Source organism: Homo sapiens, chromosome 4 (genome assembly GCF_000001405.40).
Source record: "Homo sapiens chromosome 4, GRCh38.p14 Primary Assembly".
Taxonomy (NCBI): domain Eukaryota; kingdom Metazoa; phylum Chordata; class Mammalia; order Primates; family Hominidae; genus Homo; species Homo sapiens.
Genome location: NC_000004.12, coordinates 159,089,889 through 160,243,321, shown reverse-complemented (window position 1 = coordinate 160,243,321; position 1,153,433 = coordinate 159,089,889). Strand labels below are relative to the sequence as shown.

General features: G+C 37.7%; 1 protein-coding gene, 3 long non-coding RNA genes, 2 other non-coding genes and 2 pseudogenes across 14 annotated transcripts, besides 31 other annotated features; 5 read left to right on the top strand and 3 right to left on the bottom strand.

The window, feature by feature from the left end:
• Nucleotides 215,635-216,834: an enhancer, noted in NCBI's record as "MED14-independent group 3 enhancer chr4:160947640-160948839 (GRCh37/hg19 assembly coordinates)". NCBI's record gives its function as "activates an origin of replication core promoter dependent on BRD2, BRD4, P300/CBP and CDK7 cofactors, and independent of MED14, by STARR-seq in HCT116 cells {active_cell/tissue: HCT116}" and the evidence as "EXISTENCE:reporter gene assay evidence [ECO:0000049][PMID:35650434]".
• On the bottom strand, nucleotides 215,856-702,999 carry LOC107986324 (uncharacterized). Of its 2 annotated transcripts, none has more exons than XR_001741911.2 (3): nucleotides 702,924-702,999; nucleotides 513,881-513,979; nucleotides 215,856-216,073 (listed from the first exon to the last, which is right to left on the bottom strand). It is a non-coding gene; the product is annotated as an uncharacterized LOC107986324 (long non-coding RNA). The 2 variants fall into 2 exon arrangements; XR_001741912.2 differs by lacking the exon at nucleotides 215,856-216,073 and adding an exon at nucleotides 694,819-694,888 and having other exon boundaries at nucleotides 513,452-513,979.
• Nucleotides 265,772-266,554: an enhancer, noted in NCBI's record as "OCT4-NANOG-H3K27ac-H3K4me1 hESC enhancer chr4:160897920-160898702 (GRCh37/hg19 assembly coordinates)". NCBI's record gives its function as "activates a minimal SCP1, AML or CMV promoter by ChIP-STARR-seq in naive and primed H9 embryonic stem cells {active_cell/tissue: H9 hESC(naive and primed)}" and the evidence as "EXISTENCE:reporter gene assay evidence [ECO:0000049][PMID:30033119]".
• Nucleotides 292,030-292,696: an enhancer, noted in NCBI's record as "OCT4-NANOG hESC enhancer chr4:160871778-160872444 (GRCh37/hg19 assembly coordinates)". NCBI's record gives its function as "activates a minimal SCP1, AML or CMV promoter by ChIP-STARR-seq in primed H9 embryonic stem cells {active_cell/tissue: H9 hESC(primed)}" and the evidence as "EXISTENCE:reporter gene assay evidence [ECO:0000049][PMID:30033119]".
• Nucleotides 465,538-576,819, top strand: LINC02233 (long intergenic non-protein coding RNA 2233). The gene is made up of 3 exons (NR_146278.1): nucleotides 465,538-465,652; nucleotides 497,514-497,600; nucleotides 576,664-576,819. It is a non-coding gene; the product is annotated as a long intergenic non-protein coding RNA 2233 (long non-coding RNA).
• Nucleotides 493,658-494,611: an enhancer, noted in NCBI's record as "H3K27ac-H3K4me1 hESC enhancer chr4:160669863-160670816 (GRCh37/hg19 assembly coordinates)". NCBI's record gives its function as "activates a minimal SCP1, AML or CMV promoter by ChIP-STARR-seq in naive H9 embryonic stem cells {active_cell/tissue: H9 hESC(naive)}" and the evidence as "EXISTENCE:reporter gene assay evidence [ECO:0000049][PMID:30033119]".
• Nucleotides 527,476-528,168: an enhancer, noted in NCBI's record as "H3K4me1 hESC enhancer chr4:160636306-160636998 (GRCh37/hg19 assembly coordinates)". NCBI's record gives its function as "activates a minimal SCP1, AML or CMV promoter by ChIP-STARR-seq in primed H9 embryonic stem cells {active_cell/tissue: H9 hESC(primed)}" and the evidence as "EXISTENCE:reporter gene assay evidence [ECO:0000049][PMID:30033119]".
• Nucleotides 528,169-528,862: an enhancer, noted in NCBI's record as "H3K4me1 hESC enhancer chr4:160635612-160636305 (GRCh37/hg19 assembly coordinates)". NCBI's record gives its function as "activates a minimal SCP1, AML or CMV promoter by ChIP-STARR-seq in naive H9 embryonic stem cells {active_cell/tissue: H9 hESC(naive)}" and the evidence as "EXISTENCE:reporter gene assay evidence [ECO:0000049][PMID:30033119]".
• Nucleotides 544,950-545,449: an enhancer, noted in NCBI's record as "H3K27ac hESC enhancer chr4:160619025-160619524 (GRCh37/hg19 assembly coordinates)". NCBI's record gives its function as "activates a minimal SCP1, AML or CMV promoter by ChIP-STARR-seq in primed H9 embryonic stem cells {active_cell/tissue: H9 hESC(primed)}" and the evidence as "EXISTENCE:reporter gene assay evidence [ECO:0000049][PMID:30033119]".
• Nucleotides 635,058-635,700: an enhancer, noted in NCBI's record as "OCT4-NANOG hESC enhancer chr4:160528774-160529416 (GRCh37/hg19 assembly coordinates)". NCBI's record gives its function as "activates a minimal SCP1, AML or CMV promoter by ChIP-STARR-seq in naive H9 embryonic stem cells {active_cell/tissue: H9 hESC(naive)}" and the evidence as "EXISTENCE:reporter gene assay evidence [ECO:0000049][PMID:30033119]".
• On the top strand, nucleotides 643,166-657,060 carry LOC105379457 (uncharacterized). 2 transcript variants are annotated; one of them, XR_001741913.1, is made up of 3 exons: nucleotides 643,166-643,302; nucleotides 651,083-651,190; nucleotides 656,896-657,060. It is a non-coding gene; the product is annotated as an uncharacterized LOC105379457 (long non-coding RNA). The 2 variants fall into 2 exon arrangements; XR_007058485.1 differs by having other exon boundaries at nucleotides 651,039-651,190.
• Nucleotides 647,872-648,779: an enhancer, noted in NCBI's record as "OCT4-NANOG-H3K27ac hESC enhancer chr4:160515695-160516602 (GRCh37/hg19 assembly coordinates)". NCBI's record gives its function as "activates a minimal SCP1, AML or CMV promoter by ChIP-STARR-seq in naive H9 embryonic stem cells {active_cell/tissue: H9 hESC(naive)}" and the evidence as "EXISTENCE:reporter gene assay evidence [ECO:0000049][PMID:30033119]".
• Nucleotides 702,378-702,903: an enhancer, noted in NCBI's record as "OCT4-NANOG hESC enhancer chr4:160461571-160462096 (GRCh37/hg19 assembly coordinates)". NCBI's record gives its function as "activates a minimal SCP1, AML or CMV promoter by ChIP-STARR-seq in naive H9 embryonic stem cells {active_cell/tissue: H9 hESC(naive)}" and the evidence as "EXISTENCE:reporter gene assay evidence [ECO:0000049][PMID:30033119]".
• Nucleotides 735,864-735,950, top strand: LOC124900926 (uncharacterized; annotated as a pseudogene).
• Nucleotides 735,951-736,292: 342 nt separating this feature from the next.
• LOC124900924 (uncharacterized) lies at nucleotides 736,293-736,428 on the top strand (annotated as a pseudogene).
• Nucleotides 755,790-755,869: a silencer, noted in NCBI's record as "silent region_15778". NCBI's record gives its function as "represses an Ori minimal core promoter by ATAC-STARR-seq in GM12878 lymphoblastoid cells {active_cell/tissue: GM12878}" and the evidence as "EXISTENCE:reporter gene assay evidence [ECO:0000049][PMID:35858748]".
• Nucleotides 796,376-796,425: an enhancer, noted in NCBI's record as "active region_22093". NCBI's record gives its function as "activates an Ori minimal core promoter by ATAC-STARR-seq in GM12878 lymphoblastoid cells {active_cell/tissue: GM12878}" and the evidence as "EXISTENCE:reporter gene assay evidence [ECO:0000049][PMID:35858748]".
• Nucleotides 840,800-841,999: an enhancer, noted in NCBI's record as "CDK7 strongly-dependent group 2 enhancer chr4:160322475-160323674 (GRCh37/hg19 assembly coordinates)". NCBI's record gives its function as "activates an origin of replication core promoter dependent on BRD2, BRD4, P300/CBP, MED14 and CDK7 cofactors, with strong dependence on CDK7, by STARR-seq in HCT116 cells {active_cell/tissue: HCT116}" and the evidence as "EXISTENCE:reporter gene assay evidence [ECO:0000049][PMID:35650434]".
• Nucleotides 852,399-852,599: a silencer, noted in NCBI's record as "peak5139 fragment used in MPRA reporter construct". NCBI's record gives its function as "represses an SCP1 promoter by STARR-seq MPRAs in K562 erythroleukemia cells {active_cell/tissue: K562}" and the evidence as "EXISTENCE:reporter gene assay evidence [ECO:0000049][PMID:32103011]".
• Nucleotides 859,072-859,645: an enhancer, noted in NCBI's record as "OCT4-NANOG hESC enhancer chr4:160304829-160305402 (GRCh37/hg19 assembly coordinates)". NCBI's record gives its function as "activates a minimal SCP1, AML or CMV promoter by ChIP-STARR-seq in primed H9 embryonic stem cells {active_cell/tissue: H9 hESC(primed)}" and the evidence as "EXISTENCE:reporter gene assay evidence [ECO:0000049][PMID:30033119]".
• Nucleotides 859,646-860,220: an enhancer, noted in NCBI's record as "OCT4-NANOG-H3K27ac hESC enhancer chr4:160304254-160304828 (GRCh37/hg19 assembly coordinates)". NCBI's record gives its function as "activates a minimal SCP1, AML or CMV promoter by ChIP-STARR-seq in naive and primed H9 embryonic stem cells {active_cell/tissue: H9 hESC(naive and primed)}" and the evidence as "EXISTENCE:reporter gene assay evidence [ECO:0000049][PMID:30033119]".
• Nucleotides 883,149-1,140,243, bottom strand: RAPGEF2 (Rap guanine nucleotide exchange factor 2). Of its 7 annotated transcripts, NM_001351724.5 has the most exons (31): nucleotides 1,139,091-1,140,243; nucleotides 1,056,610-1,056,680; nucleotides 1,050,066-1,050,122; nucleotides 1,032,739-1,032,822; nucleotides 1,004,438-1,004,513; nucleotides 1,001,954-1,002,121; nucleotides 999,531-999,548; nucleotides 938,849-938,980; nucleotides 928,554-928,731; nucleotides 920,839-920,975; nucleotides 919,705-919,863; nucleotides 913,312-913,464; nucleotides 912,824-912,988; nucleotides 911,784-911,891; nucleotides 911,489-911,692; nucleotides 911,288-911,396; nucleotides 910,625-910,871; nucleotides 904,854-905,011; nucleotides 903,968-904,208; nucleotides 901,375-901,758; nucleotides 900,132-900,343; nucleotides 899,918-900,041; nucleotides 899,263-899,286; nucleotides 897,993-898,216; nucleotides 896,324-896,533; nucleotides 893,033-893,185; nucleotides 892,189-892,263; nucleotides 890,412-890,637; nucleotides 889,276-889,835; nucleotides 887,164-887,469; nucleotides 883,149-885,208 (listed from the first exon to the last, which is right to left on the bottom strand). In NM_001351724.5, exons 1-31 carry the CDS (start codon nucleotides 1,139,157-1,139,159, stop codon nucleotides 885,183-885,185), a joined length of 5,058 nt encoding a protein of 1,685 aa, NP_001338653.1. In that variant the 5' UTR covers nucleotides 1,139,160-1,140,243; the 3' UTR covers nucleotides 883,149-885,182. The 7 variants fall into 7 exon arrangements, with proteins under 7 accessions (NP_001338653.1, NP_001380996.1, NP_001338655.1 ...); NM_001394067.2 differs by lacking the exon at nucleotides 892,189-892,263; NM_001351726.3 differs by lacking the exons at nucleotides 892,189-892,263; nucleotides 1,032,739-1,032,822; nucleotides 1,050,066-1,050,122; nucleotides 1,056,610-1,056,680; nucleotides 1,139,091-1,140,243 and adding an exon at nucleotides 1,015,576-1,015,644.
• Nucleotides 901,551-901,845: a silencer, noted in NCBI's record as "tiled region #10828; HepG2 Repressive DNase matched - State 8:EnhW". NCBI's record gives its function as "represses a minimal TATA promoter and a strong SV40 promoter by Sharpr-MPRA in HepG2 cells {active_cell/tissue: HepG2}" and the evidence as "EXISTENCE:reporter gene assay evidence [ECO:0000049][PMID:27701403]".
• Nucleotides 927,111-927,405: an enhancer, noted in NCBI's record as "tiled region #9369; HepG2 Activating non-DNase unmatched - State 12:CtcfO". NCBI's record gives its function as "activates a minimal TATA promoter and a strong SV40 promoter by Sharpr-MPRA in HepG2 cells {active_cell/tissue: HepG2}" and the evidence as "EXISTENCE:reporter gene assay evidence [ECO:0000049][PMID:27701403]".
• Nucleotides 975,634-975,683: an enhancer, noted in NCBI's record as "active region_22092". NCBI's record gives its function as "activates an Ori minimal core promoter by ATAC-STARR-seq in GM12878 lymphoblastoid cells {active_cell/tissue: GM12878}" and the evidence as "EXISTENCE:reporter gene assay evidence [ECO:0000049][PMID:35858748]".
• Nucleotides 1,067,204-1,067,936: an enhancer, noted in NCBI's record as "OCT4-NANOG-H3K27ac-H3K4me1 hESC enhancer chr4:160096538-160097270 (GRCh37/hg19 assembly coordinates)". NCBI's record gives its function as "activates a minimal SCP1, AML or CMV promoter by ChIP-STARR-seq in primed H9 embryonic stem cells {active_cell/tissue: H9 hESC(primed)}" and the evidence as "EXISTENCE:reporter gene assay evidence [ECO:0000049][PMID:30033119]".
• Nucleotides 1,073,238-1,073,347: an enhancer, noted in NCBI's record as "active region_22091". NCBI's record gives its function as "activates an Ori minimal core promoter by ATAC-STARR-seq in GM12878 lymphoblastoid cells {active_cell/tissue: GM12878}" and the evidence as "EXISTENCE:reporter gene assay evidence [ECO:0000049][PMID:35858748]".
• Nucleotides 1,073,588-1,073,697: an enhancer, noted in NCBI's record as "active region_22090". NCBI's record gives its function as "activates an Ori minimal core promoter by ATAC-STARR-seq in GM12878 lymphoblastoid cells {active_cell/tissue: GM12878}" and the evidence as "EXISTENCE:reporter gene assay evidence [ECO:0000049][PMID:35858748]".
• Nucleotides 1,092,271-1,092,565: a silencer, noted in NCBI's record as "tiled region #8742; K562 Repressive non-DNase unmatched - State 1:Tss". NCBI's record gives its function as "represses a minimal TATA promoter and a strong SV40 promoter by Sharpr-MPRA in K562 cells {active_cell/tissue: K562}" and the evidence as "EXISTENCE:reporter gene assay evidence [ECO:0000049][PMID:27701403]".
• Nucleotides 1,114,428-1,114,520, top strand: MIR3688-1 (microRNA 3688-1). Its single transcript, NR_037459.1, has one exon. It is a non-coding gene; the product is annotated as a microRNA 3688-1 (primary transcript).
• Nucleotides 1,114,431-1,114,517, bottom strand: MIR3688-2 (microRNA 3688-2). Its single transcript, NR_039963.1, has one exon. It is a non-coding gene; the product is annotated as a microRNA 3688-2 (primary transcript).
• Nucleotides 1,139,104-1,139,523: a silencer, noted in NCBI's record as "silent region_15777". NCBI's record gives its function as "represses an Ori minimal core promoter by ATAC-STARR-seq in GM12878 lymphoblastoid cells {active_cell/tissue: GM12878}" and the evidence as "EXISTENCE:reporter gene assay evidence [ECO:0000049][PMID:35858748]".
• Nucleotides 1,139,491-1,139,785: a silencer, noted in NCBI's record as "tiled region #13777; HepG2 Repressive non-DNase unmatched - State 1:Tss". NCBI's record gives its function as "represses a minimal TATA promoter and a strong SV40 promoter by Sharpr-MPRA in HepG2 cells {active_cell/tissue: HepG2}" and the evidence as "EXISTENCE:reporter gene assay evidence [ECO:0000049][PMID:27701403]".
• Nucleotides 1,139,491-1,139,823: a biological region, named in NCBI's record as "Sharpr-MPRA regulatory region 13777".
• Nucleotides 1,139,534-1,139,823: a silencer, noted in NCBI's record as "silent region_15776". NCBI's record gives its function as "represses an Ori minimal core promoter by ATAC-STARR-seq in GM12878 lymphoblastoid cells {active_cell/tissue: GM12878}" and the evidence as "EXISTENCE:reporter gene assay evidence [ECO:0000049][PMID:35858748]".
• Nucleotides 1,139,864-1,140,083: a silencer, noted in NCBI's record as "silent region_15775". NCBI's record gives its function as "represses an Ori minimal core promoter by ATAC-STARR-seq in GM12878 lymphoblastoid cells {active_cell/tissue: GM12878}" and the evidence as "EXISTENCE:reporter gene assay evidence [ECO:0000049][PMID:35858748]".
• Nucleotides 1,140,214-1,140,753: a silencer, noted in NCBI's record as "silent region_15774". NCBI's record gives its function as "represses an Ori minimal core promoter by ATAC-STARR-seq in GM12878 lymphoblastoid cells {active_cell/tissue: GM12878}" and the evidence as "EXISTENCE:reporter gene assay evidence [ECO:0000049][PMID:35858748]".
• Nucleotides 1,140,214-1,141,093: a biological region, named in NCBI's record as "H3K27ac hESC enhancer GRCh37_chr4:160023381-160024072".
• Nucleotides 1,140,402-1,141,093: an enhancer, noted in NCBI's record as "H3K27ac hESC enhancer chr4:160023381-160024072 (GRCh37/hg19 assembly coordinates)". NCBI's record gives its function as "activates a minimal SCP1, AML or CMV promoter by ChIP-STARR-seq in naive H9 embryonic stem cells {active_cell/tissue: H9 hESC(naive)}" and the evidence as "EXISTENCE:reporter gene assay evidence [ECO:0000049][PMID:30033119]".

Below are 1,153,433 nucleotides of genomic sequence, written 5' to 3'. Positions count from 1 at the left end.
AGGATGCACGGATGGTTAAACATATGCAAGTCAATAAATATGATACATCACATAAATAGAATGACAAACAAAACTATGTGATCATCTCAATAGATGCAGAAAAAGCATTTGACAAAATCCAGCACCTTTTTATGATAAAATCTCTCAACAAACGAGGCACAGAAGGGACCTACCACAAAATAAGAAAAGTCACATAAGACAAACTGACACCCAACACCATAATTATAGGGGAAAAGTTGAAGGCATTGCCTCTGAGAACAGGAACAAACAATGATGTCCACTATCAACTCCTATTCAACAAAGTTCTGGAAGTCTTAGCCATAGCAATTAGGCAATAGAAAAAAATAAAGGGCATCCAAGTTGGAAAAGAGAAATTCAAACAATTGCTCTTTGCAAATGATATGATTGTATGCCTAGAAAATCCTAAAGACTCCTCCAAAAAATGTAGATTTTATAAACAAATTCAGGTTACAAAATCAATGTATACAAATCAGTATAACTGCTATATGCCAACAACTACCAAGCTAAGAATCAGACAAAAAAACTCAATCCCTTTTACAAAAGCTGCAAAAAATAAAACAAAATAAAATAAAAAAATACCTAGGAATATACCTAACTAAGGTGGTAAAAACCTCTACAAGGAGAACTATGAAACACTGCTGAAAGAAATCACAGATGACACAAACAAATGAAAATGTATCCCATGCTCATGGATTGGAAGAATCAAAATTGTGAAAATGCCCATACTACCCAAAGCAACCTACAGACTCAATGCAATTCCCATCGAAATACAACCATCATTTTTCACAGAATTAGAAAAAAACAATCCTGAAATTCATATGGAATAAAAAAAGCCCAGACAACCAAAGCCGTCCTAAGCAAAAAGAACAAATCTGGATGCATCATATTACCAGACTTATTACACAAGGCCAGACAAATTATACAAGGTCATAGTTATCAAAACAGCATGATACTGGTATAAAAGTAGGCATGTAGACTAATGAAACAGATAAATAACTCACAAATGAAGCCACATACGTACAGCCAACTGATATTCAACAATGCACACAAAAACATAAATTGGAGAATGGACACCCTATTTAATAAATGTTGCTGGGAAAACTGGCAAGCCACATGTAGAAGAATGAAACTGGATGCCTATTTCTCACCATACACAAAAATCAATTCAAGATGGAATAAAGACTTAACTATAAGGCCTGAAACCATAAAAGTTCTAGAAGATAACATTGGAAAAATTCCTCTAGACATCAGCCTAGGCAAAGAATGTATGACTAAGATCCCCAAATGCAACAAAACAAAAATAAATAAATGAGACCTAATTATTTTTATTTTATACTATATTTTTACTGTACTCTATGTTTTTATATGTTTATATACAAAAATACTTACCACTGTGTTACAATTGCCTACAGCGTTCAGAAGAGTAACATGCTATACATGTTTGTAGCCTAGGAGCAATAGGTTATATACCCAGGTAGCCTAGGTATGTGTGTACTTTGTACTATGGAGGTTTGTGTAAGTACACCCTATGATGTTCACACAATAATGAAATCAACTAACGACACATTTCTCAGAGTGTATCTTTGTCATTAAATGACACTTGATTGTATTTTAAAACAGAGGTAAACTGAGTCTAACCAAAGGTGCAACTAAAGTGCTACCCAATTAAACTTCTGCCATACAATTATATGCCCCTTGGCAGTAACAGAAAGTTGAGACTTGATTAAAAGCAAAGAGAGATCTATCTTCTTAGACTCTTTTTGCCTAAATCCATAGAGGAAGTAAAATCATAAGACCACGCCAATATATCTCAACATCTAGTTATCTGGTTAGATCAATTGACCATACCTTTATCTTGGCTCTTAAGTTGCTTAACGAAGGAAAGAAAATCAGAAGAATGTGACTCCACATAAATGTAAAATTAGACACTATAATAGAAAAACCCCAAAGATACAATCATCAATAAAGAATTTTGATATATCTATATCTATTAAAAGTATCTTAAAATGAGCAGAAAAAATAGACATAATAGGAGGTGAATTCCAAAAAAAAACTGGAAACTGTATAAAGAGAACCAAATTGAAATTCTAAAATTGAAAAATATAATATCTGGAATTTAAAAATGAACAGCAACAGGTAACAATAGAATAAACATTATATAATGTCAGTTAATAAAAATATTTAAACTGAAGAACAGAAAAAAAGTCTGAAATAAAATAAACAGAGCCTTTGTGACTTGTTAAACAGAACACAACAGTCAAACATGTAAGTAATGGATAACTTAGATAGAATAAGGAAGGAAAAATGATTGATAAAATTATAAATATGTGTTTCAAATTTGATGAGATAAGAGCAAACCATTAATTCGGCAAGCTTAACAAACTATTAGCACAATAAATATAAAGAATATCATACCTCAGCAATTCATAGTCAAACTGCTGAAACCAAAGGTAAAGAAAAATTTTGAAATGCAGAAATAAAAAATGAAAACAGTACATTAAATTGAACAATAAGCAAGACTGCATATTTCAAGTCAGAAGCAAGAGATTCAGAAGAAAATGGAACATCTTTAAAGTAGTAAAAGGAAAAATATAATAAAACAAAAACCTGACAAACCGGAATTTTATATCCAGCAAAAATAGCTTTCAAGAGAAAGGGAGGAGTCTTCCTGTCTGAGGATGATGAAGTATCAGGAATTAGATTTTTTCTCCTAACCGAAACATTTAAAATACTGCATATAATATATGTTTCATAAATGAAATATATGACATAATGAGTATCAAGACATTGGATATCAGGAAGGGGAGGACTATGATTCCCAAAAGACATGAAACAATTGAAATGAGCATGATTGCCCCATCTCACCGACTGGAGAAAGTTTCCAGGAAATAGCACAGGGAAGATTCAGGCAGAGCTCACCTTGAGTAAAGAAGATGGAACCTATTTGATATTTGAAGAAAAAATAGTAACAATATGTTGGGTATTTGTTCGATTTGAAGTGAAATATATGACAATTATAGCACAAAAATGTAAAATGGATCTAAATATAATTGTATTCTGATATATAAAACAAATGAGAGTAAACTATATTAATAATTACATTAAGTGTGAACAGGAAAAATGCTCAAGTTAAAATGGAAAATAAAAATTGGCAGACTATATATAAAGCAAGACTTAACTACGTGGTGTTTATAAGAAATATCTATTAAATATATCTCAAATAGATTGAAAGTGAGACGATGGATAAAAGAAGCATTAAGCATAACAATTATGGGGTAGCACTGTGAACATTTTACAAAATAGAATTCAAGACAAAAAGTTTTGTCAGAAGAAGGTGTGTCTTTTTTATAATGATAATGGTTAATTCATCAGGAAGACTCAACAATTCCAATTATGTGATAAGTGACAGAGCTTAAATATGCAAAAATAAAAATTGGCAGAAATGGAAATAAAAGGTAAGTCTGTAGCCTTGGTTGGAGAATTTTAACATTCTCATTTCTGTAAGTGAGAATAAGAAGATAAAAGAAAGTAAAGATGTAGATGACTTTAACAGTGCTACCAACTAACCTGGTATAATTGACACTTCTTATACTATACAAAACAAACACAGAATACGCCTTCTTCTCAAGAACAAATGGAACATTTGCCATATTTTGGACCAGAAAACAAGTCCAAATATATTTGAAAGATTGAAATAATATGCAGCAGTTTCTCTGAACACAATGAATTTTAATTAAATAATAAGTTATCTGAAAAATTTACTGTAGTTGGAAATGAAGCAACACATTTATAAATCATCTGTGTATCAAAAAAGAAATTACATGGGACATTTTGAAAACAATCAATCTAAATGTGAAAATACAACATATCAAGGTGTGTGAGAGTCAGCTAAAGTGGTGATTAATGGTAAATTTATATCTTGAAGTGCATCTGTTAGAAAAAAGAAATTATTAAAATTAAAATCAATGACATATGTTTCAACCTACAAAAAGAAGAAGAAATTATTTTTAAAAAGTGAAGAAAAAATATTTTAAAAGATAAAAGATTTCAATACAACAAAATACAAATAAAAATTGTATAAAAAACAATTTGGCTTTTAAAAAATTAAATAACATTGTGATTCTGCAATTTCACTCATAGGTATTTGCTTAAGAGAAGTAAAACATGTCCACAGGGAAAGAAAAAATACCTGAATAAGGTTACACACAACAAGTATATCCAGAAAAGCCAATAACTGCATCAGGCAAAAATATTCATTAAATAAAAAAAAAGTGATGAAATCAGTTGTAGTTTCTTGGCATAATGTAACATGACTCAGCAATAAAATGTACAAGCTACTTATATATGCAACAACATGGATGAATCTCAAAACGGTGTAGAGTGATTGAAGTGTGGGAAGAAACTAGAAACAAAAAAAGCATATGCTGTAAGATTCCATTTATACACAGTTCCAAAACAGGCAAAACTAAGGTATAGCAACAGAAACTGGATCAGTGGTTCTCTCCTGTGGCAGTAAAATTAACTTCGAACTTGAATGAGAGCTAGAAATATATCTTTTCTTCGGTGATAGTTATGTTGGAATATACATGAGATAAAACTCATTGAACTGTACACTTAAAATCTTTGAATCTTCTTGTATATAAATTATAAATTTGATAAGGAATAACTAATGCACAATATCAGGCTGGAGGACAGTGAAAATGGCAGAATAATTTACTGAAATAGGGCAGATATAATGGAGAATTGACTTTAGAGAGATTTCTTATAACCACATGGCCCAAGGGCATAGTGGCTAAATATGCAGTCCAATGAAATACAGTTTCCATCTCTTCCTCAAAATCCAGTCTACAACATAATGTCATTTATATTACTATTCACATGATATATGCCACCTTTAATGTGGTTTTATAAAATATTTTTTCCCAGTAAATGTGAATATTTTATATTCTCCTTTTGGATATTGAAAATAATTTGTTATTTATTTTTACTTTATTTCCTAAAAACTCATACACTATGTTAACCACATCTTTTAAAATATATTACTTGGGGGCTTCAAACACCTTCCCCTTAGCTCCCCTCAGTAGAATATAGCATTTTAATGTAATATGTGCTTAATTTTTTTTTAGAAAAAGCAAAATACACATCTTAATACCATTAGAGTAGCCCCCACATATCCATGAAGGATATGTTCCAGAACCCCTAGTAGATGGCTGAAACCATGGATTGTACCAAACCCTACATATACTATGTTTTTTTCTATGCATATATACTTGTGATAAAGTTTAATTTATAAATTAGGCACAGTAAGAGATTAACAAAAATAAGTAATAATAAAATAGAACCATTATAACAATATATTGTGATAAAAGTAACTGGAATGTGGCCCTTTTCTCTTCCTCTCAAAATATCTTATTGTATTGTATTGTGGGTAACTGACATCACAGAAAGCCAAATTGCGATAGGGTGGACTAATGTAACAGCATCAAAACTATGCTCATTTCAACATGTTGTTCAATTTCAGTGAAAAAGACTCCACTTGAATAATGTACTGTAAGATGCCTAAGCCATTCCTCTCAGGTGTATTTAAGTGGTAAGATTGTAAATAAGGAGTCAGAATCATCCTTTACAGAAGTTTACACTTAAGCTCAATTATAGTTCTATGATTATTAATTCCAATGTCCACACTAGCTTGATAAAGAGAACTCCGTGGAGACAAAATTGTTGGTTTGTTTGTTTTTCTTTTCCATTTAGATTTTAGACAGAATAGAAATAAAATGCCACATCTGAAGGCACACCAGGTACTGCTCATCAGAGCTGCAGTGACAAGTCAAAGGCCAGCATTTCTAGGTAGGAACAATGCAGAAGCGTTACTGGGCATCAGTTCGAATCCTCAATACACATCGTGCTGATAGATAACGAGCATGTTGAGCGGCATTCGCTTTATAAAAAAGTACAAAATATATGAAACATGGCATTGAGAAATCTTTTTTTATCCTCTTTATCCAGACAACTAGATTAAAGATACTGAAAGGGAGAAATTTGCAATTGATAATTAGGACATCCTGCTTGGATATTTGCACTAATGTGAAAGTGTTGAAAAGCTAATTGTGCTCTCTCTCTCCCTCTGTCTGTCTCTCCCCATATGTGTGTGTGTGTGTTCTGTGTGTATACATATAAAGATAGATTTATGCATACATATAAACATGTATACACACATACACATGTATATATGCATATACATAAGATATTAATATTATTGTTCAAATATGTTATTGGTCAGATTGATTGTTTGCAAGTGCAGACAAGTGAGTAAAAGATTTCATTTTTGCCCTATTAGTATTTGATTTCTCATAAAAGGACATATTAGAGTTCACAACAAGGGTTGGGCCTGTAAATTTTGTAAAATTGGCTTCATATACCTGAGAAGAAGAGCTATTATTATAAAGTAGCTTTAACTCCTTCTTACTCCTAATTCTGTTGAATAGTTCACTAATAAGCCATAATTTTTGTGGAGCATACCATAGAGAGCCTTGTCTCCACTAAACGATTTTAATTCCTTCCACAGAGAAAAGTGTATATTCAATATTGATTTTTACATTATAAGCTCCCTATGTAACCTAAATATAGCCAGTTCCCAAAATGGTTCCTTTCTCTGAGAAGCAGTTTGATCAATAACATGTCATATATTGTTTAGTCTTCTTCTAGATTGAAACTTGATACAAGTATCACATCTTACGGATAAGCAATCTTCCTCAAATAATGATTTTTTTTTCCTATTCTATGGGAAACAAGTGCAAAAAGAAAACATTTTCCCCCAAATTACTCTGCAAACCTAATATGAAATACACGCTAATCTTCATTACACGGCAGAAGTTATTTAAGCTACTTAGCTCTTAGGATAACAATGATTTGAATTTGACTTTAATGTTGAAAACAACTACAGTACATTTTCCATTTAGAATGAATGTAGTTTAAATGAGGTTTAATTTTAGAACATAGTTATAAGGCACCTTCTGTTTAGAAATCCTGCTGTTTGGATGTGATTGTATTTCAGAAAATCTGCAGTTACAAATTCCATTTTCTTCAGAATGCTGCCATGTGAATGAGGATTTTGAGCAGAACATTTGCTGTTACCAGTTACCTTCCATTCACAGGGCTGCCTTCTGAATGTGCTTTCAATTATGAAATCTCAATAAGTTCATTTTAAAATCAAAAAAACCTGATTCAACTCTACAGCTTTGAATTACCAGGCCATTTTGAAACCCAGTTCCCACTGTTCTTGATGTTGAGAGTCATCCAAATAGGGAACAAAATAAAAATCATGTGCAAGGAGAGAAATTTTTAAATCACCCAGTTTTTAACATTTTTTGGCCAAAAGGACAGATGGTGCAGTCAACACACACACAGGGTCACACATTTTTGGAAATCTAACCACAATATCCACCTCCTAAGGTAAATAATTCTATCTGTAAGCACTTGTAACAGTACTGAAAGAAGAAATGAAGCAAGTAAGCATAAATCTGTATTGCAGTCACTCAGAATGCAGAGAAGCTTTCCTGAAAAGTTAGCAAATAAAAGAAAGAATAAAGAGCAATAAAGAAGTGTCACAAGAATATCATCCTTCCATTCTAACAATTGAAAAGCACAAGAATTTACAACATAAAAATCTATGCCACTTTCAATTTGTTGTAATTCCTTCTTCATCTAGTTCAAATAAGCCCTGTTTCAGAAAATTCTCTAGTAATCATCATATTGACACTTCATCTAGACTGAGTGCTAATGAGCCAAGATTTTTCTGCCATAATTTTTACCCAGAGCTCACACTGTCACAGCCCATCAAAAAAACAGTGCCGGGTGCACTTTCAATCTAAAAGCAGTTTCCTCTTTCAGAAGCTTCGGTTTTCAAGTGTAGGGGGTTATTTGTTCCTAAATATCTTTTTCCCTACTCTATTTCAATTGTCTACATGACTTGCAATGAAATGAAGGAAGACTAAAACTGTTCCCTTCACTGTCAATTTGTGTCTTTCTTTATCCTTTCAAAATCTGATTATTTTCATTTAGACCAAACCCTTTATAAATAATCCTCCAGTGGCAGCCATGTATATTCCTGATCTTAAAATAAACTACAGAAACTTTCTTAGGTAGGAAAGAAAATTATATTGTGATAAAGGGAGACAAAGATTTCTAGTAAGAAAAAAAAAAGCTTCAACTGTCTAGAAGCTTCTGAGAAACTGAGCAAATCTATTTCATATTAATGGTACTTCCCTGGCTGTATCTTCCTTTTGTCTTTTTTCTTTTCTCTGATTTTGTTAGAATCATCACTGTCTTGAAATTCTTTATTTTTTTTTATAACGTCTTCAGAGCTCTGAAGTTGGATATTATTCTAGTGTAGATAGCCAAGCCTTACTTTTAAGATGAAGAATGCTGTTGCTCTCTATTTAAGGCATTTTCATGGTTGATAGGTTAGAAATTCAAAGAGAGAATCATTAAGTTGTGTCATCATCACTCTCTGCCCTTCCAAGAAAATACAAACATACTCGTATAGACTGCTTACACACACAAACATGCATGCATACTCTTGGAAGTTTTTTTTTCTTTTTCGTATTGTTTTGTTTTTGCCAGTGGTTAGACTACCACTTCTAAATAAACAGATCAGGGCTGGGTGTGGTGGCTCATGCCTATAATCCCAGCATTTTGGGAGGTTGACGCAGGCAGACAACTTGAGCCCAGGAGTTCAAGACTAGCCTGGGCAACAGAGTGAGACTCTGTCTCTATGAAAAAGAAAGAAAAGAAAAGAAAAAATTTGTAATTAGCCAGGTGTGGTGGCATGCATCTGTAGTCTCAGCTGTTCTGCAGGCTGTGGTGGGAGGATTGCTGGAGCCCAGGAGTTCAAGGCTGCAGTGAACCAAGATCTCACCACTGCTCTTGAGTCTGAGCAACACAGCAAGACCCTGTCTCTAAAAAATAAATACACAAACCAGCATTTTTCCTCAGTCTACCAATGTTTCTCTTGAGTCTCTTTCTTAATCTGTGGGTCATCCAGTTCCCATTACAGCAATTCTGGGCATTTTGAGTGAACAGTCAATTGACTTTCCCCTGAGCTCAGACTACATCAGATTGAGAAGAGAGGAGTAATACTTTCCCACTAAACTCTATGCCTGACAGATCAGTATTGGACTGCCATTTTAGCTGTAAAATCTTAACTCCAGAAATAGAGCTGTTTCTATATATTTTTGTATTTTTCTATTGTTCTCTTTGTATTGTAGTAAAAATTCCTGTCAAAATATTTCAAAGTTGTACTGTGTAGCAATGAGACCGCTCTTTACACAAGTCTAGGTGATTTAAAAAGTAAAGACATCAGAGAAGCCATGTTCAAAAAACTTGCTTAAACACACACACACACACACACACACACACACACACATACACATACACACAAACTCAAAAAGGTAATGAATGATACTAAAGTCAGAAATAGGATGTGGGGTAGTAAAAATAAATAATAATGTTGATTCCTCCATATGTTTATCTATTTTTTCCCTCTGAAAGTCCAGTATCATGATGTTGGTAAAATAATGCACCACCCATATCTTAATGAGTTAGCTCATTAAAGAAAAGTTAGGTATTTCAATGTGTATTTTTTCTAAGCACCGCATACATTGACTGTAGTGCTTGCCTTATAGAAGATTGCTATGACTTTATATACAACTCCTCAAAGGAATGGCTACATTTTCTGCTTCCATTTCATATCGGCCCATTCTCTCTTAAATTTACTCTAAACAAATATCTTACTTACTGCTCTGCAAAACTATCCCTATTAAGGTCATGTTGCAGATGTGTGACAAGATCGGGCATGTTTGGGGTGCTATGTATGGCCATAGACATGTTGCAGATTTAATCATTAGTTCTCTGAATTTACCTTACTCTGCTTAGCAGTAATGTCTGATACAGTTGATTACTTCCTCAGCCTCAAAATATGTGATTCACTGAGCTTCACAGAACCATGCTCTCTTTGTTCTCCTCCCTGCTCACTGACAACTTCTTTCAGCATTCTTTGCTGTTTGACTTCATCCACTCAGCCTGTAAATACTGAAATGACCCAGGGCTTAGGATTTGGATACGTTCTCTTTTTAACCTATACACGACCCCTAGGAAACCTGACGCCATCTCATGGCTTTAAATGCCATATATTCACGGAAGACTCTCCAAGTTATTTCTTCATCACAGACGTCTCCCCTGAATCCCAGATGACATAGCCCATTGGTTTTTTACATCTTCACTCGAATATTTAATAGAAATCTCAGACTTAACATGGATGCAGCAGATATGACTTGGTGGTAGGCAAAGATTTGTGCTTTCTCCCTAAAATATAAAGCTGATGAGGATGAGGTGCTTGTACAGGGACTACCTTTCCCTCTAACCCTCCCCCAAACTTCCTTCTAGGTGGACTCATGTCACTGCATCTGAGTGATAGAATGAATATGAAGGCACTGCAGTTTCCTTATGGGCTGGGAGTAGGTATAAAGTGTGGTGTCCTGCTCTTGCCCACTGGTGGAGGGCAACAGCATCATCTTGAAGCCACAGGATGGCAGAACCAGGAGACAAGCAATTCAACTCTCAATCAACTCTTAAGGGAGAAGTACCTAGAATAATTGCCCAATTTGGACATCTATATTAGATTATATGTGAGTAAGAAATAAATGTTTATTGTGACAAGTCATGAGATTGTGGAGAAATTTGTTACTGCATTAAAAGTGATAATCATCGGGTTCTGATGCAGTCCAAAAAGCAAACACATTATTAACTGACTTGCTCATTCTATCCCCCCAAAAAAACAGACATATTTGGATCATCTGTTAGTTGCTTAGGCTGAAAACCTTGTAGTGATCTCGGACTCTCTTTCTCACACACCCACCTCCAATTCACCTACAGATCCTGTTGCAGCACATTCTGAGTATTCTGAGTATCTCATCCCATACTTTGATCTACCTATCATCATATTTTGTCTGAAACTACTGTAATATTTTTATTCATCTTTGCTCCTTGCATACTTGCCCACCTATAATGTCCTTTGCATTTAGTAGTAATTTTCATAAGCAACTAGATGTTGCTAGTCAGCTTCCCAGGGAAGATGAGTATGAGAGAGATAAATACAGTGCCCTGGGGATTATCACCTATGCAAGAGTGAAGCAAGATTGGGCAGAGGGAGAAGGTGAGCTGTAATGCAGTCTCAGTGAAGACCCCACCAACCTCACAGAGAGCTCTGAAATTGGTGTGGCCTTACATAGTTGTTCCAAATTTGAGCAGTAAGATTAAGGCTTCATACCTGCATATCAACCAGACATTGTTGCAGACTGGCCCAGGAATGAGGCACGGCCTTGGGCAAGGTCACTCTCTTGTTAAGGCAATTCTAGGAGAGGACTGATGGCTGAGGGTTTTCTGCTGCTAGCATTCCCATTCCCTGAGGGAATAACACAGTCACTCCTAAAGAGGGTCTGGAAGGCACATCCCAGTGTCCAGCACATCAAATCATGTCACTTCTGTGCTGACAATCTTTCAGTGGCTTCCTAACTTACTCAGGATCAAGGTCAATGTCTTTTTCAGGGCTGTCAAGGTCCCTTGGTGATCTAGCTCCTGACTGCTTTGATACCATTACAACAATACCTCATTCATTTGGCTCCAGCCACTCTGGTCTATTGCTTCTCCTTGGGTATGTTCATCACAGTCCCATTTCAGGACTTTTCCACTTGTCCTCTCCACCCCTGTTATTTTTAAATCTATTTGTCTTCTGGCTTGACCATTTACTTTAATCCAGAAGTTGGTAAAAAGTGTTTTTTTGTTTCCTGTGAAAGGCCAGATAGTACATATTTAAAGCTGTGAGCCAGAGGGTCTTTGCCACAACTACTCAGCTCTGCTACTGCAGCCTCAAAGCAACAACCGACAATATGTGAATAAGTAAGTATGGCTGTGTTCCTGTATAACTTTATTGATAAAAACTTTTGCCTATGGGCAATAGTTGGCTGACTCCTGCTTTGGTCAAATCTTGGCTTATATGTGGCCTTCTCTGAAAGCAGCATAGCAAGTTAATTTAAAAGCTTGATTTGGAACCTGTTTGCTCCAGTGTCTCTTCTGGCTCTAAAGACTATGATGTAAATAACCTTAGGTTTCCTGCACCTTACATTATTATAACATGTTATAACAAGCCCTTCAACATAAAGTTGATGGTTAAATGAGATAGTATATATAAAACAATTTTAACAATGCATGGCACAAAATAAGTGCTTAATAAAAATACACCTGCTCATCACTCTCAGTTTCCTCATGTTGGTTAGCACTTATCATTATCTAGCAGTTTGTTAGTCATTATCTCTTCCCTTCCTACATAGAGAACATCAGCATCTCCTCCCTTTCTCCACTTGAATGATGATCTATGACAGCAAGGACTGTGTTCTTGAATTATAGGTGACTTGCCTGATCCTGCCAAAGTGTCTTACATATGGCAGGCTCTCAATAAATATTTTTGAGTACATAAAAAATTAAGAGGCTGTTGTACTTTACGAGCCTTGAAATGGGATGAAATAAATGTGAGTTCTGATTCCAAATTCATTAGCAGTTTTGGTTTTGGCAAAGTTACTTATCTGAGCCATACTGTTCTTATTTGTCAAAAGAGGAGACCCAATGATGAACAACTTAAAAGAAACATCAGGCCCAGAGACCTCAAAATTATCTGCATATTCTCTCATTTTAAGATTATATGTAATTGCAAGCACATGCATTGAACAACAAGACTCAGTGGGTAGTTATGTTGTCATAAATGTACTGCTTCACCCTTGAGTCTTGGTTACTCAGCATCCATATTCCTAAACTAGCATGACTGTGATAATTTCCTGGAAATGCAGGAGCCTCCCTAACTTTCTTAGGATCAGACTGATCTGGGCAGAGTCTAAGTCATGTGTTCAACTTAATACATTTCTACTTTATCTTGTTTGTAAGTCATGAGCCCTATTATAAGCAACTGAACTTTTAAAAATTTATTTGACAATCACTGCTTTATCAAAGTTTCAATAGGAAAATTCAAATACTTCTTATTTACAACACTCTCTACTGTTCATATCCTAGAAAGGAGCCCTCTCTCCTGCTGGGCACGGTGGCTCATGCCTGTAATCCCAACACTTTGAGAGGCTGAGGCGGGTGGATCACCTGAGGTCAGGAGTTCGAGACCAGCTGGCCAACATGGTGAAACTCTGTCTCTATTAAAAATACAAAAATTAGTTGGGCATGGTGGCACATGCGTGTAATCCCAGCTACTTGGGAGGCTGAGGCAGGAGAATCACTTGAATCCAGGAGATGGAGGTTGCAGTGAGCCGAGATTGTGCCACTGTACTCCAGCCTGGGTGACAGAGTGAGACTCCATCAAAAAAAAAAAAAAAAAAAAAAAGCCCTCTCTCCTTTATCTACACATCAAATCCCTATCCAGCTTTGGCTCTACCTCCTCCTCTAAGCTACTGCTCAAGTCCATGGTGAACTTCATCCTCCAAATGCACTTCACTCTACCCTGATCACTATATTTAAAGTGCAGTCTTTCTCCCAACACTCCCAATATTTTATTATGTTCCACTTCTTTGCTTATGTGTTTTCATGAAAGGCTTATCTTTTAATATGCTATAGTAATATTATATAGTAATATAGTAATGTGCTCTGCCTGCCTCCCTAGAATATAAATTCCACAGGGCAGGGATTTGTCTGAGTAACTGATCTATCTTGAGTACCTAAAACACTGTCTGACATGTAGCAGGCTCTTAATAAGTATTTGTTGAATATATTGTCCTTTTCATCTTTCACTTTTTTTTTTTTACAATAACCAAAAGTGTGTGTCCTTATTTTCATTCCCAAATTACAACACAAAATTGAGGATTGCTGGGTTTCTTCTCAACACCTTCCCCTGACAATGACAAGAGCAATATTATATGATTGTAAGAAATTTAATAAACATTTTTTAATGATTAGGTAAACAGATAAATGAATTGTGGCTTTGGGGGTTATGGTGTCTTTCACAACAGGAACAGAACTGAAACCATGGGTGTTTGTTGTTGTTGTTACTATTTGCTTCTGTGTCTGTTATAGGATGGATGTAAGATTTTATTAATTTGTGTCTCAATATTTTGTTTGAAGAAACAATAACCTCTAGTTGGAGATAATTATTTAGCTCCAAAGAACCTGGGTGGATCATTTGCACAAGTGAATATTTTTAGAAGCCCTGAGGCATCGACACTGCTGTGCCAAACTAAAGATTTTGGGGAAAGAAGTTATTACTCCAGAATACTGTTTCCAACCACTTCTGCAAATCATTGAGCAACATAGAATTATATTAATTATATTCTTCTTTCTGAGAGGTTATTTTCCTCCTTCTCTTTAGGAGAAAAAGAAAGGGTAAATTGCGTCATTGTTACTGTGAAATTGCATGGTTAAGGCAAGTTTGAATAACATATTTTTCTATATAATAATGGAGGGACTAAAAATTCCATTAAAATACATCTGATGCCAATTAAATTATAGAAATGAGAAAAGTTTAGGGTTTCAAAATCTAACTTCCATGGATTTAAACTTATCAAGGTAAATTTGACAGGATTTACAACAGCTACAATAGGATAAACAACTCTAACCAAAAAGAGAGTTGTTAATCTTATTGTAACTGTTGTAAATCCTATCAAATGAATGTAACTCCCTAAAGGAATTAAGGTAGAGACTTGTTTATCCTATTCATAAAGATTCCTAAAAGCAAAGATTTCAAAAATTTTTTAGTTTACCTTCAAATTGTAAGGTATTTGGAATATTGCTTTTATGCTCACATAAATTCAATTGCTTCATTAATGAATTATTGAACTCTGAGGAAGAGAAAAATGCAGTATTCTACATGTAAAACAATGCTATAACTTTTAGCTTACTATAGTTTCAAAATAATGTTGCCAAATATAAAGACAGTGACAGAGACAACTTGCTAATATATTAAATTTCAAGCAGTGGAGTAATTCTGATAATTCTATGAAAATCAGCAGATCAATAGAAATTTATTTATAGAATGTTAGACTTTCTTCACACACCTGCTGAGAGTGGTTTAGATTATCTATTTTGAACTTTAAAATCATTAAAAATGTAGCTTGCATATTTATACTACATATTAACATTGTTTCTAAATTAGAAGATATGCTTTTTTTCTTAAAAAAAAAAATGTTTCCATGATGATAAAAAAAATTCATTCAAAAGCACAAGTACATTCTAAATATTTATTTAAGTGAAAATCTGAAACTCGACACTTAAGCCTGCCACTTCCAATGTTATATTCTCCAATTCTAATCACAGTATAAACTCAAGTTGTTTCTCTAAGGCTTTCTGCTTCCTGAAAAAAAAAATCCCTTTTTAGTAGTCTCTTCATATCTTCACTTTTACTCATGTTTAATATAAACTTCCAGTAATCTTGATTATGCAAACTTAACAAGGTTCCCTAGTGTTTCATGCACAGGGATAAGCATAAAATATGTCATTCTGACATAATGTGCAGAATCTAAGCAAATCTTAAATGTTACAAAATATATTCATTAGCCGAGCATTGTGGCTCATGACTGTTATCCCAGCAACTCAAGAGGTTAAGGTGGAAGAACCCTTTAGCCCAGGAGTTCCAGACTTCCATGAACTATGATCATGACACTGCACTCTAGCCTGGGTGACAGAGAAAAACCACTACTTTGAAAAAAAAAAAAAATATATATATATATATATTCTTCCTCTTTTCCCCTCTTTTCTTCTCCTTCTTCAATCTATCCCTTTGTTTCATCCTCCCTTCCTTTCTTCTTTCCTTTTTCTTTCTTTTTCGACTTATCAATTTTATTGTAACCACAGTTGGCCAACTTATCCTTTTCAGGTGCAACTTACAGTGAGACCAATGTTTAAGCTCTGGAAGGAGCATTCAGCTTTTTGTTATTTGTTATTTTTTGTATGTGTTTATTTTCAGTGTCTATAAATATATTATCTTGTCTATCACTGTGATACATTTGGAAATGAATGCTATTTTTACTACATTTGTACATTATATAAAGATTAAAACAAATAGTATGCTTAAAAATATATATTATAGAAATACTGGGATCAATTTCTTATAAATAAAGCAAATAACTTCTAAACATGCATATGTTTCTTGTAGAACTGTCTATCATTTTGTCAGTATTAATATTTATAAGTTAACAGGCACATGCATTAATTGATGTGATGACTATGAAGTGAAAAATTCTGTCCTGAAGATACTTGTGATAACATACATTAAGTGTTTAGTAAGGTAGATAATGGAAAGTAGCAAGCTGAAACCTATCAGGCCAATATCCCTCCCCTGAAACACACACACCCCACCCCCCCACACACACCCCACCCCCCCACACACACACACGCACACACAAACACACACACACACACAGTAATTTGGTGTATACAAGAAACTCCCATGGTAATCAGTAAATAATTAGTACCTCCTGTGGAATGGCCACTGTATATAGGACATAATTTGTTCTGGGTGGTATATCTGAGCTGGTTGGTATGTTTGAATTGTCAGTGTAACTAGACTTGAGGTTGACACTCTGCCCAGGCTATTGGTGTTTCAAGCGTGATACTTGAACACGGGCTAATTGATAGGTCTTCTGTGGCCAGTTAATCTCCAGTGGTGAATTTGTCTAAAATAGTCCTTCTGTTCTAACCCTTGGATCCCAACACAAAAGGAATGTTCTTTCACTATGAAAATTCAGCCTCATCCCAAAGTATATGATTGAGGGGTCCTATACCTTTGCTCCATCTATATCCTACCCTTCCCCTGTGTATTCCCAACAACGAAGAGATAACTCACAAGTAGATAGTAGAAATGTCATTGGGACTAATCCAACATGAACATATCACTCTTTTCTGTTTACCTATAACTCATCTCTATTCTCTCACACTCACAGATCCTTACTTGCAATGTAGTCCTCACTTACACCTTCTGAACTTTGTCCATGAGGCATGGGATGAGATATTATATCTAGAAGTTTAAAAACAAGCTTCAATTCCAGTCAGATATCTGGGGTTTGGCCCCCTGTTCACTCCCTACTTACTGACAGTCCTTGGCCAAGTCACTTTCACTGTCTGAGTCTTATTAGTACTTTCCACTCAACAGTGGTGACCATCACAACACCTATCTCAGGTTTCTTGTGATGTCTGACTAGTATCTCTTAGCACAGAGCCTGAAACAGTCTAAGCACATAATAAAAGGTAGTTGGTATCATTTTTAATATGCCAAATTTATATTACTAATGTTAGATTCTTAAATATTAATGAGCTGGATTAATCAGTTACAAATCAAGCCCAGCAGAATTTTTAAAATTCAGTGAAAATTAGGTATAGCTAAACATGATGAGCATGATGTAAAAACAGACCCAGTGGACCTTCACAGAGCTATATCTCAGCATTTGATAATTAAACTGGTATAGTCAGCTGTGTCTGTATCCTCATTTTATTCTATCTATTGAAACCATATAACCTATATCTATATTTTCCCTGAGGTCATGATGTAGTTCTGTAAATATTCTACCCTCTGTCATCAGCTTTTATTCCCGCTTTCTAGCCTACGGCTGCTTTTTCTGCAAGATCTAGGGATCTAGGTCTCACTATTGTCTTTTCTGGTTCTCTTCAAATTGTCATTACTAGAGAGCCAATTAATCTTTTTTCATAGATATAATCCATTGAAAATTTTTGAGAAAGTTTGTTTTTCTTCACACCCTTTTATTTTTTTTTTACCATACCACAATGAGAATTAAAGAATAAATACATCAGGAATTTTATCAACCACAAATGAAATAACTTACCGCTATTAAGCTTTATGTGATTATGTTTAATATTTCAACTGTATGATCCCAATTTAGTCAAGGATACTTAAGTTAGAATATGGTTTATAAATATTTGAGACCAAACAGAATAAATATTTTAACACTGAATATTACAGTTGAAAAATATGTTAAGACTTCACTTCATATAATAAGTAATGTACAAAGAATTTTGGAAAATTATAGTTTACTTCTCGCCATTTTGATTTTGCAGAATCAATGGCTAGTTTCAAAATAGGTTAAGAAATTATGATTTTTTTTTCTAAGGTGGCAGATTAGAGGCTTTTAGTGTGCCTCAGCCACTTGGAAATAGCAAGATAGTGCATAAAGATAAACTCTATGAGCTTTAATTCAGGAAGAAAAATGGAAACCCACTGGAATCATGAAGGACACCCAAGATCACAGGGAGGAGACCATGGGCAAACAGCCCCCATGACAGCATCCAGCTGATAAAAGTGAGGGAAGCCCCAGTATGTGAGAAAGGCAGAGAGCCTCCTCTGTGACTCACCTTTCCACTGGGGATCTGAGCAACTCAGGCCAAGGGAGAACATTTTGCTTCTCCCAAACCCTGGAGATAATTTGGGGAGAGAGATGAAGATGCTGTGAGAGAAAGACCTCAGGAAAATCTGCAGGCATTTATCCAGACCCAAGACCAAGAGTAGAACGCCATTTTTAATCCAGGTACATACAAAGTCAGCCATTCTTTTGAGGCCCAGCAGTGTCGCCATGCAGGGATTTTAGTTTTGGGTCCGAGATTGGAACACCTGCTCTGGAGTGAGGTAGGGGCTTCCAAAGCCAGAACTATGGAAAGCATCTCAGAGGTAGACACTGGAACTGTGTCCTTCCCCGTTGCAGGCTTGGGACATGAAGAGAGCTGCTTCAGCTGCAGTTTCTCCTGGATGACAAGACTTGCAGCCAGGGCCAGTTAGGATACCTGGAACCAGCCTGCATGTGTCATTCTGGGTCCTGCTCCCCAGAGACTGCGGTGCAGTGGGACCCTCTCTGTTCCACCCCCAGGCAGAAATGCAGGCATACAGGAGCATCTGCTTGCCTACACCAGCAGCCTGAGCCACCACCCTTCGTAGACATAGATCATGGTGCAACAGGGCCCTCCCTGTTGCATGCCCAGGCATATCTTCAGGTATTCAGAGTAACCCCTCACCTGGATCAGCACCCTGATCTGCCCCACCCTTCTTGTGCATAGATCATGTTGTAATGGGGCCCTCTCTGCTCCACGTATAAGCAGATCTCTAAGCATTTGGAGCAGCCACTCTCATGGACTTGCAAACTGAGTTGCCCCACATTTCCTACACAGGAGCTCCCTCTTTGCTTTACACCTAGGCTTATTTCCAGGCATTCAGAGCACCTGCTTGCCTGGTTTAGCAGCCTGACTCACTCCACCCTTCCTGTGTAAAGATTCTGGTACAGGGAGACCCTCTCCACTCCACACCCAGGCAGATCTCCAGGTATCTGGAGCACCCACTCTCCTGGATTAGAAGTTTAGGCCACCTCTCATCCCCATAAAGAGAAGTTGACATATAGGGGGTTTCCCAGCTCCATGCCTAGGCACACCTCTGGGCACTTGGTGGCCATCCACTAGATTCCTCCTCAGTGCTGATGCTTGTGCCTGCCATTGAGGGACCTGTAGGTGCACCTGCCCAGTCCAGCCCTGCCCATCTTGTCCCTGGCCCCCTGGGCTGTAGAGAGAGCTCAGACTGCTCTGTGCTCCACAAATCACCCTATTGCCTGGGGCAAAAGAGAGCTTCTCTCAGTAAATAGATCTCAGATCTTGATCTCAAGATCAAATATATGCTCCACCACATTGGCTGCAACCAGCTCTTACCCATGAGGATCATCTACTGGCTTGTAAGTCAAACTGCACAGCCCAACATAAAACCTTCTGACAAAAGTGCTTAGGGCTATAGTAGCAAAGAATTTTACCCAGGATTCTCTAAATTTACAACCACTGGGGAGAGGGGAAGGGAAAAGAAAAAAAACAATAGCATAGAAAAAGAAAAAAAAGGAAAACACCCTAACAACATAAAATTAATTATAAAATTAGAAATGCCAGGATTTCCAGATGAGAAGAAGTTGGAGCAAGAATTCTAGCACAATGAAAAATCTGGTTGTAGTGATACCATCAAAGGATCACACTAGGTCCCCATCAATTGTCCTTAACCAAAATGGAAATGACAAAGAAAGAATTCAAACCATGGATTGCAAGAGACGCTGAGATCCAAGACAATGATGAAAATCAACACAAAGAGACTTCTAAAGCAGTACAGGAAATGAAGGAAGAGATAAACACATTTAAAAATCAATCAGAGCTTCTAGAATTTAGAAACTCACTTAAAGAATTTCAAAATGGAATCAAAGCTTTATGAATAGACTGGACCAAGCAGAAGAAATAATTCCAGAGCTTGAAGATTGGTTTTTCAAACTAACTGAGTTAGACAAAATTAACAAAAGAGTCTTAAGAGGAATAAACCAAGTCCATAATATGAGATTATATAAAATGATCAAACCTACAAATTATTGGCATTCCTGAGAAAGAAAAATAAAACAACCTGGAAAATGAATTTGAAAAAATAATTCAAGAAAATTTTCCTTATCTCACTACAAACGTAGACATTCAGAAACAAGAAATCCAGAGAACACCTGCAAGATACTGTATAAAGCAAGCATCACCTAGGCATACAGTCACTAGACTACCCAAGGTAAAAGCTAAAGAAAATATCTTGCCCAGGCACAGTGGCTCATGCCTGTAATCCCAGCATTTTGGGAAGCTGAGGCAGGTGGATCACCTGAGGTCAGGAGTTCAAGACCAACCTGGCCAACATGGTGAAACCCCATCTCTACTAAAAATACAAAAAAAAAAGCTGGGAATGCTGGCAGGCTCCTGTAATCCTAGCTACTTGGGAGGCTGAGGCAGGAGAATCGCTTGAACCCAGGAGGCGGAGGTTGCCATGAGCTAAGATTGTGCCATTGCAATCCAGCCTGGGCAACAAGAGCAAAACTCTGTCTCAAAAAAAAAAAAAAAAAAAGAGAGAGAGAAAGAAAATATCTTAAAGGTGGCTACAGAAAAAGGTCAGATCACATACAAAAGGAATCACATCAGGCTAACAGCAGACTCCACAACAGGAACCTTATGAGACAGGAGATGTTGCGGACCTATTTTCAGCAATCTTACAGAAAATAAATTCCAACCAAGAATTTCACATCCCAACAAACTAAGCTCCATAAGCAAAGGAAAAATAAAATCTTTCCCAAACAAATAAGTGCTAAGGACATTCACTGCCACTAGATCAATCTTACAAGAGATCCTTAAGGGAGTTCTAAACATGGAAATGAAAGAATGATACCTGCTGAGATGAATCACACTTAAGTACATAGCCCACAGATCTTATAAAGCAACCACACAAGGGAAACTACAAAGCAACCAGTGAACAACTTCATGATAGGATCAAAACCTCACATATCAATATTAACCTTGAATATAAATGGTCTAAACACCCCAATTAAAAGCCACAGAGTGGCAATTTGGATAAATAAATAAGACCAATCCATCGGCTGTCTTCAAGAGCTCCATCTCACACATTAGACAACCTCAAAGAAAAAGGTTAGAGAATTCAATTATGCAAATTGGAAATGGAAAAAAAATAGCAAGCGTTGTTCTTCTTGTATCAGATAAAACAGACTTTAAACCAACAACAGTAAAAAAAGGATAAAGTAGGGCATTACATAATAATACAGGGTTCAGTTAAACAGGAAACCTTAAGTATCCTAAATATATATGTACCCAACAATGGTGCACCCAGATTTATTTTTGGAAAGTACTTCTAGACCTACAAAAATACTTAGACAGCCACACAATAATAGTGGGGGTCTTCAACACACCACTGAGAGTATTAGATCATTGAGGTAGAAAACTAACAAAGAAATTCTGGACTTAAATTCAACACTTGATCATTTGGACCTAATAGACATCTACAGAATACTTCACCCATCAACCATAAATATGCATTCTTCTCATCATCACATGGGACACACTTCAAGAACAGTCACACGCCTGGCCATAAAGCCAGTCTCAATAAATTTTTTTTAAAAATTGAAATTTTACTCATATACTTTGGATGTGTGTTCCCGCCCAAATCTCAAATGTTACTCCCAATGTTGGTGGTGGGGCCTAATGAGAGGTGACTGGATTATGGAGTGGATTTTTCATCAATGGGTTAACACCTTGGTACCATCCTCATGAGAGTGAGTGAGTTCTTGTGACATCTTTTCTTTTAAAGTGTGTAGCACTTGCCCTCTCTCTCTCTTGTTCCTGCTTTCACCATGTGATGTGCCTGCTTCTGCCACAATTAGAATCTTCCTGAGGCCTCCCCAGCAGCAAATGCGGCTATGCTTTCTGTACAGCCTGCAGAATTGTGAGCCAATTAAACCTCCTTTCTTATGAAGTATCCAGTTTCAAGTATTTTCATAGCAATGTGAGAATAGAATAATACAGAAAATTGGTACTGAGAGTGGGATATTTTTATAAACATACTTGAAAATGTGGAAGCAACTTTGGAATTAGGCAGCAGGCAGAGGTTGAAAGAGTTTGCAAGGCTCAGAAGAAGATAGAAAGGTGAGGGAGAGTTTGGAACTTCCTAAAGATTAAATGGTTAAATGTTTGTGACGAAAATGCTGATAATGATATGGACAATGAAGTCCAGGCTGAAGATGTCTTGAATGGAAATAGAAAACTTATTGGGAACTGGAGAAAATGTCACTTTTGAAATGCCTTAGCAAAGAACAGGCTGCGTTGTGCCCCTGCCTTAGGGATCTGTGGATCCTTGAACTTGAGAGTGATCATGTAGGGTATATGGTGGAAGAAATTTCTAAGCAACAAAACATTCAACATGTGGCCTGGCTGCTTCTAAAATCCTATGCTCACATGTGGGAGCAAAGAAATGATTTAGAGCTGAAACATATTTAAAAGGGAAACACAGCATAAAAATTTGGAAAAATTGCAGCCTGGCTATGTGGTAGAAAAAGAAAAGCCCATTTTCAGGCAGGTGCTGAGTAACCACTTGCCTGAAAAATTTACATAAGTAAAAAAACGACAGGTAGTAATAGCCTAGACAATGGAGAAAAAGGCCTCAAAGGCATTTCAGGGATCTAAGAGGCAGCCCCTCCCATCACAGGCCCTGAAGTTTAAGATGACAGAATGGTTTTGTGACCAGGCCTAGGGCTATGCAGCCCTGCACAGCCTCAGGACATAGCTCCCTACATCCTGGCCACTCCAGCCACAGCTGTAGTTCAAAGGGGCCCAGGTACAGTTCACACCACAGCTTCAGAGGTAGCAAGGTGTAAGCCTGGTGACTTCCATGTGGATTCAAGCTAGCAGGTTTCCAGAATACAAGAGTGAAAGAGGCTTGGGAATGTTCACCTAGATTTCAGAGGATGTATGGAAAAACCTAGGTGCCCAGAGAGAAGCTTGCTGCAGGGGAGTAGCCCTCACAGAGATAATCTACTAGTGAAGTTCAGAAGGGAAATGTGGTATTTGAGCCCCTACACGGAGTCCCTGATGAAGCACTGCCTAGTGGAGCTGTGATAAGATGGCCACTGTCCTCCAAACCCCGGAGTGGTAGATCCACTGACAGTTTGCACCCTGCATCTGAAAAAGCCACAGGCACTTAATGCCAACCCATGAGAGCAGCTGTGGGAACTTAACCCTGCAAAACCACCAGGGTGGAGCTGCCCAAGGCCTTGGAAGCCCACCCCTCACACCAATGTGTCCTGGATTTGGAACATAGAGTCAAAGGAGATTATTTTGGAGGTTTAAGATTCAATGACTGCCCTGCTGGGTTTCAAACTTGTGTGCAGCCTGTAGCCCCTTTCCTTTGGCTGATTTCTCCCATTTGGAATGGAATTATTTACCCAATGTCTATAATCCCATTGTTTCTTGGGAGTAGCTAACTTGTTTTTGATTTTACAGGCTCATAAGTAGAACAAACTCGCCTTGTCTCAGATGAGACTTTGGACTTTGGACCTTTGAATTAATACTGGAATGAGTTAAGACTTTGGGGATTATTGGGAAGGCATGATTGTATTTTGCAATGTGAGAAGGATATGAGATTTGGTAGGATCCAGGGATGGAATCATATAGTTAGGATGTGTGTTTCCACCCAAACTTCATATTAAAATGTAATCTGCAGTGTTGGTGTTGGGGCCTGGTGGGAGGTAATTGAGTCATGCAGGTAAATTTCTCATTAATAGTTTAGCACTTTGGTAAACTATTGACAGTGAGTGAGTTCTCATGCGATCTGGTCATTTAAAAGTGTGTAGCACCTACCCACCCTCTCTTGTTCCTGCTTCACCATGTGATGTTCCTGCTCCCCCTTTGCTTTCTGACATGATTGGAAACTTCCCGAGACTTCCTCAGAAGTAGATGCTACCATGCTTTCTGTATAACCTTCAGAATCATGAGCCAATTAAACCTTTTTCAAACAAAATAAATTTTTCAGTCTCCAAACCAGAGACTGGGTAATTTGTAAGAAAAAGGCTGAGTCATTATCACATTACCCAGTAATGCGAGAATGGACTAATACATGTGGCAAAAACACTCTTGGATCGCAGGGGGATAAAAATATAAATTCACACCAGGAACACCTCTCAAAGTCACACAATTACTTGGAGATTAAAAAACCTGCTACTGAATGACTTTTGGGGAAACAATGAAATTAAGGCAAACATCAAAAAACTTTTTGAAATAAATGAAAATAGACACAAAATATCAAAATCTCTGGAATGCAGAAAAAGTTGTGTTTACGAGGAAAGCTTATAGTGCTAAATACCTACCTCAAAAGTTAAAAAGATTTCAAATTGGCAATCTAACATCACACTTATTGGAACAAGAAAAACAGGAACAAACAAACTCAAGAACTAGCAGAAGAAAATAAATAACTAAAATCAGAGTGAAACTGAATGAAATTAAACCCCCAAATCCAAACAAATAATAAAAAAAACTTTGTCTTTTGAAAGGATAAACAAGATTGATAGACCACTAGTTAGATTAACAAAAGAAAAAGAGAGAAGATCCAAATAAGCACATTCAGAAATGACAAAGTTGACATTACAACCTATACCAGAGAAATAGAAAAGATCTTAAGAGACTATTAGGAACACCTCTATGTACACAAACTATGAAACCTAGAGAAAACAAATAAATTCCTGGAAAAACACAATCTCCCGAGATTAAGTCAGGAAGAAAATGAAATTTTTAATGGGTCAATATCAAGTTCCAAAATTGAATCAGTAATCAAAAACCTATCAAACAAAAAAAGCCCTGGACAAGATGAAGTCACAGCTGAATCCTACCAGATGTACAAAAAGAGTTGGTACAAATCCTGCTGAAACAATTCTAAAAAATCAAGCAGGAAGACTCCTCCCTAACACATTCTATGAAGTCAGCATCGCCCTGATACTGAAACCTGGCAAAGATACAATGAATAAATAAAACACAGGTCAATATGCATGATGAATATAGATGCAAAAATCCTCAGCAAAATACTAGCAAACTGAATCCAACAGCACATCAAAAAGTTAATTCACCATAATCAAGTGAGCTTCATCACTGGGATGCAAGGTTGGTTCAACATACAGAAATCAATAAAGGTGATTTACCACATAAACAGAATTAAAAGCAAAAACCATATAATCATCTCAACAGACACAAAAAAAGCTTTTAATGAAATCCAACATCCTTTCATGACAAAACCCTCAAGAAACTAGGAATTGAAGGAACAAACATCCAAATAATAAGAGCCATCTATGACACACCCACAGTCAATATTATGCTGAACAAGCAAAAAGCTGGAAACATTCCCCTTGAGAAATGGAACAAGAAAGGGATGCCCACTCTCATCACTCTTATTCAACATAGCACTGGAGCCTTTGCCAGAGCAATCAGGCAACAGAAAGAAATAAAAGACATCCAAATAGAAAATGAAGTGAAACTACCATTCTTTGCTGATGATACGATTCTATACCTAGTAAACTCTAAAAACACTGTCAAAAAGCTCCTAGAACTGATAAATGTCTTTAGTAAAGTTTCAGGAAACAAAGTCAATGTACAAAAATCATTTCTTTTTATTTATTTATTTATTCATTTTATTTTATTTTTTAAGTTCCAGGGTACACGTGCAGGATGCATGTTTATTACATAGTTAAACGTGTGCCATGGTGGTTTGCTGCACCTATCAACCCATCACCTAGGTATTAAGCCTAGCATACATTAGCTCTAATTCCTAACGCTCTCCCTCCCACCCTGCCCCAACAGGTCACAGTGTTGTTCCCCTCCCTGTGTCCATGTGTTCTCATTGGTCAACTCCCACTTATGAGTGAGAACACGTAGTGTTTGGTTTTCTGTTCCTGCATTAGTTTGCTGAGGATAATGGCTTCCAGCATCATTCTTGTCCCTGCAAAGGACAGGATCTCATTGTTTTTATGGCAGCATACTATTCCATGGTGTATATGTACCACATTTTCTTTATCCAGTCTATCACTGATGGGCATTTCAGTTGATTCCATGTCTTTTTTATTGTGACTAGTGCTGCATTGAGCATATGTGTGCATGTATCTTTATAATAGAATGAAAATATCAGTAGCATTTCTATACATCAATTACATTCAAGCTAAGAGCCTAATCAAGAATGCAATTCCATTTAGAATAGCCACACACAAAAAATAAAATACCTAGGGGTACATCTAACCATGGAAGTAAAGGATCTCTATAAGAACTACAAAATACTTCTGAAATAAATCATAGATGACACAAACAAATGGAAAATCAGGCCATGTTCACGGATTAGAAGAATCAATATTGTGAAAATGGTCATACTTTCCAAAGTAAACTACAGGTTCAACACTATTCCTATCAAGCTACCAATGTCATTTTTATAGAAATAGAAAAAAAAATTCTGAAATTTGTATGGAATAAAAAAAGAGCCCAAATAGCCAAAGCAATTCTAAGTAAAAAAGACAAAGCTGGAATCATCACACTACCAAACTTCAAACTACACTATAAGGCTACAGTAATTAAAACAACATGGTACTGGTACAAAAACAAATATATACACCAAGTGAACAGAACAGAGAACTCAGAAATAAAGCCAGAAAGTCCACAAAAATAACCAATTGAGAAAGGACTCCCTATTCAATAAATGGTGTTGGGAAAGCTGAATAGTCACATGCAGAAGAATGAAACTGGACTCCTACCTTTCACCATATACAAAAATTAAGATGAATTAAAGATTTAAATGAGTATATTGAAGAGGTACCTGCACTCCTATGTTTGTTGCAGCATTGTTTACAATAGCTAAGATTTGGAAGCAATCTAAAGGTCCATCAACACAGATGATTGGATAAAGAAAATGTGGTACACAATTGAGAACTATTCAGCCATAAAAAAGAATGAGATACGGTACCTCTTCAACAGTCAATATTATGCTGAACAGGCGAAAAGTTGAAAACATTCCCCTTGAGAACTGGAACAAGACAGAATGGTAACACAATTCTGGATATCAACCTTGGAAAAGAATTTATAACTAAGTCCTAAAAAACAATTACAACAAAAACAAAAATTGACAAGGGAAATCTAACTGAACTAAAGAGCTTCTTCCCAGCAAAAGAAACTATTAACAGAACAAATAGACAACCCACAGAATGGGAGAAACTATTAGCAAACTATGCATCAGACAAAGGTCTAATATCGAGAATCTATAGGGAACTTAAATAATTGAGCAAGCAAAAAACAAATAACCCCATTAAAAAATGGGCAAAATACATGAACAAACACTTCTCAAAAAAAGACACACAAGTAGCAGACTAACATATTTAAAAACACTCATGATCACTAACCATCAGGAAATGCAAATCAAAACCACACTGAAATGCTATCTCATACCGGTCACAATGGCGATTATTAAAAGGTCAAAAAACAACAGATGTCATATTGCATGTGCTGAGAGGGGAATGCTTATACAATGATGGTGGGAATGTAAAGAAGTTCAGCCATTCTGGAAAGTAGTTTGAAGATTTCTTTAAAAATGTTCAATGAAGCTACCATTTAACTCAGTAATCCCATTACTGATTATATATCCAACAGAAAAAAAAATTATTCTACCAAAAAGGCACATGCACTCACAGGTTCAGTGCAGCATTATTCCCAAGAGCAAAGACGTGGAATCAACCTAGGTGTCCATCAACAGTGGAATGGATGAAGAAAATGTGGCACAGAGACACTATGGAATACTATGCAGCCGTAAAAAGAATGAAACCTTGCCCTTTGTATCAACATGAATGGAGCTGGAAGCCATTATCCTAAAGCAAATTAATGTAGAAACAGAACATCAAATGCTGCATGTTCTCATTTATACGTGGGAACTAAACACTGGGTACTCACGGACATAAAGATGGCAACTACAGAAACTGGGGACCACTAGAGGAGAGGATGGAGGGCTGAAAGTATTGAAATACTAACTATTAGATACTATTCTCAGTACATGGGTGATACGATCAATCATACAACAAACCTCAGCATCATGCAATATACCTAGGTAACAAACCTGCACATGTACCCCGAATCTAAAATAAAGATTGAAATTATTTTTGAAAAGGAATTATGCATTATAACTCATAAAAATTAAAATATGAAATGCTGACTATCCCAAACTGTTATGTAAAAATTATACTTACGATATTTATAAAAATAAAAATCTAATATTATAATTATAAATTGAATTATTCTATTTTAAATTATTATTTAGATTTCATTTTGGGTATCTAATAAGCATACATAATAAGGAAACTATGGCTTTTTGTTCTAAAATCTAACTTCACTAAATGCATAATTGGTGTTTATTTTATGTAAAATTTAAGTAAATTTAGTATTTAGTAAACAATACAATTGTTCATGCTTTTATAACTATCAGTGAATCAAGGAACCCAAATTGTCTGTGTTGTAAACATGAATAAAAGAGAATAATAATTTAACAAATACATTAAAACAAATGCAAAATGTACCTTTTCAGATTTTGATTTAGCTAATTAGAAACATTGTATCAGAAGAGTTACTCAGCAATCAAAAAAAGGCTTGATTTCAGAAGCGAAATGATCTTGATATTCAGAAAAGCAGCAGAGCAGTAATTTCACTGCTGTCTTTATGAGCGCCTTGCTTAAATTGGGTATTGATGGGTTCAGTCCCCATTGCTAAATGGATAAAGAAATCTTTGCCCAGAGCAATTAAAAAGACTAAAGGGATGATAAATAATGAGATGTCTATGAAAAAGGAAAGTGGTGTCTAACAGGCTTGTCAACTAACTCTACGCCACAATATCAGCCCTAGCTGGAAAATTTGATTATGTTGTTTTGCAACAGTGATCATCTCTGAGGAACGAATTGCATACCTGCTTTGTATAACCATTTAGTCATTTAATCACCATTCATGTTTTGTGTTATACCGTTTTCTGGAAACCTCCGTAGACCACAGGAGTCAAGACATTCCTAAACCGTTTGCTTTTTATATTATTTTTTTCTCTCCTCTGTTTACAATTGAATTGGTGAAACAAGTTTAAAAGTATTTAGACAATTCAAATTGTATGTAGTTTTTCCAGTGTCTGTGTCAGTGCAGTGGTAGGTCTATTTACCAGTTTCAGAAAATAGATGTATTCTGGTTTCCCTGCAGAGCTGCATGGATGAATAATGTGATGATCTGAAGCAAGAGCCTCTCCTGCCCGAAGATTATGCTCTCTATGCTGCAATCCACCCAGCAAAGCAATCTATGATACACATCCCTCTCTACAGTGTTTGTCCAGAAGGACTGGCTTTACATCACCCTCCTATGTCTCCTCTAGGAGAATACTACATTGCTATCCAATCTGTCTTTTCAATTCCCTGAGAACAAATTACAGACCTGCAAATTGAGTCAACCCATATACAGTAGTAGCTCAATTCTGAGCTCTGCTAGTCACAGAAAAACTATTTTCAAGTCTAGTGATGTTGGTGCTGGTGGTGCTTTCTAAAAGCAAAGTAACAGGGGTGTATATTTTTGTATGCCCTTGGAAAGCTTCATCTAGGTGCCCTGCACAAGCCCATCTCTCTTAAGTTCACCTAAAGTAGTTTGGTTACCAGGCTGTTATCTATTCTCTTGAAAATTGCAGCATAGCAAAGTTGCCTTTTTCTGATAAAACTTTTCCCTGGGAAGAACTTAGTATATTCCAGGTTATTATTTTTGAAGACATTGCTTTTATAACCCTCAGTGTTAAATACGATGTCTAAGTTGCTTGCTTGTCATTTGTTGAGTAAATAAACATAATGGCAGCCTTGTAACATAAACTAGATTGTCTACAAGCCCACCGGAAGTATAGGCAGTGGCTAATATATTCTGTTTCTAACCCAGCATTATACCTAGTGTGGAAGGAGAAAATTATTTTCTAACATTCTCCAATGTTCACTGGTTAGCATGAGGGAAATACTAAGTCAGGAGGTAAACTAAGTTAAGAAAATATAAAGTGTCTTAAACAGCAAAAAGGAGACGAGGAGCATATTTGCTGGAATTATTACAGAGAGAATTTAGATGTATGATGTAGTCTCAATAGAGGCTGGTTAGTGAAAGAAACTCCTACTTAGCCTCTTCATATTAGGCCCCAAATTCACCTGTTAGTATCATGATTAACAGGTAACATTGGTGTTTCTTAGGTGAGTAAATCTTAGGATATTCTCTTAGATAAACATATATTCTTAATTATTTTTATATGTTTAAAATAGTGTCAAAAATATGATAAAAATATTTGGGTTGAATATAATCAATAATAATAAATAGCATTCACTGCACACAGGCCAGTTTATAGGACCTGAGGATGTAATTATTTATAAAACATTTTGTCAAGATGTTTAAAATCTCATAGAAGAGAGAACGTGGGCAAATGCAAACTCCAATAATATTGCAAAACCAAGATTATTTTTAAAAGCAGTTAAGCATTTATTAAGAGATTACTACATGTCAAGAACCTTTCTAAATGTTTTACTCATTTAAACTTCTCACCAGCTGCAGAGATAAGCGATATCATTATCTCTCTCTTGCAGAAGAGGAAAGCGAGCCAGAAAGAAGTGAAATAAGTGAGCTTGCCTATGTTCCCACAGCTAGGGTGTGGTAGAGACAGATTTGAGCCAGGTAGTTTGACAGTTTTACACTAGAGTCCTAATAATAAGACAGAATTATCTTTTTTAAAGATTGGTTTATGGCATGCAGGGCTCAACAAAAGAGAGGTGACCAATCTGTAGATGCTTCGGAAGAGGAGACATTTCAGGAGGAGTCAAAGGATAGTCAGCTACATATTCTACCTTCTCTCATTATAGTTCATTGTTGTAACATATCTAAGTTAGCATATCTTCTTTTACCTGCTCCTTCTCCAAATTCAACTAATCCTTATTCCTTCTCACCTATGAACCCTGCTCATTCTGACTTACACTATGATTTCTTTCCTTTCCTGAATTCAAAGACAGAATTGGACATGAAGATTATTACTTTGGAAATTTGATAGCCTAAAATATCCTCATCTCCTGCAAAAGATTTGCTTCAAATTAAGCTTGCACATGTCTCTATACATCAAAGTAGGAAATTTATCTTTTTAATACAAATGGCCCATATGGTTCAGATTAAAATTCAAGACAACCTGATAGCCTCCTACTACATGGCATCAGCATGATAATTTCAAATCTAGGGAGGAAGAATAAATAAGAATTTCCCTCCTCTTGATGTCTGTGAAATAGACTTCCTTCTAAATCTGATGCCTAAATAATTGAACTTCAAACTACTTCTAGCTTTATAAACCCACCATATTTTCTAATAACTATCTGATCAGCATTCAGAGTATTTAACTAAATGCTGCATTTAATAAACTCTACCAGCCCCCAGCAACATTCCAAAGTTCCTTTCCATTGAAATTTGCTTGAGGATTCAAAGTACTATTTCTGCTAGATTCAAAAAATGTTATTTTGTGTGGTATAACCAAATACAAAGGGCTATAGAATCAAAACTACAGAATATGCATCTACCACATAGCTATAATTCAGGCAGCAATATCAGTGCTTGAATTTTCTTATCTTTAAAATGCAAGTACTTATGTTTATACCAATTGTTATTCAGGGGGAAAAATAACAAAAAAATAAGAGTTTTTGGGATAATTATAGGAAAATGAGAGAACAGTCATATTAGAGTGCTTGAAAAGTCAGAACGAAGGTTCTGATCTTTCTCATCCATAAAAGAATAAATGATTCATCTATGAAATAAATGTTTATTGATTGGTATCATTACACAATTATAAACATAGTGACACAATGCTGTACTAAGACTTGCTTTTCAACAGACAGAAATATGTTACATTTAAAGACAATAATTAACTAAATTTAACCCTAATGGTTATGAGATTATACCTGAAGATACAGAATAAAGAATTTTATTTTTCTGTACCCGTTAGTTTTGTCTTTTAAGAATGTATCTTCTGACAGAAGTATCTTTCCAAAGTATCATAACAAATTATTCTACTGCCTCACAGAACCAAAATGAATGCTTTCCCCACCAAGAGTTGAACCCTGTGTTGAGACTGATGACACCACACACTTCCTCACAAGTGTATGAAAAAGTTTCCTATTCACATAATAAGGCTGTATGGGTCGAGTAAGTGGCTTCTAAAAGGGTCCAAACACCGAAACGAGAGAAAATGAAAAAGATACTGGCCTAGGGCATTTATGGTGGTTAGATCTGGTGCTAAAGGAAACAGGATCCTGATACGATAATCAGTTGCTCACATGTAGGACAAAGAGGGAAGAGGAAGAGGTGAGAATTACAATCTATCAGCATTCAAACATTAAAAATTGGAGTCACACTGTTTATTATACAAATATGAGCCAGTTTGGAAGGGAGGCAGGATCTGTAGAATAAGATGTCAGCAAGGGCCAGATCACGAAGACCCTTAGAGGGAATAGAAGAAAGTTTGGAATTACCTGTGACTAAAAAAGGAGATAGAAAATTGTTTTAAGCACAGAAATGATACAATGTGATTTAGATGTTTAAAATGATGCCTTTGGCTGCTTGGTAGAGAATGGGCTTTATAGGGGCAACGGTAAAATTAGAGAGGCCAGTTAGGACTGTAAGAGGAAGCATGTAAGGGGAGACGGTGGCTTGCACCAGACTGGTGATGCCAAAGGAAGAAATAAGTGACACATGTCTGTAGTTAGAACCTAAAGGACTGTGGAGAGAAGAAAGGGAGAGAGTGGGACATGAAAGAACATTAAGTTTCTGACTGTAGCAACCAGATTTATGGGTGTACAATTTATAGAGATGAAAGTTTCAGAGGAATAGCTATTCTGCCAAAAATAAATAAATACCTTTGTTCAAATAAATACCTGTTGAATTAAAAGGTAAATTAAATATTTGTACAAAGTCTCTAAATGTCATTACTGACATCTATGCATATATTAAAGAACAAAATTTGTATACTCAATAATTAAAGAGATTTTAGTTGTATATTTCTTCATAAATTATAACATAATTTATTGTCTCACAGTAGTTATTGCATTATCTCATCTCTAAAAATGAAAAGATTCTGATGAATTGCTTCTAGAGTCACTTTCTATTCAAATTGTAGTCACTCTGATTCTAGATGTGCAGAGAATGATTAAGCTATAATATATAAAACACATGTGTTGTGAAGTTAGAAGGGGAGCTTTGTGTTCAAGAATGATGGATGAATCTAAAATTCTTTCCTGAGCCTTGATTATTTAGGTTTTTGATGCTTCTGCACTGTCAGCTAAGAAGAAAATTCTGTTTTTTGCAAACAGTTCTCTAATGATAACAAATGGTCAAATTCAGCTTGGCAAAATCCCCTTTTTTAGAGTATTCTTTCTGGAGATGGATGACTTTTAATAGTCTCCATATGCACACCCTGCCTACATAAGATATAACAACACTTAAGGTAAGTTAAAATGGACAAGAATGCCATATCTTAAGTATTTTTTTCATTAGGTTATCCTTTTTTCAAAGGCCATGACATTTTACCTGACGTTTTAGCAGATTGGACTGCCCTGCTTAAGAGACTATCAGAAAGAATATTAGGAAAGAGACTTCAGAAGCCAAATAGCTTGACCTTAAAGGGTGCTGATGACCTCTGAACCAGCTTGAATCCCTTTTGTCCTCTAATGTTGCATGAATAATAAATAAAACAATATCACCAGAGGTCTACACAGGTGCTGTGTAAGCCAAAGAATGTAACAGCACAGCAGAGCTTGATTCTGAAAGCTAATAAATCAAGAAATAGTCTACGTAGTAAAACTGCAACAGTAGCATGGCTGGTTGATAGCCATGACAGCCACACTGAATTAAATGGGAAAAAAAGAAACAATTGTGCTCCTTTGCTTTATTCCTTTTAAAGCTAATAGAAGCAGAAATACAAGTGTTTACCATTCTTTTAGCAAAATAGACTTTTCAAAAGATGGATGTATCCACCTGTGTTATACATAAAACATATATCATGTCAGCAAGCACTAGATTTCTCTCATGGTTAGAAGTTATGTGATTTAGAACTTATTCCTTAAATTCAGCAGTTAAGGTAGGTGAATATTACTCTGCCAAAGCAGGGGAATGGAAGTTGTTTTATTGATGCATTCATTTAGAAACCCCATGATACCTCATTAACTAAAAGAGCCATATAAAACTGCAACAATTTTCAGACTATTATGTCAGTCTCGTTAGGTTAAAGTATTGCAAACCAATTCATGAGGATTCCTAGATGGTAATCAGGTAAAGGCCTGTGGTATAATGCTAACAAACAATGCATTTATTTATAATTGATATTTGCTTTGGTGCTTCTCTCCATTCCATAATTCATTGAAAATCTGAAAGTTGCAACCGATACAGATTTCTGAGAGTAAAAATATTCATGACAAGTTAAAAGGTGTAAATTAAAATAGATAGCTGTACAAATTTAATTAGTCCTCAATGGAAACTTAAATAAATTCCTTTGTAGACTATAAGTAAGCAAAATGTTATTTTAATACATGTATTTAAAGAAGTTTTATTAAAATATGAATAACATAAATATCTATGGTAATTTTTCTGATGTCTTTTAAAACACATTATAACTGTTTATTGTATTTTAAAAGCTTCTAATATATCTAGATACAATATAGTATTAAGACAATCTCTGTAGCAGAATTCCAGCTATGGCTGTGTGACCCTTAGCCAGTTACTTAATCTCCCTGTGACCCCAGTTACCTCACCTGAAAAATGAAGTCTAGTGATGGCAGCTACCTGCTAGAATTGGTGGAAGAATGACATAAATGAATACAATTAAAATCTTAGGATAATGATTGGTACGTTGTAAACAACGATAAAATAACAGCTATATTTATTGTGTCCAATCAGGAGTTTTCAACTTCTGTGTGCCATGGACTCCTTTGGAGGTCTAATGAAATGTTTCTCATAATAATGTTTAGAAAAATAAATATGATTACAAAGGAAGTCAATTATATCAAAATACACTTTAATCCACACACTCCCACACCCATTAATAAAGGGTAAGACCCCCCTGAGCTATATACATTGTCAAAAAAGTCCTGTTATTCATCCCTTTAGTTGTTGTTGCTTTTTCTTGTAATCCACCCTGAATTCATACAGTATCATTAGCCAACTGATTGTGTTTAGCGTGTAATATTGTTCACTTAGAAGGACATAGGAATTTTTATTTTTAATACTAATTCTATTCTGAAAATGTAGATTATGTTACACATATATGTATGTGTATTCCCAAATATTTTCCAACATATGTGCATATACAAGATAAATCCACATTACATTCAATGCTCCAAAATAGACCTTTTCTAAATCAAATTATGTAGAGCTCTTTATAATATTTAAATTTTATTACTATTTTAAAATAATCAGATCAGATGTTGAGTCATAATGCCCCAAACCTCTGGAACCAAAAAATTTAAATAAACAGTAACATTAAATGATATTTAATGTTATATTTTTCAAAGCTATCACATAAATGAAGAAATAATTGCTTATATAAGTACGGTGCGAATTGCATAAAGGTGACTTAAATTTCTACAACTGGATATAGCAAACGACACAAACAAGTCAATAACAGGTCAGATTTAGAGTGGAAGAAAATAGAATACGCAAACAGATGAGGTTTATGAAGCTTTTAAAAAGAATATGAAATAAATCTTACTAAACTTGCGCTGCTAAGCACTGAAAAATTCAAGTAAGTGATATTTTTAGTACATTCCACTATAACACAGGTGCGAATTTAGTCAATATAGCCCTTGTGTAATAATTCATTTAAAAAATTCTAGCAGTGGAATTGGTTTACCACTACTAATTACAAAACCTATAAATAGGGCAAACATTTTTTATTTTACAAAAAATGGATTGAGCAACAAATGAGAAGCATGATCTGAACTGAGACTTTGTAATCTTTAACACGTTAGACAACATGCTTTCAAAATAAGTTGCCAAATGATTATAGACAGAAATTAATATACCTGAAAAAAGTAATTGTTAATAGTTTTAGCATTATTTTATTCACATCCCCAAAGGTATTGAAATTATTTTCAAAACAATAGAAAAACCTCTGATGATAGCATTTCATTGTTATGGTTGATACTAAGTGCACTTTCCAAAGGAAATATTGAACAACAACAACAAAATTACTGGTGTTTAGAATATATATGTAGTTGACACTAACGCTTGTTTGAGAGCCCTAAATATTAAATGAAAATTCCATGTACTTGTCTTTTATAATTTAATTTGAAGCCAAATAATTTCTTATTCAAAACATAAAATGAGGGCCAAGCATCATGGCTCATGCCTATAATTCCAACACTTTGAGAGGCTGAGGCAGGAGGATCATTTGAGCTCAGGAGTTCCACACCAACTCGGCAACATAGTGAAACCCTGTCTTTACAAAAATTTTTTAAAAGTTAGCCAGGCATGGTGGTTTACACCTATAGTCCCAGCTAATCAGAAGGCTTGGCAGGAGGATTGCTGGAGCCCAGAATGTAGAGGCTGCAATGAGCCGTGATTGCAGCACTGCACTCCAGCCTGGGTGACAGAGCAAGGTCCTGTCTCAAAAATAAAATTAAATGTTTATCTTTTCCTTTACAGAGTTTTTCCCTAAAAAGACTTCAACTTCTTCAAATCACTTTTAATTTTAGAGCCTCTTCTCCCTATTTAATTTAATTATGAATAAAAAAAGTTTTTTTATGAATAAAAAAAAAGTTTATAGTTAAGATCCAAATGAGAAGTTTTTGAGTAATAGTTTCTAACTGTAACCAATTTCTCCTGCATTTCTATTTGATCCAATTCAACAAAAACGCCATGGCCTGTAATTTACATAGCAAAGTTAATTTCAAACTGTCTCAAATTACACAGTGCAGAATGAATTGGAGACAGCAGAACGTTTCAGAAGACAAGAAGACACTCAATCAAAATGTCTACTCTCATCTATAATGTTGTATATCAAAAACTTAAGCGGCCCTGATGTATCAGAGCTACATATTACACACACACACAGAGAGAGAGAGAGAGAGAGAGAGAGAGACAAATGCATAACTTTGGAAAAAATTTTACTGTCTTAGGAAGACTCAGGAGTAAAGGATCTGTTATCTAATGAATAATATAGTATCTCCCTTAGAATAATGCCTGTATATACAAAAAGTTTAGTAAATTTTTTAATAGACAAACACATTTGCATTTAGCTTACATTGTTTGTGGAAGCGTCTATGGACTTTTAAGTTAAGGGTTAGGCTTACTGTCAGCCTGTTTAAAACAAAACATCTATGCTTATCTGCCTAAGACCAATTTTAATTAAAGACATCAGCTCACAAAAGGTTAAACGATATGGCTGCTTTTTCAAACAAAGCAAACATAAAAATATACAGTAAGCCAACTAGGCATTAAAAATACAACAAAATAACAAACACACATGCACACACACACAAATACAGGCACACACACTTGCACGCATACAGATGCACAAACAGGTTCTATTTTTAGTGTTAAATATGGAGAGTGCAACTGCTCACATCACATAAAAGCCTACACACTCCTCTGCATTATCTCTACTATTTCTGGGCTATTTCCCCATACATGAGATAGAAACACTATAGAAATATTTTTTAATCAGGTCTTTGGATGTTTAGCCCTGCATAATCCCTGCATGTTAGGCAGGGATTACTATGTGGTCTTGTCCATACTTTTTCAGCCCAACAAAAGTTGCTGTGAAAGTAGTCCTGTAATGGTTGTTTGACAATATCTTCAGAAATATATAGCAGGTATATTCTTTGTCTGTAACTAATCTTATGGTTTTCTGGTCATCATTTTCTATCCTCACTCCACAATAGTTGGACCCCTAGATCTTCGTTTAATCTTATTGGGTTGAGTACAGACCATGAAGCTAAACTACCAGGATCAGAATCCTGTCTGGTTCTACCACCTCCCAGCTATGTAACCTTGGGTAAGTTACCTAATTTATCTGTGCCTCAGTTTGTTCATCTCTAAAATAGTAATCATTAATAATACCCACATTAGGAGGCGGAGCTTGCAGTGAGCCGAGATCGCGCCACTGCACTCCAGCCTGGGTGACGGAGCGAGACTCTGTCTCAAAAAAAAATAAACATAATAATAATAATAATAATACCCACATTATAGGATTGGATTGTGATGAAGGTTAAATAGGCTAATATATACCAAAGTACATAAAAGAGTGTCTACACCCTCTCCCCAGAAAAGTGCTTTGTAAGTTTTGGATATTGTAAGTTTTCATTTATTTACAAGCCAAAACACAGAGTAAATGAAGTCTACATAGCTTAAGTTCGGAATATATCAAAACTCACCTTGAGGAACACTGATTCTTCAAGATGATACATGACAAAAGCACTGGAGAAACAAAGTTTAATACACGTCTCTTACACAAAGCCATCAGCTTATTAAAGACTCTGAGAAGTTTATATCTTTTTTAGCCCACATTTCCCCAAACTTATTTGATTATATAACCCAATTTTGTCTATTTTATATAAGGTTTGAATTTTAAAACTATCCATATTTTGAAAATGATATTTCTCCAGTAGATGCAAAGAAACGGAGCAAAAGTAGGATTAAAGCAAGACTGGAATAACAATAAGAATTTTTATCCTGTTTGTGTGGCAACATCAGGGAGCAGCCTGAAAACAGAGAGCGAAGTAAAGCTAAATTATTAACATTAGAAAAGCTCTCGTCTATGAGAAAGAGCTATTTTCTATGAGAAAAACAACAACAACAATAGAGTAAAAGGATATACTTTGAAAGCAGCAAAGCACTATATTTTCGCAGGATAAAATGATTTGCTGATAAGGAGGAAATTAAGAACTCCACCTTTGAATCTCATATGAATTTCATTTAGTCAACCCATTGTTGTCCCAGTTATCTACAAGTATCTAAATCAAACACTCTCATTTCTCAATAATTTCAGTTACTCGAGGAAATTCTTTCCTACACTAATGTTTGCATTGTTTTTTATGATATTAGTATCTTCCTAGATGATCTCTTCGCTCCCTTGTCAGTTAATACCTGGATCCCCTCTCTTTCAATGATCTTCTATTTTAATTTAATCTCATTCTTTCACTCCCACCGTAGCATACACCTGATGTGAGTAAACCTAGTAGATTATTCTCACCACTGCATCTCATATTCTCAGTGCCGAGCCTTTGCTCCAGTGCTAATCTCCATCTTAAATAGCTCCCTCTAGTTTCTTCATTCACTCCTTAATATGTAAATTTAACAACTTAAATATGAAGTTTAACTGTTTTTCTTTTGCTTGAGTATGTTATCATCTATGGATACCTGCTCTTGTATTATTAGGTAACTACTACAAACATTAAGAACTATAAGCATTCTTTTCCACAGCCATTAGAATGTAAAGAATAGCCACTTCAGACAGTTTTTCAAAAAACAAACAAGATGAAATGCAGATGCATAAAAGTGTTCAAGAACGTGTTTTAAGAATATTCTGAAGCCAAGTTTAAAGCAAACACTTAATGTAGAGGATTTGAAGTAAGCAATAACTTACTACATTCTATAAATTTTTAAAAATAATTAGGTATTGTCATTCCAAGATTCAATCTTTCTTCAACTGAGAATCAGAAGGGGAAAGTGACTCAAACTCTAGGTCAGCTAGTAAGGCTGCTTTCACAACTCAAAGAGAACACAAGTAAATCAACAGTGTAGGAGAGGTTTCTACTCGCACATTCATCATGTAACTTCCATTCTGACACAGCACACATAATTCAGTCAAACACTAAAGACAAGCCTACCGTAACCATGACACTGCATGATTCATGATGACATTGTAGATGATGAAAAAAATTTTAGAAAGACTCCAGGAACAATCTATTCCTTATAGTAATATGAGTAGCAATAATAACTGCCAATTATGGAGTGCCTACTGCTTTAGGGTAGGACCTTTAGTTACACAACTTTTAAAGCTCAAAACAAGTTTCCAAATAGTCATTCTTACTCCATATTAGAGAAGCCAAAACTGAAATTCAGAGAGATTTAGTATATGCCTCTAATCAATTAAGTAGTAGAACTCAAATTGGATCCTAGGTCTGTTTTATTTCAAACTCCTTATTCTTTAAACGATCTCAAACTTCTTCTCAACTGTTGTGCTTGAAAAACCCCTGAATAATAGTCATTAAATAAATTTGAAATATAAAGCAAAGAAGCTCTTAGTGACAATTATTAATCTAAGCTGACACATGTACAGCTCACAATAAAAATTACAAAGGAGAACAGATGTGAAATTGTCTATATCATAGACACTATGGGAATAATAAAATTACCTTTATTTGTATGAAGAGAATTGGGAAATTCTAATGAATTTACATCTTTAATTATTATTAACAAGGGGCCAAATAGAAACATTCAGAAAAAAAGTTAGATGAATGTTTGTACTTATTTCATTCTAATTGCCTATTATATTTTATCATTATAATCATAGTCCCAAATTGGCTAACCTTGAGCATAGCATAAAAAAAGAGACAAAGGAAAACAAATTTCATACATTTTTTGTGCAATATGTGGAAAACATTTTTGTTCCTTCCTTATATTGACTTTTTTGTATTCATATTCAAGTTAAAACAGAAAACTGATTATACTAAACCTTCTTAAATGTCAAGGGAGAATACAGCCATGCCTCAGAGCACAAAAATAAAATGAAATATATTGTAATAAGCTCTACAGTAAGGATTAATACAAAGACTTTTTTGGAGCCCTAAGGAAGGAGTAATGGATTCTGCCAAGATGGAGGAGTGGGAATTGGTAACATAAAGATCTCAGAGAGAAGATGTAATTTAAGTTATGCCTTGAAGGATAGGTGAATTCCACTGGGTTGAAAGAAGGAAATAAAATTTTAGGCAGTGAGAACAACAAGAACAAAGGCCCAGAGGAACAGGAAAGCATGGGATACTCATTACAGTGTTAAAATTCTTGGGGTCAAGAATATAGTGTTCCTGAAAGTGAAGTGAGGAAGAAAGTTACAAGAGAGAAGTCAGTAGGAGTGATTTAAGCTTTGTACATTTTTCTTAAATGTTTGGGCTTTATTAAATAAACAAGAGAAAATCAATGACATTTTTACATAAAAAATAAATTCAAACCTATAATTTCCAAAAATGCTTTTATACCATAATTAAGAGTGAATTTCAAGAAAAAAAAACTACAGTTATATCTTGTTTTACTGTGTTTCACTTGATTATGTTTTGCAGCTATTGCATTTTCTTACAAAATGAAGATTTGTGGCAACCTTATGTTGAGCAACTCAAGCCAAGGTGCCATTTTTTAACAGCATGTGTTTACTTTTTAGCTCTGTGTCACATCATTTTTGCAGTTCTCACAATATTTCAAACTTTAGAATTATTATAATATTTGTTGTGCTGATCTGTGGTCAGTGATCTTTGATATTACTATTGCAATTTTCGGGAGGTGCCATAAATCACACCCACATAAGACAGCAAACTTAATGGATAAATGTGTATTCTGACTGCTCTACAGACTGTCCATTCTCTCATCTCTCTTCTTCCTCGGGCCTCCCTATACCCTTAGACACCACAATACTAAAATTAGTCCAACTAATATCTCTGCAATGGCCTCTACATGTTCAAGTGAAAGAAAGAGGTGGACTTCTCTAACTTGAAAAGCTAGAAATGATTAAGCCTAGTGAGGAAGGTATGTTGGAAGCTGAGATAGCTGGAAAACTACACTGCTTGAAGCAAAAAGCCAAGTTCTGAATGAAAAGGAAAAGTTTTGAAGGAAATTAAGGAAATTAAAAGTGCTACTCCAGTGAACACATGAATGATAAGAGTATGAAAAAAGTTTTATTATTGACCCGGAGAAAGTTTTAATGGTGTGAGTAGAAGATCATACAAGCCATTCCCTTAAGTCAAAGCTGAACTAGAGTAAGTTCTAACTCTCTTCAATTTTATGAAGGCTGAGAGAGGTGAGGAAGCTACGGAAGAAGTTTTGAAGCTAGCAGATGTTGGTTCATGAGGTTGAGGAAAGAAGATGTATCCGTAACACAAAAGTATGAGGGAAAATGGCAAGTGCTGATGTAGAGGCTGCAGCAAGTTATCCAGAAGATTTAACTAAGTTTATTCATGAAGCTGGAGTTATTAAATGACTGATTTTTTTTAATGTGGATGAAACAGCTTTATATTGGAGAAGATGCCATCTAGGACTTTCATAGCTAGGAAAAGTCAATGCCTGGCTTCAAATCTTGAAAGGACAAACTGACTCTCTTGTCAGGGGCTAATGCAGCTTGCAGCTTTAAGTTGAAGCCAATGCTCATCTGCCATTTCAAAAACCTTACAGTCCTTAAGAATTCTACAAAATCTACTCTGCTTGTGTTTTATAAATGGAACAAAGCCTGCATGACAGAACATTTGTTTACAGCATAGTTTACTGAATATTTTAAGTCTACTGTCGAGACCTACTGCTCAGAAGAAAATACTTCTTTCAAAATATTATTATTTACTGATGGTACAACAGAGTACAAAAAATTATTATTTACTTTTGTACAACAGAGTACAAAAACTCTGATGGAAATGTACAGGGAGAGGAATGTCTTTTTCATTTCTGCTAATACAGCATCCATTCTGTAGCCCATGAACTAAGAAGTCATTTTGGCTTTCAAGTCTTAATATTTAAGAAACACATTTTGCATAAGGCTATAGCTGCCATATATAGTGATTTTTCTGCTGGATCTAGGCAAAGTAAGTTTAAAAAGTAAAAACGTTACCATTTTAGATGTTACTAAGAACATTCATGATTCATAGGAGGAGGTCAAATGTCAACATTAACAATAGTTGGAAAAAGTTAATTCCAGTCTTCATAGATGACTTTGAGGGGTTCAAGACTTCAATGGCAGAGGGAACTGCAGGTATGGTGAAAATAGCAGGAGAACTAGAATTAGAAGTAGAGCCTGAAGATGTGACTGAACTGCTGCAATCTCATGATATAATGAAAAATGAGGACTTGCTTCATATGGATGAGCAAATAAAGGGGTTTCTTGAGGTGGAATGTACTCATGGTAAAGATGCTTTGAACACTGCCAAAATGACAACAAAAATTTGGAACATGTTATAAACTTAGTTATTAAAGCAGCTACAGGGTTTAAGAGGATTGACTTCAATTTTGAAAGCAGTTTTGTGGGTAAAATCCTACCACACAGTGTCGCACACTACAGAGAAACCTTTAATGAAAGGAAGAGTCAACCAATAAAGAAAACTTCATTGTTGTCTTATTTTAAGAAATTTCCACGGCCACTCTAACCTTCCGCAACCACCACCATGATCAGTCAGCAGTCATCATCATCAAGGCAAGACCCTCCATTAGCAAAAAGATTACAACTCACTAAAGGCTCGTATGATTGTTAACATGTTTTAGTAATAAAGCATTTTCAATTAAAGTTAGTATTTTTAAGACATAATGCTATTACACTCTTAATAGACTAAAGTACAGTGTAAGCATAACTTTTATATACGCTGAGAAACACAAAAATTTGGGAGACTCACTTGATTTCCAGATTTGCTGTATTTTCATGTTCTGGGACTGAACCTGCAATACCTCTGAAGTATGCCTGAATTACAATAGTTAGTTAAGAGAGACAATGACAGTTTGGACTCAGAATAGGAAGAGAATTCATCTCAGTGATATTTCTGAAGTAGAACCTGAGAAGGCATAAAGACCATTTGCTTATGGAGGGTGAGAAAATTTCATAGTGGTTCCTCTGTGGTTTCTAGCCTGGATAACTGAATGGATGATGCAAACATTGAATGACCAGGAAACATAATGAAACTGTAAACATATCTATTTTCAAGAGTTGAGCTTGATTTGTGTGAGTGTACACTAGGGTACTGGCTAGAAGCTCAGCATCTATAATCTGGCAATCTGTATTTGTAACCTGACTTCAACACAATTACCTGTATGACTCTGAGTGAGTAACACAACCTCTTCTTTTTTTTTTTTTTAATTTGCGATATGGATAGAATAAGATAATCTATAAAATTAGGTCTGGAAAGAATGTGATGAAATAATGCAAATAAATTTCCTAGATCCATGAAAGCATTTTTAAAATGTTACTCATTATTATTCTTGTCAGGGGAAAATGATGGTTTAAGTAATAAAAGGAGGTAAGATTGGCCAGAAAAAAATGAAGAGAAAGAAAACAGAATAAGTTAGAAATTGGAAACACTGAGGATACCAAAACTTAAAGTACTTCCAGGAAAACATGAACAAAATAGTCTAGAAAGCAATATGGTCAAATCCAGGAGATCAAAGAATACCATGAACTATAGGATGTTTTAAAATTCTCCAACACTGCAGAGAAGTAAACAAAATGAGAATTGAAAAGCAGGTTTGAAATGTACAATTAGAAATATTATGAGAGATGTAAAAACAGAATTAAACCTGTCCCCTTCTTTACAAAGCTTATAATCTATTCAGGAGTCTGTACACTAGAGATAGTTCAATTGATTCAATAAATATCTATTAAAAGCCAATTATGTGTCAAAGACTGTAAAATGTAAGGCCAAAATTAATAATGCAGACAAAAATTGTTAATGATATTTCAGAGCAATTCACATGCATGACGCAGTAACCTAAAAGAACAAAGTATGGAGGAGGTGAGAATTAGAATTGGGAAGACAGTGGAGAAGACATTCCACAAAGAAGGAACATAAGAAAAAAATGCATAAAATGGGGACAATAATTGAGCTTTCACTTGGGTTTTAATAAAGCAATTTGCATTTCCTCCTTTTGATACACATATGTAGAGAAATAAAAAGAAAACTGGGTAAAAAGCAGTTATCGAAAGAAAGAAAATTGAAAAAGCTTTAGTCGCATATTCAGAAACAATCCTCTTAGTTTATTGCAGTTTAATAATATCAAGAAATCTTCCAAGGAACAGCATTGGCATTAATGTAGTTGGAAGCCTACTTTTACTATTTCAATTCTTTCAAAATATACTGTATTAGAAAAATGCTGTTTTGAGTCTCATTATCAAATTTATTACAAAAATATAAATAATTCTAATGGCACAAATAAGAGAACCAAAACACTCATTTTTTAAAAACAACTCGTTCAGCAACACTGTTCATGTGAAGGTCACCTTAGTGTTGAATTGTATGATTTTATTGCCTTGTTAAATGTAATCTGTATAATCATGTAATAAATCATGTTAAATATATCCTATAAATAATACAGGTAAACCTCAAAATGATAAAATGAAAATGACCCTGTAATTACATGACCCATTTTTTCCAAATTACCACTTAAGCCATATCATACTTATCTTTGGATACCAAATTCTAAATAAAAAGTTTATTTCTAATAAATGTTACATTAATTTTTAGAAAGTTGAATGTCAATTTCTATATTTTATCTTTCTCATACAAGACTTTAAACACACACAATCAGATAAATACTTGGTACAACATATTCATGTGCTATTCATCTCTAATGACTTTATGTTGACAGGGTATCTCACAAATATCCATAATAATTAATATTAAAACTATATAACTGGAATGTTAATAAGATTTAATGGTGTTCAAAATAATTCAGGGACTAAGTAGCAACTTTAATGTGATTTATATGACTGATGTTTAAATGCCCTGACAATTTACACTTAATGGTACTTCATGAGAATAAACATTTTAAAAGATCTATATTGATTAAAAGTCTTAATATATCATTGTATTAACTAAAGCTGTCAAAATATATTTGAAATAATTGTGATCAGCAGAAAAAATGATCTGAGTATTAAGTACAGATTTTCCTATATATTTAAAAAATTCTTACAAAAAAACCTTTTCAAGTCAGAAATTTAGAAAATGCTTTATAGAAATAACTGTATGGAAAATGAGGGAAAATTGTACAGATTAAATGTCCTTATAGTTTATGGTTATTCTAGTAATATATTTTTAAGGGAAAAGTTTGCTGTTTAAAAACTCAAGCTATGACAATTGCTTTATTAAAAATAACAGGCTAGGAGCAGTGGCTCATACCTGTAATCCCAGCACTTTGAGATGCCAAGGCAGGTGGATTGCTTGAGTTCAGGAGTTCGAGACCAGCCTGGCCAACATGGTGTAACCCTGTCTCTACTAAAAATACAAAAATTAGCTGGGTGTGGTGACAGGCACCTGTAATCCCAGCTGCTGGGGAGGCTAAGGCAGGAGAATCAGTTGACCATGGGAGGCGGAGGTTGTAGTGAGCCTAGGTTGTGCCACTGCACTCCAGCCTAGGCGACAAAGAGAGACTTTGTCTCAAAAAAAAAAAAAAAGGAAAGAAAGAAAGAAAGAAAACAAAAGAAAATACCAATGTGGTAATCATAAAATTCTGCACCCCTGTGTTCATTTCATGAAATATTATTTTAACATATTCATTGAAAAATATACGGCTATGACACAGCTCCTTCCCAACAATCTTTGCCACTGCCCAGGGTTTTATTTAATCTCTGTAAAAACAAAACACAAAATTCAATAAAAGATACTTTTATATTTAATGTGATTTTATCAAGACTCCTAAAATAAGTTCCCTCATTTTGTGAGCAACTTTCTAATTTGTTTCCAGATATTCCTGACAAGCTTTCCACGGAAATAAGCAATACATTGTAGCAGGGAAAATGTAACAAACGCCACAAGAGGTTTCCCACTTGTTTTGTCTTTAAACGCAGGGACCACTTACAAAACTATTACCAGAATTTTACAAGTACCATTTTTTTTAATGGACTCAATAAGTCTAGTAATGTAAAGGTTTTATTAGTTGCAACCTGCAGAGATTGGTAAATTCTGAAAAGATCACGTAGATTAAAAGCACAATATCAATCATTGAAGAAGGCCGATTCATAAAAATGAAATTCGTTATAATTCAGAAAAAGTAACTTATTGGATCATTTATGTTAAGGTGAATCAAATGACTAAAAATAAATATAAGTTGAATCCTAAACTATTTATACTTTAATCTGCTTCAGAAAATCACAAGTATTTTAGTTATATATATGGACAGGATTTTACCTATTAGTGAACTACAAAGAAAAAAAAAGTGCAGCGGCGTGCCACTGTAATCCCAGCCTCTTGGGAAGCTTAGGCAGCAGCCAGCCTGACAAACTTAGCAAGACCCCATCTATAAAAAATAGAATATATTTTTTAAAAGTTTAAACAAGCAGCAACAGCTCTGAAAAATGTGTACTTATAAAAACTGTCATTTTAATTGTCAAAAGTCAGCACAAAACTATTCATATTAGACTCTTCTTCTCTTTCTATGCACATAGAGGCAGAATAGGCTGGGCGCTGTGGCTCATGCCTGTAATCCCAGCACTTTGGGAGGCCGAGGCGGGCGGATCATGAGATCAGGAGATCAAGACCATCCTGACTAACACGGTAAAACCCCGTCTCTATTAAAATACAAAAAATTAGCTGGGCGCGGTGGCAGGCACCTGTAGTCCCAGCTACTCGGGAGGCTGAAGTAGGAGAATGGCGTGAACTCGGGAGGCGGAGGTTGCAGTGAGCCTAGATAGCGCCACTGCACTCTAGCCTAGGCGACAGAGTGAGACTCTGTCTCAAAAAATAAAGAGGCAGATAATATATATGTAATCTTATATATTCTTAGTATCCTCATTATTATTATTTTGAAACTGGCATTTAATGTTATTGTGCCAAAAACGTTACAGGTGACAGATCTTGTCAACACCTGCTGGCCATGGGTGCCCGCCCCATCTGCTGAGGCTGCCTCTGCTTCCCACACTGAAATCCTGGACAGCAGTCATGATCCCCAAAGATGCTTCCACTCCGAGACTTCAAAGAGACTAATGGTGGTGGTGGAAGCAAAAGGAAGTAAAAGGAATGCAGTGAGGTCAGAATCTCATTGTCCAAAACCAGTCTAACTGCCACCCCTGCCCACGCTCCCCTTTAGGACTTGCCGACCTCCACAGAGCTGGAGACCACAACACAGCAACCCACATGTTTGGGACCAACCCTCTATGTTTCTGTATATATACTGAGAAAAAGAGAAAGAGACAGAGAGATATTTGGAAGGAAAAAATGTGGCTATCCTGAAATCTGCTAACTCGACATTAACATATGTTATGTAAAATTCATACACAGCTTATGTCATAATATTCGAATAGAAAACCTATAATTTTTCTTTAAGCTTTGCAAATGTTAGTAAGTAGGTTAACTAATTTCACAAAATTCAGTGACTAGAATATGTAGTATTATCCAAAGTTTGACTTTATCACTATCTCCTCCCTGTCCTTCATCCAAACTTCACTTCTGAAGAATGTTCTGAAAAGTCATCTTCTATTGTTCTTATTCTCTTCCTCCAAAACAGGGAGGGTGACCTTGGACTATCTGCCTGTTTTTTGTTTTTTGTTTTTTCATTTATTTTGTTTTGTAAATAACATTTTATTGAAACACAACCACACTCATGTATTTACCATCTACAGCTGCTTTCCTGGTATAACAGCAGAATTGGCAGTTATGACAGGTTCTATTTGGCCCCCAAAGCAGAAAATATTTACTATCTGGCCCTTTACAGAAAGCTTGCCAATCCCTGCTCTAAAAGATGTAAAGATTCTAATGAATAATACGGATTACTAAAGGATGCCACCAGGAGATAAATAGCCTTTTATCGCAAAACAGTATAATTAGTCTTTAAGAAATCAGGACATTATACAATAAGAAAGGAGAATGGAAGTCATCTCGTTCTTTATCTTAGGGGTCAAATTATTGAGGCTCATAGAAAAGTTAAACTCTACCTGATCCCACCACCAAGTGGCAGAACCAGGATGGGAAATGAAATCTTCCCAATCCTAATTCGGATTCCTTCCCTGTCACCAGCAAAACTGGAGGCAAACTGGAATAGAAAAAGGCATTTTTCAGGACATGTAACAATTCAAATAAGTAATACAGGTGAATGCACTTTATAAATTTGTAAACACTATAAAATTATTATTATGATTATTATCTTTACTAATAGGTTTCTTATTGATATTGTTGCCATCAATTATTATCTCATACAGGAGTTTTGCTTAGCTACTCAATAGCTAACTATTTGTTGGATATTCTATGTTGAATATAATTATTCTTATTTTTTCTAACACTGTACTATCCTGAAAAGTGAACACTAGTGGATATTATTTGTTACATATTTCCAAGGATTTTGGCACAAAACGCATTTTAGAATATTCACTAAATACACAGCATTTAGGCGAGGCACAGTGGCTCACGCTTGTAATCCCAGCACTTTGGGAGGCTGAGGCGGGCGGATCACTTGGGGTCAGGAGTTCAAGACCAGCCCGGCCAACATGGTGAAACCCTGTCTCTATGCTAAAAATACAAAAACTAGCCGGGTGTGGTTGCACATACCTGTAGTCCTAGCTACTCGGGAGGCTGAGGCAGGAGAATTGCTTAAACCCAGGAGGCAGAAGGTGCAGTGAGCGAAGATCGTGCCACTGCACTCTACACTCCAGCCTGGGCAACCGAGCAAGACTCCATCTAAAACAAACAAACAAACAAACAAAAAAACAGCATTTGTGTGTACTTTTTATTCATAATTATTCTAAAACATCTATATGATTGCCATGGATGTAATAAATGAATTTCATGCTATTGAACATATCAACATTTAAAATTAATTGTTGTGTTTGTAGAAACTAGTTACTTTCTTAAAAGAACAAAGATGAAAAAAGATAAAGGACGACAAGGAACAGAAAACCAAGTTATTTTTGTGAAAAATCAGGAGTATTTTATTCCAGTTTATATCAAATTCCCAAGACTACCAAATCCGAATATTTCAGTATATGTAGTCTAAGGTCTCACTTGGCTCTTGTTTTGTGATTGTACTAATATCGATGAAAACCCCACTAACGTGACTTAAAGTAAAAACATGCAAGAAAATATAAAGATTAAAATTGGACATATCACGATTTAAAATTTCTTCCCCAAACCAAGTTACTTCAGTATGCTCAGTGGTATCTGATTAATACAGTTGTCTTAGTTTCACATATCTCCAATTTATATTCAAATATTCCATTGCATTTTTTTAAACATAGACAGATCATGTGCCCAGCAAAGTTCAAGTAAAGCAAAATGATACCTGAAACATAACAAGGCTGAAATAATATTTTGGACCTGTAGAAATGTGTTGGCTTATTCAAGGCCAATAATATATTATTAACATACCATCCATAAGTTTAAATCTCAAAAATGAATATTCTGTCAGTGTTAACAACATTTAAGTTGATATCATGAAGAGTGTAACAGAGAATAAGATAAAGAAAAGATCTGGAGGAAGCATCTTGAGTGTCTCCCCATCACTTCATGCATAAAGTGCCTAACCTTAGGGGCTAGATAGTCGATGTTCTTATCCACAAGCACTGACAGTGATTCAAGTATCTTAACTTCTTGTAAGATGTGCCACTCAAAACAAACTATTATGTCTATCCCTCTGGCAATGTGAGTTAGAGATTAAGGAGGAGGGTATTGAGCGGTTCTTTTCAGAAAAAGATAAAGTAGCTTTAGAAGCCACTCTCTGTTTTCTAGTGTTAGCATTTTATTACATTATATGGGAAACATTTTATCAGTGTTAAATCTATTTTGGAAATTATTTTTAGTATATATTGTTGATATAAAGTAACCATTTAATACAAGTCTATTTTCAAAAGTCAAAGTACATTCTCATGAGACAAGTCATTATTTAATGTTTTAATTAGGTTAGCTGAAAATTTAGGACTTGATTTTTCTTCGTTTAATGACTTTTTTAAAAAAGATATTTGTGTTATAAATTGTGTTATAAACTGAAGGTTAACTTCAGTTTGCTGCTGATCTTTGTTAGAAATTATTATTGTGTCTCTGCCCTTGGGCTTTATTGCCTATTATCAACTAAACTGACACCTATTTTAGGAATCCCTTAACCCCTTTACATATGATATTCTATTCTAATCTGTCCTTCATAGTGAGGAAGGTGAGTCCATGTCTTGACTTATTAATTCTGCATAAAATAGAATTTTAGGAATTAGCATTATTTAATTATAGTTACTAGCAAACTAACGTGGCTCTGCGTTACAATGTAAGATATGTGAGACTACATGTCAGAAAATATGTTAATGTTACTTCTAAAATTCAAACTTTAATACCCTGCGCATTGTATGTGATAACAGTAAATATGTACAATGTCAAGTAGAGTTACAGTGGACTAGAACATATATTACATGGTTATTGTGTCCTCTAAGTTATTTAACTAGATTTTCAATTATCTTGTTAAGATTGTGCAGCACTGATGACAATTTAAAAGTGTGATCATTGCCTAAGAACTGAAATGCAGATTTTTTGTAATAGTACTATTCAAACTCTCATATATTTAAGATCAATCATTACCGAATGAGAATATGTGTAAGAATAACGTTGGAACACAAAAGCAGACAGTGCATGAAGCCCATATGATAATCGCCAAGGGTGGAAATTAAAAAAAAAAATACTCTTTAAAAGCTCAACAGGTGATTACAATATATGACTACAATTGAGACCTACTGCTTTTCATACAAAGTCTGTTGCTAAAAATATATTTTATTTTTAAATTAAAGGATCTGCTGTATGTTCTTGGCTTGCATTCTTGCTACAAAAACAAGGGATAAAGAAAAAAATACTCTCGATGTCAATTAGGGCTTAGGAATACATGCAAGAAAGAACAGAAAATTTGAAAAATACCTCCAGAGCTTGTTAAATGAACAATTTAATGTATTATACTAAATCTCTAGAATTCCCATGTCATAAAATATTTAAAAATTGGGATGTTAAAGTTCAGGGTCAAAAATCTGAAATTTCTACTTGCACTATAAAATTAGATTTTTATCTTCAATATTAAAAAGAACATATAACCTTAGACCTAATCCATTTTCTGGGAATTCATCCTAGAATTACATGTGCACAAATGACTTGCACAAATGACTATTCATTGAAGTATTTTTATAATTAAAGAGTCTGATTTATGCAGCCAAAAAATGCATGAAAAAATGCTCATCATCACTGGCCATCAGAGAAATGCAAATCAAAACCACTATGAGATACCATCTCACACCAGTTAGAATGGCAATCATTAAAAAGTCAGGAAACAACAGGTGCTGGAGAGGATGTGGAGAAATAGGAACACTTTTACACTGTTGGTGGGACTGTAAACTAGTTCAACCATTGTGGAAGTCGGTGTGGTGATTCCTCAGGGATCTAGAACTAGAAATACCATTTGACCCAGCCATCCCATTACTGGGTATATACCCAAAGGACTATAAATCATGCTGCTATAAAGACACATGCACACATATGTTTATTGCGGCATTATTCACAATAGCAAAGACTTGGAACCAACCCAAATGTCCAAAAATGATAGACTGGATTAAGAAAATGTGGCACATATACACCATGGAATACTATGCAGCCATAAAAATGATGAGTTCATGTCCTTTGTAGGGACATGGATGAAATTGGAAACCATCATTCTCAGTAAACTATCGCAAGAACAAGAAACCAAACACCGCATATTCTCACTCATAGGTGGGAATTGAACAATGAGATCACATGGACACAGGAAGGGGAATATCACACTCTGGGGACTGTGGTGGGGTGGGGGGAGGGGGGAGGGATAGCATTGGGAGATATACCTAATGCTAGATGTCGAGTTAGTGGGTGCAGCGCACCAGCATGGCACATGTATACATATGTAACTAACCTGCACAATGTGCACATGTACCCTAAAACTTAAAGTATAATAAAAAAAAAGAGTCTGGAAATTATCCATATTTCACCAATAGGAAATTAGTTATATAAATTAAATTATAGAACATAAATAGAATACTATGTAGCTAACAAAAAATGAGGAAGCTCTCTATGTACTGTAGAAATATACTAAAATACATAAATTTAAAAAGTAAGGGGTTTGTCGGTGTATATAATATGGTGTGAATATATGAAATATATATTATATAAAATGTAAACTATGTGATATATAATATACATGATATATTCAGACATACTATGTTATATAAAATGTAAACTGAAATTATGATATGTAATATATATGATATATTCAGACCTACTATATTATATAAAATGTAAACTATAAGTGTGATATGTTATATATGATATATTCACACATACTATATTATATAAAATGTAAACTATAAGTGTGATATGTAATATATATGATATAGTCACACATACTATATTATATAAAATGTAAACTATAAGTGTGATATGTAACATATATGATATATTCACACATACTATATTATATAAAATGTAAACTATAAGTGTGATATGTAATATATATGATATATTCACACATACTATGTTATATAAAATGTAAACTATAAGTGTGATATGTAATATATATGATATATTCACACATACTCAGTACACCTGTCCTTCATAGTCAGGAAAGCAAGCCTCTGTCTTGATTTATTAACTCTGAATAGCAACATTAATGATTTGTGGTAATTATTTCAGATATATTAGTTCTTGCTTGCATTATATGAAAATTTCTTGATGGATACCCAATTAATAAGATGTATATATGTATACATTTTATGTGTGTCAAATGTTATGTATCATTGATATATATAGAGAGAAATATCTTATTCAAAAAACTGCCTTAGCAATGAAAGGGGAGGGAGGTATCTTGAGAGCAGTCTGCCTTTTGTATGTGAAATAAGGCAGTGTACTTTTTGTAAAGAATTTTAAGCAACAGCAAAACTGACTAGAATTCACCCTTCTTGTTATTATTACTATGTGAAGGAATTTTAAATAATGTCAGTGTTAAACGATTCCTCCCTTCCAGAATGGACATCTCCTACTGTCCTCCCAACCCCCATATGCCACCGACAAAAACAAACCAAATTCTAACCCAGTCAGAATTTTGGTTAAGTTAGTTGCAACAATCATGCTAACTAGATAAATGAGTAAACCTAGTTAACACACTATTTTCACAATTATCCATTTGAGTGCCAAAACATATCTTTCAAGACAATGATTTTGGCTTTGTTTGACCTACTCTTCTTAACAGAAAGTGCAAGCAATTTCACTTGGTTTTTAGGACACTCTTGGGAATGGGATGGCAAGACAACATCATCAGTCCAAAGAAAGATGCTTATCTTTCTGTTTAGTAAGATAGCACTTTTTTATATTATTTATCTAAAATCTGTTTGGAAATAAACTACAAAGAAAGAGAAATAGACTTTCACTTAGGCTATATTAACAGAAATTTGATAAAGATTAAAACACATATGTCAGAAGGCCATTTCTAACAACTTGGTTTCTTGAATTATGATAAAATATCTAAAGAATACATAAAATCCTTAGACTATATTTAAACCTTATAGTGATTTATTTTTAGGTTGTAAAATTACAGGCATACTCATGAGAAGCTATAGAGACTCAGTATTAGAAGGTGTCCTTGGTCCATTCATTCATCGATTCCTTTCTTTATCAACAAGTATGTATTAAGTTCTACTAACAGTGAGGTGGCACGAAGCATTCTGGGGATTCAGCAGTGAGCACAAGGATTAGATCTCTTCCCTTGGAAGGGGAGATGACAAGACAGAAAAAGCAAGTAGATTAATAGAGAATATGGAAGATAGTTACAAACTGCACTAAGTGCAGGAAAGGAAATAAACAACATGGGCACACAGTGGTGGGGTTGTTCTCTAGTTTAAAAAGACCTCCTCGGCTGGGCGCAGTGGCTCACGCCTATAATCCCGGCACTTTGGGAGGCTGAGGTGGGTGGATCACGAGGTCAGGAGTTCGAGACCAGCTGGAGCAACATGGTGAAACCTCATCTTTACTAAAAATACAAAAATTAGCCAGGCATGGTGGTGTGCGCCTGTAATCCCAGCTACTCAGGAGGCTGAGGCAGGAGAATCACTTGAACCCGGGAGGTAGAGGTTACAGTGAGCTGAGATGGCATCGCTGCACTCCAGCCTGGGTGACACAGTGACACTCCGTCTCAAAAAAAGAAAAAACAAACAAACAAACAAAAAAGAAGCAGCTAACAGAACAACCAAGGTCCTTGATCATAAAATGTCTTGAGGACCACGTTGAGGAGTTTGATTTTCTTTTAAGTACAACAGGAAGACATAGAAGGGCAGTAATTAGAAGAGTGATATGATTTTTACTTTTGAAGTATAGAATGCTTTGGAGAAACTGAGAAATAAAAATTAGAAGCCTATTTTAAAAGTCCAAGTGATAAAAAGATGGTAGTAGTTTAAATTAAAGTAGAAGGAGATGGTCACAATTAAACAAATTTGAAATATATTTTAGAGTTAAAATCATATGTTTTCTTGACTGTTGTGGAGCGTGGGGGCAGAGGAATGATTGAAGGTGGGACAAGGGATGATTGAACAAGACAGCATTAAGTGAGGTTCATAGTTTTACTGGGGGAAAGAGGAATTTTTTTTTTGGCATTGAGCAACTGGTTCTAACCCTTAATAATATATAGAATAAAAAAGAAAGATGTTTGGAGAGAGGTGAAACTAAGAATGGTATATATATATAAAGTTGAGATGTCCAATTGTCATGTAAATAGAGATGAAAAACAAAGAGTTGGCTATAGGGATCTGGAATTTAGAGGAGTCACATCTTCAAATACAATTCAATTAGAGACCAGCATGTAGTCACTATTTTCAGTCATTGAACCCAAGGAGATCACCGAAAAATAGGGAATAGAGAGAAGGGGAGCTAGGTCGGAGACTTTTGATGTAATATACATGAGGAAGAGCCAGCAAAGGGAGCTGAGAAAGTGTGACCAGAATAATTGGAGGAAAACAAGAAGAGTCTGTTGTCATGAAAGCAGAGAGAAGAGAGTTTCATCAATGAAGAAGTGGGCATCGGACTCATTACTCCTGAGAGGGCAAGTAAAATTAGAATGTAGAAAGTATCCTTTGGATATGGCGACTTGGAAGTTTCTATTATTTCTGGGAGTACAAGACCTAATAGAAATGTGATGAGGAATGAATGAGAGGCAAGGAAGATGAAAACAAAAAAGAAATTTGGTTTCAAAGATCAATCCGATAGGATAATAGCTGAAGGGTTGTAGAATGAAGGTAGTTTGTTTTTATTTTAATATGTGAGATATATACTTCATCCCCCTTATCCCCGGTGACAAAATAAATGAATACAAAGGGGAAATTTTTAACAGAGCAGAGAGACTATGCAGAAGTGAAAGCCTTGAGAAAAAATGAGGAGATGGAATCCAGATTACATGTTTATGTTTTGTATCCAGTGTTTTGGAATGGCAGTGGTAGGGTTATATGTATATATATTCTATATATATATATTCTATATATATATATTCTATATATATTCTATATATATATATTCTATATATATTCTATATATATATATTCTATATATATTCTATATATATATTCTATATATATTCTATATATATATTCTATATATATATATTCTATATATATATTCTATATATATATATTCTATATATATATTCTATATATATATATTCTATATATATATTCTATATATATATATTCTATATATATATTCTATATATATATTCTATATATATTCTATATATATATTCTATATATATTCTATATATATATTCTATATATATATTCTATATATATTCTATATATAGATTCTATATATATATTCTATATAGATTCTATATATATATTCTATATATATATGTATATATATGTGTATATATATATATTCTACACTTCAGGCAGTTGCATAAAAGAGAATTGACTATTTTGTTTATATGAAGTGGCAAAAAGATTTTATACTTTCATTGTATGAGAAAAAGACTACTTTAACTGATAAAGTGGTTGTAATTTTGTCTAGTTAAGAAAAACAGAGAAAGAGAGAGAAGCGGTTAAGTTTGTCATAGGCTCAACTCTCTGATGGCTGGTGGCTTCATGGATGTCTCCTTTGCTTGGTAATTCACCCAGATAGCACAGCTAAAGTAGAGGACAAGGATTTCAACTCAGCAACAAAACTGCAGTGATCCAGGTCAAACCTGTGGCCAGATTATCATAAAGGAGTAATTCTTTACCCTGGGTCAGATTCACAATCTTTTGGGAACTTATAAAAATAAGATTTCTTGCCCCAATCCAGAACTTTTGAACCTTGAATGCTGAAGACAGATGAGCAGGAGGCTGGATTTTGACAAGCACTTCAGATGAATGTATGCTGGTCTCTTGGCCCTGTTCTGCAGATCAATGTTCAAAAAATGGTGTTGAGAGAACCTTAGGTAAATATAAAAAGTGGGGATACTCTTGGGAGGCCAAGGCAGGTGGATTGCCTGAGCTCAGGAGTTAGAGACCAGCCTGGGCAACATGGTGAAACCCCATCTCTACTAAAATACAAAAGAAATTAGCCAGGCTTGGCAGTGTGCACCTGTAGTCCTAGCTACTCGGGAGGCTGACACAGGAGAATTGCTTGAATCCAGGAGGCAGAGGTTGCAGTGAGCCGAGATGTTGCCGCTGCACTCCAGCCTGGGTGACAGAGCAAAGACTCCATCTCTACAAAAAAAAAAAAAAAAAGCGGGGGGGTGGGGGTTGGAATATTCTAGATCAGCAGATTTCAGCAATAAACAACCATGTGGTTGAGAGCTGCTAAGCGCACAAAAAAATCCATCTGCATCTGGTCCATTGAAAGCATAGCTATTTATGGAGCTCATCAGTCCCTCCCCCAACAAAGAAAACTCATTTCATCAGACAAAAAATGAGAAATAGATGCTTACTGAAGATTACAGAGGGGAGCTGGAGGTAATGGGATTTATCAAGCAAAGCCTCACATTAAATCAGCATCATATGTTTCTTAATTTCTCTCCTCAGCTACTACCCAGGTTGCTTCATTCTTGTAGCTGGCCTCTAAACTCCCAGGTTCCTTTTGAAAACTCCCCCAGTATTTTATCTTGGCCTTTATTTGTATCTCTTTTGTATGCAGAAACATTAAACTGCATCTGAGCTACACAACTGGTGCATTCTCATTGGCATCCTTATTATTGTATCTAAGTTTGCAAAGGCTCAGCAAAGTGAAATTTATAAACATTCCATGTGCATTCATAGAGTTGTCAGCAGAGAATTATAAACATGTTTTCTGTCATATTTATTCATATGAGTGAGATGAAATCATTGATATCTTAGATACTCTGTGTAATAGAAAAAGTTGACTATAGTTTATAAAATGAAAAACTTAGTCAAGAACAAGATAAAGGGCAAATCGGCCTCATGGATGTTGGAGCAAAGTCAGAGCAGCTCAATCGTGTTCATGCTCAGCCAAGCAGCCTTTCAACTGAAGGACCAATTTTCAGGACCAATCATTCTTGTTTTTAAGTAATAGACAGATGCTGGTGAAAATCCTTAGCATGTTCCCTGAAATGTAATTGGACTCCAAGGTCATATAGAAAAGAGATGAGCAATACTATTTTCTAGCACTGGATTGCCAATTACAGAGTAAAAGGCAGGAATTTGGGGAGCCATAGTGAAACTCAGGGTTGGATGAGATGAAGATGTCTCCAGAAATTGGTTTAAAAGTACATTTATCAATTTAAATTAGGAGCTGGGCTGTGAGAAGACAATCACTGGCATTTTGACTAATTGAAGGTAGATCCTCAATTAGAAAAAGAGTGGCTTTAGAACTAATTTTTGAAGTAGGAAGAAGTTAAAGCTTTCTTTGTTTGCCATGTGATATTGTTAGTGCATAGGTACTTTGGCAATATTTCTGTAAAATTTGTTAACAGTAGAAACAAATATTATAAAAAACTAAGTATGTACTTGACCACCTAATACTCATTTTAAACATTCTTCTAAAATATCATCCCCCAAATCCTTGCTTATAAGTACTTGCGTATAAGAATAGGCCCTATACCTTGTGTACAGGCTCTTAGCAGAATTTCCAGGGACCTTTGGATAAAAAGAAAACTTTATAGTTTTTCAGCCTTAAGTTCAGAAATGTATTTTGACCAATCTATGTTAGCTTGTAATATGAGAAAGAAAAATGAGTACCTTGTTTATGACTAAGTCTACTCTACTCTTTCATATGGTTGTGTTACATGTCATGGAGCTCTGAGATTATTAATGTAGTAAATTGGCTCAAATAAGAATGTTCCTAGCATCTAGACTAGTGTCTATGCAGGACTACTCCAGCCTTGGAGTTTGGAGGAGGTAGCTCCTACTTCAGAAGTTTTAATAAGCAATATCAGCAGAGAAATTGGCTATGATCTCCAGATTGAGAACAGTTTTCTTAGCAAGAATATCTAAAACTTGCTACTTTTTTTTACAAGATTCTGAATTTGCTAATAATAACAATAAAAATAAAACAAGAACCCAATCACCAAAGAAAATAATGTGAAGTGTTAGCTTGGTGGAATTTTTAGATATAATATTTTTAACTGTTGAAATTTTGGTCAAATAATAAAGAGAATATATTCTACTATAATTATTCTGTAAAATATCTATTTATTTATTCTTTCCAGAACTAGAAAAGCGAGAGCACAATTTATAATATTTTTAGTATTAGATTTATATCCCCAACAATATTTTTATCTTGAGGGGTAAAAATATCTTTTAGTCTTACCGAGCCTATGGTAGATGACGATAGATTTTTGACAAATTTCATGAGATATAATCTGAAATAGGTCTTTTCAAAAAGCTTTTTTGTTTCAAAGCATATCTAAGAAAAAATCAACCTGCCAATCATTTCTATTTTTTAGAAGAGCAGTGAAATTAATGAGCATGTCTATAAAATATTTTCTACTAATTAGATTCACTTCAACTATCTAAAATGCAAGGTTTAACATCATATGTCATTAATCACTTAATTATAGTGTACTGAGCACTTGCATACTAACATTCCAATGAGATGAGAGAGATATTAAATAATCACACAAATAAAAATATTATTTCAAAGTATGTTAAAGCCTAGAAGGAAAAAGAATAATGCAATTTGTACTTCCATTAACAGGAAAACTGAGCGGACCTTGGCAGACAAGGAGAATGAATAGAAGTTAACAGACGGGAGGGTAAAGATGCTTCCATATAAAGGGAAGAGTATATAAAGCCTCTGAGGACAATCAGAAGTTCCTTGGAATGGTTAGAGGATATAAACACAAGGAGGAGAAGGGTGAAGTGAAGATGGAAAGCAAAGATTTCATCATCCAAGGACATGTAGGTCATGATAAGTATTTTGAAATTTATCCTAACAGCAATGTAAAATGCTTGAGGATTTTAAAGTTGTGGAAGGGATGCAAAAGTGGAAAGAGGCAGGGAAATTCAGCAGAAATTTAATAAGGGAATTTGTATTTATAACTGATCTTTCTGACTACAGTGGAATGGAAAAATGCCAGTATGGCTACAAGAAGAGAAATAGTAGTTCAAGGGTGAAAGAGTGTAATGTATTTTTCTACTCTTTGAGAATTACCTACCAAATATACAAGAAAAAATAAAAATGATAGGCTTTATACCCCAAACATCCTACTTTCTATAATACGTTCTAATCTTATTGTATCATACATTGGTCTTGAATTTTTATGTTGTTATTATGGATTAGAGCTGTCATCAAGCCTCTATCTTAAAATGATGATCTAATTTACATCATACATGTTTATACTGTATCAACATTTGCTTGATATTTCTATACTCAATATCTCTTGTTTTGTAAACTGAACTAAAATTCTGGATTTTAATTAAATATTAAAATTACCTAATTAGAATCAAACATAGCCATTAGATTGCATAGTTTTTTTCCTAAATATTAGCTACCCTTTGTAATATTGTCATTAAAACTTATCTTCTCAAAATGTCTTTACTAGTAATTTTAAAGTTATCTAAAATTAAGACTATTAAAATAGTTTTTCAACTAAAACATTTATTCCCCTCATGGAAGATTAAAAAAAAAACTACAACACCCTTCCCAGACAAATCATTTCAAACTTGGCCTTAAACTTTATCAATAGTTAGCAACACACATACAGTTGATTAGCTTAATTAGAGAATCACCATGCCTTGTATTATTAAATTATGTGATGATAGTATTCTCAGCTCTCTCTTCAGTGTGTGAATTCTTGAGTAACTAGAGTTTGAGATCTACCATATTTATCCAAATTACTTGTGATGGTGGTTGTTTTCTTTTCCAGAAGATGGAGATCATTGTGCAGTGGATATAAACACCTCACCTTATCTTTTACTCTTCTTCATTCTTAATCATGAAAGAGGTTCCCAAAAACTATCTCACATTCCATATATTAAAATATAAAGAATCAGTCAGAAAGAAAAGGTTAAAATGTATGCTTTGTTTTTCTTGCTCTCTCTTTTGTATTATTGTCTAAGTCTGCTATGGTGACAATCCTTTCAGACCTGAAAAAAAATATTAAGATTCCTCTGCCCACCTGACGGACAGATTGCCTCAAAGATGGAATCACAACTCAGTATTTATTATTGAGATTTGCATGATAAAGTTTGACATAGGCAGAAGAAAAAAAAACTATTCCTTCAGGTAAAAATCTACTTAAAATATAGCAGAATTCAATTTTGCAATTGTTTCAATATGACAAGAAATAATGCAATTTCAAACACAAGAAAGGACTAGCTATTCAAGAAAAGCCCAGATGAAAGAACATTAAAATCTCAACAAATATGGAGGCAAGATTATAATTAAAATTAATTAAAACTCTTGTTTTCCCAAACTGTAGCATTTCTTCAAATTTTAGCAAGTGATTAAAATATTTATATTTATTTTTTTTTGTTTTAAGTAGTTAGCTTCAGTTTATTTTAAAACAATTATTTCATTCAGAATTAGTCAAGTCTCCTGTGAAGTAGTTAGCCTCCCTCTTATGAGTATTCAGAGGAAATTTGTAATTAATTATCATTAAGTATCTGTACTAGGAAAGCCAGTCCTTTATAAATTGAACTAATTTTTTCTAATTTTTTTAAAATTTTAATGGACACATCACAATTGTACATATTTATGGGGTACATAGTGATGTTGCCAAACATATAATGACCAGATGAGGGCAGTTAGCATATCCATCATTTCAGACATTTACCATTTCCTTGTGTTGGGAACATTTGATATCCTCCTATCTATTTAAAACTATGTAATATATTATATTTTGAAAATTTTACTTTTAAGGTGGCCTGCTAAGTGATATATGTTTCTGACTTGGGTAGTCTTAGGATAAATTTTGTGTGGTTTTCCTCAACTGAAATTGATCCCAGCTTTTTCTATTACTATTTCATCCCCTGGGATTTCCTACTGCATTCCTGACCAGTGAGCTTTAAACTCATAAAATAACCATCTTCTGTAGTGGCAAAGTCTTCTAAGCACATTTTCAGTGCCATTAGTCATCAGGCTTCCCTCCTTTAACCTCAGACTACACGCTACATAACTGCTGCCTCCTTGGAGTCTAGCTTACCTACCTGCTCTCCTTAAGTCCAAACCTCAGCAGTTCTCAGTGTTCCTCAACAGTCACCAAGGCATTAGCACATGAACGGAGGTAGAGAAGGAAGTAATAGAACTACTACACTCAACTAGTCTCCCAACAACCCAGTCCAACAACTATTACCCTCTTTGATTTCAGACTGATTTTGCCCTGAATTCTCACATGTCCCACTACTTCATCTCCCTCTAAGTTCAGCTCGCTTTTGCTACCAGCAAGTCATGAAAGAAGTCATGAAAGTCAAGTAATGAAACAGTTATTTTTTTAATCGGGTACTATCCTTAACTTTTATCAAATTTTCATATGAAATGTACATTACAAGACAATGAAGAAAGTATAAAATTTCACTTTAAATATAGGATAGTCATTAATATAAGTAAATATAAACATGTTCTCTCACTTCGCCAGTAAAGATCACTTTTTATGGATCACTGTCCTATCTCTTAACCTGGTTTTTGCTGGCCCCATATCGGAAACTGCCTCTTCATTTCTACCTAAGAACTCACTTAACTTTCATTCTTTGACATTTTTCTTAGATTTACTTCTCTCTCACAAAGTTATAAAGTGTATATACAAAGAGTATAAGCTGAATTTTCTTGACTTCATTCCCTAAAATGACTATCATACTTAAAAATGTAAGGACATAAATTGGTTTTGGCAGTGTGGCCATTGATTCTTCCCATCCATGAGCACGGAATGTTTTTCCACTGATTTTGTGTCACCTCCAATTTTTTCAGCAGTGTCTCTAATTCTTTCACCTCCCTGGTGAACTGTATTCCTAGATATTTTATGTCTTTGGTGGGTATTGTGAAAGTGATTGCACTCTTGATTTGGCTCTCAGCTTGCACATTGCTGGTGTATAGAAATGTTACCAATTTTTGTATGTGGATTTTGCATCCTAAAACTTTGCTGAAGTTTATCAGATGTAGGAGCTTTTGCACATGGAGTATGGGGTTTTGTAGGTATAGAATGAAATCCTCTGCAAACAGAGATATTTTGACTTCCTCTCTTTCTACTTGGATAACTTTCATTTTTTTTTCCTCTTGCTTGCTTACTGTAGCTAGGACTTCCAGTATTATGTTGAGTAAGAGTGGTGAAAGTGAACATCCTTGTTTTGGTTGCTTCCAGCTTTTGTCCGTTCAGTACGATGTTGGCTTTGGATTTGCCATGGATGGCTCTTCTTATTCAGAGTTATCTTCCTTCGGTGCCTAGGTTATTGAGGTTTTTTATTAGGAAGGTATGTTAAATTTTATTGAAAGCCTTTTCTGCATATATTGATATAATCATGTGGTTCTAGTTTTTAGTTCTGTTCACGTGATGAATTGCATTTATTGATTTATGTATGTTAAATCAACCTTGCACCCCAGGGACAAAACCTACTTGACTGTGGTAGATAAGCTTTTTGATATGCTGCTGGATTTTGTATGATAGTATTTTGTTAATTTTGCATTTATATTTATCAAAAATATTGACCTGAAGTTTTCTTTTTTTATTGTGCCTCTTCCAAGTTTAATATCAGAATGATGCTATCCTCATAAAATGAGTCAGGTAAGACACTTGCTTCCTCAATTTTTGGAATAGTTTCAGTAGTAATGGTACCACCTCACCTTATTCATCTAGCAGAACTTGGCTGTGAATCTTTCTGGTCCTGGACTTTTTCTTGTTGGTAGACTTAATTACTGATTCAATTTCAGAACATGTTATTGGTCTGTTCAAGGTTTCAATTTCTTCCTGGTTCAATCTTGAGAGGTTGTATAATTCCAGGAATGTATAGATTTCTTCTTGGTTTTCTAGTTTGTGTGAAAAGAGGTATTTGTCATAGTCTCTGGGGATTTTTTTGTATTTCTATGGGATTCTTGGTAATGTTCCCATTGTTAGTACTGATGGTGTTTATTTGGATATTCTCTCTCTTCTTCTTTTTTGTTCTAGTTCGTGGTCCATCAACTTTATTTCTTCTTTCAAGGAACCAACTCCTGGATTCACTGATCTCTTTTATAGTTGTTTGCATCTTCAGTTCAGCTCTTATTTTGTTTGTTCTCTTCTGCTATATTTGGGGTTGGTTTACTTTTGTTTTCTAACTCATGTAGGTACATATTAGGTTATTAATTTCAGACCTTTCTAACTTTTTGATGTGGCCATTTAGTTCACATCAAAATTCTCAGAAACTAAAGAGAACAGATAGAACATACTAGAATGTCTAGGATACAGATGAAGCAGTGTTAAGAGGAGTTAAACTCTTAACTCTTAACACTGCTTCATCTGTATCCTAGAGATTCTAGTTAAGAGTTAAGACTCTAGTTAAGAGATTCTAGTTAAGAGTCTTAACTCTTAACACTCCTTCATCTGTATCCTAGAGATTCTAGTTAAGAGTTAAGACTCTAGTTAAGAGATTCTAGTTAAGAGTCTTAACTCTTAACACTGCTTCATCTGTATCCTAGAGATTCTAGTTAAGAGTTAAGACTCTAGTTAAGAGATTCTAGTTAAGAGTCTAAACTCTTAACACTGCTTCATCTGTATCCTAGAGATTCTAGTTAAGAGTTAAGACTCTAGTTAAGAGATTCTAGTTAAGAGTCTTAACTCTTAACACTGCTTCATCTGTATCCTAGAGATTCTAGTGTGTTATATCTGTTCTCTTTAGTTTCTAAGAATTTTTTTTTATTTTTACCTTAATTTCATTGTTTACCCGAGCATCATTGAGGAGCAGGTTGCCTAAATTCCATGTAATTGTATGGTTTTGAGTGATCTTCTTAGTACTGATTTATATTTTGATTGCACTGTGGTCTAAGAATGTGGTTGGTATGATTTTTGTTTTTTTTTAATTTGCTAAGAATTGTTTTATGGCAGATTGTGTGATTTATTTTACAATATGTGCCATGTGCAGATGAGAAGAACGTACATTCTGTTGTTTTGAGGTGGAGAGTACATTCTATTGTTTGGGGTGGAGAATGGACCTACATTCTGTTAGGTCCATTGGGTCAAGTGTCCCATTTCAGGTCCCAAATATACTTGTTAGTATTCTACCTCAAAGATCTATCTAATACTATCAGTGGGGTGTTGAAGTCTCCCACTGTTATTGTGTAGTTATCTAATTATCTGTGTCAGTCTCTAAGAACTTGCATTATGAATCCTAATGCTCCTGTGTTGGATACACACACACACACACATGCACAGATATGTGTATGTGTGTGTCTAGATATATATGTGTGCGTGTATATATATATAAAATTAGAATAGCAACCCCCGCTTTTTACATATATATACACATTACATATATATACATTATATACATATATATACATTACATATATACATTACATATATATGTAAAAAGTGGGGGTTGCTATTCTAATTTTAGATAAACAGACTTTAAACCAAAAAAATGATTAAAAAAAGACAAGGGCCTATATATATTTAGAATAGTTAGGTTTTCTTGTTGAATTGAACCCTTTACCATTATATAATGCCCTTCTTTGTCTTTTTTGATCATTTTTTGGTTTAATGTCTGTTTTGTCTAAAATTAGATTAGAAACCCCTGCTTTTTCCTATTCTCCATTTGCTTGATAGATTTTTCTCCAACCCTGTTATTTGAGCTTATGAGTGTCACTGCATGTGAGATGAGTCTCTTGAAAACAGAATATAGTTGCGTCTTGCTTTATTATCTAACTTGCCCCTCTCTGGCTTTTGATTGGGGTATTTAGCCTGTTTACACTCAAAGTTAATATTGATATGTGCAGATTTGACCCTGTCATCATGTTGTTTGCTGATTATTATGCAGACTTGATTGTGTAGTTGTTTCATAATGTCAATAGTCTATGTACATAAGTATGTTTTTGTGGAAGCTGGTAACAGTCTTTTCTTCTCATATTTAGCATGCTTTTAAGGATCTCTTGTAAGGCAGATCTGGTAGTAATAAATTCCCTCAGAATTTGCTTGTCTGAAGAAGATCTTATTTTTCCTTCACTTATGAAGCTTAGTTTGGCTGGATATGCAATGCTTGTTTAGAATTTATTTTCTTTAAGAATGTTGAATATAGGCTTCCAATATCTTCTGGCTTAAAGGGTTTCTACTGAAGTTCCACTGTTAGATTGATGGGTTCCCTTTGTAGGTATCTTTCACTTCTGCCTAGCTACCTTTAACATGTTTTCTTTCATGTTGAGCTTGGAGAATCTGATGACAATGTGTCTTGAGTGTTTGGGATGATCATCTTGTATAGTATCTCACAGGGTCTCTACATCTCCTGAATTTGATGTTGACCTCTCTAGTGAGGTTGGTAAAATTTTCATGGACAATGTCCCCAGATATATTTTCCAAGTTGTTTGTTTTCTCTCTCTCTCTCTCTTTCAGGAATGTTAATGAGTCATAGATATGGTCTCTTTACATAATCTCATATTTCTCAGGGGTATTTGTTTATTCTAATTTATTTTTTTTCTTTATTTTTGTCTCACTAAATTATTTTGGAGGAATGATCTTCAAGTTTAGAGATTCTCTTCTCAGCCTGGTCTATTCTGTTCTTAACTTGGGATTGTATTATCAAATTACTTAAGTGAATTTCTTAGCTGTATTGTATCCGTTTGCTTTTTTCTTAAAATGGTCATTCTGTCTTTCAGCTCCTGTGTCCTTTTATATTCCTTGAATTGGGTTTTGACTTTCTTCTGAATATCGATGATCTTCATTCCCATTTATGTTCTGCATTCTATTTCTGTCATTTGAAGCCATTTCAGCCTGGTTAAGAGCCAACATAGGAGAGCTAGTTTGGTCATTTGGATATAAGGCACTCTAGCTTTTTAAGTTGCCAGAACACTTTGTCCAGATGGTGGCAGTGGGATCCATGATCACTCACACATACCCGCAGCCAAAGGAATGCAGTGAAGTGCACACACATTGGCTGGGATGGAGAACTGGCAGGAGCAGAGTTGCTGGCATCCATGTGTGTGTTTGCACCGGCAGCAGTAGCACTGGTGCAGTGGGTGTGTGGTTGTCGACATCTGCGGATATATTTGTGTCAGTGATGGTGATGTGATGGAGTATACTTGTGCCAGCAATGGGGTGTACTCATGCTGGCAGTGGTGACATGGTGGAGCACATGCACACAGGCATGCCAGCAGGGAAAGCAAGGTCCACCTACACATGTGCACCAGCAAAGCGGTGGAGGAGGCCGTGGGTGAGTGCATGTCGGAAAAGCAGTGGGAGGAGGTTGGAGTCGGGGGTGGGTGTGGGTGGACTGGGGCAGGTCAGCAAGGGCCAAAGCTCTCCAAAGGTCATGCATGGTCTGCTGGAAAAGGATCTATAATGAGGGCTCCAGCTTCACTGCAAGCAGGTGCAGCCAGGCCAGGGACCCAGGAGAAGCCAGCAGACAGGAGAGTGCTCAGACCAGACTGGCACCATCCTATGGTCAGGACCATCCTGCTCTGTGCAGGTCCAACAGTCACCCTAAAACTAATGTCTCCTGGAGGATCAGGATCATGGAAAGCCTTGGGTGATATGTATCCCTAGCCATGCTCCACTGCAGCTGTTCCCACAGCAAATCTTTTGGACTGCACACAGGCTGGAGCCCTGCCTCTGCCATCTCTCTCAGCAGATCTCTGTGCCAGCTCAAGAATCCATGGGAGTCATGGGGTCTCCTGCTGCTAAGACAGCAGAGGTCCATGGCAGGAACAGGCTGCTGTTTACCTGTTAAACTCACCCCTTCCCCAGGAGTCCCTGTGGGCCAGGAATGAGTCCTAGCGCTTGGTAGCTCCATGCAGGAGGGTTCCTGTCTTCCTGCCTTCAGCCTAGCATCTGTGTCCTTCCTCTGTCCACTCTAAATGCCTTCCCTCCAAAGATCTGCTCACGGTGTGCCAGTCTTCCTGATGTACTGGTCTCTCAGTGTGAGATATTCCCCCAGGATGCACCTAGTTGGCCATCTTTGCTCCTACCTATTATTTCTTTTGATTATTTATTTTTAAGCATTTGTTATCTATTCAAGAATGGAATGAGAATGTTCTAAGTTTAATTCACTTTGAGAAAAATATATTATTTCTGCTCATTTCTACAGACCACATATATTTTAAACATGCCATACATGTAGTTCAGTCTAAGATAGAACCATTAACTCCACATTATTTCTAAATTTGGCTTTTTACTTAAGGCTGACTACTGATGTATTATTTGAATTGTTTATGAAAAGCATGTATAATTTATATAATCATAAAAACACATGCAGTACAGTTAGGGTAGAATAGATATTGAAAAGCATTTTAAAACAATTTTCAGTAATCTTTATAAAAATAGAATTGGGCAATAAATATTTAAGACCCTAAATAAGAGAGATAAAGTAACTGAAAAAACTCTAAAACAGCTCTTAACCCTGATATAACTTGACTTTAAAATTATACCTATGTCTATTAAAAGCAACTTCTACCAAAAAAAGTTTAGTTGATTAAAAAAAACTCTGCTGTCTATAGCCAAGAGATTTAACTACACTCCACAGTGATGCAAATAGGGAATTTACGAGCTTGCATTATATTGTTCTTGGAGGAATTAAAAACAAAATACTTCAGTAAGTATAGTGTGTTATGTGGACAATCTTAAACCTTAAATATGATTAATTAGCATTAAAACATTCTTATTTAAATCACTACCATATGATTGTACACAAAATTATTATAAGAAATCTTAGAATATATATATATGATATATATAAAATGTTTGAAGTATGTGATCTATAAAGTAAGGTGGTAGATAAAAGTCACATTATAAATATAGTGCCTATGGAATTTTACACAGACATACTCCTATTTAACTCTCACTCCAGAAGAATCATCCACACCACCCCCTTTCCAGTCAACCCCAACACACATACACAAACACACACACACACACACACACACACACACACACACACACACACAGAGCCTTAGCTCAGGCTACCGTAACAAAATACTATAAACCAAGTGGTTTAAACAAGGAAATGTATTTTCTCACAGTTGTGGAGGCTAGAAGTCCAAGGTGTCATCATGTTTCATTTCTTGCAATGTCTCTCTTTCTGGCTTGCAGAAGAGCTGGCTTCTCACTGTGTCCTCACATGGCAGGAAGACAGATAGAGAAAGCAAGCTGTCTGATTTCTCTTCTTGTGAAGACACTGATCTCTTCATGAGGGTCCTACCCTCATTACCTCATCTAAACCTAATTATCTCCAAAGATTTTTATCTCCAAACAACATCACATTGAGGGCATAGGCTTTTCTTAATTTTTAATTTGAGTTTTAGTTCTGGAGTACCTGTGCAGGTTTGTTACATAGGTAAACATGTGCCATGGTGGTTTGCTGCACCTATACACACCCATAACCTCGGTATTAAGCCCAGCATACATTAACTATTTTTCCTAATACTCTCCCTTCCCCTACCCCACCCACCAACAGGCCCCAATGTGTGTTGTTCCCCTCCCTGTGTTCATGTGTTCTCATCGTTCAGCTCCCACTTATAAGTGAGAACATGTGGTGTTTGGTTTTCTGTTCCTGTCTTAGCTTGTTGAGGGTAATAGCTTCCAGCTTCATCCATGTCCCTGCAAAGGACATAATCTCATTCCTCTTCATAGCTGTATAGTATTCCATGGTGTATATGTACCATATTTTCTTTATCAGATCTATCACTGATGGGGATTTGGGTTGATTCCATATCCTTGCTATTGTGAATAGTACTGCAATGAACATACATGTGCATGTATCTTTGTAATAGAATGATTTTTATTCCTTTGGGTATATACCAGAAATGGGATTGCTGGGTCAAATGGTATTTCTGGTTCTAGACCTTTGAATAATTGCTACAACATCTTCCACAATGGTTGAACTAATTTATATTCCCACCACAGTGTAAAAGCGAACCTATTTCTCCACAATCTCATCAGATCTGTTGTTTCTTGACTTTTTAATAATGGCCATTGTGACTGGCCTGAGATGGTATCTCATTGTGGTTTTCATTTGCATTTCTCTATAATCAGTGATGTTGAGAGCTTTTTTTCATATGTTTTTGGCTGCATGAATGTCTTCTTTTGGGAAGTGTCTGTTCATGGAGGACTGGGCTTAACGTGTAAATTTTGAAGGGGTACAATTCAGTTCATAGCACACACACAGAGAGGTAACCACTTATACTGTCATCAGTTGGGTTGCTTCTTAATCTCTTCAAAACAAAATAACACAATATGTAGTTATTCTCATCTGATTTTCTTAAGTTCTGTGAGAATTATGTGTATTGTTGTGATATCAGCAGTTTGTTCTTTTTCATTGCTGTGTACTATTCCACTGGATGAATATACTGCAGTAGGTGTATGTTTTCTATCACCGATGGCCATTTGGGCTAGTTCCAGTCCTAGGCTGCTGTAAAACTACTATGAATGTTCTTGCCTTATATTGGAATTCTGCATTCATTTATCTAGGAGTTGGACTGCCAAGTTATAAGGTAGTTATGCATTTAGCATTAGTAGATATTGCCAGTTGTCCAAAGTGGTTTAACCAAACTACACTCCCACAGGTATAGTATGAGGGTTCTAATTTCCGTATAGTCACATCAGGCCTCATTATTGTTGATTTTTATAACGTTCGCCATTCTGGTGGGTGTATATGACTAATTATTGATTTAATTTATATTTTCCTAAAAGCAGTGTTATTAAGCATATTTTTATATTTTAATTGGCTATCCTCTTTTGTGAAGAACTTCCTATTTTAGGACTTTTTGGGGTCATTTTTCTTGTGCTCATTGATTGGTGAGACCAGAAGTGCTACACATTAAAACCGTCAGATCTTGTGAGAACTCACTCACTATCACAAGAACACAATGGGGGAAACTGTCCCCATGATCCAATCACCTCCCAGTCCTTCACTGGTTATTATTTATATAATATAAATCATGATTTTATATACTGCATTTTGTTCATATTCTTAAATTGTTATCAGTTGAAGGATCACTGTTACTCCTTAAGTGGATGCAGTAATCTCGTAATTGGTTTTGAACCAGAAAGAGATTAAATTTTTCAGAGTGTTTGCCTTTGGTTCAGAGTCATATTAAGCTAAATTGACAGTGTGACTCTGTATATTTAAAATTCAATAAAGGCATTTATTATCTATTTTAATTTTTTTCATCTTCCATACCAATTTTTGTGCCTGGCACATAGATAGTTGAAAAATTCCTTACACTTTTAGGTTGCTTCATTAGGGAGATATTTATATGAAGAGGACAATTTGTAGTTCACTAGTCCTCACAGGATTTAAATATTTAAAACATGTAATTTAAAAATTATATATTTTTAACACAGTTTAGATGTACTTGACTTAGATTAATGAGTGCATAAGAATGGCAACTTTAAAAAAATTCCTACAGTTTTCTAACCAATTTTAAATGTTAAAATAAGAGTTAATCCTGTGTAAGAACTTGGGAAGTGTAGGCTCGACACTAATTAATAGTTATTTTTCTGTGAACCTCTCCAAAAAATAAAAAATTACACTGTTTATTCAAGGTTCACATTATTATACTTGGTCTTTACTAAAGAGAGTCACATAGCTTTTTATAATCTTCTGTTATTTGGAGATATTAAACAAGATGAAAATGAATTAGATTTTTTAGCATTCAGAACTTCATAAAAGCTATGATAATTATTACATTTCTCACTATGCTTTCCAGTCATGTAAAACATTTGCTTTGTACATTACTTTTAAAATATATTGTTGTATTTTCTTGTTTTCTATTTTTCTAGCCCTTGGTTTTAAGAAAACATTTTTCAAATAGGTCAGTCTGCTCAGAGGAATGAGGGAAAAAAAACTTAAGATTTATATTTTATTGATAACTGAAAGAATAATGGGTATCAGAATGATTGGTAACAATTGCAGTATACTGGTGGAATAGAATTCTAAGTTCTCATTAGCTCTTATTCCACATTGAGAATTTTCTTCTTAGTACTTCCTTATTCATTTCTGTGATTTTTTTTTTTTTTTTGGCATACAGATGCTTTTCTAACTATTCTTTTCTAAGAAAATCTAAGTCCTTAGTCTATGAAACCTTACCTTGTATCATATATAATTCTTAAACCACACAATTTGGAATTTAGCATTAATCTTTTTGCAATTATTTTATATGTATTAGGCTCCTCTCCAATTATATTATATGTTCACTGAGGACAGATACTATAGCTTACTTTTTTTCTAAATTTCTTATAGATTTTTTGTATGTTTGTCATTGGAGCAATTAAGCGTTAATTTTCCTTTGAAAATATTAAATATTTGCTGAATGTAATTGAATAAAGAAAAATGGTTACCTTATTGTTTGTGAATGTAATGTATATTATATTTAAATATTCCAGTGTTCCATTTCCTGGATTCTAAAATCCTATTTATAATAGTATAGTTGGTCTTCCTTGTCAATGGGTTCTGCATCCATCTATGAATTCAACCACTGTGGATTGAAACTATTCAAGAAAAAAACAATAAAATATAACAACACAACAGTAAAATAATACAAACTGAAAACATACAGCATGACAACTGTGTGTGTACCATTTGCATTGTATCAGGTATTAAAAGTAATCTAGAGATAATCTAAAGTATACAGGGGGAAGTGTATAGGTTACATGCAAATACTACACCATTTTATATAGGGGACTTGAGCATCCATAAATTTTGGTATCTGCAGGGGGTTCTGGAATCAATCCCCCATGGATACCAAGGCAAGAATGTACTTTCAAATATTTTCTTAATTGTGAACTATAACCCTCTATCTTTACTTTCTATCGCTTTAAGGATATTTTTAAAGACAGAGCAATTTGATTAATTGCTGGGGTGTAAGCTACTTTTTAAAGAAATGCCAAGCCACTTATCGGAATGGCTGCACTATTTCTTGCTTCCAGAGAAGCAAGAAACAACTAAAGAAGCCTATGATTGCCCTAGCATACTGTATGACAACAGAGTAATAATGGGATATTATGAAAACCATGTGTGAATAGATTAAACAAATTAGACAAAATTAACATATTACTTCAAAATCATAAACTACCAAATCTCAGTCTAGAAGAAAAATCTCTGTAGCCCTTTATTAAATAAATTAAATCAGTTTTTAAAGCTTTCCTACAATAACACTAGACCCAAATTGCTATACATATATTAATGAATTACTCTAAAGTTTTGAGGAAGAAAGTGATAAAAGTTATAAGTCTTCAAGAAATTAAAGAAGAGAGACTATTTCACAACTTATAATATGAGGCCACTTTTCATGACAACAAATCAGGTATCGATATTCCAGAATTACAAGATTGATATGATATTAAAAAGTCAATCAATGCATTTTATCATCAATATAGTTGGTCTCTTAATAGAGTTTAAAAAATAAAAAGTATATTCTTATTCCAATAGATGTAGAAAAAACATTTGACATTTGACATAATCCATTTTTCATTCTCAACAAAAACCATCAATTCTTAACAGAAATACAAAATAATGCTGGGCGCAGTGGCTCACGCCTGTAATCCCAGCACTTTGGGAGGCTGAGGCAGGCAGATCACTTGAAATCAGGAGTTGGAGACCAGCCTAGCCAACACGGTGAAACCCCGTCTGTACTAAAAATACAAAAATTAGCTGGACATGGTGCTGTGTTGCTGTAATCCCAGCTACCAGGGATGCTGAGGCAAGAGAATCACTTGAACCCAGGATCTGATCTTTGAACTATCTGATCTTTGGCAAACCTGACAAAAACAAGCAATGGGGAAATGATTCCCTATTTAATAAATGGTTTTGGGAAAACTGGCTAACCATATGCAGAAAACTGAAACTGGACCCCTTCCTTATACTTCATACAAAAATTAACTCAAGATGGATTAAAGACTTAAACATAAGACCTAAAACCAGGCAATACCTAGAAGAAAAACCTAGGCAATACCATTCAGGACATAGGCATGGGCAAAGACTTCATGACTACAACACCAAAAGCAGTGGCAACAAAAGCCAAAATTGACAAATGGGATCTGATTAAACTAAAGAGCTTTCTGCACAGCAAAATAAATGATCATCAGTGTGAACAGGCAACCTAAAGAATGGGAGAAAAATTTTGCAATCTATCCACCTGACAAAGGGCTAATATCCAGGATCTACAAAGAACTTAAACAAACTTACAGGGAAAAAACAAACAACCCATCAAAAAGTGGGCGAAGGATATGAACAGACACTTCTCAAAAGAAGACATTTATGCAGCCAGCAAACATAGGAAAAAAAGCTCAACATCACTCGTCATTAGAGAAATGCAAATCAAAACCATGAGACACCATCTCAGGCCAGTTAGAATGGCAATCATTAAAAAGTCAGGAAACAACAGATGCTGGAGAGGATGTGAAGAAATAGGAACATTTTTACATGCCGTTGGTGGGAGTGTAAATTAGTTCAACCATTGTGGAAGACAGTGTGGTGATTCCTCAAGGATCTAGAACCAGAAATACAATTTGACCCAGTAATCCCATTACTGGGTATATGCCCAAAAGATTATAAACCATTCTACTATAAAGACACATGCACATGCACATGCACATGCACATGCACATGTATGTTTATTGCAGCACTGTTCACAATAGCAACAACTCGGAACCAACCCAAATGCCCATCAGTGATAGACTGGATAAAGAAAATGTGGCACATATATCCCATGGAATACTATGCAGTCATGAAAAAGGATGAGTTCATGTCCTTTGCAGAGACATGGATGAAGCTGGAAACCGTCATTCTCAGCAAACCAACACAAGAACAGAAAACCAAACACCGCATGTTCTCACTCATAAGTGGGAGCTGAACAAGGAGAACATGTGGACACAGGGAGCGGAACATCACACACTGGAGCCTGTCAGGGGGTGGGAGGCTAGGGGAGGGATAGCATTAGGAGAAATACCTAATGTAGATGATGGGTTGATGGGTGCAGCAAACCACCATGGCACGTGTATACCTATGTAACAAACCTGCACGTTCTGCACATGTACCCCAGAACTTAAAGTGTAATTTAAAAAAAAATGAATTTAATAAATTGTCCAATCTCCAATCAGGTCCAGAGAGACAATGAGGACCATGAGAATTTGTCCCTTGATATATAAAGAATTTACTACCTCATGTAAGTAAAATTAGGGGACTCAATCCATTGTTGTTCTAAAAACGTAAATACCAATGAGCCATTTGCTTCCCTACCCTGTACAAAAAAAAAAAAAAAAAAAAAATTATCTTACATAATGGAGAAAAGGAATACTCTTCTGATGGTGTAACAACAAAATAGGAGTTTTGTGGTCCCTGACACCAGAGAGGTGCCACTTTTGCTTTGAAATGTTAAACTAGATTTACACAACAGGCTAATAAACTTTCAGTTTGTTTAAGCTGTTGTTGATTTGGCTATTTATTTTATTGACAAAAATACAGTTCTAATATAGGCTATGTGGCTAGATAATACATGTTTCTGAGCCAAATGAATGCCTGAAAAAAGTTTAAGAACTGTAACTGTGTGTGTGTGTGTCTGTGTATGTACATGTAGAAATATGCAGTATATATGAATAGAAAAAGATACAAAATGGGAGATGTTGAAGAAATGATTCTATGGCTTTGATAACATATTTAATAAATAATATAGACAACTAGGAAGAAAAAAATGTCAATTTCACAAGTGAAAGATGAGAAATAAAGCTAATGAATATGAAAATATCTGTAGGTTTGGATTAAGCCCATCTCTTGAATTGAAAAACCTAATTTATTATTATTATTTGTGATCTCTCAGTATTCTTTTTTTTTTTAGCAAAACTTCGTACTTCATTTGTATTTCACTAGTGTTTCTCTCATGTCCTTTTTTTATTCCAGAATCAAGCAGACCACCGTATTACATTTAATTGTCACATGGTCTTATCTTCCTTTGGTTTGTGACAGTTTTTCAGGATTTTCTGATTTTTGATAGCCTTGTCAGTTTTGAGGAGTATTGGTCAAGTATTAATATTTGGTAGAACATTTTTCCCATTTGGGTTTATCTTATATTCTTCTCATGGCTTAACTGACATTACGTATTTTGGGGATGAAGACCACAGAGGTGAAGTATCAAGGGCACAAGCTATCAACATGACTTATTATTGATAATGTCAACTTTGATCACCTGGATAAGGAAGTGTTTTCCAGATTTACTCACTGTAAAGTTACTCCTCTTCCCCTTTCCATACTGTACTATGTGGAAGCAAGTAAGGAAGGGCAACCCACATATTAGAGGGGCAAGGGTGTTTGAGGTCCACCTCCTTAAGAGAGACTATGTACCTAAATTACTTGAAATTCTTTTATATAGAAAATTTGTCTCTTCTCTCTCATTTGTTTAAGTCAATCGGATATTTATATTATTTTCTATTTGGAGTTATAATTCTATATGATTTATATTGTTGCTTTAATTGTTCCAACTTTGGCTATTGGGAACTCTTTCAGGTTGACTTCTGTGTCCCTTTAACACGTCCACATTTTTGGTATACTTTTTGTTTTTTGGCACTATGAAATATTCCAGTTTCATCTTGTATATTTCTTACCCCAGAGCTAGCATCACTATTCTCCAAAGAGTTCTGCTTTCTTATGTTGGAGAATAAATTAGAAACCAAGATCTAGATACATGGTATTCTTATTATCACTAAGTTATAGTTGCTTCTAGTTGCTGTCAGTGGAAAGAAGAAGGAAATATATGCATGAATACTAACCCATTTATACCTATAAATACAAGTATTTTTGTATCTATTCCTCTGTGTCTACGTTAATTAAGTCAAGAGTTAATACTGACATCTTCATTCTAATGCAGTACCACATAGTTGATTCTAGTCTTCCCCTTTTTCTTATCTGTTACCTTCTATTTCAAGAATGAGATACCTGGCTTCCGCTATCTGTCATCCATTCATTCATTGGTTTAATTCCAGCATACATTTACAACAGCTTCAGAATGTTAACTCATAATGGAATTAGTAATTATTTTGTCAACTAAAGCACAATGTTTATGTACAACCACTTTTATCTTTAGTCCTACCATTTCCAGTCAAAACAGTTTTCCAAAATTATTTGGATCAGCACCATCTTTTCTCACCACTGAAGTTAAGTCATTTGTACACAATTGAAATACTGTTACACTCTTTTGTCACAGTGTAACACATGGTTGATTAACACATGGTTGATTATTTTTACTAAGTTTCATCATACAAATTAATTCAATCACTCTAAGACATCTCTTATGCTTCTTCTCCTGAAACTCTTTTCCCTCTACAATCTCTGGCAACCACTGATCTGTTTTCTCCCTTTTCCATAATATCATATAAATAGAATCATACAATATGTGAAAGTCTGAATTCTTTCTAAGTGAAATTCTTGCTTGAAAAATTTATGTAAAACTCACCATATTGTTATATATAGATTAGTAGTTCATTACTTTTTTCTTGTTTAATAGTTTTCAACTGTATGGATGTATCGCGATTTATCCATTAATATACTGAAATTCATCTGGGTTACTTCCAGCTTGGAGTAATTATCAGTAAAGATGTTATAAATGTTTATATGCAGGTTTTAGTGGAGATATTAATTTCTAAATAACTTACATAATTGATGGATTATATGGTAAGGCTATGTTTAAATCTAGAAGAACCATGAAACTGATTTCCACTGTACCATTTTACATTTCCATGACCAATGAGTGAGAGTTTCTGTTCCTCCATGCCCTCACCAACTTCTGATATTGTCAGGTTCTTTTTGGATTTCAGCCGTTCTAGTAGTTGTGTAGTGGTGCCTTTCATTTTAGTTTGCACTTCTCTAATGACAAATGCTGTTTATACCTTTTTATATGGTTTATATTTGAGTTTTAAAAGTTATTTGTGTATTCTTGATATAAGTCTTTTAGCCAGTATGTTATGGATACTTTTAAATGATAATATAATGCATTTTTATTGAACCACAAGAAAATAAATCAAATAGAGAATAGAAAAACTACAGAAAAATTTATCAAAACTAAGAAGTTTTTTAAAAAGATACAACAAAATTGACGAACTCTTAAGGAGACTATCTAAGAAAAAAGAGAAAATAATTGAATAAAATCATAAATGAAAGACAAGAAATTACAATGTCTCAAGAAATAAAAAGTATCTCAGAAATAAAAAGGATTGTAAGAGGCTATTATGAACAATTATGTGCCAACAAATTAGATAGCCTAGAGTAAACAGATAAATTCCTAGAGACATGCAAATTACCAAGTCTGAATCAAGAAATAGAAAACTTGAATAAACTAATATACCCATAACAAATAAATAAATTTGAGTAGTAATAAAAAAACTACCAATCAAACCAGGACTAGATGGCTTCTTGGTTGAATTCTACCAAACATTCAAAGAAGAATTTATGCCAACCCCTTTAAAACTCTTTCATAAAGTAGGAGTAGAGAAAATACTGCCAAACTCATTTTATGAGGCCAACATTACCATGATACAAAAGCCAGACAAAGATACCACAGGAAAAGAGAACTACAAGCCAGTGTCTCTGATAAGCATAATCTTCAATAAAATAATCTTCAATAAAACAATGGCAAACCAAATTCTCCAGTACAAATAAATGATTACACACCCTAACCAAGTGGGGTTTACCCCTGGGGTGCAAGGTTGTTTTAACATACAGAAATCATTTATCATTTCCTTTAAAAATTTGTTCACAATGAAAAATTTGGAATTTTGATAAAATCCAGTTTGTCATTTTTAAATTTCATGCATTGGATTCTTTATATTTAAATATTTACTGACAAGCACAAAGTCATGAAGAATTTATTTTACTTCTATTTCTAGAAGTTTTATAGTTTTATAGTTCATCTGTAGGTCTACAGCATGTTTTGAGTTAATTTTGGTGGCAGCTGATAGATCCTGTCCAGATGCACTTTTTTTAATGTGGAAATCTAGTTTTTCCCACATCATTTGTTGAAAAGACTATTCTTTATCCATTGATTTGTATTTGCATCTTAGTCAAAGATTGTTTGATTATATTTGTATTGGTCTATTTCTATGCTTTCCATTCTTTTCCAGTAAACTATTTGTCTATTCTTTTAGTAGTATCACACTGTCTTGATAATTATTGCTCTATATTAGTAAATTTTTAAGTCAGGTCAAATTAAAACTGATTTTGACTTTTCACTCTTGTGATGGCTGTTGAGGGGTTTTTACATTTTTACATTATCTTCAGAATCAGTTTACTGATACACACAAAACAACTTGGAATTTTGATTGTCATTGTGTTGAATCTAAAGATTAAATGCGGAATAATTGACATTTTAATAATATTATGTTTCCTGATCTATGAACCCAAATATCTCTTTACTTACAGAATTTTGATCTCTCATCACTGTCTTATTAACTTGACATATAGATTCTGCACAGTTTTTTAGATTTATACCTAATTATTTATACTTAGTTTCATGCTGTTGTAAAGTGATGTTTTTCTAGTTTCAAATTTCAAAAAAATACATAAGTAGACAATTGACTTTGTCTATTCATTCATGACACTTCTTCAAAAATGTACATAGCAGTTTATAAATAATAGCTCCAAACTGGAAGTAGTTCATATTTCCACCAACAGAAGAATGAGAAATCACATGTAGTATGCTATTTAGTGATAAAAAGAAACAAACATAGATCAATATTTTGCTGAGTGAAAAATACCTTGAATAAGACTGTTTATACTGTGTGGTTTCACTTATATGGAGTATAGAAAAAGGATATATTAATTTTTTTTTTAAATCAGAAGAGTGGCTGCTTTTGCTCAAGGGCTAGAGAGAACTTTCTGGGTTGATAGCAGTGTTCTGAATCTTGATGGGGTTTGGGTAATGCAGGAGTATTTTATTTGTCAAAATGCATAAGATGGTAGAATTGTGATTTTTCTCTCTTGAAAACAAAAGGAAAACAAAAACAAAGTACATAATTTTGTGGCTAAGATGTTAGGGATAAAGTGTACTGATGTCTACAATATGCACTGAAATCCACCAAATAAATAAGATGAATTAATGGACTGATAAAAAAGATAAACAGATGTCTGAATATATAAGGAAGCAAATAGAGCAACAATTTTTATTCTAGAAGTTAGATCACAGGTATATGTGAGCTCTGTGTGCAAACATTTAAACTTTTCTGTATTTTTGACATTTTTTATAATGAAAGGTTTGGGAAAATAATAAAAATTTCTAGAAAATGTACATATTTTCCCATATCACAATTGGCCTAGAGATTTGGTAATGTTTTCCACTGACTTGTTAACACAGTCTTTCAATTTGTGCTTTGTGATGGTTAATACTGAGTGTCAATTTGATTGAAGGATGCAAAGTATTGTTCTTGGGTGTGTCTGTGAGGGTGTTGCCAAAGGAGATTAACATTTGAGAAGTGGACTGGGAGAGACAGACCCGCCCTCAATCTGGGTGGCCACCATCTGATCAGCTGCCTGCACAGCTAGGATAAAAGCAGACAGAGGAATGTGGAAGGACTAGACTGGCTAAGTCTTCTGGCCTCCATCTTTCTCCTGTGCAGGATGTTTCCTGCCCTCAAACATCAGACTCCAAGTTCTTCAGCTTTTGCACTCTTGGACCTACACCAGTGATTTGCCAGGGGCTCCCAGGCGTTCAGCCACAGACTGAAGGCTACACTGTCAGTTTCCCTACTTTTGAGGTTTTGGGACTGGGACTGGCTTCCTTGCTACTCAGCTTGCAGACTTCACCTTGTGATCGTGTGAGTCAACACTACTTAATAAATTCCCTTTTATACATACATCTATCCTATTAGTCCTGTCCCTCTAGAGAACCCAGACTATACATACTTTCACTCCTAAAGCATGAAATAAAAATATAATCTCAGTCTATAAATGTTCACAGAAAAAGGAAGCAGTAGGAAAGTGGGCTTGAGCATTTGAGATACTTCAGTATTCTACAAATTTCATATTGTCAAGATAAAAATCATGGTCTAGATGATATTCAAAGCAATGCATCTTCATATTTATAAGAGTTAATTATCTTGATACAAAGTCTCAGAACAGATGGATATCTAGGAATATATCCAAAAACAAACTCAGAATATGTCCATGCATGATATAGTAAAGTCATGGGACACAAGCAGTGGAATCTGTCATCCCTGCTAACAAGACTTCAAGCTGGGCATCTGTATCGCATCATTCTAAACCAATAGACTCTATTTTTAGAGCTGTTTTAGGTATAAAAAATAATTACAGGAAAAGTATACAGAGCTCCCACCTACCCATTCTCCCCTCACAGTTTCCCCTACTATTAACATCATGCATTAGTGTTATATATTTGCTGTAACTGATGATTCATTATTGATACATTATTAGAAACTAAAGTTCATAGTTCATATTAGATCTCATTCTTTATGTTGTAAATTCTCTAGATTTTGACAAATGTATAATGACATGCATTCACCATTATAGTATTATGTAGAATGATTTCACTGCCATAAAAATCTCCTGTGTTCTACTAGTTTATCCTTTACTCTCTACCCTTAAAACCCTGGCAAACACTGATCATTTAACTGTCTCCATAGCTGTGCCTTTTCCAGAATGTCATATAGTTGGGATGATATGGTATGAGGCCTTGTTAGATTGGCTTTGCTCATTTAGCAAAATGCAGTTGGGTTCGTCTATGTCTTTGGAGCTCATTTTTTTGATCACTGGATAATATTACATTGTATGGAAGTACTGCAGTTTGTTTATTTATGAATAAGGCTGCTATAACATTCATGTGCAGGGTTCTTGTAGGCATACATTTACAACTCATATGGGTAAATACTGAAAAGCATGATTGCTGGATCATATGGTAAGAGTATGTTTGGTTTTCTAAGAAAAGTCAAATTATCTGCCAAAGTGGCTATATGATTTTGACAGCGGCAGGAGACAGACAAATTCCTAGGCAGATAGGGGTTGGTCTCTGGTAAAACCCAACCTTCAAACCAAAGACAGCCTGAAGCCTGAAAACCAAGCTGCCAGTTCCAGAGAGAATCCCTGACCAGAGTTACAACCTCTATGATGCCTTTCAACCAATCAAATAGTGCTTTTTTCCAGGACTACCCATGGACGAATCAGCACACATTCTCCCATTCTGAGCCCATTAAAACCCTGAACTCAGCCACACTTTGGGCTACCCATTTCAGTCCCCCTCTCACACAGAGGGCTACACACTTTAGGTCCCCTCCCATTGTTGAGAGCTTTTCTGTTAATAAAATTCTTCTCTGCCTTACTTATTCTCCGGCGTCTGCATACCTCATTCTTCTTGAACATGGGAAAAGAACCTGGAACCCGCTGAATGGCAGGGGCAAAAAGGGCTGGACTACGGGAGTGAACAGTGGCGATCCTTCCGGGGGCCTAGACCTCGGGCCTCCCCAGGCCAGAGCTGTAACACATACCTGTTCTCAGGGCTGTGAATGATGGGAATGAGAGAGAGAGGGACTCAGACTTCGGGACTCCTCAAGCAGAAGCTGTGACACCCTGTTGGGGCTCGGCGATTGCTGGCATCTTGAATTTTCAGGTACCACCACATTCCCCTCATCTGGACGCCAGTGCCCAGCCAGGAAGCCACTCGTGGCACACTTGGTCCCTCCACGCACTGAGCATGCAGCTGCAGTTGTTGTGGGATCTAGGCTGAGGAACAAGCCGAGCCTGTGCAGGCGCTTGGAGCTGCCCGCTGCATCACAGCAGCCAAAGTGCCTGACTGTGTGCTGTGGCCAGAGCCCGTGCTCACTCGCTCACACACCCCTCGCCGCTCTGTTCCTGGCTCACCCACAGGGTCTAGTAGCACAAGCCAGGCACAGCCTGCCAGGCCGCGCATGTCCGAGCAAAGCAAGGGTATAGGTGCCACTGGCCTTCTACAGAAGTAGCATAGTTGCCACTTCTGGATGGTGAAGTAGTGCTGAAAAAATCCTGTGTCAATTTTTCATTTTCAACTGCAATTTTTAAAAGCTTTCTTTAACTATAGTCACCCTTTTGGCAAAGAAAAGATAAATGATTGAGGTGATGGATATCCCGATTACCCTGAATTGATCATTACACATTGTATGTCAGTGTGAAAACATCTCACACACCCCATAAATATATACAAATTTTATGTACCCATTATGGTAAAAAATAAAAACACAAAAAATACAAAAATAATCATTTAGACTCTAAAAAATTTGCTGTTGCTACACATTTTTGTTAGCATTTGCTGCTCTTAGTGTTTTGGATTTCAGCCATTCTCATAGTCATGTAGTAGTATCTAATTGTTGTCTTAACTTGCAATTCCCTAATGATGTATAATGTTGACCATTTTATCATATGATTTTTTTATCTGTATATCTTCTTTAGTGAGATATCTGTGCACATATTTTCCCAGTTTATAATTGAGTTGTTTTCCTATTGTTGAGTTTTAAGACCTCTCTATATTTTGGATATCAGTTACTTAACAGATGTGAGTTGCAATTTTTTTCCTAGTCTGTGGCTGTCTTTATATTCTCTTAACAGTGTCTCACTCTGAGGAAAAGACTTTTAAAATTTTAATGATGCAAAATTTATTCTTTTTTTTCTTTTATGGAGTAAGCTTTTGGTGCTGTATCTAAAAGCTCATTGCCATAACTAAGGTAAAGTGTATTTCTTACCATTATCTTACAGAAGGTTTTAAAGTTTTGCACTTTACATTTAGGTCTATGAGAAATTTTGAGTTGCTTTTTGTGAAAAAGGTAAGGTCTGCAAATAACATTTTTTTTAAATTATTCTTTCTTCATTGAATTGTCCTTGACCCATTTTCAAAGATGAGTTCCCTACATTTATGTGGGTCTATGTCTGGGCTCTCTCTTCTCTTTTAATTATCTATTTGCCTATTATTTTGTCAACAACACATTTTCTTGATTACAGTAGCTTTATGGTAGTCTTGGCATCAGCTTGTATCAGTCCTCCAACTATGTTATTATACTTTAATATTATGTTGGCTATTCTAAGTCTTTTGTCTTTCCATACAAAATTTAGAATCAATTTGTTGATATCCACAAAATAACGTACTGGGATTTTTATTGGGATTGCATTCAAGCCATAGATCAGGCTGGTAAAAACTGACAGCTTAACATTTGATTCTCCTGTCCATGAATAGGAATATATTACCATTTATTTAGATCTTTGATTTCTTTCATCAGAGTTGATATCTTTTCTTACATAGATTTTGCACATATTTTGTCATATTTATTTCTAAATATTTTTAGATGCTAATTAAAATAATCTTGTGTTTTTAACTTCAAATTCTAGTTGTTTATTATTGATATAGACAAAAATAATTGATTTTTTATATTGACCTATCTCGCCACCTTCTTATAATTTTTATTTGTTATAAGAGGATTTTTTGTAGATTTTTTGTATTTTTCGGCATGTACAGTTGTGCCATCTGTGAACAAAGACATGTTTATTTTTTCCTTTCTAAGACATATGCATGTTATTTTATTTTATTATGTTAATGTATCAACTAGGACTGCCAGTAAAATGTTGAATAGAAGTCATGAAATGAGACGTCCTGGACTGGTACCTGATTTAGCATAAAACACCTAGTTTTTCACTAATGAATATAATGTTAACTGCAATATTTTGTAGATCTTCTTTATCAATTTTAGAATGCTTTTTCTATTCTTAGTTTGCTGACTTTTTTACAAAATTAGGAATGGGTGATAAATTTTGACAAATGCTTTTCTGTATTTACTAATATGATCATATGACTTTTCTTCTTTATATTGTTTATATAATGAATTATAATAATTGATTTTAAGTTACTGAACCAGATTTCATGCCTGGAATAAATCTCACTTGATCCTGGTGTATAATCCTTTTTATACAATGCTGAATTCAATTTGCTAATATTTTGTTGAATATTTTTACATCTATGTTTATGACAAATATTGGTCTGAAGATGAGTCCTATATTTTCCCTACGTTAAAGACAAGTAACAAGATGGCTGAATAGGAACAGCTCCAGTCTACACCTCCCAGTGTGAGCGACGCAGAAGATGGGTGATTTCTGCATTTCCATCTGAGGTACCAGGTTCATCTCACTAGGGAGTGCCAGACAGTGGGTGCAGGACAGTGGGTGCAGTGCACTGGGCACGAGCCGAAGCAGGGCGAGGCATTGCCTCACTCAGGAAGTGCAAAGGATCAGGGAGTTCCCTTTCCTAGTCAGAGAAAGGGGTGACAGACGGCACCTGGAAAATCGGGTCACTACCACCCTAATACTGAGCTTTTCCAACGGGCTTAAAAAACGGCACACCAGGAGATTATATCCTGCACCTGACTCGGAGGGTCCTATGCCCACGGAGTCTAGCTGATTGCTAGCACAGCAGTCTGAGATCAAACTGCAACGCGGCAGCCAGGCTGGGGGAGGGGCGCCAGCCATTGCCCAGGCTTGATTAGGTAAACAAAGCCGGAAGCTCAAACTGGGTGGAGCCCACCACAGCTCAAGGAGGCCTGCCTGCCTCTGTAGGCTCCACCTCTGGGGGCAGGGCACAGACAAACAAAAAGACAGCAGTAACCTCTGCAGACTTCAATGTCCCTGTCTGACAGCTTTGAAGAGACTAGTGGTTCTCCCAGCACACAGCTGGAGATCTGAGAACGGGCAGACTGCCTCCTCAAGTGGGTCCCTGACCCCCGAGCAGCATAACTGGGAGGCACCCCCCAGTAGGGGCAGAACTGACACCTCACACGGCCCGGGTACTCCTCTGAGACAAAACTAACAGAGGAACGATCAGGCAGCAGCATTTGTGGATCACCAATATCCGCTGTTCTACAGCCTCTGCTGTTCTGCAGCCACCACTGCTGATACCCAGGCAAACAGGATCTGGAATGGACCTCTAGCAAACTCCAACAGACCTGCAGCTGAGGGTCCTGTCTGTTAGAAGGAAAACTAACAAACAGAAAGGACATCCACACCAAAAACTCATCCGTACATCACCATCATCAAAGACCAAAAGTAGATAAAACCACAAAGATGGGGAAAAAACACAGCAGAAAAACTGGAAACTCTAAAAAGCAGAGTGCTTCTCCTCCTCCAAACGAATGCAGCTCCTCACCAGCAATGGAACAAAGCTGGATGGAGAATGACTTTGACAAGTTGAGAGAAGAAGGCTTCAGATGATCAAACTACTCTGAGCTACAGGAGGAAATTCAAACCAATGGCAAAGAAGTTAAAAGCTTTGAAAAAAAATTAGGCGAATGGATACCTAGAATAACCAATGCAGAGAAGTCCTTAAAGGAGCTGATGGAGCTGAAAGCCAAGGCTCGGGAACTACGTGAAGAATGCAGAAGCCTCAGGAGCCGATGCGATCAACTGGAAGAGAGGGTATCCGTGATGCAAGACGAAATGGATGAAATGAAGCGAGAAGAGAACTCTAGAGAAAAAAGAATAAAAAGAAACAGACAAAGCCTCCAAGAAATATGGGACTATGTGAAAAGACCAAATCTATGTCTGATTGGTGTACCTGAAAGTGACGGGGAGAATGGAACCAAGTTGGAAAACACTCTGCAGGATATTATCCAGGAGAACTTCCCCAATCTAGCAAGGCAGGCCAACATTCAGATTCAGGAAATACAGAGAATGCCACAAAGATACTCCTCGACAAGAGCAACTCCAAGACACATAATTGTCAGATTCACCACAGTTGAAATGAAGGAAAAAATGTTAAGGGCAGCCAGAGAGAAAGCTCGGGTTACCCAAAAAGGGAAGCCCATCAGAGGAACAGCGGATCTCTCGGCAGAAACTCTACAAGCCAGAAGAGAGTGGGGGCCAATATTCAACATTCTTAAAGAAAAGATTTTTCAACCCAGAATTGCATATCCAGCCAAACTAAGCTTCATAAGTGAAGGAGAAATAAAATACTTTACAGACAAGCAAATGCTGAGAGATTTTGTCACCACCAGGCCTGCCCTAAAAGAGCTCCTGAAGGAAGCACTAAACATGGAAAGGAACAACCGGTACCAGCCACTGCAAAATCATGCCAAATTGTAAAGACCATCGAGGCTAGAAAGAAACTGCATCAACTAACGAGCAAAATAACCAGCTAACATCATAATGACAGGAACAAATTCACACATAAAAATATTAACTTTAAATGTAAATGGGCTAAATGTTCCAATTAAAAGACACAGACTGGCAAATTGGATAAAGAGTCAAGACCCATCAGTGTGCTGTATTCAGGAAACCCATCTCACATGCAGAGACACACATAGGCTCAAAATAAAGGGATGGAGGAAGATCTACCAAGCAAATGGAAAACAAAAAAAGGAAGGGGTTGCAATCCTAGTCTCTGATAAAACAGACTTTAAACCAACAAAGATCAAAAGAGACAAAGAAGGCCATTACATAATGGTAAAGGGATCAATTCAACAAGAAGAACTAACTGTCCTAAATATATATGCACCCAATACAGGAGCACCCAGATTCATAAAGCAAGTCCTGAGTGACCTACAAAGACACTTAGACTCCCACACAATAATAATGGGAGAATTTAACACCCCACTGTCAACATTAGACAGATCAACGAGACAGAAAGTCCACAAGGATACCCAGGAATTGAACTCAGCTCTGCACCAAGCGGACCTAATAGACATCTACAGGACTCTCCACCCCAAATCAACAGAATATACATTTTTTTCAGCACCACACCACACCCATTCCAAAATTGACCACATACTTGGAAGTAAAGCTCTCCTCAGCAAATGTGAAAGAACAGAAATTATAACAAACTGTCTCTCAGACCACAGTGCAATCAAACTAGAACTCAGGATTAAGAAACTCAGTCAAAACCGCTCAACTACATGGAAACTGAACAACCTGCTCCTGAATGACTACTGGGTACATTACAAAATGAAGGCGGAAATAAAGATGTTCTTTGAAACCAATGAGAACAAAGACACAACATACCAGAATCTCTGGGACACATTCAAAGCAGTGTGTAGAGGGAAATTTATAGCACTAAATGCCCACCAGAGAAAGCAGGAAAGATCCAAAATTGACACCCTAACATCACAATTCAAAGAACTAGAAAAGCAAGAGCAAACACATTCAAAAGCTAGCAGAAGGCAAGAAATAACTAAAATCAGAGCAGAACTGAAGGAAATAGAGACACAAAAAACCCTTCAAAAAATTAATGAATCCAGGAGCTGGTTTTTTGAAAGGATCAACAAAATAGATAGACTGCTAGCAAGACTAATAAAGAAAAAAAGAGAGAAGAATCAAATAGACGCAATAAAAAATGATAAAGGGGATATCACCACCGATCCCACAGAAATACAAACTACCATCAGAGAATACTACAAACACCTCTATGCAAATAAACTAGAAATTCTAGAAGAAATGGATAAATTCCTTGATACATACACCCACCCAAGACTAAATCAGGAAGAAGTTGAATCTCTGAATAGACCAATAACAGGATCTGAAATTGTGGCAATAATCAATAGCTTACCAACCAAAAAAAGTCCAGGACCAGATGGATTCACAGCCGAATTCTACCAGAGGTACAAGGAGGAGCTGGTACCATTCCCTCTGAAATTATTCCAATCAATAGAAAAAGAGGGAATCCTCCCTAACTCATTTTATGAGGCCAGCATCATTCTGATACCAAAGCCTGGCAGGGACACAACAAAAAAGAGAATTTTAGACCAATATCCCTGATGAACATCAGTGCAAAAATCCTCAATAAAATACTGGCAAACCGAATCCAGCAGCACATCAAAAAGCTTATCCACCATGATCAAGTGGGCTTCATCCCTGGGATGCAAGGCTGGTTCAACATACACAAATCAATAAACATAATCCAGCATATAAACAGAACCAAACACAAAAACCACATGATTATCTCAATAGATGCAGAAAAGGCCTTTGACAAAATTCAACAACTCTTCATGCTAAAAACTCTCAATAAATTAGGTATTGATGGGACATATGTCAAAATAGTAAGAGCTATCTATGACAAACCCACAGCCAATATCATACTGAATGGGCAAAAAATGGAAGCATTCCCTTTGAAAACTGGCACAAGACAGGGATGCCCTCTCTCACCACTCCTATTCAACACAGTGTTGGAAGTTCTGGCCAGGGCAATTAGGCAGGAGAAGGAAATAAAGGGTATTCAATTAGGAAAAGAGGAAGTCAAATTGTCCCTGTTTGCAGATGACATGATTGTATATCTAGAAAACCCCATCATCTCAGCCCAAAATCTCCTTAAGCTGATAAGCAACTTCAGCAAAGTCTCAGGATACAAAATCAATGTGCAAAAATCACAAGCATTCTTATATACCAATAACAGACAAACAGAGAGCCAAATCATGAGTGAACTCCCATTCACAATTGCTTCAAAGAGAATAAAATACCTAGGAATCCAACTTACAAGGGATGTGAAGGACCTCTTCAAGGAGAACTACAAACCACTGCTCAAGGAAATAAAAGAAGATACAAACAAATGGAAGAACATTCCATGCTCATGGGTAGGAAGAATCAATATCGTGAAAATGGCCATACTGCCCAAGGTAATTTATAGATTCAATGCCATCCCCATCAAGCTACCAATGACTTTCTTCACAGAACTGGAAAAAACTATTTTAAAGTTCATATGGAACCAAAAAAGAGCCTGCATCGCCAAGTCAATCCTAAACCAAAAGAACAAAGCTGGTGGCATCACACTACCTGACTTCAAACTATACTACAAGGCTACAGTAACCAAAACAGCATGGCACTGGTACCAAAACAGAGATATAGATCAATGGAACAGAACAGAGCCCTCAGAAATAATTCCGCATATCTACCACCATCTGATCTTTGACAAACCCGAGAAAAACAAGCAATGGGGAAAGGATTCCCTATTTAATAAATGGTGCTGGGAAAACTGGCTAGCCATATGTAGAAAGCTGAAACTGGATCCCTTCCTTACACCTTATACAAAAATTAATTCAAGATGGATTAAAGACTTAAATGTTAGACCTAAAACCATAAAAACCCTAGAAGAAAACCTAGGCAATACCATTCAGGACATAGGCATGGGCTAGGACTTCATGTCTGAAACACCAAAAGCAATGGCAACAAAAGCCAAAATTGACAAATGGGATCTAATTAAACTGAAGAGTTTCTGTACAGCAAAAGATACGGTATACCATCAGAGTGAACAGGCAACCTACCAAATGGGAGAAAATTTTCGCAACCTACTCATCTGACAAAGGGCTAATATCCAGAATCTACAAAGAACTCAAACAAATTTACAAGAAAAAAACAAACAACCCCATCAAAAAGTGGGTGAAGGATATGAACAGACACTTCTCAAAAGAAGACATTTATGCAGCCAAAAAACACATGAAAAAATGCTCATCATCACTGACCATCAGAGAAATGCAAATCAAAACCACAGTGAGATACCATCTCACACCAGTTAGAATGGCGATCATTAAAAAGTCAGGAAACAACAGGCGCTAGAGAGGATGTGGAGAAATAGGAACACTTTTACTCTGTTGGTGGGACTGTAAACTAGTTCAACCATTGTGGAAGTCAGTGTGGCGATTCCTCAGGGATCTAGAACTAGAAATACCATTTGACCCAGCCATCCCATTACTGGATATATACCCAAAGGATTATAAATCATGCTGCTATAAAGACACATGCACACGTATGTTTATTGTGGCACTATTCACAATAGCAAAGACTTGGAACCAACCCAAATGTCCAACAACGATAGACTGGATTAAAAAAATGTGGCACATATACACCATGGAATACTATACAGCCATAAAAAATGATGAGTTCATGTCCTTTGTAGGGACATGGATGAAACTGGAAACCATCATTCTCAGCAAACTATCGCAAGGACAAAAAACCAAACACCACATGTTCTCACTCATAGGTGGGAATTGAACAATGAGAACACATGGACACAGGAAGGGGAACATCACACTCTGGGGACTGTTGTGGGGTGGGGGGAGGGGGGAGGGATAGCATTAGGAGATATACCTAATGCTAAATGACAAGTTAATGGGTGCAGCACACCAACATGGCACATGTATACATATGTAACAAACCTGCACGTTGTGCACATGCACCCTAAAACTTAAAGTATAATAATAATAAAATTTTAAAAAAAGAAAAAAAAATAAAGACAAGTAAATTTGAAATATTTATATTTTCAAGTTTTCATTCACACAAAAGAGAACTTGCACATATTTTGAGAATTAACTCATCCACAGTAATTTTTGAGTTAGTAGGTGGAGAGGTTTTTAAATAATCACCAGAAGGAAATGGACTCATTAAAATGTTCTTAAATCAGAAAATGACATGATTATAATGTTTTCCTAGAAAAACAAATATGGAGGTAATGTTTCTTGTGGTAAATAGGGAAAATGAATGAATGACAGTTCATTAGAAAAAAAAGGGGGGAAATGAGGCGTGAAGTTACTGAAAAAGCAAGATAATGTAAAACAGGCTCAATCATAATGTCTGATTTAATATCAGAAGGAGGCAGAAGGCAATGCAATGGATTAACAAAGATATTTTAGCCTTGATAACTGGAAGAACAAGCATAACTGATGAAAGGAACACAGTAGAGGAAGTGGTGAAAGAATAACAGATTCAATTTTAAGATTTTTACACTTAAGTCAAGGTCAGGGAATCTGAATGCAGAGTTATGGTAGAAACTAGAGATATATAACCAGATCTCCAAAGAAGACGGGTTGATATTTGTCTTCCACTGCATTGCACCCCTTTCACACCCACTTCCAGTGTCCCCTTCAATATGTCTGAAATTCTGGGGAGGAGTATGAGCTGGAGACATAGATTTAAGAGTCATGTCTCCAGTTGATACATTTCCTCCAAATTTCAGACACCAAGTAAATGCTGATTATATTAACATGATATTTCAAAGTTAACTCGAGGTCCTGGTGTTCAAAACAGAAGTCATCTGTCCCCCAAATTTATTATGCCAAGAATTCTCAATCTCTATTTATGGGACCACCCCTTTTTCAGTCTGTCAAGTGAGACACTAAGAAAGCATGACTTCTCACTCCCTACCTCCCACACATAACTTGCTGAATTTACATCCTAACTCATTCTTCTTTCAACCTGCCACTTAAGGACTCCTACCACTCCCTTCTTTCAGATTTCTGTCATCTTTGCCCTTGTCTGCAAAAGAAAGCTAACTGACAGCAATATATGTATCCCACACTTGAACCCTGAGCTGAGTTCAAAGTAGCCCTTTTCATACGTACACATACCCCTCGGCCATTTGAAATCTTATTATGGCTCATTTTCTCAAGATAGAAATACTTTTAGATTGCCCAACCAAGAAATTTCTTTTAATATATAACCATCTCACCATAAATCTATAGGGCATTTATTTGTCTCTTTTATGCATCTTTCTGTTAGTGTTTACCTCAAAATGGGATATATGGCAAAGTTCTGTAACACAAATAAAAGCGACTTTAATTTAGCAATTTTCCCTATTCATTTTCCACTGTTTTAAAAATAATGTTTCCTTCTTTAGAGATAGTCATGAGAGAGCAAAGCAGAGGGCATCGGATTTAAGCACACACATGTGTATACATATTTTAACAGATTACCAATTATTTTAAATTATTCTTACTACTCATTATTAGGACAAATATGAGGAGCAATACACCTTCAAACAGCTAAAACCATACAGAATATTGATACTGTTTCTTCTAAATAGAAAAACGCATTACTGGAAAAAAATACTTTTTAAGGTAGATTGAATAAAACTCAAGGATAAAACATTTGTGTAACTTTTTTTTTCAAATTAATGTTATTCAAGAACATAGCTGACATTTATTTTAACAAATAATATCATAAAATAGTCTAATCAGTTCCTCCTAATCTTATTTTGTAATTTAAACTATTTAATATTTTATACTTTCTATAAACAAAAAGTAAAACTGCAGGCTAGTCAGTGGATTAATTTGTGCTTATGAATTTTAAATTTCCCCTTTATCAAATACATGAGAAATATTGATCAGGATTTGTCTCATTAAAATATTCAGTTCGAATATAATTTTACTTTTTGCCTTGGTTATTTATTAAACTTTACAAAACACTTAATGTATTTGATTAATTGTGTATTCATTATAATTATGTTATCTAAATCCCAAAATATATGTAATGCTTCATGACTTTCTTGCAAGGACAAAATGAAAATGCAAAATTCTGAATGTTAATAAAAAGCTGTCACATATTTTTTTTCAACCTGAATTGTGGTAGATATCAAATCAATGTGGAATTTAGATTCTATTGCCTGCATTTTTAAAAATGGTGTCACAGTTTTACTTTTCAATGTCAACATTTACAACATGCCAAAAATTACATGCATGAGAACTATGTAAAATCGCAATGAAAAACTTCAGTTGAAACTTACAAATACGTAAAAGGGAGCATGGATTTTCAAAAGTTTATTAAATGCAATATGAATAAACACAATTCAAAACCTTAAATGAGCTCTGAGTATAGACATTTCTTTGCATTTAGTATTTTACCTGTGTAATTTCATAAGAACTGCTAACTTCCGGGGAAAGCTGTTTTACAACTCCCCTCAGGAAATTATTCCCAAGGTATTTAAACCTGTCAGCAAATTATCTTCTCCAGTGACTCATGTTAAGATTTAAATCAAATTATTCTTCTATTTTCATTAGCAATAAATACTATTAATTTTTTTCTATAAAATATCCCAGAATACACATACAGAATTCATTCCTTGTGCTTACTTTTTCAACCCCTTAATTCATTGGTCTGGTTAAATCAAACTCTTCAAGCATCACTAAGAAATCTAGGTAGCAAAATTGAAATCCCATTACTTTCTACTTGAAAGCAGTCTATAAGATTTTGAGCTTTTGTAATGCCAGATAAAGCTTAAATGAGGTTTTAAGACCAGATTACTGTTGTAGGTGAAATCCTGACTGCCTTTGAAGTAGAGCTTACTATTCTCTCCACCTACATGAATGTGCATTTAGTTCACAGAGGAAAACACTGATTTATTAATTAAAATGGTTTATAAACTCCTTGTTAACAGTCAATTTACAAAAGAAAGAAAGCATTTTCTGGGAATACAGAATAATAAGCTATTTGAACACAAAGCACTGGTGACCTTCTAAAACACTAGCAAAGTGAAGTTGGTATCTTCATTTGCATAGATCAAACTATCACTGAAAAAAAAGAGCTTATATATTAGAAACATGAGACAAGTTAAACAACTTTTAAAAATAATCTCTTAGTGAACCCCAGGTTAAAATACTGATACTAAGCAACATTTTAAAACAATATGTTTCAGGATCCAAACAGATTCAAAGTACATAAGGAGATTTAAAGATTCTGGGATAGTTCCACAGCATTATAGCACCCTCCCACCACACATACCCTTTTCATAAAGACTTTATCTTCCAAAATACTTGCTTAGGAAGGAAGAATTCTCAAATATATGGGAAAATAAGTTCCATTTGACCTGGATTTCTAAATAAGATCAACAACTATGTCAAAAGCATTTTGATTAACTTTTGTAATTATCTGATAATCATAAAGTCCCTGATACAAAAGAGAATAATACTCCAGAAGATCAAATGTACTATCAGAAATATTGAATTGTTGGTAAACAGCAGTTAGCCTCATTTGCTGTTTTAAACTTATTTATACTTATTTAAATTGAGCTCAATTCTCATATATCATCTAGTGTCTAGCTACTATTGTTCTGCAACAGATAACCCCAAAACAGTGGCTTAAAACAATAGTAGTTATTTTCTTATTGTTTCTTATGGTTCCAATGCTTGACTCGGCTCAGCTAGGTGGTTCTTGACTCAGGAATTTTCATGCAGCTACAGTAGATGATGTCTGGTGCTCATGTAACTACAGAGGCTTCCTCCCTAGTGGTTGATGCTGTCAGCTGGCACGTCTTCCACAATCATCAAATAGGACCTCTACTTGCAGCTACTTCAAGTGGCTGCCTGGCTTCTTTATAGCAAGGTCAATGTGCTTCGAGAGAGCCAGAAAGAAATTATATAATATCTTTCCTTCCATAGTCACAAACCCACCAAGATTCAAGAGGAAAGAACAAAAATCCCCACCTCTTCAAGGGAGGAACATCAAATACATGTATTTGAGGGACATGTAATAAATCAACAAATTATTCACATTCCTCCTATATTAAAAAAATCAGGAATCCAGATGAGGTAACATTTACTTGTCATCTTACATAATGCAAAATCAATTCATATGCCTAATAATCTTTACTTCCAAACAAGGATTTTGACCTCCTGAGAAAGCTGCAGCTTTTAGCCAATTAAATAGTGACAGACGGAATTAAGACCTAGGACTCATCTAAAGTCTCATCCTATCATTGTCACCAGACACAGTTTGAGGTCCACGATCTTGTCATTTAAATCAAATCCAAGATGAAATGAGGCTGATGGTTTGGGTTTGCTGAGAACAACTCCCCTGACAATATTCCTCTCAACTTAACAGCCTATGAACTAAAAAAGACAAGTTATCTGCCCTATGCAAACTTCATATACAATAGTGTCATTATAGTAATAGACACTGCTATTCAAAAAGTGGGAACCAGAATGAGTGCAGCAGTTACTGGCGTGCAGCAATTCAGAGACCTAGCTGGGCACATATTGGTAGATTTTTTTTTTTTTTTGTATTTTTAGTAGAGATGGGGTTTCACTGTGTTAGCCAGAATGGTCTCGATCTCCTGACCTCGTGATCCACCCGCCTCGGCCTCCCAAAGTGCTGGGATTACAGGCGTGAGCCACCCCGCCCGGCCTCTGCTAGATTTTTTTTATAGGGCCCTAGTACTGTTCCCTGGGAATGATCCTTCATGGCTCTTGGCTTCATTTCTGAGCTGTTGATCCAACACTTTGAAACAACTATCTTTTCTTCATAAGGAAACCAAGCTTGCAGCTGGGTACTCTTCGCAGCTTACTCAGTGTCCAGAAATGTTGGAAGTGCAAAAATTTATTTTAAACCTGTACACTCTATTTTCTTTTAAGTCCATGTTGGCAGTGTTTCCAAAAGAAACAATATCTTAAAAACTTTGTGTGTTTTCTATCAATCTTACTGGAGTTCACTTCTTTATGCAAAATAAAAAACTATCAATTGATACCACACATGCCCTTCTTCACTGGGGCTCCAGTAAAACGTGCAGGACAACGTCCTCGAGATTCTTAGAGGTTCTGATGTTAATGAAGAGGATTTGCAAGACATGCCCTTAAGAGCCTTAGAAGGCCTTTTATCTTTCTAAAAGTTTCTATGAGGTGCCACCTTATATTTCTCTGAGGTCCTCACAAAGCACCTAACAGTCCTGCTCTGGATGTGGCATGGAACGCGTTTTATTATGATTTTTTTAACTTGAAACATATGTACCATCCAAAAAGCAACGAGAAACACTTTAATGTTTTTAATTGAGCAAACTGTATCTCTTATACAAATCTTTTCAATATTTTTTGAAAACTGCAGAGTTCCTTTTTTTAACTTTCCTCTCTCTTCTCACATTTGAGTATAGTCAGCTAGAAAGTCAAGTGGTACCTTTAATAGTCTGCCTGAAAATCAGCGTAGTTGTGCTCTCAAGTCCTTTAGTTACATTTCCTATTTTCATGTTACCACACATGTCAGCGTCACCAAATTCTTTGCCAAATGAGGGTCCTCTTCTAGTTTTACAGAATATTTTGTTATCTTCCTTCAAGCCCCCATATACTCCTGATGCCCTTTAGACTTCTGCTTACCCTCTCCTCACAACCCTAAACTTTCCCCGAAACACTCCTGGATACCTTTCATTCTTGTCTTGTTCCAAAGCCAATGACACGAGTTGTGCATTTTTGTTACAGCACTTTCAAATACAAAAATTGGTTTAGTTACTATTGCTTAGTAACAGATCACCCAAAAAAAGTAGTAACATACATTTTATTATAACCTTTCATATTCCTAAGGGTCGAGTGGGTTCAACTAGGTGATTCTCACCCAGGATCTCACAAGTTTTATAGTCAGGTGGACGCTGGGCTGGCTTCGCCACAAAGTTCTCTCCCTTCACTTATCTTGAAGTGATGCTGACTATCATCTGGAACCCCATCTAGTGCTATTGGCTGGAGCATCTCTATATGGCCTATTCATATGGCTGCTAGGCTATCAGAGGTTGAAGGCTGTGTTTTAGTGTGAACTTTCAAAAACCATCGGGTAGAAGCTCTATCTGATTTAGCCTCTGAAGGCATTCAGCATTTCTTCCTAAACAGTCAAAAGTCCATCCAGATTCAAGGGAAGGAAACATAGATTTCACCTTTTGATGGGAGGAGTGTCAAAGGATTTGAGGACATTTATGACTTAACACTACAGTCGGCATATGGTAAACTACTTTCAAACTCTAACATATGCTCTCAGTCCATTTTCATATGATAAAGAGATGCTTTGCTTACTAGAAAAAGAAACTCCAGAAAATTTGATTTTGAAATAATTTTTTAATATACAATTGTTAGTGGTTATTCTTGATGAAAGTGAAGGTACTGAGTTATTAAAAAGCCTGTCCAATATGGTGAAACGCCGTCTCTACTAAAAATACAAAAATTAGCCAGGCATGGTGGTGCACGCCTGTAATCCCAGCTACTCAGGAGGCTGAGGCAGGAGAATCACTTTAATCCAGAGGCAGAGGGGTTGCAGTGAGCCAAGATCACACCACTACACTCCAGCCTGGGCAACAGAGCAAGACTCTATCTCAAAAAAAAAAACAAAAAAAAAAACAAAAAAAAAAAACAAATGTGTGTAAGAGGAACTTCTAGACTGCTATATCTGGGTATAGGTTAAACAGGTGCATTCACGCTGCGAAAATGTATGAAGCTTTACCTTTGGAATTTGTGCATATGTATACATAGATAAAATATTTCAATCAAAGCTTGCACTTAAAGATTATATAAATATATCTTACTTTCCTATGAACATTCACTACAATATTAAACATTAATTCCTCGGTTAAAAAAATCCCAAAGAAGAAGAATCATAATTGTGTCTAGTTAGAGTTTAAACTAATGAATAGTTTAATAACTGGCCTGGTCCTAAAATTATTTATATTTCTGTGTATTCTGAAAGTTGTAGCACATAATCAGTTAACTATTTTAAATGTAATATTTAATAATTTTAGAAAATATCTCTGATGATAAAAAATGTGCAAGCACACAAAAGTTATATACTAGAATTATCCAAACATACTTATATCTGATTGAGGCAATTTAATATTGCATCACAAAATCAAAACCTATTGTTTCATATTATAGTTGTTAAAGAAAAGCTTTTTATAAAGTGAAAGAAATTTATACTGGTTTTGGATTTTTGCCACCAGGATATTACCCTGTCTGAAATAAAAAAATTGTAAAATGAGCCAGCTGTTACTAAAGGACTATAGCTCAAATGTGTTTGAATAGCCTTCTGCTTTTCCATTCGCTCATGTTATATATCTTATAGTGATTTTCACAATAACATCCCACATAAACCCACGAGTTAGTCATAAGGCGCACCCATAATAAATCTGGAAGGCAGATGGCAAACATTGCTCTTCTGACTTTGATCACTTTAGTTCTTCTTTTGTCTCTGCTTGGAGCTCTTTTATCTATACTTCTTCAAATGTTAAGAAAAAAAGTATTAGGTTTTTTTCTAGCACTTTTAATTTTAGCTTCTTACATCCAGCCTCAGGATTTATAAACACTTTAACAATAAAATGTCTCAGATTATAGACTAAGACTTGGATCATAGATGCCTTATAAGTAACAGATTATCAGCTATTGTTCATATAATGAGAGCTGGATAAAATCAAGATAAGTATATATCTTTAAAAATCATGTTGCTAGATGTCTACATACCAATTTGATATTTTTAAATTTTAAGGAAAGTAAGAAATTGTTGTGCCATATATAGTACTAAGGTCTATCTGGTGACATAGCAGGACAATAATAGGTAACTTTAGCTAGGATATAGTATACAAGACTAAAGAAATCAGATAGGTAAGTTTAAGTGTAGTCAGAATATAGTATATAAGGCTAAAGGAATCAGGTAGATATCTTAAATAAAAGGAAAGTTAATGAAACTGAGAAATTTCAGAATTATCTAGGTAATTTTAAAAGACATCCCATACAGGTAAAAAGTTACAGAGAATTTTAAGGTCTCAAGTGTCAAGATAGAAAAAATCCACATCTTAAAAAAAAGGGGAGTAGATATTGGCACCCATGAGCAAAAATAATAAAATGTACTGACCCATTTTAATATTTCCTGCTGGGCTCATAAATAGAAACAGAATACTAGATGATAGTAGTTCTTTCACATCTTAGAAATTTTCACCTTAGTCCAGAAAAATGATCCAGCTCTAATTTTTTAAAACTATGTAATTCTTTAGTTTATTCATCAGCTGTCATTGCAGTAACATGACATGAGAAAGCATCCCAGCACCCAGTGGTTTAAAACGGTGCAACACTATTCTCATGGGTATATTGGGGTGGTTACATGTCGACCTGTGGTGACCACACACCACACATTGCAGATCTAAGAGCTTTCATCTGATCTACATGTTTCTCTTCCTCCTTAGACCAGTAGTCTAGCTAAAGCATGTTCTTCTCCAAGTAATTGCAGAGGCATAAAGGAAGTCCCAATCATAATGAAACATTTAAAGTCTCAACTCATGTCCCCTCCACTAGCAGACAGATTATTAACCAAAGCATGTCATATGGCAGAATTCTAATTCAAAGTGTAGTGAAATAATCCACTGTTTGTGAGAAAAACTGAAAATTCATAGAGCAAAGGAAGTGGATATAGGGAAGAGTAGAGAATGGGGGCCTTAATTCAATGTACAACCATGGTTCCATCTTAGAAATGAGCACTTTTTCAGGGGAGAGTATTCTAAGTCTAGTTTTAAGTTCCTTTTAGGTTTCATCAACCCAAGATGGATCCAAGATTAAAATGGGAACTTCTAAGACATTAAAAGGAAGATGATTAATTCACATTAATACCCGTATCTAGATCCTGTTTTATGAAGGAAAGATATTCACAAAGTTTTGTAAAATATTATTTTTACAAATGCACCTCAATTTAGAGAACATCTATCAATGTTACAAGTACATACAAAGTGTTCAAATGTCTATTCATTCATCTATAAGCTCACAACGTGCACATAATATGGCGGTAATATACACAAATAAATATATTTGCTAATTAAAATTATATATTCTCGAGTCACCTACTCTTTTTTAAGTACAAATACCACTGCTTTTTAATTACAGTCTGTTTTTCTAGTGAAAAAATACCACAAATATGCTTAACAAGTATACCACAAATAGTTGCCAGTTATATTGAGCTATAAATCTTATTAAATTATTAAAAACATTTTTAAATGCAAATCTTTGTTATTTTGTTTTTCTAACTGTGTAGTAGATAGTCATCCTCTGCCAGTGCCATCATACCAAGGAAAGCAACACTTTAACAGTCTATGTTCCTGCCGCCAAGTCAAAATACAGCCAATATTTTTTTGGCCAAGTACACAACATGCCAATTGTTTCTACTGTTACCAAACTACTCCTTAATTATTAACTTTTTAAAAAAATGATGCTCAGTCTGCTAGGCATGTAAGAAATTTTAAATTAAGAATCTATACATCAGTAGGTTTAAATTATTTTAAACAGACAGATACAATTCTCCAAGAACCAATGATTGATTGTTTAATCACTCTGCTAGTCCACAGGCAGCATTTGATTATGCTGCAATACCTTCTTACAGTGCTGCTGATCTGTGACTATCATTACTCATAGCATTTCTCCAGAATAAAGCAGATCCACTTCCTTCATTGACAGTATTCCTCAGATAGAAAAATCTTGTCAAATGCACCTTGCTAAAATTAAAAAGAGAATAAAAAACTCTGCACAGAGCAGGTGGTGTCTACTCAAGGAAAGAATTCTATTTTTATGCTTCTAATATGCATTTCTCCTCTCCTAAATGTGCAATGTAGTTGCAGTGGAAGATGAAGTAAATTCTAAAAGGAAATAAAACCAGAGGTACCAGTCCCACATAGCATGCATTCAATTTATAATAATTGTTCCCCAGTTTTCAAGCTTGTCTATTTGCATCTGACTTTAAGTCAGTGGTTTTCTAGTTTACAAAACCGTGGGTTTGTTTTTTGTTTCTTTTTTAACTCTAGTATTCACAAAGATGTTAAGGCTCCCCCTTAGCATCTTTAAGTACTTGAATAAGTCAGAAAAGTATAGGCTTTTCCTTGGGTAGCAAACAACCCCATATCTCAGTGGCTTAATGTAAGCAAAGTTTATTTCTCACTCAAAAAAGCCCAAGAAGGCTGTCCTCAAGCAGGAGGAATAAAGTTCACTTCAATCTTGTGGCTCTGCCAGCTCAAAAAGACTTTATCAAGATATCTGCTTCAAAGAAGAAAAATTGAAAAATTACATAGGGAGTTTCTATTGCTTCAGGCCAGAAGTGACAAATGTCCTTTATGCTCAAAATCTTTCATCAAAAATAGTCAAATGATCTGCCTAACAAGCTAGGAAGTGTGGTTTTCCATGTGCCCAAGCAGAAGCAATAAAAAGCAAAATTCAATAAACTTTTTTTTTTTTTGGTCACAGTACTCAAAACACTCCTCTTGATATAAACTTTAGTGTAGCAAAATAAAAACAAGAACAGGATGCCCAGGTTTACTGAGTAATTTGACTCTATTTCAATTTCCTTGGATGCTAAATTAATATGCCCCATATTAAATTAAGTGATCTTTGGCTTTTCTGTAATTTTATAATATCCTACTCCTGGAAAAGAAGTGCTCTTATTTTATCTTGTATGATTATCATTAGCCTTTAGAGATTGACTAGTGCCATATATCTCAAAAGCAGGGTTAGCAGGATTTGAGGAAGGAGCACATTGTCTTAGTTTAGCAATACAATGGCAATGGTAAGATTATTCAATTCTGTATTTTCCCATATGAATTGCATAAGAGAACAAGCGTAGACTCATGACCAGAGCAGTAGAAAAAAATCATCTTTCAACATCTATACTTTTATAAGAGTGACAGAGTAGTAAGCTGATAAATTTTGACTTAAATTACCAACACCTGAGCATATTTAGAAGATCTTCTTATTTTAATCCCAACTTCCTTCTTGTCTGTATGGAAGCCTGATAGATGCATAGTAGAGTCATGATGAGACAGTAGAAAGAATATGGAGTTTGGTATAAGACAAGCCGTTTCTTGAAACATAATATTTCATTCGCCACTTTAGTAAGCTAGTGTTTTCCATACGATGTCAACATTGATGTGGTTAAAATTCTAAACTCACTGAATTTATAAACAAGCAGTATGTATATTTAACATTGCAATATAGGAATTATACTAGCAATTCTCTGCCCAATAAATTAAATCATAACGTAGCTCACATTCCAATCAGAAATTTTTTTAATTTAAAAAAATGCTAAAATGTCTTTCTTTGGCACTGGCCAACAGCATGCAGAAACAGGTACACAAAACTAATGTTATACAGTTATGCTGCAATAGCAAGAAATCAAAATTTGATTGGTTAAAATATAAATTAAGCAAGCAGTATCTAGTAGACCACATTGAAGGGAGAATTCTATAATCAATTAACAGAGACAATTCAAAAGAGACTGTAAATAAATGCATATGTTAAGTGAGAGGAAGAGGCTGGTAAAAGGGAGAAAAAAATCAAACTAATCAAAGAAGTATGTAGAATAGTCTTTACTAATTACTAAGAAAAGAAGCTGAATGTTGATGCAGAGCCCGTTGTATACTTTGCCAGTTATAGTTACTGAGGTCAACTAAGTAAAATGTATATAATTACATATGGCATAGATCCAGTCTTTCTCAACAAATATACAAATGTTTGTACTTATTCATATTTATAAGATCCAAATTTAAAGAACTCAATCAAGTATTGTTATAATCAGATATCTCACCTTAATATTAAGTAAATAATTTTAGGCAATAAACATAGGAAAATGATATGCATAGCAATCTTTACAAACTACCATCTTAATAAGGCTATTGTCTCTTAGGTTTATTATATGTTACCATTTCCTGAATTTTCTGCACTCCTTTAATATGTAAATACTTTCAGATATCCTTTTTGAGTTCTTTTCATATGACTTAGAGTGTAGAGTGGTACTCAGGTTTAGTCCTTAGATCTCTTCTCTTTTCCTATTTTTTCATTCCCAAACTATACGCTTTTTTGTTTCATAGCTTTAAAAGCAATCTATATGGTAGCTCACAAATTTGTATTTCCTTCTTATTTTCTTCTCTTAACTCTGTATTCAAGTATCTAATAGTTTATCAGATAATTTCTTCAATAACTAAAAGCATCTCAAATTCAACATCTTTAAAATTGCAATTCTTATTTCCACACTATCATCAAACATTTTTCCCCAGCCTTCTACTCTTCGACAAATGGAAACAATCTTTCTGGTTCGTAATGCAAAACAAACCTTGGAGCCATATTCCAATTGGTATGTTTGTTTCTCTTTTTTTTTTCTGACAGTCTACATCCAATTCAAATTTCAACTTTAAAAATAGATTCAGAATCTTACAACTGCTAATGCTACTACTGTAGTCTAAGCCAGTCATGTCTATACATACATACATACATACATGATTGCAGTTTCCCCACCTTATACATCCAAAACCATGCCTGGTAAATTGTAAGTACGCTGTTCCTACCCAATTATTCATTTTTTTTTTATATTTCCATTTTTTTTATTGATTTCATCTTTGGGCCCTCAGTTCTTTGCAAACACTCACATTCATATTTATAGACCACTGCCTCTTTTAATAAGAACCAAGAGAGTACAGTAGTTATACACATCACTGGTTTCACAATAACACACCAATACTAAAAGAAACATGTTGACAATGCTAAAATTACATGTTGAGCATCTGCCTCACTATGGATTATGCTGTATTTGCTTTCTGACAAAAGGTAATGTTAGAAAATATCTAACATTGTTTTTCACAGATTATGAACAAACCTGCTGCTAAATCATAGACAAATTGTGCTCATCAGGAATTAAAAGTGCCATCTGAAAAATTAAAAAATTTTCGAACTACATGAAAATCAATGAAACCAACCATAAAAATTATTACTTGTCGCTTTACCTGGAAACTTGATAAATCAACATTTCCAATGCGCTCAAATACATCTTGTAAATTTTCCCTGTCAGGAAAAAAAATTATCTCCTCAAAATTATCAAGAATTTTGGAGTTTACTTCATGGAAAAATTATTTTAAATCAGTAAGTTTTATATTTAATATAAAAATTTATGTTTCAGATTGAGTAATGTGAACATTACAAAACCCAAAAATATTAGTATTAGATTTAAGAAAGTAATCCTTAATTAGTTTAAGTGGGTGGATTATCCTATAGTAACAAAGATAAAGAAGTAAATTTTCATTTGTAAAGGGAACACAGGAAACAACAATTCTGTATATGAAAGCACAGAGCCCAAAACAATTGACAAGAAATATAACAATGATAATTCACCATTTATTGAACAGCTAGTCCGTACCAGGCCTTAATGGTTGCCAAATTATTACCATTATGTCATCTAGTTTTCACCACAGAATTGGAACACACATATATTTAACTTCACAGCCAGTATTCTTAAAAAATCTGCTATATTCACTATAAAAATAATAATACTAACTAAACTTGTGTACACTTATTTCATAATAAGCTTTCCTTTTTTTAATTGGCACATTGTAATTGTACATATTTATGGAATACAATTTGGTGTTTCAATACATATATGTATTGTATTGTATAATAATCAAATCAGGATATTGGACATGATCATCACCTCATGCATTTATCATTTCTTTGTGAAGAGAACATTCAAAAGCCTCTCTTCAAGCTGTTTTGCAATACAGTTGACCCTTGAACAACACGGGTTTGAGTTGTGCAGGGCCACTTATACACAGATTTTCTCCCACCTTGGCCACCCCTGAGACAGCAAGACCAAGTCCTTCTCTTCCTCCACCTTCTCAGCCTACTCAACATGGACAACAAGAATGAAGACCTTTATAATGATTCACTTCCACTTAATGATTAGTAAATGTATTTTCTCTTTCTTATGATTTTCTTAAATAACTTTTTTCTCTAGCTTACGTTATTGTAAGAATACAGTAAGAATACAGAAAACATGCAAACGTTATTGTAAGAATACATAAAACATGCAAAATATGGTTTAATTGACTTATGTTATCAGTAAGGCTCCCAGACAACAATAAGCTATTAGTAGTTATGTTTTTGGGGAGTCAAAAGTTATACATAGATTTCAAACTGCACAAGGACTCAGTGCCACTAACCCCCACATTGTTCAAGAATCAACTGTATACCATATCTTACTGTTAGCCATCATGGTGCTTTTGCACAATAGAACACCAGAACTTATTCCTCCTATCCAATTGTAATCTTGCACCCATTTACCAGCCTCTTCTCATCTTCCCCTCCCCAGTCTCTGGTAAATGCTGTCCTTCTCTGCTTCTATGATACCAAATTTGTATTTAAATTTTCAATTCCATATATGAGTGAGATTATGCAGTATTTGTTGTTCCATTTCTGGCTTATTTCACTTAACATGTTTTCTTCCAGTTCCATCCACATTGTTGCATATAACAGTATTTCATTCTTTTTTATAACTGAATAGTGTTCAATTGTGTATATATACCACATTTTCTTCAGACATTCATCCATTTTTGGACACTTAGATTGATTCTGTATCTCAGCTATTGTAAATAGTGCTGCAACAAACATAGGAGTGCAGATATCATTTTGACATCTTGATTTCATTTCTTTTGTATAAGTACTTAGTGATGGGACTGCTGGATCATATCACAGTTTTATTTTTAAGTTTTGTGACTAACCTTCATACTGTTTTTCATGGTGGTTGTATTAATTTACAATCCTACCAACAGTGTGTAAATATTTCCTTTTCTCCACATCTGTGCCGCCACTTGTTTTCCTTTGTATATTTGTTTATAGACATTCTAACTGGAGTGAGGTCATACCTCATTGTGGTTTTTACCTGCATTTCTCTGATGATTAGTGAAGTTGAGCATTTGTATGTACTTGTTGGTCATTTGAACGTCTTCTGAGAAATGTCTTTTGAGGTCTTTTACTCACTTTTTATTGGCTTGTTTTTTGTTACTGTTGAGTTGTTTAAATTTTCTATATATTCTTGTCATGAATTCATGTCAGATGTATAGTTTGCAACTATTGCATTCCATTCTGTAGGTTGTCTCTTTACTCTGTTAATTGCTTCTTTGATGTGCAGAAGGTTTTTAGTTTGATGTAATCTCATTTGTCTGTTTTTACATTTGTTGCTTTTGAGTTCTTGTTTAAAAACTTTTTGTCTAACCCAAAGATGTAAGGCATTTTGATCTATGTTTTCTTCTAGTAGTTTCATAGTTGGGTTTTACATTTAAGACTTTAATTCATTTTGAGGTTTTTTTTTTTTAATATAGTGAGAGGAAGGGGTCTAGTATCATTTTTCTCTTTATGGATATCCAAATTTCCCAGCACCATTTGTTCAAGAGACTATCTTTTTCCCAATGTGTGTTCTTGGCACCTTTGTCAAAAATAAGTTGGCTGTAGATGTGTGAATTTATTTCTGGGATTTCTATTCTATTCCATTGGTCTATGTGTCTATTTTTATGTCAGTACATAGTATAGCTTGAGGTATGTTTTGAAGTCAGGTAGTGTGATGCCTCTAGCTTTATTCCTTTTGCTCAGAATTGCTTTGGCTATTTGGGGTCTTTGTGGTTCCATACCAATTTTAGAATAGTTTTTTCTATTTTTGTGAATAATCACATTGGTATTTAGATCAGGATTGCATTAAATGTGTAGATCAATTTAGGTAGTATCCCATTTTGACAATATTAATTCTTCCAATCCATGAGCACAGAATATCCTTCTATTCATTTGTGTCTTCTTCAATTCTTTTATCAGTATATTATAATTTTCAAGGTTGGGATCTTTTACCTCATTGGTTAAGTTTACTTCTAGGTTTTATTTTTTTTTTTTTTGTTACTACTGTAAATGGAATCGATTCTTTTTTAGATAGTTTTCTATTAGCATATAGAAATGCTACTGATTTTTGTATGTTGATTTTGTATCTTGCAACTTCACTGAATTTATTTCATTAGTTCTAAGAGTTTTTCTGGTTGAGTCTTTAGAGTTTTCTATACATAAAATTGTATCATCTGCAAACAGGAACAGTGACTTTCTTCTTGCCAATTTGGATGCTTTTTATTTCTCTCTCTTAATTGCTCTGATTATGACTTCCAGTATTATGTTAAATACAAGTGGTTAAAGTAAGCATCCTTGTCTTGTTTCTGATCGTTGAGGAAAATCTTTCAACTTTTCCTTGTTCTTTATGATGTTGGCTGTGGGTTTGTTATAGATGGCACTTACTGTTTTGAAATACATATCTTCCATTACTAATTTGTTGAGTGTTTTTATCATAAGGGGATGTTGAATTTTGTCTAATGTTTTTTCTGTATCTATTGAAATGAATTTTGTCTAATGTTTTCTCTGATCTATTTTTAGTTTTGCAAATGTGATGCATCACTTAATTAATTTGCCTATGTTGAACCATCCATGCGCCCTGAGATAAATTCCACTTGATCATATTAAATTATCTTTTGGATGTACTGTTGAATTTGACTTACTAGTATCTTCAAAATTTTTGCATCTATATTCATTAAGGATGTTGGTTTGTAGTTTTCTTTTTTGAATGTATCTTTGCCTGATTTTGGAATCAGGGTGATGCTGTTCTTGTAAAATGAATTTAAAAGTATTTCTTCCTCCTCAATTTTCCGGAATAGTTTGAGGAGAATTGGAAGTAGTTCTTTTTTAAATGTTTGGGAAACTCAGCAGTGAAGCCATCAGGTCCTGGGATTCTTTTTCTGATTGAAAATGTTTCTATTATTTATTAAATGTCCTCACCCTTTATTGGTCTGTCCAAATTTCTATTTCTTCACAATTTAATTTTGTTATGTTGTATTTATCCAGGAATTTATCTTTTTCTTTTGTGTTCCCAAATTTGTTGGCATATTCTAGCTCACAATAGTCTCACATGATTCTTTGTATTTCTGTAATATCAGTAATACTGCCTTTTTTCATTCAGGATTTCATTTATTTGAGTCTTTTTTTTCCTCTGGATTAGCCTAACTAAATGTTTGTCAATTTTGTCTGTCTTTTAAAAAGCCATTTCTTTCTTTCATAAATCTTTAAAATTGTTTTTAAGTTATTATTTTACTTATTTATGCTTTGAGCTTTACTTTCTACCTTCTACCAACTTTTGGTAGTTTGTTCTTGTTTTCCTAGTTCCTTGAGATGCAACCTAGTTCCTTTGGTTGTTTATTAGGAATACATTTTTTTCATCCTTTGATGTTGGCATTTATTGCTATAAATTTCTCTCATAACTACTTTTGCTGTGTCTCCATTTGGTCTGTGGTATAATATAAGTCTGATGTTTCTTTGATGTTTTTCTGTCTAGATACTTGTACATTGTTGAAAGTGAGATATTGAGTCCCCAATTATTGCAGTCAATTTCTTCCTTTAGATCTAATAATATTTTCTTTATAAATTTTTGTGCTCTGGTGTCAGGTACATATATAATTGTTACATTCTCTTGCTAAATTGATCCCTTTCTTATTATGTAATGACTTTGTCTCTTTTTACAGTTTTTGATTAAAACCCTTTCTTATTTAAGTATAGCTACTCCTGATTGCTTTTGTTTTCTGTTTTCATAGAATATCCTTTTACAATCCTTCACTTAATCCAGATATCTCTTTAATTGTGAGGTAGCCTCTTGTAGGCAGCATACAGTTGGGTTTATTTTTTAAAAAAATCTGTTCACTCTATATTTTGTAATAGGAAAATTTAATCATTTTTCATAGAAGTTTATTATTGATAGAGGCTTACTTTTCCCATTTAATTGTTAATTATTTTTGGATTATTGGATACTTAATTCCTTTCTTCTTTTTTGTTACTCATGTAGTTTGGTAGTTTCTTATATTGCTAAATTTTGTTTACTTTCTCTTTCTTTTTAGTGTATCTGCTATAATTTCCTTCTTTGTGGTAACCATGGGGCTAATGTAATCAGTGTTGTAGATACAATCGTTTAAACTAATAGCAACTTAACATTGGCCATATAAAAACACTCTAGAGGCTCCCCCCAAAAAAATTTTTTTCTTGCCTTAATTTACCTTTTTAAAATCTATTATGTGTTTCTTACCTCTAATTGCAGCTGTTTGTATTTTTGATCACTTTTACTTTAAACTTTTATAGTAGAAGGTAGCGAGATTTATGTTGCACCATTTCTAAGTTTGATTTGTGAATTTACCTCTCTTTATGAGTTTTATATTGTCATGCATTTACATGTAGTAATTGTTCTTTTGTTTCTAGCTGTAACACTCCCTTAAACGTTTCTTGTAAGGCTGGCCTAGTGGTGATGAATTTTCTCAGTTTGTGCTTCTCTAGGAAGGTCTTTATTTCTCCTTCATTTCAAAAGGATAGCTTTGCTGGATATAGTATTCTTAGTTGACAGATTTGTGTGTGTGTGTGTGTATCTCATCCCATTCTCTCCCATCCTAGAAGGATTATCCTAAGAAATTTGCTTATAGTCTGGTAAATTTCACATATTTCTCTGGAAGCCTTCAGAATTCTCTTTTTGTCTTTGACTTTTGATAGTTTGATTATAATGTGCCTCAGAAAGAAACTTTTGAGGTTGAATCTGATTGGATATTATTAAACTTCCTGAATCTGGATTTCATGTATCTGCCAATGTTTGGGAAGTTTTTAGTGTTATTTATTATATAGGTTTTCTGTGCCTTTCTCCATCTTTTCTCCCTATGTGAAATCTATAATGTGAATATTTATTTGCCTATGTGACTCATAAGTTTGTATTCTTTCTGCATGCTTTTTTATAATTCTTTATTCTGCTTTATCTAGTCTATTGTGAAGGTCTCAATTATATATTTTCATTTCATTCATCAATTTCTTTAGCTTTAAAATTTCTGTTTGATTGTTTTATGATATCTCTTTGTTGAATTTCTAATTCAGATTATGAATTGCTTTTCTGATTTTATTGAATTGTTTGTTATCTTGTAGCTTGCTGAGTTTCCTTAAGATCATTATTTTCCATTCTTTTTCAGGGTCTTCATAAATATTATTTTCTTTGGTGTGTTACTGAAGACCCCCAAAAAAGATAATACAGAGAGTCCTCATTTTTTCTGTTGGGGGGGCAGTGTCATGTTTTCTTGCTTTTTAATGTTTCTTGTGTCCATACATTGATATCTGCACATCTAGTATACTAGTTGCCTTTTTTGATTTTATTAGTAGCTTATGTAAGGAGATAATTTTTCCTGTAGTGGGTCATTGGGGTTGGTTGTGTAGGGGACATTGGCTTTGGTTCTGTACTGACTCAGTAGTCCTGTCTCTGTGGAGTTTCTTCAGCTGTAATCCTTGTCAGTGATGTCTGTGATTGCCTCAGTGGCCTAGGCTGTCTGTGTTTGTGATGCCACTGGTGTGGTTTTGCTGGAGGCAGGGGTTCAGAGCTGGATGTCCAGTGCCAGACAAGTACAGTCATGAGAGCTGACACAAACTGTCAACAAACTCTCTGGGAAAGCTATGGCTGCTGTTGGGCTGGCTATTAGAGGACAGGCATGGGTTCTCATGGGTAGAGAGAGGCAAGGTGGCTCTATCAATTAATAGGTGTCCGAACTTGGACAGGCATGGTTTTGCCCAGTAGCCCTGCAGAGGCCTGAGGAGGTGGCGCTGCTGCAGGATTAGCTGTGAGGTGGTTCACTGCCCTCTGTGAGTGCAGAGGAACCGGGTTGGCACTATAAGGCTGCCCTGGGGTAGGGGTGCCACAGGACCAGCTGTCAAGCCAGTAAGCAGCACCTGTGTGTTAGTGGTGAGGAGCAGCTGGTTTTGTGACACAGGTATATGCAAACATGGTGGTTGTCAGGCTGTTCAGCTGCTTTCCCTCTGTGCAAGCCTGCCTATTACCTTAGGGGGTGGGATACCATGTGGGTTTGGATAGCAGAGTCTCAGTTATTTTATCTGTTCTATGCTTGGGCAAGCAGGGTTGTTGTACTATATGCACCCATGTGAATGTGGTGGAATGATGGCAGGGCCTCAGGGATAGACAGAGTCAGTTGCTACTGATCCCCATAGAAAGGCACACTCTAGTAGTATATCTAGTTTCAAACAATGCCCAGCCATAGCTGCCTAGGTTGCAAGAGTGAGAAAATGTTCAAGGTAGGCTCTTTCTATGAGGCAATACTGATGCATGGACTCCTAGATACTCCCCAAACTGGATTCAAGGCCAGTAAAGGCTGGGTTTCTCTCCTGTAGCATGGACTGCAGGTATTTGTGGCAGCAGTGGGGGCTGCTATGGATCTCCAGCTTACCTTTTCCCTGTAGGAAGAAGTTCCTCCTGAGTCTGAGCTGATCCCATTTGGGGAGAGAGCATGGCAGAGGGAGAGTGACACACTTCTTTCTCTATGGTGCTATCCTGAGCTTCCATGCTCCAAAAAGATACTGCCATTTCTCTGGTGTTTATAAGCATACTTCTTCAGTCACTCTAGTTGAAATATAGTTGTTTACTCATTGTTTTGGTACCTTTTGACTTAAACAGTAAAATGAGATGAGTGCCAGATAACTGTAGTCAGCTATCTTGCTGATGTTACTCTCCCATAACGAGCTTTTCTCATATATTATCTCATCTAGCCCTATCAATAACTCTTTAAGATATTTAAAAGTTTTGAAGATAAGGAAATGGGGTATAGAGAGAGTAAGTATTCTAATTTTGTAATTTAAGTGGTAAAGCTATTTAACTCCAAAAACCATGCTTGGATTTTATTTTACTGAAGTTTCAAAAAGAGAAGTTATCTGAAATAATAATTGTGAAATTCTGGAGTGAAGAACTAGGCTCTGTTATATCAACCTAGGATATAACATACTCCAGTCTCTTAAAAATAACAAAATATTAATATCATATTTATTTGAGACAGAATGGCCCTTGCCACAAAAATACTCTGGGGAAAGAACCATAGAATCATAAAAATTATCTCTTACGAATCACTCATTACACCTACGGAGTAAGTATGCCTTGAAGTAGTTAATTGGCACTGTATATCAGTAAACATTCAATCAGGAAAGCAGAAAACATTCTATATATTTTAAAAACAGAGGACATGTAATTCAGGGTTCTGTTATATAGCCGTTAGAAAGGCTAATGGAGCAAAAAAGGAAAGCTCTGGTGTGCTGAGTGACCCCAAGACCACACGTAGGCTCAATGGCTCACAGGACTCAGAAAAGCTGTTATTTCTCATGGTTATAGTTTATTATAGTGAAAGAATTAAAATTAGCAAAGGAAAAAGGCATAGTGGGTGAAATGTGGGAGAAATCAGGCGCAAGTTTCCAGGTGTCCTCTCCCAGTTTAGTCACAAGAAGACACTTAATTTTCCCAGCAACAATGTGTGACAACATATGCAAAGTTTAGTCAACCAGGAAAACTTACCCAAGCTTTACAGTCTAATGTTTTCTGATGAGTCAGTCATGAAGGTATGCAGTGAATTACCTCAGCTACTCACAGCAAAAACAGACATTCATCTTAAATAACATTGTTAGCATATACCATCTAATTAAACCAGCACCTCAGGCCCCAAAGCCTCAAGCATACAAAAACAGGTGTTCACCATAAATAACGTTGCTAGCATAAACTATCTCATCAAACAGATACCTCAGAACCCAAGGCCTTAAACATACAAAAAATACTTTTGTTAGACAAAATTCCAAGAGTTGATAATTTATTTCCCAGGAGCCGACCTTTTTTGTGTGTGTGAATTTGCAGGATGTGAGCAACCCAGGACTATTGAGTTAATTCTTTCTGCAAATGAAGTAACCTAGATATATTGCTAATACAGGGTGGTGATTCCCACCTCTAGCACTGGTAAAACAAAGAGTAAGATGTCAGAAACATATTCTCTACCTAGCTGGTGTTTGGACACCTCGGTAGTGGGAGGGGGATGATAATGTGAAGCTGGAGCTTGGAACCATTGAAGGAGGTTTAGTTGTCTTCTCTTAAGAGCTATAGTACTGCTAGTCCTTCAAAAGGAGGTAGCACATCGAACTGCAACTGTCTTTCCTTGCTGGATCAACACTGTTAAGAACTGAAATTAAGAGGTCTTCCTTCCTTCCAGCTTCCCATTTTCCCCCAAAGTCTCCCTTAGGCTTTTCTTTCTCATGCTTTCTGGCCAAAAAAAGTCTGAAATTTAGGATACAGAATCCTGTCCCAGCTGATACTCAATAGGCAAATAGCCATCATACTAACCTATAGTAAACTACTAGTTAACAACAGCTTAAATGTTTTCTTACTTCTTGACAAATGGTCCTTCTACTCTGTCTTGATAACTAAATTGCTGCAGGAAGTGATTAGGCAAACAGTGTGATTTGGACCACCAAAAGAGTAGAACCTACAGTTTTTATAGGAAAAGACATTTATAATTAGAATCATCTAATAAAATTAAATAACTAAGATTAAATATTAGAAATCTTATATCCTTATCAACTTTCTTTTTGACCTTAGTTAACTCACAATTGTCCCATGTTATCAGCATCCTTATCTGTAAAATCATAAGAGCTATGAGTTCATCTGCAAGTTAAGATTGAAATAAACCAATTAAGGCTGGGAAACAAGATGGTTACCCAAACCTAATTTTCTAAATTGGCAGTGTATTGAATTTACATTCTTGTTAGCTTCTTTATTAAGCAGTTTTTATTTTGCCTTCATAAGGTCATTTTAAGAAAAATTATACTGGTCTTTCCTCTGAAGGTAGAGAGTCAGGGGCAGAGAGATCAGGAAAGTACCACCTGCTTGTTTAACTGATGGATGGTTGTTTTTTCTTAAGATTAATGTCTTTAGGTGGAAAACCATCTGTTCTCATAACATATCCACAGTCTGTCTATTAGAGGGCAATATATAACAGCTAGCACCACATGTTAAATGCACACGTGTTTCCAAATTTCCTCCTGTAAAATAACTTTACAACATATTTGCATCCATGTCAGTCCTTTGCTTGTGGATGAATAACTATAATTCTTGAGTTTGTGTGATTTATAACAACTTTCAAAGAGAAATAAGACTGGTTAAGATTCTATTATTTTGATATATTTCTCATATCATAGTCAATTTCTAGGCATGGGCCTGGAATATGAAGCCTTCATAAACACAACTAAGTTGATTTTATTCACCCTTCAATTGATGTATTACCTGTCAAAGGGTTTACCTCCTGGTTTGCCCACTCAGGGGCATATTTATTCACTTTTATCATATTTATTTAATGGCATGATAATAATAACCTAAGTAAGTTCCAAATATGCTCTGTTTGCTTTCATACATAGGCCAGTATGCAATGAAAGAGTTTCAAACTCAAACTTCGTAAAAGTAAAATTTGCTCAAGTGATTGAATACACCAACCCACGTTATTACTAGAACTTTATACAGGCTATTTCCCAAGGTTATACAATAATATCTGACACAAATCCTCTGGTTTCTTTCCCCAAAGAGTGAATCAGTCTTTACCTATGTGATTAAAAGAAAGTACTGTTTCATTTCTAAATCCTTTGTTACAGGCCTTATCTTTTTGTGTATGTTTTGAAGGTTGGAGTGATTGGTTGTATCAATTCCTGGCAAAAATAATTGCCTCATGATTGGCTTGAAAGGTAAATGGATTGCACATTGTCCAGGAAAGTAATGCTCCTTCCTGTGCAATCTCAAGTTCTCACTCCCTTCCTTATCACTCCAGTAGTAACTTTGAGCCTCTCTGTTTACTTATTGTGTCCTATTGAACAGCTTGCATATGCACAACTGATTTCTGAATTACTGATGACAAAGGTAATCAAACTGAAAAATACCATTTACATCATTGGAAGAATTTTAAAATTAAGTCTGTGTTTTATCTTTTTAAGTGGTATAAAATACTATTCTTCCAATGAGCTTGTTTAGATTCTTATCAATACAACATTTTCAATATTTATTTCATAGCTTAAAATGATTTGCATAAATTATTTTGGATAAAGTTTATGATGGATCTTTTTTAAACTAAACTGATCATTTCCAGGACACTTTAGCACATCACTATCATAATTATTGTTGTTTACTTATCTGATTTTAAACTTTATATTGAAAAATGTTAAAACATTGTTACAGTATATTCAGAAGTCAATTGTTTCTTAACTTTAACAATTGCAAATCAGATTAACACCCCATAGTCTTATTCTTTATCTCCTACCTCATGGAGAAAATAAATGTGATCAATAAATATGTGCCCTGGGCAGTGTCTGGCTTCTCTCTTGGTTTGTAGATTAGAGTCTTACTTAATGAGATGAGATAGAACATAACTTTATAAGAGATTTTATGTTTTTGAAACATGGATGAATGTCTTGTAGATTTAAATCTAGTTAATTCGTCATTATCCATTAGAAATATCTTCTGGAGCTTTTTCCTCTGTGAATAATTCATCCCCCCATGTCAATGTTGAACTTCTGTGTAAGGTTTTTGGAAAATAGGCATGTTTATGCCTCCAAGCTGTCTTGACTGTCTCTGTGTCATCCAGGCCTTTGTCATTTGTTATAAAGCACTGTGAATTTTGCTTCTTTCTAAACAACCTCTGAAATGAAATTTGAGTGTGCTTAGATAAACATGACATTTAGATATAAATAAAATATGAAGTTTAAATGATGCTCTTTGGCATTTACTTCTTCAACTATTTTACCCACTTGAACTCTCCTATTTTCCTCTCTTTTTATTTAATTGTATCTTTCAAATATATTCATTCATTCTTATATGTATTCCTAATTCTTGCAAACTTTGTACTTAAAACATTATAAGTTAATTCTACATTACCAACAAAAAAAGTTTTATTTTTTAAAACTAATTTTGTCTTATTCTGCAAGATTTTCATCATTTTAAGAATTTATTTTTCAGGAATAGGAACAGCTCCGGTCTACAGATCCCAGCGTGAGCGACCCAGAATACCAGTGATTTCTGCATTTCCATCTGAGGTACCGGGTTCATCTCACTAGAGAGTGCCAGAGAGTGGGCGCGGGTCAGTGGGTGTGCGCACCGTGCGCGAGCCGAAGCAGGGCGAGGCATTGCCTCACTCAGGAAGAGCAAGGGGTCAGGGAGTTCCCTTTCCTAGTCAAAGAAAGGGGTGACAGACGGCACCTGGAAAATCGGGTCACTCCCGCCCGAATACTGCGCTTTTCTGACAGGCTTAAAAAATGGCGCACCAGGAGATTACATCCCGCACCTGGCTCGGAAGGTCCTATGCCCAGGGAGTCTCGCTGATTGCTAGCACAGCAGTCTGAGATCAAACTGCAAGGTGGCAGCGAGCCTGGGGGAGGGGCGCCCGCCATTGCCCAGGCTTGCTTAGGTAAACAAAGCAGCCAGGAAGCAGGAACTGGGTGGAGCCCACCACAGCTCAAGGAGGCCTGCCTGCCTCTGTAGGCTCCACCTCTAGGGGCAGGGCACAGACAAACAAAAAGACAGCAGTAACCTCTGTAGACTTAAATGTCCCTGTCTGACAGCTTTGAAGAAAGCAGTGGTTCTCCCAGCATGCAGCTGGAGATCTGAGAACGGGCAGACTGCCTCCTCAAGTGGGTCCCTGACCCCTGACCCCCGAGCAGCCTAACTGGGAGGCACCCCCCCAGCAGGGGCACACTGACACCTCAGAGGGCCCAGTATTCCAACAGACCTGCAGCTGAGGGTCCTGTCTGTTAGAAGGAAAACTAACAAACAGAAAGGACATCCACACCAAAAACCCATCTGTACATCACCATAATCAAAGACCAAAAGTAGATAAAACCAAAAAGATGGGGAAAAAACACAGCAGAAAAACTGGAAACTCTAAAAAGCAGAGCGCCTCTCCTCCTCCAAAGGAACGCAGTTCCTCACCAGCAATGGAACAAAGCTGGACGGAGAACGACTTTGACGAGCTGAGAGAAGAAGGCTTCAGACGATCAAATTACTCCGAGCTATGGGAGGACATTCAAACCAAAGGCAAAGAAGTTGAAAACTTTGAAAAGAATTTAGAAGAATATATAACTAGAAAAACCAATACAGAGAAGTGCTTAAAGGAGCTGATGGAGCTGAAAACCAAGGCTTGAGAACTACGTGAAGAATGCAGAAGCCTCAGGAGCCAGAGCCGGTGCGATCAACTGGAAGAAATGGTATCAGCGATGGAAGATGAAATGAATGAAATGAAGCAAGAAGAGAAGTTTAGAGAAAAAAGAACAAAAAGGAATGAGCAAAGCCTCCAAGAAATATGGGACTATGTGAAAAGACCAAGTCTACGTCTGATTGGTGCACCTAGAATGGAACCAAGTTGGAAAACACTCTGCAGGATATTATCCAGGAGAACTTCCCCAATCTAGCAAGGCACACCAACGTTCAGATTCAGGAAATACAGGGAACACCACAAAGATACTCCTCGAGAAGAGCAACTCCAAGACACATAATTGTCAGATTCACCACAGTTGAAATGAAGGAAAAAATGTTAAGGGCAGCCAGAGAGAAAGGTTGGGTTAACCTCAAAGGAAGCCCATCAGGCTAACAGCGGATCTTTCGGCAGAAACTCTACAAGCCAGAAGAGAGTGGGGGCCAATATTCAACATTCTTAAAGAAAAGAATTTTCAACCCAGAATTTCATGTCCAGCCAAACTAAGCTTCATAAGTGAAGGAGAAATAAAATACTTTACAGACAAGCAAATGCTGAGAGATTTTGTCACCACGAGGCTTGCCCTAAAAGAGCTCCTAAAGGAAGCACTAAACATGGAAAGGAACAACCGGTACCAGCCACTGCAAAATCATGCCAAAATGTAAAGACCATAGAGACTAGGAAGAAACTGCATCAACTAACGAGCAAAATAACCAGCTAACATCATAATGACAGGATCAAATTCACACATAACAATATTAACTTTAAATGTAAATGGGCTAAATGCTCCAATTAAAAGACACAGACTGGCAAATTGGATAAAGAGTCAAGACCCATCAGTGTGCTGTATTCAGGAAACCCATCTCACATGCAGAGACACACATAGGCTCAAAATAAAGGGATGGAGGAAGATCTACCAAGCAAATGGAAAACAAAAAAAGGAAGGGGTTGCAATCCTAGTCTCTGATAAAACAGACTTTAAACCAACAAAGATCAAAAGAGACAAAGAAGGCCATTACATAATAGTAAAGGGATCAATTCAACAAGAAGAACTAACTATCCTAAATATATATGCACCCAATACAGGAGCACCCAGATTCATAAAGCAAGTCCTGAGTGACCTACAAAGACACTTAGACTCCCACACATTAATAATGGGAGACTTTAACACCCCACTGTCAATATTAAACAGATCAACGAGACAGAAAGTCAACAAGGATACCCAGGAACTGAACTCAGCTCTGCACCAAGCGGACCTAATAGACATCTACAGAACTCTCCACCCCAAATCAACAGAATATACATTTTTTTCAGCACCATACCACACCTATTCCAAAATTGACCACATACTTGGAAGTAAAGCTCTCCTCAGCAAATGTAAAAGAACAGAAATTATAACAAACTATCTCTCAGACCACAGTGAAATCAAACTAGAACTCAGGATTAAGAGTCTCACTCAAAACCGCTCAACTACATGGAAACTGAACAACCTGCTCCTGAATGACTACTGGGTACATAACGAAATGAAGGCAGAAATAAAGATGTTCTTTGAAACCAACCAGAACAAAGACACAACATACCAGAATCTCTGGGACACATTCAAAGCAGTGTGTAGAGGGAAATCTATAGCACTAAATGCCCACAAGAGAAAGCAGGAAAGATCCAAAATTGACACCCTAACATCACAATTAAAAGAACTAGAAAAGCAAGAGCAAACACATTCAAAAGCTAGCAGAAGGCAAGAAATAACTAAAATCAGAGCAGAACTGAAGGAAATAGAGACGCAAAAAACCCTTCAAAAAATTAATGAATCCAGGAGCTGGTTTTTTTGAAAGGATCAACAAAATTGATAAACCGCTAGCAAGACTAATAAAGAAAAAAAGAGAGAAGAATCAAATAGACACAATAAAAAATGATAAAGGGGATATCACCACTGATCCCACAGAAATACAAACTACCATCAGAGAATACTACAAACACCTCTATGCAAATAAACTAGAAAATCTAGAAGAAATGGATAAATTCCTTGACACATACACCCTCCCAAGACTAAACCAGGAAGAAGTCGAATCTCTGAATAGACCAATAACAGGATCTGAAATTGTGGCAATAATCAATACCTTACCAACCAAAAAGAGTCCAGGACCAGATGGATTCACAGCTGAATTCTACCAGAGGTACAAGGAGGAACTGGTACTATTCCTTCTGAAACAATTCCAATCAATAGAAAAAGAGGGAATCCTCCCTAACTCATTTTATGAGGCCAGCGTCATCCTGATACCAAAGCTGGGCAGAGACACAACCAAAAAAGAGAATTTTAGACCAATATCCCTGATGAACATCGGTGCAAAAATCCTCAATAAAATACTGGCAAACCGAATCCAGCAGCACATCAAAAAGCTTAACCACCATGATCAAGTGGGCTTCATCCCTGGGATGCAAGGCTGGTTCAATATACGCAAATCAATAAATGTAATCCAGCATATAAACAGAACCAAAGACAAAAACCACGATTATCTCAATAGATGCAGAAAAGGCCTTTGACAAAATTCAACAACCCTTCATGCTAAAAACTCTCAATAAATTAGGTATTGATGGGATGTATTTCAAAATAATAAGAGCTATCTATGACAAACCCACAGCCAATATCATACTGAATGGGCCAAAACTGGGAGCATTCCCTTCGAAAACTGGCACAAGACAGGGATGCCCTCTCTCACCACTCCTATTCAACATAGTGTTGGAAGTTCTGGCCAGGGCAATTAGGCAGGAGAAGGAAATAAAGGGTATTCAATTAGGAAAAGAGGAAGTCAAATTGTCCCTGTTTGCAGACGACATGATTGTATATCTAGAAAACCCCATTGTCTCAGCCCAAAATCTCCTTAAGCTGATAAGCAACTTCAGCAAAGTCTCAGGATACAAAATCAATGTACAGAAATCACAAGCATTCTTATACAACAACAGACAAACAGAGAGCCAAATCATGAGTGAACTCCCATTCACAATTGCTTCAAAGAGAATAAAATACCTAGGAATCCAACTTACAAGGGATGTGAAGGACCTCTTCAAGGAGAACTACAAACCACTGCTCAAGGAAATAAAAGAGGATACAAACAAATGGAAGAACATTCCATGCTCATGGGTAGAACGAAACAATATCGTGAAAATGGCCATACTGCCCAAGGTAATTTATAGATTCAATGCCATCCCCATCAAGCTACCAGTGACTTTCTTCACAGAATTGGAAAAAACTACTTTAAAGTTCATATGGAACCAAAAAAGAGCCCACATTGCCAAGTCAATCCTAAGCCAAAAGAACAAAGCTGGAGGCATCACACTACCTGACTTCAAACTATACTACAAGGTTACAGTAACCAAAACAGCACGGTACTGGTACCAAAACAGAGATATAGATCAATGGAACAGAACAGAGCCCTCAGAAATAATGCCACATATCTACAACTATCTGATCTTTGACAAACCTGAGAAAAACAAGAAATGGGGAAAGGATTCCCTATTTAATAAATGGTGCTGGGAAAACTGGCTAGCCATATGTAGAAAGCTGAAACTGGATCCCTTCCTTACACCTCATACAAAAATCAATTCAAGATGGATTAAAGACTTAAACGTTATACCTAAGACCATAAAAACCCTAGAAGAAAACCTAGGCATTACCATTCAGGACATAGGCATGGGCAAGGACTTCATGTCTAAAACACCAAAAGCAATGGCAACAAAAGCCAAAATGGACAAATGGGATCCAATTAAACTAAAGAGCTTCTGCACAGCAAAAGAAACTACCATCAGAGTGAACAGGCAACCTACAAAATGGGAGAAAATTTTCGCAACCTACTCATCTGACAAAGGGCTAATATCCAGAATCTACAAAGAACTCAAACAAATTTACAAGAACAATATAAACAACCCCATCAAAAAGTGGGCGAAGGACATGAACAGACACTTCTCAAAAGAAGACATTTATGCAGCCAAAAAACACATGAAAAAATGCTCACCATCACTGGCCATCAGAGAAATGCAAATCAAAACCACAATGAGATACCATCTCACACCAGTTGGAATGGCAATCATTAAAAAGTCAGGAAACAACAGGGGCTGGAGAGGATGTGGAGAAATAGGAACACTTTTACACTGTTGGTGAGACTGTAGACTAGTTCAACCATTGTGGAAGTCAGTGTGGTGATTCCTCAGGGATCTAGAACTAGAAATACCATTTGACCCAGCAATACCGTTACTGGGTATATACCCAAAGGACTATAAATCATGCTGCTATAAAGACACATGCACACGTATGTTTATTGCGGCATTATTCACAATAACAAAGACTTGGAACCAACCCAAATGTCCAACAATGATAGACTGGATTAAGAAAATGTGGCACATATACACCATGGAATACTATGCAGCCATAAAAAATGATGAGTTCATGTCCTTTGCAGGGACATGGATGAAATTGGAAATCACCATTCTCAGTAAACTATCGCAAGAACAAGAAACCAAACACCGCATATTCTCACTCATAGGTGGGAACTGAACAATAAGAACACATGGACACAGGAAGGGGAACATCACACTCTGGGGACTGTTGTGGGGTGAGGGGAGGGGGGAGGGATAGCATTGGGAGATATACCTAATGCTAGATGATGAGTTAGTGGGTGCAGTGCACCAGCATGGCACATGTATACATATGTAACTAACCTGCACATTGTGCACATGTACCCTAAAACTTAAAGTATAATAATAAAAAAATAAAAATAAAAAATAAAAACCAATTAAAAGCTAAAAAAAAAAGGAATTTATTTTTCAGTGTAACCAAAACTTCTCATCTTTATCCTAATTACTTAAGGACAGTTATCTAATGCTTAAATTTTCATCTTCGTCCTAATTACTTTTTCCTTAGTACACATCAAAGTAATTCATGTATAGAAAACTCTAAAAACATAGCTTTCCTTTCCTTTTCATTGTTCTTGTGATTCCATTAATGCTTTGGGGATTACAGTTAATTTTAAAATGCTGCTTTAAAGAATTAAGATAAATAGGCCAAGCACAGTGGCTCACACTTGTAATCCCAGCACTTTGGGAGGCCGAAGCAGGCAGATCACAAGGTCAGGTGATTGAGACCATCCTGGCTAAAATGGTGAAACCCATCTCTACTAAAAATACAAAAAATTAGCTGGGCATGGTGGCACATGCCTGTAGTCTCAGCTACTTGGGAGGCTGAAGCTGGAGAATCCCTTGAACCTAGGAGTTGGAGGTTGCAGTAAGCTAGACCATGCCACTGCACTCCAGCCTGGGCAACAGAGTGAGACTCTATCTCCAAAAAAAAAAAAAAGAAAAAGAAAAAAGAATTTAGATAAATAAAATGACATGTAGGGTTCCTCAACATTTCAGATTCTATAGTTTCAGAAGAGAATCAATCTTGTTTCTCAAAATTTAATGATGTCATTTGGAGGACAATTATTTTATTTGTTTACCTCTAAGAAAATAATTCATAAATACACGATTTTATATAGAAATTTGGGTTATCCTGTATTTGTCAGAGTTCTCTAGAGAAACAGAACTAATGGAATAGGGTGGTTTATTGAGGAGTATTAACTCACATGATCACAAGGTCCCACAATAGGCCATCTACAAGCTGAGGAGCAAGGAAGCCAGTCCGAGTCCCAAAGCTGAAGTACTTGGAGTCTGATGTTTGAGGTCAGGAAGCATACAGCACAGTAGGCTGGGAGGCTAAGCCAGTCTAGCCTTTTCTTGTTTTTCTGCCTGCTTTATATCCTGGCCATGCTGACAGCTGATTAGATGGTGCCCACCCAGATTAAGGGTGGGTCTGGCTTTCTCAGCCCACTTACTCAAATGTTAATCTCCTTTGGCAACAACCTCAAAGAGACACCCAAGATCAATACTATGCATCCTTCAATCCAACCAAGTTGCCACTCAATATTAACCATCACAAGTCCACCCCTTGTCAACTTGAACCCATACGTATCTCCTGAGATCATACATAATCTTCAAATAAAGACAAAATAAGTTCATAATTATGCATAACACAATACAACTATCCTTTGTACAACCGGAAACTCACCAATCCCTAACCAAAATGCTATTACATAAAGTTAACAATACTTAAATGCTGATATCAATTCAATACATCTTCTTTTACATTATAAAGGCAAAAGGAAATAAAATGAAGATATTTTCTTGGTACAAGCGTATACATTTTCTGAATCAGAGTCCATTATACGGTACTGTTTCTCCATGCACAAACATGTTTTTAACAAAAGAAGAAGGAAATACGACAATTACAGTCCTCATTTCTGTAACTGGTCATGTGGTTGTAGCTGGTATTGATCACTACCTTCTTCTGCTACCCATTTTGTATTCCTTTTGGTTTCAGCAAGCACCTCAACAAGTCATAGTTTTTTACCTTGTGGGGTGACCCAACCCTTCAATCCTGAAGGGTCTGGGCCATTTGTAGTCCTGCCTGGATTGGGCTGTTGTAATTTCCTATTGACCTTAATTATAGCGCATGGTAATATCAAGAGATTCCCTAAGGAAGCTCCTGTATTCCATGCATACTCTTCCTTACTTCCATTGTGGAGTGGTAGACTGATTTCATCTTCATAGTCTAGGTCAATTGCCCCCAGACAACACTGTAACTCACTTCTTAGCCTGTTGACATAAAGGTAGGAGGAGCCCAAAGTGTCCAAGTGGCAATCTTAACTTCCAGGATAATGGAATGGTTGTTGTGTCTCCTGGTGGCAGTGTTTCTCCAACGTAATGTCATGGGAACAGGAAGCAAAAATTTTGCTAGTGGATCACTAGGGGTGATGGTGAGTGGTGCCACTTCTACTTTCACCCATTGATTCCTGGACCTATGAATCCTGGCTATGGGAGAAACAGTACCATATATTGGACTCTGATTCAGAGACAACACAGCATTCTGAAGAACTTTGCCCCAGTCCTGCAAAGTATTGTCACCTAGTTGGAATTGTAATTGTGACTTCAAAAGGCCATTCCACTCTTCTATCAGTCCAGCTGCTTCAGGATGATGAGGAACATGGTAGGGCCAGTGAATTCCATAAGCATGAGACCACTGCCACATTCTTTAGCCATAAAGTGAGTTCCTTGGTCTGAGGCAATGCTGTGTGGAATACCATGACTGTGGATAAGGCATTTCATGAGTCCATGGATGCTAGCCTTGGCATAAGCATTACATTTAGGATAGGCAAACATATATCTGGAGTAAGTGACTACTCCAGTCAGGACAAACCTCTGCCCTTTCCATGATGGAAGAGGTCCAATACAATCAACCTGCCACCAGGTAGCTGGCTGAACACTCCAAGAAATGGTGCCATATCAAGGGCTCAGTGTTGGTCTCTGCTGCTGGCAACTTGGGCGCACAACAGTGGCTATAGCCAGGTCAGCCTTGGTGAGTGGAGGTCCATGTTGCTAAGCCCATGCATAACCTCCATCCCTGCCACCACAGCCACTTGTTCATGGGCCCATTGGCCAACGATGACAGGGGTGGCTGGGGAAAGAGACTGAGTGGTGTCCACAGGATGGGTCATCCTCTCCACTTGATTATTAAACTCCCCCTCTGCTGAGGTCACCCATTGGTGAGCACTCACATGGGATACAAATATCTTCACAGTTTTTGACCACTCAGAGAGGTCCACCCACATAACCTCTTCCCCACATTTCTTTGTCATCAAGTTTCCAGTCATGCTTCTTCCAAGTCTTTGACCATCCAGCCAAACCATTGGCTACAGCCCATGAATCAGTATATAATCACACATCTGGCTATTTCTCTTTCCATGCAAAGTGCACAACCAGGTGTAACGCTCGAAGTTTGGCCCACTGGGAAGATTTCCCTTCACCACTGTCCTTCAGGGATGTCCTGGAAAGGGGCTGTAGTGCTGCAGCTGTCTACTTTTGGGTGGTGCTTGCATATCATGCAGAGCAATCTGTGAACCAGGACCTAGTCTTCTCTCCCTCTGTCAACTGATCATAGACAACTCCCCATGAGGCCATCAGTGCAGGCTGGAGGAGAGAAGGTAGAGAGGCAGGAGTGGAGACCATGGCCATTTGAGCCACTTCCTCATGTAACTTACTAGAACCTTCGGGACTTGCTTGACCCTGATCACGTATACACCACTTCCATTTGATGATGGAATGCTACTGTGCACGGCCCACTTTATGGTTAGATGGGTCAGAAAGCACCCAGTTCATGATAGGCAGTTCAGGTTGGAGGGTGACTTGATGACCCATAGTCAAACTTTCAGTTTCCACCAAAGCCCAGTAACAGGCCAAGAGCTCTCTCTCAAAAGGAGAGTGGTTATCTGCAGAGATGGCAGGGCCTTGCTACAAAATCTTAGAGGCCTCCACTGTGATTCACCTATGGGGGTCTGCCAAAGGCTCCAAACAGCATACCTATCTGTCACTGACACCTCAAGCACCGTTGGATCTGCTGAGTTATATGGCCCAAGTGGAAGAGCAGCTTGCACAGCGGCCTGGACCTGTTGCAGAGCCTTCTCCTGTTCTGGACCCCACTCAAAACTGGCAGCCTTTTTGGTCATTTGACAAATGGGCCAGAGTAACACACCCAAACAAGGAATGTGTTGCCTCCAAAATCCAAATAGGCCCACTAGGCATTGTGCCTCTTTCCTGGTTGTAGGAAGGGCCAAATACAGAACTTATCCTTCACCTTAGAAGGAATACCTTAACAGGCCCCACTACACTGGAAACCTAGAAATTTTATTAAGGTAGAAAATCCATTAATTTTAATCATATTTATTTCCCATCCTCTGGCACACGAATGTTTCACCAGTAAGTCCAGTGTGTTTGCTAATTCTTGCTCACTGGATTCAATCAGCATAATGTCATCAATGTAATGGGCCAGTGTGATATCTTGTGGAAGGGAAAAGCAATCAAGGTCTCTCCGAGTAAGATTATGACACAAAGCCAGAGAGTTGATATACCCCTGAAGTAGGATGGTAAAGGTATATCACTGGCCTTGCCAGCTGAAGCAAATTGCTTCTGGTGGGCTTTATGGACAGGGATGGAGAAAAAGGCATTTGCCAAGTCAATGGCTGCATACCAGGTACCAGCAGATCTGTTAATTTGCTCAAGCAATGATGCCACATCTGGTACAGCAGCTGCAATTGGAGTCACCACTTGGTTAAGCTTACGATAATCTACTATCATTCTCCAAGATCCATCTGTCTTCTGCACAGGCCAAATAGGAGAGTTGAACAGGGATGTGGTGGAAATCACCACCCCTACGTCTTTCAAGTCCTTGATGGTGGCACTAATTCTCTGCAATTCCTCCAGGGATCTGATATTGTTTTTTACTTAATATTTTTCTAGGTAGAGGCAGCTCTAATGGCTTCCATTTGGCCTCCCCCACCATGACAGCCCTCACCCTACCAGTGAGGGAGCCAATGTGGGGGTTCTGCCAGCTGCTAAGTATGTTTATGCCAATTGTGCATTCTGGCACTGGGGAAATGACCACAGGGTGAGTCCAGGGACCCACTGCACCCATTGTAAGTCAGACCTAAGCAAAAACTTTATTAACTACCTGACCTCCATAAGCCCCTACTTTAACTGGAGGACCACAGTAACATTTTGGGTCACCTGGAATCAACATCAGCTCAGAGCCAGTGTTCCCAAAATGTCTGATCATTTCCCTTTCCCCAGTGCACAGTTACCCTGGTAAAAGGCCAGAGGTCTCCTTGGGGAAGGATGGGAGAAAGATTAACAGCATAAATTGTCAGTAGTGTGGTGGGGTCCTTCCTCAAGGGAACCCCAGCCTCCCCTTCCTTCAAACGGTTCTGGGTCTGTAAATTGACTCAAGTCTGGAAATTGATTGAGTGGCCGTGATTCTGTTTTCATAATTCAATTTAGTCTTATGTCCATTCAACCTGGAAGTTTTCTGCTTATGCAAATTAAGTAGACTCAGAGACTACACAGCATTCTGAAGAACTTTGCCCCAGCCCTGCAAAGTATTGTCACATAGTTGGAATTGTAATTGTGACTTCAAAAGGCCATTCCACCATTCTATCAATCCAGCTGCTTCAGGATGATGGGGAACATGGTAGGACCAGTGAATTCCATAAGCATGAGACTACTGTCACATTCTTTAGATGTAAAGTGAGTGCCTTGGTCTGAGGCAAGTTGAGTGCCACCACTTGACCCCTGCCACCTGGGGATCCAATTATCCCCACCGTATTTAAATTTTGTAGTTGAGTGACTGTGGTTTCCACTGTTAGATCTAACATACAGAGAAAACAATTACAGGGCTCTTCAAAGATGCAGGGGCTGCCCTCACAAATCTATTTCACAAGGCATTGGGCAAGGGTATATCTTCTGGACTTTCCCAGATAGGATGAGTGGGTCTAAAGTAACTAATCCACTCCACCATCCCAATCTCCCTAAGCCTTTGGATCCCTTCTTCTACATTAAACCAGGGGAGATCAGGCATTTCCAGCTCACGTGCAGTGGGCCATCTTTTAATCCATATTTCAATTAACAAAGCAAATAAACTATTAGCACCTTTTTTAACTCCCCAAGCTGCAACATTAAATGAGGAATCTCTATTTAGTGGGCCAAAATCAATAAATTCAGCCAGATCCAACTCTATGTTCCTTCCACCATCATCCCACCCCCTTAATATCCATTCCCATGCCTGCTCTTCAGGTTCCTGCTTTTAAAAATTAGAAAACTCAAGCAGTTATTTTCCAGTGTAGCACATCTTCCTGTGGGTCACACTCTGAACCTCACCTCTAGGGGCTTGCCAGGACTTTAGTCCAGTTACAGGCCTAGAAACAAATAGGCGTGTTGGGGGTAGATCCCGAGGAGAATCAACATTATCTTGCCTGGCAACTGCCTCAGGGGAGGCCATCACTGTTGCCTCAGGCAACACAGGGTTTGTCCCCTCAAACGAAGGTGGAAATGCTGATGGCAGCATGGGTCAGGGAGGGGATGTTGCCATTACTGCGGATGGGGAAGCTGTTTCTGTTTCTTCTGGCAAAAAGTGTTCATCCAGAGTTTACAAGCTCAGTGTCCCCAGCTTCATCAGGGTCCTCCCACACATCTTTCCAATTTACAGCATTCCATTATTTTCCAATCAAGGCCTTTACTTTTACAATAGACACCTGGCGAGGCTGTGCAAGCATCTTCCGTTGCATGTCAGCCACTCACATGATACGAACTTGGTGTCTGGTTTTTCCATAATTTCAGCTCTTTCTCTACAGGAGATAAGACTCTCACTTAAGGCAATATTAGCAGATTTGAGGCTCATTATCTGCTTCTGAAGCCAGGAGTTCAAATCCCTGAGTTCATCATTTTCTTTCATCACTTTGTCCTCTGAACTTATGAGCAACCAATCAGCTTCATTATGTGACTTGTTTCTCCACATAGGGTCAAAGGCATTATATACAGAGTCACTAAACTCTTTGCCACTCGTGAGCAGTGAATCAGGAGTTTCAAATGCATTGATTTTGCATAACTCTCTAAACCGTTCATGCCAAGGACTATCAGTGTTCTCCGTACTATTAGAAGTAGAGCCCTTAGCAATATGTATATATATATGTATATATATATTTTTTTTTTTTTTTTTTTTTTTTTTTTGAGACGGAGTCTCGCTCTGTCGCCCAGGCTGGAGTGCAGTGGCGCGATCTCGGCTCACTGCAAGCTCCGCCTCCCGGGTTCACGCCATTCTCCTGCCTCAGCCTCCCGAGTAGCTGGGACTACAGGCGCCCGCTACCACGCCCGGCTAATTTTTTGTATTTTTAGTAGAGACGGGGTTTCACCGTGTTAGCCAGGATGGTCTCGATCTCCTGACCTTGTGATCCGCCCGCCTCGGCCTCCCAAATGTATATTTTTTTGTGTATATGTTTATATATATATATTTGTGTGTGTATATATATTTTTATATATATATATATATACACACACACATACACACACACATGTATGGGGTTTTATTAAGGAGTATTAACTCACACTTTCACAAGGTCCCACAATAGGCCATCTACAAGCTGAGGAGCAAGGAATCCAGTCCAAGTCCCAAAGCTGAAGTACTTGGAGTCTGATGTTTGAGGGCATGAAGCATCCAGCTTGGGAGAAGGATGTAGGCTGGGAGGCTAAGCCAGTCTAGCCTTTTCATTATTTTCTGCCTGCTTTATATCCTGGCCTTGCTGGTAGCTGATTAGATGGTGCCCACCCAGATTAAGGGTGGGTCTGGCTTTCCCAGCCCACTGACTCAAATGTTAATCTCCTTTGGCAACACCCTCACAGACACACCCAGGATCAATACTTTGCATCCTTTAATCCAATCAAGCTGACACTCACTATTAACCACCACAGATGTCATCTCTGCTTCCTTCTCTCAGTGAATTAATAACAGATTTTATACATAATATTTGCAATCATTTTTTTTTGAGATTGAGTCTCACTTTGTTGCCCAGGCTGTAGTGCAGTGGCATAATCTCAGCTCACTGCAACCTCTGCCTCCCGAGTTCAGAGTCTCCTGCCTCAGCCTCCTGAGTAATTGGGATTACAGGTGTGTGCCACCATGCCCGGCTAATTTTTGTATTTTTAGTATAGACGGGGTTTCACCATGTTGGTCAAGCTAGTCTCGAACTTCTGACCTAGTGATCCACCCACCTCGGCCTTCCAAAGTGCTGGGATTACAGGCGTGAGCCACCGCAACTGGCCTTTCCAATCATTTTACAAAGATGAACAGATACAATTCTTATTTACTGCGTGGCCCTCTTTATGTAATTGGAAATGAATTGCTTCTGACTGTTTTTGTTGCTATCACTACATTAAAGTTTTCCTTTTGTATTCTTTTTTGTACTGTCTTTTCAAAATGTGAATTTTTATCCTAAGATTTCTCATTTAAATATAAATTTCTCAGTCATGATACAGTGCATGAGCTTTTCAGAGAGATCCTTCTACTTCTGATTCACTTTATGCCTGATTACAGATCTCTTACTTACTGGCTTATACAAACAAGATCTCATTTGACAGATGGAAAAAAAAATAACAATAGTAAGCACTAGAGTGATTCTTTCCTAAGAGTAAGCCAGAGGATAGTAAAATCAAAGAACAGTAAAATCAACGTTTTTAAAGTAACCACAAAATAATGTAGTTTAATCCAGCCTCTTATCTGAGGCTTTAATCTCCATTTCCACATACCCATAAAGGGTTTGATAAACTACAAGCTCAAAGACATAAAGGGAAGAGAAACAGTTTTTCTTTCTATGCTTACTCAAAGATTTGCCATACTACAACTTCAGCTTAATGGTCCTATTCCAGCTTTTGAGCCTAACAAAATGCTACTAATTTCTCCTTCCTATCAATCTTATGAATATTTGAACAAAGGCATTATATCTTCTTTTTATACACAAATATTTTCAGATTTCTACAACAGAACATGTTTTTAATTCCACTTACCATCCTAGTCCATCTTCTGTAGTCTAACCTTTGTGATCAGCAGAGCTGAGCCGAACTATTTCTTCCATTAGGAACTTTTGCTTTTCTATCTCTGAAGTATAATATCACATTAATTTTACCCACATGTTGCATTGTCTTGCACTTATTTCTCCTAAAGCTTCTATTGCCGACAGAATAATGCCTCCTCCTCAAATATGTCATACCCTATTCCCCAGAATCTGCAATTGTTACCTTACATGGCAAACAGATTTTGCAGATGTGATTAAATTAAATAGCTTGAGATGGGAAAAAATTCCCTGGGTCATCTGGCGGGCCCAATGTAATCTTAAAGGTCTTCATTAGCAGGAAGCAGTGGGATCAGAGTCAGAGAAGGAATCACGGAAGCAGAAAGCAGAGCGATATACTGCTGATATCCAGTGATATATTGCTGGAGGGATGCCAGCAGCCAAGGAATGCAGGCAGCCTCTAGAAGCTGCAAAAGGGAAAGAGGGATTTCTCCCTCTCAGCCTCCAGAAGGAACACAGTGCTGCTGACACATTGATCTTTTTCTCATTAAGACTCATTTGGGGGTTTCTCACTTCCACAATTGTAACATAATAAATTTGTCTTCTTTTAAGCCATTAAATGTATAGTAATTTATTATAGCAGTGTTTGGAAACTGACACAACTCCTAAGTCATCTTCATTAATATTACTTCTAAGCCATGTGGTACTTAGGCAGTTCTTAAGAACTCCATACAGCCAGTTACATTAGCTATGTTTAAATTTTATATTATGTATTCATTCTATTTCTCTGTTACTTTAATACATTTTAAATGCTCACTTTTTACCTTATTTACTAGCCTCATCACTTTTGTTCCTTCTGAAAATTTGGTACACCAACCCAATTATATGGTTTGGATCTGTGTCCCTGTGCAAATCTCATCCTGAATTGAATCCCCAGTATTGGAGGGGGTAGTGGTGGGAGGTGATTGAATCATGGGGCCATATCTTCCTCTCAGTGCTGCTCTTGTGACAGTAGTGAGTGCTTGTGAGAAAGTACATGGCACCTTCTCCATCTCTTTCTTGCTCCTGCTCCAGCCACGTAAAATGTGCCTGCTTCTCCTTCGCCTTGTGCCATGATTATAAGTTTCCTGAGGCCTCCCCAGAAGCAGAAGCTGCTATATGCTTCCTGTACAGCCTGCAGAATCACAACCCAATTAAATCTCTTTTATTTGTAAATTACCCAGTCTCAGGTATTTCTTTATAGCAGTGCCAGAACAGACTAATACAGAAAATCAGTACTGATGAGTAGGGCATTGCTATAAGGATACCTGAAAATGTGGAGGCAACTTTGGAACTGGGTAATAGGCAGAGGTTGGAAGAGTGTAGAGAGCTCAGAAGAAGACAGGAAAATGAGGGAAACTTTGGAACTTCCTAAAGACTTAAGTTGTTAAGTTGTTGTGACCAAAATGCTGATAATGATATGGACAATAAAGTTCAGGCTGAGGAGGTCTCAGATGGAAATAAGGAACTTATTGGCAACTGGAGTAAATGCCACTTTCACTATACTTTAGCAAAGAGACTGGTGGCACTGTGTCCTAGGGATCTGTGGAAATTTGAATTTGAGAGCGATAATTCAATGTATCTGGTGGAAGACATTTATAAGCAGCAAAGGGTTTAAGATGTGACCTGGCTGCTTCTGATAGCCTATTCTCATATACATGAGCAAATAAATGATCTGAAACTAGAACTTATGTTTAAAAGGAAAGCAGAGTGTAAAAGTTTGAAAAATTTGCAGCCTATCCATGTGGTAGAAAAGAAAAGCCCATTTTCAGGGGAGGAATTAAAGTCAGCTGCAAAATTTGTATAACTAAAAAAGAGCCAAGTGCTAATATCCAAGACAATGGGGAAAAGGCCTTGAAGACATTTCAGAGACCCTCGTGGCAGCCTTTCCCATCACAGGCCCAGAGGCCTAGGAGGGACAAATGGTTTTATGGGCAAGGCATAGGGCCCCACTGCCTTGCACAGCCTTGGGACACCACTCCCTGTATCCTTGCTGCTCCAGCTCCAGCTGTGGCCAGATACAGCTCAGGCCACTGCTTCAGAGGGTACAAGCTATAAGCTTTGGTGGCTTCCATGTAGTGTTAAGCCTTCAGGTGCACAAAATGCAAGAGTCGAGGCCTGGGAGCCTCCACCCAGACTTTAGAGGGTGTATGGAAAAGCCTGGATGTCCAGGAAGAAGCCCGCTGCAGGGGTAGAGGCCTCCTGGACAACCTCTACTAGGACAGTGTGGAGGGGAAAATGTGGGGTTGGAGCCCCCATACAGCAGCCTCACTGGGGCACTGCTTAGTGGAGCTGTGAGAAGAGGGCCACCATCCTCCAGACCCCAGAATGGTAGATCCACTGACAGTTTGCACTACACATCTGAAAAAGTCACAGGCACTTAATACCAGACTGTAAAAGCAGTTATGGGGATGGAACCCTGCAAAGCCACAAGGATAGAGCTGCCCAAGGCCTGGGAAGCCCACCTTTCATATCAGTTTGTCCTGGATTTTGGACATGGAGTCAAAGGAGATTATTTTGGAGCTTTAATGTTTAATGACTGCTCTGCTGGGTTTCAGACTTGCATGGGACTTGTAGCCCCTTTCTTTTAGCCAATTTCACTCTTTTGGAATGGGAGTATTTACCCAATGCCTATACCCCCCATTGTATCTTAGGAGTAACTAACTTGTTTTTTATTTTACAGGCTTATAGGTGGAAAGGACTTGTCTTTTCTCAGATGAGACTTTGGACTTTGGGGAGAATGCTGAAAGGAGTTAAGACTTTGGGGTTTATTGGGAAGGCATGATTGAATTTTGCTATATGAGAAAGACATAAGATTTGGGAGAGGCTGGGGTGGAATGATAAGGTTTACATCTGTGTCTCTGACAAATCTCATGTAGAATTGTATTCCTTAATGCTGGAGGTGGGGCCTGGTATCAGAGGTGATTGAATTATGAGGGCAAACTTCCTCTTTGATGCTGCTTTCATGATACTGAGTGAGTGCTTGCAAGATCTTGTTGTTTAAAAGCGTGTGGCACCTCCCCATTCTCTCTCTTGCTTCTGCTCTGTTCATGTAAAATGTGCCTGCTTCTCTTTCACCGCCTTCCATAATTGTAATTTTCCTGAGGCCTCCCAGTGGCAGAAGTTGCTATGCTTCCTGTACAGCCTGCAAAACCATGAGCCAATTAAACCTCTCATGTTTTTATAAATACCCCAGTCTCAGGTATTACTTTACAGCAGTGCAAGAACAGATTAGTACACTTATATTATGTAACTACCATGACATAATCAATGTTTATTTTACATAATCTGCCACCTGCATTGATTGGTCTCTGCCTCTGAGGAAGGACATAGCTGTGAACTGCTGTTACACTCTCCTGCCTCCCACTATAGCATAAAGGAGAGAGTTCTAGCTCCCCTTAACCTATCAGCATTGGAAAAAGTAAGAAGAAATAAAGAAGTGCTGTTTTCCATTAGGATTCTAAGAATCCAGAATCACATCAAAAATACAAGGTCACCACTCTTTACCAAATCTCCAAATGGAAAATAATAGTAATAGCAAAATGTTCTGTAAGTAAAAATAACCTGATATATCTGAAATGAAATTTAGAATTTAGGTATAATATGACTTAATCATATGCCATATGTTAAGCACTGTAAGAAGCATGGATTATCATGCTTAAACTCCACAACTTCCACCCAGTTTGGTAGGTGCTATCTTCATATATAGAATTCATAACTTGTGCTAAAACACCAATTTGCCTAACAATAACATTGCTAGCTAGTAAATGTTGGAGGTGTGAATCAAACCCTCTTGATATTTTACCTTTATAAAACATTGTATCATAACCTTGTGAATAAAAATACTTCAAACATATTAATATTCGGATTTTTCTAGCAAGAAAATTGAGACGTTTTGTTACTAAACCCAAATAGAATTCCAAGGTTTTAAATTAGAAATATGCAATAGAATAACAAATGTTTCTCAAAGCATTAAAACACTAGCAACTTAAAATAGAAATGTCAACCATTACCTATTTTTATAGGAATTATTTTGCTAAGAAATTCTTGGTCAGTTGGTGAGCTATCAATCAAATCTTACTCCTAAAGTTGACCTATAAAACTCAGCTAAAAAAAATTGTTTTAGTGTCATTATGAATTAAAACACTTTTAAGGTGACATGCATGTCTAGGAAAAAATAAATGTTGTGAATAGAACTTTCATCAATATTAATTTACATGTATGAACCTTTATCTTTAAAATGTTCAGGTCACTGTAATTATTTACCTTAATTCTTTAGGAAATAGAATTTAAATTTTAAAAAATAGATGTACTGCAACACGAGTCAGATATTATTAGGTAGTGCTCCGTGAACAATTAGTTGCTATGCAACAACCTTTAAACAGTAACTGAAAATGACGTTTTATAAAATAAGATTCTTTTATATTCTAGCTGAACTGAAGCCAGGCATATATAAATAAGATGTGATTAATCTTACCTTGATTCGAATTTGATTTGTGTGCACCTTTAATATACCTTGGTTACATGAAGGAAAAACACTTCATTTGACTATAAATCAAATACCATTATAAGCTTTGAATGTGTGTCTGTCTATACAAAGACAGAAGAAGACAATGGGAATAGTGGTGTTTAGTGTTTATTTATCATCCATCCCTGAGAAACTCAATACACTACAAAATTATATTCTCTAAAAAGTAAGATATCTTTACTTTAACAAAAAAAAAAATTCTGGTAAATATTATTATCAACTCAAAATATCAATTCCTAAGAGGAAAATATAAAGACATCATTTATAATCGGCATTATTGAAGCTAGCACCAATTTATAAAAGAGGAATATGTGCAAATCTACTTATGTGTCAGGATTTGGAAAAAATTAGGTATTGATTTTTAGTAAGAGGATATCCATAAGATATCTCAGCTTCTGGTCTGAAATCAGATGCCCTATTACTATTATCTAAAGGCATGTTCTAGAGGTATCTCCACAACCATAGTGATCAGTTTCACACCTAACTATTGTGTCAGCATGACTGCAAATTCAGAAAGTATTACAATGGTAGTTCTCTTGCTTTCTGTTATCCACAGTAATTTTTCCTTCTGGAAAAATATGATTTTCTTTCTTCTGATTGTTATGGTCTGAATGTTTACTCCTTCCCTCAAGCCCCCACAATTTATAGACTGACATCTACTACTGAATGCAGTAGTATTAAGAGGTGGGATCTTTGTAAATTGATTAGGTTGTGAGGACTTCACATTCGTAAGTGGGATTTGTGCCCTTCTAAAGGAGACCCAAGGAAGCTCATTGGTCCTTTCCACCAGGTAAAGATGCAACAAGAGGGTGCTGCGTATATAGCAGAGACCAAGCCCTCAAGAGACAACGATTTGCTGGTGCCTTGATCTTGAATTTCCTATCCTCCACATCTATGTGCAATAAATTATTGTTGTTTATAAATTACCCAATCTGAGGTATTTTGTTTTAGCAGCTTGAATGAATAAAGACATTGATGTATACATGGATAAGTGGACGAAAGAAAAATATACAGATAATTTATGTTTAAATTTTATTTGATGAATCAAATAATGATGCAAATCAAACTGAATTAGAGATGAAGGGTATATAATTGTAGGAGTTCCAAAAGAGCAGAGAATTTACTTGCTTGTATGTTTGGTTGTTTGTTTTGTCAAGACTGCCTTGAAATGATTTCTCAAAAAACGAATAGGTAGAGTGGAATTCTAGTTTATACTACAGCATTTGGATGGTGAAGATATTCCTATTAAGGAGAATTACATGAGCAAAAATATAGTGTCACAAAAGAGAAAACCACGCTTGAGAGCAGTGAATAAATTGTCTTTCCTGGAATGAAATGTTCATGCTGATTAAAAGAGGGTGATATGGTTGGAAAGTCTGGAAAAAGACAGTGTAGGACTTTGATCATAGAGTAAGAATTGCATAATGATTTAGAAGAAAAAGAGAGAAAGAAAGAGAAGAAAGGGAGGAAGGAAGAATAATAAATAGGAAGGAAGGAGCACAGGAAGGGAGTAAGTGAAAGAAACAGAGAAAGGAGGCGGGGAGGGAAAGAATGAGGAAGAGACAGAACAAGACAACAAAAAGAAGAGATTATGAGTTAAAAAAGGAGATATCAGAAAGTAAATGGCCTTCATTAGAGTCCTGCTGTGTGCCAATCACTGTAATAGATTATTTTATGCAATCTAGTACTCGTGATCTCTATAGACACATTCACACTATAAATATTTTAAATTCAGAGAATTTACCTACTATGTTTAAGCCACAGTGTAAACAAAAATCAATATTTGAATTCAGTTTTAATTACAAATTGCAAACTTTTTTATTATGGCTTGCTACCTCTCACTGTAATGTGCGGGTAAGATTTTTGTGAGTGTGAGATAGAAATATCATATAATTATATTAATGACAGCTTTTCCAACTACAGTCATATCAGCATTTAACTTGTTCCCTTGTCCTAAACTACTAACAGGCATTGAGAAAAAATACTTTATATTAAAAACCAAACGTTATTCCAAGTCATGTCTGAGAGTGGCTTTAGCAAACCTTATGCAAAAGGGTATCCAGCATAAGGGTATCCAGCATAAGGGCCAGCATCCTTCAAGATTTCACAGGATTGACTAAGAATGACGATTTTTCTTAACTCAACCACCTGCTCATGGAGAAAATCATGGCCCAAACCGCACTCAGATTCCCTTGTTATATATTCATTTTATCAGTTCAAGACCTTTGGAATTTTCTCAAGGGTTTCTTCTAAATTAAGAGACCAGAAAACTGTCCTTTGACTTTATGATCTTCATATCACCACTTGCCTAAAAATTGTATTCAGAAATGGAGACCAGAAGTAAGAAATAAAATATAGAAGATACAGAGATGTATTCTGAAATGCCATTGATTTTCCCAAGCCATATCATATCTGTGTATAACTCAGATCAGGCCAGCAGGGATTATGACAGTCTATGGATATCCCTCACCTGAGAATTTGGAGTCGCATGCAGCCAAGGATCAGGAGAGTCTTCAAATTTTCAGGTGAAACCAAAACCTGGTTTAACCTCTATAAACCATGGAATCATTTACTGCCATTGCCTCTTTTCTATTTTCTATTACAAACAACTTCTCCCTGAGATGACTAAAGCTTATCATTTTCCTCTTCTTTTCTAAACATATTTAGGCTAAATATATTTAGCTAAAAGGATTCCAGTTTTCATTCAAGTAAGTTACTAATTGAGACTTGGGTCTATGCCATTTCAATTTGCAATGAATTGCCCTATTTTCTTAGCAAGTTATCTTTACTTCACTCTAGGTAGATATCAGTTACTACATCTGACTATAATTGAGTATTCCACAGATAATCATCATTCACTTATAGGAGACTTTTTCACCTTCCTTCTGAAGAAGAGAAATAAAATTTTATGAAGTTATTGTCATATTGCTTTTTAAAATACATCTACCTTTCTTAAGGGAAGTGATTGTCTTCATTGATCAAAAAGAAATCATTTGATTTGTAACTTGACCCAAAATATTTAGCATCATTGACCAGTCCCTTTCTGAAATTCTCCTGTTTTTTAAGACATCATTTGTCTGTCTCCCTGTCTTTCTGATTGCTCTTCCCCAGGGGATTTTGTAGATGTTCTTCATACACATTCCTTTAAATGCGATTTTGTACCCCCCTCCATAATCTGCCTTAGAACCTTTTCTCTTCTTTCTAGAAATATATTCCTTGGATGACAAGCAAGCCTCATAGTTTCAGCCACAACCAAGCTAATATTAAGCTAATATATTTAAAATCTACATCTGTATCTAAATCTCCCCCCAAACTCTCTGTATACATTACTCTCTAGTCTTGGACAGCTAACAGGCAGCTCAAACTCCTCATCATGTCACTCAGTTGAGGATGTCTCCATAGTTTTCACCCAGAGATAAAATGTATCACTTGATATATATCTGTCTCCTTATTCTCTCCCCCGCCAATTACAATATCAACTATTACATGATAGTTCTAGTTTTAGTTTCTTGAGAAATTTTCATATAGTTTTCACAGTGGCTGTACCAATTTACATTCCCACCAACAGTGTTGAAGGGTTCCATTTTCTTCACACCTTTGCCAACATTAGTTATCTATTGTTTTGTTTGTTTGTTTGTTTGTTTGTTTCATAAAAGCCATTATAACCGGTGTGAAGTGATATTGCATTGTGGTTTTGATTTGCATTTCCCTGATGGTTAATGATGTTGAGCAACTTTTCTTACCATCTATATATCTTCTTTGGATAAATATCTCTTCAAGTCACTTGTCCATTTTTTAGTCAGCATATTATGATTATGATTATGACAATCATTGCTTTTGAGCTGTAGGAGTTCCTTACATATTTTCAATATTAACCCTTTATCAGATATATGGCTTGCAAATATTTTCTCCCATTCTGTAGGTTGCATTCGGTTAATTATATTCTTTGATGTGCCAAGGCTTTTTAGTTTTATGTAATCCCACTTGTCTATTTTTGCTTTTTTATGCTTGTGATTTTGGTGCCATTTCCAAGAGATAATTACCAAGGCCATTGTCCAGAATATTTTTCCTTAAGTTTTCTTCTAGATGTCTTATAGTTTCAGGTCTGCCATATGATCCCTCAATCTCACATGTGGACATATATCCAAAGGGAATAAAATTATGATCCTGAAAAGATATCTTCTCCCCTATGTTCACTGTAGCATGGGATGCTACCTAAATGTCTATCAACCAATGAATAGATTTTTTTAAATGTGGTAAATACATAAATGGATTATTATTCAGACTTGAAAAATAAGGAAATCTTTCCATTTGTGACAACATAGATGAACATGGAGGATAATATACTTAAGTACGATAAGCCAGACACAGAACAAAAACTACTACGTGATACCATTTATATGATGGGTGTAAAATAGTCAAACTCAGAGAAGCTGAGAGTGGAATGGTGAATGGCAGGGGCTAGGGGGTGGGGGAAATGGAAAGGTATTAGTCAAAGAGTGCAATGCTTCAGTTATACAAGATAAATAAGTCCTAGAGATCTACAGTACAACATAGTGTCTATAGTAAACAATATATATTATACGCTTTAAAATTTGCTAAAAGGGTAGCCTTATGTTGTGTTCTTATCACAGAATTATAATAATAATGTTCATGGTAATAGTATTTATAAATGAGAGGGCAAAGAGCAACTTTTGGAGGTGATGGATCGATTTATGACACAGATTGTAGTGATGATTTCATTGAGTCTATACTTATCTCCAAAGCGCTTAAGTTGCATACCTTCATTATGTACAGATTTTTCTACGTCAAAATCCATTTTTAAAAAAAGAAAAGAAGAAGAAATGGTATGACAGTTCATAAGAAGAAATTACATCCAGTTAGGGGAACAAGTATTAGAGAAAGTTTTAGTAGAAGTAGATGATAAGCTATTTGCAGAAATTTGCAATAAAAGTTACTTGTAACAAGTTTATTCTGTATATTCTTTTTAAAAATTAGTATATTTTAAAATGTTTGAGCTTTTTTTCTAGCACTAAAGAAAATAAAAGGTTCCTGCCTCAAGTTTTGTTTACATTCCCTTAATGTATAAGGTCTTTTTGTAAAGGTTAATGTCATTTCAAAATATTAGCATCCCAAGGCAAAATTCTGACAAGACCGTAGTTTTCCCGAATGAAAATTTAAAAGCTACTTTTAAGTGGCAACTCAGTAAATGAGAGCTAGCTTGTATAATGTGTGGTAATTTTAGATAAAAACGATAATGTAAAAAAGTAAAGTAAAGCAAGCAGACATATATATGTTAATAAGAATACAGAGAAACGATCTCTCATATACTACTGGAGAAAATATGTAAGTTTATTTGAAAACTAAGCATACAACTATCATACAACCAGCAATTATACTCTTTCACATTTACCCTAGAGAAATATGAGTTCATGTTCACACAAAAATATATACATGAATGTCTATAATAGCATTATTACATGGAATTATTATAGAATTCATGTACATAATTTTGTGTGAACATGAATTCATATTTTATTATATATATGTGTGTGTATATATATATATATGTGTGTGTGTGTATATTTATATGTGTGTGTGTATATAGATATATATATATATAGCCACAAACTGGAAACAAGCCAGACGTCCTTCAATAGGTGAATGGTGAAACTGTGGTGCACCTGTACTGTGAGATACTATTCAGCACTAAAAAGGAATGGACTACTGCAGCAACCTGAATTAATCTCCAGAGAACAATTATTTAGCACTAAAAAGGAATGGACTCCTGCAGCAACCTGAATTAATCTCCAGAGAAAAATGCTCAGGGAAAAAAGACAATCACAAAAGGTTACATGCTCTGTGATTCCATTTATATAAAATGATTGAAATGGCAAAATTATAGGATGGAGAACAGGATTGCCAGTGGTTACATGGGGAGTGGGAGTTGGAAGGTAGTGGGTGTGAGTGTAAAAGAGCAAGATAAGGAATCCTCCTTGTGATGCAAATGTTCTGCATCTTGATTGTATCAGTCAATATCCTGGTTGCAGTATCATGCTAGTTTTGCAAGAGGTTACCATGAGAGGAAACTGGGTAAAGGGTGTACAAAATCTCTCTGTATTATTTCTTAAAATGGTATGTGAACCTACAATTGTCTCAAAACTAAAAAATGTGATTTTATAAAAAAAATTAAAGGCTATTAAGGAGCAATGGTATGATTCTCAATAGACATTTATAAGAAAAATAATTTTGATATAGCAAGGAAGAGAGAAAAGATATACAGCAAGAATGAAGTGGTAGAAGATACCCAATTGCATTTACAAATATCAGCTGATGTTATAACTCACATATCTACTCCCAGTACCAAGGAGTATCTGATGATTTATTCCACTGTCACATTCAACCACACCCAAAAGGGACAATTTCTTATCAAGATGACAAAGAGGAAAATAATCTCTTGCATTCCATTTCAACCCACAAGCTAATTAAATATGAGAGATAGAAAGAAGGAAAATAATGTAAAATGTAAGAAGACAGGGGAAATGCAATAAGGTACAAAGAAAAAAACTGTAAGACATTTCTTATTTATTCGGCATCATGTATCAACTGGCAGATTTTCTTATAGACTTGTATCAAGAGGCCACAGTCTAGCACTTGTTTAAGAGAGAAAATCACTGTATTTTATAAAGCTAAATATATAAGCAGAAAACTAGAAACTTTAGTTGTTTCTAACTAACAGAGAAGCTTTAAGGGAGCAGTAATGAAACAACAGGCCTAGTGTGTTACAGGTTAATGAATTGCTGATCTAGCTAGTTCAATCAAAGTAGGCCAATATTGATGTCCCTTTAGAAAGACAGGTGGGATATTGCATGTGCCATTCAATGTAATGAATTGTCAGGGAGAGAAAAAAATATCCAGTATGTGTATAATCATTTATGATCAGTGAAGGGAGAAACTAAATTATAAGAAGATGTATTTCAATTCAGCTAAGAAATAAGCAAGGACATTTTTGAGTATACAAAAGTGTTTTTTTAATAATCAATTATTTTATAGAAATTAGCTATTTTTCAAAGTGACTCATACATTGGGTCTGAATACAGGCATGCAGTATGATGAACTCATTAAAACATGAAAAAAATAGATTTTCAATTCACTAACGAAAAAAAGAGGAGATGAGAGCAATTCCAGATCTAAGCAGAATTAGAACTGAATCTGAAGTTTCTAGGAGTAGAGTAATGACATCCAAGGCTGTGTACGTGCATTTTTGCAGCTTACATGTCTGGCATAAAACAAGCAAATGCTCACTATGTGCTTAAATAAAGGAAAAGGAAACAACTAAAAATTCTAAAAAACTAAGACTTCTAGAGCAAGGGTATGTGCTAAGGACGTTTATATTTCCAGTTACACTTACATTTCTCATTTACATTAATCCTCATGCAAATCCTGCAAGGTAGATATTATTATGCCCATCTTTAAAAGAGAAACCTGAGGCTCAAAAAAATATGGTAGCTTCCCAAAGTCAATATGGCTTGTAGATGGCAGAAATGGGCATATCCTTTTTTATGTATGTATGGTTTCAAATTCTATTCTCTCTCCCTCTCCTTCTCTCTCATTAAATTGCTACAAAATTCATTGCATATTGACAAGAGATGTAAGAAAATGTTTTAGAGCAGACATTCCCTAGATCTCCAAGTAGGTCAGTTTCCTTGGTGACATCAACATATCAAATTAAATGGGAGATAGGTACTAAAAATGTTATTAAAAATTTAATTTTTTTTAATTGGAGGTCAGGGTAAAATGAAGGATGAGATTACTTGTCATTTTCATTAAAAATATTTCTTCTCACCTCCTCTAACCTTTCTCCATGGAAATAATATATTGAACTTCATTTCAGCATTTAGTAAAACAGCTATGAAATAGCATTCTATTTCACAGTAGGCTAATGAGGAAAGATGTGTGTTGTAGGAAAAAAAAATGGGCAAAGACAAAGAACAAGCCAACAATTAATACTGACAGAAAAGAAATGACTAGAGAATTGATCTGGGTTGGAAGTGTTCCAAGGATTGATATCAGTGGTAGATCCCAGTACCCTTAGATCCTTACCCTTATTGTCTCTCAAACTACACACAGAATTCACAAACCTGAACTAACAACACCCAACATATGGGTACTACTTTCTCAGGAGAGCTCTTAGAAGCCATAACCACACTTCCCTTGCCCAGCAGGTCATAGAGTTGGGATCCATCTCTATGATGTGCCAAGAGAATTGTCCCATTAAAAATACAATTAATCATGGCATTTTATTCATTCAACACAGTTTATTAAGTGTCATGTAGCAGGCTGTGTTCTGCATGCTGCATATATAAACTAAATAGAAAAAAACATTGCCTTCAAGGAGCTTACATTCTAATTGGAGAAGACAGAAAATAAGTCAAAGAAATAGCATAGGAAAGGAATGAAATGGGGCTAAAGACGAGTGAAACTTAGAATAGGTTCATGGGAAAGGCCTCAGTGATTAGCTGACCTTTGAATAAAAACCTGCGAGAAAGGAAGGATTGAGCCCTGTGGAAACCAACTGGAAATGCTTTTCAGGCAGAGGTAACAGTAAGTGCAAATGCTACAGTGAAATTGTGTTGGCTGTATTTGAGCCAGAGCAAGGAAACAAAGTGCATCTGGATATAACAATTGAGGATGGAGTAAGACAAGATCAGCTCAGAGGGGTAAGAATAGTCCAGACCCTGTAGGAATTTATTGGCCCTTATATAGATGTTGACTTGGAAATCAATAGATTGCTCTGCAGAAAGAAGTGATACAATCCAACTTCAGTTTTAAGAGATCATCCTGGCTGCTGTGTAGAAATTAGTCTTTTCAAAGGTAAATGTGAAATCAGATTAAGACCCTTGTGTGCTATCCCAGAGGTGAGAAAATGGTGATAGAATGGAATGGAAATAGAATAGAAATAGGATGGAAATGGAATAGAAAGCAATGGAAGCTGTGAGAACGTTTTGAAAGATTTTGATAGATTTTTTAATTTTGCTGGGAAAAAAATTGAGGAGTCAATATTGATGTCGAGTTTTTGTGGCTTTCTAGTACTGATCAACATTTCATCAGAATCCTGGAATTGATCCTTATTTTTGCTGCAAATTCAGAGAAGTTGGCCTTCTCTTTGTTGAGTGGGTCATACTTGCTGGTATTCCCAACTACAGTTTGTTTTTTTGTTTTTTTTTTTTAAGAAAATTAACAACAAAATGTAATTACCAACAATATAGCAGAAGATGGAGGAGCACAAAACAACAGTGAAAAGAAAAGTAAACTGAGTTATCAGTTAGCTTAAGACAGATTCATAGTACATGAAAAATTTTACATGGGATTCCAACCGTAATTTAAATCACCTTTAAACTGGTCTCTTTACAAACATTCTTGCCACCTCTTCAGTCTTTTTAACATGTTGCAGCATTCTTTAAAAATATTAATTGGACAGTCACTCTTCATATCCTTCACAATCTCTTAATCACTCTCCATTGCAATTAGAATAAAATCTTGACATAAAGTTCATGATTTTGTCTAACCTGATTCCCACCTACTATTTCAGGTTCATCTGGCCCCATTTTTGTGGACATTGGCCCTTCTTTCAGCTGTGAAATCATCATGCTCCTTTGCCACTCTGGATCATTTTGTGCGCTGCTTCCTAGGTCTACAAAGTTCTGCCCCGCTCTTCTCCTCTCTTCCCCTTCCTTAGTCAGATCCCCTCATCTGAGTAGGGCATATCATTTTTTGAAATATTAACTCAAAAGTCACATCTTCAGGACAAAGTATCAGAATATATTACACTCTCATATTACAGAATTTAATGATATCTTTTGTTTCTTTTTTATACTTACTGTTTTGTAATTATATATTTATTTGTGTGATTATTTGATTAAATTTTCTGGAGGTACACAAGGCAAGGATAGGTAAACCAGATAAACATGAAACAGAAGATAAAATTGACTTAATATGTCTTAGGAGTAGGCAGTTGCTTAGTGAATCAATCATACACAGTGCAAAAGGAGAAAAAAAGGCATAAAAGCATGAGAACTTATTAAATTTGGAGATCAAGAGACACTGTCCTTGGGTTTATTGTGCCCTGCACCCATTCTCTATTTCTCTCTTGCCACCAGCACAGGACAACTAAGATAAGAGCATTGTCTTTGGACATGAGATTTACTTGTCAGATACTGTTACCTCTGATTTATCTTTCTGGATACAGGGATTATTCAATGAATTGCTACCATGGTAATAAGACATAAAGTGAATGAAAATAACTAACAAAGGTATCCTAACTTTTGGTTTGTAAGAAAGTGTTTCAGAAGACTTTAAAGATTCCTGGCTTTCTTTATCCTTGTTTTTGCATACCATTCTTAAGTTGTTTTTATAATTCTTTAAAGAAGGTAACCAAAAAACAAAGTTAAAGAATTAAATAAAAAGTGTATATATTTATTCCTTTCAAAGAAAGGGAAAAAAATCACACATTAACCTATGATGAATAAAGGTCCTATTGTTGCAGCCTGTATTGTGTAGGGAATGGCAGGGTGCTCCACTGACTTAGCTAAGAAGGAGTTGTAACCAAGAAACCTGTCATAAAATAGCACAGCACCTGAGAGAGATCAATGTAGGAGTGTTCATTAAACTAAGACAAGAAATATTGATCTGCAGGGGAGGAGAAGAGCCGCAGGGGACATTACAGTGGTGCGAAGGCAGGAAGGAGAACAGAGATGAGTGAACTAAACTGTGTTTTCATTCTTTCTCCTTTATCCAAAGTAGAGTTTGCAATGTAACTATTATAACATATAAAAAAAAAAAGAAATCAAGTACCAGAAAAACAGTGGACTCATGCAGTCTGTAGAGAAGGATATAAAAGTGTTCAGCAAAACACACATTCAACTGAAGATGTTTTTATATGCTTTTGGTTCAAAATATAAGCATTATTTTCATAATGTTTTAGATTTATTTCATTTGGACAGTGTTGATACTTAAAAGATATTCTTAACTGCACAGCCAAGACATTTAAAAATTAGAACAACACTCCTTATGAATCTCAGAAATTGAGAAAAAGTAATAATACAGCACAAATAAATAGCAAAAAAAAAAAAAAAACACTTCATTTTTTAAGATGGGAATAGTCCATGGGCTAGGAAATCACCCCTACTAACATTTATTTGCACTTACCTACTAGAAAAGAAAGTTAATTCGTTACTCACTAAACATGACCTACCACTTAGTAATACTAATTATAAATACTACTAAACTATCCTGACTAGCAAAAAACTGAAATAATTGATTATTTGATAAAAAAGATTTCTTGAAGGAAATAGCCACTTATTCTTTCACTCAATAAAGATATGTTGCCTATGTTGTCATATTGATTATAAGCACTCTGCTGAGTTTGATCTTCAAGTTAAATTCAAATTTCAGAAGCAAATGTAGGCCAGTCTGCCTGGAATTTATACACACACACACACACACACACACACACACATATATATACACATATATATTTATGATTATTGGATTAAGTTTTTTCTGTAACCATTTTATAACATATACTTTATATATATACTATACATATACTTTTTCCTATAATAGCATATCGTATACATAGTATACTAAAAGGTATATATACTATATATAATATATAACCAAATAATCATAAAAGTAAATATATAATTACAAAAGATACATGTATAAAATAAAATCACAACATATTAAATAATATGACAGGAGAGTGTTATTTTTTTCTGAGGATGTGACTTTGAGTTAACATTTGAAAACTTGGTAGGTGTTATCCAGATGAGGGGATCTGGCTAGAGAATGGGAAGAAAGGAAGGGCTTTGTAGACTTAGGAAGCAGCACACAAAATGATGTGGAGTGGCAAAGGAGCATGATGATTTAACAACTGAAAGAAGAGTCAAAACCTACAAAACTGGGGTCAGATGAGGCTGGAGTAATGGCTGGGAGTCAGGTTAGACAGAATTGTGAACCCTGTTTTAAGATTTTATTCTAATTGGAATGGGGAGTGATTGAAAGATTTTGAGGGATGCAAAGTGTTGCTATCCAATTAATACTTCTAAAGAATGATGCAAGACATTGAGAAGACTGAAGAGGTGGCAAGAGTGTAAAGAGACCAGTTTAAAGTCTATTTCAGTAAAATAAGCATGAGACAATGGTGGCTTGAATGAGCACAGTGGCAGTGGAATTACTAAAAGTAGTTGGATCAGAAAGTCCGAGCTGGGAGAGATTTTAGAGATCATCATATTTGTATTACTTATTTGTATTAATAAGTGTTAAATCAATATCCGTTAAAAGAATAGCAAGGATGAAAGATAGGAGGCAGGGAAGCAAATAATGACATTAATTTTTAAATAAACATTTGTGGAGCAAAAAATGATGTGGGAAGGAAGAAGGAAAGAAGGAAAGGAGAGAGGGAGAGAAGAAGAGAGGGAGGAAGAAGGGAAGTAACGCTGTGGCAATTTGGCAGAAAATTACATTACATTTCAGATCAAATTTAAAACCTACAGCATCTCCCAAATATTTGTGAAATTTACACATACAGATATTACATTCACTTTTTCTAAGATATCTCTTAGTTTCACCAAAAAAATTAAATACCTAAGGTTGGTATGCTTCCAATTCTATCAACGTCAATACCCCAAACTATTTTGCCAGGAGAACACTGTATAAGTCATAACTGAAAATAAAATATCAAGATACTGGGTGACTTCTGATAGATAGCAGCAACCCACACATCACCTGAGAATAGCCCAATCAGAAATTAATCTTTTAAACAATTTATTTTAAATAAGAGATTTTAATTGTCATAAAAATAACTTGTTATCAACCAAAGAATGATCTTGATTCCTTTGCGAGCAACTCCCCCACATTCACTGGTAAAAGTTAAAGTCATTCCGGAAAAGAAAAAAACTATAAAAACAGTAAAAAAATCAATGGTTGCCAGGAGTGTAGAGGAGATAGAGAGGGATGATAGGTGGGGCACATGGGATTATTAGGGCAGTGAAATGATGCTATGTGATGCTGTAATGGAGGAAATATGTCATTAAACATTTATCAAAAGCCATAAAACATATAACACCAACAGTTAACCCTTCTGTAAACTATAGACTTAATTAATAATGATGTATCAATAGTGGCTTATCAATTATCACAACTGTACCACAGTAATGCAATATGTTAATGAAAAAAATTGTGTTGGGGGGTGAAGGAGTAGATGGGAACTCTAATTTCCACTCAATTTTCATAAGCATAAAACTTCTCTAAAAATTAGTGTCTATTAATTAAAGACAAATCAAAGTCATTACAATATTTCCATTTTGGTCAGCATCATAATAATTATATTTTGTCAGATAATAGTGAGCCCCAACTACTTGAAGTAAGAACATACAGAAATAAACACATTAAAAGTAAAGGAAGAAGAACAGTGACAAGCTAACCATGTTGGCATCTTGCACAGATCTAGAATTAAAGATGTGGTATTCTATTTTTATACCTAGAAAAATTCAATTTTGACAAAGCTGTCAGCTTTGGGAAGGCAGCTCATAACAACAGTGAATGGGTGAGATCTCATTACTTCGAAGTTCATACAACAAACAATACACCTGACAAGGGATTAATATCCAAACATACAAGGAACTCAAACAACTCAATAGCAAGAAAACAGTCAATTAAAAAATGAACAAAAGATCTGAATAGACATTTCTCAAAAGTAGGTATACAAATGGCCAAAAAGCATATGAAAAAGTGTTCGATATGACTAATACCTATCAATGCTTTTTCGGCCTTATCATTGTAAGAATAATACTTCATTAGTAAAGAATGTCATTGATTTTCAATTAAAATTCAATCAGAAGAGAGGTGAACTTAGGAAGGCCTAAAATATTTATCCAATAAAACCTTTTGTTCTGTCATCAAAGGGGACTTAACTTTCAACCACTTTGTTGACTTTGTTGCTATGTATGGCCAACCTGAGAGAGAAAAAGCAAACCATTTTAGACAGCCCTGATGTATAATCTTAAGTGTAGCATTAAAGAGATGGCGATATAGTTTGGATATTTGTCTTCGCCTAAATCTTATGTTGAAATGTAATCCCCAATATTAGATGTGCCTTGTGAGAGGTATTTGGGTCATGGGGCAGGACCCCTCATGGCTTGGTGTGATAGTGAGTGAGTTCTCATGAGATCTGGTTATTGAAAAGTGTGTGAAACTGCCCCCCGACTCTCTCTCACCCCTTTGCTTCTGCTTTTGCATGCGACATGCCTGCTCCCTCTTCACCTCCCTCCATGATTGTAAGCTTCCTGAAGCCTCTTCAGCCATCAGTTGCCAGCACCTCGTTTCCTATAAAGCTGCAGAACTGTGAGCCAATTAAACCTTTTCTTTGTAAATTACCCAGTCTCAGCTGGCTATTTCTTTATAGCAACAGAAGAACAACCTAACACAGATGGATAGTGTCTTTCACTTTTTTGTGCACTCCATCCAAAAAATGAAGTAAATCACCTTTTATTATTTTTGTTGTGCTGTGTTTTTACATGCTTGATTTTGCATTCACAAAAAACACACGCCATATAGAAAGGATGGTATAGGTGTTTTTAAAAATTGTTTTAATGTACTTTGGCCATCTTTATTCAATTCATTTATTTATAAAGGCTTTTAAATAAAATGTAGCTACTTTATTTCCATATAAATCCTCGATCATGCTCAAAGTTAAGTAAATACCTGTCAGACTGGAAAATATGAGTAGGGCCAACTCTGGGTCTAGGTTATCAAATAAGAAGTTATTTGGATATCCATGAACAAGATATTGTGATTCTCAAGGTTACACGAGTTATCTCACCACAACTGAAAGTCTGTAGAGTATTATATGAGAAATTATAATGGGGCATCTAAAGTTAGCAAAATATTTAGAAGCAAAGTAGAGAGAAGCATTAAATAGGCATTTTAAAGTATTTGTTATGTTCCAGATTCTGCCACATGGGTTAGGGAATTTTTTATTCACTGGACAAGCAGTTATTGCTCATCTACATTAAACCAAGAACAGGTCTAGACTTGAAAGATACAGCAGTAAACCACAAATCCTGCCCTTATAAGACTTGATGTTCTAGGAAGAAGAGGGACGCACAAATCAGGGAGTTGGTAACTATACACAAAAAATTTAACGGAGACTTCCCTCTGGCAGAGATGTTTGACCTAGGTCTATTGGATGGTCGTTCTGTAAGTGGAAAGGGCACACAGATTCATATATGCATGGATGGAAGGCTGGAAGAACATGGTGCATATGGAAAAGAGTGAATGGTTTGTGATGAGCATTGTATACAGGAAGAAAGTATGTGAGAAAAAGACCAGGAAGGTTAGCCAAGATTATGAAATTTATAATTTATCATAATGACAATACAGTCCATTGCATCTTTTTAATCCAGAAAGAAATATGATCAGTTTTGTTTAAATAGCATATGTATTGAATCTCAGAATGTGAAAATGAGAAGCTGTGAGCACTGTCAGGAAGAAAATACAATAGTCTAGGTGGAAGATAATGAGGGCCAGGCAAAGTAAGTCAGGTTCAGGCAATGAGGATACAGAAAAAAGAGTCACCTAAAAACAGAATATTAAATGTACAACCTGGAGCAGATGTCATGAGCCTGGGCTTAGAAAAAGGCAGCAGGATCTTGTCAAAAGAGTAACAAATAAAGCATGTGTATGTCACACAGCAACACAAACAACAGGAGGAAAACAATCCCCAGAAATGGGAATTGAATTTTTGTTAAGACTTAGAAGGCTGTCAGAGTGTATAGTCACTTGGAATATTACTTAAATAAATACTGTTATTTTATAACCTGAAACATCCCTTATATCTTTCAAGCTAGCCAGAAATGATCTAAAAAGATGTCAAAAAGACCCTGCAATGGCAGGAAAAGAAAAAAGGAAACAAAAAAATAGGGAAGGAAAAAGAAACTGAATGCAAAAGTGCATGGAGATTTAGAAGTGATTACCGACTCGCACAATCACACATGTACATCCTCTCATAACTGTGACAGGGTAGTTTCTGTTATACTCAACATCATTTTAAATGATACATGCATTTTTTTAGTATGTGTTCACTTTCTAACTCTCCACTCATCAAACTTCCAACATGTCTTCCCTTGTAGTTACTTTTTGATGATAGATTTCTTTCTTATTTCAGTGAGAAAAAATGAAAAATAGCAATTGCTCGAGCATCAGGAAATATTCTGTTAACTTTCTCATTATAATACAGCTTTCTCTTGACCTCAGATCTCTTTATAGCTATTCCCCCATTTCTCCACTCCTCTTAACTGAGGAAAAACAACTCAAAGGAGGTGCCTGTACTCATTGTCACCAATTCCTCTCCTGTCTTTCTTTCTTGAATCCACTTGTCAAGTTTTCTCCTCCACCACTATTCCAAAATTGCTACTGTCACAGACACTGATAGTGCTGCATTTCTAAACCCAAAGTCAGTTTTCAGTCTTCGTCCTACCTGGCCTGTCAGCAACTTCTGATACAACAAATAGTTACTTTCTCCCCAAAACATGTTCTTTTTTTTTTTTTTTTTTTTTCTAAGACAGTCTCACTCTGTTGCCTAGGCTGGAGTGCAGTGGTGCGATCTCGGCTCACTGCAACCTCAGCCTCCTGGGTTTAAGCCATTCTCCTGCCTAAGCCTCCTGAGTAGCTGGGATTACAGGCAGCCACACCATGCCCGGCTATTTTTTGTATTTTTAGTAGAGACGGGCTTTTGCCACGTTGGCCAGGTTGGTCTTGAACTCCTGGCCTCAAGTGATCTGCCCACCTTGGCCTCCCAGTTCTGGGATCACAGGCATAAGCCGCTGCACCCAGCCAACATGTTCTTCTTTTGGCTCCTGGGAACTCCTCTCTTCCATTTCACTTTTCCTCACGGGCTAATAGTTACTGTATTAGTCCGTTTTCACACTGCTGATAAAGACATACCTGAGGCTGGGTAATTTATAAACAAAAAGAGATTGAATGTACTCATAGTTCAACGTGGCTGGGGAGGCCTCACAATCATAGCAGAAGATGAAGGAAGAGCAAGGGATTTATTACATGGTGATGGGCAATAGACAGAATGAGAGTCAAGCAAAAAGGGAAACCCCTTAGCAAATCATCATATCTCCTGAGACTTACTCACTACCATAAGTACAGTATGGAGGAAACCGCCCCCATGATTCAATTATCTCCCACTGGGTCCCTCCTGCAACACATCAGAATTATGGGAGCTACAATTCAAGATGAGATTTGGGTGGGGACACAGCCAAACCATACCAGTTAGACACTTTTGTTGGCTCCTCCTTGTCAGCCTGATCTCCTTCTATAGGAGTGCTCCAGGACTTCAGCCTTGATCCTATTTTCTTTTCCATCCACATTTACTCCATTGGTGACCTGATCCAGTTTCTTGGCTTTAAAGAGCATCATCTGCTGATGATTCCTAAATCTATATCCCCAGACTGGACTGTTCTCTAACAAGAGGTTAGAACATACAACTGTCTACGCACAATTTTTATTCTGATGATTATATATATTGCAAACTCAACATATGTTATAAATAAATGTCTAGTTTATCTAAAAGTAAACCAGTTTCCCCTATACCCAATCCTTTTCATCTTAGTTAATGTCATCTCCATTATTCTGAGTGCTTAGGACAAAAACCTCAGAGACATCCTATCTTTCACACCAAAATTCAATTCTAAAAGCAAATCCTCTTGGCTCTATAGGCAAAATACATCCAGAATCTGACCATTTATCAGCACCTTTTCTGCCACCACCCTGTTGGAAGCCATCATGACCTTCCGCAACGTCCCATAAGTTTTAATATGTTCTTTCCATTTTTATTTGTTTCAAGGTATATTTTTATTTCTCTTTTGATTTTTTATTTGACTTAATGGTTATCCAGAATTGCATCGTTTAATTTTCACATATTTGGGAATTTTCTAATTTTCTTTCTGTCCCTGGTTTCCAGTTGTGTATACTTGTGGACAGAAAAGATACTTGATATATTTCAGTATTTTAAATTTGATAAGACTTTTTTTGTTGCCTAACATATGATTTATCCTGAAGAATGTTCTGTAAGTGCTTATAAAAAATGTGTATTCTGCTACTGTTGGGTGGAATGCTTTGTATATGTCTCATGGTCTCTTTTGCTTACCATTAGGTAGAATATTTTTTTTCTATCCCTTCACTTTAAGAGTATGTGTGCCCTTAACGCTAACGTGAGTCTCTCATAGACACTAAATATTGGATCTTGTTTTTTTTTTTTCTTTTAAATCCATTCAACCACTGTATGTCTTTTGATTGGCAAATTAAATCCTTCCACATTTAAAGTAATTATTGATAGACAAGGAATTATCTGAATAGCAAAAGCATCTTGAACAAAAAGAGCAAAGCGAGAGGTGTCACACTACTAGCTTTCAAAATGTACTAAAAAGCCATAGTAATCAAAACAGCATGGTATTCACATAAAAACAGATATATAGACAAATGAAACAGAATAGAGAGCACAGAAATAAATCCACACATTTTTGTTCAATTGATTTTTGATGAAGATGCCAAGAACACACAATAGGGAATGGACAGTTGCTTGAATAAATAGTACTGCAAAAACTGGATATTCACATATAGAATAAAATTGGACCCTTATCTCACACCATATGTAATAAACTCAACATGGATTGAAGACTTAAATCTAAAACTTGAAACTCTAAAACTACTGAATGAAAACATATGAAGAAGCTTCTTGACCTTGGTCTGGCCAATGATTTTTAAAATATTACCCCAAAAACAAAAGCTACAAAAGCAAAAAACAGACAAATAAAATTGCATGGAATTAAAAGGCTTCTTCACAGCAAAGAAAACAACAAAGACACAACTTAACAGAATAGGAAAAATATTTGCAAATCATACATCTGATAAAGAGTTAATATCTAAAACATATAAAGAATTCGAACAACTCAACAGCAAGAAAACAAACCAATTTAAAAATTGGTAAAGAACCTAAATAGACATTTCTCAAAAGAAGGCATATATATATGGCCAAGAAGTATAAGGAAAAATATATAACTATGTATTTCAACATCATTAATTATCAGAGAAATGCAAATTTCCCTGTTAGAATAGCTATTACCAAAAAGATAGATAACAAGTGTTGGCAAAATGTGGAGAAAAGGGAATCTTTGTATATTGTTAGTCGGAATAAAAATTGGTGCATTTGTCATGAATAACTGTATGGAGGTGATATGGTTTTGCTGTGTCCCCACCCAAATCTCACCTTGAATTATAACTCTCACAATTCTCACTGGGTCCTTGGAGGAACCCAGCGGGAAGTGATTGAATTATGAAGGCGGGTCTTTCTTGTGCTGCTCTAGTAATAGTGAATGAGTCACACAAGATCTGATGGTTTTAAAAACAGGAGTTTCCCTGCACAAGCTCTTTCTCTTTGCCTGCTGCCATTTATGTAATATGTGACTTGCTCCTCCTTGCCTTCTACCATGATTGTGAGGCCTCCACAGCCATGTGGAACAGTAAGTGCATTAAACCTCTTTGTTTTGTACCTTGCCTAGTCTTGGGTATGTCTTTATCTGTAGCATGAAAATGGACTAATACAGTAAATTGGTACCAGGAGAGTGGGGCACTGCTGAAAAGATACCCAAAAATGTGGAAGTGACTTGGAACTGGTTAACAGGCAGAGGTTGGAATAGTTTGGAGGGCTCAGAAGAATTCAGGAAAATGTGGAAAAGTTTGGAACTTCCTAGATATTTGTTGAATGGCTTTGCCCAAAATGCTGATAAGGATATGGACAATAAAGTCCAGGCTGTGGTGGTCTCCAATGGAAATGAGAAACTTTTTGGGAACTGGAGCAAAAATGACTTTTGTTATGTTTTAGCAAGGAGAGTGGTGGCATTTTGCCCCTGCCCTAGAGATTTATGGAAATTTGAACTTGAGAGAAATGATTGAGGGTATTTGGCAGAAGAAATTTCTAAGCAGCAAAGCATCCAAGACGTAAGTTGGGTGCTGTTAAAGGCACTCAATTTGAAAAGGGAAGGAAAGCATAAAAGTTCAGGAAATTTGCAGCCTAACAGTGAGATAGAAAAGAAGATCCCATTTTCCAAGGAGAAATTCAAGCCAGCTGCAGAAATTTGCATATATAACAAGGACCCAAATGTTGATCCCCAAGACAACGGGTTAAATGTCTCCAGGGCATGTCAGAGGTCTTCACAGCAGTCCCTCCCAGATGCCTAGGAGGGAGAAGTGGTTTTGTGAGCCAGGGCCAGGGTCCCTGTGTTATGTGCAGCCCGGGGACTTGGTGCTTTGTGTCCCAGTAGCTCCAGCTGTGGCTGAAAGGATCCAATGTAGAGCTCAGGACATGGCTTCAGAGGGTGCCAGCCTCAAGTCCTGGCAGCTTCCACATGGTGTTGAGTCTGCAAGTGCACAGAAGTCAAGAATTGAGGTTAAGGAACCTCCACCTAGATTTCAGGGGATGTATGGAAATGCCTGGGTATCAAGGCAGAAGTTTGCTGCAGGGGCAGGGCTGTCACGGAGAACCTCTGCTAGGGCAGTGCAGAAGGGAAATGTGGGGTCTGAGACCACACACAGAGTCCCTACTGGGGCACCACCTAGTGGAGCTGTGAAAAGAGGGCCATTGTCCTCCAGACCCCAGGACTGTAGATCCACCGACAGTTTGCAACATGCATATGAAAAAGCTGCAGACATTCAACATCAGCCCGTGAAAGCATGGGGAGGGAGGCTCTAGCCTACAAAGCCAAAGGGGTAGAGCTGCCCAAGACCACGGGAACCCATCCTTTGCATCAGTGTGACCTGGATGTGAGACATGGAGTCAAAGGAGATCATTTTGGAGCTTTAAGATTTGACTGCCTTGCTGGATTTCAAACTTGCATGGGGCCTGTAGGCCCTTCGTTTTAGCCAATTTCTCCCATTTGGAATGGCTGTATTTACCCAATGGCTGTACCCTCATTGTGTCTAGGAAGTAACTAACTTGCTTTTGGTTTAACAGGCTCCTAGGCAGGAAAGACTTGCGTTGTCTCATCTCCTCCTAGGCAGATGAGATGTTGGACTGTGGACATTTGAGTTAATGCTGAAATGAGGTAAAACTTTGGGAGGCTGTTGGGAAGGCAACAGCCTTGAACAACAGCCTTGAATTTGAAATGTGAGGACAGGAGATTTGGGAGTGGCCGGGGGTGGAATGATATGGTTTGGCTGTGTCTCCCCACCCAAATCTCATCTTGAATTGTAACTCCCAAAATCTCCACGTGTCCGGGGAGGAACCTAGTGGGAGGTGATTGAATTATGGGAGTGAGGCTTTCCTGTGCTGTTCCTGTGATAGTGAATGAGACTCACACGATTTGATGGTTTTAAAAACAGGAGCTTCCCTGAACAAGCTCTCTCTTTGCCTGCCACCCTTCACATGTGAGTTGCTCCTTCTTGCCTTCTGCCATGATTATGAGGCCTCCCCAGCCATGTGGAAATGTAAGGGCATTAAACATTAATCCTTTTTCTTCTGTAAATTGCCTAGTCTCAGGTATGCCTTTATCAGCAGAGTGAAAACGGACTAATACAGGAGGTTTCTCAAAAAATCAGAAATAAAACTACTATATACTCTAGCAATTCTGTAACTGCATATAAATCCAAAGGAAATAAAACTAGTATGTCAAAGAGCACCCCATGTTCACTGCAGCATTATTCATAATAACCAAGATATGGAATCAACCTAAGCAACCATTGATGAAAGAATGGATAAAGAATATGTGATGTATACATACACACACACACACACACACACACACACACACACAATGGAATATTATTCATCCTTAAAATGGAAGGAAATTCTGTCATTTGTGACAGCATGGATGAACCCAGAGACAAATAATGTAATGGTGATTGCCAAGGACAAGAGGGTGGAGAAAGTGGGGAGTTTTTGATCAATAGGTAGAACATTTCAATTATACAGGATGAATACATTTTGGAAATCTAGTTTGTGGCATGGCAACTACAATGGTTTGAATATGTGTTTCTCCAAAATTTATATATTAAAATCTAATCACCAAGGTCGTGATATTCAAAGTTGTAGCTTTTAGGTGATTAGGTGATGAGGGCTCTACCCACATGAATGATATGAATCCCTTTATTGAAAAAGCTGGAGATAACTAGCTAGGTTGTTTGCCTTTCCTCCTTCTGCCATGTGAGGAGGCAGCAACAAGGTGTCATCTTGGAAGCAGAGAACAGCCCTCACCAGACACCAAATCTGCTGGTGCCTTGATCTTCGACTTCCCAGTCCCTGGGAAGTGAGAAGTAAATTTCTGTTATTTATAAATTACCCAGTCTGTGCTGTTTTGTTATAGAAGCACAAATTAACTAATTCAGTGACTATACTGCCTATAGTTAATAAGTCCTCTATTATATACTTGAAAATTGCTAAGAAAGTAGATCTTAAGTGTTCTTACCTCATATGCAAAAAAGGTAACTCTGTGAGGTGACAGATATGGTAACTAGCTTGATTGTAGTAATCACTTGACAATGTACACCAAAACATCACATTGTATACTATCAATACATACAGTTTTTATTTGTGAATTATGCATCAATATGGTTGAGGAAGGGGAGCCACCATCATCTTTCCCGTGGATAATTGTAACTGCCTGCAAAGTGTTCTTCTTACTTTCATCTTTGTCTATTATCTGTTCTCAAATAGGCAGAGTGATCACCTTAAAATGTAATTCAGAATCTTTTATTCTGAGCTTGAAATCTTCCCCTTGCTCCTCACCTAACTCAGAGTAAATGCCAAAGCCTTCATCAGCCACTTCTGTGGCCACATCTCCTACTACCTGTCCCTCACTCATTTTGCAAAACCTTGCTGCCTTGAATTCCATTCCCTCAAATATCCCATATTTTTTCTTGACCTTATTAGAGAGTCTTTACAAAAACATCACTGTCTCTGCAAACCTTCCCTGACAACTCTACATAAAATTGTAACACATCCCATCAGTATACCATGCCCTGCCCTTCCTTGTTTTACGAATAATATTTTTCAAATATAATTTAGTGGTCTCATTTATTTTCTCTGACCACTTACTGTCCTTACTGAGAACAGAGATTCTTGTTATTGCTATTTGTTGTTGTTTACTATTGAATTTACAGCACAAAGATCCACTTAGCACTTAGAAGTCATTTAGTAAACAGCTGTTGAATAGATAAATTATAAATCTTTCAGTCTGTTAAAATACTATCAGGCTGAATACTAGATAAAAGGAGTGGTAGCAGGGAAAAGGAGGGATAAAAAAAGAAGTTTTGTGCCCCAGTGAAGAGGCCCCAAGCCACGTGGTAGTTGCAAGCATTGAAAAGGTCTTCAGTGGTCATGTTCAAACCTATAACTATATAATAGAAACATCTTTAGCAAAGTTGTTATTTTGAAAAAGTCTATTTGGCTAACCTGATTGTATTTTAAATTCGTTTCCCCATTAGGTTAATATAGGGCATGATAATTGCTTTGTATAAATTTTATAGTTTCATAAGCTGAAGCATAGAAAGGCTAAACACAGAATTTATCCAGAATCTCAAGGCAAGTCAATGATGGAGTCAGAATAATAAAATATGATTTCCTCATTCTGGACACTATCTTAAGTCTCTAAGAGCTACTTTGTAAGATAAATTGATTTTTAAAATATAGCATTTTGTAGTCACAGTATTTTCATAAAGAATAATGGCATAATGTTTTTGATATTATTATTTCTATAGTGACTCACAACCAGAAAGAAACCGGTAGCTAGGATGAGAGAAAAACCCATTTTTATGTCAAATTATAGCCATTTACAAGGACAGATGCACATACAACATATGGCTCAAGTCCTATTGATTCTGCTTATGCCCATGATGTTTCTAAAGTGTTCAAATGCCTTCTAGCTTCCATTTCTACCTGCTAAGTTATTCCCATTAACCTTAATAGTTTCTGAACACAAAGGATGTGTAGTATTTCATATAATTTTATTAGCAATTGTTATGACCAGTTATGATATTTCCAATCTTATTTACTGTGATGTTATATAAGCATATTTTCCCTGAGAAAAATTTCAAGTGGTCATCAAAGGTCCATGGCATATTTTAAATGGAATTACTATTGTGACATGATTAACTTTTCATTCTTGAGCGTTAAAAGCATCATCAGTCATTTCTTTTGCATTTAGACCAGGGTATCATTACAATATATCACCTAAATGAAGGCTAAGGAGCAGCACAATAAGATGTAAATACCTTTCCTTTTATGGCTCAGTGTCTTCAAAATGTATACCCAAGAGGGATGTCTGGTTTCTAGTCTTTAAATTAATTTATTCCAGTTTTTCATAGGCTCTCAAATAACCTAAAGATAATATTGCTCCAATGTTTACCAGTTCATTGTTAAGGTTTTCATCAAGTACATCTTCCTATTCTTAAAATTAGTCCCTTAGTAGCAGAGGCTCTCTTTGCACTCTTTGCAAACACAATGTATAAAATGTTGCAGTCCTAAGGTCACAGCAGTTAAGAAAACATTGCAAATACAAAATAACTAAGCTAGAAGAAATCTAATCAGTTGCTTTTTTGTCTGACTTTCCTTCCTGCAGAGTGTGAAAAGTGGGCTCTCAGGTACATGTAGGTTGTGAAAGTAATTTCCTCTCATTTCCTGAAGTGTCCAAATTATTTTCTATCCATCCTGCCTTTTCTAGTGTCAAAGGTATGAGAATAAAACCTTCACTTTCAATCTAATTATTTTGACTCTGACTCCTACTCTCCAGTTTCTATTGAAACTATAATTCTCCAGGCCAATAAGTATGTTACTTTTTGACTTTTATATCTCCTTTTTGACTTGTTTCTTAATATTTTCTTTGGTTTTCATTGAGGTCAAGAAGAGAGGATCAATAAAACCTGCAACAAATAAGTCATAAAGAAGCAATCTGCACTACTTATTCGGCTAGATTTATTCTAACACAGCATATCAACTGAATGTTAAAAATGTTAAATTGTCTGTAACAGAACAAAATGAGTTACTAATAGATTCATTTATCCTGCAGGGAAACTCAAAAGCCTCATATGTATGTTTGTGTGTGTGTGTGTGTGTGTGTGTGTGTGTGTGTGTATCTGTATTTGTTCCCATGCTTCTCTCTCTCTTTCTTTCTGTGTGTGTGTGTGTGTGTGTGTGTGTGTGTGTGTGTGTGTGTGTGTATGTGTGTGTAGCCAAGGGACTATCAGTTTTAAATATTTTAGGTATTTAAACATTGATTTTCTAACTAAGATGTATCAGTTCTGGCCCTTTTATTCAATTTTGAAACTGTATTCTGTCAAAAGTTTATGAAACTGAGTAATAAACTGAAAACAATATATTTTTTCATATTTTTCCATTATAGTGTATTAAAAGTCAGTTGAGAGTAAATAAAATCATTTATTTTAATGGAATGCTAGTGAAACCATTTTTCTTCAAGTTCTCTAAACACAGGTTTGTGTGTCCATGGTGTGCTAGTTTCTATTTGTGATTTCTTTCATTCTCTATGATGAAAGAAAAAAGTTAATTTGTGTTTATAGTCTATTAAAAGTTCTCATTTACCTTGATACCTAAAATGAAATATTTTCTTTCTCATTTCTTTATTTTTGCTTATTCATTCATTCTTTTGACATTTGTGGAGTCGTACTTAGGGCTTTAGCTTCAGTTTACAGTTTATTGAGAAGAAGTAAGACATAAATAAAATGCAGGCTGATAGATGCCATAAGAAAGATATGAGTAGGCACTATGTGAACACAAAAGAATTAAATAATTCTGCCTGAGGAATTAAGAAAAGCTACACATGTACTAATACAAATTGAATTTCGAGAGAGAGAGAGATTTCATAGGTTTCTTTCCCGGTTTCGGATGTGGTGCCTTTATACCTAGAGACTATATGGAGGCATTCAGGAACACAATAACTGCTGAGAAAATTGTAGATTGATCTATGTGAGTGGAATATAAGGTAGACAGAAGGGTAGGGCAGGAAATAAGCTTCCTAAAAGCTAAGGAAACAAATCACTAAGGAATATTTATGCCATATTAAAGCTTTTGACCTTGACTATGTTGATAATATTGAATTTATGAATGAGAGTGGCCTGATTAAATTGGCATTGTTCAAAGAGTAATCTTGTGGTGTCCTGTCATATGAACCAGTTAGCAGATCCTCCAGACACCATTTTTTATAAATGCATAACCAATTAGAATGATTTTAATGATGGCAAAAGTGGGTGTTATTTGAGGTGTTTGTTAGAAAGAGACTTTCATAGTGACCTAAAAATATGAATTAAATTGGAGAATTCATCAAGTATTAGAATGAAGGGAATATGTGTCTGTTATTTATTTACACTCTGTCATATCTTAAAGATTTTGTGATAGCTTAGAGAAGTATATCCACTTCAATATGATTATAAAAAATAAAGAAATCAAAACAAAGGGTAAAAGAAGGTCAAAATATATGGTAAAATAGGTGAGAATACATCATGTATATCCAGGCAATAAAACTAGGAATACTAACTCAATACCATTTATTTAAACATATAATTAATTCAAATTTTATTGTTCAAAGTTTTAGAAAAAGAAACTAATGATACGAAAATTATTGGCTGGGCACGGTGGCTCATGCCTGTAATCCCAGCACTTTGGGAGGCCGAGGCGGGCGGATAATCTGAGGTCAGGAGTTCAAGACCAGTCTGACCAACATGGCAAAACCCCGTCTCTGCTAAAAATACAAAATTAGACGGGTTTGGTGGCACATGCCTATAATCCCAGCTACTTGGGAAGCTGAGGCAGGAGAATCGCTTGAACCTGGGAGGTGGAGGTCGTGGTGAGCCAAGATCATGCCACTGCACTCCAGCCTGGGCGACAGAGCAAGACTCCGTCAAAAAAAAAAAAAAAGAAAAGAAAAGAAAAAGAAAATTATTTAAACTCAGTAAGTTTAAAAATACATGAAAGGCTGAGTAGCTAAATAAATAATCAGAGAATAAAAGGATATGTCATAATGAAATGGAAAGAAAAGAGGAAATAAAGTACTTATTAAGTACTATTTGATGCAGGAACTATTACAGGAATAAGCACATGATTTTTATCATCTGTATATGCATTTGATTGATACTCCCACATTTCTGTCCATGGCTATATGACAGTGAGGCAAGTGTAAATAATGTTTATCTTCTAAATTGTCTATAATATGTTTGTATTAGATTTCCTAAAATTATATTTAAATTCATATTATTTTCTCTTCTGTATTAAATATTAAATTTGAAAAAAGATCATAATCACAGGCTCAAATACTCCTTTTACTTCTGAGAAATTAGAATTCCAGTGATTAAGAAGTAGAGAGTAGAAGAGTGGTTACTAGAGGCTGAAAAGGGTAGGGAAGAGGGAGAGGTTGGTTAAAGCACACAACATTACAGTTAAACAGGGAGAACAAGGTGTAGATCTCTATAGCACTGTGAGATAACTACAGTAAACAATAATTTGCTGTATTTTTTTAATAGCCGAAAGAGAAAATTTTGAATGTTATCACAAAGAAATGGTAAAGGTTTGAGATGATAGATGTGCTAACTACCCTGATTTGATCATTACACATTATATATGTGTTTCAAAATATCATGCTTTTAAATATGTAAGATATTGTATGTCAATTTTAAAATGTATGTTTTTTAAACATTATAAAAATGTTTAAAAAAGAATCTCAGTGATTAGAATTGATAGGTGCAAAGCCTATGGCTTGTTAATGCCAAGCTTACCAAACATAAAATATCAGTTTCTGAATTATACTAAGTATAAAATCAATACATTTGAATTCCTTTGGCTTTTGCAAAAGAAAATATAGTTATTTCCATTTTTTTACTTGAAATTCAAACATATATGCATGGACTACTGAATGCCATGTTGAGCATAATTTGAAAAAAAAAAAAAACAGGAAGACTAGTCTAAGAATATAAAGAAAAAATAATAGAAAAGAAGATCTAGAGTAAAAAATTTTTAGAAAAAATTGGGACAGGTAAAGGAAATGAAAGAAAAATGAACTTATGCCCCTAGGCCTACTTTCCCATTTAAATTGGGAAAGAGACCATCAGAATGCATGCAAGTCGGCTTGATATAGGTACTTTTGCATAGCTTATTATGAGCAAGACGAAGGCTATCATCGTTTATCAAAGACAAATGCCAGTACAACTATGAAGAGTAAAATAGAGAGTTTACTCTCCATCATTTTTCCAACTAAAACTCTCATTTTACTTGTTGACACAGTTAACAAGAGAAATATTGAATATTTTAATACAGAAATAGTCAAAAATAGTCACCGTAACCCAAGCATCTAGTTATCTGCAACAAAGTAAAACAAATGTACAGGAAAATTATTAAAGTCTTGTAAAGTTTCTATCAAGGAGATGATAATTACCTATACACTATAGTACCATTATAAGATAATAAAAAATTGTTTGTTTAAATTTTAGGTAAACAACATGATGTTTTGGTGTATACGCACAGTGAAATAATTACTGGAGGTAAACAATGTAACATGTATATTATCTCAAATACTTACCTCTTGAAAAATTTTCAACATACAATACAATATAATACAATATTATTAACAACAGACATCATGCTGTACTTTAGTTCTCTACATTCGTTCATTCTACATTACTGCTACTTTGTACCCTTTGACCTATATCTTCCCATTCCCACTCCCACCCCACCCCCACCATTCTGTTCTCTGTTTCGATCTACTCAACGTTTTTTTGTTGTTGTTTTGCAGTATGGTTTTTTTCCCCCCATATTTGGCTTATTTCACTTAACATAATGTCCTCCAGATTCTTTTTTTTTTTTTTTTTTTTTTTAGAGGGAGTTTGGCTCTGTTGCTCAGGCTGGAGTGCAGTAGCATGATCTCATGATCTCGGCTCACTACAACCTCTGCCTCCCAGGTTCAAGCGATCCTCCTGCCTCAGCCTCCTGAGTAGCTGGGATTACAGGCACCCGCCACCACGTCCAGCTAATGTTTTTGTGTATTTTTAGTAGAAACAGGGTTTTGCCATGGTGGCCAGGCTGGTCTCGAACTCCTGACCTCAGGTGATCTGACTGCTGCAATTACAGGCATGAGCCCACCTTGCCTGGCCATCCTCCAGTTTCATCCATGTTGTTGCAAATGAAAGAATCACCTTTTTAGCAAACTGAATAATAATTCTAATTATATATATAATTGATATATTTTAGAGGCTGTGTTTATAATTTTATTTTTTGTAAAGCAAGTCGATTTTCTAAGGATATCATAGGCACTGTAAAAATCTGTTTTTTCCTTTTCTCTTCTCAGCCTTTATCCACAGAAACTTAAAAACCAAAAATGGTCTTGATTCCGCACAACATGCATCTTGAAATGAGAACTCATATATATTTCTTCCCTTTTGGATGGGAGATTAAGCATATAATGATTATTGCCTTTCTTTCAACCCTCATTCTTTTCAGGTTTTTTCCCTTCAATTAAAATAGACATCTCTTGAGTTCTCCTTATGCCTCTCAATAAACTAACATTTCATCAGAATACAAAAAACGAATATCTGAATACCTTTCTCTACTGTAAAATAATGATTGGTCATCAGAATTGGGTAAATTCAGGTCTCTCTTAAAACACAAATCAATATACAATGCTGCGTTTTGGTTTTTGGTGCAGATTTCTACATTTATGTTTGGAATATCTACTAGGAAACCACATAAGAAATCAGGAGAGATCATGAGAAATGAGTGCTGGGATACAACACACAGACTCTAAAACAGTTCATAATAGGTCTAAGAGGCAGTAGGGAAATGGTAATAAAAGAAATGAGAGAAATTATTTCTGTTGTAATCATATCCCTATCTTATTATAATAGTATTTTTTCTGCCTTCTTGAGATGTTGCTGATTCTCAAATCTTCAGCCACTAGAGAGCAAAAGCAATCAACAGTAAATCGACAAATAAGTCAGTAAGTTCAAACTCCTAAATCAATTAGTAAGATTAAACTCTTGAAACATATTTCAACTTTGCAAAGGAGATAGTGACATAGCCCATGTCACTGTGGCCCGTATAAAGTGAAAAACTGAATTTTTCTTTATTTGTTCTGAAAATATCCACGTTTATAATGACTGCAGAATCCTTAACAGAATATGTAACCATTACATTTAAGTGTCTCTGTAGACTTACTAAATTTTAAAAACTAGACGGGACTTGAAAAATCATTTCATGATTAATTCATCTTCATTTTATAGAGGACAGGGTTACACATTTGAATTTATATTTCCATTTTTCTGAGTATAAAATTAAAGAAAATAGACACTTTTACCGAGTGGTATCTTAATTCAAATGACGCTCTTTTGGCATCAAAGGCAGTGCTAGACATCCATTTATTCATCTTTAAAAGTTACAACTATTGAACCTTAAGAAACACTTTGAATAAGAAAGACACTAAAGCAAATAAGCAAGTAATGCTTGTTTCTCTTCTCTTATAATGGGAAACAGAGGCAAGGTAAGAAAAAGGCATTTACTGATGACAGAGTCTAAACCAGCAGTAAATAAATAAGCTTTCTATATTTTTTATATAACTATATAGGAGATTGGTCAGGGTGGTGGGAAGAGTTATAAGAAAAAGTTACAGGGAAAGATGCAAACCTTCCTGGAAGGCCGGGAGGTTTTGCAAAAGCTTCAAGAGAGAACTATGGCTGAAGACAGCTGATTCTCTTATCTGGAGTCTGAGGGCAAAGGTTAGATAACAAGAGAATGTAAAGTAACTTATCTAGATACCTTTGTTGACTCCTTTATCCAGAAACCAACCTTTGATCATTCGTGCTCAGGTGCTCAGGACTGCTCTCTACCCGGGGAGTCAACAATGTTAATTACCCACAAACTGTGTTTGCTCCAAGCCTCTGTGTGTGTGTGTGTGTGTGTGTGTGTGTGTGTGTGTGTACCACAATTTCTTTATCCACTTGTTGATTGATGGGCATTTGGGCTGTTTCCATATTTTTGCAATTGCAAATTGTGCTGCTATAAATATGCATGTGCAAGTATCTTTTTTTGTATAAATCTCATGACTTCTGGCCAAGCGTGGTGGCTCACACCTGTAATTTCAGCACTTTGGGAGGCTGAGGCAGGCTGATCACATAAGGTCAGGAGTTCAAGAACAGCCTGACCAACATGGAGAAACCCCATCTCTACTGAAAATACAAAATTAGCCGGGTGTGGTGGCACATGCCTGTAATCTCAGCTACTCAGGAGGCTGAGGCAGGAGAATCACTTGAACCCAGGAGGCAGAAGTTGTGGTGAGCCAAGATTGCGCCTTTGCACTCCAGCCCGGGCAACAAGAGTGAAACTCGTATCTCAAAAAAAAAAAAAGAAAAGACAATCTCATCTCGTGACTTATTTTCCTCTGGGTAGAAACCCAGTAGTGGGATTGCTTGATCAAATGGTGGTTCTACTTTTAGTTCTTTAAGGAGTCTGCACACTGTTTTCCACAGTGGTTACACTAGTTTGCATTCCCACCAGCAGTGTAGAAGTGTTCCCTTTTCACCACAGGCACATCAACACCTATTATTTTTTGATTTCTTGATTATGGCCATTCTTGCAGGAGCAAGGTGGTATCACATTGTGGTTTTGATTTGCATTTCTCTGATCATTAGTGATGTTGAGCGTGTCTGTTTTATATCTTCAATTTGTTTCTCCTTACCTTAGTGGTAGTGTATATAATCAAAAATACTGCCATGAAATCTCAGAAAAAAGTACATTCTCTAGTGTTAAGAGGGAAAATTTTAGTCATCATAGCACAAATCGCTGAAAGTAGTTTTTCAATCTTTGAGAAAATATTGATATGCATCACAAAAATGTGGATTCTCCTAAGGATTTAAACTGCAGCAATCAATATTGGCCTTGTATATTTATGTTGTGTTAATGATCCTTCAAAATGAACAATATTTTCATTTCATAGAAAAGATCTCTTGTTTTTATAATCTATCCAAAATTTGAGTATAATATACATTATGGTATAATTTTGGTGAGACTATGTATTATATACATAGATACAATTTTGGTGAAACTATTAGGAATAATTGACAGAGCTTTTCTCATGGATATTCTAGGACTAGCATTCAACGATAAATGTGATGTGAACCCAGTGCTCAAATCTTGATTTCTGATACTATTGTCCAGTAAAAGGACCGGTGCTCCTTAGAGACATGGCTAATTCAAGGACTGGGAGAGGAAATATACAATATGAGTCTTGAGCATCTCATAGCACCAGAAAGTAAAGCAGTCCTCAAAACTAAGAGCATGGAGGTATATCAAAGTGGCACAGGAGCCAACTGAAAGAGCTTCCAGTAGTCAAAGATAGAACAATGTGAGCAATAAAATAATGTATTGCTATATTGTAGCCTATAGTATATTTTTAATTATAAAGATACATAATAAACATCCATACTAATATAAATAAAAATTTGAATACATGGAAGAAAAGAGAAAAATCTCATGGTTACAAAAACTCCAGCTTATGTGTATATCCCCTTTCAAGGAGGTGGGGCATAACCCCGCGCTCCTTAAATGTGGGTCACACGGTGACTTGCTTCCAAACAGTAGAGTATGGAAAGGGGGTAATAACTTTACAATGAAGAAACACGGCAAACATTACCACCACCATGTGTCAAAGTTAATATCAACAGTAGTAATGCATATTGATAGAATGTAATCTCAAGATAACGTGATGCAAATCCTACTTTACTTCTGTGGTTTTCTTTCCAAAACCATATAACCTCAGTCTAACCAAGAGACTAACATCAGACAAAACCAATTTGAGGGACCTTCTACAAAATACCTGATAATTACTCCTCTAAACTATCAAGGTCATCAAAACCAGGAAGTCTGAGAAACTGTCTTTACCAAGAAAAGCCTTACAAGATATGATGGTTAAATATAACATGGTACCTCAGAACAGAAAAATCTCATTAAGGAAAAACTAATAAAATCTGAATAAAGTATGGGTTTGAGTAAATAATAATTTATTAATATTAGTTCATTACTCGTGATGAATATATCGGAACAATGTAAGGTGTTGGCAATAGGGAAATCTGGTTGTGGAATATGTGTAACAAAATTGTAGGTTTTGTAAATCTAAAACTGTTATAAAATAAAATGCTTAGTTTAAAAAACCTCTTGTGAAATGTTCTGTATTTGAACAATGGGTAAAAGCTCTTTTTTATGTAGATGCAATCACCATAGAATTATTTAGGATACTTTTCCCAGACCAGCCATATCCTCTGTTTCTTACGGATAAAACTAGAGGATATTTTAGAACAATTGTTAATGACTTATTCACCAAGGATTTATTAAGCTCCTAATATCTATCTTCAATGCTGAGGATAATAATTTTTTTTTTTTTTTTTTTGAGACGGAGTCTCGCTTTGTGGCCCAGGCTGGAGAGCAGTGGCGCAATCTCTGCTCACTGCGACCTCCACCTTCTGGGTTCACGCCATTCTCCTGCCTCAACCTCCCGAGTAGCTGGGACTACAGGTGCCCGCCACCACGCCCAGCTAATTTTTTTTGTATTTTTAGTAGAGACGGGGTTACACTGTGTTAGCCAGGATGGTCTCGATCCCTGACCTCGTGATCCGCCCGACTTGGCCTCCCAAAGTGCTGGGATTACAGGCGTGAGCCACCGCACCAGGCTGAGGATAATAATTTTAATGTGTGATAGTAAGTAGGAAAAATGAGGTACAGTTACACTTTTCATGCGTGATCTTAATCATAACAACAGATTTTTACATATGAGAACAAGGAGGTTGTAAAAAGTGTCGGTGATTCTCAATTTTATGAGAGGGATGACATATAATTAAAAGGTCTAATAGAATATCCAACTGAGGAGAAATAAAACTGGAACCATAATTCCAAGCATGTCATTTAAGCCCAGGTCTGGTTGTCTCTGTGATTATAGCCACAGATGTTTCCATTTTAACTGCAGGAAAGACAAACGTGTAACAGGTGTCAGGCCTAAGTCACAGAAATTCAAGCTTCTATCTCATAATGGAAACTACATGATTCACCTTTATATCATCAGGGTGAGTTGCCTATTAAAGTTCAATGAGATAGGAGTTTGTCCAGAATATTTATGAAATAACTAATTAAAGCTAATGATTATCCACATATATGGAAAATATAAAAGTTAAGATAATTTCTCCAAATATGTTCTGTTCATTCAATCTAGGGCCTAGAAAACTTTCTTAAATGCAAAACTACAAATAACAGAAAATTATTTTAGCCTCAAACCAGAACACCTTAAAATATGTTCGTAACTGTACAGGGAAAACTTGGAGAGCTCACATAAATTTGAGCAGCAACACCTTTGCCAATGTTATGTAAGTTTTATCAAATTATTTTTCACCAAAGAATTTTCTATAATATTAAGTTATACCGTGACTATAGCAGCTTTGCGAACAAACATTATTTTTAAGCAGGTGCCATAAACTTACTAGAATCAAAGTCCTTTTCTTCCCAAAAAATAGGAATAGTCTCTCCTTTGCCTGACAAACATAGGAATGAGGAGAAAATTAAATAATGTATTTGAAACCGCCCTGTAAATTTGAAAATACCATAAATATATATCATTATACTTTTTTTGCTCTAGATTTCTACAGGAGATCATGTTATTCCTATATAAATAGCATTTATAATTTCATTCTTGACAAAGGCAAAGTTACTTTTTAAATTTGTTGACTAGTAAATTATGCCATTTGCAGTAAGTGGCCGTAAAAACTTTATTGTAAATATAGAAATCTGATTTTCCAGCTAATTGGCAGTACTTTTAACGTTTTTACTAAATTAAAATATATATACAGAACAGCACACATACCATAAGTTCAAAAGCTTAATGACTTTCTTTAACAGAGTACACTCATTTAATGAACACCCATAACAGGCATTACTACGTTACCAGCATCAAAGGTCCCTCAAATGCTTCCTCCAGTCACTGCCCCAACTATATTCACTTCTCACAGCACAGGTTATTTTTCTCTGTTTTGAACTTTTATTTACATAGACCCATTTAATATGCAGGCTTTTGTATCTGGGTCCTTTCACTCATCATTTATGTGTGTGTGATCCCTCCAGATTATTACATATAGTATAGTTTGTTCATTTTCATTGCTGTATGGCATTGCATTTTGTGAGGACACTATAATATATTTACCCATTCCTCTCTTAGCAGGTATTTGGGATAGTGTTCAATTTGAGACTAATACAAATGTGGCTATTGTGAACATTCTACTACATAACTTTTGGTGATTATATGTACACATTTCTATTGGATTTCTAGGTCTTAGATTATGTATATGGTTTTCCTTAACAGATACTACTACCAGCTTTTGACAAATAGAAATTTACTTAATAGTTAGCGAATACTTTTCCTTAAAAATAAAGCACAAATAAACTCTCCTGTAAAATAAATAGGGAAGAAAACTTAATCTACCTCTGAACCCTTGGTTAAGTACCAAGAAGGAAATATATCTGTCATAAAAAATATTCAAATAAATAGAATAAAATCTTTTTCAGATATTTTACATCAAAAAAAATTCTCATTTGGGGCTACTCTTCAAATGGTTGACTTTTGAGAAAGGCATGTGATAGTACAGGTGATGTATTCTCAATTTTGACTTTGTGAATAATGAAAAGAATGCTTATTGGGGCATAGAGCAGCATCCAGAATGCCCTTCTACTATATAACATGTCAGAGTAACAGATGGCATACTCCGTAAAGAAAATGAACGTAAATAAGTCAAGTAAAAAAAACCTACCTTTTTTGATAGAAAATACATTTTGTATAAGAAGTTAATCTTATTTATTGCCCACCTGGACAGGTAATGTATTCAGGTTTTTCCAATCTATTCCTTTGTGATAAAACAGACTTGAAACTCTCATCATGAGTGCTAGCACTTCTCAAATCCGTCTGCATTTAATTTGTTCTCATCATATTTATCACTCATTTATAGAATTTTTTGTTTCTAATTAACAGAATTTGCCTCCTGTTCTTATACTGTACTAATAGCAGGAAACTTTCCATTGTAAGCAATGACCTAAGCCTTGAAAAAATATGACAATGTGATTATGATTCTCTAGTCAGTTATACGTCACCCATATACAGTGTTTCTCTAAGTATAGATTTATAAATAAAATGTGTTTTTTGAAACATTTTATTTTAAAAATTTTACATTTTCTGATAATCAGTTACAAATATTGAAACATGCAATGCTTCTCCTTACTATAATAAATTTACAAAAGACATTTATCTACATAATGTTAATATCCATTTTACATGCTAATGTCAGAATATACTGACCTTCGAAACACTGAATATAATTTTCTTATCAGAAATATAAGAACATCTTCATTGATGATTTAAATATATTGAAAATTATCAACACTAGAGCTTGTATCTGCATATGTATATGTATGGAGGTATGTGTATAAATCTGTGTACTTGCACATAAATTTTGTTGTAAATAGATTAGACATGTATACATAATGGCTCAATAAATATGAATGTTATTAGTCGTTAACTCAAGAATCATCTTCAGTTTTCAATTATGTTCAATGCACTGTGCTAAAAATTGGAAGTATGACAAGACTGAGCACAACAAGTAAAATATGGCCTAGAAAGGAATGTAATACATGCACACAAGTGAGCATAAGTTACAAAACGATATGAGCCATGAGAAAGGTACACAGCAATACTTGGTTTGCGAGGGTAGTGTTGTATTTTATGGAGAGTGAGGATCATGGAAGGATGATAAAAACAAGATGTGAGTTTTCAAAATGATTGGGGAGAGACTAGAATTATGGATATGGGAGAGAGGCACCATATGCAGGAAAAATAACACAGGTAAAGGCATGGAGCCAGGGCAAGGGATTGAAAGCAGTTTCATTTAATTGAGGTAGAAAGTATAACTAAGGGAAGGAATAGTAGGTAGAGATAGGCTGTGTCAATTCCCTCTGACCCAGATGACTTAGTCACCCTAATTCTCAGTCATAACTAGGTAGCAAGTTTCCACTGGGTCACTTAAATTCTTAAATCTTTCTTCTCTCATACGTAAAACACAGAAGTTGGACAGGATCAAATGTTTCCAAACACAAATTCATGAAACTCCAGTGGTAAATTCATGTTATGAATAATATGTGATATTTAATTATATGCACATATAAACATTTCCATTTGAAGATATGTCCTTCTACCCCAGTAGACAAATATACTTGAGAAAACTGTGTCATTTACAATTTTTTTAAACGTATACTTTTAGAGATAAAAATTACTATTATTTGGGATAATATAATTTTTTACTCAGAAAACTAAAAGGAACTAAAAAAAGATAATAAATAAAGAAATCAGAAGTATGTCTGAGAAAAGCATATACAAATGATAACATACTCGATGGTTTTATTAGAAAATAATGATAACTAGGATAAAAAGAGAATTACAGGAATAATTTAAACAAAACATGTATAATATCTATGTAAAACAAAATTTAAGAGGCTGATGAAGAAAATATCATGAATTTCACCTCTCCCTTTTAATAATAAACATCACAAATCAGAAAAATAATTGGAAAGTCATACTACCTTCTTGGATAGGTGCATTATATGTTAAAAAACATACACATTTTGGCCGGGCGCGGTGGCTCACACCTGCAATCCCAGCACTTTGGGAGGCTGAGGTGGGCAGATCACAAGGTCAGGAGATGGAGATCATCGTGGCTAACACAGTGAAACCCAGTATCTACTAAAAATACAAAAAAATTAGCCGGCTGTGGTGGCAGGTGCCTGTAGTCCCAGCTACTCGGGAGGCTGAGGCAGGAGAATGGCATGAACCCAGGAGGCAGAGCTTGCAGTGAGCCGAGATTGCGCCACTGCACTCCAGCCTGGGCAACAGAGTGAGACTCCATCTCAAAAAAATAAAAAATAAAAAAATACATATTTTCTCTAAAAAAGGAACATGTTAATTTTTAGAACTTTTTGGAACCAGAGACGCTAATTCTGATATTTTAATGGAAAAATAAATAAGCAAGAATTTCAAAGAACATTCTGACAAGGAATCATATTGAGAAATATATACCTTCTAGGTGATATAAAACCACAATTTTTAAAACCATTTTTCTTGTACGTGAATAGATAGATCAAAAGAACAGATGAAAATGTTCAAAATGGATTAGACTCATAAAGATGTTTGATTATAAGAGAACAAAACTAGTGGGGTGAATGAAGATATACTGCTTAATAAGTAATATTGAAAACACAGAGTAGTCCCAAGACTTTTTAAGTATATTTATAAAATAAACATAAAGAAAAATAAATTACATGTGGTTCAAAGGTTTAAACACAGAAAAAGAAGTCCGTAACAGCATTAGAAGAAAATGTAAGAATTTTTTAAAAGTAAGTCACGAATAAGAAAAGTATTTCTAAACACAAAACAAAGAACTATAAAGATATAAGTAGATGTGAACACAAATTATTATTTTTTTGTTTGCTGAGTACAAAAAAAACCATGACAGGAAACAAACTTGAAAAATCACTTGCAACTCACATAACAAGGAAGGAGCTATTTTCTGTTTTTCTTTATGTATGTAACAGATTGAAGATAGCTCTAAGTTTGTTAACATTCTTTCCTTTTAGAGACAGTATATTTCCCCGCCCCTCGGCTTTGGACTGACAAATGATTATTTCAAAACTATAGTTAAGCAAAAGTGATGCTATGTCTGTTTTAGGCCTTTCCTTTAAAAAGATCAGCACTTTCTGCCCTGATCAGTTGGAGCCCTGAGGCCCCCATGGCGGTGAGGAAGCCTAAACTGGCCATGCTGAGAAACTGCTTGAAGAGAGATACCTGAGTAGCCCCTAGCTGTTTATGTAAATAAATAAGTATTCAGATAACTATAGTCCCAGATGTCATCTGACTGCCATAACAAGATAAACATCCAACAAAAACCACCCAGCTGTGTTCATCAACCCTCAAAACCAAAAAAGATAATTATAAATTGTTGATCTGCCATTGAGCTTCCAAGGTGGTTTATGACACAATAGATAACCAGAACAATACAAAAAGAGCCTCCATAAAAAGTTAGAAAAATACAATAACCAAACACAAAAATGAGCAAAATATATGGTAAATTATGTTTTCCAAAGAGGGTAACAAGAGTAGCTCCCACTCCATATGCTCTTCTGCACTGACTTTTCCACAACCCCATCCAGAGGCCTTTTTCTCCTCACCTCGAATCTAAGCTGACCCAAATCCTTTGACTTACCAATAGAATGCAGATCAAATGACCTTCTGAGGCATCCAAGGTGGAGTTATAATGTCTTACAGTTTTTACTTGGGTCTCTTAAAACACTCATTCTCAAATTCAAACCACATAAAGCAGCCAAGTGTAGACACGCCAGGCAGTAGCTCACACTGAGCTCCTAGCAAAAACCCAACATCAACTGCAGCCATGTGAGTGTACCATCTTGGATATCTAGACTAGATGAGAATTCAGATTATTGAAGTCTCATCTAGTATCTAACTATGACTGCTTCCATAAAAATCATAAGACTGGTTTTAGAGTTACTAAATTTGGGAGTAGATTTTTACACAGCAATTGGAAATGAAAATTGTAGCTTATTACATATTTCCATCCCACAATTTGACTTCACAAATAAGAGAGTTGATGTGGATCTGTTGTCTTCATTTTCTCAAATCTGGGTAGGTCATGTGGCTGTTTCGGCCATATAGGATTATAGAAGGTACGTTATGCTGTGCTATTTCTTGGTATACTGCCAAAATGATCTGGCAGCTTCTACTGTCTGACTCTTCAGGGTTCTAGGGGAGTTCCTCCTTGGAAGCAAGCTACCAGGTAAAAAGTGTTATAACTTTGGTATAACCATTCCCTTAGAAAGGCAAGTGATGTAGGTGGATTAAAATTAGAAGTCAATACCAAGAGGAACTCTCACAACTATACAAACATGAAAACTAAACTATATGTTGATGAGCAATTTTTGGGTGAATGATAAAATTAAAGCAAGAAATCATAAAAGAAATTTTGAAATGAATGAAAATAGAGACACAACATATGACAACTTCTGACATGCAGCAAAAACAGTGCTAAGAGGAAAGTTTGTAGCATTACTTGGCAACATCAAAAAGAAACAATTATCTCAAATTAACAACCTAATGCCACACCTCAAAGAGCTAATAAAACAATAACAAACCAAACCTCAAAATAACAGAAGAAAAGAAATGGCAAAGACAACAGCAGAACTAAGTAAAATTGAGACCAAAATAAGGATACAAAGGATCAATGAAATGAAAAGTTGGTTCTTTGAAAAGAGAAACCAAATTAATAGACTGCTAACTAGGTTAACCAAGAAAAACACAGAAGATTCAAACAAGCACAATCAGAAATAAAGATGACTTTACATTAGATATCACAGAAATACAAAATATCATCAGACACTACTGTGAGTGTCTGTACATGCACAAACTAGAAAACCTAAAGGAAAAGGACAAATTCATGAAAATATACAACCCCCAAGATTGAAACAGGAGGAAATATAAACGTTGAACAGACCAATAACAAGTAATAAAATTGAGGCAGTAATAAAAATTATCCTAACAACAACAAGCTTAGGACCAGATGAATTCACAGCCAAATTTTACCTGACATACAAAGGGCTCCTACCAATCTTACGGAAACTATTTCAAACCATCGAGGAGAAGGGATTCCTCCCCAACTCATTCTGCAGAACCAGCATAACCCTGATACCAGAATCAGGCAAGGACACAACAACAACAACAACAACAAAAATACCATAAGCCGATATCCCTGATAAACATAGATGCAAAAATCCTCAGCAAAATACTAACAAACCAAATCCAGAAGCATATAACAAAAGATAACACATCCTGATTAAGTGGGTTTTATTTCAGGATGCAAGGATGGTTCAAAATATGCATATCGATAAGTATGATCCACCACATAAACTGAATGAAAAACAAAAACCATATGATCATCTCAATAGATACAGAAAAAAGCATTCAATTAAATGTAGCATTCATTTATTATTTAAAAAAGCCCTTAATAATCTAGGCATCAAAGGAGGATATCTCAAAATACTAAAAGACATATATGACAAACCCACAGCCAATATTATACTGAATGGGAAAAAGTCAAAAGCATCTTCCTTAAAAAATGGAACAAGATAAGAATGCCCATTCTCACCACTTCTATTTAACGTTGTACTGGAAGTCCTAGCCAAAGCAATCAGGCAAGAAGAATAAAGAAAAAGAATTAAAATTCCAAGAAGAAGTCAAATTATCTCTGTTCTCTGATGACATGATCTTATACCTAGAAAACCTTAAAGACTCCTCCAAAAGACTCCTAGACTTGTAAAATTACCCCAGTAAAATTTCAGGATACAAAATTAATGTACAAAAATCAGTACCATTCTATACACCATGTTCAAGCTGAGAACCAAATCAAGCACTCAATTCCATTTACAATATACACAACATGCACAAAATACCTGGGAATAAATACATTTAACCCAAGGAAGTGGAAGATCTATACAAGGAGAACTACAAAACACTGATTAAAGATATCGTAAGTGACAGAAACAAATGAAGAAACTTCCCATGCCCATGGATTGGAAGAATCAATATTGCTGAAAAGACCATACTGTACAAAACAGTCTACAGGTAACAATTCCTGTCAAATTATCAATCTCATATTTCAAAGAATCAGAAAAAAATCTTAAAATTTATATGCAACTAAAAAATACTACAAATAGTCAAAGCAGTCTTGCACAAAAAGAATGAAGCTGGAGGCATTTCCCTACCTGATTTCAAATTATACTATAAGCTATAGTAACCAAAACAGCATGGTATTGGTACAAAAATAGATACAAAGATCAATGGAACAGAATAGAGAACCCAGGAACAAAGCCACCTACCTACGACCACCTGATCTTCAACAAAGTTAACAAGAACATTCAATGGGGAAGGGATCCCCTTTTCAATAAATGATGCTGGGAAAATTGGATTGCCATATGCAGAAGACTGAGACTGAAACCCTATCTGTCACCATACACAAAAATTAACTCACAATGGATTTAAGACTTAAAAGTAAGATCTGAAACTATCAAAATCCTAGAAGAAAACCTAGGAAAAACTCTTGTGGACATTGGTCTAGGCAAAGAATTTATGACTAATAACTCGAAATTAAATGCAGCAAAAACAGACAAATGAGACTTAAACTAAAAAGCTCCGCACAGCAAAAAATATAGGCAACAGAGTAAAGAGACAATGCACAGAATAGGAAAAAGTATTTGCAAACCATGCATCTGACAAAGGACTAATATCAGTAATCTACAAGGAACTCAACTCAGCAAGAAAAAACAAACAACTCTATTAAAAAGTGGGCAAAGGACATGAACAGAGATTTTTCAAAAGAAAACATACAATTGCCCAATAAATACATGAAGAAATGTTCAAAATTGCCCATTATCAGAGAAATTCAAATTAAAATCACAACGAGATACCATCTCACACCAGTCAAAATGGCTATCATAAAAAAGTCAAAAAACAACAGATGTTGGCAGGGATGCAGAGGAAAGGGAACAGTTATCCACTATTGGTGGGAATGTAAACCAGTGCAACCTCTATGGAAAACAGTAAGAGATTTCTCAAATAACTAAAAATAGTACCTACCAGTTGATCCAGCAGTCCCATGACTGGCTATCTCTGCAAAAAAAAAAAAAAAAAAGAAATCATTATATCAAAAAGGCTCCGCACTTGTATGTTTATTGCAACTCTATTTACAATAACAAAGTCATGGAATCAACCTAAGTGTCCATCAACTTAGGACATTTAGATGATAGCATAAAGAAAATGTGGCATATACACATTATGAGTTACTATGCAGTCATAAAAGAGAATAAAATCATGTCCTTTGCAGAAACCTGGATAAAGCTGGAGGCCACTGCCCTAAGTGAAATGGCTGAAAAACAGAAAACCAAATACACATATCCTCACTTATAAGTGGGAACTAAACAATGGGCACACATGGACATACAGAGAGAAATACTAGACACTGGAGACCTCAAAGAAGGGGGATCAAGAGGTAGATAGCGGTTGAAAATTACTTATTTAGTACAATGTTCACTGTTTGGATGATTGGTACAAGTCAAAACTTTAAAATCACACAATATATCCATGTAAGAAACCTGCACATGTGTCAACTGAATATATAAAATTTTCCAAAATTTTAAAATAAAAAAAGAAAAGAGAGGCAAGCCTTGTGGCATGGTCTTGGAATACAAGATGCCATGTGGACAAAGAGTGGCAATGAATACATCATGGGCAGATAATGGTCCCCAAAAATGTTTGTGCTCTAATCCCCAGAACATGTGATTATGTTACCCTACATGGTAAAAGCAACTTTGCATATGAGACTAAGAATATAAACCTTAAAATAGATATATTATTCTGGATTATTAGGCTTTTACAAATGGAAGAGGAAGGTCAAACATTGAGTCAGAGAGATGCAATAAAAGTAAAAAGAGGATAGACTTAAAGGAAGATACAGAGATAAGACTCAGGCTGACATTGCTGTCTTTGAAAATGGAAGAAGAGGGCCATGAGACAAAGAACATGGGCAGCTTCTAGAGTGAGCTACAAAGGGTCCTCACTTAAACTGACAGCCAAGAAGAAAACAGAAACCTCAACCTATAGCTGAGGTAAAAATCTGAGTCACTGAGAGCTGAATTCTGCCAATAGCCCAAGTAAGCAGGAAATAGACAAAACCCCAGCCTAGCACCTCCAGAAAGGAGGCACTAATAATTTAAAGGAGTCTCTAGACAATTATTGATTGCCTCTATCAACAATTTGGTTTTAGCCCAGTGAATGGTATGTCAGATTTTTGACCTACAAAACTGTAAGATAACAAATGTGTGTTGTTTAAGCCACTATGTTAATGGTAATTTGGTATGGCAACAATACAAAACTTATGCAAGTACCAAACAACCAGATGTAAATAAACTATTTTGGACATCCATGCCAGATAAATTTTCAGATTACTCTAGCCCTAGCTCCCGAGCTGCCATGTGGCTACAATTGCATAAAATACCAACCTGCTGCTGGATTGGGCCCAGTCAACCCCAGAAAAATAAAATAGATAACAAACTATAGTTTTAAACACCAACTTGGGGAGTTATTTTTATGGAGCAATAGAGAACTTGAAGAGAAACAGCATTTAAACAGGGAATTGACAAAACTTTAAAAAAAAATGTTTTTAAACATAGGGAAAGGCACTCAATCCCATTTGTACCAAGGAAAATGCAAATTTGCAAGTATAATAAGAAACTTCTCATTTAAGCTTTAACATATAAAGAGTTAGTAAGTCTCCATTTTCATCCTTATGATATGGAAAATCAGAACAAACTGAAAATCAATTATTTTACTAAAATTGGACCACTTTTTACACCTTATATGAAAATTAACTCAAGATGGATTAAAGACTTAAACATAAGACCTAAAACCATAAAAACTCCAGAAGAAAACCTGGGTCATACCATTCAGGCAAAGACTTCATGACTAAAACACCAAGAGCAACGGCAACAAAAGCCAAAATTGACAAATGGGATCTAATTAAACTAAACAGCTTCTGCACAGCAAAAGAAACTATCATCAGAGGGAAGAGGCAACCTACAAAATGGGAGAAAATTTTTTCATCTATCATCTGACAAAGGGCTAATATCCAGAATCTATAAGGAACTTAAACAAATTTACAAACAAACAAACAATCCCATCAAAAAGTGGGTGAGGGATATAAACAGACACTTCACAAAAGAAGACATTTATGTGGCAAACAAACATGTGAAAAAAAGCTCATCATCACTGGTCATTAGAGAAAAGCAAATCAAAGCCACAATGAGATACCATCTCATACCAGTTAGAATGGGGATGGTTAAAAAGTCAGCAAACAACAGATGCTGGAGAGGATGTGGACAAATAGATGCTTTTACACCATTGGTGGGAGTGTAAATTAGTTCAACCATTGTGAAAGACAGTGTGGAGATTCCTCAAGGATTTAGAACCAGAAATACCATTTGACCCAGCAATCCCATTACTGGGTATATACCCAAAGGATTATAAATCATTCTACTATCAAGACACATGCAAATGCATGTTCATTGCAGCACTATTCACAATAGCAAAGACTTGGAATCAACCCAAATGCCCATCAATAATAGACTGGATAAAGAAAATGTGGCACATATACACCATGGAATACTATGCAGCCATAAAAAATGAGTTCATTTCCTTTGCAGGAACATGGATGAAGCTGGAAACCATCATTCTCAGCAAATTAATGCAGGAATAGAAAACCAAACACTGCATGTTCTCACTCATAAGTGGGAGTTGAATAATGAGAACACATGGACACAGGGGGGAACATCACACACCAGGGCCTGTCAGGGGGTGGTGGGTGGCTAGGGGAGGGATGGCATTAGGAGAAATACCTAATGTAGATGATGGGTTGATGGGTGCAGCAAACCACCATGGCACATATATACCTATGTAACAAACCTGCACGTTCTGTACATGTATCCCAGAACTTAAAGTACAATTTAAAAAAATAAAACAGTAAAAAAGATTGAAGTGAAATATTTAAAAATTTGAAAGAATAAAAACTCCAACAACCTTGAGCTGTTACAGAACTATCCTTCAAAAATAAAACAAAATAAAAAATAAAGACTTTCTCAGACAAATAATGACTGAGTGAATTTAATGCCAGGACTTTTGCATTGAAGAAAATGTTTAAATGATTAATTCAGACAGAAGAAAAATAGTATAGGTTAGAAATTTGGATTTACAAAAAGAAAAAAAGAAGACCAAAAGAGAAGGAATAAATGAAAGCCAAAAGAATTTTTTAATTTTTTATTCTTAATTGATTTTAAAATAACTTTTAAAGTTTTCATAGTAACAATGCATTGGGTGATATATTAAATAAAATTAATGACAGCAATATCACAAGGAAAGGGAATTTAGAATATTTTGCTGTAAAACATCTGTACTCCTCTTGAACTTGCGTATTATGGTTTGAAGGTAGATTTAGGTTAAAGTGTATATTGTACATTTAGATCAACCACTAATTATTTAAAGAAGTACAATTTATATGCTAAGAAAGGAAATAAATTGAGTCTTGTTCAATTGTTCAATTAAAACCAGAGAATGCAGAAAATGAGAAGAAAACAAAAAAGAAAAATGAAAAAAACAAAATCAGTTATAAAAATAGTAGATATTAATTGATCTATATCAATAATTAGTTTAAATTTGAATATCTAAATATGCCAGTTGAAAGACATCACTGTAAGGGTGGATTAAGAAATCCAAGAATATCTTGTCTATAAGAAAAATGCTTTAAATATAAGGACTTTTGTAGGTCAGAGAAAGATATACCATGCTGATATTAATTAAAAGAAAGCTATTATATTAATATCAGGCAATGAAGACTTCTGAGCAAGAATTATTAGGAAAAATGGGGGCATTACATAAGGTTAAAGTGGCCAATTCTCCAAAATGTTACAATACTAAAGCTTTATGTACCTAAAAGAAGAGAATCAAAATACATGGGGCTAAAACAATGTAAATGAAAGGAAAAAAAGAGAGAAATACACAATTACAGTTCAGACTTTAACATCTCTTAATTAGTAATCAATAACCTGGCAGATAATTGGTAAGGATATATCTGACCTATACAGCACTATCAGTAAACTTGATCTAATTGACATTTATCAAATATTTCATCCAGTACTAGCCAAATACACATTCTTTTCAAGCTCATAAAACATTCACCAATATAGACCATATTCTGGGCCACAGCACACATCTTAACAAAATTAACAGAATAGAAATCATATACATTATGTTCTCAGATCACCATAAAACACTAAAAAAGATTGAAAACTGGAAGGTCCACAAATATTTGGAAATTAAGCAACGTATAATACTTCTTAGCCATACTGAAAATATAAAACATTCTACATGTTGAATAATGTTTTGCTATTTTTTTTTTTTTTTTTGAGACAAAGTCTCGCTCCGTCGCCCAGGCTGGAGTGCAGTGGCACAATCTCCATCTCCTGGTTTCACGCCATTCTCCTGCCTCAGCCTTCCAAGTAGCTGGGACCACAGGCACCCACCACCACCCCCGGCTAATTTTTTGTAATTTTAGTAGAGACGGGGTTTCACCATGTTAGCCAGGATGGTCTAGATCTCCTGACCTCGTGATCTGCCCGCCTTGGCCTCCCAAAGTGCTGGGATTACAGGTGTGAGCCACCACACCCAGCCTGTTTTGCTATTTCTTATTTCTTCTCAGAAAGAAAATTATCTCATATTGAAGTTTGGTTATAAACAAGACCTTCTGGATGGTAATGTTTAAAATCATAAAATATATAATCTCCATTAAGAGAGTTATTAGATCTCATTTCTTCTTAGCTCAAAGGTATGTTTCTTAGGATTAGAAATTCAAAAGGTATATTATATATTATATTATTTGCTATTGCCTCTATAGAAATTGTCTTTTATAGTAAAATCAATCAAGTACATACTTTTCAAATTAGACTCATTTTTACCAATCAAAACAGTCATTGAAATATACTATATTTTAAAGAACCAGAACATCTTCTAATCATGAGAACATGAGTGGCGACAGTAGCATAGCCTCTCATTCCCATTTTATATGCAAAGATTAATTCTATAGAAGAGAATTTCTGCAAAAGAAAGTCACAATGATCTCCTTCACTCAACAGTAAGATGCAAAGAGAAGATTTTGACCTCTACTCTTATTCTCAAATTCCTTGAAATTAAGAAGTTTTATAGGTGATAAAAAGAAAATATTGTGATAAAAATACTTCAAAAAAATATCCCTCAAAAGGTAAGCAAACAAAAACTTTCTTCATAGTTTCAGCAACGGGTGCATATATAATATAATAATAATATAATATAATATATAATATAGAATGTTTATAGAATATAGCATAATCTGTACTCAAATAAATTATAAACAAAAAAATTAAAAATTGTCTCATACACTAAAGCTTTGTTTAGGCTACAGATACCTATCGACCTCCCTCTCAATTTAAAATATGGTATTTAAACCCACTAACTTCCAAAATTAAAAGGATTTTATATTACTTTGATTGTAGTTATTATGTTTATACTTGCACTTGTATCCAAGAACACAAGACTACCAGCAATAAGTAGTTAAAAATCTGTCAATGAGGATTGGCTTTCTTTTTTTTTTTTAAGAATCCATGATGATGTCATATAACCAAAAAAATTTACAAACTGTATTTTTTCAGAAGCTTCACTGTGGTAGACAACAAGATAGTTATGTTTGATGCAAAGCATTCTGATACATAAGGCCAGAAAAACCTATGGGAATCAATACATCCCTCAATATGATGGACAACACAGTCTGAAAAAGTTAAATCCCTCAATTGCAGAAGAAAACTTACCTTCTTAGAGTATTAGTTAAATCAGATTATTATAACATAGAAAATAATTTATTCCATTTGATGTTATTAACATTTCCTATCAGATTCTTCATTCTGTGATTTCCAAGGAACATATTCTAATGATGGAAATTATTGAACAAACCTAAAATTAATATCATCTCTTACAGATATTAAACATCTTTGCATATTGTCATTTTCTATTTTTAAAAAAATAGAACCATTCTTTATTCTCTACTGAGTCCTGTTATAGACAATTGAAAATGAAAGTAATATGAAGTCATCATAAAAACCATTTTAGGTAGATGTGGAGCAATTTGAGAATGATTCAAAGGACAGTAATCAATACCTTCCCAGCAGAAGATGAATGAAAAGAATAAGTAGTCAATAACCTATTAGTAAGTTCATTATAACCTTCATATAGAACATGTTTGTTGTTGTTGTTGTCATTGTTTTAGGAAACTAAAACAATTAAAATATATCTTAACAACTGAATAAATTAATAGGCTAATCTATAGTAGCAGAAGCTAAATAAATTAGTCACCATTTCTGCTCTACCAAAAAGAAATTTTGCAAGTCATTAGTAAGCATATTACCAATCATTTATTATAACTCCACATAGTGACATTTGAAAATGTTGTACCATACAGTACAGAAAATGTTGTGTTAGGTTTTCTAATATAAACTCTATTTCAAGGGAAACATCTAGGTACTAGCTGTAAAACATGCTTTTATATCAAATTAGTTAAAACTATATAACTATTTTCTTCTAATAATTTCAAATAAAAATAAGAACAATCCAAGATTAATGACTTCTGAATCATATATTTTTAAACCAGCGACAAATTAATTCCAGTTTTATTAATTCCAGTACTAACTGGAACTAATTAGTTAGTTCCAATTAATTAGTTCCAATTAGTTCCAAGCACAATTAAATGTTTCAGCTACACTTTATGGAATAAGCACAGACCTCCATACCGTAGGGCTTAGATTTAAGACAGTTTCAGTGCACAATGACTGTGTATCCTTAGGCAAATCATTTAACCTATGAGATTGTATAAAGTTTTTATCATTTAAAAAAATTATGTTGGCACATGAATACCTATATAAGAAAACTGCACATTGTGCACATGTACCCTAGAACTTAAAGTATAATAAAATAAATAAAGTAAAAATTGACAGAAAAAAATTAAACCTTGAAAATGCAACATGAAACCCAAAATAAGCCCTTTTTGATTGGAAAGGTTAAAAGTTCTCTTGATGAGTAGTGTTCTGTTTATAGTACTAGTCAGTTCAATACACTTAAAGTCAGTAGAGAAGTAACAATTCTAGTAGTATTATGATTTCTAACTGTATTTTACAGAGTAGTCCCCCCTTATCTGTGAGGAATATATTCCGATACCCCCAGGGGATGCTTGAAATTGCAAATAGCACCAAACCACATATATACCTATGAAATGTTTAATTTAAAAATTAGGTACAGTAAAAGATGGGAAACAATAACTAATAATGAAATAGAGCAATTATAACAATACACTTTAATAAAATTATGTGAATATATTCTCTCTCCGTGTGTGTATGTGTGTGTGTGTGTGTGTGTGTGTGTGTGTGTGTGTGTGTGTCTGCCTTTCTCTGTCTCTCAAAATATCTTAATATTTTTGGACCATGGTTGACCATGGATAAATGAAGATATAGAAAGCCAAACTGTGGATAAGGGAAGATTACTGTAATCATAATCTTGTTTTATTGATCCCAGATCCCTGTGACAACTAGTCCTTTTTGTTGCGGGAAGTCAGGGACCCCAAACGGAGGGACTGGCTGAAGCCATGGCAGAAGAACATGGATTGTGAAGATTTCATGGACATTTATTAGTTCCCCAAATTAATACTTTTATAATTTCTTATGCCTGTCTTTACTGCAATCTCTAAACATAAATTGTAAAGATTTCATGGACACTTATCACTTCCCCAATACCCTTGTGATTTCCTATGCCATTCTTTAATCTCTTAATCCTGTCAGCTGAGGAGGATGTATGTCTCCTCAGGACCATGTGATAATTGCGTTAACTGCACAAATTGTACAGCATGTGTGTTTGAGCAATATGAAATCTGGGCACCTTGAAAAAAGAACAGGATAACAGCAATTGTTCAGGGAATAAGAGAGATAACCTTAAACTCTGACCACCGGTGAGCCAGACGGAACAGAGCCATATTTCTCTTCTTTCAAAAGCAAATGGGAGAAATATCGCTGAATTCTTTTTCTCAGCAAGGAACATCCCTGAGAAAGAGAATGCGCGCCTGGGGGTAGGCCTATGAATGGCCCCCCTGGGCGTAGCCGTCTCTTATGGTCAAGACTGCAGGGGTGAAATAGACCCCAGTCTCCCATAGCGCTCCCAGGCTTATTAGGAAGAGGAAACTCCCACCTAATAAATTTTGGTCAGACCGGTTGATCTCAAAAACCCTGTCTCCTGATAAGATGTTATCAATGACAATGGTGCCCAAAACTTCATTAGCAATTTTAATTTTGCCTTGGTCCTGTGGTCCTGTGATCTCGCCCTGCCTCCACTTGCCTTGTAATAGTCTATTACCTTGTAAAGTACTTGATGTCTGTGACCCACGCCTATTCACACACTCCCTCCCCTTTTGAAACTCCCTAATAAAAACTTGCTGGTTTTTGCAGCTTGTGGGGCATCACGGAACCTACTGACATGTGATGTCTCCCCCGGACGCCCAGCTTTAAAATTTCTCTCTTTTGTACCCTGTCCCTTTATTTCTCAAGCTGGCTGATGCTTAAGGAAAATAGAAAAGAACCTACGTGAATATCGGGGCAGGATCCCCGATACATTTTCCCTTTCAAAAAATGTATGCAAAGCTTTTTTTTTTTTTTTTTTTCTTTTTTTAGTGACAGGGTAAAAGATAAGAAAATAATAGTCCAATAAACTCAGGAAAAGTAATTAAAAATTCAATTTTTTACTAAGATTCAAGCCTCTGAGGAATGAAAATTCTTCAAGCTCCATCTCTGGAGCAAACTAATTCAGAAATGAATTATATGTGGTGTTTCCAAAATTCAGATAACTGAGGATTACTGAATTTTGTCAACTATATTATTCTACTACTAATGGTAAAAGAAAACACACTGGATATTCTCAGAAGAATACCATGGTTGCACGTTAATAATGTAATGTGGAGTTCAAATATATTCAGGTGGCAGAACAACTGGATTAATGTATATTTTTTTGGAATACATCAGTCTGAAGTATCACTGTATTTAACAGAAAATAACTAAATACATAGTTTTTTATTTCTAATTCCACACATGTCAAAATAGGTGAAAAAGAGCCAAAACAAAGGAGAGTTTATGGGTAAACAAATTTAAATTCGTTAGTATCCATTAGTTTACTTTTTTGTGGATTTTTGCTGAAAAAGACTGGCATCAAATAATTTAACAACTATTCATAGAATATGCTGTCTGACAGCAAAGCTAGAAAATCACATCTTTTTGGAGTTGATGCTTGCCTTCCAGATAGGTTCTCTAGCCAGGTTTTCTGATGCTATTTTCTTGAAAGAAAAATTCACTACATTTGCTCAACAGGAAATATGATATATGCATGCCATAAAATCACTCTAATACATTCTGAATCTAAATGTGAGGATCTCTGATGCCTTCAGGATTCTATACATATGAGTTGATTGATTTTAGGGAACAAGAGTCCAGCAGAAGGAATTTTTTTTTTTTTTTTTTTTTTTTTTTTGAGACGGAGTCTCGGTCTGTCGCCCAGGCGGGACTGCGGACTGCAGTGGCGCAATCTCGGCTCACTACAAGCTCCGCTTCCTGGGTTCACGCCATTCTCCTGCCTCAGCCTCCCGAGTAGCTGGGACTACAGGCGCCCGCCACCGCGCCCAGCTAATTTTTTTTGTATTTTTAGTAGAGACGGGGTTTCACCTTGTTAGCCAGGATGGTCTCGATCTCCTGACCTCATGATCCACCCGCCTCGGCCTCCCAAAGTGCTGGGATTACAGGCGTGAGCCACCTCGCCCGGCCTTTTTTTTTTTTTTTTTTTTTTAAGATGGAGTCTCGCTCTGTCGTCACCCAGTCTGGAGTGCGGTGGAGCGATCTCGGCTCACTGCAACCTCTGCCTCCCCGGTTGAAGCAATTCTCCTGCCTCACCCTCCCAAGTAGCTGGGATTACAGGCACCCGCCACCATGCCCAGCTAATTTTTGTATTTTTAGCACAGACAGCGTTTCACCATGTTGGCCAGGCTGGTCTCGAACTCCTGACCTCTGGTGATCCTCCCACCTTGTCCTCCCAAAGTGCTGGGATTACAGGCATGAGCCACTGCATCTGGCTGGAATCTTTTTTTTAAGATGAGGACTGAGAACACATGGAGGGAAGGTAAACATAGAGTAAGAGAGGCAGAAAAATACAGCCATCAGCATATTTGGTTTTCAGCACCTTTACTGGGATACCCAGAAAGTCACTGTTGGTTTCTATGTCATAAATGATCCTCATGTATGAGGTTACTAAGCATTTTCTCCATTTTGGAGCAGAAAACAGCACCATGCTGACACCGTGAGAACTCCTATAGTGTGTGATTCACAATGCCGAAAGATGGCTCTGAAGAACCTCAATGCAGGCTCAGTGGCTCTGCGGAAGAGATGGGAGGCCCAGAGGACAAAATAATATTTGGCAGGGACCTGGCTGACAATTTTGTGAGACTCCAGAGATTCTCAGAAGTACTAGGAATGAGTAGATGGGACTTCCTGGGAGTCTGAGATCCTGAATAAGCTTCTGGAAGCACTAAAGTGACTGGAATTTAAATAGTGAAGTAAACAGGACTGCCAAGACACCTCCACCTCAAAAAATAACCATGTAATTATGATTCAAAGTACCACGTAACTAGAAACTTGAGTGGAGATCCTTTTCCACTGACATGGTTCATGGTATCAGATTGGATGCTTAGTTGGAGGAAAGAATGTAGAATGGAAATTCTAAAGATAAATATGATTATTTATATAACCCTTTTCTGGTTTGAATCAAAGCTGTTTGAGCAACAGCCATACGAAAATTTACCTAAGAATCTCTATTGAAGAAGACATTATTCTACATTGTAAATTACATCAATGGTAATCATTGCAAAAAGGCTCCCTGCTATAATTTGATGTTTGTCTCCCCAAACCTCATGTTGAAATTAGATCCCCAATGTTAGAGGCACGGCCTAATAGAAGGTGTTTGGCTCATAAAGGTAGATCCTTCATAAATGACTTGTTGCTGTCCTCATCTTAATAGGGACTTATTGCTTTATTAGTTCTTTTCAGAGCTGGTTGTGAAAAACAGCTTGATGCTTTCCCTCTCTCTTGCTTCCTCTCTCACCATATGATCTCTGCACACACTGACTTCACCAAATATTGTGAGAATGGAAATATACTTCTTAACTAAATAGTGTGCCATGTGGATCACTCTGAATTATTCAATAAGGTTTAGATGGTTATTGCATATTTTTGAAAAATCTTAAAATATTTTTACTTAAAATTAGGAATATCTCTAAGCAAAATGAAGTAGAAGTCAATTCATATTTCAAATTGGAAAATATTTAACTAATATGTTTTCTTCTTTCATTTTTCCCTTAACAACAAATACTTACAGTCAAATAACACAACTAAGAAGCACTTATTGTGTCTGTACACATTTTTTATTTGATCTACATTTTTCATGACCCTTTATAGGAATTCTGGTTCAGGAACTTGGATTCATGAGTTTGGGCTTTTAGGTGCATCCAGTTACTGAGCAGATTTAACAAGCTGCTATTAGCAATCAGGGCTATGAGCCATGAATATACCCACTGAGGCTTTCTTCCAGATTTAATAAAAATAATTCAAAGAAAATTAAAAAAAGAAAGGTTTTGGAGAGTTGAGTGGGCAATTATCTGAAGCACTGTGTATCAAGAATCAAGGCTTTATTAATTGGTCAATTTTTTATTATCTCTAAGATTTATTTTCTGCAAGAAAACGGAAAGTGGTGAAATAAAATGTTGTACCTTTACTACAAATTACTAGTTCTGGCAATAACATTTCATAACTGAATCACTGTCATACATTAATATCAAAAGATTACCCACATCTAATACTGACCATAATTTTAAAGCTCAAAGCAAAAAGTTACAAATGCTTACTCTTGCCTTTATGCTGCTGTGATAATAACAGAAAGTGGAACATTATCTATCTGGCATCATAACCAATTTTAATCAAGGAAGGTAGCTAATTTAAATTATGATTCGTAGAATTAGACTAATCACTTTTTATGACTCAGTTCATTCAGTTTTATTTTAATAACGGCTTGTTTATGAGCATTTTAATGACTTAAATAGTAAAGAGGTATATGAAGGAAAAGCAAATGATCTCCCTGTCATTTCACTTCTAGCTAAACATATGCATTTTTTATTCTAATAAATGTTACCAGATTACTTTGTTTTGAAAGAAGAGGAAATTGCCTAGGGATCTGAGATTCTGCATGAACACAGGTACTAAAATCATTGGATTTTAAGTAATGAAGTAAATGAGACTTCTGTAGACTCCAAAAAGCAAGCATCAATTTTCCTGAAAAGTATCATGTAAGTAAAACGTTGATGGGGGGCACATTACCACTCGCATACTGCTATTACCAGATAGGATACTTGAAAGAAGAGAAATGTAGATGAGAATTCTAAAGACAAACATGATTATTTACCCCTTTCTTAGTTTGAAGCAAGTGCAAGTTTAGTAGCGCATTATCTGTATGAGAATTCACCCTCCTGCCATTAGAATATGAGTGATGGTTTTACCACACACCTCTAACATTGGGTGTTATTGGACATGTAATGAACAACAATAAAAATAGTGGTCTCATGTATTCAACTTCACTCTCCTGGTGATAAGTAGTTTAAGACTCTGTATTTCATGTTTATATTAACCATTTAAAGTTTCTCTCTCTGACATGCATATTCACACTCTTTGTCAATCTTTTATTTGCCCTTTTCTTGTAAATATTTCAAAGGATATTGAGGAATGTTATGCCTTAAACAGAAATTTATGATTTCAATATTTTCTGTTTTAAATGTTAATACTTACTAATATAGTCAAAAAGAAACACAAAGCTTACATAAAATATGGATGTCCGTGACAGACAGGACATGTCATCACAGCTTTCTTTTTTCCACAAACCATGACATTGTTTTTTATACCCCAGCATATGCTTTTCTCATTCCTTATGCTTTATTTTGGAGTAATGTTTAAATTCGTGTTTAGAAATTCTATTGCACCAAGTAGGCTCCTTTGGAAGGCATGAGCACATTTTGCTTAACTGTACACATGGAGGCCAGAAATAGTTATGTTTAAATCATTAATTTTAATCTATCTGAAACCTAGCAAATAAATGAGTAACTTGGGAAGCCCTTGAGGCCATTTACTTCTTTGGTATCTCTCTGCCTGTTTATTTTTTTTATTTCAATAGGTTTTGGGGAATAGGTGGTGTTTGATCACATGAATAAGATCTTTAGTGATGATTTCTGAGATTTTTGTGCACCCATCATCCAAGCAGTGTTCACTGTACCCAATGTGCAGTCTTTTATCCCTCACCCCCTCCCACTCTTTCCCCAGAGTCCCTAAAGTCCATTGTATTATCTTATGCCTTTGCATCCATTTAGCTTAGCTCCCACTTATGAGTGAGAACATATAATGTTTGGCTTTCCATTTCTGAGTTACTTCACTTAGAATAATAGTCTCTAGTTCCATCCAGGTTGCTGCAAATGCCATTAATTCATTCCTTTTTATGGCTGCATCAAGTTTCCTGCAAATATCAATTTTCCTGAAAAGTATTCCATTATGTGTGTGTGTGTGTGTGTGTGTGTGTGTGTGTGTGTGTATATATATATATATATCCATTATATATATCCGTTATATATATATCCATTATATATATCCATTATATATATATCCATTATATATATATCCATTATATATATCCATTATATATATATCCATTATATATATCCATTATATATATATCCATTATATATATATCCATTATATATATCCATTTTATATATATATCCATTATATATATGTGATATATATATATATCCATTATATATATATGTGAGATATATATATATATATCAATCACATTTTCTTTATCTACTTCTTGATTGATGGCCATTTGGGCTGGTTACATATTTTTGCAATTGCAATTTGTGCCTCTATAAACATGCATGTGCAAGTATCTTTTTTCATATAATGACTTATTTTTCGCTGGGTAGATACCCAGGAATGGGATTGCTGGATCAAATAATAGCTCTACTTTTAGTTATTTAAGGAATCACCACACTGTTTTTCATAGTGGTTGTATTAGTTTACATTCCCACCAACAGTGTAAAAGTGTTCCCCTTTTCAACACATCCAGGCCAACATTTGTTATTTTTTAATTTTTTGATTATGGACATTCTCACAGGGGTGAGGTGGTTTCACATTGTGGTTTTGATTTGTATTTCCCTGGTAATTAGTGACGTTGGGCATTTTTCCATATGCTTGTTGGCCATTTGTATATCTTGAGAACTGTCTATTCATGTCCTTAACCCACTTTTTGATGGGATTGATTGATTTTTCTTGCTGATTTGAATTTTTTGTAGATTCTGAATATTAGTCCTTTGTCAGATGTATAGATTGTGAAGATTTTCTCCCACTCTGTGGGCTATTTACTCTGTTGATTATTTCTTTTGCTTTACAGAAGCTCTTTAGTTTAATTAAGTCCCATCTATTTATCACTGTTTTTGTTGCATTTGCTTTTGGATTCTTGGTCATGAAGTCTTTGCCTAAGCCAATGTCTAGAAGGGTTTTTCTGATGTTATCTTCTAGAATTTTTATAGTTTCAGGTCTTATATTTAAGTCTTTGATCCATCTTGAGTTAATTTTAGTATAAGGTGAGAGATGAGGATCCAGTTTTATTCTTCCACATGTGACTTGCCAGCGATCCCAGTACCATTTGTTGAATAGGGTGTCCTTCCTCCACTTTATGTTTTTGTTTGACTTGTCGCAGATCAATTGGCTGAAAGTATTTGCCTTTATTTCTGGGTTCTCTCTTCTGTTCCATTGGTCTATGTGCCTATTTTTATACCAGTACCATGCTGTTTTGGTGACTATGGCCTTATACTATAGCTTGAAGTTGGGTAATGTGATGCCTTCAGTTTTGTTCTTTTTGCTTAGCCTTGCTTTGGCAATGCAGGCTCTTTTTTGGTTCCATATGAATTTTAGGATTGTTTTTCCTAGTTCTGTGAAGAGTGATGGTTGTGTTTTGATGGCAATTGCATTGAATTTGTAGATTGCTTTTGGCCATATCGTCATTTTTCCATATTGATTCTACCCATTTATGAGCATGGGATGTGCTTCCATTTGTTTGTGTCATCTATGACTTCTTTCAGCAGTGTTTTGTAGTTTTCCTTGTAAAGGAAAACTTTCACCTCATTGATTAGGTATATTTCTTTCTTTTTTTTTTTGCACCTATTGTGAAATGGGTTGAGTTCTTGATTTATCAGCTTGGTCACTGTTCATGTATAGCAGAGCTACTGATTTGTGTACATTAATTTTGTATCCTGAAACTTTGCTGAATTCATTTACAAGTTCTAATAGCTTTTTTGGATGAGTCTTCAGGGTTTTCTAGGTATACAATCATATCATCAGCAAACAGCAACAGTTTGACTTTCTCTTTACTGATTTTGATGCCCTTGATTTCTATCTCTTGTCTGATTGCTCTGACTTCCAGTACTACGTGGAATAGAAGTGGTGACAGTGGGCATCCTTGTCTTGTTCCAGTTCTCAGGGCAAATGCTTTCAACTTTTCCTCATTCAGTATAGTGTTGGCTGTGGGTTTGTCATAGATGGCTTTTATTACCTTAAGGTATGTCCCTTGTATGCCAATTTTGCTGAGGGTTTTAATCATTAAGTGATACTGGATTTTGTCAAATGCTTTTTCTGCATCGAGATGATCACATGATTTTTGTTTTCAATTCTGTTTATGTTGTGTATCACCTTTACTGATTTGCATATGTTAAACCATTGCTGCATCACTGGTGTGAAATCCATTTGATCATGGTGAATTATCTTTTGGATATGCTATTGGATTCAGTCAGCTAGTATTTCACTGAGAATTTTTGCATCTATGTTTATTAGGGATATTGGTCTGTAGTTTTTTGTTGTTGTTGTTGTTGTTGTTGTTATGTTCTTCCCTGGTTTTGGTATTAGGATGATACTGGCTTTGTAGAATGATTTAGGGAGGGTTCTCTCTTTCTCTATCCCATGGAATAGTGTAAATAGGATTGGTACTAATTCTTTGAAGTCTGATAGAATTCATTTCTGAATCTGTCTGGTCCTGGACTTTTGCTGACAATTTTTTATTACCATTTTAATCTTGCTGCTTGTTATTTGTCTGTTCAGAGTTTCTATGTCTTCCTGGTTTAATCTAGGAGGGTTGTATATTTCCAGGAATTTATCCATCTCCTCTAGGTTTTCTAATTTACACACATAAAGCTGTTCATAGTAGCCTTGAATAATCTTCTGCATTTCTCTGGTGTCAGTAGTAATATCTCCCTTTTTATTTCTAATTGAGCTTATTTGGATCTTCTCTCTTCCTTCCTTGGTTAATCCTGCTAATGTTCTATCAGTTTTATTTATCTTTTCAAATATTTTTGTTTCATTTATCTTTTATATTGGTTTTTGTTGTTGTTGTTTCAATTTCACTTAGTTTTGCTCTGATCTTCATTATTTCTTTCCTTCTGGTGGGTTTGAGATTGGATTGTTCTTATTTCTCCACTTTCATGAGGTGTGTCCTTCAGACCATTTTTTTTTTTTTTTTTTTTTTTTTAGACGAAGTCTCATTCTGTCTCCCAGGCTGGAGTGCAATGGCACAATCTCAACTCAACCTCCACCTTCCGGGTTCAAGCTACTCTCATGTCTCAGCCTCTGAAATAACTGGGATTATAGGCACCCGCCACCAGGCCCAGCTAATTTTTGTATTTTTAGTAGAGATGGTGTTTCGCCATGTTGGTCAGGTTGACAGACTTTTTGATGTAGGCATTTAATGCTATGAACTTTTCTCTTAGCACCACTTTTGCTGTATCCCAGAGGTTATGATAGGTAGTGTCACCGTTATTCTTCTGTTCAAAATTTTTTTAATTCCTTTTTGATTTCATTGTTGACTCAACAATCAGTCAAGAGCAGGTTATTTAATTTCCATGTATTTGCATGGTTTTGAAGGTTCCTTTTGGAGATAATTTCCAATTTTATTCCACTGTGGTCTAAGAGAGTACTTAATATAATTTCTATTTTCTTAAATTTACTGAGACTTGTTTTGTGGCCTATCATATGGTCTATCTCAGAGACCGTTCCCTATGCTGATGAATAGAATGTATATTCTGCAGTTGTTGTGTAAAATGTTCTGAAAATATATTGTCTATTTGTTATAAGGTATAGTTTAATCCATTGTTCTTTGCTGACTCTGTCTTGGTGACCTATCTAGTGCTGTCAGTGGAGGATCAAAGTCCCCCACTGTTACTGTGTTGCCATCTGTCTCATTTCTTAGGTCTGGTAGTAATTGTTTCATAAATTTGGGGGCTCCAGTTTAGGTGCATATATATTTGAGATTGTGATATTTTCCTGTTGGACTAGTCCATTTATCATCATATAATGTCCCTTTTTGTCTTTTTTAACTGCTATTGTTTTAAAGTTTGTTTTGTCTGATATAAGAATAGCTACTCCTACTTGCTTTTGGTGTCCATTTTCATGGAATATTTTTTTCCATCCCTTTACCTTAAGTTTATGAGAGTCCTTATGTGTTAGGTGAGTCTCCTGAAGACAGCAGATACTTGGTTGGTGAATTCTTATTCATTCTGCCATTCTGCTTCATCATTTAAGTGGTGCATTTAGGCCATTTACTTTCAACATTATTATGAAGATGTGAGGCACTGTTCTATTCATCATTCCATCTGTTGCCTGAATACTTTTTTTATTGTGTTATTATTATATAGGTCCTGTGAGATTTATGCTTCAAGGAGGTTCTATTTTGGTGTATTTCCAGGATTTATTTCAAGATTTAGAGCTCCTTTTAGCAGTTGTAGTGCTGGATTGGCAGTGGCAAATTCTCTCAACATTTGTTTGTAAAAAGACTATCTTTTCTTCATTTATGAAGTTTACTTTCTTTGGATACAAAATTCTTGGCTGATACTTGTTTTGTTTAAGGAGGCTAAAAATAGGATCCAAATCCCTCCTAGCTTGTTGCATTTCTGCTGAGAAATCTGCTGTTACTCTGATAGGTTTTCCTTTACAGGTTACCTAATGGTTTTGCCTCAGAGCTCTTAAGATTTTTTCCCTTGTCTTGACTTTAAATAACGTGATGACTATGTGCCTAGATGATGATCTTTTTGCAATTAATTTCCCAGGTGTTCTTTGTGCTTCTTATATTTGAACGTCTAGATCTCTAGCAAGGCTATGGAAATTTTCCTCAATTATTCCCTCAAATATGTTTTCCCAACTTTTAGACTTCTCTTTTCCCTTGAGAACACTGAATATTTTTATTTTTGGATGCTTAACATAGTCCCCAACTTCTTGGAGGCTTTGTTCTCTTTTTTATTTTAATTTTTTTCTGTCTTTGATGGACTGGATTAATTCAAAAGTCTTGTCTTTGAGCTCTGAAATTCTTTCTTCAGCTTGTTTGATTGTATTGCTGGGACTTTCTGGACTGGTTTTCATTTCTCTAAGTGTGCCTTGATTTCCAGAAGTTGTGATTGTCTTTTACTTAAGCTATCTATTTCACTGAAGATTTTTCCTTTTATATCCAGTATCATGTTTTTGATTTTGTTTAAGTTGGACTTCAACTTTCTCTGGTGCCACCTTGATTAGCTTAATAATCGAGCTTCTGAATTCTTTTTCTGGTAATTCAGAGATATTGTCTTGGTTTGAATCCATTGGTGGTGAGTTGGTGTGATCTTTTAGGGGTGTTAAAGAATCTTGTTTTGTCCTATTACCAGAATTGGTTGTTTGGTTTCATCTCATTTGGGTATACTACGTCAGAAGGAAAATGTGGGACTCAAGCGCTGCTGTTCATATTCTTTTGTCCCATGGGGTGCTCCCTTGATGTGCTGTTCTCCCCCTACCCCTAGGGTTGGGGCTTCCTGAGAGTTGAATTGCAGTGATTGTTTTTGTTCTTCTGGGTCTAGCCACCCAGGAGAGCTACTGGGCTCCAAGCTGGTACTGGGGAGTGTCTGCAAAGAGTCTTGTTATGTGATTCATTTTCAGGTCTTTCAGCCGTGGATACCAGCACCTGCTCTGGTAGAGGTAGCAGGGGAGTAAAATGGACTCTGTGGGAGTCCTTGGTTTTACTTTTGTTTAGTGCAGTAGTTTTGTTTCGGTTGGCCTCCAGCCAGGAGGTGTTGCTTTCAAGAGCACATCAGCAGTGGTACTAGAGGGAGGATGCAAACTTGTCCTAGGGCCACCTGGTTAAGTATTCAGGTTTCTTGGGTGGTGTGCAGGGCATAGAGCTCCCAAGAAGTTATGTCCTTTGTCTTTGGCAACCAGGGCAGGTAGAGAAAGACCACCAGGGCCTCCACCTCTGACTTCCAACTGCCATAGAAGGCCCAACCCCAGTCTCAGCCCTACTCCACTCCAGTACAACAGGTGGGGGCAGGCATAGGTGTGTCTGAGCTCGAATTCTCCTTGGGCAGGGCTTGTTGTGGCTGCTGTAGGGGATGGGGGGTGTGGTTCCCAGGCCAATGGAGTTATGTTCCCAGGGGGATTATGGCTGCCTCTGCTCAGTCATACAGGTCACCAGGTGATATGGTTTGGCTGTGTCCCCACTGAAACCTCAACTTGAATTGTATCTCCCAGAATTCCCATGTGTTGTGGAGGGAACCAGGGGGAGGTAATTGAATAATGGGTGATGGTCTTTTCCATGCTATTCTTGTGATAGTGAATAAGTCTCATGAGATCTGATGGGTTTATCAGGGTTTCCGCTTCTGCTTCTTCCTCACTCTTCTCTTGCCGCCATCAAGTAAGAAGTGTCTTTCACCTTCAGCCATGATTCTGAGGCCTCCCCAGCCATGTGCAACTGTAAGTCCAATTAAATCTCTTTTTCTTCCCAGTTTCAGGTTTGTTTCAGCAGCATGAAAATGAATTAATACAGTAAGTTGGTACCAGTATAGTAGGGTGTTGCTGAAAAGATTCCTGAAAATGTTGAAGTGACTTTGGAATTGGGTAACAGGCAGAGGTTGGAACAGTTTGGAGGGCTCAGAAAAAGACAAGAAAATGTGGGGAAGTTTGGAGCCTCCTAAATTGCTGTTGAATGGCTTTGACAAAAATGCTCATAGTGATATGAAAAATAAACTCCAGGCTGAATTGGTCTCAGATGGAGATAAGGAACTGTTGAGAACTGGAGCAAAGGTGACTCTTGTTATGTTTTACTAAAGAGCCTGGTGGCATTGTGCCCCTGGCCTAGAGATCTGTGGAACTTTGGAATTGAGAGGGATTTAGGGTATCTGGCAAAAGAAATTTCTAAGCAGCAAAGCATTCAAAAAGTGACTTGGGTGCTGTTAAAAGCGTTCCATTTTAAAAGGGAAACAGAGCATAAAAGCTCAGAAAATTTGCAGCCTGACGATGCAGTAGAAAAGAAAAACCCATTTTTTGAGGAGAAATTCAAGCCGCCTGCAGAAATTTGCATAAGTAGCAAGGAGCCTAATGTTAATCCCCAAGAACATGGTGAAAATGTCTCCATGTCAGAGACCTTCAAGGCAGCCCCTCCCATCACAGGCCTGGAGGCCCAGGAGTAACAAGTGGTTTTGTGGGCTGGGCCCAGGGTCCCCATGCTGTGTGCAGCCTAGGGACTTGGTGCCCTGTGTTCCAGCCACTCCAGCCATGGCTGAAAGGGGCCCACGTACAGCTCATGTGGTTTCAGAGGGTGGAAGCCTCAAGCCTTGGCAGCTTCAATGTGGTGTTGAGTTAGCAGGTACACAGAAGTCAAGAACTGAGGTTTGGAACCTCTGCCTAGATTTCAGAAGATGTATGGAAATGCCTGGATGCCCAGGCAAAAGTTTGCTCCAGGGGTAAGGCCCTCATGGAGAACCTCTTCTAGGGCAGTGTGAAAGGGAAATGTGGGATTGGAGCCCCCACACAGAGTCCCTACTAGGGCACTACCTAGTGGAGCTGTGAGAAAAGGGCCACCATCCTCCACACCCCAGAATGGTAGATCCACCGGCCGCTTGTACCATTTGCCTGGAAAAGCTGCAGACACTCAATGCCAGCCTGTGAAAGCAGCTGGGAAGGAGGCTGTACCCTGCAAAGCCACAGGGGTAGAGCTGCCCAAAACCATGGGAACCCATCTCTTGCATCAGCGTGACCTGAATGTGAGACGTGGAGTCAAAGTAGATAATTTTGGAGCTTTAAAATTTGACTGCCCCACTGGATTTTGGACTTGCGTGGGCCCTGCAATCCCTTTGTTTTGGCCAATTTCTCCCATTTGGAATGGCTGTATTTACCCAATACCTGTACTCCTATTGTATCTAGCTTGTAGGAAGATAACTAGCTTGCTTTTCATTTTACAGGCTCATCGGCAGAAGGGACTTGGCTTGTTTCAGATGAAACTCTGTACTGTGAACTTTTGGGTTAATGCTGAAATGAGTTAAGACTTTGGGGGATTGTTGGGAAGGCATGAATGGTTTTGAAATGTGAGGCCATGAGATTTGGAGGGGCCAGGAGGGGAATGATATGGTTTGGCTGTGTCCCCACCAAAATCTCAACTCAAATTGTATCTCCCAGAGTTCCCACATGTTATGGGAGGAACCCAGGGGGAGGTCATTGAATCATGGAGGCCAGTCTTTCCCATGCTATTCTCATGATAGTGAATAAGTCTCATGTTTATCAAGGGTTTCCGCTTTTGCTTCTTCCTTATTTTCTCATCTTTGCCATGTAAGAAGTGCCTTTCACCTTCTGCCATGATTCTGAGGCCTCCCCAGCCATGTGGAACTGTAAGTCCAATAAAACCTCTTTTTCTTCCCAGTCTCAGGTATGTCATTATCAGCAGTGTGAAAATGAACTAATACACCAGGGAAGTAAGGCAAAGCCAGCAGTCACAGGCCTCACCTCATTCCCATGCAGCCCACAGTCCTAAAGGGTGGTCTCACTCCCTCTTTGCCCTCCCAACATCAATGAATCTATTTCCAGGCAGTTGGTGATCAGGGCTGAAAACTTATCCCAGACCACCAGCCTCCCAGCTGGGAAAGCAAGGTGACTCACAGTTTTTTGGCATCTCAGGGAGCCTGCAGCAACAATCCACTTCCTACAAAGGGTCTGTGGATTCTCTCAACTTTCCTGGTATGTGCCTATGGTAGGTCTTTGAGCAAATGTTCACGATGTGAGTCTCCACACACTGTTCTGTCTGTCCGAGCAGGAGCTTCAAGCTAGTCCTTCCTCCTTCTGCCATCTTTTCATCCTGTTTCTTCTAATGTGTGTGTGTACATGTGTGTATGCATGTATATTGTCTTTCCTTGTACTGTTCAATCAATCATTCCAGCAGCTATTTAACCCTTTAATTTTAAAAGCAATAATTCCAGTTGTCTGATACAGAAAATGTTCAAGGTATAATGTGATAATTTTTGTTTGTTTATGTATTAGATACTCATATTGATACAGGAACTAGAAAAAAACAATTTAGGCAGATAGTGAGGGTAAAGGAGTCCTCAGCAAGTCTTCCCTTTAACAAAAAGCAGCTCCAAAATCATTTCTTTTCTAACAAAGAGCAGCCTAAAAATTTGAGCTGCAGACATAGATAAACAAGCTGGAAGCTTGCACGAGTGAATACCAGCAGCTTGCCAATAGAAAAGGGCTACCTGGAGGCCAGGCATGTTCAACAAGGAGGCTCCATTTTTCCTTTTCTTTGTCTTCACGTGTACAGTACCGAACCAGGCAACATGACACCACCCAGGTAGAGAACCCATCTCCATAATAAAAGATTAGGGTGGGGCGGCCAGCTTTTCACATGCTGTGTAAATGGCACACCTGATTGGACTGATCTTTGGAACCCTATGCATATCAGTCATTGTCTCTTCAAGTTACTATAAAACCTTCTCATTTCACTGCAGAAGTGGAAACCCATTCAGGACCCCTCTGTCTGCAAGAGAGCTTTTCTCTTTCTTTCACCCATTAAACTTCCACTCTGAAACTCACTTTTTGTGTGTCCGCATCCTAGTTTTCCATGTCTGTGAGACAGTGAATCTCAGGTATTTACCCCAGACAAGGATGGCACTTTAATATATTCAAAATTATAATGACACATCTTAGTATAAATATGCAAAGGCTATGCAACTTGTAAATTAGACATGTTTTTCTAGGTGATTACTTAGAAGGATTTCATGTTACTCATCTATTACACTATTGAATGTTTTGAATCATTTTCGGAGACAAAGCACTAATACTGTAGTCACATCTTATATTTCAATACCAAAGTTTATGTTAAGTTTTGCCATTTTCCCATTCAATGGACAACTTTGGGTTACTTTATTTACTATTACCTAAATTTATTGCTTTCATTGCAGTTTTGGTAGTACGTGTCTATTTGTCCTATTGTGCAAGCTCCTTAAGGATTAAAAACTGTTTCTTTCTCATGTTTGAACATCCTATGCACTATATAAGTATAATGTACCAGTCAGCAAATGCTAAATAAATAGAGAGGGCCCTTGACTTACCATGATTATGATTTTTTTGACTTTATGATGGAGTAAAATAGACACACATTCCATAGAAAACATACTTTGAGTACCCATATAATCATTTTGTTTTGCATTCTCAGTACAATATTCAATAAGTTACACAAGGTATTCAATATTTTATTATAAAGTAGGCTTTTCATTAGATTATTTTTCCCAACTGTAGGCTAATGTAAATAACTGAGCATGTTCAAGGTAGGTTTGACCAAGCTATGATGTTTGGTAGTCTAGGTGTATTAAATTCATTTTTGATTTACAATATTTTCAAATTTTGAAGAGTTTAGAAGGATGTAACCACATCATATTTTAAGGAGCATTGAGTACTTTCTAAAATATAAGTTATTTATGTTGTGAAGGCAATTCTTACAGTCTAATTCTAAAACCTTTAAAATAATGGTAGCATCACTGAAATAAATGCGTAGCTTCCAAGCTAACTTTTTTTGGCATGGACAGCATTGATTTGGAGGTCTAAATTCTGGCATGTTTGCTGGAACCAGGCTGAAGTTTTATTACCCTGACAAGGTTTTGACAAAAATCCGTGCAAAAGGAGTCCACTCGAGAGGATAAGCCATGACAGTGAAAGGTCAGGAGGCAATCATATTTCAATTCAAGAAGATATTGTGAATCAGAATCTTTGGCACTAGCCAAAACTATGGCATAGTTTAGCCTTCAAAAAAAAAGGCATTGAAAGAGCTTAAATTAATGTCTGACCAAGCACTCTGGAGAGAATTCATTGCCATTAAGACTTTCATATTTACTTCATAAGAATTTAGAACTTTCTTTTCTAAGAAACTAAGGTAAACACTCAGGCATATAGTAGGGAGTGTAAAAGGATAATTATTCCAAGGCAATTGATGTATTTAGAATTTATTCCTGGTTCCTTAAATACAGAGTCAATGACAGCAACTTTAATATAAGTCCAAACAATATGGTCAACCAAGGCTGTAGGTAATATCTTCTGGTGAACTCATGGTTATTGCAGGAATTCAGTGCATAGCATAGAGCTTGCTAAAGAATTTCAACTAAGTTGATCTAGACCACAGAGATGCCCAATAGAAAGTTCTGTGATGATGGAAACATTCTAAGGCACTACCCAATAGAGAGTGGCTAGCCACACGTGACTATTAAGCACTTGAAATATGGTAAGGATGACTGAGAACTAGAATGTTTAATGTTATTTTAATTATATTTAATTTAAATACAAATAGTCATGTGTCTAAAGGCTGACTTACTGAACAGCACAGGTCTAGAGTGTGGGTTGCCAAACTACTGCCCATGGGCCAAATCAGGCCCACCACCTATTTTTGTAAATAAGGTATTATTTTATTTTGTTTACAGCCATGGTCATTTGTTCACATATTGCCTATGCTGCTTTCGCACAACACTGGTGCTGAGCAGTTGGGACTGACACTATAGGATCCACAAAGTCAAAAATATGTACTATTTGGTCCTTTAAATAAAAAGTTTGCTGATTCTTGTTCTAGAGAAGGAGGAATTAAGAGCCTTGTTTTGATTCACCCTATTTATGAGCTATAAATGGCGAAATCAAAGCAAGAACAGAAAGTAAGTAGGCACTTGGAAAATGTCCAAACACTCTATCCTTACAATTCTGTCAGGCTCTGACTTTAATTGTAGCTGCATGTTTAGACTAGAAGAACAGATTGAAGGTTACTTTTATTGTACGTAGTGGAATTAATCTCTAAAATTTGGGGGGAAATTCTTGTTTTACACTGAAGCATAGAAATGACTCACATGGTTATACATTTTTCAAGAGCAATGCCCATGAATGAGTAAACAAGGAAGCATCTTCCTTGACAGCAACATCAGGGAAAGTCAGTCTTACTGATTAGTCTAGTGCAAGAGGTCACTGTCAAATTATATGCACACTCATTGTATGCACTGGTCTTTCAATAGACACAGAAATATTTAAGTGATGTTGAAGTAAAAAAAAGCTGAATAAGTAGCTAGAAAGAAAAAAACAGTTCTTCCTTTTGTTTAGCAGAAAACAGATATTAACAGGGTAAGAGATGTCAAGGCTAAGAGGGAAAACTTGGCCCCTAGTTTTTAATTTTGTTTTGCTTTGTATTCTCACTGTGGTAAGAACAAATAACAGGAGATATATCCTCTTAAAATTAGTGTACAATACAATATTGTTAACTATAAGCACAATGATGTACTACAGCTGACTTCTAGAACTTATTGATCTTGCATAACTGAATCTTCACACTGATTGAACAGCAAATCCTCATGTCCCCCTAGCCTCAGCACCTGGCAACCACCATTCCACTTTCTGCTTCTATGAGTTTCCATATTTTAGAACCCTCATATAAGTGGAATCATGCAATATTTGTCCTTCTGTGATTGCCTTATCTCATTTTGCATTATCATCTCAGAGTTAATACATGTTTTGTATGGCAGGATTTTCTTTTTTTAATCACTGAAATATTTCATTGTATGTATATACCATATTTTCTTTATCTACTCACAAATCAATGGACATTTAGGTTGTTTCTTTATCTTGGCTATTGTAAATAATGTTACAGTAAACATGAAGGTACATATACCTCTTTGACATCCTGATTTTAATTCTTTTGGATAAATTCCCAGAAGTGGAAATGCATGCTGTAATTTTAATTTTTGAGGAAATTCCATATCATTTTCCATAGGGCTTACACCATTTCACATTCTCACCAGTAGTGTATTAGCATTGAATATTCTCCACATTTTCATCAACACTTATCTATTTTTTATACTGAACATCAAAACAGATGTGAGATGATAACTTGCTGTGGTTTTGATTGACATTTTTCTCATGATTAGTGATGTTGAATATCTTTTCATATACTTATTGGCAATTTGTATGTCTTTTTTGGAGGAATGTCTATTCAAGTCTTTTGCCCATTTTTAAACTGGGTTATTTGGTAGTTTTTGCTATTGAGTTGTGGGAGTTTCTTCTACATTTTGGATATTAGTCCCAGAGCAGATATGTGGATTGTGAATATTTTTCTCCCATTCCATAGGCTGTCTTTCACTGTGTTAATAGTTTCCTTTGTTGTACAGAAGCTTCTTAGTTTGATGAAGTCCCAGTTGTACATTTTTTGCTATTGTTGCCTGTGCTTTTGGTGTTATAGCCTAGAAATCACTGCCAAGATCAACGTCATGAAGCATTTCTTAGGTTTTCTTCTAAAAGTTTTATAGTTTCAGGTCCTTGTTTAAGTCTTTAATCCATTTTTGAGTTAATATCATTCTTTTGCATGTGAATATCAAATTCCCCCAAAACACCATTTGTTGAAGAGATTATCCTTTCTCCATTGTGTATTCTTGGTGACCTTGCTGAAGATCACTTGATGATATATGCATGAGTTTATTTCTGGGCTTTCTATTCTGCTCTATTGGCAATATATCTATCTTAATACAAGTACCATGCTGTTTTAAATTCTGTAGCTTTGTAATATATTTTGAAATCAGGAAGTGTAATGCCTCCCACTTTGTCCTTTTTGCTTCAGATGGCTTTGGCTATTTGAAGTCCTTTGTGGTTCCATATAAATTTTAGAATTGTTTCTTCTATTTCTGTAAAAACTGTCATTGAGATTTTGATAACAGCTTGCATCGAATCTGTATAGCACTTTTAATAGTATAGACAACTTAACAATATTAAATCTTCTAATCCATGATCATAGATATTATTCCATTTATTCTACCTTACTGATTAAGTGTCTCAGAGTAAAAGTCCAATTATGGGGTGCTGAGGAACCTTTCAATTAAGAAAAAAAGACTAAATTTACAAAAAGCCCAAGATTTTTATAATTGAGGTATTAGAGAAAGATGAGTAAGGAAAGAAAAGAAAGAGAGAGAGAGGAATACATAGAACTATATAAAATCTAAGAAATAATTCCAGAAAATTAACTGTGTAAGTGGCTGTTGTCATATGGAAGTGACTGCAATCAAATCAATCAGGAGTTGTATGGCAAAAAAAATCACCAGCCTTGTTCGAAACATTCTACGATGATTTAAGAAAACAATCCTTGTTTCCTGACTCATCCATGGGTAGGTAGTGGATGGAGAAAGATGCTCAGCACCCCCAAGAAAAGCATAGAGGTCAACTAGGATAATCTCTTATAGGGAGGAACTGAGTCCACAGAGAACAATGAAACAAAGATCTACAGCCTGGTAATAAAACCAAGTCCTAATAAGGAACATTAGTGAGCACCCATGGTATTGCTCTCAAAATATCTACCCACAAGGATTTCCGAGTTGATGGGTGCAGCAAACCAACATGGCACATGTATATCTATGTAACAAACCTGCACGTTGTGCACATGTACCCCAGAACTTAAGGCATAATAAAAAAAATTTTTTTTTAATTATTTTGTGATTATAAAAGTTGACAATATTATTTCAATAATCAAGTTGTATACTAGTGAATATGTCTACCATGCATTATATATTATTTTCTGTATGATATTTTTTGTATGACCATCCTATGCCTGTTATCCCATCATATATTGGAGGAATGAGAACAGATATCTTGCCTTTTTAATTAGTAAATCTGTCAAGAGATGAGCTGATGTAGCGTCTACTATGTATTAGTATTTGCTAAAGAATGTTCCTCACAAGTGCAAAAAAATTAGAATTTGTGCCTCATGTTATGATTGAATGGGGTTGTTTCCAATGGAAAGGAGTGCATATATTTTTCATTGAGAACTACTTGTCACTTAGAGGATAGGCTAAAAGAGTCATTAGTGTTGTTCAACAAATAAATTGTTTCTTCCTCCCAGATTCATGTACCTGCCCACTTGAAGTTGAAAGTGATCACATGACTTTTATTGACCAACACATTGTGAGTAGAAGTGACACATGTCACTTTGAAGTGGAAGACTTACAAATCAGTAAAAAATTTCTCACATTTTATTTTTGCTGCCTTGGCAGTCATGAAAGCACCAAAATGGACTCTCCCTCATCCTGGACTTCTTAGATGAGAATGTGATAAGTAGATGTTTCTATCTAACCCATGTTGGACACGTAGCATAAGCAAAAATTAAGCTTTTATTATTTTTAGGGACTGAGGTTTGGTGGTTATGGGGTATCCCAGCAATACCAATACTCCAAATGACCCAATGTCTCTTTATAAAATAAACATTCTTTAGTGACTATATTTAATTTGCCATGAAAGAAGTAATTACTTAATTCAAATTAGCAAATTCAAGAAGTATTTTTCAAGATGTCATGTTATCATGAAGAGAACTCTTACAAATATTACTATATATTTGTATCTGTTTCTATTTGTATTCTCTCTTTATATTTAGCTCCTATGCTCACTTTAACCTACATCAGTAGTTTTATATGAAATATTTCCTTGCTTAATTTTGTTCTTTATGTATATATATGATTTTTGATGATGTTTCAAGTTGAAAAATAACATAACCCATACTGTTACAAACAACCAGAATATATTGTGTATTTGAAAAGGCAGGTTAATATAATATACAGTGTCGTTGCTTGATAACCCTACATTTAAATTATAGGAGGAAATAGCTGTTTGTCTTCATTGACAATGACCTTGAAATTGTTTTTCTTAGTTTACTAAAACAAAGAAAAACAAACCAAACCAAAATATGCAATACAGTAGAATATAGTGTACTCACACATATTCTTTATTAAGAAAATTATCTGCATTGTCTTTCTTTATATGTGAATAGGCTATGTAACATTTGTAACATCTCTCTACTACACATTTTTTCAAGCTTTCATATTCAATATGGTTATATTACTCAACTTGTATCTTGAAGTGTTTATAATCACATAAGAGAGGAAACTGTCATCAAAATGAGTCAGGGCATCTGTGGTGACTTATTGGATAAGGACCCACAGTTATTCCAAAGCTATATATCCTCATTTATTTCTTTCTCATATTTTTCAGAATAAACAGGCAACATTGTACAAAAACAATAATAAAAATTGCACTTAAGAAACTCTTAAGTTTGCCTGTTGAAGAAATCTGTTTACTATGGAAGTCAAACCAAACAACAACAGAAAAGAGATTAGAAAGAAAAGGTTCAATGTTGTAATGTTTCATTAATCATGCTGCTCAATATTAATTTTGTCATTAAAATTATTTTGAGTCAATGTATGTATGAACTGTGGCTCATTAGAGTGACAATAATTACCTAAATTTTGATTTGAAATTTGGAAAAAAATATTATATATGTATGCATATGTATATATGTAATAAACACATATAGTCTTTAATTTATCATTATCTTCATTGTCTATATAAATAAAAGACAGATAATTTTGCAGCTGAATCTCTACTATGACTATGCTTATTAACTTTTCTATTGTTCCGTTTATAATCTGTAAAATAAGAATAACACTGACCTGTGTCAACCGATTATTACAGGTTTTCTAAGTAATTTTAAACTGTAGCTAATTAGAATATAGAATAAATATTAGAATATTTCTAAGTAATTCCCATTTAATTACCACCAAACATCCAAAATATTGCCATTCAAAGAATCAAACCATCAAAAATTGCACTGCTTGATTTTAACTTGTAGTTCTGTATAATGAGAACTATGGATAAAAATCTAGTTTTGAATGTAAAAGATTTTATGCTACAGAGAAACATTGGCCTCATATATTCCTACAAACTGCTCTGTTCAATATCCCATGGCAAATTTTTTCCTTGCAGCAAAAAGAATGATAGATTATTTGTGTCTCATTAATTTTTATGTAAAATTATTCTTTGTTCTCTTGGTTGCTCCCTGTCTAAATTGGAAGGGAAATAACTAAATATTTTTATGAATTAATTGTCTAGATTTACAAATCTACTACTTGTGATTAAAAATGAATACTATGGACATCCACGATAAATATTTAGTAAGTATTTTTTGTCATTTATTGTATTCATTCTAGAGCAATGACACTATCATTAGATGAATGAAGTAAAAGAAACAAAACCAGGAAAAAATAACGGGCAGGGGGAACAAGGTCATTTCTGTTCACATAGCTCCTACACTAAAATAGAAATAACAAACTTCCAAAATAAACAGACTTTTTAAAATATACAAGATTATACTGTAGTAACTGAATACTACTGAAAACACTAAACCTATTCAAAGACTGCTAGAACTAAAACCAAGGTAACTTTTATTTCACTTTTTTCATATATTTCACACCATACTATCTCTTTCAAGAACAGAGCAGCATTTCATTTATAAATCATGAAGCTTATTAATGCCTGGAAAATTAATAAACTAAAAAAGAGATGATTTGTATAAAAGTAATTATAAGTGTTGCTCTATAAAGATTTTAGTATCTTAGACTTAGTTGGAAAAGTACTATGTACATCTATTATGTATCCATAAAAATTGAAAACAAATTTAAGAAAAATAAGAATAATGCTTCCCAGGGGTTTTCTCTGAGTCCTTTTATGGGCTGCTTTCATAGATGAACTATAGCAGAATCAAACACATCTCTCTTAATATCTTTCTGTTGTGGCAGTTTAGAGAATTATCTGAAGGACAGAAGTAGAACAATGAGGGAGATGTATAATCATCCAGCAGAATTACCAAAGAAAATGTGTGTATAAAGAACAACCAAAAAATGTAGGTTTCAACAAGGATATAGATTAAAGACTGAGATAAAGTTAAAAACAGAAATAGATATAAAGAAAGAGAAATGAACATGTAGGTACATTATTATTATTCATTACATTTTACATGACCTGTTTATAAAAATAAATTTATTGAATTAATTTATTACATACATAGGACTTTTCTTTTTTTCAAAAGGATACATTCTCTATATTTTTCTTAATCCACTGAAATTCACTGGTTGTTACAGACAAAAGTATTCCTGCCTTAAAATTTGTGACTCCCTCAGGAGATTGAGACCACGGTGAAACCCCGTCTCTACTAAAAATACAAAAAATTAGCCAGGCCCGGTGGCGGGCGCCTGTAGTCCCAGCTACTAGGGAGGCTGAGGCAGGAGAATGGCGTGAACCCGGGAGGCGGAGCTTGCAGTGACCCGAGATTGCACCACTGCACTCCAGCCTGGGCAACAGAGCGAGACTCCGTCTCAAAAAAAAAAAAAAAAAAAAAAAAAAATTTGTGACTCCTAAAATAGTCGCTATTAACTTCATTAATTTTAAATTTTAAATAATATAATTGCAAGCAGCATGGTTATCATATTTAGAAAGTTGTTCATTATTTCAATCTTGTAGGGAAAAAAAGATTCAGAAAAATGAAATTCTCTGCTTTACTAGTGTTGTGAAGTCTTTGCCCTCATTTTCTTATCTATATAACAAAAAAAAATTTAATACCTTGCTAAGTTGTTGTGGGACAATAATCAAGGAGAAAGTTCTATGCATATGGTTATTTTAAAAAATTATTTTTGAGTTCATGTCCTTTGCAGGGACATGGATGAAACTGGAAAACATCATTCTCAGCAAAGTAACACAAGAAAAGAAAACCAAACACCGCATGTTCTCACTCATAAGTGGGAGCTGAACAATGAGAACACATGGACACAGGGAGGGGACTTTCACACACCGAGACCCGTAGGGCAGTGGGGGGCTGGGGGAGGGATAGCTTTAGGAGAAATACCTAATGTAAATGATGAGTTGATGGGTGCAGCAAACCAACATGGCACATGTATATCTGTGTAACAAACCTGCAGCATGTTGTGCACATGTATCCCAGAACTTAAAGTATAATAATAAAAAAAATTAAAAAAATTATTTCTATGATTGTAAAAGTTGACAATATTATTTCAATAATCAAGTAAAGTACTGCAAAATTTTTTCAATAGTTTATTAATATCAACTCTTTAGTTTCTAATACTTTTTTTTTTTTTTTTTTTTTTTGAGACGGAGTCTCGCTCTGTCGCCCAGGCTGGAGTGCAGTGGCGGGATCTCGGCTCACTGCAAGCTCCGCCTCCCGGGTTCACGCCATTCTCCTGCCTCAGCCTCCCAAGTAGCTGGGACTACAGGCGCCCGCCACTACGCCCGGCTAATTTTTTGTATTTTTAGTAGAGACAGGGTTTCACCGTGTTAGCCGGGATGGTCTCGATCTCCTGACCTCGTGATCCACCCGCCTCGGCCTCCCAAAGTGCTGGGATTACAGGCGTGAGCCACCGCGCCCGGCCTAGTTTCTAATACTTAAAAACAAAAATCCTGGGGGAATTGCTATATCCCACACAAGGAGATAAAAGTTGAAAGATGATTGGGACAGATACTAATTTTCCTTCTCTCAATGATGATTTCATTTTTTTTTTAAGACAGAGTCTTTCTCTCTCTAAAGTCTCCACTGCCCAGACTTTAGTGCAGTGGGAGATGAGTATAGCTCACTGCAGCCTAGAACTACCAGATTCAAGTGATCCTCCCACCCTAGCCTCCGGAGTAGCTGGGACTACAGGTGTGCACCACCCTGTCTGGCAGATTTTTAAAAAAAATTGTAGAGATGGGGTATTGCTATGTTTCCAGGGCTGGTCTTGAACTCCTGGGCTCAAGCAATCCTCCCACCTTGGTTTCCAAAAGTGATGGGGTTATAGATGCAAGCCACTGCAACTGGTGTGTTTTAACTTTCAAAAATATCCTACAGGAAATACAGCAGATAAAAGATGTAAAACAATAACCTAAAACCAAGTTTATAGTTGTTAAACTTTTTAAACACACACACACACACACACACACACACACCCCACTAAATTAACTAAAGTAATACTTGTAAAGTTAGATATTTAAGATATGTAACTATATTCCAGGAGTTCAGACTACCTTAGGATTTCAGCAAGGAATATGCTTTGTAAATCACAGGAATACACATCAAAGGAAAGAAGATAAAAGATGAATTTCAATAGAGGTAAAAGTATAGTTATGAAAGTCAGGTAATTTTAAGTCCAACATAGGCATGACTGATGTTATCAAGAAAAAAAAAAAAAAAAAAACAGAAAAAAACATAAAGGAAAAAAATACTAATCTAAATATTTACTAGAAGAAAAAAAATCAAAGAAAGATATAAATCTGTGAAACAAAAAAGCACATAGGTAAGGGAAAAAATCAGGAAAATTCCACCATGTCTGAGACATATACTGTCTAAACTAGTAGAATTTAAGAATGAAGAAAGATTTCACCACACCGATTAAAAGGATGTACATCATAGTCAATGCAGAAAAATTAGAAAGCAGCTTGACCTCAGGTTCCTCATCAGTCACACGTGATTTCATTATGTAATAGAGCTTTGGTTTAACCAGGGACACTTCACTCAGGAGCGCTGGCAACATCTAAGGACATTTTGGTTGTCACAACTGGGGTTAGGTGCCATTGACATCTAATGGGTAGAAGCCTGGGATGCTACTAAACATTTTGTAATGCACAGGATAGCCCCTCATAGTAAAGAATTATCTAGACCAAAATACCAATAGTTCTGAGACTGATAAATCCTGCAATAGAATAATGAAGAATGAAGTGGTGAAGAAAACAGGATGAGGCCCAAATATTCTTTACTCAGTCAGGCTAACATTTAAGTATAAAGGCAACAATAAAATATTCCAAATGCAGAAAGTATGGTGTTAGTGAGATCTTTTAAAAATATATCTTGAAAGATAAACAGCAAAATAAAATGTGAATCAAAATGAGAAACTCATAATTTAAGATTTAACATATAAAAACTGATGTCGACATTGATTCCAACTAAGCATACAGTTAACTATAAATGTCTAAATAACATTTATTTGTGATATGCAGCCTTGAAAAAGAAGACAAAATTTCAAAATATCATAAATATCATGTAGAGATAAGTGGTATGTTAGTATACGATATCAAGGCATAAAAGGACAAAGGTGAATAGCTTCTAAATAAACACAGATACAATAAACAGAGACAAATCATATGAATGTTTCTATGCCAAGTAGAATAACAAACACTTAAAAGAAACTATAGGACATAAAAAACCCACAGAAATAAGTAGTAATAGTAGACTTTAACATAATATTTGAAATTTATGACACACCATATTGTGGAAAATAAGTATGATGTGGTTTGGCTGTGTCCCCACCCAAATTTCATCTTGAATTGTAGCTCCCATAATCACCACATATCATGGGAGATACCTGGTGGGAGGTAATTGAATGATGGGGGTGGGTTTTTCCCATGCTGTTCTCATGATAGTTAATAAGAGATCCGATGGTTTTATAAAGCGAAGTTCCCACTCACATGCACACTTGCCTGCTGCCATGTAAGACGTGCAGCCATGTAAGGCCTCCCAAGTCCTGTGGAACTGTGAGTCCATTAAACCTCTTTCCTTTGTAAATTATACAGTCTCGGGTATGTCTTTATTAGCAGTGTGAAAACAAACTAATAGGGAGGAATCAGATAATCTAAAGAAGAACATTAAGTAAGTCTGTTTCTAAGTACAGAAAAGTATAAAATGTAAGAAACAATATTATCTATTGTTCAAGTTTCTATGGTACATACATGTTTTTTAAATTTTCCATGTATTGTAGGCCAGAAAATTAAATAAGTTCTAAAATATACAAATAGTTTAAAACTCTAAGCCATTCTCTGACCCCAATATAATAAAACTCATTATTTTTATTCTATTTTCTTCTTAGTAAATTTGTACTGACCATAGACTGATACATACTGAGTTATTATTATTTTCTTGACATCCTTCCATTTGTTTTTTAATCTTCTCTTTGATTACAGAATTGTTTGGATAGAATTTTAAGTGGTTCCAATTTTTAGAAACAATTTTCAATGAACAGAGCACAAGTGAGCTCTGGGAAAATGTCAAGCAACCTAATATACTTCAACTTGTAGCCCATGAAGGGTGAAGACAGGATAGCAAAATTATTTGATGTAATAATAACTACATTTTTTTCAAATTTAATACAACTATAACCCAAAAATGCAAGAATCTCAACTGGGGGCAGGAAGTGGGTAGAGCAAGATTGTGGAATAGAAGTCTACACTCTTCATCCTGACAATAACACCAAATTTTAACAACTATCTGCACATAGAAAAGAACCATCATAAGAATCAAAAATCAGGTGAGCAATTAGACCAGCTGGTTTGAACTTCATGTCACTAAAGGAGACTACCTGGTTTTAACTTCATGTCACTGAAGAAAGTAAGACAGACAGTCTTGAATCTCCTACACCATTCTTAATATTTCCCCTGGCAGCAGCCATGCTGTTGGGAGAGAGTCTGTGCACTTGGGGAGGGAGAGCACAGAACTGGAGGACTTTACATTGAATTCAGTGCTGCCCTGTCACAGCAGAGAGCAAAGCCGTGCTGGGCTCAGCCAGCCCCCATGCAAGAGGGAGCATTTGGACCTCACCTAGCCAGAAAAGAATCACCCAGCCCAGTAGCTTGAACTTCAGTTTCTCAGCACGCCTCACCACAGCAGGCTGAAGTGCTTTGGGGTTCCAAGTAAACTTGAAAGGCAGTCTAGGACACAAGGACTGAAATTCTTGGTAACTCTTAGTGCTGAACTGGACTCAGAGTCAGTGTATTAGGATTGCACATGACCTAGGGAGACACCAGATGGAATAGATAAAGCAGTGCTTGTGCCATCACTCCCCAGAGTCCAAGGCAGCTCAGCTTGCTTCTTAAGGTGAGGAGAATGAAGAGCAAAGAGGGCTTACATCTTGGATACCATCTCAGCCACAGTAGGATAGGGTATTGTGCGGCGTCATGAGATACCTGTTCCAGGCCTTAGCTCCTGGATGACATTTCCAGACACACCCTGAGCCAAAGGGGAACCTTCTGCCTTGAAGAGAAGGACCCAGTCCTGGCAGGGTTCACTACCTGCTGTCTAAAGAACCCTTGGGCCCTGAATAAGCAGAAGTAATACCCAGGTAGTATACTGTGGGCCTTGGGCTCTTAGACATGCTGCATTGAGGTGTGACCCAGCACATTCCCAGCTGTGGTGGCTACAGGCAGAGACGCCTTCTGTTTGAGAAAAGCAGAGAAAAAAGTAAAGGGAACTTTGTCTTGCATCTTAGGTACCAGCTTGGCCATGGTGGGACAGAGAAACAAGCAGGCTCTTGGGGTCTTTGAGTCCAGGCCTAAGCTCTTGGACAGAATTTCTAGACCTGTCCTGGACCAGAGAGGAGCCCCACTGCCCTAAAGTGGGGGTCCCAGGCCTGGCACACTCACCACAAGCTGAATGAAGAGCTGTTGAGCTTTAAGTGATCATCGGAGGTAGCCTGGAAAAACTCCCTTATGGGCTGAAGGCAGTGGTGGCCACAGGGAAAGGCTCCTCTGCCTATGGAAAAGAGAGAAAAAAGTGGGAAGAGCTTTATATTGTTGTTTCAGTGCCAGCTTAGTTGCAGTAGAATAAAATATTCGGTAAATTTCCAAGATTTTTTACTCCAATCCCTGGCTCCCAGACAGCATCCCTGGACCCACCCAGGGCTTGGGGGAACTCGCCACCCTAAATGGGAGACAAAAACCTGGCTGGTTTCCCCACCTGCTGATTGTAGAGCCTAGGGCCTTGAGTGAAAATAGATGGTAGCTGGAGTGGTTACAACAGGCAATGGGTGAGACCCAGTGCTGTGCTGGCTTCAGGTCTGACTCAGCACATTCCCAGTGCTGGTGGCTACAGGGGTGCTTGCATCACCACACCCTCAGTTCCAGGTGACTCAGCATAGAGAGAGAGACTCCATTCGTTTAGGAGAAAGTAAGAGAAAAAAAAAAGTTTCTGCCTGGCAATCCAGATAATTCTTCCAGATCTTATCCAAGATCACCAAGGTGCTACCTCTAAGAATCTGAAAAAACCAGTGTTATTGGCTTTGGTGCCCAAGCCTCTTTGAATACCTGGAAAATGTTCCCAAGAAGGATGGGCATAAACAAGCCCAGATTGTGAAGACTAAAATAAATACCTAACTCTTTAATACCCAGGCACCAGTGAATATCCACAACATCAAGACCATCCAGAAAATGTGACCCCATCAAATGAACTAAATAAAACATCAGAGACCAATATTGGAAAAATAGAGATATGTGATCTTTCAGACAGAGAATTCAAAATAGCTATTTTGAGGAAACTTAAAGAAATTCAAGACAACACAAAAAAGGAATTCAGAATTCTTTCAGATAAATTTAACAAAGAGATTGAGATAATAAAAAGAATTGAGCAGAAATTCTAGAGTGGAAAAATGCAATTGGCATACTACAGAATGCATCAGAGTCTATTAATAACAGAATTGAGCAAGCAGAAGAAATAACTAGTGGACTTGATGAAAGCCTATTGGAAAATACATATTCAGAGGAGACAAAAGAGAAAAACAAATAATGAAGGATATCTACAAAATCTAGAATTAAATCTTGAATACAGATCTTTGCCTGTAATCCTAGCATGTTAGGAGGCCAAGGAGGACAGATTTATTGAGCCCAGGAGTTCAAGACCAGCCTGGGCAACTGGGCAAAATGACAAAACCCCATCTCTACCAAAAAAATAGAATATACATATATATTCTACAGACATGCATTACCACACCTGGCTAATTTTTGTATGTGTGTCTGTGTGTGTGTGTGTGTGTGTATGTATATATATACACACACATATATATATAAATATAAATTTGTGTGTATGTGTGTATATATATATATACACAAAAAAATTACACAAATTTACACAAAAATTAGCCAGGTGTGGTGATGCATGTCTGTAACCCAAGCTACTCAGGAGACTAAGATGGGAGAATGTCTTGAGCCTGGGAGGCGGAGGTTGCAGTGAGTCAGTGAGTCATGATCCTGCCACTACACTCCAGCCTGATAAATAGAGCTAGACCCTATCTCGAAAGAAAAGAAAAGAGCCTCAAAAAATCAAATCTGAGAGTATTTGCCTTAAAGTGGAGGTAGAGAGAGAGATAGGGGTTGAAAATTTACTCAAAGGAATAGTATCAGAGAACGTCCCAAACCTGGAGAAAAACATCAGTATTCAAGTACAAGAAGGTTATAGTACACCAAGAAAATTTAACCCAAGGAAGACTGATTTATTATTAAATGCCTTGAAGCGTTTCACAATGAAACTTGAAATAATCAATGATAAAGAAATGATCCTAAAAGCAGCAAGAGAAAAGAAACAACTAACATAAAATGGTACTCAAATATATCTAGCAGCAGACTTTTTGGTGGAAACCTTACAGGCCAGGAGACAGTTGCATGACATATTTAAAGTACTGAAGGAAAAGAACTTTTACCCTAGAATAGTATATCCAGTGAAAATATCCTTCAAACATGAAGGAGAAATAAAGACTTTCCCAGGCAAACAAAAGCTTAGGGATTTCATCAACACCAGACCTGTCCTACAAGAAATGCTAAAGAGAGTTCTTCAATCTGACAGAAAACGATGTTAATGAGTAGAAGAAATCATCTGAAGATGTAAAATTCACTGGTAATAGTAAGTACACAGAGAAACACAGAAGATTATAATGTGGAATTGTGGTGTGTAAATGACTCAAATAGAAAGATGATGAGATGACCACAAAAAAAAAAAAAACAGAAAACAAATAACAAAATGGCAGAAATAAGTCCCTACTTATCAATAATAACATTGATTGTAAATTGACTATATTCTCAAATAAAAAGACATAGCAAAGATGAATGGATGAAAAAACACAATGCAATTGTTTGTTGCCTACAAGAAGCTCACTTCACCTATAAAGACTGAAAATAAAGGGATGAAAGAAGATATTCCATAACCTTAGAAACCATCAAAGACAAAGAGTAGCTATACTTACATCAGACAAAATAGATTTCAAGACAAACACTGTTAAGAAGAGACAAAGAAGGTCATTAAATAATGATAAAGGGGTGAATTCAGAAAGAGAATATAATGATTATAAATATGCATGTACCCAACCCTGGATCACCCAGAAACATAAAGCAAATATTATTAGAGCTAAAGGGAGAGATAGACCTCAATACAATAATAGCTGGAGACTTCGACACCCCACCCTCAGCATTGGACAGGTCTCCCAGGCAGAAAATTAACAGAGAAACATTGGACTTAATCTACTATAGAACAAATGGACCTAATAGATCTTTACAGAACATTTCATTCAATTGCTGCAGAATACACATTCTTCTCCTCAGCACATAGATTATTCTCAAGGATGGACTATATGTTAGGTCACAAAACAAGTCTTAGAACATTCAAAAAAATTTAATATCAAACATCTTCTCTGACCACAATGGAGTAAAACTGGAAAGCAATAATGAGGAATTCTGGAAACTGTATAAGCACACAGAAATGAAACAGTATGTTTCTGAATGACCAGTGGCTCAATGAAAAAAAAAAAAAAAGGAAATTTAAAAATTCTTGAAACAAATAAAAATGGAAACGTAATGTACCAAAACCTTTGGGATATAGCAAAAGCAGTACTAAGTGAGAAATTTACAGCTTTTTTTTTTTCTTTGAGACTGAGTTTTGCTTGCCACCCAGGCTGGAGTGCAGTGGAACAATCTTGGTTCACTGCAACCTCCGCCTCCCTCGCAGGTTCAAGCAATTCTCCTGCCTCAGCCTCCAGAGTAGCTGGGATTACAAGCGTGCACCGCCATGCCTGGCTAACTTTTGTATTTTTAGTAGAGATGGAGTTTCACCATGTTGGCCAGGCTGGTCTCAAACTCCTGACCTAGGTGATCTGCCCGCCTCAGCCTCCCAAAGTGCTGGGATTACAGGCGTGAGTGCCTACATCAAAAAAAGAAGAAAAAATTCAAATAAACAACCTAATGATGCATCTTAAAGAACGAGAAAAGCAAGAGCAAACCATACCCCACTTAGGTCCCACTTTCTTGAGGCTAATCAGAGCAACGTAGAATGTTTTGGTGGCAGATGTGTTCACAGAGCTTGTCTATGGAGATACCCTTTTGGCGAATGTGGTCATTGTTCCTTCTTTCTGTGAGCCATGCTTGATGATAATGTGCAGGATCTTGGCTTCAGTGCAGTTTTTTAAAATCAGTTTGATGGTCTGCCTTGTGATCTTTGTGTACCTTGTGGATCTCTTCCAGGGACTCTCAGTTTATGCATCAAAGGTGGTCCCTGTACCTATGCAACAGGACAGTTGTTTGGGTTCATCTGGACCGGTACTTAGGCCATTAGAGCAAAAGCAGTCAAATGTACCAAATGTATTCTTATTCTCATTCACATGTATGTGTCTGAGTCAAAGCTATTGAAGGGTCAAATGGAGCAGCTGACGGCAAAAAAAAAAAAAAAATTAAAGGAATTGAAGCCACCAAAGAAAGAAAGATGACATGAACAGGATGAACAGGTGCCACTGGACCCACTTGATGTACCACTACCAATCTTCAAGCCTAGATGGGAGAAGATAGGGTAGTGTGGCTCAACCTGGCTGTACACTTATCTCTTCACTTTGCCCTACCTGTTAGAAAAATGTCATGGGGAAGCAACCCTTAGCTTCTGCAAAGAGCCCAGGCTTATACAAGAAACAGAGCCCAAAGAATAATATTAATTTCTGTTCTAAGTAATGTACTTAATAATATACTGCATTCATGATTTTAGCTAATCTTCACAACTGGGAATTTAGTGTGACTTAGTTATGCAAAAGACAGAAAGACTAAGACAAAAGTGTTAGTCAGGGGAGGTTTTCCATGTATGCACGGCCCAAAGACTTCTCACAGAGGAAGAGATAGTAACTTAAAAGAGCTGAGTAACTGTCCTGGGTTTACATAGCAAGTCAAAGACACATAGCACAAGAGGTAAGTAAACAGGATTGCAGACACAACAGGGGCTAGTAAGTGACCTGCCCAAAACGAGGTGGCGGCACAATTTAGAAAGGAATCCCTGCTCTAGCTCTGCAAAGATCATTAGCTGGATAATGGTAATGCAGATGAGGAATTATTTCTCTTTAAAATGTGCTCAAATGCTTTTGCCCACACCTAGGACTCAGGCATTGCACAACTTCAGAGGACATAATTTACATTTTAAGAAGTATGTTCCTGGAGGTGCTATTGACATTGAATACAAGGGAAACTGTGTTACTTGGAGCTATAAAACATCAAATGCTCTACCATATGCCTAATATCAGAGCAGCCAAAAGGCATAAATGGGCTGGCCCTCAGGGATGGAGAAGGCATAAGCATCCCAGAGGCCAGAAACAGGATAAAAAAAATTCTCCCTGGAGCTTGGTTAGGTCTAAGAGGCTCAGATTCCTGGAGGCAGCCCCCATGGCAGGACCTAGAATTGAGAAATTAGCCAGAATCTGAATATTTTGGTCAGAGTCCAAGGTTAAGGACTCCTTGATCTCTCATCTAGATTTTTCAATACCCTTGAAAACTAGAACCCAAATTATGCTGTAAATTTCCCAGGGTAACAAGAACATGTTTGAGTTTCACTAGAAAGGACAAGTGGCAGTGTAGGGTCTTAAAGTAGCTGCCTCCACATTCCTTTCTCTGGACTCAGGATCTGAGGCCCTAGGAAGAGGTTGATTATCACACAAATTTAGGAGGCATAGCAATGCTTTGCTGCGGGAAAGAGGTTGGGCTGACTATAAGTGGATGAGGTATTCCTGCTCTACCTATACACTCTGTGCCAGGTAATTTACATTTATGGCAGGAAAATTTATCAAGCTATTAATTGCTATCTCCTACTCCTTGCCAAAGTCTACTCCCAAAAGAATGAAGGTAATTTTGCCCTCCTCTCTTCAACAAAACTCTGTGCTTCTGTTCTCAGAAGTTATTAATTGCTTATGTCCTAGCCTAAACTGAACTTGTTAGGCCTCGGTTCTACAACTCTATCCAGATTTTTCTGGGAGATGACTATTTACCTAAGTATGTATAAAATGGGGATGATGTGGGGGGATATGGTAGGTTGAAAGAAGGGGACTTGCCGAAGGGTATTAGTGGTATCAGGGATTTGAAAAACAGAATATTGTGACAGGTTTCTTACTGGCACGTTTATATGTGAAGAGAGTTGGAGTTGATTTGATGAGTGAATGTATTTGCTGAGAGCTAAATCAAGCACGAAGTCTTGATTCATTAAAAGATGACACTGCCCATATATGGCATGGAGGCTGTGGAGCCACCTGTCTTTGGGTGGACCATGTAGTCATGGCATCCTATAGACAGCCATAAGGAACTGAATACCCAAGACTCCTTTATAAGCAATTTGTTAAGTTTTACAATTTTTTACACTAAATAGAAGAATGAGCTGCCATGATAACTGAATGGTTTTATTCCCACCCTGGTAAATGGTGACTTCTTTGTGAACTTCATTGCTGTAGAGCAAATTTATGATTTTACATTTATTATCTTATTTAATTTTTACCACTCTTCAAAAAAGGTACCATTTATACCTACTGAGGTACAGGAAAGCTAATAAATGTTTAGTGGATAAACACAGACAATGGAGCCAGTGATAGAGAAGATTCTTGTATCGTAGGCAATTATAAGGGAAAGTATTGACTCATATAACGGAAATATCTAGGAGCAGAGTTTGCTTCCAGCAGCAGTGTTGATGCAGGGCTTCAATAGATGTCATCAAAATTTAGTTTCATTTTCACATTTTGGCTCTTTCTTCTGTGCTGACTTCATTCTTAGTCCTTAGGTAGTGGCTGGATGACTGATAGCAAATTGAAAGACATATCCTGCCAGGATTCAGTGTTCAGAAAATGTAGTGCTTCCGCACAACAGTCCCTGCAGGTGCCACCAATTGGATGATGAAATAGTCATTGTGACAAGTTGAGTGAAATCTTCTTTTAGCTAGACCCAGACACAGGAGACTTCTAGAGGGAGATTCCAGATGGAGGGATGACAACTCCATGAGCATGTATGGATCAAGACTGAAAAATGGGATTGGTTTCCCCACAAGGCAAGAGAGGTACAGTTAACATAAAATGAATGAATGACAGGTGATAAAATAAATAAAACCAAAAATGTCCACTACAACTCTGTCTCATAGCTCAATACCTGGCATTGAGCCATACCATGGCCCCTTCAGGTGCTTAAGTTTGCTGTCACATCTGAATTCAGGTACTTTTAGTGAGTCTGGATGGTAGGGTAGTGGTGGGATAGGGCCCAGGGGAAGGATCTCAAAGAGGAAAAAATATCTGGTATACCCCTAGATCTATGGATGGACTATCCAAGAAGCTGACTTCTCAATTCTTAGGCTTTCTCATTTCAAATTCATTTACCTCCATTCCAATAGACAACCTAGACCTATGACAAGGGATAATTCTTCCTTCTGAATAACAGTCTGACATCGCATCATGGACTTCAACTTCCAACCCTTCTAGCTTATGCCTTCACATGCCAGTTCACTAACATTCCCAGGACTGCCAGTCCATTGACCTTTCCATTCACAACTTTTTGCTTTCACTTCCTCCTTCTTCACAGTAAACGTCATAATCTATTACTTAAGTATCATCCTAAATATCCCCACCTACTTTTCTTTCATCATCCCTGCCTGGCAAAATCCCAACTCTCTGCCTTTTTTAGACACTCCCTCTAATTAAGTGGTTCACTCCTATCAGATAAAATCATACAAATGAGTCTACAACTAATAATCACAGCAATACCATTTGAAATGTATTTATTCATTCATTCTATGTATATTTGTGTATATGTACATTTATTGAGTGACTACTAAGTGCTAGTCACTGTGGAGTTGATATCATTGTCTCCTTAGCCAACATTAACACTCACATCCTTCTCAACGCTATTCCAAACCTCCTTTACTTTCCTTAAACTTCTGGCCTACACCTACTCAGCAGATGTGCTTGACTGCCACTTCACAGGAGAACTGAAGCCTCAAATGGCAATCTCAGTCTCTCTCTCTCTCTCTCTCTCTCTCTCTGTCTCTTTCTCATTCTGTCTCTCTCTCTCTCCCTGGATGCTCCCAAGCTAGGATACGTCTCTCACTTCCCCATCACAGTAATTTTCTCACAGTGTTGTAATTTTGGCTTATCTGTCTCTTCCTTTCAGACAGGGACCAGGTCTATCCATCTTACTGCTCTTTTTCCAACATCTATGGCTTCCAAAATCCTTTGTGAGAATGAATGAGCCGTGGCAGAGATCCCTAGTAGAGAGGACCCACCCAGTGCTCTGTAGGGGCAGGGCCGTGTCTAGGGGTGAGGCTGAGGAGCTGCCCCACTAGTTACCCAGGCTTCTCCTCAGGATGGCAAATGTAATCTCTATTGCCACTGCGAAACAAAAGTTATTGATTTATTCTCACAGAGGAGGTTCTGGTAGAAATTGTTGATGCTTTGAGTGACTTTCTGTCAGACATTCAGGGGTCATGCTGAGGTCTCTGAGAGTTACTAGCTGGAGAAATGCCTTGAATTCTCCAGGCCTGGTGTCTGGCTGCAGATACTGAAGATCCTCAGAAGCAACACACAAAGCTGAGCCTGCTGGAAATGGGAGCCACCTTGTCTGTCTAGAGTCAATGGAGATCACCACTGTCACCACCATCATAATTTCTGTTTATTGAAGCTGCACAGGGCACTGGCTGTCAGGCCTTGGATGAGACACTGAATCTGAGTCCCAGATCTCAGCTATAAAAAGATGTGTTGGGCCAGGCACGGTGGCTCACACCTGTAATCCCAGCACTTTTGGAGGCCGAGGCAGGCGGATCATGAGGTCAGCAGATAGAGACCATCCTGGCTAACACGGTGAAAACCCGTCTCCACTAAAAATACAAAAAATTAGCCAGGCATGGTGGCTGGCGCCTGTAGTCCCAGCTACTCAGGAGGCTGAGGCAGGAGAATGGCATGAACCCCGGAGGCAGAGCTTGCAGTGAGCCGAGATCGCGCCACTGCACTCCAGCCTGGGTGACAGAGTGAGACTCTGTCTCAAGAAAAAAAAAATGTGTTAATATCTACCCAATAGTGCTGTTGTAAGGAGTGGCATGAACAAGAGCTATGTACAGGAGAAGGGGTAAAGACACTGCATGGTGCCCTGATGCCATTGCTACTTGGAATTGGTGAGTGACCTTGCTTTGTGAGCACCCCTGAGAGGCCCAATCACCTGAGGTTTGGGCTGCAAGCTTTTCTGCAAATAGAGCAGAAAGTCTCAGACAACTGCCTTCACAAACTCAAGTATGGACATATTCATGATTTATTGAGAGCCTACTGTATGTCAGATACTGTACTATATAGAAACTCCAGTCACCAGAATTCTGCCCTTCAGCCACTACACTGTTCCTTCTACAGTCTTCTTAAGTGACTTTAGATGAGTTAATTACTTTAATGCCTGCTTTTTTTTTTAAGCCCAAACTCATCAATCCAATTGCTTTCTGAACATTTCCAACTTCAATTTCCAACAGGGACTCCAACCATAACAACTTCCAAATATAACACCCTGCCACTAGCTGGCTTTGCTCTTAATTAGTAGCACTCAGTCAAGCAACAAACAGAAAAGCCACCCTTCCTATCTCTTCAACTTTCCCAAAATGAGTCCGTTGCCAAGATTTCTTTTTAAAATTTTACCTCCTAAATACTTCCCAAATATGTCTCTTCTTTCAATTTGTACTGCCACCATAGTATTTCAAGCCTGCATTGTCTCTCTTCGAAAACCATGCAGTAACCTGCTAACTGATGTGTTACTTCAATTTTGCCCCTCTTCAATTGTATTTATTACTATTGGAGAAATCTACCTAAAACAAAAATGACCGTGGCACTTACCTCTTTTAAACCCTCAGTGACTGTCTATTGCCAACCAAATCAAGCCTATATTTTCTAACAGTATAAAAGTCCTGTCACTAGGTCATCTCTCATCTCTCTCTCTACTTCAACATTCTCCTGAAATTACTCTCTGCTGTGTATTTTCTGTTCCAAAATAGAGAAATGCTTGTTATTACTCCTGAATCTCTCATGCTACTCAGTGCTTTCATGTCTTTGCTCATAATGCTTTTTCTCTCTCTGAAATTCCCTTTATACTTTTTTTTTTCCTCTGGGATATTGCTTAACTGTCTTTCCAGACCCAGTTCAGGCATTAGTAGTTCCTTCAAGAAAACTACCCTGACATTCCAGGTTGCTTAGACCATTTTCCCCTAAAGATTAAGAGCATTAACTCACTGGTAGAATGACAGCAAAACCCTTCACTCTTACAGCACAGATGGACACACATTATTGTTGGGAAAGGGGAGCCATACCCTACTCCTGGCAGAGGGGTAAGAAACTGTCCCTGGCCTAGGCACTCGATATGCCCTACTGCTAGAGGAGAGGAAGAAACACTGAGAAATACCTAGCATTGGGCTGAATAAAAAATAAATTACAGAAGGCCTTTATATGATGTAATGAAAAAAATGCAACTGGAAAATAGGGAGGCCCATAGAAAGGTGGAAGGATCTAGAAGGCTCAGAAGTAGTAGAAGGATCAGCTAAACTGGCTGGTGGCATAAGGGATTATGCCTCTTTTTATACCCACCCTGAACTTCAAGAACCCTTTGTAAATGTCCTGTAACTCTGTGATGAGGCCTGGAACTCCAGTCCAGAGCTTGCATTTTCAGTTGTTAAAAGGAGCAGTGCACTTCAGATAATAGAGAACTATCTCTTTTTTCCTGAAGAAACTTAATCTACTATGGTTGACGTCTAGCTTCACTTCATGAGAAAATGATTCTAACTTTTGCTTCCTGTTTAGAGGGGGGATCTTCTTTCTCTTACTCTACTATCTACAGAAAAGTTTAGCTTTACCAATATTGGGGGAAAATAGAGACAGAAATCAGGTAAGAAAACCCTAGTGTGATGATTAAAGTTGTGTCAACGTGGCTAGGCCATAATATCCAGTTTGTGGTCAAATACCAGTCTAGATGTTTCTGTGAAGCTATTTTTCAGATGTAACTAAATCAGTAGATTTTGAGTAAAGTAGATCACCCCCCATGATGTGAGTGGTCCTCATCTAATCAATTAAAAGCCTGCGGATGGAAGACTGAGGTCCCAAGGGAAAAAACATCTGTCACCAGGCTGCCTTTAGACTCAAGACTGCAATAGTAACTCTTCCCTGGGTCTCCAGTATCTGAAATGCCAGCGTGCCTTGAAAATATCAGGCTGGCCAGTGCCCACAATTCCATGAGCCAATTCCTTAAAATAAAACTCTATCTACCTATCTATCCATCTACACATCGTATTTGTTCTATCTCAAGAGCCCTGATTAATACACTCAGAAAGATTGACTTTGTTTTATTAATGTTGCTCTTCCCATTTTTGTAACTCAATCATATTGGCAGAAGTCAGTACTGAAGATGGGAACTCTCAGAAGAGAATAGAACATCATCTTGGGGAAACAACTTGGGCAGGGTAGATGGTAGAGTGGGAACTATGGTTTATCTCAGAAGCTCACAGACTATGTATCTGAGTGTTACAGAGCTCATGGTAGCAAAATCTCAGAGTGTGTCAGTAGTTGGACACAACTTAAGTCACACAAGTTAAGGCAGATATGCCAGCATTGGATACCTAAAAGTGTGTCTCATACATGGCTTGCTCCCCACAGCACACTGCTTTCGAACCATATGTTTTGGAGACAGCAGAAACATAGCACACTTCTTGGTTTGGGAACACCACCTGCATATTCTTCCTCAATCCAGCTCATCAACTTGTGCTAAACACTAACATTATTCAGTTTGGAGTATGGTAAAGGTCTAATCCTCAAGTTTTTGGATCCACAAACATATGTTGGCCAGCATTTCAGTGGCCTGGCCACGGATTGGATTATTAAGAGATCAGACACCTGCAACAGGTGCATCTGTGATGTGACTTTCCTTTGTATTAAGTCTAATCTGGAGAGCAATGCTGAATCTTTGAAAGCCCCTGACCAAATGCTAGAGCCCAAACTCCTGTCTCATGGAGCAAATCCTATCTATTGGAGCATGTATGCACCTGCAGTGGTAAAAGTCTGCAGAAGAGGACAAATGACTGAAGAAAATGAGGATCAAATGCAGAAAACACTTATTTAAATTTTTTAAGGAAGGCAAAATATAGATATTTTTATCCTCTTTAAAAATTATTAAAATGAAGGAGCACAGAACTCCCTTATTTTCCAAATAAAAATTCATACTTGTGAATAATGAATGTCTGAAGTTTACTTCAGGGAGGGAGTGGTGTAAAGTATGGGGGATGAGGGAATCTGACGCCTTCTCATCCTTCCAGGCCCTTCTGTCCCTGCTCTGCTCCTGATGGCATTTTGCTCCTCCTGTCTCCTACAGCCATGTAGGCATGCTTCCTGATTAGGGCAACTTTCTGCAACTCCTGCAGCAAGATCTCTGATGTGAGGTAAATGGTAACGTCTGCTGAAACTGACCTCCTGCTGCTTATGGATCCTGTGGAAGATGCTCCTCCTTCTATGCTCCCTTTGGCTTACATGGAAGCTCTAATTCATCTCTAACTCTGGCCAGTTCCTCTCAACAAATACCCTAGAAAGCCAGTTAACGGCCCCTCCCTCTCTTGGAGCCCTCACTGTTTCTTGTCTTCAACCCCTCACTGGATTTTACAGAGTCCGGTGACTTACCTCTGTCTGAGCCCTTTGAATACACAAATGAGACTCTTAGCATTTCTTAGTATTTTTCTTTCACGCCTGCCACTAGCTTTCACATCTTTGCCACCAGGGATCTTTCTGATGCTGTGGCATGCCTTCTCCACAGTCTTCACTTTGTCACAGGTCCCCACCTGCTCCTGTGACTCCACCCAGTCTCAGGTTATCATCCTCTCAGTAACTTTGACACATGCCACATGTCTCACCCACTCACTTTCCAGTAATCTCCCATCAGGAAAAATCTCTACTCTACCAACACCAGATTCCACCTTTAACTCTGACTACATCTGACCTGATTCCAATTTTACCAAACACTGTCCCAAAGAGTTCATGTCTAGATAACTCCTGTTAATTTGCCTCTTCCGCTTCAACAGTCTCAGATGTTGACTGCTCATGCTTGTGCATGTCAGCCTTCTCCTGGAGGGCAGGTGTCTGCCAAGGTCTTTTTTCTCCCACCATCTCTTACTGTGACTTTCAACATGAGCTTTGTACCCTCCATCCAACAGAGGGCTGTCTGATTTCCAAGTGCATTAGGGATATAATCACAAAGACAGTGAATTTCCAGGTTTGAGTGGAGAAAGAAAAACAAGGAGGAATCAGTTCCAAAACAGCTGAGGTCAGGCTACTAAATAAAATTTTTCCTTAAATCCCAAACATTACTTGCTGACAAGCAGAACATCACTAAGAGAATGACTTGGAAATGACATTTTTGGGAGCTCAAGGGAAAAACTAGACCAGAAGCAATTAAAACAATACAATAAAGTTATAACTGGATGAGAAGTTAAAACAGATATGCCAGGATTAGATACCTACAAGTATGCCATATACATGGCTTGCTCCCAACATTGCCTCCTGAATAATATTATGTGTTTTGAGACACCAGAAACTAGCACCCTTATTGGTTTGGGAACACCACCTGAATATCCTTCCTTGATCCAAATCATCAATCTGTGCCAAACACTAACAGTATTTAGTTTTGGGTGTGGAAAAGGTAAGGACCACCCCTCAAATTTATTGAATCCACGAAGGTACTTAAGGCATGAGAAGCACAGTTGTGACTTCCACCTTAGTCTGCCTTTTTCTGCTCAACTTCCCTCGTTTTGGGAGCTGATGCCAGAGCTGAGGTTGCCAAGCTTTTGGTGGAAATGCTTAGGCAAGCAGGGAAACAACACACACACACACACACACACACACACACACACACACACACACATCAGGCTCCACACTCAATAACCCTCTGCCTATCCCATCTGTTGTAAGGAAGGCCAGAGGATCTTGAGAAGGTGTCCCTCTGATATTGATTCACAAAGGGTCCCAAGCTGGGAGGTGAGCAGACAGAATTTTCAGCTTGTCACCTTCAGCATCATAGAAAAATAAATCTAGAGGAGTGGAACTTTATGTGGAGCTAATGGTGACAGCTTAGAGGTGACTACAAGTTGAGCAATGCAGAAATGAGCAGAGGTTTGAGAATGGAACCGCCCAAAGACTCTTGTATCCAATAAAGGAGCAACACTCAGAATCAGAGAACAGAGGGGAGACATGTCCCAGAGAGAAGGAGCACACTGGAAAAAGGGATATTGTCTAAGTTTAGTTTCTACTTTAGGAAAAGAAACGTGAAGATGAATTCAGAAATTCTACAAAGCCAGAGACCCCAAAGAGATGGTCAATACCAAAGGGTCTGATCATCAAACCACAATTGGGGACTTTATGAGAGTCATTATGGTGAGAAAAATCCCAAAAGCAAAAGTGGGATTTCAACCATGATGAGGTATACCTCTCACAACCAAGAGAGTTGGTTGCCCAAAATTAAGGCCAATCATGGTCAAGAGAGTGGCTTGATAGTAAGCGAAAACTCAAATTTGAAAGAAGGATACAGACCCCTTGCAGTGCCCCTTGCCTGCCTCAATTAGCTTGGCTTCTAAAGTCTCATAATTTCATCCCCAAGTGATTTCATTGGAGCTATGGCAATTGATTTGTGGCTATTCTGATTGAAGTGTTATAAAGTACACACTGGATAGTGAAAACTTAGTATGAAAATGTAATGTTAAATATATCATTAATATTCTCATGTTGAATACATTTTGAAATCGTATTTTCAATATATTAAATGCAGTTGAAAGCAATATTAAAAATGAATTTTACCTATTTGTTTCTTATATTTTCAAGTGTTACTACTTGAAAATTAAAAATTATATATGTAGCCAATTATGTGGTTTATGTTATATTAATCTGTTTATTTCTAATTTTTATGAGTACATAGTCTGTGTATATATTTATGTATATATTTATACAGATATTTTGATATAGACATACAATGTGTAACAATCACATCAGGGTAAATGGAGTATTAATCATTTCAAACACTTATTTCTTCATGTTACAAACATCCCAGTTATACTGTTAGTTATTCTTAAATGTCTAATAAATTATTGCTGACTGTAGTCACTCTACTGTGCTAGCAAATACCGGGTCTTATATAAATAAGATTTTTGTGCCCTAAATCCATCCCCACTCCCCCACCCCACTACTCTTCCCAGTCTCTGGTAACTCCCATTCTATTCTCTATCTCCGTGAGTTCAATTATTTTAATCTTTAGGTCTCACAAATAAGTGAGAACATGCAGTTTGTCTTTCTGTGCCTGGCTTATTTCACTTAACATAATGACCTCCAGTTCCATCCATGTTGTTGAAAATGACAGGATATTATTCTTTTTTCTTAGTATACTCCATTGTGTATATATGTACATTTTCTTTATCCATTGTCTGTTGATGGACACTTAGGTTGCTTCCAAAGTTTGGCTATTGTGAATAGCACTGCAATTCACATGGGGGTACAGGTATCTCTTTGATATACTGATTTCCCTTCTTTGGGGTAGGTATATCTCTAACAGTAGAATTGCTGGATCATATAGTAGTTCTATTTTTAGTTTTTTGAGGACTCTCCAAACTATTCTCTACAGTGGTTGTGCTAATTTATATTCCCACCAGCAGTATAGAGGGTTCCCTTTTCTCCACATCCTCATCAGCATTTGTGATTGCCCAACTTTTGAATAAAAACCATTTTATTTAGGGTGAGATGATATCTCATTGTAGTTTACATTTGCATTTTTTTATGATCAATGAATGATGTTGAGCACCTTTTTGTATACCTGTTTGGCATTTGTATGTCTTTTTTGAGAAATGTCTATTCAAATCTTTTGTTATTTTAATTGGATTACTTCTTTTCTTTTTCTAGACAAAGTCTCGGTCTTGTCCCCCAGGCTGGAGTGCAATGGTGTGATCTCGGCTCACTGCAACCTCCACCTCCCAGGTTCAAGAGATTCTCCTGCCTCAGCCTCCCGAGTAGCTGGGATTACAGGCAACTGCCACCACGCCTGGCTCATTTTTGTATTTTTAGTAGAGACAAGGTTTCACCATGTTGGCCAGGCTGGTCTCGAACTCCTGACCTTGGGTGATCCACCTGCCTTGGCCTCCCAAAGTGCTGGGATTACAGGCATGAGCCACCATGCCCAGCCGGATTATTTTTTTTATTATAGAGTTGTTTGAGCTCCTTATGTATACTGGTTATTAACGTATTTTCAGATAGATCGTTTGCAAATATTTTATGCTTTTTATATTTCTGTTGGATAGCATTTTGCCAGGTCTCCTTATCTCAGAGTTCTTTATCTCCATTCCTGGCTATAGCCACAACCTAGACCTTATCACAGGGCAGCTCTGTCTTCTGAATAAGTCAGTTTGATATCCCATCTCCTGACCTCAACCTCCAGTCCTCCTAACTTCTGTCCTCAACATGCCAGTTTTCAATCTTGTCAGGAACTCTATTCCATTGATCATTCTGTATGTACTCCTAAAGCCATCAGATGAAAGCAACTTTTCATCAACAAATACTGCATCCCACCAATCCTTGGGTCTATTTCGACCCTACCAAAAGAGGATAGATACCCTTACTTCCCCTGTCACAGCACATTTCATTTTTAACTTTTAGTTTAGTCAATCATCTTCCCTGAGGAAAAAGATCACAACTATCCAACCACCTGCTCCATCCCCAGCTTCTGGGCTTAGCATATAGTTGGTGCTCAATAAACTTTGGTGGCAATGAAAGCATTGGAGGAACCTCTGGGAGGCAGGTTCACCCCAGCACTCTGGGGGCAGGGCTGCTTCCAGGGGTGGGGCATCAGGGAGGTCGCACTTCAGGCTTCATAGTGGCAATTCTCCCAGGCTTCGCTCAGGACTCTTCAATTCTGACTCTGCTGCTTCCAATATGGAGATGTAACTTCACAGAGGCATTCATCTGAATGCCTGAGGCAGCTTGATGCAGTTCCAACATCTCTAACTCCAACAGACAGGGCCAGCATCGCTAGCATGGTGGAGCCTCTATGGGTCCATCTCCCTGAGGGGCCCTCAGAGCCTCTCAGTTCCCTGGTATAATCATGGCCTCAAAAGGTCCTCATGGGCTTTTCATGTGACCCTCTTCCTCTCCTAGAACTTGACAAGGTAATATGAATTATAATAGTATTGACCACTGTTTTTGAGGTTATACCATGTACTGCCTGCCTGGCCTTGGGCAAGTCATTTGACCCAAGTCCCAGATATCTATTAAGGGAGTTATATTAATACCTGCCAGTGGATAGGTCCCCAGATGACCTTGGCTGACTCAGCTCTTTCACCTCCTGCTTGTAGTTCTCAGGGTAACTGTAGATGCAGTGCCCTGTGCAACTGTTGGGAACAGTAGAGGATTTGTCCTCATCCCTCCTTAGAACAGGATGTCTTACAATGCTTGAGCTCAGTGGTGAATTTTCCCCTAGGGTAAAAAACAAAAAAACAACAAAAACCCAGAGTTGAATGCTTTGGGGTCCTTTAGCTTAGGTGCAAAGTAGAGCATGTGTGGAGGAGATACCATCTGCCCTGGGCAGTTTCCCGATCCTTTGAGACTGGCCTGCCATAGATCCTAGGCTTCTGTTGGTTCTTGCTGCCTATCTATGAGTAATGAAGTTGTTTTGCATGACATGTCTGAGTATTCTGTCCCACTGGGCTCACACTTTTGCAGCTGGGTTTGTGCAGAACCCCCTGCCAAATCTAGGAACCTAAGCAGAAATTGGCAAGGTGTTTACAGTCCTCCCCTGGGAGTGATAATTGGTGCACAGTGTTCTGCTTAACATGCTTACCTAATAAGACAATCATGAGGAACACAATGTTCCTCCTCTTTATTCCCATTATCAGTTATTCAAATTCAGTTATCTAAGTAAGAGACATTGAGCCATTCTATGCCTCTCCCTCATCCTTCCCATAGTTAGTCACCAAGCTTTGCTTATTTTTTTTTTCCTGATAATATTTCTCAAATCTGTCTCTGCACAGGGACTCATCATCTTTCACTTAAACTGCAGTACCTCCTATCAAATCACAAACCATCCAGCTTCGTTCATTTATATTCCTTGTTTTCATTACTATCAGAGCAATCTACCTAAAATAACAGGCCATGACATTTACATACTTGAAACCTTTCAGTGACTCTCCTGTCTACCAAATAAAGTCTGCTCTTCTTATGATGATGTATTAGTTATCTATTGCCTTATACGAAATTACCCCAGGGACTAGCAGCTTGAAACAATAAACATTTATTTTCACACAGTTTTTGCCAGGTCAGAAATCCAGGTGAGGTTTATCTGGTCCTCTGGATCAGGGTCCCCACAAAGCTGCAGTCAGGATGACAGCAGTGGCTACAGTCCCCTCAAGGCTGCTCTAGGGGAATATATGCTTCTGCTCCCTCAAGTGGTTATTGGCAAGATTCAGTTCCTTGAAGGTTATTGTATTCCTCAGTGCCTGTTAGCCAGAGACCTCCTGCGACGGCAACTCCATAAGGCAGCTCAGAACATGGCAGCCATCCTCCATCAGAACTAACCAATGAGGCAGCTCAGAACATGGCAGCCATCCTCCATCGGAACTAACCAATGATAGAGCAAGAGACGGTGAGCAGTAGGGAGCCCAGAATGCATTATAATTTAATCCCAAAACTGACCTCCCATTACTTTCGCTATAAGTCTTTCATTAAAAACAAGGCACTAAATCTAGTTCTCACTCCAGGGAAGGAAATACACATACATGGATGCAATGATGGGGGATCATTAGGAGACATCTTAGATGTTTCTACCACAACTAGCTTTGGTTTCTTTCATTTTCTCAATTGGCTTCCTGTTTTCTATTTAAATGAATTCTATTCTGTTCTTTATCACTTCCTTTCTTTTTTTTTTTTTTTTTACTTTGGCTTCCATTTGTTCTTCTTTTTCTAGTTTTGAAAATAGAAGCTTAGATCATAGATTTAATCTAATAAAGTTTAATGATAAAATTTCTAAGCACTACTTAAGCAGCATCCTACAACTTTTAATATCATCATTTTCATTCATTGAAAAATATTTTCTAATATCCCTTTTAATTTTCTGGACCCATTTTTTTAAATTTTAATTAATTAATTATTTAGTTAGTTTTGAGACAGTTTTGAGTCTCACTCTGTCACCCAGGCTGTAGTGCAGTGGTGCAATTTCAGCTCACTGCAACCTCCAACTCCCAGGCCCAAGCGAATCTCATGCCTCAGCCTTCTTAGTAGTTGGGAGTAGAGGTGTGGGCCACTGTGCCTGGCTAATTTTTGTACTTTTTTCTGTGTGTGTGGAGATGTGGTTTCACCATATTGCCCAGACTGGTCTTGAACTCCAGAGCGCAAGTGGTCTGCCTGCCTCAGCCTCCCAAAGAGTTGAGATTGCAGGCATGAGTCACTGCACCCCGTCTGGACCCACATTTTATGTATATGTGTACTGCCTTATTTCCAAGTATCTGTGGATTTTTAATTTTCTATTAATTCCTACCTTAATGCCATTTTGGTAATGAAACATACTTCATATAATTTTTTCATTATACTTTAAGTTCTGGGATACATGTGCAGAAGGTGCGGGTTTGTTACATAGGTATACATGTGCCATGGCAGTTTCCTGCAGCCATCAACCTGTCATCTACATTAGGTATTTCTCTTAATACTCTACCTTCCCTAGCACTGCCAACCCCTAACAGGCCCCAGTGTATGATGTTCCCCTCCCTATGTCCATGTGTTCTTATTCTTCAACTCCCACTTATGAATGAGAACATGGAGTGTTTGGTTTTCTGTTCCTGTGTTAGTTTGCTGAGAATGATGGTTTCCAGCTTCATCCTTGTCCCTCCAAAGGACATGAACTCATCCTTTTTTATGGCTGCTTAGTATTCCATGGTGTATATGTACCACATTTTCTTTATCCAGTCTATCATTGATGAGCATTTGGGTTGGTTCCACGTCTTTGCTATTGTGAACAGTGCTGCAATAAACATACGTGTGCATGTGTCTTTACAGTATAATGGTTTATAATCCTTTGGGTATATACCCAGTAATGGGATTGCTGGGCCAAATGATATTTCTGGTTCTCGATCCTTGAGGAATTGCCACACTGTCCTCCACAATGGTTGAACTAATTTATACTCCCACCAACAGTGTAAAAGCGTTCCTGTTTCTCCACATGCTCTCCAGCATCTGCTGTTTCCTGACTTTTTAATGATCGCCATTCTAACTGGCGTGAGATGGTATCTCATTGTTGTTTTGATTTGCATTTCTCTAATGATCAGTGATGATGAGCTTTTTTTCATATGCCTGTTGGCCGCAAAAATGTTTTCTTTTGAGAAGTGTCTGTTCATATCTTTCACTCACTTTTTGATGGGGATTTTTTTTTATTGTAAATTTGTTTAAGTTCCTTGTAGATTCTGGATATTAGCCATTTATCAGATGGATGGATAGCAAAAATTTTCTCCCATGCTGTAGGTTGCCTGTTCACTCTGATGACAGTTTCTTTTGCTGTCCAGAAGCTCTTTAATTAGATCCCATTTATCAATTTTTGCTTTTGTTGCCATAGCTTTTGGTGTTTTAGTCATAAAGTCTTTGCCCATGCCTATGTCCTGAATGGTATTGCCTAGGTTTTCTTCTAGGGTTTTAATCATTTTAGGTTTTACATTTAAGTCTTTAATCCATCTTGAGTTAATTTTTGTATAAAGTGTAAGGAAGGGGTCCAGTTTCAGTTTTCTACATATGGCTAGCCAGTTTTACCAACACCTATTTATTAAATAGGGAATCCTTTCCTCAATGCTTGTTTTTGTCAGGTTTGTCAAAGATCAGATGGTTGTAGATGTGTGGCGTTACTTCTGAGTCCTCTGTTCTGTTCCATTGGTCTATATATCTGTTTTGCTACCAGTACTATGCTGTTTTGGTTAATGTAGCCTTGTGGTATAGTTTGAGGTCAGGTAGCATGTTGCTTCCAGCTTTGTTCTTTTTGCTTAGGATTGTCTTGGCTATGCGGGCTCTTTTTTGGTTCCACATGAAACTTAAAGTAGTTTTTTCTAATTCTGTGAAGAAAGTCAATGGTAGCTTGATGGGGGAAGTATTGCAACGATAAATTACTTTGGGCAGTATGGCCATTTTCATGATATTGATTGTTCCTATCCATGAACATGGAATGTTTTTCCATTTGTTTGTGTCCTCTCTTACTTCCTTGAGCAGTGGTTTCTAGTTCTCCTTGAAGAGGTCCTTCATATACCGTGTAAATTGTATTCCTAGGTATTTTATTCTCTTTGCAGCAATTGTGAATGAAAGTTCAGTCATGATTTGGCTCTCTGTTTGTCTATGATTGGTGTATAGGAATGCTTGTAATTTTTGCACATTGATTTTGTATCCTGAGCCTTTGCTGAAGTTGCTTATCAGCTTAAGAAAATTTTGGGCTGCGACGATGGGGTTTTCTAAACATACAATCATGTCATCTGCAAACAGAGACAATTTGAATTTCTCTCTTCCTATTTGAGTACTCTTTACTTCTTTCTCTTACCTGATTGCCCTGGCCAGAACTTCCAATACTATGTTGAATAGGAGTGCTGAGAGAAGGCATCTTGTCTTGTGCCCGTTTTCGTAGGGAATGTTTCCAGCTTTTGCCCCATTCAGTATGATATTAGCTGTGGTTTTTCGTAAATAGCTCTTATTACTTTAAAATACTTTCCATCAATACCTAGTTTATTGAGAGTTTTTAGTTTGAAGGGTGTTGAATTTTATCAAAGGCCTTTTCTGCATCTATTTCAATAATCATATGGTTTTTGTCATTGGTTCTGTTCATGTGATGATTTACGTTTATTGATTTGCATATGTTGAACCAGCCTTACATCTCAGGGATAAAGCCAACTTGATCATGGTGGAGAAGCTTTTTAATTTTTTTTTTTTTTTTTTTTAAGACAGAGTCTTACTCTGTCACCTGGGCTGGAGTGTAGTGGTGCAATCTCGGCTCACTGCAACCTTCCCCTCCCAGATTCAAGCGATTCTCCTGCCTCAGCCTCCTGAGTAGTTGGGATTACAGGCGACCGCCACCACACCCAGCTAATTTTTTTTTTTTATTTTTAGTAGAGACGGGGTTTCACCATGTTGTCCAGGCTGGTCTCAAACTCTTGACCTTGTGATTCACCCACCTCAGCCTCTCAAAGTGCTGGGATTACAGGTGTGAGCCATCATGCCTGGTCTTTTTAATGTGCTGCTAAATTCGGTTTGCCAGTATTTTATTGAGGATTTTCACATCGATGTTCATCAGGGATATTGGCCTAAAATTTTTTTTTCTTGTGTCTCTGCCAGGTTTTGGTATCAGTATGATGCTGGCCTCATAAACTGAATTAGGAAGGAGTCCCTCTTTTTCAGTTGTTTTGAATAGTTTCAGAAGGAATGGTACCAGCTCCTCTTTGTACCTCTGGTAGAATTCAGCTGTGAATTCATCTGGTCCTGGACTTTATTTTGGTTGGTAGGCTATTAATTAGTGCCTCAATTTCAGAACTTGTTATTTGTCTATTCAGGGATTCAACTTCTTCCTGGTTCAGTCTTGGGAGGGTGTATGTGTCCAGGAATTTATCTATTTCTTCCAGATTTTCTAGTTTATTTGCATAGAGGTGTTTATAGTATTCTCTGATGGCAGTTTGTATTTCTGTGGGATCACTGGTGATCTCCCCTTTATTGTTTTTTATTGTGTCTATTTGATTCTTCTCTCTTTTCTCCTTTATTAGTCTGGCTAGCGGTCTATCTATTTTGCTAATCTTTTCAAAAAACCAGCTCCTGGATGCATTGATTTTTTGAAGGGTTTTTCATGTTTCTGTCTCCTTCAGTTTTGCTCTGATCTTAGTTATTTCTTGTCTTTTGCTAGCTTTTGAATTTGTTTGCTCTTGCTTCTATAGTTCTTTTAATTGTGATGTTAGGGTGTCAATTTTCGATCTCTCCTGCTTTTTTCTGTGGGCAGGTAGTGCTATAAATTTCCCTCTAAACTGCTTTTGCTGTGTCCCAGAGATTCCGCTACATTGTGTCTTTATTCTCATTGATTTCAAAGAATTTATTTATTTATGCCTTAATTTCATTATTTACCCAGTAGTCATTCAGGAGCAGGTTGTTCAGTTTCCACATAGTTTTGCAGTTTTGAGTGAGTTTCTTAATCATGAATTCTAATTTGATTGCACTGTGTCTAAGAGACTGTTTGATATGATTTCCATTCCTTTACATTTGCTGAGGTGTGTTTTACTTCTAATTATATGGTCAATTTTAAAATAAGTGCTATGTAGTGCTGAGAAGAATGCATATTCTGTTGATTTGGGGTGGGAAGTTCTGTAGATGTCCATTATGTTCGCTTGGTCCAGAGCTGAGTTCAATTCCTGAATATCCTTGTTAATTTTCTGTCTCGTTGATCTGTCCAATATTGACAGTGGTGTGTTAAAGTCTCCCACTATTATTGTTTGGGAGTCTCAGTCTCTTTGTAGGTCTCTAAGAACTTGCTTTGTGAATCTGGGTGCTCCTGTATTGGGTTCATATATATTTAGGATAGTTAGCTCTTGTTGTTGCATTTATCCCTTTACCATTATGTAATGCCCTTCTTTGTCTCTTTTGATCTTTGCTGGTTTAAAGTCTATTTTATCAGAGTCTAGGATTGCAACCCCTGCTTTTTCTTTTTCTTTTTTTTTTTTTTTTGCTTTCCATTTACTTGGTAAATCTTCCTCCATCCCTTTATTTTGAGCCTATGTGTGTTTTTTCCCATGAGATGGGTCTCCTGAATACAGCAGCCCAATGGGTCTTGACTCTTTATCCAATTTGCCAGTTTGTGTCTTTTAATTGTGGCATTTAGCCCATTTACCTTTAAGGTTAATTATGTTATGTGTGAATTTGATCCTGCCATTATGATGTTAGCTGGTTATTTTGGCCACTAGTTGATGCAGTTTCTTCACAGTGTTGATCTTTACATTTTGGTTTGTTTTTGCAGTGGCTGGTACTGGATTTTCCTTTCCATGTTTAGTGCTTCCTTCAGGAGCTCTTGTAAGGCAGGCCTGGTGGTGACAAAAACCCTCAGCATTTGCTTGTCTGTAAAGGATTTCATTTCTCCTTCACTTGTGAAGCTTAGTTTGGCTGGATATGAAATACTGGGTTGAAAATTATTTTCTTTAAGAATATTGAATATTGGTCCCCACTCTCTTCCCGCTTGTAGGGTTTCTGCAGAAATCTGCTGATAGTTTGATGGGCATCCCTTTGTGGGTAATTTGTCCTTTCTCTCTGGCTGCACTTAATATTTTTTCCTTCATTTCCACCTTGGTGAATCTAACGATTATGAATCTTGGGATTGCTCTTCTCAAGGAGTATTTTTGTAGTATTCTCTGTATTTCCTGAATTTGAATATTAGCCTGTCTTGCTAGGTTGGGGATGTTTTCCTGGATAATATCCTGAAGTGTGTTTTCCAACTTGGTTTCATTCTCCTCGGCACTTTCAGGTACACCAATCAAATGTAGGTTTGGTCTTTTCACATAGTTCCATGTTTCTTGGATGCTTTGTTCATTCTTTTTCATTCTTTTTTCTCTAATCTTGTCTTCAAACTTTATTTCATTAAGTTGATCTTTAATCTCTGATATCCTTTCTTCTGCTTGATCAATTCAGCTATTGATAATTGTGTATGCTTCACGAAGTTCTCATGCTGTGTTTTTCAGCTCCATCAGGTCACTTATGTTCTTCTCTAAACTGGTTATTCCAGTTAGCACTTCCTCTAACCTTTTTTCAAGTTTCTTAGCTTCCTTGCAGTGGATTAGAACATGATCCTTTAGCTAGGAGGAGTTTGTTATTACCCACCTTCTGAAGCCTACTTCTGTCAATTTGTCAAACTCACTTTCTCTCCAGTTTTGTTCCCTTGCTGGTGAGGAGTTGTGATCCTTTGGAGAAGAGATATTCTGGTTTTTGGAGTTTTCAGCCTTTTTTGCTAGTATTTCCTCATCTTCGTGGATTTATCTACCTTTGATCTTTGATGCTGGTGACCTTCAGATGGGGCTTCTGTGTGAACGTTCTTTTTTTTCTTTGATGTTGATGCTATTCCTGTTTGTTAGTTTTCCTTCTAACAGTCAGGCCCCTCTGCTGCAGGTCTGCTGGAGTTTGCTGGAGGTCCACTACAGACCCTGTTTGCCTGCGTATCACCAGTGGAGGCTGCAGAACAGCAAAGATTGCTGCCTGTTCCTTCCTATGGAAGCTTCATCCCAGAGGGGCACTTGCCAGATGCCAGCCGGAGGTGGAGCTCTCCTGTATGAGATGTCCATCGACCCCTGCTAGGAGGTGTCTCCCAGTCAGGAGGCATGGGGCTCAGGGACCCACCTGAGGAGGCAGTCTGTCCCTTAGCAGAGCTCAAGCGCTGTGCTGGGAGATTGGCTGCTCTCTTCAGAGCCGGCAGGCAGGAACGTTTAACTCTGCTGAAACTGTGCCTACAGCCGCCCCTTCCCCCAGGTGCTCTGTACCAGGGAGACGGGAGTTTTACCTTTAAGCCCCTGACTGGGGCTGTCGCCTTTCTTTCAGAGATGCCTTGCTCAGAGAGGAGGAAGCTAGAGAGGCAGTCTGGCTACAGAGGTTTGCCAAGCTATGGTGGGTTCTGCCCAGTTTGAACTTCCCTGCAGCTTTGTTTACACTGTGAAGGGAAAACTGCCTACTCAAGCCTCAGTAATGGCAGATGCCCCTCCCTGACCAAGCTCGAGTGTCCCAGGTCAACTTCAGACTGCTGTGCTGGCAGCAAGAATTTCAAGCCAGTAGATCACAGCTTGCTGGGCTCTGTGGGGGTGGGATCTGCTGAGATAGACCACCTTGCTCCCTGGCTTCATTCCTCCTTTCCAGGGGAGTGAATGGTTCTGTCTCACTGGCATTCCAGGTACCACTGGGGTATGAAAAAAAACTCCAGCAGCTAGCTTGGTGTCTGCTCAAATAGCTGCCCAGTTTTGCGCTTGAAACCCAGGGCCCTGGTGCTGTGGGCATCAGAGGGAATATCCTAGTCTGTGGGTTGTGAAGACCATGGGAAAAGCATAGTATCTGGGCTGGAATGCACTGTTCCTCACGGCACAGTCCCTCACGGCTTCCCTTGGCTAGGAGAAGGAGTTCCCTGATCCCTTGCACTTCCCGGGTGAGGCGACTCCCCACCCTACTTCTGCTCACCCTCCACGGGCTGCACTCACTGTCTAACCAGTCCCAATGAGATGAGCTGGGTACCTCAGCTGGAAATGCAGAAATCACCCGCCTTCTGCATTGATCTCACTGGGCACTGCAGACCAGAGCTGTTCCTATTCAGCCGTCTTGCCAGACACCTCTACATATAATTTTAAGCCTTTGAAATTTATTGAGACTTGTTTTGTGGCCCATATTATGGCTTATTTTGGTGCATGTTCCATGTTCACTCAAAAAAAATGTGCATTCTTCTGTTGTTGGGTGAAGTGATCTATAACTGAGAATTAGGTCAAGTTGGTTGACAGTGTTGTTCAAATCTCTGTATGCTTACTGATTTTCTATTTATTACCTCAATTACAGAGAGTGGAGTGTTTAGCTCTCTTATAATTGTGAGGCTGTCTACTTCTCTTTACAATCCTATCTATATTTGCTTCATCTATCTTATAATTCTGCTATATGAGCATATATATTCAGGAGTGCTATGGACTGAATGTTGTGTTGAATCCCCCAACCCTCAAAATGTATATGCTGAAACACTAATCCCCATTGTGATGGTATTTGGAGGTGGGCTTTTTGGAAGTAATTCTGTCTTGAGGGCATAGTCCTCATGATGGGAGTAGTGCCTTTAAAAGAAAAGACAGAGTTATTTCTCTTTTTCTCTCCCCACCCACTTCCTACCCCCAACCACCATGTGAGGATATAATGAGAAGACAGCAATTTGAAAACTAGGAAGTGTACCCTCACCAGACACTCAATCTGCCAGAACCTTGATCTTGGACTCCCCAGGCTTTAAAAACTGTGAAAAATAAATATTTGTTGTTTAAGCCACCCAGTCTACGGTATCTTGTTATAGCACCTTGAACCAAGACAAGAACTGTTATGCTTTCTCGATAAATTGAATCCTTTATTATTATGAGATATCCCTCTTTATCCTAGATAACATTCCCATTCTGAATATACTTCATCTGATATTAATATAATTACTACAACTTCCTTTTGATCAGCATTTATATGGCATAAATTTTTCTGTCATTTTATTTTTAAGCTATCTCTGTATTCATTTAATGTTATATTCATTGAGAAAGTATATAGTTGGGTCCTGGTTTTTAAAACAATCTAACAATTAATGCCTTTTAATTAGACTGCATAGTTTACATTTGCTGCAATTGCTGATATGTTTGGGTCTATTTTGCTGTTCATCTCATTTCAGTTCTATCTGTTCTTTGCTTTGTTTTCCATGTTTCCTGCCTTTTTTTGGATTAATTCTATTTTTATGGTATTGTAATTTCACTATTAGCTTATTAACTAATGACTAACAATGTTAAATTATAATTAATTATACCTTGTTTTCATTTTATGAATATGTGGGTTTACAATATACACCTTTGACTCACTACAACCCGCCATCAACTATATGTATTTCTTCACATATAATGTAAGAATTTTACAATATTACTTCCATTTCTCACCTTGCTTTATTTCTGTTGTTACTTATTGTATTCTTAATAATACTATGAAGCACAAAATATATATTACTATTATTTATTTTGCTTTAATCAGTTATCTTTTGAAGAAATTTAAAAATGAAAAAGGCAACTATATTTATGCATACATTTACCATTTCCCAGCTTTGATTGCATGGCATAGATCCAAATTTTCTTTCTAGTGTCTCCTACATTCTGACTGAAGACTTCCTTTAACATTTATGGAAATTCAATTCTATTGACAATAGATTCACCTACCTTTTTTGCTTCTCTGAATTTTCCTTACTTCATCATCATTTTTGAAAAATATTTTCACTTGATATAGTATTCTAAGTTGTCAGTTTTCTGTTTGTTTGTTTGTTTGGTACTTCAAAGTATCCATTGTCTTCTGGCTACATAGATTCTGACAAGGAACTTGCCATCATTCACAGCTTCTGTACATCAGTTGAGCCCTCCCTCTTTCAGTGCAGCTTCCTTCACTCCAGTACACTGTCCTACAAATTCTAGCTGCTTTGGCCTGAATATTGATTTCCATCCCCTCAACTCAGTGATACCACAGACCTCTGTCTGATGTCCCTTCCTAAAGCTATAAATTGGTCACCACCTCTGGGCAATAAGCTAGCAAAATTGTATGTCTCACCCTATTTGTTTTCCTTACCCTGGGGATTACAATACCATTTTATTTGTTGTAGAATATCTACAAAATATTGTTTTACATATGTTGCCTGGTCTTCTGTTTGTTAAATGTAAGAACATGAAAATCAGGCCCTGTAATTCCATTATGAATGCAAATAAACCCTAGAATATTTTCTAATCCCCATTCTTCTGTTATTTTACTCAGTAAAATTATCAAAATGTGGAACTTTAAATATAACTCAAGCCTGATCATTCAGAGTATATCATTCTATGATAACATTGATTAATCTGGGAATAGGGCCAAGGTCTTAGCTATTCCATTCAGGTCAATCCTTTGACTCTCCTTTTATACAAAACGGGAAGACACTTCCTTTTGACTGCATTTCCCCACTGTCAGTATGTCAGTCTGGTTACACCATGTCAGTGGCCATTTTGATGTGAAACAATGAAGCCCATTGAATAACACGGCCAAGAAATTAAGAGAGAAATTAAATACTAAAAACACTGTTTGAATTTAGGAATTTAAAAAATAATGTTTCTGTACACTGAACTTAATATTTATTCTAATTTTATATGCTAATACATATTATAGATATTTCTCTACTCTCCCCATTCTAATGCCAGCTAATTTTTTAAACCAAAATGAGTATGAGGTTAGTGCTCTCACTGCTAAATAAAAGATATGACTAATATAATAACCTGATACATGTAGAAAGTGCAAATATTTTAAATAAGTTTGAAAAAAATATATAATAAACAATACCCAAGAGAACAAATAAAGATTAAAAACTAAAAAACTAATTTTTATGTGATATATATATATATATATACCATGGAATGCTACACAGCCACGGAAAATAAAATTATGTTATTTGCAGAAACATGGATGAAGCTTGAGGCCATTATCCTAAGTGAGTTAACACAAGAAGACAAAAACCAAATATCACATATCTCACTTATAAGTGGGAGTTAAGGCCAGCACGGTGGCTCACGCCTGTAGTCCCAGCACTTTGGGAGGCCAAGGCAGGCAGATCACTTGAGGTCAGGAGTTCGAGACAAGCCAGGCCAACATGGTGAAACCCTGTCTCTACTAAAAATACAGAATTAGCAGGACGTGATGGCACATGCCTGTAATCCCAGCTACTCGGGAGGCTGAGGCAGGAGAATTGCTTGAACCTGGGAGGTGAAGGTGGCAGTGAGCCGAGATCGCGCCACTGCGCTCCAGCCTGGGCAACAAAGTGAGACTCCATCTCAAAAAAATATGAATAAATAAAATAAGTGAGAATTAAATACTGGGTACTCATTGACATAAAGATGGCAACAATAGGCACTAGGGACTGCTAGAGTGGAGAGTGAGGCAGGCAAGAGTTGAAAAACAACTGTTGGGTACTATGCTTAGTAACTGGCTGATGGGACCATTCATACCTCAAACCTTAGCAACACACAATATACCTAGATATCGAACCTGCACAGTATCCACTGAATCTAAAATAAAAGTTGAAAAAAAAAACTTTATAAATAAGTGAATAATAGATACATAGATCGATAAAATAAAAGTAAAAATGTTTATGACGCATGAGAAGATACATAAAATATATAGCCGTGATTTTCTCTATGGACAGAATTACAGATGACTTTTAATTTTCCTTTTTGTGTTTATCTGTATTTTTAAATGTTTCCACAAGAAATATGTATTCCTTGTGTAACTTCTCTTCAAGTTAGTATTTAAGCACATAAGAATTTGCCTTATTGGAGTATATATGAGATGCTAAAAAATGGTAATGTTTAGGACAGGATCAGAAAATAAGTTTATTGTTATGGCAGAGGAATGGGAAGTAAACTGATTCTTTGGAATAAAACTGTAAAACAGATATATTATTAGCTACAGCTATGAAGAAAAACATATGAAAAATTTAGAAATGGAAAAAATTCAGAAATATAAACATATTAGAATACTTTTTTCACTATATGCTAATAAATCATAAAGCTGAATGAAGTGTATTATTATTTATCTGCTTAAAATTTTGCCAATTTTACTGAAGAAGAGGTGGGGCAATATTTTTAGTGATGATAGCTAAAATTTCAGAGAAGTGATCATTTGATTCAAGAATTCCTAAATAGTCAACACAAGCTAAATTAAAAAATAATTCACAACTAGACATAAACAGTAAAATTTCAGAAAATAAAATACAAGGAAATAAATCTTAAAATCAGCCAGAAAGATAAAAATATCCTTAACAGAGTAGCAATTATATAAACAGGTGAAATCTCAGTAGCAACATTCTGAGTCAGAGTCATAAAAAATATGCAATTAAATTGCTAAAAAAGGAAACAATTGCCAATCCAAAAATTTTAACAGCAGTAAGATAATCATCATGAATAAAGCATTGTTTGAGTTAGGGAGGAGGCCAACCTTTTCAATTATTTGGAATAGTTTCAGAAGGAATGGCACCAGCTTCTCTTTGTATCTCTGGTAGAATTCTGCTGTGAATCCATCTGGTCCTGGGCTTTTTTTGGTTGGAAGGCTATTAATTACTGCTTCAATTTCAGAACTTGTTAACGGTCTATTCAGGGATTCTATTGTTTCCTGGTTTATTCTTGGGAAGGTGTACGCATCCAGGAATTTATCCATATCTTCTAGTTTTTCTAGTTTATTTGCCTAGAGTTGTTTATAGTATTCTCTAATGGTAGTTTGTATTTCTGTGGGATCAGTGGTGATATCCCCTTTATCTTTTTTTTTTTTTTTTTTTTTTTTTTGACGGAGTCTCACTCTGTCGCCCAGGCTGGAGTGCAGTGGTGTGATCTCGGCTCACTGCAAGTTCCTCCTCCCAGGTTCACGCCATTCTCCTGCCTCAGCCTCCCGAGTAGCTGGGACCACAGGCGCCTACCGACATGCCCAGTTAATTTTTTGTATTTTTAGTAGAGACCGGGTTTCACCACGTTAGCCAGGATAGTCTCGATCTCCTGACCTCGTAATCCGCCCGCCTCGGCCTCCCAAAGTGCTGGGATTACAGGCGTGAGCCACCGCGCCCGGCCTCCTTTATCATTTTTATTGTGTCTATTTAATTCTTCTTTCTTTTCTTCTTTATTCATCTAGCTAGCACTAAGTTTCCCTCTTAACACTACTTTAGCTGTGTCCCGAGATTCTAGTATGTTGTCTCTTTGTTCTCATTGGTTTCAAAGAACTTCTTGATTTCTGCCTTAATTTCATAGTTTACCCAGGAGTCATTCAGGAGCAGGTTGTTCAGTTTCCATGTAGTTTTGCAGTTTTTAGTGAGTTTCTTAATCCTGAGTTCTAATTTGATTACACTGTGGTGAGAGAGACTGTTTGTTATGATTTCCATTCTTCTGCATTTGCTGAGGAGTGTTGTACTTCCAATTATGTGGTCGATTTTAGAATAAGTGCCATGTGGCACTGAGAAGAATGTATATTCTGTTGATTTGGGGTGGAGAGTTCTATAGATGTCTATTAGGTCCAGAGCTGAGTTCAAGTCCTGAATATCCTTGTTAATTTTCTGTCTCGTTGATCTGTCTAACATTCACAGTGGGGTGTTAAAGTCTCCCACTATTATTGTGTGGGAGTCTAAGTCTCCTTGTAGGTCTCTAAGAACTTGTTTTATGAATCTGGGTGCTCCTGAATTCAGTGCATATACATTTAGCATAGTTAACTCTTCTTGTTTAATTGACCCATTTAGCATTATGTAATGCCCTTCTTTGTCTTTTTTGATCTTTGTTGGTTTAAAGTCTATTTGCCAGTATCATCCTGATACCAAAACCTGACAGAGAGACACAACAAAAAAGGAAAACTTCAGGCCAATATCCCTGATGAACATCGATGCGAAAATCCTCAATAAAATACTGGCAAACTGAATCCAGAAGCACATCAAGAAGCTTATCCACCACAATCAAGTCAGCTTCATTCGTGGGATGCAAGGCTGGTTCAACATACGCAAATCAATAAACACGATCCATAACATAAATAGAACCAATGACAAAAACCACATGATTATCTCAATAGATGCAAAAAGGCCTTTGATAAAATTCAATATCTCTTCATGTAAAAAACTTTCAGTAAACTACCTAGTTTTAGGTTTAACACCCCATTGATGGAACATATCTCAAAATAAAAATAACTATTTATGACAAAATCCACAGCTGATTATCATACTGAATGGGCAAAAGCTGGAAGCATTTCCTTTGAAAACTGGCACAAGACAAGGATGCCCTCTCTCACCACTCCTATTCAACATAGTATTGGAAGGTCTCACCAGGGCCATCAGGCAAGAGAAAGAAATAAAGCCTATTCAGATAGGAAGAGAGGAAGCCAAATAGTCTCTATTTGCAAAAGACACAAGTCTGTATTTAGAAAACCCCATCATCTCAGCCCAAAAACTCCTTAAGCTGATAAGCAACTTCAACAAAGTCTCAGGATACAAAATCAATGTGCAAAATTCACAAGCATTCCTATACACCTACAATAGACAAGCAGAGAGCCAAATCATAAATGAACTCCCATTCACAACTGCTATAAAGAGAATAAAACACCTAGGAATACAGCTAACAAGGGATATGAAGGACCTCTTCAAGGAGAACTACAAACCACTCTGCAAGGAAATAGAGAGGACAAAAACAAATGGAAAAACATTCAATCCTCATGGATAAGAAGAACCAGTATCATGAAAATGGCCATATAGCCCAAAGTAATTTATAGATTCAATGCTATTCCCATAAAACTGCCACTGACATTCTTCACAGAATTAGAAAAAAATCTACTTTAAATTTCATATGGAACCAAAGAGGAGCATGTATAGCCAAGACAGTCATAACCAAAAAGAACAAAGCTGCAAGCATCATGCTACCTGACTTCAAACTATGCTACAAGGCTACAGCAACCAAACCAACATGGTACTGGTACCAAAATATACGTATAGAACAATGGAACAGAACAGAGACCTCAGAAATAACATCACACATTTACAAACATCTGATCTTTGACAAACCAGACAAAAACGAGCAATGGAGAAAAGATTTCCTATTTAATAAATGGTGCTGGGAAGACTGGCTAGCCATATGCAGAAAACTGAAATTAGACCCCTTCCTTACACCTTATACAAAAATTAACTAAAGATGGATTAAAGACTTAAATGTAAAACCCAAAACTATAAAAACCCTAGAAGAAAACCTAGGCAATACCATTCAGGACATAGGCATGGGCAAAGGCTTTATTATGAAAACACCAAAAGCAATTGCTAGAAAAGCCAAAATTGACAAATAGTATCTAATTAAACTAAAGAACTTCTGTGCAGCAAAGGAAACTCTCATCAGAGTGATCAGGCAGCCTACAGAATGGGAGATTTTTGCAATCTACCCCTCTGACAAAGGTCTAATATTCAGAATCTATAAGGAACTTAAACAAATTTAAAAGAAAAAAACAAGCAAGCCCATCAAACAGTGGGCAAAGGATATAAACAGACGGTTTTCAAAAGAAAACATTTATATGGCCAACAAACAATGAAAAAAGCTCAACATCAGTGATATCAGAGAAATGCAAATCAAAACAACAATGACATAACATCTCACACCAGTCACAGTGGCCATTAATAAAAAGTCAAGAAACAATAGATGCTGGCAAGGCTGTGGAGACATAGGAATGCTTTTACACTGTTGGTGGTAATGTAAATTAGTTCAATCAATGTGGAAGACAGTGTGGTGATTCCTCAAGGATCTAGAACCAGAAATACCATTTGACCCAGCGATTCTATTACTGGGTATATACCAAAAGGAACATAAATCATTCTACTAAAAAGACACATGCACACATATATTTATTGCAGCACTATTTACAATAACAAAGACATAGAAGCAACCCAAATGCCCAACAATGATAGACTGGATAAAGAAAATGTGATACATATACACCATGAAATACTATGCAGCCAAAGAAAGGAATGTGATTATGTCCTTTGCAGGGACACAGAGGAAGTTGAAAGTCATTATCCTCATCAAACTAACACAGGAACAGAAAACCAAACACTGCATGTTACACCGCATGTTCTCACTCATTAGTGGGAGCTGAACAATGAGAACACATGGACACAGTGAGGAGAACAACACATACCAGGGCCAGTTGGGAGTAGCAGGGAGAGGGGAGGGAGATCATTAGGACAAATACCTAATGGATATGGGATTTAAAACCTAGTTGACTGGTTGATAGGTGCAGCAAACCACCATGGCACACGTATACCGATGTAACAAACCTACACGTTCTGCATTTGTATCCCAGAACTTAAAATAAAACAAAAAAGAAAGGAGAAAGGAACTCTCCACTCAGGCAGGAGGGAGGGTTGGGATATGCACTGTCTTAACTGAGATATTTTATTTTGACCTAGGCATTATAAGGCTACCATTGGAGTGTGTTCCACTATATCTTTTCAGCCTTTTCTGTTTTTTTTTTCTATTCAAAGAGATGTTTCACTTCACAATCTGAGCATTAAGTGTGTAAAATAAAGTTATTTGAGCATACTTCAAAAAAAAGCATTATTTGAAACCCTAAAATAGAGTATTTGGTACTGGATTACCTAATACAAAATATAAATTTTTAAAGAAAATGGTAAATATATGCTTTAACCTAATCAAACATTGACTGTATAAAACAAAAATAGTACTGTGTTATGGTCTTAGAATTATATTTTATAATAGTAAAATATTTAGAGAATTACAGAATAAAATGTATATCAGGAGTTAAGTGGAGATCCTGACATAAATTTCATTCATTGTCCAAGAAGAGAGAAAATGCTTTCATAAATCAAGAATATGTATAAACAATTTCTATGGATATCTAAATAGGAATAGAAAAACAAGGGATATAAATGGAATACATTTAAAAATCAACTCAAAAGAAAAGACAGAAATATATGGAACATACAGGAAAAGAGAAAGCTCATAAAAAGATGTTAATTTCAACCTAAACCTATCAGTTAAATCATTAGAATAAACTGGACTAAATGTAGTGATTTTCAGACTGATTTAAGAAGAATAATATATGCTGTTTATAAGAGACACATAAAAAATAAGAATACACAAGTAAATTGAGAGTAAAAGGGTTGAAAATACTATACCATGCAATCACTAATCCTTCAATCATATAGTTATATTATATTAACAAAAGACATAGTGGGCCTTAATTCAAAAAAGTACTCTCTTTATAAGGTAGTACCTCAATGAATATTTATTGATGTAGGTGCATATATTATAATAAATTATTCAAAAGTAATCATTAAATATTAAATTTTTATCGAAATAGCAACAAAAACACAAAAGTAGAAAGAATGAAATATAGAGATATATAAAAAGATCAGTAAAATTAAAAGTAAGTTTTTAGAAATAACTAACAAATTTGATATACCTCTAGCAAGACTGATGAAGCAAGAGAAGGAAAACTTAGCTCACCTAATACTGGAATGAAAAGAGATCTTTCTAAAGTTCTTACCACCTTAAAAAGATCATAAGATGATAGAATAAACAACTCTGTGAATAAATTTGAATGGATTCAGCAGATTCTTGGAAAAATACAACTTATAAAAACTGACACAATAAAAAAGAGAAAGGATGAATAGACCTAAAACTACTAGAGAGATAGATTTAGTCATTTAAAAGTTTTCCACATATACTAAAAAATTTAATTTAGAGAATTTAACAACAAAACCTCTTATATAGAAGACAGAACTGAAACTGAGATATAACTAATATAAGATCACAAAACTATTAAGTGTTAGAACCCAGAATTAACTCAGAGAATACTTTTAATCAATATGTTCCACTCAGACCACATTATTTGATTTTGGCACAAAATTGATCTAACAATATTGTTTCCAATAATCTTTTGAGTTACTATAAAAGACAGTGGAAGAAATCTTAAAGATTAGTTAGCCTAAGTTCTCCATTTTCAGATGATATAACTGATTCCCACAGATGTTAATTTCATTGTACATAAAGTTGTTTAGAGTTACAGAGGTATCGGTAGAGACTGACTGAAACCTAGTGTTTCTGATTTCATAGGATTTCACTATTCTATGTTTGTTTCAGTTAATAAAACAAAAAGGGGTTAGTTCATGGATGGCTGAAGACAATTCAGACTGTAGTAATCAACCTCTCAAATTCCTCTCTCCAAATGATTTAAAATAGATTCGTGACAACATAAACTGTACACAAAATCACATCCATGAAATTAGATGAAGAAAGAACATATCTAACCTACAAAATAACTGTGTAAAAAGAAAATCATCACTAAATTTCAACACAGTTGTAGAATAAAAACTACTAATAAGAAATGTGAAAGGCTAAAATGAACCCTGTGGTACTGTTCTGGAATCAGAGGTATGAGTATAAACTTATGTTATTAAATATTTGTAATCATATAGATAAATAAAGAAATATAGTTGTATATATATGCATGAGCCAGTATGCATACATATACATGGTTTGTTCTGCTGAGGAGACTTAGAAACACTGACAGCCCTCTAGCAATGAGCACAACTAGTACCCAGTTCTTGGTCTCTAACTACCTTTCTCTAATCAAAGGAATCAGAGTTTCTTGGAGAAGTGTGTGATTTTAACCATGGATTTAAGTGTACTTGGGAACATCTTCTTACACCAGAAAGAAAGAAAGTGCTCAAATAAATGCATAAGTAGGATAGGAACTTGTCAAAAGAACAGAGGGACCAACCTGAAGGAATTACTTCAAAGATGAAATAATTTGAACAAAAAAGTAATTAATAATATTATATTTTAACCCATGGAATAAAATAAATATCCATCTGTCCACACTGATAGAGCTCTTCCCTATAGTAGACTTCCAATTAGTAAATGTAGAAGAAAAGGGAAATAGAAAACTACTGTTAGGCAAACACCACAGTAATAATTGAAGATCCAGTTATGTGTACTAAAATGTGTGAAAGACGGAGGAGAAACAGGATTTGTGTAGTATGAAAGTATATCTTCCAAAATGTATACTGACTATAAAGGTAAGTAGGTTTTACAGCAGAAAACCTTGCCAGACATCACCTTACCCACATGATCAAGATTAACATTGCCAGTAATGAGACATATCAACATATGGACCCCTTGATACAATGCACTAGAAAGGAAATCCAGTCATAAGTAAACATCAAACCCAAATTGAAGGATCATCTAAAAATTAATGAATCAGTATTCTTCAAGGGTGATAAGATCATAAAAGAGAAGGAAAGACTGAGAAACTTTCGTAGAATAGAATAAATTAAGAATAAATCACAACTAAATACAGTGTGGGATGCTGGATAGGCTATTGGAACATATAAAAGGACATTAATGGAAAACTTGGTGAAATTTGAATGTCTACAGTTTGGTTAATAAAACTGTGCCAATGTTAATTTTCTGTTCTTGATGGTTGTACTATGGTTATGTAAGATGTTAGCCTAAGGGGAAGCTGGATGAGGGGAATCTGAAAACACTGTTTACCATCTTTGTCATTTTTGTAATTTTTCTGAAGTTTAAATTAGCTCAAAGTAAAATTTTTTAAAGAAATGCAATTAAAGATAGTTTATCAATCTCAAAATGCAGAAGAAAGATAATAAAACAGTATGTAAATGAATGTTGAGTGTCACATTAGAGCAGCTGAGTAACACATTAGAGCAGAAAATACTGATAAATTACTTCCTCTGATAAATAACAAAATTCTCAGTCACACTGGACTTTTGTTATACTTGAAAATATTGCTATGTTTTTGAAGTGCCTGTTTGTAGATAGTAGAGGCAGAACCATTAAGACACAATATTCATAATCTCACTTTCCCTATGAGAAGCATATTCAGGCAGTTATTTCATAGGTGCGTATTTAGGTCTCTATATTGGGGTCCTGTAATAACTTAATTTTCTTTTTAATTTCTGTATTTCTTTAGTGTTGGTCATGTATTACATATTTGCCAGATTCTGACGGCTATAACAGTAAATAAAAAAATATTGTGTTACTGAAAATTCTAAAAGGGCACATATAGTATAATGACAAAATAAAAAAAAACTGTCAGTGCAAATTATTTGCAAAAACAAGAGAAGAATAACTAGAATTATTGATGAGTATATATATTTCATCCACATTCCATAGCTTTATAAGCATATATATTCAATAATATATTTTCCTATATATATTTTCAATAATATACTCTAAAAAAAAAAGAGTCTCCCTCTATTACTCAGGCTGGAGTGCAGTAGCATGATCTCTATTCACTGCAGCCTCCACCTCCCAGGTTCAAGCGATTCTCCTGCCTCAGCCTCCCGATTAGCTGGGATTACAGGTATGCACCTTCACACCTGGCTAATTTTTTTATTTTTAGCAGAGACGGGGTTCTGCCATGCTGGCCACGCTGGTCTCAAACTCCTGACCTCAAGTGATCCACCTGCCTGTGCTTCCCAAAGTGCTGGGATTACAGGCGTGAGCCATCGCACCCAGCCTATACTTTCAACAATACAATATTTTATGGCTAGTATTGCACAACAATGTATCTGTAATACACAAATAACCCAAACTTAAATTTTTTCATTGGCAACACATTTTAGTAAAAAACGCAAACTAAAGATGAATATCATTTGGCCATACTACCAGCAAAAGGTAATGCAAAGTTAACAGACCCTTTGTAGCTTGATTTCTCTTATCTGTATTTGGGAATATCATTCCTAACTCCCTTGTATTTATAAGAAAAATTCAGACTAATAGTAGAAAGAAAACTCAACTGCTATACTTTTGAGAGTCACAAAATTATTAACTTGTAGCATGAGTATTCTCTCTCCAATAAAAGATTGGAGTTCTAATTTTATTACTGAAATAGAACTTTCTTTTTCTAACTGGCAGTGAAGATACGTTACAGGAAAACAATGGAGCTAGTTTCTATTCTTGCTGGTGCTGTTTGATGGTAATGAGGGTGAATATAAAATTATAAATATGATATAAATATTAGATGAGAAATAGTGATGTTACCATTATTCAAATTATCTTTCATTATTTTCAGCTAATTTTTTATAGTCCATGCTTGAAATAGCATTATTCAATCTACAATATACACTAATTGAAACTGTGTCAGCAGTTAGCATTCTATGAAGCAGTCTAACTTTCAGGGGCTTTAATTTTAGCTGTCTCAATCCTTTTGCATCAATACTTTCCCTATGAGTTTTTAACTGTATACGCAGTGTGGTAGATGAATGCTATTATTCCTATTCTCAGAACTGAGAGGGCAGACTAAGGAAGAAGATTGTGTTTGCTTGATATTTGTTTTCTGTTACCAATATTTAACATCATTATATTAGTCTGTAGTTGTGTTGAAGTGAAAGATAAGAAGCTTTTTTACATAATTTTAAAATTATTTTCTTTTTACTTTCTGATAACAGACTATTTCATTCTCAGTGGCCTTGAATGCACTAGAAACCTCAACATATGGTTAGACTAAACTTGCCTTCCATAAATCTTTTTTTTTCTTGTGTTCTTATAATTGCTGTAAGAATTAAAGTTCAACTAAATAGTAAATACTACATCAACTAAATACTCTCCGTTGTGATATCTAGCCACCTACCTTATAAATTGCATAAATTAAATACAGAAGTACTTCTAAAAATCATGCAAAGCATATGTGTTTCCTTAGATAGACATCCTTGGCCAGTCTCTTTATATTTGTACCCAGAAATTGTTCATACATATAAAATGTAAATCACAGTATTATAAAAGTTTTCCCTAGCACATAGAACCCTTTTGTGTCACACTACAAAGTAAAAAGAAGTAGTGGTCTACCTAAAATATAGTACATGCTATCTTTAAATCATCACAGAATATGAGAGAACTCAACCCATGACATTATCAAAACGTCAGCCCTTTCCCTTTCCCAAGTGATCAACAAATCTTGTCTGTGTTAGAACATACTTAAGAATTCCTAGACTAATCCTCATGATTTCTCATCTAATCAGTCTTACCTGTGATTATACCAAGACCCAATTTCTAGTTATTAGATCCCCTTATTCTTTGAAATATTATTCCCCTACTTCTACCCTTGTAGATAACAGCTTTTCAGATATTATCTAGAGTGTTGGTTTCTTTCAACTAGATTTGAGTTTATTTATTAAACTTATTCTTTCTTCTGCTTCATAATTCAAGTATCCTTTTTAGTCCTTGTATTTTACATGCTCATGATTTCTTTGAAAATATTATTCTTTTAAAACAAAACTCTCAAGGTATATCTTTGGTTATCTTCATTTTTCTTCTTTTTAAAAGTAATAATAATAATAAACTCAAGGAATGAACTTAACTCCAAATAAGTATCCCTCCTGTCAAAAACTGAGAAGATCTGAGATTTACCGTTCTTGCAGGCTAACGTGGTTGCCTGCCACAATTTCATGTTTGCTGGCAAACAGGCCTGAGCCAAGAGACAATGGATTTTCTTAATCATGGCCAGTAAGCAACATGAGCATCAGCATATTTGCATCCTAGCCCACAAGCCTCACAGGGCAACACAGATGAGCCCGCATGAATGCCTGCCTACACACACAGTAGACTCATTAAAGGAGAGAAACACTGAGGTTTTGGCCTCAAGATGTCTTCCTTCATGAGGAAGCTCCAGAGGTGATTCTGAAAGACAGAGGTAAGTACAGTCCTTTCTTTACCTATGCTTTCAAGGGTCTCCTAGCACTAAGATTGTTATCCTTCTGCCATGACAAAATTCAGCTGTCCTAGTCCCTAGCTTTCGATACAACTTTTTCCCAATCATTTTTCATTCAAATCCAGCCATTTAATTAGATCTCAGTTTAATGCAAGATCATCTTTAGGTTCAAGGAAGATCATCTTCTAGCCTAAAAGTGATCTTTCTTTAACCTAATGAAGAAAGTATGCAGAAACCAATTATGTCTCTCACTTTGGCCCATATGTTCCACTACAGGGGGAATCAACGAGCAATACATTCAACCAAATAGTCAATACCCATATGGTCTGTGACTAAGCCAATCTAACAAGAGAATCTTAGTGTCTGAACCAGAATCAAATGTGAGTTATTTAGACCCTCGTGGACAGGCTTTCACCCAGAGGAACTAGGTTGCCTGGGGTTGCTGTTAGGAAAATGAAATAAGTACCATGGCCAGGAATAATCAGGGGGGGATTCCCAAAGTTTCAACATAGATCTACATAACCCCTTCCCTTTCATTCTGATCATTATCCAGAAGTGGCTAGGAGGAGATAACTTCTTTCTGAGAATAGTCACATTGAGTCAGCAAACTGCCTTGTTAAGTAGAAGGTAGAGTTAGAAAACTTTTTAAGTCAGTTTTTAAGGAGGCTATTTCAACTATTAACAATATCATATGATAAGGAGCATTGAAAGTCCACTAATTACTTGAGTTATCCATTGTCGGATTGCAAATGATCCAGAAATCTGAAAATATAACATAGGTTAGTTTCGAAGGCCATGATGGTATGACTAGAGTCATTTGGGTCAGACTACAAGGACAAAGCAATAAGCAAAAAAAGTAAAAATGGCAGCAAGACATCACTGATAACCAGCATGGGGTCAAAGATCCATGAAGTCAAACTGTCACAAGTTGGCACAGACAATGCCCTGTGCCATACAGCCTCTCTCCGTGAGAGACAATTAGGTCAAACTTTATCAGGGGTCACAAGTATGAGTTCAGTGGCAGCCTCTGCATCATAACTATGCAGACTGTAATGTGCCCATTCTACTTTAATTGTGGAAGTGTTGCCATGTTCAGCACAATGATGAATCTTTGTAGCAACATTGGGAATCTGGGTGACGCAGGATCAATCAACAGATTGATTGCAGTTAGTCTCATTAGAAAACAAGCCTTAACCATGGGCATTTATATGAGTAATCCAGAAAATTAATCAGCAACCTTTGTTTTCACAGTTCATGGCCTCAAAATGGGTGTTTTTTATTCATCGCTTATAGTTTTCCAAGTGGCAGACTAAAGAGCTGGATTCAGTAAAAATATACTGAAGTTTATCAAAGGGAGCATTGGCCAAATCTATGAGAATGACTTTCTATACTGCCTACAAAGTAAAATGCCCGTGACTGGTTTTAATCCTGCATAGTTAGTGTTAACATTGAATATCTGCACAACCCAGAGGATACTGTCAGCTTCCAACTTTGCTCAATCATCAGTGAATTAGGCCTAGCATTTAGGGGAACTTCTGTGATTCAACGGCCCCACTGAGATAGCAGCTTGCTTTGCTTCAGACAGCAAGGTTGGGGATAAGGTTCCCATGAAGAGATAGCTGCTACTTTTTCATATAAAAGAGAGACATTGCTAGGGCCAGGCCAGCTGCATTTTTTAATATGTTACTGCATTAGAAGACAGACTTATTAGACCCTTCCCACCTTGTTAGTCATGGCAACTGAATTAACCACCCAAAAACGTATTATCAGACCAGAGAGTTATAAGGTAGGTCTGGATTAGACATTCAGTTTTGACAAAAGCCTAATAGCAAGGTAATAGCTAAGCTTTGTCATGCAGGCAAGAAGTTCCAAACCCCAAAGGGAGCCTCCAGAAAGGTATTTATTCCCTTTGCCAGTGGCTCTAACTAGCAAAATCATTAGTCACAGAAACTTGTGCCTCAAAAGCATCATTAGAGCTGTAGATCCCTGAGGGTATTAGCTCTTTTCTATATACAGTTTTCCAAATTGGTATAATCTATTATGACACTTACAGGACAGGGAACTATAAGTATATAACACTTCATTTCCTACTATACATTCTGAGGTGTAAACAACAACAGTACACTGATTTAGCCCAAAGAGCTGCACCCATAGGGTCGCACTAGCTTCTCTTTCCCACTCTAAACCTTCCCCACAGCCTATTGGTTGAATCTAGGCACTCTTTCACCTATTAAACTAGATAGAATATAACTTGGTTATTAATGTGCTAGATAACAGAGTAATAAAAGTTTAAGTATCCTCATTTCCCGGTAACATCTCAGTACACTTGAATAGGTGCATAGTGACTTTGCCCCAGTATACTCATAGAGTTGTATATGGACTTTATTCCCCTTGGGTATAGGGGAATCAGAGCCACCTTTAATCATCTTTCTCCTAGTAGCTAAGGTCAAGGCACAGGAATGAATTGGAGGTGGCAAATGGAAACCTTTTTTTAGAACCATTTCAAACTGTTTCACTGTAAAAGTAATATAGGGTAAACATCTTATGGGATATACTTGCAAAAGAATGTTTATTTGGTTTAAGATAAAAAAGATTTTAGGAGTTTAGAAGATGATACAAAGAGCTTTAACAATACAAGCTTTGTAGTAATACACTAGAGATTCTGGCATAGAGTAGGTTATAGATTCAAAGACTAGACAAATAAATAACAAATAATAAAATTACATGTATTATCTATTATTATGTTACATCAAAAACAGGTAGTCTCACATAGATCAGTGGAATAAAATAAAGAACCCAGAAATAAAGTGACATATTACAACCAACTGATCTTTGACAAAGTCACAAAAATAGACACTGAGGAAAGGAAACCTTATTTCAATACCTGGTACTGGGGAAATTGAATCTTCACATGCAAAACAATAAAACTGGACCCATACCTCTCACCAGATATGAAAATTAACTCAAGATGGATTAATGACCTAAATGTAAGACACGCAAGTATAAAAATCTTAGAAGAAAATCTAGGAAAAGCTCTTCTGTACATTGGCCTAGGCAGAGAATATATGAATACCTCAAAAACAAATGCAGCAAAAACAAAAACAGACAAATGCAACTTAATTAAACTAAGAAGCTTCTGCACAGTAAAAGAAATAGTCACCAGAATAAACAGACAACCTACAGAATGGGAAAAAAAATTTGCATACCCTGTATCTAATAAATGGCTAATATCCAGAATCTGTGAGGAACTCAAACAGCTCAACAAGAAAAACAAAACAAAACAAAAACATGAAAAAGGGGGCAAAGGACACAAACAGGCAGTTTTCAAAAGAAGACATACAAGTGACCAAAAAACATATGAAAAAAATGTTCAACCTGAGTAATTGTGAGAGAAATGCAAATTAAAACCACAATGAAATACCATTGTATACCAGTCAGAATGGCTATTATTAAAAAGTCAAAAAACAACAGATGTTGTTGAAGATGAAGAGAATATGAAACACTTATACAGTGCTAGTGGGAATGTAAATTAGTACAACTTCTATGGAAAATGGCATGGAGATTACTCAGAGAATTAAATTATAACTACCAGTTGATTCAGCAATCTCACTACTGGGTATCAAATCAAAGGTAAAGAAATCATTATTTAAAAAGATACTTGCACTCATGTGTTTATCACAACACTATTCACAAGTGCTAGTTATGGAATCAACCTAAATGTCCATCAAAAAAGAATTGAATAAAGAAAATGTATATATAGGCTGGGTACTGTGGCCCATGCATGTAATCCCAACACTTTGTGGGGGCCGAGGAGGGCAGATCACTTGAGGTCAAGAGTTCGAGACCAGCCTGGACAACATGGTGAAACCCCATCTCTACTAAAAACACAAAAATTAGCTGGGCATGGTGGCGTGCACCTGTAATCCCAGCTTCTCTGGAGGAGGCTGAGGCAGGAGAATTGCTTGAACCTGGAAGGCGGAAGTTGCAGTGAGCCAAGAACGTGATACTGAACTCCAGCCTGGGTGCCAGAGCAAGACGCCATCTGAAAAAAAAAATTAATTTAAAAGAAAATGTATATTTACACACACGTAATGGTGTGTGTGTGTATATATATATATATGTATATATACACACACATACATATACATGTAATGGTATATATATACATATATACACACATTTAATGGTGTATATATACATACACATGTAATAGTATATGTGTATGTAATACTACTCAGCCATAAAAATGAATAAATTTATGTCTTTTGCAGCAACATGGATGAAACTGGAGGCCATTATCCTAAGTGCCATCACTCAGAAAAAGAAAGTCAAATACCACATATTCTTGCTTATAAGTGAGAGCTAAACAATTGGTACACATGTGCCTACAGAGGGGAATAATAGACATTAGAGGCTACAAAAGGTGGGAGGGTGGGAGGAGGGTGAAGGTTGAAAAATTACTTGTTTGGTAGAATGTTCACTGTTCTGCTGAGGGGTACACTAAAAGGCCAGACTTCACCACTATACAATACGAGCATGTAAGAAATATGCACTTGTACCCCTTAAATATATAAAAATTTAAAAAAATGTAGTCTCTGTGTAGCATTAGATTTGAATTTTTACTTCTTTTAAAGCAGGAAACCACACATAACTTTGATAAACTGGAGAGTTGCTTTATAGCACCTACGTTTAAGGATGAAGTTACATCTAGCTATTCCTTCACTAGAACAACTGCTTAAAAACTACTTAGCCAGCATTAAAACCCACTCAAGTGATCTACAGATAGTTCACAAATCTCCCTAAACCAATATGTCCCCCGACACCTCAACCCCCGAGACTGCAAAAAAACAGAAGAAGGAAAGAAGGGAGGGAGGGTTTAGGTTTACAAAAATCCTTTTAATGTAAAACATTCTCATCTACAATAATTTCATTTATGCATATCAACCCCTAAAGATAAGCAAACTGAGTGAAGGTTAAAATACAAAGAGAAAGAGCAAAACATTGATTGATTGATTGATTGATTGATCTGTTTATACTGCTTGTGTTAAGGTAAAAATAGTATGAGTGTAAAAGGTAGCATAATCTTCTCATTACTTCTACCACTTTGGCAAAATTGGTGTGACAGAAAAGAACAAAGAAAGGATTGTGTACATAGCATGAATTTTGGCTTTATGAATAAAAGTCTATTAGCTTTATAGAAATAGCTGTGTAGGTGTATTCAAGAGAATTGAACTATGTTCACATAAAAAGAAATGGTGAATGGTGTTTTTCTAAATGCGAAACTATGCAGAATCCTGCTTTGCAATACCAGGAAATCTGCAAGGGGAGTGCTGAGATCAATGTCATTATCCAGAAGGCATTACTGAAATAGAGTTTAAATCCTTTGATGTAATTGCTTGCTGAGTTTGCCATTACTGCAGCTCTATCCCTTTGACTGATTGAAGGCCTTTAACAGCCCCAGTTTTACTGAGACTGCCAACATACTCATGTTGGAATCTTAAAGTTAGACAGATGTTTGATGTTTAATTTAACTAATATGGCACACCATGAGTCAACAAAACACATTTTGTGTTAATGCCAAAAAAAAAAAAAAAATTAAAAGGTGAGGGACAGGAATACGTGCAGAGTTAATCTTTCTGTTTCAGCAGAGAAGCCTTTGCTTTAGAATTATTAACACGAATTCTGATTTGAAAACCCTATGGCATTTTCCCTGCCCCTTGAGAAAAGCAGTCTTGATTCCACTGGAGCATTTAGAACCAGAACTCAATGAATAAATTAACAGTGCATAAAATCCTCAAATGAAGTGTAAAGAGCAATGAGGTGATTTTTTTTTTCATTTAGACAGTCCCTATTTTCCATGATTCCTTGAATAATTCCAGTTGTTTGTAATGCCTCTCTTTTTTTTTTTTTTTTTGACAATCTACAACAAAATAGCTTGTCTTTAGGTTTTCTCTCTTGCTCAAGAAAGAAGAATTTGGCCCTAAGGAGAGAATTTTATTCATATTTTCATTATGTATTGTGGTTAATATAAAACAAACAAACAAACTATATTCAGCACCTTCTAGTAGAAGATATTTCTCCCTCTCAAAAAAGAAAAAATGGTGGCTATATATTTTGTTTAAGAATATGGCTAATGCTAATAGCTTCTTTAATTAATATTATTTTCCTAACATCATTTTGAGGAAAAAAGCCTGAAGATTACTTTTTAATGTGATTTTAGCTAAAGCAAGACTGTCTCAATCCCTTGGCCTTTTCGACCTCAGTTTTACAGTTTTACAGTAATAATACAGTTGTACAGAAATAATATATACTGGTTGTAAGGCAGGTAGTGGTAGCAGTGGTTATAGAATTTGAAACCACATAACTTGCAGTGTATTTTTACCAATATTATATTTTGGCTTTTGTGACAACTTTATGACCTAGGTAGAGGATCTATCATTATCCCATTGTATAAATAATGAAACCGAGGCCAGAAAATTTTGGTGACTTTTTAACCACTATAAAGTAACAACTTTAGGTCACCAGGAGGTCATCAAATTTAGGTCATCTGTGACTGGCCTTATTCAGTCTCCAGCTCCTCTAGAAGTCAAACTGATACCATATGGCCAAAAACTCCCTACCAAAAAGCACATTGTTAGCATAAACTATCTGGCATGGCCCAAGACTCCAGGTAACACACTGATATGGTTTGAGTCTGTATCCACACCCAAATCTTATGTTGAATTTTAATCCCTAGTGTTGGAGATGGGGCCTGGTAGGAGGTGATTTAGTCATGGAAATGAGTTTCCCCCTTTTGGTACTATAGTTGTGATAGAGTTCTCAAGAGATCTGATCACTTAAAAGTGTGTAGCACATCCCCCTCTCTCTGTTCCTCCTGCTCCATGTGAAGATGCCTGCTCTGGCTTTGCCTTCTGACATGAGTAAAAGCTCCTTGAGGACCCTCCAGCCATGCTTTCTATATAGCCTGCAGAACCGTGAGCTAATTAAATCTCTGTTTTGTAAATTACCCAGTCTCAGGTATTTTTTTATAGCAGTGCAAGGATGGACCAAGGCACAAAGACATCCTCATCAAGCCAGATATTCCAAGGGCTTAGAAGTTATTTCCCAGGAGCTGGTCAAGGGCCAAAACTTTCTTTGGAATGTGTAGGGTTGGTACAATCCAGACATGCTCACTAATCCTTACCCCTAATTAGTTTGTACATTACATTTCTAATAATGTTTTCAAAATATACCTTCCATTCTAATTAAAAATGACACAGGGCAGAGATGATTTTTTTAAAAAGCCAGTTTTGCTTGACAAAAGTGCTTAGAAGTTTAAAGTACTAGAAATCATGGATTGAAAAGATGAATCATGAAAATAATATAGGATAAGAGAAATAAAGAATAGAGTCATTTCTCAGTTTGTGTCTTTTTAATTATATTCTTTTGATATTTGGGGGATAATAGGTTTTTTTGAACCTAGGAAGTAGCAACTTTATTATATTTCTCTAAATTCTGCTTGATTGATGAGTAGTTCCTTTTTTATTATTTCTCTATATCCATAACTTATCATAGGTGGCTTTAAAAAAAATTGACATTTTCAACCTTCTGCTTAGCAATTTTCTTAACCAACTATGGCATTTTGTTAGGCATAATTTTATTTTTGCAACATTACTGCAGTCAATAGTTTTGCCAGACTTTCAGGCCACTACATAATGGGCATCCTCTCTTTTCTCCAGACTTCAGTTACAAAATCTCGCCGTCATCAGCCTTCACTGAGTCTCCTAAGACACTCTCAACTACTGCTCTCCTACTGGTCCCAAAACAATGCCACGTTATAGTTTTTGTTATGGTAACACTTCAACTTCTGGTGCTAATTTCTATTCAGATTAGCTTTTGTTGCATAATAAACCAGCTCAAGACTTGGTGTCATAAAGCAATTTATTATTACTCCTGGTTCTGTATATTGACTCCAGTTGGTTGAGTGGTTCTAGCTTGGAATTTATTATGCAGTTGTGGTTAAATGCTTGCTGGGGCTACAGTCATCTGAAATCTGACTGGGCTGAATGTTAAAGATTGCTTATTCCCATAATGGAAATTAATGCTATCTATGAGATGGAAACTCATTGAGGCCTGTGTTATGGATTGAATGTTTGTGTCCCCCAAAGTATATGTATGGAAGCCCTAACCACCAACATGATGGTATTTGGAGATGGATGCTTTGGGAGATCATTATACTTAGATGATTTCATGAGGGTAGGGCCCTGGGTAGTATGGGATCATTACCCCCAGAAGTGACACCTGAGTGCTTTCTTTCTTTCTCTTTCTGTTATAAATAAAGTTTCAGTGCTGCAAGTCTCAGCAAGGCAAGGTACTTCTATAGAAGTGTGTGCCCTTACAGATGAAGCAATGGTGAGCGCACACTTGGACAAGGGAGGGAAAGAGGTTCTTACCCTGACGCATGTGGGCCCTGCTGCTGTGTCGTTCCCCTATTGGCTAGCGTTAGACCACACAGGCTAAACTAATTCCGACTGGCTAATTTAAAGAGAGTGACGGGGTGAGTGGTTTGGCGGGAAAAATGCTTATGCAGGGTGGAGAATGAGTCAGGGTGGAGCACATAGCAGATAATCGGAATGAGTTAGGGTGCAGAAGGTAACAGGAATGAGTCAGGGTGGAGTAGATGATTGAAATGAGTCAGGGTGGAGCAGGTAATCAAAAAAGGTTGCTTTATGAGGAAGTTTAAAAGTAGAAGGCGAAGAATTGAACATACTGACATATTGATTCTTTGAAAAGAAATTTAGAACTCATATCTAACACTCTCCCTCTCTTTTTCCTCTCTCTCTCTTTCCTCTCCCTCTCTCTTCTCTCTCTCTCTCTCTCCTTTCTCTCTTTCCTCTCTCTCTCTTTCCTCTCTTTCTCTCTCTTTCCTCTCTCTCTCTTTCCTCTCTTTCTCTCTCTTTCCTCTCTCTCTCTTTCCTCTCTTTCTCTCTCTTTCCTCTCTCTCTCTCTCCCTGCAAGGTGAAGACACAGTGAGAGGTGGCCTTTGCAAGCCAGGAAGAGAGCTTTCAACAGAACCCAACCATACAGGCACCTTGATCTCAGATTTCCAGCCTCCAGAACTATGAGAAAATAAATTTATTTTATTTAAGCCAACTAGTCTATGGTATTTTGTTATGCAATCCTGAGCAGACTAATAACAGGCTGTCACCTAGAGCACCTGTACATGGACTATCCGTGTAATTTGGACTTCTCACACCATGATATCTTGTGGGGAAAAGAAAGAGAGATCAGACTGTTACTGTGTCTATGTAGAAAGAAGTAGACATAAGAGACTCCATTTTGTTCTGTACTAAGAAAAATTCTGCCTTGAGATGCTGTTAATCTGTAACCCTACCCCCAACCCTGTGCTCGCAGAGACTTGTGCTGTGTTGACTCAAGGTTTAATGGATTTAGGGCCATGCAGGATGTGCTTTGTTAAACAAATGCTTGAAGGCAGTATGCTTGTTAAAAGTCATCACCACTCTCTAATCTCAAGTACCCAGGGACACAATACACTGCGGAAGGCCACAGGGACTTCTGCCTAGGAAAGCCAGGTATTGTCCAAGGCTTCCCCCCTGTGATAGTCTGAGATATGGCCTCGTGGGAAGGGAAAGACCTGACGGTCCCCCAGCCTGACACCCTTAAAGGGTCTGTGCAGAGGAGGATTAGTAAAAGAGGAAGGCCTCTTTGCAGTTGAGATAAGAGGAAGGCATCTGTCTCTTGCTCATCCCTGGGCAATGGAATGTCTCGGTGTAAAACCCAATTGTATGTTCCATCTACTAAGATAGGAGAAAACCGCCTTAAGGCTGGAGGTGAGACAGGCTGGCGGCAATACTGCTCTTTAATGCACCAGAGATGTTTATGTGTGTACACATCAAAGCACAGCACCTTTTCTAACCTTGTTTTTGACACAGAGACATTTGTTCACATGTTTTCCTGCTGACCCTCTCCCCACTATTACCCTATTGTCCTGCCACATCCCCCTCTCTGAGATGGTAGAGATAATGATCAATAAATATTGAGGGAACTCATAGACCGGTGCCTGCATGGGTCTTCCATATGCTGAGCGTGGGTCCCCTGGGCCCACTTTTCTTTCTCTATACTTTGTCTCTGTGTCTCTTTCTTTTCTCAGTCTCTCGTCTGACCTGACGAGAAACACCCACAGGTGTGGAGGGGCAGGCCACCCCTTCAATATCTGGGCTTCCAGAGGGAGCAACTCAAAAGCAAAAATTCCAAGAGGATCAGGGAGAAACTATAATAAGGTTTCTTATGACTTAGTGTCAGAAGTCCCATCCCAGATTCATGAGAGGAAGTGAAAATTAGGCCTCCTACAGATTTAAGAAGCAGAATGTACTTAGAGAGAAGAAATTGTTGGCAGCCATCTTGAAAATGAGCTACCACACTTGGCATCTGTGATGTGGGAATCCATTTTTATTCATTCTCTGGTCTTGGGTGACCTAATTCAGATAAATCTGAGTAACTCCATGATCAGGTATAGGACATAATGCAATGTGTTCTTATGAGATCGGGCAATGGCGAGTTTTGATTAAGGATAAAGAATCAGGTTTAACTGATTTTTCTTCTAAATAGTATATCGAAGAACATTTTTAAAACATGCGTCATATTCACTATTTAGCTTAAGTTTTAGGGTGTTTAGTGCTGTAATATTATCAACAGACTCTATTTCCCATTTTGGTTTAAATACTGTCAGGGGAATCAGAAGTTGTCTCAGTGTCCCATTATTCCATAATGTTTGCTTTTATTTTAGGAAAGTTATCTCTAAATACTAATTTTAATAACAAGGGCTAAAAAAAAACTCTACTTTTAAAAGAAAATGTTTCATTTTACCATTTTATTATTATTCTAAAATGTTATTAATATTCAATAATAATTTTCAAGAAAAGGATTGAGCAGCAGGTCTACAATCCTTTTTGTTTTTCCTGGTGATTGGTGACATTGTAGTAGGAGGACACACCCACAAAGTAATTTTTACTTGCTCGAGGAAAGGTTCTTACCTGTGAATGCTCAGTTCTCTAGAATTCTTTATAGTAAACAAATCTAGCATGTATGGATAATGGTTTCCTGGAAAATATTTTATGTGCAAAGTAACTATCTGTATATAAAATGGAAATGTTTCATGACAGAAGAGGCTCTCTTCTGTGTAAATATTGTATCCCATGTGTATTACTTAGAGACATCACATGCTAAGCTAAGGAGAGAAAGGGACTAGAAATCTGCATTGACAGGATATCTCCCTTCTTTATCTGTACCTCGGGATTACTTGTATCCTTGCAATTGTCAGTAAATTTACTATTGGGTAATATCTTTGATTTCTGTCGAGTACAGCTTGACAATCTGATCCTTTGCATTACCTCAATTATAACATGAACTACCACTTATTGACTGACAGTAGTTCAGTTCAATCTGTTAAAGAATGGTGAAAATATTACTTAATATTTAACAAAAGACAAAGCTCAATTAGTTACTTAGCATATTGAGACAGAGCTAGACCCCTCAGGCACAATGTTCTTTGAGCAGAGAAGACTGCTGATCTTATTCAGGGTTTTGGGAAACACAAAGTGCACTAATGTTTAAAATTCCTAAGGCTTAAGTGGGCTTTTACCCTATATGGAAGCATGGTTGTCGGATTGAGATACTTGTTAATTGGCTGCCATGTTTATTGAAGGAAGTATGTTTCTGATTGCCTGGCTTTCCAAAGCATGGACTATCAATGATTTGTTGACTTTCAGAAGCATATTCACTGAGAAGAATTGGTAGTGATTAACTAAATGCATTTAAACTGTTTCTGGCAGTTATTTGTTACCATGGCTCCAGAAGAGCCTGTCTTTCCCTTGGAGTGTGGGGTCAGTTTTAATTCTCCACTCAAAAAAGAGGGAAGGAAGGAAGTAATCCTACATTTGGGGTTCTGTACCTTGGACGTACGCATTTGCAGGTATCTTTCTGAAACCTATACATTCACCCACGAATGCTATAGCAGGGGTTCAGTGATGTACCTCAAGCCATTCCTAGATGTACCTCCAAATATTAAATATACACATATATTTATTGTATATTTTTATACAAGTAAGATAGCCAACTACCATAGCAATGCCCCCTTAAAAAATGAGTTGCTGAATATAAGGAACGTTGAAGCATTTAAAGTGTTAGAACTGACTCAAGAGATGAATGCATAATTGAAATTCAACCTGCCACAAAAGAAGCATTGAATTTTACAAGAAACGTGAGAGAACTTAACATCTGTAAGTAAACAATTTGCTAAGTAAACAATTCTACTGAAAATGTTTAGTGCTCATTAGGGTGGGTGCTAATCCAATATGACTAGTGTCTTTAAAAAAAGGGGTAATTTGGACACAGAGACAGACATGCTATAGGGAGAATGCCATGTGAAGATGAGTACAGAGATTAGGGTACTTTTACAAGCCAAATAATTCCAGAGATTGCCAGCAAACCACCATAAATTGGGGTAGTGGTGAGAAAGAGATTCTTGGAACAGATTACTGCACACAGCTCTCAGAAGGAACCAACCCTACTGACACCTTTATTTCAGACTTCCAGCCTGCAGAACTGTGATACAATAAATTTTACAGTTTAAGTCACCCAATTTGTGGTACTTTATTACAGCAGACCTTGCAAATTGTATATCAAAATATAAACAAATTAACAAAGTCTTCCACCTAAAAATCTTCCTTTAACTATTTAATGATAATGAAATCTCACCCCAGGAGTTTCATTCATTTAAATCCAGAATGATGTTACTATTTCTAAACCAATGGCTAAGGAATGGAAATAATTCAAACTATGATAATTTACATATGCTATAAAGCAAACAATTTTCATCTTCTTTCTTGTGAAAAAAATGTGTTTTTTAAAAAAAAATTATTAAGCCCAGAAATGAGAAGTTTATTAGTGTATGGTCCATTGCAAATGCAGATTCAAATTAATTTCACAAAACTTGCTTAATTAAGTCTCACGTTCAAGCCAAGAGACAGAAGCTGTAGGTATGGTTGTATAGTATGGATGTTGTCCCCTCTAAATTGCATTTTGAATTGTACTCCCCAATGTTGCAGGTGGGGTCTGGGGGGAGGTGATTAGATCACGGGGGCAGATTTCTCATGAATAGTCTAGCACCATTCCCTTGGTCCTGTCTTTGCAGTAGCGAGTTCTCATGAGGCCTAGTTGTTGAAAATTGTGTGGCACCTCCTCCAACATCAAATTATTCCTGCTCTTACTATGTGATAGGCTGGCTCCCCCTTTGCCTTCTGCCATAATTATAAGCTTCCTGAGGTCTCACAAGAAGCCAAACAGATGCTCAGTGCCATGTTTTCTGTACTGCCTGCAGAATCATGAGCCAGCTAAAACATTTTTCTTTATAAATTACCCAGTCTCAGGTATTTCTATTGCATTTAGCAATGCAAGAATGGCATAACACAGAAAATTGATATCAAGGAGTGGGGTGTTGCTATAAAGGCACTTAAAAATGTGAAAGCAACTTTGGAACTGGGTAGCAGACAGAGGTTGGAAGAGTTTTGAGGGCTCAGAAGAAGACAGGAAGATGAGGGAAAGTTTGGAATTTCTTACATACTGGCTAAATGATTGTGACCAAAATGCTGATAGTGATATGGACAGTGAAGTCCAGACTGACAAGGTATCAAATGCAAATAAGAAATTTTTTGGAAACTAGAGCAAAGGTCATCCTTGTTATGCCTTAGCAAAAAACTTGGCTGTACTGGGTCCAGACCCTAGGGAATCTGTGGAAGTTTGAACTTCTGACTCACAACCTAATGTGTCTGGCAGAGGAAATTCTAAGTGGCAAAATGTTCAAGAAGTGATATAGCTGCTTCCAACAGTTTTTACTCAGACGCACGAGCAAAGAAATGACTTAAAGTTGGAATTTATATTTAAAGGAAAAGCAAAGTGTGAAAGTTTTGATACTTTGTAACATGGCCACGTGGTAGAAAAGAAGAGCCCATTTTTCAGGGGAAGAATCCAAGTGGGCTGAGGAGCAACCACTTGATAGAGAGATTTACATAACTAAAAAGCCAAGTGCTAATAGCCAAGACAATGGGGAAAAAGGCCTTGAAGACATTTCAGAGATCTTCAGGGAAGCCCCTCCCATCACAGGCCAAAGGCCTAGGAGGAAAGAATGGTTTCATGGGCCAGGCCCAGGTCCCTGTTGCCCAGCACAGTCTCAGGTATTTCTTTATAGCAATATGGGAACAGCCAAACACATGTGGTATACCACTAAGTTTTGTATGTTAATACAAAACATTTTAGAAGTACACAATTAAAATACCTTCAAATAAATACAAACAGATATATAAATACAAGATGAAAGAATAGAGTTCACTATTTCATGTCTTTTAGAATATTTGTCAGTGATCTTTGGGGATTGGTAAGTGAGTGTGAGTCTGTGTGTGTGTGTGTTTGTGTGTGTATCAGGGAAAGAAATAATATGTCTCTGACATAGAGTTTTTCCAAAGCCCTTTTATCAAACCTATTATCATAGAGTGTTAAGGCTCTTCAAACCTATTGACATAGAATTGATTGTTGGCATCCTCATTGCAGTCACAGTCAAGCTTTTGACTACTCGTAATTTATTTCATTTAAATGGAGATTTAAGATAAAAAATTATGTGCCAGAATTATGAGTAAACTAATTTTCTAGTGTAGTTCTATGACTAAATTATTTGATTTATAGTAAGAAATGTCTTGACTACATGTTAGAGCCTCATTTTAAATTTAACTGTCCAGAGAATTTATTTTGTGTCAGGATTAGAAAACACTATACTGTCATTTAAACATAATTGAATGAACTTTTTTTCCTATATTCAAAGGTATATATTTAAAAGCTTCTATGCCAGGAGATTTTTATATTATTTAAAGTGTTTCTTTTATTCTCATTTACATTAACTGAAATTGTAAAACCTTGGCTTATTAAGGGTAGATATACACTGTTTGCTTCCATGTACATGATTTAAGCCAACTCACATAATTTTCAGGATCTTTCTCTCTCTGCTTTAATTTATTTATAATGACACTTTATATTTGCTTTTATTTCTCCATGCTGTGAACTTAAGAGAAGAAACAACACTCTAGACAATAAGGCAGTTACACTTACAGAGATTGGACAATAATAAATACTGGGAAGGCCATTTTTACAATAAACTCCTAACTGGTCCCTCTGCTTCCATTCTTGGCTTTTCAATCAATTCTCAACACAATGGTCAGAGTGACCCTGTAAAAACAAAAGTGAGGTCTTGCCACTAATATGACCCATCCAATTAGCTTTCCATCTCACTCAAAGTAGGAGTCAAAGTAATTACAGTGACCTAAGGGCCCTATATTGGTTGTCACCCGTGCCCTACTCCATTACCTTTCTACTTTCATCTTCTACTGTTGTTTCCCATCTCACTCCATTCCAGCTACACTGACTTTTTGATTGCTCATTTTATTCACCAGATACACTCTCACAGCATGGCCTTTGCATGTGCTGTTTCCTCTCCCTTAAATGTTCTTTTTCATCCACTCATTCAATCTCTCATTTAATTATGTTTATTTATCACTTCTTTATGACATAAGAACTTTTTAGGATCTGGGGATAAAACACTGAACAAAACATTCAAAAATCTCTTTCTTCATGGAGGTTATGTTCTAATGGGATTAGAAAACAAGATTATACACACACATGCACACACACACGCAATGCACATGCACACAAACACCCATATATATGAGAGAGATTATTCTAGACAGTGGTATGTATGAAGAAGAAATAGATTTAAAAAGGAATGGAAGACAGAAAAAAGAAATGAAGAAGGCCTGGAGAAATGTCAGAGTGATCAACTTCTACGAGTCTCTTAAATGTAACAATTTCATTTAAAGCCTTCTCTACACTATTTAATATTGACATCACCATCCCCAAAACATGCACGCATGCATGCACATGCACACACACACACACACACCCCAGTACTATTCATACCTCTTCCCTGAATTATTTTATTCTCTATCGTTTATTACTAACACAGTTAAATTTTTTTCATTTCCTGAGTCTTGTTACCACAATATAATCCCTGTGAAGTGAGAGAGTTCTGAGTATTTTGTCCACTGTTCTATATACCACAACCTAGAGCAAGCCCTGGTTCATGGTAGACGGTCAATAAATATTTGTTGAATAGATGGATGTCCAAATCAAGGAAATATTAAGATAAGATTGAGGAGCAGAAATTACAACATCAAACTGCAGGGTTCAGAGTAATAAATAGAAAACAGTTGATAGAGAAATTACATGATGAACAGTGTGGTCATAGAGCCCAGACCATTATAGGCAGATTTATCACTCCCTATGCATGAGTTACCCTCTCTTTCTTTCCAATGCACTTTAAAGTTCTTTTTCTCCATGGTATTCCAGGAGTACCCACAGCAAACAAATACCAAGGGACTTAAAATATTAAAGGGGCATTTTCACATAAGATTACCTTTGATATGCTTGGAATGAGCATAATTGATATACATCTCCACGGCAATTAAATATACGAAGGATAGGATGACCTTACATGAAGTCCTCCAGGTTCAAATGGCAGAGGTGATAATCCTGGTCAAGCGACAGAGATACACACTTACACTTTAATGATAATTGAATCTTTAGTGTCTTCAGAGGAAGATATATGGCAAATCAGAGACCAATATTTAAATCTTTCTCTGCCTTTTATGTACTCACTTTTTATTCAGTTGATGCCTTAAAATTAATTGAGAGTGCTACACAAACAGGGCATCTTCACACATGTAAGTAAAGCTAGAAACATTTTAGATTAGTATTCAGAGCTATGGATTTATGGAGAGTTTAATTTTAAATTTTAAGTGCCTTACCTTAAGACTATCATAATTATTCTAATAATTAATTGAAAATATTATTTCTTTTTCTACGTTCAGAGTGATTCAGACATTTTTAAACCTATTCAAATGATATTTGTGCACCAGTGTTCACTTAGGGAAGGTTTATTAGGAATATACCTCAATAAAACTAAAATATAAAATAAAATATTTAAATAACTGAAATACATTCAAAATTTTCTGCTCACAAAGTAATTTCCAATTTTTTTCACATTTTAGAAAAGTTCATGTATTTGAGATGTTGAGGCAAAGCATACATTGCTGCATTGTCGAAATCAAATCAGCATTACAACTACCTTCTTCTAGGATTTTCTCTGTGCACCCTAAGGGGGAAGCTAAGAACTACATTCTCTAGAATTTCTGTCTCCATATAGTTCCAGGTTAGAGCCTATCAAGAGACATAAGATTTGCAAAAACTAAAATCAGAAAAGGTCATTATTTTTCAGGGACAGTTGCTGGCAGATGAATGGGAAGACATGATATTTGAAGCAACTCTCAGTTGAGCTCCTTGAGAATCACTGACATCAGTGTGGCAGACTAAGATAGACTTGTCCAACCTTAACACCCCCAGCCCTTTCAATTATAATGTAATCATATAATTTTATATTCTCCTTCATACTTAAATACACAGAGTGACTTTGGTCTCCTTGGCTGAACATTAACTTTGAAAAAAGTATAAATTTACAGATAATTCCAAGAAAAAAAATCTTCCAGTGCTAAATTTTGTGTTTATCTGTTATAATGCCACATACTATTAACAAACTACACAGCAAGAGAATATTTAATAAAATGCTGCATTAACAAAAATGTCAGTAATTCTTGAGCTCCAATTAGATATAATGAACTTCAATATATTAAAATGCTACAAAATTGAAGTTTAAAATGAAATGAAATTAAACTTGCCCTCTTGCCCTAGCAAATATAAAACTGGACAAAATACATGAGACAAGCATTTCCAGGCACAAGAAAACAAGCAAGGTGGGGAGGTGATTCTTGAGACAAAGAAAATTAGAAAATTTAATAGATCAGATTCCTGTTTTCCTTGGAAACTTTTTTTTTCTTTGGCCAGATGACTTTCTGCATCAAAGCACAAAGAAGTGAAACTCAAACAAAGCACAGTAGACAGGCTGAGCTGAGGAGGCAAACAGTGGTGCACAGCCTTCTTAGGAGGCTTAAAATTGTGGTGAAGATTGTCAACAAGAGGTAGAAGCAAAAAGAGGGTGACTAGAAGTCTGTATCTCGCAAGTTGTTTTTGTTGTTCTTGTTTTCTTTTTTTTTTTTTTTTTTTGAGACAGAGTCTTGCTGTCTCCCAGGCTGGAGTGCAATGGCATAATCTCGGCTCACTGCAAACTCCGCCTCCCAGGTTGAAGCCATTCTCCCACCTCAGCCTCCTGAATAGCTGGGATTACAGGCATGCACCACCACGCCCAGGTAATTTTTTGTATCTTTAGTAGAGACGGGGTTTCACCATGTTGGCCAGGCTGGTCTCGAACTCCTGACCTCATGATTCCCCCCGCCTCAGCCTCCCAAAGTGCTAGGATTACAGGCGTGAGCCACTGCACCCGGCCCACAAGTTTTTTACAAAGGACTGGGCTGTGCAAGTTCTTTGTCAAGATTATATGAATAACAAGGCTTAATCATAGAACTGTACAGCTGATAGCTAACAATATATACAATGAAAATGATTATGCAGTTCAGAGTGCTTGGAAACTTTGCAGTGAAGCCCGAGTACTCAATTGAGATCCTCAAAAAGGCCATGCCTTAAGAGTAACAACTATGACCTAAACTTAGAGCCATACCCTGTGACTAAGGTCAAAACTTAAAGAGACCACAAATAATAAGAAAAGAAGCCAAGCCTGACAAGATTAGAAAGACCCACAAGTAATTTATCTGGTTTCCAGGAAAACAAACAAATAAATATCATTTAGAGGGCAATTAATCAAGACCCCCTACAATAAACCATTTAAAATGTTTATCATATAATTAAAATGACTAGCTATATGAAGAAGTAGGACAATGTGACACATAATCAAGAAAACAGGCAATTAGTAGAAAGACGACGCAGATATGGCAATCAGCAGACAAGGACTATAAAATAACTTTTAGAAACATGTTAAAGAATTTAAACTAAAAGACAGGATGATAACATCAGCAAGTTGGCTGACTAGAGGTGCCTAGCACGTGTTCTCCCAACAAAATAGTACCAAAATAGCTAATAAACAGCTATATCTTGATTAAAATATCTGAGGGAGAATGCTGGAGTGCAGCAGGAGAATGGCAGAGACATTGTGGAACATGAAGATTCAGGATGGCTGCTTAGAGAAAGGAGCAAAGCACCACCCTGCTCCCACCTCATCTCTCCCGTCAGCTTGGAGCCAGGAAGGACTTCACTGTGTGGGGAGAAGATAATCAGGAGCCCCCAGGATCCCCCATTAATGCTGTGAATCCTTGCAATCTCTGCTGCTGGAGAATCCTGCATCTCTTATAGCCCTAAGCCTGTTTTAGGTTGCTGCAAGAAGCTCTCCTTGCTGCATTGTTTTAGAGAAGGAGCCCACATTGTGCTTGCTGCCCTGCAATGACCCAAAGAGCTGCCATAAGGCACCATTTCAAAACTGCAACCACAGCTAGAATGTGTCCTGCTCTGAAGACCAGTAGCAATTGTATCTTTCTGAACTTGAGGCTCTACTCCCATTACATCATGCTCACAGCTGATAGCTCAGCATTCCCAAGCTCAGCTGCTACAGCTCTCTAACCCTTGAGAGAAACCTAGGAGGTGCTCTATATTTCCTATTCCAAGGGATACAGCACGATGATCCTGGCCACTCAGAGACTAGATTCATGGAACAGCTGTTGCCTCGGTGCCCTACCCCCAGGGGAGCAGTGTCCAAGCAAAGCCACCAGCTGATCAGATCCTCAGTTCCTTGGAATGCAGACCGGACTGGCACCATTTCCCAGGGAAGCACTTGCCTAAGCCAAACCACAGGCTGATCAGCTCTGTGCTTAACGGAACACAGACCCCCCAGTGCCCTTCACCCAGGGAAGCAGTGCTCAAATCCAGCTACAGGTTGACAAGCTGCTCACTTTCTCTAAAAGTGGACCAGGCCTGTGCACCAACCTCAGGGGAGCAGTAACCAAGCTGAGCTACCAGTTGATCTTCCCTGCACTTCCCCCGCTCTGCACTGCCCCCAGGGAAGTAGTGCTTGATCTGAGCCACTCGCTGATGAATTCTGCACTTCCACAGAGCAAGGACCAGCTCACCAACCTGTGCCCAGGGTAGCAGAGCCCAAAAGACAAACCAGCAACAAAAATCTCTGCAGACTAAGCCACTGAAGCACTTATAGCCATTACATGATGTTATCAATAGCTAAAGAAACTGCACAGACAATACTGCTGCAACCAACAAGAACAAAGCCAACACACCCTACCCAACTGACACCCTCAGCCAAATCTACCCATGAAAGTCCTTTCCCACAAAAGCCAGTCTACAAAACTGGGGTACTGTTCCATCAGATGCACAAATATCAACACACGAGTACAAGAAACATGAAAAAGCAAAGAAATATGACATCACTAAGAAGAATAATTTTCCAGTAACTGACCTAAAAAAACTGAAATTTACAAACTGCTTGAAAATGAATTTAAAATAGTCATCCTAAGGAAACTTAGATAACAAGAGAATGCAGATAAATAATTCAACAAAATCAGGAAAAGAATTTATGATATTAATAGAAATTCAATAAAGAGATAGATATCACTAAAAAGAACCAAAGAGAAATATTGGAGCTGAAGAAGTCAATGCATAAAATAAAAAAATATATAATTGAGAGCTTCATCAACAAACTATATGATACAGGAGAAAGAATTTCTGAACTTGAAAAGAGGTCTTGTGAAATAACCCAGTGAAACAAAAGAAAAGAAAAATGAATGAATAACTCCTACAGGACTTATGGGACAAAATTAAGTGATCAAACTTTTGCATTATGGAATTTGTGTTACGGACATTGCATTATGCAGGAGAAGAAATGGGAAGGGCACAGAAATAACCTATTTAATAAAATAATAACTGAAAACTTCCCAAGTCTTGGGAGGCATATGAACATCCAGATTAAAGAAGCTCAAAACTCCCTAAATAGTTTCAACTCAAAAAGGTACTCTATAGGGGAAGTTATACTCAAACTGTAAAAGTAAAAGACAAAGAAAGTATTCTAAAAACAGCAAGAGAAAAGCATCAAGTCACATATAAGAAAATCCTCATCAGACTAACAACAGATTTCTCAGCAGAAACATTACAGGCCAGAAGAGAATGAGATGATATATTCAAATTGCTGAAAGAAAAACAAAGCTGTCAGCTAAAAATACTACACTCAGAAAGTCATCCTTCAGAAATGAAGAAGAAAGACATTATTTCCCAGACAAACAAAAACTTAAAAATTCGTCTACACTAGACTGGCTTTACAGGGAATACTAAAAAGAGTCCTATATCCAGAAGTAATAGGGCAATAACTACTGTCACAAAAACGTACAAAAGCATAAAACTCACTAATAGAGCAGATATACAAATGAAAAAGAGAAAAGAATAAAATTCTATCATTACAGAAAACCAAAACATCAAAAAGATAAACAATAAGAAACTATAAAAAACAACTAGGAAACAAATAACAAAATTACAGGAGTAGATCCTCGTTTATCAATAATAATCTTGAATATGTACAGAATAAATTTCCTATTTAAAGATCAAAATTGGCTGAATTAAAAAAAACTCAGCTATATGCCACCTACAAGAAAATTATTCACTTGTGAAGACACACACAAATTGAAAGTGAAGGGATGAAAAAGATACTCCACACAAATGCAAAGCAAAAATGAGCAGGAGGCTATACTTATACCAGATAAAGTAGACTTTGTCAAAAACTGTAATGAAACAAAGAAGGCCTATATAATGATGAATGAATCAATTCAGCAATAAGGTATAATAATTATAAATATATATGCACCTGATGTTGGAGCACCCAGATGTATAAAACAAATGTTATTAGGTCTAAAGGGGGAGATAGATCCTGCTTTAATATGTGGGGACTTCAATATCCCACTTATCATACTGGAAAAAAATTATCTGAAGGGAAAATTAATAAGAAAATATTGGACTTAAACTGCATTATAGACCAAATAAACTCAACAGGTATTTACAGAACTTTTCACCCAACAAAGACAGAATGGACATTCTTCTCATCAGCACATGGAACATTCTCCAGAACAAACAATATTCTAACCACAAAACAAGTCTCCACAAATTAAAAATAATCAAAATCATATGAAGTATCTTTTTGTGATTACAATGGAATAAAGGTAGAAATCAATAACAAGAGGAACTTTGGAAACTGTACATATACCTGGATTTTAAGCAATTTGTGCCTGGATGACCAATGGGTTGAAATGTAAATTAAGAAGAAAATTTAAACATTTATTGAAGCAAATGAAAATAGAAAAGAAAAAGCATAACAAAACCTATGAGATACAGCAAAAGCAGTACTAACTGCAAACTTAATAACAATAAACGCCAACATCAAAAAGTGGAAAGATTTCAAATAAATAATCTAATGATTCATTTCAGGGAACTAGAAAAGCAAGAACAAAGAAAATCCAAAATTAGTAAAAGGAAATAAATAATAAAGATTGAAGCAGAAATAAAGTACTAACTAAAAAATAAAAGACAATTAAACAAAAAGTTGTTTTTTAAAGGAGATAAGCAAAATCAACAAACAATTAGCTAAGAAAAAAAGAGAGAAAACCCAAATAAATAAAATCATAAGTAAAAAGGGGACATTACAACTGATACCAAAGAAATACACAGGATCATTTGAGACTACTATGGACAACTGTACACCAACAAATTAGAAAACCTAGAGGAAGTAGATAAATTCCTAGAAACATACAACCTACCAAGATTCAAACAGGAAGACTAGAAAACCTGAACAGAACAATAATAAGAGTTGAAATTGAAGCAGTAATAAAAAGTCTCCCAACAAAGAAGAACAGGATTTGATGACATCACTGATGAATTCTACGAAACATTTAAAAAAGAGCTAACACAAATTCTCAAACTATTCCAAAAAATTAAAGGTATGAAAATTATTCCAAACTCACTCTATTAGGCCGGCATTACTCCAATATCAAAACCAGACAAGGAAACAACACAGAAAGAAAACTACAGGCCAATAACCCTGATAAACATAGATTCAAAAATCATCAACAAATAATAGCAAACTGAATCCAACAGCACATCAAAAATAGTATATCCCATGATCAAATGGGATTTGTCTTAGGAATGTAAGGTTCATTCAACAATGCAAATCAATAAACATGATACATCTCATCAACAGAATGAAGGAGAAACATTATATAATCATCGCAATTGATGCAAACAAAGCATTTGATAAAAACAAACATATTCATAATAAAAACCCTCAACAAGTTAGGTATAGAAGTAATGTACCTCAAAACAATAAAGACCATATATGACAAACCCACAGCCAAATACATGCTAAAAGAAATTGAAAGTTTTCCCACTGAGAACTGAAGCAAGAAAACAATGGCCACCTTTACCTCTCTTAGTCAACATAGTACGGAGAGTCTTAGCTAATACAGTTAGGCAAGAGAAGGAAAGAAAAGGCAACTAAATCGGAAACGAGTACGTGCAATTGTCCCTGTTTACAGATGACATAATCTTATATATCATAAAACATAAAGATTTTCCCAAAAAACTTTTAGAACTGATAAATTTAGTAAAGTTGCAGAATACAAAGTCAACACACAAAAGTCAGTAGTGTTTCTATAAACCAGTAACAAACTAGCTAAAAAATAAATTAAGAAAGCAAACCTATTTACAGTCTAGAAAAAAAGTGTAGAAATTAATTTAACCAAAGAGGTAAAAGATCTCTATGAGGAAAACTATAAACCATTGATGAATAAAATTGAAGAAGACATACCAACAGAAAAAGGAAAGACATACCACATTCATAGATTTGAAGAATAAATATTGTTAAAATGACCATACTACCCAAAGTGATCTAAAAATTCAGTGCAAGCCCTAAAAAACTTCCAATGGCATTCTTCACAGAAATAGAATAAATAATTCTAAAACTTGGATGGAGTCACAAAAGATCCCAAATATCAAAATGTTCTTTAGCCAAAAAATAAAGCTGGAGGCATCACACTACTTGACTTCAAAATATACTACAAAGCTATAGTAACCAATGCATCATAATACTGGCATTAAAAAAATACATTGATCAATGAAACAGAATAAAGAATCCAGAAATAAACCAATTTATTTATAACCAGCTGATTTTCTTCAAGGGTGCCAAGAACATACATGAGGGACAGGACAGTTTCTTCAATGAATGGTGCTGGGAAAATTCGATATTCATATGCAGAAGGATGAAACTAGACCCCTCTCTCTCACTATACACACACAAAAACACCTCAAAATGGACAAAAGACCTAAATGTAAGATCCAAAACTGTGAAAGTACTACATGAAAATATAGGGGACATGCTTCAGGATGTTGATTTGGATCAAGATTTTATGGTTAATACCTGAACAGCACAGGCAACAAAAGGAAAAATAGACAAATGAGATTATATCAAACTAAAAAGCTTCTGTACAGAAAAGACACCATCAACAGAGTGAGGAGACAACCAGAAGAATGGGAGAAAATGTTTTCAAACTATTCATCCAATAAGAAATCAACATCCAGAATAGACAGGTAATTCAAATAACTCAAAAGCAAAAAGACAAATGATTTAACTTAAACATAGGCAAAAGATCTAAATAGACATTTCTCCGAAGATGACATTCAAATTGTAACATAAGTAAATGCTCAACACCACTAATCACTAGGGAAATGCAAATGAAAATCAAAATAAGATATCATCTCATCGCAGTTATAATGGCTATTATCAAAAAGACAAAAAATAACAAATACTGGCAAGGATGCAGACATTTAAAAAAAGTCATATGCATTCTTGGAAATGTAAATTAGTCAGCCATTATGGGTAGCAGTACAGAGGCTCCTCAAAAAGCTAAAAATAGAACTACCAAGTGATCCAGCAATCCCACTATTAAATATGTATCCAAAGGAAAGGATAACTGCACATATCGTCTATTCCAGTAATATTCACAGTAGCCAAATAAGAAATCAGCCTAAGTGTCTATCAGCAGATGAAATGATAAAGAAAATGTGGTATATATACACAATGGAATACTATTCGACCATAAAAAATAATGAAATCTTGTCATTCATGGCAATGTGCGTGAGACTGGAGGACACTATGTTAAATGAAACAAGTCAGGCACACAAAAATAAATACCACATGGTCTCATGCATATGTGAGATCTAAAAGTGTTGATATAGAAGTAAAGAGAAGAATAGTGGATACTAGAGGTTAATAGTAGGTGTGAGGAGAGTATAGGAAGAAGTTGATTAACACATAAAAAATTACAGCTAGATAAGAGGAATATGTTCTACTGTTCTATAGCCCTGTAGGGTAACTATATTCAACAATAATTTATTGTAATTTTTCAAGAGAGGATTTTGAATATTACCCACACAAAGAAATAATAAATGTTTGAGGTGATGGATATGCTAATTATCCTGATTTTGTATGCATGTATTAAAATATCACACTGTACTCCAAAACTATGAACAAATTTTGTGTGAATTAAATATATATATTATATAGAGAAATGAATACAATGATTGAATAGAGAGAAATCTCTGAAGAGAAATGTAATTTATAAAAACAAAACAAATAGAAATTATAAAACTGAAAAGTATCTTAGTTAAAGTAAAACACTCACTATAAAATTGAAAATGCAGAAGAAAAGGCTGGTAAACTTGAAAAGAAATTACTAGAAATTAGCCAATCTAAAAATCAGAGAGAATATAATAACTGAAAGGTAACAGAGACTTAGTAACATGTGAGAAATATCAGGTATATAATACATGTATAACTGAATTTCCAGAAGAACAGGAGAAAACTACTTTGTTAGGAAAAAATATTTTTGAAGAAATAATGGCTGAGGATTTTTTCAGGTTTGATTAAAACTATCATCTTATACATACAAGAAGCTTAGCAAACTTCAAGCAGAATAATTAAAAATATGTTCTTTTCAAAAGTGAATACTTTGACAAATTTAGAAGAACTAACATCTTAAAATATTGATACTAAGTTTGCTAATCTATGAATATGGTATTTCTTCCCATTTATTTAGGTCTTTATTTCATTTCAGATATGTTTTAAAGTTTTCAGTGTAGAAGATTTGCCCAACATTTGTTAAATGTATTGCTAACTATTTTATGTTTGATGATGGTACTGTAAATTTTCATTTGAAATGATTAGCTGCTAATATACAAGTATTTAAGTGTAAGCCCAGGCTGGGCATGATGGCTCATACCTGCAGTCCCAGTACTTACGGGGGCCAATGCAGGAGGATTGCTTGAGGCTAGAAGTTTGAGAACCCAGCCTGGGTGACATGGCAAGATCCCATCTCTATAAAAAAAATTTAAAAACTAGCTGGTCATGTGGTACACCTGCAGTCCTAGCTACTCAGGAGGCTGAGGTGGAAGGATTGCAGCAGTTTGAAGTTACAGTGAGCTATGATTACACCACTGCATTACAGTGTGGGTGACAGACACTCTGCTTCTAAAAAAACATTAAAAATTAAAAATAAGTAAATGTAAGCCAAATTGTACTTTCAAAAATATAATTGACCTAAAGCAATGGTCTTTTCTTAAACTTTATGAATTTTATTTAGGTGTAGGCACAAAAAAAATCTTTTTAGTATCTATGAACTATTTTATTTTATGAACATTCATTTTTCTTTAATTTTTTACCATCTTTTAATTCTCTTCCATTTATATTTCTTTCTTGATTACATAGTCATATATTAATACTGACATGTTTAATTCCATATTTTATATCATTGTTATTTAGAAATAGAGCTGATCTTTTTCATTGATGATGCTTTCAAAAGTGTTTAACGATGCTCTAGTTTATTAGTTCATTATTTGGCTATCTCAATTCTACTATTTAATTTATCAAAAGCACAACAAAAATCTTGTTGCAATTTTAGATTCAAGAAAATTCTTAGTAAAAAACTTAATAAAAGATAAATATAGGCATTATATCCTGATAAAAGTAACACTTGAGCCAGAAGATATTATGCTTATAAACATGCTCACAGCTAACAGTAGAGATTTAACATGCACAAAGCTTCATTTTTTTAGAATCTTGGAGAAAATAACAAATTTAGTGACAGAAGATAACATTATACTCGGAAAATGACACATGATGCCTACATAGACCAAGTAAGGATATACAGTGTTTAAAAGCATAACTGATGTTCACTAACTTGACAGCTATGTTCTTACAGCAAAAACATGCTGGGGTTTTTTTGTATAAATAAGGAAAATTTATAAAAAATCAACTATAAGTGGTTGACAAAGGATAGCTTGGTAAGGTCAAGAAAACCAACATCCCATGTTTGTCTTAGTCTGGTTTGTGTTGCTACACCAGAAGACTTCAGGCTAGGTAATTTATAAAGAAGAGGCTTCTTTAGCTCACAGATCTGCAGGCTGGGAAGTACAAGAAGCATGATGTTGGTGCCAGCATCTGCTCAGCCTCTGCTAAGGGCTTTCCTGCTGCATCACAACACGGTGAAAGGCCAAAGGAGAAGTGGACAGTGCAAAAGGGAGAAACCCAAGAAGCCTCCTGACTTTATAACAACCCACTCTTGTGGAAACTATTCCATTTCCTGTAGAACTAATCCAGTTTCATAGGATAACTCACTCACTTTTTGGAGAATGGTACCAAGTTGTTCGTGAGGGATCTGCTTCTATGACTCAATCACCTCCAACTGGCCCCCACCTTTCAACACAGCCACATTAGGGATCAATCAAGTTTTAACATGAGTTTTGGTGGGGAAAGACAAACCATTTCCAAACCATGGCAATGTTCTTTAACCATAATGCAATGATAATATACATTAACAAATGGGAAGTAAAAGGAAAAATCAAAATCTAGGTAGTAACCTTAAAATATCTAGTAAATAACCCATAGTTTAAAATGAAACCATTAAGTAAAATTATAAAATACTTAGAACTAATGAAAATGAGAAATTTGCATCCTATGTTAGGCAGCTAAAAGTAAACTGAAGGAAAATGTATAGCTTATTGTGTCCACCTACATGTATTTGTTGTCCTTTTCATCAAAATTCAAAAGAAAGTGCAGAGTTATGCAAACATTCAACTTTATACATTAGAATAGAACTCCACAAATAGTCAAGTTATTTTGAAAAATTAATCTTGAGGTGAACTAACCCTACCAGATATTAAAAATATGCTGAAGATCACTACATTAAATTGAGTGTTATACTGAGATTAAGCCAAAAAATGTAAAAATAATAATACAATTACTCTTATGATTATTGAACTTTTTAAGAACACCACAAATAAAACTTGTAATTAATAATAATGATAATATTTTGAATTTCTATTAAACACTAACAGGAAACACAGCGTTTATAAATTAAAATATATAAATCAGCTGGAGCATTTAAAATTGTTCACATTGGCAGTATAGCATCCATAGCGTTAACTGCTTGACTTTGAGCTGTCTTTTGCAGAAATTTATATCACAAATTAAAGGCAATAGTCCATACAAGAAGAGCCTCTTGTTATTTAATAAAGCCCTTCAATTACAAAGAGCAAAGAGCTCAACAATGTCAAATAGCCTCATAAGCAATTGGGATATATATCTTGTAGAAGCTGAGTACTGCTTAATGGTTTCCTATTTGTCTCTGATGAATAACTTTTATAAATGAACTCCTTGATCATGCTAAGTGGTAGTTGTTTTCCTCTAAAAATATTAGATTTTTTATTATAGCCTTTTTATTTTTGACCAAGTGTGTTCTTTTTAGTCTTTGCCTTGAAAACTGTATTATATGACATTTTAAATGTTTCAGGCTATTTAGAAGACCAGACTTATACAGAGCTACAAAAGATTTAGTACCAATGGAGCTTTGTTGAATGCTAAATGGACTATTTTGAGTTTTTCTAAATAATTTTTTAACTTATTGGTGAAGAGCTAGCCCCAATGACCATGCCCCCCATCACCACAGCTATCTTTAAATCTCTTTTCACTTTTATTCTCTCAGTCGGGCACTTCATGGAATACGATTATTAATGATTAAGCACTGTCTTAAATTTTCAACATTCTTTCTTATCTGCACTGTGAATTCTCCTTTCTTTTCTTTCTCATGTTCACTTTCTTCTTTGTAACTTAGGCTTTATAGTACTAGCGTATTATAATATTCACCTTTCTAATTTTTTTCATTTTCCAAGCTTATGCTTTACAAAAATCATATGTTATAGAATAAAGCATTTATCAATTTAACCTTTCTGTAATTAAGTGCATAATTTAGGGTCCTAAAGGCTTGATTTATAAAGATTTCTTTACTGATAGAAAAAGCTCTGATTAGTTATTAATAATAGTACTTCGAGAAGTATACACATTTATTCAATTATAAAACATTGAACCCAGTCTTTTACTAATCAATATTTCACAGAAGTAAGAATATTTCTAGGCTGTGTAATGAACTACATAGTATGTCTCCAAGAATGAAAATAAAATATTGAAAGCTGTATTGTTTGAATTCAGCTGTTGAAAAATCCAGACAGCCAACGTCTACATGACAAGAGCAAGCTGTTGAAGATGTATGTGTGTGTGGAGAGTGTGGGGAACAGAACAGAAGTGGTAGAAAGGTGAATTTTTGATAAAAGACTGACCTTTCACTAATAGATCATCAACTTTTAAAGGAATAAATTTAAAAAGAAAACTGACCCACAAAAAGTTAATATGTCAGAGTTTGTGTATAGATCAGAAGCGAAATACAACTACCTTTTTAATTTCTTGCGTCTTTCCACAGGAATACTCTTAGAATTTAATACTATTATTATATAATAACTTTGTTCATCATAACAATAAGGAATACTAGATAATAAGATTTGTTTTGCTGATACATATTTCATGATTGAATATTCACTTAAAATTATTTTTATGAATTTCTGTACCTACCTTATCATCAAAAAATCTTTTGTGAATTCATTTCTGAAACATCCAATGTCAATGCAAACTGCAAATATTAACCATTTTTAAAACACCAATAACATGGACTTTGTATAACATACTATCTGTATTCCAGCACAGTTTGTGTTCATCTGAAGAGATTGATTTGGCTATTTATTAGAACAATGAGACATTCAAATGATTCTTGCATTTTAACTTCCCCAATCATGTGGAATCACGTGCCTCCCCCAGTCACATGAATAATTAATTCTAAATAAATGTTTATTATTTTTAGTTTATTAAAGTAAATTAACATCTTTCATGATTTAAAAAATTAAATTATACTAATTTATTTGAAGTTGAACCTTTTAAAATGTGCAAAAAATATAAACAGGAAAAGAAGATATAAAGCTTCCAGAAAACATAATAGATTGCATGGTATGTTTATTTCTGCTCCATCTCAAAACTTTACTGAGAACAGAGTAAAGGAATTAAAAAGTCCTAAATTTACAAGAACAAAGAAGAGAGTGCAAGATAAGACACTAGAAAAGTGATATCGGCTGGGCACGGTGGCTCACGCCTGTAATCTCAGCACTTTGGGAGGCCAAGGCGGGTGGATCACGAGGTCAGGAGTTTGAGACTAGCCTGGCCAGTATGGTGAAACCCCATCTCTACTAAAAATACAAAAATTAGCTGGCCGTGGTGGTGGCGCTGTAGCCCAGCTGCAGCCGGGTAGGGGGAGGAGAATCGCTTGAACCCGAGAGGTGGATGTTGCAGTGAGCCGAGATCCCGCCACTAGACTCCGTCTCAAAAAAAATAAAAGAAAAACAAAAGTGATATCAAGAAACTGAAAGTTAAAATGTGGATACAGAAGTGATGAAGGCCCTAATCACCTCTGAAGGCAGTCTTTTAAGTGCTACTAAATCCTAGAAAATGGTTTGAAAGTTTTTATAGGTAGTGGTTAGATGTCCAAGAAACCCTCATCTGTTCAATGCAGCCAGGCAGTTCTCCCTGTGCGTCACAACAGAAGACTAGAGGTTTACTCTCAAGAGAGCTTGAAGTAGACGGACTTGACTCTTGAGACAAAAAGCACAGCTGAAGGGGCTGGGGTTAGGTGGAATGCTGTGCTTTAAAAAAGTGGGATCAAGTGGAAATTGACCTACTACACAGTGAAACAATAGCCTGTCTTAACAAACTGACTCCGAGAATGGTGGGAGCCACATTGACAACATCGCTGGCAGAAAATCTAAAGAATCCTTTCTAGGGAAATGGACTAGCCTCAAACAAAAGATCAATGGATACCACATTTAGAAATCCCCCCCATCAAACTGGCAGGTTCCCTACTATAAAGTGCCTGAGACCACCAATCACCTGCATAAACAGAATTTTCAAACAGCATTTTAGTGCCTTGGGCTTAAGTAAAAACAGAAAAAAGGATTGACACAGATTTGAAAAGAGCCTTTGCCATTGTAAAAAAAAAAGAGACCAAAATAATATAAAAAATTTAAAATCCAGAGTAAACAGAAACTATTCAGGGAATGATAGAAAAGTAAGATCTTCAGATGTTATATATATTTATATGTAATATATATATATTTATATGATAGCATCGATTGCTATGTTTTTGTTTTAAATGAGAATATTTCCCCCCAAAATTCTTAGAAAACATTTGTCTCATAGCATTAATAAAAACTCAATAAAAGTTACAACACTTAAAATTTGAGGAAATTTCTCAGATATCGAAACAAGACAAAGATGTGGGGAAGGAATTGGAGAGAACATTTTTTTTTTTTTTAATTAGAAGACCTGTCAAGGAGGTTTCAATAAGAAGTTAGATGTTACAGTAAAGGAGAAGAGGAATTGCGGGAATGGGGAATTATCCAAGTAATTCTAAGGTTATTTCCTAGAACTGAAGATATGAACTGCCAGATTAAAATGACCAACACAATCAATGCGAGAAGAGGGAAGAACAAAAAAATCAAGAATTAGGATGTTATCAAACTACTTCATAGTATACTGCAACCAGAAGGCAGTGAGCAAAGTCTTTCAATTATGCTAGCAATCAAATGTGAAGATCGAATAAAGACTGTGAACCCAAAATATCTGCGATAGGTGTCAACCAATTTGGAAAGATTATTTTGTAAGGTTAAGGATGCACCCATGATACAACCTCAGGAGGTTCTGACAACATGAGCCCAAGGTGGTCAGGGTACAGCTTGCTTTCATACATATTAGGGAGACATTAGACATCAATCAATATGTATAAGATATACATCAGTTCAGTTCAGTCCTGTAAGGTGGGGCAACTCAAAGTGGAGCTGGGAGTGAACTCAAAGTGGGGTTGGGGGCGAGGACCGTGTTCCAGGTCATAGGTAGATAAGAGACAAAAGGACTCAAATATAGAAGTTCAGAGTCTTTCTCAGGTCATATTTAGATTGCTTTAAAAGTATCAAGGTTTTCTCTGCAACTAAAATTATTATCCTTTCCTGATTTTTAACATATTAAAGCAATATTTGTACCTTAGATGAAATGGTTTAGAATTAATTAGTGATAGGTACATAAACAATTTTAAAAAGAAAAAAAAGCCAATCAAAGAAAAATTGCATGGGATAAAAAAGCTGTAAAAGTTGTGACTCAGCTGTAAATATTTATAATCACTATAATGTGCACACCAAATATTGATTCAACCCAAAACATGATAAAATTCTTTTAGGAAGATGGAAGCAAGGGAAAAATGTAACAAAAAACAGATCAAAGACGGGAGCTATATTTTCATCTTTCATAGAAGGAAATCAGTAGAAATATTGGAATCAAATGTTACAAATGAAACTTTTAATCTTCATTTGGGCTGAGGTCCCCAAATAATATGCCCAATACTCCAAAATGTGGTTGAAAATAGGTTGCCAACACTTAGTTGAATATCTAACTGCAGTCCATAAATACAGTTGGAGAGTCAAGGAAATGAGTTGGGGGAAAAAGAGAGGCAAGGATTTGGGGAGAGGTTTAATGATAACTGTGAGTCCCATGACCTTCCCTATGTGAGGGGAGAAGTAGTGTTGCCCCTTTCCACTAGCATAGAGGAGAAAAAGCCAACCTTTGTGCAAGACAAGTCGTTCAGTCAGAAGACTGCCTACGCTCTCAGCGTTTGTCAGGATACACGATGCGTGGCTGGTTACTGCAGGACAGATGTGGCCCATAATTAGGGGTAGATATGTTAGATCCAGTCAGTTGCATCAGTTGAAAAACAATAGTCCCCAATAGAAAGGTAACTCTGAATTTCCAGGAACCGGTGGTGAGGGAATTTCGATCAGGACAGATGTCAAAAGCATCCACAAAATGATCTTACAAGAGAACAGGTCAATTTATGCCTTTCCCAGAGTGGAAGTATGCCATCTCATATTATTAATAGCCTAGAAAACTCCTCTCTCCTCTCATTTCCACCCCAAGATTTGACTTTCAAGGGTTAGCAAATGAAGGAGAAGCAGGATAGAATCCCATAGAAGTAGAAGTGGAGATCCAAGAATCCAATTCTCCTCCTTTGTGCAAAACTGTGCAAGCTGACAGCCTACCACAAATGTAGGCAGGAGGAGAAAAGCATGCATGCCTCGACATTAAATATTTTACCACTGTTTAGAATAGGCATATTAATTATTGAATGTACGGTTTATTTTTTTAACTAAAATTGACCAAACGATTATCCTAAACTTTATCTAAGATCAAGGAAAACACTAGCTCCACCAAGTAAATTTAAGAAAACTATAGGAGATGTTTTCATTCTTGCTGTCATCATATGACAGGAATTGGGCCTGTTGAAGGAAACTATTAGGTACAAAAACTGGAAAACCAAGAAATAGAAATATGAGCATATTATTTAGCTATATGGAGGTACATTCTAGAAGAAACCCTAGGGAAAAAAAAAAAAATGATTGCCTCTAGAAATAGGAATCAGGCATTGGAAGAGATGGGGACAGAGACTACTATTTTTGTTATTTTATTCAGTTGAAAATATTATTAGAATATATAATACTATATAATGATAAAGAATTTGTCATTTACCACTATTTATAAGTAGTAATTTAATAAAGATAAAAAAATTGAGAGCTAAATTTAAAAATATGGACTGTGTCTGGATCACAAGGAGCTACATGAAACTGAGTGGCTCCATCTACATTTCTAGTAAATTTCCAGGATATCGCATAGTGACTGTGACTAATGGTCTACTAGACACTAGAACTCAAATCCCAGCAAGAACATCAGAAGCCATGGGACCTTCGGCAAGTGGCCAGTTCTGTGGAATTCAGGTTTAATATTTGCAAAAAGATGGAGTGGGACTAAACAATGTCTCAAGTTTTTTCCGTTCTAACAAGTAAAGTTTTGTAATTACTCTGCCGTGGTTAGTGTTTCTAAATAGACTAGCACCTACCTTGATTCTGTCCCATTACTCTCTTTTATTTTCCATAGTGAAACTTAACATTATCTGAAATATTTTATGTGTGTATATTTATACTTAATATGTTCATTGCCTGCTTCCCCCCTTATGTAAGAGCTATGAGGGCAAGGATTAAATATCACTCATCTCATTTACCTTATTTGTCACTGGTATCTTATTTATCACTGTACTGTAAGGAAGTAGAATAATGCCTAAAACATACTAGGCATTCAATAAATATTTGTTGAATAAATACACAAATCTTCCATTTCACAACTGTATGACAATGCCACTGCATAACATCTAATCTTCTTTGCTTGAAACATTGATAATACAAGAAGACAGATTGTTTGTGACTGAAACTTTGTAAGTAATCAGACTGGAAAATGTAATGTATGCAGGTCTACATCCCATTCATTGTAGCCTTCTAACATAATGTCAATAACTTGATTGCAAAACATTTTTTCTTGACATAACTCAGTCCTGTGTACAATATTCTTACAAAAGAAAATTCAATTTTCACTATGGTTTTTGTGTTTAAGTTTCTCTTCCTTTGCATTCAGTTCCTCTGTGCCGCTGAAGAATTCTGTGAGCAACTCTGCTAAATGCTCAGAAGTTAGGCACTTCAGTTATTAGCGCTCAATTTCAATTCATAGCATTTATTAAGGAATAGGGAAGATGACTTTAATTTCATTATATTCTTTCAGCTGGGAATCAAATGAAAATGCTGTGGTTATCTTTGATGTTCTATGAAAGAACCTCATATTCCTGAGTGAATACAACTCAAAAAATCAAAAGTCTGTATCCTGGATATTTAACATTAATACTTGAATACCATTTAAACAAAATTGACCACATCAAAATGAATTAAGAATAAACCTATGTATGCCAGCCATCTACCCCTAGAGTTTTATGCAGCCATGATCAAATCATAAAGGGAAAAATCATGATTTGGAGATAAACTGCATGAATTCTCAGATCATTTCACATGACATTGGCCTTCATTATTTATCAAAGACCTGAATCATGCTCTTTGAGATGACTTTTTTCAAATGTTATATATATTTCTTGTTTGATTGAATTAAAACTACTCAAAGAAAGCTAAGAGTAAAGGACTTTTTTCTGATCAAATTATTTATACATTAAAATATTTAGACTCTTTTCCTTTCTTCCTTCCTTCCTTCTTTGAATAATATAGTCAAAAAGCCATCAGGGATCTTTCACTTCTATTCTTCATCTCTTTGTCCTGTGCCTCCCCCAGTACTATTGTTGGAGGCAGCTGAGAGCAAATTGAGGACCTTTGCAAAACAACAGCCATGCTGGGTTTTTGGCAGCAGCTCTGGGTGATCATTGAGATTGATTAACAATGTGGGTGTTGAGAAAATAAGCAAATGGAAGCCAAGTTCCTCATTGTCAGAAAAGGGAACTACAAGTATGGAAAAGATGCCAGAGTGAATTTTACGAATTTGGATTAGAACTGGAGGTATTGAAGTAAACTTGTGGCATTGGTATGAATTTAAGGTGTGAGTGAAAGAGAAGCATAGATGTAAATGTGTGTATATATATGTGTATGTACATATATGTTCACAGACACACACCACATATATATTATTTTTTTCAATTAACCCAACCAGTGGGACTAGAAGCAGTAAACTCAAGTGACAATAAGCACATCTAGCTTATAATATTTTGGTTTCTAAGACCACTCTCCACTAACAAGAACCAGGACTCCTTAAAGAAATGGCTGACGCAGAGACTGGTGCAAGAAAAATACAAATAAACATAGAACATATTGATGGGCTGGAAAATGATATTTTATCCTCACAGAATGAAGGGAAATGTCAAAAAATGACACAGAAACCAGTCTGAAGTGGCTTTACTAGCCAGATTTGCAGCAATTTTAGCAGCAAAATAAAAAATGATATTGTCAGTGTTTTATGTAAGTATAGAGTAATGGAGTTCAAAAACCACCACTTGGCAAAAATCATAGTAACAGCAATTTCAGTCAAGGATCCTCAGTGGATGCCACAACTAGTGGGTAAAAGTTTGATTAGGAAAGTGAAACTTACATACTTTCAAAGTGTCTTCTGATAAAATGATTCATTTTATCAAAGTAATGATTCATTACAAAAGAAAAATAGTAACTTTACCTTGAGGTATCACTTTAATCAAGAAATCAGAGTTAAAAATCACCAGTAATAAAATGAGAATATTGATATTATAACAACCTATAAGATAATATAGGATAAAGTATAATAAGAACGTAGCATCTCTTAGTTATATTCCTGCCAGATGCATAGAGATAGGTAAGTAGGAAGGAAGGGAGGGAGGGAAGGAGAAAATACAATAAAACATGTATGGTTAAATGTCATCAGTCGTGGAATCTGGGTTATAGGTATTCATCCTTCATACTATCCTTGCAAGTTTTCTGTAAGTTTAAAATTGTTTCAAAATAAAAAGTGAAAATGAAAATGTATAGATGAAAATTCTCCTTTAGAAAGTGACAAAATTGTTTCTATGTGATGGAAAACCAGCGAGTGACAGCTGCTTGGTAGCACCATGTTGGTGAGCACAATAGCACCTTGGTCATCATTTTCATGCATTTCTAGAGTAAGTTGTTAAGTTTACTTGAGCTTTACTACAAATGGGACCTTGAGTGAAATTATGGCCAAATAGAGAAAATTAGTAAAATGCTTACTGTCAGCAGGCCTGCTGGGAGTGGCATCTGTGCCTGTACATTAATTCTTTTACTCACTGCTGTAATATACCCTGCCTTGATGTTGATTACAAATGTGATTGCTTTGGAGAACATTATTTTGCATTTAGGTTCTCCTCAGAAATCAGGAGTTCAAGTACCTGGGAAAGTATAGATAGATATAATCTTTATATATTCCTGCCACTATTTCAAAAATACAACTAAACAAACTCTTCACCCACCCTATCATTTCCCTCATGCTTTGTCAATAGAAAGGCTGAGTTGCTGTACAAGCCTTCCCTTTCTACATGCTAAAAATCAGTAATAAAAATATATGAATGGGTTTATAATATGTATAAATATTTACCATGTAAGCATTATATGATAACAAATATATAGAAAATTATTCTGAGACAGACTTTCACCATACATCAACTCATATTAAAAATTACTACAACATTGATTACAATAATCAAGATTAAGACATCCTCTAAAGGTCCAAAATACATTCCTGGTAAAATTATTATTGTACATCTATATATTAGAATAATAGGTAGTTACTAAAATCATGTTTTAGAAGATAAATCAGAGATATTTAAAAAGATTTTCTGTATATTACAGGAAAGAAAACCAAAAGCAAATTAGGTAAACATGGTCAGTACAGGCCCATACATATATGAACTCACATATACAACCCTGCAAGTTGTTTTCTTTGAGTGATGGAATTATGGGTCACTCCTATTTTCTCATTTATAATTTTTGCATTTTCTGAATTTTCTGTTGTGAATTTGTCTTGCTGTTAAAATCAAAGGAATATCATTTTGCAAATGAAACATATAAATTTGAATGTGTTTCCTTTCTGTTAACCCAGGTATCATTATATTTCTTAGAAGCTTTTTACAGGCTGAAGGGAAATTGAGGTTGTATTTACTCCCAGAGGTAAAATCAACTCATTTTAGTTTCTATATTTGTATCAGGTTGACTTGAATGCCAAAAGAGATTAATGGATGGTTCTTTATCTATGGTTTTCCAGAACTGCCTCATTTTAGAAGCAAAGAGCAGTGTGAAGCATCCTTCCATTTTCTGCCCCTGCTCCATCAAAAACAGGTGGCTTTCTTAAAAATGTTCTGATTATGCCTTTCTTCACAAATATTCTCTATCAAAAACATTTGACTGACAATTAACTGCTTCTGATCATTTACCAATTTCTGTATGACCTTAGATTCAAAATAAATATCTTTGATTAAAATGACTCCAGTCCAGAAATCTCTTATTTAAATACCTGAATCAATGGGGAACACAGTGGTGTGTAGGATTTCAGATTATTATTTCACCATCCAAAAATCTGTCTTATATATGGAACAACACATCTAAATATTTAAAACATATTTGTTACTTGAAGTTTTATGATAATTAAATAAATTGAAATTTGGACAAGAATAAGAGAAGAAAATGAAATTGCACTGACCCCATTATATAAATTATAATCATGGTGTCATGAACCTTTCATTTATCTAACAAGAACTTATTAAATAGCTATTTTGTGCATAGTATTATAGTTCTCCACAAGGGAGAACAATGAAATATTTGAGGAGAACGATTTTTTTTATTTTTGCTGGTTAAATTTAGGGTGAAAGCCAAAATAGTGAAATAATTGCTTATAAATCAAAACAAAATAAGTCTTTCTTTACAAGGAAAGATAAACATTAAGTAGCACAAGATTATATTTAATTTAGCATACGCAATGCTAATCATTGTTTAGGGGTAAGCCTCATTCCTCCAGAGCCAAAAAGACCTGTAGATTATTTACTAAGTTAATCACGATGGTAACTGATAAAATGAGAAGAAAAACTATTATTTGTACTTGTTACATTGTTAGTGGTTTATGCACTCGCTCCAAATGTAATCACAGTTCCATAGCCTCCTAAATCCTAGAAGCAAGCTGTGGTCTACAATTCAAATAGATGAAGTTAATGAGTTGTGTCTTGAACCAATGAATAGAAAAAGAAAGAATTATTAGCATGTCACCATGATTGACCTGTTACTATTAGTGGAGAGGCTGAATTAACTCTAGGGTGACCTTGGCGATGTATCTACTTCCTTCCTAGAACATAATATAATGATTACCATGTCATTACCGTAATGCTGCTTTGTCATTATACAGAGACTATGGGGCATTTTTCAGTCATCAATAGAAGATGGGGTTAAAATGGGAGGGAAAAGATTCTCCTCAGAAATTTTCAAGGATAATTTTTTCCCATCAAGGAAAGCAAGTAGTTTGTAAGAAATCTGTTAATAATGCAAGAGGTTGCATAGCTCCATCTAGTGGTCAGGAACTAATTTACTGCATGAATCACCTAGTTAAGCACCTCTGTTTTTAAGACACACAGGATTTCAGCAATCATAGTTATCATCGTGTTCCTAGCTAGTACAATACAAGATAAACTTGTCATGTTAAGTAACGGTTAAATATTAGGCAAGTATGTGTCCATTTGGTAAATATTAAAATAATAGAAACATTCATTTCCAGAACTAAATTCATTTAGGAGTTATTTTGTTGACTTTATTTTAGACCTGACTTTTTGTTGCATAATTATTTCTATTAATACCATAAATTCAAATGGCATTTGGTAAAAATTTTGATAACAGAATCACATACACAGTTCTTCTTGATATTTCAGATATTAGTATTACCTCAGTCTTAAAAGTGGAATAAAATTTCAAAGGATGCTTATAACAAATTCTGGGTCTTGATCAAATTGGAATATTCATGATTATAATCCTTCTGTCAATTTTTTTCCTAAAAATAAGAATTTTGGGACCAAAATAAAATAGACCGAACATATTGGCAAGCATGATCCACTCATCCCCATCCTCATCACATATTCAAAAATTCAAGGATTCCAATTTTTAAGTTACTCATGTATCAATATTCTATAATGAAGATATTCTTTGAAAACTTGTTAATAGTCAGAAAATATTTTTAAGACATGCTATTGTTTTACTAAAAGAAAAAATATGAGTGAGTACAGAAAGTTACCGTAAGTTTTTATTTAGGCAGTAATGTGAGCTAAAGCATCTAGAGACCAGAAAGTAATCAGCCAAGAAGCACTGCATGTCCTTCAAGGGGTTATCAGGTATGGTGTCACTGATACAGTATCATGCAGTGTAGAAAGCAGAAGTAGTGTGCAACATACTAACCAGCTGCGAGGCTTCAACTGCTCAGAGATGCTACATCTGGCCTCTTAAGCAGTTTCACAGGCATCATCAATAAACCATAATCAGCATGTAATGGTTTGACAAGATCACCAACAAGAAGGACCTGGAAGCCAGCCAGTCCATCAGCACTGACAGGAGTTCACTGCGATTTAGTCCTCCTGAGCTGGACATGTTTAGAAAATGGATGACAATGAGAAGTACAAAGAGCAACTGTCAGGCAGACAGAAGTAAAGACCAACAGGAAAGGAAGTAAATGTGCCCTAATGCTTAATTGAACCCCTTAAACAAGGCTGAAGCACCCAGCCAGATTGTAGGTATGCAAAAATTCAATCAATAATTGTTTCTAGCCCATGCAAAGCAGATATACATTTCAATACGCAAAAGAGTCTTATGATGCACACTTCAAATCATAATCATTTGCCAAATCTAAGAATACAACAAAAAAATGACAGCTAAAATATTCATGGGTTAGTCTATTTAGAATTCAAGGAAAGAAAGTAACCCCTAACATTCACTAGTGGTAATCGTTATTAATTTTGATTCTATGCATCTTCCAAGAATATTCCCATGAGTTTTAATCAACTATGGTTTGAGACTTTTGAATCTCTTGTTAGCAAGAAACAAATGTGAATTTATGACTATCAAAAGAGACTATACCCATTATACTAAGAAGTGGAATTCCAAAGGTCAAAAGTAGAAAACATCTGGATTCTTTCAACTGCACTGTTGCTATGGGTAGTTCCATCCCTGGGTGAAACCAGGGCTCATCTCATGATTTCTAGTCTCTCTTCCACAGTAAAAATTCCTTTGATCATTTTCAGTCACAAGAAGGTCATAATGCTCTAATCAAAATATCCATATCTGTCAATCATAATCATAACAGAACTTTCCTCTTTCTTTAGCTTAGACCTGGGAATCACAGGGGAAGGGGAAGAGTTGTACTAAGAGAGGCACATGGCTGGCTTGACTCTCAAGGCTTAAGTGGGAACTCACTGGGGAATAAAGTTTGGAAAAGTGCTCCCTCCTCTCCCCTGCCCCAAGTGACACTGATGTAATCTCACAATACCTTTCTTCTACCTTATCTTCAGAATTATCCTTCAACCTCCTTGCCATTAGCTGAAACCTGGGCCTCTCCAGTGACAAGCCATCCTTTAATACCCTTGTCTACATTCTACTCTCAACTGCTTCCTCCAGATCACTGCTACCTCCTCCTTTTATTTAAAACTGTTTCATAATTCTCTACCACTCATTGTGGCTTTCAAATTGGTTATCTTCCAAAATTTAATTAGAATGTTGGCACATGGTTCAGATGTCCATGTAAATTACATATATAATGTCTGTTTCCCACAGTTCTTGATTTCCTTCTAATTGGCATTCACTTAATTTCTCCTCTGTACATCTATAGTTGCCATGCCAAGTTTGTCATCATTTAGAATTACTCCGCCTCTGAAATCTTACCCTATATTATCTTTCTCTCTTACTACAATGCCTATTATCCCAGTTCTTCTAGTCTCCATCTCCTACAATGTCTTGCTATTCAAGGGCCCTTAAACTTGCCTTTTTTTTCTCATTACCTACAAATTCCTGCTGTCCTCACTTTCTTTCCGCTTAGGCTAATCTTTTGCCAACACCCTTAATCCACTTGCATTTATGTCACACTCGACAAGTAAATCCCTCACCCAGAACAAATCTGCCTTTTCTGCTCCTGTAACGGAACTGTTTAAAATTGCCAAAGAAGCAGGAGGAAACTGAGAAGAAGAATGAGGAGAAAGAGATGAAGGAGATGAAGAGGGAAGTGAGGAGAAGTAGGAGGAAGAGGAGGAGGAGATGGAAGAGAGAAGGGAGAGGAGGCAGAAGGGAGGGGAAGGGAAAGAAAAAAGATGAGGAGAAGAGGAAAGAAAAAGAAAAGAAAAATCTTTCAAATTCAAAATTCGTACACATACATTTTCTCCATCATTCATCATCCTTCCTTAGTGTTCCCTCTTCCATTTTCTACAAAACTCTCTCAAATCTCTGCTATTATCCTCAAGCACCCCAATCGCCCACTCACTCAGTCACTCCCAACCAATGACCACGTCTACCATGACACAGAGAGGTTAAAAAATTCTGGTGAAATTGTGCAAAACTTAGTAATATCCATCCATAAAAAATTAGTTTTAGCCATACCCGTCCTTATATGCTTATATCCTTATATGCTTACCTCCTGTTTTATTTAATATTATAAATATACCAAAACTGTATTACTTAATTTCTATATCAGAGAACATTACAAGGAATACTTTATTTAAGTATGATAACTTACTTGAGAGAGGTGTCATTCATTTAACAAATTACTTAAGGTTGCACAGCTAAAAATCAAAGACAAATTGTAACAATTCTGGAAACTATTCCTTCAATTGCTGCAATATGATACCAGGAACATATCTCCACCCCAGTTCTCAATTCAATCTGCATCTGCCTCTTGAGGATGGAAACACCACCCTTGGTCCCCTCTTTCTTCTGTGTATGTGACTGCTTTGATCTTTTCCTCTTGGCAAAGAAACATGATCAGATTTTTCTCATTTTAAAGAAAGTCCTTAATCCCACCCGCTGTTCAATTTACTTCTTTATATCTTTCCTTTCTTTCAACCCTACTTCAGAGTCTCATTCTCTCCACTTCCATACTTACCATTAACTCATTACCACTGGTATTTATTGATGAATTCACCACAATTGTCCATACCTCATTCAATCTTTGTCTCATATGACTTCCTTTATTATCTGAGTTCCCCCTTCTCAAAACTCTCCTCCTTTTGTTTCTAAGACAATCTCCAGTTCATACCCTCATTGTTGTTGTTGTTATGGTCTGTGCTTCTCATTTTTCCTCTTGGACTCTCCTTCCTCTGTCCAAATCTTAAATATTAAAGTTGGAATCCCCACAATGCGAATCATAGCCCCCCATCTCCCTACTTTCTTTTTTATTCATGCTACTCAGTCTTCACAGGCTATATCATTAAATCCACTAAGGTGAACTAGTACCTGTATCCAGGTGACTCATAAACTTATATTCCAGCTCAGATTTTTCATCTGGTTCTAACCCATATATCTAATTCCCCATTAGACTTTTATACTTAGATATGTAAGTTACTCAAATGTGGCACATGCTAAAACATCATCTTGCCTCCCAGTATCTACCTTTTCACTTGTGTTCTATCACCTGGAGATCTTCTTGGAGGAAATAGAGAAATGGAACCAGAGATATGTTGGCAGGCAAATGAAAGCCAAAACTGTAAATGAGTATCATCATCACAAAGGCAAAAGTTTAAACTATGAAAAAGAAAAAGTGGATAGAGAGAAGGGAAACTTGAATACCTCATTAAAAAAATATCATCATGTTCTTATTGAGGCCAATATCTTTCTGGGTGAGATGGGGCAAGAAGCTTTGCAGTCAGTATAAACACTTAGAAGAGGCTCTATTCTTCAATAAAGTTACTGAATCATAAAATCAGTATTCCTTAAGAACCCTGTTTGATCTGATGAGTTCAGTGAATGTCTTTTGTGTTTATAGAAATATTCAAGAGTTTATCGTCGTTGTTTTTCTTCCTTGCTATGGTAAATTTTATATTTCTGCCCTTGCCCTTTCATAGCCTTCTGGATGCTCCATTCTGCTTATTTTCTAAATCATTCTGTGCCCACCTAACAGATTCTGTTCTTCTTTCCTTGTCCTTAATGGGTTAAAATCTAACATGCACAAACTACCTAATCTTCTAGGTTACAATATTCTGACAAAAATGGGAGAACTTGTTAATGCACAGGCAGAGGAAGCAAAGCGTAGCTAACACCATGAGGGTCACCAGAGAGCATATCAGACATAGAAAAAGCAACCAACATTTCCATTACTTTTCACATACTCGACTAGATCCTCATTTCTATGTTAGCTGCTATTTACTTGACAGCCCTTAAGAGCTCTTTGGGAGCCAGTGTGACTTCTCAAATAAATATGTATTTCAGTTTGTGTGCTTATCTATCTTGAGAACTCATTTTAATTACCCAGTAGACATTCACAATGTCTTCCCAGCTGTTACTGTCTATTATGTCCTGTAAATAAGCCTTTTGGCTCTTTTTAAAAATGCATCTTTGACCTAAAGATGATAAGGGTGCTCAAGCAGTTGTGACAATAGACAGTATAAGTCCTCCTCAGTTGGGAAATGAAATGGGTGGCTTCCCCAAAAATTATCCTGGTCTGCGACTTCCACACATGGCCACACACTGCTTAAGATTTTCATGAATTATATCCCTAAAGTACTTGAGATAAAATGCATGTAGCGTTGATGAGAATACCTCTATCAACATTGAATCCATATAGGAAAATGCTTGTTATTTAACTGATGCTTTAGGTCACTGAAAGGGAAAAAAGTATTAGAAGGAAAGAAAAATTAATCATTAAGTACTTTTGTGCTTATGTGTCATATCATGATATCATGCCCCCTTTGGCTATGGAAAGCACATTCTTACTGCATAAAACAAATGTTATTCCCCTATGATTTCAAAAATCTAACAATTCATTTGGCCCATCAAATGTGAAAAGCGTTCTATCAATATATTAATAAATGCAAGTATATAACAAATTACATTGTAATAGAGTCATTTGTATAACTAAAAAGATGACTTTCTTCTAATTTAGTTTCTTTTACCAATCTTTTTTAGACCCTCGAAAAGAAATTTGGATGTGGTTAGTTCCTTTTTTTTAAGCTTTTTTTTTCTCGACAAATCTCAAAAAGAGTTCTTTAAGAACTCTGATTATTCTCTGTTAGACTTCTTGTCCCTTCCAAGATTATATTTTTAAAACACAGAAGTCCATCTGAGAACATTTTTTTTCCACTTTGTAGCAAATAGAAATTTATCCTGCAACTCCCTACAGAAACCTGAGAGAAAATCAATGACCACTTTGACAAGAACAATGCCACTTTCTTTTGAGCGGGTCACCTAGTTCCTAGTAACCTATTCTCCCAGGACACTTTATTTGGAAAATCAGACCAATCACCCCTGAGCTTGCTTGATACTCTGTTTACACACAGTATACGAGAAGCCGTAAACTTCACAACTACTGGGAGGCTATTTCTCAGTGTACCTATTTCATAAGAGAATTATTATATTTGTCTGGTACAAAGAGCAGCAGCTGCTGTGACCATTCTCCATTTAGATTTATCTGTTAAATTGGAATCAATGAATGGAGTGAGGCATATTATTCTTTTTTGAGACAGGAGTCACTATAGGCTATTGTTTGGGAACATAGATTTTTAAAGTGAGACTAATGAAGTTTTGAATCCTGATTCCACCATTTACTGACTTTATAGCTTTGTATTCTTGGACATGGTACTTAAACCTCTGAACTTCAATCTCATCATTTGAGAAATACAAATAATACCAAAAAGGATGCTCTGTTCATTTATGTATTGATCCACCACTAAGAGTTGTATGTTCATTTACGTAGATGATGCTTTTAAAACTTTTAGCATATAGACCAGTAACTCGATAGTCCTCAGAAATAGTGAATTATTTTTGTTACTATTATTATAGTTATCTACTTTACTTAGAGAAAGAACCTATATATGTATATTTTTTAAAATCTTTAGTCCCTCTCCCTCTCCCTCTCCCTCTCCCCACGGTCTCCCTCTCTTTCCATGGTCTCCCTCTCATGCGGAACCGAAGCTGGACTGTACTGCTGCCATCTCGGCTCACTGCAACCTCCCTGCCTGATTCTCCTGCCTCAGCCTGCCGAGTGCCTGCGATTGCAGGCACGCGCCGCCACGCCTGACTGGTTTTGGTGGAGACGGGGTTTCACTGTGTTGGCCGGGCCGGTCTCCAGCCCCTAACCGCGAGTGATCCACCAGCCTCGGCTTCCCGAGGTGCCGGGATTGCAGACGGAGTCTCGTTCACTCAGTGCTCAATGGTGCCCAGGCTGGAGTGCAGTGGCGTGATCTCGGCTCGCTACAACCTACACCTCCCAGCCGCCTGCCTTGGCCTCCCAAAGTGCCGAGATTGCAGCCTCTGCCCGGCCGCCACCCCATCTGGGAAGTGAGGAGTGTCTCTGCCTGGCCGCCCATCGTCTGGGATGTGAGGAGCCCCTCTGCCTGGCTGCCCAGTCTGGAAAGTGAGGAGCATCTCCGCCCGGCCGCCATCCCATCTAGGAAGTGAGGAGCGCCTCTTCCCAGCCGCCATCACATCTAGGAAGTGAGGAGCGTCTCTGCCCTGCCACCCATCATCTGAGATGTGGGGAGCGCCTCTGCCCTGCCACCCCATCTGGGATGTGAGGAGCGCCTCTGCCCGGCTGCGACCCCGTCTGGGAGGTGAGGAGCTTCTCTGCCCGGCCGCCCTGTCTGAGAAGTGAGGAGACCCTCTGCCTGGCAACCACCCCCTCTGAGAAGTGAGGAGCCCCTCCGCCCGGCAGCTGCCCCGTTTGAGAAGTGAGGAGCCTCTCCGCCCTGCAGCCACCCCGTCCGGGAGGGAGGTGGGGGGGGTCAGCCCCCCGCCCAGCCAGCCGCCCCGTCCGGGAGGGAGGTGGGGGGGTCAGCCCCCGGCACGGCCAGCCGCCCCGTCTGGGAGGTGAGGGGCGCCTCTGCCCGGCCGCCCCTACTGGGAAGTGAGGAGCCCCTCTGCCCGGCCAGCCGCCCCGTCCGGGAGGGAGGTGGGGGGGTCAGCCCCCCGCCCGGCCAGCCGCCCCGTCCGGGAGGGAGGTGGGGGGGTCAGCCCCCCGCCCGGCCAGCCGCCCCGTCCGGGAGGGAGGTGGGGGGATCAGCCCCCCGCCCGGCCAGCCGCCCCGTCTGGGAGGTGAGGGGCACCTCTGCCCGGCCGCCCCTACTGGGAAGGGAGGAGCCCCTCTGCCCGGCCAGCCGCCCCGTCCGGGAGGGAGGTGGGGGTTCAGCCCCCCGCCCGGCCAGCCGCCCCGTCCGGGAGGGAGGTGGGGGGGTCAGCCCCCCGCCCGGCCAGCCACCCCGTCTGGGAGGTGAGGGGCGCCTCTGCCCGGCCGCCCCTACTGGGAAGTGAGGAGCCCCTCTGCCCGGCCAGCCGCCCCGTCCAGGAGGGAGGTGGGGGGGTCAGCCCCCCGCCCGGCCAGCCGCCCCGTCCGGGAGGGAGGTGGGGGGGGTCAGCCCCCCGCCCGGCCAGCTGCCCCGTCCGGGAGGGAGGTGGGGGGGTCAGCCCCCCGCCCGGCCAGCCGCCCCATCCCGGAGGTGAGGGGCGCCTCTGCCCGGCGGCCCCTACTGGGAAGTGAAGAGCCCTTCTGCCCGGCCAGCCGCCCCGTCCGGGAGGGAGGTGGGAGGGTCAGCCCCCTGCCCGGCCAGCCGCCCCGTCCGGGAGGTGAGGGGCGCCTCTGCCCAGCCGCCCCTACTGGGAAGTGAGGAGCCCCTCTGCCCGGCTACCACCCCGTCTGGGAGGTGTGCCCAACAGCTCATTGAGAACGGGCCATGATGACAATGGTGGTTTTGTGGAATAGAAAGCGGGGAAAGGTGGGGAAAAGATTGAGAAATCGGATGGTTGCCGTGTCTGTGTAGAAAGAAGTAGACATGGGAGACTTTTCATTTTGTTCTGCACTAAGAAAAATTATTCTGCCTTGGGATCCTGTTGATCTGTGACCTTACCCCCAACCCTGTGCTCTCTGAATCATGTGCTGTGTCCACTCAGGGTTAAATGGATTAAGGGCGGTGCAAGATGTGCTTTGTTAAACAGATGCTTGAAGGCAGCATGCTCGTTAAGAGTCATCACCACTCCCTAATCTCAAGTAATCAGGGACACAAACACTGCGGAAGGCCGCAGGGTCCTCTGCCTAGGAAAACCAGAGACCTTTGTTCACTTGTTTATCTGCTGACCTTCCCTCCACTATTGTCCCATGACCCTGCCAAATCCCCCTCTGTGAGAAACACCCAAGAATTATCAATAAAAAAATAAATTAAACTTTAAAAAAAAAAATCTTTAAGGATAGTGTTAAAATCTAATATATAATGACTATACTGCTATAAGTAATCTTTTAAAATTTTGAAACATAGAAATTAAAATGAATGATTTACAGCCTAAATCTATAGCTCTAAAAGATCTTTGAAGTTTTTATTGACCTTAAAAGAGAAAAAAAAAGAGAAGGCAATATTTGAGATTTGGGATAAAAGCTTAGAGTATCAAGAGAGGGTAAAGCGGAGGTCAGGATTACCTTCTTCAGGTGTATTGATGTCTGTGATTGTTCATTACAGCATCAAAGCTGCCTTCTTAAGAACCCACATCGCGTACTTAATCCTCAGCAGAAACTCCATTTCTGACAGTGGGAAAAAATTGTATACGTATTGAGTCCTCTCCCCCTGAGATTCTCTTTTTTTTCTCTCTCTCCCTCTCTCAAAGTTATTTCCAGCTGTAATACAAAACTTGTGAATTGGCTGCTTCTTAGTAAATCTATGTCATTATAGCAATAGGTAATAGGCAGGTCGTTACAAAAGAGGAAGAGGTATTACCACATGCTAGTACTGTTCTAAGTGCTTTTCATGTAATGACTCACATAATCCTCATGACAACCCTATGAGATAGATACTATTGTTACCCCTATTTTTTAAAGGAGAGAACACAGGCACAAGGAATTTAAGTAACTTGCTTGAGGTAATGGCTCATAAATGACAAACCCAGGCAGCGTGGCTCCAAGGCAGTTAAACAGGATACTACACTATCTTAGGGAGAAAGATAAAGATGACAACTAATTTAGGGTAACATTGATTTTTTAAATTTTACCTTGTAATGATAGTAAGTCCATTTAATAGATGAGATCACTGAAAACAGACAAATTAAGTGAACTATCCAAGATCTCAGAGCTTTTTAAAGATGAAGGCTGGATGAGAACCCAGGCTTTCTTTGCACCATTGCCTTTCTTGTTCTTCTGTGCCAGAGCCCAATAGACCCCAGATTGAATGGTAATAAGTCTGCCTCTCAAACTGCTTTGGTAACTACATTTTACCTGGAATGAGTAAATTTCCTTACTTTTATAAACGAATAGGATTTTGAAAGGCTAGCATTAAAACTCTACTCAAGTGTACACCTTGAAATAATAAATATAGGTATTATTGTTGCATAAGTAATAATTAAGCAAATTTATTGAATTTAGATAAAGAATATCAAGATAAAAACCAATTAGAAATGCACATTTTTAAATCACTACTTACAAAAGCCACTCACAAAAAAAATCTAATTTGCCCTAGTTTTATAGAAATACAACTGTTATAACTTTAAAATACGCTACAAGATAGAGAAATATTTCCAGGTATGTATTAAGTGTAGAACAAGCTGGTAAAATAAGCTAAACTACAGATCATTATTGGTTAATTAAATTCTGCTTCATAGATTCTGAACTGATAAAACAGTGTTACCACAACATTTTATTAGATAAAAGAAAAAGCAAAGAAAATAACTATTATTGTGTAGGATATTATGCAGGGTTTATTAAGAAACATAAATCTAGTTTCTCTGATGGGGCTCAGATGAGAGGTAGAATAAAAAAGTCAGTTCTTTGCTATACACAGCAAAACATCAACTCTAGCACAATTTAAATGTGTGTGATGATTAACAGGCATTACAAATACTGTCACCAATCACAAAGTCACGGAAGTCGGTTTCTTTGTGATTCAGATTAAAAAGCTGTACAAGGTTATATCTGTTCTTTGCATCTCTAATAGTCTATTTTCTACAGAAAACTGGTTTGTACAGTTGCAGCAATACCTATTATAGAGAACACTAAGCAAGTCCAAATATTTAAACTATATCATTTATGCCATGTTCTGTATGAGATACATTGAGAACTAATATCAGTCGCTCAGGACTTTGTTATAACATTCTTTATATATTTAGTCAACAAATGTTATTGAAAACCTAAAAGAAGCACAATGATGACTAAAACATCATGCCTCTTCTAAAGAAACACACAGCCTTATTAGGAGGCAACTTATTGTAGGTAAAAATCCCTCTTTCTCTATTTAAAATGTTATTTGGTATTCTTGCTCTAGAAACAAAAGATTCATCAGAGTTGAAGTCCTAAGTGAGGAGTACAAGGAAGCATTAGCAATAAGAATAATATTTTAACTGTTTTTGGTAGGCAAAGTAGTTCACTAAGGAAGAAAGAGCATTAAAGATAGAAGAAAGAGCTTGTACAATGACACTAAATAAAAAATGGCCTGAGAAACATCACTTGAGTCCAGGAGGCCAAGGCTGCAGTGAGCTGTGATTCTACCATTGCACTCCAGCCTGGGTAACAAAAAAAACCTGTTGAGCCTACAGTTCAGGGTCAAAGGAGAAAAAGGAGGAACTTTAAAGGGAAGAGAAAGGAATAATATTCTTTTAGAAAGTAGATCGTATAGTAAATCATATAATTGGGAACAGATAGCCTACACAATGGAAGAAAATGTTCACAAAGTATGCATCTGACAAAGTTCTAATATCCAAAATCTATAAGGAACTTAAACAAATCAACAAGCAGAAAAACAAACAACCCCATTGAAAAGTTAGGAAAGGACATGAAAAGGTACTTCTCAAAAGAAGACATACAAGTAGTCAAAAAACATGAAAAAATGCCAAGCATCATAATCATCAGAGAAATGCAAATGAAAACTGCAATGAGACACCATCTCACACCAGTCAGAATGGCTATTACTACAAAGTCAAAAAACAACAGACACTTGCTAGACTGTGGAGAGAAAGGTAATTCTTACACACTGTTGGTGGGAATGTAAATTAATTCAGCCACTGTGGAAAGCAGTTTGAAATTTCTCAAGGAACTTAAAACAGCTCCCATTTCACCCAGCAATCCCATTACTGTGTGCACACCCAAAGGAAAATAAATAGTTCTACCAAAAGGATACTTGCACTTATAAGTTCATCACAGCACTCTTCATAATAGCAAAGACCTAGGAATCAACCTAGGTACCCATCAATGATGGATTGGATAAATAAAATGTGGTACATATACACCAGGGAATACTATGCAGCCATAAAAAAGAAAGAAGTCATTTCCTTTCCAACAACATGGATGCAGCTGGAGGCCATTATCCTAAGCAGAAACAAAACAACAAATACAGGCGGTTCTAAGATGGCTGAATAAGAACAGCTCCAGTCTACAGCTCCCAGCATGAGTGACGCAGAAGACGGGTGATTTCTGCATTTCCAACTGAGGTACCGGGTTCATCTCACTGAGGCTTATCGGGCAGTGGGTACAGGACACTGGGCACAGCACACCAAGCATGAGCCAAAGCAGAGCAAGGCATCACCTCGCCCAGGAAGCACAAAGGGTCAGGGAATTCCCTTTCCTAGCCAAGCAAAGCTGTGACAGACAGCACCTGGAAAATCGGATCACTCCCACCCTAATACTGCACTTTTCCAAGGCTCTTAGCAAACACCACACCAGGAGATTATATCCCGCACCTGGATCGGAGGGTCCCATGCCCACAGAGCCTCGCTCATTGCTAGCAAGGAGTCTGAGATTGAACTGCAAGGAGGCAACAAGGCTGGGGGAGGGGTGCCCGCCATTGCTGAGGCTTCAGTAGGTAAACAAAGCGGCCCGGAAGCTCAAACTGGGTGGAGCCCACTGCCGCTCAAGGAGGCCTGCCTGCCTCTATAGACTCCACCTCTGGGGGCAGGGCATAGCCAAACAAAAGGCAGCAGAAACCTCTGCAAACTTAAATGTCCCTGTTGGACAGCTGTGAAGAGAGTAGCGGTTCTCCCAGCACAGAGCTTGAGATCTGAGAATGGACAGACTGCCTCCTCAAGTGGGTCCCCAACCCCCGAGTAGCCTAACAGGGAGGCACCCCCCAGTAGGGGCAGACTGACACCTCACACGGCCAGGTACCCCTCTGAGATGAAACTTCCAGAGGAACGATCAGGTAGCAACATTTGCTGTTCAGCAATATTTACTGTTCTGTAGCCTCCGCTGCTAATACCCAGGCAAACAGGCTCCAGAGTGGACCTCCAGCAAACTCCAACAGACTACAGCTGAGGGTCCTGACTGTTAGAAGGAAAACTAACCAACAGAAAGGATATCCACACCAAAACCCCATCTGTATGTCACCATCATCAGAGACCAAAGGTAGATAAAGCCACAAAGATGGGGAAAAAACAGAGCAGAAAAACTGAAAATTCTAAAAATCAGAGCACCTCTCCACCTCCAAAGGAATGCAGCTCCTCACCAGCAATGGAACAAAGCTGGACGGAGAATGGCTTTGATGAATTGAGAGAAGAAGGCTTCAGACAATCAAACTTCTCCAAGCTAAAGGAGGAAGTTCGAACCCATCGCAAAAAAGTTAGAAACCTTTAAAAAAGATTAGATGAATGGCTAACTAGAATAACAAATGTAGAGAAGTCCTTAAATGACCTGATGGAGCTGAAAACCATGGCATGAGAACTATGTGACGAATGCACAAGCTTCAGTAGCCAATTCGATCAAGTGGAAGAAAGGGTATCAATGATTGAAGATCAAATGAATGAAATGAAGCGAGAAGAGAACTTTAGAGAAAAAAGAATAAAAAGAAACGGACAAAGCCTCCAAGAAATATGGGACTATGTGAAAAGACCAAAACTATGTGTGATTGCTGCACCTGAAAGTGACGGGGAGAATGGAACCAAGTTGGAAAACACTCTGCAGGTTATTAACAAGGAGAACTTCCCCAACCAAGTAAGGCAGGCCAACATTCAAATTCAGGAAATACAGAGAATGCCACAAAGATACTCCTGAAGAAGAGCAACTCCAAGACACATAATTGTCAGATTCCCCAAAGTTGAAATGAGAAAAAAAATTTTAAGGGCAGCCAGAGAGAAAGGTTGGGTTACCCACGAAGGGAAGCCCATCAGACTAACAGCTGATCTCTCTGTAGAAATTCTACAAGCCAGAAGAGAGTGGGGACCAATATTCAACATTCTTAAAGAAAAGAATTTTCAACCCAGAATTTCATATCCAGCCAAACTAAGCTTCATAAGTGAAGGAGAAATAAAATACTTTATAGACAAGCAAATGCTGAGAGATTTTGTCACCACCAGGCCTGCACTACAAGAGCTCCTAAAGGAAGCACTAAACATAGAAACGAACGTCCGGTACAAGCCACTGCAAAAACATGACAAATTGTAAAGACCATCGATGCTAGGAAGAAACTGCATCAACTAATGAGCAAAATAACCAGCTAACATCATCATGACAGGATCAGATTCACACATAACAATATTAACCTTAAATGTAAATGGGCTAAATGCTCCAATTAAAAGACACAGACTGGCAAATTGGATAAAGAGTCAAGACCCATCAGTGTGCTGTATTCAGGAAACCCATCTCACATGCAGAGACACACATAGGCTCAAAATAAAGGGATGGAGGAAGATCTACCAAGCAAATGGAAAACAAAAAAAGGCAGGGGTGGTAATCCTAGTCTCTGATAAAACAGACTTTAAACCAACAAAGATCAAAAGAGACAAAGAAGGCCATTACATAATGGTAAAGGGATCAATTCAACAAGAAGAGCTAACTATCCTAAATATATATGCACCCAATACAGGAGAAACCAGATTCATAAAACAAGTCCTTAGAGACCTACAAAGAGACTTAAGATTCCCACACAATAATAATGGGAGACTTTAACATCCCACTGTCAACATTAGACAGATCAACGAGACAGAAAGTTAACAAGGATATCCAGGAATTGAACTCAGCTCTGCACCAAGCCAACCTAATAGACATCTACAGAACTCTCCACCCCAAATCAACAGAATATACATTCTTCTCAGCAACACATTGAACTTATTCCAAAATTGACCACATAGCTGGAAGTAAAGCACTTCTCAGCAAATGTAAATGAACAGAAATTATAACAAACTGTTTCTCAGACCACGGTGCAATCAAACTAGAACTCAGGATTAAGAAACTCACTGAAAACTGCTCAACTACATGGAAACTGAACAACCTGCTCCTGAATGACTACTGGGTACATAACGAAATGAAGGCAGAAATAAAGATGTTCTTTGAAACCAACAAGAACAAAGACACAATATACCAGAATCTCTGGGACACATTTAAAGCAGTCTGTAGAGGGAAATTTATAGCACTAAATCCCCACAAGAGAAAACAGGAAAGATCTAGAATTGACACCCTAACATCACAATTAAAAGAACTAGAGAAGCAAGAACAAACACATTCAAAAGCTAGCAGAAGGCAAGAAATAACTAAAACCAGAGCAGAACTGAAGGAAATAGAGACACAAAAAACCCTTCAAAAAATCAATGAATCCAGGAGCCGGTTTTTTGAAAAGATCAACAAAATTGATAGACTGCTAGCAAGACTAATAAAGAAGAAAGGAGAGAAGAATCAAATAGATGCAATAAAAAATGATAAAGGCGATATCACCACCGATCCCACAGAAATACAAACTACCACCAGAGAATGCTATAAACACCTCTACTCAAATAAACTAGAAAATCTAGAAGAAATGGATAAATTCCTCGACACATACACCCTCCCAAGACTAAACCAGGAAGAAGTTGAATCTCTGAATAGACCAATAACAGGCTCTGAAATTGAGGCAATAACTAATAGCTTACCGAGGAAAAAAAGTCCAGGACCAGACAGATTCACAGCCGAATTCTACCAGAGGTACAAAGAAGAGCTGGTACCATTCCTTCTGAAACTATTCCAATCAATAGAAAAAGAGGGAATCCTCCCTAACTCATTTTATGAGGCCAGCATCATCCTGATACCAAAGCTGGGCAGCGACACAACAAAAAAAGAGAATTTTAGACCAACATCCCTGATGAACATCGATGCAAAAATCCTCAATAAAATACTGGCAAAACGAATCCAGCAGCATGCCCAAAACTTGTCCACCACGATCAAGTGGGCTTCATCCCCAGGATGCAAGGCTGGTTCAACACATGCAAAACAATAAACGTAATCCAGCATATAAACAGAACCAGGGACAAAAACCACATGATTATCTCAACAGATGCAGAAAAGGCCTTTGACAAAATTCAACAACCCTTCATGCTAAAAACTCTCAGTAAATTAGGTAGTGATGGGATGTATCTCAAAATAATAAGAGCTATTTATGACAAACCCACAGCCAATATCATACTGAATGGGCAAAAACTGGAAGCATTCCCTTTGAAAACTGGCACAAGACAGGGATGCCCTCTCTCACCACTCCTATTCAACATAGTGTTGGAAGTTCTGGCCAGGGCAATCAGGCAGGAGAAAGAAATAAAGGGTATTCAATTAGGAAAAGAGGAAGTCAAATTGTCCCTGTTTGCAGATGACATGATTGTATATTTAGAAAACCCCATCGTCTCAGCCCATAATCTCCTTAAGCTGATAAGCAACTTCAGCAAAGTCTCAGGATACAAAATCAACATGCAAAAATCACAAGCATTCTTATACAACAATAACAGACAAACAGAGAGCCAAATCGTGAGTGAACTCCCATTCACAATTGCTTCAAAGAGAATAAAATACCTAGGAATCCAACTTACAAGGGATGTGAAGGACCTCTTCAAGGAGAACTACACACCACTGCTCAACAAAGTAAAAGAGGATACAAAAAAAAGGAAGAACATTCCTTGGTCATGGATAGGAAGAATCAATATCGTGAAAATGGCCATACTGCCCAAGTTAATTTACAGATTCAACGCCATCCCCATCAAGCTACCAGTGACTTTCTTCACAGAATTGGAAAAAACTACTTTAAAGTTCATATGGAACCAAAAAAGAGCCCGCATTTCTAAGTCAATCCTAAGCCAAAAGAACAAAGCTGGATGCATCATGCTACCTGACTTCAAACTATACTACAAGCCTACAGTAACCAAAACAGCATGGTACTGGTACCAAAACAGAGATATAGACCAACGGAACAGAACAGAGGCCTCAGAAATAATACCACACATCTACAACTATCTGATCTTTGACAAACCTGACAAAAACAAGAAATGGGGAAACAATTCCCTATTTAACAAATGGTGCTGGGAAAACTGGCTAGCCATATGTAGAAAGCTGTAACTGGATCCCTTCCTTACACCTTATACAAAAATTAATTCAAGATGGATTAAAGACTTAAATGTTAGACCTCAAACCATAAAAACCCTAGAAGAAAACCTAGGCAATACCATTCAGGACATAGGCATGGGCAAGGACTTCATGTCTAAAACACAAAAAGCAATGGCAACAAAAGCCAAAATTGACGAATGGGATCGAATTAAACTAAAGAGCTTCTGCACAGCAAAAGAAACTGCCATCAGAGTCAACAGGCAACCTAGAGAATGGGAGAAAATTTTTGCAATCTACTCATCTGACAAAGGGCTAATATCCAGAATCTACAAAGAACTTGAACAAATTTACAAGAAAAAAACAAACAACCCCATCAAAAAGTGGGTGAAGGATATGAACAGATACTTCTCAAAAGAAGACATTTATGCAGCCAAAAGACACATTAAAAAATGCTCATCATCACTGGCCACCAGAGAAATGCAAATCAAAACCACAGTGAGATACCATCTCACACCAGTTAGAATGATGATCATTAAAAAGTCAGGAAACAACAGATGCTGGAGAGGATGTGGAGAAATAGGAACACTTTTACACTGTTGGTGGGACTGCAAACTAGTTCAACCATTGTGGAAGTCAGTGTGGCGATTCCTCAGGGATCTAGAACTAGAAATACCATTTGACCCAGCCATCCCATTACTGGGTGTATACCCAAAGGATTATAAGTCATGCTGCTATAAATACACATGCACACGTATGTTTATTGCAGCACTATTCACAATAGCAAAGACTTGGAACCAACCTAAATGTCCAACAATGATAGACTGGATTAAGAAAATGTGGCAAATATACACCATGGAATACTATGCAGCCATAAAAAATGATGAGTTCATGTCCTTTGTAGGGACATGGATGAAGCTGGAAACCATCATTCTCAGCAAACTATCGCAAGGACAAAAAACCAGACACCACATGTTCTCACTCATAGGTGGGAATTGAACAATGAGAACACTTGGACACAGGATGGGGAACATCACACACCGGGACCTGTTGTGGGGTGGGGGGATGAGGGAGGGATAGCATTAGGAGATATACCTAATGTTAAATGATGAGTTAATGGGTGCAGCACACCAACATGGCACATGTATACATATGTAACAAACCTGCACGTTGTGCACATGTACTCTAGAACTTAAAGTATAATTTTAAAAAATATTTTAAAAAAACAAAAAACAAACAAACAAAAAACACCAAATACTATATGTTCTTACTTATATGTGGGAGCTAAACACTGGGCACACATGATCATAACAGAGGAACAACAGACACTGTGGACTACTAGAGGGGAGAGGGAGATAGGGGGCATGGGTTCAAAGACTACCTATTGGGTACTATGCTCATCACCTGGGTGACAGAATCCATACCCCAAACCTCAATGTCATGCAATATCCCCACGTAACGAACCTACACATGTATGCCCTGTATCTAAAATAAAAGTTAAAATCAAAGAGAATTTATTATATTCTGTTGGTTAGCATAGGGGCCTCTGCTGAACATCCACAAGGGAGATATATATATAAAATCGCCTGTGGGAAATGAGACATTTGGATAAAAATCAGTTCTGCTCATACATATAGATAGAGATACAGATGAGCATAACTGATTTTTATCCAAATGTCACATCTCCCACAGGCTTGTTTTATATGTCAATATGAGGCTTGCCAATGGCCCAGTCAAATGGCTAGGCCATTAACTATAGCCCCTGAGTCTAGGAGGTTAGTCTTCCATATGCCCCATCCAATGGCCATAACTGCAGCAATTCCTGTCAGAGATTGGAGGCAAAGGCTAACAGGGGTGTACATAGATAATACATCAATACCAATAATACATTCAGTAGTAGGGGCCATAACAATGGAGGTTCATAAGGTCCCAAGGGACACATCGATACTTGGTCAAGGGTCCCAGTGGTTATTGTCTCAGATTCTAAACCAGAGAACATTCTCTATTTTCCCCTCATCTTAGTGCCAGAGATTGCAGGGACAACAGTCACTTATGCACCGGAATTTAGAAGGTCTAAGAGGTGCCATTTTCCTCCTCCCCACTGAAGTCTAGTCTTGGCATGGGGCCTCTGATCGCTCCTGAGGATTGAGACTTTTCAGGTTAATTTCTAATCTTGTTTATTTTCAAAAGTCAAGAGGTCTGGAGAAAAGCAAGCAGGGCTCTCAGGTCTCTTCACACAAGCCCGCAGGGAAAGGCAGAGAGACCACCCATGTCAGTTACAGGACGCACCTGTCAGGATTTGGCCACACATTTTGCAGGGGAGGGAGCTGGGTCAGGCAACAGGCCAGGAGGCAGACAGCTCCTTCTGTCTGATGATGTTACAAGGAAAGTTGGTCTAAGAGGAGCCCGGGCTCTCCTAGAAAGGGGTAGTGCCCAGAGGCTGTGGCTGCTGCTGCTGTGGCTAATGCTTGTACTGTGTTATCCTGGCAGCGACCGCTGTCAGGGCACTTTAAAGAGAGACAGTTTGTGGTAATTCATCCCATGTCATGTCACTCTCCTTTACAAACATTAGCAAGCTTACATGCAGAGGAGATCTAATTAAGTCTCTATGTTCTCTTCAGAACCACTGGGAAATCATTCATGAAGGGCTCTTTACCCTTATTTTTTCCTCTGAAATTTCAACAACTTGCTGCACTGTAGGGTGTTCATCAGTGCCAGGGACCTGCATAGAGTTACTTAGCTCATGGGAGCCCACTGACCTTCTCTCATCCCATTGGTAGAAAACCTTAAACAGTGGGGAACTAAGCCTAGTTCTGGGCTTAGTTTTTTCCAAACCCCATTTGTTATATCTCTAATCTGGCCTACTGCGTGAGCATATCCACAGAGTTAGGGGCTAAAGAGAAGGACCAAAGCTCCCTTTTTGAACCAATAAACTTATATAAACAGTCTGATAGCATCCTCTAAGAATGTGCCACAGTGTCCACTAGCACTTTTCAAGACCCACTGGCAAAACACCCCACAGAATCATCAAACTCTTGCAATCAATCCACTAACATCCCTCTCGAGTGCCTTTGGACTCCACTAGCACCTCCCAAAGTACCCCATGGGATTTTCATGTTTTATACTCCTCCAGAATGGCATTATGCTTAGTCAGCTATCCTCATGGTGCCAGTTTGTCAGAATATCTGGTGAGCTGGAGAGAGCTGAGTCATCAGGTGGCAGACTAGCAGATTCAAAACAATGAGCCCAAACAGAAGTAACAATAAAGCTTTTTATCACTTACTATGATCATGTAAGTAAGAGGCTAAAACCAGAGAAAGCACCAACTCCCCTCCTGTTTCATTTTCCCACATGAAAGAGCACCTTAGTCAAGGCTCAAGTGGATCAACACAGATGTGGGGGTTATCTCACTATTGCATGAGTCCAGAACAAAAGGCTCCTGCAGCTTTATAAACCCAGAGGCAGGAGGAGGTGAGGAGGAATGGCTAGGAGTAGAAAAGTACTGAATATTGAGTCAGAGTGGGGAAAATGTGTTCAAGGTTCCCCAGTAAGGAGACCTCCAAATGCAAGCATCTGAAAGAGGAAAGCAGATGTGCATAAGAACATGGCCAGTCAGGGGGCTCTGAGTCCTTGATTGCAACTCCCTTCTGAGGCAGGAAAGTAAAGAAAAATAAAATTAAAAAGAGAAAAACAAACTTTCTATATTAGGCTGACTCATCCCAAAGGCAGTAACAGGCAAAGCCCGGACCCAGGCGGAGTCTCAATAACATTCTCAAAGAAGCTAAGGCTCAAAAGAATGTGTTCTGGAGACTCTCCCAGCACTCCCTCAACATAAGGATAAGAAAAAGTAAAGTTCCCCCTTGAAACCCACCCCTATCTGTGTGATTGTACCTGGCTCTGCAAGTTTTATGAGTTTATAGATTCCTGTTTTCTGTAACTAGTAACTTCAAGTATTCTGTTTTTATCTGAGAAGCACAGTGAAGGTTATAAGACATGCCTGAGCAGGCCTAGGCTGCGGCCGTCTGGGCGCCATAGCAAAGGTTACGAGATAAGCCCGTGCAAGGCACTAGAGCAAAGCCTAGATAACAGCCATCTGAGCTGCACAGCAAAGGTCATATGTAATTCTGGGTTATGCACCTGTCACAATTTAATTAAGTGCCTTTGTTCCGCCTCTGTATCCTTGCTTTCATGCCACTGCACTTCGCGCCACTGTAACCTTGTTTCAAGCTAGCCCACACCTTTTTAGAAGCATGTATAAAAGTCAAGCACTGTCTTTGTTCTAGGCCCAGTTTTTGGATGTTAATCCACTGGGTCTGAGTACACTCAGTAAAATTCTTCTGTCTCACCTCATGGTCTCTCCAGTCCTCCTTCATTCCTGCAACACTTCAGAGACTGCAGTACACTGACTGTGCACCAAGTCTGGTGTGAAGAGGGGAGCTTTCCACTGTGAGACCTGTCATGTAAAAAAGCCTTTGCAATTGCCTATGGTCAGGCCTGAAAACATAAATATATACAGATTGGTTTTGGCTTGGAGTCAGACTCTTCAGTATGGTTTCCTAAGAAGTCAAACTTTTTATCTTATAGGTAATAGGAAACTAAAGATGGTTTTTAGGATGGAAAACGTCATGGGTTGCTTTGTGTCTGTTTTCTCAGATGAATGGAGCATTGGATGAAGCGGAGAAAAACAATTAGCTGAAGAGAGAACTTTGCAATAATCCAAACAAATGTAATTCTGAACCATGATTGTAGCAGAAGAATGAAGAGAAGTATTTAGGGAAACAACCCAGGGACAGATTTAATTAAAATTGTTAAACAATTGAATATGTAAGATAAAGGAGTTAAGGAATAATTAGCAATAGCAATTATTTTAGCTTAAGAGATAGGGCACTTGGTATCTTTGGTGAAGGTGGGAAATATAAGAAAAAGAAGTTGAGGGAGAAATGTATGCTGGGGTGGAGGTAAGTCTAATGATTTCTAATTATTTTGACACCCAAAATATCCTGACATAAGACCTAGAGTTCACATGAGAGTTGGAAACTATAAATTGGTCTGCAAATCAGCAGATAGATGTTCACTAGTTATGCCAATTATCCACATAACTGAGTAAAGAATAAATGTATATCATTCATTCTTAATACTTAGACAAATATGATTTATAGCATGAGTTTTATGAATAATTTTATAATTCCTCATTTTTGCTATCTTCATAACTTTAAATTGAATGACCACCTGAATATAAAAATGACTCTTGAAAAAACTATGAATCATTTTGATAGCATGTCTATAAAGTAATGAAACAGAAATAAGGAGCAGAAAGAACTGTTTAAATAATTTGCTGACATTCTAGATTATTTTTCCTGAATATATAACTTTACTTCCTAGAATTAGCCAACACTGAGCAACTAGAGATGACTTACTTGGGTGACCACATTCTGGGCTTAGGTAGCCTTCCTTAATTCCAAGGTTTTCTTTCCTTCTTTGCTCAAAATCATCAGTGTTTTCTTTTTTAACTGTTATAACATTTTAAGTCTTAAAAGTACCTATTCTAATTTGTTTAGTTTTCCTCTTTCTTTATTTTATTTTTTATTTTATTTTATTTGTTTGAGATGGAGTCTTGCTCTGTCACCCAGGCTGGAGTGCAGTGGTGTGATCTTGGCTCACTGCAAGCTCCATCTCCTGGGTTCAAGCGATTCTCCTGCCTCAGCCTCCTGAAGAGCCGGGATTACAGGCACCCACCACCACACCCAGGTAATTTTTTGTATTTTTAGTAGAGATGAGGTTTCACCATGTTAGCCAGGATGCTCTCAATCTCCTGACCTCGTGATCTGCCCACCTCGGCCTCCCAAAGTGCTGGGATTACAGGCGTGAGTCAACACGCCCAGACTATTTTTCCTCTAAGTCATCAGTTATTCAATAAACTGTGCTTGCCTCTAGTGCCAGTGTTAATCTTGTCCACCTTTGAACTTACATATACTAGCACTTACCTTGTACTTAGTGCTATGAGCTACCTGAGGGTAGGGATCCTGCCTTATTTACTTTGTATTTCCATAAGCTAGGTCAATAAACATTTGTGAATAAATGAATAGAGGAACAACATACTGAAAATGCACCACAAGTTTTAGATCTTAACTTAAAAGTTGAATTATTTTGTTAAAATAAATTTCATTATTCTCCTCTTGCATTTGGCAATTTGTTCATGCTTCTGGAGGATAAAATCCAAAAATTAGTCCTTCATTCTAAAATTAAAATGGAGAAACAAGATACAGATTATATCTGAAAAGTGGTACCAAATAAAATAATAGATGCTTTGAAATATTGCTCTACTTTTTTAAAAATGGGTACAATGAAAAATATGGCATATATATATATATATATATATATATATATATATATATATATTTTGGGGGCGGGGGGTGCTGCCCAGGCTAGAGTGCAGTGGCTGGATCTTGGCTCACTGTAACCTCCACCTCCTAGGTTCAAGTGATTCTCCTGCCTTAGCCTCATGAATAGCTGGGATTACAGAAGTGCATCACCACGCCCAGCTGATTTTTGTATTTTTAGTAGAGACGGGGTTTCACCACATTGGTCAGGCTGGTCTCAAACTCTTGACCTCGTGATCTGCCCACCTCAGCCTCCCAAAGTGCTGGGATTACAGGCATGAGCCACTGCACCCGGCCAGCCATTATATTTTTAAGAGTGAATAAAGTTGAGATAAACTAAGAAAGTAAGGCAATATGTGTTAGACTGTTGCTTCCCATTTCTAAAATGAATTTCATTCTTATATTTCAGGCATTAAAACTGTAACAAACTTAAATTGATTCTGCTTGAACAAAGCAAAATGATATAAGTAGTTTCCCTACCAAGAGATGTTTAAATTTTTCTTTTACCTTCACATTCATTAATGCTCCTAGAAAATAGATTCTCAACTTTTGAGCATATCAATGTTTAATTTACCTTAGAAACTTATGTATACATATTTAAACAGCGAGGAAAAGAGAGAGTTCATGAGATTTGGATATGTGGCATTATAGGCTTAGCTTAACCATGGAAGAGAAAATGAAACTTTTCTTCCTATAGCATTTCATGGTAGTTAACCATAAAATAAAATTGACAGGTTGCCAACACTGTGAAAATCCTATACAAACACAGGTCATGGTATTCAGCCCCCTGTTATATCTCTTGATACCAATCTTTCTGAGCATTCAATTGGTTTAAACTCTGTTTTGGAATATCAGCTTGGGTTGGCAGACACTTAGAACAGCCTGACATGGAAAGACAAAGCATCATAAGACTACTCAGAAAGCCATGAGTCACAAAGGGCTTATTATCGTGCAAAATACGTAACTATCAACTTCTCACCGGAGGCCATTACCTGATATGATTTTTGAACAATTTTCCTGGGTGGATGAAGTAAATAAAAGACTTTGGGTAATACGTTCCAGATCAAAGTTTCTCATATAATAGTACAATCACCCTATTTATCATTTGGTATGCTAGTCATCCACTTTGGATATACTATGGCCAACATTCTTAGCCTACTATGAGAAACCGATTCTAAGCTCTGCCATGATGAATGACTCAGCCTCAACTTCCCAAGCTTTCCTTTCTTGGATGAGTGTCTCAAGCACCCTTGCTGCCAAGTGGATTTCAAACAATCTATTAGGGGTTGCAGGTGAGGAAACCATTCATTTGAAAAAAGAATGAACAGTTAACCAATAATTTTACATCCTAATCTCTGTGAAAAGCAATTCTAAGAGAGAAAAAAAAAAGTTTAAAATATCATCTCTGCCTTCTAGGAGCTTATAACCTAACAGAGAAGAAGCAAGAGATTAAAAAAACAAGTACTAAACTGTATGATACACAAGCAAGAGTTAAGCAAATGTGAGACTGATAATCAGTCTATTAGACACATAATTCCCAGAGCAACAGGACTCCCTATAATTCCATTTCCTTTCCATTTTCCTATATTATGCAATATAATACGATGTTTGCTTTAGAGAACATCTGGTGGTTTCACATCCACTTATAGCTATTATTTCTTAAATCCAGAAATTTAAGTACTTTGGAGCCAAAAAGACTTATGTTTGTTTAATTCCATTCTGACAGACTATGGTTTTATAATTTAATTTTTTTCTTTATAAGTTTTAATTTATAAATTTTGCATAAGAGGTAGTTTTTATTCAACAAATCCGAAAGCAATTTTTGACTAAGTCATAGGAAAAATGTAAATGGCAAAGGTCTGCCTCAGCTACTATCTGTGGACAAGGTCTATTAGCTAATACTGAAAATTAATGACAAATATCATGTAATCTGACAAAAGACAGAATGGATTCAAATTGGTTGAAGACACATTACATTCATTCTAAAATATTGAAAAGAAAATTCAGTTTATAAAGAGAAAATGCCTATCTGAACTTATAAATCCTGTTTCTAATACTTAAAAGGAAGTGTGAATCATATTTGATTTATAAGTATGTACATATAACCATTCACAGTTATATGTTTGTAAAATAAGATAATAACACTGCTTCTAAGAACACTTCTTCAGCATGACACAAATATAATTACCTGATTACAAAAACTCGGGCCCATTACTTCAATTAAGAATTGATATTTGGCTGGGCGTGATGGTTCACGCCTGTAATCCCAGCACTTTGGGAGGCCAAAGTGGGGAGATCACCTGAGGTCAGGAGTTCAAGATCAGCCTGGCCAACATGGTGAAACCTCATCTCTATTAAAAATACAAAAAATTAGCTGGGCATGGTGGTGCACACCCTGTAATCCCAGCTACGCAGGAGGCTGAGGCAGGAATATCACTTGAACTCAGGAGGTGGAGGTTGCAGTGAGCCGAGATCATGCCACTGCACTCCAGCCTGGGCAACAGAGTGAGAGTCTGTCTCAAAAAGAAAAAAATAAAAATAAAAGAAATGATATTTAATGGAGAAATTCTGAAATGCCAAGAGATGTCCCTGGAACCGAATTGAGTATAGCTAAAAGAACAGCTCTTCATGAATAAATTCAGCTAATAATTATTTGTATTAGTGCATGAATGTGTGTTTATGTAGGTGTGCGTATGCATACATAGATATGTGTGTTTGGAAACTTTTAATTATTCTAAAATTCCAGTTATAATAATGCAACATTGGGATTTAGTTTTAAACAATGACAGATATTCAAAGCTAATGGTTCTTTTTTAAAATAGTAGGAAATTGCTCAGCATTATTACATTTACACGATAGATTCTATAATATCACAATTTCACTGACCTCATATAACAAAGATAAAAAAGGCATTTTTTAAAAGTTTAAATGTAGATACTGTTATAATTATCATTGTTGTATCGTTTGGATCCTATTATGTTGAGAGTTGTCTAGAACTCCTACAAAAAAACTTTTACTGTTTTCCAAGGGGAAGGAAGAAAGACTTCTGCAAAAATTTTAAGCATAGGAATATTTTGAGAAGATCACTAAGGTAAGGTCCTATATAATGTGGTTAGACAATCCGGTTTCAGCGGAGCCAGTGATCTGAAAGCAAAATACAACAAAATATTTCTAGAAAGTTAAAATTTCTCAAGAGTCATAGAAAAGAACGGAAATTGGTATGGACTAGAACTTTTGAGGTCAAATTCTTGTTAACCAAGAACTCATGGAGAGAGATATATATATTATATATTCCAAAACTAATATATATATATATTAGTGTTGGAAGCTCAATAACAATTGGAAGCTGTTCTGAGTACAGGAGAAGACATAGTTCTGCTTCTTGCTACTTTCAGGTCGTCTTTAAATTCTCTTAAAGAGAACTATGTATCTCAGCCAGGACAGGCATGTTAAGAGATTTCTGCAGAAACAAAAGGACCTCTAACTGATGTGCCTCGAGTAAAGATAGCCTGAGGAAATGAATTCACCCCTGGAGGGCAAGCAACTCATTCCATGACCGAGCCTTAGGACAGAGCTAAGAAATTATATATAGTTCACGCTTGCAGGAAACCAACATGGCACATGTATACATATGTAACAAAACTGCACGTTGTGCACATAAATAACCTAGAACTTAAAGTATAATGTAAAAAAAAGAAATTATACTCTAAAATCTCAAGGAATCTCTCCTCAGCCTTCAAAGGAGGAGGGGATTTGGCAACTAAGTCAAAGGAGACCTAGAATATGTTAGTTTGTCTGGGACTCTCCAGTTTTAGCCCTGATATCCATGTGTCTCAGGAAACCCTTCTGTCCCAGGATGGCTGGTTATCCTATGGGAGTAGGAGCAAGTAAGTTACATAATTTAATTTTGTTCCCCTTAAGGCCCCTCAAATACGACTGAAGAGGTTTACTTGTGGAATAACTTTGAAAGAGGATGTAAATATCCGTGTGTGTGTGTGTGTGTGTGCATACATATATATGTACACACATCACACACATATACACAAGTTTTATATATGTACATATATACATACACATATACATAGAGAGAGAGAGAGAAAGAGAGAGAGCATGGACTATGAAATGATGTGAAAAAAACAGTAATAGCTGAATAACTATTACTAGAATTATCTGTACAGAAAGAGCTGTCTTATTATGAGAAAAAAAATGCTGCAATAATTTTGTTTTAGGGATCGATAGAAGGTAAGCCTTTCCGCATTCTGTAACATAACATTTTAGGGTCTAGCAGTCAGCTTCTAGCTTTAGATGAGGGAAAAATACTACACTTTATAGAGGAAAAAGAATTGGAAGTAGAATAGAAATGGCGAGGGGAACAGCCAGCCAGCTGAAAGTTGTAAAACTATATGATTTGACCCCATTAGATACGCACTCACCTACTTTCAGTAAAGTCAACAGAATTGTATCAATGTTTGGGGCGAATTTTTTTTTTTTTTTTTTTGAGATGGAGTCTCACTCTGTCACCCAGGCTAGAGTGCAGTGGTGCGATCTGGGCTCACTGCAAGCTCTGCCTCCCGGGTTCACACCATTCTCCTGCCTCAGCCTCCTGAGTAGCTGCGACTACAGGCACCTGCCACCACGCCCGGCTAATTTTTTGTATTTTTAGTAGAGACGGGGTCTCACCGTGTTAGCCAGGATGGTCTCGATCTCCTGACCTCGTGATCTGCCCACCTCGGCCTCTCAAAGTGCTGGGATTACAGGCGTGAGCCACTGTGCCTGGCCTGGGGTGAATTTTATAACTGCAAAACTAAAGAAGGATCTGAGTGTGAAAATGAGCCAGACTTGTAGAAGTCAAGACCCAAAAGACAGAGAAGGCTAGGAAGACAACATCTAGAGATTGGAGTGTGAACTTCCTCAGGTCAGTGAATTTGGGTTGCCTCAAGCAGGTTTCTGCTCAAAATGTGATCTCCTTAAAGAGATATCTCCCAATAACTCTATAAAATACCCACCACTTATTCTACTCAATCTCTATTCTCTTAGACCATTGTTATTCTTCAATGCACTTTCCCGCATGTGATATATTATGTGATGAAATTTAAGAGTTTAAAATATAATACCCTTTTCTTATTCTCCTTCATTTAGACCAATTGAGAACTAAAACACAGGGAAGAGCCATATAATTTTATTTATTTATTTGTTTATTTATTTATTTGAGACAGAGTTTTGCTCTTGTAGCCCACACTGGAGTGCAACGGCACGATCTTGGCTCACTGCAACCTCTGTCTCCCAGGTTCAAGTGATTCTCCTGCCTCAGCCTCCCGAGTAGCTGGGATTACAGGCGCCTGCCCCCAAGCCTGGCTAATTTTTTGTATTTTTTAGTAGAGACAAAGTTTCACCATGTTGACCAGGCTGGTCTTCAACTCCTGACCTCAGGTGATCCACCTGCCTCGGCCTCCCAAACTGCTGGGATTACAGGCATGAGCAACCGCGCCTGGCCAAGACATACAATTTTTTTTAATGTCGACTTTCTTTTTGCTGATTAAGCCAGTTATGGAATGTGGCTTTAGGGCTCCTACTCAAAAATCTTACTAACAGTCGCTACTCCTATAATCTTCTCCAAATCTACATATTGGGGGGAGCAAATCTCCATTGTGGAGAGAGAGGCCCGGAGAGTTGTACCAGCTCAAGTTTATTCATGGAAATACAAGGCCAGGGGCAAGAAAGTTAGTACTTTCTGAAACATTACATATTTAATTATTTGTATGTTAACTGATGAATCCCTAGTGTCTAGAACAGGGTCTAGAATTTGTTAGGTATTCAGTAAATTCTACTTCAATTATTAACTACAAATATTTCAGTTAATTTCAACCAAGAGAAAGTGAGAACCTCAAATGACAGCAGGAATGTGTGAATTTGAGTTAAGGAAACACTCAGACACTGTGGCTGACATGAAGATGTGCCACCAGATCTTCCTTTGGGGAAAGGACTTGCCCAGCTGCAGGGAATGTTGTCAACAAATAGCCTCCAACCATTGGTTCCTTCAACTCCTGCCTAAGCTGTAGAAATATATATCATACTCTTCCTGGGCTGCCTTACATTCAATGAATGAGCAAAGTGGGAATCTAAAAACCTAGGAATTTTGAGCCAGTGCAGAACTCTATGGGCAATAATTGCTCTGGAGTATGCCATAGGATTTGCTGAGTCTTTGTCAGGCCTGCCCCATGATCTGACATTTCTCTCCGGTCAAGCCTTTTTCTTCCTTCCTTTCATGGTGTTGATGCTTGATAATCATTTTGCACACCTAACTCTGTTTCTGCATCTGTATCTGAAGATCCCAACCTGTGACATGAATGTCCAGCAGAGAATCAGGCATATGAGTATGGAGACTGAGGAGAGACATTTTAGTGCGAAGATACCAATTGGGGAACGATCACTCACAGACATGGACTGTGAAACCCTAAGAATTCATGATATCCTTCGGGGGAATAGAACTGAGGAAGAAAAGAAAAGCAGTAAGAAATAGTAATAATCGAGAAAATACCAATATTTAAAAGATGGAAGGAGAATCATAATGTAGCAGAGTGACCTGGGAAGATAGGATGGAAAAAATCCACTGTATTTGGCAACTTAAATGACATTGAGTACCCAGAGGAGAGCAGTGAGGGGAGGGAGGTAGAATTCAGTGGTTGAATTATGAACTGAGTGAATAAGAAGCAGAGATTTTAAGGTTAACCCATAAACCAAAGAACTTTGGATGAAATAAGAGATGTTTGTTATGATGGGAAGAAATAGGTAACAACAGGTGTGTAGAGAGCAGAAGAAAAATAACAACAAAAGGCAGACATGTCAGGAAGCAGAGATAGCAGCAGAGATTAAAAACAGCAACAGCAAAGCAAGTGACAGTCACTGCCAAAACAATATGTAAGAGCAGAGCAGAATACCAGCTGTGAGAATTCAGAAGAAAAAAATCACTTCTGCAGAGCAGGCACAATCAGTTACAACTTAAGAACCTCTTTAAGGAACATGCACTATTCCGTCCGAGGGAACATACCTGAGAAAGACTTAGAAATAGAAAAAAGAAATACCCAGAAACTATTGAAACCCATAATCATCAAGCTATGAAAACCTTCAATAGCCTACTTCCCCACTGGTGCAGACACTAACTCTAACAGAAAGGTGATATTTTGTGGGAAGCTCAAAGTGGAAAAGGTTGAATAGGCATTTGTTCCTTTTCTTTTTTTCCCATTTTTCATTGTATCTTCTGCCTACATAATTTGTTTTATTTGTGTTTAGTTATATTATACCCAGTTTAAAGTTTTGATGTTTGGAGACCATTTTGACTTACGATTTTAGGCTGATCAAGTCATGAGATTTAAATGTGTAAAACTTCAAAACGACCAGTTTCTTTAACTAGGTGGGAAATATTAGCCAGAGAAAGTTTTGTATACCACCAGATGTTATGGTTAATTTTAGTAGAGAATGAATAGTGGGAAGTGGGGAGGGACATACTTTAAATTCTTGAGGTGATTTGGTTTCATTAAAATTACCTCTTAAATCTATCCTTGCCTTTCTCTCACCTTTGCTACTGCCTTAGTTTCAACTTTATTATTTATTATTTGTGGGGCTTTTTTCATTTTCAACCTCAACATCATTCAGAGTGAGCTCACTACCTCAATGATCAGACTCTAAGATCCAAATTTCACGTAAAATTTGAGAGTATAACTTTGTTACTTAACGTTCTTCAGCAAATGCCCATCGCCTTTAGCATAAAATCCAAATTGCACAGTATACAAGAACTTCATGCCACATCTCTAACCCTTCAACCTCCTCTCCCATTATTTCTAATAAATATCCTCCATACTGAACCATTGCTTATCTTAAATATCATTGTAACTAAAGCTTTGCATGGCAACATGTATAGTTTCTCACTAGAGCATTAGTCCTTTCTGGCAAGAAGTCTCTCTCACCCTCTCTCTCGCTCTCTCCTCTGTTTCTGTTTCTCTCTCAACTTAGTATACATAGTGTCTTGAAACATTCATAGAACATAAATAGTTTGTATAGTAATGAGTTAGTACATGGATACGTAAATAGATGACTGTTAGCAAGGTGGTGTGCAGGGTTCCATGATATATAGAATAATAAAAAGACAAGTTCTCTTGCTCTTTAAAAGCTTACTATTTTATACTATTTTAGGGATTTGTAAGAAATAGACACAAATAATTATAAACAATGGAAAGTAATATATTGCAAAGGCCTAGGTGTAGCTAAATTGTCACAAGCATGAAGAGAAAAGAAATACTACCTACTCTTTTCTTTGAGGATAAGAGGGTAAGAAGACAAAAAATATTTGAGATAATATTTGAGTTAATCCTTGAGTGATAAATAGACTTTGGTGGTGCAGTGGTGGTTTTTTCTAGCACGCTCCTGTCCCTCCCTCCCTTCCCTTACCGGAGGGGTCTATTTGACAACAGTGAGCATTCTGATGGGTAACTGAATCAGTGAATTTGTAAACAAGAGAAGTAGCAGATAAGACAGGTTGGGTTCAGATTGTGGATTCCATGAAATGTTATGCTAAGGAATTTGCACACTTTTAGATAGGTGGTTAAAATAGCTTTATGCCTCATTCTGACAAACATGTCAGTTTCTTTGAAGGAATAAAGGAAATGACATGCTAAAAAAAATGTACAATTTCACACTAATCGATAGCCTAACATTTTATAATAAACATTTTGTCATTTGAAATTCATCTTTCTGCATGCATCTGACAGATAGGGGCTATTTCAGGTATCTCTTTCCCCACAGACTTTGCAGGAGCCTTTCTTCAGTGAAATTTGAAGGCTGCCAGAGGGTTCTACTGCAGTAAGGTTTCTTTAACATACATTTTTATTCCAAATGCATTAACATCAAAAACACCATCCAGCTTTGTTTGGGACTTTTTAAAAATGTCTAAATGGTTGCGTTAGAAAGCACAAACATATTTGCTTTCTTTCTGCCCTAATCCCCCCATTACCTTTCCCCTGACTAGGGGAATTCAACTAGCTTCTGAAACAACACTGCCATCTCCCTGACTTAAATATAATCCTTTTCAGCATGCCAGCTACATGTCTTAGCTGAACTTGTAGTGATTAAAATTTAATGTGTATTCTGTCATTTTACTCATGTCTTCTTTCTCTTTAATCAGTCTGTTACATTTTGACGTTGAGTAGGTGAATAAGAAGCAGCTATATTAATATTTCCTAGCTCATCAAGCATTCTAAGTGGGAAGTGAATTCCAGCTTCCAAGTCTAGAAAGAAATACAAGAGGGGCTAACTTCTAGAAAGAATGGGAAAAAAGGTTTAAAAACTCATGTTCTGCTAACTCAAAAAAAGCTGGAATTTATATTTTCAGAAAACTCAAAATATATTAATAAAAAATATATTAATTAATTTATATATGCAAGAAACTGGCTAAGTACTTTAAATTAATCATCTAATTATTTAACAATCCTACTAATTCTACATGATGGATACTATTTTACAGACAAGCAATCAGGACTTAATGATTAAGTGATTTTTTTCCCCCAAGCATGACTATCCTCCATATTTGTATCTCCCTATTAATGGCGAGTCAAGTCTCCCAAAACGTATGGAAACCAATTTAGAATTTGCACGATACCTACTTTTTATCTCTCTTACCTTCCCATCCTTGACATTGAACCGAGCTGTAGAAGGCAACAAAATATATTATCTGAAAGGGGATGATTTTTCAACAGACACCATGCTGTCCACAAGGCAAAGCTACCAAAAACAATGTGTGTTGCAAACAGTGGTTTTAGTCATTACGTGGAATAAACCCTAAATAACATCAGTTTTGAAATAAGATTGGTGCTACTATATCCATCTGTTGAATTACATATGAAATCTTAAATCGCAAAATCATATATGATGTCACTTTCAAAATACAAGTAGACACAGTAAGAGGATCATTAGCAGACAAAAAGAGTTCCCATCAGCCTTTAATATAACCACAGGAGGCTGAAAGGACCTGAAAGTCTGCAGCATCTAACACACTCTGAAGCTGGAAACTGACATCTCCTCTTGCCAGCGCTCACTTTCTTCAGCTCTCTTTCCCCTACAGAGCACATTAGACAGATATGTGAGTCTCTGTACAGGAAAGAGCTAAACCAATTTCTGAAGTTTACACCATGTAATGGGTTTCTGGATTATGAACACCACTCAGTCATCAAGATTTGAGTGATAAGATGCACTAAAGTTGATCTCAAAAAGGTAGAAAGCAGAATGATAGATAACCAGAGGCTGGGAAGAATGAGTGGGTGGGAGGGGAATGAAGAGGTACAAATTTGTCCCTTAACAGGTACAAATATACAGTTAGAAAAAAGGTATAAATGCTATTGTTTGACAGCAGAGTGACTATAATTAACAGCAATGAATTGTATATTTCAAAATAGATGAGATAGTGAACTTGAATTGTTCCCAACACTTTAAATACCCTGACTTGATAATTATATATACTGTGCACATAATAAAATATCACATTATCCCATATATACATAAAATATTATGTACCAAAAAATTTAATTTTAAAAGGCCAAAAAAATAAAGACATGGTAGATAATAATGCTAAAATGAATTATTAAAATAAGGTAAATCTAATGTTGATTTCTGTTCAATGATCCAAAGAATGTTCTTTATTAAACTCAACTAGGCATGTGGATGTTAGTTATAGGATGTAGATCTAGGTTGACAGAAAGCAAAGATATCTTTGTATTTGTCAGTTACTTGTCTGGAAACAGATACCACATATCCAAGTATGAAGCTGAAAGTCCTGTAAACTAGTCCGTAATTCAATAATGCCAAGAGATTTTCCATTATAAAAGGGGATTTTAGTCTCCAATAGTATTCTGGATTTTTTTTAACTTGTACTTTTAAATGCAGAGATGTTAACAATTACAATTACACTGTTAAAAAGAAATAGGTGTAAATCAGACACAGTTTAAGAGAAAAAAAACAATTCAAGCTCTAAGCAAGCTTTCAGATCACTTTTATTTCTAATTTAAGCTCATTGTTCTTTCTTAGACATACCATCATTCACATAGATTAGCTAGCTCTCTGATGAACCTGCAGCATCACCAAGTTCAATATCACCAAGTGTTAGAAGAATTCCTTGTGTGAAGTTTATCACTCAATGAAATATTTACATATTCAATTACCCATGCGATGGGTTTAATTAAACCCTGCAGAACAACTGTCTTATTTTTTACCTTTTCAGTAACACTGATGGAAGTTATTAAAATGTATTCCTTAGAAATGTCCTATAAAGACTCTGCATATATTCAAGTTAAAGTGGTTTTAATAATGTGACTTATTGGCTGTATACACACATTTTAAAACTGTTTTCAAAACCACCAATATTAAAGTTAAGCAATTATATAGGCCTTCTTAATATAGTTCTATTCTGGATAAATTACATTTTCCCTGGTCTTAAAGAAAAATGTTTAACTAAATTAAATTCATTTATTAAAAATGAACAAAGTAAGACTATAATTTAATAACATTTCTCAATTTCTAATGCATCCATTGGGCTTATTTTCTTCTAACAGATGTTATCACTATAATAGAAAAGTGTATCACCAAATATTCTATTTTATCTTGTTTTTTTAAAAAAATCACTAAATGTACAAGGCAGTTAAAATCATAAATCTCTGATGGATATCTAAAAGCAGCTTTACAAAGGTTCTGATAAGTAACTTTATAACATCTTGTACATGGTTTGAAACATTCCTCTTTCTACTGAGAAGAAACTAAGAAAAGCAGGAGCCATAATGGATGGCTGAAGATCTGGAGATTACAAAGCTTGAATTGTTTTTGCTGACACAATTTTGAAACTCTGTACCTCAATTTCTTTTTTAGAAAGTAGAACTATGGTCATTCTAAAACTAATATTCTGTTAAAACCGAGGCAAAAACATCTATAAGTGAGTCTTTCTAAACATACTTTCATTTACTAGAGCCAAAGACCTTTTGGCAGATTTTTTTTATTGATGCCTCTATCTACGGCTTTATGATTAAATTCTTGAGGTCCCTGCCTCTGGATTATGTCATAGAGGAATTATGGGGACTCCTTGTGGTACTTTCAGTAACTTAACACATGGAAATCATTCAAGAGATATCTGGGCTACAAAGCTGTACACTCCGAGACTCTTGAGTGCGGTGTCTTTCATCACTGAATTCCAGTGCCTGCTTTCTTAATAAACGGTTCTTCTGTTGTTGTTATCATTGTTATTGTTATATAAAGTAATAACCATTAAGTACCTTTTGCGTGTCAAACACTAAAGAAGTTGTTTGTACCTTTGTTTTAATCACAGGACCTTGCCAATCCTACACTGCAAAGTAGGCATTATTATCTCCACTTCACGAATGTTGAAACCAAACTTCAAAGAGGATAAATAAGTTGCCCAAATCACACAGTGTCTAGGCAGCATAACACAAGTCACCCTTGCTCCATAGCCTGCCCTTCCAATGCATTTCATGGGATTGGCATAAATTCTACATAGTAGTGCTCTGATGTAGATCGAACAAAAAGATTTTCTTTGTCATTATTAAATACATAAAAAAGAAATAAGTCAAGTGATCACCAATAAACCCTAAAGCACACCCCTGGTGAATCAACGCCTCAACTGGTACTAGCCATAGTTAATGTCAAAATAGCATAGTACTTGAAATCATGCCCTGGTGTTCTAGCAGAACGAAAAAAATCATGGGACGAAATAATAATACACTTAAGTAAGGACAAGATCTATAGCTATGGGTTGGAGGGAAGAGTCGATAGCCTTAGTAAATTAATTACTCTTTGAAATCCAGCACTACTGCTTTTGAGCCAAAGTTGAGTACAAAATGGATTTCCGCTCATCTCCCAATCTGGTAAGAGTCACTGTCACCCTACAAAAAGCCACACACCACTCACTTCCCACATTTGTTTTCACACAGGCACCATTCAATTGATGATCTGTCAGCAACATTGAACTTATTCTGACAAGATCTGTGAGTTTTATAAGAGCAGTCAGGGATTTGTTTATTTTTCTAAGGAGACCAGCTTCAACTCTGCTGATAATGTGTTTTCTTTTGAAAATGAGCAGACACGCTTCTGGAATCATCCCAGAATCCACACCAACTGACAGCTCCAGCTTATAAGGTCCACAGCTCCCACCTTTAGCAGGTTTAACTTTATGTACATCTTAGGCAAGTAGCAAACAACTACAGAAAGGGAGGAGAGAATGGAAGACACAACGATGACTGAAAAAGGACTTCATAAAAACATGGAAAATCCTACTCATTAAATGAGGATTGGAGGCAATATTTTTTCCAGCTTTATTGAGGTTTAATTAAAACGTTAACAATTCTATATATTTAAAGTGTACACCCTAATGTTTTAATTAGACCTTGTGTAATGATTCTCACCATCAAGCTAATTAAAATATCCATCACGTCACAGAGTTACCGTGTGTGTGTTTATAAAGAGAACACTTAAGATCTACTTTCTTAGCAAATTTCAAGTATACAATACAAACTGTCCTTGGCTTACAATGGTTCAGCTTATGATTTTTAGACCCTACAATGGTGCAAAACTAATACACATTCAGTAGAAATAGTCTTTCAGCATTCAATAAATTACATGAGATATTCAACACTTATTATAAAATAGGCTTCGTGGCAGATACTTTTGCCAAATATAGACTAATATCAGTGTTCCAAGCATGTTTAAGCAGGCTGGACTAAGCTATGATGTTTGGTAGGTTAGGTGTATTAAATGCATTTTCAATTTACGATTTTTCAACTTGCAATGGGTATATTGGTCAAGGAGGGCCTGTTGTAAGTTGAGGAGCATTTGTACATTGTTATAACCATAATTATCATGCTGTACATTAGATCTCTAGAACTTATTAATCTTATAACTAAAAGTTTGTACACTTTCACCAATGTATCCAATTTTCTCAACCCTGTCCCTAGCTCCTGAGAATCACAATTCTGCTCTAAATACAACTTATTTTAGATTCCACAAATAAGTGATATGCAATATTGATCTTTCTGTTTCTGGCTTATTTCACTTAGCATAATGTCTTCTGAATTCATTCACATTTTTGCAAATGGCAGGATTTCCTTCTTTTTAAAGCTTGAATAATATTCCATTGTATACATACACCACATTTTCTTTATCCACTCATCTGCTGATGGACACATAGCTTTGCTAATGTAAGTAATGCTGCAATAAACATGGGTGTACAGATATGTCTTATATATATGCCCAAAAATGGGACGCTGAAGCATGTGGTAGTTCTATTTTCAATGTTTTGAGGAACCTCCATACCGCTTTCCGTAATGACTATACCAATTTACATTCCCACCCACAGTATACAAGGGTTCCCTTTTCTCCACATCCTCAGCAACATTTGTTATCTCGCCACTTTTTGATAATAGCCATTCTAACACGTGTGAAGTGGTATCTCATTGAGGTTTTCATTTGCCTTTATCTGATGATTAGAGATGTTGAGCACCTCTTCATATATCTATTGGCCATTTGTATATCTTCTTGGGGAAAATGTCGAATTGAGGTCTTTTGCCCATTTTTTAATTGAGTCATCTGTTTTCCTCTTTAACATATTTATTTTGAATTCTTTTTCAGGTAATTATTTTGTCCATTTCTTTGAGATCAGTTACTGATATATTTTTGTGTTCTTTTTGTAGTATCATGTTTCCTTGCTATTTCTTGTTTCTAGTGGTCTCATGTTGATGTCTGTACATTTGAAGGCGCAGTTAACTCTTTCAGCCTTTTGAGATGGACTTCAGTGGGGAGAGAATTTCAGCTGCAGGTGGATTTAAGGGTGCCAGTTGGGTGGGGTAAAATGTCTCCCATTCAGGGTAGAAGCAGCAGTATAGTCTCTGTGCAGCTCTGTTAGCTGAGGTCGATGTTGGAAAATACTGCAGAGGTCTTTGGTGGCCAAGGTTATGGGTATCTGCAGTGGCAGTGACAGCTACACTATTGAGGTCTTTGGTTGCTAAGGCTGCTGGGTGCCTCTATTCTCCTCCTCCTCTATCCAGGGAAGTTCTACCTGAGAAGATCCCTCTTGACACCTGGTCATGCACTGACATGGATGAAGTCATGGTAGCACTAAAACTGAGGCTCACAGCAGTGGTATAGGCACTCAGAGCAGCACTGGAGCCAGTTTCCTGGGCTCAGGGTCATGCAGGAACTATCACATTTCATGGAACCTGGGGCATGGGCACATTTGCTGTGGTTGTAGTACCAGTAACTGAGACATGGGCATTATGCAGATAGCCATGGGGCCAGGATCTGGATCCCTATGGCATGCTATGGTTACTCTGGCTCTGGTGAAGTGGGATGCAGCAGAAGCATGAGTCCAAAAATGATAGCAGTGACAGGCATCCTAGAGTCAGACATAGCAGCAGCGCACCCGCAGAGATGGTGTCACAGCTGCAGATGAGGCTCTGATGAGGGAGGCACAGAACAATGGCACCATGACTAATGTTCCAGGGGGTCGGTGCAGTGCAGCAAAAATACAGTCCCATTGATGGTAGGTCATAGCTGCGACTCAGGCCCCAGGGGTGAGTGCACACCACAGCAGCAGCTCTGGTCCCATACACAGTGAGGCACAGTGGTGTCTTGATATCAGAGGCTTGGGCACAGCAGCAACTCAGGCCCCTGAGAGCAAGGCTCAGCATAGCCACAGCTCCAGCCTTGGAAGGAGATGCAGCAGCAGCTCCTTTGGGGTAAGCACTGTAGTGTGGACTCCAGACAGCTCTGGCATCTGGGCTCAGCATCAACAAAGACTACAAATGTCCTCAGTAAGGAGGACTGCAAGTGTTCCCAGGGATGACAAGAATTGCTGAGGTCCTCTTGATGTCCTTTGCCTCTCAAGGGAAATGCCTTTGAGGGGTCCCTCTTGGCACCAAACTGCTACAGACTGAGGGATGGAGTGACACTGGCTTAAAAAATGCTTTCTAAGTTTTTCATGCAAGCATCTTCAGTTTTTGTGTTCCACAGAGTTTCTTCCACTTCTTCTTTGCAGTCTGAGCTATTTTTTTTTTTTTGTCAGTATGTAGTTTTTATTCTTTTTTTTGTTGTGGAGGAGATGAGTGTTGGGCCTCCTAGTTCACCATCTTGCTGACATCACTCTCCTACAGACAATATTCTATTGAAAGAAATAAGTAGAAAGGGAACTCTTTTAAGATATGACTGTGTGGCCAGGCGTGGTGGCTAACACCTGTAATCCTAGCACTTTGGGAGGCAAGGCAGGCAGATGGCTTTGAGCTCAGGAGTTTGAGACCAGTCTGGGCAACATGGAGAAACCCTGTTTCTACAAAAAAAAATTAAAGAAAAATTAGTCAGGCATGGTGGTTCATGCCTGTAGTCTCAGCTACTTGGGAGGCTGAGGCTGGAGAATCACTTGAGTCTGGAAAGCCTAGGTTGCAGTGAGCCAAGATCATGCCACTGCACTCCAGGCCCTGTCTCAACAACAACAACAACAACAACAACAAAAATATGACTGTGATTGATCTAAAGTTTTACCAAAATTTAAACCAAAAGCAGACAGATGAGAAAGTTAATATTTTCCTTTAAGAAAGCCATATAATGACCTTCTTAAAGGTGTCTGTCAGAGGAACAAAGAAGATAATTTTTTTTTTTGAGATGGAGTCTCGCTCTGTTGCCCAGGCTGGAGTGCAGTAGCACAATCTTGGCTCACTGCAACCTCCACCTCCCGGGTTCAAACAGTTCTCCTGCCTCAGCCTCCCAAGTAGATGGAACCACAGGTGTATGCCACCACACCCGGCTAATTTTTGTATTTTTAGTAGAGATGGGGTTTCACCATGTTGGCCAGGCTGGTCTCAAACTCCTGACCTCAGGCGATCCACCCGCCTCGGCCTCCCAAAGTGCTGGGATTACAGGCATGAGCCACCGCACCTGGCCAGAAAATAATATTATATTTTGGGTCAGTTAAGAGAGCCTCAGAATCTTTCTGAGCATTTTATTTTGGAAGCCACTATAAACTGACTAGTACTCAAAAGAAATCAATCACTGCCACAGTTTTCTCTCTTGCTTCTTCTGGCTTGCTCATGTCTGAAGTGCACCTACAGTCACTGTGCTCTCACTCTGCACCTCATTACAGTTTACTTCTGTGTGCACAGCAGTGAGACCTTAGCCACCAACATTTAATACCAAGTAGATAGAAGGTCAGATGTCAAACTATTGTTGTCCTGTCACATGACTTATTCATTAGTTCTGACTACAGCTGATGCAGTTTTCCACCACTCAGTCTCACAGGAGTCTCTCTCTACTGATCATTTGACAACTATGACACTTTTATACAGCCTAAGTAATAATAAAATGAATATCCAATGAAATATTGAAGGGTGTAAGAAGACATACAGCAATGTAAAATCTGAAGGTGTGTGTGCATGTGTTTCCAAAGTAGAGAGGGTGAGTACACCATTCTCAGTTAGAGCTCAGTGATGGTGGGAATTTATAAGGACAATTTCATGTATATCAATGTCTGCCATTTTCAAGCAATACTGGTAAGATCCTCTCCTTTTCCACTGACTAATGACTGATAATCCTTTAACTTCATCCTTTCCCACCCCTCACCCTGACTCATCCCACTATTAGAGCTGAGTTATTTTGAGCCAGGCAGTTCTTCATTTGGTATTAGAATTTTCTCCTTTGAAAAGTGAGATATTTGAGCTACATGTTTTGGTATGTCCTGTTCAGATCAGAGATGCTACATAAAACTGGGAATGAGAAAAATATACTTTCTAATTTCAATGTGATATTTCAAAATATTTATGCACAGGCAAGACTTGACAGAGTCTAAGTTTGGTGATTAGTAAATATGTGCCTCTTGGCCAAAAACTTTAATCAAATATGCTAAGTAATGAGATCACAGACTGCTGATTGGTTCAGTCCACCTAGCCCAGATAAGGTATTTTTTAACCACAGATAATTTTTTTAATTGACAACCTCAGAAATGAAGCATGTTTTTCAGGAAGAATGGAAGGACTTAGGCTACAGCATATTAAACTATGATTTCTGTAGATCAAAAACATTTAAAATGTGTAAAGTTCATATAGATCAACCTAGCAGACATTATTGCTTCCTTTTCTAAGCAACTATTATAGGCATATATAATTATTAGTAAATATTAGTAAATCCTGGATAGAATGAAGAAAGAAATATAAGCTAATTTAAAAGAAAACATTAATATTTTAGATTGAGTTTTAAAAATTGTTTTGTTGCTTTTATATAACTGAAGTGAATCCCCTTTAAGCCCAAACTTGGACTCAAAAATTTAGCTGTTTGTGGAACTTCTGGGGCAGAGTCCTGTACTTCCTTTGGAGTTTCTAGTAGAGAAGCATGAGAGGGTTTGCATTTTAAATAAAGAAACATAGAGGAATGTTATGCAAAAGAACCAGAAGGGAGATCATAAGAATGAAAGATTTCAGACTCTACCTCTACCCTCACATAGTTTGGTTTCTAAGTCCCAATAAACTAATGAATTTGAGGTAGAGACTAAGGGATCTGCTTCCTATGGGACTTTGTGGATGCTAAAAGGAAAATAACTACGTTTTGAAACATCTGAAATAATTTTAGCCTTGGGATCAGTTCAACACCAGGGACCACTGGGAAAGAGCATCCTGGGAAAGTCATCCCCAAAAGATGGCCATGGCAGCTGCTGGGTGGGAGTGTCAGTGGTCTACCAGCAGGCAGAGTACCAGAATCAGGGATTAGTTTAGCAAAACTAATCAAAAGCCACAGACCCCATGATGACTAATAGGAGTGCTGGGATGAGGGTATACTGCAGGGAGCTACGGATCCTGGAAGAGTATGCAGGGGCCTGATTCAGGGAAATTGTGTTAAGCTGAAAAGTCATCTAAACTGCTGCTATTCTAGAAAAAAAAAATCAATAATCCTTTTAGAATTTAAAAATCTTTTAAGTCATTTTAACACACTACATATTGGTCTCAGTTCCACTTGTTATTGTTCAAACCCATCATACTTTGTCCCAACAAAGTTACACATGAATACATCCCCTAATAAAGATTTTTAGAATGCCAACTTGATTTAGAATGAAGATCAATACAGAAAACACCACCCACCTCTGGCACCTGTGTTTTGAAATAGTCCCCAGCAATTGATTTAATATCATGACTGTGGAGAGCAAGTTTATCCTGCCTCCATGTCCCATTTTGCTGGTGGCCAAAGTAAAGCACAGAGGAATTATGTGATTAGCTCAAAGTCACAAAGCCGATCAGTGTCGGGGTTGAGATGGCCTATGTTTAGCCCATAGGGCTCTAGTCTCTGCCATTCTCATCATTTACTGCATTTTCATCCCCAGGCTACCCATCCCAAGTAGCCCCACTGCCCCGCACCAAAATGGCTAAGGTCTTGGCCAACAAGCAGCCGGTGCTGCTGTAGATATTGCTCTGTGAACCCGTTCTCTTTAACACTCCAGGGAGAAAGAGGAAGTTTTCATTATTATTGATTTGCTCCTTTGCTGGGTGATGTATTGTCAAGTGAAGAGAAAGGCAGGACCAGGAGAAAGGACTCAATCATTTTAATCCCAGCTCTGCGTGTGGCTTTGGGCAAGAGCCTTCATCTTATAAAACTTCAGATGTAAAAGGAAACTCAGAATGCCCATGTTAACAGTGTCTTAAAGAAATCCACGTGTTTTGTAATATTAAATTGGAAAGAATTTATCAAGGTTATATAATTTGAATGATCAATTTGATTAGTAGTATGATGATGGTTTAAAACTATATCAGCATCACTAAATTTTAGTATTTCCATGCTAGATTTGAATACTTCAAATAATTTTAAGTTATTAAAACAACAACTCCTGTGGATTACCTAATCCTACTCCTCTTTTTCTTAAGAAATCGATCATCCTTATAAAGCCCCAAATAAAGTTATTTGCTTCAGGTTGTAAGAAACAGTTTTGCTACTAATATACCAGAAAAGAACGTAAGACCATCCTCAGAAGTAAACAAAAATTTATTATCAAAAAGAAAAAGGTTTTGGTTTGGGTATTTTCATTTTCACATATGAATCAATGTGCTTTTCAGCTTTCTAAATCAGAAGCGCTAATAAAAGATGTAAAATCATTGCTTTTATGACTGTGACAGCACTTTAACAAAACATTCCTCAATGCTTGCTGAGGTGAAAATTTTTATCTGCAAATCTCTAAACATGGTTTTAGATCCCTCTGATTATTTGCAGATATGGTTTTTGTTCATTTATTTTTTATAATTCATAAAAAATGTATAAAAACATAAAACCCCTACATTCAATTCTTACATCTGAATGGACTTCTTTAGTGCCTGTTTAGTCTGTGAAAATTTACTCCCTTAGCAGGACACCTGCAGTGAATATTCACAACTCCGAATTTTGCAAGATCAACATGAAACGAGCCTGGTGCAGTATTCTACTGCAAAACAAGCCTTGACTCCCTAACTAGGCTGACTCCAGAGCAAAGAAAAAAAGATAGCATTTTCAGTGTAGTATTGGGACAAGAAAAGAAAGACAGCTTCCTCCTACGAAAGGAGAATTCTTGAAGGATGTCTGTATCAAGAGAGTGAAAGTTACTCCTAATATTTAGTTTAGATTCTTCTTCTGCCAAGAATACAAATGACTGTCTCTTTCTAACTCCTTCGATACTAGTTTCATATTTCTTTCTTCTTTTGTGTGTATTTTTCATAAATAAGATAATAGAAGTCAAGTAAAGAGGGTGAAGAACAAGGTTTATTTTATTGTTCCTTTTTAAAAGAAAAAGTCCAATTACCCCACCCCCTCTTCCCAATGTCTATTTGTCCAATTGCAATATCCATGATTTACTCACTTCAGTGAGTAAACTTATAGCTACAGCAAATGCACTTTCCTTCTTGTGCTCTTGTGGAGCAACTGTTATCAAATGAGCACAGTGCCATCAACAAGATAGATAAGTACCTTCCATTTCCCAATTACATGTGAGTAGGCAGAAAGCAGAGGGCCAGCAGACTGGATGACAATCCTAAAGGACGATTTAGAGTCAGGTCACATTGCAGAGGGCTCTGGAGTCATTTGTAATTGGACTTGCTACCAGGTAGCCATAATGGCTTTTCATTTCCCATCAGATATTTCAGACCAGATTGCAAAAGAACTGATGCCTTTCAGTGACATATTTCTACCTGACAGAGTCTCACATAAATGCTGAACGTAGCAAGCACTCAGATGGGTTTTTATCAAATCAGTAAAACTTTTCTCTTACCCAATTTTACAACTCAAATGATTTCACCGCCCTGCCCATAACCAACCTTAGTGTATAAATAAATTTTAAAATTGTAGAACCAAACTCCTTAGAACTGGGTGTTTTTATTATGGTCTAGGCCAAATTATTTAAGGCACCAATTAGAACAAATCTACATCAAATGTAGTAAGAACAAACTAGGGAAGAAGATATATAACCATCCATCTGGTTTTATATATATGCATGTATATTCATATATGTGAATGTCTATACGTATATATTATAGTATGTACATATATAGTGTGTGTATATATAGTATATATTCATTATATATACATACAAATTTACATATCCTTCCTCACAGACATAGTCAGATCCCACTTTCTTCACAACAAAAGCAAGTAACACCAATTATAACACTTTACCATCCTACACAGTTTATGTCCTTTGCTTCATTTCCTCAATCTTTGCATTGGCAGAGATTCAATTCATAATCTTATCTTCATCTGTCATGTTAATAATACATAACCATAGGACATACTTGATCTGTTTCCTTGTTTCATGGCCATTCCCGGGACCCTATTTTCCTTCCATTGTAAAAGGCTAGTTTTTCTTCTTATCTGTTTTTCTGCTTTAAAGAGATTGCAGCTTTTCACAGAAGTTCAAGGCCCACTGAATCATCAATAGAGAACTAGGAAAAGGCTATGTATGGGGTTGTTGAAACTTCTAAATACCTAGGAATTTTGAGTTTTCAGAAGTGCCCAGGGCATAACACCACATTTTACTTTTTCAGAACAAAATGTATATGGTATTAACAACTCATATTTCAGCTTCTATTACCAGTCATGAAAATGTCTTGCATATGTGGAGTCATAAAGACTTTGCTTTTATAGGAGGGCACTTTGGCATTTATGGTTGATGATGGGTTCATGTGGACTGAGCAGCTGTATTCTTTGTAGCACTGTCTATTAGGAAGACAGCAGGCAAGGCAGATAGTCCAGATTTCATATAATCAGTACATAAGTTGGATACATCCAAAAAGCACAGGTTGGCAGTAAGGTGGCCCATCATCACGCTTAGCATTCCAGAAAGCCATTGAGAATGTGTCCTTTGTTTGAATTGGCCCTAGACAACGAACAGTTCGGGGAAAATTGAGTTGAATGTCCCTACTGCATAAGTTACACAAAATCAGAAGAGAAGCTGGTTTTCACAGGGAATTCCCAAACTACTATTACAGAGTAGCCAGAATTCATTGACTTTTATAGTAGTTTAGATAATTTGAATTATTCTAGAAAATAAGAATAATTTAGGAATACAAAGCTGTTTGTGTTTCCCATAAAGTCTTTCCAATTTTATCCAACAACTTCATGTACTCAGTCTTATCCCAGATATCAGATACATCTGCATTTCTGCTGCCACCAATTCTGGATATAAATCTGCAACTTAGAGGAAAATTTAACAAAACTGGATAAGAGCATAAATTTTGAAATAAGACATGGATTTGAATACTAACATTGTAGTTTCTTAGCTGTGTAACTTCAGTCAATTTTTTTAGCTTGCCTGTAAAGAGCATAGCAAAGTATGGGACATAATAAACAATAAATTATAGCTCTGATGATAATATTTAATGAATCTGTTTTAAATAACCTCTAGCTCAGATATGACTGCAACTCTAAGAAAATAAAAATTAGAGTAGTGAACATTTAAGATGTAGTTAAAGACTGTATAACTGTAGGGGTAAATGCATCTAATCAGGACTTCTTTGTTTCATTTTATGAGTAGGAATAACAAACTTTTTATAAAGAAAAACATCTTTTTGTTGATCATCTTCATTTTTTTCTTCTTCAACAGTGCCCTCTACTGAATGCTGAGCAAGGCCAGAAGCTAGCCTAAGCAATAATATATATCATTTCCTTTAATCTTCACAAAACACTAATCAACTAGGTATTTTTATTCATTTTACATATGATATTTAAGCTTATGAAAGTTAACTAACTTACTCAGGAATACAAAATCATTAAGAAAAAGATTTAAGCTGGCCGCAGTGGCTCACACCTGTAATCCCAGCACTGTGGGAGGCCAAGGCAGATGGATCACCTGAGGTCAGGAGTTCAAGACCAGCCTGGCCAACATGGCAAAACCCCATCTCTACTAAAAATACAAAATTTAGCTGGGTGTGGTGGCACATGCCTGTAATCCCAGCTACTTGGGAGGCTGAGGTAGGAGAATTACTTGAACCTGGAAGGCGGCGGCACAGCCTGGGCAACAGAGCAATACTCCATCTCCAAAAAAAAAAAAAAAAAAAAGGAAGAAAGAAAGAGAAAAGAAAAAGATTTAAAACCAAGTGTTAACCCAAAGACCAAAATTTTAGCGCTTTCTCTCTCTCTCTCTCTCTCTCTGTCTCTCTCTCTCTCTCTCTCTCCCTCTCTCTGTCTCTCTCTCTCCATATATATCTCCCAGGCTAAAAAAAAAAATATATATATATATATTTTATCCCATACTTTATATTAATATACTTTATCCCACAGCATGTTCATATCATGGGATAGCAGAAAGTAACTTAGTGAAGATAACTTTAGATCTTCTTTTGCTTAAAGGATGATGCCTCTACCTTTTTTCTTCATTTTAAAAGGTTTTACTATCAATAATCCATGATTTCTTCAAATAGCATTGTATGGCATACATTTATTATGAGGAAAAAGAAAAACATAAGAGCAGTATGCTTTTACCCAGCACAGTTGTCTTTTTTTTCAGTAACTGGACAACGATAACCAGCCAGCCCTCTATTCGTGAGTAACAAAGCTCTAAAACACTGGCATCTTGTGGTACCCTAAAGCTACCACAGCCTTAAGAACCAGCACCAATCTGAGAAGTCACTCATTTTTATTTTTGTTTTCTCCTCATCTGGCTAAGTGACAGTGGGAAACAGAGGGGCTGTCTAGTTTCATTACGTCAAGACTGATAAGACTGAAAACCCCACGGGCTTGTTCTTGAGTTCCAAATTAGCTTTAGTTGAGGAAGGGTAATGTAGTGGGGAAAACTGTCCCCGCCTCTTTTTGCCACTTTCCACTGCAACATCAAGCATAAGGCAAACAATTCTAATTAGGCTTTTTGTCATTTGTATACCAGTAATTCTTCTTTATAGGTAACAGAAATGCTGTGCTTTCAGAATCAGGTAGCTTTCCTTTCTTTCAGAGACAGGCAATCTGTACTATCTCATTGATTTACCCAACCAATTAATTCATTGATTTTTCCCAGCTATAAAAACAACAGCAATAAAAAAGCATGCATATTCAATTTAAAAAGATGATAGAAATTAAAAGTCAGCTATGAATAAAAATCATTAATAAAAATATGATACCTACTGAATTCTGCATTTTCTCAGTGGCTTTTCTGTCACATTTTCCAACAGAATGTTTCACGGTATGTTGTGCAAGCATAACAAAATTCATGGAAATGATATAAGAAACTTCTTGGTAAGAGATGAAACTACAGAAGAAATAAGAGCATTTTTACTTTGTGTGCATTTAGCTTCTAGTTCGACAGTTTATGATTTTCTTTTCAAATTCAGTTGACACACTACTATATCCCAGGCTAAAAAATCTGAACTACCACCACTCACGAATTGTGAAGGCCAAGGCATTTGAAATTTTTACTGGATTTATGACCTTGAAAAGCAAAAAATAGAGCTGTATGAGGAAATGAATGGAACTATAAAGCAGATTTGAATCTATCTTTGAGGAAAAAGGAATGAACCAAAAAAGTTAGAAGATTCTAGAAGTTAAACATTTATCCTGGGCAATGGTTACCAAAAGAGTTAAGGGAATGAATGTATTCGTTCAGCTCAGGCTGACCAGCTGTTATAGATTATTGCTCAAGGAAAATGGGGGTGCACTAAGAATTTCAAAAAGACTGTATTTAAATTTTAGTCTCAGCTACACAAGTAAATATTTAGACAAAGATCATGATTTACATAAAGACAAAAAAGTCTCTTATTCTAGGAAGCTGACTCATCTTAATGATCCTTAATTGCTAAATATCACATTAAGAATTCTAATTTGTTTAGGCTGAAATAACCCTAAAGGCATTATGTGTCAATGTTACAGTGCTCATTCATCTTGTGTAGGAAACTCTACATTAAATGAAACATCCAAAGCTAGATGGAATTTTAACTGTCCAATCACAGACATATTCCACGAAGTTATCATCTTAAAATTATAAGGTATGCAGAAATAACTAGCTTTCATAGAAAGGAAGTGGTACAAACCCAAACCCCGCCAATTAGGAGGCTAGTGTATCTAAGAAACAGTTCGTGCCTGACCCAAAGCAGTGCCAAAGGAATTGACAGGAAAGTCCAATAATAGAAATGCTACAGAGGGATGATTTTTGGATATTGGGGATTAATTGGACTTGTAAACAGGAGGATAAGTGTAGAATGATTCTCATAATTCCAATTTAGGTAACTGAGTAGATGGTGAAAATATTTTCTGAATTAGATTACACAAATAGATTCAGGACCAAACATAAGAATTCATTTTGGAACATGCTGTTTTTGAGCTACCTGTGTGACAGGGGGGTGTGAACATGTGGAATAAGCATCAGTATGTACAGTATGTATCAATCAAGAGCTCAGAAGGAAAGTCTGTGCTTACAGGGATTTGAAGTCACTAGCATTCAGGCAATATTTACATTATAGAATTGGATAAATTTGACTAAGAAGAATATATAAACTGAGAAGTAAACAACAAGCTAAGGATAAAACACCACCACCAACAAAAATCTGGAGAACAACATGCAAGAAATCAGCATTAAAGGAGACTAAAAATAGGCATGAGACAAAAAGAATGCAGAAAAGTAATAATGAATGGGACAGGAACATAACCAGAGACAGCAATAATTCAGAAATCAAAGAGGAAAAATTCTACAAAATAATTTAGCAGTTGTCTTAGTCTGGTAGGGCTGTGTATTAGTCCATTCTCATGATGAACTACCTGAGACTAGTTAAAGAACTCTCATAAACAATTACCTGAGACTAGGTAATTTATAAAGGAAAGAGTTTTAATTGGCTCACAGTTCCTCATGGCTGGGGAGGTCTCAGGATACTTACAGTCATGGTGGAAGGGGAAGCAAACAAGTCCTTCTTCACATGATGGCAGGAAGGAGAAGTGCTGAGCAAAGAGGGAAAAGCCCCTTATAAAAGCAACAGATCTCGTGAGAAGTCACTCACTATCACGAGAACAGCAGCATGGGGGTAACTGCCCCCATGATTCAATAACCTCCCACCAGGTCCCTTCCATGACATGTGGGGATTATGGGAACTAAAATTCAAAATGAGATTGGGTGGGGACACAAACAAACCATATCAGGCTGCCATAAGAAAATACCACAGTCTAGGTGGCTCAAACAACAGAACTTCAATTTCTCATATTTCTGAAGGCTGGAAATCCAAGGTCAATGTGTCAGCAGGTTTGGTTTCTCCTGAGGCCTTTCTCCTTGGCTTTTGGATGGCCGCTGTCTCACTGTATCCTCACATGGCCTTTTCTCTGTGTGCACACATCCCTGGTATTTCTTCCACTTTGTATAAGGACACCAGTTATGTTGCATAAAGCCCCACTCTTATGATTTCATTTAACCTTTATTACCTCTTTAAAGGGCCTATCTCCAAAAACTGTCACATTGCAGGCTTAGTACTCCAACATACAAATTTGGGGGGTGCGGGCACAGAATTCAGTTCATTATAATAGTCAAATACCTTTATTGACTATCTGTCATTTATAAAATACAATTCCTTAGCATGACGTAACTGTTCTTTACAGGTGGCCCCATTCAATGTTTCAATCCCATTTCCCATCTGTTTCCCTATATATCCCATATTTAATTCCACTAGACTACTTGCTTTGTCCTGATTATGCCTTATGCTTCTATGACTCTGTACTTTTGGGGGTCATCATTATTCTTCACATGAGAAAATCCTACTGTTCTTTGAAAACCTCTCTCAAATATCACCCTTTATTAAAAGATTCCCCTTATCCTTTCTAGCAAAAGAAATATTTCCCTCTTGCATGCGACATTAGCATTTTGTTCTATGCCACAAAGTACTTATTAAATTATGTTATAATTACCCCACTAGAACGTCAGCCCATCTAAGACAACCTATATCTTATTTATCTTTTATAAATTTGTCCCTTAGTACTGCTCTAGATCCATATTAGATGTTCATCAAATGTAATGTGAATGAATAAATAAATAGATAAAAATAATACATAAATTAATGAGCTTCTACACTTTCCTTAATGGGTTGTTTCTCTAATATGGATATTAAATAAAGCAAATATTCTTTTGAGATTTTCATGTGACATCAGTGTTCAGCTGTTCTAGAGAGTCACAATTTAACAAATACCTACACTGTAGACACAAAGCAAACAAACACCATGGCAGAGAAGGTAGAAATATTCAGAGATTATAAACAAAACAAAGCATGGTCTGAACCTTCATCTAATTTATACATTAAGGAAGAAGTAAGTCAAATTGCATGCTTGAAAACAGCACAGGTTCAAGTCCACGTGTCATACTTTTAGTTTCTCCTGCTGTTATACTAATAGTGAGGATTGAATTTGATGTATTTTAGACACAAAGGATTTGTCCATGTGGATGATATGATTGTTCTCCTTGAGTTATTCAATGTAGGTGCCCAGTAACAGTCTATTATCATCCACTTTAGTGAGAAACAACCTTTGACTCCCTACTTTAACAAAGTTATAAAAATCCAAATATTTATACAATACCCTATAATTAACAATGATATTAATTTATCTTTCCAAGAATGGACAACATTAATGTTTCCATATTGCTGAGGCAATATGGATTGCAAGACTGAAGAATAAAGGAGATATCCAAGGTAGAGATCCAAGAAGCTTGCCTCACTCAGTCTCTGAAATAGGACTTGGGAGACTCCATTTTTCTTGTTCCCAAATTACTACTTGTCAGTAAATGTTCTTGGAGATACATTAACTCTCTCCAGGCACGCGGGCACAGTTACTTTTCATACCAGCTGATTTTGAATCCAGTTCATTAGCCTTTATAATATTGCCTCCGAACAACTGAAACAAAACTAAAATCGTTAGTCCTTTTCTCCAATAACCCTCTCTGCTTTTCTGATCATTTTAATGAGGAGGATTGAGGCTCAGCCCCCGGAAAATTGTTAAAAACATACTACTAAAGGATATCAGGACTTCTCCACTGTCATTTTTAGCACAGATTTGTTCAAGCCATTCTGAACTCCAAGTAAAATGCTACGTATCAGTGTCTTGTTTACCCCAAAGCTGAGCAAATTTGTCAATAGTGATTCTCCTCATAGCTGCCAGACTAATGTTTTAAAAACATAAATCAGACCTTTCACTGTCCTGTTAAAAACACGCCCACCAGATTGAATCCAAACTCCACGTAGCCTGTAACACACTATATGCACTGATCCCTGTCTTCCTCTCCTACTAGTGCTCCTACCAATTTTTGCCCACCTTACTCTGCTCTAGGCTCACTGTAGCAGCTCCTTTAGGATGCCACACTTATTTTTATTTAGGATTTTGCATTTGCTAATCCCACTGCCTAGAATCTCTTATATTTTTAACTTTTGCAATGTTCTTTCCTTCACTTAATCCAAGTTTTTGATTAAACGTAATTTTCCTAAATTTTGGTTTGGAGTAAACACCTTGCCCAAAACACAAACACACACACACACACACACACACACACACCTGTCAATCTCTGTCATCTTTGTCTGCTTACATCTTCTTAGCATTAATCTCCAGATACAATCATAATATGTATTTCATATTGTTCATATTGTATATTTATTTATTTGTTTTTTTAAAAAATGTCTCCTTTTTATTAGCCAGGTCTGGTGGTGTGCACCTCTAGTCCCAGCTACTCAGGAGGCTGAGGCAGGGGAATCATTTGAACCCGGCGGGGCGGAGGTTGCAGTGAGTCGAGGTTGCACTACTGTACTCCAGCCTGGACAACAGAGCAAGACTCAATCTCAAAAAAAAAAAAGTCTCCTTTTTTTAGAATGTAGACTATTAGGAGTGAGAACAAAAAGTGAGAAGCCAGTATTAGGAAAACCTTGGCAAAAATTCCTCTCAGGAGACATCAAAACAATTGTCTTAACCAGAGTTTTAAAATTTAATTATGTTCTGCATCTACTTAAATGTGTAAAATTCCCACATGCTCCAGTAAGTTGGCTTTAGATAGCAAACACATGACTCTGATTGAGTGATGAACAGCAGAGTTTCGGTTGCAGGATCTTTTTATGTTCAGTTTGGATGGTTGCAAGTACGTTTTGTGGCACACCGGGGATTCTAATCAGTGTCAAGTTGGTGGTTTAAAATGCTGAATTCAACTAGATGGTTATTCAACCCTGATACCATGCTGGGGTTGTCAGATCAGCAGGAATGTGTGGAGATCATAAGCAGAATCCATCCTCTCTCAAGCGGACAAGAAATTGAATGTGACTTTCAAAACATATTGACCTCATATCTAACTATAGGGATCTTTACTGTGTTCTTAGCCCTCTGTTTTCCTCATCTATCTTCACCACCAATATGATCGTGTTTGGCCTACTTCCCAAAACTGTGATATCAAAGGCAGCTGAGGACTGCAATTTCCTTTTGCCCTCCAACCTCACCGGAACAAAAGTCAACTTCCAGGTATGTTTCAGAACAACCCCATTGCATAGCAAGTATTGCACAAATTACAGTGCCCGCAATTACCTAAGCACCCACTGTAGTAAACCAGAGAACAGAGGGCAAATTCAACCTAAAATAAGCAGAAGGCATAAAATAATTAAAAACCAGAACAGAAATCAATGGAATTGAAAACAGTATAAAAAAAAAAAAAGAGGAAAATCAACGAAATCAAAGCCTGTTTTTTGGAATGGTTAATAAAAATGGTAAGCCTCTAGGTAAACTAAACAAGGAAAAAGAGAAGACACAAATTACCAATATCATCAATGAAAGATGAAGATCCTCACTACTAACCTCATGGACATCAAAAGGCTAATAAGGGAATCCTGCAAACAACTCTATGGCCATGAGTTTGAGAACTCAGATAAAATGGATAAATTCTTTCAAATACAAACTACTAACACACATTCAGGGATAATTAACCTGAATATCTCTATATCTGTTTTTAAAATTGAATTAGAATTTTTAAATCTTATTTTAAAAATCAGTAAGTCTGGATGATATCACTAGGATTAACTCTACCAAACATCTTAGGAAGAAATAGCACCAATTTTTTACAACCTCTTCCAGAAAATAGAAGAATAAAGAAAACTTAACAACACATTTTATGAGCCCCACATTACCGTAATACGGATACCAAAACCAGATAAAGATATTACAAGAGGCCGATATCTCTCATGAACATATACAGAAAAATACTTAATAAGGTATTAGCAAATAAAATCTAGCAGTATATAAAAATGTAATATGTCATGATCAGGAATATAATGCTGATTCAATATTTATAAATAAATCAATATAACACATCCCATTATAGACTGAATAAAAGTAAACACATGATCATATCAATAATTGCAGAAAACCATTTGACAAAAATTAACCACCTACTTATAATAAAAACATTTTACAAAATTAAGAATATAAGGAAACTTCCTTCACCTAATACGTACTTGCACTAAGCAGTGGGTATCATATGGCTATCATTATACTTAATGGGGAGAGACTAAATGTTTTCCACCTTATGTTGAAAATAAGGCAAAGACATCTTCCTTTTTTTCATTCTATCCAACATTGTACTGGAAGTCCTAGCTTAGTCCAATAAGACAAGGGAAGGGAAAATAAAAGCAAACAGAATGTAAAGGAAGAAATAAAACTGTTTTTATTCAAAGATGACATGATTCTCTATGTAGATAACCCGAAAAATCAACAAAAACCTACTGAAGCAATTAGTAGATATAGCAAGGTCACTGGACATAAGGTCAATATTCAGAAGTCTATTGCTTTTCTATATATCAGAAAAGAAAAATGAGAATATTGCATTTTTAAATACCTTTTATAATAACACCAAAAGCATAGACATCCTTAGGTAGAAATCTAATTATATATATGAACTCTATACAGGAAAGTAAATACACTGATGAAAGAAATCAAAAAACATCTAATAAATGGAGAGAGGTTTTGTGTTTGGGCTGGAAAACTCAACATAGTAAAGATGTCAGTTCTTCCCAAATTGATATACAGATTTAATATAACTTCAACCAAATTACTGGCAAGCTTATTTGGAGATAGTGACAAACTGATTCTAACATTTATATGATAGAAGATCAAACACAATATTGAGAAAGTAGAAAAAACTTGGAGGACTCACACTACGCAATTTCAAGATTTACTATAATGATACAATAATCGAGAAAGCATGATATTGGTAAAAGAATGGACACATAGATCAATGAAACAGAGTAGAAAGGCCAGAAATATACCCACAGAGATAAAGTTGACTGACATTTAACAAGGGCAAAAGGACAATACAATTGAGAAAGCATAGTCTTTTCAACAAATAGTGCTAGAATAATTAGATGACAAAAGAAAGAAGGAAAGAGAAAGGAAGGAAGGAGGGAAGGAAGAAAGGAGCAAGGGAAGGGGGGAAGGAGGGAGGGAGGGAGGAAGGAAGGTAGGAGAAGGGAAGGGAAGGGAAGAAAGAAAAAGAAAGAAAAGAAACGGAAGGGAAGGGGAGGGGAGGAAGGAAAGAAAGACAAAAACTTCATGCTTTACACAAATACGACCTTAAAATGTACCATAGATTTCAATGTAAAATGCAAAATTATAAAACTTCTAGAAAATGACACCTATGGGTTGGTGATGAATTTTCAGATACTATTCAACATGAAAAGCACAATCCATGAAAGAATAATGTTATAATTTGAAATGTATTATTTTTTAAAAAATGAAGTCACAGGCTTGAAAAGATATTTACAAATCCTAATCAGATAAAGGACATGTATCCAAAATATGCAAAATAATAATAATAAAAACCTCTTGAAACTAAACATAAGGAAACAACCCAGTTTAAAAATGGGCAAAGGATCTGAACAACTCACCAAAGAAGATACACAGATGACAAATAGCACATGAAAACATCCTCTACATCATTTGCCATTAGGAAAGTGCAAATTAAATAACAATGACATTCCACTACACAACCACTGGAATGGTTGAAATCCAAAATCTGATAGTGTTAGTTCCTTTATGTGGAGCAACAGGAATTTTCATTTATTGCTAGTGGGAATGCAAAATGTCACAGCCACTTTGGAAGGCATTTGACAGTTTCTTTTAAAGCTAAACATAATTTTACCCGTTATCACACTCCAGTTTCATTTAACTGTTTTAAAAACATAAGTTCACACGAAAACATGCACTTGAATGTTTGTATCAGCTTTATTCATAATAATCAAAAACTGGAAGCAACAAAAATATATTTGAATGGGTAAACAGATTAACAAAAATTGTGGTATACACACATAATGGAATACCATTTAGTGCTACAAATGGATGAACAATTAATGCCTGAAACAACATGGATGAATTTTAAATGTATATTGCTAAGTTAAAAGACACCGGTCTGAAAGGCAACATACTATGTGATTCCATTTATATGACATTTTAGAAAAGGCAAAACCATAGAGAAGGAAAACAGATTAGTGGTTATCTAGGCTTTGGGATATGAGAAGTGTTAATTTAGTGAAGCTTAAAGTATTTTTTTCAGTAGTATAGCTATTTTCTATAATATATATAATAGTAGACACATGACACAATGCATTTGTCACAACCCAGAGAATTTTCCACCACAAGAAGTAAAACTTAATGTATGCAAACAAACAAACAAAAATCAAGGAAGTCTGTGGTCCCAGGATGGAAAATAGACTGTGACAAAAGGATCTAACTGTATTACAAACATGTAACTTCAGTGAAGAGGATGGGAGAAAAAGCTTCTGATGTAAGTCACCTTAGAAATGCAGAGACTGTAAGCCTACAGGAAAAAAAAAAACTACCTAATTCATTGGTAAGGTTGGTTCTTACAGGAGTCCAGGTTGACAACTTTGAAATGATCATAGATATGTACTGTGATTGAACAACGAAGTAAATAAGTGGCAGATTGTAGAACCAGGTTTCTCACTGTTGGAGTGGGAGTTTGCAGATAAACAAAGAGAGAAGGCTAGGAGGATCCATGTGGTAATGGATTCGAGCTGGTGACATCAGTATGAACTCATGTTTAACTTAATATAAATACAGATGGAGAGATATGGAAATATTTATAAATTTGTGTGCAGACACAGGTTAATATGTGCAAATATGTTTTCAAACTCTGTTGGTTGAGGGGGCTTTGATACAATGAGCATGCCCAACACCCAGATCTTCCTTTCTAATACAATTTTCCAATAAAAGAAACCAGGGCTCCTCGGGGAAATGGCTGATCCTAGGCCTGGGGAATGGAATATACCAGATGAGTCTGGAATATCATTTGATGCTAAAAACTAATATTATATTACATACATACACACACAGACACACAAATGATGGGGACATGTCAAAGTGGGAATGGAAGCCAAGTGAAAAGTTCCCAATGGCTAAAGCGGAAACAAATCAAGCATCAAAACAAATGACATATTATTGAATTATTACATAAAACCTAAAAGAAATACCATGAGTTTAGACTGATCTAAATAAGTGATCAAATAAATGAGTAGGAATAGACAAATGTCCAATATAGAAGAATTCCAAATAATGGATCTAGATACTGCTTCATTGTGGAGATGGAGGATAAGTCCTCAATCCTGAAGTGTGGACTGTACACAATAATTTTCTTCGAAACAGTACGATAAGGAAAGGGGGCAAAAAAGTGACTAACATGGAAAAACCTGACAAACACAACCTCAGCCAGGTGATCAAGGTTAACACCAACAGTGGTAAGTCATGTTGAAAGTATCCATCCTTGGTATAATTTAATAAAAGTGGCACTTTATCACTGTGGCCTTTCCCCCCTACAAAAAAAATGCATAATGCCAGTCTATTCATGAAAACAGAAAATGTTAGACAAACCCAAATTGATTAGAAATATCTGACCAGTACACCTCAAAATTATCAAAGTCACTGAAAATAAGGAAAGTCTAAGAAACTGCCGTAGTTTAAAACGTCCCACAAAGACATGACTACTAAATGTTAACGTGGTGTCCTGGATTGAATCTTGGGACCGTAAAAGAAAAAAAATAAATTTGAATGAAATATGATCTTAGGTTAATAATACATTAATATTGTTTCATTAATTATGACAATTATTTCACACTAACATAAGATGTTAACAATGAGAGAAACTGAGTATGAGGTATAAGAACCCTGTACTTTGAAATTTCTTAATAAATATAAAAACTTTCTAAATTAAAAGATTTTTATTAAAAAATACATTGCCCACTGGTTATACTCAGAAGTTAAGCACAAAATCAAACTCAACAGAACATATCTTCAATTTTCTGGGAACTAATCATTCTCATTTTCATTTCCAAGCTAATTATTAAACACAATAACTTAGAAAAGAGGTTTAAAGAGATTCACTTTAGAAGTCTCTGTAGTTTTAATTAGAAAACTCAAATATGCATACATTGTTATAGATTTGGTATTCTTGTTAAATTTTTGTAATAGGCCTGACCAAGAAGGAAAGGGTAGGAAGTCAAATCTCGTAATTTAATGTGAAGAAATGTCCTGATTTGAAAAGTTCTCTCAGGGATATTTTTTACACAATGTACTATGGTTCAATAATGCCCCCTAAAAGTCAAGCTTACTAGCAACCTCAGAATGTGATCTTATTTGGAAACAGTCTTTGAAGTTATAATTAGTTGAATTAAGGTGAGATCATATCAGATTAGGGTGTGCTGTAATCCAATGACTGATGTCCTTGAAGGGAAAACATATAGACACATACACACAGAAAGACAGAGACACAGAGAGAGAGAAAACACCATTTGACATTGGAGGCAGAGCTTGGGCTACAGATCAAGGAACAGCAATCTACAACCACTGAAATCGAGGAAGAAGCGAAGAGGGATCCTCCCCCTAGAGTCTTCAGAAATTAACATGGCCCTGCCAACACCTCAATTTCAGGCTTCTAGCTTCCAGAACTGTGAAAAAATACATGTCTGTTGTTTTAAGCCACTTCATCGTGATTTTTTATGGCATTTCTGGAAAACAAATACAAGCAGATTTACAGGGTGGGCTCCATACTGGGTATAAAGTGTGGTTTTGTCTTTCTCAAAGCTAATTCTACGTGTTATGTTTCTTTTTTCTCTAGCAGTACCAGGAGGCTGAGGGATACAAGAATACTAAAATGAACACTTTGATTCTTAAACCTCATACAGCTTTACATTGTTATTATCTTCTCTCCTCAGGTCTATCACAGCTTCTTATCTCTGACTAGCAAATTGTGCTATTTGGATGCAGGCACTTCCATTTAATTAAACATTTTTTTCATACGTGAATTATTTTTTTTTCTAAGCCCAAGAGCCTAATTTCAGCTTGTTAACCTCATTATATCCATGAGATCACTTTGGTGAAATTCTAAAGCTTCTCTCATTTACTTTCTTGACAAAAAGTAAAAATACATATCAGACAAGCATATTAAAGATTCTACTCTAATTAAACCTTTTATCTAAAGTTAATATAGCTGAGAATAGGAAGCTTTTTTTTTTTTCTTTTTGTAGAGTGTATTAACGGCCTTTCTTTGGTCTCAGTCTTCCTTTTATTTTTCAAATCCATAGCATGCTCTAGCTATTCCGTGGTACTATGCTGGGAAAAGGTCAAGCCTAATTTTCCAGTCCTCAGAGAAGAAGGCCTTGAGAATAGCAGTACTTTCCCTCGCAGCCATGCCTATTTCCCGTTCTAAGGAACTATAAGATATATTAAGATAAATAGGAAAGAAATGAGTTTTTAACTGTGAGAAAAAGAGGGAGCCTTTTCAGCAAGTTATTTGAGTTCATATAGTAGAAAAGTGATTTCACAGCTTTGGTGAGGCAGAATCACTGCAAAGTAAAAATCCTCTTTTTATTCAAGATGAGGAGGGGGTGGAAAACTTCAGAATAAAATAAATGTCTGCAAAGTCCAGCACAGGCTTGGATTGCCTGTGCTGCCAGAAACTATGGAAGATAAATCACAAGGTAACATTAAGATTGCTAGTAATGCAAGTCAATATTTTTACAGAAAACTAATTGTAATAACCTGCTTAGCATTTCCCTCTCAATATTTCTGAGAAAAAATAAGATTGACACTAACAAAATAAGACTTGACAAATGAAGGATACACTCAACAACTCTAAGCTCCCTAGATGACGATCCAAATCTTTTCTGAATTGCTTATATTCATGACAGTCCATAAAACAATTTCTCTTTTGTATGCTTCATGGGTCAACATTTACTTGATACTGTATTTGTATACAATAGAATTCAAATTAAGCTACAAGTGTTCAATATTAGAATACTGATACAATATGCACCAGTAAACACTAACAACTGCAGCCTATATGGACTAAGGCTAAGCATGAGAATTCATTTCTGCATATGCTTAGAATAAATAAATACAAGTAACAACAATGACCATCTACCACACTTGTATAGAAAGGTAGGAGTCATTATTTCCACCTTTGTCAATAGTCTACTCCTCACTTGTTTCTGTCTTAGTTGTGTCTCCCAGGAAATATTTTCAGAAGGAAATTTGCTTATAGGAAGTTTACCAGGTATGCTCACTCATAGGGGAAAAATAAAAACAAGCTTATGAGGCAGTGAGGCAAACAGGATTGGACAGATGGAGACACTGAGCTGTGATGCAGTTTATACATATATATATATATAATTTACTTTATTATTTTTCTGTTGTTCTTTTTTTTAACTATATTTCAAGTTCTGGGATACATGTGCAGAACGTGCAGGTTTGTTACACAGGTATACACACGTCGTGATGGTTTGCTGCACCCATCAACCCATCATCTACATTAGGTATTTCTCCTAATGCTCTCTCTCCCCTAGCCCCCCACCATCTGACAGGCCCCAGTGTGTGATGTTCCCCTCCCTGTGTCCATGTGTTCTCATTGTTCAACTCCCACTTATGAGTGAGAACATGCAGTGTTTGGTTTCCTGTTCCTGCGTTAGTTTGCTGAGAATGATGGTTTCCAGCTTCATCCATGTCCCTGCAAAGGACATGAACTCATCCTTTTTTATGGCTGTATAGTATTCCAAAGATACTCCTCGAAAAGTGATGCAGTTTCAATGGTGGCCTCAGCCAATCTGACAAGGAGCTCTGAAGCAAGCCTGTTCCTTCAAAGATGCCCCAAAATGAGGTTAAGGAAGCAGGGCATTTGTAACCCTGTATCAGCAAGTGGTTGAACATGGGCTGCTCCTGGGTACATGAATTAACTACTCTTGAAATTGCTTTTGAAAGAGAGACAAGATACCTCACATCCAACACTGGGGAATGTATTTCAACATGAGATTTGGGAAGGGACAAATATTCAAACTATATTACCTTCCAAATAAAATGCTTTCAGCCAAATCCTTGCATAAGGATATATTTCTTGGATAGACCAAACTAAGACAGTTATATCAGTTTAAATGCCCACATGCAAGTAAATTTTAGGCGATGACCAAGGGAAATGACAAAGGGGAAAACAAGCAGAAGGTGAATTTATAAATGGAGATGATCTAAAGGGAAAAATGAAAGAATGAAGATATGAAAAAATATATCAGAAGAAAAATACATTGGAAGATTAATAACTGAAATATGTTTTCTTCCATTAGGTATTTTGGTTTAGGGCCAGCATACTCCTCAAGTAACCTTTATTATGAGATTTACATAGACAGCATAGCTATTATTTGCATCATTTAAAAAATGTTTTAAATTCCATGCCAGTTGCATGCATCTGAGAAACAAGAAGACACATCTTTGTAGTAAAAATTTGTTGTTTATTTACTGCTCAGCTTCAAATATCCCACCCATAGTGCTATTCTCTCTCTTATGGAGAATCATTTGTGTATCATCTTTCAAGATGGCACCCGCTAGGAAAGCCAAAGCAACAGTCTCTCCCTGCTCTGGCACAATCATTGAACAGTCACTGAACAGGCTTATCAGATATTTTCTTTATAGTCTTTGAGTCTTGAATTATCACAGTGATATATAGAGGCTGGAGGTCATATTCATCGCAGTACATGCATTTGGATTACAATCTTTCCACGGGGTGACTTTGTGGATTCTGCAGGGTGGCCTTCCCAAACTTTCATATCTCTTGCTTATTTTCCCAATAAATGTTCAGCCATCACCCAATTCTATGACTCACTAATATCCTTTTAATAAACGTTATTTTGCTTAGGTAGGCAAATCAATGCAGCTTTATGAGTAATACGTGGCAGCAAAGGGTCCTCAGGGACACAAGGGAAATTTGGGATTGGTTACCTGACTGTGATGGAGCAATAACCCATGGAACTCCTATTAATATTTCTAAAACACATTTGGAATTCTTTAATGCTTGTCACTGCCAAGCCTTCATCTCTGCATCTTCCCAGTATATTCCCTTAAAATGCTTATTTTATTGTCCCCAATAAAATAATATACGCTTTTAAGTTATAAATGTATATGTTTTATAATTTACTATAGTTGAGTCTATATGACATTTTCATAATCTAAAATTAAATATTATTTGTGTAAACACGACCGGCAGTTCAAATGTATGTTTCATAATTGTTCATTTTCTGAACTGTCCAACGTTACACATTAAAAGAGAAAAATGTTTTTCTCACTAGTGGTTTGTTTTCATTGCATTACATAAAAAGCCTATGTATAATAGAAGAAATTGCTAAATTCATTAATAAATAACTGTGAGAAAACACTGAGAAGTTAATTTAAATTGCATATTTAAAGATCAAACTGAGGAAATGATTCTTCCATAAAAGTTTTCAAAATAATGATTTTCAAATACATTCTCATTTTTAAAAATTTTATGTTGCCTATTTTTTAACATTTAAGATATTACATTCTTTCCCTCTAAAATTAGTTAAGAAAAACATGAAGGCTAAGTCACAGAAAAACATCTGTGTTTTCCCTGTGTAAGTGTATTCAACTGTACCATGTTAATTGATCCAAGACTTCCTCCACTCTGTTTTGATTATCTGCATGACTTATTAGGAAATGGAGTGGGAAAGCAAAGATTATTTGTGTGGTTATATATATCTTAATAGTTAAGCTGTTTAGTTTCATTTCTCTGAAAGAAACACCTCTGTATTTCTTTGAAGACTTAGGATCAATTGAACTACATCCAAACATTAAGTTTTTCTTGGGTTAGAAAGGTAGCAGTAGAAACTTAAATGTATAGAATCTAACTGGGGATGGCAGGATGGGGGGTGTCTAAATCCATACAATGAAAAACTTAAAGAGAAATTTGACTGTGCTGTGATCTGAATGTTTGTGTCACCCTAAAATTCATGTATTTAAATACTAACACTCAAGGTGTTGATAATAAAAGGCGGGGCCCTGGGGAGGTGATTAGAGCATAAGAGCAGAACCCTCATGAGCGGGCTTAGTGCCCTTATAAAAGAGAGCCCTGATAAATACCTTGCTCTCTCCACCACAAGAGAACATGGAAAGAAGGTACCATTTATGAGGAATGGGAATGGGCCCTCATTAAAACTGAATCTGCCAGCACCTTGATCTTGGACTTCCTAGCCTCCAGAACTGTGAGAAATAAATGTTGGTTATTCATAAAACATCCAGTTTATGGTATTTTTGTCATAGCAGCTCTAAAAAACTAAAAATATTTGAAGCAGATCTGATTAATGTTCAAGAAAACAAAATTAGTCCATTATTTATTTCTTGAGAAATAAAAACCTTAATTCTTTTTGTATCTTGACCTCATAACAGAGAAAGAAGAGTGGGTTTTATGATTATTCATTACTTGGAACATGGTCTCTATTGACCACAATAATGATAAGCTACCAAAAGCTAAAATTGCTTTAATTTAGAGACCAGATATATTATTTTCTAAACCAAATACAGTTGACAGTTGAACAACATGGGGGTTGGGGTCGTCAGTACTTCCACGTAGTCAGAAATCTATGTATAACATTTTACTCCCTCAAAATTTAACTACTAATAGCCTGCTGTTTACTGGAAGCCTTAGCAATAACATAAACAGCTGATTACACATATTTTATGTGTTATTTGTATTATATACTCTATTTTTACAATAAAGTAAGAAAAACATATATTTACTATTCATTAAGTGGAATTGGATCATAATAAATGTCTTCATTTTTGTCATCTTCACATTGAGTAGGCTGAGGAGGATGAGAAAGAGGAGAAGTTGGTCTTGCTATCTCAGAGGCAGCAAAGGCAGAAGAAAATCCATGTGTAAGTGGACCCACACAGTTCAAACCTGTGTTGTTTAAGAGGCAGCAGTAGCTTAAAGCACTGAACTTGAAGTCTGGAAACCTGGTTTGTGTTTCAGCTCTGGCCCTACAAGCTGATATTGGGCAAAACATTTCTCATCTTAAGCTTGTTTGAACATTTATGGAGTGAATACATTAATGTCTACCATGCTTGATTTCTACAGTCATTGGTCTGAAAAAAAAAATAAAGTGATAAATTATTTATATATAAATTATATTTCAACCTTGAACAACATGAGTTTGAACGACACAGATCCACTTATACATGGACCTGTGTAGCTCTCCTGACTCTGGCACCCCTGGGACAGCAAGACCAACCCTTCCTCTCCCTCCTTTTCGGCCTACTCAATGTGAAGGTAACAAAGACCCTTATGATGATCCACATCTACTTAAAAGTAATTATTTTATCTTCTTTATCATTTTAGTAACATTTTTTCTCTAGCTTACTTTAAGAGCACAGTATATAATCCATAAAGCATACAAAATGTGTGTTAATCAACTGTTTATATTATTGATAAGGCTTCTGATCAACAGTAGGCTATACGTAGTTAATTTTTGAAAGAGTCAAAAGTTACTTGGGCAACTCCCATGTTGTTCAAGCATCAACTGTACTTTAAAAGACCTCTTTTGACAAACCAATTCAAGAATAAAATTTTAAAACTCTACTTCTCCAGAAAAAAAAAATCAAATCTTTTTAACATGGTATACAAGATTTATCAAGATCTGGATGCTCTAAACTCATTGCTCTCCACGGAAACCATTAATTCTATCAATGCTGAACTTTTTCAAGGTTATGCCTTTTTATGTGTTCTATCTAAAATGCTCCTTCGCCTTTTACCTCATTCATGGCTTATCTCAAGGGTAATTTCATATGGTAAACTTTCCCAAATTCCCCAAACTTTGCCTCTCCTCTACTGCTGCATGGCACCTTTTTCATAATCTTATGGGCACCCTGTTGGCCTATATCAAGAATCTTCAAGCAGACTGTGAGCATATTGATGGCAGGTGCCATGACTTACTCTCCGTATTTCAGACAATCAGCACAGAACTGACATACACTGGGTCTTGATATATTTTTATTTTACAAATGAATAAATAAATGTCACACTCTTCTCTAAGACTGATACCCTGAAAGATACCATCCAATTATTAGAAGAGTGACAGTGACAAGAAGCTGACAAAGTACCTTTGGTGTACAAAACACAGATATATAAAATTAGCAGTATTTTTCTCATTAAATCATTCCCTATTTTTTACTTTAAAAAATTTGTTATCTATATTTTGGAATTTGATGCAATAGCAAATGATAAACCCACTGTGTAGATGTATGATCTGATGACTTTTAATAGCATGTAACAAGTTAAAACATAAACCACAACTAAACCTAGGAAACATACACTATATATTTTCTATATTGGGAAACAGTGGTAGGTAGCTGAAGCTCATTATTTTCTTTGTTATCACTATCAGGTCATAAAGGCTATTTAACCAAACCCGCTACCGAATGCCTTTTCAGCGATTTTATCTGCATTTACAATTCTTTTACTTTCTATCACCTGTTTCTCTCTCTTTTTTCATTTTTTTATCATCCATATTTCAACTCTGAGAGTGTTTCTGTGTGTTTTTATCTATCCCTATGATTCAACTATTTTACAAGCCCAGAAAAGGATGCTAATAATTGTAATCAGAAAATAAAATTTACTAAAATTTAACAAGGCACAGCCCAGTGCCCTGGAGCAATGGACTGACGTTTACAGACTGTCCTGGTTTTCTTTTATCATTCAGTAGATGCATTTCTATACAATTTGTGACAAACCCGGGTTATTGCAAGGCAACTCATAATTTGTCCAATTTTATGTACAAAAATGTTATTAAGGGCATACTTTTTATGAATGATAAGAAAGTTTTTGTCACCCATTATAGTATCGTCATTATTAGCATGGTCCCCTAAGTTAAATAGCCTTTCTAACCTTTATGTCCTTTATTGTAAAGACGGTGCTCAGCAACAAGAAATAAAAGATAAGTTGTATCTTGCTTTAATAATATAAATTAATACCATACCAGTCAAATGGGCAGATCCACAGACAGTTGTAATATGAGGTTTGGTTCAGAGGGGAGTCTGAAGGATTTTGCTGCTGTCTAGGGAGTATCTCTTAAAGAATAGTTTCAACAGCTAAAAAGTGGACAGGAACTTGAAGAAATAGATGTCTCATAATGTGAATAAAGTATTGGTGACAGTAAAAGTACCTGCTAGGCATGTGCTATCTAATACAGTACCCATTAGCCACGTATGGCTGTTTAAATCTTAATTTTAATTGAAATTAAGTAAAATTAAAAATTCAGTTCCTCAGTTACACCAGCTGCATTTCAAGAGCTCAGTGGACACATACACTTAGTGGTCACCATATTAGGCAGCACAGATGATTTCCATCATTGCAGAAAGTTCCAGTGAACTGTGTTGTGCAAAAAAGAACTCTGAAGTCATGTTACAGTAATATAACGACATATATTTTAACAATCCACAGTTAGAAAAAATCTTCCATCAAAATGAATTAAAGAGGAGGATGGCAGGTAGAACAAAGTAATAGATGGTGAACTATAAATCTTCAAATAACTAAGAGTAATAATTTTAGTATATTTCTAAGTATTTTCCTAACATTTCTTTGTAAAATGGAGGAACTACCTAATTTTATATATTAATAAAAACTCATAATATGTTACTTATTATAAATAACTTTGTTTGGAGAGAAAAATGAATAACAATATCAAGCAGACTCCAAAATACAAGAACTGGACTTTATTTTCCTTTTGTTTGGTTAAGTGATATCACAATACCTTCTTTGGTAGCTTGGGCTTCCTAAGCTTTCAAAATAATACCAGCTTATCCAGGACAAACGACCATTCTGGGATAGAATAAGTGTCATTTGTTATTCCTTTGTTATTTCTGATATGAATGAAGAACCCAAAATTGATAATTATATGAAAACTATCATTAATTATTTCTTGCATCTTAATGAAATTTTTTATTGTTTTACTTTCACTCTTTGAGAAAAGGACTCTGAAACTTTTGTTTATTTACACCAAAAAAAAATCAGAATAGCAATTCTGTTCAAGAGAAACTTCATTGGTCTTGGAAACAAAAGATGTAGTGTCTATCTCTATTTCTGAGACATACTCATTGTGTGATAAAGTCACTTCAACTCTCTATGTCTCAGTCCTTTTCATGCGTAAAATGCTGTTTTGAACTCAATGAACAACATTTAAAGGTGAGTTGGCACTTGTAATGCTATTATCCACTTCCTGACAGACATCAGCAACCAATTATAGCACCATCGACAATGGAACCAAGACACAATCTCAGCATCGCTGTCAACATCATCCTCCAAGAAGCAACATGTAATTAATTTCTATTTGCATAATCAATTTAACCTCTTCTAAAATCCCTTAAAGCTACAATAATTTTTGAATTAGCATCAAATATATTTTCTAGATAGAAGAATTATAAAGGAGGCCCTAGATTCATTCTTGAAGAAATATGTCAAAGATATTTAATTTTGTGGACCTACATAGATTTTGTCCCAATGAATTAACCTTTTATGCATTATCTGTAATGTCTACAGAGGTGTTATTTATCTAAGCCTTGAGCAATGCATGTACACAAAAAGTAACGGGTGACATAATTATTCAACAGCCTTAGTCTTTCAGAATTGGGTGGTGGTAGTCACGGAATGACTCCCACTTTTCCGTACTGCATTTGGATGTCCTCTACTGTGCTTTTATGGCCTCCTTGGATTACCTACCACATGCTTACTTTGTGGTATGTAATTGTCCTTATTTGTCTGTTTCCCAACTAGATTATAACTTCTTTAAGTTTAGGAACTGAATCTTCATTTCCAGAGTCCAGCACTGGCTGTACTTAGAAACTTACTGGGTGTTTACTGATTTAACTAATGGGGCTTCAGAGACAAAAAAACAGAGTCCCTCCTATCATCCTAGTGAGGAAAGAGGCAAAAACACATTTACATCCAACAGCATAATATACTATTAGAGCACTTTACTCAGCTCAAAAAATGTTTGTTTCCTAGGGAAAGTGGCTGCAATCTGAGCTGAATTTTGAAATTAGTATCTACCCAGGTGAAGGAGAGGATTGAGGGAGAGTTTTCAGCAGAATAATTGAAACTCCTTGCTGTGCTTGAGAAATGGAAGTGTTTTGTGAGCTGGAGATATATCTGTGAGGTAGAAGATAATTTAACATAAGTCCAAAAAGGTAAGGTCGAGGCCCACAAGTAAATGATGATGGTATGGGACATTATGACGTAAAAATATTTAAGAGAGGGATTCAAAGCTATTTCTCAGAGGTTATTCTAGTAGCATTCCAGAAGTTGTATTGGGGTTGAAGCAAAACCAGCAGTGATCTCAAAGGCAGTGACAGCCCAGGTCAAGAAATGACCAGTTCATGTATGAGAGCATCAAGATTGAAAAGAAGTGATACAGGGAGAGTTTCTTCAAAAGCAGAAACAACAGGTTTTAATCATCGATTGGTAGTGAAAAATAAGCAAATGTTGTAAAGGAGTCAAAGATTTACCTTAAAGTTTGTTTTTTCTCTATTCTCACTCCACACCCTATAGGTGAGATTTCTGGGTTTGGAATTTTTTTAACCTACCTATATCATTTAATTCCTGTCATCTTGCAACAACTCATGTATAGAAAAAAGCAGAGACCTGGCAAGAGGGTCAGGAGATCTGGCAAGATGGCAAAATAGGAACAGCTTCGGTCTGCAGCTCCCAGAGAGACCAACGCAGGTGGGTGATTTCTGCATTTCCAACTGAGGTACCCAGTTCATCTCAATGGGACTGGATAGGCAGTGGGTGCAGCCCATGGAGGGTGAGCAGAAGCAGGGTGGGGCATCGACTCACCCAGGAAGTGCAAGGAGCCAGGGGCCTCCTTCCCTCAGCCAAGGGAAGCTGTGAGGGACTGTGCTTTCCAGCCTAGGTACTACACTTTCCCCACAGTTTTTGCAATCTGCAGACCAGGAGACTCCCTTGTGTGCCTGCAACACCGGGGCACTGGGTTTCAAGCAGAAAACTGGGCGGCTGGTTTGGGCAGACTCTGAGCTAGCTGCAGGAGTTTGGTTTTTTTGTTTTGTTTTGTTTTGTTTTGTTTTTTCTTTACCACAGTGGTGCTTGGAACCCCAGCGAGACAAGACCATTCACTCCCCTGGAAATGGGGCTGAAGCCAGGGAGCCAAGTGGTCTCGCTTAGTGGGTCCCAATCCCAGGGAGCCCAGCAAGCTAAGAACCACTGGCTTGAAATTCTCTCTGCCAGCACAGCAGTCTGAAGTCAACCTGGAACAATAGAGCTTGGTTGGGGAATAGGCCTCCACCATTACTGAGGCTTGAGTAGGTGGTTTTCCCCTGACAGTGCTAAGGAGGCCAGGAAGTTCAGACTGGACTGAATGCAGCAGAGCACGGCAAAGCAGCTGCGGCCAGACTGCCTATCTAGATTCCTCCTCACTGGGCAGGGAGTCTCTGAAAGAAAGGCAGCAGCCTCAGTCAGAGGCTTATAAATAAAACTTCCATCTCCCTGGGACAGAACACCTGGGGGAAGGGACAGCTGTGGGTACAGCTTCAGCAGACTTAAACGTTCCTACCTGCCGGCTCTGAAGAGAGCAGTGGATCCTGACAAGGAGGATTCTCCCAGCACAGTGCTCAAGCTCTGCTAAAGGGACAGACTGTGTCCTCTAGTGGGTCCTTGACCCCATGACTCCTGACTAGAAGAGACCTCTCAGCAGGGGTCGAAAGAAATTTCATACAGGAGAGCTCCAGCTGGCATCAGGCTGGTGCCCTTCTGGGACGAAGCTTCCAGAGGAAGGAGCAGGCAGCAGTCTTTACTGTTCTGCAGCCTCCACTGGTGATACCCAGGCAAACACGGTCTGGAGTGAAACTCCAACAAACTGCAGCAGAACTGCAGAACAGGGGCCTGACTGTTAGAACAAACACTAACAAATAGAAAGCAATAACATCAACATTAACAAAAAAAAATCCCCTCATAAAACCCCATCCAAAGGTCATCAGCCTGAAAGATCAAAGATAGATAAATCCACAAAGGTGAGGAAAAATCAGTGAAAAAATGCTAAAGACTCTAAAAAACAGAATGCCTCTTCTCCAAATGATCGCAACCCCTCTCCAGCAAGGGCACGAAACTTGATGGAGAATGAGTTTGATGAATTGACAGAAGTAGGCTTCAGACAGTGGGTAATAACAAACTCCTCTGAGCTAAAGGAACACATTCTAACCAAATGCAAGGAAGCTAAGAACCTTGATAAAAAGTTACAGGAACTGCTAACCAGAATAACCAGTTTAGAGGGAAACATAAATGAACTGATGCAGCTGAAAAACACAGCACGAGAAGTTCATGAAGCATAGACAAGTATCAGTAGCCAAATCGATCAAGCAGAAGAAAGGATATCAGAGACTGAAGATCAGCTTAATGATATAAGGCATGAAGACAAGATCAAAGAAAAGAGAATGAAAAGGAACAAACAAAGCCTCCAAGAAATATGGGACTATGTGAAAAGACCAAACCTATGACTAACTGGTGTACCTGAAAGTGACAAAGAGAATGAAACCAAGTTGGAAAACACACTTCAGTATATTATCTAGGAGAACTTCCCCAACCTAGAAAGACAGGCCAACATTCAAATTCAGGAAATACAGAGAACACCACAAAGATACTCCTCAAGAAGAGCAACCCCAAGATACATAATCATCAGATTCCCCAAGGCTGAAAAAAAGGACAAAATGTTAAGGGCACCCAGAGAGAAAGGTAAGGATACCTACAAAGGGAAGCCTATCAGACTAGCAGTGGCTCTCTCTGCAGAAACTCTACAAGCAGAAGAGAATTGGGACCAATATTCAACATTCTTAAAGAAAAGAATTTTCAACCCAGAATTTCATATCCAGACAAACTCAGCTTCATAAGTGGAGAAGAATTAAAATCCTTTACAGACAAGCAAATACTGAGGGATTTTGTCACCACCAGGCCTGCCTTACAAGAGCTCCTGAAGGAAGCACTAAATATGGAAAGGAAAAACTGGTACCAGCCACTGCAAAAACGTGCCAAAATATAAAGACCAATGACACTGTGGAGAAACTGCATTAACTAATATGCAAAATAACCAGCTAGCATCGTGATAACAAGATCAGATTGACACATAACAATATTAACCTTAAATGTAAATGGGCTAAATGCCCCAATTAAAAGACACAGACTGGCAAATTAGATAAAGAGTCAAGACGCATTGGTGTGCTGTATTCAGGAGACCCATCTCATGTGGAAAGACACACATAGGCTCAAAATAAAGGGATGGAGGAATGTTTACCAAGCACATGGAAAGCAGGTTGCAATCCTAGTCTCTGATAAAACAGACTTTAAACCAACAGAGATCAAAAAAGACAAAGAAGGGCATTACACAATGGTAAAGGGATCAATGAACCAAGAAGACCTAACTATGGTAAATATATATGCACCCAATACAGGAGCACCCAGATTCATAAAGCAAGTTCTTAGAGACCTAAAAAGAGACTTAGACTCCCACACAATTATAGTGGGAGACTTTAACAACCCACTGTCAATATTAAACAAATATGAAAGATATGAAATTGACACTCTAAAATCACAATTAAAATAGCTAGAGAAGCAAGAGCAAACAAATTAAAAAGCTAGAAGGCAAGAAATAACTATAATCAGAGCAGAATTGAAGGAGTTAGAGACACAAAAAACCCTTCAAAATATCAATGAATCCAGGAGCTGGTTTTTTGAAAAGATGAACAAAATACATAGACCGCTAGCCAGCTAATAAAGAAGAAAAGAGAGAAGAATCAAATAGGCACAATAAAAACTACCAACAGAGAATACTATAAACACCTCTACACAAATAAACTAGAAAATCTAGAAGAAATGGATGAATTCCTGGACACATACACTCTCCCAAGACTACAACAGGAAGAATTTGAATTCCTGAACAGACCAATAACAAGTTCTGAAATTGAGGCAGTAATTAATAGTCAACGAACCAAAAAAAGCCCAGGACCAGATGGATTCACAGCCGAATTCTACCAGAGGTACAATGAGGAGCGGGTACCATTCCTTCTGAAAGTATTCCAAAAAATTAAAAAGAAAGACTCTTCCCTAACTCATTTTAGGAGGCCAGCATCATGCTGATACCAAAACATACCAGAGACACAAGAAAAATAGAAAATTTCAGGCCAATATCCCTGATGAACATCAATGCGAAAATCCTCAATAAACTACTGGCAAACCAAATCCAGCAGCACATTAAAAAGGTTATCCACCACAATCAAGTTGGCTTCATCCCTGGGATGCAAGGCTGGTTCAACATACACAAATCAATAAACGTAATTCTTCACATAAACAGAACCAATGACAAAAACCACTTGATTATCTCAATAGTTGCAGAAAAGGCCTTTGATAAAATTTAACACCTCTTCATGCTAAAAACTCTCAATAACCTAGGTATTGATGGAACATATCTCAAAATAATAAGAGGTATTTATGACAATCCCATAGCCAATATCATACTGAATGGGAAAAAGCTGGAAGCATTCCCTTTGAAAACCGGCACAAAACAAGGATGCCCTATCTCCTCAATCCTATTCAACATAGTATTGGAAATTCTGACCAGGGCAATCAGGCAAGAGAAAGAAATAAAGGGTATTCAAATAGGAAGAGAGGAAGTCAAATTGTCTCTGTTTGCAGATGACATGATTGTATATTTAGAAAACTGCATCATCTCAGCCCCAAAACTCATTAAGCTGATAAGCAACTTCAGCAAAGTCTCAGGATACAAAATCAATGTGCAAAATTCACAAGCATTCTTATACACAAATAATGGACAAACAGAGCACCAAGTCTTGAGTGAACTCCTATTCACAACTGCTAAAAAGAGAATAACATACATAGGAATACAACTAACAAGGGACGTGAAGGACCTCTTCAAGGAGAACTACAAACCACTGCTCAAGGAAATAAGGAAGGACACAAACAAAAGGAAAAAAATTCCATGCTCATGGATAGGACAAATCAATATTGTAAAAATGCCCATACTGCCCAAACTAATTTATAGATTCAATGCTACTCCCATTAAACTACCATTGACTTTCTTCACACAATTAGAAAATACTATTTTAAACTTCATATAGAACCAAAAAAGAGCCTGTATAGCCAAGATAATCCAAAGCAAAAAGAACAAAGCTGAAGGCATCATGCTGACTGACTTCAAACTATAATACAAGGCTACAGTAACCAAAACAGCATGGTACTTGTACCAAAACAGACATATAGACCAATGAAACAGAACAGAGGACTCAGCAATAACACCACACATCTACACCCATCTGATCTTTGAAAAACTTGGACAAAAGCAATCGGGAATGGATTTCCTATTTAATAAATGGTGCTGAGAAAACTAGCTAGCCATATGCAGAAAACAGAAACTGGGCCCCTTCCTTATACCTTATACAAAAAATAATTCAAGATGGATTAAAGACTTAAACGTAAAATCTAAAACCATAAAAACGCTAGAAGAAAACCTAGGCAATACCATTCAAGACATAGGCGTGGGCAAAGTCTTTATGACTAAAACACCAAAAGCAATGGCAACAAAAGCCAAAACTGACAAATGGGATCTAATTAAACTAAAGAGCTTCTGGGCAGCAAAAGAAACTATCATCAGGATGAACAAGCAACCTACAGAATGGGAGAAAACTTTTGCAATGTATCCTTCTGACAAAGGTCTAATATCCAGAGTCTACAAAGAACTTAAACAAATTTACAAGAAAAAAACAACCCCATCAAAAAGTGGGTGAAGGATATGAACAGACACTTCTCAAAAGAAGACATTTATGTGGTCAACGAATGTATGAAAAAAAGCTCATCATCACTGGTCATTAGAGAAATGCATATCAAAACCATAATGAGATATCATCTCACGCCAGTTAGAATGGCAATCATTAAAAAGTCAGGAAACAATAGATGCTGGCAAGACTGTAGAGAAATAGGAACACTTTTACACTGTTGGTGGGAGTGTAAATTAGTTCAAACATTGTGGAAGACAGTGTGCCGATTCCTCAAGGATCTAGAACCAGAAATACCATTTGACCCAGCAATCCCATTACCGGGTATGTACCCAAAGGATTATAAATCATTCTACTATAAAGACACATGCACACATATGTTTACTGCAGCACTGTTCACAACAGCAAAGACTTGGAACCAACCCAAATGCTCATCAATGATAAACTGGATAAAGAAAATGTGGTACATATACACCATGGAATACTATGCAGCCATAAAAAAAATGAGTTAATGTCTTTTGCAGGGACATGGATGAAGCTGGAAACCATCATTCTCAGCAAACTAAGACAGGAACAGAAAACCAAACACCGCATGTTCTCACTCATAAGTCAGAGTTGAACAATGAGAACACAGGGAGGGGAATGTCACACACCAGGGCCTGTCGGGGGGTTGAGGGCAAGGGGAGGGAGAGCATTTGGACAAATATCTAATGCGTGCAGGGCTTAAAACCTAGATGACGGGTTGACAGGTGCAGCAAACCACCATGGCACATGTATACCTATGCAACAAACCTGCACATTCTGCATCTGTTTCCCAGAACTTAAAATTAAAAAAAAAAAAAAAGAAAAAGTCAGCTCTCATTTATTTCATTAACTCATTAGTAACTATTATTACAAGCTTAGCTCAGTAAATTTTTTTAATTTCTTTTTTTTTTTTTTTTTTTTTTGAGACAGAGTCTTGCTCTGCTGCCAAGGCTGGAATGTAGTGGTACAATCACAGCTCACTGCAGTGTCAACTTCCCTGGTTCAAGTGATCCTCCTGCCTCAGCCTCATGAGAAGCTGGGACTAGATGTACATGTCACCACATCCAGCTAATTTTTAAAAATTTTTTTGTAGGCCGGGCGCAGTGGCTCACGCCTGTAATCCCAGCACTTTGGGAGGCCGAGGCAGACGGATCACGAGGTCAGGAGATCGAGACTATCCTGGCTAACACGATGAAACCCCATCTCTACTAAAAATACAAAAAAATAGCCAGGTGTGGTGGCAGACGCCTGTAGTACCAGCTACTCGGGAGGCTGAGGCAGGAGAATGGTGTGAGCCCAGGAGGCAGAGCTTCCAGTGAGCCAAGATGGCGTCACTGCACTCCAGCCTGGGCTACAGAGCAAGACTCCATCTCAAACATAAAAAAAAAAAAATTTTGTAGAGACAGGTCTTGTTATATTGCCCAGGCTGGTCTCACACTCCTGGGCTCAAGCAATTCCCCCACCTTGGCCTTCCAAAGTGCTGGGATTACAGACATGAGCCACAGCACCCAGCAAGCTCAGTAATTTTTAAAAGAGATTTAGAGATGCACATAAATAAGAATAACAACTGCACTTTTTCTACTGGGAAAATTGTTTTCTTGATTATAAACCAATTATCATTGAGGCAAAATTCATTATTTAGTCACAAGATTAATGTATAGTATCATCTGTTGAATTATTGAAAAAGTATGTGTTTGGAGGGGTCCCTCAGAAAAATCTATCCATGTAATGGATTTACAAGTCAATTTATCAAAAAATATCAATAAGTTTAGAAAATTATTTGAACTCCATGATTCTGTAGTTTGCTAATTGGTATTAGGATGAACAAACTATGAATCAAGCCAAATATACGTGCCCTCCCCCACTTTCAGGCCTTGGTTGACCACACTTCCTAGGAATCCAGTGATCTTCCACTATGACCACATTACTTAACTGCACAGAAACTCCTCACCTCCTGCTCTCCATACCCTCTCCTAGATAATTAAGAAGCAGAAAATATGGATCAGAATCTCAGATCTGCTTTAATTAATTGTATGGCTTTTTCAAATTGCTTAACATTTTTAAATCTCTTCTTATTTTAAGACAGAGATAATTATATCTGTATCCCTTATAGTTGTTTTATGATCTTTAAATACAATTAAACATACTTAATAGCTTGCATATTGCCAGACATATAGTAACTTTTCAATATAATAGCTATTAGTATAATCGTTATTATCCCCATTCCATTAGGATACTGACCTCTGGCAACTGAGAGGCCCTATAACCTGAAAATGAATTCACAATGACAGGTTAAGTGTTAATATTATAAACTTGATTGGTCTTGAGAGTTAACTACCACATTAAGATTTGCAACTGAATAGCTCCCTTCTGTAGTCCATACTTAACCTAGTGTTTCTTATATTTGTGTCCTCAATTTTCATAGGTATTATAAATCCAAAAAGTAAGGTTCTATAACCATACAAATTTGGGAAATAATAGGTTAAATACAATTGAAAAGGAATTTTTACTGTAGTAATTCTCCCAATTCTTAAATATGTTTATATACATTGTGAGTATCCAAGAAGGAATCTTAAGAAACCAATTGGATGATTTGAGCGATTTCCAGATCCTGGGTTCTCTGATACATCCTAGGGAAACGCTAATACCCCAAGAAGCATAAATGGTAAGAATGTGATGCAGGGTCTGGTCCTTCTGTTAGATGTCTTTGCATACTTCTAGGTCATTCCCAAAATTAGTTATCCAATTTATAGGTTGCAAGACACAAATATCCACATCAATGTTTTCTAACATATCAAGTCAAATTATTGATCATAAAATTAATAATTCCCAAAGAGCACTAAACAGGCTGCATTCCTTTGTTTTTCATTGCAAATTACTTAAATTTGGAACATCTTTTAAAAATGTTTATACCTGTTTTTCTCTCTCTTCATTTCTTCACAAAACACCCCACTCTGTGCCTGATGTAAGATGCTAATTCTCATATTATCTCCTCTGCAATAAGCTTCTAATTATATCCAGATAATCAAGACCAATGCCTGTGCACGCTTTCTCTAACTTTCTCTAAAAGGACTGCATATAAAGAATTCAAATAACTGAAATGCTTGCATTAGAATTTATATGTTTTTGCCTTAAATACTTTTCCAAAATAAAAGTGGTAGCCAGTAGCAACCTCAGTGACAATTAATGTACATGATGCTCTCCAGCCGAGTACAAAAATATGAATACTTAACAATGAACAAAAATGGTAGAAGTGTGGGTGGATTTACAATTATGAACAATCACCGCACTGTTTGTTGCTCTGCAATCTGGGAGCTTTGCAGCCAGGGATAATCATGTGATCATAAAGAGCAGCCCCCAAAAAGCCTGGGCACAGGTGAAAGAAACTCTTTATATGATGTATAAGAATGAAACTGAAGCAACCAAAATGACAAAAAAAAAAAAAAAAAAAAAAAAAAGGAGAGAAGGAGGTTGTTATGCAATTAAGGTAGTTCTTTATTATTTCAAAATAAATGTGTTATCCATTACTAATGAGGTCAATTTAAAATAATGCTTAAATTAAGTATTTCTTAGTAACAGTGTTAATAATAAATATAAATTTGCTTTTTTATGTTATCTGTCACTTTGAGAGGTGACAGCGTGCTGGCAGTCCTCACAGCCCTCACTCGCTCTCGGCACCTCCTCTGCCTGGGCTCCCACTTTGGTGGCACTTAGAGGAGCCCTTCAGCCCACCGCTGCACTGTGGGAGCCCCTTTGTGGGCTGGCCAAGGCCGGAGCCCACTCCCTCAGCTTGCAGGGAGGTGTGGAGGGAGAGGCGCGAGCAGGAACTGGGGCTGCGTGCGGCGCTTGCGGGCCAGCTGGAGTTCTGGGTGGGCGTGGGCTTGGCGGGCCCTGCCCTCGGGAGCAGCCGGCTGGCCCTGCCGGCCCCGGGCAATGAGGGGCTTAGCACCTGGGCCAGCAGCTGCGGAGGGTGTACTGGGTCCCCCAGCAGTGCCAGCCCACGGGCGCTGCGCTCGATTTCTCACGAGGCCTTAGCTGCCTTCCCGTGGGGCAGGGCTCCGGGACCTGCAGCCCGCCATGCCTGAGCTTCCCACCCTCTCCGTGGGCCCCTGTGCAGCCCGAGCCTCCTTGACGAGCGCCACCCCCTGCTCCACGGAGCCCAGTCCCATCGACCACCCAAGGGCTGAGGAGTGCAGGTGCACGGTGCCGGACTGGCAGGCAGCTCCACCTGCAGCCCCGGTGCGGGATCCACTGGGTGAAGCCAGCTGGGCTCCTGAGTCTGGTGGGGCCTTGGAGAACCTTTATGTCTAGCTCAGGGATTGTAAATATACCAATCGGCACTCTCTCTCTAGCTCAAGATTTGTAAACAAACCAATCAGCACCCTGTGTCTAGCTCAGGGTTTGTGAGTGCACCAATCCATGCTCTGTATCTAGCTACTCTGGTGGGGCCTTGGAGAACCTTTGTGTCTATACTTTGTATCTAACTAATGTGGTGGGGACCTGGAGAACCTTTGTGTCTAGCTCAGGGATTGTAAACGCACCAATCAGCGCCCTGTCAAAACAGACCACTCGGCTCTACCAATCAGCAGGACTGGGGTGGGGCCGGATAAGAGAATAAAAGCAGCTGCCCGAGCCAGCAGTGGCAACCCGCTCGGGTCCCCTTCGACACTGTGGAAGCTTTGTTCTTTCGCTCTTTGCAATAAATCCTGCTACTGCTCACTCTTTGGGTCCATGCTGCTTTTATGAGCTGTAACACTCACCGCGAAGGTCTGCAGCTTCACTCCTGAAGCCAGTGAGACCACGAGCCCACTGGGAGGCATAAACAACTCCAGACGCGCTGCCTTAAGAGCTGTAACACTCACCGTGAAGGTCTGCAGCTTCACTCCTGAGCCAGCGAGACCGCGAACCCACCAGAAGGAAGAAACTCCCAACACATCCGAACATCAGAAGGAACAAACTCCAGACGCCCTACCTTAAGAGCTGTAACACTCACCGCGAGGGTCCGCGGCTTCATTCTTGAAGTCAGTGAGGCCAAGAACGCACCAATTCCGGACACAACTTGGGAGTGTGCGTAGTTTGTATGGAAATATAAATAATTTTCTTAAATAAGAATTAACCTATGTGGCAAAAGGTAATATTTTGGAGTATAAGCATTTACATTCATTGTGTAATTTATAGAAAGAAATACTTCTATAACTTTATAGACTGTAGCATAGACAGGATAGTGCCTTCCCAAGGTCACAAACAAGTGCCAAAGCCAGGATTCACACCCAGGCTCTGCGGTTTCAGCACAGAGGCTCTTAATGGGCTAAACCATTATGCCATAGTCCTCTCCTGTGGGAATGATGAACAAATAGATTTCACAATCTGCTACATGTGCCTAGAGTCATTCTATAATCAGGCTTGACTTCCATGTAGGAGTTCATAGACATATTCCTGGAAGACTAATTTCCATATTTCCTAAATGGGACTGTATATATATGGAAATGTACTGTAACAGCTTTTCTTGGTAATAGCTGCCCTGCCTTGCCTTTGACCATGAATCTCTTATAATCAATCCACTTCTGGTACACAGTGGATTTGACTAGAAACTCTGAGACATGTTGTTTGGTGACACAACAGTGTGGAGGTGGCCTGACCCGGTTTCCAGAATTGTCAAAATCTTTAAGGAAACTTTATCTTCACTTAACATATCTGTTAGATACTATTTTTTAAAACAGAATATGCAGTTGAGAAATAGATCACTCTGCTTTACACATTTTATATGAAGGACTTCACAATTAGAGCACCTCCTTCCCGATTTTAGAATCCATATCAAATAATATTAGGGATTGAAATTACATTATGAAACATCTAGCAAAGCCCTTTCATTTTATAGATAAGAGACAAGGTCAAGAAGGGATCAGTCTCCTCAAACAGCCTTCTTCATTGAAATTACCACTTTGTTTATGTCCTCATTCAAAATGATTTTTGAACAATTGAATGGCCTTTATTTGCATCTACAAGGACTTATGATAGTATACATGAGACCTAAAGAATTCTTCTTAATCAACAAAAAAAGGCTTCAATAAGATTTCTTATGCAAATCATGAGAAAATGCTTTTATTTCTCTGTCTAGTATCAGATACTCTTCCCTTTGTTAATGATAGGCAGATGTTTATTCCCTTAACTTGGTTTCCTTTGGCATATCTTTGAATGCAAAGTTAGGTTTATCTTAGTGTACTCTTTCACCATTTTATAAATGTGTTTCTGAGTCACCAGATAAGTTACCCTTGTTGTATCTCCTTATCCTGAAATGTGAAATCCAATTCGTAAAGGAAACCATCAGGAGCAATATTCATGCCAGGAATTTATTCCACAACCTACAAGTCTGTCACACAAATTTTTGCTATTGAAATCTATAAGCATGATTTCCAAATCTACTTTCATTTTCAAAGACTGATAATGAAATAGTATACAGTAGTTTGAGGAAAATAAATTTTAAAAGGATGTGCTAAGAATCAAAAATCCAAGACATTATTCTTACTCTTACGTGATTCTCATCAAGTCATTTTATTTTTTAAGCTCGTACTATTTATTGATAGCCTTGCGCTAATAATACCTGTCCTGCTCACCTCACATGGTTGATTTGAGATTAAATGTGATAATGAATGTGAGACTGCTTTGTTAGCTATTAGTCACTACCGATTAAGTTGTTCACTTTCTCATGCATTCATTTATCTAGCAGTTTCGAGCTTCTATCCTATGTCAGGTTCTCTGCCAAACACTAAGTATAAAAAATTGGTCCAAAATTTTTATACTTATTACCACGCCAGTGTAGACCTTAATGTCTAATAGAGGAGATAGGCATTAACCAAAAACACAGAAATAAGTATATAATCAAATTGTGATCAGTTGAAGGGAAAGACCAGGGTACTATGAAAAATAATAAGAGTGGAGACCTGCCTTAGATCCAGGAAATGTCAGTACCATATAAAGAAAGATGAGCAGGAAATAGACAAGGAGCTGGGGATGAAAAGCACTCCAGGCTTAGGACACAATATATATAAATGCCAAAAAAAGGAATAATTTTCAGTTTTCCAGTAATAAATAGCAGATAGAAGAGAATGGTGTAAAATAGTGTCAGAGAGACAGGAAGGGGCCAAATCACCCAGAAAATTTTATTCTTGTGAAGAATTTTGGTTTTTATTCTATGTACAGTGGAGAGCCATTGATGTGTATGAAGCAATGGACTGACATAATATGAACAGTGCTTGTAAAGAAACACTTCTGTGTGAAGTGTATTTGAGATCTACTTTGGGATCAAAATAAAAAATGGATAATGAATTCAAAATTGACACACAATGAGGGAAAACCGAATATCAATGTTTTATTTCCTGATTAAGGAATAGCTGGGTGAAGGTGCTATGAACAGCAATGGGAATGTTAGATAATAACAACGGTTTTGAGGGAAGATCAAGAGTAAATAGTTTATCTGACAACTTGCTAAGATTATAAGTATATATTATCATGATATACAAAGCTACACAGATAAAACTGAGGCCAAAAATTCTGATATAATTATGCTATATTTTAAATGTGTCCCCTTCAAAATTTGGGTGTTATCAATGTGACAGTATTAAGAAATGGGACTTTTCAGAGGTCTTTATAAAAGAGCCTTTACACAGCCTTCCTCCCTCCAGAAGACGCAGCTTGCAAAGCACCACCTTGAAAGCAGAGACTGGACCTCACCAGATGCCAGCACCTTGATCTTGGACTTCCTACTGTCCAGAACTGTGAGAAAATAACTTTCTGTTTTGTATACATGTTGTAGCAGCACAAAGACAATCTGGTTAGTTCATGATATTACTAAATCTCCCCTTTGTTGAGTTGAATTGCTCCAAATATGCTTGCACAACTTCGGCATAAATGAAAACTTTCTATCAGTATTGTTCACTTTAGTACAGCCTGATTAGGATTATAAGATTCACAATTTCTTATGTGCAATTCCAAGATCTAAAAGTTCTGAAATCTAATAGTGTTTTTGCAACTCATCTATCAGCAACAAAACCTAACCTAACCAAATCTGGTAACAAAACCCATGCTGATATGATATAAGGCTTTATAGTCTTTATTTAATCCTACTTAGCTTGACTATTTGCATGTTATATCACATAAATAAAAACACATTTGATTACAAGGTTGTCACAGATCCTACTGGCACTGGTATGTAGAATCTGATATAAGAAACTTATTGCCTATCTGAAATCTTAAAAGTTCTGATTCCAGATGTCCATCTGGCCCAAGGATTTCTGATAACAGAATGTGAGCCAGTGGTAATATTCAACTTCTTGGGAATCACTGAACATCTGTCAAGCAAACATCCAATTTATTCCGCCTACAAGTAGAGTGCATGGCACATAGTAGGCACTTTGCATTTTTGAGGAAAAAGCTGCTGATTTTGTAACACTTTTTAGAGCACATAAATTGTCTCTTCTATACTTTCCAGAGAGGACCTTCTAGATTTAGTATTTTTACTGAGTTAATTAACAAGATCCATATCCCATTATAATAAACCTCTTGGCAAAGGCATCTAACACTCACTATCTTATTTTAATAACCGCAATCTTTTCTTACAGCTTATCTACCAGCAGAGCCAATGATACAAATTTTGCTTCCTTCTCTAAGTGCTGACTGTGCAACATTTTTTACATGGACCTTGCTCCTCACTAAATTAGACAAAAGCAGGGGCAAGGGATAGATTGTGTACCAGGTGTGCAGTGGACAATTCGAGGTTGAGAAGAATAAACAGACAAGAACTTTTGGATTTAAATGTTGTCAACCAAAACAGGCTATACGATGTACTCATGGCAGATTCATATTAAGCCTCCTGAACTTCAGAAATTAAAGTTATATGCAAACCCAGCATAATTCATGTATGGTAAACTGTATTTATAGTGTAAATACAAAAATGTTAAGGCACATTGAAATATCTTTCAAGATCTCTGTTTATTTTTCTCATATCTTTTCCTTAGTCTTGAGAGTAACTTAATATTTGTACCAAATTGATTTCCCTATTCCTTGTAATTTTTTGTTTCGTATGAATGCCATAATTTAGACAAATATGAATGCAATTATCTCTTTTGTCTTTATGATTACCTTTATGAATATCTGATTTTTACCTTATTCAAAGACCTGTGGGTTAATATTAGAACTTTTAAAGAAATAATGTAAGCCTATTAATATTTGGCCTGTTAAGTAAAATCGAATTTTGCAGGAAGAAAATTCCTTACAAACCAGTTGTTTTGAGAAAGGACTTCTCAGATGCTTTTACAGAAGTATAGCAAAGACTAAGCCTTGAAGACTCAGATAATTCAGTAGTCTCTTAAAAGAGAGAAAGCACCCTTTATTATTGAGAAAATGAGGCCATAATAATCGTTACTTTACAAAACAGGGTAACTAAAATAAGTCTTCTTTTGTCCAAGGAAATTATGAGGAAAAGAAAAAAAAGAAGATGAGTGGAGAAACAAACGGTCAAATATCTACATCCGATGTCTTTCCCTGGAGTTTCATTTCAGTGAACAGAAAATGCGTTCCACAGTTTGTTGGGTATTCATGTATTGCCACCAATCCTGACTTTCCATCTAAGAATGTGAAAAGTCCTTCTTTCAAACCGCTCTAAACCAACCCAAGTGACAGCTCTTTGATTCCTCTTTGATGTGGATGAACTCTGTAAGTGTCAGCTTGAGGAGGCAGCTAAGGAATCTATTTAGAAAAACAGAGTGCGTTATAGCAAGACCTGCGTAAGAGAAAACTCTATGCCCACTCAGGCTTTGAATGAATCTAAATAACAGCAAAAAGTCAAAGAGATCCAAGGTTGAGGTGCGATTGAGCTTTACCCAAACAGAAAGTGACAACATTACAAGTTACACTGTCCTCAGAACTGAATGCTAATCCCTATATGACAAGCAGCAACTGAGTGAATTTGGCCTATGAGACAGAAACAGCAGGCCACCCCCAACCCTGCCATTAGGACACATAAGCCACAACCTCTCCCCAGAGATTATCTAGTCATCATTATTTGGGATCACAAAATACCTCCTATTTGGAGTTGAAAAAAAAAATGGGTGTAAAACACTATTTCTCCACGATTCTTTTATTTCTCGAATTTCTTTCTGAGTATACATACACAAAGCTTCTAATAATTACAGTGAAACTAGATAATTATTATTATTATTTTAGATGGAGTCTCTTTCTGTCACCCAGGCTGGAGTGCAGTGGCGCGATCTTGGCTCACTGTGATCTCTGCCTCCTGAGTTCAAACGATTCTCCTACCTTAGGCCCCTCAAATAGCTGGGATTACAGGCGCCTGCCACCATGCCTGGCTTAGTAGAGATGGGGTTTCAGCATGTTGATCAGACTCGTCTCGAACTCCTGACCTCAGGTGATCCACACACTTCGGCCTCCCAAAGTGCTGGGATTACAGGCGTGAGCCACTGTGCCCAGGCAATTATTTTTGTAATTAGTTCAAAATTGGTCTACTAAATCAAAAGGCTATGGCCAACTCACATATTTGAAGACCGCTAATATGCCTGTCATTATACAACTATTTTGTAATCATCATTCAAATGTTCTTGCCAGCAAAATATATAAGGGGAAAAATTAACTTTACCAAAGAACTATAAAATGGAAAGTCCCAAAAAAGCCATCAGAATCAGCTATGTTGTTTTACGAAGATACTTTATATTTTCTTTTCCTTCAACCTCAAACAGGATTTGAGGCATAAACTCAAGTTGCTGTTATAGGCAACATTTATTAAGCACTTGATATTAATAGGGCCCTCTGTGTATTCTGCTTTCCAATGCATCTTGTTATTAAATATATTCACTCAACATATATTTTTTGCTCACTGTCAACTACATGCCAGGAACTGTGCTAGTTACTAGATAAAGAATCATGTCCTAGACTAGACAGTATCCAGACAGATACTATCTCTGTCGTCATTCAGCTTAACTTTTCATGGAGAATGCAGACACAAAAGAAAGCAAACTGATAAATAATAAAATAACTTCACTTTGTAGTATTAACATACAAACACACAGGAGATAAATCACATAAAAGAATCTTCTTTAGTTTGGGCAGTCACGGAAGACCTCCAAGGAAAACATCTTTAACCTGAGGCCCAAAGTGACAAAACAATGTAATAAGTTTGAGTGAAGTATAGGGTGAGGAGTGAGCAGAGCATGCCAAGAAAAGGGCATGCCTTATGCCAAACACCCAAGGCCGGGAAGAGCTTGGGGTCATGCAGAACTGAAGGAAAAATAGTTTGGCTTGAGTGTGAGAAACTAGAAGGAGTGCAGCAAAAGACCTATTTGGCAAGATATGCACCAAGCAACCATGAAGAGTTTTGTGAGCCATGGAAAGAAATATGTATTATATTTTAAGTTCAGTAGGAAACCCCTACAGAACATAAAACAAAAGAATGAGGCAATCCAAAGTAGGTGCTGAGGAGGTCACAGTTGCGGCACTGTGGAGATTGGGCAGGAGGGACACAGGATGGAAAAAGTCATAGATGATATGCTCTGGGAGCAATCTAGGCAGGAGATAACTGGCATTTGACGAAGGAGGTGGTACCACCATTTGATGAAGGAGACGGAAGAGGATGAAGTTAGATTTTGGAAATCCAATTGGCAGGTCTATTCATGAATTAAATGTTGGGGTATGAAGGGGGAAGGAATCAAGGATAATTTCTTTGCAGAGAAAAGAGTAATTTGAAGTTTGATAAACTTTATTTAGATATCTTTGAGAAATCCAAGTGGAGATGAATCACTTAAAAGGTAGGCAAGTCTAAAGCACACAGAAGAGGCCTGGACTAGAGACTTCATTACCATGAAAATGGTTTAAAATCCATGAGAACTGAAGAGACTGCCCAAGGAGAGCAAATAGTAAAATTAAGAATTTTTAATATGTTGCCGGGAACACCAGACAGCCCTTTGACATATGTGATGTTATATTATTACTTATCACAAAGTGCTGAAACTAAAACTTAGTAAAGGTCACGCAACTTGCCCAGAGGTTATACAACTATTATGAAACTCAGAGTTCACTTCAGTCCAGAGCCAAGCTCTGACGCAAAGTGATTCAAACCCAGACTCCAATTGAACAACACCAAACAAGGAAACAACAACAATCAAACCCACCCACAGTTCTGATTGTATTTTTTCAGGAATCTTGATTATAATTTACCTAAAATTTCCTCAGCATGACAGGTTATATGTTTAGTATATTTTCTAAGTGTAAATTGATACATTATGGAAGATAGAACCATCTGGTTTCTCACATTCATCTAGGGAGAAACCCTGTTTACTAATTCCTTACAAAGTGAAGGATGTGGCTCCCCGCAGAGCTAACATATGTGACCTTCTAGGCATCACTTTATACAGCTGCCACTGTATTCACCATTAAAATATAAGACCTCAATTGCTATTGCTTCTTGTTTGCTACAATTTAGCAAGATTATTGGTTTGTGTCGTGTGGAAAGTTAAATAACTCATCCTTAAAATTTCAAATCAATCTAATTTATATTTAATACATGCCATGGGGTACTTATTTCTCAAATAAGTTATCAGTGAACATAAAAAAGGTTTGTGGTTTTAATTTTTAGTTCCCAAAAGTTAATGGGGTTCAAAAAAGTTGTAAAAAGGCTAATCATTATTTTAAAGATTTCATTTCCATCCCACTCCACAACGTGGTTTAGTTTAAATGTGGTTTTGCAGTCAAAACTTTTTGAATAAGAATTTGAAGAAAGTTCTGTATAAATATTCTTCACTTTTTTAAGAAGATTTGTCACAATCACGTTTCTAACAACTTTCAACAATGTAAAAACAGGCTACCTTGAGGACATAAGAATAAAAAGATACACTACCTTCTCGAGATTCCAGGGATTGGACAGAAGCACCTTCACAAGACTTCTTGAATATACAATGCTGCCTGGAATAGGTTATAAAAATCCATTTCCCATATTATCAAAACTTTAAAAGTTTGAAATATTCGTGTTCAGAGTTATATATGTATTATAAAAGCTTCAGAAACTGAAAACATCATTTTTGATCCAGGAATTTTCCTATGGTTCGATGGATGGTAACTACTACAGTAAAATACGAGCATTTCGGCCTTCCACAAAATGACTGGAATATATTACTAACTAAGTCTGAATAGATCATATGGGTCTATCCAGGAGCCTATTTTAAAAGTTGACATATTTTCAAATGCAATCTAGTAGACCCAGTCTGAACTCTGTAAAATGCATATGCACAGGAACAAATGTGTCACACTTGAAGCACAATACATTATTCACAAACACACCCCAAGCATTTCTTACAGATTTATAGAGTAATTTATATGGAAAAATACATACATCTCAAGATTTCCATCCCATTCCAGCTACCTTACACTCATACCACTCTAACCAATGTATTCTAAAAAGTAAACATAAAAAAGAAAGTAAATCTACATGGCTTAACCGTGGGAAAAAAAATATTTACAAAAAGATGAGCTGAAACTTATTCAGAAAATGATGTTTAATATGACAACGATGAAGACCAATATTTCCTCTTATAAAATGATAATCAGGTGCAAATATTGAACTTAGTACTTATAGTTTTCACTATTCCACAGACAAGAAAAAGTTATGCATATCTAAAGTATTGTATTAGTAAACTTGTAAGTAGGCCAAAATAGTAAAAGAAGAGGATTAAGTTCCTCTGACTTAAGGTAATGCACCTGGATTTAATAGCTACTGACTGAATTGAGTTTAATTTTGTTTTTGCAACAGGAATAATGGCTTCTCAGGGAATTTCAGCCTTTAATAAGAGTAGCACATTCGACAAAAGGAATATATTTAGATCTCTTCACTTGACCCCCTAATTGAAATAGTTTTTGTTTTATAATTTTAGAATGATTGTACAAAGGAGTTAAGTTTTATATCTTCTCAAGTCTTTATTTTCTTATCTTTAGAGAAAATATCAAGAAAGATTAAATGAGTTAAAGATGTATCAAGAATGCCTACAGCTCTGCTGAGAATTGCGCATATTGCTGCTTCTTCTAATTTAGATTAAATGCAAAGAAACACTTTCTGATACTGCTTTCTTTGATATAAAAAGTATTTATAAAGGGAGGTAGTGATTTTTTGCTCTGAAAACTTCTAAAAATCTTATTTTTCTTTGTTTGTGACTGTGTACAAATGGCCTTGTCAATAGACAAGGAAATTACTAGATCCAGCTCTAAAATGATGAGAAAACCCCATAGCCAATTGCCCCAAACTATGTTATTATTTTATAGTCACAAATAATTCTAGATGATCTTTCATGGTTCTGTTAGAGCTACTATCCCACTGTAAATCAGAAAATGATAATCCAGTTATTATGGATGTTTCTCTTTAGAAAGCTATCTACTGATAGACACTGAAATCTCCTCAAGGAACAGTTGCCTGGCTCAGGTTTTCTTTGTTTTCTTCTCAGAATTATATATATGGCATGAGATCAACCCCACATATTGTTATCATCTGCAAAAAAAAAAAAAAATACACACATAAGAGACTTAATAAGGAGTGTATCTGTTTAGAGGGAAGGTAACCATTCTCAGAGTTGACCATGTGAATGATGCTATAAAGCATAAAAATGAAGTGAGTAGAAAGGACATTAATACTCTCAATTTGAAACATAAATACCCAAATCCACATGGCATGTATAAGCAGCATGCTGAGATTTATTATCCCATTTGTTCAGAGTCCATTGTTTCATGACAGAAAATAATATAGTGATGAGATTCACATATTTACAGCACCTGTTTGGTCTACAGGATTTGAACAAATCAGGAATTTGAATCAAATAAGGGATAACACAAGTCCCTTACCATCCTAGGAGAAAGGAGATAATAAAACCGTGGATAGAAGATGGTTAGGCTACTAAAGAGCTTTAGGGCACCAGGCCTGGGAGGATATATAGTCATCTACAATTTATTAATCAGTGCCGGTAACTCCTGATGTAAGCTAAAACGGAAGTTTCAAGAGCGGAGCATTTTATTTGATGGGAAGTACAGTTTTCTATTTGAATAAAACTTGATTCTGCTCATTTGTATCAAAGACAAATAGAAAGAAATGGATACCTTTATGGCTGAACTATTCAGAGAAAAGATTTGCAGAGACTTTAAGTGGAAACTCAAACTGTAGGAGTCAAGAATGTTCTTAATGATGTGGGCATCACCGAATCAAGGGTTAAACCTGAGCAACTAAAAGGCCCTCACCCAAATTATCTCCCAGAAGCATGATTCTCATATTTCAAGATGCAGCAATGCAAATCCATTCTCTTCTATTCACTTGTTCCGTGACCTTGGGCAAGTGGTAACTTCTTTAACCCAAATGATATTAAGATGAAATGAAACACTGCATTTAAAGCACTCAAGAGCACCGGGCACATATTAAGAATTTTAATAAGTGTATTAATGAGAGATGTAGTTAAGAGCTTCTTTCTCCAGAACGATTCTCTGTGCCAATCAATCTTAATAGAGACAAGGGTAGAGTGAAAAGGAGAATTCACAAGCCCTGGCAAACAAGGCTTCCCTGGGAGACAGGCAATGATCAGAGTGGAAAAACCCGAAACAGAACAGACAGAGGTGTAAGAGGACATTAAGGAACTAAGGAGGGGACAAAAAAGAAAGAAGACTTAACAGACAGAGGTGTAAGAGGACATTAAGGAACCAAGGAGGGGACAAAAAAGAAAGAGGATTTAACACACAGAGGTTTAAGAGGACATTAAGGAACTAAGGAGGGGACAAAAAGAGGATTAAATGTGCCAGAAAAGCTAGGTATATAAAAAAAGAGAAAAAAAAAAAACATTAAAAAACAACAACAGTTTATTTGATCACATTAAAATTAAAGGCTACTTTATGAAAAATATATGTCAGAACAGAGTTAAAACACAAACCTAAAGTGGCTAAACAAAAATCAATACTGCTTTCTCCACATCTTCATTAAGGAAGTTTTTTTAATCCTTAAGAAAAAAAATGCATCTTAGAAGGAAAAAAATGGTTAAATTCATAAATTCAGAATTCAGAAAGAATGAAAAAAGGCCCATGTGCATGTCAAAAATGTTCAACCTCACTTGTACACAAAGAATTGCCTTTTAAAGCAATAATGAGAAGCCTTTTATTATTTTAAAATCAGAAACCTTTTCTTTTTAAAGTACCCATTACTGTTGCGTTAAAATAAGCATTTTTTTCTACACTGCTATTGTGAGTATAAATTGAGTGAAATATTTCTAGGATAATTGAGAAGAAATCTAAATATGGTTAAAATTATGACCTTGAAATGATGACCAGACATCTGGGCACACAGTTAAACTACCTTCCCCAGCTATCAATTTGGTATAGTTTGGCTGTGACCACATTCCCGCAATGGAGCATGAGTAGATTCGAGGCCACTTCCTGGTGGGGCCCATATAAAGCTTCCACGAAATACAACATTCTGCTTCCCTTCCCCAATCTGTTGGCTGTATGTCATCTCCCAAGGTGACCACTGAAGGCATGTGTTGACAAGGGTAAAACCTGTCACCATGATCCTGGAATGTGAAGAATGGCATTCCTTCTGTGCTACCCCCCAAAACCACACTTCACCGTGATTGATCTTTCTGTGAACAAAAAGCATACCTGGCTAAACACTAGAACTTTCGGGTTTAATTGTTATAGCAGCTAGTGCAGCTAAAATAGATCTTTATTTTTACTTCTATAATTAATCCAAATTATATTTAAGGATACATATTTATACACTATAATATAAAGAAACATTAGAATTACCTAAAAATTTTTTAAAATTAGCAACAGAACATTCTTTTAATGGATTATCTCACAGGAATTAAAATCATGTTTGATTTTATGGGGAAATGTATACAGACCATCAGGTCTGTAGTCTGTAAGACTTATGATCACAATTTACACATATCCTATATAACCACAGTTATTTTGGAATGTTGTAATTATACAAGTAATTTTACATTATCTATTTTTTATTATCAAAACATTTTCGTTAAATTCACAAAAACACCCCATGAATATTATATTAAAAGATGAGGGGAAAGAAGAAGAAAAGAAAGAAGAGGAAAAAGGTCAAAGTTTGTGTATACAGTAATATACTTCACAATTTTGCCATGGCTGTCCTTTGCACATGAGTATAAATCTTTCCAAGCAGTGTGCTACCAGTGGGGCACAGATGTGCTGAGATATTAATCCTCTCAGCCCTGGGCAGCCTGGTAAGGCTCAGGGCCGTGGAAGCCCCCAGGTGGTCTCCTCAAGTAACCCAAGCACTGGGGATAAGGTAACAGCAGCCTTGCTAACCAAAGCCTGGGTGTTTAGTTATACATTTTCTCTTCATTTAAATCAAACAGAGCTGATATGTTTCCTATACAAAATCAAAGAGAAAGTTAATATAACATTTTAAAAGTATGCTACATTCATAAAAATACTGCAGTATGTTATCAGTCAGAAAATTACTAGAAAGTGAAACAGATTTTTCTTATTTGACTGTGTTTTGATGAGCATGAATGAAGTATCTGAAGATAAAACACTTCCTAAAGCTCTAGGACACATACTGAACTTGACAGAATATTAGCGTGTGAATGAGGGGGGAGTACATTTAAAAGAGTTTCTTATCCTAGTCTACCACTATGTGATATTTAATGAGCTCCAATGAATACATTGGTCCCATTGAAATATACTTCATGAACATAAAACTATATGCTAAATGCTTTGCCAGAAATAAAAGAAACCCCAACATCATCATGCACACCTGCTAGTGATGATTAAATAAGAAAAAAAAACAACAACCAAAACCCAGCATTGAAATGTATGTCTTACAAAGAATTATACATTACTCTTTCCCTTGCATGTTCCACCCCGCACCCCACCCCCCAAAAAAAGAAAAAAAAAAACCCAGTGAATTAGTCTTAGGTTTTCATCTTATTTTCCAGACATTATAGTTAGTATACTACATTTTTAAAGTAAAAAAAGATAAATTTAGATTCTCCTTAGAAATGTTCTTGTGGTAAATTAGAAACAGAAATGCATTAAGGAAGCAATTTTCTGCTTTGGAAATATGTATTTTTTAAAGCCCTTAAACCCAGAAATGACCTAGAGTTTGTGGAGATCCTCAATTCTGGAGAGAGTTGTGGTAGGAAGAGCATTCCTGCATCCAGAGAAGTAAAGAACTTCTCTGCCCATCCCCAACAAAACAGACCAGCGCAAACAGCTATCTATAGACCAAGGTGGCCTGGGTGGATCCTAAATGGAGTCCCTGGGTGCCCTTCGTTGGTGGGTCCAGCATCCTGCACTCTCCTCACATGACATTTGGCGCCTTGTGCTGCATGATGACTGCCTGTTCACTGATCCGTATTCTCCAGTGAATGATAACTGCCCTCCATGTGGAAAGAACTCATGTCTCTAAAGTCCATCATTGTATCCTCAGGTACTAGCCTTCTATTTTTACCTATACTCAATAAATATGTGCGTATTAATGAACTCATTCGTTTATTCATACAATCCACAAGTAGTTACTTAACAGCTATTATGTAGCACGTACTAACTCAAGCACTGGGGATAAGGTAACAAATAAAATATAGCATTTTATAGAAAAATACAGCCTAGGAGACAGCAAAGAAATCAGCAGAGAGAAGCACTGTTTTCAAGGAGGGTAGCAGCAGAACAATAAGCTCCATCTTGCACTGGCTCTTTAAGACCTTAGGGAAAGGAGACTAGAGACACATGTAAAAGGCCCCAACAACTCCCAGTACAGGAACAGGAGATGCTGATTAGAAAACTACGATGCTACAGGATCTACAAGCAAGTGAAATGTGAGCAAAGATGGTAATATGACCTAACTAGGAACCACAGAATAGTGAGGCCTGAGGAGGTTGATGTTATATAAGACATTGATCACATTGTTGTGTATGCCACAAAAGCCTTAATCATGGAATATTCCAAAAGAAATATCTCCACTATATGAAATATATCAGTTTTTGCTGTTCATAAACCCAGACATTGACCTTTTTTCCAACTTTTATTTTAAGTTCAGGGGTACATGTGCAGGATGTACAGTAAACACGTGCCATGGCAGTTTGCTGCACAGATCATCCCATCACCCAGGTATGAAGCCCAGCATCCATTAGGTATTCTTCCTAATGCCCTTTCCCCCACCCCCGACCTGCCGACAGCCCCCAGTGTGTGTTGTTCCCCCTCCATGTGTTCTCATCATTCAACTTCCACTTAAAAGTGAAAACATGTGGTATTTGGTTTTGGGTTCCTGCATTAGTTTGCTGAGGATAATGGCCTCCAGCTGCATCCATGTCCCTGCAAAGGACATGATCTCATTCCTTTTTACAGTTGCATAGTATTCCATGGTGTATATGTACCACATTTTCTTTATCCACTCTATCATTGAGGGGCACTTAGGTTGATTCCATGTCTTTGCTATTGTGAATAGTGCTGCAATGAACATATGCATGCATGTATCTTTATAATAGAATGATTAATATTCCTTTGGGTATATACCCAGTAATGGGATTGATAAACCCAGACATTTAGCTGAAATAAAATCTGGAGCAATTTTTTTCTCTCAGTATTTCAAATGTTCTTCATGCTTTAAAAAGGTACATAAAATTTCAAGTTAGGAGTCATTTAACAATATTGGTTGTCAAAAAGAAAGTGAATCTAGAACCCAAGAAATGCTGATTCTTCTACACATGTGTCCTATAGTTTGTGATGCTTTTAATTATAATAAAAAATAAAACATGAAGATGGATAAGAAGAAACAGAAAACTAAAGACTAACCAAAATGTGTGTTAATATGATTTGCTAAAATATGAGCATCAAACACAAAGTGCTCAATTAGGAAGATGGATAATGCCAACCTTTGAAACAAAAACAAGGAGATGGGAAGTCTTGCTTAATACAAGTGAAAGTATAAACACTCTGACTGGAATGCAATCTGGCAAAGCATATTGAAATTAAGGATGCCTATTTCCTGACATACAGAACTCTGATTTTAAGGTATGAAATCCAGATAAACACTCAGAATAAGTCCAAAATGTTCAGTGCTGCATTATTATGGCAGCAAGGGGTTGGGGACAGTTTAAGTATTCATCAGTAAAGGAATGAATGTTAAAATGTAGTAGATGCATGTGATGGATATTATCATGCAGTAATTTGAAACAATAAATCTGATTATTCTCTTAGAATATTATAAACCTTAAAAACAAAAATAAATTTAACAAATAAAATAAAACCTATAGTACCATAACATTTGTGAAAATTAAAACCTCTCTGTCCACAAACAAATACTGCTTATTTTACAAGAATTCAAAAATAGTTGAGAACATATATGGAACATATTACTAGAGTGGATGGTAGAAATAAGGGATAAAGGAAAAAAGATTAAATGAATAAAATGAGAAGACCTGGAATGGACCAGCCATGACAATTGTTATGAAACTAATACTAGAGTTAACACAACTCTCTGCACCTGTGGATATTAGACACAGTACTATATCAGTACATACAAGCGTATAAGACCCCTTTGTGCTTTTCCCCCTTCCTGAATCACTGTGTATACCCATATCACATATCTAGTATGTAGACAAATACAGATACAGATTCATTTATAGATAAAGACATAGACATAGGTTAGATATCGCCTGACCCACTGAAGTTTTGTATATTGATTATATGGACCAAGGACGTTCCCAGGATTCAAGACTGTCAGTGTTAAAACCAGCAAAGTCCCAGGAAAACCAGGATGACTTGATCATGCTACTTGTTCACCTGATGAACAAGTCAGATAGCACACCCTCACCTCTGCAATAAGAGCTTCCTCCCACAGATCTCTATTATTGGCTTTCACCCTGTTCTTTAAAGCAAACTGTTTTTATACAGGGTTTTAGGAGCTTTGGAAGTTCAATTCTTGAAAATCCCATGCACCAAAAAGAAAATAATTTCAGATATGCGCGTTGTAAAACTAATTGTGTGCCTGCAAAATTGTATTCAAATGATCACACGGTTGAAAAGAAATCACATATTTATTCATTACCTAAATTATCAAGACACTAAACTATATTAGACATCATTGTGAAATCATTAATAAGATGTACTCCCTTATCAAAGTTTTTATAGCATATAGTTTTGAGAAAAAGCAAATGTAAACGTATGAGTAGTAAAATACTGATTCCATAAGCCAGAAAATCATAAAATTTTTATTATATTTTAGTCAGTATCTTGTATACTTTCTATTGAAGCCTATAAGTAAAATTGTTTTGTTCACCTCTTCATATAAAAATTACATTGACATTATATAAAATAACCTTATTTTTACTACACAAAATCTTATCTAAAAGGCATGTAATTATTTTTTCATTTAATTTTTTTATTTTCCTCCTCAAAACCAAAGTCTCCACTAGCCTCTTGGTGAATATTACTCTTTTATAAGTTATAAAATTTTATGGCGTATTTCAGAGACCAGAACTGTGCTTACCAATAAATAAACTAATATATTTTATTTCCTTCAAAAGAAGGTGATAGTGTCTGTATGAATGAGTGTGGTTTCTTGCACCTTGGATAACATTTAAATATATAGCAAAAAATAGTTTGTTTTCAGTCGCTCTTAAGAGCACTCACACAGTGCAGAAATGAGAGGTATGAAAGGTCACTCCAGAAATGATCAAATCATCATAAACCTTTACACATTTGATACATGAGCAATTTTTTACTTTTGGAAGCTATTTAAGGGGGAGCAACATAACCTATGATGTCAATAAGAGTTTAAAAACTAAAGTGTGAAAACATGACTATATATTTAATTACAGTCCTCATTTTGGCCTAATATTGTTTTCTCTAGATTTTGTCTTTGGTAATGCTATAAGAAAGTGAGTTTTGAGCTCTATCTTCCTTAGAGGAGAAAAATATCTATTCCTTTCCTATTTCTCTTAAGGGCAGAAAGGAAGTGCAATATCTCACTGTACTCATAACCAGACCTGAAGGCACGGTTGCCAGGGAAGATGGCATCATGGCTCACTGTAGTCAAATTCGGTAGCCAACATCTACAGGCGAATTCTACCAAAAGGAGGTAACAACAACAAAAACCTTCAAAACACTTCAAGAAATTAGTTGAAGGAGAAATAAATCAAAGGCCAATGAACATCCTGAAAACCTGAAAAGAGATAACTAGCTATATGCATGTTTTGGCTGTACCATAACATTTTCATGATACTTTAGATCAGTCAAAGTAGCCTGTGTCCAAACAGAAGTCAGATGCACCTCTTGAAGTGACTCTAATAAAAGCATTCTCCCCAAGAGTCTTTAGCAAGCCAAGACAAAGCATGTGGTGAATTGGAGAGAGAAGGAGGGGTGCTTGCTTTTTGTCTAGTACGGCAATGTTTGCTCTGATAGGTCATGAGAGTTGACAAGGTAGTCTAGTCTCGAAGAGCCAAAAAGATACCTCCTTCCCCAACCAACCCTCCACAACCCACAAAACCCACAAAAAAAGGATGTGAAGGATAATGAAACTCTGCCTGTGTATTCTCTCTACAATTTGCCCAGAGCTTCCCTCATTCATAGATTTCTCTATTCCTAATCAAGAGAAACAAGCTAAAATAATTTTGACCTGTATTTCACCATGATGGCTTTTGCTTTTAGCTTACATGAAGAACTGTATTGTGTATTTTGACATATTTTCTGCTAAACACACATTTTAATAATTTATGTTCCCTTTTATTATTTGATTAATATTCTAATAGGTTTTCATGTGGTTTAAGCCAATGGAAATTTTTTTAACAGATCAGTTGGAATTTCTACAAGTAAATGTTCTGTTCTTTTAAATTATAGTTACCTTTCAAATTGCATATGCCTTCACAATTTAACCATTTGATAAAGGACTATTTTTATACAGTAAATTTGCAAAATCTAGATAATCACTAATGTCTTTTTTCAACGTCATTAATAATTAATTGTTCACTCTTACAGCACGTAATTATTGAACACCTAGAATATGCAAATTCTGGGATTATATCAATAAATCAAAAATATGGTTTTTGTCCTAATGGAGCTAACAGTCTGGCAAATTGAAAAAATAATTTTTTTAAAAAAGCAAGATTATGCAAATAAATTTTCAGCAATAATATTTTAAACTCTAAAATATTAATTAAAGTATTTCTAGCAAACCAAGCTTTGTTGTACCCACAGAAATATCGAAGGATGGATGATTTTATTGTAAGTGAAGCTAGGCTCTATCTTTCTGGGATTATCTTTCCAGGATGGTAGTTTTGCTTCATTTTTTAAGATACTACTGTACTTCCCAAACAAGAATGCCTAGAAAACTATATAACACATTAAACCATCAAATTTCTTGTCCCAAATCTTGTGTATAACATATGTACAGCAATACTTACATAGAAAAAATCATACTTTAGATTCAAAAGATTTAAATTTAGAACACTTCAAAAATCACTTATTATGATTATTATAATACAATATTTTTCAGTATACTTCATTTTTGGAGAAATAATGCTCCAGGCATTTTCTTTTCCCTTTAGCACACTGATAGTGTCCTGTCCAAGTTTGGTAATGAGAAAGGTTCTCCAACTATTCATGCTGTATATAGCCTTTGCTCTACTCAGATTATTCGCATCTCCCTAAGATCAACTATTGCTCCATCATTACTGTCCACTACACACAGGGTACAAGTACTTCAGACCCACTTACCTATTATTAAAGCCAATATAATGTACTTACTGACCACTATGTTTAAGGAATTTTTAGATACTATCATAAGACTTAAGAGAGAAGAAAAAAGAAAGTTAGGAAAGAGATTACACTTACAACAGAGAAAAAGGAAAGACCTAAGAGTATGTTTTCCTAACTAGTGCCTAAAAGACCACCTGGGATATCATAATTTTTCAGTGTATATTAGCTAAATGAATGGACGAACAAATTGCCTTAGAAATTAACTCTAAGAAGCGGAAGTTATAAGAAAGGTTCTGTGAAATACCCCAGGTGAAACAAGAAAAACCAAACTCACATAACCTCTCAAGTTGGTGATATATATCAGAAAATGAAAAATACACTCCACAGACACTAAGAATGGTATGTCTAAACTCATTCATATGAAATTACTTATTGTGCATATACATATACTCTGCACATACAATATTCCAGACACTAGAGGTCCAGCAATGAACAAAAGCAGGCCAAATATCAGCCCTCATGACATATACATTCCAGAATGATGACAGATAACAAAATAAAGTATGACAGGACTTTTGCTTCAGCCCATGAACGATCAACTGCTCTAGGGATGACCTATCTGCCAAAACAAAAATCAAAACAGAAATATATATATATAGATATAGATATATAAAATAACTGTTTTCAGACATTGGATATCAGACAGCCTAGGATAAAGATGAGTCAAAAAATTACTCCAGTTTACTGATTCAATGCTATCCCCATCAAGCTACCATTGACTTTCCTCACAGAATTAGAAAAAAAAACTACTTTAAATTTCATAGGAACAAAAAAAGAGCCCGTATAGCGAAGACAATCCTAAGTAGAAAGATCAAAGCTGGAGGTATCATGCTACCTGACTTCAAACTATACTATAAGGCTACGGTAACCCAAACAGCATGGCACTTGTACCAAAACAGACATATAAACAAATGGAACAGAAAAGAGGCCTCAGAAATAACACCACACATCTACAACCATGTGATCTTTGACAAACCTTACAAAAACAAGCAATGGGAAAAGGATTCCATATTTAATAAATGGTGTTGGGAAAACTGGCTAGCCATATGCAGAAAGCTAAAACTGGACCCCTTCCTTACACCTTATACAAAAATTAACTCAAGATGGATTAAAGATTTAAATGTAAAACCTAAAACCATAAAAACCCTAGAAGAAAACCTAGGCAATACCATTCAGGACATAGGCATGGGCAAAGACTTCATGACTAAAACATCAAAAGCAATGGGAACAAAAGCCAAAATTGACAAATGGGATTGAATTAAACTAAAGAGCTTCTGCACAGTAAAAGAAACTATCATCAGAATGAACAGGCAACCTACAGAATGGGAGAAAAATTCTGCCATCTATTCATCTGACAAAGGGCTAATAATCCAGAATCTACAAGGAGCTTAAATAAATTTACCAAAAAAAAAAAACATCAAAAAGTGGGCGAAGGATATGAACAGACACTTCTCAAAAGAAGATATTTATGCAGCCAACAAACATATGAAAAAAAGCTCATCATCACTGGTCATTAGAGAAATGCAAATCAAAACCACAATGAGATACCATCTCATGCCAGTTAGAATGGTGATCATTAAAAAGTCTGGAAACAACAGATGCTGGAGAGGATTTGGAGAAATCGGAATGCTTTTACACTGTTGGTGGGAGTGTAAATTAGTTCAAGCATTGTGGAAGACAGGGTGCTGATTCCTCAAGGATTTCGAACCAGAAATACCATTTGACCCAGCAATCCCATTACTGGGTATATACCCAAAGGATTATAAATCATTCTACTATAAAGACACATGCACACGTATGTTTATTGCAGCAATGTTCACAATAGCAAAGACTTGGAACCAGCTCAAATACCTATCAGTGTTAGACTGGATAAAGAAAGTCTGGCACATATACACCATGGACTACAATGCATCCATAAACAAGGATGAGTTCATGTCCTTTGCAGGGACATGGATGAAGCTGGAAACCATTATTCTCAGCAAATTAACACAGAAACAGAAAACCAAACACCGTATATTCTCACTCACAAGTGGGAGTTGAACTATGAGAACACATGATGGACCCAGGGAGGGGAACATCACACACTGGGGCCTGTCGGGGGTTGGGGGCTAGGGGAGGAATAGCATTAGGAGAAATACCTAATGTAGATGACGGGCTGATGGGTGCAGCAAACCACCATGGCATGTGTATACCTATGTAACAAACCTGCATATTCTGTACAGGTATCCTAGAACTTAAAATATAAAAAAAAATTTTAAAAAGGCAAATTCCACGATTCAGTGAACAGAGCTTAGCAATCCATTGAATTCAAAAGACAGATGAGAGAATTCAGGAGATGGGTAGAATTTGTTGAGCAGAGTACGCCACAGGGAGGGACCGTGCAAAGAAATAGCTTGGGATCACAGAAGGATCTTCTCATTATTTGGTAGAGTATTATTCTGTGACATTGTGGGGTAAAGCTCCATGAAGCTGAGGAATAAGCAGGTGAAAGTGGTAGGCCACATAATTCCTAGAACTTGCATAGGGAATCGTTTGTGTTCCCACCAGAGAGAATGAAGAGACTTTTTACTACCCAGTGCATTCAACCAAGGCCTCAAGAGGGTCATATCTTCATGGAAGATAATTATACCTAGACTAAATGCTGTTCCAGGATCTTTATAAAACCTTTCAAAGCAAGCCTCACAAGTATCCATCTAAATCAAAAGTAACTTACCGTGTGTGCATTCATTTTCCATTGCTATATAAAAGTTGCCACAAATTTATCAGCATAATTCTGGTTGCAATCAAGATGTCAGGCAAGCTACTGTATCAACTGAGGCCTCACCTGGGGAAGAATCTGCTTCCAAACTCACTCGAATTGTTTGCAGAATCCATTCTGTTGTGGTTAGAGGACTGGGAGCCCTGGGTTTTGCTTGCTGTCATCTGGAAGCCATCCTCAGATCCTGGGTACCACCTGCAGTTCCCTGCCCAATAGGCTGACCAATATGGCCACTTTCTTCAACAAGCCTGCAAGGAAAGCCTACAGTTCCAATCTGATAATATGGAGTTTTATAATATAAGAGGAATGACATTGCATCACCTTTGCCATAAAACATAACCAATTAGGAAAGTGACATAACATTACCTTTACCACATGCTATTGATTAGAAGTATTCATGGGGAGGGGATTATACAAGAGCATGAAAACCAAGAAACAGGGGTATGGGGCCACCCTGAAATCTGTCACCTACATTATGCAGTAACAAAGTCCAAACTCTTTAAATGAATACAAGAAAACCCAATATTCAATAATGTGAAATTTACAAGATCAATGGACTGGTCAAAATTACTAAGCATGAAAAAGTTGGAAACATGACCCATAACCTAAAGAAAAATCAATCTGTAAAAACAGATCCTAAAATGACAGAGATGATAGAATTATCAGACGAGGGCATAAAATGGCTACTGTAAATCTTACAAATATTCTCAAAAATGTAAATGAGAAGATAAGCACAAAAAGAAAATATATGGAAGATTTAAAAGACCCTAATTAAACTCATAGGGGAAAAAAACTACAAAATCTAAAATAAACAATATGTCAGATGGGATTCCTAGCAGATTAAACATTGAAGAAGATGTGGAAACTTAAAAACACAATATGATAAAAATCATAGGTAAAAGGATTAAGAAGAAAAAAACAGATGTTCAGAAAATTATGGAACAGTATCTAACAGTTTAATATACGTGTAACTGGAGATTCAGAAGGAGAGGAAAGAAATGGAGAGGTGACAGAAAAAATATTTGAAGAAATAATCCCTGAACATTTACAAATTGTTAAAAATTATGAACTCAGAGACCCTAGAAACTTAAACAACCAGCAGAAGAAACATATAGAAAGCCACACCAAGGAACATTGCCATATATTGCTAAAAAGGCACATCGCAAACAAGAAGAAAATATTTGCAGACAACTTATTAATAAAGTACTTGTATCCAGAATGAAAAATAACTATCAAAATACAATTAGAAAATAAAACTAATTTAAAAATGGACAAAATGTTTAAAATACACTTCACCAAAGAACATAAATAGATTGCACATAAGCTCATAAAAATGTTTAATTTCATTAGTCATTAGGAAAATACAAGTGAAAACCACCATGAGATAGCAATACACACCTGCAAGAGTGATTAAAATTAGAAGACCAATAATACTAACGCTGGCAAAGACACAGAACAGCTGGAACATATGCAAAATGATACAGTTATGGAATGCATTTCGGTAGTTTCTTGTGACATCAGCATACCACTTGCCATGTCACTCAGCAGTCCCATGCCTTGATATTTACCCAAGAGAAATGAAGGATTTCAAAGATTGGTACACAAATTTTCAAGCAGCTTTATTCACCATGGCCCAAACTAGAAACAGCACGAATGTTACCAACAGGTAAATAAATAAACAACTTATAGATTAACCAGAGAATGGAAAACTACACAGCAAGGAAAAGAACTGCTAATACACTCAAAAACATGGGAAATCTCAAAAGCATTATGCTGAGTAAAAGAAGCCACACACACACACACACACACACACACACACACACACACACACACAAATGTTTTATTCTATTTATATAAAATCCCCCTTCCAGAAAAGGCAAAACTACAGTGACTGAAAGCTGATCAGTGGTTACCATGTGCTGGGAATGCAGAGGGTATTGACTGCAAAGGGAATGCTTTGGGTATTAAAAACTTTCTATATCTTTATTGTGGTGGTAGCTACACAAATATGTACATTTTTTCAAAATTCATCAACTACATACCCCAAAATGGGTAAATTGTATTGGATTTAAATCACACTTCAGTGAACAATAAATGAAAGACTAAATCAACAAATAGATGAATACATAAAATTGCCTAAATTATTTTTTAAAGCCAGTGTCTATAAAAAGTAAATAAATAACTTCATGGTGTTAAGTGCCCTAGAGGAAAATAAAGCAGCCAAGGGAAGAGGGTGTGCCAGAGTGAGGAAAGGGATGGAATATTAAATAAGGTGTTCAAGAAAGCCTCACTGAGATGGTGACATCGAGCAAAGATCTAAAAGAAGTAAGAGGGAAAGCAATGAGGCTGTTTGGAGGAAAAGCAGGAGCCTGGGGCAGGCTGATCAACAAGGAAGTCAGTGTACCTGGAGCAGAGTGAGCAGGGGTGGAAGAGTCAGTGAGGTCAGGGAGAAAAGACAGGGTGGGTCCCTTAGAACTATTATAAAGACAAGCTTTTACCCGAGCAAAATAGAAATCCATCATCAAAATTAAGGACTTTTTTGCTTCAAAGTCACCATCAAGAAATTGAAAAGACAATTCACAGGATGGGAAAAAATATTTGAAAATCATGTATCTGATAAGGGACTCATAGCTAAAATATGTAAAGTACTCTTACAACCCAAAAACAGACAAATAATCCAATCTAAAAAATGGTCAAAATATCTCAATAGATATTTCTTTAAACACATACAAATGACTAATAAGCATATGAAAAGATACCCAACACTATTAGTCATCAGGGAAGTGCAAACCAAAATCATAATGACCTATCATTCATATACATTCACACCTGTAATCCCAGCACTTTGGGAGGCCAAGGCAGGTGCATCACCTGAAGTCAGGAGTTTGAGACCAACCTGACCAACATGGCGAAACCCCATCTCTACTAAAAATACAAAAATGAGCTGGGCATGGTGGCACATGCCTATAGTCCCAGTTACTCAGGAGGCTGAGGCAGAAGAATCGCTTGAACCCAGGAGGCGGAGGTTGCAGTGAGCCGAGATCACACCACTGTACTCCAGCCTGGGGAACAGAGCAAGACTCTGTCTCAAAAAAAGAAAAGAAAAGAAAAAAAGGAATGGCTATAATCAAAAAGTCAGATAATAACAAGTGTTGACACGGATGTGGAGAAATTAGAACCTTCATACATCACAGTTGGGAATGTAGAACAATGCGGCCACTGTGAAAAACACTCTGACAGTTCCTCACAAAGTTAAACACAAAATTATCATATGTCTCAGCAATTTTACTCCCAGGTACATATCCATAAGAAACATGTAAACATATGTTTTCACAAAAACTTGTAAGGCAGTGTTTACTGAAGCACTGTTCATAATAGCAAAGAAGTGGAAAAAAACCCAAATGTACATTAACTGAAGGACAAATAAACAAAATGTGGCATATCCATACACTAGAATATGTATTATTCAGTAACTGAAATACCTATCACTTAGCAATAAAAGAGGACAAAGTACTGATATATGCTTCAACATGGATAAATCTCAAAAATACTTTGCTAAGGGAAAGTACCCAGTCACAAAAGACCACATAGTATATGATGCTATTTATATGAACTTCCCAGAACAGGCAAATACATAGAGACTGAAAGTAGATTAGTGGTTGCCTGGGGCTGGGAGGGTGGGGGTGAGAAAATAAGACGTGATTGCTAATGGGTAGGGAATTTTATTTAAGTGTGACGAAATTGCTCCAAAATTGATTGTAGTGATGGTTGCACAACTCTGTGACCATACTAAAACCCACTGAATTCTACACTTTAAATGGGTCAATTGTTTATGAATTTTATCTCCAGAAAATTGTAAAAAACGAATCTATCAAAAAAGTAGAAATCAAATAGGTGGTTTTGAGGAGAAAAGTGACTTTTTAAACTTTCTATATGTATCATTTTTGCACCTTTTTACTTTCTGACTTATTTTACCAATGATGAGAGGTTATAGGAGTTTGGTTTCACTTGGAATATTTCATGGAGATTTTCTTAACTCCTACTTCTCAGAGTTAATTTCTAAAGCATTTGTTTTTTCACTAATTTAATGAATATACATTGAAAACCCATTATTGAAAAGCACTATATCCCAGGTGCTTTTTAGGCACCTGGGAGAAGGAAACATGTCCTTCATTCTTTTTCTTTTCTCTGTCATTAGCCTAGTCAATTTCTTCACTTTCTTTTTCCTTGTTTTTCTTTTCTTAAGACTTAGAGCAGCATCTGAAAATCCCTTAAATATAGTGATCACTTAGTGGATTTTTTTTAGTTTTACGATTAGGTTAGTTTGATTATCTGACTTCAAATTATCCTATGAGGCTACAGTTAACAAAACAGTATGGTACTAGTATAAACATAGATACACAGAAAAATGGAACAGTCTAGAGAACCCAGAAAGAAACCCAAATATTTACTACTAACTGATCTTTGATAAAGCATACAAAAACATATATTTGGGAAAGGACACCCTATTTAATAAATAGTGCTTGGAAAACTGGATAGCCACATGTAGAAGAATAAAATTTGATCTCTGTTTCTCACCATATACAAAAATCAACTGAAGGTGGATCAATGACTTAAATCTAAGACCTGTAACCATTAAAGTTCTGGAAGAAAAACTAGAAAAACTCTTCTCGACATTAGCGTAGGCAAAGAATTTATGATTAGGACCCCAAAAGCAGAGGTAACAAAAATAAAAATAAATAGGACATAATTAAACTAAAAATATTAATTTTTTAGTCTGGGAGAAAGTATTTGCAAACTCCACATCTAACAAAAGACTAATATCCAGAATCTACCAGGAGCTCAAACAAATCAGCAAGAAAAAAACAAATAATCCCATCAAAAGTGGGCAAATGACATGAGTAGACATTTCTCAAAATAAGATATACAAATGGACAACAGAAATATGAAAAAAATGTTCAATTTCACTGATCATCAGGGAAATGCAAATTAAAACCACAATGAGATACCACCCTACCCCAGCCAAAATGGCCATTACTAAAAAGTCAAAAAAACAATAGATACTGGCATGGATGTGGTGAAAAGGGAACACTTAGACACTGCTGGTAGGAATGTAAACTAGTATAACCTCTGTAGATAACAGTATAGAGATTTCTTAAAGAATTAAAAGTAGAAATATCATTTGACCCAACAATCCCACTACCAGTATCTACCCAAAAGAAAAGAAGTCATTACCTAAAGAAAAGTAAGTCACCGTATCAAAAAGACATCTACAAGCATATGTTTGTCACGGCACACAATTCACAATCACAAAGATATGAAATAAACTTAAGTGTCCCTCAACCAATGAATGGATAAAGAACATGTGGTATATATATATATATATATACCATGGAATACTACTCAGCCATTAAACAGAATGAAATTATTTGCAGCAACTTAGATGGAGCTGGAGGTCATTATTCTAAGTGAAGTAACTCAAGAACAGAAAACCAAATACCATATGTTCTCACTTATAAGTGAGACCTAAGCTGTGGTTATGTAAGGGCATACAGAGTGGTGTAACGAACTTTGGAGGTTCAGAAAGGAGGAGGTTGGGAGGGAGTTGAGGAATTAAAAAGCTACATATTTGGGTACAATGTACTCTACTCAGGTAACAAGTGCACTAAAATTTCAGAATTCACCAACATACAATTCATCCATGTAACCAAACCACTTGTACCCAAAAACCCATTGAATATATATATATATATATATATATATACACACACACACATACATACATACACACACACACACACACACACACACACACATATATATATATATATATGAGTTTGAAGTATTTGCACCCTATTATGTAGTTGGACAGCAATAATGGAACAATAGTTAACCTTGGGGTAGCATGAAGAACTTGGGTAGAGAAAAGACTATCGGGTATGAATACTGGCCTGTCTACTCCTTTCCACATTCAGAGAGTACACGATCAGTGTGCCAAGGGGAAAAAATGACCTATAACATTATTTCTCCAAAAATATATAGTCTATAGGAAGATGCTAATTTTAAAGTAAAATTTTTAAAGACAGAAGATATGAAAATTTTTATAGATGACACCATCATTTTCAGGCAAAAATATCACATAGTAATAGAAACATTTGGATTGGTGGATGAACAAGAGTTAATAACTGGGCCTTAGTTGATGTTCTTTTCTTTCTCTGATCCTCTCTTCCTTTCTCTGACATACATCCTATATGTATTTGCTTCTCTTCCCTCTGACTTACTCTCCCATGCTTAGGCCATTGACTGTCTAGAATACCGAGTGATTTCTATAATCAGTGTTAGAACAGCTGCTGCCAACCAGGCATTGATAGGAAGCTGTGTAATGCCCTCCTCGAGAGAAGCTCACAAGTTGTCCAAGGACTGTAGCAACAATTTGGGCATAAAGATGGCCTGAAGTTAAGTACAGAGTTATTTTTTAAGCGTAAAAAGGAGCAAGGCCCAAATAAACACCCCCCCCAAATAAGAAGTCAAACTCCAGGAATGAAAATTTGACCTTATACAGGCTTTAACAGTGTTGTTAAAATGTGCAGACACTAATCCATCTACACACAGCTGCCAAATTAATCTTCTTAAAGTACACCTTCTACATTATCACTCCAGGCTCCCACCAAGAATGATGAATTCTGTCCTGGGCATTGAACATTAAGAAGAACCTGGTGACTGGATTATGAAAAAACTGGAGTGAATTCTGGGGAGAGAAACCTGGAAGGCAATAGAAAAGTCTTATCATGCTAAGGACAAGAGATACATCTCTAACCCAGGGGGGTGCAGATAATTTAACAAATTTTTTCCACCAAACTTAAAGGAGTACCATATTATTAGTAAATATATATCTTAGAAAGAAAGTTCCTCAGTAAAAAACAGAAAACTAACTGGGTAAAAAATGTGATTTTAATTTTATCATTTAACATATGCTTTGAATTTAAGTTTGTCTTTTAGGCAACCATACTCCTGGTATTTGGACTTTTCCCAAGCGATATAAAATTTTAATGTGTCATTGCTATCCTGAGAAAGCTACTTGTCTGTTCCCTGAAAGAGCTGTCTTCTAAAATTCCAAACCAAACAAATTAGTGTTTTCTTTCCTAAAAGCCATCATTGTTCCACAGTGCTTTAATTTGGCCCCCACAAAAAAAAAATATATATTCACTGTCACCTCTTAGTTCTACTAATTATACATTTCCTCCCATGATGCCTATATTCATGGCTTCTGTTTCTTATTAGCTGTTTTGAGGTAAGTCAGAAGTGAGCCAATTTACTGGTAATGGCTTCATGAAGAGAATAGGTCATCGGTGGCTAAATCTCATAGGTAAACCATGTTAATAATAGATAGAACCTAATTCAACACTTGCAAGCCAATTAAGAAAAATATGTACCTGCTCTACCTGCCCTTCATTCTTTTACTTTATTTTTATTTTTTCTTTTTGTCAGAAAACTCAACTCAGATGTTTTCCTGCCTTCCTTTGACCATTTCTTCCTCTCCTCCACCAGGCTGTAATCTATTGCCCTCTTATTTCTAGACATTCATTCACATCCAGGCACTTTCTTTCGGCCTTCAAACGTGATTTCACTAACATTTTGTCCTTAAGATCCATCCATTATTGTAATTATCACTCAATCTTCTTTCTGTCTGTTTCAATGTCCTTAGAGTTCACAACCTGTTCATTTTCTCTCAACTTTTTCTGATTCCTTGCTTTCACAGAATAATAAGGGAAGGAAGGTTTTTGTTGATTTTTCTTTTTTTAAGGAAAAAAAAAAAAACAGAAAATCAGCTTTTATGAAGGATTCGGAGTGCCCATTGGATGTACAGCCAGATAAAGTGCTCTATTGAAAATGGGTATTTGTCTACATGAAAGTACACACAAAGCTACACTTTCTTATAAAGAGAATCAGAATCTATTAAACTGTAGAAATTTAAAAGCTAAAAAACATCTTGAAGGCCATCTAGAACCACCTCATTATTTTTACAGACGGGGACAAACAGGAGCCAGCTGTTGTGATCTATTTCATGCATCAAGCTTTTGTATTGATGCCATTGTTGCTGTTGTTGTATATTTGTTAAGTATATCCACATATCCATTACAAGACTTATATATTCAATTTTACTAATATATACTTAATATTTAGTAATATTCAATATTTACTAAGCACCTCATCAGTGCCCGTCTTAGGGGGAAAAATAGAGAATCCTCATAGATGGAGCACCTTATAGTTCCCAGTTGCCTTCTCTCCCATCCCATTTAACCGTCATATTTTGACACAGACAGCAAATGAAACAGCCTCAAAGATGAGCAATTACTTGCCAAGGATCACAAATCTACAAAAGAGCAGAGCCAGAATTTTAAACCAGGCCTGTCTCAATTCAAAGTCTGTTTCTGTTTTTTGTTCGCTTGCTAGCTTGTTTTTACTCTTCAGGGCTGTCTATTCAGTATAAGCCCAACCAAGCCAGTTTCTCAAACAGACAATTGGTGGTCCCCAGAGCATCCAAACCAGATGACAATTTGCTTTCCTAAATTCTGACCATTACAGTTTTGGTCCATGTTTGCCCCAATTCAATGAACCACTGTATCTGTGCTGTGACAGCCTGGGAAGACTCTTTGTGTGGATGTGGGATATATTTAAGGAAGGCAGTGGTGATGCTATCAAGGAGAAAGACTAGAAAAAAAAGGCAATCATTTAGGTAATTAATTATAAAGTCTTTATATTAAAATTAACAACCCTTGTTATTATTTTTAAAGATATAGCCTAATATTTCTTCTACTGAAAAAAGATTTTCCACTCTTTTGTAATTTCAGTTTTAGCTATTTTATTTCCTTTATCATTTTTTTTCCATTTTCTTTCCCCACTTTCACACTCAATAATGTGTGATTCATCTTTTCTGATCCAAGGATGTCTGCCACTTTCCTTTAATATAACAGCAATTCACATCAGTATTAATGGCATAAAGTTCTACTCCTTCACCTGGTTCTTTTTTGGTAGATAAAGAATAACAAAAAAAGTACTTCAAACTTGAGAAGTGTCTTAAAATAGATAAGTCTTTGCAAAATGCATGACCTATTAAAAAAAATCCCTCACATTTTAATTCCTTGGTAGTTCAACGTTATTGACTAAATTTTCTCACGTCTACTTTGCCTTTGATATTAGATCAAGACAATTGGGATTAAAATTTTTTTCCTGTTCATTCTCAATCTTAGACTCTTAGATTTGCATTGGTGTGACTGTTTAATCCTGCAAACACATGCAGCAGTGTACATGCACACTGCTGAACAAAAGGCCTCTATACAAGGACACAGCACCTCTGTTGTATCTCACTCGGCTCCAGTGGGAGTTACTTGAGGGAAGGGATTTTGTTTTGATCATTCATGTGGTTTCTAGCACAGCGTAAACAGAAATGTGTGTATTGAATTAAATTGGAATGAAATTTGGCCATAGTGCTACAGCCTAGCTCTAATACACAATTCTCGAAGGAAAAATAGATTGAGTTTGAGAAAAGAGGGAATGGAAGAGAACAGGTAAATGGATACCTGCTATTACTGCCATATTTTATTTTCCACAACTTTCAGGAACTAAAGAGGTTGAGGAATGAACAAAAGCGGAAGGAAACTCATTTTCATTCATTTAACAATTATTTTTTAGGATCTAGTATATGTCAGGAACTATGCTATGAACTTGAATTACTTTATATTGTTTGTTTACAGAACAACTATGATTTAGGTTTCGTTATACAAATTTTTAAAATAGGAAACTAAGTCTCAGGGTGGTTATGTAACTATTTCCAGATTATACATTTAGCAAAGTGTAGAACTGGAATTTCAACCCAAGTCTTCCTGTCTCAAAAGCCCGTGCTCTTTAGACTTCACCGAGCTTCTTCCTGCATGCAAACAAAACCCATAAATGTAAATTACTCGTTCTATATTGATAAACAATATAGATCCTCATACAAACCAGTTGTCTAAAAGTGAATTACTGAACGTTGCTGAGTCTGTCTTTGACACCTCATAAATAACACAGCAGTGGAATCTGCAACAGCTTAAAGGTAAAGGATCTACATTTACAGATCCCATGGTTACTGCAAGAGCTAAATGCAGGTGCAAGTTTCCACAAGACAGACACGTCTCTAGCCTCTGTCTTCTAAAACAGGCACCTGCTAAGCTCTTCATCCCTTCATATGTCCTGGAAGTACATACTATAGAAAAAAACTCATTTCGATAATACATATTTCCTTGGGGATAACACTCAGTTTCAGAGGGCTTGTGCTGGTCTTTTATAAGATCAAGATTCTAGCTTAGTTGTTTCCTCTGCAGTGAACATGGATACATCCATTTTAATTGTTTGCTTTAGCAAGTAAACTCTTTTCCAAATATGGTGCTAGTGGTGAGTTAGTCTTGGGTCATATTCTAGTCATCCTCTGATGCAGCTGACCAAAGACCCTGACAAAGTGCAGGTCCTAGAGAAAGGCTCCTATCAAAGAATGGAGTGTTAGATTGTAAAGTGATATAGCGAGTATTTTTTTTTTTGAGATGGAGTTTCCCTCTTGCTGCCCAGGCTGCAGTTCAATGGTGCGATCTACGCTCACTGCAACCTCCGCCTCCCGGGTTCAAGTAATTCTCCTGCCTCAGCTTCCCAAATAGCTGGAACTACAGTTGTCTGCCACCACACCTGGCAAATTTTGTATTATTAGTAGAGAGGGGGTTTCACCATGTTGGTCAAGCTGGTCTTGAACTCCTGACCTCAAGTGATCCACCCGCCTCAGCCTCCCAAAGTGCTGGGATTACAGGCATGAGCCACTGTGCTCGACCTGAGTATTTTCTTCAATACTCAGATATTTCATATGAGGAAACTGAGATTCAAAGAGGTTAACTGACTTGCCCAAAATTGTTGCTATTTAGTGGCATAGTTAGTCCTAGGATTCCTTCTACTACATCAACTTGCCTGAGAGAGCTGAGGAGAAGGTGTGACCGAAACTCCAGACATCCAAAAGGGAGGAGCTGGCCAGAGCAAGTTAAACGTATGTTATTGACCTGTTTAACAAACGATTCCACAGCAAGCCAAAATGATTCCTGTTAATGCTCCAAAAATGTTTAATAGTTCACATCAGATTTTTAATTTTAAATTTACTTTCATCCATGTATAGTCTACTTTGTGTTTTTCACCCTCCATTTTTTTTTAATAAACTGGACTGTTTTTCTGATCTAGGACTTGCACATCCACATTTCTCAAAGATGTGAATTCCCTACTGGGTTTCCAATCTTAAAGAACAGCTTCCAGTAGTAAGGGATGTAGAGAGGAAATAAGCCTCCAGAAAACTAAAAATAGACCCCTTATCCTAATAGAAAACACATTTGCTGCTTTTAAAAAATGACACACTAATCTAATGTGAAGAGTACGATGCTGGCTGAATCTATTAAATAAATAACATTTTATCAAATAACATATATTTTTCCAAAATGCCTGGTTATTAAAATGGGCTGAATTAACCTGTGTTTCTCCATCATATATTCTCCAGCTTCATCTCCATTCCTCTTTTAAATAAAAATTCTGAATAATTGTAAATTATGTCATTTTCAAACGAAAGATACTCATCTTTCTCAAAAGCAATTTAAAGATATTTGCTTCTATATACATGCTCATCCTGCATGCCCATTCCAACTGTTCTACATTCTTCCAAAATCCATTCCATTATCCCATCTCTACCTTCACATTTATGCTCTTTCTCATGCCCTGTCTGAGCTGAAAGCCTAATCTTTTCAAATAGTCAAATCGTATCCAAATGTTAGAGAGCATATGAAAGATCACTTTCTTTTTCTACAGACTTTATCAGACACTCGAGCCACTGGAATCCCTCTCTCCTTTCAACATTAGTGGCACTTATTTCTTTCAATTAATTGGCACTTAGGAAATTCTACCTGAATTCAGTAGATACAGGGAACATAGCCCTCAAGATATGTTTTGGCCTTTGACATCATTGACTAGGAGAGCATCATTAACGTAATTATGGCGTTCAGGGTGCTGAGATGAGACATCAACCCGAAATGGAGTCATCGAAGAAATAAGGTAGCAAATGTCTTTTAGTAAATGAGTGTGTCCATTCAGAGGAATAGAAAGTGTCCCTGGGACAGAAATGTGATTATCATCCTGGATTCCTCCAACGTTATCATTGCCATTTAACCAATAGAACAGCTAATTCTGTTTACTTAATACCTGTCAAATATAAATTTAGAACTCTTGTTCCACTGGTAACTACATTCCTCATTTCTTTATTCCAGCAATATTTATTGAGCACCTACTATGTACCAGACACTATTCTACATTCTGGGGATATGTGATGAATTTTTTAAAATTCTCTGTCATTTTGGAACATAGAATGAAAGAAAACAGATCAAAAGTAATAATAATAAATGAGTTGTAGAATCTATTAGAAGGTAATAATGTCTAAGGAGAAAGGTAAATGAAAAAGGATGGGTAGTGTCTACAGAGTTCAATTTTAACTGGAATCATGAGATAAAACCTCACTGAGAAAACAATATTTGAGGAGCTATTTGAAGAAGAGGAGGAGACAAGCCAAAAAGATGAGTGAAAAAAAAATATTCTCTCCTAGACAAAAGGAAGGGCAAACACAAAGAATATGAGTGCGGACATGTCAGTTCAGTTTCAGAAACAACAGGGAAATGAGCACCGCTGAGAGAAGTGCTGAGACGAGGAGGAGCTGATGTCAGAGAGAAAATGGTGAGTGAAACCTCCAGTAGAATTTTGGCTTGTCCCCCAAATGAGTTTAGGATCCATTGAAAGATTTTTAGCAGAGGAATGATATTATCTGACTTGTATTATTCTCTAGAGAGAACAGACTCTAAAAAGTTCTACATTCTGTTGTAATCGACTAATTCAGAGCAATCCTCCAGCTGAGAACTAGAGGAGCAGAATTTTTAAAAAAATCATCAGAAGATACTGGAGAGTCAAAAAGCCTTGGAAAATTATAGAGACATATTGAGAGTAGAAGGCAGTTAGAAAATTAACCTGGCATAGGAGACTACTTTTCTCTTAGGGGGCCTATGTCTTACTTAGGAAGAGATTTCTGGGAGGCTAAGAGCTGGGCAGTCTGAGAGCTGGACAGAGCTCTCAGTAGATACAAGAGGACTAGCGGACAAAAAATGGAATTTAGAACCAGTGACAAGATGGGGGCTGCTTGATGCTCAACCTATGGGAAGAGGGAAAGTCTAATTTTATATGTAATAGACTTTCATATGTAAAATACTCATGTTATAAATAATAGAATAGCCATGAAAATAATAGTTAAATGATGTGAATCTTCCAAGCCAATTGAAGGAGAAAAATGTAACAATTTCTTTAAAATAGTTAATTCAAAATAAGTCATAAAAGAGAGATGAAGAAACTAACCAGAATAAATAAAAAGCAAATAACAAGATGGTAAGTCTTAATTCAAATGTGTTAGTAATTAATGTAATAGTAATTATATATCATGCAGATGAAATATAAATTCTCTAACTTAAAGAATTGTCAGACTTAATTTTTTTAAATGCAGCTATATACTGCTTAAAATAGATACTTTAATAATATAAAAATATATAATTATGGAATAGAATAATATAGAATATAAATACACGAATATAGAATATAGATATACTTTTAGAATATAGAATATAAGAAAATATTAAAAGTAAAATATAAGAATATAAGTTGAAAGTAAAGGGAGATGTTCCCCTCCCTGTGTCCATGCGTTCTCATTGTTCAACTCCCACTTATGAGTGAGAACATGTGGTGTTTGGTTTTCTGTTCTCATGTTAGTTTACTGAGAATGATGGTTTCCAGCTTCATCCATGTACCTGCAAAGGACATGAACTCATCCTTTTTTATGGCTTCATAGTATTCTATGGTGTATATATGCCAGTCTATCATTGATGGGCATTTGGGTTGGTTCCAAGTCTTTGCTATTGTAAATAGTGCTGCAATAAACATACATGTGCATGTGTCTTTATAGTAGAATGATTTATAATCCTTTGGGTATATACCCAGTAATGGGATTGCTGGGTCAAATGATATATCTGGTTCTAGATCCTTGAGGAATTGCCACACTGTCTTCCACAATGGTTGAAATAATTTACACTCCCACCAAGAAACAGAAGAAAAGTAAACATACTAAAATGCATGTTTGATCAGAAAAAAAAAAAAAGTAAAGGGAGAAAAACACATGTCATATCTGCTGGTTATTTAACTCTCATCCCTCGGTTCTAAAAACTCCTTGCTATATTCTGCTCTGTGATGCCAGGGCTAGGATGCCAGGACCAGGACACCGCACACACATTTCCAGGCTGCCCGTGGAAATCCTGTTAGTTTTTCCAATAAGGGTCACTAGAGATAATTTGGAAGGCCGGAGGAAGGAAAAAGGGACTCGCTTACTATATTCTTGTTTCTGTTAACAGTCGTTACTGTTAGCTGGCCCCAGCTGTGGCAGGCCAAACCCATCGCTTTCCATTGCCTCTCCCAGAGCCAGCCTCATCATGGCCCCTCAGTGGTTCAAGTAGCCACTGGGTAGAGACGGCTCCTCCGAGATCTGAGAACAGCTCCACAGGCCACATCTCTGTGTTGAATGGCACCCTCTTTTTAAAGGTCTTAGCACCAATTCCACAGGGCTCTTCCTTTTACCACAACATTTTTCTTTTTTTCTCCCAGGCTAAGGAGATTTGCTGTTTTCTATGGTTATTATCTCTGGGTTACTTCAGTAATCCTTTGTCATTACCTTCACCTCTCCAAACCTGTGTAACCAATTTTTTTAATTAAATCTACTGCTTAAAATATCTAATGTGATTTTTGTCTTCCTGACTGGAAAACTGGTACACCATGCAAACACTAGCCGAAGGAAGCTAGTGAAGCTATAATTGTAACAGAGAAGGTACACTGAAGTGGAAAGCCCCACTAGAAATAAAAAGAGACATTTCATCACGGTAATATACTCGGAAAATATTTCAATTCTAGATATATGTGTGCCTAATATCATGTCCTCAAAATTTATAAGGCAAAACAGAACTAAAGAAAGAACTAGGTGGATCCCTAATTATAGCGCTAGTTTTTAACAAACCTCTCTCAGGAACTTATAGAATAATCAGACAAAAAAGGAATAAAGATGGAGATGGGTTGAGCAAAACAAGTTCAGAGGGGTAGTTGTTGGAGGGGAAGTGATGGGGACAGAAGGGTGTTGGAACCCTTTGCAATATCCAGGCGAGAGATGGTGAAGCAAAGTACTGGGGTCACTGCATTCTGAAATCGATATTGAAGGCTGAGCCAAGACCTCCTGATATGGATGTAGGCTGTGGGAGAAAGAAAGAGTCAAAAATGACACCAGGCAAATGAAAGGGTGGAATGGCCATCAAGCGAGAAGTGGAAGACTGTGATAGTAGGTTTGGGGATAGGACAGGGAGTTCAGTTAGAACATCGGCATTTGAAATGTCTTTGATTTCTCTATCTAAGACCTTTCCACCTCTAAGTCATTTACTCACTCCACTTAAAAGTGGAGCCCTACCACTCTCAGAAGCCCCTTCAGGGCTTGTCTGGGTCTGGCCCCTGCTTATGCTTCCATCCCATCTCCCTCCCTTCCTCGCTAGCTCCTTCTGTTCCTCTACAGTGAACCTAATTACAGCTCCCCAGAGGAGTTCTTACTTCTAACCCTTTTATGCACTATTCTTGTGACTTGGACTATCTTTTAGTTCTTTGCCTGAATACCTGGATTCGTCTTTCAGGCAAATAATCTTATTCCCTAGGAATCCTGTGCTGAAGACTACACCTGGCCTCTGCACTGCCTTTTGTACATTAGCACTATCCTCCATGTTTTCCACAACTGTATCACTTACCATACAAAATCATAATTGCTTATTTACTTCTGTTTCTCCCACTAACCCAAAAGCCCCTTCAGGGTAAGTAACAGGACCTGTGTGCGCACCTGATGAAAAGGGTGTCTGATACATTGCCTTGTGCCTTGTTAAATAAATTCCCTATATAAGGCACAAAAACAATAACTGTGAAAACATATGGATCCCCAAAGGTTGGAAAGCATGGCTTTAAAAATCTTGTTGTGTGCATCCTGGAAATTTAATTTTTAAGGTGTTATAAGTGATCACATAACAATCGAGGAGAAAAATGAACAGAAAAACAATCCTTGAGGTTTAATATGATCTCACCAAAAGCCTAGGATAGATGTTGGCTTTTGAACGGAATATACCTCGCACTACCATTGTCATGCCATACGTAGATTCCTGCTAAAAACACATAACAAAACATCCTTCATTTCCTTCTGCTTTCAGTAATGTGTAATTTTTTACTTTCAAGCATATGAAAATAATCAAGCTAATTACGTATAACATTGTCAGAAGTTTTTCTCCTACAGATAAATAAAGGATCTCCTTGTCAAGTGGAGAATGGAGTATAAATAATAAAGCTTCCTTTCCAGACACTGTGGGTTTTTAATGTTCCTTGAGCACACCACTTCAAGGATACATGCCACTTTGACATTTTAAGTCACTGTGATCTTGTCTTCCTGGCCACTGCCTCAAAATCTTTTTATCTGACTACTAAATCCACTTCATCTTACCTAGGATAAGGTTTGCCGGCTAAATTTTGTCTAGCCAGCCAATTTTTCTGAGATTCAGAGAAGCAGTAGCTACCTACCTCAGATGTTTAAAAAAAAAAAAAAGATAAATCTAAAAACAAACAAACTTGAGTAGACACCAAAGGAAGGGACCTTCGCTTCCAAGAATCTGAGATTTAATGGAGTTAAAACCTCTTGAAACCAAACTGTTTAGCTCTCAACCCTCAAAAAAAGACTTCCAAAGCTGGTATGTTAATTTTCTCACCTAACTCATAACACTAATGATGCATATGGAAAGGAAAATGCAATGAATTTCATACGGAAATTAGGTATAAATTTTCTTTCATGAAAGCATATGTAACTATGCTTCATATTTTATATTTTTAATCTATTTAACTTTAAGAATAAATGAACTATATCACTCTAATCACTATGTGTGTTTTTTGTTACTTTGTCTACTCAAGATAAGAATTACACATTTAGCAGAGGTGTTCTCAATTGTTTGCTTTATACCAAACATTCCTTTGATGTTGTGTTTAGTTTCGTGTTGGAAAGCTCAATGGTGGGGACAAAAAAGGCAAAAGGAGTTCTAATTGAAGAAGTCCATCTCACAAGAATCAATATCGAGAAGGAAAACAGGTGTGTTGCTAAGCAAAGTATTTTTTTCTATTGCCCTATTCATGCCCTTTTCAAACATCTCATTTATGAGTCCAAACCAGCTGTCACTGCACTATTTTGCAAGCCAGAGCTCAGCTATTTATGCTGTCTCTGCTGTTAGAGATCTATATGTTTTGATCTTTTTTCTACTTAGCACATGAGAAGCATAATGCTGATATGTAACACTTGTTAATTGGAACATAAAGATATTTAATTTTATATGTGGGTTATTTCAGTGATACATACTATTTCTTATTCAAAAAATAGATATTTAGAAAAGACATACAGTCCCTGAAAGTGTAGGAGAATAGAGGCTTTAACCATAAAAATGGTGTACAAGACAAGAAGGATGGCAGGAGAAATTTATACAGGTTTGCCCTAATGAAGCTTTAGAGGAAGCTGGAGGAGGAGACATGAGGAAGTAATGATCAAGACAGAGAGGCTAGCACTAAGCATTCCTCGATGTGCACCAAGAATTCTCTGTGCTCACATAAGCATAGATCAGGTTTCCTTTTGTTTTCTAATTTTACCCTTCAAGATATTTTTAACAGATTGCCCACAATAAATTGTTTGGCCACCATCAATTTTCTGCATCAAGGTGATTACACTATTATAAAATAAATGGTAGAAATACAATTTCAAAATATATCTAGATGTGTTGGGATATGCTGTTTTTTTATCAACATTCATATTCCATTAGGAAAAGTTGTAGGAGCATATTAAAAGGATTCTAAACCCCAAGGTTCTTGTCAATTCTGGTGTTTCAAAGGCAATACTTATTAGAACTACCAAACAATTTTATGCAAAAATAATTTTAAATTCAAAATAAACGATCATAGCTACTGAACCGAAAATTGACTTGCTTGTGTTCCGAATTCAACATTTCAGTCAAGTCGTACTAAGGCCTGTTAAAGTAACACACGATCAGCTCTGTCATTTTATTATGCCAAATACAGCAAAGATCTATAGGTCAGTCATGGGACTGTTTGCCTTATATTTTCTGGAGAGGTGAAACCTCTTAACTGAATCCTACATTTAATCATCTCCAAATCCCAAGCTATATCTCCTGATCCCTGTTTCGATTTAAAATAAAATTCATTTTCTGGTGTTCTGTGTGAGTTTGATTCACGCTTGACTTAGAGATTTATGAATAGCATTTACTGTTTACTTACTGACCACTTTCACAGTTCCGATCCCCATGGGTGTCTTCCACAAGGCTGCGGTATGGTGGGAGATGGGAAGGAGGTGGATTGGTGAATGATTTCATGCAGTAAAACACAGCACCCTCACTCTTGAAGCCAAAGAAAATATTTTGAGGATAAAGTAACCTCTTGGATTTGAGTAGCACATTTGATATGAGAGTACAACTTTGTCTGAACAAACGTATGCCATTTCCAATATGCCTGCCGCACCCTGCTTCTGGAGAAAATGCTCCTATATTTCAGGGGTGAAATGTGACGGTGGTGATACAAGTGGTGAGTCCTCCTTTTGTTTGTTGTTTTTGGGTCTTTTTAGTGTGGGACAACATTCAATCTGATTATTGCTAAAAGTCAATTGTTTTCTCATTTGGAAGTCAGTGTCCAGAAATAGAGAACGAAAGCAGCATTTCCCAGTGAAAGAAAGCCCTTGAGTATTTACTGCATTAAAGGATTTAGGAAAGCAGGTAGCACCGGAAGGAAATACGGCTGTGCCTCAATGCAGGTGGGCAGCACAACAGCCAGCAGGAATAAGCTACCCCTCAGTCCAAGTTATACGCTCTCTGAAATTTTCAACATTGATGATAATGCCTTGCTTCTTTAGAGCTTCTCCTCCCTTGACTTCTGAGACTGACAATTCTCTGTTACTTTTTCTTTTTTTTTTTTTTTTTGAGACAGAGTCTTGCTCTGTCACCCAGGTTGGAGTGCAGTGGTGCGATCTCAACTCACTGCAACCTCGTCCTCCCGGGTTCAAGCAATTCTCCTGTTTCAGCCTCCTGAGTAGCTGGGATTACAGGCACCCGCCACCACGCCGGGCTAATTTTTGTATTTTTAGTAGAGATGTGGTTTCGCCATGGTGGCCAGGCTGGTCTCAAACTCCTGACTTCAGGTGATCCGCTCGCCTCGGCCTTCCAAAGTGCTGGGATTACAGGTGTGAGCCACCGCGCCCAGACTCTGTTACTTTTTCTACCATTTTAGTAACCCTTCTCTCAGATTCCAACTGTTCATCCCGTAAATGAATGTTTCCCAAGTGTTATCCACTAACATGAGAATTCTGTGGATGCTCATCAGCATCCCTGGAAATAGACAAGTGATATTTTCCATGCTACCTAAGTGGGATTTCTACACACAGGAAACAATCTCTGCCTTAAATATTCTTGTTCCTCATGTTTCATCTCTCTCTACTCAGTTCTTGGACAATTGCATGCACAATGTTTTCTTCCAGCCACGGTTTACATATTTATGAAGTACAAATCTCTCTCTCCAGCCCCAAACATTCTCCTGGTCTCCAGGTCCACTTTGTCAACATTCTACTATATACCTCCCCTATAGATCCCATAGGAATGCCAGTCCCTCACCACACATAAAACAAAACACTTGTTCAGGATTCACAATTCTCATCTTCTATGCTAATAGCAATATCTACCCACTTCCCCCATTCACAAACCAAAGAATAATTCTAAACTCTTCTTCACTACCTTAAGTCATGTACCAAGTCCAGTTAATTCAATCTCTTAACTCTCTATATTTAATTCTATGTCTTTGTCAAGACTTCATGAATTTCTATTTGGATTACTAAAGCATCCTCCTTACTGGTCCCCCAGACTTCGGCAAGACACATCATAATACTGTAGGAATAAAATGAGGTGTCACCTCCTCTTTGCATGACCTTGAGTAAGTGATTTAATTTTCCTCCTCCTAGGGTAATAGCTATTGAAGGAGTTAAGCAGGTAAAACACAAAACAGAAGACCTAGAAAGAATAAACATGAAATACTCACTACTTTGACTTCTTCAGAGTAGGCAAATGTTCATACTGTTTTCAAAATGGTTCCCCTAAAATGCAAAAGTTACCATGCACGATTCACAGATGCTCATGCCGTTCACCTGCTTATACACATCCAGTGACGGCTCAAACAAACCTGAAAGTCGAGAGCATGGCATTCAAAGCCCTTCATGTTCTGCTTCCCCTGACATTTTCCTCAGGCACCCGTAACCTGTCTCTACACCAATTATGTCTGAATGCCATCACTACTAGGAAAGGACAGTAAATTTACTTGCGCGTGGTAAAAGTTATCTTTCTTGTCTGCTGCCCCCAGCCAGCCACTAAAGAGAAGAGCCAGTGCTGGTTCATACCCACAGGGACGCAGACCACACTTCTTTGTAATTAATCGCAAGTAATGATCTGCCTTGTATAAAAACGTATTTGAATATCCACGGCTGGTTTTACACATAATTTTCCGACTCTTTCAAAGTGACACATGCTGAATAGCAGTGTGAATTTACAGCCAGGCTTTCTAAGCCATTATCACTGCTTTAATGACAAAATACTGTCACCAGCACCTCAACCTTCATCCAAGTTCAGTTTCTTCATTTCACCTGCATCAGGACTTAGAAATAAAACCCCAATTTTCTTTACAGTGTACCCACAGTGCGTATTCACAGAAAGGTTAGCCTTAAGGTAGAAGAGAACCTTTATTTTTAAAGATTCTGTCTTTGGGGCTTGTTTCCAGAGGAGCTCCTAAAGCCTTTTGTAGCTAAAGAAACCACTATTCAAAGAGAAGCACCAAAAGCCCAGTAAACCTCCAGACATTTCATTCCCAGGGCTCTGGGGGTATTATAACCTATGGAGCAAGCTCGGTGACCCTTGTACACTATGTTGCTTGTAACCTTTTTTTATAATACTAAGATAGGAAAAGATAGGCTGACATAAAAATCAAGGAGAACCAATGTTTTTTTCTAGAACATTTTAGTTTGCCTTTGAAAATACCCCTGCTCATTCAGTTGAATTAAAGATGGGATCACATGAGACTAAAGAGGAGCATATGACTTATTATATTTAAAAGAATTCTAAATTTGCGTGAGAAGAGATTCTGATCACATAAAAGTATGTTGTCTTATTCTAGTGTTGTGATCATCAAGGCAGATGATTCTGCGGTTGTGATCATCAATGCAGATGACCAGAATAAGACAACATACTTCTTTTTTTTTTTTTTTGAGATGGTGTTTTGCTCTTATTGCCCAGGCTGGAGTGTAATGGCACAAACTCGGCTCACTGCAACCTCTGCCTCCCCGGTTCAAGCAATTCTCCTGCCTCAGCTTCCCAAGTAGCTGGGATTACAGGCATGCGCCACCATGCTCAGCTAATTTTTTTTTTTTAATTTAGTAGAGATGGGGTTTCACGTCAGTCAGGCTGGTCTCAAACTCCTGACCACAGGTGATCCACCCACCTTGGCCTCCCAGAGTGCTGGGATTATAGGCGTGCATCACCACGCCCAGCCTGACAACATACTTTCATGTGATTTATTATCTCTATTGATAATTATCTCTCGATAATAAATGTGTTCAAAAACCCATCTTTCACAGTCAAATAGAAGTTTAGATGTTTTCTTCCTATGACATCCCTTTACCAAAATGCTTAGTTTCACTGAGGATTATTACATTTAATACAGTAGTATAATATTTCCAAGATTAACCTGTGCAGTTTACATTTCTTATACTCCCATCTTCATCCCTGTCCCCCATTAGAGCTGCCAGGCTATTTTCTTCTTCCTTCCTCCAAGGAAGAATGTGAGGAAGCAGAAGTCCAGGAAAGGGGATGTATTAATATCTTTCTGAGTTTTGTGTTTGAACTGACAAATTTCTTAGAGAAATAAGAAAACAAAGACCAAATTTTTTTTGGAGGGGGGCATATTTTTTTTAAAAATTTACAGCTGTGGGCTAGTAGGAGACAAGGAGGGAAATAAATACAGAGCAGAAATTAATGACAATATAGATAAAAACATGTCCCAGATAAAGAGATTCTGAAACCTGCCTCTCCAGAGAGTCAGCAGCACTGGAGGTAAGTATGTTAGAGCCCTGTGTGTGCTAAATGTGTGAGACCAAGAGCAAAGAAGATGTCTTCCCTAGGAAGAGTCCTCACAAGGTGGTGTTACATGCCAACAGGTTCCTATGCCCACTAAGCAATAAGAGACCCCCTGCACTGAGACACCAGGGTTCATGGCAAAGAAAGAGTTTAATGATCGCAGAGCACCCAATAAGGAGATAACAGGAGATGCACAAATGCATCTCCTGGAGGAGTTCTGGGCTGGAGTTTTTATGGAGATCTTGAAGGGTGAGGGGCTGAATAATTGGGGTCATTGATGGGTCTGGGTAAGGAAGATGAAGTCATCAGTATGTGTGAACTGCATTCTTTGATGATTCAGCTCCTTGTGGTCCTGCAGACCAGCTGAGTAAGTAGTTTCATTAGTGGGAAGGACCTGAAAAAATATCTCAGAGGGAAAACTTAATGTTTCATAATGTTCAAGTTGTTACCTGTAGAGCAGTTAAGGCGATGTATAATCTTGTAACAGGGTCTACATGATTCTGAGGCAAGAGGCAATCAACTATGAGGAAGGGGTCAGGCAGTAAGCTGACCAAATAATTAATGCTCAGTGTGCTGCAAGCTGGGTTTATTTCATTTCTCTCTTTCCCTTTTTTCTGGTTAATTTTATAAAGTTTATAGGGGCGGATTCAGTGGCACGGGTGGATAATGGACTGAGCTAGCCCAGGCTCTATGTCACTAAAAAGGCACGAGAATAGTGGAATGATTCTTATGTCCCCAGCAAAGTCCCAGAAGAAGCAAAGATGCCACCAAGATATAAAGGGTCCAGGCAGACAGGGCCAAGCTACATTTCAGCATGATCTTCAGAAATCAAAGACCAAGGTTCAAATGGGACAACCAACATATCACTAGATCTTCACATAGACAGGCAATATATGTTTTTCACTCTCCAATCTCCTTGAATTCTATTGAGTCACTATAACCCTTATTCCCAGAATTTATATATTTATCCTGGGAAGAAGACACTGGCAATGATCAAGAATGAATTTTTCTCACTGCAGTAAAATGGGCAGATGGAGTAAAAATTAGGCTGAATTAGGAAAACAAAATATAGAACTATTTTTTATAAATAAGCTTGTAACCCTTACAGTTTACAGTTTATAAATAAGTTTGTAACCCTTATAGTTCATTATAAATTATTCATTCATTAGAATATATGTAACATTCTTACTCTTTGTTAGAGCTCACTACCAGTAGTGTTTCCATGTACATTATTTGTCATCATGGCCCAAGTATTTATTAATCATATACTTTGTATAGGACACTGAGGTTATGTTGAATTAGACTATAGGAATGGTAAGTTTTATGCAATAAAATGTTTCTAATTTCTTAGAGTTTCAGAGAGAACACACTAACCAATATAGAAATGAACAAAGATTCATGAAGAAATCTATCAAAAGACTATACATTTCTTTCTGAGTATAAGAAAGAAAATATAGCCAGCTTGAATTGCTTCAGAGGATGACTATTTGAAATTAACATAAAAGCAGCGTTGCCACAGCCCAAGAAACTACAAGACAGGATTCATGGAGTCTGACTGATTGATGCAATTTTCATATCCATATATACTTGGGATTTCTTTTTATGCTGGAAGTATTTCAAACTTTGAACCACTTATTAGGGTACCAAAAAATATCCTACTCAACTTCCACTTCAGAACTGATCATTAGAACAGTACTCCACCTTAGATTATACTGTGACTCTCTATCTCAATATTCTTAGATACCTCAAGATGTTCAATGTGTTAAAGATGAACAAAAAGCTCAGGTAGGCTGGCACAGTTTGCACGTAAGACTCACAAAGCCTGCCTTTTCTTTATAGCATCAGACTCTTTTTTCTGCAAAGGGGGGAATGATCTATTTGACACATTTCTCAAGGATTCTTTTATTCTGTCACTTCTCAAGCAGAGAGTAAAAAACACCTTTCCTCTTCCCCCTAGTAATATATTTTGTGATTTTTCCATCAGCCCAGCAACTCTGAAAATCTGCTGAAAGTCACTTTAGTGCACTCACATAGGAAACTGCATTTTCCTACTAAAAAAATAGAAAAAAAGCCACATGTCACTGTGAAAATATATACTATATATGGGCATATAATATAGGCATATATATTCCTATTATATATATATATCCATCTATAGAGACATAGATATACATAGTTTAATATAAAATCTCCAGGAACAGATATTTTAAATGTAAAATAAGCAGAACAATTCAAGAGACACTGGGAATACAAAAGGAAAGACTGTATCACCAATTGTATGATTTGTTAAACATTTGTACAACAAATAGCATAAAATTCTAATTTTAAAATACAAGCTTCATAATCACCAGATGATTTATCTGAAGCATAGAAATATTTAGGACTTACAGTTAATAACAGTTTAGTTAACATCACCGCAAAAAGGCTTAAAAATTATTCTACCACAAAGAATGAGGTGTGATGGTCTGGTGAAATATTTCCAGGAGCATATTATCATCTTATATGAATCTCTTTCTGGTACAAAGCAATCAAGCAAGGTGTAGAGAAGTGGACTGAAAAAGTAGAAGCAATAAAATTTAGAAGTTTGCTACAAAGAAGAGAATATTTTTAAACTCATCGGTGAAAGCATGTTGTGGGCTTTTAAAAAATATGGAAGATTAACACACCCTAAATGCAGATCTTTAAAAGCCCATGTCTTAGAATAACACTGGATTTCCTTGGCTATTTCAAAAGTCTTATCCTTTCTTTTTTTTTTTATTATAAGTTCTGGGATACATGTGCAGAATGTGCAGGTTTGTTACATAGGTATACACGTGCCATGGTGGTTTGCTGCACCCATCAACTCATCATCTACACTAGGTATTTCTCCTAATGCTATCCATCACCTAGCCCCAAAAACCCCAAAAGGCCTCAGTGTGTGATGTTCCTCTCCCTGTGTCCATGTGTTCTCATTGTTCTACTACCACTTATGAGTGAGAACATGCAGTGTTTGGTCTTCTGTTCTTATGTTAGTTTGCTGAGAATGATGGTTTCCAGCTTCATCCATGTCCCTGCAAAGGACATGAACTCATGCTTTTTTACGGCTGCATAGTATTCCATGATGTATATGTGCCACATTTTCTTTATCCATTCTATCATTGATGGGTACTTGGGTTGGTCCCAAGTCTTTGCTATTGTGAACTGTGCTGCAATAAACATACATGTGCATGTGTCTTTATGCTAGAATGATTTACAATACTTTGGGTGTATACCCAGTAATGGGATGGCTGAGTCAAATGATATTTCTGGTTCTAGATCCTTGAGGAATCAGCACCCTGTCTTCCACAATTCTTGAACTAATTTACCAACAGTGTAAAAGTATTCCTATTTCTCCACATCCTCTCCAGCATCTGTTGTTTCCTGACTTTTTAACGATCACCATTCTAACTGGTGTGAGATGGTATCTCATTGTGGTTTTGATTTGCATTTCTCTAATGACCAGTGACTATGAGCTTTTTTTCATATGTTTCTTGGCCATATAAATGTCTTCTTTCCAGAAGTGTCTGTTCATATCCTTCGGCCACTTTTTGATGCGGTTGTTTTTTTCTTGTAAATTTGTTTAATTTCTTTGTAGATTCTGGATATTAGCCCTTTGTCAGATGAATAGATTGCAAAAATTTTCTCCCATTCTGTAGGTTGCCTGTTCATTCTGATGATAGTTTCTTTTGCTGTGCAGAAGCTCTTTAGTTTAATTCGATCCCATTTGTCAATTTTGGCTTTTGTTGCCATTGCTTTTGGTGTTTTAGTCATGAAGTCCTTGCCCATGCCTATGTCCTGAATGGTATTGCCCAGGTTTTCTTCTAGGGTTTTTATAGTTTTAAGTCTTACATTTAAGTCTTTAATCCATCTCGAGTTAATTTTTGTATAAGGTATAAGGAAGGGGTCCAATATCAGTTTTCTGCATATGGCTAGCCAGTTTTCCTAACACCAGTAATTAAATAGATAATCCTTTCCCCATTGCTTGTTTTGGCAGGTTTGTCAAGGATTTCAATAAGCTTAGGCACCATGATCAAGACAGCTTCATCCCTGGGATGAAAGGCTAGTTCGACATACACAAATCAATAAATGTAATCTATGACATAAACAGAACCAATGACAAAAACCACATAATTATTCCAATAGATGCAGAAAAGCCTTTGATAAAATTCAATACCCCTTCATGCTAAAAACTCTCAATAAACTAGGTATTGATGGAATGTATCTCAAAATAATAAGAGCTATTTATGATAAACCAAACAGCCAATATCATACCGAATGGGCAAAAGCTGGAAGAATTCCCTTTGAAAATTGGCACAAGACAAGGATGCCCTTTCTCACCACTACTATTCAACACAGTATTGGAAATTCTGGCCAGGGCAATCAGGCAAGAGAAAGAAATAAAGGATATCCAAATAGGAAGAGAGAAAGTCAAATTGTCTCTGTTTGTAGATGACATGATTGTATATTTAGAAAACCCCATCATCTCAGCCCAAAATCTCCTTAAGCTAATAAGCAACTTCAGCAAAGTCTCAGGATACAAAATCAATGTGCAAAAATCACAAGCATTCCTAAACACCAATAATAGACAAACAGAGAGCCAAATCATGAGTAGAACTTCCATTCACAATTGCTACAAAGAGAACAAAATACCAAGGAATCCAACTTACAAGGGATATGAAGGACCTCTTCAAGGAGAACTACAAACCACTGCTCAAGGAAATAAGAGAAGACACAAACCAATGGAAAAGCATTCCATGCTCATGCACAGGAAGAATCTATATCATGAAAATGACCATACTTTCTAAAGCAATTTATAGATTCACTGCCATCCCCATCAAGTTACCATTGACTTTCTTCACAGAATTAAAAAAAAACTACTTTAAATTTCATATGGAACCAAAAAAGAACCCATATAGCCAAGAGAATCCTAAGCCAAAAGAACAAAGCTGGAAGCATCATGCTACCTGACCTCAAACTATACTACAAGGCTACAGTAACCAAAACAGCATGGTGCTGGTACCAAAACAGATATATAGACCAACTAAACAGAACAGAGGCCTCAGAAATAATGCCACCATCTACATTTCCAGTGAATTTTCTAATAATTACTGAAATGTGGGGGAAAACCTATAGCATCAGTTTTGTAAAAAGTATATTTTGTAAAACATAAAAATAATGTTTCCAATGATTTTATTTCTTCTCCAATATACAAATATGGCCTCTGTAAAATACAATTCTGAAAATATAATTTATAATCCCCACAGTCTAAGGATATTGGGAAAAACCCTTTAATCTGCTATATTTTATGTAAATTCTCAAGATTCAATATGTTCAATTGTTACCCTTACAAACTGCTTTGGAATTGCATGACTAATTTAAAACTGAACAACAACAAAAAACAGCAGTGAGTCAAACAGTTAAGTAACACTGTCACAATTATTCTTCAATTCATAAAAATAAGAAATGTCATTGATCCTTCTTCCTCAAAAGCTATACAAATTGAATTTTTAAAAATTAATCAAAATGAACGCTTTTACTACACAAGTGATCATCTGCTAATAATGTATGGAACTCTTACAGTTTAGACCTATTATAAGGAAAAAATAACCTCTTCAAAACTTCTCAAATTTAATCTTTTTTTAACTTTTATTTTAAGTTTAGGAGTCCAATCGCAGGTTTGTTATATAGGTAAACTTGTGTCATGGGAGTCTGTTGTACAGATTATTTTGTCACCCAGGTATTAAGCTAGTACCCATTAGTTGTTTTTCCTGATCCTCTCCCTCTTCTTACCCTCTACCCTCCAAAAGGCCCCAGTGTGTGTTGCTCCCCTCTATGTGTTTGTGTGTTCTCAACATTTAGCTCCTACTTAGAAGTGAGAACATGCAGTATTTGGATTTCTGTTCCTGTGTTAGTTTGCTAAGGATGATGGCCTCCATCCATGTCCCTGCAAAGGACATGATCTCATTTTTTATGGCTGCTTGATATTCCATGTTCTGTATGTACCACATTTTCTTTATCCAGTCTATCACTGATGGACATTTAGGTTGATTCCATGTCTTTGCTGTTGTGAATAGTGCTGCAATGAACATACACATGCATGTATCTTTATAATAGAATGATTTATATTCCTTTAGGTATATACCCAGTAATGAAATTGCTGGGTCAAATGGTATTTCTGTCCTTAGGTCTTTGAGGAGGAATCACCACACTGTCTTCCACAGTGGCTGAACTAACTTACACTCCCATCAACAGTGTATAAGCATTCCTTTTTTTTCACAACCTTCCTACCATCTGTTTTTTTTGTTTTTTTTTTTACTTTTTAATAATCGCTATTCTTACAGATGTGAGATGGTATCTCATTTGTGGTTTACATTTGCACTCCTGTAATGATCAGTGATGTTGAGTTTTTCATATGATTGTTGGCTACATGTATATATTCTTTTGAAAAGTGTCTGTTCATGTCCTTTGCCCACTTTTTAATGGGGTTGTTTTTTCTTGTAAATATAAGTTTCTTGTAGACTCTGGATATTAGACCTTGGCCAGATAGATTTTAAAAATTTTCTCCCATTCTGTAGGTTGTCTGTTCACTCTGATGATAGTTTCTTTTGCTGTGCAGAAGCTCTTTAATTTAATTAGATCCCATTTGTCAATATTGGCTTTTTTTTGCAATTGCTTTTGGTGTTTTCATCATAAAATCATTGCCCATGCCTATGTCCTGAATGGTATTGCCTAGGTTGTCACCCCAGGTTTTTATAGTTTGGGATTTTACATGTAAGTATGTAATTCATCTTTATTTTTGTATATGGTATAAGGAAGGAGTCCAGTTTCAATCTTCTGCATATGTCTAGTCAGTTAACCCATCACCATTTATTGAATAGGGAATCCCTTCCCTGTTGTTTGTTTTTGTCAGGTTTGTTGAAGATCAGATAGTTACAGGTTTTCAGTCTTGTTCTATTCTGTTCCACTGGTCTATGTGCTTGCTGATGTACCAGGACCATGCTGTTTTCATTACCGTAGCTCTGTAGTATACTCTGAAGTCAGATAGTGTGATGCCTCCAGCTTTGTTCTTTTTGCTTAGGACTTCCTTGGCTATTTGGGCTCTTTTTTTGGTTTCATATGAATTTTAAAACAGCTTATTCTCGTTCTGTGAAGAATGTCAGTGGTAGTTTAATGGGAATAGCATTAAATCTATAAATTGCTTTAGGCAGTGTGGTCATTTTCAATATATTGATTATTCCTATCCATGAGCATGGAATGATTTTCCATTTGTTTGTGTCATCTATGATTTCTTTGAGTAGTGGTTTGTAGTTCTCCTTGTAAAGATAATTCACCTCCCTGGTTAGCTGTATTCCTAGGTATTTTATTCTTTTTTGTGGCAATTGTGAATGGGAGTTCATTCATGATTTGGCTCTCGGCTTGACTGTTGTTGGTATATAGGAATGCTAGCACTCTTTGCACATTGATTTTTGTATCCTGAGACTTTGCTGAAATTGTTTATTAGCTTAAGAAGCTTTTGGGCTGAGATGATGCGGTTTTCTAGATACAGGATCTATATATACGATCATGTCATCTGTAAATGGGGACAGTTTGACTTCCTCTCTTCCTATTTGAATGCCTTTATATCTTTCTCTTGCCTTGATTTCCCTGGCCAGAAATTCCAATACTATGTTGAATGTGAGTGTTGAGAGAGGGTACATTTGTCTTGTGCTGGTTTTCAATGGGAATGCTTCCAGATTTTGCCCATTCAGTATGATGTTGGCTATGGGTTTGTCATAGATGGTTCTTATTATTTTGAGGTATGTTCCTTCAATATCTAGTCTATTGAGAGTTTTCAACATGAAGGGATACTGCATTTTATCAAAAGCCTTTTTGGCATTTATTGAGATAATCATGTGCTTTTTGTCTTTAGTTCTGTTTATGTGATGAATCACATTTATTGATTTGCATATTTTGAACCAACCTTGCATCCCTAGGATAAAGCCTACTTGATTGTCATGAATAAGCTTTTTGATGTGCTGCTGGATTCAGTTTGCCAGTATTCTGTTGAAGATTTTTGCATTGATGTTCATCAAGAATATTGGCCTGAAGTTTTCTTTTTTTTATTGTATCTCTGCCAGGTTTGGTATCAGGATGATGCTGTCTCCTAAAATGAGTTAGGGAGAAGTCCCTCCTTTTCAATTTTTCGGAATAGTTTCAGTAGGAATGATACCAGCTCTTCTTTGTACATCTGGTAGAATTCAACTGTGAATCCATCTGGTGCTGGGCCTTTTAGTTGGCAGGCTATTTATTACTGCCTCTATTTCAGAACTCATTATTGGTCAGTTCAGGGATTCAATTTCTTCCTGGTTCAGTCTTGGAAGGGTGTATGTGCCCAGGAATTTATCCATTTCTTCTAGGCTTTCTAGTTCATTTGCATAGAGGGGTTTATAATATTCTCTGACAATTGTTTGTATTTCTATAGTACAACTCTTTTGCAAGATAATGAAACACTAAAATCTTCTCATTAATTAAACTACAAGAAAAGAAAAACTCAAAGAGAATTAAATAATCTGACTATCTCATTGATAAAAGTGTATATGAAATAGAAAATCCAAAATACATTTCCCCACTCACCCTTAGCAAAATTAATTAATTAGTAGTTAAACAGAAATACATTAGTCATCTACTCATTTATAGCAACCCCTTCTTTAGTTAGTAGTAATAATATTCACGTATATTTGGGAGCAAGAAGTACAAAGGAATTAGATCAACGTTTTTAATAAAAGGATACACTTTAAATTCTAATTTTCTGAGTTATTTTTCTAATTTTAATCAACATATAATCAACATTTCTGAATACCTAATGGCTTATTGAAATGACTGTCAAGTTTCTTAAAGGTTGATTTTTGAGATTTTTTTTCCTAACGGCTTACTATTTGAGTCACCTTGGTTATTTATATATAATGTAATACTTGTTCTTTTTTGTTGAATATGCATTCAAATTTTGCATAAGAATGCAGGTGACCTGTAACTCTAAAGTGCCAATTTTTCTCACACTGACAAGTAAACATAGAAGTCTTTTCTTACTGCCTATTAACTTATTTTGATAGGGAAAAAATATAAACACGATTACATTTTTATGTTCCTTCAGGTGATTTTGAATCAGATCAGTTGTTCATTCAGGCCTGAACATCCTCAGAAATCAAGATGAGTAGTCTATATCTAGATTACAAAGGTAAATGCAAATGTTTAAAGAGTCAGCTGATTGAGATATGGCAACAAGCTATTGAAAATGATCTACACCTTACATCTATGCCTTAGAACAGTTGCAAACTAATTGTAGTACTTTATTGTTACTCAGAGGTGTTCTGTGAAATCTTTTTTCAAGTGGAAATTCTAAAATTTAATCTCCCATAACCTATTAAAATGTACATCTCAAGACCTACATTCAATTTACAGTTCACTTGCTACATAATGAAACTTCTATGAATCACATAGAAGCAAATCTACCTAGGTGGATGAGCAGTACTATCATATGACTAGAACCAGGGCAGCTAGAAGTCACTTGATTTTCCAAGCCAGATATCCAGAAATCTTCTCATAATCATAGCTGTTCCTGAGCACCCACATCCCTATTCTCCACATACACACTGTTTCAAAGTCCTACTGATTCCACCACCTGAATAAATCTTCACCCATCCATTTTTCTCTATTTCCACTGTGATTGCTTTATTTTAGTCCCACGTCATCTCTCACTCACACTACTGCAATTGTCTGGTCTCCGTGTCTCCAGTTTCTGCACTTCCTGAGCTGTTGTCCTAATTTTAGTTAGAGTGAGATTTTTCTAATTCCATTCCCTCCTTCAGTTTTTCTTACTGCCTACACTGTCTACATCCCTGGAATAAACTATGAAGCATCTGTGGTCTGGTCTCTACTGGTCTTTTGTCTTCTCCTCGAAGCCCTCTCACATCATATTCCATACTTAAAACTACTACCAGTTTCTTTAACATACCAGAACGCTTCGTGCCTCCAAGTTTATGTCACATCTTTTGCCTATATAATTACTCCCTCTCTATTGCATCCCAGCCACAGCCAACTTTCTGGGAAATTTAGCTGTTCTGGTAATCCAAGGTAGAAATGATCATCCATTCCTGGGAATGCCCACTGTGCCCTGCACATATATTGCCATATCCCCTGGAACTCTTCACTGCACACTTGGGTGTCTTATCTCCTTGTAAGTTCTTTGAGGTTGAAGACTGTCATACTCATTTTGTCTTCCTCAGCACCTGGTATGGTGCCTGGATTATAACAGTAAATCAATGTTTTTTGAAGGAGCCACTTAATAGAAAACAAAAAAACTTATTCTGCCTTTCTGAGGTGAACTCTATGTCAAATTACATATTGAAACACCTCTCAACGCTAGACTAGCTTAATAAAGAATGATATTAGCAGTCTATGAACTGTCATCCATTTTCTGTTTTTAATTCTTTGAGTAGATGTCACTGCTAAGTTAAATCACATAGCAGAGTCCCCAAGTGGAAAAGAACTGAACAAGGATTTTTCATTTGGTCTCTGGGAGCCTGTGCACACATAGTCCAAAGAAAAGCACTTTATTTTTTCCAATGTCATTGATGATTTCAATTTTACATTAATTAAATACCCTCTGTCTCATCTCTGCCTACTTCTCCGTACTTTCTACTTAACTATACCCTCCTAAAAGCTTAAATGTGAAGAGCACTGAGTTTTAGAAAGGGGACTGGCACGGGGCTAAGAAATTGGTGTTCCACTGCTGGCTTTTTCTCATATGAATACTATGATTTGAGGAGGCTGCAACTTATAAGGCATTAAAGAAAAAATCTAACAGGACAACTCAAATTGCTTAGAAAAAATTTTCTGTATTATTGAAGCTCACAAAACAGGAATTACTTAAATGGATAAATACATTAATGCAGGCGGAACTTTATTAAAATGCCAATTCTCTCTAACGGATCTATACATTTCATCTATTTTCAAACAAAATGTCCTTATAAGTTTTTCGTGGAACCTGAGAAACTTATTCTAAAACTCATTATCAAATACACAAGGGTGAAGAATAGCTAAGACAATTTCATTTTGAAGTTTTAGGAAACTTGCCCCACCAAACGTCAAGACTACTTACAAAGCTGTAGTAATTATGATAGTGTTGTAGTGATATGGGAATCAACAAAAAAATCAACATAACAGAATACAGAACACAGAAACAGTCTTGTACATATATGGACGCTTGATATATGACACTGGTGGCCTTAAAAGTCAATAGAGGAAGGATGAACTCCTCAAACAGTGCTTTTGGGACAATGATTATGTTATCATATGGAAAAAATGAGATTCATACCCCATACCATAAATTTTAAAATTCATTCTAGGTCCTTTAAAATCCTAAAAGCAGAAATCATAATCCTCCTATGTGGAAATATACATAAATATGTTTATGATTTCTGATCAGAGAAAATTTTCTAAAATAAAACATCAAAACCCAAACTATAAATAAAAAGACCAAAAATTTTAACATTAAAAATAAAACATTTCACTTATCAAAAGACACCATAAATAATGACTTATACAAATGTATCTAGTAAATAAGTAAATAGCATGAATGTATACAGTGATCTTAGTACCTGTACACTCATTAAAGTATTACTTATAATAGCAGAAGAGCTTCCAGAAAAGCTCCCCAAACCAGGAACAATATGATAGGAGTCAAAGCATTGGACCACCCATGTCCTTGTGATCCTGCTGTCATTAATCAATCACCACCCTTGCCATCAGACATGTAAAAGAAGAGATGGAAGATGCCTATAAAGGGGTTTCTTTGAAGAGGGAATTTTCAATGACTGAGTTGAAGATTCCTCTACACACTCTTCAAAACAAGAGAACCACTGGGAAAACTTGGCATGTGTCCTCTGGAATTTGAAGGACATAGGAACTGGTGTCTGACTTGCAGATGAGTCCAATCAGATGGAGCTGACTGGTGGCCAAACTACAAGAGAAAAGGCTTTGTTGGTGATTGCCTGAACTTGCAGAATTTGGTTGGCCAGGCTTGAATATGTGTATTTCTTGTATGTTCTGAATTGCATCCCCTCAAAGTTTATATGTTGACGTCCTAACCCCCAGTACCTGAGAATGTTACTCTACTTGGAGATAGGACCTTAAAAGAGATAACGTTAGGTCATTAGGGTAGATCCTAACCCAATATGACTGATGTCCTTGTAAGAGGAAATTTGAACACAGACACACCCACAGGGAAAATCACGTGAAGACAGTGAGAGAACACTGCCATTTACAAGACAAGGACAGAGGACTCAGGAAAAAAATAAATTAAAAAAAAAGAAACAAAAAACCTGCTGACACTTCAGTCTCACACTTCTGGCCTCCAAAACTGTGAGGATATAGATTTCTGTTGTTAAATTTATATTCTGTGATGTTTTGTCATGGCAGCCCTCACAAACTAATATACTCATGGGCCAGAGGCAAGCTCCATGGAAGTGAGCTCTTTGGGGTTTGTCTTAACAGGGATTCCACCCAAGAGGATCGTTCTAGATAGATAATGGGACCATAGCAGCAGGACTGGGAGGGGAGCAGGAAGTTAGTTATGAGCATCAGGAAAATTGACTTTGTGGCACTCCAGCAGCACAGAATTTTCTAGTAATCCATATAAGAATCCCACAAGAGAAAATGTAAGCTCACCATCTGCCGTACTCAGGGAATACCAATTCCAGATTATAACTGTAAAAGCTGAATGAAAATCTTTCTGTCCTCTTAACTCTCTTTCCTCCCCTAAGTTACCTACCTTGGGGATCAGTGAAAGTGAAAGTAGCAGAGTACTAAATAAGTGGAGAGAAAAACAGAGGCATCAACCACTGCATCCTTTCTCATTACAGCTTGCCACGTCTGAAGTAGACCTGGTCTAGGGGATGGAGGAGCTTTAAATTTGGTGAAGATTCAAGCTGTGATACCAGAGTTGGTCAGACTTCTATAACTACCAATACAAAGCAGTGGGAAACTATAGAGTGACAGCCTAGGGATGAATCCAGAAGTGGGAAAATATATCCTGACTGAGAAAGTGAGTTAACGAGGGATGGTGAGAAAGGCTGAAGAGACTTCCTACTGCAACTGGGCAAGTCCATAGCTTTAATAAGTCAGTTACAGCAGACTAAATAATAAATAATACACATTATTAATATGAGATGTATTATAAAATTAATGATTCAAATCAACACCTGTTCCAGCTTAAACAACTACATAAAGTGGATCCTGAACACTCTACCTCCAAACTCTTTTCTTAATTCACACATTTTTTCATTCTTTATTCACTCAACTGATAGTTTTGGGGGATGTCCTGTGTGCCAGGCACCGTGCTAAGCTCTGGCAATACAATGGTGAACAGAATGCATGCCCTTATTGACCTCAAAATATTACAGTGAGATGGGAGTTACTGTTACTACTTCACAAGTGATGCTGCAGAAGATACAATGAGTCACTTACTCAGGCCTTGGAGTCTGCAAGGAAGGCACACAGGCTGCTCTCAAATCCAGGACTGATAAAATCATATTCTGCATCCTTTTCATTATTATACCTTGATTCTTATTCACCATGAAAATTGTTTTAATTGAGTGTTAGCAGAGCCTTCCTACACAATAGTGCTGAAAGGTTGAAGATCTTTCTATGTTCTGTATCGTGAATGACATATGTAACCTCAGGTACATAAACATTTCCCGGGAACACAGGCCCTTCTTCTGTGCAATACAGTGTCTACACTAAATTGCTAAAGCTTCCTCAGATGTTACTTTTTAAAACCCTAACAACTAAATAGCAAACTTTGATAAACTGATGCAAATAGTAACACTAAAAAGTTTAATTTTTTTAAATTTATTATTATTATACTTTAAGTTTTAGGGTACATGTGCACAATGTGCAGGTTACGTATGAATACATGTGCCATGCTGGTGCACTGCACGCACTAACTTGTCATCTAGCATTAGGTATATCTCTCAATGCTATCCCTCCCCACTCCCCCCACCCACCCCACAACAGTCCCCAGAGTGTGATGTTCCCCTTCCTGTGTCCATGTGTTCTCATTGTTCAATTCCCACTTATGAGTGAGAATATGCGGTGTTTGGTTTTTTGTTCTTGCGATACTTTACTGAGAATGATGATTTCCAATTTCATCCATCTCCCTACAAAGGACATGAACTCATCATTTTTTATGGCTGCATAGTATTCCATGGTGTATATGTGCCACATTTTCTTAATCCAGTCTATCATTGTTGGACATTTGGGTTGGTTCCAAGTCTTTGCTATTGTGAATAATGCCACAACAAACATACGTGTGCATGTGTCTTTATAGCAGCATGATTTATAATCCTTTGGGTATATACCCAGTAATGGGATGGCTGGGTCAAATGGTATTTCTAGTTCTAGATCCCTGAGGAATCGCCACACTGACTTCCACAATGGTTGAACTAGTTTACAGTCCCACCAACAGTGTAAAAGTGTTCCTATTTCTCCACATCCTCTCCAGTCCCTGTTGTTTCCTGACGTTTTAATGATTGCCATTCTAACTGGTGTGAGATGGTATCTCATTGTGGTTTTGATTTGCATTTCTCTGATGGCCAGTGATGGTGAGCATTTTTTCATGTCTTTGTCGGCTGCATAAATGTCTTCTTTTGAGAAGTGTCTGTTCATGTCCTTTGCCCACTTGTTGATGGGGTTGTTTGTTTTTTTCTTGTAAATTTGTTTGAGTTCATTGTAGATTCTGGATATTAGCCCTTTGTCAGATGAGTAGGTTACGAAAATTTTCTCCCATTTTGTAGGTTGCCTGTTCACTCTGATGGTAGTTTCTTTTGCTGTGCAGAAGCTCTTTAGTTTAATTAGATCTCATTTGTCAATTTTGGCTTTTGTTGCAATTGCTTTTGGTGTTTTAGACATGAAGTCCTTGCCCATGCCTATGTCCTGAATGGTAATGCCTAGGTTTTCTTCTAGGGTTTTTATGGTTTTAGGTCTATCTTTAATCCATCTTGAATTGATTTTTGTATAAGGTGTAAGGAAGGGATCCAGTTTCAGCTTTCTACATATGGCTAGCCAGTTTTCCCAGCACCATTTATTAAATAGGGAATCCTTTCCCCATTGCTTGTTTTTCTCAGGTTTGTCAAAGATCAGATAGTTGTAGATATGTGCCATTATTTCTGAGGGCTCTGTTCTGTTCCATTGATCTATATCTCTGTTTTGGTACCAGTACCATGCTGTTTTGGTTACTGTAGGCTTGTAGTATAGTTTGAAGTCAGGTAGCGTGATGCCTCCAGCTTTGTTCTTTTGGCTTAGGATTGACTTGGCAATGTGGGCTCTTTTTTGGTTCCATATGAACTTTAAAGTAGTTTTTTCCAATTCTGTGAAGAAAGTCATTGGTAGCTTGATGGGGATGGCATTGAATCTGTAAATTACCTTGGGCAGTATGGCCATTTTCATGATATTGAGTCTTCCTACCCATGAGCATGGAATGTTCTTCCATTTCTTTGTATCCTCTTTTATTTCCTTGAGCAGTGGTTTGTAGTTCTCCTTGAAGAGGTCCTTCACATCCCTTGTAAGTTGGATTGCTAGGTATTTTTTCTCTTTGAAGCAATTGTGAATGGGAATTCACTCATGATTTGGCTCTCTGTTTGTCTGTTATTGGTGTATAAGAATGCTTGTGATTTTTGTACATTGATTTTGTATCCTGAGACTTTCCTGAAGTTGCTTATCAGCTTAAGGAGATTTTGGGCTGAGACAATGGGGTTTTCTAGATATACAATCATGTCATCTGCAAACAGGGACAATTTGACTTCCTCTTTTCCTAATTGAATACCCTTTATTTCCTTCTCCTGCCTAATTGCCATGGCCAGAACTTCCAACACTATGTTGAATAGGAGTGGTGAGAGAGGGCATCCCTGTCTTGTGCCAGTTTTCAAAGGGAATGCTTCCAGTTTTTGCCCATTCAGTATGATATTGGCTGTGGGTTTGTCATAGATAGCTCTTATTATTTTGAGATACGTCCCATCAATACCTAATTTATTGAGAGTTTTTAGCATGAAGAGTTGTTGAATTTTGTCAAAGGCCTTTTCTGCATCTATTGAGATAATCATGTGGTTTTTGTCTTTGGTTCTGTTTATACGCTGGATTACATTTATTGATTTGTGTATATTGAACCAGCCTTGCATCCCAGGGATGAAGCCCATTTGATCATGGTGGATAAGCTTTTTGATGTGCTGCTGGATTCGGTTTGCCAGTATTTTATTGAGGAATTTTGCATCAATGTTCATCAAGGATATTGGTCTAAAATTCTCTTTTTTGGTTGTGTCTATGCCAGGCTTTGGTATCAGGATGATGCCGGCCTCATAAAATGAGTTAGGGAGGATTCCCTCTTTTTCTATTGATTGGAATAGTTTCAGAAGGAATGGTACCAGTTCCTTCTTGTACCTCTGGTAGAATTCAGCTGTGAGTCCATCTGGTCCTGGACTCTTTTTGGTTGGTAAGCTATTGATTATTGCCACAATTTCAGCTCCTGTTATTGGTCTATTCAGAGATTCAACTTCTTCCTGGTTTAGTCTTGGGAGAGTGTATGTGTCCAGGAATTTATCCATTTCTTCTAGATTTTCTAGTTTATTTGCATAGAGGTGTTTGTAGTATTCTCTGATGGTAGTTTGTATTTCTGTGGGATCGGTGGTGATATCCCCTTTATCATTTTTTATTGCGTCTATTTGATTCTTCTCTCTTTTTTTCTTTATTAGTCTTGCTAGCGGTGTATCAATTTTGTTGATCGTTTCAAAAAACCAGCTCCTGGATTCATTAATTTTTTTTAAGGGTTTTTTGTGTCTCTATTTCCTTCAGTTCTGCTCTGGTTTTACCTATTTCTTACCTTCTGCTAGCTTTTGAATGTGTTTGCTCTTGCTTTTCTAGTTCTTTTAATTGTGATGTTAGGGTGTCAATTTTGGATCTTTCCTGCTTTCTCTTGTGGGCATTTAGTGCTATAAATTTCCCTCTACACACTGCTTTGAATGTGTCCCAGAGATTCTGGTATGTTGTGTCTTTGTTCTCATTGGTTTCAAAGAACATCTTTATTTCTGCCTTCATTTCATTATGTACCCAGTAGTCATTCAGGAGCAGGTTGTTCAGTTTCTGTGTAGTTGAGCAGTTTTGAGTGAGATTCTTAATCCTGAGTTCTAGTTTGATTGCACTGTGGTCTGAGAGACAGTTTGTTATAATTTCTGTTCTTTTACCTTTGCTGAGGAGAGCTTTACTCCCAAGTATGTGTTCAATTTTGGAATAGGTGTGGTGTGGTGCTGAAAAAAATGTATATTCTATTGATTTGGGGTGGAGAGTTCTGTAGATGTCTATTAGGTCCGCTTGGTGCAGAGCTGAATTCAATTCCTGGGTATCCTTGTTGACTTTCTGTCTCGTTGATCTCTCTAATGTTGACAGTGGGGTGTTAAAGTCTCCCATTATTATTGTGTGGGAGTCTAAGTCTCTGTGTAGGTCACTCAGGACTTGCTTTATGAATCTGGGTGCTCCTGTATTGGGTGCATTTATATTTAGGATAGTTAGCTCTTGTTGTTGAATTGATCCCTTTACCATTATGTAATGGCCTTCTTTGTCTCTTTTGATCTTTGTTGGTTTAAAGTCTGTTTTATCAGAGACTAGGATTGCAACCCCTGCCTTTTTTTGTTTTCCATTTGCTTGGTAGATCTTCCTCCATCCTTTTATTTTGAGCCTATGTGTGTCTCTGCATGTGAGATGGGTTTCCTGAATACAGCACACTGATGGGTCTTGACTCTTTATCCAATTTGCCAGTCTGTGTCTTTTAATTGGAGCATTTAGTCCATTTACATTTAAAGTTAATATTGTTATGTGTGAATTTGATCCTGTCATTATGATGTTAGCTGGTTATTTTGCTCGTTAGTTGATGCAGTTTCTTCCTAGTCTCGATGGTCTTTACATTTTGGCATGATTTTGCAGTGGCTGGTACCGGTTGTTCCTTTCCATGTTTAGCGCTTCCTTCAGGAGCTCTTTTAGGGCAGGCCTGGTGGTGACAAAATCGCTCAGCATTTGCTTGTCTGTAAAGTATTTTATTTCTCCTTCACTTATGAAGCTTAGTTTGGCTGGATATGCAATTCTGGGTTGAAAATTCTTTTCTTTAAGAATGTTGAATATTGGCCCCCACTCTCTTCTGGCTTGTAGGGTTTCTGCCGAGAGATCCGCTGTTAGTCTGATGGGCTTCCCTTTGTGGGTAACCCGACCTTTCTCTCTGGCTGCCCTTAACATTTTTTCATTCATTTCAACTTTGGTGAATCTGACAATTATGTGTCTTGGAGTTGCTCTTCTCGAGGAGTATCTTTGTGGCGTTCTCTGTATTTCCTGAATCTGAATGTTGGCCTGCCTTGCTAGATTGGGGAAGTTCTCCTGGATAATATCCTGCAGAGTGTTTTCCACCTTGGTTCCATTCTCCCCCGTCACTTTCAGGTACACCAATCAGACGTAGATTTGGTCTTTTCACATAGTCCCATATTTCTTGGAGGCTTTGTTCATTTCTTTTTATTCTTTTTTCTCTAAACTTCCCTTCTCGCTTCATTTCATTCATTTCATCTTCCATCGCTGATACCCTTTCTTCCAGTTGATCACGTCGGTTCCTGAGGCTTCTGCATTCTTCATGTAGTTCTCGAGCCTTGGCTTTCAGCTCCATCAGCTCCTTTAAGCACTTCTCTGTATTGGTTATTCTAGTTATACATTCTTCTAAATTTTTTTCAAAGTTTTCAACTTCTTTGCCTTTGGTTTGAATTTCCTCCTGTAGCTCAGAGTAGTTTGATCATCTTTGTGGTTTTATCTGCTTTTGGTCTTTGATGATGGTGATGTACAGACGGGTTTTTGGTGTGGATGTACTTTCTGTTCGTTAATTTTCTTTCTAACAGACAGGACCCTCAGCTGCAGGTCTGTTGGAGTTTGCTAGAGGTCCACTCCAGACCCTGTTTGCCTGGGTATCGGCAGTGGTGTCTGCAGAAAAGCAGTTTTTCGTGAACTGCGAATGCTGCTGTCTGATCGTTCCTCTGGAAGTTTTGTCTCAGAGGAGTACCCAGCTGTGTGAGGTGTCAGTCTGCCCCTGCTGGGGGGTGCCTCCCAGTTAGGCTGCTCGGGGGTCAGGGGTCAGAGACCCACTTGAGGAGGCAGTCTGCCCGTTCTCAGATCTCCAGCTGCGTGCTGGGAGAACCACTGCTCTCTTCAAAGCTGTCAGACAGGGACATTTAAGTCTGCAGAGGTTACTGCTGTCTTTTTGTTTGTCTGTGCCCTGCCCCCAGAGGTGGAGCCTACAGAGGCAGGCAGGCCTCCTTGAGCTGTGGTGGGCTCCACCCAGTTTGAGCTTCCCCGCTGCTTTGTTTACCTAAGCAAGCCTGGGCAATGCGGGCGCCCCTCCCCCAGCCTTGCTGCCGCCTTGCAGTTTGATCTCAGACTGCTGTGCTAGCAATCAGCGAGACTCCGTGGGCATAGGACCCTCCGAGCCAGGTGCAGGATATAATCTCCTGGTGCACCGTTTTTTAAGGCCGTCGGGAAAGTGCAGTATTTGGGTGGGAGTGACCCGATTTTCCAGGTGCCGTCTGTGACCCCTTTCTTTGACTCAGAAAGGGAACTCCCTGACCCCTTGCACTTCCCGAGTGAGGCAATGCCTCGCCCTGCTTCGGCTCGCGCACGGTGTGCGCACCCACTGACCTGTGCCCACTGTCTGGCACTCCCTAGTGAGATGAACCGGGTACCTCAGATGGAAATGCAGAAATCACCCGTCTTCTGCGTCGCTCACGCTGGGAGCTGTAGACCGGAGCTGTTCCTATTCGGCCATCTTGGCTCCTCCCCTCCAAAAGTTTAATTTTTAAGGTACTACTGTTGGGTCACAAATTTCATTAGAACAAAGGGAGGCAGTCATAATGGAAGTTACTATTCACAACATTATATTAAAAATGAAAGTGCAAATTACATCAGGTTAAAATTTTGGAACCAATGCTAAGATATATTATTATTTCCTTATTGCCCATTAAAAACATGAAATTACATTGGCTGGATTATTCTAACACTGTTAATATTAAGACTATATTTTGTATTTATTCAGAATCTTACTGGTGACTATTGTTGCCTCTAAAAATTTTCCTTTCAAACTCTAAATTCATTTTATTTGTATAGCTAAAACAGTTCTTTATACAAGATAATAGAAGATCTTGCCTACCAAAGAGGAAAATTTTCAGCTGTTTATATAAACCCATTGTTATTCTCTGAAGCCTATAAAAGTGACACATTCAGTGTTTATTGGAAGGTCTTATTATTAGAATGAATAGTTATACTTTGCTTCCATCATGATCTAAACATGTTTTTAAAAAACAAAAAAAACTGAACTATTTATGAAACCAATTTTTTTCCTTTCTTTCAACTCACCAGTCCTCTCCCTGCTGAGTGGAATAAAGCTAATGGTACAAACTATTAACTATTTAATAAATAATACTGAATAAATTAGTAAATCGGTAGCACAGAAAGAGAATATACTCTAAGGCAGGCGTCCCCAACCCCTAGGTTCAACGTGGACTGTACTGGTCCTTGAACTGTTAGGAGACTGGCTGCACAGCAGAAGGGGTGTGGTGGGCAAGTGAACATTACTGCCTGAGCTCTGCCTCCTGTCAGAGCAGCTGTGGCATTAGATTCTCGTAGGAGCGCAAACCCTATTGTGAACTGCACCTGCGGGAGGGATCCAGGTTGCACGCTCCTTATGAGAATCTAACCAATGCCTGATGATCTGAGGTGGAACAGTTTCATCCCACTCCGCTCCCTGCAACCCCCCACAGGTTGCAGAAAAATTGTCTTCCACAAAACCCCTCCCTGGTGCCAAAAAGGTTGGGGACCACTGCTCTAAAGAATGTTGGTTCATTCTCCAACTTAGTATCAGTGCTTTAGGGAAATGCATTCAGCCTTTATATTGTTCATTCATTCATCAATCCTTTAGTTCATTCAACAGTATTTACTAAATAGCGAAACGGTCTGCTTAGCCCTGGAAGTATGAAGAAGAATAAAATTCCCCTTGGCTTAATCAGCTTACTTGTAAGGCAGAGAAATATAAAAATGCAATGTTGCCATTGCTTTAATACAAATACATAGGTTCCAAAAGTAAATGTTACTAATGCTGCTTCCATGAGTGAACACACTTAGAAAAGATGAAGGAGGAAATAACTAAACTTGCTCTTAGAAGAGAAGGAGAATTTTATACATGAGGAAAGCAGAAAGAATTCTAGAAAAAGAAAAGAGAGACTGCAGAGGCATGGTATTGTCAAATAACAACCAGTGGTCAGAAATGAAACTTTGAACTTCTCTGAAGTTTACTTGGACCTCGTGTATTAGTCTTCTCAGGCTGCCATAACAAAATACCATAGGCTGATTGACTTAAATAACAAAAATGTATTAACTTACAGTCCTGGAGGCTAGAAGTCCCTAATCAAGGTGCCAACTGATTTGGTTCTTGATGAGATCTCTCTTTCTGTCTTGTAAACAGTAGTGTCCTCATATAGAAGACAGAGAAAAAGATTTCTCTCTCTTTTCCTCTTCTTACAAGGTGATCAGTCCTATCAGATTAGGGCATCACTTACCCCTAATTATCTCCTAAAGGTCCTGTCTCCAAATACAGTCACACTGGGGGTTAAGGTGTCAACATAATGAGTTTTGTGGTGCCATAAACCTTCAGTTCATAAGAGTACTAAATGAGTTCAGAGCAGCTGGGGTGGGAGAAAGGAAGTAGATGCTATAAGAGTAAACTGGGGGTGAGGTAGTGAAAGATTTAGATTCCACTTTTATTTAGCTAGGTTTATCAGTTAGATAGATTTGACATGGCTGAAAAGGTTTAGGGAGAGGAAGGTCCCCTTAGAGGCATACATATAGGGTGGGAATATGGATATTAAGGAGCTATTAAGGAAGTAGAGTCAGTGGGACTAGATCAATTGCACACAGTTTGTAAGAAAGAGAGAGACACTGAGGCTGGTTCTCAGGTTTCAAGTTTGGGAAATGGAGGGATCAGGGGTGATGCTTTTAAGTGAAGTAGCAAATGCCAGGAAGGAGCAGATCAGAGAGAGAGAGTGTGCGTGACAGAGAGAGAGAGAGTGTATGTGTATGTGTGTGTGTGAGAGAGAGAGAGAGAGAGAGGGAGAGAGAGAGAGGCTGAGCAAGTTTGAATATGATGACTTTGAGCTATCTTTGGAATTTAATAGTTTAGAATATTTTGTAAACAACTGAAAATGCTACCTTGAGATCCCTAGGAGCAAGAACCTAAAATGAAACTCTAGGGAATACTTAAAATATGATTAGAAACAGAAACCTAAAAAAACGAACTTGTAGGTCCTGGGAGGTAGAAAAAGACCCAGAGAGAGAGCTAGAATGAAGGCCAGTGGGAGCACAGTTTCAGGAATGTTATCATCTTGAATGCCCTAGAGATGTTACATAAAACACAGACAAAGAATAAGTCATTAACTTATTTAATTAGGAGATCTTTCATAACTTTTATGGAGAGAAGTTTCAGCGGAATAATAAGGACAAGAATTTTTATGCAGGCAGAGTCTGGATGTATTTTATTCACCACCATATCCTCATTCCAAGCACAGTGCCCAGCACACGTGTATGTTCAATGAGTATTTATGAGAATAAAGTTAATTAGAAACTGAGGAATGATTAGGAAGAAAAAAAAAAGAGGAAATGGAGAATGTCCAAATACTGAAGCTGGCAGAAAAGAGGAGGACAGATTCATACTTAGAGAAAAAAGAACCAAAGAAAGGTTTCTTTCTTTGCTTTAGAAATGGATAGGAGGACCTTAATTACATTTATAGAAAATGAGAAAAAGCCATTGAAAATGAAGGAGAAACAAAACTAATAGGCCAAGATGGCTAAAAAGACCTTCATCTGTATCTGTTCCAATCAGAAGAAGATCGAGATATGTATAAAAAAGTAAAAGTGACTTAGGAATTGCCTGTCAATAATTATAAACAAGAATAACTATAATAGCTAATATTTATTATGCACTTGCTAAATGGGTTTTTTATAATAATTAGATATGTTGTTATGGGTTTTTTGATACTAACAATATATCTTATTGTTAGATATGTTGTTATGAACTGTGATCATTATTAGACTGTGTCATGAACTGAATGTTTATGTACCCCCAAAACTCACATATTGACAATGAGACTGTATTTGGAAACAGGACCTTTAGGAGACAATTAGGGGTAAATGATGTCCTAATCTAATAGGACTGGTAGCCTTGTAAGAAGAGAAATGTACCTGGCTATCAATGGGACAACAATAATTTTAATAGCTAATATTTATTATGTGCTTGATAAGTGGGTTTTCTGATACTAACAAGATATCTAATAATAATCTTGTTATTAGATACCACCCTGTTATTAGATACCACCTTAAAAGGTAATACTATTACATTTCCATTTCGCAAATAAAGAAATTGAAGCAAAGAGAAATTAGGTAACTGGTCAAAGGAAGCATGGCAAATAAGTAGCAAAGTTGGGTTTGGACCCAAGCTTACAGCTTCAATGTCTATGCCATTCGTTGCAGCATTATAGTACTCAGTCAAGGACAGTGTATTATTCCAGCCTGCAAGTCCAGCAGGCAGGTGCTGTGTAACTCCAGTGGGAGGCACCCCAACAGAATAAAGTCTTTTCAGTGGGAAACACAAAATAAATTTATTTCAATACTAATCATAATTATCACTCCCTTGCCGATGTAGTTTTAAAAGAACATTTATGTGTGTGTAAATACCTTTGAACAATGTGAAGATATTAAAAAAAAAACACATATCATGCTTTTATGCCTCAAAATTGACAATAAATTCTGGTCATAACATCAGCAGGGCAGCTGAATTTTAGTTGATTTCAAAACACAAGTTTATCAGCTGTAAGTTTTAAAAGATGTAGTTTTAAAAGAACATTTTATGTGTATGTGAATACCTTTGAACAATGTGGAGATATTTTTTAAAAATCATGCTTTTATGCCTCAAAATTGACAATAAATTCTCTTCATAACATCAGCAGGGCAGCTGAATTTTAGTTGATTTCAAAACACAAGTTTATCAGCTGTAAGTTTTATCCTAACCATAGAAAGTATGACATGATCTGAAGAAGGTTAGCATCCCTAGACTTATGACAAATGTATTTTTGGTATATAAAATCGGTCACTGTGGTAAATTGAAGGGAACTTGGTCAAAATGCTAGGAACAACATATTAAACCATTGTGTTTGATGTTTTCTTTATATCACTTAACTGCTTTGTAGAAATCCTCAACACTTTTCCATGAAACAGAAAGTAATGGAAAGAAGATGGCTTTTAAAAAAAAATGGAAATTGACTGGGTACAGTGGCTCATGCCTGTAATCCCAACATTTTAGGAGGCCAAGGCAGGAAGTGTGCTTGAGGCCAGGAGTTCAAGATCAGGCCAGGCATCATAGTGAGATCCTCTATCTATAAAAAATTAAAAAACTAGTCAGGTGTGACGGCACGTGCCTGCGATCCCAGCTACTCAGGAGGCTGAGGCGGGAGAATCACTTGAGCCCAGGAGTTTGAGGTTGCAGTGAGTGTTGATTGTGCCACTGCACTCCAGCCTGGGCAACAGAGTGAGGTTCTGTCTTAAGAAAAAAAAACAAAAACAAAGCTAAGTTATTAGGTCCCTAGTCAGATTTGTTCCCTAGGAATCTTTACAAAGTTGTTGCACTGGTTTCAATAATGTTTTCTTCTTAATATAAAACACTACAGTATACACCTGTGATGTCAGGGTGAGTGCATATTCCCCACATCAGCCAGGTTTAGGAGAAAAATATTCAATTAAAGTAACATTCCTGGCCTTACTAACCCCTTCCCTTGGTGACAACATGATTTATGTTGATGAGTCTGAGAAAGGAAACCGAGCAAGCTTAGCCCATGACCTGCCTCTCTGTCTTGAAGTCTACCTGCCTGAAGAGAGTATATGTTCTGTTCTTCTTCATGATCCATATCTATGGCTCAGCTTCTTCATGGAGAAGAGGCCTATCATTGTTCAGCACTGCCTGGAACTGGGTGGATAACTTGGTCTAATCTGGAAAGGAACTATTAGCAAGTGCCATCTGGCTCTCACAAGAAGCTATGACCTTCTGTACCAGCTTCATCAGTAATAAAATTGATACATTCATTCCTATTTGCCTAATTCCCATATCTGTCTCTGAAATGGTTATAAACTTGAATGAGAGAGAAGGGAGGCTATTTATTAGGTCTCTAGAACCTCCATATTAAAAATGGAGAGAAATAGGATTTGTGACAAAAGTGATGCTTCAACAGCAAACTTTAGCAAACCCAAGGGAATACTGGAGACATTTACAAGGAGTTCATTAATAGGTGTACATATGGTAGCAAAAACACTTGACAGAGCCTTGCGTTTGAATACATCACCCAGCAAATCCACTGTAAACAATGTTGATTTTGCTTTCAAAAAATATTTTAATGGAATTTAGTCTTATGTAAGCCTTTGCACTGAATAGCCCTAAAGTTAATGCACTCCTTCAAGAATTTAGACACCTGAAATTGTTTAGATGGAGGTCAGTAAGACTTTTAGGCCACTTTTAAAAGACATAACCTTCACACAATTTTCATTGTCCTTCATTCTCTCTCTTAGGTCCTAAAAGTGTTTTCAGTTAGAATTCCAGACAACACCGGCACATGTCCCAAATGAACAAATTACGTGGGTTGCCAGGTTCTCTAAACAACAACCACAAATCCGATAGTTCACTTAGGACAAAAGTATGCTACTTGGAACTTCCTATCCAGTTCAGATGTGAGTAATGCCTTCCAAATACTAAGCTGACAGCATTGGTACCTTTCGTTTATCTAAAGCATTTAACCCACGTATTTTTCAGGTCAAATAAATACTCTATCCTGGAAAGGAAAAATATAACCCCATCTACGCTATGTTCTTCCCGTACTTGTAGAAGCTAATTTAATGTAATTTAATTCTTATCTTTTTAGGATCTTTAATGTCTTCAACTTTATGGTGTTCTTCCTCTTTCCTCTGACTTCAATTGTATGCAAGACTTCCCCTTAACAACTAGTCCTTGACTTTTCTGTCCCTCCAACTACTGTCTATTCTCTCACTTTCCTTTCATTGCTCCAAATCTATTCCAAATTAGTTGTCTACATCCATCATTTTTTTCACCTTATTTCTTAATAGGTCAATAGCTCTTTGTACAAGTAGATGGTTAATAACTATCTATTAATTATTAGGAGTCTTTTGGTAATCCAGAAAAATGTGTGATTTAACGTAATTTAGGCTAATTACATTTTTTAATAATCCTGCTATTTTCATAGTTTTCATTCAGGTCAATTTTCCTGGGATTTTCCCTTGAATTTTCTTTGAGTGGATTTTTTTTCACTTTTTTTTTAAAGTAATTTGATACTACTGTATTTTCTTCTGCCTTACTAAGCTTTTTCAATTGTAACAGCACAGCAGCAAAAATGTTGAAAAAGGCATTTGAGATTCTTGAATGAATAAAATTTATTCTTGAACAAATTTTAAAAAATAGTAGTTTAACATTAAAAAATAACACGAATAAAAAATTAATAAATCTGATTGTTTAGGCAATCTTTATAAAAATACTTGCATCTAAAATAATATATGGCACAAAATAGACACTCAGTGAATAAATGTATATATTCATGCCTGACATATACGGAGGAAAGAGGAAGAACACCATAAAGATGAAGTCATTAAAGATCCTAAAAAGATAAGAAATAAATTAAACTAAATTAGCTTGACATTTAGCACACTGCTCAGCAAATGGGCTCAAAAAGTGGTCTCTTCCTCACATTTCTACGTGTGTTTTGTATTTCCTAATGATAGAAATTCTTCATAGTTAAATCAAAAACTAAAAAAGGAAGAAAAAACTCAGTCACTTTTTATATTTATTATACCAAATATGAAAATGTATTTTAAAGGAATAAAAAAGTACTGAATTTATATGAGACACTTTCATCATCATCATTATTTTGCATCAAAAGAGACCAGGCTCCTGGGCACTGAGTAAACATGGCAACCAGACCGACCAAGCAAAGTTGGTCCAGAGTTGCTCTCGATCTCCCACAGGGCCATTGGTTCATGAAGGAGGGACAGTGTTGTTTTCAGGCCACATCACAATCTGATTACTGTCACTAAAATGAGTCTTTTGGGTGAGGGGATTTGTTGTCTGACAAATACAATCAGAAAACTGAGTAAGATCAGTAATTGAAATAAACCACAAGAAATGGAGGATTATGGCAGTTATCTCAATAATCCAGGCAAGCAAATATTTTTGATTAAAATAAAAGTTCAGAATCTAAATGACCAGGATAAATTCTACTTAATCAGCACAGAAAAATATTCAAATTTTAGATCTATATATAAAAATAAAACCCAAGTTTTTATTTCCTAATTTTTATTTCCAAATAAGGTTAGATCATATTGATGAGATTTAGAATGTTTACAAAATTCACAATAATAATTATTCAAATAAATTTTTCTTTATTCTTAAGAACTACTTGAACATGTCGTGAGTAGTTATCTGTGTTGGCTAATAGCTGCTAGTTTTAAATACATCACGAATGCAATATTCATTCATTCCATAAGTATTCACAGAGCATCTCCTCTGTGCAAAATGCTGTGCTGGAGAGGAAGTAAACAGATGGATAAGACATATACTCTTGCCTTCCAGTCAAATAGGAGAAGGAAGACAAGCACATAATTAAGTTTCAGAGGAGAATGAAATAGATTAAATTTTCCAGATCAAAGAAGGAAGGATTTGTACTTTTCCCCATCATGACAGATGGAGAAGTGAGGGAGGAGGCACCATGAGGAATTTAAAAATTCGATTTGTACAAGATTTTACTGGTAAGGGTATGAACTTCCAAAAACCTGGAAAAGGACACTCTCAGCAAAGAATACAACATGAGCAAAGCAATGCTACGGTAGTAAACAAGACTGTGTGCTCACCAAAAGTGGGTTATTTGTGCTGGGAGAGAGAATTGCAGGATGGTGGGAGGGAGGTAAGCTATGGAAGAAAAGTTCAGAGAGGTATACTAGGCCTATTGTGGAGTCCCTGGCATGGCAATCTTCTCATTTGGACATATTTAATGACAACCTAGAAAACGCTGAACTTTTTTATTTTTAAAAAATCAAGTTTCTCTTTCAAGTAGTGTTGTAATTCTTGTGATTCAATTAACTAATAGTAAAATAATAACTACAATTTGAGAGCTACCATGTGCCAGCTATTGGGCTAAATATATTACATGATTTAATCCATTTAATCTTCACAATGCTGAGACTATTAGTTGGCCTCATTTTTCAGATGAAAATGTGGAGGCTACTTGTGCAGATAAATAGTATGCACGAGGTCAGAGGGTTGTTAAGCAGCTGAGCTGTAACTTGGCCTGTGGTCCATCAGATTCCCAGCTTCACACTGTTATCCACCACACCACAGTATTTCTTGGCATTTGTACCAAGTAACACAAGACACTTAGAAAACTGCCATTTTTTTCTACTGTATTTAATGGAAAGAAGTGTCTGGGCTAGTTTCAACCATCAATTTTTCATGTAACAATTTATGTGACAATGCTGATATATATCTTTGAAACCGCCTTGCAAATATGTCTTAAAAATAATTCCCCTAAACATATATTTTCTAGACATTTATAATGTATTTGAAAATTAAAATATTGATTTAACTCACGCACCTTGATGATCATCTTGCTTCATGGAATTACAGTTTTAGAATGCATAGATTATTCTTCCTCCAGAGGGGAGAACGCAATCAGGTAAAGACCTCTAACCACACACAAATTCTGTTCAGCTCCTTTTTATAATTTGAATAATAAAAATAAAAATATATTCTGGAATATTTAGAGTCCTAAAAAAACAATATTTTTAAAGTATTTTCTAGTTGTCTCCTTTTGTTTCTCAAACATTTTTTATTACCAATCAATCAGAAAGCCACAATATATCATTCTGCTTTATCTATATTGATCAAATAAGTAGGGGTTTTTTTACTGGTTTATAGTGTGTGATCAGTTCACAAATACAACCCCACTGAAGATTCTCACATAAAAGAGCTAGAAATACAATGCTTAGAGTGTTAATCAAGTAACTATATAATCTAGTTATTTTTATACCCTATATTAGGAAAACAGGAACTTTTCTCCAGACGAAAAAAAAAAAAACATTTTCCATGTCTAATTATGGTAAGCAAGGCAGAGATAATCATAGTCAATGTGATAAGTGACAGGAGTTCGTATTTACTTGGCATGCCATCTGCTAATTCTCTTTCCCTAGAGATTTCTTGCTGATTTTTTCCTCATTTCCTTGTGAAACTCCCCAACTATATATCTGCGCTATCCCCCCTCCATCCTCTACTTTTTGTGTTCTTATTGCTGCATACGGGAGGTTGCCTAAAGTTGCGCCAATCAATCTTATCTCTACTCAGCAGAAAAAGACAGCCCAACAAAGCTTGCTGCTGACTTCTTATATGTGATCCACAATTGGCTTGTTTTCTGATACATTTCTTATTTGTCAGGGCCTTTGTCAGACATTTTGTATTTATAGCCTCTGGGGTGATCAATTCTAATACAGTGTTTTATGCTGAATTTTGAATCCAGATCACTCCTGGCATGTACTTGCATACAGCATTGTCCAGTAAGGAAACTCACCCCTGTGGCTCTTTTTTTAGGAGAAGAGGAATATTTACTAGCATTACCAAAGGCCACCTCTTAAAATAATGCACCATGCCACATCTGTATCACCTTTTCTATTTGTATTAGACAATAATCTAATTATGCAGAGTATCTCCTTTGGGGAATCTGAAGAGTATAAAATGAACGCTGTCACTTATTTTTAAAATGTGCATTCAAAACCTACAAGTGGCCGGGCGTGGTGGCTCAGGGCTATAATCCCAGCACTTTGGGAGGCTGAGGCGGGCAGATCACGAGGTCAAGAAATCGAGACCATCCTGGCTAACATGGTGAAACCCCGTCTCTACTACAAATACAAAAATTAGCTGGGCGTGGTGGCAGGCGCCTGTAGTCCCAGCTACTAGGGAGGCTGAAGCAGGAGAATAGCTTGAACCCGGGAGATGGAGCTTGCAGTGAACTGAGATCGCACCACTGCACTCCAGCCTAGCAAGAGAGAGAGACTCCGTCAAAAAAACAAAAAAAAATACGAGTAATAATAAACTATTTAAGCTCACGATTTGAAAAAATAATACATAAGGTAAATAATATATTCTCATTCCTATGTAATCCACACAGTACTCATGTCAGCTCTCATCATCAAGAACTCATCTACCTCACACTGTAAGAACAGTTTTTAAAAAGGTCAACTGTATCCTTATATGAGGTATAAACTGGATTAATAAAGGCCCCTGCCAAACTAGGGTGCTGTGACGTATTTCAAAGCAAACAAAGCCTTTCTTCAGTTCTAAATTTACTTTTCCTTGCTGGATTGATCAGTTTATTTAGTCTTGACTTCATTTGGCCTTTCCCATTAAGGAAATGGGAAAATGTTTGACTAAATATAAGAATACATAGTTATTACCTGGCAGTAGCTTGAAGATGACACTGGAATGTATAATAGAATGTACTAATCTTTCTTGTACAAACAATACATCTCTTATAAAAATACACATTTTATGATTATATATATGTGGATATATACACATAAATATACATAGATATGTATATATAATAAATTCAACCAAAGGAATAAAAGTTTATAAGAAAATGAAGATCAAAGATTCATGTCCACATGATCAGTGCACTAAATGTTGGACATTAAGCCAGACTTTCCTAAAGACACTCTAAATATATCCTTAAATTTTAAAGATTGTTCTCTTAATTTCTTAAAATTTATTCTGTGACACGCCATTTTTTTCTTGACATTATTCTATAAACTGAAGCAATCTAATCATGTACCCTATGGTGTTGTCTCTAGAAATGCATATACTCTGAATCTAACAAAAATTATTTAATGTAGCTCTTAAACATCATATATACTAAATAATTATTGGCACGATTGGTATAAAAAACCTGTGGAATGAATGCTGGCATTTTTGTCATTCATTTCATACAACGTTTTATTTGCTTAACAAATTTTTACTTTAATTTATGCCATATATTTTATAAGTGCTAAAGTGACTGAAGATGAATACTACTTTGTCCCTTAAGAAAATTCAATATAAAGGAAAAAATTTTAAATTGTGTATATATAATTGGCATCCCTTTCTGTAGTAAAATTCTATTCACTTTGTTTTTTTGAGGACAATATTGAATTAGCAAATCTCTTCTCAGCACCAAGAAACTAGAAACCTAGTAATTCTTTGAATACAATTAAAAGCATAAGAAAATATTTAAAAATAAAAACAGTCGAGTCAGGACTATATTTTGACTAGAATTGCTTCTTCTGTGCTCACATTTCATAAAGATAAAAAGCCCTTAACTTTTCAAAATATTTTCTGATGGCAAGAGGGAAAAAAAACAGAGGAGATACTGCAGAATGATATTTTTAGAGGAAGGATTTGATTTTACATTTCTATGAGAAAAAAAAATGCTGCATTTGTATTAAAAGAATGACTTTTAGGGGCCGTGCATGATGGCTTATGTCTGTAACTCCAGCACTTTGGAAGGCAGAGGTGGGAGGATTGTTTGAGCCCAGGGGTTCACGACCGCCCTAGGTAACATAGTGAGACCATGTCTCTACAAAAAAAAAAAAAAAGCTGGGTGTGGTAGTGCATGCCTGTGCCTGTAATCCCAGCTACTAGGGAGGCTGAGGTGGGAGGATTACTCAATCCCAGGAGCTCGAGGCTGCAGTGAGCCATATCGTGCCACTGCATTCCAGCCTGTATCACAGAGTGAGACCCTATGTCAAAAAAAAGAAAAAAAGAAAAAAGAAAGAAAAGAGAATGACTTCTAGTTGTCCCAGTCTGCCTTGTGTGTAGGCTAGGCAAACTATGCACCAATTGAATTGAGTATGAAACTTAAAATCGACCTAGAACAGCAGTTACTTGCCATAGTTGCGTTCTAGAACATGGCGGGAGCAATTTTAAAATGCTGATTCCTGGGCCCCGCTTCAGACTGACTGAATCTTGGAAGCAAGGGGTAGGTATTGGTATTTTTCAAAAGCTTCCCAGGTAATTCTACACAATCACTCACTCCTTAAATCCTCTTAATAACTGACAAAGCATCTAGGATAGCACAGCCATCTTCCAGAATATGAGTGAGAGGGCCCAAATCTGCATGGATTTAACACTTTGCAGAAATAATGAAGGGAAGATATAGGGAATTCTGATGATCTCGAGTGCCTCCAAGCTTTATTTTATGTATTTCTAACAAATACCCCCAAAAAGAGAGGATTCTACTAGGGGCGGAATAAATAGCAATCACAGCTTAGCATGACGAGAAAAGACGGCACGGACTCAGCAAGAGTCTCTGGAAGAAGTAGGATTTTCTGAGGCTGCTTAAATACTTGAGCATTTCAGAAATACTCAGCAGTTTCCCTTTCATAAACACAAAAACTCACACTGCGGGAGAAGAAAATCTTCCAGAAACAGAATCCAAATTGAACAGGTCAGGAGGCCAGGGGTCCAGTTACTGGATGTAAAACGTGCTGAGAAGGCAGATATCAGATCTGTGGACATTTCTACACAAAGAGGCCACAGTTTTAATACTTTGTGGTAACCATAGAAGAGAAAGGCCGTGAATAAAAAACTGAGAAAGCTACCTTGACCTACCCCACCCCCTGCACAGGAACCTACTTCTGAGAATAGAGGAAAACCCATCTGATTAGCCATGAAAAGAAGAAAAGGCTAGCCATCCAACCTCATGAAATTATATCCTAAGAACTAAAGGAAAAAGTCCTGATCAATGTGCTAACAGATAATGAAAGAATAGCAATAAAATATAGCTGCAAAGTAGAAGAAAATTGTAACCTAATATTAAATATGAGATAAAATAAGAAAGTGGTAGAAGTCATGAAATTAAAGAATAAATCAAAAATGAAAAAGATAAGGAAAAAACTTGCCTAAACAATAGACCATCATGAAAAGGGAATTGATGGAGCTCAGGAAATATTTAGGAGAAGAAAATGAATAATGTCATTACTTAAATACTATTTAAGGTTAAAAAAGCCTAAACGGAATTTAATGATTTGAAAAATTGTTCCTCTTCTATTAAAAATAATCTAGAAGATGGTCAGTAAATAGCCTGAGTCAGAGCTGGGGCCACAGATAGAACTTCTCAGTTTCTAGCTAATTTATAACAAAAGGCATATTATAACCCCATTGGAATCCATAAAATGCCTATATTGTGTAGCACTGGACACACCTCAAGCCAACGGTAATGAAATCGATAAAAATATTACAATAGATCCCTGTATTAAGTTCTTATCACATAGCTGAGCTAGATGTTTTACTCATTCCTCTCAATAACCCCATGTACAGAAAAAGAATCTCCATAAATATAATAAAACTTGTGTTGATCCTGTTTTTTGGTTTTTATATCCCTCTAAAATATAGATAGATTTTTGCAATATTTAGTAGGGTATTTTAAGAATCATCCAACTTAACATGGGAAATGTCAAGCACACATACATTTTATCTTGGACAGTCCTTCAAAGCCTGTGACAATAAGGGGAAAGGCCAGCCATTAGTATCTGCTGACAGAGAGATGCACTACCTGTATTAAGAGAGTGACACAAAGAAAATAAATGGGAGCTTCAGATATGAACCCAAAATCAAAAGTCACAAGGACAGATCCTATCAACTGAAGGCTGTAACTTGCAATTGAGTTGCTTCTCAGAGAGAGTACCCATCTAGTGTGTCCCAGGCTGAGTAGCCACAATGATTTTTCTATCTAAAGAAGGTTAATGAATTTCTGACGGAAAGCCAGTTAGGCCAGCCAGCAAATAAATGAAATTGGAGGAAGAAGTAGCAATATGAACACAGCAGTTCATGGCTGAGGTGTTCCAACAGCTGCTTCTCAAAATGTCTGATGACAAGAACTGTGGCATCATCCAGGTGTTTGTTAGAAATGCAGTTTCAGGCCCTGTCCCATCTCTGCTAAAGCCAACTGCATTTGTTTTTTGTTTTTGTTCGTTTGTTTTTGAGATGGCTTCTCGCTCTGTTGCCCAGGCTGGAAGCTCGGCTCACTGCAAGCTCCGCCTCCCAGGTTCATGCCATTCTCCTGCCTCAGCCTCCCGAGTAGCTGGGATTACAGGCACCCGCCACCACATCCTGCTAATTTTTTTTTTTTGTATTTTTAGTAGAGACGGGGTTTCACCATGTTAGCCAGGATGGTCTCGATCTCCTGACCTCGTTATCTGCCCACCTCAGTCTCCCAAAGTGCTGGGATTACAGGCGTGAGCCACCGCACCTGGCCAGCCAACTGCATTTTAACAAGATCCTCAGGTAATTCAGATATATGAAAGTTTGAGAAGCACTGTTCTAAAGAATATAGGTGATTATTTGCCTTTGTGTACCAGAGTGGAGAATTTTGTAATAGTCAAAAATATTGCAAGTTTTTAACTTATTCATCCAGTAATTGTCCTTTTAACTGCTTACTCCATGCCATGATCTATGTGAGATGCTATCAGGGAACCTGCCCCCGATAGTCACGTAGTTTCTTTTCTGTTTTCCCTAAGCATCGGCCGGGTCGAGAAATAAAAGGACAGAGTACAAAAGAGAGAAATTTTAAAGCTGGGCGTCTGGGGGAGACATCACATGTCAGTGGTTCTGTGACGCCCCACAAGCCATAAAACCAGCAAGTTTTTATTAGTGATTTTCAAAAGGGGAGGGAGTGTACGAATAGGGTGTGGGTCACAGAGATCACATGCTTCACAAGGTAATAGAATATCATAAGGCAAATGGAGGCAGGGCGAGATCACAGGACCACAGGACTGGGGTGAAATTAAAATTGCTAATGAAGTTTTGGGCACCATTGTCATTGATAACATCTTATCAGGAGACAGGGTTTGAGAGCAACCGGTCTGACCAAAATTTATTAGGCGGGAATTTCCTCATCCTAACAAGCCTGGGAGCACTATGGGAGACTGGGGCTTATTTCATCCCTACAGTTTCGACCACAGAAGACGGCCACACCCAAGGGGGCCATTTTAGAGGCCTACCCTCAGGGGCGCATTCTCTTTCTCAGGGATGTTCCTTGCTGAGAAAAAGAATTCAGTGATATTTCTCCCATTTGCTTTTGAAAGAAGAGAAATATGGCTCTGTTCCTCCCGGCTCACCAGTGGTCAGAGTTTAAGGTTATCTCTCTTATTCCCTGAACATTGCTGTTATCCTGTTCTTATTTCAAGGTGCCCAAATTTCACATTGTTCAAACACACATGCTCTACAATTTGTGCAGTTAACGCAATCATCACAGGGTCCTGAGGTGACATACATCCTCCTCATCTTATGAGATGACAGGATTAAGAGATTAAAGTAAAGACAGGCATAGGAAATCACAAGGGTATTGATTGGGGAAGTGATAAGTGTCCACGAAATCTTCACAATTTATGTGTAGAGATTGCAGTAAAGACAGGCATAAGAAATTATAAAAGTATTAATTTGGGGAACTAATAAATGTCCATGAAATCTTCACAATCCACGTTCTTCTGCCATGGCTTCAGCCAATCCCTCCATTTGGGGTCCCTGACTTCTGGCAACAAGATGCTAGCAGTAAAGTGCTGAGAAAGGCAACAAAGATTTTTGTACTAATAGAGATGACAATCTAGAAGGTGATAAAGAGATTAATAAAAAAATTAGAAGAGTAATAAATGCTATGAACACCTGTATTAGGTGTTAAATAAATGTATAAAGAAAGAAACTAAGCTTAGTTTTGCTCACCTACATTTCAGAAAAATGTGGCTTATGTAATGATTCATGGTGGCTTCCGGAGCAATTTATTTGAAACAAACTTTACTTAAGTTAGCTGATATTAGTAGATTGGTTTTACATGTTTCACCCTCTCTCTCAACATCTCCAAACATAATCATAGGAGAAACCACAAGAAATTGGCACATTCCAGGCAACCATTGCGTGAGATTGCCATTCTAAAAGAATGACTAGAAAAGTAATACAGGAACTAAAGAATTACCCACCACTGGTGATAGAGGATGAAAAGAAAAATGACTCAGATAGCTTTTACAAATAGGTAGCTCAATAGCCTTCAGCAGCAGCACTTTTATACTGAAATTTCCTTTGGCAGAAGTATTTGCCAGCCACACTTTGAATGGCATCCAAACTAATGTAACAGGCTGTGTGCTATATTGGCTTTCTCCATAAACACATGATTCTAGCAGGCCAAAGAACCACTGTGGAACTGAAAAAAATCTGGGTTCACTGGTATTGTGTGTAAGCTTTAAATATGACCTAAACCTTCAAGTAAGGAATCAGTGAAAGAGTGATTACTTCAAATAACCATTTACAACAATTACTTCTGATATATTGCTTAACAAAATGTAGAAAGACCTCAGAGACAGATTGTAGTTTAAAGCCCCACTCCATTTTGTGCCAACTTTTTGATACCGAGAAGGCCATTTGTCATCCCTGAGCATCAGTTATTTATAATATATATACATTATATATATATATAATGGCAATAATCCCTACCCCCAAAGACAGAAGAAATTAGGTATTTATAATACCTAATTTATATAGCATGTTTAACCACTTTATTGAGGTATGATTGGCATACAAAAGCTGCACATATTTAATATATACTATTTTGATGAGTTTGAAGATTATATACCTGTGGAACTGTCACCACAATCTATGCTGCAAATGTATCCATCACCTCTAAAAGTTGCCTCCCACCATCTTTGTGTGTGTGTGTGTGTGTGTGTGTGTGTGTGTGTGTGTGTGTGTATTAACAACACTTAACATGAGATCTATCCTCTTAACAAAATTTTAAGTATATAATACAGTATTATTAACTATAGGCACTATGCTGTACAGTACATCTCTAGGGCTTATTCATCCTATGTAACTGAAACATTGTGACCTTTAACTAATACTTCCCTCCCCTCAGCCCCTGGCAACCACCATTCTACTCTCTACTTCTATGAGTTTGACTGTTTTAGATCCATCAAAGATGTAGTGTTATCTAGTGTTTGCCTTTCTATATCTATCTTATTTCAGTTAGCAAAATGTCCTCCAGGTTCATCCAAATAGCCATAGTTCCTATTTAAGGCTGAATAATATGCCGTTACATGAATGTACCACCTTTTCTTCATCCATCTGTCTATTGGTGGTCATTTATGTTGCTTCTATGTTTCAGCTATTGTGAATAATGTCTCAATGATCATGGGAGTGCAGATATCTCTTCAAGATTATGACTGCAATATTTTTGAATATATACCCAGAAGTGGGATTGCTGAATTATACATGTGTACTAGTCAGGGTTCTCCAGAGGGACAGAACTAATAGGAGATATATATATATATACATACACACACATACGAGTTTATTAAGTATTAACTCACATAATCACAAGGTCCTACAATAGGAGAATAGGGTTCTCCAGAGGGATAGAACTAATAGGAGATAGATAGATAGATAGATAGATAGATAGATAGATAGATAGATAGATAGATAGATAGAAAAAGGGGAGTTTATTAAGTATTAACTCACATAATCACAAGGTCCTACAATAGGCCGTCTGCAAGCTGAGGAGCAAGGAGAGCCAGCCCAAGTCCCAAAACTGAAGAACTTGGAGTCCAATGTCTGAGGGCAGGAAGCATCCAGTACAGGGAGAAAGATGTAGGCTAGGAGGCTAGGCCAGTCTAGTCTTTTCACGTTTTTCTGCCTGCCTTATATTCTAGCTGCACTGGCAGCTGATTAGATGTTGCCCACCCAGATTAAGGGTGGGTCTGCCTTTCCCAGCCCACTGACTCCAATGGTAATCTCCTTTGGCAACACCCTCACAGACACATCCAGGATCAATACTTTGCATCCTTCAACCCAATCAAGTTGACACTCAGTATTAACTATCACAAAATGGTAGTTCTATTTTAAATTTTTTGAGAAATTTATATACAGTTTTCCATAATGGTGGCACCAATTTACATTTCTACCAAAAGTATACAGGTTTTCCTTATCTGTACATCCTCCTTAACATGTACCTTTTGGTTTTATGATTATAGCCACCCTGACAGATGTAAAATGATATCATGGTTTTGATTTGCATCTCCCTGATGATTGGTGATATTGAACACCTTTTCATATACCTCTTGGCCATTTCTAAGTTTCTTTGAAAGAAACATTTATTCAGGTCCTTTGCCCATTTTTTAATGGGGCTATTTGTGGTTTTGGTTTGGTTTGGTTTGGGGGTTTTTTATTGTATTTTGTTTTTGTTTTTGCTGTGTTTACTATCAAACTGTAGAATTTGCTTATATGTTTTGGACATTAACATTTCAGCAGACGTATGATTTGTGAATATTTTCTCCTAGTCTATAAGTTGCCTTTTCATTTTATTGATTACTTTCTTTGCTGTGCAGAAGCCTGTTAGTTTAATGTAACTCCACTGTTTATTTCTGTTTTCCCCTGTGCTTTTAGTGCCACATTCAAGAAACAATTACCAAGGCCAATACCAAGAAGTTTCTTTTCCTATATTTTCTCCTAGGAGTTTTATGGTTTCAACATTTATGTTTAAGTCTTTAATAAATTTTGAGTTCATTTTTGAATAAGACATAAGGGTTCAATTTCATTCTTTTGCATACAGATATCCAGTTTACTCAACACTATTTATTGAAGAAACTCTCCTTTTCTCATTATGTATTCTTTTCACCTGGGTTGAAAATCAGTTTATCTATAGGTATGTGTTTATTTCTAGGCTCTCTATTCTGTTCAACTGGCCTATAGGTCATAAAGCATTTTTAAGTGCCTAATAAAACTTAGGTGTTCACAAAACTTGGAGTGGCTTCCTATTACACACAGCCTAAATTTTTGAGCTTGGTATATCTCAGCCAGATAAGCAAGCTATCTGGCCTTTAAAAAAATGTCCCCAATTTTGCAACCTCTACTCTTACCAGTTCTCTTCAATTGAAGCTCTTATTATGTGTTAGGCATTCTGCTAAGTACAGGGAATACAATGATCAATATTCAATATTACATGGTTACTATTATTGCACAGTTTACATTTTAGTGATGATGACAGAAATCCAAACAGATAATTTCAATATACTATGGAAAGTGTAATGATAAAAGTATAGTCACATTTGCATGAAAGCACAGAGATATTAAGCCTCATCACACAAGGTTAAGGAAGGTGTTTTGTGGCAATTGATGCCTAAACCAAATTTTTAAAGACAGGGGAAAATTAACAACATTGAAACAGGTTTGAGGATAATCTTTTAAGTGGAAAAAGAACATTAGCAAAGACAGTGTGATGTGAAACAGCATAATGCCTGCAGCCAACTACTAGAATATCACTGAGCATAAGTATACCTCTTAGCAAGGTGAGAGATGACAGCAAAGAGGTGGACAGGGGACAAGACTTTGGATGACAAATTAAAAGCGCAGATATAATAGTGAGCCACTGAATTATTTCTATAAAGGTAATAAAACCAGATTTGCATTTTGTGTGTATCTAGCTATTGTCTGGGCAAAACAGCCATCCTCAATACTGGTATCAAAACTCACAGATGTTTTCCCAAAATGTAAAGACATGTTGACATTTATTAATATAGTTAACAAAGTTTGTGAACATATTTAAAAATATATATATAGGAGCAAATTAACAACCTTCTCAATGCATTACCAATAATTTATTTATTTTATGATATGCTCTTCCACTTTCAAGTTAGAAGCCATCACTATTATTCATCATTATTTTTCACTTATTTATTGATAAGTATTTCCAATAAAGAAAGAGAAGGACAGAACCATGACATGAAATTTTAATAACTCTGGGTAAATCCTTGAGAGTGTGTAATAAAAATGAGGGTCTTCATGTGTCAAGGCAGGGGGTGGGGGAAACGAAGAACTATTGGTAATAGGTATGGCAAATGAACTGACAGGGCAAATTTAGAGATAAAGTTATTTTAGAAGGTTGTTGATAAACTTCCCACTATTCCCTGACATGCTCATTCCAGCCCTTCCTTATATCATTCTCCCCTCCATACATACACTTTGAATGTTCCTCCCTTCCTCTCACTGCTCCAAATACTATCCATCTTTAAGGCTCAGACAGATGCCTTCTTTGATTACTCTATACATACCAATATTTTCTTCCTTGTAAGACAAGCTACAAAACCAAGCATATTATTATTATACAGCATATTTGCTCCCAATTTGTTCTATGTGCTTTAATCTTGTTTCCTCAGCTAGGTCTTCAAGTACTGTAATGTAGAAAATAGTATTTTTCTCCTTTCTTAAATCTTCAAAGGGCAGACATCACCCAGAATCAATGGAAATTTCATTCGGCCCTTTCACCTTTTCTCTTATAATGTTCTTATCATTTTTGCTACATGTGAGAAAAACAGAGAGAATGGATTTGAGAAATCATGTCTGAATCAGACATTCAGTGGGACAAGAATCCTTTAATCAAGAACTTCCTAGAAAAGAAAATTATATTCTCAGGGCATCTGCTCTGCTTTGCAGTTCTTAACCATCCATCTGGAGGTGAGGGGGGATATGTATTTAGTTTGTCTTGGACATTGCTTGCTTGTTTCTTTTTTTGCTTGTTTTAGCAACCAGGATTTATCCATAAAACTATCCATGTCCTTTCTTGAATGTCAGGGGCCAGAAGCCTGAAAAATATCTTTTCCAGACTTCCTTGTTTCCAGGGCTTAGATATGATTTACATTCTGCCAGGGAGATAAATTTGTGTAAGATTTAGAAGTACAAGAGAAGCAGAATTCATTGCTTTCACCCTCCAGATCAGTAGTGAATGGATGTGTGGCTTTGACAGATGTGAGATCTTGCAGTGGCCCCCAGCTGTCTCCTTCTTTAAGTTCCCATCTGATACTCCCCACCTGGATGTGGCTGGGGAACAATGGTCATCTGAGAAAGTTTCTCAGTGATTCCTGAAGAGGTAACAGCACAAAGTTCCTGATTTTCTAGACCATACTTGAAAGGTCACACAACATTTGTTGATGTTCACAACGTTGGCCTTTCTAGTGGTTTTATAAGAATCTCAATAACTGTGTTAAAATTTTGGTGCAGCATATTCTTAACTCCTTCCCAGCTTTATTCATAATTGCTCAACCTTAGAAGCAACCAAGATGTCTTTCAGTAGGTAAATAGATAAACTGTGGTACATCCAGACAATAAACTATTATTTAGCACTAAAAAGAAATGAGCTATCAAGTCATGAAAAAAAAACATGAAGGAAGCTTAAATACATACTACAAAGTAAAAGAAGCCAATCTAAAAAGGCTACATACTCTATTATTCTAACCATATGGCATTCTGGAAATGACAAAACTAAGGAGATGGTAACAAGATCTGTGGTTGCCAGGGACTAAGGGGGTTTATTCATTCCACCATAGATAAATAGGTGGAACACCAAGGATGTTTAGAGCATGAAAATATTCTGTATGAGACTATAATGTTGGATACATGGTATCATATGTTGGTCCAAACCCACAGAATGTGCAACCCTAAGAGTGAACCCTAACGTAAACTATTGACGCTGGATAATAATTTGTCAATGTAGTTCATCAATTGTAACAAATGTACCATTGTGGTGTGGGATGTTGATAGTAGGGGAAGCTGTGCATGTGTGGGGATAGAGGGCATATGGGGGATCTCTGCATCTTCAGTGCAATTTTGCTATGAACTAAAAACGTTCTAAAAAATAAAGCCTATTAAGAAAAATTTTTGTGGCCCAAGAATACCTGGCTAAGTAAGGCATCCGTCAGCAAGGTGTTCTAAGCAGGGAAGTGACATGACCTGATTTATATTTTTGAAAAATCACTATACTAAGCGAGGAGAGAATGTAAGGAGACAAGACAAGGAAGAATGGAGTCCGGTTAAGAGAAATTGCCGATAGCCTAGGCAATGAATAATGGTGACAATGGATTAGGATGATGACAGTGAAAGTGGAGAGTAATTTATATTTTAAGTACAGATGACAGGACTTGATTGTCTGGATTTAGAAGACAAAAAGAAGTAACCAAGCATGACTACTAGGTTTTAGGATTTTCCAACAGATTGAATGATTATATCATTTACCAGGACAGAGAAGACTGAGAGGGTGACACGGTCATGAGAGGGAGAGCTGTGAAGAGAGAATACCAAGAGTTCTTTTTTCAGATGTGCTGCGTATAAGAAGCATATGAGCAGTGGTATGCTTGCAAATGTTTAACATTAGTTAAACTCTCCAGGAATAAAAAGATATACAAATAAATTTCAAACAAAGGTTTACTATAAATTTTTCTCATACAAAGATATAGTACATAATTTACATATAATAACAAATGTGAAATACTCTTTATTGTAATGACCATATAGCTAATTGAGCCTCTCAGGAACTTTCACTGGTTTTGCCAGCAGGAAGCCGAAAAAGCTGCTCCTTTTTCAGCCTAAGTTCCAGAATGGGAAGAGGCATGAGAGAAACAATGCCTATGAGTAGGATGTATCAGAAGAACCTCCGTAGCCTACTAAGGCCAACCTTACAAAATATGAAAGATTGATAAATGGGGTTTTAGGCCAATGAGACATTAGAATTACTTATCGTGCAGCATTGAGAGTGATGACAAGAATGGTTTCCAAAACAGTTTCAAAAAAGTGGAGACCAGGATGGAGGTGGTATGTAGAATCTAGACTTGTAAGGAGACAACCCTGAAAACTAGGGAAGCGCAGACTTTACCTGGGGGAAGGAGGGAGGTTTCGTTCAATGGTTGATTGGAGAACATGTTTATATGCATTGTTGAATGATCATAGAGGGTGGGAAACACAGTGATAAAGCAGAAAGGGGGAAAAAGAGCAACAGACATGAATTTGGGGAAGTTAAGGAGGGATGAGACTCATAGGTACATAGGAGGATGGCCTTTGATAGAAAGAGGGATACTTCAACTATTGTGCAAGTAGTGAGGCAGAAACTATGAGTACACATACAACAGATTTGTTAACTGGAAGTATGATGTGAGTTCATCAGCTGACATGATGAGAGAATATGATAAGAAGAGACAAGGAACTAGAATAGTTTACAGAGAGTGGAAAACTAAAGTCACTAGGAAAAGGTAGCAAAATTATCTGATGGAGTTAAGTGCTAACTAAATTTGTGTGTTAACTAACTTAAAGAAAAAGAAGTTAACATGGTTCTGTGATTCTTATTTTTAAAAATATCCAGCTTCTCTAGGATAGTCACAGAAAAGGAAAACAATTTGGTATAAATCAAGTTTAGAATTTTGACAGTTGAATAAATAGGGGAAAAAAGAGGCAAGGAAGTTGAGATTGTTACAGAAGCTATGTAACTGAACTGTGGACTCTCTGATAGGTATGAAGGAAGCAAAAATTAGAGAAGCATGATGGAAAGTAAATATGGATATAAGGTTTTGATTAGATAAAAGGACTTTTGGAATTTGGAAATACTAAAGTAAATGAACTGAAAAAACAGGAGCTGATATAGTTACCAAAGTGACAAGGTTTAGGATATATATGACCATGGTAGTAGAGAACAGATTTTTCAAAATGAGAAGATTCACGATTTAAGAAGTCAGAATGTTGGGTGTGTCATCCATGTGAATGTTGAATTGACCAAAAATAATGACTGCTGTAAGCGTAGAGAGAAAGACAATAATAAGCTGGGAGCTAATTTTTCAGTGAATGAGAGAATCATAAGAAGCTTAGTAGAAGTTGTGGATAGTGAGTGGTGTATACTTCTAAGGAGCTGGGACTCTTGAATAAAAAAGGAAGAAAATGAGATGGAAGAGACACTGATAATCATGGTCCTGGGAGTCACAGGATAGGAAGGAATGAAGGAAGGAAGGAAGGAAGGAAGGAAGGAAGGAAGGAAGGAAGGAAGGAAGGAAGGAAGGAAGGAAGGAGGGAAGGAAGGGGGGGAGGGAGGGAGGGAGGGAAATGGGTTTTTTCAGATGTGACCTTTTGTATTAGTACAAGTTGAGTATAACCTTAAGGGTTACAACTTATCATTGGATGTGCTGAGAAAATTAACAGAACGCTAAAAATATTTTGGGAGACTACAGAAAACTTTCTAAACTATAAAATTGAGGGAAATAGTGTTTGATTTTCAAAAGCAAAAGTCTTCTACTAAAAGATTATTTAAAACTGCTCTGACACGAAGGATAACAAGAACCGAATTCCAAGTGTCATGTGTGGTTTATAAAATCAACCACAGGCACTGTTATCATAAAAGGTTAGGAACCAGTAGGATAAAATACCAAAAAGGATGAAATAAGATTATAATGTGAAACCATTTGAAAAGGTAAATGTTTATATACACATACAAGGTCATCATATTATTATGAAATGCAAGTTGAGCATGAAATAAGAGAAGCTTCAGGCACTTTCCTCTGTAGGTATATTGTTCATTTTTCAGTTGTGTCTAAGCACAGGTTTGAATGCTAATCAGCTAAGTATTTAGGGTGCCCAGCACAGTGGGTTCCACAAGTATTTGCAAGAACAGATTCTGCCCTTATGAGGTCAACTAATTCTGTATAAAAATTACTAGAGGAAAATATAGCATGCAACTAACTATTGAATAGCGTGGCACAGACCACAAATGTAACAAGAATTTAGAAAAAAGATTAATCATTAGTAGTCACAGTAACAATGGATTAGATTATCCTTGCACCAAGCATTGTCTCTCAATTTAATGATTTATTTAAGTGACTTTCATCAGGAAGAGCTTTTGACAAAGGAAAAAGAAATAAAATAAAACTAACTAGAAAACTACAAATGGGCTGGGCGCAGTGGCTCACTCATGTAATCCCAGCACTTTCGGAGGCCAAGGCGGGCGGATCACCTGAGGTCAGGAGTTCGAGAGCAGCCTTGCCAACATGACGAAACCCCGTCTATACTAAAAATAAAAAATTAGCTGGGTGTGGTGATGTGTGTCTGTAATCCCAGCTACTAGGGAGACTGTGGCAGGAGAATCACTTGAACCCAGGGAGGCAGAGTTTGCAGTGAGCTGCGATCACACCACTGCACTCCAGCCTGGGTGACAGAGCAAGACTGTCTCAAAAAAAAAAAAAAAAAGAAAGAAAGAAAGAAAAAGAAAAAAGTGCAAATGAAAGCACATTTTATTACTCTTTTCACTAGAAGGTCACTCTGAAGAGTTATCTGTCGTTAGTAATCATGGTAATGTATTTTGAAAAAAGAAAATCCAACTATCAGAACAAAAACATCAACCATTTTCACCTTTTCAACTCTTGTCAGTAATTTAAGAAACCTTCTACAACCAACCACTCATGTAACTATTTCATTTCATACTCGAAAGAGTATTAAGCGTTCTTGATATCTTCGTTCACTGCACCATGCCCTCTACCCTTTAAGGAATTTATAGTCTAAGTCAAAACAATTAAAACAGATGGAATGTGGCAAACACTGAACAATTGATACTTTCCTTTTCCAAATAAGATATTCAATAAATTATGGGGAGATGTTTCATATTTTAAGAGTTAAAAAAAGAGGAACACCTATAAAGCCAAGTACACCAAGTAGTCTTCAAAGAGGAAGTGGGAGATGAGATTGTGAGTCAAATAAGCAAAAATCTTAACACCAAAGAAACAAACAGTGTAAAAACTAGCTTCCTCAACTGAAGACTGTATAACTTGAAATACTAGGTGATATGTTTGGGTCCTCAAAATTCCACAAAATAAACATGGTACATATTCTAGAACTATAACTTTATTCAATGGCAATTGACTTGAAATGTTTTTAGGTGAACACAAATGTATTATGGAGTAGAATGTAAATGTGTGGAATACTTTTCAAATGATAGATGCAATTGTGTTCTTTGAAATTATCTAGAAATATGAAATAATTGTCCACAAATAATAAGAGTAGTTTATCAGAAAAATTGCAAATTATTTACCAAAACAAAAACACACAGAATTGAGTCTGGCAGTAGAATAAATATATTTTTTAAATAAGATAAAGAACAGAAAAATAACTGGATAAGTAGGTCATTGAAGCCATTTTTATCTCCTGGCACACTGCTACCTACTCCCTAAATTGCATTAGATTTCATATAGTAGAAATATTAAAAGTTGTTTAAGGTTCCTAAGAAGAAACTACAACACGAAGATTAATCTGATACAAATATGCAGGATGGAATAACAGGAAGTGGGAGTGGGAGGGAGGGGTGTCTTGGGAGCACTACAGTAAGAGGATTATTGCAGGAGTCCAAACTTCCACTGATGAAGACATGGATTGAAATGAAGCGCGTATGTGCTCACAGTTAACAACAACAACAAGAAAAGGCTGGAGAAAACAGCGGTAAGAGCACTATGAGATAAATATGAAGACTAAATATACAGTTAACAACAACAACAACAAGAAAAGGCTGGAGAAAACAGAGGTGAGAGCACTATGAGATAAATATGAAGACTAATTATAATGTAAAATTTGAGTTCTGCCTGTAGATAAACCTCTCAATCTTATTAATCAAAAGAACTTCAGGTAGTATGGGATAATGTAGCTAATTAAATGCTGTATTTATATTTTCTGTCTCTTAAATCTCAAGCAAGAAACACATGAAGCTAAGATAGCTCTATGTCCCCTTTGCCACTTTCACTAGATTTCACCTGTGTCTATGCCTGGACGCCAGAGGTGGGGGCAAGAAGCAGGCCTCGCTGGTGTGGCTTGGCTCTGGCAAGAAGACGGCTGCTTGGACAGGTGATGCTGGTCATTCCCAGACTAGCAGCTCATTAGGAGAAAGAGGGAGAGACAGATGGGCCCCACTGGTCAGCTCTGGTTGCTGAATTTAATGTATTCACTGGTGAAAAAGTAACAGTGGCCTAACAGTTAACACATAGGCCAAGAATACGAGACTGTCAGACTGCACGATGCTATTAATTTTGAAAGTGGGAGCATAATTGGCTACCACTTACCACCTGTGGTTGATGTTAGTGCTTCAATAAAGGAGAAGAAAGATAATCTGAGGCTAGTGATTTTAGAGACTTAGCAGCTTCCAGCTGAGTCTCTTAAAGACAGTGTTGACAATTTTATTATAAACCTCTCCTAGAGGGGTTTCTCACTTTCACCTATAATTTGTCATCTCCTTGCACTCATGTGACTAATACTTTGCTTAAATCACTTTTGCCGTATTTCAAAAACAGAGAACCCAAAAGTGGCTTTTTTAGTGGAGCTGAGATCACATGCGTGTTTCTTTCTTTGCATTATTCTAATATAAAAGCAGTGGCAGAAAGCAGGAAAGAGAGTCTGAGAGTGATTTCAGCTGCTCTTCACCCATTTACTTGTTTTATGAGAATAAGCCTTCAACAGTGTAAAAGAACTTTTTATAAGAATTTTAAGGTTCTGTATGGTATAATTTCTCCTCATACTGTGACTCTCACTGATGTCACACTCATACTTCTCTGGCATGACAGAAAGGGGATCATGACCTTCTTTCCGCCAGCCATAATGAAGCCAAGATCATTGTATATAACAAAATATACTACAGAAAGAGTAAGATTTAATCTAACATTAAAACACTCACCTTTCATGGAAAGTAATGATTCATGTCACATAAAGTTCAGAGGGGCAGTAGGTCCAGGGTAAAACTGAATTCCAAACATCTTTTACAAATTATTTGATCATTGAATAACTACTTCTATTCCTGAACAAACTGTTCTTTCTTCTATTTCTCTGCCTTTGCTCAGGATGTACCCTTTGATTGAAAAAGTGTCTCACACCTTACTCCCTTCTCCCTAAGTTACCCTTCTCAACCAAACAAAAAGGAAAAACTAGCACACAGTAAGCATTATGTAAATATCAGCTACTAATTCATCATTATTATCTTTAAGGATTGTTTAAAACATTATACATAATAGACATAAAATGCCTGCATAGTTGGTCTCCCACAAAAGAAATGCTTACTAAGTGGTTATTATTATTAGCATATAATTAAGACTTCTTTCCATGTCTGTCTCCCTAGCAGTTAGGTACTTAAGGGTATGCATGATACCTTCATGTATTCATTTAACAAATATTTGTTAAACATCTGAAATGTGCATGGCATTGTGATGTGTACCAGTGGAGATACTTGGAGGACCAGCCAGTTAGGGTTTCAGAATTTCCTAAACTACCTGTCTGAGTTATTAGTACCCCTGTCATTTTTTGTATTTCCTATCACCAGGCACTTTTCACACTTTATTTAAAATATCTAATTGTTTGTCGTGTGGAGTCAGAGAATGCTTTCCTTGCCTTATTAATTATTGTGCCAATTTCATAAATATGAATTGATCAACTTATTAAGCCTTCTGCTTTTATATCTAGAAATCATCATTGTATCTATAAAACATTAACGCATTCATGAAAATTTTCTCCTATAGTTATTAGCCTTAGTTTACAAATTATCAAATTTTTGAACTAGCAGATTATATATGTTATTTTTGTTAACAAATTTTCAATAACCCACATACATGATTGGTTAAATACTGAAAATATATTTTGTGTATATAGCCTTTTATGTTTTCCAGAATACAAAAAGAAAGATAGGAAGTTATATGAAGATATTATTTCCAGGTTGTGATGTGAGATACTTTTTTCAGTTCAAGATCTAAGTCATTTGGAAGATAACAGTAAAGTAAAATCATAAACTCCAAATTATCATTTGCTAGGTGAGACTTCCCAGGGATCTCTGGATAAAAAATTAAGTGGACCTTCAATCCAGGTTTCTTTTATCAGGGTCAATAGCCCCTAATTTTCATCATAACACTCAGACTAAACCACTCAAGCAACTTTTCAGCTTAGAGAATAAGTAATTGCTATATATTCATCTTAAACTCTACTCACATTTTTAATGGAGAAGGGAAGTTACAATTCCACACTAATTGCAGTCACTGAAAGTAAAAGACGAACTTTTAGTATCTTTATTTTATCCCCAACCTCTATACCAAAGCTACTTTTTAAAACAGGAGATTTGAAGGGCTTTCAGAGAAAGAAATTTATATCAGAGTCTTAAGCTGCCAAAACAGATGCAAGCAAAGAAGACATGTCTATACATCAGCAGAAATTCTGCACATATTAAAAGATAGGTAAAAATTAACAATCTTACAGTAATTAATTTCAACCTTTGTTAGTTGATATAATAAATAACATCATTATATGCATGTAATCTTCTTCAACAATAGAACCTATTTTAAAGACTTTTAAGATATAGAAATAGTTTTAGTTTTTAAATCCTCTTAAGAATTTTCTAAAATTCATCTATATGTTCTGCTCACACTTTCTCTCCATTAAGACAAATCACATATTCTTTGATAATATCACATCATTTCCACTGACATACTAATGGATCCCACTGTGTGTTACAAGTTTATGGCTATATGATTCATTTCTATGATAATCTCGCTTTCATTAATATAACAGCTCCAAATGTAGTACATCAATTCCTGAGATATCCACATTCACATCCTAATGACTTTTTCATCCCTTAATGGGTTTTAAAAGAGAAGAGTCACATTGTTCTGGAAAAAAAATAATAAACCTCACTAGGAGACTTAAAGACTTAAATCAGCTACATTACTAGTGTCCTCAGCAAAATGGTAATGATTCAAGAACGTAGTGATCCAAAAATTTGCATACATGCAGAACATTTCCTCAGCTCTCAAAGAACATAACAAAAAACCGACACTATGGAGAATAAAAATAAATTTTCAAAGTAATTCAGCACATATTGTTACCTATTCTAGATTTTAGTAATTGTACTGTGAAGATACTTAGTCTGGTATTGGTGGGCCTGGGAAATTATAGGTGGGCTTCAAAAAGTCAGTCCCCTGATGGTATAGAAGTAATATGTTATATATGTGTATATTTATGGAGATAGTACACATCTTTCATCACATTCTAAAAATAGTCTTCATGATCAATACACATACAAATATATATAAAGACCTCCTTGTTTGTCTACTTTTATAACATAAACTAGAAGAAAACAGATTGAGTGCTTAGACTGTAGGAAGTGATTCATATGTAAATAGACTATGGGAGGAAATGGAAATAGTACTTTTAGCCCTAATCATCTGTATCACGAGTACCAATATGAATTTGGAATTTTAAAAAAGAGAATGATACAAAATTATAGTTTTGACTTAAGGCAGAAATATGAGTTAAAATTATAATACAGCAATAGACGATTATACCATTTTCATAAAAAACAGACCTGTTGATATTTTCATGGAAATAAGTTGGAGAGTCTGTGTTCAATGCTGAAAGCAAATGGAAGTAAAAATCTATGTAAAGAGGTTGAAGACATTTTTATCTTAAGAGTTGGCGTGGGGCCGGGCACGGTGGCTCACGCCTGTAATCCCAGCACTTTAGGAGGCCAAGGCGGGTGGATCACGAGGTCAGGAGTTCGATAGCAGCCTGACCAACATGGCAAAACCCCGTCTCTACTAAAAATATAAAAATTAGCCAGGCGTGGTGGCACGCATCTGTAATCCCAGCTACTCAGGAGGCTAAGGCAGGAGAATTGCTTGAACGCAGGGGGCGGAGGTTGCAGTGAGCCGAGATGGTGCCACTGCACTCCAGCCTGGGCGACAGAACGAGACTCCTTCTCAGGAAGAAAAAAAAAAGTTGGCATAATAATTCCTTTTCTTGTGGGATCTATCCTTGAGAAAAATGTCCCACTTTGGGGAAAACCTATCTGAAGACCAAAACATGGGAGGAAAGAGATAAATTCATCCAAATAAGACAAAGAGATGGTTTTTAATCAGAGAGAAAAAGGAATACAAGAGGAGCAGGAGAAAGAACTTAGAGAGGATGAAAAATTGAAAAAGTTTGGAAATTAAGGCCAATAAAACTTCCTGATGGAAGAATAGGTAAATAAAATTAACAAAAAAAATGATGCACAAGAGCAGATAGAAGTTTTTTGGGGATACACTTACACAATTTTGGTGGTCCTTGTTAAAAAAAAAAAACCCAGAATTTTAAATCTCTAATTAGGGAACAAATCTTTGGAGGAAACATGTAAATTAGGGCCCCTAAAGCCACAGCTTTATTAGTTTCATGGAAATTCAGGACAAGTCATGTCTAACATTCCATTTGAATTTCTTATATGCAGAACATCTACTAAAATTCATGTCTTCCATCATGCACCCATATGTTCATCACAATGCTATTCACATTAGCAAAGACATGGAATCAACCTAGATGGCCATCAATGGTGGATTAAACAAAGAAAATGCAGTACAAATACACCATGGAATACGATACAGCCATAAAAAATACATTTCCAACAATGTGGATACATCTGGAAACGTTTATCCTAAGCAAACTACCGCAGGAACAGAAAACCAAATATCATATGCTCTCACTTCTAAGTGAGGGCTAAACATTGGGTACAGATGGATACAAAGATGGAACCAATAGACACCGGGGACTACAAAAGGGAGGAGAAGGGAGCAGGAAAGGGGTTGAAAAACTAACTTTTGGGTACTATGCTCACTAGCTGGGTGGGGAATTCATTCATACACCATTTCCCAGCATTGCATAATATACCTTTGTAACAAACCTGCACATGTACCCACTGATCCTGAAATAAAAGTTGAGACAAAAAGTTCATGTCTTCCTTACTAACAAGTTTATCTTCCTGGCAGGCATTGAGGCATTGCATTAGACAGGAGATGCAAGGGTTCCGATTTTCATGGAGGTAATATAACATGATGGTTAGGATACCAGGGAGTCACTGCAGCCCTCATAAGTTATGTGATTTTTTTGTCAAGTTACTTAATATTCTATGATTCTCTTTCCTCATACATAAGATGGGGATAATATAGGACCTACTTCATGAAGCTATTGTGAAGATAAAGTAAAATAATATTTAAACACTTGATATTGTGTATTAAAGCTAGTAAGTGATGAGTGAAGCTATTATTATTACCTGTACTACAACTATTTCCATCTCTATTACAAGCCAATGAACTTAACATTATAACAAGAAGGACCCTAATCCTGGGCAATATAATGGTAGCCCTTGGAAGACTAACCAGGATCTTCTATCTCTAACAATACATTAAATTCATTTCCTTCTTAGAGAGACTGGAGCGATGGCACAGGGAAAGATGGAAGGCATAATATATCAGGAATTCAGGTTGAATTGCAAAGTTCAGGAATAATTATTGTGCTGGTTAAATGACATAGTACTTATTAATCTACTAGAGAGAGTTTTGTGAAAGGTTTCCAGAAATGTGCCACACTACTCCACTCTTAGCCTTGAACTCTTTACTTTTAAATGCTTGGATTAAGACAGAAAAGAAAAAACGATGTGCTCATATTCTAGGGTGAAATAAAGTCACTAGAATATGCACTCCTTGAGAGCAAGCACCTCACTTTCTTGTCTACCATGTGTATCTAATGCAGATGCTCAATAAATATTTTGTCAATGAATGAAAATCCAAAACAATTTTAGTCTGGATAAACTTAACCTTTATTTTAAAAAAAAGTGATAAATATAACATTTTTGACATTTAATTTTATGGTAACTTGAGAGAGATAAGGCAATTGAGCTGAAGCATATGTTAGAAAGAAGAAAAAAAGGTTTTATTTGACACTGAACACCATTTATTCAATGTTATAATAAAATCCCCAAAGCTTCCTCAACCCTGGGCTCTATTAATGTCTGCTCTGTAACTAGGGACAAAAGACTGAGCTAAGCTACTCCCTAATGGTTCCAAGTCTATGCAGTACATAAATTGCACTCAGTTCTCAAAATCGTATTTGAATAGAAAAAGAAGACACAGCAAAGTTACCAACAATCCAAATAATAAAGGTTCTATAAAACAAGTCAGGTAAGAAACGGTTAAGGAAATTATGGAGTGTATCCTGGAGAAGACTATAAAATAGCATGCTACTCTTATATAAACTTGTGAAAGCACAGACATCCGCATAGCTCCAGATTTAGAGAGATAGGATCAATAAATATAATCTATAGGAAAGCAGAGTTGGAATCAATAAAAGGTAGAACAAATATTTCTAACAAGGAACTAATTCAAATCATAATGGTTTTGAGAGGTTGTAAGTTCTTTCCAATGAAGTTTCCAATCCTTACTTCCTTTATTTATTCATTCATTCAAGTAAACGTTTAGTGCCTCTCTACATGTTTGATATGATCAGTCTCTGTTTAACAGCAATTTTATTCCCTAATTCCTATTCATATTTTAGGTCTAAGCTTAAATTTTATTTCCTTAGACTTTTCCTGATCTCAAAATTTAAATAAAATCTCTCTCTCTTTCATCAGATTTACTGAAGTATAATTTACACACCATGAAATACACCCACTATCAGTGTAACAGTGGGTTTTATTAAATTAATATATGTTTAAAAACAACATTCCAATTCTATTTTAAAACATTTCCAAAAAGTTCCAGCATGACGATTTGTTGGCAGTCTCCACTCCCAGCACCAGGCAACCACTGATCTGCTTTCTATCTCTACAGTTCTGTCATATGTAGAAACTTACAGGTTGAATCATTACATACATAAGTATTCTTTCACTTAAGATGTTTCTGAGGTTCATAAATGTTACATGCACCACTGTTTTGTTCCTTTTCATTTCCAGAAAATATTCCATTGTAAGGATATGCTTCATTTTGTTCACATATTCATCAGTTGGATATATTTGGATTGCTTTCAGTTTCGAGCTATTATGAACAATGCTACTATCCACATTAACATAGAAGTCTCTGTGGAAAGATTTGTTTTCATTTCTATTGGGTAAATACCTAAAGGTAAAATTTCTACATCACATGGCAAGTGTATGTTTAACTTTATAATGATATAATAAAACTGCTTTCCAATGTGGCTGTGTTACATTCCATTTCCATGAACAATGTATCAGGATTCTCATTTCTCTATATTCTTGACAGCACTTGGTTTTCTCTGTCTTTATTCATATATTCTGGGTACAAGTCCTTTCTCAGATATATGATTAACATATACTTTCTCAAATTCTCTGGGTTGTCTTTTCTTCTCTCTTACTAGTGTCTTTTGAGGAATAAACATTTAATTTTTAATTTAAAGTCTAATTTACCATTTTCCTTCTATGGATCTTGCTATTGATGTCAAATCTAAGACCTCTTGGCATAACTCAAGAACACAAAGATTTTCTTTGTGTTTTCTTCTAGAAGTTTTATACTTTTAGTGCTTACATTTAAGAATATGATCCATTATGGGTTAATTTTTGTTACTGGTGAAGCAAGAGTTTTAATTCCTTTTTTTGTTTTATTTTGCTTTGCTTTTGGCATAAGTTATCCAAATGTTCCAGAACTGTTTGTTGAAAAAAAAGTCATTTCCCAATACAATTACCTTGGCACTTTTGCCAAAATCAATTAGCCATAATGATGATAAGTATGCCAAAATCATGGACACCTATATATTCCTTATTGTGCATAACAATTATTGAAAAATGCATGTCTTTCACAAGCAGAAGCATGACAATTCATATGCATTCAGTTTGTTCAATAAACAAGCAACTGTTGTATATTTACAATGCAGGAAATTTTGTAAATATAAAAGTAAATGAGACATAGAATCTGCTACCAAAAAAAAAGTTTATAATCTAGATTAGGAAGTGAAAAAGGTCTCAAGGGGGCAAACATAAAGTGGAATGAATACTTAGGTAGAAAGAGGTTACCTCTATCTGAGGATACCTGCATAGGCTCCATACAGGCAGTGGCATTAGGGACAGAACTTGACAGATGGGTGGGATTGAATTCTACAGAAATAAGTTGAAGGGCATTTCAAAGAGGATAAAGCCTGGACACAGGCAAGGTGGCAAGAGAGTGGGGAAAGGGGAAAGTGGGGTGATACATAAGAAATATCCAAAAGAAGCAAGATTGTAATATGGAAAATAAATTTGAAAAGGTTAGTCCCACACTAAAGAATTGGATTTTATTTTCTAAGCAATAGGAGCAATGGGAGTTACTTAAGGTTTATGAGCAGAAAGATGTCATGATTGATGCTTATATCTGTGCTAATACAAGTAAAAAACTTAAACATTTACCACCATTTCTAAAATTATTTAATTTCATGTAGGAGATGCTATAATTCAGTTCTTGTTCTAACAGTTTCTGTGCTTATTATTTACCTGATACTGATTAAATTAGAATAAATTATTTAGATTTGAAAATTCTAAGTTCATTCATCTATTCATTCAGCATATATTTATTAAGTGTCTTCCATATGCTAGGCACTGGACATGTACTGGTTTAAAAAGAAATATAAAGGTGTATGTTCACACTTCATGAAGTATATTTACATACACATACATAATATACTCACACATCACACATGTAGATTTAAGTATATTAACTAAATCATAATGATTGTTAAAGAGCAATAGCATCTTATATTTAAATAGGTTTTAAATTTTATTTAAAGCATTGAAATTTTATTTTACATGTACATTAACCTATTTAATCTTCATGAAAGCTATTTTAAGACAGTATTACAGGCCTCACTTTACACAAGAGTATTAAAGAACACAAAATTAACTTCATACAAGATCATAAAATTAGAAAGTCAATCTGGGTTAGACAGCTCTAACCCAGATCTCTTGATTCTAAACACGGTACTCTTACCATAGCATGTAGAGGTTTTAAATTATAAATTTTTCTTAAATTAATATGGAGAAATTTATGTCAGGCTTAATCCATGGCATAATATGCAACACTGAAAAAACTATCCTGTCCATTTTGGTACATGTCTTGGCCACTTTATTCTTCCTACTCAAACAGCCATCCCACACCACTCACACACACACTGCAGAAGAATGCTTAATAAATGCCACTGTGGTCTAATTCTGACTGCTTGGCCCTGTGGGTCACACACACCACTATCTCACACTCCAAGCAGTAAGGAGAAGATTTGGTGTCTTAAGAGAAAAGTTGTTTGTCAAGAAGTTTTAAAAGCTCAGCTCCAAAGCCTCTCAGGGTAGGAAGAAAAGAAAAAAAGAATTAATTGAGAGCAGAGAAAACCTGGTGAGGTCTGTAAACAGGTCAAAGATTTTTAATTGCTTAAAAACTGTTGAACTTGGCCCTAAAATATATCCTTAATTCAGGAAGGCCAGCCTCAAAGGAGATTCATTCTGGAATCACATATAAGAACCAAGATGTTGAGGTTTAATGCTTCCTAAAAATAAATGATCATTTTTCAAAGCCACAGTCTTGCTGTTGCCATAACACTGTGATTTTAGTTGGTCTTGGAGAACTAGATTTTTCTTTTTAGGTATCCCACTTATGTTTTCTCAGAAACATTTAGAAAATTTCTAGTAATACCAATGGTATTATATTAGAAATTTACTTTAGCATAAAGTTAATGTTTTCACTAAGGAAACATTAAGAGTTCTTCCAGAATCATAAAAGTCTACATGAGAGTTATCACATGCATGCCTTCATTTTGATTCATAGTATTTTGGGATTTCTTAGGAGCAAGAGCCAAATAGCTTAATCTAGATCAAATGGGGAGGAAAATAAATTCCTGACTGCACCTCACATATGGCAAAGAAGCAGAATGCTAAGAAACTACTAAGTGAGAATAGTCCTAGAACATGTATGACACATTGAAAGGCTTAAGAGGAGTGCAGATTCCTGAAAAAAAAATAATTTAAACAAAACATTTTTGCATTTTACACTTTTGTGTCTAGAAATTGTATCTCTTTTTAAAATTAAACTTACGTAATCATAAGGATAACAAAAATGGTAACTAGTTTACTCTGGGAAATTAGCATAGCATAATCTCTTGAAAAAAATAAGCATATTGGTTTTTTATTTTGAAATAATTATATATTCATAGAAAGATTAAAAAAGAAGTTGAAGAGGTCTCATGCACCTTTTATCCAGCATCCTTTAATTTTAACATCTTGCATAACTATAGTACAAGATCACAAGGAAACTGATACAACCCACAGAGTTGTTTCAGAATTTGCCAGTTGTGCATGCATTTGTGTGCGTGTGTTTATATTTGCAGGCAATATTATCACATGTATATATTCAGGTAACAACCATCACAATCAAGATATGGAACAGTTATATCTAAAGATTCCCTTGTGGTGGTTCTTTAAAGCCACATCCACTCTCCCATTTCTAACCTTTTGTGGCAACAATTTGTTTTCTATCTCTGTAGTTTTGTTATTTCAAGAGTGTTATGTAAGTGAAATCATGCAGTATGTAACCTTTTATGATTTTACTGGGCATTATTCTCTAGTGATTTTCAGTAGTTTTTTCTTCTTAATTGCTGAGTAGTGTCCCACAGTGCAAATGTACTACACTTTAACCATTCACTCATTAACAGACATTTGGCTATTACCAATAAAATTGCTGTAAACATTCATGGACAGGTTTTTGTTTAGACATATGTCTTCATTTCTCTGAGCTAAATGTCCAAGAGTACAATCAATAGGTCACATGGTAATCGCATGTGTTAAACTAAATTAAATTTGGCCTAAATCGGCTGCCATACTAAGGGAACCGCAAGCAAACTTAGTATGTAAACAAACTGAAACCTAACTCGAGAATATATTTCTGTAATCAGAATCTACCGTAACGAGAGTCATAGCCAATCACCAGCAGCCAAGCTGCAGCCAATCACAGGCTGCCAACTGATCAGACCATGTGAACATAAGGCCAATGCTGAGCTGTAAACAACCAAGCTGTTTCTATATGTTACTTTCTCTTTCTGTCTATAAATAATGTCTGCCCACATTGTTGGATGGAGTTCTCCAAATCTCTACTGGCTCAGGGTGCTACCCAATTCATGAATTGTTCTTTGCTCAGAGTTTACGTGATCATTTGCTAAACTAAGTTTATCTAAAGTTTTTTCTTTAACACAGGCTGATTTTTATAAGAAACTGCCAAACTATTTTCCATAGCGACTGCACCATTTTACATTTCTACCATCAAAATATGAGTGATCCCGTTTCTCAGAATCCTCATCAGCATCTGGGGCTATCACTGTCTTCTAGCCATTCTGACATGGGCATAGTTATATTTCATTATGGCTTTAATTTTTATTTCCCTAATGTTTAATGGTGTTGAATATTTTTGCATGAGATTATTTGCCATCTGCATACCCTCTTCAGTGAAGTGTCTGCTACTCATTTTCTGACTGGGTCATTTGTATTATTGTTGAGCTTTCAGTTATTTGTGTATTCTAGCTACAAGATATTACAGATATTTATATTTTTGGTCAGATATGTGGCTAGCAAGATTTTCTCCAGCACATAATTTAAAAAAAAAAAAAAGAAAAGAAAGAAAAGAAAATTGGGAGACTGTTAGATGTGATATGCAATTAAATTATTTCTTCCAGGGAACATGAGAGACAATCAGTACTCATGAGTTTTTGTCAGAAATACAGAGAACACACAGGAATTTCAGGGTTTGAAAAAATAATAAAGAGCATCTGAGAGTAAGAAATTCCTATCATATTTTGTCATCATTCTCAAGATTAATCTCTTTGTGGCCCCATGACTAAAAGCATCAAGCAGCTATGAAAACTTGTCTCTACATCCAGTTTCTGTGACTGATATTCCATATAACCTCAGAAGGTAGCTCTTTTTCATAGAAATGTGTTTATTCGATATATGAGAATTACATTACTTCTGGGTTTGTATAATACTCTAAATCTAGAAAGAGTAGTATCTCCAAAATTTTTCTTCTGACACAATGAAAATATTACTGGTTCTAATGTATTCTGACTTTGTTACAGTCACTAAAAATAAGCCAACCTGAAATTCTCCAACCCCTAAAATTTTATTTCAAAATGGCATACTAATTCATAAATTTATTTTAAATTTTACCTCAAAATCCTGTAACACAGAAAAAATATAATTTGAAATTAATATTTTTCTTCAAAAATCATGAAACAAAACTTACTGTTAAAAGGACTAGAAAACAAATATTAAATGCCTTTTAGTACAATTAAAAGAGAGCTTTCATTTTAATTTTTGATAGACAATTTATGCATCAGGAGATTATCAGACATACTAGAAATGACCTGTGATTGTTTTTGACTCTCAAATCAATATCCTCACCACATAAATGCTAACTTTAAGCAAAATTTTATATACGCCATAAAAATGTAGCTTATACATTTTGTTTATATAGCATCATTTAGTTGAGAAATGGTATGAAATAAACTTGTTTTACATTAACATTCTTGGGTTTTATTTATATGAGTAGTGCTATTGGACATATTCACTGTATAAATGCCAGTGAATGATTTTAGAGTGTGTGTAAGTGTATACGAAATTTATTAGGGTGGAAACAGTAGTATGTTTTCAAATAATCGACATAGAATGTCTGAACAGTGAGACATGACATCAGTGTGAGTCAAAACAAAATAGAAGTCCAAGACAACTTTAGAAGACAGAGAAATCAATTAAAAAGTGTTTAAAAATTGGATGATTCTTGGAACTGGGAACAGGCGTCTGCGCTACTTGGTGACTTGTTGATAAGCAAGAACATGCCTAAAGCTAAGGAAAAAATAATGGTAGTCTGCCACCTAGAGGGCAGTTCAGTCATTTTTAACAGCGTGATATATTTTAATTGCATTGTTCTGGACCCCAGATCCACAGGCACAGAAAACCTTCCCAGCAATTTTAACTTTTGCATTAAAAGGGGGGATTTTTTTCCTTCTGAGAAAGGTTCAAAAAGCTAATCTTTTTAGCTGCCAGGAAGTGAACTGTATTCTGGTGTGTGGAAAGCATAGAAAGAAAGCCATTGCAAGCTAAAAGCCTAATTTAATGGTTTTCTGTGTCAAGCAGAATTTGGTAAAAAAAAAAAAAAACCATCCAGAATCAGACATTACATGGAATTGAGTTTGAAGATGTGCTTGATCTTGTTAAGGATGAACAAGATTGGAGATCAAGTGTGGCTTGGAGAGGAACTACATAATGGCCAAACATTGTTATATAGTTTCATTTAAAATCTGAAATGGTAATTTTTTCCTGAGACATCTCTGAATAAGCACTTACAAAATGCTTTTAAAAGGTAATTCTACAAGATAAAATGGTCTTTCTGCACTAAAAAAAATTTTTAATCTCATATTTCTAGAAAAATAAATAAGGAATACCACATTATTTACTATAACTTTTCGTGCCTTTTGTTTCTCATTGTTTCAATTATTCAGGTCACATAAAAGAAATAAGTTGAGATGGACACACGATAAAATTTAATTCAAGGAATGACAATTTAATAAATATTTAAAGGTTATTTCTGTCTCAGTCTACTACTTCTCACCACTAGCAGCAAGCAATCTGTACTCTACAACAGAATACATGTATTCACACAAATCTGACAATTATACAGTGGCAAAACACGTCTAGTGTTTCACCATTTGCAACATTAAGGTGGTTTTTTTGCTGAAAATTGCTGCTGTAGGCAGTCACTTTAAATATATAACATACAAAACTATAAAACTTTTAGAAAAAACTAGGAAAACATCATCAGGACATAAGGGTAGGTAGAAGAAAAGCTCTTAGACTTGATATGAAAGTATGATTCATAAAATAAATGATTCATGAATCGTAAAATAATTTTTTAAATAATTTTAAATTTTTAAATAAATTTATAAATTTATTCATAAAATAAATTGGACATCAAAATTTAAAATTTTGCCCTGTGAAAATCCTGTTAAAAAGATGAAAAGACAAGCTAGAGATTAGAAATAAATATTTACAAATATGTGACAACTAATATCTAGGGTATGTAAAGAACTCTCAAAATTTAACAATTTTTTAAATTTAATTAGAAAATGAGCAATAAACATTTCACCTAAGACGATATACAGAGAGCAACAGAGCACATGAAAATATGTTCAACATTATTAGACTTTAGGGAAATTAAAATTAAAGCCAAAATGAGATATTACCAGTCTATCAGAATGGCAAAACAGGAATAACAATAAATGATTGTAAGGATGCAGAAAACTTTATCTCTTATGATTTTCTTATGAGATAATAATTTGGCCACTTCTTATAAAAATAAACATGCAACTATATGTAACCCAGCAATTGCACCCTGGGGCACTTATCAGAGAAAACTAAAAATTTATTTTCATGGCAAAATGTGTAAATATTTATAGCAGCTCTATTTGTAAGAACCAAAAAGTGGAAACTACCCAAATGCCTGCCAATGGGTGAATGGTTAAACAAACCATGGTACATCCATACAATGGAATACTACTCAGCAATAGAAAAGAATGAACTATTGATGCAGGAAACTTGGATGGATCTCAAGGGAATTATGCTGAATGAAAAAGCCCAGTCCCAAAAGTTATATACTGTACGATTTCATTCATACAACATTCTTACAATGATAAAATTATAGACATAGAGAAAAAGATTAGTAGTTATGAGGGATTAGGGAGTGGAGTGGAGACGGAGGGAGAGTGTGGATAGAAAGGCCAACACGAGGAATCCTTATGGCAACAGAACTGTTCTCCACCCTGACTGTAGTGGTAGTTATGAGAATCTACACATGTGAGAAAATTTGATAAAACCAAAGACATATGCACATATACATGAATATGTGTAAAACTGGTGAAGTCTGAATAAATCTACCAATGTCAATTTCTTGGCTGTGATATTGTAGTATAGTTATGCAATATGTTACCACTGGAGAAAAATGGGTGGAGGGTATATTTCTTACTAATACATTTGCATCCGCAGTTATCTCAAAATTGAAAGTTTAAGAAAAAAGAATAAAAGCAACTAATAAGTTCAATAAAGTGCAGAATATATAAGATATGAAGCAAACTTAATTTTCTCATTAAATATGCAGTTCAGTGGAAAAAGGATGTAGCAAGACTACATGTAACCTACGGTAAATGTATATGTTTGTATATTTTCAACATTATTCTCTGTTAAATCTTTAAAAGTTTTACTAATGAAAATGCAAATGGACTAATTTCTTCACTTTTCCATATTTGTTGTTAGAAGAATTACTAAAACTGGGCAAAATATTAATAACTCACACAGTAGGGAGGAAGAAATCCAGTATGTAGTAGACACTTCAATAATAGGCCTGAAGTGAGATAGCTATCTATCCTTAGAAAGGACTATTTGCAAGGTGGGCCATTGGATTTCTGGAGTGTTCCTACCATTCTTTAACAGATAAAGGTGATACACTGTACCTAAAATATTCATACAAACAATGTGATGTCTACTGAACACCTGTTTTTCTTCTGGGAGTCTAGAATTTGGGTATGTAGTAAGTAGAGGATATTTAGATGACCAGTCACCAATAAAAGCCCTGGGAACTGAGTCTCTAATGAGCTTCTTGGGTAGACAACATTTCATGTATATTCTCGCAACAGATTGCTGAATGAATTAAGCACATCTTGTGAGACTCCTTTGGGGAGGAGCCTTGGAAGCTTGAGCCTGGTTTTCTGTGAACTTTCTCCATGCACCTTTTTCCTTTGCTGGTTTTGCTTTGGATCATTTTACTATAATAAATCTTACCATGGCTATGGCTCTATGCTGAATCTTATTAGTCCTAGTAAATTTTGGAATCTAAGGTAGTGTTGGGGCCCCTTAACCATTTGGATAATAAGAATAAAAAGGAAGAAATGCACTCTGCCTTATGACCTCTAGTTCTCAGTCTAACAGGCCACCCCATCCAGTTTCCAACTTACTATTCTGAGATTATATCACTGGGAAGATTCAAATCAACATTAAAAATCTCTTTGTGTAAATCCTATCAAGGCTGAGCTAGGGATTAAATGGAGCTCCTCTGTATGAATTTTGAAGTAGCTATGCCAACTTTTAACTTCACAGACAAGAAGGCTACTTTATTATTTAAGCACATGGATAAACACAATCTCTCATTCATATCAAAGTTTTCTTTCAAGCACCTTTGACCATCATTTTTCTTATCTCCAATTAGCATAAACTTCACAGAATTTTTTTTTTGATACAGGGTCTTCCTCTGTCACCCAGGCTGGAATGCAGTGGCATGGTCACCACTCACTGCAACCTCAACCTCCTGGACTTTAGATCCTCCCACCTCAGCCTCCCGAGTAGCTGGTAGCTAGGGCTACAGGCACATGCCACCACACCCACTAACTTTTTTCTTTTTTTGGTCTAGACATGATTTTACCATGTTGCCCAGGCTGGTCATGAACCCCTGGGTTCAAGCAATCCGCCCACTTCATCTTCCCAAAGTGCTGGAATTACAGGCATGAACAACTGTGCCCCATCAGAAATATATTTTTTAAAATAAAGAATAATATATATCTAGAACTGCAGAAACAAATGAATTTTTTATTTGTGGTTGTTTAATTAAAATAAGTGCACAGTAAATAGGAAAAATATATACACAAAATCCTGGTGACCTGAAATAGAGTGATGTAAAGAAAGACTGGCCCATATATTTACCTCATGTGCATCCCAAAACTCGGGGGAAATGACAAATATATTTGAGAATAAATCCAAAAGTGTTGGAAAAACAAGGGTGGGTGTTATCAGCAGATCAGAATCAGATGGGTTGGTTGAGATTGATGGGGAAAAAGAAACAACCATGAAACCTCCTATCCCAGTGCAGGGGAGAAGAGGGGCTGATGGAGATGTTTTCTGGCAATCTACCTGGAGATCAACAGTGTCCATATCATGTGCTTTCTGTTCTCTACTGTAGCTTTTCCATGGCAAGTAAGTTCATAAGGCTGACTTCTCTCATCCAGCTTTAACATCAATGAAACAAGCATTTTGTTCTCTATTTAGCTCTTTCATATATTTCTCCTTTACTTCAGAACCTGTAAAGAATGGGTGTGGTCAGCAATCACATGGAGACTCTACCTGTGATTTACACAGTGTCTACCACAGTGTTGCCCTCACAGGAGAAATTTAGCAAATGCTAAATGATTGACCAAAAAAAAATTCCTTGTCAATCTTTCAGAAATGGTCACAATTTAAATTTTACAGGTTAATGCATGTTCTTACTTATTAGTGGGAGCTAAACATTAAGTACTCATGGGCATAAAGATGGCAACAACAGAAACTGGGGACTTCTGGAGTGGGGGAGGAAGGGAGGGATAGCAAAGTAACAAGCCTATACATGCACCTTCTGAATTTAAAATAAAAGTTGAAAAAAAAATGTTATAGGCTGACTTCTTAATATAAATATGTAGCCAGGCCTTGGCTTCCAAAAGACTTTTCTAATTTTGTTTTTCTTAGAGGTAGGGTCTCATTATATTGCCCAGGCTGGAGTGCAGTGACCACTCACAGGCACAATCACAGTGCACTATGGCCTCAAACTCCTGGGCTCAAGCAATCCTCCTGCCTCAGCCTCCAAGTAGCTGGGACTACAGGCACATGCCACCACATGCCCAGCTTGCCTAAGTTATTTTAAACTTATTAGTTTTATATTGTAAAAACATTACTCTAAAGAATTAAGCAATTTTCTTAATCACAAAATATGGTAATATTAATGGTCCAATTTTTACTTTATTTTACATATGATTCCAATGAAAACAGTTTTACGTATGGTAAAATTTCAAAAAGCCACAAACTCTTAGCAAAGGAAAAAATATTCCTACCTCTCCAGCCCACACTGTCAATCTTGTTTTTTGTTTGTTTTTTGTTTGTTTGTTTTCTTCCTTTCTCTTTTTCAGAAGTCAGTCAACAAATATTTTAGTGTCTTCTATATGGCAGGCTCTATCGAGGCACTGGAGAATGTCACAGAAAGGGAATATCTCTGCTTCAGGAGAGCTTACTTGTTAAGGAGAGCGTGTAGGATTAGTTATGGCCTTGAGTAACAAAAACACTAAAAGTTTGAAAAAAATTGTAAAATGTGTTTGCAGTTTCAGACTAGTTATGGTGGCTCCATGATTATCAGGCTTACCAAATATTAATGTGATTGTATAGGTTCTGCACTGCACAAGTCTAAAGGGTATCATTCATATCATAGGCATTGTATATTTTGTTTTGTTTTTGTTTTTTGTTTTTTTGTTGTTTTTTTTTTTGAGACGGAGTCTCGCTCTGTCGCCCAGTCTGGAGTGCAGTGGCACGATCTCGGCTCACTGCAAGCTCCGCCTCCCGGGTTCACGCCATTCTCCTGCCTCAGCCTCCCGAGCAGCTGGGACTACAGGCGCCCGCCACCACGCCCGGCTAATTTTTTGCATTTTTAGTAGAGACGGGGTTTCACCGTGTTAGCCAGGATGGTCTCGATCTCCTGACCTCGTGATCCGCCCGCCTCGGCCTCCCAAAGTGCTGGGATTACAGGCGTGAGCCACCGCGCCTGGCCGGCATTGTATATTTTAATTAACTATTCTACACAAATGGAAGTATTTATAAGCATATGAACTTCTTAAATGAGGAGAAACATTTCTCTATTCCACACCCTCCTCTTTTAGCTCCCACCTTGTGCTACTTATTCCAGCTCCACAACTCAGCCTACAGGGGAGAAAAGTGTACACTTCCTCCCTTTAAGGGAAATTTCTACAGGTTACATATTTTACCTGTGTTCATATCTCATTAACAGGACTTAGGCACATAACCACACCTAGCTGCAAAAGAGGCTAAAAATGTGCTTTTTGTTCTGGGTTGCCATATGTCTAGTAAAGATCAGAAGGTTTTCTGGTTCCTGTCAAAATGCTGAACTAAGGTAGCTGCTATTCTCTCCCCAAAAATAAACCATGGAGAAACTACACATATTTATATACTTATACATAGTAGATAACCAAGTTTTTAAAATTGCATTTCATACTGCACACGAGGAGATCCACATTTCCCTGTGTTGGCTACAGTATCTTTCACAATACTGTGCAAAACACAAGCACTCAATAAATATTTGATTAAAGATTGACCAAACCCACTTCCTTCTGTGCCATGCTAGAAAGAAAGAGGAAAATTGGTCTGCTTGATAATTTCTCCATATACTTAAAGATTGACATCTAGTCACCTCTCAAACTTATCTTCTGAAAGAACTAATCTCCTTTTCTTTATCTTTCCTTATTGATTTGGGTCCTGAAATCTTAATTATCTTCTAAGCATTGCTGTAGATTCTTCCACCTTGACCAAATAAACAAATTTGATGAGCCCAAAAGGCAATTAATTGCTCCATAACATAGATTACCAGATTCCATCAACTGTCTACAACAGATTGAATAGTCCGTAGGCATTTTTATAGAATCAAAGACCTGGAGGTAGAAATCTTTTACCATGGTTTTAAAAAGCCTATGCATTCAATCAACACTTTTTGCTAAATTCATCCTTAGAATTTATTTGCTTTCATTTTTATTAACGTCCTAAAACAAAATATCCTTTAGTAATCAGAGCTTTTAGTGCTTTGTCTGAGTTCCCCTTAACAAGCCAGCTGGCAAGTTTCAAACCCCTCGAGAAATCCACAGAGTACACATTTCTATTTCTATTTATTCTTATGCTGTACTTGACTGTGGAATTTCATCTTCCTGATAACTCTTCTACTTGTACTTGGCTAATAACTAATTTAACAAAACCTAAATCTGAGAAGAGATTTAAGGGATCAGGAAAGCTACTTAGCCCCTTGAGTTTGCTGCAGTCCTCTGCCCTAAGAGCTATATTTTCTTGAAAATAGACTGTTCTGCGAGGTGACAGGTTAAAGCCCAGGAGTTCTTAATGTGTGTGTTTTTTTTTTAAATAAGGTAACTTTAAAGAGAGTTTTGGTGATGAAAAAGCACACCTTTAAAGTCAAAAATCCCCTCTAACCTGCCAACTTTGTGTTCATTAATTCATTCATTCATTCATTTTTAGAGTATCTATTGTGTGCCAGGCATCCTTTAAAGCTCTGGGAATACAGTACTAAACAAGAGGTCTTTGCTATCATTGAAATTAAATAAAAATCCAATTATTTTTTAGCTTACTTATTCTTTACAAAATGAAATAATACTACTTCAGCTCAAGAAAGAATTTATGCTTTGGTGTGTAAACTTGGTTGCCTGAGTTTGATTCCCTGAACTGAAATATAAATATATGCATTGTCAAAAGTACCTTTTTTTCCTTTTCTCTGAGTCATTTATGGCTTTAGTCAAAATAAAGTATATAAAGCCAAAGATACAAAACTTCCAATAGAAGTGTTAACAGAATTTTAATTTATCACTTACTTTTCCTACACGTGTAGGAAATAACATTGAAATGGTGAGAATGAGTTCACAGGGCACCTATACACATACCCAACAACAAATTCTTATATCTTTAGAGTATTGTATTTAATTCTGTTGGTAAATGCATAGTTTGAGCTGTAGATGCATATTTTGAACTATACATTTATGCTCATTTGAAGCATTATATCATATTATGATAGCTAGTAGACTGCTTAAGGGCATCCTGTCAAATCTCATTGGTATGTATGTTGAAACATAGATCATAAAAGCAATACTGAATAAGGAGAGTCACAAACATTTTAGTTTGTCAAGTGAAATTATCCAAAAACAAATAAAACGTGGCTAAGGATACATATAAAAACTATAAATATTTAAGGGTCACTTGCAACATGCCTTCCTGGGTTCTTTGCACTAAAGAAAATATAACTGCTATTATAAACCCTCATTTGCAAGGTGGCCTTTTTAAACTGTGGTTACCTACTTTCTTATTAACTATAAGAAGCACAGATCCACATATTTAAGCTGAATTTCTTTTAAAGTTTACTACCAACAAATGTAAATAGATTTTGACTTTACCAAATAAAGTCTCACATGATTTCACGATATTAGCTATGGGTTTGTCATATAGGGCAACATTATCTTTTAAAAATACAGGAGGGAAAAAGGTTTCCACAGACTGTATTTGTTCACTCTCACACTGCTATAGAGAACTACTGGGTAATTTATGAATAAAAGAGGTTTAATCGACTAACATTTCCACAGGCTATACAGAAGCCATGGCTGGGAAGGCCTCAGGAAACTTACATTCGCGATGGAATGTGAAGGGGAAGCAGGCATGGTCTTCACAGGGCCAGAGGAGGAGAAAGAGACAGAGCAAAGGGAAAAGTGCTACACACTTCCAAACAACCGGATCTCGTGAGAACTCTGTCATGAGAACAGTAAAGCGGAAGTTCACCCTCATGATTCAATCACCTCCCACACATGGGAATTACAAATTGACATGAGATTTGGGTGGGGACACAGAGCCAAACCATATGATTCCACTCCTGGCCCCTCCCAAATCTCATGTGCATCTCACATTTCAAAACAAAACCATGCCTTCTCAACAGTCCCCCAGGTCTTAACTCATTTCAGCGTCAACTCAAAAGTCAAAGTTCAGTCTCATCTGAGACAAGGCAAGTCACTTCTATCTATGAGCCTGAAAAATCAAAAACAAGTTAGTTACTTCCAAGATACAATAGGGGCATAGGCATTGGGTAAATGCTCCCATTTCAAAAGGAAGAAATTGGCCAAAACAAAGGGGCTACAGGCCCCATGCAAGTCTGAAACCCAGCAGAGCAGTCATTAAATCGTAAAGCTCTAAAATGATCTCCTTTGGCTCCATGTCTCACATCCAGACCACACCAATGCAAGAGGTGGACTCCCAAGGCCTTGGGCAGCTCCACCCCTATGGCTCTGCAGGGTACAACTTTTGTGGCTGCTTTCATGGGCTGGTGTTGAGTACCTGTGGCTTCCAGATGCACACTGCCAGCTGTCGGTGGATCTATCATTCTGGGGTCTGGAGGATGGTGGACCTCTTCTCACAGCTCTACTAGGCAGTGCTTCAGTGGGGACTCTGTGTTGGGGCTCCAAAGCCATATTTCCCCTCTCAACTGCCCTAGTAGAGGTTCTCCATAAAAGCTCCACCCCCAAAGGAGGCATCTGCCTGCACATCTTGGTGTTTCCAGACATCCACTGAAATCTAGCAGAGGCTCCCAAACCTCAGCTCTTGCCTTCTGTGCACTCACAGGCCCAACACCATGTGGCAGCTGCCAAGGCTTGGGGATTCCAACCTCTGAAGCAATGGCCTAAGCTGTACCTTGGCCCCTTTTAGCCACAGCTGGAGCTAGAGCAGCTGGGATACAGGGCACCATGTTCTGAGGCTGTGCAGAGCAGTGGGGCCCTCGGCTTGGCCTACTAAACCATTTTTCCTTCCTAGACCTCCAGGCCTGTGATGGGAGAAGCTGCCTGGAAGGTCTCTGAAATGTCTTGGAGGCATTTCCTCATGTCTTGCCTGTTAACATTTGACTCCACTTTACTTGTGCAAATTTTAAACCCAGCTTGAATTCCTTCCCAGAAAATGGGTTTGCTTTTCTACCACATGGTCAAGCTACAAATTTTTGAAACTTTTATGCTCTGCTTCCCTTTTAATAAAAGTTCCAATTTCAGACCATCTCTTTGCAAATGCATATAAGCTTACAGTATTAGAAGCAGCCAGGCCACCTTTTGAATGCTTTGCTGCTTCGAAAATTTCCTCCAACAGATACCCTAAATCATCTCTCTCAAGTTCAAAGTTCTACAGATCTCTAGGGAGGGGGCACAATGCCACCAGTCTCTTTGCTAAAGCATAGCAAGAGTGACATTTACTCCAGTTCCCATTAAGTTCCTCATCTCCATCTGAGACTATGCTAGTCTGGACTTCATTTTCTATATCACTATCAGCATTTTGGTCACAATAATTTAGCACGTCTTTAGGAAGTTCCAAACTTTCTTTCATCTTTCTTTCTTCTTCTGAGCTCTCCAAACTGTTCCAGCCTCTGCTCATTACCCAGTTCCAAAGTTATTTCCACATTTTCAGGTATCTTTAGAGCAATGCCCCACTCTCTGGTACCAATTTTCTATATTAGTCCCTTCTCACACTGCTATAAAGAACTACCTGGGACTGGGTAATTTATGAATAAAAAAGGTTCAACTGACTCACAGTTCTGGAGGCTGTAAAGGAGGCAAGGCTGGGGAGGCCTCAGGAAGCTTACAATCGTGGTGCAAGGCAAACGAGAAGCAGGCACAGTGTTCATATGGCCAAAGCAGGAGAGAGAGAGAGAGAGAGAGAGAGAAGGGGAATGTGCTGCACACTTTCAAACAACCAGATCTTGTGAGAACTCTATCATGAGAACTGCAAGGGGGAAATCTACCCCCATGATTTAATCACCTCCCACCAGGCCCCTCCTTCAATACGTGGGGATTATCATTCAACATGAGATTTGGGTAGGGACATAGAGCCAAATTATATCACAGACCAACAAAATAAAAACAGGGAGTTCCTCATCTCTAGACCAGTCTTATAAGACTGGAGAGTTCTTATAAGGGGAGTTCTTCAAGTTGAAATGACGGGATGCTAAACAGCAACACGCAAGCACATCAAAGCATAAATCTCACTGGTAAAGATAAATATATGGACAAATGCAGAGTAATGTAATACTGTAGGGTAGCCCTAGTACAAAGGCTAAAAGATAAAAGTATAAAAGATAACTATAACCACAAAAATTGGTTAATAGATACATAGTGTAAAAGAAGCAAGTTCTGACATCAATAATATAGTGTTGAGAAGGAAGTAAAAGTATAGAGGGTTTTCTTTATGCAATTGAGGCTATCAGCTCAAATAGGCTATTAGAACTACAAGAAATGTTATGCTAACATCATGGTAACCACAAAGAAAAAAACCTATAGCAAATACAAAAAAGATAAAGACAAAATAATCAAAGTATATCACTACAAAAAAAATCAAAACATAAAAACAGCAAAAGAGAAAAAGAACAAAAGAAATAAGAAACAGAAAACAATTAGCAAAATGGCAATAGTAAATCCTTACCTATCAATAATTATTTGAAATGCAATGGATTAAGTTCTCTAATCAAAATATATAGAGTAGCTGAATGGATTTAAACATATATATTGAGCTATATAATGTCTACAAGACATTCAAATTTAAGAGCACAAATAGGCTGAAAATAAAGAAATTGGAAATGATATTCCGTGTAAATGGAAACCAAAGAGAGCAAGGGAGGCTATATTTATATGAGACAAAATAGACTTTAGATCAAAAACTGCTGCAAGAGAAATGAAGGTCATTACATAAAGATAAAAGTGTCAATTCAACAGGAAGCTATAACAATTACAATATATGTGGACCCAATATTAGAGCACCTAAAATATAAAGCAAACATTGGGAGAGCTAAAGGATATAGATAATACAATAATAGGAGACTGCAACACCCATTTACAATAATGGACAGATAATCCAGACAAAAATATCAAGATGAGAAATAAAAATAAAATCCTAAGCCCCCAACCAACTGAATGGACCCCCACTTAACTAAGGAGTCCTAATATAAATCATGAAAACTGAATTCTTAACATGAGAGAATAGGAGATGGGACATGCCTCATTCTACCCTCTCCCTCTCTGAACACCATTAGGCTCTCTTTCCTAAGGGCTAAACAGCAACCAGCTTTTTGAAAGAACTCACTCTACCCCGGTATCAAGGGCTGCCTGACGCCGCTCCTCTCTTTTGAAGTTTTAACCAGCACTTGTTCCTGCTAAAAGACCACTGACCACAGAGTGATTCTGGCCAGTCTATGCACATTGCACAGTGAAGGTTTTCATGTCTTCTGCTTTACCTTTTGGCATCAGAGGGCCAAAATTTTCATGCTTGCATCATGCTAACACTGCTACTTTTTGAACATGGGTCCCAGGGAGGGGCCTGAAGCTCAACTGTACATGCATATTTCTCCTTTCATAAATACTCATGACTACTCCTATAGCTTATTAAATATGTATATTTGGCTACCACATTCAGCATAAAGCCCTGTGTTACTCTTTCTACCTTTGAAGGATCTGTTTCTGGCTTCTGACTAGAGGCTATGCTTCCTAGCCTGTAAGAATGGCCACCCTGCAGGCTGTAGCCCTTTATGAGAAATAAAGCTCTCCTTTTGAAATTTCTGAACCTTGTCATTGTTCAGTTGACAAAGGAAACAGCAAACTTGAATAACACTATAGACCAAATGGACATAACAAACAGAACATTCCACCAACAGCAACAAAATACACATTCTTCTCAAGCACACATGGAACATTCACCAGGACAGATCACATGCTAGGTGGTAACAAACCTATCTTACATACTTAAGATTGAATTTATCCAAATAACTTTTCTGAACCCAGTGGAATAAAACTAGAAACCAATAACAAAAGGAAAACAGAAAAATTCACAAAAACAACTGGGTCAAAGAATATATGAAAAGAGAAATTAGAAAATATTTCAAGACACATAAAAATGAAATGTAGCATAATAAAACTAATGGGATCTAGCAAAAGCAGTACTGAGAGGGAAGTTTATAACAATAAATGCCTGCATTAAAAAAGAAGAAATCTCAAATAAATACCCTAACATTACACCTCAAGGAATGAGAAAAATAAGAAGAAACTATGCCCAAGGGTAGCAGAAGGAAGAATATAATAAAGAGTAAAGCAGAAATAAATGAAATAGAGAATGGAAAAACAACACAAGGAACAGCATAATTGTTTGTCTTTTGAAAAGACAAATATAATAAATAAAACCTTAGCTAGACTAAGAAAAAGGAAGAAGGCTCAAATAAGTAAGTCCATAATCAATGCTACCAAAATAAAAGGATAGTAAGGGATTGTTATAATCAATTATACACCAACAAGCTTATCAACCAAGAAGAAACAAATTTCTAGAAACAACCTACCAAGAATGAATCAATAAGAAATAGAAAGCCTGAGCAGACCAATAAAAAAAAGGAAAAATAAAATATAACAAAAAAGATCAGTATTCAAAAATTTCTCAAGAAAGAAAAGCCTAGGACAAGAAAGTTTCACTGGTGAATCCTACTAAACATCTAAAGAAGAATCAATGAAATCCTTCTTAAACTTTTCGAAAAATGGAGAAGAAAGAGTACTTCCAAACTTGGTTTATGAGGCCAGCACCAAAGCCAGACAAAGATATCACAAACAAAGAAAACTACAGGCCAATATCTTTGCTGAACATGACTGGAAAATTCCTCAAAAAATATTAGCAAACCACATTTAACAGCATATTAAAATAATTATACACCATGATCAAGTAAGATTTATCCTTGGGATGCATGGTCAACACATTGAAATCAATTAATGTGATAAATGACATTACCAAAATGAAGGGAAAAAAATGGCACAATCATTACAATAGATGCAGAAAAAGCATTTGGCAAAAATTTTATACCATTTTATCATAAAAAACACTTAATATATTTGGTATAAAAACTTATAGCTGAGTGTGGTGGCTCATGCCTGTAATCCCAGCACTTTGGGAGGCCAAGGCAGGAAAATGACTTGAGACCAGGAGTTTGAGACCAACCTGTGTAACATAGCAAGACTCCATCTCCACAAAAAAAAACAAAATAAAATAAAATAAGCTGGGCATGGTGTAGTCCTAGATACTCAGGAAGCTGAGGCAGGAAGATCACTTGAGCCTAGGAGTTTGAGGTTGTAGTGAGCTATGATCGCACCACTGTGCTCCAGCCTAGGTGACAGCAAGACCCTGCTTCAAAAAAATTTTTAAAAAAGGAACATACCTCAACAGAATAAAGACTATATATGAAAGCCCCAGCTACGTCATACTCAATGGTGAAAAACTGAAAACTTTTCTTCTAAAATCTGGATCAAGGCAAGGATGCCCACTATTGCCATTTCTATTCAACATAGCCCTAAAAATTTTAGCCAGACCAATTAGGTAGGAAAAGAAATAAAAGGCATGCAAATCAAATGGAAGAAATAAAATTATCTGTTTGCAGATGACATGTTTTACATGTAGAAAACCCAGAAGACCCCACAAAAAAAAAACTGTTAAAACTAATATGAATTTTCAGGAAAGTTGCAAGATACAAAATCAACATACAAAAATCAGTTGCATTTCTATACACTGACAATGAACTATCCAAAAAGGAAATTAAGAAAACAATTCCATTTACAAAATTTTTAAAATACTTAGAAGCAAACTCAACCAAGGAAGTAAAAAATCTCTACTGAAAACTACAAAACATTGAAAAAAGAAATTAAAGCAGATGTAATTAAATTGAAGGACATTCCTATGTTCATTGAAAGGATTGATATTGTTAAAATGTCCACACTATCCACTACCCTGTAGATTCTGTTATCTACAGATTCAATGCATTCCTATTAAAATCCCAATAGAATTTTTACATAATAAGAAAAATAATGCTAAAATTCATTAAAAAAAAAAGAAAAAAAAAACAGAAAAGATCCTAACCAGCCAAAGCAATTTTGAACCAGAATATAATTGGAACCATCATGCTCCTTGGTCTTAAAGTCTACTACAAAGCTATAATAATCAAAACAGCATGGTACTGTCATAAAAACAGACAGATCGACCAATGGAACAGAATAGAAAGCCCAAAAATAAACTCACACATGTACAGTGAACTGATCTTCAAAAAGAGTGCCAAGAATACACAATGAGAAAAAAAAGTCTCTTTAATAAATGAGGTTGGGTAAATTAGACATATACATGCAAAAGAATAAAATTGGTCTCTTATTTTGCACCATATACAAAATCAACTCAAAACTGATTAAAGATTTAAACATAAATCCTGAAATTATAAAACTTCTCAAATAAAACATAGGATGCAATGGTATGTGCCTGTAATCCAAGCTACTTGGGAGGGTGAGGCAGGAAGTTCACTGGTGTCCAAGAGGTCAAGAGTAGTCTGGGCAACATAGCAAGACCCCATCTCAAAGAAGGAATAAGGAAGGAAAGAAAAAGTAGGAAAGGGAAGGGAAGGGAAAGGGAAAGGGAAGGGAAGGGAAGGAAAGGAAAGGAAGAAAGGAAAGGAGGGAAGGGAAGGGAAGGGAGGAAGGGAAGAGAAAAAGGGAAGAGGAAAGGAGAAAGGAAAAAGGGAAGAGGAAAGGAAAAAGGGAAGAGGAAAGGAAAAAGGGAAGAAGAAAGGAAAAAGGGAAGAGGAAAGGAAAAAGGGAAGAGGAAAGGAAAAAGGGAAGAGGAAAGGAAAAAGGGAAGAAGAAAGGAAAAAGGGAAGAGGAAAGGAGAAAGGGAAGGGAAAAGGGAAGGGAAAGGCAAAGGGAAGGGAAAGGGAAAAGGAAAGGGAAAAGGAAAGGGAAAGGGGAAGGGAAGGGAAGGGAAAAGAAAAAAGAGAAAAGAGGCAGGGAGGGAGGGAGGCAGAAAACAGAGAAAAACCTTCTGGATATTGGCCCTGGCAATGATTTCTTAGACATGACACCAAAAGAACAAGGAATGAAAACAAAAATACACAAGGTATTACATCAAACTAAAAAGCTTCTGTACAGCAAAGGAACTAATCAATAATATGAAAAGGCAACATGAAAGAGGCAGAGCAAGATGGTACAATAGGACTTCTTAATGATCATTCCTCTGCCAAAACATCAATTTAAACAGCTATCCATGCATGAAAATCTTTTACAATAGCTAAGCAAACCAGGTAAGAGATCACAGTACTGGGTATAGCATAGAAATGAGAAAAGATGCACTGAAGAGGGTGGGAAAGACAGCTTTACATTACCGATGTCACCTCTCCCTCAATCCCAGGCAGCAGAGCATGTAGAGAAAAAAACCTCCACTCAGGGGAAAAACAGGGAAGTGAGCAGAGGAGTTTGCCTCGGACCCCAAATCTAGGCCTGCCACAGAAAAACCCAGCATCAGGAAAGCTTTCACAGCCCCAGACTCCAGGCTGATACCTGCAGACTCAGCCTCCAAATCTTCCCTCATACCAGGCCAGACCCTACAGCCCAGGTTTCAGGCCTGTGTGGCAGACTCAGTCTCCAGGCCACATCACTGCTGGGCCTGCCTCAGCTCCACGGCAGTCTCAGCAGAAGCAGGTTTTGGGTCTACCCCACTGCCATCTTAGGCCCAATGGCCCCAAGCTTCAAGCCCACCTCACCATCAGCCTGGCTCCAGCAGACCCAGACTTAAGGCTTGCTCCACTGCCAGCTCAGCCCCAGGAGTCCTATGCTTTGAGCCCACTCACCTGCTGACCCAGACGGCGGCTGACCAGCTAGCCCAAGGGCTCCAGCAGCAAGCCTGCCCATGGTCCACAAGAGACAGTCTGCCCAGAATCCCTGGACAGGCTAACTGTTGAACTTCCCCAGACAAAGCCAGTCTGTGAAGACTGGAATAAATACCTGTTTCTTCAGATACACAGACACCAAGACATACAGCAAAGATAAAGAATATTCAGGGAAACATGACATTATCAAAGGGACAAACTAAAGTACCAGGGACTAACCCTAAAGAGATGGAGATGTACAAACTGACAAAAAATTCAAGAAAAGGCAACCTATGGAATTAGAGAAAATATTTGCAAACCATATATCTGACAAAGAGTTAATACTGAAAATATATAAGAAGCTCAAACAACTCAATAGCAAAAAAAACAGAAAACCCAATTTTTTATTTTACTTTATTTTATTTTTATTTTTTTGAGACAGAGTCTCAGTCCGTTACCCAGGCTGGAATGCAATGCCACAATCTCAGCTCACTGCAACCTCCAACTCCTGGGTTCAAACAATTCTCCTGCCTCAGCCTCCTGAGTAGCTGGGACTACAGGCATGTGCCACCACATCTGGCTAATTTTTTTATTTTTAGTAGAGATGGGGTTTCACCATGTTGGCCAGGCTGGCCTCGAACTCCTGACCTCAAGTGATCCACCTGCCTTGGCCTCCCAAAGTGGTGGGGTTACAGGCATGAGCCCCCACATCTGGCCAGAAAACCCAATTTTAAAAATAGACTAAGAACTTAAATAGACATTTAGTCTATGGCCAATAGGTAATGGGGCCAATAGGTAATGAAAAACTGCTTAATATCACTAGTCATTGGAGAAATGCAAATAGAAGCCACAATGAGATACTACTTCACACCTGGTAGGATAGCTATTTTCAAAAAAAAATTATATATATATATACACATATATACATATATAATTTATATGTATATATACATATATATGTATACATATAATATATACATATGTATATATGTATATATACATATATAATACATGTATATGTATATATACATGTGTATACATGTATATATGTGTATATACGTATACATATATACACATGTGTGTATACATATATACATGCGTGTATGCATGTACGTATACACGCGTGTATGCATGTATGTATACACGTGTACACATGTATACACATATATATGTATACACGTGTATACACATATAATATATAATATACATATAATAATAATATATGTATATATAATATACACATATATATAATTTTTTTTAAAATAGCTATCCTACCAACAATATATAAATGTTGGCAAGAGGCAGACGATACAAAGAACGTTTTTACACTGTTAGTGGAGGTATAAATTGTTTCTACAGAAAAATACTGTAAAGGTCCCTCAAAAAATTCAAAATAGAAATATATGATCCAGCAATCCTACTTCTGGATATATTTTCAAAGGAATTGAAATCAGGATTTCAAAGAGATAGCCACACTCCCATGTTCACTGCAGCACTATTCACAATAGCCAAGATATGGAAGCAACCTAAATTCCCACCAACAGATGAACGGATAAATAAAATGTTGTATGTTCATATAATGGGATATTATTCAGCCTTTAAAAAGGAAGAAAATCCTGCCATTTGTGGCAACTTAGAATAATCTGGTGGACATTATGCTAAGCAAAAGGAACCAGACACAGAAGGACAAGTACTATATGATACCAATTACATGATGAATCTGGTCAGAAAGAAAACACAATTACTGGCAAAATTCCCTTGCTGAATGGCAATATGGAATAACACTTAATGGAAAGTACACCCCACATGCATGCTAGAAGACATTTCACTTTAGAGCTGGATAAAGCCATTCACATAAGCAAAGCTTAAACCATTTCTTCACATATGCAGTAGGCATTTATGAGAAAACTGTGGGGGTTTTTTTGTTGCTGAAAACTCATGATACAGTAGACGAAATACTTTTTACATTGGTTAATGATTACTTTGCATATTAAAATAAAATAGAAAAAGATAAAATATGTCGTGATTGCTACTAACAGAGTAGCATATATGAATGCAGCAATAAACAGTGTAGCTAATCAAATTAAAAAGCTTGCTTCTTAATGCCAATTACTACACTCCATTAATCATAGACAACAGTTGATTTTGCCTCCTAATCTTGATTCAACATTGAAAGAAATGGTGAAAAAGTGAATGCAGTTATATTGTGCCCCTAAGCATAAGTATTTTAAGGCTGCCTAATAAAAAATTAAAAAAATAGTAATGTGCAATCCTGCTTTCTTCTGCCAGGTCCTGCTGGTCATTGAGAGAAAAGGTGTGCACACAGGTTGGGCAATAAGAGAATCAAACAGTTCTCCACCAGCCATTAACACCAGGGTACATATATCAGTAATGAATTCCGTATTTTGAAGAGCCTAAAATTTATAACCTCTGAGTAGAAAAAATAATAATATTGAGGCTAAGATATGATAAGAAGGCTAGACTAAAAAGAAAAGTATTTATTCATCAGAAAAAATAACAAATGACATGTTATTGTGCATATTTTTAAAATGCCTTCAAAATGCTTCTAAAAACATTATAAAATGCTTTCCAGAGTCAAATACATTCAGCTCTGGGTTAGGAAGCACTTTACTATTATCCTGTAAATTTAAAAAAAAAAAAAAAAGAACAGAGTTCAGGTGTGAGTGATATACTCATTGTCTAGTCACTTAGCATAGAACTGAAAGTTTCCATTCAGGTATAGAAAACAACTTGACAGTCAATTTCTGCCATAAATGGTGTCCTTCTAAGTTAATTTTTCTAATTTTCTAGTAATATGGAGTAAGAAAAACTGTGCCTGGTACATTGATTTATTGGCCACAATACTTCACTTCTCTCACATCCAACACCCTTGCCGTGACATCATAACTGGGGGAGGAGGCTGGATAATATATTCTTAGCCCTTAGTTTGGGGCTTGACTATGTGATTTGTTTTGGTCAGTGAGATATCAGCAGGCATGACACAAGTAAGAGTGTGATATGTGCTTGCCTGGGTCAGACTGTCTTCTTTGCATCTCTGCCATCTTCACAAGGAGAAAAATGTCACACTAAAGTGCTGATCAAAAAATGAGGGACACATCAGAAGAGCAATCTCAGCTCACAGGAAGACTAGCACCTGAAGCAGATGCAGATGCACAAACTTGTGAGCAAAAGAAAGGCTTACTTTGGTATCACACTGAGATGATCTGATTGCTATGCACCATTATTGAGGAGAGACTTCACTAATGAAAATTTTCAACTGGAATAGCTTTAAATTCTGGCTATGGCTCATCAAGCAGTAGACATTTTGCTTGATTAAAAACAGCATAACCTTTTTAACTGACATAAAACTATTATTATCAACAATATTTTTAACTTGCCTGATTTTATTGCTTTTAAATTGTGTTAAAATTTTTTAATTCACCTTGTTGTTTCCTATATGAGCTGAAAGCCCATTAAGTAGTTCATGATTGCTCATAATATATGAAACGCTGAACTGAAAACTTATGTCAAATACAGTATACTGCAAACAGTATTAAAATTAAGTACCTTGAACTGCTAAGTTAGCAAAAATTCATTTACATATACACATATACACATACACACCCACACACACACACACACACACACACACACAGAGTCCTTAAATGGTTAGGGGGGTAAAATTTCAGGTTTTCTCTTGTGCATATATTATTCCTATTTAATGCAGTATATTAATCTTACTCATGTGTAGACAACCTATTTTTACATAAAACATGTCCTAAACAATTGAATTATTCCCTGGAAATCATGAAAGCAATCAAGTTTCTGTAACTGTAACTGCCACTAGGACAACATTTTTCTTCTTTTCTCCATATCTGCTTTAGCGGCTAAAAATATGACTGAATCTATTCTATCCACCAAATGAGCCAAATTGGCTCTGACGGCTCAGATACTTTGTGAAAGGCACTTGATGTGACCATATGGGATACTGATAACAACTAGAGTAACAGTAGACATTTCAGATACTTTATTTTTTTCTGTATTTTTACATTATTCCTGATGTATTTGAAACCATGGCAAATGTTCAGGCAGCTTAATTGTTTTATAAAGATTTGTGTAAAATCTAGAGACTATGAAATTATTTTACAGATCCCATTGTTTTGTTATTTTTAATAGGAATTATATTTGTAAGGAAATGTGACAGGAGCAAGAATCAGGCTTTAAATTTTTTTAATCCCTATTGTGTGAATATTCTAAAATATATTTTATAGCTAAAATAAAAGTTAGCATTTTAAGAGATAGACAGCAACACAATAATAGTGGGGGGTTTCAATATTCCACTGACAACACTGGACAGGTCATCAAGACAGAAAGTCAACAAAGAAACAATGCACTCAAATTACACCCTACAACAAATGGACTTAACAGATATTTACAGAGGATTCTACCCAACAACTGCAGAATATACATCCTATTAATTAGCACATGGAACATACTCCAAGATAGAACATATGATAGGCCACAAAACAAGTCTCAATACATTTAAGAAAACTGAAATGATATCAATTACTCTCTCAGACCACAGTGGAATAAAATTGAAAATCAACTCCAAAGGAACTCTTAAAACCATGCAAATACATGAAAATTAAACAACCTGCTCCTGAATGATCTTTGGGTCAAAAATGAAATCAAAATGGAAATTAAAAAATTATTTAAACTAAACAATAATAGTGACAGAAACTATCAAAACCTCTGGGATACAGCAAAAGTAAGTGCTAAGAGGAAAGTTCATAGCCTTATCAAGAAGTCTGAAAGAGTACAAATAGACAATCTAAGGTCACACCTCAAGGAACTAAAGAAAAAAGAACAAACTAAACCCAAACCCAGTGGAAAAAAAGAAATAACCAAGATCAGAGCAAAACTAAATAAAAATGAAATGAAACAAAATAAAAGGCTTGTTCTTTGAAAAGATAAATGAAATTGACAAACCCTTAGTGAGATTAACAAGCAAGAAGAGAAAAGACCCAAATAGGTTCAATTAGAAACAAAACAGGAGCCTTACAACCAATACCACAGAAATACAAAAGATCATTCAAGGCTACTATGAACACCTTTATGCACACAAACTAAAAATCCTGGAGGAGATGGATAAATTCCTGGAAGAATACAACCCTCCTAGTTTAAACCAGGAAGAAATAAAAACTCTGAACAGACCAATAACAAGTGGCAACATCGAAATAGTAATAAAAAAATTGCCAACAAATAATGTCCAGGACCAGACAGATTCACAGCTGAATTATATCAGGCATTCAAAGAAGAATCGGTACTAATCCTATTGACACTAGGCTACAAGATAGAGATTCCTCCCTAAATCATTCTATGGAGCCAGTATCACCCTAATACCAAAACCAGAAATGAACATAACAAAAAACGAAAACTACAGACCAATATCCCTGATGAACATAGATGCAAAAATTCTCAACAAAATACTGTCTAGCCAAATCCAACAGCATATCAAAAAGATAATCCACCGTGATCAAGTGAGTTTCATACCAGGGATGCAGGGATGGTTTAACACCCACAAGTCAATAAATGTGATACACCATATAAACAGAATTAAAAACAAACAAAAAAAATCACATCATCTCAATAGATGCAGAAAAAGCATTTGACAAAATCCAGCATCCCTTTGTGATTAAAACCCTTAGCAAAATCAGTATAGAAGGGACAAGCTTAAGGTAAGAAAAGCAATCCATGAAAATCCCACAGCCAACATTATACTGAACAGGAAAATGTTGAAAGCATTCCCCAAGAACTGGAACAAGACAAGGATGTCCACTTTTACCACTTACATTCAAAATAGTACCTGAAGTCCTAGCCAGAGCAATCAGACAAGAGAAAGAAATGAAGAGCATCCAAATCTGTAAAGAGTAAGTCAAACTGTCACTGTTCACCAATGATATGATCATATACCTAGAAAAGCCTAAGACTAATCCAAAAAGCTCCTAGAACTGATAAATGAATTCAGCAAAGTTTCAGGATACAAAATTAATGTACACAAATCAGTAGCTCTGCTATACACCAACAGTGACCAAGCTGAGAATCAAATCAAGAACTCAATCAATTTTACAATAGCTACACACACACACACACACACACACACACACACACACACACACAAAGTACTTAGGAATATACCTAACCAAGGAGGTGAAAGACCTCTACAAGGAAAACTACAAAACACTGCTGAGGGAAATCATAGATGACAAAAACAAAGGGAAACACCATCCCATGCTCATGGATGGGTAGAATCAGTATTTTGAAAATGACCATACTGCCAAAAGCAATCTACAAATTCAATGCAATTCCCATCAAAATACTTCACAGAACTAGAAAAAAAATCCCAAAATTCATATGGAACCAAAAAACAGCCTGCATAGCCAAAACAAGACTAAGCGAAAAGAACAAATATGGAGGCATCACATTATCTGATTTCAAAGTATACTACAAGACGATAGTTACCAAAACAGCATGGTACTTGTATAAAAAATAGGCATGTAGACCAATGGAACAGAATAGAGAACCCAGAAATAAAGGCAAATACTTACAGCCAACTGAACTTCAACGAAGCAAAGAAAAACATAAAGTAGGGAAAGGACACCCTATTCAACAAATGGTGCTGGGATAATTGGCAAGCCACATGAAGATGAATGAAACTGAATCCTCATCTCTCATCTTATACAAAAATCAATTCAAGATAGATCAAAGACTTAAATCTAAGACCTGAAACCATAAAAATTCTAGAAGATAACATTGGGAAAACTCTTCTAGATATTGACTTAGGCAAAGACTTCATGACCAAGAACCCAAAAGCAAATGCAACCAAAACAAAGATAAATAGATGGGACTTAATTTAACTAAAAGGCTTCTGCATAGCAAAAGAAATAATCAGCAGAGTATACAGACAACCCACAGAGTGGCAGAAAATCTTTACAATCTATACATTCAACAAAGGACTAATATCCAGAATCTACAAGGAAGTCAAACAAATCAGCAAGAAAAAACCAATCCCATCAAAAAGTGGGCTAAGGACATGAATAGACAGTTCTCAAAAGAAGATATACAAATAGCTAACAAACATATGAAAAGATGCTCAAAATAACGAATTATCAGGGAAATGCAAATGAAAATCACAATGCAATACTACCTTACTCCTGCAAGAATGACTATAATCAAAAAACCAAAAAATAATAGATGTTGTCAGGGATGCGATGAAAAGGGAACACTTCTACACTGCTGGTGGGAATGTAAACTAGTACAACCACTATGGAAAACAGTGTGGAGATTCCTTAAAGAACTAAAAGTAGACCTACCATTTGATCCAGCAATCCCACTACTGGGTATGTACCTAGAGGAAAAGAAGTTATTATACGAAAAAGATACTTGCATATGCATGTTATAGCAGCACAATTCACAATTTCACAAAAAACATGAAATCAGCCCCAATCCCCATCAATGAGTGCATAAAGAAAATGTGGTACATATATACTACGGAATACTATTCACACATAAAAAGGAATGAAATAATGGCATTCACTGAAACATGGATGGAGTTAGAGACCATTATTCTAAGTAAAGTAACTCAGGAATGGAAAACCAAACATCGTAGGTTTTCACTTATAAGCGGGAGCTAAGCTACAAGGACACAGTCATAAGAATGATACAATGGACTTCAGGGATTCAGGGGAAAGGGTGGGAAGTGGGTGAGGAATGAAAAACTACACATTGGATGCAGTGTACACTGCTTGGGTGATGGGTGCACCAAAACCTGAGAAATCACCACCAAAGAACTTATACATGTAACCAAATACCACCTGTTCTCCTAAATCTATTGAAATGTTAAAAATAAGTAAATAATAAAATTCTTTAAAAATTAGCATTTTAAATGTTACAAATCTAGTATTTGTTTTGGAAAAACTATAACTCATTATCATCTTTATTGAAGCACTATTTACAATAGCCAAAATATGGAATCAACCTAAATGCCCATAAATGAATGAATGGATAAAGAAAATGTGGTGTATATATGTATGCACACACACACAAACACACACACACACACACACAATGGACTATTATTCAGCCATAAAATAAAATTTTGTCATTTGCAGTAACATGGATGGAAATCGAGGTCATTGTGAAATAAGGTCATAAGTGAAATAAACCAGGCTCAGAAAGACAAATATTGCATGTTCTTACTTATGTGGGAGCTTAAAAAATAAGTGGATCTCATGGATGTAGAGACTAGAATGACACTTACCAGAGACTGGGAAAGATAGAACGAAGAGAATAATGAAGAGAGGTTAGTTAATGGGTGCAAAAATACAGTTAGATAGAAGGAATAAGTTCTAGTGTTCAATAGTATAGTAGGGTGACTACAGTTAACAAGAATTTGTTGTATATTTCAAAATAGCCAGAAGAGATTTGGAATGTTCCTCACACAAATAAATGATAAATGTTTGAGGTGATGAATATCTTAATTACCCTGATTAGATCACTACACACTGAATATGCATGTATCGTATGCCACATGTATACCATAAATATGTGCAATTATTACATATCAACAAAAACATATATATATAAAACTCAAAGTCTGCTGTCACTTAGACATATCCTTCATTAAATTTAGTAAATCATCTCCAGAATTTATTCAACTGTATCCATGACCCTGACTTACCCAACACTTACATTTGTTGCTGCTGTTGTTGGAAGTGCTGGTAGGGTGAAGTTTTTAATCAATAAGAGAGGGCAAAAACTCAGGACAATTCAAATTATTTTAATCTTTGTTACTGTGATACGTATTCTCAAGTTCAGAAGACTTCTAAAACAAATTGATTCATGATTCTTTGTTAATCAAATATGTATAACAATAAAAATGTATTTTATTGAGATATATAGATATAGCTAGATATGGATAAAGATTATAGATATAGACTACTATAGATATAGATAGATATATAGCAGATTCTCTAATAACAACATTTCCTTCAATGTTGTTTATAACATTGATGAAAAACAATAATTGCTTCCCTGTCAGAAGAACCACTGCCTGTGTGGTTTGCACATCTTCACCATGTCTGTGTAGGTTTTCTCTGAATGCTCCAGTTTCCTCCCACGGCCCAAAGATGTGCACATTGGGTAAACTGGCCCAGAATGAGTGAATGTGGGTGTGTGTGTGAGTGCACCCTGTGATGAGATGGCATTGTGTCCAGGGCGGGTTCCCACCTTCCACCCTGAGCCCATGGGATAGGCTCCAGCCACCGGTAACCTTGAACTGGAATAAGCAGGTTGGAAAATGAATGAGTTCAAATCATTGTAAAATAAAAATCTGTAAAGGATACAATATTCATACAAATGCATGACACTAAAACGATGTGGTAGGAAAGTGCTCAGAGAGCCTACCATATTTGTGATTGTTTTTGAACTTCAAGGTGGGAGGAAGTGCTCCCTATAATTTTCACTTTTCAAGCATTTATTTCCTGATTTAATCCACCACTACAATCACTCCCACTCGCTGACTCATGAAAAATTGGGAAAATGATCATGTTACTTGTTTTTACTAACTGTCTTTCAATGTATGTAAAGCTCACATGTATTTCAATGCTTAATATTAGAAGTGTTTTGGGTCTTTGTTTTGAAGTTTGATGATGTTTTTGTGACCAGAAATATGTCATAGGAACTGAACTTTTGCTTATATCAGTTAGCCTGTGGTAAAATTGGTTGTAAGTTTTTTTCACTTAAAGTCACAATTCCCAAGAAGCTATCAGCAATGTTAATTGAGGGCTTAACTGCATACTGGTCATCTATCAAATATATCAAGTTATATATTTGTTGTAAGGTCAGAAGGTGGATTTATCAAGAGATTTTTAGAATCTACCCACTGATCTCATATCAAGGAGATATAGACATATTTCAATATTTTATATATATATCTTAACACGTTTTTATTGTATACCTATTAGATGGACAAAGAACAATAATCCAATTTGTTTTAGATGTCTTCTGAACTTGATAATATGAGCCATGGTAGCAAAGATTAAAATAATTTAAAATGTCTTGATCATTATTGTAGATCCTAATAATCTGTTGATGTTATAAGAATTTTCTAATCCTTAAAAAAAAATTAGATTTTCTAGATTTGACTTTCTGAAATCACTTTTCTTTGATTTTCTATGCTGCCTTTATTTGCTATGGTAATTCTCTACTTCTACTTTCCACATTAGTCATTAGTTTTTTCTCTACTGTCTCAAAATCATTGAATTTATTTATTCAGAAAATATTTTTATTTTTATAGTTCACAGGCATATATTCTGTATTTGTAGTATTGTCTTCTGATTTTTTTTTAACTTTTAAGTTCAGGGGTACATGTGCAGGTTTGCTACATAAGTAAACATGTGTCATGGGGGTTCATTGTACAGATTATTTCATCACTCAGGTATTAAGCCTAGTACCAATTAGTTATTGTTCCTGATCCTCTCCCTCCAACCGACAGGCCCCAGCGTATGTGTTCCCCTCTATGTGTCCATTTAGCTTCCACTTATAAGTGAAAACATGCAGTATTTGGTTTTCTGTTCCTGCCTTAGTTTGCTAAAGATAATGGCCTCCAGCTCCATCAATGTTCCACAAAGAACATGATCTCAATCCTTATTTTATCTGCATAGTATTCCACGATGTATATGTACCACATTTTCTTTATCCAGTTTAGCACTGACGGGCATTTAGTTTGATTCCATGTCTTTGCTATTGTGAATAGTGCTGCAATGCACATACACATGCATGTGTCTTTATGATAGAATGATTTATATTCCTTTGGGTATATACACAGTAATAGTCATCAGTATTTTCAGAATTCAGCAACCTCTGTGTGCACAATATTATTTAGCTTAGAGTTAAACAGATTCAAACAATGTAAACATGTAGTTTGCAGACTTCTAATTAAAAGATGAATTTCCATGAGAAATTTGAAAACATTAAAAAGAGATATAAAATCGTCACAAAATTGCCCAGAGCTTAATCTTGACAGACTAATCTGCACAGGGCTGGTTTGAGAAGCACCACACATGGCTTAAAATCATTAGCACTAGTGCAGCAAGATGATTTAAAAAGTTAATATCATTTATGAAGCTCTTCCTTTGCACAAGGTACTCTCCAAAGCACTTTACACCACAAAAATCTATGATATTGTGTATTAGTCCGTTCTCATGCTGCTATGAAGAAACAGCCAAGACTGGGTCATTTATAACAAAAAGAAGTTTAATTGACTCACAGTTTCGCATGGCTGGGGAGGCCCCAGGAAAATTACAATCATGGCGAAAGGCACCTCTTCACAGGATGGCAGGAGAGAGAATGAGTGCTGAGCGAAGGGGGAAGCCTCTCATAAAACCATCAGCTCTCATGAGAACTAACTCACTATCACGAGAACAGCATGGGTGAAACCGCCCCTAATGATTCAATTATGAGAACAGCATGGGGGAAACCGCCCCTAATGATTAAATTATCTCCACCTGGTCCTGCTTTTGACATGTGAGGATTATAACAATTCAAAATGAGATTTGGGTGGGGATACAGAGCCAAGCCATATCGGATTGTTCATTTTTTTATCCCCATTACACAGACAAGGAAACTTAAACTGCAACCAGTAAATTCTACCAAAATCAACTAGCTCAGGGATATGAACTCAAAGAGTCTGGTTTAAGAGGTGATGCTCCTCTACACGATGCTCTACTCTCTCAAAGATAAGAGTGAGAATATTAATCATCGCTATGTGAATGTGTTACATACATTAATCTTAATAGTGAGTACAATGATTATTCTATTTTATAGATAAAAAAACAAAGTATACAGAGCTTAAAAACCTTGCCCAAATTCACAGAGAGAGGACTTTTCGAGGTATTGTGTTTTTCTCTTGTGTGTTTTTCCTTCCTGAGTTTTATGTCTTTCCCTTCTCATTTTCCCTAAGAAATGAGTTCTTCCTTAATGTAGCCTTCCCTACTAGCTCATGTTACAGGTGGAAAAGCAGAATAGCCCAGACCAGTGCGGGGAGGGGTGGAGTTCTTTGTTTCAAAAGGTAAGCCTAATAAGGACATCCTGCTAAGTACTTTCTGAGGTAGTAAAAAGGAGAAAGACAGGAAGTAATGAGAGCTAGTGAGCTTTCCCACAATTAGGAAAGTGATAGAGAATTGTGGGTTCCCTGAGATGAGAAAGCCGTCATCTCATTCCCACTTGGGGTCCTTGGATGACAAGCACTCAGAGGGAAAGAAATTGCTGCGTATCACTGAGGTACTACAGTGATGGCTAGGAGGAGGCCCTGGGATGCTCAGCCCTAAAAAACATACCTACCCATTCCTTAGCACATCAGAGCCTCTCACTATCAAGGAATCATAACTTGGACAATCAGTAGTGACATATATAGTCTTCTGAAAGGAAAATATCTTGGGCCCCCAAATTCACTAAGGAAAACTCAAGCTGGAAACTGCTTAGGGCAAACCTGCCTTCCATTCTATTCAAAGTCACCCCTCTGCTCACTGAGATAGATGCATATCTGATTGCCTCCTTTGGAAAGGCTAATCAGAAACTCAGAAGAATGCAACCCTTTGTGTCTCAACTATCTGTGACCTGAAGCTCCCTTCCGGTTTTGAGCCTTCCTGACTTTGCTTCAAGTTGTCCCGCCTTTCCAGATGGAACCAATGTACTTCTAACTTATACTGGCTGATGTCTCATGTCTCCCTAAAATGTATAAAACCAAGCTGTGCCCCAACCACCTGGGCACATGTCCTCACGACTTCCCGAGGCTGTGTCACAGGTGCATCCTCAACCTTAGCAAAATAAACTTTCTAAATTAACTGAGACCTGCCTCCGATTTTCTGGGTTCACAGTCTGAAGCACAGAGGGTCCTCTTGCATTGTGAAACTCTAAGAACTCTGGTAAATTGTCACAGGATGGGGAAAAAGAAGACCTGATAATAACTGAGTTTGCATTTCTTGCCATTTGAAGTTAGATTTAATTTAGTTTTAGAAGATCATCATGTAATATGACTGGCATAGCTGAGTTTCTGGAGAAGAATGCATCCCTGCTGTACTAATTTTCCAAAAGGCTCCTGTTTATTCTCCCTAATACTATACCAAGAGAAGAGACAGAGTTTGAGTTGTGGTCAGTCTTTTCAGAAAGTCATCTTGTCAAAACACAAAATTATTGGTTTTGAAGTTAAGAGTCATGAACACTTGTACAAGGAAATCTGGACTTTAATCTGAAGCTATAATTACATAACAGAGTAGAGTTTTTATGTTAAATGACTATAGAAATGATACAAATGCCTAAATTCCAGCTGTGTCAGCTATAGAAACAAGCTTCTGCAAAAACTGAGAAAAGTATTCTTTGTAAATCTGCCCCAACATACTTGAAATTGATCCATCTATAATTATCTTCTCTTTTCCCCTAAGCAAAAATATTTTCATGATTTTTAAAAAGCCAAAATAAGGAGAAAAAGCTCCTTGATATGGTGTTTCTTGGTAGAGTTATTTAAAACTATGTACACTGTTTTTAAAATGATAGACGGATTATGCACATTATTAGAGCATAATGTATGGTAGAGATAAATGCTCCTTTGTTTTCTTATAGAAGATTTTTCTCCATGACAAGGCACAGCTGTCAAAACTTCAACAGAATTCTGCTTTTTTGGCAAGTAAAACAATTAAGAGCTGAGGCTTACCGACTCCTTTCCAAATATAGCCTCCTTTTCCACAAAGGTAGCTGACAGACTGTAAGAGCTCTAACCAAACTGAACACCAAGTAGGTATGACTTGTTTCTGGAAAAGGTGTGTCAAGTCTGTCAAAAAGTCCAGGTAAAATCTCACAATCTCGGTTATTTAAAGAGATGCTTTGAAGCTCATAATATGTCTATTTAAAGACCAAAAAGACAATGGCCTTTATGATACTTACAGATCCATAAATAAATGTTTACTGTTTGCTCTGAGCAAAGATACACAATTCTACACCAAGATGATAAATCTCAATCTGAGGGACCAATTATAAAATATTTGAGCCACATTTGTTGTTAAAAATCCATAAAAAACTGGAAGTTATTATACTTGTGTATGTCAAGTCTTTCTACATACATGTATTTCAATAGTTTATAGTATGCTACAAGTTTCTGATGTACTGGATTTACTTTCTTTTTTTGAGACTGAGTCTGGCTCTGTCACCCAGGCTAGAGTGCAGTGGCACGATCTCGGCTCACTGCAAGCTCCGCCTCCCGGGTTCAGGCCATTCTCCTGCCTCAGCCTCCTGAGTAGCTGGGACTACAGGCGCCCGCCACCACGCCTGGCTAATTTTTTGTATTTTAGTAGAGACAGGATTTCACCATGTTAGCCAGGATGGTCTCGATCTCCCGACCTCGTTATCCACCCACCTCAGCCTCCCAAAGTGCTGGGATTACAGGCGTGAGCCACTGTGCCCGGCCGACTGAATTTACTTTCAAGACAAAAGTTTAATGATCATTTAGGTGATAGTTTCTCCTGTTCTGCTAAGTCAGAATTATGAATGCCTGGTAGGGAATCAGTGTTCTTATGTGTAGGGGATTTTTGAGTCCCCAGAGTGACCTGTTTCAGTGACTTAGGCATGTAATTAGGGACATGTGGCTGGAATCATTGCAGTAATTAAAGAAGTCTAGAGGAAGGCCTGTTCATCTCTGCTGTCAACCATAGCAAGGACACAATGAGAAAGATGGAATTCTGGATGCTGCATATGTTGCTTGCTCGCTTATTTGTGTTTTAGTTGTTTCTTGAATCTGTTTGGTAGGGGTGAGATGGTATAGAAGGAAGGTTTTTTATTTAAACTCTGCTAAAGATTCATTCTCTAATATAAACATGCAGATAGTTATACTCCACCAAGAAATTTGAACAGTCTGAGCTGCTTTCATATCCTGTTGAAACTCTTGTTAGGCAATTGAATTTTATGGCACCCATCATGAGAGTTTTTCATTCTGTTTAATTCCAAAAAAATTAGAAATCTAAATATGAAAATGCTGGCCTTTGGTAGTCGAGGAAATCCCAACGATGGAGGAAGAAGATATTTTACAATATTTAACTTACATCTTTCTTCCTGATTGTCAAACTGGATTTCAGTTGGCTTACCAAAAAAAGATTTATTTAGTATAAGGCTGTTAAAAAGCATACATATAAAACTCCAGGCCCTTAAACATAGTTAGAAAGTAACATGATAACCATCAAATCGAATGCAGTAACCATGACTTAGCATCACGTTTAATTCTGACCTTTCCCTGAAAACAAAGCAGAAATGGTAATAGAATCAATTGTGTGTTTTATTATTATTTGATAGAAAAAAAGCATTCTAGTCTTTTAATAAATTTTTTTACATTAACTTCTAAAATTAATTTCATTGAGTTCCTGCCATTTACAGTTCCAGGAATGGCATCATATATTAGTGACCCTTATGATGGAATCAATAGGCAATGAGCTTAAAAAGGATTTAAAAGACTCTTGTATCATTTAAATATGTTAGGTATTTGCATTGAAAGAAACAGAGAGAGCTATCAAAAGGGAATTTAGTATCTTCTTAGAATACCATATATAACAGATGCTTATGTTCACCCACTCCAAGGAGGTAAATTATGCCACCTCTGATGTGATGTACCTATTCCCGAAGTAAAGCGAAAGCTCTGCCTGAGACTATCACTTTCTGCCATGCTTTTCTTCCACAAAAACTAATCACTTTTGAGGCACTTTATTGTCACCAGGGTTTAAAAAAAAAGTCATTTTTTATTGTTGAACACTGATTGAACTCTCAGTTTATTCTAGTATATTATGAGAATCATAAACTCGTGTTTATTATCATGAATATCTTACCTTACAAAAGGGGTAGGGTGAGGACACATACCAGTGAAGTAATAGTTGTTTACTATATGAGCACTTCTCTGCTACCAAAAAAAAATGAGACACGAATGGGTAAAAGGAAAGTTCCATAACCATTTTTTAAATGATGGTTTTAAATGTAGACTCCTCACAAATATTAGATGATACTTATCTGAGTAGACCTGACTACCCTTAATTATGTAATTAATAGACGGCCCTGGCAGTTTTTGTTTATATCTTATGAAGAAGTAAAATAAGAGATGTGAGCTGTCAAGTCTTATATCTTCCCTTACTGGCTATAAGACCCTGGACAAGTTATTTAACCTCACAGTTTTCTCGTCCATGAGATGAGGATAATAATCAGCCCATAAAGTTGCTGTAAATATTAAATTAGATAGTATACATAAATCAGCAGCACATAAAGCATGAGAGGAACTAGAACTGCTGCTGCCTGAGGGAGGTCAACTGGAAAGCATGAAAGAAGACTACAGGCTCCAGTAGGAGCCAAACCAGGACCTTCCAACTTCCAGCAAAGGAGCCTTAACACTACGAGAACAAGAAACTGAATTAGCCCGCAACCTGAAAGAGCTTGGAGACTGATTCCTTCCCAGAGCCTCCAAAAAGAAATGTAGCTTTCCACACCTTGATTTCAGCCTTGTGGGATCCTAAGCAGAGGACCCGGCTGAGCCACACTGTATCCAGATCTCTGACTTAAAGGAGGTGAGAAGATAAGTGGATACTGTTTTTTGTTTGTTTGTTTGTTTGTTTGTTTGTTTGTTGTTGAGACGGAGTTTCGCTCAATCTCGGCTCACTGCAACCCCTGCTTCCTGGGTTCAAGCCATTCTCCCGCCTCAGCCTCCGGAGTAGCTGGGATTACAGGAGCCCGCCACCACACCTGGCTAATTGTTGTATTTTTAGTAGAGATGGGGTTTCACCATGTTGTCCAGGCTGGTCTCTAACTCCCGACGTCAGGTGATCCACCCGCCTGGGCCTCCCAAAGTGCTGGGATCACAGGCGTGAGCCACCGTGCCCAGCCCTAAGTGGATATTGTTTAAAGCCACTAAACGTGTGGTAATTTGTTATGGCAACAAGAAAAGTAATACAAAGTTCTAAGAGAAAATATAGTTGAAGAATTTTACACTGTTGGAATAGGAAAGATATTTTTAATCATGATCCCAGAGTCAGAATCTATAAAGTAAAAGACTGATTTATAAAATTCACAAATATGTAACATTTCTACACAGAAAAGTACAAACACATTTGATATTTAAATGAGAAGATGTAAAAAGTATTTACATTCTACATGATAGGCAAGAGATTTATTTAATAAAGACATTTTATGAATAAAAAAACAAGTTATTAGAAAAATGGACTAAATGTATTAAAAATTTATTAAAGATGAAATCTAAAGAAGGAATTCTTAGAAGTCCCCCTGTTAGTAATGAGAAGTTTGAAATTCAATGAAGATAAACATTTTGATGTATCAGATTAGAAAAATTTTAACAGTTTCTGCTATTCAGTGTTGACATGGGTGTAAGAAAATAGGTACCCTTGCATATTCCCAGTAGAAATGTTCTGCAGGGCAATTAAATGTGTATTTCAAACTTTTAATAAGTATATTTATTGATAAATTGAATTCACTTTTACATTTTCATCGGAAAAAGTAAATATAAGCAAGTATACAAATATATTAATTGCAACACTGTTGACACTAACAAAAATTAGAAAAAGGTGAAATGATTAAATAAATTTTGTATAATAAAAATATTAAAATAAAATTAATTATATCTTTACAATGATATACTGGCAGATATTAAAATGAAGATAGAGATTCATATAATACAGAGAATTTTAAGCACTGAATAGTTATGTTGAACTTGATATTTGTGGGCCTCTCACCCTGCCATATACTAGATGTGCAACCTTAAGTGAGTTACCTATGTCCTGGAATTCAGATACTTTTTCAGCAAACTGCTGATAATACCTACCCAGCTTATTGTAAAACTTAAATGAAATAAATATATAAAATACCTAGTACACATTCTGTTGTATAAATATGCTTAACAAATTGTAGTTACTATTATGTCTGTCTAAAATTATGAGATTTGTGTTATAAAAATGTATACAGTTTTATACTCATGATAAGAAGCAAAAACCACTTTTAACAATAAAACATTTTATAAATAAACTTCAGATCTTAGATATAAGTAAACAAACCATATTACATAGCAGGATAATGATGTTATTAGTAATCATGCATGGACAACTGTGCTCCACTCCAACTGGGCAGCCCGTCCAAAAATAAAATGAAATAGTCAAAATGACATAAAAAGAAATTACTCTGTAATTATGTGTTAAACAACATAGTTGCTCTGAATTTTGGCAAGAGAATAAATTTCAGGCTGAGATTTTTCCTAAAAAGTGCATCTTTTCATGTCACCATCAGACATCTCTCCAGGTTAGAGCAGCCCACGGTTTTGATGCTTGGGCATTTTTACCCATTTATTATGGGAGACATAACTGTATTTTCCATCTCTTCAATTCTCAGTATACTCACTTTATCACTGAAAAAATACTATTTAATTTTGAGAAAACTGTAAGAGAAATTGTTTAAAAAATATATCCTTAGAAATAAAAAGTATCAACATTGGAAGAGAAGCTCTCTGTAAAGGTTGCTAGTTATACAGACAAGGAACCATGATACTGACAGACTTAGTAACTTACCCAAGTTCATGGCAAAGTGGGGTCAAGAACCCAGTTCTCTCATATCTCTGCCAAGTAATCCCCTTATTCGGTCACCTTATCTTCTTATTAGGACGTTTTCTAAGAGAAGGAAGGAGAAATCTCAGAATTACGCAGGATCATATACAAGCTCCACCTAAGCTAGCATTCTTTCTCTAAGAGGCAGGCTTTCCTAAGCTCTTCTTAAAGAAGGTAGGCTGTTCATCCCAATGTCAATCTCAAGGCTTAAATTTCTAAGAAAGTTAAAGGAAAAAATAGCAAAATTTCCTAATTAACTATGGAATTTCTGGAGCCTCCGACAAGGCCGAATTGCCTCCTCAGTCTGACTTGAGGAAAACCCCATGCCAGCTGCTCATGCTTCATTGCCATGAGAGTTCTTGTAAGGCACAAATCTTTCCTGCTTACAAACCATTGTGTGGTGTGCCATGCTGTAGCATCAGGTCCAAGCTCTTTATTATGGGTCTTCTAGATGCCTTCAGTCTCTGCCATATTTTACATTACCTATAATTCCTAGGGGCCCCAGCAACAGGGGGCATGAGTCTTGGTGATTATAATACATCTGTTCATACCTCTTCCTCTGTTTCTCACAGTAGATCTAGGGAGAGGTTAAGATTAGGGCTATCTAGGAGGAAACTTTCTTTCCTCTTGAGAGAGTGTCCAGGATAGGTGAATCTAGATCATGTCTTTCCTGGAGAACCTAAAACCATTAATATAAGGCTTAGAATCAATAGAAGTGAGAATTAGGACTCCTGGAATTTTTTTAAAACTGTGTAATGGCACTTTAAATATCTTTTGTAGATAGACTTCCAGGCAGAGTGGTTTGCTGGTAAATGTTTAATAAGCTCTCTGGGGAAAAAAAGAAAGAAAAGTCTGTGTGTGTCTGTGTGTACATACACAAATACACACAGACACACACATATATATCATATATAGTTCATTATAAATTGTACTGGTATAAGGATGTATATCACACAACTTACAAATAATAAAATGTACCTACAATTTTTATAGGTACACACATAAAGGCAATTGATTCTCCAGAACATTTTCATTGATTTTTGCCAAACTCTTATATCAGTAGCCAAACTTTGGTTGCAAGTGATGAATGAGTATAGTTCTGGCATGAAAGCTGGTTGATCTTTATGAAAAGATTTACATTAATATTTATGATGAAAGTGAGACAAAGATATATGTTGAAGCTTTGCTTATTCAACAGCAACATGTGCAAATCATTTGTCAAATCAGATAATAATTTTCAAGTATTGGCAGAAGGTCACCCGTTCTTTTGCCATTTGCAATGTAATGGCTAAGGACATACATGTTTTTTAATTTAATATGCCCTATTTATCTTTTCTCTATCCTTCTCTTAATTTTACACAATGAATAAAACAATAAGTCAAGTCCTCATTTGTAGCATTTGCTACAAATACTCCTACCATGACTGATTTCAAGCTATCAACGTGGTATCCTTTGATACCATTACCATGATTGAAGTACTCCTACCATGACTGATTTCAAGCTATCAAAGTGGTATCGTTGAAAATGGAGTTGGGAAGAGATATTCAATAGCACATCACTATGTAATATTTCCACCATGTAGATACAATAAATGCAAATAACCTCAAGAGCTCAGCTATCATAAAATGTAGTAAAATAATTAGGAAGTGATGTTTTGAATATTTGTTATCTTGTTTTTAATATAATTAATTTAGCTATAAGTTTATGTAATTTAATATTTACTGACTGTGTTATTAATAAACTTTCTGAATGTTTAACAATCATCTGGTATGGGTTGGCATCAATCAGTTCCAAAATACCACTGGTTCCAGGTATTAATGAGTAACTCATAAAATAAGTTTTCAAATAGGATCCAAGCTCCTTATAACCACTGAGAAATTATACAAATTCTATGGGAAATACATCTATGAATTCATGATGAAACATTAAAGACATTATACGGTAGAAATCTACATTGAAATCATGCTTCATTTTCAAAGCTATAGTTTTACATCTTCACTCTGAGATATGCTACCAATAGACATCGCTGATGACGTATTTTCTTTATGAAACTAAATAAAAGGGTGTTGTATAATAGCTATCGTATTATTCTCACTCTTGATCTCCTTTCTACACCATCCAATTTTCCTATATTATCTACCTTAGTTGATGGTGCCACTCTCCTGATCCAAGTTGGACAAAATGGACCCAAAATGTCCATACTCAAGATGGGCATTTGGAAGGTCCTATCTAACCAACTGTAGGTTTTTCCTTCATTTTCATCTTATCGCACCACCACCATCTCTCTTGTTAGATATCTCTTGAATGCTTCAGGTTTTCTGGCCTCACCCCATACCCTGAGCTTTTGGAAAGACCTCAGCCATCCCTGCTGAACTCCCTGAAGGCACAAGCCTACAGTACTTCTCACTCATACACAGTGCCTCTGCATCTCCTCCTTTCCTGTTTACAGTAAGGCCTCTAGTCTTTTTTCATTGCCTTGAGAGTTCTTCTAAAGCACAAATATTTCCTGCTTACAAACCACTGTGTGGTGTGCCATGCTGCAGGATCAGGTCCAAGCTCTTTGTCATGGCAAACAAGGTCTCTCATGAAGTGGCTTCTGCCCCATCTCCAATTCTACAACTCCTTCTTACACTTCGGCAATAAGAAACTTGAATTTTCCAGGTACTGGCTCTTTTTATTTATACTCTGTTTAAAACTTTGCATTTGTATTTATGCATAACAGATGAAATGTGACAGAATAAGTGAGATGTTAACACCTTTCTTTACTGCTTAACTTAGGGCTGTATGTGTTGCATGTTCTTCACATTCCACCCTCTTCCCCTTTCTGTCAATTCTATTTCTTAAATTTCCCTTCAATCTTCTATTCCCATTCATACTGTCTTAGTCAAAACATATTATCATGTTCTTAGACTGATTTAGCCACTCACAACTGATGTTCTATAGATCTTTTTCCTTCCAATCCATTCTCACATTGCCCCAGATATTTATTTATTTATTTACTTACTTACTTACTTATTTTTGAGACAGAGTCTCACTCTGTTGCCCAGGCTGGAGTGCAGTGGTGCAATTATGGCTCACTGCAACCTCTGCCTCCCAGGTTCAAGCAATTCTCCTGCCTCTGCCTCCCAAGTGATGGGATTATATGTGCCTAGGATTACAGGCTTGCACTACCATGCCCAGCTAATTTTTGTATTTTTAGTAGAGACAGGGATTCACCATGTTGGCCAGGCTGGTCTTGAACTCCTGACCTCAAGTGATCTGCCCGCCTTGGCCTCCCAAAGTGCTGGGATTACATGTGCCCCAGATATTTTTTAAAAGCCATGAATCCCTTCTCAAATCTCTTAAAGTTGTTTAAAAATTTTAGATGGCCAAAAAGCTCTGCTGGCTCCTACTGATTTTATATGTCCTGGCTAAACAACATTTCTTCAAGAAAGCATTTTCTGGTATCGCTGGCTAAATCAATTTCCCATGTTGAATACTTATAGCATCTTATACAATCTAAAAATATAATAAATTAATGTGAAATTATCCTCTTAATGCCTATCATTTTCTCCACTATTTTGTATAAAAGTATGAGTCATATCTGTTTTGTTTACCAAGCAGAAAAAAAATTTTTTTGAATGCATGAGTTAGTTAAACAATCAAGTTGGCATCATTTCAGCTCTCAGGAAAGAAGCTCTACTCTTAAGGTGATTGATAACATAAACAAATAATTATAAAATTAACTGGCCTTACTCTCAGTTTTTCACACATGCACACCAAATGGTACAATAATTTCCACATATATACCATAGCTCTGATGCAGCATATTAGTTCCTATTGCTGCTGTAATAAATTACCATAAACTTAGTGGCTTGAAACAACACAATTTATCTGCTTTCAGTTCCAGAGAGCAGAAATCCAGAATGAGTCTTATGTGGCTTTAATCAAGGTGCCTGCAGAGCTAGATCCTTCTGAAGTCTCTGGGGTTGAATCCATTTCCTTGGCTTTTCCAGCTTCTAGAAGCCACCTGTATTCCTTTGTAACATCTCCTACTATTTACCTTGATATTCCTGCATCCGTCTTATAAAGACCCTTAAAACTACATAGGACCCACCTAGATAATCCAGGATAATATCTCCATGGAAGACCCTTAACTTAATCACATTTGTGAAGCTCCTTTTTCCATGTAAAATAACATAGTCACAGATTCCAGGGATTAGGACGTGAACATCTCTGAGGGATTGTTATTCAGCCTACCACACTCAACTATAAGAAATGTTTAACAATCCGTATAGAGAAAAATCTGCTAAATTTCCTGTCTGATTAAGAGAAAGAAAAATGTTACTTATTCAAAATCAAGTCCCTTCTGCAACAGAGTTTTAAATGACTGCAAAAATGAGTTTGGCTGCTTGAAGAGTTTTTTATTATAAAAATTTACAAATCTCATTAAGCTTTGTTACTGTTTTCTCAATTCTAAATGCACAGCTGTCATGCAAATGACATGCATGAGTTAGAGGATGTAAAAAAAAACCACTTGTGGGAAAACTTACTGATTACTTTTTTGATATTATAATGGAATTTTTTTTACTGAATCTTATATAATGATTAGGTACCATGAATTATTGTCTAGCTAATGGGAAAAAGTGAAATATAAAGGTCAGACTTATTTTTCTAAATCACAAAAGGTACTCTCCTAGACTACCTTGAAATAACTCTTGTTTACCCAAACACACACAAGAACTGCATTTGATCTTCAGATTTAAAATTCAAATTTAGAAAATACTCAGATACTATTTCTCATTTCTCCCTTAATAATGCTATAATTGGTCCTTTGCTAATAAGTCATTTGTTCACTTAATGGCCTCTGTAAAATTAAATTTAGCAGTAAGAGCTACCATCAGTGTGACCATCTTTAACAAGCAAAGCATTCAACTAAAATTATGACAACTTTATATGTGGCAATGATCATTGACCACTGCTCTAAATTTACAATTGATTGTGAATCCTACAAGTTTTGAGTATAAGACTCTTAGTATTGGTCCCTCATCACAGACATGATAGTAAGAAATATAACAGAAAACACTGAAGGGTGTCTACAAAGTCACATAACTGGTTTTATGTATCAGTCAAACATCTGCCTCCTTGTTTTACAGAAACATTTGACACAACCTGAAAGATTACCAGAAAGAGCCATTCTATAACTTTGGCTTATTGCTACATAAACTTAAACTGATTTGTTGTTGTTACAAAAATATTGAATAGTTTTTGTAAACTCATGTTAAGTAATTGAATTCTTTGTGCACATACTAACTGATTACAGAAGAGGTTCATCTAAAATTGTGTTATGTGTCAAGGGAAGCCCCATATATAATTTTTTAAGAACAGTATCAGTAATACCCAAAAGCACTTAATGTATTGATTTCATTATGGACATACAGTCATGCATTGCATAATGACATTTTAGTCAACAATGGACTGCATATACATCAGTGACCCCATCAGATTATAATAGAGCTTAAAAATTCATATTGCTGTGACATTGTACCTATTGTAAAGTCATAGTGCAATCCATTACTCATGCACTTGTGGTAATGCTAATGTAAACAAACCTGTGCTGCCAGTTGTACAAAAGTTTAGCAGATACAATTATGTACAGTACATAATACTTCATAATGATAATAAATAATTAGGTTGCTGGTGTATGTGTTTACTATATCATACATCTGATGGCAGCAGTGGCCCGTCTGGACCAGCTGCTGCAAACATGCTGGCTGCAGCAGGGGAGGCACCGCTGGGGTCGTGCACTCCGTGGAGCCAGCAGGGGCCAGGAATAGGCAGGAGCCCTGACCCCTACCAAGTCAGTAGGGCAGGAGTCCCGTGCGTTCAGGCACAGCTGCAGCCACCCAGCTGGGGCTCCAGATCCCAGCATCCCTGCACACTCAAGGGCCCAGGAAACCCCTTGCTCCAGCACGCTTGAAAGTGCCTGCTCCTGCTACTTGGCCTCTCCCCACTCCCAGCACCTGCTTGGGGGTGGAGCAATGTTGTAACCAAGCCTGGTGCTGTCATGACCTGACCGCATGTGTGATATGCTAGTCCCCTGCCTCCTTGGCCCTCTCCAAATTCGGGGTGCCAACGAGCATGGGAGGGAGGCTGAAGGAGGTCTGAGGGTGGCTCCGCATGGGCCTGCAGGCACCCCTTGGCATGAACAGTCTGGGCACTGTGGATGACATGTTGATGGTGGCAGGAGGCAGACAGGCTCCTGGGCAGAAAAAGACAGGTGAAGCCCCACCTTCAAGCCAGGGACGGCCTGAAGCCTGGGGGCCAGGTTGTCCATTCTGGATGGAGTCTGTGGCCCAGAGTGAGGACTTATGGTGCTTTTTCCAGGCCCACTCATGGCCACCCATGGACCAATCAGCATGCACTTACTCCCTTCTGAGCCCATAAAAACCCAGACCCAGCCAGACTCACACAGACATCAGGACTACCAGCTGCAGGAAGGAGCTACCTACTTCAGGTCTCCTCGATTTGTCAGGATGATCTGCCTGCAGAAAGGAGCTACACACTGTGGGTCTCCTCTCTGCTGAGAACTGGACACTTGTCAGGATGACCTGCCTGCAGGTAGGAGCTATCCACTGCAGGTCTCCTCTCTGCTGAGAGCCAGACACTCGTTGGAATGACCTACAGAAAGGAGGTACCAACTTCAGGTCTCCCAAAAGCTATTCTGTCACTCAATAAAGCTCCTCTCCACCTTGCTTACCCTACAGTTGTCCACATACCTCCTTCTTCCCGGATGCAGGACAATAACTCAAAACCCATTGAATGGAGGGACTGAAAGAGCTGTAACACAAACAGAGCTGAAACTCAACTCCCTGCTCACCACATTGCGGGTGATGAGAAGGAGAGAAGAGCTGTGGCCCTTCTGGGAGCCCAGACCTAGGTGCTCCCCGAGCCAGAGCTGTGATACCCTCTTTGGGGCTCTGCGGTTTCTGACATCTCCAAGCTTCCAGGCATCACCGCATTCCCCTCATCCAGACATCGGTGCCCACAGTGGAAGCCACTTGCAGTGCATCTGTTCCAGCCGCAGGCTTGCACGGAGCAGGCGCCTGTGCTGGTGCCTGGAGCTGCCCGCCTCACCGCAGCAGCCTGGCTGTGCACAGTGGCCAGACCCCACATTTGCTCATCACTACCCTCTCGCTGCTCCGTGCCTGACTCTCCCTCGGCAGGCATGGAATCCGGGCTGATAGTGCAAGCTCAGCACTGCCTGCCAGGCCGAGTGAGCAGAACGAGCCCGGCGGGCTCAAGCAAAACTCAGGCAAAGGTGCCACTGGCCACAGAGGCTTCTGCCTGGAAAGGCAACACCCCAAGGATCCTGAGACATTTCTTATCGTTATTTTAGAGTGTACTTCTACTTATTTAAAAAAAAAATGTAACTGTAAAACAGCCTCAGACAAGTTCTTCAGGAGCTTTTCCAGAAGAAGGCATTGTTATCATAAGAAAGGATAGCTTCACGCTATTATTACCCCGGAAGAACTTCCAGTGGGACAAGATGTAGAAGTGGAAGACAGTGATATTGATGATCCTGACCCTGTGTAGGCTTAAGCGCTAATGTGTGTGTCTATGTCTGAGTTTTTAACAAAGAAATTTAAAAAGTAAAAAAATAAAATAAATAAAAATAGAAAAAAGCTTATAGGAAAGGCTATAAAGAAAATATTTTTGTACAGCTGTACAATGTATTTGTGTTTTAAGGTAATTGTTATTACCAAAGAGTCAAAAGGTTTTTAAAAACTAGTTTATTGGCCAGGCATGGTGGCTCATGCCTGTAATTCCGCACTTTGGGAGGACAAGGTGGGCAGATCACTTAGGCTCACAAGTTCAAGACCAGCCTGGGCAACATGGTGAAACCCTGTCTCTACAAAAAAATACAAAAATTACCAGGTGTGCTGGCGTGCAGCTATAGTCCCAGCTACTCAGGAGGCTGAGGAAAGATGGCTTGAACCCAGGAGGCAGAGGTTGCAGTGAGCCAAGACCATGCCACTGCACTTCAGCCTCGGAAATAGAGCCAGACCTTGTCTCAAAATAAATAAATATAGTTCAGTAAAAATGTTACAGACACCTAAGATTAATATATTATTGAAGAAAAACATTTTTTCACAGATTTACTGCAGCCTAAGTGTACAGTGTTTATAAAGTCTATAATAATGTACAGTCATGTCCTAGGCCTTCACATTCACTCACTGCTCACTCACTGATTCATCCAGAGCAACTTCCAATCCTGCAGCTTCCACTCATGGTAAGTGCCCTATATGGGGGTACCATTTTTTATTTTTACTGTGCTTTTTATATGTTTAGGTACACAAATACTTCCCATTGTGTTATAATTGCCCACAGTGTTCAGTACAGTGACATGCTATATAGCTTTATAGCCTAGGAGCAATAGGCTAACTATACCATTTAGCCTAAGTGTATAGTAGGCTGTATTAGTCTGTTCTCATGCTGCTAATAAAAACATACCTGAGACTGGGTAATTTATAAAGGAAAGAGGTTTAATGGACTCACAGTTCCACATGGCTGGGGAGGCCTCATAATCATCGATGAAGGCAAATGAGGAGCAAAGTCACATCTTACATGGTGGCAGGCAAGAGAGCTTGTGTAGGGGAACTCCCCTTTATAAAACCATCAGATCTCATGAGACTTATTCACTATCATGAGAACAGCACAGGAAAGACCCTCCTCCATGATTCAATTACATCCCACTGGGTCCCTCCCTTGACACGTGGGAATTATGGGAGCTACAATTCAACATGAGATTTGGGTGGGGACACAGCCAAACCGTATCACAGGCTATACCATCTATGTTTGTGTAAGTACCTTCTGTGATGTTCAAACAATGATGAAATCGCCTAAAGATGCATTTTTCAGAACATATCCCCATTGTTTGTGATGCACGATTGAATTAACTAATTTCTGGTGAAATCAGGTGGCTCATTTTATTCACTATGTGATGCATAAATAATTTAAATGTCTAGATATGTAATAGGTATGTTAACTTGTTAAATAGAAAATATAGGTTGTCTTATCATGTTTGGTGCTGGGGCTTGAGATACAAGGATAAATTGCTAAATTACAGAAGTTCTGATATCTCTTTCTATTCTTAATCTAATACACTCTCCTTATGTTTGTAACATAACACAAACAATCAGATATGCAAGTGTTATTATAATAGGGTGACGTGAAATATGATAAAATTTTCTAGTCACTACATTACTACTCAATTTACCCCCTGTAGTTAATTTAGCTAGGTTTGATGTGTATAGTAGGCCTATCTTTTTTAGGAAAAACATCAAGATTCCTTAGGTGTTCTTTCCTGTTTTATGTTTGAGACTGCCAATCACCATCCTCACTCCGTAGCCACACGGCTCACAAACAACCCAAACCAGTATACCAAGTCCTTCCTGGAATCAAGGAAAGAGAGTCAGTTTTTCTCTGATGGTGAAGCTGAAAAAATAAAGCCAAGTGTCTTTTGTTAGCTTCAATTTCTTCCTCACAAAAAGAACTGGCATGGAAGAATTGATACTACTCACAATGAAAAGCAGTAATAATAATAAATGCAGAATAAAGCTTATGGCAGCATTAGTACTGTGGGTTGCAGTCATTCCAAAAATCTGTCTCTATTCCTGTGCATCTGCTGGCTTGGATATGGAGCCAACAAATTCCATTCTTTGCTTAAACTAGTACCAGTGCAGGAATTCACAAAAGGAATGGGATGAAAGAAAAGCAGATAATTGGGTTTTCACAGAAGAGATGACTTTATGATGATTTGAAAGACTGGCAAGATTTTGATAGTGGAGATGGGAAGTGGTGGCAGATAAGAAACAGCATCTCTAGATAAAATAGAAATTAATAATACGTAGTGGAGATGGGTATCCCCACTCCAGTCCCACAAAAGAGCTGGTGCTGAGAACTTTCCTTCCACAAGACCATATCCAGTCTGCATCTCTTAGTCCTTACTTTCTATTTTGCAGTGTGGGTTGGTCATTGGAAAAAGGAAGATAGCATGGGGAGTGTGGATAGAGCAAATGCATCCCCTCTATTAGATAATTCATGGACAACATAAAAGCTTCACCTGAGAGCCAAGGCAACACACTTCAATGGGTAAGTCAGCTGAAGGGACTGCTCAGCAGTTGCAGCATGCAGTGTTCACTAATATGAAATCAGACAGACATTTGTTTGCTCCCCTGGTGCTGGTAACCTATAATATTCGGCAGTTTCTCCAATCAGGAACCACTCCCCTAAAGTCACATGCCTTATACCAGATACCATTGAGCTCTCCAGCATCATAGCCCATTTCCTCTGAACCCTGCTTCCAGCAGAAGTGACTTTGACCTTGCCCCTATTCTCTCTTAAAGCTCATGCAATGACATGAATTCAGGGCCCTGCTTCCACCAGGGCCTCCTTTGGTTCTTAAGAATCTTTCTTCTCTTAACAGAACCCATGTCTTGCTAATCACAGTTTCCTTTTCAAATGTGTTGTTTCTGGAGTGGGCTTGAAAAGCCTAAAAAACAACCTGAACATTGTTTCTGATTCTCAGATCAATTCTGATGCCTCTGGATGTCTTAAACAGCTATTTACAAATGTGAAAATATGTATTGAGCGCTTACTATATGTCAAGCACTGTTTTAATGTCAAAAAGAAAAGAGCAAAGCCTAATCATTCTAAGCATTGTCTCATAACATTCTTCACCCTGGTCAATTTTGTGTCTCTGTCAAGATCATTTCATCTTATCTTTGCTTTACATCCCAAGGCCTAACAAACTCTGGATCTTGTGCTTCCTCCTTTCTCCTATCTAACCCTAAACTACTAGGGGGCTGCTTGCCTTCATGTATTTACTGGCACTACCAGCAAGAGAGTAAAGCATCTTCCTTGTGACCCCCTGCACCTTGGTAATGGAGTTATTATGTGCTTGCTTTGTGCTGCCTTCACTTCTTTGCTGCCTGTGGCCACTAGTATACTTATCCGGTTTGTTGTCTGGTGCTGGCGGCCTATTCTTGACTTTCTAGTGTGATACTCAATTGCACAGCATCCTGGGATGGGTCACACAATTGAGGCAGTGCCACTTCCTTCCTTTCAGTCTAGCTATTGGTCACCAGGTATGCCATAAAGAGTGATTTTTTTTTTTTTCATTCTCTTAGTCTGCTGGGATGACAATATGCCCTGCCTCTTCTACTTCCATGGCTCACTCTGGACTCCAGGGAAAACTTATCTATCCTTGCTCTACCTGTTGGTGTGGACTCAGGCTATTTCTAGGCACATTCTCCAAACTGTGCCATGCTACAGTTCTGAAAGGATCAATGAGGAAGGCCTACACAGTGAGCACCTGCCTTTGCAAGACCCCTAGTCTAAGAAGAGAGATTATCTTCGTGCATTTCTTTGGAACAGAAAGAGTTGAAAGTTGCCCCTCATATTCACGGAGGGAAAGGATATTGTGCTAACACTATTCTTCTGAAATCTCTGCTCTCTGGAAAGAATACTTTCTTTTTTTATTATTATTATTATTATACTTTAAGTTTTAGGGTACATGTGCACAATGTGCAGGTTAGTTACATATGTATACATGTGCCATGCTGGTGTGCTGCACCCATTAACTCGTCATTTAGCATTAGGTATATCTCCTAATGCTATCCCTCCCCCTTCCCCCCACCCCACAACAGTCCCCATAGTGTGATGTTCCCCTTCCTGTGTCCATGTGTTCTCATTTTTCAATTCCCACCTATGAGTGAGAACATGCGGTGTTTGGTTTTTTGTTCTTGCGATAGTTTACTGAGAATGATGATTTCCTGTCCTTTGTAGGGACGTGGATGAAATTGGAAATCATCATTCTCAAGAATACTTTCTTTAAAACAACTTTACATTGATTTTCCAATATGGGGAAAAGATGGTAGAAACAAACTTGCTGATTTTTCTTATTCACTCTGTTTTATCTCATGGCTCAAAAGAGGTCACTGAATCCAGCCATCAGTTTTCTCAGTTCTTTGTGCTTAGCAATTTGAGATGGAGGATGGTCAAGAGGAACTCAACCCAAACATAACAATTTGACAGAAGCAATTAGTTTACATGCTGATTCATTTTATACCTTAATTTTTTTATTTTTAGACTATTTGATAGTAAACTACGATGTCAACGCATACAAAGTTTGCAAACTTTGCAAAACCCCAAGGATTAGTTCTCAGACTTCTTTCTTCTATTCGCACACCCAAGGTGATCTTGTCCAGAATCAGGCTTTAAATCCCAACTCGATGGTGGTGACTCCTGAAGACCCAGACTCCTCAGTAAAATCTAGACTCATATATTTAATAGCCTATTTAGTATCTTTCACTTTTCAATTAATTCAGCAAATATTTATTGACACCTACTATTTGCAAGTCACTATTTCCATAGTCCTAGCAAAAAACTGATTGTTTCATAGTCATGGTAAAAAGTAACTACCAGAACTAGAATTTATTTTGTTCCATCAAATACTACTCACGTCAATGAACATGCTTCCAAAAGCCAGCCCATCAGTGGCATCCCTCTTCTTTATAAAGCCAGCCAATCAACCACAGCCTCATTTCAGCAAACATGCCTCTGAAATTCAGCCCCTCAAAAATATCCCCACCCCAGTGACCAAGCATCTCCAGCTGAGTTAACCCATTCCTGCCAGTGAATCTTCATCAATACCTGAACGCCATGCCTCCCAACAGCCCTATGTAAGATCAACACTCTTCTTTGTTTGGAGATAGTGTGCCTAACAAACATAGCTCTTTTTTTTAAGTGATAAATTCAGATTTTTGATTCCAAATTAAATGCTGATCTTATACTTCAAGAGTTGAATAAATGATTGGATGATGACACAATTTGAGTCAGATATAGAAAGCCACCATAGAACAAACCTAACTACTATAAAGATAAGAGAGCATACTGCTAGCTAGGTTTCTCCTGATACTTAGAACAAGCCACAAAAGGAGAGTGTGAATCTCAGAACGCATAATGACAAAACCAAGTTTATTGTAAAAGATGAATGTTTCCTAGGTAGCTGCATCTAGTGCACGCTGCTAGAGCTACCACAACAAAAGACCACAGACTGCGTAGCTTAGACAACAGAAATTTATTTTCTCACAGTTCTGGAGGTCAGGGTCCAACATCATGCATGTGCAGGTTTGGTTCCTTCTGAGGCCTCGCTACCGGATTTGCAGATGGCTGCTTTCTTTTTCTTTTTTTTTTTGAGGCGGAGTCTCACTCTGTCGCCCAGGCTGGAGTGCAGTGGCGCAATCTCTGCACTCCAGGTTCAAGCAATTCTCACTGCAACCTCTGCCTCCTAGGTTCAAGCAATTCTGCCTCAGCCTCCCAAGTAGCTAGGACTACAGGCACACGCTGCCATGCCCAGCTAATTTTTTGTATTTTAGTAGAGACAGGGTTTCACTGTGTTGCCCAGGCCAATCTTGAGCTCCTGAGCTCAGGCAATCTGCCCACCTCATCATCCCAAAGTGCTGGGATTACAGGCGTGAGCCACCTTGCCCAGCCAATGGGTGCTTTTTTACTGTGTCTTTACGTGGTCATCTCTCTGTATACACATTCTTCTAATGGCTCTCTATATGTCCAAATTTCTTCTTTTTATAAGGACACGAGTCATATTGGATAGGGCCCACCCTAAGGATCTCATTTTAACCTAACTAACCCCTTTAAAGACCTTACCTACAAATACAGTTACATTCTAAAAAACTGGGGATGAGGACTTGAACATATGAATTTTGGGCAAACACAATTCAGCCCATAACACTGCGATCCATGGCCCAGACCCCCCATTAAGACTAAAAGAAATTATTCTGGAGAAGCCAAGATGGCCGAATAGGAACAGCTCCGGTCTACAGCTCCCAGCCTGAGCGACGCAGAAGACGGGTGATTTCTGCATTTCCATCTGCGGTACAGGGTTCATCTCACTAGGGAGTGCCAGACAGTGGGCGTAGGTCAGTGGGTGCGCGCACCATGCGCGAGCCGGAGCAGGGCCAGGCATTGCCTCACTCGGGAAGTGCAACGGGTCAGGGAGTTCCCTTTCCTAATCAAAGAAAGGGGTGACGGACAGCACCTGGAGAATCGGGTCACTCCCACCCAAATACGGCACTTTTCCGACGGGCTTAAAAAACGGCGCACCACGAGATTATATCCCGCACCTGGCTCAGAGGGTCCTACGCCCACGGAGTCTCACTGATTGCTAGCACGGCAGTCTGAGATCAAACTGCAAGGCAGCAGCGAGGCTGGGGGAGGGGCGCCCGCCATTGCCCAGGCTTGCTTAGGTAAACAAAGCAGCAGGGAAGCTCAAACTGGGTGGAGCCCACCACAGCTCAAGGAGGCCTGCCTGCCTCTGTAGGCTCCACCTCTGGGGGCAGGGCACAGACAAACAAAAAGACAGCAGTAACCTCTGCAGACTTAAATGTCCCTGTCTGACAGCTTTGAAGAGAGCAGTGGTTCTCCCAGTACACAGCTGGAGATCTGAGAACAGGCAGACTGCCCCCTCAAGTGGGTCCCTGACCCCTGACCCCCGAGCAGCCTAACTGGGAGGCACCCTCCAGCAGGGGCACACTGACACCTCACACTGCAGGGTACTCCAACAGACCTGCAGCTGAGGGTCCTGTCTGTTAGAAGGAAAACTAACAAACAGAAAGGGCATCCACACCAAAAATCCATCTGTACATCACCATCATCAAAGATCAAAAGTAGATAAAACCACAAAGATGGGGAAAAAACAGAACAGAAAAACTGGAAACTCTAAAAATCAGAGCGCCTCTCCTCCTCCAAAGGAATGCAGCTCCTCACCAGCAACGGAACAAAGCTGGATGGAGAATGACTTTGACGAGCTGAGAGAAGAAGGCTTCAGATGATCAAATTACTCTGAGCTACGGGAGGACATTCAAACCAAAGGCAAAGAAGTTGAAAACTTTGAAAAAAATTTAGAAGGATGTATAACTAGAATAACCAATGCAGAGAAGTGCTTAAAGGAGCTGATGGAGCTGAAAGCCAAGGCTCGAGAACTACATGAAGAATGCAGAAGCCTCAGGAGCCGATGCAATCAACTGGAAGAACGGGTATCAGCGATGGAAGATGAAATGAATGAAATGAAGCGAGAAGGGAAGTTTAGAGAAAAAAGAATAAAAAGAAACGAGCAAAGCCTCCAAGAAATATGGGACTATGTGAAAAAACCAAATCTACGTCTGATTGGTGTACCTGAAAGTGATGGGGAGAATGGAACGAAGTTGGAAAACACTCTGCAGGATATTATCCAGGAGAATTTCCCCAATCTAGCAAGGCAGGCCAACGTTCAGATTCAGGAAATACAGAGAATGCCACAAAGATACTCCTCGAGAAGAGCAACTCCAAGACACATAATTGTCAGATTCACCAAAGTTGAAATGCAGGAAAAAATGTTAAGGGCAGCCAGAGAGAAAGGTCAGGTTACCCACAAAGGGAAGCCCATCGGACTAACAATGGATCTCTCGGCAGAAACCCTACAAGCCAGAAGAGAGTGGGGGCCGATATTCAACATTCTTAAAGAAAAGAATTTTCAACCCAGAACTTCATATCCAGCCAAACTAAGCTTCATAAGTGAAGGAGAAATAAAATACTTTACAGACAAGCAAATGCTGAGCGATTTTGTCACCACCAGGCCTGCCCTAAAAGAGCTCCTGAAGGAAGTGCTAAACATGGAAAGGAACAACCGGTACCAGCCACTGCAAAATCATGCCGAAATGTAAAGACCATCGAGACTAGGAAGAAACTGCATCAACTAACGAGCAAAATCACCAGCTAACATCATAATGACAGGATAAAATTCACACATAACACTATTAACTTTAAATGTAAATGGACTAAATGCTCCAATTAAAAGACACAGACTGGCAAATTGGATAAAGAGTCAAGACCCATCAGTGTGCTGTATTCAGGAAACCCATCTCACATGCAGAGACACACATAGGCTCGAAATAAAAGGATGGAGGAAGATCTACCAAGCAAATGGAAAACAAAAAAAGGCAGGGGTTGCAAGCCTAGTCTCTGACAAAACAGACTTTAAACCAACAAAGATCAAAAGAGACAAAGAAGGCCATTACATAATGGTAAAGGGATCAATTCAACAAGAAGAGCTAACTATCCTAAATATATATGCACCCAATACAGGAGCACCCAGATTCATAAAGCAAGTCCTGAGTGACCTACAAAGACACTTAGACTCCCACACAATAATAATGGGAGAATTTAACACCCCACTGTCAACATTAGACAGATCAACGAGACAGAAAGTCCACAAGGATACCCAGGAATTGAACTCAGCTCTGCACCAAGCGGACCTAACAGACATCTACAGAACTCTCCACCCCAAATCAACAGAATATACATTTTTTTCAGCACCACACCACACCTATTCCAAAATTGACCACATACTTGGAAGTAAAGCTCTCCTCAGCAAATGTGAAAGAACAGAAATTATAACAAACTGTCTCTCAGACCACAGTGCAATCAAACTAGAACTCAGGATTAAGAAACTCAGTCAAAACCGCTCAACTACATGGAAACTGAACAACCTGCTCCTGAATGACTACTGGGTACATTACAAAATGAAGGCAGAAATAAAGATGTTCTTTGAAACCAATGAGAACAAAGACACAACATACCAGAATCTCTGGGACACATTCAAAGCAGTGTGTAGAGGGAAATTTATAGCACTAAATGCCCACCAGAGAAAGCAGGAAAGATCCAAAATTGACACCCTAACATCACAATTAAAAGAACTAGAAAAGCAAGAGCAAACACATTCAAAAGCTAGCAGAAGGCAAGAAATAACTAAAATCAGAGCAGAACTGAAGGAAATAGAGACACAAAAACCCTTCAAAAAATTAATGAATCCAGGAGCTGGTTTTTTGAAAGGATCAACAAAATAGATAGACTGCTAGCAAGACTAATAAAGAAAAAAAGAGAGAAGAATCAAATAGACGCAATAAAAAATGATAAAGGGGATATCACCACCGATCCCACAGAAATACAAACTACCATCAGAGAATACTACAAACACCTCTATGCAAATAAACTAGAAAATCTAGAAGAAATGGATAAATTCCTTGATACATACACCCACCCAAGACTAAATCAGGAAGAAGTTGAATCTCTGAATAGACCAATAACAGGATCTGAAATTGTGGCAATAATCAATAGCTTACCAACCAAAAAAAGTCCAGGACCAGATGGATTCACAGCCGAATTCTACCAGAGGTACAAGGAGGAGCTGGTACCATTCCCTCTGAAATTATTCCAATCAATAGAAAAAGAGGGAATCCTCCCTAACTCATTTTATGAGGCCGGCATCATCCTGATACCAAAGCCTGGCATAGACACAACCAAAAAAGAGAATTTTAGACCAATATCCTTGATGAACATTGATGCAAAATTCCTCAATAAAATACTGGCAAACCAAATCCAGCAGCACATCAAAAAGCTTATCCACCATGATCAAATGGGCTTCATCCCTGGGATGCAAGGCTGGTTCAATATACGCAAATCAATAAATGTAATCCAGCATATAAACAGAGCCAAAGACAAAAACCACATGATTATCTCAATAGATGCAGAAAAGGCCTTTGACAAAATTCAACAACCCTTCATGCTAAAAACTCTCAATAAATTAGGTATTGATGGGACATATTTCAAAATAATAAGAGCTATCTATGACAAACCCACAGCCAATATCATGCTGAATGGGCAAAAACTGGAAGCATTCCCTTTAAAAACTGGCACAAGACAGGGATGCCCTCTCTCACCACTCCTATTCAACATAGTGTTGGAAGTTCTGGCCAGGGCAATTAGGCAGGAGAAGGAAATAAAGGGTATTCAATTAGGAAAAGAGGAAGTCAAATTGTCCCTGTTTGCAGATGACATGATTGTGTATCTAGAAAACCCCATTGTCTCAGCCCAAAATCTCCTTAAGCTGATAAGCAACTTCAGCAAAGTCTCAGGATACAAAATCAATGTGCAAAAATCACAAGCATTCCTATACACCAACAACAAACAGAGAGCCAAATCATGAGTGAACTCCCATTCACAATTGCTTCAAAGAGAATAAAATACCTAGGAATCCAACTTACAAGGGATGTGAAGGACCTCTTCAAGGAGAACTACAAACCACTGCTCAAGGAAATAAAAGAGGATACAAACAAATGGAAGAACATTCCATGCTCATGGGTAGAAAGAATCAATATTGTGAAAATGGCCATACTGCCCAAGGTAATTTATAGATTCAATGCCATCCCCATCAAGCTACCAATGCCTTTCTTCACAGAATTGGAAAAAACTACTTTAAAGTTCATATGGAACCAGAAAAGAGCCCGCATCGCCAAGTCAATCCTAAGCCAAAAGAACAAAGCTGGAGGCATCACACTACCTGACTTCAAACTATTCTACAAGGCTACAGTAACCAAAACAGCATGGCACTGGTACCAAAACAGAGATATAGATCAATGGAACAGAACAGAGCCCTCAGAAAAAACGCCGCATATCTACAACTATCTGATCTTTGACAAACCTGAAAAAAACAAGCAATGGGGAAAGGATTCCCTATTTAATAAATGGTGCTGGGAAAACTGGCTAGCCATATGTAGAAAGCTGAAACTGGATCCCTTCCTTACACCTTATACAAAAATCAATTCAAGATGGATGAAAGACTTAAACGTTAGACCTAAAACCATAAAAACCCTAGAAGAAAACCTAGGCATTACCATTCAGGACATAGGCACGGGCAAGGACTTCATGTCTAAAACACCAAAAGCAATGGCAACAAAAGACAAAATTGACTAATGGGATCTAATTAAACTAAAGAGCTTCTGCACAGCAAAAGAAACCACCATCAGAGTGAACAGGCAACCTACAGAATGGGGGAAAATTTTTGCAACCTACTCATTGGACAAAGGGCTAATATCCAGAATCTACAATGAACTCAAACAAATTTACAAGAAAAAAACAAACAACCCCATCAAAAAGTGGGCAAAGGACATGAACTGACACCTCTCAAAAGAAGACATTTATGCAGCCAAAAAACACATGAAAAAATGCTCACCATCACTGGCCATCAGAGAAATGCAAATCAAAACCACAATGAGATACCATGTCACACCAGTTAGAATGGCAATCATTAAAAAGTCAGGAAACAACAGGTGCTGGAGAGGATGTGGAGAAATAGGAACACTTTTACACTGTTGGTGGGACTGTAAACTAGTTCAACCATTGTGGAAGTCAGTGTGGCCATTCCTCAGCGATCTAGAACTAGAAATACCATTTGACCCAGCCATCCCATTACTGGGTATATACCCAAAGGACTATAAATCATGCTGCTATAAAGACACATGCACATGTATGTTTATTGCGGCATTATTCACAATAGCAAAGACTTGGAACCAACCCAAATGTCCAACAATGATAGACTGGATTAAGAAAATGTGGCACATATACACCATGGAATACTATGCAGCCATAAGAAATGATGAGTTCATGTCCTCTGTAGGGACATGGATGAAATTGGAAATCATCATTCTCAGTAAACTATCGCAAGAACAAAAAACCAAACTCCACATATTCTCACTCATAGGTGGGAATTGAACAATGAGATCACATGGACACAGGAAGGGGAACATCACACTCTGGGGACTGTTGTGGGGTGGGGGGAGGGGGGAGGGATAGCATTGGGAGATATACCTAATGCTAGATGACGAGTTAGTGGGTGCAGCACACCAGCATGGCACATGTATACGTATGTAACTAACCTGCACAATGTGCACATGTACCCTAAAACTTAAAGTATAATAAATAAATAAATAAATAAATAAAAAATAAAAAAATAAAAAGAAAAAGAAATTATTCTCCCAAGTGCTAGAAGTGCTGCCAGGACACAGCCTTCAGCTATCAGCCCTTTTTACGAAGTGCCCTGCCCAAAATGTCTCCTTCCCCAAGGTCATGTCCTCTTCTCAGGGTAGTTCATATCCAAAAACTGATCAACACAGCGCTGCAAAGGCCCACCCCCTCGCCTTAACCTAGGAGGAATCTGAAAGCCCATCCTATGATGTCGGCTGAGGCTCCTGTTGCAACTACATCACGTATCAATCTCTCCCTCTGCCTATTCCTACTTCCTTCCCTTCCATTGTTTGGATTTCAAGAGTACTCCCTAATGCATTTCCTACACGCTAATCTCCATCTCTGAGTCTGCCTCCTAAGGGATCCATCTTATGACTCTTCTGAAATAGAATCCTGATTACACTGGAAAAATAAGTAGAGGCAAATCTAATTAGTTAATGTATATGAGATCACAGAAAACGGTATTCTATGAAAGGTTATTAAAATGGGGTGGAGTATTTGGGTTTCCTTTAAATACTATTTTGCATGAATTGTTTATCGCAAGTGAGAGATTTGAGTTCTTTATGGAATGTTTTCATAAAGTCATTACATTTAGATATTCTTAAAGGATGATATTTATTTAAGCTGTCACTGAAGTATGGAGTTTTTAGCTTTTGATAAATTTTCCCCTGGGTATAAGGGAGAGAAGCATATGGTGCTTAAGAGAACATGAGTTAAACAAAGAATCTGCTCAGGGATGCAAAAATTCTGGTCTGGACAACTTTGCTTCTCCAGAGGAGCAGATGTGAATGGATTTTCTCACCTTGGTTGCTGGTAGATGCCTGTAATGTGAATGGTACACAACATGCTTGTCATTCTGTTGCATACTTATTAAGACTGAATTTCTAAGCACTAATACCAACAGTTTTCTCTCCAGGCCAAAATAAAGACCCAGTACTGCCAAATATGTAGAATAAGGGAACTGAAGAGTAACCAACTCCCAGGGCAGGTGGCACATCAGAAACCCCTTCTCACTAGAACACAACTGAGCCTCTAAGTGAACACAAGCATATTTCTCCCTTTGCTTACAGGGTACTCCAAAAGACGCCAACTCCATCCCACCCCTCAGATTATAAGCATCTACTATATTTATGTAACCATAATATTGTGATACTTTGCCTCCATAGTTTTTGTTATTGTTAATTAATCGAGACCATAGTCTGACTTCCAATATCACAATGAGGAAAGTAATATAATCAGGTAGTTTGTCATGAGAAATGCTCATGCTATTAACAAATCCCTCTAAACCCACTGCCATCAAAACTCACCCAAACAAACATACGCCAACAAACCCAGACAAATATACCACTCACGCACAAATAAGTTAGCAAAAAAAAAGAAGCATATACCTTAGGGTTGAACATAGATCAGCATCAAGCAGTCATGTGCAAACTTTTCAATGAACTAGCTGAAAGATTCACTTGACTTCATATTACATATTTGAATGAATGTGGTCAGGTACTTTCTTCTTGGAGTTGGCCATGATTATTAAAAGATGGACTCATAGAGGAGGAGGAAAATCTTTCCAATATATATGATTTATGAGTAAACCTTGACTAGTGTCATTAGCAACTCTTTCATTCAGGTCTCCAGAAATAATCAATCAAAATATCAGGCACAGAGACGATACAAAGTAGAGAAGGCCATCACACTGAAGTCAAATATCTAGAATCTATGCACTATGTAATTGCTTCTCAAACCATCTTGTGGTGAATAACCAGTTTTGTTTTTTTATTTCCAATTCATTTTTATATTGATTGATATTGTTGGTCTATATCACGTTCATAAAAATGGGTCTACAAGAATAGTAGGGTGTTTTGACAATATCAAATTGCTATAAAATGTTTCTATTCACTGGTTCTTATAAGTCTCTCTACTTATATTTCTGCAGACTGTAACAAGCCATTTGTGGAGATGCAAATGTGGGTCCACAGGTTATACTTTGAATAGCACATTTCTACGTAATCTGTGCGCCACTAAAAGGAAGACACAAGCCTCCCAGCCTACCATCATTAACTCCTTGTGGAACAAAATGAAAAAAACATAGAAACAAATTTTGTGTGTTCAAATGCTTAAAACCTATCTCCCTAACATTACCAAAGATTAACTTGGCAATGCATACTTACCTCTTACTAATTTTTTAACAATATGTCTTAAGTGGACAGGAACATAAATCTTTAACAATAAAAAAATTATTTTCTAAAATCCATGTATTTTGAAATTCTGAAAGCACTTTGATAGATCAGTGTTTGTTCCGTAAATATTTGGGACATATTATGTGTTCTAGTTTCTGCCTTAGACATTGGACCTGCTTAGCCTGATGTAAAGAAGTTCCCTATTTAGAATTCCATCTAGCAAAATATCAGATGAGGGATATTAGTCACTAGAAGAAAAGCCCCCAGATCTCTAGTGGGTCTGTGAGGATAGTTCCCATAGTGACCCCAGGTCTCTAGTGGGTCTGTGAGGATAGTTCCCATAGTGACACTATCAGTGTGAAGTAGGCCAATTTAAACTGGGTTGCTGCACTGCACATGATCAGTTCCCACTGGCTGCTGTGAGCAAAGGCTTTACTGCTGTTCCTGCAGGAGTGTGCATCAATCATCAGGTTAAGCCTGCAGGCAGGGTTCTGCCTTTGGTACAGGCCATGCATAGGCTTAGACAAGCAACTTGATATTTCACAATGTCACATATCAATGCACTTGAATTAGTGAAGTATTTTTGTAGTATAAATCATTTTTCTGATTAAAGAAAGAAAATATTTTTTTCTGGCTTACTAGTTTGATTAAAATTAACAAGTAGCTTTTTCAAATAGCTTGTCGGTTGACTAGTCAATACCTAGTCTCATGCATTTCATAAGGATCAGTTATGACCCTGAAACATTTTTGGAAGACCAGTCATAATTCTAAATCTTTCTTCAACAACTGAATAAGATATATTATAGCCAATCAATCTGTTTCCATGGCATAATCTGTAGGCTGACTGTTCTTACGGAGAGTAAAAATATATTGACATGACAGCCAAAAGTCTAACTCCATACAAAAGAGGTTTCAATGGGTAATCTTAGAGAGAACACATGATTAATAAGGTTATTAAAGGAGAGCCATGTGTACAATATTTGCTCACCTAAAATTATAGTTTTCAAAATTGAGGCCTCAAAATGAACCACATGGATGGTTTAAAATTTTCTTTGACAATTTTTAAATGTTTTTGAAAATAACATAAAATTGCAATAAAATAAGAGCACCCAATTTACTACATACAAAAGAAAACAATGACTAAATACCAAAATCATAAAGCAAACTTAAGTAGCCTAATGTAAAGGCACATCCACAGTTTAGAATATTATAGAAATAAAAATATAAATATATAGACATATAATGTCTGGTGTGTTGAAAATACCATGAGAAGATTTTTGGTATAATGTTATGATAAAAAAATATGATTAAAAAAATCTATCTGTAGGATAGATTTTCTTTTAAAAGGCATATACTAACTTGTGAACAGCCAATCATATTCTCTGGAGATAGAAATATTAATAGGTCAACATTATTTTCTTTTTTTTCTCTCTGATATTCAACCCTGAGGATAGTACTTTGATAACTGGGGAGGGGACCAGGAGAGGAAGAGTGAACTTTGTTCAAAAGAATAAAAGCAGAAATGATAAATAGGTTTTTAAAAAGCTTAAAAGAGAATGGTTATTTTTAATTAAGAAATAAAAACTAAATGGATTATAATTTAAGAAAAAAACAAATTAAATGGCAGTGTCATGTTTTAACAATGTCAAGCAAAGGAATCCAAGTGCCAGCCTTTTGAAGCAAAGTTTCAGTAGCTGTCACCTCTCCCCTATATTGTTCCCCTAGGTTGTAAAAGACTGCCAAGAAGTTTTCCTTTGAATGTCTTTCAATAAAAAAGGACTGTTAATCATCTGGACTTCTAAATCTCTTATACTAATCAGCATGTGTGCTTTAGCAGCCTTCAAATTGAATTAGTTGGATTTCCCAGGAGAGGGTCTAAAGAACAAAAAAATCCCTCTTCCCTTAGATCTCCCTCATCTGAAAAAAAAAAAAAAAAAAGAGTCCTCATATTGCTTTTTATTTTCATAGTTTACCTAAAGACAGAAGCATTAATAAATTTACATTTAAACTTACCCCTCTCATTTAGGGTTAAGCCTGCCCCATTATTCTCCACTTTAGAGCATATTCCTAAATGGAACTTTTCAATTCAGGTCCTCAAAGAATGCTTAATGTGTTTTTAATGATATTTCCTTAGTCTCGGGAAACCTTGTTTCTAATATTTAGATTAACTGTCATAAAACCAATTTATATAAATTCAATATATATTTAAATCGAAAGAGACTGAAACATAACAGTAAAACAGGTCTTATATTAATGTTCTGATACTGGCGTAAGTCCTACTTCGGCTAATGTTTGATGTATCAATGATAATAAAATCTATATTAGCAAACACAATCCACATGTACCAGATGTTCTATTGAAGGTTATCTTAGTCCTCTGCCAGAATCCTTTAGGATATTCAGTATCAATTACTATGGCAAAAATTGTGATTATAAGAAATGAGAGAAAGAGTGTTTCTGTCCTGGATACATGGAGCACATACCGCACCTCACTTAGTAGTGGTGATGTGTGTTCCCTGGCACTTATCTTTGAAGAGAAATCAGACATTTAGTGGAAGATAATTCAAACAGCTGCCTCCTATTTAAGCACTAAAACACATTTACATACTGGATGGTGACTTATCACTAGAATATCCCTGTTGAGTTGTAGAATAATTGTACCTTGACAAGGAAAATCTTAGCCTAAAGTAGCAGTGTCTATAAGAATATTAAAATCCAAGATAATTTAAAGTTGAAATTTCTGCTAATTATTTACATAAAGAAAAAATGAAAAACTTACAAGAAACATTACTACTCAAAATTACTGATTTCTGACAGAAGAAATTAATGAGCAATTTTATGACAGAAAAGTGTTATAATAGTTCAAGACCAGATTGAATGTAGTTTATTGATTTAAATAAACACCAATATCAATTTTTAAAATTTTCATGAGTTTTAATAACCTTTGTAAAATGTGATTTTTATTAGCATGCACAGATATATTTAGCTTCCAATATTTCTTAACATATAATGTTCAAAACTTCTATAAGTATTTAGAATAAAAATTTTACTGAATAAAAATTTTGCAAGTTAACAAATCAATTATATCATAAATGCAAATTGGTAGTAATAAAATGTACCATGTTATACATGATTTAAAGACAATTACCTCCATGTACACATAATAATCAATGTAATTTATTCTTCATAAACTGTTAAAAAAAAATCATGTATTCAAGTGGTTTTCAGATGTTTCCCAAAAACTGTGTTAATTATGTTTCATTCCATCAATAATTATTTTCTGTATATCAGACGCTTTATGAGAGATATACAAAAGCTTCAAAAAAGTGCTGTTTCTTGTTTTTATTTTCTGGAGGCATGTGTTGCTCTTATTAGAATTTTTGTCTTGTTTTATTTTGACCATGTAGTCAATTATTCAGTGTGGAGTTTGAAGGTGTAAGTTTATCCCAGTGCCTTCATCTAAGTTAAACCAGACTTACAGACATATTAATTAGTACAAGTAATGTCATTAGTGAAGGTTACTATTGTGAGGACTAGGAAATCTTTCATAAGCATATGTTAACCATTCTATCTTAATCAGGCTCTATTCTCATCTTACTGTGAAATAGCTTTAAAAGTCTATGTTATATCAAATGGCAAATTGATAACTAGTTTATGATACTTTTATTCTATATGACTAGATCTTCAAATGCTGGCCTCAATTTTTTTCCAGTCCAACACAGTGTATAAACTTTTGTACAGTGCCATTTTTTCCAAACAGTTAAAAAGGTTTTAGAAATCAAAACTCATTTGAATTCAACAAATTCCAGAGCTATAAAAAGCTAACAAAAGAAACCAAGAATGCATCAATCTCAGCACCAAAGACAAGAATAGGAGAGACCTATGGATCATCCAGTGCAATCCATTGTAAAATTATTTTCTTTTACATTAAATGTATGCTTACCTACTAACAGTGCTACCTGAGAATATGCTCCATAATCAATGTGATATAAACTAAATTATCTTTCTGCTTGGAATATTTTTATCTCTTCATCATGATAATGTGTTTCTTAAATATACTTTCTACAGTTTTTTTTTTAATTTAAGAGAGTAGCATGATATAATTGAAGTTCACAGGCTCTGAAATCAGATCTAGGTTTAACTTCCAGTTTGGGTATTCATTGACTGTTTAGCCTCAGGAATTTATTCATTCATACATTGATTCATTGCACCATAGTTACTAAAAACATACATGCTCCGGGGAAAAAGGACAAAGTGCCTTCCCTATTCAACCCTGAGTTCTAGTGGATTGTAATGCACTCTGAAATGTGGGAAATGAGAAAATATCTCTACCTAAAGGTCTGTAGAAAAATCAAACATGTAATTGTATTTTAATATAAATATGTTAAAGTATGCTGCATATGTTGTGCCAGGCTTGATTCCTTAGGCAGCTTCCCAACCCAGACCTAGTGCTCTCTTTAAGCATTTTCAGTCTGGAAGACAAATGCACATTGGTGATAATCCATGGAGAAGCATCCTGTCCCACCCAGTTCCAGTGCTGAGCGGTGATCCAACCAAGCCTTGGTGTTCTCCTTGAGCCTCCTCAGAGAGGAGGCAAAAGTAGATCAGAGATTATCCACAGAGGGAGAATATGGCCCTGCTTAACCCCAGCAGCCAGACAGTGACCCAAAAAAGCTGTTGTGTTCTGCTTAAGGCTACCCTAAACCAGGAGGCAAGCTCAAGTCCATGCCTATCTATGGAGCACAGTGTCTGACCCTGCTCACCCCAAATGGCAGAGCGGAGAATCCAGAGACCTCACTCAACCTCAGACCCCAGCACACAACCCTGTCAAACTACAGATTCCAAACAATAGTACTGCCCAGTCAGGGAAGACAGCCTTCAACCCTGCCTGATCAGAGGTAACTGCAGACCTAGCCAGCAACTCCACCTAACCACAGAGTTCAGCCAGTTGTCTCACTGGACCACAAGGCACTCCCGGCACACCCATTTGACCTCTGAGCACAGGGAGCAGCCCAGCCCAGCTAAAGGACCCAACATCAAAATCTGCCTGTTCTAGGTCACAACAGCTAGGCCCAGAATCCCAGACTAGACAAAATTCTGAAAGTTGATCACCACCAAAGAATACCTGCAAAGGCTGGAAGACATGGTCATTTCCTCAACGTGCAGGCACCAATGCAGAGACATATTATGAAAAATCAGAGAAATATGACACCACCCAAAGAAATTAAGCTCCAATAATGGACCCTCAAAAGATGAAGATATAAGAAATGACTGACAAAGAATTCAAGCTAATCCTCTTAAAGAAGTTCAGGGAACTATAATATGGATAAAAAAGATGGATAGAAAATTAAAATGTGGAAAACAGTTCACAAACAAACTGAGAACTTTGACAAAGAAATAGAAACTGTAAGAAAAAATTGTAGCAATAATGAATACAATAACTAAACCGAGAAAGTCAATATAAAGCTTCAATAGCAGACTTGATCAAGTAGAAGAAAGAATCAGTGAGCTCAACAATAAGACATATTAAATTATCCAAGCAAAGGAATGAAAACAATTGAAAAGGTCTATGGGAATTATGGGACATCATCAAGATATTGAACCTTGGCATAATAGTAGTTCCAAGAGAACAGACAGAAAAAGGGCCCAGAAAGCCTATTAAAGAAAATAATAGCTGACAGTTTTACAAATCTGGGAAAAAACAAAAACATTCAGATAAAGGAATCTCAGAGGTTCCACTAAAATTTAACCCCAAAAATATTAACCAGACACATCATAATGAAATCAAAAATCAAAGACAAAGAAAGAATACTGAAAGCAAGGAGAGATGAGAAACATATCAAAATCAGGAGAATCTAAAATGGCTTCAGCAGATTTTTCAGTAGAAACTCTGCAGGCCAGGGGAGAGTAGAAAAATATATTCAAGATGCTGAAGAAAAAAATCTGTCAACCTAGAATACTTACCGGGCAAAGCTGTTCAGAAATGAATAAGAAATAGAAACTTCTCCAGACAAGCAAAAGCTAAGTGATTTCATCACTACTAGACTTGATTTATAGGAATTGCTAAAAGGAGTACTTCAAGCTGAAATGAAAGGCTGATAATTAATTACACAAAACATGTAAAAATTAAAAACTCAATGTCAATGGTATAAGTAATACATAGTCATATGGAGAATTCTCTAATACTGGAAGGGTCGTGCAGTGTTTCTACTGAAAAATCTGCTTCATCTCTACTATAAATGTTAAAAGAAGAAACTATAAAAGAACTATAGCAGCAATAAATTCTTAAGAGATACAAATTATAAATGTAAATATTGACATCAAAATTATAAAAGGTGGTGAAGAGGTAGTGAATATAGAATTCTTCTATGTAATTAAGTTGCTATCAGCTTAAAATAGCCTATTATAAGGATAAGATATTTTATATAAGCACTGTAGTAACCACAAAACAAAAAGTTATAGTAGCAGCACAAAATTAAAAAAAAGATGCAAAGCATACTACCATAGAAAACTATCAAAACACAAAGAAAGACAGCAAGAGAAAAAGAAAGAAACAAAGGATCTACAAAACCACCAATGAACAAATTACAAAATGACAGTACCAAACCATTACCTATAAATAATTATCTTGAATGTAAATGGGTTAAATTCTCCAAAAAAAAGAAAGAGTGTCTGAATGAACTTAAAAAGCAAGATCCAACCATACTCTACCTACAAGAGTCTCATTGTACAAGTAAGTACAAACATAGACTGAAAATGAAGGGATAGAAAAAGATATTCCACAAAAATTGGAACCAGAAGAGAGCAAGGATAGCTATACTTATATCGGACAAAATAGACTCTAAATTACACCTTAAAGAGCTAAGAAAAAGAAGAATAAATGAAACCCAAAGTTGGCAGAAGGAAAGAAAAACAAAGATCCAAGAGGAAGAAACAGAGACTAGAAAAACAATAGGAAAAAAAAATCAACAAAACTAAGAGTTGGTTTTTTAAAAGATAAACAAAACTGACAGATCCTTAGCTAGACTAAGTAGGAAAAAAGAGAATACTCAAATAAATAAAATCTATAATGAAAAAGGAAATATCACAACTGATACCACAGAAATACTAAGAATCATAAGAAAATACTATAAAAAATTATTTGCCAACAAATTGGATAATCTACAAGAACCAGATAAATCCTAGGCACATACAAAATACCAAGCCTGAATCATAAAGAAATAGAAAATCTGAATGGACCAATAAGAAGTGAGAAGATTGAATCAGTAATAAAAAGCCTATCATCAAAGGAAATCCCTGGACTGTATGGTTTCGCTGCTAAATTCTACCAATTATTTAAAAAAGAACTAATTGCAATTCTTCTTAAACGTTTCCAAAAAATCAAAGTAGAAGGAATGCTTCCAAACTCATTTTAGGAGGCCAACGTTACCCTGATAAGCAAAGCCAGACAAGGACACTACAATAAAGGAAAACTACAAACCGATATTCTGATGAACATAAATGCAAAAATCCTCAACAAGATAAACAAATATTAGCAAACCAAATATAATAGCACATTAAAATAGTTATTCACCATGATCAAGTGGAATTTATCTGTATGATACAAGGATGTTTCAACATATGCATATCAATCTTTGTAATATACCACATTAACAAAATGAAGGCTAAAAACCATATGATCATCTCAATGAATGCAAAAAAAAAAATTTGAAAAAATGCAACATACTTTCATGACAAAACTGCTCAACAGATTAGGTATAGAAGAAGTACAAAAAAAGGTTATATATGCCAAACCTATAGCTAACATCATATTCCATGATGAAAAGTTGAAAACCTTTCCTCTAAGATTAGGACAAGACAATGATGCCCGCTCTTACTTCTTTTCAACATAGTACTGAAAGTCCTAGCCAGAGCAATTAGGAAAGTAAAAGAAATAAAAAGCATCCTAATAGGAAAAAAGAAGTGAAATTGTTTCTATTTGCTGATCACATGATTTTCTATATAGAAACCCCTAAAGACTCCACCAAAATACTGTTAGAACTGAGAAATGAATTCAGTAAAGTTGCAGAATACGAAATCAACATATGAAAATCAGTAGCATTTCCATATGCTAATAATAAACAATGTGAAAAAGAAAATTTAAAAAACAATTCAATTTATAATAGCAATAAAAATATAAAATATTTATATGTAAATTTAATCAAGGAAGTGAAAAACCTGTATAATAAAAATTATAAAACCTGATAAAAAAAGAAAACACAGAAAAATGGAAAACTATCTGTGTTTATGGATTGGAAGAATAAATATGGTTAAAATTTCCATACTTCCCACCAATATCTACATATTCAGTGCAATGCTTATCAAAATTCTGATGTCATTTTTCACAGAAATAGAAAACATTTTTAAGTTCACATGAAACCACAGAAGATTACAAATAGCCAAAATAATCTTGAGAAAAAAAAGCTGGAGGCATCACATTCTAATTTCAAAATATACTACAAAGCAATTATAGTCAAACCAGAATGCTATGTGTATAAAAACAGACACATCAACCAATAAAACAGGTTAGAAAGCCCAGAAATAAACCCATGCACTTATAGCTAATTGATTTTCAACAATGCTGCAAAGAACACAATGGGAAAAGAACAATCTCTTCAAGAAATGGTATTGAGGATTGGAAAAAAAAATAGCAAATAGGAGGCAAGACTAACTTGCAGCTCCCACTCAGATAGACAGAACAGTGTGTAGAGACTCACATCATAAATTTATGCTCCAAGAATCACCACAGGAATGTACTAGGAAAACCAAAAGAATTCACAGACCCATTGAAAGAAGTGGCTTGCCACTGCAAACTCTGTGAAACAGCTGGAAAAAAAAAAACTGTGACTGCCGAAAGTGTGAGAAGGGGACAGTTCACCTTCGAACACGCATCCTCACAGGGGAACCTGAAAATCCAGATCACAGGAGAAAGAATTAAACTTACCTAGAGCTGAAACAAATTTAGAGAGCCAAGTGAAATATAAAAGTAGAAGAAGCAGGAGGAAGAACCCTGTAGGCACTCCTGTTCCCCAGGAAGCCATTTCTGACTTCATCTCACAGGAGTCCTTGGGGAGGGCAGCCAATGGAATTAAAGAAGGTCCACAGGGAGAAGAAGACTTCCAGCTAAACTTTATAATAATTTTGACCTAGCATGAATTTTCTAGGGCAGAAGCCAGGGGTCAGGGCACAAACAGGAAGTGCAAATATGAACACAGAAGCCATGGCAGGCAGAGAGGAGCAAGGCCTCAAAACCCTGCTTGCTTTCTCAACAGGGAGGCTTATAGCCTGGGACAAGATCTCAGCCCTGTGCACTGGAGGCCTGGATATAAATTTAGCTCTGTTAGCTATTAGGGGAGCATGGCAGAAGTGAGACTGGCCTTACTGGCTGTGTAGGAGCTGAGAGAGGCCTGTTACTGCCTGCTTTCCCCCACCTTCCCTGATGACCTGTATGAAGCAGCAGAGGAAGCTATAATCCCCCTTGGAACACAACTCCGTTGGTATGAGAACCACCCCATGCCCCACAGTGACCACAACAAGGCCACCCAAGGAGTCTGAGCTCAGACACACCTAACCGCCTCCACCCCACCTAATGGTCTTTTCCTACCCACCCTGGCAGCCAAAAACAAAGGACATAAACTTGTGGGAGCTCTGTGGCCCTACCCATCACCTGAGAAAGATGAATACTTATTCAGGCAACCTTAGGGCAAGCTCGTACACCCTCTATACAACCACAGCTAATACTCTCTTGAAAGTGACACCTCCTGGCTAGAGGCCAACCAACTCAAGTCATTACGGCAACACGTAACAGAACAACCCTGCTCCAAGGAAGGAGAAAACAACAGCAAATTCCACCGCCTATAATATCCTGGCTGACAAGAGGCCCTGAGTCTGTCCACATGACAACTTTACTGCTAGGATAACCAGCATTCAAGAAAACCAGCACACTAAACAACACTGCAACCAAGGACTCTCACAGAGTCCACTTCACTCCCCCTGTTACCTCCACTGGAGCAGGTTTTTGTATCCATGGCTGAGAGACCTGAAGAAGGATCACATCACTTTGCAGACATTCCGAAGTGCCAGGCCAGAGCCCAGTAGCTCCACTGGGTAGCTAGACCCAGAAGAGCAATAACAATTACTACGGTTCAGCTCTCAGGAAGCCCCATCCCTAGGAGAAGCAGGAGAGCACCACATCAAGAGGTCATCCCATGGGACAAAAGAATCTAATCAGCAGTTTTTGAGTCCCAAATCTTTCCTCTTACATAGTCTACACGAATGAGAAGGAACCAGAAAAACAATTCTGGTAATATCACAAAACAAGATTCTATAACACTTCTAAAAGACCACATTAGCTAACCAGCAATGAAACCAAACCAAGAAATCTCCGAATTGCAGAAAAAGAAATTCAGAAGGTCAACAGTCAAGCTACTCAAGGAGGCACCAGAGAAAGGTGAAAACCAACTCAAAGAAATTAAAAGGAAAAAAAACAGGATATGGATTTTAAATATCCCCAGAGAAATAGATATCATAAATAAAAAACAATCACAACTTCTGGAAATGAAAGACACACTTAGAATAATGCAAAACACACTGGAAATTTTCAACAATAGAATTGAACAAATAGAAGAAAGAATTTCAGAGCTCAAAGACAAGGCTTTTGAATTAACCCAGTCTGACAAAGACAAAGACAAAATAATTTTTTAAAATGAACAAAGCTTTCATGAAGTTTAAGATTATGTAAATGACCAGACCTAAGAATAATTGGTGTTCCTGAGGAAGAAGATAAATCTAAAAGTTTGGAAAACTTATTTGACAAAATAATCAAGGAAGACTTCCCCATCCTTGCTAGACAGCTAGACATCCAAATACAAGAAGCTCAAAGAACACCTGGGAAATTCATCAGCAAAAGATCAACACCTAGACATGTAGTTATCAGGTTATCTAAAGTCAAGGCAAAGGAAAGAATCTTAAGAGCTGTGAGGCAGAAGCATCAGGTAACCTATAAAGGAAAATCTGTTAACAGCAGATTTATCAGCAGAAACCCTACAATCTAGAAGGGATTGGAGTCCTATTTTTAGCCTCCTTAAACAAAATATTTATCAGCCAAGAACTTTGTATCCAGTGAAACTAAGCTTCATAAATGGAAAAAAAAAAGTTGAAGTTTTTTTCAGACAAATAACTGCTGAGAGAACATGCCACTACCAAGCAAGCACTACAAGAACTGCGAAAAGGAGCTCTAAATCTTGAAACAAATTCTCAAAATACATCAAAACAGAACATCCTTAAAGCATAAATCTCACAGGGCCTATAAAACAACAATACAACAAATTTTTTAAAAACACACACACAAGATATTCAGATTTCTGTGACCCAGTCTTCCCACCTTGCTTCTGAGGAACATCAGCTACATGCATAAGCTGCCTCTACAATTTCTCCTCTCTCCCTTCTTCCCCCTGGAATTTCATTACCTTATTCTCCTTCTGGTGGTGGCTCTGTCCTGTGGTCTCTGGCAGGTCTCTTGCTGAGAGGGACTTCCCCTGTCGTGCAACCTTTTCCAGCCTCAATATGTTTCATGTGTTTATGACTCTCAACCTAGCTCTTCCTTGATCAACCTGGAGATTCTCAAACTTGTCCCAGCTTCCACTGAGAATCTCAGTAAAATCTGAACATAATGCAGTAAAATAATATACACTCACTTAAAAACCATTATAATAAATATACTTGTCTCATTATGTCTAAAATATCAAATCCAAAGTTAAAGTAATTAAGTACAAATAATGATTTCTCTTTTTATTGGCTTTAAATGTGATGTTTTAATTGTAAAATATTGATCAACTCTCTAATTTTTCTGGTCTAAATATATGCTGTCTTATTTCTTATTCCTCTTTCCACTCAGACCCTGTCCTTGTTTCTACATAAATATAACCTCTTTTGCACAGACCCACAATTTTTCTGAGATCTAATTTTTTACTAAACAGCAACACTTTTTACATAAACCTCTACAGTAAGTGTTTACAGATTTCCCTGATTCTGATTGCCTCACCCTTGTCTAACTAACTGCCACTCTAAATCACAAACATGATTGCACTATCTGGTCACATTTTGAAAATGCTTCAAGAGCTCTTCGTGGCTTGTATTTGCACCTAAATTCTTTCTAATCTTGTAGTTCATGCATACATGTATGAGATCTTCTGCCAGACATCCTTCCCTCTTTTCTATCACTGGAAATTACTTAACAACTCCACTCCTTAACTCTAGTTCATAAGTCTTTGCCTGCCCACATGTTCCATCTGCTTTAGACTATCTTTCCTATTCATTCATCTAACTTCCTCTAGTTCCTACTGGTCTACCAGAATTCAGCTGATCATTTTCTCCTACATGGGATATTCTCTACTTGTTCTTATTTAGAAACACTTGCCTTTATGCATCCCTCTGCATACTCTAAAACAGTCATCACATGAAACAATACCTTTGAATGAATATTTTTACTCTGAAGAACAAATCATTGCACATACGGCTTTCTTCAACATAAAAATAAAATAGCACCATTATTAAAACTGTCCTTTGTTGCCATGAGGATGTTAAAGCTAAAATAGAATAAAAACAAAAGTATATGTGCTTTTTCTCAGACACTGGGATAATTGCTTTAGATAGAGTATTCGACTCTCACAATATTCCATCAGGGTTATTTTTCAATTTTTCATTGCAGTAAAATACAATGTTAAATTTATTATCTTAGCCATTTTTAAGGATACAGTGCAGTAGTATCAAGTATATTCATATTGCTGAACAACAATCACGACCATCCATCTCCAGAACTCCTTTCATTTTGCAAAACTGAAATTCTATACCATTTTAAAATGGGCATAGAAATTGAGTATTAACCCCACTTCTCAATCCCCTGAGCCTTTGGAAATCACTATTCTACTTACTGTCTCTATGATTCTAATCACTCTTACTTAATACCCCATATAAGTAGAATTTGTCTTTTTGCAATTGGCTTACTTCACTTAACACAATGTTCATCCATTTCAGAATTTCCATACTTTTAAAAGATGAATAATATTCCACCATATGTATATATCACAATTTGTTTATCCATTCATCTGCCAATGGAAACTTTTGTTGATCTCACATATAGCTATTGTGAATGATGCTATGCTGCTATAAACATCTGTTCAGGTCCCTACTTTTAAATCTACTGGATATATACCCAGAAGCAGGATTGCTATATCATATGGTAATGCTATTTTTAATATTTTGAGAAGTCACCATACTCCTCTGTATACTGACTGTACCATTTTACATTTCCACCAACAGTGCACAAGAGTCTTAATTTTTCCACATCCTCATCAATACTTGTTATTTTCTGTTTTTTTGATAGTAACAAAACTAACAGGTGTGACATGGTATCTTATTGTTGTTTTGACTTTTTCTTAATAATTAATGATGTTGAGCATCTTCTTTATATGCTTATTGGCCACTTACATGTCTTCTGTAGAGGAATGTCTGTTCAAGATCTTTGTTCATTTTTGAATGAGGTTGTTTCTTCTTTCGCTGTTAAGTTTTACGAGTTTTCTATATATTCTGGATATTAATACCTCATCAAACATGTGATTTGGAAATATATCCTCGCTTTGATGGCTACCTTTTTCACGTTAATAGTGCCATTTGATAAATAATTTTTTAAATTTTCAGAAAATTTAATTTCTACTTTTTCTTTAGTTGCCCAGAAGAAAACGAAATATTTGGTATCATATACAAGAAATATCACCAAATCCAATGTCATGAAGCATTTTCCTTATTTTTTCTAAGATTTTATAGTTTTATGTCTTACATTTAGACCTTTGAACTATTTTATGTTAAAATATCAAATCCAAAGTTAAAGTGATTAAGTACAAATAATGATTTCTCTTTTTATTGGGTTTAAATGTGATGTTTTAATTGTAAAATATTGATCAACCCTCTAATTTTTCTGTTCTAAATATATGCTGTCTTATTTTTTATTCCTCTTTCCACTCAGACCCTTTCCTTGTTTCTACATGAATATAACCTCTTCTTTTGCCCAGACCCATAATTTTTCTGATATCTAATTTTTTACTAAACAACACTTGAATTTCTTCTCAGAAAATGGGTTCTTCTCTTCTATGACATCATCAGGCTGCAAGTTTTTTGAACTTTTATTCTCTGTTTCCCTTTTGAACATAAGTTCATATTTCAAACCATATCTTTGTGAATACATAAAACTGAATGCTTTTAACAGCACCCAAGGCATGTCTTAAACACTTTGCTGCTTAGAAATTTATTTGCCAGATACCCTAAATCATCTCTCTCAAGTTCAATGTTCCACAGATCTCTAGGGCAGGGGCAAAATGGCACCAGTCTCTTTGCTAAAACATGGCAAGAATCACCTTTATTCCAGTTCCCAAAAAGTTCCTCATCTCCATCTGACACCACCTCAGCCTGGACCTTATTGTCCCTATCACTATCAGTATATTGGTCAAAGCCATTCAACAAGTCTCTAGGAAGTTCCAAACTTTGCCACATATTCCTGTCTTCTGAGCTCCCCAAGTCTCTAGGAAGTTCCAAAGTTTCCCACATTTTCCTGTCTTCTTCTGAGCCCTCCAAGATGTTCCAACCTCTGTCTCTTAGCGAGTTCCAAAGTCACTTCCACATTTTCGGGTATGCTTGTAGCAGCACCCCACTCTCTGCAGCACCAATTTACTGTGTTAGTCCATTCTCATGCTGATATAAGGACATACCCGAGACTGGGTAATTTATAGAAGAAAGAATTAATTGACTCACAGTTCTGCAAGGCTAGGGAAACCTAAGGAATCTTACAATCATCGTAGAAGGGAAGCAAACACGACCTTCTTCACATGATGGCAGGAAGGAGAACTGCTGAGCAAAAGAGGGAAAAGCCCCTTATAAAACTATTAGATTTTGTGAGAACTCAGTCACTGAGTCTGATGTTTGAGCACGGGAAGCATCCAGCACAAAAGAAAGATGAAGGCTGGAAGACTCAGTAAGTTGGTACATTCCACCTACTTCCACCTGCTTTTTCTAGCCACACTGGCTGATTGAGAGTGCATCTGCTTCTCCCAATCCACTGACTCAAATGTTAATCTCCTCTGGCAACACCCTCACAGACACACTGAGAAACAATACTTTGCATCATTCAATCCAATCAAGTTGATACTTAATATTAACCATCCCAGTCTTTCATCATTGAGTTTGATGTTCCCTGAGGGTTTCCCACACATGGCCTTTATGATGTTGAGCTAGTTTCTTTTTATTGCTAGTTTGTTGAGTGTTTTTATCAAGACAGACTGTTGAATTCTGTCAACTACTTTTCTGCATCAATAGAGATGATTATGTGGATTTTTCTACATGTTGTTAATGTACTGTATTACATTAATCCATTTTCATAAGTTGAACCATCCTTGCATTCCATGAAAAAAAATCCCACTTTGTCATGGTTTATATCCTTGGATGCTGAAGAATTCAGTTTCCTTGTATTTTGTTGAGAAATTTTATATCATGTTTATAATGAATATTGGTCTGTAGTATCTATCTGACATTCATAGCAGGTTAACATCAGCCTTATAGGATGAGTTAGGAAGAGTTCCCTTCTCTTCAAATTTTTTGAAAAGTTAGAGAAAATTTAGTGCTAGTTCTCCTTTAAATATTTGATAGAATTCACTAGTGAAGCTACAGATTTTTCTATTTTTCTCCTGATTTTGTCTTGGTTGGTGTTGTGTTTCTAGAAATTTGTCCCTTTCATCTAGATTATCCAAATTTTGACATGTAAGTGTTCCTAGGACTCTCTTATAATCCTATTTATTTCTATAGAATAGTAATGTTTCAACTTTTAGTAATTTGAGTCTTTTTTCTTTTTTTCTTAGTTAACCTAGCTAAAAGGTTATCAGTTTTGTTGATTTCAAAGAAAAGACGTTTGGATATTTTTATTTTCTCTATCATTTTTTAATTTTCTATTTTATTTATCTCTGCTCTAATCTCTATTTTTTTTTCACTCTAGTTCATTCTTCATTTTCTAGCTTATAAAGTTATAAAAATTAAGTTGTTGATTTGAGATTTTCTTCTTTTTATGTGTTTTTAGCTATAAATTTCTCCCTTGGTACTGCTTTCACATGTTCCATAATGTGGGGTTTTCACTTTTATTCATCTCTAAGTATTTTTTAATTTCTCTTGCAATTTTTTCTTTAATACACTCATTATTTTAAGATGTGTTGTTTAATTTTCACGAATTTGTGAATCCTTCAGTTTTCCTTCTGTTATTGATGGCTAACTTTATTCCATTGTCGTTAGAAAAGATACCTGGCATAATATCTGTCTTTTTAAATTTACTGAGACTTAATCTTTGGCCCAAAATATTGTCTATCCTGGAAAATAGCCTATATGTACTTGAGAAGAATGTATATTTTGTTGCTGTTGAGTAGACTGTTCTGTATATGTCTGTCAGTTTAGTTGCTTTATCATATTGTTCAAGTCCTCTATTTCCTTACTTATCCTCCATCTGGTTGTTCTATCCATTATTGAGGTAGGGGTATTGAAGTTTCAAGCTATTATTGTAGAACTGTTTATTTTTGCCTTCAATTCTGTCAAATTTTGCTTCATATATATTGATGGTCTGTTATTAAGTAAGTATTTATAATTTTTATATCTTCTGGATGTATTGAAACTTTTATTAGTATATGTCTTTATCACTTTTAAAATATTCTGATTTAAAGTATATTTTGTGTGATATTAAAATAGCCACGTCTGGTGCATTTTGGTTAAAATTTGTATGGAATATATTTTTCCATCTTTTCACTTTTAACCTTTTTGGTTTTTTAGATCTGAAGTGACTCTCTTGTTATGTAGTCGAATCATGTTTTCTCTTTTAAATCCATTTTGCCAGTCTTCGTCTTTTGATTTGAGTTTATTTACATTTAAAATAATTATAAATAAGGAGAAACATTTTTAATTTTTCTTTGTTTTCTATATGTCTTATAGCTTTTATCTCTCATTTTCTGTATTACTGTCATCTTCTGTGCTTCACTGACATTTTGTCGTGAAGTATTTTAAGTCACATCCCTTTTCTTTGTATGTTTATGGTTACTATGAAGATTATATTTAACACCTACATTTATAATACTCTAATTTGAATGTATACCATCTTAACTTCAATAACATACAAAAGACTCTGCTCTTTTATAGCTCTGACCTCATTGCTTTTAGTTGTTGATGTCACAAATTTATATTTTTATACATTGTGTGTCCAAAACATAAACTAATAATCATTGTTATTAATGCATTCATCTCTTAAATTATGTAGAAATCAAAATATGGAGTTACAAAGGATAATTACAATACTAGCTTTTACAATTGCCCATGTATTTACCTTTACTGCCATCTTCATTTCTTTACACACTTCAAATTACTCTCTAGGGTCCTTTCATTTCAACCTATAAAACTTCCTTTAACATTTCTTGCAGGGCAAGTCTAATGGTAATAAATTACCTCAGCTTTTGTTTATCTATGGACTTCTTAACTTCCTCATTTGTGAAGAACACTTGGCCACATATAAGATATTTGATTGACAGATTTCTTTCCTTTTAGCACTTTATCAGCCCACTGCCATCTGGCCTCCAAAGTTTCTGATGACAAACCTGCTAATAATCTTATTGAGGATTTCTTGTTTGCAGTGTCTTCTTCTCACTGCTTTCAGTATTCACTGCCTTGGCTTTCAACAGTTTGATTATAATGTATCTCAGCATGGGTCTGTTTGAGTTCATTCTACTGGTAGTTTATTGAGCTTCTTAGATGTTTATATTTATGTCTTTCATCAAATTTGGGTAATTTCTGTCATTATTTCTTCAAATTTTTTTTCTGGTTCTCTCTTTCTCATCTTTCTGGGACTTCCCTAATTTATATGTTGGGCTGCTTGATGTTGTACAATGTTCTTTAAGGTTTGTCCAGTTTTTTTCAATCTTTTTTCTGTTTCTCAGACTAGATAACTTCCATTGTCCTATCTTCACATTTGCTGATTCTTTATTCTATCTGATCAAATCTGCCTTTGAAACTCTATAGTGAATTTTCGTTTCTTATTGTACTTTTCTGCTCCAGAGTTTTTCATTTCTTTTTAAGTTTCTTCTTTATTAATATTTTCACTTTGTTCACTTATCATTTTATTAACTTTCTCCATGTCTTTCTTTCTTTCTTTGAGCATCTTTAGGACAGTTATTTTAAAGTAATTTCCTGGTATATTTGCCATCGGGTCCTTCTCACAAATAGTTTCCAATAGGTCTTTTTTTTATTTGAATGGAATATAATTTCCTGTTTCTATAAATGCCTTGTAATTTTTTTTGTTAAAAACTGAGCATTTGAATCTAATAATGTGGTAACTGAAAATCAGAATCTCGTCTTCCACAGGGTTTGATGCTGTTTTGTTTTTTTTTGTTGTTGTTTGTTTGTTTCATTGTTGCATGCATTGTGAATAAGCTTAAGGTATAAATGTAATGCCTTTTGAAGTCTTTTCTGAGCCTGTGCTTTTGCTGGGCATTTGAGGTTACTTTCTAACTTCCCTCATATATGCAGCTGCTTTTGATTATACCAGTCTTTAATATCTGGCTCCCAAAGAGGGGAAAGGAGAAAAATAAAGGGCAATGAAAAAAGGCACTGGTCTTTTAAGTTTCCTGGAAGTAACTTCAGCCAAACGGAGGGGGACTTGCAACAATGGAGGAAGGTGCAACAACAATGGCTGCCACCTCTGTGTCTAAGCCCTCATAATCAGAAGCCACATCAGGAATTAGCTTGCAGATCCCCAATATTTGAAAGACAGGGTCCTTATTAGCCACCCTGGCTTCCTGGAAGTTGCTCCAGGAACATAGGCATAGGTAAGCAACAGGCGGGTGGGAGATGGGTAAAGGTAGCTACTGATGAGCTAAGAGATAAAGTTTCCTAAAGTTAACCACAATTTACTGTCCAACTCTTCTACTGGATGTTGCAAGCCTTCAAAAAACTCTAGTTCCAAAATAGTTACATCACACAGATTCTCTCAGTGTAATTGCTGTCTGAGTGAGGAAACAGATTTCTTGTACTTCCTATTCTGCCATCTTCCCAGAATCTTCTTTAGGTTTTACTATTATTATCCCCACTTTATAGATGAAAAAATGAAGACTCAGAGAAGGAAATCTGATAAACAATCTAGATATGTGATACCATTGATCATTTCCCCAGTAAAAGATATCAATCTTCCATTTGACACTTACAAAGATATTGATAGGCTGATAAGCCAGTTACATCAATATTTATAAGCAAAAGTCATTTTCATCCCATTTTAGAGTTTTATTCATTACTTAAGACCTGTATGCATTTCTCTTCTCTTTGGCACTAAAGTTCCAAGTTTTCATGTTTTTCACCAAAGACAGAACATGCTTAACTCAAAATCCAGACATATGTTACATTATAGAATTAAAACCCTTTTATCATCAGTTAAAAGGAGCTGTTTAACAGGAACTGGGTTTTTGAAAACGTAAATGGACAGGCCAAGCATGGTGGCTTATGCCTATAATCCCGGCACTTTGGGAGGTCAAGGCGGAAGGAGCACTTGAGGCCAAGAGTTCAAGACCAACCTGGGCAACATAGCAAGACCGTGTCTCTACAAAAAATTAAAAACTTAGCCAGGCATGAGTGGCAGGTGCCTGCGCTCATGGCTTATTGATCTACCAATATCTCTGTTCTTTGTATTCTCAGCTACTCAAGAGGCTGAGGCAGGAAGACAGCTTGAGCTCAGGAGTTCAAAGCTGGGATCATGCCACTGACCTCCAGTCTGGGTGACAGACTGAGACCTTTTCTCTAAAAAAAATAAATAAACGAAAGAAAAAGAAAATGTAAATGGACTTTAATGAAGCATTTGTATAAATATTTTATAAGATATTAAAAGTAAGGGATAGATTATAGCACCTGGGTCTATCATAATCTGGAAAAGCTCTTGGTTAAATAACCTTTCATGCTTGACTTTTTCCAGGTGGGAAATCTAATCAGAAGTTACCAAAGATGTTTAAAATTAAGTTTACCTCAAGGTATCAGGCTGCATCATCTAACACACACACACACACACACACACAAATCTTTAAAATCCCTAACCTTAAACACCACAGTGGAGTATCTCAGCAGGTTGCTCCATGGGACGGACCATGTACTTAACCTTTGGTGCCTCAAGAAGAACAAGATATATGAGATCTAAAAATGTACTTCACCTATGCTCCTTTACCATCAAAACTATGGATGAGTCCGTCAGAAACGTTGAGTTGGCCTGCTGTTCAGTGAAAATGCATTATGAATGAGTTTGTCAATGGCTCAGAATGAACATAAATCTCTAAACCTAATGCAACTAATTCTGTATTTGTCCTATCCTCAATCACTATTTTTAGCAAGGAATTTGACTATAATATTACAGTTGCTGCTCTATTTAATCATCTGTAATTTATTGAAAGTAATGTATTTTTTATTTATTTTCAGAGTTGTCTTTTTCCATCTTACAGTGAATAGGTTTAATCAGGAGACCAAACAAACTTCTTCAGTTTTACTCAGTTTAACTGAAGCCCTTCCATCTGTTCTAGGTTTTAAAAAATACCAAGTATATTCTATTCAAGGTCAGGACATGGAGCAGAATGCTATACCTCAGCCATTCAGTTAGAGAAAGAAACTGCATATCACGTTTCTATTGTCAGAAGTTTTCAATGTGATGAAAACATATTATACACCAGCGAGCTTCCAAAGGTCACCAAATAGAAACAAGCATTCTTCTCCCTCCTTTGCTATTTAATGTGGTATTGCAAGCTCCTAGCATTAAGGCAATGGCAAGGGCATTGTATTCATGTACATTTCCATTCATTCTTTTTTTATCATTTATTCATTCATTCATTCAAAAAATTCCAAACCAGAGGGAAATAATCAGCAAAGTAATTCAATAGGGAAAAGCAATACTACCATTTGAAATAGTTTTAAACAGTCACCACTGTTATGGATAACTGTCAAAAGTAAGTGTCAGAAGTTTAACAAGAGCTTCAACTCCATAAAAGATCAGCCTAACTTCATCATTACGTTTTTCCCTTTTCTGTACTCTCAGGTCCCAGCTTAATGAAAGATAACAAATAACAGGACATTTCATAAGAGAGCCAGTTCTCATTTTCACTTTACATATGAAAGCTTACCCAAGAATGTTGGATAAGCATTTGAGGCGGGAGGTAAAAAGAATAGCCCCTGTCACACTTTTGAAGTGTTCCAAATGCTAAACTATCCTCAAACATTCTTTGATCTGCCTTGGCTCAGAAGTTCCTTGTTTTCTCTTTCTACATACTCAGTTACATTTTTTCCACACTGCTCTGTGAACTGTTCATCCAGCTCTTCTCAATACCTGCTGGAAATAAAAGGAAGCAATTGACTTTTCCATGAGTCAAACTGCCATCTGTTAAGGGTACTGCCTCCCCCTTGCCAAAACTGTTTAGAAAGTCAGTTACCTGCTTCCTGGTTTCTTCCCCAGACTCGACTGGAAGCATTAACTAAACTGTGAGGCTTAATAACTCCAATTTTATAGGCTGCCAGGAGACAACAGAAAGAGAACAAGAAAATGAACAACTGCATTCCCACACAGCAGGGAAGTGGACAGAGTCCAAGTCTGAAAAACTTCCCCCAGTCGGCTAGGCCATTCAGATCCAGCAAGAATAGTTTATAATCATCATAAGAACAATTGCCATTGTCATGTCCCCAACCATGCATGACAGCACTACCCTTTTGTTATAAACTCTCTGTTGGCAGCACTGTAACTGGGAAATCATCCCCTCTAAATTTCTTCCTTCATTGAAGACAGCCTTTGCTAACAGAGGGGCATCTGCCACAGCCAGCTCTGCCTGTAAAGGCAACAGGATCCCTTTGAGGCAGGAAATATCATCATCAGACATACAAGTGCCTTCAGAAGGGCCTTTGGCTTCTTTTTCTACGCTATAAAATCTTCTAATAACCCTATTCTGCATTTTTTCTTTCTTTCTTTTTTATTTTCTGAAACAGTAAAGGGGTGGGGCGGAAAGCAGCATTGTAATTGAGACTTCCAAAGGGCATAAATATTTCATTGAATAAGACAAGTCACAATGTATTTGCCTCGTTTCATTCATTATAGCTATGGATGTCAAGGCATCTCATTGTTTTTAACATTCAAAACAAAGAATTCAACCTGTAAAATGTCTAAAGCCTGGTAATGACCTCCAAATGGATAAAAATAAATTAAATGTGCTTGTAGCAGCAGTTCTATGAGTATCATATACATTTTGATTTTTCAACAAAACTCATTAATATGGCCTGAGAGAAACCATTCTGAATTAGTAACATATTTAATATTGGCAGGCTGTATCTAAAGAAATGCCTGCTCTGTTATTTGCAAGTAATAACGTGACTAGAACTAAACTAATAGAAGATTGCCTAATGAAATTCCTGGTTTTATTGAAGAGATATGATTTCCCACAAGCACATCAGTTGTCTAAAATGTAAATATTGACTACTCAGGTGCTTAAGGGAGCTTACAAAATTTTTTGATACTACCTATTCAACAAATACACAGTTAGAGATATTATCAAGTTAAACTCCAGGATGGCATCTATCCAATCATTAAAAAAAAAAAAAAAAATCTGACAAAGTCATTGTCATCAAATCCTTTTCAACCCATACTGATTGTAAGGAATGTGTTAAGAACTGGAGATTCAAATTTATATGATGTAAGCTTTGCCATAAAAGAGTCTATAATCTAACTGGGGACATAAGACCTACACAAAAACACACCATCCATAGTACTGGGAAATAGATGAGTGATATAAATAATAAGGTCAATATAATTTGGGAAAGAGCTCAGTAAAAGAAAATGAGCGGAACAAGCATTTTAGGTAAGTAAAGGAGGGTGGAAATGAGGGCATACATGGCATGTTCAGAGCTTATTGGATTGCCAGACTGGCTGAAATGCAAGTTTCAAGAGTATTAACTGGATGATAGCTTAAAGACATGTTGTGGCATGCTTTACCACAAAGAAAGATATTTAAACATCATCATAAGTGATGAAAAATTTCAAAGAACACTAGGTAAGGGGGTAAATGTTCAAAGCAGTGTTTTCTAAAAATGATGAAGTAAAAATTAACCAGTTAAAATCAGGAGCATTTTGTGACATACACATATATGCTACATTCATATTTGTATGTGTATAGATATCTAAACTTATGAGAATTTGTGCATTTTTAGATCAAAATAGCTAAAGTCTCAAAATTTAGTTTGAAAAGTAGAAATTAAGAGCAAATATCTGAACAATTTTGCATAGTAACCTATATGTTTTAATTATTCACTTTGTTCATGTTTATGTATTAATTTTTTATTTTAATTCAGATATATTTTAATTGATATACTTTATTTCTTAGAGAAGCTTTAGGTTTACAGAAAAAAAATGAACAGAAAACATATTCCTTCTGCCTTCTCCAGCCCACAATTTCCCACACTGTTAACATCTTGCATTGGTGTGATGCATTTATTACAATTAATGGACCAATATTAATATATTATTATTAACTGAAATCCATGATTTTAGTGTTCATTCTTTGTGTTGTACAGTTTGACTTTTTCCAAATGTATAATGTCATTTATCCACCATTAGAGCATCATGCAGAATAGTTTCACTGCCCTAAAAATGCCCTGTGCTCCACCTATTCATCCCTCCCTATCGCCCCCACCCCAGCCTGAACCTCTGGCACTGCTGATCTTTTTACAGTCTCTATACTTTTGCCTTTTCCCAAATGTCATGTATTTGGAATCATCCAGTATGTAGCCTTTCCAGGCTGCCTTCTTTTACTTAATATGCACTTAAGATTCCTCCAAAGTTTTCCATGACTTAATAGTTTATTTATCTTTATCACTGAATAATATTCCATCGTATGGATGTTCCATAGTTTATTCATCTATTAGTGGATGTCTTAGCTGCTCCTAATGTTTGCAATTATGAATCAAAGCTTCTATAAACATTTGTGTGTAGTTGTTTATGTAGACATGCATTTTCAACTCATTTGGGTAAATACCTAGGAGCATGACTCATGGACTACTGTTTAGCCTTGAAATAAATTGTCAAACTGTGTTCCAAAATGGTTGTACCATTTTTCATCTTCACCAGCAATAAATGAGGGTTCCTTTTGCTCCACATCTTCATCAGCTCGTGGCGGGTGTTGTCAATGTCTTGCGTGTTAGCCATGACTGTAATAAGTGTGTAGTGATGCCTCATTGTTGCTTTAACATTCTGTTCCTAAGGATATAATTTTGAGAATTTCTTCATGTGTATATTTGCCATCTGTATACCTTCATCAGTGCATCGTCTGTTCAGATCCTTTGCTCCTTTTTTAATTGGGTTGTTTTCTTTTGCTGAGTTTTAAGAGTTATTGGTTTTCTTTTAAAAAGTTATTTATTTTGAACACAAGTCATTTATCTGATAGGTGTTTTGCAAATATTTTCCCTCAGTATAAGCTTGTCTTTTCATTCTCGTAAGAGTGTCTTTTGCAGAGAATTTTTTAATTTTAATAAAGTCTAGCTTATCGATATTTTCTTTGATAGATAGTGCTTATGATGTTTCACCTAAAAACTCAGTGTCAAACTAATGGCTATTAATATTTTCTTCCATGTTATCTTCTAGGAGTTTTATAGTTTTAAAACTCACATTTAAGTGTATGATCCATTTTGAGTTAGTTTTGTGAAAGTTATGGTCAGTGTCTACACTTATTTTCTTAAACATGTGGATGTCCAGTTGTTACAATATCATTTGTTGAAAACACTACCCTTTCTCCATTGAATCACATTTATACCATTATCAAAGATCTGTTGACTGTATTTGTGTGGGTCTGTTTCTGGACTTTATTTTGTTCCATTTACTTATTTGTCTATTCTTTTGCAAATACCACAGTCTTGATTATTATAGCTTTAAAGTAAATCTTATATTATTTGTAGTAAGTTATGCAGTGTTGGCTCTCCAACTTTCTGTTCTTCAATATCGTGTTGGTTATTCTTGGTCTTTTGCCTGCCCATGTAAACTTTAGAATTGGTTTTTTGATATTCATAAAGTAACTTATTGACATTTTGATTGCGATTGCATTGAATCTATAGACTAAGTTGGGAAGAACTGACATCTTAACAATATTGAATTTTCTATTCATGAACAAAGAATATCTCCAAATTTATTGAGTTTTATTAATCAAAGTTTGATAGTTGTCCCCATATAGAACTTGTATACATTTTGTTAGAGTTAAACCTAAGTATTTCTCTTTTTGTGTGTTAATTTTAAATTGCAATTGCCTATTGCCTGTGCATAGGAAAGCAACTGACTTTCTATATTAACCTTGTATCCACTGACCTTGCTGTAATTACTTATTAGTTCTAGAAGTTGTTTTTTTAATCAATTCTCTGATTTTTTTTACATAGATCATGTCATTTGTGAAGTTTTATTTCTTCCAATCTGTATACATTTTATTCTATTGTCTTATTGCATTAATTAGGACTTCCATACAACGAAGCATTTAAGTTGAGAGGAGACATTTTGTCCTGCTTTCAAACTTAGGGGTAATGCATCTAGTTTCTTATCATTGGGTGTAATGTGAGCTATAGGTTTAAACATTTCTTGCAAGGCAGGTCTACTATCAATAAATCCCTTCAATGTTTGTCTGAGAAGGTCTTTATTTATCTGGCATTTTTGAAAAATAATTTCACTGAATATGGAATTCTAGTTTGGTGGCTTTTTTTCTTCCAATACCTTAAATATACCACTGTATTCTCTTTCTACCTCTGTGGTTTCTGAGAAGTTTCATGTAATTCTTACTCTTCCTCCTCTGTAGTTAAGATTTTTTTTATCCCTGTGGCTTCTTTCAAGATTTTTCACTTTGTCTTTGCTTTTCTGCAGCTTAAATATGATGTGCATAAGTATTGATTTTTAGGTATTTGACCTACTTGGTGTTCTTTAGCCATCCTGGATCTTTAGTTTGGCACCTGGCAGTAATTCTGGAAAATTGTCAGCCATTATTAATTCAAATATTTCTTCTGTTTCTTACTGTTTCCTCCTTCTGGCATTTTCTTTATGCATATTTATACCTTTAGTTGTCACACAGTTCTTGGAATATTCTGTTTCATTCTTTTTCCTCTTGACATTTCAGTTTTGGAAGTTTCTATTGACATATTTTCAAGGTCCCTTATTCTTTTCTTGACAACGTCCTGTCTACTAATGAACCAATTGGAAGCATCCTTTACTTCCATTACTGTGTTATTTATTTTAGCATTAAAAAAAATCTTACCTAGAGTTTTCATCTCTCTGGTGACATATCTCATTTGCTCTTTCCTGTTGGTCACCTGTTCCATTAGAGCTCCCAGCATGTCTTAGTCAGCTCAGGCTGCCATAACCAAACACCATGGACTTGGTGCCTTAAACAGACATTTATTTCTTGCAGTTTTGAAGTCTGGGAAGCAGACAATCAATGTACAGACTCAGTTCCTAGAGAGATCCCTTTTGCTAGTTGACAGATGGCCACCTTTGCACTGTATTGTCACATGGCAAAGAGAAAACAAGCTCCATTCTCTTCCTTTTCTTGTAAGGACACTAATCCCATCATAGAGATCTCACCCCCATGACTTCAACTAAACCTAATTACCTTCCAAAGGCCCCACCTCCAAATACCATCATATGAGGTATTGGGGCTTCAAAATGTAAATGTTGGAGTGACACAAGCATTCAGTCTATAATAGATTGATTAATCATAGTAATTTTAAGTCCTGGTCTAATAATTCCAATATCCCTGCCATATCTGAATCTGGTTCTAATGCTTGCTCTGCCTCTTTATCCTGTGTTTTTGCTTGTTAGCATGCCTTATAATTTTTTATTGATAACTGGAAATGATGTATCAGATAAAAGAAACTGGGGCTAATAAGCCTTTAGTACAAGGTTTTGTTTATCTGGCTAGGAGTAAGTCTATGTTTACTGCTTTCTGTAGCTGTGGGGTAAGAGGCTAAAGTTTCCACTCTTCTTTTGTTTGTTTGTTTGTTTTGGTTTTGCTTTTGCATTTATGTTTGCCTCCCTTGTTGTCTTCTGGTTTTGCTAATATTTCTTAAGTATGTCCCATGGCTTTCAGTTCTTTTAGCTGTAATCTGTTATTTTACAGAAGCCGTAGTGGTAAGGTCTAGGGGGAAGGGACGCACTCTATACCATATGATTAGGTCTCAGTCTTTTAGCGAGACTGAGTTGGATATTCCTGTTCCGCAATGTTGAAGTCTAGAGGGAGCTGGAGTTGGGTATTTCTCACTTTTTTTCTCTCAGCATATTATACCTCTAATGGAGTTGGGTATTTCTCTTCACCCAGGTCAATTAGGCTTTGGTAGAACACAAGTGGATAGGCTCTGATAAAACAGATTTTCATGAGTACAGGCCTTGTTAAGGAGAACATAGATCTCTGGGTGTTTTTCAAAATGCTTACATTTTTCCTCCTCCTGCTGGAAGCACAGAGGAGTCTTCTCTGATCTTCTCATTGAGAATCTGATAGGGCTCCTGAAGGTAAAACACAATGTGTGAGGGCATCCCTAAGGACCTCTTATGAGATTTTAATTTCTAAGCCACACTGTGACTGGAACAATTTGTCAACTACACTTTAATGTAATCTTACTGATACTGACTTTAGCTGCTGGCTTCTGCTCTGGGCATCTTCTCTTAGGGGAGGTCTCTGTATTACCCTATCTATCTCTCCAGTTTCAGAGCAGCAGTCTACCTTGTGGCCTTAATTATCTGAAGATTACATGAAAAGTTGTTGATTTGGAGTTTGTTCAGCTTTTTTCTTGTTGTAAAGACAGGAATAATGACTTTCAAGAGTTTTACATGTCAAGCTGGAAACCAGAAGTCTATTTTTCTAAAACTAGTCAAACCATGAAATTGGTCCAAGATTTGCCAATAAACTATACAGAAATTATTAGAAAACTGAAGTCTTTCAAGTGAGCACTGTAGTAAATTTTGAACATGAAGATGAAAATACTTTTGCAAAAAGTATCCAATGTTAGCCTGCCGTTGTATGCATAGAAAAAAAAAATTACCTACCTGTGCTCTTCACACTCTACTGCCTTTCACTAATTGAAAGACAGCCACAGATATGAGAAAAGCTAGAAATATTCATCAGTCACAACATTACTTATTCTCTTCCTACATATAAGAGAATAGCAATATGAACAAAAGTACCAAAAGATGTTCCCACATGAGATAGGCACTGTTCCAAGGTAGACTGTATTCCAATATTCCTCTTGTAGCTTCTTTGGTTATTCTCTTCACCTCCCAAAATATAGCTAGCCACACATATCATTCAAGAAGATGAGATTCATGGCCATTTTATTTATATCTGAAGTTTCTTATAGTAAGAAAGCAATTTGAATAGAAGGATAAGACTAAACTGCAGAAAAATGTTTAGAAATAAAATGCAGTAGGTAGCCACTGTGAGGGCCATGTGATGTCTAACCCAGATGAGCTGGCAGGTTGATGCCAGAGCAATGCACTACGCCTTTGCACAAATCATTTAATCCTTAAAACAAAGTAGCTTTAAGGCAGTATTGTGAAACTCTTTTTATTGATTTAGAGAAGTTAAAGAAACTTTAGATAATACAACTAGTAAATGATGGAACCCAATTTCAAAGTTAAAGCTATCAGGTTTTAAAATTTTTTATCTATACCAGGTTTACTGATTTTGAATATGAGAGCATGTGATGGCAAGACTCTACTCCAACAGTTTGCTTAAAGTCATAAGGAAGGTGTTCAACAGAATCAGACCAAGAGTAGAAAAAGACAGTAAGAATTTCATACAAATTTTCACTGCAAACACTTGTCAAAAATACCTAATGGCTTTTTAACATCCATCAAGCAACTCTCATAAGATCTAAGTTAAACTCTTTTACTGGACTGTCATTTATAAGTATAATCAATTTATTTTTTAAATTAAATCAGAAAAAGTAAATCAATAACTATATAAATGTTTTCACTTAGAAAACCTAAAAAACAAACAAACTAACTAAAAAAGGATTAATTTGCTCTCCAGTGCTCTGTTCAGTTATTCTGAAAAAGATTTACCATGTTGGAGTTCATTTGAACAATTGTCTGAAAAGATTTCATGGTGCAGAAAATAATTTCCTCCAAAGAATTTGTGTCAGTAATTTCTTCTGAAATTGGATAAGCCAGCGTGACATGCAAGGCTCAAATTGAGACCAACTTGTTCAAACTCAGTTTTCCCAAAACAAAATATGATATAATATCAATCTCTTTCCAATCTGTATTATATATTTGAGTGTAAAATCCCCAATTGCATCAAATTCATTTTGTATTCAAAGGCTTCTTATTTGTTTAGCTGAATTGTGATAAACTAGCTCTTGCTACATTAGTATGAAGTTACTCAACCTTCAACTTCTACAGCCAGAGCAGAGCATTTCCTGGTACGTATCATTTGCCTGATTCCCATAAGAGTTACCCACAGCCTTTTATTATCAGATTAAATGTCACAGGAAACATATCCTCTCAGCTTAAACAGCCAGGAGCTATTATTATTCTTTTCCCAGCAAGAGAAATTTGACCTCATATTCACAAGTTTCATATCCCACAGTGAAGCAGGTTTATCATTTAATTTACAATTAGATGACTTTAATGCTTTTACTTGATGGAGGATGCAACAAAGTCTTTATCAGTCGCCTTAATGTAAAGCCCAAGAAAAAGATCTTAGAATGATAGGGAAGAAAAAGCAACTTTCCTCCTTGTTTGGTCTGGAACCTGTGATTTGGCACTGCTTGGGGATAGGGAAAAAAGAAAGTGGTAGCTGTTATTATCTATGTCTGTTACTATATTCACAACAGCTGCCCTGGGCTACATAATCATGTATGTTATGCAGACGGTCTCTGACTTACAATGGTTCGACTTATAATTCGTAGACTTTTCTATGGGCTTACTGGGACATAACCACATCGTAACTCAAGGAGCATGTGGACTTATGACAGTATGATTTACAATTTTTCAACTTTTATGATGGGTTTATTGGGATACTAAATGCATTTTTGTCTTAATGATATTTTTAACTTTTGATGGATTTGTCAGGATGTAACCCCATTGTAAGTCGAGAAGCATCTCCCTGGTGAGTGCTCTCGAAACCCACCAAAGTAGCTATTATAATACTTAGCTTATAGAAAAATAAACTGAGGCTCAGAGAGATTAAATAAGTTGTTCAAGGTCATACACTAAGTAGCAGGGCAAGGATTCCAATCCTTGTCTGACTCCAGCATATTTTACCCTTCACCCTGTATCCTTCCCAGCTCCCTAAGACGAGAACTATTAAGATCGTGTTTCCGGCCGGGTGCGGTGGCTCACGCCTGTAATCCCAGCACTTTGGGAGGCCGAGATGGGCGGATCACGAGGTCAGGAGATCGAGACCATCCTGGATAACATGGTGAAACCCCGTCTCTACTAAAAATACAAAAAAATTAGCCGGGCGTGGTGGCGGGCGCCTGTGGTCCCAGCTACTTGGGAGGCTGAGGCAGGAGAATGGCGTGAACCCAGGAGGCGGAGCTTGCAGTGAGCTGAGATCGCGCCACTGCACTCCAGCCTGGGCGACAGAGCGAGACTGCGTCTCAAAAACAACAACAACAACAAAAAAAAACCGTGTTTCCTGGTAGCTGCACAAAGGTAAAAATAGCCTTAAAATAATCAAAAGCAAAAATATAACTACTATAATATTGTGAGTTTCAGAACCTAAAGCATGCAACTTTACACCAAATTATGTTGTACAATTCTTCAGTGATAAAGCCAACAACTTCTCATAAACAGATTAGGCTCTCAGATACTTTAAGTCTAAAAAATATAGCTGTATAAGAAATCCAGAATTTTGTTAATTAACTGGGCTTGTTAAAAGTTAATAAAAGTTCATTAGGGACTTTGAAATTATAATAGACTCTAAACCTTATGAAAGCTGAGGCAAGATTTGTATTATTTACCATTAAATCCCATTATCAAACACTCTAATAATAGTTACTTGATATTTGTTATATCAAAATTAGATATTGTCCTTATGAAAAAATTATAACTTTTAGAGATATGACTTTATAATGTTGTAAGCTACATTATTTTGGAAGAAATTACTACTGACTAAAAAGATTAGTTCAAGTATTTTCAGGAGACTTCATCACTAGGAATAATTTAATTGCAAGGACCCATTACACAAATAGCATGAAAAACAATAGATCTCTGATACCAATAATCAATAACTTATCTAGATGCCACAGTAAATATTGAATGCAGTACAGAAAGGACAAATGCTACAGCCAGATATATACCATACAGTATCTTTGCTATTCTAAGGCACCAGCAATAAGAATGAACACCACTCATTTAATAATGAAAGGCTTATTTAAAAAATAAAAAAGAATCTTTAATTAATTGTAGCTAAATTTCATGACCCAATAATGAAATATTCATAAAACAAATGTAACTTTATTCACAAATATCAGAGTTTAATACTAATATGTAATATACCTTTAAAAATGCTTCTGAACGCTTTTTTTTTTTTGGCCATTGCAACTTTAGCAAAGAATAAGGATGTCATGCAATGTTTTATAACACATAATTGGAATCTCAATCTCCTTTGTGTCATTAGGACAGCCATTAGGACATTAGTGTCATTAGGAAAACCATTTAAATTGTGAAGCTTACAAAATATATCAGGACTATCGTATCCAGTATCGGAAAGCAAGATAATTCAGATTAACCTCCTAGTCTCCATAAATGACAAGTTAAATATCCAGAGAAAATTTGAAAAAAAAAAAAAGCATTAAAGAACTAAAAATAGAATGAGGAATAACTGAACCAAGATAAATGAGAATACAGAAATCCAGAGATATGAACCCCATATTCATAAAGAATTTTGTTCTAGGAGTATTTGTCAATACTGAAGAGTTGACAAAGATACTGAGGACTAGTTTTTAATCTAGGACCCAGTAAGAGTAGACAACTCTAGTGAGGACAGAACTTACCCCCAAACACCTTCTTTTACCTAGAATTACATCACCTTAAAATGAAGAGCATTTTAAATAATAAATCGGCAATGAGATAGCAAATTCATGAATTATCCTATATCTACTGTTTCATCTACACGATTACTATCAAGTTAGATATTTCAAAATAAAAAGTAATCTCTATAGTTCTTTTTGGATTATGTGCTAGCCACAGTTAATAATTCTCCTTCTTAGTACTAGAAAGTCAGTTCTCATATCTATCAAGTTATATGTTCAGTACTAGATATATTGTATAAGCTTAATGAATACTTTCTGTTTATCTCATGTTATCAAAAATAAAAAAAGATATAGCCAATTACATTAGATTTTCTTCAGATGCATATTTTAATAAATTAGGAATCTACTTTTACTCACAACACCTCTGACACTGAATGTGTGGTGTCTCTTTCAACACCACATCTCCAACTCTCCAACAGCTGAATGTCCCACAATTCAATTCAGTTCTGACACTATCTACCTGGAGTTAGCATAACACTCCACAAGTTAAGGGCTCAGTCCCACATACTGCCTTCACTTCGGCTGGCTGTTATAAGTCCTAGTGAAGCAGGATATTTCCCTGACCCTTTCATGGGTGGGAACTGAGGTGCAGGAGCACCGGAACTAGCCAGCCACATCAGCACTGGCAGGGGCGAATTCCACTCCCTCAGACCTTCTGCACTTCACCCCTTGCAGGAGGGGAGCATGCAGGTGAGCAGGTGCAGAAGCCGGAGCAAGCGGTTTTGGCTGCCAACAAAGGCAAAACTCCATGCCGGCCCTGTGGCAACGTCTAGCGGGGAGTACCTGTGACCCTGAAGCCCCAGTAGGAGTGTTACAGTCAGTGCTCTTTTAACTTTGCCACCATGCCATTGCAGAAGGCTTAAATGTTAACAGCTCAGTGGAAGGTCAGTGGAGGGTCAGGGACAGCCTTTTGCACCCACACCTTAGTTCTTGTTCAGCATCCAGGAGGAATGAGGTTGCATGAATGAATTGAGGTGATAAATGTGGGGGATTTTATTGCTGATGAAAGTGCCTGTCAGTGGGAATGAGAGCTGAAAAGGGGACAGTGCAGGAAGGTAATCTTCCATGAATGGCTGGACTCCTTTTCGAAGCTATGCTGTCAAGTTGTCCTGCTTCTCTCCGACATCCAACCATAGTCTCTGACATCCAGCCGCTTCTCCTCTCCCTGCTGGCAGGTCCTGGGGGTTTATGGGCATAGGATGGGGGTGGAGCAGGCCATGGGTGGTTTTGGAAAAGGCAACATTCCAGCAGGAAAATGGAGATGTAAAGTTCTCACTTTGGGCTGCAGTATTAGGCTTTTTGGCTTGAGGGTGGGACCCTCATCAGAGACCCCACCCTCTTCTGCCCAGAATTTCTCTGCTTCCTGTCCCTAACATTCCCCCCTCTGTAAAGGCACATCTAACTGCCATTAGAATACAGACAATGACTGGTTTTAACCACCTCCTGCTAACAGGGGGAGTTGTTTTGGGGAGAATGGCAGTCAGATTCCTCCCAGAGGTCTACCTAAGGTTACCCTGCAAAAGGAAGCCATCATCTGAGAGTCCGGTTCCCTGGCTGTTTGGAGTTTGATGGCCTCTAGGCGAGAAAAAACAAGTTTTACAAAGCTAAGTGTGCATGGATCAAATATGTGTATCATACAAAGAGGAGTTTAAAAGCAGACAATCTAGTGCTGAAGATTACAGAAAGAAGAAGTGAAATACATTAATCATTGTGAAAACAACATTCTACCCAATGGTATAGAACAGAATGAAGGTAAGAACAGCAAGCATAGGCAAGACTACAAGGAGGACATCCATGGAAGGTTAATTATTAACACTTATCTTTTGTGATTTTTAGCTTGAGGTCTCCAATCTCTTCACATTGGTACTTTGGGTGCTTTCCTGGGTTTATGGAGGTAATTCCATCAGCTTTCCAGTGAGTTATTGTGAAAGACTAAGGTGGCCACTTTCAGGAGATTCTCTAAAGTACTATCTGTTCCCAGGGCCTGTTTCTGCAGCTTCCTCCTGATCTCAGGGGCTGCCTGAGTAATAAATTTATCCTTTAGAATTGGTTGTCCTTTGACTGAATCAGGAGATAGAAAGGTGTCTTTCACCAAGGCCTCTCTTAGCCTTTCCAGGAAGGCAGTGGGATTCTCATCAAATCCCTGGTCTATCATGGATAGCTTGGTATAATTGAGAGGCTTAGTTCTAGTCCCACGTAAGTCCTCTATTATGCCCACATGAAAGTGTCTCCTCTTCCACCAGGTTGTTACCCACTTAATACTACCAGTTTACTATGAAGAATACAACTCAGGAATAACCAAATGGAAGAAATGCATAGGGCAAGGTATGGGGAGGTGGCAGGGTACAAGAAGCTTCCAAGTTTTCTCAGGCATACCACCTTCCCATCACCTTCCTGTGTTCACCAACCCAAAAGCTCTCCAAACCACATTATTTAGGCGTTTTTATGGTGGCTCCATTACATAGGCATGATTGATTAAATCATTGACCACTGATAATCAGACTCACTCTCCAGCCTCCCTCCCCTGGAGATCAGAGGATGGGGTTGCAACTTCTAACTCTCTAAACATGAGTTACTCTTTCTGGCAGCCAGCACCCATCCTAAGGCAATCTAGTGGCCCCCATCCAGCAGTCATCTAATTAGCATATAAAAGAGACTCTTACCACTCTGGACATTCAAAGAGTTTTAAGAGTTGTATGCCAGAAACCAAAGACAAAAAGCAAATACAAATTTATCAAGGGACATATTCATGAATTTCAAAAATATAATATTCTACTATCTCTTTGCCAAAAACACCTTGTATAGTACAACTGAAATCTGCAAACATACTTCTTCACCTTGTACTCTTGATTGCATTATGTAATCTATTATAACTTTTCCATGGTCTATGTGATACTTACTAAAATTTTTTTTCCAATGGAAGTACACAATCTCCAGAATTTCATACCAAACATAAAACTATAGAAATTTTACATAAAATTTTATAATTTCTATAAAAAACTATAGAAATTATTTTAATGACTTCAAACATCAAGCTAAGATTTTTAGGTTGAATATGTTAAAACCTTTTCATGACTTTTTTTTCTAAAATCAACTGAAAGCAAGGAGAGTGTTGAAAGCAGTAGGCTCAGAAAACAATACCCCAAAGTATGGTGCTTTGGCATGCTGCGCACTTTGAATTAAAGAAAATTGGAAGGCCTTAGAAGCTTCCTCCAAATAAAGATTTCTTTGACTTTACCTAGTTTCTCCTTCAAGATGAAGGGAGGGGCTATCTCTAAGGTACCGTTATGTGACCAAGGGTAGTTCTTATTAAAAAAAAAATACAATTTTCTCCAATCTCCTATCTGAAATCTCATTAACCAGGGAAGACTGACAACCAAAGAAGAAACTAAAAGTTGTCACCACACTTGCCCAGAGAGACATTTCATCTATTCTTCCAAGGTCTGTTACCTAAGGGACTTTATAAGACAACTTTTTTTCCTAATGTAGTTCTGCCCGTCAATGTTCCCTTAACTTGTTGCCAGCCTCCCCAGAGCTCAGGAGAACTTTGTCTAGATTATTATCTGTTCTTTAGGCCCATTCTTTTCCCCTATAAATTATTGACTTTTCCTCCAAAATTGCCTAAATCTCCCACTCTCCGTTCACCTATGAAGAGGGTATTTAAGCTTCAATCATCTGGCCCTTCCTTGAGTTTCATACGTTGTGCCACTTCTGTGTATTTGCACGGTATAAATTTATGTGCCTTTTCTCCTCTTCATCTATCTTTTGTCAGCTTATTTCAGTAGACTCAATTATTGAACCTTCAGAGGGAAAGTTTAAACTTTCCTACAAGACCAAGAAAATAAAATGGAAATTCTGTCCTCATTAATACTAATAAATACCCTTGATACCAACTTCAAAATAAATAAGAAAGGATTACTAAATGAAGTACAAATAGGATCAAGGTAAAGAGGAAAAAAGTGAAGCCGCTTGCCAGTAGAGATCTCAGGTAGAGACAGGAAGATCAAAACCAACAACCACCTGTTTGGAACATTTATAACAGAGTGTATGGGGCCAGGTACAAGAACTTTCTACTACCTTGTTTGAATATACAAAGTTGCAGAGGAGACAAAGATAACTGAAGAAATATACAGGCATTCTTTGTAATTACCATAGCAATGTAGAGAAGAAATCATGAATAGAAAAGTACAAGGACTGCCCCCATCTTTATCAACTAAAAATGAGACAAGGCTAAACTATAAATGCACACACACCCACACCCACCCACCCACACACACACACATTTTATCCTATAAAACTCTACTGAGAGCCAGGAAGATTTCCTGCTAGCCCAGACCACCTGTTGGCCCCTTCTCCATACTATTTATTTTGCAATATCTGGCCCTGAAACAACTTCAGTCATTAAAAAATTAGTAACAATTAAATAAGAATAATAGCCAGCAATAGAGATAAATAAAATGACTTCAAGAATAATCATTTAAGAATTTTTGACAGGAATAAGATCAAAGAAACTGCAAAATTTATTTATTAAATCAATATTTCTTTTAAAGCTAAAGTAATTAAAACTGTATGATAGTCACTCAAAGAGGAAGAGAGAGAAACAGACTGAATCTAAGTTCAGTTCCATGAACATTTGAAAACAACTTGTGACAGAAATGGCATTGTCAATATCTGAGACAAAGAGAAAAATGCTCAATAAGTTGTATACAAACAATAGGAAAAAATGTAAATAAAATCCTATGTCATCTGTTATACTAAAATTAATATCAGGTGAATTAGAGATTTACATGTAAGCATGGTTACAAAAACTTTCAGAAAAAAAATCAACTATTTCTATGACTGGAGGGTAAGTAAGAAATTTTTCAAGTAAGACACAAAAAGCAAACTTAAAAAAAAAGATTGATACACAGCGCTTCATTAAAATTCCAATTATTACATTCATCAAAAACACCATAATGAGAGTGAATATATAACCCAAGCTATGAAAAGTTGTATCAACACAGTAACTGACAAAACATTAGTAAAGATATAAAGAATGCCTCCAGGTCAATATGAAAATTATAATTAATCCAGTTGAAAATTTGGGGGCAAATATAAGTATTGGCAATGCCAGCTACTTAAATGAAGGGAAAATAAATGTGAAAATAGACCATTGAAAGGTGTTTAACTGCATCAACAATTAGGAAAATGCTAATTTAAATGATAATTAGTCAACATTTTACTCTGACCACAGTAGCAAAACTTTTAAATCTGATAATATCAGTGCTGGCAGGGACATGGAACCCTGGGAACTGTCATGCATGGCTGATGGGAGTGTAAACAGACAAAAACACTTTGGAAAATGATTTCACATTCTCTCAAGCTATTCATATACAGAGTCAAGCAATCTCAAACTCAAGCACATACCCCAGAGCCATGGATTCAAACGTTTTTCCTGACATATTTCCTAAATACTTTTTTGAAACTTTATAACATGTTGCCCATTTTTAAATGGATTGCCATTGTTAATCAGTTTCCAAAGGATGTAATTCCCAGTTTAATGTAAATATAACATTTTAAAATAAAACTGTTAAATCTCTCTTTTGAAATGTGTCTAAAGAGCAGAGAATATGGTCAAATAGAATTCTCCAATGATCAAACCCCCACAGGAAAACCAAATTGAACAACTAGCCATGCAACAAAGTACCTTTATAAGAACCAAAAAATCAGGTGAGCAATCACAGTATCTGGTTTTCACATCATAATAAGGAAAGAGGCATTGAAGACGGTAGGAAGGACAGCTTTGCATTGCCTACACCACCCTTCCCCCAACCCCAGGTGGCTCAGTGTAGAGAGAGAATCTATGTTTTTGGGGAGGGAGAGAAAAGTGAGTGTGGGACTTTGCATTGTAACTCAATGCTACGCTGTCATAGTGGAACACAACACAGGACAGAAGTCGGCTGGTGCCCACAGAGGGAGAATTTATGCCAGCTCTGGGCCCAACGGGAATCTTTTCCCAGCCTGTGGAGCCTGACTCCCAGCCCACTTTATCACTGGCTCACTAAAGTGGCCTGGGTCCTTGAATAAATCTGAGTGGCAATCAGGCAACAAGGACTACAGTCTTTGGGCAATCCTGGTGCTGCCTGGTCTCAGAGGCAGTAGACCAGGGATGCAACCCTCTGTAACATCAGCTGCAGTGGCTGTGTGAGTGCCTCTGTTACCCCTCCCCTGCCCCGCCTTTAGGCAGTGCAGCACAGGGAGAAAATTATTCCAACTTGAAGGAGGAGAGGGAAGAATACAGAAGACTTTGTCTTGAAACTTGGGTACCAGCACAACCACAGTAAAATAAAGCACCAGGCATATTCCCGAAGTCCCCAGTTCCAAGCCTTTGCTTCTGAACATTTCTAGACCCACTCTGGGTCAGAAGGGAATCTGCTGCCCTGGTGGGATGGACCCAGTCCTGGCAATATTCAGTACCCTCTGACTAAAGGCAACCAGGCAGTAGTGACTATGGGCCTTAGTGAGTCCCAGTACTGACTTGGTCTGGAAGCCCATGGGCTTCATGTATGACCCAGTATGGTACCAGCTGTGATGGCCAGAGAAGCACCCACATTACCCCTTCCCTGATTCCAGGCAGCGCAGTACAGAGATGCCTTCTGATTTAAAAAGAAAGGAAAGAGAGTAGGAGATTTTGCCTGGTAACTAGTATCCCAACAAATTCCCCATTATCTTCCCCAAGTTAACCAAGGCTATGTATCTAGGAGTCTACAAATGTCACAATGTTCCTGGGCTTCGGGCTCCTCCCAGTGCTAAAATGGCTTCAGTGACCACAGGCCTAGATAAGGGCACTCAATCCCCTCTGAATTCTTGGAGAGCCCACTCAAGAAGGATGAGTACAAAGAAGCCCAGACAGAGAAGATTGAAATAAGTACCTAAATCTTCAATGCCAGACATCCATGAATGTCCACAAACATCAGAAACATTCAGGAAAACATGACTGCAACAAACAAACTGAGTAAGATATCAGTGATCAATCTTGAGGTGACAGAAATATGTAACCTTTCAAACAGGGAATTTAAAATAGCTGTTTTGAGGAAGCTCAACAAACTTCAAGGTAACACAGAGAAGGAAGTCAGAATTCTGCGAAGAAAATTTAAGAGACTGAAATAATTTAAAACATCAAGCAAAAATTCTGGAGCTGAAAAATCAATATCATCTCACCCACATTAAAGTGGCTATTATCAAAAAAACAGAAAATAACAGATGCTGGCAAGGATACCAAGAAAGCAGAACAGTTGTATACTATTGGTGGGAATGTACAACAACTATGGAAAACAGTATGTAGGTTTCTCAAAAACCTAAAAATAGAATCACCATATGACCCAACAATCCCACTGCTAGGACTATATCCAAAAGAAAACAAGTAGTGTATTGAAGAGATATCTGCATTCCCGTGTTTATTGCAGCACTATTCACAATAGCCAAGATATGGAAGCAACCTAAGAGGCCATTAATGGATGTATGGATAAAGAAAATATGTTATATATACACAACAAAATATTATTCAGCCATAAAAAGAATGAAATCCTGTCATTTGCACCAACATAAAGGGAACCAGAGGTCATTACGTTAAGTGAAATAAACCAAGTGCAGAAAGACAAATAATGCATGTTTGCACTTATATGTGGGAGCTTAAAAAAAAAAAAAATGAACTCATGGTGACAAAGAGTAGAATGATGGTTACCAGAGGCTGGGAAATGCAGTAGAGAGAAGGTTAATGGGTACAAAAATACAATTAGACAGAAGTAAGATATAGTGTTCAGTAGCACAATAGGGCAACTGTAGCTATCAATTATTGTATGTTTCAGAATAATGAAGAGTGGAATTGTAATTTTCTTAGCACAAAGAAATAAGAAATGCTTGAAGTAATGGATATCCCAGTTACCCTGACTTGATTATTACACATTGTAATCCTGTAACAAAATTTCACATGTACCCCATAAATATGCACAACTATTATGTATCCATTATAATTAAAAAATAAAACCTTTTAAAAATAAATGTATCTAAGCAATCTTCTTCAACAGTCAGAAATTTGGTATCTTTTTTCTTCTTGAACTTATATCCCTATTTCATTTCTCTTACATAATTCTGTCCAAATGGAATATATTTTATGCTTGAGAGTCTACCAGTAAAACTGTTATGCCAATTTAGAAAGTGAAAAACTAGTAAAGACAAAGCATTAGTTAAAAAAAGATAAAAATAAAAAAATAAAGGAGACATCCACTTCCAGCAACATGGAGTAGACATACTTTTCCTTATTCCTCCCACTAAGTCCAACTAAGAATTCTGGGTATTACATATCAAATGTAAGTAGAATCTGAAGGCAGAAAAAAGAAGGAAGACTGTCTAGGGACCACAGGGCCCAAGGAATGACATAGTGATGCATTATTTGATTTGTTGGGATTTTTGTTTATTTATTTGTTTGTTCATTTTGCCTCATATATTCCAGGTTTGAAGGTGAAGAAGCTGGCAAATTGAAATGTCAACAGACGCATATAAAACCCTAACAAAAGCCTCTGTAGCCAATAGAACAAGAAAGGAGTAGACTAGCAAGGCAGAAAACTTTTGGAAAATAACTCTTCTGCTATATTCAATCTGGGAAAAAAAAAAAACACAACACTGGCTCCACCCAACGATGATAACAAAGGCCCAGTAAGAAACCTTGACCACCTCTAATATAGAACCTGAAGCTCCTACCTACCAGAATTATTTCAGAGGAGGCCAAGTAGAAAACCATGTCTTTCATCTCTACCATCCAATAACAAGCCTACACCTTGCAGTGTCAGTAGAGACACATGGGGAACTGGAACTCTTAAGCTCCCAATCCCACCAAGCAGTAATGAAGAGCTTTCCCGCACCATATGTCAACAGAGCACACTGTTGTGAGGACCCCGTACCACTTCTTCTATCCAGCGGTAACAAGGGAGATCTTTCCCTGCTGAGGTGTTGTCACATAAATCCAGCTAAAACAGGTTTAAAGAACACACAGAGTCTCATGATACAAAACTGTCCAGATATCAGTTAAAAAATACTTGTCATACCACGAACCAAGATCTCAAACTGAATTTTAAAAAGGAATTCAAAAATGTCATTACCAAGGTGACAGATTTGTTAGAATTACCTGACAAAGATTTAAAGTTGCCATGATAAAAATGCTTCAACAATTACCAAAAAAAGCTTGAAACAAATGAAGCAAAAGAAAACTTCAGCAAAAAAAATCAAATCTCAGCAAAAAACATAATATATTAAAAAATGGAAATTTCAGAACTAAAAAATATCACCTCAATAAAATGCTCAGTAGATGAGATCAACAGAAAGATGGAAGCAAAGGGGGAAAAATATAAGTGAATTGAAAAATAAAACAAAATACATTACACAATCTAAACATAGAGATACAATAAACTAGAAACATGAAATGAACAGAACCTCAGGGACTTTAGGGAATATAACAAAAAACCTGACTCAGTTACCACCAGGGTCTGAGAAGGAGAGAGAAAAGCGGGTAGGACTATAAGTATACTAAAATAAAACTGGCTGGAAACTTTCCAAATTTGACACAAAAACCCCATAAAACTACAGATTCAAGAATCTGAAAACTTCATACAAGATAAGCCCAAAGAAATTAATCCCAAAACACATCAAAATGGAACTTTTGAAAACTAAACAAGGAAAAAAAAACTCTTAAAGGCCCTTAGGGAATGATATGGTTTCGCTCTGTGATCCCACCCAATCTCATCTTGAATTGTAATCCCTATATGTCAAGGGAGGGACCTGGTAGGAGGTGATTGGATTATGGGAGTCGTTTCCCCCATGCTGTTCTCATGATAGTGAGTTCTCATGAGATTTGATGGTTTAAAAGTGTTTGGCAGCTCCCCCTCCCCACCCACCACCTCACTTTCCCTCTCTCTTGCTGCCACGTAAGACATGTCTTACTTCCCCTTCACCTTCCACCATGATTGTAAGTTTCTTGAGGCCTTCCTAGACATGTGGAACTGTGAGTCAATTAACCCTCTTTCCTTTATAAATTACCCAGTCTCAGGAAGTTCTGTATAGCAGTGTGAAAACAGACTAATACAGAAAATTGGTACCGGTAGTGGGGCACTGTTATAAAGTTAACCTGAAAATGTGGAAGCTACTTTGGAACTGGCAAACAGGCAGAGGCTAGAACAGTTTGGAGGGCTCAGAAGAAGACAGGAAGGTGTGGGAAAGTTTGAAACTTCCTAGAGACTTGTTGACTGGTTTTGACCAAAATGCTGATAGTGATATGGACACTGAAGTCCAGGCTGAGGTGGTCTCAGATGGAGATCAGGAACTTACTGGGAACTGGAGTAAAGATCACTCTTGCTATGCTTTAGCAAAGAGACTGGCAGCATTGTGCTCCTGCCCTGGGGATCTGTGGAATGTTGAACTTGAGAGAAATTATTTAGGGTATCTGGTAAAAGAAATTTCTAAGCACCAAAGCATTCAAGATATGATTTGACTTTTTCTGAAGCATACAGTCAAATGCATTCACAAAGAGATGATCTGAAATTGGAACTTATGTTTAAATGAGAAGCAGAGTGTAAAATTTTGGAAAATTTACAGCCTGGCCATGCAGTAGAAAATAAAATCCCATTTTCTGGTAACAAATTCAAGCTGGCTGTAGAAATTTGCATAAATAATGAGGAGTAAAATGTTAATAGCCAAGACAATGGGGAAAATGTCCTAGAGAAAGACAGATTTTCATAGCAGCCCCTCCTATCACAGACCTGAAGGCCTAAAAGGGAAAAATGGTTTTGTGGGCCTGGCTGAGGGCCCTGCTGCACAGTGCAGTCTCAGAAAGTGTCACCCTGTGTCCCAGCTGCTCCAGCTCCAGTTGTGGTTAAAAGGGGCCAAGGTAAACCAGGCACGGTGGCTCATGCCCGTAATCCCAGCACTTTAGGGGGCCAAAGCAGGCAGATCACGAGGTCAGGAGTTCAAGATCAGCCTGGCCAAAAATGGTGAAACCCCATTTCTACTAAAAATACAAAAATTAGCTGGGCATGGGGGCACAGATCTGTAATCCCAGCTACTTGGGAGGCTGAGGCAGGAAAATCACTTGAATCTGAGAGGCGGAGGGTGCAGTGAGCCAAGATTGCGCCACTGCACTCCAGCCTGGGCAACAAAGCAAGACTCCATCTCAAAAAAGGAAAAAAAAGAAAAGGGGGGGCAGGTGCCAAAGTATAGCTTGGGCCATTGTTCCAGAGGGTGCAAGTCTCAAGCCTTGGTGGCTACCATGTCATGTTGGGCTTGCAGATGCACAGAAGCCAAGAGTGAGGATTAGGAACCTCCACCTAGATTTCAGAGGATGTATAGAAATGCCTGGATATCCAAGCAGAAGTCTGCTGCAGGGGTAAAGCCCCAGTGGAGACCCTCTACTAGGGCATTGCAAAAGGGAAATGTGGGGTTGGAGTCCCAGTACAGAGTCCCCACTGGGGTACTGTCTAGTGGAGCAGTGAGAGGAAGGCCACCGTCTTCCAGACCCCAAAATGGTAGATACATTGACATTTTGCACCATGCACCTGGAAAAGCCACAGGTAGTCAATGCCAGTCCACGAAAGCAGCTACAGGCACTGTACCTGCAGAGTCACAGGGATGAGGTTGCCCAAGGCCTTGGTAGCCCAACTCTTGCATCAGTGTGCCCTGGATGTGAGACATGGAGCCAAAGGTGTTTATTTCAGAGCTTTAAGATTTAATGACTGCCCCTCTGGGTTTCAGACTTGCATAGGGCCTGTAGCCCCTTTGTTTTGGCCAATTTTTTTTAATGGGATCATTTACCCAATTCCTGCACCCCCATTCTATATTGGAAGTAAGTAACTTGTTTTTGATTTTACAAATCCTTCTTAGGCGAAAGGAACTTGCCTTGTCTCAGATAAAATTTTGGACATGGACTTTTGAGTTAATGCTGGAAAATGAGTTAAGATTTTGGGAGATGGTTGAGAAGGCATGACTGTGTTTTGAAATGTGAGAAGGACATGATATTTGGGAAGGGCCAGGCGTGGAATGATATGGTTTGGTTCTGTGTCCCCACCCAAATCTCATCTCAAATAGTAATTCCCATATGTCAAGGGAGGGACTTGGTGGGAGGTAATTGGATCATGAGAGCAGTATCTCCCATGCGGTTCTCATGATAATGATTTAGTTCTCACAAGATCTGATAGTTTAAAAGTGTTTGACAGTTCTCCCCACCTCATTCTCCCTCTCTCCTGCTGCCATGTAAGATGAACCTTGCTTCTCTTTCGCTTTCTGCCATGATTGTAAGTTTCCTGAGGTCTTCCAAGCCATGTGAAACTGTGAATCAATTAAACCTCTTTCCTTTATAAATTACCCAGTCTCAGGTAGTTCTTTATAGCGGTGTGAAAACAAACACGTACAAGAAGAAATGACAATTTAATTATATGATAAAAACAATTTGAATGTTGGCGGATTTACATGAGAAACCAGAGAGGCCAGAAGGAAGTAGCACAATATTTTTCAAGTGTCAAAAGAAAATAACTGTCAACTCAGAATCTTATAACCACAAAAATATCCTTTATCTATGAAGGAGAAATCTTTTAAAACATTTTCAGAAGAAAGAAAACTAAAATGACTTATTACTAGCAGACCTATCCTTAAAAAATGGCTAAATGAAGTTCTCTAAGGAAAAAGAAAATAATAAAACAAGGAACTTTGGGATATTAGGAAGGAAAAAGGAACTCTGTAAGCTAAATTATTAATAAATACAATAGACTATTTTCTCCTCTTGAGTATTCTGACTTACGTTTAACAGTTAAGGCAAAAATTATAACACTTCTCATATTCTTCTAAATATATAGAAAAAATATTTAAAATAATTCTGTTTTGAATGTGGAGGGTAAAGGAATGTTAAGGATGATAAAGTTTTTAGACTTTACTCAAACTAGTAAAATATTAACATGAGGAGACTGTGATAAGTTATGTATTTATAATGTAATTTCTAAAGCAATCACTAAAAAAGCTATATAAAAACACTATAGATAAATTGAAATGAACTTTAAAACTGTTCAAGTGACTCATCAGAAGGCATGGAAAATAAAATAAGAGGGAAAAAAACACAGAGTAGGAAACAGAAAAAAATAATAAAATGGTATGTTTAAGCCTGTATTAGTCTATTCTCTTGCTGCCAATAAAGACATACCCAAGACTCGCTAATTTATAAAGAAAAGAGTTTTAAGTGATTCACAGTTCAGCACGGCTGCGGAGGCCTCAGGAAACTTACAATTATGACAGAAGGGGAAGCAAACACATCCTTCTTCACATAGCATCAGGAAGGAGAAGAATGAGTGTCCAGCAAAGGGGAAGCCCTCTATAAAACCATCAGATCAGATCTCGTGAGAACTCACTATTATGAGAAGAAGATGGGGGAACCATCCTCATGAGTCCAATTATTTCCACGTGGTCCCTCCCAGATCACATGAAGATTATGGGAACTACAGTTCAAGATGAGATTTGCTGGGGATATGGTTTGGCTCTGTGTCCCCACCCAAATCTCATCATGTAGCTCCCATAATTCCCACGTGTTGTGGGAGGGGCCTGGGGGGGTTAGTGAATCATGAGGGTGAGTCTTTCCCATGCTGTTTTCATGATAGTGACTAAGTATCATGAGAAGTGATGGTTTTAAAAGTGGAGTTTCCCTGCACAAGCTCTTTTCTCTTGTCTGCCACCATGTGAGACATGCCTTTCATCTTCTACCATGATTGCGAGGCCTCCCCAGACACATGGACCTGTGAGTCCAACAAACGTCTTTCTTTAATAAATTGCCCAGTATCAGGTATGTCTTTATCAGCAGTGTGAAAATGGACTAATACAGGCAGGGACACAGCCAGACCATATCAAAGCCTTAACCTATCATTAATTTTATTAAATGTAAATAGTCTAAATACACACATTAAAATAGATTAGCAGAGTGGGTTTTAAATATAACCTAGCCAAATGCTGTCTCCAAAAACCTCACTTCAAATTAGTTCAACTCTTGTGGAAAGCAGTGTGGCAATTCCTCAAAGAACTTAAAACAGACCTACCATTCAACACAACAATCCCACTACTGGGTATATACCCAAATGAATATAAATCATTCTACCATAAAGAAACATGGACATGAATGTTCATTGAGGTACTATTCCCAATAACAAAGATATGGTATCAACCTAAATGCCCATCAATTGTATACTGGATAAAGAAAATGTGGAACATATACACCATCAAATACTACATAGCCATATGAAAGAATGAGACCATGACCTTTGCAGGAACATAGAAGGAGCTGGAGGCCATTATCCTCAGCAAACTAATGAAGGAACAGAAAAACAAATGCCGCACATTCTCACTCATAAGTGGGAGTTAAATAATGAGAACACGTGGACAGAAAGAGGGGAACAGCGGACACTGGGGCTTACTTGAGGGTGGAAAGTAAGAGGAGAAAGAGGTTCAGGAAAAAAAAAAAAACTGTCAGGTACTATGCTTAGTACCTGTGTGACAAAATAATCTGTACACCAAACCCCCAAATCACAAGTTTACCTATACTACAAACCTGCACATGTTCTCCTAAACCTAAACATCAAAATATTTTTAAATAAATAAATAAAATATGTGGATAATTTTAATAAAAGATATTTTAAAACTCACTTTAAATAAAATTATATAGGTAGATTAAAAGGAATGGAAAATTATATACCATGCAAATATTTTAGTCAAATGAGAGTATGAATGACAATACTAATATCTAAAATCAACTTCAAAGAAAAAAAAGCAGGGACAAAGGGACACCATATAATGATACAGGAGTTAATTCTCCAGGAAGACACAGCAATCCTAAATGCATATGCACAAAATAAAATAAATGAAATATATGTGAATTAGTATAGCCATTATGGAAAATAGTGTGGAGGTTACTCAAAAAATAATAGAACTACCATACTATCCAACAGTCCCATGCCTAAGTATATATCCCAAGAAAATACTAATTATTGTGTCAAACAGATATCTGCACTCCCATGCTCATTACAGCATTCTTTACAATAGCCAAGACACAGAATTAAACTAAATATCCATCAATGAATGGATGAAAAAACACGGTATAAATATACAATGGAACACTAGCCTTTAAAAAGAAGGAAATCTTGTTATTTTCCACAACATTGATGAACCTGGAGGATATTACATTCAATGAAAAAAGCCAGGCACAGAAAAACAAATACCACATAATCTCACTTATATGTGGAACCTAAAAATGGCAAACTCATAGCAGAGGGTAGATGGTAGTTACTAGGTACTGGGGAGGTGGGTAGGACTAGGAAGATATTGGTCAAAGGATACAAACTTTCATTGACAGCAGGAATAAGTTCAAGAGATCTAGTGTATAACATGATGACTATAGTTAATATACTGTATACTCAAAAATAGCTAGAAGAGTAGATTTAAATGTTCTCACCACAAAAAACTGAGCTAATACACGTTAATTGCATTAGCATGATTTGGCCATTCAACAATGTTGAATTTTCATATTTCAAAACACCATGTTGTATACCACAAATAGACACATTTTTCATTTTTCAAATAAAAGAATTTTTAAAATATATATGTGAAGCAAAAACTGTTAGAGCTAAAAAAAGAAGCATACAAATCTACAATTATAATCAGAGACTTCAACACCCACTGTATTAGTCAGGCTTCTCCAGCAAGACAGAACAAATAAGATATAAATATACATAGACATGTGAGATGAAATTTATTAGGGGAATTGGCCCAAGCAGTTATGGAGGCTGAGAAGTCCCATGGCAGGCCATGGCAAGCTGGAGACCCTGGGATGCCAATAGCAGGGCTCATTCCACATCCTAAAGCCTCAGAACCAGGGAAGCTGCTGGTGTAACTCTTAGTCTGAGGCCAAAGGCCTGAGATCCTGAGGGCAAGGGGCTGGGTGAGGAGGAAAAGCTAGCTAAGTACCAGAGTCCAAACACCCGATAACATGAAGTTTTGATGTCCTAGGGCAGGAGACAGGTATCCCAACTCCAGGAGAGAGAGAAAAAAATTCACCTTTCCTCTGTGTTTGTTCTATTTGGGTCTCTAACCGATTGGACAGTGCCTGCCCACATTGAGGGTAGTGCTCCCTCCCTCAGTTCACTGACCCACATGCCAATCTCCTCTGGAAACACTGTCCCAGACACACCCAGAAATAATGCTTTACCAGTTCTCTGTTTCCTAATCCAATCAATTTTATGCCTAAAATTAACCATCACAGCCATGTAGACAGAAAATCAAGAATGTAAATACTCAACAACACCATCAATCAACAAGATCTAATAGACATTATACAACACTCCACCCAACAACAGAATGCTCATTTTTTGCAGCCATCTGTGTAATTTATATAAAGATATACCATACCCTGGGTGTTGTTGTACATCTTATAATTTTCACTGAATGCCGTGCATATTGTTCAGACTAGTAGCAACTGGGGTAAATAGCATAGTATTTATGAGATAAATAGCATAGAATTTATGCCTGGAAATGTACATGCCGCTTCTGCCAGGATATTAGTGTGAAAGTTGGGAGGTAAGTCAATCTAGCTAGGAGTTGAGCTAAGTTTAAGTTTTACTATTGCTATGATAACCTCCACTGTACTTCTAGCTTCAACTTCCTCTAGCATATGTTTGAGATTGGGGATGGACCAGTATTTCCAGTGGGTTTTTGTTTTGTTTCATGTGTTTAATATTTACGCTATCTTCTCAACATTTAGTCTTCCCTGTGCATCTGCCCCACACGGGGCTCTTTTTCTACTGTATTTTCCGTATACCAGTGGTAGTGCTTACTACCCAAAAAAGTGGGAGAGTTTCAGTGTTTCTCTGTGGTCTCGGTCATATAAAATTAAAACTACACCATCATTTGAGGTATTTGCAAAGCAATAATCAATATGTTCCCATTTTAAAAGCTAAAAAATTATATTTAAAGACATATAGAGGCCAGGCGCAGTGGCTCACGCCTGTAATCCCAGCACTTCGGGAGGCCGAGGCGGGCGGATCGCTTAAGGTCAGGAGTTTGAGACCGGCTGACCAACATGGAGAAACCCCATCTCTACCAAAAACACAAAATTAGCCGGGCGTGGTGGCGCATGCCTGTAATCTCAGCTCTTCAGGATGCTGAGGCAGAAGAATCGCTTGTATCTGGGAGGCGGAGGTTGCAGTGAGCCGAGATGTGCCTGGCGCCACTGCACTCCAACCTGAGAAACAAGAGCAAAACTCCGTCTCGAAATAAATAAATTTCAAAAAGGCATATAAATCAAATCACTAGCAGTTTAAATATTATAATTATGTACCAAATGGCAGAATTTTGGTTAGAAAAATAGCATGAATTAAAGGAAATTTTAAATTTATACTGATTGCTTGTTCACTAATCTATAAGTAATTTTATGATTCTCTGGACAATATAATCAGTAACATATCAACCTTACTTTAGTTGTTTTAAGAAAAGTATATTTTATCACCAGTAACCAAAATTAAGCATTTGTATAAGGCTGTTGCACCATTTCTGTAAAAGCCATCAAAACATTCGAGAGGACTACAATTAGTAAATCTTTAAATTAGATATTCTACAAATTGAACATTCCCTGATTTCACCTCTTGTGAATCGATTTGTGAGCCGTATATTAGGCAAAGTGTCCATTTTGGAAAATTAAATATTGGGCAATTTACCTGCTTCCATCAAAGCTTCAAATATTAGAAACAACCTAAGCATCCATCAATAGAGGCACATTAACTACATTATGATTGATCCATTTAACTCAAGTCTCAAAAAAAAATGATGCAGTTTCAAATAAATGGACAGGAACAAATCTTTAGTAGATAAAGAAAAAAGCAAGTTACTGTCATTTGTATAATTCAGTGATCATAAAAGTGTGATTCCCCATCCAGCATCTTCAGCTTCCCCTAGGAACTTGTTAGAAAGGTAAATTCTCAATTCTCAACCCCACTTACTAAACTGGAAACTCTGTGGTTGGGAGCCTAACAATTTGTGTTTTAACAGTCTTTCCAGGTAATTGTGAAGCATGCTAAAATTAGAGAAATACTGGTATAAAAAAGGAAAACATTGCAAACAAGCATGCCTACACACATACACATAGTGCATAGACTATCCTCATCAAGTACATACAAATCTGTAAGAGTTTTTCTTTCTGGCCATCAGAACAGAGGCACTTAGGAGCCCAGGATGGAAAAGAGATTTAATAATATAAACTACTGCATCTGTGTATCATTTGAATTCATTTTCAGTGAACATCTTTGACAAAAGAGTAGATTTTTCAAAATAAAAACACCTTCAAGCTTAAAGCTGAACTGTCCAAAGCTACTGTTCATGTAGATATTTTTTTCATTGAATTTCCATGTTAAAATGAAGGAAAATTGGATTAAGGCAAATGGAAAAGAACATATTTTGAAATATTTTATGCCTCTTTCTTAGAGCAAACATTAGGTTTGAGAAAAGGCTACAAGTTATAGCTAAGATACGTATTTCAATGATAGTAACTTTAAACAAATAAAGTAACACATGATGATTTTAGTTCATTGTCATGCTATTACCTTTCTAAAGATATCTCCATATGATGTTTTTAGAAATGTCTACACAAGGTAGATTTTTGCAAAATGTATCAGAATGGCTGTCTATAGGCCACAACTTTAAATGAAATACAAGGTATCATATACGTAATTCATCTCCTTCACATTATACTGAACTTGACAGTAATTTCATTCAAAACTTACAAAGATGAGATTATATTAAGACTCTGAAGGCAAAAGTTGCAGTTATTATATTTTTTCAATCTATAAGTTTTTCTGAATTTGTATAAACTACCTCAAAACATTTTAAATATAGTTTATCAGCATACCTTTACACCTATTTCCATTCCTAAAACATTCCAGAAATTCAACTATTTATTATCATTACAAAATGCATCAAGAAAATTTCTGCATTTCAGTATGATTTTCCTTCTGAAAAGGTAATATAATGTAGCCTTTGTTTTTTAGAGCACAAATTAGTTAAATTGTATCTGAAGAACTGGAAAAAAAAATCCAAGTTCTTGTGATTATTATAAATTATAGGTTCTAGTTATAAACATCCTATGGTGATTTCAAAAATATGTGCACATAGTTTTTAGTATTTCTGCCTTCAAGAGATGGAACACTATTCCTTTCCTCTTGAGTGTAACCTGGATCAAGTGACTCATGTCTAACAAAATGAACAAGGCAGAAGTTATGTGATATCATTTCTGATTAAAAGGCTGTGGTTTTCAACTAATGTGCAAAAAGAAAATTATCTTAGATCACTCACTCTTGAAGAATTCAACTTCCATGTTGTAAGAACACTCAGGCAGCCTACAGAGAGCTCCATGTGATGAGAAACTGAGGTTTCCAGCCAACAACTGGCAAATAACTGAAGCGTGACAACAACCAAGTGAGTGAACTTAAAAGTAGATCCTTACCTTCCTTGTCCCCAGTCAAGCTTTCAGATGACTGCAGCCCTGACCAATAGCTGAGTGAAAACTCAAGAGAGACCCTAAGCCAGAACCATCCAACTAATGTGCTTTGAAATGCCTAACTCACAGGAAAGGTGAAATAATACCTATTCATTATTTTAAAATGCTAGGTTTTGGGTAATCGGTTATGCAGTAATAAATAACTAAACAATATTGGCCGGGCTCAGTGGTTCATGCCTGTCATCCCAGTACTTTGGGAGGCCAAGGTAGGTGGATCACTTGAACCCAGGAGTCTGAGACTAGCCTGGGCAACATGGGGAAACCCCATCTCTACTAAAAATACAAAAATTAGCCCTGCTTGGTGGCATGTACCTGTAGTACCAGCTACTCGGGGGGCTGAGGTGGGAAAATCACTTGAGCTCAGGAGGTGGAGGTTGCAGTGAGCTAAGATCACGCCACTGCACTCCAGTCTGGGTGACAGAGTGAGACTCCATCTCAAAAAAATCATAATAACAGGCAACCTACACAACGGGAGAAAATTTTTGCAATCTATCCTCTGACAAAGGGCTAATATCCACAGTCTACAAAAAAACTTAAATAAATTTACAAGAAAAAATCAAACAACCCTATCAAAAAGTGGGTGAAGGATATGAACAGACACTTCTCAAAAGAAGACATTTATGTGGCCAATAAACATGAAAAAAAGCTCATCATTACTGGCCATCAGATATGATGGCCACAATGAGATACCATCTCACACCAGTTAGAATGGCGATCATTAAAAAGTCAGGAAACAACAGTTGCTGGAGAGGATGTGGAGAAATAGGAATGCTTTTACACTGTTGGCGGAAGGGTAAATTACTTCAGCCATTGTGGAAGACAATGTGGTGATTCCTCAAGGATCTAGAACTAGAAATACCATTTGACCCAGCAATCCCATTACTGGGTATACACCCAAAGGATTATAAATCATTCTACTATAAAGACATGTGCACATGTATGTTTATTGTGGCACTATTCACAATAGCAAAGACATGGAACCAACCCAAATGTCCATCAATGATAGACTGGATAAAGAAAATGTGGCACATATACACCATGGAATACTATGCAGCCGTAAAAAAAGGATGAGTTCATGTCCTTTGCAGGGACATGGATGAAGCTGGGAACCATCATTCCCAGCAAAGTAACACAGGAACAGAAAACCAAACACCATATGTTCTCACTCATAAGTGGGAATTGAACAATGAGAACACTTGGACGCAGGGCAGGGAACATCACACACTGGGGCCTGTCAGGGGTTGGGGGGTTAGGGGAGGTATAGCACTAAGAGAAATACCTAATGTAGATGACGGGTTGATGAGTGCAGAAAACCTGCATGGCACTATATACCTATGTAACAAAACTGCACATTTTGCACATGTACCCCAGAACTTAAAGTATAATAAAATAATAATAATAACAATAACTAAACAATATCATTAGTAATATAGTTGACACGCATTTTGTATTGCCCCAATATTGCTTGCTTTGTGAAATTAGTCCTTCCTCACTCTAAATAAGTCTGTTCAACCCATTACATTCCTGGTATAGCTGACTTTTACACTCTCCTTGGCAAGGAGGTCCAGAACCAGTCCACCAAATCAAAGTATGCCATACCCTTACCAGAGTTACTGCTTTAGAGTTGCATATGTAAGTTAAACTGGCCAGTCAGAATCCTCCCCAAGAAATGTCACCAGGGTTATCGGAAAGATGCTCACCCTTCCTCTGAAATAAGCTTCTAAGTTCCACATAAGCCTAAAGCTGCCAAGTCATCTTTCCACTCTGTGGAGAGTAATGTTCTGAAAATAAAGCTAAACAGATACAAGAAAGTAAGCAAATATGAGATGGAAAAAGAATGTGTTTTCATTATGTTGATTAAACCTCTTAATTTTATTATCTACCTTGGACTTCCCACTTCGCTGAACTCTTTCAGGAAGAATTTTCAGCTATTTCAGGAAGTTGAGTTGGTTTTTGTTTCTAAATGGGTCAACTGTATGAGTCCTAATAAATTTGACAATGTTTATGAATTAAAAATACACACAAGACTTTTGTTTCTGGCCGTGATGGAGTAATAGAAATCAGTTGTACCCTCTCTAATTATAAACAAACAAAAATGAACAAAAAGTATACAGAACAACCATTTTCAGAGATTGAACAACAGTCATCCCAAGACAGCAATCCCTGAGAAAAGGGAAACAAGGGAGGTGAGGTGTAAAGTTGCCCATGCCTTCTGCCTGCCGAGTTTCCAGGTCTCAGTGCAAAATAGTGGGCACCAAAAAGATACTCGAAGGCCTTCTGAATTGAAGTGACAGGGTTGGGAATATGGAAAGTCCAAAGTAGCCAGAATTCATAGGGTGGAGTAATAGGAGAGTGCTGCACTGAGAAAGAGAATTCTGAAAATATGCAAGGGGTTTCCCTAGCTTCGAGGCTGAGTACTTTTTCACACATGGATGTGAGGTAATTACCAGAGAGTGTTGAAGCAATTCCAGAGATTGTACTCACCTGGGAATAATTTATGCTCCCAACAGCAAGAGGACAGAAATCTCTCAATGCATGAGGGATCACATTATATACTCAGAAAAGTATTCTCTCAATAGTGGAACCAAATCAGCTCCAGACTAAAGGATAGTCTAGTGTTTCCAAAAGGCAAATTAATCACAGAGCAAATCTCAAAAAAATATGAAAAAGAATACAAAAATTCCAGAATCAAACAACATAAAAGTCCCAAAATCATCTTGCCAACACCAGTCAACATTTGACTGGAGGACCTCATCAGTGCATTAAAGAAAGAAGATAATAAATGGCACTCATATTGGAAAATAAAAGAAATAAAATTGTCTTTATTCACAGATGTCATAATCATCTTTGTGGAAAATCTTAACAGCTCTGGGAAAATCTACTACAACTAATAATAGAGTTGAGCAAGGTTTACAAAGTCAATATACAGAAATTAATTATATTTCTATGAAGTAGCAATAAATCAGAAATTAAAATTGAGAACTATACCATTTACAATTCCATCAAAATTTTCAAGTAGAGTTACAAGTAAATTTGGCAAAATATGTGTAAGATCTGTACACTGAAAATTATAAAACATTGCCAAAAGAAATGTTAAAGGTATAAAAATAAGATGAGACATACCATATTCATAGGTCAAATCATTATTGTAAAGATTCTGTTCTTTCTAAATTGATGTGTAAATTCACAGCAATCTCAATCATAATTCTAGCAGGCTTTTGATAGAAATCGACCATCTGACTCAAATTTATATATTAATATAAATGCATAAGACATAGGAAAGCTGAAACAATTTTAAAAGACAGAACAAAGTTAGAGGACTTATAGTATGTGATTTCAAGATATATTATAAAACTACATTAATCAAGAAAGTATAATATTGACATAAAGAGAGACATACAATGTAATGCAACCAAATAGTCCAGAAATAGATCCACACATATATGGCCAGTTGATTTCAACGAAAGTGCCAAGAGAATTCAATGAAGAAATGATCATCTTTTTAATAAGTTAAGCTAGAACAATTGGATAACTTTATTTTTAAAAAAACTAAAAATAAATCAGACTAAAATATAGAAGCTGAAACTACTAAATTTTTAGAAGAAATGATAGGAGAAAAATCTTAGTCACTTTGCATTTGACAACAATGTTTTAAATAGTTTATATTAAAGAAAATAACTAACAAATTAGTATCACATAACACTAAAGACTTTTGCTCTTTATAAAATACTATTAGGAAAATGACAGGGCAAACTACAGACTGAGAGACAATATTTGCAAAAACCTCTATCCAGTGAAGAACTTGTATATAGAGTATGTAAGTTCTTACAGCTCAATAAGACAACAAACAACCATTAAAAAATAAGCAAATGATTTGAACAAATACTTGATGAAAAAAGAGATACAGATATTTATCTACACATGAAAAAAGTGCTCAGCATCTTTAGTCATTAGAAAAAAAACACACTAAAATCACAGTGAAATATCACTACCACCACCCACTAGAAGGCTAAAATGTTAAAAAGTGACCATAGCAAGTTTTGGCAAAAGATGTGGAAAACTGAGACTCTCATACATGTTTTGAGAAAGCAAAATGATTTGGCCACTTTGAAAACCTATGGACAGGTTCTTTAAAAGTTCAATATAAATCTACCATTTGATCCAGCCATTCTGCTCCTAAGTTTTTTTAAAAGTAAATGAAAACATATGTCCACTTGTGTATGAATGATCTTAGAATTTTATTTGCATTAGAAAAAACCCAGAAACAATCCATAAGTCCACCTACAGGTAAATACATAGATTATATATATGCGTACAATGAAATACTCTTCTGCAATAAAAAGAAATTAACTGTTGTTACAGACAATGTCTATAAATGTCAAAATAATTTTTCTGAGTGGAAGAGGAAGACAAATTAGAGTATATACTGTTTGACTCCATTTATATAAAACTCAAAAAATGCTAACCATGCTGACGGAAACCAGATGTATTAGTCTATTGGCATGACTGTAAAGGAATAATTGAGGTTGGGTAATTTATGAAGAAAAGAGGTTTAATTGGCTTGTGGTTCTGTGGGCTGTACAAGAAGCATGACACCAGTATCTGCTTCTGCTGAGGGCCTCAGAAATCTTACAGTCATGGCAGAAGGCAAAGAGGAAACAGGTGCATCACATGGTAAAAGCAAGAGCAACACAGCAAGCAGGGGAGGTGCCACACACTGTTAAACAACCAGATCTCATGTGAACTAACTGAATGAGAACTTGCTTATTACGAAGGAGATGGTGCTAAACTATTCATGAGAGATCTGACCCCATGATCCAGTCACCTCCTATCAGGTCCCACCTCCAACAACAGGAATCAGATTTCAACATGAGATTTAGAGGAGACAAACATCTAAACAGTATAAGCAGACCAGCGGTTGCATTAGTGATAAAAGAGTGTTGGAAAAAAGGAAGAAATTACAAAGAAGCACAAGGAAAATTTGAGAGGATGACAGGTATATTCTCTTGGTTGCAGTAATAATTTCACAGGTGTCCAAATTCAACAAATTTTATACTTTTCAATAATGAACACTTTATTGTTTGTCAATTATCCCTCAATAAATTTATTTAAATGGTTTTTTTAAATTTCTGGCTGAGAATATAATGTTATGCCTACGATGCATAGTATAAATAGTTAATGGTGGAATCTTAATGTAAGACTAAAACTGTTCTTAACAAAGGGCAGGGAAAGATGGTGGAGTAGATCTCTCCAGTGATCTTATCCCCACAAGAATATCAATTTGAACAACTATCCATGCACAAAAGTACCTTCACAGGAGCTAAGCGAACCTGAACACGTGAGTGAGACTGTGAAGCCCCGTTGGACTGCAAAGATGAATAAAACCTCAGTTGGATGGTAAGGGAACCAGTCCTCTATGACAATGACACCCTGCGCCCAAGCCATTATGTTATCTCATGTGGAACATCTCCCTGGACTCACAGTTTCTACACTGGAAAAGTGGGCTGGAGGCAGACATTTGGCTTCCTAACCAACCTCGGTCCCTCTGCAAGAGACTTGCTCTTAAATTGACCCATGGAGAGTGCTGCAAGTACCTATGGGCCTGATCCACCTTTAGTTATTTAGGGACAGTGAGAGGGACTGGGACTAGCAGCAGCTAGTGTGTGGAACTCATCACGCCTTCCAGAGCAGCTACTGCACCAGAAAGACTGCACCACATGGCAGAAACAATGTTCCATGGATCCTCTGAACTTAAGAGCCTGACTGGCTCTCCAACATGGCCCAGGGACCCTTTGTGTATCTGCTACAGGCACATCTATTCAGACATTGCATTAACAGTGGAACCATCTTGAGAATCATACCTAACCTGGGCTTAGGGCACCCTGTAGTGCTCAAATGGAATACAACAGTATGCTCAGAATTTCTAAAAACCAAACCCTATTTCTAAAATAGAAAGGTCAGAAACAAGCCCAGGTGGTGAACACTTAGGAATCACTACCTGATTTGTAGATCTCTGTATGCATTCTTATTCATAGGAATAAATACCTGATTCATAAATATGAGGACAAAGATGCATATCTACAAGGAATTAGAATATCCTAGAAAAGCTGACCTCAGCAAATAAACACAAAGATGTGCCAGCAACTCCAGACATGCAGATGAATAATATGGCAGACAAAGAATTTCAAATAGCTGTTTTAAGAAAACTCAACAACCTTCAAGAAAGGACAGAGAAATAACTCAAAAGTTTGACAGAGAACTTCAATAGAGAAATTGAAAAACTCTGTAAAAAGTCAACAGAATCCTGGAGCTGAATAGTATAATAGATGAATTTTTAAATGCAATAAAGGGCATCAATAGCAGAATTGCTCAAAACAGAAGAGACAGACAGTGAGTTTGAAGACAAGCTATTCAAAAATACACTATCAAGGGAGGAAAAAAGAAGGAGAAAGAACAAAAAGAACTGATGAGACCTATGAGATTTCATCAATAGAGAAAATTTACATAGCAACGGCATTAAAAAGGGACTAGAGAATAAAAAATGAGTAAAAAGCTTATTCAAAGAAATAACAAAAACTTTCCAAACTATGAGAAAGGTACAAATATTCAGAGACAGAAAGATCAAAAATCATCAATCAGATTCAACCCAAATAAGACACCTCCAAATCATATTATAATCAAATTTCAAAGGTCAAAGACAAAGAGATAAGACTGAAAGCAGCAAGAGAAAAGAATTAAATAACACATAAGAGAATTCCAGTACATCTGGCAACAGACACCCTACAGACCAGGAGAGAGTGGGATAATATATTCAAAGTGCTGAAGGAAAAAGAAGCTGCCAACAAAATATACTTTATCAGCAAAGCAATCATTCAGAAATGAAGGAGAAATAAAGACATTTCCAGATAAACAAAAGCTGAGTGAATTAATTTTAACTAGGCCTGCTTTACAAGAAACACTAAAGGTCATTCTTCAAAGTGAAAGAAAAGAATTCTAATGTGTAACATGAAAGCATCTAAAGGTATAAAATCCACAGGTAAAAGTAAGTGTTCAGACAAATTCAGAATACTCTAACACAGTAATTGTGGGACATAAACCACTTACACTGCTAAACAGGAAGGTCAACCAAAATAAAAGTAATAAGACCTACAACAATTAGTTAAGGGATAAGCTGTTTAAAAAGATATAAATTGGCCAGGCGCTGTGCCTAATGCCCACGATCCTAGCACTTTGGAAGGCCAAGGCAGGCAGATTGTGGGAGCTCAGGAGCTTGAGACCAACCTGGGCAACATGGTGAAACCCCATTTCTACCAAAAATATAAAAAATTAGCCAGGCATGGTGGTGCTCACCTATAGTTTCAGCTACTCGGGAGGCTGCGGTGGGAGGACGACTTGAGCTGGGAGGCAGAGGTTGCGGTAAGCCAAGGTTGTGCCACTGCACTCCAGCCTGGGTGACAGAGACCCTGTCTAAAATAATAATTAATTAATTAATAATGTAAACTATGGCATCAAAAATGCAAAATGTAGAGGAGTAATCGGGGTTAAAGACTAAAGTTGTTTTCCTATTTTTGCAGTCAAAATTAAGTTGTTATCAGTTCAGAATAACCTGTTATACCTATAACGTGTTCTTTGTAAGCCTTGTGGGAACCACAAAGCAAAAGCTTTTCATAGATACACTAAAAACAAAAAGCAACAAATCAAACATACTGATAGAAAATGCCACTTAACCACAAAATAAAACAGTAGGAGGAGAAAGGAACAAAGTTTCTATAAAACAATCAGAAAACAATTTATAGTATAGTAGCACCAAGATCTTACCTATTATGACACAACAATTATTGATATTGAATAATTACCTTCAATATCAATAGATTAAATTCTCTTATTAAAAGACATAAAGTGGCTGAATAGATTTTTTAAAAAACTATATATTGTCCACAAGAGATTCTCTTCACCCAAAGGACATGCATAGATGAAAAGTGAATGGATGGAAAAAGATATAAAATATACTTTAAATCAAAAACTAAAGACAAACTAAAAAAAAAGACAAACAAGGCTGTTATGTAATGATAAAGGGGTCAGTATAAGAGAATATGACAATTGTAAATATATATGCACCTCACACTTAAATGTATGAAGCAAATATTAATATATCTAAAGGGAAGAATAGACTCCAATACACTAACAGTAGGAAACTTCGACACCCCACTTTCAGCAATGAAGAGATTTTCCAGACATAAAGCCAACACCACAAAAAATTAGATTTAAACTTCACTCTAGAGCAAATGAACCTTACAGACATTTACAGAACATTCAATCCAACATCTGCAAAATTCACAATGTTCTCAAATGCACATGAAACATCCTCCAGAATGGATCATGTTAGGCCACAAAACAAGTCTTAATAAATTTTTAAAAGTGAAAATTATATCAAGTATCTGTTCTGACCATAGTGCAATAAAACCATGAATCAACAACAGGAGAAACTTTAGAAACTATACAAGTACATAGAAATTAAACCACATGCTCCTAAACAACAAATGGGTCAATAAAGATTTTAAAAGAGAAATTTTTACAATTCTTGACAGAAATGAAAATGAAAACACAACATACTAAAATTTATGGGATACAGCTAAAGCAGTCTTTAGAGGGAACTTTATAGCAATAAACACTTATATCAAAAAAGAAAGACCTGAAATAGACAACCTAATGATATATCTCAATAAACTAGAAAGATAAGAACAAACTAAATCCAAAATTAGTAAAAGAACAGTAATAATAATTACAGAATGAATAAATAAAGACAAAAAATACAAAAGATCAATGAAATAAAGAATTGTTTTTTTTTTTTAAATAAAGCTAGTAAAACATTAGTCAATCTAAGAAGAAAGGAAATGCTGGGCACAATAGCTCACACTGTAATCCCAGTACTTTGGGAGGCTTTGGCGGGCCGATTGCTTGAGCCCAGGAGTTTAAGGCCAGCCTGGGCAACATGGTGAAACCCCATCTCTACAAAAAATAAAAAAATTAGCCAGGCAGGGTGGTGCATGCCTGTGCTCCCAGCTACTTGGGAGGTTGAAGTAGGAGGATCACCTGAGCCCAGGAGGTCGAATCTGCAGTGAGCTATGATCACACACCACTGCACTCCAGCCTAGGTGACAGAATGAGACCCTGTATCAAAATAAAAACATAATAAATAAATAAAACAGAGACAGAGAAAGAAGATTCAAATAAATGAAACAGAGACAAAAGAGTCATTACAACAGAAATATGCTATGCACTATTATATGCCAACAAATTGCAAAACCCACAAGAAATTGATAAATTGCTGAACACACAAAACCTACCAAGACTGACTAAAGAAGAAATACAAAATCTGAAGAGATGACTAACAAGTAATGATATTGAAGCAGTAACAAGAAGTCTTCCGTGAAAGAAAAGTCCAAAACTTGATGGCTTCACTGCTGAATTCTATAAAACATTTAAGGAAGTATTAACACCAATATTTAACAAATTGAAAAGGAGGGAACTCTTCTAGACTCATTTTATGAGGCCAGAACTACTCTAATCCCAAAACCAGATAATGACACAACAAAGAAAAAGAAAAAAAAAAAATAGGTCAATATTTCTGATGAACATAGCAGCAAAAATCCTCAACAAAATACTAGCAATTAAAACTCAACAGCAAATTTAAAAGATGATCAAATGGGGTTCATCCTAGGGATACAATGACAGTTTAACATCTGCAAATCAATAAATTTGATATATCACATTCACAAAATAAAAGATTGAAAATATATAATTATCTCAATAGATGCAGAAAATGCCTTTGGCAAAATTCAACAGCCTATCATGATAAAAACTCTCAATAAGTGAGGTTTAGAAGAAACATATCTCCATATAATAAAGGCCATATATGATAAAACCCATAGCTAACATTATACTGAATGAGGAGAAGTTGAAAGCTCTTCCCCTAAGACCTAGAACCAGAAAAAGATGCCTACATTCACCACTACTATTCAAAACAATACTAGAAGTTCTAGCCAGAGCAATCAGGAAAGAGAAAGAAATAAAAAGCATCCAAATTGGAATGGAGAACTCAAATTGTCCCTGTTTACAGATGGATGATATTACATACAGAAAACCTTAAAGACTGCATCAAAAAACTAAAAAAAAATACAGTAAAGTTGCAGGATATAAGATCAACATATAAAAATAGTGCTTCTGTACACAAAGAGTAAAAATCTGGGAAAGAACTCAAAACAACCAATTCTATTAGCTACAAAAATAAAATAAAATACCTAGGAATAAATTTATCCAAGGAAGTAAAAACTCTTTACAATGAAAACTATAAAACATCAATGAAGGAAGTTGAAGAGGATGCAAATAAATGAAAAAATATCCCATGTTCATGGATTGAAACAATTAATATTGTTAAAATGTCCAGACTACCCAAAGTGATCTACAGATTCAATGCAATTCCATCAAAATTCTAATACCATTCTTCACAGAAATAGAAAAAAAAAATCCTAAAATTCATATGGAACTACAAGAGAGCCTGAATGGCCAAGCAATTTTGATCAAAAAGAACAAAGCAGGAGGCATCACATTACCTGATTTCAAAATATGCTACAAAACTATAGTAGCCAAAACATCATGGTATTGGCATAAATATAGACGCATAGACCAATGGAACAGAATAGAGAGCACAGAAATAAATCCATGCACTTGCAGCCAACTGATTTTTGACAAAGGTGCCAAGAATACATGATGGGTAAAAGACAGACTTTTCAATAAATGGTGCTGGGAAAACTGGATATCCATACGCAAAAAATAAAAGGAAACTTGACCCTATTTCTCACCACATACAAAAATCAACCTAAAAATGAATTAAAGACTTAAATATAAGGCCAAAAACTATGAAATTACTAGAAGAAAACATAGGGGAAATGCTATATCACATCAGTTTGGGTATTTTAAACAAAATCTTAAAAGCATAAGCAACAAAAGCAAAAATAAACAAATGGGACTATATCAAACTAAAAAACATCTGTACAGCAAGCAATAAATAAAGAGGTAACCTACAAAATAGAAGGAAATTCAACACCTGTGAAAAGAAGGGAAAAAATTAGAAGTATTTTCAAATTACACATCTGACAAGGGATTAATATCCAGGATGTATAAGGTATTCAAACAATTCAGTTGCATATAATGTTAATAACAACATTTTAAAATGGGCAAAATACATGAATAAATATTTCTCAAAGAAGACATACAAGTGACCAGCAAGTATATGAAAAAATGCTCAACATCACTAACCATCAGGGATATGCAAATTAAAACCACAATGAGATATCACTTTATTCCAGTTAGAATGGCTATTACCAAAAAAAAAAAAAAAAAAAAAAAAAAACTAACAAACACTGGTGAGAATATAGAGAAATGGCAACTCTTATACACTGCTGGTGGGAATGTAAATTAGTACAACCATTATGAAAAATAGTATGATGCTTCCTTGAAAAATTAAAAATAGACCTATAATACAATCTAGCAGTGTCTCTACTATTTATATATCCAAATGATTTAAAATAAGTATATAAAAAAAATTTGCACTTCCATGCAAGCCAAGACATGGAATCAACCTAAATGAACATCAGTGGAGGAATGGATAAAGAAAATATGTTTATATACACAATGGAATACTATTCTGCCATAAAAAGGACAAAACCTTGTCCCTTGCAACAATATAGATATGTCCAAAGACAATTATTTTAAATGAAATGAGCCAGGCACAGAAAATCAATATTACATGATCACACTCATATGTGAAATTTTTAAAAGTTGATCTTAAAGAAGCTGTAAGGTAGAATAGTAGCTAACAGAGTCTGAAAAAAATAGCAAGGAAAGGGAGATGGAAAGAGGTTGGCCAATGGATAGAATGATATTGTTAGATAGGAGGAGTAAGTTCTGGTGTTCTGTTGCACAGTAAGGTGACTATAGCTAACAATAATGCATTGTATATTTTAAATATCTAGAAAATAAGATTTTGAATGTTCTAACAAAAAAGATAAATGTTTAAGGTGATGCATATCTAATACGTACATAGTAATTGTACGTATTTATGAGATAGAGCATGCTACTTTGCATGCATGTATCAAAGGATCACACTGTTTCTCATAAATACGTACAATTACTGCATCCATTTTAAAAACAAAATATAACACTTCTCCCTACACATTTCAATCTGCAAGACACATTTAAATCATGTGAACATTTTAGATCATAATGATTAACAATCACATTTAAACCTAAAATGGCCAGTGCTGGGTGTAGTGACACACACCTGTAATCTCAGCACTTTGGAAGGCCAGGGCAGGAGGATTGCTTGAGCACAGGAGTTTAAGACCAGACTGGACAACATAGCAAGAACCTATCTCTCCAAAAATAAAAACTAAAAATTAGCTGGACATGGTGGTGAATACCTGTAGTCTCAGGTACTCAGGAGGCTGAGGTGGAATGATCACCTGAGCTTAGGGGATCAAGGCTGCAGTAAACTGTGATCGCATCACTGCCCTCTAGCCTGAGAGACGGAGAAAGACCCTGTCTCAAGAAAATAAGACAGCCTGACAGCTCTAAATTTTTTTCTTAATGTTTACATATTCCCATTGATCTTTGAATATTTGAGACAAATAATGTGCTACTGGTAACTGCTTTTGTCAACTATAAAATTAGAAAATAAATACTTGAAGTTATGAATATTTTTCTTAATCCTCAGACCTGATCATTTTTACTTGGCATATAACTATGTTGTGCTTTGTGCCTCTATGTCTTCAGTTAATGTTCTTTCCTCTTTAAGAAAGCTAAAATAGATTACAACATACCTCTTCCCCACCATGAAGCCAGAAAAGCTTGGAAAACAAAAAAATGCAAATGAGAAAGTAAAAAAGATGTTTATATTCCAGTATTCCCTGAATAAGGCAAGGCTAGGTATCTAAGAAGTAACAAATTCCCAGCTTACAGACACACATACACATACACAACGAGAGTGTGAGAGAGACAGACAGAGAGAGAGAGAGAGAGAGAGAGACCAAAAGTAAGCGCACAAGATAACTGATATGGTTTGGATTTGTGTCCCCCCCCACCCCAAATCTCATGTCCAGTTGTAATCCCAGTGTTGGAGATGGGGCCTGGTGGGAGGTGATTGGATCATGGGGGTAGATTTTTCTCTTTGATGTCATTCTCATGATAGAGTTCTCACAAGATCTGGTTGTTTACAAATGTGTGGCACCTCCCCACCACCCTGTCTTATTCTAACTCCAATAGGACATGCCAGCTTCCCCTTGGCCTTCTGCCATGATTGTAAGTTTCCTGAGGTCTCCCCAGAAGCAGAAACCACTATGCTTCCTGTAGAGCAGGTAGAACTGTGTGCCAATTAAACCTCTTTCCTTTATAAATTACCCAGTCTCAGTATTTCTTTATAGCAATGTGAGAATGGACTAATACAACAACTGTATCTTAGAAATAACCAAAAGGAAGAGGAAGCCCAGAATTGGTAAAGTAGGTAGGTGCTGTCTGCTTGGAAATAGGAGAATAGTGGAACAAATTAAAGGAAAATGAGACAGATCAGAGGAATAAAATTGTGTGAAGTATGGATGAAGTTCAAATTAAGAGTAGAAACAGAAGAAAAGTGCAGAACTAAGCATAAGAATTTCACAATCTTTTTTTTTTTAATCACTAATTCACCTTCATTGATATTTTGACATCATGACTTCTAGGACATGAAGAAGTCTCTGAGAGCAATGGGAAATTAAGTTTTTAACTATCCAAATATTTTAAATCACTTTGTATAATTCTATGCAGAAAACTTCTGATGTTGTATCAGCCGTGTTTTTTTTTTTCTTTTTCTTTTTCTTTTTTTTTTTTTTTTTTTTTTTGAGACAGAGTCTTGCTCTGTCCGGCTGGAGCTCAGTGGCACGATCTCGGCTCAATGCAAGCTCCGCCTCCCGGGTTCACGCCATTCTCCTGCCTCAGCCTCCTGAGTAGCTGGGACTACAGGCGCCCACCACAATGCCTGGCTAATATTTTGTATTTTTAGTAGAAATGGGGTTTCACTGTGTTAGCCAGGATGGTCTCTATCTCCTGACTGCCCACCTTGGCCTCCCAAAGTGCTGGGATTACAGGCGTGAGCCACCGCGCCCGGCCATAAGCTGTGTCTTATACACAGGTTTAAGCTTGTGCTTTGGTAAGTTTAAGAAGCTTAGTGACAGTGATGCATAACTACATAACATGGGCCAACATAAGCCCATCTTACTCTTCCAACACCATCCTAAAGTGAGCAGGAGATGAAACAGATGACTCACTGAGGATTAGGCAGATCAGATGGCAAGAAGAGAACATGGGTTAACAAGAGCAATATTTTCTGATCTGAAAGAAAAATCACCTTATATATCTGTTCCCCCAGGTTTATGCTTGACTCATTGGAAAGAGCATTTAGTGTACCACTTTAAGCCTACTAACACACCGTAATCATTGCTATTCAGCTGAAACACAATTTGAAGGATAAGGAAAAAGTCCTTGGCTTGGTAGGTCTAGTCTCTCTCGAGAAAAAAAGAATTGTTAGTGAATGCTCCTGCCCTTAACCCCCAAGTCCTACCACAAAAGTTTGGAGAGGCCCTTATTCTTCTCTGGTACGACAGGTCAACATGCGTATCTTAATAAGCTGTGTTGTGTCTGCCCTTTATGGTTCTTTCTCTGCTCATCCTAATCCCGATATGGGTAAAGAAACTAAACTTTTTATAGGGGCGTAAATATGGCACCAAAATTGTGCCTTCCCACAGGGCAGCCTCGTCTTGTCTCCTTCCTGCAGTAGACTGTAACAGAGGAAAACTCCAACTCTGGAATTATAACTTACCGACTTAGAAACCTTGTATTCCCTAGCTGTGGCTTTAATACGGTGGTATTTCCTTAATACTATGAGGTAAACAATCAATGCCTAGATTTACATTGTGTCCCTCTCCCAGCCTCCAATACATGTACACATATACAAACATACTAATATATTTTAAAATCTCTAAAACTTATGAATTAAACATTTTTTAAAGCCCTTTACTCGAATGTGAATAGTCAATTTGTTGCTCATTTTAGAAATTATTACCTAATATTTACTGAATACCACATGTGTGCCAGGCACAGTTCCTAATGTTTCACCTGCATTATCTCATTTAATCCTTATGAAAACCCTCCAAGAGGGAGGTATTATAATCATCCCCCACTTTACAGAGGTGAAAATGAGGCACCAAGAAGTGAAATAGCCTGCTCAGAATCAGACAAGGTAAAAAATACTACAGCCTGTGTTGAAATCTTGGCAATCTGACTCCAGAACCCAATCCTAATCACCAGGTAACATCCTCTGAAGAAACAAGTGAGAATGACTAACATATTCAAAAACCACAAACCCTAAGTATTCTTGATCCATGTTAGTTGCTTTGACTACAGAACACGAGGGTAAAATTGAATGTTCCAGGATTATTTTGTCAAATCAAATGAATCAGTGAAAAAGTGAATGTCCCTCACCATGGCAAGCACTCCAGCTTCCCTAAGGAATGTGTTCTCTCTTGGCTATGGAAAATCAGGCATCACATTGATGGTGGCAGGCCAACTCTCAAGCAAGTGAGCTATCTGAAGGCTTTTGCCGTGACCAGGGCAACCCTCACGGTCCAGCAGCAACACACCTGCCTATGTTCAAGACAAGAACATTTTCAGCTGGCTAAGGAGCTATATATCTCTGCAAATAGTGATTTCAGCAAAATTGTTCGTCTCCAAGTTGTAACCCAGCTTTCCTGGTGGGAACATGTAAGCCATTTTACGGCTATTCTTCAGGAATAAAAGAACAGAGAAAGAAAAGGACAGAAAGAAACACTTCCAAATGACTCAAATGGGATTTAATTTTATTTCTCTAAGACTCTTTCAAATAAAGCTAAAACTGAGAGTACATGTTTTTGTTTCTTAGTTTATCCAATTTATTTTTTAGCAGTTCAAGACATTTTTATTAAATTACTGGGAAATTAAAGTATGTCGTCATTAAATTTTTTTAAATGCCTTCACAACTCCCAGGGCAATGACTTTCTCATTTGAATGAACATGAGAATCACCCAAATAGTTATTTACAAAGCAGATTGCAGGGTCCCTCTTTTTTGAAGATTATGATTCTTTAAGTGTAAATGACAGCCTACATAGTACCCAATTTGGGATTTGGATTTACTTTCCTATGACATTTCAAATGTTAATGACCTTTTTCTCTTTTTAAGTTATTGATTAGTATTCTTAATCTCCCTCGATGTTGACCTAGTTTCCTATTTCCATAAAGTGTAAGATGCATATATACATTGGCACACACAATAATAGGTAATCGCTCAAAAGCCAAAGATGCAATTACCATACCTCCATGTTTCCTACTTCAAAGAGATGCTTTCTATACACCATGCTTTCCTTTTGGACACTTGCATGGCATTTACAATTAGGTAAAGAGTTCGAATTGGTCCATGAGGCTGTGTGGAGAGCCTGTCCAGTAACTGAAGCAGAATTGCCATGTTTCAGAAGACAGAGAATGGTGGAGACCCAAATATAAATGGGAGAATAGATTCTGAAGTCTTGGAGTATTTTTCACAAGGAAGACAGGGAAGGGAGAGAACTAGGGAAGGGAGAGAACTAGTGAAGGCATCCACTTTTGCTTGAGGGAGCCCCTCACAACAGGACAGTATAGCATACGGTGAAGAACATGGCCTCTGGTGTCTGATGTCACTACTCAGTGTGTGACCTGACCTCACTATGCTTTAATTTTCTCTTGTGACAAAGGGATAGTCAAAGGACCTATCTAACAGGGCTGTTGTGAGGAAAAAAATGCACTGGCACATGAAAAGTAGTAAGTGGCATACCTGGAACTATGGAAGTGATAGTTATTGTGACTACTGCCATTAAAGAGAAGGAATGGGAGGATTTCAAACACCAAAGTTTTGGCTGAACAATGTTAGAAATTATATCATTCACCTTTCAGCTGGACGCTTAACAAACCTCTCATTGTTGACAAAGAATCTGTCCTTGAGCAAGTTTTAAACAGGCTCCTCACTCTGAGCTTTTTTGTTTGTTTTTTGTTTTTTCCCTGAGACAGAGTCTCACTCTGTCACCCAGTCTGGAGGGCAGTGGTGCAATCTCAGCTCACTGCAACTTCCACCTCCCGGGTTCAAGCAATTCTCCTGCCTCAGCCTCCCGAGTAGCTGGGATTACAGGCACACACCATCATGCCCAGCTAATTTCTGTATTTTTAGTAGAGACGGGTTTTGCCATGTTGCCCAGGCTGGTCTCAAACTCCTGACCTCAAGTGATCCACCTGCCTCGGTCCCCCAAATTGCTGGGATTACAGGCATGAGCCACTGTGCCAGGCCTGTGAGCCCTTTTCTTGACTAAAATTTGTCCTTGGTTTGTTAAGCGTAGTTTTAACAAAGAATTCAGTTATCCTAGTTTTAACAAGAATCCTCCTAAAGCCAGTTTAGCAAAAATATCTCTAACCCTTGATATCCAATAAAGTTTCTGATTCCCTACCCTTTGTAACTAAGCTCCTCCTAGTAATTTCCATTTAATGATTCCCTCACTCTGTCCATTTGCTATAAATCCCCAGGTGTCCTTCTATTCAGAGTTGAATTCAATCTCTCCTGCATTGCAATAGTCTTGACACCTACTTCAATAGTCTTGAAAAAAGTCCTTTTTCTCTGTTTAACTCTGTCTGGTGTAAGTTTTCTTTTACATTTGCCAGGGTAAAACCAATACTCTATTTGGAAAGTATCTGACTGGCGTAAAAGGGGAGAGAAAGAGGGACAAAGGCACCCCTCAACGTCTCCTTGTCATCCCAAGTCTCTCCTACCCTGGTCACTGGTGCCTGGTCAAATAGTTTCAAATATAAATGAAAGAAGTAATTGAAATTTACATATAGTAAAGTATAATTCATCAACCATCACACTCAAAGTTCTTAAAACTGAGAAAGCATGGGAAAAGCGGCAAGAATTGGGACACTAGACCCGTCAAAGTAGAGGAGAGAGTCTGTTATGAGGAAAATGGGGACCAGCAGGAAGGGTGAAACACAACTAGCCCTTTACAATGTTGTCAAGGGTGATCCATATCATAGAAATATCTTTATTGTGCATACTTTATCAGGAACATTGTTCATTTTACATATATCCCTCTTTTATAGGAATATGCAACAAAATCACTGAAGTAGTAAAAATAACCTTTCAATGTCATCTAATAAATGATATGACCTTTGTTCAGATTGCTCACTCATCAATATTTATAACTTTGTCATTGATAACTTCCTTCTTTCTCTTTTCACCTCTTTGGCCTCTCATCTTTCCCAAGCATAGTGAATAGCATTTATTTTATCTTTACTTTTAACTCTGGACACAGTACCTTTCTAGTAAAAGATGTCTCTCTCCTATGAGATTACAGGCCTTTGGGAGGCTGAGGTGGGCGGATCACGAGGTCAGGAGTTTGAGACCAGCCTGACCAATATGGTAAAACCCCATCTCTACTAAAAATACAAAAATTAGCTGGGCACAGTGGCACATGCCTGTAATCCCAGCTACTCATGAGGTTGAGGCAGGAGATTGCTTGAACCCAGCAGGCAGAGGTTGCAGTGGGCCAAGATCATATCACTGCACTCCAGCCTGGGCGACAAAGCGAGACGTCATTTCAAGAAAAAAAAAAAAAGAGAGATTACAGGCTTATTACTGTTTTCATATATTTAAACACACTGTCTTATTTCATTTTCTGTTGTCATAACAGAATGGCTGAGACTGGGTAATTTTCTCTCTGCCTGACCATCTTCAAGCTGAGACATTGGTCTTTTCCTGCCCTTGGACATGGACTCAGACTGGAACTACACTATCAGTCCTCCTGGTTTTCAGACCTTCAGATTCTGCCTAAAACTACACCATCAGCTCTTCTGGGTCCCCAGTTCACCCCCTTCAGCTCCCAGACTTCTAAGCCTTCATAATCAAGTGAGCCCCAATGCCTTATAGTAAGTCTCTTTCCCAATCCCACCTGCCTATCTTAATCACTTGGTCTATTCTTGCCCTCCCTCTTCTCTGGCTGTTCACTCCACTCCTTTCTGCCACACATATCCTCTATTATACGAAATACAATTACTCAAACTGTAGTGTGCATAAAAAATATTTGGAGTAGGAAAGACCTTGTTTAAAATGTAGATTCCTGGGCTCCATATCTAAGTTGTGCCTCAATGTGGTGAAACTAAATGTACTAAAATCTGTGATTACACTTTGAAACATTGTGTTCTGCTCTAAAAGGTACAAACTGCAGTCATCTCTCAAGCAACAATACCCCTGCCTCTAAGAGGCAAGTTTAAAATCATCTATTTTTCTGAGCATGCCTTTTAGTTTCCCTATATGCCCTAAGCATCTTATCAATGTAAAATATAGCTAAAAAAATTTTCCCCAAATTCACATTTAGAAAAAAGAATTTACCTTATAATCAAATATGAAGGGCTCTCTAAATTTCTTTATTTTGAACCATAAAGTACTGTTTGAGGAAGATATATTAACCAGAAATGACCCCAATCAATGCTAGTTTATAATTCTTACCAAGTCATCTGACATAAAAAGAGGAAGAAATTCTTTTTGATAAAAAGAAAAATTTCACAGATTTAATAATTATTCTTTGAGTATAAATTCACAGTAAGAATTATTGGATGCTGCTATACACTAACTTTTTAAAGATTTCTGGCTAAGCACAGTGGCTCAGAGGGCACGTCGCTCACACCTATAATCTCAGCACTTTGGGAGGCCGAGGCAGGCAAATTACTTGAAGCCAGGATTTTGAGAAAAGCCTGGCCAACATGGCAAAACCCCATCTCTACTAAAAATACAAACATTAGTTGGGTGTGGTGGCTCATGCTTGTAATCCCAGCTACTAAGAAGGCTGAGGCACAAGAATCACTTGGAACCCAAGAGGCGCAGGTTGCAGTGCGCCGAGATCGTGCCACCTTGAGTGATAGAGTCAGACTCTGTCTCAAAATAATAAAAAAAGAAAAGATTTCTTTAGAAAGTAATACATAAAATAATTTACATTTTAGAGATCACCTACACTCAACAGAGTAGAACCAAAAAATCTGTCCTAATACTCTGTGAGGAGTAGTGCTGGCTTGGGATACAATTTTTTATGACAGCACTGATCGATATGGTTTGGCTGTGTCCTCACCCAAATCTCATCTTGAATTGTAGCTCCCATAATTCCCACACGTTGTAGGAGGGACCTGGTTGGAGATAACTGAATCATGGGGGTGGTTTCCCCCATACTGTTCTTGTGGTAGTGAATAAGTCTCATGAGATCTGATGATTTTATAGGAGTTTCCCCTTTTGCTTGGCTCTCATCCTCTCTTACTGCCACCATGTAAGACATGCCTTTTGCCTTCTGCCATGATTGTGAGGCCTCCCCAGCCATGTGGAGCTGTGAGTCCATTAAACCTCTTTTTCTTTATAAATTACCCAGTCTCAGGTATGTCTTTATCAGCAGCATAAAAACAGACTAATACAACTGCCAAATACAAAAACATAGTATTGATTCTTAACTTGGAATTCAAGATGTTGGGCTCTGGAAAACTGTTTTAAGTGATTCAAAAGTGTGTCTATTGATGATAAAGACAGATATTAAAGATGAGGGGAAATGTCTCAATAACTTTTTTGCATAAAAGGCTAGTGAAAAAAAGTGTTATTTCTAAATTAATGCCATATTTTATTTTTAAGAACGAATAGATGATATATATGGAATGTGTGCTAAGGGCCAGCCATATCTTCTTCCTAACACCTCAATTCAACCACACAATTAATTTTGGAGAGAGCGCTAAATGTCCCCAATACATAGATGAGGAAATGGAAGTACTGAGAGGCTAGTTATTTACCAAAGCCATTCCACAGGGTGAGGCAGAGCTAGGATTTGAACTCAGACATATGCATTTCGAGTGTACAGGACCACAAGGCTTTTATTGCTTGGCAAAATGTGTTTTTCTAATCCATTCATGCAGAGGGAGCCTCTAATTCCCACAAAGGTGTGATGTAAATGATCAGTCTTGAGAGCCCCCCCCCACATACAAACCCTATAATCATAAATTACTTAATTAATAAGTAGAGTATAGTGTACACAGACTTTGGTCTTAGATTACCTGGATTCTAATCCTGACCCTATTTCTTAAGTGAGTAACTAACTCTGGGAAAGTTACTTAACCTGTCAACGTCCTCATTAGGAAACCGGGGATAGTAATGGTACTTTTGGAAGAGATTTGGTGAAAGGATTTAGTGAATTTAAATGTGCCAAACACTTGGTAGACACTATGTAAGTATACACTAATATGCTTATTTAGTATAAGTAAAAACGGCTTTCAAATAGTCCAGAGTAACATTATCTTTACTCCTACTATCCTTTTACAAGTCAAAAATTGAGGGAAAATGTGATTTACCATCATTCTCTCATTTTCCAACCTACATGATGCACTTCCTTACTAAAACAAAATTTCCTCCATTAGTTTTCTCTAACAGGCGTTTGTCCTTGAAATACCTTTGTACCCATTGACTTCAAAGAAGTCTTGCCCTCTAGCATAGGTAATTAATTTTTCCTTTAAAAAAGTTATGTTATAAAAATTTACTTCAGTTTAATTTTTTCAATTTACTGCTTAAAAAAATAAGGGACTAACGCTACAAGATTTCTTTTCAAATACCAAAATTAATTTTTATATAAAGAAAATAATACTAACAACATTATCCCTTAAACACACAGACACACATACACATATGCTCAAATCCTTCATTTGAAAGTTAACATTCCTACCTGCCCAAACTCTAGTATTTTGAATACCAATCTTTTTTTGTTCTTTGTTTTTTTTAGTCTAACTTAAATAAATATTTTAGTACTATCTATTCTGGGAAAACGAATTTTATTACAACCTCCTACTTCTCTTTTTTTCTTAACCAAATTCTCAAATGATTTGTGTATTTCTGATCATGTTCTTAGCACACAATCCCCCTTTAAAATTTCCTCTGTCACTCTTCTACATAGTGTTCTTTTAAGAATTTACTTTTAGCAGAACCCAAACTCTCTTCTTCATTTTTATTTCTGTTGTTTACTTGGGACCCTTCTAGCTTCTTTCCTGACAGTGCTTAGTCCTTTTCTTCAACCCTTAACAAAGTTTCTATCTTAGCCCCCGATCGTCTCTCATCTGATCTTCTGATCTTCCTGATTCTGTACAGAAATAACACTTTATCAGAACTTTAAACATCACCACTATGTTGACTGACTCTCAAGTCTGAGTATTATCAAAGCTCCCGAGCCATTTCATCATTTGAATGTCAATCACCATCTTAAATCCCAAATGTTCAAACTCAACAATCCCTCACTAAAAGAATATCCCTTCACTTTCTCCTATTTCCATTACTACCCCCATTTTCCTAGTCTCCAAATCTTCAAACCTATAAAAACTATCATCATCATCAAAGCAAAAATCGCACTGGATAAAATAATTAAAGAAGTAAAGAAGACTTTATTGGAGGCTATTGCAATGGGAAACAGAGGCCTGAACTCAACTCTGCTGAAGCGAGGGGTGAGAGGGTTATTAAGTACTGGGATGATCTAGTAGAAAAGTACTGGAGGATGTTAGAAGGAAATCATAGGCTATCTGGGTTTACTGACTGGCTTTATCCAAATAAGGATAAGCTTCTCATATCTTTATAAGAGGAGGTAGTTATGCAAATTGGAGCAAGGCATCTACCAACCCAAGAAACTATGAGATAGGGACACTATCTTCAATGGTGCCTACATTTCAAAAAGTCCTTGAGGAACTATTTCTGGGTTATAAAACTGGGGAAGAAAAGCTATTAAAAATATTCACATCGAAAACTGATCTTCATCACACCCCTAATTAGATATGGTAAGAGATAAAGGATAGAAGGTAGGAATTAAATGAGTGGGAGTTTCGATCTATTCTAATGTGTTTGACAGACTGAGGATTATCAAGGTAAAATGAGCTCTGAAAGGGAAAATGATGTTTGTTTCCTAAGGAAAATTAATAATCAAGAACAAGCAATAGGACCTGAGTTCAATATGTGGGACCACTCTCTTGGTACAACAGCTCTTGAGGGGCCCTAAAGCTATATAAGGGCAACACTTTCTCTAAGAGCTGGTTATGAAAGGCAGTAGGTGTTCTCTACTTGCCAGAGGGAGAAGAATGGCAGGAGTTGATTGTTCAGAGGCAGGAAGCAGCAGTGTCCGATCTAGTCCACAGTGAATAAGAGTCAGTGGCCTAGGGGAAGCAGGTGGCTGCCTAAAAATATTGGCCTGGCCAATATTTTAAAAAATATATTCCTTTAGATGTGTTTTCATATTTTTTTATTTGGCACTGTTTTCATCTTTTCAAAGAGAAAGAGAATAACCTTGACTTAAACCTAAAAAAATAGAAAGATTTTTGGCTGCCAATAGATGAGGCTGTTAAATTTTAGTGTTATTCCTTTATTTGTTGACTTCATTTGCTGGTAGTTGCTACCTCTGGTGCACCTCCATTTACACACTGTAAGAAACAGGATATGATAATACACATGGCACTTACCTAGGTGTGATGTCATATTTAAATAGCTCTGTTTATTACTGGCACCCAAAAAATGGCCCAGAATGCTTGGAAGCTGTTGAGAAAATAAGACAATCTTTACCATAACCCATATAACCAGAGCATAAGGAGTCCGAGAAAAAAGAGAAAGGAGACAGCTTTGGAAGTTCAAACTTCTGCCACAAGCAAAGGGTGCATGATTCTCTGAAAACCAATTTCAGAGAAGAGGAAACAGGACCAGAACAAGTACACTGCCCTGACAAATGACGAGCGCACCACAGAGAAAACCACGTGAGTCTAAACAGAGCAGCATTTGTTCTGTCCCTTTAAATCCTGTCCGAAGCCCCTGAGCTAGCTTTTCACAAAGACCCCAGAGAGCATTTTACTAGAGTTTGCATAAATGGAACTATTTGGCCTTCAACAAACAAAATGCAAATATTTCTTTAACCCCATCTGTTATGATCCACCAAACCCTCAACTCTGGCCTAGGTAATCAATCCTCTGCTGTAAACCTCTCCCATGCATTCCTACCTCTATCTCTTTGTTTAGGATTTTTCACTAGCCTATCTCATCTAAATCGCACTTTTTTTTTTTTTTTTGACAGAGTCTCGCTCTGCTGCCCAGGCTACAGTGCAGTGGCAGGATCTCGGCTCACTACAACCTCTGCCTCCGGGGTTCAAGCAATTCTCGTGCCTCAGCCTCCCGAGTAGCTGGGATTACAGGCACCTGCCACCACACTCGGCTAATTTTTGTCTTTTTAGTAGAGACAGAGTTTCACCATGTTGGCCAGGCTGTTCTCAAACTCCTGACCTCAGGTGATCCACCCACCTTGGCCTCCCAAAGTGCTGAAATTACAGGCGTGAGCCACTGCGCACGACTCATTTTCAAGGCTTTGTTTATATATCAGTCTGGGTAAAGCCTTCCTCTATTACTGAGCCTGAAAAGCTTTCTTCCTCCCCTAAACTCCTAGAAAATTTTGTGTTAGTAATCTTGTGAAAGTGCCTTTCTTATTGTCTTAAGTTATTGTTTAAATAGAGATATATCTAACTAGCACTTTTTAATGTATCTCATAAACTTACCTCATAACATATAGCCCTCTGCCTTTAAAGAGTTTACAATGGACAAGCTCCTTTGGGTCAGAAGCCATGCTTTGCATCTTTGCACCTACCTTTGGTCTTTAGCCTTTTGATGCACTGAGAATACACCAGATGATCATCAGCTTCTGGGAGTTGCAAATGTTAATAATAAATCCAGATAATCCCTTCCTCCCTCCAACTCAACACCTAATTTATTTCAGACAGATAAAAATAAATCCAATTTTTAAAGATTTCCCAAAGAATAAATTTTCTTTTCTTTTTTTTTTTTTTAATTGAGAAGAAATTTCACTCTTTTTGCCCAGGCTGGAGTGCAATAGCATGATCTCACCTCACTGCAACCTCCACCTCCCAGGTTCAAGTGATTCTCCTGCCTCAGCTTCCTGAGTAGCTGGTATTACAGGTGCCCACCACCATGCCTGGCTAATTTTTTTATTTTTAGTACAGACAGGGTTTCACCATGTTGGCCAGGCTGGTCTTGAACTCCCGACATTAGGTGAGCCACCTGCCTCGGCCTCTCAAATTGCTGGGATTACAGGCATGAGCCCCATGCCCAGCCCAAGATGAATTTATAAAGCCTCTTCTGAACTATGTGATTCATTTGAAAATTATCTCTAGAGTTGCAAACAAGATGGCCAAATAGGAACAGCTCCAGTCTGCAATTCCCAGTGATATCAAAGCAGAAGGCGGGTGATTTCTACATTTACAACTGAGGTACCTGGCTCACCTTAATGGGACTGGTTAGAGAGTGGATGCAGCCCACAGAGGGCAAGCAGAAGCAGGGTGGGGCATTGCCTCACCCGGGAAGCGCAAGGGATCAGGGAAATCCCTCCCTTGGCCAAGGGAAGCCATGAGGGAGTGTGCTGTGAGGAACGCTGCACACCGGCCCAGACATTACACTTTTCCCACGGTCTTCACAACCCACAGACCAGGAGAATCCCTCGGGTGCCCATACAACCAGGGCTCTGGGTTTCAACCACAAAACTGGGTGGCTGTTTGGGCAGACACTGAGCTAGCTGCAGGAGTTTTCCTTCATAACCCAGTAGTGCCTGGAATACCAGCAAGACAGAACCACTAGAAAAGGGGCTGAAGCCAGGGAGCCAAGGGGTCTAACTCAGCAGATCCCAGCCCCACAGAGCCCAGCAAGCTAAGAGCCACTGGCTTGAAATTCTCACTGCCAGCACAGCAGTCTGAAGTCAAACTGGGACGCTCGAGCTTGGTGGGGAGAGGGGCGTCTGCCATTACTGAGGCTTGAGGAGGCGATTTTCCCCTCACAGTGTAAACAAAGCCACCAGGAAGTTTGAACTGGGCAGAGCCTACCGCAGATCTGCAAAGCCGCTGTAGCCAGACTGTCTCTCTAGATTCTTCCTCTCTAGACTGTCTCTCTAGATTCCTAATCTCTGAAAGAAAGGAAGCAGCCCCAGTCAGGGGCTTATAGATAAAACTCCCATCTCCCTGGGACAGAGCACCTGGGGGAAGCGGCGGCTGTGGGCGCAGCTTCAGCAGACTGCCCGATGGCTCTGAAGAGAGCAGCAGATCTCCCAGTACAGCACTCAAGCTCTGCTAAGGGACAGACTGCCTCCTCAAGTGGGCCCCTGACACCCATGCCTCCTCACTGGGGGACACCTCCCAGCAGGGGTGGACAGACACCTCACACAGGAGCTCTGGCTGGAATCTGGTGGGTGCCCCTCTGGGATGAAGCTTCCAGAGGAAGGAACAAGCAGCAATCTGTGCTGTTTTGCAGCCTCTGCTGGTGATACCCTGGCAAAGAGGGTCTGGAGTGGACCTCCAGCAAATTCCAGCAGACCTGCAGCAGAGGGGCCTGTCAGAAAGAAAACTAACAAACAGAAATAAAGAGCATCAACATCAACAAAAAGGATGTCCACACAGGAACCCCATCCAAAGGTCACCAACATCAAAGACCAAATGGAGATAAATCCATGAAGATGAGGAAAATCCAGCACAAAAAGGCTGAAAATTCCAAAAGCCAGAACGCCTTTTCTCCTCCAAAGGATCACAACTCCTCACCGGCAAGGGAACAAAACTGGACAAAGAATGAGTTTGATGAATTGACAGAAGGAGGCTTCAGAAGGTGGATAATAACAAACTCCTCTGAGCTAAAGGAGCATGTTCTAACCCAATGCAAGAGAGTTAAGAACCTTCCAAAGAGGTTAGATGAATTCCTAACTAGAATAACCAGTTTAGAGAAGAACATAAATGAACTGATGGAGTTGAAAAACACAGCACAAGAATTTTGTGAAGCATACACAAGTATCAATAGCCCAATCGATCGAGTGGAAGAAAGGCTATCAGAGATTGAAGATCAACTTAATGAAATAAAGTGTGAAGACAAGATTACAGAAAAAAGAATGAAAAGGAATGAACAAAGCCTCCAAGAATATGGGACTATGTGAAAAAACCAAACCTACATTTGATTTGTGTACCTGAAAGTGACAAGGAGAATGGAACCAAGTTGCAAAACACTCTTCAGGATATTATCCAGGAGAATTTCCCCAACCTAGCAAGATAGGCCAACATTCAAATTCACGAAATTCAGAGAACACCACAAATATAGACCTCAAGAAGAGCAACCCCAAGACACATAACTGTCAGATTCACCAGGGTTGAAATGAAGGAAAACATGTTCAGGGGAGCCAGAGAAGGTCGGGTTACCCACAAAGGGATGCCCACCTCACTAACAGTGAATCTCTTTGCAGAAACCCTATCAGCCAGAAAAGAGTGGGGGCCAATAGTCACAATTCTTAAAGAAAAGAATTTTTAACCCAGAATTTCATATCCAGCCAAACTAAGCCTCATAAGTGAAGGAGAAATAAAATCCTTTATAGACAAGCAAATGCTGAGTGATTTTTGTCAACACCAAGCCTGTGTTACAAGAGCTCCTGAAGGAAGCACTAAATATGGAAAGAAAAAACAGTGCCAGGCACTGGAAAAACATACCAAATTGTAAAGACCATCAGCACTGTGAAGAAACTGCATCAACTAATGGACAAAATAACCAGCAAGCATCATAATGACAGGATCAAATTCACACATAACAATATTAACCTTAAGTGTAGACAGGCTAAATGACCCAATTAAAAGACACAGACTGGCAAATTGGATAAAGAGTCAAGACCCAACAGTGTGCTGTATTCAGGAGACCCATCTCACATGCAAAGACACACATAGGCCCAAAATAAAGGGATGAAGAAATATTTACCAAGCAAATGGAAAGCAAAAAAAAGCAGGGGTTGCAATCCTAGTCTCTGATAAAACAGACTTTAACCAAACAAAGATCAAAAAAGACAAAGAAGGCCACTACTTAATGGTAAAGGGATCAATGCAACAAGAAGAGCTAACTATCCTAAATATATATGCACATAATACAGGAGCACCCAGATTCATAAAGCAAGTTCTTACAGGCCTACAAAGAGACTTAGACTCCCACATAATAATAGTGGAAGACTTTAACACCTCACTGTCAATATTAGACAGATCAACAAGACAGAAAATTAACAAGGATATTCAAGACTTAAACTCAGCTCTGGACCAAGCATACCTAACAGACATCTACAGAACTCTCCACTCCACATCAACAGAATATACATTCTTCTCAGCACCACATCACATTTATTCTAAAATTGACCACATAATTGGAAGTAAAACATCCTCAGCAAATGCAAAAGAATGGAAATCATAAAAAAAAAAAAAAAACAGTATCTCAGACCACAGTGTAATCATATTAGAATTCAGGATTAAGAAACTCAATTAAAACCACACAACTACATGGAAACTGAACAACCTGCTCCTGAATGACTACTGGGTAAATAATGAAATGAAGGCAGAAATAAATAAGTTCTTTGAAACCAATGAGAACAAAAAAACAATGTACCAGAATCTCTGGGACACAGCCAAAACATTGTTTAGAGGGAAATTTATAGCACTAAATGCCCACAGAAGAAAGCGGGAAAGACCTCAAATAGACACCCTAACATCACAATTAAAAGAACTAACATCACAATTAAAAGAACTAAAGCAGCGAGAGCAAACAAATTCAAAAGCTAACAGAAGACAAGATATAACTAACATCAGAGAAGAACTGAAGGAGACAGAGACACAAAAAAACCCTTCAAAAAAATCAATGAATCAAAGAGCTGGTTTTTTGAAAAGATTAACAAAATAGATAGACCACAAGCCAGACTAATAAAGAAGAAAAGAGAGAAGAATAGATACAGTAAAAAATGATAAAGGGGATATCACCACTGATCTCACAGAAATACAAACTACCATCAGAGAATACTATAAACACCTCTACACAAATAAACCAGAAAATCTAGAAGAAATTGATAAATTCCTGGACACATTAAACCCTCCCAAGAATAAACCAGAAAGAAGTCAAATGCCTGAATAGACAAATAACAAGTTCTGAAATTGAGTCAGTAAATAATAGCCTACCAACCAAAAAAAACCCAGGATCAGACAGATGGACAGGCGAATTCTACCAGAGTTACAAAGAGGAGCTGGTACCATCCCTTCTAAAACTATCCCAAACAATAGAAAAAGAGGGAATCCTCCCTAACTCATTTTATGAGGCCAACATCGTCCTAACACCAAAACCTGGCAGAGAAACAACAAAAAAAGAAAATTTCAGGCCAATACCCCTGATGAACATCAATGCAAAATCCTCAATAAAAATTAGCAAACCGAATCCAGCAGCACTTTGAAAAACTTATCCACAATCAAGTTGGCTTCATCCCTGGGATACAAGGCTGGTTCAACATATGCAAATCAGTAAATGTAATCCATCACAAAAACAGAGCCAATGACAAAAACCACATGATTATCTCAATAGATGCAGAAAAGGCCTTTGATAAAATTCAACACCCCTTCATGCTAAAAACTCTCAATAAGCTAGATGTTTATGGAACATATCTTAAAATAATAAGAGCTATTTATGACAATCCCACAGCCAGTATCATACTGAATGGGCAAAAACTGGAAGCATTCCCTTTGAAAACAGTCACAAGACAAGGATGCCCTCTCTCACCGCTCCTATTCAACATAGTATTAGAAGTTCTAGCCAAGGCAATCAGGCAAGATGAAGAAACAAAGTGTATTCAGATAGGAAGAGAGGAAGTCAAAATATCTCTGTTTGCAGATGACATGATTGTATATTTAGAAAACCCCATCATCTCAGCCCAAAACCTCCTTAAGCTGATAAGCAACTTCAGCAAAGTCTCAGGATACAAAATCAATGTGCAAAAATCACAAGCATTCCTATACACCAATAATAGAGAAACAGAGAGCCAAATCATGAGTGAACTCCCATTCACAATTGTTCCAAAGAGAATAAAATACCTAGGAATCCAACTTACAAGGGATGTGAAAGACCTCTTCAAGGAGAACTACAAACCACTGCTCAATGAAATAAGAGAAAACACAAGCAAATGGAAAAACATTCCATGCTCATGGAGAGAAACAATCAATATCGTGAAAATGGCCATACTGCCCAAAGTAATTTATAGATTCAATGCTGTCCCCATCAAGCTACCACTGACTTTCTTCACAGAATTAGAAAAAACTATTTTAAATTTCACAGGGAACCAAAAAAGAGCCCGTATAGCCAAGACAATCCTAGGCAAAAACAACAAAGCTGGCGGCATCATGCTACCTGACTTCAAATTACACTACAAGGCTACAGTAACCCAAACAGCATGGTATTGGTACCAAAACAGATATTTAGACCAATGGAACAGAACAGAGGCCTCAGAAATAACACCACACATCTACATCCATCTGATCTTTGACAAACCTGACAAAAACAAGCAGTGAGGAAAGGATTCCCTATTTAATAAATGGTGTTGGGAAAACTGGCTAGCCTTATGCAGAAAACTGAAACTGGACCCCTTCCTTACACCTTATACAAAAATTAACTCAAGATGAATTAAAGACTTAAACGTAAGACCTACAACCATAAAAACCATAAAAGTAAACCTAGGCAATATCATTCAGGACATAGGCATAGGTGAAGACTTCACAGCTAAAACACCAAAAGCAATGGCAGCAAAAGCCATAATTGACAAATGGGATCTAATTTCCACACAGAAAAAGAAACTATCATCAGAGTGAACAGGCAAAATACAGAATGGGAGAAAATTCTTGCTATCTATCCTGACAAAGGGCTAATATCCACAATCTACAAAGAACTTAAATAAATTTACAAGAAAAAAACAACCCATTAAAAAGTGGGTGAAGGATATGAACAGACAATTCCAAAAGAAGACATTTATGCGGCCAAAAGCACATGAAAACAAAAGCTCATCATCACTGGTCATTAGAGAAATGCAAATCAAAACCACAATAAGATACCATCTCACACCAGTTAGAATGGCGATCATTAAAAAGTCAGGAAACAACAGATGCTGGAGAGGATGTGGAGAAATAGGAATGCTTTTACACTGTTGGTGGGAGTGTAAATTAGTTCAACCATTGTGGAAGACAGTATGGTAATTCCTCAAGGATCTAGAACCACAAATACTATCTGACCCAGCAATCACATTACTGGGTATATACCTAAAGGATTATAAATCATTCTACTATAAAGACACATGCACACGTATGTTTATTGTGGCACTAGTCACAATAGCAAAGACTTGGAACCAACCCAAATGCCCATCAATGATAGACTGGTTAAAGAAAATGTGGAACATATACACCATGGAATACTATGCAGACATAAAAAAGGATAAGTTCATGTCCTTTGCAGGGACATGGATGAAGCTGGAAACTATCCTCCTCAGCAAACTAACACACAGGAACAGAAAACCAAACACTGCATCTTCTCACTCATAAGTGGGAGCTGAACAATGAGAACACATGGACACAGGGAGGGGAACATCATACACTGGGGCCTGTCAGGGGGTAGGGGGGTAGGGGAGGGATAACATCAGGAGAAATACCTAATGTAGGTGACAGGTTGATGGGTGCAGCAAACCACCATGGCATGTGTATACCTATGTAACAAACCTGCACGTTCTGCACATGTACCGCAGAACTTAAAGTATGATAATAATTTTTTAAAAAATTATCTCCACAGTTGGCCCAACTTTACCCCACAACTCCCCGAATATCTAGGCCACATTTTCTCAAATTTCCCTAGCTTAGTGGTTCTCAACTGGGAGCAAATTTACCCCACACCCAGCCTATCCCCCATCGAATATTTGGCAATGCCTGGAAACATTTTTGGTTTTCACACCTGGGAACATTATCCTGGCATCTAGTGGGCAGAGGCCAGAAATGTTGCTAAACACCCTACAATGCACAAGATAGTCCTACCCAACAAAGAATAATCTGTCTCAATATGTCAGTAGTGCAGAGGCTGAGAACCCTAGCCCAGGCGAAAATAATCTCCCATTCTTCTAAATTCTTTGAGTTAAAGTACTTTTTTCCTCTCTTATGGGAATCTCTATTTTTCATTTTGAAATTTGGTGAGAAAGTGCTATGCCTTCATCAATTTCAATCTCCCTATTCTCGGTACTTAGCACCACGTTTTATGCTTTTGCCTGGTTCCAAAGAATGCCAGCAGATCCCTGGACGAAATAAAAGCAGAAATCCTTAAAATAATAATATCTGGCATTCATGAAATGCTTGCTTCCTTTCAGATACCCTAAATGTTTAACAAGGATTGTCTCAATTCATCCTCCAATAACCCTGTGTTATTTCACAGATGGAAAAGCTGAAGTATTAGGGAAGTGTAGTAATCTGTTCAAAATCACACAGCTAATAAGTTAAAGACCCAAGATTCAAACGCAAACACACTGACTCCAGTGACCCTTTTCTGAACCAATTAACTGTACCATTAGTATTCTTCCTAATCCTTGAACCATAATCATTAAGAACAGACCCCAGACCTTTGGTAACAAAGTAAAGTACACTTTCAAATAGAAGTAAATAAATGCTAGAAAGCATGTTTTCTCAGTATATTAACCAGATGAGCAGTGCCAAAAAACAAAACTTATTTCTGATAAGCCACATCTATTATTTGCCTTCCATTTTCCAGAAATTATGTTAAGGTCTGTGTATATAAAGACAAGCAAGACACAACCCCTAACCTAAAAGAATTCATGATGTATTACGAGAGAGAGAGAAAAAAGAGATTCAACAATTTCAACCCAATAAAGCTAGAACTCTATTAGACCTGTAAACAAGGCGTTATGGAGAACTGAATAGAATAGAAATATGTAACCTACCTCAGCCTGGGAAGGTAACACTGTAATTAACTCTTAATGGGGTACTAGACAATATGGAGGCTATGTCGGCAGAGAGAAAAACAAAAAGACAATCCTATGAAGCCATATGCTTTTTGTGAAACTGCTAGTAATTCATCTGCCTAAGTAAAAAGTTAAGTATAAAGCACTAACAAGATAGGAACTTTAAAAAGAGGCAAGAGTGAAATGATGATACACTTTGTGAAGCTGATTGATTGCAATCCTCAAGGCATTGGGATATTGCGGAAGGGTTTTTAAGCAGGAGAGTGGAGTGACATGGTCAAGTTTGCCCTTTTAAAAGCTCTCTTGGGCAACAGAGTGGAATTCATATTGGAAGGGCACAAGATAATAGGAAAGAAAACTAGTTAGGCATTTACTGTAACAATACAGGCAAGAAATGGTAAGTGCCTGAACAAAGACAGTGGCAGTGAAAGTGAGAAGTTCTCTGTGAATAAACAGATGTTCCTTACCCGAGTTATTTTCTAAAATTTACAACCCAGTACACCTCACCATTAAAACAAAGTACTTATGCACTCTCATAAATATCCTGTTCTTGAGCTGAACATGCAGCACTTCTGTGATTGTCCTTGGACTTCATGACAAAAAGCCTGGACCTTACTCTCTAAAATCCCATCAAACCAGCCTTTCACCAGAGGTGTTAATTTAACAGTGGGTGAGATTTAGGATTTTTCAAATAATAGTGAGAAATCAGCAACAAACTCTAAATTCCCCCAACTTATATTAAAGAAATTATATTCAATGATATTTGATAAAGCAGAGTATGGCAGACTTCATTCAGGACCATCATGGTAGGTATAGGAAGAACAGCAATAGGATTTTGCAACGGAAGAGAGAGGCTAGACTCAACTCTGAAAACACTATGGGAAAGTGGGAATTTATAGCCAATAAGCAGGGTGGGGATCTGGGGATCGGTGGATAGAAAATTACTAAGGGGAAGTATCAGGGGTAAGGGGGATCCTGGTTCAAGCTATTGAGAGAAGAGGAAGAAACTGGCTAGGCAGATAGTTAGGGCAAAGAATCCTTGGCAAACTTCCCTTCTAACACAAAGAAGCCCAAGAAATAACTTCTCTCCTAACAAGGAGAGGCCGGGAAGATTGGGCTGCAAAACATTGATAAGGAAACAAGCTCTGGCACAGCGTGGGGAGCTTCTGGGTAATTAGCAAGCTTCACATACATACAGTGGGCCTTAGTAAGCACGTTCCTTTCCTTTTTTTGGACATAGTCAGATAAGGAAGCTGGAAGCTTGCTTGGGGGATGCCTGCAGCTGCACTGGTAGAAAGGACTACCTTGGGCCGGGAGCGAGCAGTGGCTCACACCTGTAATCCAAGCGCATTGGGAGGCCGAGGTGGGTGGATCACTAGGTCAACAGATCGAGACCATCCTGGCCAACATGGTGAAACCCCTTCTCAACTAAAAATACAAAAATTAGCTGGGCATGGTGGCATGCGCCTGTAGTCCCAGCTACTCGGGAGGCTGAGGCAGAAGAATTGCTTGAACCTGGGAGGCAGAGGTTGCAGTGAGCCAAGATTGTGCTGCTGCACTCCAGCCCGGCGACAGAGCGAGACTCCATTTCAGAATTAAAAAAAAGAAAAAGAAAAAGAAAAAACCAAAGGACTACCTTGGGCCAGGGCCTTCCACCCCACTTTTTAGGACATGCACAGTAGGAAAAAGATAAGCAACATGGAGTAGCTTAGGCTAAGAACCTGCTTGTATAATAAAAGGTTGGGTGGGGGCTGCTAGAGATCATGCTCTATGCAAATGACACACCTGGTACTAACTGGATTTTCACACCCTGTGTAGATAAGATACCCTCTCCCCACTAGCTCATTTATAAAAACCCTTGCCTTTCACTGTGGAACAGCAACCCTTTTCAGGACCCCTCTCTGCAGCAGAGAGCTGTTCTCTTTCTTTCACCTATTAAACTTCTGCTCCAACCTCACCCTTGGTGTGTCCATGTCTTTGATTTCCTCAGCTGTGAGACAAAGAATTTCTGGTGTCACCCCAGACAATGAGGCCGCTTTATTATCAAATAGGATTCTTGTTGAAGACAGTTCAAGGTGATCAAACATCACCTGGGGGATGGTGGAGGATGAGGAACCTCTTCAGATATTGGGAGTGATCAGATATCAAGCGGGGAGGAGTCTTGCTAAACTGACTTAGCAGTGTTCTTTTCTGGATTTTACAAAGAAATGCACAGATAAGCCTAGGAGAAGTTTCAGGAGCTTGACTAAAGTTTGGTCAAGCAAAGAATTAACACTGGTTAAATGAATGATGTGATTTAAGAACTTCTTCCTGAAAGTTCTCAACAATGTTCAAACTAAATCCTTCATATTGTAGTTAAAGTTCATTTGGCCTTCTTTTGTGTTACTTGCTATATTTTAGAAGACATGCATATATTTATCTACTTGGATTTTAGGTTTTTTGCAGCAATTTATTTTTAACCCCAAATTAAGAATTTTTACTTCTGAAAGCTTAATCCTTTAAAAAAAATACCAATTCACTTCAAAGCTTAATAATGCTAATGGGCTTATAGCTGACAGAAATAAGTGCTAAAACACAAGAGCTACTTAAATTGCATATGACAGTATAGCATTCTTTCTGCCTCTTATACCCTAAAATAGATGAAAAAATGTGTTAAAGACATTGCCTGCCTTCCCCAGGTCTTAGTATACACATCACTTCCTCAGGCAGGTCTTTTGCGACACTATAGATGAAGCTAAGTACCTCCACTGATTATTACCAGTACCTGTCCTTCACTACCCTGATACATCCCACCTTTAGGAAAATGCTTTTAATTGCTATGGCTCTTTCCCTACTCATTTTCCCAAACTCATTGAGGGCAGATTCACTGGTGACCTTTTTCATGCTACATTTCCAGCACCAAGCATGATGCCTGATAGATAGGAAGCACTCAATCAATATTTGTTCAATATATGGTTTAATCTGCTCCTTCACCCATTCAAGTTATTCATAAAAGATTTGAGATGGAAAAATTAACATTAATCATTGCCAATGGGGACTGAACCATTGTTCTAAGTTGGGAAAAACTTACTCTTTCTGTGCATAGTTTTTCCACTGTTTGGATTTTGCTATTGTTTGCAAGGTTGTTTTTTCTTTCATAACATGAAAGCTTTCTTAGTTAAAAACAAAAAATATTTTAAATTCAATAGTAAATAGGTTTCTTGTTCTATTTAACAGATCTCTGACAGAGAAAACACAGTTGGAAAACCAAAAGAACACTTACTGATTCATAAATACTAAGGACCTCTTTATTTCCTAAGTATAATTAGACAACATTGTTTAAAAAAACATTTCTTTCTTGAGTATATTTTAGTTTTAGAACTATCACAGCAGTCATTTCAATTCTCCAGTGTTCTTGAAATAGGCATTCATTTTGTATTACTAAATGAAATGGGGGAAGCATTATCTTAAATGGTATTGCCTCACTGGACTCCTTCCTAATAAATCTTCTCCATAATAGTGATCAGAACTTCTCCATGCCCTACCAGAATCTACAGATATTTTTCTCAATCCAATCAAAAGTAATTAAATATCTCAGTAATATCTGATTATTGATGAAGGCTTTACTTACTACTGTCTTTCTCTAACAAAATATAAATTTATAATTCGATCACTGTGTGTGTATATATATATATATATATATATATATATCACTCCCTTATTGCACCCCTTATTAAGAAATTATTCTTAAGAATAGCAGTTTGGATTACAAGTAACAAAAGACCTATTAAAATTAATCTTATAAATATATTTTTATTACTTCACTTAACAAGAAATGGGAAGAGGAGTATTTTCGAGGCTAGATGATTCTGTGATTCTTTTCGTTCTTCCCTTCTGCTACCCTCCCCATGGTGGCTACTCATCTCTGTAAACCAAAAATAAAATTCTAAGGCCCCCAACCATCTGAATGAACTTCCTCGGCCAGGGCATTCTTAAGTTTTAACCTGAGAGACTGGTTCATGCCATGATAGGAAGTGGGAGTCAGACATGCTTCTTTATACCTCTCCAGCATTAACATCAACATAGACCTGAAGTCTGATAAGAAAGATTTACAATCTATTCTCTCCGAAGCCTATTGCCCCGAGGCTTCATCTGCATGATAAAACTGCAGTCTCCATAACCTCTTATCACGACCCACACATTTCCTTTCTATTGATCCCAGATCTTTAGATAAACTCAACCAATTGCCAACCAAAAAAAATTTAAATCTACCTAGAAATTAGAAGCCCCCTACCCCCACCCCTGCCACCTGATTCAAGTTGTCCTTCCTTTCAGGACGAAACCAATGTATTTATTAAATGTATTTGATTGAAGTCTCATGTCTCCCTAAAATGTATAAAACCAAGCTGCACCCTAACCACCTCGAGCACATGTGTTCAGGACCTCCTGGGGCCTGTGGCCATGGTCACTCATATTTGGCTCAGAATAAATGTCTTCAAATATTTTACAGAGTTTGACTCTTTTCATCAACATCTCAATGCTCCAGATGACTTTAGACACTCTAGACATCATATCTTCAGTCAATAAAGTCCAGAAAACAGCCTTCCTTGGGCCCCTTTTGTTGAGAGAAGAAAACACTTTTTCAGAATACACTAGCAGCTGCTCCCCAGTTGTGCCCATTCCTAAACAAACTGCTGGAGAGGAGATGTATCAGCCAAAGTTGCCTTTTTTTGATCAGGATGTTGCCTGGTACTGAAGGTGACCCTTTTGCCTCCCACAAGCAAAAGATATTATGGGTCTGTTTGCTAGAAGATGAGAAAAATGGGAATTTGGTAGTCAACCAAATGTATCAGTGCAGTGAGTATTTTTTTCTCTGATTTGCCTATTTTAAGATATAGATTTAAGATTATAATTGTTAGGTAGAGCTGAACCCTGATTAGGTACTTATTTTTAGTAAGAGTATAAAATAATTTTTTATTCTTTAATTTATTCAATGCATTATAAAAAGGGCTGAGATAGGAGTGGGATGAGGCTCCTCCCTCACATATTTTTTTCTTTTTTCTCCTTCTTTTCACAAAACACACACCACTGCTTTACTGACTATATCTGCTAACCCCAAGGCTTTAGTCACACAAAGATAATAGCCATTCTTTTGTGCTCTCATAATGTTTAACAATGCCTTTTACTTAAATAATTCCAGAAACTGGCCTTAGGAGATCTAAACATAGAACTAAGGCTGCAGAGTGTCCCACCTTGGGAAAAAATGTTGAACAGTTGATTTACAGCGTTACCACTCATCAGACCACCAGAAGGCCAGTTACTAGAGATAACTAGATGTGCTGACTTGCATACACTACTTCTCACATGTTTTACCCAGCCCAGCCTGTATACCTTACCCCTAGGGTCAATTCCATGCTCGGCCTCATAAAAAAATCCCTATCGGCTTTCTCAAGGAGCCTGCTGTAAGATCCTTGTGCCGTGCCTCCACTGTCTCCCTTGCACTGGACCACAAGCTCTGAAATAAATCCTAGTCTGGGAAATCTGCTTGGCTCCATGCTAATTGCCATTACATGGGGAACCAAGGAGCCTGTAGTTTATAAAAGAGCTAGGTGTCAGAATAACTGATAAATAAACGCATGATCCTTGCTGTCATGGAGTTCACACTGTAGTGGGGGAGACAAACAAAAAAGGTGAGCTAACAAATGAAAACATAATCATATTTGAGGTAAGGGCTATGAAAAAGGAAACTACATGTAGTAAGAGGATGAGATGGGAAGGAAGCAGTTATCTTCTGTGATGAGGCTTCTCTGAGGAGCCGACATTCAACCTAAAGAAAGAAGGGGAAAATTAGCTGGGCATGGTGGCACACGCCTGTATTCCCAGGTACTCAGGAGGCTGAGGCAAGAGAATCACTTGAACCCAGGAGTCGGAGGGTGCAGTGAGCCCAGATCGCACCACTGCACTCCAGCGTGGGCAACAGAGCAAGACTCTGTCTCAAAAAAAAAAAAAAAAAAAAAAAAAAAAAGAATGAAGGGGAGGGATGAGTGGAGTACAAGCTTCCTAAGCAGAAGGGAAAAGTATGCAAAGGTCTTAGGACAGGAAAGTGGCCACCAGATTTGAGAAGGGACGCTTTCCTCATCTGCCTCAAGAAAATAAAGTAAGGATGTTTCCCAGTGCAGCTGAACTGCAACAAGTTGTGGGGTCCCCTTTCACATATGTTCTGTCTCTTTAGTGAGTAAGACACTGAGTGCTATGCCTTAGTATATTGCCACGGACAGAAGGTCAAAACTAACCTATTTAAAAAAAAAAAAAAAAAAAGGAAGGGGGGTGTACTGCAAACTCCTGTAGTAGCAACAGAATGAGAAGGGCTGCAGGAACCAGGACAGCCCTGAGGACCTAAGGGACTAGAGGGAGAAATTTTAAAAGTATCAGGACTCTCTCAGGCTTGCCTGCCCCCTGGGCATCAGCTTCACTCTCTCTCGGGCTTTTGTGAAGTATCACATTGCTGTAGGCAGTTCTGCAGGCAAAATTTGCAATCTCACAAACAGAGAAAATAGATAATTCCATACCACTTCCATCCAAAATAGAATAAAATCATCTCAGTTTGGCACATCCCTGAATCAAACACTGTGGCCAGGAGAATGGAGCACTGTTACCAACATACTGTATTGTGCAGGTGTAGTCTGTCATCCAAAAGAAAAGGAGGCCAGGCAAAGACAACAGTCACCATACTCAAGCTCTTCAAAAAGCAGTGCAACTGTGGCTGATACTTGACAGAGCAGGAGCATCACCATCTTGGACAAGCACCGCCATTCTAAAGTTCCCCTTGATCAAACACTGCCTAAATCCAAAGTGTATCAGCCTAATGGCTAAGGTCAGCATGACCATAAACCACTCCTAAACCCTTCCCCAACCAGAGATATGCCAGCCCCGACACAACCTCCCCTCCAACCAGAGACATTCCAACCCTGCAATAAGCTTCTCCACCAGCACGGCAGTTTCAAGATGGCCGAATAGGAAGAGCTCCAGTCAACAGCTCCCAGTGTGAGCGATGCAGAAGATGGGTGATTTCTGCATTTCCAACTGAGGTACTGGGTTGATCTCACTGGGGCTTGTTGGACAATGTGTGCAGGACAGTGGGTGCAGCCCACCAAGCATGAGCCGAAGCACGGCGAGGCATCGCCTCAACAGGGAAGCACAAGGGGTCAGGGAATTCCCTTTCCTAGCCAAGGGAAGCTGTGACAGATGGCAACTGGAAAGTCGGGTCACTCCCACCCTAATACTGTGTTTTTCCAACGGTCTTAGCACACGGCACACCAGGAGATTATATCCTGCACCTGGCTTGGAGGGTCCCACGCCCAGGGAGCCTCGCTCATTGCCAGCACAGCAGTCTGAGAACGAACTGCAAGGCAGCAATGAGGCTGGAGGAGGGGCGCCCACCATTGCTGAGGCTTGAGTAGGTAAACAAAGCCGCCAGGAAGCTCGAACTGGGTGGAGCCCACCACTGCTCAAGGAGGCCTGCCTGCCTCTGTAGACTCCACCTCTGGGGGCAGGCATAGCCGAACAAAAGGCAGCAGAAACCTCTGCAGACTTAAATGTCCCTGTCTGACAGCTTTGAAGAGAGTAGTAGCTCTCCCAGCACGGAGTTTGAGATCTGAGGACGGACAGACTGCCTCCTCAGGTGGGTCCCTGACCCCCGAGTAGCCTAACTGAGAGGCACCCCCAAGTAGGGGCAGACTGACACCGCACATGGCCCAGTACCCCTCTGAGATGAAGCTTCCAGAGGAACAATCAGGCAGCAACATTCGCTGTTCAGCAATATTCACTGTTCTGCGGCCTCCGCTGCTGATACCCAGGTAAACAGGGTCTGGAGTGGACCTCCAGCAAACTTCAACAGACCTGCAGCTGAGGGTCCTGACTGTTAGAAGGAAAACTAACAAACAGAAAGGACATCCATACCAAAACCCAATTTGTAGGTCACCAACATCAAAGACCAAAGGTAGACAAAACCACAAAGATGGGGAAAAAACAGAGCAGAAAAGCTGAAAATTCTAAAACTCAGAGTGCCTCTCCCCCTCCAAAGGAACGCAGCTACTCACCAGCAACGGACAAACCTAGATGGAGAATGACTTTGACAAGTTGAGAGAAGAAGGCTTCAGACAATCAAACCTCTCTGAGCGAAAGGAGGAAGTTCGATCCCATCTAGAAGAAGCTGAAAACCATGAAAAAAGATTAGATGAATGGCTAACTAGAATAACCAGTGTAGTCCTTAAAGTCCTTAAAGGACCTGATGGAGCTGAAAACCATGGCATGAGAACTACGTGACGAATGCACAAGCTTCAGTAGCCGATTCGATCAAGTGGAAGAAAGGGTATCAGTGATTGAAGATCAAATGAATGAAATGAAGCGAGAAGTTTAGAGAAAAAAGAGTAAAAAGAAATGAATAAAGCCTCCCAGAAATATGGGACTATGTGAAAACACCAAATCTATGTCTGATTGGTGTACCTGAAAGTAATGGGAGAATGGAACCAAGTTGGAAAACACTCTGCAGGATATTACCCAGAACTTCCCCAACCTAGCAAGGCAGGCCAACATTCAAATTCAGGAAATACAGAGAATGCCACAAAGATACTCCTCGAGAAGAGCAACTCCAAGACACATAATTGTCAGATTCATCAAAGTTGAAATGAAGGAAAAAATGTTAAGGGCAGCCAGAGAGAAAGGTCGGGTTACCCACAAAGGGAAGCCCATCAGACTAACAGTGGATCTCTCAGCAGAAACTCTACAAGCCAGAAGAGAGTGGGGGCCAATATTCAACATTCTTAAAGAAAAGCATTTTCAATCCAGAATTTCATATCCAGCCAAACTAAGCTTCATAAGTGAAGGACAAATAAAATCCCTCATAGACAAGCAAATGCTGAGAGATTTTGTCACCACCAGACCTGCCCTACAAGAGCTCTTGAAGGAAGCACTAAACATGGAAAGGAACAACCAGTACCAGCCACTGCAAAAACATGCCAAATTGTAAAGACCATCGAGACTAGGAAGAAACTGCATCAACTAATGAGCAAAATAACCAGCTAACATCATAATGACAGGATCAAATTCACACAAACAATATTAACCTTAAATGTAAATGGGCTAAATGCTCCAAATAAAAGACACAGACTGGTAAGTTGGATAAAGAGTCAAGACCCATTAGTGCACTGTGTTCAGGAGACCCATCTCATGTGTAGAGACACATATAGGCTCAAATGAAGGGATGAAGGAAGATCTACCAAGCAAATGGAAAACAAAAAAAGGCAGGGGTTGCAATCCTAGTCTCTGATAAAACAGACTTTAAACCAACAAAGATCAAAAGAGACAAAGAAGGCCATTACATAATGGTAAAGGGATCAATTCAACAACAAGAGCTAACTATCCTAAATATATATGCACCCAATACAGGAGCACCCAGATTCATAAAGCAAGTCCTTAGAGACCTACAAAGAGACTTAGACTCCCACACAATAATAATGGGAGACTTTAACACCCCACTGTCAACATGAGACAGATGGATGAGACAGAAAGTTAAAAAGGATATCCAGGAATTGAATTTAGCTCTGCACCAAGCGGACCTAATAGACATCTACAGAACTCTCCACTTAAAATCAACAAAATATACATTCTTCGCAGCAACACATCGCACTTATTCCAAAACTGACCACATAGTTGGAAGTAAAGCACTCTTCAGCAAATGGAAAAGAACAGAAATTATAACAAACTCTCTCTCAGACCACAGTGAAATTAAACTAGAACTCAGGATTAAGAAACACTCAACACCGCTCAACTACATGGAAACTGAACAACTTGCTCCTGAATGACTACTGGGTACATAACGAAATGAAGGAAGAAATAAAGATGTTCTTTGACGCCAATGAGAACAAACACACAACATACCAGAATCTCTGGGACACATTTAAAGCAGTCTATAGAGGGATATTGATAGCACTAAATGCCCACAAGAGAAAGCAGGAAAAGATCTAAAATTGACACCCTAACATCACAATTAAAAGAACTAGAGAAGCAAGAGCAAACACATTCAACAGCTAGCAGAAGGCAAGAAATAACTAAGATCAGAGAAGAACTGAGGGAGATAGAGACACAAAAAACCCTTCAAAAAATCAACTAATCCAGGAGCTGGTTTTTTGAAAAGATCAACAAAATTGATAGACTACTAACAAGACTAATAAAGAAGAAAAGAGAGAAGAATCAAATAAACGTGATAAAAAATGATAAAGGGGATATCATCACCGATCCCACAGAAATACAAACTACCATCAGAGAATACTATAAATACCTCTATGCAAATAAACTAGAAAATCTAGAAGAAATGGATAAATTCCTGGACACATACACCCTTCCAAGACTAAACCAGGAAGAACTTCAATCCCTGAATAGACCAATAACAGGCTCTGAAATTGAGACAATAATTAATAGCCTACCAACCAAAAAATGTCCAGGACCAGACAGATTCACAGCCGATTCTACCAGAGGTACAAGGAGGAACTGGTACCATTCCTTCTGAAACTATTGCAATCAACAGAAAAAGAGGGAATCCTCCCTCACTCATTTTATGAGGCCAGCATCATCCTGATACCAAAGCCTGGCAGAGACACACACACAAAAAAAAGAGAATTTTAGACCAATATCCCTGATGAACATTGATGCAAAAATCCTCAAAAAAATACTGGCAAACCAAATCCAGCAGCACATCAAAAAGCTTATCCAACATGATCAAGTGGGCTTCATCCCTGGGATGCAAGGCTGGTTCAACATACACAAATCAATAAATGTAATCCAGCATATAAACAGAACCAAAGACAAAAACCACATGATTATCTCAATAGATGCAGAAAAGGCCTTTGACAAAATTCAACAGCCCTTCATGCTAAAAACTCTCAATAAATTAGGTATTGATGGGACGTATCTCAAAATAATAAAAGCTATTTATGATAAACCCACAGCCAATATCATACTGAATGGGCAAAAACTGGAAGCATTCCCTTTGAAAACGGGCACGAGACAGAGATGTCCTCTCTCACCACTCTTATTCAACATAGTATTAGAAGTTCTGGCTAGGGCAATCAGGCAGGAGATAGAAAAAAAGGGTATTCAATTAGGAAAAGAGGAAGTCAAATTGTCCCTGTTTGCAGATAACATGATTGTATATTTAGAAAACCCCATCGTCTCAGCCCAAAATCTCCTTAACCTGATAAGCAACTTCAGCAAAGTCTCAGGATACAAAATCAACGCACAAAAATCACAAGCATTCTTAGACACCAATAACAGACAAACAAAGAGCCAAATCATGAGTGAACTCCCATTCACAATTGCTTCAAAGAGAATAAAATACCTAGGAATCCAACTTACAAGGGATGTGAAGGGCCTCTTCAAGGAGAACTACAAACCACTGCTCAACAAAATAAAAGAGGACACAAACAAATGGAAGAACATTCCATGCTCATGGATGGGAAGAATCAATATCATGAAAATTGCCATACTGCCAAAGGTAATTTCTAGATGCAATGCCATCCCCATCAAGCTACCAATGACTTTCTTCACAGAATTGGAAAAAACTACTTTAAATTTCATATGGAACCAAAAAAGAGTCCGCATTGCCAAGTCAATCCTAAGCCAAAAGAACAAAGCTGGAGGCATCATGCTACCTGACTTCAAACTATACTACAAGCCTACAGTAACCAAAATGCCATGGTACTGGTACCAAAACAGACATATAAACCAATGGAACAGAACAGAGGCCTCAGAAATAATACCACACATCTACAACTATCTGATCCTTGAGAAACCTGAAAAAACAAGAAATGGGGAAAGGATTCCCTATTTAATAAATGGTGCTGGGAAAACTGGCTACCCATATGTAGAAAGCTGAAACTGGATCCCTTCCTTACACCTTATACAAAAATTAATTCAAGATGGATTAAAGACTTAAATGTTAGACCTAAAACCATAAAAACCCTGGAAGAAAACCTAGGCAATACCATTCAGGACATAGGCATGTGCAAGGACTTCATGTCTAAAACACCAAAAGCAATGGTAACAAAAGCCAAAATTGACAAATGGGATCTAATTAAACTAAAGAGCTTCTGCACAGCAAAAGAAACTACCATCGGAGTGAACAGGCAACCTACAGAATGGGAAAAAATTTTTGCAATCTACCCATCTGACAAAGGGCTAATATCCAGCATCTACAAAGAACTCAAACAAATTTACAAGAAAAAAATCAAACAACCCCATCAAAAAGTGGGCAAAGCAGATGAACAGACACTTCTCAAAAGAAGACATTTAAGCAGCCAACAGACACATGAAAAAATGCTCATCATCACTGGCCATCAGAGAAATGCAAATCAAAACCACAATGAGATACCATCTCACACCAGTTAGAATGGCAATCATTAAAAAGTCAGGAAACAACAGGTGCTGGAGAGGATGTGGAAAAATAGGAACACTTTTATACTGCTGGTGGGACTGTAAACTAGTTCAACCATTGTGGAAGACAGTGTGGCGATTCCTTAAGGATCTAGAACTAGAAATACCATTTGACCCAGCCATCCCATTACTGGGTATATATACCCAAAGGATTATAAATCATGCTGCTATAAAGACACATGCACACGTATGTTTGTTGTGGCATTATTCACAATAGCAAAGACTTGGAACCAACCCAAATGTCCAACAATGATAGACTGGATTAAGAAAATGTGGCACATATACACCATGGAATACTATGCAGACATAAAAAATGATGAGTTCATGTCCTTTGTAGGGACATGGATGAAGCTGGAAACCATCATTCTCAGCAAACTATCGCAAGGACAAAAAACCAAACACCACATGTTCTCACTCATAGGTGGGAATTGAACAATGATAACACTTGGACACAGGAAGGGGAACATCACACACCGGGGTCTGTCATGGGGTGGGGGGAGGGGGGAGGGATAGCATTAGGAGATATACCTAATGTAAAGGACGAGTTAATGGGTGCAGCACACCAACATGGCACATGTATACATATGTAACAAACCTGCACATTGTGCACATGTACCCTAGAACTTAAAGTATAATAAAAAATAAAATAAAAATAAGCTTCTCCACCACACAGAAATATTCCAAGCCTGTGATAAACCCTCTCACCCTAAAACCAATAAATACTCTTAGTCTGTAGGAGAGAGCACTCTTGACTGAAATCGGCCAGAAGCCCCTCTCAGGTTTATTCTCCAAAATAAAACAGTCTTTTACTCTTGAGCTGCTTTTCATGTTTCTTTCCTCTTCCTTTAACTCTTACAATAATAACTAAATTCACGCTGTGTTTTTTAAATCACAACTAATGGATTTAAACAACAAAAATACTCTAGGATTCCAACTACTGAAGTTCTAACCAACTCAGAAAGGAAGACTTGATAAAGCTTCAAGTCAGTTGCAGCGTGAAGAAAAGATTTCTCACACCTATTTGGAAACCATTCTTCTCTGTATTGATCCTAGGATGCTAACATTCTGTGTTCCAGTTTATTCAATACCCCACACTGTGCCTTATTTAAATTTTACCTCCCTGTGTCTGTCTACCAATGCTCAAAATTTCACACTCATTTTTTTTTACTCTGGCTATTGCTATTCCTAATCGGCTACTTCAGAAATTTAGGAAAAGATGAAACAGTACAAAAGTATACTTAAAATCACTGAAACCGTCAGCCTCGATCTTTGTCACAAATCATACCATCCACTTCTGGTTTTGATTTAAAGTGTTAATAGTTATTCTAATAGAGAAAGACCTTGTGGCTAACTATAAAATTCCATTTCTACTCAGACAGCACCACCTGCAGAGTCATTATGTGATGTTGCAATTCGGAAAACCAAGCAAGCATAGGATTTACTTTGGAGAGTAGGAGACAGAAACAAGAGGTCAGATTCTCACTGGTTATGATATTCTCCTGCCCTACTTTTACACACTGTACTGTAGTTTTCTGTAAGTATATTTTCCACAAAATCGCAATGTCTAGGGCTTCAACAATTCAACTCTATTCACAAACCTTGAAATCTAAAGGCTTAGCTTTAAAATGTCAACTAGAATATAAAGGTATTAAAATATTTTACTACTTATCCTCTTAACGCTGCATGACTTTTTTAAAAAAGTTAACAGAATTATTTACACACTTGGAGAGATGTCAAAACCCAAGCAATACAGAAAGTATATAACTATATAATAGACTGAATTTTAAAAATGTTACTTTTCTAATTTTTGCAATTTCACTCAGTAGCTCCATTTAGCCTCCGTAAGTGGTTAAATATTTTGCATGAAGGAAGTATTTATTAGTTGTTCTCTATAGTACATTAAAAATAGTTCCCTACACCTTTAACTGTTAATTAGCTCAAATATTTGGTTCAGAAACCACAGCCCTGTTTAGTGTGACCTCACTGGTATGGCATCTGGGCAATTATCTTTGAGATAATGAGCCTTTTCATCCATAACAGAACAACAACCTCTCACTTGGATTGCAAAAGATCAGAGCCAATCTGCTGCGCACCAGGGTGCCTGCCATCCCCTTTGTATCATACCTTATTTTCAAACTAACCTTTCACATTCTGAATTAATTAAAGTGTTTTCAGATTAAAAATTAATGAATTCACTTTAGCATCATTTGAGGAAATAATAGGCACAAAATACCATCCAAGCCATGTTTTGGATTCTAATACCACAGCCTAAATGAGAAGATAACTACATCACTTACAGAATTTTCTGACACATGTCATAGTCTAGCCAGATCCTGGTTTGGATTACTTAGAAAAATAAAGCCACAGAAAACATTTAGTGATACAATGTGGTAAATGTTCACTTGGCATTCTGATGTATTCTAATTTCATTCGAAAATGAATTTGGAGGTCACCAAGTTTTCTATCAGATTGTGATGATAAAGTTTCTAACGTTTACCATTAATTCCTACTGCATTCATTTTCTGCCTAGCTACCTCACCAGCTGTTCAAGACTACATTTGTCTCAACTTTTCACACCATGCTAAATGAAAATGGAAGTCAGACCACCAGGACGGCTAGAGAGTAGAAAGGAAAACTTTATTGGTGATACTGGTTTGCAAGCCAGGAAGAGAAAGTATCCAGCATGGACTTCTCTTCAAAGAGAGGAAGAACAGGTTGGGTTTTATGCCTCACAGTGCCAGTATCACACATATTCAGCCGGTTTGGGTGGAAAACTATACATATTTATGAGGGGAGCCAAGTGGATGTGGATTGGGTAAACACGTACGTAACATACATCCCATGCTCACTTTGGGGTGGGGTTTTAGCATTCAAATGAGGTAGAATTTGGCTCTTTATGTCAAAAGATGAACTACAGGACACAAAGATGATTAGTGCTTAACCTCTATAAGCTGGCTGAAACTGCCCTAAGGTCTGTAGTACCTTCTCAGAAAAGAATGTTTGCAATGTTGGCCCTCTGTCCAGCCACAGTAGTAGTGGTCTAGGTTGTAATTCAGCCTGATGACTCCTGTTGTTAGGAGTTTCACAAGTGTGTGGTTTTTCTTATAGTAGGTATTTAGAAATTTGCTGTGGTAACCAGGCCCTGAGCCCTCAACCAAAGGGTAACTTTGTTTTATTAACCTTAGGGCCTATCTTAGCTGTAAAAGGGCATCTACTTTGGTGTCCCAGATCACATTTCCTGCCGCAAAGCATTGTAGGGGACTTAAAAAAAAAAAAAAGTCTTTTCTCACTCATCACTGGGTTCATGGCTGAAACTCCCATATCAAAAGACAGATAAAATTATACTAATTTGTTTAATGTAGGTTTTACCTGACAGAAGAGCCTTCATAAGGAAAGAACGACCCAAAAAACAGGGAAATCTGTGTGTTTTTATGCTAAGTTGGATGAAGAGTGGACAGTTGTGCAGACATACCATTGTTCAAAGGGAATATAATCTAATGGTAATAAACTGGGAGGTCTGGGGGACATTAGCAAGGCTGTTTAGATTTTTGTTGGTGTCTCTGTGTCTTTGAAAATAAGGATATTCCTTTCCTCTTGGTATAAGGAGAGTACCTCTAGAATGAAGGTTTTATGACTTACCTTTTTAAAAAAAAAAAAAAAAAAAAAAACGGAGTCTCTTTCTGTCACGCAGGCTGGAGTGCAGTGGCGCTATCTCGGCTCACTGCAAGCTCTGCCTCCAGGGTTTCTGCCATTCTCCTGCCACAACCTCCAGAGTAGGTGGGACTACAGGCGCCTGCCACCACGCCAGGCTAATTTTTTTTGTATTTTTAGTAGAGACGGTGTTCCACCGTGTTAAGCCAGGATGGTCGTGATCTCCTGACCTCGTGATCCGCCCGCCTCGGCCTCCCAAAGTGCTGGGATTACAGGCATGAGCCACTGCGCCCGGCCTTATGACTTACATTTTTAGAAGTTTAGAGAATTATTTTACGGTCTGCTTCAGGGGAGAAGAGTGAGAGGAAGCTGAGAGTGGCCTTCCCGCTTCTGCTGTTTTCTCACATGCCAAGGTGCCATATTTTGGGGTAGCATGTCCTGAACCCCATAAGAGTCAAGCATTCTTTTCAGGGATTTGCTGGAACCTTCCTTTTTTATAAGGCTGTCTTCATCAGGAGAATTGATATAGACAGATTTCACCTGGGAATATTAAAACTCCTTCATATCAGCTTGAAATGATACAACAATCAGTCCTATTCTCTTCCCCTTTTGTGCTTGCCTTGACTTAATAAGAAGTGAGAGATGTCAAGAAAAGAGATGCTAACCACTCTGCCATCATTCCCTTTGTCTTAGTCAAGTTTCCTTTGGTTGTGAGAAACAGAAATCCACTCAAATTAGTTCAATCACAAAGAAGAAACTTTTTATAAGAGGACTTAGTGTAATCAAGCCTTATGAAGAACTAGATTAAAAGCCTGAAAAAGAATCAGAAACCAAAGCATAACTCTCACTATATATATACATATATATATACACACACATATATATATACATATGTATATACACACACACACACATCACACACACACATATATATACATATATATATGTGTATATATATATATATATATATATATGTGTGTGTGTATATATATATATCTTCACCACCTTCCCCTACCACCCTACTTCTCTTTTTTTTAACGGGCTAATTGTTTTTCTAAAAGTGAATCTGACAGGACCACTTTGGTCTGCTGTGCACTACTGATCCTAGTTGCTTTTGCCAATGAAAGTAATGTCAATCTTAAATAATGAGATTTAGAAAGTATGATTAAGTATAGAGTCTGTTCAAGCACAAAGCTTGAGGATAGCCATCTGGGAAACATGGACTTCAAACAAATGGGGTCAGTGTTTCAAAGCTCAGAAGTTACGTTTCCATTTATGTGGGTAGAGGAAGAGAAGTATTGTAAGATTACATTTTCCAAACAAAACCAGTGCATCCTTTACAGTGATTAGATTGGTTACAAATTGCTAAATTCCAAGGAAGCTTAGTTTATTACCCTGTGAGGAGGGGTAGAGGTCTTGGTTGGGGAGGTCTTATCTCTGGCACCTCTTGATCTTCCTAATTATTTACAGGGCAGAAGTCGCAGTCGCTTGCCACATGACTCAGGCCACATAGCCACATTCCTCTCAAGGCTCAGAATAATTTAAAGTTCCTGCAGCTTTAAATTTGAATTATTTAATTTCACAGTAACAACATAATATCAAGATGGGTGTTGGGGCCTATACCAATGGCCAGGAAGGTGGAGATTAGTTCTCTGAAAATGAGTTTTCTTTGTCTAGGTCATCAAAACAAGCTGTTCACCTGCATATACACATCACTCTGCCTAGGACTAAATTCCAGCAAAATGTGGCATTCAACCTTAGCAGATTTAGCATTAAGTCATGAAAGTTCAGGTGTATCAGAAACCAAACCAGTGGCAAATGACCAACTAATACCTTTTTATTCTACTTTTAAATGTTTTCCCTTCACCCATACTAGAAAAATGTCTAGTACTGATTTTGCCATTGATGAGCCTTAAATTTCAAGGAAGGTAACTGGGAATGCCAAGAATAGTGTTCTCCTTCCACGTTGTAATAGACATGTTGCTATTAGTCTTCAAGATGCAAGAGGGGAATTAGAAATCAAATTCTGCTGGAATAACAATAATACATCTTAAAATCACGCTTAGAAATCTGGCTGATTAAGTCACGTAAAACTCTCATACAACTTATTTGCCCTTTTGAGAAAACTTGTTGCTGTCATCAGCTAATCTAATAAAAAGGTTTTTGCTCACATTAGATGTTATTTATATGCTTATTTTACATGTGGCAGTAAAGTTCCACGTGTGATATAAAATAACTAGAAAATGTTAATAGTTGATTAACAATTAAATTTAAAAAGAGAGCCATCAAAGATAGATTTCATTTTAATGCAGTAAATGTAGAGACTTCACTCAGTTTCATTACTTCTTTTCTAACAATAAATTCTTGCTCTTGGCTATTATTTTTAAAGACAATTGAGTTGAACCTTGTAAGAATTACAACTTTGTATTTTAAGGGACTTTTCCTTTGAGGAGGTCAAAGCAAAGGAATTAAATGCTTTACTCACTTGTATGTAGCTAGGCAATAAAAGAAAGATACTCACTGAAGTACCAGGAAATTCAAGATCTGTGGCTGAAAGCTGTGCATGAGTGATGCAGGGAATGGGACTACATCTGTTTTATAGATAATACCAGAGTTTTTTTACAGGTTGCTTTCAGTTTTGCAGAGCACAATAGAATCTATACAATATTAAGTAAAATGAACATTGATTCTGTGATATTTCCACAGTGGGAAATATTGCCCAATTACTCCTGCCCTACCTTCTACATCTCTCCAATCTTCTTCTATACATCTCCAAGTGGAACTTGGGCTTTGAAATCCATTGCACTTATTAATAACTCCAAAAGGTCCACCCCATGGCTGTGGGTGAAAATCATAGCGCAGGAACTTCACACTATAAAGATAATTCCTATGGTTAATAAATAACAAATTCTGTACTGAGATTTTCTGACCTAACTACAATGCTCACTGGGAGTTGAAGTTATTGTTTACCAATTATTAGACACTGAGATTATGTTAGTATGTTGAATAAGCCATAAATGTCACATTCCAGTTCCTTCTCCTCTAATTGAGAAAACTTAATGTGACCACAGCCTCATAACCCTCATAACCCTTATGCCTAAAAGACAGATCTTTACTCTGCCCTCTTCTCTCTCCCCAGTGTCACCACCTTAGTCCAATCCCCTATTGCCCCACCCTCCAGAACTATGGCCTCTTCACAGGTCTCCTTGCTCTCCTCGTTTCTCTAACCGGAGGCTGGAATGATGCTATACACTTTTTGATCTGCTAATCCCTGGAAAATAGTCCCATCTCTCTGGAGCTGTGGACATTATTTTCCATTCCCTTACTCCTAGAACAGTCAATATTGACTTTAAAAAATAGTAACTAAGAATAATGCATATCTTTGTTCCTTTCCATCTGGAAGAGTCCAACAAGTGTCCTATGGTAAAGAGAGGTCCCTTGTCAGGTAAGTATCACCTAAATTACCCTTACTATACAAGCATCCTTATTAATCCATTGGCATTTCACTGAGACAGACCATACAGGTGGGCTGCTCTGGCAGACTGTAATGACATTTTATTTTTCGTATTGAGCCAGAAAATCTTTGCCAGAAAAGGATCTCTACATTTTATTGAGTGTGAAAGTGTTAGAAAGGTATAAGTCTGCTGTAATTAAAATAGCAAGCCTACAGTCTTGCAGTGTATTCTACATTTAATAATGGCTATACAATCTTAAACAATATAAATGTTTGATGCTGATTAAAATAAAAATATTCTTAACTATGAAAAATCTTTATATTTTAGGGAAAAAAATAATCTTTTTATATTCTTTAGGCAACCAGTATTTAGAATTTCTTTTATCAGCTATGTTGTTCTCATAGTTACAAAGAAGGATTATTATTTTTTGTTTTTTAACTAATCAAATAAGCAGTTAATTTATGCTACTTGCCACCTGCAGTTATTTTATTATGACATTGAAAAGGTGAGAAAATAAGTAATTACTATGCATTGACAATTTCCTTAAGCAATTTAGAAGGGTCCATACATCAGAAATTGTTTTCCAGATCTCCACCATTGCAAGGCTAAAAAATTACATTGAAATTCAGCTATTTAACCTTCATAAATGAAGTAACCTGCACAGCTAACATTAAATGTTTGATTTAATTTACTTGCACAGGTAGCTCACTGAGAAGGCATTTAACTTTAAAATTAATGATATCAGATCTATTCCACAGTGTATGTGCCTCCAATTGCTTTCTACAGCACTGCACAAACTAATATTAAGTTCTCATTTTAGTTATATTCATGGGCAAGAGGGAGACATTATCCTCAATTATCCTGTATAACATCTTTGTCAACTTCAGATGCCTTCCATTTCAAGAGCAGTGGATGAGGAAAGTAGGGGTGAGACAAGACCCAGTTCACAGCAGATAACCTCTGAAAGCAGAATCAAGGAGAAACCTCTTAGAGCCACTCATGAGTGTTGGTTTTTAATTGTTTCTAAGCCAAATGGGCCTCATCCTTTTGATATTTTTACCTTGGCCACCTTTAGGATAATTAGGGGTTTGTTTTTGCACATGTTTCTAAAAGGAGGAAATTTTTATAAAAGTACTAGAAGACATCTTTGGAAAATTTATCCTAATCTCAAAAGAGAAAGGCCTTTCTATGATTAAAAAACTCAGAAGTCATAAAATTAAAAAATAGATAAATGTAACAGCACACACATCAAACATTTCTGCCTGGGCAAAATTCACCAAGCAAAGTCAAAATATATGACAAACTGGAAGAAAAACACAACCATGTCATAAAGAGTTTATCTCCCATTTCAAACATAAAGAGTATCTACAAATCAGTTTCAAAAGTCTAATAACACATTATGCAATTGACAAAAATATATAAGCACTTAATTTACATTAGAGAAATAAATATGTCTCTTAAATGAATGAAACAATGTCCACGTTCACTCATAATAATACAAAGACAAGGATACCAAGATAACTATTATTCATTACTAGACTGGTAAAGATCCAAAGTTTTAATAAGATACCATAGGTGATATTGTACAGCAACAGCCACTCTCATGCAGTGCTGATGGGTATAACATGTCAAAAGTTGTGTGGAAGATAGTTTCCAGTATTCGGCAAAATTATAAAAAAGAAATATATATATATATATACACACACACACACCAAGAATTTCTACTTCTAAGACTATATCATATAGGTTTACTCACACAATAAAGAAAGAAAAAAGATGCATTAAAACATTTTTATAAGAGCAAAAATGAGTAAACAACCTAAATATTCACATTACAGTGGACTGAGTACATAAATTAAGGAATATGCTTATAAGAGAATAATATACTATATAGTCATAGTATAATAGTATATACATAGTATAATAGTATATAATACATAGTATAATAGTATATAATATACTGTACATAGTAATTATTCTATGTATATAGAATATATACATATATTAGAATAATACACTAGTCATTTTAAAAATTATTAAAAAGCTTTTTCTACATTAAAATGAATTGATCTTTAATGTATACTGTTGGGTTAAAAAAAAGAGTAGTATGGGCCAGGCATGGTGGCTCACACCTGTAATCCCAGCACTTTGGGAGGCTGAGACAGGCAGGTCACCTGAGGTCGGGAGTTCGAGACCAGCCTGACGAAAATGGAGAAACCCTGTCTCTACTAAAAATACAAAATTAGCCAGGCATGGTGGTGCATGCCTGTAATCCCAGCTACTCAGGAGGCTGAGGCAGGAGAATCACTTGAACCCGGGAGCTGGAGATTGTGGTGAGCCGAGATGGTGCCATTGCACTCCAGCCTGGGCAACAGAGTGAAACTCCGTCTCAAAAAAAAAAAAAAAAAAAAAAAGAGTAGTATGAAGCAATGTGTGTAATGATAATACGAAAATATTTGTGTTAAAAAATAGAGAAAATATACATTTGATAACAAAGTTATCCAATGTTAGGGACTGAATGTGTCTCCCCTTAAGCCATATGTTAAAATTTAAACCCCAATGTGATGGTATTTAAAGATGGGGCTTTGGAGAGGTAATTATTAATCGATCATGAGAGGGAGCCCTTGAGAACAGGATTAGTGCTCTCATAAAGCAGAAGCCAGAGAGCTTGCTTGCTTTCCTTCCACGCTGTAAGGACACAATGAGAAGCTGGCAGTCTTCAACCTGAACCAACCATGCTGGCACCCTGATCTTTAACTTCTAGCTTCCAGAACTGTGAGAAATACATTTCTGTTGTTTATAAGCCATCTAGTCTATGGTAATTTGTTACAGCAACTCAAAGTGACTAAGATGCTCAAGAAGAAATAAAGGATACACAAGAAACTGATAACATTAGTTAACTGCACTGAGAAGAATTATGCAGCTGAGGGGCAGAGGTAAGAAGGGAAATCTGTAATAAATAGCCTTTGTACTTTTGAATTTTGAACCATATAATTTACTGCCTATACAGAATGTAAATAGTTTTAGTAATTAAAAAGGAAGCAACAGATAAAGGTGTTGGCTAAAATAAGACAGATTTTCTATGAATTTCACTTACTAAAGCTTCCTTTAACTTCTAGCACAATGGAACAGAGATCATCCAAATTATTTTTTGAATAAAAATATTAGGAATGCCCATCTGAGAACAACTGTTAGAGTTGCTCATGGCAATTGTCCTTCCTATAGAATTCTAAATATTTTCTCAGGTCTTACCGCACTCCATGCCTCTGATCTTCTCAAAGAATAAAACATGGTTGGATAATTTCTCTAGAAAATATAGGTAAGGATTTGCAACCCTTGCCCACAGTCTATATGGAATTAGTGCAGGCCTGCTCAATATCAAGCCACAGACCTTCTGAGGATATAATTATTGCACTTCTCAAATAGGGAGACCTTGCCTAACATATGGTCTGACATTAGGTCAGAATATTTTAAATGGGGCTTCTTAGGAAATTGGGCACATATGAGAATTTTTTAATCTCAGGTTAGAGGTTTGATATGAAATTAAATATTCAGTTTTTTTCTATTCTGTTTATGTTTGATTTCATGAGATTTCTTTAAAAATACAGAAGCTCCTTTGTTATTGGCTGGAGAAGAATGTTCAGTCCTAACAGAAAGAAAAAGCAATAGACTCTTCCCCAAGGTTAAGCCATGGGGAAAATGGGATGGGCAGAAAGAGGCAGCAAAAGTGAGTGAAGCAGATGAATGATTATTTTCATACTGAGTATGGTCCAGAGATGAAAGCTGTCTGGGAGGGTGGGAAATAAAATGTAACCCTAATGATTACTAAAAAATTATCACTAAAATTGCTTGACTATTTTGAAACATAAAGTTATCTTCAGTCCAACAGGACTGCAAGGTATATGTTATCATAATTGGAAATTGGTAATTTTTAAATACCACCTGCAATAACAATGCAAGACAAGCTGGGAGTGCGTTCTGCAAAACAGAACACATGTAGCCTGCACAAGAGAGGTGATGCTGATAAAAATTTTAAAAAGTAAGCCAGAGAGATAATTCTCCACATTTACATTTTTGTGGTCACAAAAAGTTCTCTGGCACAAAATCCTTTTCCTCATAAACTCAAGCTGGGCACAATATGTTCCTTCTCCATTCTTTTTTTTTTTTTTGCTCCCAGCACACAGTTTGACATTGGTTTGATGTCATTAGCATCACCTTCAACAAATCATTTTCTTCACTTGTCCAATTACAGACAACATAAAAATGCCTGTCCTCTATGTTTCTTATTTCAACACTGGAACTTGACATGACTCTACTCTAAATCACAGAAACCGCTTGTCAGTTTCTATGACTTAAAGTTAATTTTCACTCGGCTTACTCTTCTTTTTATTTCACATTTCTTATGGGTAATGGCCATAGTGAAAATGATGGTATAGGAGCTTTTCTCCCTCAGACCCCTACCTTTTCCACCATGGATTTATAGCACACTTTTGCTCAGAGAAATTTTTGTATAGCTCCCCTCCACTCAACAATAAAAGAATATCATAAACCTGTATAGATATCCTCTCACACTCTTTAGGGCCAAGTTCTTCCCTTATACCAAAATGTGGAACTGCTACAGCAATCAATGATGAAAACAGGGCAGTTGATGTCCCGAGAAGGAACTCACAAGCTTACTACTCATTTCATTCTACTGCTCCCAAAATAGGCTGACATGCGCATACAATAGTCAACTACCACCAAGACTGTAATCACGGTAAATACACAATGACATGAGTAGATTCAGGGAAGTGAAAGAACATTCATTCTTTTCATGTGAAGAAAAAGATTTTATCAAAGAGGGGACAGGCTAAGTAACTTCAATTTCACTAAATTTAAGTTGTGTGTTTTAATCCATATTCTCCGCATAAAAGCAGCAGCAAAGGAAATAGTGGGTAACTACTCCAAGCAGAAAATAAACTAATAAAACTTTTTGTGTGTTTTGTTTCAATGCATGTTATTTTGGCCTCCCTTGGCGGGGGGGCGGGGTGGGGATCACACGTTTTTTATTTGCACCTTCCTTTTTCCTTTTTTTTGGGGGGGGCCCTTTTTAAGGTTTCTAAATGCCTGACTTGTAGTACACACTTGTAGATTTCCATGGAAACCAGGATTCACCTTGAAATATAAGATAATATTCTAACCAGTGTACTGAAACACCTCCAGGGCTGGTGGGTAGCCCTGCTCAAGCCATTACTGTCAGGCTTTTATAAGTGAATTTCAGAGCTCCCTTGGATTCGTTGAAAATGTGAGTGTCTTGAAGATGAAATATCCTTCATCGCCAGTGTGTCCTGCTGGTATATACTTTATCTTTGATCCTGTGTGTTTCAATGTTACTTTCTTCAAAGCCAAAAAAAAAAGTTTCATCTCACCTTAGACTCCAGGAATTTATTCCCAGTTCAATTTATGCTAACCCAAAACCTAAACTCCAGCCATTTTTTTAAATCCAGAAGTTTTTTAATTCATCAGAGGTAATAACGGTTCAATCCCCAAGACTGTCTCAACTATAAATGGCTTTCCTATTAATTATAACAGTCTCATGAAAAATCATTGATTTAAACAATTTATTTTCAATGCTAATTTCTAACTTAGGAATGTCGGCATGTATTGATTTAGAAGAAAATATAAAAGGACATTTTACTGAGGGCTGAGGAAAATATGCTCCTTATATTGCTTTGATGCTATTTCATCCCACATTACGCTGCAGTGTTTGACTATAGTTTCCTGTCTTAAAGGATCCTGTGCTGTTCAGTTTGGTAGCTAACAGCTCTATGCATCTATTGAGCAATAGAAATATGGCTAGTCAGAATTTAAATGTGCTGTAGATGTAAAATACACATCAGATTTTAAAGACTTAGTACGCAAAAGAATGGAAAATATCTCATCAGTTTTTAAATAATTCTTATGGCGAAATAAAACTTTGGATATATGAGGTTAAATGTATTATTAAAATTAATGTCACCTGTTTCCTTTTCACTTTTTAAATATGGCTAAAAGAAAATTTAAAATTGCACATTTGGCTTGCGTTATACTTCTCCTGGACAGCACTGATATGGAATTTGTAAAAGCACCATGGAAAGGTTAGGAATACCACTATATCCAAGCCTAGCGCATGTTCTAAATACGCCTAGTCCCTGGCATAACATAAATACCCCTAGTCCCTGGTGCTCAATAAATATTCATTAAATAAAGCAACAATAAAAGTGAATAAACAATTTCTTAGCTATCAAGTAGATTTTTGCCAAAGAAATCAAAGTGTTTCATGAATATGAAGAAATGAGTGAGTTACATGCTTGAGGCTTAAAGGAAGGCAAGTATTAGGAGAGTTAAATCTGAAAAGCAAAGAAATTGTACTTAAAGACTAAGTAAGGGTTGAAGAAATGCCAAAAGCAAAGAAAGAAGAGCTATTTATAAGATAACATTTATGTGATCAAGAATAAGTATATATATTGTTTCTAAGGAAGGTAACAATATAATTAAAGATCAACAATTTATATTAAATTTGGGGGCATTTATTTTTATGGTAATTTGTGCAAAGTCATGATTTAAATAAGGTAAATCAAAATCTGACTAATTAATAAGATTTCTGAAAGGTATATTAAGAAAAAATGGTTTTATAAGGTGCCATGATGGCAATTAGTGTCATCATAACAAAGCTGGGCAAAGCTTTGCCTTTGTTTGTAACTCTAGACTCAAATACCCATCGATTTTACCAGATATTGGAGATAAGTTAAAAGTGAATTATTTTTCATGGGGGAAAATTCCAAATGCTGGAAAGCAAATTAGGTAATTTGGAAATTTTTCAGAAAGTCTAATAAGAAAGAAATTTCTCAGATCAGTTTTTATATCTAGAAAGGAGCAATGGCGTTATTAGCTAACATCAATATAGTGCTTAAGATATGCCAGGCGCTGTTCTAAGTGATTTACCTAAACTGGTATAATCATCAACTAGTCTTCACAAGAAGTCCATGATATAAGGACTATGGTTATCCCTATTTTACAGATAAGAAAAGTGAAACAAGAGATTGACCAACTAGCCCATGATCACACAGCTACTGAGGGGCACAGCCTGAATTCAAACCCAGGCAGTCTTGCATCTCATCACACTGCTGTACATTTATGAGAACCTGCTGTGTGATAGCTGATTTATATATATTACTCAATCTTTATACACTCTATGAGAAGGTACAATTATTACCATTTTGGTAAGTTAGGTGATCAGGATTCAGAGAGGTTAAGTCACTTATCCAAAGTAATTTCTTTGTATTAAGAGTCAAAATTTGAATACAGATCCATCTGATTCCAAAATTCCTTCCACTATATATTACATCATTCTAAATAAATAGGGCCTGCAAGTGACTCTGAAGACATTTTTTGTCTCTAAACACATTCCTATTGCCCAGTTTGGTGAAGGTAGTTTACTCAGATGATCTGTACCACAAATCTGCAGCACTTTCTTTTGTGAAACTAGAACAATATCCAATCTACTGAAAATTAGTTATTGTCACACACGTCCGTGTGAAGAGACCAAAAAACAGGCTTTGTGTGAGCAACAAGGCTGTTTATTTCACCTGGGTGCAGGCAGGCGGAGTCAGAAAAGAGTCAGCAAAGGGAGATAGGGGTGGGGCCATTTTTTTTATAGGATTTGGGTGGGTAGTGGAAAATTACAGTCAAAGGGTGTTGTTCTCTTGCGGGCAGGGGCAGGGGTCACAAGGTGCTCAGTGGGGGAGCTTCTGAGCCAGGAGAAGGAATTTCACAAGGTTAATCACTCAGTTAAGGTGGGGCAGGAACAAATCACAATGGTAGAATGTCATCAGTTAAGGCAGGAACAGGCCATTTTCACTTCTTTTGTGATTCTTCAGTTACTTCAGGCCATCTGGGTGTATACGTGCAGGTCACAGGGGATATGATGGCTTAGCTTGGGCTCAGAGGCCTGACAGTTATTTTCTCTTACATTTTTTACTCTTGTGAAATTGCACGCCGATGTGTATTTACTATTTTCATTTTTCAAATCTTACAGTGTCTGCTGAAATAATCATAAAACAATGTATAGGAAGCTATGAACAGTGCTGGAATAGGGTGTCAGCACCCTTCAGAGAGTCACCAAGCTACTGTCTGCCTCCTCCACAAAGGATTGCTGGATTTTGCAGACCCCATCTGTAAGCTGCAGAAAGCTCTTCTCCCCAACAAAGGAAACATGCTATGTTCCTTGCAGCCTGACCCACAAATACCTAAGTCCCAACATCAGTGAACAGTTAAAATAGGGAGATGCATGGTCACCTCATTAGCACAAATAAAATTGCCAATAAACAGAAGAAATATTTAACAAAAAAAAGCAAATCCAAGAAGCATATTTTTGCTTCTGAAAAGAAGTCAATATGGCAATAAAATATAGAGAAGACTTCATTGTTGCTAATAAAACTAATATGTCCACAGAGTAATTATCTAATGATGATAAACATTTTCTTTTCTTTAAGAAATCAAAGGAGGAGAAAAGGAAGGAAATCTAGTGCTAACTGTGCTGAAGAATTAAAATGCAGGAAAGTTAGAAATGGAAAGTTATGCTTCCCCTAGTAACTATAACTTGGCATATTCTATACAAGGACATAAATATAACAGTAAATATAGGACATAAAATACTATCATGTGTGAAAGGAACAAATAATGATAGCTGGGAGGATCATAATTTTGACTTTCCTGATTTTTATGAGTTTAAATTCTCAGCCACAATGTCACATTATACATGCAAGTTTTTAAACCAATCTTGACTTAATTTTTGCCCCTCTATGCAATTGTCCAGGTTTTCTTGACACTTTATAGGTTAAAGCAGTAACCTTTGAACATCGACCTTCCAAATTTGATTCTGATTCAAATCTTGACCTTTAAAGTGAAAAAAAGAGAGAGGCATGAGTATTTTTCCCTGGACCTCATTAAACGTGGGAAAGACAGTAAAAGCAAAGTTTTCAGCTGTGCATGATTGTTAAACAGTTGGGGAATGCCAAATAAAACAAGTCACACGTTGGTCCAGAAAAAAAGCTAAAGCAATCATTTCAACCTGCACACTGCTGTTTTTTATTTAATGCTGAGGGGTGTTTACAATGCTGTGGTTGCCTGAGAAAGGTTAATCCAGAGGAGTAAAAGAATAGCAGCGTATGAGACTGTTTCACCCCAGCTATTTGCAGTGAATATTTTAGTAACCATCATGAATCCATGTCAGCAGTGCAACCATCAAATGAAACAGGAAAGAAAGCAAATATTACCCTAAAGAATGAATTTTGATTTTCAATAGAGGCAGAGGCATTTTCACTGCCCTCTGCTGTAGTGATGATGCGGTGGAAAACAGTTTTCATGAGTCAAGTGCTCTTTCTGAGCTCCTGTATTCTCAACTCACCATCCTATTTTTGAACTTGAGAGGCAGGGAGGAGTAAAAACTTCCACTGATTTTCCCTCCAGCTTTTATTTAGTTTTTCTTTTTTCCCCCATGAGCTTCAGACTATAGTAGCAATTCTCTCCTTGGAGAGTATTACCTTGCCTCTGCATCAAGCTATGTCAAAAACTATTCAGTATTCTAAGCAGTTCCACTAGGGCACATGTTCCTGTCTTATTTCCTTCCCTGGAAAGTATCCGTATTGATCTCTCTAAAACCTTGGGGCTAAATGAAAATAGCAGGAGAGGCATTCTGTTGGGGGAAAAAAAATGCAGATTTGTACCTTCCCCTCCATTTTTTCCTTGCTTTCCAGAATATCAGTGCAGACAGAGCAATATCGGAAACTCTGTTAGTTTCTTTCTTCCTTCTTCCCCAAGGCTATGTTAATAGCAACCTTTTGTGTTCCTGCATTTAGAAATTCAGGACCAAAGATCAATCAGAGTCACTGTTACAAATTTTCCTTGGAAAGAACCACTACCCAACCCATAAATAAAATGTGAATTTCTCCTAATGTTATTCAATGCACTAATTTCTGTGAATTACTTGCAATGCTAATTTATTTGAGTCCAGTTTTTTGTGCCTAGTTAACATTGTTCATGATTTTGAACTCACTCTTTAACTGCATATTTTTAGAAAAGATAAGGAAAATACCATCAGGAATGTTCAATATAACATATTATCCCTGATGGTAACATGCATTGCAAGCAAATGTATTTTTGGATCCTGTGATTTTTATATTAATGGGGTTTAGAAAACTACCCCACAACATGATCCATTGGCATTTGAGAAATATCAGAAGCAGGAAGCTCTCTCTAACCTTCTCTCATCCTTTTTCCCTGAAGCAGATCATAATACCTAGGAAGGATTTTACGACCTTTTCCTGAAGCCAGTCATGAGACCCTCATGTGGGAAGTGCCCACCCTATACACAGAGGAAAGGAACATCCTTCTCTCTGAAGATACAGAGACACAGAGAACAATCTGAACCTTGCTAAGTTTCCCCTGGTTTACTACTGTTAGATTATACCCCTTTCCAAACATTTTTCTCCTAAACTGTCTACTCTTCATCAAACCTAGCATAAAAATACATATAGTCAACTATTTCTTTGGGTCTTTGCTTCCCTGTGAAGGCTATTATGTTACATACAACATGTTAAATAAATCGGTATGGTTTCTCCTGTTAATCTGTCAGTTTTTCTTTCAAACCCAGCCAGGAACCCTAAGACAGTGAAGGAAAATCTCTTCCTCCCCTAGAGCTTCTGGTACCCAATGAAGGGCCACATCAGCTGGGGACACCTTGCTCAGTCCAGAAGCTGCTGTTCAAAGATCCTGGACTTCCCATCTGACAAAAGCCAGCAGAAGGTAAAAATTCTTACATCAGTGTTGAGTCTCTGCCTTCAGGGCCTGGTGGAGCAAAAGTGGTAAGAATCTTTTTCTTTCCAAATCCAGATTAGCAGTAAACAACACTTTTAAAAGTTAGTTCTTTTATATTGTGACTCTAGTTAAAAATTTGGTTAAGTTGGGTTACCCATTAGTTATTGATCCTTTCCCTCCCAAGGACAGCTATTGCTTTCCAGTTGTCTCATCTTGTGTCTCGATTGCTTGGCTTGACTTTCCACTTGTTGGGGCACGTAGGTTATGGGGTCTGCATATACAGGTGCCCAAATGAAAGGTTGTAGGGACCCAAATACATAGCAAGATAAAAATATGAGTTCACAATTCTAATATACCAACTGTTGCCAGCTCTCCAGGCGCAAGTTACCTGTATTTCTTTTGGCTCTTAGGAGTGGTTTTGGATCTTGAGAGGGCTGCATCTTTTTGCACCCTCTTTTGAGGACACCTTTCGCATCCATGGCTAAGTCATAAAAGGTTGATTCATTCTGGTGTTGAGTCACTTGATAGATACCTTTGGTCTAAGAGAGAGAAAGAGAGGAGTTCCATGCTGCCAGGAATGTTTATTATTTTTTTCTGGCTGATACCTGATAACATTAGTTTTAACTGTCAGAAGTTGGTCAAATTGAAGGCTGACATTAAGAGCCTGAGGACCATTTTTAAGGCCTTCTAAGCTAAGATAGAACTATATATTCAGAGAGGAAAAAAAGTCTGAAGATTTTGTGGAAGAATTTATTAAAACAAAGACACACCGCTCTAAATCTAGAACATAAGACTCTTTTGATTTCTTAGTTGGTAATCTGCTCCCTGATATAAAGGAAGAAATGGAAGATAATGCAGAGGATAAATGAGTCAGCCCCTTAATATCATTTAGGCTATGACCCAGTGCTTGGAGGAATTAAGTCACTATCCTGACCTAATAAATTGAGTCTTTACAAAAACAGAAATGGAACTGCAGAGGCAATTTAAAGTCCACCAATCCTCTTTAACAATACCCAAACCTCACCTATTTATCTCAAGATGCTTGCAGATATTGTAAAAGGTCAGATCATGGAAAATGGACCTGTCCTACACTTAAGAAAAAGAGGGAAATTTTTCTAAAGAGTAATTATACTAGAGCTCTGATTATCGGAAAATATGACCCAAAACTCCCTCTTGGAAAAAATTCTTACTCCATGCCTTTGAAATGTAAATAATCTTCCCCTGGACTTGAGGCTGGGGGAAAGGAGTTATTTGGAAGCAAATTGGGCAGATGAAAAATCTTAAAAGTCTTTTCTACAAATAGTAAAGTTTTAGTCATCTAGGCAGGTAACTTTAACTTGTTCCATCAACCAGAAACACAATTTGGATCTAGCTATTCTTTTATAAACGAGTGAGTTCTGTATTATTGTACCTGACACATGACTAAAACTTTAAAATGAAAGCTACATGGCTTGTTCTGCATTTTTCTGCATGATTATGTATGTCCCTATGTATGTATGTTAAATATATGGGATGTTTCTCTTCCTCTGGATGGTATTACCAAATTAATTTATAAAATTTCTTGAAGTTATATTCAGACTGGCTAAAAGATAAATGAGTCAAAAAAATTAAAACTGATTCTTTGGATTTCTATTTTTTTATAAAGGCTCTTGTGTCATATAAAACTTAATTTAAATCACTGGACATGGTGGCTTGCACCTGTATTCCTAACTACTCAGAAGGCTGAGGTGGGAGGATCACTTGAGCCCTGTAGTTCAGGGCTGCCCTGAGCCGCAATTGTGCCACTGCACTCCACACTCCAGCTTGAGCCACAGAGCATACTCTTCTGCTATTAATCTGTCTGTCAATTTTCTGTTCAGATCCAGCCAAGAACCCTAAAAGAGTTGAGGAAAATCTTTTCATCCCCTACAGTATTCATGACTATTTTCAGAACATTTTATCATTAAAAATTTTGCAAATATTTCCACATAAACCAATGCCAGGGAAAAAACAAAGCCCCTAAACAAATTGGATAATTGACGTATTATCTGAATTATAAATAAAATCTTACATTTATGAAATGTTTTATATTATTTTCACATAACACTACTAATAACGCATTTATTGGGTGTTGATATGCACAAAGCCCTCTACTAAACACTATATGTACTACTTCACTTAATTCTTAAAACAACCTTTCTAGATAGGCTCTATTATTAACCTGATTTTAAGCATGAGAAAACCAAGGCTAAGAGTATTACAAATATATTAGGTATTAGAGATACATTTCAAACTCACATGCATGCAGTGAGCCACTGTAGTATAACATATTCATTATTTAAGTTGACCATTCCTACATTCTTACAAAACAACTAGAAAAGCAATTCTTCCTTCTTCTTGACAGACGTCCAAACTATAGAAAGAGAAGAAATTACTTATAAAAGGTCATTAAGCTTGTATCATAACCTCTCCCTTAGCCACAGTTTCACTTTAAGTGGTTTCAGTTACCTATAGCCAACCTCTTTCCAAAACTATTAAATGGAAACTTCCAGAAATAAACAGTTCGTAAGTTTTAAACCATATGCTGTTTTTGTTTTTGTTTGGTTGGTTTTTTGTTTTTCATTTTTTTTAGACGGAGTCTCGCTCTGTCACCCAGGGTGTAGTGCAGTGGCGTGATCTTGGCTCACTGCAACCTCTGCCTCCTGAGATTAAGCAATTCTCCTACCTCAGTTTCCTGAGTAGCTGGGATTACAGGCATGCGCCACCACGCCTGGCTAATTTTGTATTTTTTAATAGAGATGGGGTTTCACCATGTTGGTCAGGCTGGTCTAGAACTCCTTGACCTCGTGATCTGCCTGCCTCGGCCTCCCAAAGTGCTGGAATTACAGGCATGAGCCACCAATGCCCGGCCCTGCCGTGTGCTGTTTTGAGTAGCATGATGAAATCTCACAACATCCACTCCAGCCTGCCTTTGCCCATCTTTGCTGTGCAAAGATTATTCCCTTTGTTTAGCATATCCATCTGTTATACATGACCTGCCTACTAATCAACAACATCCATCATCTACTCCTAATATCCAGCCATCAACATCATCATGGCTTGATGATCCAAGCATCACTCGAAGTAGATAATCCTCCTTCTGACATAGGAAGGTCAATAGTAGCTTTATGCTACATTGCAATGTCTGTATCATTCACCTCACTTCACCTCATAACACAGGCATTTTATCATCTCACATCATGACAAGAAGGGTATTTTCAGAGTGGGAAAATATCTCATAATTTTTATTACAGTATGTTGTTATAATTGTTCTATTTTATTATTATTGTTAATCTCTTACTGTGCATAATTTATAAATTAAGCTTTATCATAGGTATGTATGTATAGGAAAAAGCTTAGTGTACATAGGGTTTGCTACTATCTGCAGTTTCAGGCATCCACTGGGTGTCTTGGGACATACTCCCTGCAGATAAGGGAAAACTACATTATTGCTGACTTTTAACCATCCCATATATTTTATGCATAGTTTAAATGTCCTTGAATTATGACTATCAATTGATATATTGAGATACTCAACTTCATAGGTAACCAAAAAAGCCAAATTAAAATAGTTATCATTGCCTTTCAAATTAACAGTAATTTTTAAATAATAATATTCAATTGTTGAGGTAGTTTGGTGAAATTGGCAGACCCATATACTGCCAGCTGAAAGTAGAATGATACAAGCTTCCTTAGAAGGTTTTTGTAATATGCGATAAGAGCTTTATAATGTTAACTTTCTTAGACCAGTAAATCCATTTCTAGGAATCTCTCCTACTGAAATCATCTGAGATACAGACCAAGATTTATTGATAAAATTGTTCAAATCAACATGAGTTTGAAATAACAAAAGTCTGAAATATACTAAATACTCAACATCAGGAAAGTAGATACATTATAAAAGATACTAGGGAATATTATGCAGCCATTAAAAATAATATTTTTAAAGAAAGTTTAATCATATTTGTGATTCAAAACTGCATAAATAATTCCTGTAATACTTAAAATATGTTTATCTCTGTATATATATTATTGATATGGTTTGGATTTGTGTCCCCACTCAAATCTCATGTCAAATTGCAATCACCAGTGTTGGAGGAGGGGTGTGGTGGGAGGTAACTGGATCATGAGGACAGATTTCCCTCTTGCTCTTCTCACAATAGTGAGTTCTCATGAGATCTGGTTGTTTAAAAGTGTGTAACACCTCCCCCTTCACTCTCTTCCTCCTATTCTAGCCATGTAAGATGTGCCTGCTTCCCTTCCACTATGATTGAAAGTTCCCTGAGGCCTCCTCAGCCATGCTTCCTGATCAGCCTATGGAATCATGAGCCAATTAAACGTCTTTTCTTTATAAATTACCCAGCTTCAGGTATTTCTTTTTAGCAGTATGAGAGCAGACTAATACAAAAAATTGGTACCAGGAGTAGGGCATTGCTATAAAGATACCTGAAAATGTGGAAACAGCTTTGGAACTGGGTAATAGGCAAAGGTTGGAACAGTTTGGAGGGCTCAGAAGAAGAAAGGAAGATGAGGGAAAGTTTGGAACCTCCTAGGTACTTGTTAAATTGTTGTGACCAAATGCTGATATTGATACTGACAAAGTTCAGGCTGAGGAGGTTTCAGATGGAGATGAGGAACTTATTGGGAACTGGAACAAAGGTCACTTTTGTTATGAGTTCACAAAGAGGTTGGAGGCATTGTGCCCCTGCCCTAGGGATCTGTGGAACTTTGAACTTGGGAGTAATGATTTAGGGTATCTGGCAGAAGAAATTTCTAAGCAGCAAAGGATTCCAGACATAGCCTGGCTGCTTCTAGCAGCCTATTCTCATATTCGTGAATAAGAAATGATTGAAAACTGGAACTTATATTCAAAGGGGAAGCAGAGTGTAAAAGTTTGAAAAATTTGCATCCTGACCATGTGGTAGAAAAGGAAAAACCATTTTCAGGGGAGGAACTCAAGCTGGCTATAGACAATTGCATAAGTAAAGAGGAGACAAATATTAATAGCCAAGACAATGAGTAAAATGCCTCAAAGGCATTTCAGAGACCTCATGGCAGCCCCTCCCATCTCAGACCCAGAGGCCCAGGAGGAAAGAATGGTTTCATGGGCCAGGCCCAGGGCCTCATTTCCCTGCGCACCCTCAGGACACAGATCCTTGACTCCCAGCCACTCCAGCTCCAGCTGTGGCTGTAGCTAAAACGGCCCCAGATATATCTCAGGCAGTTGCTCTAGACAGTATAAGCCATAAGCCCTGGCAGCTTCCATTTGCTGTTAAGCCTGTGAGTATGCAGAGGGCAAGAGTTGAGGCTTGGGAGCCTCTGCCTAGATTTTAGAGGAGGTATGGTATGGAAATGTCTGGATGTCCAGACAGAAGTCTACTGAAGGAGTGGAGCCCTCATGGAGAACCTCTACTAGGGCAGTGCGGAGGGGAAATGCCTTGGGACCCCACCCCTTGTATCAGCGTGGCCTAGATGTGAGACATGAAGTCAAAGGAGATTATTTTGGAGCTTTAAGATGTAATGACTCTCCTGCTAGGATTCAGACTTGCACAGGGCCTGTAGTCCCTCTCTTTAGGATGATTTATCCCTTTTGGAATGGGTGTGTTTACCAAATGCCTGTACCGTCATTGTATCTTGGAAGTAACTAACTTGTTTTTTATTTTACTGGCTCACAGGGAGAACGGACTTGCCTTGTCTTAGATGAGACTTTGGAAAGTGGACTTCAGAGTTAATGCTGAAATGTGTCAAGACTTGGGCGACTGTTAAGGAGGGATGATTGTATTTTGCAATGTGAGAAGGACATGAGATTTGGGAGGTGCCAGAGGTGGAATGATATGGTTTAGATTTGTGTTCCCACCCAAATCTCATGTCAAATTGTAATCCTCAGTGTGGGAGGAGGAGCCTGGTAGGAGGTGATTGGATCATGAGATGCATTTCCCTCCTGCTGTTCCTGTGATAGTGAGTTCTCATGAGATTTGATTATTTAAGTGTGTAGCACCTCCCTCTGTGCTCCCTTCCTCCTGCTCTGGCTGGGCAAAATGTGCCTGCTTCCTTTCTACCATGATTGAAAGTTTCCTGAGGCCTCCTCAGCTATGCTTCATGTACGGCCTGTGGAACCATGAGCCAATTAAACATCTTTCTTTATAAATTACCCAGTTTCAAGCATTTACTTATAGCAGTGCAAGAATGGACTAATACAATAATAAATGTAAATATGCCCAGAAGAAAAATGAAAAGGTGTTAGCAATGTATCTCAATATGCTTACAGGCCAATATTTTTTTCATGTCTTAAAAAAGGTGAGTTTGTCCCTCCATACACAGGGTCTAACAATCTCCATCCTTTCGTCCTTCCTTTCTTCCAGGGGGAGGGAGGAGGAGTACACCTCTTTCATACAGCCTCAGCCCCTCTCCTTCTTGCCATCCTACAGGAGCTCACCCTTGGGGCTGGGACAGAATTTGGGAAGCAGTGGGAACTACCACCAGGGGCATCAGAGCATGGCCCCATGGCTGGCTGCCACAGTCTCTGTCAAGGACAAGAAAAAATTCACTATTTAAAATTAAAAAAAAAAAAAAGAAAAAACCTCTTCTTAATTCAAAAGGGGAGGAGGGTTATTCCACAATTACTGATAATTTGAATCTTTTTTTTTTTTTTAGTTTTTGTTTCTCAGGTTCAAAATTAGATTAATTGCATTCTCTCCTATGTCATATTATTGGTGAAAAATGATTTTAATCAGCTTCTCAAAGTGTAGGTTGCCCATGTTTAAATTCAAGTATGTTGTTTGTGTATCAGTATTTCTAAAATAGTCAAAAATACTTAATAATTTCCACCAAAAAGGTAAAGATTTTGTTGCATTTTGATTTACTGCATGCAGTTGCTTATTTTCTTCCTTCCTTTCTTCTTCTTTTTTTTTTTTTTTTTTGAGACAGAGTTTTCACTCTTGTTGCCCAGGCTGGAGTGCAATGGCACAATCTCAGCTCACTGCAAACTCTGCCTCCTAGTGCAAGCGATTCTCCTGTCTCAGCCTCCTGAGTAGCTGGGATTATAGGCATGTGCCACCACACCTGGCTAATTTTGTATTTTTAGTAGAGATGGGGTTTCTCCATGTTGGCCAGGCTGGTCTCAAACTCCTGACCTCAGGTGATCCACCTGCCTTAGCCTCCCAAAGCACTGGGATTACAGGCGTGAGCCACTGCACCCGGCCTATTTTCTTCCTTTCAACCATACCCCACTTCCTGCTTCCCTCATAATAGGATAATCTTCAGACCAAGTTATGTTCTTATAACAAATCTAAATTTTAAAAGTCTAAATACTGATTTTTAGAATATATTGATAATTACTCTCAAAAACTCTTCTTTAGAGAAGTAATACTGTTTTCCATCTATTCAAAATAAATTTTAGTTTAACTAATGTGTTTCAAAGATTCCTATTTAGAAGTATTTAATAATTGAGAAGTTTGCAGCCAAGAGATTCAAAAGTTAAAGTTTTCAATATTTCTAATTAGAATATCCCATGTGTGCCAGGCGCAGTGGCTCACACCTGTAATCCCAGCACTTTGGGAGGCCGAGGCAGGCAGATCACCTGAGGTAGAGAGTTCGAGACCAGCCTGACCACATGGAGAAACCCTATCTCTACTAAAACTACAAAATTAGCCGGGTGTGGTGGCGCATGCCTGTAATCCCAGCTATTCGGGAGGCTAAGGTAGAAGAATTGCTTGAATCCAGGAGGCGGAGGTTGCAGTGAGCCGAGATCGCACCACTGTACTCTAGCCTGGGCAACAAGAGCAAAACTCCACCTCAAAAAAAAAAAAAAAGAATATCCCATGTGTATTTTAAGGATCTACAATGTCATCGGAGGGTCAAGATTAACTTACATTTTTTGCAAAACAATGTTTACACTTTAGAAAGCCATGAGAAGTTTCAAATATTAGTAACATATATTATAGCTTCTTTTTCACGTAGCAAACTGGAAAATTAGCAATCCATGTATGAATCCCCAACACCAAGCCATCAACTTTACATATCCATACAGTGAAGGCAGATATATTATTATAATTCATGGCCATGTAGTTTCAAAAACTCAATTCTTTTTTTATATTAAATCATGTAAGCAAATGTATCCAAAATATGTGTGTGAGAGGCAGAAAATAATGTCAAATAATTCTGAATGACTATGAAAACTCTGGATGTTGTCTTCAAATACATTTCAATCTCAGAATATTTTATAGGGGCAAGTCTGAGATAAGATGCCATAGCCTTCTTTTATATATAAATAATAGTTGTTTAGTGAAGTTTTTATACTAGCACTTTAGATAGAAGAGAGGAAGAGAGGCTTTGAACAAGGTTACATATTTAATTTATGTCCCTCATGAATTCTCAGCTACCCTCTGGGCCTTAAATGTAGAAGTTGGACATTGACAGTAATTATTTTGGATTGCACTGCATGAAGGCAGCTGAGTGTAATACTGTACTTCAAAGAAGTGCAGCCTTGTGTCACTTTGAACAACCATCATGAATATAACTTGAAGTGTTCAGGGATGTCTTTACAGAAGTGATCTTTGTAGATAAGTGATTTTCTTTAGATGGTAATATAACCACATGCATGTACACATAGAGATTTTTTTAAAAGAAGAGGTAGAAAACTTGTAACTATGAACCAAACTGTCTTTTGAAAACGTTGAATTAAAATGAAATTTTAAGTGCACTATTAATAGAAGTTTTTAAAACAGCGTAAGAAGTATGAAAATAGATGTTAAACTATTTAAAGCCAATATATGTTGGTAAGATGGCTTTCTTTCTGACTCCTTACAAAGGCAAACCTGCTGAAACTCAACTCTGTATAATTGGGTGGAAAAAATCTCTTTATCTCCAAGAGCTCATAAATTCTACTTTTGTCTTCAGACTACAACAAGATTTGAGTGGAAAGCTAAGGTCTTTCTGGTTAGAACTGTCAACCTGAAAGAGGCAGACTCTAATTCTTTTACATACACATGTGTATGTCTCATACACACAAACACACACACTCCTACATCATTCTATAAGACCAAACCATTTAAAGGCTTAGTATTCACTCATAAAACATTTGTATTCAATTTTTACAGCAGGCACTGAGCTACAGACTGGATTTGGGGATGAACAGGATGCAAAAGGATTCTGCCCCAGAGAAACATAATCTACTGATTGAGACAGACCTGTAATCAAACACTTTAATCCCTAGCCCAATTCCAAGGTCATGCTACTGAAAAGCCCAGGTATTAACAATACTCTTGGAAAAATCAATATTTCATGAAAAAAAAGGAAAAAAACAAATTATATTACAGCTATTTTAAACCCAACAAAAATACAAGTTAGAAAAGCCATCTTCTTCCAAACTAAACAGAAGAATATTTGTTAAAAACCTGCTTGGGTTAGTAACATTCTCCTGGATCACCCTCCTCTATTATTCAGCAAATAACAGTATGTCTTCATGATCAGCTAAAACAAATTCTTCCATAACTTTTTTAGGGCTTTTTTTGGTTGTTGTTGTTTTTTAGCCTTGAAACCAGATTTTACCTTATATCTTGTATTTCTTTCCATGTAACTAGATAATGTTTAAAATACTAACTGAGACTGCTTTTCTTTAGGCTTTCTTATCTTTTTGTTCTTTTTCTCAGAAGACAGCTAGCTTAGCCAGTAAGAATTGAATTTTTAGTTTTAAATCCCAAAATACACTCTTTAATTTCATAGAATAAAATAGGAGAGACAGTAGTCTTGAAGGTCAAGACTTTCACCATCAGAAGCAAAGTTTCTGGAAAAAGAAACTATCCCTCGGTGGGAGGAGTAGCAAGAAAAAAAAAAAAAACCATTTTTAATCTACCAAATGTGGGAAATTTACTTTTGGCAACTAGCAAACTTTTCTTACTGAGCATGTGTGTCATATGATAGAAAGAGAAGTAAACTGAAAGCCAAAATAGTTACATTCTAATATCAAATCTGTCATGATCAAACAGTCTTAGTCAAGCCATTTAATTGTTCTGGCCCTTACTTTTCTCATGCGTAAGATGTAACAGTGGGCAAGGAATATCTAAGGCCACTTTCCATTCTAAAATCCTAATATGTGAAAGACAGTTGCTATACTAAATCCTGTGGAATATATATAATCAGACATTGGGCAAAATCCATCAGAAAGCTTAAAATACAATTGTAAAATCAGGACAAATACATATATGTGTGTGTGTGTGTGTGTGTGTATATATATATATATGTTCATACATATGAACATAACTAAAAATACAAAGCATGTCCTGATCTTACTTTCTAAGCATTTTTCCACACTAAAAGGAACAAGAGCTTCTTGGGAAAATGGCTGATTCCAAGGCTACGGTAAGAAAGCTTGAGACAAGCCTGGGTCATTTTGGTGAATCAGAAAGAAACTACTCAAAAAAATATTAAGACATATCAAAAGGGTAAAAAAGCCAGTTTGAAGTAGTTCCCACTTACTAAGCATGGAAAAATTGTAATATCAAAATAAACATTAACGGTAATAGCAATAATAGATTTTAAGAAACTTTGATTTCATACTAATAAATAAATACATAAACAAAGATAGCAGGAAAGCTCTTCCTTACTGTAGAATATCAACCAATAAGTGTAAAATGAATAATAGACATAAAAATACACCATTTTCAATCACCACAGGGAAGAATCATAAATGGATGCTAAAAAGCTATTAAGTCAATGTTTAATGAGGAAAAAGGATATTTACATAAGCACAAAGTTTTTCCACACAGAAAAATAAGCAGCATTATATTGAGAAATCTGGTGGGCATCACCTTACTAATTAATCAAAGTTATTATCACCAATTGCGAGATAGATTGGTATCATGTACCTCCTGTTATGATAGACAGAGAAGGATGCAAAATCACTTAAGTAATATTTCTGCCAGAAAATACTCTGAATTTTATCATTAAGAAATGACAAACTCGGCCGGGCGTGGTGGCTCATGCCTGTAATCCCAGCACTTTGGGAGGCTGAGGTGGGCAGATCGCCTAAGGTCAGGAGTTTGAGACCAGCCTGGCCAACATGGTGAAACCCCATCTCTACTACAAATACAAAAAAATTAGCCAGATGGGCTGGTGGGAACCTGTAATCCTAGCTACTCAGGAGGCTGAGACAGGCAAATATCTTGAACCCAGGAGGCAGAGGTTTCAGTGAACCGAGATTTAGCCATTGCACTCCAGCCTGGGTGACAGAGCAAAACTCCATCTCACAAAAAAAAAAAAAAAAAAGACAAACTCAAGCATTCTACAAAACAAAAATTATTTGCAAAAATCAGTGTAATTAAAGACAAAAACAAAACAAAGCAAACAGCAGCAATAAATGCTGATAAACTATTCCAGATTAAAGGAAACTAAAGAAACATAAAAACCAAAAATGCAAAGCATGATATTCTATTAAATCCTGTGTCCAGAAAAAAAATGTTATAAAGAACATAATTGGGGCCATATATGAGAACTCACAACTAATATCATACTGACCAGGGAAAAATTGAAAGCCTTTCTTCTAAGATCTGGAACAAGACAAGGTTGTCTGCTTTCACCAATTCTATTCAATATAGTACTGGAAATTTTATCTAAAGCAATTAGACAAGAGAAGGAAATAAAAATTAAACAAATTGGAAAGGAAAATTTCAGAAAGTCCTTTTTTGGAGATAATGTGATTCTATATTTTTAAAAAACCTAAAGACTACACCAAAAAACTGTTAGGACTGATAAATGAATTTGATAAAGTTGCAAAATACAACATCAGCAGACAGAATTTAGTAGTATTTCTCTATGACAACAGCAATCAATCTGAAAAAGTAATCTAGAAAGCAATGCCATTTACAATTGCTAAAAAATAAATAATTAGGAATAAATTTAAACAAAGAAGTGAAAAAACTTCATTGAAAACTACAAAACATTAATACAAGAAATTGAAGAAGACACAAAATAATTGAAAGATATTCCATATTTGTGAATTGGAATAATAATATTGTTAAAATCTGCATTCTACCCAAAGTGATCTAGAGATTCAATGCAATCCCTATCAAAATACCAATAACATTCTTCACAGAAATAGAAAAAAATTCCTCAAATTCATATGGAACCACAAAAGACCCCTAATAGCAAAAGCAATCCTTACAAAGCTAGAGATATCACACTATCTAACTTCAAAATATACTAGAAAGCTATAGGAAACAAAACGGCATGGTACTGGCTTAAAAACAGATACACAGACCAATGGAACAGAATAGAAAATCCAAAAGTAAATCCACAAATTGAAAGCCAACTCACTTTCAACAATGGCACCAAAAATATATAATACATTGGAGAAAGGATACCTCTTCAATAAATGGTGCTGGAAAAATTGCATATCCATATGCAGAAGAATAAAACTAGATTCCTATCTCTCTCATACAAAAATCAAATCAAAATAGATTAAAGACTTAAATGTAAGACATGCAATTATAAAACTACTAGAATAAAACATTGGAGAAATACTTCAGGATATTGACCTGGGCAAAGATTTTTTTTTTTTTTTAGTAAAACCTCAAAAGCACAGACAACAAAAGCAAAAATAGAAAAATGGAATTACATCAAACTAAAATGCTTCTGCACAGCAACATTAACAGACTGAAGAGACAACCCACAGAATGGGAGAAAATATTTGCAAACTATTCATCTGAGAAGGGATTAATTACTAGACTGTATAAGAAACTCACACAACTCAATAGCAAGAAACAATTCAATGAAAAAATAAGCAGGCCAGGTATAGTGGTTCCTGCCTGTAATCCCAGCACTTTGGGAGGCCAAAGCAGACAGATCACTGGAGGTCAGGAGTTCAAGACCAGCATGGGTAACTTAGCAAGACCCTGCCTCCACACACACACACACACACACACACACACACATATAAAAATTAATTGCTGGGAATGGTGGCACATACCTATAGCCCTAAGTACTCAGGAGGCTGAGGCAGGAGGATTGTTTGAGCCTGGGAGTTTTAGGCTGCAGTGAGCAATGATCACACCATGCACTCCAGTCTAAGTGACAGAGTGAGACACTGTCCCTAAAAAAAGGAAGGGGCAAAAGATCTGAAGAGGCCAGGCAAGGTGGCTCATGCCTGTAATCCTAGCACTTTGGGAGGCTGAGATGGGCAGATCACTTGAGCTGAGGAGTTCAAGACCAGCCTGGCTAACATGGTGAAACCCCATCTCTACTCAAAATACAAAAATTAGCCAGGTGTGTCAGTGCAAGCCTGTAATACCAGCTACTCAAGAGGCTGAGGTGGGAGAATCACTTGAACCCAGGAGGCAGAGGTTTCAGGGAACCGAGAGAGTACCATCGTGCCATGGCATTGCAGCCTGGGTGACAGAGTGAGACACTGTCTCAAAAAAAAAAAATCTGAAGAGATATTTCTCAAAAGAAGATATATAAATGGCCAACAGGTATATGAAAAATGCTGAATGTCACTAATCAGGGAAATAAAATCAAAACCACAGTGAGATATCATCTCATCCCCATTAAAATGACTATTATCAATAAGACAGAAAATAAGGATGACAAGAAAGGGGAACACTCATACACTGTTGCTGGAAATGTAAATTATCATAGCAACTATGAAAAATAGTATGGAGTTTTCTCAAAAACAAAAAAATATAACTAATATAAGATCCAACAATCTCACTGCTAGATTATAGATCCAAAAGAATGGAAATCAGTATATTGAAGAAATATCTGTACTCCCATGTATATCTCAGCACTATTCACAATAGCCAAGATACAAAATCAACCTAAGTGACAATCAACAGATGAATAAAGAAAATGTGATATATATATATGGATATATATGATGGAATATTATTCAGCTATAAAAAGAATAAAATCCTGCCATTAGTAGCAACATAGACAGGACTGGAGGGCATTATGTTAAGTGAAATAAGTCATGCCAAAAAAAAAGATAAATATCACATGTTCTTACCCATATGCGGTAGCTTAGAAATAAAAATAAATTTTAAAATAATGATCTAATGGAGATAGTGAGTGGAATTGTATTTACCAGAGCCTGGAAAGGGTAAGAAAAAAAAGAGATGAAAAGAGGTTGGTCAATGGGTATAAAAATACACTTAGGTAGAAGAAATAAGTTCCAATTTTCAATAGCACAATAAGGTGATCATTACACATTGTATGCATGTATCAAAATACCGTATGTACCCCCATAAATATGTACAACTGTTATGTATCAATAAAACAAATCAAAAAAGAACATCATTGAGACAGCTGATAAAATTTCGATATGTATTAGATAGGAGTTTGGGTCTGACATGTAAAGAGCCTGGATATCATTACTCCCATCCTCACAACAAGAAAAAAGCTGAAAAAATAAAAAATTTACAACTCTTCTTAGACCCATCAAAGAATTAAGGCCTTAGGGCAAGCCATCATACTGAAAATTGAGACAGATGAATACACAATATCACAGCTTGTGTTCCATCACCTCCCCAGTGGCCCTGACCTTGTTAGTAAGTCCTCTTATTTCTCCAAACCTCCTGCCTTGGTTGAGGTTTAGGCTTTCATCGGGTGTTCTTTGTTGCCAACTGTCAACAAAGGAATTTTTTCCTTTTCAGTGAGTACTCATGGGGACTTCTAAGGGTATAGGTGCCAAGTCACTCCTTTCTGGAAACCCTGCTGCTTTTATGTACAAAAGTTACAGTCTTTCTCAATGGAACAACATCACTAAAAGTGATTTGAAACCACAATGGCCAACCTGAGGATCATTTGATTTGCCAAAACTTGTTTTCCTCTGTGGACAATTATAACGGCTAGAAGAAAAGATTAAATAGCCTGTCAGGGCGCAGTTGCTCACACCTGTAATCCCAGCACTTTGGGAGACTGAGGCAGCAGATCACACTCCAGGTCAGGAGTGTGAGACCAGCCTGGCCAACATGGTGAAACCCTGTCTCTATTAAAAATACAAAAATTAGCTGAGCATGGTCATGCACTTTTAATCCCAGCTACTCGGGAGACTGAGGGATGAGAATCGCTTGAATGCACGAGGCGGAAGTTGCAGTGAGCTAAGATCGCACCACTGCACTCCAGCCTGGGCAACAGAGCGAGACTCTATCTCAAAAAAAAAAAAAAAAAAGAAAAGACTAAATAGCCTGAGTGGGAAGTCTGCTCGTATCTTGAGGCATTCAAGAGACTCCAGAAATCAAACCTAATATCCCTAAGAGATAATAATGACAAATAAGCTCAAAGACTTTCTAAATTACAAAAGAACTCAGAAACTTCTAAAGGTAAGTCAAAAAACAAGTGTACCTCTATCTCTTTGACCTTGTCCTGTGTTGCTTTCCCCTTCTAGCTGTACCCCTTCCCAACCCACTGCTGTCCTATGCACCCTCTTGCTTACTGCCTGTCTACCCTTCCCTAACTGAACTTCCCTTTTTTGATGAACCCTGTGGTGGTTAATATTGAGTGTCAACTTGATTGGATTGAAAGATGCATAGTACTGTTCCCGCATGTGTCTGAGAGGGTATTGCCAACAGAGATTAACATTTGAGTCAGTGGACTGGGAAAGGCAGACCCACCCTTAATCTGGGTGGGCACAATCGAATCAGCTGCCAGAATAAAAAGCAGGCAGAAAAATGTGAAAAGACTAGACTGGCTTAGCCTCCCTGCCTATATCTTTCTCCCATGCTGGATGCTTCCTGCCCTCAAACATCAGACTTCAAGTTCTTCAGCTTTGGGACTCGGACTGGCTTTCTTGCTCCTCAGCTTTCAGACAGCGTATTGTGGGACTTTGTGATCATGTGAGTTACTACTCCGTAATAAATTCCCCTTTATATATACATCTATCCTATTAGTTCTGTCTCTCTAGAGAATCTTGACTAATACAAACCCCTTGTTGAATCTCCTCCTGTCACCCAAGCCTCTTTTAAAGTTGAATCAAATGAAGGAGGCTCTGGAAATTCTGTTGCTTATTATACTCCCTGAACTCAGGGTGATGACCAAAGATTTCCCTGATCCCTTAGTTGAGCCTGTCAGATTTTCCAAAGAATTTGACCTCCTTACTAAGCCTACCAACCAGGTTACTCTGATCTTTATGTATGAATTGATCCACATGTTAGTAGGTGAAAGCCATGCTCAAACATGGTTAAGTAAAGTACACTGGCACCATGCTTTAGATCACCTAAATAAAAGAAAACCTGGAGATTTCCCAAATACTCAAAAACTAGCCAATGGATTATATACTTAGATTTCTGAAGTATTTCCAAAAACTATAGACTGGGAAAAGATTCAACAGTGTACTCAAGAACCTGAGTAACGAATCTATAAATACTGTGACAGATTAGACACAGTCTATTTATAATATCCAGGTTTAGATAAAGTTTACTATCAAACTTCCTCTCTGTTTGATTCTACTTTTGTTAATGGGTTAGAGGAAGAACTTAGCACCCTAATGAAACATAAGCAATTAAATTGGGCCACTGCAGAAACCCCCAACCTACTTAATTTGGCTGAACAAGTTTCCAAAATCAAAAAGAAATCAGCTAAACAAAAAGCTGCTAGAGTCATAGATTTTCAGATTCAAACTGCAAAAGTTATGAACTACCAAATGCAGCAACTAGAATTAAACAAATCCCAAAAAACACCATAAAGCCCTTGTCATTATTACAAGGAAGCAGGTCTTTGGAAAAACGAATGCCACAGACTACAAAGACTTAAAATGAAATCATAGAAAAGCATGATATTTTGGATGAAACCTGAGAAAGAACCTTTTTCTTTCTCTTCTAAGACAAAATGCTAGGTATTCTCTGAGGAACAAAGGGAAATTGCCCTTTTCTTTTAGTCTACACTTTAGGTGAAATTAGAATAATCACTTAAAATGGAGCAACTAGAACCTCATTGACATGGGGGTCACATTTTCAGTAATAAACCCAACCACACTTCCTGTTTCCCTTCCTCAGGGTAACAACAAATATACAAATGGTTGGGGGGTTCAGATAAACCAATGGCAGTTTACCAGTCTCTCCCTACAGACTTTTAACTTGCAAAACTCTAGGACTCTCATCAATTTCTGTTAGTCCTTATTGGCTGAGATTTTCTGAAAGCACACAAAACTTACATTTCTTTCTCTCAAAAAAAAAAGGAAATACAATTAACATAGAAAAAAACTACTGAAGAGGGAACCCTCAAAGAACCCACAGAATTCTCAGTACCTATATTTTCAGTTCTTTAAAACAAGGAGAAAATACTTCCCAATGAAATATTTCAAGACCTACTAATCTCTATCCCTAAACACTTATGGTTTAAATATGCCACTGACATTAGCCATACTCATTAAGCACCACCAATTAAAATACAAATAATGAAACAAAAATACTTTCAAATATTAAACAATACCCTTTATGCCAGGAAGCTATTCAGGAAATCAAATCAATTATGCAGGATTACTTCAAACAGGGGATAATCATTCCACGTACTAACCCATTTAATACCCCGATCCTAGTGTTATAAAACTCTAATAACTGGGGAGCGACATTTGCCCAAGACTAAAGAGCCATCGTGGCATTGTTATACCCCATCATCATGTTGTACCAAACCCACATACATTAGCCAAATCACTAGATAGGTTTTCACTGTGATTGACATCTGCAGTGTTTTCTTTAGCATTCTAGTTGATCCGGATAGCCAATCTTTTTGCTTTCATGTGAGATGGACAATACACCTTTACAGTAATGTTCCAGTGGTATACTGAAAGATTTAGGTACTTCTCCCAAGTCTTCAAAGCAAACTTAGCAAACTTGGAATTTCCTTTGCATTCTGTTCTCACCTAGTGTGTGGATAACTTATTACTTTGCACCTCTATCCTAAAGGCTCCATAGAGGACAGCCTTTACCTACTAAAGAAATTAGCCACCAAAAGCCATAAAGTTTCAGAAGGGAAGCTATAACTCTCTTCCACACATGTAAAATATTTAGGATGTCTAATTTCAAGACAGGATTTTTTGCTTGATTCCCCAAAGAATAAAAACAATCTTGGATTTTCTTGGCCCCACCAAAAAAGAAAGACAACTCTGTGGGATCCTGGGATTAGTAGGATACTACAGACAATGGATTCCAAGTCTCTCTGCCATGGCTCAGGCTCTGTATTCTTTTTTAAAGTCTGACCCATCCCAAACCTCTACAATGGCTAGAGGATGCCATCTCCTCTTTTGATAACAATAAAGAGAGTCTTCGTTAGCCCCCTATATTAAGACATCCTAATTATAACCTTCTCTTTTCCCTTTTTGTTCGTGAACAAAATGGAAATGCCTTAGAAGTTCTTAGACAAAAGCATGGTGACTATCAGAGACCCCTCAGATATTACAGCCAACAGTTAGACCCTGTGTCTAAATAACTCCCACCCTGTATGCAGGCCATCACATCCACTGCAAATTTATTAAAGGCAATTAGGAGTTAATTATGGGCTCTCCATTAATGGTTTATGTCCCTCACTCTATCGAGGCCTTACTGATCTCTCATCATGGCCACCATCTCTCTTCGAGCAGACCCACTTCTTATGAGAACCTATTATTATCAACCTCTAATGTAACTATTGCTCCCTGCAACTCTTTAAGTCGTGCCAACTCTTATCCACTTTCTTCTAGCAAGACACCACATGATTTTATAACTCTAACTGAAACCTTACTAACCCCCGGGCACGACCTACAGGAAACCCCCATTCCAAGTGCTAAGCTAGTCTGATTTACTGATGAATCTTACCTTTGAAATAATTCAGGGAAACATCAAGATTTCTATACTGTTGTCTCACTGTCTGAAATCATTGAAAGTGGTCCCTCACCCAAGGCCATTTCTGCCCAATAGGCAGAACTTTTTGCTGTCTGCTAACATGTATGCTAGCAATTAATAACATTGCAAATATCTCTACCGATAGCCACTATGCTTTGGGGGCAGCATATGATTTTCATATGCTCTGGAAGCGGGTTTTCTAACCTTATTGACCAAAATTAAAAGCAACAGTGATTGTAATCCAGAATTACTCCAAGCTATCCAAAAATTTGTCTTTAGCAATAATTAAAATCCCAGGAAACTCAAAAACTGATAGTAAAGAAGATAAAGGAAATTACACGCCTGACACAACTGGAAAAGCCACAGCTTCCAAGAACCAACTGCCCATAGCTCAATATCCCCTTAAAACCTCTAATGGCCAGTTTGATACAATCGAAAACTTTATCCCCCATACATAACAGATAGCCCTTTGAATTGAAAAAACAAATGGAAAACTTGAGGTTGTTTTTATGATTCTAAAACTAGCCTGTGATATGGGCCTAAAAAGAGACCTGTCTTAACAGATGACCTCCAAGATCAAATTTTATATTAAATTAATTCATCATATAAACCATTGGGGAAAATGAAAAAATGACTCTATGGGGAATAATATCATAGGAATCCTTCCACAAAAGTCACTTCTCAAATGTATCACATATATCAAGTCTGTCCCAAATACAACCCGTGAAAACCTATTCATAGTTCTATAAGACATTTTCCTTTGCCTTCAGTATCTTTTGAGATATGGCAGATGGACTTTATCCAGATACCAACATTCTAAGGATATAAATGTGTCTTGGTTATGATTTTTATGTTTGCCCACTGGGTTGAAGCAACAGCCTCAGCAGTAAGTAAAATCCTATTAGAAAAAATAATCTCCACACGGGGAATACCCTTGGAACTGCACAGTGACCAAGGCACTCATTTTTACCAGGCAGATTATACAATCAATATGTAAGCTTTGACCTATTCTACAACATTTCCTACTACTACTGTGTCTACTACTCACAGTTCCCTGGGTTAGTGGAACATACTAATGGAACAATTAAGATCCAATGGCAAAATGAATTTAATATCTCAATCAACCCTGGCCAAAAGCTCTGCCCTTAGTGCTGCTTAATCTTAGATCTACCCCTGTCGAAAACATAGCTTATTTCCACTTAAGATAATTACTGAAAGACCCATGGACTTAGACAAAATACTTTATGAATCAAAGCTAATCAAAGGTGACACACTGACCTATTGTAAGGAATGGATCCAGGTATTAACAACAAAAAAAAAGGTAGAGTAATCTTTCTGCAGTACACTTCCAGGAAATAAAGGTCAACATCAATGCAATCTACAACCTGGAGATTTTGGATATTGAAAATGACATATCATCCAGGAGAACTTCCCCAGTCTATCAAGACAGGCCAACATTCATATTCAAGAAATGTAGAGAACCCCAGTAAAATATTCCACTAGAAGATCAGCCCCAAGACACATAATCATCAGATTCTCCAAGGTCAAAATGAAAGAAAAAATGTTAAGAGCAGCTAGAGAGAAAGGCAAGGTCACCTAAAAAGGGAAGCCCATCAGGCTAACAGTGGATCTCTCAGTGGAAACTCTACAAGTCAGAAGAGAGTGGTGGCCAATATGCAACATTCTTAAAGAAAAGAATTTCCAACCCAAAATTTCATATCCAGCCAAACTAAGCTTCAAAAGCAAAGGAGAAATAAGATCCTTTTCAAACAAGCAAATGCCAAGGGAATTCATCAACACCAGGCCTGCCTTGCAAGAGCTGCTGAAGGAAACACTAAAAACCATTACCAGCCACTACAAAAACACACTGAAGTACACAGACCACTGACACTATGAAGCAACCACATATACCTGTCTGCAAAATAACCAGCTAGCATCACCATTACAGAATCAAATTTAAACATAACAATACTAACTTTAATTGTAAATGGGCTAAATTCCCCAATTAACAGACACAGAAAGGCAAGCTGGATAAAGAGCCAAGACCCATAGATAGACTGTCATCAAGAGACCCATTTCACATGCAAAGACACAAATAGGCTCAAAATAAAGGAAAAGTTTATCAAGCAAATGGAAAATGGGAAAAAAAATGGGTGGCAATCCTAGTTTCTGATAAAACAGACTTTAAACCAACAAAGATCAAAAAAGACAAAGAAGCACATCACATAATAGTAACAGGTTCAATTCAACAAGCAAAGCTAACTATACTAAACATATATGCACACAATACAGTAGCACCCAGATTCAGAAATCAAGTTCTTGGAGATCTACAAAGAGACTTAGACTCCCACACAATAATAGTTGGAGACTTTAACACCCCACTGACAATACTAGACAGATCATTGATTAAAAAAAAAAATCAAAGATATTCAAGACCTGAATTTGGCTCTGGATCAAGTGGATCTGATAGATATCTACAGAACTCTTCACCCCAAAACAACATAAAATACATTATTCTCAGTGCCACATGGCACTTACTCTAAAATTGATCACACTATCAGAAGTAAAATACTCCTCAGCAAATACAAAACACCTGAAATAACAGCCTCTCAGATCACAATCTGATCACACAATCAAATTAGAACTCAAGATTAAGAAACTCACTCAAAACCACACAACTACATGGAAATTGAACAACTTGCTCCTGAATGGTTTTTGGATAAATAATTAAACTAAGGCAGAAATTAAGAAGTTCTTTGAAACTTATTAAAACAAAGATACAATGTACCAGAATCTCTGGGATGCAGCCAAAGCAGTGTTAAGAGGGAAATTTATAGCACTAAATGTCCACATCAAAAAGCTAGAAAGATCTCAAGTTAGCAACATAACATCACAACTACAGGAACTAGAGAACCAAGAACAAACAAACCCCAAAGCTAGTAGAAGACAAGAAATAACCAAGTTCAAAGTTGAACTGGAGATAGAGACACAAAAAGCCTTTTCGAAAATCAATGAATCCAGGAGCTTTTTTTGAAAACACTAATAAAAGAGATAGACCACTAGCTAGACTAATAAAGAAAAGATAGAAGAAGCGAATAGAGACAATCAGAAATGATAAGGGGGGATATCGCCACTGACCCCACAAAAATACAAACAACCATCACAGAATAGCATAAACACCTCTATGCACATAAACTAGAAAATCTAGAAGAAATTGATGAATCCCTGGACACATACACCCTCCCAAGACTGAACAGGAAGAAACTGAATCCCCAAATAGACCAACAAAATCTCTGAAATTGGGGCAGTAATAAATAGCCTACCAACCAAAAAAAGCCCAGGACCAAATGGATTCACAGTTAAATTCTACCAAGGTACAAAGAAGAGCTGGTACCATTTCTATTGAAAATATTTGAAAAACTTGAAAAGTAGGGTCTCCTCCCTAACTCATTCTATGAGGCCAGCATCATCTTGATATCAAAGCCTGGCAGAGTATACAACAGAAAAAAAAAAAAAAAACTTCAGGCCAATATCCCTGATGAACATTAATGTAAAAATCAATAAAATACTGGCAAACTGAATCCAGCAGCACGTCAAAAAGCTTGTCCACCACAATCAAACTAACTTCATCCATGGGATGCAAGGTTGGTTCAACATATGCAAATTAATAAATGCAATTCATTACATAAGCAGAACTAAAGACAAAAACCACATGATTATCTCAATAGATGCAGAAAAGGCCTTCGATAAAATTCAACATCCCTTCATCTTAAAAACTCTCAATAAACTAGGTATTGAAGGAACATACTTCAAAATAATAAGAGCCATATATGAAAAACCCACAGCTGATATCATACTGAATGGAAAATAGCTGGAAGCATTCCCCTTGAAAACTAGCACAAGACAAGGATGCCCTCTCTCACCACTCCAGGTCAACATAGTATTGGAAGTTCTGGCCAGGGCAATCAGGCAAGAGAAAGAAATAAATAGTGTCCAAATAGGAAGAGAGAACATCAAATTATCTTTGTTCACAGACGACATGAACCTAAGTCTTGAATCTCATCATCTTAGCCCAAAAACTTCTTAAGCTGATAAACAACTTCCGCAAAGTCTCAGGATACAAAATCAATGTGCAAAAATCACTAGCATTCCTATATATCAACAACAGGCAAGCCAAGAGCCAAATCATGCATGAACTCCCATTCGCAATTGCTACAAAAAGAAAAAAATACCTAGGAGTAACAGCTAACAAGGGAAGAAAAGGACCTCTTCATGAAGAACTACAAACCACTGCTCAAAGAAATCAGAGAGGACACAAACAAATGGAAAAACATTTCATGCTCATTGATAGGAAGAATCAATATCATGAAAATGGCCATACTGCTCAAAGTAATTTATAGATTCAGTGCTATTCCCACTAAACTACCTCTGGCATTCTTCACAGAATTACACAAAACTATTTTAAAATTCATATGGAACCAAGAAAGAGCCTGAATAGCCAAGACAGTCCTAAGCAAAAAGAACAAAGCTGGAGGCACTGTGCTATCTGACTTCAAACTATACTACAATGCTACAGTAACCAACACAGCATGGTACTGGTACAAGAACAGACATACAGATCAATGGAACAGAATAGAGAATTCAGAAATAAGACTGCACACCTACAACAATCTGATCTTCAACAAACCTGACAAAAACAAGCAATGGAGAAAGGATTCCCTATTCAATAAATGGTGCTGGGAGAACTAGCTAGCCATATGCAGAAAATTGAAACTGAACATCTTCCTTAAACCATACACACAAATTAACTCAAGAAGAACTAAAGACTGAAATGTAAAACCCAAAACTATAAAAACCCTTGAAGAAAATCTAAGCAATACCATTCAGGACATAGGCATGGGCAAATATTTCATGACGAAAACACCAAAAGCAATTGCAACAAAAGCAAAAATTGATAAATGGGATCTAATTAAACTAAAGAGCTACTGCACAGCAAAAGAAACTGTTATCAGAGTGAACACGCAACCTACAGAATGGGAGAAAATTTTTACAATCTATCCACCTGACAAAGGTCTAACATCCTGAGTCTACAAGAAACTTAAACAAATTTACAGGAAAAGAAAACTAACAACCCCATTAAAAAGTGGGCAAAGGACATGAACAGACACTTCTCAAAAAAAAAGACATTCTTGTGGCCAAAAAACATATGAAGAAAAGCTCAACATCACTCATCACTAGAGAAAGGCAAATCAAAACCACAATGAGACGCCATCTCAGGCCACTCAGGATGGCTGTTATTAAAAAGTCAAAAAACAACAGATGCTGGCAAAGTTGCAGAGAAAAAGTAACACTTTTGCACTGCCAGTGGGAGTATAAATAAGTTCAATCATTGTGGAAGACAGTGTGACGATTTCTCAAAGATCTAGGGCTAGAAATACCATTTGACCCAGCAACCCCATTACTGGGTATATACCCAAAGGAATATAAATCATTCCATTATAAAGATACGTGCACACGTATGTTCATCGCAGCACTATTCACAATAGCAAAGATATGGAATCAACCAAAATGCCCATTACTGATAGACTAGATAAAGAAAGTGTGGGATATATATGCCATGGAATACTATACAGCCATAAAAAGGAATGAGACCATGTCCTTTGCAGGGACTGGGATGGAACTGGAAGCCATCATCCTCAACAAACTAATGCAGGAACAGAAAACCAAACATCACATGTTCTCACTTATAAGTGGGATTTGAATGATGAGAACAAATGGACACAGGGAGGGGAACAACACACACTGAGGCCTGTGAGAGGCAGGGAGAGGGAGAGCCTTAGGAATAATAGCTAATGGATGCTGGGCTTCATTCCTAGGTGCTGGGATAATCTGTTCAGCAAACCAGCATGGCACACGTTTACCGATGTAACAAACTTGCACATCCTGCACATGTACCTCTGAACTTAAAAGTTAAAGAAAAAAAAAAAAAATGACACCCACCTGGGGTTGGCTTATAATCAAGTGGAAAGAGCCTTACCAGATACTATTAACCAATCCTTGTACCGCTAAGCTTAAAAGCATTGATGTGTAGATACCTGTGTCTTATTTTTAAAAAAGATATCCCTCCCAAGGGGACCTCACAACCAGATGGAAATCTGCAAATTAAACTAAACAGGAACCACTCTGTTCAGTCTTGGAATAAGAAGCAGAAGATATCATAGGTTAACAGCTATCCCAAGTACGTGGACCAGGCCTGTATATCATTATCAGCCTTATAATTGTCATCATACTTCTTTTCATATGAATCACACAGCCCAAATCTTCAAACTCTTAATCTTGCTCATTACCTTATTAGGAATTTTGCTTAAATTCTTCATTCCAATATGTAACTACTTGAAAATTTCTGGTGGTTGCAATTAAGTTCTCTATGATGACATTACTCCTAATTTTTGTTATAAGTAACATACTAGCCAAATATTCAAGTTACTCCAAGGCTATGTACCAGATTAACTAATCTTTTCAAGATATCCCTGAAGACACATGGCATTTTCCCAACCCTTACCTATAATGAGGTCTAATTACCTCCTGCCCCACTTTTCCCTCATTATTTGCTATACCACACCCTTAAAAAATAATGCCATCATCCAGTATTCACAATCTTTAGCCACTTCTGGAAAGCTCTTCGAATGTTGGATTTACCACTTTTCCCCCACTAGAAACTTCTCAGATAATAATAACTCTGTGGTCACACCTATAACCAATTTTTCCTCTATAAAAAATTTTGCTGTTCAGTATGAATCTAACCTTACTTGCCCTACCTATTGTGCTCAACTCTTTCCTATCACTCCTTGTTTCTTCCTAACTCCACCCATTCACAGAAATCTCATGCACCAAATGTACTATTCTGCTTACAGTTTTAATGTTCATGGCTTATGACTACCTTAATCACAGCCAATTAAATCAGTCCTCCCTCATTTATAAGGTGTCATTATATTAAGCTTTTAAACAAGGTTGGGGACCCCTTTCCCTATGATCATCTGTGCCATTAACACCTCTGTCCCTGACAGCTAGACACTGCCTCATTTGACACTTTGTTTGTCCCATGTTATCCTTTCTGCCCACCAACAAATCCATTAACCCACAAAATTGATCTGGAATTTTTGTGCTTTCCTGGTTATCTCTTTGTGAACACAGTGGCTTCCCATGGGCTCAGAAATGTGTGGATAGCTGGAGGATGGGCAGCACTTGCCTTCTGGGCTATCTTACCTCACTTATAGTAGTACTAAAGCAATAACCACTGAATTAACTCCAAACTCTCACAAAACTGAAAGTGTCCTCTCAATAATTGATGATTAGCCCAATGGAGATCCCTCCAAATATGAAGACAATAGCTGCAGGCCTTCACAAAGCTGTGTCCTTCTTGGTGATCTTAATCCCAGTGAGGGTGCATGTCTAGTGACATTTTTTGGATCTTTTTCCTGGGTATAAGAACCTCCTGGCATGACTATATGATGTGAAGCCACTCCTGTACTGTGAGCCAAATTGCATGATCCACTGCTAGAGCCGTTAGAGCCAAAAAATAAAAAAATGAAAAAATAACCCACCTCTTTATACACTCTCTTGCCCATGTAATTCTTGACAACTGTATTGCTTTAGACTATTTACTGGGCGCTTAAGGATCAGTCAGTGCACCGGCAAATAACTCTTGCTACACTTGGATAAACACTTCCCATCAGGTTGAATTAGAAATTTCTAAAATTAGCCAAATCTTTTAAAGGAATACCTTCACAGGGATTTCCTCATAGTTTAATCTGAATTTTTCTGATATTTTTAATTGGCTTCGTATAGGTGTTGGCAACATCCTCAGGACCAGAATACAGCTATATAATAATAATTGTTATCTCTCTTCTAATTCTTATTTTCATCCTTTTCAAGACTTCTAGTGTCTATATTTCTCATTGCTGCCAAGCTACCCAAGATTTTCAGATTATGATATTACAATGTTTAGACATGGTTGCTAAAATGTGCGCCTCTTCTGCTATAACATCAATCACCATGGCTTGATGTGTCTCTCCTTGTTAGCATGGCCCCCTTGTTACTTAAATTTGGCCAATATCTAAAGCCTGGATACACACTGACTTTCAGCAGCCCTCCTTCTTGGAACATGACAGTCTAGAAACAGGTGCTTCTAGCTCCAAGGGAAACAACAAATTTGTGGCTGACCAACCAATAATTGATCAGTAATGCTTCTTTATGTTAGCTCTTGATCAAAAGGGAGAAATGTGAAATATAATACACAAAATGGTGTTGTTCTGGTTCTGAGTCCTAAAATGGAGTCAGGAAGCCATTCTAAGAAGGACTGCATGAATGTCCTGCCAACTTACAAAAAAAGCAACAACGACAACAAAACTTGCCTTGAACCCTTGAACTGGGCCCAACTACAATGATCACAACATCCTGGAAAGCAGCTGAATTTTCCCAGCGCTGCAGCTCCTGAACTGCAATAATCAATGAACTTTGGACTCGTGTACTAAGCCAGCCACCTTCACCAACGGTAATCCTTTCAAGACAACTTCTGTAATCGCCCTTAGTTTCCTTTTGATTTTCTCTTAAAAACTGTTATTCTCCTCCCTCTGTTTGAAACTCAATTTATCTCTACCTTAATCTGTGTCTTCCAAACTGCAAATTCCAAGACCCCAATTAATGCTTTGTCTTACTGTATTATAGTCTGGTCTTTTGCTTCTTTGTGGTTGATGATATTAACAGTTGGTAATTCTGGGTAAAGAATATACAAGAGTTCACACTATTCTCATAACTTTTCTGAATTTTTAATGTCATTTCAAAATAAAAAAAGATATGTGCGTATATAAAACAATATAATATAAATACCAAGTAAGTGGCATAGAAATTCTGTTAGATGTCAGAGAACTAAGGACAGTAGGGTGGGTACAATATAGGATCTGAGACATGAGATGAGCTATAAAATTTTGAAAATTCTCAGGGAAGCAAAGAGGAGCAGGGGACATAAACATGAAGAAAATAGCCTTCACAGGATGGGCGCAGTGGCTCACACCTATAATCCCAGCACTTTGGGAGGCCGAGGCAGGCGGATCATGAGGTCAGGAGATCAAGACCATCTTGGCCAACATGGTGAAACCCCGTCTCTACTAAAAATACAAAAAATTAGCTGGATGTGGTGGCGTGTGCCTGTAGTCCCAGTGTAGTCCCAGCTACTCAGGAGGCTGAGGCAGGGGAAGGGCTTGCACCCAGGAGGCAGAGGTTGCAATGAGCTGAGATCACGCCGCTGCACTCCAGCCTGGTGAGACAGCGAGGCTCCATTTCAAAAAAAATAATAAATAAATAAATAAATAGCCTTCACAAAAACAACAGTCAGGAATGTGCACAGTATGTTCAAAAGATGATGAGTAAATCTGTGCAGCTAGGTAATAAATATGTAAAATTAATAAAACTGTTTTACTATTTGTGAAAAAACAATAAATCATTTCATGGAGCAACGAATTATCAATATCAAAAAAAGAGTGCCTAGAGATACTCATAATCCCCATATATATTTATTTAGTGACTTCCTTTCAGCCAAACATTAAGACATTTCACTGTATTATCTTTTGGCTGCCTTGCTTTCTACTCTATGACCTAAACTCCTGAGGCTAGAGTTCAGGCTTGCCCTGGGAAAGTTGAAATAATATGTTCTGACCAAAATTTACTGACACTTGATTGCCATGATAAGCAATTCGTTCTTCTATGAACATAAAGATATCTTGTTCTGAAACCATATAAAGAAACTGTAATCATGGTGACAAACCAGGAAGTTTAGACACAGTCATACCTGAGCATGATTCTTGACCTGCCAAGCCTGACACCTCACACACTTTGAACCTCTCTAACTTCAATTTCTTTTCTGTAAAGGGATTAAAACTGCAGTTTCCCCTCAATTTGTTTGTATGAAGATGAACTAGAAAAAAAGACCTGGCACATGGAATAAACCCAATATTACAATTATTAGATAGAGTCTCTATAATTCCAAGAGCACCCAATACATACTACTCCCAGGCAGAAATAGGCAAATTATTATAGTCAGGCTTGACCTACATGGCTGTAGCTATAGAGATATTTTTAAGGAGGGGCAGCATTAAAATGTCTGCATAACACATCTACTCAATAATTTGCAAGAAAAGCAGTGGAATCATGAATAAAAACATTTATTCTGAAGTGAGGTCAAAAATTGTCTGCTGATCTGTACCCTACCTGAGCTATCTCAGAGTCAATACAAATTAGAAAGAAAAAGCAATTCTAATTGACAACTGATGTAAAAATATATCTCAAACTATAATCCTATAGTTTTAAGTAAAGAGTTTTAACTTTGTCCTTCTCATGGAAGACATTGTCAGCCATTATTCCCCCTCTGCACATCCTCTTCCCAAATATTCCAAACACTAGAATTCCAAATGAAAGAAGTGATAAAGTATTTCTTCAGGCAAGATGTCTCTGAATTACAGTGAGGTGGAAAGAGAAAAGATGCAGGTATGAGTTGTTATCTTCAAAATAAGAAACAGTTTTGAAACACATTTTTAGTTCAGATTTAAGATTCTGTCCCAGAAACTTTATTTTTTTCCTGTAGCGATGATATTCTATAGCTGAATTGTCATAAGCAAGAAAGGAAGGTTGAAAAGCATCCAAACAGAAATTGCTTACAAATGCTTGAAATACTGCATGAAATCCCTATTTAATCTCCCAAAACAGATTTTAAGAATCAGTGTCTTAGCCATTTTCCACAGCTGTTCAAAAAGCCCCACAGCTTACAGTGCTCTGTCAGGCAGAATTGAATTAGTTGTCACCTCCTAAGAAAAGCAGAGGGTTTGGGTGATGTAGGTCAGAAAACAACTCTTGTATAAACTACTTAGTGCTTATTTGCTGGATTCAATGGATGTTCTTGAGTTAGACTTGGTAAATTTGTATTTGTTTGATTTAGTAGTGCTATGGATGGAATGTTTGTGTCCCCTCCCCTATGCAATTCATTGCAATTCTGTTGTTGGTAAGACACCTGGACTATGACAGTTTGTTATGGCAACTCCAACAAACTAAGACAATGAATACAGGTTCATTTTCAAGGTAAAAAAAGTGTTAAATTAGTGGACACTTTTACATGAATAGCCTGGTGGTCTACTGCTCATTAGTGTGCACAAAATGAAGATCTCCATACCAAATGCGATAGTTAATTTTAGGTATCAACTTGACTGGAATAAAGGATACCTAGAGAACTGGTATAAGGGTATCTTTAGAGGAAATTGGCATGTGTGTCAGTGGACTGGTCAGAGAACTGGTAAAGCATTATTTCTGGGTGTCTCTGTAGGGGTATCTTTAGAAGAAACTGGCATGTGTGTCAATGGAGAAGATCCTTTGTCAATGAGGGCAGGCACCATCCAATTGTCTGTGGCCCCAAATAGAAAAAAAAGGCAGAGGAAAGACAATTTTTTTATCTTGTCCTTGCTGCTGGAACTGGGACACTCTTCTTTTGCCCTGGGACATCAGAACTCTAGGCTTTCCAGCCTTTAGATTCTGAGACTTAAACCAGAGGTCCTCGGTTTCTCAGGCCTTCAGCCTCAGTCTCAAAGTTACACCATCAGCTTCTATCATCCTGAGGCTTTTTGACTTCAACTGAGTCATGCTACCAATATCTTAGGGTCTCTGTATTAGCTCATTTTTATACTGCTATGAAGAAATACCCAAGACTGGGTAATTTATAAAGAAAAAGGTTTAATGGACTCACAGCTCCTCCCTGCTAGTAAGGCCTCACAATCATGGCAGAAGGCAAAACAGGAACAAAGGCACATCTTACATGGTGGCAGGCAAGAGAACGTGTCCAGGGAAACTGCCCTTTATAAAACCATTATATCTCATGAGACCTATTCACTATCACAAAAACAGCATAAGAAAAACCCACCCCTATGATTTGATTACGTCCCACCATGACCCTCCCAAGACATGTGGGGATTATGGGAACTACAATTCAAGATGAGATTTGGGTAGGGACACAAAGCCTAACCATATCAGTCTCCAACTTATAGATGGCCTGTCATGGGACTTCTCAGCCTCCATACTCACATGAGCCAATTATCCTGATATATTTTCCTTATTTCTCCAAATATATATTCCAAATATATATAAATATATAAAAATAATATATATAATTATATATATATATAAAATATATATATTTTATTGGTAGAAACTAAATGCTTGACCATGGGTCACCAAGTTGCAATGCACAGCAGCAATGCATTATCAAATGGAAGTGTTATACACATGATCAGGCCCAAGCAGCTCATGAAGGCACAAATAAGTTATATGAAGAAGTGGCCCAAATGCTCATGGTTTCTCCTCCTGCTACACTACCTTCTGTCTCTCAGGATGGACCTATGGCCTCATGGGGAGTATTTATGATTAGCTGACAGAAGAAGAGAAGACTAGGTCCCTGGTTTGCAGATGGTTCTGTATGAGATAAAGACATCATCCCAAAGAGGACAGCTGCAGCACTGCAGCCCCTTTCTGGGACATCCCTGAAGGACAGTGGTGAAGTGAATCTTTTCAGTAGGCAGAACTTAAGGCAACGTACCAGTTTGTGCACTTTTTTTGGAAGAAAAAGTGGCCAGACATGAGATTCCATACTCTTTCATGGATTGTAACCAAAGGTTTGGTCGGATGGTCAGGATCATGAAACTGCCATTACAAAATTATAACTGAGATGGTGAAAGAGATCAATTTGGAGACCAAACCAACTCCTTATTGCTTCTAACCTCTAAGCTATCTTTGTTCATTCCTGTGGGTAGGCTGAACTAACTTTGGGAGAAACTTAGTTTATAAGTTAGCTTTGAAACAAAGACAATTAACAGCCCTTTCCCAAAACAAACCCCTTCCTACCTGGGGACTAGACTGCTTTTGCAGGACTAACAAATTAGCCAAGGATTAGAAATTATGGCTTACGAGTCATGTAGCTGGGGACTGCAGGATTCTAAACCTCCCCACATTGCTCTTGGGGATAACATTACCATTGTAAAAGCTAAGATCAGTGCTTGAGATATTTTGCAGACTCTGCACTTGATGGATCAGCTGGCACCACCCAGATCAATAAACTGGCTCATCTGATCTTGTAGCCCCCACCCAGCAACTGACTCAGCACAAAAGGACATCTTTGACTCCCCATGATTTCATCTCTGGCCCAACCAATCAGCACTCCTGACTCACTGGCACCCCCATCAACCAAATTATTCTTAAAAACTCTGATCCTCGATGCTCAGGGAGATTGATTTGAATAATTATAAACTCTGGTCTCCCACACAGCCAGCTCAGCATGAATTACTCTTTCCCTATTGCAATTCCCCTGTCTTGGTAAATCGGCTCTGTCTAGGCATCTGGCAAGGTGAACTTATTGGGCAGTTACAATCTTTAAAAAAACATGATTGGAAAATTGGAAGCAAAGAAATTTGGGTAAAAGGTATGTGGATAGACCCCTCTGAAGTGCAAATGCTATGAAGATATTTATGTTCCATGTGAATGCTCCCCAAAGGGTAACTTCATAAAAGGAATACTTTAATACTCAAGTGAATAGGATGACCCCCTTCTGTGGATATCAGTCAGTCTTTTTCCCCAGCCACCCTTGCCATCATCCAATGAGCTCATGAAAAAAGGGGCCATGGTAGCAGGGATGGAGGTCAGACATTGGCTCAGAAACATGGACTTCCACTTACCAAGGCTGACTTGGTTACAACCACAGCTGAGTCCCCAGTCTGCCAGCAGCAGAGACTAACTCTAAGCCCCCTACATGGTACCGTTCCACAAGGTAATCAGCCAGCTACCTGGCCACCGGTTAATTACATTTTCCCCACCCATCATAGAATGGGCAGGATTTTGTCCCCATCAGGATCAATATTTACTCCAGGTATGAATTTGTCTCCCTGCAGGAAATGCTTCTGCCAAAACTACCATCTATAGACTGACAGAATTCCTTAACTGCCATCATGGTACTCCACACAGCATTGCTTCTGACCAAGAACTCACTTCACAGCCAAAAAAGTTTAACAATGGGCTCATACTCATGGAATTCACTAATCTTTTCATCTTTTCCATTATCTGGAAGCAGTTGGCTTGACATAATGGTGAAATGTCCTTTTAAAGACACAGTTACAATGCTAGCTAGGTGACAATACTTTGCAGGACTGGAGCAAAGTTCTCCAGTAAGCTGTATATGCTATGAATTAGCATACAAAATATGGTGCTGTTTTTCCTATACCCAGGATTCACAGGTCCAGGAATCAACAAGTAGATTGGCATCTACTTGGGAGTGGCCACTACTTGGGAGATGCCACTACTTGGGAGTGGCATCATTCACAATTTCCAATTGGAACCCAGTAGCAAAATGTTTCCTTCCCTGTTCCCATGACTTTATGCACTACTTCCCTAGGGGTCTTAGTTCCAGACAGACACAAAAATAATTCCATTGAACAGGAAGTTAAGACTGCCACCCAGCCACCCTGGGATCCTCATTCCCTAAGTCAACAAGCTAAGAAAGAGTTACATTGTTGGTCAGGGTGATTGAGCCAGGAGACTGGGGGGAAATTGGACTACTACTCCACAATGAATGTAAAAAAAATAGTAGGTTTGGAATGCAGGAGATCCCTTAGGACATCTCTCAGTATTATCATGCCCTGTGATGAGGGTCAAAGAGAAATTACAACAACTTAATCCAGGCAGGACTACCAATTGCCCAGACCCTTCAGGAATGAAGGTTTGGGACACTCCACCAGGTAAAGAATCACTACAAGCTGAGGTGCTTTCTGAAGGCAAAAAAAAAATACAGAATGGGGAGAAGAAGGTAGTTACTATAAACCAAAAATAAAACTCTAAGCCCCTCAACTGACTGGATGGACCTCTCCTCTCAGCCAAGGGGATTTCAAAGAAACCTGATAAAACTAGTTCAGAGCATGATGGGAAGAGGCGTTCAGACATGCCTCATTCTGCCCTCCTCCCTTTGGAATTCATGTACAATTGACCAGCATTAACATAAAAACAGAGATCTTAAAACTGACAAAACAGACTATCTGGAGCAATAAGATACCAAATTCCAACCTGACTCTTGTATGGCATCACATGATAAACAGCAGGCCCTACAAGAAACCAAAGTATTTTACCCAAAAATATATTTCTTTGACATATTTTGAAATGGTCCTCCAAAGCTGTCTCTTGTGGGGAAAATCTACATTCTGTAAAGAATCCCCACTCCTTTCCAAGTATTTACCTGATGCAGGAGAGATTTAACTAAGAGTCTGGCACTTTTTAAGGTCTTATAAGAGATATTTGTCATCTTTTCTCTCTGAAGACTGCTACCTGGAGGCTTCATCTTCCTAACAAGAACCTTGGCTTTCACAAACCCCCTTATCTTAACCCCAAGCATTTCTTTTTGCTGACTTCAAGTTTTTAGGCAAAATCTAACTCTTTCAACCAACTGCCAATCAGGAAATCTTTGAGTCCACCTGTAACCCCTTTCAAGATGTCCCACCTTTCCAGGCCACCAAAGTAAATCTTACATTTATTGATTTATGTTTTACCTGTAACTTCTGTCTCCCTAAAATGTATAAAATCAAGCTGTAACCCAACCACCTTAGGCACAAGTTCTCAGGGACTCAGGGACAAGGAGTGGAATTATAATGGTTAATTTTAGGTGTAAATTTGACCGGATTAAGAATGATGTGGAGAACTGGTAAAGCATCATTTCTGGGTATGTCTGTGAGGGTGTTTCCAGAGGAGATTGGCATGTGAATTGGTAGACTGAGGAAAAAAAAAAAAAAACACCCTCAACATGTGTGGGCACCAACCAATCAGCTGCAGGCACAAATAGAACAAAGGCAGAGGAAAGGCAAATTTGCTTTTCCTTCTTTCCTGCAGATAGAACACCCTTCTTCTCCTTCATCTTACATCTAAGATGTAAGCCTTCATCTTAGATGTTAGAACTCAGAAACTCCAGCCTTTGGACTCCAGGACTTAAACCAGAGGCCCCGGGTCTCAGGCTTTCAGCCTCGGATTGAGAATTACACTATCAGTTTCCTTTATTCTGAGGCTTTTGGATTTGGACTGGGACATACTACTGGTATCTCAGGGTCTCCAGCTTATAGACAAACTGTTATGGAACATCTCAGCTTCCATAATCACATGAGCTAATTACCCTAGTAAATCTCCTCTTATGTATCTACATACCTATACCTAGTTCTGTCTCTCAGGAGAACCGAGATCACCGAGAGAGATCTTTGGATACTGGAATGTCCCTGAAGGTAAGGGAATGAGTGAGAGATCAACTATCTCTACTATTACATTAAAAAAAAGACACTAGTCTTCTAAGGATCATCATTAATCTCTACTCTCACTAAATTTTTTTTTTTCCAATTTCACTCTGGAAGTCCTAAAAAGCTTCTAAGAACCATCAAGTTTAATCTCTTTTACTGCAACTTCTTTCAGTTAACTCTTCCACTCAATATTTTCTTAATTTCCCTATTCATTCTTCTTATGCCTATCAAGATTCTTTTTCTCTAAAGGAGCTCTTCTCATTAAACATCTTCCCTCTCCTTTCTCTAAGAACAGTCTTCTAGTTGCTACATTATTTTTAAACCATAAATCACTCAACCATTAGACATATGTCTTAAAATAATTTATTGATGTTTTAGTCTATGCAAGGTGCTCTTGAAAGATAAACACAGGAATGAAATAATGTTCCTGCCCAAAGAAGACAACCCAGTGGAAAGCATGATGTGATAAATGCCATTCTGTGCCATGAACGTTATACTTCGGAATCACAATATAAACATGCTGATACAATTGTCAAAATGGGCTCTTTTCTCCTTTTTAAATTTCTTGGCTATTATACTAAAGACTCAGCAAATCTCAGTTCTGAAAAGAAAACCTTTTTACAGCTCTTTTAAAATGTGAAAAGATAAAAACAATGTTTTAATATCCCTAACTGACAAACATGAATTTACTCAAAAGGAGGAAGGGAGGAAGGAAGGAAGGGGGAAAGAAGGAATGAAGGAGGGAAAGAAGGAAGGAAGAAAGGGAGGTATGGAGGAAGGAAAGAAGGAAGGAAAGAAGGGAGGAAGGAAGGAAGGGAGGAAACACTTCTAACTACCATGTCCCCAGGGATCTGTCATGTGTCACAATTGGCTTACATTCTGTAATGACTGGGGTAACCCTTTAATTGAGTGCTGACACTTATATGTCATCAAATGACATCTTCTGCAGGCACCTTTAGAGCATTTTCATATACTTCCTGTACTCATCTGATGGCCAGAATTATTAAAATAGTCTTTTTACTGAGCAGACTTCTCTGTAATTTGAACATGTCAACTCCTTACAGCAGTGGCTAAAGGCTCACATATCACTTAGCATGCTGGAGATAAGGGCAAGGGCTTTTTCATACATTTACTTTTTTCATTTTATCTATGCACTATCTTTTTACAAATTGAAGACTAGAGTATAAATTTCTGATTCACATTCCGCTTTCAAAACTGAAAGGCTGATATGATGGTGGGTGAAAATATTTCCCTCAGGACTTCAAGCCACAGAGCCATGGCATATTCCCAGATAATGAGGTCTCTAGGTAAGTATAGTAGCAGACAAAATAAATGCATCTTACATAGCATGTCTGGAAGAAATAACTGAGCCCTTGAATTTTCCAAGTGTCTTCAGTAAAGTCCTTGAAAGTTAACCCATGGAGATAATTTCTCACTTAGCCCAAAATGTTAAAATGAGTCACAATGCTTTCATGGAAGCTAGGTTCATAAGTTGTCTGGTATGGAACTTTTGCCTATGACAGGAATAGAATAAATATTTACTGAGAAATTCAGCCATTGTTTCAGCAAAGTTTACAACTTTGATATTTTTGTCAGTGGTCTGGAGCTTAGAAAGTATTTTCCCATGGATGTTGTAGAAAGAGGAGACCATAAAGAATATTACCTTAAAATAAAGATGTCTCCACTTTTAGAAAAATATAACAGGACAACTCATTTTAAATTATGTTAAAAGAATATCAACATAACCTGTTGTATTATTTTGTCAAATATTTGGCTCTGATATATACACTGTTAAATTCCAATAAGGATTTAAGACAGCTTACACAGATATCTTAAGTTTAACAAGAAATTAAAAAAAAAACACACTAGTCACATTCTGGTAAAGGTATGGGGAAATGGAACATCTCATGCATTTTAAAAGGGAATATAAAATATTCAACATTTCTGGAGGGATATTTGTACCAACATTTAAAATGTGCATACCATTTGATCCCACAGTTCCATTTCTCATCATTTATCTTAAAGAAATAAGAGTGTGGCCGGGCACGGTGGCTCACACCTGTAATCCCAGCCCTTTGGGAAGCCAAGGCGGATGGATCACGAGGTCAGGAGATCAAGACCATATTGGCCAACACGGTGAAACCCCATCTCTACTAAAAATATAAAAAATTAGCCAGGCGTGGTGGCAGGTGCCTGTAGTCCCAGCTACTCGGAAGGCTGAGGCAGGAGAATGGCGTGAACCCAGGAGGCAGAGCTTGCAGTGAGCCCAGATCAAGCCACTGCACTCCAGCCTGGGCGACAGAGTGAGACTCTGTCTCAAAAAAAACAAAAAAAAGGAAAGAAAGAAATAAGAGTGTGAGTAAACAAATATGATACATAAATACATTTGTCGAATGTTGCATAATAAATATTGAAAATGAGAATGTCTAATAAGAGATTGAGTGAATAACGATGTATCCATATAACGAAATACTATTTAGCTTTTAAAGATACCCACAATATTTTGTTGAGTTAATAAAGCAGATTATGGAATACAATATGTGGTATAGCTACGTTTATGTAGAATGCATTCATTATAGGTTTATACTTGCAGAAATGTCTTGAAAGATATCAAATGAAATTCCTAACAGCAATTATTTTTGAGGAGTGAAATGAGGGACTGTTTGTCACATATTACTTTAAAATAAAGATGTCTCCACTTTTAGAAAAATGTAACAGGGCAACTCATTTTAAATTACATTTAAAGAATATTTCATGACGTTGGAAAATGCTCACAATTTTTAAATTAGAAAAAGCAGGTTCCTAGCCAGTGTAGACAACATGACTGTGATTTTCTAAATGTAGTCATACATAGAAAAAGTTTGTGCCAAAACGTTAGCAGTGCCATTTTCACAGGGAAAATTGATCCAAGCTGCAGCTTGAGAGAATAGACTAGAAATTCACTTGCCTCCATGAAGCCCTGGTAGTGAGTTACAAGGGGTTTTCTTGTCTCACCTGTGTACAAGTCACAGCAGCAGGAATGAAATTGCTGCTGCTGCAAGAACTGCCCAGAGAACAGAGAAGAGAGTCCTGTGCAGTCTTAGCGGTATCTAGAAAGGTAGAAAACCTGGGGGAAGAGCATTTGCAGTAAGCAGAGTAGTGAGGTTAAGTTCAAGATCAGACTGACAAGAAAAGTCACACATATTGAGAGTTTACTTACATATTAGGCATTCTGCTAAGAGCTTCAGATAGAAATTATCTGTTTTATCCTCAAAACAACCTCAGGAATAGAATATTCTTATATCCATTTTTGAGATAAAGAAGTCAATACTCAAGAAGCCAATACTAGTAAGTAACTAGTGGGTGGCAAAGCCCAGAACAGAATATACACCTGCCTGATTCCCAAGACCACAGCTTTTTAACCATTTTATGCATGTGACAGTGTAAATCGTGTAGGCATAGCCGCAATACCTTTTTATTCTGATTTTAAGATGTTAGGCAAATCAATGCAGTCTGCTGCTTTGTGTTGGCTCAGACCAATTTCACCTGGTTGCCATCTGGACACCTACACAGGGTGCCGTGAAAAAATATAATGCACTACATAAAACTCAAGGCATCTCTCTAAAGTGCGCAGTGCAGTTTTCAACCCAGAAATCAGAGAGAGAAAATGACTGTCCCCAAGATTGCTATTCTGAAAGAGATCATTGCTGTTCATCTCACTCTGCTCACAAAGTGCTTTGCTACAGTGACACTTACACCCTTGGAGGTCAACCCACATTTCAGTGACAGCTACCAGTTCAGCTGTGTCAATTCCACCTGACTCTGCTTGCTTGCAGGGTTTCCAGAGCACACAGCTTACCAAGCCATTATTATTCTGTGCCTGTGCCCAGAGAGCTCTACAAAGGGTGCATTTTAATCACCCTGGAAGAGATAAATAAATAAACAAATAGCTCATAGGTAATATGTAATGTAATAGAGAAAAAACAACCATGACTTGTTGCCCTCACAGTCCACACCCTCATGCCTCTGGTGATTACTTGCAGAATTCTATGGCGCAGAAAAGCTGAATTTTATTTTTAAGCTTATTCCTTAAAACTGTTAATTGATGGCTCTTTCCACATCTTACCTCAAATGTCCTTGCTCATCTCCACTCTAAGGTAAGCATATTTCACTGGGAAACTGCATCTATGCATGGATAACAATGCACTCAACACCTCCTAAATTCACACTCAGTCTATACAGGAAATCCAGTCAAGTGTTTAGGAATACCAAAGCATCTTTTCCTCTCTTTACTGCACAAAAAAAGGAAAAACTTAGAGATCTAGATATTATTCTCAGGTCACAGGGTTGATCTATTTTCCGACTTGCAGCTAGATCTGTGACGTTCTAATTTTGGTAATGTTTCTGGCAAAGTTGGTTGAAATGTTTCAGGAGAAAAGGGATCTTAAAGCATAGTTGTTGCTTGATGGCAAAACCAAAGTGCTTTGAAACACTCTCAACAGTTCACAGTCTGGGTTCCATGGACCCCCAGCTTCAGAATATTCATGAATTCCTTAAACTATACATAAAATTTTGCCCAAATGTGCATTTTCTACCACTTATGAAATTTTCAAAGTGTCTGCAAACCAAAACATTACTAGGAATCACTGAGTTATTTAGAAAGTCCGGGGGGAAATATCTGTAAAACTAGTGTTATTTACACAAATGTTTATCTCAAGAAAACACACTCATACTTATTCGATTATTGTTCATTCATTCATTCACATCAGGCCAATCTCTATCCCATTATAAGCTCTACCCATTTCTACTTCTAACTTCTTTTGCTGATCTCTCTCCCCATTCATATGCTACGTTTCCTTGTAAGCTAAAGTACTTCCTTGGTAAGTCTTTCAGTGACTAGGCATTAACCCAGATTGATTTTTTTCTTTATTTCTGAATTGGTATTGTACTTAGAGTCTGGGGAAATCAGAGAGAGAGAGAGTTTTCCATAAATGTTTTACATATGGACATGTCTTCAAATATATTATGACATATACCACATACCTTAGCCTTATCTATTTTTTATTGTCAAAGGGCCAATAGTTCATCAAAGCCAGGGATAAGTCTTACTTTTTTGTGTAGCCCTCACTGTGACTAAAACTATGTTGCATGGTAATCTGTCACTATGACTATCAGTAACCCATGGAAATGTCTGTAGTTTAAGCATTCCTCACGGTAATTGAATTATCTATAAAGGAAATTTTTTCCTAAAGTTAAAATGATACATCAGAGGGAACATGAATTAGAGATGAATAAAAATATAAAATATTCCTCCCAGTCAAATTATAAACTCCATATCTAATCCATACCACTTATTAGTAAATCCTACTAGGATTTCTGGCAAATATGTGCATATTTTCTTTCCAGAGTCTGACCTGTTTTCACTATTCCACTGATAGTATCCTGGTCTTGTGATTATTGCAACAGCTTCCTGACTAGTCTTTGTATTTCTGCCTCTGCTCCCTAGAGTCTCTTTTTCATGAAGCAATAAGATTGAGTCTTTTAAAATGTGAGTCAGATCATGACTCTCCCCTTCTTCAAATTTGCCCACGACCTTCATCTCAAGAATAAAAACCAAAGTCTTTAAAATGGCTCCCAAGACCCTGGTTATTCAGCTACCCACACTCCACTTTGGTCACAACTGCTGTAATTTCAACTCTCCTCCTGGCTCACTCCATTTGAGCCAACACTTTCAATTCCTACACCAATTTCTAGCTGTTCTTTGAACCCATCAAACATATTCCTATCTCAAAGTGTTTGCTATTCCCTCCACATAGTACATTCCCCTCAGACCTCTTCTCACTACCTCCTGATCATGAGGCCTTCCCAGACCACTCTCTGAAAACAACACACACAGAGACATAGGCACAAAGTACTCCTTTTCTCCTCACCCTGCATGTCTATTTTTCTCCGCTTAACACATTTATCTCCATTTAACACATTATATATTAGTTTATTATCTTTCTTCCCCAAGCAGAGGTCAAGTGTTTTTGCCTTGTTCAATACTATAACCTCACAGTGGCTAGGACATTGTCAAATACATATAAAGGGCTCACTATATTTTTGTTGAATGATTGATTCATAGTAGTAAAGTTTCTTTGGAAGAACAATAACCATTTGAAAATACTTTTTAAAATAAAATTATTTAAAATTTATCTGCAAAAAAAAATTAGGAGGCTGCTATCATGTTAATATTTCCCCCAAAGTTCATGTGTTGGAAACTTAATCCCCAATGCAACAGTGTTGAGAGGTCCAACCTTTAAGAGATGGTTAAGTCATAAGGGCTCTGCCTTCATGAATGGATGAATATCATTATTTCAGGAGTGTGTTAGTTATCACAGAGTGGGCTTGTTATAAAAGTGAGTTTGGCCCTCTCTTGCTCTCTTGCTCTTTCACATTTTCTTGCCCTTTCACTTTCTTCCTTGGGATGAAGCAGCAGGAGACCCTCACCAGATGTGAGCCCCTCAACCTTGGACTTCATAGCCTCTAGAACTGTAAAAAATAAATGTCTTTTCTTTATAAACTTCCCAGTCTGCGGTATTCTGTTATAGCAACACAAAATGGGCTAAGACAGAGGAAAAACACCAAAATGTCCACAATATGATCAGTGATTGGTCATTTCCGAAATTTCTTTAATGGATACATTAAATAAAAACAAAGGAAGAGGGCCGGGCACGGTGGCTCACGCCTGTAATACCAACACTTTGGCAGGCCAAGGAGGGCAGATCACAAGGCCAAGAGATCGAGACCATCCTGGCTAACACGGTGAAACCCCGTCTCTACTAAAAATACAAAAACAAAATTAGCCAGGTGTGGTGGCAGGCACCTGTAGTCCCAACTACTTGGGAGGCTGAGGTGGGAGAATGGCGTGAACCCGGGAGGCGGAGCTTGCAGTGAGCCGAGATTGTGCCACTGCACTCTATCCAGCCTGGGCAACAGAGCGAGACTCTGTCTCAAAAGAAAAAAAGAAAAAAAAAAAAAAAGGAGGAGGAGGACAAAAAAAGAAGAAGAAAAGAGTTTAAGTAATAGTGAGAATGTTTGAGATCTTGTCACAAAGAAAAAATAGTAGCTGTGAGACTTAAACAGTGAGACAAATCATCTGGTAATTTTAGGACAACTAAAAATTTTCTCTGGAGACTAATCTCTTGGAGGCAGTAGGGTAATGGTATTATATATGTTATCCAACATTATCAAAAAATATCATTACCTCTAATTATTGATTGTCTGCCATTATCATCTCTCTAGAAGACACATTTGGTTCTCCTCCCCAGTCCTGTATACCTCCTTACATTTTCATTCACACTGGCTATGTCCACCAGCATGTTTTCACTTTCACCAGCCACTAACCATATATCTTTGTCAGAGGACTAACCTCAGGATCCCAATACTCTTTGCCTCGGCACACAAGGAGTGGCCTGGGAAATTATTTCCCAGCAGTGACAACTGTTGTCATCAATGACTCCATTTGAGTTGTATAAACACTCCAACTTACTGCCCATGATCATGACAGCTATGAGGTGTGGCTACACTGTCTCTTGATCTTCCTTGCAGGAATGAGTCAAAGTTCTTCATCACAGGACTCACCCTTGCTTGGCTTCTTTTATTTCTTGCCTCACTTTTCCACTCCCTTACGGTCTTCTTGAGAATACTCCATTAATCACTTTTACACAAACCCTTAACTCAGAATTTGCTACTGGAGAACGCAACCTAAGAAACTTAGTAGCAGAAATGATGCTGAAAGCTGATACTCAGTATAGGATTCAGTGTTTGGATGACTCACTGGCTAGAAGGCAACAGGAACCTCATTGTTGGTGGTAAGTAAAGTGACAAAACCCCAGGACCATTGCTTAAACTTTCATGCGTGGTGAATTGGGATGGAACACAAGAGGAAAAAGACATACTAGATTGTTTAATATCTAGTATTTGAGATATATGGTGATTATGGTAGCTATAAGATCTGTGGGATTTGTGGTCATTATTAAGTGCCATCAATGGACTGAAGAAATAAAATTCCAAGTTTACGTCAGCAAATTACCAATTCCGAACATAATGTGAAAGCTGTAAGTTCTCCATGGCAGGATTTAAAGAGAATATCTTCATCTGTAGCTGCATATAAGGTGGTCCTGAAGACCAGAACCAAAACTTAAGAGTGAGAGTAGCAAACCTGCAAAGAAGGCTGATTAATATTTTGGCAAGTTTCTTATGCTAAAGGTAGGATCCTGATAGAGAAGGAGTGGGATCCTGAGATGGAATGGAAATTCCTGGAATACACACAAAATTATTAAACTCCCAATGCCCCTAAACTCCTGAGCCTGAAAAAGTACCCCAGTTCTACCTGCAGAACATCAGCTTCCTCTTGCCTAAACACTGTGCAGAAACCTCAACTGTGATCAATGCTCTGCAAGATTACACTCACCTTTTAAGATGGTTCCACACCTCCCTTCCTATTATTCTTGCATGATCTGATTGGGAGAGTACTCCATCTGCTAAAGGAGAAAAGGAATTATTCATTGAGGGAGATCCAGGATCTGTCTCATAGGTGCTGGCAAGAACTGAAAGAACATGCCTAGAAGTGGATCCTGAAGGTGCTGAACTGGCAAAGGTGGACTATAAGCTGGATAAGGGAGAATTTTTTAATCTGGGGGCATGCTCCCATAACCCAACACCCTAGCAGGGAAATCCACAGTCAATCCTAATAAATTTTGCTTGGTTTATCCCCAGAAACTTGGAAAAAAACAATGAGTCATATTAATTGAGGTTAAAATTCCTGGGCAGAGTATTGAGAAAGAGATTAGCAGGCTCAGAGAGGTGAGCAAGATAGTTACATAAGACCTAAGAATCCACCAAATAACCATGTTCCCTGCATAGTCCTGGAAGACACTCCTTTCACTAACTGTTAGGGAATGCATTAGTGAGGAGGACACTGGCATCATCAAAAAGCTCATTTGTTACTGTTTCTAGTAGGCTGGGATTGATAGTAGGAGATGCTGTAATGGAACTGACTTTCTTGTATCAGCGGGGAAGGATCTGAAATAGCAGAGGCCAGATGGCAGCATTTAATCACAGGGAGAAGGTAGACAGAGTTACTTGCAGGCATCAAAGTTGCAGTTATCTATGGTGATATCTAATAAACCATGGTGTTTCTAAAACAAGGCACATAGGCAGACAACAAGGGCATTGCCTGATATAGATAATTGCATTTTTTTAAATGAAAAGCAGATGCACAGAAGACTGATGTCAGCTGTACTAATGGATAAATCACTTTCCATTCCCTAATTTCCAAGCTTGAGCCATTTCTCAGGTATAGTGACCATTGTTTAAAGAAAAGCCAAATCTACCTGGGAAAGGATCCTATAGTGTCACAGAAAGGATATACAATATTAACTCTCCTGGTCTTCCTCAAATAAATCTATGGACATTTACCCAAGTAACTTTACACTGAGAAACAGGGGAAACCCACATTTTTCCTATACTTTTAGTGTAGAAGTTCAAGCTAACACTGATACCAGGAGTTTACAAAGTATCACCATCTTACCCTTAAAACGGTGGAGGCCTAAGGAGACCAGATAATAAATGGAGTCCTGACTCGAGTCTATCTCACAGTGTGTCCATAGCCCTCCAGATCCAGCCAATCACATTTCCATGTTCCTTGTATACATACACAGGATAAGTATATAAAGCAGCTGACAGAACCCTTAACTGATTCTTTGACCTATGGTAATGACATTCATAGTAGAAAAAATCAAGTGCAAGACCTTGTAACTGTGTCCAACAACAATAAATCAGAAATGCCACCACAGTCCCGTTGGAATGGTAGAAATAAGCAATTCACTCAAAGACTTAGAGTATGCAGAGGCAGTAATCATTATACCCTCTGGATTATATTGCTAGACAGCAGACTTCTGTGTGTACTTCTATCCATCCAATTGAATGAAACCTTCTGATCCTTCTTATTGATGATTGCTGAAAAAATTCATTTGTCTTGGAGAAAACACCATTACTGGTATAGCTAATGCAATTAGAACTACAACTTAGTTGTAGTCATCTGCCATAACTAATTGTATTACTCAGGGACCAGACTAGTAAGGATCTGTATGAATGCCTGTGTAGTGTCAAAAGCTTGGCTAATTGGTCAGAGACTTGGAAGCAGCAAGACTGGAAAACTAGTGAAAAATATTAGGGAGTGCTATGGTTTGGATAGGGTTTGTTTGGACCCACCAAACAAAATTAAATTTGATCCCTAGTGCGAGATGTTTAGATCATGGGGGCTGCTGTCATGAATGGTTTGGTGTTGTCCTCACAGTAATGAGTGAGTTCTCGAACTGATTGTTTAAAAAAATCTGGAAACCTCCCTCTTCACTATCTTGCTCCCTTTCTTGCCATGTGACACAATGGCATCAATTCCCAATTGCCTTGCATTAGAAGTGGAAGAAGCCTGAGGTCCTTGCCAGATGCAGATGCCCGTGCCATGTTTCTTGTACAGCCTCCAGAACCACGAGCCAAATAAATCTATTTATACACTACCCAACCTCAGATATTTCTTTGTAGTGACACAAAAGACACTACAAAAGACACAAGTGACACAAAATACGATTTTGGTCTTTGTGATACTCTATCTCTATTAAATACAGTAAATTATGAGGAAGTAGTTGAGCTAGGAACTGCAGCTAGGTAGGGCCAAGGTGAATGTGCATACGATTAAGGAAGTTAGGGAAGAAGCATGTAGATAGATGTGTGAGCATGGACACACAGTCTGTGAACATTGGCACTGCAGGTTAATGTCTGCTAGACAGCATCCGTGCAGACATGTGATGGACAGCCTGTGGACAGGATGTCTTATCCTGTAGATGTCAGGCAGACTCTGTCCTTGACCACCCCAGTACTAGCACAGTAGATCCACGTGCCATTGCAGCAGAGATGGAGGCTATTCATGGGCCCAACAGCATGAGCTCTCTCTCAACAAGGCTGATATAACTACCGATACTGTTGAACATCCAACCAGTTGGCAGCAGAGACAGAAGCTGAGCTTTCACTATGGTATCATCTCTCACAGAGACCAATCAGCCACTTGGTGTCAGGTTTTTTACATCAGACTCCTTCCACACTGAGAAAGGCAGCAATTCATTCTGAAAGGAACACATTCTATGTGTGAATTTGCCTGCCCAGCCCATGAGGAGTCAATCTGATGTGTGGTATGAATGGCTCTGAGTGGTATATTGAGTAGTCTGAAGAGGACACTGTCAGTACTCTACTCATATCTGTTTTTCATCACTTTACCATGTTCATGCTCACAGGCTTCCAGGTGTGCTTTTATTCCCAACATCAAGCACCTCGGCCTTTTTAGGCTTCTGGAACCCACTCTGCCTGCCTGAATGAGAGAGCTGGAAGTGCCATGGAATTCACATTCTTCCAGGAACAGGTCTGTTGCTCCAACGTCAAGACAATTTCCAGGTGTGACCCCTATTGGGAAGCTCTCTGGAGTTCCCAGAGCTCCCCTAGGGAATTGATCCAAAGTTATCCTCTGTGAGACTTTGATTGATGCTATCTACTTGCTGGTCCTTCTCCTCCTCATCCAACATTCCCTGTCCCTTATGAGTATTCCCAGGAATACTCCCTAATTAATCACTTCATATTAATCTTTTTTTTTACTGCCTCGTTATAGCTGTGGCCCCATTCCAGCACAGGCCTGGAACATGATGAACACTCAGTAAACATTTGTTGATAAATACATGGTCATTTAGATGTAGCAACTGTGCTCAACAGAACCATGCATCCACTTGCAATGAATGGTTTCACAAAAGGTGTGATTTCTGGGCACTAGGGTTATCCGCCAAAAAATAATAAACTACTATGTCACCATCAACACAAACATTTACTTCTGGTAGCTTTTTTGCAGGTCAAATACGATTTCAGTCATTGCGGTACTCTATTAAATACAGTAAATTATGAGGAAGTAGTTGAGCTGGGAACTGCAGCTAGGTAGGGCCAAGATTAATGTGCATATGATAGAGCATATGCTTGAAAAAAAGCATCCAGAGAGACAAGAATTCCCTGAATGTGAAAGTAGATCAAAGGCACTTCTCACTTTCTTTAAAATTTATCTCAGAATCCAACTTTATTTGCAAATGATTATACCTTCAACTAGAAACCTCTTGTAGCTTAAAGGATCCTCCATAAGACTTACAAGAGGAATCTGAACTTCTAAACCACACCGGAACTAGAAAATGTTAGCTTGTACTATCCCGAACATTGACTCTTGAAACAAGCCTGGCTCTTGCAATTGTTAACAGGTGGCTCTTTAGAACTATTCATGTCTTCTCAACATATCCTGGTATCCTGAACTCCACAGGATAGGCTGTAATCATAAAAGGTAATTTCAGTTACTGTTTCACACTTGGTCCTAGGGTCACATAACTGTAAGTTTTGCTGCTTTAGATTCCCAAGTATTGGCTAGAGAAGCTCAAGACTGCTCTCTGTGTAAATGACAGGAGACAGGATGCAGGGAAATTCTGGGCAGAAGAGGGTGGGTCCCCAGCAAGGAACCCACCCTCAAACCTGGAACCACAGCCCAAAATGAAAACTTTCATTCCTGTTTTCCCACTCAAATGTTGCCTTTTCCAAAACCACCCATGGCCCTCCCAAGCCCCCATACTGCACCCAGAAAAACCCCAGGCTCAGCTGGCAGAGAGAAGAGAAGCAGCTGGATGTGGTAGAGAGAGGTGGCTTGACTTCAGAGGGATGGCTTGACAATGTAGCTTCAAAGAGGAATACAGCCAGGGATAGCCAGACTTCAGGAGAAAATTACCTTCCTGTTCTGTCCCCTTTTCGGCTCCCCCTCCTGCTGAGAGCCGCTTTTATCAGCAATAAAATCCCCCACATTTACCACCTTCAATTTGTTCATATGGCCTCATTCCTCCTGGCTGCTGGACAAGAACTCAGGTGCCATGAGTGCGGATACAAAAGGCTGTCACACTGACCCTCCACTGAGCTGTTAACACTTAAGCCATCTGTGGCAGCAAAGCTAAAAGAGCACTGTAACACTCCTGAGGCTTCAGGGGTCACGGGCGTCCCCCCAGATGCTGTCATGGGGTCCGCATGCAGTTTTGCTCCTGCCAGCGGCCAAAAGCACTAGCCCCAGCTCCTGCACCCCCTCACCTACATGCTCCCCATCCCATGAGGGATGAAGTGCTGCAGGTCCGAGCGAGTGGAATTCACCCCCTGCCAGTGCCAAAGCAGTCGGCTAGTTCTAGCACCTTGGCACTCCAGTTCCCACCCGTGAAGGGGTCAGGGAGATATCCTGCTTCACAAACAGCTCATCCTCAAGGAAAAAAGAGCACTAACGTATATTGTCCAAGTTAAAGAACAGCAAATCTTGTCAGTTCTACCTTCAAATAGAAATCCAGAATTTGACCTCTAATTGCTTCCTTCACCAACACAATTCGGATAAAAGTTACCATCATTTCTCTCCTGGATTTTGGTAATATGTTCTATCTCCATGTTTCTGCCCTTGACACATATAGTCTAATCTCAACACAGCACCAGTGTGTCCTTGTAAAATATGTCTGATGATGTCATTTCCTCAGCTGAAAATCACCCAATTGATTATCAGCTCCTTTAGAGTAAAATCCAAAGTACAAACAATGGTTTCAAAGCTCTACACCACCTGCTTCCCATCCCCTTTCTCTCAGTCCTCAATGTATCTTTCTCTCCCATACTCTCCTCTTCTCTCACCTTCCCTAAGCCACATTGCCCTCCTTACTGTTCCTTAAATACACCAAGCTCTACCTGCCTCTGAGCCACTGACCTTGCTGTTCCTCTCCAGGCATGCTCTACCCACTCCCTCCCGTAGCTGTAGGGCTCAATTCAATTTCTGACTTCCTCATGTCTTTCCTGCCCTCCCTAGACAAAATAGCAACACCCTCCTAGTCAGTACCCCCGAGTTTTTCACCCAGCCCTCCCTATTTCCCTCACCTTTCTTTTTCTCTATAACCTTTATCACTATCTGCCATTAGATATTTACTTTATTCGTTTACCATTTGTCCCACTACCCTGTAAGTTCCTTTAGGGCAGAGACTTGATACGTTTTGTTTACTTCTGTATCTCTAAGTCCTTGATGCCAGATACATTGTAGTCATTCAATAATTATTTGTTGGATGAATTTTTAAAATCTCTAGAAAAATACCATTGGCTTTCATTTCAACATTATTGAAACATATCCTCCACTTCCAAATTATTCCCACTGCTTTATAAGTGATCCCAGTGGCAGCAACTCATCCTAGATGTCCCTTCATCCTCAAATCTTCCATTTTCCTCATGCTTCAACATTTTTTCTGCCTTCATAGCCATCAAATATTAACAATCCTTCAAGTCCTCTGGGAACCACCTTTCTCCTCATCTGACTACACTGCCTTGCACATAAAAGGAGATCAGTTACTAGATGTTAAATGACTGAAGGTGGCAGTTTGCCAGCCTGTGATAATGAAACGGCCCTCCTGTCCCTCCAAGGCAGCATGCACACTTCAACAAGAGCCTCCAGGAGACCTTGCACCAATGCTTTAACACAAAAGTTATTGTTAAAAAAGAGGATGCCAAGATAAAGCAGGATGAGTTTAGACCCAGGGCAGGTAGTTCGGAAGGAGGACCTTGTAGTCTCCCTAAGGAAATTTATGAATACAACTGTCTGAATCACTTATTTAACAAATAATACGCTATTTGGCTTTTCATTTATCATGCTAAAGGAGATCCTATTTGTAAGAAACAGTAATGAATAAATTCTGCAAAATAATGTAAAGCTGAAAACATTTGCCCTCTTGTCCTTAAGTGCACAAAAGCTCACTCTGACCCAGAGAAGTAATTCCAAGGACAGAGGTATGCAAACATTTGCATGGAAAGAAAGCACACCATGTTTGGTTAACTTTTAGAGAAGTGCACACTTCTGCTTACAAGCTTTATATTTGATGTATGCAGAAGTTGTTACAAAAATAAATATGTCATAATAAGGAGGATCCTGGAGAAGAGTTCAGAACCATCTTTAAATGCAAAAGTATCCACTATATTAAATCCTAGAGATCCACTGTGAAAGATTGTTTCTATAGTGAATAATACTGTATTGTACACTTAAAATTTTGTTAAAAGGGTAAATCTCATGTTAAGTGTTCTGACACAATATTTTCTAAAAGGACACGGTATTGTGGGTCCACAATGTATGTTGTTGTGTTGATGTAATGGTGATTTATGTTGATTAGAAATTCTATAAAAACAAAATAGTAAGTACTATTGTTACTGCTAAAAGCAACTTTACCAGGGAATAAAAGTGGATTCTCAACAAACTCTGTGCTTGGTATTGCACTGGGAACTATAAATTCCAGGCTGGAAAAGTATATAATACACAGAAAATGGAAAGAATGGGATGAGAATGACAAGTAACTGCTGAAGAGGGATCTTAAAACTGCTTTGACCTGAAAACCATTTCAGAAACAAGACTAGTGATTTACAAACTGAAACACAGATATAAAAATATATTTGGGTCATCTATTTTCCTAGATCTTTCTGACAACACTGCCATCTGGAGACTTGGTTTGACCAAGGACACGAGATCTTAAGGAAACTTAGATACCGACACTGAAAAGGTTGCTGATGAAGTCCTACTTCTCTCATTACTCTTATGCTGTTTATCACTAGAGCAAAGAGACAACAAAACACTTGAAAACTGATTTTAAAAAAATTCTAGCTCTGCAAAGTTTCAAGAGTCAAAATAAAGAAAGTCTATAATATTCTAACACAAAATATGGAGCAGTTAGCTGAAGTTTGTGCATTCAGAGGATGTTATTATCTTAGGAGAATTAAGAAAATAATCATAATATACTAAAATCATTTGTAAGAATGCTGGTATTCCTACAAGTGTTCTTTCATTTATAAATTTTATATTCAAGTAAACTGATTTGCTTCCAATCAGCAATACGGTGATTCAAGTAGGATTAAAAGACCTGAGAATTAAAGCATTATGCAATAAACCCATGTTACAAACTTGCACATGAACTCCCTGAATTCAAAACGTTTTTAAAAGACTTGAGAAATAGAGAGCAAATATAACTCATTTCCCCAGGCCTTCCACCACCTGCTCACATAGAACATCAACAATCTCTGAGTTCTTTCCCCAAGTATCCTTGCCAGGCCCCAAGAGGGTTTCAGGAGTGTTTGCAGAGAATCTGATGAGCGCTCCTGCGTAACAATGCTACATCTGCTTGACGCCCCACTCCCACTGGGCTTGATGCTGCTACCACTGTGAATAGTTTTTAAATGACACCTCTTTCCTTGCTAGTCTGCCCTGCAATTTCTGATCTGTCTGCCAGGCATAGCTGCCATTTCTCAGTAGGTCATGCTGGGCATCACCACCACCTAGAGCATAAGCTTCCCAAAGACAAAACTTAAGTGGCGGTCAGTGGTGAAGAAGATCTTCAACCTTGTTTTGTGGTATAGTCACTGAGACAGATGTCAAAGTAGAACTATTTCTTCACTGACCTTATGGAAAAGTCCTGTCCCCAAAAGTTCTTCAGTCTCTTATTCAAACAGACCCTGTAGTCTCCAAGCTGTCTGTAATCTTGCTCAAGTAAAAACTTGGTTAAGAGTTTGGGGGCTGATCCAGGAAGAATGCCAAGTAATAAGTCACACTGATATCAGAGCACTGAGTTATCTGAAGGTCACCATAGATTTCAGCAATGCTGAATTTCATGTTGAAACTGAAAGACTGACACTCCTGTGCTTTTGTGTTCCAGTCTTAAGTACCAAAAACATGCTGTTTTGCTCACCAAATGTCTTAGAGAGATTTTACTTAAAATAGCTTTTTCTGACTTGATTGCTTTTGTTTAACTTTTATTTAACCCCTGTCTCCCTTGTATTTTGTCACTGGCTCCTGTGGCATGGCTAGAGAATAAGTATCAGTGAAAGCACCCAGGCTATTCTCATCACTTTCTAGTCCTTCCCTATTGAGATATTCTTATTGGGCCAGCTTCTGTGTTTTACTCCCTCTTTGTTCACTAACAGAGACTCTTTTCATTTCCAAAATGTTCCAGATGCTTTTGCTTAAATGTTCTCCTGGCAGTTTCCTTCACCAGACCTCCAGGTACCCCCAGTAACGTATGCAGGTCAGATTCAAGCTGGGGCCTCAGTGAAACATGACTGAGGTATTGTGTGGGCCACCAAATCTATTAAGACAAAAAGATGCAATACAAATTCAAAACAGGGTTTAAAGTTTGCCGACTCTGGGTACTTAGGGAGTTATTTGAGGATATAAAGGCTTAGTGCTTTGTAATCACCAATTAGATCTATCAAGGGTTTTATCAGACAAAATCTATCAGAAATTTTTATAGCCTATCCAAAGAACAACAAATAGGAAAAGCAGAGGTAAAAGAAAGTTAATGTTAGGAGACATGGGTTCTGTTTCCACCGATGGCACTAAGAAATCTGAACTCAGGCATGTCACTTTAACACTTTGGTCCCTATTTATCACACAAAAGAACTAGGCTGAGTGACTGTCCAGGACCCTTTCAGTTGTAATAGTTTATTTCAGTAATAATATAATGGTTCTCTAAGTAACCTGGAAAAGGTGGCTGGTCATAAATAAAAGAAAGAAACAGAGCTGCGCCTGGGTTAGTAAGAGGATTGTACAAAGCAGGGGATGTAGGCAGAAAGTGGTTTACACAGCTGACAGTAAGAAGTGAGAGGATGGCAGCCAGCAGGAAGGCACAGGAGCTGCCGTTTCAGTGCAAAATTTATATGAAAATGTGAAAACTGGCACACTGTCCAAACAGCAGTATTTCACTCAATGTAGTAAATTCAAATCAGATAAAAATCACTTTCTCAGAAATCTAAAATACCATATAGATGTTAAAATTCGCTTCATGGATAACATTACAAGTGTGTTTTTTGAGATTAAAGTGCAACTTACAGGGACTCTAGCTAATTTTAAGAAAGAATAAATCGATTTCATGTGGTTCCTTATTTGGTTTAGGATATCCTTTTTTAAAATGTCATCTCGTAGGCAATGGATTTTTCACTTAATCCCAGTGAATGCCAACCATATCAGCAGCTGCCAAAGACAACTCTACCCAGCCTTTTATGTGTGAGAAACCAGCAAGTTAAGCACAGGAGAATCAGCACTTAGAAAGTAGTAATACTTTGGAAGTTTTGTGGAGAAAAAATAAATTCCTTGGGTTTTTTTGAAGGGAAAGATACACACACACGCGCACACACACGCACGCACACACACACACACACCCTCTCCCCTGGCTTGCTTATGAGAGAAATTCTTGCAATCTCTCGTTAGAGAGAGACCGGGGATCTTCCTTGTCCCTGAAAGACAAAAAGGACACTCCCTGTGCCTTCTTCCTTGACTTGCTTCAGTGATAACAGCAGACCAGAAGCCTCACCCTGCATGGAAGATGTAAAAATTCCTCTTGCTTGAACAAAAGAGTGAGCACCCCTAGACCTTCTTCCCTGGCTTGCTCCAGAGATAGATTTTTGCAGTCTCTTATTAGAGGAGGCCTGGGAACCTTCTTGCTCCTGCAAAAGAAAGGGAGCACTCTCTTTCCTTGGCTTGATTTAGGGGTAACTCCAGATCAGAAGGCTCTTCCTGCAAAGAGGGTGTGAAACTCCTGCTTACTTGAAGATACTCCCCATGACTTCTTCCCTGGCTTTCTCCTAGAATAAATTTCTGCCATCTTTCACTAGAGAGAGGATAGGGAACATCTCCATTCCTTAAAGGGAAAGGGAACACTCCCTACATCTTCACTTTTTGTTATTTTATTTTAGATTCAGAGAGTACATGTGCAGGTTTACACATGGATGTGTCGTGTAACAATGAGGTTTGGGCTTTTAGTGAACATGTCACCCAAATAGTGAACATTGTATCCAATAAGTAATTTTTCAACCCTCACTCCTTCCCAGCCTCCCTTCTTTTGGAGTCCCCAGTGTCTGTTATTTCCATCTTTATGTCTATGTGTATTCATTATTTAGCTCCCATTTATTAAATGAGAACATGAGTAAGTAATAATTGATTTGATTTTCTGTTTCTGAGTTATTTCACTTAGGATAATGGCCTCCAAGCTGCATCCATGTTGCTGCAAAGGACATGATTTCATTTTTCATAGCTGCATAGTATTCCATGGTGTATATGTACCACGTTTTCTTTCTCCAATCAACCAATGATGAATACTTAAGTTGATTCCATGAATTTGCTATTAAGAATAGTGCTGCAATAAATATATGAGCTCCCTACACCTTCTTCTGGGCTTGCTCCAGCAATAATTCCAGCCCTACATTCTCTCTGTGGAAAGAGGTTGGAGGCCTCTTCCAGCAAGTATGAAAGAGAAAGCACATTCCCCTCCCCACTTCCACTGGCCCTGTACCTTCTTTCCTGGCTTACTCCAGAGATAAATTCCTGAATCTCTCATTAGAGGGAGACAGGAGGACTACTCCATGCCTGAAAGAGAAAGTGGGCACTCCTTGTGCCTTTCTCCCTGACTTGCTTCAGTGTTAACTCCAGACCAGAAGATTCCCCCTGCTGGAAGATTATGAGACTTTGCTTTCTCAAACAGGAGAGTGGGACTTCCTGTACCCTCTTCCCTGGCTTGTTCTGGTGATACATCCAGATCCAAAGACTCTCCTTGGAAATAGTTTCTGCATGCTCAACTCTTACAGCTTTCATCCAAAGGACTAGCTCCTAAATCACCTAGCTGTAGTTGTTGACAGAGTTCTGCACTCCTGAGTCTCTTAGGCCACAGAGAACAAAAAGGTGACTTTTAAACTTGCAAATATTTAATAGCTATCTCCGCAGGTCCAAAATGAGTAGTCTGATCAAGAGCATAGGTATGTACCTCAGAACTTCTTTGTGTAGGGCAGAACAAGTAGGAGATAAACTCTGGCACTCAGCTTCTCTGCAAAGAAAGAGGGAACTAGAACACATATCTAACATTCCAAATGTCTCCATCTGCATCCCAAAGGACTGGTTTCTATTCCATCTCTCTAAAGACAATAGAACAGCTTGACACTCTTTAATTTCCTAGAGGCCACTATGAACAAAGACAGCAGGTAGGGCAAGTACAAAGAGTTTAGAGGCATCTAGAATCCCTGGTTAGGCTGATTGAAGAGTAATGTCTCCTAAATGAGACCAGTCTAAGAAGAATGGTAAAGGTGGTTCTTTTATCCAATGTACAGAAACCATCATGAAGAGTCAAGCAAAACAAGAAAACAGAGACATATGTTCCAAATAAAAGAACAAAATATATCTCCAGAAGCCAGCTCTAAAGAAATGAAGATATGTTAGTTACTTGACAGAGAATTCAAAAGGACATTTATAAAGATACTCAGGTAAGGAAAGCAATGCATAAACAAATTAAGCACATCAACAAAGAGATTAAAAAATATTTTAAAGTACCAAACATCAAGCGGAATAACCTAATAATTAACCTCAAGAATTCAATAGAGAGAGTCAATAGCATACTAGATCAAGTAGAAGAAGGAATTAGTAAACTTGAAGATAGGTCATTAAAAATTATCCAATCTGAGGAGTAAGAAGAAAAAGAACAAAAAATTGAGTGGCAATAACCTAAGGGACCTATGTGACACTATTAAGTGGAATAACATATGCATTATTGGTGTACCAGAAGAAGAAGAGAGAAAGGGACATAAAAATATATTCAAAGAAATAATGGCAGAAAACTTCCCAAGTCTGGGAAAAAAAAAACAAAAATCCAGATCCAGGAAGCTCAACAGCCATCTAATCAGATAAATACAAACATACCCATACTGAAATGTGGTATAATCAAATTGTCAAAAGTTAAATACAAAGAAAGAATATTGGAAAGCTTCAAGGGAAAAGCAACTTGTTACATACAAGGGGACTCCTATAAATCATCAGTGGGTATTCCAGCAGAAACCCTGCAGGACAGAAGGAATAGGGTGATATATTCAAAAGGCTGGAAGAAAAACTTCCAGCCAAGGAAGAAAAACTTCCAGCCAAGAATACTATACCCCTCAATCCTGTCCTTAAAAAACGAAGAGAAGAGCAAAACTTTCTTAAACTAAAGCTGAGGGAATTTATCACCACTAGACTGCTCTTACAACAAATGATAAAAGGAGTCCATCAAACTAAATAGCAACATAAAAATATGTGAAAATATAAAACTCACTGGTAAAAGTAAGAATATAGTCAAACTCAGAATACTCATTTACTGTAATGGTGGTATAAAAATCAATTATATACTTCTAGTAGGAAGGTAAAAAGAAAAAAACTTAAAAACAACTATAGCTACAAAAATTTCAGGGATAAAAACTATAAAAGATTTTTTTAAAGTGTCAACAGAAACAAACTGAAGGCAAGTAAAATTGTAGCATTTGCATAAGTGATAAAGTTAAGTCATTATCAGCTTAAAAAGCAAAAATTCTTAGTGGATACACAAAAGATTGAAAGAAAGGATTCAAGGCATACTACCACAGAAAATCATCAAATCACAATAGAAGACAGCAAGAGAGGAAGAGATGAACAAAGGGTCTACAAACTAACCAGAAGACAATTAACAAAATGGCAATAGTAAGATCTAAGTTATCAATAATTACTGGATGGATTAAATTTTTCAATCCAAAGACAGCAAGTGGCTAAATGGAACAAAACCTAAATATATCCTAACTATATACTGCCTATGAGAGACTCGGTTCACCTCTAAGCACACACATAGACTAAAAATGAAAGGAAGAACAAAGATATTCTTTGCAAATGGAAACTAAAAGAGAATGAGGAGAGCTATACTTAGAAAAGATAGACTTGAAGTTGAAAGCTATAAAAAGAGACAAAAAGGTCATTATATAATGATAAAGGGGTCAATATACCAAGCAGACATAAGAATTGTAAGCATACATTCACTAACATTGGAACACCTAAATATATAAAGCAAATATTAATAGATATGAAAGGAGAGAAAGACTGCAATCAATAATAGGAGGAGACTTCAATACCCCACTTTCAACAATGGACAGAGCATCCAGACAGAAAATCAATAAGGAAACACTGTATTTCAACAACACTTTAGACCAAATGAACCTAACAGATATTTACAGAACATTTCATCCAACGGCAGCCAAATACACATTCCTCTCAAGTCCACAGAAAACATTCTCCAGAATAGATAATATGTTAGTCCACAAAACAAGTCTCAACAAATTTAAGAAGAATGAAACAGAAAGACAGCCCAAAAAAAATCCATATATTTATGGTCAGTCAAATTTTGGCAAAGGTATCAAGATCACACAATGAGGAAAGGAAAAAGTCTCTAATAAATAGTATTAGAAACACTGAATATCCACATGAAGAAGAATGAAATTGAACCCTCATAACATATACAAAATCAGCTCAAAATGAACAAAATACTTAAATGTAAGATCTGAAACTGTAAAGTTTCCTGGAAGAAAACATACGACAACATCTCCATGTTGTAAGACTGGGCAATAATTACTTGGATAGGACTCTAAAAGCACAGGCAACAAAAGCAGAAATAGACACATGGGACTATATCAAACTAAAAAGCTTCTGCACAACAAAGGAAACAATTAACAGAATGGAGAGGCAATTCATGGGTTGGGGAAAATATTTGTAAACCATACATCTGATAAGGGGCTAATATTCAAAATATATAAGGAACTCAAACAACTCAATAGCAATAAAACAAATAACCAAATTTAAAAATAGGCATAGGATAGGAACAAATCCAGTCTACGGCTCCCAGCATGAGCGATACAGAAGACAGGTGATTTCTGCATTTCCAACTGAGGTAACAGATTCACCTCACTGGGACTTGTGGGAGAGTGGGTGCAGCCCACGGAGTGTGAGCCAAAGCAGGGTGGGGCATCGCCTCACCTGGGAAGTGCAAGAGGTTGGGGAATTCCCTTTCCTAGCCAAGGGAAGCCGTGGCAGGTGGTACCTGGAAAATTGGGATACTTCCACCCTAATACTGTGCTTTTCCAATGGTCTTAGCAAACAGCACACCAGGAGATCATATCCCATGCCTGGCTCGGAGGGTTCCATGCCCATGGAACCTTGCTCACTGCTAGCACAGCAGTCCCAGATCAAACTGCAAGGTGGCAGCAAGGCTGGGGAAGGGGCATCTGCCATTGCTGAGGCTTGAGTAGGTAAACAAAGTGGCCGGGAAGCTCGAACTGGACGGAGCCCACCACAGCTCAAGGAGGCCTGCCTGCCTCTGTAGACTCCACCTCTGGGGCGCAGGGCATAGCTGAACAAAAGGAAGCAGGAACTTAAACATCTCTGTCTGACAACTTTGAAGAGAGTAGTGGTTCTCCCAGCACAGAGTTTGAGATCTGAGAACAGACAGACTGCCTCCTCAAGTGGGTCCCTGACTCCCAAGTAGCCTAACTGGGAGACATCTCACAGTAGGGGCTGACTGACACCTCATACAGCCAGGTGCCCCTCTGAGACGAAGCTTCCAGAGGAAGGATCAGGCAACAACATTTGCTGTTCTGCAATATTTGCTGTTCTGCAGCCTCTGCGGGTGATACCCAGGCAAACAGGGTCTGGAGTGGACCTCCAGCAAACTCCAGCAGACCTGCAGCTGAGGGTCCTGAATGTTAGAAGGAAAACTAATAAACAGAAAGGAATAGCATCAACATCAACAAAAAGACATCCACACCAAAAGCCCATCTGTAGGTCACCATCATCAAAGCCCAAAGGTAGATAAAACCACAAAGATGGGGAGAAACCGAGCAGAAAAGTAGAAAATTCTAAAAATCAAAGCGCCTCTTCTCCTCCAAAGGAACGCAGCTCCTCGCCAGCAACAGAACAAAGCTGGATGGAGAATGACTTTGACAAGCTGACAGAAGTAGGCTTCAGAAGAACAGTAATAACTCACTTCTCTGAGCTAAAGGAGGATGTTCGAACCCATCGCAAAGAAGCTAAAAACGTTGAAAAAAATTAGACGAATGGCTAACTAGAATAAACAGCATAGAGAACACCTTAAGTGACTTGATGGAGCTGAAAACCATGGCACAAGAATTACGTGACGCATGCACAAGCTTCAGTAGCCGATTCGATCAAATGGAAGAAAGGGTATCAGTGATTGAAGATCAAATGAATGAAATGAAGCGAGAAGAGAAGTTTAGAGAAAAAAGAGTAAAAAGAAACGAACAAAGCCTCCAAGAAATATGGGACTATGTTAAAAGACCAAATCTACATCTGATTGGTGCACCTGAAAGTGACAGGGAGAATGGAACCAACTTGGAAAACACTCTTAAGGATATTATCAAGGAGAACGTCCTCAACCTAGCAAGGCAGGCCAACATTCAAATTCAGGAAATACAGAGAATGCCACAAAGATACTCCTCAAGAAAAGCAACCCCAAGACACATAATTGTCAGATATACGAAGGTTGAAATGAAAGAAAAAATGTTAAGGGCAGCCAGAGAGAAAGGTCGGGTTACCCACAAAGGGAAGCCCATCAGACTAACAGCAAATCTCTCAGCAGAAACTCTACAAGCCAGAAGAGAGTGGGGGCTAACATTCAACATTCTTAAAGAAAAGAATTGTTAACCCAGAATTTCCTATCCAGCCAAACTAAGCTTTATAAGTGAAGGAGAAATAAAATCCTTTACAGACAAGCAAATGTTGAGAGATTTTGTCACCACCAGGCCTGCCTTACTAGAGCTCCTAAAGGAAGCACTAAACATGGAAAGGAACAACCGGTACCAGCCACTGCAAAAACCTGCCAAACTGTAAAGACCATCAAGGCTAGGAAGAAACTGCATCAACTAATGAGCAAAATAACCAGCTAACATCACAATGACAGGATCGAATTCACACATAACAATACTAACCTTAAATGTAAATGGTCTAAATGCCCCAGTTAAAAGACACAGACTGGCAAATTGGCTAAAGAGTCAAGACCCATCAGTGTGCTGTATTCAGGAGACCCATCTCACATGCAGAGATACACATAGGCTCAAAATAAAGGGATGGAGGAAGATATACCAAGCAAATGGAAAAACAAAAAAAAGCAGGGGTTGCAGTCCTAGTCTCTGATAAAACAGACTTTAAATCAACAAAGATCAAAAGAGACAAAGAAGGCCATTACATAATGGAAAAGGGATCAATTCAACAAGAAGAGCTAACTATCCTAAATATATATGCACCCAATACAGAAGCAGCCAGATTCATAAAGCAAGTCCTTAGAGACCTGCAAAGAGACTTAGACTCCCACACAATAATAATGGGAGACTTTAACACCCCACTGTCAACATTAGACAGATCAATGAGACAGATGGTTAACAAGGATATCCAGGACTTGAACTCAGCTCTGCACCAAGCAGACCTAATAGACATCTACAGAACTCTCCACCCCAAATCAACAGAATATACATTCGTCTCAACATCACATCACACTTATTCCATAACTGACCACATAGTTGGAAGTAAAGCGCTCCACAGCAAATGTAAAAGAACAGAAAATATAACAGTCTCTCAGATCACAGTGCAATCAAATTAGATCTCAGGATTAAGAAACTCACTCAAAATCACACAACTACATGGAAACTGAACAATCCGCTCCTGAATGACTACTGGGTAAATAGCGAAATGAAGGCAGAAATAAAGATGTTCTTTGAAACCAATGAGAACAAAGGCACAACGTACCAGAATCTCTGAGACACATTTAAAGCAGTGGGTAGAGGGAAATTTATCGCACTAAATGCCCACCAAAGAAAGCAGGAAAGATCTAAATTCGACACCCTAACATCACAATTAAAAGAACTAGAGAAGCAAGAGCAAATGCATTCAAAAGCTAGCAGAAGTCAAGAAATAACTAAGATCAGAGCAGAACTAAAGGAAATAGAGACACAAAAAACCCTTCAGGAAAAAAATCAATGAATCCAGGAGCTTGTTTTTTTTTTTTTTTTGAAAAGATCAACAAAATTGATAGACCGCTAGCAAGACTAATAAAGAAGAAAAGACAGAAGAATCAAATAGACACAATAAAAAATGATAAAGGGGATATCACCACCGATCCCGCAGAAATACAAACTACCATCAGAGAATACTATAAACACCTCTACTCAAATAAACTAGAAAATCTAGAAGAAATGGATAAATTCCTGAACACATGCACCCTCCCAAGACTAAACCAGGAAGAAGTTGAATCCCTGAATAGACCAATAACAGGCTCTGAAATTGAGGCAATAATTAATAGCCTACCAAGCAAGAAAAGTCCAGGACCAGACAGATTCACAGTCGAATTCTACCAGAGGTACAAAGAAGAGATGGTACCATTCCTTTTGAAACTATGGCAATCAATAGAAAAATAGGGAATCCTCCCTAACTCATTTTATGAGGCCAGCATCATCCTTATACCAAAGCCTGGCAGAGACACACACACAAAAAAGAGAATTTTAGACCAATATCCCTGATGAACATCGATGCAAAAATCCTCAATAAAATACTGACAAACCGAATCCAGCAGCACATCAAAAAGCTTATCCAACATGATCAACTGGGCTTCATCCCTGGGATGCAAGGCTGGTTCAACATACACAAATCAATAAACGTAATCCATCATATAAACAGAACCAAAGACAAAAACCACATGATTATCTCAATAGATGCAGAAAAGGCCTTTGACAAATTCAACAACACTTCATGCTAAAAACTCTCAATAAACTAGGTATTGATGGGATGTATCTCAAAATAATAAAAACTATTTATGAAAAACCCACTGTCAGTATCATGCTGAATGGGCAAAAACTGGAAGCATTCCCTTTGAAAACTGGCACAAGACAGGGATGCCCTCTCTCACCACTCCTACTCAATATAGTGTTGGAAGTTCTGGCCAGGGCAATTAGGCAGGAGAAGGAAATAAAGGGTATTCAATTAGGAAAAGAGGAAGTCAAATTGTCCCTGTTTGCAGATGACATGATTATATATCTAGAAAACCCCATTGTCTCAGCCCAAAATCTCCTTAAGCTGATAAGCAACTTCAGAAAAGTCTCAGGATACAAAATTAATGTGCAAAAATCACAAGCATTTCTATACAACAATAACAGACAAACAGAGAGCCAAATCGTGAGTGAACTCCCATTCACAATTGCTTCAAAGAGAATAAAATACCTAGGAATCCAACTTACAAGGGATGGGAAGGCCCTCTTCAAGGAGAAATACAAACCACTGCTCAACAAAATAAAAGAGGACACAAACAAATGGAAGAACATTCCATGCTCATGGGTAGGAAGAATCAATATCATGAAAATGGCCATACTGCCCAAGGTAATTAATAGATTCAATGCCATCCCCATCAAGCTGCCAAGGACTTTCTTCACAGAATTGGAAAAAACTACTTTAAAGTTCATATGGAACCAAAAAAGAGCCTGTATTGCCAAGACAATCCTAAGCAAAAAGAACAAAGCTGGAGGCATCATGCTACCTGACTTCAAACTATACTACAAGGATGTAATAACCAAAACAGCATGGTATTGGTACCAAAACAGAGATATAGACCAATGGAACAGACCAGAGGCCTCAGAAATAATACCACACATCTACAACCATCTGATCTTTGACAAACCTGACAAAAACAAGAAATGGGGAAAGGATTCCCTATTTAATAAATGGTGCTGGCAAAACTGGCTAGCCATATGTAGAAAGCTGAAACTGGATCCCTTCCTTACACCTTATACAAAAATTAATTCAAGATGGATTAAAGACTTAAATGGTAGGCCTAAAACCATAAAAACCCTAGAAGAAAACCTAGGCAATACCATTCAGGACATAAGCATGTGCAAGGACTTCATGACTAAAACACCAAAAGCAATGGCAACAAAAGCCACAATTGACAAATGGGATCTAATTAAACTAAAAAGCTTCTGCACATCAAAAGAAACTACCGTCAGAGTGAACAGGCATCCTACAGAATGGGAGAAAATTTTTGCAATCTACCCATCTGACATAAGGCTAATATCCAGAATCTACAAAGAACTTAAACAAATTTACAAGAAAAAATCGAACAACCCCATCAAAAAGTGGGCAAAGGATATGAACAGACACTTCTCAAAAGAAGACATTTATGCAGCCAAAAGACACATGAAAAAATGCTCATCATCACCGGCCATCAAACAAATGCAAATCAAAACCACAATGAGATACCATCTCACACCAGTTAGAATGGTGATCATTGAAAAGTCAGGAAACAACAGGTGCTGGAGAGGATGTGGAGAAATAGGAACACTTTTATGCTGTTGGTGGGACTGTAAACTAGTTCAACCATTGTGGAAGACAGGGTGGCAATTCCTCAAGGATCTAGAACTAGAAATACCATTTGACCCAGCCATCCCATTACTGGGTATATACCCAAAGGATTATAAATCATGCTGCTATAAAGACACATGCACACGTATGTTTATTGTGGCACTATTCACAATAGCAAAGACTTGGAACAAACCCAAATGTCCATCAGTGATAGACTGGATTAAGAAAATGTGGCACATATACACCACGGAATACTATGCAGCCATAAAAAATGAGTTCATGTCCTTTGTAGGGACATGGATGAAGCTGGAAACCATCATTCTGAGCAAACTATCGCGAGGACAGAAAACCAAACACTGCATGTTCTCACCCATAGGTGAGAAGTGAACAATGAGAACATGTGGACATAGGTTGGGGAACATCACACACCGGGGCCTGTTGTGGGGTGGGGGGAGGGGGGAGGGATAGCATTAGGAGAAATGCCTAATGTAAAGGATGAGTTAATGGGTGCAGCACACCAACAAGGCACATGTATACATATGTAACAAACCTGCACGTTGTGCACATGTACCCTAGAACTTAAAGTATAATAAAAAAAACTGGGCAAAGGATCTAAATAGACATTTCTTAAGAAATACTAATGGCCAACAGATATATATGAAAAAAACCCAACATTTCTAAACATCAGAGAAATGTTAATTAAAACCACAATGAGATATAATCTCACACCTGTTAGAATTACTATTATCAAAGAATAATAGCAAATGTTGGCAAGGATATGGATAAAAGGGAATCCTTATTAACTATTGGTGGAAGTGTAAATTAGTACAGCCTTTTTGGAAAATAGTATAGAGGTTCCTCAAAAAACTAAAAATATATACACACTTCTGGGTATATATTTAAAGGAATTGAAATCAATATGTCAAAGAGATATCTGCACTCCCTGGTTTATTTTAGCATCATTCACAATAGGCAAAATATGGAAGCAACCTAATTGCTCATCAACAGATGAATGGATAAAGAAAATGTGGTACATATATACACAATGGAATACTATTCAGCCTTTAAAAAAGGAGATTCTGTCACTCACAACAACATAGATGGAACTGGAGAACATTATGCTAAGTGATGTAAGTCAGACATAGAAAGACAAATATTATGATCCCACTCTTAATGTGGAATCTAAAAAAGTTGATCTCATAGAAACAGAGATTAGAAAGGTGGTTACCAGACACTAGGAAGAGGAAAAGGATAGGGAAAGGGAAAATGTTGATCAAAGGGTACAAAGCTTTAGTTAGACTGGAGAAATAAGTTTTAATGATCTATTGAACTGCATGGTGACCACAGTTAATAATAATGTATCATATATTATAAAACTGCTAAAAGAATTTTTAATGTTCCCACCACAAAAAAGGGTAAATTGGTGAGCTGATGGATATGTTAATTAACTTGACTGAATCTTTCTGTAACGTATTCATAGATCAAAACATCATATTGTACCTCCATAAATAACAATTATGTGTCAATTAAAAATAAAATTTAAAAAAATTTTAAAGATACACACACACACACACACACACACTCTCTCTCTCTCTCTCTCTCTCTCAACATATTCAGTCTTCCTGACAAATGTTTTGCTCATCTTCAAGGAATCCAGAGAGATTTTCAAGGCCTCAACTAGAAGTATTGAAACCAGAAGAAAACAAAATTAGTCAAAATATTGGCAGGGCTGATAATTAGCTGTATATAGAATCATAAACCTTAAAAGAGTACAGTAAGAGAGGTGTTTTGATTTATAGTAACATGTACATGACCATTAAAATTGGGAAGCCCAGACACAACGGTAACTTATGTGGTTAGATTTGTCTTTACTATTCAGCACATTTTATGGTTTAAGAAAGGAAATTGGAATTCAAATGTGAATTTCAGTTTCGTGGCACCTTATTAAAATTATAATGAAAAATTCAATTCCTCTGCTTGAAACATCAGCATATAATGACCTGCACAAAGGGAAAGAAAAAGTACAAAAGAGAAAAAATCCATTTCACTATAATAAAGTAGAAAGAATACAAGATTGAGAGTCAGAAGACCTGGATTCTGTTCCTGACTCTTCTACTAACTGGCTGTCTTATTTGGGCAAATCATTTTCTCTGCGCCTCCATTTTCTCACTTGTAAAATATGGGAACTGGTTCAGGTGAATACAGTTCTGCGATCACCAGTGTCAGACCTCACAGCACTTTCTGTACCAATAGAGTCAATATTAAATTACCAAATACTCTTGCATAACAGGAAACAGCATTTCATTAAATCCACCACCTCCCACGGAGTCTGAGGTGGACAGACGAGCCCACATACTCGGTGTATTATGCTTCCTGTTGATCACAAGTCATTCATTCATTCATTTATTTTGAGACAGAGTCTCACTCAGTCGCCCAGGCTGAAGTACAGTGGCACCATCTCGGCTCACTGTAACCTCTGCCTCCCGGGTTCAAGTGATTCTCCTGCCTCAGCCTCCCGAGAAGCTGGGATTACAGGCACCTGCTACCACACCCAGCTAATTTTTTTGTATTTTTAGTAGAGACAGGGTTTCACCGTGTTAGTGGGGATAGTCTTGATCTCCTGTCCTCGTGATCCGCCTGCCTCGGCCTCCCCAAGTGCTGGAATTACAGGTGTGAGCCACTGCGCCCGGCTCTGAACATCTACTCTACTCTTGTTCGGAGTCTAAGGGTAGACGAAAAGGAACAACACTGTTAATATTTCAAGAAATTATATTGTCACTATTAGTAATCTATCTAATGCTATGCTCACATCTTCTTTACCTTTCTATGTATGTCCTGATATGCAATTTTATTACATTGAAAGATTTATGTGCAATATTCAATAGTTTTCCTATTCAGATGGTAAGATGCAGCATAATTATGATAAACATCATCTAGCATGCCACCTGCCTGGAATCCTGGAATATTACAAATGGAAAAGGCAGACATGCAATTAGACATTTGGCTACACTAAGTGAATACTGAAAAAATGTACATGTTTACTTGTAGGGGTTTTGTATTCCTATTTTGAGAAAAATAATTGTTTAGCCTCTTTACCCAGGTTCCCATTTGTTTCACCCAGGTCTGCGATAATCATCTTCTGTTTTAGAAATACAGAGAATCCAACATCATGTATTCTATTAACTCACAACTAGCAAAATAAATTAGACACATAATTCTTTCAATTAATATATACGTTTATTTTTCTTATCTGTTGAATATTTTATTTGATAACAAAAAAATTGTACAAGTCATCTTGCATTTTCTTTTTTTTGTTTGTTTGGTTTTTTTTTTGTTTTTTTTTTTTTAATTTTATTTTTATTGATCATTCTTGGGTGTTTCTCACAGAGAGGGATTTGGCAGGGTCATAGGACAATAGTGGAGGGAAGGTCAGCAGATAAACAAGTGAACAAAGGTCTCTGGTTTTCCTAGGCAGAGGACCCTGCGGCCTTCCGCAGTGTTTGTGTCCCTGGGTACTTGAGATTAGGGAGTGGTGATGACTCTTAACGAGCATGATGCCTTCAAGCATCTGTTTAACAAAGCACATCTTGCACCGCCCTTAATCCATTTAACCCTGAGTGGACACAGCACATGTTTCAGAGAGCACAGGGTTGGGGGTTAAGGTCACAGATCAACAGGATCCCAAGGCAGAATCTTTCTTAGTACAGAAAAAAATGAAAAGTCTCCCATGTCTACTTCTTTCCACACAGACACGGCAACCATCCGATTTCTCAATCTTTTTCCCACCTTTCCCCGCTTTCTATTCCACAAAACCACCATTGTCATCATGGCCCGTTCTCAATGGGCTGTTGGTCACACCTCCCAGACGGGGTGGTGGCCGGGCAGAGGGGCTCCTCACTTCCCAGTAGGGGCGGCCGGGCAGAGGCGCCCCTCACCTCCCGGACGAGGCGGCTGGCCGGGCAGGGGGCTGACCCCCCCACCTCCCTCCCGGACGGGGCGGCTGACCGGGTGGGGGGCTGACCCCCCACCTCCCTCCCGGACGGGGCGGCTGGCCAGGCGGGGGGCTGACCCCCCAACCTCCCTCCCGGAAGGGGCGGCTGGCCGGGCAGAGGGGCTCCTCACTTCCCAGTAGGGGTGGCCGGGCAGAGGCGCCCCTCACCTCCCGGACGGGGCGGCTGGCCGGGCGGGGGCCTGACCCCCCACCTCCCTCCCGGACGGGGCGGCTGGCCGGGCAGAGGGGCTCCTCACTTCCCAGTACAGGCAGCCGGGCAGAGGCGCCCCTCACCTCCCGGGCGAGACAGCTGGCCGGGCGGGGGGCTGACCCCCCCACCTCCCTCCCGGACGGGGCGGCTGGCCGGGCGGGGGGCTGACCCCCCACCTCCCTCCCGGACGGGGCGGCTGGCCGGGCGGGGGGCTGACCCCCCACCTCCCTCCCGGACGGGGCGGCTGGCCGGGCGGGGGGCTGACCCCCCCACCTCCCTCCCGGACTGGGCGACTGGCCAGGCGGGGGGCTGACCCCCCAACCTCCCTCCCGGAAGGGGCGGCTGGCCGGGCAGAGGGGCTCCTCACTTCCCAGTAGGGGTGGCCGGGCAGAGGCGCCCCTCACCTCCCGGACGGGGCGGCTGGCTGGGCGGGGGGCTGACCCCCCACCTCCCTCCCGGATGGGGCGGCTGGCCAGGCGGGGGGCTGACCCCCCCACCTCCCTCCCGGACGGGGCGGCTGGCCGGGCAGAGGGGCTCCTCACTTCCCAGTAGGGGCAGCTGAGCAGAGGCGCCCCTCACCTCCCGGACGAGGCGGCTGGCCGGGGGGGGGGCGGGCCCCCCCACCTCCCTCCCGGACGGGGCGGCTGGCTGGGCGGGGGGCTGACCTCCCCACCTCCCTCCCGGACTGGGCGACTGGCCAGGCGGGGGGCTGACCCCCCAACCTCCCTCCCGGAAGGGGCGGCTGGCCGGGCAGAGGGGCTCCTCACTTCCCAGTAGGGGCGGCCGGGCAGAGGCGCCCCTCACCTCCCGGACGGGGCGGCTGGCCGGGCGGGGGGCTGACCCCCCACCTCCCTCCCGGATGGGGCGGCTGGCCGGGCGGGGGGCTGACCCCCCCACCTCCCTCCCGGACAGGGTGGCTGGCCGGGCAGAGGGGCTCCTCACTTCCCAGTAGGGGCAGCTGGGCAGAGGCGCCCCTCACTGGCCGGGCGGGGGGCTGACCCCCCCACCTCCCTCCCGGACGGGGCGGCTGGCCGGGTGGGGGGCTGACCCCACACCTCCCTCCCAGACGGCAGACGGGGTGGCTGGCCTGGCGGGGGCTGACCCCCACCTCCCTCCTGGACAGGGCGGCTGCCGGGCGGAGACGCTCCTCACTTCCCAGATGGGGTGGCTGCCGGGCGCAGGGGCTCCTCACTTCTCAGATGGGGCGGCTGCCGGGCGGAGGGTCTCCTCACTTCTCAGACGGGGTGGTTGCCAGGCGGAGGGTCTCCTCCCTTCTCAGATGGGGCGGCTGGGCAGAGGCGCTCCTCACATCCCAGACGGGGCGGTGGCGCAAAGGCACTCCCCACATCTCAGACGATGGGCGGCTGGGCAGAGACGCTCCTCACTTCCTAGATGGGATGGCGGCCGGGAAGAGGCGCTCCTCACTTCCTAGATGGGATGGCGGCCGGGCAGAGACGCTCCTCACTTTCCAGACTGGGCAGCCAGGCAGAGGGGCTCCTAACATCCCAGATGATGGGCGGCCAGGCAGAGACGCTCCTCACTTCCTAGACGGGGTGGCGGCCGGGCAGAGGCTGCACTTTGGGAGGCCAAGGCAGGCGGCTGGGAGGTGGAAGTTGTAGCAAGCCGAGATCACGCCACTGCACTCCATCTTGGGCACCATTGAGCACTGAGTGAACCAGACACTGTCTGCAATCCCGGCACCTCCGGAGGCCCCTTGCATTTTCATATTGCAAATGTGATACGAGGTCACTAGTATTTTTTTTTTTTTTTTTTTGAGATGGAGTTTCGCTCGTCAGCCAGGCTGGAGTGATCTCGGCTCACTGCAACCTCCACCTCCTGGGTTCAAGTAATTCTCCCGCCTCAGCCTCCTGAGTAGTTGGGATTACGGGTAACCGCCACCATGCCCAGCTAGTTTTTGTATTTTTAATAGAGACGGGGTTTTTCCATGTTGGCCAGGCTGCTCTCGAACTCCTGACCTCAGGTGATCCACCCGCCTTGGCCTCCCAAAGTGCTGGGATTACAGGCATGAGCCACCGTGAAACTTAAATCCCACTTTCTTACTCCTGACCTTCATCCCCATTCTCATTTCATAAAAAAGTGAAAAACAACTGATAGTATATTTCTATCTAGTCTCTAAGAAGAAATTATTGAAATAACAAGTTACTTGATGTACATACAGATAAACTTCAACTGTCATTATTTAAATGCTAAGAATTAAAATTTTTTCATATTTGCTTTAAACTTTTCACAAAACACCAAATAAAAATATTTAATACATCAAAAAAATTTTACAAGAAACAGACTCAATGTGGGCTGGGGAAGGGTAGGCTAAAATAGCAGATATTTTTTTCCAACAGATTAAAATTGCAGCCAGGTGTGACGGCTCACGCCTGTAATCCCAGTAACTTGGGAGGTCAAGGCAGAAGGAGAGCTTCAGGCCAGGACAAAAGAGCAAGAGTTTGTCTCTGCTAAACATTTAAAAATTTAAAAATTAGCCAGGCATAGTGGTGCATGTCTGTAGTCCCAGCTACTCTGGAGGCTGAGGCAGGAGGCTCACTTGAGCCCAGGAGTTCAAGGCTGCAGTGAGCTATGATCACATCACTACACTCCAACCTGGGTGACAGTGTGACCCTGTGTCTAAAAAATAAAAAATAAATAAATAAATAGGTAAAACAATAAAATAAATAAAACTGTATTACATTCCTGCTATAGTACTATTTTTCAAATTAGTGAGCCTTCTCATTTAAATATATGTTTAGTTAGTTACTAATATTAATAAATGTTGTAAATACACACAATTTTAAACTCAGAGGATATTTCGCAGTAATACATCCACATGGTTGAGAATCAAGAAGCTAAGCCGACAACATAATTTAAAACTTAAGGACCAATGACTTTGGAACAAGACCACTTGAATTTTTATCCGGCTCCACCGCTTACCAGCATAGTGATTTGGGCAAGTTTAGGAAAAACCTCTCTCTATCTCTGCTAACTCATCTGCAAAACAGAGATAAAAGTGCCTCATAATAATGACTGAAGTGTGAGTGGTCAATGAGTTAACGCATGCAAAATTATTAGAAAAGAGCCAAGAACATACCAAGTGATTAATAATGGTTGGCTAATATCATTTATTACTGTAACAAAATTGGACCGCTTAAGGATTCAGCAGTTCCAACTCACCCCAGCCTGCAATCAACCCATGTGGCTCAAGAACGTCAGGAAAGGTGGAAGCACAACTGGCATGAGATCTGGTAACTCACATTGCTGGTTAATCTAACTACTGCCACCATATTAAACTTAGTTTTAGAGGATCCGAGTAGCCCTGGGTCTGCCACTGGCCTAAAATGTGGAAATTATTTTCTAACCCAAGTTTGCACAATGCTAATATCTGGATGAAAGATTTTTTTAAAAATTGATTTAAACCACCAATCTTACAATCTCTAGGTCTGTTTTTTAATGGGAAATGTAGATACATTTTTATTTACCCCAATGCTTATCATTATGTAGCTTTACAGTGTAAATATCTATATCCATCAAATTAAGAAAAAGCAGTATGTGGATTAAAACTTAACTACTAGGGATAGTGATGCATTCCACAAAGTATTCTAAACTCCTGGGATGCAAAGCAATGTGGAATGGCACATGTCAGAATTATTGGCCAAAAAGATACATTTCCTTATTAACCGGTTTTCATCTTAATATTAGAATTATTTAATTTTTGCATCAAATGCTAAAATTATTTGACAATAACCAACTATTTTATTTGGAATATAGATTCACCTTCAAAAATCACAAGGCCTTTAAAGGTGAGTCACAGTGATAGAGTTTGTAATGAAAAAAAAATACTGAACCCTGATGAGTTTATTTATTTTTTGGCCATAAGTTCCTTTACTAGTTTTCCTGTATTTTTACTTTCTCTCCAAACAAGGTATTAAACTCAGTTAAAAGGAACAGAATAAAGATTCCCATGTCTCCTGCAAACCTTACCATTACTCAGTTTTATTAACCTATATTCTCTATTTGAGCCTTTAGGGGAAAAGTGATTCAAAGGAGTATATGAATGACCTCCGAGTTCAGAACTATTGTGAGGAAACCAGTTCCGCTCCTTATCTCAGGAAGTCTGACCTCTAAAACTTCCACTGCAATATATATCCCTGGAGGGTGGCCTTTGACAATCCCAAAGGCCCTTCCCATCCCACCAACCAATATCAACAAGAAACGTTGACCTTTTCAGCTCAGTGTTATTCAACTTTTCTTCACAGCTGTCAACAACCCTGTACTGCAATTCTGACAGTTTTTAAGTAACCTATTTTTCTCGCCTTGCTGAATCAAATTGTGAGTGTAATTGTATTGAAGTTTGATATGTTCCTGTTACCCACATGTCATTTAAACTCTACTCTGTGTGATTCATATATTGTGTATGAATCTTTATTGAAAATATTTGGAGAAATATTTTCCATTTTTAGAACTATGGAACTATTTTATTTTTAATGAAACCAAGAGTGTGAAGAGTCTACTCTTCTTTCACAATTCTCCTCAACTGTCTTAGAAATAAAAGTTCTAAAAATAAAATATAAACAAGTAGAAAGCAGTCATTTACTTATTTTAATAAACAACTAAATCAAATTTTGTTTACTAACTAAACCAAATTATCTCGGTGGATAAGGCACGCTGCAGTTGGTTGAGTGTGTGAGAAGGTGAAATTAATTTTTTCATGTGACCATGTGCAATTTGCTTCAATGAGGCAGAAGTTCCATAAGTAATACCGTAATGACCTGAAATAGCTGTACAGACTTCTGAAACTCAAAGGGAATAAAATACCCGTTGCGTTCCTCCTCTATGAACACTAAGGGCGCAACACTCAACAAGGAAAATTCCACTAACACAGAGCTTACACTCCTGTAGAGGGGACTGTCCTAGAAACAAAAATTTTAAGGCAGTAAAAACTAAATATGAGGTAAAATGATAGCTAATATTGATTCAATGTAATGTCAAGCACTGTATAATATTTTGTTAATACAGTGTTTTGCCTGTATTAACAGGTTTAACTTTCAAAACCTAATAAGTATATACTATTATAAGAACCATTTTACAGCTGAGAAATAGACAAAAGAAAGATTAAATAACTTCCCGGAAGTTACATCCAGCAAGGGTGAGAGACAGAATTTGAGCTCAATTTATTGAATGCCAAAGTGCTGCTCTTTACCACTGTGCTATTTTGGAGTCACCAGTGCTGCTCAACAAATATTAAAGTTAAGGAGATTGGCCACATGACTTTCTCTGGCCAATGATACATGAATAGCAGTGATGTGTAATTTACAATGAATACTTTAGGAGTCAGGACACAATTCACCACCGAGGTGATCATGGAAGTGTATCTCAAGTAAAGCTGCCATTGCCAGGGTTCCTGAGTAACTACAATGAGCAGAAACCTCCAGCAAACCAACACTGGATATGTAGAACAGGCTGAAATTAAAGATTTGTTACGTTAAATCTACTGAGAATTTGTGATTATTTATTACTAATAGAAAACTAGCCTATCTTGACAAAGATATGCTACCTACATATTATGAGGGTTCATTCATGGTCAATCCAGTTTTGGAAGGGATTCAGGATGAGTATGATTTATCCAGGTAAAGATAGGAAATAGGGAGAGCAAAAAGCATAACTGAAGGCCCAAAAGCAAAGACAGCATGAAGTTTTTGAGAACTTCAAGTGGATGAGAGGACTAAATGTATTCACATTAGGGGATATCCATAAAATGCATAATATTCACATAAAATTTGATTTGTTTGGGGATTGACTTTTTTCTACAATCAGTTTTTTCAAAGTCCTGGTAAATAAAGAGTTCTAAGTTAGTTATTAGTTTACTTAGGGACATCAAATAACCAATTTCATTAAGACAAATGTTGGGAGCTAAAATTCCGTTTAATTTTTGTCACAGAATTACATGACAAAATTTTTGAAATCAGAACAGTTCTGAAGAGCCACACGGTTTGCTGGTGGCCGAGGTCAACTAGCAACTCCTGATTTCCAGCATTTCTTGCATCTTTCTCATTTACTTTTTTTTTTTTTTTTTTTTTTGAGACAGATATTCGCTCTGTTGCCCAGGCTGGAGTGCTGTGTTGTGATCTTGGCTCACTGCAACCTCTGCCTTCTGGGTTCAAGTGATTCTCCTGCCTCAGCCTCCTGAGTAGCTGGGATTACAGGTGCACACAACCAGGCCTGGCTAATTTTTGTATTTTTAGTAGAGACAGGGTTTCACCATGTTGGTCAGGCTGGTCTCAAACTCATGACCTCAGGTGATCCACCTGCCTCGGCCCCCAAAATTGCTGGGATTACCGGTGTGAGCCACCACATCCGGACTTCACTTTTTATTTTTATTTTAAATTCGTAAATACCCAGGGGTAATTTGATAGCATATTAGCTGAAAGACAGGTTTACATATTGCTATAATGTTCATTGAACGTATAAGTATAGATGGTCCCAAATTCTCAATACCCCATCACCAGTAGGCTTAGAATTCCAAGTTGTAAAAGAATTCCCATTAGGAAAGCCTTTTTAAATTATTTGTCACCTTATGTGACAGCTAATGGCATTTTGAGAATTGCACTAATTTATTTCCAAATTTTGATTAGAGACTGCAACCCTTAATGAATACTCTTTTTGTCTAGTTTAAGATAGACATTGGCTACTTACTTTTTATGCACTGAGACCAATATTTCTTTCTCAGTAGAAATCATCTATGAATTATTTAGAAAACTTTGCCAAGGCAAACTGTCTTTGCTAAACAAATATTGCTTTGAAATGGGGTCACTCATTGCAAATTGCATTGGAAAGATATGATAGACATGTGTGTTTACATCAAAAGGGCAGATGTAGTATAATGCAATGAAAGGCAGCAAGATCTACTTATTCAGCAATGAACTCAGAAGCAGGAAGTTTTGTTGAAATATAAATTTGGATCAGAATCTGAGTCTATCTCTGACTCTGTTATGTGCAAATGCAGCCCTGTAATTGCCTATACTCTGCCATTGCCTTTCTGGAGAATTGGGGAATTGATGAGATATTGATGGAAGTTCTACGCAATGAAAGAAACAGTAAAAAAAAAAAAAAAAAAAAAAAAAAAAAAGTGGTAAAAGTTCTATGAATATAGAAATTCTCTCACCATTTGTTTTTAAAGAGTGTCACAATCCCCCTAAATAATGGGAAACTGTTAGTATTCTTACACTCTGTTTTTGTGTTGCCTTCAGTATTACTAATCCCCATTTGCTTTTCACTCTTCCCCCAGACACACACATATATACACCACCTTTTGCATTTTGCACATCATAAAATAATTGTCTTCAGTCACATCTCCCTTACAGAAGCTTCTTCAAACAATTCCTAATTTACCCATCTGGTCATGCAGTGTGTCTGAAGCCTATACAGTTCATTTTTCATCACTTTGACAGATTCTCTTTGGTTTCAGCTCAGTTTCTTCAGTCAGCATTTCTCCTCACCCATGCATGAACACTGGCCAGGCACAGGAGCTGTGACTACAGCCTCCTATTCTTTCTTGGGAGTGGGCTTGATATAAGCAAATTTTAAATGCTTGTGTCTTTTAGTACACAGTATGAAATGATCCATTTCTGGTCATTCTACTTTCTGATTCAGTGATTCAGTCTCTAAAGGCACATTGCCATGAAAAACAAAGTAAGCTCATAAATAATGTGTGCCTCATTTCCTTGTGTCTCAGCAGAGAGAAAAAAAGATTGAATAAAACTTTTTCAGTTGTAAGAGAAGAACAAGCCAGCTATCCCTAAGCACAAATTCTGAAAGTTGAAAATGTTTATCTATGGAAGAACCCTTCCTCATCCATTCTTTTGTCCTTTTCCACCTTCCTCCTTCCCATGAGACTGATCAATATAGGACTGACCAATATGTCACCCTGGACAGCTAGCTCTGGCTAGCTGGCTTCTGATTAGACTCAACCAATGGGATTTATTAGCAAAAGATTGGAGGGCAGGAGGAAAAAGAGGTTGCGGTATTTTGTTCCCATGCCTGCCCACTCTGGGCCACTTTTATGGCAGTAGCTGCATCTTTTCATGGGTTCAGCTACTGTCCATGGTTCCTTCTCTGTAGCTGCAGCTCTCAGTAGGTTCTGTTAACACTATTTCCTCCCCTTGCCCACTGACAACTAAAGATGCTAACTGCTTCCTGCTGTTGCTAATGTCTGGGTATCTCAACACTCCTTATTAATTTCCTTAACCCCCAGTACACCCTAAAACACATACCTGTGTATTATTCTCTTGATCAAAATATCTTGCATCACTTGAGTTGAATTTTGCTTTCTACTGAAACCCTAGCTAATATAATCAGCTTTCTTGGTTATTTTGTAAATTACAAGTGTTGTTCCAGTAGCAGCTATTTCCAAGCAATCAACCTAAAGTAATGAAGCAAAAGCTGCCTGTTTCTCAAAGAGCTATTTGTATACCCATGTTCATAGCAGCATTATTCACAATAGCTGAAATGTGAAAGCAATCCAAATGGCCATCAACAGATGAATGGATACGCAAAATGTAGTATCTACATACAATGGAATATTAGTCAGCCTTAAAAAGGAAGGAAATTCTGACATATGTGACAACATGGATGAACCCTTGAGGACATTATGCCAAGTGAAATAAGCCAGTTGAAAAGCACAATATATGATTTCACAGATAGGAGGTACTTAAATAGTCCAAAATCATAAAGATGAAAAGTAGAATGTTTGTTGCCAGAGGCTGGAGGAAGAGGAAATTGCAGGTTATTGTTTCATGGGTAGAAAGTTTCAATTTTGCAAGATGAAAAGAGTTCTGAAGATGGATGTTGTGATAGCTGTACAACAATGTAAATGTACTTAATACCCCTGAACTTTACACTTAAAAATGCTTACGATGGTAATTTTTATGTTATGTGTATTTTATCACAATTTTTAAAATGGAAAAAAAAAGCCTCCTGTGATGTTGCAGAGAAAATATTTTCTGTCCTTATATTCAAGAAAGCATGTTTCATTTGTCAAAAATACCAGGAAAATCAAGGAAGTATATTCCAAAAAGTATAATAAAAAGTATAAAATGTATAAATCAAAGGTCTTTTATAATTAAACAATCTGGAATCTGTATTTCCCCATCAAAGTTTGGAAATATAGCAATGAATGAAAAAGGTCGCACTGGTTTTATCTGACTCCTAAACATCCAAAAGTTTTTTTTTAGTAGAAACTCCTCAGAAAGTTGAATTTTCAATCTCCCACTAATAGAACATTGAGAAATTGAGTCTACCTCTAATTTAATGCTTGACGAGCATTAGGCAATACATACAACTGCCCTTAATCTAAAATGTAAGATCAGACTTCTCTTCCCAAAGGTCAATCATATGTCATGCAAGAAATAGCAATGTTGGGTATTGAGCTGTAAATGGTATCTCAAAATTGATCCCCAAGTGAGTACATACTGACAAAATCCCAAAATCTTCCCCTGCACTCTGACTAGTTAGAGCTTCTTGGAGAAAGACACTAAACACAAATATTAGTTTTTTAATTTAATTCATAAGTACATACATTTCCAGTTAATCCTTTTTTTTTTTTTTTTTTTGCTTGACTGTGGCACTTTGTTCTGAGTTTCATCTCTTTGAATTTAAAATAAAATAAACGACAAAAACATCAAAAGCAACTGCAACAAAAGCAAAAATTGACAAATGGGATCTAATTAAACTAAAGAACTTCTACACAGCAAAAGAAACTATCATCAAAGTGAACAGACAACCTACAGAATGGGAGAAAAATTTTGCAATCTTCCCATCTGACAAAGGTCTAATATCCAGAGTCTACAAGAAACTTAAACAAATTTAAAAGGAAAAAAAAAAAAAAAACATTAAAAAGTGGGCAGGCCAGGCGCAGTGGCTCAAGCCTGTAATCCCAGCACTTTAGGAGGCCAAGGCGGGTGGATCACAAGGTCAGGAGATCGAGACCATCCTGGCTAACACGGTGAAACCCCATCTCTACTAAAAATACAAAAACTTAGCCGGATGTGGTGGTGGGCGCCTATAGTCCCAGCTTCTCGGGAGGCTGAGGTAAGAGAACAGCATGAACCTGGGAGGCGGAGCTTACAGTGAGCCGAGATCATGCCACTGCACTCCAGCCTGGGCGACAGTGTGAGACTTCATCTCAAAAAAAAAAAAAAAAAGTGGGCAAAGAAAATGAACAGACACTTCTCAAAAGAAGACATTCATGCAGCCAACAAACATGAAAAAAAGCTAAACATCACTGATCATTAGAGAAATGCAACTCAAAACCACAATGAGAAACCATCTCTGATAGTTAATATTGAGTGTCAACTTAATTGATTGAAGGATGGAAAATATTGTTCCTGGGTGTGTCTGTAAGGGTGTTGCCAAAGGAGATTAACAATTGAGTCAGTAGACTGGGAGAGGCAGACCCACCCTCAGTCTGGGTGGATACCATCTAATCAGCTGCTGGAGTGGCTAGGATAAAACAGGTAGAGGAACGTGGAAGGACCAGGCTGGCTGAGTCCTCCAGCCTTCATCTTTCTCCCATGATGAATGCTTCCTGCCCTCAAACATTGGACTCCGTTTCTTCAGATTTTGGACTCTTGGACTTACACCAGAGACTGAAGGCTATACTGCTGGCTTCCCTACTTTTGAGGTTTTGGGGCTCAGACTGGCTTTCTTGCTCTTCAGCTTGCAGACAGCCTATTGTGGGACTTCACCTTGTGATAGCATTAGTCAGTACTCCTTAATAAATCCCCTTTCATATATACATCTATCCTATTAGTCCTGTCCCTCTAGAGAACCCTGACTAATACACCGTCTCACACCAGTCAGAATGGCTATTCTTAAAAAGTCAAGAAACCACAGATGCTGGCAAGGTTGTACAAAAAAAGGAATGCTTTTACATGGTTGGTGAGAGCGTAAATTAGTTCAACCATTGTGGAAGACAGTGTGCGATTCCTCAAAGATCTAGAAGCAGAAATACCATTTGACCCAGCAATCTCATTACCAGCTATATACCCAAAGGAATATAAATCATTGTGTTATAAAAATACATGCATGTGTATGTTCACTGCAGCACTATTCACAATAGCAAAGACATGGAACCAATCCAAATGCCCATCAGTGACAGACTGGATAAAGAAAATGTGGTACATATACACCATGGAATACTATGCAGTCATAAAAAGGAATGAGATCATGTCCTTTTCAGGGACATGGATGAAGCTAGAAGCCATTAATCCCAGCAAACTAATGCAGGAACAGAAAACAAAACACCACATGTTCTCACTTATAACTGGGAGCTGAATGATAAGAACACATGGACACATTGGGGTAACAACACACACTGGGGCCTGTCAGGAATGGCAGAGGGAGGAAGAGCATCAAGAAGAATAGCTAATGGATGCTGGGCTTAATACCTAGGTGATAGGTTGATCCGTGCAGCAAATCACCATGACACACGTTTACCTAACAGACAGTATTTGGGTAACAAACCCACACATCCTGCACGTGTACCCCCGAACTTAAAATAAGCTGAAAAATAAATTAAATAAAAATAATTACAAGGTATGAGTATAAAGATAGTACACATCAAAGATACATACATATAAGAAAATGCATTTTTAACCTCAAAAGATGACTATAAGGAACATTTCTCATTCTTTTGACTGACCAATATCTAAATCCCACCCCTGTGTGGGGAAATTCTCAATCTTTTAGGTCTTAGAAAACTCAGAATCCTACTCAAGAAAGTAAAGATTTAAGTACTTCCCCAGCTTCCCTGGTAGGTAGGTCAATGAAGCCTGGGCTTTATCAAACAGACCCATTAGCTTAGACTTTGAATAGGAAACTGGTGACACAAGGAATAAGGAGATAAAGGAAGAATCTACAAAACAGACAGTATTTGGAACACAGTCAAAATCCCAGATAGGAAGAGAAAACTACTCAAATGTAAACACATGGTATCTTTTATGAAAAAGAAAGGAGACAAAGAGGTGAAACCAAGAGCCCAGAGAGCAGGACCAAATGTTATGAATAATAGTTCAGGCCTCGAGATCTAATTAATCTTTAAACATTTGTTTTGCTGGAGTTTACAATTCCCAACAAGCAATGACTGTCTTATGTTCCCGATTTTCCCTTTTTTTCAAAAGAAATGTTTGTAACAGGTAGCCAGCCTACATCTGTTCCACCATTTTACAAGGGGTGTGGAAACTAGAGGAAATTTGCCTCTTTCACAGGTCTACAAATTGAAAGGATATGGGCTGTACTTAAGGAATGGTACCTGGTGAATCCCATCCACACTTGGACCTGACTTAAGACTCTGGAATTTGAGCTGATGCTATGAGATGAAACTTTGGGAGATATTGGTTGAGAATGGATGTATTTGCATGTGGGATGGACATGAATTACTGGGATCCAGAGGATGAACTATGGAAGGCAGCTTCTAAGATTGCTCCCGATAATGTCCGCCTTCTGGAATTCAAGCCCTTGTTTAATCCTCTTGATTTGAGTGTGGGATGGACTTACTGACTGTGACAGAATATGGCAGATGGTATGGAACAATATTAGGTTAGAAAAAGACTGAAGACGGCCAGGCACAGTGGCTCATGCCTGCAATCCCAACACTTTGGGAGGCCAAGGCCAGCAGATCACCTGAGGTCAGGAGTTCGAGACCAGACTGGCCAATATGGTGAAACCCCATCTCTACAATAATAAAAAAAAAATTAGGTGGGCTTGGTGGTGCATGCCTGTAATGCCAGCTACTCAGGAGGCTGAGGCAGAAGAATTGCTTGAACCTGGGAGGCAGAGGTTGCACTGAACTGAGATCACACCACTGTGCTCCAGCCTGGGCAACAAGAGTGAAACTCTGTCTCAAAAAAAAAAAAAGAAAAGAAAAAGAAAAAGATTGAGAACTGGGGCTTCAACTTTTCTGCTCTCTCTTGCTCTCACTGTTGCTCATTCTGAGAAAAACCAGTGCTATGTCGTAAGCTGCCTTATGGAGAGACTTGCATGATAAGGAATGGAGGGAGGCCTCCAGGAAATCCAAAGTGACTAGGTGGTATCCACAGCTGAAAGTTTAAAGGAGTTCTTTCTGTATTTCCTGATGGAAATGTTCAGTACCTAAAATTGCAGGAACAGGAAGTACAAACTATTCAAGAGGATCACTGAAAGTTATTACAAACAGGGCCATTTCTACTTCACAAATCACTCACTGTCTTATGGTATATAATATGTACTGGGCCTTCTCCTCAAAGGGTTTCATCTTCAAGCTGGCACCTGAGATGAGCTTCAAAGTCCATTCCATCACTCTATTGGGCAGGATATTCTATGTGGCATGGTATGTTAAAGGACAATTGTGTCCTGTGGTCATGTGCCCACTGTCTTCCTTCTTTACCATAAAGTGGGTCCTTAGGTCTCAAGTGATATGATACAGAGCACCATGTTGGTAGATCAAACATTGTATAAGCTCTCAGGCAGTGAGGCCCTGCAAACAAGAAAAGGAAAAAAGCAAATCCATATTTAGAATATGTGTCATCTCAAAAAAAAATTTAAAAAAGAACATGTGTCATCTCATAAGTTCCAGTTAAGATGATCAGTTGTCTCTTACATGTTGGAAAGAGTTCGATGTAATCGAGCTGCCAACGAGTGGTTTATTGTTCTCCTAAAGAGAGGTGGCTGGGCACAATGGCTCACACCTGTAATCCCAGCACTTTGGGAGGCCGAGGCGGGCAGATCACTTGAGGTCAGCAGTTTGAGAGCAGCCTGGCCAACATGGTGAAACCCCGTCTCTACTAAAAACACAAAAATTAGCTGGGTGTGGTGGCATGTGCCTGTAATCCCAGATACTCGGGAGGCTGAGGCAGGAGAATCGCTTGAACCCTGGAGGCAGAGGTTGCAGTGAACTGAGATCACGCCATTGCACTGCAGCCTGGGGAACAGGAGTAAAACTCCATCTCAACAAAAAAAAAAAAAAAAAAAAAAAAAGAGAGAGAGAGAGAGACAGAGAGAGAGAGCTATACTAGGGGCCCAGTGTTTATTTCTGTGGCTGACATATTGGACATTGAGCAGCAACAGTAGCTAGATCCACCTCTGTGAGTGGCAGCCCATGCTTTGGGGCCCAAGCATAGCCTTCACCCCTGTAACAATGGCTATTCTATTGTGCCTTCTGTGGAGTAAAGAATGACAGAGGCTAGCTGATATCGACTGGCAGGCCATTCTCTCTACTTGGTTGTTACTGTCTCTCATAGTGGATGTTCTCTAGTGGACATTAACAGAGACACAAAGATCTTTATACTTTGTGCCTGCGTCCACATGCTCAGATCTCCTTTGTTCCTGATTTTCTTCTTTGCAGCACCTGCTTAAATCACACGCCATTCACCACTACCCAGGAATCTAGATATATCTTTACTGGAGGTGTCACACAAGTGTTGACCACTGTGGACATTAACTTTTATTGCTATTGTGGGAGCCTTACCTGAGTGGTGTGGTAGTAAAGCAGCAGGCTACTCTCAGCTTGCATCCATGTACTAAGCCAGTTTATCCATAAACTAATTTAGGACTTTTTCTTCTTCAATTAGTTGGTCATAAAAGATCCTCCACAGGCCAGAAGAGTGAGCAGAGGAATTCATGCCAGTGCAAGAGTGGTGATGCTGACATAGGGCTCTAGGTTTACCTGTGCCTTCTGGACCAGCTCATGACATATCTAAAATGTACTGCTTCCATCTTTTGACAAATTGTTGTTGATCTTGTCCATCAATGACTTGGTGACCAAACCCAGCCCATAATGGGTGGCCCTGACACAGGTTCAGAAACTCCATCTCTACCAAGGCCCAGTAGAATGCCAGGAGTTATTATGGAATAATACATGGTTCTCTGCTACAGATATCCCCTCAGAGTTGTCCTGGATAGAGGCAAAGTAGCCAGATATTTTTACCTCCATATCAAACAGCTAAGAGATAAAGGGAGGAGATGCAATCTTGAATGATGCAGCTCCCTTCTGCTGAGGGCAGTTCCTGTGGAGGGACTCAGCTTGAATCATGGGCAGCCAACACTCCCAGCAGCTAGGGGAACATGACTCTCAGTCCAACACGGGGGATGTGTGTGGCACATCCCAGTATCCACCACAAGTAGCTTGAGTCAGACTACTTTCTTGCTACAAAACTAGCCTAAAACCACAATGTAGAATTTACTGTTTGCATTTGAGATGTGCATCAAAAAAACAACAGACTCGTGATTACGCCCAAACAAAAGTTCGCCAGTTCAGAGGGAAAAGGAGTAGACTTTGAAATCAGTGTTTAATGAATCACTCAACAATGTTGAATTTCTCTAGCGTAAGGTACATACAGAGAATTAAAGCAGTAGTAAGATAGCCTGAATTTGGTATTGTGAGCTTTTTGAGTTAGTGGTAGAAACAGTATTATTTTTATAACTACAGTTACACTTGTTTCTATAGGCCTGTTCTTGAAATTTATCCTAGCGGCTAGGAATTCATACTTAAAATGTTTTCATACAGACAATTCCAACTTAAAGCAAATTCTATTTCAAAGTTTCATTTGAAACTCAAAACTCTACAGAGGCAATGCTATGGCTAGTGATCAGGGCCCTGAGGCCAGTTCACTAAAGCCTAATACTAAAAAAGAATTACAAAACAATAAACTACCATCTACAATGAAATTCTTGTAACAAAAAGTGTCTTAAAGGGAATGATGGAAGGGCCTGGAAGCAGCAAGAAACAGACACATTTTCTGAGTTGTAAGAAAGAAAGGTGGGGTGTAGTATAGGCAAAATTATCTTCTTCTCTCCCATCTCATTCTGTCCCCAATTTTAGGCATAACTATTTTATTTGACTGTTCTTGGCATTCCCTTGAGCACTTTATACAGCCTTCTACTGGCATTTACCTCAATATTTTAATACCTTATTTAAATGTCTGCCTTTTTATGCACTCAGTACCCAGCATCTTTCTAAAGCATTTTATGTATTAAATATACCCCGATAAAAGAATGAGTGAATAAATGAAGACATCAATAAAAAGAGCTCATTACCCTGGAGGAACTACCCTGGTCCTCTTGGCACTTCAGAAATGGCACCTAGAATTTCATCAATGTCTTCCTTAGAATGAAAAATTGAAAGCTGACGAGACACATTTTTTTCAGACCACTTACTAACTTCAATTTTCTACAGGGCTATTTTGCTTCTTCTCTGAGTTTATATCAGACATATAAGGATGGCAGCCCAAGGACCAGTGAGAATCCCACCTCTGTCCCTCCTGCTGCCAAGACAGTGGCAGTGTAGAAACAGAGCAATTCTAGAAATCCAAGAGCTGAGATTTTTCACAATGAACCATTTTCCTGGTACAAGTGCACATTTTTAAGCTTTACCAGCTCCCGGCCCCATTCTGATGATACATACAGGGTGCATGCCACTGCAGCTACAATGACTTTAGGTTCAAGGTGAAACCTTTAAAGGACAATCTAAAAATTTCTCCATGTTACCACATTTAATACTGTTTCAACATATATATGGTTCTTATTCTTCTATCCCAAAACTCAGCTGGAGTTGCCTCTCTTTTAAAATTCAAACAAGTGTAGTCTAAACTCCTACACCATTCCCTTCCCTACTCCCAGAGAAAATTTTCTGCCCTCTCAATTTCACTTGAAATTCTTTAGAAGGAGGGAGAAGAGCACTTCTATTTACAAATATTATATACTCTTACTTGGTTCTGGCTTCAAGTTATTTTGATCTCCATTAGCTGGGTTGAGAGATCCTTTCGTTGTGTACTTCACATGAGTCCAACCACCACTTCCTTCCCTACATGAAATACCAACAAACTGAAGACTGGGTATAGGTCAGACTTTTACTACATTGTGGGAAGGGACAGGACTATGTTGCAGTGTCCAGGAGGCTAAATTAAAAACTGGATATAAGATGCCTATACCAAGACTCTACTTTCAGGGATCACTTCTATAGTCCATCCCTAGAGAAGTTTCTCTGAAAGTGTAGAGCAGCAGTCCCCAGTCCCTGGGCAGCTGACCAGTACAGGTCCGTGGCTTGTTAGGAATCGGGCCACACAGCACGAGGTGAACAGCAGGTGAGCCAGCATTACCGCCTGAGCTCTGCCTCCTGTCAGATCAGCTGTACCATTAGATTCTCAGAAGGGCGTGAAGTGTATTGTGAATGGTGCATGCCAGGGATCTAGGTTGCACGTTCCTTATGAGAATCGAATGCCTCATGATCTGAGGTGGAACAGTTTCATCCTGAAACCAGCCCCCCAACCCAACCTGTAGAAAAATTGTCTTCCACAAAAATAGTCCCTGGTGCCAAAAAGGTTGGGGACTGCTGAAGAGCACCGGAAACCAGGAGGAGGAGCGAGGAGGAGGCACAGGGTTCTCCCCTGAGAGCCAGGCCAGCTCTTAGTGTTGCTTCGCTGCAGGTGCCATTTGGCATTGAGGATTGTTTTTCTCTTCCTCCGGCAAAGTAAGAGGGAGAGGACACAGTCTGAGTGGTTCCCGTTTTAACATTGAAAAAAAAAAGAGTTTGAATGTTTTTAAAGATGCTCGTACTGTAAATACCCCTCACTATGCCCACTTCCTCAGCTCACTGCACTCGCCATGTACATTCTTGGCTTTCTCGCTACAGCTGAGCTTCTTTACCCAGTCCAGTCCCCGGCAACCTCCAAATTCTTGTTTTATTGATAAAGTCAGTTTAGATTTTTTTTTCTCATTCCTACACTTTCCAAGTCTTTCCCTGGTGTTTGTCTTTCATTCACAGTCAAAAAACTCATCTATTCCAAAGAGGAATTCTGAGACTTCCTTAGGATTCAGAAGTGGCTACAGGCTGCTGTGATTTCAAATAGCAAATTGTTTTTCCTGCACACAAAGATTAGCTGAGTACAACAGACAACTCTTAAGGGGTTCCCCTGTCACCAGGCTTCCACCCTGCTAGGAATTTCTGTACACCTGGGAGCACTGGGCAGCCATGTGATTCTCCCCCGACCCCGCCAACTGCTCATAGGTCCTCAAGAGAACACCTAATCGAAGCTGGAGGAACCCAATTTTCTCTCCCAGGAATTGGTATCAGGAATTAAACACCGGGACCTGAAATCAGAGACAAAGTCACATTAAGGACAGCACTCAGAGAGAAGGGCAGCCCACTCCCACTGCCAAGCTCCTGAGGGTCCTGGCTCCTGTCCTCCTCAGGGTGACGTTGACCTGCTCTTTTCAGCACCCAGGGGATACTCCAAAGTGCCTTCACTGCTTCAACTAGGTAGTTTTATTACTTTTCCCGAAAAGAACTTTGAAGAATAGAGACCTTCAGACAACCCCACAAAGAAAACCATACAAGCTCTCAGGGAAAGAGTGTCAGCAAAATTTTTTTAGAACATTCAGGTTAGCCTGTGTCATCTGATCAAGGAGGTAGTCAGCCGTTATTGCCAGAAAATGAAATGACCATGAATTCTCTTATAGCTAGATGCATTCATTTTACAAAACAACCCAAGACACCTTGTTACATATAACAGTGAAATGACCAAATTCAGAGGCTTTCACTTACTTCTAGAGGAGTCAGTAATTCATTCCACAGAAGGTGTGGAATGAAAATTGTCATGACAGCACAGCGAAACAAGACCTAGGAATGCCTATCCCCCACCACAAGATTCCTTAAGAGATTTGGAGTCGGGGTGGGGGATTGTCTAAAAGTTTTCTTTTTTAAAATCTTAGTAGTTCCCTAGAATCTGTCATTTCCAGGAAGAGACTGAAATGCTGCTCTTCAGTCTGTGACCTATTACAAAGATTAAACCAGCTGTGTATATAAGGCTGTTTTCTCTGTTAATCGACTTATCGTTCCTTCCATGCCCTTGAATCTCAAAGAGAAACTTATAAATAATCTGATCTTAACATTTAAAATATGCACTCTCCTTCTGCCCGCCAGAAGGTAATGAGCAGTCTAAAGTCACTCAGCCTGGATTTCCTCTCCCTAATTGCCCTAAAAATTAAATAAAAAGCTTCCTGCATCCCTTCTGCTGCTCAACAAAAACAGGATAAAATACAGCAAATTCTAATAAGCCAGCATACGTGAAGTTTTCTTCCTTGCTCCTTAACACCACATTTACATTCCCTTCCAAACAGCACTAACTCCTCTGCCTCTTTATCTCCATAGAAATCAAATCGCTATAGTTCAAATTTATGTTGCAGAGAGAATTTTCTTCTATTAGAAAAAGATTGTCTTCCATTTTGCAGTAAGGAGCTTTTTGTTTTATTTCTCTGATGCAAGATTGGAGAAGGGAAAGAAGGGAGGCTTGAATTAAAGGACTATTTAAGCCATAATATTTAATTTCAAACTTTGTCCTTTACAGCCGATTACCTCAGCTGCCATCTCTCTCCTGCTCCCTCATTTTCTGCTGAAATTGATCTCATTGTTCTTGTCTGAATAAAAAGGCCCAGGCTGGGGGCATTTCAACTGGCTTCAGCTCAAGAATAAAAGATCGCTTTAAAAGTGAAAATCATGTTTTTTTGCCAATTCAAATCACATTACTCATTTCCCTCCCAGGTCAGTCAGGACACTCCGGGCTGCACTCTTCAGGATCTGTACACACTGCTGAGAGGTTGGGCAATTTGCCACTTCACTGGCAATCTCCCTGTCTGCGTGACCCAAGGGTTGATGGGGAGACCTCGGAAACCTGCTCAGAGGGGTCTTCAATTGGCAATATCAGGAGAAGCACTACACATTTCCATGTAATGTCCCAAAGGGGCAACTTTTGCACTTGACTTTATTTTCTGCATCACTATTAGCCACCTAAATAGAAATACTGTTATTTATCACCAGTCTATAAGAGAAAATGGATATATGAGCTTATTTGGAAAGTAAGGCCTTCAGAGCACCTCAGAAAAAACTAATGTCACTGGAGCACTGTTTCTGGAGTCCCTGTTGGAGAAATATAGTGTGCCTGCGACAGTGCTGCTACAAAGCTTCCTGTGTTTCCTCTAATAGTAATCCCCTCTCTTCCTCCTCTCCCTTTAATCATAATCCCATCTTTTCCTCCATCCTCCCCTCATAAGCATCCAAACAGGTCTTCCCTGTTTTGATTTATATGCTCTAAACAGGTAGTGAACTAGCAAGAATTCGGAGAATGAGAAATGGTCATTTCAATTAGCATCAGGTAAAGCAAATTAAAAGGATAACAATTGGGAAATCGGGATGAATCTCCTCCCGTGGGGGAGCTTGTTGTTCTATTGATGTAAATTCTCTGTAAGTGTGAGATTATTTCAAAATAAAATATTATAAAACTAGTACCATATTCATAGCATATAATACGACTCTGTGCTGACCAAAAATCTAATAAAGTCAATATCTGTAGAGGTCAATTGAACAATAGAGTGTCTCAGGAAGAGAAAAATATTCAGGATTGAAGTAAGGGGGAAAAAAAATCACCCCTGAGTTAAAACATGTAAACTGATAAACAGTTTTACTATAGACATTTATTCCCGGCTTTAGTTTATGAGTCTGGTTTCAAGGCAACAGCCACAGGGAGGCTGCCACCGAGTTCTGTTCGTGAGTCTCAAGGCTTATCCTAAAGGAGTATTTATAGATTTCCAAACGCTTTTTTGTGTCAGTCACAAAATGCCCCAGGAGAGTCCTCAATCTTTATATTAGCATCAGGCAAACACAATCCTGGGACAAATTAAAACATGGTAAGCATAAAACTTGGCCCTGAGACAGATTAAAATGAGCAAGGTATTCGCCGACATCAAACTGAGATGGCAAAGTTTAATCAATAATGATAATGAGTCCCGTATCAACAAAGAATTATTCACAAAGATGGAGGGGACAGAAAGGCAGCCACCAGTGAAAGGAAGCAACATTCTGTTTCTGGGTGATGTTACGTTACACATTACCCAGGCTAAGTGTATAGTGTTACCTTTGAGACACAAAGGGATAAACAGATTAGCATCACAATTGTTCAATTAAGCGGCAAACAGGCTTGTTGTTTCTATGCATTCCATGGTGCCGAGCTGGCATAAGTGCAACCTTCTCTTTTCGATATTCAAAATTCTTTCAGTTCGTGAAGGCTCAGTTCAAATCGCCAATCCTTTTTGAAGTTTTCTCTGACTGAATAAATCTACTAAGCACAGCACAGGTGCAAGAGAGAGAGGCCGACTATTTTTTAAACTGTAAGTAGCCCCTTTGGGACCTGAGAGGATTTGCTGTTTCACATAGAAGCTTTCAGGGCAGCATCTTTTGGGGAAATGTTACCTAATAGAAAATATTTGAGGCAATTTGGGAGTTGATTTTTAGCCTGCCCCTTGAGTAAATATCACTTAAAACTCAAAACTGTGGGCTCAAACTACCGTGTATGTAGAAGAAATCTAAAGCTATGACAATTCTCCTCTTAGCTGTACCTAAGACACTATTGGTACTGTAATGGATAATTTTTGTTCTCATAATAAATTCATTCAACAGATAAAATAACCAATGTACAAAAAGAAAAAGAAATGCCCCCAAAAGAACTAATAGATCATGTTGGAACAAACTCGTGGCTTTGATGGAGGATCAGCATAACACAGCAAAGTCCAGAGACCAATCCCTGGGCTTGAATCCTGCCTCTGCCGCCCACTGGCTCTGTAACCTTGGACAAGACAGTTAACAGCTATGTACCTCAGTTTCCTCATATTTAAAAAGCAATAACAATACTATATAGCTCATTGGGTTATTGTAAGATTAAAGAGTCTAAATTATGTAAAGTCCTTGGAATCATGCCCAGCACACAGTAAGTGCTCTATAATTAATACCCATTATTAGTAGAATTTTATATTAAACCCTAATTTAAATGATCAGGTAACAAATGGGATTGAAACCCTTCAAAAGTTAACTAATTTCAGAACTATGAAGAATTGACTTCAGGTCTTTCTTCCTTCATTGCTCCTGTGTGTTCTGAAACAATTCACTCACTTCCTTCCAAGTTTCATCATCTAGGAAGCACAAATAAATAATAAACATCATAAATTCCATTTAGTGTTATGCAGAGAATAAACTGTAGGAGGCAAGATTGGTGCAGGAATATCATTTAGAAGGCTATTGCAGTATAGTCCAAATGAGACATATTCGTGGTTTGAACCATGCTGGTGGCAGTTTAGATGGTGAAAAATGTTGAGATTCAGAATGTATTTTGGAGGACTTGTCGATGAATTAAACAATGAAGATAAAAGGAAAGAGAACAATCCAGGATTATCCTTGTGTTTGGCAGGAACAGCCAGATGGATGGTATTGTTGTCAGGAAAATAGGAGAGCCAGGTGTGGTGGTACACACCTGTAGTCCCAGCTATTCTGGGGGCTGAGGTGGGAGGATTGCTGGAGGCCAGGATTTCAGGGCTGTAGCGCATGATGATTGCACCTGTGACTAGCCCCTGCACTTCAGCCTGGGCAATATAGAAAAATTCTATTTTAAAAAAGGAAATATCTTGCCTCAGAAAAAGGAGCCAAAAACCAAGTGAATAAATAAATAATTAAAATGGAAGATGAAGAGAAGAGAGACTGGGAAAGAAGGGGCTTTGGGCAAGGAGAAATAAAAAGTTCATTTCAGGATATGTTAATTTGAAAGTTTTGATTTAATATCCAAGTAGAGAATCAGGTAGATAGTTGCATACATAAATCTGAAAAAAATCAAAGCAGAGGTCAGTGGTCAAAATATAAATATAGAGTTATCAATATTTAATGATCTTCCCATATTTAATGGAAGCACATTCAAAAAGATTAGATGGTCAAGGACCAGGCACTGAATGGATCAATCCAAAATTTGGAGGTCCAGCAGAGAAGCCTGCAAAAAGAAACTGACAAGAAATAGGAAGTTGACAAAAGACCAGGAGAGTGTGGTGTCATGGAACCCAGCACAAGACAGTTTTCACAAGCAGCAACACCCGGCTTTGGAGATCAGACCGAGGGGTCCCATCTTTAAAGCAAAAACAATATCTCTCCCCATCCTAAGTTTGAAAGAGTAAAACTATGCATCTTATAGGTAAATGCAATGGTTAACCCTATCTTAAAAGATAACTATGCATGTCAAATGAAGGTAGGCAGGAAGAGAGAAAGGAAGGAACATTTTGCTTATAACCAGATTACTATTTGTGTATTAAAGATTGATGTAACAGAATCCCATTAGAGTAGACATTTTCACTAAAAATTCAGAAGTGCAAACCTTGTTGCCCAAAGCCATTGTGAGGTATGACTAGTGTGAGGAAGAGCCAGCAACGTGAACCCCAAATTCCCCTGCAGCAAACATGGCTGTTTCCCTTCTGCTGCCTATTACAACAATTTCCAGCAGCTTTCAAAACCATTTAGGAGCCCAGGGTAGCCGGCAGCATCACAGATCACTGCCAACAGCTGAACAATTCTGTTTCAACCAAGCACAGAGGAAGATTGGGCAAAAGCATCCACTATCTTTATTCTGCACTTCCAGCACAATTTTCTTTTGGAAATATGCAAAACTTATATTCTAAAGTTCAGAATCAAGTTTTGTTTGGAAAGACAAAGGCAAGTGAGGATTTGCAATCTGAAGTGACTTTCAAACAGAAAGGCACTGAGGCATCACGTAATACGTGCTAGACTCCATAGCCCAAGAGAGTGAGTTAGTGATAGATTTTCAGCCTTATCTCTTTCAATTTGTCTGCCCTTCTTGGAGTTACACCCCCTAACGTGATCTGGTTTGTGGCTTAAATTGTGTTTCTGCAAGAACATCCTATCCTGAGGCCCTGGGTTTGTGTCACTGAAGAGAGATTTAGCAGCCTGGATAGGCACACCACTGTACACGGGAGGATTAATGTCATTTACTTAGCGTTTATGTGGCACTTATATTCATGTTTACTGGCCATTCCTCATAGGGTCCCTGGGAGGTAGGTGATCACTGTTATCTTCAGAGTTCAGTGAAGTAGAACAACTTGCTTGGGGTTACACAATAAGAGGCAAAATCAGAGCTCCCATGTGCTGTTTAGCCCAGGAGACAGACTTTCATTACAAGCAATTCATCAGAGGGAGCCCCAGCAGCTGAGTGGGAGTCAGGGAGTCCAAACCCAAACCAAAAGTAAGAATCCTGCCACCCTCCTGTTCGCAGTATATTTCCCAAGGTAATCTCTTCCCAAATACAAGCCCAGGGAGAGAATGCACTTGGCAGTGCCCACCAAGCAGCAGGAGGTATGTGGGATGGTCACCCTCCCCGTTCCCACTGCCCATTCTCAGCGCTACCCCCTATACATCAGAGAGAAAGCCCACAAGGGCAGCAGTACCTGCTTTTTTCTCTTATCTATCAAGAGCCTGTGTTACTTACTCTCCCTCCTTCTCCCAGCACACAAACACACATGCATGCTCTGTGGCCAATACTACATCACATTTCCAATTTAGAGACTGTTTATATCCCTATGTCTTTGGAAGCTCTCATCAATTTAGGTTCTTCTCACTTAATTTTTCCTCCTCTGCACATATGGCAAGCCATGTTTTTTGAAGCATACTTTTCCCTGGGACACTTTTTATTCTCTAAGCTCTTGAATAATGTCAATAGAATTTATTATCAAACAAGTGCATCTTGGACTCATTCAAGTAGGAGTAGGGGAAGGCGATCTCCCCTACTTTAGGGGAAGGCAATCTCACAATGCAACCCTCTTTTAATAGAAAGATGATGGATTTAGGAGTTGAAGAGATATGAGTTCAAATCGTTGCCCCAGTACTAACTGGTTGTGGGATCTTGATGAATTGCTGAATCTTTGAGCCACAGTTGCCTCATTTATAGATCTGGATGATAACAATATGCCTTGCATTGTGACCTTAAGGAAATAATAATGAATGGTATGTAGAGAGCTTGACAAATGTGAGGTGCTCAATAAATGAAAGTAATTGCTGTTTTTAACAAATTTCTTGGGTTCTGTGAATTTCAGTCTCTTAATAAAGCCAAATTCATTGTGAAGATTAAATGAGGTCATAAGTATAAAATATCACACGCAGTCATAACACATAGTAGGCAAGAAACTTTTTCCCCTACCAAGGGAAGAATTATAGGAATACTCTGCCCATCCTAATTTTGTTTTACAGTTAGAAAATGAAGGCTTAGTCCCAATTATCCAAGGTGGCAAAGTTGCTATAATCAATTCTCAAATCAGTCTCCCTTCATATCCAACAAAGTTCATGGCTCTTTATTAAAGAAATACCTCTGAATTATAAGCACAGTTAGATCCACGGCTAAGATGTTAAATGAATAATAAAATAATAATAGCTAACTTATAATTAGTATATACTATGTACCTAGCATGGTGCTGAAGATTTACATATATCAAGTCCTTTCACGAAAAGAAAAAAAATCTTTCTATTGTTTTAAAACCAGAGTAGATATGGTATCAGTCTTGAGCCCTGTCCTTGCCCTTTGTCTCGTGGCATTGCAGCAGCTATGTTGCTTCATGTTGGTAAAACAAAGTCCATAAACAAGGTGGTTGTCACAGTCGCCCCAGCATGCAGCACAATATGTGTTTTTCTGCTAGAGACAGAGTTTTGGACAAATGCCCTGGCACAAGTCAGCAGCCTAAATGTCCCTAGCCCTGCTTGATCTGCCTCAAGCACCTTATCCAAAAGGCACCAGACATTCCCAGGAAATATGGTCTATGTTAAAAGCCAAAGGAAAGCGGATTTTCCATGCTGGTGCAATTGAGAGGAGTCAGGCCTAGCCCGAGGCCATAGCAGGAAGAGGCTCTGCATTGTGATTGCTTTCCTATGCACATCCATCTTGGCCTGCCACACTTGCATTGCTATAACCCCAAGCCCACTTCAGCCAAAAATCAATCATGCATGCCTACTTGCACTTGTACACCTAAACACACACACACACACACACACACAGAGAGAAAGGCATGCTCTGATGCCTCTTGGCACACATTTTGGATCAGCTTCATTAGGGTAACCATCTGGGTCATTTCAATTCTGTTTCCAGTCCTGAAATAATTATGGCATCTGATTCAGCCACTCCCCCTCCCCCACTTCTCCCCACTCCCTACCTCCCCTGCCCCATCTACCAGCTGCATAAGTGTAAAACTTTGTAAAGAGAATATAATTAATGTTTTGGAAACATTGGAGAATTTTTTAATCCACATAGGCTCATATGGTCAGAGGCCCAGAGCTAATCTCTTTGCTGGTCAGAGCAAAAGCAAGCCCATAGCACCATGGATTAATTCCTTAGAACTGTGTATCCTCTCCCTACCTCCTTTTCTGATCTCTCTGAACTCTCCAATGTGGCTAAGCTCATAATTGGGACAGCAGCCAACAAATAAAATGTGACTCTGTAATTTCATCTGCATCCATCCAAAATGTACTAAAACGACTGCTAGGGCCTTTGGCCTCTACTAACTGCTTGACTTTATTTATGCCAAAAAAAAATGATTATAGTTTGGGTTAATATAATCACATACCGGCCCAAAAAATCCCCAAGCTTGCAAACGGTAAGTGGCTAATGTATGTAAAAATACAGTCATTGGAAGACACTGTCTATTAAAGTATTTCAATCACTGAATTTTTAAACTATGGAATTTTAAAGGCTGCAGAAGATAAGAAATTTATATAAATCAGACTGGTCATGACAAATTCACCAGCCAATTACTTTATCTCCCCATGGCCACATAAATGTTGTCTTTAAAGATGTAAGCATGCAGCTGCCTATGAGATAAAGAACATCATAAGTAAAGAACATTTATTTTATTGTTTTTGTTTGCTTGACTGATTTCTTAAATACTTTTGCTTCTTCTTACTGCCTAATTTATTCATTCATCAGCCAATATTTATTAATGTATTAATATTTATTAACCCCCCTTCTAAAAGATAAATCTGTGAATAAGCTGGGCACAATCCCTTTCCTCACAGAGCTTATAGTCAAGTAGAAGACACAGAAAGTAAGATTTTATGATACAGCACAATAACCATATGAAACCACATGAAAAGTGAAGTACAAAGTATTATGGAGACACTTGGGAAGAGCAACCAACCAAGACTCAGGGAAACAGCCTATTAGAAAAGACCTGAGGGCTGGACAGAAATTTGCCAAATAGACATGGTTGGGAAATACATATTTCAGGCAGGAAGAAACAAAATTAGCAAAAATCAGGAGAATGGAGAGCTCAAGGCTCATTGCAGAAAAAACCAATTTTATGTGGCTGAATTTTAATGTATGAAGGAGAATTGGGAAAGAAGTTTCATCAGTAAAAAGGGGATAAGGAGACTAGAATTTATGCTGAGATCAAAGATCTCCATTTTTAAAATAGAGAAACTCCACAAATAGATTTTTTGTTTTGTTTTGTTTTTGTTTTTGTTTTGAGAAAGGGTCTTCCTCTGTTGCCCAGGCTGGAGTGCAGTGGTGCAATCTCAGCCCACTGCAGCTTCAACCTCTGGGACTCAAGTGATCCTCCCACCTCAGCCTCCCAAGCAGCTGGGACTACAGGTACACACCACCATGCCTGGCTAACATAATTAGATTTTGGTGGTTAAAACATTTTTCTGTTAGCTTTGTGGAAAAGGAGTTGGATGGAAGCAAATTGAAAGGAGTGAATTGGCACACACAAGGACTAAGTTTGAGAACTTCTGAAACTGAGGACTCTAACACATACAGATTACTCTTTATTCTAAGCTCAAAGGATCTATCTTCAACCAAGGTCATCTGAGGACATTAGACTGTGGGCTGTTCAATGAGTGTCCCATTTCTTCACTAGAAATGCTCCTGGTTGATGGCAATGGTTATTGTCTACCTGTGCACAGTAAGGTCCTGCCAGACTTTGGGTATATGAAGTAGGAGGTTACCAAACTTCATATTTCTCAATTGCAACAATGTTACACTTTAGCATAGTTAACTTTTATGCTGGCAAAAACCACCATTGGCAAACTCTGTTATCTGGATACTTTGGGTTCCCAGTATCATTTCTGAAAAAGCCACCAGCACATCCTGACAGATTATCCACAGATTACATCATTACAATCAGGCATCACACAGGTGTAATCTTTTTGCAGCTCTGAAGTTATGACCAATCTGTGGGCATGTTCAATAGTTCATCTCCTGCTTTACAAGGCATGGGAGGGATTGAGCAGGACAGGCCTGATGAGAGCCCACCACAAATATGGAGCTCGGTTCAGAGGCTGGCAAAATGAGGGTGATCTCAACTCAGGTAGTGACAGAATAAGACTGGAGAAAGCAATTCAAGAAATAATTACAAGATAGGTCTTGGCTAATGACCGGATGAAGGGGAAGAATCTAAGAAGTGTATTATTAAATAAAGACTCTAAGACTTGGCCATCAATATAGCTGGAATCTCATCATCTATTTTGTGGTTTTTGAAAGAATTTAATGCATTTCACAGGCTGTCAACACTATCAGTAGTACGATGTTTTCCCAGCAAAGACTTCCAGGCCAATATGCCAGATGAAGAAGAAAATAGTGACCCAAAGGATGTTGCTTTCCTGGCCTTCTCTGTCCTCTTTTAGTTTCTCCTCTCCCTTCTGGGGCTTCCCACCCTCCAGCCACTTAGGGCCCTGACACTGAGTCCTGGCTTCCACAAGCTACTCTCCAGCCTTCCTGTCTTGAAAAATTCCAGTCTTTTCTGTTCTACTCACACACCATCAAAAGCTGTCACTTCCCTAGCCCTTTGCCAGGTGGGAAGGAGATCTAGCACCAATTCCATAGCTGATAATGTTTTGGACTTTTCTCTGAGTCACTTTTTATTTTAGTCACTTTTATCTGAGCCTCTGTTTGCTTACCTGCAAAAATTAAGTCAATTGGCATAGATTGGAGGTCAGAAATTCACATACTTAACAGAGGCTGAGTGTATAACAAGGATGAGTGAAGCAAACTGAGGTGTAAGATAGTAAAGAGGGGAGGCCTTCTGAGTGACTTAGAGAGCTCCTGCCCCATCTAAAGGGTATTCAGCTTCAATATCAAACTGCTATCATGCAGGCTCAATGTTGCCAGATCTTCCAAATTTTTAAAGATAATTTTGAAATAGGGTTTTCAATGTAATTGTCCAATACCAAATAATGGCACCATAACTAATGGAAACTTTTTAAATTTTTGAGCCAGCACTGGGTACGCCAAATAAAACACATCTCCTGGCCAAATTTGGCCTTCTGATTAAACAACCTCTGAGGCTTCTTCTGGCCTTTTACAGAGGGAAAAATCTAAGATGCCTTAACTTTCACAGTAATTAATCCGTAAAATTGTGGAATTCTGGGCTCCAGAGCAGAGCACAGGTGTGTACCAACAGGTTAGTCAGCATTGTCTTCAAATTTCAGCAAATAAATACTTCATCAGTCTATTAAGATATATGATTAGATCTCTTGTTGATCTTATAGCACAAGGTTTGAAGCTGGCCAATAATAGTGAAAGATTAAAATGGTAATTTCTCAGAATCAACTAATCTTTGCTTTCATCTTGACACTAATTTAAATGGCATTTAACCATATTAAAAATTAATATCATCAGGGTAGTGTTACATTAAAACAATGTATAAATAGATATTTTCCAGTTATAAAATTTAAAAATAGTGAAAAAAAACAAGTTTTGTCTTTTAAAAAGTAACCTTTATTTTTTCTCACCATTCTCTGGGTTAGCTGGACAGTTTTAGTATGAATCAGCACAGATAATTTCTGTGGTCAACTGATGCTGAGGCTGAGGCTGAGGCTGGATGCTCCAAGGTAGGCTCAGTCTTCTCACTTTTTTTTTTTTTTTTAAAGAGACAAGGTATCACACCATTGTCCAGGCTGGACTCAAACTTCTAAACACAAGTGACCCTCCTGCCTCAGCCTCCAAAGTAGCTGGGACTAAAGGTATGGACCACTGTGCCTGGATCATGATGGCCTCACTCTTATGCCTTGTGTGAGCAGGCTGTTTGGTCTAAGTCTCAGCTGGAGAATTTGCCTCTGTTCCATGCAATCTCTCATCCTCCAGTAGGCTTGCCCAGGCTTCTTCACATAATAATCTCAGTGTTCCAAAAAGAAAAAGAGAAGACAAGCCCATTGCTCATTCATGTTACATACTCAGCCCTCGTATTTGAATTTGTGACTTCTGATCTACTCCAATATGAGAGTCTCTAATTAGATAGTATTTGATAATATCCCATTGGCCTGGACTTTGGACTTATTCCCTTTTCCCTGCATAGCTGCCCCCACCACTCAGGTTTATCAATAACAAGAATGACCTTCCCTTGCCATCCTAGGAAGTACGCAATTCTGTGAGCACTGCATTCCATCACTGCCCAAGCACAGTATATCTTCATTTTTTTCTCTTCTAAAACTATTCATGTTAATATGAGGCATTTGGTAAGTGTCTTAGCCTGTTTTTGCTGCTATAACAGAATATGGTAAGTCCTCATTTAACATCATCTATAGGTTCTTGGAAACTGCAACTTTAAGTGAGACTATGTACAACAGGTCCTCAAATAACATCATCTTGTTCAAAATTGTTTTATTATAACAATGATGAGTTATAAATTGGTTTTGTTGTACATCATTTAGCTGAAAGTCACAATTTCTAAGAGCCTGTCAATGACCCTAAGTGAGGACTTCTTGTAGCACAGACTGGGTAATTTATAATGAAGAAAAACTTATTGGCTTATGAGTCTGGAGGCTGGGAAGTCCAAAAATTGAGGGGCTGGCATTTGGCAAGGGCCTGCCTGCTGTATCATCCCATGATGGAAAGGCAAAGAGAAGGGAAGAGAGAGCAAGAAATCAAACTAGTAGCCTCAAGACCTTTTATAATCAGCAGAAATCCATTCACACAGCTCTCATGACCTAAACAACACCCATTAGGACCCACCCTGGTCCCCCAAATTTATATCCTTCTCACACAAAAAAGACATTCACTCATCCCAGTAGCCTCAAAAGTCTTAATTTGTTCCAGCATCAACTTAAAAGCCCAAAGTTCACGGTCTCATCTAAATGAGATATGGGTGAGACTCAAGGTACTGTTCATCTTCAGGCAAACTCCTCTCCAGATATGAGCCCATGAAATCAAACAAGTTCTCTTCTTCCAAAATACAATGGTAGGTTAGGCAAAGGATACAATGTTTCCATTACAAAAGGGAGAAATCAACAAGAAGAAAGGTGTAACTCATCCCAAGTAAGTCTAGAACCCAACAGGACGAAAAACATTAAATCTTAAGGCTCCAGAATAATCTTCCCTGACTCCATGCCCTGCCTTCCAGGGGTGGGAAGTGGGTCTCCAAGGCCTCAGGCAACCCCACCCCTATGGCTTTGCTGGTCTCAGCCCATACAGCAGCTCTCACAAGTTGGAGTTATGTGTCTGCAGCTCCCCAAGGCTGGTGTTGCACACTGGAAGCTCTACAGTTCTAGAGTCTTTGGGTGGCCCCACCCCCATAGCTCCACCAGGCACTCATCTGCTTGGGATTTTCTGCAGTGGCCTCACTCCTACAACTCCACTAGGTATTATCCTAGTGGGGACCTACTGCTATGGCTCCAACCCTGTGACAAGTCTATGTGTAGACCCCAGGTTGCACAAAACCCTTTGAAATCTAAGTGGAGGAAGGCATGCCCCACAACTCTTGCATTCTTCATACCTGCAGAATTAGCACCAAGTGGATGCCACAAAGGCTTATCACTTGTACTCTCCAGAGCAGCACCCCAAGCTGCACCTGGAACTGCTTGAGCCACAGCTTGGGCAGCTGAATACCACTGCACTGGAATGCAAGGAACAGAGTCCTGAGGCAGTCCTGAAAAGGGCCTGTGGAGGGACCCTGGGTCCCCAGCACCATTCTGCTTTCCAAGAGCTCTGGACCTGGGATGGGAAGGGCAGGCTTGAGGATACTGAAATGTTTTAGAGGTCATTCTCCAATTGTCTTGATGAATAACAGTGGGCCTCCTTCTAGCTATGCTAATTCCTTTATCAAAAGGTCACTTGTCACCTCCTACATGCTTTTTCATTTTTTACATGGCCAGGCTGCCAATTTTCCAAACTGTTATGTTCTGCTTTCCTTTTAATTATACATTCTGTTAGTAAATTATTTCTCTCCTCTCATTTTACTGTATGCAGTCAAAAGTAGCTACACCATCCCTTCAATATTCTGCTTAGAAACTCCTTCCATCAGATATCCTAGTTCATCACTTTTAAACTCTGCCTTTCATAAAGTCTTTGGGCATGGACACTGATAGTTTGGATGTTTGTCCCATCCAAATTTTATATCTAAATGTAATCACCAGTGTTGGAGGTGTGACCAGTTGGGAGCTCCAGTACCACATTTTCCCTTAGCAGTGTCCTAGTAGAGGTTCTGTGTGGGGGTTTTGCCCCATGACAGGCTTCTGTCTTGACACTCGGGCTTTGAAAATCTAGGTGGAAGCTGCCAGCCTTCTTCACTCTTGCATCCCACACACCCATACACTTAACACCATGTGGAAGCCACAAAGACTTACTGCAGTTTGCACTCTCAAAAGTGGTGGCTTAAGCAGGATCTGGAGCTCTTTGGGCTAAGGCTGGAGCCTGAGCAGCCAGGATGTGGAGATCATTGTCCCAAGGCTGAACAGGGCAGCAGCATCCTGGGCCTGACCCATGAAACCATTCTTTCCTCCTAGGCCTCTTGTCCTCTGATGGGAGGGGCTGCCTCAAAGATATCTGAAATGCCTTTTAGGACTTTTTCCCATTGTCTTGGATATTAGCACTTGGCTTCCTCTGAGTCATGCTAATCTCTCTAGCAAGTAGTTACTCCACAGCCTGCTTGTAGTCCTCTCCTGAAGATGCTTTTTATTTCTCTGACACATGGCTAGCCTGCAAATTTTCCAAAATTTTACACTCTGCTTGCCTTTTACACTTTAAGACATTTATTTGCTCCTACATCTGATTGTAGGCTCTAAGGAGCATCCAGGCCACACCTTAAATGTTTTGCTGCTTAGAAATTTTTTCCACCATGTACCCTAAGTCATCACTCTTAAATTCAAATTTCCAAAGATCCCTAGGGCATAGACACAATGCAATCAAGCTCTTGGCTAAGGCATAACAAGGGTGAACTTTGCTCCAGTTCCCAATAAGTTTCTCAGTTCCATGTGAGACCTCATCAGTTTGGCCTTCACTGTTCATATTTCTACCAGCATTTTGGTCACAACCACTTCACAAGTCTCTAAGAAGTTCCAAACTTTACCTTTTTTTCCTGTCTTCTTCTGAGGCTTCCAGACTCTTCCAAGCTCTGCCCATTATCTGATTCAAAGCCACTTCCACATTTTCAAGTATTTCTTTATAGCAGTGTAAAAAAAAAAAAAAACAAAAAAAAAAACAGGCTAACACAGACACATTTCAGCCAATTTACTTGCCACTTGTAATAGAAAAGGTCATTTCTCCACTTTCAAATAAGGCATTACACATTTCCATCAGAGATCTCATTAGAATGGCCTTTACTATCCATGTTTCTACCAACATTCTGATCATGACCACTTAAGTAACCTTGAAGAAGTTTCACACTTTTCCTACAGTTCTTCTCTTCTTCCAAGCCCTCAAACACCCTTAACACACCAGGTATGGAAACAAAGGCTTATTCTAGCCTACTTCTCCAACTCTTCCAGCTTTTCTCCATAACCCAATTTCAAAACTGCTTCCACATTTTCACATTTTCAGGCATTTGTCATAGCAACAGCTCCACTTTTTGGTACCAATTTTTTATCTTAATTGGTCTTGTGCTGCTATAACAGGATACCACAAACTGGGTAATTTACAATGAACAGAAGTTTATTGGATCATGGTTCTGGAGACTGAGAAGTCCAAGATAGAAGGGCTGGCATCTTGTGAGGGCCTTCTTGCTGCATCATCTCATAGCAAAAGGGCAAAGAAAGGACAATGACATAAAACAAGAGATCAAACCAGTGCCTCAAGTTCTTTTATAGTCTGCATTAATTTATTCGTGAGGGTGGGGCCCTCATGCCCTAAACACTTCCTATTAGACCCCACCTCCCAATACTTTTGCATTTAGGATTAAGTTCCTAGCACATGCTTTCGGGGGGACACATTAAAACTATAGCAGTAAGAGTGCCTATTCTTTGGATTTCAGGTGAGTACAGGTATCTATTTTGTTTGGATGCCCTTTCAATTTATCTGAAGTGTTAGCCTTTTCATAGCCAGTCTCATTTGAGACCCAAAGAGCTATGGCACCAAATCCCTTTTGAGATATGCAGGCACCACCTAATGCCAACTTCCATCCCTCTTAATCTTTCTTTTTTACATTCTTATGGCTCCTCTCCCTTTATGGGCAGAAAAATGTTTCTTAACTCATGTTCTCTATTTTCTTCTACTCTGGGGCTTAAACTCTATAATCACTCCTCTAAGTATTTGCTCAGTATCTTTCAAGTCAAGTCCTGAAGCAGGTCTAATTTGCCTTGGGTCAGCAGAAGGTCTAAAAGTCAAGCTGAGATCTTCAATTTTATGACTATTTAAGAGGTCAGAAAGGCTGTCTCTTTGTTAGAGGCTATCCAGTAATGGGAAAGATTAAAGTGGTAATTTTCAAAATAAGCTAATCATTGCTTCTATCTTGGCATATATTCAAATGGAGTTTAACCACATTAAAAATTTATGTCATCTGGGTGCAACTATGTGCAAATAGATTTTTGTCCATTTACGAAATTTGAGAATGATAATGCAAGGTGCTTTTTAATGTCTATAAAATAACTTGAATAACTTTGATTTGACATCTTATGCAACCTTAGCTCAGATTGTTTGCATATAATATTCTAAGAGTCCCATAGAAAGAAAATAGAAACATTAACTAAGCCACCCACTTTGCATGATATCCTGTTTAATTCTGTTTTCCAACTTGTTCAAAACACTCTCCTGGGAGAGCTGAGTAGTTTTTTAAATTATACTTGTTAACTGTTCATAAGAAGGCAATGGTTGTAGCATATTATTTCTACAATCGATACATCTAAAGTTATTTAAACAAGAGTTTTCATAAAAGTACAGTGATAACTGGCTAGGAATTTAGTGCTAAAATCCTAAACTAGGGATGAACACAAAAATGACTATCATTTCAACCCAGCAAAATGTGTTCACCATGATTTGTAAAGCACCATTGGCACATGATGTTATAAGGAAAGTCAATTAATGTTTTGAGAGGTTGAATCCTGCCATTATCTACCACTGAAACTAATGTTTACAAAAATGTCTTTGCCTTTTGTTAGCTGTCACTAAATTAATTTTCATTATATAGTTGTGCATTTTTTATCTAAGAACCCAGCAAAAAAAAATATCATTTCTGGGAAATGAGAAGAAAATACACAAGTAGAAACAAAATAAGAAATTTGTGTGTTTCTTAGAAAACAGGCATCAATCAAAGCATAATATCTTGAAAAAAAGAGATGACAGACCCCTCGGCACACTAGCCTCACCCTGCTCTGGGAACCACATGTTCAGAAGAACATGAACCAATGTAATTCATTCAGATGTAGGAAAGATTGAAAATGATATCATACTTAAACAATATAATAAAGATCTCTGGGGGATCTTAGTGCATTTAATAAAGAGAAAACCTGAGAGATTCAGAGTAACTCCCTTCAAATGTATGAAGGACTACCCTGAAGGGAAATCAGTCTTCTTGCATTGACCCAGTAGGAGGAGAATATGCTCCAGTCAGTAAAAAGACTAGTTATTAGATGCTTTCTTCCATCTGACTATAAGGCAGAGCCCTCTTACAGCCAGAGCTGTTCAAATGAAGAAGACTTATGAGTCCCCATCTCAGCAATGTATAACTATAACAACATATGACCAGCTAACAGAGATGCCATAGAAAGTATTCGAGCATCAGGCAGGTAGTCGAAATGGTTGAATTTTAATGTTTCTTTGTCCTCTTTGACCTGAGATTTACAGTCAAACAGCAGGGGAATTAGGAATTTGCATCAGCCTGTGAACCTCCATTTCGCCATCCTTGAAATGGTGTCAACGTCGGCCAAGCACTGTGGCTCACACCTGAATCCTAGCACTTTGGGAGGCCAAGGCAGGTGGATCACCTGAGGTCAGGAATTCGAGACCTTCCTGGCCAACACGGTGAAACCCTGTCTCTACTAAAAATACAAAAAATTAGCCAGGCGTGGTGGCGGGCGCCTGTAATCCCAGCTACTTAGGAGGCTGAGGCAGGAGAATTGCTTGAACCCGGGAGGTGGAGGTTGCAGTGAGCCAAGTTCTCACCACTGCACTCCAGCCTGGGCAACGAGAGCAAAACTCCGTCTCAAAAAAAAAAGGTGTCGACATCATAAGGCCCTTTTGAAAGTTATCAGACATACACGTGTTCACTGATAGCTTAGGGCAGAGCATGACACCATCCTCTCTCAAGAATGTTAGCTGCTACTTTTATTACTGATCCTTCCCTCTGAAGGTCCTTTCAGGGAATGTATTCAGGAATCCAAAGACAAAGAATCGATAGGGCACACGTTTCTTTATAGCAGACATTGAAGAGAAAAGGAAGCACAGAGTAGCTGTAAGAAGAATGGAAGAATCATTGTGGGGAAAACCTGGTAATCTGAACTTTTCTGATGTTTTAAAAATGCATTTTACAAAAATGTTTGAAATATAAGGGGCCAGGAACAGGTTTTAATGTTCTGTACTTGAAGACGGCAAAGGAAGCCTGACTGGAGGCTGGCCTCTCTGTTCTGGGTCTCTGAAGTTAGATCAAGAGCATCTGAACTCAACAGGGAGTTTCTCCCCCTTAGGTATCTTCCACTTTCCTCTATTTATGTCATCGGGTACAACCTCCACTCCCAACTGAGTCCATTATTCTTCACTCCCATACATGTAGCAGAGCTCCAGAGTTGGCCCTGAGGTTTTCTCCCTTTACCCAGTGAAGAACATCATTTCTGGGAAGTGAATTGCTGTGTTTTGGTTTTGAGTTAGGATTATGAGTGAGTTCTGTGTGTGTCTCCGCAGGGCAGCCTGAGACCTCGCACCGGAGTGTTTCCCCTGCGTTTCAGTGCTGAGAACCGACAAGCCTCATATCTGTTTTCTGGTTATTGGGTGACCCCTGCTGGTCAGTAGGAGCTGTTACTGCCTTCTCTAACTTGGATTTCTGCGTTTAATTCCAGTTATCAAACTGTGACTGCCACTTTCCACGATTCATCTCACCTTGATTTAGTTGTGATAACTTCCACTAATACCTGTTGTGCATTAAATGTCATCTTTATTGCATTAAATGCAGAGTTTTTTGAAAACACCTACCCATAAAATGGTTAAATCCATAGCAAAGGAAAACATCTTTTTGTTACAGTCTGTGCTGGTGAGTCTTAATGATTCAGAGGTCTCATGCTGACAGAGAAGATGACAATTTTTATATTTTCTTGAAAAATACTAGTCGGCAATAAACACAGGGACTGCCATATTTTGAAGCCCAGCTGGCAGCACAAAACAACATTTGCTTAACTTCTCAGCCCAGCGCTCTCATTGATGGAACATACATAGATACCCAAGCATAGCACACCATGATCTATGGCTTACACAGCCAGAAAGGATTTTAAATAAGGTTAAAAACATCCTCCCATTTCAAAACTCAACACCCTATCCTCCCTAGACCACTCTATCTGTAAAACCACTAGCATTTGTCTATTGAATACCTTTTTATTTGGTGCACCTATGATGTAAAAGACTTGGATTTCGTGTAGGGAAGAGAATGACAAAGTAATAGGTAGAAATGGGAGAAAACAGTAATATTTCTGCAGCAACGATATTTAATCCACATCTTTTGAGCCTCTTACCTGTTCATTTGTGTTAAATAATTTATTTCAGTGGATCTCAAGTTTCTTTTACTTTCTCATCTTTCTCACAGCTAAAGTAAAATGATAGCATATATAGAATTCCCTTAGTATTGTAATGACTAGCAATATCTCACTCCCCACCCTGCCCCACTCAATAATCCCCTGTGAGCAAAAGTGAACCTTTAAAGCAATTGTATTGGACACCCCTATGAATAATAACAACAGCTCACTTTAGCTGGAGCTGAGATGGGCAAGCTCAAGTTCAGCCAATCAAATGTGTGGTCCTTACATCTCTTTAGAGAAATTTATAGGGAAGCTACAAATGTACAGTAGACTCAGAGGTCATCAATAAAAGAAAATGCAGGGAAAGGGAAGGAAGATTGGACACTTATTGGCTATATGGATGTGTATATGTACATGTGTATGGGTTTATAAATGTCCTATGTAAAAAACAAATATTGATAAATAAATGTCTGTAACCTAAAGTGAAAGGTAGAGTCAAACCATTGACTAAATAAGTTCACAGGATTTAAATGAGAATATCTGTTACCTCGTAATTTCACACTGTCAAATTTTAGGCGCATACAACAGGAAGGTGATAACCTTCCTCTCTTTAGACTTTGCAAGTGAAGCTATTATTTATTCTTTTTATTCATACTTTCTCTTGAAAAGTCAATTCTCCATAGACCCTGAAATATTTTTGGTGTGTGTGTGTGTGTGTGTGTGTGTGTGTGTGTGTGTGTGTGTGTGTTTTAAACTCTGAATTCCCATCTCTGTTTGCCTTCATTTTCCTGGCAGTGAAATGCCTCAAACTGAATACAATATTCAAGGCTTTTTAAGAAGGTCCTCATGACTTTGTAATAGTAAAGACCTTGCCTAGGCTTTGAAAGTCAGCCTGTTCAGAGAACAGTAAGTTCACAGCCTTATCCATTTAAAGTCTTATCACAACTCTGCTTTTTATTTATTGGTATGCCTCTTTCTCTCTCAAAGGTCTTTCTAGTTGATGCGGTTCTTATAACATCTTGACCCTTTCAGTAAACTTTAATTTAATTAAGTTTTCTGCTTCTCTGTGTATCCTCTCTTAAAGTTTTCACTTTTTGTTGATGCTTTTTTTTTAATCTGCTCCCTTTTCCCATTTTCCAATACTTCAGTGACCCTTAGACCTTTAGAAAATATTTGCAAATCTATACTGACTTCTTATTTATTCATGGCTCTTTTCAGCAATGTTCTTTTCTTTGTAAAGAGCTCAAAGCAACTAACAAAGCTAAGGTCATACTTAAAACACACATCTTATAACAACTGAAGAATAAAAGGAAAAGAAAATGAAAAAATATTTTAAGAGTCCTAAAGATACTCAGAATTTATTTAAGTTATGTTACAAGGTACATCATTCTTTTTTCAGTGAAATAGTCTTGTCCTTTGAGCTGTATCTCTTTTTCCATTCAACTTGAGATTTTAAATTTTTTTCAATTTTATGAGAACTAAATTCTCCAGATATTGTGAAATTTATCTTACTCTTTTTGAAAAATCCCTGCTCAGTTGCCTTATTTCACAATTTCTTCCCTGAGGGTATCAGTGAAAGTTTGCTTAACAACCTGTATCTCAACTACACACTCAGCTTAGCCTGGAGAGTTGCTAAGCCGCCCTGCTATTTTTAAATCTTTGGCTTTTTCTTTCTTCTGATTAAAGTATAGATATTTCCTAATCTTAACGTTAGCCAGGCTTTACACAGTCTGGGTCATAAAGTTTTCATTTGTGATGGAAAAATATCTCATAGTTGATGAGAGCTTATCTGTTCCTTTTTATCTAGCAGATACCTATGTAGATATAAACTCCTGAATCCAAGATTACCCACATACCATCCCATACTTTCAAATACTGGGAGAATGGAAATATATTTGAATCATCAACACCTATTCCTAAAGATGATTCATTATGGTTGCTGATTGTCATTTCCATAATATTCTTTGTAATTTTACCACCAATTCCAAACACCATGACCTAGAATCATAGACCATACAACTAGAATGGAGTTTAGTCCACCCCCTTTACTTTACAGATGAAAGACTGAGCATGTAGCTACAGAAGTTGGCTGATGACATAGCCAGAATAGCATCAAGTATTTGCGTATATGCATATGTCTGTGTGTAACACATGCTTATACAGCACTTACCAGACACCAGAGCCAGTCTGAGCCATTTACAAACCTTGACTTTTGTCAAGATGAGGAAACTGAGACACAAAGAGATTAAATAACTTGCCCAGGATCACATACCTTGTAGGTGGCAGAGCAGGGATTGAAGCCAGGCAGCCTGGCTCCCAAGTCGGTGCTTTTAACCACTATGCGCTCTCTTTCACGGATGTCAAAGGATGAGTCACATGTCATCAAAAAAATAATCCTGTTCTAACAGCTGGATAAACTGCCTCAATACTGGCTAAGCATACTCTCCATCATCAATCAACATATCTTGGATTCCAAAGTCATTCTCACACTGGACACATAAGCATTCTCTCCAGATATTCACTCATAGAGTCAAGGGATGCTTTATCTGGATGTGAATTTCTAAATAAGGAAAAATACAAAATCTCACTCCGTTGCCCTCAGGGAAACAAAAACTGAACCAGAAGGTTACAGCAGATTTTTGAAAATCATGACACTCTGTCTGCTCCACTCACAATATGTTTCCATAAGCTCCCTTCTGTCCCCCTAGTGGGATGTGAGCATTTCTGAGGCTGGGATGCTAAGTAAACACCTTTGCGTTTAACAGATTGTTTCTGTTTCCCCTGTTTGCCTGTGGCTGCCTTTTACTTTTCAAGAGCTTCTGGGATTGAGACATCATGCCAGGCAGCTGAGGCAAGGCAGGCAATAAATGTAAATTGTAGTCCTCTATCTTTTGGGGCCTGCCCTTGCCTAGATCTTCTCAAACCTGTCACATAATGGCTTCCCACAAACAGCTCTCTACAGCCACTGGGACCCTGAGAAGAATGACCCTATTATCAGCTAGTAAGAACACAAGAAAACTCAATGAGTTCACAGTGCCAGTGCCAGTGTGAGAGGCCCTTAGCACCTGCAATATAAACACCATCATCTACTTAGATTTTCATTATACCAGCAACTACAGCATCAGAGATATTTATTTCCAGTAACATGACAACAAAAGCACACCGGAGAAATATGTTTCTATGACTTGCCTCTTGCCTTAGTGAATTTTTGCTTGTAAAGGTGTAAAGAAAAAGACATTAATATTGTCTTCCCCTAAGACACAGTCCAACCGATTTGACAGGAACAACTATTTATGCTGTGGGAGCATTTACCAGCCCTGAAAAGTCTGATGTGGTTTGAGGTGATTTTGACGTGGTTTGAGTTTTGAGAGACATAGGGCAAACACCCTGGAGGGTATTAAAGGAAGCAGATGTCAGGTATGGAATCGTCTGTTTCTGCTCACCCACCCAAGAAGTCAGAAAAGACTGATGTTTTATTTCCAAGAATCTATTTCCCATTTATTTTCAAGAGAACAGGGCCCATTTAAAAGTTGAAAAATCACCCAGCGCATATGGCGTAAGATTTAAAGTACTGAGAAAAATCTGAAACAAGTTAAAGGTGAATTTATAAAATAATGTAAAGGTGCTATAGACAGAAGGTTTGCATGCCTCCCCCAAAATTCACAGGTTGAAATTCTAACCCCCCAATGTGGTAGAACAGGCCAAGCCACCCAAATCTGAAAATCTGAAATCTGAAATGCTCCAAAATCTGCAATTTTTGAGTGCTAACATGATGCCCAAAGGAAATGCTCATTGGAGCATTTCAAGATTTCTGATTTTCAAATTTGGGGTACTCAATGGGTAAATATGTATAATGCAAATATTCCAAAATCAGAAACATTTCTGGTCCCAAGCATTTGGGTAAGGGATACTGTAATAGGAGGTGGGGCCTTTGGTAGCAATTAGACTGTGCCCTCATGACTGAAAAGACCTCTGAGAGCTCCCTCACCCCACCCCCTTGTGGGGTTACAGTGAGAAGGCACCATCTATGAACCAGGAAGGGGGCCTCACTAGACACCAAATCGGCCAGCATCTTGCTCTTAGACTCAGCATCCAAAAGAGTGAAAAATGAATTTACGTTGTTCATATGCCCCCTAGTCTGCAGTATTTCATTAGCGAAGCCCAAATTGAGTAATACAAGGAGTCTCACAGAGAAGCAAAAAGAGTAAAACATTTTTTATCAAGTATATCAAATGCCTTCCTTGTTATATTACAGGTTTGGATCTTCCTTAAAGCCTGTGGGTTGTCTGTAGATATGATTCAGGGTTTTATTTTCTTTTCCTTTTAAATTATTATTCATATTTTTTCCTTTTTATGTTTTTTTTTTTTTTTAATGAGGTCTCACCATATTGCCCAGGCTTGTCTCAAACTCCTAGGCTCAAGCAATCCTCTTGCCTCAGCCTCCTGAGTAGCTACGAGTACAGGCATGAGCCTACACCCCGGCTTATCATTCATGTTTAAATTGGTCATTTCAGCCACAGCACTGTTCACGTGTACAATGATCCCTTGCTTACTCAAGAAAGCCGCCCCAGGCTCTTCTTCGCACAGGGATGAACACCAAATGGGGGATTGACACAAGCAAGGACCAGCTGGCCCAGCCCACAAAACTCTGTCCAATCAGAGGGTCGTGATTAGCAAAGCCAGTCAGACTGGCTCCCTTCAGATTTTGGACTGGGGAATCTGAGTGGTCTGGCCAGTGATGGCCACTGGAGTGACCTGGTTCCTTGACTTTACTCTCTTTGTTCAGTACGTGTATATCCTTAAAATAAGATTTTTTAAATGTAGTTTACATTTCCACTCCCTATAACCAAAAGCAAAGGAACACAACATTAAATAAAATCAATGGCATATCCATTAATTGGGACAGTCCTGGATTTTATATTCTGACTGTCCCGATAACATCTCTACCCTGTCCTTCATTTACATATTTCATCTTCTATCACTTTCCACTCCTTATCTACATCTTTTTCTCCACTTTCCTCCTCTGTCTCTCACATATCCTTTCTCTCTCCTCTCTTTTATACCTATTCTAATTCTACTTTCTAGGGGCGATGTCATGGTAAGGGCTATTCCATCCTCTTTTTCTTCTTCCAATTTTATCTCATTTTCCTAACTAGGCCCCACAAAGTCAATACTTCATCCTCACCTCATGTACACTTCAGGCAAGCATGCCCATTAAGGATTAAAATTAATAAATGTATACCTTAGACAAATACTGGATAGTTCTAAAACCTGGCTCTTTCAAGAAAGCCATATTGGCTCAATGCTACAACAAAATACTAAATGTGGTTTTCCATAGTCAACACAATTCTGCAAATATTTATATCAAGATGATACCCATACGTTCACCAGGAAGCACCAAACTGGATGAGACAGGGCCCCAACCACTAGTTTGCCTACAATCTGGGAGGAAGAAGGAACATAGAGTAATGATTACCATGCCAGACAGAATATGATACATTGCTAAGATGAGGAGGCACATAAGGACACAAGGTTCAGCCAGGACTTTCACTGCATCAGAGTGACAACTCCAACGTGTGGACACACTTCACATACTGTGCCCCAGGTATCACAGCTGAAGTGAACTCTTCCTCATACACACATGGTAAGGCAAGCATCAGAGTTGACACATTTGAGAATATGCCAAAAAGGGCACCAAGAAGAATCTCAGCAGCATTCTAAATATAACCATGACAGGGCCCCATTACAAATTTCAGAATAGGAGATGATGATCTTTAGCTTCAAACATTTTTTCTTTCTTTTCTCCCCTGTACTTCAATGGTTGCATTTTTTTTAAATCTGTTCTCTTCTCCTATTCTCTTTTTACATGTCTTTTGGAATAAAGTCCCTGAGTTCTCAGTTCCCTTCATGTTCAACTTGCTGTCTGGGTCCCCGAATCAACTGCAAGGCCCTTCCCAGGCACCCATCCCCCCTTGCCTGTTCCGAGCCTGTCTTCCCCAGGAGTCCCATTCCACCATATTTTAGCCACATGTTGGGCAAAGTCATTATCTGTTCAAATTATCTGCAGTGAGGTGCAAATGACTGATGAATTTTACCCTCCCAAATGTATTTGCTTTTTTAATGACAACTCAAGTCAGAAAATTTCAAATTGATAGGAATATTTTAGATAAAAACCTTCAAAATCATACCTGATTTCTGCCTCACTTCAGTTCTCCCAAGTTTACCAGCACTGCCCCCAACTCCACTGGCACTCATACACTCACACAAATCTCTGTGCCAGAGCGCTACCAGGAGAATCTCTACCCTGATTTGATGAAACTGGTCTCCAACCCTAAAAACAGGTCGCCAAAAAACCTAATTAAACATAACTAATGTTAGGTAAGCTCCCATGTCACTTCTAAGTAAAAATTCAAATTCAGCATAACTAGAATTTTGTGACCTCCTGTTATTACATAAGAAGTTACCTTGGGCTGGGTGTGGTGGCTCACACCTGTAATCCCAACCTCTGGGAGGCTAAGGCAGGAGGATAGCTTGCACCCAGGAGTTCAAGACCAGCCTGGGCAACATAAGGAGACCCACATCACTACAAAAAGACACTATAAGGAAATTTTAAAAATTAGTCGGATGTGGTGGCGTATGTCTGTAGTCCCAGCTACTCAGGAGGTGAGGTGGGAGGATCACTTGAGCTCAGGAGGGGCAGGCTGCAGTGAGCCAAGATCAGGTCACTGCACTCCAGCCTGGGTGACAGAGCAGGATCCTGTCTCAAAAACACACACACACACACACACACACACACACACACACGCACGCACACACAAAATTACCTCAAAACTTGGTTGTTGAAAACAGTAATATGCCTTTATAATCTCACAGTTTTTGTGGGTCAGGAATTTGAGAGTATCTGAGCTGGGTGGTTCTAGCCCAAGGTCTCTCCTGAGGCTTTAGTCAGGTCACCAGCCAGGACCGCAGTCATCCAAAGTCCTCTGAAGATGTGAATTGACGCAGGCCCATTCACATGGCTAGTCGGTTGGAGCCAGCTGTCACAGGAGGCTTCACCTCCTCACTCACCGACCTCCCTGTAGGGTTTCTTCAGTGTCCTGATGTCATAGCGGCCAGCTTCCCTCAGGGGAGGGAATCCAAGCAAGAGCAGGCAGAGGCAGCAATGTCTCTTAGGACCTGGACTCACAAATGGCTTGTGATTTCTGCCACATTTTCTTATTTAGAAGTGAGTCACAAAGTCCATTCACATTCAGGGAGGCAGGTGTTATCTTTTGAGGCTGGGTGAGGTGGCTCACGCCTGTAATCCCAGCACTTTGGGAAGCCAAGGCAGGCGGATCATCTGAGGTCAGGAGTTGGAAACCCTGCCTCTACTACAAATACAAAAAAATTAGCTGGCCGTGGTGGTGCACACCTGTAGTCCCAACTACTCGGGAGGCTGAGGTGGGAAAATCACTTGAACCTGGGAGGCAGAGGCTGCAGTGAGCCGAAATTGCACCACTGCTCTCCAGCCTAGCAGACTTTATCTTTTGATAAGCAAGACTATCACATAATTTTTGGATATATTTTTAAACCACTATAGCTCCCATACCTCTTCTTTGGTCTCTGTCTCTACCCATGTTCATTAAGTCATATACCATACTGAGTAAATACTCTATTGAGTAAATATTTTTAAAACATTAAATTCCTAAATTTTAAATATCCCCATAAGCAACATATGGTTTTCAATTCTTTGTCACTAATCCCTTTCTCCAATTTTCCATAAACTTTCTCCATTCCAAATTACACAGTATTGTTCCAAAATAAATCTCCTGAGTAATTTGAGGTTCTATTGTATAGCATTTCTGCTCCTGAATTGGCATCCATAAAATCAATTTTAATTCATTTGTATGTAGCTAAGTAAAATATTTTATGAGACATTGGATCAAACATCTGTTCTATTTCTTTTCACTATGACTTCAGTAATTGAATTATTTTTGGAAAAAACCATCAAATTAGTTTCTCATAATTATAGACAGTTTGTTGTTCATATTTCATGTCCGTTACAACACTTAAATGAGAGTGGGTTTTTTTTTTCTACAAAGCACTTGTTCGATTATTTTACTAGAAGCTAAAGCAATCTTATTTACCCAAGTGACCTGCTTCATAATTGAAGTCTGTTTCTTTGGAACAGTGACAAACAAAGAGTGTTTATCTTATTGTTCCAAAACTCAGGGTATATTTCTTTCTAGTTTATTGATTTCTGCTGCTAAGAAACCATGTCCGGCATTCACAAGAAATAGTTTAAGTGAGGCAAGAGTCTACCAAGCAAAAACTATGCAGGCAAACATAGAAATCACCATTTGCCCTCTGCAAGCCTGTAAACTGAGTCACCAGGATAGCAAAAGTCAGTCAATTCATCTAATTAGGTCAAACCACCTTCTATTTCTGTGAAAAAGTAATTAGACAAGTTGCTTAATTCATTTACCCATTCAATAAACATTTATTGTATACCTGCAGTGTACCCACAGCTAGATTAAGATTTTAAATGCCCTAAACTCTGAAAGGATCATGATTACCATACTTTTATCAAAATAAAACTAGTACTCATACCCAATACAGCTAAGTAAGCTCCTATTGAGTCAGGACTGTTTCCTGCCTTTAGGTTGATGGTCTCCCTAACTTCGAAGAATGAATCTGGGGACCTTCACGGGGCGTGTTACAGCTCAAAAAGAGTCCATGGATCACAAGGTCAGAAGATCGAGACCATCCTGGTTAACACGGTGAAACCCTGTCTCTACTAAAAAAAACACACACACAAAAATTAGCCAGGCGTGGTGGTGGGCACCTGTAGTCCCAGCTACTCGGGAGGCTGAGGCAGGAGAATGGCGTGAACCCGAGAGGCGGAGCTTGCAGTGAGCCGAGATTGCGCCACTGCATTCCAGCCTGGACGACAGAGTCCACGGACCAGGAAAGTGAGGAGTGAGCAGCCTCACAGTTTATTGAACAAAGCGAAAGGAAAGCTTCCACGTGGTGGAAGGGGACCCGGAAGGGTTACTGTTGCTGGCTCGAGTGGCTAGGGCTTATATCCCTGTGTTACCCCCTCCCCTTTCTTTCTTTTTGTCCACTGAGAGTGGTTCTTTTTTCAATCCTCCCTTGGCGTGGTTAATTTTGAATCCTTCACTCAGTTGGTTAAGAACTCAAAACCCTGAGTCACAGGGGTCTTTTGCAAAAGTCCCTGAACCGTCCCAGGAAGTCCCGCCAACTCCACCCCCCTCTATGAAGCCTGATCTTCCTGCAGATATCAGCTATTAACTGTGAGCAAAATAAAGACCTGAAGGCACTGGAGAGTGTAAACAAGCAGGCAAATTCTGGAGGGAAGACAAAAAATTGGAAGAAAAAACCAGCACCAGACAGGACGTGTTTACAATTTTTATGACTTTTAATGAGACCAGCATAAAGGTGATGCCAGGTGAAGTGACTAAACTTTGACATAAAAAGACACACATTTCTGACATATTTCTGGCCAGACAAAAAACAATACAGAATTCATAACAATCATAGGTACTACAAAGAGAGGGGTCACATCTCAGGAAGAGAATGAGAGAGTGAGAGCACCATGTTATATACTGAGTCTCTGCAAAATCTCAGCTGCCTGATGAATGCAGGCAGGAAACAGATTCACAGCAGGGCAACTACACTAAAACAATTGAAATATGATTTGAACTACTACCAAAAAAAGAGTTTTGAGTCCAAGCAAGTAAATTGTCTTATAAAACTCTCCTAATAGAAATATAGCAGACTTGAGAGTTTCTACAAAATAATTTTCCCAATACCTAGAAGAAAATCTAGAATTAATCAACATACAAGAAGAAATACATAACTCATTCTTACAATACAACCAACCAAGACCATTGGTGAGACGATCTGAATGTTGTAATTAGCAGACAAGAATTTTAAAACAGCTGTTATAATTATGCTCAAGAAAGCAAAGGAATACATGCTCAAAATTATAGAAAATTTCAACAGAGAAATATAAATAATAAAAAATACCAAATGGAAATTCTAAAACCAAAACACAATTTCTGGAATCAAAAGTTTATTGGGGTGGGATATGGTGGTTGACCCCTGTAATCCCAGTACTTTGCGAGGCCAAAGCAGGTGGATCACTTGAGGTCAGGGGTTAGAGACCAGCCTGTCCAACATGGCAAAACCCCATCTCTACTAAAAATACAAAATTAGCTGGGCATGGTGGCAGACACCTGTAGTCCCAGCTACTCTGGAGGCCGAGGCAGGAGAATTGCTTGAACCTGGGAGGCAGAGGTCGCAGTGAGCCAAGATCACACCACTGCATTCCAGCCTGGATGACAAAACAAGACTCCCATCTCAAAAAATAAATAAATAACTTAATTGGGCCAGGCAAGGTGGCTCATGCCTATAATCCCAGCACTTTCCAAGAAGGGAGGATCTCTTGAGTCCAGGAGTTTGAGACCAACCTATGCAAGATGGTGAGACCTCATCTCTACAAAAAATGTTAAAACATTAGCCAGGCATGGTGGCATGTACCTGTAGTCCCAGCTACTATGGAGGCTGAGGCATGAGGATCCCTTGAGCCCAGAAGGTACAGGCTACAGTGAGCTTCGATCCTGCTACTACACTCCAGCCTGGACAACAGAGTAAAACCCAGTCTCAAAAAAAAAAAAAAAGTTTATTGTATTGGTTTAATAACAGAGTGGAAGTGATGGAGAAAAGAGTCAGCAACTTGAAGACAAATCTATATAGAACATGAGAAAAAAAGATTTTTTAAAGTGAACAGTTCAAGGACCTGAGGGCAATATTAAATGTCCGACAGACATGAATACAATTCAAGAAAGAGTGGTAAGTCAGGATGAGGTATACAACTTATTGAAGCAACAGTGCCCCAAGACTGCTTAAATTAGATTTTAAAACCATAAATTTTCATATTCAGGAAGCTCAGTAAAAGCCAAGCAGGATATGGGCAAAGAAACCATACCTAGGCCCATCATAGTCAAACTACTAATAACTAGAGTTAAAGGAAATTCTTGAAAGCAGTCAAAAGAAAATGACATGTCACATACAGGAAAACACAGATTCAAAATTTATCAGCAGAAATTGTAACAATACAAGAAACATTATCTTTTATCTCTTTTTTTGGTTGCAAATTTTCACCTTATCAGAAGAGCTTTATTATTTCCACTGATCCCATTTATAACAGAAAAATCTTTCACAATTAAAATGATAAAATACATTTAAACTACAAAGTACCACTTTTATGTATATTATATGTTAGGGTTCTAAATACACATGTTAAATATAATTCCTTTTTTAAATTTTAGATTAGATTCTTGGGGTACGTGTGCAGGTTTGTTACATGGGTGTATCTCATGATGCTGAGGTTGGGGCTTCAAATGATCCCATCGACCGAAGAGTGAACATTGTACCCAACAGGCAGTTTTTCAATCTGTCCTCCACTGCTTCCCCAATATTGAAATCCCCAGTGTTTATTGTTCTCCAGTGTCCATATGTACCCAATGTTTAGCTCCCATTTATAAATGAGAACATGCAGTAGTATTTGGTTTTCTGTTTCTGTGTTAATTCACTTGGGATAATGGCCTCTAGCTGCATCCATGTTGCTGCAAAGGACATGATTTCATTCTTCTTTATGGCTGTGTAGCATTCCATGGTATATAAGTACCACATGTTCTTTAACCAATCCATCACTGATGGGCACCTGGGTTGATTCCATGTCTTTGCTATTATGAATAGTGCTGCAATAAACATACAAGTACAGGTATCTTTTTGGTAGAACAATATGTTTTCCTTTGGGAATATACCAAGTAATAGGATTGCCCGTCAAATGATAATTCCATATTTAATTCTTTCAGCTATTTTCAAACTGCTTTCCACAGTGGCTGAACTAATTTGCATTCCCACCAACAGTGTATAAGCATTCCGTTTTCTCATCAATCTTGCCAACATCTGTTATTTCCTAACTTTTTAATAATAGCCATTCTGCCTGGTATAAGGGGGTATATCTCTTTGTGGTTTTGATTTGCATTTCTCTGATGATTAGTATGTTGAACATTTTACATATGTTTTTGGCCACTTGTATGTCTTCTTTTGAGAAGCGTTTATTCATGTCCTTTGCCGACTTTTTAATGAGGTCATTTGTGTTTTCTTGTTAAGTTTCTTATAGATTCTGAATATTAGTTGTTGGATGCATAGTTCGCAAACATTTTTTTTCCATTCTATAGGTTGTCTATTTACACTGTTAATAGTTCCTTTTGATATGCAGCAGCGTTGTAGTTTCATTTGGTCCCAATTGTCAATTTTTGTTTTTACTGCATTTGCTTTTGAGGGTTAGTCATAATTTCTTTGCCTAGGCCAGTGTCCAGAAAAGTATTTTCCCAGGTTTACTTCTAGGACTTTTATAGTTTGAGATCTTACACTTAAGTCTTTAATCCATCTTGAGTTAATTTTTGTATGTGGCAAAAGGTGGGGGTTCAGTTTCATTCTTCTGCATATGGCTAGCCAGTTTTCCCTACAACATTTATTGAATAGGGTATTTTTTCACCATAGTTTATTTTTGTCAACTTTGTAGAAGACTGGTTGGTTTTAGGTGTATATCTTTATTTCAGGGGTTTTATTCTGTCTCATTGTTCTATGTGTCTATTTTTGAACCAGTGCCATGATGTTTTGGTTACTGTAGCCTTGTGATATAGTTTGAAGTTGAATAATGTGATGCCTCTGGCTTTATTCTTTTTGCTTAGGATTGACTTCGCTATGTGCGCTCTTTTCTGGTTCCATATGAATTTTAGAATTTTTTTTTAATTCTGTGAAAAATGACAGTGATGCCAGGTGCAGTGGCTCACTCTTGTAATCCCAGCACTTTGGGAGGCTGAGGCAGGCAGATCACTTGAGGTCAAGAGTTCAAGACCAGCTTGGCCAACATGATGAAAACCCATCTCTACTAAAAATACAAAAATTAGCTGGACATCGTGGTGTGTGCATGTAATGCCAGCTACTCAGGAGGCTGAGGCAAGAGAATCGCTTGAACCCTGGAGGTGGAGGTTGCAGTAAGCCAAGGTCACACCACTGCTTTCCAGCCTGGGTGACAGAGTGAGACTCTGCCTCAAACAACAACAGGCTGGGCGCGGTGGCTCACGCCTGTAATCTTAGCACTTTGGGAGGCTAAGGCGGGTGGATTGCCTGAGCTCAGGAGTTTGAGACCAGCCTGAGGAACATGGTGAAACCCCGTCTCTACTAAAAATACAAAAAGGTAGCCAGGCGTGGCGGCATGTGCCTGTAATTCCAGCTACTTGGGAGGCTGAGACAGGAGAATCGCTTAAACCTGGGAAGCGGAGGTTGCAGTGAGCTGAGATTGTGCCATTGCACTCCAACCTGGGCAACAGAGCGAGTCTCTGTCTCAAAAAAAAAAAAAAAAAAAAAAAGAAAGAAACAAAAATGACAGTGGTAATTTAATAGGAATAGCATTGAATCTGTAGATTGCTTTGGGCACTATGAACATTTTCACGTTATTGATTCTTCCAGTTTATGAGCACTGAATGCTTTTTCATTCGTGTTGTCTGTGATTTCTTTCAACAGTGTTTTATAGTTCTTCTTGTAGAGATCTTTCATGTAATAAAATATTTTGTTGTGGTGACTACTGTAAATGGGATTGAATTCTTTTTTGTTTGTTTGTTTCTGAGACAGGGTTTCACTCTGTGGCCCAGGCTAGAGCTCAATGGTGCAATCATAGCTCACCATAACCTGAAATCCTGGACCCAAGCAATCCTCCTACCTCAGACTCCCAAATAGCTGGGACAACAGGCATGTACAACCATGCCAGGCTAATAATTTTTATTTTTCATAGAGACAAGGTCTCCCTATGTTGCCCAAGCTGGTCTCAAACTCCTAGCCTCAAGCGCTCCTACTACCTCAACTTCCCAGAGTCCTGGAATTACAGGCAGCAGCCACCATGCTCAACTGGGATTGAATTCTTGATTTGTTTCTTAGCTTGAACATTGTTGGTGTATAAAAATGCTACTGATTTTTGTACATTGATTTTGTATCCTGAGACTTTGCTGAAGTTGTGTATTAGGTCTAGGAGATTTAGGCAGAATCTTTAGGGTTTTCTAGGTATAGCATCATATCGTCAGTGAAGAGAGATAATTTGACTCCCTCTTTTCCTGTTTGGGTGCCTTTATTTCTTTCTCTTGCCTGATTGCTCTGGCTAGGTCTTCCAGTACTACATTGAATAGGATAAGGAACATTATATTTTAAATACTGACAGAAAAACTCTCTCCAGTAAGAACTGTATGTTAAGTAAAAATATTCTTCACATATGAAGACAACATAAGGACATTTTCATCTGTTAAAAAAGTACTAAGAGAATTTATCACCAGTAGAGCCACTCTACAAGAAATTCTTCAAAATTTTATTCAGCCCAAGGGCAAATGATACCAGACTAAAACCTGGATCTTCAGGAAAGATGACAGGACATCAGAGATGGCAACTCTCTAGGTAAATATAAAGGCCTACCCTTGTATAGGCCTGTGTAACCAAAACCCCTGTAAAGATATAGAATATTATCATTACCCCAGAAAGTTTTATCATGCTCTTTTGTGTCAATCCCCCTTCCAGGAGGAAGCCAATGTTTTGGGGTTTACCCACCACAGTAGTTTTGCTGATTAGAAAGAGGATAAAATTGGCCGGGCATGGTGACTCGCGTCTGAAATCCCAGTGCTTTGGGAGGCCAAGGCAGGAGGATCACCTGAGGTCAGGAGTTTGAGACCAGCCTGGCCAACATGGTGAAACCCCATCTCTACTAAAAAAAATACAAAAATTAGCCGGGCGTGGTGGTGGGCACCTGTAGTCCCAGCTACTCAGGAGGCTGAGGCAGGAGAATTGCTTGAACCTGGGAGGTAGAGGTTGCAGTGGGCCAAGATCGTGCCACTGCACTCCAGCCTGGGCAACAGAGTGAGATCTATCTCAAAAAAGAAAAAAGAAAGACAGAGGATAAAATTTATGAGAAAATAAAAACCTTTAAAAGTACTGGGTTTTGGGAACAAGAAAGCTCTCCCTTGATTCACTGACAATTATTGCAGTTAAAACAACTAAACCAGGAGATCTAGTGGACCCATGAATTAATAACAAAAGTTGAAACCTGAAGGCCATAACAATTTAACCCTGCAGAACTGAACAAAGCAGCTGCTGCTAGCACAAAAACTAACTACTATGAAATAATGCTTGATCTCTACTTCACTCTTTAAAGCAAAATTTCATTTAGATCTAGATTTAAATCCAGAGAATAACACCGCAGACATAATAGAATAAAATAACTACTATCATCTAGCACAATCCATAGCACATTTTCAAGACTAAAATGGGTAATAATAATGCCTCACACCATTTTTAAGAAATATTCCAGTATTTTACATCCCTCTTCTTCCTAGAATGTTCCCTCTGCTGTCTCAGCAAGGTTCTTACTGGTTACCAATGATTGCAGACTTTATTTGCTGAAATAATAGGGACTGTCTCTAAACTCCAGAGATTAAAACATAACGTATGAATTGAAACTGCAAAGAAACTGCCAACGTTGGCCAGAGTGGCTTCAGCCTTACCATCCTCATTAACAGGGGGACTGCTACATATTTTAGCTATTGGAGTATCTGGAGCCACAATATATTGTTAGTCAGTTAAAACACTGCAAAAGTTCATTTTTTTCATGTAACCAGTAATACTGGTGAGGCTCCACCAAGGAAAGAAACCGCATTAGAGGTAAAGACAAAAAGAGTGGAGGCATTTTTGTACTTAGAAGAAGCTTCATTTCTGAGAACTGCCTTTGCTTGTTGAGAATTCTCAATTCTGAGCCCCTCCACCCAACTCCTTGATGAATGTCTTTGGTCTTCCTTTCCACATTTCTCATTCTGGAATATGGAATAATGCAACGTAATCAAAAGAATATTTCAGATGGGCCCCTGGTCTTTCTTCTCCCAACCAAACTTAATATTATGCCATTCTTTTTATCCTTCCAATTTGTGCAACGACAAAAATAAAATCAAAGTTCTATTTCAGTAACTCACAAAAAGGTAGACCCAGCTCCATATATCTTTTCTTTCTATAAGACTGTTTCTTTATTCAGTCTATCATTGATGGGCATTTGGGTTGATTTCATATTTCTGCTATTGTGAATAGTGCTACAGTGAACATATGCATGCATGTCTCTTTATAACAGAATGATTTTTATTCCTTTTGGTATATTCCCAGCAATGTGATTGCTGTGACAAATGGTATTTCTAGTTCTAACTCTTTGAGGAATTGCCACACTGCCTCCACAATGACTGAACGAATTTACATTCCCACCAACTGATAAGCTGGATAAAGAAAGTGTGGTACATATACATCATGGAATACTACGCAGCCATAAAAAGGAACAAGATTATGTCCTTTGCAGGGACATGGGTGGAGCTAGAAGCTGTTATCCTCAGCAAATTAACACAGGAACAGAAAACCAAACACCACATGTTCTCACTTATAAGTGGGAGGTGAACAATGAGAACACATGGACACAGAGGGAGAACGACACAACTAGGGCCTGTGGGGCAGGCAAGGGAGAGCATCGGGAAAAATAGCGAATGCTGCTGGGCTTAATACCTAGGGGATGGGCTGATCTGTGCAGCAAACCACCATGGCACACATTTACCTAGGTAACAAACCTGCACATCCCACACATGTGCCCCAGAACTTCAAATAAAAATTTAAAAAGATTTTTCCGAAATTATTTTGAAATTAGAAAGATAAAGAACATACATATTTTATGTGGACTGCTTTTAAAAATAAGTTACAACAAACCTCACTTGTGAGTGTGATAACAGAATCAAGTTGTACTATCACAGGCACCCTTTGGAATTAATTTTATCATTTGTAAAACACAATAAGACATTGCTTCCCACCTGCACCTCCTGAAATTCCTAGAGCTGTTAACAATTGAGTCAGCCTGTGTTTCAGCAGTTTTGTATTTGCGTTTTTACTATTCAACTTCAGGAAACTGTCTGAAAAAGACCGGGTGCAGCCTCTGTCCTGGACACTGAGAGCAAGGGAATACTCACCATTCGCCATTCATATCACCTTGATGGTTCCTCCCTCTTCCCTTGACTTGTGGCATTTCTTAGATGCTTTGTTAGAGGAAGGACATTAAGCCTATGCATTAATTGCTTTAGAATTTTAAGATAAGAATCCTGCTCCAGCTGTGTGGATTCGTACAGCACATTGTACACTGCCCCCAGGACACAGCTCAGAGGCATATCTAGCTCACAGGCTGCATTTATAAAATCAGTTATTCAATCCTGGTCTTGATTTGCTCCCTGGTGAACTCAGCTCAAAAGTAAACTTAAAATCCCTTTACATTCCTTTACTTAGATAAGAGTGAGCAGATCTTTGTCTTAAAACTGTTGTATCTTTTGCATTGTTAGTTCCTGAGGAACTGCTTCCAGCTGACAGTGTTGGTTTGGAGACTAGTTATGATTCTACAGATGGATATTCTTCCCTAAAGACCCTTTAGACTGAGCCCAGGAGGTTGAGGCAGCAGTAGCCTTGATCACACCACTGCACTCCAGCATGTGTGACAGAGCATGACCTTGTCAAAAAAAAAATTTATGCTGCATTTTAAGGGCAGTAACCAAAACAGCAGCAAATTCTCCTAGTTTACCAAGGTTAAGGCAAGTGAAACGGAGCAGCAAAAAGGTCTGGTTGACTGTCACACACAAATTAGTAAAAGGAAGTTTACCCTAAGTCTTTGGTCCAGAAGTCAATGGTACATATGGTCACAGGTTATGTTTTTTACCCAGGGCTGGCTTCATCAATGGTCACACAAGACCCTGTGCTCAGAAATGCCCCCACAACTTGGTTTAATGTTATGCTGTTGCTGTCTTAAATTCTGCATATTTTTTAATAAGGGCTCTGCATTTGCATTTTGCACGGGGTCCCACAGATTCTGCAGTCAGTCTATTGTCAACTCCTTTCTCTTTACAAACGTCATGAAGCAGGAAAAAGGAAAATGAGAAGCCAGTTGAAGTTGAAGTGGCTGAGGGTCAAGTACGGCTCTGGGGGCTCCATAAGATTTCTCTCTTCATTCCCAGCCATCTTCACCAGCCTAAGCCATTCAGCAAGTTTTTTGTTTGTTTTTTGTTTTTTGTTTTTTGAGACGCAGTCTCGCTCTGTCGCCCAGGCTGGAGTGCAGTGGTGTGATCTCGGCTCACTGCAAGCTCCGCCTCCCGGGTTCACGCCATTCTCCTGCCTCAGCCTCCCGAGTAGCTGGAACTACAGGCGCCTGCCACCACGCCCGGCTAATTTTTTGTGTTTTTAGTAGAGACGGGGTTTCACCGTGTTAGCCAGGATGGTCTTGATCTCCTGATCTTGTGATCCACCCGCCTCGGCCTCCCAAAGTGCTGGGATTACAGGCGTGAGCCACTGCACCCGGCCATTCAGCAGGTTTTAAAAGTATGCCCTGACTCCTCAATTACTGTCTTCTCTGATTTCAAATAAGAAGCTAAACAATCATAAAACATATACTCATACCTTTTTTCATGCTCACTGGAAAGATCCATCATATAGAATAAAGCTACGGGTGAGGAATCTGCTACCGCATAACTTTGAGAGAGGCTGAGGAAGAGTAATTCTAAAGCAGTGAAAGTGACTCTGGAAGAAATTAAAAGAAACCTTAAACACTCATGAAGAAGTAAAATCAGTAATAGGATGACATCCCCCAGAAAATTGTCAAGTTCCCCTAGTCTGGGCAGAATCAGCCCAGAGTTCCACGATACAGAATCATGACAAAGGGGTACAAGACTGCAAGACCCACACGGTGTCTCAGAAGACAGCCACAACTGGCAGGGCATGGTGGCTCACGTGTGTAATCCCAGCACTTTGGGAGGCAACGACTGGCAGTTCACCTGAGGTCAGGAGTTTGAGACCAGCCTGGCCAACATGCAGAAACCCTGTCTCTACTAAAAATATAAAAATGAGCCGGGCGTGGTGGTGCATGCCTGTAATCCCAGCTACTCAGGAGGCTGAGGAAGGAGAATCGCTTGAACCTGGGAGATGGAGGTTGCAGTGAGCCGAGATTGCGCCACTGCACTCCCGCCTGGACGACAGAACGAGATTCTGTCTCAAAAAAACAAAACAAAAAAAAGAACACACTCAAGACTGCAGCCTTAACAAATAAGAGGTTTGTCTTTTGTCAGCAGAGAAAAGACATAGCAATTTAGCAAGTGCAGTTCTGGTTTTTCTAAGACTCAGCACTTGCCACAAGCAAGAGTGAGCCTAGGGTAGAAAAGAGAGAGAGCTATTGATTCCTGAGAAGAGTATTCAGTGTGTGTGTTGGGTAGGTATGGAGGTTGGTGAGGGGAGATGAAATTCACATCTGCCCTGGAGGATAAAGTTAGTTTGATACATGTTATATGGTATATTCTCTTAATTAGCCTTCTTAATTAAACTTTATGGCAAAAACACTTGTCTTTTATTTCAGATATCCCCAGGAGTGCTGGAAAAGGGAAATGTACCACCAGGAATTATTCCATAAAAGTAACTACCTGAAGGAACTCATGAAGTAAATGTACTGATTCAGGTGTTACATATACTATTAGTCACGTTTGAAAAATCTTGGTATAAACAAAATATTTTTATCCTCTGTGGTTAGTGTCAGCTCTGAAGAAGTCATTTCAGTGCTGAAGTAACAAATGTAGGTGCTACAACAGTGGAAAGAGTGGCAGACTGAGAATATCAATTCTGGATCTAATTCTACTTCTGCTACAACCTAACTACAGGACAGTGGCCAATCATTACCCATATTCAATTCCTCTATCAGAAAAGGAAATGCATAGATCAGTGGTTCTCAAAGTATGATACCAAAACCAGCAATATCAGCATCACTTGGAAACCTATTAGAAATGCTAATTAGAGGCCAGGCACGGTGGCTCATGTCTGTAATCCCAGCACTCTGAAAGGCCGAGGCGGGTGGATTACTTGAGCTCAGGAGTTTGAGACCAACCTGGCCAACATGGCAAAACCCCATCTCTACTAAAAATACAAAAAATTAGCCAGGGGCACCTGTAGTCCCAGCTACTTGGGAGCCTGAGGCAGGAGAATCACCTGAACCCAGGAGACAGAGGTTGCAGTTAGTTGAGATCATGCCACTGCACTCCAGCCTGGGTGATAGAGTGAGACTATCTCAAGGAAAGGAAAGGGAAAGGGGAGGGAAAAGAAAGAAAGGAAGGAAGGAAAGAAGGAAAGAAAGAAAGCAAGGAAGGAAAAAGGGAAGGGAAGGGAAGGGGAAAGGGAAAGGGAAAAGGAAGGGGGAAAGGAAGGAAGGTGGCCAGGCGCGGTGGCTCACGCCTGTAATCTCAGCACTTTGGGAGGCTGAGGTGGGCAGATCACGAGGTCAGGAGATCGAGACCATCCTGGCTAACACGGTGAAACCCTGTCTCTACTAAAAATACAAAAAATTAGCTGGGCGCAGTGGCAGGCGCCTGTAGTCCCAGCTACTCGGGAGGCTGAGGCAGGAGAATGGTGTGAACCTGGGAGGTGGAGCCTGCAGTGAGCCGAGATCACACCACTGCACTCCAGCCTGGGTGACAGAGCAAGACTCCGTCTCAAAAAAAAGAAAAGGAAGGAAGGGAAGGAGGGAGGGAGGGAGGGAGGGAGGAAGGAAGGAAGGAAGGAAGGAAGGAAGGAAGGAAGGAAGGAAGGAAGGAAGGAAGGAAGGAAGGAAAGAAGGATTAGATAAATTAGAGAGTAAGGCCAGCAAGATGGCAGAATAGGAGGTCACCTGCTTGTATCCCTTCAGGACAAGAATTCTGCATCCATCCATAGACAAAAGTTTCTTTGTGGGAGCCTTGGGGTTCAGATAGGAGGCTGTGGAACCCCACTGAAGCCTAAGACCTGGGAGGGTGTTTTGAGAACGCAAACTCACACTCAGGTGGCAGACCTGCTGGTTATGCTCCCGGGTTCAAGCCCAGAAACCCCTGTTACCCAAAGTGTTTGGCTGTAGCCCCACCTGGCCTTCAGCTTTACCAAAACCATCTGCCAAGGAGTCTGTGAACAATCCCATGTTAGTATCTTGGCAGAGAGGCTCATCTGCTCACTGACATTGATCTTGGCAATGGACCTGAAAGTTGCCCTGTGGTTCAGCTTCTAGCCCTTCTCAGCTGTAGTCCCAGATTAGTACTGCTCACACAAGAACCTAGAGGAAGACTTGCCCATATGTCACAGCCTGGGAGTTACTCACCTGACTGAGACTCCCTGACAGGCTTGCCAGCCTCCATCCCACAGCAGATCCTGAAGGGGACCAGTCTCAGTTTTGCCCCCTCTTGCTGCAGTCAAGGGACTATCCCACCTAGGCAGGGAACTGCTGGTAGATGTGAGCCTGTCTGAGCCACTGAGGAAGGGTCACCATCTTCCATCCCACAGCAGATTCTGAAGGAGCCAAGTCTCAGCTTGAACCCCTCTTGCAGGCTGAAGATTGTCCTACCTGTTCAGGGAACTGCTGGCAGTGCACCTATCTGGGCCTTCGGGACAGTCGGGAGTTTCCAAGCTTGGCCAGCTTTCCCACACAGCCTAGGTACCCTACTTGGGTCTTCCACAAGTCTTCTGGACTGGGTCACCACTCCAACCTTGAAGCCCTTGTGAGACTCACAGCAAACCTGGTCTTCTGGTGCTCACTAAGGCTGAAATAGCTGTAGCAGTAATGAGCTTAGGGAACACAAATCAGCCTGCTTAGAACTTCTGGGCAGGCCTACTGAAGAAGGACAGGCACAAACAAAGCCAGACTGTGAAGACTGGAATAAATACTAATTATTCAATGCATAGACATCAGCACATGTCAACGAGAATCAAAAATAAGCAGGAAAATATGACCTTACCAAAGGGGAAAAATAAGGTAACAATGACTAACCCTAAAGGAATGGAGGTGTGTGATCTGTCAGACAAGAAAATTAAAATAGCTATATTTAAGGAAACTCAATGAACTATAAGGAAACACAGAGAAACAACTTAGAAATTTATCAGAGAAATTTAACAAAGATTGAAGTAATAAAAATCAAAATCAAACAGAAATCTCAGAGTTGAAAAATGCAACAAATGAAATGAAAAATGCAATAGAAAGCATCAGTAGAAGACTTGATCAAGCAGAAGAAAGACTCTATGAACTAGAAGTAAAACTTCTCAAGCTCCATCCAAAACCTACTGAGTCAAAAACTCTAGGGATACAGTCTAGCAACCTGTGTTTTAACAAGCCCTCCAAGTGATTCTGATACATGCTGAAATTTGAGAACCACTGAATGACATTATCTCTAACTCCCCTGACAGCTTTAAAATTCTACAGCATTATAATTATTATCATCATCATCAGTAATAGATATCAAGAGCTTTCTGTATCCCTCTCTGCTGTTCAAGGCACTTTCTATATAATAATCCATTTAGTTGTCACAATACCCTTAGATGTAAACTCTATTGTTATGACATCTTGGTTAACAAGGAAACTGAGACATGAAAGGGTCATGTAGCTGTAGTGGAAATGCACCACCAAATTCTCCTTCAAGAAATGACTTGTTCTTCCAGCTCTTTCCTTGGCTGCAGAGAACCACCTTGCTCAAGGGTATAGCCTTTCCAGGGAAGCCTTTATCAAGTAATAAGGCTTGATGTGAAGCTTTATTACTTGATAAAGTAATGAATCACAAAAGGGTTTAAAGGCCTAAACCATGGGACAGATCTGACAGGTGCATAAGCTCCAGAGTTCTCCATAGGATTGGCCAAGGCTTTGTCAGGCCTACATCACAGTTCAGTTTCACTCTCTTTACAATCTTGCTTCCTTCTCCTTCCTTTTATTTGTATTTATCCCTAACTATCCTGCACCAAACTACTCAGTGTCTGCTTCTGGAAAATCCATTTTACAACAGTAGCTGACTAAAAGTTAGAGGTCAGTAATTGGTAGAGCCAAGGTTCAAACCCTGGCAGATAGACTCTATACCTTAGGCTCTTAACTATTTATTACATTGTTCTAGATCCTATCATTTGTCCCCCACTTGGACTTGGAAATTAATGACACAAGCATTTGAACATGAGATCTTAGAAATAATTTAATTTTACAAATGAGAAAACTAAAGCTAGAAGAGATTTCCCCAGGTCGCCCCTGGTTTGTAAGCAAGCACTGACTTGGTCTGAGACGCTCTGACCCCTAGTGTTCTACTGTGTCAGTACTTCCCACCTTAAGGAAAACAGTCACATAGCAATGAGATAAGGTTTCTGAGGTAAATTATAATTTTACTGGGGAACACTTGACACAAAGCCCAGCTTCAAACAATCTATTTCTAAATCTAGAAAGAGCAATAATTGGTACTATGTTTAGCAGAGAGGCTATGGAGCAGATGAAAAAGGAAAGCAAAAATTTTCATCATAAAAATTAAACAAGCACTTCCCAAAGAACATAAGGGCCTTTCCAAATCCTTGCAACACTTTTATTATGAAAGGTCAGAAATAACAGCTTCACAAAGTTTCCTGAAAGGTGGTAAACCTAGACTCCACCTCCCTGACATGATTAGAAAGACTATGCCCCCACTCCTTCCAGCAAACCTTCAGATTGGCTAAGGACACAGGTTTCTGAGTCCAGAAGGCTATGGTCCAAATCCCAGCTGTGCTCAGACATATTGTATTACCTTAGAAAGTTCATTTCTCTGCTCCACTGTTTTCTCATTTGAGGACTAAGGACATTAATAATACCCATTTATAGGAATCCATAATGATTGAAAGCAATATTGCTCAGAGCCTGACACATGGTAAGTACTGAATAAATGTTAGAAGCTACCCTGGCACATGCTATTGCAATTATTATTATTAATAAGTATGGTCATTTGCTTGAATCACATACCTCAGGTAGTATGGGAAGGAATATAACAAGCATCAGTGACTCTTTAGGCTGACTAAAGTGACTAGGTGACCTTTTGACCAAGAGGACATGATGGTGGTTCATTGTAAGCTATGAAGTTCCAGGGATTGTTTTGATAGGAATCCATCAGAATGACAGAAGGCAGTGGACCAGCTATGGAGAAATCCACCCAGTCAGATAACAGCCTCACAACCAATCTCTTAAGCACCACAAGCCAGTTTTCCAGGAGCACTAGAACTCTACACCTGAGATTCACCATATTATCATAGCAAATCCATAGAAGTGTCACTGCTTGCCAGGAAAAATCACTGTTGAATTCATTTTCCAAGTTCTAACAGAAGATCAAGATCAAGGCTGGGAATTATGAGGCTTCCCATGTGCTCTATTGGAAGAAAACCTTATAAGGCCAAATGAACCACCCTTTGGCCCAACTAATTGCTCTTTTTCCTCCTTTCTACTGTCATAGATAATAGAGTAATTTTTCTATGAAAAAGATGGACATTACCATTATTTCTAGAATTCTAATAATAATAATAGCTATTATTACACAGCACTTACTACACGCCAGGCCAGTCCCAAGCATCTTACAATCCCGTCATTTAATTTAGATAACAATTCCATGAGAAGAGTTTTGTTGTCCTCTTGTACAAAGAAATGGAGTGTCCAACATCGCTCACCTAGCAAATGTGAGGCCAGGACCCAAACCCAGTCTCTCACCATGTACACATGCTCTTATTCTCCTTGCTAGCTTGTCTACCTAATGATGTATCTGACTCCTTCAGTACTTAGGTTAAAGATGAGTAGCTTTGGTTCTCCTTGTTACTCCATGACAGATAGTGCAGGGAAATAGTGTAAACAAGGTTACCCAGTCTATCCTGCTGATTTTGGCTGTTGAGAGATGATTCTCAGTAAGGAGAATGAGGGAAAAGCATGTTCCTGAGGCCCATAGGGGTGTGCATCAGAATCTGCATCTATTCTAGCTCTCATCTTGGGTTGCAACCAAGAAAAATTAATTCTGGGTAGTCGAAGGCAAAAAAAAAAAAAAAAAGGTAGTCAGAAAGATATCTGGCAACTTTCAGAATTAACAAGAAGACTGGCCAGGCATGGTGGCTCATGCCTGTAATCACAGCACTTTGGGAGGCCAAGGCGGGTGAATCACCTGAGGTCAGGAGTTCGAGACCAGCCTGGCCAACATGGTGAAATCCCATCTCTACTAAAAATACAAAAAAATTAGCTGGTCATGGTGGTGGGTGCTTGAAATCCCAGCTACTTGGGAGGCTGAGGCAGGAGAATTGCTTGAACCAGGGAGGCGGAGGTTACAGTGAGCTGAGATAGTGCCACTGCACTCCAGCCTGGATAACAGAGGGAAACTCTGTCTCAAAAAAAATTGGTAATAATAAAATAATAATAACATTAACATTAACAAGAAGACTGAGAACTAGGCTCCAGTTTGGTAGGAACCATGGTGTCCCCAGAATTAAGGAAGCAAGCATAATATAATTTTATCATAGCCTGGGCAGACAGCAGCATTGGGATAAATAAATTCCACCTGGTTTTACACTCTTATCTTCTGTCCAAGATTAAGCTCAGGAGCATCTAATGTGCCCAGCTTGGGTCATATCCCTGCCCCTTTGTTATGGGAGGACAGGCACTTGATTATAAACCCACCTTTTCGAGTCCCATGGGACAAATGTAATTTCCTGGAGTGCTAGTGGAAAGGGAAAGAGATGCTGGAGAATAAAAAAACAAAAAACTCATGTCAATTATTGCCTGAAAATCCTAGCATGGCTTATACACGTAATATGGATGCAATGAGGAAATCAGAAACTATCTAGAAAGGAGAAAGATATCAACAGCCACAAGATTCATTTCATTTCAAAATGGGGCTTAGCCTCATAGAGACTCTCAGTGGAATCCATGACAGAAACAGTAACTCTAAGAAAAACATTCTGGAGATTCTGGTACTGGATAAATATCTAATTGTGATGACTACCACAATTTAGGGACTTGAATGAAGTCACAATTTCCAGAAGACAGAGAGGAGTTATTGATCCCAGTGAAAAACTATGACTCACATGCTTCAGAGAAAAGATGCTATTCTCAGGACTTGGCTCTCAAGAGGAGAGTTATGGACTGGAGGACTGGCTATGGGAGCTAGTGCTATATAAGAATATAGGTTTGGATTTCATCCAAGAGGACTGGAGGCCTCTGAACACTGTTCAGAGGAAACAAAATAAACACAAGATTCTTGAAAAGTAAAGAAAACTAATGTCACCCAGGCAGCCAATTTCCAAAAAGGACTGATCTTGCAGTTAAAGGAAGGAGAAGTGCAATGCCGAACTGAAAGAAAAATGTCAAGAAGAGTCAGGGCAAACACTTTGAATCAAAGTGTCATCTTCAAAGTAGGGCATTTCTGAAAGAATATACTATACTCACAGATCAGTCTTGTAAAAGCCTTGGACAGTATGATTCTTGGGACAAAATGTTAGGTAAGATCCTGACGTTATTTTCAATAACACATGAAGCAAAAAGACCAAAGTATGTATTTAAAGTAAATAGCCACCCCCCAAAAAAGACTCCTTAGGGGGGACAGAGACCAAAAATGTAATGACCAGGATAAGTCTTTTAGTGTATTGATGCTTAATATTAGACGCTCACTGGAATTACTAGAGATTCTAATTAAACTGGCCTGGGGTACAGTCTGGGCACTGGGATTTTTTAAAGCTCCCCAAGTGACTCTAATATTCAGTGAAGATTAAGAATTACTGCTTCAGGATAAAATCGAGTATCATTACACAGCAAAGAGTTGCTTATGGGAGAAAGCTCCTATGTGTTAAATTTGCAAAAACACTTAAGTATTTTATTTTATAAGGTGGGTTACTTGATAGATTTAATAGCACACAAGAGATTTGTTCCAATAGTGATAAGATACAAAAATAAAGGCACATTTCTATTAGGTTGGTGCAAAAGTAATTGCAGCTTTGCCATTAAAAGTAATGGCAATTACTTTTGCACCAACCTAATATTATAAAGTAGGTGAGTGGGGACACGAACTTCACTCACTTCTCTTTCTACCTCCCATTCCAAAGCCAGCCTTGATCAGATTACAACCATTAAAGCTACCATGGGCTAGCCTGAGAATGACACAAATATTTGAGGGTATTCACTCCCTCCTAATAATAAAAACTGATAATTGTGTAGAACTTACACCTCACACAGGATTTCCAAGACATTTTCACATTTGCTATTCATAGGTGAAACTCAGTGAGATTGTTGTAAATAGGCATTACTTTACAGAATTGGAGAGGTTTAGTAACTTGTCCTATGCTTCTGGTGAGGGTCTTGGGAAGCTTCCAATCATAGCGGAGGCAAAATGGGAACAGGCACGTCACATAGCAAGAGCAGGGGCAAGAGAGCAAGGGGGAGGTGCCACCCACTTTCAAAACAACCAAAGCTTGTGTGAACTCAGAGCAAGAACTCACTCATCACCAAGGGGGTGGCACTAAGCCATTCATGAGGGATCCACCCCTGTGATCCATACACCTCCCACCAGCCCCACAGCCAACACTGGGAATCACATTGCAACATGAGACTTGGAGGGGACAAACATCAAAACCATATCACAAGGCTAGAGCAAAGAGTGTAGTAAAGGGAATAAAATAAGAGAAAAGTCATAAAGGCAGATCATAAAAAACTGAGCATGCATGGCTGAAGCCTCCAGTAAGGAAATGACATGGCCACAACTCTGCTTTAAGAAGTTTATAATGACTGGACCTCTTTGGGTATGGAACCCTTTATTTATTAAAAGAAAGAAGTAAGGCAACTGGGAAGTTCATCCAGGCTCCCACTTTGCAATCGTATGATTTAATATGGTTGCCCATGAGGAAACCATTGTATGTTCCTCAGTAGAGAAACAATAGAATGAAAGGGATGGTTTTAAAAGATGGGCCTGTCAGCAAGTATCTATTGCAGGAATTACTGTATTGATAACACTCTCAGCACAATGCCTTCTATCCCAATGTCGTATTTTAGATTCCTAGGAAAGCCTTTGATATACACCAACCATGAAGCATACATCATTGACTGAGGACAGGCAGTATGTTTCTCTTTTAGAAAGCATAATGGGTCAGGCGCAGTGGCTCACACCTGTAATCCCAGCACTTTGGGAGGCCGAGGCGGGCGGATCACAAGGTCAGGAGATCGAGACCAGCCTGACCAACGTGGTGAAACACCATCTCTACTAAAAATACAAAAAATTAGCCGGGTGTAGTGACACACACCTGTAGTCCCAGCTACACAGGAGGCTGAGGCAGGAGAATCGCTTGAACCCAGGAAGCAGAGGTTGCAGTGAGCTGAGATCACGTCATTGCACTCCAGCCTGGGCAACAGAGTGAGACTCTGTCTCAAGAAAAAAAAGAAAAAAAGAAAAAAAAAAGAAGAAATTGATATAATTGCAGAATGGTTTCAGATGAGAATTTTAAATGGGGCACTTGAAGTGGTGAAATATGTAACTAACACACGTATGAACTGTTCGACACTCATGGATGCAGCTACTCTTCATTTATTCAACATATTATTGACCACTGCAATGCTCCAGGTATAGTACTAGGTGAGGAATACAGCAGGAAGCCACGCTGACATGGGCTTTTCCTCTGTGGAGCTTACAATCAATAAACATGCAGATTCAAACAGCCAGTAGCACTATCAGGAAAAATACCGAAGATGCTGAGCCATTCTGGCCTATGGGCCTGATCTAGATTGGGGTGTAAGAAGAATTGATGAGTCTTCTGTGAGAGAGATGTTGAAGGTGAGAGCTGAAGGATGAGAAGTTAGGTAGGTCAGAAATAAGGAAAATACCTGAGGTAAGGGGAGGGATCATTTTGTTTTTCTGTAAGAGTATTGTGAAGACTAAAAGACCACTTTTAGGTGAAGGGTAGCGGCAGATCATGGTTGAATGGGAAAGGTGACACGTTGTCCAGTTGCCCCAATTTCTGCAGAAGGGTCAGTAGAGAGGACAAGGTCTCTGATCCATCAACATCACCAACACACTTGGCTCCAGGTGTTCACATCCCATGCTCATCTCCTAGATCTGATGGTCTTCATTGCCTCTTGTTTTACTTCTTCCCTCCAATATTAACAGGAAACGTACCTGGACCTTGGAATATTGCTTTTGTTTATTTTTTCTCTCTGTTTATTCTTTTTTCCTTTTTTATTTTTATTTTTTATTTTTTTGAGATGGAGTCTCACTCTGTCACCCAGGCTGGAGTACAGTGGCGCCCTCGCTCAATGCAACCTCCACCTCCCGGGTTCAAGCAATTCTCCTGCCTCAGCCTACCAAATAGCTGGGACTACAGGCGTGTGCCACCACACCTGGCTAATATGTATTTTTCAGTAGAGACGGGGTTTCACCATATTGGCCAGGCTGGTCTCGAACTCCTGACCTCATGATCCGCCCGCCTCAGCCCTCCCAAAGTGCTGGGATTACAGGCGTGAGCCACCATGCCCGGCCTGTTTATTTCTTTTCTTAAATGTCATTTTGCAAATGATTAAAAAAGAAAAATTGCCAAAAGAAAAATTACCCAAAATATTTTTACATCAGTTGCTTAAATATGACATAATGTAGACACTGGAAGCCTCCCTCTTTCACAGCCCTCTCTCTGATATTCATTCCTGTTTCCACAAACTTCTTATTCCAGTTAACTCATTGGGCATTTCCTTCTCAATTTTTCCTGTTTTCTCAAACTTGACTTGTTTTTATAAACAACTTTTCACATCACATATCAAATGTCAAAATTCCATATATATATATATATATTCCCAAGATATATATAATATTACTCATTTTCAGGAGAAGAGAAAAAGTCACCGCAATTGAAGGAAAAAAATGTTCTGCTGTCAACCCAGTGCTTTCCTCTCAAGGGCTCTAGAATGAATAAAAACTCTCAACAGATTCTGAAGTGACAGAGGAAGACCCACAGAAGCAAACAGCAAGATAACTGGCAAGCAGCAAGGGAGACCAGCAATCGGACATCTGGAACAGATTGGTTTCTTCTGGGATAAACTTTGCTTAGTATACATTTTTAAATATTTATAGCATAAATCATATTCAGAATATTAGAGCTTCAGTTTTAAAATGTAACGAGCTATATTGTGGTACTTGGGAAAAGAAAGATAAATTAAAAATATCTTAGTGAAATAAATAGCTGTGTATTTGCTTTGCTTCATTAAAAAAAAGCTAACTCACCTGGAAAACAGTTAAGGCAAGTGCAATAAATAATATATAATAATGTATAAGCACTGGAAATAGAAATGATGATCAACATAGTTGATAGGAACTTCGCTCAGAGAAGCAAGAAATAGGAAACTAAAAAATAATTTCACCATGTAAAAGAACAATATGCAAATATTGATGGACATTTATTGTCTACAATGACAGGAAAAATGAGGCCAAAGAACAGGCTTAAATATCATTAGAAAAAAATTAGGTTAAGGACTCAAGCAAAGTAAATTGATTATTGTCAAATTCATTTTAATACAAATAAGCATATAAATGCACAATGTCTTATATCCTTTCTCAAATATTTCTCCAAAGTACCCTCCTCTTAAATATCCATTTTCCAAAATGAAACTAAACTCCACTGCAGCCCACGCCCCCACCCAGAGTCTCCCTGGTTATTACAGTAACCAAGCAAAGCCAGTTTTAAATTGTTTCGTTCATAAGGGAGATGGAACCCCTTCAATGGTTTTTATAATATATTTAGCACTTTACTTTGAAAACTGGTCTTTGAATGAAAAGTCTAGATGACAAACAACACAGGGACAAAGGTAAAGTCTTTCTGTTCATCACTTCAATTAAAAACAAGGACATGTTAAAACAAGGAAGGAAGTAATCTGTGGTTGCAGGAGCTACCAGTAGAGGGAGAGTGTGAGCCATAGGAATGAGAAAAGCTGGGGGGCGGGGGGAGGGGGGGAGACATAATTACTAAAGGAGCAATTGGAAAGAGAAATAATGTTTACCTTATTTATATATGTTTGAGATACAAATATTTTATTTTTAAATCAACATGTAATAGATACAAATAAAGTAGAAAGAATGAAAGGAAACACCGATATATCCTCACCTAGCTTAAGAAGTAAGACATGACCAACAGCACAGCATAAACCTCCTGGGTGTCCTTTCCAACACATCAGCCTTCCTCCACCTCACAGATAAACACCAACATCAGTATTTCTCATCTCCATGCCTTTTTAATACTTTTTATTATAAAGGTATAAATGCCTTTAAAATGTTATTGTTTTGCATGAGTGGTGGTGTTGCCACTGCTGCTGTTGAGACGGGGTCTCACTCTGTCACCCAGGCTGGAGTGCAGTGGAGCAATCTCGGCTCACTGCAACCTCTGCCTCCCAGGTTCAAGCGATTCTCCTGCCTCAGCCTCCCAAATAGCTGGGATTACAGGCGCCCACCACACTGGCTTATTTTATTTTATTTTATTTTATTTTATTTACCAGAGACGGGCTTTCGCCACGTTGGCCAAGCTGGCCTCAAACTCCTGACCTCAAGTGATCCGCCCGCCTCGGCCTCCCAGAGTGCTGAGATTACAGGTGTAAGCTACCGTGCCCGGCCTGTTTTGCTTGTTTTGTTTTTGTTGTTGTTGTTGTTTTGAGACAGTTTCACTTTGTCGCCCAGGCTGGAGTGCAGTGGAGCAATCTCAGCTCACTGCAAGCTCCGCCTCCCAGGTTCACGCCATTCTCCTGCCTCAGCCTCCCGAGTAGCTGGACTACAGGCGCCCACCACCATGCCCGGCTAATTTTTTGTATTTTTAGTAGAGACGGGGTTTCACCGTGTTAGCCAGGATGGTCTCGATCTCCTGACCTTGTGATCCGCCCGACTCGGCCTTCCAAAGTGCTGGGATTACAGGCGTGAGCAACTATGCCCGGCTCTGTTTTGCAAGTTTTTAAACTTCATATGGTATCATACTGAACGTATTCCTCTGTACCTTGTTGTGTCTTTTTTGTGAAATTTATTCATATTGATACAGGTAGTTTTAGTTAATTCTTTTTCGATGAATTTATAGCATTCCTTTAATTCCATACTGTATGGACTAAAATTATACTACACCTGTAATTATTTGTATCCAGAATAAAGTGCTTCTAAATTTTTCAATAAGAAAAAGATTTTTTTTGACCCCAATAGAAAGATGGCAGCAAGTACACTTGAAATGATATTTAGGATATTACCATTTTATTCCTAGTGCAAATAATGCCACAAAAAACAATCCTAAACATCCCATTAGATGTTTAGAGAAACATGTAAGGGTTTCGCTAGGATATATACTTAGGAGTGATCGATGATGCTAATGTGAACTCCCACAGCAGAATAGAAGAGATACTGTTCCACAAGCTCACAATACTTGATATTCTCAGATTTTTTTTTCTTTTAAGATGGGGTCTCACTACATTGCCCAGGCTAGTCTCCAACTCCTGTGCTCAAGCCATCCTCCTGCCTCAGCACCCCCAAAAAGATGGGATTACAGACTCATGCCACTGAACCTGGCTCTCAGATGTTTTTAATTTTTGCCAGTATAATGGGTGTGAAATGGTTTTTCATTTTGGCTTTCATTCTCATTTTCATCACTACTAGTAAAGTTAAGAATAATGCCATATCAGGCCTGGTGCAGTGGCTCATGCCTGTAATCCCAGCACTTTGGGAGGCTGAGGCAGGCAGATCACAAGGTCAGGAGTTCAAGACCAGCCTGGCCAACATGGCGAAAACCCATCTCTACTAAAAATACAAAAATTAGCCAGGGGTGGTGGTGGACACCTGTAATCCCAGCTACTCAGGAGACTGAGGCAGGAGAATCACTTGAACCTAGGAGACAGAGGCTGCAGTGAGTGGAGATCATGCCATTTCACTCCAGCCTGGCGACAGAGAGACACTCCATCTCAAAAAAAAAAAAAAAAGAATAATGCCATATCATGCAAATTATTTTATAACAAACCAGCACATGTACTCTTGAAACTATAAGTTTTTAAAAAAGAATAATGGTTTATGTTTATTAGCTATTCATGATTTCCCTTCAGCTCCTGACACTTGCTGTCAATTCTGAGTGCAGATAGTTATAGAGACCCTGGAAGGTTGAAGAAGAGGCAGGAAGGGGTGGAGGGCAGGGATTTCAAAGAGTGGGGAGATATATGAGAGACCTATACATCCCTGTGATGGAACATCAAATAAACTGGCACCTCAATTCCCAGATTTAGACTGTTTCATCTCAGAGTTCTTTGCCCCCATTCCAGTACAGTAATGGCTACAACCTAGACCTTACTCACCAGGAACAGCTCATTCTTCAGAAATAATACAAGTGGAATTTCTCACCCTCCAAACAGCCTTCAGTCCTTCCAACTTATGTCCACATACTAATTCCCCTTGTCAGTACCTTCTATACAGCAATTCTACCACTTTCTGTCAGCAACTTCGTCTTTAGTTTTTACCTTACCATTATAGATTTTATGATCCATCACTTAAACAACCCAAATAGCCATTCTCCTTCCTTCACTCCAACCTACCAAAATCCAAATTCTCTGCCTTTTCCAAGCTATCCTCAAGTAAGATCATTCACATAGGAACATTGGTACCACCGCCGGACGCAGTGGCTCACACCTGTAATCCCAGCACTTTGGGAGGCCGAGGTGAGCAGATCACCTGAGGTCAGGAGTTCGACACCAGCCTGACCAACATGGAGAAACTCCATCTCTACTAAAAATACAAAATTAGCCGGGTGTGGTGGTGCATGCCTATAATCCCACCTACTCAGGGGGCTGAGGCAGGAGAATTGCTTGAAACCGGAGGGCGGAGGTTGCAGTGAGCCGAGATCATGCCATTACACTCCAGCCTGGGCAACAAGAACGAAACTCCACCTCAAAAAAAAAAAAAAGAATATTGGTGCCGCCATAAACTCATGGTATCCCATTAATGGTCAACTATCATTCTTATGCACTCATACTTCATGTGTTTTTACTCAGTGCCTACTATGTGGCGCTTACATCATTATGTCCTTAGCCAACACTCCTGCACATCCTCCTCAAAACTATTACCAATTTTCTCCACTTTCTTCAGACTGCTGTCTCCCACAACCTCAGCAGATGTGATGGGCCGCTGCTTCATAGAACTAGAAGCCCCTAAGGGAATTCTTTTCTTTAATTTGATAAATACAATACAATATTGTTAATCATAGTCCCCCTACCAAGCAATAGAACACCACAGATTATTCATTCTATCTAATTGTAATTTGGTACCTCTTGACCAATCTCTCCCTATCTTCCCTCCCCGCATGCCCCCACCCCCCAAACGACACCACCACCAGCACCAAGCCTCTGGTAAGCACTATTACACTTCCTACATCTATGAGATCAACTTCTTTAGATTTCACATGTGAGTGAGACCGTGCAGTATTTCTCTTTCTATGCCTGCTTATTTCACTTTACATCATGTCCTCCAGGTTCATTTATATTGCCCTAAATGACACAATATTATTTTTTTAATGCCTAAATAGTATTCTGTTGTGTATATATACAGTCATGCATCACTTAATGACAGGGACACATTCTGAGAAATGAGTTGTTAGGCAATTTTGTCATTGTGTGAACCTAACCGCAGGTACTCAGGCAAACCTAGATGGTATAGTCTACTACACACCTAGGCTACGTGATATAGCCATTGGTGTGCCTAGGAGCAATACTCCTAGGTTATAAACATGTACAGCATGTTACTGTATTAAATACTGTAGGCAATTAGAACACAATGGCAAGCATTTGTGTATCTAAACATATCCAAATATAGAAAAGGTATGATAATATACAGCATGGAATACTATGCAGTCACAGAAAGGAACAAGATCATGTCCTTTGCAGGGACATGGACGGGGCTGGAGGTCATTATGCTCAGCAAACTAATGCACGAACAGAAAATCAAATACCTCACGTTCTCACTTGTAAGTGGGAGCTAAATGACGAGAACACATGGACACACAAAGGGGGAGCAACACACACTGGGGCCTGTCAGAGGGTGGGGAGTGGGAGGAGGGAAGAGCATCAGAAAGAACAGCTAATGGATGCTGGGCTTAATACCTAGGTGATGGGATGATCCGTGCAGTAAACCACAATGGCATACATTTACCTGTGTAACAAACCTGCACATCCTACACATGTACCCCTGAACTTCAAATAAAAAATTTGAAAAAAGCATGATAGAAATATGGTATGGTATAAAAGATTCTTAAAATCAGCCAGACACAGTGATGCACGCCTGTAGTCCCAGCTATTTGGAAGACTGATATGGTGGGATCGCTTGAGGCCAGTAGTTTGAGGCTGCAATGTGCTATGATTATGCCTATAGTTACTATACTCCAGCCTGGGCAACATAGCAAGACCCCATCTTGAAAAACAAAAGATTTTTTAAACAGTTACCTGTATAGTCAAGTACCATGAATGGCATGTGTAGGACTGAAAGTTTCTCTGGGTGAGTCAGTGAGTTAGTGGTGAGTGAATGTGAATATCTAGGACATGACCGTATATTACTGTAGACTTTATTATAAACACTGTACACTTAGGCTAAATTTATTTTTTAAAAGTAATTGTGTGCTCAATGAAATAAAAGAGGATACAAACAAATGGAAGAACATTCCATGCTCATGGCTAGGAAGAATTAATATCATGAAAATGGCCATACTGCCCAAGGTAATTTATAGATTCAATGCTATCCCCATCAAGCTACCAAGGACTTTCTTCACAGAATTGGAAAAAACTACTTTAAAGTTCAAATGGAACCAAAAAAGAGCCTGCATTGCCAAGTCAATCCTAAGCCAAAAGAACAAAGCTGGAGGCTTCATGCTACCTGACTTCAAACTATACAAGGCTACAGTAACCAAAACAGCATGGTACTGGTACCAAAACAGAGATATAAACCAATGGAACAGAACAGAGGCCTCAGAAATAATACCACACATCTACAACCATCTGATCTTTGACAAACCTGACAAAAACAAGAAATGGGGAAAGGATTCCCTATTTAATAAATGGTGCTGGCAAAACTGGCTAGCCATATGGAGAAAGCTGAAACTGGATCACTTCCTTACACCTTATACAAAAATTAATTCAAGATGGATTAAAGACTTAAATGTTAGACCTAAAACCATAAAAACCCTAGAAGAAAACCTAGGCAATACCATTCAGGACATAGGCATGGGCAAGGACTTCATGTCTAAAACACCAAAAGCAATGGCAACAAAAGCAAAAATTGATAAATGGGATCTAATTAAACTAAAGAGCTCCTGCACAGCAAAAGAAACTACCATCAGAGTGAAGAGGCAACCTACAGAATGGGAGAAAATTTTTGCAATCTACTCATCTGACAAAGGGCTAATATCCAGAATCTACAAAGAACTTAAATTTACAAGAAAAAAACAAACCCATCAACAAGTGGGCAAAGGATATGAACAGACACTTCTCAAAAGAAGACATTTATGCAGCCAACAGACATGTGAAAAAATGCTCATCATCACTGGCCATCAGACAAATGCAAAGCAAAACCACAATGAGATACCATCTCACACCAGTTAGAATGGTGATCATTAAGAAGTCAGGAAACAACAGGTGCTGGAGAGGATGTGGAGAAACAGGAACACTTTTACACTGTTGGTGGGACTGTAAACTAGTTCAACCATTGTGGAAGTCAGTGTGGCGATTCCTCAGGGATCTAGAACTAGAAATACCATTTGACCCAGCCATCCTATTACTGGGTATATACCCAAAGGATTATAAATCATGCTGCTATAAAGACACATGCACACGTATGTTTATTGCGGCACTATTCACAATAGCAAAGACTTGGAACAAACCAAATGTCCAACAACGATAGACTGGATTAAGAAAATGTGGCACATATACACCATGGAATACTATGCAGCCATAAAAAATGATGAGTTCATGTCTTTGTAGGGACACGGATGAAGCTGGAAACCATCATTCTCAGCAAACTATCGCAAGGACAAAAAAAACCAAACACCACATGTTCTCACTCATAGGTGGGTACTGAACAATGAGAACACTTGGACACAGGAAGGGGAACGTCACACACCAGGACCTGTTGTGGGGTGGGGGGAGGGGGGAGGGATAGCATTAGGAGATATACCTAATGTAAATGATCAGTTAATGGGTGCAGCACACCAACATGGCACATGTATACATATGTAACAAACCTGCACGTTGTGCACATGTACCCTAAAACTTAAAGTATAATAAAAAAAATAAAAATAAAGTAATTGTGTTACACTGTTATGACAGCTACAATGTCACTGTGATAGGAATTTTTCAGCTGCCTTGTAATCTTTTTGGACCACCGTCACATTTCTGGTCAGTCATTAACTGAAATGCTGTAATGCAGTGCATAACTATACATTTATTTTATCAATTTATCATTTTATCCATTCATCCATTGTTAGACACCTAAGTTAAGCCCATATCTGGGCTACTGTAAATAATGCTGAATCAACATGGTCTTTTGCCCATTTTGTAGTTGAATTGTTTGTTTTTTGCTGCTGAGTTGCTTGAGTTCCTTATATATTCTGGATATTAACCCCATGTCAGATGCATAGTTTGCAAATATTTTCTCCCATTCTACAGGTTGTCTTTTCACTCTGTTGTTTCCTTCACCAGGCAGAACCTTTGTAATTTGATGTAACCCCATGTCTTTATCTTTGTATTTGTTGTTTATGTTTTAAGGTCCTATTCAAAAGATTCTTGCCTAATCTCATGTCATGAAGTGTTTCTGTTTTGTTTTGTTTTGCTTTTGTTCTTTTGAGACAGGGTCTCCCTTTGTCACCCAGGCTGGAGTGCAATGCCGTGATCTTGGCTCACTGCAACCTCTGCCTTCTGGACTCAAGAGATCTTCCCACCGCAACTCCCTAAGTAGCTAGGATGACAGGCATGCACCACCCCACATGGCTAATTTTTGTATTTTTTGTAGAGATGGGGTTTGCCATATTGCCCAGGCTGATGAAGTGTCTTCCCTGTTTTCTTCTGGTAGCTTTATAGTTTCAGGTCTTATACTGAAGTCTTTAAATCATTTTTAGTTGATTTTTATATATGGTGAAAGATAGGGGTTCAGTTTCATTCTTCTGCATGTGAATATCCAATTTTCCCAGCCTTTTTTTTTTTTTGAGACAGTCTTGCTCTGTCACCCAGGCTGGAGAGCACTGGTGCGCTCTCAGCTCACTTCAGCCTCCACATACTGGGTTCAAGTGATTCTCATGCTTCAGCTTCCTGAGTAGCTGGGATTACAGACACGCACCACCATGCCGGGCTAATTTTTGTATTTTTAGTAGAGATGGGGTTTGGCCATGTTGGCCAGGCTAGTCTCAAACTCCTGACCTCATGTGATCCACCCACCTCAGCCTCCCAAAGTGCTGGGATTACAGGCATGAGCCATCAAGCCTAGCATAGAAATACTACTGATTTTTGTATGTTGATTTTGTATCCTACAACTTCATTGAATTTGTTTATCAGTTCTGAGAGTTTTATTGGTGGAATTTTTAGAGTTTTCTATATATAAAGTCATATCATCTGCAAACAGGGACAATTTAACTTCCTCTTTTCCAATTTGGATACCTTCTGATTCTTTCCCTTGCCTAACTGCTCTGGCCATGATTTCAAGTACTATGTTGAGAAGAAGTTATGAGAATGGACATTTTTGTCCTGTTTCTCCTCATTTCTTAATTAAATTGGTTCTTTGTTGCTGAGTTATAAAAGTTCTTTATATAATCTGTATATCAACTCCTGATCAAATGTAGATTTGTAAATATTTCCCCCAGTTCCACGTGTTGTCTTTTTATTCTATTGAGTGTCCATTGATTCCTAAAAGTTTTTAATTTTGATCAAGTCTAATTTATCTATTTCTTCTGATATCTGTGTTTTTAGTATCATATTCACAAAGTCATTGCCAAATCCAATATCATGAAACTTTTTCCCTGTGTTTTCTTCTGAGAGTTTTATAATTTTAAGTATTATGTTTAGGTCTTTGATTCATTTTGAGTTAATTTTGTGCATGGTATAAAGCAAGGCTCCAACTTTATTTTTTTGTACGTGGGTATTTTTCCAACATCATTTACTGAAACGATTGTCCTTTTTGTTGAATGGTCTTGGCAGCCTTGCCAAAATTTCACATACTTTAAGTCATCAGCATTTTCCTTCCAGTTATCTTACGTCAAATTGGCAGCCAGTGCCCTGCTTCTGGTTTTCATGTTGTCTTTTATAAAATGGTGGTTTGGACCATGGAATGCCCTGTAATGATTAAGAGCAGTGTTTTTATTTTAGATGATTTGGATTCAAAATCGGGTTTTATTACCTCTCAACTGTGTGTCCTTGGACAAATTATTTAGTTTTGCTAGACCTCAATTTTCTCATCTTTGAAATGGACATATTAATAGTATTCACTTTGTGTAGTTGTTTACAGAATCAAATAACATAATACTTAAAGGATTTAGTCCAGTGCCTGGCACAGAGTAAACATTCCATAGGCAGCACCTATGTACTTCAGATGCTGTCCGCCCCAACATTCTCTATACAGAGCCATATAGGAATATAGCGTATTCTGGGATCAGCTTCTCGAGTGCGGATCCTCAGATGTACAGAACAGAGGTAAGTTTCCTTGCCACTGCAATCTGATTATATACCAACCACCTTCCCACTGACTCGCCAAATGAAAATGAAGCATAATAAACTCTTATCCCTATGCCCTACTTGCTCCCTGGTGATCCTGTCCCCACAGGCAGCAGATGCTGCTTTTCACCTCACATCATCAAGCACCTTCCTGTGAGTCACATTCTGTACAGAGTTCTCTGTCACAGGGGCACCCCACTCCAGACCATCCACCTCTGCCTCTTAAGGACAGTCCCAGAAAGCCAGCCATGGGCATGTGCGGACCATTGCTTTATGGAAGGCAATTTAGGCCCTGCTCTCTGTTGTGGGCAAGGCACTGTCTCCTGTTGAACACTAGAGGGTGCTCTGTACATTTCTATAGGAGGTTCTGAGCCTGTACACTAGAGTGTTACTGAAATCACACAAATAGAGAAGCATAGGCAAAAACTTACCCATGTACATACATGTTTTCAGTTACATGGAGAGACATCCGTCCAACATCACGTACATAACACACCTTCACAAAATAGATATGTATATATAAACTAGCACATGTGCACACACACACACACACCCATGCACACAGTAACATGCCCGTAAAAACTCAAAGACATACAAACTAGAAACATGAAACATACATTCAGATAAAGGCACAAAGACCTACACAGATGCATTTACACACACACATGCACTCACACAGATGTACAGACATACACACCGGCAAAGACAGAGGTAGACACCCTCTACAGTCACTTTCACACCCGTGACCCTCACACCAGGTTGGGCTCATCATTTACATATTATAGATGGGGAACTGAACCCTCAGAGAGTCTGAGTGTTTTATCTATCATCACATGGTAAGAGCAGGTAAAGATTAAACTCCAAGTAAGTCCTCCAGTCAGGAGAAACACTATTTCAAAAGAGGTAAGTTGCCGCTCATATCTACTTTTTCAATTACTCCAGTCTTCAGGCCAATTCTGCTGTTATTCCTTGAAAGCTATTATTCTGAAAGTCCCACTTTCAGATTCACTAATTATTTAACTCATGGTCTGTTGCCAATTGAGTGTATTTTCTTGTTCATTTTATTCTGGCCAAGGATCAGGAGAGGAAACATTTAGATCATTCTATCATTGTAACTGTCTGTCAACACCCAGGATAATGGAGGGTGACTCTGTGGGAATTGTTCGCAGCCTTGCTCGCCAGTAAGAGAAGCCAAGAAGAAAGAGGAGAATGGTCTCTGATTCAGTTCTGCCTTTCAAATATCACACAAGTACATGAACTCACATCCAGAATGCTAGCTGCATTAGAGTGTGGAGAATATAGATTTTAACCTTTCAATATCCATCTAGAAGGAGAGTGAAATGAGGTTTGAGTAAGTTGTTCCATAATATTTACCACAGCAAAGTTGCACTTTTTTTTTTTGAGACAAAGTCTTGCTGTCTCCCAGGCTAGAGTGCAATGGCATGATCTCAGCTCACAGCAACCTCCGCCTCCCGGGTTCAAGTGATTCTCCTGCCTCAGCCTCCTGAGTAGCTGGGATTACAGGTGCCCGCCACCATGCCCAGCTAATTTTTGTATTTTTAGTAGACAGGGTTTCACCATGTTGGCCATAATGGTCTCGATCTCTTGACCTCGTGATCTGCCAGCCTCAGCCTCCCAAAGTGCCGGGATTATAGGTGTGAGCCACCACATACAGCCCAGTTGCAGTCTTTAAGTGGTGAAGCCAGGATTCAAAACCACACAATGTGGAGTCTGAGCCCTTCTCTTATTCAATAATCTTACATGCTCTTAAACAAATAATATTATGATTAATGATAATATTTTTGACAAGTGAGAACAAGGATCTCAAAAACTATGTTCTTAACTGTTTTTACTGGCTTCTCCAAAATGCAAAACCTGAGGCAGAAGAGACCTTGCACATAATTTATTACTTTATTAGGGAGCAGAAGTGAGTGACAAGAGAAGGGAAGCAAGGAGGGAGGGAGAACCAGTACAAGAATGCATTTTTGATCTGGCCACAGCTAAATGCAACTCATTGCTGGATCTGTAGAACTGCACCCCTGAGACGTTACATAAAATGCATCTTGGTAGGATTGGAAAGGGTGTCTGGTTTCCCATTAGTCAGAGGTTCACCACCAGGATGTTAATTTCACCATCACTTCCCACTTGCACATGCACCTCTAGGAGGCAGAAGTGACTGGACAAGGATGGTTAGTTAGTGTGGTTTTAATGGGCCTTGAATGATGGCTGGTGGATTTGGGGATTGATTCTGCAAGCACTGAAGAATTACAGAGATTTTTGAAAAGGAAAGTGACATGATCAAAAGGGAAGATTTCCCTAGTTGTATGATCTCTTTATAGAATCTTCATCATCTACTGAAGTGAAATATTTGTGGAAGTTTCCTTTTTATCCCTTGAGAAATTGGCATGGTAGGGATGAATGCCCATTCTCACTTCCAGAAGAGGCAGCATCAAGCAGGACCCATGGAAGATAGTAAGATTGGGTTGGCCAAAAACTAACTTGGCCAATGGATGGGACTTAACTGGAAAGTTTAATTCAAATTGAGAGAACTCCAGAAAGCAACAGAATAATATTTTGGTCTCCCTTGAGGATTTGGGAGTTATGGATTCGGAGGTTCTGCCTTCCCTCCCACCATCTTATCCACACAGGCACCTGGGCAAGGTAAGAGCCTGGCACTGCCAAGCCAGATGGTGGAAGCTTTTGCTGCCAGCATCCTCCAGTGGGATGGGGCAGACTGTGTTCCCTGCCGGCTGGTTTCTGAGTGCTTTCAGTATACAGCAAAATCAGGGTGGATAGTATAAGCAATCTTTCATTCGTATAGCTGTTTATAATATAAACCACTTGTCTAAATATTTACACATTTAATCTCCACAACTTTCAAAACCATTCTGATTCTCCCTCCTTACAGTTCTCTTCTACCCTCAACCAGAGCCATTCGTGAACTATTTATCCTCTCTGTGGCTTAAATGAAAAAAAAACTGGAAAATGCAACAATTCTACCAAATGATAGTCCTCACCTCAGGCTTTGGGGAAGTTATAAATGAGATAGTGTATAAAAGGTGCTTAGCACAATGCCTGGCACAATGAAGGCCCTTAACAAATATTAGCTGCTATTTTCATTATCATTGTTTTTGCTATAGAGTATCACAATATTTTTATTAGTACTATTATCATCATCATCTGGCATTTGGTTCCATTATGAACCTTCTAGAACTAACCCTAAATTATTAGGAGATAGTATAAAATGCCTAGCTTAACACCGAGCATAGAGTGTCACTCAATAAACACTAAAGATGTTACCTGCAGTTTCCCAAGGGAGGAGGGGTACAAAGTCACCGCCTCTAGCACTCAGGGATAAGTAATTCCAGATGCCAGCTCTGAGATCTTTTCCTAGTCACTGGAATTCTTACATGATCCTATGATGATGGTTGTTTAATGGTCAAAAGCACAGACTGTAGAACCAGACATCCTGAGTTCAAATCCTACTCTACCTTGGGTAGTTTACTTAACCTCTAAGTGTCTCAATTTTATATTTAAAATAAAGAAGTCAATTGTACTTACCCCATGGAGTTTTATAAAAATTAAGTGAGTTAATAAACATAAAAGAGCTTGGGAAAATACCTGGCACATAGTAAATAGCATATAAAAATTAGCTAGTAGTGCCTTTCTTTATTCCCTTCTGCCTGTGGGCTCACCTCATATTCTCATCCAAATTCTCCTCTCCTGCATCCTAAACACACACACACACACACACACACACACACACACACACACGGTCCCAGTGTCTGAGCCCCTGATCTGCTGATGGTTCCCAGTTGTAATAGTCTATACTAACACTAAGATACCCCATTATTATTGCAGAAATTCAACCACAAATGGTATGATGAGGTTGGAGTAATGCCAAAACTATCCTCAGGCTTCTGACACAAAGCCACAAAGAGCGACAGTACCTTAGTACATTAACAAAAATACAGAGTTCACTCTTACAAAGACCTACAAGTTTGACTTTCCCAAGTCTCATGATTGGCCAAGTTCAAAGATACCAACTGATAGTAACAAAGCTTTCAAAATCCTCATGTGTAAGCCAGCGTGTCAATTTATAAACTTTCAGCAAGAAATATATTTAGTTAGGGGTTTAGCACTTCATATTATCTAGCCAGCATATTTTGTTCCTATAGCCAAACTTCTCAGGTTACCAGGTCTCACTGGTTTACATGTGAGTTAGTTAACAGATCTAAATGTTAAACTATCAGGCTCTCAAAACATGATGCAATCCTCTCAAGAAAAGGTATATTATCTGCTCAAAGAACTGACAAGTCATTGGGTCAAGATGTTCTCTACCCAGAGTGCACCTATGTGGTCGTTGCCAACATTTGCCCCTAAAACAGGCTGATCTGTTTTTGTTTTTGATGTTTCTATGGATGACCAATTTCTCCCACTTCATTAATTAACATAGTATTTTGTAGGGGAAAGAAAAGAAATATGCCAATAATTTTAGTCAAGACTTGATCTGGACTATAAGATTATATTATGTATATTTATGCTGATGATTCTTGAATAGTTATGTATTTAATTCTTTCAGAGTAGTCTTATTGTCCTTAGTTCTATATTCTTGAAGGACATTATGTTATACCCCTAGGAAGTACCTACATTCTCTTTTGGACTTAATGATGATAGCTGGGCCCCTGGACTAAATATTTATTATAGATTCTATATGATACCGTGCTTGACCAATCAAGCTGTACATGTGCCTATCTGTCTAGTTCCATTCCTGTGCCTTCCCAGTACAATCTACATCCTAAACTCTGTTTCTACTTTCAGATCTTACACACCTTTATTAACGAATATGGCACTTCTGGCCAGGCGTGGTGGCTCATGCCTGTAATCCCAGCACTTTGGGAGGCTGAGGCGGGCAGATCACTTGAGGTCAGGAGTTTGAGACCAGTCTGGCCAACATGGTGAAACCCAGTCTCCACTAAAAGTACAAAAATTGGCAGAGCATGGTGGCAAGTGCCTGTAATCCCAGCTACTCGTGAGGCTGAGGCAGGAGAATTGCTTGAACCTGGGAGGCAGAGGTTGCAGTGAACCAAGATCATGCCCTCACACTCCAGCCTGGACAAAGTAAGACTCCATCTCAAAAAAAAAAAAAAAGGCACTTCCGCTGTGTTATGGGATGAATTGCATCTCCTCACTCCTTCACCATTCATATAGCAAAGTCCTAAGTCCCAGTACCTCAGAATGTGACTATATGTGAGGATGGGGTGTTTACGGAAGTAATTAATGAGTTCACATGGGTAGGCCCTAGTCCAACATGACTGGTGCCCTTATAAGAAGAGACAATTAGAATACAAGCACACACAGAGGGAAGACGATGTGAAGGCAAAGGGAGAAGATGGCCATCTACAAGCCAAGAAGAGAGGCCTCAGAATAAACTAACTCTACCAACATCTTGATCTTGGAATTCTAGCCTCCAGAATTGTGAGAAAATACAGTTATGTTGTTTAAGACACTTAAACAACAGTCTTTGGTACTTTGGTATGGCAGCCTGTGATGGTTAACTTTACGTGTCAATTTGACTGGGCCACAGAGTGCCCACCTGTGGCCCAATTTGGTCAAACATTATTCTGGGTGTTTCTGTGAGGATGTTTTTAAATGAGATTAACATTTAAATCCCTAGACTGAATAAAGCAGATTGCCCTCCTTAACGTGGGTGAGCCTCATCAGATCAGTCAAAGGCCTGAATAGAACAAAAGGCTGACTCTCCATTGAGTAAGAGAGAACTCTTTCTGCCTGGCTGCCTTCCACCTGGGGCATTGACTATTTCCTGCCTTCAAACTTAAACTGCCCGTTGGCTCTTCCTGGATCTCCAACTTGCCTACCACGTTAGTCTGTTTTGTGTTGCTGTAAAGGAATACCTGAGAATGAGTATTTTATAAAGAAAATAGGTTTATTTGGCTCACATTTCTGCAGGCTGTACAAGCATGGCACTAGCATCTGCTTGGCTTCTGGTGAGGCCTTAGGAAGCTTTAACTCATGGCAGAAGGTAGAAGGGAACAGACGTTTCACATAGCAAGAAAAGGGAGCAAGAGAGATGCCACACACTTCTAAACAACCAGCTCTCTCATGAACTAACAACGCAAGAACTCACTCATTACTGTGGGGAGGACACCAAGCCATTCATGAGGGACCTGCCCCCATGACCCAAACAACTCCCATCAGGCCCCACCTCCAACACTGGGGATCACATTTCAACATGAGCTTTGGAGGGGACAAATATCCAAACCATATCACCTACTCACCCTGCAGATCTTGAGGCTGGTCAGCCCCCACAATCACATGAGCCTATTCCTTATAACATATGCATTCTGTTTCTCTAGGGAACCCTTGACATATAGCCCTAACAAACTAATACACACCGTGAGAGGAGTAAAAGCATTATCAACGTTCTCATTCGAAAGCATAATTTTAAAATTTCTTAAAGTTGAAAGTTAGGATAAGAAGCATGAGATACACAGAAATTCATAAAGAAATTATGTCCAAACTCTTTGATGAGCAAAATCCAGAAGTAGGCCATGTCAACATAACTCATTTACCAAATAATCCATGATCTGTTGACCATCTGAGAAGCATAACCAGCAAAGACAGCTGCTATCAAAATTAACAGTGCGATAAATATATGTTACTGAATTTTGAAAATGCAATGTAATGAGGTAACATGTATCACCGGTTACCACTTGAATACAATAATATGCAAAATTGTATATATATCAAAGAATAATTAGTAAGAATTTGCATGCAGATGGGGTTATGGGAGAAAAATATTTTCTCTGTCCAGAATGGTGTTTGACTTATTTTAGGGAACTGTTCATCTTATTAAACTATAGGAATGCTGGTGGGGTTGCAGTCATATCCCTACTCCCACCAATCATAGCAGTGGCCATGTATACCAGACTAAGCTAATTATAGGACCCTGTGTTAAGCAGAATAATGTTTTCTACAAAAGATATATACATCTTAATCCCAGGAACTTGTATTACATGGCAAAGGAGAATTAAGGGAACAGATAGAATTAAGGTTGCTACCCAGCTGACCTAAAAATAGGAAAATTGTCTTGGATTGTCAAGATGGGCCTAATCACAATGTTACAGAACTCAGTCCTGTAAGAATTAAGACGTAAGGTTTGTTTCAGATGAGCAATAAGATTTTGAAGTTAAGTTTCTTGGTGTTAAAATGGATCTGCTTGGCCAGGTGCGGTGGCTCACGCCTGTAATCCCAGCACTTTGGGAGGCCAAGGTGGGTGGATCACCTGAGATAAGAGTTCTAGACCAGCCTGGCCAACATGGTGAAACCCTGCCTCTACTAAAAGTACAAAAAAATTAGCTGGGTGTGGTGGTGAGCACCTGTAATCCCAGCTACCCAGGAGGCTAAAACAGGAGAACTGCTGGAACCCAGGAGGTGGCGGAGGTTGCAGTGAGCCGAGATCACGCCACTGCACTCCAGCCTGGGTGACACAGCAAGACTCCACCTCTGAAAAAAAAAGAATAAAAAAAGAAGAAGAAATGGATCTGCTTAACCCTCCTCCCATTAAGATCTTGATTGGTTGAACAATGAGAACATATGGACACAGAGGGGGGAACATCACACACTGGGGCCTGTTGGGGGACGGGGGGTAAGCGGAGGGAGAGCATTAGGAAAAATATCTAATGTAGATGATGGGTTGATGGGTGCAGCAAACCACCATGGCACATGTATACCTATGTAACAAACCTGCATGTTCTGCACATGTATCCCAGAACTTAAAGTTTAATTAAAAAAAAAAAAAAAAAACTTGATTGGGAGAAGCAGGAACTGGGAGTCAAAGCACCAATCCTCAGGAAGGATTCAAAGAGAGAGGATTAACTCAGTTTTCATATAACAGTGCTCCTCCAAAGCAGGTTCTCAGGGAAGTAAATTTTTTACCACCCACCTTGACTTTCTGTTTGGGGCAAAGCTTGCCCAATGGATTTGCCCTTTTACTTCACTCATCCTGTACTCATTTATACAATGTTGGTATTTTTTGGAATATGTGAAAAAAGCAGCCAAAGAATATCAAAAGACAGTTTATCCAACCTGGTGACAGAGTAAGACCCTGTCTCAAAAAATAAAATAAAATAAAATAGAAAGACAGTTTACAGAAAGAAAATACAAAGGGCTTTTAAACATAAAAAATCCATGTGATACATTGACTTCTAAGAATTCCCCAGATCCCTGCCTTCTTGTCTATTCAACCTTAATTATTGCCTCCCCGGGTGTGAGTGAGAACTGTGAATTTGATGGAATAGCCAGTCTCTTAATTAGATTAAAATTTAAGGCAAAAGATGATGGAGTAGGATAATGCAATCAACTCCATTGACTATATTATGTCATGCAGGATTCTCTTTTATCGGATTGAAGTGAGAGTCTCCTACTGCCTTTGAGTAAGTAGGCTGCCATGTGTGTACCACATGGCAAGGAATGGCAGCACCTTCTGAGTTGAGAGGGACCCCAGCTGACAGCCAGCAAGAAAATGGTGACCTCAGTCCTACAACTTTAAGGAACTGAATCCTAATACCAACCTGAATAAACCTAGAAGATCTTTTTCAGTCTCACCTCTAGATAAGAACACAGCCCAACAGGCATCTCCACTCAGCCTGGTGAGACTCTACAGAGAACTCAGTTAACTTGTGCCTGTACTTGTGATTCACAGAAACCGAGATAACAAATGTGTGTGTGCTGTTAAAATCACTAAATTTGTGGTAATTTGTTATACAAAAATAGAAAGCTAATAAAATATTCAACCTCACTTAAAAAGAGGCAAGACAGGCCGGGCGCAGTGGCTCACGCCTGTAATCCCAGCACTTTGGGAGGCGGAGGTGGGCAGATCACTAGGTCAGGAGATGGAGACCATCCTGGCTAACACGGTGAAACCCCATCTCTGCTAAAAATACAAAAAATTAGCCGGGCGTGATGGCGGACGCCTGTAGTCCCAGTACTCAGGAGGCTGAGGCAGGAGAATGGCGTGAACCCGGGAGGCAGAGCTTGCAGTGAGCCGAGATCGCGCCACTGCACTCCAGCCTAAATGACATAGTAAGACCCCATCTCAAAAAAAAAAAAAAAAAGAGAGAGGCAAGACATCCCCAAGGGAATACAGTCTACAAATAGTTAACTAATGCTAAAGCCTCTACTAATGAATCCACTGTTTTCTTCTAAATATTAAATATTTTAAAACCATAAGGAAGTTTATACATTAAAATGGACAAGGAATCGGGCAGTTTTTCAACTACCAGTCATAGTGAATAATTAAAACTTCACTACATCTGTTGAAGTAAACAAACATATCCTGGAGCATTTTTCTGCTGAAAAGAAGCATCCACAACCCTGATCAATCCTGTGCCCCAAGGCAAGGTGCAAGTGTATTTGTTCCTGATCATACAAGAATAGAGAATTCGGCTGGGCACGGTGGCTCACACCTGTAATCCTAGCACTTTGAGAGTCCGAGGCGGGCAGATCACGAGGTCAGGAGATCGAGATCATCCTGGCTAGGACAGTGAAACCCTGTCTCTACTAAAAATACAAAAAAATTAGCCAGGCGTGGTGACGGGCCCCTGTAGTCCCAGCTACTCAGGAGGCTGAGGCAGGAGAATGTCGTGAACCCGGGAGGCGGAGCTTGCAGTGAGCCGAGACCTCGTCACTGCACTCCAGCCTGGGCAACAGAGCAAGACTGGAAAAAAAAAAAAAAAAAAAAATAGAGAATTCATAAAGCATCATCAAGTTGGTTTTCAGAGAAGGGACTATTCATAGGGCAGCAAGGGGTAAAAAAGAGCTCACCAGAAATTTGAAAAAGTAAATGAAAAGATATTTGCTAAATGCAGAAAACTGAGCGTGAGGCTCCAAAGTGGCACATTCCAAGGCAAAGAGCAAGACCTCATGCAGGATTATCTAATTTTCACCACCTGTTTTAGGACTCACTCAAATCAGGGTGGGAGGTGGGAGGTTAGAGAAGAGTTTTGTTTTGTTTTGAGAGAAAGAGAAAGAGATGTTGGTAAGCAATAATTTATCCAAAAAAAGATTTAATACATAGTTTAAATATATTGCTGTTTTCAACATAGGAGATATAGTAAATATATACATATATACAATACATATATATGTATACACACACATTTATATTGCTGTTTTCAACAGAGGGATAGTAAGTATATATACACATATATATGTATACATGTATACACACACATTTTGCTGTAACCAAAGACAGAGAAACATAAATTATGATATTCTCATACATAGTATTGATTTAATTAGTCCTACCATTAATGTCTACTAATTGCCACTACGAACTAGTCCTATTGTTTTCTATCAATAATAGCATTTATGTAACTGGGAAGTAAATAATACATAATTTCAAAAATACCATAAATATGAAATGTAAAATAATTTCATATTTTTATTTAGAGTAATAATACACCTGTGTAGAACTATTTATTATATATTATATAATTATATGTGCGTGATTTTTTGTGTTGTTTTGTCTAGCATGGCTGTGTCATGGTGACCCTGTTGAAGCACTGCTCATCCTAAGTACTATCGAGTGGTCCCTTACAACAGCAACTATGGAGGATGGACAATTTATGCCACATATACTTAACACTGAAAACAATGTTGTTTTTCATCCCTATTTGGGGGCTGCCATAGAAGTCATATGCTTTTCTCCCAACCTTCCATATCTGCTGGGGTGGGGGGGAAAGGATTTTTTGCATCCCAGGGAGAAGTTTCCAGGGACGCAGGGGTTTCAGTACTGTAACTAGAAAAATCGCAGGCATTAGGTATGAGCTGAGAGGGGTGTAAAAATAAAAAAAATTTAAAATAAAAAAACAGAACAATCCTAGGCAAACCAGACTGGCTGGTTACCCTAAGAATGCCCACTTTCACCTCAGGTAGAGAGGGATTTAAAAGCAAATTGGTGTCATTTAGAATACTGGGTGATTCAATATCTGACTTGGAAAATACAGAAATTGCTCAAGTGAAGGAGAGGCAGTATCGCATGGCACGCCCTCCAAAAAAGACACTGAGCAAAGAAAATGAAAATATTTACCAGGAAGTGACTGGCTGCCACAAAGAGCCATTAGTCTGGGTCACTGAAATTGCTGGTGAGATTCCCAAGGGATGCAGTTGGGGAGGGCCTCTGAAGGTCCCAAGAAAGAAACTATGAGAAAAAAAAATCAGCTTTAACATGGGCCAAAACCAGCGGAAACCAACACTAGATCAGAATCTAGACCTTCCTCTCTCCCTCTCACCTGACCACATCCCCTTTCCCCAGCAGGAAGAACTTGTTCAATGTAAATCAGAATTGGAGTTTTGACTATTTGTGGCACTGAGCATTTTAATTACTGACCACAAAAAACTTTTATTACCTCCATGTAAGCAGAGAAGTCATGAGACTTGTTCTGAATTTCATTCACTGGGTAAATTTCTTCCACTGCATAAATTCCAACTAACTATGGGAAACACAAATAAATTAACTTTCTGATTTTATCCCTAAGAAGATTGTAAAAATTACGGAAAAAAAAAAGGTTACTTGAAAAGGGGTAATAGACAAGTAAGGGGCTATTACTATATAATAAACCGCAAATGTCACATTCATGATTCTTTTGAAGAGTAGAAAGAGAGACTTGTAAATATTGTAAATCTCTTTCTAGCAATGGTTTTGAGGTCATTGGTTTTACGTTGTCACTTGTATTAGTCTGTTCTCACGCTGCTTAAGACATACGAAAGACTGGGTAATTTGTAAAGGGTAAAGGAAAGAGGTTTAATAGACTCACAGTTCCACATGGTGGGGGAGGCCTCACAATCATGGCGGAAAGCGAATAAGGAGCAAAGTTACGTCTTAGGTGGCCGCAGGCAAAAGAGCTTGTGCAGGCAAACTCCCATATATAAAGCCATCAGCTCTCGTGAGACTTAATCACTACCACAAGAACAGTATGGGGGAAACCGCCTCCATGATTCAATTACCTACACCTGGCCCTGCCCTTCACATGTGGAGATTATTACAATTCAAGGTGAAATTTGGGTGGAGACACAGCCAAACCATATCATCACTCTACATTTTTAAAGCTCCTCCTCAGTATACACTGTTTCCTAACTTCCCCTCCCTGCTTCTCCTGTGGAACAGGGGGGCAGGTCTGAGAAGGAGTGCAGGAAGACCTGATTACATTTAACTCTCTCAATATACCACTAGAAAACATGCCCTTGAGCACCACAATCATTTGTGAGTTTAGCATTTTGCAAGACTTGCAAGAACAAAACAAGAATGCAAGAGCACGAGTCATTACATTTTAAGCTAGCAGGGACTGGCCCAGAACACTGTAAAGGAAGCGCATTTCATATGAAACAAAACCTACGGCCTCAGCAGATCATTAAGCCAATATCAATGTTTCTTGATCAATTAAAGAGGATGATTCTGGAGCAGACTGCTATATTAATAAAATGGGTTCTTTCTTGACTTTTCATTTATTGTGAATTTTTAAAGCCTATTATTTTATGTTATTTTAGTTGTTTCTACCATATTCTCTATTTCCTAATAGACCTTAATCTTGCCAGATGAAAATTTGCCAGACACTCTACTTGCTAGAAACACAACCTCCCGATAAGAGTAGGTAGCTTCTCTTATGTTCCAACCACAAATTTCTTGGATTTTATTGATAATTATATTTTCACTTACTTTGGAAAGTGCCCAAACCAAAAATTCCTAGAGCCAGAACTACCTTAGTAATTTATGACAGAGTTCTGGATGTTTGAATTTATTATTTTTCCCTTTTTTATAAAACACAAATCATCAGAAGTGAATTCACTGTACAGTGAATTTTTTCATTTGAATTTGAGTCAGATACTGTGGGTAAAGTGATGCCTGTAAGTACATAGTAATCTATAATTCTTGAAATAACCAGAAACTCTTCCTGATTGAGGAGACTCTATTTTCTGACACTGGTGAATAATATATCCAACCGTAGATGAAGAAAATCCCTGTTGTTATTGATACTTAATACTCCAGAAAAGGTACTGTACTTTCAAGGGTCCTCAAACCTCTTTGGCTTCAAGGCTCTGAAATTGATTCAGCCTTTTAATGTATAAAGAAAAAGATTCTGAAATAATGAAATGTCAGTGCTTAAGGTACAAAACAGAAACAGCTCAGTGAAGCATATTATATAGGTGTCAGATAAGTGATCGAAATGGTTATATTATTTGTTCTCAACACACTTATTGACAGTCTGCTATGACCAAGGAATTATACAGGTGCTATGAAGAATAAAAAGATAAACACAGTCCCAATTGCTCACGAACTTACAATTCAGTGAGGGAGACAGACATGCACGAATAATTAGAATATGCAACCCCAGAGTTTGCCTTGCACTGGAAGAGCAATGAAATTAGAAAGCGAAGCTGTCCCAGTCATAGCAGTAACCAGTTGTGTAACAGTGAACATAGTTCAGATTATATATTAAGCAACATAGTTCCCTAGTATGTAAAATGAGGTATCATATGGACTGGTCCAGTGGTCTCCAATACTTATTTATGATGATGGGCATGTACTATTAATAACATATTACAAATGCTATAACACAATCATGAGCTTGAGAGGCTTTTAAAAAATACCAAGGCTAGGATCTCCTCCAAAATAATTATATCAAGATGTCTGGGAGTGGAATATTCACACGGCTGTTTTTTAAAGTACTGCAAGGCTAGAATAAGAGACAGAAAAACAAGAAACAAAAATTATTAATAGTATATAACCAGAAACAGTCCGGGCATGGTGGCTCATGCCTGTAATCCTAGCACTTTGGAAGGCCGAGGCGGATGGATCACCTGAGGTCAGGAGTTCGAGACCAGCCTGACCAACATGGTGAAACCCCATCTCTACTAAAAATACAAAATTAGCTGGGTGTGGTGGTGCATGCCTGTAATCCCAGTTACCTGGGAGGCTGAATGTAATCCCAGCTACTTGGGAGGCTGAGGCAAGAGAATCACTTGAACCCAGGAGGCAGAGGTTGCAGTGAGCAGAGATCATGCCACTGCACTCCAGCCTGGGCAACAAGAGTGAAACTCCGTCTCAAAAAGAAAAAAAATAGTATATAACCAGAAACAAAAATCAGTATATACTGTCAAATTTGTCATAAGTGCTATGAAGAAATTTGATAGAATTAGAGAAAATAAAATGGAGATACTTAGATAACCACGATCAGGGAAAGCTCCATGAAAGTGACATTTGAAAGATGAATAGAAGCTTCCTGTTAGGAACTGAGCAGTGTGGGCTTGCCTAGGGAGAAGGACTGGCAATAAGCATATTGCAAACAAAGGAAAAAGCAGGAGACCCACATGCAGGAAGACTACTCAATGGGAGCAAACACGGCTGAGTCAAAAGAGTGATATGGGATGAAGCCAGAGAATTAAATAGGGGCTGGTCCTGTGGGCCTTGTAGTGTGGAATATGGTTTACTCAGACTATAGAAGAAAGCCAGTGACGATTTTAGCAGGTCAGTCATGTGGTTTGATGTTCATTTAAAGAAAATATTCTATATACACTTAGCCTTTAGGCATAGCTTTTTCTTTTTTTTTTTTTCTTCTTTTTTTCTGAGACAGGGTCTTGCTCTGTCACCCAGGCTGGAGTGCAGTGGGCGATCACAGCTCACTGCAACCTCAACTTTCCGGCCCCCAGGAATTCTCCCACCTAAGTCTCCTGAATGGCTGGAATCACAGGCATGCGCCACCACACGAGGCTAATTTTTGTATTTTTTGTAGCGACCAGTTGCACTGTGTTGCCCAGGCTAGTCTCAAAGCAATCTGCCCACCTCAGCCTCCCAAAGTGCTGGGATTACAGGCGTGAGCCACTGCACCTGGCTTAATAATATAGGCATATCTTATAACCCACCAATGTGTCTCCTAGGTATATAATAGAAATGTATACATATATGTTTTCCAAAAGGCGCGTACTAGAATGTTCATAACAGCATTCAAAATAACCAAAAACTAGAAATTACCCGAATTTTTATTATCCTATTTAGAATGGATAAGTAAAATGTAATAAAGTTATACAATGGATTTCTGTACAGCATTGGGATTTGACAATCTACAACCACATGCAACAACACTGATGAATCTTACAAACATTATATTGGGTGAGAGAAACTAGGCATACAAGAGTATATATAGCCTGGGTGCAGTTGCTCATGCCTGTACTCCCAATACTTTGGGAGGCTGAGCCAGGACGATTGCTTGAGGCCAGGAGTTCAAGAACAGACTGGGTAACATAGTAAGACCCCACCTCTATGTTTAAAAGAAGTTTATGTATGTACAGTCCCTGTGGTGTAATGTACAAGCATAATTCTTCCCCTAAAAAAAGGTGGAGGGAGAGACAGGTCATTTGAATGTACATCTAAGGTTGAGAATCAATAATGTAACATAATGGATGCCATAAACAGAGTGCTGGACGCGGTGGCTCATGCCTGTAATCCCAGCACTTTGGGAGGCCGAGGCGCGTGGATCACAAGATCAGGAGATCGAGACCATCCTGGCCAACATGGTGAAACCCCCATCTCTACTAAAAATACAAAAATTAGCTGGGTGTGGTGGCAGGTGCCTGTAGTCCCAGCTGTCCCAGCTACTCGGGAGACTGAGGCAGGAGAATCACTTGAACCTTGCGGCAAGGTTGTAGTGAGCCGAGATCCGCCACTGCACTCCAGCTTCACAACAGAGTGAGACTCCGAAAGAGAGAGAGAGAAAGGAAGGAAGGAAGGAAGGAAGGAAGGAAGGAAGGAAGGAAGGAAGGAAGGAAGGAAGGAAGGAAGGAAGGAAGGAAAGGAGGGAGGGAGGAAGGAAGGAAGGAAGGAGTGTCTGTAATCCCCAGCACTTAGGGAGGACAAGGCGGGTGGATCACCTAAGGTGGACTCCTCACCCTACCTGGAGACCTTCCAAGCTGTCTTCTGATTAAAATATGGTTTCCAAGTAAAAGTCCATCTCTAGGAGGGGAATTGGTTGGTAATTCTGACACGGGCATTCCTCCATTCCTCTCCTCTGTCTGTTATTTCAATTAACAGTCTGAATTTATGTGTAAGTCTTTGTAAGCCAAGTAAATATGAGATTTTTCCTTAGAAAATGTACTCTGGGTCGGGCGCGATGGCTCACGCCTGTAATCCCAACACTTTGGGAGGCCGAGACGGGCTGATCACCTGAGGTCGGGAGTTTGAGACCAGCCTGACCAATGTGGAGAAACCCCGTCTCTACTAAAAATACAAGATTAGCCGGGCTTGGTGGTGCGTGCCTGTAATCCCAGCTACTCGGGAGACTGAGCCAGGAGAATCGCTTGAACCCAGAAGGCGGAGATTGCGGTGAGCCAAGATCGCAACATTGCACTCCAGCCTGGGCAACAAGAGGGAAACTTCGTCTCAAAAAAGAAAAAAGAAAAGAAAAGAAAATGTGCTTCTGAATGCTGCATGATTCCGCTTATATGGGGTACCTAAAATAGTCAAAAATACGCCTGTAGTCCCAGCTACTCGGGAGGCTGAGGCAGGAGAGTCGCTTGAACCCGGGAGACTGAGGTTGCAACGAGCCGAGATCACGCCATTACGCTCCAGCCTCGCGACAGAGCGAGACTTCGTCTTAAAAAAAAAAAAAAAAAAAAAAAAAAAAGTCAAATATATAGAAGCAGAAAATAGAGTGGTGGTTGCCAGGGGATAGGGAAAGGGAGAAATTGAGTTCAGTGGGTATAAAGTTATTATTATACAAGATGAATACATGCTAAAGATCTGCTGTACAACACGGTGCCAATAGTGCACAATATGGTATTGTATACTTAAAAATTTTTCAACAGGGCAGCTCTCATAGTAAGTGTTCTTAGCACACACACAAAAGCAAAAGGACACAAGGAAACTTTCGGAGGAGATGCATACGTTTATTTCCTTGACTGTAGTGATGGTATCACAGTTGTATTCATATGCCCCAGCTCCACAAGTTGTATACATTAAATATGTGTAGTTTTTGTATATAAACTATACCTCAATAAAGGTGTAAAAACAAAAAGTCCTTCTGTGTACTCACAAATTAGGATTCTTAGCTCACATGGCTGAGGGGTAAACTCTAGACTGTAATGGGTTTCCCTTGGTGAACGTGGTGTTTCCTCAAATCTAGACATCACTCAGTGCAAGCGTCACAACTTCATTTAAATAATGGTTTTATTTTATGGAGTGGCATGGGGTGCTGGAAGGATAAGCAGGGGAAATTATTAAACGCACCTAGCAGTTGTAAGATACATCTCAACATCTGAAGTATTGATATATGAAATAAAAATGTGCATCTTAGAATCAGGATCATACATTCCCTCCAAGCTTCTTCCAGTTTCTTTGTCTGGTGACCTCTCATTGTTTCCACTTCCCTTTCACCCGATGCTGCACACTGATCTGTCTAGCAAGGTCTTGAAATGTTTTTAAATGATTAAAAGAGACTACTTCCCTCAGCAGTGACATTTTTCCACTTGAAATGTTTACTCTGGTGCCCACTCCCTTAAAGTCCCTCCACTGCAGCTGAATGCAGCTGTTGGCATCCATTCTACTCAACGCTATTTAGGAACCCTGCATAGCGACTACACTGCAGCCCTGTCACGGAAGTGCAATGTGGGACATCTGTAGTTGGAGGGGAGAAGAAATCATACAAAGACTAGCTAACAAAACTGCAATGTGGATATGCCCACCTGGGAAGCCAGGGAGGCAGGCAGACTGACCTGGGTGGAGTCACGAGAAAATGGAACAGCTATTTTTAGCAGAAATGTTTGGCATTTAAAGGAGCTGCAAACAAAATCCTAAGGGGGGAGAAAGGGACTGTGGCTATAACTGTCAGCTATATTAGACAGGTATGCAGTGAGAAATAACTGCTTCCCAAATATACCTTCCCACGTACAACACACATGCTTAATTAGCAGCAGAATCCACTAACTATTGCCAAATTAAATCAACCTTTTTTAATCACTGCACTGAGATCATGATTCATTTGTTTTGTGATTAGCCAGGATTGAAAATAAAAACAAAATTTTAATTCTCTCCTGTCCATTTTTCACCCCTTACTGCTGCTATAGCCAGATTTAAGCTGCTTCAACAAAGCATGTTGAGCAAAATCTCAGGGAACTAGATGCTTAGGCTCACCTGGCGAGATTGCAAGACCCTTCTGTTCCCTTTCCCACCCTACCATAAAAATAAAAGAAAACCTATACCAACGTGATCATTGGGAATTCCATTTGTTCCCCTGGTATGTACCATGCTCACCTTGAAGACAGTCAAAAATACTGCCTTTAACATTTTAAAAGTATAAAATCCAGCCAGGAACAGTGGCTCACTCCTGTAATCCCAACACTTTGGGAGGCCAAGGAAAGAGGATCGCTGGAGCCTAGGAGTTTGAGACCAGCCTGGGTAACATGGTGAGGCCCCTGTCGGTATATAATAAATAAATAAATAAATAAATAAATAAATAAATAAATAAAAATATGAAATACCTTTGATCCCCTGACTAGAAAAAGAGTTCACACAAACGCAAGCAAAATGCCAACCTCATTCACGGTTTTATTAACTTGAATGTACTTCCCACCTACATACTGTGTTTGTTGTTGTTGTTGCTGTTATTATTGTTTGTGGTGATCGGGCCCCAGATGGCTAAGTAAAAAAGAGAACAGAATCGGGTGACATCTGATGGAAATCCAAGAGAAAAAGAACAGCATATAGAAAAGTCTCTGCAAATGACTAATCCCAAGAGACACAGACAAAGACAAACTCCACAAAATGTATTGAACATCTCCCATGGGCAAAGCACTACAGAGGGATCTGAAATAAAACATAGCCTCTGATCTTGAGGATTTAAGAGTCTAATGGGGCTGGGCGTGGTGGCTCTTGCCTGTAATCCCAGCACTTTGGGAGGCCAAGGCAGGCAGATCACTTGAGGTCAGCAATTCGAGACCAGCCTGGCCAACATGGCAAAACCCCGTCTCTGAAATGGGAGAGTTCCCTGATCCCCCTCACAGGACATGCAACAGCAGTATGGCTTGCCTGTTCAATTGCCCTGCTACTCAAACCCCTAGCAAGAGGGAGAGCATGCAGATGAGCAGGTGCAGAGGCCAGGGTGAGCACTTTGGGCTCTGGCAGTGTCTAGGGATGGGTGCCTGCAATCTTAGTAACACAAAGCTCTTTCAGCTTTGCCATCCACAGACGGCTTGAGTGTTAATCAGCTCAATGCACCCTCTGCCTTTTCACAAGGGTAGAAGTCCAGTGTGACAGCTTTCTGTATCCCAAGTTCTTGCCCAGCATTCCCAAAAAATCAGGTCACACAAGGGCTTGAAGGATGAATGTGAGGTGAAGGTCACTTTCAGCAGGGTGCATGGGGACCCCGAAGGTGGGGGTGGAGTAGGAAGGTGATCTTCCCCTGGAGTCAGGCTGCCCAGCAGCCGGACTCCTCTCCAACCACCTCTATCTGAACTCCTCTAGGTGTTCAGCTGTTTCTCCTCTTCTCTCTTTCTCTGCCATGCTGTTCTACCATTCGTCTGCTGGTCTGCTGGCTTGCTTGTCTGCTTCTGGAACCTGGGGTTCAGGATTTATATGGGTGGAGGATAGAGGATGTGGTGAGCCACAGGGCAACTTTTTGGGTGTGAAAAACAGGAATGCCTGTCCTCATTTAGAGCTGGGGGTCTTCAGGTGTGATGGTGGGGCCTTTGCCACAGAACCACCCTCTTCCACCCAGTATTTCCCTGTCGCCTATCTGCATCATCTCTACTAAAAAAATAAAAATTAAAAAAAATAAAAAATTAGCCAAGTGTGGTAGTGCATGCCTATAGTCCCAGCTATTCAGGAGGCTGAGCCAGGAGAATTGTTTGAACCTGAGAGTTAGAGGATGCAGTGAGTTGAGATCATGCCACTGCACTCCAGCCTGGGAGACAGAGCAAGTTTCCACCTCAAAAAAAAAAAAAAAGAGTCTAATGGGCCTACAGGTGTCTTATGCAAATGTCTATCAATCAACTAACAATTACATAATTGTTGATCACTGTGTGCCCAAAAGGAATGACTCAGTAGGTTTGGGGTGTGACCCTGAAATCTGCCTTTCTTAAATGATTTGCAGGTGATGATACTGCACTGACAAATTTGGGAACAACTGTTCTAGGTATGGTACTTAAGAACTCAAACCAAATGCTTTGGGACCACCAACAAAATAAGGAAATCAGTTAAGGCTTCAAAGAAGTGATGGTGTTTAAGCTGGTGATTTGAAAGCCTTCTAACCAGGTTGGAGAGAGAAAAGGCAATTCTAGAATGAATGGAAAATGTATGTTTATAGCTCTGTCCCTATAACAAAAAATAAATAAAACATTAATAAAATAAAAATCTTTAGAAAAAAAAGAATGAGGTTAAAAGAAGAAAAGCAAATACGTCAGTCTTAAGTGCTCGATATGATTTCTGTGAATGAGCATGTCAGTGTGACTTTATGATACCTGCCGCCATAGAGACAGTATCATCAAAGACAGCCACCCCAGAAGGTGAACCGAGTAGTTCAATATAAGTTTGAAAAACAGTTAGGAGCCCGGGTGCAGTGGCAATAGAGCCTCTACCATGCAATACAGAAGCTGTCCTCACTGTGCTTTGTCCAAATTCCTGGTTCACAAAGTCTATGAGCACAATGAAATAATCATGCCGCTAAACTTTGAGATGGTTGGTTAGGCAGCCATAGATAACTGGAATACTTCTCTATGTTTCCCTAGTCTCTTGAATCCTCCTACTAACACTCCTACACCTCCCCCCCAACCCCTCACAGAACTTTTCTCATTCTCAGGAAATAGCTTTATTTTCTACTTTAGGTAAATATAAAAGAAGCAAATTAGAAGCCTCCCATCTACTTCTACCAAACATATAACATTACCTGCAGCTGTAGCCGTACTTTTCCTATTATAACAGAAATCTCCTTCCTAAAGTAATCTGAGAGGCCTGTGGGAGGGTAGAGCGATAGGGATTCAAAGCACTCCCCTCTCAGAAAACTTGCTGTATCATGAAGTCAACATTTCCCTCCTGACTGGTTCCTTCCCATTCACATTTAAACATATGCAAAGAAAAAAATGAATAAACAAACCACTATGGACCTTGTCAGGCCTCTGAGCCCAAGCCAAGCCATCGCATCCCCTGTGACTTTCATGTATATGTCCAGATGGCCTGAAGTAACTGAAGAATCACAAAAGAAGTGAAAATGACCTGCCCCGCCTTAACTGATAACATTCCACCGCAAAAGAAGTGAAAATGGCCATTCCTTGCTTTAAGTGATGACATTACCTTGTGAAAGTCCTTTTCCTGGCTCATCCTGGCTCAAAAAGCTCCCCCACTGAGCACCTTGCAACCCCCACTCCTGCCCGCCAGAGAACAAACCCCCTTTGACTGTAATTTTCCTTTACCTACCTAAATCTTATAAAACGGCCCCACCCCTATCTCCCTTTGCTGACTCTCTTTTCAGACTCAGCCTGCCTGCACCCAGGTGAAATAAACAGCCATGTTGCTCACACAAAGCCTGTTTGGTAGTCTCTTCACACGGACGTACATGAAAGACCTCACATCTCCCTTCTAGCTTCTGGCCTACCTCTTCTTCCTTCACAGAGCTATATATTCCAACCATTCCCCTTTCATCCTCTCTCACTCACTTTTCAGGTATCTCTTATCTGGTTTCCACCCATCATTTCATATAAATAACTCTCACTAATGTCACACAAGACCTCCACTTCACCAAATGCTTTCAGTATTTTAAACCCCTTGCTTGATATCTTCAGTGCATCCAACACTGTCGGGCATTCCCACTGTCTCCTGCTCTGGGTTTTCCTCCTACTCCTCCGGCTGCTCCTTCTCAGTCATACTTTCTACTAAACAATTAAATTCCAGAGTTCCTCTCTTGGCCTCTCTCCTTCTCACTATATACTTTTTTTCCTAGGAAATCTCATTCATATCCTTGGTTTAATTACCATATAAAATCATAAATTTACATCTCTGGCCCAGATCTCTACTGTAAGGTATAAGTCAATATGTCCAACTGGCCAGGTGCAGTGGCTCACGCCTGTAATCCCACCACTTTCAGAGGCCGAGGCGGGTGGATCACCTGAGGTCGGGAGTTCAAGACCAGCCTGACCAACATGGTGAAACCCCGTCTCTACCAAAAATACAAAGTTAGCCGAGCGTGGTGGCGCATGCCTGTAATCCCAGCTACTCAGGAGGCTGAGGCAGGAGAATCGCTTGAACCCGGGAGGCAGAGGTTGCAGTGAGCCGAGATCACACCATTGTGCTCCAACCTGCGTAACAAGAGTGAAACTCCATCTCAAAAAAAATATATATATATATACACACACACATATAATATGTATATATATAATATATATAATATGTATATATGTGTATATAATATGTATATATGTATATATAAATATATATATAATTGTATATCTATAATATGTATATATATAATATGTGTATATATATAATAATGTCCAACTGCCTGTTTAACATCTATCTTCCCTCAAATCTGGTAGTCTTCCAACACTCCCTGTCTCAGTGAATGGTACCACCATCCATGCAATTATTCAAGTCCCAAAACCCAGCAATTAACCACTATACCTCTCTTCCTCCTCTGCCTATTAAATTTCTCACCAAATCCTGTCTACTGTACCAACAAAATATCCCTCATAGCCTATTTTTTAATCTGCCACTGATTCTCTCCAAAACCCTAATTCATTCCCCAGAGCTAGAGTGATCTTTCCAATGCAAATATGATCAGATCTGCTTAAAATATTGCTAATGGCTTTCTGTAGTTTTTAGTATAAAGAGTGAAATCTTAACATGGTTTACAAGTCCTACACAGTCTATCCTGTGCCTGCTTCTTAAACATTATGTTACTTTCCCTTCTGCTAGAGTCACCCTGATCTTTAGTTCCTTGAACTTTGTGCTCCAGGGCCTGTATGCAGGTTATACTCTCTGCCTAGAACACTCCAACGCCCCCTGAAAACCTACACATCCAGTTAAATTCTACTTCATAGAAGATAGGCTGTAATAGACAAGGACCATATCCATTTTATTTTTCATGGTACTCCTAAGGCCTAGCACAGTGCCCAATATTTAATAGATGCCTATAATGTATACACTTATCAAATGTATAAATATGTATATTTGATCTTCTGGCAAAACACTTATATGGCAATATATAACAGGCAATTTGAAATGCAAGAGAGAGAAACCCAAGCCAGAGAAATCAATTCAGGGATCATCTTCATAAAATTGATATCTGAGGAAAGGGAAATGAATTTGACCCACGAAGGAGAGTGTGGAATAAGAATAAAAGAGAGTCGAGAAGTGACCCTGAAAGATTGCCACGGAAAGGGTGGATGGAGAGGCTAGCAAAGAGACTACGGAGTTACCAGGGCAAAATAATACCAGAGGGGAGTGAACATTTTTTTTGAAAGGAAAGGGTGGTCAGGAGTGTCAAACACCATGAAGAAGCACAGAATATGATTGCTGAGGTAGTGGATTTGGAAATTAGGAGGTTATTGTTGATTATAGGAGACTAGAACTAAAAAAAGACTATCAATGAGAAGTCCCCCAAAGGAGTTCTGGGAAAGGGACATTGGCAAAACAAACAAACTAACTAACGTTTTGTTCAAATCTGTATGCCGTGCTCATTTTTTTTTTTTTTTTTTTTTTTTTTTAAGACAGAGTCTCACTCTGTTGCCAGGCTGGAGTGCAGTGGCACAATCTCGGCTCACTGCAACCTCTGCCTCCCAGGTTCAAGCGATTCTCCTGCCTCAGCCTCCTGAGTAGCTGGGACTACAGGTGCCCCCCACCACACCCAGCTAATTTTTGTATTTTTAGTAGAGACAGAGTTTCACTATATTGGTCAGGTTGGTCTCGAACTCCTGACCTCGTGATCCACCCACCTTGGCCTCCCAAAGTGCTGGGACTACAGGCATGAGCCACCGCACCTGGCCTGCTAATCCTTTTTGATAAAGTGAAAGCTGGCCATCACTCTCCTATTTTCTTCAGCAAAAGACTAATATAATAAACACAGTTTCCTTGTATGAGTGGCAGATGAAGGAAATAAAAACATAGTAAACAGGTATGACTAGCTCATGGCTGGCCTGTTCAACCACATCCCCAGCCTTCCCTTACAGTTAATAAAGCCAGTGTAACTGTTCTAGCCATGGGAATGTGAGCCATTTTTGGTCAAGGTCTCTTCCAGGATCTGTCTCCCCTTCTCATTTGCTGGAATCTAGTCTGAAAGTTGATTAAGCTTTGACTCTGCAGATAGTGACAATGGCCTAAGGTATGACAGAGCTGCAAAACTGAAGAAACCAAGTCCCTGAATGAGTCCCCAAACAGAACTGCTCACCTTGAGGCTATTATATGAGAACACTATAAACTTAGTTGTTCTTTAAACCAATGTATGACACTGGATTCTTTGTAACAACAGCTTACCCCTCCCCCTAAAAAATACAGCCATTTGTTTTTATTTCCTTCATCAAAGAACCTGTGTGGTTATTGACAGACCACTGGTAATCTCAGCCAGCGCTCACATCCTGGAAATCTACATACCCGTGTGCATCTTACTTCTGTTAAAACAAAAACTTCAGCCAAATTAAATTTAAAGCAGTTTAATTGAGCAATGAATGATTTGTGAATCCGGCAGTGTTCAGAGCCAGAGTAGGCTCAGAGACACGAGCGCAGCCACGTGGTAGAAGATTTAGGAACAGAAACAGAAAAGTGAAGTACAAAAAATGAAAGTGAGGTCCAGAAACAGTCGGATTGGTTACAGCTAGGTGTTTGCTTTATTTGAAAATGGTTCAAACAGTTGGCTACATTTCACTGGCTAAAATACAGTGATTGGCCCAAGTGTAGGCTACCGTCTGTTTACACCTCCACTTGTGAGAGTTCATGATGTACAGAGAAATACCCTTTAGGCTGAACCCAAAATATGTAAGGAGGCAGCTTTAGGCCAAACTGATTTAACACCTCCCTCAAGTGGAATACAATTTTTCTCCAAAAGAGAAACCCGAAGTCCCATTCCATTACTGAAACCAGTTCAACGTCCAGAAACTACAGATAACATATTTTTGGGGGACCTTTGTAGTTTTGGTACCTATAAACTAAAAGATTTTTTTTTTCCTTTGAGACAGGGTCTTGCTGTGTCCAAAATTGGTGGGTTATTGGTCTCACTGACTTTAAGAATGAAGCCGCGGACCCTAGCAGTGAGTGTTACAGCTGTTAAATACAGTGTGTCCGGAGCTTGTTCCTTCAGATGTTCAGATGTGTCCGGAGTTTCTTCCCCCTCTGGCGGGTTCGTGGTCTCACTGACTTCAGGAGTGAAGCTGCAGACCTTTGCAAGTGAGTGTTACAGCTCATAAAGGCGGTGCATCTGGAGTTGTTTGTTCCTTCTGGTGGGTTCATGGTCTCTGGCTTCAGGAGTGAAGCTGCAGACCCTCGTGGTGAGTGTTACAGCTCATAAAGGCAGCACGGACCCAGAGAGTGAACAGCAGCAGATGTATTGCGAAGAGCAAAAGAACAATGCTTCCACAGCATTTAAGGGGACCCCACCGGGTTGCCGCTACTGGCTTGGGTGGCCTGCTTTTATTCCTTTATCTGGCCCCATCCACATCCTGCTGATTGGTCCATTTTACAGAGAGCTGATTGGTCCATTTTACAGAGAGCTGATTGGTCCATTTTGACAGAGTGCTGATTGGTGCACTTAACAAACCTTTAGCTGGACACAGAGTGCTGATTGGTGCGTTTACAATCCTTTAACTAGACAGAAAAGTTCTCCAAGTCCCCACCCATCCCAGTAGCCCAGCCAGCTTCCCCTCTCACTGGCACTCACTGCAGGACTTTGCAGCATCTAGCCCGGGCACTCTGGCACCCCAGAGGGAGCTCATCCCCCGATCAAGTCCAGCAGGTGCCGGCCAGCTGCGCCGAGTGCGCAGCCCACAGAGCCCGTGCCCACCTGGAACCCACACTGGCCCACGAGGGCTGCGCGCAGCCCCAGCTCCCACCCGTACCTCTCTCTCCACGCCTCCCCACAAGCAGAGGGAGCTGGCTCCACCCTCGGTCAGCCCCAGAGAGGGGCCCCCACAGCGCAGTGGGGGGCTGAAGGGCTCCTCAAGTGGGGCCAGAGTGGACACCGAGGCCAAGGAGGTGCTGAGAGCGAGCGAGGGCTGCTAGCACGTTGTCAGCCCTCATTGCTGTTGTTGCGGTCTTGCCAATGCACTACAATGTTACGGTCTTGTTGTCTGAGGTAGTACCTGGAGTTCTTTGTCTCACGGCCAAGAAAATTAAGGTGCATAGACACAAGGATGAAGTTGGAACGAAAGTTTAATAAACAAAAGAACGCTCTCTGCAGCGGAGAGGGGGCCCAAAAGTGGGTTGCCATTTTTATAGCTGAATCCAAAAGCTTTTGTAAGAAACTCCCCTCATTTCTGCAGCTGTTTGTGTAACTTCCCTTATCTGTGAAGCTGTCTGTGTAACTCCCCTTATCTGTACAGCTGAAAGCACGTCTTTAGGCAGGCACAAAGTGCAGTTTCTCTTGTTTGTGCAATGGTGTGTATGTTTTGAGTAAGAACCCCTGCTCCCCATGCAAGTTCCCCCAGAGCCCACTGTGTACATACCTGAAAAGGGGAGGAAACTTTTTCCTGGGAGCCCACAATTACACTAAGAATGAAGGCTTCTATGTTAGGCCTTGCTTTCTTATCTGTGCAGCTACAGCCTGAGATTTCCCCAGGTGGCTTTATGCGTGCCTGTAGGTTGATTCTTCAGGATGTCTTTCTGTTTAAAAGAATTTTACCAAAGACCAACTTTAGCTGTCTGCCAAACTATTTTCCTTTCCTCCTCCCTCGCTGTGTCACTCAGGCTGGAGTGCAGTGGCACAATCATGGCTCACTGCAGCCTCGACCTCCTGGGCTCAAGCAATACTCCCACCACAGCCTCCTGAGTAGCTGGGACTACCAGTGTGCACCATCACACCAGGCTAATTTTTAAAAATTTTTTATGGAGATGGGGCCTCACTATGTTGCCCAAGCTGGTCTTGAACTCCTGGATTCAAGACAGCCTACTACCTCAGCATCCCAAAGTGCTGAGTTTACAGGTGTGAGTCACCATGCTTGGCCAAAGACATTTTTAATCTGCCCAATTTTCCTGCCCTACTCCACACCACATCCAATATCCAAGGATGGAGCAGAAACAAGATAACCATGATAAAACTCCCACTTTTGTTAAAAGGAAAACTTAAGGCAAATAATTAAATTTAACAGAGTTTAACTGAGCAAAGAATAATTCAGAATAGGTTCAGCACAACTCTGGGGATGCCACATGGTCAGATAATACTTAAGGACAGAAAAAAGAAGGCAAGGTACAGAAACAGTTAGATTGGTTACAGCCTGGCATTTGCTTTATTTGAACATGGTTTAAACAGCTGACCACCTGTGACTGGCCAAAACTGAGATTGGTGTAAGAGTAGATTACAGGCCAGGCACGGTGGCTCACACCTGTAATCCCAGCACTCTGGGAGGCCGAGGCGGGCGGATCACGAGGTCAGGAGATCCAGACCATCCTGGCTAACATGGTGAAACCCCGTCTCTACTAAACATACAAAAAAAAAAAATTAGCCGGGTGTGGTGGCGGGTGTCTGTGGTCCCAGCTACTTGGGAGGCTGAGGCAGGAGAATGGCATGAACCTGGGAGGCGGAGCTTGCAGTGAGCCAAGATCGCGCCACTACACTCCAGCCTGGGCAACAGAGCAAGACTCCATCTCAAAAAAAAAAAAAGAGTAGATTACAGTCTGTTCATGCATTCAGCTGGATTATAGTTCACTATATATGGAGAAAATTTAGGCTGAACTTAAAATATGTAAGGAGGTAGCTGTAGGCAATTTTGAGAGATTGACCAAAACTTTAAGCATTGACTTCACTCTTTCACCATTATAAATCCATTTATTTGGTCTCAAATCCCACTGGGAAATAGAACAGTGGGTTTTGTAAGCTGGGAACAAGGACAAAGAACAATAGGGAAAAAATGGTTGTTTCAGACTACTTTTTGTAAGGAATAGAGCAGAGGGGCCCTCCTTATTATGCTGGAATCTCCTGTTTTAAGAAGACAGAAAAAAAAAAACCTGGTCCATTTTGGGATTTATCTGCTTTTTAAAAGTTTCAGTTTGATCACATAACATTTAGCATGAATGGTTTCATTTTGTTTTGGTCTGTCAGCGCCTAGTGCAAGAAGTCAGTTCAGAACAATGGCTTCCTATCATTTTGTTTAACAATTCAATAAGGGAAAGGTAGGAAATACAGAGAGGTCTCTGGTGCACAGGAGTGATCAAATCCTGCTAGACAGAAAAATCAAAGAATTTACTGTAGCAGTGAAATAGTCTGCTTAGCCCAGTTTGCTACCTGGAAATAACTCTCATGTCCTCTGGGGACCCAGATGTGCATAATAAAAGGTACTTTCTCAACCGTTACTACCAAGGCCAAATTTAAAGTAGATTGGGCAGTATGCCATACTTTGGAACTGGTTTGGGATTCAGCAATAACAAGCTTTTACAAGCTAAGCTTGTTATTTCTTTGGCAATACAATTCCCTTGAAATCTTAGTAGGCTTCTAGTTTTTTTTGTTGTTGTTGTTGGTTTGTTTTTTGTTTTTTTGTGTTTTGTTTTTTGAGACAGAGTCTCACTCTGTCACTCAGGCTGGAGTGCAGTGGTGCGATCTAAGCTCACTGCAACCTCTGACTCCCAGGTTCAAGCAATTCTCCTGCCTCAGCCTCCCAAGTAGCTGGGATTGCAGGAATGTGCCACTCTGCCCAGCACATTTTTTTCTATTTTTAGTAAACATTGGGTTTTGCCATGTTGGCCAGGCTAGTCTTAAACTCCTGGCCACAAATGATCCAACCTCCCCAAGACCTCCCAAAGTGCTGGGATTACAGGCATGAGTCACTTGCCTGACCCTGTTGTATTTCCTATAGTCTGTTTCATGTGCCAGTATGCACACCCAACATTCTTTTCCAGCCATATTTACTCAACCTGCTTTATTTCTTGACATCTGAGCTCAACCCTGGCTTCTTTTCTTCATTTGTATGAATGTTACCTTGAGACCATCTGAAACAATAGGTTTGAGTAGGAAAGCCACACCCTTAATCTGGTCTTTGCCACTGGCCTGGCAAAGACACCTCCCTTTGTTTTTGGGAAAAAAAAAAAATCTCAATAGGTCTTTAAGAAAAACTTGGGTCCAAAAGGATTTGGCTTTTCTAACCTTATGAGCCTCCAAATCTCTCAGCTCTTTCCATTCCCTTTCATCTCTGATTACAAACTGGCTAATTCTTGCTTGAGCTTGACTCATTATTGAATTTCTTGCTAAAGTCTTCAAAGAGTACCCCAAACCCACTCATATTCTGTTATTTCCAACCTCTTTCCTTAAAACAGTGTGTCCTCCAAGTATAATAAAAGTTTTAGTAAATACTTTGCCTTGATATACATAAATAACACCAGTTTCTAGCCTGCATTATCAGATTTCTCACTAGTTTCACTGTGGTTAATGAGGGGCAGCAGAATATGCCACCACAAAATATTCCACTTTAGCATAAGGACTGTTTTGAGCTGAAAACCCAAAACTGAAAAGAAGCAGATACAAGGATATAAGCTTTCTTCCCTGACCCTTTGTTCCTAAAAGCGAGACGTAAATTTGTAACGGTGTCTCTCTTCCCTCTCTACCAGGGAAGACAGAAGTTAGTCACCCAGAGAATTCCAGATCCTTATCTTTGCAGAGATAACACCTGAACAGTCTATAAAACAAACCTTGGAAAGTATCCCCTTTCTTTCTTTCTTTCTTTTTTTTTGGAAACAGAGTTTCAAAGGTGCCACAGACTCAGTTCATTCTCTCCTCAGTCAGGAAAAAGACCTAGAAAGAGAAGGCATTTCCTATAGAATGCAGATTTTCCTCACAAAATACAACTTTGCAAGGCCATTTCAAAATATGTCAAAGAAATATATTTTGGGATAAAATACTTCGATTTATTTCAGGGCCTAATATCTGTCATGTTGGTTTCTCATTGCTACAAATAGTCTGTTTTGTCACTCATAAGGTCTCTGGTTTTTTTTGTGTGTTTTTGTCTCACTCTGCCACCCAGGCTGGAGTGCAGTGACACAATCTTGGCTCACTACAACCTCCACCTCCCAGGTTCAAGAGATTCTCCTATCTCAGCCTCCTGAGTAGCTGGGACTGCAGGCAGGTGCCACCATACCTGGCTAATTTTTGTATTTTTTGTTGAGACAGGGTTTCACCATGTTACCCAGGCTGGTCTTGAACTCCTGGACTTAAGTGATATGCCTGTCTCAGCCTCCCAAAGTGCTGAGATTACAGGTGTGAGCCACCTTGCCCGGCCAGATCTCTGTTTTAATGTTAATGCTGCTCAGCTGTGCCTGGATTCCAGTGAGAGGAAGGTATAATGAGGCATGCCTGACCATCCATTCCCATCATGCCCTGAACTAGTGCTCAGGTTTACTCTAGAATGCTCTTGGCTGAGACGTGAGGTCTATTCAGTTGGTTGGGGGACTTCGAATTTTATTTTTGGTTTACAGCAGGACATCCTCCTCTGCACAGCTATTCATGGGCCCTGGTTCCTTTAATCTTGTTCTCTCTAGAGCCTTTGTCATCTGTTTGATCAAAGCTGAGTCATGACCATAACCTGGTTCCATAATCTAGTGGGAAGGGGAATGAGGTAGCCCAATGTCCTGAAGAGGAGAAAAAATACATTTCTTTTTTCAACCCTCAAATTTCTACCTGGGACACCTCTCAAATAAAAGGCAGAATAACAGGAAAAAGATATACAAATTTATTCACATGCATATGGACCTGGGAGCAATGCTGTGTAGGGAAAACTCTAACTGTATTCTCCTCTACTCTCACAATGTGTCCAGAATTTATTCCTTCCGGTGGATTCTTGGTCTCGCTGACTTCAAGAATGAAGCTGCAGATGTTCGCAGTGAGTGTTACAGCTCTTAAAGATGGTGTATCTGGAGTTTGTTCCTTCAGATGTTCAGATGTGTCCAGAGTTCCTTCCTTCCAGTGGGTTTGTGGTCTTGCTGACTTCAGGAGTGAAGCTACAGACCTTCACAGTGAGTGTCACAGCTCTTAAAGGTGGCACATCCAGAGTTGTTTGTTTCTCCCGGTGGGTTCATGGTCTCGCTGACTTCAGGACTGAAGCCGCAGACCCTCGCGGCTTCATAAAGGTAGTGCGAACCCAAAGAGTGAGCAGCAGCAAGATTTATTGTGAAGAGCAAAAGAACAAAGCTTCCACAGCATGGAAGGGGACCGAAGCAGGTTGCCGCTGCTGGCTCGGGTGGCCAGCTTTTATTCCCTTATTTGGCCCCACCCACGTCCTGTTGATTGGCCCATTTTACAGAGCACTAATTGGTCCATTTTACAGAGTTCTGATTGGTGCGTTTACAAACCTTTAGCTAGACACAGAGCACTGATTGGTGCATTTTTACAGAGTGCTGATTGGTGCATTTACACACCTTTAGCTAGACACAGAGCACTGATTGGTGTGTTTACAATCCCTTAGCTAGACAGAAAAGTTCTTCAAGTCCCCACTCGACCCAGGAAGTCCAGCTGGCTTCACCTCTCAACAACACAACAATCTTCAGCCCAGAAGACTTCTGTGACCAAATGTGTGGTGGTTTTCTTCTCCAGACTCCAAGCAGCGGACACCAGCGGGGTGTCCTCTAATTCAGTCCTGACACCATCGACCTGGAGATAGTGTCAGATCCCACAATTCAAAGGCTTGGTCCCCAGAACGGCTGTATATGCCACGCCAATTGCAAATCCAGGCCTCCAGAACTTCTGACCAAAAGGCTTCCAGTTGGGATTCTTTGGGTTTGATTAACTTGCTGGAGCGGCTTACAGAAGTCAGGGAAACACTTATTTATGTGTATCAATTTATTATAAAGAATGTCACAAAGGATACAGATGAATTGATGGATAGGGTGAGGTATAGGGAAAGGGTATAGAGCTTCCATGCCCTCCCCAGAGTGCTGCCTTCCAGAAACCTCCATGTATTCAGCTCTCCAGAAGCTCACTGAACCCCGTCCTCTTGGGTTTTCGTGGAAGCTTCATGTGGTCAGTATTCCTTCCCCACAGGGTATACGGTGGACCCTCTATGGTAGGGTCTTCAGACCCACAATCAGAAAGGCGGGAGAACCTTAGAGTCCTTCCTTGAGCAAGGTAGGGAGTGCAGTAGAAGGTCAGAGGCCTGTCCCTGAGGCCTAACACACCCAACATAATAACAAAAGACTGTAACAAGGGCTATGGGAGCTACAAGAAAGGAACTGTGGACAAAAGCCAATAGACGTCATAACACCACAAATATACCAAGTACGAAACTCAAAGTAGTGGCCAGCTGACTGAAAGTTCTACACTGTCCAGAAAGGAATAGGGGTGTGGAGCCTGCAAGACAGGATGTGGGTGGAAGAAGGAAAAGCATGGTGAGGAAAGGTCGTCTTCTTATGCAGATGAAGCCTCACAGGCAGCAGCCCTCAGAAAGAATACACGATAGCCTATGGTAAAGGTTTCTCTGTCAGACCTTTAAAAATACCAGACCTGGACAGGCTGTAATTGGCAAGACCCCGTCTCTACTACAAATACAAAAATTAGCCGGGTGTGGTGGCACGTGCCTGTAGTCCCAGCTACTCAGGAGGATGAGGCAGAAGAATCGCTTGAACCTAGGAGGCGGAGGTTGCAGTGAACCAAGATCGTGCCATTGCACTCCGTCCTGGGTGACAAGAGCAAGAATCCGTCGAGAAAAAAAAAAAAAAAGCCAGACCTTTAGTCCCCTTTTTATGTGAGTTCATCTTTCCTAGACCCAGGTGAGGGGGTCTCAGAGAAAACCTGTTTGCTTCTGCTACTCACTTCATTGTTTACCTCACCAATGTGGGATTTCTCTATAGAATTCTATAGAATTAAATCCCACCCCTACAAAAAGACAGCTTTTCAGAGCTATTTCTGCCTGCAGTTTTTTTTTGAATGATCATCTCAAAGTATGCCAAAGAAGGATATTTTGCAGTAAAACATTCTGGTTTCCTCCAGTCCTGAGACCCATAACAAGTGTCAAACGCCGCTTCTACTCATATTCCAATTGGCAAAACTTTAATCACATTACAAGAGTTTTCTGTCATATGTGGGTGGAGCAAGAGGTACAAACAAAGGGGAAATTCTCATTTCCTGCATATTATTTTTCCCTAAGCTGCTGACCAACTTCTACTTGTAAGGTAAGAGTTGTCCAAATTGATTACTGCAGCTGGCCTCTCAGAGCGAGAGCTGGCTTTCTGCAAATCTCCATGGAATCCAGCTATGGCCCTGTGCTGAAAGCAATCAATTCTCATCAACAAGCTTGGACCCCAGCCCCACAACGATGCCAGCAAAGAGCAGATGTTTCCCTAGCCATAAAAAGATGATGTAGCAAATCCCACTGCTATCTTGCCACATTATACAGCTGGACAGTCATGCATCCCTTAATGACGAATACATTCTGCGAAATGCATCATTAGGTGATTTCATCATTATGCAAACATCATAGAGTGTACTTACACAAACCTAGATGCTACAGCCTACTACACACCTAGGTTACATGGTATAGCCCATTGCTCCTAGGTTACAAACTCACACAGCAGGTTACTGTACCAAATATTGTAGGCAATTGAGAAACAATGGTAAATATTTGTGTATCTAACTGTAGAAAAGGTATAGTACAAATATGCTATTATAATCTTATGGGACCACCATCATATATGTGGTCTGTAGTTGACAGAAACATCATTATGTGGTGCATGACTGTAATCACAAGGCTTGAACACCAGGACCCTGACCATAGCAAAGAAAAGGCTAATGCTTCTCCAGTTGTAAACACTGAACTCTCAGGATAAGGCTGGACTCAAGACTCTGCCTCATTGTATTGTTATTATATGATTTCCCTGACCACAACAGGGAAAGGACTAGTGCTTCCCCAACTATGCAGTTTAATAAGCCTCAGTCCAGCAGCTGAGGTCCCTCTCCCATCCCATCTTGCTAGATTTCTTTGCAGTTTCCTAGATTACAACATTCAATGAAGGACATGCATACCTACTACTGCTCCTGTTTCCTTGAGTCTTGGCCAGTGCATATGGCTCCACCAGCTGAAGTGGGTCTGCTCTTGGCTATTTATACCCTCTATAGCTCCAGTGTGGACGTGGCCTCTAAAGAAAGGCTCAACACCTTCTCATTTAAGCACTAAAGGAAAGTCAATTCACAGAAGCTTGGAGGGCATGAGATACATGGGAGACTGACATTTGCATTACACAAAATATCAGATACCACTAGATAATTTTTTCCCCAAAATCCTAGTGGTGAAATGAAGCCCTTCATAATAACAAAACACTACGTGCAGGAGTTAAAGTTGAAATCTCAGCACAATGATATGTCATTATAATTTTGCTATTTAAAAAAAATAGTAATTTTTTTCAAATAAGCAATATTCCCTTCCAAATAGGCTTTCTGAAGTAGGCTAACTTAAATCAGTTCCCTTTCCCCTGCTGAGTATTACAAGGTTTCTTCTTCTACCTGTGGGTTATGAGGAGGCCCTTTCTCCCCTGCTGGGGACAAGGCAATTCTCAGAAAGGGGCTTAGATTTGACTCATACCTAAAGGAGAGCCTGCCATTTTGATCCGAGGAGGACCTGGGATGTGATGTTTCCAACTTACTGGCTAGTAAGCACTCCTTTCTTTCCTCCCTGCAATTCTTTGTAAGTGACAAAGTCTTATTTTAGATTCTGAATCTGTTTTCTTAATTTCGTCCAAACTAATGATCACTGATTATGTCCCTTTGCAAATCTTCTGGCCAATGCAGATGTCAGACACCCATAATCTCCTTTGCATCAAATTCTATGAGCCACCTGAGCTACTGCTTCCAGACCATCTACACAAATTCAGTTCTGGAAACTGAGTAAATGAAAGAAGACTAACGATAGCTTAGAAGATGGGAGATGAATATGCAATTGGCACAACAATTACAAAATTTTGTTTTAAAGAATGAGTGAGACAAATCACATTAAAAATCTAGAAAATCAGCAGACTACAAAGTGGGAGAAATGGACCAGAAGGGGCAGATGTATTCATGTTATTCTCTATTAAGTTGTACTGCATGTCATTTTTTAAAAGATTTTGAACCAAAAGCGAATTTCCTGCAAAGAAATTAAACATTCTAAGTTTCAGTTTAAGGGTAATTAATAAATTATATTAATAGCTATATACTCCATAACAATGGTTCACTAAAATAATGCTTTTTTTAAAAAACCAACAGCCATGGACTCCTACCCCATTAGTAATTGCAGGTAATTGGTGAATTGGTTAGCAGTTGCTTTCTAATTAACTGTTTATATCCAAGTTCCAACAATCAGCTAGATGTTATTAAGATTTAGAAATAAAACTAATTGGCAGCCCATCATTATAATCTCTATATTTGTACATACTATGTTTGAAAGACCACAATAGTACAGAAGCAGGAATGTCACCTTTGATGTCTTTGATTTGAAAGTAATATTTTGTAAGATTTATGAAAGCAAGAAACGTGACTGTTTGTCCCCCAAGTCTACTGCCATGGCACGAGGAAGACATCCAGGGAATATTTATGGATTCGATGAATATATAATGTCTTAAAATATCAGCCCTTGTATATTCAGAGCTTTTGCCGTCACGTCAATCAAAGTCCAGATCTTAACATTCTAATCAAATAGCAGAAAGACCAAGTTCTTCCTTTTGAGGTTTAGAAATACAACATACTCAGTTTTCATCTGTCATGATCACAGGGACCAGATGGCTACCTCCTCTATAACACTCCCATCCCAAGGAGGACGGTGTGACAGAATGTGAAACTGGCAGCATTTAATATGAGTTCTTCAAAATTCTGAAATGAGGGCCCTCCATTTATTTTATATTTTTTGGAGCATGCACACTCTAAATATGGCCCATGAGATGAACATTTATATAATTGGGGAACATTTGAGGCAGATAAAATTCACCAAGCTTTCCAGTGGTGTTTTAAGATGTTCCCAGAGAGCTCTCAGTGCTGACCTGTAGTACTCTAGGGCATCCCTATTCCACCAAGAAAAGAAAGCTTCATAGCCTGCCTTTTTAGTTATAACTCAAATAACAGAGCTAGACCGTACTTGTCCCCCTTGATAAAAAGTATAAATATGGCCAGCTGCAAAAAGAAGTGAGTGAAATGAAGCTGAGGGTTTCCAGTGCATGCATGCCAGGCTCCTCAGTAGCAGCATATCTTATCTGTTAAAGTGATAAAGTTGTTTTGGAAGAGCCATTTCCAACTCTATTACTGGTCAGTTCCAACTCCCCATTGTCTTGCAAAGGATTTCATTTTTCAAGTGAGTGTCAAGACTGGAGATGAAACGTGATTTCTGTATTCCACCATGTCTATCTACAAATGGCTGGAAAGACCCTCATCACCAAGCATCACTTAGTGCATCACCAAGCAGGCCCTGCTTTGCCATTCAGTGTTGTTTGTGTGGAGGCTGTGCAGGACTCTCGGTTCTTCAGATAGTTTGTGTCTCTATCCTGTGGCTGTCCACTTTCAGATTCTTGGGGTTTTTTTGTGTGTGTGTATGTGTCATGCTGAAAACTTCCCTGACCTGCAGGTAAAATTTAAAAATAGTTTTACATCTTTGTCATAGTGAGTCACCAAGGACTATGATTTAGTGATTTGGGATCCCCGCTACTCTGAACTAAATATATATTTAAGGTTCTTTGGAGAGGTGTGTGTGTGTGTGTGTGTATGTGTGTTTTAAGAAAGTTCAAGGGGATGGGATTGACATTTGACAAAATAACTTGAGTAGATTTCTTGAAAAATGGTGGCTCATGCTCTCAGTCAGAGTGATAGAAAATAGCAAGCTTACAAAACAACAGCAAGCTTACAAAACAACAGCAAAGCAGAAAACAGAGCTATAACATCAACAATGAAGGGTGGAGGAAAATCAGGATGAAGCACGGGACCCTCACTGACAGCAAAAGAAAATCAAATATAGACAATGATGTAATCCATTTCTTCAGCCCCCTTATTGAATTGAAATCCTGGCACAAACACATGATGAACTCTTGTTCTTTTTTGAATTTTGTTTTTTGAATTATTTTCTTTGGTCAACTATCTTTGGGTTTCAGATAGATTGATAGATGATAGATAGAGGAGGTAGATTTTATATGCATATCTATTCTTATAAATCAATGAAATGTGAGATAATTGAATAATATGCAAGTGTGTGTGTGTGTGTGTGTGTGCGTGCGTGTGTGTGTGTGATAGCTCATTTTGCCCTTTCTTTGCTACCTAGAGAATTGACAGGTCTACTGCAAATAAATATTTCCCCTCACCACAAGTTTAGCTCTGGATGATTTAAAATGGCAGTGGGATTGAACAGCAATGAAAGCAAACAAAGAATAAGAGGCCTTCAGTAAAATAGCCCCTCATCTATCTTTGGTTAATCCCACCTTAAATCAGTACTGCCATCACCCACGTGTCATCAAGAGGAACATAACCAACATGACTTCGTTCATTCATCTTCAGAAAATATTTTGAGCTCCTACTATGTCCCAGACACATATTAGTTAACAGCAAATATTTCTACTCTGCTCTAAAGTTTCTCAAACAGTTTTCCGTACAAATGATGCCAGACAGTCATCCAAACATCTTTGTAAGTAGATAGTATTGTATTCCATTTCTAGAAACGAGGAATTGAATATCAGAGATGTTTAAAACTGGCCAAGGTCATGTGACATTTAAATTGCAGATCTGGACTCAGGTTCACATCACTAATAGCAGAGCCCATGGGTTATTTTTTGGCAACACAAAGTGGTTGATACAAATTTTAAAGTAAAAATAAATGAATAAGTTGTCACAAGAAAACACTGGGAAGTCTCTTTGAATGCAGTTATCTTCTAGGCTTGGTATCTTTTTGCATGCTTCTTTGGCGGTTGACTTGGTATTGTAAATAACTTGCTTGGGAGCAATTGATTAATTCTGTATTAGGGAAATTGTTCAAAAGTTTAACATAGTCAGTTTAATGACTTAAATGGGAGAGCAGGTGGGGGAAGGAGAGCCAGGGAATTACATCATCTATAACAGTGTTTAATTGGCTTTTAAAAAATGTATTGCTAGGAGGCAATGATTGTGTTTAAACACTTGAATTGGATTGGCTATAAAAGTTATCATTTGATACAAAAATGTTGTAACCTTCATGACCAACAGATGTCAAGAAATAAGAAGGGAGTAAATATCTCAGAGCCTCCCTGAAAGGGGTCACTTTAGCCAAGGAAAACAGAGAGACGAAGTCTTTACTCCATGGGAATTACATGCTAGTATAATAAAAAATGAACAAATAAACAAATATTTCAACAAACATAATATCATGTAAGGAAGTGGTAAGAGCTAAGGAGAAGAAACAACACAGAGAGGGGATAGAATGGCACAGGGTACTATTTGGGATAGGGTGGTTAGGAAATTTCTCTGAGGAAGGGACTCTTTAATAAAGACCACAAGAAGATGAAAAACAAAGCACTAAAAAGATATGGAGGAAGTGCCTTCTAGGTTGAGGGAAGAGCAGATGTCAAGGCCCCAAGATGGGAAAGTCAATGACCTGTTTAAGAAAGAAGAAGGCCTGTGTGGCAGGACAGAGTGAACAAGGAGAAGACGTTAGACATTGGAGAAGCATGCAGAAGCCTGGTCATGACAGCCTTTTAGTCCATGGGTGGAATATTTCATTGTAAGTGCATCAGGGTTCTGCAGAGACACAGAATCAACAGGATATGTACACACACACACACACACACACACACACACACATAGGAATTGGTTCATGTGATTAAGGGGCTGACAAGTTCCAAGACCTACACTCTGTAAGCTGCAGACGCAGAAGACCCATGGTGTGGTTCCAGTCTGATGGCCATAGCCTCAAGATCCAGGAAGAGCTGGTGTTTCAGTTCAAAGGAGAAAAAATATCAATGTCCTAGCTCAAAGGTAGTCAGGCAGGAGGAATCTCCTCCTACTCACAGGAGGGTCAGCCGTTTTGTTTTATTCAGGCCTTCAGCTGTTTGCAGGGACCCATATACATTATGGAGGACAATCTGCTTTACTCAGTCTATCAGTTTAAATGCTAACCTTGTCCAGAAATACCCTCACAGGCACAAACATTTGTCTGACCAAATGCTTACACACCCCATGGCCTAGTCAAGTTGACATTTAAAAATAATCATCACAAATCACCCTTTGTCAATTTGAACCCATAATCATCTCCTCAAACAATACTTAATCGTCAAGTAAGGGCAATAACAAGGCCATAATTTTTCCTAACATGGTATAACTATCCTACATCCAACCAAAACACACGAACCTCTTCTCCAGAACATGAGGTAAAGTCCTTGTGCGGTGTTTACTCTTTTCCTTGATATCCTGTAACTTAAATACTAGGATTTAGAATCAGCAATACTTAAATATTATGAGATAAAGTCAATACATCCTATGTTACATGGTAAGGGAATAAAACAAGTTATTTGCTTAATACACACACATACACACACACAAATATAAGGCAGAAATACTCATGACAATTACAGTCTCTATTTCTGTAACTGGTTATATGGTCATGGTTTTATAACTATCTTCTTCCACTAACCATTCTATATTCCCTTTACCTTCAGTAAGCACCTTAGCTAGTTGTAGTCCTTTACATGGTGGGGAGACCCAAACCTTCATTTCAGAAGGGTATAGTCTATGAGGCCTGCCTTGCAGGGGTTGTCATGGATTTCCATTGACCTTAATCATAGGATATGGTAATAGTAAGAGATGCCCTAAGGGACCACCTGTATTCCAGGCATATTCTTCCTTACCTCCACTGTGGAGTAGCAGTCAGATTTTCTCTTGGTAATCAGGAATCACCCTAGTCAATATCATAACTCCCTTCTTTGCCTGTCGACTCAGAGGCATGAGAAACCCAAAGTAGCCAGGCAGCTATCTTAACTCCCAGTTCAATGGAATCAATATATCTCCTGGTGGAAGCATTTCTCCCTTTGAAACTAAGACCTCTAGGCCAGTAGACCATAAGTTCTCAGGAATAGGAAGCAAAAATCTTGCTAGTCGGTTACTGAGAGTAATAGTGAATGGTACCACTCCCATTTCCACCCCTTGATTTCTGAACCCGTAAATTCTGCCCATGGGAGAAACAGCAACATATATTGGATGCTGATTCAGAGCACATACAGCCTTCTGGAGGGCACTTTGCCCAGCCCCGCAAGGTATTGTCACCTAGCGGGTCCTGAAACTGTGTCAGCTGAGTCTGCATAAGGCCATTTCACCGTTCTATCAAGCCAGCTGCCTCAGATGGTGGGAGATGTGGTAAAACCAGTGAATTCCATGAGCATGGGCCCATTGCCACACTTCATCTGCTGTGAAGTGAGTTCCTTGATTGGAAGCAATGCTATGTGCAATGCTGTTTTCCCAAATAGACATCGCCACCACAATAAACTAGAGATAAGTCACCATGGGATTCTGAGTAGGTCATGACATGATCTGATTACATGTCAGTAGATCAACCTGGCAGTTGTGTAGAGAATAGAATAGAGGGGAGTAAGAATAAAACTCAAGAGACTATTGCAGGAAACAGATGATGACTTGGGATAGGTTCTGGCGGGGGAGGTGAAAAGAAAGTTTTGTCTTTTTCTTTTATTTTAGAGATGGGGCCTTACTCTGTCACCTAGGTTGTAGTGCAGTGGTGCAATCCTAGTTCATTGTAGCCTTGAACTCCTGGGCTCAAGCAATTCTTCCACATCAGCCTCCCAAGTAGATAGGACTACAGGCATGTGTCACCATGCCTGGCTAATTTTTAAATATTTTGTAGAGATAGGGTCTTGCTACATGGCCCATGCTGTTTTCCAGCTTGTGCTGGGATTACAGGTGTGAGCCACTGTGCCCAGCAGAAAGGACATATTCTGAAGGTAGAGTCTATAAGAGGTGATGACGGGTTGCATGTGGATCATGAGAGAAAAGAAGATAGTTCATTCCAGGTTGTTGAAATTGTAGAACTAACATGGTGAATAGCGATGCCGTGTACTAATACATGAGCCACTGTAGGGGGAAGAGATTTGAGCAGTATAATGAAGAGTTTGGCGTTGGATATTTAATAATCAAGATCCCCATTTGAGTTAATTAGATTGATTTAATCATATCACAATGTACATATATATCAAAATATTATGTTGTACACTATATATATATATGTATATAGCTTTATTTGTCAATTATTTCTTAATAAAGCTGGGGGTTCCCATTAGAAATCAAGTCGATATGTAGAAAGAACAGTTGATTTATGCATTTAGAATTTCAGAGTGTCCTAGGTTGGGGAAGTAAATCTGAGAATTTTCAGCATATATATAGATCTTTTCAACCATAAAACTGTATGAGATCATCTAGGAGAAAATAAGTGTAGAAAAGAAAACAAGAGTCTAAAGACTGAGCCTGTGGGCATTCCAGCATTTGAAAGTGAGAAAGAGGAGGAGGAGTCAGCAAAAGAGGCTGAGAAGGAGCAACTAGGGAAGGAAAAAGAAAAGCGGGAAAATGGAGCCCTGGAAGCCAAGGGAACACAGTGTTCCAAAAGGGAATAAGCAGCTGGATCAAATGCTGCTAAAAGTTCAGTGAAGATGACTGAGAAATGAACATTAGAAGAATCTATGTAGGCCAAGCGCGGTGGCTCACGCCTGTAATTCCAGCACTTTGGGAGGCTGAGGCAAGCGAATCACGAGGTCGGGAATTCAAGACCAGCCCGACCAACATGGAGCAATCCCATCTCTACAAAAAATACAAAATTAGCCAGCCATGGTGGTGCATGCCTGTAATCCCAGCTACTTGGGAGGCTGAGGCAGGAGAATCGCTTCAACCTGAGAGGTAGAGGTTGCAGTGAGCCGAGATCGTGCCATTGCACTCCAGCCTGGGCAACAAGAGAAAAACTCCATCTCAAAAACAACAAAAAAAGAAGAAGAGGCCATGTAGACGTTGTTACTGACATTGACAATAGCTCTGGACTGATGGGCTTGAATATCTGATAGAAAGGGTTCTGGAGAGATGATGCAGTGAAGTGAAGGCAGAGAGCATAGCAAGTCTTCCCAGGAGTTCTGCTACAAAGGGGAGCGGAAGATCCAAGCAGTAATTAGAAGGCAAAGACTGTATCATACTTGCATGCTAATGAGAACAATCCAGTAGGCTAGAGGAAAGATAATAAATGACAGAGAAAGAAGAATTGTAGGAATTGAGAAAGAATAAAATATGGTGCACAGTAGAGAAATTGGCTTTAGGTAAGAGTAGGGTCAATTCACCCATTATATGTGAAAGGAAAACGGAGAATATCCACAGTTGCGTATAAAGTGGACTGACTCAGTGAATGGAAGGAGTAGATGTTTTCTTCTGATTAATTATACTTTTGCAGTTCGATAGAAAGGAAGGTCTCGGCTGAAATTTAATATTGGTGGCCATGAAGGAGGAGAAAAATGAGAGTGTAAGGGGATACCTCGCAAAACTAATAGGCCATGCTAAGGAGCACTCAAGGTTTGATGTTACAAATTTAGACTGAGACTAGTTCAGTTGTTGTTGTTGTTGTTGTCGTCATTTTCTGGCCATGGTAGCTGCTTGGTTATAGATGTTAGGGAAAATTGAATTCAATCAGGTTCAGGGGTTTGCCAGAAGGTCTAAGGAAAGAGGCGGGGATAAAAGGGTCTTAAAGATATATGCAAGGAGTAATTGCAATGATGAACCACAGACTCTAAGATACATAAGTGAAAAGCTGATAGAATCAATTAATTGGAAGTACCAATGGAATCAATAAATTGATGAGTTGGGCATGGTGGCACATGCCTGTAATCCTGGCTACTCAGGAACCTGAGATGGGGGAATTGCTTGAGCCCAGGAGTTCAAGGCTGCAGTGAGCTCTGATCACACTACTGCACTCCAGCCTAAGCAACATAGCAATACCTCGACAACAACAAAAAAAGTGTTGAAATGGGGAGCCTAGAGGAAATAAGCCATAAACATAAGAGATAGAATTCAAAGACTGGGACGCTTGAAATTAAGATTTTGGAGGTTGTGAAACCATAGGCGATGACAAAGATACGACCATTAAAGTAGGTGGCTGAGGATATAATGATGGAGGACATATCATTATAAGTGAGGAAAACAGTGAACAGAGAGGCCAGGGTGTTGATGGACTATCTAGGGGCATGCCAATGACAAGAATGATGCCCAGAGTCAAGATGGTAGGAACAACAGTGAACCGGACACGAAGATCGTCAATAAGAGGGGAAGGAGTAACCAGGAGAATGGTAGAGAATTGCAATGTGAAGAGGTAAAGGCAGGTCTAGTTTGATGGCATGAGTTTCAGAAGATCAAAACTGTTTTAGGAAATACTATGACCAATGGCTTGGAAAGAGCAATGGGGAGCCAGGAGCTACCTGCCCCACCTCTAGGCCTTGTCTGAACAGAGAGCATGAGGAAAGGACCAGCCATGTGTGAGAGGGCTTCTGAAGAAGCTAAGCTTTCAAGGGCAGCCAGACCTCAGTCAGAGCAGCACTATGTTGTTGTTGTTGTTGTTGAGACAGGGTCTTGCTCTGTTGTCACCCAGGCTGGAGTGCAGTGGCACAATAATAGCTCATTGCAGCCACAATCTCCTGGGCTCAAGCAATCCTCCCATCTCAGCCTCCCAAGTAGCTAGGACTACAGAATGGCATGGGCTATTTTTTTGTAGAGACAGTCTCACTTTGTTGCTCCGGCTGGTCTCGAACTCCTAGCCTCAAGCAATCCTCCTGCCTCAACCTCCCAAAGTGCTGAGATTACAGTCATGAGCCATCACACCTGGCCAAAGCAGCACTATCTGATAGCAATATAATGTGAACCACATACATAATTTTAAATTTTCTACTAGCCACATTTCTTTAAATCAAACAGAAATAGGTAAACAATTTAATAACATATTTTACTTAATACAATATAGACAACATATTGTCATGAGAAACCATGGAGACCAAAAGGAAGTGACAACCACATTTTTGAAGGGCTACAAGAAAAGAACTGACAGCATAGAATTTTTTTTTTTTTTTTTTTTTTTTTTTTGAGACGGAGTTTCTCTCTTGTTGCCCAGGCTGGAGTGCAGTGGTGCATTGGGCCTAGTTAATTACTAATCTCAGCTCACTGGAACCTCCGCCTCCTGGGTTCAAGTGATTCTCCTGCCTCAGCCTCCTGAATAGCTGGGATTACAAGTGCCTACCACCAAGCCCGGCTATTTTTTGTATTTTTAGTAGAGATGGGGTTTCGCCATGTTGGCCAGGCTGGTCTCAAACTCCTGACCTCAGGTGATCCGCCCACCTCAGCCTCCCGAAGTGCTGGGATTACAGGCATGAGCCACCGCGCCCCGTCAGCACAGAATCTTATACCCACCTAAGTATCCTTCAAGATAGTTTAAGTTCCTTTTTTCATATGAAGTCTTCAAAATCCAGTATGTGTTTATGCTGATACCGCATCTCAATCTGGACTAGTCACATTTCAAGTGTTCAACAGCCACATATGGGTAATAGTGGCTGCATGGGAAAGCTCAGAGTTAAACAAGAAGGTGAAGGAAATGTTCCCAGATGAGAACGAAGACAGGAAATTGTACTGATGACACACTCTGAATTCCAGAGGCTCAGAGGAATGACTGAGGGTCACAGAGGTGTGGGAGCATGAGTCGGATGAGAGAATGTTCTGAACCCCATGGGAAAAACGGTAGGAGTAATGAAGGTTGACCTTGAAGGCTTGGACTTGGACTTTCAGTAGTAACTGAAGTAAACAGGTCCATAAGTGCTGGAGGATTTGTCCCAGGGCTCTCCTGCAGGGATGGGATAATCACCTCTCATTATAGCCTGCTCTAGGGCACTGGTGCCAGGCAATTTGTATCGGAGACAAAGAGAGAATGGAGGGATGGGGCCTGGTGGATTATCAGAGCCCTTGGGCTGTGTAGTGCTCCTTGGGTCCTGCCGAGGGAGGGCCTCAGGCTGGGGGAGAACCCAGAGTGCTCTCTGTATTCCTGCCCCAGTCTTGCTGCTGGCTGTGCGGGGTAAAAATAGAGGAAGCATGACGGGGAGTGGGGGGCTGGGCAGGGTTGGTTACTAAACAAAATAGCATTTTACCTGAGAAAAATAACACAGAATAGTGATACTGATGGCTGTCCTTAGCTAAAGGATGCTGACAACATTTTAAAAAGGAAATGAAATAAACAGAGCAGACTCAAGAAGGGGTGGAGAGAAGGCAAGAAAAGAGAAGCAGGCGGGAGAGGAAGAACAGAGGGTGTGGAGCAGGTCAGGAAGAGGGACTCAGAGGGGAGGAGTGAGCAGCAGGAAGCCTTCAGGCATTTTGTCCCCCTTGTTTCCAGGGACCCTAAGAAGATCAGATATCCATGGACTGGTGGCCCCTGTCCTGCAGATGGTGACCGTCAATGCCTAAGATCCAAGCCCTGCTCCCAGGCACACCCATCTAGACCCAAGGACACTTTCTCATTGCTGACGGGCTAGGCTGGCTGTGTCCCGCTTGGGTCTCCCCTGCTTCCCCCACAAAATCATGTGCATCCACAACTTATCTCATCTGTCCTTGGAATAAACCATAAATCCCTTCTTAGCATCTGTTTCCCATCAGAGTTCTTCCAAGGAGAGGGGCTGCTCCCCAGCCCTCAGCCAGCTCGTTCCCTCCAACTTGTCTTGTCAGTGCTGACTGTCCGCCTCAGAAATGCACCTCCCAGGATCAGAACAGTAGCTGCAGCATCTCCAAAGGCTTAGCTGCACTCCAAGCTTGTCCTCGGAAGTTTAGAAATGAGGAAATAGCCAGCAGCTGTTCTCAACGAGAAGGTGCAGCCAGCGTCCAGCCAGCAGCAGTTCTGCAGGGTGGGAGGTGGAGCGGGGGCGCGTGTGAAACTTCTCCCAGGCAGGTCCCCACAAGGTGGGAGAGGCAGCGAAAGCCTGGGGGGGAAGCTTCACTGTGATTAAAATGGTCTGCCTCATCCAGCAGCATCTTTGAGCGAAACATTATCTCAGTCTGTAAAAAAGAAGCCTGTGAGAAGGTTTCACTAGTTAGTCTAATTTTGGAATAGCATTCTACACAGTTCCGAGGGAAAGAATTGACACTTGCTAGATTAATTCAAATTGGTTTAACTGCAAACAGAATCACATTCCCCCAGGGAGTCAGACAACCCCATCTCAGGAAGAAAGGGATGTTTGAGCCTGTCCTGAGCTTGAGCCCTCAGGGTCATGTCCCATCTTTACTATCCTCGCCTCAGGACTCCCCCCCAACCACACTCAAGCCCCAGCCCACTCTGGCCTGACACACCCCATTCAATGCACAGAGGGGGCTGCCAGGACCATGCTGAAGGCAGGGGTAGTCACCTTGCCCTGCCTCCCTCCGCCTTCCATTTAAGGAAGGAGTGCCTTTAGAAGTGACCCCCTCTCAGCAGGCAGATTCCCTTTGGCTTGGAGGCATCATTATCTATCTTTGAGGGGCGTCTTTTGCAGCATCAAATTTTTTCTCCCATTTTTCTTCGGTGGCTCTAGACAGAGATTGACTGAGTGCAAGCCTGGTTCCTCTGTTTACTGGCTGGGTGGTTTTGGACTTCCCAGGCCCCCATTTCCCATCTGTCAAATGGGAATCCTGACAATAGCACTTTCATGATAGGGGTACTGTGTGGGCTTAAATAGGTAAAGGACATAAAAAAAGACCATCTCTCTTGCAGAGTAAACACCTGGTAAATATTCGCTGCTTTTAGGGGATATCTTTGTTATCTGCTGTTCTTTGAGGGTCTAATTCTGGCCTCACTCTATTCTTGGTTAATTTCTTGTAGCTACTAGTTTTACATCTACGTTCATCTTTCAGTGTAAAATGGTCCCCTTTAACCTCCCCAAACAAATGCATTCCTCACTTCTACAGCTACAACCACCATCACCACCATCACCAACTCTTCCTGCGAAGAATCTAAATTAAAAACAAAATCCTTCAGTGACACCAAAAAATTAAATGCCTAAAACCATTATACCTTCCCTCTCTATGGTGGGTTGTTTTTTTGTTGGTTTGTTTTGTTTTGTTTTGTTTTCATAGAGGGTGTCACTCTGTGGCCCTGGCTAGAATGCAGTGTCTTCATATGGCTCACTTTAACCTCAAACTAATACCTGGGCTCAAGCATCCTCTCAATTTCAGCTTCCCAAGTAGCTGGGACCACAGGCACACACACCAACATACCTGGTTAATTTTTTTTTTTTTTTGAGACGGTGCAATCATGACTCACTATAGCCTCAACTTCCTGGGCTCAAATGATCCTCCCACTTCAGCCTCCCAAGCAGCTGGGACTACAGGTGCACACCACTACACCTGGCTACTTTTTTTTTTTTTTTGAGACAGAGTCTTGCTCTGTTGCCCAGGCTGGAGTGAAGGTGTGTTCTTGGCTCACTTCAACCTCTGCCTCCTGGGTTCAAGCAATTCTCCTGCCTCTGCCTCCCAAGTAGCTGGGACTACAGGCACATGCCACCACACCCAGCTAATTTTTTAACTCCTGAGCTCAGGCAATCTGCCCGCCTTGGCCTCCCAAAGTGCTGGGATTATAGGTGTGAGCCACTGCGCCCGGCCCACTTGGCTACATTTTTAATTTTTTAATTTTTTTTTTGTAGACATGGAGGTCTCACTATGTTGCCTAGGCCAGTCGCGAACTCCTCCTGGCCTCAAGCAATCTTCCTGCCTTAGCCTCCCAAAGTGCTGGGATTACAGGCGTGAGCCATTAATCACTGGCCCCCTCCAGCGTTTAATTTCTGGACAATATTGGCTGACTTCAACGTCTCCTCTTAGGGTGAGGGTCTGCCCCTGATGACCCACAGCTTGGACTTTTGAAGAGATCTTGCCCCAAATTTGTCCAAGAATTTTGTGCTAAGGCCAATTCTGGCAACCGGCCGGTCACTGTCTCTCCAGAAGAGCTTAACGCAAAGAGAAGCCTGCATAAAGAATGCTCACAAGCCTAAAATCTCATGGTGGGCCCCTTCTGTGTCCCCAGCTACACAGATCCAGAATATGTTACTTTAAACAAGGTGGCACTCAACCAAGATAGGATATGGCTTCTAAATTAAAGTTGAGCTGAAAGCATATTTTGCTATCTCTATGGAAAGGTTTCAGGCAAACTCACAGGCTACGCAAGGTGCAACAGACACGCATACGGGCTGACCTTTGTTGGCATACAGCCTGACCTTTCTTCATCAGCCTTCTGCTTTTCATTGTTCCCTCTCTGAACTTCTCTGGAGGGCAGCAACGAGCAATGTTCCTCCCAGCAGAGTCAATTTGGGACATCTTTAATTGTCCTTATGTCTGTTTTCCCCAGAGTCAGACGTCCACTCAAGTCCAAGAACATTTCGAAAAGCCAAAGTAAATAAACAAAGAAACCCTTTTCCATGGCTCACCACTTGGTTTTCCCAAAGTTTTTCCCAGCTATAAAAAGATATTTCAACGGACAGGAAATAGTTTCCTGACTGACATACTGTCTCTTGGGGGGAAGTTTAGCTTCTTGTCTACCAACATTTCACGTTGGCTAGAGAATCGGCCCACCTTCCTTGAAAGCCTCCTAATACTCTCTGTCTCTGCAGTAACTAGGTGATCAAGTCATGAGCACCATGACACAATCTGAACCTGGTGATCCTTTCAAAGAATCACTAGAAAATCTCCATCTTTACCCTTAATTAGCAATGTTCTTTTAATTCACTTAGGAAATAAAGCCCAGGCATATTTGGAGATGTTTTTCCCTCTTACAGCTGCTAGAAGTTTAAGACGCAAAATATCTTTCCAATATTAGGTGGTCCATCTCAAAACTACCCACCTCATTTAACAGGGTGTACTTATTAGTTTTCTTTGCTGCCGTATTAAATTACCACAAATATAGTGACTTAAACAACACAAATGTATTCTTTTACAGTTCTGGGGGGTCAGAAATCTAAAATTTGTTTTACATTGCCAGGGCTGGTCTCTTCTGGAGTGTCCAGAGGAGAATTTGTTCCTTGTTTTTTCCAGCTTCTGGAGGTGCCTTGGCATTTCTTGGTTCTAACTCACGTCGCTCTATACTTCTTTTTTTTTTTTTTTTTTTGAGACAGAGTCTTGCTTTGTTGCCCAGGATGGAGTGCAGTGGCACAATCTCGGCTCACTGCAACCTCTGCCTCCTAGGTTCAAGCATTCTTGTGCCTTAGCCTCTCGAGTAGCTGGGATTACAGGTGTGTGCCATCACACCTGGGTAATTTTTGTATTTTTAGTAGAGATGGGGTTTCACCATCTTAGCCAGGCTGGTCTTGAACTCCTGACCTCAAGTGATCCACCCACCTTGGCCTCGCTCTATACTTTTTCTGTCTTCACATCACCTTCTCTTTGAGGGAGGGAGCTATTATTTTGGCTAATACGTATGGCTTTTAATTCATTTTGAATAATGTGGATCACCCTGCACTATGTTTTTAAATAATTTTTGGTTTTATGCATTACAATACAGGTCAATTGACAAAACTAGGTTTTTGTCTGGTGGTCTGCACTATTTTAAATTGCTAATTTAAAATGCTTTCCTTTTGTTTTATTTATTTATTTATTTATTTATTAGATGGATTCTCACTCTGTCCCCCAGGTTGGAGTGCAGTGGCTCAAACTCAGCTCACTGCAACCTCCAGCTCCTGGGTTCAAGCAGTACTCCTGTCTCAGCCTCCTGAGTAGCTGGGATTATAGGCGCACATTACCATGCCTGGTGTATTAGTCAGGGTTCTCTAGAGTGACAGAACTAATAGGATATATATGATATGTAATAGGATATCCTATCTTATATATATATCCTATTACATATCATATATATATATATAAAGGGGAGTTTATTAAGTATTAACTCAAATGATCACAAGGTCCCACAATAGGCTGTCTGCAAGCTGAGGTGCAAGGAGAGCCAGTCCGAGTCCCAAAACTGAAGAACTTGGAGTCTGATGTTTGAGGGCAGGAAGCATCCAGCACAGGAGAAAGATGTAGGCTGGGAGGCTAGGCCAAGCTAGTCTTTTCACATTTTTCTGCCTGCTTTATATTCTAGCCACGCTGGCAGCTGATTAGATGGTGTTGACCCAGATTAAGAGTGGGTCTGCCTTTCCCAGTCCACTGACTCAAATGTTAATCTCCTTTGGCAACACCCTCACAGACACACCCAAGATCAATACTTCGCATCCTTCAATCCAAACAAGTTGACACTCAGTATTAACCATCACAACTGGCTACTTTTTTGTATATTTTTTAGTAGAGATGGGGTTTCACTGTGTTGGCCAGGCTGGTCTCGAACTCCTGGCCTCATGTGATCCACCCATCTCAGCCTCCCAAAATGTTGGATTCCAGGCATGAGTCACCATACCCGGCCAAAACTGTGTCCTCTAATCTAATTTTCCTCAGTCTCTCTCAACCAGGACCACAAGACCTGCTAACAGTATTTCATTCTTTGCCCTGGCCAATTGTTCCAATTCACACAAAGCTAACTGTATTAATCAGGACACTTTTGGTTGCCAGAGTAGCCTAGCTTAATCTGGCTTAAATTTTTTAAAAACGTGTAGGCTCACAAAATTGAAAAGTGCAGGGGTACAGATAGACTTGGGCACAGAGGGAAGCAAGTACTCAATTACATCTTTAGGAATTTTTTTACTTACTCCATCTTTTTGACTTGCTTTCGTCTGTGTTGCTTTTTTTTTTTTCCAGACAAAGGCTAATGTTCCTAAGTATTTGCAAAAAATAGCTACGAGAAAAGGTCATCTTCTAATTGATCCATGTGGCAACCCCAACAGGAGACAATGCCTCTTTCACAAAAGTTCCAGCAAAAATCCCAAAAAGGATTCTTCCCAACCTAGCTGAGGTCATGAGTACAATACTCACCCAGTCATTGTAACTAACAAGCTCTGATACTGTGACTGGCCAGGCCTGAGTCATGTGCTTTCCTTAAGACTAGGATGAGGCCGGGTGCAGTGGCTCATGCCTGTAATCCCAGCACTTCAGGAGGCTGAGGTGGGAGGATCACTTGAGGCCAGGTGTTCAAGACAAGGCTGGACAACATAGGGAGACACCCACCTCTACAAAAAATACAAAAATTAGCCAGGCTTGGTGGCACATGCCTGCAGTCCCAGCTACTCAGGATTCTGCGGTGCGAGGATCACTTGGGCCCAGGAGTTTGAGGCTTCAATGAGCCATGATTGCGCCACTGCACTCCAGCCTAAGCAACAGAGAGAAACCCTGTAAAAAAATTTCTTTTAAACTTAGCATGAGCATTTGACCTATGCCACATGATAAACAGTGAGCATTTGACCTATGCCACATGATAAAGAGGGGTGGTCACTCTCCCCAAAATAAAGGTTTTTTTGTTTGTTTGTTTGTTTGTTTGTTTTTGAGATGGAGTCTTGCTCTGTCGCCCAGGCTGGAGTGCAGTGGTGCGATCTCTGCTCACTGCAAGCTGCGCCTTCTGGGTTCAAGCCATTCTCCCGCCTCAGCCTCCCGAGTAGCTGGGACTACAGGTGCCTGCCCGGCTAATTTTTTTTTGTATTTTTAGTAGAGACGGGGTTTCACCTTGTCAGCCAGGATGGTCTCGATCTCCTGACCTTGTGATCCGCCCGTCTCGGCCTCCCGAAGTGCTGGGATTACAGGCATGAGCCACCACGCCCAGCCCAAGATAAAGGTTAAATTCATAGAAGAAGGAGAAATGGATGATGGTCAAACAAAATTAATACGTCCACTACACCAGGATAAGACCCAAGTGGAACCTTTTTTTTTCTTTTCACCAAGTGGAGCCTTTTCCATGGAGCATCTAATAGTATATCTAGACACAGTTTCTGAAGGTAAAATTATCATTGGTTTCTTAAAGTTAGATTCTCACATCTATCCTTGAGCTATATCGTGTTAATCGGCTGTTTGTGGATGTTCAGACAACACTGGAGTCAGGTGAAAAATGATCTTTTCTCATGCCCAGGGCTGAATTATTGAAAGGACCAAATACTCTAGGTTTACAAAACCACATCACAAAAATCTCAACCTATTGTCAGATCTGTTAACCCTGGGAAAATTTAAAAGAAAGCAAGTAATTCAGTTGTCCAAAAGCTTAAATGACAACAATGAAAGCATGATGTTTAGCGTACTCTACTCTCTCTCATTTCCTGTAAGGCACAGAATGACAGGAGTAACTGATCCAAAGGTTCTTGATTTTCAAAAATCTCTTGACTAAATCAAGTAAAAATGGACCAATAAAGCTTTCAATTTCATGGCTTTTAAAGCTTGTTTTCACAAACCAGCTCTTGGATTCTTGACGTCAAAAATCTATTTTTAGGTAGAGTGTTCACTCTTCATCCAAGAGTAGATGTATATTCTTAGTCTGATTTTAATTTTCCTCTTATTTGGAAAAAATGACTTAGAGAATTAAGGAAAAAAATAATCACATGATAAAGGAATCTGCAAAATCACAGAATTTACATTTTCTATGTAGATATTTATCATTTGTATTATAAAAGTATAATCTTAGTTTCTAAAGTTACTTTGTTTAATGATTATGACAGTATAATCAGCCAGGTGTATGCTGAATTAAGATCGAGGCTACTTACCTGATTTTTCTGTTTTGGGTGACAAAATTTTATTTCAATTGTTAGCAGGGATCCACTTTGCCCACATAACTGTGGAAATAACCAAAGGCGTTGTTTAAATCAGGACATTATGTGAACAACTAAAAGGTTATCCAAAATAATTAAACTTATAGCACAAAATGAGAATTATGCACATTATTGTAATTAACTTAGTCACATAGGACGAACGATAAGAAATAGACTGAGATTTTGAGATTCCAGCTCCTCTTAGGAATCCATGACACAATTAACAGTATTTTACTCTTTTCTGATTCTCTTCTTCTTTGTTTTTAAGTTTTCCTGGCTCTTTCTAATTTTAGAAGTCTTCATTTTTCAGCCTACAGTTGAATCAAGTTGGAATTTTAAATATAGGGTCTTTATTCTTTATCATCTAAATTATTTTTAAAGTTTTTTTTTTCCTTTTAAACACTTTTAAATTCCTACAGCTAACTGTAGGCCTCTGGGAATAGTCCTTCTCTATCAAAGCATGTTGGCCAGGTGCGGTGGCTCACGCCTGTAATCCCAGCACTTTGGAAGTCTGAGGTGTGCGGATCACGAGGTCAGGAGATCGAGACCATCCTGGCCAACACGGTGAAACCCCGTCTCTACTAAAAATACAAAAAAAAAATTAGCCGGGTGTGGTGGTGGGCACCTGTAGTCCCAGCTACTCGGGAGGCTGAGGCAGGAGAATGGCATGAACCCAGAAGGCGGAGCTTACAGTGAGCCGAGATTGTGCCACTGCACTCCAGCCTGGGCGACAGAGTGAGACTCCGTCTCAAAAAAAAAAAAAAAAAAAAAAAAAAAAAGAGTGTTGAGGGGCCTCTTGTAGCCAGGTTTCTGCTCAATGGTGCATTCAGAGATGCCCCATCCAGGAAGCAAAGTCATTTTTCAAACGGATTCCAATCTTCTCGTCCTTCTCAAATGTCTCCCCGTCTCCCTTAATTCCCCATTTCTCTCTCTCCTTGCAACTATTCAAGATCCTCTCATGTGCTAAACCTAATGTTCTCACTTGAGCCGCAGCCTCTTCTCTTTCTCTCTAGACATTTCTCTCTCCCCAGCCTCTGTATTGTGGGTAACGATGTGGACTCCTTGTAAAAGTTGTTAGCCTTTTCTCCTCTACTGCTCCGCAATCCAATTCCACTGACAGCAACACTTAAAGACTAGGAAACTCAACCAGGCAAGTTAAAACTATATTTCCAAAAAGAGGATAGAAAAGTAGATTCTCTGCAAAGAAAAAATTTTCCAAAGTCAGACACAGGTGAATGAAAAGAGCTCAGGAATACATAGTACTGAACTCGTTCCTTGTGTTTTTACAACTTTCACCACCCTCGGGCTGTTACTTCTTGTTCAAACCTTTGTGGTTCATGTAAAATAAGACAGGGTTAAGCTGGGCACAGTGGCTCGTGCCTATATAATCCCCCTACTTGGGAGACTGAGGCAAGAGGATTGCTTGAGTCCAGGAATTCGAGACCAACCTGGGAAACATGGCAAGACCCCCTATCTCTTAAAAAGTTCTTTGAAAACATAAGACAGCCTTAAAAGAGCTTGTGCAGTCATCTGCTTTTTTTTTTTTTTTTTTTTTTTTTGAGACGGAGTCTCGCTCTGTCGCCCAGGCTGTTGTGTAGTGGCGCGATCTCCGCTCACTGCAAGCTCCGCCTCCCGGGTTCACGCCATTCTCCTGCCTCAGCCTCCCGAGTAGCCTGGACCACAGGCGCCCACCACCATGCCCGGCTAATTTTTTGTATCTTTAGTAGAGACGGGGTTTCACCGTGTTAGTCAGGATGGTCTCGATCTGCTGACCTTGTGATCCGCCTGCCTCGGCCTCCCAAAGTTCTAGGACCACAAGTCATCTGCTTTATAAAGAAAAATAACTTCCAGGCCAGGCGCAGTGGCTCACACCTGTGATCCCAGCATTTTAGGAGGCCAAGGCGGGCAGATCACCTGAGGTCAGAAGTTTGAGACCAGCCTGACCAACATGGAGAAACCCCGTCTCTACTAAAAGTACAAAATTAGCCGGGCATGGTGATGCGTGCCTGTAATCCCAGCTACTCAGGAGGCTGAGGCAGGAGAATCGCTTGAACCCAGGAGGCAAAGGTTGCAGTGAGCCGAAATAGCACCCTTGCACTCCAGCCTGGGCAACAAGAGCAAAACAGAAAGACAGACAGACAGAAAGAAAGAGAAAGAAAGCAAGAGACAGAAAAGAAAGAAAAGAAAAGAGGGAAAGAAAGAGAAAGAAAAGAAAAAGAAAGAAAGGAGGAAAGGAAGAAAGCAAGCAAGCAAGCCTCCAAACTGAATCTGAATTAGAGAGTTTCCCCTATTGCCCAGAAATCATGGGTGCCAGAGCAACTTCAAGGAAAACTATGCAACCTTTCTGGGCCTAGTAGTTCAAACTTAAATCATTCACAAAACAGTCATTAGGAGTACAGGCTCTGAAGCTAGCCGGGCTGGGTTCTCATTCTGCCTCCACCACTTTCTAACTGCACCCTTGGCAAATTGCTTACCCCACCTGGTGCCTCCGTTTTCTCGTGAAAAATGGAGAGAAAAATATCTACCTTACAGGCTGTGAGAAATCAGCCTGTTGCCACATGTAACATGCTTAGAACGGTGCCTGACACACTTGAGAAAAGCCTCAACATATATGAGTTGTTACTGTTCATGTCCATATTTATGGAGGCTACATAGAGTTGGGATTTTACATAGATTTGGGATATTTTACATAGACTTGCGATTTTACATTGATTTGGGATGTCAGCATATCACCTACTAAAGTACTCAGAATATTCATGGTGTAGAAATAGGCTGTATTTTTTTTTTTTTTTTGAGATGGAGTCTCACTCTGTTGCCCAGGCTGGAGTGCAGCGGCGCGATCTGGGCTCACTGCAAGCTCCGCCTCCCGGGTTCACGCCATTTTCCTGCCTCAGCCTCCTGAGTAGCTGGGACTACAGGCGCCCGTCACCATGCCCGGCGAAGTTTTTGTATTTTTTAGTAGAGACTGGGTTTCACCATGTTAACCAGTGTGTGTGGAATTGGTGGGTTCTTGGTCTCAATGACTTCAAGAATGAAGCTGCGGACCCTTGCAGTGAGTGTTACAGTTCTTAAAGGTGGTGTGTCCGGAGTTTGTTCCTCTGATGTTCGGACGTGTTCGGAGTTTCTTCCTTCTGGAGGGTTCGTGGTCTCGCTGGCTTCAGGAGTGAAGCTGCAGACCTTTGCGGTGAGTGCTACAGCTCTTAAGGCGACGTGTCTGGAGTTGTTCGTTCCTCCCGTCCAGAATTGTTCATTCCTCCCGGTGGGTTCGTGGTCTGGCTGGCCTCAGGAAGGAAGCTGCATACCTTCGCAGTGAGTGTTACAACTCATAAAAGCTGGCACCAACCCAAAGAGTGAGTAGCAGCAAGATTTATTGCTAAGAGAGAAAGAACAAAACTTCCACATTGTGGAAGAGGACCCGGGTTGTCCTGCTGGCTCAGGCAGCCTTATTTTATTCCCTTATCTGACCCTACCTATATCTTGCTGATTGGCCCATTTTACAGAGAGCTGATTGGTCCGTTTTGACAGGGTGCTGATTGGTGTGTTTACAAACCTTGAGCTAGACACAGAGTGCTGATTGGTGCATTTACAATCCTTTAGCTAGACACAAAAGTTCTCCAAGTCCCCACTAGATTAGCTAGACACAGAGCACTGATTGGTGCGTTTACAAACCTTTAGCTAGACACAGAGTGCTGATTGGTGCATTTACAATCCTCCAGCTAGACATAAAAGTTCTCCAAGTCCCCACTGGACTCAGGAGCCCAGCTGGCTTTGCCTAGTGGATCCCGTGCCTGGGCCATGGGCGGAGCTGCCCGCCAGTCCTGTGCCGTGTGCCCGCACTCCTCAGCCCTTGGGTGGTCGACGGGACCAGGCGCCATTGGAGCAGGGGGTGGCCACGGGGTGGGGGGTGGGGGGGCGGGGGGGCAGGGCTCGGGTATGGCTCGGGCATGGCAGGCTGCAGGTCACGAGCTCTGCCCCGTGGGGAGGTGGCTGAGGCCTGGTGAAAATTCAAGTGCAGCACGGGTGGGCCGGCAGTGCTGGGGGACCCGGCCCACCCTCCGCAGCTGCTGGCCCGGGTGCTAAGCCCCTCACTGCCCAGGGCCGGGTGGCACCAGCCGGCTGCTCCGAGTGTGGGGCCCGCTGAGCCCGTGCCCACCTGGAACTCGCACTGGCCTGCAAGCACCACACGCAGCCCCGGTTCCCGCCCACACTTCTCTCTCCACACCTTCCCGCAAGCAGAGGGAGCTGGCTCCGGCCTCCGCCAGCACAGAGACGGGCTCCCACAGGGCAGTGGCAGGCTGAAGGGCTCCTCAAGTGCAGCCACAGTGGGCACTGAGGCCGAGGAGGCGCTGAGAGCAAGCGAGGGCCGCCAGCACGCTGTCACCTCTCATCAGGATGGTCTTGATCTCCTGACCTTCTGATCCGCCCACCTCGGCCTCCAAAAGTGCTGGGATTACAGGCGTGAGCCACCGCGCCCGGCGGAAATAGGTTGTATTTCTATAGTCTGAGATACCCATAGTTCTGTGCAATTCTGGGCTCACAAAAACTGTTATTTAGTTAAACTAGAAAACCATAGTAACTCTCAAAGTCTCTCACAAGCAAAGAAACAAAACAAAACAAAAAAACACACCTCTCAGCAGAGAAAGGCCGATGTCCCTAGATGTTGTATGTGATACATCACACATATATCTCAGTGTGAATGTTTTGATTGAATTTACCATTTGACAGACATACTTGGCCAGTGATCTTCTATTCCCAAACCCAAAGCTGTTATCGTTCTGGGTTCTGGGCAAATGGGATTTTGTCCTTACATTCCAGCCTGCCCTGGATCACTGCAGAGATAATGAATCACAAATCAAAGTTTCCGTGGTCATGCTGGCTCAGGTTGTCTCTCGAGATGACTTGACATTACCAGGCTTAGAACCTCATTCGGTTTTTGCAACAACTTTAGATCAATTTGGTTTACTCCAAATTTACTGGTTCTGAGGTAGCTGTATTATTGAACTTTAATGCTTTTATTGCTCTTAGAAGCATCCTTAGTCTCATCCCTTGTTTTCTGTCCCACATTTGGATTTAGCACCTCCCCTCTGCTCCAAGATTTCTGTCCCAGTTTGCAGCCTCATAGTTCTTATCTCCAATAGAAAGTAACAGGTAGTGTGGGGATTTAGCATTCTTTCTTCTTTTTTTCCAGATGGAGTCTCACTGTGTTGCCCAGGCTGGAGTGCAGTGGCATGATATTGGCTCACTGCAACCTCCACCTCTGGAGTTCAAGCAATCCTCCTGCTTCAGCCTCCCAAGTAGATGGGATTACAGGCACCCACCACCACGCCCAGCTAATTTTTCTATTTTTAGTAGAGACGGGGTTTCGCCATGTTGGCCAGGCTGGTCTCAAATTGCTGACCTCAGGTGATTCACCAGTCTTGAACCTCCCAAAGGGCTGGGATTACAGGTATGAGCCACTGCACCTGGCCAGGATTTAGCGTTCTTAATTTCAATGGAAAAATTATGAGAAATGGTTAATGTAGGAGTCTTCCATAGGTGCCAGCTCTATTGCTAGTTAAGGATGGGTAGGTCAGTCCACACTTTTAAGTCACAATTTGCTCATCCAAGGTTTGATCCAGCTCTGAAAGCATATGTGTCTCCTGCTCTTTGTCAAGGTGAGGAATTTCCCATTTCTATTTTTCTGAGAATTGTGTGTTGTTTTTTTTTTAAATCATGAATTGAATTTTGTCAAATGTCTTTTCTGCATTACTTGATATGAGCACGTAGTTTTCCTATGAGCATGGTAGATTGAGTCTTACTTTATGGCCAAAGCTATGGTTTATCATGGTATATGTTCCATGCATGCATGAAAAGAATGCTTATTCTGTTGTTGGGTAGACTGTTCTATAAATGTTGATTACATCTTGTTGGTTGAGGATATCACATTCTTTTATATCCTTGCTGATTTTTAGCCTAATTTTTCTATCAGCTGTTAAACAGGGGTATTGAAATCTCCAACTATAATTGTGGATTTGTCTATTTTTCCTTTCAGTTCCCTCAGTTTTCATTTCATGTATTTTGAAAGTCTGTTGTGTGGTGGATACCCATACAGGATTCCTGTATCTTCTTGGTGCATTGACCCCTTTTATCATTATATGATATTCCTCTCTTTATCTGGTAATAGTCTTTGCTCTGAATACTACTTTATCTGGTATTAATATAGCTACTTCTGCTTTCTTTCTAGTAAGGTTTGCATGATATACCTTGTTTCATCCTTTTTCTTTCAATATGCCTATGTTGTTATATTTGAAGTAAGTTTCTTGTAGACACCATATAGGTGGGTCAGGTCTTTTAATCCACTCAAATTGTCTTTCTTTTTTTTTTTTTTTTTTTAAGATGGAGTCTTACTCTGTCGCCCAGGCTGGAGTGCAGTGGCGCAATCTCAACTCACTGCAACCTCCACCTCCAGAGTTCAAGGGATTCTCCTGCCTCAGCCTCCAAAGTAGCTGGGATTACAGGTGTGGGCCACCACATCTGGCTAATTTTTGTATTTTTAAGCAGAGATGGGGTTTCATCATGTTGGCCAGGCTGGTCTTGAACTCCTGACCTCAGGCAATCTGCCCACCTCAGCCTCCCAAAGTGCTGGGATTACAGGCATGAGCCACCATGCCCAGCCTTCAAACTGTCTTCTAATTGTTGTATTTAGGTTATTTACATTTAGTGTAATTATTGATATGTTAGGACTTAAGTCTGCTATTTGTTTTCTGTTTGTTCTCTCTGATTTTCATTTGTTTTCTTTTTATCTGCCTTCTTATAGGTTGATTAAATATAATTTAGTATTCTATTTTATCTATAGTGTTTTTGAGTTTATCCTTTTGTATAGTTTTTTATTGATTGCTAAATATTTATTACATAGACACTATGTCACATTTTACCAGTTTGAGTGAAGTATAGAAATCTTATCTTTCTTATATCCCTTTATCCGTCCTCATTTATGATATAATTAGCTTAAGTATTTTTTCTACATATGTTAAGAACCATATCAGACAGTGTCATAGTTTTTGCTTCAACTGCCAAACTAATTTAGGAAACTCAAGAGAAGGAAAATGTTTTGTATTTATCCATATATTTAGTCTTTCCATGATTATTTTTTCCTTTATGATGTTGCAAAATTCCTTCTAATTATCTTTTCTGTCCTGGGAACAGTTTCTAGTTATTCTTTTAGAATAAGTTTACTGGTGAGAAATCTTTTTAGTTTCACTTTATCTGATATTGCCTTCATTTCCCCTTCATTCTTAAATGATATTTAGCTGGATATAGAATTTTGTGTTGACACTTCATTTCTTTCAGCACTTCCACATATAGTGTCACTTCCTCTGGCCTCCATAGTTTCTCCTTATAAATCTGTTGTCATTCAAATTGTTTTTCCAGTATAACTAACGTATCTTTTTTGTCTCAGTGCTTTCAAGGTTTTTCTCTTTGTCTTTTAGTTTTCAAAAGTTTCATAAGTTTGACTGGGATGTGTCTTAATGTAAATTTATTTGGATTTATCTTGTTTGTGGTTTGCTCAGTATCTTCAATCTGTAGGTCTGGGTAGTTTTCAGCCATTATTTCTTCAATATTTTTTGAGCTCCATCCTCTTACTCTTCTCCTTTTAGAACTCTGATACCAAGAATGTTAAATCTTTATAGTCCCATAATTCCCTGAGGTTTGTTCTTTTTTTTTGTTTGTTTGTTTTTCAATCTTTTTCTCTCTGTTCTTCAGATTGGGTAATTTCTATTGTCCTATCTTCAAGTTCATTATTTCTTTCCTCTGTCCCCTCTATACTGTTTTGAGTCCATTCACTGAATTTTAGCTATTATATTTTTCAGTTCTAAACTTTTCATTTATCTTTTTGTATATCTTTTATTTCTTTGCTGATATAATACTGTCTATTTTTTATTTGTTTCAAGCATGTTTATAATGCTTACTGAAACATATGATGATTTCCTTGAGACCTTTATCAGATAATTCTAACATTGCTGTCGTTTCAGTGTTAGGATCTATTTATTATCTTTTTTTCATTCAGTTTGAGGTCTTCTTTATTCTTGGTATGAGTGATTTTTCTATTAAAACCTAGATATTTGTGTATTATATTGAGGTTTGGGATCTTATTTAAATTTCTTGCAAAGGAAAATGGGAGTGGGGAGTGAGCTGCCTGATTACTGCCAGATGAGGTCAAGTTTCAGGTTCCCACCTGGCTCCCACTGAGACCTGAGGGGAGGGGCTACTCATGACTGTTAGGTGAGAGTGGAAGTCCTGCTTCGCATTCAGCCTCTACTCCTGGCTGGGAGGGGTAGAAGAACCTTATTACTGCTCCCCTCTTGGCCTGACATTATGTTGGAGAAGTGGCTTAGGTGAAAGCTTTGTCTCCAGTAGGTCTCCTTTGAGGCCACCCTAGAAGGAAGGGGCAAAGGCATCTCATTACCACTGGATAGGTGTGGAAATCCATGTGGTATCCACTGACACTGCATGAGAGGGATGAAAGTTCCATCTCCCTACTCAGTTTTCTCTGACACTTGTCCAGTGAGAGAGTGGGAGGTGGAGGCTGGTGCTACTGCCATTACATCCTGGGGACAGTGCAAGTCTGCTTCCTCTTGAGCTTTCACTGGGAGTGGGGCTAACATTTTTTCTGTGGTGTTTGGCTGGAGTGGAGCAGTTATTGTCCAATCTTTGTCTCATATATGTATTTTTATGTGTGTGTGTGTGTGTGTGTGTGTGTGTGTGTGTGTGTACATATATTTTTTTTAAATAGAGATGGTGTCTTGCTATGTTGCCCAGCAGGCTGGTCTTGAACTCCTGAGCTCGAGCTATCCACCCACCTTGGCCTCCCAAAGTTCTGGGATTACAAGCGTGAGCCACTGCGCCCAGCCTGTCTAATCATTATCTGTCTCATTAGCTACCCATCTCTTGTTCTTTCAGCTGGAGAGGGCAGGCTTTTGGTAATTTTTGTTTTGTTTTGTTTTGTTTGGCGTGCATTCATTGGTATTTCGGGGTTACGAGTTTCTTTATCTATGAGTCTGGGATATGTGAGTTAAAAAGAAAACCCAGGGAACACACTGCCTCTGGTCCTGTGGTCTCCAGCCAGTCAGCCTTCTCCACCTTTCAGAGTCATCATATGCTTGTTTAATATGTAAAGTCTAGGGTTTGTAGTTGTACTTTGTGAAAGCAATAGGGAATAGTACATTCATTCAATGGATAAGGCATTGGCCTCCTTAAGGGTTGGGCTTTGGGAATAGTATATTCATTCTATCTTCCAGAAGTGGATTTTTTTTTTTTAAAGAAACTGCAGTAAGCTATTATACACACAAGAGGTCTCTTCTGACATACACTTTTGTTTTTTACTCAAGAAAGGCTAATTTTTAGCATTCTCAAACATAATTCTGAAGGATTAATTTGTCATTTTATTTTAAATTCTTAAATATCCAAATTTTCTTCCTTCTCATCTTGAAAAAAATCAGCTTTATCTCATCATTTTCTCAGGTTTATGTTATTCAATAGGGGAGACTATGAGCCTGACAAAACTGTGACATCATTATTATGTATCCACATTAATCAGTGTATTTTTGACACACTGCATTCATTAAAGTCTTTGAAGGAAACATATCACTGCCTTCAAAGATATTACATTCTAAAAATACAAAGTAAAATGTAAAGTAAGATTTCAGAATTTCGAAATTAGGCCGTTTTAGTTAGGAAGAATAAGTTCTAGTGATCTATTGCATATCAAAGTGGCTACAGTTAACAATAATGTATTGTATATTTTAAAATTGCCAAAAGAGTAGTTTATAAATGTTTGCCCTGCAGAGAAATGATAAGCTTGTGAGGTGATGAATATGTTAATTAGCCTGGTCTGCTCATTCCACAATGCACACATACATTAAGACATCATTGTACCACATAAATATTATGCAATTATTATTGTCAATTTAAAATTAATAATTAAAAATTAAAAAAAAATTGAAATTGGTTTATTCACATATCTTTCACACACAAAGAAGCATTCATTGAAAACCTACATTGTTCCCACATCATGAAGATAAATGCAATTTACAATAAACAATCTTTCCCATTTTAATCAATATTTGTAGCTGGAGTGAGACAAGAGATGTTCTAATTCTTGAATCTCTAAACTTGTGTTTATCAAATGTAAACACAAAAGTGAGTTAAATATTGCAACAGGAAATTGGGGCTATCCTAGTTGATTGTCAGCTCCTACTGAGCAGGCAGTGTTGCCTGCTCATAACCCCTCACCCTCATTCCTTCATCTCCTCTCAGGATAGAATGATCAATCTTTTCAAGTGTCACCACAGAAATTTAAATTGGAACGCTTAGTGCCTTTGGAAATGTAGATTACCATTCCAGTTCAAGTGTAGGTGAAGGTCATAAGCTGCTTCTCTAACTCCACTCTCTATAAGCCTTTGGCCATCTAATAATTTAAAACCAATTTCTTTCCATTCAGATGGAGAGGCATTCCCACGACCTCTAACCAGCAAGCAGGATTTTACTACTAAATCACTTCTGCATTTAAAAATAAAAAATTACCATAACAAAACATGGATGCCATTTCAAGCCAAGCGTTGCTAAATTTTGACCTGGGTGCATTTGGGAGTGAAGACAGTAAGGAAAAAAAAAAAAAAAACTTTCTTCCAACAGAAATCATTTTAGTTGCTTATTATGCAGATTTAGTGGTCACGAGAGCTTAAAAAAAAGGAAAAAGGATCAACAATCTGCATAATGGAAGCTATACCCTGCTGTGAACTCTGAAAGGGATATATGTAACAAGGGCAAACTTGCTTGCTACGCACTCAGGGGCATGTTCCTATAGACTAAAATAGGAATGATGCCTGCTGGGGTTTTCCAGGGCCTTCTAATTCTGCCATTTACTAACTGCTGCCTCTACTCAGTTTACTTATCCATAGAAACAATACCCGCCTTACATGATTCAGGAAGGCTTTTGAGGAATGAATGAGCTAGATGTGAGCAGGACATTGAAAGTCCAAGATAATATTTAAGTCTCCTTTTACTTCATGTGCCATGTTTTTTTCAAAGCCAGAAGAGACGTGTAACTGAGGCTTGATGTAAGTCACAGTTTACTGGCAGGATGTCGGGGGAGGTTTTGGAGAAAAACAGAACAACATATAGGAAAGCAGAGTAGACTCAAATAGCAGAGCAGGAAGGAAGCACAAGCGGTGTTTGTATAGACAGAGTAAGAGGAGAGATTGAAAATAAACAGGATCTTGATCATGAGCAGCCGCCTTTATTTGTAAGAAAATTTCCTTTATCCTTAAGCGATAGGAGCCTACTAAGTGCTTCTAGAGAGTTAAATGAATAGATTAACATTAAAGAAAGTTCTTAAGTGGTTTCTGGAGGATCAACTGAAGGCAGGTGATCTAGAGGTCAAGAGATAAATCAGAAGCCAGAGCGTAGAAAAGAAATGATGAAATCCTAAACTAAGGCAGAGCCAGTCGTAATAGAGATCTGGAAGATGTTGAATGGAGATAAATTTGGTTTTTTGGTTTTTTGGTTTTTTGTGTTTTTTTTGTTTTTTTTGAGACGTAGTCTGGCTCTGTCGTCCAGGCTGGAATGCAGTGGCGCAATCTCGGCTCACTGCAAGCTCCGCCTCCTGGGTTCACGCCATTCTCCTGCCTCAGCCTCTGAGTAGCTGGGACTACCGGCGTCCGCCACCACGCCCGGCTAATTTTTTGTATTTTTAGTAGAGATGGGGTTTCACCGTGTTAGCCAGGATGGTCTCGATTTCCTGACCTCGTGATCCGCCCACCTCGGCCTCCCAAAGTGCTGGTATTACAGATGTGAGCCACCGCGCCCGGCTGAGGACTTTGAATTAATGGTGGTTGTGCTGGGGAAAGAGAAACGGTGAATTAAGATAACTTTCAGATCTTATGATGTTGAGAATTGGATAGAAGTTTGGTGCTTTGTTTTGTTTTTGTTTTAATATTGTCTTTTCATAAATCTCTAAGAACATATCTAATTTTTATTTCAGTGGTCCATTCATAGATACAATTTTCCTAAGATGTGTGAAGCCAACGCACGACTGTGTACTTGTCATTTGTGTGAAGTTGTGAACCATCACAGCCTGATGTTTTATATATATGTCTATACAGTTGACCCTTGAACAACATGAGTTTAAAGTATGCTAGTCCACTTATACCTGGATTTTCTTCTGCTTCTGCCACCCTCAAGATAGCAAGACCAACCTGCCTCATCCTCCTCCTCCTCAGCCTTCTCAACATGAGGATGATAAGGATGAAGGCCTTTTTGAGAGGCCACTTCCACTTAATGAATAATAAATATATTTTTTCTTTCTATTATTTTCTTTTTAAAATTTTATTTATTATGTATGTATGTATTTATTTATTTTTTGAGACAGGGTCTCACTCTGTTCACTGGGTTGGAGTGCAGGGATGCAATCATAGCTCACTGCAGCCTCAAACTCCTGGGCTCAGGCAGTCCTCCCACCTCAGCCTCCTGAATAGCTAGGAAGACTATAGGCATATGCTATTGCACCTGGATAATTTTTAAATTTTTTGTATAGACAGTGACATGGTTTTGTTGTGTACCCACTCAAATCTTATCTTGAATTGTAGTTCCCATAATCCCCGCATGCCGTGGGAGGGACCTAGTGAGAGGTAATTAAATCATGGGGGTGGTTACCCCCATGCTTTTGTTCCCGTGATAGTGGTAAGTTCTAATGAGATGTGATGGTTTAATAAGGGGCTTCCCCCTTTGCTTGGCACTCAATCTTTTCCCTGCCACCCTGTGAAGAATTACCTTCTGCCATGATTGTAAGTTTCCTGAGGTCTCCCCAGCCATGCAGAAATGTGAGTCAATTAAACCTCTTTCCTTTATAAATTACCCAGTCTTGGGCAGTTCTCTATAGGAGTGTGAGAATGGACTAATACAGATGGAGCATCACTATATTGACCAGCCTGGTCTCAAATTCCTGGTCTCAAGTGATCCTCCTTCCTCAGCCTCCGAAAGCATTGGGATTATAGGCATGAGCTACCAGACTCGGCCATACGTTTCTTTCTTGCTTGCTTGCTTGCTTATTTTCATTTCTTTACTTCTTTCTTTCTTTTTTCTTTAATAGAGATGAGGTTTTGCCATGTTGCCCAGGCTGGTCTTGAACTCCTGGGTTCAAACAATCTGCCCAACTCAGCCTCCCAAAGTGCTAAGATTACAGGTATAAGCCATTGCGCACAGTCAGCCATACTTTTCTTAATAACATTTTCTTTTCTCTAGTTTACTTTATTGTAAGAATACAGTAAACTAGACATACTATATACATATAGCATACAACGTGTGTTTATTGATTTGTATAAGTTTTGGGGAACTCAAAAATTATAGATTTTTGACTCTGTGATGGGTTGGTGCCCCTAACTCCCGCATTGTTCAAGGGTCATCTGTATGTGTGTGCATTTGGCATTCGAAAATAATTTAAAAGTAGAAGCATTTTATGCTGGCATGACATGATGTCTTGAATTTTCTTCAAAATAATCCAGTGGGTTGCAAGACAGAAACATACATAGTGCCAAAATGAAGTAAGAGTAGTCATATGTGAATCGTTGTTGAAAATGGGTGCATGGGGTGACAGCAATATACTGTCATCTCTACCTTTATCTAGGTTTTGAAATTTACATAGTAAAAATGTTTTAAAAACGAATAGAAGGGCAAATTAAATAGGTGCACAAGTTTCTAAAAACCATTTCCAAGGAAATTCTGTTCAAAAGAAAAAGTAACAGAATACCATTCTGGGAATGAGGTGGCAGTGGCAGTGTAGTTTTTTACCTTCTGAATGCCCCTGTAAAAAAAAACATCAGAGCAACGAGGAGAGCAAAACCAAAGACAGAGAACTCCTAAATTACTATCGGTTATTCACTGGAAAGCATGGTAGAGTATTCTGAGAATAACTGCAGAAACTTGAAGAGTGTTGTGCAGGTTATATTGTCCAGATAACTGCACTGGGGTTGCTGGAAGATCTAAGGATGCCGGATCTGCCTGGTGCCTATGAATTCTTGAAAGTAACAAACCAAACTGACTTTCCATGACAAAGCCCTACATTGAGGAGCAAATGTTGAGAATAGATTCCCAGTTGACTAGGGCAGGGACAATAGAGTCCAGATAAAATTAGAGATGAACAGAGAATGAAAACCTCAGGCAGTTCACTGCCATGTTTTCAGTCTCTTTGTGAAAACAACAAAAGGAAGAGTTCTACAGTCATGAGGTTAGAAATGTTATTCTGGCTTCTTCATCCGTCTTAAATATGCAAAAATAGTCATTTGAATTAAAAATGAGCCACAGAAAAGGACTGTATCAAATCTCAAACAAAGTATTATTAGAAAAAGAGAAATAGGGCCGGGTGCGGTGGCTCACGCCTGTAATCCCAGCACTTTGGGAGGCCGAGGAGGGTGAATCACAAGGTAAGGAGATTGAGACCATCCTGGCTAGCACAGTGAAACCCCGTCTCTACTAAAAATACAAAAAATTAGCCAGGTGTGGTGGTGGGTGCCTGTAGTCCCAGCTACTCGGGAGGCTGAGGCAGGAGAATGGCATGAACTCGGGAGGCAGAGCTTGCAGTGAGCCCAGATCATGCCACTGCACTCCAGCCTGGGCAACAGAATGAGACTCCGTCTCCCAAAAACAAACGAACAAAAAACAGAAAAAGAGAAATAGGAGGAAATTAAATCCTTATGTGTCCGGAATTGGTGGGTTCTTGGTCTCACTGACTTCAAGAATGAAGCTGCGGACCCTCACGATGAGTGTGACAGTCCTTAACGGTGGCATGTCATGAGTTCGTTCATTCTGATGTTCAGACTTGTTCAGAGTTTCTTTCTTCTGGTGGGTTTATGGTCTTACTGGCTTCAGGAGTGAAGCTGCACACCTTCGCGGTTAGTGTTACAGCTCTTGAGGCGGTACGTCTGGAGTTGTTCATTCCTCCCAGTGGGTTTGTGGTCTCACTGGCCTCAGGAGTGAAGCTGCAGATCTTCACAGTGAGTGTTACAGCTCATAAAAGCAGTGCGGACCCAAAGAGTGAGCAGCAGTAAGATTTATTGCAAAGAGCAAAAGAACAAACCTTCCACACTGTGGAAGCAGGCCCAAGCAGGTTGCCACTGCTGGTTCAGGCAGCCTGCCTTTATTCCCTTATCTGGCCCCACCCATATCCTGCTGATTGGTCCATTTTACAGAGAGCCAATTGGCCCATTTTACAGAGAGCTGATTGGTCCGTTTTGACAGGGTGCTGATTGGTGTGTTTACACTCTGAGCTAGACGCAGAGTGCTGATTGGTGCATTTACAATCGTTTAGTTAGACACAAAAGTTCTCCAAGTCCCCACTAGATTAGCTAGACACAGAGCACTGATTGGTGTGTTTACAAACCTTGAGCTTGACACAGAGTGCTGATTGGTGCATTTACAATCCTCTAGCTAGACATAAAAGTTCTCCAAGTCCCCACCAGATTAGCTGGATACAGAGTGCTGATTGGTGCATCCACAAACCCCAAGCTAGACCCAGAGTACTGATTGGTGCATATACAATCCTCCAGCTAGACATAAAAGTTCTCCAAGTCCCCACTCACTCAGGAGCCCAGCTGGTTTCGCCTACTGGATACCGTGCTGGGGCCACAGGCGGAGCTGCCCGCCAGTCCCACACCACGCGCCTGCACTCCTCAGCCCTTGGGCGGTCGATGGGACCAGGCGCTGTGGAGCAGGGGGTGGTGCCTGTCAGGGAGGCTCGGGCTGCGTGGGAGCCCACCACGGGGGGCTTGGGCATGGCAGGCTGCAGGTCCTGAGCCCTGCCCTGCGGAGAGGCGGCTGAGGCCCAGTGAGAATTCGAGCGTGGCGTGGGTGGGCCGGCAGTGCTGGGGGACCTGGCGCACCCTCCACAGCTGCTGGCCTGGGTGCTAAGCCCCTCACTGTTTGGGGCGGGCGGTGCTGGCCAGCGGCTCCAAGTGTGGGGCCTGCCAAGCCTGCAACCACCCGGAACTCACCCTGGCCGGCAAGCGCCGTATGCAGCCCTGGTTCCCGCCCACACCTCTCACTCCACACCTCCCCACAAGCAGAGGGAGCCGGCTCTGGCCTCAGCCAGCCCAGAGAGGGGCTGCCACAGTGCAGCGGCGGGTGAAGGGCTCCTCAAGTGTGGCCAGAGCGGACGCCAAGGCCAAGGAGGTGCTGAGAGCCAGCGAGGGCTGCTAGCACGTTGTTACCTCTCACTTACATACTATGAAATAACACCAGAAATTCAAGCTCACACAACGATGAAAACTTTAACTTAATATTTCAAAATATGCTCAACAAACATAAGGAAAACTATTATATGCATTGATAAAACATAAAAATCAGAATTTTAAAAAATAAATAGAGCAAAGAAAAATTTAAATGAGATATTGAAAAACTCAGAAAAGGTTTAGGGAAAAAAAATATAAGAAATAAAGGGGCTGGGTGCGGTGGCTCACACCTGTAATCCCAGCACTTTGGGAAGCCAAGGCGGGCTGATCACTTGAGGTCAGGAGTTTGAGATTAGCCTGCCCAACTCTGTCTCTACCAAAAAAATACAAAAATTAACTGGGTGTGGTGGCGCCTGCCTGTAGTCCCTGCTACGTGGGAGGCTGAGACGAGAGAATCACCTGAGCCTGGGAGGCAGAGGTTGCAGTGAGCCAAGATCATGCCATTGCATGCCAGCCTGGGAGACAGAGAAAGACTCTGCCTCACAAAAAAAAAAAAAAGAAAGAGAGAGAGAGAGAAATTAAGATAAACCAAATGAGATATGACAATAAATACAACACAAAATGCTTAAGGGAAGTGGAAGATGGAAAGGAGGAAACTTTTAAATAACAAGGGAAATGAAAAAATATAAAAAGGATTTGATAGAAAGTGAAAGCTATAGAAGACAGTAAAAGAAGTTCTAGCATGTTTGATAGGGAGATCTCTGAAGAGGAAAACCAAAATAATTGAAAAGAACAAACACTAAAATTTAAAATGCAATAAAACTTTCCTTAGGGAGAATTTGAAACTACTTGTTGGATGGACCTCTGCTTGTATGAAGTAATAGCCCAGAACTTACAATGCCAAGACTTAGTCTAATAAAACTATAGCTTTTTTTTTTTTTTTTTTTTTTTTGAGATAGAGTCTTGCTCTTTCGACCAGGCTGGAGTGCAGTGATGCGATCTAAGCTCATTGCAACCTCTGCCTCCCAGGTCCAAGCAATTCTTCTGCCTCAGCCTCCCGAGTAGCTGAGATTACAGACATGGGCTGCCATGCCCGAGTAATTTTTTTTGTATTTTGTAGTAGAAATGGGGTTTCACCATGTTGCCCAGGCTGGTCTTGAACTCCTGAGCTCAGGCAATCCTCCCGCCTCAGCCTCCAAAAGTGCTAGGATTACAGGCGTGAGCACGTTTTGACCACGCCTGGCCAAAACTATAGCTTTAAGAAAAGAAAAGAAAAGAAAAAGTCCTTTAGACTTCATAAAAATACCATACTACGGTTGAGCCTTGAACAACATGGGGTTGGGGCGCTGATGCCCCATGCAGTCAAAAATCTGTGATAACTTTTGACTCCCTGGAAAATTAACTATAAATAGCTTACTGTTGACTGGAAGCTTTAGCGCTAGCTTGCTTGTCTTTTTTTTTTTTTTTTTTTTTTTTTTAAGACAAGGTCGCACTCTGTCACCCAGGCTAGAGTAGAGGGATGCAATCATGGCTTATGGTGGCCTCAACCTCCTGGGCTCAAGTGATCCTCCCCCAGCCCCAGCTTCTCCAGTTGCTGGGACAACAGGCGTGTGCCACCACACCCAGCTAATTTTTTTGTATTTTTTGTAGAGACAGAGTTTCACTATGTTGCTCAGGCTGGTCCTGGGCTCAAGTGATCTGCCTGCCTCAGCCTCCCAAAGTGCTGGGGCTACAGGCGTGAACCACAATGCCTGGCCTGTTTTATGTATTATATACTATATTGTTACAATAAAGTAAGCTAGAGGAAAGAAAATGTTCTTAAGAAAATCATGAGGAAAAGAAAATGTATTTACTATTCATTAAGTGGAAGTGGATCATTATAAAGGCCTTAATCTTCACTGTCTTCACGTTGAGAAGGCTGAGGAGGAGGAGAAGGAGGATTTGGTCTTGCTGTCTCAGGGGTGGCAGAGGCAGAAGAGGTGGAAGAGACGAAAGAGGATGTAGGAGAGCAAGCACACTGGATATAAAAAAAAAAACAAACCTGTAGGCCCGGTGCAGTGGCTCACACCTGTAATCCCAGCACTTTGGGAGGCCGAGGCGGGTGGATCACCTGAGGTCAGGAGTTTGAGACCAGCCTGACCAACATGGTGAAACCCCATCTCTACTAAAAATACAAAAATTAGCTGGGCGTGGTGGCAGGCGCCTGTAATCCCAGCCACTAGGGAGGCTGAGGCAGGAGAATCGCTTGAACCCGGGAGGCAGAGGTTGCAGTGAGCTGAGATCATGCCACTGCACTCCAGCCTGGGCAATGAGAGTGAAACCACGTCTCAAAAAAAAAAAAAAAAAAAAAAATGCCTGTAAATGAACCAACGTAGTTCAAACCCATGTTGTTCAAGGATCAACTATGCTTCAAAGGAAAAGACGTACAAATTGACAATCAATTTTGAGTTAGCACTACTTTATGCAAGAAGACAATGAAGTGTCATTTTTACTACACTCAAGAAAAGAAAAGGTGAGCTGAGGGTTTTTACGTCAAAACTGAATTTCCAGTGCAAGAGCATTCCCATAAATCTTTCCTAACTAATCTATGAGAGAACTAACTCCAGACAACCAGAACAACCAGAGAAATAGTGATGTAAGGATGGTGAAATATAGCTAAGGTTGTAAGCCTGGCCCCTACATTCCAGGAAATCTCTACAATTTTGCACCAAGCCACAAACTTCTGTCTTATTTCAAGCAAAGAATTGCCAGCTTTTGTGGATCTGATATTTCTATTTTAGATGCAGACAGCTGAGCCAACCCTCAACAGTTTTCTACAGAAAGACATTCCTGGAAGATTCAGGACATGTGTTAAAGTATGAAAACAACATTTTACTTACCTGTAATATCTATTGCTATCTAATAAATTACCCCCAAAACATAGTAACTTAAAATAACAAATAGTTTCTGTGCTCAGTAATCTGGGAGCAGCTTATCTGGGTGGTTCCAGCTCAGAGTCTCTCATGATGCTGCAGACAAGCTGTCATCCGGGCCACAAGTCATCTCAAGGCTTGACTGGGGCTGAAACCCCTCTTACCAAGTTCACCCACATGGTTGTTGGCAGCCTCAGTTCTTCACCGTATGGGCCTCTCCACATACAGCCTGAGTGGCCTGCAGGGCCTCCTGGTGTGGCTGCTGCTTTCCCCCAGAGCTATGATCCAAAAGAAAAGCAAGAGTTCAAGATAGAAGTTTTTATTGAAAAAAATGCATATAAATGGACCAGTACAGTTCAAACCTGTGTTGTTCGAGAATCAACTGTGCTTAAAACGAAAAGAAACACAGATTGACATTTGATTTTGAGTTAGCACGAGTTTATGCTTGAAATATTTTTGTAACATAATCTTAGAAGTTACGTACTATCGGCCGGGCACGGTGGCTCATGCCTGTAATCCCAGCACTTTGGGAGTCCGAGGCAGGTGGATCATGAGGTCAGGAGTTCGAGACCAGCCTGACCAACATGGTGAAACCCCATCTTTACTAAAAATACAAAAATTAGTCGGGCGTGGTGGCCCGCGCCTGTAATCCCAGCTACTCAGGAGGCTGAGGCAGGAGAATCGCTTGAACCCGGGAGGTGGAGGTTGCAGTGAGCCGAGAGCACACCACTGCACTCCAGCCTGGATGACTAGAGCGAGACTCCGTCTCAAAAAATAAAAATAAAAAAGAAGTTACGTACTATCACTTCTGACATATCCTATTTGTCCAACAGACCACCACCCATCATGAGAAAGGTCAGAAGGGTATCAAACCAGGAAACAGGCACCACTGAAGGCTATTTTGGAGGTCGGAGATGTAAATATCTCAAAGTCCTGCAATGGAGAGGGGGGACATCCGAGTTCAAACCGAGACCTATCTGACTCCAGAAACTGTTGTCTTTTTAATTTATTCAAACCAAGATGGAATGTGGATTATGATCTTTTTAGATCTAGATCTTTTTCTTATAATTAAGCTACAAGAAAAATAGAACTAATTTTTCTAAGAGTCACATATCTATACTTTTAACAGGTGAGTGGGTCTTACCTTTCAAGTGATTCTGGATGTCCACAAACAACTTCAGTGTGCAACCTGCAGCTTAGCTGCTGGTCGCTTTCAAGTAGAGAAACTCAAATTTTTCATGCATGTGATTTACACCTATTTGTTTTTAGTAAGAAAGAATCAAAACGGTCTGGATAAGAGGAACCCATCCTAAACCTTAAGACAGAAATTCTCAAATTTTATGTGGATAGATTTCATTATATAATATGAAAAAAAAACCCCACATTCCTAAAGCTATTCCAGCAATCTCAACAGAAAAGTCTTTAACTGTTGGGGAGCTGTCAAGTTTATAGTGGCAAATACAAGTTTTTCAAAATTCTAATTTTCACTTGAAAGCTTGAATTTTATTATTGACAGTAGTCAATCAGTTGTTTTCTCTGAAGTGGTGGACTCACTTTTGTTATTAAAAAAAGCAAGTTGGTTGGATACAGTGGTTAAAATTTTTGTGAAATCTTGTCCCTTGAGTGGTGTCTAATTAATATTCTAGGTTAAGAAATGGAAAATAGAAATAAAGCACTTCTGCAGCATATCAAAAGAGAATAATTGTCTCAAGAAAAAGCATTTTTTTTTGTTTTAGTGTAAACTGAACTAGTTCCTTTTTTCATGGAACATAATATTTTCCAGAAGGATGACTAGTTTTTCAGATTTGGATATTTGGTAAACCTTTTTTTTTTTTTAATTTACAGACAAGATCTCACTCTGTCACCCAGGTTGGAGTGCAGTGGCGTGATCTTGCTTCACTGCAGCCTCCTCCTCCTGGTATCAAGCAATTCTCCCACCTCAGCCTCCTGGGTAGCAGGTGTGCACCACCATGCCCAGCTAAGTTTTTTGAGTATTATTTATTTATTTATTTATGTTAGTAGATACAAGGTCTCACTAAGTTGCCCAGGCTGGTCTCAAACTCCTGACCTCATGATCCGCCCGCCTCGGCTTTCCAAAGTGTTGGGATTATAGGCGTGAGCCACTGCGCCTGGCCCTTTTGATTATTTTTAAACTTTCACTTGACTTTTTTTTTGTTTTTGAGACAGGGTCTCACTCTGTTGCCTAGCCTGGAGTACAGTGGTGTGATCATAGCTCACTGCAGCCTCAAATTCCTGGGCTCAAGGGATCCTCCCACCTTGGCGTCCAGAATAGCTGGGACTACAGGTGCACACCACCATGGCTGGCTAATTTTTAAAATATTTTCATAGAGACAGGGTCTCACTATGTTGCCCAGGCTGATCTTGAACTGCTGGACCCACCTCAGCCTCCCAAAGCTCCAGGATTTTATTAGCCACTGTGCCTGTTCAGGTACTTTTTAAGGACCTTTGAGACATTTTTCTTAATCCTGTGCTCTGATTTCCTGCCCTGGGCTCACATTTTCCACCCCCTTTCCTGATACTTACCCCAGCCACATCCCAGGCAGCTGCTAAGCAGACCATGCCAGTTCTCTGCATGCTCAGTCCATGGGTCAGGGAATGGTGGAAGCACCTGCTTTTCCTCTAGTCTACCCTAGACCTTCACAAGGGGTGTGCCCTGCATTGTCAGCATCTCCCATGGCAGAGGAGGTGCATTCAATCATGGCTTGAACACAGCCACCATACCGCTAGTCCTAGCCCATGAGATGATCTGCTGCCTGAGAAATTGTAACCCATCCTACTTTGCTATCTCTTACAGATTTATGCTGTTACAATGTGTTTGTATACTATATGCATCTCGCCATGCATGTGTTAGAAAAACATGTTTCATTAGAAAAATATGCAACAGTTTGATTCTTAAGAAAAGTTATTGTATACTAAAAACCAACTATAAAGCAGATTAATTTTTTTTTTATTTTTTTATTTCCATAGGTTTTTGGGGAACAGGTGCTATTTGGTTACACGAGTAAGTTCTTTAGGGTCGATTTGTGAGATTTTGGTGCACCTACCACCCAAGCAGTATACACCGAAACTGATTAGTAGTCTTTTATCCCTCAGCCCCTTCCTGCCTTCCCTCCTGAGTCCTCAAAGTCTATTGTGTCATTCTTATGCCTTTGCAGCCTCATAGTTTAGCTCCCACTTATGAGTGAATACATACAATGTTTGGCTTTCCATTCCTGAGTTACTTCACTTAGAATAATAGTCTCCAATTCCATCCAGGTTGCTGCGAATGCCATTAATTAACTCATTTTTATGGATGAGTAGTATTCCATGGTTTTATATATATATATATATATATATATATCACAGTTTCCTTATTCACTCGTTGATTGATGGGCATTTGAGCTGGTTCCACATTTTTGCACTTGCGAATTGTGCTGCTATAAACATGCGTGTACAAGTATCTTTTTCATATAATGACTTATTTTCCTCTGGGGAGATACCCAGTAGTGGGATTGCTGGGTCAAATGGTGGTTCTACTTTTAGTTTAGTTTTTTTTTTTTTTTTTTTTTTTTTTTTTGAGACAGAGTCTTGCTGTGTCACCCAGGCTGGAGTCCAGTGGCGCAATCTCGGCTCACTGCAAGCTCTGCCTCCCGGGTTCATGCCATTCTCCTGCCTCAGCCTCCCAAGTAGCTGGGACTATAGGTGCCCGCCACCATGCCCAGCTAATTTTTTTGTATTTTTAGTAGAGACGGGGTTTCACCGTGTTAGCTAGGATGGTCTCGATCTCCTGACTTCATGATCCGCCTGCCTCGGTCTCCCAAAGTGCTGGGATTACAGGCGTGAGCCACCGTGCCCAGCCTACTTTTAGTTTTTTAAGGAATCTCCACACTGTTTTCCATAGTGGTTGTACTAGTTTACATTCCCAACAGCAGTGTAGAAGTGTTACCTGTTCACCGTATCCATGTCAACATCTATTATTTTTTTATTATGGCCATTCTTAAAGGAGTAAGGTGGTACTGCATTGTGGTTTTGATTTGCATTTCCCTGATCATCAGTGATGTTGGGCATTTTTTCACATGTTTGTTGGCCATTTGTATATCTTCTTTTGAGAATTGTCTATTCATGTCCTTAGCCCACTTTTTGATGGGATTGTTTGTTTTTTCTTGCTAATTTGTTTGAGTTCGTTGTAGATTCTGGATATTAGTCCTTTGTCAGATGTATAGATTGTGAAGATTTTCTCCTACTCTGTGGGTTGTCTGTGTACTCTGCTGACTGTTCCTTTTGCACAGCAAAAGCTTTTTAGTTTAATTAGGTCCCAGCAATGTATCTTTGTTTTTGTTGCATTTGCTTTTGAGTTCTTGATCATGAAATCCCTGCCTAAGCCAATGTGTACGAGGGTTTTTTCTGATGTTATCTTCTAGAATTTTTATAGTTTCAGGTCTTAGATTTAAGTCCTCAATCCATCTTGAGTTGATTTTTGTGTAAGGTGAGAGATGAGTATTCAGTTTCATTCTCCTACATGTAAAGCAGATTTGATTTGAGATTGTGAACTCAGCAGGGCATTTCCTGAGGAGGAAGAAATGCTGAGAGTCTTATAAGAACCTAAAGCACCATAGGTCAGCTTCCAATGATCTCACCCATGACTTGCTAGGGAAACAATAGGGAGGATTGTTATCTAGAAGAGTTTTTCTTTCTCTCTCATTTTTAAATGGAAAAGGTGTCAATAAATTGGCAGATGATATTAAAACATAGGTAGACATTATGAACCATAAACCATGGACATGTTAAACTTACAATGCAATCAAGGAAAAGCCTACATTATCCTGGATATGCTGAGGATAAATGCCCAAGAGTTCAACTGCTGGGTTGTGTAGTAATTTTAATTTTATAGTGATACTTGAGTTTATATTAATATAAATATAGTACAGTACATTTATAACTTTATAGTACTGTTGAATTTTATAGGAATTTGCCAAACTGCTTTCCAAAGCAGCTCTACCATTTTACATTCCCACCAGCAATATGAGTGATCCTATTTCCCCACACCCTCTCCAGCATTTGGCATTTTTAATTTTAGCCATTCCGATAAGTACATTAAAAAAGAGTTTTTCATGGGTATCCCTTGGCGCTGCATCTGGGCACGGCTGCACTCATAAACCTGAGGTTTTGCTTTTAGCAACCTGGTGGCTCGGTAATGACCTGTTATGAACTCAATTGTAGTCTCCCAAAATCCATGTGTTGAAGTCCTAACTCCCAATGTGACTGCATTTGGAGACAGGGCCTTCAAAGAGGTAACTAAGGTTAAGCGAGGTCACAGGGCGGAGGCTTCAACCAACAGGACCGGTGTCCTTATAAGAAGTGGAAGACACCATGGATGCACATTCAGAGGAAAGACCCTGTGAGGGCACAGTGAGCAGGAAGCCATCAGCGAGTCAGGGAGAACAAATCTGGGAGGGAGACCTCAGGAAAGAACAAATATGCCAGCACCTTCGTCTTGGACCCCTGCCTCCAGAACCGTGGGAACAACATTTCTATTGTTTAAAACACCCAAGCTCCCAAGCTGTGGCCACTCTAGCAAACTAATACAAGGAATATAAAAGAAAGAGAACAATCCAAAATAAACTCACGGAGTCTTTGTTTTCTAATCCCTAACACTGCCTGTCCCCTCCCACTGCCGGCCTCCAGGTCACTAGCGGTCCAGCGTGCACACCAGTACACAGCGGTTATGTCTCCTGGGGGTGCCCACTGGACTCCTGGCTCTCTCCCTGCTCCTTCACAGATCTCTCTAGCCAATGGCCACTAACACCCCCCTCATGGCAGATGGCCATGCAGTGTGTTCCCTGTTTTCCTGATGATGCTTTGGGTTGTCACAATCAATAATGCTTTTACAGAACAAAATAAGGAACTGGAGTTTGCTACATTTGTATTGAAATTCTTCCTCTAGGGCAGCGGTTCCCAGCCTTTTTGGCACCAGCTACTGGTTTCGTGGAAGCCAATTTTTCCATGGACCAGGCAGGGGGATGATTCTGGAATAATTCAAGAACATTACATTTATTGTGCACTTTATTTCTGTTATTACATTGTAATATATAATGAAATAATCATACAACTCACCATAACGTAGACTCAGTGGGAGCCCTGAGGCTGTTTTCCTGCAACTAGACGGTCCCATCTGGGGGTGATTGGAGGCAGTGACCGATCATCAGGCATTAGATTCTCATGAGGAGCACGCAACCTAGATCCCTCCCATGCACCGTTCACAATAGGGTTCGTGCTTCTATGAGAATCTAATGCCGCTGCTGGTCTGACAGGAGACGGAGCTTGAGCGGTAATGCCAGCGATGGGGATCAGCTGTAAATACAGATGAGCTTCCCTTGCTTACCCACCCTTCAGCCCCTGCCTGTGGCCCCGTACCAGTCTGTGGCCCAGGGGTTGGGGACCCTGCCCTAGGGTTCACACATTCCAAAGAGGTGATTTGGAGACTCCACTTTAGTAATAGAAGGAAGCCCTCCTGCATGCCAGCCTGACCAGGACCAGGCTACAGGAATTGCTCATCTAGGGGAATTTATTGGGTGCATGGCCACAGCAGGAGATGCCACAGGGCTAAGCTGTGGTGAAAGCGAGTTTGCCTCAGAGCACTTTTCTCACAGTTGAAAACTGGCTTTATCCTCACCAGGAAAAAAAAAAAAAAGGTCAAAACTCATGCAGACTTTCTGTCACATTTTTTAAAAAAGCATGGAAGCCCATCTCCTCTCTTGAGAACTTCTGGATGGGGATTCCCATACAGCTTCATATACACACATGTCACAGGAAAGGTAAGCAGGACCAAACAACTGGAATCCTTCACATTCTTATATCTGAAAGAGTTCTCAGAAGAGAAATAATCTCTTCTCAGGAGATGGACAGTTTATTTTCAGAGATAAAAGTTTGTTGCTATGTAGAAATAAGCCAGGGAAAATGGTTTGGAATATCTTTAAAAGGGTTAGAATATTTTCCAAATGCCTTCTGATTTCTTGACATCAGAAATGTTTAAATATTTTTTTTAGTTGTAAAACTGCACTCACTGTGTGCATTTACTGTTCCCTTTTTTGCTTTGAATCTTTGTCTTCTTACCCTCTCCCCACTATATTTACATACAAACTTCCTCGCCTGGGACAGAAACAGGCACATCGTCTTCTTCACACTTCTGTGTCACATCAAACAGACTGACTGCTCTTTCTGCACTGCCAAGAACTTCTCAGTAGACAAACCCCAGTCTGACCTAAAAAGTTAATCAATTAATTTTGTAAGATGGTGGTGGCCATTACCTTGAGCAATTGTTTTAAAGCGGGGAAGGGCAAAAGCTTATTTTGTTCTTGGGATGGAAATGAACATTCTCCAAGGCTTTTGTGCAGAGAGTGATAGGATGAGAACTTGAGCAAGAAAAGACACTCATGAGCTTGTCATAAGTTGTAAATGGGGGTTGAAAAAAGCCTAAAGATTTGGCAATAGAGGATTCTGAATAAGCCGGAGAATGGGAATGGATGCATTTTAAAATTTCAACTAGCAGAACCACCCTTCCATGAAGTGTGGAACGTCACAGAAGAATACCAAAAACGGAACTGTTTTTTTAGGGCAGGGTGGGTGGTGATGGTGAGGGCGGTGGGAGAGCAGGGAAAGAAGGAAGGGAGGAGAGAAAAAAACTCTTTTATGGTAGAAATCAACTTACAAATATTGAAGAGCGAATAAAGCACCACAATGGTTAATATGTTTTATTTATTTATATCCCACATTGTTTCAAAAACACATCCAAGGTGTGGGGTTGAAAATCATCTGAAGCTCACTGAAGCACAAATTCCACATTGTGCCTGTCACAACAGGGTGGAGTCTTCCTGTCTGGGTGGACAAAGCTTGATTTAGAGACACAGTGAAGCCGCGCCAGCATTTCAAGGCTGGAGGGTGGTGTTTGCTCTTCAAAGAATCTCCTGCAGGAACGTGTCCTCCAGCAGGGAAGATGTCCTTCATCAATGTGGATTGCAAAGGGGCAACCTCTGGGTGAGACCCAAGGAAGGAAGGAGACCCTCCCTTAAGAGCCATTTATGAAAGATTAGCTCAGAAAGTCAAGGCTTTGAATGCGTAAAGTGGATACATTTGGGTTTCCTTTCTGGGTCTGGAGAAGGAGAAATGAATTTAAAGCATTTATAAGTAGTTTGTCTCTAATAGTGGTATTTATATAAATCCACAGATAAATTGCGTCCTCATGAATTGACTGGGTAAAATGAAATTTCAAATATAGGTTCAAGTTCAGCCATTGCACTCGCTAAGTAGAGATTCTCTGGTTTGGGGGAAGTCTGATGATCGCACACTCTATGAGAGTAAAAAGAAACAGCTATTTAAATATCTTAGGTGCAATCGTATATGACTGACCTTAAAGGACGCTTGAAATCAATGAGGTAAACCACTCTGAGCTCAAACCAGGTAAACTCAGTGCAGCAATCACGGGCAAGATTATGTAGTTAAATCTTTAAGTAATTAAGTAAGAGCATCTGGTACCTACCCCAATCTGAGAATGAAAGGATACAATCTTTTGCTGTTATCAGAAGCCTCCAATTTATGAGTGACATTAACTATTATTAATGGGAAATTCACTTCCCAAAGAGGAGAGTTTTCCTGCCTCAGGAGGGGTCTGCTCCAAACCACAGATATGAACTATTGTGTTGCTTTTTTTTTGCTTTTGAATATTTGCTTATTAATTTATTTCACCATTTAATTGTTTTCTTCTCATCCTTTCCCTTCCCTCCTTTTCCTTGCTATTATTCCACCTCCTTTACCACTATTATTTTCCTGTTTCTTCCCCTATCTATATTTGGTTATTTTTCATTATTTATTTATTTATTTATTTAGAGACAGAGTCTTGCTCTGTTGCCCAGGCTGGAGTGCAGTGGTGCGATCTTGGCTCACTACAACCTCCACCTCCCGGGTTTAAATGATTCTTGTGCCTCAGCCTCCCAAGTAGCTGGGATTACAGGTGCACGCCACCACGCATGGCTAATTTTTGTTATTTTTAGTAGAGATGGGGTTTCACTAGGTTGGCCAGGCTGGTCTGGAATTCCTGACCTCAAGTGATCCTCCTGCCTCAGCCTCCCAAAGTGCTGGGATTAGAGGCATGAACCACTGTGCCCAGCCTCCTTGGTTATATTATGATGGAGCAATAATCTATAGTGAACAACTTCTGCTCCTGCCTCACGGGTCAGTGAGGGGTCTGCCGGGGAGGGGCACAGTGGAATACCAGGTGAGCAGTCTCTCCTCTCCTCAGGAAAGTAAATGGAAGAAAGGACACAAGTACCACAGTTCGCCCATGAGTAGGCTGGTGGTTTTCATTCTACTGGTCCTCCAGCTTTTTGAGGTGAATTTTTGAAATTATGTATTCCACATTGTCAGTGTCCTTCTCTGGGCCTAGTTTTGCATGTGAGCAAATAATTTTAATTTTGCAGGGGTGCTAGAAATAGCTTGGTTAGACGTAGTGCCTGCGCTCAATGATTCACAACCTTTACAATGACACAAAAGAATGAATCAGATGGCCGGGCGCGGCGGCTCACGCCTGTAATCCCAGCACTTTGGAAGGCTGAGGCGGGCGGATCACGAAGTCAAGAGATCGAGACCATCTTGGTCAGCCTGGGGAAACCGCGTCTCTACTAAAAATACAAAAATTAGCTGGGCGTGGTGGCACGTGCCTGTAGTCCCAGCTGCTCAGGAGGCTGAGGCAGGAGAATCACTTGAACCCGGGAGGCAGAGGTTGCAGTGAGCCAAGATCACACTCCAGCCTGGGCGACAGAGCAATACTCGGTCTCAAAAAAAAAAAAAAAAAATCAGATGTTTTGGAAAATGCAGTGAATAAACTGTGTGGACTCACCAGTACTGTAATTGTACCTGAAGAGGGTAGAATGCCCCCTTCCTCAACCACATCCAGAGCCTTACCTTATGGATGTATTAACAGAAGGTACAACGGAAACAGTGTGGAACTTTGAATCCCGTGGACAAGAATTTTTTTGACTCAGTTTTAAAAATTAACATTTTCTGCAACTTCCTTATCTTTGTCAATGTTAATTTTTTTTTTTTTTCCCCTGAGATGAGTTCTTACTCTCTTACCCAGGCTAAAGTGCAGTGGTACGATCATAGCTCACTTGCAGCCTGGAACTGCTGGGCTCAGGTGATCCTACTACCTCAGCCTCCCAAGTTGCTGGGACATATTGGCACATGCTACCAAGCTTGAATAATTTTTTTTTTTTTAAGACAGGGTCTCCCTGTGTTGCCCAGGCTGGTCTTGAATTCCTGGGCTCAAGCGATCCTCCCACCTTGGCTTCCCAGTGTTGGGATTACAGGTATGAGCCACTGTACCCAGCCTATTCTCTTTATCTTAAGCATTCAGAATAAGAATCTTGAACATTTTACAAATTTTGGCTTAACTTTTAAGTAAGTCTCTTATATGCTATTAGACACCAAATTCTATTGATTTTTTTCCTTTGAATTGCCTTTGAAACCATACTTTCCAGGGCTTTGCTGGCTCAGGCCTGGATGATAGCAGGTTTCCCAGCTAGCTACCTTCCCTGCCTCACCCTCCATCCTGCCTGGTCCTGACTAATCAAGTCATCCTTTCCTACCATTGTCTCATCAAAAGATTCTGTCAGTTCTTTCTCCTTTCCTTCCTTGTTTCTTTTTATAAGCATTTACTGATCCCCTAAAATGAACAATCTCTAAACATTTTTTGTCCTGATCTCACTCCCTACTTATCCCAACCAATTTCTCTGCATCTTCTATTCATAATGTCCCATCTAATGAGGCATGACTCCTGTGTCCCACAGCCATGCCAATAGCCCTGCCTCTTGCCTTCATTCTTGTCTTCAGATGATACTTGAAGCTATAGCTGAAGTCTCGTCTCTTCTTATGGACACTTCAGTCTTCATTGACCTTTCACTCCACTGAACTTCTGTAGTCACACAAAACTGAACTCTTTAAACAGTCTTTTATCCTTTGCTCCTTTTGATTAATCTGAAACCCTTGCTAGCCTTGTTACGAGTCATTTATTTCACTTCTGAATATTCACCAGTCTGAGCAGTTATAGATGCCCCTTCACACATGCATTTTGTCTGATTTTTGAGTCTCCAATTTACCTGTGTAATTGAGGTCCTTTAGGTTGCTTGATATGATATTCATTTATTAAACACTTTGGCATTATCCCAGGCACTGTTTCTAGATGCTGAGAACAGAATGGTTATTCAGAGAGGATACACAAAAAACAGCTCTCCATGCTGGTCTCATGAAGAACAAGAACATTTCAGAGCCAAGCTTCAGGGAGTTGTTCTAAGACTGGACATTGTATTCAGGTGTGATGATGACAGATCATTTTATTGTTCCCTAAGAAGTGTCTTAAGTTTTTAACAGGATTCCTGCCTTTGATGAATTGCTTTCTTGACCTCATGGGCCCCTTCTTGCTCATGATTTCTGCATCCTCATTGCTTCTGTTAGTCACGGCTTCTGAATACTCACTTCTTTGGTGCGTCCTTTTTTTTTGCCTTTTCATAGAAATTCCCCAAAGAGAATGTGCTAAGGTTGTTAGTTGTTGCTTTCCTTCTTACTGGCTGGTCACGGCACTCATTCCAGGGCCCTCTTACAGACTGCTGGTGAGCCCACATTGGCAACTCTTGGATCAGACACCTCCTTCAATCCAGCTGTGATCAAGATGGTGGGATCACTCCGTAGGTTTTTCCATGTAGGGCCTGAGACACTTCTCTAAAGTAAGAAAGTATAACTCGAAGGTGCCTCGGTTCACTTTAGTAAAATCTGTAAATATCTAGCATCTAGAAAAGTGCTTGGACCACAGTAAATTAGCTCACTAAACTGTATCTAGAAGCATTGTACATATACATATTTTCATCTTAATACCAAATGTGACACTCACCTGATCCTAAAACCAATTTTGTAGTCCTATTTGGGGAAAAAGGTTTCAATCTATATAAATTAAAGAAAACCTCACGTATGTTGAGATACTATTACTTCATTGGTCCCCATTTGACCACAGTGCATTTGGCAAGGTCATACAATATTATTAAAATGTTTCTTTTCTGAGACAGAGTCTTGTCCTGTTGCCCAGGCTGGAGTGCAGTGGCATCATCATAGATCACTGCAGCCTTGAACTCCTGGGCTTAAGTGATCCTCCTACTTTAGCCTCCTGAGAAGCTAGGACTACAGGTGCACACCCTTACAACTGGCTGTATTTTTTATTTTTTGTAGAGATAGGGTCTTGCTTTGTTGCCTGGGCTGGTTCTTGAATTCCTGGCACCAAGCAATCCCTCTTGCCTCAGCCTCCCATAATGCTGAGATTACAGGTATGACCCACTGTTCCTGGCCAAAAGTTTCTTAAATTGTATTAAACTTACTTCTATTTTTGAGGTGTTGAACACTCTGAATTAAGTTGATTTCACTTTCAGTCTTTATAAAGCTGGTCATTTGACTCAATTTATTTCAGATATTTTATTCTAGGCTTAGACATTTTTCCCATAAGAATTGTTACCATCTTGATTGCCCATGAAATAAAGTCTTTTCTGGCATTTCTTAACCTTGCATGGAATGTCGTGATTGCCTCTATAAAATTTTCTGGTATATGGCTATGGCATAGTAACAACTAGCTTGCCTTGTACTTGGCTAAAATGTGAATCTTTTAAAAAATGCAACTCAGGCCGGGCACAGTGGCTCACGCTTGTAATCTCAGCACTTTGGGAGGCCAAGGCGGGTGGATCACTTGAGGTCAGGAGTTTAAGACCAGCCTGGCCAACATGGTGAAACCCCGTCTCTACTAAAAACACAAAAATTAGCCGGGTGTGGTGGTGCACGTCTGTAGTCCCAGCTACTTAGGAGGCTGAGGCAGGAGAATCGCTTGAACCCAGGAGGTGGAGCTGAGATTGCGCCACTGCACTCCAGCCTGGATAACAGAGTGAGACTCTGTCTCAAAAAAAAAGGCAATTCATAAATTATTTTTCAGTTCCAGTCAGTATTTTCGTCTCACTCTCAAATAGGTAAATTCTCACTTTAAAATCTTTCTTGAAAGTGTCATGTTGGCCTCAGCTGCAGTTTGCCTTACACATTTCCGTCTTATTGCCCCTTTCAACAACCTCTGCTGATATTATACCCTTAGTGAATCTTCACAAAATAATTTACCTCTGCAATCAACAACTTGACTCCTCAGTTGCTGCATTACGTTTATTCTCTAGGTAAGCCTTTTTTTTTTTTTTTTTTAAAGAATGCTGGTATCATGGGATAAAGCGCTCAAGAGAGTTTCCTATTTTTCTTTGGCATGAATGTAGTGCACTGGCGTTGAGAGGCAGAGACCAAAAGGTGTGTTGATACATGCATCCTCAGAAGCTTGCATTATTCATTTTGGGATATTATCAGTGAACTAAAGGTAAAACATATTAAATCATAGATGAGCATAAAATCTATACCTCCCAAAAGCAGAGAAATGGATTGAGGCTGAGAAAAACATTCTGAGGACTTCAACCTGTATGTATGAAAACACAGACCCCGGTCTGTGTGGCCTCTTTGATTAGGGTGGAGAGCATCAGACCTTCACCAAAACCTTCTACAATATCCCTAAAACTTGGCAAAGTTCTATTATTAACATAACATAAACTCTGTCCCTGCAAACTGTTACACTTGGCAAATACTTATTTCTGGAAACCCTTAAGTGGAGACCAGTCTTGTGCTACACGGAGGAAGTATCCTAAAACATAAAAGTCTAATAAAACCTAAAAGGAAAACGAACCATGCCCTATTTGTCACTGTCTCATATTTTTAGCAGAACACACACAGTAATGATAAAGAGGTTATTCTCCAAAACATCAGATTCTTAGTATTTTTTCAAAAAAAGTTTGAGAAAATTAAGCTGAGTGACAGTCTAGGAAAGTCCCTGAGGAATGGGTTTTAAAGTGAAAAGACAACAGAGATGAGCATGTAACAACATACACAAACACGCAGGTTCTTCATTTTTTAAAAGGTGTGGTTGAAGCTACTAGAATGGTTAAAAAATAAATAAATAAATAAATAAATAAATAATTTTCCCGACTATTTTGGTGTCCAGGTTTTCAAAATTTCTCAGCAAAATAGCTGGCACGAATACCTTGGAAAGATCTTGAAGCCTAGCCCTGGCCATTTTCCTGTTAGCTTCTGGAGGGACCTTCCTCCCGCTCCTCTTCAGGCTCCCTCACATGTTCCAGTGTTTGGTGCCTCTGCTTCCAGTTGCTTCCACTCTGACTTCTGAGACTTCTCAGTGGCTGATGGCTAATACTTTTAGTTATGCTTGCTTGAGGAAAAGAAATGAGTCACTCATTTAAACATGTGCGTAAGCAGGCTGCTACTTACTGGTTTTTACCTTTTAAAATTAAGTGCCCTTCTGATAGACTAAAGTATTATTCAGACTTACCACACATCAGCACTCATATTGTGTACTAGTTAGAAGTCCAGAATCACTAGCTAAATTGTACTCTCCACTTAATAATCATGACCTTGAATGTCAGTTTCTCTGAGGTCCTGTCTCTCAGTATGTATACTGGGAACCAAAATATTACGTACCATAAAGATTATTGTTGGAAACGGTTGAGAAGAGACAAATGTTATGCAAATATATTGTGACAGCATCTTCATTTTCAAGAAACACTGAATTCTGAACATGGTTTGGCTGGTGCTAACGTTAATGATATTAATTGCTTTGGATCAACAGAGATCTGCCTAAAATAAATAGGCTATTGGGCAGTTTCCAATAACCATGAGGCTAAATCTCTCCAGCCGAAGGACTTGCTTCTGCAGGAGACGAAAGGCTTCTATTCCAATTTAATAATAAAAAGCATGCATGATTCATTAAGAATATAGGCAAGGCTTTATGTTATATTTATTTATTTTCCAGCTTGTACAAACTGGATGTAGAAGCATAAACATAGTACATTTCTACCATCTTCAACAAAAATATAACCAATATGTACAATTATTGTATTAAAAATACAAAAGGGATACAGACTCCACCAATGTCTTTCTAAAAGACATACAGGTACAAGTAGTATCAAAAGTATGAGGAAATCACCAGTTAATTGTACATTCTGCACTTGACATCACAGAGCGAACTGAGATTAGCAGTCCTATGTTCTACAATTACTTAATGCTTAGATAACATTTGTGCAACTTGTGGTAGAGCTAGATTTCTGTCTTTCTATATGCACATGAGGTCCATAGCCTATATAATAAAACTGGCAAATAATGCATATTACATGTAAAATTACAAATGCATAATTGACAATGTAATAAGCAAGTAGACAAATGCCATGATACAGAAGAGAATTATTAAATAAAGCACTGACATTGTTTGATACAGTGAAAAAACACTGCAATTCCACTTTTAAAATTTGAAGCTATTTACGTTTATCTACTGATCAATATGATCAGCTGAATTTAATGGAAAAAAAATCCAAGACCAGCAGTTCCTCACATTTGAGTACTACTCAGATTGGCAGCCTTCACTTTTCCGGAGTCTGTGCAAAACAACACAAAAATAGAGTGGAGGGGTCATTTCAGTCATTATAGGGTTAATAGCAGCTGTGAGCAGATGGTTGCTACACTTAGGCCTTCTCTATATGCAGCGTCCATAAAGCCACTTGGAGGTTAGTCTTTGGTGACTAACCTGCCTTGCAAAGGCTGGCATGTCTAACCAGGTTTTTGATCTTTTATCACGTTTAAAGGCTTGTTTATTCCCTAATGCCAATTCAATAAAGGGAGGCTGTCTTGAAAGAGCAGTATAAACAGCTGGCATTAGCTCCAACATCCCAAGCTGCTTTCACTGCAATGCTATCCAGTTATAAATGTTTCTCTTAAAAAAAAACAAAAAAACAAAAAACAAAACCTACACCTCTAAATTAACAAAAATCAAAGAAATATAACTTAAAAATGGGGTTTGCCATCCATCTCAATGGAGCAGGACACATCCGCCAATGACACCGTCCTGCCTCCATAAGGCTCAGACAGGACACAAGGGTCCTAGTTCCCTCCCCTGGCCATGTGCAAACAGTTTTACAGAAGAACCCCATCCACTGGGGAAGGAGCAGATGAGGTGTCTTGGTATTAATTGGCTAACATTTCATACTTCCAGGATAGGGCACTTCGCGGGTGAGACCAGAAGGACATGGGAAGCCAGGGTCACAAGCCAGGTCTTCCCGTCTTCTTGGTGTGGCCACACCCTGTCCGGCATATTTGGTTTTTCAGAAACCAGGCTGGCAACCCTACTTAAGGTTTAAAATAATACTGTAATCATTAAATGGATATATATTTACTCTCTGAACAAAATCTTTAAACTCATTTTTTTTTTTTAAAAGGAGGACATTGTAAACAAGTGGACAAGCACTGTACTCAAAGGATTTCATTGTTTTTCTTTGTCTTCCTTGGTGGGTTAAAGGCCCCAAGTAGTTCAATGGCTAGCTTTTCTCATTATCCCAATGAGATCAAGTGCTAGGACTGGATTGAAATCTAAAAGGAAGATTAAAAAAAATCCTTCCAGGCATTGAGAAGTGCAGCCAGAGTGAATCATCTTGTTGTGATGATCTTGGAATTTGGAATGATACTGTGTGATGTGGCAGGCAGCAACAGTGGGAGCTCGAAGATTGCTGCACTGTGCATTTCAAGCAACAAAGTCTGAAAAGTGCCAGGGCAATTTCTTCACAGTATTTCACATGCAAAGGGGAAAGGAAGAAGGGGAGAAGAAGCCCCATGCTGCTTTTAAGGCAGGGAAGGAGGCAAACTGGTCCACCGTCCTCAGAATGTGAGTTCCAAGGCTCCAATGCTCAGGACGTCTTCTTGTGCTCTCCTTTCAGGTGGCTCGCTCTGCTTCCAGAAAAGTCTGTGCCTCAAACAGCAGAAACTTGTTCATCTTCTGCAAATACAGCAGGGAAGAAAAAGAAATCAATGAGCAAGCAAGTAATTTCTTGTGCTATAGAGAATATATTCACTGATGTGCTAAATAAAACTATCATAGTTATTCTTTTTAGTATAGCTCACTTAGAATCCTTGTCTTTTTTTCCTAAACAATGACGAACAACAAAAAGGTTAAAATGTATGCAATACATATCTTTACATATATACACACAATATTAAAAAGATATGCATTATATATTTTTGTTCAGAAAGTTGTTAAATTCATTTTAAAAAGTTGTAAAATAGCATGTGCCATTTAAAAAAAATATACGATCAGATACACATAAAAAGTCTAGAATATATAACAACATTTTAATAGTGGCTATCTGCAAGTGACAGGATTTTAAGTAATTTTCATTTGTAATGTTTTTCTATTTATTTAATTTAATTTAACTTTTTTGAGACAGGGTGTGGGTTTGCCATCCACAGTGCAGTGTTCTCGGCTCACTGCAACCTCCGCCTCCCGGGCTCAAGCGATTCTCCTGCCTCGGCCTCCCAATCTCCCAGTCACGTGTTGCTTTTTTCTATGATTGTGTAATCAAACATGTTAAACTGAAAACTTTAAAGAAGATGGGAGGCCATGTTCTCCTTCCTCATTCTCAATTCAGCATGGTCAGATAGATTTGTAGAAAGAACGCACAAAGAGTTATAAAGAATGTGGGTTCCTTCCTTCCTTCCCTTTCTCCCTCCCCTTCTCTCTCTCTTTCTTTTAGAGACCGGGTCTTGCTCTGCTACCTAGGCTACGGTGCAGTGGCACAATCATGGGTCACCACAGCCCTGAACTCCTGGGCTCAAGTGATCCTTCCACTTCAGCCTCCATAGTAGCTAGGACTATTGGCACACGCCACCACGCCTGGGTCATTTGAAAAATATTTTTATGGAGACAGGTCTCACTATGTTGCCCAGGCTTGTCTCGAACTCCTGGCCTCAAGCAATCCTCCCACCTCAGCCTCCCAAAGTGCTGGGATTACAGGCATGAGCCATCAGGCTGGCTGATAATGTATCTTTCTTTATCAGACTTTCATTTCCAAATGAGTCCCAATTCATTAAAAGCGCAAATATAATGTTTCCACAGAAAACTTTAACCATCCACCTTTGAGAATCCTACATGCTTCTAAAATTCTTGACAACAGCACAAACTTGTGAAATTTTCATTTTCTTTTCCTTTTTTTGAGACAGAGTCTCACTCTGTCACCCAGGCTGGAGTGCAGTGACATGTTGTTGGCTCACTGCAACCTCTGCCTTCCGGGCTCAAGTGGTTCTCCTGCCTCAGCCTCCCGAGCAGCTGGGATTACAGGTGCCTGCCACCATACCCGGCTAATTTTTGTATTTTTAGTAGAGACAGGGTTTCACTACTTTGGCCAGGCTGGTCTCAAACTCCTGAGCTCAAGTAATCTGCCCTCCTCAGCCTCCCAAAGTGCTGGGATTACAGGTGTAAGCCATCGCACCTGGCCTATTCTTTTTCTTAAAATAGGGTCACAGAAGTACTTCAATTTTAACGAGAATTAGAAAAGAAATCAAGTCATATAAACACTGTATTTTAAGTGACTCCCTCCATAATCTTTGGGATTTTTTAAGCCATTTAGGGAAACACACATACACAGACACACAGAAAGCAATCAAATTTTAGTGAGAATTGGAGAAGAAAACCAGTTATATACACACTGTATTTTAAGTGACTCCCTCCATAATCTTTGGCATTTTTAAAGCCATTTAAGGAAACACACACACACACACAAAAGAAAGCAGTCAACAGCTGTAACCCTAAATTTGGAACTCTGAATGTAGTGTACTTTGTGTAGTATATGGTTAGACATAGCTGACTGCAGTGTTAAGAGAACAGAAATGCCTTGGGAAGCAGCACAAGTGAACACATCTAACTTGGAGGTTTTAGGAATATTTATGTGCATATACCATCCTCCTCGGTGGAAAACCCTTGGGACTGATAGGGGGCGAGGCGCGGGTCAGACTCGTTCGGTTTATGCCACTGAGGTTTGTTCACAGGCCTGCTGCTGGTGGGATGCCCATGTGGCTGCTGTACGGATGAAGGCCCAGCTGTGTCGGAGGATCGTGCGACCATCCGCGATCTCTGAAGGGCCACGTTGTAGTCCGGCGGTTTCCTGGCTGGATGGGAGTGCCCTTCTGGAAAGTCAGTAATGGGAATTCCAATGTAGCCGGGAGGGGTGGGCGGGGGCTCTCGATACCTGCCCTCCTTTCGTGCTAGAGTAGAAACAATGCACCAGCATTAAAAACTAGTTCATGCCACAAAAGTTTATTAAAAATATAAAAATAATTACTAAAACAGCATCCACAGTGTAGCAGCAGATGTGCATTTGCATGGTATCGGTTAGAGGTGCGGTGTGAGGCAGGCCAGGGAATGCATGTTAACTAAACCAAATTTCACAATGATGTTATCTTTGTGTGGTGAAATAATTGGTGAGAGAAGCTGCTAGTCCATCTAAGTACTTTTATCTTTAAATGGGCTGCTTGTCCATTTAAAATGGTCTGTAACTATAAAATAGTAAGATTAAAACCTAACCCCTGGATTTATTGGAAAGACTGAAGCACAGGAAGAACCTAAGTACACAGCACTATGCCTAGAACCTGTTTGTGCTTGGTACAAGTTCCCTTTTTCCTCTCTGCCTGCCGGATCTGCCCTCTTTCTGGGCATTTATCTTTACCAGGCAGAGAAGCAATTCTACATCACTCTCGGGTCTCAAGACTTCACTTACAGAAACAGTGAATTAAAATAAATTTGGAAAAGTCGCACAAAGGATACCAATTTAAAAATTCTAAAACTATTACTATAAGGTGTCTATTTTTCTTAAAATCCCTTTATTGATGCTCATGACCTAGAATATGAAACCTGTATAGGCCAGTAAAACTAAAGTTTCATTTTCTTGAACTTTTAAAACTCAATTGTTAGGAACTAAAAATCATTCTTCCTTCCTTTGCAATAAAAATTCTGAGTATTAGTTGTAAGCACTTGAAAAAGTCCAACCTAAGAATATTTATTAACTGTTTTCTCCTTATTCATTGTAAAAGGATATTAAACTTGAAATCTACCCATGACTATTTACATGGCTAAATAACTACAATTTTCCTACTAATAAAAGTAATGTCCGTAATGATTATACTCCAGAATTTCTCACTCTACAACCTATCATCTGTTCCTACACTTCGTCTATATAGATGTTAATTGTGCCATAGAAAACACATCTCAACAGGACTGAGGGCGCATGAGAGCCTCTTCTAACAGGAACAGCAGCAGCAATAGCTTTCATGTACTTAGTGAATCTACTATCTGGGCACTGTTCTAAATACTTTGCATAAATTTCCTTGAATCCTCACACTAACTCCATTAAGTAGAAATTATGAAGCTCATTTTACAGATGAGGAAACAGGCACTGTTTTGTATTTTACCCAATGTCACAAAACTAATAAAGTGGCAAAACAGGGATTCAATCCCCAGTCCGCCTGACTCCTAAACCCGTGCTCTTAGTCATTACACTATTAGCACCTCTCCCTCCTTCTACAGCGTGCACAAAGAATTGCTTATCAACAATGTGCGTGCAGAATAAAAATCAATGGAAGACTTTTAAGTATACAAAGCGTATAGTTCTAAATACAATCAAGAGAACAAAATAGAAGAATCAAAGATATAAAAGAGTTTCAATTAAAGAAAAATTTCTCCTCTATGAATAATAGGAATCCATCCTGATTTTCAGGTTAAGAGAAAAAAATTAGACTAGATAATATTCACAATGACAATCTACTCATCCTGATAGCTAAGATTTATTGAATGTTTTGTTATATAGGAACAGATCTGTAGGTACCTGACCACAAAACCTGGGCTCTTAACCACTATTGATTTCAAAGACCTTAACACACCACTAATTTGGAAGTCCTACATAGCAATGGAGAAAATGAGGAAAAGAACCAACAAACACATAATTTTACTATTGTAATAAGTTACATTAAAGACATGATCCAGACATGACAAAGTCCCCCAATTTTAAAACTTACCAATGAGCCCCTTTGTAGTACTTGATGCCACAGCTATGTGGGCAGGCATGGGGACAGGCTTGGTTTCTTCCGTAGTCACAGACGTTAGGCTACTGCTTTCGGCTTCAATGGAAACATCCTTTCCACCCCTCCGCTTTATTGTGCCTGTGTCACCTTCTGAGTCTTCTCCCCAGTAACCTGTGGAAGACGCCCAGCTTGCTCGGGACTGGGCTTGTTCAAGGCTCTCTCTACTTTGATTTTGCCTGTTATACTTTGTGCTATGATCAGAAAACATAATTTGGTCCATATGGCTGCTTGATGCCCATAAACCTGCAGGATCCCCTGAATAATCAAAGTGAGTATGCCCGAATGGAAGAGTCTCCCAGCTTCTCTGGTGCTGGATCGTCTGTATATTATCATGGGAGCCACTTGAGCATGACGTCCAGCTCCCACGGCCACTGTCAGCAGCATCAAGTGACGCGCGATCCCCCTGATCCTGGGAAAGTTCCTCTGTGCTTGGAGAAGAAATTACTGTAGCTGTAGCATATAAGCCTCGGCCCTCGGACATTGGTGCATAGGACCTAAGTGGTTAAAAGAAATGGAAAAGAAAAAAAAAACAAGATTGATAACTAATTCACCTATGATAAAACCAAAATACCCTTTTTCCTAGAAAGGTAGCTTGCTTTCATCCCAGAAACAGGATAAAAGTAGCACTGAATTGCCTTATATTGGCCAGTTCTGCCATGTCTAGCCTTCTGACTTTATCATTACTATAAAACAGGCATGCGGGAAAAGAACGCAACGTGCCATTAAAAAAAAAAAAATTCCCCGACAACATTAAGGGTGGCTCAATATAATTTGATTATTTCAGGAAGGCAGCTCATACGAAACAACTGGGATGGATCCTACAGTCACCCTCTGCCTTCAGCACAGAACAACTGTGTTCCAATGAAGAATAAACTTAACTAAAAAAGCAGTCTGCTTAACAAAAATAACATGATACTTAGTGTAGAAATTGTGAAAATCAGAACTGGGATGGCAGAAAAATTCTTAGGCATTATGTAAAATAAATAAAAACAAACACTGGAAGAAAAGACTCATTATTAAAACAGAGATGGAAGGATAAATTCAGAAGAATATTAAAAAGAGCCACCTACCCCAAGCTATACTGATCAGGTTCAATCATGGTCCGCCTCTCCATCCTGCCCATCCCTAGGTTTGTTTCCACGATGCTGACAGAATGCCTCTGGCGCCTCTCATCGTGCAGTGAGACTGGCACTGAGTCAAAAGACGAATTGCTAACAATACTGGATCGTGAAGAAATTTCACTGTGACCAGAATCTGAAAAATTATCCACAGTACCACTGGGAGCCAAAGTATAGCCTGCATGAGAAATACAACCGTATTAATTAGACTCTCTAGGTTTATAACATCAAAGGGAAGTCTACCAAATAGAAGCAAAAATAAAATGCAGGCATAGATATCTCTTAAGTGGGGAGAAAAACCCCATTTCACTTGTAGAGACCACATGACTAAGAGACAAATGTTTTATTCTAATGAAGCTTAAGTTGTTTAATCGAAGTTTAGAGAGGAAAAAAGAAAGTATCCTACAAGCTAGGAAAAGATGCAGAAAAGGCACCACTCAACTATTCTTAGCTCCCTTACCTATATAATTACACTATTAGTCTACAGAAAAGAAACCATGAAGAATAACGGATCAGATTTTAAAGTATGTTTTTTTCAAAATGCAAAGCCACTGATCTTGTTTTCAACAGTTTTCAATTTTTAGAACTTGTATGGCATAGACTAATTCAACTGGAAATACCTGTATCCTACCTACAATTTTAAGTAAACATATAAACAAAAAGAATAAGAAATAAGACCTGAAGATGTCTTTGAATTTTTGCCATTTGGTTTTTCAATATTAATATTGGTTGAACCACATAAAAGCCAATCGTTTTGAAGGAGTTAAAGGGCACTTTTCACAAGATCATTACTATAGAATATCTAAACAGATGTCCACTTCTTGGCCTGAAAGGACCCTTAACTCTCTTTTGCTACTAAAAATAATTTTGAAAGACACAATGGCAGGGGCCTATCTTGATTTTTTTGTTTTTGAGACGGAGTCTCCCTCTGTCACCCAAGCTGGAGTGCAGTGGCGGGATCTTGGCTCACTGAAAACTCCACCTCCTGGCTTCAAGCGATTCTCCTGCCTCAGCCTCCCGAGTGGCTGGGATTACAGGCATGTGCCACCATGTCTGGCTAATTTTTTTTTTTTGTATTTTTACTAGAGACAGGGGTTTCACCATGTTGGCCAAGCTAGTCTCGAACTCCTGGCCTCAGGTAATCAGCCTGTCTTGGCCTCCCAAAGTGCTGGGATTACAGGCGTAAGCCACTGCACCCGGCCCTATCTTGGTATTTTTAATGAAAAAAATCCAAATCTTCTTTCTCAATATTCATTTTTTCTTGTCTACATTACTAGGGATCTCATGTTACTTAAATATTGACTTTATCTTATATGCAATGCAAATTTCTTCAATGCCACTTACCTAAGAAAAATTAAAATCTAGAGCATCTAAATGTTGCCAGTTTAAGTATGTTCTTTCAGCATATTGGTAATTCCTGATTTATTTTTTAAAGGCTGCACAGGTCTTGATAAGATTTAATGTGTTCATTTATAAAATGTCTTTTTATAAAACCACACTGCAAGTTCTGACAGATAAGATTTAAAGCCCTCCCTGAACAGTCTGCTTAAAAAAAAAAAAGTTTCAGAAAAATAAATCACTCAGATGGAGCACTTGACATTTGGAGGAATTCTCCCATTTTCATTAACTAATGAGATGATTCCTCTCTTTCCCACCCCATTTTTGGTTCTATAAACCCCACCTATCCCATAGGTCCGTGGTGCATTGTTATTCTTGTTACTGTTCTCACTTCCAAGAGAAGAGGAGGAACTGGTTAAGTCCAACTGCCCGGAGCCAAAAGATCTCAGCTGATTGCCACTGCCACCTAACAACAGGATGAGAAAAGAATTGAGATGCATCCATGTAACAAGGACAGGAGAGACTGATACCCATACAAAATGCACAGATGTCTGAAATATCTACCAAGTAAAGCAATACCTGTTGAGTCAGTGAAATTTAACAATGTATTAAGCCCTTTTGGCTTTCCTTTAGGGAAAACTACGTCCTAGCCATTTATTATTGGCTTACACTCATTTAGTTAAAAGGGTAGGAGGAGGAAGTAGCCTGAAGAGTTATGCAGCAGAAAATTACCTACTCTTTTAATATGAGAATGTATCAACATAAGGAGGCGACTGAGTACCTAAAATATAGTCTCTAAAAATAAAACAAGGTAGCAACCAAAAAGGTAATCAAGACCTGTGTTAATACAATGAAAAAATAAATCAGGAAGATATTAGTTTTTCATGTTTTCAAAGCCCTCTTCTCTGTACTAATGTCATATAACCAAATTTAGTTAGAACAAATTGTAATATAAAAAATTCTTTGTATATTTATCTGAATTAAAAGTAAATGTATTTTTAAAAGGCTTCTTATAGTTATAAATTTAATACTATTTATTGTAAGTATAACATTTTTTAAAACCACCATTCTTCCAAATTTATAAACTGAGGGAAAAAAAATCCATTGGGCATTGCAAATGAGCTCATCTTAAATGACTATAATGTTAGGAATTATGTAATACATTACTCTGGAATTTATTATAGCCAAAATGTATAGGTTTCAATACAAGAAAACAAAAAGTAATTTAATTCTACCTTTCCTTGGAGAACTCTGTGGAGAAGTAGGAGGAGAAGAAAGCTGCGAAGATGCATTTGATATTGTATCTTCAGCCTGTTTCTTGTGACGTTCCAAACTTCCTTCTTCAGACAAAGAAAGAATTTTTTTTAAAGCTTGTGGAGAGTTTATGCCTATAATGGAAAAAAAAAAACCTTAAATATGTATTTTCAAGTCTGAAAATAAACACCATTTATGAATAAAAAACTTTTTTGTGTTAAGATTTAATATCATTACACTGAGGTTCAACCTATTTACAATCTAAATGTTCTTTGTACTCTTCAAGGTCCACACAGTAAGTGCCTACAGAAGTCATGAGATACCCGTAGTTTGGTTTCAGACTGATATCTGCCACAGTACCAGAAATATATTGCTTTTGATATTTTACGTTAGATTCTAAACTTTGAAGTAGTCACCATCTTTATTCAACAATATGTTAGGCAACAATGAAGAAAAAATGGACAATTTGGAAACACTGAATTTAGGATGGAAGTGGCACAGCTAGACATGTTTATTATTAGAAACCAAATTTGAGTTGGAAACTGTTTTGTATCCTTGGAAAGGGGTAGCTCAAGGGAAGTGAGAATAAAGGGAGAAGAGTACAGAGTCAAGAGCTAAGAGGAGCTAACTAGGAAAGTGAATGAAAGCGCTCTAAGGAATTCCATGCAGTTAATACTTGATCAAGTAAACAGATGAAAGAGAAGGGCGGAAGAGACCATGAAAGTGCTGTGTCACAAAACCTTGGAGGAAGGTTTCAGAAGAAGGAAGTGAGCCAGCACCACGTGCAGGATCCAACAGGATGAGAGTGGAGGAAAAATTATTCTACATGTCAATGTAAGATGATTTCCCTCCTCAAAATTATTTTTCATAAATGAGGAAGTTACACTGAAATATTTTACAAAGCCTCTCATATTATTATGAGGCACTCTCAATTTTATTTTGAACAACAAAGAGATATTTGGGAAGGCACTACAGCCTGAAACTACCTCAAATTAGTGTTAGTAAAATTTAACAAAGATTTAATCCTTCATTTCACTTCATGTAAGCAGTCTGATATTGTTTTAATACAATCTTTTTTAAAAAAACCTTTTAAAGCAATAGTTTGATTACATGTAGAAATCATATACACAGGAAATAAAGCTAATTGAATGGGTAGTTTTGATCTGGAAAAAATTTCCAAGGCCAGCATCATACACAGATTTAAAAAGTACTACCTTTCAAACCATGTTGGATGGATGTGAAGATATTATGCCTGAGAAAGCTGTGTGAGATACTTCAAAAGTGGTGCTAGTGATGACAAAGACACCAATGTTAAAGATGTAGAAAGTATATAGAACAAAACTATTTTATGGACTGGAGTGGGGGGAACACCTGTAGTGTCTCTAAATTAGTATTTTATATACTGTGACTTTAAATGTGTATGTTAAACTAAATAAATATAAGACAACATATAATATTTCATCCACATTTCTAAAGTTCATAAATGGAACTAAAGACATTTTGAGAGCTATGGCTTCAGAAACATGGGGGATAGAGCTTTATACTCAGAGACATCTACATTATATTAAATATGGCTAATAGGCATTTTTAGCTAAAGTGAAGACTGATAATCTTCCATATGAGAAGTTCTGCATAAAGACGATACAGACTGCAGGGGATTCAGGAATGCATGCATATTCAAAACGTAATATATAAAGAAACACATAATTCAATGTGTTTGTGATGAGAGGATCAACACAAATATTTGAAAGGAGAAATGTACCTAGGAAAGGTGTTCTTTTCTTATTCTCTCCCCATATCAATAAAGAGGACACTTGCTGATCAGATGGAATGAGGTGAGGATACAGAGTACGTGAGGGGTCTACGAAATGACTCTCACCCAAGCCATACAGATGGGCTGTAACTGTGCAGGGACTTAGTTATCAACACCCAATTTTATCTAAGTAAACTCTTTGCTATCTATCTCTCTATATCTTTATCTATCTATCCATCCATCCATCCATCCATCCATCCATCCATCCATCCATCTATCTATCTATCTATCTATCTATCGACAGAGTCTTGCTCTGTCGCCCAGGCTGGAGTGCAGTGATGCAATCCCGGCTTATTACAATTTCCACCCCCCAGGTTGAAGCGATTCTTGTGCCTCAGCTTCCCAGGTAGCTAGGACTGCAGGCATGCGCCATCACGCCAGGCTAAGTTTTGTATTTTTCGTAAAGATGGGGTTTCCCCATGTTGGGCAAGCTGGTCTCCAACTCCTGGCCTCGAGTGATTCACCCGTCTCAGCCTCCTGAAGTGCTGGGATTACAGGCATGAGACACTGCACCCAGCCTACTATCCCTTTATTTTTAATAATTTGTTTTTTATTAACTGTTTCATTCACATATACGTAGAAAAAAAAGAAGGTGTACATTTTATGAAAAATTATTGTGTTGTACCACTTCCACAAAGGGGCTAAACTACTAGATGTTCTTCTTTTTCTTTTTGAGACAGTCTCGCTCTTTCGCCCAGGCTGGAGGAGTGCAGCGGTGCGATCTAGGCTCACTGCAAGCTCCCCCTCCCGGGTTCACGCCATTCTCCTGCCTCGGCCTCCCGAGTAGCTGGGACTACAGGCGCCCGCCACCACGCCCGGCTAATTTTTTCTATTTTTAGTAGAGACAGGGTTTCACCGTGTTAGCCAGGATGGTCTGGATCTCCTGACCTCGTGATCTGCCCGCCTCAGCCTCCCAAAGTGCTGGGATTACAGGCGTGAGCCACCGTGCCTGGCTGATGTTTTTCTTTTAGTAGGAAAGATGAAGTGTAATTTAGCTCCTTCATATTCAGGAGTTAGTTGTTTTATTTTTCCCTCTAAGTTATAGAATCAGTGAGTCAACAAATAAGAATTTACCTTCAGACAATTCATTTAACTTAAAAATATTCTGCTTAAATCCCAGCAGTTTGTTGGTTGTAAAGCAAAACCAGTTTAAATAATGTAAATGAACAAAGCATCTTCTGCGCTTAGCAAAAATTAAATTAATAGACACATAACTTCTCTATTAACACCCTGTCGTAGCAAATTAGCATGACTAAACGAGATATTACTTATAAAAACAACCCCTTCCATTGGCAAAGTCAGGTTTAACTTGCTGAGTGTTCATGTTTTATTAGGAGCTAATAATTACAGAGAAACTCAAATATATTAGACAAAGTTATCCAAGACAAATATTTTTTTCCTAATTTGCAAACCATGACAGTGAATGGCACCAAAAAAAGAAATGAATGTAATCACTTACCAAAAGGTGGGAGATCCTTTACGGGCACTTTCTTCCGTGAAGGATAAAGGGACACGGCGGGAACCTGTAGTCCCTGGTTGATTTTATGTGCTGGTGGTGGCTGCTGCTGGGGCTGTGGCAGGGACTGAGCTTTCTGTTGTGACCCTGCCCTTGGAGCTACTGGAGAGGTCTCGGATTTGACAGGCTTTTTGTCACCAGGATTCTTAGGCACTGATAATTGTTTGGGTTTGAAAATAGAACAAAGAATTTTAGATGCTAGTAGGTATGTAGAAGATAATTCTAGAACTGTGTGAGCATTTTCTGCAGTTAGAATACTAAATTAATGCACACCTTTCTTCCTGTTGCCTTTATGAAGCACAGAAAATGGATGGGGGACCCTAGTTACAGAAAATATTAGATATGTGGCAGGACAAAGGTATCTACTTTATGAAGTCAGCAATCTCAAAAGATGATTGTACTATTAAACACCCCATTAAAAATATAGAAAAATGTGGGTAGTTCAATATGTTATATCCATGTATATGAAAGAAACAAATACGTGATAAAAGCTACAACAGAAAAGTCATCAGGCACTATTTTTCTAAAACGGTGTCCCAAATTGTTTGACATGTATGTGCTAAGTTTTTATTTAATAAATGCTGTCAACTGCAATCTATTTACTACCATATTCCTAGGAGGTAGAATTATCTATGCAAGCAAACAGTAGCCAATAATGCTTCAGTATCATACTGAGTATATATTTTGTGGTAGATAAATGGCAAAGCAATTTAGGACAATAAAATGTTGTATATGTAGCATTTTAATATTAAAAACTCAATGACATATGTATGCTTCCTCCCTTTTACACGCCTGGAAACTAAGGATTAGGGAGGTCAAGTAAGTTGCCTAAGGCTGCAGCTAGTAAGAGGAGACAAACAGGATTTGAACTCAGACCACTCTGACTCCAGAGGACAAGCTCTTCACCATGACACAGTGCTTCTACAGCATCCTGGGTAAATCTAATAATCCAAATCTTCTCAAATCACCTATCTAAATTAAATCCTACAGAAGACATCTTCAAACCTGCCCATAAAAGACACAGGTGTGTACTGAATGGAAAATGCCTTTGTCTTTTAAGTCAAGATGCAGATTTAGAAAAAAAAAAAAACTGCCCCATTTATAGATTAACCAGATTTTTAAAGGCTATTGTGGTTCACTGTGGAGCAGAATCATTGCTCTAACTAACTGGTAGCTGAATTTGTTGTTCGGTGTTGTCTGGGCTAGTGGTTAAAAGGCAGCCAGCACACCCAATTTTATGCCCTGACTCCCCTCAGGTTGCCCATACTTTGGGGGTAGCTTTGTGAGAACGTAAGACATGTAAATGGGAGCCATATCTATATATGCGTCTGTTGCATGTGTACTGGTTGTGTCCAGGTGAAACTAAAGTAATGGGTTGCCTTAGATGTGGACAGTGTCATCTTCCACATACTAACCCAGTTGACATGACGGCCTGGCCGTGCACAGTGCTACCCAGTATTAAATATTAGCATTCAAGGAAAAGACTAGTATATCTCAGGATTGCTAGCTCCCCCTCTGCACTAAGCCTTATTTTGTCACTGCCCATACCACTGCACAGGAAACAAATCTGCATCCTAGCCAAAGTCTGCAGCCACTTTAAGGAAAAACTCACATGTGTTGGTTGCTGGCTCACACTGCAGAGATAATGTCTGAAGACTCTCCTCGTCCATTTCTAGCTCCAAATTGGAAAGGTACTGCTTCACTTTTCGAGCCATTTGGGCATCTTCATAAAGCTTTTTGGCATTGAGAAAGGAACTACGACGTACCCGCTTTTTATGACCACCTGTCTGAGCAACATCTAGCACTGTTGCATTTGTACTACCCTGGCTGAGAGACCTGGAAGATGAAAAGGTACATATGCAGCTCACTCTAGCATGGGAGTACTTTATCTATTTAAAATGTGCCAAGACTGATATTAATAGTCTATGTTCAAAAGGTCACATGCCTCATTCCAGTGAGTAAACTGTTACACAGGAATATAGAATAATACAGATTTTAAAAATTTAAAGAAAATTACACATAATATACATATAAAAATTTATGTTTGGCACCTGTTCAGTTCCAACTAGGAAATTCTACTTTTCACTCTATAGAGCATTTAAGGCAGTTCTCTCACAGGTGCCAGAAAACAATAATTACATGTAAAAGCTCATGCAAGAATACACAGCTATAATCATTAAGATTTGCAACATTAAAATTACTTCTCCTAAAGAGGATATTATACATAAATTTAAATAAAATTAGCTACAATGTTCAAAATTGTCTTCTTATGCCTTGAGTTGAATGTGGTGAGTTTTTAAAGTAATACGGTCAATCTGTTAATAAAACAATCATGCAAATGTAAACATATATGTATGGAAACCATTGAGCACATGAATTGTTAAGAATTATTTTTAAAAAGGATTGGTTTATACAGAATGAAAATAGTAGTTAGTTGAGCTGTAAAAAATTTGGGTTTAACACCTGGGGGCACCTATTTTATATTAAATATATTTATTTCTCACATATCTGTGAAATATTTTAATTGCACAACTTTTCCCTTCTAATATCCTTCCTCCCCTCCCCCTACTTTGAGCTTTCTGCATTTCGAGACACACCAATTATATGAAAATAAAATTTTTCTAAGAGCTCAGAAAAACTGGCCTGTAGTTCCCCAGAACAATCATCAATCATTTCACAGCTCTCATGGATCATGACTTCAAAAGCAAAAGCCCCAACAGATTAAACTTGAAGTCAATTTGCCATCTGAAATTCTGCTACAGCACGAGGGTTAAGGAAAAAAATGCAAAAATGCAAAGCATCAGAAAATACAGCAGGTAAGAAAACAATGCAATGAGCAGAATAAGAACTGTGTGTGGGTATGCAAGGTCTCCACCACTTACCCCAAACTCCGCCATTTCTTCTTCCTGTAAGTGAGAGCCATGGAGATTGAAGCATGGGTGTAGAAAGAGAGACAGAAAGATCACAAGCTCAGAAAGAAAGGACTAGACTTCTGGATAAGCAGTTCTAGAAGCCCACAAACATTAAACTGCATAATCACCTCACACACGCAACTTTACTAGAAATATTTTTCTGGCTTAAAAGACACATACATTTAAATTTTTTGTTCTAGAATTAAGACTGACTTTTCTCTCTTTCACTGAATTAATCACTTTTTACTACACTGCTAGCTAAATTTGTTGTGTGGATATTGAGACAAGACTATTTGGGGTATTTACATATTTTAGTGCATACTACTAGCTATGAGTTTTAGCTCTACAAGTCAGTGTTCTGAGAAATAAGAAACACATAATTGTGTCTATTACATTGAAAATGTCTGAAAGACAAACTGTTTTTACTGACAGCCGAAAGAACACTTTATACAGAATAAGACATTTATTCCAAATTAGAGCTCACAGGTGATTCTCAGCACATCCTACTATAATTTCTGCCGTACTACAAATATAAATACTCAAACTTTAAAAAAATCATTTATTGGGAAGCTCTAAATTTAACCTTCTCTACTCTCACACGTGCCACTGAAGATGACATACTCACCGAGTCCTGAACATGAGGGCAGGGTCCATGTTCACTGAAGCCATTCGGCCAACGTGACGAATTTCTTTTGCAATCATCCTTAGCTTCTCAAAATTGACCAGCCCGTCTACTTTTGAGTCATTTCCTGAAATTGACAGAGGAGGAAAAGGAAATCACATGGCATTTATTCTGTGCTTCTTCAAGCAAAGATGGAAACCCTCTGCCTTATGTTTACCTTCGTGAAGGAAGGTGAGATCCTTTTTGATAACTGGGAATAGAGGGATTATGGGAGGTTGTAGATTTTGACTATTGAGAACATTACGATATTTTGCCATGTTTCTGGAAGGATCAAACAGGTCTTGGAGATCTTGAAATAGTTTTTCGTATTTATTGGGAAGTTTCTCCCAGGTCGTTCGCAGTCTTGCCACTGGTGCCAGGTTTAGGCCACTGAGAGGAGAAAAAGAAACATGGTATAACAACTAAAGTAAAATAGTGTACAGATTATTTATTGACATATAACATCTCTATGTTTATGCTTTATATGCATAACAATTTACAGAAGGCTGCATAAGAAACTGTTCATGATAATTCTGGGGAATGAGATGGCACAGGGAAGTAGGGTCAGGGTCAAGCCAAGGCGTTTTACTCTTCTCTTCCGTATAGACCTACCTCATCTGTTTACTATCAGTAAAACCACCTGAATGTAAGTATTGATGCTTTGTTTCCATACACAGCAGTATGTACACATAGCAGTGCTTAGCCCATAGCGGCCATTTGATAAAACCGACTGAGCAAATATCCTCTAGTAATAAAATAAAATAAAATAAAATAAAATAAAATAAAATAAAATAAAATAAAATAAAATAAAATAATATAAAATAAAATAAAATAAAATAAAAGCTATGATAGTAATGAGAGTATGACTAAACTCCCAGACAGAGAAAATGACTAATTTAATAATCACCCTCAACATCAATATAACTAATTGTTGCCATTTTTTTTTCTTCTAACCTCAATCTAAGCTCTTAAAAAAAGGGAAGAAAATTAACATTTCCCGGCCATCTGCTTTGTGCTATTTGATGGAACTCCACACACATTACATCATTAATCTTGTTGATAACTCTTTGCGGTATTGTTATTTCCACAGAAAAATAAACTGATATTGAGAAAAGTTGAAACAAACTTAAAAAAAAAGTGGGGGATATAGATTTTCTGAGCTCCAAATCAGAACTTCAGATGCTACCAAAATGTTTCCTGCTTAATGGCTTCTTCAAATCTCTTCAGGTTGGCACAGCTGTTTTTTTGATACGAGAGATTTTAAATTAAGGATTAAGGTTAGGATTCAGAGAAAAAGAATTGTCTCTTATGAGTCAATTAAAACCTATAGCATTTATACTAATTATATGATGTTCCTGGACTGATACATATTTTAAATCTGTGAACTGAACTGAATCTTAAGAAAAAATGTGCTCTCTTACCTGATGATTGCAAACATTGAGTTAAAATTCTTGCATTCCCTACAGTGCAGTGCTATCTTGATGAAATGCTTAATGATCTTCATCCTCTTCAGCTGGTTTGTTTCTCTGAGAATTTCAGATGCTACCCAAAATGTTTCCTGGTTAATGACTTCTTCAAATCTCTTCAGGTTGGCACAGCTGGTTTTTGATCTGAGTTTAAATAAATCATCTATATATTCAGTAGGTTCAATGTTGCGAAAGAGTTCAAAATTTCGCATAGAGAGCTGTGTTGCAACTTCCACAGTGCTGAGCTGAAGGAGGGAAATTTGACTCTCTCTCAACAACTCCTGAGCATCTTCATCTGAACAAAGAGTTTCTGTTTCCATGTTGTTTTTCAGATAATACCTATGAAAAACAGAAACATATCAGAGTCAAAGCCTAAGCAGCAATCTCATGATATTCCTTGAAAGAATAATGCTACTTTTTATGGAAAGTTTGAGAGAGCACTGATTTGAATTATGGAAGATTTCTTTTTAACCAAGACAGACAGCACAGCTGCTATCTCAGTTACCTGGTCATAGAACTGTCTATCCAGAAGTAGGTGGTAGAAACAAACAAATCACATGGAATTTCACTCGCACTAGTTGCACTTTCTATCCTTTCTTTTCCTGATTTCTGAAGTATTTTACCCTTTTTGTTAAAAATAACAGAAAATATCCACATTTTTAGTTTAAAAAGGGACTAGGCCCTAAGGCAGGAAGCAGGAAAGATTAGACCCAAGTACGTCATCACTCTTATTTTCCTTATTTTCTTATTTTCTTATCAATAATCTGTGATTATTGATGGGCCCAAATTGTAACAATCCAGGTTGACTTATTTATTCAAATACCTAAGAAACCCTAAGCTACTTCCCTCTATTTGATCCTATGAATAGAACAATCCTCCAACAGGTTAACTTTAAAAAATCTGGATTTTCATAAAAACTCTACAGGTAAGTGGATAGTAGGTATTATACTTATTTGTCAGAATAGGAAACAGGCTCCTAAAGGTTGACTAGTTAATGCCGGTGCCAAAATGGGAACACAGGGCTGGAGCCCCTTTTCCTTTTAGGCAATTTGTTGAAAATAGCATTAAGATGTTTGTTGCACGCACACGTGTGTGTGTGTGTGTGTGTGTGTGTGTGTGTGTGGTGATGGTGGTGGTATTTTTTGTTTTGTTTTTGTTTTTTAGACACATGCTTTCTCTGTGAAAATTCCATAAATGTGTGTGTGTGTGTGTGTGTGTGTGTGTGTGTGTGTGTGGTGATGGTGGTGGTATTTTTTGTTTTGTTTTTGTTTTTTAGACACATGCTTTCTCTGTGAAAATTCCATAAATGACAAAACAGAATGAGCATAGTAGGGGCCCTACTAAAATTTTTTTTGTGTATTTCACCAAGGCAAACACATATAACAGAAAATATATACTTTGCGCCCTTGACTTTCACAGATTTAACATTCTCCATTTTGATTACTCATGAAGCCCATGACATACCCATCTATAATTTTCTTCAATAATGAATGTGAATCATGAATCTATAGCTCAGTGGAGCTCTGTAAAACTCTATCGTGGTTCCAGATATATCAATGTGCATTGAAATGATAAGTGGAAAAAACAGAGCTACTAAAACAAAACTATTTGCTAGTGTTTGAAAACAAAAGTGAAGAGGAATAAGAAAGTTATAGTTGATGGCAAGAAAATCAAAGGTTTCAATGAATTATATCCTGGTTTAAATCTATAACATGAAAAAGTCAAATACAGTGAAACACTCCGTAAGTTAAAAATAGAAAAAATATGATTTATGGAACTACTTAATTTTGAGTGTAGCAACCAGCCACTATGAGAACCAAAGCAACTATTTTCTTTTTCAACTTGCACTTACTTATTGTGACTTGAAGATAAAGTTACATATACCTAACAGTGAAAATATCATTGAAGAGAATGATAAAATCAGACACAACATTTTCTTGCAAGTAACGTGTGATATAAGCACTTCTGCAGCAAAGGACTAAGCTCTGTAGCAAGTAAAGTCTGGTTTCAGCGTTAAGAAGTGTATTTCATAGCATAATGTACAATAACAGGCAGAAGTGGCCAACCACATTGTCACAGATGTCTCTGCCTAAACTAAGGAAGCTCCTAGAAAAGTTGGGTATGCAGGAGCAAATGACACTAGAATATGATTAGAAAATGTGTTTGTGAACGTACATATACAAAGGGAAGACAGCACCAGGGTTTAACCCCGTGACTTTACATCAAGCATACTCTACCCTTCCAAACCAGGACCCCAAGGCAAGCATGAGAAGTTACAGCACGCATTTTGGAAGTCAGTAACAACCTTCAGGTCACAGTGGCCTTGAACAAGTTCCTAAGAGATCCTTGTTAGGGTCAGTAGTCGACTGTGTGCATTTGCTTTCATACAGTAATTCTTGGTGAAAGGAAAAAAAAAACAACAACAATACTTTTTAATCGCAGGGACACTTACTCATTTAAAAAACACTTTGAAAATTGCTCATCTCTTAGACTTTGATGTGGGTTCGAAGAGGGGACAAAGAAATCCAGTAAGGTAGATAATATATACCTTCCACTCAGTTGTATTCTGTCTGCAAGTTTGGAAAGCTGATCTGGAAGTCTTCTTTGTTTGATTACTCCCTCAGGTGTGACAGAGACCTCACATAGTGAATATTGATCCGGGGTGGCAGTAACAGCAAACTCCCTGATAGCCTGAATGACCACTTCCTTTGCTGTAGTGTCCTTACTGATCATGATGTAGCGGCTTTGCTGATCAGCCTTAAAAACCCTTAGCACTTGATCTGGCAAGTCTGGGGGAAAGAAAAATCACACACATAAGTAGAAAGAATTTTAATATATGGCAATGCAATTAAGCAAAGTAATCAGAAAAAAGCTCCTTAAGAAAAAGCAATGCTGAACTTTTACCTCTCCCTTACTCTAGGTCTTCCTCAAAGAATCAATCTACATGCTGTTTTGCTGCAAGAACATACCTTTCCCTAAAAGATAACAGATTGAACTACAGACAGCTGCAAGCACATCAGTACACAACAGTAGCACTCAAGACTGTCATGCTGGCATCAAAGAAATAAAATTTAAATCCAGAGTTAATCTTTACTGTATTGAAAAGTCCATTAATTAGACCTAAAATATGCCTCTTACTCTATCTATTTGATATGATTTAGTAATCATGGCATGGGATGTGTTATCTTCATTTTATGAAAGAAGAAACAAGTTCAGACAGATAATTTGCCTATGGCCATATAAAAATACTCTGCTGAATGTAAAGAGAACTGGTTCCAACACCTGATTTCAAAAATCTTAAAGTTTAAGTTTCATCCTTACTCAGCATCTGATATAATCCATGCCAAATGAAGAGAGATACATATAATATGACCATTATGTTAGAAATAAAAAGATAACTATAAGAAAACAAAAGAAGTGTTGGTGATACTCACCAGGAGTAGCACTGAAGTCTAAAATGCGATGATGTGACTGCAATAAATCAGGATTACTGGATGATAAGGTTCCACTGACAGGCAATGCAGTTGGGATGTGCTTTGTCTGCCTTAATCCTACTATGCTGTCATCTTGAGACTGACCAATCCCAATATCACTGAACAAAGAGGAAAATTAGAAAATTATCAACAAGTTAAAAAGTTGTACATCATCACTATATAATAAACACAGACCAAAAACCATATTCCATTTTTTTTTTGCAGCTCATGTAAAAACACCATTAATAAATTTGGTTGAAAACTGCAAAAGCAACTACTGCTTAAGTGTATCCAACTCATTTTCCTGTTTTTGTTTTTTGTTTTTGTTTGTTTGTTTTTAGATATAGCATCTTGCTTTGTTGCTCAAGCTGGGCTTGAAACTCTTGGCCTCAAGTGATCCTCCTGCTGTGGCCTCCCAAAGTGCTAGGATTACAGGCATGAGTCACAGCACCCAGCCTCATTTTGCTGTTTCTTAAGTGTATAGTATGTTTCTCTAAAACCTATGGTTTTTCTTTCTTTTTTTTTTTTTTTTTTTTTTTTGAGATGGAGTCTCACTCTGTCACCCAGGCTGGAGTGCAGTGGTGTGATCTCGGCTCACTGCAAGCTCCATCTCCCAGGTTCATGCCATTCTCCTGCCTCAGCCTCCTGAGTAGCTGGGACTACAGGCGTCCGCCACCATGCCCGGCTAATTTTTTTGTATTTTGAGTAGAGATGGGGTTTCACCATGTTAGCCAGGATGGTCTCGATCTCCTGACCTTGTGATCCGCCTGTCTTGGCCTCCCAAAGTGCTAGGATTACAGGCGTGAGCCACCACGCCCGGCCAAACCTATGGTTTTTCTAAGTAGATAAGCCATAAAAAATATTAGTAGTTTCTCAGCACAGAAATATATTTAAAAAAAAATAAGCTCTAGTTTCTGATGGAAATGGATTTTAAAAAAAGCACATTAAAAAGAATACATTTAACTCACTCAACTGATAGTTCTGCATCAGAATGATAAATTATTTTATAATCTGACCTTCAATAGTTGAAGAAATTGGGTAAAATGAAAACAGGAGGAAAAAAATCCAAAGTGTCCTAATTTTATTCTCGATGTTTTAGAGAAAAAATGAGATCACTATGGAGTCAAATGTAAGGAGACTGACACAGACATTATTTCTTGATTATACAGAGCATAAAAAAACAGTGGTGCATGGTGACATTTCCTAGCATCAAAGAAAAGCCAACAGAAATCCAATGACTCACTTTTAATTCTCTGATCAAAATTTCTAGCTACACATTTAAGTATCCAGAGAAATACTGGTTATTATCGACAGTGACAAACTCATTTCCATTTATAAAAAGCCTGTTACTGTGAACTCTTGAAACATGATTTAATAATATGTAAAAACTATTTCTAGATTTGAAGGGTCAACTGTTTCCAAAACAAAAACTCAAATAAAGCAATAAGCAAACACACACAGAAATAACTGGGGTCGCAAGAAAATGGTTATAGCTCAGACTAGTTTCTATACACACCTTGAAATAAGAGGAAAATTATATTAAAGTTGGAATATAAACTAAGGTGTCATAAATAAAATGAAGAAATTTAGCATTTATTAGTCTTTTCACACATTGGGGCTTGATCATAATAACTACTATTTTTAATGACTATGCTAAAAAATAGCAACATTTCTTCCCTTTACTTTTTTTTTTGAAAATGGAAATTATAAAGGTAAATAAGGGCAAAAACATTTTTTAAAGACAAAAATTAAAACTAGAGACAATTTCACATTATACGAAAAAGACACTTGCACACGTTTTGTTTAGAGCAGCACAATTCACAACTGCAAAAACATGGAAGCAACCTAAGTGCACATCGACTAATGAGTGGATAAAGAAAATGTGTTTATAGCTACACCACAGAATATTACTCAGCCATAAAAAGGAACAAAATAATGTCTTTTGCAGCAACTTGGATGGAGCTGTTGGTCATTATTCTAAGTGATATAATGGTGGAAAACCAAAATCCCTATGTTCTCACTTATAAGTGGGAGCTAAGCTATGAGTAGGCAAAGGCATACTGAGTGATACAATGGACTTTGGAGACTCAGAAGGGGAAGGGTGAGGTTAGGGCCAGGGATTAAACAAAGTTACACATTAGGTACAATGTATACTACTTGGGTGATGGGTGCACTAAAATCCCAGAATTCACCACCACTATATAATTCACCCATGTAACAAAAAACCACGTGTACCCCAAAAGCTACTGAAATAAAAATTAAAAAAAAAAAATAAAGACAATTTCAGTGTGAATTATTTCAAATTCATAGGTCAGTCCGGGACAAAATTAAATTTCTATTTAATCATATAACCGGCATAAAGACTAAAAGTGTTAATATTCTGTAAAAGATGAAAACTTTTACGTTAGTGGAATTTTATTTTTCAACCATATAAAGCAGTCTCTGCCAAAAACCTGCTATGTAATACATGACACGAGATCATTACTATGGGCTCAGGACAAAGCATAGCTGGCTTGGCCACTCCGGCACAAAAGGCTACAAATATTAGCATCTTGCAGGCACACTCAACCTTTTTTTTTTTTTTTTTTTTTTTTGAGACGGAGTCTCCCTCTGTCACCCAGGCTGTAATGCAGTGGCACAATCTCGGCTCACTGCAAGCTCCGCCTCCCGGGTTCACGCCATTCTCCTGCCTCAGCCTCTCCGAGTAGCTGGGACTACAGACGTCCGCCACCATGCCCGGCTAATGTTTTGTATTTTTAGTAGAGACGGGGTTTCACCGTGGTCTCGATCTCCTGACCTCGTGATCCGACCGCCTCGGCCTCCCAAAGTGCTGGGATTACAAGCGTGAGCCACCGCGCACTCAACCTTTAAGAACCGTTTCTCCGCAACACTTTAACACCTTACATGATGAACTGCCTTTCTACTCTCAGTTTCCTCATTACTCACCTACATCTCTGTCATCCAGACATGCGGCCACTCTTGGATTGAAACTATTTTATATCCAAGACCTAATTCAGAAATGTCCCTCTCTGGGCACATCCTCTTAGGATTCTACCTCTCCAACACTTTCCTTGTTACTGAAATTGTCTTTCGATCTGCACTGGTTTTATAGTGTGCTGACTTACTCCTTCTTGTCTCTGGGTTCATTAGTCTTTTTCTACTTACTTGGCAACCAAATCTGAATTCTGGGAGCTCATGCCCCATCTTCTCCTTCCTCTCTATGCACATCACCCGATTGTGCCTACCTTGCCAATTTACCATTATCTAGCATCTTAGCTTCTCTAAGGCTGATAAAGTTTGAGGAAAAAACTCAACAGTATACTCTATCTAGACTTCTCTAATTGCTAGTTTAGTAGCTTTGTCAAAAAAAAAATCTTCATACACAAATGATAATTTATAGAAAAATTTAATAGCTAGTATAGTATAAATCAAGTCTGTTACCAATATGATAGATCCTACAGCTTTGTGAAACTTCCTTTAATTATTTTTTCTTTTCAATTGCATTACACATATGATTTCAAATAATTTTCATGATAAATCTTTAAATGAGCCATATATTTTCCTAAATACAAATTATTTAAGATGTTTCCTCAGTGTTTTAAAATCAACACATCTAATCATTCTTTTTCTTTTCCCTTGTCTAGCTTTTGAGTATTTCTAAATACACATAGAACAAAATTAGACATGGTATTCTCATATTGTGTTCCTTTCCAACATCCAGTATTGCTGATGGATTATCTCCCAGTTCTTACATGTCACATTTCTATTTATACTTGCCAAGGTCATATGAACTTTTTTTTAAAGGTTCTTATTTAACTCATGGTCAAATATGACTCTAAGATCTTTTTTTGTTATTGTGCTGTTAATAATTCTGCATTTAGGACTGGGTGTGGTGGCTCATGCCTGTAATCCCAGCACTTTGAGAAGCCCAGGTGGGTGGATCATTTGAGGACAGGAGATCGAGACCAGCCTGGCCAAACAGCAAAATCTTGTCTCTACTAAAAATAAAAAAAATTAGCCGAGCATGGTGGTGCACACCTGTAATCCCAGCTACTCAGGAGGCTAAGGAATGAGAATTGCTTGAGCTCAGGAGGTGAAGGTTGCAGTGAGCAGATCACAGCAATTGCACTCCAGCCTGGCTGACAGAGCGAGCCTCTGTCTCAAAAAAATAAATTAATTTAAAAAATCTGCATTTAGGTAATTTATTTTTTCATCCATTTAAAAATAAGGTTTTCATCAACGAAGGTTATTTTAAAAATTGATTCGTATTTTCTGTAAATGCCAGGTGCCCTAATCCATTGTCTCTTAGAAACTTACTCAATATATCCTCTTGAGCCTATAAATACTACTCACTGCTTATCCTTAGGACTCTGCTATAGAAGACTGCTGATACAAAACCACCAATCATTACTCTATAGTTTAATTGGGACAACTCAACCAATCAATAGTATATTTTAAATCACATTTCTCTAATCTGTGGATGAAAATTTTATCTGAAATGGAGTTTTCTTAAAAAAGATCTGAAACGGAATTTTTTTAAAAAAGAAAAAGAAGTGTTTGATATAGTCCTGCATATCTACTGCATGTCTTTAGACCCATTAAATTATCAAAGCACGAAATTATATGTTTTAAAGTTATTATCTAACATTGTAGTTTGGGGACTATATAACTAAATGTGGCACAGTGAGAAATGGCTGACAGTAATCAAGTTTTATAAAACATTCCTAGACTCAAGAAGGAACTAAAATGAAGAAGCAAGCAAGCAAAGAAGCAAGCTTAAAAAGCATCAGAAATACCTGCAATTTTGTCTAGCCTGGCTGAGCTCCTGGCATAAATAAATAACCAAGAAGAAATTCAAGAATACACCTGACATTCTGACTACTAAGTTGACTGGGAAAAATGAAAGGAGTTCTGTGCTTGGCTGTTGATGCCTTGACAGTAATTAAATAACTGAAAATAGAAGAGAGAGGGGAAAACAGAGAATGATAGGGATGAATAATGGCAACTGGATAAAGCAATGATTTGACTGGTAAAGAGCACATGCTGTTGGTAAAGAAGATACCCAGAAACAAAATACAGTAGAAAAAGCAACTCTAAATCATGATGGAGGAGACAGGAGGCAAACACACGCTTTTAAAAAGTCCAAACCTGCGGCTGGGTGCAGTGGCTCACACCTGCAATCCCAGCACTTTGGGAGGCCGAGGCGGGTGGATCACGAGGTCAGGAGTTCAAGACCAGCCTGGCCAAGATGGTGAAACCCCGTCTCTACTAAAAATACAAAAATTAGCCGGGTGCAGTGGCAGGCATCTGTAATCCCAGCTACTCGGGAGACTGAAGCAGGAGAATCACTTGAACCTGGGCGGCACAGGTTGCAGTGAGCCGAGATCGCGCCACTGCACTCCAGCCTGGGCAATAAGAGTGAGACTCTTTCTCAAAATAAATAAATAAATAAATAAATAAAAATTAAAAAATAAACTAAAAAGTCCAAACCCCCAAAAAATAGTTCAAATGAGGAAATGCTAAACTATCTTTAAAGAAGATTGGGAGTAGCCAAATAAGTGGCAAAAACGAGATTAAAACAAATTTGATTGTTTAATACTGCTTCCAAAATAGCTCAGTCATAAAAACCTAGAACAGTTTTCAGACTCATGCAAACATTAATTACATCACTATCTTTGCATATCATTTTAACAAAATAAAATAATGCACAGAAGACATATGCAGATGCTTACTTGTATGGTTTCTGTGGCAAGATACTGATCCGAGTCTTGTCGAGTATCTTTTTCAGCTTGTTCCTTCCTCCCACAGTGTTGGCTTTACTTTTTTTGTTCACTTTTTCAAGTCCTATCACCTGTTCTACATCTACAGCAAGATCTGGAATGGAGTAGCGACTGGCCTTTTTAATGTCACCAATTTTAGGAAGGTGGGGGGCACCATTTCTTTTCTCTTCTGACAATCTTGTTAGAAGTTCTTTAAATACTAAAATAAATGAAAACAGAAACACCACGTAATGGCAATTATAAGATATCTGAACAATTCTAAGGCAATTGTGGAACTTGGAAATATATGAGAAGTACAGACTTCAGTTATCAAAACTGCAAACCTGCAGAAAAACAGTATCACACAGTAAACGAATCACGCCAAATCTGCTTGGTATGTTGCTCTATCAAAATAAGTTTAAAAAGAGTAGTATACTCTTTACGGTTATTTTAGTATTTATCAATAAAAGATTTCAGTTATCAATAAAGACAGATTAAAAATATTTTTTATGGTCAAGTCAGTAGTTTTTATTTAGATCTAATCTATGCTTTTACCATATATGCTTTCTTATGATGTTTGAAATACTAAAAAACAAGGCCAAAAGGAGAAAAATGAAAAGTATGCAAAATACTTACCAAATAAATTGGTTTTCACAGTGATAGATAAATGTGTGTTATTTCTAAGAATTTCCATAGCTTTTGACAGCTGAATGTTTTCAAAGTTTTGGCCATTTACTTCTAATATCTAAAAATGAAATTATAAAATGTATCAAAATTGACTGAAAAAAAAAACCAGACACCAAAATTCACCCTTAAATGAGTTTAGAAATGGCATACCTGATCCCCCCGTTTCAAGCCTGCTTCAGTTGCTTTGCTACCTGAATCTACACTGTCAACAAAGATTCCAAATCCCTTCTCAGAGCCTCCAAGTAAGATAAAAGGCAAAGGAGCTTCTCGGGATGGTTTTGTTAACGTCATCAATCTTCTTTTTGCTTTAGCAGCACACGCGATATTCAACAGCCTTAGGTGTCCACCCATTTTCTTTAAGAGTTCAGAAACAGTAGTGTCAACTCAAGAACAGGCTGAATAAAATGAACTTTAAGCTGATCTTAAAAAAAACCACAAATATTACCTCTCTTTCCAGATTGTTTTCAAATTCTTCTAAAAATCGAGTCATTGCAGGATCTCCTTCAAAGTCATTGAAGTGATTATTTACCCACAATAATACTACCCGTGTAACCTGAAAAGTCAATTATTTTCAATAAGTTTCCTTTTTAGTGCCAAAAATGTGATTAAAATCATTCCAGAAAAGATATCCAACTTTCAAATAATTTACCTAATAATAATAAACAGGAAAATAAATTAACAATAATAAAATCTTAAATGAGGATGACCTTCTGAAAATGAGTATTTTTACTTTGAATATAGACTTCATGTTGCTTTGCCAGGAAAGGTTCTGAGTCTGTGAAGGTATTTAACTTAAAACTTGTCTAACTTTCAAAATGCATTTGAAACAGATCAAAATAAAAGCAAAGGTGTAATAAAACAAAAATCAGCTAATACAAAAGACAGAAACTAGAAAGTCAAGGTAGAAGAACAGACTGGACAAAGAGAATCAATGCTATTAAGCCTAGAAAGCTCTGTAAGGGTGCAGAATATAAAAGGAAGGAGATAAGACAATGTAGTTTGTCATCCAATCTGGCCTTAGAGCTCTCAAGAGCTCTAGATGGTCTCCTTAGAATTATAATCCTGGGGCCTACAGAGAGTGATGACTGTCATGAAATGCTGCTCTGGTGCCAATTTAAAAACTGTAACTTTTATCTGGTGTACACTTACTACCAAACTAGAAAATGTAGATTCCTATGGAATCCAGATGTTTATGTTTTAACACACTCCCAACAGAACTTAAAAAAATGTTTAAACATTTGGTGGCCAATTTATTGGCCTTTGTGTTTAAAGAAGGCTGAACTAATATTTTGTTCATATTTCTAAGGCTGAACTAATATTTTGTATCACCTTTTTTTTTGTTTTTTTGTTTTTTTTTGCTTCAGAATTACATTCTCCTATTTCATTACATTAATCTGGACATAATTGCTGTGACAAATATACACATTAAAGTATCTTTAGGTTTACATTTCATATTTAAGAGACAAAATAGAATATATTTCCAACCTTATCCCTGAGGCTCGGGTCATTAAACCACTCCAATAACTTTTTGCCCACTTCCATTGGGCTAGAAAGAAAAGTCCTATAGGTCAACAGAAAGTCTTCTATGAATGTTGGATCTACTACTGAATGCTCTTCCACCAAATGCATTGTTAACCTTTCTGAGGTACCCTGTAACAAAGAAAAGGTTTAATTACTACATATATATACACACACACACACACACACACACACACACATATACATATACACACACACATATATGACATTTATATGGTACTGGGATTTCAAACATTCAACATAAAATGAATTGGATAGTAACACAGTTAACAATTAATGAAACTGCTATTCACTAGGAGATCATACATAAAGATTTTTCACAACTGATAACCTTTAAGAGATAGGCCTAAAAATGAAAAAAAATCCTAAACTGCCACAACCAATACTACCAAAAAAAATTCCTTTCCTTGGGAAGGAGTGGTCCTGTGTCCTACCTTGATGACAATGTGTCCCTTTCTTGTTCCAGTTCGATCAAGTTCTCGGTGTTCTTTCACCATAACAATCTCTCCTTCCTCTTCAACTTTTTGCATGTTCTTTTCTACTTGATTGAGAATACGGCAGTAATCTTGCTGGGCTATGCAGACAAACTGGAATAAAACATAAGTCACATGTTAATGATAAAGTGCTTGCAAAAGACCTAGCAGTACTAATAATTCAGTGTTTTAATTATTTAAAACTGACATTTTTCCCTGTCTTTCCCATACTTTCTAAATTAATGCTGTAATGAACCTTAATCAGACTTCTCTACTTTTAATGTATTTCTTCCTTGGTCAAGAAAAGTTTCATTTTTAGAATACTTATATGTATTTTACATTCAAAATCCTAATAATTTTAAAAATCAAAAGACATAATTAGAAGATAGCTTTTTCATGCTTCTTTCACAATTAAAAAACACTGCAGTAGGGGGAGTGGAATTGTAGGAGAATAGATGTAAAAACTTAATTATCATCTAGTGAATTAAAAGAATTTGAAGAAGCAACAATTTTTGAATGAGAATGATTTTAATGAAAGATACAGACACTCAAAGATACCTATGGAGTAGATATATTAATTTGCTAATTATATTGATGAAACACCATTTTAGAAAGCTTGTTCAAAGAAGGTCAAAACACAAACCACATATGTGTTATAGCTCAAAACATTATCCTTATAACTGGTATTAAGGGTAATCCTTGCTCTTAAAGAAAAAGCTAAAAATCTGCATATGAAGTCATTACTCTCCCTGACCCCAAATATAAAAAATTTCAGAGCTTAGGGCAAACCACTTAAGAAATTACATTTCTTAGAAGTTTTAAAGAAAGTTAAGAATGAATGATAGAAATCACTTATTATAGAAATTAACTAGAGGTCAGTGAGGAGACAAGAGATCATTCGGAAATGGAAAGAAGCATGGTATTTCTTTTCCTCCTTTAATGTGAAGAAGATGAAAAAGGAGGTGGTTAAATTATATTGTAAATAAGATAAAATATGATGCAACCACCTGAAATCATGATTTCATAGGGCATTTAGAGCTCTGATAATACATTATTCTTTTTATATTGCTCATATTAATTTTTTAAAAAAGATACTATACTAAATATTACGATAATCATAATGACAACATCATCATCACCACCATCACCATCACACTGTGGCAGCCTTATGGAACTTTTTCAATTCATCCTCCTAATCAAACCATGAGGAAGGTGCTATTATCCCCACTGTACAGATGAGTAAACAGCCTGATGTCTCATAACTACATGCTGGCCATTTTAAAATAAATTATACATGCACATCAAAATCTTGGAGGGAAATAAACTGTTAATATTATTTCTGAGCAATGCAAATTATGAGCGACTTTCATTTTAGTATCTTTCTATATTTTTCATGCTTTCCGCATAATCAATAGATTTTAAGTAGAAGCAGCAGTTCATAAGAGGAACAGCATATTGCAGTATCATATTTCTCCCAGAGTTGGCTAATCTCACTAGTTTTTCTATTCAGCATTTTGAAGCAAAAAGTTAAAAATCAAAAGATATAGGCTTTTTTTGTACTAGTAATTATGCATACTTTAATTATATTAAAAATACCTTTAGAGCTCTGATATTACATTTTTAAAAATATTGCTTATAGTATCACATTAATTTTATAAATAAACTGTTAACATTATTTCTGAGCAATTTCCTTAACACTGACCACAGGTGTGTAATGTTTCAAAATACATGATCCTTAGTTTCTTATCTAAAAAATATTTTATTTCTTTGTACACAGCAGCAAAATTATTCCCAAATACATATAAGAGATTTAGAATGGTTTTATTTCCAAATAATTCTAGGTGTTCTTTCTTGTGCTCAGTTTTAGAGAACATAATTAAATACTCATTTTCTCATTTATCTTCTAAAAAAGAAATACATCCCTGAATTCAACTGAATAAGTAGATATAAGGGAAAAATGCTTTATGAAGAGAAATGTACTAAAATTAATCTTGACTACAGACTTTTTTAAATTAGAATACATTTGATTTGAAATTCTTAGTGTCTAGACAGACATTTTGGCATTTATTCTATAGCAAGCTGGAACACCATCCAAAAAGGAAAAAAAAAAAAATCCCAAACTGAATTTCTAATATGGTCATATAGAACTGGTACCTTAAAAGAAATACATTTTACTTGAAAATATTTATCTTTTTTAAATAAGCAACTTATTTTTGCTATAACAAATTTATAGATCTAATATGAAATCCACAGGTAACATTTAATTTTAACTAATATGATGAAGTCAGTTGAAAATCTTTGAGTTTTTTTTTTTTTTGAGAGAATCTCACTCTATCGCCCAGGCTGGAGGGCAGTGGCGTGATCTTGGCTCACTGCAACCTCTGGCTCCTGGGTTCAAATGATTCTCCTGCTTCAGCCTCCCGAGTAGCTGGGATTGTACAGGTGCGCACCACCATGCCCAGGTAATTTTTTTGTATTTTTAGTACAGACGGGATTTCACCAGGCTGGTCTCGAACTCCTGACCTCATGATCCGCCTGCCTCGGCCTCCCAAGTGCTGGGATTACAGGCATGAGCCACCGTACCTGTTCAGAAAATCTCTGAATTGCTTTACTGAGGTTTTAAGTTTCTGTAAATCTCATGGGTTTCAAATTGCTGTAAGCCCATGAAAGTACTATATGATCTCAGTACCCTAGTATAAAATAAAAATTCAAGTAAGAATTCACTTATAAAAGTCAATGACAGTTTATATCATAGGATTATTTTCCTTTGGGCATGACATTATAATTTGTATTTAAGTAAAACATTACAGATGATGAATGAAATAAAATTAAACTTCAAACCACATATAGTGTAATCAATTTTCAATTTATCCACAGCAAACTGTATTCTCATCCAAAACTGTTTCTTACATTCTAAGTGCTATTAGAGCCTATGATTCCAGGAAGAGGTGAGTCTAACATAGATTTGCTTTAACAGGTGAGATCTATTTAAACTGGCACTTTGCAGTCTGTGAGGGAAATTCATACCTAATTGTGCACATGGGTATCCAAGTGTTCATTCCCCACTTGAAGGGTGGAGGGCAGGGCTAAGCAATGCCTGGGTGTCACTGGCAGGCCTAAGACACAGGCAGTGGAGAAGAAAACAAGGGAAAAGAATAAAGGGAGTAAGAGGGTAAAAGAGGAAATAAAGAAAGGGCAACAGGAGAAGGGAAAAAGAAAAGAAAGAGGTACATGTGGGTAATGGAAAACCATTACCAATTGCCTGGTATCATAGGGTGTGTATATCAAGCTCTGAACTTTGTCCTTTCACACCAGACAGGGAGTAAGAATAGACACTGAAGTGGGAGAACTGGAAGAGAATATAAGGAAGGGACCCAGAGCAAAACAAGAGCTTGACCATATCATGGGATCCAAACAAATAAATCTTAAATTTAATCCATTCATCATTGTGTTCTTAGGCTTAACATGAGCTCAACCATCTTACTACAGAAACCAATATTCATTTTGGAACTCCCTGAAATATAAGATAATGATGGCAAAGCCTATGCAAAGTTGTTTTTTCTTGGTAAAGATAGCATCATTTTTGTTCATTTCACTCAATAACTTGCTTCCCTAAAATATGGTCAGTAAAATGATAGAAACTCATGGAGGCTATTTTATGCATGAATAAAAATATGGTTCTCACTGTTTCTTTTACTTCTCCCAACAAGGAGATGAGCTAACATTTGTATTTTCTGACAGTTATATGACATTTTAACAGAAATACCTTAAAATGGTATCCCAAGCAAGTACTTACATTAAAATGCCAAAATTCATTCTCCATCCCTGTTTAAGGAATTCCTTAGGGATAAAATGCTAGGCCTAAGCAGATGAGTCAATGGAAGTACAAGAACGAAATCCCTGATTTAACATATTCCTTTTACAGTGGTGTGGAGTGTAGCAGAAAGGAAGATAGGGACTTTCTTTAGCAGGTACCTCACCCTTGACCCTCTTCATAATTAACTTCACACTAGGAGCTATATAGGAGTCTATATATCTTAATCAGAGTTTTCTTTTGAATTGGACTCTTCCCTGTTGACTATCTGGGTTTCCTACTAATCCCTCACTTTGTAAATAAATTAGATTCTCTTCCCTAACATAACCCCTACTTCCTCTTCCTTTTCCAGAACTCCCAGATAAATAATGTTACCTGGTGCATTTGACATGACTTAAGCACTCTGTAATATTCAGTCATATAATATTTCAATCAATTATCCTGAAACAATTCTATGCCGCATATCATTTCAGTCTCATACTTACAAAATTTCTAACAAAAGGGTCTGGCTAATTAAGGGGTATTAATGCAATGGCTGAATTCTCAAAAAAAAACAAACAAACTTTTACTTGCTCGTCAAGGACACACACTCTAACTCAAACACTATTGTAATTCCACTATGTAGAAGGGTTCAGGGAAGAACTGAGAAAATAGGAGACAGGAAAAGGCTTTAACAATTTGCTAGCTTGTTTTGACTCAGTTTAGATTAGTTTTTTTTTAAGAGTACAATTACAGAGCTGAAACAGCATATATAATTCCCTTTAAATGCCCATTCCCGCTAAATAAAGACTTCAATATTTACCATTTGTTTTCCTCTATTATACCACATAACTGAGAATTAACCATTTTGTTTTCCTCTCTTATACCATTTTGTTTTCCTCTATTATACAAAATAATTGGGAAGTAAATATATTTAGAATGCGTTTCTGGCATTACATATTTAAAACACTGAAGTCATAGCCTTATTTTTTTTTTCCTCTATGGTGCTCATGGACGGAATTAGCTGGTGGAATTATTTAGATTCTATAGATAAGATAATTTTATGTATAGCCATGGTCATTTTTCTTTTTAGTAAGTAAAATGCTTAAAATGAATATTTAAATGAGTGATACCATTTTACATTGACCGGACACTGTAAAAATTCAATTATGTTACTTTAAAATAAACTATATTCAGATGTTTTTCAAACTGCAGACTAATAAATACAACTGACAATTAGTTTAAGTCACATCATTTGGTTGTTTACATTTAATTTTGTTTCAGAGACAAATTCTTTTAGAAGACGTCATAAATTATAAACACCTAATAATACCAAAAGTATCTTAAATGTATTTCTCTGTAATATAGTGGTTGCCAGTTAAATCAATCTAGTTTCACATTTGGCCTTAGTATTTTCTCTAGTCAATTATTAGATGCTTTTAAATATGAATATCAATAAAATATCAATACTGATACTATTTCTCTTTTGATATCAAGTATTTTCTTTTTATTAGCTATTATTTAACTAGCAAGTCATTCTACTGATTCACACTATGATTAATTTCCATGACTCTTCTAAAATCAATTTCTTATATGTATTTAAATAAAAACACTGCATAACTATTTCATATCACTTTTATTAATGTATTTACTTCATAATGTGCATTTTACTTCCATATTTTGATGAGATTATTAATTACTGTTGGCAATTTAAAAATACCATCCTTACATAACACTTTTTTTTAGTCGAACACATAGTTACGTGCAGTTCAAGTAAAATGGAAATTAATTTTTACTTTTCTGGGGTGTTATAAGACTAAAAGTAATAGTTCCACATTAAAATCCTATTGGTGCCAGGCATGGTGGCTCACGCCTGTAATCCCAGCACTTTGGGAGGCTGAGGTGGGGGGATCACTTGAGGTCAGGAGTTTGAGACCAGCCTGGCCAACACGGCAAGACCCCGTCTCTACTAAAAATACAAAAAGGCCAGGCGCAGTGGCTCACACCTGTAATCCCAGCACTTTGGGAGGCTGAGGCAGGTGGATCACGAGGTCAGGAGTTTGAGACCAGCATGGCCAATATGGTGAAACCCCATCTCTACTACAAATACAAAAATTAGGTGGGCATGGTGGTGCACGCCTGTAGTCCCAGCTGCTCGGGAGGCTGAGGCAGGAGAATCGCTTGAACCCAGGAGGTGGAGGTTGCAGTTAGCTGAGATCGCGCCACTGCACTCCAGCCTGGGAGACAGAGACTCTGTCTCAAAAAAAAAAAAGCCCTCCAAAAAACCCAAAAATTAGGTGGGTGTGGTGGCGATTGCCTGTAATCCCAGCTACTTGGGAGGCTGAGGCAGGGGAATCACTAGAACTCAGGAGGCAGATGTTGCAGTGAGCCGAGCTTGTGCCGCTGCACTCCAGCCTGGCTGACAGAACAATACTCTGTCTCAAAAAAAAAAAAAAAATTATTTGTAAGATATTTATATAGGGAGAAAAATCTCATCACAATGGCATATAAGTGTTCTTTATTAAGAATAAAATATATATTTTTAATGATATATTTTATACCTGGCAGTCATCCACCTTTGTTCTCATCACTCCTTTCATGTATTCTTTGTCCATGGTAGGAGAGACACCAAAACTATTTCCCATGCACAGTATTTCTGCTTTTCCATCTGGATAAGTCACTTCCACAGATCCATTGAGAATCACTGACCAGGAGTCCAGCTAATCCAAAAAAATAAAGACAAAGCAGAAAGTAACATCATGATCATACAGCTGTAAGTGCCAGTATGGTCCCTAAAAATGAATTAGCAGATCTTCCATTTTGGAGATAAAACAAGTAACTCAAGTTTACTGTTTAACAAGTTCACAGAATAAGGAATAAAACACAGCCACATATCTACATATTTCCATATGCCTAGCACAGAATGTATATCATAATGCCCTTTTAATTTGACTTTGGATATTCTTCTCTAAAATGACACAAGGAAAAAAATTTCTCTGTCCCCCCAAAGCTCATGTAGACAAAATGATCATCATTGCCTCAATGAGAATATCATTTTGTCTGACAAAATGCATTAAATTTATGAATATTTAAGATGCAAAAACTGAAAAGTTAATATATCAAAAACTTTCTATTTTCATATGAAATTCTGTAAATAATGGGAAATATAATGGATTTGGAATATAGTGACTCATATGGTGTGGCTCTGTGTCCCCACCCAAATCTCGAGTTATACTCCCATAATTCCCATGTGTTGTGGGAAGGATCTGGTGGCAGATAATTTGAATCATGAGGGTGGTTTCCCCTATACTGTTCTCTTGGTAGTGAATAAGTCTCACAAGATCTGATGGTTTTATCAGGGGTCTCTGCTTTTGTATCTTCCTCATTTTTCCTCTTGCCACTGCCATGTAAGAAGTGCCTTTCACCGCCTGCCATGATTCTGAGGCCTCCCCAGCCACGTGGAACTGTAAGTCCAATTAAACCTCTTTTTCTTCCCAGTCTCAGGTATTTCTTTATCAGCAGTGTGAAAATGGACTAATACAGTGACATAACAGGTGTACCATAATTCTTGAATTATTCAAACTTACTGTTGTTGGGTATTAAAAAGGAAAAAGTAAGAATTGGGGTTTTGTTCAATTGCTGTATTGAGATATCTTTAAGAAGAAACTTTTTAAGTGGTAGGAATAGTTACTCACCTCTTCACCATCATTTAACACTATGGTCCCTGCTCTTTCCACCACTGCGAACACCATCACAGCACAGAGTTCTCGCCTCACTGACATTGTCATATTGGCAAAAGCAGGCAACTGGTGCATAAATTCCAAGAGTTGTTCTGAAAAGCAAAAGACATACTTTGTAAAAACTACTACTTTTATTAAAAACAAGTATTCAAAAAGAATGTTTTAGGGTCCTTTCTTTTTAAATGCCCTACAATTTTGCTTATTGAAAAATACATATCAAGTATCTTTAGCACCAGCTGAATTTCTTGCAGGTACACAAAGAATTCTGTCACTGTGGAAATGATGACTCTTACTTGTTGAATTAGAGGCAACAGTTTTTATTGTAACTCCAGTTCTAATACCACTAAAGACATTACTAAACTTCAAATGGGAAATTTCTATTGTAAATGAGATATAAGGCTTATTATTATGAGAGTGGAAATGAAAGGTAGCTCTGAGAATTCTCCAACAAGTCAGTTGGTTCATTCCTGTGCCTTTTGGGCAGGTGAATGCCTAAAATAGTCAGCAGAAATAACTATATTTAATTCAAACATTCTAAGGAATATTTTCCATGTATCAAATCCATAAAAAAGATCAATTAAAAAATTAACGACATGATATGATAAATGAAAATGAAAACTGATAACACCATTTTTTAGCCCACAAGTTGGCAAAAAAGGAAGTTTGTTCACTCTTCTTTCCTATGGGAATGCTTTGGAGAAACAGCTTACACTTTGGTAGGGTTCTAGCTGTTGATGTCACAGTCTCTTCAAGTACTGGGTTTTCTATTTTTAAAAGTCCTGTGTTTTCTTATCATTCAGTAGCTTTACTAATTACACACTAAGTTCTTTCCTTACTCCTCACCATGGCTCTGTGAAGTGCGTTTTCTTTTTCATTTCATAGGGAGGAAACCAAGGCTCAGCATCAGCATCATATAATTAAGAGATGGCAAGACCAGGCGCAGTGGCTCGTGCCTGTAATCCTAACATTTTGGAAGGCTGAGGCAGGAGGATTGCTTGAGGCCAGGAGTTTAAGATCAGCCTGAGCAATGTGGCAAGACCCTATCTCTACAAAATATTTTAAAAATTAGCCATCTGTGGTGGTGCGTACCTATAGTCCTAGCTACTCAGGAGGCTGAGGTGGGAGGATTGCTTGAGCCCAAGAGTTTGAGGTTATAATGAACTGTGATTGTGACAATGTACTCCATAATGGGTGAAAGAGTGAGACTCTGTCTCTTAAAAAAAAAAAAAAAAAAGTGGCAGTGACATGATTCAAGACCATCTGCTTCCAAAGATCATGCTGGACTTTAAAGGGAGTGGTAAAGAGCACAGGGTGTATGTACATCAGATGTTTAAATGCTTACTAGCTGTATTACTTTGGGCAAGGTGATTAACTTCCCTAAGTCATAGTTTTCTCACTTAAAAAGAAAAATACAATATCTGCTTTACTGGATAGCTGTGAGAATAAAATGCAATAAAGATGATAAAAGTCCGTGGCACAGAGTAAATACTCAATAAATGAGAACTGCTATTATTGTCATTATTATAATAGTCATGACATCATTCAAACTTTTGGCTAAATAAAAATCATACTAGATGTTTCTTGTACATAATCAAACATTCCCTATATACATTCCTTTTATCTGTTAAGATTTAGTGACAAATTTTATGTTCTTGGATATAGTTTATTAACTGCTAAAACAAAGCACAACAGAAAAATATATTCTGTGAATATATTTTCCCAGATACAACATTTCTGGAAGGACAGACGGAGTGGTTTTCTCTGGCCCAGTTGGGCAATGGCATGTTCTGATTGGACTCTATGTCATCCCTCCTATATAAGACTTTTCATTACACAGGGGGGCTCTGGCAATAAGGAAAATGATAATGATAGGTGTACCCAAAGATTCTGTCCAATAGGACAGTGTTGCACAAACTGACTCAGATTTATGTGTCAGGAAATCACTTTACTTTTGCTACCAGTATTTTTTAAAAAATAAGTTAAACTATCAAAGCACATCAGTTATAGAAAGAATACGTTCTGTTTCATGAAACTTTTATTTCTGGAATGAGTAGGAGTGTCTGTGCTGTACCATAAAATGTATTTATTCCTGGAGAAGCAGTAAAGCAATTCTGAACACCATTGCAAGAGATGACCCATATCTATCATATATGGGAGGCAGGAATCATTGTTTTACCAATGCATTGACCTTTTGATTTGCATTATAAAGGCAAATGAACAAGTCATGGTCCTCTGAAGCACATCCCAGTTAATTCTGCAGCTTCCAGCCTCTGTTTTCTTTAGCCATCATCCCTCACGCCTCACCATAAACTATGATACTATTACCTATAGACCATGCATTTTACTTTTTTCCACCCCTTGTAGTTGCTAAATTTCTTTGGACAAGCAAAGATTCATGGGTTTAAGAAAAATGTGGGCCAGAAATTGTCAGAAATGTTTTGAATTTAGTATCTGTTTAGACAATAATAGAAGTCAAATAATTACCACATACATGATCAGAGAATAAAAAGTGGGAAGAAAATACAAAGTACCTTCACAAGTATTTGTTGTAATAATTTTAAAGTGCTTCGTGTAGACATATTGCGTGCTTTTTGGCAGACTCTTAATCTATTAGTGGGTCATGAGTTTAATTTGTGATATATAAGTAGCGGCTAGCATTAAAAAAAAAACCACAGGATAGAAGATACCTGCATATCATATATTGTAAGAATAAAGGAGACAGAAAGATCAAATAGTAGATGTACATAATTATCCAGGCTCAGCTGAAAAACCAGAAATACATAAATGCTAAACCAGATGGCATCTAAGATTTCATTTTAAGATTTCAAGGATTCAATAATGGTATCACTGGTTTTTAGATAATTTCTATGCTATATTATACTAGATGATTGGAGCAATTTTTAAAAATAAAGAACTATTTTATAACCAATCATATATATATATGGCAGCAGTCTCCAACCTTTTTGGCACCAGGGGCAGGTTTCGTGAAAGACAATTTTTCCACTCTTGGTGGGTGCGGGGGGATAGTTTTGGGATGAAACTGTTCTGCCTCAGATCATCAAGCATTACAGTCTCATAGGGAGTGCACAACTTAGAACCCTTGCATATGCAGTTCACAGTAGGGTTTGCACTCTTATGAAACTAATGCTGCCACTGATTTGACAGGAGGTGGAGCTCAGGTGGTAATGCTCCCTCACCTTTCACTCGCCTCCTGCTGTGCGGCCTAGTTCCTAACAGGTCAGGGACCAGTACCAGTCTGTGGCCCAGGGGTGGAGACTCCTGCTACAGGGGGCTCAAAACTCTGACAATGCCATAGGTATCATACAGACTTAAAAGGGCTTAGGATAGCCAAGAATTCAGAGCCTGGGATGGATACTAGGAAAATCCTCAGGACAAAGGAAAAGAAGCCACGGATGGGAGAAACAGGACAATTTTCTTTTGTATTTCTTAGAACAATCTATAGAATTATACACTTACCTATTAGAATGATACACTATTATGACCTATCTAACGTTTATGGAAAAATATTAAGCTTTAAAAACATTTTATTTACAATGTACCATTATAAAAAAACCCAAATAATTAACTTATAGATACCAGAAGCCGAAGCCAATTCAGAAAATTAGCTTATCCTGGTTTGCTTGATACAATTTTATATAAGAAATGTTTTATTAATTTTTTTTAAAAACCCGGGGCTTGTTAAAAGAGATCAAAGTAGTCTTCTACTTTACTGTGTCAAACTCTCAAAACAAAAAAAATTTTTTAAAACTATTCAATAATGGAGTACCTACAAAGTTATGAGTTCCAGGGTAAAAATTAATATGATAAAGTCCCTTCCTTCAAAGTACTGAAACAAAACTATACCCAAGAAATCTATCAGAACCCAAAGGGAATTTTTTTCTTCCTGCAGCTCGCAAAAATATGTTCAAATATTAGCAATTTCATTTGATTCACCTTAAACACTCATGCACACACTCACATGCATGCACGTGGACATAATCTGTCCCTTTTTTGCAGGGGAAGAGGACGTTGGGTAGGAAAAGAGGCATCTAGAGAAAACATCAATCATACAGATGTTTGTATTTTATATAAAGGTTGTCTATTTTAACTAAATCCTGGAGGATGAGTTGCATTTAACAAGAGCTAAACAGTTCTCACACATATTTTATTTTCAGGGAAATAGAATACAAAATCTTTCAAGGTCTTACATAGAACAAACAACACCCTTTAGGACTTGTTTAATGTTAGTGATTTATTGCTTTAAATAAATGTATCTTTGATAGCTGCAAACATGATAATTGTCATTGCTTGCAAGTAAACTGGTATTCAAATAAATGCTACTCCCTGTAGCAATTATATTGACAAGCACTTTTTTTTTTTTAAAGATGGCTTTTTATTTATTTGTAGGAATCATTATGGCTGCTGCTTTCTAGAGATTCTGGGAAAGAGGGTTTCTCAGCTATCAACTGAAAGTCTTAAATTTCCAAGAATGACAGACATGTATTTTAATAATCAGCATTTTCTTCACAACTATTTTAAAATGAACAGATTCAAAAAAGATATATTAGATTACAAAATGGTAACTTCCAAATCAATCTATTCATAGGCAACGTTTCACCAATTTTTTTTTTTAAAGCACCTATGAGTAAAGATTCTGAATTGAAATGGTAAACTGAACACACTTCCAATTTACTTCTTTAAAACTACAGGGGATTAAAAAGAAAGAAATTGGCAAGGGCAAAGAATGAGAACGTGAAATGCAATTTTGGACACTGGAAATCAGCTGAACATGTGGTATTGGACCCAAGAAAGTGAACAGGGAATTGGAGAGTGAAACCCGTTTTTAGAAATTGTAAATCAGATCAACACGCGATATCAGAAACAGGAAAAGTACAAACCTAAGTCTTCAGGGGGTGAAACAGAACCATTCCACTCAGGCCACTCCCCTGCTTCCATCAGCCCAGCCTCTACTTTACTCTTCTTCACTGCACTCACTGCCTGCAATAGGTTTATTTGTTCACTTGCTGATCACGCGTCTCCCCTAATAGACTGCAACAGAACAAGGACTTTTGCCCTTGTTCAGCACTGAGTGAGTTGCCAGGACTTAGAAAACTGCTTGGTACATAGAAGGTGCTCACCCACATTAGCTGAATGAATAAATAATAATTACCATACAATATTCATCTATAAAGAGTTAGCAATTCCCATAAATTACTTCAATTAAATGTTGAATGTCTAATCTAAGGTTTTGGTTTTTTTTTGCCTTTAATTTCCTAGAATATGTATATAGCTGAAATGGTGAAAGTTTTTCCTCATACATGTTTGTGTCACTCAAACTCATGTAACAAGCCACTCCACACCATCCTTTATCAATTCCAACAGATTCAGTTCATTTAATTGCCCTTCAAATATGTATTGGCCCAAGAGTTGGGGGAGTGGTACAACAGACAAGCAAGGCTCAGGCAAGGGTGGCTATGGACCCTGGAAATCTCGTGGAAGGATGACTCTCAACGGAAGTTGCTCTCATTTCCAGTGTTCGAAGAAACAAGGCAGAGTCTGGGAGGCATACTCAAATCCAAAACAATTACTACACAACCAACTCTTGCTATGATGGAAAGGTGGATATAAAGCTACTTAAATTTTTAACCTCTGGGTACACTTAAAGTCATTGCAGCACAATTCATAACAGCAAAGACATGGAATCAACCTAAATTCCCATCAATGATAGAATGGATAAAGAAAATGTGGTAAATATACACCATGGAATACAATACAGCCATAAAAAGAACAAGATCATGTCCTTTGCAGGGACATGGATGGAGTTGGAGGCCATTATCCTTAGCAAACTAACAGAGGAACAGAAAACCAAATACTACATGTTTTTACCTGTAAGTGGGAGCTAAATGATGAGAACACATGAACACACAGAGGGGAACAACACACACTGGGGCCTTTCGGAAGGTTAGAGGGTGGGAGGAGGTGGAAGTTCAGGAAAAATTACCAATGGGTACTGTGGGCAGCAAGCCACCCAGGTGCCGAGGCAAGAGACCGAGGACATGAGCTGTTCCAGTATAATAAAATATAAAACAAGAATAGTTATACTAGATCTAGGTTATAGACATGATTATATATAAAATCATTAATCATTAGTTAGTAGTACTTACTCTTTATTCCAATATTATAATAATCCTCGTTCTATAATCATAACCTAGGAAAAACCAGGCCATACAGAGATAGGAGCTGAGGGGACATAGTGAGGAGTGACCAGAAGACAAGAGTGCGAGCCTTCTGTTACGCCCAGACAGGGCCACCAGAGGGCTCCTTGGTCTAGCAGTAACGTCAGCATCTGGGAAGATGCCCGTTGCCAGGCGGACCATGGTCTAGCGGTAGCCTCAGTGTCATGGAAAAACACCGGCTACTTAGCAGACCGGGAAAGGGAGTCTCCCTTCCCCAGGGGGAGTTTAGAGAAGACTCTGCTCCTCCACCTCTTGTGGAGGGCCTGACATTAGTCAGGCTCGCCCGCAGTTATCCGGAGGCCTAACCATCTCCCTGTGATCCTGTGCTTCAGTGGTCACGCTCCTAGTCCGTCTTCATGTTCCATCCTGTACACCTGGCTCTGCCTTCTAGATCGCAGCAGTAAATTAGTGAAAGTACTAAAAGTCTCTGATATGCAGAAATAATGGCATTAGCTGTCTTTCTCTTTGTCTCCTCTCTCTCTCTGCCTCGGCTGCTAGGCAGGGAAGGGCCCCCTGTCCAGTGGACACGTGACCCAAGTGGCCTTACCTATCATTGGAGATGACTCACACTCCTTATCCTGCCCCTTTGTTTTGTATCCAATAAATACCAGTGCAGCCTGGCATTCGGGGCCACTACCGGTTTCCGCAACTTGGTGGTAGTGGTCCCCGGGCCTAAATGCCTTTTCTTTTATCTCTTTGTCTTGTGTCTTTATTTCTACACTCTCTCGTCTCTGCACATGGGGAGAGACCCACCGACCCTGTGGGGCTGGTCCCTACAGGGTACTAGGCTTAAAACCTGGGTGATGAAATAATCTATACAACAAACCCCCATGACACAGGTTTTCCTATGTAACAGACCTGCACTTGTACTCCTGAACATAAAATAAAAATTAAAAAAAAAAAAGGACAAAAACAGCAAAAGAAAGACAGAAAAAAAGTCTCAACCATCACACAGCCTATATGCCACTAACCTGACATTTTGCTGTCTCCTTCCACCCACTTGCGTCTTCACACAAAACCAGAGTAGAAGCAAATCACTGTGACAATTTTACCAACTGCCTTTATGTTTACATACAGAAAACATGAGCTTAATAAAAACAGTGCTCACGAGAAAATTAATAGAAGTAATACTGCTTGAAAGGCTCATTTTAACTTTTTTTTTTTTTGTCATAAACTAAGCTTAAGAAAGGGTTTATGTGGAAAGGGTTTACTAAGAAGTTTCATTCACATTATTATTTGTAGACTCCTGAAGGTAAGACTGAGTAAACCTGATTTTTTCCAATTTTTGTCCAACAAATACTACTGTTTATACAAAGGAAATTAATAAATTAATGAGTTTTTAAAGCCTACTAGTCTTGGGCTCTATTTCATCAGACAATTTTGCCACTAAATCTTTTTAATTGCTCGTAGATTCATTTTCCTGTTCAAGCTTACCAATGTCATCATCTGTCCGGTCAATTGGGTCCTTCTCTAGGCAGTCTCTCACAATGTCCCTGCTCATCAGAGGATCTGATGCTCTCTCAATGTCTTCTTCATCGTCGTCGTCTTCGGAATCCACTGCTGTTTCTGGCAACCCACTCAGGTCCATATCACCAGCCTCGCTTTCTGTGGCCTTAAGACACACACACAAAAATTAAAAACTATTTTAAGTAAATAAATCTTTGGGGCCCAAAGAAACAAGAGCAAGCCTCATTCAAAATAATGCTTGTTATATTTATTTTTCCATCCAACAACTATGTATGCACCAGAAACTACATGTAACAATTACTTTAACAAAATATGAGTGATTCCACCTCCTATTAAATTTTTGGTCAGGAATAACGACTTTATCTCAGTAATTTTGATTTCTTATCCTAGCTGTCATATGGCATTTGAAACATAGTAGAATAAAGAAGAAAAAGTATTTGTTTTCACTCCATTCTTCAAAGAGAATGGCTTAGGCTAACAGCTTAAGGGTGACAATTCTGAGCAATTCCTTTTGCAGAATAGGTGTGAATTTATTAATGCCAAGAAGCCTGGACCATTTTACCCCAATTAGACAGTCCTTATGGAAAAATGAGCCACAAATCAAAGGTAACTTGATAAATATGCAAACGAAACATTAACAATTAGTTGGATTATCCCAATGACCACTGTTAAACTATAAATCGAGAAACACTATAGGAGACCATACGCGTAAAGGCAACATACTCTTTCTTCCCATTCATCAACACAGGTAATCACATCACTAAACTTCAAGTTATCAAGATACCTGCAAATTTTCTAAGTCACTGGAGTCACACATTTCAAGATGGCCTCTTTTGTTGAACTAGCTCAATCCTAGAACAGTTATCCTTTCTAGGTCACCATGTAGCCTTTTGTGACTATCATCTCAGCAATATGTATGTATATATCATACAGATCTTATTTGACATTATATACCTAGACTTCAATTATCACTTAAGCATAGTAAAAATGAATTCAATTAAATATTAACTACATCAATCTTGAACAGAAGTGTTTTTCCAAATGAAATATTAAAATCTTGAAAACATCTTATACAATTATTAATTTTGTAGAAAACGTATATTACAAAGTTCAACTTCAAATCATAGCCCATACGATTCTCAAAGATAATAAATACCTTTTTTAAGAAAAAAATATTTTTTAAAAGAAAGATAAAAATATAAAATACTGACTTTGATAATAATAATAAGGTAACACTAAATACTTACAATGTGTCAGGTACTGCTCTAATTGCTATGTATTTATTAACTCATCTAATCCTTAAAACAACCCTATAAAGTAAAAGCCATTATTAACTTTTATTATTCTCTTAACACTTAGGTGAAGAGAAATAATTTTTCCAAGGTCATGCTGCTGATAAACTGTGGAATCAAGACTACAACCCAGGAATTCTGGCTTCAGAGTCTTAATCGCAATCTAATCTGTCTCTTTTTAAACATTCACTGAATATGAATGTGGCTTATATAAGGATCTATCCTTTTCCTATAATTTAATATTTACAGAATAAATTGTGCTATTTTCTTTTTCTTTCTTTCTTTTTGTTTTTTTTGAGACAGAGTCTTGCTCTGTTGCCCAGGCTGGAGTGCAATGGCACGATCTCGGCTCACTGCAACCTCTGCCTCCCAGGTTCATGCGATTCTCATGCCTCAGCCTCCCGAGTAGCTGGGACTACAGGTGTGCACCACCACACCCAGCTAATTTTTGTACTCTTAGTAGAGACGGGATTTCATCATGTTGGCTTGGCCAGTCTTGAACTCCTGGCCTCAAGTGATCTGCCCACCTCAGCCTACCAAAGTGCTGTGATTACAGGCATGAGCCACCACGCCCAGCCTGTGCTATTTTCTTATAAACAAAGTTTCAGCTTTGTAAAGTCCCGGTTCATATCACAGAACATAAGATTTAATCCTACATTTTGAAATAATACAAGCATGTGTTAACAATGAGTTTTATCACATTTTCTGCTCTTTAGGTACAATTTCCTGAACTAAAATGCATATATTATTTAAAAAAGAAACTTAAGGGGAAAATAATTGAAGACAGAAAACCTAATGTTTATGAAAGTTCAATGGCCTGGTCATTATAAGCAGAGATACTGCAGGCAGGAGAGTAATAAGCCACTGCAGCCCATACAGACAGAACTGTGACACACTCAGAAACACATCTCATAATTTAAACTCAAAATTAACTGAATCATTGCTAGATTTAAGAAGGAAACTGAAGTAGAACTTGATGTGATATAGTATGCCAAGGTTGTGGTTAGAGAAAATAGGTCAACATTGTTATCAGCACCTGACCCTGAAGTCTAGAAATACAATTTGCTAATGCTTGCTATGATCACATTTTTACCTCAGTTTCATCTTCACATTGAAGACTATTTATTACTCATCACCTTATATTTTCAAAAATATTATCAGTTCTCTATATAAACATTCTTTAATATTAGCATAGAGTGAAGAAAGGACACTACCAAAGACAGAAATTTTAAAAATATTTTCAATAATTTATATAGCTAATGGTTTTTCTTTAATTTTAAAACATCTAATGTATGCAAAAAGATGGAATATATTTTATACCATCCCAAAGAAATAATTATCGTTTAAATTATTTATATTTAAGGCTTAAGCAGAACATAAAGACTTTCAACTGTCAACTGGATTTATCTCTCCCAAACTGAACCTTCCACTTTATTTAAAAGATCACAGTTGCTTGCTATCTCTATGTGCATTCCATGCTTTAAGAAACAAACTATTCATAAAATAACATTTACTAAACCAAAAATTTAGAGATTATTATTTAGAATAAATAACCATTTTACCTTAAAATACTACAGATTCTCTAAATCATACTCTTTAAAAGAACGTGATAAACAACTTTTCAGGGACCTACTAATTTCATAATACCACTGCCTTGTGGACAAGATGTTTAGAGATTAAGTGGAGTTAAAAGTTTAAGGAACACAAACTGGTCTCCAGGAGGAGTACTAAACTTAAGAAGAGTACCTAGAATGTAGTATTTACTGTGTGAACAAACTCAGTTTTGTGGCTCCAAATCTCACCTCTACTATTCATGATGTGATTTTAGCAAAGTCACTTAACCTCCACAAGCCCATCTTATCATCGATGTAAACTGTAGATACAACTTCTTACTATTCATAGGACTGCTTTTGGATCAAATAAGGGAGAAAGCAAGCCAGTCTCAAGCTAGATCAAAAGTCCCTTCCTCAAGGGGATACTTTCTTCATCTTAGAACTTGTACACCTTCTACCTCTCCCCATAGCAGCAATGAACGCTGCACGCAATTTATATTTGTGGAATTTGACCAAAAAACCCCACAAAATTCTGTTAAACACCACACTCTCCTTATATATTTGTAAAATAGTATCTTAGACTAACTGCACAAATACATTCTGGTCAACTGGTTCATACACCAATTATAAAAATAGTGATCCTATATTGAATGACTATCATATGTGTCTAGCACTAAAGTTGATGTTTTAAAACATAATAATCTTCATATCAATTCAGCAAGTTAGTATTACTAACCCTAGTTTACAGAGGAGAAAATGTCAAGGACATTAAATAAGTTGTTCAATGTAAGCAAAACAAAACACAGTAACTGTGCTAGGACTCAAAATCAGGTGTGACCAACCAAGAAATACTAAGTACTCTGCACTTTGCTCGACATTCTCAATAGTCTTATAAAAAAAAATTGAAATATAATACAGTAATAAAATGTTTTCCACTTTGCTAAGTCATAAAAGATAAAAAGTTTAAATACATATTTGCCTATGAACATAACACTTATTGTTTTCTAGCTTCCTCCAAATAACAACACTACTAAGACTCACGCATGTCTTTAAACCCTTTTTTTCTAAATAAAGACACTAAAACAGACGCTTTATATTTAAAAGCTTATCTGGATATATTTGTTTCAGGAACAAGGAGAAAGGTTTACATAGTTATGTTAGCCAAATAACTCCTGTCTTAAATTAATTTATCTTATACAGGTACTGACTAACATAGATTTTGTTGTCCATTAATATTTAAATAGTGATATTCTTTTAAAAACAATATTCTCAGATCAATGCTGAAAGCTCCACTATTTAAATCAAAAGGGACTAAATACATTCTGCTATTGTGAACACAGTTCTTAAAACCAATTTATTTTACATTTTTTAAAAAAAATCAAGAAAATTCACAAACAAAAAAATTTTTATGCCATAAAGCTCTACTGAAGTATTAATTTAACTAAAATAAAAATCAAATACTGCATGTTTTATCAGTAAGCACTTTAAAATCACTTGCCAAAAAAGTTTTGCTTATTAAAAGCATATATATGCCTAAAAGAGAAGAACAATTTTTTAAAGCTCTTAATGTAAATCGTTAGGTTGCTTCCCCAAAATTACAATCCTACGAGGAGTATATAAAAATGTCTATAAATGCTTATTTTAAGTAAGAAAATCTGTGCTAATTTGATAGGCAGAATAATTTCATATTTAAGTCCTTATATGCTCAATTACTATTATGTTTCAAATACTTAAGGTGTAGACATTTGCATTTTCGTTTCTGTAAGTTACCAACTACTGTCCTTTGAACATTTTAACATTGTGAGCTGAGTATTTTTCTTATTTGTGTAAATCAGTTATATTCTGACTTTAAATCTTCTTATCAATTGATGTTCTAATTACAAAATGTTTTGATCCTTTATTAAAACATTGTTTGCTAACTCTTTAGTTTATCAGGAATTTATTTTAATTATGATACAAAATAAGAATACAAAATGATTCCCCAACCCCAAAGACCATTTATTGAATGATCCATCACTTTCTTTATTGATTTGTGAAGTTTCCTCTATTACATATTACATCCTTACACATGAGTTCAATTTTGCTTGAACTCTCTGTTCTATTGATCTATCTATTTTGTACAACTATTTCCGGTTTGCCTAAGCCACTCGCTCTGATCCTGATGGCCATACCATTTAACCAGGACCTTATCATGGCTGGAAATGGCATTGTCTCGTATTACTAACTTAGGCATTAAAGCTTTCAATCACCAACAACCTTCTATTCTTTCAACCTGCCCCCATCTGCTTCTAAGGTAACCCTTTTTCAACTTAAGAAGGATCTTCACTCAAGACTCTACTACCTTCTGTGTCTAGTGTTCACACCTGTCTTCCTTTCATATCCAGCTTATATTCCCTAGTCTATTATTTCAATTACATTCATTCAACACATCTTTACTGAATGCCTAAAATTTCCTGGCACTGTGCTAGGCTCTAGGGGAAAAAATAGAGACAAGAGAGACAAGTTCCCTGCCTTCTTGAAGGTGTCATTCTTCTAGGCAGAGAGATAACATAAAAATTAATAATTGGTTCAATTGGCGTCTAGGAAGGAAATAAAAAGATTAGGCAGGAAAGGAATCAAAATGGAGGACTTCCTTTACAGAGGATTATAAAGGAACAACTCTGAGGAGATGACACTTGAAAACAAAGGCTGAAAAGGATCAAGCTAGGAGAAAACATTCCAGGCAGAAGGCATACAAAAGCTATGATCTGCAGTTAGAAAACGCTTGCCTTGTTGCTCGACCTGTCTTTGTATTACACTCACTTAACAAACTTCAGTCCTGGGTGAAGTCAAATCCTTGCTTTCTTTGTGCTTACTGTGGAGAAAGCTACTTAACAGAGCAGAGGGAAATCACTTTATATTTGAGGGCACTAACTCAATTGAATCTCCATTTCTCTGGTCAATTTGTTCTCCTACTCTCTGCAACTATTATTTCAAAACTTCTCTCTCCTTAAAACTCTCTACCTGCCAACCCTCTCACTCTCAACAAATGAACTCAACTCTTCCGAGAGAAAACAGAAGTCTAAGACAGGAACTCCCACAACTCCCAAACTCCCCAGGATGTGTTCCTGTTAAAACAGAAGAATGTTTCTTCTCTTAAGGTTAGTAATTAAGAATGACTAAGAATTCACTCATGAATTCCTCTCTTCCCACCATCTCAGCAACATTATTCTATCCATATCTCCCTGGTGTACAGCATCTAAATTCAATCTCTCTGTGTCCATCTTGTGAGCATTTATTCTCACTTCAATGTGACAGGAGACCTCTGAAATCAGAACTGTATGAAGATCAAATAGGCTTCTAGGGGAGAAAGTTGCTCACCCTTGGAATTGTTCAAGAATAAACTGGATGCTTGATTCACAGGAGAGAAGCAGAGGATTCAAATGCAAATTTGGAAGTTGAACCAGATGCATGTCAGACTTCTCATTTTAAGTTCAGATTCAAAGACAACAGAAGTGGTCTACTGAAAATCTCTACTAAATGTTAAGTTTTGCACAGCCAATAACTAGATCCTTAGATACATCTATGGATTTTTCCTTATGATGGATATATACTTACAGGCTATCTGCCTGTCATCAAATTTGAAACAAATAGCTTTGACACTTAAGCAACTGAAATGATGCACAGGGATCCTCTTCTTCATCTACACCCAAAGATAAAGCCAGATAGCAGGCTGTAAGCTCCAACTATGTTAGAGCAATTAGGAACTCTCATCCACACTCTGGTTTCACAGACAATCAGATGATAACCAGGGGCAGAAGTACCATCTGCATTTCCTCATGTACTTATCTAGCCTATTCAAGGTAAAAGCACATATGACTAGAATTCCCCTCAGAATATGCCTCAATCGATTATACAAACAAGTTACTTTTTTGTTTTTTGAGACGGAGTCTTGCTCTGCCCCATAGGCTGGAGTGCAGTGGGGAGATCTTGGATCACTGCTCTGACAACTTCTGGGGCTCAAGAGATTCTCGTGCCTCAGCCTCCCGAGTAGCTGGGACTATAGGCATGCACCACTACACCTGGCTAATTTTTGTATTTTAGTAGAGATGGGGTTTCACCATGTTGGCCAGGCTGGTCTTAGATTCCTGGCCTCAAGTGATCTGCCTGCCTTGGCCCCCCAAAATGCTGGGATTACAGGCATGAGCCACTGCACCTGGTCAAACAAGTTACTTCATTATCTTAATAGATTTACCTTTTAGGAGTTTCATCCAAGTTTGTATTTATTTGATGAGAACAGTGATAATTGTAACCTCAAGCTGTATTCTCACTATAGATTTTCAAGATGTATAATAATAATCTCAAAGTTTAGAGGATGAAGGCTCTGCCATAATATTTCAATTAATATAAACTAAAATACAACTTTTATGTATACTGTTCATTGTTTTACACAAGGGAACTCTTCGATAAATGTTTAGAAAAATCAACTTTCAGAATAAATGGTGTGTTTGTGTGTATGTGATGAGGAGGTAAACTGAGAAAAGTATATAACTAGTATACTATCTCTTTAAAAGAAAATTATTTTTCAAGATCTACTAAATTTAGGACCTAAATGAATATGTCTTGTATTGATGGTATTCTTAATTGTTCACTAACTTTCAATAATTAAAAAAATAAAAACAGCACTGACTAAATACAACAATGATCCTTCATAACTATATTGTCTCTAAAGAAAGTTATTTTTACGGTTATTTCATGCCACAGTTCCTAATAAGCCAAGAGTTATTCTTTGTAAAGTAAGAATAATGTTATTTTGCTTGAAACCATATACAATCCAATAGTAACATAATGTATTTGAAGGCCAAATAAGGATATTTGTGTATATTTCAGTCTCTTTTCCTAAATTTGCACATTCAAAGCTAATAAAATGTTTCTTAACAATTAGAATTATTTTATTTTAAAAACAGTTTTGAATCCCATAGCTCTGGCTTATTTTCTATCCTTCAGTATCATAAAAATTTATTTTAAGCAGATACTAAATCTAATAATTTTTTAAAAACACAAGGAAGCTAATTCAATGATCCAGTCTTATTAGGCCCTTCCTTTTGTCACACTCAGTATGGACTTTAATAAGAAAAACTTGTAATATAAGACAAACCTACAGCTTACTGAACAGGGAAAAGTTGAAAGCATTCCCCATAAGAACTGTAACAAGGATGCCCACTTTCCCACTCCTATTCAAAATAGTATTCTAAGTCCTAGCCAGAGCAATTAGGCAAGAGAATGAAATAAAAGGCACCCAAACTGGAAAAGTGGAAGTGAAATTATCCCTGTTCACTGATGGAATGATCTCATTATATATAGAAACCCCTAAAGACTCCATCAAAAAATTGTTAGATTTGATAAAAGAATTCAGGGAAGTTTCAGAATGCAAAATCAATATGCACAAATCAGTAGCATTTCTATACAACAATAACAATCTAGCTGAGAACAAAATCAAGAAAGCAATCTCATTTGCAATAGCTACAGAAAAAACAAAATACCTAGAATATATTCGACCAAGGAGGTGAAAGAGCTTTACAAGGAAAACTATAATAAACACTGATGAAAGAAATTGTAGATGACACAAACAATGAGAAAACATCCCATGCTCATGGATTGAAAGAATTAATATCATTAAAATGACCATACTGCCTAAAGCAATATACAGATTGAATGTAATTCCTATCAAAATCCCAGCATCATTTTTCACAGAATTAGAAAAAAAAAATCCTAAAGTTCATACGTAATCACAAAAGAGCCTGAATAGTGAAAGCAATCTTGAGCAGAAAGAACAAATTATACTACAAGGTTATAATAACTAAAACAGCATGATACTGGTATTAAAATAGGTACATAGATCAATGGAACAAAATAAAGAACCCAGAAATAAAGTCACGTATTTACAGCCAACCGATCTTTGACAAAGCCAAGAAGAACATATACTGGGGAAAAGCCACCCTTTTCGATAAATGGTGCTGGGAAAATTGGATTACCATATAATGAAACTGGACCCCTATCTTTCAGCATAAATAAAAATCGACTCAAAACAGATTGAAGACTTAAGACCCAAAGCTATAAAAATATTAGAAGACAATCTAGGGAAAATTCTTTTGGACACTGGTCTACGCAAATAATTCAGGAGTAAGACCTCAAAAGCACAGGCAACAAAAACAGACAAATGGGACTTAATAAAACTAAAAACCTTCTGCACAGTAGAAGAAATAATCAACAGAGTGAACACATAATCGGTATAATGGGAGAAATATTTGCTAACTATGCATCCTACTGGGGACTCATATCCAGAAGCTCAAACAACTGAATAACAACAACAGCAAAAAATTTAATCCCATTAAAAAGTGGGGAAAGGACATGAATAGACATTTTCAAAAGAAAACATACAAATAGCCAACAGACATATGAAAAAATGCTTAATATCACTGATCATCAGAGAAACGCCAATTAAAACCACAATGAGATACTATCTTTCACCAGTCAGAATGGCTGTCATGAAAAAGACAAAAATAGTAACAGATGGTGAGGATGTGGAGATAAGAGAACACTTATATGCAGCTGGTGGGAATGTAAACTAGTACAATCTCTTGATGAAAAACAGTATGGAGATTTCTCCAAGAACTAAAAATAGAACTACGATTCAATCTACCAATCTCATGACTGAGTATCTACCCAAAGGAAAATAAATCATTGTATCAAAAAGATACCTGCACCTGTATGTTTATTGCAGCACTATTCACAATAGCAAAGATATAGAATCAACCAAAGTGTTCATCAATGGATGACAGAATAAAGTACAGTACATATATGCAATGAAATACTATTCAGCCATAAAAAATGAAATCATGTCTTTTGCAGCAATATGGATGGAAGTGGAGGCCACTATCTTGATTGAAATAATTCAGACACAGACAGACAAATACCACGTTTTCAGTCACAAGTGGGAGCTAAATAATGTTTACACATGGATGCAGAGTGTGGAATGATAAGCAGTGGAGACTCAGCACATGCGGGAGTAGGGGGTGCATAATGAGAAATTACTTAACGGGCACCATGTAGGTTATTGGGGTGATGTATAACCTGAAAGCCCTGACTTCACCACTATGCAATCTATCCATGCAACAAAATTACACTTTTACCCCACAAATTTATACAAATAAAAAAAGGAACACTTTGATAACTCGTCATAGCAGAGGCAGTATAATCAGACAGCAGTTCTACACCCTAAAAATAACATATACGAAATAAACATTAATATTTTATGTACTTACATGCACATGTAATATACACATATATTTATTTTATAGATTCTATCAGCTGAGAACCTTAAAATTTCTTGGAATAAATGAAAATGAAGCAAATGACAAGGAAAACATCCTCTTACCTGGTAGATATCAGAAAGACTGCTGCTCCCAGAATCACTAGTGATACTACATCCTGAATGGCTAGAAGAAACGTGGGTCACCTGTGGGTGGAGACTGTCAGTAAGATGCAGTTTTGTGAAATCTGCAGGAAGCTATGGAAGGAGCAGGAAAAACTAGGATTACAATCTGAATCAAGAACTCCAAGAAGACATTTTAAAATTAAAATATCATATTTTATTCTATACCATTGAACTAAAAATGGTATTCATTTTCCACATTCACAAATTACTAAATATTGTCTTATTTACCCAAAATCACATATAATAATTTTTAAAGTGTATGAGCACACATGAGCCTTAAATAACACTAAATTCAATGTCTTAAATAGGTGGGTTTGGTTATTAAGATAAACTTGGGTATTTAATTTAGTAAGCTAAAATTTTCCAATCACACGTCAATGAGCAAATTAGGCTACAGTACTATTTATTAGCCATCACAAATGTAACTTTGTGGCAAAAAGCAGTTTAAACAAGAAAACACATTTAAGCTACGTTTATACCCAAATAATGTTTAAAGGTTAAAAAAGAGAGCATCTTAGAATTGATGAAGTATATTGCCATATAAGCAACTGTACTAGGCTCTACAAAGAAAGAGAAAAGAATGCCATCAAAGATCTTAGAATTGAGAAAGTTATGGACAACACTTACCTATCCTCATATACATAAATATCAACTTTCTACATGTTCATGTTTAAATAAAAATAGTCTCTATTAAAATAAACACATTCACTAAGTATCCCTTACGTGTTCTGCCACCCCTTATATACCAGAGAAAATGCATTAGAAAAAAAAAAACCGCTTATTTGACAAATATTTACCGAGCCCCTTTTCTCTTATTATGCCCTCGTCAAGTGAGAATCTAAGAAAACAGATGTAAGGTTCTTAAGAATCTTAGACTCTTATCAGTTATTACCAATTCTTTTGAATAAAAAAAGACATTATATTTGTCTATAATATCACACATTATACTATTGAGCTAATAATGAAACAGCATTTCAAAATACATGTTAACTAGCATCATGAAATACTGATAACACTCCCTTTTTCCTGCATATTGATCCTATTTAGCTGGCAAATAGTTATAAATATAAGGACTAATTGTTAAAACTTAAATAAACGTTAACCTTAGTAGTATTCCCGTCCACCTTTTGAGGCTCATTCCCTCCCCCTCCAAAATGTTACTGCATAGTTTAGAGTAAGCCTCACAAGGGAGACAGTTTGGATTTACGACAATGATCAATGGATTTTGATACTTCGGAGCTCCAAGTAGGCAAAATGTATTTATATCCCTTAATAATTCAGACCTACTGTCTGAATAGATTACACCCCTCTCTACCTTAAGTGAATTATATTTAACAATATTTACATACAATCTGTTTAGAAATAATAACTTTATTGGATACAAGGCATACAAAGGGGAGATTTAAACATAAACTTAATAGGGGCATATAATTAGATGCCAAATAAATGGAGAAAAATTCATTTGTTGAGGGAGCTTGGAGAAGTGAAATAATCGCAAACCTATCTTACCAACAGTGTTTTTAAAGAAACTGGTAATTGAAGATGTTGTAAAATACATACGTAACTAACCTGCATAATGTGCACATGTACCCTAAAACTTACAGTATAATAATAAAAAAAATAAAAAATAAAAAGTAAAAAAAATAAAAAAATATGTAATATTTAGGAGAATAACAACTTATCTGTAAGGGATAGGCAAATACCTCTAAATTCAGAATTTATGTTTCATTCATAATGTAGAATAGTGAAATATTTGCAGGACTTCTTCAGGAACAATTCAAAGATAGAAGTTTGCAGATATGTATTAATGACTATAATTTTACACATAGCTAAATGGTGATCAGATATGAAAATAAATAATAGGCAGGATAGATACCCTTCATCGTCTTAGCTACACTTCCATTTAATTAAGTCACTGCAGAAGGCAACTGGGGAAACATTACTCTATGGCTTAGAGATGTTAAAAGGCATCAATCAATACATGTAATTAGAGAACAATAAACTGATTTCTATTGATTATCTTTTACAGACATGACTCAGGTTGACATGCAACATAGTGTGATTTTTTAAAAAAATTAACGTGTCAAATGAAGATAAAACTATCTAATGAATTTTTATATTTTATTTATTCAGGTCTCACAGAACTCTCTTCTCTTCAGAATCCATCATCTTCCCTGACTAAGAATTCACTGTATGGAGAGCACTAGGAGTTGTAAGAGCTCCAAGCCTAACATAAGAGACATTCATCCAGCTTTTAGATACCACAATCTATTCATCTGTGCCTACTTACAGCCAAATATCAGAATTACATGGAAATGTTAGGCTCAGAACCATAAAGACTGTCAAAAGAGAAAGAAATATCGTTGCTTTTAAAAATTCAATTATATTTAATAAATACTTATTGAGTATCTGCCATGTCATACACTCTGCTAGTGGCAGAGAGTATCAAGATAAGTAAGACATTCCTAACTCCAAACCTCTACTACCTCCAAATTCACTGTGATAGGTGTTACAAACAATAGAAAATACAAGATTTTTTTTTATTTTTTATTTTAAAGACAGGGTCTTCCTTAACTGCCCAGGCTAGAGTGTAGAGACACAATCATAGCTCACTGTAGCCTTAAACTCCTGGGCTGAAGTGATCCTTCCACCTCAGCCTCCTGAGTAGTTGGAACCACAGGCACATGCCACCATGTCTAGCTAATTTTAAAATTTTTTGTAGATAATAAAAGGGTCTCTCTATGTTGCCCAGGTTGGTCTCAAACTTCTGGCCTTAAGTAATCCTCCCTCCTCAGAGTGCTGGGATTACAAGTGTGAGCCACTGCAAACACTGTTTTTATCCCTTTCTCCGCACTATCTGTGTTCTTTGCAGAATGGCATGAAATAATGATATATTAAAGTAAATGCATATATAAATTAGCATTGATTAAATGCCTTTTAATATGAGATATGTAAGAATAGATGCCATGTTCAAAAAAACCTTAAAATCTTTTCCCACCAATTAGGATAACAATACTATTATTAATTTTTTCTTTTTGGAGACAGAATCTTGCTCTGTCACCTCGCCCCGGGTGGGGTGTGGGTGGCACAATCTCAGCTCACTGCAACTTCCACCCTTCCGGATTTAAGCGATTCTCCTGCCTCAGCCTCCCAAAGAGCTGGGATTACAGGCGCCCACGACCCCGGCTAATTTTTCTTTTTTAAGCAGATACAGGCTTTCACCATGTTGGCCAAGCTGGTCTCAAACTGCTGGCCTCAAGTGATCCACCCGCCTTGGCCTCCTAAAGTGCTGGGATTACAGGCATGAGCCACCACATCTGGCATTATTATTAAATTTTATTGACAATACACATCAGTCAAGTTATGGAATGGGAGATGTTATAAAAGGTGTTCCCATAAGGAAAGAAACTGAAATGCATTGATTTGACTCTGCCATGACACTCTAATGAAATAGAGGCCTGAGCCCATGCCTAGGAAAAATGGAGTTTCTAGGAGGCAAACAAACCATGTAGGGGTTGAGAGTCAGGAGGCAGACACAGGGGCAGATGCCCACATTTAAACCCAAGGCCATCAGGGAAACACAGATCTGAGAAATATATACAAGGCACAACGTGACAGCAAGCATCCCTTACTCTAAACTTTTTTCTAAGCTTGACCCAGTCCCAATTTAAATTACTATGTATAGTACGCTATTTAATTAAATTACAGATTAAATTGAGGTTGTGAATTATCTTGCGACTGTAGCCACCATTTATAACAGAAATTCTGTTCAAAAAATAAAATTTATAAAGCTAGAAATATACAGTAATTACCTGAATAAAATCAATAATTAAGTTAATTAAATGAAAAAGTAACACATTTTATGTATTTTTAATACCAATGTATTTCCCAACAATTCATTAAGAACACAATTCCAAGGAATCTTTTCACCTATATTTTTCATTTTTATCACTTAAATATTTATTTTAATATTCGATTATATAAATATATTACTGCTCAATTTTTTGTTCCTGGAGCAAGCAACCTATAGTCCTAAAAAACACCACCTGTGAATGACAATTTTAATAAACTACTCTTAGGCAAATGGTTGAATCATAGTTTAACCACAAACACTGCTAAATATATAAGAAACAAGGGTAATATTTAAATCAGATTCTTAAATCAGACTTAAATCAGATTATATTAATTATATATTGTTTAAATCAGATTATATTAATTTTAGGTTTATGCATATATAAAGTAATACTTACATAAAGTATATTAGTATTAAAGTATATAAAGTAATACTTTATAAGTATTACTTTACACTTTTAATACTTTATAATATTAATAAAGGATACTATATTTTCATTCAGCATTCATCCATCATTTATTGAAAGCCTGTGTTGTGTGGACTGAATAAATAAATGGGTGTGAAGGACTTAGAGAAGTGCCTGGCACACAGGAAGTAATACTTTATATAAGCATAAACCTAAAACTAATTGTAGTTTCATAAAACCTTGGTATCATTTGTATAATAGCTTTTTTTTTTATTATGTAGGACAAACAGATGCTACCATAATTAGCTTTGTAAAAGTAAATTCTACACATTATTTAAGTCTCTATAATATATAAATAGGAATTTGATAATCACTGATTAATCTAATGGTTGGCATTTATAAAATTACTAGCTAATAAATGAACTCGATCTTGAACATAAAGATGAGTATGGATGCCTTGAAGTCTCTGATACCAATAAGTAAATACTCATAAGTAAATAAGTAATAATAAGTTAAAAAAAAAGTTAAATTGGTAAAATACCTAAAATTGGTGACAGTGCAGTACAAACAAGGGTGGCTGCCCTTCTTCTTCCTTTCCGTCCTGAATTACTAATTATTGATATAGCGCAGCATCTGTGGTACCAGATCCCCAAGTTTTAGGGATGAGTTTTGTGGAATTTTATTATCAACAGAGGCTTATTCTCTCTGTCTTTTTTTTTTTTTTAATGTAAAAGAGAGTTTCATGGTCCAAGATACATATCATCATCATCTTAGGACTGCTGAGAAATCCAATAGTTAAAAACAAAAAAATACTGTCTATTGACTGAAATGTATTTAACTGATAATTTCCCAAACTAATCTTGGAACCACTTTAAGTAACAGTTATAACAGAATGCACAAGGTTTGGGGTGATGATCACTGGAATCTAGTCAATTTTCCCAGGCATCTTACCTTGAATAAATCTACTTAAAGTAAAATAAATATCACACTTAGTGACTAAAACTAACTTCATATTAAGATGCATCACTCAGAATTTACCCAAATGAACACTGCTTTCCCCATATCATTGTCAGGGTTTTGAGTCTTTATGTTCACGTTTTTAATCTCTACAAGGTGGAGTAAGTATATTCCTAGACATATTTTCTATTTTTCTCTGAGGTATTTGTAAAAAATAAAGGATACTATATTTTCATTCAGCATTCATCCATCATTTATTGAAAGCCTGTGTTGTGAGGACTGAATAAATAAATGGGTGTGAAGGACTTAGAGAAGTGCCTGGCACACAGAAATGACTAAAGTGTTAAGTACAGATCATCACGGACCAGACTCTGCAAGGCGCAGGTCCCTTCCAGCTTCATGATTCCTGTAGCTGGAATCTAAGCCTAGATGCCAATGGATTATTGAGCTATTCCCAGAAAGGGCTTTCGTGGCCAAACTCACCCAGCTATAGACACGATCTTTCACTCCCTCTGGAACTCAAGTTATTTTAAAAGCCATTCATATTGTTTCTCTTTCTCTAGGCATGCACATACATACACACCCACACTGTCTTCCTTTTTCTTTCCTTTCTGCTATTAATCATTTCAGGTACTACTAGTTCTGACACTCTGACTTGTTTCTACATGCAGCTTGATGAGGCAGGAAATTTTTTAGTAGCTCATTTTAAAGACCAGTTTATAATCTGATCATCTTTTATTTCTTTAAATCCTATCTCTGTAAGAACACAAGAAAAAGTAAACATTTGGACTTTTAAATATTATTCACCACAGTAATTTTGGCTCCTTTCATAACCCCTTTATATATACCCTAGATACAACACCCATCCTTGAAGTCTTCATATATCAGATCAGTATTCCACAAAGCAAAGAGAAAGATTTTTGTAAAATATAAAATTTATTTTGCTAATAAATATATATAATGTCAGGAAACAAAAGTTTTCTAAATGTGTCATGAGTTAATAACTTAATAAACTGATAAGATAAGGCCTAATGTTTTTCTGATTAAACTACAGGTAGACTTTTTAAGGTGTTGATGTAACTATGCTTTATAAGAATAGGTCTGCAAAAATTTATTTGCTTTTATCTACTGGAGAAAACTGCCAAAATTAACAATTTGTAATTACTTAACATTCTTCCAGCTTCTTACCAGGCTCAGAAGACAGAAGCCTCATGTTAGCCATATACGGATTAATCTTCTGTTCAACTACCTCCTAAGTCAAGTGAACCTGGGCAAGTTAGTTAACTTCTGTGTACCTCAGTTTCTTCTATGAAATGGCTATAACATAATAGAGTGATCAAATGAAATAATCACTGTGGTCCAAATAATCTACCTTACATATGCCTCTCTATTCCTTCTCATTTCTTCTGTCATTTTTCCAGACAACATCCTCCACCACCTTAGGCCAGATATTTTTCAAATTCGGTGGAAACGAAGAAGCCAACCAAAGAAACAACTTGTTTTGACACTGTCATACCTAAAACTACCATTATGGTAGTTCACTTACTATATATTTCCCCAAAAGTCTACATATTACCTTTTAAATAAATCATGTATTTATATGGAGAGGAACTCACTGCTTAGAATACCATAATACATTTTGCAAACTAAATAACTTCATTTTCATGATATGCTTATAGTTCAATTACTCTCTTTTATAATAAAATATTCAAATTTCTGTAGTTTAGAATTCTCTCAAAGTGATAACAACTTGCGTAGTTTTGTGCATTTATGTGTATTGCCTTATTATATTTGACTGCAAAAGCCTCGAAAATAATATGCATTTGGCACAGACATATGCTACAAACTAAGTATGGTAAAACCACAAAGCTTTGCTCCTGCCATACGGAGCACACTGCCTCTCAGAGGACAGTCTGAACAGAAACACCACTGTGTTGTGTGTTTTTTTGGGGGTTGGGGGAAGGGATGCATTTCAAACGTTCCTTGCTACTTTCCTATATTATGATAATGTTTTAGAGTTGTAACAGAGAGGGCTTGATAAGATGTGGCTTATATAATGAGTATTTCACATGGCTTGCTGTCCAAATATATATCTTTATGTGGTGGAATTAGCTACTGAAATATGGTACCCTAGCCCTCTCCCAAGGCAGAAAGGAATTAATTCTTGCGTGTATGAAATGGGGACAATTTAAATACACTTGGGACCCCGATGAGGAAAATAAATAATCAATATTAGTGAACTGGTTGAAAACTGGCTGTCTGTCACAAGGTGACTAATGTTTCAAAGCAAATACTTTTAGGAGGGTTTTTCCATTGAATGTTCAAAGAAAGCATTGAGTAGAAAGGAAACCTACATGAACTTCACTTGAAAATGGAAGAGAGGAATACGTCAATGTGATGAGAAACTGCATGATCTAAGTACCATGTATTTCAAAATGTGAGGCTTTGCCCCATTTTTCCAAAGATAACAAAATTAGATCACCTGTACACCAGTTACTATGTGACAGGCCCTACTCTAAGTACTTGCATACATTAGCTTACTTAATTTTTACAACACTCTTAAAAAATAGGTATTAGTAGGACTATTTTATGTAGGAGGAAACCTCAGATGCAGAAAAGTGATTTGCATCAAGATCACACAGCGAAAAGGTGATGGAAACAGATTCCAGCCCCAGATGAACGGCTAGGGAGCACACACTTAAGCATTAAACTTAAATATATTTATTAATTTACTAATTGACCTGAAAATTCTCATGGATATTGATGGAACAATCAAATGGCTATTTAGATCAAATTACTAGTGAAATACAAATTTCAAAATCACATGAAAAATATTAATTGTAAATAATTTCTCACTCATGAAACTTTAATCTGCATCTCCAACATCAATGACTTTGACATTTGCAAAGCTGACTCACTTTTTGAGTCATCCAATTGAGTTTACATTCCTTCTAATTTGTTTAAGGTAGTGATGTGTCTATAAATGACACAGTGCTGTATAACATTCAGGAAGCTGATTTTTCATTTTTCTTGCAAGTTCTTTACAACAACCATCATTTACTTTTTGCTTTATAAATTAATCTTTACAAGGTTTATGGTAATATCCAGTAATTGCAATTCTGAGATCACATATTCAGGCCTCGTTATTAAATCTATGTAAAACTTCTTTAACTCCCTTATACCAATTCCATCATGTGAATTATAAACATTCCAAGCTAAGATCGCTTGGGGTCATTTCTGATTAATTTTCCTTATGGAAAAATACATCCTTCTTTAAAAACAATAAACTAAATTGAGAGAGAACTTCATTATATAAAAGATTAAGGTGGCTTATTTTCTGATAGTTGATTTTGGTGGAAACAAAACCTTGTCTTTTATATAATTTCCCCAACATCTGAAGGTCAGAAAAAACATTATGTGCATGCGCGCGCGCGCGCGCGCGCACACACACACACACACACACACACACACACACACTCACACACTCTCTCTCTCTTATGCTAGTCAACTAATTCTATCACTTTAAGAAAGATATCTGAGATATCTGGCATCAAGAACAATAGTAGAATTATTATTAGAACCATTGAAAGTGTCATTGAAAATGTTTATCTGAGACCTCAAATGGTACAATCGAACTGTTTATACAAGTTTCCATAGAAACACGGAGGTAGTTGATTAATGTATATATGGCCAAATGAAATGTCCTGTTGCCTGTTAATAAACAGTTTTATGATGGATTTCAAGTGACAGCCAGACCATTCTCATTTCAAATACACATACATACACACACACACACAAATGCATACACACAGGCATGCACTCTGCATATAATTCCTTTTCCTTTTCAATTCATTTTCAACCATCAACAACCACTCATTTGAAATGCATAAATCCCTTTGGGAGATTCCAAAAAATTCTCTAGGTCATTCAGTCCAAGAACTTTCAATGAAAAACACACCAACTGTTGGTACTGAGTTGGGTGATTTAAAAGTCATGCTCTGGGTAGTATTTCATCTATTTTAAATTCCAAACTCCTCTGTATATTTTCTCTTAATGTTAATAATAATTACTGCGATAGCTTTGGGGCGAGGGGGCCTGTATTGTATAATGGGCAATACGCTGAACGTTTCATACTTTGTCTCTTTGTTCTAATATCTATGAAGAGCCCAGATGTTGCACTTCATTGCTGAAGAAATGAAAGCTCGGGCCAGGTGCGATGGCTCACGCCAGTAATCCCAGCACTTTGGGAGGCCGAGGCAGGTAGATCACCTGAGGTTAGGCATTTGAGACCAGCCTGACGAACACGGTGAAACCCTGTCTCTACTAAAAATATAAAAATTAGCCAGGCGTGGTGGCATGCACCTCCCAGCTACTTGGGAGGCTGAGGCACGAGAATAGCTTGCACCTGGGAGGCAGAGTTTGCACTGGGCCAAGACCATGCCAATGCACTCCAGCCTGGGTGACAGAGTGAGAGGAAAGGATGGAAGGACGGACAGACGGACGGAAAGAAGGAAGGAAGGAAGGAAGGAAGGAAGGAAGGAAGGAAGGAAGGAAGGAAGGAAGAAATGGAAGCTCAAAGAGCTCAAGTGGCTTGTCCAAAACCCTCAGTAACAGGCTCCAAAATCTATGTTTATGAACTATAAGCAAATCATGCAATCATACCATTTAGACTGTAATACTAATTAATATAGAAATACTGGTAATATTCTACAATTACTAAAACTTGAGTTCTCAGCCTCTTGTTTTCCAGAACCTAGTGGGACTGATGCTATGGAAGCGGCAATCCCTGGAGAGGGAGGCAGCTGCTGGTACGATCAGAAGATGGCTTCTATAACCAATTAGACAACAACTTTGATGAGCTCCAAAGGGACTGCACTTAGTTATCCCAACTGAAGAAATGCTCAATGGAGTATGGAGCTCGGGAAATGAGTGTTTAAAGTCAAAGAAAAAAGATTCCTATGGGATCCATGGAGGATTCTAAGCTGCCTTCTTTGTGAACAAAAAAGGTTGGGTTTGGGAAGGAGGCCTTACACAGAATTAAAAACATTAACCCATAATTAATTTTTAACTCTTTAAAAGTTATAAAGCTATCTTACACCTAAATGCAAATGAACTTAGATCTACATACAGTAGCATGGCTGAGACTGGCTAGCTATTCACCAGTGCTCTCTTGCTGGGTGCATCGCTAGATTACATTTCCCAACGTCCCTTCCGGTTACGTAAGTGCCAATTGAGTTCAAACCACTGGAGTATGAACAGTTAGAAGTGAGTACGCCACTTCTATATCTTACTCATAACAACCTTACACATGAGACCCTCCATGATCTTTCCCTTTCCATTAAAGAGAGTCTCTGTTGGAAGAAAACGCAAGCTTTGCATTGAAGGTTAAACACAACTGAGCCAAAAAATGGAGAGGGGCTGCAACCCTGAACCACTATCTAGAAGGAATTTGTCCATTGATCAAGAACACCATCAGATTTATGAAAAGGAGACTTAAAAGAAAGTCTACTGTGTTTGAACCATTATATTTTGTTTTGTTTGGTACAATAGCTAGCATTATCCTAAACAAATACTAGGATCATTTTTACGACCTATAACTGAAAATTCTTCCACAGTGAAATTCTAAATTCCTTATGAAGAAGTAGGCAGGACACTGATAACATCCTATTTCATGGGACTGTGTGCAGTTTGGATAAAATAAACACGACAGTTCATTTACTCTTCAATTAACTAGTCAAACGACATTTATTGAAAACCAGTAGGCCAGACACTATTCTGAGTTTGCTAAATACAGCAATGAGTAAAATAAAGCCCATGCTGTCATGCATCTTACAACTAGTGGGTGGGGACAAATAATTAAATAATAAACAAGAAACTGTCAAGTTGTGATAAGTACTGCATCCAGCAAAGATGAAAAGAAACCGATGTGATAAACAGTGACTAGACAGAAAGGGATGACCTAAGATGTGATATTAAGACGAGAAAATTGTTTTCATTTTTTTATGCTCTCACTTATTTCCCAAAGGAATAATTTTAATTATATCATCTTCATAAAATACATATATAGACATGTATACAAAATATATAAGCACACAAATTTTGTATATAACATTTTCATATATTAATATATAATACATTGCTAAGTATACTTCATATTTGTCTTTGTGTAAAGTTGAGATAAATCTAGCATATCACTAGGCCAAAGGAATATAATCATTAAATATATTATGAAAAATTATTGTGCTGTGTATGTAACTTGAGAACAAAATCAACAAAGTATTAGATTATCTTATGAACCAAAGACAGTAATGAAATATATGGAGTTGTTCAGTGCCCTCTAATTTGGAGAGCACTAATATCTACTCAAATATCAAGACACAAATATTCTATGATGAAACTATAAGGTTTCCGGAAAATTACTTGTTTTTAAAAGTGCTGCTTCATAGGTTACATGAAAAATTAGGTCTAGAAGCCACCTACTTGATTGTTTGATTTTGATGACTCATAAAATTTATTGAATAGGCTGACCACTTGAGAATAAATACTTCTCTTGAAATTTATGCTATAGTCTTTTAAAAAAATAGAAGTAAACTTATTTCATTAGGAAGAAGGGTGGATGTACTCAAAACTCTGACTCCATAGACTTTATATCCTAGTATTTGTGTGTCTGTGTTGGGGAGTGGGTAGGAAGTTGGGGGAAGCCCATCAAAAAAATAAGAACATCACTTAGTGGTAATTTAAAAATTAATTAAGTATCCAGGATATAGGGTGTGAAAGGTTTCCCTGCTTAGGTAACATCTGAGTACAAGATATGAATGGAATGAAGGCCTGACCCCTGCAGAAGCACATGGGAGTAGCAGGCATTTCAGCAACAAACACACTAAGAGCAAAAGCCCAAGGTAGGGTGGCGTTCGCATGTTTTAGGAATAGCTAGGTCAGTACAAGCTCTGACAAGGAGAGGGATTGGGGCAGAGAGATATTCAGGGGTGAAATCACGTGGGGAGCTATGGTAAAGAGTTTGGATTTTACCCTGAATGAGATGGGAAGCCACTGAAGGGTTTTGGGAGCTCAAAATGTACGAGTCAATAATTCAACACATTTTAAATATCAGCAACGGTGGTAATGTTGCACAAAAGATTTTCCTCATTTTAACGTGAACCAATTCTACACACATATACAAAATAAAGACTATGGAAGGGTATAAAGAAAATGTTAACAATAGCTATAATTACATGGTAGGATTATGGACAATTAAAATTTGTTTCTGCTTATCTACATTTTCTAAAATTTTAAATATAAATATGAATTACTTTTGAGATAAGAAAAATAAAACATTAACAGTAATTCCACATAACTTTAACAGAAAAAGATATTCATTACAACTTACATCAAGAGGACATAAAAAAAAAAACAACAGCACTAAAGCTTGTCTTGATATATATACAATGGATAGTGACTCAAAACTGTGAAACTCCATCTATTCTAAGTTATCATTTGTGGATACACTGGTTATATAACTTTATCAACTGAGAAACTTTATGTACTGTGTGGCTTCTCAAATACTGCCTAAGGTACAGTAAGTATTTAATAAGCAAATTGTCTGGTCAGGCATGGTGGCTCATGCCTGTAATCCCAGCACTTTGGAAGGTTGAGGTGGGAGGATAGCTTGAGTCCAGGGGTTTGGGACCAGCCTGGGCAACATGGCAAAACCCTGTCTCTACAAGAAATACAAAAATTAGCCGGGTGTGATGACACACGTCTGTAGTCCCAGCTACTAAGGAGGCTGAGGTGGGAGGATTGCTTGAGCCTAGGAAGTCAAGTGAACTGTGATTGCGCCACTGCACTCCAGCCTGGATGGCAGAGTGAAACCTTGTCTCAAAAAATGATAAAAATAATTACTAATCTCCACCCAATCCTCACACACACAGATGTATATATTCACACATACACAGGAAACTACCTTGATTTTAAATGACATCTCAGATCCTACCTCTAAAAATTTGCTTCTAGATTTTATGCAACAACCACCACCACAGGTACTCCTTTTCTAGTGACGGGTATTACAACTGAGCTAGACAATAATCTTTAAGACAAAAAATAATTATGTTACCCTTCTTAAGTTGCTAACAAAAACACTGGGTATTCATGTTATGTGTCTATCAATTTTTCCTTTTACTTCTGTGACAAAGATATCCATGTTAGGATTTATTTCTAAGGATTTCAATGATAAGAATTTAATTTCACATTTATTTTCAAAGGCTTCATGTGTCAACCCTGGCATGCCAGGTAATCTCATTGCTTTGGCTGTCGGGAGGGCACTATACAAGAACTGACTGAACATTTGTGGTGCATTACTCACTGTCTAGGGCCAGCAGGAATATATACTCATAAACTGCAAGAAGTCTAATAGATTTTTCTCTTTTCCTTCATCTTTTTTTTTTTTGTAAACCTTAGACACATGCCATTAAATGAATAGTCTGAATGACTATGACATCGTCAAGCACACATTACCTAAAAGAGACCCCCTCACTTCTGCCAATGCTCCAGCACTTTTCATGACTTTCTCAGTCACCTGCCATGATTGATTTACATCACCAGTTGAGTAACTCTCTTAGAAAGTACATTCTTCCCAAATTAATACAAACTTTTAATATTCTATTGCTGTATTAAGCTGTGGTTTACCTTCCTCAACTTCAGCTACTTTCTCTAAATGTTTCTGTTAAGTGTGTATGTGTATGCATACTGATGTATCATCCTAGGTTGAAATCAGGGAAACAGAGTAGCTTTCATTAAAATCCATTCAGAGAACCTGATGACTGGTTAAATAAAATCTGTGGTGTCAGTGCACATGCATGCACATACACAAAAGCAGGAATACTTTGAAAATGCCTTTAGATACAAAAAGTTTAACTTCCATAACCTTGAAGTTACACAGCCTCAATTCACCTTAGGAAAACCCAGAACTTAAAAAATTGACCAAGCTCCCACTATGTGTGACAGCACTCTGAGAGGGGATTTACAAATATGAACCCACTTCACTGTGGTGCCACTGTACTACCACTGTCCTATCTTGCTTCTTGTAACACCCTCTTCTTCATGTCGCAGCCAGAAGTAAACTTTTAAAACACGATAGGAAAATACACACCTGATCCTGTCACTCCCCTGCCTAAAATGTTTTAGTGGCTTCTCTTTCCCTTTGGAAAAAGTTATATTCCTAACCACTGCACCCCACTGTCTTCTCCTTTTGATCTTCTCACACTCACTTCTCTTCCCCTCAGCCTCTGTACTAAATATATAAATCTATTTCTGGTTATTTTAAATACAGCGAGATACTCTGTATCTCCTCCTGGGTCTTCATTGTTCCCTCTTCCGGGAAGAACACTCTCACCCCTGGCCTGGCTAATTCTCTGAACCCTCCTCCTGAAGTTAGAAATTCTTGTAAGATGTTCCTGTGATACCCAGAATGCTGCCTGTCACAGAACTTAAATACCTTTACAGTAGCTGCTGATTTAATAATCCAATGCCCTCTCTAGGTGTGTCTTTTTCATCACTCTTTTCCTAGCTTCTCATATAGTACCTAAGGTATAGTAAGTATTTAATGAGCAGATCATTGAACTGGTAACCCTACCTAGTTTAAAGTAGAAGATATTGAGGCTGAGAGAAATTGAACAGGGACTGTTTGATCCCAATGTTCTTTTCCTTACCAGCTCTATAGTCACCCCCTTCCATCAGCAATTATAGGTAAGATCACCAGAATAAAACTAAAACACAATGAACAGCAACTGTAGTTATGCAATAAATTTAGTTTAGCCTTCCTGGAAGCCAGCATCAAAAAAATTAATGACAAAACTTCTGAACTCAACATATTTTTAACTTCCTATCATAGATCTCAACAAGAAGCCTGTCAGATGAAGATATATAAAGTTACTCAGAACCATAAGATTCATTCATCTACTTAATTATCCAACAAGTATTTACTGACATCCTGTAACAAGCCGGTCACTGTTATAGGAACTAGTGATATGGCAATGACTAGGATTAGCAAAATCCCTGCTCCCTGAAACTTACACCCTTAAAGAGAGGAGGGGCTTGAGGGGAGAAGGGGAAAGGAGGAATATGTAACAATAAAAAATTTTAAAAAAAGATTTCAGCTATCAGTAAGTACTGTAGAGACAATACCACAAGAAGAGCATGTAATAGATGGTGATGGCTGGGAATGGAGAGGATACTATTTAAGACTGGGTGATCTGAGAAGGCTGCTCTGAGAAAATTACATCTGAAGTGAGAGGTGAATAAATACAAAGGATCCAGCCAAAGATGTGGAAGGAAAGCTTTACAGACAGAAGGAATATCCAGAGTAAAGACCTTCAGGTGGGATAAACCTAGGAATGGTCGAGAAACAATTTCAAGGTGACTGGAAGGTAAAGAGTGAGAATGTTGAGGGAGAAAACATGCACTCAGAATCTGACGGTTCTGAGGAGTTCATGCACTGGAAGGTAAGGCGTGAGAAAGGCTGAGTGGTACAAATGGGGTCAGGCAGTAGGGATTAAGCCTACCAAAAAGTAGGCTCTGTAAGTGCAATGAGAAGTCACTGGGTTTTTTAAACAGGAAGTTAACAAGACCCAGTTTTGTTTTATAAGATCATTCTGGCAGGGGGTGGGGAAAATGGCTTGTAAGGGGTTAGAATGGAAGTAGGAAGACAAGTTAGAATGGAGTGAGGTATGCCATCTGGACAACAAACTTAAAAATCGCCTTTCAAAACCTAACCTGAAGGTACTTTAGAGAAGCCTCTGTATTCAGCTATTCAACTTTTTAAAAAAGTAAAAATTTGATATGCTGGAAGCACCATAAAGGTGATTAGGTATATATCACAAATCGCTACAATACTTTAGTACTGGCTTCCTACAGATTATGTGAGTGGATAACCAAATTTCCAAGGTCAGATTTTTAAAATTCTCAAGTTACTGCAGTGGTAACTTATGAAATATGGATACTTACTTTGACTAAGTACTTAACATCACCAGGAATTAGCATCAGGAGGTCAAAGATTATGATATGAAATTATAGAGAGAATACATGGCTAGTTCCAAGATGGCTGTTTAACTCAAGAAAATAATTTTAAATTCTTAGTAGTTCAGTTTACTCACAAGTGTGGAACAGACATAACAAGGTCTGTACTGCCTACCTAACAAGACAGTTGTGAGAACAAATGGAAAACAGATGTGAAAGAATTCTGGTAATATAAAGCATTATGCAAATACAAGTTTTTGTATAAAGCACAATCATAGACCTGGAAGAGCTTGAGGATTCATTTAGTATAATCTTCACATTTCACAGCTGTAGGAACCGATATCAAGAGAGGTGAATTAGCTATGCCACTGCTTAAAGTAGAATTTAGATTTTGCTTTTATATCACAGAAAAATATTAATTTGAGTAGTTTCCAAATTTTCTACAATGTAAACTATTATTAATTTTAAAGACAAGTATTCCACAAACCCCCATAAATCCTAAGAAGGAAAAGTAACTTGGAATTCTTTATTAACAATTTATTATGCATGTAAACAAAAATTAACATATTTTTACTTCAATTCCATGATATACATACATTAAATATAATTGCTCTTAGAGAAGCATATAACTTTCATAATGCTTTATAGTCAAGTCCTATCACTCAAGGAGACATCCAAGTAGCTTTACGTGATTTTTGGCACTGAATTACACTGAAGGCCTTCAAAGACAGTTTGATCTTCAAAATAATCCATATTAATATTCTTCCTAAATAGAATGTCTGTATTTCTAAAATTCCGTATCATCTAAAATTCCTAAGAAGCTTATATCAAAATTTTTTTGCTGCTTAGGTAAACAATATTTATTTCCATATTTTATTAAAATGTTAAATATTAAAGAATCACATGACATAACAATAGCAATAGTTAACAGTGTTAATCTTAACTTATCATTAAGATTGCTAATGTGGATATTCAGTGATTGATGTTTACTGGCTACTTATTGCCTCCAGTCTTTATACCCAAATTTGATTTTATCTAAGTTTAATCTAGTCAAAAGAGAAAAAAAAAATCCTCTCAAGATGAAACAATTATCTACTAATTCTAAGCTTACTGACATGTTGCCTATACCTGCATTTTTGTACTTCTTATTAATTTTCCTCTTACACATTCCATAATTACTTATCAAATGGCTTTTTTATATTAAACACATCCTAGACATTACAGACAGAGTGATGAACTGAATAGATGAGGTACATACTCTCACGAAGCTTGCATTCCAGTGGGGAAAGACATAATAATCAAGCAGTAATAACATGAACAACAACAAACAAAAACCCAAAATATAATAATCAATGTTTGGCAGAGAATTAGAATAATATGGTGTAACAGAAATGCCCGAGGAAAACCTCCTATAGCTGAGATCTGAGAGTCATGAAGCCAGCCAGGTAAGCATCACAGATAAAATTCTGAGCAAAAGAAACAACTACGGAAAAGGCTCCATGGCTTGGTCTGTTAAATGTACAAAGGGAGGATCAAAGCAATGGAAGCAGAGTGGGTAAGATGGAGAAAAGTCCAATGAGAGGTAAGAAGAACAAGTGGGGCTAGTTCATGCATAGTTCTCCAGGGAGTGGAGATTCATTCTAGTCCAAGTGCAATAGAGAGCTACTGAGGAGTTTTAAAATCACAGAAATAACAGTTTGATCTACATTTTATAAGTCTGATTTATATTTTATAAATGTGAAGAATAGCATGCAGAAGAAGGGCAGATGAGAAATAAGGGGAACTCTAGGAATAGTACAAGTACTATTAGGTATTTGGAACAGTACAACATTAGGAATGGTACAAGTGAGACGATGGTAGCTTGGACCAGGGTGGTAATAATGGAGATGGAGAGAAGAACATCAATTCATGGTGAGGCAGGTAGAAGAAATAAGACTTGCTGAAGGATACAGAGGTTTGAGCAACCTGAGGAACCAAAGATAATCCATAGGTTTGGGGTTTCAATATGTGCATAGATGGCAACCCCAGTGATTTGAGATGAGGAAAACTAGGGACTCTAATAGTTTGTTGACTGCATGGTTGGTTGGTTGGTTTGGGTTAGTATTTGGTGGTGGTGGTGGTGGTGGTGGTGGTGGTGGTGGTGGTGGTGGTGGTGGTTGGGGGGAACAGTTAAGTGTTAAGAGTTGTATTTTAGCCATGTCAAATCTGTGACAACATCCACATCAAAATATCCAGTGGGCAATTAAATATAGAGTCTTAATTTTTAAAATTATAATCAACCAATTGATGTCTCATTTTGTGGGCAAAACTTTGCAAAACTTTTCACCTGCTCATTGAGTGCTTACAAGTTAACACATACAAGTACAACAATGATGATCAAGATGACAATGATGATGAGGGAGGGAATATTCTGATCCGTACTGTGATGAGACAGTGATTCTTGAAATCAATAAACACATGGGGTAAGTAGATAAAAGGTCTCAAGATTTCTCTTCCTTTTGAGCTAAGCCTTACTTAAAATAGTTACATACATGTAGCCCCACAGGAATGTAAAATAGGAATTCATTTATATTTTAAAGTTAAGTTTGCTTAAACGTCTACACTTTTGCTTATAAATCTCTTAAGGAACTTGAGAAACACCTAGTGCTTCCTCCAAACATAGAAACCTAATAAAAGTTCAAGTGAAATATGAACTTGGATAGATATTTGTCATTTGAATTAATGTAGCTTTGTAAATAAATTCTGTTCTTTAATGCTTTCAATTTTATCAACAGGATTAGCAAACCTCCTGAGATGGAATCCTCCCTTTAGACTGTAATTCATAGAATTCAGATTAAAATCAATAAAAGAAAATAGTAACCAAAACATCAATAACAAAACACACCAAATAAATCAGACATAAACTTTGATATTTGTTATGTGTCCTCTTCACTTGAAGGCCAACATCTGATATCTGTGATTCTCTGGTGCTTATAAACTAGATAGCTTCATGTAAACTAGATATATACATACCTTCATATATGACTAAATAGGGCTTATTCTAATGTATTCTACCAACTATGGAAAACTGGAACATAAAAAAAGTAATAGAGGTGGAAAAAATCTCCAGTCAACACAAGAAGAGTATGTTTCTTTTCTTTTCTTTTTTTGAGACAGGGTCTCCCTCTGTCACCCAGAATGGAACATGGCTCATTGCAGTCTCAACCTCCTGGGCTCAAGTGATCCTCCTACTTCAGTCTCTCAAGTAGCTGGAACCACAGGCATGCTCCACCACGCCCCGCTAATTTTTCAGTTTTTTTGTAGAGACAAAGTCTCCCTATGTTGCCCAGGCTGGTCTCCAACTCTTGGGCTCAAGTGATCTCCCGCCTTGGCCTCCCAAAGGGTTGCGATTACAGGCGTGAAGCCACCGCACCCAGGTAGAAGAGTAAGTTAAGGAAAGATGTCTTTAAACAATTTTCAAGAATTTTATATATTTCATATATTCCAGTTAATGATGGTTCAAATCTATGAGATATTTTGAAGTGAACTGAACCAAAAATGAAGATTTATCACCTTAATTCAGGAAAAAAGGGATAAAGTGTCTATTGGAATGAAATCCAGAGGAGTCAGGCACTGCGTATCCCCCACCAGGGCACTGTTTCATTTACAATTCGTGTGTGTGTGTGTGTGTGTGTGTGTGTGTGTGTGTGTGTGTGTGTGTGTGTGTCTCCATGGCGGTGGGAGGTAGGCATTAACTATATTCTTAATATTTCCAACCTGACTTCTCCATGATCCCTTAGGAAAAATTCTTAAGGTGCTCAATTTCACAATTCCTGAAGGATTCCTTGGAGTTATGTGTACAAGAAAAGGCTTACATAAGCTTCTCCCTCCAAATCAAGGCTGAGGCAAGAAAATACTTGGCTTACACGAGAGTAGAGTTGATAGAGTTAGTACATTACTGTGTTACTACGTTAGGCGAAGGTAGGTGCTTTTCTCCATTGATTGGGGAAAACTCTAAAAAAACAACTGTTATTCTGGTGGGGTGTATTGGGAAGTTAAAAGGAGCCAATGAAGACAGATTTCAGAGCTTTTATGTTACTTTTCAATAAAGAAACTTCAGCCTGACATTGGTCATTTTTCTTAAATTAAAATACAATTTCACTGTGAAACAGCCTAAAATCAAATGTTACATTTAGCATGTAAGAATTTCAGTGCTAACACCTCTTTTGGCACAGATTCTCAGTTTTTACTGCATGCAAATTTGGGGAGGGGGGTGGAGAATGAACTCATGGCTTAAGAATCTGGCAACTGCTTGAATTTCACTGTAAAGACGCATCATTAAGAAGCTAGGAATCTGAGTCACTTAATATCAGGCTTCAGCTAAATACTTAAATGGTTACATAACACCACTAATTTTTAAGAACAAGAAAGGGTTTTTTTAAAAAAATGTCCTGGCTTTAGGATTTCCTCTTTCTGTTTTTCATACTATAAAAATATCTTGTTTGATCCTTCAATATATTAAAAAACTTATTTGCTTTCTTCTTGAAGAATAAAAGATCTCCACATCTTCATACAGATGCCCATTATTAACCTGACACTCTAAGATGCATCTTTCTTTGGCATTAGATAATTCATTTCTCTCTGATAATGATTCATGTTTATGATATAAGATAAAATATGAGAAATTCCATTGTAATAATTAAAATATCTCTAAAATTCTAGTGAATTCACACATTATCAAATAACTAAACTGAAAACTAAAAACCATGCTTTAAATCCTGGATGCTTCACACCATGCAGATAACACATCTGAACCAATAACAAAAGTTTTCACTCAAGCTTTGACATTTCGACATGTAGTAGATATAACTTAAATTTTGGAAAAGAAATAAAGAACACATTGGAAAATTATTTTTTAAAAATCTTTTAAAGTTCTATATGAATAGTTTCTCAACATTAGCTGTAGTAAAATTAGAAAAAAAAATTCGACGTTTATCATTAACCAAAGGTACTATGTATATCATTAACCAAAGGTATTATCTCTTTTGAGATCAGGGTCACAAACAACTAACATGAATTTGCTTAAGCCTTAAGAGCTTGTTTTCCCAGTATTTTGAAAAGGGTGAGGAGAACCAGATAAAAGAAGATATTATAACTTCCTATAAACACTGTATTTAGAGCAGTAAGAAAGCAAATAACCATGCTCCTCTTACATACTCAACATTAAATTATCTTTCACAAAGAAAAAGGCATTTTTTTTAACAGATACAGCAGTATGTGCAGTTATAGGAAGTATAGAACTCCCACATCCTGGCCTTTACATTCTTCTTCTTAAAAGAACGCAGCATTTATGAGCCCCATAATGACTATTTTAAATCCTTGAATCACATTGCAATAGAAAAACACTGTATAGCATAATGTATAATGGCATATTTAAATACAGCCCCAAATCCCATGCTTCTATAATCTATATTAAGTTGTGAGCAAATAAAGACATTTCTACCTTGATCATTTCTTAAGCAAAGGTTAACCAGAAAGGCAAGCCTTAGGAAGAAATAGAATACATACCATGATGTAGTCTCTTTCGTTAGAAAAGGCAAGAAAAACAGATTTAAATTAAGACTTGGTGTATAAAAGCCGAAAGCATAGAATTTGTATCCACATAATGAACTGATGTCTCCTCTAAAGACGTCAGATTGCTGTTCAGCTAAACTATCTAAAAATACCTCCTTGCAAACACACACACACGAAATGACTACAAAGACAGGTCTTACTAAGCAGCTCGACTTGCACAAAATCACTTAATAAGTGGGAAAAAATTGAAGTACTTAGGGAAAAAATAATAGAAATTTTTCATATCAATTATGATCTTTTATGAGCTATTTTGCAAACCAGCATCAATGTGTAAAGAGTAGTTAATAAAGGATCTTAAATCGTAATTAAGCTAAGATGTCCAACAGAAAATCATGTTCTATGAAGTTAAAATCAAATAAAGAAAAATAAATCTCTGAATCACCATCAACATTCTATTTAAAAATCAAGAAAATGAAAATATCCTAGCTGAAAAAGCAGGAGTCAAATTCATGGATGCCACCGTGTGTCAGGCCATGTGCCAGATATGTAATTCCTGCAAAAACCTATGAAGTATGCATCATTAACAGTATTTGACAGATCAGGAAAAATGGTTCTGAACATTGAAGCAATCTGCCTACTGTCACACAGCTACAGAGAAGAGTTGGGTTCCAACCCACATAGGAATGACTCGAGCATTACAATCTAACAACAATAACTGGCATTCACATAAGCTTTACAGTTTGCAAAAAGATTCTGATGACATGAACTCCAGTTTTCTCATTTAAACCTCAAGTTTTCATCTATAGAATGAGGAGCAGAACCCCATTTTGCTCCTAATATTGTAAGATGACTAAAGAAAATCACACACACAAACACACACAGAGCACTTAATAAAATAATTTTAATTATTACTGTAACTATTAACAATTTTCCTTTTCCTTTTCTTTTTTTTTTTTTTTTTTTGAAATCAAGTTGCACTCTTGTTGCCCAGGCTAGAGTGCAATGGCATGATCTCAGCTCATTGCAACCTCCGCCTCCTGGGTTCAAGCGATTCTCCTGCCTCAGCCTCCCGAGTAGCTGGGGTTACAGGCACCCACCACCACACCTGGCTAATTTTTAATATTTTAAGTAGAGAAGGGGTTTCACCATGTTGGCCAGGCTGGTCTTGAACTCCTGATCTTCAGGTGATCCACCTGCCTCAGCCTCCCAAAGTGCTGGGATTACAGGCATGAGCCACCATGCCCAGCCAATAATTTTCAAAACAATATTGTGAGGTAAGACCAGTATTACAATCATGATCTCCATTTTGAAGGGAGAAATCAATAACTTTAAGAAGTTAAATGATGGCCAGGTGCGGTGGCTCACACCTGTAATCCCAGCATTTTGGGAGGCCAAGGCGGGCAGATCATGAGGTCAAAAGAGCGAGACCATCTTGGCCAACATGGTGAAACCCCATCTCTACTAAAAATACAAAAATTAGCTGCACGTGGTAGTGCGTGCCTGTAGTCCCAGCTACTCGGGAGACTGAGGCAGGAGAATCGCTTGAACCCGGGAGGCGGAAGTAGAGGTTGCAGTGAGCTGAGATGGAGCCACCGCACTCTAGCCTGGAGACAGACCGAGACTCCGTCTCAGGAAAAAAAAAAAAAAAGAAGTAGTTAAATTACTTGTCTACGCATTGTACAGCTAGCTAACATCAGAACAAGAACTCAAATCAAGGTCCTTGGTAAATAAAGTACTTTATTGTTTTACTACACAAAAAACCTAGTTGGAATAGTTCTTTCCTATTGCTGTGTAGAGGTCCACAGTTGAAAAAAATCAAGATTTTGTTTTAAATATGCTTATTAAAATGCTTGAAGATAATATACAATGAGTATTGTTAATAAGTTTTGCTACACTATGTATGACACTTCAATATAGATCCAGTTTGTTCTCAGGCTCAGGGTTCACAATTCAAAGTCACTCATTAACTTTATTATAAACAAACTTGACGACAATATCTTTTTCCATAGCAGCTTTGGATGACACTTAAAGGAGGGAACAATACAGAGAAAGGAGTAATGTATATACCTGTGACTAATAAAGCCAGCACTTGACACGAACTCCTTCAGGGAAGTGCTCTTGTCCTACCTACTCTAACACCACAGCCATCATGATCAGACATACACTCTTTTCAGAGAGTAGAGACCGAATATAGTGCCACTAGCAGTGCCAAGAAAGAAGAATCCATCATCAGTGGATTTCAGGGTGCTCCGTTGTGGCTAGGTTAAAATATATCTTAATACAGCTTTCTAAAAGGTCTAATTATTATTTCACAGTCAAAACCGTAATAAAGACAAACCTAATTATTATTTATTTATATGTATTTTAAATGGCTAAGACAATGTTGCTAAGTCAGTCTGGCTGAGAAAACTCCTTCATCCGGCTATATACTAAAATTAGCTCCCTATAAATTACTTATCTAACTAGAAACAAATTAAGAGAGCAATCATATCACCCAAATAGTAAGTCAAAGCAGGATTATTTTCTAAATCCAAGTCTAAAAAAAGGATAACATGAAAGACCTCTGGCGAACCATATGGATGGGAAATTTCAGATAAGCATGGTGACCTGCTCCTAAAAGGTTAAATTAACAAGAGAAAATGTGCATATAGGCCGGGCACAGTGGCTCACACCTGTAATCCCAGCACTTTGGGAGGCCGAGGCGGGCAGATTACTTGAGCTCAGGAGTTAAGAGAGCAGCCTGGCCAACATGGTGAAACCCCATCTCTACCAAAAAAAATCCACAAAAATTAGCTGGGTGTGGTGATACGCACCTGTAGTCCCAGCTACTCGGGAGGCTGAGGTGGAAGAATCACAGGAACCCAGGAGGTGGAGGTTGCAGTGAGCTGAGATCACACCACTGCACTCCAGCCTGGGTGAGAGTAAGACCCTGTCTCAAAAAAAAAAGGAAAAAGAAAAGAAAATGTGGATGTGGATATAAAGAGTTAAAGAGTAGTTCTTCAAAACAAAATTGTATTCTTGCAATTCTGGCTAAGACTGAGGAACAATAAAATATACTGCTTTTATTTCCATTGAGATCAAGGTAAAGTTACTCTACATTTTATGTCAGGGATGGTAGCAGTTACGACATGGCACTTATGAAAGCCCTTTGAAACTTACTTGAAAGAAAATCACTTCTAAATGTTGAGGGAGGAATAAACTGTTCGAGGACTTTCTGATTAGAATTATAATCCACAGGACACACTGAAAACAAAAGGAATTGTCCATCCTTTAACCTATGTACAAAGGAAGGTGTTTCATGCAGCTTCCCCAAATAGACCTGTGCGTGCGCATGCATCTGCACGTACAAGAAAAACCTGCCAATGGCTCCACCAGGCGTTAGCTTGTGACTGTGAGAAAGTTACTTTACCTCTCTATGTCCTGATTTCTTTAGTATGTGGAGGCAGCACTCTTACATTATTGTGAGGATTCAATGAGATCATAAATGAAGAGTTTCGAACACTGCCTGGAACAAAGGGAGCCTTCCATTTTAACTAATGATATCATTACTGTTGTTTTTTCACTCTAATAATGAACTAGTAAAAAGAAGGTTGCTGCTGAGTATGGAACCGTAGGGGATGGAAAAGGCAAACCAACTTAAGGACAGTCACCTAAAGGAAAGGGAAACATCAAGTGTACTCAAGTGTACTGTCTCTGCCTCACGTGTGTAACAGGTTTAATTTTCCTTACCTCCTGGATAGTGTGGATAAAAACTTCCTACAAAAATATAAGAATTGTATTTATGGGTTGTGTATTATTCTAAGTACTTTATAGGTTTTACCTCATTTAATCTTCACACAACCGTATTACCTCCATTTTACAAATGAAGATTCCATGTTAAAAGACCACACAGCCAGGGTCACACAGCGAATGAGTGATGAAGCCAGATTGTAAATCCAAGTTACTGGTTCTGGAGTTTTCTGACCACAATGCTACAGCTCTTACTAATCCCTTCTCTTTACGTAACTTTCTTCACAAAGGTCACAACTGGCCAGATTATAGTTTTCATAATCACATGTACTAACTATTTCCTAACTTGGGTTATTTTTATAGATGGGTTACTAGCAGCAGTTTCACTTCTAAGTCAGATTCCCGCCTTCCACCCACTGCTAAATTTCGAGAGCTCCTGTGGAACCCTGAGTAGTTATTTCAATATATTTCAGTACTCAGGTTCCTTAGGGGTAGGAATGATAAAATCATATAAATTATAAGAGTAGAGTATTTAAACCAATGTGGGAGCAGGTCATCTTCAACCCCATTCTATCCTGGGTTTCTTCAAACCCTGTGTTCTAGGACTTCCAGATGACTCTGATGTGCCCTCAGAAATAATACCACACATCTACAACCATCTAATCTTTGACAAACCTGACAAAAACAAGAAATGGAGAAAGAATTCCCTATTTAACAGATGGTACTGGGAAAACTGGCTAACCATATGTAGAAAACTGAAACTGGATCCCTTCCTTACACCTTATACAAAAATTAATTGGAGATGGATTAAAGACTTAAATGTTAGACCTAAAACTATAAAAACCCTAGAAGAAAACCTAGGCAATACCATTCAGGACATAGGCATCGGCAAGGACTTCATGACTAAAACACCAAAAGCAATGGCAACAAAAGCAAAAATTGACAAATGGGATCTAATTAAACAAATGGGATCTAATTAAACTAACGAGCTTCTGCACAGCAAAAGAAACTACCATCAGAGTGAACAGGCAACCTACAGAACGGGAGAAAATTTTTGCAATCTATCCATCTGACAAAGGGCTAATATCCAGAATCTACAAAGAACTAAACAAATTTACAAGAAAAAATCAAACAACCCCATAAAAAAGCGGGCAAAGGATATGAACAGACACTTCACAAAAGAAGACATTTATGCAGCCAACAGATATGTGAAAAAATGCTCACCATCACTGGCCATCAGAGAAACACAAATCAAAACCACAATGAGATACCATCTTACGCCAGTTAGAATGGCAATCATTAAAAAGTCAGGAAACAACAGGTGCTGGAGAGGATGTGGAGAAACAGGAACACTTTTACACTGTTGGTGGGACTGTAAACTAGTTCAACCATTGTGGAAGTCAGTGTGGCGATTCCTCAGGGATCCAGAACTAGAAATACCATTTGAGCCAGCAATCCCATTACTGGGTATATACCCAAAGGATTATAAATCATATGCTGCTATAAAGACACATGCACACGTATGTTAATTGTGGCACTACTCACAATAGCAAAGACTTGGAACCAACCCAAATGTCCATCAATGATAGACTGGATTAAGAAAATGTGGCACATATACACCATGGAATACTATGTAGCCATAAAAAATGATGAGTTCATGTCCTTTGTAGGGACATGGATGAAGCTGGAAACCATCATTCTCAGCAAACTATCACAAGGACAGAAAACCAAACACTGCATGTTCTCACTCATAGGTGGGAATTGAACAATGAGAACACTTGGACACAGGATAGGGAACATCACACAACTGGGCCTGTAGTGGGGTAGGGGGAGGGGGGAGGGATAGCATTAGGAGATATACCTAATGTAAATGATGAGTTAATGGGTGCAGCACACCAATATGACACATGTATACATATGTAACAAACCTGCACGTTGTGCACATGTACACTACAACTTAAAGTATAATAATAATTAAAAAAAGATAGTCCCTAACTAGTCTTGCTCTGAGAAACAGCTAGAAGACATTTTAAAGTTATCCATATTTCCTTTTTTTTTTGAAAAAACTTCTTAATATCACTACTAATGAACTTTTGTGAGGATGTTCAACAGACATGCTTTAATTCTCATTTACATCAGGTTGCTCATTTTTTTCAGAGGGGAAATAAGGACAATGAACGGTAAAGAAATCTGGGAATATGCCCAACTAAAATGAACACATTAAAAGATTTTAGTGATAAAAGGTTCACTATATACAGTGCAAAGGGAGAAGAAATGTTGTCACCTGTGTTTATATTTTCTTTAGCTAAGCTATTTCAAATTTTATTTGTTATAACAAATAAGACACAGACCAACCTGCTGCTCAAATAACCGTAACAAAAACAAAGCAGTGAAAATTAGTTTAGCTATTCAAAGTGTACCCTCTTCTATATAAAATTGTTTTAAGTTATTTTTATATTTAGGTAAATGTTATCCCTAAAATACTATGATTTTGACATTTGACTATTTCAACAAATGATATTAATTTCAACAGGAAATAGGAAGTCCTATGCATCCATATCTTTAAGTTGCCATTTAAAATGAACAAAAGTATACTTTTAAGAAAACAAGTAAGTGTAAAATCAATTAGTCATAAAGAAAAAGCTAATTTCATCCTTCACATTCTCAATCACTGGAAACCTGGGGCATAAATTTACTCATTGCTCAATTTTGCTGAACTTCCCCCAAACCCCACCAACCCAGCCACTATAGGCCCAGTGACTATAGAATCATTCTAAATCTTTACTGACAAGGAACTCAAGGCAATCTCCTTTTTCACTACAATTAAAGATACTGGGATACTAAGTACCTAAGGTTTAAGTATTAAAATTACTATAGTACCTTTATTAGTCCTTCTCAGTTCCATAGTACCCATAAAAATTATATGGCAGAATACTCCCATTTAACTCCAAATATTTCTTAATTACTGAGAAAAATAAACAAGAGTGCTTCCACTTAATAAAAATACTTCACAGAGTAAAAGTGTCTGGGTTACCCGTTTTTTTTTCCCTAAGAAAAGAGAGGGAATGAAAAAATTACAACTCTTCAGCTTTTTCACATTCATGTTTTATTGTCTTCCTTTATCATGAAAAGTGTGATGTTCTTTTCTGCCACTTTTAGTAAATTTTTGCCCACTGAAAATACCCTATAATAAGATGACTCCATTGTAATCTGTATTTTCAACTCTATTATAGAAGAGTAAGAAAATAAAACATCTATGACAAGAGATAGAGCGTATATTCTCAAAACTCAATTTTTACTAATAAAGTAAGCAAATCTTAATTCTAGTTTTTTTCTACATACTAAAATTAAAAATTAAAGTATGGATTAATTATATTTACACATACACATACATATGAAATAAGTACATGTATACAGATGTATCGATAAAGGGGAAAGGAGGGTATGTTTCATTTAATAATCAAACCAAGTCAATATTACAAACCAATAATGTATTTCTCTAGAGTTCATTAAAGAAGAATGTAACTTTGATAATTGTAAAGAAATTTTTCAGGCTGTCACTTTGTTAATAAATCTAAGGCTAACTCATGCCTAAGATGTCTCTGAAAACAGCCTTTATGATGAATATCCAGTGTAAGTTGTAAAAGAGAATTTGGTCTATTGATGTAGAATGAAGAGATCTGAAGCATATGGGGCATATTTATATAGTGACTTCAGAGTACAAAAGAAATATAGACAGTGGATGATTGATAAGTTATAAAGATATGATGTATCACAGACTGTGCAATTATAAGATTCTCATATATCATACACACACACACACACACACACACACACACACACACACACACGAGAGACAGAGAAAAACATAACTACATATAAGGCCTATGTTAGGGGTTCAGTTAAGAAGAAGAAATGGCAGAGAGTGACAAGTGATTAATTCTTTATGACATGGGTGTTTCTGCACCAATAGGAAAGACAGTGAGTGGCAGGGACCATTGGTGAGCTTAAGGGAACTTCTTGTATGATGCAATTTGTTGCATTTTTAAAGTGTGCTCTGTTATATCATGTCTTTAAAGTAGCTTTAAAGTAGCAAATTTATATCTACATTCCCTAATATATTTTTTCTATTAGTTTCTTAATTTATGTTCCAAAAATCAGACACTGTTCCATTTAGCCCATTCTGTGTAATACCTAAGACAATACTAATAGCACTGGCATCTTAATACTATATGGAAATATCACAAGCATGTGTCATGTCTATAAAGATAAAGACCACTCGTTAAGGATGAAGAAAAAGTAGGTCAGAGAGAACAAAGATCTCAGAACAAGGAAATTTAAATAGAGACCTTAAGGACACATTTACAAACTTTCATTTAAATTACAAACACACTTATACACGCACACGTATATATTTTTATACATGCTCACATGGTTATATCTCTATGTAGATATATTTAGACATTCGTTTTATTTTTAAAATATTTTTCAAAAAAGCTTATAAGCAAACCATATTCAAATAAAATATATAATGATTAAAGTTATTTGATCTAAATTGAAAAGGCTTTCAAAAGTTTATAAAGATCACTACAGACATGACAGTAATGTTACTTTTTTAAAAATCAGGGATATAAAGTAAGCATTAAAAAGTACTTCATTAAGGATTTAAAGTAACTGTGAAAGGATTTTACCTTTATTGTTAAACAAAAGAAAATGAAGAAAACTTAAGCATTACTCTGGAGGAATTCTTAATAGATTACCTGAATAAATTAAGAGTTTGGTCAAACCTCTGGAGGCAGATTAAAGAAATGTTAGGGCCGGGCGTGGTGGCTCAGCCTGTAATCCTAGCACTTCGGGAGGCCAAGGCAGGCAGGTCACCTGAGGTCAGGAGCTCAAGACCGGCCAGGCCAACATGGCGAAACCCCACCTGTACTAAAAATACAAAAATTAGCTGGGCGTGGTGGCACGCACCTGTAATCCCAGCTACTTGGGAGACTGAGGGGGAAGACTGCTTGAACCCGGGAGATGGAGGTAGCAGTGAGCCAAGACTGCGCCACTGCACTCCAGCCCAGGCGACAGAGCGAGACTCCATCTCGAAAAAAAGAGAAAGAAATGTCAGGTTATGTTTAAGGAATACTTATACCTATGAGACCAAACTTACAGAGCATTTACTTTGATGCATTTTATATAATATTTAAATTGAGAAAGAAAGAAAGAAAGAAAGAAAGAAAGAAAGAAAGAAAGAAAGAAAGAAAGAAAGAAAGAAAGAAAGAAAGAAACTGATTACTGATCTTACTAGGGCTAAATGGTTAAAGGAGAATAACTGAATTCCTAATGACACATTTTGAGCATTTGCTTTTTCTTAAGTTAATCATTCTTTTTTTCAGTAATCTAAATTGATTTTATTTTCCAACAGATTTTTTAATGGATCATTACTAAAAATATTTAAAGGCAAAGATATGAGGTATACTTATTTTGACTAAAAGCAAAGATCTTACTTTACTATGTCCTGTGACACAAAAAGCACATATAAGCAGAGTATGCAATGTCTTGGCAAGTTTCTAAATACATTTCTTCACTTCTAATGGGGGTAAAAAGATCTATTATTTGTTGCCAGGGTTTCTTGGCCCAAATCCAAGGCAAGATGACCTTGTCCTTGAATAAAACAACAGGATATGCTTCCTCTCAGTCCCCTCTGCTAGCAAGCACAGTGGAAAATCATGCCAAGAGATAAGTTTATTTCATCTCAGGAAATATATCTGTTATAACAGACAAAATAAAGATCAGATAATGAAGAGGTGGAGTCTTACCCAAAAGAGGCATAACCTAGCCTCTACAATTAGTCCTGGTGCTTTTTTTCTACATTGCTAAGGAAAATCCATCAATCAAAATATACTAAAGAGACACTCTACCCAATGTTTACAGACAAGGTCAAACTGTCATGGTAATATAACACATTTTTTGTTAATTGAGTTTTCTTAAATCTGTTCCAGTTGAAAGATAGGAAGGAGAGGTGAAGAAAGAGGTTACACTCCTTTGCTGCATCTTCAAAATAGTCATTAATTTATCTGGTATTCTAACATCCTCCACTCCATCACCTGTACTGACCTACTTCTCTCTAACACAGTCTACTCTAACAGTGATGATTTCATTGTTTTTCCTCAAACCCTCATATTCTTCTATAGTTTCCTGCCTTGGGCCCTCACATGTTATTCTTCCAGCCTAGAAAATCCTTCTCTATACTGTACTCTTAACAGCTGATAAACAGTTTTAAATTCCAACCATACCCTTTGAACACATGGAATTCATTCCAGATGTAATCTGTCATCTAACTGCAAAGACCAAACAAATTTATAAGCACCAATTAGAAGAATTAATAAAATTAAGCACTGCATATTAAGTGATCCTGATTCATTAAGATAGAGATAAATATGAAGAGATAAGGACCAAGTCAAAGTCAAGCCAAGAACACAGCAAGCTGAGAAATGAGAAAAGAAAATGAGCCTGAAGTGTTTATAATCAAGCCAGCTTGTCCTAAAATAAAAGAGCACAATCTTGTATGTTTATAAGGGAAAGAATGTAGATTATAGAGGGCCTTAAGTGACCAATAGCAATTTAGAAAATATGGTTAAGTTACATTATATCCTTCTTGGTTAAGGGGCTTATGTATGATGAAAATGATACTTATGGCTAACAAATGAATCGTGGCCTGTATGGACTTAAGGGAGGTGATCATGATTGAAGTCAGGCTGCACTGTATATGCAGGGTTCACTGGGGCAGAAACAGGCGAGACAAAATGGCAAGGTTCAGGACTTCTGGTAGAACACAAATGGCCACGGTCAGGCACTCAGAGGTTACAAAGGGAATAGGCAGAGGAAGTTGAGACATGGAGCGTATGTTTAAAGAGTTAAGCAGCAAAAAGGAAATGTACATGGTAAGACCAAACACAGAAAAGCAGAAGGAAGAAAGGAAATGGGCTAAATGGCAACTATTCCTGACCATCTCAACTCAAGTCTCAACATGATTTCAAAATGGATAGATGTATTATTGACTCAGCCAAGCAATGAAAGTTTTATAAAATGATTTTGATCATGATATTCTTGCTGCTTGGAATGTCACATATGCCAGGAAAAAGATAGCTGCAGGAAAAAAGCACTTTTTCAAGTTGTGTATTCCACTAGTTAATACTAACTCTGATAATTATGCAGTCTACACACCTGAAGTAGACTAAATTTGGTCACATAGGGGTAGGTAGTACAAGTCTGTGGTTAAGGCAATGGCTATAAAATCAGACAAACTGGGGTACCAATGATGGCTCTACCACTTACTAGTAATATGTCCCTGAAAAAAATTCTTTTTAATCTCAGTTTTCTCATATGTAAAAAGGTAATACTGTTTCTTAAGAATTGAGATAATATGTAATATAGTGTCTGCTATGCAATACATTACTCAATAAGTTACAGCTACTGCAATTTATTCCCTATATTTAAGTAGGGCACTTTCTTATGTGTACTACCATTTTTATTATTATTTAATCATGACTTGGGCTGTGATTTAAGTATAGCACACTACATAAATCAATTTCTACAAAAATGTAAAATTTAAAACCATGTTATCAGTTTGATAGCACCAAATCAATTTATTTTAAAACTTTTTTTAATTTACAAAGTTTCAAATCCATCCTATATTGGGAAATTTTCAAAGGCATCTGAGCTGGGCAAGATGGGGAGAGAAGAGCTCCACTTTAAAAAAACACAACAGTTGGTAAATTGAGTAAAGAGACTTTTAATGCTAACAATTTCCCTAACTTAATGAGCCTATAAAACTTTTTTCATCTACCATCTATTAACAGTCTATTCAACTAATGGTCTACAGGAGTCTTTTGAAAAATGCAGTCTCATAATACATTTCTGAAATGTTAGCAACCTCCTCTTATTTTAAAAAGAAATCACAAGATTTTTACATTTTTATATTCACAAAACCATGAGATTCCTCCGAAGACTAACTGAAAAGCACCACATGACTATAAAAACACAGCCCAGTGCTGGGTGCATTTCTGGTGACACATGGGTATTCATCTTAGTATTATCAATCAACCACATAAAATGGAAATAGGGGGAGGTGTAATAAAATATGTAAAAATTACTAGTTAAAAAAGTTGAGACTTTATTAATCCAAAAATTTAAAGAGAAATTCAATGGTATTTATCGTACGTCTATTATGTGCCGGCAACTGAGGTATGCACTGAATGAGACAGACAACAAATAAAGAATAAAGCCCATGAGATCTGAAAGGTTCTGATAAAGTAGAAAAACTGAGCTTACTATTTGTGCCTAATCATAGCTAAAAAAAATGCCCCCACCCCAAATTTAATGGTTTTTGTTTTCTAGTACTGCACTACCTGCTGCAGTCAAAGAAGCAAAGCCACTTAAAAGCCCACAAACTTTTTGAATAAGCAAAACAGAAGTATTTGTGAATTTAATAAATTCTATTCATTTGAAATTAGCTCTGACACTATAAAGCCTCATAGGATGAAAGAGGGGCCTTCTCACTCATTTTTACCCAACAACTATATTGAGTCACTTATTGAGAGCCTGAGTAACTATTTTCTTATTCAACTCCTCACATACAATTAAAATTTTAAAGGTCTGATTATTACACAGCAAACTCAATAGAACCAAAGGACTAGTCAACAATTATACAGCCAGACCTTGATGTTGTAAGCTGCCAACTCTGCTGCATGTGACATCTTGAGATGGCAAATTCTAGTATTTCAAGTTCTAACCAAAGTGTCATGGGCAATACCACTCACAGATTTCTATAAATTGCTTGATCCAAAGTTATTTTATCACTAGTGTTACTTTAGTCTAATATCACTCTAAATTGTAGCAAAATATAGGCACTTGTCAGGAAACAAACAGGCTTACAGAATAAGATCAGGGACTCTAGTTTAGGCACTATTGGGTAATATCTGTCCCAACTGGCCTTTACATAAATGTAGTAATGTGTTTTCCTCCTCCTGGCAGTGAACGGTTTTAACAATTTTCTTTTCTTTTTTTAAATAGAGATGGATTTCACTATGTTGCCCATAGTAGCAAACTTCTGGCCTTAAGCAATCCTTCCACCTCTGCCTCTCAAAGTGCTCGGATTATAGGCGTGAGCCACCACACCCAGCCATCAATTTTCTTTGTTCATTAAATTTATATTATTATTCATTTAAACACCCCCACACACAAACATACACACACTTTAAGAAAAGACATATGAAAAAGGTAAGTAAAAAGCCTGGGGTTTAATTTTTGTTTCTAAGGTTCCTCAAGCATAGCTGAACTAACACTCTTACTTTTACCTGGAAAATCATGACTACAGAAGAGTTTAATTTCAAAGGCCCCGTTAAGAAAATCAAACTACAATGGAACTTCTTTACAACAACCTTTCCTACTAGTGAAATTAAGTTTAGGGCTGGTCTTTTTCTGGATCTGATCCAAAGAGAGTTAATTAGTGAAGTACCACGAGGACCTCATGGTAACGGGCTGGGCTCTCGGTGCAGCGTCATAACATGCTTCCAACACAGCCGCTGCCTTAAGCGCAGCTCGCATGGCTCATTCCTGAGGTGAGACAGTGCGCAAAGAATCACTTAGTCTAAGAACATCTCTTGGATTTAGTTAGTAATTTTGTTCCTAACAATGAACAAAACCAAATTGTACTCATGAACCTCAGCATCTAAATATTCTACATTCATGGCCTTCTATCTATAAACTTACAAAGCCTCAGCGACTTATTTCCACTTTTAAAGTTTACCATCTTATCTTCTTTAGAATACATGAAAGACAATTCCTATACTTTAATAACCTGCTAGATGCTAGGATGTAGAAGTAGGCATTTCAAAAATACCTAGACTACTATACAGGCTGTCTAAATTTATGCGTTTGCATTTTCACGATTGAATATATTTATGTATGTATCAATCATGTGAATTTGTGTGATGCCAGAAAACTCCCAACATGGTGATATAAAAGTAGCACCATGAGAACTCACATTCCTGAAACAGGAGGCTCTGACTTGGTGTTAGGCATAGAAAAGTCTTTCTCGGTAGCTGCCCATGGGATTTCAGCATGACAAACACATAGCTGACTCATGGGATCAATTATAAAGAAGCAATAATTTTTTGTGGCATTAAAAAAAGCTGTGTTTCCATAAGTGATGAATACATGTTAAGAAATCAGATGAGTCCCACTGATCGCTTTATTACCAAATCAATAACCAAAGCTCTCCCTCCTACACTCAAACCTACATGCGAATTCCTCACTATAGATTCCCGTTCTCAATAACCTTTCTGATGATTTCTCATTAAATTCAACTACAAAAACATTTTTTTGAAAACTATTCAAGTACTAAGTCGAAGCTGAACTGTCAAGCTTTAGTTTCTAAATATAAAAATTAGCTGCCCAATATTTCTCAGTATTAGTGATTTTGCTTTAAATAAATTGCTGGTCTTGCTTCAAATTTTTAAAAATTACAACATTGGAAGAACAAGCCAGCTTTAATGCACCCTCCCCTCCTCTCCAAGCAGACTACTATACCTTCTACAAAAACTGTTTTCCCTGAAGAGAAAGAGCAACAATTCCCATTTTAAAGCAGTTCTCTATGACGTGCTATCAAAGCACAAGCAGCATTTGCGATACTTACTGAGTGTTTCTCCTGCTGGCCCATAACTCCATGGTTAGCTGGGATTGCTAGTGGTTTCATAATGAAGAAACATATGCTGAACTGAATTTACACATCATGTACCAATCTCTCACGATGGCAAGTCACCCTCTACAGCATTAAATTAAAAGAAAAAGGAAAAAAAAAAAGGGAGGAGGGAAAACCAAGCTGCAGCTTAAAGTGTCACTACTGGTAAGCTTAAAAACCCTTCACACTTGTAGACCAGAAAAGGAATCCGAACAACAGTGTTCGTCTCCATTTTTATAACATTGAAACTCTAACCATCCTAGGCTATGACAAGACTGAGAAAACCTCACACAGCTCTCAGTCTTCCAAGAGAACAAGATCATTTCTGAGATTGAAGAACAAGAGGCAAAAGAAAAGGAGAGGAAAAAAAAAAAAAAAAGAAAAAAGCTAAAATGGCTGACTGCACACAGACTCCCCTCAAAAAGGCTTAACACAGAATTATATTAGTCAGGGTGGTATAAGAACCAGGCTCTAGCATTCAGCCAAGCATTGTTAATACCCTTGTTTCATCTGCAATCACACATACAGAACCCTCCAACCAAGAGAAAAAAAGAAAATGAAAGAAAGAAAAAAATCAGGGCAGAGCGTGTGAATCGGGAACTCCTCCCTAGCTGCTAATGATGCTGACAGAGTGGTGACCAGTGATCTCTGTCCCACTCCACTAACCAAGTTTGCACAATTAATCTTGGCAGCATGACACTGATGGACATTTAATTTAATGATGTCTGTCCCTCACACTCAACACAAGCATGCCTGCTAGCAAGAGAGCCACTAACAGAAACACAGCACATGCACACACACAATCTCAAAAATCATGAGTCTGAATGCAATACACCAATATAATTACATTATTGTGCTTACTTTGGAGGACCATGGCTGCAGGCAGTTGGCATAGCAACGCACAAGGAAAGCCATTTCCTGGATAGAAAGCTTCCTTTTCTAAATAAAAAATTCCTCTTAGGAAACAAACGGCATTGCTGCTTCCTGCAGAAAGCAAGACACTGTAGTCTGTCTCTTAACCTGCAAGGCTCACACTCAATGCAGTTCTAGTGATGTAAGTGGATTTCTCTCTCACCCTCCCTCTCCCTATACACACTGAAATATTCAGCTCAAATGGTACACACATTCCTTAAGACTCGCCCCCTCCTCTACTTAACCATTTCACTCATTAAGGTAGCAATGGACAATTCAGATAAAGTAACAAGCTCTTGCCTGTATTCTATCAGCAGCTGTAGGTTAAGCAAGTCTCAGAGGGATGGAATCCATTGATTGCTGACTCCAAATAATATCACTGAAGACAGGGTGGGAAAACGGAGCAAGGACTTACTTGAACAGCTTTGAACTAAAATATGATTTTTTTCACCAAGGTGAAGATAAAGGAATCAATGTGACCTCTATCCCATCCTCAAATATTGCTGTGCTATAGTAAACAAGTATCTATCAAAAATTTATAAAATGCATACTTGACAAGCTTTGTATACATTTAGATGATGTGATTTTCACAAACACCCATACACACACATACACACACACAGATGCACATATTGCCTTGCAAATAATATAAAAAATTAACCTACCCAGGTTTTTTTTTTAAAAAACCAAACCAAACTTCAGAGGTAGAGAGTTGAAATAAAATGCGGATACATTATTCTATTATAAACTCTTAATTTCATGTACATATGTAGGTATTTGAAAGACTGCATTATACTTGACAAAGAATAAGGACATTTTAATTCTGAAACACTGTCAGCTTTTCACAATCAGGTTTATCTATCAATGGCACATGTAATAGAAAATAGACACAGAAAATGTAGCATTTTTAATAATTGACTTTGGAACTGTCAGTGCTTGCTGACTTGTGTTTCTTGACTACTGCCAAAGACTGTACCCACCCTATTCTCTTTCCTTCTTTCTCCTCATATCTAAAGGCAACCATTCCCACCACATCACTCTTTTGGATCCTTCTCCCCATCCCCCCAACCCCTTTTCTTACATTACCCATTATCCTTCTTTTGCCACATATGCTTAACCTCTGCCCCACAACCGGAGTCCTCCCCACCAGCTTTTAAATGTGCAGGTCTCTCCTATCTCAAAAACAAAACAAAAACAGAATCATTCTCCAGACCAGGTATTTTCCTCTTCCTCCACTTCCCAACCAAATCTCTCAACAATCTGTTTTGGTTTTCACCATTCCTCATCCCATGGAATACTTACATGATGAACCATAGTGATCCTGTTATGCCATTTCTACATCTAAGAGTTTCCTTAACATCTCTGTCCATGATCAATCCATCACAACATCTGTTTATTACATTCTCTAATTTTTCTCAAATTTAGATTTCTCTTTGTCTTTGCTGTTATCATCCCACTCCAATCATTATTTTTTGCCTTGAGAACTGCAAAAGTCTCCTTAAGGAACTGTCTGGATTCTAACTCCATCCACCCAACCTATTTACCATACCACCTCCTGATATCTTATAAAAACTAAAGCCTGATCATTTTGCCCTCATCCACTAAGCTCCTTTTACAAATGAAAACAAAACACTTCCATGGCTTCCCACTGCTCCTGGCATAAAGACCAAAACTCTTATCATGATCTGCAAGATTTATACATTTTCCAGACTTACACCATGCTCATGGTCACTCTCTGCACTCCCAAGTTGCAGGGGCTGCTCTTGCCTCCTTCATAGACAAAAGGGCCTTTGCACATGTTATTTCCTCTGCCTGAAACTTTCCTTCTTCCTTCCTTTCCTGACTGATGCCACCTCCACTCCCAAAAACAAACTGGTGAAATACCCTCAGAAATCTCATGTTAGTGTTTATCCCTTCACTGAAGCACTCATTTACTACCGTTGTAATTTTGCATGTAGTCCCAAGAGTATTTAAGCAGTTACTGTCTGCTTCCTCCACTACACTCTCACCTCCATGATGGCTGGTGCCATATCTGTCTGTGTGTACTCCTGTGTTCACCGCACCAAGCACTGTAGGCACTCACGTTCTTGTTGAGTGAGTGAACCTTCCACTGACTGGGAAAGGGCACTAGAAAGACCCCATTTAATCCTCTAGACTAGTTTCTGTCAAAAGTCCAAATATTTTTCTGTAATAGATATAACTAACGACTTAAAAGTAAACTGTTGCCAAACGGTAGAAGCAACCCAAGTGTTCATCGACAGATAAAAATGTATGAATGATATTCATACAAGTGTGGTATATGCATTATTCAGCCTTAAAAAGGAATGAATTTCTATTACATGCTACACCATGGATAAAACTTGAAAACATCAAGCTAGAAATAAGACAGTCACAAAAGGACAAATAATATATAATGCTCTACTCTAGATACCAGAGTAGTCAAATAGTCAAATTCACGTAGGCACAAAGTAGAATGGAGGGTGACAGGTGCTGGGGGAAGGAGGGATTGGGGAGTTATTGTTTGATGGCACAGAGTTTTAACTTGGGAAGATCAAAAAAGTTCTGGAGATGGATGGCGGTAATGGTTGCAAAAACAATGGGAATGTATTTAATCCCACTGGCCTTTTACACTTAATAATGTGTAAAATTGTAAATTTTAATGTTACTTATATTTTATCACAATTTAAAAAAAGTAAATGGCAACTCAGGGATTAAACAATCAAGTTCTACACCTTCCATCTGGCCCGTGTCCCACAAAACACATATCCATGTGCCAAAACACTCCTCTCAAGGTTAAGTCAAATTACCCCCATGCTGATGGTATCTGACTTTATATATGTAGGTTACCAATTGCTTGCCTCTCTCTGGAAAATGTGTGACTTATCTCAAGAAGGAAACTAACCTAACCGGGAAACCTTATAGATGAAGTAAAATCACACATCCTTAGGCACTGATGCTTTTCTGTGCTAAGACTTGGCATGATCTCTCTCTCAGCCTGGCTCCATGCCTACAACCTACACATCTTAAAACTCATAATTGTAATACAGAAATTTCGTTATCCACACTATCTTGTATGTTGAAACACAATTATGGCAGGTTATAATACGCCAAACACTGCTAAAGAAATATAAACAAAGGATTTAGGAGAAACCCATATTATAGATTTTATACAAATAAGAAAAAATCACACTTACCTTGAAGTTCACTCTAATTTGGGTTATATTTACCCCATTCCTTAACCATTACCAAGTAGCATTAACTAGATCTTGTTAAGAAAAAGAACCATGTAAGAACTTTCTACCCTGTCAATAACATCCAATGACTTCCAAATTATCAGTAACAACACTCCAAAAAAATGGAGATTATATAGTTCAGGAAACTACTTAATGCAAAGGCTTTCCAGGCTATATTTAATATCATTATATTCTTTTTTTTTCCACCTAAAGTATTCACTTTCTAATTACTATGAAATTGAGAAAAATGGTCTGTTCTCAGTAATGATTAATCACACTTAGAACATATACAGTGTTTAACCATAGATCTCAATGTGCTTTACAAACATTTAATTAAACTTCATCAAAACGCAAGGGAATCAAGAGAATAATGTACTTATCTTTAATAGAAAAATAAAGTGTATAAGATTATAGAGTTAGTAGTATAGAAGAATGCAAAATAGAATTCTAAGTTTCTTAATACCACTTACTTCACTTAATAGTTAAATATTCCCTCTCCCCACTACCACAGAGGAAAAACCATAGAGGCTGGGGAAAACTTGTGGGTATAGCAGAAAGAAGTCATTCTTTGATACGAGAAAACAACAAATTTTACAAACTGGATTTTTAGTGTTTCACTGTTCCCCCCAAAAATGTCATTTTAAAATGCTATTTTCTATATGAGTACATCAAACTAATTAAGCACTAAGCCAATGCAAAATAAAAGATGGTAGATATGGTCAGAAGTTTTACTTCTCTTTTCCTAAAGCCAATACATCCCCCATTAATAGTGCATTTTCTTTTAAAAGAAAAGTTGATTATCTGATAAACTTTATATTTTAACTCAATCTTACATTTTCACGTCATCTATTTCATCTTTGGGTATACCTCACACAAGTCCTTGACACACCCCACCCAAAGCAGTCACAGAGGAAATCTGGGCTAAAATTTCATTTTTCTACTTTCATAAAGTGAAATGGCACTTCTGGTTCATTATTAAGAATAATTTAATTATGAAATAAAATGTGAAAGAAACCAATGCAATGGCTGACACATAGGAAATGCTAACTAAACATCTAAGTGAATCTAAATACAGTCTTTAGAAACACAAAGAATCTGTTGAGTTCATGTTCAGTATCAGAAAAACCTAACTGGGAGTTCAAAAAGATCACCATGATTTACTCCACAGATACGTTCCAAGGAAATGTTAAAAAAAAAAAGTTTCTGACGGCAAACTGTTTATGTGGCATCTGATTTGTAATTGAAAAATTATGTGGCAACTATCTATAAGAAATATACGAAAATTATGTGGCAACTATCTATAAGAAACATTCACATGGAGCATGTTAGAAGGGAAAGATTAAAAGATGACATGAGATGGAGACATGCAGAAAAACAAAGAAGCCTGTAAGTCCATGAGAAATTCCCATGTGGGGCTTTTAAAAATGCACTTACTTGAAAAACGGGCAGACTTTAGCAGCAGATTTAACAAAGCTTACTTCATTCCCTAGAATCTATCTTTTAAAAAGGCCAGACTTCACTTACAAACCTCTGCTCAAGGTTTCAGAGGTGGAGTCCTTGAACAGTGGTTGTGAATTATTTCCATGCTTTTTCTAGGGGCGAGGCTGTAGAACAAGGCCCCCCCACTAATATTTCACACATTAACACCGCATATGTAAAAGAATATTATCTTTATTACTAATTTGACTGTAATATATTCCCTTGGGATTAATATGTTGCATGAGCACAATGATCTGTTAATTATCCCTCTGTTTTTATTTAAGAAAAACAGGAAATACTGCATCACAAACTGGAATTATAAGTTAGATGAGGGGAACCACACAAAACTTATCTGATATTGTCAACAACAGACTGTGCTTTATCCCTAGTACTTGACACATAGTGGTTGTTCAAAGAATGAATGCATAAGTGATTCCACATAAACTTCAAAACTAACCTGTTAAATTCCACACTGTTTAAGATGGGGAACCAGACACAGGATGGGTGAGTAATTATAAAAGATGCCTAATTTCTTTACTGACAAAATCCAGAGTTTTAAATAATTTGATAGGCAAAAAGAGTAGGCTAAAACCAGTAAATTTAAATTTTACAGGAATAAATATAAAGACCTACATGAATATTATCAAAATGTCACTTGTACAAGAACAGGATGGGGAGAATCAGGCTTAAGGAACAATTCATAGGTGAGTGGGAGGTAGAAGGGGTTATCTATAAAACAGAGCAAGCCAAAAGCTCTCTCTGAGCCAATGTACAATCCCCAAAATCTTAATATAATCTCAGGTTACATGATCAGACCTATGATGTCCAGAGCAAAGAAGACAGAAAATTCTACTGTAATCTGCACTGTAGGGTATTACAGGACCTATGCAAACAACAGCAAGCAGTAACTGGTTTAGGAAAGCTACAAAAAGCTGGTAATATTTAATACAGAAGAAGAGGATTAAAGGGTGGATCTTTGTAAACATCTCAAACACAGTTATATAAAAATGGAATATTAATATTCACTTGTGTTGCTTTAAGAGACCTAGAAACATGAACTAAAATTATGGAGAGGCAGATTACAGCTAACCATAATAGTTTCCTAATAATTAGCCCTTTCCTATAATAAATAATAACTGTTAGGATTTACTAAGTTCAAGAATTTCTTAATAATTAACCTTTTTCAGCTGGATGCGGTGGCTCACGCCCGTAATCCCAGCACTTTGGGAGGTCAAGGTGGGCGAATCACAAGGTCAGGAGATGGAGACCATCCTGGCTAACACAGTGAAACCCCATCTCTACTAAAAATACAAAAAAAATTAGCCAGTCTTGGTGGCAGTGCCTGTAGTCCCAGCTATTTGGGAAGCTGAGGCAGGAGAATGGCGTGAACCTGGGAGGGAGAGCTTGCAGTGAGCCAAGATTGCACCACTGCACTTCCAGCCTGGGTGACAGAGTGACTCCGTCTAAAAAAAAAAAAAATTAACCTTTTCCTGGTGGGGCACAGTGGCTCACGCCTGTAATCCCAACACTTTGGGAGGCCAAGGCGAGGCGGAAGAATCACCTGAGGTCAGGAGTTCGAGACCAGCCTGACCAATATGGACAAACCCTGTCTCTACTAAAAATACAAAAAATTAGCCGGGCATGGTGGCGCATGCCTGTAATCCCGGCTACTTGGGAGGCTGAGGAAGGAGAATCACTTGAACCTGGGAGGCGGAGGTTGTGGTGAGCCGAGATCGCGCCATTGCACTCCAGCCTGGGCAACAAGAGTGAAACTCCGTCTCAAAAAATAATAATAATTAACCTTTTCCTCTAATAAATAATAACTGTTAGGATTTACTAAGTTCTTACTTTGTACCAGGCACTGGGATACAAATTTGACACTCATTCTGTAAAGGATGAGTGTCAAATACCTGTGCTAATTGTAATTTAAAAATCTTAAAAGTAGAGGCTGAATGTTAGTGGTTATAGAAAAGAACTAAACTGCATTAAGTAGTTCAGCCAGAAGATTCTTAAATCCTTTCACACTCTTAAGGTGGTCTTATCTAACATGGCAGTTACCAAACATCAGCTGGCGGGAAAATGCGAGTAGAAAGGCTGATATAATATAGAATCATAGGAAAAAAAACACTACATTAACGGAAACAAAACTGTTTGGGGATAAGATTTCCTCGTAATAACTCCTTCATTCCAAGATTTTTGTCTTTCTGTTTTGGCAGTGCGAGGGAGAATATTAAAATGTCCCTTACTTTAAAAAAAAAAAAAAATTAGGCTGGGTGCAGTGGCTCACACATGTAATCCCAGCACTCTGGGAGGCTGAAGCAGGCAAATTGCTTGAGCTTAGGAGTTCAAGACTAGTGTGGGCAACATGGCAAAACCTCGTCTCTATAAAAAATTAGCCAGTCGTTGTGGTGCACACCTGTAATACCAGCTACTTGTGAGGTGAATCACTTGAGCCTGGGAGGTCAAGGCTGCATTGACCCGTGACTGCACCACTGCACTCTAGCCTGGGCAACTGAGTGAGACCCTGTCTCAAAAAAGTAAAATAAATAAATAAATAATAATAAAAACAAACTACAGTGATAATAGGACAATAGAAGTTTTCTTCTTAACATCCTTAAAAATTAAAAGTTGCCAAACTTAGAAATGGATTAAAGATGATTTTAAACAATAATCTGAATTATTCAGATTATATATAACTAGATAGTTTTATAGAAGTATTTTTAAAACTCTTTGATTTACTTATATTTTTCAATATTCTTAAATATTACCAAAACACTTCCAACATTTTCTGGTACACAAGATGAAATTTTATGAGTGGTATTTTTTTCACCTCTAAAAACTATGAATAATTTTAGACAACTGTAAGTAAGTGATTTCAGTTCATTAAACAGTCATACCTACAAAAGATCTTTCTGCAAGATTTTGGCTTTCCTTATTATAATATTAGTGGGCCTAACTTTTAAAATACACTAGTTACACGGTCATCCCTTTGTTATGAAATGGTGCTACTTACTAGTAAAAACTTATCCTATTGGAATGAAGCTAGAAAGGTTAAAAAGAAAAAAAGATAGCTGTGCTTTATTAATGAGAAATACATGGTCAGAAAAGGAAAAACACTTAACTTCTAACGAAAAGATTGATTCATCAACCAAAGTCCATAACTGCTGCAAATATAGCTCAGTCATCATTTCTGGATATTGGACATTGGACATTCTATGCCCCAGTCTCTTTCTTCAAAAGGCACTTAAATGGTATACTTCTAAAGCGGTTAAATTATTTGATATATATCTCCTTTGGGCCACATTTTAAGTTTAAATAACATAAAAAGCAATACATGTTAAATTCATTTTTAAAAATGAGTAATTTCATAGATTGGGAATGGGAAAGACCTATGTTTGGCTTTCTAACATTTACTACCTGAGTGACCATGAATATTGAACATGTTACTTAACCTCTTTGGCCAGTGCATGCTTATCTACTGACGGGGAAATACTGAACTGTGGGCTAGTTTCATTGACAAAACACATCAGTAAACATCTAGCAGACTGGTGTATCATAAACCTTCAATAAGTGTCAGTTTTATTCTCTCTAAAATATTCTAAAAAGTCAGCTGCATTCAAGCCTCGGCCAACCCATTAATTAATGTACAGTTGTCTGGGACTAAGTTCTTTGTGCTGATATCCTTGTATAGACCTGTTAAAGCAGGAAGATCTATAATGCCACTCCTAGAAATACTAAATAATGCTAATTTTGCAAGTTTGATCCAAAGATATCAACATGATACAACCAGGGTATTGCTGAGACCTGTATTATCTGTTGTGCAAAGGATATACACAATGGCATAAAGATACTATCTGCTTTCATAGACCTATTGAGTCTTCAGAAATTTAATATTTAACAAATACATTTTTATTTTTAAAAAATCTAGTGTCTGGAAATAAATATCAAACTATGTAAGTTTTCAAAATGGTTTAATAGTCTTTCTAAAAAAAAGAAAGTGACAGTAATTATAAATGGACGCATTAACCAACAGACTTTACTACCAGAAATAGAATTGTGCCTGCCCTTTTGTTGTAATCAAATACATTCCAGACGGGAAATGCTTCCAAATAAACTTGCCTGAAAAATAAATAAATATAGAAGACCATCTCAATATAGAAAATATTTTAAATGACACAAAAATTTCTAAAATATTTTCTTGAGAAAAAAGTCAGCCTACCAATACAGCCACATGAGTTTAAGATAACAGCATTCAATATTCCTTTTTATAAATAAATGAATAAACAAACAAAACACACACCTAATTTCTCCCTCTCTTTAGCAGCTCTAAAAAGGCATGGAGAGTATTTTACTATTCATATTTTAGTTACACTTTGAAATTGTCAGTTACTACCATTTTGATATTTACAAACCAAAGATAATACTAGAATATTTAATTGTAAATATCAGGTTATCATTATTAGAATTGCTAACAACTGGCCAGATAGTTCATGTTCATGGAAGATTACATTACCTAGGTGTGTCATAAAGTAGCATTTCATATTATTAATACAGGAAGGCATTCACTCATTAATTCTACAACTGACCCCTAAGACTTTAAATGGGATAGGACAAGAAACGAGAAATCAGGGATGAAAGAGCCCATATAGCCAAGACAATACTAAGCAAAAAGAACAAAGCTGGAGGCATCATGCTACCCTGACTTCAAATTATACAAGTCTACAGTAACCAAAACAGCATGGTACTGTTACAAAAACAGACACACAGACCAATGACACAGAATAGAGAACTCAGAAATAAGACTGCACATCTACAACCATCTCATCTTCAACAAACCTGACATAAGCAATGAGGAAAACATTTCCTATTTAATAAATGGTGCTGGGAGAACTGGCTAGCCACATGCAGAAAACTGAAATTGCTCCTTTCTTACACCTTTTACAAAAATTAACTCAAGATAGATTAAAGACTTAAATGTTGATATGATTTGGCTCTGCATCCCCAACCAAATCTCATTTTACAGCTCCCGTAATTCCCAAGTGTTGTGAGAGGGACTTGGTAGGAGACGATTAAATCATGGGGCGGGTCTTTCCTGTGCTGTTCTCATGATAGTGAATGGGTCTCATGAGATTTGATGGTTTTAAAGACGGGAATTTCTCTGCACAAGCCCTCTCTTTGCCTGCTGCTATCCACGTAAGATGTGACTTGCTCCTCCCTGCCTTCTGCCATGATTGTGAGGTTTCCCCAGCCAGGTGGCACTGTGAGTCCAATTAAATATCTTTCTTTTGTAAATTGCCCAGTGTCAGGTATGCCTTTATCAGCAGTGTGAAACTGACTAATACAAATGTAAAACCCAAAACTATTAACAATCCTAGAAGAAAATCTAGACAATGCCATTCAGGACACAGGCATGAGCAAAGGTTTCACAAAAAACAAAACAAAACAAAACAAAAACACCGAAAGCATTGCAACAAAATCAAAAATTGACAAAATGGGATCTAATTAAACTAAAGAGCCTCTGCACAGCAAAAGAGACTATCATCAGAGTGAATAGACAACCTACAGAATGGGAGAGAATTTTTACAATCTATCCACCTGACAAAGGTCTAATATCCAGAGTCTACGAGAAACAAAAAAAATTTACAAGAAAAAAACAGACAACTCCATTAAAAAGTGGGCAAAGGACATGAACAGACACTTCTCAAAAGACACTCATGCAGCCAACAAACATGAAAAAAACTCAAACATCACTGATCATTAGAGAAATTCAAATCAAAACCACAATGAGATACCATCTCACACCAATCAGAATAGCTGTTATTAAAAAGTCAAGTAACAACAGATGCCTGTGAGGTTGCAGAGAAAAAGAAACACTTACATTGTTGGTGGGAGTATAAATTAGTTCAATAATTGTGGAAGACAGTGTGGCGATTCTTCAAAGACCTAGAGGCAGAAATAGCATTTGACCCAGCAATCCCATTACTGGGTATATACCCAAAGAATAGAAATCATCCTATTACAAAGATACTCACACACATATGTTCATCACAGCACTACTCACAATAGCAAAGACATGGAATCAACCCAAATACCCATCAATGATAGACTGGATAAAGAAAACTTGATACATATACACCATGGCATACTCTGCAGCCATAAAAAGGAACAAGATCATGTCCTTTGCAGAGACATGGATGGAGCTAGAAGCTATTATCCTCAGCAAACTAACAAGGAACAGAAAACTAAACACTGCATGTTCTCACTTTTAAGAGGGAACACAGGGAGGGGAACAACAGACACTGTGGCCTGCAGGGGGCCATACTGGGAAGAACATCAGGATACATAAAGCTAATACATGGGCTTAATACCTAGGTGATGGGTTGACAGGTACGGCAAACCACCATGGCACACGTTTACCTATGTAACAAAGCTGTATATCCTGCACATGTATCCTGGAACTTTAAATAAAATTAAACTAAAAAAAGAGATCAGAGATGAATTTCAGAAATCATGTTGGTCAGTTCAACAGCATGCTAGACATAAACAAAATGTACTGATCATCTATGAAATGCTTACTAAAAGATTGTCTTAGAGCAAGTGTATAAAAAAACCTGTTTTCTGGATGGGTTATATTTTATAGGAAGTAAATATTTTTTCCAAGACATAAAGCAAACTTAAAATCTGTTCGACAAAAATTTAAAAGTATATATCACTAAACTCAGTGAAGTTTTAAGATTAAAAACAAAATTAACAAGATATTAATAATCCAATCAACTACTACAAAACATGGTATTTACAATAAAAGTAAAAACACAGTATGGAAGAAAATGAGACTATTTAAAAAAAAATCTCTACCCAAAAACAATGCAAGAACCTATGGTGACCCCTTATCACGTAGAATATTCATCTGGCCATTTCAGTTTTCACCAAGGGAGACCCACCATTTCAGATTTGAGGAGTTGAGACAACATTTCTGGTGCCTTTCCAAAGGCAGCTCTATCCCCTCAGACAATTATTTTGCTTTATAGTAGCTGATTACCGAAAGAATTTTGAATGTCAGAGCACAGTCATGAGTTGCCAATCACACTTTGTGGTAACAAGGGAAACTGGTCACTTATGTCTTAATATAAGAACAAGGAGACAGAAAAAGACTGAAGGCAGCACAAAGGCACCAGTTAAAAAAAAAAAAACTATATATTCAAAATAGAGCAAAAGAAAGAGAAGAATTCTAGAAATAAGGTAAGGGGAGTTTTGAGAAGAAAGAAGTTTTAAAAATGGCCACACATCATAACGACAGAATGACGGGGAATACATTCCGAGAACGGCGTCATTGGGCAACTTTGTCTTTGTACAAACATCATGGGAGTGTACTTGCACAAACCTAGATAATGTTGCCTACTACACACCTAGCTAGGCTCTTTGGGATAGCCTATTGCTCCTAGGTGACAAATCTGTACAGCATGTCACTGTACTGAATCCTGCAGACAACTGTAATACAATAGTATTTGTATATGTAAACATACCTAAACACGGAAAAGCTACAGTAAAAATACTGTACTTCATCTTACAGGACCACTGTTGTGTATGTGGTCGTTCACTGACAAAAATGTCATTATGCACCACAGGACTATTTAAAGTCTCATGCTGGTGGGGCATGGTGGCTCACGCCTGTGATCCCAGCACTTTGGGAGGCCGAGGCAGGCGGATCACCTGAGGTTAAGAGTTCGAGACCAGCCTGGCCAATATGGTCAAACCCTGTTTCTACTAAAAATTAGCCAGGCGTGGTGGCACACGCCTGTAGTTCCAGCTACTTGGGACGCTGAGATGGGAAAATCATTTGAACCCAGAAGACAGGGGTTGCAGTGAGCGGAGATTGTGCCACCTCACTCCCGCCTGGGTGACAGAGCAAGACTCTGTCTCATTTAAAAAAAAAAAAAAAAAAAAAAGTCATGCTGTATTAGGTACAGATTTTGGACTTGTCAGCATCCACAATAGCATACGCCAATTCCTGAATATCTCCTTCCCTTAACGCTCCACTGGTTCTGTTTATTTGCAGAACTCTATTATATTATGCAAATAAAATCTGAAAAACCAGTGAATCAAATCTGTAAGAGACTAGTTCACAAAGTATGGTCTCAGGACCCCTGAGGGTCCCCAAGACTCTTAAGAGTTCATAAAGTCAAACTATGTTTTCATTATGACATTAAAATGTTACTTGCTTTTTTCACTGCGCTCAAGTGCAAAAGCAAAAATGGGTAAAACCTAACTGATGTCTTAGGATATATCAAGACACTGGCATCACTACTACTATGTAACTACTGTTATTACCAATATTGTCCTTGTATTCTTTACCACCACTCACAGTGGCAAAAAAAGAAAATGCCAGTATTAAAGTGTCCTTGATAAAGCAGTAATAATTAATTACATTATATCTCCACCCATTAGTATACGTCCTTTTAATATTCTGTATGATGAAGCGAGAAGTTTGCATAAAGCACTTTTGTTACAATGTACAATGGTTGTCTCAAGGAAAAGACGTGCAATTATTCCAGTCGTAAGTGAACTGGCACCTTTTTTTCACAGAAAAACATTTTCTTTTTTTTTGAGACGGAGTCTCGCTCTGTTCCCCAGGCTCACTGCCAGCTCCGCCTCCTGGGTTCACGCCATTCTCCTGCCTCAGCCTCCCGAGTAGCTGGGACTACAGGCGCCCACCACCACACCCAGCTCATTTTTGGTATTTTTAGCAGAGACGGGGTTTCACCGTATTAGCCAGGATGGTCTCGATCTCCTGACCTCGTGATCCGCCCGCCTCGGCCTCCCAAAGTGCTGGGATTGCAGGCATGAGCCACCGCGCCTGGCCACAGAAAAACATTTTCATTTGAAAGAACAAATAATAAAAAAAAAAACTATGGTTATTCGGAATTGGGTATCTGGCAGGTATTTTCTAAAAACGAACAAAATGAGCTTGTCATTTGAAGAAAAACAGATGATAATAATTTGCTAATGATAAAATTTGAAGTTTCAACTAAAAGAATTTTGAAAAACATATCTAACACAGTAAGTCTGACAGCTTCTTAATAATTAAGGCCCTTTCTTTATGAGATCTGTGGTGGTATTAACAAATGTGACTTTTCTTTATATTGTATAATGCGCCAAAATTCAGAAGACTGTTTAACCCAGTGACCAATGCATGATGTTACAAAAGTATGCATAAGTAAAAAGATCCTTTCATTGTGCAATTAAGACCAATGGGTTTTAATAAAAGAGAGTAAGGCAAGTTACACTAACATGGTTTTAAATTCCTCATTGCAACTGATCTTTAAGAAACCACTACTGGTCAAATTTTGGTGCAGTCTTTGAAAGAACACCCACATTTATTTTTGAAAGCTGTTAAAATACTCTTCCCTTTTCCAACTACCTATGCATGTGAGGCCAGATTTTCTTCATATACTTTACATACTTCAACCAGAACAGCATATCACAACAGATTGAATACAGATGTGAGAACCCAACTGTCTATTAGACCAATATTAAACATATTTGCTAAAGTATCAAACACTATCATTCTTCTTATAAATTTGTTTTATATTTCCCCTTAAAAACCCTCATGTTAATGTGTAATGGGTGTATCACTATTTTTAAGTTAATCAATGGATACATATTTAAAACTTTTTGTTTCAATTTTTAATATGGTAAATAATAAACAAAAGCTCATTAGAGCCAAAAATTTTTTTTAGAAGTTTAAAGGAGTCCAGAGATGAAACTGTTTGAAAACTGCTGCAACTAGAAAACAATCGGCCTCTCTTAGCTGATGTGAAAGAATGCAGTTATCAACTGTCCTTAGATTTCCTGTTTACACCCACTTCAGCAGAACCCTCTGACAACTTAATCCGCTTGCAGAATAGCTGGCTGCTCTTTCAGTCTAACCAAAGTTAATACTAAAATTTAGGCAAAAGTTTATACTACAGAGTAATTTTTAAACTGAGCCGTCAGTATTCCTCAAAAATGCCCACTGTAAATGACATCAAGAATATCAACGATGCTCAAGTATTCTCTACATCCCAGTTGGTTAGGGATATGCTTATTTCATAAATTAACAAATGGCAAAATGATCCCTTTCTAAAAACTTTCTTAAGTGTTCCAAAAGTCCTGATGATTGAAACATTTTTTTTAAAGGTTCAGTTTAAATTTTTGTATAAAGAAATACAGGGCCAGGCGCCTATAATCCCAGTACTTTGGGAGGCCAAGGCAGGCAAATCGCTTGAGCTCAGGAGTTCAAACTCAGCCTGGGCAATATGGCGAAACCCTGTCCCTACAAAAAACACGAGTGTGCTGGCTCACGCCTGTAGTCTCAGCTACTAAAGAGGCTGAGGTGGGAGGATCTCTTAAGCCTGAAAAGTGGAGTTGTGTCTCCGGAATTGGTGGGTTCTTGGTCTGGCTGACTTCAAGAATGAAACCACAGACCCTCACGGTGAATGTTACAGTTCTTAAAAATGGTGTGTCCAGAGTTTGTTCCTTCAGATGTTCAGATGTGTCTTTGTTCCTTCTGGTGGGTTCGTGGTCTCTGACTTCAGGAGGGAAGCTGCAGACCTCCGCGGTGAGTGTTACCGCTCTTAAAGACGTGGCAGACCCAAAGCGTGAGCCGCAGCAAAATTTACTCCACGCTGTGGAAACGAACCCAAGCAGATCGCGGCGGCAAACTGGGCAGCCTGTTTATTCCCTTATCTGACCCCACCCACATCCTGCTGATTGGTCCATTTTACAGAGAGCTGATTGGTCCATTTTACAGACAGCTGATTGGCCCGTTTTGACAGGGTGCTGATTGGTGCATTTATAATCCCTGAGCTAGACACAGAGTGCTGATTGGTGCATTTACAACCCTCTAGCTAGACATAAAAGTTCTCAAAGTCCCCACGAGACTTGCTAGACACAGAGCACTGATTGGTGCGTTTACAAATCTTTAGCTAGACAGAGTGCTGATTGGTGCATTTACAATCCTCTCGCTAGACATAAAAGTTCTCCAAGTCCCTACCAGATTAGCTGGATACAGAGTGCTGACTGGTACATCCACAAACCCTGAGCTAGACACAGAGTGCTGATTGGTACATATACAATCCTCCAGCTAGACACAAAAGTTCTCCAAGTCCCCACTCTACTCAGGAGCCCAGCTGGCTTTGCCTAGTGGATCCCACGCCTGGGACGCGGGCAGAGCTCCCCACCAGTCCCACACTGCACTCCTCAGCCCTTGGGCAGTCGATGGGACCAGGCGCTGCAGAGCAAGGGACGGCGCCCGTCGGGAAGGCTCAGGCAGCACGGGAGCCCACGGAGGGTGGGGGGCTCGGACATGGCGGGCTGCAGGTCCCGAGCCCTGCCCCATGGGGAGGTGGCTGAGGCCTGGCGAGAATTCAAGTGCAGGGCGGGCAGGCAGGCGGGCCAGCTGGCAGTGCTGGCGAACCCGGCGCACCCTCCACAGCTGCTCACCCAGGTGCTAAGCCCCTCACTGCCCTGGCCAGCAGCACCGGCGGGCCACTCTGAGTGCAGGGCCTGCTAAGCCTGTGCCCACTGGGAACTCGTGCTGGCCCATGAGCGTGGCGCACAGCCCAGGTTCCCACCTGCGCATCTCCCTCCACACCTCCCGGCAAGCAGAGGGAGCCGGCTCCGGCCACGCCCAGCCCAGAGAGGGGCCCCCATAGCGCAGTGGCGGTCTGAAGGGCTCCTCCAGGATGGCCAGAGTGGATGCCGAGGCCGAGGCGCCGAGAGCAAGCGAGGGCTGCTAGCACGTTGTCACCTCTCAGTTGCAGTGAGCCAAGATGACGCCACTGCACTCCAGCTTGGGTGACAGAGCAAGAGACCCTGTCCCAAAAAAAAAAAAAAAAAAAAAGAAGAGTGCTAATAATTGGTGAAAGGGAAATGTCACAACTTATTTTGAGGTTTTATTTTCTAATACCCTCAAATGTCTTCTGCATTGTATTGAAACCACAAATGGCAGATTACCATTGCTATTCTCATAGACATCTGAGTAAAAATCAAGACAGCCTGAGTATTTTCTTTTTCATCCTCAAATATTTCCCTTTGTAATTACTCCACTATTTATCCAAATCAGCAATTCATATTACAGATTTGGTCCACTCTGCTGCCATACCATTTCTCCCCTAGGCCAGCTATTTCAAATGTCATATTGCATCCAACTACCACCTGTCTTCCACTTAATTATTATTATTTTTATTTTTCCATAAGTTATTGGGGTACAGGTGGTATTTGGTTACATAAGTAAGTTCTTTAGTGGTGATTTGTGAGATCCTGGTGCACCCATCTCCCGAGCAGTACACACTGCACCATATATGTTGTCTTCTGTCTTCTACTTAAAAGAAAGGAAGATTTAAGGGGGTGGGGGAGGATATCTGATCATTTACTGAGTCCATAAGAAACTGCTATAATAAAATTATTTAGTAAGGTTTTAAAAATAGATTCTACAATTACTTTTTCCCAAAATATCTTTAAAGGTATTTTTTAGCCTATGTGTAATTTTATTTTACTTTTTTGCCTTGATATTTCCCAATACGAGTAATTTTAATTACCACAAAGGATGCTAGGCAGTACATCTGTGAAATGGATATGCTCAGTCAGTCCAGTTTACTACTAATATACTTAACCCTACTGAGCTGTATCATAAAAATGTTAAGATGGTAACATTAATGGTATCTGGGTTTCTTTAACCAAAAAAGAAAAACAATTAACTTATGTATTTTAAATAGGTGAATTGTATGGCATGTGAATTATATCTCAAATAAGCTGTTACTGGGAAAAAGAAGTGGAGGTTTTTCCCTGATCAGTTTTTAAAAAAAAAGTTTACTATTAAAATAGTACAGATAATACTGACTAAATTTTTCAGAGAAAATAAGGGGGAAATTTTATATAGATAAATACGTATAGCATTATTAGGTATTTTTAATTATCTTAATATAAATAATTAAAATATTTTCTTTCACAAGTGATTTAAAACCTAGCATCTATATATTCCATAAAATGCTAGAGTTTTGTCCAGAAGTCAGCAATATCTTCCAGCTAACAGAGAGGCATTTCAGGTTAATAATGTTTTAAAACTGCATTCAAAACCAAAAGAGAGTATTTCCAATCACCTGATATTTCAAACAGTGAAAACAGACAACTTACAACAGATAACTGTAAAAAAGATCAATTCAGCACTGGCAGGAAATAGGTCTGAATATCAAAGTAGATTTTTCAAAAAAAAAAAAAAAAAGAGACTTTTTTTAAAATCAGCATGTAGCTCTGCAAAATCTCATGACAAAAAAAAAAATCACATGATAAGAAATGAAACAGTCGAAGATGAAAAGCATCTTCGCTGTTGCAATTAAAAGCTAAATTTTAGCCAAGTATATTTAAAACATGTACAAGCACAGAGAGCCACCAGTATTCACAAGGAGAGGCAAGACAAAGTGACAGTGATCTTTTCGACAAATAAATCGCTTGAAATATTGCATGACTTGCTACACAACACCCTTATTACTTTCAATTTCCAAGTGCAACCAAAAGATGGGTCCAATTATGACATCAATACAAGCTTTCTTTCAAAATGGAATGAAAGAACAGTAAATCCCAGTGGACACCGGAGTTCTGTAGCAGAGATGATGTAATATATAAAAATAGACATCCTTCAACAGAAGCTGAAACTTGGGTAAACAGCACACTGCATACCATTCTTAACTGCCTTGCATGAATTTACAATGCATGCTGTTAATAGCATGAGAAATCATTTTATTTTCTAAACTATTTCTTGATTTACATTTCAATTTCTGTACATATGCTATAGTGCAATTTCCCAATCCGTATAAATTAAATCAACGTAAATACCTGATTGTAACTGCAAGAAAGAGAGTTAGTCCCCCTAAAGCAAGGAGGTTGAGACCACTATAGCAGCTTTAACATGCTGCATTTTGCCAGAAATTGCAGCACACACAGCACAGTATTGTTACATCCACCCATTGTTCAGAGACTTTTCCACAGGGAGCTTTCTGCAGGATGTTAAAATGCAACATAATTTAGGGTAAAGAGGAACTAGTAAACCTGCCGATAATGGGCGTGAAAAGCAAAGGATACTTTTGACACCACTCTCCTAAGACTCTTCTGATGAAAACATAAAGCATCAGGCATCCAAACAATAAATTTTAGTAAAATTTGTGGCAGGTTTTATTTGTATGTATATCACTCTCTAACACTCTCTCTTCATCCTCTTTTCCATTCTTTATTACCTAATCCAGTTTTCACATTTCTATTTAGCTTTCCTGGATTAAAGAATAATCTGCTTGAAACTAATCTACCTCAAACTCTCAGTCATGTATTTATATTCATATACAATATGGTCATTAAACACTATTGGAATAGAAAGTACTGCCCACAAAGCAAATCATCAGAAATTAATGAATTAGAGCTATTTAAAGTTTTATTTTGAAACATAAATTATTTCGGCCGGGCGCAGTGGCTCACGCCTGTAATCCCAGCACTTTAGGAGGCCAAGGCGGGTGGATCAATTGAGGTTGGGAGTTCGCGACCAGCCTGACGGATATGGAGAAACCTTGTCTCTACTAAAAATACAAAATTAGCCAGGCCTGGTGGTGCACACCTGTAATCCCAGCTACTCGGGAGGCTGAGGCAGGAGAATCGCTGGAACCCAGGAGGCAGAAGTTGCGGTGAGCCAGATTGCACCATTGCACTCCAGCCTGTGCAACAAGAGTGAAATTCTGCCTCAAAAAAAAAAAAAAAAAAAAAAAAAGAAACAAATTATTTCTACTTTCTTCTCCCTGAATACCACCTAAATCCCTCACCTTTCATTCTTACTCCAGTTGCCATGTTCTAGCCACCACTTCCATTTCCATTACTTAACCAGGTCTTGTGGTCCCACTTTACCATCCCTATCCCCAAAATTTATTCCATCTTGGAGCCAGAGTAGTTTATTTAAATGTAAATCTCAGTATGTCACACCTCTGCTTCAGTCTCTTTGTTGTTCCTTACAGTCATGAAAAAGTTCAACTTTCAACATGGCTTTCAAAAACCCTATAACCACTCAACCTCTAAGTCTTTGAACAAATAAGATTCTTTCTGTACAAAATATCTTTCTTTGAGCCAAGATATTCAGGTGGTTCATGAAACCATCCCCGACTCCTGTAGGGGCCCTGGGTGTGTACCATTTATTTATCTGTATTCCCTGTGAGATTGTAAGGGCAAAGGAGGCAGATTCTCCTGTGTTGTTGACTTTTATATCTCTAGAGCCTGGGACAGACCTGAAACATGGTGGGCACTCAATGAATATTTGTTAAATGACCAAAAATATATAAATGAAAATATTGAGCTTTTCTATGATACAAGAAATAAAATACACAAATTTCCTGAAACTCCATCCCATTATAATTCACAGAGAGACACTGATAGTAATATTGAAGACAAGCCTTCAGGTACAATTAAGCAAACAAATGTTTGATAAATTTAAGTTTTAAAAGGATAAAAAATGTTAAGATAACTAAGAAATTTCCCCTGTATTTGAATAATTTCTCATATATATACATAAACAGATTTTTAAATATCATATAAATTATAGCCAGGTGTGATATCACATAAACTGAAGGTAAAATTTGAAGTCCTTAAATATTCTAGGAAATTTACTAGCTATACAAGTTATTGATGTATTACCCAAAACATACCCTCTTAAGTAGCAAATACTGAGTCAAACCTAAAGAAACCTCAGTAAAAAACTGAATAAATAATAAATGATAAAGCAAAGACATGATATGAGTAAAAATATTGCCTACTTCTTATTTAAGAACATAACTCAAGTCAGAAAGCCTAAATGTCAAATAAATGTGCACAATCACGGAAACTAAATGCTGTAATGTTTTCATTGTTTCAATAGCTGAATGACTTTTGAAACTAACCAAAACTACCAAGGAGTCTTTAACTGAAGGAGAAACCAACTTAACTCTATCTCAGGAGAAATACTGACTTCAGAGATATTTAAGGTATATCCTAGGAATGGTTATATCTTATACACCCATTGTAAGAAATAGAATTTGCCTTATATTATTATACAGAATAATAACCTTAGTTTTAAAATGGGACTGATTTTCATAAGCCTCATACATGAATCAATCTTATTACATTGCTGCCACATTTTAAAAATATTGTATTATCACTGACTACAACAGAAATTATTTCCATAAAGTTTAATATTATATGGCATTCAATTTACATTATATTAATTTAATCTTATGTAGTATTTTCCATTACTTTTGCATGTTATCTCTAAGAACATTAAGCCTCATCTACTGGAAAATTCAATGTATCTTTATGAAACAGTACTCTGCAGTGTATATTCACACTGTAGAAAAGGACTACTAATAAAATGTGTGGGAGATATCCTTTTACACGACCAATAAGTTTTCATCATTTTAAAATTTTTGTACTGACTGAAACTTTATAAGTATGTTTTATTTACACTGTGTTCAAAGTCTCCTGATTCAGATTTGTATAAAGTGGAGCCATATTTTTGGGTAAGTAGGAGTGGGGGTGTGGGGTCAACCAGAATTTTAAAGCATGGAGAGCATTTTAACATTGCCACCAGCCTAGGAAGGATGGAAATTATGAAATGTCAGTTGGGACACATAACCTCTACAATTTGGCCAAGTTTTCTTCAATCTTTAGTCTAATATTTCTCTGTACAGTTTTCCTCTTTCCAAACTAGGAAAATGGAAGAGCTGGGTTTTTTCCTCATTAAAATCAGGGGAGGAATAGAAGATGATGGAAGAGGAATGTGCCAGCTTCCCACGTCACTCCAATAAGGTAAAAGTTAAAATGGTCCTTCCTCTCCTCTCCATTTTTAATATGGAATTCAGATTTTCCTACCCACACAAACTTCTAGAATAAATTACTGATCAATACAGAGAAGGCTTGAAACTATGGGTAAAATAAACATAGCTTTTCTTCACCTGCCCTATTCTGAACCTGGAGACAAGGTAAACTATTACCATCCAAAGTCCCAAGATAGTTCTTTAGTGACAGACCCCAAATCTTCCAGCCTCTGCCAGGAACCTTATTACCTGTCTCTATAATCTACTCACTCTAAGACTGAAAATTCATGCTAAATCTTATTTTTTAGCAATTTGAAATACGGCCTCAATCTCTACTCATCAAAATGTAAGAAAATGCTAATGAAAGCCATCTCCAATCTTCCTTTCTCACTGCATTTTAAAATGCTATTCTCTCTGCAAACCTCATACACTTGCCTTGAAAAATGTCCTGAAAACACAGTACATGGACTATGAGTATTCATGTTTCTAAAGAAAATCATTATAATCCACTTTAAACTACTGCAATGCATCTAATTTTAAAAAGTGTACATTAAAGTATACATCATAACTCAGTGCGCATTTTAAATTCAATTCCAAGTTCTAAGTTGGAATTAGACTGGTAATTTATGCTAAAAAAAGACGAAGATCAATTACATATTGATTTATCTTTTAAAATATCATGTTATATATATTTTAAGTGTACTCTTTTCAGAGAAAAGCTCAAAACACTGAGGTACATAAAACTCTGTACAATTTTAAAATTATTTTAGTGAACTTAAAATTTTAAAATTACATAAAAATGTTTTAGATTTACCACATCATTTAAAAATTAGTAGTGCTTCCAAAAACCAATATAGCAATCATGACACCTGTGGCATTCTAATACGTACTCTCTTGTATAGAACATAAAGGAACTGTCTCATTTTAATTCGAAAAATTATACATAAAATTCATACTTTTAGGCAAAGTTACTCTAATAGCCAAAGATATATCAATGATAGATTTCCCCAATGTGAATAAATTATTCATGATCTTTTCCCTGTACAACAATAAAACACAAGCATAAAATGCTACTAGTTACTTAACCAATTAGTTTTCAAGGATAAATCAGTTTTTCTTCCTTGACTCAAAATTCCCGGATAACCCCAAATGTAATCTAGATCTTCAAAGAACTCATAATGAAAATCATAGATTTTAGTACTTAGTACAGTACTTTAGTAATGTACTTTAGTACTTAGTATAGTACTTAGTCATGTACTGGCATCAAAGAAGTGAGCAAGGAGATTATTACAGACCTCAATTAAAATGTAGAATGAAATAAAAGCAAGAAACCTTGTTAAAAATAAAGTGCAAATAAGAAAATACAAGAGATTTTAAACTTTGTTTCCTTTTTGACCAACCTTTTAAAAAAAAATCTGACTGAAATTTTACCAGTGGCCTCCCAAAATGTTCTCCCATTGAGATTCCTGAACTTTAAAGTTTTCATCTGTAGTATTTAAAATGTAAATTTCTAATGAATTTCCCATAAGCTTTCACATAAAAAGGAAAAAAAATCCTTTATGTCTGCCTGCCTTTCTCTCTTCATTTTTTTATTTGCAAAGCAGGTTAGTGAAGGACAGTGTTCCATTCATTTTTTTAAGTGCTCCATTCATTTTTAAAAATAAGTAGCTTGCACTTGAGTTCTTTCTTCAACATGGACAATCCATCCCCAGGTCTGTACAGATCAAGCAGCCTATTCTACCACCCAAACCACTGATAATTTCAAAGTAAATTAGGGCAAAATACAGAAGGACAAGACGAAGCAAAACATATGAATATTATAAATTCATTAGTAACAGTGCAAATTCACACGTAAACTTAGGTTAGTGTCAGAAGACCACACACAAATTACAATACCTGAGATTTAGTGCATTCCTTTGAGCCAAAATGAAATGAGTGCCATAAAGGAGGAAAGGAAAAGATGAACATTATCAGACATGCTATATTACATCTGCCAAAATGAAGATAATGTTAAAATTAAGTTAAGAATGATCATATAGAATCAGCTATATGTATAATGCTTCCCATGTTATTTAGCCATGCACTTGAAATGCTCTTGCAATGACTTTAAATCACCTGTGAAGTTGATCATGCAATTCTTTTAAATAAACTTTTCACCCTCAGTCCTTCACTATTAGCCAATTTCTTTCAAAGAGAACTATTTCTGTTAAGAATAAGTAAATATGGCGTAGGGGTAATAAAGAATAATTTCTATTTAATTCTTTTTACTATGTGGTATCATACACACAAAACAAAATTTTGCAATCTTCCTACATTAAAATTATGTATTTATGTAAAATAAATAATAAATTATAATGTTATTTTTACACCCCAAAAAAGGATGCAATCCTTATGACCATGTTGTTGCCAATCTTAACTCATTTAGTAAAATTAATACCACATGTCACACATTAGTAAACCAGTATATGATCCATTAGTAATCAAGCCAATTTTTTCATCCTACTATTGAATTTTCCCTAAAAGTATCTGCTGGCTAGGTAAGACACTCTTAAAAATCCACTTAAAAAAAAAAAACTTGTAACAATAAAAGAAATACATATTTTAAAACAAATAATGAAAAGGGAGCCGTGTAAGGAAACTGAATGAAGCTTTCCATAAAGGGGGAATCACGCTGGGGGTGAGGGGAGAGAACAGTTATTAAATGGCCCACCCAACTAAAGTGTGACAAATATGACTATAAGAACAAACAAACCAACTTTAACGCTACATTTTAAATAATCCATACTCCCACTGACTATTTTAGTCTGAAAACTAATCTGGAAAAACAATTCCAAAGCAGAAAAAAATTAGCAATATTTATGCTAGGCTAAAATATTATCTGTGTTGTACTATTAATATGTATAACTATTTTTAATACATATTTCCTTCTTCCATAATGCTACATCAACCCTAAAAACATTACCTTTTTTATGGACAATGGTAACAAAAAAACCTTTCATGGTTTTTTTAATACTAGTCTCTCCAACAGACAAAGATGTCTTTGTGATGAGGAAAAAGCAGTCCTTTCCAAATGAGCTCAATAAAATGATTCAACTATGAAATCCATGTTAAACTAAAATACTTCATGGGTAGCAAGAGGAGTAGTCAGGTTGCTAGTGGTCAAAACCACATTAAATATTTAAATAAAAAGGGCTCTCTGAGAAATAGAATATATGAAGTGTGGGTATAAGATATATCACTTAAACTTACTAAAAATTGAGTAAATAATTTTAAGTCTGTGTACATTTTTCCCATGCATTTTGTATTTATACTTATTTGCAGGAAGAAAGAAAAAAAAGGTAAAGGAAAACAACTGGGGAATGTAAAATAGTTGTTAATTATCTATTTTTATTTTTTATATTTTTATTTTAAATTAATTATACATAAAATAACCACTCATTTAATGGTATTATATGCATAAATGATCTTTCACATTATTATGACATATCCAGGAATCTAAGCGACTTTGCTCTTGAAAAAACAAAGGAATAAGAAAAAAAAGGCTTTAAAGTGACTTTATTGAGATCTTGAACAAAGCACTCATTATCTATGTCTTGGTTTCCTCAAACATAAAAAGCAGTTTATTTATCAATATTTATGAAATAAATGACAATGAACTGGGTTATGTCTGCCTGCCTTTAAGAGGATCTTTGAACCTATTAGAAATATTTCTAAGCATCTTTACATTGAGATTTTAAAAAGCATTATTTCAAATTATTCCTCCTTCACTGCATTAAAAAATAAATCTCAGAGATATTCTCATAAAGGTATAAAAAGCTATGAAAAATAATGTAATTTTTACATATCTACTTTTAAAATAAAAAACAGGGATGACAGCAGTCATTTGGGTTGGGAGTGAAGGGTGGAGTGCACAGGAGGGCGCTAAAATGTTAGATTAAGGTAAAACAACTTAAAATATTCCAATTACAATTACATGTGCTTATCACAAAGCTGATCTTCAGAGAACAACTTAAGAAATAAAGGAGCTAGCAAAGTCTGTTGACATGTTATTTCAATGTCTTTTAAAAACTAATCATATCATGTTTCCCAGAAAAATCTACTCTTTCTATAATAAATGTTTAAATAATATATACATATTATATATTTATTTTTATATTTATTAATATAACAAATAAAAATAAATATTTAAGTATACTTAATGTGTGTGTATATATATATAATTGAAAAGATTTGTCAAAAATGGAAAACTTAAACATCTTTTCACAAAACCCCAACAAAAAACTAGAAATAAATAAAAATATTATACTTGTATAACTTACCGTGTGATAGCCTCTAGGCAAAGGAGGTTTGCCCATGGGATAAGGATCCACAGTGTCAATAATTGTTTGTCTTTCACCTTTCTGGTTGATTTTTCTAAATCTCCTTCGAGACTGTCTATGGGAAGCTTGCCGCTGAAAATATTCTTCATTTTCATCCATATAGTCCACCTGAAATAAAACCCCCCAAAATTTCATTTCTCCAAACACAACATTTCCTATTAATATTAGATACAGAAAGAAACTTACAGATAACCCATATTCAATCATCTTGCAAAGACATCTGTAGAAAACTATCTAGACAAACTTCAAGTGTCTCTGAACTTCTCTGGAACTAACTGGTTTTGAGTAACATTTCTTTTATGAGGAGGCATTTTCAGTTCCACTTAGGACAATATGGGTAACTCTTGAATTTCCTGTAGTTTCAAAGGGAAGGATATTTTCAGCAGTCTTTGTACTGATTTATTAGTGAAAGATCTCACAGGATACATTACCACACATTATGAAAGCAACTGCCACACTGTCTTAAGCAACGTAGAAAAAAGAAAAAAAAAAAAAAAAAAACCCTGATGGAAATCTGTAAAAACTTCCAAATCCTGAATGACTCAAAAACAGTGCTAACAGAATGGCTTTGGTAGGTTACGCAAGGGTTTCTCCTTCTACTTTCATTCCATGACTTCGGTTTCTTTTTTTATAAATAGTGTTGTTTAAAAGTAATTCCTCATTTAAAAAAATTTTAGGCCAGGCACAGTTGCTCACGCCTGTAATCCCAGCACTTTGGGAGGCCGAGGCGGGTGGATCACGAGGTCAGGAGTTCAAGACCAGCCTGGCCAACATGGTGAAACCCCATCTCTGCTAAAGATACAAAAAAGTAGCTGGGTGTGGTGGCACGTGCCTGTAATCCCAGCTACCCGGGAGGCTGAGGCAGGAGAATTGCTTGAACCCAGGAGGTGGAGGTTGCAGTGAGCTGAGATCGCGCCACTGCACTTCAAGCTAGACAACACGACAAGACTCCGTCTCCAAAAAAAAAAAAAAAAAAAGTAGAAATGCTGATGAATGAACAGGGAATAAAAGTTACATTAGGTTATTCCTCATGTGACTTCTCATAATGGAGGCATGTCTAGGTTACAAAACTGTTCTCACACCAGCAAACCTAGTAGTTTGTGTAGTATCAGCAAGTATAAAATACTCAGTTTTAAAGACTAAAAATCCTCCAGAGAAATCTAAAAGTAGCATTAACAGAGGGCAAAATCTCAAGGAAATATCTAAGACTATCTACTGTTGGAAAGTGCTATATATCTGCCTACATTCTTCCCAATCCTAAATCCTTACCATTACTATGCTACTTTCTCACTTGAGTACGTTTTGTAAAACTTTACCAAATATTTTAGTAAATTTTACAAAAAGTTCGCTAGCTTTGATGAGGAAGTTCTCATTTCTGACAGAATTCCTCTCCTACATCATAGGGAAAAACCCTACATCTTCTCTGAAAAGAGACCTAGAATTGTTTACTAAATACTTTACTAAATGTGAATAAAAGTTTCCATCATCATCTTTATTTAGACATCATTTACTTTACAAGATCTTCCTTCCCAGCTAGGGTGCTGGATGGAGACAGTAAGAATATCAACTGAATGTCTAGGCTGGGAAACTCCCCTTCCACCTCATCTTATTTTTGTTACTAAATTTTTTAAAGGGTACATATTATCCTATCTTAAAATCATTCTTATACAGTAAGTAAAAAGTATGACAGGTTTGGTTTTTAAGCTTCAAAGTATGTTGCTAATATCTATTTTAACAATATGTTCTATGTATAATCTCTGTTTATAAATTTTTGTCACAAAATTACATTAAAAAGAGGGAAAAGATGTCAACAGAGTGTTTAACCAGCATAATAATCCCCAAATTTCCTTTTAATAACTTGAAAAAATTCAAGTGATTTTCTTGTGTTTTTTAAAATAGTGTTGTTTAAAAAATAATTCCTCATTTAAAACATCTTAGAAACTCTAATGAATGAATTAACAGTGAACACAAGTTCCATTTGGTTATTCCTCACGATTGCTCACAATGGAGGCATGTTTAGATTCCAAAATTGTTCTCACACCAGCAAACCTAGTGATTGATTTAAAGTAAGTCACTCATTCCAATCAACACTTGGAGAGCTAAAATCCTGCAATCAAGAGATTCTCCCCAAATTTCAATTAAATGGCATTATTATAGATTGAATTACAAAGTACAAAAACCAAACACTTAGCTACTTGTACTTTTTAAATTTTTTTGGCATTTAATTGAATCCTGTAAATAATAAAATATGATTATGAACTCAAATTCATATTAATAAAAAGTTGTGAAATAAATATATCTGTTATAGAAAATATACAATATTTTCTATTCAACAAAAATCTAATATTATAAGCAGTTTATAAAAATGCCTTTATTTCATACAATTTTTTAGGGGAAAAATAGTCCTCACAGAAATACTCTTACCACAATCATTTCAGAAGGCTCTAAAACAATGCATTCACAGCCACGCCTAAAACTTCCTGCAGAACGCTTGCCAAAACTAGAAAGAAAGAAAAAAAAAATCAATGAGGAGAACCTCAGAGATTTAAGTAGTATGATTTGTGAACATAAGCCAAACTTCCTGATAAATAAAAATTAAAAACAATTACAAAAAGTACACATTGGAGAAAGTGAATTATCTTTAATAATTTACACAGAATGACAAGAAAGCATTCAAATTCTTAAGTTTCAGTCATAGATTTTTCTGGAAAATTCTAACATAATATTTTCAAATTAATAATGTAAGTAAAGGAGAATTATTAGCATGAGTGAGTTTTCTGTTAGGTTATTTTAAATCATCCTCAGGTGAACTTTGAGAATATTCCAGTAGGGATGGGAAATGTCTCAGTGGCAAACTATAGAAATGTCCCAAAGAAGTATAAAATGCATGTACATGTAATTCTCTTCATAACTTAACTTGCTTAGGTTAAACTTTTTTTTCACCTAAAAAGTGTGTTTATTTTCCTAAATTTTCAAATCAACTTATTCTAAATGTTTTAAGAAAAAGATACTCAACTTAAGACTTTATTTCTATGGTAAAGTTATTTCAGTTGATGTACTACTAAAAGCTCATTCCTCCTGAGAACTCTGCACGAGTGAACACAGACATAGCACCTTTGCCTTATCTGTGGTGAATTCCCACGTTAAGAATGGTGAAGATGTATTGTTTCTGACATAGGGATATGCAAACTAGAATTAAGAACAGAGAATTTGGGTGAAGCTCTTTTTGTTAATATAACACCTCACTCATTCACAAAAATCTTTCCTTCCAGTTAATTTTTTTTTTTTTAAGAGACAAGGTCTCACTCTGTCACCCAAGCCACAGTACAGTGGCACAATCACAGCTCACTGCAGCCTTGAACTCCTGAACTCAAGCAACCCTCCTGCCTCAGACTCCCAAGTAGCTGGGACTACAGGTGCGTACCACCATACCTGGCTTTTTTTTTTTTTTTTTTTTTTTTTTTTTAATTTTTGTAGAGACAAAGTCTAGCTATGTTGCCCAGGTTGGTCTTGAACTTAGGGCCACAATCAATCTTCCCTCCTCTGCCTCCCAAAGTTCTGGGATTACAGATGTGAGCCTAATATTAAAATTTTTGGTAATCATATTTAATAAACTTATCTTTAAGAAAAAAATGCTTTAAAATTCTACCAAAAAACTATTTCATTGAACAATTTTTTTCCAAGTTAATTAGGCACTGTGAGGGACTCCTATGGAAATTCTTGTTCTATTTATAATCCTCTTTATGTCATAGTAATACACATATTTCAAGTATTAGGAGCCAAGTCACGTAAGAGGAAGAAAACAGAAAAGCCAACATTCTCCTTCTATCATCTGCAATCTCTAGCAAACTATCTTGACCACATCATATGATAAATTTTATTTGTTTACAGGTTATCAGGTTAGACTAGGCCATCACTTAAGTCCTTTTCCTTAATAATAATTATCTGATTGTTAAAGATAATTAAGTCCTTTTCCAAAATCATTTCCGGCCACGCGCGATGGCACCTGCTTGTAATCCCAGCATTTTGGAAGCCTGAGGAGGGCTGATCACTTGAGCCCAGGAGTTCGAGACCAGCTTGGGCAACATGGTGAAACCCCGTCTCTACTAAAAATACAAAAATTAGCCAGGCATGGTGGTACAAGCCTGTAGTCCCAGCTACTCAGGAAGTTGAGATGGGAGGATCACTTGAGCATGGGAGGCAGAGGTTGCAGTGAGCCAAGAATGTGCCACTGCACTCTAGCCTGGGCAACAGAGTAAAACCCTGTCTTGAAAAGAAGAAAAAGTTTCCATGAAAATCAAAACCAGCATCATATTTAACATATTTGAAAAAAAATTTTTTGATATTCATATATACATTCACACATATATGCCCACACAAACATACACATTAGAGTACTTTTAAGTGAAAACATTTGCCAGGAACAACATAATAAATCTATCTTCATGTTACTTCTCATGCAATTTAAATGACCTGAATTTTTACACATTTCTTTTAGCTTACAGTTAAATACAACTGAAATTCCATAACTCTTCAATATACACAAAAGTTTGAGTTTCTGAATCTACCTATTTGCAATTTAATTTTTTAAAATGAAGCTTATAATTATACACTGCAAATAAATAATCTCAATGTGTTAGTAAAATATGTGGCAGGTTACAGACTTGGACAAGTTTATAAATATAGTGGTCTAATGTTTATGCGTTTTTAAATGTAACATAGTAAAAAATCATAAATGTTTGTAATGTATACACTGTTCATATAATACTTGATACAAAAACATATGCTAGAATTGTTTACAAATTTTAGCAGCAAAAGATGTTAATGTTCACATAAATAAACTATATAACTGTTATTTATTTTATATATAAATCTAGTACCATCTTCACCACTCCAGGATTTAAGGCGTAAATCCTCTTACCAATTAGTCATTCGTTCAACAGAACTTCATGGCTAGGAAGTCACACTTCAAGTTGCACTAGCACACTATTACTTTGGGGATGAAAAGTTTACATTTCCTAAAATGTGCTACACAAAAACATTTCCATAAGTGTTTTTCAGAGAGTCAGTTGCACTACAGCCTGATGAAACTTTTTCAACCATAAAAAGACTCGAGTTCCATAAACCGTCACAAAGATGTGAACAGGAGAAACTGCAGACTCTCCATCAGATATATTTATTGAATAAGCTGAATGGAAAAAGCAATGTGCACAGAACACACATTAGCAAGGGAGAATATGTTACTTCATTTACTCAACAATCTATTTTTTCAAACACAGCCAGGAATGCAGAAAGGAAGAGCAGCCTCAAAGGAGCCAAAGAGTAGGTCATGAGTGCACACGCTAGGCCTGATCAGTGACAAAGCCTCTGAGCTCTCTCACAGAGATGATGTGCTCTTAGCTCACAAACCAGAAGCTATAAGGTTGGAAGAAACAGACAAAGCAATGGAAAAAAAAATGTTAGCTAGAAATTAAGTCCACAAGTTACTTTTGCTTCTGCTCTCTGATTCTTTGAAACAGTAAATACATAAACAAAAGCAAGTAAATATGATTATTTACTACATTTTCAAAAATCTTTGGCGAAGTTCTACACAAATAAACTGAAAAAATTCAGCTCTGGAAAATAAGGACAGACTTAAAGGCAACAGATAAAGATGTATAGGAGATAAAGTACCTCACAGACAATATAAAGAACAATCCTTTTAAATATTTTAGATTACTTAGTGGAAAAAAATGGTGCAAAATCTTCAGGATTGCAAATAACAAATACACTTTGAGAGAGTGAAACAGAAAACCAGAACAGTAAGAACAAAGTACAAGACATTTTATAAAGAGTGTGAGTGCAGGCAAGCCGTAGAGGATCCAGTGTGCACAATGAAATGCTCTACACTGAAAAAGTGATCAAATGCACAGAGCATTTAACATTATACTCAACAACAGGTTCTCAGCTTTCAGTTAAAAGTTATTAATAAAAACGAAGTCTTTGAATGCATTAGCACAGCAAGATGCTTACACAACAAGTAAAATTATAAACAAAGACAAACTTTGAAATGATGGACACACAAGGAAAGAATCAAAAACAATAATTACAATGCATGCCCTTATAGAAAATCAAATCTATAAAAGGGTATTACCCTGGAAGAGTTTCTAAGGGGAAAAACACAGAACTGAAAAGTTTCTCACAAAAAATTCAGGGAATCCAAAGGGCTTTCCAAAAGACCAGATGTATAGATTAAGATAATTTTTCATAGGCTGGGCACGGTGGCTCATGTCTGTAATTCCAGCACTTTGGAAGGCCGAGGTGGGCAGAACACTTGAGGTTAGGAGTTCGAGACCAGCCTAGCCAACATGGTGAAAGCCTGTCTCTACTAAAAATACAAAAGTTAGCCAGGCATGATGGCAGGCACCTGTAATCCTAACTACTCAGGAGGCTGAGGTAGGAGAATCGCTTGAACTCAGGAGACGGAGGTCACAGTGAGTCGAGATTGCACCACTGCACTCCAGCCTGGGTAACAGAGCAAGACTCAGTCTCAAAAATAATAATAATAGGCTGGGAGCAGTGGCTCATGCCTATAATCCCCCCACTTTGGGAGGCAGAGGCAGGCAGATCACCTGAGGTCAGGAGTTTGAGACCAGACTGGCCAATAAACGGCATGAACCTGGGAGGTGGAGCTTGCAGTGAGCCGAGATCACACCACTGCATTCCAGCCTGGGCGACAGAGCGAGACTCTGTCTCAAAAAAAAAAAAAAAAAAAAAAAATTAGCCGGGCATGGTGGCATGTGCCTGAGGTCCCAGCTACTCGAGAGGCTGAGGCAGAATAATCACCTGAACCCGGAAGGCAGAGGTTGCGGTGAGACGAGATCGTTCCACTACACTCCAGCCTGGGTGACAGAGCAAGATTCCGTCTCAAAAAATAATAATATTTCATTAAGTCCTATTACACCAGCTGAAAGCCAGTATCCCTTAAGTTTCTAAAATAATCATTTTTAAAAAACTTAGAAATAATACAATTAAGGAAGAACTTGGGTAACTTAAATGTACACCTATGATCCTTCATCAAAAAATCAGAAGTAGGTAAGGATTGTTCTAAACCATGTGACTGCATTCTGATCCAAATGTGATTACATCCTGTTCCTTGGTGCCACTGTCAGAAATGGACTCAACACTATCAAATACAGCAGTTTTTTTTTTTAGTAAGTCTTATAATAAACTACATAAGGTGATCTACAGATTCAACATACCCTCTATCAAAATTAGACCAGTCTTTTTTACAGAAATGAAAAAGCTGGTCCTAAAATTCATATGGAAATTCAGGGGGCCCTAATTTGCCAAGACAATCTTGAAAAAGAACAATGAGGACTCACGCTTCCCAATTTCAAAACTTACTACAAAGCTACAGTAATCAAAATAGTGTGGTACTCAGGCCAAAAGGATAGAATTGGGAGTCCAGGAATAAACTCATACATCAATGGTCAATTGATTTTTTGTGTGTGTTAAATTAAAAGGACTTTTTTTCCTTATATATATATTTTTAAATTTTTTATTTCCATAGGTTATTGGGGAATAGGTGGCACTTGGTTACATAAGTTCTTTAGTGATTTGTGAGATTTTGGTGCCCCCATCATCCAAGCAGTATACGCTGCACACAATTTGTAGTCTTTTATCCCTCACCCCCTTCTCACACTTCCCCCGAGTCCCCAAAGTCCATTGTGTCATTATTATGCCTCTGTATCCTCACAGATTAGCTCCCACTTATGAGTGAGAACATACGATGTTTGGTTTTCCATTCCTGAGATACTTCACTTAAAATAATAGTCTCCAGTCTCATCCAGGTTGCTGCAAATGATTGACCAGTTGATTTTTGACAAGTATGCCATATCTGTTCAATGAGAGAAGAACAGAGTCTTCAACAAATGGTGGTGGGATTACTGGATTTCACATGAAAAAGAATGAAATTGGACCCCTACCGCACAAGATACACAAAAATTAACTCAAAATGAATCAACAAGCTAAATGTAAGAGCCAAAAGTAAACTATTAGTAAAAGCACAGGAATAAATCCTCATGACCTTGGAGTTGGCAATAGATTTTTAGCTCTGGAAAATAAAAGCATGAGGAGCAGGAGAATAAACATAGATAAACTAAATTTCATCAAAATTAAAAACTCTGCATCGAAGGGCCTTATCAATTAACTGAAAAGGCAACCTGCAGAATAAGAGAAAGTATTTGTAAATCACATATCTGATAAAGATTCAATATTCAAAATATATAAAAAAGTCTTAAACAACAAAAAGATAACCCAATGTAAACTTGACAAAGGATTTACATAGGCATTTCTCCAGAGAAGATACACAAAGAGCCAATATGCACATGAAAAGATTCTCAGCATCTTGAGTCATTAGAGAAAAGCAAATCAAAACCACAATAAGATACCATTTCACACCTGAAGCCACATGCAAATGAGATACCAGGATGGCTACAATTTTTTATTATTTCCCTTTTTCAAGAAAGCAAAAAGAAAGAAAAAAAATAATGTGGAGGACTTGGAACCCTGTGCATTGCTGGTGGGCATGTAAAATGATACAGCCACTGTGGAAGACAGTTTGGCAATTTCTCAAAAATCTAAACATAGAATTAACATATGACACAGCAATTCTAGCCCTAGATAAATACCAAAAAGAACTGAGAGCAGGGACTCAAACAGATATTTGTACACCAATGTTCACTGCAACATTATTCACAGTAGCCAAAATATGGAAACAACCCAAGTGTCCAACAACGGAAGAATGGATAAACAAGCTGTGGCATACACACACAAAGGAATATTATTCAGCCATATAAAGGAATGAAGTTCTGATACCTGCTACAACATGGATGAACCTTGAAAACATCCACTAAAGACAACAAACCAGCCACAAAAGTACAAATATCATATGATTCCACTTACATGAAATATCTAGAATAGGCAAATTCATAGAGACAGAAAGTCGATTCAAGGTTGCCAAGAGTTGGAGAAAGCAGTTTGGAAAGCGTAATGGTTTCGGGGTTTCCATCTGGAGTTACAGAAAAGCTTTAGAAAGAGGTAGCGCCACTAGTGGCACAACAGTGTGAATGTAATTAATGCCACTGTAACACACACTTAAATGTAACCATACATTTAAAACTAGTTAAAATGACATATTTTACATAATTTTTACTACAATTAAAAAAAGCTTAGAAAAGAAACTATAGACAGGATATCTGGGTTTACTGGCAAAAATCTGGGACTTGAATAAGAAAAAGTAGAATCTCTATTTTAACAAACAGCAAATCTTAGGAACCAAGGAAGAGTTATGTTTAATGACAGACAAACTGGGAACCCATCTCTTTTATATGATAACTTAACAATGAAGTGATAGACATTGGGTGAAAGACCTAGTTAGAGATGGGCAGAAGGTAAACAAATATGACTGAAAGACAGGTCGAGTATCCATTATCCAAAATGCTTAGCATCAGAAGTGCTTTGATTTTGGATTATTTTGGATTTGGGAATATTTGCACATATATGTGGAGCATCCCTACTCTGGAAATATGAAATCCAAAATGCTCCAATGAGCATTTCCTTTGAGCACCATGTCAGTGCTCAAAAAATTTCAAGTTTTGGAGCATTCTGTATTTGAAATTTTTGGATTAAGGATACAACTTAATATTTATTTTAAATCAAAGTTTAGAAGAGTCAATTATATGAACATTTTTCTTTCCCCTAACATTAATCTCATTTTTTCTTTATCCATGGTCATATATTTGAGGTTCTTTCTTTTTTCTCTCTCTACAAAACATATATTATTTCTCACACGGATATATGATTCATGTGAGAAACTTTTGTTTAAATTTGACATATAATGTATTTGTGAGAATATATTATATACATAACATATAACACATAACAAAATAATATGTGTGAGTAATAATATATATTAACATACAGTCATGCATTGCTTAAGAATGGAGATATGTTCTGGGAAATATGTTGTTTGGCGATTTTACTGTTGTGTGACCATCACAGAATATACTTACACAAACCAAGATGGTATAGCCTACTATAAACCTAGGCTAGATGATACAGCCTATTGCTCCTAGGCTACAAACCCATAAAGAATGTTACCGTACTGAATATTGTAGGCAATTATAACACAATGGTATATGTGTATCTAAACATCTAAACATAGAAAAGTTACAGTAAAAATACCACATTATAATCTTCTGGGATGACCACTGTATATGTGGTCCATTACTGATTAAAACATTATTACACAGTGCATGACTACATAATATTATTTCTGACATATATATTATTGTGCTATTTATTCCTCTTCCAAATGTTCACTGAACACATAACAGAATCAATATTACCAATATAAACTCAGTAATCAATACAGCGTTTACAGAAAAACTCACTAAATATAGTCCCTCTTCTTAAGTAGTTTATATTCCATGGATGACAAGTACACAAACAGCTATAACCCAATGACAAGTTGAGAAGTGAGTTTCATTGAGAGGTGAATTCTCAATGACCAGGCTCACTCACTAGCTAGTTGAGTGAAAAACACAAATCAGCATTTCTAATTCAGAAGGCAATTCAAATTCAGCAAAATTACAAATGACCATAAAGAGCTTTAGGGTTACCCCCGCAAAGATCTGAATGTCAAACCTATAAAGACCAAATCTCTTCAGGGAGCTACTGCCAGAACTTCAACTAGTAGGACATCTGCTTCTTTGAAATGGCACTCATAATACCACTTACCAAGATAAACAAGTATTTTAAAATTCAGACTCCTTAATTTTTAAAGATATATAGCTTACCTTTTCTACTTTGAATTATATATCTTTCAAAAGTTACTTCTGGTCTTCTAGTAGTTTCAGTCTTTGTGTGTATATGTGTATTTGTATATAAGACATGCTATTAACATATACATATTAACACACACATATGAATAGCTGTCTTTCAGAAACAAGAAAGATGTAGGTTAACAGTTATCAATGAGAGTTAGCCTGAATATTTTAAAAACCTGTTAGTTCTTTCTAAACAGACACCAGCGTTTGATAAGAGGTGTCTAGTTAGAGGCCATAAAGTAGGAAAAGGTGGTGGTGGAAGGGAGAAGTATGGTATATGTGTTTTAAGAATGCTGATAGTCTTCTCCTTCTACACAGAATGAAAATGTGATCACTATGGTCTAATTTAAACCCTTCTAAATTGTTCTGTATAAATACGCTGTACACCTTGCCTTTCAACAATTCAATCTCAACGTAATTTCAGCATGTCCTTAAAATCTGATATTAAACAACCACAAGATGACAACTAGAAGTGATGCAGGTTCACTTCTGGTCAATCTTTGAGTTCTCTGCCATATCAAAAAAGAAAAAAAATTAAGCCCACCAGTAAATGATTATTGAAAAGACCACTTGCAGCATATGAAACAGATTACTCCTAAATGCTAGTACTCCCTCAGTATGACTAAGGAACAACTGCTCTAAAAACAGTATAACAATTCAGACTTTCATTCTCATTAAATTTTTTGCTGAAGTTTTTATACAAAACAATTTAAAAATTAAGAATTAAAATTGTTAGCAAAATTGAAACTAAGTTAAATATTTCTACAGGTGCAAATGGTATGACTCTGTAATACCAAAAATATGAAGACAAACAATTACTAAGTAGTCTTCCATATAATATAGAGAAAACAAAACTTTCCTTCAAGACTCCCACACCGCATGAAAGTTTGGGAATGTGAAGTCTTACCTAGTTTTCGTAAATACCCATAGGCAATGAAACACCAGACAGGGTGCTGCAGGTGTTGTAAGGCCAAATTGTCCGAAGTTTCTGTGACCACATTCTCCTCTCCCAAGTTGGGTCAAGAGCACTTTCTGCCAGTGTGAGCTTTCCACGAAAGGCAGTCACAGAGCATAGAAGCCTCTTCTATCAGTGTCCCTAATCTTGCCCTTTGTATGGGCCTCCACATTCTTCTTGTACGTCAGAACTACCCAGTGGAATGCAATTCTCAGTATCGGAATGTAAACTTATTCAAGTCAGCCTACACCCAGCAAGGGAATACACAGGAGTCAAGCAGATATACTGGTGGGCAATCCTAATTTACAAAATGATTAAAAACATAATACTCCAATACATCAATTTTTTCACACCCCTGTTTCCAGAAAATGATAGGCAGTTACTACATTTTATTTTCTTCCTTAAAAAAATCTAAGTAACTGACTGGACTGATGTTCCTAAATCAAAACCAATTGATTTGTTTAGGACTTACAAAAAAACAATCACATAACATTGTCTTCAGACAGCAGAGTGGCAATTAAATTAGGGAGGAAAAGCTAACAAGTAACTGCTGATGCCATCAATTCCATTCTCAAAAATTAGTAACATATATAAGAATAAATTTTAATATAAGTATAAAAGGAAAGTGGATTGACTTTCCATAAAATACATGTAATCTTTTCTTAATAAGTTGACTCATTAGTTTAAGAAGCAAAAAAGTAACAGCTATGTTAAAAATCACACACACACATACACCAAGTACATATATAATTTACATGTGTGTGTGTAAATTGCGAACTGCTTCTAAAGCATGGACTTTAACCGGCTTCTATTTCAGAAGTATTGGGAAAACTGAATACACACTATATATCTCTAAATTTCCTTCAAGGCTCACTTACAAACATTCTAACAATCATCACCCCACATAAAATTAACAGAAGTTTGCTCCTCTGCACAGTGAATCTCAACATTTCATCTCTGCTTATAAAAATAGAGTACAAGATAAAAATTATTATACAATACGAAGGCCTTATAGCTGTGCTATTCCCCCGTTCATTCCTCAGTAGTTTGTTGTCTATTTAACAAGCACTAAACATTCGATACTTAAGCTACTAACATTTTAATTCCTTTAAAAAAAATTCTAACCTGCACTGTCTTCAGTATCTTTGAAGAACCACTAACACCAACAGTGCTGTCACCTTCTATAGGAGCTCTTTTCTCTGCAGCACTGAGCACTCCCCATTTCCCCGTGTTTTCTCCCAGTGAGTCCACGCGCGCGGCGTAGCTTGTACAGAGGCCAACATTCCATCTGACGGCTAATTTCCTGCTTCAATGACCCACCCACCTCTCCTGGCTGCAGCTATGTGTTTCGCATGTTGTATGGGCACTCTTTTCGCATACCAGCCTCATGACCTCAGCGGCTGCCTGACAGACACTCTTTATCAATTTCTATTAATTCATTATCTACTCTCTTGTAAGTCGAGGGCAAGTAGGGAAATCTGCAATGTCTGCTCTCCTCTGAGTCTTCAAGGTCAAATGCTTTGTGCTGGCAATACAATTTTGTTATTAAAATTTACCCAAGCTGTACTACAAACTAGTTGCTCTCCGCCAAAGAGATGCTGAACTGTATACCTGGCCTGAGGGATTACCATGGAAAATACTAGAATAAATTTAAATCAAAACAGCATGGGAAAAGGTAAAAGAGGCTGCTTTTGCTGTCATTTTTCCCTTCAAGAGAAAAAAAAGGTGGCTCTTACCTCAGCTGTATTGGGGTGAAGAGAGCAAGCAGTTTTTCTCTCTTGCCACAATCTAAACCAGCAAAGATCAGTGGTGTGATGACTACACTTTGGTAGTGTCTATGTCCTCGTGACCAAACTGCTAGAGAACAGCTCAGCTAAATTAATCTGCTGCTATCAGTCTACACAGTGGCACAAACAGGTCTCTGCTGATCACAGTGCTTTGTACACAGATGGCAGCTGATCAGTTTGTATAAAAGTTATGGTCCATAACAGCTTTTCTTTTCAGCATGTAGACACATGCCCATCCAATATACTTTTGTTAAACGTTCACCATTTCATTGTGCAAAGCTGGCCGTGTATGAGTTGTATAGACAAGGAAGCTTAGCTCTAATATCTTATCTTCAAATGACCTTATTTTTTATAAAATTCATTCAAGAAGCAAAATAAACAATTACATTAAGAAATAACCAAACAGATCTATGTAACATATTAATGAGAAAAATGGCAGATGAATATAATGAATGATTCAGATTGGCCCTAAGCAAGTAAGAACCTGAACTGATCTCAAGAATCAAACAAGATTTCAAGAATCAGAACTAAACATCTGATATTCTTTAAAGCTCTATGTTAATGGCATCAAAACCTAGCCACTAACCTGCCCAAAATTTGGCACATACCACAAGAGAAGTTGAAATGGTAAGTATTTCTTTGTAAGACTGAACCTCAACAAAAATTCAGGTCACTTGAAAAATACTGTATTCATAATTCTTAGAAGTTAAAAGAACACATGTGCAAGAAAGGAAAAGCATAAACTCGTACACATATATAATCTTTTACAAAGATATCAAGTAATAAAATGGCAATTGATTTAATTCATCTGAATTAAATGTGGACTTTTCTCATGAGCCCATACTTGTTCTGTAAGTGAAAGACTGTTTCTAATGCTACCAATAACTAACACTGGCAATATTGCTTAACCTCTGTTTCAGAGACTCTCCCTTATAGACTGAAGTGGTAAAAACCTATTACTTATAATCAAAACATAAAATACTGAGGAATAAATACAATGAAGAATGTGTATGATCTGTACACTAAAAACTACCAAAGGGAACTTAACCTTGCAAAGGGAAATTCTAGAAAACTTAAATGGAGAAAGAGTTCGCGGTTTGGAAAGCTCAATATTGTTAAGATAGTAATCTTTCCCAAGTTGATATATAGACTCAGTGCAATTCCAACCAAATCCTAACAAACATTTTTTTGGCACTGATAACCTGGTTTAAAATTTATATAAAAAGGCAAGGACAGAATAAAAACAATCAAGAACAAAGTAGGGATTTATGCTACATGACTTCAAAAGTGACTATAAAGTTACACAAATGTGGTATTGGTGGAAGAACTGACATGTAAAGCAAAGGAACACAAGACAGATTCCAGAGACAGATCTAAACAAATATTTTATAGTTAATTTATTTTTACAATTAATTGATTTTAAACAAACATGCCAAGGCAATTTGATGGATTGAAGATACTTTTTTCAATAAACTCTTCTAGAACAACTGAATATCTGTAGGAAGAAATGTAAACCTCAACCCTTTACCTCATACCACACACAAAAATTAAATCAAAATAGATGTCAGACCTAAATGGAGGAAGTAAAACTATTACCTTTCTAGAAGAAAAACATGAGGAAACCTTTATGACATCAGGTTAAAGAAAGATTTCTTAACAAGGACACTAAAAGTACAAATTATAAAAAAGGAGGTTGACAACATGGACTTCATCAAGATTAAAAGACTTAACTTTCAAAAAGACAAAGTTTTTATTTTTTTTAAGGCACATGTTAGATTAGGAGGAAATTTCTGCAAAACATAGCCAACAAAATAATTGTATCCAAAACACATAAAGAATGCTTACACAACTCAAAAATAAGACAAATAATCCAATTTTTTAAAACAGGCAGAAGAGGTGAACTGACACTTTGTCAAGATATAGAAATGGCCAACAAACACATGAAAAAATTCTCAACATTAATCTTCAGAGAAATGCAAAATAAAAACCACAGTAAGAATACTGCCACGTATCTACTAGAAGAGCTAAGATGAAAAAGACTGACAACACCAAGTGTTGACAAGGATGTGAGGCAAACAAGTCTCATAAACTGCTAGTGTGAATAAAAAATGTTATAGCCACTGTGGAAAACAGTGTGGGAGTTCCTTATACAGTTAAACATACATTTACCATGCTATCCATCAATTTCACCCCTAGGTACCTTTCCAAGACATTAAGGAAAGCATACACCCACACAAACAGACATTCGTGAATATTCGTAGAAGCCAAAATATGAAAGCAACTCAATCATTTTCAAATTAATGTTTTGTGAAAGATTAATACTGCCTCATTTACAAAATTCAGTAATTTTATAAATCTGGCATCCACTTTATATAAGGATTGACAACATATTGTATGGCTTGCTAAAATAGACCATGAGACAACTCTGCACTGGGTTGGGCGGTACAGCAAAATTTTAAAGTTTTCAAATTCTGTCCCTGTTTGTTACTTTCTGACATGGCTATAAGTACTCCTCTTTTCCTCTGGTATTCTTTCTATTTACCCAACTCTCCACCTACCCTACCCTGTATCTACAACCTTTCTCAGGTGACCCAGGTTATCTCTTTATATCCCCTGTAGCTCCCACCTATTTGTTAATGCATTAATTAAACATGCCTAAAATCAAGTATCTTCATTTCAACTCTGATACCCACCTACCTCATTCCCTCCAGATTTGGTTATAGCTGTCAAAGTAACTGCTCTGTAGACATCCAAATTCAAAGATCTGAAGCCATCTTTTACTTTTTTTCTTCCCTTGTCTGAACCTTCAGTCACTAAATTCCACCAATTAGCCCTTTTAAATTATGCTCCATCAACTTCTTTTTCCATGGAAATACTAGTCAGGCCCTTAGCTTTGGCACACAGAGACCATTAAGATAAGGTTCCTGTCTCTGGTTTCAACTTTACCAGATCTTCCAGGGATTCTCTTCTTCTATTGCTCTACCTTTAAAACAGTTACACATCGATTTTAAAGTCATTCACCTACAGCCTCTCTGTTCGAATCTGATTAACCACCTGCTGGTATGCTTTTAAAACAAGAGAGTCTAAGGTCCAACTCAGATGTGGCAAACCAAAATCTCTAGGGCGTGGGACTCAGTACTTTGCCCATCCTAAGCCAGGCAAATCTAATAACTGCCTGGTTTGAAAATCTCTACCTTGGGCAATTACTTTGAAAGTCTTGCCCCATGTCATCTTCAAACCATCTTTATTGCCTAACACAAAGACTCTAAAGTCTTTTCTATATACTGTCCCACAAGCACGTTCTTAGAAAAATTAAAATTCATGCTTCTTGGGCTTGAGTGGTAATCAAGCAGCTCTTCTCTACTATATTTGAAAGACTAAAATTACTTTATGTTCTGACATAGATAATCAATGAAAAAAATCTGTTTCAGCCACAATGATGCTTTCAAACACAAAATTTCCTATACATAAGGGATTTTAGAAGTTCACTTAAATGGGGTCAGGCGTGGTAGTTCATGCCTGTAATCCCAGCACTTTGGGAGGCCAAGGCAGGCGGACCACTTCAGGCTAGGAGTTCAAGACCAGCCTGGCCAACATGGCAAAACCCCATCTTTACAAAAAATACAAAAATTAGTCGGGAGTGGTGGCACATGACCGTAATTCCAGCTACTCAGGAGGCCGAGGCACAAGAATCACTTGAGCCTGAGAGGTGGAGGTTGCAGTGAGACAAGATCACACCACTGCACTCCAGGCTGGGTGGCAGAGCGAGACTCTGTCTCAAAAAAAAAAAAAGTTCACTTAAATGGGATAATGGCTATAAAATCTGGAATATCTTATTCAAAGCCAACTCTTTAGTTGTGTTCCCAAAATTATGTAAGTTAAAATTCAAGATAAGATGAAAAGAGGTAAACAGAAATGGTCTCACGATTCTGAGTAATAACTAAATTATTATCTTGGACTATATCCATCATGGCAAGAAGAGAGGCAAACATATATGTCTCTGATACGTATACGCTAGAGTATATACACGTTCATCCTAAAATGTATCTGATTTAGCCTAATGAAATGGAATTTCTTAACTTGAGGTTTTTCTGTGTGTAAAACTGAATTAAGTCTGCCTAATGACTGTTTTCTAAATTTACCCTAATGAACCATAAAATAATAATAAAACACAACAATGTGTTTGACAAATTTTAACCATTGCCCTCATTTTTAAAACTATCTGAAAATGTTTAATTAATAGCAAAGTTATCTTAAGGAAATTACACTTACATTCTAAGCAATTTCTAGTTGTAAAACATGAAAAGGTAAGCCATCAAGAAAAGATAAGATTATCTTGAAATATCTGACTCAATAAAGTAGATAGAAGTATAACTAAGAAAACAGTGATTTAATGTTCGTGTAGCTCTCTAAATACACGAACACTAGATAGCAGAAATTCTATTTTCTATTTAATAGCAAAAATATGTAACCCCTATAACGCCGTAAGAAACATCTAAGACAGTATTTTAAATATTTTGGACTCACAATTCAAAATACTAATTGGTAATAAAAAATAACTGCAGATCCTTTTAAAAACCACATGACATTTAAATTCTTACACTTAAAAAAGCAATAATATAAATATCTAAGCTATTCCTTCACTATTATTTCAACGAGTACTGTCAAACAGCTTACAATACATGGAAAAAATTAAGTGGGTACATAATACAGAATAAAGTCACCTTCAACATTTCAAAATATGATTTTCTTGTCTTCAAATATATATATATATATATAATTCAACTCATAATAAAAGTGTCCCTGAACTATGATTAATTGGACATTTTTATCTTAATAATGACATTCCAATTTCCCAGAGTATAATTTCCTTCACATATCAATCCTTCTTTTAACCATATTCTTACTCTTGTTATTTTCTGTTAGCGACCCCAATACAGAGAGTACACTTTCTTAAACAAAAACAAATTTAGCTGCTATGTTATTTTAAGATACACCCTGAATTCATACAAGTGAAACAGTAACTCACACATCCCTCTATCCCTTCTCCAAAAACAACCGGGGCACAGACAAGAGTTATGAGTTCCTTAGCACTTAGCAGTGGGTAACCAACTGAAACATTTTCCAGAGAAAAACAATACTGTGTTTCATTGACACAAACATCAGACTCTAAAATCTTTATGAAATATAGCATTATTTATTTCTTCAAGAGAAATATAAACATCACTGCAACCAGGACTTCTGGGATGAACTATCACACACTCATTTATAGCAAGGATCACAAACAATGCCCTAACTGAACACGTGAAGCACCAGGTGACCTGTGGAACTCCATCAACTATACACACAAAAAATATGAGTCCTTCTCTTTACGGCTACTTACTGTGTTAAGACACTACCAATCCCAGTGTTCCAAAGGCCACAGAAGCCTGCATTTATATGTACAGCACATCTGCGATGTTGTAGTTATAGCAACCAAATTCCCAACTTGATCCAGCAATTGAACCCTCTCTCTCTCTAGAGAACAGCTTTGCTCTGTGCATCAGGTATCACATCGGAATATGATGTACAAGAGGAAAGAGGGTTCTAAATGATGCTAAAAATCATGTTAGTGTTCCAGGATGAAGGTATTTCATACTGAAGCAGAAATTATGACTAATATCCGAAGGGGGAATATTTTAATATATACCACTGTGACTATTTACATATTTCACTTTACTTCTTTAGAGACCTACCTTATTTTACATTTAAAGTAGAATATACTTAAAACTAGTGTAGCTAAAGTTTCCCTTCAATATCATCAACTCTAGTTGAACCAAGTTGATATTTGTTTCATCATTTTCTTTGCCTTATTTGGAATTCTCTCCCAGCACTTCCTTAAGATCTTTAAGCCTTTGCCTTATATATGTCACAGGAATACCAGGACTTGAGTCAACTTTCAGTAGGACAAATAGGAATTACAGATGATATAAGAGCTAAAGGAGCGTGGCTAAGCCAATGTAGAATGTAAGCATAGGCAATTAATGCACTCTGAGAGTGAGGGGGAAAACTGAACAGCAGGTGTAACAGAGACCGTGGGTTCCCTGCCCCAATATCCATTTTCCTCTTTCTCCTTAGAAGGATAGTTTTTATATTATTATTTTTAGCAGGGCACATCACGTTGCAGAGTAAAAGACTACATGTCCCAGGATCCTGGGTGGCCTGAAGTAGCCACATGACTACTACTGTCCACATTCTGTACAATGAGATACAAATAGAAATGACACTTCAAGCAATCTGTCTTGAATGGAAAAGGTAACTTTGCTCTATTGCCTTTCCTCCTGCTTCTAGCTTTCAATGCAGACATGATGGCTGGGGTTTGGCAGCCATCTGTGCTACGAACTGACCCTGAAAATGCAAGCCACATGCTAGCACAAGCGGAGAAGAAGGGTGGAAGCCTGTAACCTTTCACCTTTGCAGCCACCACCAAACCATCCTGAACCATCCACTCCCAGGGTCCTTTTCTGTGAGAGAAAAATTGGGTCCTACTGTGTTGTTGCAATTGGTTTTTGCAACCAAAACTGATTACAACTAACATAGTAAGAAAACCAATATCCAGCCAACACCATTTGCCTTTTTTCCTCTTCTACATCCCTGCAAGGGTCGAACAATATCAATTTCTCATACGCTTTCCCCAGACTCCTCCTTCCATTACCTTCCAACCTCATTCTTTTCCCTGGTTTTCTCCTCTATATCAACCTGACATTAAATAAATTGTAGGTTACTGAAAAGTTATTTCTAAAAGGGAATATGTTATCATAATATTGTCAAACTTTTTAAAGTGATTTTTTTAAAGGTCAAGTTAAAAATATAATTCTGACCCAACAGAATTTAGCAAACATTTATTAAATGCCTGCTGTGTCCTAGGCACTGGGGAAGCAAAGATGAATAATAGAGCCCACACCTTTGAAAATCTCACAGCTTGGTATGGATATGGAATGATTAATCCTGACAGGAATACAAGGGTAGACTTCCCAAAGAAATTCACAGAGTAGGGGGAAGGTGATAACAATGTGGTGGATATCCCAGACAGACAGAACAGCTTAGACAAAAGTATGTCCAGACCACAGCGATCAGTAACTGTAGAGCGTGTTGGAAGCAACGCAAGCTGGAAGCACTTTGAGCTGTCCTGTATGTCTCGCCAAGGAGTGTGGATTTATGTTTGGCAGCAGGAAATCACGGAATTCCCAAATCTACCAACTGACCTACATCTCTCATCCTAAGTTTATAAAAGAGCATGAAGTGCTTTTGCTCTCTCAAAAGCTAACACCTCCCCCACCCCATCCCACCCCACTGTGGGAATTTCATCCACTTCTGCAAGTACCTCCCCTCTGTCCTGTATCACCTTTGTACCTCTCTCAACTGGATCATTTCCATCAACACACAAACACGTGCTAGTGTCTCCTAACTTTGAAGAAACAAACCCCTCTTGACTTTACAAGTCCTAGCCACCACCCTGCTCTACTTCACAATGAAATTTTTTGATATGATGAAATTTTCTGTTTCACCAATTCTTCTTTCCCCATTGTCTCCTCAACCAGCTCTGCCACTCCACTAACACTAGTCCTGTTAGGTCACATAGGACTCCCAAGTTGCTAAATCCAAAGGTTATGTCTCTCATTACTGAATGTCCCTGCAGCACTAGACAAAGTGAACCTTCTCAAAACACTTTTTATCTCTTGGCTTTGATAGCACATGAGGAGGATCTCTCTTTTAGTTCAGCACCACATTCTAAGCAAGCATATAAGAAGCAATCAATAATATTTGTAGGACAAATAAGATAGAAGTATACGCATATCAAACATTGCAGGTGAGCAGTTTAGGACAGAAGTCAGGATAAAAGAGCTCATTAGTACGGACTAAGCACTAAGGTAAGGAATCTCTTGAAAAGACATGACTAATAACCTGGAGTAATGTCTGATTTTAGAAATCAGTTCTGGTCATTTTTGCTCATAACTTTTAATAATCCTTTTGGTAAACAATTCTTCAAAGATAAAGTTATGGCTGCGCGTGGTGGCTCACGCCTGTAATCCCAGCACTTTGGGAGGCTGAGGCAGGCAGATCATGAGGTCAGGCGATCAAGACCATCCTGGCTAACACGGTGAAACCCCGTCTCTACTAAAAATACAAAAAATTATCCGGACGTGGTGGCGGGTGCCTGTAGTCCCAGCTACTCGGGAGGCTGAGGCAGGAGAATGGCGTGAACCCGGGAGGCGGGGCTTGCAGTGAGCCCAGATCGCACCACTGCACTCCAGCCTGAGCAACAGAGCAAGACTCCGTCTCAAAAAAAAAAAAAAAAAAAAAAAAAAGGATACAGTTGGGACACTATCCCTTGTAGTGATTAGGTTTTACACATTAATATCTTAAAAAGAACAATACATATACCGCCCATTCTTGATAAACTATCTACTTAACTTAATAATTACTTCATAGGTTAATGCTTTGTAAAACTAATACGGGTATGTCAGTTTTTTATACCTGTTGCTGGATTAGGTGCAGGGTAAATAAGTGCAGAAGACTTAGGGAACAGAGTCAAGTCCTAGAGGATGAACTGATACACATACACACAAACAAATATATATTTATGCACATGTGTATATTTTAACTCAGTTGTAGATTCAGTTATACATATATGCATAGATCAAACTGAACATTTTTAGGTTAAAACAGATGGCTCCCTGCCTAACCTAGTACTTTCATTAACTGGCCAATTAGAGGGCCCAATCACCTGCTTCTGCAAAAATAACATGATAATGAGTTGCACAAGACAAATCCTAAGGTAAGCAGTTCTTACACACTTAGTAGCCCTTACTAATTCTGCCATCATCTAACTTTAGGCCATTCCAAATATGAATTAAATAAAGTCTTATGGTTTTCAAGAAAACGACTTTTTTTTTTTTAGATGGAGTCTCGCTCTGTTGCCCAGGCTGGAGTGCAGTGGCGTGATCTTGGCTCACTGCAACCTCTGCCACCTGGGTTCAAGCGATTCTCATGCCTCATCCTCCCGAGTAGCTGGGACTACAGGCTTGTGCCACCAAGCCCGACTAATTTTTTTGTGTTTTTAGTAAAGAAGGGGTTTCACCATGTTGGCCAGGCTGTTCTTGAACTCCTGACCTCAGGTGATCTGCCTGCCTCAGCCTCCCAAAGTGCTGGGATTACAGGCACGAGCCACTGCGCCAGGCCAACAACTTCTAATAATGTTCTCTATAAAGAAAATGTCTAAAAAGCTTACGTATTGCCTCATTTAATCCTATTACAAGTTAGTGATATTTTCCCACGGTAGGAGGAAAGGGTATATAAGACCAGTATATTACTTGTAAAACTCAATGAGGACAGTTTTAACATGATTTGTAGTTTTTCCTTTTTCCCCTCCATTCCTTCTCCAATCACCACCCTCCTACCATGCTTAATCTGCACTCCAGCTGTGATTTTTGCCAATACCTGAAAGTAAATCTTACGTGAATACACAACTTCCAGAACTCCATCCCTCACTTATCTTTATGCCTTTTGGATATGTTTAATGTCCAATAAAGTTACCCTTCTGTAACAGAATTCACTAGTGAGTTATTTTTAAAATGCCATACTCCTTAAGGCATCTCCAGTAAGTCATTGTATGACTTATAACAAATGTGTACTCTTTCAAGAATACGATTTTCTAATCCTATATAGCTCTTTACATGAAATAAGAAACACTTAAATTTGTCTTCACATACAAGTGGCCAATAAACATACGAAAAAATGCTCAACATCAATAATTATGAGAAATGCAAATCAAAGCCACAGTGAGATACCATCTCACACCAGTCAGAATGGCTATATTAAAACGTCAAAAAACAACAGATGCTGGACAGGCTGTGGAGAAAAGCAAACGCTTATACACTATTGGTGGGAATGTAAATTAGTTCAGACATTGTGGAGAACAGGTTGGACATTTCTCAAAGAAATAAAAATAGAACTGCCATTTGACCCAGCCATCCCATTACTGGGTATATAACCAAAGGAAAAGAAATCATTCTACCAAAAAGAAAACTGCACTTGCACATTCATCTCAGCACTATTCACCATAGCAAAGACATGGAATCAACCCAGGTGCCCATCTGTGGTGGACTGGATAAAGCCAATGTGGTACATATACACCATGGAATGCTACTAGCCTTAAAAAAGAATGGAATCATGTCCTATGCAGCAACATGGATGGAGCTGGAGGCCGCAACACAGAAACCGAAAACCAAGTATCACATGTTCTCACTTATAAGTGGGAGCTAAACGTTAGGTACTCATGGACATAAACATGGCAACAACAAACACTGGGGACTACAAGAGTGAGGAGGAAGGAAGCGGGCAAGAATTGAAAAGCTACCTATTGTATACTTTGCTCACTATCTGGGTGATGGGTTCAATCAAACCCAAATCTCAGCATCAAGCAATATACCCTTGTAACAAACCTGCACGTGTACCCCCTAAATCTAAAATCAAAATCAAAATTAAAATAAATAATCCCACTTGAAAACAAACAAGTAAATTTGTCTTCAGTCTCTGCCACATAGAACCACTCATCCATTGTTTTACCTCCTTTCACTACTAAAAAAAACCTTGCAAGCTCTCAGAGCAATCACTTAACTTATCACGCAGCACCGGCAAGCAGAAAGTAGGCCTGCGATTTTTAAACTCAAGTAGCTCATTGTTTGTCACGAGAATCATAATGAGAATAGTATTTCAGCCTCTCCAAACTGATTAGTTAAATGTCCTGTTTCTCCACTTATTCTCATTATAACTGCCAGCTGTAATTTAAAATGTGATTATTAAGAGTACCACAGCACAATTTTAATTTTTAAATTATGGATACAGTTGGTATCAATGAAGGAGAAGCACTAATTGTAAATGGACACAGTCAACGTGGTGCAAATACATGATATGCACATTTCTTTCAACCTTCTGCCAGTGTTACCTGAGACCTAATTTACCAACAGTCCCAGCTTTCCAACCAAGTTATACAGCTTTGTAAAGTAGAGCTCTCATCAATGCCACTATTACCAATGCTTCTGTAACTATTTCACTCCCTAAACTACACTTGCATTCTAGATAAATTGATCTCATTCTTTTACCCTCACTCAAGCTGTTGGTTATGTTTGAATTGTCCTCGCTGAATCCTATCTCTGTGCCATCACTCATGTTCTTTATCATGTCCACATTTTCTTTCTGACCACTTTCCAACAATCTAAACTATAAACCCAACTCAGAAAATACCCCCTTAAAAGCCACCCTTGATGACCTTCCACATACATTAAAATACCCATCTTTGAAATGATTTTGCATTCTGTATGGTCTTTGCCATGTCAATTTACACCGTACAACTTACTTGTTCAATGACACTCAGGGAATTTTTTCTATTTCCTATGCAACCGCCTCATCGCCCCAAGCAGATACTAAGTTACATGATGGCAGGGGTAGATCATCTTGCTTCCTTTGAATATTCCAGGACTCAGTGTAGAGACCACACAGTAGGAGTGTGGTCAATGCATGTTTCAATTAATGTTTTAAAATGAGCAGGATAATCCATAGATAAGCATGGAAAGGGCCCTTGAAGCAAACCTCAATTTTGATGGCACTTCACAGTACAGCAGTTCCCACTGCCAGTACATTTTCAGTGACAGATAAAATTTCTTAACACACTTGTAGTATAGATTATTTTGCCTACTAAGTCTGATGCCCAAATAACCTGGTATTTCAGACCCTAGAGTCCATGCATGAGAAGCCTCCACTCTCTGTATAGTCTTTGTCCTAATCTCTCCGGTTTCCAGCCTTAATTACCAACCTCCTATTGGCATCTTGGAAATTCCTAGACTAATAGCTACCCTGGGATTAATTTCCCTTCAACCTTACAGTCCCTACCTGGTCACCACATAAAAGAAAGTGAAGAGATTCCTCTCCAAATGCTCTATATAAAAGATATAAAAAGTTTTAAACTATCAGAGCAATAAAGATGTTGTTTATGATTAAATATGGTACACATGACTATTTCTATTAAAAGGCCCTTCCTTTGAGACTTCTATGATAAAATTGATTTTATTAAGAAAATCAGACTAAACATTTCAATAGCAGTGATTTTTTAAGACTGTGACCAACATAAAAAGAGTTTCTCTGTATAACAATGGTTCATGTCTTAAATATCTAGCACAGGCCAGGTGCAGTGGCTCATGCCTGTAATCCCAGAACTTTGGGAGGTCAAGGTGGGAGGATCACTTGAGGTCAGGAGTTTGAGACCAGCCTGTGCAACACAGCAAGAACCCCATCTTTCCCCCAAAATATTTTTCAGATCAGCAGGGAATGCTGGTGTGTGCCTGTAGTTCCAGTCACTTGGGAGGCTGAGGAGACAGGATGGGTTAAGCCTAGGAGGTTGAGGCCACAGTGAGCTAAGATTGCGCCACTGCACTCAAGCCCAGATGACAGACTGAGACCCTGTCTCTTTAAAAACCAAACAAACAACAACAACAAAAAACTGGCAGTGGCTCACACCTGTAATCCCAGCATTTTGGGAGGCCAAGGTGGGAGGATCACTTGAGGTCAGGAGTTCGAGAGCAGCCTGGCCAACAAGGTGAAACCTCATCTCCACTAAAACTACAAAACTTTGCAGGATGTGGTGGTAGGCACCTGTAATACCAACTACTTGGGAGGCCGAGGCACAATAATTGCTTGAACGTGGAAGGCGGAGGCTGCAGTGAGCTGAGATTGTGCCACTACACTCCAGCCTGGACAACAGAGTAAGACTCCACAACTCCCTCCCCACAAAATAAAAATTGTATACTGTTTTTTCTCCTTTTGCAAATAGGTTTTTTAATGACTGATAAATTAGTAGAAAAAGACTCTAACTCAATGAGTTAACATAAAACCTAGGTAAACTATCTCCTTCTTTAACAAATAATCTAAAGAGCTAGATACACATTTAGAAATACAGCCTGAACCTATCTTTAATAAATTCCTAGCCTTCTGGAAGTCAGCAGGCAAAAAATAATATGTTGGTTCATTATCATATTGTGACTTTATTAGGAAATAAGCTTCATCATTCATAGAATGGGGTAATTTTAGACAAAATTTTAAATTCCACAATTTCTATTACAATTTTTTAAATATACTGATTTAGGGTAATTAGGGGCAATGAAAATTGTCAATGTTTTCCTATCCATTAGGTACAATAGCATAAAGCAAAGGTACATTAGAAAACCATTTCTAAATCTGCAACCTCATAAGATAATCTTCATCTACTGCTGTCTAGCCCCACAGCTGTTGCAAATGATGCCTTTGAAAATATTATGTAGGAAAAACTCCTTCTTCTTACTACCCTCTGCCTGTCAATTATTTTAATAAATCAACCTACAATGACTATGGGTGTAATCAGCACCTCATAAAGTTATGCAGCACACAACCTTACAACAGTGTCCACAATTGCTTCACTCATAGATCTGAAAAAACACATCACAGTTTGCTCTGTTTCTATATTCACCTATGGCAAATATTCTCTCTCACCCCATACACTCCATTCTTAAATTACCTTTGATAGCAATCTTCCATTGATACAAAGAAACTGAATTCATTTTAAATAAGACTTTTAAGAAAACAATAACTATAAATTGTACCTTGCTTCAATACAAACTGTAAATCAAATAAGAGTTCAGCTCTATCTGAAGGCAACAATATATGTAACAACATAAAATACATGGCATTACAGGCACTTGTATAAATATCAATGTTTCAAAACTTGACAAATTTCTAGTAGATTAAAAATAAAACTCACAAAAACAACATTCATAATCACTGAAACTGCTTGAAGTGGAGAAGAGTGAGCAAGCTGTCACTGACAGTCACATAGGAATTCATAAGCTCTACAAATCTTAACAAGGAACAATACTCATGTTCAAACAACCAAAGTAAAAATACATACCCAAACCACCCTCATCTATCTAGGAAGATAACAAAAACAAAAGAAAAAAAATTAGAAAAACATAAAATGCTGACTTAAACGTCAACTGAGGATTTCAATAAGGCTAATTAAATCTGGAAGCCAAATGACAGATTTTCTGCCATATATATCATCCTTTTCACCGGATGAAATCATGTGTCAAAACAATTTCATAAGAATTCATCAAAAATATAAAAATGTTGTTCAAGCTACTTTGGTACTTTCAAGGTGAATTACCCGTCAAAACGAGTTGGCACTTTCAAGAGAATGCTTGGTTGACTTATTATATACTGATAACCAATTTCCAGGCTTACATGATAAAAACTTGGGGTGAAGAATAATCTGTAAACTAGTTGTTTTATAAACTGGACTGTCAGTAATACCTAATCCATATAGAACCTCAATATTTTCTGGGAAGAGAAATATATATTGAATCACTAACGCCAATCTTCAACATAACACCATTAAACTCTTTCTCATTAAAACAATCTCAGTCCTATTCCTAAGGCAACATCCCCAAAGGAAACAAGCAACTTGGACGGTGCAAACTGTCAGCAGGTGCAACATGAAGGAATAACCTATATATAGTACTGGCTTGTCATTCCGTCGGAACCGCCATTCCCTCTTTCACCCTATTAAAGTACTAACTGGCAAGCACTTGACATCCAGCCAGAAAAAGAATAACTTATGTCATCTTTTAAAATAATTAGACGTAGAGTCCAATGTGCTCAAGAAATAAGTCTGAACTGCAAGAACTCTTTTTTCTAGAATAGCAGTCTTCTGAACATTAAGTTCCCTTTCCAGAAGTTAGAACAAGCTGTTACTTGACTACTTGATAATGGCTGGTAGTCAAGGACGACCACTACTGGCTTCTTCACTGTTCTAGGGTTTCAGTCTTATGGATTTAGTTTGTACAACAGACCCTGTATTAAGATGATGATAAAGTCACAATCAGTGCTCTTTTTAAGACATAAATTTCAAATTACATTTGCTACAGCATTATTTATAATAAAATGTATTCTTTAAAATTATTAACTAAATTGTGGAAAGTTCAAATAGCTGAATGTTAAATAGGCACTAAAAGTTATAAAGAGTAAATCTTTTTTGAAGAATTTTTAATATTATAAGGCAACACATATATTCTTTAACCAGAATAAGGAAGACATTAAATTGTATTTAAAGCATGATCTTAAATACAAGCATATAAGTGTAGAGAAAAAAATACTATTAAAGAATGATTATCTCCGATGACAGGATTTTAGCTGATAATGTTTCTTCTCTTTATTTTTGAAAATGTATGTAGTAATTACTACTTTTATATTAAATTATATGTAATTTTTAAAATATGCCAATGCTTAAATACCATTTGCCAGCACCTTCTTTTAAGTTCAGAAATAGAGTCAGACATAACCTCCAAAAAGGGACCAAATAATAGGTCCTGAGTCTGAAGGAGTGGAAGAGCTTTACGATTCCAATGGAGACATTCCTGCCGAAAACAGAATTCCTAGAATTATCGAAGCTGGTTCACAGGGTCACTCTAGGCTTTCTAGGCAGATTTCCAGGAGGTACAACTACGCTCCATCCTGTATTACCATCGTTTCCTCATTCATAAAATACAGGTAATAACTGTACCCACTTCAAAGGAGAGTTATGAAATCATTTAACATATACAAAACATTTAAAATGGTGCCTGGTAAATGGAAAGTACTGTAAAAGCTTAGCTATTTTGTCGTCATTCTTTTATTACTATTATTTTTACTACTACAATTATTACTATCTTTACTACTACTACTACCACCACCACCAATGCTAGCATCATTTCTAAGACTATTGCTACTACAGAAACAAGCAGGCAATAGAGTGTCCCTCCCTCATGTGACCATTTTCCAAAGAGACTATGTTTGCCAATTTGACCTCAAAGAAGTAGAAGGGCAAAGAGGCATGAGAATCGCACCCAAGATTATTTTTAATTAAATGCAACGTGCCTCTGGCACTCCTTCACTAGCATTCTGGCCACCAAAAGCCCATTCTACTCACGTCAGCTACCACACCCAGGCTGATCTTTCTCTACAGTGCAAAATTACCTCTCCTTGTTTCAGACTCTGACCTTTTATAAAAATCTGTTCACATCTTTCAAATAGATTCTTAATATGACCCTGACCCAGTCAGAATATTTATCAACAAGACATTACAATATTTTTATAGAAGAGCTAAGTGACAGAAAGGGGCAATCCCTGTACTTTAGTCGATTCAAATAAAATATTTATTTAGTAATTTAAAATAAAAATACTTAAAATTTTAAAACCTTTAGTAAAAATTATTTACTTGCGAAAAGCACACAGAAACGTAACTACTGAAACTCAGTAGCTGACACCCTTGGGGAACCTGAATCTAGGCAATCATGTATGTAACAGATGAGCCCTAACCCTTTCTGGCCACAGCTGGTTGGAACAGAGGAATACATCCGCCCCAACCCAGGCCAGTCAGATTGTATCCTGAGGAATCTAAAGACAATACCAGCACTGCAGTCAAAACAATGTAAACATTAGGGACATAAGGCCATAAGTGAGTAGTCAGCACATACAAGCCAAAGACACAGGGAGAAAGGAATTAACAGCCTTACAGAGCAGGTAGCCAATCCACAGACAAATGCAAAAATGAAAGGCCATATGGTCTTGAGAAGCAAAAAATGTCAATGAAAGTCCCTGGCTTTCCATTTCTAGTCCCATGTGGTCTTAATGAACTTTCTTTGCCTCTCTTTAGATGTTTATGAGACTGCCTGCTATACTCTTTAAGTTCGTCCCCCTTTATCTAAGCTATCTTGAGCTGATTTTATTCCCTAGGAGCAAATGTGCCCTCAACACAGCTGACATGATCATGTAACAAATGCACATGTCATCAGCATGTTTTCTGTTCTTGCCCTTTGTTAAAGAGATTGGAAAAGTATATACAAAACAAAGTTATTTCTTAAAGATTCATGCATCAACACCCCAAAGTACTGTCTTGCTTTGTATCAGCAGAAGAGAACACAGGAAGAGAAAAGAATTTTAGAACTGAATTCTGCAAAAGAATTTCAAGCTTCATGGATAATCTATTACAGAATGTCTATACAATACCTGCTTCTTGGAAGAAACATGGATTCCTTGATGAACACGGAACCAGAAAGAAGGATATACCAGCAGGTCCCAATATCATCAGGGCTGAAAAGAAAAGGTAACAGAATCAGATTGTTACCTATAACAACAACAACAAAAAATTAAAACATATAGCACAAAGTGCAGCACCCATATTACTTTTAAAATAATAAAGAATAGCATACAACACATTCATAAAAATACCATTATTCAACTACTGAAATCATTTTTACAAATTACTTTGTATCCCTGAAATACACCAAATATATTTATCAGTACATTTAAATGTTTCAAATGTTCCTTAGACCTATAGCATCTACCATTCTAAGTTTTTTTACTTTTTTTGAACATGAAATACTTTCACTTGCTTCATAAAATGAAAAAATACCCAGAGCTATCAGTGAAACTTACTATTTCTAATCATTTTCCCTGTCCAGCAAGTTCTCACATTTCTCCACTATTTCTTCGGTATTCTTTTAGAATTTCTTTATGTATATGCACACAATAATGGACATATATTCTTATCCCTCCCATCATCTTTCTTCTTTGTTACAGAAAAGACAGCACACTCTACACAGTTCTTTTCTTTTGCAATAACTCAGAGATCTTTTCATCAAAAGATAGCTTTCTTGAGTATTCTTTTTACTGCTGTAAAGCATGTATGGATGTGCCATATTTGACTTAAGCAACCCCCTACTGATAGTCATTTCCCATTGTTTTCAATATTATACAATTATATAAAAACAAATAAAAACTGCAATAGTAATTTTGCACATACAGTAGTAGCTGGAAGAAAGGCAACTGTTGGGTCTAGGAGCACATACATAGTAATCTTCTTAGGTATTGTCAAACTGTCCTCCACAGGTAGTTAGCAATTTATATGCCTACCTACTTCCCCACAACCTTACTAATATAGTTTGTTATAATTTAACAAATATTGACAAATTTTATGTGGAAGGCTTTTCTGGATGTTTAGGATATGTCAGGGAACAACAACAAAAAGATCCCTGCCCTCACGGAGATTACATTCAAGTCTCATAGAGAAGACATTTGAGCAAAGGAGGTGAGTTAGCCACGTGGATCCTGAAGGGAGCAGCATTCCAGGCAACAGGCAGGGAGGATCAGGAGTGTGAGTGCAAAGGCCATGGGCTGCCACTGCCTCGCAAGGTCAGGGTGACTTTAGTGCTTTTGGATGTTTTGCCAATCGGCTTGGTGAAAATGATATCTCAGTTTGTTTTTCATATAAGACCATCTTTTTTAAGTTCATGAGTCATTTCTATTTTTTTTTTGTAAAATCACTTCATAACTTTTAACTAAGTCTCTAATTACTCTAAGTCTCCAATTAATTGTGAGGGTTTTTTTTTTTTTTTTTTTGGCTGGGCATGGTGGCTCACACCTATAATCTCAGCACTTTGGGAGGCTCAGGCAGGCGGATCACCTGAGGTCAGGAGTTCAAGACCAGCCTGGCCAACGTGGTGAAACCCCGTCTCTACTAAAAATACAAAAAAATTAGCCAGTGTGGTGGCTCACGCCTATAATCCCGGCTACTTGGGAGGCTGAGGCAGGAGAATCGCTTGAACCCGGGAGGCGGAGGTTGTAGTGAGCTGAGATTGTGCTACTGCACTCCAGCCTGGGTGCCATGGCGAGAGACTCTGTCTCAAAAACAAAAAAAAAAATTGTGAGATTTCTTTTTTTTTCCTAGGGGTACTTTATAAAAATTGGCCTTCTGAAAACATGAGCTGTGAATATCTTTTCTCCCAGTTTGCTGCTTACCCTTGGACTTGGTTTATGGTGCTCTCTGCCATGAATAAGTTATTTTATCACACATAGTCAATTGCATCAAATTTATTAGTTAGGACATAAACTCAGCTACTATTAAAACAAAAATCTAAACATAGCAATGGCATAACATAACCAAATGAACCAAAGTTCATTTCTTTCTCACACACAAAATAGTCTGAACACTGGAAGTCCAAGACTGGTAAGATGTTTCCACGATATTGGGAAGCCACACTCTATTTTATGGTTCAGCCATCCTCAACCCATGGCTTCCATCTCATATTCTAGGGTGACAGGTCCAAATCTCATCCACCACATCCACACTCCAGCCAGTGGGAGGAGTAGAAAGGAAGCACAGAGCACACCCCATTTCTTTCAAGAGTACATCATAGACGCTGCATACTATGCTCCTCTCAGATCCCCATGAACCATATGCACGTTGCAAGGGAGTCTTCAGCAATTTCTGCCAAGTCCTTGTTTTGTTTGGTTTCTGTATTGTGACATTAAAAAGTTTTTTAGAAGACACTAAATTCTATTTACAACTCTGAATAATTACATTACTTAATAATGTCAATCACTATCACCTAATCATTTTCACTGTGCTATCTACTTCCAAAGTGAATCAGCAGTGGAACATCTTTCCCCCCAAGTCCATTCTTCACCAAATTCATGACTACTTAGCTCAACAGCAATGCCTCAAGAAAACATAACGGAAAAGCACTGTCAAAGAGTTCAGTTTGAATGCAGAACCATAAAAATAAAAAGATTTCTAAAGTGAAAATGCAAAGTACTTCAAAGAGTAATTCATATTTTTGTCTCCTCAGTTTTTAATCATTAGCTCTTGCAACCAGCAATCATTCGTTTGGTTTGTGAAAAAAACTTATTTGTCTTTATTAATATGACAGCATTATTCTCAAATTCTGAATTATGCCAAGTAAAACTGTTATTCCAGACCCAAAACTAGTTTAATAATTTTTAAATAACAAATGGTGAAACACTAAAACAGAAAGCGGGAAAAAAAATACTCTGTAAACTTTTTAAAATCTGTTTTTACAGTGTTCCATTTATCACAAAAAACGTTAGCCCAAGGAAATAAAATCTAGAAAAATAGGAAATTAAGGTAGATTGCCACTTCCTAACTATGTGGCCTGGGGCAAGTTACTAGGCTGCTGCAAGGATTAAATGAACAGTTCGTGATCATTAAATGCAAATAATTATTCAGTGACAACTAATAGAGTTAACATGTTAGAAAGTACAATAAATGGCACCATGATCTAGATTATCTGTGACAGAGAGAAATAACAAACATTAGCTGGCTTTTCAATTATTTCATGTCTGTCAACTCTGAAGGCAAAAATAATATCGACAAATTAAGCACAAGGCTTACAAACTCAGCTCTCCTGGCACTGATAATAAAACACACTTGAAGTGAAAGGCAACCAGTGTTCAAAGTCGGTAAAATACTGTGGCAGTGAATGCTCTAGCATCCTTACCACCCGTCGATTAGCCTATATTTAGGGTTGACTCTTTATATCAGGAAATCCATGGGAAAGATTTGAGGATGTGAAGGTAAGTGGTAATCTCTACCACTTATTACAATTTTGTTTATCTGATAGATAGGCTGTTTCTCTACATTCCCCAAAGAATCCAAAGCTAACTTGCAAGAGTTATATTTGCTTTAGTAGGCATTTGCAGAGAATGACCATTCAATCAACATTTATTAAATTCAGTGAGCATTTACCACATGCCAGGCCACATATGATAAGCAAAATTTCTTTGAGCTATCCCTTCTAAGGATTCAGATTTTGGAAAAGTAAGTTAATTAAAAGTAAGAATACATAGTTAAGAAATGTAAGAATACAAAAAACAGTGACTCTTATTTTACAGATGTTCTGGAAATAGTTGTAAGCTAGAAAAACCCCTCTCCTCTCCTCCTATCCATCCCCCATAGAATTCATGTTTAGTTCCTGTTATGAAAATTCCTTGCTGAGGTGTCAGCATCGAAATATGTTTTATTTAGTCTTACTAGTCTAGAAAATTCCCCTTACTTTATTAGAAAGCACTGAACTAACCACGCTTACTCTTTTCACTTACAATCATGCCTCAGGCAGGCAGAGTTTCCGTGTGGGGTACAACGTGCTTCCCTTCAAGGTCTGCAAACACTTCCTTTCCACAGTGCAGCTAGCTGTCACTGGAGGGTTTTTACATGTGTATGTAAAAATGGGAAAGTGATGGTTTTTTTAAGAAAAATGAAACTGAAATTATGAAAATAGTACTTAGTAGTAGCAGCAGCAAATTGTTCAGTACTTAAAGGATATGCAAATTGAGACCTCACTTCCAGGCAATGAAGCTGGTTAAGAGAAGACTGACAATAATAATAATAGTACAGACGGTGCCCAACTTCCAATGGTCTGACAAGCTTTTTTGTCTTTACGACACACTCAACTTCCAGCACCACAACGATTCTGCTTTTCATTTTCAATAGAATATCCAATAAATTACATGAGGTACTCAACAGTTTGTTATAATATAGGCTTTGTGTTAAAAGATCCTGCGCGGCTGGGCGCGGTGGCTCATGCCTGTCATCCCAGCACTTCGGAAGGCAGAGGTGGGTGGATCACGAGGTCAGGAGATCGAGACCATCCTGGCTAACACGGTGAAACCCCGTCTTTACTAAAAATGCAAAAAAAATTAGCCGGGCATGGTGGCGGTGCCAGTAGTCCCAGCTACTCGGGAGGCTGAGGCAGGAGAATGGCGTGAACCCGGGAGGCGGAGCTTGCAGTGAGGCCAAGATTGCACCACTGCACTCCAGCCTGGGTGACAGGGCGACACTCTGTCTCAAAAAAAAAAAAAGATCCTGCCCAACTGTAGGCTAATGTAAGTGTTCTGAGCATGTTTACAGTAGCCTAAGTGTATGTGTCGGTTCTCACACTGCTATAAAGAACTACCTGGGACTGGGTAACTTGAAAAGAGGTTTAACTGGCTCACAGTTCCGCAGGCTGTACAGGAAGCATGACTGGGGACACCTCAGGAAACTTACAATCATGGGGGAAGGCGAAGGGGAAGCAAGCATGTTTTACCATGGTGGAGCAGAAAAGAAAGCAAAGAGGGAAGTGCTACACATGTTTAAACCACCAGATCTCATGAACACTCATCCACTATCATGAGAACAGCATAGGGGAAATCTGCCCCCATGATCCAATCACCTCCCACTAGGTCCCTCCCCCAATGGCACAACAATTTGACATGAGATTTGGGTGGGGACACAGAGCCTAACCATATCATTAGGCTAAGCAATGATGTTCAGTAGGCTAGGTACGTTAACTGCATTTTGACTTAGGATGTTTTCAACATATAGTGGGTTTATTGGGATGTAACCACATTGTAAGACAAGAAGTAAGTGTAGTGGTAGTAATAATAATAAATATCTAAGACTAACACTGAGATTCTATTCTATCTAGTAGTTCTCAGGCCCTGATGTGCAAATGAATCACCTAAGATGTTAATTTAAAATGCATCTATCCCACCCAATTCCCCAGTTTCTGATCATTAGATAGGAGATCCATCAAAGTGACTTTTAAACAAATATCCTGGATGTTTCTTACACATGGGGCTGGCCAACTCTGAAAAACTTTCAGAAAAAATGGTCTCAATATGAACTCCCAAGAGGAACAAATGGCAGGAAAAAAAGTACAACTCTATTAATATCCATGCAACTAGGTACATACATTGTATTAATCAGTGCTATTTTAATTTTTCCTCAAATAATTTTTTTTTAAAATTATGAGCAAAGGAGCCCCTTCAAGTGTTGCTGAAATGCCAAAGCTTAATCCTGAAAGAACCCTGACTGAGGATTTCCAAATAACCTGACACTACCAGTACTGGGCAAAAAACAGAAATCTGAAGACTAAAGAGGTTCGTATAGGAAAGCAGTACTTGCGAGTCTCTCTAATCAGGGGAATTCACGCTTACAGAAGACCAAATCCTTCTTAGAATCTCAGAATTTGACCACAGGATCTTGAGCTAGGAACCACAATGGACAACTGATTTCATTTCAATACATCTCATCCCACAATGGACAAAACGGAAGTCACAAAAGCCCTGGTTTATAACGAGAAACTCTAAAAGGCTCCTGTTTCTGTTTTTCATCAACAGGAAGGAAATTAACGAGGCCAAACAAAACCAAATACAGACCATTATAAAATGATCAGTTCACCTTCCAATGTAAACAGATAGAAAGCCTCTGGGGCAATCAGAACTGTATGATCCCCGCTGAGCATTATCCCAAGTCTAAACAAAGAATAATGGGCATGAGGGAAATACTTGATCTGACCCCCTCACCTCTCCCACCTTCCTTCCTACTACCCCTCAACATAACCTGCTGCTCCTGACAGGCTGCTTTCCTTCTGTTCATTCCAACTCTGCCATGCTGTTCAAGATGTTTACCTCTCTCCATCTACCCTCTACATCCCACTGTACCTTAAGAGATGGCTCAAAAACTACTACTTTAAGAAAATCTTCTCACTCACTGTTTTCCAAACTCTAAAATACTTAGCCCATCTAATTTCATTGTTTTATGTTTTTCTGTAATGATTTCTTATTCCTGAGCATCTTCTTCCAACTACAATGAACTTCCTTTCAAGGCAGGAACTGCGCATCATGCCTAGTAGAAGCTGGGAAACATTTCAGTGATCATTTGCTCAGGTAAATCGGATCAGATGACATCCTTCTGATGAACCCCATGGTCCTTCACAGGAGAAGGTCCAAACCCCCTGGCAGAGCCCATGAAGGAAGCAGGAAATGCTGTGCAAAGAGCGCAGGTTCTGGAGCACAGATTCCTTCTTCCACGCTAGCCACGTGATCGTGGTAAAGTCAAATTCTGAGATTCTAGTTCCTCAACTGCAAAATGGAAGACATTGATGCCTTCTTCACAGAGCTCCTTTTATTTAATGAAACAATATATATGCAGTACCTTGCATGATGGTAACAAAAAATACTAGTTCTCTTCATCTTCCTCATCTCCTTTCCTCTCTTACGATCGTCTCTGAAAGGACCAACCTACAGCTTTGCTTTCTGCTCCCAACCCCAACATTCCTTATGCTGCAAACTTCATCCTGTTCGGCCAGGCCACACATTTTTTTTTCCACCTATGCCACAAAGGTTTTGAACAAACCTGCAGTCTAGCTTCTAAATAGTATATTTTCTCTTGTAAATTTATTACTCATCCTTCTAGTTCCAGGTTAACTATCACCTCCTCTGAGAAGTGTTTTGGTATATTCCAAGGAAAGTGAGTCGCTTTCTTCCAGCTTCCCAGTGCCCTGTGTACATGCTCACGTGACGCAGGTGCCAGAACGTCATAATTATTCACATTGGGAGTTTCTCCTCAATAGTTTTTAAACTCCTCTAACTCTTAAGTACCCCCAATATATACACTACATAATGCTTGATTGGCACTCAAATATTTTCTTAATAAGTAAATTAATGAACTGAATAGACAGGAACCCAGGTAAGGTATTAAAGTGCTTGAAAGTCAAAGATGTGAACTTCAGTTTACCAGTAAATGGAAAAATGGAGCCAGGATCTAAGAGCCTCCTCGGCAATATCCTAGAGATCCACAAGGTGGCACTCTCTCCATGGGAAAGAGCTGTGTGTGCCGCTCCACATTCTCATTTAAGGAGGTGGCCAGTAAATGCAAGCGATCAAGTTGAAGTTGACAAGGGAACTGAAAGAACAAAAAACTACTAAGTCCAAAGAAAACTGATTAAATCAGCAAAGACAATTATTAGAGGGCAAGAAAATAACTGTGAAAATGCTACTTCATTCAGCTGTTAATACAATGTGAAAACTTAAGTGAGGCCCAGTCAGCCAAAAAGGTTGCTCATGGAGGCCAGGCACAGTGGCTCACGCCTGTAATCCCAGCACTTTAGGAGGCAGAGGCAGGTGGATCACCTGAGGTCAGGAGTTTGAGATCTACCTGGCCAACATGGTGAAACCCCGTCTCTACTAAAAATACAAAAATTAGCCAGGCATGGTGGTGGGTGCCTATAGTCCCAACTATTCGGGAGGCTGAGGCAAGAGAATCGCTTGAACCCAGGAGGCGGAGGTTGCAGTGGGCCAAGATCATGCCACTGCACTCCAGCCTGGGCAACAAGAGCAAAACTCCGCCAAAAAAACGAAGAAAGAAAGAAAAGCCAAGGGGGACTGACAAGGAGAGAAAAGAGAGTTGAAAGAAAACAGAGCGGCAGGCGTTGCGGAAGTGGCTGTGGGTAAAGGATGCTGATCCTAGAAGACCATCAGCTCAAAACAAGACTCCCAACAGCCACAAACATGGCCATCTAAGTTTTGGGGGGTTTTCGGGAGTGGAGAAGCAATAAACAGAAACAGAAAGAATGGTGCCCATGCAAAATCTAAGCAAACTGGAACTAGAAGTTAGTGCTTTCCCAGATGATCCTGACAAAATATGAAACAAGGAGGGTGTATGGGGTACAAGAAGAGACTCCTCCCACTCTAGCAGAGCAAGTGCAATATGGCCAAGCCTGAAGCGGCCCAGGGGAGTGAGGAAGCTCCTCTAAATGCTTCACATGGACAGCATTAACAAGGTCATTAAAACAGAGAAGCAAAAAGATGGCGATTGCTTTGTGAGAAAGAATAGGCAAAATGTCCAGAAACAGTGGCTGAGCCGAGCACACGACACAGCTATCTGAGACAGGTTCGGCACAACTGAGAACCACATATAGCATCAAATACCAATTTTGGTGCTATTTTAGAAAGGTCACTTTATACTATCCAGGATGTAATACCGCACAGTATCACATTCAAAAGACAAAGCTGTTGGCATCTGGAGAAAAGGAGACAGGAATCATCATCGAGGGCTATTGATCACATGCCTATAAAACAAGAAAGTGAAATAAAATGAAGACTAACAAAGGTTCCAATAACTACATGGGGACCACAAGGAACTCCAGAGGGCCAGCCACCCATGACCAAAAAATAGAAAAACACCTTTATTTTCCTGTATCTGCGGTCTCACCAACACCCTCCAACCAAAAGATAAAGGGACAACTTCCGAAGCTTCTCCCTCTTCACAGCCTATCATCACATTCTGCGGGTTCCCCTCCCAAGTCTCTATCGAAACCCTTTGCTACAGTTCAGGGTCCCATTTTTGCTCACCTACACTGCTGTTATTACAGACTTCTGGCCAGCTTAGACTTGTGCTCTCAAATATACGATTATGCCAAAAAACCACAGTGAAAATTACTTATTTACAACAAATTATCCTCTATCCTTTTATAGGCGTCCCGCAGACAGTTGAGATCAGAGGTTTTCAATGTCAAGAGCCCTTGGGATTTCAAGGCGTCCAAACCTCTTTCAACCATAATAGCTACTATTGTTGGGCTGAACAGGATTTTCTATGAACAAAGTGTTCCACGGCTTCAAAAAAATAAGTTCTAACAATGGCCACCTTCCAATAGACAGATGGCTTTCCAGATACACAATAATTTTAATCTTTTTCACAAATACATTACATCATTTCTGTTACTGGATTTATTACAGTTTAAAAATTTGTATATTTTTACTCCTCTGATGGAGCGCTGAGCTATAAGCTGATAGACAAAGTTTTCATTATTTATTTTTGTATAGTCAAATGGCACAAAGCAAGCTCACTAGATAAGTTAATGCAACACAGCACAGTAAGCAACCCCAACAATGATATCAAGCCAAAAGAAATATAAAGTGCATGTACTAAAACATGAAGTATACGCCAAATTTTAGAAGGAGGACTAACAAGAGTTAAGGGCTTTGGTATTTACAATTTCCACTGTTGGAATACTGATATTTTATTATAAAATGATATTATTCATAATACTGAGTTATATGTAAATATATCAATTATATATAAATTCCCACAATAAGAAAACAAATGACATTTTTAAAGTAGAGGGTAATTTTTATTCTATTTCTTAAAAGTTCTAAATTGTAAGGAAATTACTTCATTTATAATTAAAAACTCTGAAGAAAGAAAACACCATTTTAAGATTTTCAAAAAAAATCCTTATTTTCCAAACAATAGCAATTCATTTACAAGGAATTGCAACCAACAAAACAGGAAAAGTCAGTAAGATCAATAAGAACTCTGAAAGCTGATGAAAATATTGAAGACATTTCATCTTTATACTGAAAATACAGGGGACACAGCAGACATCCTTTTTTTTTAACTAGCAAACAATGTAAACTACTAAAGAACCAGTAAAGCCAGATATTCTATAGGCTCATTAATGTTATCATTTTTTTCATTATTTATTATTTTTATTATTGTTTTTGAGACAAAGTCTCACTGTCACCCAGGCCAGAGTGCGGTGGTGCACTCTTGGCTCACTGCAACCTCCGCCTCCCAGGCTCAAGTGACCTTCCCACCTCAGCCTCCTGAGCAGTGCTGGGACCACAGAGGTGCGCCACCACACTGGCTAATTTTTGTATTTTTTTAGAGATAGGGTCGTGCCATTTTGTCCAGGCTGGTCTCGAACTCCTGGGCTCAAGCGATCCACCCACCTCAGCCTCCCAAGGTGCTGGGATTACAGGCATGAGCCACTGTGCCTGGCACAATCTTAAATTTATGAAATTCATTTTTAACATGAAAGGAAGGAGTGAAACACTGGGAGTTATGAAGCTATTCAATAAATGATAAATGAAAGGAAAAACACCAATACAAACTATATATATATATAGAGAGAGAGAGAGATTACATCAAATCGATGAGTCAGCTAAACTGAGGGTAAAGAAATAGATCCAAGGGCTCAAGGAACAATTTATCACATTTAAAAGAATCTGAAATTTTGACTCTTTTGGAAACTACTAATGGGTTATGAAATTAATTTACAAATGTCTCTTTTAGATTCATATGCTGCAATTTTATCTTCACAAGAAACCTGTTTCTCACCTGGAGTCACCTGGGTCTCAGAAAAATGAAAGGTAACTTATACACACCCAGAGACAGAGTCAAATTCAAAGCTAAATCTGCCTAACTTCACTATAGGAGTCCCAACAGCAAGAAACTGCAACAATACTGCAAAACACCTGACAGCACCACTACCCCTCACATCAGAAAGGATATAAAAAGCAAGCTGTATTTTTCTCCTATACCTTACCCTAAACAGGTTTTTATTCACTAAGCAGTTTCACAGAAAATTGATACGAAGAATCCAACACCTGATGATGTGTAACCAGCCATTTTATTAGGAAGTGAGACCATAATGAAGGTCTTTATCTACAGATCAAAGGAGTTCCTTCTTTTGAATAGAGAATTGAAAAAAAAAAACCATCGGGAACAGACTAAATGCAAATTTCCATGGTAGGCATGAGAAGGCAAACCTGAAACAAACATAGTCCCTACCCTCATGAAGATTATGGATTAATTGTATTTTTAACAACGTTTTTATTTAAATACTCTTCTGCTCAACATAAAAATAAAACATTTTCATTTTAAAATAGTAATATAAAAATATCATTGTCAAGAAGCCTTAAAGGATCTCCGTATGTACATAAAACAGTCCTTCGTAAGTATCTGTGTGGGCATGGGTGTGCATGTGCTTGAATTCTCATACTTACATACAGGCGAGGTGGTTGAGCACCCGTGTCCTACAATTCCATGCAAAGGCTAAGTCTTTAAAGATGCCATTTTTTCAAATAAATTAAAACCTTTGGTTTCACTTTTTTTTTTTTTTTTTTTTTGAGACAGGGTCTCAGTTGCCCAGGTGTGATCTCAGCTCACTGCAAACCCTGCTGCTGGGGCTCAGGCAATTCTCGTGGCTCAGCCTCCCAAGTAGCTGGAATTACAGGCTCATGCCACCACGCCTAATTTTTGTATTTTTAGTAGAGATGGGGTTTCGCCATGTTGCCCAGGCTGGTCTCGAACTCCTGGCCTCAACTGATCCGCCCACCTCGAGCCACCATTTTCTTTATGTACACACATAAGCATAATAAAATTAGGACAGAAAAATACTTCAAAACGGTGGTTACATCTTGCTGGGTAAAAACAGAAGAGGCCAGGCGCAGTGGCTCACGCCTGTAATCCCAGCACTTTGGGAGGCCAAGGTGGGTGGATCACTTGAGGTCAGGAGTTTGAGACCAGCCTGGCCAATATGGCGAAACCCCAGCACTACTAAAACTACAAAAATTAGCCAGGCGTGGTGGCACATGCCTGTAATCCCAGCTACTTGGGAGGCTGAGGCACGAGAATGGCTTAAACCAGCGAGGTGGAGGTTGCAGTGAGCTCAGATCGTGCCACTGCACTCCAGCCTGGGTAACAGAGCTAGACTCTGCCTCAAGAAAAAAACAGTAAGAAGAAAGAAAGAAAGAGAGAGAGAGAGAGAGAGGAAGAGAGGAAGAGAGAGGAAGGAAGGAAGGAAGGAAAGAAAGAAAAAAAGGAAGGAAGGAAAGAGAGAGAAAGAAAAAGAAAGAAAGAAAGAAAGAAAGAAAGAAAGAAAGAAAGAAAGAAAGAAAGAAAGAAAGAAAGAAGGAAAGAAAGAGAAAGAAAGAAAGGAAGAAAGAAAGAAAAGAAAATAAAAGAAAGAATCGCAGTATTTTGCTTCCTGGGGTAGGGGTGGGGGGCTATAAAAATGATCTAAGTAGTAGATTAGTGCTTTTGTAATAATTTTCAAACAATTTACTGTGATGTAAAGTAAAATAAAATCTTGGTCACATCAAGAAGGAAAAAATAGTGTAATAATTGGATATGAGTAAGAGAGGCAAAGGAGAAACTTCAGGATGGAAGGCATCGTGGCACGCTTAGGGTCAGGCTTACGGTCTCAGAAACGCGGCAGGAAGAAGAGGCTGAAGATACAAATGAGAACAGAAATAACTCCATCATACAGGCAAAATGACATCCCTTCCTCCTAGAGACAGGAGTGGGACAAGAGGTAAATGCAGATACAGATAAATTAGGGTGTTTGAGACCAGAAAGCAAACTTGAGGCAGAGTTGCCTAGAGGAGGTGTGGGAGAAAGGAAAGGGGACAGCGATGGTTGAGCAGCCTCACAGAGCAGTGGGAATAGCTGCTGTGAAAACAGAAAGCCAAGTCAGCAACTGCAAAGACTGCTAAAAGCAACAAGAGCTCAGCTGAGGCTTGCAGTTCTAAATTGCACATTTACAGATTTAAATGAAAATGCTTTAAAAGACCCAACAGGCCTCAATGTAGCTCTTTTATGGAGAACAATTTCCTCTCCTGGAATAGAGAGAGAGAAACCCCTTACAAAGTGCTATGAAAACTCTTTTGGAAACCAAAGCAGTCATTCACATGTATGTGGAAAACAGGCAATGAGGTGCACAGTTACACTTATTTATAGTGTGGGCGTGTGTGTGTGTGGACACTTAAACTTTTGCAATGGTTGAATTTCTGATCCAAAGGTTTTGAGCACGTTAAATGTAATTATATATTAAACAGTATTTCCGTTTCACTTCACTATTTGTGAAGATAGCTGGCCATTAAGAAACAACTAAAGCAGATCAGTTTCCATGGTGTACTATGAGACAGCCCCAGGTTCAAAGAATTTTTCCAGAGAACAAATTCCCAACTTCTTATTGGCAGTATGCTGCAACTTTTACTACGATTTATCCAGTGTTTTTACATATATGTTTCTCATTTAAGATTAAATTGTTAAATAAAAACAAATATAAGTTAAGGTCCCTCTGGTGAGGAATTCATATTATCCGCCTCAGTATTCCCACAAAACAGCACAATACCTAACAGAGTAGATAATAAAGGCAAGGAAGGCAGAAATTACCTGATAGGCTTTTCCATTCTGTAAAGTTGAGCTAATTTTCTCTAACTTTCTAATGCAAACCAACACAATTTGATTCCAAATGGGCAACTCTAAATTTTAAAAATGCAATCTTATCAGAATCACAATGTTCCCCCCAACTCAATACAATCTAAAATGGCGTTTTTGTCATCTTGGTCGTTCATGTTAAAACAATAACACCATCAGAGCTAGAGCATCACTATCATAATTCCTTCCTGACAAACATTTAAAGCAACTAAAATATTGGAAGACCAAAATGTAAATTATCAAACAGTGATGAGAATGACAATGATGCTGGCACTAACGTGCTTATGTACTTATTCTGAACATGCTGCTCTAAACACTCTGTACAGGTTACTGTATCTCATCCTCATGCCAACCCTGACGGGTAGGAACTATTATTATCGGTTCCACATTATAGGTGAGAAAAACGAGGTACAGGGGTGGATCAAAAGAGTATTATATTTACCTGGCAAAATTATTGAAACCATAGACTTAGAAGGCACCAGCACATAAACATAATAAAATGACTACTCTACTCATTTCTTGGTCATAAAACCAAAGTGTGAAAGCCTTTGATATTTCTGACTACACTGTGTTCTTCAAACTCAAGGAAGAACAAGAACAAACAAGTCATTTCCCCAAAAGGTAATAATAACAGGTCCGAAAAAGAGGAGTACTATTATTATCACAAATTTATATATATAACACAAATACAATAATTTTTAATTTTCAAAACCGAACTCACACAAATTGGTAAGAGCAGAAACATGTCTAAGGATCATGGAAGAAAACAATTCAACTACATTTCATCACAAGATTGGCCAAACGCTAGAAATCTGATTATGTGAATTTACAATTAGTCTCTGAATTTTGGGCCTTATGAAATCATAATTTGTGGAATATCCAAAGACTTTTCATCACTTACTAACACTGTCACCTACTTCTAACTAGTCAAATACGGGCAGGTGCTACAATCAACTCTACAGAGTGGAATGCATTCAAATTTAAGATTACCTAAAATATGGCTTGGCATTATCAGCATAGCTCACATGCACTGTCTAAACCTCTAAGCCTACTTGGGGAAAAAAAAAAAAAAAAAAAAAAAAAAAAACAGGTATGTTTGAAGACACTGTAATCTACCTTCGATTTAAATAAGTAATCAATAATAATTGTTAGGCAGTCATAATGTAGCATGAGCTGCTGGCGGGTTTCAGTTGCCACTTTAGGAGAACAGGTTGGGGCAGGGAGAGAGTGTGTGTTTACCCCAGCATGTACACAAGCATTATTTTATGGTGACAAGGCATGAAAAGGGTCAGAAAATGCTGGTGACTAGGATAAGAGCTATGGCTGCAGAATCACAATGTCTGGGCTCAAATCTTTGTCCCACATTAGGCAGTGGGAGCTTGGCAGTTCTTTATCGTCTCAAAGCTTCAGTTTGTCCAGCTGGGATAATGATAACAAGTACTTCACAAGATATCCACGAAGAATAAGTAAATGAATGCATATAAATCACTTATTAGAGGACATGGGACATAGGAAGTGCGTGTTAAATGTCGGCTATCACCTCATCATCATCAATACTATCCAAACCACGTTTCAGAGGAAGACAAAATACTAGAAAGTTGATGCTTACTGCTACTAGACTGCTTTGATAAATGCCAGTAATAGAATTCAAATGTCTCTATCCCTGTTATTTGTATACTCATTCCACTGATAACTTTTTATTGCTCCCAAAATAACACTTTATTAACATCTTCATTTCTTCTGGGAATAAGTATGTTAAGAGCACTTGCCTCTTGTTAATTTTCTCATTATCAAATACTTCTTGATTATTTACGACTCTATATTTGGTGTAGGTTCTTTTAAGCTTGAGATGGATATTTATTATTGCCTGCTGAACAGGTCCCAGACGTCATAGTTTCACATGTTGCAACCTCAGAATCATCCTAGATTCTATCTACCTGTATCTTCTTCTAAAATCCAACATCCCTGACTCCTCCATTCCCTCAGTCTTTGCCTCAGTTCAAGCACTTACCACCTCAGATGGCTGTAACTGTCTCCTTACTGATCTCTTTGTCCAGACACTCAATCTATCTAACTCACCCTTCATATTTTCATACAACCACAGGTATTACCTTTGAGGGAACAGGTAGATAGGGAGGGTTGGGAGACATGTGATCACATCATTTTGCTGCATGAAAACCAGCCTCCAAGCTACTATTAAAAGAGGCTTAAAGAAAATCAACAATCACAATGAATAAACTTTAGATTTTGATTCAAATAAATAAGCTGTTAAAAAAAAAGGACAAAAACTTTGAATATTTTCATGATATTAAAGAGTTATTTTTAAAGACTTGATAATCTTGTGTTTAAGGTTTGTTAAAGTCACTATCTTTTAGAGATACATATCATAATAATTATGGATGAACTGTGCTGTCTGGGATTTACTTCAAAATCATCCAGTTGGAGCTGGGAGGGGAGAGTAAGAAATGAAAACACAATTGGCCATGGGTTTGCCATGTTGGACAATGAGTATTTGGGGGTCTGTGATACCACTGTGTCAAATATTGTGTCTGAAATTTTCCATAACATGTTATTTAGGAGGGAAAAAAATCTCCTGAAGAACCCAGGACCTGATCTGCCTGAAGGATCCAAGTCGTTTTCTGAACAACACGTTCTTGACCAAGTATGACTGTAGACTGCGTCTTCTCCTGACTTACCACCCTGACCCACACCACAGGCCAGTCACACTAAACTTGCTATGATGTTCAAAACATCAGGCCAGGCCCCGTCACCTCTCTGCGTCCCAGCACATACTGTTCCTTCTGCCTAAAAAGTGTCTGCAGCCTCCGGGACACATCTTTGAGACCTGGTTCCACAGCCCCTTTGCTGAGGCTCTCCTCATTTCCTTCACACGCTCCCTTGTGCTTCTTCCACCCTTGGAACATAGCCACATTCTCACAATTATTTTGCTTTGTTTGTTTCTGTTGTTGTTGTTTTCCTTGTATTCTATTTCTACCTTCCTCAACAGATTATGAACTCCTTAAAGGCAGAAGCTGGGACTTATTTATTTGAATAAATATTCCCTATAATAAGTCTAGAAGGTAGAAAGTAAGTGCTTTGAAAACCAGTCAACAAAACAACAGTCATGGCAAACATTATTGAAACAAAATGTCTAATAAATCATAATTTATGTTAATATGCCAATATTTATCTACTATATATTCTTTAAGAATACGCTGTCTTTTCTTAAGGAATATGTTGCACATCTTGAAAAGAATATTAATATTATCGAAAGATGCAATTATACCCAAAGACATGGGGGCAGCTTATTTTCCTGTTTCTGAAAGAACTATAAACTAAAATATGGCCTTTATGCTATCTTCACATTTCATCTGGTGTGGCTGTGGGAATATATGTTTTGTTCCATTAGAAAAACTGTATATTATTTCTTATTTCATAATAAAAATGTCAAAATACTCTACAATATGAAATAGTATCTTTGACCCACATGTGAGAGATACAAATATAGACACAAATGTGAACTTATCAGGAAAGAACTGTAAACTTTTATTTTATGACAGGAAACAGATAAAATGTTTCCCATTTCTCAACTAAGAAAAATAAGTTAGTGCTGACTTAGCCAGCTGTTACTAATACTCCTTTGATACTTTAAGAAAATTTAGTCACTGGATTAGATACATTGTACAAACAAAAAGGAAACACCTACTAGTATAAAACTTCATTTGCTTCGTGTCTCTCATATCTCACAGTTTCACACATTAACCTGTAAAAGAGATAAAAACATGAGTTCAACATCTGTCACTAAAAAACAGACTGGTATTTTAAACCCTTAAATGACACATACAGTCTAGAAAATTGATTATTTTATATGGTTTGTCACAATCATTTATTAGCCTCAAGATGAATATTTTTAATACCTGGGTTAATAAAATTACATTACATTAAATCTGGTAAAAGTATGCTAGAAAAGAAAATATCTAGTAAGATGTCAACTTCACCATGTTTATTTTATGGGGAAGAACATTGTGTGTATTTTCTATTTTGTAAATGGCATGTGGACAAATTAATGTTCCCCAAGATAAATAAAAACTGAGAAGGAACCTAAAAGTTTAAAAGGAAAACCTATTGATTTTAAAAGTGATAACATCATTCACTCATTCACGGCTCAACAAGAATGTTACTCCACATTATGGAATTTCAGATAAAAGTAGGCTCTAAGGCTCTAATTAACTTGATATTTTTATGACCACTGACTAACTGGAGGCTTTAGAACTTTAAAGATTTGTTACTTCAGCTGATTCATCCCAGAGTTTTTGAAAAAATTACGAAATTATAAAAATTATGAAAAACATGAATAATTTTTAAATATTCAAAATTACCCTGAGAATAGCATCTTCAAGAAGCATCCTATTATATTAAGTCAATTACATTTTTCCCAAAATACAGAAATGCAAATCAGAGAATTACTATTCCATCTTATGAAGGAACTAGAAATAGAAAAAGCTGGCTATTAAAAGTGTTTATTTCAACAGCACCTCCATTTTGGTCATTCGGGCTACCATTCTCCAACCTGTGAAACACTAGAATCACCCCACATCCATCTTTCTTTCCTCGGTTTGCTAAATCAAAGAAACAGCTCTCTTTGGTACTTTTTTTCCTTGTTCTTCGCGTTCCCACCACCGTACTTTAGAGGTCCTTAACCTCAATCCCTTCCTGGAAACATTGCAGCTGATTCTCACTTAACTCCAGGAGGCAGCAGTGAGTCTTGAATACATCTTACTAAGCATACATTCCTCTTCAATGAGTTGCCAAGTTGAATAACAATTTTTCATAGGAAAAGATGGTAGCCAAAAGCATTAAGTCTAAAAATATCTGGTCTTAAACTAGATAATGGGCTCTGCCTTGTTTCCTGTTGGAATAGAAGGGTTCTTGCCTCGGCCTCTTTACTTCCACCCCAAATCTCATTCCTGCTTCCACGGAAGACCCTGCACTCCTGTGTAAGACCCCGTGCTCCTGCAAGCTTACCTCCTTCTCCATGTTCCTCTCTACTGAATCACGTCCTCTAATATGTAACATAACTCAAGATATCACCTATCGTGTGGGCGGAACTCCTCTCTTGACCTCACATCTCCTTCCAGCTATTATCTATATTTTGCTTTTTTCCCATCACAGAAAATCTTTTAGAGTTGTCTATATAGTATTATTATTATCATTATTATTATTTTGAGATGGAGTCTCACTCTGTCACCAGGCTGGAGTGCCATGGCGCGATCTCAGCTCACTGCAACCTCCACCTCCCGGGTTCAAGCAATTCTCCTGCCTCAGCCTCCCAAGTGGCTGGGACTATCGTTGCGCGCCACCACGCCCAGCTAATTTTTGTATTTTTAGTAGAGACAGGGTTTCCTCATGTTGGCCAGTATGGTCTCGATCTTGTGACCTCGTGATCCGTCCACCTTGGCCTCCCACAGTGCTGGGATTACAGGCATTAGCCATCGCGCCCGGCCTGAGTTGTCTATATATTCTATCTCTATTTTCTCACCCCTTTCCCCACTCCTCCATCATTTGGTCCCTAAAACTCCAAAGAAAAAGCTCTAAAAATAATCAGCATCCAACTTGTTATCAGAATCCTACCTGTCCTTAGCAATTCCACTACTCTGCAGTATTTGATTACTCCTTTTTCCTCACAGCATTATTTCCTTTCAGCAACCTGTCCTTGGTCTTCTGCTTTTCCAGCTTAACTTACTAGTCATTTTTTTTTTCTGTCTCTTTTGGATGCTCCCCAACTTCATCCTCTACCTGACTTCTAAATGTTATCATCTCCAGGGTCCTGTCCTTAGCCCTCTTCTCTATGCTCCAGTAATCTCACCCAGTTCATGATTTTAATCTATACACTGATGACTTCCAAAGCAATGCCCCAGACCTGATCTCTCATCACGGCAGCCACTCATTTAAATGCCTACTCAGTGCTGCCACTTGAATATGTAACAGCCACCTCATGCTTACAATATCTAAGACAGAATATGAATTTCTCCCCCAAAATATGCTTTCCCAGAATTAGTACCCTGATATGGTTTGGCTGTATCTCCACCCAAATCTTATCTTGAATTGCAGTTCCCATAATCCCCACATGTCATGAGAGGGATCAGTGGTGATAACTGAATTATGGGGCTGGTTCCCCCAGTCCTGTTCTGGTGTTAGTGAGTTCTTAAATGATCTGATGGTTTTATAAGGGGCTTCCCCCTTCGCTGGGCACTCATTCTTCTCTCTCCTGCCACTTGTGAAAAAAGATGTGTTTGCTTCCCCTTCTGCCATGATTGTAAGTTTTCTGAGGCCTCCCCAGCCATGCGGAACTATGAGTCAATTAAACTTCTTTCCTTTATAAATTACCCAGTCTCGGGTATGGCCTTATAGTGAGAACAGACTAATACAGTAACAACCTTAGAGTCATCATTCCTGACTTCTCTCTTTTCTTCACATACATCTTTCCGCCATCACCTGTTTCCAAAATACATCCTCCAGAACTGACCAAATTCACCATCTCTCCTGTTAAATCTAGCATGAGCTATCATTATCCCACCATTATCCCTTACCAAGACCACAAGTACAGAGACTTCTGCTTCCACCTTTACATGCCTATTGTCCATTCCCCACAAGGCCCCACAAAGCTTCCAGAGATCTTTCCAACCACTAAGTCAGATGATCTCACAGCTCCACTCTAATCTCCACAACCTCTAAAAGAAAATCCAAACTCCTATGCTATTTGCTATACTTCTACACTGTTATATTTTACTTACTTACTGTGCCTTACTATACCGTGGACCCTGCCTTTCCCTGCACCAAGCCTGTGCCCATGACAGAGCATCTGGGGCACCTCTACACTGAAGAAATCTTTGCAGGCTGTCCTGACTCTAATGTCACCCCTCCTTTTGACTCCAAAGCCAGAGCTGTCTAGCACCCATCCTCATCATGTCCAGCATACTAAATAAAGTAACATTGATCCAAATATCAATCTTTTCTGCTCCACTAGGAACCTCAGTTCCGTGATGTCAGGGGTTTGATTTACTTCAATGCAGTATCTCCAGAGCCTACATCAATATCAAGTACACAGTAAGTATACAATCAATTGATAACTGTTTATAAAATAAATTTAAACAGTGCTATCAGAAAGTCATGATAAAATCTCTTATATGAAAATGTCATAAATGGAGGAATCAAGTACCAAAATGCTTTTTGTCTTTAAACATTGTTAGACAATGTTTTAGCTGAAGCATATTGACCTTCCCTGAGTTCCTATGAGAATAATAACCATAATTCGGTTACTACTCAAAGATCTAAAGGCGCCTATATAGTAACAATTACACTCATCCATGATGCTGCAGAAAATATGTATTATTTTATTTCAGCAGGCTCTTGTTTCCAAAACTGAATAGCCCCAATTACTCTACTTTTTTAAACAGATTTTTGGTCTCTGCTCCCAATTACAGCATACTCTTCCCCGCTGGCAAATATGCTGCTTCTTGCCTATATAAACTAAACGGATAAAACATTAGAAAAATAGTTAAAATGATGAAGAAACATAGTTTTTAGTGAAGATCTGAAAAACCTTTACATTGCACAGTGTGTGATCTTACAGCAACACAGTAATGTCTACTTTAACTGCTCTGTAACAATGCAGGGAAGCTTTCAAATAAATAAAAGCCACTTCCACTCCCCCACAGGAGAACACGAATGTTGCTGCTCTACTGCCCAATACTTAACAGACTGAAAATCTTGATTATGAGCACTTATTTCCTAAAATTGTAAAACTGTGTCATGTGGAAGTCTTAACTGACTGCTCTCTATTATTCCCAGGGTATAAAATTAAAGGAAAATAATTTATCTAAAGGAGATATATTTTTCCCAGAAATTGTAGTATTATAAAGCAGTTTAAGTTGTTGGGTTTATCTGTACCTCTATTTTTGTTATTATGTATGTGGTATCCTGATCTTGTTCTAAAAAAGAACTTAAATTAGTTTAAGGTGATGTTTTCCATTAATATGACTTCAACACAAGCATAAGATAAACATCTCACAGGCTCCGCCCTGTAGGTTCATGCCAACAAACACATCTGTGTAGGCTCCAAAATAGACATTCTAAGGTGTAAATAGACTCAACTATACCCTTGAACTTATTATTTATAACCAAAATTACTTCTGCAGCTGCAGAAAGTTGACAGTTCTGAAACTGGCTGATGGGTGTATGGAACTTCATTAGTATTTTTATACCTTTTCTTTTTTTTCTTTTCTTTTTTTTTTTTTTTGAGATGTAGTCTCATTCTGTTGCCCAGGCTGGAGTGCGGTGGTGCGATTTCTGCTCACTGCAACCTCTGCCTCCCAGGTTCAAGCGACTCTCCTACCTCAGCTTCCACAGCAGCTGGGATTATAAGCGTTTGCCAACACGCCCCGCTAATTTTTGTATTTTTAGTAGAGATGGGGTTTCACCACGTTGGCCAGGCTAGTGTTGAACTCCTGACCTCAAGTGATCCACCCACCTCGGCCACCCAAAGAGCTGGGATTACAGGCATGAGCCACCACGCCCAGCCTATTTATACTTTTGTCATCCAGAAAATTTCTGTAAGTATAAAAAATCCTTTTTCTATTGCATAGAATTCCTATTATCTAAATAAAATGCATTATATAATCAATATATCTAAATATTACATGTGTGGTTTTATGTGCACAGTGGGAATGTGACATTTGTATTTACATATTAATTAGTTGCATTTCCATTTATGAATTAACCGCACGCAATTAAATAATTGTTAGTACAATTTTTTCTTAGCAAAGTTGTCGTCACAAAATATAAAATGAAAGTTACACACTTTAAAAATTATTCTTGCTCTAATTTGAGCCATCTTCTAAAATCCCAGTGGTTTTGCCCTTTCTAATAAAACTTGACTTAATTTTTAAACACTTAATCTACAATCTACTTTAATTTAAATGACTTTCATTAAAAATTTAATTTTAGAAGTACTCAATCCTCTTGATATTCTTTTCAATTAACTAAATATGGAATTGACATGCTCACAAATTAATTAGTGTTGAAAGAGTAAAGGGGAAATATATGGAAAAAGCATTCCTTTCATAATTAAAACCCGCTGGCATCAAAAATAGCTAGACCTGGAAAAAACAAGACTTTCCCATTATGTCCTAGTTGGTGTTTATATATTATCCATCTTCCTAAGGTCCTTTATTTTATATCCCACTTAAGGTAAAATCATTTTTGTTCTTTAATATGAAGCCCAGATAAACATAAATATAGTTGCTGTATTACTGTACAACAGAAGTGATGAGATTTCTATATGGGCAGATCTCATAAAAACAAATATAGTATAAACTGTGTTTCTCTGAAAAAGGTAGTCTACTTAATGCAATAAAATATTCAAACAAAGATATACAACATACTAAAATAATGGACCTAGTAATTCTTTAAATGATTAATTTAAAAGGTTCTGGTTTCTAATATATCTGAATGCTAAGTAGTAGGTTTTTATTTGCCAAGATGGCAAATATTGCCCCTATTGATATATTCACCAAGTGGCATTTACTACTTTTGGTGAGAAGTGAGAGAGGAAGGGAGGGAAGTGGAGGGGGATGGGGAGAGACAGAGAAAAAAAAGGGGAGGAGGAAGAAGAAAGAGACAGAGACAGACCCTGGGGTGGAAATGGAAGAATATAACTATGACAGAAATGTCAAAATATTATTCTCTTACTGGATACAATTGAATTCAACTTTGTAAAAGTAAAACTTAATTAAGTATATATTATTAGTGTAAGTTTAAGCTCCTTAGTATAGGACCTAGATGAAGCAGACTTTTCATGAATAAGATTCCTTTAAGCCTACTTGTTGACTACAGTAAGTGATCTATAAAATTCTAGCATTCTAGGTAGGAGAAATAAGTCCTGGTGTTCTATAGCACTATAGGGTAATATCATTAACAACAATTTGTGGTGTATTTTCAAATAGCTCAAAGAGTGGATTTCAAATGCTATAACACAAAGAAATGATAAACGTTTGAAGTGATGGACATGCTAATAATCCCCATTTGATCACAATACATTGTATACATGTATTAAAATATCAGAATGTACCCCACGAATATGTACAATTATTATGTCAAGTAAGAATAAAAGTAAAAAATTAAAATGTTAAATTGTTACATGCTTCAAATTTTTACCATTCTATGATTAACTGAATATTAAAATGACATACCTAAGTTGATGCTCCCTCAAGTTTGATAAGGCTTCCATACCATGTAAATAGGAATATACTATTTCCAGATCCTGTTTCAAAGAAAAGAATAGAAATTATTAGACCTGTCAGGAAAAGGGGTTTCTAAAATAAGTCACACTGTATCTACAAACCAAATTAAACTATGGATAGCTTTTTTAAAAATACATGTTTTCTTAAGACAGTAAAAATAAACATTATTAAAAGCTCAGTTGTACAAATGTCATCCATTACAACTGCTTCTGGGATATGCACTAAACCTACTAAAATATAAAATAAAATGATTAACTTATAAAAATAAATTCCTCATAAATCGTTCTTTATCACCTGTTTCTGCCTTTTACATCAAAATAGCAAGTACAAAGTTTTAATTTCACAGTATATTTGTCAATACCATAGTTAAATCAAATTATTTTCTTAGTCAATATAAAATGAATGCTTGTTATTTCCTGGCTACACTTAAAAATGGATATAAATTCAATTTTTTTCAATTCTTACCAAAATTACATCTTATATAGAAATATTTTCTTATATAGAAATACTTAAGTTTAAATATTTTCTTTTAAAAAAGAAAACGTGCCTTGTTTTACCAGATCACATTGCAGTAAATAGAAAAAAAAAGACTCAAAGTTATTTATGAAAGTTCAGAAGAAGTAAAAATTCAAAGTCCTGTTTATATTCATTTGTGACAAGCCAGAAAGGATTTAGTATTTTAAGACTCTAATATCTAGGAGTCTAGGATTACACATAGTTTCTGACATCAAGAATATGAGGGATATTTACTCCTCTCTTAAACCTTAGTCAAAATCTACAACAGATCTATTTTAAGAAATTTGTAAAATAATCCTCTCCTTTTCAAAGTGTTAACAGCTTTATTTACTGATGATTCACATACTATAAAATGTATCCCTTTAAAGTGAACAATTCAGTGGTTTTGTTGTACAATCTATCTCACTAATTTCAGAACATTTTCACCAACCCAAAAAAACAACTCCATACTCATTAGCAGTCATTCTCCATTCCCCCTTACTCTAAGCTCCTGACAACCACTAAACTACTTTCTGTTTCTATGAGTTTGCCTATTCTGGACATTTCGTGTAAATGAAATCCCACAGTGGAATATATGATCTTTGGGGACAACTTCCTTCACTTAGCACAATGTTTTCAAGGTTTATCCATGTTTTAGCATGTATCAGTACTTTCCTTTTTATTGCCAAATATTATTTCATTGTAGATATATACTACATTTCATTTGCCCATTTATCAATTGATGGACATTTAGGATCTTCCCTCTTTTTGGCTATTATGAATAATGCTGCTACAAACTCATGCGTAAGTTCTTGTTTGAACACCATTTTGAATTCTCACGGGTATACACCTAGAAGTGAAGCTGCTGGTTCACGTGGTAACTCTATGTTTGACTCTTTAAGGACCTGCCAAACTGCTTTCCTAAGTCACTGCAACCATTTTATAATCCCACAGGTAATGTATGAGGATTCCAAGCTCTCTATATCCTTACCAAAGCTTGTTACTGTCTCTCTTTTTATTTTAATCATCTTACTAAGTGTGTAATAGTATTGACTTGCATTTCCCCAATGATTAAGGATGTTGAGCGTCTTTTCATGTGCTTTTTTGTCCACTTATATAACTTCTTGGATAAGTGTCTATTCAAATCCTTTGTTCGAAGAAATGGGGAAAGGATTCCCTATTTAATAAATGGTGCTGGGGAAACTGGCTAGCCATATGTAGAAAGGTAAAACTGGATCCCTTCCTTATACAAAATTTAATTCAAGATGGATTAAAGACTTAAATGTTAGACCTAAAACCATAAAAACCCTAGAAGAAAACCTAGGCAATACCATTCAGGACATAGGCATGGGCAAGGACTTCATGACTAAAACACCAAAAGCAATGGCAACAAAAGCCAGAATTGACAAATGGGATCTAATTAAACTAAAGAGCTTCTGCACAGCAAAAGAAACTACCATCAGAGTAAATAGGCAACCTACAGAACGGGAGAAAATTTTTGCAACCTACTCATCCGACAAAGGGCTAATATCCAGAATCTACAAAGAACTTAAACAAATTTACAAGAAAAAAATCAAATAACCCCATTAAAAGTGGGCAAAGGATATGAACAGACACTTCTCAAAAGAAGACATTTAGGCAGCCAACAGACAAATGAAAAAATGCTCATCATCACTGGCCATCAGAGAAATGCAAATCAAAACCACAATGAGATACCATCTCACACCAGTTAGAATGGTGATCATTAAAAAGTCAGGAAACAACAGGTGCTGGAGAGGATGTGGAGAAACAGGAACACTTTTACACTGTTGGTGGGACTCTAAACTAGTTCAACGATTGTGGAAGACAGTGTGGCGATTCCTCAAGGATCTATAACTAGAAATACCATTTGACCCAGCCACTCCATTACTGGGTATATACCCAAAGGATTATAAATCATGCTGCTATAAAGACACATGCACACATATGTTTATTGCGGCACTATTCACAATAGCAAAGACTTGGAACCAACCCAGATGTCCATCAATGATAGACTGGATTAAGAAAATGTGGCACATACACACCATGGAATAATATGCAGCCATAAAAAAGGATGAGTTCATGTCCTTTGTAGGGACACAGATGAAGCTGGAAACCATCATTCTCAGCAAACTATCACAAGGACAGAAAACCAAACACCACACGTTCTCACTCACAGGTGGGAACTGAACAATGAGAACACTTGGACACAGGGTGGGGAACATCACACACCAGAGCCTGTCATGGGGTGAGAGGAGGGGGGAGGGATAGCATTAGGAGATATACCTAATGTAAATGACGAGTTAATGGGTGCAGCACACCAACATGGCACATGTATACACATGTAACAAACCTGCATGTTGTGCACATGTACCCTAGAACTTAAAGTATAATAAAAAAAATTCTTTGTTCATATTTTAATTGGTTTATCTGTCTTTTTATCATTAAATTGTAACCGTCCTTTATACATTCTGGATAGAAGGTCCTTATTCAGATGTGTAATTTGTAAATATCTTCTCCCATTCCATGGACCATCTTTTTTACTTCCTTGATGGTGTCCTTTGAAGCACAAAATATTAATTTTGAAGTCCAATTTATTTTCTTTTGTTGCATGAGCTTTTAGAGTAATATTTAAGAAACCATTACCTAATCCAAGATCCCAATGATTTACTACTATATTTTCTTCTAAAAGTTGTATGGTTTTAGCTCTTACATTGAGGTCTGTGATCCATTTTAATTTTTGTATACAGTGTGAAGTAGGGGTCCAACATTATTTTCACATGTGCATATCAGTTGTCCTGGAACCCTCTGTTGGAAAGACTATTCTTTACCACATTGAACTGTAATGGTATGCTCACTGAAAAATCAATTGACCATATAAAAGGGTTTCTTTCTGGACTCTCAACTCTATTCCACTGGTTTGTCTATCCTTATGCCTGTATCACGCTGTCTTGAGTAGGCAGCTTTGGTAGTTAAGTTTTGAAACTGTGAATTGTGAGTGTTCCAGCCTTGTTCTACCTTTCACAAGAGATTTTTCTGGCTCTTTTAGGTGCCTTGCATTTTCAATCTTAATTTTTTTGATTAGCTTGTCGGTATATGCAAATAAGCCAGTTGGGATTTTAGTAGGGTTGCATTGAATCTGCAGACCAATCCGAGTAGTATTGCCATCTTAAAAATATTAAGTCTCCTGATCCATAACATGTGATGTCTATACATTTATTTAGGTCTTCTGTGATTTCTTTTAACATTGTTTTTGTCTTTTCAGTGTACAGACCATACTCTCTTGGTTAAATTTTAATCCTTTTAATTAAGAAAAAAAACTTTTTGTAGCCTGAGAACACTTATGAACAATTACAACTGTGTGTGCAACTAAATCTTATATAAGGACACAGATGACAATAATTCACAGAATAACTAGATAAGGAATTAGAAACCTTTTAAAGAAAGTACTAAGGCTGGGCACAGTGGCTCACGCCTGTAATCCCAGCATTTTGGGAAGCCGAGGTAGACAGACCATTTGAGGTTAGGAGTTCGAGACCAGCCTGGCCAAGATGGTGAAACCCCATCTCTGCTGAAAATACAAAAATTTGCTGGGTGTTGTGGCATATGCCTGTAATCCCAGCTACTTGGGAGGCTAAGGCAGAAGAATCGCTTGAACCCAGGAGAAGGAGGTTGCAGTGAGCCGAGATTGTACCACTGCACTCCTGCCTGGGCAACAGAGTGAGACTCTGTATCAAAAAAAAAAAAAAAAAAAAAAAAAAAGAAGAAAAGAAAATACTAGGAAGCTTTTCAGTCTAAAATATTTTAGACTATTTTACTCCTTAAAACAATGTTATGGTATGTTAAGACATGATTTATAATTTTAAGTCATTCCAATTTAAAATTTATCAGTATTAGGGACTTAAAATGTCACCGTCATATAGACAACTTTCAAATAAACTGATTGCCTCTCATTTTATCCATCTGTACTCCGATATTTCCAAGAAGCCTTTTAAAAGCTATTTAAAGATGGAAATGTAAAAACAGGTCCCATAAGTTCAATACCAATAAGAAAATTAAAACAAAATTGTTTCCCCTATCCAGTTAACAAAGTGTACATTCCTAAATCTAATAAACCCCTCCTTTAGAAAAGCAATCAGGCTCCAATCATAATGTTCTATTTGCATTCAAGGAAAGCCAATAAAAATGTCCCAATGAAACATTTATAATAAAAGATCCTTCTGGATAATCCTAAAGTTCACCATTCTTGTTTAAATATGAATTTGTATGTTACTTGAAGTTGTTAAATAGTACAGAATGACTGTATTCCCGGCCAGGCATGGTGGCTCACACACCTGTAATCCCAGCACTCTGGGAGGCCGAGGCGGGTGGATGACCTGAGGTCAGGAGATCGAGACCACCCTGGCCAACATGGTGAAACCCCGTCTCTACTAAAAATACAAAAAATTAGCCAGGCGTGGTGATGCATGCCTGTAGTTCCAGCTACTCAGGAGGCTGAGGCTGAGATTGTGCCACTGCACTCCAGCCTGGCAACAGAGCGAGACCCCATCTCAAAAAAAAAAAAAAAAAAAAAGACTGTCTTCCCATTTCTGAGGAGCTTATATTCTGACAATGTAAGGCTAATATTAAAGTCTTACATTGTTTTCACTAAATTACCTGTCAACCTGTCATAATCTGCCCAAGGCCTAAAACTGATTTTATCTAAGCAAAAAGACTATTTGCATTCATTTAACCATCAAGCAAATAAATTCACACTGACCAGAAAAGTGTATCTGGAAAAGTATTAGAAAAAAATAAATAAAATTTTTAAAAGCTATGTCAGGAAAGGATGGAGAAGTCTAAGAGACACAGTAGAAGCAAGAATTTGGAAGCCTCAAGACAGAATCAAAGAACGGCCTTAAGGCCTTAAAATAGAACAAAAGGCCTTGAAATAATCAAGTTTCTACGCCTTCAACTAACCCAAGAAAAATCAAAGATAAAAAGCTAGCTCACTGATCAAGTGGCACTTTATTAATCTGTTGCTTTTCAACATTACGGTGTTTCACAGTTGTATAAGGGCCACGCTCTTATACAAATTACGTCATACACATTATGTGTGTTAGTATGATATACATGGATTTAACAATTTTGAATATGAATGTATACTTTGAATAATAACCATTATTTCTTTATCTTAATTATAACATACAAATTAAATAAGATTGTTGATTAGTTAATAAAAATGTAAAGAATGGAATATTATCACCTATAATTCACTGACATAAGTAAATCAATCAGGAAATTGTTACTGAGCCTGTATCATAAAACTGGGAAATAGACATTACACCTTACTGCATGAACAAACTTAAAAAGCAGTTTTTCTTTCTATATGTACCTGCATAAATAAAACATTCATATCCATATAATCATGATTTTTAGGGGGTACTTTCAAACGTGTCATTATTCAAGCAGTATACAACCAGAAAACCCTGTGTAGTAACTGCTTCATTTTGTATTTTATATATCAAACCAGACTATAAACTTCTTAAATAAATTCAATTACATTCAGGGTTTCTTCTATTGCTCTTACAGTACATCATCCCACATGAAACTTGTTTTAAACGGTCTGTGCCACAAGGAGCCTATAAACTAGGGGAAAAGACTACATTATTCTGCTATTATAGATGCAGTTAGGTGGCTTTACAGATAGACTCCATGTAAACTTGAGACTTCTTAGTTGTATTAACAGGAGTGGCAGGCAACACATAAGTAATGTTTCACTACGTAATATGAACTTGACCAACGTGGATTTGGGTATGTAGGAAAAAAAAGAGAAACTATGGCAAAGACATCAAGAAATCTCTGCTCTCAGACCCCGAAAAATGAAAGAAAGTTTACTAGAGATAAGCAAAAGACATGCAAATTAAAGGAAGAAGCAATCTGTGTTTAAGCTTTTCTTCAATCAGGAGGTCAGCAGCCAAATATTAGTTACCACAGATCGCATAAACAACAAAAAGGAAAACGGAAGACAAGTTTTCTTATCCTTTCCTAAAAGCAAGCGGGACTAAGCAATGTCTTGAAATAGGCACACATTGCCTTTCATTTCTAATCTTCCTATCAATTTTTTCTACCTTCTCACCAGGTGTCGAGACCTCACATTACCCAAGCCCCATATCGGCTCACTATGCCCTGGTCTAAGAATTAAAGGCAGGCAATCTGAACACATTCAATAGGAACCCTTAAAACTTGCACATGAACTGTCTGTCGGCATTTGTACTTCCATAGTCCAAACAAACCTCTAAGTGGTATGAGATTTCAGGCAGCACAACCAAGAGAAATGAAATCTACCAGGAGTTGTAAGGGAGGAGATTTAGGGCATGAAAGGCCACTGCAAAACAATCCAGCTCTGCCCTGCCCAGGAGCTACCCCCACTCCTTTCCTGCCCATAGTGGTCACTCCTATTTCTCCTCCTTCACTTCTCACACAGAAGTTTCAACCTTCATTTCCCCTTAGTTGTTGGCTTTTCTTAAAATAATTAGTTGGCATGGAATTGCCTCTACCAGCAAAAAAACAGAAAGGCAAGTGAGTAAGAATGGGGTGCTGAGAAGTCCCGCTCCTCAAACCAACCTGAAATGTGCAACCATTAGTGAAAACTAAATATGTAGCATCACAGAGCAAGACTTTTCTCTTAAGATGCACAAAGAAATGTATGGCCTTCAGGGAGTTACACTTTTAGATTCTTTTTTTCTCTATGCAAACAAGAAACATTCATAGAAGGAAATTTCAACCAACAACTATAGAAAAATAATGCTGGAGAGTTAAATTACCTAGAGTGTCTCAATTTCCATTTTGGTCAAAAAACTATGACACACAAACTGAAAAATTTCTAACCTTCCCAACTGCACTTCCCAAGACAAATGAAATTCACATGACTACTACTATTTTAAAGGACTCTGAAAAAAAAGTAAGCTATTTTTTCCCCCAAATTCTCTAGTCATTGAGCACAAACAGGAACATGTTGCTTTAACCAGGAAGCAGCATTTTTTAGAACAATAAGTCTTTCGTTTTACCCTAGGAAGGACATCCTTTTTTCAAAATAGATGCTACTTGAAAGTAGACTGAAGTTATAAAACCATGGTAGCACATTGGACAAAGATATTGATAAACCAATAAAGCTTTCCCTTTTTTTGTCCCAAATGTAAACCAGATTCAAAACCCAAAAGCATCCTTTAAGTACTTTAGGGGGGTGATTGTTCACAACCTATCCAAGTCAATCCTCTTGCTCAAAGTCTGTTAACATAATACATGCTAGGTCAGGCGTGGTGGCTCACGCCTGTAATCCCAGCACTTTGGGAAGCCGAGGCGGGTGAATTGCCTGAGGTCAGGAGCTCAAGACCAGCCTGGCTAACATGGAGAAACCCCCGTCTCTACTAAAAATACAAAAACTAGCCGGGCGTGGTAGTGTGCACCTGTAAGCCCAGCTACTTGGGGGGCTGAGGCAGGAGAATCGCTTGAACCCGGGAGGTGGAGGTTGCAGTGAGCTAAAATCGCGCGGCAGCACTCAAGCCTGGGTGACAGAGCGAGACTCCGTCTCAAAAAAAAAAAAAAAAAAAAAAAAGCATAATACATGCTAATGGGAAAGAAGTCAGAGGGAGAGTACCCCACATCCTGGGCTCTCTAATTTCTCCTTAGAGACTCATTCAGAATATATAACGGGCTTCATAGCAAACTTACAATTCACTTACAACTAGCTTTTAGTTTCATTTGTTTGCAGCATCAAGATCTCACTAACAATGTACAGTATGTCGTAATATGATCTTTGGAGAACTGAGAGCAGATTAATATTTCTCCACCTCCTCTCCTGACTGCCTGCCCATACCATATGCTGGTGCAATCCCTCCTATCCTGTATAGACTCTTTGCTGCTTGTACACAACAAAAAATAATGGGGTGGGGGGATTATGTTCCACTGCAGCATGAGAAAAAAGACATATCTTTTTCCTTTAAAAGGGGTTTTGTTTCATATATGAACCTACATATTTAACTGTATTTGGAAGTGGATTGATTCCTTTAAAAAGTCTTTCTTAATGGTCAAGGAAACTGAGGCCAAGACTGTGTCATAATTAGCAGGCCTATGGAGGTTGAGGCCTAAGTGGTAAATGTCTATGGACTTAAACATAAGGAGGAAGAGAAAGGAGCATCTTGCTTAAAGCGACACTGGTCACAGGACCAGAACTGTCCTGATGCCAACATATTCTTCCTTGTTGATCCATCAGAGAGAGGAACTTGGAAAGATAAAAATGAAATTTATCCTTTTGGGCAAAAGATCACTAGCAATGAATTAGAGAGTTACGTCTTGAACATTATTAATAACGGGGTTAAAAGCTAGATTATCCAATGCTCAAATTCACATCTATACCCAAATGGTGAAGGGGCAGAAAAGGGGAAGTTCTGCAAGTTTCATTATGTTTATTGATACGGTATGGTTAAGTGGATATGCTATGGTTAAGCTGCAGTGTTTTATTTAGGAGATCTCAAATACTTCTACACTAAAACATACAAAAGAGCTATCCTAAGAAGGAGAGAGATGTAATAAAAGGAATACAAGCTTTGGAGTCAGATGGGCAGAGTTCAAATCCTGATCCCCACCACTCCCTAGCTGTGTGACCCTGGGTTTGTTAGTGAGACCATATTTGCAAAAGACGGTGAATAATATCTATGCAACTAGGCTGTGTGGCTGAAATTACACATAGTTTCAGTACTGATAGTTTCATGGCAAAATCAGATCCTGGAAAAAAAGGTGATTGAGTTCACTGCCAATGAGATCTGAATAAAAGCACAAGTAATCCTAAGAATATAAAATTTAAAATATTCCTGAGACACTATATATATCAGAATTTTTACAAATTAATGTATCCTTTTATGATGTGTCTGTATGCCAAAAAAAAAAAAAAAAGTTGAATGAATTCTTATAATACTTATAAGGGTCCCTAAATTGTCTGTTTTATAAATCCAGATTTTTATATTAGGTTTAAAGAGAAGTGTACCTGACATATATTTTATCACATCTGTTATAAATATACTTTCCAAATGACATTGGTAAGAAATCTCATATCCTTAAGATTGAGAAAGAGGAGAATGGGGAAATTTTCCAATTTGAAAACAGCCACTTAATTTTTCCTCCAAGAAAGATTGGCTAGGAACATATTTAAGACTGGCAGAGCTGGACAACAAACTGTAAGTATTTTCCTCTCTAATGTAAGTTTACCTTCCATAGCTCAAGACTGTTTTACAACACTTAAAATGAAGTCGTTAAAAAAAATTCTGCATGCATTCCATTAACATTTGGACCTACAGACTTTCTACCTTTAAAACATTCCTTATAATATTTACACTTCACTCTTAACATTGTTTAAAATTACAAGAGGTTTCCCACAAGTTTCAGGTCACATTGGAGTTACTGAAACTGACTTTGAAGACCTAATTTAATTTAGCACCGTTCTTGGATATTTTTTCATCTGTGGATGGTATTAGAAAACAAATTAAAATTTTGTATATATTTTCTTCCAAAATATATCCACACAACTGAAGTATTATTTGAAAAAAACCTGTTATATTGAAGTAATTCAATATAACACATCAGTAGCATATTGTCAGGTTAAACCTTTTTAACATTTTTTTGCAGTATTTCCCAAAATATGCCCCACAGTACCTTGTCCTATACAACATTGTATAGCATATATTTCTGCCAGGTTCACAAACTACATTAAAGTTCATGCAGGAGAGGGACTAATAACTTTACCCACGAATTTCCCAAACAAGGCTAATGCTGTCTTTGAGGTGGGGGCGGAGGGTGCCTGTTACCTCCAGAGCACGTATCTGCTAACACTGTGTCAAGCACACCATGTTCAAACCACCTCGTTCCAAGGCTCCCCACACTGGAATGAAACCCAAACACCAACAACCTCTTGTACCCTTTCCACATGATGACCAGCAGTCTTTGGGTACAGCCTAACACAAAGTCCCTCCAAACACTCTTCCATCCTCCTCTGCTCCAAGACCCCATTTAACACTGGCAGTGAACACTTCCTTTCTGAGCCTCTAAAGTTCTTACCACCTTGACCATTCACATTAGGGCCTTCACATGTGCTCTATGTGGGCACTTTAATAGGTTTGTATTTTATGTCCTCGATCAGAGAAGCACCTTGAACAAAGACACTCGTCTTCTCTTACATCTCTTTCTCAGCTCTGCATCTAGCAACGAACGGTGGATGTGCTGGGTGCAAAGAAAGAAAAGGGCAACATTCCTGCAGGGGTGGTGGTATGCATGATCTTAAGCACTCCCTGAGAACAGGGAGAGAAAGAAATGCAGGAAATGTGTTTTCAATCTGTGTGTTACGGCTTCAGAAAACTCACACCTATACAGGCTGAAATAATTCTGTAAATAACCACAAGGTGGCAGACTGGACCAACCGTCCTTCCTAGAACCCAAAAGCAGTCGCCGGTCTCGCAAGTGAGTCAACACAGAGATGGGGGTTTAAAGCATTCCTGAAGATCATCTTAAAGAATATGATGATTCCTTTCTCTTTATGTCCCTGACGAAAAGGGGCAGGAAGTCGGGAACAAGTCCATCAGCACTCCTATTAAAACTGTTTAACTTCTATCATCCTTAGCAGGGAAATGTTTATTTTAAAACAGCCTCCCCAGATCTTTGTAAAGCACCAGAGCAAATAAAACAAAAATGTCATATCACCAGCCTGCTGAGGTGCTTTGTGCATCCGAGTGACTCATACCCCAGAGTTACATCATCACATACTTTTGAACAATGTAAGAAAAAAAATCCATAGCAGAGTGTATGGTTTTCAAAAAAAAAATTATTATTTTAGAGTTACAATAATTACTTTAACCCTAAATCATATGAAGGCAAAATACTGTTTCTGAACTTACTAATTTACACCCAAAAGAAAAACAATCTCCTAGGATTGTGATTTCATTCAAATTCACATCAAAGCCCAGGAAAACCTGATAATGACATTACTGGTCATTGCTGATAAGGCCCTCGTATATTTCTTCAGCCTCGGATTCCTAAACATTATAAGACACATGTATGGCTTAAACTTTATTAAGACATATGTATGGCTGAGTGCAGCCATATATGTAATCCCCACAAATGGCTTGAGTCCAAGTTTGAAACCAACATGGGAAACACAGTGAGACCCATCTCTATAGAGAAAAAAGAAAACAAAATTAGCCAGGTGTGGTGACGAGCACCTGTGGTCCCAGTTACTGGAGAAGCTGAGGTAGGAGAATCACTTGAGCCCGGGAAGTTAAGGCTACAGTGTGCTGTCACTGTGCCAATGCACTCCATTCTGGGCAACAGAGCAAGACCCTATCTCAAAAAAAAAAAAAAGAAAGAAAGAAAAGACATGTATGAAGAATGCTAGAAGTAAATTATAAAGACTCAAGTCATTCCCTGTTTGTCTAAAACTTCTTCAGGTTTCTTTTCCAGAGGAAAAAAATAAACAAATCAATCAAAAAACTTCCTCAAGTGTTTTCCACTGAAAAAGGCATGCTTTTTTAGACTGAGTTTTTGAACAATTCCTAAACTTGAGACAAAGGTGATTAGTAATTACCTCATTAATTAGCCATAAAAATTACAAAACAGACTTGTAAATTACAACAAAACACTCTTTTATCCCATTCGTCTTCTAATTCAAGTTGGTGTCAGGGAGCCCCAGAGCAGTCAAGTGTCAAGGGACAAGAGCTGAAGAAGGTACCAAGTACTTCATAAATTTTAAGGGACAGATGAAGTATCATCTATAATCTGCATTCTCAAAGAGTTTATCTCTCATTGAAGAAAACACAAGGGTTAAATGATATAGTCACAACAGAAGTCACAGGCAGTTTTTATGATTACCAACTGGGTGTTATGTTTAGCAACCTAAAATGCATACTATGCACCATGTTAATTGTCACGTCCCTGGGAAAAATGATCCCGTAAGCAAGTTTCACTTGTTAAGTTACGATTTTTCATTAGAAGAAGCAACAATTTAGTTTTCACCAAAAACTCATTTTGTTAACAAATAAGAAAAGAGAAAGTGTCCAAAATCAGTTCGCAATTCCTGTTTTCAAGAGTCAGTATAAATATTTCCCCTTCAGAACAATGTATTACACCACCAAGCCTACAGCTTCCCAGAATTGCCATCTCTTAGGCAGCAAAAATACATTTAACAAAAGATATCTTCATTTTAAAAGTATCTTATTTTAATAGACTCTCAGACTGCAATATTTGTAGTCAAATTTTAATTTACATGTGTAGATTAACATACTATATTTGCACTGGTTTTTTCCATCAAAAGTTAGCAGGCTGTGAATGATTACATTTAACATTTAAGTAAAACAACCAAAAACAGAAATCAGCTGCGTATACACACAGAGAACAGAGGCACAGACATACACTCTCTCTCTAATAAAATGATTCCTGAACTATCTTCAATTTCAATTAAAAAATAACATCAACCAAACACCTTCCCCACAAATTCTCCTCTATCAGTAGAGTTAAAACCTTCAGCTTGGTGTTCAATTCATTTCCCAAATACAGTCTGGCTCCAGTTAAACCTCCTAGAAACCTTGTTGAGCTGGGGGTGGACAGACAGGGGCTGCTATACATCATTCCACTGAACTCCTATCTCCGCAACAAAGGGCCATAGAGTCTGCACAAATCACCCTCAGGAAACCTCAAGTTTCTAATACCAACCTAATTCCAGAGGCACTATCAACAGCACTCATTTTGAACATTCACTGTACAAATCTCAATAGTCCTACCACGGTAGAGTTTAGATAGTCTTAATAAAAGCAAAGCGGAATAGGTCACTGAGGACACCAGTTCTTTATTGCCTCTTAGCAAAAAAGAAGTACTCTTTGAATGGAAGGTTTTAAATATAGAAAATTTCATTGTAGCCATTTTTCTAGGACAAAAGACAAAAATAATTTGACATCTGTTTTTCCCATCTTGAATGTTTTACCAAGGAGTCAACCACCAATAGTACTACTTATTCTCAAATTTTCTATTTCTCAAGAGGACAGGAGAAGCAAATGAGAATATTCGACATATGTAATTAAAGCCTTCCACTATTGGTCAGAAAATGAGCTAAAATGCTAAAGAAATTTTAGGTCTGTTCAAAATTGATCTCTTTTAGACCTATCCATGAAAGGTGAAGGAGCAGAGAAGAGGAATAGTTTATCCAATCAGATAAACTATTTAGGGAAAGGGTGCAGAGGAGGGCAGTTACAGAAAATGCTGGGTATTACTGAATTTCAAAGAAGAATCAGAGACTTAAAAATATGTAAAAATATGTATTTTCTAATCAAGTGCTCCACTAGAAGGGACAGCAAGTTATAGTTTCTGAAGTATCTCACCTTTCAATACATGTTTTGAATTCTCCTTTGAAGCTAAGAATCTCACTTTACTTATCCTACTGATAACTGTTCTACCTCCCCCACTTACAGAGGAAGTAGCATGCGTGCATTACAACTTAAAATTGTACATGTGTACATTTGATTTATATGACAGACTCCATCACATTCATAAATAAGTAGACCTTTACCTTCACAACATTGATACTCTGACATCCCACCCCCAACATTTAAAGCCCTCAGATCATCATTACCAAGATTCTCCAGAAATCAGAAGGAAGCAAAGAGCCCTTGGGGTGGTAAGAGTGAATATCCTATGAAGTCAATTACTGCAGAGCAGCCATCACAATCAGAAAGGAACATGAATAGGGAAGGTAGGAGAACGGTTCCCAACTTCACATTTCCTAAAATACTTGTGCATAACTTAAAATGTGTGTTGCCTCAGGGCCAGTGTTATAAAGGGTGGTTGGGTCTATCAGCTACTGCATCCGAGAACTACAGGACCCATACAGGAAGAAGGAAAAGGAAGCTATAAAATATTTTCTTGGTAAAAGATTTCAAAGAAGGCTAGTGAAAAGGTTCCAAATGTAGGTCCACCAGAGAATTCTCACTAGTGTGTGGCAAAATGAGAGATTAAGGACAATGAGTTGAGATCCTTGATAAGCTTAATGTATTCCATTTAAAGAGTTCTCCTTTATTGTGGGACTGTAACCTTCCCTTTTTTTTATAATGTCATTACTTGAAATTATATTGATACTAGATAGTAGTTCACTGTTTTATCTAATATCCTTAACAGAAGAAATGTTTTAAGTTGCCTACCCTATTTTGGTGCTGTAACTCTTGAACGGTAGTATGAAGGGCAATGGTCTTGGCTTGATGAAAATCCAAAAACTTGGGACACTTGTCTCTGACACCTACCTAAAGCAATCTTACTGAGTGAGTGAGGTGACTGCAAAGTTGCAGAATTATTTACCTTTTACTTCCGGCTCTTATTCTCTATGAAAACTTTCCAGAAAAAAGTATTCTAGGTATTTTGACCCTATCCCATGAAAGATTCTTAAAAAAAAAAATTTAAGAGACACTCCTTTTACATGAAAGATATCTCTAGAACTACTAGTGGAACTCTGGGCCTTGGTATAGAACGAAAAATTTGCAAAATGATGTAGGAAGATGTTGTGGACAGAACAGGTAATCACAGTGCACCTTTCCAGGCAATTCCCCTGCATACTCTCTGCTTGCCAGGCCACTAGGCAGATGAGTCACTTGAGCAACACTGACTGAGTTCAGTATCTGACTGCCATTTACCAGCTTGGCATCCCTGAACAAGTCACTCAACCTCTCTGTGGCTCAGTCTCTCCACCCGTAAAATAGGAATAATAAGAGTATCTAAGATTTTCTAAGCGAATCATCAGTGCCTTGACGTGTAGTAGGCACTTTCTTTTATGAACACTGGCATGTGGAACATTATTGTTGTTCAAGTTAAAGGTAATTATGAAAATCAAACGGAGAGGAGTGCCTCAGGGTGAAGGAGGTTATCAGTAACTCTTTGGCTTCTGCCAAAATATGTCAGGCTGCAGAGATTTCCTACAACATACTCAAAACAGCATTTTAGTTTATCTTTTTTGTTTTCTTAGATAATGTCTGGTCTTAAAGTAAAATAACAATGTTGCAACACTCTAATAGTAGACCACTTAAGAAGTAGACAGGGTAACAGAACAGAGAGATCAGAAATAAATCCACCATTTACAGTCAACTGATTCTCAAAAAAGGTACCAAGAGCACACAATGGGGGAAAGAAGAGTCTCTTCAATAAATGATGTTGAGAAAACTGGGTATCTACACATGCAGAAGAATAAAATTAGACCCTTATTAATACCATACACAAAATAAACTCAAAATAAAGACTTAAACGTAAGACCTGGAACCGTAAAACTAATAGTAGAAAACATCTGAAAAGTTCCATGACATTGGTACAGGCAATAATTTTCTGGAAATGACCCCAAAAGTAAAGGCAACAAAATCAAAAATAGATGAATGGGATCACATCAAACTAAAAAGTTTCTGTATAGCCAAGAAAACAGTTGGGCTAAAGAGACAACCTACAGAATGGGAGGAAATAAAGCTGACCCTTAGTATCCATGATGGGTTGCTTCCAGAACCCGCCCCCGAGGATTTTCCTTATATAAAATGGCATAGGGTTTGCGTGTAGCCTATGCACATCCTTCCATATATTATCTCTAGATTACTTATCGTATCTAATGCCATGTAAATACTATGTGAATAGTTGGTGTTATACTGTATTGTCTTTTTTACTGTATTAGTTTTTACTGTTGTATTGTTTGTTTATTGGTTTTTTAAAATATCTTCGATCCATGGTTGGTTGAATCTGCAGGTGCAACCTGAGTGTATGGAGGGCTGACTGTATTTGCAAACCATACACCTGATAGGGGGTTAATATACAAAATATATAAGAAAAACAACTCAATAGCAAAAAAACACAAGTAACCCAATTTCAAAATAGGAAAAGGACCTGAATAGACATTTCTCAAAAGACTACAAATAGCCAACAGGTATATGAAAAAATGTTCAAGATCACTAATCATCCAAGAAATGCAAATTAAAACCACAACAAAACCTCATACATGTAAGAATGGCTGTTTAAAAAAAAAAAAAGAGATGAGCATTGAAGAGGATGTGAAGAAAAGAGAAATTCTCACTGTTGATGAGAATGTAAATTAGTATATTCATTATGGAAAACAGTATGGAGGTTCCTGCAAAAAAATTAAAAATAGGACTACCATATGATCAAGCGGTCCCACTACTGGCTATATATTCAAGGAAATGAAATCACTATGTTGAAGAGATGCCTGCACTCCCATGTTCACTGCACCATTATTCACAACAGCTGAGATACGGAATCAACCTAAACGTCCCTCAATGGATGGATGAAGAAAGTGCGGTATATAGGTATAACAGAATATTAGCCTTAAAAAAAATGAAATCCTATTATTTATGACAATATAAATGAACCTGGAGGATATGTTAAGTGAGATAAGCCAGGCGTACAAAGGCAAATACTGTGTGATTTCATCTATATGTAGAATCTAGAGAAGTTGAATTCACAGGAGTAGAGAGTTCCCACAGTGGTCACAAGGGGCTGGGGAGGGGGGGCTGTTGGGGAGATGTTGATCAAATGACACAAAATTAGCTAGGAGGAGTAAGTTCAAGAGCTCTAATGTACAACATGGTAACTACAGTTAACAACAATATATTGTATTCTTAAATCACTAAGTAAATTTTAAGTGTTCTAACCACAAAAAATAAGTTGAGGTAATATGTATGTTAATTGGCTCAATTTGGCTATTCCACAATGTATGCATATTTCAAATCACGTTGTACACCATAAATACCTATAATTTTTATGTATCAATTTTAAAAATAAACTTTTAAAAACAAGAGAACAGCAGAATTTGACGTGTAATTGAGTATTTAATTAAACACACATTTTTTTTCCTAATACAAATGACAACTTTTATTTAGTCTCAAATTTCCACATAGATTGGGAGTTGAGGGGGGTTCCAAAATCTGTTCAGATGTTATCCTTTCCCTTCATTTGCAGTTCACTGGTCAATTCAAAGTATTGAATACTTGCTCTGTGCAAAGCACTGTGCTGGGATGTTGCCTTGGGGATACAAAGGTTGGTACAATATACTCTGGTCCTCAAAGAAACTCAGTTTGCTAGAATAGATAAAAGATTCTCACAAATGGCCACAATGCAAGATAGAAATTCAATTATGAATAACGGTTGTCAGAAGACAAGTTTTCTTACTCCCAAATTCACAAATGCTTTCTTCCACTCTACCACTGCTGCCAGCTGATATCAAAACTTCTATATCCTATCACATATATTCTTCTCTTCTAGCCTTTGATCCTCAAGCTACCTACAAAGCAATTATATGAAAAATAATAAATACCCATAACTTCTCATTCTTTCCATTGGAAAACTGTTACTGAGTACCTCCTACGCATAATGAAACGTGACCGTATCCTACATGTATCATCAGGTCCTTTTATCATTAGAAAAGAGGTGTCGTTTTCAAAGTATACCCTTTTACTATTTAAATTTATGACAGTTCAATAATAATTTAATATAAAGTGATGTCTTCTGCCAAAATGTACTAATAAATCTGCATGCTCTTGGGGATGAAACCCAACTTGGCAGAACCACCAGCTGTGCTGAACCATGTGTGGGGCCTGGCTGCCCGGCATCTAGTCTGCCTCCTTTGCAATGAACTGGGGAGGGAAAATAAAAATAAAAAGGGGAGGCCAAGGATGGATTTGTTTCCTGACTGTTCACTGGTCATTCACTGTAATGTTCTGGCTATCAAATGCACGCATAGGTATGTGTGCTTCAAGAATACCTGGAAATACATTCCTTTGAATATTGTAATTAGTAGTAATTCCTCAGCCTTTCTGGGGAGATTTGGCTTGTGAAAACATTCAACATACTCACCCAGACTTAAGCCTGGTAAAGGGGTTGAATATATTTAAGTTCAATCAGGCTCAAAAACAACATACTGTTGTATGAAAGTAAAGAGGTAACTTCCTTGTAGAATTCACTAAACAACTCTGGCAATAACCCCAACATAAATTCTAAACCTGTTTTGAGTAATGGCACCAAGGTTTTTATAAAAACTGCGTCACTGGACAACATGACAAAATTTCAAGATCATACATATTTACACATATGAGCCTCACCACCTTATTTTTAAATTTCATTTCATCATAGTTGATCCTAATTTTTACTGTAATAGAAAAATGTTAGTAAATCAAAGACAACAATACTTGTGGAAGTAAATCTACCACTACATTAAACAGGTACATTCCTTTGGTCCATTTTCTCAACTATCCAGTTATTGTATAACTTTTGGGAATCTGATCTTTGCCCCTAAATTTACTGAAATTTGTTTCTCCAAGATCACCAGTGATCTCTTTAAAGCAAATCCTTTTTTCTTCTTGTGCCAAGAATAGTGTCAAGCTCTATTCTAGATGCCAGGAACACACTAGCATACAAAACAGAGAAAATCATTGTCCTTTCTAGTAAGACAAACAATATTAAATAGAACATTTTTTAAAATTTGACAGTGACACACAAGAAGAAAAAAAATCACAAAAGGAAAGGGTATGAAACTTCGGGAAGGCACCCAGTGCTGTGTGGCCAGTCCTTCCCCTTGGGTCTTTCCCGGCCCAACATGGGCTCTGCAGTCTCTCCATGTTAGGTACTCCCAGGGCTGGGCTTTGAACCGTCATTCTTCTTCATAAGGATCCTTCCCTAAGATATCGCATCTATTCTCAGCCTATCTTTACAACTGACTCCTGGACTCTGACTTTTTTTTACAAACCACCACAATTCCCAGCTGATTAGTTACCATTTGAAGCTGCTGAAGCGTCATTTCAAATGGTAACTAAACTTCACACTAAATTTCCCCCAAAAAACTGGCCACATGTTTAGATTTCTCTACTTCTGGTGCCTGCACCAGTGTCCCAGCTATTCCAGTGAAAACCACGTAGGAGTTTTCAACTTAGTAGCAACTATTTTCTCTTTTTTCACACATTTAATGAGTCGTGGTTTTTTTTAATCCTGTAAAGTCTCCTGTCATACTTTTCTTTTTGATTTCTATTTTCTATGCCATGGTCATTTCGGGGCCTTCTCTTCTTTCACCATGTACAACATAAACCAATTAAAGGACCCCAAGTCATTTTTTAGGCGGTTGCCCTACCCTGCTGTAATATGTCCCTTGATCACCAAATTTCAACTGTGTTACACAGGCACATCATGCAGCATCTGAGGTCTATTCCAGTGTTTGCCCACATCAGCATCCACTACCCAATCCATCCTGATGGGCAACTCAACTCATATCCTCAGAGAAACCTTTTTGGACCCCTTCTCTAATCTCATCAACATTTACTCATGTATCACAAATAAGGAAGTTTTCATATGTTCATTTTTATTGTCGGTTTTTTTAATGTATATATGAAATACCTGAGTAAACAAGACAATATAGACACTACTCAATAAAGACTGTATTGCTCCCATACAGGGACCATACCCTATACCTCTTTTTACTCCCCACAATCCCTAGGAAACTGGATTCTGGAATTCTGGAACTCAAGTGGCAGAAAGCTCTGTAGCAATGGCTGTGTTAACTTCTCTAGGTTAACTACAAAGTAGATCAACAAAGTAATGAGACTAAAATCCCACAGCAGAGGTAAAAATGCATGTCTGATCAATACTTATTATCTGCAAAACAGTACATTTCCTCTAGACGCACTCACCCCTCACCCCACAGGCCTCTGCCACACCCAGTCTCATTGCCAGAGCCCTGAGGGTTTGCTCAGTTTTGATTTATGCCTCTGCCCTTTTCCTTACATTTTTTTTTTGAGATGGAGTCTTGCTCTGTTGCCCAGGCTAGAGTGCAGTGGCATGATCTCGGCTCACTGCAACCTCCGCCTCCTGGGTTCAAGCAATTCTCCTGCCTCAGCCTCCCAAGTAGCTGGGACTACAGGTGCCCGCCACCACGCCCAGCTAATTTTGTGTATTTTTAGTAGAGATGGGGTTTTGTCATGTTGGCCAGGCTGGTTTCAAACTCCCAACCTTGTGATCCACCCACCTCCCAAAGTGCTGGGATTACAGGTGTGAGCCAATGCTCCCGGCCCCTTTTCCTTACATCTTTGGAGCACTAATCCACTTTTGACTAGTCCTACTTCCTAATTTCTTATTTCATTGTTCAATGACTTTTTAAAAAAATCTTTCTTGTAACCTCTGTGATTTCTTTTCACATTTTCCAAAATGTCCATTGTTAGCTAGGCACAGTGGTTCATGCCTGTAATCGCAGCACTTTGGGAGGCAGAGGCTGGAGGACTGCCTGAGCCCATAAATTCGAGACCAGCCTGGGCAACATAGCGAGACCCCAACCCTACAAAAACTAAACAAATTAGCTGGGCATTGGGGTAGGCGCCTGTAGTCTTTCCCTACTCAAGAGGCTGAAGTCAAGACTGCAGTGAACTGTGATCCTGCCACTGCACTCCGGCCTGGTCAACGGATTGAGACCCTCTCTCAAAAAAACAAACAAAAATCCATTGTTTACACAATCTGATGTCCAGTATCCAACATGCTAAAATGAAAATACCTGCTCTTATATTCAACCTGATATGAATTATTCACTAATGATAACCTGACTTCAAAAACCTTTAGGCAAAGAGAAGACACATTTAATTATATTTATGTATACAGATAGAGATATATAGATATACATACAATTATATAAAATAATTACCAAAACATATCCGATCTGAATGATTTCCTCCAAGTTAAAAATGTATTGACTTTAAAATAAACATGAAAATGAACCAGGTAGGAAAAAATAGTTACTCCAGAAAAGATTAAAACTTTGTACCAGTTGGTCTATTTTAATGTTCTATTTTATAAAGTAGTATTTAAAACAAGACTCCTTTGTAATGAGTCATCATTTAATTAATATCCAAATACCTTGAGAGCCCATAACAGTTCAACAAAACAGCTGGAAATCAAATATCGGAGATAATTACTCACAGCTGGCTTTATTCAACTGATGTCATATTAAATAAGCTTATCCTACAGACCTTTTCCCCTTCCCCAAAAAAGAAAAAAAAAATTCTTTAAGAAACATAGAAGGCTCTTTGTGTGAGATTTTTTTAAATGTGCAGAATATATTCCTCTACTAAAGATTTTCAACAGTATGTTAAAGATTTTCAGCAGGAATACACTGCTGTATTTTATACCATCCTGTGTGCTTGCAATATTTTGAACTTCATTTTTCTTAAAACAAAAATAGCAAACTGAACTAAGTCACAAAATACGCTGGAAAGCTAAATTTTTATGATCCTAGCAGTCAGTTTTACTATTTTGATATTGGGCTAAATTTATTATTTTTGTAGCGACGTCACATCTCAACAGCTTAGTAATATAAACTATCAAACCAAAATATCAGTTTCAAGCTTACTGTTTCAAGCCATTATTTAAACCATTGCATTGTACTGTACCACCCACATTATATGAATGTATTCATATAAATGATTTATCAACAATAACTACCTATTATATGCCAGACACTGTGCTGAATATTCTATATTATCTCTAATTTCCATGAAATTTCACATGTAGATAATTTATATCTAATAATCACCAAAAGGAAAGATATCAAAGACAGTTTTCAAACTGCTACACACATACACTAACTCCATAATAAGCCAGGTTATTATTATCTGCTACAGTAGAATTTTCAAATCCAAAATACAGATATTTTCGTTTTCACTCCTCTCATTCATTCAAATTTGTTCTTATATTCTCTCCCCTTCTCCTTCCTGTCTCTCCCGTTTAATAAAGAAGAAGAAGGAAAAAAAAAAAAAAACAGCCGGGTGCAGTGGCTCACGCCTGTAATCCCAGCACTTTGGGAGGCTGAGGCGGGCGGATCACAAGGTCAGGACATCGAGACCATCCTGGCTAACACGGTGAAACCCCGCCTCTACTAAAAATACAAAAAATTAGCTGGGTGTGGTGGTGGGCGCCTGTAGTCCCAGCTACTCAGGAGGCTGAGGCAGGAGAATGGCGTGAACCCAGGAGGTGGAGCTTGCAGTGAGCTGAGATTGCGCCACTGCACTCCAGCCTGGGGGACACGGCGAGACTCCGTCTCAAAAAAAAAAAAAACTACCAGTACTACTGATACATGTTATCATTATCTACCCAACAAACTTTGAAGTCATATTTTATGAAACCTCACAAGTAGCCCTGATATGTGAGATACAACCTAAGTTTGCTCATTTTATCCATGTACTATAATTTCTTCACACTCATCTAGACAGACCCCTGATGTGATTTTTACTGATGTAATAATCCCTTTGTTTTTCAGATCCTTTCATCTTTCAGTAACCCCTTCTTGGCATTTTTTAAAACTATACAGTCTCTAGCACACAGTAAGGACTCAATTAAAATGTGCTGAGTCAGTAAATAACTTTTCTTCCAGTACACTAGAAAAAGTGATTTTTATGCTTACCAAAAAATTTAAATAGATTAACACCAAATTTTCTTGACATGTCTTAGACAGTTCCACTGTATTCATTTATGCATTTAAGTAAACATTTTAATCAGATCTTTTATTTTTGCACATAAGCCTAAATTTTGTACAACACATGATACGAGAAATATAAGCTTATATTTAGAGTGCTCTTGAATTTTCACTGAGCTTTTATAAACTTTCTTATTTGCTTTATTCTATCAGTATAAACAACCATTTTTACCACCCCAGAAAAGCAAAGTAATTCTCCATCAAGACAAAGTGCTTATTCAACACTCAACATTTATACCTCACAATAAAATGTCTCCATGATCATCTCTCATTATGTGAGGCACTAACAGGATATTATTGGGGGTTCTGGAGGGAAAAAATTCTGTCACAATTGCCACATTTTACAAATCTGTAAAATAGGTAAAATAATAATGTATAAAATTATTGGAATAAGAAAAACCACCCCACTCTTATAATTGAACCATTTACTTCAAGCATGCCCATCTTTTGGTAAGGATAAATACCTACTAGCTACCTTTTCTGGAATAGTATGATACAAAAAGAAACAAAATTAAGCCCTTTACAAAGCTCAGCAAGTGGTGCACAGTCATCATCAGAAATAACTAACTCCTTTTTGGAACAGGTGTTTCGGAGTGAGGAGGTACCAGGTAACAAAAAGAAGATTCTAGATTATAGTCCACTGCCTAACCTCTCTGGTATTTCATCTATTTCTTCCTCCCTGGGTAATCTTACGGAAAAAAAAATTACAAGGAACAATAAAAGAGACAACTTAAAATGTGTACTTTAATATACCTTGCATGCTGGCACTGTGGGTAACAGACTGATCTCTGGAGCCAGGCTGAGATAAAATCTACACCTCTGCAACTTGCATGGTTTTTAACTGTGGACAAGTTACTTATAACCTGAGAATCAATTCCATTTGAAAACTCAATGCACAGGGTGGCTGAGGGCTATAATCTAGAATCTTCTTTTTGTTACCTGGTACCTCATTAAATGAGAGAACACCAGCAAAACCCTTAGGTTCTATTTTGATAGCTGGCAGACACTGTGCAGATGTAGGCAGGATTTAAGTAGGTTCTACAATCCAGGTTCATTAATATATACAACAAACCTGAATTTTAAGTGTAAAGATTTACGAATATGCTTCCCAGGTGGTTGAAAATTATTTTCTAAGAACAATTATAATAATTAATTTTTTCAATATAAAGATTCCCAGACCTTTTTTTTTTTTTTTAAGAGACAGTATCTCACTCTGTCATCCAGGCTGGAGTGCAGTGTTATCATAGCTCACTGTAACCCCCAAACTCCTGGGCTCAAACAATCCTCTTGCCTTGTACTTGTAGTCCCAGCTACTTGGGACTACAAGTACACGCTACCACATCCAGCTATTTTTTTTTTTTTTTTTTTTGAAGAAACACAGTCTCACTATATTGCTCAGGCGAGTATTAAACTCTTGGCTTTAAGCAATCATCCCACCTCAGCCTCCCAAAGTGCTGGGATTACAAGCACGACCTACCACACCCAGCAAAGATTCCAGATTTTTAACAAACACTTAAAAATATGTTAGAGACAACATATAAATGAACAAAATTTACGGTTTACTTTACAGCTGTTTGCATGCTGCATTCTGCAGATTTTTCTCTCCAGAACGTTATGATGCATGCTTTAAAAGACTATAAAAGTTTAGAATAGATTTGGAAGATAATCTAAATTACTATAGCTCACTTTTTAAAAGTCTTAACTTCCTCTATTAAGCACCAGTTAGATTCTTGAAAGGTATCACCATCCTTGGTTTATGCATCAAACCTGATCACACAAGGAATCAAATTTAATATGTATGAAGATAAGCAATTATGTTTGGCTGTGATTAACTATCATAACTGCCATCACAATCTAAATTTTTTTTATTTTTATTTTTGAGACAGGACCTTGCTCTGTCACCCAGGCTGGAGTGCAGTGGCGTGATCATGGCTCATTGCAGCCTTGACCTCTTGGGCTCACAGGCTCAATCGATCCTCCTGCCTCAGCCCCCTGAGTAGCTGGGACTACAGGCAAGTGTCACCACACCTGGCTAATTTTTGTATTTTTGGTAGAAACAGGGTTTCACCATGTTGCTCAGGCTAGTCTCAAACTCCTGGGCTCGGCAATCCACCTGCCTTGGCCTCCCAAAGTGCTGGGATTACAGGCATAAACCACGGTGCCCAGCCTAAATTATTTCTTCAATTAAGTAACACTTCGCAAAAAGAAAACCTACAGGGAAACTACATATTGTTTATGATACAAATTTTTGAAAATACAATTTTAACTATTCATAAAGAAACTACCTCCAAACACAGTTAACATCTCTTCTAATCACTGGCTTTCTGAAACTAATACCAGAGAAAATATTATTACGAAGTTCAATTTTACTAACAATTGTAATCCCTTTAATTTCTGAAAACAAATTAATACATGAATCTCAAAATCTTTAGGATGACACACAGAAATCCGTTTTTAATGTTTACATCCAGAATGTTTTTTTAATCATACATGGGAATGTCCTCATTTAAGGTACTTTTTTCTTTTATCCCATGTAAATTCCCATCTTATCTTCAATCAGAAGCATTTTTTTAAGCTATGAATTCAAAACCTATGATTAAAAAAAACTTTAATTTCTAATTAGGTTCGGATACTTGATCACTAATATTTCTAATTAGTTTCAAATGGAAGGGTAAAAATGTAATATAGACAAAGCTATAGAAGAAATTTTACCTTTTAAACCCTGATGTGGGTAAGTACACTCCACTTTAAGATGATTTCCTACATCGTACTCAAAAAATTTCATTGTGGAAGAGAAAAAAAAATGATGTACAGGAATAGGTGAATAGAGCATGCACTACAAATTCACTTAAATCAAATCCACTTCCTTTTGGAGTCGTTATTTTAAGGCACAAAGTAACAGATCTTCATCCATATAGTTTGCTACATACAGAAAAAGATATACTGAATATCATGTTAAAGATACATACCTAACTCTGGTCTAAGCTCTGTGCGCAGGCAATGCAGTTAGTTTGAAGTTGACTTTCTTCAAATTGCTACTGAAGTTTGCTATTGAAATAAGTGAAACAAACACTTTCTAGCCATAGTCCCAACACTGCCAACAATATCCATGTTACATGAGTGAGGATTTAAAATCAGAAACAGATGGGTTTGAAGCTTCAGTTCTAGCATTTACTGTGTAATGTATGACCTTAGGCAAAGTATATCAACTGTCCTCATCTGTATAATGTGAGAAAACATGTTCTTCACTGGGTTGGGAGAGAATTAAGTAAGATAAAACAGGCAAAATATAAAGCACAGTGCCTGGCTTTCTGTAAGTATCAGATATTATTAACATTTTATATAAAAGCACAACTATCAGTTGTTGATAGGAAAGAATGGGAATCAGTAAAAGGTACATTTCATAAAATAACTACAATTTTAAATGTGAATAGACATGTGTCTATAGTATACGTAACAGACTAAAGCCTTTGCACAACTAGAAATGTTGAACAAAGATAGCTTCTTGATGAAATAATCTCATTAGACTAAAACAACTATGTAAGTGTCCAATTAATATGAATTCAGCATCACATTTCATACTTAGCTATTAGAGTTTAAATGTGGGTTTTTTTCCATATAGATGAATAAAAGCTTGATTGGAGGGAGATCAATAATACCTGTGTTATAATTGGCTCAATCACATTTTCCCCACAGGATCATCCACCTGATGATCTGAGAACAATAGTATTCCTCCTAAATAAAGAAAAAGGATGCAGCTGCTTCCATCTATAAATAGGATGCTGCTATACGAGTTGAGAACACTATTGTTCACACTGTCAGTTTAAATCACTTCCACATTTCTAATGAAGAGGTCAAGTTGTAGAATTGTTATTATAATCTTGAATGCTGAGAAAAAGTCACTAAAATTTAATTTGCTGTAATATGTGTATGAATAATTTTTCAGTGGTCAGACGATTCTGAAATACTCTTTTTAAGAGACCTCTTGGAACAACACTACACTCAGTTTTCTTGAAAACATCTATAGGTTGATCCCACTATATGTACTTAAATCAAAATAAAAGAATTTTCTTGGAACAACACTACACTCAGTTTTCTTGAAAACATCTATAGGTTGATCCCACTATATGTACTTAAATCAAAATAAAAGAATTTTCTTGGAACAACACTACACTCAGTTTTCTTGAAAACATCTATAGGTTGATCCCACTATATGTACTTAAATCAAAATAAAAGAATTTTCTCCATACAGATTGAAGCAACACATTTTTCCTAAGAGAATAGTGATGTCCAACCATATTTGCCTAACAGTGGAATCTGAGGGTACAACTTGTTGTTTGTAAAATGGAAGGAGGGTGATGCAAAATAAACAGCTGCGTGATCCAGGAAAGGGGCTGAGGGAGACACTGTGGACGGGCGCTGCAAACCACAGAGGTGGCAGAGGAAAACAACTGAGGGAAGTATTTTGGCATCAGACCCAGTCGAAATCCTAACTTTGCTACTTATTGCTGTAAGATTCTGGGACAGTTACTTAAATATCTCTAAGCTTTCATTTCACCATATAAAAATTAAGGATCATACCTACACTTTATAGTGTTGCCGTTAAGACCAAATAAAGTGAGATTATAAAACACTTAAACGCTAGCCCTTATACAGCTACGGCTATTGTTTCAATTTTAAAGAAAAGGGGGATTAGCCAGTCTCCAAAAAACCCAAATAAGAGTGAAACTTGAGTAAGGGCCTCTAGCGAGGTTGTCAATGATAATTTCTGGTTCCTTCAGGTTCCAAGGTCCAACCTGGCAAATAACGCTAGTAAAATTTCACCCTTCTCAGTTGATTCAATTAATATTGAGCAAATTGCATAAATTAAAAAGACTTGGTTTTGTGTGCCAACATACTCTGGATGCTCTCCTGAATAGGTGACTATAGTCATCTCTGAACTTTTTTTTTGTTTGCGACCACCAAGGGTTGCTACTGGTAATTACCTACTTCTCCCTGCCCACAAAGAGAATATTTACACAAAATGTTCAATAAAGGAACTCTGTAAAGGAAAGGTGTTAGCTATTTAAAAGCAGAGAGATTTGGGTAGGAAATTTTTTAATGACCTCTGATAACCTTACAAGTGCTCTCAACAAAGATGGTTTAGGTACTGCCTGTTGGGAGACTGGAGATTAACTAGATAATCTTAAAGTCCTTTTAGACTCAAGACACAAAAAGGAGAGCCAAAGGAAAGGGATATGTCTTCCTTTGCTTTTTGTTCAACTACAATCTACATTTACACCTAAGTAATAATGCTTTCCCACATAAGGAGAACAATGAAAGATAAAGGATCACTGATCTGCATGCAGTTCCTGGAATTTATTGCTGGTTGGGGAGTGAAGTTGAAGGAAATTAAGAGGACTATTGCCTCTTTTTACTTTTGGCAAAAATACAATGCAGGCCCTCTTAAGAATAAAAATCATTAAAACCTTCTAGTTAATATTTATCTCCTTTAAGAAGAAAATATTATAAACTTCTACTATAACTCTGAAATGTCAAATAAAACAAGTATTTTAAACAACCAAAATTAGAAGTACACCCCCAGGCACCATCTGCTAGCCCCACCATAGACATTTACTACACCTGGCTGCTGCCTGTCTCGGTCCCTACCCCAATTCCTCAAAACCCAGCTTCCCTACCTCAACCTTCATGCCACTGCCACTGCCATAGGAAGAAAGGAAAATGAGTGGAATAACTTCAAATACTCAAAGAACTGTCCTAAAAGAAGGACCATTCCTTTCTTAAACCATGACATTCTAGCAGCAGAGATATGTTGGGAGTGTTTTTCAAGGTCCAAATGAGAAAACGGACATTATGATTAACAAGGAAAACCATGGCAATAGAAAGCTGTTGTCTCATAAGGTTTCCCCTTCCCCCTGAAGAACGGACTTGGTGAAGAATTCCTTTAGACAGATACGAAGATTACAGATACCAAGTGCAACAAAACTTCTGGTCCTGTAAAACATGTTCTTTTAAAAAGCCATTCTTATCCATTTTGGCTAACAGACATAGTCAGTTAAGTCAAAGGTCTGACTCCGAAACCCTAGAAACCACTTTAAAAGAGTATGGGTTTATGATTCCCAAACTATAAAGAACACAATAAGCACATAATTTGGGAGTATTAGCAATAATAGATAAAAACAGTAATGCCCCTCCTCTCCCACTTGCTTAGCAGTAGCCCTGTTAGTTGGCTTTTTTTCTTTTTTTTCAATCACCACTGAACGGTACACCCTAGGCCAGCATTTTTACTGCTATCACACAGCAGTTTCATTCAGACATACTCAGCTATAACCACCTAAGATCCTTTCAAGGGGCAAAGCTGCAGTCCTAACTTCATGGTTAATGGAGTCTGGCATATGTTTATTGACATTTATAGGTCATGAAGTGTTATGTGAAGAAGGTGCAATTGGGCAGTATCTTTTCTTCAGCTTGAATGGACAGACAATGCAAGAATCCTGACCAGCCAAATAAAGTGAAAGGCCAATGAACCAGCTAAGTGGGAGAAAATGGTTCCTAAATTGAGCACTGGAGTCACTGAGCTTCTTAAATAATACATATTCCTGAGCCCCTCTTTAGCTGTAAATTGGGTAGATACTGTACTGGGTAAATGTCTAGGTTATTTTAAACAATACAATATAAACACTCTGCAAATGGTTGTTATACTATATTTCTTGTTTGTATTGTTTATTGTTGCATTGTTATTTTTGGGTTTGGGGGTTTTTCTTAATATTTCCCATCCATCGTTAGTTGGACGCTGCACCTGCAGATATCGAGACCAACTGCAACAACTATCACAAGGACAGAAAACCAAACACCGCAGGTTCTCACTCATAGGTGGGAATTGAACAATGAGATCACTTGGATACAGGGCGGGGAACATCACACACTGGGGCCTGTCCATGTGGGTGGTTGGGAGCTGGGGGAGGGATAGCATTAGGAGAAATACCTAATGTAAATGATGAGTTGATCAGTGCAGCAAACCAAAATGGGCACATGTATACCTATGTATCAAACCTGCACATTGTGCACATGTACCCTAGAACTTAAAGTATAATTTTTTTTAAATGCAAAAAAAAAGTTCCTCAGGCTAAAAAAAAAATTACATACAAATCATAATTTATAGAAAAGAATTCAGAAAGTAGATATAACACATAGGGATTAAACAGAGATTCTTTTCTTTTTTTAGTTGTGTTATAAAAATTGTTCAAAGAAAATTAGTAACAATATATTCAGAAGTTAACAACACGCAGCAGTAAAATATATAAAACAATTTCAAGTGCTGTGGGATGTTAAGTAGAATGACACTTTCAAAAGATTTTTCATTTCTATTGAGAAACTGAGTCCTGCCAACAGCCAGCTTGGAAGTGGATCCTTCCTCAATCAAGCCTTCATATAAAACTGTAGCCCCAGCCAGAGGATGATTACAGATTTGTAAAAGAACCTGAAGCACTGGAATCTGCTAAGCCATCCTTAGTTCCCTGACCTACAGAAATTGAGACATAACAAGTACACAGTGTTTTAAGCCTAAGTTTTACAGTAACTTTTATAAGGGAATAAGTAGCTCATATATCTAGAAAAATCTTCAAATATTTGGAAACTTGGCAATAAGTTTTTGATAACCTATGAATCAAAGTAAAAGTTATAATAGAAATAAGCAAATATTTAGAACTCAACACTAACTAAAACATATCAAAATTTGTGAGATGTAATTAAAATAGTACCGAGAGGAAATTTTATAGCTATAAGTGTTATATTAAAAATAAATGTTTAAAAAAAAAAAAAGAGTGCATTGTGAGGCATAAGGGATGCATTTACTAATTAAATGGCAGAGGTCTGCCAATAGACAAAAGTGCTGTTTTATTCCTTGAGAAAGACCAAAGTCACACTTAAGAATTACCACGTCTTCTGTAATACTGCTCAAACTAAATTCCAGGAATTTCTACTCTCCTAAATACAGAGTCAATTCAGGTGTGGAACAATAAAATAATGCTCAGTACTGGTCCCACTAGAGAAACATCTGATAACATCTTACATGTTCCCCTACCTGGAAACTTCTTACAAAGAAACTCATCATCTCCTTTCCATTAACTGTATTTCTTCTCAAGACAGAATTCTATTACTGAACATTCCCACCTTTGTTTAAGGCCAAAGGGAAGGAGAAATGCCTGAAGAATCAATTTTCTAATCCTCTGAAATCTTGTCAAAACAAGGACGAGGAAATGTGCAAAAGGTGGCTGTCAATCAAAACGGAAAATTAAAACCACTCAGCGGGAATTTCATATTGGCTTTAAATGCTGTGTTTGCCAACTTTTTCTCACCTACGTATCCTTTCAAAATTCAAAAAAATCTCATTGTCTCCTCACTATAGTTTAAGGTTGTTCCTTGTCCCTAATTTGAGAATCACAGGAAACATACTAGCTGACAGTTTCACTGTGTTAATCTCTGGGGAGATTTACACTATATTTTGGAATATATTATGGAAGTTATAGGATGTTCTGAATTCGAAATATCAAATTTTTATAATACTGCTTCACATCTGAAAATCATCACTTTAATAAACATGTAAGCTACTTAAAAAGTGGTTCATACTATATACTTATAATAGGTTATACAACTGATTGGCTCTCTAAGCAAACAATCATATCTATGGTACACGGATTATCCTCATACCCATTTCTAACAAAAGAGAATATTTGTCTTCGCCCACTTGGCCTAATATAGAATTCATAAGAAGCAGTATAGTAACACGGGAAGGGATCTGACTGAGATCCAGAATCAAATCCTATCTGAGAACCTGAGCAAGTCACCAATTCCCTCTATGTCTCTGATTCAAGAGATCTCTTGATTCTAAAATCTCCATAGTCAATCACAAATTCAGCCTGCTACCTATCCCCAGAAGCAGATTATTTTACAAATTATCAGCACAATAACATAGCTAAACATCAATCACTAACCATTTGATCTTAAATGCTAAATATAGTCACTGGTTTCTGGATGTAATCTCAATTTGTTTTTTGGTGGTTGTTTTTTTTAAAAAAAAAAAAAAGGTGATGTGAGTGGAAGGAGAGAAAAACATAAGAATGTGTTTGTAATCTGAGTTCAGTAATACCGAGTATGCATTCTCCAAATATAGTACACAAAGACTTTATGAGTGAAGGGATTTCAATAGATGTAAACACAACCAGTAAGAGATAGGCAATAAATAATATGTGCTGAGAAAGAAGGATCCACTATTACTGTCCTTTCTACATCTGATCGACCTAGTAAGTTTTCTTGCCATTTCACCAACATACTGAATTCTACTTGCTTCTCTAGTTGAACAACCTTCTAGTTAGCTAAGAAAATTCTTTCCTTTGGACTGCTAGGTGATAATGTATCATTTACTTAAAATTACATTGCCAAATATTAATGGTTATAGAATCATAAAATGCTAGAGCTAGAAAAGACCTTAGAAAGCATCTATTCAACCCTAATTTTATAAGGAAACCAAAGCCTAAAGAAGTTAATCAACTTGCAAAATGTCAGATTCCGTATCTAACCACTCAGTTTATCATTGCAAAGATGGACTGAGAGATAGAAATGTTTAAAAATTAAAACACGGGCCCTTCTTTTGTTTACTCAAGTACTAATTGAACATCGACTGTATACCATGCTAAGCAATGAGGCTTGTATATGTCCTTTTAATGCAAGGTTAGCTAATTCTGTTTTATTTAAAACATCCTGTACTTGCAAATTTGCAGAGTACCCGTCTCTGAACAGCCTACAAGAATTCTACAAATAACTTTCAAGGAGGGGATATTTTCTCAAAGAAACAGCAAAGATTCAATTTCAGGAAAATGTTGGGGGGCAACTGGAGGAAGCAAGAAGGAGACACTACATATACCTGGGAAAATCTAATCACTCCTGTATTAGACCTTAGAAAGTCAGTGATAGGTCAGTTAAAAGGATTAGGATAAGAGACTCTCACAGTGTTCAGTTTTATTTCCAAATTATTAAAACTACCAAGACGGACCTCTAAAAGTCATTCTAAATTCACCAATTTTAATAATGATTTTGGATCCCCAAAGTAGACATTAATTTGATTAATAAGTCTGAGTCTCATTTTTCTTTTCCACAGAGTGAGGAACTGTAACAGTGGTTCTCACACTTCACTGTACTTTACAATCTCCTGTGGAAGCTTTTTTAAAAGTCTGGTGCCCAGGCCACACTCCAAATCGATTAAATCAGAATCCCTCTCAGGTGGGGGGTGGGTGGTGAACCCCAGCAAGATTTCTTTTTAAAGTTCCCCAGATGTTTCAATGTACAGTCAAGGGAACCACTAAATCAGGCAATCTCTTGCATCTAATCCAGTTCCAAAATTCTACATCAAAATCAACTCAAGTCCACTGCACCAGAGAATTTTCATGCTAGTGAAGGCTACTAGTGTAATGAAGTTGTTTGATAAAGGCAAATAAAAGATTATTGAAATAATATAGTAACTGACCAATATAAAAAAGTGTATAAACAATCCAAGTGAAAGTCATATAGCAAGTATTTAAACACTTACTAACTAGATATAAGACAGCAACACCTAAAACCATTAGCTAAAATAGAAGACCATTTCAGCTAAGAACACTTTTAAAATATATAACACTTAGGCCAGGCACGGTGGCTCACGCCTGTAATCCCAGCACTTTGGGAGGCCGAGGGCGGATCATGAGGTCAGGAGATCGAGACCATCCTGGCTAACACGGTGAAACCCCGTCTCTACTAAAAATACAAAAAAAATTAGCCAGGCGTGGTGGTGGGCACCTGTACTCCCAGCTACTCAGGAGGCTGAGGCAGGAGAATGGCGTGAACCTGGGTGGCAGAGCTTGCAGTGAGCCGAGATTGTGCCTCTGCACCCCAGCCTGGGTGACAGAGCGAGATTCCATCTAAAAAAACCAAAAAAACAAAAAAAAGTTTTTAACAGGGGAAACTCAGTAGGGGATATTACAAGAACTTTCTAGACCATCTCCGCAATTTTTCTGTAATCTAAAATTATTCCACAATAAAGTATTCTTGAAAAAACCATAGCCACATGGACATACCAATTTTAAAAATATTTTCTCACAGCTAAAAATAAAACAATGCAAAAGAATTTCATAGATTCAGGAATGGGCATTCTGCCTCTGAGTCCAGATTTAAGTTTTAGAATGATTTACAGACTAGAGAAGAAACATTCATTCTTTTCTTTCTTTCTTATTTTTTTTTAGACAGAGTCTCGCTCTGTCACCCATCCTAGAGTGCAGTGGTGTGATCCTGGCTCACTTGCAGACTCTGCCTCCCACACACAGGTGATTCTCCCACCCCAGCCTCCAAACAGCAGGACTACAGGCGTGCAACACTATGCCTGGCTAAATTTTGTATTTTTTGTAGAGACGAGGTTTTGCCATGTTGCCCAGGCTGGTCTCGAACTCCTGAGCTCAAGCAGTATGCCTGCCTCAGCCTCACCAAAGGCCAGAATTATAGGTGTGAACCATCACATCTGGCCCATTTATTATTTAAATAGTACAAAACCTTACTTTCTACTTTCTCCTTGTCCATATTCAGTGATCAAGACACACTTATTCTTGCTCCTCAACAGCTCCTTCCCACTGCCAATCAAGCATCTGGTTAAAGGCCCTTGTCCCTCTAGATGAAGAAGTACCTGTCTCCTACCAATGCCCTTTTCTCATTCCATCAATGTCGCCCAACTGTTTATTCCTAAGATGCAAAGCTTTAAAGTTTACACCCTACTTTAAACAGACACCCCCCAACACAAATACACACAAACACACACTTACACAAAAAGCCACAAAGTAATCACTGATACTGGCCTTTACATACCTCTCACTACACCTTCCCCAAGCACCCTACTCTCTAACAAATTTATTTCCTGAAGCCCACCACAACTTTGCTTTTTGTTTTTTAATATTTTGCATCCTGTATCAGACTGTCATCTTCTAAAAGCCAAGGAATAGCACATTTTATTTATTCCGATTCATTGTCCACAGACCAGCACAGGACTTTATGCAGAACAGGCCCTTAATACGGTATTTTTAAAAATTTTCTCAAGAACCCAAGTTTCCACATAAAATCAACTTGACAATCTCAAAAACAAACAAATAAACAACCTATTTAATAATCAGCTAACAAGCACTGCTCAAAATTGGGTCATTTGACTGCATTCAATTCATGTTTTCAGTTTCATACCAACTCAGCTGACCTGCACCAAACTGACCTGGACTCCTGAGATAAGCGTTTATCATTGACTGCAGCTGTGAGCAACTATGAGCCCACATGGGAACAAAAAAGCCAAACAGCTGTATGGTATAACTTAAAGTACTTTAAACAGTTGAACCTGCATCTACACTGACTTGTTGCATATGGTAAAATCTAACTTTGAAACCAACATTTACACTCTCTATCATAAATTACACTAATACTTGAAGTATAGGAAATAGGAAAGTACAATATAAGTCTCCGATTTGTCCAAGAATTTTGGGCACAATCAGCAAAATTTCTATAGCCAAGCCCTAGCTCTACTCACTCCTCCAATCCCATTACTTGGTCACCCTCTATTCTCTCGCTTGCTGGATCAGCAGCAACCTACACATACTTCACACTGAAGCTGGAGAGAGAACAGCAGCAAAGCAGAGAAGGAGGGCAGTCAGGGGAACACGAGCTGAGTTACCTGAAACCTCAGCTTCTAGGTCATCACCTGATTCCAAAACAATCCAAATACTGCTGGATCCTCATTATTCAAGGATTCCGTATTCGTGAATTTGCCTACTTGCTAAAATTTATTTGTAACTCGAACAGTCAATACTCCTGGACTTCCATGGTCATTCAAGGGACATGCACAGAGCACCAAAAAATGTTTGTCCAACAAACACATTTCCAGCTGGGGCTGAGCAAGTGGCCCTCTGCCTTCCTGTTTCAATTCTTATACAGTAAACAAGTTTCTCTTCATGGTACATTAGGTCTCAGGTTTTTCCCATTCTTGTGTGTTCTCTGGTGATTCCACTGTTTAAAATGGCCTCCAAACAAAATGCTGAAGTGCTGTCTTGTGTTCCCTAAGCACAAGAAGCCTGTGATGTGCCTTACAGAGAAAATATGTGTGTTCGATACACTTCGTTCAAGCATGAGTTATAGTGCTCCTGGCCAGGAGTTTAATGTTGATGAATCAACCGTATATATTCAATAAGCTATTTTTAAACAAAAGCACACATAATATGGGGTTATGTATTAATTAGCTGATGAAAATGTGACCAGAAGTTTGCAGGAACTTAACCCCGTATTTCCTAGAAGCAATGGTTCATTATTCGCTAATTCAGTGGTCATGGTGACTTTATAGTATATAACTACCACAAATAACAAAATTAACTATTTTGTTTATATACTGTTATATACTGTTATATATTATAGTATATAACTACCACAAATAACAAAATTAATTGATACTGCTAATAACAATATAAATTACTACTACTTGGTGAACCTTCTACTGGGATTTGCGAAGTCTAGAGCAAGAAAAACAGAACATTCTAAGTAAAACAACTTAGATTACAGGGCTAATTTTCTAGATCCAACCTCCACCTGTGCCTGTTTTTAGACCAGTGTTAGTGCCACAACATTTTATAAAGTTTTGAAATTACATTTTCAACATCACATCTGTTTATGATAGCAATTTTGTCTCCTAAGAACTTCTGATTATAGCTGCACTAAAACAAACAATGGGTAAAACTACCCAATACCAAGCAATTTCACTCTATAAGATGCTTACCAGACTGGACAGTCTCAATTACTTAATGCAGTTTTTGAGCACTCACAGTACTATACACACAGAAATAACCTATTTAGGGAAATACATACTCAAAATAATTCTCTGGTTCTTTTTCATTGTTTACAAAAGAACAGTCTCTTATTTTAAAAAAGGGAGTGAGGAGGATGAGGGAGAGGAGATGAAGAGGAAGAAGAAAAACTAAAACTTTAGGCCAGGCGCGGTGGCTCACACCTGTAATCCCAGCACTTTGGGAGGTCAAATTGGGTGGATCACGAGGTCAGGAGTTCAAGACCAGCCTGGCCAAGATGCTGAAACCCTGTCTCCACTAAAAATACAAAAATTAGCCGGGTGTGGTGGCAGGCACCTGTAATCCCAGCTACTTGGGTGGCTGAGGCAGAGAATTGCTTGAAGCCAGAGGCAGAGGTTGCAATGAGCCAAGATCACGCCACTGCACTCCAGCCTGGGCAAGAGGGCAAGACTCTCTCTCAAAAAAGCAAACAAACAAATAAACAAAAAAACTAAAACTTTAAATCTGTGTCCACAAAAAGCAATAGTTTTAAGTGCCAGTTTTATTGTTTATTCAATGAATAAATATTTCAGCTTTATCTTCTGCCCTCTTTCTGTATTTTTATTTAGAACAGTATTTCCCAGAATGTGTTTCATGACAGCTATGCAAAAGGGTGGCTTAGTCAAGTCAATTGATTTTGGGAAACATATATCCTACCCTCTTCCAGCCTTAGAGAGGCAAGATGCAGATTAGAAAATCAAGGGCTCAAAAAATGCTTGCAGTAAACAATAAACTTGTTTAATCCAAGTTTAATTTGGACCCCAAAAATAATTTGTTCACAACATCCTTTTTCCAATAAACAAAGTAACTAACATTTATAAAATATCAAAATTTAAGAAAATAGACTACAAAAAGAAATTACATAAAACAAATATGTTCATAAGAACTAGGTTTAGTTTTGTTTCTTCTAGACCTGTTCTTGACAGTTGCACCAGAATGCAACCAATAAGCAGATAAACGTACACTGTACTATTCAGAAAATGTAATATGAAATCTGGATTCACTTGCAAACTCAATGCTTAAGTACACTCAATCCCAAGAGTGGTTTCCAAGAAAGCCATGAAAAAAAACACAGTGAAAATCCATTTTAAATAGAAGAGTTGGCATTCAATAGGAGTAGTTAAACATGGACCACCATATGTGTTAAGATGCTTCAAAGGATTTAAAGGCAAAACGGAAATAAAATCAGGAAAAATTATTGGAAACATTATATTCAACTCCCCAAATTAGTAAATAATCTGATAGTTTGACTTTCTCTTTATTAAGGAATCATAACACTTTCTGATTCAAAATATAAGAAATAATTTTTAAAACTTTCCTAAAAACAAATATAAGAAACTGGCATTTACAATTTTCAACATCTACTCTCTAGTTATTGAAACCTTGCCTAACTGTCTATACTTTAAAGATAAAGACTGGCACTCAGGGTCAATAAAACTTACTATTTCTTTATGAATACTATTAACTGTAAATGTGGTTGAAGGGCTGTTTTTCAACATCAGATGAGTGATTCTCTAGACTTTGCAATTCAGTAAGCAACAGTAATAATTTTTGATATAGATCTAATATACTAGATGTTAATATAACATCAAATCTATCTTTGCTCTCTTTAACCTAAAAACAAAACAGTTCTTAGCTTTAAAAAAGTTCATAAAATATGTCTATTGTTGAAAATTTTAAATATGAATAGGACAAAATAAGAAATTTTAGATTATCTGCAATCTCTTCAGCCAGAAATAAGATTTTTTAAAACATTTGTGAGGGCCATTTATTAGGCACATGTGCCAGGCATTGCCAAAAACTCTTTCTTTGCTTTTCATCCGATTTAATCCTTTCAACTACCTGTAAATCTGTAAAGGAATCTCTTCAAAGAAAACTTAAGGCACTGAGAGATTAGGTATCTTGACTAAAGTCACACACCTAGTAAGGAGAAAGCAACAATTGGAATCTTTCTGTGGAGATGATTTCTACTCACATGTATATGAATGCATGAGTGTAATTTTTAATGAATATTCAACTACAGTATGCATTCTGTTTTGTAATCAGCTTTCATCACTGACATCTAACCATAAATATCTTCAGGAGCAACTAAAAAATAATCTTTTATTCCAAATTCTTGATTTGCTCTATCAAGCTATTCATTATAAATATTTAATATCTTGCTATTTTTTCTACAACTTTAAGCAATGCTGCAATATACCTCTGCCACTTGATATTGTATGACCTTGGGTAGTCAGCTAACCTGTCTCCTCAAAGCCCTAGGAAAACTGGGTATTACTCTCTTTTTTCTACGAACTTTTCCAGTTTAATAAACCAAAAAAAAAAAGGTATTTTTGTGCAAAACTGCATGTTTAGTTTCTAGTGAAAATCATTTTTCATACACTTCAAACCATTTCTTTTTCTTTTCGTATATTCCTGTCCCTTTATTCATTATATTAACATGTTTGCTTTTTTGAGTTGTAAAAATTCTTTGTGTTTTTTAAAGATAGTACCATTTATGCTGCAAATAATTTTATCCAATAATGTTTAGTCATTAATGTTTAGTTTCAGATAAAAAGAAAAGACTGGTTAATAGAACGGTAAAGTGGAAAATAAAAAAGAGGCCTGGTGCTGTGGCCCATGCCTGTAATCCCAGAACTTTGGGAGGCCAGTGGGGAGGAAACGCTTGATGCCAGGAGCTCAAAACCAGCCAGGGCAACAAAGTGAAACCAATCCATCTCTACAAAAAATAAGAGCAAAAGAGAATGTATAGGTTAATGTTGTCAATGGTGACTCTTTTTTTAAACCTTTATTTTGGAAGTACAGAAAGGCTGCAAAGATATTACAGACAGTATGAGGTCTTTCCTTCCTTGAATCAGGTTGTACCAATGTTTTCACATTAAAAATTATGAAAGCTGGGGAGAAATGACTAGATACCAAAGAAAAGCTGGGAGGGAAGAAACCTAAGTCAGCCCCACAATAGGCAGTGAAGCATCACAGGTAATAGCTTTAGTTCTGGTGCCAGGTAACCTGGATTCAAATCCCAGTTCTTCCTCCTTGAACAAGTTAGGTCACCTCTCCATGCTACTATTATTACATATACAGACAGCATCATATTACAGTTTCCTCATCTGTAACATGATAATAGCAATAACAGTAGTAGCATCTACCTCATTAGGTTCTTCTGAGGATTAAATTAATAAATGTAATTACAAATATTGACACAGAACAAGCAGTCATCAAATGACTTTTATCTCTAGTTAACTGAGTTCTTCAAAGATTTAAACATTTAGGCTTTATAACTTACCAGGAACTATCCTAATAATCCCTACAATGCACCAAAAGAAAAAAAAAAAAAGAAAAAAGCTTACATGCTTTTTAAAGTTTTAAAGTTAAAACTTCTGATTTTTTATGGCATAATTTATTAAACCAAAAGTATTAAATATACACATCCAACTAACATTCCACTTTTTGTTGCTTTTGTAAACCCATTCTCATCCCTCTTAGTCATTCTCCTTACAGTGATAAACATCCAACTTATATATAATTTCATAGAATTATATAACAATGACCTCATAGTTTATCAGAATCATAATTCACTCTGCAAGGACAACCATGAAATATGGAAGGAATAGTTTCATAAACCTGACAAGCTTTCTTCTATGATCTTTTGCCAGAAAAAAAAAAGATACTGTTACATACAGACAGCATAAGACTCCGACACCAACAACTCCTTATCAAGTGGTGACAGTTTACCTATCAACGCTTCCTTTCCCACTTTTCTGAAACCTAGCCCTCTATGACAAGCCAGCTACTTGTTTCTGGGATAAGCCAGAGTTGCTCCCACTACACATCATCTTTGCTCAAGCCATGCACCTGGGGTTTCTTCCAACCAATCCACATGGCACCTGATGGCTTAGATCTGCTCAGCCCTTGGTACCTCCAGCTCCTCCCTGAAACCTCCCCTCAGGCCCAATCACTGTGATCCTTACTAATACCTCTTAAACATATATTTTCTATACCTGCACTATCTAACATGGTAGCCACTAAACACATTGGCTATGGAATGCTTGACATGCCACTGGTCCTGGTGAACATACGTCAGGATTTTGAAGAGCTGGTAAGAAAAGAGGAACGTAAATTATCTCAATAGGCTGTTATATAGATCACATGTTTTGGCAATGTTTTTGGCAAATGTTTTTGGTAATGTTTTTGGCAATGTTTTTGGCAATGTTTTGGCAATGTTTTTGGTAAATTATCTCAATACGCTGTTATATAGATCACATGTTTTGGCAATGTTTTTGGCAAATGGCAATGTTTTGGGGTGTACTGGTTAAATAACATTTATTTTATCCATTTCATTTTACCTTTTATAGTGTGGCTCCTAGAAAATTAAAAATTACACAGGTGGCTTGCATTATGTTCTATCCGACAGCAAGCACTGATATAACTTGTATTTTGACAACTGTATTAGGCAAACTGAGTCCTCAGCACTACTTTCTGAATAGTATTACTACAATAAAGCGGGAAAAAAAAACAGGCCAGATGCAGTGGCTCACGGCTGTAATCCCAGCATTTTGGGAAGCTGAGGCGGGCAGATCACTTGAGCCTAGGAGTTCGAGACCAGCCTGGGCAACATGGTGAAATCCTGTCTATACCAAAAACTACCCAGGTGTACTGGTGCATGCCTGCAGTTCCAGCTTCTTGGGAGGCTGAGGTGGGAGAATCACCTGAGCCTAGGGAGGTAGAGGCTGCAGTGAGCCATGATCATACCTCTTCACTCCAGCCTGGGCAAGGGGATGACACACTGTCTCAAAAAAAAAAAAAAAAAAAAAAAAAACAGGAAGAAAGAAAAAAATTAAGAAGCAAGTTGTTTAATAAGCAAAAACATCAATGGAGTATGATCAAAAGTACTTAAAAGGTTAGAGCTATGCTTTCTCTATAATTCCTAGACCCATCAAAGATGTTACAAGGCAGCTTCTTGCAACAGCAATGCTGTTACTTATAATTTCTGGAAAAAATCCATTATCTTGAAAAGATAATAACATCCCAAAACCTAGCCAGGCTACAAGTACATGGGTAATACATATCACAGTTCAACAGAGTAAACATGTGATGAGAACGAATGACTGCAAAGTACCTAAAATGATTAAAAATAAATAAACTGAACTGAGACCATTTGAAAGAACTGAAACAGATGAAGGATAGCTTCATAGCTCATAACCTAGCTTTAGTCAAATCAAAATAAAGTCAAGTAAGTTTGTACTGAGTTCCTACACGCAATACCACAGAAAGGACAGGAACAAATGGAACTGAAGAATTACACAGAAATACAAGAAGAGCACATCTAAACGTCTGTTACTAAGGGACTAGATCAAATGCAGTACAATGGAATACTATCCACCAACTAAGATAAATGAACCAGATTAATGTCAATATGAAGAGACCTCAAAAAATACAGTAAGACTAAGGTAAGTTGCAGAATGATATGTGAAGGATGACAGTATTCGGATGAACTTTAATAACACAAAACTGTTTATGCAGCTATACAGAGAGTAAAGGAATTAAAAACATGGATTGGAAGGACACCACCAAATTTTCAATAGTGATTTGCTCCAGGTTAAAGGGAGGACTCTGAGACTAAAGAAGGAAAAGAGTTCTTTACACGGTTTCACTGTTCCTATGTCAGACATATACACATAGACAGGAAAAAAGAATATGAGAAAAAGAGATTATAAAAAGACCAGTGGGCACCTGGCTACTGTAAAATAACGTCTCTGAACAAACTGACTATACACATCTGGAGTCACTCTGTTCTCACAGCCCCACATGACAACCCAATGCCATATTCTTGCCTGTTACTGCAAGTTACAATTTATAGACTCTACACTTCTCCATGGCAATATGATCTGTCAAAAAGGCAGGCATTTGCTCAGAGTCAGAGAAAACATTTTTCCTCAAAAGCACACTGCCCATTCAAAAAACGCCAGAAACACCTATTCCATCCAGCTCCCCAGTAAGTATCAACTTTAAAGCAACCATGTAACATTTGATCCAGCTCTTACCCAGAGCCTTAAGTGTATATCCCTGCAGCTGTTAAAAAAAAAGAAAAAATTACATTTGACCCAAGTTCTCAGTCAAAATAAACTACATTATATCACATGGTATTACAAATCCTCCTTTTATTAATTGACCAGTTATGGGCCCGGTGGAATATTTGCTGTGAGAAAATATATTCTCCTTGAATATATCATAAGATTGATAAAATAAACATTCCAAATAAAGATTTTTATGTGCTTCTCACTTTTATGAGTTTCCATCTATTGTGTGAGTTTCCACAGACCTTTGGAACCCAAATTAGGGAAGACTAAGACCTAAACCAAAAACAAAATTAGAGGAAATTTATTGCAGAAAAGAAAAAAACAAAGTTTTTTTCGTTTTTTTGGTTTTTTTTGGTGGTGGTAGTGGTGGTTGTTAAAGAGACGTGGTCTCACTGTATTGCCCAGTCTGGAGTGCAGTAGCTATGCAGAGGAGCGATCATCATATGATACAGCCTGGAACTCCTGAGCTCAAGTGATTTTCAGTCTCCCAAGTAATTGAGACTACAGGTGCATGCCACCAAGCCCAGCAACAAATTTCTTCTTAATCCTTAAAATTACTCAAGGAAGTTTATTAATGTTTAAAAATATGAAGGTTTTTAGTGAGATAAGCTCAATTCACAAATTATATTTGTTTTTCTTGAATACTTGGAGCCATTCTAACACAATGCTTAGGAGCACAAGTTTTAGAACCAGAGTCCCTGGATTACCCCACTAGTTCTTCCACATACCATCTGTGTCAGCCCTGACAAATCACCGCACTTTCAAAGCCTCTTCTGAAAAATGGAAATAATGTGTCCAACACATAATACAGGTGAAATGTTTAACGCAGGGCCTGGCACACAGAAACTATCCAATAAATATTTGTTACTCATACTATTTATAAGAGAGAAGATTTTTTAAAAAACCATTGCATTCTATAATTTAAACTGAAAAGAAAATTTTTAAAGGCTTTTTTAGAATTATATGTTAAAACATATATTTTTATTTCTTTGACATTTACATTTATTTTGTTTATGTATTTTTATTTTTATATATTAGCAATAAACGTTCTTGGTTTACCCATTCATACCCAATTTTTGAAAAATTTCATATAAAAAAAAAAAAACCATGAAGTATTCTGGTAAGTCAACCCTTCCCCCACAGCAGCTGTTGTGTGAAACTGACTCATGAAATGTAGACATAGAAATGAAATATTTGATCATCTGGTCCCATCCACTTGCCAATGTACTAGTAGGATTCTTTCATCTTATAATTTATTTTCAAATACTCCAAATAAATTGCTTATTGGTTTTGTCAGAAATCAACCGAGGTTTAACATACACAAGAAAAATGTTCCTCATTTTGACAAAGCTATAAATCCATTAACTTCTGACGACAACAAAAAGGGAAGAAAGAATAAAGACATTTTCAACATTTTTAATGTTCTGAGTGACATTAGGGTACTTCTTACTTTCAAAGTCAAAAATAAATAAATACCCAAATTAAATCATTTTTTCAATTGTTCTAGATAACATTATTTAAATAAAGATAAAATTGCTATTCCTACAATCTTAGATGTACACAACGTAGAAAAGACATTTGGTCACACACACTCAGAAGGTACAGGGGAATTTGCTTTGTCTTTCATTCTGCACATATGCCCCCAACAACAGTGATACACTGAGATACTTCTCTTATGTTACAGATGGGTGAGGTTTTCTGGATCCCATTTGTTTGTTGAGCCTGTCTCTCCACTTAATATAAATTATTTATAACTGAAGTAAATGTAAAACTGGTTAAAATTATCTTTAATAATGGCCACTAACCACATAAAAATATGTTCAGCCTCACTCAGAATCAAAGAAATGTTATCTAAAGACTGATAAAATTTTTCACTTCTCAGATTGGCAAAAGTGGTAAAGTTTAATGAAAATCCATCGCTGGCATGGACTTTTTATACACTGTTGGTGGAAATATAAACTGGTACAGGCTTCTCAATGAGCCATTTGGCAATATCTACCAAAATGTTAAAAAATATATATAAATATATATATATACACACTTAGTCTCCATAATTCCACTACCAGGGACCTAAGCTATGCATCTACTCACAAAAAGCATCTACAAACACACATACACATACACACAATGATATTCACCACAGCACTATGTGTAAGGGGACATGGAATCCAGAAACAAGCTAAATGTTCATCCTTCGGGACTGCTAAGATAAATAATGAGGTATCCAGGGGAATACTGTGCTGCTGGACAGAATGAGGCTGACCTTTGAATCATCTCGTGGAAATATTTAAAAGGAAAGGCAAGAACTATGTGTATGAAACGACTGCCCAGTCTGGGCATTTGTTTAACTTACAAAATATATCTAAATATCCCGATAGGATTATAAAAATTTTTATTCAAGTATATAAAAAGGAATTAGGAAATTTGGAACAGTGGTATACAGGAGGAAGACTTTCTCTTATGTTGTTTTAGATTGGGTTGCAAAGCGTTTGTATTTTTTATTTTAAAAAAGTACTTTTAGGCCAGGCGCAGCATCTCATGCCTATAATACCAGCACTTTGGGAGGCTGAGGTGGGTGGATCACTTGAACTCAACCCCGTCTCTACTGAAAATACAAAAATTAGCCAGCCGTGGTGGCAGGCGCCTCCAGTCCCAGCTCTTCAGAAGGCCGAGGCAGGAGAATCACTTGAACCAAGGAGGCAGAGGTTGCAGTGAGCTGAGATCGCGCCACTACACTCCAGCCTGGGCGACAGAGTGAGACTCCGTCTCAAAAAAAAAAAATTTTTTTTTTTTTCCAGAAAAAAATTTTTGGCTTACCAAGATTCAACATCATTGCTTATACGATCTTTCATGAAACATTAAATTGGTGTTATCAATGTTAAATTCTGTCCTCCCAGGCCCTATCTGCTAAATAACAGGCTGGTCTTGTTAATTTCATTTCCTATTTCTTTGTCTACTAGAGAGTTGTCACTGAGAACCTTTCCTCATCTTGATCCCCCGGTAATTAGAACAGTCTTCTACATTACCTTGGTTATCCACTTCTCTATTTTCGCAGCCCATGGCAAATCCTGAATTCTCTGATACTTGTAACATTTAAAGCTGTCACATGCAACCTAACATTTGGCAATTACAAAGAGACATCCCAAAAAATATCTTTTAAGAAACAGTAATATCATTGGAATTAATATATACCTTCCAATAACAATTGCTTTTAAAAGAGAAAGGTAAGTTCAGGTTCATTTGCTGTTTATTTGCTTGATTCCCAGGAGGGGAAGAGTAATTTTTTAATATTATACCTCCCATTTTCAAACTTTCTTGAATAAATATATGTAAATGTAAAAACAAATGGCTATACTAAATTACTGAATCTATACTAACCATATTTAACTACACTAAAACTATTTCTACCCAAAATGGAAAATTATCTCCTAATAGTATAAAACGTTGAGAACATCAAGCTAAACATGATAATGAATGAATCTGAGAAAATACCTCTGTCAACTTTCAAAACTTTATTCTGCAACATGCTATCTTGGTCAAGACAATTTATCACTCATAGCAGTAATGAAAAAGACCATTTAGCACTCCATTAAATCTAACATTCTTGAAAAGGTACTCATAATGGTGAAATGGTATAACTCAAATTCTAAGCATGAGCCTCCATTTCCCTTTCAAAATGTATCTCTTAGCACACAATTCCTGTTTACTGGATGTCTTTCTTCCTGTTCCATGACTCCACCCCTAATAGGACAAAACTAAAAACCTGAAGGAATCTACTTTTAGCACAGACATTCATTGAGGTATTTTCCATTTAATAAACAGGATGCAAAAGTTGTTTATGCTTGACAAAAATCTGTCCTCTTTGTTCACTGTCCACTTACTAACACTGAACAATGGGAAATCTCTTAACAAACCACATTTAACAAAAGATAACTTTAGAATAATTTTGAGCTTAATATCCCCGTAATAATTATATTTCAGGATTTAAAATTACCAAAACAACCTTTAAGGAAAAAAATTTAAAGTGCTACATTTTTTTTTTTAATTTCACCAGTATCACACTCCATGTATTTCAGAACATGCTGTATATATGACAGGTAAAGGAAATATTGCTCAAAATGCCTAAGGTTTTCATTTTTTCATTCTATGCTTTAAATGTGTGTCTTACATTATATAGGATGTCCTTCTCAAAGCCTTAATTATTACAGAAATATGATCTGAAATGAGATTGAAGAAACTGTATAGAAGAGGCTACTGGGGAAGCAACAATCCTTTTAATGGAAACACTTAATGGAGTCTGTCATTTGACTCGTGCATACCAAGTTTCTTTCACCCTTTTCCACACTGCTTCCTCATTGCACTTCCATGCTATTGTATGAATTCTTCACCTATGGGTACTGCTTTCACTGGACTGTGAGTTCCCTGCACTATGCCTTACCAATCTCTGCATCCCAAAGTACTTGGCAACACAGTGCCATACACACACGGTAGGTGTGCTCAAAAATATCTGGCATGTGACCAAGGGCCTCAAGTGTGCAAATGTGCCCTTCCTAGAGCTTTACACCATTATGACTTATGCCATATTCACCCATTCACTGAAAATGTTACCTAGTCAGATGCACCAAGTTGCCTGAGACTCTATTTCATGGAAAATTTACATCATCCTTCTGCTTTACCTATTTCAATTCGTTACTGTCCCCAGAAATTTCCTTCACGTGGTAGTTAAGTTGGGTATCCTTTCAGTGCCTATAAACTATAATTTAGGAGTACATGATTGGTATCCTTGCTCTGTAATTTTTGGTTCAAATGGTGTCAGAGAAGAGTTTTATGCTCCAGTGAGGTAAACAAGTAGACAAAAATATGCTTTAAGATTATTACACATTTCCTAATTCTTTCAATCACCCAAACTCAATATATAATTTCAAAATTATCTTGTCTACATCATTTTTTTAAAAAACATTCCCCAATGTAGAAATCATATTCTTTCACATGGATCTTTGTACTTCCCAAATGAGTCAATTAACCTACCACAAGAGATCATTTCACTTATTTAGTACCATCTATTTACTCAAGCCAAAGAGATATGAACACAGTAGAATTCTCTTAAAATTTGGCCTACATCCTAAGGTCTGAAATTACTCTTACCTCTCCCTACACCTGCTTAAATTTCAAAAGCTGAAAGAGATAAGGCTTTATTCAATGTGGCAGTGAAAACTATTACCAAACCAAATGCATCAGTATTAGTAACTTTAGCTGGATAACTTGGAAACACTAAAATATGAGCTTTATACTTTTCTACTTTCTATCAAAAAGGAAAAATAGTCTATATCAGTGCTTTTAGATGTTTTAGGTATAGATACCCATCTTATATGCATATGTGTGTGTGTTTGTGTGTCTCCATCCATTTCAAATCAGAGCTCCTTTCAGCAACGTAGGGGTGGTATAAAACTGGTACCAATGTAAAATCTCTATGGAGATACCTCTCATCCCAATACTTTCTTAGAGAAAGCTTGTGTCTCAGGCCACATGATGTGGTAAAATTAAACCATATTCATTAACATTATACTAATTAGTAATTCAGTCTGTGCGAAAGTCAATTATACCATGAAAATTAATAATGCAATAAAATCTTATGTGGACACATTTCTCCCACTCAAGAAAAGAATTTAAAAACCCTAGCTAGCACATTAGTTGAAAGCTAATTACAAATCACTAATTTTTTAACTCATTAAATCAATTCAAACAGGATAAAGAAATGTTTTTAAAGAATTACAGTTACTCTTTGTGCTTATAGGTAATTAGTTGCATGTATTTTTAATTTTTAAAACACTCTACCATGTAAGCATTTCAGAAATTTAACCTCCCTTCCCAGTAAGTTTAAATCTTTGCAGGTTTTTTTTTTTTTTTTTGCATTTATTTTTCACAAACTCATTCTCATTTCCTAGAATGATACCTCAGGTATAAATACCTAAAAAGGTGTGTTCTTTATTCTCTCTCACATACAAAAGAAGTGCAAAATAACCCCAGTATTAAAGATGCTACTATGGTTACATGTTATGGATTAAACTGTATTCCCCTAAAATTCATATACTGAAGCCCTAATCTCATGTGATAGTACTTGGAGATGGAGGCCTCTGGGAGGTAATCAAGGTTGGATGAGATCATAAGGGAGGGGCCCTGGTCCAGTTGGACTGGTGTTCTTATACAAGAGGAGAGACACAGAGCACCTGCTCTCCCTCTCCCTCTGCTCCTCCTACATTTCCCCTCCTATGAGCTGAGGAAAGGCTGTGTGAGGACACAGCAGGAAAGCAGTCTGCAGGCCAGGAGTAGGCCTTCACCAGAAAATGATACAGGCCAGAACCTTAATCTTGGACTTCTGGCCTCCAGGACTGTGAGAAAATAAATTTATGTTGTTTAAGCCACCCTGTCTATGGTATTTGGTTATGGCAGCCCAAATGGACTAATACAGTAAACTTCTTAAACCAAGGTAAGTTTCAAAAGAACTTTAAATGTAATCAAATGAATTTATAGGCCCACTGAACAGAGCCAAAATACAGTTACTACCAACCCCCCCACCTTTTCTGTTTACAAATAACCTATGATGATTATAAATTTACCTTCTTACACAGTTTTAGCACTAGCAACCAATGGCCATTAAGGACAGGAAGCCTAGGATCAAGGATGGCACTTTTCACAGTGGTCAGGAATACAGGCTTCAGGGAACAGTAGCCAGTTCAGGTGCAGGCTCTATTTTTTTAATGTCTATACATTTCCAAAAATTATTCCTTAAGGAAGGTTACCAAACTTTCTCATGACTTCATAAAATTATATTATATTCAAGTTCAGTTGAAAGAAAATAATGTATACTTCAAACACCAGAAACTATTATTAGAGTAAAATATATAATTATAGAAAACAGAACTGAAATTTACATTTCAATTCAATTCAACATATTCAACATTAAACACTTCTAGCATGTCAAGCAGTGTGCTAGGCATTCACATTGTTTAGAGAAAATAAAGACATTTACCTATACATAGATGTCAAATATGAGTTAAAAAGCATAGTAGCCTGAAATCCCTACCCAGTGAAGTCCAAACTACAGTACTTACTGGACATCTCCTCTTTGTATTACAAATAAGCATCCCAAACTCTCCTTGTTCTAAAGCTAAACTCCTAATCACTACCACCACCAGCAACACCCACTGTTCACCCTCTTAATCAAACCTGGTCTTCCTGAAGTCCTTTTCTCCAATAATTAACATCCCCAGCCATCCAGAAACTTTCAAGTCATCCTTAAGTCCTCTTTCTTTCACACCCAAATCTAATACGAATAATGACTCTGCTACTAATACAATTAATTTGGAGAACTGTGCCAAGTGAAAAAGTGGCGTTTAATAAAGTAACTTGTATCCATAACATATAATGAAACTCTCACAACTCAAGGAAAAACAACCATATTTTTTAAAATGCTAAATGCAATATCGTACACCTGGACTGGATCCTGGAGAAAAAGAAAACATTAGTGGAAAATCTGGCAAAATCCAAATAAAATCTGCAGTTAATGGTATTGATTCAATATTAATGTCTTACTTTTGACAAATGTACTTAAATTATTAACAGCAGGAGAATCTGAGTGTCAGGTATACATATGGAAACTCTCTGTACTATTTTGGCAATTTTTCTGTAAATCTAAATTTATTTCAAAACAAGGAATTAAGGCCAGGCACAGTGGCTCACGCCTGTAATCCCAGCACTTTGGGAGGCCGAGGCGGGCAGATTACCTGAGGTCGAGAGTTTGAGATCAGCCTAGCCAACATGGTGAAACCCCATCTCTCTAAAAATACAAAAATTGGCCAGGCATAGTGGTGGGCACCTGTAATCCCAGCTACTCAGGAGGCTGAGGCTGGAAAATCGCTTGAACCCGGGAGGCAGAGGTTGCAGTGAGCCGAGATCATGCCATTGCACTCTAGCCTGGGTGAAAAGAGCAAAACTCCGTCTCAAAAAAAGAAAAGAAAGAAATTAAAATGGGGACAAAATATTTGAAAAGATCTTCACCAAAGATATATGGATAGTAAGTAAATATATGAAAGGTTTTCACTGTTAATGATTAAAGGAAATGCAATCTTGTACATGAATGTTTATAACAGCATCATTCATAAGAGCCAAAAGGTAGAAACAATCCAAATGTTCATCAACTGATGAATGAATACACAAAACATAGTATTATCTATATAATGGAATATTACTTGGCCATAAAAAGAAATGAACTGGGCCAGGCGCAATGACTTACGCCTGTAATCCCAGCACTTTGGGAGGCTGAGGTGGGCGGACTGCTTGAGCCCAGAAGTTCGAGACGAGCTTGGGCAACATGGTGAAACACCATCTCTACAAAAAAAATATAAAAATTAGCTGGGCATGGTGGCACACACCTATAGTACCAGCTACTCAGGAGGCTGAAACAGGAGAATCACTTGAGCCTGGAAGATCAAGGCTGCAGTGAGCCATAATCACACCACTGCACTCCAGCCTGGGCAACGGAGTGAGACTCCTGTCTCAAAAACAAAAGGAAAAAAAATTAAAGAAATGAACTGCTGATACATGCTACAACATGGATGAATCTTGAAAACATTATGCTAAATGAAAGAAGCCAGTCCCAAAGACCACATATAAACTATTTACATGAAATGTCCAGAATAGGAAAACACATAGACAGACAGTAAACTGGTAGTTGCTTAGGACAGAAGGGATAGAGGATGAGGGTACAGGAATTTTCTTTTTGAGGTTGATAAAATGTCCTAAAGTTGACTCTGGTGATGGCTGCATATATCTAGGAATTTACTAAAAACCACTGATTATATACTTTAAATGGGTGAATTGTATGGTATGTGAATTATATCTCAATAAAGTTGTTTCTAAATTACAGAATTAAATACCATCACATGCCCATAAGATGACTTACAAAATAAAACTGACACGTGTAAGTGCTGACGAGGATGCAGAACTGAAACTTTTGTACATTGCTGGCAGAAATAAAATACAATATAGCTGCTTTGGGAAGGAGTTTGTTAGTTTTTCAAAAAGTTAAACATACACTTATCATATATCCTAACAATCTCACATTTAAGTATCTATCAAGAAGGGGAAAACATGTGTCCATATTAATATGTGAACATTTATAGCAGCTTCATTCATCACTGCCAAAAACTAGAGGCAACCTAAATATTCATCACTTGGAGAAAGAATAAACAAATTTCAGTACATCCATACAATGAAATACTATTCAGCAATAAAAAGAAGCAAACCATTGATACATACAACACTATGGCTGAATCTCAAAAGCTTGTGCTTAGTGAAAAAAGTCATGCAAAAAAGACTGTACACTATATGACTCCATGTACAGTACAAGACATTCTTAAAAAGGCAAAACTATAAGGATAGAAATCAGATCACTGGTTGCCAGAGACAGGCTAGACGGAGAGGACTGCCTACAAAAAGGCACAAAGGCACAAGGGACCTTTTCTGGGCAATGAAAATGTCTTAATTTTGATTGCAGTTGCAGTGGTGACATGACTGTATACAAATTAAAACTCACAGAATTGCCAGGCGTGGTGGCTCACACCTGTAATCCTGGCACTTTGGGAGGTCCAGGCGGGTGGATCACTTGAGGTCAGGAGTTCAAGACCAGCCTGGCCAACATGGTGAAACCCCATCACTATTAAAAATACAAAAAATTGGCCAGGCGCGGTGGCTCACGCCTGTAATCCCAGGACTTTGGGAGGCCGAGGCGGGCGGATCACAAGGTCAGGAGATCGAGACCATCCTGGCTAACACGGTGAAACCCCGTCTCTACTAAAAATACAAAAAATTAGCTGGGCGTGGTGGCAGGCACCTGTAGTCCCAGCTACTCGGGAGGCTGAGGCAGGAGAATGGCATGAACCCGGGAGGTGGAGCTTGCAGTGAGCCGAGATCATGCCACTGCACTCCAGCATGGGTGACAGAGCCAGACTCCGAAAAATAAATAAATAATATACAAAAAAGTAGCCACGCGTGGTGGCAGGCGCCCGTAATCCCAGCTACTCGGGAGGCTGAGGCAGGAGAACTGCTTGAACCTGGGAGGTGGAGGGTGCAGTGAGCTGAGATCGCACCACTACACTCCAGCCTGGGAACAAGAGCAAAACTCTGAAAAAAAAAAAAAATTCATACAACTTTACACTTAAAAAGGTTAATCTTACCATATATATTACAAGTTTATATTTTAAAAATAAAGGAAAAGAAATGCACTAATACAATGCTAGTAGTCCTGTAAGCCACTTCTACAACAACAAGCAAAATTAGAAATGCAAGCACACTTTGGCCCAGCAGAAATTTTGCAGGTCAGGTATGTGAGGGGTATTCATTGCAGCCCTGTGATATTCTGTAATGGTTAATCACACACACAGGAGCTCTTCATGTACTGATATGGAAAGATCAGTATACATCTTTCCAAACTATACTTTACATTAAATAAATAAAAGGGCAGATATGTATGTAGATATAACTTGAGAAGAAGAAAAATATGTTTTTATGGATCTGTGTATGAATTTTTTTAATTTTTGGGAAGAATAAACAAGCAATGAAAATCACTCACTACCAGAAGGGAACTGGGAGTTAGGCAGGTGTGGGAGAGGAAAGTAAGACTGCACTGTATAACTTTTTATACTTTTTGACATGTGAACTATGCAAAAAAAAAAAAACTAAGTATATAATATTTAAAATATTAATTTAGGTACAAGTTATAAACATTTCTAGAACACTAAAAACATTCCAGAAAGAAAAAACATTATCATATACACTTAAAACGCACATAACTTTCAACTACCAAAAGAAAATGAGCAATCAACGTAAAAGACTGTATTTAACCTTTCTTTCTGACCCACCACCCACAAAAATGAAGAAAATAAGGAGTGTGAGAAATAGACAACAAAGAATGGTTTGGAAGAAAAAGCTATAATTTAGAAAAAGGAGGCATAAATGAGAAAAGTCAGATTTTAAAAAGCCAACAACTTGCCACGCCTTTAAAAACCATCTACCTCTTTCTGTCCTGGAGTACGGTGCTCATCTATCCCTAAAGGAGAGACAGCCCTTTCTATGTCTTGTAAGGACCAAAGAGAAACAAACAAGACTCCTTGCCACAGACACAAGGAGACACTGTCCTCTACAACCAAAGGACTCAAAAACATCATTTAAACACAGATACACACACCCATCACAACCATAGGATCTGGATGGATTATTTTAGAATTTCGGAAGAACTTAAGTCTCCTTGAGAGCCCACATTCCAAAATCTAGCAAAGTAACTCTTTCATTCTGCAGTTGAGACTGTGAAGTACGATCATAAAATGGTGTTAGAGCTAGATAACCTGAAGATAACGTACTTCTGTGCAAGACACAGGCTTATGAATATATCTGAATAAATGTTTCTCAATTCTTGATAAATTCTAGACCAACTAGCCCCTCTCTAAATAGTGTGGTCCAATAACAAAGTTCACCCTCAAGCTAAGACATTATCCTAATGGCAACAGTTAGATAAGCAAAAACACCGGGAATATTTTACTCTCCAACTTGATAGTTTCAAACAATATACCCATTAAAATCTGGACTTTTGTTGCAAGTATCCAGATTTGAATCTGGATCCTCTTGGTAAGGAGACTGTAACTTCCCACACATTTCCTCTGGCTTTTTCAGTTAGCATAGAGAACCAAAGTTCCCACCTATGGCCCTACAAAGAAAGGCTAAGTATTAACAAAGTAATTCTATGTTAAAACTTCTTAAGGAATGGAAATATCGAGTATGCCAAGTCTTTGTTTCTGACAAACAAGGAGATGCCGGGCTGTAGGACTGCTGAGAAAACCCGATAACTTTCCCAAGTACACAACAACGCGAAAGACGTTAATCAAGCCCAAAGTTCTCTAGCCCAAGGTTCCCAAAGCCCAAAGAACTTTAACTGCACTTAGCACTTATATTTCTCTTCAACTAGTAAAAACTCCAAATAGTATAGCTGACTGAACAAAAACAACAACAGCAAAAGCTAAAAAAAAAAAAAAAAAAAAAAAAAAATAGCAATTAATCAGACAAAGATATCAAGATAATACATTTAAGTCTTTAACATAGTATCTGCTGACAAAATCAGCAATCAATCAATCTTAAACGTTATTAAAACCATGCGAGGCTGGGCGCGGTGGCTCATGCCTGTAATCCCAGCACTTTGGGAGGCCAAGATAGGCGGATCACCTGAGGTTGGGAGTTCGAGACCAGCCTGACCAACATGGAGAAACCCTGTCTCTACTAAAAATACACAATTAGCTGGGTGTGGTGGCATATGCCTGTAATCCCAGCTATTCAGGAAGATGAGGCAGCAGAATCGCTTGAACCTAGGAGGCGGAGGTTGCGGTGAGCCGAGATCGTGCCATTGCACTTCAGCCTGGGCAACAAGGGCGAAATTCTGTCTCTCTCTCTCTCTCTCTCTCTCTCTCTCTCTCACACACACACACACAAAACAACACGCGAAACTCTGTATTATTTTCAAATAAACCTGGAGAGTAAAACATGCTATTTAAAAAGGTAAAGTTAAAATAATAATAGCTGGCTGGGTGTGGCTGCGCCTGTAATCCCAGCACTTTGGGCAGATTGCTTGAGCCCGAAAGCTTGAGACCAGCCTGGGCAACATGGTGAAACCCCGTCTCTACAAAAAATACAAAAATTAGCCAGACGTGGTGGTGCCCGCCTATGGTCCCAGCTACTTGGGAGGCTGTGGTGGGAGGACACCTGAGCCTGAGAGGCGGAGGGTGCAGTGAGCCGAGATTGTGCCACTGCACTCCAGCCTAGGCAACAGAGCAACATCCTGTCCCAAAAAATAAAATAAAATAAAACAATAATAGATAACTTTTATTTAGAGTAATTTATTCGCTAAGCCTGGGTCTAAATTAAAAGAAGCCCTTCCAGTCCTACTCTACTAACTCTAATTGTTTAAAAATTTTTAATTTTAATAAAATTAGACTTTAGATCCGAAATTCATCTCTAAAATAAAAATGACCTAGCAGAGAAATTTGAATAAAGAAAAATGTGCATGCCTGTAGTTCTAGCTACTTGGGGGGCTGAGGTGGGAGGATCACTTGAGCTCAAGAATTTAACACTGCAGTGAGCTATAATCACACCACTGCAATTCCACCTAGGTGACAGGGCAAGACCCTGTTGTCAGAGGCATTTGAACCAGAGCCAACTCCATCTTAAATAGGGGCTGGGTAAAATAAGGCTGAGACCTACTGGACTGCATTCCCAGGAGGTTAGACATTCTTGGTCACAGGATGAGATAAGAGGTCACCACAAGATACAGGTCAAAAAGACCCTGCTGATAAGACAAGGTAAAGAAGCAGACAAAACCCACCAAAACCAAGATGACAACAAAAGTGACCTCTGGTAGTGCTCACTGTTCATTATTCATTAATTATAATGCATTAGATTGCTAAAAGACACTCCCACTAGCGCCATGACAGTTTACAAATGCCATGGCAATGTCTGGAAGTTTCCCTGTATGGTCTAAAATAGGGAGGAACACCTCAGTTCTGGGGAAAATCCCCACCCCTTTCCAGGAAAACTCATAAATAATTCACCCCTTGTTTAGTATATAATCAAGAAATAACCATAAAAACAGCCAGCCACCAGTCCTCAGGGCTGCTCTATGGAGTAGCCGTTCTTTTATTCCCATACTTTCTTAATAAACTTGCTTTCACTTTATTCTATGAACTCACCCCAAATTCTTTCTTGCCCAAGATCCAAGAACCCTCTTTTCAGGGTCCGGATTGGGACCCCTTTCCAGTAACACTGTCTCGAAAAAGAGAAAAACATCCTAACTAAATTAGAACTTCATTTTGTAAAAGTCTTTATTAACAACAACATAGACATTTACACCTGCTCTTATTATAGGGGGAGTAGAGTGGATAGAATAGGGACTTTGAAATCAGTTATTTGTTCTTAAGCAAATTACTTAATCCCTGCATCTCAGTTTCTTCATTGGTAAATTGATAATAGTACCTCATGCTTTATAAGGTTGATGTTAGAACTGAATAAACCATAAGAAAACATCTAGGTGACTTTCTGGCACATAACACACACTTTATAAATGACAACTGCTTTTCTATGTCTTTCCTGAACTGTTCTGAGATATGTGCTCCCTAAACATAAAATAAAGAACTGACACCATAACTGTAAGCATTATGTATTATTACACTGACAGGCAACCTGAAACCATCAGTGTGGCACTTTCAAAAGGTCTATATTATCAAAGTAACTCTTAAGAGATAACTAGAGGCATAATATAAAGATTCATTAATATTGCACCTTTCAATGGTGAGCATTTATAATATGAAAGCAATTCTAATTGCTTTTCAAATTCTTCAAAAAGAAAGCGATAAGATTTCTATTCAAGATTCTTATTCTTATTACATTTCTATGCAAGTTTCTGCCTCCATGTCTAAGATCACATAGCAGCATTCAAATTTAAATACAGAATGATGACAGATTTCAATAATCAAAAGACTGCATCCATTCATATCATACAATTACAAATCTTTTCTTCTACAAATATGTATTCCAAAAAATATACTTAAAATAGATTTATATATATATATATATACACACACACACACACACACACACCCCCCATATGTATATATATACACACACTCTTCACTTTCAAGAGTGGCAAAGTCTTTCCATATGTATGTATGTATGTCTGTTACACATATGGAAAGACTTTGCCACTCTTTAAAGTGAAGAACTTTTGGTTCAGCTTCTTTATTTAAATAAAATGATCAAAACTATTTAAGATACATTGGTGTAAAAGAGTTTTTACACAATGGTTCTTTGAAGTCTGAAAATGTTTTGGCAAAGAGAAAGCTCTTTACAAAACTCAACATGAAGCCTGTACTTCTAAAATAATCCATATAAGTATTAACCTGCATAACCAAATAATAATTTGAAAACATGGTTTTACTGCTTTGTATTCACCAAAAAGAGGGGTGAATAAACTACTAGCCAAATGTTAAGAATATTAAGAAGATCTTAGCCTATTATCTTTATAAATGACTCACAATTTCTACTGACACTAATATTTTTATTATGTCAGCAATAGTAATACTTTACATTCATGTAGACTTTTCCATTGCGAAGTACTTTCTCATATATTAAACTTACGTAACCCTGAAAATAGGTATGGAAAGCATTGTGTTCCATTTTACAGGTGAGAAAACTAAGATCCAATGAAAATTTCCAGGGTCACGTGGAGAGTAACTGGATACAACATCAGTCCCTCTCTTCCAGCTAGTCTTCCTCAGTAGAATTAGGCCCCAAAATGTACTATTAGATTGACAGTAATGTAAAAGTTAAGACATTATTAGTCTCAGTATTTTTTCTTCTTGGATTTTACTAGATGAAATAGAACGTACAATTTAAAGTATCTCCTAACAAAAGAAAGGTTATAAGGTACATGTATAAAACAGGGAGTTCAAAATTCAAGGAAAGCAAACATATATATACATACCTAAATATAATCCAAGGCAATAAACTGCAGTCCAGGGCATAGAGATTCATAACACCATGCCTAGAATTCAGGACTTTGCTTCTGACTTGCTTCTGTAACTTACACAAATCATGGTGACTAAGTAAAATTTGAATTGCTATCACCTAACCAGGCAATTTTCTAAGAATCAATTTTGACTGTCTTAAAATAATTTACAAGCCTGAACAATGTTGTATTCAAATAATAAAAATAACTGCCTATGAATTAAATTTTAAAAACTGCACCAAACTGAGCTATATACCCCATTAGTATTCTTATTCTATTACTATGAGAATGTCAAACACACTTCATATTATACATTTGAATATTTAAGGAATGCTAAGGTATTATAAAACGCCATGGAGACATAAAGGTCATAAAGGTAGTTTAACCTTTGAGGAATTCTGCAGTTTAAAAATGAGATATGTACACTTAATAATTACGAAATTATGCATTGCCAAGGAATGCCCAGAAGAAACGCAAGCTAAAAACAGTGACAGCATAAAGAAAAATTCAACCTCTAGACTAAGCAACTAGAAGATGCTTCATGAAGGGGGGAACATGGCATTAAATGAGTTACTACCACAGGTAAAAAGGGAGGAAATCAAAAGGTGTGTTTTTTGTGGGGTACTGATAAAGCCCTGAGAATGGTGGCAGTGAGAAGGTAAATAGTATCATAAAACACAAATAAATAGGCCAGGTGCGGTGGTTCACACCTGTAATCCCAGCACTTTGGGAGGCCAAGGCAGGCGGATCACCTGAGGTCAGGAATTCAAAACCAGCCTGGCCAATGTGGTGAAACTCCATCTCTACCAACAATACAAAAATTACCCTGGTGTGGTGGCGTGTGCCTGTAATCCCAGCTACTCAGGAGGCTGAGGCAGGAGAATCGCTTGAACCCAGGAGGCGGAGGTTGTAGTGAGCCAAGATAGCACCACTGCACTCCAGCCTGGGCGACAAGAGCAAAACTCCGTCTCAAGAAAACAAACAACAACAACAAAAAATGCAAATAAACAAATGTTTTCATCCACAAACCACAGTTACCTCTTTACAAAATCAATTCAAACGTAGGAGCAGTTTACCCAGAAGATAGTGTGAGATTATTGTTCTTTGTGGTTACAAATATGATTCTTGACAATTACCATGCACATGAATGGGGTTCTACTTGACAATGAGAAATGAGGACTCGGGTTTTTTCCTCTAAAAGACCATCCTAAATAAACAGGTCTATAACAGCATTTTTCCTCTTGTAGCTCTGATCTTATAATCAACTGAGAAAAATAAAAATGAAGGGAAACTGAAATTATGACCTAGCCTAAAAGCAGAGGGGGAAAAGGATAAGTGTGGGTTCCTGTAAACACTTTTAAGATGGTCATTTTCACAATCAGCAAAGAGGAGTGTTTATCCAGTAAGTTAAAAAGAAAATTCTGAGAAAGTCTTAAAATCTTCTGAGAGATGACAGGGAGGCATCAGGCTTTTTTTTTTTTTTAAAACCTGGACAGGAGATAGAATAAATGACATTTTACAATCAAAATTACTTCACTTATTTCATATATAAAGAAAACTAAAAATATGCAAAAAGCCAGATTTTAAGTTGTGTTGGTGAGACTTTCTTATTTTTAAAAATTTCACCCAGCTTGGTAAGAATGATGAATTGCTTTACACTGGGCTTTCAAAGGTTTCTAGAATTGCTCTCTCCTATGCTATTTTGTATTTTGTTTCAACCAATTTGGAGATAGGTGTTTTCCTGAAAATTGTGTTTAACTCTCGTCCTTTAAAAAATAAAAATCACAACTAGAAATGTATAAAATGCTACACAGTAAGTTTGAAGGAAGGCTTAAATAGTATTCAATCCTTTCCAAAAAAATATTGTTTTCATAAAAAACATAAAAATTGAGGATAATCAATTTTTATACTTTCAAATATCACCCAGTTATTTTTGACCAAGTAGTTAAAGGAGAATAAACACTAGCAACATTGCTATTGGGAAGTGCTGAGTTCTGATAGCAGACACATTGTAGTAAGTTTTTCATTAGCATTTTTCTACAAAGTTATACTTAACATCACTGGCAAGATACTGTTGCCAAATTCTGAGTGGTCAGTGTCTCTCCTGAACCATGATGAAAGCAAATGCTCTCAACTAAGTAATTTCACATCTAACAACCAAAATCCAATTGGAACAGCCTCTTTTCTTAACACATATTGATAAAATTGTCATAGATGCACAGACTATAACAGCGAATTATTATTTTTTTTTTTTTTCGAGACAGATTCTCACTCTGTCGCCCAGGCTGGAGTGCAGTGCCGCAATCTCAGCTCACTGCAAGCTCTGCCACCCATGTTCACGCCATTCTCCTGCCTCAGCCTCCTGAGCAGCTGGGACTACAGGTGCTCGCCACCATGCCCGGCTAAATTTTTGTATTTTTAGTAGAGATGGGGTTTCACCGTGTTAGCCAGGATGGTCTCAATCTCCTGACCTCATGTTCCGCCCACCCCAGCCTCTCAAAGTGCTACGATTACAGGTGTGAGCCACCGCGCCCAGCCCATAACAGCTAATTATTTATCTTTGTGGTTTCCAAGAAGTAGCAGCTACTCAAAAAAACTCCATAGCACATTACAAAGAAAACGGAATACAAACTCTGGTAAGTTTCTGTTTTGACACAAGATAAGGAAATGTAAACAATAAAGAGTAAACAGTCTCATCTCTGACTCCAATTTCAAGGTTGATATACCTACAATCATTTTAAATAAGGTAAAACAGTAGTAAATATTTCTTGATTGTAAACTAAATCGATTCATTGATTCATTGATTGTGCAGATTTATTGAGCAAAGCACCTAACATATGCCAGGTATTGGGGTGTGGTATCTCTGATGGGCTTTAAAATCTCATAGCTGTTTGCGTGTGGCTTAATAACAAAAGCCTAATGCAGGAAGAAAACTGTATTAAAACCTCTCATCTAACTTTTATTTCTAAAAAAAAAAAATAGAAAAACCTAGGCAAAGACTACAGACAGTTTCAAGAAAGTTAGGCTAGAAAACTGAAGGCAACCTAGACAAAAATATGTCCTTCCATAAGCAAAAGTGTATGATCTGGAAAAACCATTCTGGATGAACATTAACAGATGAACAATAATAAATAGTATCTATTATACCTAGTATCTTTAAAAAGTTTTGCAAAGTTATGTTAATAACAGTATTTGTAGAATAAAATTTCTTTTTTCCCCTCAGAGTATATTTGTAAAGATCATCAACAGATACTTTCTTAGAGTTACTACAAGTCCTAGTCCTTGCTTGGCTATATTTAGGAAGAAAAAATAACCAAAACAGACAAAAGAGCTTTGTCTTAGCTGTTTTTAAATAACAGGGAAACTAGGCTGGATAAGTCTCTTCCTCTTCATTCTTCTTTGCGTAAAGATATATCTTCAGCAAAAAGATTACAGGCTTGTAATTACAGAAGACTTATTAAATTTTTTTTCTCTTTTAGACGGTATCTAGCTCTGTCACCCAGGCTGGAGTGCAGTGGTGTGCTCTTGGCTCACTGCAACCTCTGCCTCCCAGGTTCAAGCAATTCTCCTGCCTCAGCTTCCCGAGTAGCTGGGACTACAGGCGCGTGCCACCATGCTCAGCTAATTTTTGTATTTTTGGTAGAGACGGGGTTTCACATGTTGGCCAGGCTGGTCCTGAACTCCTGACCTCAGGTGATCCGCCCGCCTCAGTCTCCCAAAGTGCTGGTATTACAGGCATGAGCCACCACACCTGGCCGACTTACTAGATATTGTGCCCTGAAATCAGTTGAAAGTTCTCATCGAGAGTCCAACAGACAATTGAGAAAGAAAAACTTAGCACATCTAACAACAACAACAAAGGCCGGGTGCAGTGGCTCACGCCCGTAATCCCAGCACTTTGGGAGATGGAGGCAGGCAGATCACCTGAGGTCAGGAGTTGAGAACAGCCTGGCCAACATGGCGAAACGCCATCTCTACTAAAAATACAAAAATTAGCCGGGTGTGGTGGCACGCGCCTGTAATTCCAGCAACCTGGGAGGCTGGGACATAAGAATTGCTTGAACCCGGGAGGCAGAGTTTGCGGTGAGACGAGAACACGCCACTGCACTCCAGCCTGGGCAAGAAGAGTGAAACCATGTCTGAAGAAAACAAAACAATACAACAATAACAACAACAAAAGTAAAACGATAAAAATCCAGCCAGGCGAGGTGGCTCACACCTGTAATCCCAGCACTTTGGGAGGTCGAGGCAGGTAGATCACGAGGTCAGGAGATCGAGACCATCCTGGCTAACACGGTGAAACCCTGTCTCTACTAAAAACACAAAAAATTAGCCGGGCGCGGTGGTGGGCGCCTGTAGTCCCAGCTACTCGGGAGGCTGAGGTAGGAGAATGGCGTGAACCCAGCTGAGATCGAGCCACTGCACTCCAGCCTGGGCGACAGAACAAGACTCCATCTCAAAAAAAAAAAAAAAAAGATAAAAATCCATATCCCACCCACAGACACACACAGTTTAAACTCAAAGAAAATACTTAACCTGGCACGAATAACTTTTACAAGCTGGTAAACCAACCAGAAGCCAGTGAAACACAAATTTTTGTAACCACCAAGGCAGGCAACAAGATCCTTTTTATAGAATATATGCAAACTATGAGGGAATTAACACTTTCAGCATAACAAAAGAGAAATATCAAATTAAGTGTTCCATCACAAAAGCCAAAAACCATCTTGCTAACACTCAGTGAGTAAATTTAATCCATGAAGTAGGTAACTTCTGACCTATGAACAACTCGGATATTAGAGGCGCCAACCCCTAACAAAGTTGAAAATCTGCATTAACTTTTGACTCCCAAAAACTTAGCTACTAATAGCCTACTGTTGACCAGAAGCCTTACTGATAAACACTCGATTAACACATATGTTGTATTGTATACTATTTTCTTACAACAAATAAGCTAAAGAAAGGAAAATGTCATTAAAATCATAAGGAAGAGAAAATACATTTACAGTACTGTATCAGTATCTTAAATTTGTTTAATAAATAATAAAAATAACCTTTGCTAGATGAACTGCCTATCTGAAATTTTGGGTAACTGCAGTTGCAGATCTTAATCTACAGTACACAGCAAGCAATTCAACTTTTTCTTATAATGTCATGAATTTTCTTTGCTTCTTGGGAACACTTCCAGCATCACCAGTGGCACTTTGTATGGGTCCCATAATATTATTCAAGGTTTACAGTATTGCACTAAAAAGATGAAAAATATAGATCCACAAAAGATCACTTTTACTGCAATATGCAGTTTACTGATGGACAAACTCCTCATTGAGAGATGAGTAACCATACTCATGACACGAAAGCAACAGGAGGTGGCTACAAAATTATTACAGTAGTACCGTATGCACAATAATCTTATGCAGTTATGATTTAATGCTGCATCTTTAGATTTGTTTACATTTCTCTAGACTTCAGATGGAACTATGTACAATCTGTAAGGGTCCATAAGTTTTGATAAATTTTAACTTTTTTTTTTTTTGAGACAAAGTCTTGCTCTGTCGCCCAGGCTGGAGTGCTGTGGTGCAGTCTCGGCTCACTGCAATCTCTGCCTCCTGAGTTCAAGCAGTTCTCCTGCCTCAGCCTCCTAAGTAGCTAGGATTATAGGCGTGCGCCACCATGCCCTACTAATTTTTGTATTTTTAGTGGAGATGGGGTTTCACCATGTTGGTCAGGCTGGTCTCAAACTCCTGACCTCATGATCCGCCTGCCTCAGCTTCCCAAAGTGCTGGGATTACAGGTGTGAGCCACCACGCCCAGCCAAATTTTAACATTTTATCATAGATTTCTTTACATCTTATTGTCATATATAAAATAGACTAGTTATCTAAATATATTTTGTGCATTCATGACATACCTACTTTTTCATAATATTTCATAATTTTTCCATAACCTGTATTTTTTTTTTTTTTTTTTTTTTTTGAGATGGAGTCTTGCTCTGTCTCCCAGGCTGGAGTGCAGTGGTGCGATCTCACCTCACTGCAACCTCTGCCTCCCGGGTTTTACGCCATTCTCCTGCCTCAGCCTCCCGAGTAGCTGGGAGTACAGGCATGCACCACCTATGCCCGGCTAATTTTTTTTTTTTTGTATTTTTAGTAGAGATGGGGTTTCACCATGTTAACCAGGGTGGTCTCGAACTCCTGACCTTGTGATCCGCCCGCCTCGGCCTCCCAAAGTGCTGCGATTACAGGCATGAGCCACCGAGCCCGGCTCCATAACCTACATTTCTAGGCTATGTAGCCCATTTGCAAGTTTTTTCAAATTGTGGCAATTCTCCAAAAATTTTTTTAATATATTTATTGAAATCCCAACATTTATAATCCCAACACTTTGGGAGGCCAAGGCAGGAGCACAGCTTGAGCCCAGCAGTTTGAGACCAGACTGGACAACACAGTGAGATCCCATCTCCACAAAAAAAATTAAAAATTAGCTACAGGCATGGTAGCACACACCTGTAGTACCAGCTATTCAGAGGCTGAGGTGGGAGGAGAGCTTGAGTCCAAGAGATTGAGGCTGCAATGAGCTGTGATCACACCACTGTACTCCAGCCTGGGCAACAGACAGAGGAAGACCCTATCTCAGAAAGGAAAGGAAAAAAGAGAAAAGAAGAGGAAGGGGAGGGGAGGGGAGGGGAGAGGTCCATGTATGAGTAGATCCACAGAGTTCAAAACCATGTTGTTCCAAGGTTCAACTGTACATTTTTCCCTGTACCACCAAGTCTAAAACTCTCAGGAAATCAAGATCAAGTCATTAAACATTTATCAGCTCCAATTCTGTGCTAAAAGGTTGAGCATGAGCTTCAAAGATCGGCCGGGTGCAGAAGCTCACGCCTGTAATTCCAGCACTTTAGGAGGCCAAGGCAGGCAGATAGCTTGAGATGGAGTTCAAGATCAACCTGGCCAACACGGTGAAACTCTGTCTCTACTAAAAATACAAAAATTAGCTGGGCGTGGTGGTGGGTGCCGATAGTCCCAGCTAGTAGGGAGGCAGAGGATGGAGAATCGCTCGAACCCAGGAGGCAGAGGTTGCAGTGAGCCAAGATTGCGCCACTGCACTATAGCCTGGGCAACAGGGCAAGACTCCCTCTCAAAAATAAAATAAAATAATTTAAAAATTAAAAAAAAAAGATGGACAGTAAGTCTCAGCCCAATAAACTCTTAGCTTAGTGGGACTGATAGACATAGTTCAAGTTAATCAATTTTAAAGAAAAACCGAGTCCTAACTTAGACTGCAAATTCAGGCATATGTTGTAGTCCCACCAAAAGAAATAATTTATGGAAACATAGCTTATTTAAAGATGATAAATGCTAGACTCTTATCAGTAAAATTTCTAGACATTAGCTTCTGATAGGAAATTGTTTAACTGATCCCACTACAAAACATTAAGAGCAGTTTATGTATATAAATCTTGAATGCTATCAGAAAAAGCCTGTAACACATCATGTCCTAAGATAGGACACAATGCATTCTTAGAAGTTTTAGTATCAAAGCTAATCTTGTATAACAACCAATATGAAACTATTTTTCTTAAAGACATAAAGTTATGATGTAAGTATAAATTCGACAAAGTGCAAAAACCTATTTAACTAGCTTTTATGTATATTTTACATAAAAATATATACTTATAAGAAGTGATGATTTGGCTGGGTGCAATGGCTCACGCCTGTAATCCTAGAACTTTGGGAGGCCAAGGCATGTAGATCACGTGAGGCCAGGAGTTCAAGACCAGCCTGGCCAACATGGCGAAACCCTGTCTCTACTAAAAATACAAAAATTAGCCAGGTGTGGTGGCATACACCTGTAATCCCAGCTACTCAGGAGGCTGAGACACGAGAATTGCCTGAACCCAGGAGGCAGAGGCTGAAGTGAGCTGAGACTGCACCACTGCACTCCAGTCTGGACAACAGAGACTCTGACTCAAAAAAACAAACAAAAAAGAAATGATGATTCAGCTTTGGGGAGTGATGACAAATGAAACACTGAAGTCCTAAAAAAATGACAAAGTATTACTACAAGTAGACATATCAGTACATACAATTGGAGCACCCAAAAAAATGAAATACATTTCTGGAATTTTTTAAATAGAGTAAATCTGAAACAAAAGGAACCAATTTAGAAAATATCATATGCCAATATCCTTAAATCAATAGATGGGATGTTTAGAACTCATCTACCATAGAAATGATAATATTTACATTACAGACAGTGTTTTATAATATTTACACGTAATGCTCACCCACTAGTATTTTTATCCCTATTTGTAAATGAGACTGAGGTTCAAAAAATTAATAATCATACACCTAATAAGCGAACCAAGAAGTTGAATATACCTGCATTCCATAACCGTAGCTACAGTAATATAACTCTATAATTCAATAAGACTTTCAAAGAGGTCTCCTGAGAATCACTGCATAAGCTTATTACAATCATCTATCTCCTATGCAAAGTAAATTGGAGAAATACATCAGCTCACAGCACCCATTAATCTTCATCTTTCTGTACTATCGAGGCTTAAAAGCAAAATACTCAAATTTCCAGCCTCTTTTGCAGCCAAGAGTAGCCATGTGACACAGCCTTAGCCAATAAGTATCTAGAGAGGGCTTTCCTTCAAAATAAAAAGACAAAACACCAAGAAAAGGATTTAACACCCACCCCTCTCCTTTCCTGATTATTGAGGCAACTACCATTTTGTGGCTTTGAAGACTAACATTGCTTGCTAAATAGAAGACTCAGCCAGTTTCTTTAAATGACATCCTTGAGCGTCTGCACCAACCCAACCCTGCACTGTCTACCTTTAGATTTTTCTTGTATATAAAAAAAATAAGCCTGGAGTTAACCCCTATATCTGCAGTTCTTGGCAACCTGCAAACCTAACACAATCTGTACTATAAATCAAGTCTATCAAATCAACATATTAAAATCACTTTAGTGAATCAGTCATTAAACCAACGATGAAAAGTTAATCTATGGGAAAAAGTAAAAGAGTAATGAATATCAACTACTGAAAAACAGTAATAAGAAGAGTAAATATTTATTAAATCTTCAATGCCAGAGACTGTGTTAAGAACTTTAATAGGGCCGGGCGCGGTGGCTCATGCCTGTAATACCAGCACTTTGGGAGGCCGAGGTGGGTGGATCACCTGAGGTCAGAAATCCAAGACCAGTCTGGTCAACATGGTGAAACCCCATCTCTACTACATATACCAAAATTTGCAGGCAAGGAGGCGGGCGCCTGTAATCCCAGCGACTTGGGAGGCTGAGGCAGGAGAATCGCTTGAACCCGGGAGGCGGAGGTTGCGGTGAGCTGAGATCGCACCATTGCACTCCAGCCTGGGCAACAAGAGCAAAACTTTGTCTCAAAAAAAAATAATAATAATACTTTAATATACATTAATGCAGAGGTCCCCAACCCTTCTGGCACCAGGGACCAGTTTCATGGAAGACAACCTTTTTCCACAGGGTTGGGCGGGGGGGTGCAGGATGATTCAAGCATATTACATTTATTGTGTACTTCATTTCTGTATTACATTGTAATATATAATGAAATAATTATACAACTCACCGTAATGTAGAATCAGCACGAGCCCTGAGCTTGTTTTCCTGCAACTAGGGGATGATGGGAAACAGTGACAGATCATCAAGCATTAGATTCTCATGAGGAGTACACAACCTAGATCCCTTGCATATGCAGTTCACAATAGGGTTTGTGCTCCTATGAGAATCTAATGCTGCTGCTAATCTGACAGGAGGCGGAGCTCAGGCAGTAACGCCAGTGATGGGGAGTGGCTGTAAACAAAGATGAAGCTTCACTCTCTCACCTACCACTCACTTCCTGCTGTATGGCCTGGTTCCTAACAGGCCATGGACTGCTACCAGTCTGTGGCCCAGGGGTTGGGTACTCCTGCATTAATGTATTTAATCTTCACAATTATAGGAGATTGGTAATATTACAATACCCACCCATGGTGAAAATTTCATCAATCCTTGAAAAAAAAAACATAATATAGCAAAACAAAGCTGTATTTGTTTATTCTGAAACTATGACCTTCCTATTTTTATGACAGTAAAATATCCTTTCTTAAATGAGGCTTGTGGATAGCAAGTTTATGTTGTATTAAACATGCTTACTTGGTATAGTAAATAGGTGATGAACAAATGTCAATGCCCAGTGTTGTGAAATTTTAAGCCTGTGAAATCAAAAAGCCTGAAACTAAGGTGAAGTAACCTGCCCAAGGCCACAAAGCAGTTTGTTTGACAACAGAGACCAAGATTAAAACCACTGGGTTATATGAAGGAAATACACTAAACTCAAAACAAGTATTCTATGCATACAATTAAAATTAAAGATATGAATTTGTAACTACGAAAAAAAAAAAACCCAACCATCGCAGAATATATAAAGTAGGAACAAGGACTTTTAAAATGAAATGATTTTAGCATGTTGCCTCCCACAGAGTTTTCTCTAACTATGGGATGTAGATTTAAACCACACCAGAGAAAATAGAATCAAGATAGGAATTCTCACCCATTCCAACTTAAGTCTCAGATGACGATTATGTTAGGAGGTCCACATATGGGAATAAAGAACTTTTGGGGCTCTAAGCACACTGACTCTAAATGAAGCTTGTGGTATCCCAAATCCAAGCAACAGATACACAGAAAATGTTTGCCCTAAAGCTTGCTCTTCAATTTCTCACAGCTACACAAAAACAGGATGGGGATCAGATATGAATGAAGATTAGAAACATTGAAATGCTATCAAATTCCTCCTTATTTCAACTCTTGGCATTTTATGATACTATGTTTCAAGTTTTTTAAACTCACAAGTTTTTAAAACTCATTTCTAGTCATTTAGAAATGTATAAATTTGATGAAGCCATTTTTCAATACAATAACTATAAGATACAACTTAGATAAATACTTTTGTTATTTTTAAGTTCCAGGATACATGTGCAGAATGTGCAGGCTTGTTATAGGTAACAGTGTGCCATGGTGGTTTGCTGCACCCATCAAACCATCACCTAGTTATTAAGCCCAGCATGCATTAGCTGTTTTTCCTGATGCTCTCCCTCCCCCAACACTGACAGGCCCCAGTGTCCATGTGTTCTCATTGTTCAGCTTCCCACTTGTAAGTGAGAACATGCAGTGTTTGGTTTTCTGTTCTTGTGTTAGTTTACTGAGGATAATGGCTTCCAGCTCCATCCATCTCCCTGCAAAGGACATGATCTCACAGCCTACAGAGTATTCCATGGTGTACATGTATCACATTTTCTTTATCCAGTCTATCAGCGATTGACATTTGGATTGATTCCATGTCTTTGCTATTGTGAATAGTGCTGCAATGAACATATGCTTCCATGTATCTTTATAACAGAATTATTTATATTCCTTTGGGTATATACCCAGTAATGGGATTGCTGGGTCAAATGATATTTCTGGTTCTAGGTCTTTGAGGAATCACCACACCGTCTTCCACAAAATACTTCCACAAATGCATTCCTATTTCTCCACAGCCTCACCAGCATCTGTTGTTTCCTGACTTTTTAATAACTGCCATCTGACTGGCGTGAGATGGTATATCACTGTGGTTTTGATTTGCATTTCTCTAATCATCAGTGATGTTGAGCTTTTTTTCCATGTTTGTTGGCTGCAATGAATGTCTTCTTTTGAGAATTGTCTGTTCATGTCCTTTGCCCACTTTTTGAAGGGATTGTTTTTTTCTTCTAAATTTGTTTATGTTCCTTGTAGATTGTGGATATTAGGCCTTTGTCAGATGGCTAGATTGCAAAAATTTTCTCCATTCTATAGGTTGTCTGCTCACTCTGATGATAGTTTTTTTTGCTGTGCAGAGGCTCTTTAGTTTAATTAGATCCTATTTGTCAATTGTTGCTTTTGCTGCAATTGCTTTTGACGTTTTCATCATAAAATCTTTGCCCGTGCCTATGTCCTGAATGGTATTGCCTAGATTTTCTTCTAGGGTTTTTATAGTTGTGGGTTTTACATTTAAGTCTTTAATCCATCTTGAGTTAATTTTTGTATGAGGTGTAAGGAAGGTGCCCAGTTTCAATTTTCTGCATATGGCTAGCCAGTTTTCCCAGCACCATTTATTAAATAGAGAATCCTCTCCCCATTGCTTGTTTTTGTGTCAGGTTTGTCAAAGATCAGATGGTTGTAGGTGTGTGGTCTTATTTCTGAGATCACTATTCTGTTCCATTGGTCTATGTGTCTGTTTTTGTACCAGTACCATGCTGTTTTGGTTACTGTAGCCTTGTAGTATAGTTTGAACTCAGGTAGCAGAGAAATACTTTTAACAATTTGACCAAATATTCCCTAATAAATTTGACTGTGTTTAAAAGGAAATGGAGTTTGTAAGAATGCATGAAGTAGCTTAGAGGAAAAAAAAAAAATCAGAAACTTATTGCTTTGCAGAATTCAAATAGTTTCTATATGAATACATGGAAGAATGTCAAATAGGTTTAGTCCACACCTGTATGTTTACACATTTTTCATTTTATTTTATACAATTAGTTACTTCAAAACCTGGCCTGCTCTTTTCTTTTTCATTTGTGCCCTCAAATGCAACTTATTATTTAAAATATCAAATACCAGCAAAAGTTTCTTAAAATACAGAAAACAAGTGATTTATGTCTTTATTATTGAAAATAGTAAATATCTTCCTGCTTACACTATATTTACAATTATCTAAAATGTTAGGTCTCATGTTTTTTAATCCAATCTTCTAACGCCAATTTCAGTTATGAAAAAAATACATAATATTAAAAACAGCATTCATTCTCCAGTACTCACTACCAAAAAATCAAAAACGGAAAGATAGTTGGCTAATCCGTGGGACTGGGGAGGGGGGCTGACTTTATAACCTAAATGTAAAGGCATAGATACAAGGGGGAAAATGTGTAGAGATTGTTTGCCTTAATTTGATTTTTAAAATTCCTTTTTATTTTCTTTTTATATCCTACTAAAGTCCTTTTAAGACATCTAGATGAAAGTATTCAATACACTCAGCTTAGATAACACTATTATCCATAGCTGTAACAGTGCCTCTGACTAGACTTTTTAAACACACCCTTGCCATTCATTCCCTTCCCTCCCCTTCCACCCCCTCACTCCTACCAAAAGTAACCATTTAAAGAATTTTTAAGGTCACAGGAAAGAAAAAAGTGGGGAAGAGAGAATCTACAATTTAAATTTCATTGGGATTGACTTCCTTAAGCTACTACCACAATTTTTCTATTTTGCTTAACATACATGGAATATTCTATTTCCTACAATTTTTCTTATAACAAATATTGTGATCTACTTAAATTCAGAATCACGAAACATTAAACACTGATAAAATACACTCCATCTTGGGAATATCAACAAAATTCAGGTAGGAATAAAGGTGAATAAATTGTTAAAATTCTGGCCAAGCAAGGTGGCTCACACCTATAATCCCAGCACTTTGGGAGGCCGAGAGGAGAAGATCGCTTGAGCCCAGGAGTTCAAGACCAGCCTGGGCTAAATAGCAAGACACAGATCTAAAAAAATGCAAAAATTAGGGCCGGGCGCAGTGGCTCACGCCTGTAATCCCAGCACTTTGGGAGGCTGCAGTGGGCGGATCACGAGGTCAGGAGTTCGAGACCAGCCTGACCAACATGGTGAAACCCTGTCTCTACTAAAAATACAAAAATTAGCTGGGCATGGTGGTGTGCACCTGTAATCCCAGCTACTTAGGAGGCTGAGGCAGGAGAATCACTTGAACCCAGCAGGCGGAGGTTGCTGGGAATGGCTGAGATCGTGCCACTGCATTCTCCATCTCAAAGAAAAAAAAAAAAAAAAAATTAGCCAGGTATGATGGTGCATGCCTGCGGTCCCAGCTACTCAGGAGCCTAAGGTGCGAGGATCCTTGAGCCCAGGACGAGGCTGCAGTGAGCCATGATCATGTCACTGCACTCCAGCCTGGGTGACACAGTGAGATCCTGTTGCAAAAATAAATAAAATAAAATAAACGTTACTATTTTATCTCTTCTCATCCATTTATTTATTAGCTATTATGTGTGTGTGTGCTTTCAAGTTTCCCCAACTAATAAATATACTGCCTCAACCATTTTACTAGTGGTTCAATACATACAAAATATTCACTTAAAAGGTACTAGGCTCTTCATTAAGAGTAAATTATTAAACTGGAAAAAAAGATACTTTTTTTTTTTTTTTTTTTTTGAGACAGAGTCTCATCCGTCACCCAGGCTAGAGGGCAATGGTGCAATCTCGGCTCACTGCAACCTCCACCTCCTGGGTTCAAGTGATTCTCTTGCCTCAGCCTCCCAAGTAGCTGGAATTACAAGCATGCGCCACCACTCCTGGCTAATTTTTTGTATATGTAGTAGAGAAGGGGTTTCGCCATGTTGGCCAGGCTCAACTCGAATTCCCGACTTCAGGTGATCCACCCGCCTCAGTCTTCCAAAGTGCAGGGATTACAGGAGTGAGCCACCATGCCCAGCCTAAAAGATGTCTTAAAAAGTAATAATTTGGTATCCCCTTTTCAGGTTCACAAAAAAAACTTCAAAAGCTATGCTTCCTTTTTTTAACTTTGAATTTTTAAATAATTTTAGAGTAAAAAAGGTTATTTAAAAAACGGGTCAAAGATCCCCTGTTTACCCAGCTTCCCGTAATTTAGCATCTACAATAATTGTGGTAAAGTTATCTAAATATTCAAATTTCATCAGTCATCCTAATAATGTTTTTTTGTTGTTGTTCTTGTCCAGGATCAATTCCAGAATCCTACATTACATTTGGTTATCACATGTCCTTAGTTTCTTCCAATGTGTGGCAGTTCTTGGGCATTTCTTCATCTTCCACACCCTCAATACTTTCAGGGAATACTGGCCAGTTATTTTGTAAAATGTCCTTAAATTTGAGTCTATCTGATATTTGCTCCACTTAGGTTGATTTTTAGTTAAGAATACCAGAGATATCTCTTTCTCAATACATTATATCAGCAGACACATGATGTTGACATGTCTTATTACTAATGATATTAACTTTGATGATCTGGTTAATTTGATATTACCAGTTTTCTTCACTATTAAGTATTGATTTTTTCCTTTATAGTTAATTAATTTTGTGGGGGAGATATTTTGAGACTATGCAAATATCCTGATGATACTGATCTATGATGATATTTTTCATCATACCTTCACCCACTAATTTTGGCATCCATTGATGATTCCTGCCTGTAACAATTGCTACTATGGTGTTTACCTGCTGGTGATTTTCTATTTCCATCATTCCTTCATTTTCTAATTAGAATTCTATAACAAAGAGGTGTCTCTTCTCCTGCTTTTATTTATTTATTCAACTACTTACTTATATCAGTATGGGCTCATGGATACTTTCTTCCCTAGGGGTTATAGTCCGTTACTGTCATGATTTGCTTCTCAAACTGTCCCAAATTTGGCCATTGGGACTCCCTTTTGTATATACAGTCATTAGACTTCCTTCTGATTTTATTTTTTAAATTTCAGTTGGAGAATATGAAGGCTAAGGCTAACCTTACTACTTCCATTATGACAAAAAAAAAATATGAAAAGGAAATACATATATCAAAATCTCCCAAATGTGGTATGCTATCACAACTCTTGCTCATCCAAGACCTTATGCTCTTTGCTCTATATTTATACGCATTATCACAGAACTTTCTCTTCATTGTCACTATTAAACCCATCTCACCTTTTACCACCAACCCCCCAATCCTCAGACATTATTGGTATTTTAGAAGCACAAGGCCAAACTATTCACTAACAACAGAAATTCATTTTAACCAAAAGGTAATAAGCCTTAATGATGCTGCGCAGGGGGAGGGGAGTCAATCTCCAAAGGCCATATACTGTACGATTCCAATTAATAACATTTTTGAAATGACAAAGTTATAGAAATGGAACAGATTAGTGATCCCCAGAGGTGGGGTGGGGGAGTGACTGTGGCTATAAAAGTCCAACAAGAACCATTTGTGGTGCTGGAATTGCTTTGTTTCTTGATTGCACTGATGTCAATATCCTGATTGTGATATTACACTACAGTTTTATAAGCTATTACTAATGGGAGAAACCGGTTAAAGGGTACACACAGGATCTCTCCCCATTATTTCCTACAATTGTATGTGAATCTACATTTATCTTAAGCTAAAAAGTTTAAGAAAGATAATGATTCCACTGAAGACTGGTCATTAAAAAATAAAATACATTTTAAAAGATAATGAGTCTTAACTCTAGAATGAATTTTCAGGAGAAATCAGATAATCACCATAGTACCATAAACCTCTCAGATCCACTGATTGTTGGCTTCTAAGAAAGTTACTATCAGACCTCCCCAGAATGACCTAATGATTAATTCTCGTTCAGTGTTCTCTACCTTTCTTCTCCGTTTTTATGTTGGGTGAAAACAAATACCATGAGCTAGAGAAGAACAGAAAGGTGCCAAGGGGCAGATATTACACTGTGTCGGTTTGTCAACTAAACTGCAAATGGCAGCGAAATGTACATTTTTATTCACTTATTTTAATTCTAAAGCTCCACAGTCCATTATTTTCAACCTGTGGAAGGCAAGCAATGAGAAACAACAGCCAGCGGAAGACAAGTTTAGTTCCAATGACAAAACAAAGTTCCTCTTCAAGTCACTGACACTAACTCTCCCAAAACACTTCTTATACATAATGGATATGAAAGCACAGAAGAGGTGGAGCCAGGACAACTTAAAATCCAAGGACCAAGTTGTTTCCTCCACAAAAACCAATAAACCCACCACCACCGCACCAAGGGTAAATTCTTTCACAGACTGGAGGGAAAAAGGAAACAGCTGAATACAGCAAGAAACACACGCTTCTTAAAATTCAGTAGGTAGTGGCGATTTTGCATGTGAAAACAAGGGTGGTTTTTTTTTTTCCTGAAAAGATAAAAATTCTAGAAGTCAAAATAATGCGGCAATAAACTTATTTTTCTTCCTACAATGACTGACATAATCACTTGAACATAGTTTTAACTATATAAATACATAAATATATATTCTAGCTCTGATAAAGTTACAAGATCAATTATATGTACTACAGATTGCTTCTCCTAATTTACCAACATCAATTAATTTATCTAAACAAAAAATGGTATAAAGGAGTAAAAAACTGTTCTCAAAGACTCAATGCCATCATTACATTGTGTCGTCACAAGTCAATTTTGAGTTTTTATATAAATAAGTTCATTTTTGCCTGCTTAAATTCAGAAGTTCTCCAACTCTTCCAAATGATGAAATGCTTGGAAATCACATTATCATTACAGATTAAGAAATATATTTAGTACAACTACATGATGGTGTTTTGGGTTTTGTTTTTTTGAGATGGGGTTTCGCTCTTGTTACCCAGGCTGGAGTGCAATGGCACAATCTCGGCTCACTGCAACCTCTGCCTCCAGGGTTCAAGTGATTCTCCTGTCTCAGTCTCCCCGAGTAGCTGGGAATACAGGCACCTGGCTAATTTTTTGTATTTTTAGTAGAGATAGGGTTTCACTATGTTGGCCAGGCTGGTGTTGAACTCCTGACCTCAAGTGATCCACCCGCCTCAGCCTCCTAAAGTGCTAGGATTAGAGGCATGAGCCACAGCACCTGGCCTAGTTTAACTATATGATTAACCAGATATTTCAAACTAGATTCCCAGAATGTACATGTAGTAGAAGACATTAATGTTTAAGGGAAAAAAATAGTGTGAGAAACCTTAAAAATCAAGAAAACTATATTCAACAACTTGGATTTTTTCCTATGAACTATGAAATATCCATGATCATCCTGTGCCATAATTAGGCTGCACTGGTATGATTCAAACACAGTTTTACTATAATGAGATATAAAACGTGCACACATTCAGCCAGCCTGTCCAGCAGATTCTACTCCTGCAATATTTCTAATCCATCACCACTGTGTAATTCAGCTTCCCAGCCATCTCAAGCCAGGAAAATGAACATCAGTCTTTAACAGAACTCTTGGTCTCCTCACTACCCTCACAAACCATGAGCTTCTAAATGCCAGTAATCATTCCTTACCCCCTCCTCAGTCCCCTGGTTCCCAGCACACTGAACAAAGAGCTGCACATGTTGTCTTACCAGGTGTGCTACTCATATGACAGTAGGTCAATCTGGAATACCACTTCAGGTCCACTAGTTCACTGGTAGGTGAATTCTTACTCCCCTACAACTCAATACATATTCATCTAGGAAGTCCACATCCTCTTCAGTGCTGTCATAGGATAGCTGTTACAGCACTCATGAATTACAATCTACTTATAACAATAGATTAGTGAGTTACTTGAGGGACACACATTTCATCTTTGAATTCCCAAGGCCTGTTAAATAATAGAAATTGTATAAAATATGCTATAAAGAGGACTAACATTAGGCATTACACTAAATAATGTACTTTCACTTAATCCACAAAACCTCAGACAGCTATTATCCATTTTACCGACGAGGAAATTGTTACCAAAAATGGAGTGAAGAGAAGGAATACCCCATAAAATACGGATTATCAAGGACCAACGATTTTCAGTGGTTTCCATATCTCCTAAGTCTAAATCAAATTTACCTTTCTTTTAAATAGAAACGGGGCCTTGCTATGATGCCCAGGCTGGTCTTGAACACCTGGGCTTCAAGAGATCCTCCCACCTCAGCCTCCCAAAGTGCTGGGATTACAGGTATGTGTCACCACTCCTGGCCAAAGTTACTTCCATATAAAATTTACAAAGAAGGAATACTTTTTTTCTCATTAAGTTTTCATATGAATCAAGCAAAATCAGAGTTTTTATTTCTAGAAGGTTATCATATCATTATTTCGGATAGTCCATTTATATCTGAGGCGCATCCCATTATAATTTTATGCAACTTGAATTTCAAATTATCACCAATGGACCAGGTGCAGTGGTTCACACCTGTAATCCCAGCACTTTGGGAGGCTGAAGCAGGAGGATCACTTCTGCCCAGGACTTCATGACCAGTCTAGGCAACAAAGCGAGACCCTCATCTCTACAAAAAATTTTTTAAATTAGCCAGGCACAGTGACATAAGCCTGTAGACCCAGTTACTCGAGGCTGACGCAGGAGGATCATTTGAGTCTGGGAGATAGAGGCTGCAGTGAGCCCGGGCAACAAAGCAAGACCCTATTCCAAATATATATATCTCGCTCTCTTACCAAACATTGTCTATCGCCATACCATCCTGAAAGCACCCCATCTCATCAAATATCACCAAAGAAAGACCTTATTGTGATTCTTTAAATCATCCAAAATCTACCCAAATAAGTTTTTTTCAGGTCCAAAGTAAAATTTAAATGAAAAAATGCAGTGAATTTTCTTATGACGCAAACAATATTTTCTTTCAAAACTGAGCTTTAGAATAACACTGCATCCTTCCTTTCTTAAAAACAGTGAGATTAAATGATAGTGATAAGAAGTTATAACTAGTTTTGTTTTTATTTTATGTTCCTTCTTGAGAGAAAAACCAAGGTGGTCATCTTCTCCTTAAAAAAAAAAAAAAAAAAAAAAAGAAAGTTCTGTGAAATTCCAGCATTTGGGAATGACTGCGACTGCATTAAACGAGTATCTGCATAAAGCACTGCAGTTGGAGAGATTTTCATTTTGAACCTTAGCCAAGATATGCAAAGCTAATTATGGAACTGTTAATTACTAAATGTTTAAAGGGTTATTTGAAGGCGACTAAGGTTCTATCAATATTGCAAGGAATGTTAATATTTTTATCATAAATTTAATTCCTCATTTGTTCAAAGTCACATACCAATAGAGTTTGAAGCTAATATTTCAGTTATAAATGTATTTCTGTACCAAGAAATTCAAATGTCATTGTTATGAAATCTAACTGCTTGTGGCCAATCATTTCTTTATGAGACATGCTTTTTAAATGGCATACAGATAGTTTAGTTGTATTCTATGAACAAAAACTATTTAAGAAACAAATATTACTAGAGCCCCAAAATGGGCTAAAATATAATGAGAGTATAAGCTGACAAATATGAGTCTGCTTATAAGCAATGGTAAAAAGAAACTCAAATGGAAAATTTAACTATAACAGACACAATTCTTCCATTAGATTTGAAAGTTAAATATTTGTCAGAGATATTCTTTCATGCCGTTTCTCATAATTTACAGTTCTCTGAGCTAAAGTTACTTTTTTCAGCCCTCTCATTATGACTCACGATGAATTCTACCAAGTACTTAGCAATGAATTAAGTCCTGTATTCTTTATAACACATCAATGAGTTAGTACTTATATCAAAAGTTGTAATAGCCCAAAAAAAAGTAAGATTATTAAATAGGAGGAGATGGGGTGGGGGTTATTTTACACATAACATTTTTAACAGTAACTTTTACAACTAGCTAAAAATGCATTACATTAGGTCTTTAAAGAGAAGAAACAGTTTTGCAATAGATGTTTCACCTGAAAAACTGAAAATGGTATGCATTTAGACACTCTACAGAAGCAATTTCAAAGGGCCTGAACTCAACAAGTTAACAAAATGGTTTAGAAAAACCATTTTATTGTATAAGCCTTGGGGGATAAAAGCTGTTTGTAATTTATTTACATCTTTTACTTCACCAAATTGCCTTGGTGACCAAGCTTCTCATTTAAGTGATTAAAGACATAAACCCAAATGGTTAAATAAAGCAATTACTTAAGAGTCCTGTTTTTCAACAGAGGTGCACTGAAAAATATCAGTAGAATGTTTTCAGGGCTCATTATTTTCAAGGAAGTTTGTTATTTAGAATACAATGCCCCATTGACTAGAACTCAGCCAGGTTTCCAGACACACAATATGGGACACACATTGGATTAGAGTTTTCCTCCTCCTCTCACAATATCAGGTGAAATAGTGATAGTCTCTTGAAACTGAGTATGTATAACCTGGCTAAAACTTAGATGATAATTTTTTTGGTATTTCTCCTTACTATTCCCCCTCTCTAAAGATATAACTGAAATGCGTTTCCATTGTGCAGGTGGACATGAAAAGCTCCCAATTTATGAAAGTTCCTGGTACTCTTCCCACCCCTAGATTCTCTTCTAGCCAACTTCTTAGGTTACACCAATGACATCAGGATTACTTCTAGGCAATTGATTGACCTAAATACAAAACTATGTTTTCACGGAGCTTGGGAAATGAATGAGGCCAGCAAGCCTTTAAAAAACAAACAGAAATGAACAGCAGGAAAAAAAATTACATATGTTCCCCAATTCTTTTCCTTTTGCCTATAACGAGAATCATGCAAACTCCTTTATCGAGTCTATCCTCAGAAACAGAAGGAAGCAAAACAGCAAAACTTTCCTAATTCCTGTCCTTCTGTTCATGATATCAAGCTTATTTAACATGGTTGCTTTTCTAATATTATAAAATTCGAACTCACAAACATTTATAAGACAAGGCTGTATGGAAAATCTTCCAGCGTTCCATTAACAAAGCATTCTTAACATAAAAAGTACCTTCTACAAAAACTTTTTTTTTTATAATTTTTGAGTAAATTTCAAATTTTTATAAGATTACTCCTGGCCAGTCAGGTAAAGATGGAAAACGTTCACATTTCGAACAACTTTCTCTTGAAAAGAAATAAACGTGGGGATTTGTAGTAATAACCAAACGAACATCAAAGTTAATAGGGCTGACACTTAGGAATGTTTGAAATGTTTGGTAGGTTTCCTTATGTTTACTTTTTCTATGAAGGTTTGGTAGGGCAAATGGGCTGCCTTCCGACTGTCAATAAAGCTTTCATGTCGTGGGTTAGTAGTAGCTGGCCCAGGCCAAGTTCTGTGTTGGGTCAGTTTTTACTCTATTCTACACAACTGGCAGGGGAACAGGAAAGTTTAACAGTTCATTTATTTGGCACAGTGGGCCCACAGTCACAGTGGAGGTTTTGTCTCTTCTAGTCTTGTTTGGTGACCCGCCCCCCAACCTGATAGTAGGTTTTAGTCATTGTTATTCTTCTAACTAATCAACCAAATGCACCACTTCCCCCTTCTCTAATTTCCACCAAAGGCCTCTGACATCATTTTCTGACCAGCCTTGCTAGGTTCTAATATTCTCAGCATGCGTAATTTCACTTGGCACTTAAAACAATATTCTTGAAAGGAAATGAAATATCTCACTGAAATCTGCTTTTCCTTCACACTGAGACAGGGAATGTGCATTTTCAGATGCAGAAGACTGATCCAACTGACCATTTTAAAACAAATAGATGAGAAAGGCATAGGAAAGGCAGCGTGTGCAACACCAAGAGAAGAACAAGATCAATGCAGGACATTCCTTGTTGGGATAAAAATAGTCTTTTAGAATGGGAACTTTCTGGAGACAGATAAATTTTCTTGTAAAATTACAGCCATCTTCCACACGTTTGATAAATATGTGCAATCTATCCATGATCTCCCAGATGTGACAGCTCCATCAAGGAAAATGAAAAATCAAAAACGGTACCAGGTGCCACTCTTGGGGCTTGTCCAAAGGCAGCCAGGGGAAGAGTCTATTTTATTATGCTCTCCCCACAGTAAATAATAATCAACATCAGAGAAGGAGAGCATTTGGATTTGAACAGATGGCATCCAACATCTAACAAGCGAAGCAACACTTTCAAGCATTAGATCCTAAATGTCTGATGGTCCCAAGGATCAGGAGGGCTTATTTGTCTTAAGAGGGTTGGCAGGCAGGATCTCCTATAGTCACCATCCCAACGCTTAGGAATATGCGTCATTATCCAGTCAGCAACTAAAGGCGGAGAAAATTAAGCTACCACATTTTTATAAAATTTCCCCCTCTCCAGTAAAACTTGAGACAACCAAATCCAACCCTATCAGCCGCTATAAGTAAGAGAAGAGTAAGCCTGCAGGTAAACAAATGTATAAAGGTTAACAAACTTATCTAATTTTGACAAGGTTGTGCAACACCAAAAGAATCCGCAGGGTGCCCTTCCCGAGGGTGTACTGGAACATGCCTGCTCTGCAGCTATGTCTGCAATTTAAACTAAAAGCACTAACTTAGCTATTCAACTTTTTTTCCCTTCAATTGAAAGCAGTATCCTTTAAAAAATAAAAGCAAAACAGTAAACATACAAACACCTCAATGTTTTACTGAAGGTCAGCATGGATTTGTCTTTAGCACAACCGTACAGGTTTCCTCCTATACCTTTCAAACACCACTGAACTCCAAGGGTCACTTGCAAGGGGAGGAACGGATCTGGAGTCAGAGGGAGCAAGAGTCGCTGCCCGAGGGGAGATGAGACTCCATCCCCTGAGATTCAGAGGCCACGGAGGGCGGCTGGGGAGAGGGAAAGCTAGAGAATTCACACATTCACACACATACACACACACACACACACTCTCTCTCTCTCTCTCTCTGTCTCTCCCTCTCTCTCTCTCTCTCTCTCTCTCTCTCTCTCTCTCGGCTGGGCAACATAGTGGGAAAGGTCAGTCATGGGGAGGGAAGAGTTAAGGAGCAGAATGTCAAGGAGAGGGAAAAATAAAACCAGGATAGGCGGAGTAAAAGACTCGGAGGTGGGATGCCTTTGGAAGTTGGGGGTCCTGATGCAAGAAGTGGGGTGCTCGGGGCGAACTGTGTCAGGAAGGAGGTGGGGGGACAGGGGAAGACGCAGCCTGCGAGGCAGAAATCCGGCCAAGGGCAGGCGGCCGCCGCGTTCTCACCTGGGGGGTCCTTTCGGGGGGATTCTTCATCACCGCCTGGCGGAAGCTGTTATCTACGTAGGACGCCATCTCCCCTCTGGGAGCGGGCCGGGGCCGCTCCGCACCCTGGCCGGCCTCCTCCCGGCCCAGCGCCGCTGCTGCCTCCGCCCTGCGCGCTGCGCCCGCCCGCCCGCCCGCGACTAATCAGCCAAACCGCGGCGGCGGCGGCGCGGGGCCCGCGGGGGGGCGGCTCGGCTGGGCCCGGCGGCCGAGAGCGCGGTACAGGCGCGAGGGGCTGGACGCAGCCGGGAGGGTCGCGGCGCCCCTAGGCTGCCGTGCGATGCGGCCCGCAGGCGGAACTCCCCTTCCTCCTCCTCCTCCTCTTCCTCGCCGCTCCGCCGGCTTCCTCCGGCCCTGGCTCGACACGCCTCCCCGGCTCCACTCGGGGGACAGTGGCGGCTCCTCCTGGCCCCAGCGGGCCCGAGTTATTTTTAGGGAGGTACGAGTGGCAGTGGGGAGGGCTGTGGGCAGGCGGAGCCTCCTCCCCCACGGCGCTGAGGGTCGCCCCCTCCTCTCAGGGGCTTGCGCAGCCGCCGCCCAGGGGTCTCCGAGAATCACTTGGATCTTCCGCGTCCCCAGTCCTCGGGCGCCTCGGCCGCCGGTCGGGAGGACGGACCAGGTGGGTCTGGCTCAGGTCCGGGCGCTGCGAAGCCCGATCGCCTCGGCCGCCGCTCCTGGTCTCTGTCTACTGGGCTCGGCCGTCCCTCCCGACTGCTGCTGCATCCCCTCGGGCCGCCCAGCCGCCGCCGCCGCCGCCTCTGCTGCTCGGGCCGCCGCTGTGGGCTCCGCCGCCGCCGCCTCCCCCCATCAGCGCGCCCGGAGCGGAGCTGCCCCGGCGCCGGCGCCGCCGCGGCCAGAGCACCCGGCCCGGGCTGCAGCCCTCCGGCCCAGTCGCTCTCGGCAACTTTGTTCCTCGTCTGCGCGGGGCGGAGGAGGGGGAAGAGGGGGCCGCGGACAGCCCGGGTTCGGACTCCCGGCGCGGGCGTCCGAGGGCCGAAAGCCGAGAGCCGCGCACAGCCCCCTCGGAGAGAGTGTTTGGGAAGCGGCGATTCCCCTCCTCTTCCTCCGCCTCTTCCTCCTCCTGCGCCTTCTCCGGCCGCCGGAGCCGCTCCTCAGGGAGGAAGCGGCCTCTGGGGCTTGTTGCTTTGTGCTGCAACCATGGTGAGGAATGAGTGACAGCGTGGGGGCGAGTCGGCGGCCGCCGCATCATCGGGGGGCGGGGCAGCCCCGTCGCGCCGGGTCCCGCCTCCCCGCTCCCCGCCCGCCAGCGGCCGCGCCCTCGCGTCTGAGCGGCACCTTCGGCGGCGCCCAGGTGAGCAGCGCTCTGGCCGCAAGTGGGTCGCGGAGCCCTCGGCCGGGCTGTCGGGTCCCGCGCGCGGCCTGGACCCGAAGAGGGGGCGCAAGTCCTGGTGCCCCGGAGAGAAGCGCAGGGCTTTCCTCACGCAGTGTCCCCCACTGTCTCACGCCGCGCCCCCTCCCCACACCCGACGCGCCCTACTAGGAGACCCAGCCGCGTCGGGTCGCTGCTCCCCGCCCGCTCCTGGCGCCACGCCGCCGCCCAGGGGCTGAAAGCTAACCTTGGGCAAAAGACCGGCCCACCAGCCCGGGCTGTACTGGGCATTCTTTTTGAGCCCAAGAGTTGCGTCCGAGTTGCTTCTGTGGCGATAAATCCTCTTAGGATTTATTTTGCTTATTTGTAATTTGCTGCACCCTCCCCTGCTTTCCAAGCCCACTCTGGCACCTCAGACAGTAAAATGACCACGAAATTAGGCAGAGAGGTTTCAACACCAGACCCACTACCACCCCTAGACCAACAAACACTCCAGATTTAAAGTTGATCACTCCTTAGCGACAGACCAGGATGGCAAGTTCTGTGACATAATCAGAAACATTTATTGGTAGGTCTGGCTTTGCCTTGGACAGAACAAGCCTCCTCCTCTAGATGCTCAAATTTCCAAACCGGACCCACATGGTGCAGAAACAATACCTCGTCCTTCAAGATGTCACCGCTCCTGCTGATTCCCTCAGCTCCCCCCCACTCCTTGCCCCGGCCACGTAGAGGTGTGTTAAGGTCAGCCCAAGCATCGGGGACCACTCTGCTGTTCTGGTCCCAGGGATTTATTTTTGTTTGCCCCCACCCCCCACAAGTTCTTATTTTGATATCTATAGACACAATGAGTTTTATGTATGAGCTACTGCGTTGAACTTTTCAAACATGATTTTCAACATCTAGTTTAAACACTTGGAATAGATTGTCAGCTAACATTTTGGGGTTCCTTAAGTCACCTGTGTGCACTAAACAGCTTGTGTGACTTCCTAGCAAAGGGACTGTCCCTGCCCAACCTTGTGAAAGGGAATCTGAGTTACAAATTGTATCTGTAGACCTTTTTATATTACTCTTGCTGGAACTGCTTCTCTATATTTCTCTTTCACCTCTTAGTTGAGCGCCAACATCAAATTCTCTATGACATAGGCCACTACCTTGAAAGCAAAGGAACATGAATAAGTGCCAATACAGCTCTGAAAAAAGGAGAGAGGCAGATAAAAGAATTCAAACCCAATGAAGTGAAAAAATATAACTGACATCTCCACCTGGTGTCTAATAGACATCTCAGAATTCACATGTGCAAACCAGGCTCCAGATCTCCTGTCTCAGACACCCACAGCCTTCCCCATCCTCTGTTAATCACATCTACACCATTCTCACTTCCTGGGTGAAAACGTTGACTTCCTTGACTCCTTTCTTTCTGTTATACCTCAAAAGTGTCAGTAAAAATCGTCAGCTCAACCTCCAGAATGCCATATCTGAACTCTAACCTTTATCTACCACTTCTACTGCCATGACCCTGGTGCAATCCAGCATCATGTCTGGCCAGCACTTTGTCATAACCACCCACCTGGTCCCCCTCTTTCTAACCTTGCTTGCCATACAGTTCATTTCCAACACAGCAGCCAAAGTGTGAATTCTTTTCACTCCTTCTCAAATCATTCCTCTGCTTAGCTCCTCATACCACTCAAGGTAAAAGCCAAAGTCTTACCATGGCCTGAATATCCTATGGACCTTTATCTCTCTGACCTCTTCTACTATTCTGTTCCCAAGCACATTAGCCTCCATGTTGTTTCTGAAACAGCAAATTCCAGTCTCATGACCTTTCCATCTGCTGTTCCCTCTACTGCCTGGATTATCTCTCCCCCTCTCCCCACCCCACTTGCACCCACAAAAACAAAAAACAAAAAGAAAAATGCACACACACAACAACCAAAATATAGAATGTTGTTCCTCATTGTCATCATATCTTCATTTGAATGTCACCTTCCCTGTAACTCCATACACTCTGGTTATCTTCGTCGCTTTACTTACCACCTAACATACTGTATATTGTACAGGTGCTTGCCCACTTAGGATGGGGTTACATCCTGAGAAACCATTGTAAGTCGCAAATATTGTAAGTCAGAAATGCATTTAATACCCTGATAAACCCATTATAAAGTGGAAAAATCGAAAGTCAATTTATTGACCATCGTAAATTGAGAACCATCTATACTTATTTATTTTATTTATTGTTTTATCCCTCCACTGTAATGTAAGCTTCTAAGTCAGGGATGTTTGTCCCTTTTATTTACTGCTATATCCTCAACACAAGACAGGCAGCCAACAAATAGGTATTAAATGGATACATGAAGTAGTTCATGTTACCTTGTATTTGTATGAGATTTTTACATACATTATCTCACTTGTGTCCCTGGTTGCGGGGAGAAAACTGGGAGAGGAAACTTAACCTCTCTGAGCCTGTTTTCTGTTTTATAAAAAGAGAGTACAAATTGAATAGTCTGGCCAGGCAAAGTGGCTTACACCTGTAATCCCAGCACTTTGGGAGGCTGAACCAGGAGGATAGCTTGAGGCCAGGAGTTCAAGACCAGCCTGGTCAACATAGCAAGACCACTGGCTGCACAAAAACTTAAAAAAAAAAAAGGAGCGGGGCATGGTGGGGTGCACTTGCAGTCCTAGCTACTCAGGAGGCTGAGGTGGGAGGTTATCTTGAGCCCCGGAGTTCAAGGTTGCAGTGAGCTATGATCACACCATGGCACTCCAGCCTGGGTAACAGAGCAAGACCCTGTCACAAAAAAAGAAAAAGTTGCATACCCTGAAGATTTGTGACGATCCAAGATAATACATGCAAAGTGCCTTGCATAGTGGTTTAACAACAGTATATACTCAATAAATGGTAGTTATATTTAAGATTATTCTCATCATTGCAACTCTCTGAGGCTAGTGGGACAGTGTTATCTTATTTACAGATGAAGAACTGACACTAAAATAGGCTACATGACTTGTCCTAGTTCCCGGACTGCCTTTAACTTTAGAAAGTTCTGGAGCCAGCTAACAAATGGGGATCCATATACTCTATCATAAATACTAAAAGCTACAAATTAACTGGGGGAGTACTGAGTACTACTGCAGGGAGTACTGGTATCTGGTCTGCAACTGGAATCCCCTTTTCTTTCCATCTCAGCTTCATCCTATCCCATGGAAAGGCTCACACATAAGAGGACAACCCAGCTAGTGCGGTGGCTCATGCCTGTACTAATTCCAGTACTTTGGGAGGCCGAGGTGGGCAGATCGCGAGGTCAGGAGTTCCAGACCAGCCTGACCAATATGGTGAAACCCTGTCTCCACTAAAAATACAAGAATTAGCCTGGCGTGGTGGCGTGTGCCTATAGTCCCAGTTATTCAGGAGGCTGAGGCAGAAAATTTGCTTTTACCTGGGAGGTGGAGGTTGCTTGCAGTTAGCTGAGATCAAGCCACTGCACTCCAGCCTGGGTGACAGAGTGAGACTCCATCTCAAAAAAAAAAAAAAAAGGACAAGGACAACCCAGCCTACACATCTAAGTGATATCACACCCCTCAAAAAAGCCACCCCTTGGTGATTCCTCGGGCCAGGGGCCAGCCTTGGAAGATGAGGTCTGGAAGTGGCAAGGCAGTCAGGACCAGGGTTCCAGGTGCTCAGAGAGTATGGAACTCCTTGCCCCATGGGGAGGGGGGATGCTAGAGGGGACCTTCTACACCAGACAGGAATGCCTCTCTGCCAGATCTCACAGCAAGAGTTAGGAATTCCAGTTGCACACCCAAGTCTTTTTTCTCTGTGTGCTCTACTGTAACACTGAATTACATCAATCACCTCAGGTAAGACATAATAGTATGTCTTATCCACCAACAAAATGACTAACTCACTGTCAACTTCTAAGCTATCATTTAACTTCAATTAAAGCTAATTTTCACACTATGTATAACCTACTTATCTACATATGTCAATAATGCATATCACCACTCAGCATCTAGGACATCAGATACTTGGCATGCATTGCTGTTTTATTAACATTTGAGCACCAGTAATGTGCTAGGCACAACCTGGAAGACAGAATTAGACAAAGATCTGCCACTCTGCCAATTAGTCTAAACCAAACTGTGTCAGCAAACCATAATCAAAGTAAGCTATCTATTATGCTGCCTCATAAAGGCAAGTGTAAAAATGAGAGTTTCTTTGTTCTGTTTCTACTACCATCATATTATCTAGAAAATCACTGGGGGATGGGAAGAGAGACAGAGCACTGGGTTTTAAGTTCAGAAATACTTTTCAAGTTCTGGCCTTAATACCATTCTACTTGTAACTTAAAAAGCTTTGATCTTTCCAACTGTAAAATCTAATAGATCCCTAAATATATCGTGTGGGTTAGGCATTTAGGGTCATCTTTAAAAGTGAATTAAAATATTTGTTTTAAATTCCCGTGAGTCCAGCTATACCCAAGATTAGGGAGATTTTACATACATAGTCATTTTGTTTTAAAAACACGTCAAGCCCTTACTGCTCCATCAATAAATATTTATTGTGTGCTTTGCTGTGTGCCAGGTACTGATCTCCATGCCTGGAATACCAGTAATGAATAAGACAAATATGGCTCCTTCCCTGGCCTCCTGGGAGCTTGTTCCATGTGCCAAGCATTGGTTTAATTTACTCACCTCTCCTATAAGGAGGGTAAGGATAATAGAAAGGATCCAGGAAACTGCCCTCCTCTGCTAAGAGCTTCCTCTCCTTACTGCTTTCTCCAGTGGTTACAACCCTCTCAAGGCAAGATTTCCAGCTGAGAGAAGTTGGATTCTGTTAAAGACATTCCTCACACCACTCCCCTTTCCCTAGAAACATTTTTTTAAGCGTTGGTTTGCAATTACTTTTACCCTTGTAGTCAAGTCAGTAAGAATCTCAGGAGGGTGGAAGGGTGTTGTTTACACATTGTGTCATTCTCAGTGAGCACACTCCACTAGGAAATATTGTGTTCACCTACAAGTAGCATTCCAGAGAGTCCCTGATGGGGAGTACAATTACAGACATTCAGGGAGAGATACAGTGAGTTTATAGGATGGATCTCATGATGAAATGTATCAGAAGCACAGGTAGAGTATCAGACTATTCATTTTGATTGTACAGGAATCATAACATTCAGAGTTGAGGATGCTGCCGCAGAACTACACTAACATAGAGGTCAGGTAGATGTTTAGATATTTTGGAACTGATTCAGAAAAAGGAAACCATCTCCCCCTGATTTATCAATATTATTACCTAGGTTCTGTCTGGACATAATATTAAATAAAAATAAAAAATATACACACTAACGAAACTGTTCTATTCAGTTACACTATTGTATCCCTCACACTGACATAACTACTTTCTTTCATTGATTTGTTTGCACTTGAAATATAGGGCCAGTGGCAGAGAACAACCTTTGTATTTCCCTTATTGTGAGAAAGCTGATGCTGACATTTCTAAAAGGAAATGCATTGTTAAACTTCTAATCTACCATCAATTCCTTCTATTGTTATGTAGTATTTGGCATTTATTTTTATAAATTGGCCCATGGGATGATGGTCCAGAATCATTTGGCCAGCTTTAAGGGGAGTAAAGGAGTTTAGGTAAGAGATACAGATTAAGTTTTTTGTTTTTTTTTAAGCCTAAAAGCAGGTAAAATTAAGAACTTTATTTTAAACTCTAACAATATAAATGCACTACATAATCCAAGAGTATTTAATGCATAGATTTTTTTAGAGCTTACACTAGATATCATGAATGCTCAAGTTAGTAAATCAAAGAGAAAAAAACCTCCCATTTCCAACATGCAAAGTTAACCCATTGAGATAATTCTGTCATAATAGAGCATTGTACAAGATGGTATCTGGGTTTTTCCCGTTCTGTTAAGGTGATTATACACAACTGAAATTACATCCATAAGCAAACCGGTGTGCAGTGCAGAATCTGTAAAAGTGTTCCAAAAAAGTAAAACAGCTACACTTGGTGCCAACTCTGTTCTCCAGGTAGTATTCAAGGGTAAATGTAAGTGTGCTATAGTACAGCTGTCGACCATAGCAGTGTCAAAATCAGAAAAGGTCATTTGAGAAAACAAAACAAAACAGTATTCTTGGCCAGCTATGATTTTTTAAATGCCAATACTAATAATCATTCTGAAGTCATGATTATTTAATATTTGGTAAACCCAAGACTAGTGCTAGGCACCATATGTACATAAACAAAGACAAAGTGCTTATGTGTTGAGCTTACAAATCTAAATTAGGCAAAGGAAGTGAAGGGCAAACAAGGGCATGGGAAACACACACTGAGGACCTGTTTAGAAAATGAGGCTTTTTTTTAATTGTTATTTTATTATTATTATTATTGTTATTTTTTGAGATGGAGTCTCGCTCTGTCGCCAGGCTGGAGTGCAGTGGCGCGATCTCGGCTCACTGCAACCTCTGGCTCCTGGGTTCAAGTGATTTTCCTGCCTCAGCCTCCTGAGTAGCTGGGACTACAGGCGCACACCACCACGCCCAGCTAATTTTTGTATTTTTAGTAGAGACAGGGCTTCACCATGTTGGCCAGGATGGTCTCGATCTCTTGACTTCATGATCCGCCTGCCTCAGCCTCCCAAAGTACTAGGATTACAGGCATGAGCCACCGCGCCCAGCCAGATTGTTATTTTTGTTTTAGCTATCAGAAAGTCCGTTATCTTGCAAAAAAAAAAAAAATTAAGGAGGAAAATCAAAGGAGAAAAGCATATTGTCTTTTTGGGAGTTTAAAGAGGAAGGCTTAAATATGAAATGGTGACATGTATCAAGTTAGAGACCTGAAGGAAGAAAGCACAAGTAAATGGCAAAAAGAGAAACTGTCAGCATTGGATGGAATACAATACAGGGACTAAGTGAAGATAATGTATGAGACATGGCTCAGAAGACAGAACTGTCCAAGCCCTTGAGAGACATATCACAATTGGTCCTGGCCATCTTCTGTGTTTTTCTTCTTTTCTTTTTTTGAGACGGAGTCTCGCTCTGTCACCCAGGCTGGAGTGCAGTGGCGCTATCTCAGCTCACTGCAAGCTCCGCCTCCCCGGTTCACGCCATTCTCCTGCCTCAGCCTCCCGACTAGCTGGGACTACAGGCACCTGCCACCATGCCCAGGTATTTTTTGTATTTTTAGTAGAGATGGGGTTTCACCATGTTAGCCAGGATGGTCTCGATCTCCTGATATCGAGATCTGCCCGCCTCGGCCTCCCAAAGTGCTGGGATTACAGGCGTGAGCCACCAGGCCCGGCCTGTGTTTTACTTATCACATAACATAAATAGAACCAGTGATAAGTTCTGGTATGGCATTTAAAACAGAGTTCAGTTTCACCTTATGCTTATCTCACCTAAAAGGAATGAGTTTGTGTCATCATAGCCTTTCTGTAAGAATCCAGTGATAATTAAACCAAGTCACAAACCAATAAAAGCCCATAATACTCCACACCAACCTGGCCAGGTGCCTCATAGATGGGTCTATTGACACAAAAGAAATAGCATAGAAGTGATTGAAGTAACAGAATTTTATCATATTGCTACAGGGAGGGAAATGTGATCTGCGTTATCAATGGAGTCAATAAATGCAGCTTTATAAGGTTATAATAGAATATATGAAGTAAGTGATATAATGGAAAAACCTTAGGACTGATATAAGATAGCCCTGAATTTGAAAGGTTATTGTGATATACATTAGCTCTGTGCCCTTGAGTAAAGAATTTAACTTCTCTGAGCCTAAATTTCCACCCTTGTAAAATGTGATTAGAAATATCTTCCTTGCAGTCAGGTGGGTGGCTCACGCCTGTAATCCCAGCACTTTGGGAGGCCAAGGCAGCCAGATCACTTGAACTCAAGGGTTTGAGACCAGCCTGGCCAACACGGTGAAACCTCGTCTCTAGAAAAAAAAATGCAGGCCGGGCGCGGTGGCTCACGCCTGTAATCCCAGCACTTTGGGAGGCCAAGGCAGCCAGATCACTTGAACTCAAGGGTTTGAGACCAGCCTGGCCAACACGGTGAAACCTCGTCTCTAGAAAAAAAAATGCAGGCCGGGCGCGGTGGCTCACGCCTGTAATCCCAGCACTTTGGGAGGCCAAGGCGGGTGGATCTTGAGGTCAGGAGATCGAGACCATCCTGGCTAACAAGGTGAAACCCCGTCTCTACTAAAAATACAAAAAATTAGCCGGGCGCGGTGGCGGGCGCCTATAGTCCCAGCTACTCGGGAGGCTGAGGCAGGAGAATGGCGTGAACCCGGGAAGCGGAGCTTGCAGTGAGCCGAGATTGCGCCACTGCAGTCCGCAGTCCGGCCTGGGCGACAGAGCGAGACTCCGTCTCCAAAAAAAAAAAAAAAAAAAAAAAAAAAGAAAAAAAATGCAAAAATTAGCTGGGCGTGGTGGCACACACCTGTACTCCCAGCTGAGGTGGGAGAATCACGTGAACCCGGAGGCAAATGTTGCAGTGAGCCCACATCATGCCACTGCCCTTCAGCCTGGGTGACAGAGACATACTCTGTCTCAACAACAACAAAAAGAAATATTTTCCTTGATAGATTGATATGACAATGATTCAAAGCAGGATTAATAAAAAAAATTATGGCTGGTCATTGTGGCTCACGCCTGTAGTCCCAGCCCTTTGGGAGGCCAAGGTGGGTGAATCACTTGAGGTCAAGAGTTGAAGACCAGCCTGGCCAACATGGTGAAACCCCGTCTCTACTAAAAGTACAATAATTAGCTGGGCGTGGTTGCAGGCGCCTGTAATCCCAGCTACTCAGGGGGCTGAGGCAGGAGAATCACTTGAACCCAGGAGGCAGAGATTGCAGTGAGCCAAGATTGCGCCACTGCACTCCAGCCTGGGCGACAAGATCGAAACTCAGTCTCAAAAAAATAAAATTAAATTAATAAAAAATAAAAAATCTTTTTCCTCTAACCCTTCTCCCAAAAAGAAATTGCATTAGTTCTAGACTATTTATATGGCCCTTCCAGTTTCTATCAAAGAACTTAGGCTAAAAATTTATCAACTTGTCTAATAAACTTTACAGAATTTTGAACTTAGAAAACTAAAATAAGCTTTAATTGATTTGTTGTAAACAACCCAGAGCCTCAAATATAAATAATTTCCATTAACTTCTCTGAGCCTAAATTTCCACCCTTGTAAAATGTGGTTAGAAATATCTTCCTTGTGGTCAGGTGGGTGGCTCACGCCTGTAATCCCAGCACTTTGGGAGGCCAAGGCAGCCAGATCAGTGATTCCTAGACGCAGGTGATCAGCATCTTTGCAATGCTAAGAGTACTGGCACAGGTAGACAGAGCTGGCAGTCCCCAGAAATCTTCTAGTATCCCACAAGACAGACCAGGAGCTGTGTTGCAGACATGTCAAACCGGGGCTCTGGAGGCATCTCTGCCTTTATTGAATAAATGAAAATTAGAATTTACTCTTACAAATATTTAATCTGTTACCAGGTTTATGTCCATTTTATAAAGCATGAGGTAGTTGTCATCTATTAATTTGTGTTATTGTCCCATTTTTTAAATTATTTATTTCAAATATTGATATGTACAAATGTAAATATAGCACTCAAAAGGCTAACTCTAAGAAGTGTATAATAAAGTCGAATTAGAGAGATCCAATTTAATTATATTCAAAAGTAATAGTCACGATGCTGCTTGTAACATTTGCAATTCCCAGGTTTTCAAAAGATTTTAAAATCAAATCAATCTGTGCCATACCCTGGCCCACCACAGGACAAAGAATGATGCTTCAGAAGCTTCTCATTACTCTGTCCAACATTAGCTATAGCATTACAGTCTGATAAACCAAGAGGAATCTGCAAAATGACCTGAGGCATTTCTTCTACCAATTTACCTTTTTATTTTATTTTATTTAAACTTCTGGGATACATGTGAAGGACATGCAGGTTTGTTACATAGGTAAACGTGTGCCATGATAGTTTGCTATACCTATCAACCCATCACCTAGGTGTTAAGCCCCACATACGTTAGCTATTTATCCTGATGCTCTCCCTTCCCTCCTATTCCCTGCCAGGCCCTGGTATGTGTTGTTCCCCTCCCTGTGTCCATGTGTTCTCATTGTTCACCTCCCACTTATGAGTGAGAATATGTGGCATTTGGTTTTCTGTTCCTGTATTAGTTTGCTGAGGATAATGGCTTCCAGCTCCATCCATCTCCCTGCAAAGGACATGATCTCCTTCCTTTTTATGGCTCCATAGTATTCCATGGTATATGTTTACCACGTTTTCTTTATCCAGTCTATCATTGATGGGCATTTGAGTTGATTCCGTGTCTTTGCTATTGTGAATAGTGCTGGAGTGAACATATGCATGCATGTGTCTTTATAATAGAATTCTTTATATTTCTTTAGGTATATACCCAATAATGGGATTGCTGGGTCAAATGCTATTTCTGGTTCTAGATCTTTGAGGAATCACCACAACATCTTCCACAATGATTGAACTAATTAACATTCCCGCCAACAGAGTAAAAGCATTCCTATTTCTCCACAGCCTTGCCTGCATCTGTTGTTTCTTGACTTTTTAATCATCACCATTCTGATTGGTGTAGCTAGTATCTCATTGTGGTTTTGATTTACATTTCTCTAATCATCAGTGATGTCGAGCCTTTTTAAAATATGTTTGCTGGCCGCATAAATGTCTTCTTTTGAGAAGTGTCTGTTCACCTGTTCTTTGCCCACTTTTTGATGTTTTTTTTTTTTCTTGTACATTTGTTTAAGTTCCTTGTAGATTCTGGATATTAGGCCTTTGTCAGATGGATAGATGGCAAAATCTGTTTTCTCCCATTCTGTAGGTTGTCTGCTCACTCTGATGATAGTCTCTTGCTGTGCAGAAGCTCTTTACTTTAATTAGATTCCATTTGTGAATTGTTGCTTTTGTTGCAGTTGCTTTTGGGGTTTTAGTCATGAAGTCTTTGCCCATGCCTATGTCCTGAATGGTATTGCGTAGGTTTTCTTCTAGGGTTTTTATGGTTTTAGGTTTTACACTTAAGTCTTTAATCCATCGTGAGTTAATTTTTGTATAAGGTATAAGGAAGGGGTGCAGCTTCAATTTTTTGCATATCGCTAGCCAGTTTCCCCAGCACCATTTATTAAATAGGGAATCCTCTCCTGGTTGCTTGTTTTTGTCAGGTTTGATGAAGATCAGATGGTTGTAGATGTGTGGTCTTATTTCTGAGATCTCTATCCTGTTCCATTGGTCTATGTGTCTGTTTTTGTACCAGTACCATGCTGTTTTGGTTACTGTAGCCTTGTAGTATAGTTTGAAGTCAGGTAGCATGATGCCTCCAGCTTTGTTCTTTTTGCTTAGGATTGTTTTGGCTGTATGGACTCTTTCTTGGTCCCATATGAATTTTAAAGTTTTTTCTAATTCTGTGAAGAATGTCAGTGTCTACTGATTTATCTTGATGGTCATTTTTAAAATACTTGCAAGACACATTTTATGTAGTCTAACACAACTTCCATCAAGAACTATGGAAACTTGTGAAGACAAAGCCACCTAAGAATTTCTGGGAGGAATGGTAGCAGGAGTCTTGGCACTGAGTCTCAGACCGATTGGCTTTTTCCTGACAATGTGCTACAAGAGATCTTGAAGGAGTACAGGCACTTTTGCCTGATTAGAGAATCTATACTTTCCGTTACTATCTCAGTAGCACAGTTAGCTGTGGGCCTCTATCCTGGTACCTGCCAATATTAGAGAGTGGTCCCCTTTCTGAGGAAGTCATTCCTTTGGCTTTTCTTGTAAACACAGTGAGAATGAAATTGGAGAAATAATAACTTTAGTAAAGAGTTTCAATTCTCCCCTTTTCCCCAACAAAGTGCCAAACAATGTCCAGACCATAGAGCTGTCATTGTCCAATTTCTGTCCTTTCCCTAAAGTGAGATTATTTTGAAGAACTCTGGTCTCATGCAGAGCTGGAGACAGACTAAACCATGGGGATAAAATCTGTGAGCAAAGCTAGGCAATCATTGGGGAAGATGAGGGATAGGAAGGAAAAATATGAATTCTGAGTCCATGGTAATACCTAATTACGTTTCTCATACTTCATTTGGGAGATGTTTGAAACACATATCAAAAATAGCAAGCAGGGGGTGTAGGAGATAAAGAGAGAGGTTGGTTAATGGTTATAAACATACAGTTAGGGACAGGCGCGGTGGCTCATGCCTGTAATCCCAACACTTTGGGAGGCTGAAGCAAGTGGATGGCTTGAATGCAGGAGTCTGAGACCGGCCTGGCCAACATGGTGAAACCCCATCTGTATCAAAAAATATAAAAATTAACCAAATTTTTGTATTTAATTAACATAACAATTAATTTATGTACTTAATTAAATTAATTATTTTATTAATTCAAATATGCATTTAATTAGCATAATTAAAGTAATTTTATTAACAACAATTTTTTAAAGGTCTGGTGGTGTGGATCTACAGTCCCAGCTACTCGGTAGGCTGGCATGGGAGGGTCACCTGAGCCCAGAAGGTGGAGGTTGCAGTGGGCTGAGATGGCATCACTGCACTCCACTGCTCTCCAGCCTGTGTGACAGAGAGAGACTCTGTTTCAAAACAAATAAATAACAAATGTTAGACATAGAGAGACCCTGTTTCAAAACAAATAAATAACATACAGTTAGAAGAAATAAGTTCTAGTGTTTGATGGCATGGTAAGTTGACTACAGTTAACAACAATTTATTATATATTTCAAAATATCTAGAAGATTTGAAATATTCCTGACACAAAGAAACAATGAATGTTTGAGGTGATGAATATCCTACTCTGATTTATTGTTATTCATTGAATGGATGTATCAAAATATCACATGTATCCCATATATATACAATAATTATGTATTAATTTTTTTAAAAATGCAAGCAGGCATGGTTTCTAAATGAAGAGCTTTTAG

What these genes read in the sequence shown, in the direction of transcription:
- RAPGEF2 (NM_001351724.5), bottom strand. Translation starts at nt 1,139,159, where the DNA reads ATGGCGTCCTACGTAGATAACAGCTTCCGCCAGGCGGTGATGAAGAAT. An exon ending in TTGAGGGAGCATCAACTTAG is followed by an intron (nt 1,050,123 to 1,056,609) that starts GTATGTCATTTT and finishes TCTCTTTTACAG; the next exon opens with GTTAATGTGTGAAACTGTGA. An exon ending in ATGTTTCTTCCAAGAAGCAG is followed by an intron (nt 1,004,514 to 1,032,738) that starts GTATTGTATAGA and finishes CTTTCTTTCTAG; the next exon opens with TTTTGGCAAGCGTTCTGCAG.